Raw genomic sequence first — 1,133,683 nt, forward strand, 5'->3', positions numbered from 1 at the left:
TACATGCAAAAACAATAAAGACTGCCACGTAGAGATATCTGGTGAACTTCTTTTCGTCAGTTCTGGTGCGAGGATCATGCACATCATGAGATTTCATTTAACACTGGTTAAAATGTTCTTGTCAAATTTATGTTTTCACCACTATGTTGCTAACCTATTTAAACCAGTGCTCGAAAAATAGTGTACACAGGAAATTAACCACCTAAACCAGCAGCAAGTAACATGATCTGTTCGGCATTTTATTTGGCTCACAAATAGAGGTTGCGGTGATTTGCCAGGATTCAACTTTGTTACTAATTTGAGTTTGTCGTTATAATTAATGTTTTTCGGGCTTCCTGATGTCTGTTGGTAAAAGCACCAGGAAAGTCCCATATTTATACACGGTTAGCCGACCTCAGCTAGGATTTGCAGTTGACTGCAAGTCACATTTAAATGAGGTGCTTAATATTGGCTGCACCTCAAACCTAACCATATCCAGTTCATACCAGCAGGCGTGCAATGACCACAATCACTGTCTCGGTAATGCAAGGCTAGAATTTGCTATTACCACTTGAAAAAACAAACAGGTTTGTGGGTTTGGTAGGATCTAGGGCGCGATTCTCCGACCCCCCGCCGGGTCGTAGAATCGCCGGGGGCTGGCGTGAATCTCGCCCCCGCCGTGTCCCGAATTCTCTGCTACCGGGTTCCCCCCGGCGATTCTCCGTCCCGCGATGGGCCGAAGTCCCGCCGCTGTCAACACTCGCCAGCCGGCGTGGATTGAACCACTTACCTTACCGGAGGGAGCAGACGGTGCGGGCGGGCTCCGGGGTCCTGGGGGAGAGGTGTCCCCACGGTGGCCTGGCCCGCGATTGGGGCCCACCGATCGGCGGGTGGGCCTGTGCCGTGGGAACACTCTTTTTCTTCCGCCTTCGCCATGGTCTTTACTATGGCGGAGGCGGAAGAGACCCCATCCACTGCGCATGCGCAGGGATGTCGTGAGTGGCCGTTGACGCTCCCGCACATGCGTCGCCCGGCGAAGTCCTTTCGGCGCCGGCTAGCCCCTCAAGGTGAGGGCTTGGCCCCTAACGGTGCGGTTCCGCACCTTTGGGGCGGCCTGACGCCGGAGTGGTTCCCGCCACTCCATTACACCGGATTCCCCCACCCCGCCGGGTAGGGGAGAATCCCGGCCATAGTGTCTATAAAGTATCCCGCCACACCAGGCATCCCCCACCGTGGCACCACACGCCAGCTGTGGACAGGTCCATGGAACTGTGTTCCATCTCCTGGGTGTTTGGATGTAGCTGCTGTGTGTGTGGTGTTGCCTCCGGCAGTGTCCAGGCATCAAGGTGTGATCGGGATGCTGGCAATGACTCCCGCACGCTACATGGCCCACCCACCCACAGAAATCCACTTGGGTTGTGTGAAGTTCTCACTTAACCACGATTGTCAATTCCCTATTAGCAATAGCCTTCAGCCGCATGGCCAGAGGCCATGGCAGTTGGTGGGGGTTATGGGCGGTCATTGGAACAGATGGGCAGGGACAAGGGTTGCCCCTAGAACAGATAAACACGATCCAGGGATTGGCTTGATGATGCCATGAACGTAGCCCCTCCAGCACCTCGCCCCCATCTTCCTATGGTGGCCCACCCCAGCCAAGCACTAGGGTGGCACGTCCAGTGCCGGGCTCTTTGCTTGTGAGCAAAGGTGGCTACTCACCTCCTCTGCTCCCCACAGAAGCCCTTCCGCCAGGTTCACATTTTTCAAAAGGAGTACTAATCGACGCCAGCGGGAGCACCTGCTGGGGAGGCCTCTGAAATACGGGAGGCCGTTGGATATGGGCTGGCTCTCATTAATTGTATGAAAATGGGGCTTAAGTGGCGACAATTGGTTTCTCGCCATACTACAGCGAGATGCCAATTTCGCCCACGGGCGCGGGCCAGTTGCATCGCAAACTGTTTGGCGTCTGGGGTTCTCATTTTTGGCCTCTCCTGCTATTCACCTGCCTCGTTTCGTTTGAGCGAGAGCGAAGCGACGCCGGAGAATCACACCCTCTGGCTGAGCAGGGAGACAGTGTGACATATCTGCCAGGTGATGGCGCACCTGGCACCACGGGGGAATGGGGTAGGACACCCGCTGGCAGTGGCTGTCAAGGTGACAGTCCCCCTGAACCTTTACGCCACAACATCCTTCCAGGCACCGAGTAGGGACCTGTCCGTGGTCTCACAGAGCTCGGTCCACAGGTGCATCCGCGCCGTCATGGAGGCACTATATGCCCAGTCGGCATAATACATCCACTTCAATGTGGACCGAGCTCGCACAGCGGGGTTTGCCACCATCACCAAAATGCCATGGCAGGGGGTGATCGGCGGGATGCAAGCCCCCTATGAGCACCTGCAGATGACAGGCCACTCTACGTAAACCTAAACGGGATCCACTCAATGAACGTGCAGCTCATATGTGACCATGAGCTGCACATCATGCACATCTGCACCCCGATACCCGGGCAGTGTGCACAATGACTTCATCCTGGCACACTCAATGATTCCTGGCGTGTTCTAGATGCCCCCTGGTTGAGGGGTTGGCTCCTGGGTGACAGGGATTATCCACTGCGGTCATGGCTGATGACGCCTGTTATGGGCCAGGGTTTAGAGAACCCCAAAGTGTATCAGGGAGTTCATCTGACCTACAACTTTTAATAGATTGTGGTATGGGGAGCACACGGCCCACTCTACAGGTGTGGTACAGCAGAAATGGAAAAGTATTTTTTAAAGCAAAACAATGTTTATTCTATGAACTCAAGTTTTTAAAACATACAGTGAACTTCCTAGCAACCATTAAGTCAAATACAACCCCCAAAGAATACAACTCTAAGTAATCCTTAATAAATTCCCAAACAACATCCAGAAGACAAAAGAAACACCTTTTAACAGAAGCACATCAGGTTTTAATTCACTACTGAGAACATTTATAATTCTGAATTCACTAAATGATCAAGAGATAGTCTTTTCATGGCAGAGAGAACAACAGTACACCTGCTTTGTCTGGCTTCAGCTCCAACACTGAAATGAAACCAAAAAAACGCGCACACACCCAAGCTTTTCTCAAAGTGAAACTAAAAAGCAGAGCCAGAGCTCAGCTCCACCCACACTCTGACATCACTGCAGTAACATGAGCAGACAAACATTTCTTAAAGCAACGTTCTCATGACACCTCCCCCCAAGAAAAAAAAACCCATCAACTTCAAGATGGTTTCATTTTTCACCTTTTCACTATCCTTTAAGAAATGCACACAGTAAATATACTTTTTCGTTTAAAAAAACCCACACACAAACAGGTATAATAATATGGTCCATTTTTTTTTGTGCTTCTTCCTCCAACTGAAATCCTTCTCGATTGACAAGAAGGTCTCTGCACGATCCATCCATTTCTCTACGCCTCAGCATTTTTCTTTAAAGTCAGATACTTTAGTTCAATCTGACCACAGAGTCTCTTGTAATTCTTTTTTTTTGAACAAACAATTTTATTGAGGTATTTTTGGCATTGTAAACAGTAACAATATACATTAGTGTGCAAATATCAATTACAAAAACATGGTGCAAATAACAGTTCCTCTCTCGCAAATAGACCCGCCTATTCTTCCCCCTACTCTACACTATTCTACCCCTCACCTCCCCCCCCCCTAACCCCCCCCCCCACCCCCCCCCCCCCCCCCCCCCCCCCCCCCGCTGACGATTAGTTCCCCGCGAAGAAGTCGATGAATGGTTGCCACCTCCGGGCGAACCCCGATTGTGACCCTCGTAAGGCGAACTTGATTTTTTTCCAAGTCGAGAAAACATGCCATGTCCGACAGCCATACTTCGGTCTTTGGGGGCTTTGAGTCCCTCCAGGCCAACAGTATTTGTCGCCGGGCTACCAGGGAAGCAAAGGCCACAACGTCGGCCCCTTATCCCCTCCTGGACTCCTGGGTCTTCCGACACCCCAAAAATCGCCACCTCTGGACTCATCGCCACCCTTGTTTTCAGTACCCGGGACATGACGCCCGCAAATCCCTGCCAGTACCCCCTGAGTTTTGGGCACGCCCAGAACATGTGGACATGGTTCGCTGGTCCTCCCGCACATCTAGCACACTTGTCCTCCAGCCCAAAGAGTTTACTCATCCGGGCCGGGTGAACTACCTTGAACTGAATCAGGCCGAGCCTGGCACATGTTGCGGTTGCATTTACCCTCCTCAGAGCGTCTGCCCATACGTCTCCCTCCAACTCCTCACCAAGCTCCTCCTCCCACTTGAGTTTCAGTTCCTTGGTCCCTGTGTCCTCCGCTCCCAAAAGCTACTTAGAAATATCCGAGCCTCTCCCCTCTCCTACCTCGCCCCTGGAAACTACCCTGTCCTGGATCCCCCTTTGTCGAAGGCATGGAAAGGACGGGACCTGTCTACGTACGAAATCCCCGCACCTGCAAGTACCGAAAGTCATTTCCTCTTGCCAGCCCGAACTTCTCCTCCAGCGCCCTAATGCTCGCGAAGCTCCCTTCCAGGAACAAGTCGCCCATCCTTCCCACCCCTGCCCTCCGCCACGCTCGAAACCCGCCGTCCATCTTCCCCGTGACAAATCGGTGGTTGTCGCATATTGGGGACCAGACTGAGGCTCCCACTTCCCCCGCATGCTTCCTCCATTGGCCCCAAATCTGCAGAGCCGCCACCACTATAGGGCTAATGGACTACCTGGCAGGCGGGAGCAGTAGAGGAACCGTGACCAGGGCTGCCAAACTGGTGCCCCTGCACGAAGCAGCCTCCACCCGCTCCGAAACCGACCCCGTACCCACCATCCATTTCCTATCATGGCTATGTTAGCCGCCCAGTAGTAGTTGCTGAGGTTCGGCAACGCCAGTCCCCCCTCGCTACGGTTCCGTTCCAGCATCCCCCTCCTTACCCGCGGGGACTTCCCCGCCCAAACAAATCCCAGGATGATTTTATTGATCCTTTTAAAGAAGGACCGCGGAATGAAAATCGGGAGACACTGAAAAATAAACAGGAATCTCGGGAGGATCGTCATCTTCACCTTCTGTACTCTCCCCGCTAGCATCCCATCTCCGAAGCTCGCTCCTCGTTTGTTCCACCAGCCTCGACAAGTTCAACTTATGCATCCTGCCCCAGTCCTGCGCCACTTGTATCCCTAAATACCTGAAACTTTCCCCAACCAGCCTAAACGGTAGCTCCCTCAGCCTATACTCCTGACCCCTCGCCTGCACTTCAAACATCTCGCTATTTGCCATGTTCAACTTGTAGCCTGAAAACCGGCCAAAATCCCCTAGGATTTCCATAATCCCGTCCATCCCTGCCACTGGATCCGACACGTACAAAAGCAGGTCATCCCGCGGTAGAGCGAGACCTTGAGTTCTACCCCCCCTGACCATTCCCTTCCATCCCCTTGCCACTCTTAGAGCAATTGCCAGCGGTTCTATAGCCAATGCAAACAGCAATGGAGAGCGGGGGGCATCCCTGTCTTGTCCCACGGTATAGTCAAAAACACTCAGATGTCGTCCGGGTTCGTCCTTACACTAGCCTCCGGAGCCTGATATAACAGTCTAACCCAGTCCACAAAGCCTTCCCCAAACCCAAACCGTCCCAGCACCTCCCATAAATAGTCCCACTCCACCGGTTCAAAAGCCTTTTTGGCATCCATTGGCACCACTACCTCCACCTCTCTGCCCTCCGGGGGACATCATAATCACATTGAGTAGCCCTTCTTAGGTTGGCTCCCAGCTGCCTGCCCTTTACAAACCCCGTTTGGTCCTCCACAATCATGTCCGGTACACAGTCTCCGATTCTGGACGCCAGGATCTTGGCCAGCAGTTTAGCGTCAACATTAATCAAGGTGATTGGCCTATAGGACCCACAGGCTTCCGGATCTTTATCCCGTTTTAATATCAGCGAGATGGTGGCTTACGACATCATCGGGGGGTAACACTCCATTTTCCCTCGCCTCGTTAAACACCCTAACCAGCACCGGCCCCACTATCCCCAAGAACGTTTTGTAGAACTCCCCTGGATACCCGTCCGGCCCCGGGGCTTTACCCGACTGCATGGCCTTCAGGCCCCCCCATTACTTCTTCAGCCCTAATCGGGGCCCCCAGCCTCTCTACCATCCCCCTGCCCACCTTTGGGAAGGTCAGCCCATCTAAGAAGCACTTCATCCCCTCCGGCCCCGTGGGGGGCTCCGAGGTATATAGCTTGCTGTAAAAGTCCCTGAATACCCTGTTCATCTCCTGCCGGTCTCCAACCCGGTTCCCTGCCCCGTCCACTACCGTCTCTATTTCTCTGGCCGCCTCCCTCTTCCTAAGTTGCTGTGCAAGCATTCTGCTGGCTTTCTCCCCATACTCATACACCGCGCCCCTTGCCTTTCTGAGCTGCTCTACAGCCTTCCCCAGTGGATAGCGCCCCCAGATCCGCCTGCAGTCTCCGTCGCTCCCTAAGTAAATCTGCCCTCAGGGACTCCGCATATTCCCTGTCCGTCCGTATCATCTCCTGAACCAGTCTGTCCATCTCCGCCCTGTCCGTTCTGTCCCTATGGGCCCAGATTGAGATCAGTTCCCCTCTCACCACCGCCTTCAGCACCTCCCAGAGCACCGCTGCTGAGACTTCCCCTGTATCATTGGCCTGCAGGTAGTTCTGCATGCATTTCACCACTCTCTCACACACACCCTCATCTGCCAACAATCCCACCCCTAACCTCCATTGTGGGCGCTGGTAACTTTCTTTGCAGACCGGCAGGTCGACCCAATGTGGAGCATGGTCTGAAATAGTGATCTCCGAGTATTCTGTATCCCTCACCCCCTCCAAAATGTCCCTACTCATAATAAAGAAGTCAATACGAGAATAAACCTTGTGAACATGTGAATAGAACGAGAACTCCTTCCCCGTCGGCCGACTGATTCTCCAGGGGTCTACCCCTCCTATTTGTTCCATGAACCCCCTCAGTTCCCTTGCCATTACCGGGACCCTGCCTGTTCTGGAGCGTGACCGATCCAGGTCGTCATCAAGGACTGTATTGAAGTCCCCACCCATAATCAGCTTGTGCGAATCCAAGTTGGGGATTTTCCCCAGCAGCCTTTTGATGAAATCTACATCATCCAAGTTTGGAGCTAAACATTCACTAGGACCACCCTCACCACCTCAAGCTTACCCCGGACCATGAGAAATCTACCAGGTCCCAGGTTTGATCCCGGCTCTGGGTCACTGTCCGTGTGGAGTTTGCACATTTTCCCCGTGTTTGCATGGGTTTCGCCCCCACAACCCAAGGATGTGCAGGGTAGGTGGATTGGACATGCTAAATTGACCCTTAATTGGAAAAAATGAATTGGGTACTCTAAATTTTTATTTTTAAAAAAATCATGATCTTAGCGTCAAGCCCCGAATGGAAGACCTGGCTAACCCAGCCCTTCCGTAATCTAATCTGGTCCGCCACTCTCAAATATGTCTCCTGCAGCAACATTACATCCGCCTTCAGAGCCCGTACGTGCGCGACCACACGTGCCCTCTTGAACGGCCCGTTTAACCCTCGAACATTCCAGGTGATCAGCCTGGTTGGAGGGCACCCTGCTCCCCCCCTGCGCCGATCAGCCATCCCCTTCTTGGGCCCACCCCCTGCCCTTGTGCCGCACCCCCCCTGGTCCACCTCTTGGCAGCTCCCACCCCCAACCTCATCCCTGTTACCTGGTTCAGTTCCCTCCCTCGTCAGCAGATCATTGGATTGGAAACTACTCAAATGCGTCAGACAAGACTGGTGACCCCGTTTGGCGTCAGCCACCTCTTCGTCCTTTGCTGCTAATTTCCTCCTTAGCTCTAAATATTCTTTCTCCACCTCGCTAACATCGACTTTACTCATACGATGCATGCCCTCTACTTCTTTGCGGAGCGTCCTGACGACCTCCTCTGTGCCTCGCAATTGTGCCAGACAGGACGCAATTGCCATCGGCTTGCGCGCTTTTGCTAAGCTCTTTTTATGGATTTCACTCATGTTCTCCCACCAAGTATGCCCTATACTTCCGGGACCTGAGTCATCATTACTGCAGAAATCATCCCACATGGGCCATCCTTTGCCCTTGAGATATTTCCAAATTTCCTCTTCCCAATTGGGACACTGTCCCACTCTACTGCTGCTGGTTGCTGCGACCGCATATTCCTCGGGATTCATGAGGCGTTGCATTGCCTGCATGGCCATCTCTCCTATCAGCTTGCTTCGGGTAAATTTGGAACAGGGGGCTAAGGTGGTGTCGTAGATGCGGGTACGGCTTGCGCTAATTTCCAAAAATACAGACTTCCGACAGTTTTGACACAACAAAAATCTATCAGTTTTACCTTATAGCCCTGTTAGTTTTGCATGCATACACACACTTCCGAATTGTGAATTATTAATCAGAACCGCTTGAACACTTGTGGGTTTTTTTTTGTTTCCATTTGGATTCTATTCAAATTTCTTGGGTTCTCCCGGAGTGGTTTTCCACTTCTAGATCGGGTCCCGTCAGGATGTCGCCAAAATGTTGCTCTTATTGGCCTTAGTTTTAATAGCTCTAATTCTGTCACCTTTGCTCACGAGTCGCCAGGTATCTTTCTGATACCGCCACGTGGTTCAAGCTCTAGTTATGATTAATAAGACAGCACACCGCTTAGTAAGAGTAAAATCAACGGTCATTTATTATATACAGCAATAAATACTTATACAATAGTCCTACTTTCTAGACTACTACCTACCACTACAGGCCAATACTTAACTTTGGGAATGGCCCACCAGGTCAGGGAAACGAATGGCTTATCGAATTGGGTCTGGCCTGCGGGATTCAAAGGCTGATAAAGGTCGATGGTTAGGAGCCTCTATCGGGTAGCGATCGCTGGAGTCAAACTTACGGTTTCTGGTCGATGGTTCTTGCGAAGGTTGCGAGCAGGAGAAGAAGGGAGAGAAGGGAGAGAAGGGTCGATCTGAACTTGGCCCCTTACTCTTATAGTTCCCAGGGGCTTCCCGCCTCTCAGGGCGGACCTTGACCCTGGTCCCAAGTGATTGGACTTGGTCCCAATCACTCGGTTCGATATGCTCCAATAATGGGGCGATTCCTTGATCGGGGGGTGGTCGTTCACCTTTCTTTTTCTCGGCCACTGCTGGCACTGAGAGGTCTGGATCAGCTTTCAATTGCTAATTTGTTGCAATTGTTCCTGGGGATCGCCGATTAAACTGCAGATGGCTGGGTTGATGTGCTGCTAATGGTTGCAGGTATCGATCTGGGCCGACTTCCCCCGAGCCGAATACACTGTTCTGTCTGCAGCTGTCCGTTTGTGCCCTGTTGGCTGATTTTCCCAACAGCCTTTTCGGTTAGCCATTTTACATCGGGATTTGGCCAAATTAATCGGGAATCAGCCATTTTAGGTGGCTACATCTTCCCCCTACTCTACACTATTCTACCCCCCTTCCCCCCCCCCCCAACCAGCCCCCCCTCCCCCCCCCCCCCCCCAGCCCCCCCCCCCCCCCCCCCTCCCAGCCGTGCCCGCTGACGATTAGTAATCAGTCCGGCATCGCGCCGCCCCAAAGGTGCGGATTCCTCCGCACTTTGGGGGCCGAGCCCTAACCTTGTGGGGCTAGGCCCGAGCCGGACTGATTTCCGCCCCGCCAGCTGGCGGAAAAGGCCTGTGTTGCCCCGCCAGCTGGCGCGGAAATGACATTGCCGGGCGGCGCATGCGCGGGAGAGTTAGCGGTCGCTCACGGCATCCCCGCCCATGCCCTGTGGAGGGAGTCTCTTCCGCCTCCGCCATGGTGGAGACTGTGGTGAAGGCGGAAGGAAAAGAGTGCCCCCACGGCACAGGCCCACCCGCGGATCGGTGGGCCCCGATTGCGGGCCAGGCCACCGTGGGGGCACCCCCCGGGGCCAGATCACCCCACGCCCCCCCAGGACCCCGGAGCCCGCCTGCGCCGCCTTGTCCCGCCGGTAAGAGAGGTGGTTTAATCCACACCGGTGGGACAGGCATTCTAGCAGCGGGACTTTGGCCCATCCGGGCCGGAGAATCCGCGGGGGGGGGGGGGGGGGCCAACTGGCGCGGCGCAATTCCCGCCCCCATCGAAACTCCGGTGCCGGAGAATTCGGCAACAGGCGGGGGCGGGATTCACGCCAGCCCCCGGCGATTCTCCGACCCGGCGGGGGGTCGGAGAATCTCGCCCCTGAAGTGTTGAAGGCCGAATATCCTGGGATTCTTCCAGATTCTGTCGTAACAAGGTCGCAAAGTCACAGGTTAAGACAAGAGGAGAAATCAAAGAGTGAAGATGACGTCGAAGTGCAATTATCAGTAACGATGTTTGATCATATGGTTGAAAAAGAACAAGAACAGTTGGAGGATGAGGCGGATATTTTTAGTTGAGGAAAATTGGCGGAGTTACAACAACAGGAAGATGTAGAAATAAAACGGATGTATCAGAAAGCATACACGGAAGAGGAATCTGAGTGTATATCAGACCATAAAAGTGATGTCTTGATGAGAAAATGGAGACCTTTACATGTGCAGGCGGATGAAAAGTGGGCAGACGTTCATCAAGTAGTATTGCCGGTAGGGTATAGAAAGGAGGTGTTGCGAGTTGCACATGAGGTACCAGTGGGAGGTAATTTGGGAGTAAGAAAAACTTAAGCTAAAATACAAAAACATTTTTATTGGCCTGGACTACATAAAGATGTAGTTACATTTTGTCAATCGTGTCACACATGTCAAGTGATAGGGAAACATCAAGCAGTGATAAAACCAGCGCCCTTAATACCCATTACAGCATTTGGGGAACCTTTTACAAGAGTCCTAATTGATTGCGTCGGACTGCTTCCTAAAACGAAAAGTGGGATTCAATATCTTTTGACTATAATGGATGTGTCTACTAGGTTTCCAGAGGCCATTCCAGTACGTAATATTACAGCTAGAAAGATTGTGGAGGAGTTACTTAAATTACCAGATATGGACTACCCACAGAAATACAATCGGATCAAGGATCGAATTTTACCTCCAGGTTATTCAAAGAAGTTATGGATAGCTTAGGAATAAAACAATCGAAATCAACTGCGTACCATCCATAATCGCAGGGAGCATTTGAAAGGTGGCATCAGACATTAAAGACAATATTGAGGGATTATTGTCACGAATAACCAGAGGATTGGGATAAAGGAATTCCATTCGTACTGTTTGCAATTATGGGTGCACCTAATGAGTCAACCAAAGTCAGTCCTTTTGAACTATTTTTTGTTCATGAGGTAAGAGTACCACTTAAATTGATTAAGGAAAAATTGGTGAGTGAGAAATCAGAACTTACATTATTGGATTACGTATCAAATTTTAGGGAACGATTAAAGAGAGCAGATGAATTGGCTGGACAATATCTAAACGTTTCACAAAATGTGATGAAACGGGTAGCGGACAAGAAATCCAAAGTTCGTAGTTTTGCCAGTGGAGGTAAAGTTTTAGTATTGTTACCAGTGGTAGGTGAACCTTTAAAAGCAAGGTTTTGTGGACCTTATCAGATTGAAAGGAAATTAAGTGAGGTGAATTATGTGGTAAAAACAACAGATTGAAGGAAGTCTCACTGAGTGTGTCATGTGAATATGCTTAAAAGGTCATTTGAAAGGGAGGGAGAGAAAAAGGAGGAGGTTTTAATGATTCTAACTCAAAGTGACGAACCAAATCCAGATGACTTTGAATTTGACATACCTCAAATGAAATTGGAAAATGAGGATGTTCTTAAAAATTGGGATAAATTGTTGAGTTACCTTCCGAGGAAAAACGGACTGACCTGAAAGACTTATTGATATCACATGGGCAAGTTTGTGGAGATAAATTGGGAAGTACTAAAATGGCTATACATGATGTAGATGTGGGAAATGCTGTTCCAATCAAACAACATCCAGATATACTTAACCCTTTAAAATTGGCAGAGATTAACAAAGGGATTGAGAGTATGCTTAAAAATGGCATAATTGAAGTGGGTTGCAGCCAATGGAGCTCACCCATAGTGATGGTACCTAAACCAGACGGTACCAAATGGTTGTGTGTGGACTATAGAAAGGTTAATGCAGTTACATGAACGGACTCTTATCTTATCCCACGTTTGGAGGATTGCATTGAGAAAGTGGGACAATCAGTTTTTATTTCCAAATTGGATTTACTTAAGGTTACTGGCAGGTACCTTTATCCGAAAGGGCGAAGGAGATTTCAGCTTTTATTACTCCAGATGGTGTATACCAATTCAAAGTTGTGCCATTTGGCATGAAAAACGCCCCAGCCACATTTCAATGGTTAACTAACAAAGTTGTTTCAGAATTACCCAATTGTGCGTTATACATCGACGCTCTGGTCATTTTCAGCCAGACATGGAAAGAACATTTAAAACATCTGATGGAGTTATTTGATCGACTTCAGGAGGCGGGTCTGGTGATAAACCTAGCCAAAAGTGAATTTGGAAAAGCCCAAGTCACTTTCCTTGGCCATACAATCGGACAAGGTCAAATGGTCACTTGGGATGTGAAACCAACAGTTATTGAGGAGTTTCCAATACCCTCAAGACGAAGGGAAATAATGCGATTTCTTGGCATGAGTGGATTTGATTGAACATTTGTGCAAATGTTTTGTAGCGTGATTGCTCCACTGATGGACTTGCTGAAGAAACGTCAAAAATTCCAGTGGATAGCGGACTTTCAACAGGCATTTGACTGCCTGAAAGCTGTGATAACCAATGCTCCTGTGTTGGTGAATTCCAAGGGAGACTTCCGGTGGCGGCTATGAGAGAGTAAGTCGCGCATTTGGTGGCTCTCGCTCCGGTCAGACTTTTAGACCTTTTCCCCCGACTTTTTCGAACATTTGAGCGCTGGAGGGGAAATCAACAGCACTGTAGATCTGGATCCATACAAAGTTCTACCCCCTACTGAAGAAATCAGTCCGGCTCGGGCCTAGCCCCACAAGGTTAGGGCTCGGCCCCCAAAATACCGAAGATTCCGCACCTTTGGGGCGGCGCGATGCCGGACTGATTAGCGCCGTTTTTGGTGTCAGTCGGCGGACATTGCGCCGATACTGGAGAATTTCGCCCCAGTTGTCTGATTTTCCACTGGCTTATTAACCACAGCCGGCATCACTCCCACCTGCGATCCAGCTATATCATTACCCAAGATAAACTGTATTCCTGGACAAGATAGTTTCTCTATTACTCCTACTACCACTTCACACTCTTCACTGGACTTTCCAACCTTACCTTATATAATGGAACACTACTCCTCTCACCCTGAATTCCACATATTACCACCTTTTCTGGCAATATTCTTCCCAAACTACATAACCCCTCATCTTTTGCCATTAAAGATTGACTAGCTCCCATATCTCTTAAAATTGTGACTTCTTTACCTGCTCCTCCTGATACACATGAGTAAATTTTACCCACACAAGTAAATTCTTTAAAGAGAGCTGGCACCTTCTTATCAATCACCTCTTGATCCGGCTGTACAATCTTTTGCACCTCCCTCTTGATCCGGCTGTACAATCTTTTGCACCTCCTTCGCTTCACTTGGGCTTCCCTTTGCCACTTTAACAAACCCCACTGTCTTATCCTGTTTTACCACATCAGCCTTCCCAGTGCTTTTCTTCAGCCACCAACACTGTGACTTTACAAGGCCTAGTTTATTACAGTGAAAACATTTGAAACTTTTCATTTCATTTCCACCCTCCTGGATTTCTTTTTGAATCTGAGGTACACTCTCCTTATTATCTCCCATCAGATCACCTTTACCTTTACCACTTGAGTATTTTTCATGTCCCCAGTTTCTATCCCTCACAGGCTGAAACTGATGTTGGAAACCAAGCTTTAATTCATGAACTAATTCATAATCATCTGCCATTTCTGCTGCTAATCTAGCAGTTTTAACCCTGTGTTCGTCCACATGAGTTCTCACTACATCAGGAATTGAATTTTTAAACTCCTCCAAAAGTATAATTTCTCTGAGAGCTTCATACGTTTTTTCTATTTTCAAAGCCCTTATCCACCTATCAAAATTGTTTGATCCTTTCAAACTCCATGTATGTTTGACCAAATTCTTTCCTTAAATTTCGAAACCTTTGTCTGTAAGCTTCAGGCATTAGTTCATATGCACCTAAGATGGATTTTTTCACCTCCTCATAAGTCCCAGATACTTCCTCCAGTAGTGATGCAAACACTTCACTGGCCCTACCTATCAGCTTTGTTTGAATCAGTAATACCCACATATCCTGTGGCCATTTCATTTGTTTAGCTACCTTCTCAAATGAAATGAAAAAGGCTTCCACCTCCTTCTCGTCAAACCTTGGCAGTGCTTGGACATATTTAAATAGATTCCCACCAAGCCTTCGACTATGGCGCTCTTTCTCACTATCCTCATCACTATCATCCAACTGTACGTTTCCCTTTACATCTGCCAATTTTAACTGACTGTCATGTTTCATGGCCATTTTCTGAAGTTCAAACTCTCTTTCTTTATCTTTTTCCCTGATCTGTATCTCCCTTTCCCTTTCTTTTTGTTCTGCTAGAGCAATTCTTTCTTTTCTCCTTTCTTCTCTCTCCTTTTCTTTTTCCTCACTCCCTCTTTAATTCTTTCTCATGTTCCATTTGTTTAATTTGTAACTGATTTTTGCCATTTCCAATGAGTCAAACTGTATCTCAGGCAACTTTAAATGCTTAGCCACCGCCATAATTACCTCACATTTTTGCATTTTGTCAGGTAATGTTAACTGCAATGTTTTTGTCAAATCTAACAGTCTGCTTTTAGTCTCTGTCTGTAAGGTACTGCATGTGATCGGCTCCACCCCCAAAAATTTCAGAGCCTCTGAAAGAGCCATTGTCAACAACACACTCCCCACTTAAATTGGAATACCGCACCTGAAAAACAACCACAATATGCTCACCCCTCACTGTCTTTAAGTTCACTAAGCCAATCCAATAGATAGACTTTTATCCTCCTCGAGCCCCCAATTTGTTATGGGCCAGGGTTTAGAGAACCCCAAAGTGTATCATGGAGTTCACCTGACCAACACTTTTAATAGATTGTGGTATGGGGAGCACACGGCCCACTCTACAGGTGTGGTACAGCAGAAATGGAAAAGTATATTTTAAAGCAAAACAATGTTTATTCTATGAACTCAAGTTAACCTTTTTAAAACATACAGTGAACATCTTAGCAAGCTTTTCTCAAAGTGAAACTAAAAAGCAGAGCCAGAGCTCAGCTCCACCCACACTTGACATCACTTCAGTGACATGAGCAACCAAACATTTCTTAAAGCGACATTCTCATTACACGCCTATCCATAGTCGACAGATCGATGCCGAGACCCGCGAGAACGATACCCATGCAGCGAACAGGGACATGATCGAGCAGTGCTTCGGCATCCTGAAGATGTGGTTCAGGTGCCTAGACTGCTCTGGAAGTACCCTGCTGTGGCCTCCACAACATCGTGCAGTAGAGGGGCGATGTGCTGGAGGAGAAGGATGAAAGCCAGGCCCCACTGTTGAGGAGGATGCGGGGGAGGGGGAGGGGGAGGATGGGCAGGACATGGGGCCCAGGCAGGCACGGGAGGCTGCAAGATGTGTGCCCCAGGGCCAAGGAGCATGGGATGCTCTGATCGCCTTCATGTTAATGGACTTGGGGGGGGGGGGGGGGGGGGTCTGGCCAGGGGCATGGACAGCGCATTCTGCCTCCACACCCTTCCCACCCCAGTGCGGTGTTGGCCTGGGTGGCACGCATGCTCGGCACCATCTCCTGCTCCTGCACGCGTTGCACTCCTCCACCTGCAGATGCTGGATGCTCACCGACAACCCCTCATGTCGTCCCTGGCTCTGCGGCTGCATCTCTACAATCGATCTGACTGTCCGTTCCAGAAGCCCCAAACCCATCTGGATGACAGCTAGGCCCTGGGGTCGGTCCGTCCTCCGACCGCCCGTCTCCTCGGATGTTCCTATCTCCACCTGATGTGCTGGGGCAGCTGTGTGGTGCGCACAGGAGGGTGTCCAGAAGCCTCTTCACTGAAGTGCCCAACTGAGGTGAGTGTGTCTGGATGGTGGAGGGTGTTGGAGAAGCTGTGAAGGGAAATCGGTGTCATCCCCGGACTCGAGGTGTCCTGGGTCTCAGGAAGAGGGCTCCCGTCCGTGCTGCTGCCCTCGTCACTGGTCGGCACACGGGGGGCTCAGGCTGTGGCTCTGGTTGGGGCAGAGGATACCAGATGGACCCACCCCATCACCAGCAGGTCCTGCAAGACATAAGACAAGATGCATGATTAGAACGTGGGCCGGGCCAGGTGTGGGGGTGGCGGAGGTGAGGGTGGTGCGGGGGTGAGGGTAGGAGTGAGGATGGTGTGTGGGTGAGGGTGAGGGTGATGTGGGGGTGAGGGTGGTGTGGAGGTGAGGATGGTGTGGGGGTAAGGGTGGTGTGGGGGTGGTAGTGGGTGGGGTTGACAGAGGTGGCATGGGGAACCGCTACTCAACGGGGTCTCACTTCCTTGCCCACGGCTGACATCTACCCCGGCAACCTCACTTTCCTCTGGCCCACTGACCACATCCGGTGCCCTCTGCTCAGCCATGGTGAGGGGCCACAGGTCCGGCGGTACCCCTCCAGTTTTCTCCCGCCACCGGCGGTTATGAGTGGCCTTCTCCTTGGGGTGGGGGAGTGAGGGAGTGGGTGGGAGAGGAGAGGAGGAGACACAGAAAATGACAGTGTTAGACAGCTTGTAGCCCAAAGGGTGGGTAGCTGGTGGCCTCAACATTGTCTCTACTTCCTACAGAAGCTAAAGAAATTCAGCATGTCTGCATCGACTCCCACAAACCTGTACAGATGTGCCGTAGAGTGCATCCTATCTGGCTGCATCACAGCTTGGTATGGCAACTGCTCGGCCCAAGATCGCAAGAAACTGCAGAGTGTGGAGAAATCAGCTCAATGCACCACACAAGTTTGCCACCCTCCCATTGATTCTGTCTACACCTCCTGTTGCCTCAGAAAGGCAGACAGCATTGTCAGAGACCCCTCCCACCTAGGCATTGCCCTCTTCCAGACCCTTCCATCAGGCAGAAGATATAGAAGTCTGAAGACCGGCACATCCAAACATAGAAACAGCTTCTTCCCTGCACACTACAAGACTCCTCAACGACTCCCCCCCTTAAGACTGATCTATTTGTTGATGTACTATTGTCAATGTACTCTGTCGATTATTCTTTTGTCTACTATGTACGCACTGTGTACGTTCCCTTGGCTGCAAAAAAACACTTTTCACTGTACTTCGGTACATGTGACAATAAATCAAATCAATCAATCAATCTATGGTGGCAGGTCTGGGTGCAGGTATGTAGTGCAGGGTGTGGCACCTCTGCCCTCTGGGTGAGGGGGTGGGTTACAGGATTGTGTGATGGGGGTTGATGCCAGCGGCACACTGCTGCCTATTCACCCTGGCCACCCTGAGGAGGTCATGCAGTTTCTTCCTGCACTGCAGGCCGTCCAGACTGTGTTGCTCGTGGCGTTGACCACTGCTGCCACCTGTGCCCAGGCATGGCGAACGTCGGCAGCTGGCATCCTCCTTCTTGAGCTGGGGTATAGGGTGGCTTGCCTCTCCTCCTCCGCATCCAGGAGGGTGTCAAGCTCGGCATCTGTTAACCTTGGCGCCGCATGTCTTGCTGCCGTCTTGTTGGCTGGGATGGTGTGCGTGGGGAGTGAAGTGTGTATATGCGGCTTCAACTGGTCAGCCTCCTGAGTGTCAATCGCGAAACAGGCGAATCCCGCACAATTTCTCTTTGGAATCGATTGTATTCCACATGGTGCCGGTGCTAGCCCCTTTACAGTCGCTGAATCGGTCCAGGTGCGGCGCCAGTTTTGCTGTCATGGAAGTCCACAAATCCTGCCCCGGCATCAAGACTTAGTCTCAGGAACAGGGAATCCCGCCGCATAGGTTTAATCTGCTCAATCTCTCCTCACATGACAACCTCCTCATCTCAGGAATAAGTCTGGTATACCTACATCATACTCCTTCTATGGTAAGTGTATTCCCCCCTTAAGTAAGATGATCAAAACTTTGCATAACTGTGCTTATCTGTCAGATGATTGATAATATCACCAAGAGTAAATTTCAGCCCCAGATGTATTAGATGATTAATATATCTCCCTTAACTCATTTGTATTTAGCGTCATTAAATATTGCAGAGTTTTCAAAATAAAGTGGGCCAAGATTCCTGCTCCGGATCGCGATTCAGTGCCCCCAGTTGGAAAATGTCAGGTGAGGTTCAGCTGTAATGAAACCCATGGCCGAAAATAAACATTTGAAGTTATTTCCAAACGTTTTCCCTCTTCCAGCTTCTAACAGACTGGCACGAGCATGAATGGCTTTCTTCTGTGCTATACATTTTTAATGTTTTTAACTTGATCATGTGTCTTCGAATCAGAATATGCTTTGTCAACACCCCCCCTGCCGCCCTCCCCATTAAAGTCACAAATCTTAACACCACTTGGGTTTGAATTTGGATTTGGGTTTATTGTCACGTGTGCCGAGGTACAGTGAAAAGTATTGTTCTGCATGCAGCCCAGACAGATCATTCCATACATTTAAAAAAATCATAAGATAGATACTCATAGCCACAGACATGGGGTGAAGCATGCAGAGTGTAGTACTACCCAGCAGAGAAGATGTGTGGAGAGATCAGTTCAGTCCATAAGAGGGTCATTCAGGAGTCTGGCAACAGAGGGGAAAAGCTGTTTTTGGACGTGTTAGTGCATGTTCTCAGACTTTTGTATCCCCTGTCCGATGGAAGAGGTTGGAAGAGAGAATAACCCGGGTGTGAGGGGTCTTAGATTATGCTGCCCACTTTCCCCAGGCAGTAGGAGGTGTAGACAGAATCAATGAATGGGAGGCGGTTTTGCGTGATGGACTGGGCTGTGTTCATGACTCCCTGTAATTTCTTACGGTCTTGGGGCAGCAGTTGCCATACAGGCTGTGATGCAGCCAGGTAGGATGCTTTCTATGGTGCATCTGCAAAAATAGTTCAGAGTCAATGTGGACATGCCGAATCTCCTTAATCTCCTGAGGAAGTATAGGCGCTGTTGTGCTTTCTTGGTCGTAGCATCGACATGGATGGACCAGGACAGATTGTTGGTGATTGTTGGTGCATATCTAGGAATTTGAAGCTGTCAACCATCTCCACCTCAGCATTCTTGATGCAGACAGGGGTATGTACGATACTTTACTTCCTGAAGTCAATGACCAGCTCTTTAGTTTTGCTGGCATTGAGGGAGAGAGTTTTGTCGTTCCACCATGCCACTAGATTCTCTAATGCCCTCCTGTACTCTGACTCATCGTTGTTTGAGATCCAACCCACTACAGTCATGTCATCAGCAAACTTGTAGATGGGGTTGCAGCCAAATTTTGCCACACAGTCGTGTGTGTGCAGGGAGCATAGTAGGGGGCTAAGTACGCAACATTGCGGGGCCCCAGTACTGAGGACTATCGTGGAGGAAGTGTTGTTGTTTATCCTTACTGATTGTGGTCTTCAACTGGCACCTTTCTGATCTGCATAGCCCAATTGCACACCGGTGGGTGTATTTAGCTACTGAGCCATTCAGAGTGCACAACAAGCTATTGTTTATCAGAAGAGTTTCCATTATTTCCCAGAAGAACAGCAAGCAATACACCATAACACAGAGTTCATTGCAGTATGATTAATGAAAATGCATATGTAACTGTGAGCACATCACATCTTCCTAATTTACTAAATTTTTACACAGATGTGACCAAGTTATTAGATGGGAACAATCCAATAGATATTAGACATCTTCACTTGCAAAGGGTATTTGATAAAGCATCTCGCAAGATATTGTTAGTGGAGATAAGGTCGCAGAAAATTAGGAGAGAATGGTGGATCGTAAATTGACTAGACAACAGGCAGCAGAGGGTAATTATAAATGGGAATATTTTCAGCTTGGGAGAAATGACTTGCGCAGCTCTCCAGAGACAAGTGCTTGGACTTTGATTTTCACAACCTACTTTAGTGAACTTGAAGAGGGGATTAGAAGCTATTCTGCAAAATTCATAGATAACACAGATTTGTGTAGAATAACAAGAAATACAGTTGAATCAGATATCATTCAAGGGATCTCGACCAGTTTATCGATTTGAGTAATAATTGACAGCTTCCCTTTTAATCTGGATGAATGTAAGGTAAGACAAAGTCCGTCACTCGAATTTTAGTAAAGTGCAAAGGTAGGCTCATTAAATTTCCATACTAAATCTACTTGAGCTGTGCCAAAATATATTTTCTTCTTCCAACTGGTCTACACCTGGAGAGAACGGCCTGAGCTGTATAATATGGAGGTGAAATACCTGGGATTACAGGTTGCACTAGTGGTAGTCATGGTCAGATGTATTTGAGATGGTGAATGATGAGTATCATATAAGAAGCATTTTGCAATGAATTTGCACCAATATGCCGATTAAGCTTAACATTTTGAAGAGGAGTCATATCATACTTAAAATGCTCACTTGTTCAGTTTCTCCAGATTCTGACTGACCTGGATTTTCTTGACTTGTTTCCAGTGACTACATGGGTGAAGATAGTTGCAGATTGCACAAGCAGGAATTGAGATTGGGAGAATTTAGTATTCCCACTGAGTGTGACTTTGTGCTGGAGAGTCCCTTCAGCATAATTCATTTGTAAAGGAGCTGGACAAGATGTCTGATTATGAATGAGAGTGGAGGTTAGAGGGGTTAATCATTACTGTGGCTCTAGTTTTGTTGGAACTATCTGGGGAAGATTTCCTTTGCTCATTATGTGTTAATGAAATCATAAACAATGGATTTATTTCCATGGTAACTGTTTCTCGTAAAATTGTAAACATACTCTTGTAGAAAGCCCTGATGATTTACGAGAAATGGCTATTATACAAAATCCCCTGATATCTGTGATGTCACTAACAAGAAGTAAACACAGCAAATCTTCCGTGTGTGTGAAATATAAAGGTCAGGGTTTACTGAAGATTTTTTTTGCTGAATTAGTTTTGTGCTTTAGCAGGGTGGTGGGGGGAAGTTAGTGGAAGGTGGAATTCAGAGTTTGTAGTTTATGATACCTATGATTATTTAGCATTCTCAAAGTTTAAATAAATTTAGGAAATCCATCACAGCTTCAGTATGGGCTTGATGGAACTTTCTTTTTCAGACTTCCTACACAATATATTAATTTGGAGTTTCCTAGTGGCTCAGTTCATAAATGCACAGGTTTAATGTGGAACTAAGGCAGATCCAGCCTCTGGGATCTGTGATGTAGGCTGATTTTAGCTAAATTAGCAGTAGGATGTTCTAATTAGTGTCAGTGCTCTGGGCTAGAGACAGGAAATAACACCCAGAGTTCCCATTCTCCAGTTAACCCATTGGAAAATGAATGGATTCTGCACATTATTTTACATTTATCAATATTTAATTATAATCTGTCAATCAATAGTTAAACTGATAGGCTTGTCCAGCATCTTTGAACATCAAGCTTCACTTACCACACACATTTGTGTTATCAGCATTTTTTTTCTGATGCTCTAGTCAAGTAGGTTTGGAAATGAATTCTATAAATAATTCCTCCCCTTCAAAGCTTATAAAACTTTTCTCGATGAAGGCAATCCTTTCGGATGTTGAAATGATGCACTGAGCTACCGCGATTTCAATATTAAAATGAAAATAATCTTCTGGTAAGTCATCAACCTGACACATAAATCCCAGCACATTCTACCCGCAGACGCTGTCTGTCCAGCTGAATGTTCCCAGCTCCATCTCTTTTTTAAATGTCAGATTTCCAGTAGCTGCACTATTTTGCTTTTTTCTATAAAGGTGACCAGAGGAACAGACCATTCAAGTTCTCCAAATGGGACTTTTAGTGCCTAATCGAATCATTTCCCTTCTCGTGAATGAGAGAATATAAATTTTGCGAATGAGGGTAATTACGAGGGAGAACGTGTATGTGTGGGTAATGGATTGTCCAATAATTGCAGTGAGAAATCACTAGTGGAATTGCCCAGCCTCGACCCTACAGCTTTCCTTTTTGGAAACACAAAAGAAGCCCCGTTATCCTAACTCACTCAGGAACACGTTCTGAAATTCGTGTTACAATGTCTTGGCAATCTTTCAATCTTTCAATATAGAAATAAGTGATGCAACCGAAGCAGGTTGTTTAACAGAGAGTGAGTGATGAGATGCTGGGTCCTGTTTGTTGGGGGGGGGGGGGGGGCGGTATCCCAGAGCTGCCTGGCACCAGCTGCTACCTGACATGACTGCGATTCTGAGTTTGGGGTGAAGATGTGGTTACATGTTGCTGGTGCCAGGAGATGTGGCGTGCGGGAGGGGAAATTACATGAGTGTTTACTTTCCTCTCTCTGATCTGGTGACTGTCCCGGTGACAATAACAGGGCGAGACTGGATGACTGGGTGAAGGTTTACGCCGTCTCGGCTGCTGTATAGATATTTCTCCGTGACAACATATTCCAAGGTCAAACTGGAGGGAGGGGTGGGGGGGGGGGGGAGAACAAGTGAGGGGGGGAGGGAGGAAGAATGAGGGGAGACGGTGGAACTACATGGAGAAAAAGAGGCTGAGATTTGACGTTTTGGAGAGGACAAAAATAATCAGAAGGAGCGCAGCAAACCTGCGAGGACATTGTTCAGCCCCGGAGACTGGCGGCAATCGAGCGGGCGGGAGCTCCCGGGGATCTTGTCAAATGGGAAATAAAGGACATTTTTAGAGAGAGGCGAGCCGGGAGTGGGCGGATAAGCCAGTGGTATAGTTAGAGAGGGAGCAGGCGGGAGGGGACGGGCTGGAGATCCAGGGACAGACAGGGGAGCAGGAGCCCGGGAGAGGAGAGCCAGATAACAGGAGACAGCAGCAACAACCCAGCTCTGTCCAAGCAGCAGGTCAGCAACCCTTCAGCTCGCCTGAAAGCACGAATTTGGACTGAAACCTCATTGCTCCAGTACCTGTGCTCAATGTAGCCCAGTGTGGGAGCTCTTTTTGTAACTGGCACATTGGACGGGAATTCAGACCTGGCATTCCGGGATTTTAACACGGATAGATAAAATATAGGGAAGCTGTGTTTCCCTTTGGTGAGTGATGGTTGTAAACGGGATTGCTGCACTCGATGCTTGGGAACTTTTCACTGCAAACTTTTCCTGAAGATCGCAACGTGGAATTTTACCCCCCTTTCTCCTCCCATGGAGATGCAGGACCCGGGGGCCACTCTGGTGGTCCCATTAATCAGGCTGGTTAAGGAGAACGAGTTACTGTGGAGGAAGTTCCATTCAGCGGGCACCGAGATGATAGTGACCGGTAGAGGAAGGTACGGTAACAGGCAATGTAACGTTTCATTTCCCACATGATTTGGCCCCAATGTCCTTCCCTTTACTCCGCCCGCCCTTGTCCAGGACACTGCCTCCCTCACACTGGGGTGCGGTTCTCATTGAGACCTGGCCAAGTTGCAAGTCTGCACTGATAACACTGCCAGTGAACTGGAAATACAACAGCCATCATCACATTTACATAATTCCAAATAGTCCACGAAATGTAAATTAATGGAAACTCTCATTATTGCAAGAGAATTTACCATTTAAAATATTTTTAAAGCATATTGAGTGCTGCAGCGAGAGTGACACATCAGTTCACTGCCGCTGGGAGATTTTGCACCCACATGCTGGTCAGATCAGATTCAGCTGGTCTGTGTTCCCAGCAGATTCAGCTCCTCTGTGTTCGCAGCAGATTCAGCTGGGCTGTGTTCCCAGCAGATTCAGCTGGGCTGTGTTCCCAGCAGATTCAGCTGAGCTGTGTTCGCAGCAGATTCAGCTCCTCTGTGTTCGCAGCAGATTCAGCTGGGCTGTGTTCCCAGCAGATTCAGCTGGGCTGTGTTCGCAGCAGATTCAGCTGGGCTGTGTTCCCAGCAGATTCAGCTGGGCTGTGTTCGCAGCAGATTCAGCTGGGCTGTGTTCCCAGCAGATTCAGCTGGGCTGTGTTCCCAGCAGATTCAGCTGGGCTGTGTTCCCAGTAGATTCACGTTCCCCGCAGATTCAGCTGGGCTGTGTTCACAGCAGATTCAGCTGGGCTGTGTTCGCAGCAGATTCAGCTGGGCTGTGTTCCCAGCAGATTCAGCTGGGCTGTGTGCCCAGCAGATTCAGCTGGGCTGTGTTCCCAGCAGATTCAGCTCCTCTGTGTTCGCAGCAGATTCAGCTGGGCTGTGTTCCCAGTAGATTCAGCTGGGCTGTGTTCCCAGCAGATTCAGCTGGGCTGTGTTCCCAGTAGATTCACGTTCCCCGCAGATTCAGCTGGGCTGTGTTCCCAGCGGATTCAGCTGGGCTGTGTTCGCAGCAGATTCAGCTGGGCTGTGTTCCCAGCAGATTCAGCTGGGCTGCGTTCCCAGCAGATTCAGCTGGGCTGTGTTCCCAGCAGATTCAGCTGGGCTATGTTCCCAGCAGATTCAGCTGGGTTGTGTTCCCAGTAGATTCACGTTCCCCGCAGATTCAGCTGGGCTGTGTTTCCAGCAGATTCAGCTGGGCTGTGTTCCCAGCAGATTCAGCTTTACTGTGTTCCCAGCAGATTCAGCTGGGCTGTGTTCCCAGCAGATTCAGCTGGGCTGTGTTCCCAGCAGATTCAGCTTGGCCTGTTCCCAGCAGATTCAGCTGGGCCGTGTTCCCAGCAGATTCAGCTGGGCCGTGTTCACAGCAGATTCAGCTGGGCTGTGTTCCCAGCAGATTCAGCTGGGCTGTGTTCCCAGCAGACTCAGCTCGGCTGTGTTCCCAGCAGATTCAGTTGGGCTGTGTTCCCAGCAGATTCAACTCAGCTGTGTTCGCAGCAGATTCAGCTGGGCTGTGTTCCCAGCAGATTCAGCTTTACTGTGTTCCCAGCAGAGTCAGCTTTACTGTGTTCCCAGCAGGTTCAGCTCAGCTGTGTTCTCACCAGATTCAGCTGGGCTGTGTTCCCAGCAGATTCAGCTCCGCTGTGTTCCCAGCAGATTCAGCTCGGCTGCGTTCCCAGCAGATTCAGCTGGGCTATGTTCCCAGCAGATTCAGTTGGGCTGTGTTCCCAGCAGATTCAACTGGGCTGTTATCCCAGCAGATTCAGCTGGGCTCTGTTCCTAGCAGATTCAGTTAGGCTGTGTTCTCAGTAGATTCAGCTCTGCTGCGTTCCCAGCAGATTCAGCTGGGCCGTGCTCCCAGCAGATTCAGCTGGGCTGTGTTCCCAGCAGATTCAGCTTGGCCGTGTTACCCGCAGATTCAGTTGGGCTGTGTCCCCAGCAGATTCAGCTGGGCTGTGTTCCCAGCAGATTGAGCTCAGCTGTGTTCCCAGCAGATTCAGCTGGGCTGTGTTCCCAGCAGATTCAGCTCGGCTGCGGTCAGATGAGATTCAGCTCGGCTATGTTCCTCCCAGGGCGAGGGTGTCAAACCCTCCCAGGGTGAGGGTGGGTGGGGGGAGCTGAGTGGTGGGGACCCCCCACTTCCTGAGTCCACCCCGATTAAATTTGTAGATGGCCTCCCGCTTTGGCAATTGACCCATGGAGGCGGGGAAAGTTGGGGGGTCGTGAGGGGGTGGAAATGGAGGTCTTTAGGGGTAATGCTGGGGGGGTCTTGGAGGGGGAGGAGGTGGCAGGTCAAGAGTTGGAGGGTCGTGTGGGGGTCATGGGGAGAGGTGGTGGTCGTGTGGGTCATGGGAAGAGGTGGTGGTCATGTGGGGGAGGTGGGGTGAAGTTAGGGGTGGTTGCAAAGAGGTGGGGAAGTGGTTGGCAGGGGTTGGGGCTCGGGAGTGGTTGGAGGGGTGGTTTGGGGGAGATAGGGGCTGAGGGGTGGTTCCGGGTGATATGGGGCTGGGTGTGTTGGTGAGGGCCGGTTGGGAGTGGTTGGGGTGGAAATGGGGGAGTGGTTAGGGGACGTGGGAGGGAGGTGGGGTGTGTTGGGGAGATGGGCCTGTTTTCTGGGAGGTGTGGGTGGTTGGCAAGTATTGGGGCTGGGGTGTGGTTGGAGGTATGGTTTGGGGGAGGTTCGGGGAGGTAGGGACTGAGGGATGGTTACGGGCTGGGGTGAGGTGGGGCTGGGTATGTTGGCGAGGGCTGGTTGGGAGAGGTTGGGTTGAGGTTGGGGCAGAATTGGGGGTGTGGCTAGGGGACGTGGAAGGGAGGTGGGGTGTGGTGGGGAGATGGGCATGCTTGCAGAAAGGTGGGGGGTGGTTGGTGGATAGTGGGGAGGCTGCGGGTGGGGTGAGTTGTGGACTGGGTGTTGGCTGGGGGGTGGGGTCAGGGGTGGGGTGAGGCAGGGGAATGGGGTGTGGGCTGGAGAGGCATGAGGGTGTTTGGGAAGTATGGGGAGGGAGTGAGGGGTGGTTAGGGGACTGAGCGGTTTGGGCCCTTGTTCAAAGGCACTCAGTGCCCGATCGAGGGACCCGCATCTGGAAGTGAGAGCCTACTAAGAGCCACTCCCCAGCCTTGCGGCTGACCCTCACCCTGCCTTCACTCACCTATGGCCTAGGACCCGGCCATAATCCTAAGCCTTTGGTGGGTGTTATACTGGCAGCGGCTACTCCTTCCCTGGTGGGCCTGCCCTTCAATAGAGCTGCCAGCCTCTGATTGGCATGCAGGATCCTAGGTCCTTTGTCCTGGGAAAACCCCACCATGTTCCAGGTAATTTGGCCGGCCTTCCCCAAAAGAGGCGATGCAGGGTTCCTGCTGGCTCTCTAGCGGATGGGCAGCTAGATCCTCTTGCCTCCATGAAATCCAGCCCAAAGAGTTTGCATTGGGCTATAGATAGGGTAAGTGAAGGGCAAACATTTGGCATATGGAGTAAAGTGCAGGAAGATGTGAGGCTTTTGGAAAAGCAAAACATTTAAATGGAGAGAGGTGAAAGGGTGCTGCGTTACAAAGGGACCCAGGCGCCCTTGTACATGAAGCACAAAACATTAGCATGTAGGTATAGCAAGTCATTAGGAAGGCAAATGGAATGTTATTAGTATTGATTGCCATTATTTTCTGTGCAACGTTTATCTTAATGTTTCTTGTTCAATTTATTTGTGATGGAGTATGTATGTATATACACTAATAAAATAAATGCACCTCTTTGTATCGCCTTACCAAGTCCATAAGTAGAATCTGATCAGCCATCCAACTATTGTCTTCAGATACCTTCTTATGCAATATATTTCCCTAGGTTTATAATCAAAAGTGTACACAGTAATATTACCACTAGTTACTCTGATTGCTAATTCCGCGTCTGCGTGTGTTTTCTCCGGGTGCTCTGGTTTCCTCCCCAAGTGAAATGAAATGAAATGAAAATCGCTTATTGTCACAAGTAGGCTTCAATGAAGTTACTGTGAAAAGCCCCTAGTCGCCACATTCCGGCGCCTGAAAGTCCTGAAAGACGTGCTTGTTAGGTAATTTGGACATTCTGAATTCTCCCTCTGTGTACCCGAACAGGCTCCGGAGTGTGGCGACTAGGGAATTTTCACAGTAACTTCATTGCAGTGTTATTGTAAGCCTACTTGTGACAATAATAAAAATTATTAAAGATTATTAATGTTGTACTAATTCATAGAGATCAGGAAGAACCCAGGTTTGACCTCTAGTCTGTGCTGATAAAACTGAGCCCAGCTGAGGCACAACAGTTTAGTGTTCATATCCCTGGAATGAGTCAAGGAAAAGTGGACAAAGTTGCTGCACCCTGTTGGAAGGGTGTGTGGACGTTAGGTAGGAACAGGATTTTATTGATTGTGATGTCCCTCCACAATAAAATGGAATAGAAAATGATTGGTTCGAGCTTGTTGAACGGCACAGTAGCACGTGTTTGTGAGTTCTGGGACAAGAGGCAAATACTACACTCCTGTATGCTTCACCCGATGCTGGTGTGTTTGTATTTACATTGTGGACCTTGTGTTGCCCTATTATGTATTTTATTTTGATTTGATTGTATTTTCATGTACTAAACGACCTATTTGAGCTGATCGCAGAAAAATACTTTTCACTGGACCTCGGTACATGTGACAATAAACAAATCCAAATCCAAATGTAGAAAATTAGAGCAGCAAAATATGAAATAGGAAAGTAAAATACTCTGGATGCTGGAAATCTGAAATAAAAACAGAACATGCTGGAAATGCGCAATGGGTCTGGCAGCATTTGTGGAGCGAGAAACAGAGTTAACATTTCAGGTTGATGACCTTTCATTCAAAACCTTATAAAACAGTAAGTCAGATTTAGGAACCCATGGCTGACACACTGATAGTTGCGAGCCTTACAATCAAGTTGGAGCAGTAAGGATCATCTTTGATAAGGTGCCACATCAAAGGTTATTGCGTCAGATAAAAGTTCTTGGTGTAAGGGGTAACTTATTGACATGGACTGAAGATTGGCGAACTAACAGGAAATAGAGAGTTGACATAAATGGGTCTTTTTCTGGTTGGCAGGATGTGACGAGTGCGGTGTCACAGGAATCAGTGCTGGGGCCTCAATTTGTGACAATTTATACAAATGACTTGGAAAAAGGGACTGAACAAATAATTTGCTGATGACACAATGATAAGTAGGACAGTAGAAGCAGTGTGTACTATGTACAAGATGCACTGCAGTAACTCACCGAGGCTCCTTAGGCAGCACCTTTCAAACCCACAACCACTACCATCCAGAAGGACACAGGCAGAAAATATATGGGAACACCACCGCCTGGAGGTTCCCCTCCAAGTCGTTCACCACCCTGACTTGGAAATATATCCCCGTTTCTTCACTGTCGTTGGGTCAAAATCATGGAACTCCCTCCCTAATTAAAAAAAAAAAAATTTAGAGTACCCAATTTTTTTTTTCCAATTAAAGGGCAATTTAGCATGGCCAATCCACCTAACCTGCACATCTTTGGGTTGTGGGGGTGAAACCCATGCAAACACGGGGAGAATGTGCAAACTCCACACGGCCAGTGACCCAGGGCCGGGATCGAACCCGGATCCTCAGCGCCGTAGTCCCAGTGCTAACCACTGCATCACATGCCGCCCTCTCCCTCCCTAATTGCACAGTAGGTGTACCTACACCACATGGACTGCAGCAGTTCAAAAAGGCAGCTCACCACCATCTTATCAAGGGTAAATAGGGCAGGGCAACAAAAGCTGGCCGAGCCAGCGAAGCCCATATCCCGGAAAAAATTAATTTAAATAAAAGGAAAGCAAATTGTGAAGAGAACGTAAGGAGGCTACAAAGGGACATAGAGTGAGCAAAAATCTGGCAAATGGGAGTATAATGTGGGAAAATATGGCATTGTCCATTTTGGCAGGAAGAATGAAAAAGAAGCTCATCATCTAAATGGTGAGAGTTGGTAAAGCTGAGGTGCAGAGGGATCTGGGTGTCCTAGTGTATGAATAATCAGGAAAGCTAATAAAATTTTACAATTTATTGTGAGGGGAATTGGTTGCAAAAGTAGCGAGGTTATGCTTCAGATGTACAGGGCATTAGTGAGGCCACATTGGAGTATTTTGTACAGTATTGGTCTCCTTATTTACGGAAAGATGTAAATGGGTTAGAAGCAGGTCAGAGAAGGTTTACTAAACTAATGTGTGGGTTGTCTTACGAGGAAAGGTTGGAGAGGTTAGATTTGTACCCACTAGAGTTTAGAAGAGAGAAAACCAACTTGATCGAAACCTTTACGATCCTGACGGGTATTGAAAGGGTGATATGGAGAGGATGTTTCCTCTTGTTGGAGAATCTAGAACCAGGGGTCACTGTTTAAAAATAAGGGTTCACTCAGTTCAGACAGAGATTGGAAGAATTTTAATTCTTTTCTCTGAGGGCCGTGAGTCGCTGGGACTCTTCCTCAAAAGGCAGTGGAATCAGAATCTTTGAATCATTTTAAGGCAGAGCCAGATAGATTCTTGATTAACAAGGGGGTGAAAGGTTATCGGGAGTAGGCAGGAATGTGGGGTTGAAGTTACAATCAGATCAGCCATGATCTATTTGAATGGTGGAGAAGGCCCGAGGGGCTGAGTGGCCTACTCCTACTCTTAATTCGTATGTTCATATGTAAGTGTTTGTAAGTATGTTCATAGGAGAGGCAGTACAGAGTGGTATTGTCACTAAACTAGTAATTCAGAGACCCAGGGTAATGCTCTGGGGACCTCAGTTCGAATCCAACCAGGGCAGATGGTGCAATTTGAATTCAATACAAATCTGGAATTCAATGTCTAATGATGACCATGAAACCAATGTCGATTGTCGGAAAAAACCCATCTGGTTCACTAATGTCCTTTAGGGAAGGAAATCTGTCATCCTTACCTGGTCTGGCCTACAGGTGACTCCAGATCCACAGCAATCTGATTGACTGTTAAATGCTCTCAGGGAAGGGCTGACCTCGCCAGTGACGCCCACATCCCATGAATAAAAAAAAGGACCCATCCAGAAATTTTTATTTTATCTTGCTGGGGTATAATTCTGTGAGAGTGCAACCATTCAGTCCCTCATCTGCATGGTCATTTATTTGTAACCTGACCAATGAATGTTAACCAACTAGTCAGCATCAAGAGATGCTGACCTGATTTTATGTCCAATTAGCTTTCTAGAAGGAGCAGAAACCCATGCTGACCATCTACCTCCTTTCCTTAACTCAGCACATTAAGACTAATTGCACTGCATCTGGTATAGCCATGGGTAAAATCATGGAACTTAGAACAATTAACAATTAACTTTGGGATTCCTGCTTTGTATGGTTCAGCTCTACATTGGCATGTGCAATTACATGGAACTGTCACGGAACGCTAAACTGGTCTATGCTATTAATGAATGGCTAAGTTCCTCTGGATAATTACGCTGGGCCGGGAACCATCCGACAGAAGCGACTTAAATCGTTAACTTTGGATGGTTCTGCCAAATTTACCCTGATAGTTACTCTGAAAGTGCTTGAGGAAAGAAAATCACTAACTCCAGAGTAACTACTTAAAAAACCCAAACCCAGCATCTCACCAGACATTCCCTAGACAACGATCCACAGGGATCCCACCACACAGTAACTTCATTTGAGGCCTACTTGTGACAATAAGCGATTTTCATTTCATTTCATTTCATTTCATACCACCCCTAACCCGAAACCACTCCCCACTCTCCAGTCCGAGCCACCCCTCCCACTTTGGTGTGATATCCCCCACCTCTCTGGTCCAAATGCCCCTCTCCAGTCCAACCCCCCCCTCCCAATTGTCTGAGCCACTTACCTATTAATTGTCTCTAAATACCTCCGTCACAACAGCCAATGCTGTACTCTCTGCGCTCCAGTTACTCCACGCCGATGCAGCCGGGGACGCGCTTCGCTGCTCCTGTCCGACCCAGCCTGAGTGAGGAAGTTTGGGGAGGGGATTCTCTGATAATGGGACTAAGAGTTGACGCCATCGTAAAAACCGGAGCGTTTTACGACGGCGTCACCTGTCCGCTAGGAGCAGGATCTTGCGCTGCACAGGGGGCCAGCACAGCACGGTTTCACGCAGTTCCAGCTGCCGATACGTGCTCCAGCATGGCCGGTGTGGGTCCACACATGCGGGCCACGGCCGGTGTGGGTCCGCACATGCGCGCGGGTTGCCGCCTCCGCGCCGCCCCCCGGGCAACATGGCGGAGCCCTACAGGGACCCAGCGCAGAGGAACATAGGTGTCTCCCCACCCCCCCCTCCCCCGGAATTAGCCCGCCCGCCGATCGGTAGCCCCCTATAGCGGGCCTGGCCAATGTGGAGGACCCCCCCCCAGAGTCTGATTCTCCCTCCGCCCCCACCAGGACGACCCCCACAGCCAGAACGCAGAGGGCCCGCCGGGTAGGGCCACACGCGAACGACGCAGGCGGGACTCGGCCAAACTCGGCGGGCATTCGGCCCGTCGAGCGGGGAGAATCGGCGGGGGGGGGGGGGGGGGGGCGTTCAGCGGCCCCCGACCAGCGCCGTGGGGACTGCGCCGGCACCATTGGCTCCGATTCTCCGGTCGCCGGGAATCGGCGGCCCGGCATCGGAGCGGCGTCACGGGATTTGCACCCTCCCCTCGGCGATTCTCCGACCCAGCGCGGGATCGGAGAATCCCGCCCAGGGGCTTTGGAATCCCAGCGTGGCTAGGTCCACAGGAGTGACAATCCGCGGGAGATTGCCACTCTACATAAGTTACACTGGTATGGTTGTGAAACAAGATCAGCTGCACTCCATGTACTTATCGATTCAGTTTGTATTTGCTGCACAGCTACAGAATAAATACATTTCTGGAAATCTGAGGATAAAGTACAAAAGGCAGTTTTGTTTTAGGCAATGATAATATCTCTATAGAAAAGCATTTTAATTACACGTCATCCAGCATTAGATACCTTTTTTAAAATATATTTTATTCCAAACTTATGTAAAATGTCACAAAACATAAATAATTACGGGAGCGGACTCCCCAACACACAACTGTACAGTTTATACAAATATTTCCCCTTTTTCACCCCCCCCCCCCCCGCCCCATTTCCCGCACGACGAACAATTCTTCAAACACAACGTGGGCAGCACGGTAGCACAATGGTTAGCACAGTTGCTTCACAGCTCCAGGATCCCTGGTTTGATTCCCGGCTCTGGGTCACTGTGCGGAGTCTGCACGTTCTCCCCGTGTCTGCGTGGGTTTCCTCCCACGGTCCAAAGATGTGCAGGTTAGGTGGATTGGCCATGATAAATTGCCCTTAGTGTCCAAAAAAGGTTAGGTGGGGTTACGGGGACAGTGTGGAGGTGTGGGCGTAAGTGGAGTGCTCTTTCCAAGGGCCGGTGCAGACCCGATGGGCTGTAAATTCTATGACCACGAACATCCCCCATCTTGCCTCAAAGCCCTCCACTGAACCGCTCAATACGTATTTGATTTTTTTCCAGCCGAAGAAAGTCATATTGGTCACCCAGCCAGGCTGCTAGCCCTGCTGGCGTTGCTGACCGCCATTCTTCGCCCGGCAATCAGAGAGGCGATGGCCCAAATAGCGGCCTTCCTCCCCTCCATCAGCTCCGGCTTCTTCAATAGCCCAAATATCACCACCAAAGGGTCTGGCACCTCCCCCACTAGCCTTGTTAGCGCCTTGAACACTCCAACTTTTTGCAGCCCCAGAACATATGCGCGTGATTCGCTGGCCCCCACCCACACCTCTCACACTCATCTGCCAGCCCCTGGAAGAACCCACTCATTCTTGCCCAAGTCATATGTACCCTGTGTACCACCTTGAACTGTATCAGGCTCATTCTTGCACATGAGGCAGTCGCGTTTACCCTTTGTAACGCCTCGCTCCACACTCCCCAGTTTATCTCCCCTCCCACCTCTCCTTCACCACCTGCTCACCTCCCAGCTCCTCCAGCCATCTGTATATGTCCCCAATCCTACCCTCCCCTTCTACATCCAGAAGCAGCAATCGCTGTCCAGCACTCGATACCTGTAGTAATTGCTTTATTTCTTTCATTTGGTGCACAAGGTGAAGGAGGTGATTGCCCCTTCAATTTTTCCCTTTCTTCTGGAGGCAGTATTTGGAATGGTGGAATTGAGTCCCACAAGTACTGTTGGCGTTCTGATACTTGCTTTAGTCACCAATTGGAAGCGGAGTTCGTGGACATTCGTGATGCGCAACCAATTGCATAAAGACGCAGATTGGGTACAACTGTGGCTTTATTGCAGTCAGGTGCGTGGCCTCCTGCTGCAGCTGGCGAAATGGCAGGGCACTGGAGGTCATGCATATTTATACAGATCTTAGTGGGTGGAGCCAGCCGGCAGGAGCTACCGGTGAACCTGTAGTGCAGGTCCTACCTTACATCCCCTAATACAGTGGTTCACCACAATGGGCAGAATATTTAACTCGATGGGGGAACATGAGAGACTTCCAGCAAGGGCTATCGGTTAGTATATTCAGCAGCTGTCACTGTTTCATGCTGACAGTGTTTTGGAAGTCCAGTTTCTGTGTCAGTATTCACTGACAAAAAAGTCAGCATGAATTTGGACTCTTGTCCTGCTGCTGATGGAATGATTCGGGACCATACATATCGTAGGCGGGAATTGTTGTGAGATCAAAAGGTTCTATCTACAATATATTACAGCTGGAATGACTTTCATTAGCAACAGCAGTCAGGTGGATTGGCACTGAAGGAAATATAAGGGGCCGCCGTGTGGGCAGCGCCCAGTAAGCACCCGTCTCGGCACCAGGTTAGTTCTTAGCTTATTAAAGCCTTCTTTACCATTTTACTCTCCAGCGTCGTTATTGAGGGTACAACAATTTAATAAGCAAAACTACATCAGGATGGACGCAGGCCTAAAACGAGAGAAGCTCAATCTGGAAGCACGGACACCGGAGGCAAAGGAAAATTTTAAATACTGGCTCCGTGCTTCGAGGCCTACCTGGACTCCTCAGAGACTCCCATCCTGGGGCCACGCAAGCTGCACCTATTCCACGCTCGGGTGAGTCACAGAATCTCCACCATGCTTGAAAAGGTGACTACCTACGAAGAGGCGGTCGAGTTACTACACAAGCGGTTTGTCAAACCCACCAACAAGGTACATGCTCAGCATCTGCTCTCTACCTGCCGGCAGCGCACGGAGGAATCGTTAGACGAATTTGTAGCAAAACTCACACTGCTCGCCAGGGACTGTGACCATCAGGATGTGACAGGAGAAATCCATATGAACCTGCACATCAGAGCCGCTTTCGTGTCCGGCATCCGATCGACCTATATCCGGCAGTGGCTACTCGAAAACAGGGCAAAAGACCTCCAGGACACGCAAACGCTCGCCTCCTCGCTGGAAGTGGCCCGACATAATTTGGGCATGTACCCCGCGGACCCTGCGAGCCCCCCTCGGATTTCCCCAGACTTGGCCACGTTACGGGTCTGCACCGCGCGGCGACCCGCCCAGACCGGGGGCACACCGTGCTACTTCGGTGGCAGGGCCAGCACCCATGCCCACGCTGTCCAGCCCGCTCTGCCATCTGCAGCAACTGCAGGAAGAAGGGGCATTTTGCGAGGGTCTGCCTGGCCAGGTCCAAGGGCCAGAAAAACAAAGAACAGCAGGCCTGAAAATCAGGCTCACAGGCCCGTAGGCCTCGCAACGCGGCTGCACATCGACCCGAAACGTCCCCTTCTGACGCGTCATCCGCCTCGTGTGAATCATGGGGGCGGCCATCTTGTCAGCGGCCATCTTCTCGACCCGACACGTGCAACCGATGGCGGCGGCCATTTTACGAATCCGACTCAGCTGAGGACTCCTGCAACTGGGAGCGATCACTCTCGACCAAACGCGGTCAAAACACCTGCAGAACTCTATGATGAAGGTCCAGGTCAACAGGCGCGACACTGCATGCCTTTTCGGCTCCGGGAGCACGGAGAGCTTTATTCATCCTGAAACGGTAAGGTGCTGCTCCTTGCGCACCCATCCCGTGTCCCAAACCATAGCCCTCGCATCCGGGTCTCACTCGGTCCACATCAAAGAATATTGTATTGCGGATCTCTCGATCCAGGGCACCGAATACGCCCATTTCAAACTGTATATCCTCCCTCACCTCTGTGCCCCCTGCTGCTCGGACTGGATTTCCAGTGCAGCTACCGAAGCCTGACACTGAAGTTCGGCAGACCCTTGCCCCCCCTCACGGTATGCAGCCTTGCGACACTGAAAGTCGCACCCCCCCTCTATTCGCGAACCTCACTCCCGACTGTAAGCCCGTCGCCACCAGGAGCTGGCGGTACAGTGCCCAAGACATGACTTTTATCAAGTCAGAGGTCCAGCGTTTACTGGGAGAGGGGCTCATCGAGGCTAGCAGCAGCCCCTGGAGAGCACAAGTGGTGGTAGTCCGGTCCGGGGAAAAGAAACGGATGGTCGTGGATTATAGCCAGACCATAAACCACTTCACGCAGCTTGATGCGTACCCCCTTCCTCGCATAGCAGAAATGGTAAGTCGGATCGCCCAATACCGGGTATTTTCCACGGTCGATCTCAAATCCGCCTACCACCAGCTCCCTATCCGACCGAAAGACTACCCCTATACTGCCTTCGAAGCAGCCGGCCGGCTCTTCCACTTCCTCAGGGTCCCCTTTGGCGTCACAAATGGGGTCTCCGTCTTCCAAAGGGCGATGGACCAAATGGTGGACCAGTACGGCTTGCGGGCTACATACCCGTACTTGGACAATGTCACCATCTGCGGCCATGATCAGCAGGACCATGACCCGAGCCTCGAAAAGTTCCTCCAGACCGCCCGAGCCCTCAACCTGACCTCTAACAACGAAAAATGCGTTTTCCACACAACCCGGCTAGCCATCTTCGGCTATGTCGTGGAAAACGGGGTCCTAAGTCCCGACCCCGACCGCATGCACCCCCTTAAATAACTTCCCCTCCCCCGCAGCCTCAAGGTCCTCAAACGGTGCTTGGGGCTTTTCTCCTATTACGCCCAGTAGGTCCCCAAATATGCGGGCAAAGCCCGCCCACTCATAAAGACCACCACTTTTCCCCTCTCGGCGGAGGCTCAATTGGCCTTCAGCCGCATCAAGGCCAACATCATCAAGGCCGCTATGCACGCGGTGGACGAAACTATCCCCTTCCAGGTAGAGAGCAATGCATCAGACATCGCCCTGGCTGCTGCCCTCAACCAGGCAGGCAGACCAGTAGCGTTCTTCTCCCAGACCCTCACCGCCTCCGAGATTTGGCATTCTGTAGTCGAGAAGGAGGCACAAGCCATTGTGGAGGCTGTGCGGCACTGGAGGCACTACCTAGCCAGAGGATGTTCACCCTCGTCACCGACCAACGGTCGGTAGCCTTCATGTTCGATAATGCACAACAGGGCAAAATAAAAAAACGATAAAATTTCGAGGTTGAGGATCGAACTCTCCACTTACACATACGATATCAAGTATCGTCCAGGGGAGCTCAACGAGCCCCCAGATGCCCTGTCCCGTGGCACGTGCGCCAACACGCAGGAGGGCCGCCTGCAAGCCATCCACAATGACCTCTGTCACCCGGGGGTTACCCGGTTCATCCACTTTATCAGGTCCCGCAACCTACCTTACTCAACCAAGGAGGTCAAGGCCCTGACCAGGGCTTGCCAGATCTGCGCGGAGTGCAAACCGCACTTCTACCGGCCAGACAAGGCTTGGCTCATGAAGGCCTCGGGGCCCTTTGAGCGACTAAGTGTGGACTTCAAGGGCCTTCTAACGTGCACCAACCGCAATGCCTATTTCCTCACCGTCATCGACGAGTTCTCCCGCTTCCCATTCGCCGTCCCCTGTCCCGACATGACCTCGGCCACCGTGATAAAGGCACTACACAGCATCTTCACCCTGTATGGTTTCCCCGCTTATATCCACAGCGACCGGGGTACATCGTTCATGAGCGATGAACTGCGTCAGTATCTGCTCAGCAAAGGCATCGCCTCGAGCAGAACGACCAGTTATAACCCACGTGGAAATGGGCAGGTGGAGAGGGAGAACTCAACAGTTTGGAAGGCTGTCCTTCTGGCCCTACGGTCGAGAAGTCTCCCAACCACCCGCTGGCAGGAGGTCCTACCCGACGCCCTACACTCCATTTGGTCTCTCCTCTGCACGGCCACGAATGAGACCCCTCACAACCGATTGTTTGTCTTCCCAGGAAGTCCACTTCCAGGGTCTCGCTTCCACCTTGGCTGACGCTCCGGGACCTGTTCTTCTCCGGAGGCACGTGAGGAGCCATAAAACGGACTCCCTGGTCGGGAGGGTCCGATTACTACATGTGAACCCCAGATATGCCTACGTCGAGTTCCCCGACGGCAGGCAAGATATGGTTTCCCTCCGGGATCTGGCACCCGCTGGTTCCCCCACTACAGACTCCCTCACAGCTCCCCTGCGGGATTTGGCACCCACAACACCCCCCCCCCACCCCCCAATCCCACTCCCCGTCGGTGGACACCGACCGCATGCGCCCCCTAGCACCCCCCCCCTCTACACACCCCTCCGGCGCCGGCAACGCTACCCCGAGCCCCAGCTATTTCCCCTGTGCCCTGATCCCCTACCCCGACCCGGACCAATGTTCCGACCACCGTACTCCCGGACGTATCCTCAACTAAGACGACCCTGTCCGCCTGAGCTGAGGAGGTCGATGAGGACGATCAAGCCGCCGAAACAAATGGACTTATGATGGCACTTAACCCCCGCCAGACTTCTTTTTAAACAGCGGGTGAATGTGATGAACGGTTACTGTATCATCATGTAAGGTGATGTCTCCTTTAAGACCGGGCTTGGAACCCTGGGGGACTCCGCCTCCGGCTCCGCCCACCTGGGAGTCGTATATAAGGAGCCGGCTTGTGGGCGGCACTCAGTAAGCACCCGTCTCGGCACCAGGCTAGTTCTTAGCTTATTAAAGCCTTCTTTAACGTTTTACTCTCTACCGTCGTTATTGAGGGTACAACATGTAACAAGTACGATGCTACTGTCGAGTATAGTAAGAATCCTTACACCAGGTTAAAGTCCAACAGGTTTATTTGGAATCACTAGCTTTCGGAGTGTAGCTCCTTCACCTGATGAACTTTACCTGGTGTTGTAAGACTTATTACTGTGCCCACCCCAGTCCAACGCCGGAATCGCCACATCATGACTGTGGAGTATGTGCAGGGAAAATACCAAACTACTGCTGACACTGCATCACTAGATCACAACTACCCAGATACTAGATAACAACTACCCAGAACAATAAGTTAAAAATTTTGTTGAGGAAGACAAGGTTGTCACCACCTCAACCACTCACTATTTGCCAGCAACAGCACACAAGTTTCAAGAACTTTGGGAGGCTCAAATGTGAGATGAAGAATGTGTGCAGATTCGTACATACTGCCTTGATGGAGGTTTCCAGTAACCCTGTCCTGAAGCAATCCTTTGAATAATGTGGCCGCATCAGCATTACTGATGACTTCTTGGTCTATGATGAGCAGTTGGTGGTCCCACAAGCTCTCCACCCGGAAGTCCTCCAGTAAATTCACCAGGGAATCTTGGTATTACCAAGCGTATGGCAAGTGACCATTGTCCATATGGTGGTCAGGTATCTCATGCTCTCAGAAAGACATGTCCTCCAACTGCATCACTTATGGTATTCACTGACTGGAGCAGCAAGACCCATTCCTGCCTTACTCGTTCCCACCAGACCATGGGAATGCTTTGGTGTCGACCTAGGGTGGCATGGTAGCACAGTGGTTAGCACTGTTGCTTCACAATGCTAGATACCCGGGTTCGATTCCTTGCTGGGGTCACTGTCTATGCGGAGTCTGCACGTTTTCCCCGTATCTGCGTGGGCTTCTTCTGGGTGCGCCGGTTTCCTCCCACAAGTCTTGAAAGACGTGCTGTTTGGTGAATTGGACATTCTGAATTCACCCTCAGTGTACCTGAACAGGTGCCGGAATGTGGTGACTAGGGGATTTTCACAGTAACTTCATTGCAGTGTCAATGTAAGCCTACTTGTGACACTAATAAAGATTATTATTTGAATTCAAAGGTAAGGTATTTCTCATCATTAGTATTCCCACTGGATTGAGGTGCAAAAGCTGCGTGTGCTCATTTCTGAAGCTATTCTAACCTCTCTGACAAGGATGTTTTCAATGAACGCTGGACATTGTCATCTCTGACAATGGGCCACAATTCGGCAGTGAGCGTTTCCAATCCTTTGCAGCATCAGATGGATTTGTCCACGTTGCAAGGTCGCCGAGGTGCCCTCAGGTCAAATGAGAGGCTGAGAACAAATTTGCATTGGCCTTACATTTTTTTTGGAAATGTACTTTATTCCAAACATGCGCAAAAAACCCCAACAAATACAAAAACACACTCCACAAACTCACAATCCACAGTTTATACATATTCCCCCTTTTTCTCCCTCCCTTGCACCCCTGCCCCCCCAACCCAGAACAAATAGTTATTCAAATATCGTCATGAACAACTCCCACCGTGTCCAGAAGCCCTCCGCTGACCCCCTCAACACAAATTTTATCTTTTCCAAATGGAGAAAGTTGTCTAAATCCCCCAGCCAGGCTGCCACCCAAGTGGCGTATCGGACTCCAGTTTAGCAAGATCCTTCGCTGGGCAATTAGAGAGGCCAAGGCCATAACATCAGCCCCCTTCCCTTCCAGCAGCTCCAGCACTTCCGATACCCCAAAGATCACCACCATTGTGCCTGGCCTGACCAACCACCCCCACATTCTTAGATAGCATCCCAAACACCGCTTCCCAGTAAGTCGTCAGCTTCTCGCAACCCCAGAACATCTGCGCATGATTGGCTGGCCCTCGGCCACACTTCTCGCACTCATCGCCCACCCCTTGGAAGAACCTACACATCCTCACCTGCGTCATACATACCCTGTTCACCACCTTGAACTGAAGCAGGTTCATCCTCGCACAGAAGGAGGTTGAATTCACCCTACACATCACCTTGCACCACAGTCCCCGCTTATTTCCCCCCAACTCCTCCTCCAATTTGTTCTTGATCTTCACCACTAGCACCCCAACCACCCCCCACCTGCTCCACCAACCACTTGTATAAATCCCCAAACCTACCCTCTCCCAACTCATTGGAGAGCAGAAGTTGCTCCAATACGGTGTACTCCGGCAACCTGGGAAACGTCCTGCACTCCCTTCGCACAAAGTTCCTCACCTGCATATATCTAAATTCTTTCCCCCACGGCAACTCAAACCTTTCCCGCAACTTATCCAGACCTGAAAACTTCCCTTCCAAGTACAAGTTCCTCGCCCTCACCAGCCCGCCTCCCTCCACTTCCGATACAGCCCATCCATCTCCCCAGGCTTAAACCTATGTTTCCCGCACAGTCAACACCAGCATCCCCTCCAACTTAAAGTGTCTCCGCAAGGGCAGCACGGTGGCACAGTGGTTAGCATTGCTGCCTCACGACGCCGAGGACCCAGGTTCGATCCCAGCCCCGGGTCACTGTCCGTGTGGAGTTTGCATATTCTCCCCGTGTCTGCGTGGGTTTCACCCCCACAACCCAAGGATGTGCAGGTTGGTGAATTGGCCACGCTAAATTGCCCCTTAATTGGAAAAAAAGAATTGGGTACTTTTTAAAAAAGTGATTCCACATCCTGACCGTTGATTGTACCACCAGGCTCATAACCACGGAGTCATAACCACATTTAACAGCTTCCTAGTGTTACTAGAGAGCTGTCTGCTCTTTATGAAACCCATTTGATCCTCAGCGACCACCCCTGGTACACATCCCTCCAACCTCCCCGCCACTAACTTAGCCAGCACTTTCACATCAGTGTTCAACAACAAAATGGGCTTATATGACCCACACTCCAACAGGTCCTTCCCCTGCTTCGGGATTAACGTGATCAATGCCTGTGTCAGTGTCTCTGGCAGCTCTTCCTTCTCCAACGCCTCACTAAACATCCCCAATAAATGCGATGCCAACTCGTTGCAAACACCGCCGGAAAGCTCCGCCGGAAAGCCATCCTGCCCTGGAGCCTTCCCCGACTTCATCCCCCTAATGGTGCCAATCATCTCCGTCAGCCCCAGCGGCTCCTCCAATGCCTGCCTCCTCTCTTCCCCCAACCTTGGAAGATCCAACCCTTTTGGGTGGCACAGTAGCACAGTGGTTAGCACCGGTGCTTCACAGTGCCAGAGACCCGGGTTTGATTCCCGGCTTGGGTCACTGTCTGTGCAGAGTCTGCACCTCCGGGTGCTCCGGTTTCCTTCCCACAACTCCCAAAAGACGTGCTTGTTAGGTGAATTGGACATTCTGAATTTCCCCTCAGTGTACCCGAACAGGCGCCAGGGTTTGGCGACTGGGGGATTTTCACAGTAACTGCATTGTAGTGTTAATGTAAGCCTACTTATGACACAAATAAAGATGATTATGAAAAAAAACACGCCATAGCCCCTTCCCTCCACCCACCATGGCCCAGTACAGCTTCTGATAATAATGGGCAGCACAGTAGCATAGTGGTTAGCACTATGGCTTCACAGCTCCAGGGTCCCAGGTTCGATTCCTGGCTTGGGTCACTGTCTGTGTGGAGTCTGCACGTTCTCCCTGTGTCTGCGTGGGTTTCCTCCGGGTGCTCCCGTTTCCTCCCACAAGTCCCGAAAGACATGCTGTTAGATAATTTGGACATTCTGAATTTTCCCTCAGTGTACCCGAACAGGTGCCGGAGAGTGGCGACTAGGGATTTTCACAGTAACTTCATTGGAGTGTTAATGTAAGCCTACTTGTGGCAATAAAGATTATTATTAAAAACATTATTATTAAAAAAATAAACCTGAACACCTCATTTATCCTCCCCGGCTCTGACACTATCTTCCCCTTCTCTGTTCGCACCCTTAGAATTGCCCTGGACACAGCCTGCCTCCACAGCTGGGAGGCCAGTATCTGGCTCACCTGCTCGCCATATTTATATTGTACCCCCTCGCCCGCCGTATCTGCCCCACTGCCCTTCCTGCCGTTAATCTATCAAACTGCTCCTGCAACCTCTTCCTCTCCGTGAACAACTCTTTAGTGGGGGGGGGGGCCCTCCGAGTAGCTCCTGTCCACCTCGACTATCTCGTCCAGCAACCATCCATGCTCCTCCCTCCTCCTCAGAGGTTCTCATCTATAGATTTTATCGAGTGTACTTTCCGTTCTGCCACCTTATTTAATTGCATTAGGTAAACACAGATTCTGATGGCTCCATTTGGTTTTGGAACTAGTACCACACCAAAAACAAGATTTTGAGTTAGCCCTGTTCTATTACGTTTCAGAACGGCGTTGTGCCATGCAAGCTGAGAATCCAACTTCCTTCCCTTTCTCACACATTAACGGTAAACGTCACAGTAGATTTCGATGAACAAGAACCATTTGCCAGGTGGGTTGAAAACCCTGATCCTCAGGAGGAATTTACGACCACAGAATCAATAACAAAGGAAACAAGACATGGAAAACTTCAAAGAATGAGTTTGGGAAGAACAGATCTTCAACAGCCTCAAAAAAATCTCTACACATTCAGAGAGATGGGTGAAATCACCATAAAGATTTTCCCTGTAAAAACAGAGGCTTTGAGGGATGGTTTCGGAGGATGTGTACATCGCATGTAGAGATAAAGACTTGGGGGTGGGGAGCGGGGCAGATAGAGTAAAGGGTTTACTCTAATAGGTAGTGAATATGTACATATGGAGCTATGTAAGAATGATGCTACTGAGAAGAGAATGAGGACAATTTGAGAGATGAGCAGTAGCTATGTAGTCCATAGTTGAATCTGTAAACAAAGTCACTTTACAAAAGGATCTTTATCTCCAGCCAGATTTCTTGCAAAGAGTAAGGCACCCAACATCTTCCAAGATGACCCAACAATAACAGAATAACAGGCAAATGATGGAAGATAATAACAAGTTCAGGACTGCTTTCCAGCAATTGACCACACATGCTGGGCAACTGTCCAGTGCTGTTCTCCACATCTCTCACACGGATTTTTCATTTACCATTTTCTGTTAAGAGCACCAGAGGTGCAGCTGTAATGAATACAAGTGCTGAATATGATTACTGTAGCCTCGGTGTAACGGTTTACATGGCCTGTCGCAGTCATTAATGAATCAACAATTCTGAATATTTCAACAGCCTTTTGGAGTTGTGTTTCATGTCAATGCGGCACAATTTCAGGATTAAACCCACTTCCTCACACATAGCAAGACTAGTCACTATTGGTTTATATACAATATATGTGTGTGTATTTAAATATTATGGATTCTCCGATCCTGCGGCTATGTCCGCAGGATTGGTCTGGTCTTATGACCAGAAAGACGGTGCCACCCCTGCACCGATCCTCCAACCAGTGGGGAGCTAGCAGCCGCGCAACGTAAAGCCCCCAGATTTACCTGCGGATACGGCTGCAGAATGGCCGCGCCGTACAACATTGCGCCGGCCGAACGCGGACCCGGCCTATCAAAATTCGCACCACTGTAGCCAGCCTCGCCACCCCCGGACCACCACCCACCAATTCCCCCAGCTCCCGCCGAAGCCCCCCCTGCCAGTGGTATGGCTCCCCTCCAACTGTGGCGGCGCTGGACTCAGTTCAGGCCACCACGCCAGGTGCTCGAACGGTGTGAGCACTCGTGCCCCATGACGTCGGGGACTCGGCCATCGGGGGGGGAACATTGGGGGGGGGCCTCAGGTGACATCCTGAGGCCGTCCATATGGCGTACTCAGTTTTTGAGGGGCGGAGCATCGCAAAAACAGCGCCACCCCCGATTCCGGCGTAAACGGGGATTCTCAGGCCGATCGGCAAACGTGATTTCGACGTCGCCGATCGGGGAATCCCGCCCTATATTTGTGTTTTGATAGAATCACAGACATTTTGGTGTAGAAGTTCCATTCAGCACATCCCACCTATTTTTTTCATTGGCTTTAAGTTTGCTGACATGTCAATTATGCAACATTTTATTAAGCACCTTGTAGGAAGTGCATATAAGAACATAAGAACTAGGAGCAGGAGTAGGCCATCTGACTCGAGCCTGCTCCGCCATTCAATGAGATCATGGCTGATCTTTTGTGGACTCAGCTCTACTTTCCGGCCCGAACACCATAACCCTTAATTCCTTTATTCTTCAAAAAACGATCTATCTTTATCTTATAAACATTTAATGAAGGAGCCTCTACTGCTTCACTGGGCAAGGAATTCCATAGATTCACAACCCTTTGGGTGAGGAAGTTCCTCCTAAGCTCAGTCCTAAATCTACTTCCCCTTATTTTGAGGCTATGCCCCCTAGTTCTGCTTTCACCCGCCAGTGGAAACAACCTGCCCGCATCTATCCTATCTATTCCCTCCTTCATAATTTTATATGTCTCAATAAGATCCTCCCGCATCCTTCTAAATTCCAACGAGTACAGTCCCAGTCTACTCAACCTCTTCTCGTAATCCAACCCCTTCAGCTCAGGGATTAACCTAGTGAATCTCCTCTGCACACCCTCCAGCGCCAGTATGTCCTTTCCCAGGTAACGAAACCAAAACTGAACACAATACTCCAGGTGTGGCCCCACTAACACCTTATACAATTGCAGCATAACCTCCCCAGTCTTAAACTCCATCCCTCTAGCAATGAAGGAGAAAACTCCATTCACCTTCTTAATCACCTGTTGCACCTGTAAACCAACTGTTTGTGACTCATGCACTAGCACACCCAGGTCTCTCTGCACAGCAGCATGTTTTAATATTTTATCATTTAAATAATAGTCCGTTATGCTGTTATTCCGACCAAAATGGATAACCTCACATTTGTCAACATTGTATTCCATCTAGCCCTATCACTTGAATGAAAATGAAAATCGCTTATTGTCACAGGTAGGCTTCAAATGAAGTTACTGTGAAAAGCCCCTAGTCCCCACATTCTGGCGCCTGTTCGGGGAGGCTGGTACGGGTACTTAACCTATCCAAATCCCTCTGCAGACTTCCAGTATCCTCTGCACTTTTTGCTTTACCACTCATCTTAGTGTCATCTGCAAACTTGGGGCACTTTGCACTTGGTCCGCAACTCCAAATCATCTATGTACATTGTGAACAATTGTGGGCCCAACACTGATCCCTGAGGGACACCACTAGCTACTGATTGCCAACCAGAGAAACACCCATTAATCCCCACTCTTTGCTTTCTAGTAATTAACCAATCCTCTATCCATGCTACTACTTTTCCCTTAACGCCATGCATCTTTATCTTATGCAACAACCTTTTGTGTGGCACCTTGTCAAAAGCTTTCTGGAAATCCAGATATACCACATCCATTGGCTCCCCATTATCTACCGCACTGGTAATATCCTCAAAAAATTTCACTAAATTAGTTAGGTTTGACTTGCCCTTTATGAACCCATGATGCGTCTGCCCAATGGGACAATTTCCATCCAGATGCCTAGCTATTTCTTCCTTGATGATAGATTCCAGCATCTATCCTACTACCAAAGTTAAGCTAACTGGCCTTATAATTACCCGCTTTCTGCCTACCTCCTTTAGTAAACAGTGGTGTCACGTTTGCTAATTCCCGATCCACCGGGACCACCCCAGAGTCTCGTGTATTTTGGGAAATTATCACTAGTGTATTTGCAATTTTCCTAGCCATCTCTTTTAGCAGTCTGGGATGCATTCCATCAGGGCCAGGAGACTTGTCTACCATTAGCCCCATTAGCTTACCCATCACTACCTCCTTAGTGATAACAATCATCTCAAGGTCCTCACCTGTCATAGCCTCATTTCCATCAGTCACTGGCATGTTATTTGTGTCTTCCACTGTGAAGACTGACCCAAAAAACCTGTTCAGTTCCTCAGCCATTTCCTCATCTCTCATTCTTAAATCTCCCTTTTCATCCTCTAAAGGACCAATATTTACCTTAGCCACTCTTTTTTGTATTATATATTTGTAGAAACTTTTACTATCTGTTATCATATTCTGAGCAAGTTTACTCTCATAATCTATCTTACTCTTCTTTATAGCTTTTTTAATAGCTTTCTGTTGCCCCCTAACGATTTCCCAGTCCTCTAGTCTCCCACTAATCTTTGCCACTCTGTATGCTTTTTCCTTCAATTTGATACTCTCCCTTATTTCCTCAGATACCCACGGTCGATTTTCCCTATTTCTACCGTCCTTCCTTTTTGTTGGTACAAACCTTTGCTGAGCACTGTGAAAAATTGCTTGGAAGGTTCTCCATGTTCCTCAACTGTTTCACCATAAAGTCTTTGCTCCCAGTCTACCTTAGCTAGCTCTTCTCTCATCCCATTGTAATCTCCTTTGTTTAAGCACAAAACACTAGTGTTTGTTTTACCTTCTCACCCTCCATCTCTATTTTAAATTCCACCATATTGTGATCGCTCCTTCCGAGAGGATCTCTAACTATGAGATCATTAATTAATCCTGTCTCATTACACAGGACCAGATCGGGGACCGCTTGTTCCCTCGTAGGTTCCATTACATACAGTTCTAGGAAACTATCGTGGATACATTCGATAAACTCCTCCTCAAGGCTGCCTTGACCGACCTGGTTAAACCAATCGACATGTAGATTAAAATCCCCCATGATAACTGCTGTACCATTTCTACATGCATCCGTTATTTCTTTGTTTATTGCCCGTCCCACCGTAATGTTACTATTTGGTGGCCTATAGACTGCTCCTATCAGTGGCTTTTTTGCCTTACTATTCCTGATTTTCACCCAAATGGATTCAACCTTATCCTCCATAGCACCGATGTCATCCCTTACTATTGCCCGGATGTCATCCTTAAATAACAGAGCTACACCACCTCCCTTACAGGTCCAGCGGAGATTCACACGGATGATCCCAGTTGATAAATTCTTGATTTCTCGAGGAATTAAGGGCTATGGAGAGAGAGCGGGTAAATGGAGCCATCAGCCATGGAGAAATCAGCCATGATTGAATGGTGGAGTGGACTCGATGGGCCGAATGGCCTTACTTCCACTCCTATGTCTTATGGTCTTACCATCCACTCTGTCCTTCTGTATAGTTTGATAGCCTTGGATATTTAAGTCCCAGTCGTGACCATCCTTTAACCATGTTTCAGTAATGGCCACTAAATCATAGTCATTCACGATGATTTGCGCCATCAACCCATTTACCTTATTCCAAATACTACAAGCATTCAGGTAAAGTACACTTATGTTGGCTTTTATACCTATGTTTTGAATCTTAACACCTTGATCAGTAACCTCTCCTAAGTTATTTTTCCTCTTAACGTTTCTCCTAATTATCCTTGTCATTGAACCCATATCTTCATGTAACAACCTGCCGCGTCGCTTTCCATTTATGTTTTTACTTCCCATTTTATTCCTTTGTGCCAATACTAGCTCCCATCAAAGCTAATTTCTGTGACCCGAGTTTAATGCTATTTTCTGAATCATTGAAAAACTTCTTCAAGTGTTTACCTGACTAATTTTCAAATGTTGTAATTTATCCAGGTATGCTAGCTATTTGTGACAATGTATTCCATATTCTAATAACTCTTTGAAAAAATCCTTCCATCTTCCCTCTTTTCTTTCTCCTCGTATGATGAATGGAGGATTTGAGGCGTCTAAATATTGGGGCAATTTAAGGGTTAAAATCCTGGAATTATAGTGTGTTTGACTGCAATGGTCAGGTTTTTAAAAAGGATTTTGTTTTGCAGGGCCTGGGAGCTTTTAAGAACCAGAGGTAAAATTGACCAGAGGAATATGGCTTTCAGTCTCGGCTAATGCACTGTGGTTTAACTGGAGAATGTCCCAAGGAAGTTAATATGCTTTTAGCCTGGAGAATTAAGTTTTTTTGCCACTTAGGGAGATAATGTCATTGCTGGGTGGAGCCAAGGGAGGCAGAGACATTTTGGAAAAACTTTGGTGAGGAGTTGAAGTCTGATCTGTCTGACACTGAATCCACAATTCTCTCACAGTAGGATAATTAGAAAAAGAGGAATAATATTTAAAGCAGAGCAGTCTTATCTGAGGACAAGGAAGAAGCTGAAACATGACAGGTAATCTAATCTTTTGAAGATATTTAGCCAGAGTCTGAAGGGGTTCTAACAGGAGCCAAATCAGTTCTGTAAAGCAAGTATTACTCTATGCCATGTTGATTTTCAGATGGATTGAGAGCTGTATGTTTCCTTTCTTGCTGTTTAATGGGGAATTGAGTAGTAGTGTTTAAGGGGTAATTGTAAGCTGATCTTTTCATGTGTTTAATACTGTATTCCGAATAAAGTTTTGTTTGAAAATACCAAATCCCTATTTCCTCATTCAATCATTCCTGGAGCGAAGTATTCTTTCTGCACAGTCTTACAAATCAACTAAAATATTGGGGTTTCGGTCCAGTATCCCAGCCAAAAGTTCCCTTTGGCACCCAGCTTTAGCAACAACCTTTCCCAGTTTGTGTATGACACAGTTTAGATGTAGAGTGCAGCTCCTTTTGCACTGTCCCAATAATGGACACTCAATTTCAGAAGTGCGCTCCCTGCAAGGCTCAGAGAGTTTATATAGGGATGAGATAAGCCATATGGAGCAAGAATGTTGCAGGTTTTAAAAACGTTCAGTGCTGAGTTAACTGGCTTATCTCAGCTGGGGCAGCAGTCAAGATAGTGTAATGAGACATGTCCGCCCACTCCAACCCATCCTGCTCTTTAATTTTACAGAACTATAGCACTATAGGGCAAATGCCACATCACTTGTGTTTAAGAGTGTAAAATGCAAAAAGAGGAAAGGTTATTTGTTTCATCAAACCTGACCCCTTTACAAGGAGTGTAAAATGTACCTTCCATAAATCCAATAAACACTGTGCCACATACAAATACAAGTCTTCAGGAGGAGAGTGAAGAAAATAAGCAACAACAAAAGAATCAGCTCCAATGTGATATCTGCATTTCGCACACGCGCTTAGTTATGGGGCTGGATTTTCTGCTTCTGTGACCTAAGTGTTGATGCCAACGGAGAATCCGTGGACTTCTACGCAAGGAGAATCGGCGCTGTACCTGCATCGATTCCGCTACCGACAAGGGGCTAGCACTTGCACCGTGTGGAACACCATCGAATCCCAGTAGTGTGGAATTCGCAGGGTTCCTGATGGACACTCGCAGGGCTGACAAGCTGCAGCCGCGCATAAACATACACTCCCCTCACACACACTGATCGAGGCCGTAAAGATGGGAAAGGTTGCGCTGGAGCATCCATACAGCTGATGGGTCGGCTGGGGCCAGAGAGTGCCCAGGGGGGTCACCTATACGACCCAGGGCACCAGGTTTAAAGCGGACTGTCAACGGCATGCGCAGCTGCATGAATGACTTGTCGGCTGTGGTAATGGTGTTGTGCCCCCGTCCACCCCGATCCCACAGCTCACGTATTGGCCACCCCCCACTACTCCCCCCGGCCCTGACAGAAGTCCCCCGGCCAACGGCACGACTGTCAGCGAAGTATGCCACATTGGAAACTGTCCCCCCCCTCTCTCTCTCTCAGCAGCCAGGTTCGCGATTTCTGAGAGCACACCTGGACCGCGCCATCGGGAACCCGGCCCATCGGAGGCGGAGCATCACGGGTGGGCCCACTAACGATATGCAAACGGTGTTTAAAGTACACGTGGCGTGCATCGCATTGACGCCGTTTTCGAGGTGACAGAGCATTGCGATTTGGCGTCAAACCGGCGTCTGCCGCGATTTTGGCGTCGGAAGCTATTCTCCGCCCGATTGCACACCCCGGTTTTGGCAGCTAACAGAGAATCCTGCCCACCATCTCTGAGTGAGACCGTCAGTTTCTGCTGAATGAATTTGTTCTATGAAACTGTGTCAAGTCAATAAGACTTGGATTGAGAATGATCTTCATTTTGAAATGAGAAGTGTTCCATTCCATCCGCTTAGACTGAGCAGAACACTACTCCCTAAGATCTTAGAGGAGATGGGTTAGTGTACTATCTTATTGCATCATCTAGTTCACAACAAAATTAGATATAATTATCGCCTGAGGTGCCTTTCGGAAATTCTGTAATGTTAAATATGAACATAATATAGGTCAGGTTATGTATTTGTAAAAAGTAAATAGAATTGATGTAACAAATGGCCTTTATTTCACATTTTCTAATGCTTGTAAAGGCTGTGGAATTTGTCCTTTCCAACTTGCCCCACAGAATTTGGCAACCAAATAGAAGCATAGACACATAGAAGATAGGAGCAGGAGGAGGCCTTTTGGCCCTTCAAGCCTGCTCCAAATTTATCACGATCATGGCTGATCATCCAACTCAATAGCCTAATCCTGCCTTCTCCCCATAACCTTTGATCCCATTCGCCCCAAGTGCTATATCTAGCCGTCTCTTGAATATATTCAAAGTTTTAGCATCAACTACTTCCTGTGGTAATGAATTCCACAGGCTCACCACTCTTTGGGTGAAGAAATGTCTCCTTATCTCTCAGACTGTGACCCCTGGTTCTGGACCCACCTATTATCGAGAACATCTTCCCTGCATCTACCCTGTCTAGTCCTGTTAGTATTTTAAAAGTCTCCATTCAATCCTCCCTCATTCTTCTGAACTCCAGCAAGAACAATCCTAATCTAGTCAATCCCTCCTTATATGACAGTCCCTCCATCCCTGGAATCAGTCTGGTAAACTTTTGCTGTACTCCCTCGAGAGCAAGAACACCTTTCCTCAGAAAAGGAGACCAACAATATTCTAGGTCTGGCCTAACCAAGGCCCTGCATAATTGCAACAACACATCCCTGCTCCTGTACTCGAAACCTCTCGCAATGAAGGCCAACATACCATTAGCCTTCTTTACCGCCTGCTGAACCTGCATGCTTACCTTCAGCGACTGGTGCACAATGACACTGTAGCACAATCAATCACTCACGAGACGAGAAGAGATGGAGTCAATCGATGGCTTTATCACGCAGACTTGTTCCCCAGCAGCACAGTTACAAAATGCGGCTGCTGGGAGAACCTAGGCTTTTAAACTCCGCCTTACTGGGTGGGGCCAGTATGCGGCTGATCCAATTGGGACCTAGCGTCTATCCACCAATAGCCTCTCGGAATCACAGGGTACCGTAATACCCCTAATACATACCACCACATTCACCCCTTGTTAAAAAAGAACCCGGCGGGGTAGTGGGCCGTATGGTGGTAGGGGTTTAGAGAGTCGGTACCTAGGGTGCCGCTAACACGGTGGCTATGCTCCGATATCAAACTACCAGTAATATTTACAATGCCACTTTTACTGGGCAACTGAATTATTTACAGAGGCATTTCTTGCTTTGTTATATGGATTCGATGAGTCGAATGGGTGCCCTGGTCGTCCTCGCCGATCGTCTCAGCCCCGGTGGTGATGCAGGTGCTGGCTCGGGCACCGTCGTCTTTGGGAGCGTAGCGGCGCCTCTTCCTGGTCCACTATCCCTAGTCACGACTGGGGGGAGGACCGATCCACCCGGGAAGGGGGCTGCTGTGGGGTGCGCCGGTGGGAGAGAGGGGGTGATTGGTGTTGGGTGGGTGTGTGGAGCTCCGGAGGGGGCGGCTGTGGGGTGCGCCGGTGGGAGGGAGGGGGTGTGTGGAGCTCCGGTGGGCCCCAGGTCCCGCAGGGAGACCCTATCCTGTCGGCCGTCGGGGTACGCCACGTAGGCGTATTGAGATTTTGCATGGAGGAGATGAACCCTCTCGACCAACGGGTCCGATTTGTGCGTCCGCACATGTTTTCGGAGCAGGATGGGTCCCGGAGCTGCCAGCCAGGTCGGAAGTGATGTTCCGGAGGAGGACTTCCTAGGGAAGACCAGGAGGCGTTCATGAAGTGTTTGATTCATTGTTGTACAAAGCAGCGACCAGATGGAGTGGAGGGCGTCCGGGAGGACTTCCTGCCAGCGGGAAACTGGGAGACTTCTGCCCACTCCCCCAACCTGTCCAAGTCATGCTGTAGGATCTCTGCATCCTTGTCACAGTTCACTCTCCCACCCAACTTGGTATCATCTGCAAACGTTTAGATGTTACATTTTGTTCCCTCATCCAAATCACTAATACATATTGTGAATAGCTAGGGTCCTAGCACCGATCCCTGTAGCACCCCATTAGTTACTGCCTGCCAATTTGAAAAGGACCCATTAATTCCTACTCTTTGTTTCCTCTCTGCCAACCAGTTTTCTATCCACTTCAATACACTTCCCCCAATCCTATGTGCTTTAATCTTGCACAATAATCTCTTATGGGGGACCACATTCTGACAGTCCAAACATACCACATCGACTGGCTCCCCCTTGTCAACTGCACTAGCTACATCTTCAAAGAATTCCAACAGATTTGTCAAGCATGATTTCCACTTCATAAATCCATGCTGACTCTGACTGATCCTGCCACTGCTTTCTAAATGTTCCGCTATAATGGATTCAAGAATTTTCCCCACTGCCGATGTTAAGTAGGTGGTCTATAATTTCCTGTTTTCTCTCTACCCCCCTTTTTGAATATCGGAGTGATGTGAGCCACCTTCCAATCTGCAGGGACTGTTCCAGAGTCTTTCGAATTCTGGAAGGTGACCACCAATGTATCCACTATTTCCAGAGCCATCTCCTTCAGCACTCTGGGATGTAGATTCTCAGGCCCTGGGGATTTATCTGCCTTCAATCCCATCAATTTTCCCAGCACCATTTCTCTACTAATGTTGATCTCCCTCAGTTCTTCCCTCTCACTAAACCTTTCATTCTCCAGCATTTCTGGTATCTGATTTGTGTCCTCTTTTGTGAAGACAGAAAGTATGTATTCAATTGCTCAGCCGTCGGGACATCACCACTTTGTCCCTTATTATCCATTCCCCTGTTTCTGCCTGTAGGGGGCCTACATTTCTCCTTACCAATCTCTTTCTCTTCACATATTTACAGAAACTCCTAGTGTCAGTCTTTATGTTCCCTGCAAGGTTCCTTTCGTACTGTATTTTCCCATTTTTAATCAATCCCTTCGTCCTTCTTTGCTGAATTCTAAACTGCTCCCAATCCTCAGACCTATTATTTGTCTTGGCCAATGTGTATGCTTCTTCCTTGAATCGGATACTATTTCTAATTTCCTTTGTAAGTCATAGATTGGCCCTCTTACCCATTTTGCTTTAGTGCCAGACAGGAATGAACAGTTGCTGCAGTTCCCCCATGCGTTCCTTGAATGTTTGCCATTGTCATCCCTTTAAGTAACTCTCCCAATCTATCAAGGCCAACTCATGCCGCATATCTTCATAGTTTCCGTTATTAAGATTCAGCACCCTAGTCTCCAAATCAACTACTTCACTTTCCATCTTGATAAAAAATTTGATCATGTTATGGTCGCTCATCCCCAAGGGGTCTTGCACAGCCATATTGGCAATGATTCCCTTCTCATTACACAGTATCCAGTCTCAGGTGGCCTGCTCTCTAGTTGGTTCTTCCACATATTGGTCAAGAAATCCATCCCGTATACACTCCAGGAATTCCTCCTCTACGACATTGTGGCTAATTTGATTTGCCCAATCTATATGCAGATTAAAATCACCCATGATCACCAATATTCCCTTATTACATGCATCTCTAATTTTGTGTTTAATGCCATTCCCAACATCACCACTGCAGTTTGAGAATCTATATATGACACTCACTAATGTTTTTTGTCCCTTGGTATTTCTCAACTCTATCCATACAGACTCCACATTGTCAGAGCTAAAATCCTTTCTCACTATTAATTTCCTCGTTAACCAGCAGTGCCACGTCACCGCCTTTTCTTTTATGTCTGACCTTCCTAAATACTGAATACCCTGCAGCCATGTCTCCGTAATCCCAATTATAAGGCACAGAGCCTTTAAGTTTATCTTTTTCACATTGTTTGTCTTGCTCCCAATATTTTTCTCTTTAGCCCTGTTTGAATTTTGCCCTTGGTTTCCCCATCTATCACTTTTCTTATTCCCTTTTCTACCCTTTGTTTTGGTCCTTGCTCCCTCTTTCTCTGACTCCTTACATAGGTTCCCCTCACCCCGGCAAGACGAGAAACTCTTATCTTCCAATTAAAGGTGGTAGCTATGATGTGGAGATGCCGGCATTGGACTGGGGTGAGCACAGTAAGAAGTCTCACAACACCAGGTTAAAGTCCAACAGGTTTGTTTCAAACACTAGCTTTCGGAGCACTGCTCCTTCCTCAGGTGATTCACCGCAGGTGAAGGAGCAGTGCTCCGAAGGCTAGTGTTTGAAACAAACCTGTTGGACATTAACCTGGTGGTGTAAGACTTCTTACTGTACTTCCAATTAAAGAAACTGGCGAAATTTCCATTAGTTTGTGGCAGTTAAGAAAGATAAATATGTTCAATAAAATATTGACATTTTCTAAAAAAGGTTAAGGATCATGGCATTATTTGATAACAAGGTAGGTGACTGAAAATTGAACAGGAAGCAGGTGATGCTGAATGAAAGCACTATGATGCGACCATCAATTCACTCAAAGACACGAGTAGAAGTAAACCATGGTTTTAATCAGCTTAGAACAGTGCCTGCCTGCGACTGGTACAATACTGTGAACCGCCTACAGGTCAACTGCTCTTTATACTTCCTTTCAAGGGGAGGAGCCATTGGCGGAGCCCGTACATGCCCCAACATATCCCCCTGTGGGTGAAGCCGTACAATGGCCCACAGGTGGAGCCCACAAGGTCAACAACATAACATAGCTGTAACACAATGGCAGAACATGATACTAATACACTGGTGAATTACTAGTACTATGCATTCACCACATTCACCCCCTGTTAAAAAAAATGAAGTCCGGCGGGGTGACAGGCTCATAAGTTCAGCCGGTCCGGTGCACGGATTGTGCGCTGCGATCGCCGAAGCACTGGTGTTGCAGCCGCTTTGGGTGGCTGTGGGAGTGGGTCCGGTGCGGGCACAGGCGTGGACTCCGGGAGCTGCTCTTCTGGAGCTTCATTCCTGTGGACCGGTGCGGCGGGTGGGAGGGAGCGCGGGAGCCATATAGGGGCGGGGGCGCTGGACATGGTAGGTTGGGCGGGATATAGTGGGGGGGCTGCGGTGGTGGTGGTGGTGGTGGTTGTGGTGGTGGAGCCTGCGGGCGCCAGGTCCCGGAGGGAGACGGTATCTTGTCGGCCATCAGGGTGTTCGCAATAAGCATACTGGGGGTTGGAGTGTAGGAGCTGGACCCTATCTACCAGAGGGTGGGTCCTATGGCTCCGAACGTGTTTTCTGAGGAGGACTGGTCCCGGTGTCCTCAGCCAGGACGGAAGCGAGGCCCCTGAGGTGGCTGCCCTAGGGAAAACAAACAAGCGGTCATGAGGAGTCTTGTTTGTGGCCGTGCAAAAGAGGGACCTGATAGAGTGGAGCGCATCGGGGAGGACCTCCTGCCAGTGAGAAACTGGGAGATTCCTGGACCGCAGGGTCAGTAGGACGGTCTTCCAGACCATTGCGTTCTCCCTCTCCACCTGCCCGTTTCGCCTGGGGTTATAACTGGTGGTCCTGTTCGAGGCAGTGCCCTTACCGAGCAGGTACTGACACAGTTCGTCACTCATGAACGACGAGCCCCTGTCGCTGTGGACATAGCTGGGGAAACCAAACAGGGTGAAGACACTATGCAGGGCTCTAATGACAGTGGACATGGTCATATCGGGGCAGGGGATTGCAAATGGGAAGTGGGAGAACTCATCTATGATGTTGAGGAAATATGTATTGCAGTTATTGGAGGGGAGGGGCCCTTTGAAATTGATACTGAGGCGTTCAAAGGGCCGGGACGCCTTTACCAGGTGGACCTTATCCAGTCGATAGAAGTGCGGTTTACACTCCGCACAGATTTGGCAGTCCCTGGTCATAGCTCTGACCTCCTCGGTGGAGTAGGGCAGGTTGCGGGCCTTGATATAATGGACGAGCCGGGTGACCCCCGGGTGGCACAGGTCATCGTGGATAGCCCGTAGTCGGTCATCTTGCGCGCTGGCGCATGTGCCGCGGGACAGGGCATCTGGGGGCTCGTTGAGCTTCCCAGGACGATATACTATATCGTAGTTATAGGTGGAGAGTTCGATCCTCCACCTCAAGATCTTATCGTTCTTGATTTTGCCCCCCTGCATATTGTCGAACATGAAGGCGACCGATCGTTGGTCAGTGACGAGGGTAAACCTCCTACCAGCGAGGTAGTGCCTCCAGTGCCACACGGCTTCCACGATGGCTTGGGCTTCTTTTTCAACCGAGGAGTGCCGAATTTCAGAGGAGGTGAGGGTGTGCGAAAAGAACGCTACCAGTCTGCCTGCTTGGTTGAGGGTGGCGCGAGAGCGACCTCTGATGTGTCGCTCTCCACCTGGAAGGGGACGGACTCGTCCACCGCGCGCATCGCGGCTTTGGCGATATCCGCCTTGATGCAGCTGGAGGCCTGGTGGGCCTCAGTTGCCAGTGGAAAGGTCATGGCCTTGATTAGTGGCCGGGCTTTGTCCGCATAATTGGAGACCCACTGGGCGTAATATGAAAAGAACCCAAGGCACCTCTTCAGGGCCTTGGGACAGTGAGGGAGAGGAAGTTGCAGGAAATGAAAATCGCTTATTGTCACAAGTAGGCTTCAAATGAAGTTACTGTGAAAAGCCCCTAGTCGCCACATTCCAGTGCCTGTTCGGGGAGGCTGTTACAGGAATCGAACCGTGCCGCTGGCCTGCCTTGGTCTGCTTTCAAAGCCAGCGATTTAGCCCTGTGCTAAATAGCCCCTGCGAGGGGGCGCATGCGGTCAAGATCGGGCCCTAGGAACCCGTTCTCCACGACGTAGCCGAGGATGGCTAGTCTGGTTGTGCGGAAAACGCATTTCTCCTTGTTGTAGGTGAGATTGAGGGTTTGGAGAAATCGGTGGAGGTTGGCGTCGTGGTCCTGCTGATCATGGCCGCAGATTGTGACATTGTCCAAGTACGGAAATGTGGCCCGCAGCCCGTACTGGTCTACCATTCGGTTCATTGCTCTTTGGAACACCGAAACCCCATTTGTGACGCCAAAGGGGACCCGGAGGAAATGGAAAAGGCGGCTGTCGGCCTCAAAAGCCATGTAGTGGCGGTCCTCCGGGCGGATTGGGAGCTGGTGGTATGCAGACTACAGATCCACCGTGGAGAACACCTAGTAGTGTGTGATCTGGTTTACCATGTACCCCCTTCCAGGGAAGGGGTACACATTGAGTTGCGTAAACCGGTTAATGGTCTGGCTGTAATCAACCACCATCCGGAACTTTTCCCCGGTCTTGACGACCACCACCTGAGCTCTCCAGGGGCTATTGCTGGCCTCGATGACCCCCTCCCGCAAGAGACGCTGGACCTCAGGCCTAATGAACATCATGTCCTGCATGCTATACCGCCTGCTTCTAGTGGCGACTGGCTTGCAGTCGGCGGTGAGGTTTACGAAGAGAGGGGGAGGATCGACTTTTAGGGTTGCGAGGCTACATACGGTGAGTGGGGGCAGGGACCACCCGAACTTCAGGGTTAGGCTCCTGAGGTTACAGTGGAAGTCGAGTCCCAAAAGGAGAGGAGCGTAGAGGCCTGGGAGCACATATAATTTAAAGTTAGCGTACTCAGCGCCCTGTATCGCTAGGGTTGCAGTAGTGCACCCTTGGATTTGCATCGAGTGCGACCCAGAGGCGAGGGAGATGGTTTGTTGCGGCGTGAAAATTGGGAGCGAGAAGCGTCTTACCATGTCTGGGTGAATGAAGCTCTCCGTGTTCCCGGAGTCGAAGAGGCAAGGCGTCTCGTGCCCGTTAACCCGGACGGCCATCATGGAGCTCCATAGGTGCTTGGGTCGCCACTGGTCCAGGGTGACCGCCCTGAGCTGCCAGTAGCCGGCGGCGTGGTCGGAGGTGCTGGGGCGTCCCCGCGATGACTGTCCATATTGATCATACGCATCGAGCGGCGTAGCAGATGGCGGCCCCGTTGGTCAAGCGTGGCGGGCGGTGAGGAAGATGGCGTCCAAGATGGCGGCCCCATGGATCACACGTGGCCGGCCGCGTGGGGGAGTGTGGCCAAGATGGCGGCCCCCGTGAGTCGCATGTGCTGTGAGGGCTGGATGATGGCTGCCCCCACTGATATCACGAGGCTGAGGCATCTGGAGCGGGCGGAGTCGGCAGACATGCTGCCACACTGTGGGGTCTGCGGGCCTGTGAGTCTGAGGATCGGGTCTGTGAGTTCGAGTTCTTAGACCTGGCCAGGCAGACTTTGGCGAAATGTCCTTTTCTCCCGCAGCTGCTGCAGTTCGCATTGCGGGCCAGGCAGTGTTGTCGGGGGTGTTGAGACTGGCCGCAAAAATAGCAGGGTAGCCCCCCCATGATGGGTGGGCGGCCGTGCGGCACAATCCTGGGGTAGTCTTTGGTCGGGGCCCACGAGGGAGTCGCGTGGTCTGCCGGGAACGCAGTAAGGCTCTGAAACGCAACCTCCAGAGAGGTGGCTAACTTTACCGTGTCATCCAGATCCTGGGGCCCCTTTTCGAGCAGGCGCTGTCTCACATCATTCGACTGGACTCCCACCACGTAAACATCTCGGACGGCGAGTTCCATGTGCTGAGTGACCGTAACGGCCTGGTAATTACAGTTGCGTGCGAGGGCTTTGAGGTCGCGTAGGTAGTCATCTAGCGACTCCCCGGGGCGCTGGCGGCGAGTGGTGAAGATGTGTCGCGCGTAGACCTTGTTCACGGGCCGTATGTATAGGCTTTCGAGCATCTGCATAGGAGGAGGCCTCGTCGAGCTGAACAGAAATGCGATGGCTCACCCGTGCATGGAGGAGGCTCAGCTTCTGATCATCGGTGACGGAAGGCGTGGAAGAGGCAGCGAGATAGGCCTTGAAGCATCGAAGCCGGTGCGAAAAAATTTATTTTGCCTCTGCAGCCTGCAGATCGAGTTCCAGTCGATCAGGTTTGAGGGCTGATTCCATAGTTGTGTTTAAGCTGATTAAATTGATGCGACCATCAATTCACTCAAAGACACGAGTAGAAGTAAACCATGGTTTTAATCAGCTTAGAACAGTGCCTGCCTGCGACTGGTACAATACTGGGAACTGCCTACAGGTCAACTGCTCTTTATACTTCCTTTCAAGGGGAGGAGCCATGGGCGGAGCCCGTACATGCCCCAACATATCCCCCTGTGGGTGAAGCCACACAATGGCCCACAGGTGGAGCCCACAAGGTCAACAACATAACATAGCTGTAACACAATGGCAGAACATGATACTAATACACTGGTGAATTACTAGTACGATACATTCACCACATACTACGATCTGGAGGTGTGACTAGTTGAGTTCTTCAGGGTTCTCTCCAATTGTATTATTTATAAATGCCAGGAAGGAGAGTACTTCTGGTATATTTGCATGCCAACAATATTCTAAAACTCAGAAAGCATGCATTTCCTTCAAATTTCACATTGCATGACATTAAGAAAACAAAAGTGTGAAGGTGCAAAGACAGTTCTTCAACACAGGTTCTACAATATCTGCATCCTCCAAATTATTTTACAAAAAGGAAAACCAGGGTTGTGACTCAGCCTGAATAACAATTAAACTCTGACCTTACTTAGTGTTTATCCAACAGCAATTAGACTTTGTGTTCTTAAGGGAATACTGATTTACTTTAGCAGCAGAAACAGCATTTGATCTAGTGTTAGTATCAACATGAACAATTTGCTGGTGCAGTATGTAGCGCACAAAGACTCCGTGAGACGAATAGAGTGAAGTCGATGAGGCTTTATTAAGCGTGTCTGTTCCCCCGCAGCTCGATAGTAGAATGGCCTGCGGGGGAGGACTCCGGCTTCTTATACTCCGCCTTCAGGGCGGAGCTAGAGGTCAACGGCCAACCAGGACCCGGGATCTGTCAGCCAATGACATTACGGCTTCCAGTCCCACATGACCCCTAATACATACTACCACATTCACCCCTTGTCAAAAATGAACCCGGCGGGGTGATGCTTCGCATGGTGGCAAGGGTTTACAGGGCTGGTCCTGGGAGGAAAACATTCATATGGCAATACAGTATGTACAATTTTGTCCTGTTTCAACTATTTACAGAAGGTATCGGGAGAAAAGCAAAATGTTCTTGTGAAAAGTCCATATATTGATTTAGATCGACGCCACAAGTCGGTCGGGCGGTCTGGTCGTCCGTGTCGATCGCCTCGGCCCCGGTGGTGGTGGTGGTGCTTGTACCGGTGTTGTCGTCTCCGGGAGCCTTACGGTTTCAGCTTGGGCTTTATTCTTGGTCGGGCCTGAGGGGAGGGGAACCGATCCTCCTGGGAAGGGGGCGGTCGCGGGGTGCGGCGGTGGCAGAAAGGGGGGGGGTTGGGTGAATGGTGTCCGGGGGGTGTGTGTGTTACCGGCGGGCGCCAGATCCCGCAGGGAGACCGTGTCCTGTCGGCCGTCTTGGTACTCCACGTAAGCGTACCGCGGGTTCGCATGGAGGAGGTGAACCCTTTCGACCAACGGGTCCGCCTTGTGTGCCCGCACATGCTTTCGGAGCAAGATGGGTCCTGGGGCCGCCAGCCAGGTCGGCAGCGACGTTCCAGAGGAGGACCTCCTAGGGAAGACAAGGAGACGCTCATGAGGCGTTTGATTAGTGCTCGTACATAATAGCGACCGGATGGAGTGGAGAGCGTCCGGGAGGACCTCCTGCCACCGTGAAACTGGGAGGTCCCTGGACCGTAGGGCCAGGAGGACGGTCTTCCAGACCTTGCCGTTCTCCCTCTCTACTTGCCCGTTCCCCCGGGGGTTGTAGCTGGTCGTCCTGCTTGAGGCTATGCCCTTGCTGAGCAGGAACTGGCGCAGCTCGTCACTCATGAAAGAGGACCCCCTGTCGCTGTGGGCGTATGCAGGGCAACCGAACAGTGTGAAGATAGTGTTCAGGGCTTTAATGACTGTGGCCGCGGTCATGTCAGAGCAGGGAATGGCGAATGGGAAGCGGGAGTATTCGTCCACCACATTAAGGAAGTATGTGTTGCGGTCGGTGGAGGGGAGGGGCCCTTTGAAATCCAGACTAAGGCGTTCAAAGGGGCGGGAAGCCTTAATCAGGTGCGCACCCTCCGGCCTGAAAAAATGCGGTTTGCATTCCGCGCAGATGTGGCAGTCCCTTGTGACTGTACGGACCTCCTCTAAAGAGTATGGGAGGTTGCGGGACTTGATGAAGTGGAAAAACCAAGTGACCCCCGGGTGGCAGAGGTCTTCGTGGAGGGTTTGGAGGCGGTTAATTTGTGCGTTGGCACATGTGCCGCGGGATAGGGCATCGGACGGCTCGTTCAGCTTTCCGGGACGATACAAGATCTCGTAGTTGAAGGTGGAGAGCTCGATCCTCCACCTTAAGATCTTGTCGTTTTTGATTTTGCCCCGCAGTGCATTATCGAACATGAAGGCTACCGACCGTTGGTCGGTGAGGAGAGTGAATCTCCTGCCGGCCAGGTAATGCCTCCAATGTCGCACAGCTTCCACTATGGCTTGGGCTTCCTTTTCCACTGAGGAGTGGCGGATTTCTGAAGCGTGGAGGGTTCGGGAGAAAAAGGCCACGGGTCTGCCCGCTTGGTTAAGGGTGGCCGCTAGAGCTACGTCGGAGGCGTCGCTCTCGACCTGGAAGGGGAGGGACTCGTCGATGGCGCGCATCGTGGCCTTTGCGATATCCGCTTTGATGCGGCTGAAGGCCTGGCAAGCCTCTGTCGACAGAGGGAAGGTCGTGGTCTGTATTAGGGGGCGGGCCTTGTCTGCGTACTGGGGGACCCACTGGGCGTAGTATGAAAAAAACCACAGGCAGCGTTTCAGGGCTTTTGAGCAGTGCGGGAGGGGAAATTTCATGAGGGCGCGCATACGTTCGGGGTCGGGGCCTATTATCCCATTGCGCACTATGTAGCCCAGAATGGCTAGCCGGTTGGTGCTAAAAACGCACTTGTCCTCGTTGTACGTGAGGTTCAAGGCTTTGGCGGTCTGGAGGAATTTTTGGAGGTTGGCGTCGTGGTCCTGCTGATCGTGGCCGCAGATGGTTACATTGTCGAGATACGGGAACGTGGCCCGCAACCCATGTTGATCAACCATTCGGTCCATCTCCCGTTGGAAGACCGAGACCCCGTTTGTGACGCCAAATGGGACCCTTAGGAAATGGTATAATCGCCCGTCTGCCTCGAAGGCTGTGTACTTGCGGTCACTTGGGCGGATGAGGAGCTGATGGTAGGCGGACTTGAGGTCCACGGTGGAGAAGACTTTATATTGGGCAATCCGATTGACCATGTCGGATATGCGGGGGAGAGGGTACGCGTCTAGTTGTGTGTACCTGTTGATGGTCTGGCTATAATCTATGACCATCCTTTGTTTCTCCCCTGTCTTCACTACTACCACCTGTGCTCTCCAGGGACTATTGCTGGCCTGGATTATGCCTTCCTTTAGTAGCCGCTGGACTTCGGACCGAATGAAGGTCCGGTCCTGGGCGCTGTACCGTCTGCTCCTAGTGGCGACGGGTTTGCAATCCGGGGTGAGGTTCGCAAACAAGGACGGGGGTTGCACCTTGAGGGTTGCGAGGCCGCAGATAGTGAGTGGGGGTATTGGGCCGCCGAATTTGAACGTAAGGCTCTGTAGATTGCACTGGAAATCTAATCCCAGTAATGTGGGGGCGCAGAGTTGGGGAAGGACGTGTAGTTTGTCGTTTTTGAACTCCCTCCCCTGCACCGTTAGGGTAACTATGCAGAAACCTTTGATCTGTACGGAGTGGGATCCTGCAGCTAGGGAAATCTTTTGTGCGCTGGGATAGGTGGTCAAGGAACAGCGTCTTACCGTGTCGGGGTGGATAAAGCTCTCCGTGCTCCCGGAGTCGACTAGGCATGGTGTCTCGTGCCCGTTTATTAGCACCGTTGTCGTCGTCGTCTGGAGTGTCCGGGGCCAAGCTTGATCGAGCGTAATTGAAGCGAGACGTGGTTGTAGTAGTGGAGCGTCTTCCTCGAACCCTGTGGAGCCGTCGACACTGGGGTCCGTTGTTGCCGTCCAAGATGGCGTCGGGGATGAACAAAATGGCTGCCCCATACATCGCACATGGCTGGGGGGTCACAAGATGGCGGCGGGGGTGGACAAAATGGCCGCCCCCACGCGTCGTACAGGTCTGTGGTGGTCCAAGATGGCGGCGCCCTTCCTCCCCTCGTGGTGGCCGGGACCCAAAATGGCGGCGTCTGCGGGTCGCACATGGGGCGCTGGGGGGGTTGGGGAGCGTTAGGACTGCGCGGGGCTCCCTCACCTCTGGGGACAGCGGTGGTCGGGACCCAAATTGGTAGCGCCGGCGGGTCATACGTGGGGACGGAGGGGGGGGGGGGTTGGGGAGCGTAAGCGGCGTGCAGGGCTCCCTGTTCTCCCTGGACCGCGGTGGTCGGAACCCAGAGTGGCTGCGCCTGCGGGTCGTACATGGGGCGCTGGGGGGGTTGGGGAGCGTAAGCGGCGTGCAGGACTCCCTGTTCTCCCGGGACAGCGGCAACCTCGCGGGACCGGCACACAACCGCGAAATGGCCCTTTTTCCCGCAGCTCTTGCAGATTGCTGCGCGGGCCGGGCAGCGGTGCCGGGGGTGTTTCGCCTGGCCGCAGAAATAGCAGCGGGCGCCCACGGTGCGACTTGGCGTTTGGACCGCGCAAGCCTGTGGGGTGTCCGGGGGGGGGGGGGGGGGTGGGTTTGTCGCGACGGGTACGTATGGAGCCCAATGGGCTGCCGCGCGGTCGGGGCTGTAGGCGCGGGTATTACGCGCGGCCACGTCTAGGGAGGCTGCTAGGGCCCGTGCCTCTGAGAGCCGTAGCGACTCTTTTTCTAGAAGTCTTTGGCGGATTTGGGAGGAATTTATACCTGCCACAAAAGCATCGCGCATTAACATGTCCGTGTGTTCATTTGCGTTCACCGAAGGGCAGCTGCAGGCTCGTCCCAAAATCAGCAGCGCGGCGTAGAATTCGTCCATCGATTCTCCGGGACTTTGCCGTCTCGTCGCGAGCTGGTAGCGAGCGTAGATTTGATTAACTGGGCGGACATAGAGACTTTTCAGTGCTGCGAACGCCGTCTGGAAATCCTCCGCGTCTTCGATGAGGGAGAAAATCTCCGTGCTTAACCTCGAGTGCAGGACCTGTAGTTTTTGGTCTTCTGTGACCCGGCCGGTGGCCGTTCTGAGGTAGGCCTCGAAACAAGTCTGCCAGTGCTTGAAGGCTGCTGCCGCGTTCACTGCGTGGGGGCTGATCCTCAGGCATTCCGGGATGATCCTGAGCTCCATAGTCCTTTTTAGGCACGCGTAATAAATTGTAGCGCACAAAGACTCCGTGAGACGAATAGAGTGAAGTCGATGAGGCTTTATTAAGCGTGTCTGTTCCCCCGCAGCTCGATAGTAGAATGGCCTGCGGGGGAGGACTCCGGCTTCTTATACTCCGCCTTCAAGGCGGATCTAGAGGTCAACGGCCAACCAGGACCCGGGATCTGTCAGCCAATGATATTAGGGCTTCCAGTCCCACATGACCACTAATACATACTACCACACAGTAAAAATTGTTACAGATGCAAAACAATTCTAAATGTTTGGTGCTATTCAATTAGAAGCGGAAACTGACAGGCACATTTCAATGTACAAAGCTCCTTGATCAGCAACAGTTAAAGTCTAATGCCATTAAGTGACCTTATGTTGGGTTCACTGGTCAAAGGGAGCAAGGGAGGGTGGGGTGCGGGAGGGGTTGCAGGGGAGGGGGAGGGGGAATTTGGAATTGAGATCAGCCATGATCTTATTGAATGGTGGAGCAGTTTTGAGGGCTGAATGGCCTACTCCTGCTCCTAATTTGCGTGATTGTATGTTACAATAGCAACTAGACCTTCTGGCCTTAAAATGACAGGCTAGCGTGGGCACAATTCTATCTACGTTGTATAACATTTTTGTATTAATATTGTAAAGTTTGCTGATGACACTAATCTGTGTAGCCAGGTGATAAATAGAAACAAGACAATTAAGTTGTGAGAATATTTGAACCAATTTAGGCAGATAGAATTCAATCCAATTGAGGTCACCATGACCTGTACTCAATTTTCAGTCACCTACTGTGGCACTCAAACACGCTCTATCTATTAAAGTTGTTCAAATTACAGGAGTAGTTTTGCTAATTTCCATAAACTACAAAATGAAAAATTTAGAAAACAATTTAAAAAATAAAGTGTCATTTATTTTCCTCATTCTACTTCCGTTGTCTTTCTTTACACTATCCTATTCTCTTGTTATTTATTTTCCTTACTTCCAAATAACATAGATATTTAAAACTTTAAGAAAGGTTTTGAGAGGAAAAAGCTTCACTTTTGATTTTATCTTTGATGAATGTGTTAAGATCTTTTTCTTATTTACATCCTGAATCTTCATTTTGTATTATATATCAGGGATGTGGCAATAAACCGAGCAAAGGAACAGACAGTGTGAGATTGAATACCGAAGAATAGCTCTAGGGTTTCAGTTCTTGTTCACTCCATTATTTAAAAATGTATCAATGGCAGAGATAAAAAGAAAATAAGAGAGCTGAAATTTTCAAATAAAATAGGAAATGCTGGAAATGGCCAGCGGCCTAGTTGTTGCTGTCCTTTCCTTCCCCCCAAGAAAGATATATTAATGATTCAGGTCGGATCTTTCATCAGAACATTTCTAATGAAGTAGCCCATTCAAAATACTAATCCATTTTCCTAATTCAGACTACTCTGAATCTACTATAAACTCTGCCAAATTGCAACTTAAGTACCTGGGGAAAGTTTTAAGCAAAACAATTGAAAGTAATAGCATGCTGGACAGTCTGAAATAACTTGCACTGTGTGTGCACGGTAAAGGGCAAACCAGAAGTTCACATCACAACTATAAGTCTTCAAAGGATAGAGGGGGCAAATGTCAGTCATGTTTGATGTGACAGAGGACATTAGCTTCAAATGTTAGTGTGCTGGATAGTTGTATAACCCTCTGGTAGCATACTTTGAAAAGGTGAGGGATAGAACGTGACCAGACATTTGAAAGACTCCCCCGCACAAGGTCATCATGAAACTAACAGATGAAAGTCTGAGAATATTTTTGAACTAAAAATAATGTTAGTTGCTTTAGTGTTTTGTTCAGCAAAACAAACATAATTTGGATGGATTTCGGGATGGAAATAAGAGGATATGATGAAAAGCTAGGTTTATGGAGTTGATTTATCAAAACTGAATGAGTCTTTTGGCCTAAAGTGCTTGCTTGGTCATACTGCACTGCCCATTCCTCCCCTCAAGTACAGTTAATATGATACTACAATTGGTGAGCAGAATTTGTTACTTAAGCATGACAAATTGACAATTTTAGTTTTTCCTCTTCCAGTCTCTTCTTCAGCTGCCTGTAAGGGGGATTATTGATTTCTTTTTGCAGTATTTCATTGAGTCGCTTGATACATGAGTGTCTAATATATCTTTGAAATCTAGAATGGTTTATCTTCAAACCACTGATTCTAAGAAGCATGAAAATCATTCAACTGAAGCCAGAATCCGGGTGGCAGTTACATCGGATGAGTTAAAGAAACATTGCTGCACTCCCTGATGGTTCAGTTGCTATATTCACTGCCCAACGAGAAAGGTCTCAAGTTCAATTCCCAGACCATTTTGATTTAAGTCTGAAATCAAACATGCGTAGAATGGGTATTATATATTTGCACCAACAGTCGACGAGTAAGATACATAGAATTGGAGAGGTGCAAATCAGAGCAGGCCTTTACATTATAATATATAGGGAAAATGGTTATATAGTACCAATTGCATTTAAAAAAAAGTTTATATTCAGAATTCAAAAAGTAACTATCACTCACATAAACTATACCAAGTATCATTATTCAAATTTAGATGGAGGTTCTTGGAGTACCCAATTCTTTTTTTCCAAATGAGGGGCAATTTAGCGCGACCAATCCACCTCACCTGCACATCTTTGGATTGTGGGGGTAAAACCCACGCAGACATGGGGAGAATATGCAAACTCCACACAGACAGTGACCCCGGGCTGGGATTGAACCCGGGTCCTTGGTGCCGTGAGGTAGCAATGCTAACCACTGCTCCACCGTGCCACCCTGGATGGAGGTTCTCAATGGAAGTTATTAATGAAATCAATAAAGTATAAACATTTAAGCAGAACATTTTGATAACAGTAAGTATGTTTATACATTATGCATGCGGGCAGCATGGGAGCACAGTGGTTAGCACAGTTGCTTCACAGCTCCAGGGTCCCAGGTTCGATTCCCGGCTTGGGTTACTGTCTCTCCGTGTGTGCGTGGATTTCCTCCGGGTGCTCCGGTTTCCTCCCACAGCCCAAAGATGTGCAGGTTAGGTGGGTTGGCCATGCTAAATTGCACTTAGTGTCCAAAAAATGTTAGGTGGGGTTACTGGCCAGGCCACCGTGCCCCCCCCCCCCCCCCCCCACCACCACCGGGGCCGGATCCCCCCTGCGCCCCCCCCAACGACTCCGCGCCGGCCTCTGTAGGGCTCCGCCATGGCCGACACGGAGAAGAACCCTCCTGCGCAGGCGCAGGAACACGCCGGCGGTTCTGCGCATGCGTGGAACCACACCGGCAGTTCTGCGCCGGCCCTTCGCCGCTGGTTGGTGCCTAGCCCCCGGAAGTGTGAAGGATTCCGCAACTTCCGGGCGGCCCGACGCTGGAGTGGTTCGCGCTGCTCTTGGCACCAGCGTCGGGCCATCCCGCCAATTGCAGGAGAATCCAGGCCCAGGTTTCAGAGTTGGAGTGGCGGCTGGCGTCACTGTGGGGCATCTGCGAGGTGGAGAGTTTCATGGATAGCACGTTTTGAGAGGTGGTCACGCTGCAGGCTAAGACTCCACAGGCAGGAAGGGGATGTGTGACCACAAGGCAGAGCAAGGGGGTTAGGCAGGAAGTGCCGGAATGCCCTGTCGCCATTCCCCTGCAAAACCGATATGCAGCTTTGGATACTTGAGGGGGAATGGCCTCTCAGGGGAAAGGAGTAACAGCCAATCACAGTTGTCTGCTGAACGGAAGAGGAATAAAAAGGTGTGGGAATGCAATAGCTACAGGGGATTCAATTGAAATGGGAATAAATAGGCAAGTCTGTGACCGCAAACGAGACTCCAGGATGGCATGTTACCTCCCTGGTGCTAGGGTCAAGGATGTCTCTGGAGGGGGAAGGTGAACAGCCAGTGGTTGTGATATACATTGGTAAAAACGGCATAGGTTAAAACAAAAAGGGCTGAGGTCCTAAAGCAGAATCTAGGGAGTTAGGAAGTAAGTTGAAAAGTTGGACCTCAAAGGTAGCGATCTCAGAATTACTACCAGTGCCACGTGCTAGTCAGAGCAGAAATAGCAGGATACATCAGCTGAAGAGATGGTGTGAGGGGGAGGGTTTTGGATTCCTTGGACATTGAGACCCATTCTGGGGCAGTACAACTGGACGGGTTACACCTGGGCAGGACTGGGAATGGTGTCCTAGAGGGAGTATTCACAATTCGACATTCAGAATCAAACAGGGCCACAGTGAAAAATAAAGGTAACGGGACAAGGAATGTTAATAAACAGCACAGTGGCACAGTGGTTAGCACTGCTGCCTCACAGCTCCAGGGTCCCGGGTTCAATTCCAACCTCGGGTGACTGTGTGGAGTTTGCAGTTTCTCCCCGTGTCTGCGTGGGTTTCCTCCGGGTGCTCTGGTTTCCTCCCACAGTCCAAAGATGTGCAGGTTAGGTGGATTGGCCATGCTAAATTGCCCCTAAGTGTGGAGTTAAGTGAGGTTACTGGTTATGCGGATGGGGTGGATGCTTGGGCTTAAGCAGGGTGCTCTTTCCAAGGGCTGGTGCAGGCTTGATGTGCCGAATGCCCTCCTTCTGCATTGTAAATTCTATGATTCTATGAAAGACAAACCTCATGGCAGACTGGTACAAAAGGTGAAGTCACACAGGATCAGCGGTGAGGTGGTAAGATGGATACAGAACTGGCTCGGTCACAGAAGGCAAAGGGTAGCAGTAGAACGGTGACTTTCTGACTGGAAGGTTGTGACTAGTGGTGTTCCACAGGGATCTGTGCTGGGGCCTCTGTTGTTTGTGGTGTACATAAACGATTTGGAGGAAAATGTAGCCAGTCTGATTAGTAAGTTCGCAGATGACACCAAGGGTGGTGGAGTGGCAGATAGTGTTGAGAATTGTCAGAAGATACAGCAGGACATGGATGGATTGGAGACTTGGGCAGAGAAATGGCAAATGGAGTTTAATCCGGACAAATGTGAGGTGATGCATTTTGGTAGGTCTAACATAGAGGGGAAATATACCGTAAATGGTAAAACTCTTAGGAATATAGAAAGTCAGAGAGATCTGGGCGTGCAGGTCCACAGATCTTTGAAGGTGGCAACACAAGTGGACAAGGTAGTCAAGAAAGCATATGGAATGCTTGCCTTCATTGGACGGGGCATCGAGTATAAAAACTGGCAAGTCATGCTACTGTTGGAAAAAACCTTGGTAAGACGGTACTTGGAATATTGCGCAAAATTCTGGTCGCCACACTACCAGAAGGATATGGGGGCTTTGGAGAGGGTGCAAAGGAGGTTTACCAGGATGTTGCCTCGTCTGGAGGGTGTTAGCTATGTGGAGAGGCTGAATAGACTTGGTCTGTTTTCATTAGAGGGTCGGAGATTGTGGGGTGACCTGATAGAGGTCTCCAAGATTATGAGGAGCATGGATAGAGTGGATGGGCAGGCACTCTTTCCCAGGGTGGAGCAGTCAGTCACCAGGGGGCATAGGTTTAAGGTCCGTGGGGCAAGGTTTAGAGGAGGTGTGCGAGGCAGGTTTTTTTACGCAGAGGATGGTGAGTGCCTGGAACGCATTGCCGGGAGGTTGTGGAAGCAGATACATTAACGGCGTTCAAAAGGCACCTTGACATACACATGGATAGGATGGGTATGGAGGGACATGGCACAAGGAAGTGCTGGGGGTTTTGGCAAAGGTTGGTATCATGACTGGTACCGTGGTATCATGACTGGGCCGAAGGGCCTGTTCCTGTGCTGTATTGTTCTTTGTTCTTAAGGCTTTGTGCCTTAATGCGCAGAGCATTTGCAATAAAGTGGATGAATTATCGCGCATATAGATGTAAATGGGTATGATATAGTCGGGATTAAGGAGGCATGGCTACAAGATGGGTCGTTATTTGTACAGTGTGTGCAGGAGGGTTTCCTGACACAATATGTTGACAGGCCAACAATAGGCGAGGCCACGTTGGATTTGGTTTTGGGTAATGAACCAGGCCAGGTGTTGGATTTGGAGGTAGGAGAGCACTTTGGGGACAGTGACCACAATTCGGTGACGTTTACGTTAATGATGGAAAGGGATAAGTATACCCCGCAGGGCAAGAGTTATAGCTGGGGGAAGGGCAATTATGATGCCATTAGACGTGACTTGGGGGGGATAAGGTTGAGAAGTAGGCTGCAAGTGTTGGGCACACTGGATAAGTGGAGCTTGTTCAAGGATCAGCTACTGCGTGTTCTTGATAAGTATGTACCGGTCAGGCAGGGAGGATGGCGTCGAGCGAGGGAACCGTGTTTTACCAAAGAAGTGGAATCTCTTGTTAAGAGGAAGAAGGAGGCCTATGTGAAGATGAGGTGTGAAGTTTCAGTTGGGGCGATGGATAGTTACAAGGTAGCGAGGAAGGATCTAAAGAGAGAGCTAAGACGAGCAAGGAGGGGACATGAGAAGTATTTGGCAGGTAGGATCAAGGAAAACCCAAAAGCTTTCTATAGGTATGTCAGGAATAAGCGAATGACTAGGAAAAGAGTAGGACCAGTCAAGGACAGGGATGGGACGTTGTGTGTGGAGTCTGAAGAGATAGGCGAGATACTAAATGAATATTTTTCGTCAGTATTCACTCAGGAAAAAGATAATGTTGTGGAGGAGAATGCTGAGCCCCAGGCTAATAGATTAGATGGCATTGAGGTACGTAGGGAAGAGGTGTTGGCAATTCTGGACAGGCTAAAAATAGATAAGTCCCCGGGACCTGATGGGATTTATCCTAGGATTCTCTGGGAGGCCAGGGAAGAGATTGCTGGACCTTTGGCTTTGATTTTTATGGCATCATAGGCTACAGGAATAGTGCCAGAGGACTGGAGGATAGCAAATGTGGTCCCTTTGTTCAAAAAGGGGAGCAGAGACAACCCCGGCAACTATAGACCGGTGAGCCTCACGTCTGTAGTGGGTAAAGTCTTGGAGGGGATTATAAGAGACAAGATTTATAATCATCTAGATAGGAATAATATGATCAGGGATAGTCAGCATGGCTTTGTGAAGGGTAGGTCATGCCTCACAAACCTTGTCGAGTTCTTTGAGAAGGTGACTGAACAGGTAGACGAGGGTAGAGCAGTTGATGTGGTGTATATGGATTTCAGCAAAGCGTTTGATAAGGTTCCCCACGGTAGGCTATTGCAGAAAATACGGAGGCTGGGGATTGAGGGTGATTTAGAGATGTGGATCAGAAATTGGCTAGCTGAAAGAAGACAGAGGGTGGTGGTTGATGGGAAATGTTCAGAATGGAGTTCAGTTACAAGTGGTGTACCACAAGGATCTGTTCTGGGGCCGTTGCTGTTTGTCATTTTTATCAATGACCTAGAGGAAGGCGCAGAAGGGTGGGTGAGTAAATTTGCAGACGATACTAAAGTCGGTGGTGTTGTCGATAGTGTGGAAGGATGTAGCAGGTTACAGAGGGATATAGATAAGCTGCAGAGCTGGGCTGAGAGGTGGCAAATGGAGTTTAATGTAGAGAAGTGTGAGGTGATTCACTTTGGAAGGAATAACAGGAATGCAGAATATTTGGCTAATGGAAAAGTTCTTGAAAGTGTGGATGAGCAGAGGGATCTAGGTGTCCATGTACATAGATCCCTGAAAGTTGCCACCCAGGTTGATAGGGTTGTGAAGAAGGCCTATGGAGTGTTGGCCTTTATTGGTAGAGGGATTGAGTTCCGGAGTCATGAGGTCATGTTGCAGCTGTACAAAACTCTGGTACGGCCGCATTTGGAGTATTGCGTACAGTTCTGGTCATCGCATTATAGGAAGGATGTGGAGGCTTTGGAGCGGGTGCAGAGGAGATTTACCAGGATGTTGCCTGGTATGGAGGGAAAATCTTATGAGGAAAGGCTGATAGACTTGAGGTTGTTTTCGTTGGAGAGAAGAAGGTTAAAAGGAGACTTAATAGAGGCATACAAAATGATCAGGGGGTTGGATAGGGTGGACAGTGAGAGCCTTCTCCCGCGGATGGAAATGGCTGGCACGAGGGGACATAGCTTTAAACTGAGGGGTAATAGATATAGGACAGAGGTCAGAGGTAGGTTCTTTACGCAAAGAGTAGTGAGACCGTGGAATGCCCTATCTGCTACAGTAGTGAACTCGCCAACATTGAGGGCATTTAAAAGTTTATTGGATAAACATATGGATGATAATGGCATAGTGTAGGTTAGATGGCTTTTGTTTCGGTGCAACATTGTGGGCTGAAGGGCCTGTACTGCGCTGTATTGTTCTATGTTCTATGTTCTAAGGTGACCAGGGATGGGAACTGAACTTCCAGGGGTATTCAGTATCTAGGAAGGACAGACAAAAAGGAAAAGGCAGTGGAGTTGCATTGCTGGTTCCAAAGGAAATTTACAGCGACAGTGAGGCAGGATATTAGCTCTGATGATGTGGAATCTGTCTGGAGCTGAGAAATACCAATGGGCAAAACATTTTAGTGGGGGTTTTATATAGACCTCCAAACTGTAGTGCTGATGTTGGGATGGCATTAGAAAGGAAATTAGAGATGCACGTGTTAAAGAAACAGTTATAATTATGGGTGACTTTGACCTGCATATAGATTAGGCAAAACAAATTAGTAACAATACCATAAAGGAGGATTTCCAGGAGTGTGTATGGGATGGTTTCCTGTACCAATACGTTGAGGACCCAACTAGAGAACAGGCCATCCTAGACTGGGTATTGTGTAATGAGAAAGGAATAATTAGCAATCTCGTTGTGCGAGGCCCCTTGGGCATCAGCGACCATATGATAGTGTAAAGAAGCACTCTCACAGACTTCATTAGAAACACAAAAGGTATTTATTAATAAGAAAACAGCAGGCTCAGGGCTGTAGCTTGCTCCCAAAATGTTTCTGCTGGGGAATGTTACTTTAAGGGATGACGGTGGATAGGCAATGGCAAACATTCAAAGAGCGCATGGGTGAACTGCAACTCTTCTTTCTAGTACTCTTCGGGAGGATTTAAACTAATTTGGCAGGGGAATGGGAACCGGATTTGTAGTCCAGCAACTAAGGTAGCCGATATTCAGAACGCCAAAGCGTGTAGTGAGGCAGTGGGGAAGGGAACACTGACAAAGGAGAGTACTTGCAGGCACGGAGATGGGTTGAAGTGTGTATACTTCAACGCAAGAAGCATCAGGAATAAGGTGGGTGAACTTAAGACATGGATCGGTACTTGGGACTACGATGTGGTGGCCATCACGGAAACTTGGATAGAAGAGGGGCAGAAATGGTTGTTGGAGGTCCCTGTTATAGATGTTTCAATAATATTAGAGAGGGTAGTAAAAGAGGTGGGGGGGTGGCATTGTTAACTCGAGATAGTATAACAGCTGCAGAAAGGCAGTTCGAGGAGTATCTGCCTACTGAGGTAGTATGGGTTGAAGTCAGAAATAGGAAAGGAGCAGTCACCTTGTCAGGAGTTTTCTATAGGCCCCCCAATAGTAGCAGAGATGTGGAGGAACAGATTGGGAAACAGATTTTGGAAAGGTGCAGAAGTCACAGTGTAGTAGTCATGGGTGACTTCAACTTCCCAAACATTGAGTTGAAACTCGTTAGATCAAATAGTTTGGATGGGGTGGTGTTTGTGAAGTGTGTCCAGGAAGCTTTTCTAACACAGTGGGCGAGATTCTCCGACCCCCGCCGGGTCAGAGAATCGGCGGGGGCTGGCGTGAATCCCGCCCCCGCCGGTTGCCGAATTCTCCACCACCGGATAGTCGGCCGGGGCGGGAATTGCGCCACGCCAGTTGGCGGGGCCCCCCCGCGATTCTCCGGCCCGGATGGGCCGAAGTCCCGCCGCTAAAATGCCTGTCCTGCCGGCGTAGATTAAACCACCTACCTTACCGGCGGGCCAAGGTGGCGCGGGCGGGCTCCGGTGTCCTGGGGGGGGCGCGGGGCGATCTGGCTCCGGGGGGTGCCCCCACGGTGGCCTGGCCCGCGATTAAGGCCCACCGATCCGCTGGCGGGCCTGTGCCGTGGGGGCACTCTTTCCCTTACGCCTTCGCCACGGTCTCCACCATGGCGGAGGCGGAAGAGACACCCTCCACTGCGCATGCGCGGGAATGCCGTCAGCGGCCGCTGACGCTCCCGCGCATGCGCCGCCCGGAGATGTCATTTCCGCGCCAGCTGGCGGGGCACCAAAGGCCTTTTCCGCCAGCTGGTGGGGCGGAAATTCGTCCGGCGCGGGCCTAGCCCCTTAAGGTTGGGGCTCGGCCCCCAAAGATGCACATTCTGCACCTTTGGGGCGGCGCGATGCCCGACTGATTTGCGCCGTTTTGGGCGGCAGTCGTCAGACATCGCGCCGTTTCCGGAGAATTTCGCCCAGTATGTAGGTTGTCCGACCAGAGGGGAGGCCATATTGGATTTGGTACTTGGTAATGAACCACGGCAAGTGATAGATTTGTTAGTGGGGGAGCATTTTGGAGATAGTGACCACAATTTTGTGACTTTCACTTTAGTAATGGAGAGGGATAGGTGCGTGCAACAGGGCAAGGTATACAATTGGGGGAAGGGTAAATACGATGTTGTCAGACAAGAATTGAAGTGCATAAGTTGGGAACATAGGCTGTCAGGGAAGGTCACAAGTGAAATGTGGAACTTGTTCAAGGAACAGGTACTACGTGTCGTTGATATGTATGTCCCTGTCAGACAGGGAAGAGATGGTCGAGTGAGGGAACCATGGTTGACAAGAGAGGTTGAATGTCTTGTTAAGAGGAAGAAGGAGACTGATGTAAGGCTGAGGACACAAGGTTCAGACAGGGCACTGGAGGGATACAAGATAGCCAGGAAGGAACTGAAGAAAGGGATTAGGAGAGCTATGAGAGGGCATGAACAATCTTTCGTGGGTAGGATCAAGGAAAGCCCCAAGGCCTTTTACACATATGTGAGAAATATGAGAATGACTAGAGCGAGGGTAGGTCCGATCAAGGACAGTAGTGGGAGATTGTGTATTGAGTCTGAAGAGATAGGAGAGGTCTTGAACGAGTACTTTTCTTCTGTATTTACAAATGAGAGGGGCCATATTGTTGGAGAGGACAGTGTGAAATAGACTGGTAAGCTCGAGGAAATACTTGTTAGGAAGGAAGATGTGTTGGGCATTTTGAAAAACTTGAGGATAGACAAGTCCCCTGGGCCTGACGGTATATATCCAAGGATTCTATGGGAAGCAAGAGATGAAATTGCAGAGCCATTGGCAATGATCTTTTTGTCCTCATTGTCAACAGGGGTGGGACCAGGGGATTGGAGAGTGGTGAATGTCGTGCCCCTGTTCAAAAAAGGGACTAGGGATAACCCTGGGAATTACAGGCCGGTTAGTCTTACACTTCGGTGGTATGCAAAGTAATGGAAAGGGTACTGAAGGATAGGATTTCTGAGCATCTGGAAAGACACTGCTTGATTAGGGATAGTCAGCACAGATTTGTGAGGGGTAGGTCTTGCCTTACGAGTCTCATTGAATTCTTTGAGGAGGTGACCAACCATGTGGATGAAGGTAAAGCAGTGGATGTAGTGTACATGGATTTTAGTAAAGCATTTGATAAGGTTCCCCATGGTAGGCTTATGCAGAAAGTAAGGAGGCATGGGATAGTGGGAAATTTAGCCAGTTGGATAACGAACTGGCTAACCGATAGAAGTCAGAGAGTGGAGGTGGATGGCAAATATTCAGCCTGGAGCCCAGTTACCAGTGGCGTACCGCAGGGATCAGTTCTGGGTCCTCTGCTGTTTGTGATTTTCATTAATGACTTGGATGAGGGAGTTGAAGGGTGGGTCAGTAAATTTGCAGACGATACGAAGATTGGTGGAGTTGTGGATAGTGAGGAGGGCTGTTGTCGGCTGAAAAGAGACATAGATAGGATGCAGAGCTGGGCTGAGAAGTGGCAGATGGAGTTTAACCCTGAAAAGTGTGAGGTTGTCCATTTTGGAAGGACAAATAGGAATGCGGAATACAGGGTTAATGGTAGAGTTCTTGGCAATGTGGAGGAGCAGAGAGATCTTGGGGTCTATGTTCATACATCTTTGAAAGTTGCCACTCAAGTGGATAGAGCTGTGATAAAGGCCTATGGTGTGCTAGCGTTCATTAACAGAGAGATTGAATTTAAGAGCCGTGAGGTGATGATGCAGCTGTACAAAACTTTGGTAAGGCCACATTTGGAGTACTGTGTACAGTTCTGGTCGCCTCATTTTAGGAAGGATGTGGAAGCTTTGGAAAAGGTGCAAAGGAGATTTACCAGGATGTTGCCTGGAATGGAGAGTAGGTCTTACGAGGAAAGGTTGAGGGTGCTAGGCCTTTTCTCATTAGAACGGAGAAGGATGAGGGGCGACTTGATAGAGGTTTATAAGATGATCAGGCAAAAAGAGTAGACAGCCAGAGACTTTTTCCCCAGGTGGAACAAACCATTACAAGGGGACATAAATTTAAGGTGAATGGTGGAAGATATAGGGGGGATATCACAGGTAGGTTCTTTACCCAGAGAGTAGTGGGGGCATGGAATGCACTGCCTGTGGAATAGTTGAGTCGGAAACATTAGGGACCTTCAAGCAGCTATTGGATAGGTACATGGATTACGGTAGAATGATATAGTGTAGATTTATTTGTTCTGAAGAGCAGCATGGTAGCATTGTGGATAGCACAATTTCTTCACAGCTCCAGGGTCCCAGGTTCGATTCCGGCTTGGGTCACTGTCTGTGCGGAGTCTGCACATTCTCCCCGTGTGTGCGTGGGTTTCCTCCGGGTGCTCCGGTTTCCTCCCACAGTCCAAAGGTGTGCAGGTTAGGTGGATTGGCCGTGATAAATTGCCCTTAGTGTCCAAAATTGCCCTTAGTGTTGGGTGGGGTTGCTAGGTTGTGGGGATAGGGTGGAGGTGTTGACCTTGGGTAGGGTGCTCTTTCCAAGAGCCAGTGCAGACTCGATGGGCCGGGTGGCCTCCTTCTGCACTGTAAATTCTATGATAATCTATGATTAATCTAGGACAAAGGTTTGGCACAACATCATGGGCCGAAGGGCCTGTTCTGTGCTGTATTGTTCTATGTTCTATGTTCTAACTGTTCATTCTGTCTGGCACAAAAATAGAATGGGGAATGTGGCCATTCCCTGGCTTACAAGGGAAATTAGAGATAGTATTAGATCCAAGAAAGGCATGCAAATTGGCCAGAAAAAGAGCAGATCTGAGGATTGGGAGCAGTTTAGAATTTAGCAACAGAAGACAAATGGATTGATTAAAAAGGGGAAAATAGAGTAGGAGAGTAAGCTTGTGGGGAACAGAAAAACTGACTGTAAAAGCTTCTCTTGATATGTGAAGAGAAAAAAATTGGTGAAGGCAAATGTATATCTCTTACATTCAGAAACGGGTGTTTCTCATGGGGAACAAATGAATGGCTGGCCAACTAAATACATAATTTGGTTCTGTCTTCACAAAAGAGGACACAAATAACGTACCTGAAATGTTGGGGAACAGAGGGTTTCGTGAAAGGGAGGAACTGAAGGAAGTCAGTATTAGGAAGGAAATGGTGTTACAAAGAACAAAGAACAAAGAAATGTACAGCACAGGAACAGGCCCTTCGGCCCTCCAAGCCCGTGCCGACCATGCTGCCCGACTAAACTCCAATCTTCTACACTTCCTGGGTCCGTAACCCTCTATTCCCATCCTATTCATGTATTTGTCAAGATGCCCCTTAAATGTCACTATCGTCCCTGCTTCCACCACCTCCTCCGGTAGCGAGTTCCAGGCACCCTCTGCGTAAAAAACTTGCCTTGTACATCTACTCTAAACCTTGCCCCTCTCACCTTAAACCTATGCCCCCTAGTAATTGACCCCTCTACCCTGGGGAAAAGCCTCTGACTATCCACTCTGTCTATGCCCCTCATAATTTTGTAGACCTCTATCAGGTCTCCCCTCAACCTCCTTCATTCCAGTGAGAACAAACCGAGTTTATTCAACCGCTCCTCATAGCTAATGCCCTCCATACCAGGCAACATTCTGGTAAATCTCTTCTGCACCCTCTCTAAAGCCTCCACATCCTTCTGGTAGTGTGGCGACCAGAATTGAACACTATACTCCAAGTGTGGCCTAACTAAGGTTCTATACAGCTGCAACATGACTTGCCAATTCTTATACTCAATGCCCCGGCCAATGAAGGCAAGCATGCCGTATGCCTTCTTGACTACCTTCTCCACCTGTGTTGCCCCTTTCAATGACCTGTGGACCTGTACTCCTAGATCTCTTTGACTTTCAATACTCTTAAGGGTTCTACCATTCATTGTATATTCCCTACCTGCCTTAGACCTTCCAAAATGCATTACCTCACATTTGTCCGGATTAAACTCCATCTGCCATCTCTCCGCCCAAGTCTCCAAACAATCTAAATCCTGCTGTATCCTCTGACAGTCCTCATCGCTATCCGCAATTCCACCAACCTTTGTGTCGTCTGCAAACTTACTAATCAGACCAGTTACATTTTCCTCCAAATCATTTATATATACTACAAAGAGCAAAGGTCCCAGCACTGATCCCTGTGGAACACCACTGGTCACACCCCTCCAATTAGAAAAGCATCCTTCCATTGCTACTCTCTGCCTTCTATGACCTAGCCAGTTCTGTATCCACCTTGCCAGCTCACCCCTGATCCCGTGTGACTTCACCTTTTGTACTAGTCTACCATGAGGGACCTTGTCAAAGGCCTTACTGAAGTCTATATAGACAACATCCACTGCCCTACCTGCATCAATCATCTTAGTGACCTCCTCGAAAAACTCTATCAAGTTAGTGAGACACGACCTCCCCTTCACAAAACCATGCTGCCTCTCACTAATACGTCCATTTGCTTCCAAATGGGAGTAGATCCTGTCTCGAAGAATTCTCTCCAGTAATTTCCCTACCACTAAAGTAAGGCTCCGCATCTTTGGCGGCCTAGCCCCAACATTGAGGGGCTAGGCCGACGCCGGAGGGATTTCCGCCCCGCCAGCTGGCGGAAACGGCGTTTGTTGCCCCGCCAGCTGGCGCGGAAATGCGGCGCATGCGCGGGAGCGTCAGCGGCCGCTGTCAGTTTCCCGGCGCATGCGCGGGAGCGTCAGCGGCCGCTGTCAGTTTCCCGCACATGCGCAGTGGGGAGAGTCTCTTCTGCCTCCGCCATGGTGGAGGCCGTGGCGGAGGCGGAAGGGAAAGAGTGCCCCCACGGCACAGGCCCGCCCGCGGATCGGTGGGCCCCGATCGCGGGCCAGGCCACCGTGGGGGCACCCCCCGGGGTCAGATCGCCCCGCGCCCCCCCCCCCCCCCCCCAGGATCCCGGAGCCCGCCCACGCCGCCTGGTCCCGCCGGTAAATACCAGCTTTGATTTACGCTGGCGGGACAGGCAATTTCTGGGCGGGACTTCGGCCCATCCGGGCCGGAGAATCCAGCGGGGGGTCCCGCCAACCGGCACGGCCCGATTCCCCCCCCCGCCCAATCTCCGGGAGCGGAGACTTCGGCGGGGGCGGGATTCACGGCGGCCAACGGCCATTCTCCGACCCGGCGGGGGGGTCGGAGAATGACGCCCCTCGTCTTTTCGGATCTCAATGTGACCCAGGCTATCTACACACCCTTCTCCAGACTCAACATCTACCAATTTCTTCTCTTTGGTGAATACTGATGCAAAGTATTCATTTAGTACCTCGCCCATTTCCTCTGGCTCCACACATAGATTCCCTTGCCTATCCTTCAGTGGGCCAACCCTTTCCCTGGTACCCTCTTGCTTTTTATGTACGTGTAAAAAGCCTTGGGATTTTCCTTAACCCTATTTGCCAATGAATTTTCGTGACCCCTTCTAGCCCTCCGGACTCCTTGCTTAAGTTCCTTCCTACTTTCCTTATATTCCACACAGGCTTCGTCTGTTCCCAGCCTTTTAGCCCTGACAAATGCCTCCTTTTTCTTTTTGACGAGGCCTACAATATCTCTCGTTATCCAAGGTTCCCGAAAATTGCCGTATTTATCCTTCTTACAAAGAACAAAGAACAAAGAAATGTACAGCACAGGAACAGGCCCTTCGGCCCTCCAAGCCCGTGCCGACCATACTGCCCGACTAAACTACAATCTTCTACACTTCCTGGGTCCGTATCCTTCTATTCTCATCCTATTCATATATTTGTCAAGATGCCCCTTAAATGTCCCTATCGTCCCTGCTTCCACTACCTCCTCCGGTAGTGAGTTCCAGGCACCCACTACCCTCTGCGTAAAACACTTGCCTCGTACATCTACTCTAAACCTTGCCCCTCTCACCTTAAACCTATGCCCCCTAGTAATTGACCCCTCTACCCTGGGGAAAAGCCTCTGACTATCCACTCTGTCTATGCCCCTCATAATTTTGTATACCTCTATCAGGTCGCCCCTCAACCTCCTTCGTTCCAGTGAGAACAAACCGAGTTTATTCAATCGCTCCTCATAGCTTATGCCCTCCATACCAGGCAACATTCTGGTAAATCTCTTCTGCACCCTCTCTAAAGCCTCTACATCCTTCTGGTAGTGTGGCGACCAGAATTGAACACTATACTCCAAGTGTGGCCTAACTAAGGTTCTATACAGCTGCAACATGACTTGCCAATTCTTATACTCAATGCCCCGGCCAATGAAGGCAAGCATGCCGTATGCCTTCTTGACTACCTTCTCCACCTGTGTTGCCCCTTTCAATGACCTGTGGACCTGTACTCCTAGATCTCTTTGACTTTCAATACTCTTGAGGGTTCTACCATTCACTGTATATTCCCTACCTGCATTAGCCCTTCCAAAATGCATTACCTCACATTTGTCCGGATTAAACTCCATCTGCCATCTCTCCGCCCAAGTCTCCAACAATCTAAATCCTGCTGTATCCTCAGACAGTCCTCATCGCTATCCGCAATTCCACCAACCTTTGTGTCGTCTGCAAACTTACTAATCAGACCAGTTACATTTTCCTCCAAATCATTGATACATACTACAAACAGCAAAGGTCCCAACACTGATCCCTGTGGAACACCACTGGTCACAGCCCTCCAATTAGAAAAGCATCCCTCCATTGCTACCCTCTGCCTTCTATGGCCTAGCCAGTTCTGTATCCACCTTGCCAGTTCACCCCTGATCCCGTGTGACTTCACCTTTTGTACTAGTCTACCATGAGGGACCTTGTCAAAGGCCTTACTGAAGTCCATATAGACAACATCTACTGCCCTACCTGCATCAATCATCTTAGTGACCTCCTCGAAAAACTCTATCAAGTTAGTGAGACACGACCTCCCCTTCACAAAACCGTGCTGCCTCTCACTAATACGTCCATTTGCTTCCAAATGGGAGTAGATCCTGTCTCGAAGAATTCTCTCCAGTAATTTCCCTACCACTGAAGTAAGGCTCACCAGCTTGTAGTTCCCGGGATTATCCTTGCTACCCTTCTTAAACAGAGGAACAACATTGGCTATTCTCCAGTCCTCCGGGACATCCCCTGAAGACAGCGAGGATCCAAAGATTTCTGTCAAGGCCTCAGCAATTTCCTCTCCAGCCTCCTTCAGTATTCTGGGGTAGATCCCATCAGGCCCTGGGGACTTATCTACCTTAATATTTTTTAAGACACCCAACACCTCGTCTTTTTGGATCACAATGTGACCCAGGCTATCTACACCCCCTTCTCCAGACTCAACATCTACCAATTCCTTCTCTTTGGTGAATACTGATGCAAAGTATTCATTTAGTACCTCGCCCATTTCCTCTGGCTCCACACATAGATTCCCTTGCCTATCCTTCAGTGGGCCAACCCTTTCCCTGGCTACCCTCTTGCTTTTTATGTCCGTGTAAAAAGCCTTGGGATTTTCCTTAACCCTATTTGCCAATGACTTTTCATGACCCCTTCTAGCCCTCCGGACTCCTTGCTTAAGTTCCTTCCTACTTTCCTTATATTCCACACAGGCTTCGTCTGTTCCCAGCCTTTTAGCCCTGACAAATGCCTCCTTTTTCTTTTTGACGAGGCCTACAATATCTCTCGTTATCCAAGGTTCCCGAAAATTGCCGTATTTATCCTTCTTACAAAGAACAAAGAACAAAGAAATGTACAGCACAGGAACAGGCCCTTCGGCCCTCCAAGCCCGTGCCGACCATACTGCCCGACTAAACTACAATCTTCTACACTTCCTGGGTCCGTATCCTTCTATTCCCATCCTATTCATATATTTGTCAAGATGCCCCTTAAATGTCCCTATCGTCCCTGCTTCCACTACCTCCTCCGGTAGTGAGTTCCAGGCACCCACTACCCTCAGCCCTGTCCTGTGCCTCGGCTACTGCTCGCACAGAGTGCCCCGGGCCTTGGACACCCTGACCCATGGTCATTTGGTGTTGGCCTGGGTAGCACACATTGTCGGCACCGCTTCCTGCCTATGTAGCGGTTGGACTCCTCGAACTGCACCTGCAGGCGCTGCATGGTTGCTCACAGCCCATCACGGTTTCCTCCTAAAGAATGTTAAGTAATTTGGACATTCTGAATTCTCCCTCTGTGTACTCGAACAGGCGCCGGAATGTGACTAGGGGCTTTTCACAGTGACTTCATTGCAGTGTTAATGGCAGCCTATTTGTGACAATAAAGATTATTACAGATTATTATATTATGTAGTCCCTGGAGCAGCCTGGAAGGGATGAATGGCGTCCTCCATGTGGCTAAATGTCCCATGTTCCATGTGGCTCCTGCTCCTTTTGTCTATGTTTCTATTATCGAGGGGGAGACATATAATGCCCGGTGTGAGACACTCATGCGGGCATTACAGAGGGCGGGAAGCTGATGGCCGTCATGGCCAGGGCACCCGGTATGGGCGCTGGCATGTGGTGCAGATGTTATGGGCCAGGGTTTAGAGAACCCCAAAGTGTGTCATGGAGTTCACCTGACCCACAACGTTTACTAGATTGTGGTATGGGGAGCACACGGCCCACTCTACAGGTGTGGCACAGCAGAAATGGAAAAGTATTTTTTTTAAAGCAAAACAATGTTTATTCTATGAACTCAGTGAACATCTTAGCAACCATCAATTCAAATATAACCCCCAAAGAATACAACACGAAATAATACTTAATAACTTCTCAAACAACATCCAGAAGACAAAAGAAACACCTTTTAACAGAAGCACATTAGGTTTACATTCACTACGGAGAACATTTATAATTCTGAATTCATCAAATGATCAAGAGATAGTCTTTTCATGGCAGAGAGAACAGCAGTACACCTGGTTTGTCTGGCTTCAGCTCCAACACTGAAAACAAAAGTAAAACACACCCTGCAGCAAACAGCCAAAAACGAAAGTAAAAAGCTGACAGACAGCCCAGCTCCACCCATACTCTGACATCACTGATAAACACCAATTTCTTAAAGGTACATTTCTTAAACACCAATTTCTTAAAGGTACTTTCACATGACACAGAGTGGGGAGCACACACACTGCCAGGGGGTGGGGTTCAGTCACCCTCCAGTTGGGGGCGCAGGTGTGATTATGCCTTCCCACCCCAGGAAACAGGATGGCCCGCCTCTCCTCCACGGCCTCCAGTAGGGTACCCAGCTCAATGTCATTTTGTTGGCTGGGTTGAGTGTGTGGGGAGTGGAGTGCTAATATGCAGCTGCAGCTTGTCAGCCGCTCGAGTGGCAAACCCGACCCCGGTGAATCGGACACCATTTTTCATTATAATCGATCGTGTTCCATGTTTAGTTGTCATACAAGTCCACCGATTCAGTCCCAGCGTCAACACTTAGGGGGGAAATTGTGGCAGGTTTTTCAGGTAGTTTCCCGCCGGTGAGTTCCCCACCACTATCAAACGACACTTAGGAACCGATCCAAGAGCCACACTGCGCCAGAAAAGCGGCTGGCCACGGCACAGTGTGGCCGTTGAAACCCCGCTCCGGGATCTACCCAGCTGTCAGCACCCTTCGGGATTCAACACAATCTCGCGAGATGTGGGCAGGATCACTTTTTAGCAAATCTGCACATTAGAGTGAGACGGTAAGCCTTACTCCAATGTGCAGATTCCTAAGATACCTGAGGCTTTGGGATTCAACTCCTTTGCCTTGGAGACCTCGGGCGAGCGCCGTTCAGCACTGGGTCCCACAAACGGGACCACATGGGATGGCACTCGAGGTTCTCTCCCAAGGGATTGGAGGCTCCAGCTGCATGACCTTTGGGCAGGATGGTGCACTGGCACTGCTGGTGCCACCTGGGTAACCTGGCAGTGCCAGTCTGACATGATAGAAGCGCCAGCCTGGCACTGCCACCTGGATGCATGCCTGGCACTACCAAGGTCCTAGGTGGCACTGCCAGGGTGGCACTGCCCTGGTGCCAAGCTGGCATTTTTTGCACGCATGTGATTGGGCTGGGATGCCCAATGTGGGTGGTGTGGGGACCCTCCCATATTGCTTTTGGGCTGGGGGGTGGGGGGGAGGTCGGGGATTGTTACAGAGGCCTCTCTCGTTACAATGGGGAGTTCCGGAGAACGGTGCTCCCCACTGTACAAAACTGAGCTATGTGCGGCCTTGGCCGCGCATTTCCAAATCAGGCCCCTTATTCAATGCAAGTTGCTGCGAGTGCTGGGAAACACGTGGCTAAACATGCTCGTTGGGGGACTTTGTTCCCTTTTGGGAGAATTGCAAAATGTTTCTGAAATGGAGAATCTCGCCCACATGTTTCCAAGAAGGAGTTAGATGTAGCTCTTGGGGGAAAAGGGATCAAAGGATATGTGGGGGAAAGGGGAAACACGTTACTGAGTTGGGTGATCAGCCCTAATCATAGTGGATGGCAGAGCAGGCTCAAGGACCTGACTCCTGCGTCTATTTTCTATGCTTAGAACATCTCTTTCAGTAGAGAATTTCACATCCTTTACTAACCCCTCTGGCAACAACAAAATCTCTGAGAAGGCACGAGGTCATTAAGCATTCTTTAATAATGACATGGATGTTTCACAGGTACAATTGGCCGTGACATAATTTTACCATTTTGTAGACAAAGTGAATTGAGTATCTTATATTATTCCCAGGTGTTTGTTCCCATCAATCATGGTCACTCTGCATGGGCTAGACCCAGAAAAGACGTACACACTTATGGTCGATATGGAGTCAAGCAGTGACCAGCGCTATGCCTACACACAAGAGCGAGGTTGGTGTCCATCTGCTCCAGCTCGACAGCAGGTGAGATAAAACACTTGGCTTTCCTTTGAAACAAATAGCTAAATATGATACAGTGACCAGATTGTCAAAATCACCAAATTATTTTGGCACTGATTAATGTGGAGGCTGACCAGTTTGAATGCATAGATTGAGGAGTCCGTAAGAAGTCCATTTTAAGAAGATGATACATTTTTTGTGTGTTCTGGATAGTGCAGTTTAAAATCGGAGTGTATGATTAGTGATGGCAGGAATCCTTTTCACAGGCTAGTGTGGATCAGACTACCTAAAAGTAGGTGTGGATTTACTCCTGTGCTTCAAAAGGCAACTTGACAGTTTCCTAAGTGAAGAGAACATTCCTGGCTACAGGGATGAAGTTGTTGGTAGGTCCAATTGTCACGATTGATAAAGAAATTTACCAGTGTTTTCAAAATTGGAAGCAGGTTATTCCCCTGATTTTTGTCACTCCCAGAAGATTAGTGGTTGGTCAATGGTGTGCATATCTGAATGGGGCAGCTTGAAGGGCCTTATGAGTTTAGACCCACCCATTTTATCTGTTTACATGTACCCAATCTAACCTACATATCCAACAGTAGCAAGCGAGTAACAGCAGTAGCACATTGAAACTAAGGTTGGAGGATAAATTACTACACGTATGGGAGAAGCTCCAGTCATGTACTTAAGCTGTGAATCATGCATTGCAAAAAGCATAAAAGTCTAACTAATGTGACTGTCAACTCATGAGTATTCTGTTAACAAGAGGAAATGAGTTAAGTAAATTGTTTAAGAGCGGGAATACCATGCCACAACCACATTAACCATTGAAGTAGAACAAAAAGGCTAGTGCCAAATCAGGAGGTAAATCAAAAATGATTGAATAATTGTGCACCTAAATAACATGATGAGGCAGACTGGTGGAATTACCTTTTTCTATTCCTAAATCCTGATGTTTCTGAACTATTTTTATTTCCTCCCTTGAAAATTGCATAGCAATCGACTGGAATGTATATCCACTCAGGTACACCAGCCCTCGGAGCTGAGTTGAACAAGAAGCCTATATCTTTCAAATTGCTCAAAATCTGCACAACAAATGGGATTGGAAACAAAGGCATGGTGAGTCAGCATTTCCAAAAAATGTCCAAGGCTAGTGTTGTTTGGGATATTTATATTTATTTTGGGTCTCGGTCTCTCCTTTCTCCTGAGTGCATCGATCCCTTTTGAGGGGCAGTTCTACGGCTGCTATCAGTCTCACTCATGCTACCAGTGCTGAATGTCTAAGTTATAACTACTAGTGGGTTTTTTGTCCCTGCAGAACAAGATAGCCAAGTCATATCCTGTCGCTACTTGCACTTTGCAAGAAATCATTTGATTATGATGAGGAATAGGAACCTTGGATTATTGATAGTGTTCTTACTTGGCTGAGATCGGGTAATTCAGAATCCTAAATCAGCATAAAGCAGGAATGGAACCAGAAACCTTTCTTAGCTGTATTGCTCAGTACCACAAAAAGTTTGCTTTGTCCATTGAGCCATTGAAGGAGAATATCACTGGATTTCAAGAATCATCTACATGTTTGGATGTTTGCGTTTAGCATCTGAGCCAATTTAATTAAGGGTCAAAATCCATATTTACAAAAGAGATTGCAAGTTTGCTCAGATTGTTGTCGTTGAGCCGGTGGGGGGGTCCACAGAGTCGAAAGATTTCCAAGCCTCGGTGGATCCAACCTTTAAAACGGCCTCCCACAGGTTTGATTATCGGTCAGGGGGCGGACTGAAATAGTCAGACGGGTGACCCAGGAACGATTGCAGAAGCTTCCATGTGCAGAAGCAGACTGAGTGCAGAGACTACCAGGTGGGGAGTTGAGCTGGTACAAGGCCTGCCTCTGTGCTTCAGCACCATGCTTAAATAAATAAAAAATAACAATGAAACAAAACATAGCCCCTCACACACCCCCAAGCACTCCCTGTGCCCCATCCTTGCCAACCTATGCCAACCCATGCCTCCACTCCCATGGCCCCTCACATTCCCTATGACAACCCATGTACCCTTCCACCCCATTGCCCCTTGCACACCTATGCCAGCCCATGACCCTCCACACACTCTATTGCCCCATACCCCATTCCCACTTGGTGACAATTCATGCCAACCCATGCCCCTAACCATCACCCTTTGCCTTTACTCCTTCTATGCTTACTCACTAGTAACATTAGACAGTTCCTCAGCAGCACTGATAGTTTTGACAGCTATTTAACAGTTCCATGCCAGCTGGACAGTTATTTGACAGCTGTACAGCACTATAACTGTTCCCTGATTGATGGACAGTTCCTTGACATCTGGATAGCTGACACATTCTTGACAGCTTGACAATTCCTTGATGCCTGGACAGCTCTTTAACCATTCCTTGGTAACTGGGGAGTTTTTTGATTGCAGTACAGCTGGTTAACAGTTCCTTGATAGCTTGATAATTGCTTGACAGCTGAACAGCTCTTTAACAGTTTGTTGATAACTCGACAGCTCCTCAACTGCTGGACAACTCTTTAATAGTTCCTTGGTGGTTGGACAGTTCTGTGACAGTTGCACAACTGTTTAAAAGATCCTTGGCGGCTGGACAGTTCTTTGACAGCTGGTCAGCTTTTTGACAGCTTGACAGTTTCAATCAGTTTGTGTGCAAAAAGTGATAATCATGTTCACTTTTTAAAATCCTAAAAATTGCTTTAACTTTCCCAAAGGTGCCTGGGATCCTCTCCAAAGGGGTACCTTATCACTCCAAACAAATCCACCAAGTTCCGATGTCCTGTTATCTGTTCTAATCTACATGCCTCGGGTTTCAAGCTTCTGACCTTCCAAAATCCCACTTCAGTGGAGGGTGATTTAAATGGCCAGCTCCCTTTGCAAATGAGTGCAAGTGCATATCCCAGCCCGATTCCAGCCCCAGAAAGATGGGAAATTCTGGGTTCAGAGGTGGGACTTAGAAATTTCAGCCATTTCCAGGATTTTTGTCTCAATGTGCAGGCTCTCCGTTATGGCAAAAATCTGGCCCCTAGCTTTATTTTCTTCAATATTAAGGATATATAGTGACCAAAAAATAGTAGGCATAGAGGTGATCAAAGAATGATACCGCTCAGAAGTAATCCATTCAGGCCACTTTGTCTGTCCTGGCTCTTTGAAAGAGATATCCAATTGGTCCCACTCCTCTGCTCTTTTTTATTGCCCTGAAATATTTTCTTCTGTGCTAAGTATTTATCCAAATTCCTTTTTGAAAGTGGTATTGAATGTTTTTCCACCTGCCTATCAGGCACTCAATTCTAGATCATCATAACTCCCTACATAAACATTTTTTCCCTTATGTCACTTCTGGTTCGTTGGCAATGTTTAAGAAAGAATGGGACACTGGATTTGCACAATCCAGCAACTTTAAAACTGACTAGTTAGGCATTACTTTCTTTAAAAAGGGTACTGTCTTAATTTACAAACATGTGGCGAACCTTATTTTTATTTAGTCAGGGAGGAGAGCGGTGTATTCTTTTAACCACAACATTAGGTGCGGATAATATAATTCTTTAAAACATGTTTTGCATTCTCACATTATGCATCATTGAATGAAAAGTATTGCAGACACATTTTTTGTTTGAAATGTTGGCCCTTTTAAGAACTAGTTCCCTCTCCCTTCATCTGTCCAAAATTACTAAGTGTCCTTCTGTAAATATTGATTTGACGTCAATACAATTTTATTTAAAAAGAAAAAAATCTGTTTTTACAATAGAACTGATTGGAGACCTTAAAACGTGACATTTGCATTATTCAATGACAGTGCTGTCTAGCCAATGAAATTTTAACAGGCATTTAAGTGAACATTTAATTATTTAAGTAGATTAGCATTTACAGAGATGACAATGGAGGACATTAATTGTTTAAAGTGTTTATTATGTGTGTGCAGACTACAAACCCATTTAAATAAAAATTAGTCTTACTTCTGAAATTGTCTCCTTCACCCCTCGGTTTCCAATGATCTTACACAGAGTGAAAACCACCAAGTGTAGTCTTCAGCTGAAGATAGGGCCCAGCATGCAGACCCATTTTAAACTCATGCACTTTTCCTCCTTATTTTTATACTGTCATTATGACTCTGGTCTCCATATTTATAATAGAAACTATCTATGTCAACAAAATAACCCTGATATGTATATTTAAAGAGGCACCTGCTGGCTTCAGGTGGCTGACCCTGATGCCGACTCAGAAAAGGATAAAATAAAAATATTGACTGGAGGTCTGGGAGAAACTAACAAAGGTTCTATATCTTTCCAATGTCCTTGGTCATGGAAGTTGTTACAGATGATGTAGAGTCACCAATGTTTATTTAAAAAAGGTGAAATGTCTGGACATATTCCGTTTGCCTGCAGAGGCCAGGTTCCTGCATATGCATATATGCAGCTTTTAGCGAGCTGAACATGGCAAGCCCGACTGATAATCTTAAATTGATTATTAATATAATTCTTAACATACTTGTCATTGTTCCGAAAATGCTGTCCAATTACAGAACCACATCTAATGGTAATTGGGCGCGATCTAACGGCCGTGCCAAGCCATGCGCAAATCCCAGCATGCCGGTTAGATAGCGGGAGAGTCCGAAATTGGGAAGCACACCAGGCGCCAATCGGTTTCCGATCTAACCGCCTGCTCACCTTGGCGAGATCAGGATTCTGCTGCAGCGTGGTGAGAAACCAATAGTCACCAATTAAGGCCAATCTCCATCCCGTTGTCTAATGGCCTCCCGTGATCTAACCAGCTCCCTAGTGAGCGGACACACAGATGCCGTTTAGCACACCTAATTAAATACATGAAGCTAGTGAAATGGCTGCTATAGGGATCGGAGGAGGTGAGTAGCCATCTCGGTAGACAGGCAGTCTGTCTAGGGGCACAGGGGCTACCGTTCCAGTGTTCGGGGGGTATTCAAGGGTGTCAGCGACCAGTGGTGGGGGTCACCCCCGGGCTGGGGAGGGGGGGGGTGGAGCTTAATACCCGCGGGTCCGACATGCCTCCCCCCGAATCACGTGTACCCATACCAGGGGCGACTTCAGCTTCCTGTCCGTCCCACCGAACACCCCCAGGGCAGAGCCTCGACCATGATAATATGGCGCAGGTCACTTTTATGCCTATCAACCGTGAAAGCTTGTAGACCCACAGGTGAAGGCTATCGCTAATAGAGAATTGGCAATGTTAGCAATGGGAGCACTACACAGCTCCCAGGTGGATACCCATAGGTAGATGTGCCATGTCTCAGGAGGGTGTTACTGCCTGGCACCCCGATCAGACTTTGCAGCTCGGATACATTGCCTGAACACTGGAGGGTGTACAGCCACAGGGCCAGCAGTCAACAACCATACACCCTAGAGCTCGGCCACAGCACTGGGGACACCCCTGGCACCAGAGGGTGCGTGTGTATATGTGTCTCGGGGGCTGTGGGGGGGTGGGGGTGGTCCCTGGGCCCAGTTCCGTTCCCGGTGGGGGTCTGGGGTCCGGGGCTCGGTGCCCAGGGGCCCATGCTGTGGTCGGGGGTGCATGTGCAGCACAAGTGGGTCGTTGGATAGCACCGTGCGATTTGGCAGGGAATGTAAGGGTGAGGAAAGCTGGGGGGATTAGAGGGTGACGAGGTAGAAACCATAACTGGTTAAAAGCAAATGACTGCGGATGCTGGAATTTGAAACGAGAGAGAAAATGCTGGAAAATCTCAGCAAGTCTGGCAGCATCTGTAGGGAGAGAAAAGAGCTAACGTTTCGAGTCCAATGACTCTTTGTCAAAGCTGGAAACCAGCCATAACTGGTTATCGGTCTCACGTCCTCTCCGATTCCTTATTGAAATCATAGCATGGATGATTCTGTGGACCCCCCAGCAGCTGTCCTCACGGAGAAGGCGGTGGCAGCAGCGTTGGCAGAGGCCCGAGATGTCGGCCCATGTGCAGGAGTCTGCTCCATGCCCTGAGGATCCGGCCACCTATCAAGCCAGGGAGGGACTCAAAGAGGGAGGCCGGCGACAGCCCAAGATGTACGGGCGTCGCTGGTCGTTTGAAGAGATATCGGACAGCATGTGCCACAGGAGGCTCCGCCTCAACAAGTGGATGGTGCAGCACCTATGCCATATCCTTGTGGACTGGCACTACATGGTGGAGGAGGCTTCCCGCTCCCAGTGTCTGTCAAGGTCACCGCAGCCCTGAACTTTGACACCTCGGATTCATTCCAGGACTGGAGCAAGGACTTGTGTGACATATCCCAACCAACAGCCCACAAGTTGCATCCATGAAGTCACGGATGCCCTGTTTGCTCAGGCAGCTAACTATATAAACTTTGATCTGGATCAAGTCCACCAGATGCCTGGGCAACAGGATTCTCTGCCATCCCAGGTCTAGGGGGCATGTCGCTTTGCATGCACTGGCTGTCATCCCAGGTCTAGGGGGCATGTCGCTTTGCATGCACTGGCTGTCTGGGAACACCTTTCATTAACAGGAAGGGCTTCCATTCCCTGAATGTCCAGCTCATGTGCGACCACCACCTGAAAATCATGCACGTGTATGCACGATTCACTGGCAAGACAGCGACATCCTGGAGCATTTGGAGATCAATGGCGTCTTCGAGGGATCAATGGCGTCTCCACCATGGCGGAGGCGGAAGAGACTCCCTCCACTGCGCATGCGTGGGAAGCTGTCAGCGGCCGTTACGCTCCCGCGCATGCGCCGCCCAGAGATGTCATTTCCGCGCCAGCTGGCGGAGCACCAAAGGCCTTTTCCACCAGCTGGCGGGGCGGAAATTCGTCCGGCGCCAACCTAGCCCCTCAAGGTTGGGGCTCGGCCCCCAAAGATGCGGAGGATTCCGCACCTTTGGGGCGGCGCGATGCCTGTCTGATTTGCGCCGTTTTGGGCGCCAGTCGGCGGACATCGCGCCGTTTCCGGAGAATTTCGCCCCTGTTCTCTACAGCAAAATAAATCACCAACTTATCTGTGCAAAATGGGAGAAAGATAAATTTCACCTCGTGGGTAGGATTTGAGTCTAAATAATATGGGGTCAATCTATAAATATTATGGCATCTCAGCTAGCTGCTCCTCTAGTTAGGCTGTTTCAGTAAAATTATGGCACCATCATTTATCCACCAATGTGGAAAATTGTCCAGGTATATTCAATCCCCAAGAAGTCAAGCAAATCTAATCTAGCCAATTAAGAAATCTGTCAACATTCTCATCATCAGCAAAGTGATGGAGGAAGTCATGCCATTAAACAACACCTAGGGCGCTATCCAACGGCCATACTGTGCCTGAAAAGCAGCTCACCCCCTGCTCCCCTAATACCACCACCTTCCCACATCCTGCCTTCCCCATTTCAACTCTCTTAACAGCACCCCCCCCCCCACCCCCCCGGCCCACTGACCCCTCAAGACGAACATAACCTTCTCCAGCCTCAGGAGTTCCACCAGGTCATTCAACCACACCCCCGCTTTCGGGGCTCTGAGTCCCGCCACCCGAGCAAAATCCATCTCCGGGCTATCAGGGAGGTAAAGGCCAAGACATGGGCCTCTCTCACCCCCTGGACTCCCAGGTCTTCCGACACCCTGAATATCGCCACCTCTGGACTCGAGACCACGTCCACTCCCAATCCCAATAGCTCAGACATCAAGGCCGCGAACCCCTGACAGAACCCCTTCAACTTTGGACACACCCAGAACATGTGGACGTGATTCACGGCCCACCCCCACACACCCCTATCCTCTACCCCCTCAAAGAACATACTCATCCTTGCGAACGTCATATGTGCCCTATGTATCATTTTATACTGGATGAGGCTTTGCCTCGCACATGATAAGGACGCGTTCACCCTCCGCAAGGTCTCTTCCCACGTATCGGCCCCCCACCTCCCCTCCCAGCTCCTCCTCCCACTTACGGTTTATTCCCCCACCAGGGATCCCTCCCATTCCATCAACTCCTTATAAACATCGGACACCTTCCCCTCCCCATCTCGTCCCTCTACAGCACCTTGTCTTACAACCCCAGGGGCGGCAGCCCAGGAAAGGACGGCACCTCTCTCCTTACAAAGTCTCCGACCTGCAGGTACTTAAAGACGTTCCCCCTGGGCAACTCGTACTCTGCCTCCAGGTCCTCCAACTTCGCAAATTTTCCCCCTATGAACAGATTGCCAAATTGCTCAATCCCTGCCTGCTGCCAGCCCCGAAGCCTCACATTCAACTCCGCCCCCCCCCCCACCCCGTCGCAAACCTGTGGTTGTCACAAATCAGTGCCTACACCGAGGCACCCTCCAGTCCCAAATGCTGCCTCCATTGCCCCCACACCCTTAGGGCCAACACCACCACTGGGCTCACGGAGTACCTACCAGGTGGCAACGGTAGAAGCACCGACAACAAAGCCCTCGAACATGTTCCCCTATCTCCATCTGATCCCACAATGACCCCTCCCCCACGGCCCATTTCCTAACCATAGCAATATTCGCCGCCCAGTAGTAATTCAACATGTTTGACAGCGCCAGTCCTGCCGCCACCCCCCCCCCCCCCCGCCCCCCCCTCTCGTGCTTCTCCCAAAAAGCCCTCCTAACCTGAGGGGTCTTCCCCGCCCCCACAAATCCAGAGATCAATGCATCAAACTTCTTAAAAATAAGGGATGAAGACTGTGAGGTTTTGGAACACAAACAGAGACCTTGGCAGCATCGTCTGCACCTGCCCTGCCAGCGACAGCGGCAGCACACCCCACCTCTTGAAATCCACTTTCATCTGCTCCACCAGCTGAGCCAGGTTCAACGTGTGCAGCTGCGCCCAGCTCCACGTCACTTGGATACTCAAGTATCTAAAGCTTGCCCATTCCACCCTGAAAGACAACTCTCTTACCTCCTTTCCTGCCCTCTAGTCTCAATCTGGAACATCTCGCTCTTCCCCATATTCAACTTGTATCCCTAGAACTGGCCAAATTCCTCTTAAATCCCCATGATGCCTCTGATACTGCCCAATGTGTCTAAAGCATACAGCAACAGGTCGTCCGCATACAATGAGACCCTGTGCTCAATGCCCCCTCACACCCGCTCAATCCCTCTCCAGTTCCTCAACGCCCTAAGCACCATTGACTGTGGCTCTATCGCCAAGGTGAAGAGCAATGGGGAGTGCGGGCACCCCTGCTTCGTCCCCCGATCCAGCCTCAAGTGTCCTGAACTCACTCGGTTCGTCCGCATACACAGTACCGGTGCCTGATACAGCAATCGGACCCAATCTATAAACCCCTGCCTGAACCCGAACCTCCCTAACATCTCCAGCAGATACTCCCACTCCACCCTATCGAATGCCTTCTCCGCGTCCACCGCCACCACTACCTTCACCTCCTGCCCCTCCGAAGGCATCATGATTACATTAAGCAGCCTCCCCATGTTCGCTGTCAACTGCCTCCCCTTCCTACAAGCCGTTTGATCTTCGCCTGTCACTCCCGGGACACAGTCCTTGATTCGCGAGGCCAGCACCTTCGCCAACAGTTTGGCATCTACATTCAGAAATGATATCAGTTGGCAGCACGGTGGTGCAGTAGTTAGCACTGCTGCCTCACGGCGCCGAGGTCCCAAGTTTGATCCTGGCTCTGGGTCACTGTCCTTGTGAAGTTTGCACTTTCTCCCCGTTTGCTTGGGTTTCGCCCCCACAACCCAAAGATGTGCAGGGTAGGTGGATTGGCCTTAATTGCCCCTTAATTGGAAAAAATGAATTGGGTACTCTAAATTTATAAAATAAAAATAAAGAAAGAAATTATATCAGGCGGTACAACCCACAATGCTCCAGATCCTTATCCTTCTTTAATATCAGGGAGATGGAAGCTTGTGACAATGTAGGGAGGAGTTCTGCCCTCTCTCCCTTGCTTCATTGTACGCTCTCACCAGCAGTGGCCCCAGGTCTGCCCCAAAACATTTTATAAAACTCCACTGGGAATCCTTCCGGCCCCTGGACCTTCCCTACCCTGCCTGCATTGTCCCCATGCTGTCCATCACCTCCCACAGTCACACAGACTCTGCCTACATATGCTGTGTTTGTGAACCTGCCTCCACTTCACCTGATGAAAGAGCAGCGTTTGAATGAATGAAAATGAAATGAAAATCGCTTATTGTCACAAGTAGGCTTCAAATAAAGTTGCTGTGAAAAGCCCCTAGTTGCCATATTCCGGTGCCTGTTCGGGGAGGCCGGTACGGGAAAGCTTGTGATTTCAAATAAACTTTAATCTGGTGTTGTGAGAATTCTTACTGTGCCCATCCCAGTCCAGCACCATGGGCGTCATTCTCCGACCCCCCGCCGGGTCGTGGAATGGCCGTTGGCCGCCGTGAATCCCGCCCCCGCCCCCGCCGAAGTCTCCGGTACCGGAGATTGGGCGGGGGCAGGAATCGGGCCGCGCCGGTTGGCGGGACCCCCCCCGTTCAATTCTCCGGCCCGGATGGGCCGAAGTCCCGCCCAGTAATTGCCTGTCCCGCCGGCGTAAATCAAACCTGGTATTTACCGGCGGGACCAGGCGGCGTGGGCGGGGTCCTGGGGGGGGCGCGGGGCGATCTGGCCCCGGGGGGTGCCCCCACGGTGGCCTGGCCCGCGATCGGGGCCCACCGATCCGCGGTCGGGCCTCCTGTGCCGTGAGGGCACTCTTTCCCTTCCGCCTCCGCTACGGCCTCCACCATGGCGGAGGCGGAAGAGACTCTCCCCACTGCGCATGCGCGGGAAACTTTCAGCGGCCGCTGACGCTCCCGCGCATGCGCCGGGAAACTGTCAGCGGCCGCTGACGCTCCAGCGCATGCGCCGGGAAACTGTCAGCGGCCGCTGACGCTCCAGCGCATGCGCCGCATTTCCGCGCCAGCTGGCGGGGAAACAAACGCCATTTCCGCCAGCTGGCGGGGCGGAAATCCCTCCGGCGTCGGCCTAGCCCCTCAATGTTGGGGCTAGGCCGCCAAAGATGCGGAGCATTCCGCACCTTTGGGCCGGCGCGATGCCCGTCTGATTGGCGCCGTCTTTGGCGCCAGTCGCCGGACATCGCGCCGTTGGGGGAGAATTTCGCCCCATATCTCCACATCATTAATAACATATTAATAGGGTATTTCAATTTAAAGACAAGTTTCTCCAAAGGGAATTCTAACAGTTGCAACATATAACCAACCCCTTGCTGCCTATGGCCAAAACTGCTGATTGTTTTTTTACGAATTTGATACCATTTCAAAATGTAACGTTTTAAGAGACTCCAGCGAAGAATTCCTCTTGAAGTAAATCCATAGCCTAAATTGCTAATGGAAAGAAATGTTTTAAAATTCTGACATATAACAGGTTGATTATTCAAATTATAACACTCAGTTTAAAAATCCTTCAAGCCCCTTCAATTTTATTGTCAAAATATGTCACCTTTTTCTGCACATTGGACCACTCAAATGATATCATGAGTTTAATCTTTCTCAAACTCTTTTCCTCCATGACGTCACCCAGAGAACAATTCATGAGAAATTAGAATCTTGGTAGGAAAGTTGAAGGAGCAAAGAGAGGATTTTGAGCTTGTTGAATGATGAGACTTAATGAGGTATCCATTAACTGTCAGATTTCACAGCAAGTGCTTTCAGCTGAGTAATTTGCGTTGAGTCTGAGATCTGAGATAAGTCTGTATACAAACTGTGAAAATTAATTTCCACGCTTTACAGAAATGTACTGCATTGCTAAAAAATATAAGTCTGTTTTCCATGCATGTATTTTTTTAAAAGAAGAACCAATTTCACTGTTTACAATATGACCGAAAAGTTTTTTAGAAAAAAATTGAATGGCAAAAAGATTGCTTTTCGTGGAACATTGCAGCTTTCAGATCAGAGTTTAAAACATTAGTTTCTACCCCAACTGGCAGGTGGAGCCTTTCAAAGTGCCACATGCAGACTGATCTGGAATCCTCACAATTGACGAAGCAGCAGGGAGCCCAGTTTAATGCTGTAAAGTGTCACAGTTATTTTTGTATGTATTGAACCAAAATGGCAGGTGTAACTATTTTCCCTGCGGTTAGCTAATGGAGTTCTTTTGTAACGAGAAGATTGCTGACAAACCAGCCAGTAATTACCCTGACAGTCAGAGCCGCTCCTCACTTGTGATGTTGACCGCTATTTTACTGCTGTTCAAATGCTGATAATCCCATCTTTTACTTGTCGAGTTACATTTTTTTTTGTAGTGCCATTACAGGCGTAATTAATGTAAATTGAAAAGAGTTGAAAAGATCTTTCCCATGTTACATTCTGGAGACAGGTAGATATTGTACTTCTTTTGTTCTAATTTTGCAGCTCATTAGAGAGAGAATTGACAGTACACAGAGTTGGGAATGAATCTTTTTCCATTTGAATATAATACTGTGGTACTATTAGAAGCATGTTAAGTGAAAAGGTTACAGCTTCTCCAATATTTAAATCTACTGGTAGGTTTGGTACTGAGTCGTTCAGGTGAAAGTTCATTTGCTGGTCTGTGCTGGGTTGGCTGATCTTAGTAACAGCAGAATTGGCAGTACTGCGATTGGCCTCCAGTGCCCATAAACTAAAGAAAATGGGAAAGGGTAACCCACTAATGATCCAGTGAGCCACTCCTAAAATGGTTGAGTGTGTGTATATTTAATGAAGACCAAGTTTTAACCCAACCTTCAAATTATGCAATGGTATCTAACTTGACCACTCCCCCTTGGAAAACATTCGTACACCTGCATCCTCATTCTTAGTGACAACTGATGTCCCCCTTATCACTAACATTCAAACCATAAGAAGTAGTCTTTCCTTATTCACTACATCCCATCATTAAAAACCGCTCACATGTCCTTAGCCTTCCTTCCTTCAATGAATATAATTCCAGTACCTCAGTTCTGCCCTCATTAATACAGTTTCCCACCTTTGTCATCTTTCTCTATCTACATTATACATTCTCCAAAGCTTTAACGTCTTGACTATGATGAGGCTGTGGAGCCAGTTTAACTCAGTGGGCTGGACAGCTGGTTCGTGAGGCACAGCAAGGCCAACAGCGCAGGCTCATTTCCCCTACTGGCTGAGGTTAGTCATGAAGGCCCGCCTTCTCAAACTTTCCCCTCGCCTGAGGTGTGGTGATCAAAAGGGGCTGGTTTAGCATACTGGGCTAAATCACTGGCTTTGAAAGCAGACCAAGGCAGCCAGCAGCACGGTTCAATTCCCGTACCAGCCTCCCCGAACAGGCGCCGGAATGTGGCGACTAGGGGCTTGTCACAGTAACTTCATTTGCAGCCTACTTGTGATAATAAGCGATTTTCATTTCATTTCATTTCCTCAGGTTAAATCACCACCAGTCAGCTCTCCCCCTCAAAGGGGAAAGCAGCCCATGATCATCTGCGACTATGGCAACTTTACCTTTATAACAATGTTGTACTGTAAATATGGCCTATCCAATGTTTTATATAATGTCGGTGACCATTTGTTATGACTGTATCAATCTGTATTTGCCCTTTCAGGAAATTATGTACATGGTTTCACTATTAACCACATTCTTCAGCAACTTTCAACTCAATGCATTTTCCCACTCCTTGGGCGAGATTCTCCACTCCCGCGCCGGTTGGGAGAATCGCCTGGACCGCCAAAATTTCCCGGGACGCCGGACCGACTCCCTCCCGTGATTCTCCCAAGCGGCAGGAACGGCCCCGTCGAGTTCCGCGGGCCGCAGGCCGGAGAATCGCCGGAGACACCCAAAATGGCGATTCTCCAGCACCCCCGCTATTCTCAGGCCCGGATGGGCCGAGCGGCCAGCCCAAAACGGCGGGTTCCCCCCGGCGCCGTCCACACCTGGTCGCTGCCTTCGGGAACAGCACGGGAACGCTGGGGGGGGGGGCCTGCGGGCGGGGGAGGGGGATCCTGCACCGGGGGGTACCTCAAATGTGGGATGGCCCGCGATCGGTGCCCACCGATTGTCGGGCCGTCCTCTCTGAAGGAGGACCTCCTTCCTTCCGCAGCCCCGCAAGATACGTCCGCCATCTTCTTGCGGGGCGGACTTGGAGAGGACGGCAACGACGCATGCGCCAGTTATGCGGCGCCAGCCGCGTCATGTATGCGGCGCCGCCTTTACGCGGCGACAAGGCCTGGCGCGTGTAGATGACGCGGCCCCAATCCTAGCCCATTATCGGGCCCTGAATCGGTCGGGATAGGGGCCGTTTCGCTCCGTCGTGAGCCTCGACGGGGTTCACGACGACATGGGCACTTCGGCGCGGGAGTGGAGAATCCCCCCCGATATTTTCCCTTTTAATATGCATTGCCTCACACTTAAATTTACACTTATTCTACTAATCTATTTGCGTGCCAACGGTTTCACTCTGCAGTCTGTGAGGGATTCTGACAGAGTTTTTATTTATTTATTTTTCCAATTAAGGGGCAATTTAGCGTTGTCAATCCACCTACTCTGCACATCTTTGGGTTAGTCCAACCATTTATAAAGTGACAAATTCGCCTTAGTTCTGACAGAATGGAGTTTTGTTAGGTAACTGTGAGGAACCGCACTATTATTATGTAAACTCAACTGCCCATTCATCACTAAACATAATAAGAGATTTTCAGTTGGGTGTAGTGGCAATCATAGTATCATGTGTGCAGGGTAATGAACCGCAAATATACTATAGGACTATGTTCTACAGATGTCAATAATTGCAGGAATCCGGAACACAGGAAATTGGAAAGTCATTGACATCACTAATATTTTGTTCACTAGCTGCACATTCATTCAACAGCACAAACAGGTCCGAGAAATTCCCAATGAACTGGGTGCACACAAAGTCAAAGAACTAATGTCAGCCAATCAAATTCTGTTGACTATTTCAGTGAGTGATTTCTGATTTATGAACACTGTTTCTTTAAATAATATAAGCCATGTTTACCTAATGCTGACTCTTTTATTGTGTCACAGATCCCTCTGACCCCAATGCACAAGTACAGGCCCCGAATTCACTTAATTCAGAATACCGAAGAGCTGAAATCTAAGCTTTGTTCATGGACATACTGCTTCCCAGAAACAGAATTTATAGCTGTGGGTCACTACCATAGCAAAATGGTATGTTTTTGACTTGGGTGTTATGTAATATGTATAATAAGTATGTAATCAACTCCAGATTATCACTTAAACATTAAGTTACAATGTTATATCATAATTTTAAATCACCAAGTCACAATATGGACAATAGGTTGGTTGGAGTCACACCTAGCACAAAGTGTCGTGTTGGGTGTTCTGATGCACAAATGATCCAACACGGCTGTAGATGGTACAACTCTGTTTTATTGTCTAATCAACGGTAACTACTAACTACTGGCTTGGGTATGTGCTTCACCAGCTAACCTGTGGACCAAGCCCTAGCACTATCTTAGTGAGGCACTCAGCACATGGTCTATGTCTGAGTGGCACGCTGTAAGCTCTGTGCTCTGAGCTATCTCCTGGTAGAATGAGCAGGAACTGTGGTGTTCCCTGTTTTATAGTGCGTGTGCTCTCACTGGTGATTGGCTGCGATGTTATGTGTGTGCTGGTTGGTCCAATTGCCTGTCCGTCAGTGTGTGTGGGATTGCACCATGATATGCTGATCTGGATATCATGACATCCCCCCCTTTCACAAAGGATATGTGCCTACATGCTAATAAATAGAAATGTGTACTGAGTGCATCTGAGTATGTGTGTGCAATATTTACAACATGTACATGAGGCTAAACTATATACAGAGGAAGGTGTCAGGTGCAACGGAACAACAACGTTGTACCAATAACAGAACAAATGCAATCAACAAACGACAAGAGAAAACTTCTGGAACAATGAACGACAAGAAAAAATACTCGTTAACAGTACTGTAAAACAATTCAGTGAGTCCAATGTGCTAACAGGCTCATAAGTCAAGTCTCTCAGGTGGGCGACGAATTCGGGTTGACCGCCTCAAGGGTGGGTCAGGATCCACCGGCTGAGAAATGGGCCTGGCCACGGGAAGAGGCAGAGTGGCAGGAAGCTCAACAAAGTCGACATCAGGGACAACAGGAGGGTGTGGCACCGGTGCATGATCTCATAGCGAGCGCGGAACCAGACGAAGGGCCCGCCGATTACGGCGGCGAATAGAGCCATCAGGCATACGAACCAGGAATGAGCGGGGAGCCACGTGGCGGATAACCTCGGCAGTTGCCGACCAGCCACCCTCCGGTAGGTGTGTGCGGACGTTGTCTCCAGGCGCCAGGGCAGGAAGATCAGTCGCCCGAGCGTCATGTGCCACCTTCTGCTGAGCACGCTGTTGTTGCATCCTTCGCAATACTGGAGCATGGTCGAGGTCAGGAACATGAATGGACGGCACAGTGGTCCTGAGGGTGCGACCCATCAACAGCTGGGCTGACGAGAGGCCCGTGGACAATGGGGCCGAGCGATAGGCCAGCAGGGCTAAACAGAAGTCAGATCCGGCATCAGCAGCCTTGCAGAGGAGCCGCTTCACAATGTGGACGCCCTTTTCTGCCTTGCCATTCGACTGAGGATGCAAGGGACAGGACGTCACATGTGTGAAGTTGTATGAAGTGGCAAAGGAAGACCATTCTTGACTCGCAAAGCAAGACCCGTTGTCAGACATGACGGTGAGCGGAATTCTATGGCGAGCAACGGTTTCTTTGCATGCCCGGATGACAGTTGATGACGTTGTGTCGTGCAGGCGTATGACCTCCGGATAACTGGAGAAGTAGTCAATAAGAATAATGTAGTCCCTGCCGAGCGCATGAAAGAGTTCCACGCCCACCTTTGCCCAGGGGGACGTGACCAACTCATGGGGCTGAAGTGTCTCAGGGGGTTGCGCCGGCTGAAACCTCTGGCAGGTGGGGCATTTGAGCACAATGTTGGCGATGTCGTCGCTGATGCCCGGCCAGTACACAGCTTCTCGGGCCCTCCGCCTGCACTTTTCAACTCCGAGATGGCCTTCGTGCAGTTGTTCGAGGACAAGCCGATGCATGCTGTGTGGGATCACGATCCGGTCCAACTTCAAGAGGACACCATCAATGACGGCCAAGTCATCCCGGACGTTGTAAAATTGTGGGCACTGCACCTTGAGCCACCCTTCCGTCATGTGGCGCACCACAGGTTGTAGAAGGGGGTCAGCCGCAGTCTCACGGCGAATGTGGGCCAGACGTGCATCAGTGGCCGGCAGATTGGCCGATGTGAAGGCTACCTGTGCGTCGACCTGACAAACAAACCCCTCCGAGTCGGGCGGTGTGTTGACTGCCCTGGACAGAGCATCTGCAATGATGAGATCTTTCCCCGGGGTGTAGACAGGTTGGAAGTCGTACCTCCGGAGCTTGAGCAGAATGCGCTGGAGGTGAGGGGTCATGTCGTTGAGGTCCTTCTGAATGATGCCGACCAGGGGGCGATGGTCGGTCTCCACAGTGAACTGCGGAAGACCATATACATAGTCGTGAAACTTGTCGATGCCAGTCAACAGGCATAGGCACTCCTTCTCAATCTGCGCATAGCGCTGTTCTGTGGGGGTCATGGCCCGCGACGCATAGGCGACCGGAGCCCATGATGAGGTGTCGTCCCGTTGCAGGAGTACCGCCCCAATGCCAGACTGGCTGGCGTCAGTTGAGATCTTTGTTTCCCGTGTGGTATCGAAAAACGGCAGTACCGGGGCGGTGGTGAGCTTGACCTTGAGCTCCTCCCATTCACTCTGGTGTGCGGGCAGCCACTGGTATTCCGTTGTCTTTTTGACCAGGTGGCGAAGAGCAGTCGTGTGCAAAGCAAGGTTAGGAATGAACTTCCCTGGACGCTGAGAAAGCCTTCGATAGGGTAGAGTGGGGGTACCTGTGGGAGGTGCTGAAGAGGTTCGGGTTTGGGGAGAGGTTTGTCAGGTGGGTTAAGCTGTTGTATGAGGTCCCGATGGCGAGTGTGGCCACAAATAGGAGGATGTCCGAGTACTTTCGGTTGCACCGAGGGACGAGACAGGAGTGCCAGCTCTTCGCACTGGCGATTGAATCCCTGGCTATGGCACTGAGAGAGTCGAGGAACTGGAGGGGATTGGTGCGGGGTGGGGAGGAGCATAGGGTGTCGCTTTATGCGGACGACCTGCTGCTGTATGTGGCGGACCCGGTGGGAGGAATGCCAGAGGTAATGAGGATGCTTAGGGAATTTGGGGACTTTTCGGGGTACAAGCTCAATATGGGGAAGAGGGAGCTGTTCGTAGTTCAGCTAGGGGACCAGGAGAGGGGGATCGGCGAACTCCCACTAAAAAGGGCGGAGAGGAGTTTCAGATATTTGGGGGTCCAGGTGGCCAGGAGCTGGGGGGCCCTGCATAGACTTAATTTTACAAGGCTGGTGGAGCAAATGGAGGAGGAGTTCAAGAGGTGGGACGCGTTGCCGCTGTCCCTGGCGGGTAGGGTGCAGTCAATCAAAATGACGGCGCTCCCAAGGTTTTTGTTCCTGTTCCAGTGCCTCCCCGTGTTTATCCCGAAGGCTTTTTTCAGGTGGGTTAACAGGAGTATAATGGGGTTTGTGTGGGCGCGAGGGACTCCGAGGGTGAGAAGGGTGTTCCTGGAGCGGAGTAGAGATAGGGGGGGGCTGGCGCTGCCCAACCTCTGTGGGCACTACTGGGCCGCCAATGCGACAATGGTGCGCAAGTGGGTGATGGAGGGGGTGGGGACTGCATGGAAGAGGCTGGAGATGGCGTCCTGTGTGGGTACGAGTCTGGGGGCGCTGGCAACGGCGCCGCTGCCGCTCCCTCCAAGGAGGTATACCACGAGCCCGGTGGTGGTGGCGGCCCTCAAAATGTGGGGGCAGTGGAGGCGGCACAGGGGGGAAGTTAGGGCCTCGGCGTGGACCCCATTACGGGGGAACCACCGGTTCGCCCCAGGAAGAACAGGTGGAGGGTTTTCGGGGTGGCACAGGGCAGGCATACGAAAGTTGGGGGACCTGTTTGTGGACGGGAAGTTCGCGAGCTTGGGTGAGCTGGAGGAGAAGTACGGGCTCCCCCCGGGGAACACCTTCAGGTACTTACAGGTAAGGGCGTTTGCCAGACGGCAGGTGGTGGAATTCCCACGGCTACTGCCACACACAGTACAGGACAGGGTGCTCTCGGGGGGGGTGGGTGGGAGTGGGGAAGATCTCGGAAACTTACCAGGTGATGCAGGAGGAGGAGGAGGCCTCGGTGGTGGAGTTGAAAGGTAAGTGGGAGGAGGAGTTGGGAGAGGAGATCGAAGAGGGGACGTGAGCAGATGCCCTAGGGAGGGTGAACGCTTCCTCTTCATGCGCGAGGCTCAGCCTCATACAGTTTAAGGTGCTGCACAGGGCACACATGACCGGGACAAGGATGAGCAGGCTCTTTGGGGGTGAGGACAGGTGTGTTAGGTGCTCAGGGAGCCCAGCAAATCACACCCATATGTTCTGGGCATGTCCAGCGCTGGAGGAATTTTGGAAGGGCGTAGCGAGGACGGTGTCGAGGGTGGTAGGGTCCAGGGTCAAACCGGGCTGGGGGCTCGCAATATTTGGGGTGGCAGAGGAGCCGGGAGTGCAGGAGGCGAAAGAGGCCGGAATTCTGGCCTTTGCGTCCCTGGTAGCCCGGCGAAGGATTCTCCTTCAGTGGGAAGATACGAGGCCCCCAAGCGTGGAATCCTGGATCAGCGATATGGCAGGGTTCATTAAATTGGAGAGGGTGAAATTCGCCTTGAGAGGGTCGGTACAAGGGTTCTTTAGGCGGTGGCAACAGTTCTTAGACTTTCTGGCAGAACGATAGACATTGGTCAATGGCAGCAGCAGCTCGGGGGGTGGGGGGGGAGGGGGGGGGGGGGGCGGGAGGTGGGTGTACTTTATTTTTGTTTATGTTATTTACACTGGAGGGTCTGAGGGGGTGTATACACCTGTTGTCTTAAGTCGGGGTGTTAATGTTAATTTATTATTTAGGTACGGGGGGGGGGAGGGGTTTGGGGGGTTGCTTTTTTAGATTGTGTTTTGTACTTAACCCTGTTGGGTTCTTTTTTCTTTCTCATTTTGTTATTGATATTTTATGAAAACCTTTAATAAAAATTATTTTCAAAAAAGGAATGAACTTCCCCAGGAAGTTGACCATCCCGAGAAAGCGCAGCACTGCCTTCTTGTCTGGCGGCTGCTGCATGGCTGCGATGGCTGCCACTTTGTCGGCATCCGGCCGCACACCCGACCGGGAGATGTGGTCCCCCAAAAACTTTAGCTCAGTTTGGCCAAAAGAGCATTTGGCTCGGTTAAGGCGCAGGCCCTGACCCCGTATCCGTGCAAAGACACGCTGGAGACGACTGATGTGCTCCTGTGGTGTGGTGGACCAGATGATAACGTCGTCTACGTAGACGCGTACCCCTTCGATGCCCTCCATCATCTGTTCCATGATGCGATGGAACACTTCGGAGGCCGAAATGATGTCGAATGGCATCCTATTGTCGCAGTATCTGCCAAATGGAGTGTTGAAAGTGCTCAGCTTCCTGCTGGTCTGATCCAATTAAATCTGCCAAAAGCCCTTTGAGACAACAAGCTTCATAGAATCATAGAATCATAGAAGTTTACAGCATGGAAACAGGCCCTTCGGCCCAACCAGTCCATGCCGCCCAGTTTTTACCATTAAGCTAGTCCCAGTTGCCCGCACTTGGCCCATAACCCTCGATACCCATCTTACCCATGTAACTATCTAAATGCTTTTTAAAAGACACAATTGTACCCGCCTCTACTACTACCTCTGGCAGCCCATTCCAGACACGCACTACCCTCTGAGTGAAGAAATTGCCCCTCTGGGCCCTTCTGAAACTCTCCCCTCTCACCTTAAACCTATGCCCTCTAGTTTTAGACTCCCCTACCTTTGGGAAAAGATGTTGACTATCTACCTTATCTATGCCCCTCATTATTTTATAGACCTCTATAAGATCACCCCTAAGCCTCCTATGCTCCAGGGAAAAAAGTCCCAGTCTATCCAGCCTCTCCTTATAACTCAAACCATCAAGTCCCGGCAACATCCTAGTAAATCTTTTCTGCACTCTTTCTAGTTTAATAATATCCTTTCTATAATAGGGTGACCAGAACTGCACACAGTATTCCAAGTGTGGCCGTACCAATGTCTTGTACAACTTCAACAAGACGTCCCAACTCCTGTATTCAATGTTCTGACCAATGAAACCAAGCATGCCGAATGCCTTCTTCACCACCCTGTCCACCTGCAACTCCACCTTCAAGGAGCTATGAACCTGTACTCCTAGATCTTTTTGTCCTATAACTCTCCCCAACGCCATACCATTAACTGAGTAGTTCCTGGCCTGATTCGATCTGCCAAAATGCATCACCTCACATTTATCTAAATTAAACTCCATCTGCCATTCGTCGGCCCACTGGCCTAATTGATCAAGATCCCGTTGCAATCCTAGATAACCTTCTTCACTATCCACTGTGCCACCAATCTTGGTGTCATCTGCAAACTTACTAACCATGCCTCCTAAATTCTCATCCAAATCATTAATATAAATCACAAATAACAGTGGACCCAGCACCGATCTCTGAGGCACACCACTGGTCACAGGCCTCCAGTTTGAAAAACAACCCTCTACAACCACCCTCTGTCTTCTGTCGTCCAGCCAATTTTGAATCCAATTGGCAACCTCACCCTGGATCCCGTGAGCTTTAACCTTCTGCAACAACCTACCATGCGGTACCTTGTCAAAGGCTTTGCTAAAGTCCATGTAGACAACGTCTACTGCACTGCCCTCATCTACCTTCTTGGTCACCCCTTCAAAAAACTCAATCAAATTTGTGAGACATGATTTTCCACGCACAAAGCCATGCTGACTGCCCCGAATCAGTCCTTGTCTCTCTAAATGCTTGTAGATCCTGTCTCTCAGAATACCTTCTAGCAACTTACCTACTACAGACGTTAGGCTCACCGGTCTGTAGTTCCCAGGCTTTTCCCTGCTGCCCTTCTTAAACAAGGGCACAACATTCGCCACTCTCCAATCTTCAAGCACCTCACCTGTGGCTGCCGATGATTCAAATAAGCTTGGTGAATATTTTTGCCCGAGCCATCTCGCTCGTGATTTCTTCTCGTTTGGGTATGGGGTAGTGTTCCCTCATAATGTTGTGATTTAAATCTTTTGGGTCGATACAGATCCGGAGCTCGCCGGAGGGCTTCTTGACGCACACCATGGAGCTGACCCATGGCGTTGGCTCCGTGACCCGGGAAAGCACTCCTTGGTCCTGCAGGTCCTGCAGCTGCTGCTTGAGGCGGTCCTTGAGTGGTGCTGGGACCGTACGAGGTGCGTGAATGACCAGGTTGGCGTCCGGTTTGAGCCGTATTTTGTACGTGTAGGGCAATGTGCCCATGCCCTCGAAAACCTCCTGGTAGTGAGTGGAGCTGCGCCCTAAAGTCTGTATCTGGGAATTGGACGTGCCTTCTGGAAGCAGAGTGTGTACCCGCTGAACGAGGTGGAGGATCTTGCACGCCTGTGCGCCTAACAGAGTCATTCGAGGATCCTACGATTTCAAACGATAATGTGGCTTTGTCTGAGTTGTGTGTAACATCGAGCTGGCAGGACCCCGTGGCCGGGATGATGTTTCCATTGTAGCCAACCAGCTGACAGTGGGATGGCAGAATCGGTGGTTTAACCTTCAAGGTCTGGAAGGCTGACCATGTGAGGAGATTGGCGGAGGCACCAGTGTCCAGGCAAAATGTGATCTGGGAGCGGTTGACCACTCATCACCCGGATAAATGCTGTGCACTGGCAACGGCTGGTGGTTCCGACTTGGGGACATCCGGTTCTTGTGGATTACTGCAACGCGGAAGGGCTCCCTGACTTCAGTATCGTTGGTCTGCATACTATCTGGATATAACTCAGTGTAGGTGGTTGATGTTTTCCCTGGAGCAGGATGGCGGATTTCTGAAAGGGTGCAGGTAGGTCTCACAGTCGCTGGTTTGCGTCCACTACTGGTATCATATCGTGTTGGGTGTTCTGATGCACAAATGATCCAACACGGCTGTAGATGGTACAACTCTGTTTTATTGTCTAATCAATGGTAACAACTAACTACTGGCTTGGGTACGTGCTTCACCAGCTAACCTGTGGACCCAGCCCTATCACTATCCATGTGAGGCACTCAGCACATGGTCTATGTCTGAGTGGCACGCTGTGAGCTCTGTGCTCTGAGTTATCTCCTGGTAGAATGAGCGGGAACTGTGGTGTTCCCTGTTTTATAGTGCGTGTGCTCTCACTGGTGATTGGCTGCGATGTTATGTGTGTGCTGGTTGGTCCAACTGCCTGTCCGTCAGTGTGTGTGTGATTGCACCATGATATGCTGATGTGGATATCATGACACAAAGGAAGATGGTTGTGGTTGTTGGAGGTCCGTCATCTCAGTCCCGGGACATTACTGCAGGAGTTCCTCAAGGTCGTGTCCTAGGCCCAACCATCTTTAGCTGCTTCACCAATGACCTTCCTATTATCAAAAGATCAGAAGTAAAGATGTTTGCGGATGATCTGATGATTGTACAATGTTCAGCGCCATTCATGACTCCTGAGATACTGAAGCTGTCTATGTCCAAATGCAGCAAGACCTGGACAATATCCGGCATAGGCTGACAGGTGGCAAGTAGCATTTGCTACACACAAGTCCCAGGTAATGCCATTTCTAACAAGAAAGAAACCATTGCTCCTTGACATTCCATGGCAGTACTATTGTTGAATACCCTATCAACATCCTGGGGGGCTACCATTATCCAGAAACTGAACTGGACCAGCCATTTAAATGCTGTGGCTGCAACAGCAAGTCAGAAGCTAGCAATCCTCTGACGAGTAACTTACCTCTTGACTCCCCAAAGCCTGTCCACAATCTGCAAAGCACCAATCAGGGGTGTGGTGGAATACTATCCACTTGCCTGGATGAGTGCAGCTCCAGCAACACTCAAGAAGCTCAACACCATTCAGGACAAAACAGCCCTCTTGACTGGCACCCCATCCATTATTCCCTCCACCACTGATTCACCATGGCAGCCGTGTGTACCATCAACAAAATGCATTGCAGGAACTCACCAAGGCTCCTTAAGCAGCATCTTCCAAACACGACACTATCATTTGGAAGGACAAGGGCAGTAAATAAATGGGATCACCACCACTTAGAAGTTCCACTCCAAGCCGCTCCTGAATTGGAAATATATTGATGATCCTTCACTATCGCTGGGTCAAAATCCTGGAACTCCCTCCCTAATACCACCATGTGAACAGATACAATTCAGCAATCAATGGTAGTTCATCTTGAATGGTCTCCCTCTATACCCAAGGCAGGAATCCAGTCTCTAGCATTTGAACTGCCCTCAGTGTGTACATGACATCCCCAGGCCTCCCCTTACAAGATGATTATATCTTGGAGGATGACAAGTGGCTGAGTACCCCCTCAGCTGTGAGAGCGCTTTCACAATAAAGGTCTCAATTAGGCTTAATTGGCCCAAGAACTAGCTCCCTTTGGTGATTGGCTACTGAGTTTCCTACATTACAAGAACGACTCCACCTCAAAATATATTTCATTGGCTGAGATGCCTTGGGTTGTCCGCTGGTCGGGAAAGCGCTATGTAAATGCAAGTCTGTCTTTCTTTATAGTGTTTCTGCAGTGTAGTGGTTATCACATTCACTTAACATGTGAAACGTCCCCAATTTGAAACTGGGTCGAAGCATTTTCAACCATTGTTCGTTCATGCATAAAGAGATAACTCTCAGTAAGGCTATTGTCAGTTCTCCTCCAGTAGTCTATACACTTACAATCATCGTACTTATGTCATGGCTGTAAACATGGTGCCTTGAATGCCATGACCAGTGCACTGGGAACATTGAGGTTTGTAGAGTCCATTTTGCTTCTATGCAGCAGGACAGGCCCTTGATTGTTTGACCTCATATCTCTTTATGCATGGCTCTGTAATGATCACATGGCAATTAAGACCAACTGCACTGCAGCACCCAAACTCAATGGATTCTCGCCTGTATACGCACCATTAGTAAAGGAGCAAAGCTCGTTCATTGTTCTTCAGACCCTCAAGTCCAGAACTCAGCTGAGCCATGCTCTCCATGGAACAGGAAATTAATAGAGTGCCCCTTCAATTGGCCCAAAATTGTTGTGCTGAACTCCTCCCAGATGCTCAGAGACCATCCACCACCAAATTTTTCAAGCTTGTTTTTTCAACTGTCATTCATCAGTGATTGTGAAAATGATGCTCTTAACCTTTTTCAGTGGGACCAGCCCCCAACCAGCCCTTATCGCCCACCAATTTCCTCCTATTTTCATCCAACTTCCTAATTCCCATTCCTCCTGTGACTATACAGCCACCCACTGTTACACGTGACCCCATCATTGTTCATGCCGATATTCTTGTTCTTCCCCCCCTGAACCCTTCAATGTTGTTGACCCAATGCAGTTTATCAATCTGATCCTTCCCCTTCTCGAGACCAAATGCACATTGATGTTTCGGGAGCCCCCTCATGAGACCATCCAATATTCCCATGGCTTTTCAGCTACCAACATACAGGATCCAGATGCCGAAGACTTCCGATGAGGGTGATGTGCTGAGTAGACGCATATCAGGTTGCTCTCCTCCAGACCAGAACCAAATAGGCATTTTTAGGTGAATTTTGCCCAAAAATTCGAAAGCAAGTTAACCTCAACTGAGAGAAGAAAAGAATAGAACCACAATGCCAGTGAATGGGAGCTCGAGGGGTCGAAGGACGGCAGAAGTGGCAGAAAAGGCCACGAACAACAGGCGGACGATCCGGCAGATGCACGAGGCGAGGGCCCCCCCCCCGGCCAACCATGAGAGAGGGAGGCCGACGGCCCAAGCTTCCGCCTCCTCCCAACCACCTGGAGACAGATGGAAGACATTCCTTATGAGGTAACTGACTGCCACAAAAGAGGCGATAAAAGTCTAAATACAGGTGGCGGTGAGGGTGGCGGTGACAGAGGCGATGGTCACCATGCAAAAAACGATTAACTGATAGGGGAAGAAGGTGGAAGCACAGGAAAATACAATCCATGAATTAGAGAAAGCCTCGTCCGAGCAGAGCAGCAGGATCGTCACCCGAGAGGCAGAAGTTAGAAGGTTGGTGGCAGCCCAAGGAAAATTAAAAGGGAAAGTCGAGGACCAAGAAAACAGGTCCCGATGCCAGAACATTTGGATTGTGGGCCTGCCAGAAGGTATTGGGAACAGGGACCTGACAGGCTACGTCGCCTAAATGCTGGGCAACCTTGTCGGGAGAGACAGCTTCCAAAACCCCACCGTAGATCGACAGAGGGCACAGGTCGCTCAGGCAGAAACCCAAGGCGGGGAAACAACCGAGGGCTGCCATCGCAAGGCTACACTGATACCAGGAGCGTGAGAGGATCCTGAGGTGGGCGATGTCATAATATCCACGCATGTATATAATGAAGTGCAGACAGGCAGTGATTGACACACAGGATGACCAGTAAACACACAACACAGTGCAGCCAATCACCAGACAGGACACTACCAATATAAAGCCAGAGGGCACTAGGTTTCCCGCTCTCACTGGAACCAGCGACTGAGACAGTCAGAGTCCACGAGCTAGCAAGTGCAAACACCATGCGGTAGCTAGTAAGTCTGGTCAGGCTAGTACAAGGTCTCCAGTCAGTTCAGTATAGTGTCGACCCACAGTTAAATATATATGTTAGTTCTATCATTCAATAAAACCGTGTTGGATTTTCTACAGTGTTAGAGGACTGTTACTCTCATCGCTGCAACAAGTGCAGTCCACACCGAACAGACCTGCCTAACACATCAGGCGAGACAGACCAAGGCGAGTATCTGGGAAGGACACAAAGGCAAAGAATCCCTGTTGGCATTGAAATCTGGGCGGCGCCGCATTTGCGATGCTCCGCCCACTCCAAAACGGTGTGAGTACGCCGCACGCCATGTGGACGGCCTCAGGATGTCACATTAGGCCCTCCCCCGATGCTCCGCCCACGATGGGCCGAGCTCCCGACGGCGTAGGTCCTGGCGTGGCGGCTGTGGACTGAGTCGGGGGGGGGGGAACCAATCTGCAGGCAGTGGGGCTTTGGCGCAGGCTGGGGGCACTGGTGGAGGGTGGTCGGGTGGCAAGCCTGGCCAGAGGGATGCACTATTTGGCAGGCCATGTCCGCGCGTGGCCGGCACCACGTTGCACGGCATGGCCTCTGCCGTGCGCCTGTGCGGCCATGGTCCGGTGCACAAAGTATACACACGGATTGACTTCTTTGCATCTCCGACCACGCTCCACATTACATGGATGTGAGGTTAGACGTGCCGAGCCCAACGCCCCATGTGGAGGTTGGACACGAACCTTTTGGCCGATAAGGTCTTCTGCCAGAAAACATCACAGGCCATAGGCGACCAGAACGGTTAAGAGCTTCCATGTTCTGGGAGGCACTGAAGGCGGTGATTAAGGGAGAGATTATATCCTACAAGGCAAGTAGAGACAGGGAAGAGAGGGCAGCTAGGCAACAACTGATTGACTCCATCCTGGAAGTCGACAAAAAGTACTCCGAGGCCCCAACCGTAGAGATTCTGGAAGAGAGAAAAAAGCCACAAATGGACTTTAACCTGCCATCCACCAGGAAGGCAGTGCACCAACTCTGCAGACACATGAGACCTTCTATGAACATGGAGAAAAGGCGAGCCGTCTACTGGCTTACCAGCTAAGAAAGCAGGCAGCCACGAGGGAAATAGCCCAGGTGAAGGACAGTAGAGGCGGACTGGTAGCCAAACCAAAAAGGCCAACCAAGCATTTGAGACCTTATACCGAGAACTGTACACCTCCGAACCACCCGATGGGAACACGGAGTTGAAACGATTCCTCGATGGATTGGACATGCCAGTCGTGGGGGACGATAGGTGAGGGGAGCTGGAAGCACCAATAGGACAGGGAGAGATCATGGAAAGCATCAGCTCCATGCAGGCCAGGAAAGCACCGGTACCCGATCGGTTCCCGGCAGACTTCTATAAAAGATTCGCATCAGCCCTGGCCCCATACCTGCGGATATGTTCGCAGATTCGCTAACGTGGGGCACCCTTCCTCCAATGCTAAAACAGGCCACGATGTCGCTGATACCCAAACAAGACAAAGAGCCGATGGAATGCGGATCATATAGACCCATTTCGCTGCTCAATGTAGACGCGAAGATACTCGCTAAAGTCCAGATTAAGAGGCTGGAGAACTGCGTACCAGAGGTGGTCGCAGAGGACCAGACGGGCTTTGTCAAGGGTAGACAGCTAACATGAAACATCAGGTGGCTGCTGAATGTAGGTGATCGTCTGCCTGGACACAGAAAAGGCCTTCGACAGAATCAAATTGAAATACCTCATTGAGGTACTGGAGTGGTTTGGGTGATCATAGAATTTACAGTGCAGAAGGAGGCCATTCGGCCCATCGAGACAGCACCGGCTCTTTGAAAGAGTACCCTACCCAAGCCCACACCTCCACCCTATCCCCACAACCCAGTAACCCCACCCAGCACTAAGGGCAATTTTGGACACTAAGGGCAATTTATCATGGCCAATCCACCTAGACTGCACATCTTTGGACTGTGGGAGGAAACCAGAGCACCCGGAGGAAACCCACGCGGACACGGAGAGAACGTGCAGACTCCGCACAGACAGTGACCCAAGCCGGGAATCAAACCTGGGACCCTGGAGCTGTGAAGCAATTGTGCTAACCACTATGCTACCGTGCTGCCCACCTTATGAAATTCCTGTAAAACATCCCCAAGGCGAGCATTTGGACCAATACCACCAGCTTTGAGTATTTCCAGCTGCACAGAGGCACAAGGCAGGGATGCCCACTGTCCCCGATCTTTGGCGGGATTCTGCGGGAATCGGCGGGGCGGGCAACTCCGGCACAAAGGAGTGGCGTGAACCACTCCGGCATTGGACCGCCCCAAAGGTGTGGAATCCTCCACACCTTCAGGGGCTAGGCCGGCGGCGGAGTGGTTTGCGCCGCGCCGGCCGGCGTGGAAGGTGCTTGGCGCCAGGCTACCCGTCATCCCAGCGCATGCGCAGCGGGGGTTCATCTCCTCGACGGCCATCACGGAGGACCACAGCGGCCGACGCGGAAGAATAGAGTGCCCCCACGGCACAGGCCCGCCCGCAGATCGGTGGGCCCCGATCACGGACCAGGCCACCGTGGGGGCACCTCCATGGGCCAGACCCCCGCACCCCCCCCCCCCGAGGTCCCCGGAGGCCGCCCGCGCAGCCAGGTCCCGCCGGCAAATATACGTCGGCGGGACTGGCCGATAACGGGCAGCCACTCAGCCCATCGCGGGCCGGAGAATCGCCGGGGGGGGGGGCGCTGCATCGCGGCCGCCGACTGGCGCGGCACGATTCCCGCCTCTGCCAAATCCCCGGCGCTGGTGAATTCGGCAGCCGGCAGGGGCGGGAGTCACGCCCCCCCCCGCGATTCTCCGACCCAGCGGGGGGGGTCGGAGAATCCCGCCTATTGTTCGCCCTGGCAATCAAACCCCTGCCGATCGTTCTGCGACACCCAAAAGGCTGGAAGGGCATTCAAAGAGGAGACAGAGAGCACAGAGTTTCACTCTATGCGGTTGAGCTGCTGCTCTACATCTTGGACCCACAGAACAGCCTGAAAGCAATCATGGAGCTTCTGGAAGAGGTCACGCCTTCTCGGGCTACAAATTCAACCTGGGCAAGAGCGAAGCATTCCCGGTGAACCCAAACGGGATAGGAACAGAGCAGGGGGGGTCTAAAATTTTAACTAGCCCAAAGCAAATTCCACTACATGGGGATCCAGATAGCCCATGAGTGGACACGGAGCCACAAGTGGAATCTGACCACTCTGGCGGAGGAAGTTAAAAAGTGGGATGCACTCCCACTTCCTCTGGCGGTGAGGGTTCAGACAATCAAGATGAACGTGCTGCCAAGGTTCCTCTTCCTGTTCAGATCCAGACCGATCTTCAGCCCCAAAGTCTTTTTCCACGGGATAGACAAAATGATCATGGCCTTTGTGTGTGGGGGGTAAAGAACCCAAGGATCCCCAAGCCAACACTGCAAAGGAGGAAAATTATGGGCGGCCATGCCCTATCGAACCTGCAATACTACCACTGGGCAGCTACAGCCGAAATATGAAAAAAAAGGATCCAAATGCCTCCCAGAATGTTGCCCTCTGTCTTCTAATGCCTTGTCTTGAACCCCTGGGAAGAAACGCCTTTGGTGACTGACCACTTCCTATGCACCATTCTGTGCACGACTGTCACTACCAGAGAGACCTTTCCATGTCTAGGACTGGGACCAAGACATGCGGGCCAAGCAGATCCCTCTAGATAGCCCATACAGCCCCAGAACAGACTCTGAAATCTGCCTCCAACAACATGGCCTCATCCTCTGATAGTCTTTCGCTCCTCAATGGACAGTCTTTTTAAAAAACCTTTTCCAATTAAGGGGCAATTTAGCGTGGCCAATCCACTTACCCTGCATATCTTTGGGTTGTGGGGGTGAGATCCACGCAGACACGGGAAGAATGTGCAAACTCCACATGGACAGTGACCCGGGGCTGGGATCGAACCCAGGTCGTCGGCGCCATGAGGCAGCAGTGTTAACCACTGCGCCACTATGCCGTCCCACAGACAGTCTTTTAACTCTTCGCCCCGTGCCGTCTTTCACTCTTCCACTCTGTTCCTTGAGTTCCCTTCTAGCCCTGTTATGTCTCACCTCTCCCCTCTTTCCTTCCTCCCAAAGTCCTGTCTTCATCTCGCTTTTCCCTCTCACGTTCCCCCATCAGTCTTTCTTCTGCCTCACCCCTCCCTTCTTGCATGCTTACCCCAGTCCTGCCTTTGTTTCAGCTTCCCCTCATGGGTTGACCTTTTAATGAACATTTATGAGATGCAAATATATGCAAATATGGTTCCTGACACAGATTAATGGGAAACTTGCCCTGCCTTTACCCCGCCATCAAAGTCAGGAGAACAAAATTCCAAATTAATTTTCACTGACAGAAAACTGACTTTAATTCACATCAAATTTAATGCCGCCGCCCACCATGATTCCCTCTGCTGTGAAAACATTAAATACCACCCCTGGATCCCTGCTCCTGATTTTCCAATGGGGAAATCTGCCATGGGTATTTCTCACTGACCTCAGCTGATTAGGAAGGCAGGTCAGGTGTCTTCCATGTGTCGGTGCAGACTCGATGGGCCGAAGGGACTCTTCTGCACAGTATTATTCTGTGATTTCTGAGGAACCAACACCAGACTTGCTCATAGAAGATAGGAGCAGGAGGAAGCCTTTTGGCCCTTTGAGCCGGTTACGCCATTTATCACGATCATGGCTGATCACCCAACTCAGTAGCCTAACCCTGCATTCTCCCCATAAATTTTGATCCCATTCGCCCCAAGTGCTATTTCTAGCTGCCTCTTGAATATATTCAATGTTTTAGCATCAATTACTTCCTGTGGTGATGAATGCCACAGGCTCACCACTCTTTGTGTGAAGAAATGTCTCCTCATCTCTGTCCGAAATGGTTTACCCTGAATCCTCAGACTGTGACCCCTGGTTCTGGACACACCCACAATTGGGAACATCTTCCCTGCATCTACCCTGTCTAGTCCTGTTAGAATTTTATAATTCTCTATGAGATCCCCCCTAGTTCTTCTGAACTCCAGCGAGAACAATCCTAACCTAGTCAATCTCTCCTCATATGACAGTCCCACCATCCCTGGAATCAGTCTGGTAAACCTTCGCTGCACTCCCTCAAGAGCAAGAACATCCTTCCTCAGAAAAGGAGACCAAAAATGGACACAATATTCCAGGTGTGGCCTCATTGCCTTTGGTAATGCTACTATCAAACGCTAAGATTAGCTAAATGAACATCAAAATCAAGCTTAGACTTTGAAAGTTCAGTATCATGTGCCACATTGGAGGAAACTATCTGTGCTGCACCTCACTTACCACTCCATGATGACCTGTTCAACCAACCCTTCATCTTGGTGCCCCATACGGACCATCCTCCCTGAGCAAGAGCTACCATCAAACGTCCTTTGGACCAAAGAATGGAAAACAGGAAGTCACAAACAAGTTCCTTGTGGCGAATGGCAGGCTTTGAACTACCATGGCGAGTGTGGTCCTGACAAGATTGGCAGTGGAGTCATGAAATGTGTGCATCTTTGCAGCTATGTTATATGTTAAAGCCACAACCCCCCACCCCCAAGGATCACAGGGAAACCATCATTGATCTCCCTGTGTGATTCGTGGAGTACAAGCCCATCAGATAGGGGGTGGAGGCCACCTGCCTGGGGCTTGTTATGTGCATTTTGTAAGGGCAACAAAGAGTCCACACCAAGTAGGTCGAAACAAAACTTACTTTATTTTACAATTACTATTATATACAACTCCAGTAGTTCCGTACTAGGTCTTGAGTCGATGCCTTACTGGCCGACTCTATTTATACAAAGCCAATTATTGTTAAAGGTCCCCCGCTCCCTTATTGGGGTGGTTAATCGTCCCTACCCTATAAGATCCATATGGGTTATAGCATCCATCCCCTCCTTTTGGTGTCTGGCAGTACGTCGTGCACTCGAGGTGTTGGATCAGGTGGCGTGTATCTTGAAGGTGAATGCCGCTTTCGACACGAACGACATGGCAGCTGCAATTGCCGAGGCTGTGGATCTGAGGTTCCCCATTGGAGACCTCCTGTGTCTCCATCTCAGAGTCCAAATCGACGATCTCAGTCATTTCGCCGACTTGACCCGCTTGGGTTCTGCTGTGGCCTGATCAACAGCAGATCTGTTTTTAGAAGTTTCCGAGGATGAGGAATTTTCCAAAGAAGCAGTCACCTGGACTGAATATGGTCAAGGTGCTTTCGCATAGTACAACCCTGGCCTTGCATTAGGTAAGAAATCAGCCCTGTCTGGCAAAGGATAATGCCGGGAATCCACTGGGCATCGTTGGCGAAGTTTCGAACAAACACCGAGTCACCTGGTACAAAGTCCCTGGAAGGTCAACATCGAGTGGGGCAACGCCCTTGGTGTTCATGGTTGTGGTGCACTTTCACATCTATGTCTGAAGACTGTTTCTTGAGGCCCTGTTTAAATGTTTCCACCGTTCGCTCTGTTAAACGATTAGAGGTCAGGTGGTATGGGGCAGTACAAATGTGCCTTCAAAAACCCAGAGAACTCCTCAATCTTGAAACGATTGCTGTTATCTGTGATACGTACTTCAGGCAGGCCTTGTGTGCAAAACAATAAATGCAACTTCTCAATGCACTTCGAATTGGTGTCAATCGGGTGAAGTCAGCATGCAACCGCACCCATGGTCGACCTGGCCATTCCCAATGATGTAGCAGTCTGGCCGGCGGGAGATTCTGATGCTCTTGGAAGACAGACCATTGTTGGACAATCTTCTCAATGTCTGTGTGAGGCCCGGCCACCATACGTAACTGCATGCCAGCATTTTTATCTTGGACATGCCGGGATGACCGTTGTGGAAGTCTTTTAAGATCAACTCCTGTCCTTTATCTGGGACGGCTACATGCGTACCCCACAACAGGATATCATCCTCTACACTGAACTCAGACAGCTTTGAAGAAAATGCCTTGAACTTGCCTGGGAGCTGTCCATGCCGTCCAAAACATGCCCAACGTTTGATAGGATCGGTCTGTCTGAGTACACTTACAGATCTGTGATGCCATGACAGGTAAAGAGACAATGAAACTCAGCGTTGCGACTACCTTGACCGTCCTGGGGGTCAATAATGGGCTAGTCGGCAAAAGGCAACCGCTCAGTGTGTCCGCATTCGCAATTTGCGTCCCCCATCTATGTTCAAAAGAATACTTATAGTCAGCGAGTAACAAGGCCCAGCGCTGAATTCGGGCAGAAGCAATAGGGGGTATTGCCATATTATTCTTGAAAGCGAGAGCAAAGTCTTATGACCCGTAACGACAGGGAAGTGGTGGTCATACACATATTGGTGATTATGTTTCACCGCCAGACCTCCCTTCTCAATCTGCAAGTACTTCCTTTCCGCAGCAGCCAATGTACAGCAGGCGAAGACGATCAGACATTCTCTTCCATTCTCCATCCAGTGGGACACAATGGCCCAAATACCATAGGATGAAGCGCCGTATGTGATGAGCAAGGTTTTGGGGGGATCATAATGGGTCAGTAACCTGGAAGATGACAACTGCTTCTTCCGAGAGGCTGCATTGTTAATGCTGCAAACCTAGTGGTGACGCAGCATTTCAGATAGGACGGGGGCATATTCAGAATTCAGCAATTTTACGTAATCTCGACAAACCGCGGTGACGGACTCATCTGGGATCCCTTTGGTGGTATTAAACCGGTACTGTTGTACTGCTATTGGACGGGGTTGGGTTAAAATGTTGCCTGACTAAAGCCACAACTCACTGAAAGTTCAAGTGTCTGGGACCGCTGGGTCTGAAAGGCTCCCGATCTCTCTGAAAGCATGTGCGCCACAGGCAGTTAGCAAGATGACTACCCAGCGGCCGTTCTCTGCGATACTGTTGGCCCGGAAAAAGTCACGCATCCTCTGTGTATACTGGTTCCAATCTTTCAGTCCGGCGTCAAACACGTCCAAACGTCCAAAAAGAGTGTAATGAAAAAAACATTTACAACTTGTATCCAAGTGGTATGAGGAAGTGGATCAGCAGCATTGATAGGATCCAGTTTTTATTTTTGTCGCCAGGTTTGTAAGAGCAACAAAGAGTCCGCACCAAGTAGGTCGAAACAAAAACTTACTTTATTTTACAATTACTATTATGTACAACTCCAGTAGTTCCTCCTGGCCAGTCGTAGCCTTACTGGCCTACTCTATTTATACAAAGCCAAGTATTGTTAAGGGTTTCCCCCATTCCCTTATCGGGGAAGCTCGGGGAAGCTCGTATTCTGCAAGATCCACGGGGTAGTTAATCATCCCTACCCCATCAGAGCCATGCTGGTTACAGCAGTACTAATATAAAAGCCGGTCCAAAGCAGAGCCTGGCGTGGTTAGTTCTCCCAGCAAGGACTGTGCTGGGAGTGATTTGCGGCTTTGAGTAGAACTCTGTAAGTAGGTTAACAAATTAACATTATTTACCATTGGCGTCCTCAAGTTACTAAAGTTAAATATTAAAATGTGCCATACTGTGAAATCGTTGGGGTTCATATGTCCTGTGTGTCATATTCTAGTATATTATGGACTTTCTGCCAATATTTTATATTTCTAAAACCATAAAAGACAACAAAACGATGACCGCCCGATGATCACCTGGTATCTTGTGGATTGAAACACTTCTCTGTCTAAAGAGGAAACAAAATAAACTTCCTAAACTGACGTTGATTCATTGACTTTCCCTGAAACTAATTCAAAAGTGTAATTTCAAATTGAATGGATCATTTAGATACAAATACATTGGCTGTCTCAAACTCTCAAGATGTGAAAATCATCACAGGGGATATATAATCGCCTTAGCAATGCACCTTATTTAGAAAAGGACTTTGGGTTTGTAGCAGCTCACATGGTGAGACAGCCATTCTGGTTGCCTGCTTTTAAAACAGCAAGAAGCTATTTTTTGGACAGATTCCACCAAAAGTCATCAACTAGCTGCAAGACTTTCAAGTAGCTGATGTGTTGGGTACTCTGCTACACAGACGAACCAACACGGTTGCGAATGGTACAACTCAGTTTTATTACTAACATTTATTTACAGTGGTAAACTGGTTACTGAGGTTCAATCATAACCCTAGAATCTGTGGACCTATTCCTAATACTATCTTGGAGTGGCTCTCAGCACAGGGTGGATGTCAGAGTGGCTTGCTGTGAGCTGTGAGCTCTGTGCCCTGAGCTGTCTCCTGCTGGAATGCCCGGGAAGTGTCGTGTTCCCTGTTTTGTAGTGTGTATGCTCTTGCCTATGATTGGATGTGGTGTGTGTGTGTTGATTGGTCCGTTGATCTGTCCATCAGTATGTATGTATGTTTGTACCATGATGTTTACCTGGATATCATGACATCCCTCCTTTTTTACAAGAACATGTGCCTTTGTGGTTATAAATAGAGATGTGTACTGAGTGTAGCTGGATGTGTGTGTGTGCAATATCTACAGCATGTACATGTGGCGATGTCGGGTGCGACATATCAACGAGGTTATACCATAAACAAAGGATGGGGAAAGGTTCATGGTGGCAGGAAGCTCCACAAAGTCAATATCAGGAACAACAGGAGGGCGTGGTGCCGGTGTAAGTTCCCGTAGCGAGCGTGGAAGTAGGCGAAGAGCCCAGCGATTGCGCCTACGAATGGATCCATCAGGCATGCGAACCAGGAACGAGCGGGGAGCCACGTGTCGGAGAACTTCGGCAGGTGCTGACCAGCCACCTTCAGGTAGGTGGATGCGGACGTCGTCTCCAGGCGCCAGGGCGGGAAGATCAGTTGTCATATGCCATCTTCTGGCGAACGCGCTGCTGTTGCATTCTGTGTAGTACCGGAGCATGGTTGGTTGTGGGTACCAGAATGGATGGCACATTGGTCCTGAGGGCACGACCCATCAACAGCTGGGCTGGTGAGAGGCCAGTGGCTAGTGGGGCCGAGCGATAGGCCAGCAGGGCTAGGCAGAAATCCGATCCAGCAACAGCAGCCTTGCAGAGGAGCCGCTTGACGATGGGAACGCCCTACTCCGCCTTTCCATTGGACTGGGGATGCAGAGGGCTGGACGTCACGTGTGTGAAGCCATACGAAGCAGCAAAGGACGACCATTCCTGGCAGGCAAAACAGGGCCCATTGTCCGACATGACAGTAATCGGAATGCCGTGGCGAGCGAAGGTGTCTTTGCAGGCCCTTATGACAGCGGACGATGTCAAATCGTGCAGGCGTATGACCTCTGGATAGTTTGAAAAGTAATCAATGATGATTACATAGTCCCTGCCGAGCGCGTGAAAAAGGCCCACATCCACCTTTGCCCAGGGGGATGTCACCAGCTCATGGGGCTGAAGCGTCTCAGGAGGTTGCGCCGGTTGAAACCTTTGGCAGGTGGGGCAGTTGAGCACCATATTGCCAATGTCATCACTGATGCCCGGCCAGTATACCGCCTCTCGGGCCCTCCGTCTGCACTTCCCGACCCCCAGATGGCCTTCGTGTAGTTGGTCGAGGACCAGCTTGTGCATGCTGTGCGGAATCACAATCCGGTCCAGCTTTAGGAGGACACCATCAATGACGGCCAAGTCATCTCGGACATTGTAGAACTGCGGGCACTGTCCTTCGAGCCACCCTCCCATCATGTGGCGCATCACCCGTTGTAGAAGGGGGTCAGCCGCAGTCTCCCGGCGAATTCCGGCCAGACTGGATTCGTCACCTGGCAGATTTGCCAATGTGAAGGCCATCTGCGCTTCGACCTGACAGACGAACCCCTCCGAATCGGGCGGTGTGCCCATACACGTAGTCATGGAACTTGTCTATTCCGGTCAGCAAACCCAGGCACTCCTTTTCGATCTGCGCGTTGCGCTGTTCTGTGGGGGTCATGCCCGCGAGGCATTGGCCACCGGGGCCCATGAGGCAGTGTCATCCCGCTGTAGGAGTACCGCCCCAATGCCGGACTGGCTGGCATCAGTCGAACTTTTAGTGTCACGAGATGTGTCGAAAAACGCCAATACCGGGACTGTGGTGAGCTTAATTTTGAGCTCCTCCCATTCCTTCTGGTGTGTGGGCAGCCACTGGAACTCCGTGGACTTCTTGACTAGGTGGCGCAGAGCCGGCGTGTGGGAGGCAAGGTTGGGAATGAACTTCCACAGGAAGTTGACCATGCCTAGGAAGCGTAGCACTGCTTTCTTGTCTGCCGGCTGCGGCATGGCTGTAATGGCGCTCACCTTGTCTGCATCTGGACGGACCCCTGACCAGGATATGTGGTCCCCCAGAAACTTCAGCTCGGTTTGGCCGAAAGAACACTTGGCTCGGTTGAGGCGCAGGCCGTTTTCCCGTATGCGCGCAAAGACACGCTGGAGACGATTGATGTGCTCCTGTGGTGTGGTGGACCAGATGATGACGTCATCCACGTAGACGCGCACCCCTTCGATGCCCTCCATCATCTGTTCCATGATTCTGTGAAATACCTCGGATGCCGAGATGATGCCAAACGGCATTCTGTTATAGCAGAACCTGCCGAAAGGGGTGTTGAAGGTGCACAGCTTTCGGCTGGACTGATCCAGTTGGATCTGCCAAAAACCCTTCGAGGCATCCAGTTTTGTGAAGATTTTAGCCCGGGCCATTTCGCTCGTGATCTCTTCCCGTTTGGGTATGGGGTAGTATTCCCTCATTATGTTGTAGTTGAGGTCTTTTGGATCAATGCAGATCCAGAGCTCGCCGGAGGGCTTCTTAACACACACCATGGAGCTGACCCATGGCGTGGGCTCCGTGACCCGGGACAGCACCCCTTGGTCCTGGAGATCCTGCAGCTGCTGCTTGAGGCGGTCTTTGAGTGGCGCTGGGACCCTGCGAGGTGCGTGAATGACCGGGGTGGCATCCGATTTGAGCCGTATTCTGTAGGTGTAGGGCAGTGTTCCCATGCCCTCGAATGCCTCCTGGTTGTGGGCGAGGAGCGATTGGAGCTGTGCCCTGAATTCTGCATCCGGGAAGTCAGATGTGATTTCTGGAGACAGAGCGTGGATTTGTTGCACGAGGTGGAGAACATTGCATGCCTGTGCACCTAGCAGGGAGTCCTTTGATGATCCAACTATTTCGAATGAGGGTGTGGCCGTGTGTGTGTTGTGTGTCACCTGGAGCTGGCAGGATCCCATAGCCGGGATAACGTTCTAATTGTAGTCGACCATCTTGCAACGGGATGGCCGAATTGGTGGTCTGACCTTCATGGCGTAGAAGGCTGACCATGCTATGAGGTTGGGGGAGGCGACAGTGTCCAGACGGAATGTTATCGGTGATCGGTTGACCGTTAGGGTGGCACACCATTCATCACCCGGATTGACAGTGTTCACTTGCAACGGCTGGCGGGTCCTGGCTGGAGACATCCGGTTCCCATCAATGACCGCAACACGGAAGGCGTCCCAGTCGTCTGTGTCACTGGTCTGGATATGGTCTGGGCACGACTCGTAGTAAGGAGGCTGAATGGTCCGCACGTCCCTGCGAGGTTGTCGGAATTGGGGAACATTGGCAGGTTGAGCTGCTCGACAGCAGGCAGCGTAGTGGCCCATCTTGCCACAGCGGAGGCATTGTCGGTTTCTTGCCGGACATTGCCGCTTTAAATGTGCGGCTCCGTAGTTGCCGCACATCGTGACGTCATGGTGTTCATTGCACCACCGCGCATGTGCAGTTCGGTCTTGCGTCGAGCGTGCCTGCAGATCACGTCCCACTGTGTCGACTCTTTTTTGGCGCGCACAAACACGGGAGGCCCCGGAAAGCGCGCAAAATGGCCGCCCTCGTCCGGGCCGCGGGCCGGGAGGAACTCGATCGCCTGGACCCGTTCGGCCTCATAGGATGCCTGCCTTGCCGATCCGGCCGCGTCGGACCCCTGCCGCGCCGATTCGGTCGCTTGAAATTGGGAGTAGCGGCGGGTCGCGTTTTCATGAAGGACACAGGCTTCAATTGCGGAGGCTAGGGTGAGGCCTTTAATTTTTAATAGCTGCTGGCGTAGGGTGCCCGAAGTGATCCCAAAAACAATCTGGTCCTGGATCATTGAATCGGAGGTGGTGTCGTAACCGCAGGACTGCGCAAGGATACGGAGGTGCGCAAGGAAGGATTGAAAGGGCTCATCCTTACCCTGCAGGCGCTGCTGGAAGAGATACCTCTCGAAACTCTCGTTGACCTCGACGTTAAAGTGTTGGTCGAGTTTGAGAAGGACCGTCTTGTACTTGGTCTTGTCCTCACCTTCCGCGACCACCAGGGAGTTGTAGACATGGATGGAGTGTTGACCTGCCGTGGAGAGGAGGATGGCGATCTTTCTGGTGTCCGAAGGGCTCTCCTTTTCGTTGGCTTCCAGGAAGAGCTGGAAGCGCTGTTTGAACAGCTTCCAATTAACGCCAAGGTTTCCAGCGACTTGTAGCAGCTGCGGCATGCTGATGGTGTCCATGGCGCAGGGTGGCAGATTCCGGAAGATTCATAGGTAGGTCCCACAGTTACACCTGGTACTATGAAGTGTTGGGTACTCTGCTACACAGACGAACCAACACGGTTGCGAATGGTACAACTCAGTTTTATTACTAACATTTATTTACAGTGGTAAACTGGTTACTGAGGTTCAATCATAACCCTAGAATTTGTGGACCTATTCCTAATACTATCTTGGAGTGGCACTCAGCACATGGTGGATGTCAGAGTGGCTTGCTGTGAGCTGTGAGCTCTGTGCCATGAGCTGTCTCCTGCTGGAATGCCCAGGAAGTGTCATGTTCCCTGTTTTGTAGTGTGTATGCTCTTGCCTGTGATTGGCTGTGGTGTTGTGTGTGTGTTGATTGATCCGTTGATCTGTCCATCAGTATGTATGTATGTTTGTACCATGATGTTTACCTGAATATCATGACAGTAGCCAAGGTAATAAACAGCAATTGAACGTGGGAAACAACCTTTACCTAACCTGTTCTAATTTTGAGTTCACCTGAGAACCAGCCTCCTAGAGTTTCAACCACAGGGAACCTTGCAGCGTACTGAGAATTCTTTGCCTTATAAGACCTTCATCTCAACCAAAGGATCATCATCAACTAAGAAACTACAGGCCTGCTATGAAAGAAACTAAGCCAATCATAAATTGTAATTGTATTGTTTTTTCCTCATCTATATTGAATCTTTGTATAGATGAGTAGAGTGAGTGAGATGTTGTGTTTAAACCTCCATGACAAGTATGTGATAACAAACAATATTAAATTCACAAAAAGCTTGCTGCCTTGATTATTTAAATTGGTCCGATCACCTTGAGGCTAAGAAAACACACGCCTGTCACGTACAAAACACATTGATCACAGACAGTAATTAAACACATAAATTCTGTCCATATCATGCAGGAGTGAATATGCAAAAAGGGAGGAAACAAGTTTAAATATATGGCATTTTCATCTTTTCCATAGATGAAGAAGATGAAGATAGAGTACAACCCTTATGCCAAAGGTGCTCTACCACATAGCAGAAGACAGAACAACACATCACAAAGGTCAGTGGGTATTCTCAGGCAGATAGTAAATATTACAATCAGCAAGGTTTTGCTGTGCTTATATGTGAAATCTATTGTAATTATTTCAACCGATTGTAGGAGTGACCTAGATAATGATGCCTATCAGTGGCAATGATGGGTACATCAGTGCAGTGAAACACTGGGAATTTATCAGAAAATAGAAAAGATTAGAACAAAGAACAAAGAAAAGTACAGCACAGGAACAGGTGCCTGGGCCCTCCAAGCCTGTGCCGATCATGATGCCCTGACTAAAAAATACCTTCTGCCCTTAATCGGTCCATATCCCTCTATTTTCTCCCTATTCACATACCCATTGAGATGCCTTCTAAATGTTGCTAATGTGCCTGCTTCCACCACATCCTCTGGCAGCGCATTCCAGGCACCCACCACTCTCTGTGAAAAACTTACCCCACACATCTCCCTTGAACTTTCCCCCTCTCACCTTGAACCTGTGCCCCCTTGTAATTGACACTTCTACCCTTTGAAAAGGCCTCTGACTATCCACCCTGTCTGTGCCTCTCATAATTTTGTAGAATTAGATTGTAATTTTAGAATTATTACTATTTTTCACTCAGTAATTAGGGTTATTTGTACTGAAGGAAGATAAGATTCCTAGAAGTGCTTCTTTGAAATATGTAAGGTATGAGGAAAGGCTTCACCAGGTTACAATGTGTCAGGTACAGTCAAGAAACAGAACAGCCCTGTAAGCCTTGATCTATAGTGACACTCATTTTGATGTATATCACACTCAAAAGGAACCAGGGGCGTCATTCTCCGCCGGCGGGAGTCTCCGTTTTGCCGGCGCCCGGGAGGGTTTCCCGACGGCGTGGGGCTGCCCCACAATGGGAAACCCCATTGACCGGCCGGTGTTACGGAGACTCCCGCTGGCGGGTCGGGGCAGAAATGTGGTGGGGCGGGTAGGAGAATTTCGCCCCACATCTCTGATTCTAAATGGGTTTACAACCTTTATCACATGTTTTGATCACACAGCTTTCCTTCATGTTGAAACTCTGGTGTGTATGAGAGTGTTACTAGCAAGTTAGAGTGTTTCAATGTTTTGCAGCTCAATTAAAGTTCATTTGAACTTGGCAAAGTGGAATTTTCCGCCTAAAAATGTTGTCCGATTACCTCAATGACCTGGGTTTAAATCTGGTCCAGGCTGATCGGAGGGAAATATTTTTCTCCCTTGCAATTTGGCTAAGGGCCCTGAATAAAATTAGTTTGAAAAGCTTCAAGCTAGTTTCTGGATATGGAGATAACCAGAGCACAAACATAACCACATTATGTCACTAATTGGATCAACTAAGACTAAAGGATCGTTCGTGAGGGAAATCAGAATTAGACCTTATAAACAACTGAATTGTAAATATTCCTAAATTCTTTAGTCAAGTCGTGGTTTGGGGCTTGAACCCATAATTTTCTGATTCCGATGCAAAATTGTTACAGCAAGACATTTTTTTGAAAGACTAGCATATAACTTTGTACTTCATGATACTTCCGGATTCATTAGATTTATGGAAGCTGTTCATCATAAACCATCCCCTTCCAATTCCTCAGAGTGTCTGGGTCATCCAGACCCTTTGCCTTCTCAGATTAATTTCTACTGTCCAGTGTCTGGTGATGCAGCAGGTTTATCAAAGGTTGATGGAGTGATCCAAAATATTGATGACTGTCAGATCAATATTATTCTTTTCTCTAAACCTATGCTCCTATTGATTTTTCCATGTTCCCTGCTTATGTTGTGCCAGCACTGTGCACAATTGGTGTTTTTAATGTGCTTAAAAAAGGCTGGTTGCCATGAACAGGGAAAGCTACAATATCCCTTTTTATTGGCCTGCAAAGACTGTACTTGTAATCTCATTAAGCCAGCGATTTCCCCCTTTTGATCTTTGAGAAGTTATTTTTGTATCCTGAGTCTGTATAAATAACTATTAAAATAGCAATACATAACCCAATGGATGTCACATTTAGGCATCACTTGAGGGGCAGCATTTTCTGCACTGACTTCAATCTGTTCAAATGAAAATAAATTAGAAAGAAAATGGATCAGAAAAGCAAATTAATCAAGATAGAACAAAGATACAAAAAGGCTTCTTCACAAAGGTTTGGTCCCCATGCCCAGCAGATAAAAGCACTGTCTGGTGTAGAACAAAGCCGCAAAAGGTCCAACTGGAGCTCTGTGCTCAGTTAGCTGATCTTTGCTGCTATAATTACTCTTGGTAGTGTTATGGGCCAGGATTTAGAAACTCCAAAGTATATTAATGAAGTCCATCTGAACTATAATCTTTATGTTGAATTTGGCTAGGATGAGCACAACAGCCTTCCCTTCAGGTGTGATTCAACAGTCTTCTTAGACACTTCATTCAAAACAAGCTTTATTCTAAGAACTTAGTTAACATTTATATAAAAACACAGCAAGATTTTTTAAACAATTACAAACATAAGGACACCCCACAGCTACAGTAATCTATGTATAACACTTAATGAATTCCCCCTTAACTGTTCCAATTCAAAAACAAAATCCCATAAACCAAAAACCCCTTTTCAAGGACGTGGCCCAGCACTCTGCATTCTCACTTGAATAAGACTGTCTTTTCCTGAGATTCTGACCCCGCCTCACCAGCAGGTTTAAACCCTTCTGAAAAGCAAACTATGGGCAGGATTCTCCCAGCCTGGGGCTGGGCTGGAGAATCCCCGCAACCGGGCCACGACGCAGAGCGGAGAATCGGTGCCATTGGCGCCGGTGTGTTTGGCGCGGCGCCGGTTGCGGGCCACTGTACGCGGCCGGGCTGCTGATTCTCTGGCCCGGATGGGGTGAGCGGTGGCTCTAAAAGGGGAGAGTCATGCCGGCGTGAACCGCTCCAGCGCCGTGCTGGCCCCCTGTAGGGGCCAGAACCGGTACTCCCAGCGGGCCTGTTCACGCCGTCGTGAAACGCAACGGCATTTCCGATGGCGTGGACACTCTGCCGCCGAATGGGAGAATCCCACCCTATATGTTTTAAGTTACAAAAGCAGGTAGCTATAATCAATGGTTTTTTTTACTGGAAGAGATATTTAAAATGAAAATAGAGAGAGAGACAGGCCAAAACATTTATTTTCTCTGTCTGTAGTCCACAGCAGTCAAATGTGAAAGCGAAACCTAAAACAAACCTCACAGCCACAGCTCAGTTCCACCCACAAAATGGCATCACTGAAGCCATGTGATAAGACAAAACCTTTTTTAAAGGGGCACTCCCATGACAGTAGTCTGGGCAGAGGAGAAAAAGCAATTTTGCTCCTGATTATTATTATCCATACTTCTAGAAAGTATGCAGGTGTAGATGTTGGATGGTGATAGAATTAAACTTGTGTTTGAAGACAGTGCTTGGGCTCACATGTGGGAGAGGAACAGGGGTTGGCTAACTTCTGTGTAACAATAGCAGCAGCAACAGCAAGAAAGTTTTTTAAAATGTCTTGGTATAACACTTTTGCACTCGAGTCAGAAAATTGTGGGTTCAAGTCTCACTCTCCAACTTTACCAAAGGAACTAGGCCCATACTTAAGTGCAGAACTAAAGAAGCTATTTGGTGAAGTCATTAAATTGAGACTCCCATCTACCTGTAATTCAAATAGACATTAAAGACTCCAAGGCACTATCATAGGGGGTGTCCAAGAAGCAGCCATTGAACTCTAGACCAAACACAGCCTGTGAGATCTTTTGATCCAGCCAGTTTTTGGCTTCTTTGCATTTATCTCAAAACCCAATTTTAGTTCTTTAAAGTTCCCAAGTCTGGGAGATTCCGAAAGGCATCTCCCTGACAACCCACAATCTACTAATCAGAGCGCAATCTTTCTCAGACCTCCACACTTTAAAGAAAGAATGTGGAAGTCTAGCTTTGTGTGCAGAAGGGCCTCACTTCTGGCCATCCTAAGGGCTGGTTTAGCACAGTGGGCTTAAAAGCTGGCTTGTAAAGCAGAGCAAGGCCAGCAGCGCGGGTTCAATTCCCGTACCAGCCTCCCCGAACAGGTGCCGGAATGTGGCGACTAGGGGCTTTTCACAGTAACTTCATTTGAAGCCTACTTGTGACAATAAGTGATTTTCATTTCAATTCATCTTACTTTTTCGAAGCAAAACTGGTGACACCCCCACTGACCCAATCTCCATGAGCCCCAAGGGAATTAAGTCACTAATTGACAGCAGGAACCTAAGCTCAGTGTCTCCCGACTCCACAGGGTCATTTCATTATTGTATTTTCCCAAGTAGAGCTGGAATCCCATCCCGAAAACTAATGAGAATCAGAAGCTAGCAACATCACCAGACTAAAACCGTGGTTCATTGTTATATCTCTGGAGAAAGGTAAGTGAGGATGGGATGGAGGCCCTGGGGAGAGGGTTGCTGGCGAGGTGGGGAGGGAGATTGGAAAAATGGCTGAGGGGGTGACTCCCTGTGGGATCCCACTTCCCAATAGCAGATCCCTCAATCAAGCACTGAGTAGATGGCTGCAGGGTTTGCATATCGATCTCCTTATTTTGTGAGTTCCCCACCTGCTGCTGGTTGAATACTAGTGGGGCAGGATGAGATCCTCGGGCATTAATTGCCTCAATTGCCATCCAAGCAGGGAGGCCACCTGGAAACCTTCCCACCCCAGAATTAATCGTTGTGGGGAGGGGAGGTGGAGGAACTCCCACCTTGCACTCTCCTGCCTGATCAAATGGCCTCACTGCCTCAGAATCTGGTTCCGGTGTGGTGGTGGTTGGGCGCGGGGGGTGATGAGTGTGTATGATGAAATGAACATATTTCTGCACAGAAAACCTTCACGTTATGGTAAAAACTTATGAAAGCCACTCACTGGCTGTGCCTCATGTATCTGGCACTTCAAACTTCAAAATCTTGGGCATACTATTGGAAGATGAGCAGGTCTCCCAGTGAGCCAGAGAAGACACAGCCAGAGTGAGGCACAGCGAAAGGTGGGTTTGGAAATTTGAAGCGAGGTGGGAATTCGAAGCTGGATTGGGAGGAGATGCTTTTTATCCTTGGTAATTGACTGGTAAGTAGTTTTTCTTTTCATTTGTCTATTTATTTATTGCTTCTTTCATTTTTTGGAATTGTAGTTGTTAACCTAAGGAGATCCCAGACCCGTGTCATGCTCCTCATGTGCGATGTGGGAGTTCAGGGACAAGTCCACTGTCCCTGGCTCCTTCACGTGCAAGAGGTGTGTCCAGTTGCAGCTACTGTTAGACCGCTTGACGGCTCTGGAGCTGCGGATGGACTCACTTTGGAGCATCCGCGATGCTGAGGACGTCGTGGATAGCACGTTTAGCTAGTTGGTCACACCGCAGGTGAAAGTTACTGAGGGAGATAGAAAATGGGTGACCAAAAGACAGAGCAAGAGTAGGAAGGCAGTGCAGGTGTCCTCTGCGGTCATCTCCCTGCAAGACAGATATACCGCTTTGGATACTGTTGAGGGAGATGGCTCACCAGGGGAAAGCAGTTGCAGCTAGGTTCATGGCACCGTGGCTGGCTCTACTGCACAGGAGGGCAGGAAGAAGAATGGCAGGGCTATAGTGATAGGGGACTCAATCGTAAGGGGAATAGACAGGTGGTTCTGCAGACGCAATTGAGACTCCAGGATGGTATGTTGCCTCCCTGGTACAACATTCTGGGGGGGTGGGGGGGGGGGGGGGGGTGAACAGCCAGCTGTCATGCTGCACACAGGCACCAACAATATAGGTAAAAAACAGGATGAGGTCCTAGAAGCTGAATTCAGGGAGTTAGGAGTTAAACTAAATAGTAGGACTTCAAAGGTAGTGATCTCAGGATTGTACCAGTGCCACGAGCTAATAAGAGTAGGAATGTCAGGATAGATAGGATGAATGCGTGGCTCGAGAGATGGTGCAAGAGGAAGGGATTCAAATTCATGGGGCATTGGAACCAGTTCTGGGGGAGGTGGGACCAGTACAAACCGAATGGTCTGCACCAGGGCAGGACTGGAACCGATGTCCTAGGAGGGGGTGTTTGCTCGAGCTGTTGGGGAGGGTTTAAACAAATGTGGCAGGGGGATGGGATCTGATGTAGGAAGTCCGGGGGAAGTAAAACGGGACCAGAAACAAAAAGCAGAAGGGGGAAAGTGTAAGGCAGAGAAGCCATAGTCAAAAATCAAAAAGGGCCACAGTACAGGGTACAGTGAAAAGGGAGGTGGCCAATGCAGGATTGAGGGTGTTGTACCTAAATGCACGCAGTATACGGAACAAGGTTAATGAGCTTGTTGCGTACATTGAAATTGGCCGGTACGATGTTGTGGGCATCACAAAGACGTGGCTACAAGGGGATCAGGGCTGGGATCTAAATATCCAAGGATATATGTCCTATCGAAAGGACAGACAGATGGGCAAAGGGGGTGGGGTTGCATTGTTAGTAAGGAATGAAGTTAAATCGATAGCAAGGTGCGATATAGGATCAGAAGTCACAGAATCTCTGTGGGTAGAGTTGAGGAATCGCAAAGGTAAAAAGACCCTGATGGGAGTTATGTACATGTCCCCGAGCAGTAGTCAGGATGTGGGGCAGAAAATAAATCAGGAGATAGAAAAGGCATGTAAAAAAGGCAATATTACAATAATCATGGGGGACTTCAATATGCAGGTGGACTGGAAAATCAGGTTGGTAGTGGATCCAAAGAAATGGAATTTGCGGAATGTCTAAGATTTTTTTTGGAGTAGCTTGTGACAGAGCCTACTAGGGAACAGGCAATTCTGGATTTGGTGATGTGTAATGAGGCAGGCTTGATTAGGGAACTTAAGGTGAAGGAACTCTCAGGGAGCAGTGACCACAATATGATAGAATTTACCCTGCAGTTTGAGAGGGAGAAGCTGCAATCAGATGTAACGGTATTACAATTAAATAAGGGTAACTACAGAGACATGAGGGAGGAGGTGGCCAGAGTTGATTGGAGAAGGAGCCTAGCAGGGAAGACAGTGGAACAGCAATGGCAGGAGTTTTGGGGGGTTATTGGGGAGGCACAACAGAAATTCATCCCAAGGAGGTGGAAACATGCTAATGGAAGGACAAGGCATCCATGGCTTACGGGGGATGTCAAGGACAGCATAAAGGCTAAAGAAAAAGCATCCAAAGTGGGGAGGATTAGTGGGAAACCAGAGGATTGGGAAGCCTTTAAAAGTGAGCAGAGGACAACTAAAAAAGCAATAAGGGGGAAAAAGATGAAGTACGAGTGCAAGCTAGCTAGTAATAGAAAGGAAGATAGAAAGAGATTTTTTTCAATATATAAAAGGTAAGAGAGAGGCAAAAATGGACATTGGACCACTGGAAAATGTGGCTGGAAAAGTAATAATAGGAAACAAAGAAATGGCAGACAAACTGAATAGTTACTTTGCATCAAAGCAAATTACTGCGGATGCTGGAATCTGAAACGAAAGAGAAAATGCTGGAAAATCTCAGCAAGTCTGGCAGCATCTGTAGGGAGAGAAAAGAGCTAACGTTTCGAGTCCGATGACTCTTTGTCTAAGCTAACAGACAGAGAAAGTGGGAAATATTTATACTGTGGAGTGAGAATGAAATATGAGTTATAGCCACAGAAACCCAGGGAAACCGGGTGCTAATGGCCACTGAAACCAAGGAAAAGAGTGCTAATGGCAGTCCCCAGAGAGAACAAAAGATGTGAAAGGTCAAACAGCAGGGAAACTAACATCAGAGGATGAACTGTAGATGTGGGGGAGGGGAAGGGGCAAGCAAAGAGGAGAAAGGTGAAGGAAAGGTGGATAAGATTGGGGGGGGGGGAGAAATTAAATGTATGTTAAGAAAGAAAGAAATGGTAAAAGATAGTTAAAATGAAATTAAAACAAATGGGTCGAGGTGGGGTAGAACTGATCATCAGAAGTTGTTGAATTCGATGTTCAGGCCGGAAGGCTGTAGCGTGCCTAACCGGAAGATGAGATATTGTTCCTCCAGTTTGCGTTGCGCTTCACTGGAGCATTGCAGCAGCCCAAGGACAGACATGTGGGCATGGGAGCAGGGTCTTTTGTTAAAATGGCAAGCAACAGGAAGGTCAGGGTCCTGAATGCGCACAGGCTGAAGATGCTCAGCAAAGCGATCACCCTGTCTGCGTTTGGTCTGTCCGATATAGAGGAGACCACATTGGGAGCAGTGAATGCAGTAGACCAAATTGGAAGAGATGCAAGTGAAACACTGCTTAACCTGGAATGAGTGTATTGGGCCTGGGTGTTAAGCATGGAAGAGGTAAAGGGGCAGGTGTTACACCTTCTGCGATTGCATGGGAAGGTGCCATGGGTGATGGGAGAGGTACTGGGTATGGTGGAGGAGTGGACTAGACTGTCTCGGAGGGAGCGGTCTCTGCAGAATGCTGACAGAGGGAGTGAAGGGAAGATGTGTTTGGTGGTGGCATCATGCTGGAGTTGGCGAAAATGGCGGAGGATTATGCTTTGCATACGGAGGCTGGTGGGATGAAATGTGAAAACGAGGGTGACTCTATCCTTGTTCTGGGAGCGAGTGAAGGGGGCGAGGGTAGTGGCACGGGAGATGGACCGCACGCTGTTGAGGGCCCTGTCCATAACTGTAGGTGAGAAATCATGGTTGAAGAAGAAGGAACACATTTTCGAAGCATCATTTTGGAAAGTGGCATCATCACAACAAATGCGATGGAGGCGAAGGAGTTGAGAGAAAGAGATGGATTCCTGAGGGTTTAGGGTGCGATGAACTGTAGTCCAGATAGCTGTGGGAGTCAGTGGGCTTGTAGTGGATATTAGTTGATAGTCTATTGCCGGAAATGTAGACAGAAAGATCAGGGAAGGGAAGGGAAGTGTCTGAGATGGACCAGCTGAAAGTGATGGACGGGTGGAAACTGGAAGCGAAGTTGATGAATTTTTCCAGGTCCGGACAACAGCATGAAGCTGCACCAAAATAGTCATCAATGTATCGGTAAAGGAGTTGTGGGAGGGGGCCCGGATAGGCCTGGAACAAGGAATGTTCCACATACCCCATAAAATGGCAAGCGTAGCTAGGACCCATGCGGGTACCCATTGCTACACCTTTGATTTGGAGAAAGTGAGATGAGTTAAAGGAGAAGTTGTTGAGAGATAGAATGAGTTCAGTCAGGCGGAGGAGAGTGGTGATGGATGGGAATTGTCCAGGCCTCTTTTTGAGAAGAAACGAAGAGCTCTCAGGCCATCCTGGTGTGGGATGGAGGTGTAGAGGGATTGCACATCCATGGTGAATAGAATGCGGTTAGGGCCCGCGAACTGGAAGCTGTCAATATGACGCAGAGCATCAGAGGAATCCCGGATGTAGGTGGGCAGGGAATGGACCAGAGGAGTGAGGATGGGGTCAAGATAAGAGGAAATAAGTTTGGTGGGGCAAGAGCATGCTGACACAATAGGCCTGCCGGGACAATCCTTTTTGTGGATTTTGGGAAGTAGGTAAAAGCGGGCTATCTGGGGTTGGGAGACTATGAGGTTGGAAGCCGTAGTGGGAAGGCATCCGGAGGAAATGAGGTCGCTAACGGTGTTGGAGATAATGGCTTGATGTTCAATGGTCTAGTCATGGTCCAGGGAGAGGTAAGAGGAAGTATCTGAGAGTTGGCGCTCAGCATCTGCAAGGTAGAGGTCAGTGCGCCAGACGACAACAGCACCCACTTTGTCGGCAGGTTTGATGACAAAGTTACTTTGCATCCAGGGGGAGGTAAGAGGAAGTATCTGAGAGTTGGCGCTCAGCCTCTGCGAGGTAGAGGTCAGTGCGCCAGACGACAACAGCACCCCCTTTGTCGGCAGGTTTGATGACAAAGTTACTTTGCATCAGTCTTCATGGTGGAAGACACCAGTGGGATGCCAGAGCTCCAGGAGAACCAGGGGGCAGAGGTGAGTGCAGTGACCATTACTGAGGAGAAGGTTCTGGGGAAACTGAAAGGTCTGAAGGTGGATAAGGCACCTGGACCAGATGGACTACACCCCAGGGTCCTAAAAGAGATAGCTGAGGAGATTGTGGAGGCATTAGTGATGATCTTTCAGCAATCACCGGAGGCAGGAAGGGTCCCAGAGGACTGGAAAGTGGCTAATGTAACACCACTGTTTAAGAGGGGAGGGTGGCAGAAGACGGGAAATTGTAGGCCGATTAGCCTGACTTCGGTCATTGGTAAGATTTTAGAGTCTGTTATTAAAGATGAGATCGCGAAGCGCTTGGAAGTGCATGGTAAAATAGGACTGAGTCAGCACGGCTTTGTCAAAGGGAGGTCGTGTCTGACAAATCTGTTATGAAATGAAATGAAATGAAAATCGCTTATTGTCACAAGCTTCAAATGAAGTTACTGTGAAAAGCCCCTAGTCGCCGCATTCCGGCACCTGTTCGGGGAGGCTGTTACGGGAATTGAACCGTGCTGCTGGCTTGCCTTGGTCTGCTTTCAAAGCCAGCAATTTAGCCCTGTGCTAAACAGCCCCTTAGAGTTCTTTGAGGAGGTAACAAGCAATTTAGACGAAGGAGAACCAGTGGACGTGATTTATTTAGATTTCCAGAAGACCTTTGACAAGGTGCCGCATTGGAGACTGTTAAATAAGTTAAGAGCTCATGGTGTTCAGGGTAAGATCCTAGCATGGATAGAGGATTGGCTGACTGGCAGAAGGCAAAGAGTGGGGATAAAGGGGTCTTTTTCAGGATGGCAGCCAGTGGCTAGTGGTGTGCCTCAGGGGTCTGTGCTGGGACCACAACATTTTACAATATACATTAATGATCTGGAAGAAGATACTGAAGGCATTGTTGCTAAGTCTGCAGATGATACAAAGATCTGTAGAGGGACAGGTAGTATTGAGGAAGCAAGGGGGCTGCAGAAGGACTTGGACAGGCTGGGAGAGTGGGCAATGACATGGCAAATGAAATACAATGTGGAAAAGTGTGAGGTTATGCACTTTGGAAGGAGGAATCTAGGCATAGTCTATTTTCTAAATGGGGAAATGCTTTGGAAAGGAGAAGCACAAAGGGACTTGGGAGTTCTTGTTCACGATTCTCTTAAGGTTAATGTGCAGGTTCAGTCGGCAGATAAGAAGGCAAATGTAATGTTAGTATTCATGTCAAGAGGGCTAGATGTACTTCTGAGGCTGTATAAGGCTCTGGTCAGACCCCATTTGGAGTATTGTGAGCAGTTTTGGGCCCCATATCTAAGGAAGGATGTGCTGACCTTGGAAAGGATCCAGAGGAGGTTCACAAGAATGATTCCTGGAATGAAGAACTTGTCGTATGAGGAACTTTTGAGGACTCTGGGTCTGTACTCGTTGGAGTTTAGAAGGATGAGAGGGGATCTTATTGAAACGTACAAGGTACTGCGAGGCCTGGATAGAGTGGACGTGGAGAGGATGTTTCCACTTGTAGGAAAAACTAGAACCAGAGGACACCATCTCAGACTAAAGGGACCATCCTTTAAAACAGAGATGAGGAGGAATTTCTGCAGCCAGAGGGTGGTGAATCTGTGGAACTCTTTGCCGCAGAAGGCTGTGGATTCCAATTCACTGAGTGTCTTTAAGACAGAGGTAGATAGGTTCTTGATTAATAAGGGGATCAGGGGTTATGGGGAGAAGGCAGGAGAATGGGGATGAGAAAATATCAGCCATGATTGAATGGCGGAACAGACTCGATGGGCCAAGTGGCCTAATTCTGCTCCTATATCTTATGGTCTTCTGGTATTCTGGTGGTATCCTGGCCAACATACCTCCCATAACCAGGATGACAAAAGTGATCATCCATGTTGATTGCTATGTGCAGGTTCTGCTGTGTAATTAGGTGCACGTCTTTCAGGCAAGGTAGAACTATACCAGCTCTATACTTCTTTTCCAATGAAACCAGAAACTAATTACAGTGGAACGGGGGAAACTTGACACACTGTTTTGCTCTGAACCATCCTTATTTAAATTCATAAGTGAAGTCTACAGTATCCCTTCAATGTTATCTTGACTTTGTATCACAATGAACCATGAAAACCAAACTTTGTGTTTTGAAGTACAGGCAGGGGTTACGGTTTCACAGGTGAATCTTGCGGCTCATCTATCTATGTTACATTAACGTCATTATCAGCACCTACCCCTGCATCATTTTGATCCTTTTTTGTAAGAGGGCCCTGCGAAGTCAGGAGTGCATTTCAGCAGGTTCTGATCTGAATCTGTTACCTCAATGCTGTTATCTGACTCTATTGTTATCACATATTGGACAGACTTTGCAGATATGTCACATTAGTTCAGTTACTGCAACTGAAAGAAATTAAAGCTTAAATTTAAATTACCCAAAGTATATCAAAAGAATTTACAGAGTTTCAAATGAATGTGCTGAAGTATCTAATTTCTACTCTTGATTCATACAGTCAATGAGCTGAATGTCTGGGGCATTGGGAAATGAAATTGCTTTTTGCTTCAAAATGTGTCAAAGTCAAAATTCTGTTTCAAAACACTTCAAGTTTATACATTTCACTTATGCACAGTTTATCAATTCCTGTGCAACAGCATTCTCAATTTCGACAATGATAATAAGTGTTGTTGCTGAAAAAAAAAGCAGGGGACGGTATTAACTGCTCATAACAACCATAAGTAAAAATTAAGACTTGCATTTGTACAGCGGCCGCGATTAAGCCACAAATCCAGTAATGTCGACTAAATCCCGCGAGCAGCCAAAAACACAATTTGCGTCGGCGAGGTCCCCCCCCCCGCCCCACCAGTGACATGATCAGGTTCATAATAATAATCACTTATTGTCACAAGTAGGCTTCAATTAAGTTACTGTGAAAAGCCCCTAGTCGGGGCGTGTACCTGATTTCCATACATCTTAATATATTAACATACAATTACTGAGCTTGACACCATGGCGTCCACCCACAACGTATCCTCCATGCCCAGCAGCATGACATCAAAAGACAGTCATGATGACCACACAGTGAGGTTTAGACCCCGGGTGGTGAGGGACATGGCTGCTTGGCAGTGCCAGGATGACACCTGAGGAGTCCTATTTGGGAGATTCCTTTATATGTGTGGGGGTAGACAATGATTGTTTGGGGTGGGGGGCGTGGTATTACCCATGCATTGGGGTGGGCCCGGTGCCTGTGAAGGGGGTTTGGACTGGAAACTGTGAAGGGGAGTGTGTGCGGTGCCAGTGATGGGGAGAGGGCTGGTGCCAGTGAGGGACCGACGGGTTACCCTGGTCTTTGCATTGCGGGGAGGGTGTGTCCAATATCTGCGTGGTGGAGGGGTGCTCCTCTGCATATGGGGGTTGGGGAGCTTGTTTCCCTTCTCTGCCAGGAGGAGTCCGTGCCCATGGGGAAGTGTCCCGATCTCCATTGGGATGGTCCTGATCCGCGCTGCGGAGGGCTTTAATTTAACTTTGAGATGGGGGCGCCCTTTTTCCAATCTCGGAATCCCAGCCTTGCTGGTGTGTTCTGGCCCCACCCTCCAACTGGCTGTGTGATCCTCACCAGCACTTTGAAATTGCAGAGTGCTGTTAAATCAGGTGAGAAAAGGCAGCTGTGTAGTCGGCGAGTTTCACACAGCTTTTCCCACCTGATGCAACACACAATTTTGAGAAAATTGCTACCAGCATCTTTCATGATCACCAGACATCTAAAAGTGCTTTACAGCCAATAAAGTACTTTTGAAGTGTAATCACTGCTGTAATGTAGGAAATATCAACATACAAAGACTACACCAAACATTCTAGCCTGGAAGATAATCAGCACTGCTCCGCAGGTTTGAGTGAGTAAGCTCCCCACAATCTTTTGAGGTGCGGTTAGAGAGCGCGGGAGTGATGCATTTAAGGAGATGGTGAAGAAAAGAAGCCATGTGTTATAGAACTTAGAACAGTACAGCACAATACAGGCCCTTCGGCCCACGATGTTGTGCCTACCACTTATCCTAATCTAAGATCAACCTAACCTGCACCCCTTCAATTTACTGCTGTCCATGTGCCTGTCCAAGAGTCGCTTAAATGTCCCTAATGACTCTGACTCCACTATCTCTGCTGGCACTGCATTCCACACACCCACCACTCTCTGTGTAAAGAACCTACCTCTGACATCTCCCCTATACCTTCCTCCAATCACCTTAAAATTATGTCCCCTCATGACAGCCATTTCCTCCCTGGGGAAAAGTCTCTGTCTATCCATGCCTCTCATCACCTTGTACACCTCTATCAAGTCACCTCTCTTCCTTCTTCGCTCCAGTGAGAAAAGCCCTAGCTCCCTCAACCTTTCTTCATAAAACATGCACTCCAGTCCAGGCAGCATCCTGGTATATCTCCTCTGCACCCTCTCCAAAGCATTCACATCCTTCCTGTAATGAGGCGACCAGAACTGGACACAATATTCCAAGTGTGGTCTAACCAGGGTTTTATAAAGCTGCAGCAAAACCTCGCATCTCTTAAACTCTAATCCCCCTGCTATTGAAAGCCAACACACCATACACCTTCTTAACAACCCTATCAACCTGGGTGACAACTTTGAGGGATCTATGTACGTGGACTCCAAGATCCCTCTGTTCCTCCACACTTCCAAGAATCCTGCCTTTTATCCTGTATTCAGCATTCAAATTCGACCTTCCAAAATGAATCACTTCACATTTATCTAAGTTGAACTCCATCTGCCACTTCTCAGCCCAGCTCTGCATCCTGTCAATGTACTGTTGTAACCTGCAACAGTCCTCGACACTATCTACAACTCCACCAACCTTCGTGTCATCGGCAAATTTACTAACCCAGGGCAGCACGGTAGCACAAGCGAATAGTACTGTGGCTTCACAGCGCCAGGGTCCCAGGTTCGATTACCCACTGGGGCACTGTTCGTGTGGAGTCTGTACATTCTCCCCGTATCTGCGTGGGTTTCCTCCGGGTGCTCCGGTTTCCTCCCACAGTCCAAAAACGTGCAGCTAAGGTGGATTGGCCATGCTAAATTGCCCTTAGTGTCCAAAAAGGTTAGGAGGGGTTATTGGGTTATGGGGATAGGGAGGAAGTAAGGGCTTAAGTGGGTTAATGCAGACTCGATGGGCCAAATGGCCTCCTTCTGCACTGTATGTTCTATGAAACAAATATAATGAAAAAATATAACCCACCCTTCCACTTCCTCATCCAAGTCATTTATAAAAACCACAAAGAGCAGAGGTCCCAGAACAGATCCCTGCGTGACACCACTGGTCACCGACCTCCAGGCGGAATACTTTCCATCCACTACTACTTGCTGTCTTCTATCGTCCACCCAATTCTGTATCCAGACAGCCAAATTTCCCTGTATCCCGTGCCCCCTAACTTTCTGAATGAGCTTACCATGGGGAATCTTATCAAATGCCTTACGGAAATCCATATGCACCACATCCACTGCCCGGCCTTCAAAAATGCGTCTCGTCACATCCTCAAAGAATTCATTGAGGCTTGTGAGGCATGACCTGCCCCTCTCAATGCCACACTGACTATCTATAATCAAACTATGTTTTTCAAAATAATCATAAATCACGGGCGGGATTCTCCGACCCCCCGCCCGGTCGGAGAATCGCCGGGGCTGGCGTGAATCCCGCCCCTGCCGGTTTCCGAATTCTCCGGCACCGGATATTCGGCGGGGGTGGGAATTGCGCCGCGCCGGTTGGCGGGCCCCCCCCGGTGATTCTCCGGCCCGCAATGGGCCGAAGTCCCGCTGCTGGAATGCCTGTCCCACCGGCAAGAATCAAACCACCTCTCTTACCGACGGGACAAGGAGGCGCGGGCGGGTTCCGGGGTCCTGGGGGGTTCACGGGGTGATCTGGCCCAGGGGGGTGCCCCCACGGTGGCCTGGCCCGCGATCGGGGCCCACCGATCCACGGGCAGGTCTGTGCCGTGGGGGCACTCTTTTCCTTCTGCCTTCGCCATGGTCTCCACTAAGGCGGAGGCGGAAGAGACCCCCTCCACTGCGCATGCGCGGGGATGCTGTGAGCGGCCGCTGACGCTCCCGCGCATGCGCCGCACGGCAAAGTCATTTCCACGCCAGCTGGCGGGGCACCAATGGCCTTTCCCGCCAGCTGGTGGGGCGGAAATCAGTCCGCCGCGGGCCTAGCCCCTCAAGGTGAGGGCTCGGCCCCATAAGATGCGGAGAATTCCGCACCTTTGGGCGGCGCGATGCCGGACTGATTCGCGCCGTTTTTGACGCCAGTCGGCGGACATCGCACCGATTGCGGAGAATCCCGCCCCCTATCTCTCAGAATCCTTTCCAATATTTTGTTCACCATAGACATAAGACTGGTCTGTAATTCCCAAGGATTTCCCTATTCCCTTTCTTGAATAGGGGAACAACATTATCCCAATCATCCGGTACCATTCCAGTGGAGAATGAGGACGCAAAGATCATCACCAACGGTGCAGCAATCACCTCCCTTACTTCCCGTAGTAACCTTGGGTATATCCCATCCGACCCAGGGGACTTATCTATCCTGATGCTTTTCAAAATTTCGAGCACGTCCTCTTTCTTAATATCAACCTGTTCGAGCCTATTAACCTGGTTCACGCTGTTCTCACGAGCAACAAGTTCCCTCTCTCTAGTGAATACTGAAGCAAAACATTCATTTCGGGCCTCCCCTATGTCCTCAGTCTCTAGGCACAAGTTCCCTCCACTATCCCTGATCGGCCCTATTCTCACTCTGATCATCCTCATATTTCTCACATAAGAACGCCTTGGAGGTTTTCCCTAATGCTTCCCGCCAAGGCTTTTTCATGCCCCCTTCTGGCTCTCCTAAGTCCATTTTTGAGTTCCTTCCTGGATACCTGGTAATCCTCTAGAGCCGTGCCAGATCCTCGCTTTCTCAACCTTACATAAGCTTCCTTCTTCCTCTTGACTAAAAGCTCCACTTCTCTTGTCATCCAAGGCTCCTTCACCTTACCATTCCTCCCTCGTCTCAGTGGGACAAAACTATCCAGCACTCGCAGCAAGTGCCCCTTAAACAACCTCCACATTACTGTTGTGCATTTCCTTGAGAACATCTGTTCCCAATTTATCCTCCTCAGCTCCTGTCTAATAGCAGTATAATTTCCCCTCCCCCAATTAAATACCTTCCCATACTGTCTGTTCCTATCCCCCTCCATGACTATGGTAAAGGTCAAGGAGTTGTGGTCACTGTTACCGAAATGCTCTCCCACCGAGACATCTGACACCTGGCCTGGTTCATTGCCAAGCACCAAATCCAATATGGCCTCCTCCCTAGTCGGCATATCTACATATTGAGTCAGGAATCCTTCCAGGACACACCTGACACCTATCTTTATGTTCCTGGAATACTTGGCCAAAGTTAGTGAAACCATATAGCACTTGATATGATCTAGCCAGATGTGGAGATGAATGACTAAACCAATGCGTACAAGAATGTACTCAGACAAAAAAGACAAAGAAGAAGAAATTAGGATTGGTAACAAATGCTTCGTTAGAAGAAAGTTTTAAGGAGATGTCCCAAAAGGAGAATAGACAGGAGAAAAGAAGAGAATTGAAGAAGAGAATTCCAGTTATTACGCCCTAGATGGCTGAAGGTATGACAACCATTTCTGGGCTGAGGACATTTGGGAATTAGATACAAGAATGAGAAATTTAAATCCAAAGTTTTTGTGGACTGGAAGGCCAACATAGATCATCGAACATAGGAGTGAAAAGGATATTCAGAGTTCTGGGGCGGGATTCTCCGCAATCGGCGCGATGTCCGCCGACCGGCGCCAAAAACGGCGCGAATCAGTCCTGCATCGCGCCGCCCCAAAGGTGCGGAATTCTCCACATCTTGAGGGGCCGAGCCCTCACCTTGAGGGGCTAGGCCCGCGCCGGACTGATTTCCGCCCCGCCAGCTGGCGGGAAAGGCCTTTGGTGCCCTGCCAGCTGGCGCGGAAATGACTTTGCCGTGCGGCAGCGGAGGGGGTCTTTTCCGCCTCCGCCATAGTGGAGACCATGGCGAAGGCGGAAGGAAAAGAGTGCCTCCACGGCACAGGCCCGCCCGCGGATCGGTAGGCCCCGATCGCGGGCCAGGCCACCGTGGGGGCACCCCCCGGGGCCAGATCGCCCCGCGCCGCCCCCCCCCCCCCCAGGACCCCGGAGACCGTGGTGAAAGGTGGGAGTTCATATAATAAGAGGACACAAATCAGATACCAGAAATGCTGGAGAATGAAAGGTTTAGTGAGAGGGAAGAACTGAGCGAGATCAACATTAGTAGAGAAATGGTGCTAGGAAAATTAATGGGATTGAAGGTGGATAAATCCCCAGGGCCTGAGAATCTGCATCCAAGAGTGCTTCAGGAGGTGACTCGGGAAATAGTGGTCACCTTCCAGAATTCTATAGACTCTAGAACAGTCCCTGCAGATTGGAGGGTAGCTCATGTCACTCCAATATTCAAAAAGGGAGGTAGAGAGAAAGCAGGGAATTATAGACCAGTAAGCCTAACAATGGTGGTGGGGAAAATGCTTGAATCCATTATCAAGGATTTTATAGCAAAACATTTAGAAAGCAGTGGCAGGATCAGTCAGAGTCAGCATGGATTTATGAAGGGAAAATCATGCTTCACAAATCTGTTGGAATTCTTTGAAGATGTAACCAGTACAATTGACAAGGGGGAGCCAGTCGATGTGGTATATTTGGACTTTCAGAAGGCATTTGACAAAGTCCCGCAGAAGAGATTATTGTGCAAAATTAAAGTGCATGGGATTGGGGGAAATGTATTGAGGTGGATAGGAAACTGGTTGGCAGAGAGGAAACAAAGAGTAGGGATTAATGGCTCCTTTTCAAATTGGCAGGCAGTAACTAGTGGGGTACCACAGGGATCGGTGCTGGGACCCCAGCTATTCACAATTTATATTAATGATTAGGATGAAGGAACAAAATATAACATCTCAAAAGTTTGCAGATGATACCAAGTTAGGAGGGAGGGTGAATTGTGACGAGGATGCAGGGATCCTACAACATGATCTAGACAGGTTGGGTGAGTGGGCAAATCAATGGCAGATGCAGTATAATTTGGATAAGTGTGAGGTTATTCACTTTGGAAGCAAAAACAGGAAGGCAGACTACTACCTGAATGGTTGTAAATTGGGAGAGGGGAGTGTGCAGCGGGACCTAGGTGTCCTTGTGCACCAGTTGCTGAAGGTAAGCATGCAGATGCAGCAGACGGTAAAGAAGGCTAATGGTTTCGAGAGGTTTCGAGTGTAGAAGCAGGGATGTGTTGCTGCATTATACAGGGCCTTGGTGAGGCCATACCTGGAGTATTGTGTGCAGTTTTGGTCTCCATCTCTGAGGAAGGATGTTTTTGCTCTCGAGGGAGTGCAGCGAAGGTTTACCAGACTGATTCCAGGGATGGCGGGACTGTCATATGAGGAGAGATTGACTAAGTTGGGATTGTTCCCGCTGGAGTTCAGAAGAATGAGGGGGGATCATAGAGACTTATAAAATTTTAACTGGACTAGACAGGGTAGATGCAGGGAAGATGTTACGAATGATGGGTGTGTCCAGAACCAGGGGTCACAGTCTGATGATTCAGGGTAAACCATTTCGGACAGATATAAGGAGGCATTTCTTCACCCAAAGAGTGGTGAGCCTGTGGAATTCATTACCACAGGAAGCAATTGATGCTAAAACATTGAATATATTCAAGAGGCGGCTGGATATAGCACTTGGGGAGAATGGGATCAAAGACTATGGGGAGAAAGCAGGATTAGGCTATTGAGTTGGATGATCAGCCATGATCGCGATGAATGGCAGAACAGGCTCAAAGGGTCAAAAGGCCTCCTCCTGCTCCTATCTTCTATGTATCTATATATGTATCGCACCAGACACACATAAGGAGATGAAAATTATCTTTGTTTCAGGGGCAATAACCAAGACGTGAGAGGGTGATTTTTCTGGAGGCAAGGGCATCAAAAGCAGAGGTGAATGAATGGTTGGAAAAATTGACCACGACAAAAGTATCAGGTTAAATGGAGGGCCAGAAGCTAGCAAATGGGAAATTGAAAGTGCAGTGAAAAATGACAAGGGGGGGGGGAGAGGTTTCTTTCCAGACAAGTTTGCAGAAGGAGGTAAGGTAAGACAAAGTAAAAGGTGTTGATGGGGAGAGTTGCAGGAAAATAATTGAAGGCAAACTTGTGGGCAGCACGGTAGCACAAGGGGCTAGTACTGTGGCTTCACAGCGCCAGGGTCCCAGGTCGATTCTCCGCTGGGTCACTGTCTGCGCGGAGTCTGCACGTTCTCCCCATGTCTGCGTGGATTTCCTCCGGTTTCCTCCCACAGTCCAAAGATGTGCAGGTTAGGTGGATTGGCCATGCTAAATTGCCCTTAGTGTCCAAAAAGGTTAGGAGGGGTTATTGGGTTATGGGGATAGGGAGGAAGTAAGGGCTTAAGTGGGTTAATGCAGACTCGATGGGCCAAATGGCCTCCTTCTGCACTGTATGTTCTATGAAACAAATATAATGAAAAAATATAACCCACCCTTCCACTTCCTCATCCAAGTCATTTATAAAAACCACAAAGAGCAGAGGTCCCAGAACAGATCCCTGCGTGACACCACTGGTCACCGACCTCCAGGCGGAATACTTTCCATCCACTACTACTTGCTGTCTTCTATCGTCCACCCAATTCTGTATCCAGACAGCCAAATTTCCCTGTATCCCGTGCCCCCTAACTTTCTGAATGAGCTTACCATGGGGAATCTTATCAAATGCCTTACGGAAATCCATATGCACCACATCCACTGCCCGGCCTTCAAAAATGCGTCTCGTCACATCCTCAAAGAATTCATTGAGGCTTGTGAGGCATGACCTGCCCCTCTCAATGCCACACTGACTATCTATAATCAAACTATGTTTTTCAAAATAATCATAAATCACGGGCGGGATTCTCCGACCCCCCGCCCGGTCGGAGAATCGCCGGGGCTGGCGTGAATCCCGCCCCTGCCGGTTTCCGAATTCTCCGGCACCGGATATTCGGCGGGGGTGGGAATTGCGCCGCGCCGGTTGGCGGGCCCCCCCCGGTGATTCTCCGGCCCGCAATGGGCCGAAGTCCCGCTGCTGGAATGCCTGTCCCACCGGCAAGAATCAAACCACCTCTCTTACCGACGGGACAAGGAGGCGCGGGCGGGTTCCGGGGTCCTGGGGGGTTCACGGGGCGATCTGGCCCAGGGGGGTGCCCCCACGGTGGCCTGGCCCGCGATCGGGGCCCACCGATCCACGGGCAGGTCTGTGCCGTGGGGGCACTCTTTTCCTTCTGCCTTCGCCATGGTCTCCACTAAGGCGGAGGCGGAAGAGACCCCCTCCACTGCGCATGCGCCGCACGGCAAAGTCATTTCCACGCCAGCTGGCGGGGCACCAATGGCCTTTCCCGCCAGCTGGTGGGGCGGAAATCAGTCCGCCGCGGGCCTAGCCCCTCAAGGTGAGGGCTCGGCCCCATAAGATGCGGAGAATTCCGCACCTTTGGGCGGCGCGATGCCGGACTGATTCGCGCCGTTTTTGACGCCAGTCGGCGGACATCGCACCGATTGCGGAGAATCCCGCCCCCTATCTCTCAGAATCCTTTCCAATATTTTGTTCACCATAGACATAAGACTGGTCTGTAATTCCCAAGGATTTCCCTATTCCCTTTCTTGAATAGGGGAACAACATTATCCCAATCATCCGGTACCATTCCAGTGGAGAATGAGGACGCAAAGATCATCACCAACGGTGCAGCAATCACCTCCCTTACTTCCCGTAGTAACCTTGGGTATATCCCATCCGACCCAGGGGACTTATCTATCCTGATGCTTTTCAAAATTTCGAGCACGTCCTCTTTCTTAATATCAACCTGTTCGAGCCTATTAACCTGGTTCACGCTGTTCTCACGAGCAACAAGTTCCCTCTCTCTAGTGAATACTGAAGCAAAACATTCATTTCGGGCCTCCCCTATGTCCTCAGTCTCTAGGCACAAGTTCCCTCCACTATCCCTGATCGGCCCTATTCTCACTCTGATCATCCTCATATTTCTCACATAAGAACGCCTTGGAGGTTTTCCCTAATGCTTCCCGCCAAGGCTTTTTCATGCCCCCTTCTGGCTCTCCTAAGTCCATTTTTGAGTTCCTTCATGGATACCTGGTAATCCTCTAGAGCCGTGCCAGATCCTCGCTTTCTCAACCTTACATAAGCTTCCTTCTTCCTCTTGACTAAAAGCTCCACTTCTCTTGTCATCCAAGGCTCCTTCACCTTACCATTCCTCCCTCGTCTCAGTGGGACAAAACTATCCAGCACTCGCAGCAAGTGCCCCTTAAACAACCTCCACATTACTGTTGTGCATTTCCTTGAGAACATCTGTTCCCAATTTATCCTCCTCAGCTCCTGTCTAATAGCAGTATAATTTCCCCTCCCCCAATTAAATACCTTCCCATACTGTCTGTTCCTATCCCCCTCCATGACTATGGTAAAGGTCAAGGAGTTGTGGTCACTGTTACCGAAATGCTCTCCCACCGAGACATCTGACACCTGGCCTGGTTCATTGCCAAGCACCAAATCCAATATGGCCTCCTCCCGAGTCGGCATATCTACATATTGAGTCAGGAATCCTTCCAGGACACACCTGACACCTATCTTTATGTTCCTGGAATACTTGGCCAAAGTTAGTGAAACCATATAGCACTTGATATGATCTAGCCAGATGTGGAGATGAATGACTAAACCAATGCGTACAAGAATGTACTCAGACAAAAAAGACAAAGAAGAAGAAATTAGGATTGGTAACAAATGCTTCGTTAGAAGAAAGTTTTAAGGAGATGTCCCAAAAGGAGAATAGACAGGAGAAAAGAAGAGAATTGAAGAAGAGAATTCCAGTTATTACGCCCTAGATGGCTGAAGGTATGACAACCATTTCTGGGCTGAGGACATTTGGGAATTAGATACAAGAATGAGAAATTTAAATCCAAAGTTTTTGTGGACTGGAAGGCCAACATAGATCATCGAACATAGGAGTGAAAAGGATATTCAGAGTTCTGGGGCGGGATTCTCCGCAATCGGCGCGATGTCCGCCGACCGGCGCCAAAAACGGCGCGAATCAGTCCTGCATCGCGCCGCCCCAAAGGTGCGGAATTCTCCACATCTTGAGGGGCCGAGCCCTCACCTTGAGGGGCTAGGCCCGCGCCGGACTGATTTCCGCCCCGCCAGCTGGCGGGAAAGGCCTTTGGTGCCCTGCCAGCTGGCGCGGAAATGACTTTGCCGTGCGGCAGCGGAGGGGGTCTTTTCCGCCTCCGCCATAGTGGAGACCATGGCGAAGGCGGAAGGAAAAGAGTGCCTCCACGGCACAGGCCCGCCCGCGGATCGGTAGGCCCCGATCGCGGGCCAGGCCACCGTGGGGGCACCCCCCGGGGCCAGATCGCCCCGTGCCGCCCCCCCCCCCCCCAGGACCCCGGAGACCGTGGTGAAAGGTGGGAGTTCATATAATAAGAGGACACAAATCAGATACCAGAAATGCTGGAGAATGAAAGGTTTAGTGAGAGGGAAGAACTGAGCGAGATCAACATTAGTAGAGAAATGGTGCTAGGAAAATTAATGGGATTGAAGGTGGATAAATCCCCAGGGCCTGAGAATCTGCATCCAAGAGTGCTTCAGGAGGTGACTCGGGAAATAGTGGTCACCTTCCAGAATTCTATAGACTCTAGAACAGTCCCTGCAGATTGGAGGGTAGCTCATGTCACTCCAATATTCAAAAAGGGAGGTAGAGAGAAAGCAGGGAATTATAGACCAGTAAGCCTAACAATGGTGGTGGGGAAAATGCTTGAATCCATTATCAAGGATTTTATAGCAAAACATTTAGAAAGCAGTGGCAGGATCAGTCAGAGTCAGCATGGATTTATGAAGGGAAAATCATGCTTCACAAATCTGTTGGAATTCTTTGAAGATGTAACCAGTACAATTGACAAGGGGGAGCCAGTCGATGTGGTATATTTGGACTTTCAGAAGGCATTTGACAAAGTCCCGCAGAAGAGATTATTGTGCAAAATTAAAGTGCATGGGATTGGGGGAAATGTATTGAGGTGGATAGGAAACTGGTTGGCAGAGAGGAAACAAAGAGTAGGGATTAATGGCTCCTTTTCAAATTGGCAGGCAGTAACTAGTGGGGTACCACAGGGATCGGTGCTGGGACCCCAGCTATTCACAATTTATATTAATGATTAGGATGAAGGAACAAAATATAACATCTCAAAAGTTTGCAGATGATACCAAGTTAGGAGGGAGGGTGAATTGTGACGAGGATGCAGGGATCCTACAGCATGATCTAGACAGGTTGGGTGAGTGGGCAAATCAATGGCAGATGCAGTATAATTTGGATAAGTGTGAGGTTATTCACTTTGGAAGCAAAAACAGGAAGGCAGACTACTACCTGAATGGTTGTAAATTGGGAGAGGGGAGTGTGCAGCGGGACCTAGGTGTCCTTGTGCACCAGTTGCTGAAGGTAAGCATGCAGATGCAGCAGACGGTAAAGAAGGCTAATGGTTTCGAGAGGTTTCGAGTGTAGAAGCAGGGATGTGTTGCTGCATTATACAGGGCCTTGGTGAGGCCATACCTGGAGTATTGTGTGCAGTTTTGGTCTCCATCTCTGAGGAAGGATGTTTTTGCTCTCGAGGGAGTGCAGCGAAGGTTTACCAGACTGATTCCAGGGATGGCGGGACTGTCATATGAGGAGAGATTGACTAAGTTGGGATTGTTCCCGCTGGAGTTCAGAAGAATGAGGGGGGATCATAGAGACTTATAAAATTTTAACTGGACTAGACAGGGTAGATGCAGGGAAGATGTTACGAATGATGGGTGTGTCCAGAACCAGGGGTCACAGTCTGATGATTCAGGGTAAACCATTTCGGACAGATATAAGGAGGCATTTCTTCACCCAAAGAGTGGTGAGCCTGTGGAATTCATTACCACAGGAAGCAATTGATGCTAAAACATTGAATATATTCAAGAGGCGGCTGGATATAGCACTTGGGGAGAATGGGATCAAAGACTATGGGGAGAAAGCAGGATTAGGCTATTGAGTTGGATGATCAGCCATGATCGCGATGAATGGCAGAACAGGCTCAAAGGGTCAAAAGGCCTCCTCCTGCTCCTATCTTCTATGTATCTATATATGTATCGCACCAGACACACATAAGGAGATGAAAATTATCTTTGTTTCAGGGGCAATAACCAAGACGTGAGAGGGTGATTTTTCTGGAGGCAAGGGCATCAAAAGCAGAGGTGAATGAATGGTTGGAAAAATTGACCACGACAAAAGTATCAGGTTAAATGGAGGGCCAGAAGCTAGCAAATGGGAAATTGAAAGTGCAGTGAAAAATGACAAGGGGGGGGGGAGAGGTTTCTTTCCAGACAAGTTTGCAGAAGGAGGTAAGGTAAGACAAAGTAAAAGGTGTTGATGGGGAGAGTTGCAGGAAAATAATTGAAGGCAAACTTGTGGGCAGCACGGTAGCACAAGGGGCTAGTACTGTGGCTTCACAGCGCCAGGGTCCCAGGTCGATTCTCCGCTGGGTCACTGTCTGCGCGGAGTCTGCACGTTCTCCCCATGTCTGCGTGGATTTCCTCCGGTTTCCTCCCACAGTCCAAAGATGTGCAGGTTAGGTGGATTGGCCATGCTAAATTGCCCTTAGTGTCCAAAAACGGTTAGAAGACGTTATTGGGTTCTGGGGATAGGGTGGAAGTGAGGGCTTAAGTGGGTCGGTGCAGACTCGATGGGCCAAATGGCCCCCTTCTGCACTGTATGTTCTATGTTATTTACAGAGAACATCAGGGGCGAAATTCTCCGTTATCGGCGGAAAGTCCGCCGATCGGCGCAAAAAACGGCGTAAATCACACTTGCGTCACGTCATAAAAATGGGACGATAGTCTCCGGCCCGAAATGGGCTAGCAGCGACGTAACGGGATCCGCGCTTGCGCAGTGGTTCACGCCGTGCAGCGTCATACGCGCTGCACGGCGTGACGGCTCATAAGGCCGCGCAGCTCCCCCCCAACCGACCGGAACACCCGACCGCAACACCCGACTGGATGGCTGGCCGTCGCTCAGCCCCGAGGTTCGAGTCACGCGATGTGGAGGCGCTCCTGGACGTGGTGGAGCAGAGGAGGGACGCCCTGTATCCCGGGCACGGCCGCAGAGTTGCCCCACGCCACAGCCGGCGTCTGTAGAGGGAAGTGGCAGAGGCCGTCACCGCTGTGGCCCTGACACCACGGACAGGCACCCAGTGCCACAAGAAGATGAACGACCTCGTCAGAGCAGGCAGGGTGAGCCTCCCCCATATCCCCCATATCCCCCTCTCCCCCATATCCCCCATATCCCCCATATCCCCCCCTCCCCCATATCCCCCATATCCCCCCTCCCCCATATCCCCTATATCCCCCCTCCCCCATATCCCCCTCCCCATATCCCCCTCCCCCATATCCCCCCTCCCCCATATCCCCCCATCCCCCCTCCCCCATATCCCCAAGTGAATCCAGCCCTAACCTTAACCTCTGCAATGCACGCGCAACCGATGGCGTGCATTCATATACCTGCCTAACACTGTTGCCTTTTACCCCTGCCACCACCCACCCGCCCCCCCCCCCCCCCCCCCCACAGGAGAAGCGCGCACACAACAATAGGGAGCATGTGCGGACTGGAGGAGGGCCCGCTGATGAGAGGCCACTGACCGTACACGAGGAAAGGGCCCTGGAACTGGCTGGCGGACCTGAGGTTGCTGATGCAGAGGTCGGGGGCCCACCAGCAAGTGAGCCACCGACAGCCCATCCCCATATCCCCCCTCCCCTATATCCCCCTCCCCCGTATCACCTGATCACTGCCTGATGTCTAACCATGCATGCTTCATTGTGTATCGCAGGACCAAACATCGAGGCACCCATCCCCGCAGATGCAGACCGCCCGCAGGATGCCCCTCGGAGACCACAGGAGACGGAGAGACCCGCACCCTCCAGCATGCGACGCCCGCAGGATGCCCCTCGGAGACCACGGGAGACGGAGAGACCCGGACCCTCCAGCATGCGACGCCCGCAGGATGCCCCTCGGAGACCACGGGAGACGGAGAGACCCGGACCCTCCAGCATGCGACGCCCGCAGGATGCCCCTCGGAGACCACGGGAGACGGAGAGACCCGGACCCTCCAGCATGCGACGCCCGCAGGATGCCCCTCGGAGACCACGGGAGACGGAGAGACCCGGACCCTCCAGCATGCGACGCCCGCAGGATGCCCCTCGGAGACCACGGGAGACGGAGAGACCCGGACCCTCCAGCATGCGACGCCCGCAGGATGCCCCTTGCACACCACGGGAGACGGAGAGACCTGGAGCAACAGGGATACGACACCCCCGTCACGTGCGGGAGCGACCACCCAGCGGTGAGGGGGGCAGCCACAGTCCCCCGTCACATCCGAGCCAGGACACCACTACCCAGGACACCACTACCCAGGACACCACTATCCAGGACACCCCTACCCGGGACAGCACTACCCAGGACACCCCTACCCGGGACAGCACTACCCGGGACAGCACTACCCAGGACACCCCTACCCGGGACAGCACTACCCAGGACACCCCTACCCGGGAAGACGAAATACCGGACAGTGACTCAGAGTGGATGGGTGGAGACGAACCCCCACCCCAAAGTGCCATGGACTCAGAGTGGGACGAAGAGCACGACACAACGCCACTGCTGTCACCAACACCCTCCACCATCGCAGAAACACTCACCACGGTTGGGCACTTTAGTGATGAGGCGTCTGGTACACTCACTGGTGCGCACAACACAGCCGTCCCGGTACAGCAGGTGGAGGTAGGAGCAGCAGAGGGACCGGGCGGTCGGAGGGCAGCCCAGGCCAAGCGAACATCTGCCGCCCAGATGGATCCCGGGTTCCTGCAGTTACCACACCCACACATAGATCCGATGCAACCACCGACCCGGAGACGAGCGAAGAGGGTGACGGGTGGCTTGCGGCGGCTGCGGTCGCAGGTGGAGGAGTCCATCCGCATCCAGGAGCTGGGAGTGGTCCCGGTCATGCGTGCCACCCAGGCTGACACCGGACGGGTGGCGTCCGCGGTGGAGGCAATGGGTGCGACGGTGTCAGACATGGGGAACGGTTTGCGAGGCCTGGGGCCTTCCATGCAGGCGGCGTCTGTGGCCCAGGAAATGGCTTCCCTCTCACAGGAGGCCATGAGCCAGTGCCAGCGCCAGATGGCAGAGGCGCTCAACGCCATAGCCCAGTCTCAGCAGGCCATGGCCCAGTCTCAGCAGGCCATAGCCCAGTCTCTGCAGGCCATGGCCCAGTCTCGGCAGGCCATGGCCCAGTCTCTGCAGGCCATGGCCCAGTCTCAGCAGGCCATCGCTGAGGGCATCGGCGCCAGTGGCCATGTGCGAGCCGGCGTCGCACTGTCACAGACAGGGTTTGACAACACCCTGGGCTCCATGGCTGCAAACCTGCAGACCCCTGTCGATACCAGCACGGGCCTCCAGGACTCCAGAGATGTCGGGGGGGGCGTCGGATGGCCAGTCCGTTCGCATCCCCCACCCATGTAGAGGCCTGGGGGCCATCGGGCACCCCGAGGGAGGAGGAGGTGGTGTGGTCCGTCCCGGCTCCCTCTGTAGGGGAGGTCCCGGTACACCGCGACACCTCGGACTCCCCCCCTTCCGTCCCAGGTGCATCGGGTGGGCAACGGGCAGGACAGGCTGGCAGCTCGCCATCCCAGTCGCCAGGGCCGCAGCCTGGCCCATCTAGGCCAGGACGCCCCAGGAAACAGCCGCCAAAGGGATCCAGTGTCAGAGGGCAGGAATCACAGGAGTCCACCTCCAGTTCTGCTGTACCGTCTGGGGAACCACGTAGACGTAGTCAAAGGGCCCGTAAGGCCAAACAATTAGACACTGAGTAAGTTGGCACGGGTGCAGGGCACAGATGAGTTTTAGGGGCTAGGGCACGTGCATGAACTCCTTTGGTTATTAAAGTCAATGTTACACCTACCGAAGCTGCCTTTGTGCTCTGTCCAAAGTGTGCGGGCGTGTCATGTACATTGAGCGCAAGTGTGTGTGTGAGGGGTGGTCTTACCTCAGCCCCAGGTGAGTCTGCCCCCTTCCCCCTGGGCCGCCATCAACATCCCCCGGGCAGAGGACGGGACCGTGCGCTGCATGTCACAGCCGCATGCAGGGATGGTCCGGGTGGATGGTGGTACTGTGGCCATGGGTCAGACATAGTCCAACGATGTAGAGCCAGGAGCTCATCGCAGGGCGGGTTGTCATCATCCTCCATGGCTTGCGATAGACACGCGTCCACCCGCAACTGGGTGAGCCCGGCCCGTTGTGCCGCCGGTGGATCGGCAAGGGGGGGGGGGGGGGGGGGGGTGGTGTGCATGCGGGTGGGGTGTGTGGGGTTGGGGAGTGGGGGGAGGGTGCTGGGTGGGTGGATGGGTGGGGGGGGTGGGTTGTCGGCTGTTGCCATGGTGTGCGATCTGTGGCCATACTACCCGATTCCCACGCCCATCTAGTCAGTGAAGCGGGCGGCTATCAGTCTGTCCCGTGCCCGCTGGGCCAGCCGGTAACGGTGGACAGCCACCCGCCTGTGTCTACCCCGTCTGCCCTGACCATTGCCCCCATCCCCCTCATCTGGGGAGGACTGTGCCTCTCCCTGCTGCTCCTCCACTCCGCCCTCCTCTGCCTGCGGCACATCGCCCCTCTGCTGGGCTATGTTGTGCAGGACGCAGCACACCACAATGATGCGGCCGACCCTATCTGACCGATACTGGAGGGCGCCCCCAGAGAGGTCCAGGCACCTGAAACGCATCTTCAGCACGCCAAAGCACCTCTCGATCACTCCCCTTGTCGCTACATGGGCATCATTGTAGCGGTTCTCCGCCTCATTGCGTGCCCTCCGTATAGGCGTCATCAGCCATGATCGCAATGGGTAGCCCCTGTCGCCCAGCAACCAGCCCCTCAGCCGGGGATGGCGTCCCTCGTACATGCCGGGGATGGATGACCGCGACAACACGAATGAGTCATGTACACTGCCTAGGTGACGGGCGCAGACATGCAGGATCATCATGCGGTGGTCGCAGACCACCTGTACGTTCATCGAATAGGTCCCCTTCCTATTAGTGAACACGGCCCTGTTATCTGCAGGTGGCCGCACGGCGACGTGCATCCCATCGATCGCGCCCTGGACCATGGGGAACCCGGCCACGGCAGAGAAGCCCACGGTCCGGGCATCTTGGCTGGCCCGGTCCACGGGGAAGCGGATGTAGCGGTGCGCCATGGCATAAAGGGCATCTGTCACTGCCCGGATGCACCGGTGCACCGATGTCTGCGATATGCCGGACAGGTCCCCACTCGGTGCCTGGAATGAGCCCGTTGCATAAAAGTTCTGGGCCACCGTAACCTTGACGGACACGGGGAGAGGGTGTCCCCCGCCAGTGCCACGCGGTGACAGGTGTGCCAGCAGGTGGCAGATGTGTGCCACGGTTTCCCGGCTCATCCGGAGTCTCCTCCTGCATTCCCGGTCCGTAAGGTCCTGGTATGACTGGCGGGGCCGGTACACACGGGGCGCCCTCGGGTGCCTCCGTTGCCATGGGGCCGCGACGTCCTCCTCCCCCTCCTCGTCCTGTCGGTCAGGTGTCCCTCCAGCCTGGGCGGCTGCCGCCTGCCCCTCTGCGGCAGCCTGCGCCGCCTCTCTGGCACGCTCCTCCTCCTCCTCCTCATCCAGGGCAACATAGACATGAGCGGCTGCCACCACGGCGGCCAACATCGCTGGATGATCTGAAAACATGACGGCCTGGTGGGGGGGAGGGGAACGACGACATGTCATCATTGCCCATATCCCCTCCTCCCCCCAGCCAGGTGGCATAGACCGCATGGGTCCAACTGTTGGAGGCTGGCACCTGGCCAGGTGGACCAACTCATTTGCCCTCCCATCACCCTCCTCGGCACGGACCCCCCCCCCAACCTCCACCCCAGCACGGACCCCCCCCCAGCCTCCACCCCAGCACGGACCCCCCCCCCCAACCTCCACCCCAGCACGGACCCCCTCCCCAACCTCCACCCCAGCATGGACCCCCCCCCCAACCTCCACCCCAGCACGGACCCCCCCAACCTCCACCCCAGCACGGACCCCCTCCCCAACCTCCACCCCAGCACGGACCCCTCCCCAACCTCCACCCCAGCACGGACCCCCTCCCCAACCTCCACCCCAGCACGGACCCCCTCCAACCCCCGACCTCCACCCCAGCACGGACCCCCTCCCCAAACTCCACCCCAGCACGGACCCCCTCCAACCCCCAGCCTCCACCCCAGCACGGACCCCCTCCCCAACCTCCACCCCAGCACGGACCCCCTCCAACCCCCAACCTCCATCCCAGCACGGACCCCCTCCCCAACCTCCACCCCAGCACGGACCCCCTCCCAACCTCCACCCCAGCACGGACCCCCTCCAACCCCCAACCTCCACCCCAGCACGGACCCCTCCCCAACCTCCACCCCAGCACGGACCCCCTCCAACCCCCAACCTCCACCCCAGCACGGACCCCCTCCCCAATCTCCACCCCAGCACGGACCCCCTCCAACCCCCAACCTCCACCCCAGCACGGACCCCCTCCCCAACCTCCACCCCAGCACGGACCCCCTCCAACCCCCAACCTCCACCCCAGCACGGACCCCCTCCCCAACCTCCACCCCAGCACGGACCCCCTCCAACCCCCAACCTCCACCCCAGCACGGACCCCCTCCCCAACCTCCACCCCAGCACGGACCCCCTCCAACCCCCAACCTCCACCCCAGCACGGACCCCCTCCTGGCACTCCCCCGGAGCCCAGCCTACTCTAACCACCTCCGCCCCCCCGCCCCCCCCCCCCCGCCCCCCGCCGCACACACACACACACAACCCGAGACACACCTCTCCTCACGCAATCAGTCTGCGGCCACGCCATTTCCTGCCCAGAGCCAACCCCCCAGGCCGTCACTCACCTCTTCGCTGGTCGGTGTGAGCCTGGAGCACCGGGTCACGCCGATGAAAAGGAGGTTTGATTCACGTCGACGTGAACGGTCATCACGCCGATGGGACTTCGGCCCATCCGGAAGGGAGAATATCGGCAGGCCGAAAATCAGCTGCCTTGCGCAGACCCGTGACATTCTCCGCGGCAGCGGCGCCATTAACGCCCCGCCGACTTTTCTCCCTTTGGAGACTTCGGCAGGGGCGGGGGCGGGATTCACGGCGGCCAACGGCCATTCTCCGACCCTCTGGGGGGTCGGAGAATGACGCCCGAGATTAGTGATGCCACAGGAAATGGTGAGGTTGTAGGAGTGATTGTGAACATGACCGGTGAGGTTTAGAGAGGTCAGGAGTACTCTGAATGCAGAGAGAGCAAAAAGCTGAGGCAGAGATTGAAATAACCAAAGCTGAGAAATCACTCTGTCAAGAGGCTGAGGTAGGATGTCTTTAAAAACTTGAAATGGTACCTGGGTAAGGTGGTAAATAACAAGCATTTTAGAGGGGTAACAAGAATGGAATATGGTGGAGTGCTTGAAGGATCAGATACTAGAGGAATAAGGGAACGACCAAACTGCAACTTCGTGATAAGGGCCATACCACCACTGCAACAGGTTGAGCAGAGCAGGTGGAAAATATAGCAAGGCAGCGAAGCTTTGGTAAGGAGCAAGGTATTTTTATATTGGTACAAAAGACATGATGGGTGACACTGAAGCAGACATCTGTGACACCCACGCACCAGTCTGGTTTTGCCAGCATGCTTTTGGCCACCGTCAAGCCAATAAGGAGACACTTTTTTATGTGAAATAAAATACTAATCTTGGATCTTGGAAAAGGTTTTGAGCCAAAAAGCCTATTGAGTCATGAAATTTGTCCTCTTTACGTTAGTGTGCTGGGGTGATGGTAATAGCATACATCTTCTGCTGATAACACACTATCAATATACAAATCCCTCATCATAGAAATTACATTTTAAAAGAAGTTTTAAAAATTTATAGCTTATGAATTACTGTTACCATATCAATGGACACAATTACTGCACTCATGTGATATCCTCTGGTTAATATCTGCTAGAATAGCAGAGAGCTAAATTAATAACTGCCTTTAAAATGGCAGATAAAAGAATATTCTGCAAATGTATAAAAAAGTAATCTGCTAACACTGGCAAGTGTTATTTTCTGGTCTCAAACATCCTGTGCTTCTTTGTTTATTGATTTAAAGAAAATCATTTTAATTATGATGAAACTAGCAGAATTGAAGCCACTGCTGAGTGCAACATTGCAGGTTGCTGAAATAACATCAGTACTCATTAATCCAGGCTGCTTCAATTTCACCCACAAATATTAATCCAGCTCCCTTGCAGTGTCAGGTTTAATTACTGTTTCAGGACAGATCCCCCTGATGTCACCAGCAATCACTGTATAAACAGCTGCAAGGAGGGAGTATTCTGGCATACCTGTTGCTTAGCACCTTGGAGGAGATGTCAATCATCAAGCAGGCTCATTTCTTCACCAAATGCCCTTAACGTGAGGACTTAGATAAAGCAGTTGGGTGACGAGTAAACCTGATTTGCCATTTTGGACTTGAATGAAGAGAACATCAAGGTAACTGATGTATCAATGCACACTGTTCCAGATAGCTCCTTAAAAGCAATTGTCTGTCAAATCTCCAACTAGGAAATTTGAAGTTTATGTTAACAGCTGCTGGAAGATACCACCTAGTATGTGAACACACATATCTGTGGATACTTTGAATCACAAAAACAAATCAGCTGCTGCTCAAGCTCTGAACTGCCAATGATGCAATCATCTTTTGATGATGTACATCTAAATTGTGAACAGGAGAATAATGGCAAATCATTTTAGTTGTGCTATCTGCCATTGGGGATCTGTTCCTCATGCTTGCTTTCTGCCTACTGAGAGATCAAATTTGCAACTGCGAATAGTTTATCAGTGGTGATGGTGCCACAGTGGTTAGAACTTCTGCCTCACAGCACCACGGACCCAGGTTCAATTCCAGCCTCGGGTGATTGTCTGTGTGGAGTCTGCGTGGGTTTCCTCCGGGTGCTCCAATTTCCTCCCACAGTCCAAGATGTGCAGGTTAGGTGGATTGGCCGTGCTAAATTGCCCCTTAGTGTCCAAAATGTTAGGTGGGGAATGCTGGGTTATGGGGATAGAGTGGGGTGTAGGCCTAGGCAGGGTGCTCTTTCAGAGGGTAAGTGCAGACTTGATAGGCCAAATGGCCTCCTTCTGCATTGTTTGGATTTGGATTTGGGTTTATTGCCACATGTACCGAAGTACAGTGCGAAGTATTGTTCTGCGTACAGTCCAGGTAGATTGTTCCATACATGAAAATCATAGGACATATGATAGCTACACTATCTAAATACATAGACATAGACATTGGCTGAAGCATACGGAGTGTAGCACGACTCAGCAGAGAAGGCGCGTGGACAGATCAGTTCAGTCCATAAGAGGGTCATTCAGGAGTCTGGTAACCGTGGGGAAGAAGCTGTTTCTGAATCTGTTAGTGAGTGTTCTCGGACTTTTGTATTTCCTGCCCGATGGAAGAGGTTGGAAGAGAGAATAACCCAGGTGGAGGGGGTCTTTGATTGTGCAGTTGCTCCAATAAGGTGTACTCCAGCAACCTGCGAAACATCCTCCACTCCTTTCACGCAAAGTCCCTCATCTGCGTATATCTAAATTCACTCCCCCTCGGCATCTCAAACATCTCCCGCAGCTCAGACAGACCTGCAAACTTCCTTATCAAGTACAAGTACCTTACCAGCCCCGCTTCCCTCCACTTCCCATATATCCCATCCATCTCCCCCGGCTTAAACCTATGGGCCTGGATTCTCTGAGCCAGCGGCGACTCGGCAAATCGGCGTTCATGCCGATACGGCCCGCGACGGCGGTCCGACACCGGGACGCGAACAGGCTATACCCGCGCGAATGTGGCGGGTGCCGCGTGGCCCGGAGAATCGCCAGAGATAGCCCGACCTGTGATTCTCCAGGCCCCCAGTGATACTGCGGCCCAGATGGGCCGAAGTCCCGCCGGCGTGACCAGAGGTCAGGGGGGGGGGGGTTGGTGTCGAGGGGGGGAGCAGGCAGCCGCGGCGGCCGGGCAGGGCGGAGCCAATGCCACGGGCGCAATGATGGTGGCCACGCAGATGGGCACCCACCCCAGGCGCTGGCTCAGCCCAGGAGACCCGGCCGTTCGGATGTGTGCCAGACCCCTCACGGGGCCATGCGCCCACCATTGGATAACAGGGTGATGTTCATGAATAGGAAGGGATCCTACTCCATGAATGTGCAGGTGGTCTGTAACCACCAGATGTGGATCCTGCACATCTGCGCCCGGTACCCGGGCAGTGTACATGACGCATTCATATTGGCTCAATTGTTCATTCCCGGCATGTTCGAGGGACGTCCCCCCCCCGGCTGCGGGGCTGGTTGCTGGGCGACAGGGATTACCCGTTGTGGTCGTGGCTGATGACGCCTATACGGAGGCCACAGACTGACGCAGAGCACCGCTACAACGATGCCCATGCAGCGACCAGGGGTGTGGTAGAGAGGTGCTTTAGTCTGCTGAAGATGCGCTTCAGGTGCCTGGACCGCCCTTGACGGGCCCTCCAGTAGCCGTCGGAGAGGGTCGGCCACATCGTTGTGGTCTGCTGCGACCTCCACAATATAGCCCAGCAGAGGGGCGATGTGCTGGAGGTGGAGGGGGAGGGGGAGGATCACAACGAAGGGCACTCTTCTCCAGATGAGGGGGGTTGGGAGGGGGGGGGGCAATGTACGGGACATGGGTCTGGACAGGGATGTGAGGCTGCCCTACGCCACCGGCTAGGCCAGCGAGCATGGGAGGAGTTGATAGCCGCACGTTTCACCGACTAGGTGGGGGGAGGGTTTGCTGAGCATACACGGACAGCACAGTATGGCACCACCTCACCACCGACCACCCTCACCTCCCCCACCACCGACCACCCTCACCTCCCCACCACAGACCACCCTTACCTCCCCCACCACCGACCACCCTCACCTCCCCCACCACCTACCACCCTCACCTCCCCCACCACCGACCACCCTCACCTCCCCCACCACCGACCACCCTCACCTCCCCCACCACCGACCACACTCACCTCCCCCACCACCGACCACCCTCACCTCCCTCACCACCGACCACCCTCACCTCCCCCACCACCGACCACCCTCACCTCCCCCACCACCGACCACCCTCACCTCCCCCACCACCGACCACCCTCACCTCCCCCACCACCGACCACCCTCACCTCCCTCACCACCGACCACCCTCACCTCCCCCACCACCGACCACCCTCACCTCCCCCACCACCGACCACCCTCACCTCCCCCACCACCGACCACCCTCACCTCCCCCACCACCGACCACCCTCACCTCCCTCACCACCGACCACCCTCACCTCCCCCACCACCGACCACCCTCACCTCCCCCACCACCGACCACCCTCACCTCCCCCACCACCAACCACCCTCACCTCCCTCACCACCGACCACCCTCACCTCCCCCACCACCGACCACACTCACCTCCCCCACCACCGACCACCCTCACCTCCCTCACCACCGACCACCCTCACCTCCCCCACCACCGACCACACTCACCTCCCCACCACCGACCAACCTCACCTCCCCCACCACAGACCACCCTCACCTCCCCCACCACCGACCACCCTCATCTCCTCCACCACCGCATCACCCGTATGCACTCCACCCTCCATTACACATCCATCTGTGGCACAATGTGCTGGGCTCACACGGTTGCTCGTGAAAGCGGGTCTGGTCCATGGCATGGATGATGATGACAGCCTGCTCTGCGATGAGCTCTACATTGTTCGACAATGTCTGACTCATGGCCCCAGTAACACCCTCCACCTGGGTGGTCCCTGTATGCGGGCTGGATACTGCATTACATGGTCCTGCCGTCTCGCTGGGGGCGGGGTGGAGTGGGCGACCTGGTGGGGGACTCATGTCACACTCACCAGAGATCAATGTTCCATCACCCCTCACCCACACTGGCACTCAGTTCCCACGACACCCCCGCATGCATCGGACAGAGCACAGAGGCAGCTTTCATAGGTGTAACAGTGTGTTTAATGAGAGAACATCTGTACGTGTGTCCTAGCCTGTATAACTAATCTGTGCCCTGAACCCATGCCAATTTACTGAGTGTCTACCTTTCTGGCCTTACGGGCCCTATGACTACGTCTAGGTGGTTCCCCAGACAGTACAACAGAAGTGGAGGCGGACTGCTGTGACTCCTGCTCTGTGACTAGGAGCCCCTTTGGCGGTCGTTTCCTGGGGCGGCCCTGACTGGATGGGTCAGGCTGAGCCTCGGGCGACCGGGATGGCGTGCTGCCACCCAATTCTGCCCGCTGCACACCAGGGACAGTAGGAGGGGCGGGGAGGGGGGGGGGGGGGGGGGGGGGGGTGGTGGGGGGGGGGGGGGGTCCGAGGTGCAGCGGTGTTCCGGGACCTACCCTGCAGGGGGACCCGGAACGGGCCCCAGCATCTCCTCCTCCCTCAGGGTGCCCGATGGCCCACGGGTTCTCCATGGACGGGCGTAGAAGCGGATCCAGCACCCGACGCACCACCAGCACCTGCCGCTGCCAGTCCTGGAGGCCCGCTCTGGTATCGACCAAAGTCTGCAAGTTTGCAGCCATGGAGCTCAGGGAGTTGGCCATCCCTGTCTGGGTCTGTGTGATGCTGACCAGCACCTGGGCAATGGCGCCGATGCTCTCAGCGATGGCCTGCTGAGACTGGGCCACGTTGCTGAGCGCCGCTGCGATCTGCAGCTGGCTCTAGTTCATGGCTGCCTGTGAGAGGGCAGCCATGTCCTGGGCCACGGACGCCGCCTGCACGTAAAGCCCCAGGCCTTGCATACTCTGACCCATGTCCAACACCGTCGCCCCCATTGCCTCCACTGCGGACGGCACCAATGCGGTGTCGGCCTGAGAGGCACTCATGGCCGGCATCATTCCCTGCTTCTGCACGCAGATGCGCTCCACCACCTATTTCTGCAGGTGCTGGAAACTGGCTGTCATCCCCGTCTATCATCCCTGCATGACTGCATCGGGTCTCTGGATGGGTGTGGAAATTCCAGGAACCCGGGTCAAGTCTGGGCGGCAGCTGATTGCTGGGGCCGGTCTGCCCTCCGACCGTCCAGCCCCTCGGCTGCTCCTACCTCCACCTGCTGTACCAGAGTGGCTGTGTGGTGCTCACCAATGAGTGTCCCAGAAGCCTCATCGCTAAAGAGCCCAACCGAGGTGATAGTCTCTGCGATGGTTGAAGTTGTAGGAGATAGCAATGACAGAAAGTCAGTGTCCTCTTCGGACCCGAAGTCTGCGGTCCCCTGGGTTGCTGTGTCATGTCTGTCTGTCCCCTGTGTGCTGGTCCCCTGGGTTGCAGTGTCATGTCTGTCTGTCCCCTGTGTGCTGGTCCCCTGGGTTGCAGTGTCATGTCTGTCTGTCTCCTCTGTGTTGCTCTCCTGTGTTGTGGTGTCAGGTTTGTCTGTCTCCTGTGTTGTGGTGTCAGGTCTGTCTGTCTCCTGTGTTGTGGTGTCCTGTCTGTCTGTTTCCTCTGTGTTGGTCTCCTGTGTTGTGGTGTCATGTCTGTCTGTCTCCTCTGTGTTGGTCTCCTGTGTTGTGGTGTCATGTCTGTCTGTCTCCTCTGTGTTGGTCTCCTGTGTTGTGGTGTCATGTCTGTCTGTCTCCTCTGTGTTGGTCTCCTGTGTTGTGGTGTCATGTCTGTCTGTCTCCTCTGTGTTGCTTTCCTGTGTTGTGGTGTCATGTCTGTCTGTCTCCTCTGTGTTGCTTTCCTGTGGTGTGGTGTCATGTCTGTCTGTCTCCTCTGTGTTGCTTTCCTGTGTTGTGGTGTCATGTCTGTCTGTCTCCTCTGTGTTTGTTTTCTGTGTTGTGGTGTCATGTCTGTCTGTCTCCTGTGTTGCTTTCCTGTGTTGTGGTGTCATGTCTGTCTGTCTCCTCTGTGTTGGTCTCCTGTGTTGTGGTGTCATGTCTGTCTGTCTCCTGTGTTGCTTTCCTGTGTTGTGGTTTCATGTCTGTCTGTCTCCTGTGTTGCTTTCCTGTGCTGTGGTGTCACGTCTGTCTGTCCCGTGTCTCCGTCCCCTGGGTCGTGGTGTCGTGGCTTGACTGGGCCGGAGGGCTGTTGTTGCGGCTGCCCTCCCCGGCGCTGCTGGAGTCCCTGGGGGGTGGACAGGGTACGCCTGATGGGCCGGGTCGATCACAGTGGGGTGGCCGCTCTGGCACTGGCTGGGGCGGTGTCTGCCTCGTGGGCCGATTGAGGGCCGGGTGATCCTGCAAGATACCATACAGCATGCATGGTTAGACAGGTGGATAGGGTGAGGGTGTGGGGGTGGGGTGAGGTGACCACCCTCCTGCCTGCAACCCTCTCCGTGATACATACCTGCCGCACTACAGGGTGCGGGCCCTGGGTTGACGGTAACAGCGGCTCTGGTCCATGGGATGGAGGATGAAGACAACTCACTCTGTGATGTTCTCTGGTGCTCCGCATTGTTTGATAACGCTTGATTCCTGCCCATGGTAGCATTTTCCACCGTCCACCTGAGTGATCTCTTCATGCAAGCTGGCCATTCCATCACACGTTCCCAAGGTGGCGGAGTGGGGACAGGGGGGGAATGGGGGTGGGACACTGGAGGGGTGAGCGCTGGCTGAACCGAGGTCCCCAAGCTAAGCCCACCCACATCTGCCTATACCCCCACTCACACCCCCTCTGCGACCAGCCCAGACCAGCCCACCCTCACAATCTGATAGAGCACCAAGGCAGGTTGTAACATTGTGCACAAGTTTTTAATGCGTGGGTGCATGAGATCCCAAAAGAGAAAGCAACATAGTGCCAAGGGGTTGGAAGCATGCGTAACAAAATAATGAAGTGGCTGCCCAGGAGTCTTGGGCAAAATTCTCCGGTCGGCGCAATGTCCGCCGACCAGCGCCCAAAATGGCTCAAATCAGTCAGGCATCGCGCCGCCCCAAAGATGCGGAGCCCCAACCTTAAGGGGCTAGGCCTGCACCGGACTAATTTCCGATCGCGGGCCAGGCCACCGTGGGGGCAACCCCCGGGGCCAGATCGGCCCGCACTGTCCCCAGGACCTCGGAGCCCTTGTCCCGCCGGTAAGGTAGGTGGTTTAATCTATGCCGGCGGGACAGGCATTCTAGCAGTGGGACTTCGGCCCATCCGGGCCTGAGAATCGCGGGGGGGCCCGCCAACCGGCACGGCGCGATTCCCGCCCCCGCCGAATATCCGGTGCCGGAGAAATCGGCAACCGGCGGGGGCAGGATTCACTCCAGCCCCCAGTGATTCTCCGACCCGGCGGGGGGTCGGAGCATCTCGCCCCTTAAGTGTAAAGATCTGGGGCGATATTTTCCGGAAACGGCGCGATGTCCGCCGACTGGCACCCAAAACGGCGCAAATCAGTCGGGCATCGCGCCGCCCCAAAGGTGCGGAATGCTCCGCATCTTTGGGGGCCGAGCCCCAACGTTAAGGGGCTAGGCCGGCGCCGGACTGATTTCCGCCCCACCAGCTGGCGGAAAAGGCCTTTGGTGCCCCGCCAGCTGGCGCGGAAATGACATCTCCGGGCGGCGCATGCGCGGGAGCGTCAGCGGCCGCTGACGGCATTCCCACGCATGCGCAGTGGAGGGAGTCTCTTCCGCCTCCGCCATGGTGGAGACCGTGGCGAAGGCGGAAGGGAAAGAGTGCCCCCACGGCACAGGCCCGCCCGCGGATCGGTGGGCCCCGATCACGGGCCAGACCACCGTGGGGGCACTGTATTCCCAGGACCCCGGAGCCCGCCCGCGATGCCTTGTCCCGCCGGTAAGGTAGGTGGTTTAATCTACGCCGGCGGGACAGGCATTTTAGCAGCGGGACTTCGGCCCATCCGGCCCATCGGAAGGCCCGCCAACCGGCGCGGCGCGATTCCCGCCCCCGCCGAATATCCGGTGCCGGAGAATTCGGCAACCGGCGGGGGCGGGATTCACGCCAGCCCCCGGCGATTCTCCGACCCGTAAGTGCATCTTATGGATGCAATCTATGTAAAGTCATCGGACTTCATCCATTTTGACCTGGACCAGGCCCAGCAGGATGAGAGGTCTGCGGGATTTGGCACCACAGCTGATCTGCCATAGATGAAGAGGATAATCGACTTGCACCCATGTTGCTCTCTGTGTCCCGTGGCAACAGGAAGAGGTTCCACTCCCTTAATATCCAGCTGGTGTGTGACCACCAGATAAGGTTCATGGGTGGCACAGTGATTAGCACTGCTGCCACACAGCTCCAGGGACCCGGGTTCAATTCCAACCTCGGGGACTGTCTGTGTCGAGTCTGCACTTTCTCCCGTGTCTGCGTGGGTTTCCTCCAAGTGCTCCGGTTTCCTCCCACAATCCAAAGATGTGTGGGTTAGGTGGATTGGCCATGATAAATTGCCCCTTAGTGTCCAAAAGGTTAGGTGTGGTTACTGGGTTACGGGGATAGGGTGGAGGTATGGGCTTGAGTGGGGTGCTCTTTCCAAGGGCCGGTGCAGACTCGATGGGCTGAATGGCCTCCTTCTGCACTGTAAATTCTATGATTCCATGTGCATGCAAATTTTTCAGGGAGTGTGCATGACAGCTTCATTCTTGGGCAATCGCAAATCCCAGGTGTTTTCGAGGATCGCCCCAAGCTGCAGGGCTGGCTTGTTGGGAACAAAGGTTATCTGCTGAGATCTTGGCCGACGATGCCAATATGAAGGTCTGAGGCCGAAGCACAGGCCCACTACAACGAGGCTCACAGTGCCACCCGGTCTGTGATAGTGATGCATCAGGCTTCTCAAGATGCGCTTCCGCTGCCTTGGCAGGCCCGGTGGGGCCCTTCAGTATAGTCCCTGAGGGTCTCCCTCATCATGATGGTCCTCCCTCATCATGCTGATCAGTCAATGCAGGATGATGATGACCACTCGCAGTAAGGAAAGCTCTTGTGATGCTCCTCAGCTATTGTTCATGTCTGACTCCTGTCTGTGTGTTACCGGCACGTTGATTCCTCGTGAGTGAGGTTCAACTCTCGATCCCATTGTACCTTAGCACTAGAGGGGGTTTTGAGGGTTTTGGGCTCACTTATTAATACTTGAGTCTTTCTGTAACTTCCGCTTTGAGTGGGCCTAACAGTTTGCTTGGCACTGAAGGCCTGTGGAACAGATGTGTCCAGATGGGGAGGAGCGCTATCCGACTTGGAGAAGTGATAAAGAGAGTGAGGCCTTAAGGATGTGAAGAACAAGAGGCGAAATTCTCCCCCAACGGCGCGATGTCCGCCGACTGGCGCCAAAAACGGCGCCAATCAGACGGGCATCGCGCTGGCCCAAAGGTGCGGGATGCTCCGCATCTTTGGGGGCCGAGCCCCAACATTGAGGGGCTAGGCCGACGCCGGAGGGATTTCCGCCCCGCCAGCTGGCGGAAATGGCGTTTGTTGCCCCGCCAGCTGGCGGAAATGGCGTTTGGTGCCCCGCCAGCTGGCGCGGAAATGCGGCGCATGCGCGGGAGCGTCAGCGGCCGCTGAAAGTTTCCCGCGCATGCGCAGTGGGGAGAGTCTCTTCCGCCTCCGCCATGGTGGAGGCCGTGGCGGAGGCGGAAGGGAAAGAGTGCCCCCACGGCACAGGCCCGCCCGCGGATCGGTGGGCCCCAATCACGGGCCAGGCCACCGTGGGGGCACCCCCCGGGGTCAGATCGCCCCGCGCCCCCCCCCCCCCCAGGACCCCGGATCCTGCCCACGCCGCCTGGTCCCGCCGGTAAATACCAGCTTTGATTTACGCCGGCGGGACAGGCAATTTCTGGGCGGGACTTCGGCCCATCCGGGCCGGAGAATTGAGCGGGGGGGTCCCGCCAACCGGCGCCGCCCGATTCCCGCCCCCGCCCAATCTCCGGTACCGGAGACTTCGGCGGGGGCGGGAGCGGGATTCACGGCGGCCAACGGCCATTCTCCGACCCGGCGGGGGGTCGGAGAATGACGCCCAAGGTTTTTAATATAGCGACATATGCATTTGTAAGAATCATAGAATTTACAGTGCAGAAGGAGGCCATTTGGCCCATCAAGTCTGCACCAGCCCTTGGAAAGAGCAACCTATTTAAGCCCATGCTTCTAACCTATCCCTGTGACACGGGGAGAACATGCAGACTCCGCACAGACAGTGACCCAAGCCAGGAATCGAATCCGGTACCCTGGAGCTGTGAAGCAACTGTGCTAACCACTGTGCTACCGTGCTGCCCATTTGATAATGACTCCCAATTATCTGTGGCTTAACTTCATCTGTGCCCCTACAATTTCTTAGCCTTGCAAATCCTCCCATTACGTCTCGGTGTATTCCCAGGATGCACGTCAGAAGTGGAGGCAGCCTGCTGCCTTCCACATCCCGTTGCCCGGGATGCCCTTGTTGGGCATCATATGGAGTGCTGGGACCTGGAGGACACCAGCGTACTATTGGGTGGCACTGGTGTTGCTGGGTCTCCCTGTTCTGCCCACTATCTCTGAGTTGCCCCAGTATCAGGAAGGGGGGAGATTCAGATGGACTGGTCACTCTCAGCCTCTCCTGGGATGTGCTCCAGTGTTTGCTCTTACCTCTGGGTGCTCTTGGGTTACTCCATGGGACAGACGGGCAGCTGGAGTGAGCTCCAAAAGCCTCAATGTCATCTGGTGCTGCCAGTCCTGGAGACCCACCATTGTCTGGACTATGGTGTTGAACCCCTCAGCCATGGTGCGGAGGGACTGAGCCATGCTTCAGAATTCTCCAGTCATGGCTCTGATGTTTTGCCCCAGGCTTTGCACAATAGACTTCACCCTTGCAATGTTGGTCTGGATACCACGCATCGCCGGCAACATCTTCTGCAACAGAATGCTTTGGGACTCCTCCATTCGGCCTTTGAGGAATGTCACTGACAACCCCTCCTGGTAGTCCCAGCTCTGCCTTCGCATCTCAAACAGCTGAGGGACAAACGCGTCCAGAGGCACGCACCTGGCTGGGGAACAGCTGTGGCCTGCGATCTAGCAGACCTCCCGCCTGTCCAATCCCTGTAACTTTCCTGCCTCCACCTGATGTGCATCAGAAGCAGTGTGGTGCTCACCAGATAGATATACAGAAGCCTGCCTGCTAAGTTCGCCCATTGAGGTATGTGTCTCTGTGATGGTGGATGGTGCTTGTGATAGCTGTGACACTTTATCTGCTTCCACTTCCAAATACGCCTCCGAGGTGCTGTCGAGGGTGGGCAATGAGACACTGATGGTAGATGGGCCAGTCCCTTTGGGTGCAAGGCAAGGGACATGGTTTTAGTGCACAGCCTAGTCAAGGGTTTGGATTACAAAGAAATCATTTGAGACTGGTCATCTGGATGAAGGTGTGGTGGCTTCTCAATTTTCCTTGCCCTCAGCACAGGCCCACTCCTGCTCCTCCCCTTCGAGCTCCATGACCCTCTCTTCATATGTCAGGATCCTCAGCTCGGTATCCCACCACCTTTTTTTCTCTCTTGACGATCTTCTCCTGCAGAAATACAAATGGGGACAATGTGAGCTGGACACCTGGCATGTCAGAGGTCGAAGACAACTGGCATGTGTGTTCACTGTACCTAAGCAGGGAGGTAGTCCATTGAGGAGCCTCATGAGGGGGAGTTTGAAGATGCTGCGGGAAGATTGGATGCTGGGGACATGTGAGTTCCAGGTGACATTCTGGAGGGTGATGGAAAGATGGAGTGCCAAGAAGACCCTTGCTGATCATAGATCATTCATCTTTGTCCTACACCCGTCCTCTTAAACCAGTTGCTGGCACTGACCAGTGCTGCCACTATCTCCCAGGCGGGATTCCTGACCTTCCTGGAGGACCTTCTGCTAGCCTGAGGGTATATTGTAGCCCGCCTCTCCTCCAAGGCATCTAGCAAACGGCCAAGATATTCTCTGTAAATCTTGCTGTCATCCTCCTGGCTTGAATCAGATCAAGTGCTGTGGAGCCGTTGAAATGCAATGCCCTTTCATTGACGTGTTCAGATGTCCTCTGGGGCAGGCGAATCAGACGCTTTGTGCCTCAGGTATGGCATTTTTCATGACTGCATTACGTGGGAGAGGCCAAAAGCAGGATTCGCACCGGATGCCACCCGCTGTACCCAACCCGATCTACATCAAGCCCTTGCTGGGCGTGATCCAGATAAGCATCTTTAAATGAGCAATAAATAATAATCTTTATTAGTGTCACACGTTGGCTTACGTTAACACTGCAAGACGTTGCTGTGAAAATCCCCTAGTTGCCACGCTCCGGCACCTGTTCGGGTACACAGAGGGAGAATTCAGCATGTCCAATTCACCTAACAAGCACATCTTGCAGTGCTTGTGGGACCTGTGGGAGGAAACCAGAGCGCCCGGAGGAAACCCACACAGACACGGGGAGAACGTGCAGATTCCGCACAGACAGTGACCCAAGCCGGGAATCGAACCGGATCCCTGGTGCTGTGAAGCAACAGTGCTAACCACTGTGCTACCGTGGGAGGCCCATTTGAGGCCGCAGTCTCCTGGCTCCCGGTATTCACCGGACGCACTGGCCCACCTCACACGGGGGCAAATTCGTACTGGTTTCCAGAAACGGAGACCAGATGTGATGGCCACACTAGGGGAGGAAGGTGAGGGGAAGGAATGGGGGGCTGGGAGGCCATTGGAGCCTCCAGTGGTTGGAGACAGCGTAGTGTCCCTGACAGTGCCCACCTAGTACTTCAGGGGTGCCAGGTTGGCACTGTTGGTGCTAGGTTGGCACTGCCAAGGGGCAGGACCTAAGGGGGACATGCCCATGAAAATGGGAGTGACGGGAGTATGAAGGGTGGGGTGAGGTGACGGGGGTTATGAAGGCTGGGGGAGTGAATGAGGCTTGAAAGAAGTGGGGAGAATGAACCTCAGTGACCCCATAGCGAGGTACGCTCACTTGGTGGGGGGGTTGGATCGATGCCCCGCTGCCTAAGAGAGTGGATGGGTGTGGGGCCGGATCACCCTCATGCCTTGGTGGTGTGGAAATGTGTGGGGGGTGCTCACTTGGACTTTTAGTGATGGGGGGAGGTTGCCCCTCCAGAGTTGAGGGTTGGGGTGTTGTCCATGTATGCAGAGGGGTCGCAATATCCGTGGGTGTGAGGTGTGAGGGACCGTCAACCTCACTTTGAGACCAGGGCACCTTTAAAAACGATGCACTGATCTCTGAAGAGCCAGTTCTGCCGGCGACTTTGGTTCCCCACTGCAGAAAATAATTCTACGGGCATGATTCAACGGGACAAAAACAGAGTACCGTTTTGGGTGCATTTAGCGGGTGTTTCACGACGCCTGCAGCACCGAGAAACATTGCGCTATTTAATAGGACTTTGCTGGTTTTTTTTGCCTTGGTGAGAAACACCCGTCCGAGGCTATACTTATGTCATTTCCTGCACTGACAAGCTCAACTTGCCAGTGCAGAAAGACAACTCGCGGATCGGGCTGCCATCTTTAAATGCAAAGGCGATCTATCACCCGTCCTCAACCAGACCACCGCAGTCTCCAGACCTCCCTACTATACCAAACCTGCCTCTTAGGGAATCCTCGAGCCACCCCTCACCGTACCTTTTAAGGGCAAGGCACCCTTGGGTCTGATCCCTGGTACAGGCGCCGGGCACATTGGCACTGTTAGTCTGGCATAATAGCAGTGCCCCTGTCATCTTGGAGTGCCACCCGGGCACCCTGGCCATGCCAGGGTGCCCTGGTGGCAGTGCCACAGTGCCCGGATGCTAGCAGGACCCTACCCAGAGCCCGGAGGTCTCTAATGGCTTGGGAGACCCCCACAGATGCATTCACGCCTGGAACAGGCTTGTGGAAATGTCTCTGTTAGTTTTGGGACGCCGGGTGAATACGGCACAGACATATTTAATTGAGCCTAATGAATCATTTAAATACATTAATTTGGATCATGCCCAGTGAAGGCGAGATCCAGATCACAACGTCTCACGAGATCTCGTTAAATCTCACGAGGTGTTTCGAACATTGTGATTCAACGGCCTCAACGTTTCACCGAAGCTCTGTAAGGCCAGGATTCTCTCGCCGCGCCCACCCGGCGACCAGAAATTTCTGCCCGAGGTGAATGGACCTTTACATTGTCCACATCCCGCCCGTGGTGATCTTGTGGCGGGTGGCGAAAGAATCCAGCCCCAAATGTGGGATTTTTCAGTGAGAAACTCCCCAGGTTCCAAAAGAAATGACTAAGTATGTGTGAATACAGGGCCACATGGTGGTGCAATGGTTAGCACTGCTGCCTATGGCGCTGAGGATCCGAATTTGATCCCGGCCTTGGGTCACTGTCCGTGGGGAGTTTGCACATTCTCCCCGTGTCTGCGTGTGTCTCACCCCCACAACCCAAAAAGATGTGCAGGCTAGGTGAATTGGCCACGCTAAATTACCCCTTAATTGGAAAGAAAAAAGAATTGGGTACTCTAAATTCATTTGTCACTTTAAAAAGGTTGGGTGAATACAGATCTGGATTGTGCCCAAACATCCGATGGCATTCACCCCACGAGACCCACCCAAAAATGATACGTTCGGCATTTTTTGAGGAGAATTGCTCCCTTTTAATTTTTCCAGAAAATTCTGCCCCAGATTTATATGGCACTGTATTTTATGTTTAAAACATTTCAAAATGCATCATACACAATGAAATATTTTGAAGTCATTAAATTGTCAGTGGCTATGCGGGCAAATATGACAGCTATTTTGTGCACAGTATGGTTTCACAAACAGCTATGAGGCAAATGTCCAATTAATCTATTTTGATGTTGATGGCTGAGGGAGGATGGAATGTTAGTCAATAAGAGAAGTTATTCCTTTTTCTTTTAATAATGCATTGGGCTTTTTATCATCCACCTGAAACGAGCAGCCACATCCTAGTTGAACATCTTAAGATCTCTCTCTGATGTAGATGTAATACATTTTGGATCAGAATTTGCTGGCGCAGCAAGTGGGAGACGGTTAGTTTTTGTTTTAGATGTAGTTAGACGGGTTTTTTTTGTTTTGTTTTTTTAAATGTTTTTATTCAAAATTTTTCAATTATTTTTACAAGCCACTACAAAAGAAAATATAATGCAAAGAGAACAAAACAATATGCCCACAAAAACAACTTAACCCTCTACCAAATTAACAATTTAACAAACAAAACAAAACAAGGTGGGCCATTTGCCCCTTATAAATAAAATGAAATCAACCCCCCCGCCCTGTGCCAGCTTAGGAACCCGCCATCTATCCTACCTGGAACAAACCTGTGGTTGTTCCGTATCGGGGTCCAGACTGAGGCCCCTACCCCCCCCCCTATGCCGTCTCCACTGCCCCCAAATCCTCAGTGTCGCCGCCACCACCGGGCTCGTGGTATACCGCGTTGGCGGGAGCGGCAACGGTGCCGTCACCAGTGCCCCCAGGCTAGTATCTGTACAGGACGCCGCTTCCAACCGTTTCCACGCCGCCCCCTCTCCCTCCATTACCCATTTCCGAATCATAGACACATTCGTTGCCCAGTAATAGCTGCACAAGTTTGGCAGCCACATGGATGCCCAAGTACCGAAAGCTCCTCTCCACCATCTTGAGCGGTAGCTCCCCCAACCTCTTTTCCTGGCCCCTCGCATGCACCACAAAAAGCTCGCTTTTTCGCAAATTTAGCTTGTATCCCGAGAAGTCTCCAAAATCCCGAGAGTATCCGCATGACCTCCCCCATCTCCTCCACCGGATCCGCAATGTACAGAAGCAGGTCATCCGCATACAGTGAAACACGGTGCTCCTCCCCTCCCCCCCTGAACCAACCCCCTCCAGTTTCTGGACTCCCTGAACGCTATGGCCAACGACTCAATCATCAGGGCAAACAGCAGGCGGGACAAGGGGCAAAGTTAGACATTTTTTGCGCACTTACACTCAAAATATTTTTCCCTATGAATTGCTAGAAATGCAAGATGATAACAGTGCTGAATGGGTAACAGAGCTTCTCGGACCTTGGCGATTGTTGAAGCACCAATGTATCTCATTAACCAATGAAACTTAAAATTTAAGAAATTAACGGAGGAAAGAGAGAAGGGTAAATTTAATGTCGAAGGAAAAAAAAAGAAAGAAAGGAGGTGGTGGCATAGTGGTATTGTCACTGGACTCGTAAACCAGAGACCCAGAGTAATGCTCTGGGCGTGAGGCCCACTGTCATATCTGGGTGCCATATTGAAAAGGCACCCGTTATCACTGACCCACCATTGAAGAAAGAAGATGAAGCTCCTGAAGAAAGAAGCTGGATCTTCAGGGACATGCAGAGGCTGGAAGATGGACCTCATTGATTACCCTGAAACCATTGTCGATTGTCGTAAAAGCCCATCTGATTCACTAATGTCCTCTCGGGAAGGAAATCTGCCAACCTTTCCTGGTCTGGCCTACATGAAAATGAAAATCGCTTATTGTCACAAGTAGGCTTCAAATTAAGTTACTGTGAAAAGCCCCTAGTCGCCACATTCCGGCGCCTGTTTGGGACTGCAGATCCACAGCAATGTGGTCGACTCTGAAATGGCACCTCAAAGCAATTAGGGATGGGCAATAAATGCTGGCCCAGCCTGCAATGTCTATGTCCCATGAACAAATAAAAAAGAGAAAATAAAACAGAAAGGAAAAAGAAAACAAACATTGGGCGAGATCCACTGGCTGATCATGCCGGTGGGATCTTCCGGTCCCGCCAATGGCACGCCCCCGCCACGTTTTCCCAGTAGCGTGGAGTGGATTCTTTTTTTATTCTCCTGATTTTCCACATTTTCGTCAATAAACAACCAAAGAAAAACAAATACAATAACAATCCCCCACACACAAACCACCCCCTGCTCAATATACAGACCAAACATCCACCCATACATGCCAGGTAAAAAAACACAAATGAATAATCAAACCGTAAATAGTGCAACTAAAAATAACAATACCGCCGACACCCCCCCATGTTCAATGGCAACCAATTCACGGAAGTGCATAGTAAACAGCTCCCATGAATTGTGAAACCCTTCCTTCATCCCCTTCAGCTAAGACTTCACCTTCCCGAGAGTCGAAGAAATTCAATTAGGTTCCCCCGCCAAGCCGTGCCACAAGATGGAAAAGCTGACCTCCACCCCAACAGGACCCGCCTACAGGCAATCAGCGAAGTGAAGACTAAAAAACATCTCCCCCGCACCCGGCTGTCACCCAAGCCGGTCTGACAGCCCGAAAATGGCTGTTATGGGCCTGGTTACAGGTTCATGAGCCCTACCCCCCCCGAGATGACGGACTCCTCAGTGTGGAGGTCCCTGCCCAGGCCCCACACCCCTCCAATCCTCTTCCCCCCTTCCTGGCCCCTTCACAAAAGCCTCCAACCTTCCACCGTCTAGAAATAAAGGGGCAGCATGGTAGCACAGTGGTTAGCACAGTTGCTTCACAGCTCCAGGGTCCCAGGTTCGATTCCCGGCTTGGGTCACTGTCTGTGCGGAGTCTGCACGTTCTCCCCGTGTCTGCGTGGGTTTCCTCCGGGTGCTCCGGTTTCCTCCCACAGTCCAAAGATGTGCGGGTTGGATGGATTGGCCAGTTAAATTGCCCTTAGTGTCCAAAAAGGTTCGGTGGGATTACTGGGTTACGGAGATAGGGCGGAGACATGGGCTTAAGTGGGGTGCTCTTTCCAAGGGCCAGTGCAGACTTGATGGGCCGAATGGCCTCCTTCTGCACTGTAAATTCTTTGATAAAAGATTTTGGAGTTGGAGGTCACCCTCACCTTAGCTGTGTACACGATGCTGAACCGCACACTGCTGTTATACAGTGCCGTCATCACTCGGCATATGGCCGCCCACCTCCTCCACAGTAAAGTCCTGGGACATATGTATACCAACTCCAGCGCACTGCATCTCCCACTTCTGCTTCGCCCAACTCAGGACCTTCCCCTTCACGTGGTACCTAAGGAAACAAATAATCACTGCTCTTGGCGGCTGATTTGCCTTCAGTTTAGGCTCCCACGTCCTATGAGCCCGATCCAGTTCATACCGGGAGGGATATTCCCCCACCCCCGGCAGTGTCGCCAACATCTTGGCAAAATACTCCATCAGCCTCGGGACCTACGCCCATTCGGGCAGGCCCACGATCCTCAGATTTTGCCGCCTAGCTCTGTTTTCCAGGTCCTCCACTTTGGCTCATAGACCCTTGTTGGCCTCCACCACCCTCTGCAGCTGCTCACCCATCGATGTGAGCTGATTGCTGTGTTGCGACAAGGCTTCCTCCACTCCCTTCAGTTTCTCACCCTGCTCCCGCACCTCAGCCGAAGCCCTCGACACCGCCGCATTCACCGGGGCAATCGCCTCCTCCACCTGCCTCAGTGCTGCCACCATCTACTTCCTCATCAATTCCATGTGCTTTACCAACTGTTTCTGGAGTTCCAAAGGCCTCACTTCGGTCATCTTTTCTGCCGTAAGTATTGCAGGCCCATCCAGCGACCCAGCCTCCGCCATCTTTGCAGTTGTCAAGCAGACCCTTCCGCTCAACAGCGAACCTTCACTTGCCTCTTCTACATGACGGCTTTCCTTTGGGTTTTGGATATCCTTCTTCCTTATGTCTTCCTGCACTTAATTAACAACAAACTGTCACCGAGACCGGGCAGTAAATTCTAAAAAATCAAGCCTCGAGCAGGAGCCATCCAACGTGCGACCTCCTCCTACATGCCGTCACCGCAAGACGCGTGGGGTGGATTCAATGGGAAATCTCTTTGGCAGCGGTGGGATGAGAAGATTGCGCCACCAGCTAATAGCGGGCAACTCCCGCTGCCAAGACACACACTGCTGGGAGGCCAGAGAATCTCGGCCATTAAATTTAAAATTTGACAGCTTCAAAATCTCCAGCAATTCTCCACCTAAAGGAATGAGAATACACACTTTTAATTTTTCAGTTTTTGGGCTAGAAACGTTGATGAAATGAAAATCACTTATTGTCACAAGTAGGCTTCAAATGAAGTTACTGTGAAAAGCCCCTAGTCGCCACATTCCGGCACCTGCTCGGGGAGGCTGGTACAGGAATTGAACCGTGCTGCTGGCCTGCCTTGGTCTGCTTTCAAAGCCAGCGATTTAGCCCTGCGCTAAACCAGCCCCTGATTGGCAGTCAGTTACAATTGTGTTGTTAAAAGATACATATTATTAATTGCTGGACTTCACTTTCTGTGATCAGTTTAATGGACAATTACTGTATGAGTGCGATTCTGTAAAACTCACATAGAGGTTAAGGGTGAAACTTTGCAAAGCTAACTGTAGAGTTGTCTATTCTTCCCCACAAGTTGCTGGCCAATTGTCATAATTCTAACAGCATCCAAAGTTCACGGGGCATTACTTTTTCAGCAAATTCCAGCTCAATGTTGATAAATTGATAGCACAGAACAGGTTCAATTTATGAGCTATTTTACTTCAAAATAATCTTCAAAAAAGCTAGCATTTATGATAATTGCTAGCCAGCCTTGCGAGGTCTTATACTTAGGAAATTCAGCAGGTTTACCGTAGTTGACACCAGCAGTGTGAGAATCCTTCTTTAGAACCGCAGGCACTTTCATCCCCATGACACCAATAGAAAAGCAGCTACAGTTTTTGAGATGTAGAAGGTCCACTTTTATGGTTAACTTAATTTGCATGTGTGATTTGTGTCTAATTAGCTTTGTTCATTAATAGATTATCTGTGAAAGGGGAAAGATGATACGCATGTAGGTGTTATAGTTCGAGCGTCACCGAGAAAAGTCCATTTATTTCCTAATTGACCCATGTGAATTGGGTTATATTAGCATTTTTAATTATGTGATTCCATAATTGCATGGAGATTATATCCTGCAGATTTTTAAACCACTAATGAAACTATGAAGAAACCTGAATCTTAAAACCTCAATGCCAGTTCGTTGTCCTTTTATACAGTCAACATTTACTGACAAACAGGTACCCTTTGCAAGGGCTCAGAACAATGTCCTTTGTAGAGTTATTCAGAAATCCAACCTGCAGGACAGTACGGTGGCGCAGTGGTTAGCAGGCACCGAGGTCCCAGGTTCGAGCCCAGCTCTGGGTCACTGTCCGTGTGGAGTTTTCACATTCTCCCCATGTTTGCGTGGGTTTCGCCCCCACAACCCAAAGATGTGCAGGGTAGGTGGATTGGCCACGCTAAATTGACCCTTAATTGGACAAAATGAATTGGGTACTCTAAATTTTAAAAAAAAGAAATCCAACCTGCAACAATGCATAAATATATATATATATATATATATGTATTGGACTTCCGGTTGCGGCGATGCCCTGCTAGCCGCACGTTTCGGCGGCTCCAGCTCCGACGGACCTTCGGGCTCTTTTAAGAGCCCCAACGGGAAATTTTGGGGCGACGCAACCCGGTGTGGGGTGAGTGAATAGGGAGTCCCCCCCCCAACGAAAGAGGAAAATATCGGCGGCGGCGGCTGCAGCGCGAGGAATCGTCGACGAAAGGGACAGAAAGGGAGAAGACACAAGATGGCGGCGGAGAAAGCCCAGGCGACATGGGGGCCCGAGCAAGACGAATTTCTGAGACGGTGTGTGGAGCTACTAAAGAGGGAGGTGCTGACCCCGTTGCTACAGGCAATTGGGGGGCTCAAGGAGGCACAAAGGACCCAGGAGACAGAGCTCCGCGTGGTGGAGCAGAAGGTGACGGATAATGAGGACGAGATCCTGGGCCTGGCGGTCAAAACACAGACACACGAGGCACTCCATAAAAAGTGTATTGAAAGGATTGAGGCCCTAGAAAACAGAGCGCGAAGGAAGAACCTTCGGATACTGGGTCTCCCTGAGGGAGTGGAAGGAGCGGACTGTGGAGCTTATGTAAGTACGATGCTAAGCTCATTGATGGGAGCTGAGGCCCCTGCGGGCCCCTTGGAGGTGGAGTGGGCACATCGAATCCCGGCGAGAAGACCAAAAGCGGGAGAACCACCCAGGGCGACAATCGTGCGATTTCACCGCCTTAAAGATAGAGAAGTGTTCCTTAGATGGGCTAAAAAGGTGCGGAGTAGCAGATGGGAGAATGCAGTGGTACGAGTGTACCAAGATTGGAGTGCGGAGGTGGCGAGAAGGAGGGCGAGTTTTAACCGAGCCAAGGAGGTGTTACACAAAAAGAAGGTGAAGTTCGGGATGCTGCAGCCGGCACGACTATGGGTCACGTACCAGGAGAGACACCATTATTTCGATACGGCGGAAGAAGCATGGACCTTTATTAAAGAGGAGAAATTGGATCGGAACTGAGGGACTGATACTGTAGGGAATGTTATTGTTATTGCTATGGTTGATGTAAATAGAGAAGTAAATTGGGATGGGGGGAGACACTAAGAAATGTGGGCGCCGGTGAGGGGGGAAAGAAGGGACATAGGCGGAGAATGAGGAATGGGAGGGGGAGAGGAAAGGGAGCTGCGCCACAAGAGGCGGGTCAGATAAAGGGATGTTCCCGCGCCAGAAAGATTATGGCGGGAAGACAGGCGCAAGGCGGATGGGAGTTCCCCACACGGGGGGGGTCAAGGAGTGAGCAGGAGTAGCCGGGGTCAGTTGAAGTCAGCTGACTTGCGGAAGTAATATGGGTGGAGCAATCACGCTAGAAAGGGATCTAGCGGCGGGCGGGGGGGGGGGGGGGGAGAGACTGGGTTGCTGCTGCGGAAATCAAAAAGGAAATGGCTGAAGAGTGGGTGGACGGGGATGGAATGCGACGCCTGGGGAGCGAGTGGGAGCGCGGGATATGGGACTGGCCTAGAGAAGGTGATGGCTAGTCGACACGGGAGGGGGCAGGCAGCCCCCCTAGTGAGGCTGATCACGTGGAACGTGAGAGGCCTGAACGGACCGATTAAAAGGGCCCGAGTGCTCGCGCACTTGAAAGGACTAAGGGCAGACGTGGCTATGCTCCAAGAGACGCACCTGAAGGTGGCGGACCAAGTTAGGTTAAGGAAAGGATGGGTGGGACAGGTGTTCCACTCAGGACTAGATGCAAAGAATAGAGGGGTGGCCATATTGGTGGGGAAACGGGTAGCATTTGAAGAAAAGAACATCGTAGCAGATAGCGGAGGTAGATATGTAATGGTGAGTGGCAGGCTGGAGGGAATGGAGGTCGTGTTGGTTAATGTATATGCCCCGAATTGGGACGATGCGGGATTTATGAGACGGATGCTGGGTCGTATACCGGACCTGGAGGTAGGAAACTTGATATTGGGAGGGGACTTCGATACCGTGCTGGACCCAGGGCTAGATAGATCCAGATCAAAGACCGGAAGAAGGCCGGCAGCGGCCAAGGTGCTCAAGGGGTTTATGGATCAAATGGGGGGAGTGGATCCATGGCGATTTCTTAGACCGAGGGCCAGGGAGTTCTCCTTCTTCTCCCATGTCCATAAAGTGTACTCCCGGATAGATTTTTTTGTTCTGGGAAGGTCGTTGATCTCAAGGGTGGAAGAAGCTGAGTATTCAGCCATAGCGGTTTCGGACCATGCCCCACACTGGGTGGACCTGGAACTAGGAGAGGAAAGGGAGCAGAGAGCACTCTGGCGATTAGATGTGGGATTGATGGCGGACGAGGGAGTGTGTGGAAGAGTGCGGGGGTGTATTGAGAGATACCTGGAGGTCAATGACGACGGGGAGGTCCGTGTGGGAGTGGTATGGGAAGCACTAAAAGCGGTGGTCAGAGGAGAGCTGATCTCCATTGGGGCCCACAAAGGGAAAACAGAGGCCAAGGAAAGGGAAAGATTACTGGGGGAGATTTTAAGGGTGGATAGGGAATTTGCAGAGACCCCGGAGGAGGGACTGTACAGGGAGAGGAGACGACTCCAGACGGAGTTTGACCTCCTGACCACCAGAAAGGCGGAGGTGCTGTGGAGGAAAGCACAGGGGAGGAGGTATGAATATGGGGAAAAGGCTAGTCGCCTGCTGGCTCATCAGTTGCGAAAGAGGGCAGCGGCGAGGGAGATAGGAGGAATTAGAGACGAAAAGGGAGACACGGTGCGAAGAGCAGGGAAGATAAACGAGGTGTTCAAGACCTTTTATGAGGGACTGTATAGGTCCCAACCCCCAGAGGGAGAGGAGGGGATGCGGCAGTTCCTGGATCAATTGAGGTTCCCGTTGGGAATTAGGAGGGTGGGAGATTTATTTATAGATGGGACGTTTGCGAGCTTGGGAGCATTGGAGGAAAAGTACAAGTTGCCCCGGGGAAACTTCCTTAGATATATGCAGGTGAGGGCGTTCACAAGACAACAGGTGAGGGAATTTCCGCTGCTCCCGGTACAGGGGATTCAGGACAGAGTGCTTTCGGGGGTGTGGGTCGGAGAGGGCAAGGTGTCAGAGATATACCGAGAGATGAGGGAAGAGGGGGAGGAGTTGGTGGGCGAATTAAAATGAAAGTGGGAAGAAGAGCTAGGGGAGGAGATAGAGGAGGGTATGTGGGCTGATGCCCTAAGCAGGGTAAATTCCTCTTCCTCGTGCGCCAGGCTTAGCCTGATTCAATTCAAGGTGCTACATAGAGCACACATAACGGGAGCAAGACTGAGCAGGTTCTTTGGAGTGGAGGACAACTGTGGGAGGTGCGGCGGAAGCCCAGCAAACCACGCACATATGTTTTGGTCGTGCCCGGCACTGGAGGGGTATTGGAAGGGAGTGACGGGAGTGATTTCTAAGGTGGTGAAGGCCCGGGTCAAACCAGGCTGGGGGCTAGCTCTATTTGGAGTTGCGGATGAGCCGGGAGTGCAGGAGGCGAAAAAGGCCGACGTTGTGGCCTTTGCGTCCCTAGTAGCACGGCGTAGGATTCTACTCATGTGGAAGGAGGCGAAACCCCCCGGACTGAAGGCCTGGGTAAACGATATGGCGGGGTTCATAAAACTGGAGCGGATAAAGTTTGCCCTGAGAGGATCGGCTCAAGGGTTCACCAGGCGGTGGCAGCCATTCCTCGACTACCTAGGGGAACGTTAGAGGGAAGACAGATGACCAGCAGCAGCAACCCGGGGGGGGGGGGGGGGGGGGGGGGGGGTGGAAGTTTTAGTTTATGTTAAACGATTAGATTACCATGTTGATTAGCCATTTGTTTATTGTTAAACTTTCTTAACTGTTATGTTTGATCTGTAAAGGGAAAACATTTTGATCGAAAAAATTTCAATAAAACATATTTTTTTTTTAAAATATATATATATGTATTATATATATATAAATATATATTCATTTGTAGAAACGAACTCTGACACTACCAGGATGATTGCTTTTACCTGCAAAACACTGGTATAAGATACATTATTTCACGTTATTTTGTATTGTACATCTTTCCATTTATGCTTTCAAGAGATTTTCTCCCTCATTTTCTGTTTTCCTGTACTGATGCTCACGTTACACAGAAGTTACTTTAAACATAGAATCATAGGGCGCAATCTTTCCATTTGGGATGAAGACCTGTGGCGGAGGTAGGCTTAGAGAGTGTTTCCTGCTATGGAGGTCAATGGGAAACTATGCCATATCTTCCTGCTCTGATCTAATTAGTTATATATTCGAGGGCTTAACCCCGTATTCCGTGGCATGACGGGCTTGATTGCACCTGTCTCACTGTCATATCTGGGTGCCATATTGAAAAGGCACCCGTTATCACTGACCCACCGTTGAAGAAAGAAGATGGAGCTCCTGAAGAAAGAAGATGGATCTTCAGGAACATGCTGATGCTGGAAGATGGACCTCATTGATTACCCTGAAGCTGGAAGATCCGCCTGCTAGATGCTCCCCACTGGCGTGGTGTTCCAGGGTTACTGGCGGCCTCCATCCCAAACTCCGGAGTCAACCCCAGGCATTCTTTAGGTAAGTCCCAACTTTTGCACACCACCGTGTTTTTCCGCTGGTGTCGCAGAAATTTAGGTTTCAGGAGAGAAGATACCGGTCGGGCCTTCATTTGCATGCTATTAGCAGGATGCAAATCAGTTTCACGTCAGTCACCAGCAGGGTTCCTATCCACCAAGGCGGCCACCAGCAGAAAATCCTGCAGGAGATTCATGCTGGCATAAAACCGGCTTGCCATTGAATCTGCTGGCAGAGGCTGGAGAATTCCACCCTATAGAACTGTCGCAGCGCACAAGAGCCAAATAGCCTCGTTCTGGCAGTGATGGTTCCCTGCGAATCAAACTTCTCGTCCTCATCCCTTTAGCCCTGTACATTGTTTCTCTTCATATAATTATTTAATTTCCCTTTAAAGCCATAATTGAACCTCCCACCATTACGCTTTCAGGCAGAGCATTCCAGATCCAAGCCATTTGCTGTCGGGTGGCCCGGTAGCACAGTGGTCAGCTCTGTCGCTACACAGTGCCAGAGTCCTTGGTGCGATTCCCTTGATTCACTGTCAGTGCAGAGTCTGCACGTTCTCCCTGTGTCTGCGCGTGTTTCCTCCGGGTGCTCTGGTTTCCTCCCACAAGTCCCGAAAGACATGGGGCATCATTCTCCGCCGGCGGGAGTCTCCGTTCTGCCGGCGCCCGGGGGTTTCCCACAATGGGAAACCCCATTGACCGGCCGGTGTTACGGAGACTCCCGCCGGCCGGTCGGCGCAGAAATGTGGCGGGGCGGGTAGGAGAATTTCGCCCATGCTGTTAGGTGAATTGGACATTCTGAATTCTCCCTCAGTGTACCCAAACAGGCGCCGGATTGTGATGACTCGGGGATTTTCACAGTAAATTCATTGCAGTGTTAATGTAAGCCTACTTGTGACGACAATAAAGATTGTTAGATTATTAAAGAAGTTTTTTCTCTTGTCAATTTTAGTTCTTTTGCCATTCACCTTAATATTGTTGGCTGCTAGCTCGTCATCCTTCCATCAATAGGAATAGTTTCTCCTTTCACTCCGTCCAGATTCCTCACAATTGTGAACACCTCTATCAAATCTTCTCTCAACCTTCTCTTCTTTAAGGAGAACAACCCCAGTTTACCAATTTATCCACACCACTGAAGATCCCATCCCTGGAATCATTCTTCATAGAATTTACAGTGCAGAAGGAGGCCATTCGGCCCATCGAGTCTGCACCGGCTCTTGGAAAGAGCACCCTACCCAAGGTCAACACCTCCACCCTATCCCCATAACCCAGTAACCCCACCCAACACTAAGGGCAATTTTGGACACTAAGGGCAATTTATCATGGCCAATCCACCTAACCTGCACATCTTTGGACTGTGGGAGGAAACCGGAGCACCCGGAGGAAACCCACGCACACACGGGGAGGACGTGCAGACTCCGCACAGACAGTGACCCAAGCCGGAATCGAACCTGGGACCCTGGAGCTGTGAAGCAATTGTGCTATCCACAAGGCTATCGTGCTGCCCCAGCACGGTAAATATTTTCTTCACCCTGTCTAAAACGTTTACATCCTCCCAAACACAATACTCCAGTTGAGGCTGAACCAACATTTTATGAAGGTTCATCATAACTTCTTTGCTTTTGTATTCCATGCCACTACTTATAAAGCTCAGGATGCCTCAGCAACCATTTTCTCATTCTGCTCTGCCACCTTCAACAATTTGTGCACATACAACCCCTGATCCCTCCAGTTCTTCACCCTTTTTAGTATTATATCTTTTATTTTATATTGCCTCTCCTTGTTCTTTCTTCCAAAAGGTACTGCTTCGCATTTCTCTGAATTAAATTTCAACTGCTAGATGTCTGCCTATTCCACCAGCCTAAGTTCTTTTGAATTCTATCACTACTCTCCTCACAGTTTACGATACTTCTATGTTTGTGTTATCTTTAATTTTAAAATCATGCCCTGTATATCCAGGTCTAGGTCACCAATGTAGATCAAGAAGAGCAGTGGGCCACGTGCCAACCTGAGGACGAACCTCACTATATATATCTTCTTCCAGTTTTAAAAACAACTATTCACCATTACTCTCTGTTTTCTGGCATTTAACCAACTTGATATCCATGTTGCCACTGTTCCTTTTATTCCATATGCTACAAATTTCCTGATAAGCCTGTTATGTGCTACTTTATCAAATGCCTTTTGGAAACATTACCCTCAACCGCCCTCTGTGTTCCAAAAACTCAAATCAAGTTAGTAACATGTCTTGCTTTTCACATACCTCCGCTTTCTTAACAGAGATGCATTTGTCCAAATGACTGTTAATTTTGTCCCAATTATCATTTCTAAACATTTTCCTCTAACCTAGGGTAAATTAACTGCCCTTGTAGTTGCTGTATTTACCTTTGGAATCCTTTTTAACAAAAGTTAAATTTGCCTTCTCCAGTCCTTTGGCACCCATACTGTATCGGAGGTTTGGAAGATTATTGTCAGTGTTTCCACAATTTCTGCCTTTACTTCTGTATTGGCTGATGCATCCCATCTGGACCTGATGACTTATCAACTTTAACAGCCTAAGACTTCCTCAATCAATTTTAACCCATCTTAATTGTCACAATTGTCTACCCTTTCACTGTGACTTTGGTAACATCTTGGGCAGAATTCTCCGACCCCCCGCCGGGTCGGAGAATCGGCGCTGCGCGAATCGCGCCAGCTGCCCTGACACCGGGACGCAATTCTCCACAGTGTGGAGAATCGGCGCCGGTGACTCTCCGGCGGGGCCAGCACGGGCTGGCGCGCCGATTCTCCGGCCCGGATGGGCCAAGCGGTCGTCAACAAAAAGCCGAGACCCGCTGGCGCCATTCTAACATTCTCTGAGCCGGCGGGACCTCAGCCTTGAAGGGTCCGGGGGCAGCCTGTGGGGGTGGAGGGGGGGTCCGACCCCGGGGGGGTCCTCTGTAGTGGCCTGGCCCGCGATCGGGGCCCACCGATCGGTGGGCCGGCCCCTCTGCCCCCAGCCTCCTTTCCTCCACGCCGTCTCCTGTAGCCCTGCGCCATTTCCCCGCCACGGGGAAGAAGGCCACTGTGCATGCGCATGCGGAGACCGCTCCAGCGCCGTCCTAGCCCCTGTGGGCCGCAGAATGGGGATCCAGAATGGGCGCCGACGCCGGAGTAAAACACTCCCGTTTTTACTCTGGCGTCAGCACTTAGCCGCCCGTTGGGAAAATCCCGCCCATATTCCTTGGTAAAGACAGATGCAAAGTACTCATTTAGTGACTCAGCTATGCCCTCTGCCTCCATGTGTAAATCCTCTTTTTGGCCTCATTCCTCCTTTTACTACCTTTTTACTAGTTATATGCCAATGGAAAATTTTTGTTCTGTCAGCTGGCAGGTCACTCTCATCACTTTGGTATCTCATTAACATAGTCAATCGTTGTCTCAGCAGAGTCTTTGACCATGGAGAGGATCACACTTAATATCCACACATGTAGTTTCCAGCATGGTTTATGAGACAGGCAACTAGAAGAGGACTTGTGGTTCATTGTGAGAAGGACATCTCTTGCATTGTATTTCTGTAACATGAGTTAGTTACAATGGCTTTATCATATCCAAAGGCATTTCTTCCCCAACTGGTGTATTTTAAAATCACATTACAGGGCTTTGTGTAGAACTGATTCATTTTTTTGTTAAGTTACAAAGCTTTTAATAGCTCAAGAAGGAAAAAGCCACCACAAACAATGCTGAGTCATTTGGATCAGGAAGGTCTCACATCTGTGTTCAGTGAGCAAATGTTCTTTTACATGACGGTTTTTAAGGTGATATTGGCTCTGCCAGAAATGGTCAAAGTCAAGTGTCCCACCTGCATGACAAAGTAGCCATTTGGGCAAAGTATCAAAGAACTAATAATTTCTGGTACGTGGTAAGTTAGTTTGTTGAACATCAAACTTCAGGCGATGATACACGTTACACTTTCAGTGACAATTTCAACATTTAGCACTCCTAAATTAGGTTACATTAAGAAGCCTCACAACACCAGGTTAAAGTTCAACAGGTTTATTTGAAATCACAAGCTTTCAAATAAACCTGTTGGACTTACCTGGTGTTGAGAGACTTCTTACTGTACCTACCTCAGTCCAGTGCCATCATTTCCACATCGTAAATTAGGTTGTTAGATGTTGGTGAGTCACTTCAACAGTGCACCCTAATCCCAGACTCTCAGCAGTTTGACGTTTCCACCTCCTATACCAGGTATCCTAATCATTTATGACATGAGACGTTTTTAAAAGTTAAAAATTGAATCAAACCAGGTTGAGATTTCCCAAATGTATTTAAAATCTGGACCTTTGTAGCAGGAGAAAGGACTGACATTACACTTGATTCAAATCCACGTGCCATAGGTGAAAGGACAGAGTGTAAATGGTTTTATGCACAATAAAAATATAAAATCTTCAACATATATCTTTGAAAGTATATTTATTAATTAAATACTGTGATTAAATGGAATTTCATCATCGGTACTCACTGACTAATAAATAAATATAAATGAGGCGGTGTCGTATCCGAGTCTGCTGCATAATAGACATGGTTCCAAGTCCAAATTGAACAGAGGATATGATCGTGGCTGGGAGAGAAGGGGCGGATTGTGCTTGAAGTCTTTCCACATCCAAAATGAGAGCTTGAATAACATACTTACTAACAACAACCAGCTAGGTACAGGAGACTTTTTGTATATAAAGAAGAAAATTGAGTGTTATCTACGAAGACTGAAGGCAATAAACAAAAGTTAATGTGTCTTTATGAATGCGTTATTGTACAAATTTACTGGAATTTAAGGGGACAATTGCATTACTGTGTGAATAAAAAGGAAAGACATTTTATATCTCAAGATCAAGAAAACAACTGATAAAGTCTTTTTTAGAAAGTGACAGCTCACAAAAGAATAAAGAATGAAGCTGCAAGTTAAATGGTAAATTGGTTTCATAATAGAAAACGAGGGTGGTTATAAATGGAACTTATTCAGGCCAGGAAGCAATGACTGGCCAATTCTCACAGGGATCATTCATAGGTCTCCTGTTATTCATTATATTTAATAATAACCTTGAAGAGGGACTGTAGGCAAAATGTCTAAGTTTGCTTAGAATACAAATTAAATCTTGTTAAGATGTGAGGAAGAGCTGGATGTCATTCAATTGGATATTCTGGGTAGAACAAATATCTTTCAGTATTGGTAAATTTATGCATATGAATGTTACACATCGTAATTATGATTGTTTCGGAGGAAACAAAGAAAGGATTTGGGTGCATTAGCTGATCCAATTTTAAAGCATCTCCATAATATTAATCAGTGATCTGAAGAACAAAGTGAATACTAAAGGTTATTGTAGTAGCTGCTTACGGGCAGCTCCTTTGATTATTTCTCCACAACCCACATTCCTCTTCAGTTGTTTGCAGGAACCTCCCATTTTCAATTGCAATGAGCAATATGATGAGTGGAATATATACATGAGATGGCTTATCATTGTCTTCCTATGTGTGCTTAAAGGAAGCACAAGTCTTCTTACTAAATAATCTTTTGCCTTAAGCAGCTGTTGTCTCTTGAAATTCTAGTTCTCCTATCATAAGAACTAGGAGCAGGAGTAGGCCATCTGGCCCTTCGAGCCTGCTCCGCCATTCAATGAGATCATGGCTGATCTTTTGTGGACTCAGCTCCACTTTCCCGCCCAAACACCATAACCCTTTATTCTGCAAAAAAACTATCTATCTATCTTGAAAATATTTAATGAAGGAGCCTCAACTGCTTCACTGGGCAGGGAATTCCATAGATTCACAACCCTCTGGGTGAAGAAGTTCCTCCTAAACTCAGTCCTAAATCTACTTCCCCTTATTTTGAGGCTATGCCCCCTAGTTCTGCTTTCACCCGTCAGTGGAAACAACCTCCTGGCATCTATCCTATCTATTCCCTTCATAATTTTATACGTTTCTATAAGATCGCCCCGCATCCTTCTAAATTCCAATGAATACCGTCCGTCTACTCAACCTCTCCTCGTAATCCAACGTCCTCAACTCTGGGATTAACCTAGTGAATCTCCTCTGCGAATCACCATCCAGTGCCAGTATGTCCTTTCTCGGGTAAGGAGACTAAAACTGAACATAATACTCCAGGTGTGGCCTCACTAACACCTTATAAGGTTGCACCTCACTAACACCATTCCAGTTGCAATTATTCACCACCACTGAAAATTTACTGGTTCCACCGTTTGCCACAGTTCACAACCTTGCACACGGGCCTGGGACAACTCACAAAAGGGAAGGGATGATGACCCACTGAGGAGTCAAATCACCCTGCTACCCTGATTAAAGGTTATAGACAGCACAAATAGTACCAACAGAAGAGCAAGTAATACATGAGTAACGTCAGACTCAGCATGCTGGCACTTTCAAAAGACAGAAGAATGTTGTGAAACATTAGGAAGAATCTTGGAGAGATGATGGGAATGATTCACCCAATAAAATAACTAAGTGTCATTTTGGGTGGGTTTGGTAAGGTGTTTCACACCACAGAGACCCCCTAACTAGAGGGAGCCCCACCAGGAGCACCTAACTAGAGGGACCCCCCCCCCCTCCCGCAGAGACCCCATAATTAAAGGAACCCTACAAACGACCCCCTAATGAGAGGGATCCCCACAAACTACCCAGAAATCCAAACGGGCAGTGAAAATAATTACAGTTGTAACACTTACCTGGAAGCACCACATGTCCATTCCTAGAAGGGGAACAGCTGTGACCTGTGTTTAAACTCCTCAGATCCATTAGCTGCGAGCCATTCATTCATTTCTGGTAGTAGGCTGTGATTGACAGCTTTCAGAATTCAGCTGCGATCCTTGCTTCATTCACCTTCTTCATGGATGAGTAAGCCTAAGTGTTGAAACCACAATGTTACAAACATCAACCACATCAAGGAGAGTTAAGTGCTGTCAATTTCCAGCTGAGCACTTCAAAATCACTCACGTGTGAATGGGCGTGCTTGGAATGCACTTAACTCCCTTTCAGGACCTGTGCTTTCAGGACCCCCTCCCCTTTCACCTCCGCAATCTTTATGAATCCATTTTCACCTCCCCCTTTCATAGGTATGGCCCTTCTTGGCCCTGACCCTAGGCAGTACCAACCTGGCACCCTGGTTCTGCCAGCCTGGAACCCGGGAGTGCAACGTGGTGGGAAAAGCACCCAATATAGGCACATAGTTTATTCTCACTGTAAAGAGAAGTCCAAGGGGGGCATGATCAAGAATAAAGTATTTTATCTTATTTATGCCATTGCCACCGGACTCAATTTTCTCTCCACTGCCAGCACACTGTGGCTATAGCACGTATGACAGAATGCACTGCAGTAAATTGCCAACATTGCTGCAAAAGTATCTCCCTCGCCTGCAGTATCAACTAGTGAAAAGAAGACAGCATTATCATGGGGCAGTATGACCTCCAAATTCTCCTTCAAGTCGCACACCATCTTGACTTGGACATATCTTTTTTTTTAAATAAATTTAGAGTACCCAATTCAGTTTTTCCAATTAAGGGGCAATTTAGTGTGGCCAATCTACCTACCCTGCACATCTTTGGGTTGTGAGGGCGAAACCCACGCAGACACAGGGAGAATGTGCAAATTCCACACGGACAGTGACCCAGAGCCGGGATCGAACCTGGGACCTCGGCGCCGTGAGGCAGCAGGGCTAACCCTCTGCGCCACCGTGCTTCCCGACTTGGACATGTCTTGCTGTTCTTTCATCAGCTCGATGGAATTGTAGGAGCACCATCTGAACAAGGACTGTAATTATTCAAGGAGAATGTCCACCATCACCTACTCAGGAAACTAGGAGTAGGACACCTCTGTGCTGGGAACCAAAGAATGTGAAAGTGAGAAACAAAGTACCTTTATTTTAAAGAAATTACAAAGTCAAGTGCTTTGATGTGTTATTTTTCAATACAAAACAAATTTCAACTTTGATTTTATGAAGTGCATTAATTTTAATCATAGTATTTGCAATAATGCCTATGAATCTAAGCTCTGTGAGATAACTGAGCATTAATATAAATTATTTCTCTTTAAATTGTGAATTTGAAGAATAAACTGCAACCTTGTGCAATTAAATTGAGTTACTCAAAAGACAGCTGAATAGATCTGGTCTGAGATAGTGAGCACGAGGTTATATTTGGATGAATTGAAGGGCCCAGATTTGCGTTGCCCAATGAAAGTGCAAATTAGGTCACGAAGTCTGCATTTAGTTTTCTTTTGCTGGAAAAACAATTTTCCGTTGCCTTGCCGACCCCACTTCATTTCCTGTGGCTTTCTCATGAATCAGGGAGCCCTTGGGTGCAAAACACATACACACTAATTGTGAGATCGATGTTCCCATTGTGAAGACCACTGGAAAATTGTATTTCCTGCTGCATACAATTTTTATGTGCTGGTGCGAATTTTGGAAGCCCTTAATAAAATGCACCTCTTTGGAGAGTCGTGACCATTGTGGGATTCCTGCTGAAGAGTCGGAAACATTTTGAACAGTAAGTATAAAATATTTTGACACCTTCAAAGATCACCTTGTATCATTGGGATCTGTCCTGCAAAGAGGTTGACTACATTGACCATCATTGTGTAACTGTTCACATGCATTCTAGTACTTTGTCCAATGAAGAAAGTGCCATCATGCATTAAAAAGCTGCCATGTTTTGCGCTAGATTTAAATTGATTGACATCTCTGGCTGTAAAATGAGTTCCTGCTCTTGAAAGTTGCATAAAATTCCTGCTCCTAGGGCAGCACAGTGGCGCAGTGGGTTAGCCCTGCTGCCTCACGGCGCCGAGGTCCCAGGCTCTGGGTAACTGTCCGTGTGGAGTTTGCACATTCCCCACATGGCTGCATGGGTTTCGCCCCCACAACCCAAAGATGTGCAGGCTAGGTGGAATGGCCACGCTAAATTGCCCCTTAATTGGAAAAAAATTATTGGGTAGTCTAAATTTATATTTTAAAAAAGAAAGAAAAATCCCTGCTCCTCTCTGTTGATTGACAGAGACTCTGTTTTAAAATGGAAATAGGATAACATTCTGTTCTGTCAGTTTCAGGTAAAGGAAGTGGAAATGTTGTTATGACAGCTCTAGCCATTATGAATGCTTGGCTAGGTTTCAAAAATTTATAATGGTTTCAGTTCAGCAGGTATTCTATTGATCAAAGAATGATTGACTCTTTTGAGATACTGTATTAACAGAATTTGCCTTTGATATGGATTCTTTTTGTTTACAAATAGGCACGGGATTAGTTTTTTTTTCTTTTTATCCAGTATTAATGATAATGGGTTTAAATTCAGGCTTTTATTATATTGTTAGAGGTTTTGTTTATCCCAATGATTCTAAAATAATTTGCATTATGATTGCATGGTTCCTGAGGACTGCACATAGTAGATACTGGATAAGTGACAATTGTGGGTACATAAGGGACATGGAGGTGGGAAATCTGAGGGAGCATAAGGTGGCATAGGGCTGGGTGGAAGTTTTTAAGGATGATGGGGTGGTATCAACATTCTGAGGGGGCATGTGGTGTGAGGTTTAAAGGGCTTTTAAATGATTTGGGAGCTTGGTTTTGTGTTGGAGAAATGAGGCAGGCCTTCTAACTGCCCACCTCCACATCCATACTCCTCAATCACTCCACTGTGACTCATAAAATCCACTGCAAAACAGACCACTGTGTGAAAAGACAAAAACATCCCAGGCAAAGTCACATTGGTCATATGTGCATTTTGAAAGGTGAAAAAGTGTGCAAAGTGAGTTTTCATGAGCTCCCAGAAAATCCGTCCCAAGAAATCTTTAGTTGAGAGAGAATGAAAACATATGAAATCGTGTGATAATTAATTATAGGAGTGATCCCAGCTGGATGATCCCAGCTTTGAACTTTGAACCATTCCAGAAAGAGTGGTAGTAGCTGAACGATTGGTCAGGTCTCCAAAAGCAAAAGCAGTCAGGGGCACGCCGATATCATCTCTGAGCAATCACCTGGCCGGCACACATGCAGTTTACTAGATGGTTATCAATGGGAGAAGAGTGGTTTTCCTCTCCAGAATTAGCCCAGGTGCACAAAGTTAATCACTGCTACTCTGGTCAAAAGGAAAAGTTAGTACAATAAAATTATTAAGCTTAACTTGGCCTTGAATTTTACATTACAATTAAAGAGCAGATGACTTATTCTGTTACCCACTTTTCTATGGTGTGATACGATTCTGAGTTAATGAAAAGGCTCTGAGGTAAAGGTATGTTGAAGGTTCAGCTGGTTTAGCCAGTGAATAACGAAGTAATATTGGCCAGAAAAACCCAGTTTACTGATCTCAGGCAAACAGCAGTTGAGTTGGTTTCAGGGTATGGAAAAGTGCCCATGCTTCCTTCTTCTTGATGGAGATGTGGATTCTGGGAAACTACAAGATTGTGCTAAGCTGTGATACCCCATAGTTGCATGGCTAGATGCCACACAAAAGAGTCAGGCATGAATAATGGCAACATGGGGCAACAATGGTGAATCAGCAAGCAATAATTCAGCAGGAACCAAATGCTGTCAGAATAATGTGAAAGAATTGGACAAAGTAAAGCCTTTTTAAAATAAAAATTCCTCATTCGCATTGCCCCCTCATTGGTAGTTGTGCTTTCAGCGGTATTAAAAAACAAATGCCCGAGTGTCCAAAGACATGCAGGTTATGTGGGGTTATGGGACAGGGCAGGGGAGTGGGCTTAGGTATGGTGCTCTCTCAGAGCTTCAGTGGCTTCCTTCTGCACTGTGGAATTCTATGGTTCTATGGTTTTATAGGGCTAACCTCGGTAATTTTTCCACTTAACCTCTCCAATTCACTTTTTGACTCTCTTTAAAACTATCCTTTTCATCGCGTTTAGTCACCACTGTTAATAGAAACAGACTCATTTTCACCAAGGTGGGATAAAGGTGTGGGCAGTGATCCTTGTTACGAACCCAGTTGATATTATAACAGGCCAGGAAGATTCTAGAATGGAACCCTAGCTCAAAAAAACGTAACTTCTATTTTTTAAAATATAAAACATTGAGTCACAGGACTGCTAATTAGTTTTAACAACAAGAAAAAAAATTCATTAAACATGAAAAAATTGATACAATATACCTTTACTCCCCCCTTAGCTTAACAATTATACACAGGTTTTAGGGATGAACACGGATTTAAAAATGCATTCGCGATTAAGCGGACTTCAAACTAAGTCCGCTGTCAGGCCCGTTTAACGGGTGTTTCTCGGTGGCTGCAGTGCCTAGGAACACCCAGCTATTCAACGGCACTTTGCCTTTTTCTGGCCTCAGGGAGTTTCCCTACGCCGAGGCTGCACTTAGAAGGGATTTCCTAAGGTGAATATCTTCCCTAGGTTTCTGTTTCTGTTCCAGTGTCTCCCAGTATTTCTTTCTAAGGCTTTCTTTGGCAGGGTCAATAAGTTAATATCTACTTTAGTGTGGGCGGGTAAAAACCCCGCGAATGCGCAGGCATTTCTGCGACAATTGGGGGTTGGGGGGTTGCAGTACCTAATCTGCTGTTTTATTACTGGACGGCAAACATTGAAAACATGCAGGGGTGGATGGAGGAGGTTTCGTGCCTAGGAACTAGTCTGAGGGCCCTTGTTATTGCCACATTCCATTCTCTCCAGTGAAATCTTCGTCAAGCTCAGTGGTAATAGCCTCTTTGAGGATTTGGAATCAATTTAGGCAGCATTATAAATTAAGCTCTATGTCGTTGTTGGAGTCGATTGGTAGGAACCATAGGTTTGACATAGACATAGACATAGAACATACAATGCAGAAGGAGGCCATTCGGCCCATCGAGTCGGCACCGACCCACTTAAGCCCTCACTTCCACCCGATCCCCGTAACCCAATAACACCTCCTAACTTTTTTGGTCACTAAGGGCAATTTATCATGGCCAATCCACCTAACCTGCACGTCTTTGGACTGTGGGAGGAAACCGGAGCACCCGGAGGCACGCAGACACGGAGAGAACATGCAGACTCCACACAGGCAGTGACCCAGATGGGAATCGAACCTGGGACCCTGGCGCTGTGAAGCCACAGTGCTATCAACTTCTGCTACCGTGTTACCCTCTGGTTTTCTGTTTGTGCCGTCTGGTTTTCAAGGCATGGGAGGGGGAGGGACTGGAGAGGTTTAGTGATTTGTTTCTGAAGAGCAGTTTTGCTGGTCTGTAGAGAAGTTCCATCTCCCAAGAGGGAGTGTATTGAGAGACTTTCTGGTGCATGATTTTGTGTGTGAGCAGCTTCCTTCATTTCCCCTGGTGCCAGCACCCTTGCTTTTGGATAGGGTTCTGTCCTTGGATGAGCACGGGGAGGGAAAGATCTCAGACATTTATGGGCAGCTGTTGGTGATGAAGCAGGCATCGCTGGAAGAAGTAAAGAGGACGTAGGAGGACCATATGTGTTTAGTCTTTGAGGGGGTGTGGAGTGAAGCACTTCATAGGGTTAACCACTCCTCCACGTGTGCAGGGTTAAGTCTTCTACAGTTCAAGGTGGTGTGCAGAGCACGTATGAGCGGGTTCTTCTCAGGGGGACAGGTGTGAGCAATGCTCTAGGGAGCCGACGAACCACACACTCATGTTCTGGTTCTGCCCCAAGCTTGTTACTTTTTGGGTGGAGGTCTCTGGTGCTGTCTGAATCTTCGGCTTGGTTAGGGGACCTGGTGGAATTCCTGCACCTGGAGAAGATCTAGTAAGTGATGAGGAGGTCGGTAGGAGGGCATTATTCAAGGTGACAGCCGATCATTGCCTTTTGCAGGGAGATGGTTACCGTCAGATGCAAGGAGGGTTGGCATTGGCTGGTTCATTAAGGTCTTCTTGTGGAGGGGAGGGGTGGGGGGGGGGGGGGCGGGGAGGACCTGGGAGGGGTTGAGGGGTAGATGGTATTGGTATTATATTTGGTTGGGAATGGTTGTGTTCTGTAAGGGCTATTTTTGTAATATTCTAAAATTATGTTTGAGTACAAATATATATATATATTAAGTGATTTCTTGCTGGCGAGGAAATCTCATCAGCAGAAAAGGCAGTTTGCACATCGGGGCACCATTTTGACCTGTTGCCATGATCTGGCCCCCCACTTTCAGCCTTCGCCCTCCCGCTTTATTCATCCCCACTCTCTCCCCAAACCTTGGGGAACACCCCTCATCTCCCCCCTCCAAGTGCCAAGTCCCATTCCCCCAGGCCTGATCCCTGGCAGTGTCAACCTGGCACCTGGGCACTCTGCCACTGCCAACCGGGCAACCTGACAGTGCCCCTGGCAACTTGGCCATGCCAGCCAGGTACCCTGGTTGTGCCAAGTTGCCCAGGTGTCAGGGGTATTGCCAAGGAACAACCTTGCTCTGTCCCCAACCATCTGGGGATATCCAATGGCATGAGAGACCCACCCAGGTGCCGTTACGACTGGTCCAACGTCTGTGTGGACCAGTGCTAAATGGTGCTCTGCTGAGGCCTCCAAGGCATATGTTCATGCCGGGCAGAGCGAGTCAGGTGACTCGCGATCGGTCCGGTGGCCAATATAGGGCTGTCGCACAATTCACCCGTTGCACCCGGCGTGGACAGGGTCACTGAATCGAGCCCTACATCTGAATCTACAATGGTCTCATTAACATAAAGACTCTTTTAAGCACACCAGATGACTGTGGGCAAATACACTCTCCACTCTGGACTCCAAGTAAATGTTCATCAATGTCTCCTCAGTATCCCTCCAGATGATTGTCATGTGAGTGTTTCCGAATTCCACTTCACAAAACACACTTTAAAACCTTCTCTCATAATTCTGCTTTCCCTTCACAGTTTGCATTCCAAAATCCTGTCCAGGTTTTCCAAATGACACTTTTAAACAAAGCTTCCACTGCTCACATGGCATCAGGCGTTTCAATTATCTTTGAAGGCCGCTGTCCTACTTTAAATTTGATTACTCAATTGTCTCTTTAACTCCGAACACTTTGGTTACTCTTCATTTAATTCTTCTGAACAATGACGGAGGTTAACTGTAGACTTCTTGGACACTTCACTGGCTGAATGTTATATTTTCAGCTTCTGTTTTCTTGACCATTACTCCAGAGTATGGCTTTTCTTCTAGCAATGCTGAGAGAGATGTTCCCTCTTCAGCCTTCTAAAACCACCTGCTTCTAGCAGAGCTGCGAGAGCTGCCTTCTCTCTCACTACCTATCTCCAACTGCCATAAAATTAGCTGAATTAAAACTTAAAAGCTTCTCTACCTTACAAGGCCCTACTTGCTAAGCAACACGCACATGCTTATGCCTTTTACTTATTCATCACACGTAGCCCTATCTATGCACAATAGAAACACTGTGGAACTTAACCAACCCCTGCACATAAAATCATGCTGTAAATATAGGTTTTACCCTTTCAGGCATAGAAACATTAAACTAAATCTACTTAACACTATATCTTATTTCTAACTTTTGCCAATACTAATATAAATTCTGTAAAACTACCTTTCTTTTCTGAACACCCTGCACCCTTGCACTCCTGACCTGGCTGGTTCCATTGTGGGGGTAAGCTCCTCATAATACCCCCGCTACCCCTTTCTGTGAAGTCCAGCTAGCTTTTCGAGGGCTTGTGGTTCACAGCCCTTCAGAGGTGTCATGAACCAGAGGCTAGATTCAGGAACCTGTTGAAAGGTATGTTTAAAAGGTCTTGCACCCATTCCTGTTCCATGCTCCCACATGACCTCCATGCCACTATGCCACCTCCATTCCCCATGTTACTTCCATGCCTGCTCACAAATATACACTATGAATCATGAGCCATATAATAAAAATATATATGAAGAAAGCTCACTCTTTGAAAAAGACGGCTGCTCTGACAACCTTGTAAAACTTTCCATTAGATGTTGCTATTCATTGTTTTGATAACAGAAACTTTTTCGACTCAAACAAACATCCGACATTGAAAAAGACATCAACAGAAGAATAACTTCTTATAAACTCATTAAACTGTCAATAAATCAAAGCCAGCACTCCACTTGTGCCCCTGCTGAGCTAATCCATCCGTGAGTCTTGAAGAATTCATAATGGAAATTTCATGACTCAATCTTCCTGGGCGGGATTATCTGTTGGCTGATGTCTAAATCGGGAAACGCAATTGGGTGGAAAATAGGTTCTGATGCCAAAAATCGTGGCTAGCGCTGGTTTGGTGCCAAATCACAATTCCCTGTCACCTCGACAGCAGCATCAATGCGGTCCGGAACGCACATACAGTAAACATCATTTACCTGTCATTAGTGGTCCTGACCCAGTATTCTCCAAGGCCTCCGCAATGCTCTGCCTCCGATGGGCCGAGTTGCTGATGATGTGGTTCGCTTGTGCTTTTAAAAATCGTGAAACCAGCATTGTGGCTGCTGAGGGAGAAAGAGGGGGTACGGAAAGTATCCAACATCACCATAGTTTGCTGACAGTTGTGCCGTTGGCCGGCGGACTTCTGCCAGGGCCTGGGGGAGTAGCGGGAGGTTGGGGTAGATGGGCACAGAATACCATTGCTGCAGCCTGCAAGGCAGCCATGCAGCTGCGCACACCGCTGACTGCCCACTGTGAACCTAGGGCCACAGGTCGTTTAGGTGACACCCCAGGCCACCCCCCTAGTTGCCCTTTGGCCCCAGCTGACCCACCGGCTATATGAGCACACTCCATCACAACCAGTGCCATCTTGTTGGCTGGGGATGTGTGTGTGGTGAGCAAAGTGTGTATATGCGACTGCAGCTTGTCAGGCTCTCGAGTGTCAATCACGGACCCGGCGATTCCCGCACCGTTTTTCATTGGCGCCACGTGTTCCACGTGGCGCCGGTGCCAGCCCCTCCACAGTTGCCGAATCGATCCAGGTTCGGCCTCAGCTTTGCTGTCATGAAAGTTCACGAATCCTGCATTTGCGTAAACATTTAGACTCAAAAACGGAGAATCTAGCCCCCTGTTTCTTTAGTGAAAAACCAACCCAATGTTTCGAGTCGATGATGTTCCATCATCAGCCTGAAATGTTAAATTTGTTTCGCTCCACAAATTCTGCCTGACCTGCTGAGAAATTCAATATTTTCTGCTTTTATTTTGGATTTCCAACATTTGCACAATTTTGTTTCTGTAAAACATCCATCTAGTTTGCCCTTTACCATCACGGCATAGTTGCATAATTTGACACGGTTGTTGCATGCAATCTCTATCAATTAGTCTGCAACAGACTAAGACATGAGGTGAGCAAAATCCTAGTATTGAAAAAATTTAGGAATCATAGATCCAAAGTAACCTGTTGCCCCCAAGTCCAATATCGCCTTCATTGGCTTGGTGTCCATTTATGTTTGATTATACTCCTGTGAAGGTCCTTGAGCTGTTTTCTAGTTTTCTAGTTAAAAACACTATATAAATGTAAGTAGTTGTTCGAAATCAGAATGTTTTAACTGGAATAGTTCTGCTGCTATACTCCAGGAAGAACAGAGCTACTGTATTTGAACTAAAACAAACCTTCAAGTCTATTTCATTCCCGAGACATTTGTTAGCCACTGAACATAGGATTCATGAAAAACTGTTACCAGACATGCCAGCTTCCTACACTTTTAAAGGGATACGTTTTGTATAATTCCAGAAACAAAGCTTACAGCCTTTGAGTTCCAAATCCTCTCCAAGTACCATGAGTTGCCAGTTTCAAAATTAATGACTCAAAACATTACAATGAGGCAATCTATCTCTTGCTAAAACAAAGAGACAAAATCATTTCCGTAATGCAGCATAGGTCATTGGCTCATTTGCACAATGGCAGCAACTTTTGACTTTCACTGAATCTATATTCAAGGATCTCAATTGCTTTTTCTTTTAAAAAAATTAATTTTCAGAAAATTAGGTCAACTGAATTGAACTACTGACCAATAAAAATACAAAGCAGCCTTGGAGTGGAGGTTTGCAAAGTTTCCTATATCAAACTGAAAGTTGCTTCAGTGACATCCCTGCAGATTTCCCCCTTATAACTCATTTTCTGGGACGTGAAACATAATGGAAGCAGTGGCCTTATATCTGTCATCACTGGACTATCCGGCACCTAATTTACCACTTCATATACCACTGTTTTATTCATAATGCCTGTTGATTTTTTTTTTACGTGAAAGTGACGTTAAATATTTAAGTTAATTCAAGACTTGTGTGCCCCTGCAGGTTACAGCCATGTTTTATCATCATTGTGATTCTGTGCTTGAAACTAATTTTATTAAGAGGACTATTTGGTCTTGCCCTTTATTGGACCACCCTAGGAGCACCAGCAGCATGATCAGCAAAGAAATGACATCACTAGGCTGGTGGGTAATGTCAATGTCAGCCTTGTGTGAAGTGTAAAGACGAGGACAGAGTAGTTGGACCAAATGGCCTATTTCTGTGCTGCATATGTATGTAATTCTATTTCATCATTATACTCATTTCGTCATGTAATGTTTTTTCTACTAGATAATAATCTTTATTAGTGTCACAAGTAGGCTTACATTAACACTGCAATGAAGTTACTGTGAAAATCCCTTAGTAACCACACTACGTCGCCTGTTTGGGTACACTGAGGGAGAATTGATGTCCAAATTACCAAATCATAATGTCCAAATTACCGAACAGCACGTTTTCCCGGACTTGTGGGAGGAAACCGGAGCACCCGGAGGAAACCCACGCAAACACAGGGAGAACGTGCAGACTCCACACAGACAGTAACCCAAGCCAGGAATCGAACCTGGGACCCTGGAGCTGTGAAGCAACAGTGCTACCCACTGTGCTACTGTGCTTCTGCACCACCCTCTAATTCTGCTGAGCTGGACAGCTATTAATCCATTTTGATATCTGTACTAAGCAATTAGAAACTGTAGGATTTACAGAAGTACACTTTTTGAATATTAATGTTATTAGAATGTCCTTTTATTTGGATCGTATGTCCACTAACAGTAGCATTTTCTTAATTAGTGAACTTATTCCAGTTTAGCACAATTGAATTGATATCCCTCTTTATTTTTTACCTCTATCAAGCTCATGTAGTTTCCTCTTTATTTTATGTGGGTACTCTTCAGTCATTTACTGAATGTAAAACTTGTGCTATTCAATCAAAACTGTCTACACGTTAAAATGATTGTGGAGCAATAGATTTAATACTTAATTTCAAGTATTTGTATGCTTTCATATTAATAATTGTTGAAAAACTTTACTTATGATTCGCATACCCATAAGATCCAAAACTTTCAGCAACGTTATAAACTGTTTAATTTAAAAGATAGAGACCAGGGGCGTCATTCTCCGACCCCCCGCCGGGTTGGAGAATCGCCGGGGGCCGAAGTCTCCGGTACTGGATATTCGGCGGGGGCGGGAATCGGGCCGCGCCGGTTGGCGGGCCCCCCCGCTGGATTCTCCGGCCCGGATGGGCCGAAGTCCCGCCGATAAATTGCCTGTCCCGCCGGCATGGATTAAACCACCTTTTGAACGGCGGGACAAGGCGGCGTGGGCGGGCTCCGGGGTCCTGGGGGGGCGCGGGGCGATCTGGCCCCGGGGGGTTCCCCCACGGTGGCCTGGCCCGCGATCGGGGCCCACCGATCCGCGGGCGGGCCTGTGCTGTGGGGGCACTCTTTCCCTTCCGCCTCCGCCACGGTCTCCACCATGGCGGAGGCGGAAGAGACTCCCTCCACTGCGCATGCGCAGGAAACTGTCAACGGCCCCTGACGCTTCCGCGCATGCGCCGCCCCGATATGTCATTTCTGCGCCAGCTGGCGGGGCAACAAAGGCCGTTTCCGCCAGCTGGCAGGGCGGAAATCCCTCCGGCGTCGGCCTAGCCCCTCAATGTTGGGGCTCGCCCCCCAAAGATGCGGAGCATTCCGCACCTTTGGGGCAGCGCGATGCCCGTCTGATTGGCACCGTTTTGGGCGCCAGTCGGCGGACATCGCGCCGTTTGGGGAGAATTTCGCCCCAGGATTCCAAACTCGCAATCGCAGCTATGTGAAGAAGAAATCAGACAAAATCACAGAATGGTTACGGCACTGAAGCTATCTGGCCCATTGTGGCTGTGCTGGTTCTATGAAGGAGTAATTCACTTAATGCCATTTCCCCCTTTTCTCTCCGTAGCCTTGCACAATCTTCCTTTTCAGGTCATAATCCAATTCCCTCTTGAATGCCTCGATTGAACCATCCTCCATCACACTCTTAGGCAATGAACTCTAGATCCTCATGAAAACATTTTCCTCATGTCGCCATTGCTTCTTTAGCCAATTACCTTAAATCTGTGCCCTTTGGTTCTTGGTCCTTCCACCATGGAAATAGTTTTCCCTATCTATCCTGTCCACCCTCCTCATGATTTTGAATACTTGTATAAAATCTCATCTCAACCTTCTCTTCTCCAAGAAAAATAGTCCCAGCTTCTCCAAACTATGCAACCGAAGATTAAGTTAATGAAATAAGTTATTTAAAATAATTTACAAAATGATCATAGAATTAAAAATGCGCAGGAAGCAGGATGGATGGGATGTATGAGAGGAGCGAGGGGAAGGAGTAGAACAAATGAGGGACATGTATTTGGACAAGCGATTGTATTTAGAGAAGCGGTTTACAAAGGGTGGGCGGGGTTTCGAGAGAAATTCAAGTTGCCATGGGGAAGTGAGTTCTGATACCTGCAGGTGTGGGATTTTACACGGAAAGAACTGCCCCGGTTCCCTTCATTACCAAAATATACGCTTCTGGAAAAACTGCTGATTCCACATATATGGGAGAGGGGTGGATTGGGGCTATCTATGGATGGCTGAGAAAGAAAGAGATGGCATGGTGAATTAGATTAAGGACAAATGGGAGGAGGAGCTGGGGATCGAACTAGAATGGGGATATGGAACGAGATGCTGCACTGGGTCATCGCGACCTCCTCATGCGTAAGGATTGGTCTCATTCAATTGAAGGTGGTGCACAGGGTGCAAATGACACAGGCCCGGATGAGTGGATTTTTTCCAGGGGCCGAAGATCGCTGTGAGAGGTGTGGGAGGGAGCCGGCGAACCATGCCCGTATGCTCTGGGGGTGTGATAAATTGGAGGGGTTTTGGGAGGGTTGTTTAAGGTTTTGCTGGAGGTCCTTGGAATTTGGGTATTGGCGTGCCCAATGGCAGCGATGTTCTGTGTGTCAGAAATGCGGAGCTGCGGGGGGGGTGGGGTGGAATGTGGTGATGCCCAGCGGAGCATACTGCTGAATTGGCGATCGGCAGCACTGTCAGGGGTGGGCATACAGGAATTATAAATGAGGTGAATACAGGAATTTCTGAGCCTAGAAACACTACGTTTGCTCTAAGGTGGTTGGAGGAAGGGTTCTGCATGAGATGGTATCCATTCTTATCCATGTTTAAGGAATTGTTTGTCACCACAGGGGAGGAGGGGATATAAAGGGGAAAAATTGTACAAACTGGGTCTATTAATGGTATGTGTGGATGTCCTCCGTAACAATAATAACTGGTTTGAGTTTGGAATAAAATATATTTTTTGAAAAATGCTCAGGAAGGTGGAGAAAGTTTCTAAAATTTCAATAATGCTAATTGACATTACAAATCATTTGAAATTTTTGTAATGTAATTGATGTAATTTGTTTTAATACGCATTAAAGGCGGCTTGTTTATTTTTTATACCGTAAAATGTTATTTTACCCTGTAGTATTCTATAAAGAAATGTCCCCCAGTAGATGCACTTGGATTTGGATTTTGTTTATTGTCACTTGTACCAAGGTACAGTGAAAAGTATTTTCAACTGCGAGCAACTCAACAGATCATTAAGTACATGAAAAGTAAAGGAAATAAAAGAAAATACATAATAGGACAACACAAGGTACACAATGGAACTGCATAATTGCATCGGTGAAGCATACAGGGGAGTAGTGGTAATGAGGTCAGTCCATAAGAGGGTCGTTTAGGAGTCTGGTAACAGCGGGGAAGAAGCTGTTTTTGAGTCTGTTCGTGCTTGTTCTCAAACTTTTGTATCTCCTGTCCAATGGAAGAAGTGGGAAGTGTGAGTAAGCCGGGTGGGAGGGGTCTTTGATTATGATGCCCGCTTTCCCCAGGCAGGAGGAGGTGTAGATGGAGTCAATGGATGGGAAGCAGGTTCGTGTGATGGGCTGGGCTGTGTTCATGACTCTCTGAAGTTTATTGCGGTCTTGGGCCAAGCAGTTGCCATACAAGGCTGTGATGCAGCCAGAAAGGATGCTTTTTATGGTGCATCTGTAAAAGTTGGTAAGAGTTAATGTGGACATGCCAAATTTCCCTAGTTTCCTGAGGAAGTATGGGCTCTGTTGTGCTTTCTTGGTGGTAGTGTCGACGTGGGTGGACCAGGACAGATTTTTGGAGATGTGTACCCCTATGAATTTGAAACTGCTAACCATCTCCACCTCGGCCCAGTTGATGCTGACGGGATGTGTACAGTACTTTGCTTCCTGAAGTCAATGACCAGCTCTTTAGTTTTGCTGGCATTGAGGGATAGATTGTTGTCGCTGCACCACTCCACTAGGTTCTCAATCTCCCTCCTATATTCTGACACGTCATTATTCGAGACCGGCCCACTATGGTCGTATTATCAGCAGACTTGTAGATGGAGTTGGAACCAAATTTTGCCACGCAGTCGTGTGTGTACAGGGAGTAGAGTAGGGGTCTAAGTACGCAGCCTTGCGGGGCCCCGGTATTGAGGACTATTGTGGAGGAGGTGTTGTTGTTTATTCTTACTGATTGTGGTCTGTGGGTTAGAAAGTCAAGGATCCAGTTGCAGAGTGAGGAGCCAAGTCCTAGGTTTTGAAGCTTTGATATGAGCTTGGCTGGGATTATTGTGTTGAAGGCGGAGCTGTAATCAATAAATAGGAGTCTGATGCAGGAGTCCTTGTTGTCAAGATGCTCTACGGATGAGTGTAGGGCCAGGGAGATGGCGTCTGCTTTGGACCAGTCTGGACCCATCGTCTTCCAAGGGTTCACTTTCAGGAAAGCCGATTTGACTTTGGAAGCTGTGATGGTGGGTATGGGTGAATTATGGGCTGCTGGGGCACTCGACAGCGGATCGTTGGTTTCCTGCTCGAACCGAGCATAGAATGCATTGAGTTCATCAGGAAGGGGTGCGCTGCTGCTGGAGATACTGCTCAGCTTCGCTTTGTAGCCCATTATGTTGTTTAAGCCTTGCCACAACCGCCGAGAGTCTGTAACGCTAGTCTGTGACTCTAGCTTGGTCTGACATTCTCTCTTGGCATCTCGGGTGGCTTTGCGGAGGACTTATCTGGATTTCTTGTATGGGTCAGGGTCGCCTGACTTGAACGCCTTAGACCTGTCCTTCAGTAGTGAGTCAATCTTGCGATTGAGCCATGGTTTCCGGGGTTGGGGAATGTATGTACTGCTTTCTTTGGCACTCAGTCGTCCAAACATTTGCTGATGAAGTCTGTGACGGTGGTGACATACTTATTTAAGTTGGTCGCTGAGTTCTTAAATATGGACCAGTCCACTGTCTCCAAGCAGTCACGTAGGAGTTCTTCTGTTTCCTCAGAACAGCACTGCACAACCTTCTTAGCTAGATTCTCCCGCTTGAGTTTTTGCTTGTATGCCGGGAGAAGGAGCACCGTCTTATGGTCTGATTTCCCAAAGTGCGGTCACGGGATGGAACGGTAGGTGCCCTTCATTTTTGAGTAGCAGTGGTCAAGAGTGTTGTCGCCCCTGGTGGGATAGGGATCCCTTTCAAAGCTCACCCATGTCAGCAATCCCTTCCTGGTTTAACATCGGATACATCAAAGCTCAATATGGTCGCAGTTATATTTTGTTTATTGTCTCTTGAAGTTCCTGAACTCTTGCCAAGGTGAAGTTCCACTCCCATCAGCAGGCCTCTATCACCTTGCTGAATAAATGATGTGTGTGTGTGTGTGATTCTTGTTTATGCATGTGTAGGCCATTCCATTGTGGAATAGATCAGAGTTGAGCCCAAACCTGTCTTTACCTGATGACCACATGTATATTTTCTAACAGATGACACTATATAGCAATTAGGACATTCATCAACCCGACAGGGATGAGGCCAACTATATTTGTCCCAATTCTCATTAAATACCACCAAACTCTGTGTAGAAAATGTATTTTCTGTTTGACTTGATTCTGTACCAAGTGGATATTTTTTGAATTATCCCAGCAGGATATTAGCCTTTTGCATTTGTGACAGAACATCTTTGCTTTTTGATCGGCTGTGAAAACTGTTAAATATCAGCTACAAATGCTCATTAACTTATGTAATTTGAAAAAAGATACTCTAGCCTTCGAAACATTAGAATAAACGAGGCATGTGAGCTATTTCAAACGTGGAATAAGTTATATTATGTAGGTTCTAAAGTTAAATGCAAAATAAAAATAGCAGGGTTAATTATTCCAGTGATTGGCTGCTTCATACAGAGAATGGGACTTGCAGGGTGTGTTGTTTGGCATGCTACAGATCCATTCTTTAAAAGTCATCTTCAGGCCTGCAATTTTTTGACCATGCTCACTGAGTCAGTCCCAAAAAGAACAGGATCTGGAGGAAAGAAAAGGAAGGGGAAAGGCAAAAAAGAGACAACTGTACGAGCAGGAATCTTGAATATTTGGCTTTAAACTTGCACTTTTCAGTTTATTTTCGTTGTTCAAAGTTTATTTGAGGAATTCAAAGGAAATGTCACTGAAACAAAACAACTCTTAGTGCTTGAGCTGCTTTACTGATTTATTAATGGTTTGTTCTCACTAACACATTGCAGGAGCTGAGAGCCTCGCAAACTAACTGGCCCAGCCAGATAGGAGTTTTACTTAACAGCAGTCTGAGAGTTAAATTGACCTTTACTTTCTCAAGGTTACTATTTTACTAAGCCATTCAATTTTATTTTTAAATAATTTAAAAATGGGTTTCAGCTGAGAATTGATTCCAGAACCAATTGATTGTAGCTGTCACAGTACGAAACAGTGCTTAGGAAACAGGATCACGCACAGCTGCAGTTTGGATAGCTTGTCACATTAAAAATGATGGCCCTGGTGGGGATTGGAGATGTACCACTCCAATTCTAATTAATTAAAAAGAATACTTCTATATGGTGGATTTTCATGACAGAACTGCCCACACTAAAGTAAGCAATAGAGGTGCCTTAAGGTCAGGAATATCTCCTAAAGGTATTTCCCACAACAGTGCACCACTCCCTGTAACTATTTCCTTTTCAGTTAATGAGCATTGAATTGAAATTTCATTGTCGAGATCCAGGGTTCAAATCATTGTGCTCACCAAACAAGTGTCAACTCAGAATTTTGATCGTAAGCTTCTGTAATGATCTTGGGGTCTTGGTTGGAAGAAAACTTCTGATGCCTTCACCTCTTGAGGAAATGAGGGTGAGGATGTAAGTCGGGCACTGAAAACAGGACTAAGAACGTTCTGTGGAAGAAAGAAAGAAGAGTTGTTGATGTATAATTTTTACTGATTAGTATTAAATATTAACATAAACTGAAATATATACATATTGTTTGAAGCTTTTAAAACTTACTCATGCAGTGTTTTGTGAGTTTTCACATTTATTAGCCCCTTAGGTGGTGGGTTATGGGTGAATATCATTAGGCTGCATCATGCTGATGTGCATGCCATTGCAGATGGTGAAATTTGAATTCAATAAAAATCTGGAATTAAAAGTCTAATGATGACCATGACCATTGCTGATTGTCGTATAAACCTATCTGGTTCACTAATGTCCTTTAGGGAAGGAAATCTGCCATCTTTACCTGGTCTGGTCTACATATGACTCCAGACCCACAGCAATGTGGTTGACTCAACTGCCCCCCCTGAAGGGCAATTAGGGATGGGCAATAAATGCTGGCACAGCCTGCGACGCCCACGTCCCATGAATGAATTTTTAAAAAACCTCCATTTAATTCAGATCAATACATCCCCAAGATCTAATATTCCACTTCATTTCCATTCCTCAACTATAACATTTTTTTCTTGACAGTTTATTGAAATTCTTGTGGATTTGTTTGTAAAAACTACAAAACCCCTCCATTTTGCGTTTTGGTCAGCTGTACGGCTCTTAACAGGCATACATCTCAGGCAAACAAGATGATTTGTTTCCAGACCTTTACAATCCAACTCTGCCTGGTTACCAATAAATATGCAACAATAGGGGCGATGATCCCTTGATCTCTCGGATCTGCCTTACCACTGCAGTAAAGTTAAATAAAAACAAAAAATACTGGAAATACTCTGCAGGTTTGACAGTATGTGGAGCGAGAAACAGAGTTAATGTTAAGTCAGTCCAGGGGTGGGGGGGCTGCCATTCCGTAGGGCAGGGACTCACTTTAGATATCTGGGGGTGCAGGTTGCTCAGGATTGGGGGGGGGGGGGGGGGGCGGGGGGGGGGCTCCGTAAGTACAACATTTCTAGTTTGGTGGGGAGGGTGAAAGCTGATCTGGCAAGGTGGGATGGTCTCCCTCTGTCGCTGGCGGGTTGGATACAAGCGATTAAAATGAACATGTTGCTGCGATTTTAGTTTATTTTTCAATGCCTGCCGATCTTCCTGCCAAAGGCATTTTTTAGAGAGATTGAAGGAATGATTACCTCGTTCATATGGGGAGGGAAGGTGGCTAGTGTCGTGTTAGGTACACTGGTCTAACACTGGCTGCAACTGGATGCAGCTTAAATCAGAAAGATACTCCAGACCTTGAAGTTAGTTCAATCAGGTTTATTGAACTAATAGCACAATTAGCACAGTTCTCTGTGAGTTTGACTCTCTGTTAACTTAATTGTGGTTACTCTGTCTGACTGGACTAGACTAGCTCTTAGCCATGTGGTGGAGGTGTGAGATTGTAACAATACCCTTGACTCACTCTGTAGATGTTCATCAGTGGAAAGAGTCAGAGTGTGAGTATCTCGTGTCTTTTATAATCAGATCCCACCCCTGAGTGTCCTGCCTGCTTATTGGTCACGTCCTGTTCTCTGTGTCCATTAGCTGCTTGTCTGTATATCATTATGTGTGTGTCTGCATATCATGACAGCTAGAGTTAGAAAGGTGCTGTTACAGAGGGGAAGGAGTCAGGGGGGTTGGGTCTTCCGAACCTGATGTATTATTACTGGGCGGTGAACGTGGAGAAGGTACGGAACTGGGTCAGAGGGGTGGATTCCCAGTGGTCAGAATGGAGGAGAGTTTGTGTACGGGGTTGCGATTGAAGGCTCTAGCAACAGTGTCGCTCCCGATGGCCCCGGGGAAATACTCAAGGAGTCCGGTAGTAATAGCATTGTTGGGAATTTGGAGGCAGTTTTGCCAGCACTTCAGGTTGGGGGCAAGGTCAAGGGAAATGTTGATTTGGGGGAATCACAGATTTGAGCCAGGGAAGTGGGATGGGAATTTTCAGAGATGGGAGGAGAAGGGAGTTAGGGCACTAAAGGATTTGTTTCTTGGGGGTCGGTTTGCAGGATTGAAGGAGCTGGAAGCGAAGTATGGGCTGGAGCAGGGGGAAATGTTTAGATGCATGCAGGTTTGAGACTTTGCCAAGAAGGAGATACAGAGCTTCCCGGTGGAGCCAGCCTCTACATTGCTGGAGGAGGTGCTGACGACAGGAGGACTGGAGAAGGGGTAGTGTCGGCGGTTTACGGGGTTATTTTGGAAGAGGAGACGGCACCACTGGAAGGGATCAAAGCAAAGTGGGAGGAAGAGTTGGGAGAGGGTATGGAGAGGAGGCTCTGATGTGAGGTACTCCAGAGAGTGAATGCCTCCACCTCGTTCGCGAGATTGGGGCTGATACAGCTGAAGGTGGTACATAGAGCACACCTCACAAAGGCGAGGATGAACCGGCTCTTTGAGGGGGTAGAAGATGTATGTGAAAGTTGCGGGTGGCGGCCCCGCAAACTACGTTCATATGTTTTGGGCCTGTCCGAAGCTGAAGGGTTTCTGGAGGGAGGGTTTTAGGATAATCTCTAAAGTGGTGCACATGAAACTTGATACGGGCCCTCTGGAGGCCATATTCGGGATGTCAGATCAACTGGGGTTGGAAGCGGAGGCAGATGTTATAGCCTTCGCCTCGTTGATCGTCTGAAGGCGGATCCTGTTGGGATGGACGTCAACCTCTCCCCCTGTGCCCTGACATGGCAGGGGGACCTGCTGGAATTCATAACTCTTGAGAGCTGAAGTTTGAACTGAGGGGAAAGATGGAGGGTTTCTACAATTCATGGGCATTATTCATTATTCACTTCCAGAATTGGATGACATAAAATATATGGGGGGTTGGGCTGTGTATGTTGATGGTGACTATGGGTGATTCCCGATTTCCTTCTTTATTTGCTGTTTGTGTTGACATGTGGGTTGTTGTTTGGGGGTTGGTGGGAGGAAGGGATTGTTGTTGTTGATAAGGTGATTGACATTGTATTTGTTGCCGTTGATTGTTTGGTGGTGGGTGTAAATTTTGAAGAAAATGAGAAAAGGGAGGAGAATAAAAAATATTTTAAATAATCATGTTAAGTCAGTCTGATAAAAGATCAACAATCAGTACAGTTGTTATTTCTGATTTCCAGCAACCATAGTGTTTTGCTTTCGCAGTCGAGTTAAAGACTTGCTCTTCCACCTTATTGTACTGCGTGTTGTTCATCCAATCATTCAGGCAGTTCCCCACTTTACAGCATTTGAGTTACAACGAACAGCACTTCTGGGGCGTCATTCTCCGCCGGCGGGAGTCTCCGTTTTGCCGGCGCCCGGGGGGGTTTCCCGACGGCGTGGGGCTGCCCCACAATGGGAAACCCCATTGACCGGCCGGTGTTACGGAGACTCCCGCCGGCCGGTCGGGGCAGAAATGTGGCGGGGCGGGTAGGAGAATTTTGCCCCTGATGTTTATAAATGGACATCCTGTTTCGACTTTACAATGTTGGTATCGACTTTATGATGCCACAGCAGTGAACAAATTCAAATGTTGATACGTATGCATGATGGTCTGCACCACCTATCTTTTACATTTTTATTATATTGGTTTGCTGAGCACAAATGAGCCTGGGGAAAGTTCAGAAATCTCCCTCAATGTGTCATTTCCCGGCAGAACTAGAACCCATTAACCAGGAAACAGTTTACAGGCAATAATTTTGGCATCCTTGGCCTGAACACTTCACTGCACCAGACTGTGCTAGGCGGGCTCAGCCGATGTCGAACGGCCCCAAAACCAAGTCAGCTACTGGTAGAGGTCTGAATGCATCAGAAAGAACAACTAAAACTTGTGGGAAATTAAGTTGTGATATGGCCTTGCCAAACTGATGGCTTTCCCATGGATTACAATGCATTCATAGAACATGGAATCATAGAATTTACAGTGCAGAAGTAGCCATTCAGCCCATCGAGTCTGCACCTGCCCTTGGAAAGAGCACCCTACCCAAGCCCATCCACCCTATCCCCGTAACCCAGCAACTCCACCCAACCATTTAGTATGGCCAATCCACCTAACCTGCACATCTTTGGACTATGGGAGGAAACCAGAGCACCCGGAGGAACCCCACACAGTCACAGGGAGAACATGCAGACTCTACACAGACAGTAACCCAAGCCGGTATCGAACCTGGGACCCTGGAGCTAAGAAGCAACTGTGCTAACCACTGTGCTATCATGCTGCCCGATTCTGGTGCCTGTGATCATAGAATTTACAGTGCAGAAGGAGGCCATTTGGCCCATCGAGTCTGTACCGGCACCCGGAAGGAGCACCCAAGCCCACGCCTCCACCCTATCCCCATAACCCAGCAACCCCACCCATCCTTTTTGGACACTAAGGGCAATTTGTCATGGCCAATCCACCTACCTGCACATCTTTGGACTGTGGGAGGAAACCGGAGCACTCGGAGGAAACCCACACAGACCCGGGGAGAACGTGCAGACTCCGCACAGACTGTGACCCAAGTCAGGAATCGAACCTGGGACCCTGGTGCTGTGAAGCAACTGTGCTAACCACTATGCTACTGCGCTGCCCCTATCTGATACCTTTTGCTCTGGAACCAGCCATTCACGCCGGTGGTGAGATCTTCTGGTCCTGTGCATGGCACAACCTCACTGCAGGTTTCAGGGCAGTGAGTGGTGCATTCTATAGGAAATCCCTTGGACTACGGCAGGACCAGAAGATCCCACGACTTACCAATTGCAGGCCGCCACCATCACTGCTCAACACACAATGGGTTGCGTGGTAAATCCCACCCTGCGTGTTTGATTCAGGTCGGGGGTGGTATCATGGATCCCAGGAAAGTTCCGAAACCCATGCCAACCACACAGCCCCCTTCATTCAGAGACTAAACCCAAAAAGACCATTTATCACCCAATAAAAATCCTGAAAATGGGTTAAAAAGTGTGAAATAATTAACCAAAATATCGACATAAACTCCTGAGACCAAGTCGGAAAGGACAAATGAGAAACTAGTAAATAGGGTATTGAGGCTTGGTTCATTAACCAATTCCCCATTTATAGCATTGTTCCTATGGGAAAATAGTTCTTGACTTAAAACGTTTCGACTTAATCTGGTGTTTTCAAGAAACAATTGTGTCATAAGTTCAAGTACTGCCTGTACTGTCAAAGTGGCAGTAACTTCTAACTTGCTTTCATCTTCCAAACATTTTCTCTTGCTGCTACTGTATAATGCCACCAAGTATTGGTTCCCTTCCGTTATGTTTCCCCAAGCTTCATTATTCATGTTCCTTCACTGATGTATGTTGGAGGACTATTTTATCGTGCGATACACATCACAGCTAACTCTGATTCTATTTCCTATAAAAACAAAATGCTGCAGATGCTGGAAATCTGAAACAATAGCAAAAAATGTTGGATAAACTCAGCAGGTCTGGCAGCATCTGTGGAGAGAAAAAGTTAATGTTTCAGATCCAAATGATTCTTTTCCAAACATTTAGATTCTAAATATTAACTTTGTTTCTCTCTTTACAAAAGCTGCCAGACCTGCGGAGTTTATCCAGTATATTTTGTTTTTATTTATGAGGAGCAGCCCTTTGAATGTCGGCGGGAGCGGCGTGCAGGGGCCTTCTGGGAGGTGAGTATTTACTTTAAAAACACTTACCTGGTCCCGTTTCTGTTCTTCTTTTCTGTTTTTTTTAAATATATAAGGCGGGAACCGGACGTTCGACCTGCGGACTTCTGGGAAGGTTTCCTCCCCCCCCCCCCAACCAATAAATTCTGGTGGAGAGGAACCCCGAGACACTTCACGTGTAGTGTCTCCCACCTGCCCTCCTCCTCTAACCTAATAATAAGACCCATTGGTGTGAGGTAAGTGCCATATTATATATATATATATTTTTTAATGATTTATTTATTTATTAACCAGGTCTTGGTTGGAGGTTAGAGGGATGGCAGGGAAGGGAGTGCAATGTTCCTCCTGCAGGATGTTTGAGGTGAGGGATGCCATTCGTGTCCCTGCTGATTTTACCTGCAGGAAGTGCAGCCATCTCCAGCTCCTCCAAGACCGAGTTAGGGAACTGGAGCTGGAGTTGGATGAACTTCGGATCATTCGGGAGGCAGAGGGGGTCATAGATAGCAGCCTCAGGGAATTAGTTACACCAAAGATTGGAGATAGATGGGTAACTGTAAGAGGGACTGGGAAGAAGCAGTCAGTGCAGGGATCCCCTGCGGTCGTTCCCCTGAGTAACAAGTATACCGCTTTGGCTACTTGTGGGTGGGGGGGACGTACCAGGGGTAAGACATGGGGTACGGGCCTCTGGCACGGAGTTTGACCCTGTTGCTCAGAAGGGAAGGGGGGAGAGGAGCAGAGCATTAGTAATTGGGGACTCGATAGTCAGGGGCACAGATAGGAGATTTTGTGGGAGCGAGAGAGACTCACTTTTGGTATGTTGCCTCCCAGGTGCAAGGGTACGTGATGTCTCGGATTGTGTTTTCCGGGTCCTTAAGGGGGAGGGGGAGCAGCCCCAAGTCGTGGTCCACGTTGGCACTAACGACATAGGTAGGAAAGGGGACAAGGATGTCAGGCAGGCTTTCAGGGAGCTAGGATGGAAGCTCAGAACGAGAACAAACAAAGTTGTTATCTCTGGGTTGTTGCCCGTGCCACGTGATAATGAGATGAGGAATAGGGAGAGAGAGCAATTAAACACGTGGCTACAGGAATGGTGCAGGCGGGAGGGATTCGGATTTCTGGATAACTGGGGCTCTTTCTGGGGAAGGTGGGACCTCTACAGACAGGATGGTCTACATCTGAACCTGAGGGGCACAAATATCCTGGGGGGGAGATTTGTTAGTGCTCTTTGGGGGGGGTTTAAACTAATGCAGCAGGGGCAAGGGAACCTGGATTGTAGTTTTAGGGTACGGGAGATTGAGAGTATAGAGGTCAGGAGCACAGATTTGACTTCGCAGGAGGGGGTCAGTGTTCAGGTAGGTGGTTTGAAGTGTGTCTACTTCAATGCCAGGAGTATACGAAATAAGGTAGGGGAACTGGCAGCATGGGTTGGTACCTGGGACTTCGATGTTGTGGCCATTCCGGAGACATGGATAGAGCAGGGACAGGAATGGTTGTTGCAGGTTCCGGGGTTTAGGTGTTTTAGTAAGCTCAGAGAAGGAGGCAAAAGAGGGGGAGGTGTGGCGCTGCTAGTCAAGAACAGTATTACGGTGGCGGAGAGGATGCTAGATGGGGACTCTTCTTCCGAGGTAGTATGGGCTGAGGTTAGAAACAGGAAAGGAGAGGTCACCCTGTTCGGAGTTTTCTATAGGCCTCCAAATAGTTCTAGGGATGTAGAGGAAAGGATGGCGAAGATGATTCTGGATAAGAGCGAAAATAACAGGGTAGTTATTATGGGAGACTTTAACTTTCCAAATATTGACTGGAAAAGATATAGTTCGAGTACATTAGATGGGTCGTTTTTTTGTACAATGTGTGCAGGAGGGTTTCCTGACACAATATGTTGACAGGCCAACAATAGGCGAGGCCACATTGGATTTGGTTTTGGGTAATGAACCAGGCCAGGTGTTGGATTTGGAGGTAGGAGAGCACTTTGGGGACAGTGACCAAAATTCGGTGACGTTTACGTTAGTGATGGAAAGGGATAAGGAGACCCCGCAGGGCAAGAGCTATAGCTGGGGGAAGGGCAATTATGATGCCATTAGACATGACTTGGGGGGGGTAGGTTGGAGAAGTAGGCTGCAAGTGTTGGGCACACTGGATATGTGGAGCTTGTTCAAGGAACAGCTACTGCGTGTTCTTGATAAGTACGTACCGGTCAGGCAGGGAGGAAGGCGTCGAGCGAGGGAACCGTGGTTTACCAAAGAAGTGGAATCTCTTGTTAAGAGGAAGAAGGAGGCCTATGCGAAGATGAGGTGTGAAGTTTCAGTTGGGGCGCTTGATAGTTACAAGGTAGCGAGGAAGGATCTAAAGAGAGAGCTACGACGAGCAAGGAGGGGACATGAGAAGTATTTGGCAGGTAGGATCAAGGAAAATCCAAAAGCTTTCTTTAGGTATGTCAGGAATAAAAGAATGACTAGAGTAAGAGTAGGACCAGTCAAGGACAGGGATGGGAAGTTGTGTGTGGAGTCTAAAGAGATAGGCGAGATACTAAATGAATATTTTTCAAACAAAGAACAAAGAACAAAGAAATGTACAGCACAGGAACAGGCCCTTTGGCCCTCCAAGCCCTTGCCGACCATGCTGCCCGACTAAACTACAATCTTCTACACTTCCTGGGTCCGTATCCTTCTATTCCCATCCTATTTATGTATTTGTCAAGATGCCCCTTAAATGTCCCTATCGTCCCTGCTTCCACCACCTCCTCCGGTAGCGAGTTCCAGGCACCCACTACCCTCTGCGTAAAAAACTTGCCTCGTACATCTACTCTAAACCTTGCCCCTCTCACCTTAAACCTATGCCCCCTAGTAATTGACCCCTCTACACTGGGGAAAAGCCTCTGACTATCCACTCTGTCTATGCCCCTCATAATTTTGTATACCTCTATCAGGTCTCCCCTCAACCTCCTTCGTTCCAGTGAGAACAAACCGAGTTTATTCAACTGCTCCTCATAGCTAATGCCCTCCATACCAGGCAACATTCTGGTAAATCTCTTCTGCACCCTCTCTAAAGCCTCCACATCCTTCTGGTCGTGTGGCGACCAGAATTGAACAGTATACTCCAAGTGTGGCCTAACTAAGGTTCTATACAGCTGCAACATGACTTGCCAATTCTTATACTCAATGCCCCGGCCAATGAAGGCAAGCATTCCGTATGTCTTCTTGACTACCTTCTCCACCTGTGTTGCCCCTTTCAATGACCTGTGGACCTGTACTCCTAGATCTCTTTGACTTTCAATACTCTTGAGGGTTCTACCATTCACTGTATATTCCCTACCTGCATTAGACCTTCCAAAATGCATTACCTCACATTTGTCCGGATTAAACTCCATCTGCCATCTCTCCGCCCAAGTCTCCAGACAATCTAAATCCTGCTGTATCCTCCGACAGTCCTCATCGCTATCCGCAATTCCACCAACCTTTGTGTTGTCTGCAAACTTACTAATCAGACCAGTTACATTTTCCTCCAAATCATTTATATATACTACAAAGAGCAAAGGTCCCAGCACTGATCCCTGTGGAACACCACTGGTCACAGCCCTCCAATTAGAAAAGCATCCCTCCATTGCTACTCTCTGCCTTCTATGGCCTAGCCAGTTCTGTATCCACCTTGCCAGCTCACCCCTGATCCCGTGTGACTTCACCTTTTGTACTAGTCTACCATGAGGGACCTTGTCAAAGGCCTTACTGAAGTCCATATAGACAACATCCACTGCCCTACCTGCATCAATCATCTTAGTGACCTCCTCGAAAAACTCTATCAAGTTAGTGAGACATGACCTCCCCTTCACAAAACCGTGCTGCCTCTCACTAATACGTCCATTTGCTTCCAAATGGGAGTAGATCCTGCCTCGAAGAATTCTCTCCAGTAATTTCCCTACCACTGAAGTAAGGCTCACCGGCCTGTAGTTCCCGGGATTATCCTTGCTACCCTTCTTAAACAGAGGAACAACATTGGCTATTCTCCAGTCCTCCGGGACATCCCCTGAAGACAGCGAGGATCCAAAGATTTCTGTCAAGGCCTCAGCAATTTCCTCTCCAGCCTCCTTCAGTATTCTGGGGTAGATCCCATCAGGCCCTGGGGACTTATCTACCTTAATATTTTTTAAGACACCCAACACCTCGTCTTTTTGGATCACAATGTGACCCAGGCTATCTACACCCCCTTTTCCAGACTCAACATCTACCAATTCCTTCTCTTTGGTGAATACTGATGCAAAGTATTCATTTAGTACCTCGCCCATTTCCTCTGGCTCCACACATAGATTCCCTTGCCTATCCTTCAGTGGGCCAACCCTTTCCTGGCTACCCTCTTGCTTTTTATGTACGTGTAAAAAGCCTTGGGATTTTCCTTAACCCTATTTGCCAATGACTTTTCGTGACCCCTTCTAGCCCTCCTGACTCCTTGCTTAAGTTCCTTCCTACTTTCCTTATATTCCACACAGGCTTCGTCTGTTCCCAGCCTTTTAGCCCTGACAAATGCCTCCTTTTTCTTTTTGACGAGGCCTACAATATCACTTGTCATCCAAGGTTCCCGAAAATTGCCGTATTTATCCTTCTTCCTCACAGGAACATGCCGGTCCTGTATTCCTTTCAACTGCCACTTGAAAGCCTCCCACATGTCAGATGTTGATTTGCCCTCAAACATCCGCCCCCAATCTATGTTCTTCAGTTCCCGCCTAATATTGTTATAATTAGCCTTCCCCCAATTTAGCACATTCATCCTCGGACCACTCTTATCCTTGTCCACCAGTACTTTAAAACTTACTGAATTGTGGTCACTGTTACCGAAATGCTCCCCTACTGAAACATCTACCACCTGGCCGGGCTCATTCCCCAATACCAGGTCCAGTACCGCCCCTTCCCTAGTTGGACTGTCTACATATTGTTTTAAGAAGCCCTCCTGGATGCTCCTTACAAACTCCGCCCCATCTAAGCCCCTGGCACTAAGTGAGTCCCAGTCAATATTGGAGAAGTTGAAGTCTCCCATCACCACAACCCTGTTGTTTTTACTCTTTTCCAAAATCTGTCTACCTATCTGCTCCTCTATCTCCCGCTGGCTGTTGGGAGGCCTGTAGTATACCCCCAACATTGTGACTGCACCCTTCTTATTCCTGATCTCTACCCATATAGCCTCACTGCCCTCTGAGGTGTCCTCTCGCAGTACAGCTGTGATATTCTCCCGAATAAGTAGCGCAACTCCGCCTCCCCTTTTACATCCCCCTCTATCCCGCCTGAAACATCTAAATCCTGGAACGTTTAGCTGCCAATCCTGCCCTTCCCTCAACCAGGTCTCTGTAATGGCAACAACATCATAGTTCCAAGTACTAATCCAAGCTCTAAGTTCATCTGCCTTACCCGTAATACTCCTTGCATTAAAACATATGCACTTCAGGCCACCAGACCCGCTGTGTTCAGCAACTTCTCCCTGTCTGCTCTGCCTCAGAGCCACACTGTCCCTATTCCCTAGTTCTCCCACAATGCTCTCACCTTCTGACCTATTGCTCCCATGCCCACCCCCCTGCCATACTAGTTTAAACCTCGTCAGTATTCACTCAGGAAAAAGAGAATGTTGTGGAGGAGAATGCTGAGACCCAGGCTATTAGAATAGATGGCATTGAGGTACGTAGGGAAGAGGTGTTGGCAATTCTGGACAGGCTGAAAATAGATAAGTCCCCGGGGCCTGATGGGATTTATCTTAGGATTCTCTGGGAAGCCAGGGAAGAGATTGCTGAGCCTTTGGCTTTGATTTTTATGTCATCATTGACTACAGGAATAGTGCCAGAGGACTGGAGGATAGCAAATGTGGTTCCTTTGTTCAAGAAGGGGAGTAGAGACAACCCCAGCAACTATAGACCGGTGAGCCTCACGTCTGTAGTGGGTAAAGTCTTGGAGGGGATTATAAGAGACAAGATTTATAATCATCTAGATAGGAATAATATGATCAGGGATAGTCAGCATGGCTTTGTGAAGGGTAGGTCATGCCTCACAAACCTTATTGAGTTCTTTGAGAAGGTGACTGAACAGGTAGATGAGGGTAGAGCAGTTGATGTAGTGTATATGGATTTCAGTAAAGCGTTTGATAAGGTTCCCCACGGTAGGCTATTGCAGAAAATGCGGAGGCTGGGGATTGAGGGTGATTTAGTGACGTGGATCAGAAATTGGCTAGCTGAAAGAAGACAGAGGGTGGTGGTTGATGGGAAATGTTCAGAATGGAGTTCAGTTACAAGTGGCGTACCACAAGGATCTGTTCTGGGGCCGTTGCTGTTTGTCATTTTTATAAATGACCTAGAGGAGGGCGCAGAAGGGTGGGTGAGTAAATTTGCAGACGACACTAAAGTCGGTGGTGTTGTCGACAGTGCGGAAGGATGTTGCAGGTTACAGAGGGACATAGATAAGCTGCAGAGCTGGGCTGAGAGGTGGCAAATGGAGTTTAATGTAGAGAAGTGTGAGGTGATTCACTTTGGAAGGAATAACAGGAATGCGGAATATTTGGCTAATGGTAAAGTTCTTGGAAGTGTGGATGAGCAGAGGGATCTCGGTGTCCATGTACATAGATCCCTGAAAGTTGCCACCCAGGTTGATAGGGTTGTGAAGAAGGCCTATGGAGTGTTGGCCTTTATTGGTAGAGGGATTGCGTTCCGGAGTCATGAGGTCATGTTGCAGCTGTACAATACTCTGGTACGGCCGCATTTGGAGTATTGCGTACAGTTCTGGTCACCTCATTATAGGAAGGACGTGGAAGCTTTGGAGCGGGTGCAGAGGAGATTTACCAGGATGTTGCCTGGTATGGAGGGAAAATCTTATGAGGAAAGGCTGATGGACTTGAGGTTGTTTTCGTTAGAGAGAAGGTTAAGAGGAGACTTAATAGAGGCATACAAAATGATCAGGGGGTTAGATAGGGTGGACAGTGAGAGCCTTCTCCCGCGGATGGAAATGGCTAGCACGAGGGGACATAGCCTTAAACTGAGGAGTAATAGATATAGGACAGAGGTCAGAGGTAGGTTCTTTACGCAAAGAGTGGTGAGGCCGTGGAATGCCCTACCTGCAACAGTAGTGAACTCGCCAACATTGAGGGCATTTAAAAGTTTATTGGATAAGCATGTGGATGATAATGGCATAGTGTAGGTTAGATGGCTTTTGTTTTTTGACTTCCCATGTCGGTGCAACATCGTGGCCGAAGGGCCTGTACTGCGCTGTATCGTTCTATGTTCTATGTTCTATTTTCATCTGATACCAACTGCATTTCTAGTAGGGATTACTGGATGGTAATGTTGGGGAGAATATTATCAGTCCGCTCGAGAAGGAAACAAAACAGAGGTGGTAAAATTATGGGGCGTCATGGAAGAACTTCCTAACCATGTCACGTTGTTGGGAAACTACTGATGGCGGGAATGGATTCTGACAGGCTTCTGGCCACAAGTGGGTGAGAAGCCAGTTTAAATATGTAAAGGTGTTATTAAGGGCCATTTTGCCAGATCACAAAGAACAGTACAGCACAGGAACAGGCCCATTGGCCCTCCAAGCCTGATTCCTGTCTAAACTAAAATCTGCTGCACTTTTTGCCTTATCCACTTGCGTTGCCACTTTCAGTGATCTGTGGACCTGCCTGTCAATACTCCCAAGGGTTCTGCCATTTACTGTTCAATTCCCACCTGTATTAGACTTTCCAAAATGCACCACCTCACATTGTCTGGTTAAACTCCATCTTCTATTTCTATTTCTCTGCCCAAGTCTCCGGGGCGGCATGGTAGCACAGTGGTTAGCACTGTTGCTTCACAGTTCCAGGGTCCCTGGTTCGATTCCTGGCTTGGGCCACTGTTTGTGCAGAGTCTGCATGTTCTCCCTGTAACTGCGTGGGTTTCCTCTGGGTGTTCCGGTTTCCTTCCACAGTCTAAGGATGTGCAGGTTAGATGGATTGGCCATGCTAAATTGCCCTTAGTGACCATTAAGGTTAGGCGGGGTTACTGGGTTACGGGGACATGGTGGAGGTGTGGACTTAAGTAGGGTGCTCTTTCCAAGAGCCGGTGTTGACTCGATTGGCCAAATGATGTCCTTCTGCACTCTAAATTCTGTTCCACGCTATTCTTTTTTTATAAAACATTTATTGAGGTACTTGTGATTTTGTAACAATAACAGAAGAAACAATGAAAGCTTCCCCCTACCACCCTAAATGACAACTCCCCCAGTCGCCTCTCCTGCCCCTTTGCTTGGATCGCGAACATCTCACTTTTCCCCATGTTCAATTTATAACCCGAAAACCGGCCAAATTGCCCCAGAATCCTCATAATTTCTTCCATCCCCTCTAGTGGGTCAGAAACATATAGGAGCAGGTCATCTGCGTATAGCAAGACTCTGTGTTCCACTCCTCCCCGAACCAGCGCCTTCCAGCCCTTTGAGGCTCTCAGCGCAATTGCCAGCGGGTCTATGGCCAGCGCAAACAGCAGTGGGGAGAGGGGGCATCCTTGCCTCATCCCCCGGTGCAGCCTAAAATAGCCCAATGTCAACCTGTTCGTCCATAACTCGCCACAGGCGCCTGATACAGCAGCCTAACCCAGTCGGTGAAGCCCCGTCCAAACCCAAAGCGCCCCAGCACCTCCCACATGTAGATCCATTCCACCCAATCAATTGCCTTCTCTACGTCCATTGCGACCACTACCTCTACGTTCCTATTCTCTGGGAGCACCATGATCACATTCAACAGTCTTCCAACGTTGGCTGCCAACTGCCTGCCCTTAACAAATCCTGTCTGGTCCTCCCCAATCACATCTGGAACGCAGTCTACTATCCTTGAGGACAAGATTTTGGCCAACAGTTTGGCGTCAACATTTAGTAAGGAGATCGGTCTGCAGGACCCACATAGCTCCGGGTCCTTCTCCTGCTTCAAAATTAGTGAGATCGTGGCCTTGACATCGTCGGGGGAAGCCCCCCTCTCTCCCTTGCCTCATTAAATGTCCTCATCAGCAGTGACCCCAGTATCCCAGAGAACATTTTATAAAACTCCACTGGGTACTCGTCCGGACTTTGGGCTTTACCTGACTACATGGCCTTCAGCCCTTCTGCTATTTCTTCCATCCCTCTCGGGGCCCCCAGCCCTTCTACCAGCCCTTCTTCCACCTTCGGGAACCTCAGCCCCCCTAAGAATTGCCACATCTCTTCCGGCCCAGCTGGAGGTTCCGACTCATATAGCCTGCTATGAAACTCCTTGAACACCCTGTTCACCCCTGCTGAATCTACGATCAAGTTCCTGTCTCTGTCCTTCACTTTCCCAATCTCCCTGGCTGTCTCCCTCTTTCTGAGCTGCTGCGCAAGCATTCTGCTGGCCTTCTCTCCATACTCATATATCGCCCCCCCTCGCCTTCCTCAGCTGCTGCGCCGCCTCCCCTGTAGTTAGCAAGCCAAACTCCGCCTGTAGCCTCCCTCGTTCCCTTAAAAGCCCTGTCTCTGGGGTCTCCGCATATCTCCTGGCGACCTGAAGTATTTCCCCCATCAGTCGATCCATCTCTGCTCTATCTACCTTCTCCCTGTGGGCCCATATCAAAATCAGCTCCCCTCTGACCACCGCCTTCAGCACCTCCCAGACCATTGCTGCCGAGACTTCCCCCGTGTCATTAACTTCCAGATAGTTCTGGATGCATGTCCTGACCCGCCTGCACACCTCCTCATCCGCTAACAGTCCGACATCCAATCTCTAATGTGGGCGCTGGCCACACTCCTTGCTCACCTATAAGTCCACCCAGCGCGTGGCATGATCCGAGACCGTGATCGCTGAGTACTCACTGTCCACTACCCCCGTCATTAAAGCCCTGTTTAAAATGAAAAAGTTGATCCGGGAGTACACTTATGTACTTGTGAGTAGAAAGAGAACTCCTTCACTCTCGGCCACCCAAACCTTCACAGGTCCACCACCCCTCATCTGCTCCATAAATCCTTTTAGCCCCTTTGCCATTGCTGGCACCCTGACTGCCCTTGAGCTTGACCGGTCTAGCCTTGGGTCAATGACTGTGTTGAAGTCCCCCCACATGACCAGCTTATGCAAATCCAGGTCCGGGATCTTCCCCAACATCCTCCTTATAAACTCCACATCATCCCAGTTTGGCGCGTATACATTCACGAGTACCACCGGCAGCCCTTCCAGCTTCCCACTAACCATGATGTACCGACCTCCCACATCCGCAACTATTCTTCCCGCCTCGAATGACACTCGCTTATTAATCGGAATCGCGACCCCTCTAGTCTTAAGAGTCCAACCCCGAATGGAATACCTGCCCGACCCATCCCTTCCTTAGTTTAGTCTGATCGATTACCCCAGGATGCATCTCCTGTAACATTGCCACGTCCGCCTTCAATCCGCTCAAGTGCGCGAACACGTGTGCCCTCTTAACCGGCCCATTTAGCCCTCTTAATGTTCCACGTGAACAGCTTCTCGCCCCCCCCTCCCCTCCTCCGCCAATCAGCCATCACCTTTCTTAGGCCAGTCTCCAGCTCGCGCCCCGCGCACCCGCCCCCAGGCAGCCTCTGTCCCCGACCTCCCTTTTGTTCCCCAGCAACATCCGAGCAATTCGCCCCCCCCAAAGTAACAGCACAGTAAAAGCAGCCCCCTTCAACAACCATAGCATCTGCTCACTCCCTACTGCGCTTCCGTGAGCCAGCCCGCCCAGCTAGCTTGGTAGCTGGCACCAAACATTTTCCCACCTATTGTCCCCCCCGCTCGGACACACATATTCAATAGAAAACATTCCCAGACCAGTTAACCGAAGGACAGAATAGACAGGCGTTTCTGCGGACGCAAACGAGAAACCAGGTTGGTATGTTGCCTCCCTGGTGCAAGGGTCAAGGATGTCTCGGAGCGGCTGCAGGGCATTCTGGAGGGGGAGGGTGAACAGCCAGCTGTCGTGGTGCATATAGGCACCAACGATATAGGTAAAAAACGGGATGAGGTCCTACAAGCTGAATTTAGGGAGTTAGGAGTTAAACTAAAAAGTAGGACCTCAAAGGTAGTAATCTCAGGATTGCTACCAGTGCCACGTGATAGTCAGAGTAGGAATGACAGGATAGCTAGGATGAATACGTGGCTTGAGAGATGGTGCAAGAGGGAGGGTTTCAAATTCCTGGGACATTGGGACCGGTTCTGGGGGAGGTGGGACCTGTACAAATCGGACGGTCTGCATCTGGGTGGGACCGGAACCAATGTTCTCGGGGGGGTGTTTGCTAGTGCAGTTGGGGAGGGTTTAAACTAATGTGCCAGGGGGATGGGAACCGATGTAGGAAGTCAGTGGGGACAGAAACAAAAGGCAGGAAGGGAGAGTGTGTAAAGCATGACCAGAGAAAGCAGGGCAGAGAGCAAGGAAGGTCTACATTAAACTGCATTTATTTCAATGCAAGGGGCCTGACGGGCAAAGCGGATGAACTCAGGGCATGGACGGGCACATGGGACTGGGATATTATAGCTATGACTGAAACATGGCTAAGGGAGGGGCAGGACTGGCAGCTCAATGTTCCGGGGTACAGATGCTATAGAAAGGATAGAACAGGAGGTAAGAGAGGAGGGGGAGTGGCGTTTTTGATTAGGGAGAACATCACGGCAGTACTTAGAGGGGATATATCCGAGGGTTCGCCCACTGAGTCTATATGGGTGGAACTGAAAAATAAGAAGGGAGAGATCACCTTGGTAGGACTGTACTACAGGCCCCCAAATAGTCAGCGGGAAATTGAGGAGCAAATATGTAAGGAGATTACAGATAGCTGCAAGAATAATAGGGTGGTAGTAGTAGGGGACTTTAACTTTCCCAACATTGACTGGGACAGCCATAGCATTAGGGGCTTGGATGGAGGGAAATTTGTTGAGTGTATTCAGGAGGAATTTCTCATTCAGTATGTGGATGGACCGACTAGAGAGGGGGCAAAACTTGACCTCGTCTTGGGAAATAAGGAAGGGCAAGTGATAGAAGTGCTAGTGAGGGATCACTTTGGGACAAGTGACCATAATTCCATTAGTTTTAAGATAGCTATGGAGAATGATAGGTCTGGCCCAAGAGTTAAAATTCTTAATTGGGGCAAGGCCAATTTTGATGGTATCAGACAGGAACTTGCAGAGGTAGATTGGGGGAGACTATTGGCAGACAAAGGGACGGCTGGTAAATGGGAGGCTTTTAAAAATGTGTTAACCAGGGTGCAGGGTAAGCACATTCCCTTTAGAGTGAAGGGCAAGGCTGGTAGAAGTAGGGAACCCTGGATGACTCGAGATATTGAGACTCTGGTCAAAAAGAAGAAGGAGGCATATGACGTACATAAGCAACTGGGATCAAGTGGATCCCTTGAAGAGTATAGAGATTGTCAAATAGAGTTAAGAGGGAAATCAGGAGGGCAAAAAGGGGACATGAAATTGCTTTGGCAAATAATGCAAGGGAGAATCCAAAGAGATTCTACAGATACATAAAGGGGAAAAGAGTAACTAGGGACAGAGTAGGGCCTCTTAAGGATCAACAAGGGCATCTATGTGCAGAGCCACAAGAGTTGGGTGAGATCCTGAATGAATATTTCTCATCGGTATTCACGGTGGAGAAAGGCATGGATGTTAGGAAACTAAGGGAAATAAATAGTGATGTCTTGAGAAGTGTGCATATTACAGAGGAGGAGGTGCTGGAAGTCTTAAAGCGCATCAAGGTAGATAAATCCCCGGGACCTGATGAAATGTATCCCAGGATGTTGTGGGAGGCTAGGGAGGAAATTGCGGGTCCCCTAACCGAGATATTTGAATCATCGGCAGCCACAGGTGAGGTGCCTGAAGATTGGAGAGTGGCGAATGTTGTGCCCTTGTTTAAGAAGGGCAGCAGGGAAAAGCCTGGGAACTACAGACCGGTGAGCCTAACGTCTGTAGTAGGTAAGTTGCTAGAAGGTATTCTGAGAGACAGGATCTACAAGCATTTAGAGAGGCAAGGACTGATTCGGGGCAGTCAGCATGGCTTTGTGCGTGGAAAATCATGTCTCACAAATTTGATTGAGTTTTTTGAGGGAGTGACCAAGAAGGTAGATGAGGGTAGTGCAGTAGACGTTGTCTACATGGACTTTAGCAAAGCCTTTGACAAGGTACCGCATGGTAGGTTGTTGCAGAAGGTTAAAGCTCACGGGATCCAGGGTGAGGTTGCCAATTGGATTCAAAATTGGCTGGACGACAGAAGGCAGAGGGTGGTTGTCGAGGGTTGTTTTTCAAACTGGAGGCCTGTGACCAGTGGTGTGCCTCAGGGATCGGTGCTGGGTCCACTGTTATTTGTGATTTATATTAATGATTTGGATGAGAATTTAGGAGGCATGGTTAGTAAGTTTGCAGATGACACCAAGATTGGTGGCACAGTGGATAGTGAAGAAGGTTATCTAGGATTGCAACGGGATCTTGATCAATTAGGCCAGTGGGCCAACGAATGGCAGATGGAGTTTAATTTAGATAAATGTGAGGTGATGCATTTTGGCAGATTGAAACAGGCCAGGACCTACTCAGTTAATGGTATGGCGTTGGGGAGAGTTATAGAACAAAGAGATCTAGGAGTACAGGTTCATAGCTCCTTGAAGGTGGAGTCGCAGGTGGACAGGGTGGTGAAGAAGGCATTCGGCATGCTTGGTTTCATTGGTCAGAACATTGAATATAGGAGTTGGGACGTCTTGTTGAAGTTGTACAAGACATTGGTACGGCCACACTTGGAATACTGTGTGCAGTTCTGGTCACCCTATTATAGAAAGGATATTATTAAACTAGAAAGAGTGCAGAAAAGATTTACTAGGATGTTGCCGGGACTTGATGGTTTGAGTTATAAGGAGAGGCTGGATAGACTGGGACTTTTTTCCCTGGAGCGTAGGAGGCTTAGGGGTGATCTTATAGAGGTCTATAAAATAATGAGGGGCATAGATAAGGTAGATAGTCAACATCTTTTCCCAAAGGTAGGGGAGTCTAAAACTAGAGGGCATAGGTTTAAGGTGAGAGGGGAGAGATTCAGAAGGGCCCAGAGGGGCAATTTCTTCACTCAGAGGGTAGTGAGTGTCTGGAATGGGCTGCCAGAGGTAGTAGTAGAAGCGGGTACAATTGTGTCTTTCAAAAAGCATTTAGATGGTTACATGGGTAAGATGGGTATAGAGGGTTATGGGCCAAGTGCGGGCAACTGGGACTAGCTTAATGGTAAAAAACTGGGCGGCATGGACTGGTTGGGCCGAAGGGCCTGTTTCCATGCTGTAAACTTCTATGATTCTATGATTCTATGAAAAGAAAAACCCCACATCGAAAATTCACACCTCCTTCTCCAACAGTACAAATGCAAACTTTAACTTACAAAAATACGTGGCGGCTCCAGGATCGATACAGAAGGCATTACAAATATAGTGCAAAAACAAAATTATTTTTAACGTGAACACTGCAGCAAAGTTCAAACACCTCAGTACCCTGCCAGCCCTTTCCTTCTGCAAAGTCCATCGCTTCTTCGGGCGACTAAAAATAGAAGTGTTGCTCCTCATAGGTGACCCAATGACGGATCGGATACAGCAGTCCAAACTTTACCTTCTTCTTGAAAAGGGTCGACTTTACTTGGTTGAATCCCGCTCTTCTCCTGGCTACGTCCGCGCTCAGGTCTTGGTAAATGTGCAGGATGCTGTTCTCCCACTTACAGCTCCGTGTCTGCTTTGCCCACCGTAGAGTACGCTCCTTATCCAGGTACCTGTGTAATCTCACCACCATCACCCTCGGGGGGAGGGGGGGGTCACCTACACGCGGCTTCTTCGCTAGTGTTCTGTGCGCCCTGTCCAACTCCAAGGGTCGGGTGAACGCTCCATCCCCCATTAGCTTCTCGAACATACCCACTATATATGCCCCTGCATCCGCTCCTTCAGACCTTCTAAAGCGCTTTCAAACCCCTCAGGGAGGGGTCAAAATAAAGTTTGAAAGCCGATGTAGCAATGCTGCAGGAGACTGATTTGAGGGTGAAGGACCAGGTGAGACTTAAAAAGGGCTGGGTTAGTCAGGTGATTCAGATCCCTCCGGGAGACCAACGATCCTCAAGTTCTGCCGGCGGGACCCAATTGGAACGATGTGGGATTCGCAAAGAAGGTGTTTGGGGTCATCCCCGACTTGGACACACACGAACTGATAGTGGGGGGGGGGGGATCTGGAACTTGGTGCAGGAGCCAAGGTTGGACAGGTCACGGCCGCGCTCGCTGGTCCCATCACGGAGGGGGGCGAAGGCGTTGGCTGAGCTAATGGTGGAAATGGGAGGTTTCTCAACCTGAAGGAACGGGGGTACTCGTTTTTCTCAGCAGTCCATAAGGTATGCTCGCGGATCAACTTTTCCGTGGTGGGGAAGGCTTTGCTGGCTGGGGTTAAGGGGTCGGAATACTCGGCAATTGCAGTGTCAGGTCATGCTCCGCATTGGGTGGATATGGTACTGGAGAAGGGGGTAGCGGAGAGGCCGGGGTGGAAATTAGATGTGGGAGTTTAGGGGGACTAGTGTTTAGGCACTATGTGGGAGTTTAGTGTTCTGTGACAAAATTGAAAATGTAATTAAGGAATATGTAGGTTTCAACTGTACGGGCAACATGCGTACCATGAGGTGTCGAAGGCAGTTGTCTGGGAGGCTCTAATGGCGGTGGTGAGGGGTGAGGTGATTTTGTTTAAGGCCAGGGTGGACAAAGAGGAGAGGTTGGAGCGGCAGAGGGTAATAGATGAGATGTTGGAGGTAGATAGGAGTTATGAAGAAGATGGGGACCCAGCAAAGCTGGAAAAGAGGAAGGAACTACAGGCAAGCTTTGACCGGCTATCTACCTGGAAGGCGGTGCGCCAACTGAGGCGAGCAAGGGGTGCAGTTTACGAACATGAATGAAATGAAAATCGCTTATTGTGAAATGAAAAAATGAAAATGAAATGAAAATCACTTGTCATAAGTAGGCTTCAAATGAAGTTACTGTGAAAAGCCCCTAGTCGCCACATTCCGGCGCCTGTTCGGGGAGACTGGTACGGGAATTGAACCGTGCTGCTGGCCTGCTTGGTCTGCTTTAAAAGCCAGCGATTTAGCCCAGTGTGCTAAACCAGCCAAGGCAGGGCATATGTTAGCAGGTCAGCACCGAAGGGAAGCAGCGGCAAGGGAAATTGTTCAGGGATAGGGCAGGGAAGTTGGTGGTGGCTCCGGATCTGATTAACAAGGTTTTTGAGGAATTTTATGGGAAGTTGTACAGGTCAGAGCCACCTGGGGGAGACCATGAGATGCAGGAATTTCTAGATGGGTTGAAGTACCCGAGGTTAGGGGAGGGGGACAGGGCTACATTAGAAGGAGCGATAATGGAGCAGGAGATAAAGGATGCGATTGGGAGGATGCAGTCGGGGAAGGTGGTGAGGCTGGATGGGTTTCCGGTGGAATATTATAAAAAATTCAAGGATATGCTGGCACCCCTAATGGTGTGGATATTTGAAGAGGCGACAGGGAAGGGGGTGTTGCCTCAAACTTTTGAGGCAGGCATCGATTTCCCTGTTGCTAAAAAAAGATAAGGATCCGACGGAGTGTGGGTCGTATAGGCCCATATCGCTTCTGAATGTGGTCGCAAAAGTATTGGCGAAGGTACTGGCGGGTAGGCTGGAGGAGTGCCTCCCGAAGGTGTTGGGGGAAGATCAGACGGGGTTCGTGAGAGGGAGGCAGCTCTTTTCAAACGTTAGAAGGGTAATGAACGTCATTATGGCACCGGCAGGGAGGAAGGTAACAGAGGTGGTTGTGGCACTGGACGCTGAGAAGGCATTTGACCGGTTAGAATGGGGGTACTTGATGGCAGTTCTGGAGCGGTTTGGGATTGGACCAAGATTTGTGAACTGGGTAAAGCTACTATATAAGGAGCTGAGGGCGAGTGTCCGCACAAACAACATCAGCTCGAGATACTTTTCTCTCCACCGTGGGACTAGGCAGAAATGTCCTATGTCCCCCCTGCTGTTTGCACTCGCGATTGAGCCATTGGCCATCGCATTAAGAAGTTTGAGGGTATGGAAAGGAATAGTGCAGGGGGGGAATAGAGCATAGGGTGTCCTTATATGCCGATGATTTGCTGTTATACGTGTCGGAACCGAGTGTGTCGATAGGGGGAATATTGGAGCTGCGGAGGAGGTGTTAGCAATTCTGGAAAGTGTGAAAATAGATAAGCCACCTGGGCCGGGTGGGATTTATCCTAGGATTCTCTGGGAAGCTAGGGAGGAGATTGCTGAGCCTTTGGCCTTGATCTTTAAGTCGTCTTTGTCTACAGAAATAGTGCCAGAAGACTGGAGGATAGCAAATGTTGTCCTCTTGTTCAAGAAGGGGAGTAGAGATAACCCCGGTAACTATAGACCAGTGAGCCTTACTTCTGTTGTGGGAAAAATCTTGGAAAGGTTTATAAGAGATAGGATGTATAATCATCTGGAAAGGAATAATTTGACTAGAGATAGTCAACACGGTTTTGTGAAGGGTAGGTCGTGCCTCACAAACCTTATAGAGTTCTTTGAGAAGGTGACCAAACAGGTGGATGAGGGTAAAGCAGTTGATGTGGTGTATATGGATTTCAGTAAAGCGTTTGATAAGGTTCCCCATGGTAGGCTACTGCAGAAAATATGAAGGCATGGGATTCAGGGTGATTTAGCAGTTTGGATCAGAAATTGGCTAGTTGGAAGAAGACAAAGGGTGGTGGTTGATGGGAAATGTTCAGACTAGAGTCCAGTTACTAGTGGTGTACCACAAGGATCTGTTTTGGGGCCACTGCTGTTTGTCATTTTTATAAATGACCTGGAGGAGGGCGTAGAAGGATGGGTGAGTAAATTTGCAGATGACACTAAAGTCGGTGGAGTTGTGGACAGTGCGGAAGGATGTTACAAGTTACAGAGGGACATAGATAAGCTGCAGCGCTGGGCTGAGAGATGGCAAATGGAGTTTAATGCAGAAAAGTGTGAGGTGATTCATTTTGGAAGGAATAACAGGAAGACAGAGTACTGGGCTAATGGTAAGATTCTTGGCAGTGTGGATGAACAGAGAGATCTCAGTGTCCATGTACATAGATCCCTGAAAGTTGCCACGCAGGTTGAGAGGGTTGTTAAGAAGGCGTACAGTGTGTTAGCTTTTATTGGTCGAGGGATTGAGTTTAGGAGCCATGAGGTCATGTTGCAGCTATACAACACTCTGGTGCGGCCGCATTTGGAGTATTGCGTGCAGTTCTGGTCGCCGCATTATAGGAAGGATGTGGAAGCATTGGAAAGGGTGCAGAGGAGATTTACCAGAATGTTGCCTGGTATGGAGGGAAGATCTTATGAGGAAAGGCTGAGGGACTTGAGGCTGTTTTCGTTAGAGAGAAGAAGGTTAAGAGGTGACTTAATTGAGGCATGCAAGATGATCAGAGGATTGGATAGGGTGGACAGTGAGAGCCTTTTTCCTTAGATGGTGATGTCTAGCACAAGGGGACATACCTTTAAATTGAGGGGAGATAGATATAAGACAGATGTCAGAGGTAGGTTCTTTACTCAGAGAGTAGTAAGGGCGTGGAATGCCCTGCCTGCAACAGTAGTGGACTCGCCAACACTAAGGACATTCAAATGGTCATTGGATAGACATATGGATAATAAGGGAATAGTGTAGATGAGCTTTAGAGTGGTTTCACAGATGGGCGCAACATCGAGGGCCGAAGGGCCTGTACTGCGCTGTAATGTTCTATGTACTATGCTTCGAGTGTTTGGGTCTTTCTCGGGGTACAAACTAAATCTAGACAAGAGTGAGTATTTTGTGGTGTCTCGGCCGGGGGTGGGGGCAGGGGGGAGCTGCCATTCCGTAGGGCAAGGACTCACTTTAGGTACCTAGGGGTGCAGATTGCCCGGGATTGGGGGGGGGGGGGGGGGTGCTCCGCAGGTACAACATTTCTAGTTTGGTGGGGAGAGTGAAAGCTGATCTGGCAAGGTGGGATGGTCTCCCTCTGTCACTGGCGGGTCGGGTACAGGCGGTGAAAATGAACATGCTGCCGCGATTTCGGTTTATTTTTCAATGCCTGCCGCTTTTCCTGCCAAAGGCTTTTTTCCGGGAGATTGAGGGAAGGATTACTTTGTTCATATGGGGAGCGAAGGTGGCCAGAGTTAGAAAGGTGCTGCTACAGAGGGGAAGGCAGGCAGGGGATTTGGGTCTTCCGAACCTGATGTATTACTACTGGGCGGCGAATGTGGAGAAGGTGCGGAGCTGGGTCAGAGGGGTTAATTCCCAGTGGGTCAGAATGGAGGAGAGTTTGTGCAGGGGGTCGGGATTGAAAGCACTAGCAACAGCGCCGTTCCCGATAGCCCCGGGCTGTACTCAGGGAGTCTGGTAATAATAGTTTCATTGAGAATTTGGAGGCAGTTTCGGCAACACTTCGGGCTGGGGGCAGGGTCAAGGGAAATGCCGATTCGGGGAAACCACAGATTTGAGCCAGGGAGGTGAGATGGAAATTTTCGGAAATGGGAGGAGAAAGGGATTAAGACACTAAAAGATTTGTTTCTTAGGGGTCGGTTTGCAGGGCTGAAGGAGCTGGAAGCGAAGTATGGGCTGGAGCAGGGGGAAATGTTTAGATACTTGCAGGTTCGAGATTTTGCCAGAAAGGAGATACAGAGCTTCCCAATGGAGCCGGCCTCCACATTGCTGCAGGAGGTGCTGACGACAGGGGGACTGGAGAAGGGGGTAGTGTCAGTGGTTTACGGAGCTATGTTGGAAGAGGCGAAGGCACCACTGGAAGGGATCAAAGCAAAGTGGGAGGAAGAGTTGAGAGAGGATATGGAGGACGGGTTCTGGTGTGAGGTGCTCCGGAGAGTAAATGCCTCCACCTCGTGCTCGAGGTTGGGGCTGATACAGCTGAAGGTGGTATACAGAGCACACCTCATGGTGTGCGAGTGCACCCCGTGTCCGTACCCTTGACACCAGGTTGCTCCCCTCTACTTGCAGAGCTCCAGGTGTACATCCCCAGCAAACCAGAAAGATTAGAAAACCTTTCTTACTTCCTTGCTCCCCATAAAGCCCATGGCGTCTGTGCCCCATTTGTAAAGACTTGCACCAAATCACACCTACATGATGTCCGGCTGTGAAGGGTGAATCATACAAGGGAGGTGGAGAATTGGGCTTCCAGCCTGTTAAGCAGATCCATATTAATCAAAATCGCCTTTTTGCCAGTGCTGGGTGGGTAGTGCGCTGCGGCCAGTGGCGGGGGAAAGGAGAATGGCAGCGGATCTGGCACCCAACACTGGACTCGTTTTCGGGCGGGGCTCCATTCTCCACCGAAGCAGGATTCTCGATCGTAGTGGCGGGGAATGGAAAATCCTGCTCTGGGGATTTGGGTTCAAATCCCACCACAGCAGCCGGTCGAATTTAAAATGTAATTAACTAATAAATCTGGTATTGAAAGTTTGTCCGAGTAAGGGTGCACCATGAACCTATTGTTTGTCACTAAAAATCCAGTTGGTCCACTGATACCTTTTAGGGAAGGGAAGCTGCCAGCCTTCCCTAATTTGGCTGATATGTGACTCCAGACCCACAGCAATGTAGTTAACTCTGAAATAGCCCAGAAAGCCACTCAGTTGTACCAAACTGCTACAGATACTAGAGAGACTCAGCAATTGGCAATTAGGGAAAAGTGACAAATGCTGGCCTTGCCACATTCTATGAAACAATAAGAAAAATATAGGTTGGTAGAATGGGCAGACACCTAACAGATGGAATTTAATGCAGAGAAGTGTGAAATAATGGAATTTGGTGGGAAGGCAACCTATAAAAGGATACAATTTTAAAAGGGGTGCAGAGGAATCCAGGGTGTATGTGCACAAATCACTGAAGGTGCCAGTACAGGTTGAGGAAGTGGTTAATAAGACATGTGGGATCCTGAGCGTTATAAACAAAGGCATAGAATATAAAAGCAAAGAGTGAACTCTTCTAAAATACTAGTTTGGTAAGTAGATAGGGAGAAACTGTTCCTACTGGCAGAAAGATTGAGAACCAGAGGGCACCGATTTTAAGGTGAATGAAGAAAAACTTTCTACCATAGCTAGTGGTTAGAACGCATGAGCTGAAAGGTGGAGAAGTGCTGGGGGAAACGTGGAAGGAGGGAGTTCGATGGGGAGAGATAGGGGATGGGTATGGAAGGGGAGTAAGGAAGGGGGGGTGAGAAACATGGAAGGAAGAGTGGGAGGTGAGGAAGGAGGGGCTGAGGGATGGGGAAGGAGTTGGGGAACTGATGTGGGAAAGAACAGAGTGAAAGGGAGCTACGGGGAGAGGGGGAGGGGACAAGAAGCCTGGGACGGAGGTGCATGGGAAGGGAGTTTGTGTGAAAAAGAGGAGGAGGGGTGTCATGATTTCGAGACTTGGCTCCACCAGTTAACTTACAATAAACAACGATTTATTCCAACTTTAAACAACTATTTACAGAGTGCTTTAAAACTGTCTTTCCATACTCAATTCAAGGGTCCAACTGCTAGGGAAAGTCCCAACATGTTCCAGTGAATTCCTAACTCCCATCCCTGATTGGACAAGCAGGTCAATTGACTCCTTCCCTCAGAGAACGTCCCTTAATGGGTTAGCTACTACATCGGGGAAGGAAAGCAGAGAAGAAGATTGAATTATATTGTGTGGTTCCCAGAAGTTCAAAATAATCAGTGTTTCACACAAATACAAATGCTGCCATCATATGTTTTTATCAGATCTCACAATGTACTGCAGAATGATACATTATAACTATAGTTGTGTACTGTAGTGCAGTCATGAGTGGTGTGGCATCCTCGATCTATTCACATAACAACACAGTACCTAACTTTTTAAAAATATATAATTTTTTCCAATTAAGGAGCAATTCAGCATGGCCAATCCACCTCCCCTGCACATCTTTTGGGTTGTGGGGGTGAAACCCATGCAAACACAGGGAGAATGTACAGTACCTAACTCTTGAATAATACAACATAACACCCCTCTTTCTTTTAAACAAACTAATGCCTCCACTTATCAATATAATCCAATTCTTATACTTTAGGAAGGATATGAAGGCATTGGAGAGGGTGCAGAAAAGATTTGCCAGAATGGTTGTTTTTGTGACTATGTCTGAACTAAAGAAGATTAACAATTGACTTTTATAATTAAATTGAATACCTTAAGAGTATTTTATTGCTTATTTTCTTTTTTCATAAACAGTATTCATGGTATCACTTAGGTGGTAGATTGTGCCTCCATCCCAAGGATTCGGTACTCATCAATCTCAATAATGAGTTGGCACTTTACTGGAAGCGTTGTGCATGGTGTTCCTGGTATTTTGCGAGTTGTTGCTGATGTTGTGTCATTTGTTATTGATGTCTCATTGCTTGTTGGTGATGTTGTCTCACTTGTTAGTGAGATTGCTGGTGGTGCTGATGATCTTTTCTGCTTTTCCAGCTCAGGTGTAGGTCGAATATGGACATTGTTTCTTCTTAATTGTTTACCAATTTCACTCACGGTGAAGCAAGATTTTGGAGTCTCTGTTTCACCAATATCTTTTGCTCATATATAGTTTATCCTCTCAACAATTCAAGCAAGGGTTTGGCATGCTTGTTGAAGAGTTGATCTTCCTCTACCCATGCATCAATGTGTTGACCTGTTACTGCCTTCTGGTCATTTCAGGGTGTATCTTGCTGGGCAATGTTGTCTTGTTCTTTTTGCCAGTGAATAGCTCAGCAGGCTTTTGTGTCAACTTGAGAAGTGTAGCTTGGAGTGACAGTAGGGCAAAGTTTAGGTCTTCCCTTGTCTCTTGGCATTTCATGAGGATTTGCTTGACTGCCTGGACATGTCTTTTAATCAACCATGTACTCTTGGGTGTTATGGGTCAGGGTTTAGAGAATCCCAAAGTGTATCATGGAGTTCACCTGACTCACAACGTTTAATAGATTGTGATATAGGGAGCACACGGCTCACTCTACAGGTATGGTATAGCAGAAATGGACCAGTATTTTAAAAAACAAAACAATGTTTATTCTATGAACTCAAGTTAACCTTTTTGAAACAAACAGTGAATATCTTACAACCATTAATTCAAAGATAACCCCCAAAGAATACAACACTAAGTAATCCTTTAAGCTGTCCTTTTAACATCCAAAAGACTTAACAAACCTTTAAGCAGGATCACATCAGGGTTTACATTCAATACTGAACACATTTGTAGTTCTGAATTCACCAAATAATTAAGAGAAAGTCCTTCATAGCAGAGAGCTCAACAGTACAGCTCAGTACAGGTGAAAAAAATCCATCTTAGGTGCATATGAATTAGTGCCTGAAGCCTACAGACAAAGGTTTAGAAATTTAAGGAAAGAATTTGGTCAGACGTACATGGAGTTTGAAAGGACCAAACAGAGTAATTTTGATAGGTGGATAAGGGCTTTGAAAGTAGGCCAAACGTATGACGCTCTCAGAGAAATTATACTTTTGGAGCAGTTTAAAAATTCAATTCCTGATATTGTGAGAACTCGTGTGGAAGAGCAGAGGGTTAAAACTGCAAGATTAGCAGCAGAAATGGCAGATGATTATGAATTAGTTCATGAATCAAAGCTTGGTTTCCGACATCAGTTTCAGCCTGTGAGGGATAGAAACTGGGGACATGAGAAATACTCACGTGGTAAAGGTAAAGGTGATCTGATGGGAGATAATAAAGAGAGTGTATCTCAGATTAAAAAAGAAATCCAGGAGGGTGGAAAAGAAATGAAAAGTTTCAAATGTTTTCACTGTAATAAACTAGGCCATGTAAAGTCACAGTGTTGGTGGTTGAAGAAAAGCACTGGGAAGGCCGATGTGGTAAAACAGGATAAAACAGTGGGGTTTGTTAAAGTGGTAAAGGAAAACCCAAGTGAAGCGAAGGAGGTGCAAAAGATTGTACAGCCTGATCAGAGGTGATTGATAAGAAGGTGCCAGATCTCTTCAAAGAATTTACTTGTGTGGGTAAAGTTTACTCATGTGTATCAGGAGGAGCAGGTAAAGAAGTCACAATTTTAAGAGATACGGGAGTTAGTCAATCCTTAATGGTAAGAGATGAGGAGCTATGTGGTTTGGGAAGAATGTTGCCAGAAAAGGTGGTAATATGTGGAATTCAGGGTGAGAGGAGTAGTGTTCAATTATATAAGGTAAGGTTGGAAAGTCCAGTGAAGAGTGGTGAAGTGGGAGTAGGAGTAATAGAGAAACGATCTTGTCCAGGAATACAGTTTATCTTGGGTAATGATATAGTTGAATCGCAGGTGGGAGTGATGCCTACTGTGGTTGATAAGCCAGTGCAAAATCAGACAACTGAAGTGCTGAAGGCCGAATATCCTGGGATTTTTCCAGATTCTGTCGTAACAAGGTCGCAAAGTCACAGGTTAAGACAAGAGGAGAAATCAAAGAGTGAAGATGACGTTGAAGTGCAATTATCAGTAACGATTTTTGATCAGATGGTTGAAAAAGAACAAGAACAGTTGGAGGATGAGGCGGATATTTTTAGTTCAGGAATATTGGCGGAGTTACACCAGAAAGATATAGAAATAAAACAAATGTATCAGAAAGCATACACAGAAGAGGAATCTGAATGTATCAGAAAGCATACACGGAAGAGGAATCTGAGTGTATACCAGAGTGTTATTACCGTAAAAGTAATGTCTTGATGATAAAATGGAGACCTGTACATATGCAGGCGGATGAAAAGTGGGCAGAAGTTCAAGTAGTGTTGTCGGTTGTGTATAGAAAGGAGGTGTTGCGATTTGCACATGAAGTACCAGTGGGAGGTCATTTGGGAATAAGGAAAACTCAAGCTAAAATCCAGAAATATTTTTATTGGCCTGGACTACATAAAGATGTAGTTAAATTTTGTCCATCATGTCACACATGTCAAGTGAGAAACCTCAAGCAGTGATAAAACCAGCGCCCTTAATACCCATTCCAGCATTTGAGGAACCTTTTACAAGGGTCCTAATTGATTGCGTAGGACCGCTTCCTAAAACAAAAAGTGCAAATCAATATCTTTTGACGATAATGGATGTGGCTACTAGGTTTCCAGAGGCCATTCCAGTACGTAATATTACAGCTAAAAAGATTGTGGAGGAATCACTTAAATTCTTTATGAGATATGGACTACCCACATAAATACGATCGGATCAAGGATCAAATTTTACCTCAAGGTTATTCAAAGAAGTTATGGACAGCTTAGGAATAAAACAATTTAAATCAACTGCGTACCATCCAGAATCGCAGGAAGCGTTAGAAAGGTGGCATCAGACATTAAAGACAATGTTGAGGGCTTATTGTCAAGATTATCCAGAGGATTGGGATAAAGGAATTCCATTCGTACTGTTTGCAATTAGGGATGCACCTAATGAGTCACCAAATTTAGTCCTTTTGAACTAATTTTTGGTCATGAGGTAAGAGGACCACTTAAATTGATTAAGGAAAAACTGGTGAGTGAGAAATTGGAAATTACATTATTGGATTAAGTGTCAAATTTTAGGTAACGATTGAATAGAGCAGGTGAATTGGCTAGACAACATTTAGAAGTTGCACAAAATGTGATGAAACGGGTTGCGGACAAGAAATCCAAAGTTTGTAGTTTGCCAGTGGAGATAAAGTTTTAATATTTTTACCAGTGGTAGGTGAACCTTTAAAATCAAGGTTTTGTGGACCTTATCAGATTGAAAGAAAATTAAGTGAGGTGAATTATGTGGTAAAAACACCAGATAAAGGGAAGGCTCACCGAGTTTGTCATGTGTATATGCTTAAAAGGTACTGTGAAAGGGAAGAAGATAAAAAGGAGGTTTTAATGATTCTAACTCAAAGTGACGAACCAAATCCAGATGACTGTGAATTTGACATACCTCAAATCAAATTGGAAAACGAGGATGTTCTTAAAAATTGGGATGAATTGTTGAGTTACCTTCCAGAGGAAAAATGGACTGACCTGAAAGTTATTGATATCACATGGGCATATTTGTGGAGATAAATTGGGAAGTACTAAAATGGCTATACATGATGTAGATGTGGGAAATGCTGTTCCAATCAAACAACATCCATACAGACTTATCTCTTTAAAATTGGCACAGGTTAACAAAGAGATTGAGAGTATGCTTAAAAATGGCATAATTGAAGTGGATTGCAGCCAATGGAGCTCACCCATAGTGATGGTACCAAAATCAGATGGTACCCAACGGTTGTGTGTGGACTATAGAAAGGTTAATGCAGTTACAAGAACAGACTCTTATCCTATCCCACTTTTGGAGGATTTCAATGAGAAAGTGGGACAATCAGCTTTTATTTCCAAACTGGATTTACTTAAAGGTTACTGGCAGGTACCCTTATCCGAAAGGGCGAAGGAGATTTCAGCTTTTGTGACTCCAGATGGTATATACCAATTCAAAGTTATGCCATTTGGCATGAAAAACACTCCAGCCACATTTCAATGGTTAACTAACAAAGTTGTTTCAGGATTACCCAATTGTGCGGTATACATCGATGATCTGGTATTTTTCCGCCAGACATGGAAAGAACATTTAAAACATCTGATGGAGTTATACGATCGACTTCAGGAGCCGGGTTTGGTGATAAACCTAGCCAAAAGTGAATTTGGAAAAGCCCAAGTCAGGTGAACTCCATGATACACTTTGGGGTTCTCTAAACCATGGCCCATAACATTACCCTTCCCTATTCGCATGTGGCCTTCATTTATCTTCTGGAGAAGTTCTCTCTGCATCGTTTTGGATATGATGATTCTGGATCCGTCCAGCAGAACACTATCTTCAGCGAGATGTAATCTCCGATTGACCAATACTGCGGTCTTGCTGCAGTGTCACTGCATCTTACAAATCCATCCCTGGATTGCTTGCTGAGAGAGTGTCTGTATATTTTTGTTTTTACTGGTCTTATCTCTAATTTGACTCAGCTTGGTGGTGTTAGGTTCACTGTGTGATGGATCTTTACACTTAGATCTTTTATCTTGTATTTCTCATGTGGTGACAAGCAAGATAGAGCATCTGCTTTTTAAAATTATTTCATGGGATGTGAGAATCGCTGGCTGAGCCAGAATTTATTGCCCATCCTAGTTGCCCTTAAGGTGGTAGTGAGCTGCCTTCTTCAACTTCTGCAATTCATGTAGGAACACCCATAGAGCTGTTAGGAAGCCTGTTTCAGGATTTTGACCCAACCACAGTGAAGGAACAGCGATACAGTTGCAAGTCAGGATGGTGTGTGGCTTACATCGATACATAGATATATAGAAAATAGGAGCAGGAGGAGGCCTTTTGGCCCTTCAAGCCTGCTCCAAATTTATCACGATCATGGCTGATCATCCAACTCAATAGCCTAATCCTGCTTTTACCCCATAACCTTTGATCCCATTCGCCGCAAGTGCTATATCTAGCCGCCTCTTGTAGGGGAACTTGGAGATGGTGGTGTTTCCATGCATCTGCTGACCTCATCCTTCTGGGTGGTAGAGGTCATGGGTTTGAAAAGTGCTGTCGAAGGAACCTTGGTGAGTTGCTGCTGCTGTGTGTCAAAATCATAATATGTGACAATAGAACCCAATTCACCTCAGAGGTGGTGGCTCAGAGAGTGAATGTTTTAAGGTGATGGATGGAATGCCAATCAAGTAGGTTGCTTTGTCATGGATCGTATTTAGCTGCTTGAGTGTTGTCAGAGCTGCACCCATTCAGGCAAGTATTCCATCAAACTCCTGACTTGTGCCTTGTAGATGGTGGACAAAATTTAGGGAGTCAGGAGGTGAGTTACTCTTTAGAATTCCCAGCCTCTGCCCTGCTCTTGCTGCCGCAGTATTTATAAGGTTAGGGCGGCACATAGCACAGCGATTAGCACTGTTGCTTCACAGCGCAGGGTCCCAAGTTCGATTCCCAGCTTGGGTCACTGTCTGTGTGGAGTCTGCAAGTTCAACCTGTGTCTGCGTGGGTTTCCTCCGGGTGCTCTGGTTTCCTCCCCCACAAGTCCGAAAGACGTGCGGTCTGGTAATTTGGACATTCTGAATTCTCCCTCAGTGTACCCGAACAGGCGCTGGAATATGGCGACTAGCGGCTTTTCACAATGACGTCATTGCAGTCTTAATGTAAGCCTACTTGTGACAATAAAGATTATTATTATTAGTACATTTCTCTTCCTGGCTTGTATTTCAGAGCAACATTTTAACTCAAGCCTCTGCAGTCTTGTTGGCGCTCCACCCAGATTTGTTTTGTAGATCTGCTCCAGCTGATGATGATCACTCTCCATTATAAACTGTTTCCCATAGAAATATACAGGGACTTTCTCACATCATACGTGACTGCCAAAAGTTCTCTTTCTGTTTCGGCATATCTGGTCTCAGTTAATGTTAGACCTTTGATTGCTATTAGTTTTCCTTTGTGTTTCCCCAGGAAAGAGAGTTGGGGATCTGGGGAGGAATGTATGGGTGGGAGGGAGGACGATGTTCGTGAGCTGGAGGAGGGGGTGGAGGGGCGGAGTGGAGGGCAAGGCAGGGACGAGGAAGGAAAGGGAGGGGATAGGAAGAAAGGGGACGGAGGAGAGAGTTAGTGGGGGAGGAAAGGAATGGGAAAGGGAGGAGGTGAGGTGAGGAAAGGGAGGGGGTGAGGTGGGGAGAGGGAGGGGGTGAGGTGGGGAGATGGGGGAGAGGGAGTTGAAGGGGGAATCTGGGGTTAGAAAGAGGAGGAGATGGGGAGCGCATGTGGGAGAAGGGTGGAGATGAGGAGAGGACAGTAGAGGGGGAGAGCTAGGGTAGGGGCAAAGAGGAGATACTGGAGGAAGAGACGGGGAGCGGGTAGGCGAGGGAGGAGATACTGATGGGAGAGGGGTAGACAAGGGAGGTGAGGGGAGACTTGTAGATCAATGGAAAGAGAGGTGGGGAGAGCATGGGGAGAAGGGTGGAGATGAGGGGAGGAGTGGAGGGAGTAGTGGGAGAGGGTGGGTGAGAGGGTGGGAGGGTGGGTGAGGGGTAAGAGGGTGGGAGAGGGATAAGAGAGTGGGTGAGAGGGTGGGGGTGGGGTAAGAGGGTGGGAGAGGGATAAGAGAGTGGGAGAGGGGGTGGGGGAGAAACTAAGGAGATTGAGGGAACTTGGGGGATAAATGGGGAGGGAGATGGGGAGGCAGGGTGGATGGGAGGAAACTGAGGGGTGACTGGGGGGAAATAGGGAGAAAGGCAGGTAGTGAGATGGGCAGGGAGGGGTGGGGACTCAGGGGAATGGAAAGGGGGCAGGAAGGAGTTGGGAAATTAGGAAGGAAATGAGGAGGGAGAGGGAAAGGATCATGTGAAGATCTGGGGGCTGGGTGATAATAATGGCCACGACCAGCAGGACCATAAGGCAAACTCCAAAAATTTGTCCATACTGCCAAACTCCTTAACCTCACATACAATAAGGAGAAATGCGTGTTCCGCACCAACCTCTTAGCCATCCTTGGCTACGTAGTGGAAAATGGAGTCCTAGGGCCCGACCCCGACTGCATGCTCCCTCTCCCTCACTGCCCCAAGGCCCTGAAACGATGCCTGGGGTTTTTCTCATATTACGCCCAATGGGTCCCTAATTATGCGGACAAGGCCTGCCCACTCATCAAGTCCACAGTTTTTCCCCTGACAGCTGAGGCCCGCCAGGCCTTCAACCACATCAAGGCGGACATCGCTAAGGCCACGATGCACGCAGTCGACGAGAACCTCCCCTTTCAGGTGGAGAGCGATGCATCGGACGTAGCTCTGGCTGCCACCATCAACCAGGCGGGCAGACCCATGGCTTTCTTTTCCCACACCTTCCATGCCTCCGAAATTCGGCGCTCCTCTGTCGAAAAGGAGGCCCAAGCCATTGTGGAAGCTGTGCGACATTGGCGGCATTACCTGGCCGGCAGGAGATCCACACTCCTCACTGACCAACGGTCGGTTGCCTTCATGTTTAACAATACGCAGCGGGGCAAGGTAAAAAATGATAAGATCTTGAGGTGGAGGATCAAGCACTCCACCTATAACTATGAGATCTTGTATCGCCCGGGAAAGTTCAATGAGCCCCCAGATGCCCTGTCCCACGGTACATGTGCCAGCGCACAAGTGGACCGACTCCAGGCTTTCCACAATGACCTCTGCCACCCGGGGGTCACCTGGTTCTTCCATTTTGTCAGGGCCCGCAACCTGCCCTACTCCATTGAGGTCAGGACCGTAACCAGAGACTGCCAAGTCTGCGCAGAGTGCAAGCCGCACTTCTACCGGCCAGATAGAGCGCACCTGGTGAAGGCCTCCCGCCCCTTTGAGCGCCTCAGCATGGACTTCAAAGGGCCCCACCCCTCCACCGACCGCAACGTGTACTTCCTCAACGTAATTGATGAGTACTCCCGGTTCCCTTTTGCCATCCCATGACTTCTGCTCCAGTCATCAAGGCCCTGCACAGCATCTTCACCCTGTTCGGTTTCCCCACCTACATCCACAGCGATCGGGGATCCTCCTTCATGAGTGATGAGCTGCGTCAGTTTCTGCTCAGCAAGGGCATTGCCTTGAGCAGGATGACCAGCTACAACCCCCTGGGAAACGGGCAGGTGGAGTGGGAGAACGGGACAGTCTGGAAGGCCGTCTTGCTGGCCCTTCGGTCTTGAAATCTCCCAGTCTCCCGCTGGCAGGAGGTCCTCCCCGACGTGCTCCACTCCATCCGGTCGCACCTGTGCACCGCTACTAATGAGACCCCTCACGAACGTGTGTTTGCCTTCCCTAGGAAGTCTCGGTCCCAACATGGCTGACAGATCCTGGAAGTATTTGCGGGGCCATAAATTGGATCCCTTGGTTGAAAAAGTCCACCTTCTCCATGCAAACCCACAGTACGCCTACGTGGCACACCCCGACGGGTGACAGGACACAGTCTCCCTCCGGGACCTGGCACCCGCTGGGTCCCCACCCACAACCCCCGGCCTGATACCGTCCCCCCCCCCCCCCCAGTTGCCTCGTTCACCCCTGCGCTACCCACCCTCCCACCAGCGAAGCTCACCGCAGACCCCACCCCAGCGGGATCCGTCCCCCCCCCACTGGATCCACTGAGGGCTGATGAAGGAGAGGACAACACGCTCCCGGAGTCGCAGGTGACCACATCGCTTCCAGACCGCCACCAGGACTGAGGCGATCGCAGCGGAGGGTCAGAGCCCCTGACAGACTCAATGTGTAATGTTTTCTTCACCCCCGCCGGACTTTTTTTTAAACAGGGGGTGAATGTGGTAAACACCACTGGTAACACATTGCATGTATTACTGTACTGCCACTGTATTACAGGTACAACTGTAAATCCCATCCCAGCAGACGACGTATAAAAGTGTATGCTCTCCTGCGCCGCTCCCATTCTGGTTCCAGCTGCAGGAGGCACAACATCTTGTGCAATAAAGCCTCGACCAATTCTGGTCTCATGGTAATTGACGGTACATCAGTGACATTAGATGAACTTTCTCTACCAACCATTTGAGGCAATTTCTCAAACCTCTCATTTGCACTTCTGTCTCCCAAACTCGATTTTTTTGGGGGAAGATAGAAATAAGAACTTTAACCTTCTGCACAATCCCTCCTTCGCACATGCAGGACGCACTACCCAGCCGCTCAGCCGCCCCCCCTCAGCTCCTCTCGCGAGAGTGAGCGAAACGAATGTGGTGAGCCTGGGTTCCGGTGCCTGTGCGCAGGCGTGAGTCAATCCTCAGGCAGCGGCGCCTCATCAATGTGTAGTCCTCGGCCGGCTGCGCTGGAGTCAGTGCAATGGGCTGCTCCGAGCGTCCGCGCTGCCCATGTCCTACAGCTGCCGCTTCGGCGCCGCAACAAAGATTCAAGGGAGCAGGTGAGTGGGAGCAGGTTTTTTTTTCCATATGTATACATACGCATATATATATATATATATATATATAGTTTTGAGTGGGTACGGTGTTTGACAACTGATCATCATCATGGTGGGAGACCGGTTCCTCCAGTGGGAAAAGTGAGAGCAGCGAGCGGGCGAGCGAGCTTTGTGAGATGATGGTGCTGGTGGGAGGGCAGCGCGAGCGGTTGGGAGGAGGTGAGCGCGAGCTTGACGGTTAGCGACTGGCAGGGGCCGGGGCAGCGCGAGCCGGGCGAGGTTTGCGGGTGGCGGTTGGCAGCGCGAGCCGCGCGTGGGGGGGGGAGGTGTTAGCGCGAGCAGGTTGCAGCGGCTGCAGCAACAGCGAAGGCGGCCCGGCGGGGTGGGTGGGTGGGGAGATGGTGGAAGGAGGAGATGGACGGAGCGAGGGCTGTCCGAGCAAGTTCTCTGGATCTGCAGCTCGAACAGATGCGGCGGCGGGGAGAGGCTGCCGGCGAACGGGCTCGGGCGGGTGCTGGTTTCTTTCTGCATCAAGCGCACAAATTAAATGACCAGGGAAAAAAACAGACCTGAAATCTGTCAGGTTGCACTCCTGCTCCGCAATCCTTTTTTTTTTATAGCTCTTAGCCCCGACTGTTTTCGTGTCCGTGGCAGACTTATTGTTTAATCTGATGTGTTGTGCGAGCGGATCAGTCTCCAGCTGCATCGAAAGTGAGCTGTCCAGAATTAATAATAATTATGACTCTGGATGCCTCTCACTACTGTTGCTGGCCTTGTGGATGCCAAGTCGGGATCCATGAGGAGAGCAACTGTAAATACGTCTCCTTTGATTGAACATTTTCCTCCTGAACTCTGCCGTCATGTCAGATACCAGATGCAAAGTTTAATAGGTTTTCCCCCTCCGGTTTTAATGTCAAAAAACATAGCGACGCCAATTCCACCGCCCTCCCCAAATTGGTAAATAATAGGATTGTTTTGTGGAAGTGTTTGACATAAAGCAGACCCCCCCCCCCCCCCCCACATGCGAGATATTCCACATTGTGCAAAATGTAATTTCTGGCTCCGCAAACATATTTTTGCATTCACGTGTAACTGCATATCGGAAGATCGAAATGGTGTCATTGCTAAATGAGGTTGCTGCCTTTCCGTCATTTAAATTCTTGCGAATTCTCCCCCCGCCCCAGGTCAATATTGACATCGACTTGATCGATAGGTAAAAGGCGGTAGTTTCAACGAAGCGTTTCTCAATCATTCTGTAAATGTATTCTTTATGACTTTAAGGAGCGATCGGGACCTTTCGGCATTGGGGGGTGGGGGCGTGTGGATTGCTGTTTTTTTTAAGCACTTCACATATTTAAATTTTCCATCAGTCCCACCATCGCACACATTTCACCATTCGTCCTGGGTTAGTTAGTGGGTCTGACTTGGGCTGAGTCGTTTCAAAAAAATTCTCCAGTGTTTACACGCATGTTTACCTGGGGGAAGATGCTTCCCTTCCTAATGTATGTTAATGCCGCTGTTGAGTGAAAATCCATATTCTTTGTTAATCTAACGCTCTGCTTATTTTTAAGAGCAGAAATCGGCGAAGTATTGAAATGAATGGTGAAAGTTGCGTCTTTAAGAAATTGTTACTTTTGCAACATTTTCTGTTCATGCCACCTTTAGTCCAAAACTTGTTTAATAACAAACACTGTGCCTGGAATAGTGAGGTTAGACTGTGCATGGAAGAGAAGTTAGTTGGATGATTTGGACCTGAACTTTTAATTTGTTTAACGGACACGTTGGCTTCAGAATAGATGGCAAGTTGAAGAACATATAAACGCTTTTGCAACAACATTAAAATAATTAAACAATTGTATTTTAAATAACTATTCTCCATAGCTGTTAAAATGTCCAAGAAAATTAATTGTGTAAATATTGTGTGGAGTAAACGTTATTGTGATTTTAAAAAAAAACTACTGGAGGGTTTAGTTATCTATCCCACGGTCGTTTCCTCAGCGGTGTTGCAATGGAAGTAAGTGCCTTCTGCAGGCAAGTGGTTAGAATAGGAACACATAACAATGCCATTGATCAGATTGCAAGAGGTGCTTTATAGAGTGCCTGTTGTTTCTTTTTTTAATAATGAGATTTTGTAAGCTGATTCCTTTTTAAAATTGTTTTCTTTTGACTGGAAAAAAATCTTCCAGTCAATAATGCAACAGTGTATTTGGGGAATAATGGCATTGCAGTAGTTTTTTAAACCACTGATTTCAATGCTACCTTTAACTTATTTAGGTTTATTTTCAGTTTATTGAGACTGAATTATTTATTTTAAACAGACATCTGGGACAGAGTGAAATGCTGTAATTTTATCTCTGGGTTTGCTTCACAAATGCAAACCATACATACTATTTGCTTTACAACTGCAAAATAACTCATGAATAACTCAAGTCCATGAATTCAATAGTCAATGCATCAGAATTATCTGCCTTTATTTAATGTAGTTTAGGCTTTCCTTACTTTGACCAAAGTTTTAATCGTACAGACATTTGCAAACCCCTCAGCTGAATTTAAGATAAAATCATTTTGTTATTTCAGATTTAAATACTTAAAAATGCTTGTGAATTAGGGGCTTTTCACAGTAACTTCATTGAAGTGTTAATGTTAGCCTACTTGTGACAATTATTAAAATTAAATTATGGAAACACAATTTAAATGCAATGTATATAACCATAATATATTTGTTTTATGTCTCTGTCGACCTACCCTTACTTCAAAACAGTGTTCAGTTGCTCAATCCTGAACATTAACTGGTTGGCTAGAATGTCAGCATGTCATTGAAAATGAGAGTTCGTGTGGTACAACCATTACTATTTGTATGTACAAAGATAATTGGTTTTGGCCCCACCCTGCTCTCTATTTGTTCCCCACGATGTAAAGTATTTCATTTAAGATGGGGACGAGCCGAGTGCATTGGAGTTTTTTGGGGTAATGTGGCAGAAGTGAAGTTCAACGGTTGACAAGTTAACCAACAAAAGGGATCAACTATTTTAATGTTTTGAGAAGTCTTGTTTTCCCCTGGCGTTGTTTGAAGAAAATTTGTTTCATATTGTATTATTATCGGGGAAGTGTGGAGCAACAATTTAAGCATTTGTTTTATAAATCATTTTTTTCAACCTTCATATCTCTATATAAAATGTTTTTTTTTGTCTCTGTGTAGTTTTGACTTCATCTTCATTTAGGAGTCTTTGTAAGTATTGAGTTCAAATCCTCATGGAAGACCATTATGCATTAAATTCTAGAGAAGAATCTTGGTGTCTGCGTGCTGGAGATGTGGAATGCAGATGTTGTTAGATGATATCACTTTATTAATTATCTGTTCTGAAATTTATGCTACAGTTGTTGATTTGTCCAAAGCTGCTCTGCAATAACCCCATGGCGTAGATTCTGTTCTAATGTCCGGCATTTATTTCATTTTGTTCACAATACATAAAATTACAGTGCTAACAATATTACAGAACAAACGCCCTTGGTTTTGGGTATTACAAAAAAAGCTTTAAAATAATTTAATGGAATTTAGCACAGCAAGTTGCTACCCTGAAAAGGTTATACTTTATGTATTTTCTCCCGTATAATATAAGAAATAACTGTTTGCTGTTGGTGTTTGGTGTTAGCAAATTGTGCTATTTTATACTTTGCAGCCCAGTCTATAACATGGGCACCGAAATGTGATTGGCAAATTTCTCATGAACTAATGTTGTGAAGCTTTTAGGTACATAATAGCCTTGATAACCTACACATTGTATTAAAATAATTCCCACTTCTTAGCTTGTTTATTTTAGTCTGCAGTGACTTTGTCTTGATAGCTCACTGTTCATTGTATTTCATAGATATTAATTGTTGTTTTGCTATTGAAGGTTTGAAGCATTATTTATCTCCAGTACTTGGCTACATTACAATTTGTGGTGCTGTGGATATGAGTCTATCTCATTGTGATTTGAGTGAGTATGTTGTCGTATCCACTCATAGTTAAATATTCAACTACAATCATTTTGGGGTGGCATGTGGCGCAGTGGTTAGCACTGGGACTGCGGTGCTGAGGACCCGGTTTTGAATCCCGGCCATGGATCACTGTCAGTGTGGAGTTCGACATTCTCCCCATGTCTGCGTGGGTTTCATCTCCACAACCCAAAGATGTGCAAGGTAGGTGGATTGGCCACGTTAAATTGCCTCTTAATTGGAAAAAGAAATAATTGGGTACTCTAAATTTAAAGAAAAATCAAAGTCATTCTACCCTTAAATTTTATAAATACACAAATTCAGGTTTATCACGTGCAAGTAATTAAAAAAAAATAAGATTTCACTGTAAAAGGAAATATAGCTGTGCTAACCTTAGCATCCCATTCAAACCAGAGGTGAACTTCAAACCTTTTCATATTATTCATAAAGGCCACATTTGTCACTCTCAAACTCCACTTCACCTCAGTACCCCTACCACTGAAACTTAATCTATTTGATTGTCATCTTTACTCAGTTTTTTCCCACATTTCTTGTTGGTATCCCATTGCCTACTCTCCATGAACTCCATCTTGTTCAAAATCCAGATGTGGACTTCCAATGACTCCTACCTGAAGACGGACTTTAAGGCCAGATTCTCGGGATCGCAAGCATTTTTAAAAAAACTGCAAGATCGTGGCAACAGGCCTTCTACTGCAGTGGGAGATGTCCAATAACAGCAAATTGAGGAGCAAAGGGTACTCCTTAGATCAGAAGAATACACAAGGTGTTGGAAGAGAAAAAATGGCACATGGCCCTCCTCTGTGGTCGACAGAGCAGCTGAAGGAATTTATTTCAGCTAAATTCAGGATGCAAAGATTGGCGGCCTCGAAGGACTTTGCGAGGGATGTGGGATCCATAAACACGACCCTGGACAGAGTAGTGCAGAGTTTGGAGTCGCTGAGGGTGGCGATCCAGAAGGTCGAAGAGTCAGTGGCTGGCTATGAGGATTGGATTACTTCTTTAGAGGCCGAGGTAACGGTAATGGATGACTACCTGGAAAATTGCTCTTGCGGGCAGATCTTAAGGATCGTGGGTCTACCTGAAGGCACCGAAGGTACGAGTGCAACCGAATATGTGACCAAAATGTATGTGAAGCTGGTGGGGGAAGGAATCTTTAACTGCCCTCCCAAAATGGATTGAGCTCATCGGTCGCTGGCTAGAAAACCAACGGCCACATGCAATTATCGTGAGGCTGCACTGATACCTTGACAAGAAGTTCCGGGAAGGCCAAACATTCCGTATGTTCCAGGACCTGGGAGCAGTGTTGGCCAAGGAAGGGCTAGTTTTAATAAAGCCAAAGCTGTTCTTTTTAAGAACAAAATTCAATTTGGCATGTTATACCTGGCTCGTTTGTGGGTAACATATGGTGGAAAGGAACATTATTTTGACATGCAGGGGGAGATGGGTACGTTTATAAAAGATCATGGTTGGGGTTAGCACTGCTGCTTCACGGCGCCTAGGTCCCAGGTTCGATCCCAGCTCTGGGTTACTGTCCGTGTGGAGTTTGCACATTCTCTCCGTGTTTGCGTGGGTTTCGCCCCCACAGCCCAAAGATGTACAGGCTAGGTGGATTGGCCATGTTAAATTGCCCCTTAATTGGAAAAAATTAATTGAGGACTCAATTTTTAAAAGAAATTATTGTTATTCACTTTTCACTGTTTAGAAATAGTCATAGAACCTTGTAGCATTTACCGTTGTTGGTCTTATTATTCACTTAATACTGATTATATGTAGTTATTTAGAGCCTTGTAGCGTTTGCAATTTTTATTATTCATTCTGTACTGTTTGTATGTAATCATAGAGCCTTATAGTATTCAACTGTGTGTGTGTGGGGATAATAAACATGGGGTGGTGGGTATTTCTTTGGGGGAGAGGAGGAGAAGGGCATTGGCTGCTGGCATTGAAGGTCTTTTTATGGAGTCATTGGGCAGAGGCAAATGGATGAGACACCTCATTGGGTTCCAGATGGGGCCCAACCCCTTTCCGATCAGACTGACCTTGTGAAATGTGAGAGGATTGAATGGGACCGATCAAGAGGTCTTGAGTGTTTGCCTGTGGTTTTGGTGAATGTTTATGCCTCCAATTGGGACAATGCTGATTTCGTGATGAAGCGGTTGGCTAAGATTCTGGACTTGGACGCACCTCTTCAAACCCAAGTGGGACTCTCACCCCGAGCATCTTCCCCTCCTCCACCAACGGAAGTTTCAGCCGTCTAGAAACTGCTTCTTCCCCCGGGTCACGGTCCGTGTGGAGTTTGTACATTCTCCCAGTGTCTGCGTGGGTCCCACCCCCATAACCCAGAAAGATGTGCAGGGTAGGTGAATTGTGATGCAGAGCGAGACCAACAGTGTGGGTTAAATTCCTGTACCAGCTGAGGTTATTCATGAAGGCTTGCCTTCTCAACCTTGTCCCTTGTCTGATAATCCTCAGGTTAAATCACCATCAGTCAGCTCTCCTTCTCAAAGGGAAAAGCAGTATGTGGTCACCTGGGACTGTGGCGACATTACTTTGGGGCGGGAGGGTAGCACTGTTGCCTCACAGCTCCAGGGTCCCGGGTTCAATTCTGGCCTCTGGTGAATGTGTGAAGTTTGCACATTCTCCCCATGGGTTTCTTCCAGGTGCTCCAGTTTCCTCCCACAGTCCAAAGATTTGCAGGTTAAGTGGATTGGCCATGCTAAATTGCCCCTTAGTATCCAAAAGGTGGGTGGGGCTACTGGTTAGGGTGATAGGGCGGAGGCGTGGGCCTACGTCGGGTGCTCTTTCCATGGGCTGGTGCAGACATGATGGACTGAATGGCCTCCTGTACTGTAAATTCCATGATCAAGGGTGGAAATTTCAACATGGTGCTTGATCCTATGTTGGACCGGTCGTGTCCCAAGTCTTGGAATGTGTCTGGGGTGGTGTGATGATTGGGGTGGGGTGTGGAGTGCTCTTTTTTTCACACATACATACATTCTGGGCACTGGTTTTTAAAATATGTTCATGGAACTTGTGCGTCGCTGGCTGTGCCAGCATTTATTGCCTATCCCTAATTGCCTTTGAGGGGGCAGTTAAGAGTCAACAACATTGCTGTGGGTCTGGAGTCACATGTATGCCAGACCAGATAGATTTCTATTCCCTAAAGGACATTAGTGAATCAGATAGGTTTTGACAACAGTCAACAATGGTTTCGTGGTCGTCATTAGACTTTTAATTCCAGATTCAAATTTCACCATCTGCAGTGGCAGTCTTTGAACCTGAGTCCCCAGAGCATTACTCTGGGTCTCTGATTTATTAGTCCAGTGGCCACCCCAGACCCAAGGAAGGTGAATGGAGCGTTCGAGGCCTTCTATGACAGGCTATACAGATCGGAACCTCTAGCAAGAGACTCTGGAAGAAGTAGTTTATTTATTTTTTTAAGTACCAGATTATTTTCTTTCCCCCAATTAAGGGGCAATTTAACGTGGCCAATTCACCTACCCTGCACATCTTTTTGGGTTATGTGGGTGGGACCCATGCAGACACTGGGAGAATGTACAAACTCCACACGACAGTGACCCGGGGGAAGAAGCAGTTTCTAGACGGCTTAAACTTCCGGTGGTGGAAGAGGGGAAAATGCTGGTGTTGAGAGTCCCACTTGGGCTTGAAGAGGTGATGTGAGGCATTAAGCTGATACATTCTGGGAAAGCTCTGGGACTTAGTGGATTCCCAGTGGAATTCTACAAAAGGTTTGCCATGATATTGGGGCACTCCTGGTTGAAATGTTCAATGACTCGATGACAAAGGGAGAGCTTCCACCCATATTGGCACAGGTCTCGATTTCGCTTGTCCATAAGAAAGATAAAGATCCGGAGGACTGTGGGTCCTATTGACCAATTTTGCTTCTAAACGTGGATGCAAAGTTGTTGGCAAAGGTGTTAGCGATACACCTGGAAGATTTGGGGCAGGATTCTGCCAGCCCGGGGCCGGGCTGGAGAATCCCCACAGCCGAGCTACGCCGCCCTGACGCCGGCACGCAATTCGCCGCAGAGCGGAGAATTGGCACGTCGCAGGCCGCTTACGCGGACGGGCATCCGATTCTCGGCCGGGATGGGCCGAGCGGCCGCACTAAAAAGGCAGAGTCCCGCCGGCGCCGTCCATACCTGGTCGCAGCTGGCGGGAACTCAGTGCGCATGGTCGGGTGGGGGTTCGGGGCGTGCCGATGGGGCCTGGCCCGTAAAAAAAAAAAGAAGAGATATAGAGAGTAGATGGGTGTCTCAGCGCCCGTGGGTCCACCACACCAACCCCTGGACCGTATGGTCATGTTCCAGGGGCAATGCCTGCCTCGCTGACCATCCATAACTCCCGCAGACAGCGGAGTCCTCTAGCGGCGTGGCTGTAGGCTATTTCTAATTGAGAATTGGCAATCGTAGTTAAGTGATCATTTCACACGTCCCAAGTGGAGCCCGTGGGTAGGTGTGCCATATAGCATGTAGGAATTATTGCCTAGCATCCTAATCAGACCGTGATGGCTGGGCACTGTGCCTGGACACTGCAGAATGCAGCGGCCAATATCCGAACACCTAGGGGCTATGCCCCAGCACTGGGGACATATCGGCGACCAGAGGGTGGGTGTGTGCACCAGGGAAGGAACCAGCACCTGCTCCAGGAAATGTTACCTACAGGGTCTGGGAAATGGTGACCAGGGCCCCCCCCTGCAGGGTGTGTCTGGGCAGGGAATGTCAGATGGCTGGGGCGGGGATGTGTAGGGACGGAGAAACCAATTCCTTACAGATATTGTTTGGGATGGAGGAGGATATCTTGGACCCCGTGGCATTTGCACCCAGTGGCACTACTGGCAGGCTTCCCTCCCACCTCTGCGATCCTCAATGTGGTTAGCCTTCCGTACTCTACCACTGTGTGTAGGTGGCGGAGTTGGAGGAAGCCTGCTGCTTACCGCATCCAGTGGCCTTCAATGTCCCTGGCAGGCGTCCTCGGGGCTGGTGGGCCCTGGCGCACTTTCCAAAGGCACTTGCCCCACCATGTTGTCCTGTTACGGGTTCGACTGCGAGAGGTGCCGTTGTCAGGGGTATAGACCTCTGGATATCCGGTGGCTATCAGAGTTTGTGGATGAGCCTAAGATGAGTGGTAAGAGTAAAGTGTGCAGAAGACATGCAAAGTGATATAGATTGTTTAAGTGCGTGGGCAAGGGTCTGGCAGAGGTTCTGTTGGTAAATATGTGATTTGGTAGGAGTAACAGCAAAATGGATTATTATTTAAATGCTAAAACAATTGCAGCATGCTGCTGTGGAGAGGCACCTAAGTGTCCTTGTGCATGAATTGCAAAAAGTTGGTTTGTAGATGCAGCAGATAATTAAGAAGGCAAATGGAATTCTGTCCTTCATTGCTAGAGGGATGGAGTTTAAAAATTGGGAGGGTATGTTGCAGCTGTACAGGGTACTAGTGAGGCCACACCTGAAGTACTGTGTACAGTTTTGGTCGGGATGGACTGGCACTGGAGAGGGTGCAGAGGAGTTGAAGATTGGCTTTGGAGGAGAGGTGAGTAGACTGGAATTATACTTATTGGAATTTAGAAGAACGAGGGGCGGATCTTATAGAAACATACAAAATTATGTAGAGAATTGTTAAGATAGAAGCAGGGAGATTGTTCCACTGGCAGGTGAAAGTAGAACTAGGGGGCCAAGCCTCAAAATAAGGGAGAGCAGGTTTAGGACTGAGTTGAGGAGGAACATCTTCACCCAAAGGGTTGTAAATCTGTGGAATTCCCTGCCCAGTGAAGCAGTTGAGGCTACCTTCTTGAATGTTTTTAAGGGAAAGCCAGACAGACCGATCGATCTGAACAGTGAAGGAATCGAGGGATATGGTATGTCCAGCGGTCGGATAAGTGGAGCTGAGCCCACAAAAAGAACAGCAATGATCGTATTCAATGGCAGAGCAGGCCAGTGGGGCCTGCCCCTAGTTTGTATGTAAGATGGCTCTAGGCTGACACCCACCGCCCCCTCCTCTCAATCAGTGCCCAAAGGGACGAAGGGGCAGTTTTATTGAGCCCCAACGACTGGGACATGCTGTGGAGACGCACAGTCATAGCCGTCACCGACTGAGCCACGCCTTGGACACCTCCATTTGTGCTACCACACGTGCACCAGGTTCTACACTGGTTGCTATCCTAACAGTGCTGGCCTTGGTGCCATGCATTGCCAGTGCCATCTCCTGCATCCGTAGCCTCTGGGACTCCTCCAAATCAGCTTTGGACCTGCTGGAGTATTGCTGATCCCCCTCTGAATCTCACAGCCGCACTCAGCTCTGGGTAAAGAGAGGCTCAGCATTTGAGTAGGACACATCTGAGTCCTGGGATCCAGCAGACCTCCGACTGCTGTCTTGCCTGGGTGTTCCTGCCTCCATCTGATGGGCATTAGCAGCTGTGTGGTGCTCACCAGAATGTGTCCCAGATGCCTGCCCAAGACTGTTGCCCACCCAGGTCTCTGCGCTGGTGGAGGGTGAGAATGACAGCAGTTCTGCGATAACGGTGGCATCTTGGAGCTCTCCTCCGAGGTGTTCTCTTTGGTGTGGTGGTTGGGGGGGGGGGGTTGCGGAAGAGATGCGGCCACCCCAAATGGGCAAACGCTGTCGGCTGAAGATTCTGCAGGAGAGTGGACATGTGGTCAGTGGGAGGGATGGGTCAGTCTGAATGGCATTAGCAACTCCCGTTTGACAGGTCATCTGGGTGGGGGCCAATGGATCCTCACCTGTGCCACCCCAGTAACCTCCAGATGCCCGTTCTTCATAGGGATAAGGACTCTGATGTCCGGCACCCCACCGCTTGTCTGGGCCCCCTCTCGTCGGTTTTGGGCCAACTTCTGTGGGGGCACAGAGGGGCATCATTAGTTGCAAGCGTGGTTCATCTGGTTTTGGGGGAGGGGGGGGTGGTCTGGGATTGAGGTAGGCGACTTGGGGAGGTATGTGTGTATAAATACAACATTTTGATTGGTAATTACTGACTGAAGGTGTTTTGAGTTTAAAAAGCTAATTCAGAATTTTTAAAATTGAAAAATTTAAATAAATTATATTTTGGGAACCTGAAGATTTATTTTTAACAAGAATTAACATTGTAGAAATGAGCTAAAAATTCAAGCTTGATGAAATAAAGATATTTTGCTGTGTAAAGTAACAGTAAAATGTGTTCATCCTGAGGCAAGTATGAATCTGTGTTGAATGATCTATCAAGTTTAATGGGAAAGAGGACTTTGTGTTAAAGCACTGAGACACTCACTTTGTCCTTTAATTAGCTCTGTCCTTTATTCCAATGTTAAACCTGCTGGATCATTCGCAACAGTCTTTAATAGAAACTGGGGCCTCCAGTCATAAAAATGCTCAATCTTTGGCAGTGCACTGACTGAATCTTTTAATTAAGCTTTTTAGAAAGCATTTATTTCTAATTTTACGAAAGGGAAGCAGCCTTTTTTTCACAAAAAATGTTATCCTTCCAGGCAGGGTGAAGTTTTAACTGCAAAGTGTGGAAACAGCACTTCAATTTGAATTAAAGACCCGTGACAATCCATTCTTTGGCTGCTATCTCCGGCTGAACTAGACTGACAACTTTGGTGTCCTATTTGACCCTGAGCTGAGCTTCTGACCCCATAACCTCTCCATCACAAAGACCATCTACTTTCACCTCTGGCTACATTAGTGTTTGCCCATACCCCTGACCAACTGCTGCTAAACTCCTCAACCATGCTTTTGTTACCTTAACACATTAGTGTTCTAATACTGTCCTGACCCATGATCCACCCTCCATAAACTTGAGCTCATCCAAAATTATTTTGCCCATATCCTAACTCTAGACCAAGTCTGGTTCACTCACCATCCCATGCTCGCTGACCTCCAATGGCTCCCAACCCACTAACTCTTTAATGATTTCCATGTTGAAAAACTTTCCTTGCCCCCTCCTCATCTCTAACTACCTCCAGTTCTGCAGCCCTTTATGTTCCTCGGTCTCTGCCCTCTTGTGCATCCCCCACCCTGGGTGGCTCCTAAACGTCTATGCATCACCATCCTCTCGCTCACGCTCTCTTGCGCTTACTTTTTCGCGCCCTCGATCTCGGTCTCACTGTCAAATTTTACAAAAGGGGAGCAGTCTTTTCTTCACAGAAAATGTTGGAGGTAATGCTCCCAAAAGGGGACAAAGTTCTCAACCGAGCGTGTTTAGCCGCTTGTTTCCCAACTCTTGCAGTGCTAAGAAACACACTCAATGCACGTTGTAAAAGGGGCCTGAGCAAGGACCGCATGGCCGAGGCCACACGCAGCCCTGTTTTGTAAGTCCGGCGAACCGACCTCCCCAGTGTAGCACAAGATCGCGACACCATTTATAAATGACACATCGATATCCAAGGCCCCCGAAATGTTCCCCCAGCCTGAACACACGCTGGTCATCCTTGGCCTGAATATGCATGTAAAAAATGCCAGCTTGACACCTTGGCGGTGCCCACCTGGCACAGGGCAGTGCCCATGCCAGCTGGCAATGCCACCTGGGCACCTTGGCAGTGCAAGGCTGGTACCCACTTCGGCACACTCTTTCCAGCGTAATGTCCTTCCTGAAATGCAACACAAAACTCCAGCCCTGGCGTAACCAGCATTTGCTTTTACAGTTCCAGCATTACATCCCTGCTTTTATGTTCTATACCTCATGTAACAAAGTTAATCAATCCATTTGCCTTTTTACCTCAGCTACCTGTCTTGCCACCCTTGGGGAGGGCTAAATCGCTGGCTTTGAAAGCAGACCAAGGCAGGCCAGCAGCACGGTTCGATTCCCGTAACAGCCTCCCCGGACAGGCGCCGGAATGTGGCGACTAGGGGCTTTTCACAGTAATTTCATTTGAAGCCTACTTGTGACAATAAGCGATTTTCATTTCATTTCATTTCAATCCAAGGTCCCTCACTTCCTTAACCCTCTCAATATCCTCCCACCTATTGAGTATTCTCTTGCTTTGTTTGCCCTCCCAAAATGCATAGCTTCACACTTTTTGGGATTGAGATCCATTTGCCACTTTCCTGCGCATTCAACCAAACCATTGATATAATTCTGTAATCTTCAGCTGTCCTCTTCACTATTCACAGCTGACTTTTTCATCTGCAAATTTCCCAATCCTGCCACACAGATTTCAGTCCAAATCATTAAAGAGCAAGGGACCCTGTGGCAAACTGCTTTCCACTCACTAAAACATCTGTCGATCATTATCCTTTGTTTCCTGTCACTGAGCCAATTTTGGATCCAATTTGCCACTCTCTATTCAATGAACCAGTCTGACATGTGGGATCCTGTCAAATGCCTTATTAAAATCCATATAGACCACATCACCTGCACTGCCTTCATCAATCCTCCTCGATATTTCCTCAAAAAATGCAATTAAGTTAGTAAGATACGACTTCCCCTTAACTAAATTATGCTGACTATCCCGGACTAATCTGTGCCTTTCTGGCTCTCAGAATTTATTCTAATAATTTATCCACCACAAAAATAAGACTTACCGGCCTTTAATTATTTGGCCTATTCTTTGCACCCTTTTGAAACAATGGTACAACGTTCACAGACCTCCAATCCTCTGGTACCTCACATGTATTTAATGAGGATTGAAAAAATGATCCTTGGGGTAACCACTATTTCCTCCCTGGCTTCCTTTAACAGCCTGGGATACAATCCACCCGGCCCTGGTGTTTTATCCACCTTCAAGCATGTCAGTCCCTCTAGTACCTTTTCTCTTGTTTATGTTTATCGTATCTAATATTTCACATTCATTAACCAGAATGTCTGCGTCATCCATTTCCTTTGTGAAGACAGAGACAAAGTACTCATTAAGAACCCTGCCCACATCTTCTGCATCAACACATAAATTACAGTGTACATCCCTGATGAGCCCACCCTTTCAAATTAAATCTAAGTTATTGTTTTGAATCATTGTCAAGAGTGCTTTAGTTTTGAGCAGGCGATTTACTGTAATTCCGTTTGTTGCTTTCTCCTTTTTAGCTGAGATGCTGGGACTGGAAAATGGCAAACATAAATCCCCAATTAGAAAAAGAGAAAAAAAACAAGAACTATAGGCCAGTTAGCCTAATATAAGTAGTAGGCAAAATGCAAAAATCTATTATTAGGGATATGGTAAAGGAGTATTAAAAAATATATAAATATATTATTAAGCAGAGTCAGTGTAGATTTACATTGTGTTCAACAAATCTGAGTTTGTTTGGTGTAACTGATGAGTAGTGAGATGAATAAGGGAGATGTCAAAAAGCATTGCTAACATGCTATGTGAGGTTATTATACAAAATTAAGGTTCATTGAGGGTAATATATTAGCACGGATTGAGGATTGGTTAATGGGCAGAAAACAGTAGGAATAAACAGGATATTTTGGGTTGGCAGATTGCAACTAGCTGGGTGCCATAAGGATATGTACTTGGGCCTCAGCTATTTACAGTCTATATTAATAACTTGGATGAGGGCATTAACTTATCAAAGTTTGCTGACCTTACAAAGCTAGGTGGGAAAGTGAGCAGTGAGGCTGCAGAGGAATATATTGCAGATGCCGACATACACGTCGACCCTTGAAGCCTCGTTTCCTACCAAAAATGGGTTGACTTTTATGCTTAGTGTAAAATAGGTGGTCACCATCTTTAAATGTCATCGGCATCCAGCACAAAGAGTGGGCGTGTCTTAAACTCTCCAGCGTCTTCACGACACATTTGTATTGCCTGGTTGATCCCTTATGCACAATTACAAGGAACGAGTAAGTAAGACATGCATTTGCGGGATGAAAATTGAGACTGACTGCTAATGCAAGTACAGCATGTAGCTGAAAGTAGGAGGGGCTGCTGATGGGGTTTGACTTGTATGTCTGCAAATATCTGCAAAAATACTATTTAGGGCTGGAAAAATGGGTTTGGCTTATACTGGTCGACTTGTGTGCCATAATTTACAGTAGGCAAGATGGGTGAATGGGCTACAAATTGGTGAAGTGTGAAATTATTCTAATTTGGTAGGAAAACTAAAAAGGTAGAATATTTGTAAATGATGAGAGACTGGGATCCCAGAGCCCGAGGCGTCTTTGTTCTTGAGGAGAAAGTGAGTTGACTCGGCTTATATCCCTTGGAGTTTAGAGGGATGAAAGGTAATTCAAGTGAAACATCAAATTCTTAAGGGGCTGGACAGGGTAGACACTGAGAAAGTGTTTCCCTTGGCTGGGGAATCCAGAATATGAGGTCACAATCTCTGAATAAAAGGTCAGTCATTTAGCACTGGGATAACTTCACTCCAAGGGTTATGAATTTTTGGAATTTTCAAACCCCAGAGAGTTGAACATATTCAAGACAAAGCTTGAATATGTTTAACATGTATGTTTTTGAATATAAAGGGAATTAAAGGATGTAGGGATAGTACAAGTGCAGGAAAGTAGTGATAGTGCAAGTGCAGGAAAGTGAAATAAAGGAGACCAGCCATTACCTTGTTGAATGATGCAGTATGTTTGAAGGGCCAAAGGCTTTTATGTTCTTGTCCATCAGCTGATTTTTTTTCCTTTTAGGTTTTTGTTGTAATGGTGTACCTACCATTCATGTCTCTTAATTGGAACGTGATTTGGGAATATTTTGATAGAAATTCATTGCACCAGTTGAGTCCACTGAATTTATAACTGTTGATTTACTTTTTGATACATGTGACATTAATGGAATATAGGAGTAAATTATAAGCCGGAGCAGTCGGAGTTGTTTCTTTGCCCCCTCTTTTTCCACAGGCGGCTCAGAATTTCTTGCAGCGTAAATTTTATTGTCTAATGTACCAAAATCTCTGCTAGCTTCCTCTATTTTCTTTCATTTACAATCAGAATACATTTAGCATTATCAAATAAGAAGCCATTTTTCAGAATAATTTACATTAAATAGAAACTAGGTGGCATTCTAAAGGTTTAAAAAGTTGGGCTGGATTCTCTGATTTGAAGATTAAGTGCTGACGCCGGCGTGGGAACAGTGGTGTTTTGCGCCCGAAAAAACGGCGCAACAGCTGCACTGATCCTCTGCCTGGTGGGTGGCTAGCAGTCACGCAGCGTAAAGTCGCCAGCTTTAGCTGCGGATATGGCTGGAGGATTGTCAGTCCGTGGCCGCGCATGAACAAGGTGGCGGCCATGCCGTGCAACATAGCGACAGCTGCGCGCGGACCTGGCCTGCCAAAAACTGCGCCCCTTTGACCAGGCACGCTAGCCCCTACCAAAGCCCCCTGCCCACGGAACGCTCCCACCTGATTGTGGCGGCGCTGGACTCAGTCTGCAGCCGCCACGCAGGGTTCACGAAAATAAATAACATGAATGACCCACGTCGTTTGGAACATTGCCCATCGGGAGGCGGAGCACGGGGGAGAGCCTTAGCTGACGTCCGCAAGCCGTCCCGACGGTGTGCGGCGTACATCTACGAGTACGTCATTTTGGAGGGGATGGTGCATCCCAAAAGTGGCGCCGCCCCCGATTTTGGCACTAATGGGAATTCTCTGGCCGATCATCGAACGTGATTTTGGAGTCGGAGACTAGAGAATCCCGCCCATTGTCTTCTATGTGAAACCATAACATGGCACTTAACGTACCAGCCAATCTCTTGGAGAAATTGAATCAGCAATTCGATGCCACCATCGCCCTGCTTCTGTTCAGACTATGCAGTTCTGAATGGAATTTGCGAGATTCCGCAAGTATGCTGATGCTGTTTGAGCTGTAGATGTGATGTTTCCCGAACAACTGTTGCGAAAGCTGATGATCATGTGATCCAATGCAGTGCTTTGCTTGTTGACACTCTAATCCTGCAAGCTTTAGAGCCATGTTTAAAGAAACCTATTTAGGAACAATCCGCTGCATTTATTTTTAAATCTAAGTGGCAGCAATGTAAAACTGGTGTTAATCCAATAAAAACATAATTGTCATTAACTTTTGGAGGCAGAACTATGGTTACGATCCCAGTTGATGTTATAACTTGGGGATTTTCACAGTAACTTCATTGCAGTGTTAATGTAAGCCTACTTGTGACACTAATAAAGATTATTATTAACTGGACGGGAAGATTTCAGAATGCTTAAGAGTCTGTAACCTTCACTTTTTAAAAATAAAATGTGGAGGAACTGAGTCACAGGACCACTAACTAGTTTTAACAAGATTTGTTTTTATAAAACATGAAAAGTTTGATTGTTATACAATACCCCGTTACTCCCCCTTTAGCTTAACAATTACCACAGGTTTTAGGATTACAAAGTACAGTTTAAGTACAATGGTCTTATTAACACACAGAGTCCCTTTTAAAGCACTAAAGGTGACTGGCCAAATACACACTCCCCTCTGAACCCAATGTCTGTGGTTTTCTCCTCGATCATCCCAGATGATTGTCACAGGGGAGTTTCCAAACACCAATTCTAAAAACACGCTTTAAAATCTTTCTCAATAATAATGCCTTTCCTTTGTGGTTTGCATTCCGAAATCCAGTCCAGGTATTCTAAATGACAATTTTAAACAAAGCATTTGCTCCACTTTTAACAGTGAATCCAGACCAGAATTTTACACCAATTCCCTTTAAGATTTCCTTGACGGCAATACAAGCTGTTCACAATTGCTTTAACTCTCAATTACCAGACTCTGTTGAAATGACAACAACATTTAATCTACCTCTGGAGTCTGCTGTCCCACTTTAAATCTAATTACTACAATTTTCTTGTTAACTCAGAACACTTTGTTTACTCTTCCTTGAATTCTTAACAGCACCTTTTGTCTCTGCCCTCTTAACTTTAGGTGTCTTAAATATTCTTTCTGTCCCAATTCTCTGGTTATCTGGATTGTGTTTTGTTCCTTAGTACCGATCCGAGCCCCCACGGGAGGAGGGAGGGATGGGCCGCTTCCTAGACCAATTGAGGTTTCCAAAGGTGGAAGAGGGACTGGTGGCGGGATTGGGGGCCCTGATTGGGCTGGAGGAGCTGATCAAAGGGATAGGAAGTATGCAGACGGGGAAGGCACCGGGGCCGGACGGTTTCCCGGTTGAATTTCATAAAAAATATTTGGACCTGTTGGGCCCGCTGTTAGTTAGGACCTTCAATGAGGCGAGGGGGGCGGTTGCCCCCGACGATGTCCCGGGCACTGATCTCCTTGATCCTGAAGCGGGACAAGGATCCCCTGCAATGTGGGTCTTACAGACCGATCTCCTTGCTAAATGAAGATGCCAAGGTGCTGGCGAAGGTCTTAGCCTTGAGGATTGTGTGCCGCAGATCATCCATGAAGACCAGACTGGGTTTGTGGAGGGGAGGCAGTTGAACGTGAATGTGCGGAGACTTTTGAACGTTATCATGATGCCGGCGAGGGAGGGGGAGGCGGAGATAGTGGTGGCGATGGACGCTGAGAAAGCCTTCGATAGGGTAGAGTGGGGGTACCTGTGGGAGGTGCTGAAGAGGTTCGGGGAGGGGAGGGGTTTGTCACGTGGGTTAAGCTGCTGTATGAGGTCCCGATGGCGAGTGTGGCCACAGACAGGAGGAGGTCCGAGTACTTTCCGTTGCACCAACGGACGAGACAGGGGTGTCCCTTATCCCCCCTGCTCTTCGCACTGGCGATTGAACCCCTGGCAATGGCACTGAGAGAGTCAAGGAATTGGATGGGGTTGGTGCGTGGTGGGGAGGAGCATAGGGTATCACTTTATGCGGGCGGCCTGCTGCTGTATGTGGCGGACCCGGTGGGAGGAATGTCGGAGGTAATGAGGATTCTTAGGGAATTCGGGGTACAAGCTCAACATGGGGAAGAGCAAGCTGTTCGTAGTTCAACCAGGGGACCAGGAGAGGGGGATTGGCAAGCTCCCACTAAAAAAGGCGGAGAGGAGCTTCAGGTATTTGGGAGTCCAGGTTGCCAGGAGCTGGGATGCCCTACATAAGCTTAATTTTACAAGGCTGGTGGAGCAAATGGAGGAGGAGTTCAAGAGGTGGGACGCATTGCCGCTGTCCTTGGCGGGTTAGGGTGCAGTCAATCAAAATGATGGTGCTCCCAAGGTTTTTGTTCCTGTTCCACTGCCTCCCCGTGTTTATCCCGAAGGCTTTTTTCAGGCGGGTTAACAGGAGTATAATGGGGTTTGTGTGGGCGTGAGGGACTCCGAGGGTGAGAAGGTTGTTCCTGGAGCGGAGTAGAGATAGGGGTGGAATGGCGCTGCCCAACCTCTGTGGATATTACTGGGCCGCAAGTGGGTGATGGAGGGGGCTGCATGGAAGAGGCTGGAGACGGCGTCTTGTGTGGGTACAAGTCTGGGGGTGCTGGCAACGGCGCTGCTACCGCTCCCTCCAAGGAGGTATACCACGAGCCCGGTGATGGTGGCTGCCCTCAAAATTTGGGGGCAGTGAAGGCGGCACAGGGGGGAAGTGGGGCCTCGGAGGGGACCCCATTACGGGGGAACCACTGGTTCTCCCCGGGAAGAACATGTGGAGGGTTTGCGGGGTGGCACAGGGCAGGGATACGAAAGTTGGGGGACCTGTTTGTGGACGGGAAGTTCGTGAGCCTGGGTGAGCTGGAGGAGAAGTACGGACTCCCCCCGGGGAACACCTTCAGGTACTTACAGATAAGGGCGTTAGCCAGACGGCAGGTGGTGGAATTCCCGCGGCTACGGCCACACAGTACAGGACAGGGTGCTCTCTGGAGGGGTGGGTGGGAGTGGGGAAGATCTCGGAAACTTACCAGATGATGCAGGAGGAGGAGGAGGCCTCGGTGGTGGAGGTAAAATGTAAGTGGGAGGAGGAGTTGGGAGAGGAAATTGAGGAAGGGACATGGGCAGATGCCCTGGGGAGGGTGAACTCTTCCTCATCGTGCGCGATGCTCCGCCTCATCCAGTTTACGGTGCTGCACAGGGCACACATGACCGGGACATGGATGAGTTTTTTTGGGGGTGAGGACAGGTGTGTTAGGTGCTCAGGGAGCCCAGCAAACCACACCCATATGTTCTGGGCATGCCCAGCGCTGGAGGAATTTTGGAAGGGCGTAGCGAGGACGGTGTCGAGGGTGGTAGGATCCAGGGTCAAGTCGGGCTTGGGGCTTACAATATTTGGTGTGGCAGAGGAGCCGGGAGTGCAGGAGGCGAAAGAGGCCGGAATTCTGGCCTTTGCGTCCCTGGTAGCCCGGCGAAGGATTCTTCTTCAGTGGAAGGATGCGAGGCCCCCAAGTGTGGAATCCTGGATCAACGATATGGTGGGGTTTATTAAGTTGGAGAGGGTGAAATTCGCCTTGAGAGGGTCGGTACAAGGGTTCTTTAGGCGGTGGCAACCGTTCTTAGACTTCCTGGCAGAGCAGTAGACATTGGTCAATGGCAGCAGCAACTCGGGGGGGGGGGGGGGGGGGGGGGGGCGGGGAAAGGGTGGTCACTTTGTTTTTGTGTTTGTTATTCACACTGGAGGAACTGAGGGGGTGTATATACTTGTTGTATTTAGTCAGGGTGTTAATGTTAATTTATTATTTATGTACGGGGGGGAGGGGGGTATGGAGGGTTGCTTTTATGGACTGTGTTTTATTCTTAACCCTGTTGGGTTTCTTTTTTGTTTTGTTGTTGATATTTTATGAAAACCTTTAATAAAAATTGTTTTTTTAAAAATTAAAGGAAAGCCCTTCCCTTTGTAAAGTTGCCTCTTGTTGCTGAGCAACTACTTTTATTTGCTCTTCACGCTGTCACCCCCTCTTCACGCTGTGACCCCTCTAAGCACAATGGAGACACAGTTCAAACTGAAGTAACCCCCTCACGTACAAACATCTTTGTCCAACATTAATCTAATTAAAGATTTTACCCTTCCAGGCACAGAAACAAACCCACTTAAACTATAGTCTATTTCTAATGCTTACCAATACAAATATAAAGCCCTTAAAACTACCTTTATTTTCCTTGCAATAAAACAATTACCGTTACTGAGAGTTGATGGAAGGTAATGGTGGAGCAGTGCAAACAGTCCCAGGAAAATATGGAATGAGTAATGCCGCAAGTCATATACTCTACAATTTCCTCTTCCTTTTGTACCATTCACGCTTCCCTCTAACGTAGGGATGCTATTACAATGGTGCCTTTCCCGGGAAAACCTGTGCAATGTGCTATTATTAGACCTTATGCTGAAAATTTGATTTGATTTATTATTGTCACATGTATTAGTATACAGTGAAAAGTACTGTTTCTTGCATGCTGTACAAACAATGCATACCGTACATAGTGAAGGAAGGAGAGACTGCAGAATATAATGTTACAATTATAGCAAGGTGCAGAGAAAAGATCAACTTAATACAAGGTAGGTCCATTCAAAAGTCTGATGACAATAGGGAAGAAGCTGTTCGTGAGTCCGTTGGTACGTGACTTCAAACTTTGGTATCTTTTTCCTGACGGAAGAAGGTGGAAGAGAGTATGTCCGGGGTGCGTGGGGTCCTTAATTATGCTGGCTGCCTTTCTGAGGCAGCGGGAATTGTAGATAGTCAATGGATGGGACGCTGGTTTTGCATGATGGACTGGGCTACATTCACAACCTTTTGTAGTTTCCTGCGGTCTGGGCTGAGCAGGCTCCATACTAAACTGTGATACAACCTACAACCAGAAAGAATGCTATCTATGGTGCCACAGTTTCTAGCAGCTAGAATTACTGTCTCAAGTTTTCTCAAGGAAAAGCAATGTGAAAAGTTTGAAATTTCTTCCATCGGGCAGGAAGTACAGAAGTCTGAGAACACGCACGAACAGACTCAAAAACAGCTTTTTCTCTGCTGTTACTAGACTCCTAAATGACCCTCTTATCGACTGACCTCATTTATGGACTGACCTCATTAACACTATACATTGTATGCTTCATCCGATGCCAGTGCTTATGTAGTTATATTGTATACCTTGTGTTGCCCTATTATGTATTTTCTTTTCTTCCCCTTTCTTCCCATATACTTTTTAAAAAAATATATTTTATTCAAAATTTTGTGGCCAAACATAACAGTACATAGTTTTTCTTTTGAACAACAACAAAGCAATATAAATAACAGTGGCCAATTTTAAGCAAATAAATAATATATAAACAAAACTGAGTGGCAACTGCCTTGTCAAAAATAGTTACTCTCCAAAGATATAATCCAACAGTCCAATATACATTACCTATAACAAGTGTCTATACATATACAATGACTTCCCTGAGAGTCCGTCTGGTTCCTCCCCCCGCCCCCCCTGGGTTGCTGCTGTTGTCTTCTTCTTTTCCATTCCCTCTATCTTTCTGTGAGGTAGTCGACGAACGGTTGCCACCGCCTGGTGAACCCTTGAGCCGAACCCCTTAATACGAACTTGATCCGTTCTAACTTTATAAACCCTGCCATGTCGTTTATCCAAGTCTCCACACCCGGGGTTTGGCTTCCTTCCACATTAACAATATCCTGCGCTGGGCTACTAGGGACGCAAAGGCCAAAACATCAGCCTCTCTCGCCTCCTGCACTCCCGGCTCTTCTGCAACCCCGAATATAGCCAACCCCCAGCTTGGATCGACCCGGACCCCCACCACCTTCGGAAGCACCTTTGCCACCCCCACCCAGAACCCCTGTAGTGCCGGGCATGACCAGAACATGTGGGTGTGATTCGCTGGGCTTCTCGAGCATCTCCCACACCTATCCTCTACCCCCAAATATTTACTGAGCCGTGCTCCAGTCATATGCGCCCTGTGTAGAACCTTGAATTGTATCAGGCTTAGCCTGGCACACGAGGACGATGAGTTTACCCTATGTAGGGCGTCAGCCCACAGCCCCTCCTCAATCTCCTCCCCCAGCTCTTCTTCCCATTTCCCTTTCAGCTCATCTACCATGATCTCCCCCTCGTCCCTCATTTCCCTATATATGTCCGACACCTTACCATCCCCCACCCATGTCTCTGAGATCACTCTATCCTGCACCTCCTGCGTCGGGAGCTGCGGAAATTCCCTCACCTGTTGCCTCGCAACAGCCCTCAGTTGCATATACCGAAATGCATTCCTTTGGGGCAACCCATATTTTTCCGTCAGCGCACCCAGACTCGCAAACGTCCCATCTACGAACAGATCTCTCAATTGTACTACCCCAGCTCTTTGCCATGCTCCAAATCCCCCATCCATTCTCCCCGGAACAAACCTATGGTTATTTCTTATCGGGGACCGCACTGAGGCTCCCGTCTTTCCCCTATGCCGTCTCCACTGCCCCCAAATTTTCAATGTAGCCACCACCAGCGGGCTTGTGGTGTATCTTCTCGATTCTCTTGAAAAAAGACTTCGTGACCACCACCGGGAGGCTCTGAAACACAAAAAGGAATCTCGGGAGGACCACCATTTTAACCGCCTGCACCCTACCTGCCAGTGACAGGGACACCATGTCCCATCTCTTAAAGTCCTCCTCCATCTGTTCCACCAACCGAGTTAAATTAAGCCTGTGTAATGTACCCCAATTCTTGGCTATCTGGATCCCCAAGTACCGGAAGTCCCTTGTTACCTTCCTCAACGGTAAATCCTCTATTTCCCTGCTCTGCTCCCCTGGATGCACCACGAACAACTCACTTTTCCCCATGTTCAATTTATACCCTGAAAAATCCCCAAACTCCCCAAGTATCCGCATTATCTCTGGCATCCCCTCCGCTGGGTCCGCCACATACAACAACAAATCATCCGCATACAGAGATACCCGGTGTTCTTCTCCTCTCCTGAGTACTCCCCTCCACTTCCTGGAACCCCTCGATGCTATGGCCAGGGGCTCAATCGCCAATGCAAACAATAACAGGGACAGAGGACATCCCTGCCTCGTCCCTCTATGGAGCCGAAAATAATCAGACCCCCGTCCATTCGTGACCACGCTCGCCATCGGGGCCCTATACAGCAACTGTACCCATCTCCAAAGCCAAATCTCCTCAGCACCTCCCACAAATAATCCCACTCCACTCTATCAAATGCTTTCTCGGCATCCATCGCCACCACTATCTCCGCTTCCCCCTTTGGTGGGGGCATCATCATTACCCCTAGCAGCCTCCGTATATTTGTGTTCAGCTGTCTCCCCTTCACAAACCCAGTTTGGTCCTCATGAGCCACCCCCGGGACACAATCCTCTATCCTCGTTGCCATTACCATGGCCAGAATCTTAGCATCCACATTCAGGAGGGAAATGGGCCTATAGGACCCGCAATGCAGCGGGTCTTTTTCCTTCTTTAGGAGGAGCGTTATCGTTGCCTCTGACATAGTCGGGGGCAGCTGCCCCCTTTCCCTAGCCTCATTAAAGGTTCTCATCAGTAGCAGGGCCAGCAAGTCCATATATTTCCTATAGAATTCCGCTGGGAATCCGTCTGGTCCCGGGGCCTTCCCCGCCTGCATGCTTCCAATCCCTTTCTTCCCATATACTTAATGATCTGTTGAGCTGCTCGCAGAAAAATACTTTTCACTGTACCTCAGTACATGTGACAATAAACAATCCAATCCAAATTCCTTTTATGATGTTTGTCACAAACCTATGTGTTATATGACCTGTTAGCCGTTCATTTGAATTGGCATGCTACAGTTAAAATGACACGGTTGTGATAAAACATTAAGTTTTCAAACCAATGTATTTCAATAAATTTAAAGCAAAAAAAACTGCAGTGCTGAAACAGAAACAAAATGCTGGAGACTCTGGGGATAAAGAAATTGATGTTTTGGATGTGCGCTCTTTTGTTCTTTTTGTGACAAAACATTTAATGCGGTATAACCTTTAAATGTTTGTGACAAATTTTCAATGGCTACATTTTTTTGTTGCTCTCCTAGGAAAAGTATGAGGGATGTGGAAATACATCGGCAAAATATAAATTGCACTTTTTGGTTACTTTAGTGTCATCAACTTTGATTACATGAATGTGAGGAGTAGGTCATTCAGCTGCTCATCTATGTTTGGATTGGGTGGTCAATTGCTGCCACCCATACAATAAGCAATGAAGATCTCCTGTTCTGTGGTTCCTCTGATCTGTTGCCTGATCAGTCTCTTTAACAGTATTTTACATGCATTGTGCTGGTTCAGTGTGTTTGACTGCAGACTGTGGTTGCATGGCCTGCCCAAAATCTGTTTACTTTGGGGTTTTTTCTCTATCAAAGTCAATTGAATGAGAATCGGGAGAAAATCCATTGGTAGGAGTTATACCAAACACAAAAGAAAATGGTTGTGTTGGAGGCCAGTCATCTAAGTCCCAGGGCATCACTGCAGGAGCTCCTTAGAGTAGTGTCCTAGGTTCAAACATCAGCTGTTTCATCAGTGACCTTCCCTCCATCATAAAGTAAGAAATGAGGATGTTCACAGATGATGCACAGTGTTCACCATCACTCATGGCACCTCGTGCTGAAGCAGTCATGTGCATGTGCAGTAAGACCTGGACAGCATTCAGTTTTGGGCTGATTAGTTTATGGTACTTGCCACTTGTGTGAAGATTGGCCCTTCTGACTTTTGGCTAGAAAATGTAATTTTTCATTTGCCTTGAGCGAAAGTCAACTTTAGTTTTCCAAACCACATTGTGATTGTTAATTACCAGTAATTACTGCAGTTCATAATCTAAAGGCATATGTGGGAACTTTTTCCCTTTGTCATTTCCGGAGAGAATCTCTCAGCCAATTGGCAAGACTAATGAGCACCACGAGATCTATCACCCTTACTTCAAAAAGAATATAAATGTGTAGCTCACTTTAAACTGGAGAAAAAAGTGGCTTAATGGGTTAACATGCATCAGATAAATGGTCATACTATCATCTGCGCAGAGCCATCTGATGCTATGCCCTTGAGCGAAGAAAGATGGTATTTCAGAATTCAAAGCCAGTGCCAGATATTAATGATTTAGTACTCCACCAGAAAACACCAAGTTCACAGCATCTGCCACCTGATTGTGACAAAATCATTTCATTCCACTATTTTGTCATCTGACATTGAAAGCCTGCATTGAAAACATGGATGAATCACCAACGTACTTGGACATGCCAGCAAACAACACCATTGTGAAGATTGGTGGTGGTGGTGGGGGGGCAAAGTGAGGAATTTGAGACCACGAGGACTGCGCAAAGAATAAGATTTACCCATCTTGGATGTGTTCAAATTTCACTCGTCAACTATGTAGTGATATGAAGGTTATTCCTGGCAGTCATACAGGTGTTGTTCAGCCCTTGGATGGGTGTGTAAGTAAACCTCTCGGGACAATATCCAAAAGATGTGGAACAATTGGCTGTTAGAAGGCAAAAAGCTATTTTAATTCGTTGTGATATACGTTGTTGGATGAAACAGTTTGTGTGGTGCGTGTGAGTGAACCTAGCAATCTCTTCATGACACTCCATTACCATTGCTGAATTCCTCTACAGTCGACATCCTGGTAGGGCACTGAACTCAGCTAGCCATATACATACTGTGGCTGCAAGAGCAGACCACCATTTACAAGGCACAGTTGTGTGTTGGAATACTTTCGACTTGCCTGGACGAGTGCTGCTCCAATAACATTCAATATGATCAACCATTCAGGATATAGCAGCTGGTTTGATTGGCATCCATTCACTACCTTCAACGTTCACTCTCTCCCCCTCCAATGGTGTGTACCATTTACAAGATGCACTGCAGCGACTCAGCAAGGCAGTAAGTACCATTCAAACCTGAAACCCTTGCCACTTAGATACAAGGATACACCTGCAAGTACCGGTCCAAGCCAAGTGCCATTCTGAATTAAACATAAGAACTAGGAGCCGGAGTAGGCCATCTGGCCCATCGAGCCTGCTCCGCCATTCAATGAGATCATGGCTGATCTTTTGTGGACTCAGCTCCACTTTCCGGCCCGATCACCATAACCCTTAATCCCTTCTTCAAAAACCTATCTATCTTTATCTTAAAAACATTTAATGAAGGAGCCTCTACTGCTTCACTGGGCAAGGAATTCCATAGATTCACAACCCTTTGGGTGAAGAAGTTCCTCCTAAACTCAGTCCTAAATCTACTTCCCCTTATTTTGAGGCTATGCCCCCTAGTTCTGCTTTCACCCGCCAGTGGAAACAACCTGCCCGCATCTATCCTATCTATTCCCTTCATAATTTTATATGTTTCTATAAGGTCCCCCCTGATCCTTCTAAATTCCAACAAGTACAGTCCCAGTCTACTCAACCTCTCCTCGTAATCCAACCCCTTCAGCTCTGGGATTAACCTAGTGAATCTCCTCTGCACACCCTCCAGTGCCAGTCCGTCCTTTCTCAAGTAAGGAGACCAAAACTGAACACACTACCCCAGGTGTGGCCTCACTAACATCGTATACAATTGCAGCATAACCTTCCTAGTCTTAAACTCCATCCCTCTAGCAATGAAGGACAAAATTCCATTCGCCTTCTTAATCACCTGTTGCACCTGTAAACCAACTTTTTGCGACTCATGCACTAGCATGCCCAGGTCTTTCTGCACAGCAGCATGTTTTAATATTTTATCATTTAAATAATAATCCCTTTTGCCGTTGTTCCTACCAGAATGGGTAACCTCACATTTGGTTTATTGCCTGGTTTAGCTCACTGGGCTAAATCGCTGGCTTTTAAAGCAGACCAAGGCAGGCCAGCAGCACGGTTCAATTCCCGTACCAGCCTCCCCGAACAGGTGCCGGAATGTGGCGACTAGGGGCTTTTCACAGTAACTTCATTGAAGCCTACTCGTGACAATAAGCGATTTTCATTTTCATTTCACATTGTATTCCATCTGCCAGACCCTAGCCCATTCACTTAGCCTATCCAAATCCCTCTGCAGACTTCCAGTATCCTCTGCACTTTTTGCTTTACCACTCACCTTAGTCTCGTCTGCAAACTTGGACACATTGCCCTTGGTCCCCAACTCCAAATCATCTATGTAAATTGTGAACAATTGTGGGCCCAACACTGATCCCTGAGGGACACCACTAGCTACTGATTGCCAACCAGAGAAACACCCATTAATCCCCACTCTTTGCTTTCTATTAATTAACCAATCCTCTATCCATGCTACTACTTTCCCCTTAATGCCATGCATCTTTATCTTATGCAGCAACCTTTTGTGTGGCACCATGTCAAAGGCTTTGGAACTGTATTGCCATTCATTCGCTGTTGCTGTGTCGAAAATCCTTTCCCTTACAGCACTGTGGGTGTGTGTATGTACAGCAAATGGGCTGCAGCAGTTCAAGAAGATGGCTCACCACCACCAGTTAAAGAAGGGCAATAAATGTCGGCTTTGCTAGTGATTCTCTCACCTCCTGTGAAAGAAAGTATTAAACATTTTACATTGTGCTTTTCCTTCTTTCCTGTGGACCCATTTAGAAAATGGAACGCTGGTCTTCATTATCTGAATTGGTCGACATTTGGATGTACAGAAGAGTAAAGACATAGGAATGCACATTGAGATTATTTTAGTGTTGCTTGCACTATACTTGGGACTTCTAAACTAATAAAGTCTTTAAACCTCTACTTAAAGTAAAGCTCTGATCCTGTGGATTTCAATTTTTTTTAATTTTAAAGTATCCAATTCTTTTTTTCCAATAAGGGGCAATTTAGCATGGCCAATTCACCTACCCTGCACATCTTTGGGCTGTGGGGATGAGACCCACGCAAACACTGGGGGCATGTGTAAACTCCACACGGACAGTAAGCACTGCGCCACCGGACCGCCCACAGGATTTCAAATGTTATTTAAAGCCAACTTCTTGACCATCCCTCATTTTAATTCTGCTCCACAGACCTGTTTCTACTTTATTTTCTCTTGGGTGAAATTACCCTGATGCTGTTTGTTTACAATTTTATGTAAGCACCCAATGGTTGAAAACCTAAACTGGATTTTTAAAATTATTCACTTTAGATTACTTATTCAGTTTGATCAGAAGGCAGTCACACCACTTTGGATCGCATCGCTTGATTTGATCGGTACCGAGTCAGCAACAGTAGGGTGTGACTGCGAGGCAGGCAGGTAAGGGGATTGAGAAGATGGGAGTCTCTTGCAACTGAGCAACACATTTGAGATTTTTGCAGTTTGTATGGGCAAGAATAAGGGCTGTAGTGTGGATAAGCAGACTGACCATGGCATCATGGTACAGGAAGCTATTCAAATGGGGCAGGGAAGAATTACAAGGAATGGTGTGGTCGCAGTGAACAGTATAATCAGGGGAATGGACACTATTCTTCAGCTGAGAGCGAGAAGCTACTTTGTCTGGCTGGTACCAGAATTTGGGATAGCTACTTCAGGCTTGGAAGGGTCGGTTGTCACAGTCCATGCAGATACCTAGGACATAGGTAAGATTAGGAGTTCTACACAGGGAATATGAGGAGCTAGGCAACTAAAAAGCAGAACCTCCAAAAGGTATGGTATCTGCATTATTACCTGAACCACATGCAAATTGACATAGCATCCTTAGAGCAGTGATTTTCAACTGGTGTGCCATGAGAACTTAGTTTGCTGTGAAATTTAGTACAAAGGTAACGAAAATCATTGTTTCATCTTAAACAATATTCAATCCAACCAAAATTGCAACTTATAAAACTTATAAAATCAAATGATTTAAAAGTGAGGTACGTGAACATTTTAAACGTAGGTGGACAAAGAGCGAAATTGGGCGGCACGGTAGCACAGTGGTTAGCACTGTTGCTTTACAGTGCCTAGGTCACAGGTTTGATTCCCAGCTTGGGTCACTGTTTGTGCGGAGTCTGCACGTACACCCAGTGTCTGTGTGGGTTTCCTCCGGGTGCTCCAGTTTCCTCCGGGTGCTCCGGCTTCCTCCGGGTGCTCTGGTTTCCTCTCTCAAGTCCCGAAAGACGTGCTGATAGATAGTCTGAATTCTCCCTCAGTGTACCCGAACAGGTGCTGGAATGTGGCGACTAGAGGATTTTCACAGTAACTTCATTGCAGTGTCAATGTAAGCCTACTTGTGACAATAATAAAGATTATTATTATTAATAAATTGAAATGACATGCTAGTCTCCATAGAAGCCAAGCAACTATGTTCGTGCACTTTTAAAAATTAATATTTGCATTTTGCTCTGATCCATTGAATGTTCAATTATTTAATAAAAAATATTGTCACATATGAAATTCATAATGCGCCAAGGCAAAAAACAGTCACATGAACCAAATGCTGTGTGTGGAACAGATTTTATATTATTCATTGAATCCCTACAGTGCAGAATGAGGCAGAGCACCCCAACTGGATCCACTCCCCCGCCCTATCCCTGTAACCCAGTAATCCCACCTAGCCGTTAGACTCTTAAGGGGTAATTTAACATGGCAAATCCACCTAACCTGCACATCTTTGGACTATATGAGGAAACTGGAGCACCTGGAGGAAACCTATGCAGACATGGGGAGAATATGCCAACACAGACAGTTACCCAAAGCTGGAATTGAACCCGGGTTCTTGGCACTGTGAGGCAGCAGTACTAACCACTGTTTAGGGCTATGATCAGTTAGAAATAGTTGAGTTGAGCAGATTTTGAAAATGTGTCTATGCTCACTGTTGATGCGGTGCATTCTGTGGTGGATTAGAAACCTTAATGCATTCGATCCTTTATTCAGCTTGTTGTATGCACGCACTATGTTGCAAACCTCTCTCGTAAGACTGTAACCATTGTAAATATAAGTAAATCTGACGTTTATGAGCAATCGATTCAGCTGAAACAAAGTGGTATGTCGTGGAATTGTTTGTCTCATTGAAGTGTGCCGTGTTGCAGAAAAGGTTAGGAACCACTGGATCAGAGATGAATGCATGTCTCAAAGACTGGTTGTGGGAGAAGTGGGTTCTAATTCGAGGGACACTGGTATCAGTGCTCGGGAATGTGGGGGCTGTACCATTGGGGTGGACGTCACCTGAACCGTGCTGGGATCAATGCTCTAGAGTGTTGTATAACAAGGGATGTAGAAAGAGCTTTAAACTAAATAGGGAAGGGGTCATGCTGGGGATGATAAATAAATTAAAGGAAATGACAAAGTAGTAAATCAAGGTGGTAATAAAGGTAATGATAATCAGAATAAGGTATATGGGGACAGTGATTGCAAACGTGTGCCAGCAGATAGGGCCAGAGTTTACAAAAACAATTTAAAAATTAAGGACTCTGTATCTGAATGGTCACAGCATTCACAATAAAACATACATTGTCAGCTCAAATAAAAATTCATGTGTGACCTGATGGTTGTTACAAGGAAACATGGCTGCAAGGAAACCAAAACTAGGGCCTGAACATCTAAGGGTATGTGATATTTAGGAAGTAGGGAAAAGGTGATGAGGCAGCTCTATTAATTAAGGAGAACATTAGTACTGTAGTGAGAGATTACCTTAGTTGTAAAGATCAAGGCATGTAATCAGTTTTGTGGAACTAAGAAACAAAGTATTGGTGGGAGCAGTTTATAGACCACCAACCAGTATTGGTGATGTAAATCATAGTATAAATCAGGAAATTACAGGTGTTTGTAATCCTGCAGGATTTCCATCTTTTATAGTCTGGGTAAACCTGATTGTTATTAATGTTGTGGAGGACTAATTCTTTGAATATATGTGAGATGGTTTTCTAGAGCAGTACGTTGAGGAAGCAACTGGGAAATGGAATATTTTAGATCTAGTATTGTGCAATGAAAAACAGCCAATTAATAATCTTATTGTAAACATAGAACATAGAAAATACAGCACAGAACAGGCCCTTAGGCCCACGATGTTGTGCCGAACCTTTGTCCTAGATTAATCATAGATTATCATTGAATTTACAGTGCAGAAGGAGGCCATTCGGCCCTTTGAGTCTGCACCGGCTCTTGGAAAGAGCACCATACCCAAACTCAACACCTCCACCCAACACCAAGGGCAATTTGGACATTAAGGGCAATTTATCATTGGCCAATTCACCTAACCCGCACATCTTTGGACTGTGGGAGGAAACCGGAGCACCCGGAGGAAACCCACGCAGACATGGGGAGGACGTGCAGACTCTGCACAGACAATGACCCAAGCCGGAATCGAACCTGGGACCATGGAGCTGTGAAGCAATTGCGCTATCCACAATGCTACCGTGCTGCCCTTAAGAACAAATAAATCTACACTATATCATTTTACCGTAATCCATGTACCTATCCAATAGCTACTTGAAGGTCCCTAATGTTTCCGACTCAACTACTTCCACAGGCAGTGCATTCCATGCCCCCACTACTCTCTGGGTAAAGAACCTACCTCTGATATCCCTCCTATATCTTCCACCTTTCACCTTAAATTTATGTCCCCTTGTAATGGTGTGTTCCACCCGGGGAAAAAGTTTCTGACTGTCTACTCTATCTATTCCCCTGATCATCTTATAAACCTCTATCAAGTCGCCCCTCATCCTTCTCCGCTCTAATGAGAAAAGGCCTAGCACCCTCAACCTTTCCTCGTAAGACCTACTCTCCATTCCAGGCAACATCCTGGTAAATCTTCTTTGCACCTTTTCCAGAGCTTCCACATCCTTCCTAAAATGAGGCGACCAGAACTGTACACAGTACTCCAAATGTGGCCTTACCAAAGTTTTGTACAGCTGCATCATCACCTCACGGCTCTTAAATTCAATCCCTCTGTTAATGAACGCGAGCACACCATAGGCCTTCTTCACAGCTCTATCCACTTGAGTGTCAACTTTCAAATATGTATGAACATAGACCCCAAGATCTCTCTGCTCCTCCACATTGCCAAGAACTCTACCGTTAACCCTATATTCCGCATTCATATTTGTCCTTCCAAAATGGACAACCTCACACTTTTCAGGGTTAAACTCCATCTGCCACTTCTCAGCCCAGCTCTGCATCCTATCTATGTCTCTTTGCAGCCGACAACAGCCCTCCTTACTATCCACAACTCCACCAATCTTCGTATCGTCTGCAAATTTACTGACCAACCCTTCAACTCCCTCATCCAAGTCATTAATGAAAATCACAAACAGCAGAGGACCCAGAACTGATCCCTGCGGTACGCCACTGGTAACTGGGATCCAGGCTGAATATTTGCCATCCACCACCACTCTCTGACTTCTATCGGTTAGCCAGTTCGTTATCCAACTGGCCAAATTTCCCACTATCCCATGCCTCCTTACTTTCTGCATAAGCCTACCATGGGGAACTTTATCAAATGCCTTACTAAAATCCATGTACACTACATCCACTGCTTTACCTTCATCCACATGCTTGGTCACCTCCTCAAAGAATTCAATAAGATTTGTAAGGCAAGACCTACCCCTCACAAATCCGTGCTGACTATCCCTAATCAAGCAGTGTCTTTCCAGATGCTCAGAAATCCTATCCTTCAGTACCCTTTCCATTACTTTGCCTACCACCGAAGTAAGACTAACTGGCCTGTAATTCCCAGGGTTATCCCTAGTTCCTTTTTTGAACAGGGGCACGACATTCGCCACTCTCCAATCCCCTGGTACCACCCCTGTTGACAGTGAGGACGAAAAGATCATTGCCAACGGCTCTGCAATTTCATCTCTTGCTTCCCATAGAATCCTTGGATATATCCCGTCAGGCCCGGGGGACTTGTCTATCCTCAAGTTTTTCAAAATGCCCAACACATCTTCCTTCCTGACAAGTATTTCCTCGAGCTTACCAATCTGTTTCACACTGTCCTCTCCAACAATATCGCCCCTCTCATTTGTAAATACAGAAGAAAAATACTCATTCAAGACCTCTCCTATCTCTTCAGACTCAATACACAATCTCCCGCTACTGTCCTTGATCGGACCTACCCTCGCTCTAGTCATTCTCATATTTCTCACATGTGTAAAAGGCCTTGGGGTTTTCCTTGATCCTACCCGCCAAAGATTGTTCATGCCCTCTCTTAGCTCTCCTAATCCCTTTCTTCAGTTCCCTCCTGGCTATCTTGTATCCCTCCAATGCCCTGTCTGAACCTTGTTTCCTCAGCCTTACATAAGTCACCTTTTTCCTTTTAACAAGACATTCAACCTCTCTTGTCAACCATGGTTCCCTCACTCGACCATCTCTTCCCTGCCTGACAGGGACATACATATCAAGGACACGTAGCACCTGTTCCTTGAACAAGTTCCACATTTCACTTGTGTCCTTCCCTGCCAGCCTATGTTCCCAACTTATGCACTTCAATTCTTGTCTGACAACATCGTATTTACCCTTCCCCCAATTGTAAACCTTGCCCTGTTGCACGTACCTATCCCTCTCCATTACTAAAGTGAAAGTCACAGAATTGTGGTCACTATCTCCAAAATGCTCCCCCACTAACAAATCTATCACTTGCCCTGGTTCATTACCCAGTACTAAATCCAATATTGCCCCTCCTCTGGTCGGACAATCTACATACTGTGTTAGAAAAGCTTCCTGGACACACTGCACAAACACCACCCCATCCAAACTATTTGATCTAAAGAGTTTCCACTCAATATTTGGGAAGTTAAAGTCGCCCATGACTACTACCCTATGACTTCTGCACCTTTCCAAAATCTGTTTCCCAATCTGTTCCTCCACATCTGTTACTATTGGGGGGCCTTTAGAAAACTCCTAACAAGGTGACTGCTCCTTTCCTATTTCTGACTTCAACCCATACTACCTCAATAGGGTGATACTCCTCGAACTGCCTTTCTGCAGCTGTTATACTATCTCTAATTAATAATGCCACCCCCCCACCTCTTTTACCACCCTCCCTAATCTTATTGAAACATCTATAACCAGGGACCTCCAACAACCATTTCTGCCCCTCTTCTATCCAAGTTTCCGTGATGGCCACCACATCGTAGTCCCAAGTACCGATCCATGCCTTAAGTTCACCCACCTTATTCCTGATGCTTCTTGCGTTGAAGTATACACACTTCAACCCATCTCCGTGCCTGCAAATACTCTCCTTTGTCAGTGTTCCCTTCCCCACTGCCTCATTACATGCTTTGGCGTCCTGAATATCGGCTACCTTAGTTGCTGGACTACAAATCCGGTTCCCATTCCCCTGCCAAATTAGTTTAAACCCTCCCGAAGAGTACTAGCAAACCTCCCTCCCAGGATATTGGTGCCCCTCTGGTTCAGATGCAACCCGTCCTGCTTTTAGAAAAGAGTGCCTTTAGAAAAGAGTGACCATAATCTCGAATTTTACATTAAGTTTGAAAGTGATGTAGTCTAGGGGCTTTTCACAGTAACTTCATTGAAGTCTACTTGTGACAATAAGCTATTATTATTATTATTCAGTCAGAGACTAGGATCTTACAAAGGAAATTATGAAGGTGTGAGGGGCAAATTGGACATGGTAGATTTGGAAACTACATTTGAAGGTATAATGGTGAGCAGGCAATGGCTAACATTTAAAGAGCTAAAATGGGGAGTGAGTGGAAGCGGGGGGTGGGGTTTGTGGAGGAGAGGAGCAAGGGGATGGGTCCAGAATGAGCTTGCCCTAACAGGCTTTTAAAAGAGGTGCCCTGAAGATAAATAAAAATTAAAAAAGGAACACCCCACAGAACCCTCCCCTCTGGCACTGGTTTTGTTCGCAATGTGCATGCAATGGTGAGCCTGTCTTAATTCGCCAAGCCAACGTGAATGTACAGTCTAACATGGGGAACAATATGTATAAGTACCATAGAATTTACAGTGCAGGAGGAGGCCGTTTGACCCATCGAGTCTGCACCGGCCCTTGGAAAGAGCACTCCACTTAAGGCCGTACCTCCACCCTATCCCCGTAATCACATAACCCAGTAACCCCACACAACCTTTTTGGACACTAAGGGCAATTTAGCATGGCCAATCCACCTAACCTGCACATCTTTGGACTGTGGGAGGAAACCGGAGCACCTGGAGGAAACCCACGCAGACACGGGAAGAACCTGCAGACTCCTCACAGACAGTGACCCAAGCCGGGAATGGAACCTGGGGCCCTGGAGCTGTGAAGCAACTGTGCTACTATGCTGCCCACGTAGATGTAAATGGAAGTCAGGATCCCTATTACGCCATTAACGGGGGATGGGAAACAATCATAGTATCCCTACAGTGCAGAAGGAGGCCATTCAGCCCATCGAGTCTGCACCGACCCTCTGAAAGAGCACCCTAACCTAGGCCCAATCTCCCTCCCCTTCCCTGTAACCGTACCGAGGGACAATTTAGTATACCTCTACACTAACGATAAATTAGGGAGCAATCATTTTGGTTACACTATTTTTAAAATGTGTTTATTAAAAAATTTCCATAATCAGTACAATCAAACAGAAAATACAGTAGGGGGGGGGGGTAAACCAAAAGTACACACACAACACGTAATTAACTTTACAAAAATATGTGGAAAGACGCGAAGCCCCCCAGTGTGGAAGCCTGGATAAATGACATGGCAGGGTTCATCAAGCTGTAGAGGATAAAGTTTGCCTTGAGAGGGTCTGCGCAGGGATTCTTCAGGCGGTGGCAACCGTTCCTAGACTATCTCGCAGAGCGTTAGATGGAGGTCGGTCAGCAGCAGCAGCAACCCAGGGAGGGGAGGGGGGGGTGTTTCTTTTGGGGGGGGGGGTATATGGGTGGGCGGGGAAGGGGGTTTTCCTGGGGGCACTTGAAAAAGGAAAAACATAAACATATGGGAAAGTTGATATGTGCGGGAGGAACCCATTGTACAAGTTCTGTATTATGTTGGATTGATATGTTTATGTCTTGTTCTGTTACTTTTCTTTTCTTTTTTGTTACGGGGGGGGGGGGGGGGGGTTTGAATGGTTGAAAATTTTTGTTGAAAAATTTTGAATAAACATATTTTTTTAAAAAACTTTACAAAAATAACTTTAGAGTACTCAATTCTATTTTTCCGATTTAAAGGGTAATTTAATGTGGGCAATTCAACTGCCAGGCACATTTTTGGGTTGTGGGGATGAGATCCATGCAGACACTGGGAGAATGTGCAAGCTCCATACGGACAGTGACCCGGAGCTGGGATCGATCCCGAGTCCTCAGTGCCGTAGGCAGCAATGTTAACCACTGTGCCAACATGGAGCCCTCCCTGTGGAGATGCCGGCGTTGGACTGGGGTGAGCACAGTAAGCGGTCTTACAACACCAGTTTAAAGTCCAACAGGTTTGTTTCAGATCACTAGCTTTCGGATCACTGCTCCTTCCTCAGGTGAATGAAGAGGTAGGTTCCAGAAATTTGAATGCGAACATTTGAGGGTAATTAAGTCTTTACAGATCCAGAGAGAGGGGTAACCCCAGATTAAAGAGGTGTGAATTGTCTCAAACCAGGACAGTTGGTAGGATTTCGCAAGCCCTGGCCAGATGGTGGGGGGTGAATGTAATGCAACATGAATTCAAAGTCCTGGTTGAGGCCATACTCATGTGTGCGGAACTTGGCTATAAGATTCTGCTCGGCGATTCTGCGTTGTTGCGCGTCCTGAAGGCTGCCTTGGAGAACGCTTACCCGAAGATCAGAGGCTGAATGCCCTTGACTGCTGAAGTGTTCCCTGACTGGAAGGGAACATTCCTGCCTGGCGATTGTCGCGCGATCTCCGTTCATCTGTTGCCGCAGTGTCTACATGGTCTCGCCAATGTACCACGCATCGGGACATCCTTTCCTGCAGCGTATGAGGTACCTGGTGGGTGGTATTCTCACGTGTAATGGTGGTACCCATGTCGATGATCTGGCACGTGTTGCAGAGATTGCCATGGCTGTGTTGTGTTGTGGTCGCTGTTCTGAAGGCTGGTAGTTTTCTGCAAACAATGGTTTGTTTGAGGTTGCGTGGTTGTTTGAAGGCAAGTAGTGGGGGTGTAGGGATGACCTTGGCAAGATGTCCATCTTCATCGATGACTTGTTGAAGGCTGTGAAGAAGATGTCGTAGTTTCTCCGCTCCGGGGAAGTACTGGATGACGAAGGGTACTCTGTCGGTTGTGTCCCGTGTTTGTTCTGAGGAGGTCGGTGCGGTTTTTTGCTGTGGTGCGTTGGAACTGTCGAGCGATGAGTCAAGCGCCATATCCCGTTTGTACGAGGGCATCTTTCAGCGTCTGTAGATGTCTGTTACGCTCCTCCTCGTCTGAGCAGATCCTGTGTATACGGAGGGCTTGTCCATAGGGGATGGCTTCTTTAATGTGTTTAGGGTGGAAGTTGGAGAAGTGGAGCATCATGAGATTATCCGTGGGCTTGCGGTAAAGCGAAGTGCTGAGGTGACCGTCCTTGATGGAAATGAGTGTGTCCAAGAATGCAACCGATTTTGGAGAGTAGTCCATGGTGAGTCTGAAGGTGGGATGGAACTTATTGATGTCGTCGTGTTGTCGTTTCAGTGATTCTTCGCCATGGGTCCAAAGGAAAAAAATGTCATCGATGTATCTGGTGTATAACAGCGGTTGAAGGTCCTGTGCGGTGAGGAGGTCTTGTTCAAACTTGTGCATGAAGATGTTGGCATATTGAGGTGCGAATTTGGTCCCCATCGCTGTTCCGTGTGTCTGGATGAAGAACTTGTCGAAGGTGAAGATGTTGTGATCCAGAATGAAGCGGGTGAGTTGCAGAATTGCGTCTGGAGATCGGCAGTTGTCGGTGTTGAGTACTGAGGCTGTTGCAGCAATGCCGTCCTCATGAGGGATGCTGGTGTAGAGTGCCGAGACATCCATTGTGACGAGGAATGTTCCTGGTTCAACTGGTCCATGGGTGCTGAATTTCTGTAAGAAGTCCGTCGTATCGCGACAGAAGCTGGGTGTTCCTTGTACGATGGGTTTAATAGTAATAATAATCGCTTATTGTCACAAGTAGGCTTCAATTAAGTTACTGTGAAAAGCCCCTAGTCACCACATTCCGGCGCTTGTTCGGGGGGAACGGTATGGGAATTGAACCCGCGCTGCTGGCATTGTTCTGCATTACAAACCAACTGTTTAGCCCACTGTTAAACGAGCCCCTATTTCAAGATGCCCTCGATGTAGCCAGAGAGGTTCTCTCACAGGGTCCCATTGCCTGATACGATAAGATGGCCTGGTGTGTTGGGTTTGTGTATTTTTGGGAGGCAGTAGAGATCTCCAATGCGGGATGAGAGCACGTAGGGTGTTCTGAAGGTCTGGATCCAAAGTCTTGATCAGTCTGTTGAGTTGGCGAGTGTGTTCCTTAGTCAGATCTGCGGGTAACTGTCTGTAGTGTTCCTGGTTGTTGAGTTGTCGATACACTTCTTTGCAGTAGACCGTTCTGTTCAGTATGACGGTGGCCCCTCCTCTATCTGCTGGTTTGATGACGATGTTGCAGTTGGTCTTGAGAGCGCCAATGGCGTTGCGTTGTGCTTGGGTGACGTTCGGGGCTGTCTTGTGAATGCGACTGATGAATCTGGCATTGACACGACTCCTGACTGCTTGAGCATACATGTCGAGTCTAGGGCAGTGGCCTTCTGGAGGGGTCCAATTCAACTCTTTCCTCTTCGGCTGCCGCACCGCAGATCTCTGGTTCCGGTTCATTGGTTGTCTCATTGGATTCGCTGTGGGCCTCTTGTGGTCTGTGGAAGAACTCCCAGAGCCTTATTTGCCTGATGAATTCCTCCGTGTCTGCCGCGAGACTGATGGGGTCCATTTTGGTGGTGGTGCAGAAATGGAGCCCTCTGCTGAGGACTTCGATTTCGTCTGGTTGAAGGGTGTAGTCCGACAAGTTGACAATAGATTTTCCTGTATTGTTTTCTACTGTGGTACGAGGCTTGGTTGCTGCTTGTGGTGATGTCGAGTTTCTCAAGCTTCCTGTTCTTGGTGTGCATATAGGTGGCGTAGTATCGTTGTCTCATCTGTTTGGCGGTGATCCGCAGCTGGTCTGCAGCGTCCTGAGCGCAAGTTGAGAATATGGCCTCTATCTTGGTTTCCAGGTTGTGGCGTCTGCTGTAGAGCTGGTGCACGAGGTCATTGAGGAGTGTGAGAGAGGTGCGACGGCAGAGTCTCTCAGCATAGTCTGTGTTGTAGGTTGACTTGAGTGGGTTTTGATCTGTAGCCCTTTCGGGATCTTGTCTGTTTTCTTGCATCTTTGTAGAAACTTAATGTCAGTGTCTCTATGCGCGATTCTCTTGGAGATCCTCTCCACTTTGAGCCAGCGGTTTGCGGTGTCGATGGTAGCCATGATGTGGAGATGCCGGTGTTCAACCGGGACCTGAGATTCATGTAGCGGCAGCACGGTAGCATTGTGGATAGCACAATTGTTTCACAGCTCCAGGGTCCCAGGTTCGATTCCACCTTGGGTCACTGTCTGTGCGGAGTCTGCACATCCTCCCCGTGTGTGCGTGGGTTTCCTCCGGGTGCTCCGGTTTCCTCCCACAGTCCAAAGATGTGCAGGTTAGGTGGATTGGCCATGATAAATTGCCCTTAGTGTCCAAAATTGTCCTTAGTGTTGGGTGGGGTTACTGGGTTATGGGGATAGAGTGGAGGTGTTGACCTTGGGTAGGGTGCTCTTTCCAAGAGCCGGTGCAGACCACCACCACCACCACCATCTGGCCTGGGCGAAATCCTACCAACTGTCCTGGCTTCAGACAATTCACACCTCTTTAACCTGGGGTTCCCCCTCTCTCTGGATCTGTAAAGGCTTAATTACCTGCAAATGCTCACATTCAAAGTATCGTCTTGCACCTTTGACTTTGTCTGTATATATGTTTCTGGAACCTACCTCTTCATTCACCTGAGGAAGGAGCAGTGCCCGAAAGCTAGAGATTTGAAATAAACCTGTTGGACTTTAACCTAGTGTTGTAAGACTTCTTACTCGTTGGTTTAAGACCCATTACTTGAATTCATCATGTATTAATATGTAATTTTAATTTCTATTGTGTATTTTGATGTTGGATTCAACTATGTTATGTTGTGGTATGTACATCTGATCAGAATGTTCTGTGCGGTTATTAAAAAATCTCTAGAAAGTTCAAAATTGTCGTCCGCTAAGTCTTGTTTCGAGTCCCATCCAACCTTCCTATAGATTGCTGCAACTGTACTCTCCTTGACTCCTTTTCCCCTGCCTCCAAGCATTTAAAATTATTTTCTTTTATTGTTCAAGGTTATGTTTTAGCTGGATGTATTTATTTGATGTGATTTTAAAATATAACCAGTTGAGCGCAGCTGTGGCAGAAACAGCATCTCCGAGTGGGGGAGGGGGAATCATTTTGCTTCCGTTTCTGTTGCTGCTTGGTATTCATCACTGACTGTTGGGAGTGTGCAATGAGGGTGCTAAGCAATGTTTTTCATTGGTTTCGATGCTCACGATTAAGTAGCCTGTTGACATTCACCATCCAGGCTCAGGCCTATTATGGACAGTAGCTTTTCTGGTGTCTACAGAATTCCAGTTAGAAGTCAAGTTTAGTAGAGATGGAAAGGAGGGGAATTGTCTGGGGAATATAAAGCCAAGGCCTTTTGTGGGGGAAGTAAAGGTAGTACCATATTGCTGGTACAACAAAACTCCTTGTATTTATATAGCATCTTTTATTTGTTGCGAGAGGATTTAAGTACAGGAATGGAGATGTTTTACTGCAATTTTATAGGGCAGTCATTTTCAAACCCAGGGTCGCAACCTGTGGGTGAGTAGCGGGTGGGTGTCGGAGGGCCGCAGGGCCATGCGTCACAGCTTTCCCGATCGCGTGGCCATGCACCGCGGCGTTCCTGATTGTGGAAAGTAGTGCCCAACGACATGACCAGCTTTTTAAAAAATGCCGACACTGACCGGCTTTGATAATGCCAGCTGTTTTGCATATGCATGCCCCTTCAGCAGTACACAGGCCTGGAGACCAGTGGGCAGAATGCCTCCTCCTGATGTCAATGTGCTGACCCAGGAGCAGATTTTTTAAAAAACGCTGGAGTCTTCCTGCCTGGAGCGGTGGCAAAGAGCAGATCACGTATGCTGACGTCACGTGTCCTGGGCGGGAGAGAGATTTCTCCATTTTGCAGCTGCCAGCAGTGCTGGCATGAACTGCAGGGCCTCTGGTGAGTAATAATAATCTTTATTAGCATCACAAGTAGGCTTACATTTACACTGCAATGAAGTTACTGTGAAAATCCCCCAGTCGCCACACTCCGGTGCCTGTTCGGGTACACAGAGGGAGAATTCAGAAAGAACCCATAAAGAAGAAGCTGAAAACCGGAACAAAGCACATAAAGATGATTACTTGAGGTGTGGGTTTATTAATTGTGCCACTACAAATCAGGATTCAAAGTTCATGTGTGCTATATGCAGGTAAGCACTGGCAAATGAAAGTTTAAAATCCTCAAAACTTCAAAGACATTTGAAGACTAAGCATGGCGAGTTCGAGGATAAGCCTTATTTTTTTCAACGGATGCAGTGAGAGCTGAACTCATCAGCTGAAGACTTTAGCAGAAATATAACATTGAATAACAAAGCAGGGCTGTTTAGCACAGGGCAAAATCGCTGGCTTTGAAAGCAGACCAAGGCAGGCCAGCAGCACGGCTCAATTCCCGTACAGCCTCCCCGAACAGGCGCCGGAATGTGGCGACTGGGGGCTTTTCACAGTAACTTCATTGAAGCCTACTTGTGACAATAAGCGATTTTCATTTCAAGTGAGATTGTGAGGATTGTGAGACTCACCTGTCACATTAAAGGTAAGTGAAAATGGTGGGTTGCAAAGGTTCGTCGGCATGGGTCACGAAGGTTGGTCGGTGTGGGTCCCGAAGGATGGCCGGTTGGCAATAATGGGTCCCGGGCAAAATAGTTTGAAAAACACTGGTATAGGGTCTTGGTGAGGCCACATCTGGAGTATTGTGTGCCGTTTTGGTGTCCTTCTCTGAGGAAGGATGTTCTTGCAATGGAGGGAGTGTAGCAAAGGCTGCGTACTTAGCCCCCCTACTGTACTCTCTGTACACACATGACTGCTTGGCAAAATTTGGTTCCAACTCCATCTACAAGTTTGCTGACGATACGACCGTAGTGGGCCGGATCTCAAATAACAACAAGTCAGAATACAGGAGGGAGATAGAGAACCTAGTGGAGTGGTGCAGTGACAACAATCTATCCCTCAATGCCAGCAAAACTAAAGAGCTGGTCATTGACTTCAGGAAGCAAAGTACTGTACACACCCCTGTCAGCATCAATGGGGCCGAGGTGGAGATGGTAGCTTCAAATTCCGAGGGGTACATAGCAGCAAAAATCTGTCCTAGTCCACCCATGTCAACGCTACCACCAAGAAAGCACAACAGCGCCTATACTTCCTCAGGTAACTAAGGAAATTTGGCGTGTCCACATTGACTCTTATCAACGTTTACAGATGCACCATAGAAAGCATCCTATCTGGCTGCATCACAGCCTGGTATGGCAACTGCTCGGCCCAAGACCGCAAGAAACTTCAGAGAGTCGGGAACACAGCCCAGTCCATCACACGAACCTGCCTCCCATCCATTGACTCCATCTACACCTCCCGCTGCCTGGGGAAAGCGGGCAGCATAATCAAAGACTCCTCCCACCCGCCTTACTCTTCCAACTTCTTCCATCGGGCAGGAGGTACAAAAGTCTGAGAACACAGCTTCTTCCCCGCTGTTACCAGACACTCTTATGGACTGACCTGATTAACCCTATGCTTCACCCGATGCCGGTGTTTATGTAGTTACCTTGTGTTGCCCTATTTTGTATTTTCTTTTTCTTTTCATGTACTTTATAATCTGCTGAGCTGCTCGCAGAAAAATACTTTTCACTGGACCTCTGTACACATGACAATAAACCAATCCAATCCAAAGGTTTGCCAGGTTGATTCCTGGGATGCCGGGACTGTCATTTGAGGAGAGATCAAGTTGGTTAGGATTAGATTCATTGGCGTTTAGAAGCGCGAGAAGGGATCTCATAGAAACTTTTAAAATTCTAACCAGATTAGACAGAGTAGATTCGGAAAGAATGTTCCCGGTGGTGGAGGAGTCCAGAACTAGGGGTCATAGTTTGACGATAAGGGGTCAACCTTTTAGAACTCCGGTGAGGAGTAATGTCTTCACCAGAGAGTGGTGAATCTATGGAATTCACTACCACAGAAAGTAGTTGAGGCCAGAACGTTGTGTAATTTCAAGTAGGAATTCGATATAGGCCAACAAGAGGCGAGGCCACGTTGGATTTGGTTTTGGGTAATGAACCAGGCCAGGTGTTGGATTTGGAGGTAGGAGAGCACTTTGGGGACAGTGACCACAATTCGGTGACGTTTATGTTAATGATGGAAAGGGATAAGTATACACCGCAGGGCAAGCGTTATGGCTGGGGGAAGGGCAATTATGATGCCATTAGACGTGACTTGGGGGGGATAAGGTGGAGAAGTAGGCTGCAAGTGTTGGGCACACTGGATAAGTGGAGCTTGTTCAAGGATCAGCTACTGTGTGTTCTTGATAAGTATGTACCGGTCAGGCAGGGAGGATGGCGTCGAGCGAGGGAACCATGTTTTACCAAAGAAGTGGAATCTCTTGTTAAGAGGAAGAAGGAGGCCTATGTGAAGATGAGGTGTGAAGTTTCAGTTGGGGCGATGGATAGTTACAAGGTAGCGAGGAAGGATCTAAAGAGAGAGCTAAGACGAGCAAGGAGGGGGCATGAGAAGTATTTGGCAGGTAGGATCAAGGAAAACCCAAAAGCTTTCTATAGGTATGTCAGGAATAAGCGAATGACTAGGGAAAGAGTAGGACCAGTCAAGGACAGGGATGGGAAGTTGTGTGTGGAATCTGAAGAGATAGGCGAGATACTAAATGAATATTTTTCGTCAGTATTCACTCAGGAAAAAGATAATGTTGTGGAGGAGAATGCTGAGCCCCAGGCTAATAGAATAGATGGCATTGAGGTACGTAGGGAAGAGGTGTTGGCAATTCTGGACAGGCTGAAAATAGATAAGTCCCCGGGTCCTGATGGGATTTATCCTAGGATTCTCTGGGAGGCCAGGGAAGAGATTGCTGGACCTTTGGCTTTGATTTTTATGTCATCATTTACTACAGGAATAGTGCCAGAGGACTGGAGGATAGCAAATGTGGTCCCTTTGTTCAAAAAGGGGAGCAGAGACAACCCCGGCAACTATAGACCGGTGAGCCTCACGTCTGTAGTGGGTAAAGTCTTGGAGGGGATTATAAGAGACAAGATTTATAATCATCTAGATAGGAATAATATGATCAGGGATAGTCAGCATGGCTTTGTGAAGGGTAGGTCATGCCTCACAAACCTTATCGAGTTCTTTGAGAAGGTGACTTTGAGAAGGAATAACAGTAATGCGGAATATTTGGCTAATGGTAAAGTTCTTGGAAGTGTGGATGAGCAGAGGGATCTCTGTGTCCATGTACATAGATCCCTGAAAGTTGCCACCCAGGTTGATAGGGTTGTGAAGAAGGCCTATGGAGTGTTGGCCTTTATTGGTAGAGAGATTGAGTTCAGGTGTCAGGAGGTCATGTTGCAGCTGTACAGAACTCTGGTACGGCCGCATTTGGAGTATTGCGTACAGTTCTGGTCACCGCATTATAGGAAGGACGTGGAGGCTTTGGAGCGGGTGCAGAGGAGATTTACCAGGATGTTGCCTGGTATGGAGGGAAAATCTTATGAGGAAAGGCTGACGGACTTGAGGTTGTTTTCGTTGGAGAGAAGAAGGTTGAGAGGAGACTTAATAGAGGCATACAAAATGATCAGGGGGTTAGATAGGGTGGACAGTGAGAGCCTTCTCCCGTGGATGGAAATGGCTGGCACGAGGGGACATAGCTTTAAACTGAGGGGTAATAGATATAGGACAGAGGTCAGAGGTAGGTTCTTTACGCAAAGAGTGGTGAGGCCGTGGAATGGCCTACCGGCAACAGTAGTGAACTCGCCAACATTGAGGGCATTTAAAAGTTTATTGGATAAGCATATGGATGATAATGGCATAGTGTAGGTTAGATGGCTTTTGTTTCGGTGCAACATCGTGGGCCGAAGGGCCTGTACTGCGCTGTATCGTTCTATGTTCTATATAGCTCTTGAGGCTAAAACGATCATAAGACCATATCATAGAATTTACAGTGCAGAAGAAGGCCATTTGGCCCATCAAGTCTGCACCGGCTCTTGGAAAGAGCACCCTACCCAAGGCCAACACCTCCACCCTATCCCCATAACCCAGTAACCCCACCCAACACTAAGGGCAATTTTGGACACTAAGGGCAATTTATCATGGCCAATCCACCTAACCTGCACATCTTTGGACTGTGGGAGGAAACCGGAGCACCCGGAGGAAACCCGCGCACACACGGGGAGGATGTGCAGACTCCGCACAGACAGTGACCCAAGCCGGAATCGAACCTGAGACCCTGGAGCTGTGAAGCAATTGTGCTATCCACAATGCTACCGTGCTGCCCATATGACGGAGGAGCAGAATTAGGGCACTCGGCCCATCAGGTCTGCACCGCCATTCCAACATGGCTGATATTTTTCTCATCCCCATTCTCCTGCCTTCTCCCCATAACCCCTGATCCCCTTATTGATCAAAAACCTGTCTATCTCTGTCTTAAAGACACTCAGTGATTTGGCCTCCACAGCCTTCTGCGGCGAAGGGTTCCACAGATTCACCACCATCTGGCTGAAGAAATTCCTCCTCATCTCTGTTTTGAAGGATTGTTCATTTAGTTTGAAATAATAATCGCTTATTGTCACAAGTAGGCTTCAATGAAGTTACTGTGAAAAGTCCCTAGTTGCCACCATCGGTGCCTGTTCGGGGAGGCCGGTACGGGAATTGAACCCGCAGTGCTGGCCTTGTTCTGCATTACAAGTCAGCTCTTTAGCCCACTGTGCTAAACCAGCCTGTGTCCTCTGGTTCTAGTTTTTCCTACAAGCAGAAACATCTTCTCCACGTCCACTCTATCCAGGCCTCGCAGTATCCTGGAAGTTTCAATAAGATCCCCCCTCATCCTTCTAAACTCCCAACGAGTACATACCCAGATTCCTCAACTATTCCTCATACGACAAGCTCTTCATTCCAATGATTATTCTTGTGATCTCCTCTGGACCTTTTCCAAGGCCAGCACATCCTTCCTTAGATACAGGGCCCAAAACTGCTCACAATACTCCAAATGGGGTCTGAAGTATAGCCTCAGACATACATCCTGATCTTGTATTCTAGCCCTCTTGACATGAATACTAACATTGCATTTGCCTTCCTAACTGTCGACTGAACCTGCACGTTAACCTTAAGCGAATCGTGAACAAGGACTCCAAAGTCCCTTTGCGCTTCTGATTTCCCTTCTGATTTCCTAAGTATCTTCCCATTTAGAAAGTAATCTGTACCTCCATTTCTCCTTCCAAAGTGCATAACCTCATATTTTTCCACACTGTATTCCATCTGCCACTTCTTTGCCCCTTCTCCTAGCCAGTTCCAACTCCTTCTGCAGCCCGCTGCTTCCTCAATACTACCTGCCCTTCTCCAGATCTTTGTATCATCTGCAAACTTGGCAACAGTGCCTTCAGTTCCTTCTTCCAGATAATGAATGTGTAATCCCAGCACCTCTGAGGCATATCACTAGTCACCAGCTGCCATTCTGAAAAAGACCCCTTCATCCTCACTCTCTGCCTTCTGCCAGTCAGCCAATCCTCTATCCATGCCAGGATCTTACCCTTAACACCATGGGCTCTTAACTTATTTAACAGTCTCCTATTCGGGATCAAGGGATATGGGGGGAGGGGGAGGGGAAAGAGGAAACGGGATCAGGGTATGGAACTTGATGATCAACCATGATCATTATAGATGGTGGAGCAGGCTCGAAGGGCCGAATGGCCTCCTCTTCTATTTTGTATGTTTCTATTTAAGGCAGGAAAACATTCCAAGGCACTTCACTAGAATCTTATTGAGCATGTGATATTCATAGAATCCCTGCAATGCAGAAGGAGACCATTCGGCCCATTGAGTCTGCACCGATCGAGCACCCTCCCTAGCCCCAGTTCCCGGCTCTATTCCCGTAACCCTACCTAATCTTTGGGCAATATTCACATGGCCAGTTCACCTAACCTACACACCTTTGGACTGTGGGAGAAAACTGGAGCACACGGAGGAAACCCATGCAGACACTGGGAGAACATGCAACTCCACACAGTCATCCAATATCGGAATTGAATTCGGGTACCTGGCGCTTTGAGGCAGCAGTACTAACCACTGTGCTACGTGCTGCCCAATATTAGGATATTAAGACAGATGGAAGTTTGGTGTCGAAAGTCATGGGGCTGGTGAAGATTACTGAGAGATGGAAGAGGCCATTGAATGATTTAAAAACAAGAAAGAGAATTTTAAAATCTGATTTTTGCTGCATTGGGAGCCAATGTAGGTTAGTGAGCACGGGTGATTAGTGAGCTGGAATTGGTGCAAGTTCGAACTCGAGCAGCAGAGATTTGGACGATCTCGCGATTATAGAGGGGGAGTGGTGTTGGACAAAGCTGCCTTGCACATAGATGATGGTGGAGAGATCAAGAGAGGCAGTGGTGAGGTGGATCTGGATGTCATCAACATACATGTGAAAACTGACAATTTTTGAATGATGTCATCGAGGGGCAGTTCAGAAATGAGAAGGGTCCAAGGATAGTTGATTAAGTAACAGAGCTGGAGTGAGAAGAGAAGACATTGAAGGTGTTATTCTGTCTACGACTGGCTAGATAAGAAGAATAGAACCAGCTAGTTAATGGTGATGAGGGATTAGAGGAGAGTGGTAAGGTCAACAATGGCAAAGGCTGCAAATAGCCTTGAGGAAGGATAGTTAAAGTTTGCCACAGATGTTAGTTGTGGTTTTTGTTGAGATCCGTTTTGGTACTGTGGCAGGGGAAAGAAGGCTGATTAGAGGAATTTAGAGTTCTGGAAAAGCGGGGCCCAAATTTGGGCAGCGACAGCACATTCAATGACTTTGGAAAAGAACTATTCAATGACTTGGGAAAGGAATGATGTGGAAATGCCGGCGTTGGACTGGGGTGAGCACAGTAAGAAGTCTTGCAACACCAGGTTAAAGTCCAACAGGTTTGTTTCGATATCACTAGCTTTCGGAGCGCTGCTCCTTCCTCAGGTGAATGAAGAGGTATGTTCCAGAAACATATATATAGACAAATTCAAAGATGCCAGACAATGCTTGGAATGCGAGCGTTAGCAGGTGATTAAATCTTTACAGACCCAGAGATAGGGTAACCCCAGGTTAAAGAGGTGTGAATTGTGTCAAGCCAGGACAGTTGGGAAAGGAAAGGGTGGATGGAGATAAGACAGTAGTTTCAAAGATTGGAGCGGTCAAGATTTAGTTTTTATTGGGGAAAGAAGTCATGATGGCAGATTTGAAGAACTATTTGTTAACATGATAAACTAGGAAGGGAATAAAAACAGAAACTGCTGAAAATATTTAACAGGAACAAGCTTTCCAATGGGTTATGAGTTGGTTACACTCTCTCTAATCATCTTAGTCAGAAGGTGTGCAGCACGGTGGCCTAGTGGTTAGCACAGCTGCCTCATGGCACTGAGGTCCCAAGTTCGATCCCGGCTCTGGGTCACTGTCAGTGTGGAGTGTGCACATTCTCCTTGTGTCTGCGTGGGTTTCGCCCCCACAGCCTAAAAATATGGATTGGTCACATTAAATTGCCCCTTAATTGGAAAAAATAATTGGGTAATCTAAATTTTAAAATTAAAAAAAATAAATAATCTTAAATCAGAAGGTTTTTGGTTCAAGTTCCACTCCAGGGCATGAGCACACAAAAAGCAAGGCCAACACTCTCCAGTATCACGAGTGTGCTGTACCATCGGAGATGCTGCCTTTTGAATAAGACGTTAAAGCAATCTGCAATCTCAGGTGAAATTAAAAGATCTCCAAGCACTATTTTGCAGAAGGTTAGGGAGTTACCTCTGGTGTTTTAGGTAATACTTATTCCTCCATATCACAAAAACAGATTATCTGTTTGTTATTACATTGCTGTTTGCATGACTTTGTGTGCAAGGTGGCAGCTAAATCCAACAGTGCAACACTTAAAAGTACTTAACTGGCTGTAAAGCACTTTGGGATAACGTGCTATGTTTTTTTTTACCAGGTACTGAAATCAATTCCAGTCACCTGATTCACATTGACTCCATCTATTTTAATTGAACTTTTAAAAGTGAAGTTCTTGACAGTTTGCTCTTAATCAGAACAGAACATGTTTTTAAAGATGTGCTGACATGAGCACGTATTTGGAGATACCTAAAAAAAAATGTATGGTAAGAAATTAGTTAAGGTTTGAATGCTACCTATCTTTGTTCATTGTCCAAGTCAGCCTTATTTGCGACTTTGGCTATTTGTATATAACCGTACACTTGTATGTGGAACGCAAGATTACAATTTTAAAGAGTAACTTGGGAGGCGAGGTGGACCTTAATATTCCAAACCTCTGATTCCTTTGTGTGTTTAAACACATTGCTAGTCTTTGTTTATTCGGTTCTGATGCTGTAAATATTGCACTACGGCTCTAGTGTACATGCTACACTAACTGTAGTCCTTGTGACTTGTACACCAATAACATTGACCATCTTAATGGTAAATAATCCTGCAGTCATGTCACAGTGTAAATGCTCCCAACTAATATTCATGAAATGTAATTCAATAAGAGAGATTTCTATCTGCAAATGGCAGCAAAGGCTGTGCAGAATTGAAGCAGGCACACACAGTCTCATTTTATTACCTCCTGCTTGCCTGAGAATTGCTTTTTTCCCCTGAGTGATCCTGCTAAAGCTGGCTTTATTGTGTTAACCTATTTACGTGTCAAGAGCCATTGTGCCTCTTTTTATCTGTTTGTATTTCGTAGTGCAGAGAAGGACAAGGTGAAAATGGATGGCTGGTCAGCTCTTTGCGCTTGGGGTAATGAGTGGTTGCTAAGCGATTTGCATGCATGGTAATCAGTTTTATCTAGAGGATGTCATGTACAATTATAAGCCCGCTGACATCTTTTGAAATCAGCCTAATGGGTATTTTAATTTATTGTTGGGGAAGATTATTGCACTTCTTCAATTACAGGATGCGCCTTTTATTCCTGGGGCTCTGTGGAAAGGATTGCCTCTGTGCACATAATCTCACAAGGAGAGGCTGTCGGTAGAGGTCATGCAGGATTACTTGCTGCTGCAAAGTCGCTTCACTTCCACAGAGACACATGGCTTTGAAATCGCATAGTCTATTAAAAAGTAGAATAGTCCAGTACTTTCTCAGCGCCATCCTGAGTTTGCTCGTTGATGTCTGTGTAAAGGGATCTACTTCCACTGGTGGTAGATGTGCTGAATCCTTTTTATAGTGAAGCAGTAATACCATATTCCTGAAAGTCCTATTTCTATGGCACCATTTGAAGTTCTCAATTGTTCAAATTGGATCCCTGCTTGGATTTTAAAATATAAAGGAGTGTTCGATAGTTTGTTAGCCTGTAAACCACCTGATCGCTGTCTTCAAGCAAACAGATTACTGATTCTTTTCAGTACTTCTTTGCTTGAATTTTAATTTCCTTGTGATTTGTCTACTATCATATATGGTTATGACCAAACTATAAGCCCACTTGGATTTCCATAGAATCCCTACGGTGCAGAAGGAGGACATACAGACCATTGAGTCTGCACCGACCCTCTGAAAGAACATTGTACCTAGGGCGAACCGTTGGACGATAAGGGGCAGTTTTAGCATGGCCATTCCAACCAGCACATCTTTGGACTGTGGGAGGAAACCGGAGCACCCGGAGGAAACCCACGCAGGCACAAGGAGAACGTGCAAACTCCACACAGACTGTCACCCAAGGTCGGAATCGAAACTGAGTCTCTGGCGCTGTGAAGTAGCAGTGCTTGCCACCGTGCCGCCCCTATTTCCTCCTATTCCCCTGAGACCTTGGTTACAATTTTGATCTGTGGATTTTGGCCCATATTAAGATAGATTGCAAACTGTTTGTGAAATGTGAAGACCTTGTACTTTAAGCAACCAGGGTGGCCAAAATGTTTATTATATGTAAAATCTTTGACCCAATTTTACAAGAGTTTTATTTTTAACTCTTTTTTTTCTTGAAGACCGTGATATACAAAAAATTTCAGCTGCCTCAATATCTTGATGGGTGTCAGTCTTAAATGTCAGTGCCCTGGACAATAAATGTGAGGAGGGAGGGGAAGAAAAGAATCACAACAGAGCCTGATCCTCCGTAACCTGATATTCAAAATCAAGCACTTCCAACAGGAATCGCTGAATCATTATCATCAGGAACATAGTGATACAGGATCATATGTAGTAATTCACTGTTCTTTGGCTAAGATCAGTGAAAATTAAGTAGACCGAGGATTGAACTTGGGACCTCCAAAGTGCCTTTGGGGAACTGAGCCTCATTTAATTTTGGAAGATGTTAGTAATGGCCTAGATTTTGTGGTCAGTGGTGAAGCAAGGGTGTTTGCTCCAGACCTCTTAGAAAACTTGCCAACAAAGCTGTAGTTATTTCTGGGATATTGTTTTTCATTTCCCGACAGCCATTAAATTGTCAATCCTTGATATGTCGCAGTAGCGACGTTGGCAAATGGGTAAGCAGCAAGCCACAAAGTTAAAAATACTTGTTGAAAAGGCAAACATTGTGGATATTGGAAATATGGATTACTACAAAAATCTGTGGAAAAATATAAACCATCGTCAAACTTGCTCTGTATTTAGGATTTATTTGAAAGAAGCTCAGTTTTGCATGCAGAATTTGACTGCAATATAAGTCATCAATTTCCAAAATGACACAGGGATCTTCACTTTTTTTGATTTTGGGAGTCTACCCAAATTCGAGATGTCCATGACTATGGTGTTTGCTTTAACTGCATTTGGCTTTATTGTCCAATCAAGCATTGTTTTATTTTCTCCCTTTTCTCCTCCCTACCCCGAGTTCCAAGCTCAAAATAGCCGTGTAACTTTGTAATTTCTAACACTCCGACTTTTGCTTAGAGCCAGGGTGTTCAGTTAGTATAATAAAGACATTTCTATAGCTTCTCAAATGCTCCACAAATTGCTTTTGAGGAGCAGTCACTATTGATATATAGGCAAATAAGATAGCTAATTTGTGCATAGCTAAATCCTATAAACACCTCTTCCTACAAATGCCTAAGGGATGACAGCTGTAACAAAGCAGTGCCCCCTTTGTACTGCCCTGAACTATTGGTGTAGATTAGTGCTCAAGTCATGAATGGGAACTGAACCCACAGCTTTATGACTCAAAAATGAGAGTGATACATTTTAATATGATTGTAATATCTGCAATATGTAGACAGCTTTAACTGTCAAGATAAGCCTGAAGAATAGGAATTTATCTGTGGCAAAGGTTGCAGATATTGAAGATAAGGTGGATAAGTTGATAAAAAACTATTGGAAAAACTCAGCAGGTGAGGTAAAATCTGTGGAGACACATTTCTACCTCCTTTCAGTCCCGAAAAAGTCATATTGGACTTGAATGTTAACTGTTTCTCTCTCCACAGATGCTGCCAGACCTGCTGAGTTTCCTCCAGCATTGTTTTTACTTGATTTCCAGCAGCTGTAGTATTTTTCATTTATTTTAATGGATAAGTTGGTAAAAGGAGCAGGAGACGAGACTTTTGGTTGTATACGCAGGAATTTGAAATCCAAGAAATATAAACTTATTACTCAAAAAGTTGGGCATTTCACATGACCATTTTCCGTCCTGTGGTAGAAATGTGGTATTCACACAGGTTTTTTCCTGTCTGAACTAGGTTAATTAATAGGAGATGTAGAAATAGTTAAATGGTTGTTGTGGCCACTTCCAGACCTAATTTGCATTTGATCTTCTCTGTCTATTGTTACCACACTGTGTGCTGGTGCGCGAACAATTCCAACCCCACTTGACCTAATCGCAACACAATTGAAATTAACAATTAATTCTTAGAAAATACCTGAAGTCTCTGGTGTTTGGCTAGCTAATAACTATCGTCACCAGATTTGTTAATTTTTAAGAATAACAATAGTTTGCAAATTCAGAAAACAGCAGCATTTCTGGAGAATGAGAATGAGAAAGAGAAACAGACAGCAGCTCACGGATTCTCCTCTCAAGTGTCCTGGATCTGACTGTCCCTTCCTGAGGTATCACATCCCAATCACCGCATGTCGCTGGGCAAAAACAGCCGTTGGCCAATTTATTGGCCACCAGCCAATCAATTGAACCAAATCCCTCCAATCTCTTGGGTGCCAGAAAGTCTGAGGTCTTCTGTTCAAAAGCTAAATCCACAGTACTATTTTGCAACTTTTGAGTTCCTCTGCTCGACATAAAGGTATATATGTCCATGAATCAAAATGATGATGACAAAAGTAAAAGAAATACAAAATAAGGGAATCACCAGGGAGGGTCCTTAGCACTGTTTATTTCTGTAATCTCCAGTCTTATTTCTCAGCTATTTTCCACATTCATTTCAAACACTAGAACTAGAGTATCAAATAATTTTTGAAGGTTGCTTCACATATGCACTGATCAATTGATAAGAGGACCCCCTCCCACTTAATCACTAGTCCTGTTTAATGTTTAGTTTTAAACATGTATTTTTTGTTCATGTCAAGTAGTCTCTTTAAATATGTATTACCTTATGCTTCTCAGTATTTTAAAAACCTTGAGTCTTCTTGTAACTTAATCCTCCATGATCTTGTTTGATCTCCCAATTGATCAATATCCTACAGCAAGGTATCCATAATTTCACATAATATTGCCTACAGAGCCTGATAATCTGCATATTTGAGAATACTGAATTTACTGTCAAACAATTTTACTTGCAACTTTGTGGGTCTAGTTCCCATTCGTAGCTAGGCAGCACATTGGAAGAATCTTCTTAAAACTATATAAACAAGCAAAATGTTCCTTTATCTGCTTATTGGCAAATACTGCACATCAAATTGAATTTAATAATTCCCTTTTATTAAAAAATGTATTTGTCTTGCTTTTTTGATTGGAGGCGTATCCATTGCCGATCAAATATTAAGACCTGATTGAGCTCTAGCTTCCTTCGGTTTAATGTTTGCAAAATGAAAGTCCTGTGTTTTTTCTTTGTCTTCTACAAACATCTGTACATCTCTGACCTATGATTCCATGAACCTACAAGCTGTAACTTAAGCTAAACCTACTACGATAGCACCATGGCTTAGTTTGAGTTCAGGCTCCTTCCCAACATCCAATTAGTCACTAAAACAATCTCTCTTATCTTCACAATACTGCCAACCTCTTCCTATCTCTCGCACCTAGCTGGGGCATCCAGAACCAAGGACACAGTCTCCGAATAAGAGGCAGACCGTTTAGGACTGAGATAAGAAAGAATTTATTCAGAGAGTGGTGAATCTTTGGAATTCTGTGCCCCAGAGGGCTGTGGAGGCTCAGGCGTTGAGTATGTTCAAGACTGACATCAATAGATATCTACATGTTAAAAACATCAAGGGATATGAGGATAATGCAGTAGATCAGCCATGGTCTCATTGGATAGTGGAGTGGGCTCACAGGGCTGAATGGTCTTTTATGCTCATTGTGCCCCACTGCAGAAACCGTAGTAACATTCCTTTAGCACCTTGAGGATGAACTTCTCCCTTCATAAACTACAAGTCATCCAGAATATTGTTTTATTTTCTCACCTGTAACCACCTGTCATTACCAAGCTACACTGGCTCTCTTTGTCCAATCCTTGAAGATTCTTATCTGAACTTCAAATCTGCTCATCGCATAGACCCTACTACCCTTTCCTTTCCTGTTAGGTCTGTGATCTCTGTTCCTCCAAAATCTATCTATTTCTCTTTTTTTTTTCATCCCCAATACTTCTCCTTCAGCTGCTGTACACCCCACTCCCAGGAACCTTTCAGCATCTTCACATTGTCACTTTCTTCCCTTGTTTCAAAAGCAAACCTTTTTTTCCATGGTATTTGGTGTCCACTAGCTCATCAATACCCTCTGGACGACTCAGTTTGTCTCCATAATGAGTGTTAAAATGAAAGGAAAGATTTGCTTTTATCTTATGACTTTGATAACCACCAGAGGTCCCAAAGCGCTTGACAACCAAATAAGTACTTTTTGAAGTTTACTCACTGTTGTAAGGTAGGAAACATGTCAACCAATTTGCATACAGCAACAGCAATGTGATGCTGGTTGAAGGATAAATATTGGCCAGAACACCAGGGATAATTCCTCAGCTCTTCAAAATAGTGCTATGGGATCTTTTGAATCCACCCGAGAAGGCAGGCAGGGCCTAATGCCTCATCCAAAAGACGAAAACTCTGGCATTGCTACAGAAATATTTTATTTTCTGAAGAGGACACTTCATATTCTGTCTGAAAATTGGCAACACTAATATAGAGTGCACTCTCATTTGCCTACACCGTGTACAGTTGGGTGAACTAAATTCCTTGGGGAGGAGGCTGTGAGGATATAGTTAATGATGCTCAACAATTTTAGCATTATACTTGATGGCAATTGCAAACATTTATTCACTGTTTTCAGTTGTTTGTATTTTTTTCCAAAGCTGCTGATTTGATGAGCAAACCTGATGCCAAAATTTGGATCATGATCAATTTTGTTGCTCATGAAAGAGCGAGGCTTTTTCAGAGAACGTACAGTGCAGAAGGAGGCCATTCGACCCATCGAGTCTACACCGGCTCTTGGAAAGAGCATCCCACACCTCCACCCTATCCCCGTAAGCCAGTAACCCCACCTATCCTAAGGACAATTTAACATGGCCAATCCACCTAACCTACACATCTTTGGACTGTGGGAGGAAACCGGAGCACCCGGAGGAAATGCAGGCAGACACTGGGAGAACGTGCAGACTCCGCACAGGCAGTGACCCAAGCCGGGAATCAAACCTGGAACCCAGGAGCTTTCGTCCTTTTAATGCCATGTGCCAGGTCGAAAACTGAAATATCAGTGTATTAATTGTATGGATAAGTCTTTAATTTCATTCTTCGAAAGTAGACAATGCAGGCCAGGCAGTATTTATTGCCCACCCTTAGTTGTGAAAAATGGTGAGCGGCTATAATCCGTTGATGAAATTCCAGCAATTAAAGAGCAGCAAGTTTATTTGCTCAAGATGAGGCGGAGGAGTAGGACCTTCAAGGGGAACTAGGAGGTGATGTTCCCACAACCTTTTGTTGCCACCAGTACCACTGGGGATGGCACCTTTGTAGAAGCCAATTGCATTTCAATCTATAGACCATAAATAGATCACATGATGCAACATTCGGAGGGGGTAAATAGAGCCCCGTGGCCGACATTCAAACAAAAAGTTCTGTTCTGGGTCGTACAAACTTAATGAGTGACAAGTATTCCATATTCCACCACCGTCTTGACTTCTGCCTTCCGGATAGTGGAGAAACTGAATGGTCAAGAGCTGAGCTTTTGTTGCAAAATACCAATCCTATTTTCCTGGTTTTGTAGTCACTATTCGTGTGGCTGGTCTAATTAAGTTTCTGGTAAAGAAGTGCCAACTTTGGCTTCATGGGAATTCCATGGCACTATTTTTGAATTTGGTATAGGTGTTTTCCTAGGTTCCTGGCCAATATTTATTCATCAGCTCACACCACTAAAAACTGATCATTACTGTTTGCTGGTTGTGCAAATGGCTGCTGTAATTCCCTGCAATACAATGGTGAGTAGACTTTGAAACATGCAGCTATGATAGCAGTAAGCTTGTTCCTACACCTCTTTCACTTGTTCCTATGTTTGCTTGTTCCGAAGTTTTTTGTTAAAAGGAGAGAAATTATGTGCTTGGCTACTTGTAACCATCTTTAAAATACCTGATAAATACTATAACCGTGCACAATACTCCTTTTCTGGAGTTTTCCATTTCTCTGTCATTTGGTGTACAGTCCCCAATGTATCCAGCAGGCACAATTCGCCTTCTGAAGAGTGGCTTGAGCGAACCTGGAAGTAGTGGCCGACATGGTATGGAACTTTTCTACCATATGCTAATTATGATCACTCATTGAAACCTGTTAATATTTTGGAAATAAAACTTGTAAACTCCACTCATTCAAATATAATACTGACAACAGCATCAATTTTTACTTTGCTATGTCTGATTCTTTTACTCTATTCTTGTCTTGTAGCACAGATGCATTTTGTGTTGGTTTTAATTAATGCAGGATTACTTAGCCTTGGTATGAATTTACTCTGCATACCAACAACCCCAAGTGGGGGTGGCATGAAAAGCTATGTGCTACTCAAGTTCAGCACTGGAGTATGCAGCACGCCTGGTGTCCATTTCACCTGTGGTCAGTTTTAGCAATGTAGGCAAATGTTTGTAAGCAGCAATCACAAGTGCAAGAGATCACTAGGGTGACAAAGTGGCAGGGCTGCCTCAAAGGACAGTGGCAAGTCATTGCACTGTGAAGACATGTGAACAGCTGTTTGAACTGCCCAACATGGCTGAACCACTTAGTTTGAGCTGCATCGTTCCAATTGGCGCTATGGTAATGACAAATGGTCAGCACTATACGTCCAATGTAAGTGCACAAGAAATACTCGTCGGAGTAGCCCATGCAGTTCATCAAATCACCCATGTCAAATGTGAAACACATTGCCTGATTGGATGGCAGAAGCAGATTCCGTAGTAATTTTTAAATCCGATTTGAATAAATGTTTGAAAAGGAAACATTGAGAGGACTCTTGGAAAAAAAATACAGATTTTGTGGTCTGTGATGCCCACCTTCATAGAATCATAGAATAGAATCACTACAGTGCAGAAGGAGGCCATACGACCCATCGAGTCTGCACCAACCCTCTAAAAGAGTACCCTACCTGGGGTCAGGCCCCCATCCGATCTCCTTAACCCAGTCACCCCACCTAACCTAACCTTTTGGACACTACGGGCAATTGATCATGACCATTCCACCTAACCTGTACATCTTTAGACTGTGGAGGAAACCGGAACACCTGGAAGAAACCCACACAAACATGGGGAGAATGTGCAAACTCCACACAGGCAGTCACCCGAGGCCGGAATTGAATCCGGGTCCCTGGAGCTGACAGGCAGCAGTGCTTGCCACTGTGAAACATAGTTTTCAAAAAATAATTGATTTGATTGCAGGTTTTTCAGAAGGTCTCTTACTCTATTTGTCATTTATTCATGAAATATCCAACTAAGTTTTAGTTATTCAAAGTAACCACTAATCTGAGTCTTGTTTTTTTAACCCTACAGTTGACCTGGTCTGGCATATGACAACCCTGAAACCATACTCGAGTGTGGCTAGTTTTAAAAATTAGTAGCGAGTGTAATCAGCTTGTACAACTATGTGTAGCAGCCCTATTTTAAAAGAAAATCCTGCTGCTTGTTGAAGAATATGATTACAGGCTGTTTTCTTTGATAAACATACTACTCCAAAGGAAGTATTTTGGAGGCTGTTTGCATGCTTTAATAGATGCAATTCACATTGAAAGTGCAATTACTTCGTCTTGTGGGTTGCAGAAACCTAGTAATTAAATTTTCAAATGTGGCTTAATAAACAAAGTGGATTTACAATCTGCTGAGTGGATCTTTAAATAGATCCGACAGTTATTTGCTAAATTCCTGCTCAATGGTTCAATTCACAGGAAGTGTCTCACTGCTGGGAACCTAGAGTAAAACATAAATGAGTAAAGACTGGCCATATTTTAAAAACAAAGTGACTTTAGTTAATGTTTCACTTTCCTTTTCTTCTCCCACCCTCGTCCTCTCATTTTCCCCACCTTCTAGAACACAGGCGCAATTTCGCTTGGAAAGTGTACGTGCTAAAATTTGGCTAATGACAGATTAGGATTGGTTATGATTGTGTGATTGGCTTACTGATGATCAGTGGAATCGCACATGAATGGTTAGTTGGATGAGTTACCAGATGGCTACCACCTACTTGAAGCTATACTGCAGCATGAGTCATTCACTTCAGTTGTGAAAGGGAAAAGATTTTCTTTTATTATTCCTTTCCTCATCATGCTCGCATCTGTATGCCACTTGAAGTTAGGTGCATGGTGTGATGAAATTTGAAGATGACTGCTCAGCTATGGGATGTATCTTTATTTAAATTTTAATAATTCCATAATTGAGTACCAAAAATAGAGAATTCATATAACCAATCACTACACTGTAAATAACAAATTGACAAAGCCACTGAACCAACACAAGGGGAATTTTAATCCTCAAGAATGGTTGGGTTGGATCAATGGGATGTTAAAATTTTAAACTTAAAACCTGCCAATTCATGGTTTCAATGAAGTCGAGTGTGGGTGGAGCAGTCAATCAAACTGCTCCCAGGAGATGAGTTAATCAATTAAATATTATAATGAGTTATATCTCCTATTTAGCCGGTCTTCCAGGTTTAAACCTAGCAACCCAGGTTTCCTGGGCCTTTGGGAAACCCAGCAGCTAAAGGGGGAGACAAGGACTGTTTCTTGGTAAAGGCAAATGCCTTTACAAGATTGCTTGTGTGACAAGAGTAAGAATGCTTCCTCGTAGCTCACAAGGTTTATTTGCTTCCCTACCTGTCATCAGTCAGAAGCATCTTCCCTCCCCAAGGTTGGTGCTGAACCTCATCTCCACAGGCTTCTTCTGTTCTTTCACAGCTCAAAAGCAAAACTTGCAGTGTGCAAGGACAATCTGACTTCTGGGTTTCTCAGTCAAAATTTGCCACCACCAGTCCACAAGCCCCAACTGGTAAATATTAGGATCATAGGGCAGAATTTCACACTCCTGCTGAGGTGGAGAGCGTAAAACTGTATGGACAGAATTCTCCCCAGGAACCTGGCCGCCCAACCCAGATGCAATTTCATAGTTGGGCAGTCTCAATTTTTAGGCTGGCGTGAGCAGCTGCAAGTAGGCTGAGAAACAGAGGAGTAAACTTTTCTCCACTTTGGGAGGGGGATGGACTGGGATGGGGAAAGCTCAATTTGAAAACCTCTTCAGGTTTGGGGCATCCCCTTCTCTGGGACCTTGGAACTCTGACCCCCTTCCCCCGTCCCCAGGACTTGCTTGAGGACGATCCTGGGACTTTGTTCCAGGCAGACTGCTGCAACACCTCATCTGGCCACTGCAGCACTGCCTGGTTGGTTTGGAGAGCTGTTGACCAATTAGATTGCCGACAGTTTTCATGGACAGGACTTCCTTCCTCACCATCCTTAAAATTCTACCCACAGTGTCAGCCATGTCTCCGTCTGTAGAAACTGTCTCAAAAGTTTGTTGGTTCAGTCCCACTCCAGTGACTTGAGCACCCAATCTGGGATGACACTTCAATGTAATACTAAGGGAGTGCCGTACTGTTGGAGTTGCAGTCTTTCAGATAAGATGTCAAAATGAGATAGTGTCTACCCTCTGACCTGCGAGTTAATCGGTGCTCCTAGATGTCTTTAACTTCTTTATTAGAAAATTTTTGTATTTGTAATACAATTTTATTTTGTATTAATCTTAATTTATTACTGATTAGCCCAGGCAGGCTCCCATCCTAACACCTCAGCTGACTGCGCAGCACCCCCTCCCAATCTTGTCCTCTTAAAAATCTTGACCTTGTGTAAGATTATGCATTATATTTTCTTGCTTCAGTTGCATAGAATTTAGAGAGATGATCTAATCAAGGTATTTAAAATATTAAAAGAAGTTGAAAGAATAGATTCTGAGAAACCATTTCCAATGGCAGGGAACTCTTGAATCAGGGATGTAATCTTAAAATTAGAGGTAGGCTAAGCGGGATGCACTTTTCCACAAAAGGGTAGCAGAAACCTGGAACCCTCTTCCCCAAAAGGTTGTGACTTGTAAGGCAATTTAAGTTGAGATACAGATTAATTGTGATTTATTTGAATGTTAGTAAATTACCTTTTGTGTATTTTTCTTCATTTTTGATATTGGGTGATGATCAATTTGGACATGCTGGGTTCCAATGCAAGAACTGAGACCCATTTGTTGGAGTGAAAGTGTGCCATAGACCTGCCCATTGAAGGTCCTGCAATCAGAGGCCTTAATCTAAGTAGAGGTGTAGATATGTTTTTGACTACAATGCTGTTGGGCCATTTTAAAAATGGGAATGCAGCTAAGAGGACCACTTATCAGATGTTTACATTGGCTGGATAAGAGCACCTAAATTTGTTGCTCAGAGGCCACAAAGATGATTGATTTATATAGAGAGTAAAAATTCCTGATGAAACAGTAAGATTGCTATTCCGAGGTTAAAACTGAGGGGATGTATTAGAAGCAGAATAAAAGGACCATGGTTAAACCTGACATGAAAATATTTGATGCAGGTTGAAACACAATCTGGCCTGCATTGCAAGAAATTGATGTAGAGCCATCATAATGAACTTGGAGTTGATGAGAAAAATAGTGTTAATGCAAAAGGAGAATCAGTTAGATAATTTGAATCGCAGATTGGTACAGTGGTGCAAGAAAAGACTTTGCTTTCAAGCTAATGTTTTATGCATACAGCTTTTATTCTCCTCGCTCATGATAAACCCAATTTTTAAATAATTTCTCTTTGGACCATTGAATATCAATTCTAGTCTTTTAATTGATAAATACTGTCTGAACATTACACATTTACAACTTAAAGATGAAAATTCTTTGTAAAAATATTCTAAAACAGCTGTAGATTCAATGTTAATGGTTTTCTCTCTCTAACTGTATTTGACTGATCCATACCATTAAATAAACTTATGCTTTGCCCTGTGACAACAAAGATGTGTAAAAATACTGCTTTTGAGTGCCAGAGCAAAACCTTTCATGTACTTTTCCCACAGTGTATAGGTATGAGATGAAGTTTGTCACAGTTCCTTACATTATTGGGACATGGCTGCGATCACATTAAGAATTCACAAAATTAAGCAGTGCTTTCAATTGGGAACTTAGCTTTGACTTGATTCTTGTATATCTCAATGAAAGCAACTGAAGTTAGTGATTTCCCCAAGACATCGGTGCAGGTGTTCATTGGGGTAGTGTCCTGGGCCGAACCATCTTACGCTGCTGCATCAATGGCCTACAGTCTATCATATAGTCAAAAGTGGGGATGTTTGCTGATAGCAGTGTTCAGTCCATTTGCAATGAAACAGTCTATGCCTGCAGCCATGAGATCTGGACAAGCTTTGGGCATAGGCTGATAAATAGCTAGTAATGTTTTGTTTCAACACAAAATGCCAGACAATGACCACCAGACAATAGTCTCCTCTTGACATTCAATTACATTATGATCACCGAATCCCCCATCATTGTCCTGGGCATCACCGTTGAGTAGAAACTTAACTGGACCAGCCACATAAATACTGATTACAAGAGAAGGACTGAGGCAGGAAATTCTGTGGTAGAGTAGCACATTTCCATATTTGCGAAAGGTGTCCACTGTCTACAACTATTAACTACTTTGTATGGTGCCTTTTAGCACAAAATATCCCAAGGTGCTTTACACATTGTGACGCCCTGTCTAATTTTACTGAGATTTCAGGGTGGATGACCACAAGCTTGGTCCAAGAAGCTTTAGGGGAGGACCTTAAAGGGTGAAAAAGAGGTAGCGAGTCTGAAGGGTAAAGTAGGGGGAAATTGTGGATGTTCGAGCGGTTAGATTTAGATGAATGCAGATATCTCTCATGGTCATGGAACTGAGAAGATTAGAGATCAGGAGAAGCCAGGAAATGAAGGGATTTGAACAAGGCTGGGAATTTTTAAACCAAGGTGTTGCTTGATCAGGAGCCAGTGAAGGTCAAGACTGAAAACGAACAGGACTTGGTGAAAATAAGGATATGAGCAGCAGGGTTTTGGGTGACCCCAAGTTTACAGAAGGTAGAATGTGGTAGGTCAGCCAGCGCTGCATTGAAATAGATGAGTGTTGAGGTAACAAAGGCATGGGTGAAGGTTTTGGCAGCAGATTAACTAAGGCAATAATTGGGACTGCACAGAAATGAAAATGTATGATCTAAGTAATGGCACAGATATGTGGTCAAAATTCTGATCAAATATGTCAGCAAGGTTGTAAATTAGCTAATTTAGTCTCAGACAATTGTCAGGGAGAGGGATGGAGTTGGTAGCTAAGGAATGGAGTTTGAGATGGCACAAGGTGGCTTGGACATAGGCAGCTCCAACAACACTCCAACTCCGCAGCATCCAGGACAAACCAACCTACTTAATTGGCACCTCTGCCCACCATTCGTGTACTGTGGCTGCAGTATGTACTGTCTACCAAGATCATGCATGGAGTCATAGAATTTACAGTGCAGAAGGAAGCCATTCGGCTCATCGAGTCTACACCGGCCCCTGAAAGAGCACCCTACCTAAGCCCAAAGCTCCACCCTATCCCCGTAACCAAGCAAACCCCACCTAACCTTTGGACACTACGGGGCAATTTAGCGTGACCAGTCCACCTAAGCTGCACATGTTTGGACAGTGGGAGGAAACCGGAGCACCCGGAGGAACCCTACGCAGACACAGGGAGAACGTGCAGACTCCGCACAGACAGTGACCCAAGCCGGGAATCAAACCAGGGTCCATCGCGCTGTGAATATTGCCTTTTTTACATGCCTTTTCTATCTCCTGATTTATTTTCTGCCCCACTTCCTGGCTACTGCTAGGGGTCCTGTACATAACTCCCATCAGGGTCTTTTTACCTTTGCGATTCCTCAACTCTACCCACAGAGATGCTTTTTTCTTCTGATCCTATATCGCTCCTTGCTATCGATTTAACTTCATTCCTTACCAACAATGCAACCCTGCCTCTTTTGCCCATCTGCCTGTCCTTTCGATAGGCCACATATCCTTGTATATTTAGATCCCAGCCCTGATCCCCTTGCAGTCACGCCTCTGTGATGTCCACAACATCGTACCGGCCAATTTCAATGTGCACAACAAGCTCATTCACCTTGTTCCGTATACTGCGTGCATTGAGGTACAAAATCCTCAATCCTGCATTGACCAGCTCCCTTTTTACACTTGTCACCTTTTTTGCTCTTCAGTTATTACACCTTCTAAGCTCACATTCTGGTTCTCACCCCCATGCCATACTAGTTTAAATCCTCCCACGTGAATTTAGCAAACCTCCCAGCAAGGATATCAGTGCCCCTCCTGGTTAGGTGTAACCCGTCCTTCTTGTACAGGTCCCACCTGCCCCGGATGAGATCCCAATAGCCCAAAAATCTGCAACCCTCTCTCCTACACCACCAGTTTAGCCACGTGTTTAGCTGCACTATCCTCCTATTTCTAGCCTCACTGGCATGTGGCACAGGGAGTAATCCTGAGATTACAATCCCAGAGGTCCTGCTTTTTAGCTTACTGCCTAACTCCCTGAACTCCTTCTGTAGGACCTCATCACTCTTCCTGCCTCTGTCGTTAGTACCTATGTGTACTACGACCTCTGGGTGTTCACCTCACCCTTCAGCATGTCTCTTATTCGTTCAGAGACATTCTTGACCCTGGCACCAGGGAAGCAACATCCCATCCTGGAGTCTCTTTCACGTCCACAGAAGCGCCTATCTGTGCCCCTTACTATAGAGCCCCTAGAACTATCGCTCTCCTGCACTTTGCCCTCCCCTGATGAACAACAGAGCCAGTTGCGGTGAAACTGTTCTGGCTGCTGTTCCCGATAGGCTATCTGCCCCAACAGCATCCAAAGCATCTGGGGGGGGGAGAAAGAGGCCGGCCCGCCGATCGGTGGGCCACGATCGTGGGCCAGACCCCATCGGTGCCCCCCCCCCCCACCTACCCCGTGAAGGAGCGCTTTTCCCCGCCCCACAGGCTCCCCCGACCCTTCGCGCAGAGGTCCCGCCGGCAGCGACCAGGGGTGAACGGCAGCGGCGGGTCTCTGTTGTTTCCGCACGGCCGCTCAGCCCATACAGGCCGGAGAATCGGCGACCCGGCCGCGGATAGCGGCCCGCGACCGGCGCGCGCCGGCGCAAATGGCGCTGATTCTCTGTACCTTGGAGAATCGCATGCCGGCGGCGTGGCGCGGTTGCAGCGATTCTACGGCCCGACGCGGGGCTGGGAGAATCGCGCCCGTTGTCTTTAAAGTTAGTAACACTGTGTTAATAATGAAGTTTGTTTTAATATACCATAATCCCTATTTGTGCATGAACTCATTCCTGGAGCAACGTATCCTTTCCTCAGTCTGACAGATTAAATAAAATAGTGGAGTTTCTGACTAGTATCCTAGTAACTGTTGGGGTCTCGTCTGGGATCGTAATAATTGTCTTTGAAAAAATTAAAGCACCATTTTCACCCAAGTGGCTGCCAACTTGATATCTATTTGGCAGCATACCAGTGTATTAGAGAATTTTGAAATTGTTCTCGCAATGGTAGTTGATAAGGTAAACTAATCCAAGGCCTACAAGTTATAAAGAACCAAAAACAACCAGGATGAATTTTGAGAATCTGGTTATCTTCATCAAGGGATATTGGACATCCACAAAATTCTTTTTTAGAAAAGCACCAAATTGTGCCAGGCAAGAGTAGGCCCACTAACTAACATCAATACGGTAACTGATCTAAAGGATGAACTGAAGAAGTACATATTTTGTTAAGTTAGATCAGTCAGCATTAGCAGGTAAACTCTAATTGGTTCGAGGGCATACAGGTAAATAGGACCTGTTATGTGATTTATGTGGATTTCTGTGAAGCTTTTGGCCGAGTTCTCCATGAAGCTGTAATTGAACTAGAAATCTTATAATCCAAAGTAGAACATGGGACTGAATAAGAAACTGGTTTATCAGCACAGTTTTCTTTCCTATGGCCAGAAAGATATTGGCAGCAGTCCTTTGGAAGTCAGTATTTGGGCCCTCGCCACTTTAAAAAAATCTAAATGAGTGAGCAAAATCTAGCAGTCACATAATGCAACAGAGGAAGCAGAAGACATGGATTAGTTTGTATAATTGGCAAGTTTATTGGTATCAAATACTAAACATTGTATACCTGTGGTGCAATTTTTGTCTAATGAATGAAATTGTATTCAGCGTGATGGCGTATTCTTAACTTGAACAATGTGCCAAAGAAATTGATAGATGCATCCTTGTTTCACTGGTATCCTCTTCCCTTCCCCTACTGCCACTGCCACACTGACCCAATTAAGTCCATGGCAATAAAGTCAGACTGTACATGTAAATTCATGACCACCGAGATGGAGGAGCAGAAGTAGGCCATTAAGCCCATCGAGTCTGTTCCACCATTCAATAATAATAATCTTTATTATTGTCACAAGTAGGCTTACATAACATTACAATGAAGTTACTGTGAAAATCCCCTAGTCACCACACTCCGGCGTCTGTTCGGGTACACTGAGGGAGAATTCAGAATGTCCAATTCACCTAACAAGCAAGTCTTTCGGAACTTGTGGGAGGAAACCGGAGCACCTGGAGGAAACCCACGCAGACACGGGGGGAACGTGCAGACTCCGCACAGACCCAAGACGGGAATCGAACCTGGGATCCTGGCGCTGCGAAGCAATAGTGCTAACCACTGCTACCATGCTGCCCCGAGATCATGAAGTAAAGAATTCCACAGATTCACTACCTTCTGAGGGAAGAAATTCCTCATCTTGAGTTGGTGTTGGTATTTTTAAAATTGTCTGCAGTGTAAGTGAAACGAATGTTACAGCAATATTGCCATTGCCTCCCTAACCTGTTTCTTCCTCTGCTTCGTTTGCATACCCCAAGCAGTGGATGCATTACCCCCATCCCCATTCGCCTGGCTACTGCTTTAGAGACAGCAAATAAAAACTGAGGCTTTAATCCATTCTAAGGAATTACTGTGTGAAAAGTGGCAATGGCATTATTGTTGAACTCGGGTGCCTGGACAAGAGTCTGGGTAATTAGCCATGATTCCGTTTTCAGGTTGTCATCAAGAGAGCTCCTCTACTACACTTTAGATTTGTCACATGATCAGATGATGCATCAGATAATGTAAACTAAAATTCACAAAACTGTAGGCTCCTCAAACCTTTATTTGCTCCAAGCAGTTTTATGTAGATTTTGAAAACCGTGATAGTTGGGAGTCAGTGTGGATAATCCGGAGGAGTAGTAGTTTGACATGTAGCAAAATAAACAAAGCAGCCGTTAGTTTCACTGCTATTTTGCTTGAGAAGTCATCCATTTATTTTTAGCTATCAAACTATGAAGCTGGGTAGGGAGCATTTTTAGGGTTCGATGCTATTGGCTTTTGCTGTCTGCGTATCATAATCGTACTACTGTTTCTGTCTTCTGTTTCCCTACCCCAACTCAAATTACAATTTCTAAATTTGTTTTTTTAACTTGGAAATATTTTTTCAATTGTTCAAGATGGGTTTTCTAGCAGATTTGTAGTTTTCATTCTTGTTCCTGTTGCAATATTGTCATACTCATATCGCAGTTGAGGGCTCTTTAATTGATTCCATTAATATGAAAGCAAATTGCAAAATCTTCATTAAATTGTTCAAAATTTTAAATAATAAAATTCCAGGAATTGAATTCAAAATGTTTGAGGTCAGGGAATGTACCCAGCAAATTTCTGTTTGGTTAATATCCAAATCTTTTATTGAAAAAGTTGAAGTTCTTGTCAGCATTCCTTTTTATTTTGGTAGAAAAGCTGATTGGATGGCTTTCTGTCTTCATTTGGAGTGGGTAAAAATAATCCTTGATTATTTTGCTCCAGATAATATTTAAAATTTAAGCACAGTTGCTATGGTTGTCCATTGGAAAATGTTTTCAGTAGTGATGGGTGAAAAGAAGGATGAACGGAGTCACCATGTTATTCCTGTTCATCACCAGACATTGTAGTATAGTAGCTATGTTACTGGGCTAGTGATCCAGAGATGAATCAAATCCCATCACGCTGCCCAGGTGACACTGCCAGGGTGCCAGGCTGGAAGTGCTATGGTGTCTGGTTGGCATCAGGGGTGTCAGGGTACCACACTGCCCAGACCCAACCATCTAGGAGCCCCCAATCACCTGGATGAACTCCCCCTCCCCCTCTAGTGTCGGTACGCCTGGTCCATGTTTGTGGAAACCAGTGTTAAATAGTGCCAACTCGTGATCTCTCGAGGCGAGGCTGTTAGATTGTGCCTTGGGTAACTCCGTCCGGCACTGACATATTCAAGTGAGACTAACTACTCACTTGAGGAAGCAAATCTGGATCCTGACCTTATCGTGACACGTTGCGGGATTTACCAGCCTTGTCGCATCCTGAGTTGAAGCTGATAGACCGTGCCCGTAAGGACTTTGAATGGAATTGTTCGCTTTTTTGTTCATCAACTACTTTGCTTCTGTAAAAAGACAAGAAGCTGAAGATGCTAAAAAGTAGAAAATGCTGTGGATACCCTTGGGTTAGACTTGGGTGAAGAGCAAAGGACCCGGTTTCCCAGTTAACGGCGGATCCACGCCATAATGTTGCCTCCTCTTCTGTTCTTCCTACAGATACTGTATGATCTGCTTAGTGTTTCCAGCATTTTCTGCTTTTGTAATAGGTGTTAAAGCTTAGCTTTCCCCTGCCTTTTGGGCCTTCTACCATTATTTTGTCTGGGTTTTTTTCCACGTCACTTTTTATTTTGGGTTAATAATCTCTTTTTAGTGACTATTTCATCATAAATTCTGATTCGTTGTGGGAATGGTCACATTGATGAACTGCACTGTTAAAAATTATTTTCAAGTGCTGCATTTTGTATCTGAATCTAAAGTAGCTTCTGTAGAGTTAATGTTTAATTGTATTTTGATCCTTCTTCCATGATTACTCTTTAAAAAGTCTTACCAGTTAGTTTGATCTTTATTGCAAGTATATTGTACCAGACAGTATATGGTAACTTGCTTGTAATTGTACTGTACTGCTTATATGTATGTATCTACAAGAGTTTGTGTGTATTTCTGAGAACACGTTTCAAAGCAGTTGTTCAACCGCATTCAACTCTTGCAGAAACTTGAATTCTGGAACAGGTAGAATGCACAACCCTCACTGCTTACATGCTAATGTAATCTCTAACTAGATCTTCAATACTGTGTCTAAAATTGCTTTTTAGATTAACATTTAATTATTAACAGCATTCTCCATAAAGCCTGCAGGTCATGAGTAGATTGCAGTTGCTAAGTATGCATTAAGTAAAGCTGATTGAGACATTTACCAAGTGAGGAAGAGGCAGAAGGGGGAAGGTCATTTGTGTGGTATGGTGTCAACATGGCATAGTTTATTATTGCCTTTAGCAAGGCACAGAGTAACTTCTCTATACAGATATATATTTTTTAAAATTCAGAGACTTTAACCTTTCTGCTGCTTCACATTCTTGCACTTTTTTTCCAGCGAAGATAAATTTATGTAATGTTACACCTGCTCTATATCTTTGGTGGTCAAGTTGAACTTGAAATTTGCTGGAAATTGACATTAATTGGCACTAGTTTAAATGAAATTCACCTCTGGTAATTTTGTGCCATTGCCAATCAGGCATCTGCTAATGTAACTTGACGTCAATACATGGGAAAAGTTGGTGTCCCCTGTATTGCTTTGTACATGTTGTTTGACTTCAATGCTCCATTCAAACTATTCTGATATCTACAATAAGTGTGTTTGGATGTATTCCTATGCCGAGTGAATGATATAATAGAAGTTATTGTAATCTTTTAAGGAGAAATACAAAAGCTGGTTTGAAATATACTTGTCAAACAACTGACCAACGGTTGACATATTACCTCATGTTGATGGTCATTTGGGATCCATTTTTATGAATTATACATAGTAATCATGTTGAAAGTTGTGGAACATAAATTAGAGTTCTCTACACAGTGATAAGTACTTTGTGTCTTTACAGCTTTGTTCAGCTTTTAGCAGCAAGACTGAGCATTAGCAGAGATCTCGAACACCTTGTCTGAAAAATCGCATGAAAATCTGGGAAGGATTAAAAAAAAATTAAGTTGCAAAAAGGGCACAAAATGCGACTGACTCTCAAACTACTCCAATCTATTATTAATCAAGCTGTGTATTTTTAAGAATGTCTACCCTCACTGCAAAATCCCAGATAAGAGTTATCAGATTGAATTTGGGTTCTGATGCAGGCAGTAGTGGTTCTGCTGGGTGATGAGAAGCTGGGGATTTTAAGTGACCTTTCAGTTGTTTTGAGTATACTACCATATAGAATGTTACAAGTTTCCAGAATCTTATCATTTTAGAATCTTAGATGAAATGCTGACTAAATGTTCTACTTATTAGAATTACACCTCCCTAGACTGATGAGAGTAGAGAAGTATGTGACCAGATGATCTTGTAGTTTGTCAGAAGGGGGCTAAAATGTGTTTCGGAAAGGAAATATAATTTTTAACCCACCATTCGTGGAACAAACTGAGCCATCAAACCTTTGAAACAGTTTGAGAGTGAGAGCCTGAGAGAAAACAGTGCCGGAGACCTCCGATGAATACAGTGGTAGGGAGTTGATGGTGGCAGAGTAAAAACTGTGTGTTTGGATGTATTTCAATGCCAAGTCATGATATAAATAGAAGTTATTGTAATCTTTCAAAGAGAAATACAAAAACTGGTTTGAAAATATACTTGTCAAACGAGTGACCAAAGTCAAATTAACAAAAAAAAAAAAATTGTGATGTCACAGGAAAGCAGATACAGGTATCAAACTCCTTATCCCGTGTCCTAAAATCTGGAAGCACCAAAAAAACAGCTACATTCAAAGCTGGCATCCTGGCGAGCAATTTCAATATTTATCTATTATAAGTACAGTTTTGTGAGGGCCACGAAGAATCCAGCACGAGTTTTAAGGATACAAAGTAATAACATTTATTTACAGTAACATATATATAACAGCAGCAGGAACTTCCCTTGCTGCACACTCCTTCCTGCTGGTTCCTGAACTGGCCAGCTTTATTTATACTAGGAATTTACTAATGGTTTCTCTGCCCCCCTCATTGGGGAAGCTCATACTCCCACAGGATTGTGGGATTGTCATTAGTCCCCAGCCAATGGTAAGTAGGCAGGTTATAACATACATGCTAGGCATAAGATCTAAAATCCATAATATCTCCAAATCTGGCGCATGTAATCGGCTTTTATGATGCTTTGTTCCTGTTTTCAGCATCTTTATGGGTTCGTTCTGAATTCTCCTTCCTGTATTCTGATTCGTCGTCATTCGAGATCCAGCCCACTATGGTCATAACGTCAGCACACTTGTAGATGGAGTTGATACCAATTTTGTCACGCAGTCGTGTGTGTACATGGAGTATAGTAGGGGGGCTAAGTACGCAGCCTTGTGGGGCCCCAGTATTGAGGGGTATTGTGGAGGAGGTGTTGTTGTTTATTCTTACTGATTTTGGTCTGTGGGTTAGAAAGTCGAAGATCCAGTTGCAGAGTGAGGAACCAAGTCCTAGGTTTTGAAGCTTTGATATGAGCTTGGCTGGGATGGTGTTGAAGGCGGAGCTGTAGTCAATAAATAGGAGTCTGATGCAGGAGTCCTTGTTGTCGAGATGCTCTCGGGATGAGTGTAGGGCCAGTGAGATGGCGTCTGCTGTGGACCGGTTGCGGCAGTGTGTGAATTGCAGTGGATCAAGGCATTCTGGGAGTATGGAGGTGATGCGCTTCATGACCAACCTCTTGAAGCACTTCATTATGACTGAAGTCAGGGCCACCGGATGGTAGTCATTGAGGCACGTTGCCTGGTTACACAAAATTTACAGTGCAGAAGGAGGCTATTCGGCCCATCGAGTCTGCACTGGCTCTTGGAAAGAGCACCCTACCCAAGTCCACACCTCCAACCTATCCCCATAACCCAGTAACCCCACCCAGCACTAAGGTCAATTTTGGACACTAAGGACAATTTAGCTTGGCCAATCCACCTAACCTGCACATCTTTGGACTGTGGGAGGAAACCGGAGCACCCGGAGGAAACCCACGCAGACATGGGGAGAACGTGCAGACTCCACACAGACAGTGACCCAGCGGGGAATCGAACCTGGGACTCTGGAGCTGTGAAGCAATTGTGCTAACCACCATGCTACCGTGCTGCCCCCATTCTTTGGCCCGGCATGATGGTGGTCTTCTTGAAGCAGCTGGGGCACTTGATAGCGTATCGTTGGTTTCCTGCTCGAACCGAGCATAGAATGCATTGAGTTCATCGGGGAGGGGTGCGCTGCTGCTGGAGATACTGCTCGGCTTCGCTTTGTTGCCCGTTCTGTTGTTTAGGCCTTGCCACAACCGCCGAGAGTCTGTAACGCTAGTCTGTGACTCTAGCTTGATCTGACATTCTCTCTTGGCATCTCGGATGGCTTTGCGGAGGACTTATCTGGATTTCTTGTATGGGTCAGAACGCCTCAGACCTGTCCTTCAGTAGGGAGTGAATCTCGTGATTTAGCCATGGTTGGAGAATGTACGTACTGCTTTCTTTGGCACGCAGTCGTCCACACATCTGCTGATGAGGTCTGTGACGGTGTGTGGCATATTCATTTAAGTTGGTCGCTAAGTTCTTAAATATGGACCAGTCCACTGTCTCCAAGCAGTCACGTAGGAAGCTTCTGTTTCCTCGGACCAGCACTGCACGACCTTCTTAGCTGGATTCTCCCGCTTGAGTTTCTGCTTGTATGCTGGGAGAAGGAGCACCGTCTTATGGTCTGATTTTCCCAAAGTGCGGTCGGAGGATAGAACGGTAGGCACCCTTGATTTTTGAGCAGCAGTGGTCAAGAGTGTTGTCTTCCCTGGTGGGACAGGAGATGTGCTGCTGGAGTTTTGGCAGTACACTCTTGAGGTTGGCCTTGTTGAAGTCCCCGGCCACAATGAACAAGACTTCCGGGTGTTCTGTTTCGTAGTTGTTTATAACTGTGTACAGTTCGTCCAGCGTCGCCTTCACTTCTGCCTGGGGTGGGATGTAAACCACTGTGATAATGGCTGAAGTAAACTCGCGTGGAAAATAATATGGTCGGCACTTCACGGTCAGGTATTCCAGGTCGGGAGAGCAGTAGGTTGTCAGGGTTGCCACAACCAAGCACCAGGAGGAGTTGATGAGGCAAACCCCTCCACCCTTCGCTTTGCCTGATGACGTGGTGCGGTCCTCCCGATGAATTGAGAAGCCTTCAGGTTGTATGGCACAGTCCGACAAGGTGGGGTGAGCCATGTCTCTGTGAAACAGAGCACACAGCAGTCTCTTACTTTCCTCTGAGAGGGATGAATGGCCTCCTTCTGCACTGTAGTGATTCTATGAAATGACATCGTGAGGGCCGAGCAGGCTCACTTGTCACATTAAAGGTGTGATGGTTGGCCAGCGCGGGTCATGAAGATTGGCGGGTGTGGGTCCCGAAGAATGGCCGGTTGTCAAAAATGGGTCTCGGGTAAAAAAATGTTTGCTAAACACTGGTCTAGAGGATACATATTGCAACCATTGTGTGTTATGTTGGTGGGCTGAATACTTAAGATGGTGGATGGGGTGCTAATCAAGCAAGCTGCTTTATTCCGGCTGTTGTTGAACTTGGATGTTGAGCCACGAGTGGTGGAGCTGCACTCCTCCAGGCAAGTAGAGACTTATCCATCACACTCCTAACTTGTGCCTTGTAGATGGTAGACAGGCTCTGAAGAATCAAAGATGGGTTGCTCCCCGTAGAATTTCCATCCTCTTTACCTGCTCTAGTTACAACTTATTTATATAGTTGGTGCAGTTACAAATTTGGTCCACGCTTATGCCAGGATATTGGTGATGGGGCTTTGACGATGGCAATTCTGTTGAATGTCAAAGGGAGGTGGTTAAATTCTGTTTTGCTGGAAACTGTCTTTGCCCTGTATTTGTGTGGTGCAAATGTTGCTTGACACTCATCAGCCTAAATGTTGTCCAAGCCTTGGTGTATGCAGCACAGAGGGTTTTATTAGAGTGAGTTGTGAATGGAATTGAACATTATGCGATCATCTCCTGCCCTTGTGTTGGAGGGAAGGTCACAAATGAAGCAGCAGAAAATGCTTAGGCGTTGGACGTTGCTGCAGGAGTTCCCCAGAGCAATGCAGTGGGGTTCAGATGATTAGCCTCCTACAATCACAACCATCTTCCTTTTGTGCTATGTATGACTGAAACCAGTGGAGAGTCTCTTCTCCTCCCCCCCCCCCCCACCCCCCGACTGAAACCAGTGGAGAGTCTCATCTCCTTCCCCCCCCCTCCCTTGACTGAAACCAGTGGAGAGTCTCTTCTCCTCCCCCACTCCCCGACTGAAACCAGTGGAGAGTCTCTTCTCCACCTCCCCCCCACCCCCGACTGAAACCAGTGGAGAGTCTCTTCTCCTCTCCCTCCCCCCCCCCCCCCCCCCGACTGAAACCGGTGGAGAGTCTCTTCTCCTCCTCCCTCCCCCCCCCCCGACTGAAACCAGTGGAGAGTCTCTTCACTCTCTTTCCCCCCCCCGCCCCCCCCCCCCAATTCCCACTGATGTAAATTTTACTGGACCCCCTTAATACCACACTAGGTGAGGTGGTGCCTTAAGAACATAAGAACTAGAGTAGACCATACAGCCCATAGAACCTGCTCCGCCATTCACTATGACCATGGCTGATCTTGGGCTTCAACTACATTTTCCCATCCGCTCCCCACATGTCCCTTGATTTCCTTGAGAGCAAGCATTTTGTCAATCTAGCCCTAAATGTATGATGGAGCTTTCACAACCATCTGGGGTACAACATTTCCTTTTCAGTGAAGTAGTTTGTCCTCCTCTCAGTCATAAATGATCGACCCTTTGTGTTTTAGATTATCCAACCAGTGGAAACCATCTCGCAGCGTCTACCCTAGGTTTCGGTGAGTCCGCCCAACTCCAAAGAGCATAAGCCCAATTTACTCAGCCTCTCAATGTAGGACAATCCCCTCATCCAAGGAAGCAATTTAGTGAACCTTCACTGTACTACCTCCAATGCAAAATCTATCCTATCTTAAATAAGGAGATCAAAACTGCACTGAGTACTCCAGATGCGGTGTCTCCAAAAACCCTGTACAACTGTAGCAAGACTTTTTTATTTTTGTACTCTAGTCCCCTTACATCAAGGCCAACCTGTCATTTGCTTTTCTAATTGATTGCTGCACGTGCATGCCAACTTTCTATGTTCAGCACACCCAAGCCTCTTTGAAAAAAATACTCTGCCTTTTTATTCTTACAATCAAAGTGAATAACTTCATATTTCCCTATATTATACTACATCCGAATGTTCTTGCCCACGTGCTTAACCTATCTATATCTCTTTTTGTAGGCCTCTCGATGTCCTCCCCACAGCTTACCTTCCCACCCAGTTTGGTATCATCAACAACTTTGGCACATTACTTTCTGTCTCTTCATCTGTCATTAATATAGATTATAAATAGCTGAGGCACCAGCACTGATCCTTGCATTATTCATTGCCTGCCTACTTGCAACATTTTTTGTTTATGTCTACTCTACAATCTGTTACCAACCCTTTTGTCTATGCTAAAATATTACCAATCCATGAGCCCTTATCTTGCCTATTAACCTTTTATGTAAAGTCTTATAAAATGTCTTTTGGAAATCCAGATATACTACATCTACTGGTTCACCTTCATCTACCCTATTAGTCAAGTCATCAGTATCTCTACTAAATTTAACAAATAGAATTTCTCTTAATGTCGACTTGTTCTATTCATGCAATGCTTTTCTAAGTGCATTAAGATTTTGTCAATCGATTCCAACATTTTTCCAACAACTGATAATGTCAGGACAGTCAGTCTTACCTCACATCAAGAATTTAGCTCATTTGTTCTGGATACTAAAGCTGTAGTACAATCTGGAGAGAGTGTCCCTGAATGAACCCAAACTGAACATTGATGAGTAAGTGCTTGATGCATGGTCAGTAATCCCTTCCAGCACTTTGATGATTTAGAGCAGACTTTGGGGCAGTGCCCGGTACTTTCAGTGAACAGGACAGACCTGGACAATTTTCCACTCCGGTTAAATAGCAGTGCTATTGTAGCTGTACTGGAACAGCTTGGCTAGATGTGCCGCTGCTTCTGGAGCAGAAGGCTAGGATATTGTCAGGGCCCACAAACTTCGCTATATCCAGTACACTCAACCATTTCTTGATTATCACATGGAAGAAATTGAATTGGCTGAAGACTGGCTTAAGTGATGGTGCGGACTTTAGGAGGAATCCGAGATTAATCATCCACTCGGTGCTACCAACCCAACGCAGTTTCAAATGCTCCAGTCTTTTAGCAATCACACGCACACTGGATTCTTCCATCGTTGAGGATGGAGATGTTCACTTTTGTGAGGGCCACGAAGAATCCAGCACTAGTTTTAAGGATACAAAGTAATAACATTTATTTACAATAACATATATATATAACAGCAGCAGCAACTTCCCTTGCTGCACACTCCTTCCTGCTGGTTCCAAACTGACCAGCTTTATTTATACTTGGAGTTTACTAATGGTTTCTCGCCCCCCCCCTCATTGGGGAAGCTCATACTCCCACAGGATTGTGGGATTGTCATTAGTCCCCAGCCAATGGTAAGCAGGCAGGTCATAACATCCCTCCCCCCCCAAAGTCCAAGGAATCCACCGAAGACCCTGGCGAAGGAGGGCGTCGGACTCGTTTACTCGTTTTGCCGCAGGCCGGACACAATTTGCACGCGGCGCTGAATCAGGCAGCGTGTAACGAGACGGAGACCGGCGCTTCCGTAATGAACGGCGTAACGGTTGTACATCCACGGCCCGTGGACCCGAGGATTCCCCCTCTGATGCGTCCTGGGTCTCCTTCGCGGAGTCAGAGTCTGCTGCCTCCGTCATGTCAGCGTCTCTATCTCCATTCGGTCCTGTAACGACCTGCGCAGGCTTCGAGTGAGGCACCAGTGGAAGATTGTGAGGACTACCTTCCCTGGTCTCTGGTCTCTGCGGCTGTAGAAATGAGCTCCGGGGGCGGGGAATCTTTTGAGGGGATAGTCTTCTGGACCGAACGTGGTCTACATGTTTGCGCTGGAGACGACCCTGGGCTTGCACCTGGTAAGAGATAGGGCCCGTTCGGCGAAAGATAACGCCAGGGAGCCACTGGGCACCACCAGCAAAATTTCTAACGAACACTGGGTCACCGGGTGCAAACTGCCGAATCGGCCGATGCCGAGAAAATCCCTGTCCCTGCCGTTCTTGTGTGCGGCGTACTTTTGCGCCAATGTCCGGGAAAACCATACTAAGGCGGGTGCGAAGTCTCTGGCCCATTAGGAGTTCTGCGGGAGCTACCCCAGTCACCGCATGGGGGGTGGTCCTAGACGTAAACAAAAAGCGAGCCAGTCTCGTGTCCATTGATCCGGAAGACTGCTTCTTTAGGCCTCTTTTGAATGTCTGCACTGCGCGCTCTGCCAACCCATTTGAAGCCGGGTGGTATGGGGCAGTGTGGATATGGCGTATGCCGTTCATCTTCATGAACCTCGCAAACTCCTCACTCGTGAATGGAGTGCCGTTATCCGTGACCACCTCGGGGAGGCCATGCGTACTAAAAGACAAACGCATCTTTTCAATTGTTGCGCAGGACGTTGTCCCCTGCATCTTATGCACCTCTAGCCATTTGGACTGGGCATCAATTAATAGAAGGAACATGGATCCTTGAAAAGGGCCTGCGAAATCTGCATGCAAGTGTGCCAAGGCCGCCCTGGCCATTCCCAGTGATGTAGGGGCGCGGCCGGCGGAAGCTTCTGATGCTCCTGGCAAATGAAGCAGTTTTGGGCCAATGTCGGTTTCAAGGCCTGGCCACCAGACATAACTCCGGGCCAACATTTTCATTTTGGTCTCGCCTGGATGCCCATTGTGCAAGTCTGATAGTATCAGCTCCTGGCCTTTTTCCGGGACAATCACACGCGTCCCCCACAAGAGGATGCCGTCTTCCACGCTGAATTCTGACAGCTTGGAGGAAAATGCCCGCAACTCCCCTGGGAGCTGTCTATGCTGCCCACCATACAGGACTATGTGCCGAACCTTTGACAGGACTGGCTCCGTCTGGGTCCACTCACGGATCTGTGATGCCTTGACAGGCAAGGTGTCCATAAAATTTAGGGTTGCAACCACCTCACCGGTCATGGGGGTCGACATGGGGCCGGTCGATAAAGGCAATCGGCTCAGTGCGTCGGCATTTGCTATCTGCGTTCCTGGTTTGTGCTCCAGAGAATACTCGTATGCAGCAAGCAACAAAGCCCAGCGCTGGATCCGTGCGGAAGCAATTGGCGGTATTGGCTTATCCTCTCTGAAAAGTCCCAGCAGAGGCTTATGATCAGTCACGATAGTGAAATGGCGGCCATACACGTACTGGTGGAAGCGTTTCACTGCAAAAAGCACTGCCAGGCCCCCCTCCTCGATCTGCGTGTACTTTTTCTCCGCTGCAGCCAATGTGCGGGAGGCGAAAGCTATTGGTCGCTCGGCCCCATTCTCCATCTTGTGGGACAGGACGGCCCCAATACCATACGGGGATGCAGCACATGTGACGAGCAAAGGCTTTCCAGGATCATAGTGGGCTAGTAACCCAGACGACGACAATTGTTGCTTTACCCGCCGGAAAGTGGTTTCTTGCGGCTGACCCCAAACCCAGATGTGATTTTTCTTTAGCAGAAGGTGCAAAGGGGCCAGCGTAGTTGCCAGATTGGGGAGGAACTTCCCGTAATAGTTTACGAGACCGAGAAAAGAACGAAGATGCGAAGTGTCAGTCGGGGCAGGGGCCTGTTGAATCGCACGCACCTTCTCTGCGGCGGGGTGCAAACCTTCGCGGTCCACCCGATAACCCAGGTAGACTACTTCCTTTGCCTGAAATACGCACTTTGTGCGACGTAAACGGACTCCAGCCTCCGAAAAGCGTCTAAGGACAGCCTCCAGATTTTCCAAATGTTCCTGCTCCGACGTCCCTGTAATCAAAACGTCATCTAAGTAGACAGCAACACGTGGTAAACCTCTCAAAATGCCCTCCATAATACGTTGAAAAATTGCGCAGGCAGAGGATACTCCAAAGGGCAACCGTGTCTATTCATACAGGCCCCGGTGTGTATTAATCGTTACATATGGTCGGGAGGCAGGGTCCAGCTCCAACTGCAGGTAGGCGTGACTCATATCTAATTTTGTGAACGAGAGTCCACCTGCACGTTTCGCGTAGAGATCCTCTATGCGAAGCATTGGATATCGATTGAGTCGGGAAGCCGTATTCACTAAGTTTATAGTCGCCACACAAGCGAACTGTGGCATCTGGCTTCAATACAGGTACAATTGGTGCTGCCCAGTCAGCAAAACGGACAGGCCTGATAATACCCAAACTCTCCAAACGAGTGAGCACCCCTTCTATCTTCTCGAGCAAGGCGTAAGGCGCGCCCGGAAATAGCACGGCGTGGCTCCTGGTTCGACTTGGATACGGGCTACGGCCCCTTTTATTTTCCCCAAACCAGGCTGGAATACATCTGGGTATCGTCCTAGCACCTTAGTCAATCCTTCAGAAACTGTTTGGAGGATGTGCTGCCATTGCAACCGCAAATGGCGCAACCAGTCCCGACCTAACAGGCTGGGCCCATGGCCGCGCACCACGATAAGTGGGAAACACCCCTCCTGGCGTCCATAAACAACAAGGGTCATTGTGGTTCCTGCAATGTCCAGTGATTCCCCCGTGTAGGTGGCCAACCTGGCCTGTGAGTCAGTTAATGTAAGGGTCTGTATACCCTGCTTGATGCAGTCAAATGTCCTCTGGGCGATCACGGACACTGCTGCGCCAGTGTCCAACTCCATCTCAAGCGGGTGACCATTGACCCGTACTGTCACCTTAATGGGGGCCACACGGGGAGCTGCCACACAATGCAGCTGCAGGCTGTCGTCCTCCGTCTCCACGTCCTCAGGAGTAGTCGCCGTAGGTTCATCTACGTGGAAGGTACGGCCCCTGGGCTGGTCCCAGTTTCTGCCGGAACGACGGCGCCTCTGGCGTCCCCAGGACCGGCGTCCGCGACCGGGTCGGCGCCTACAAGTCTGACACGGACATGGCTCCTCATCCATTGGTTCTGGAGAAGGCTCCCTTCGGGGAGGAATGTCCAGCGTCCACTGGCGTCGGGCCGGACGTCTCCTCGCCCAAGGTGTACCGCAGGAGGGGGGGGACGTTTTGGGATGGAAGGGGTTGCGCCCCAAGGCATGTACTTCCATTCCCTGTAGCTCCTGCACTCCTCGTTCTGCGCTCTCTCTCGGGACAATACTATTTGAATGGCCTGTTGAAAAGTCAATGTTGGCTCAGCTAACAACTTTCTCTGGGTGGCCGCATTGTTAATACCGCAAACCAAACGGTCGCGTAACATTTCTGACAAGGTTTCACCATAGGCACAGTACTCGGCAAGAAAATCGGCAAGGGATTCTCCAGGGGTCCTCTCAGCGGTATTAAACCGGTAATGCTGGACTATCGTGGACGGGGTTGGGTTAAAATGTTGCCCCACTACATTCACAAGTTCATCAAATGTTTTGGTGTCCGGCGCAGCTGGGTACGTAAGGCTCCTAATCACCCCAAACGTATGCGGGCCGCAGGCGGTGAGCAATATGACCACCTGGCGCTCGTTTTCGGTGATATTGTTTGCCCGGAAATAGTAACGCATCCGTTGTGCGTACTGGTTCCAGCTTTCCAGCGCAGCATCAAAAACATCCAAACGTCCGTACAGAGGCATGGTAAAATAGAAAACAACTTCCAACCTGTATCCAAGAAAAATCCAGGGAGGTGGCTTCAGCAGTGTAGACAGCTAGTCACTTCATCCCATCTTCGTCGCCAGTTTTGTGAAGGCCACGAAGAATCCAGCACGAGTTTTAAGGATACAAAGTAATAACATTTATTTACAATAACATATATATGTATATATATATAATACATAACAGCAGCAGCAACTTCCCTCGCTGCACACGCCTTCCTGCCGGTTCCAAACTGGCCAGCTTTATTTATACTTGGAGTTTACTAATGGTTTCTCCGCCCCCCCCTCATTGGGGAAGCTCATACTCTCACAGGATTGTGGGATTGTCATTAGTCCCCAGCCAATGGTAAGCAGGCAGGTCATAACATTCACCAACCCTCCTCCGTTCATTGTCTACCACAAATATGGCAAGACTGTAGGACTTTGATCTAAATACTGCTTCTACTGTTTAGTATGGATGAAATCCTGTTTTGTAGCTTCACGAGAGTGGCACCTCATTTTTAGAAATGCCTGGTGATGTTTCTGGCATATTTTTCTGTTCTTCTTTGTTTGTTTGATACCTTCAAACTGTTCTCTCTTTCGGAAATAGTGGCTAGATGTGTTGAATAGTGTCATAAATGCTTCAGGCCAACAAGTCCTGGAGTGGGACTTCAACCCTGAACGTCTGGCTCAGAAACAGGGGTGCTACCTACAAGATGTCCTGCACTCCTCACTGAGCCATTCAGTTTGCATCCATCATTTGAGGGTAATGGTTGACTATACTGGACCATTAGGTTACAGATTGTGGTCTATCATTTACCTATTAACTAAATTTGCTTATTTAAGCAATTACTTAAATGAATATGTGCTGGATTGGCTAAACCTTCACCATGCTTCAGCTTCAAGCCTACCTGTCAGCAATACCATAGAGTCGCTATCCATTTCCATAGCTTGGGTCGCACACAGCCAGGTGAATATAAAACAACCAGATTTTGTTTTTTCCCTTCCCTCTGGGTTTTCACATTAATGTTAGTTTGGGTCAATCTACTTCCGGTGGCGGCCATTAAGTGAGTTGTCGCACATAAGGTGGCTCCTGCCCGAGGACTGGGCTTTTTCTTTTTTCGGCCCTTTCAGCCTGTTTTGTGGGTGCTGTGCAGGTGGAAAAGTGGTACAGTGGTAGAACTAGGATTCCTCCTCCGGTGTGGGATGTTGAAAAGTTATCAAATCAAGAGTGTGCTGAGCAAAGCGTACTCTTTGACTCCAAGGACACAGGAGGGGAAAACCTGGCGAAGGGACCTGTGGTGCCATTGCCAGCTCGGTGGACGACTGAGAAGCTGCTGGTGTTCCTGTCGACAGAATTTAAGAATGTTATGGGCCAGGGTTTAGAGAACCCCAAAGTGTATCATGGAGTTCACCTGACCCATAACTTTTACTAGATTGTAGTATGGGGAGCACACGGCCCACTCGATAGGTGTGGTCGAGCAAAAATGGAAAAATATTTTTTAAAGCAAAACAATGTTTATTCTATGAACTCATACAGTGAACATCTTACCAACCATTAATTCAAATGCAACCCCCAAAGAATACAACATGAAGTAATCCTTTAAGCTTTCCTTTTAACATCCATAAGACTTAAAGCACCTTTTACCAGAAGCACATCAGGTTAAAGTCATTATTGTTATTAGTTTTAAATCACCAGGATCAATTTACAGTCTTTAGATTTCAGAGAGAGATTCATACACCTTCTGGCTGTGACTGCAGCTATCCAGCTCTGAAAACGAAACTAAAACTGCAGCCTGCTCAAAAACGAAAGTAAAAAGCTGACAGACAGCCCAGCTCCATCCACTCTGACATCACTGCAGTAATAAACACCCATTTCTTAAAGGTACTCTCACTACAGATATTTATATATGCACCCATTTATAAACACCCATTTCTTAAAGGTACTCTCACATGACACCTCCCCCCAAGAAAAAAAATAAACCATAAATCTCATGGTTTCATTTTTCACCTTTTCACTATCCTTTAAGAAATGCACACAGTAAATATACTTTTTTGTTTCAAAATAAAGAACACATGCAAACAGGTACAATAATATAGTCCATTTTTGTTCTTCCTCCTCCAACTGAAATCCTTCTCGATTGACAGTCTCTTTGAACAAGAAGGTCTCTGCACGGTCCGTCTATTTCTCTATGCCTCGACATTTCTCTTTAAAGTCAGATACTTTCGTTCAATATGATCACAGAATCCCTTGTAATTCTCCAACACAGGAGCATTGGTTATCACAGCTTTCAGGCAGTCAAATGCCTGTTCAAAGTCCGCTGTCCACTGAAATTTTCGACGTTTCTTCAGCAAGTCAATCAGTGGAGCAATCACGCTACAAAACTTTTGCACAAATGTTCGATCAAATCCACACGTGCCAATAAATCGCATTATTTCCCTTCGTCTTGAGGGTATTGAAAACTCCTCAATAACTGGTTTCACATCCCGTGTGACCATTCGCCCCTGTCCGATTGTATGGCCAAGGAAAGTGACTTGGGCTTTTCCAAATTCACTTTTGGCTAGGTTTATCACCCGCCTCCTGAAGTCGATCGAATGACTCCATCAGATGTTTAAAATGTTCTTTCCATGTCTTGCTGAAAATTACCAGATCGTCGATGTATACCGCACAATTGGGTAATCCTGAAACAACTTTGTTAGTTAACCGTTGAAATGTGGCTGGTGCGTTTTTCATGCCAGATGGCATAACCTTGAATTGGTATATACCATCTGGAGTCACAAAAGCTAAAATCTCTTTCACCCTTTCAGATAAAGTTACCTGCCAGTAACCTTTAAGTAAATCCAGTTTGGAAATAAAAGCTGATTGTCCTACATTCTCAATGCAAGCCTCCAAACGTGGGATAGGATAAGAGTCCGTTCTTGTAACTGCATTCACCTTTGTGTGTGGAAGGCAACTCAACAATTTATCCCAATTTTTAAGAACATCTTTTTCCAATTTAATTTGAGGTATGTCAAATTCATAGTCATCTGGATTTGGTTCGTCACTTTGAGTGAGAATCATTAAAACCTCCTTTTTCTCTCCTTCCCTTTCAAAGTACCTTTTAAGCATATTCACATGACACACTCGGTGAGTCTTCCTTCTATCTGGTGTTTTTACCACATAATTCACCTCACTTAATTTCCTTTCAATCTGATACGGTCCACAAAACCTTGCTTTTAATGGTTCACCTAACACTGGTAACAACACTAAAACTTTATCTCCACTGGCAAAACTACAAACTTTGGATTTCTTGTCCGCTACCCGTTTCGTCACATTTTGTGCAACTTTTAAATGTTGTCTAGCCAATTCACCTGCTCTATTTAATCGTTCCCTAAAATTTAACACTTAATCCAATAAAGTAATTTACGATTTCTCACTCACCAATTTTTCCTTAATCAATTTAAGTGGTCCTCTTACCTCACGACCAAAAATTAGTTCAAAAGGACTAAATTTGGTTGACTCATTAGGTGCATCCCTAATTGCAGACAGTACAAATGGACTTCCCTTATCCCAATCCTCTGGATAATCTTGACAATATGCCCTCAACATTGTCTTTAATGTCTGATACCACCTTTCTAACGCTCCCTGCGATTTTGGATGGTACGCAGTTGATTTAAATTGTTTTATTCCTAAGCTATCCATAACTTCTTTGCATAACCTTGAGGTAAAATTTGATCCTTGATCCGATTGTATTTCTGTGGGTCGTCCATATCTAGTAAAGAATTTAAGTAACTCCTCCACAATCTTTTTAGCTGTAATATTACGTACTGGAATGGCCCCTGGAAACCTAGTAGACACATCCATTATCGTCAAAAGATATTGATTCCCACTTTCCTAGGCAATCAATTAGGACCCTTGCAAAAGGTTCCTCAAATGCTGGAATGGGTATTAAGGGTGCTGGTTTTATCACTGCTTGAGTTTTCCCTATCACTTGACATGTGTGACATGATTGACATAATTTAACTACATCTTTATGTAGTCCAGGCCAATAAAAATGTTTTTGGATTTTAGCTTGAGTTTTCCTTCTTCCCAAATGACCTCCCACTGGTATCTCATGTGCAACTTGCAACACCTCCTTTCTATACCCTACCAGCAATACTACTTGATGAACGTCTGCCCACTTTTCATCCGCCTGCATATGTAAAGGTCTCCATTTTCTCATCAAGACATCACTTTTACGGTAATAGCACTCTGGTATACACGCAGATTCCTCTTCTGTATATGCTTTCTGATACATCCGTTTTATTTCTACATCTTTCTGTTGTAACTCCACCAATTTTCCTGAATTAAAAATATCCACCTCATCCTCCATGTTCTTTTTCAACCATCTGATCAAAAATCATTTCTGATAATTGCACTTCAACTTAATCTTCACTCTTAAATTTCTCCTCTTGTCATAAGCTGTGACTTTGCGACCTTGTCACTATAGAATCCAGAAAAATCCCAGGATATTCGGCCTTCAACACTTCAGTTGTCTGATTTTCCACTGGCTTATCAACCACAGTAGGCATCACTCCCACCTGCGATTCAACTATATCATTACCCAAGATAAACTGTATTCCTGGACAAGATAGTTTCTGTATTACTCCTACTACCATTTCACCACTCTTCACTGGACTTTCCAACCTTACCTTATATAATGGAACACTACTCCTCTCACCCTGAATTCCACACATTACCACCTTTTCTGGCAATATTCTTCCCAAACTACATAACTCCTCATCTCTTACCATTAAAGATTGACTAGCTCCCATATCTCTTAAAATTGTGACTTCTTTACCTCCTCCTCCTGATACACATGAGTAAAGTTTACCAACACAAGTAAATTCTTTAAATACATCTGGCACCTTCTTATCAATCACCTCTTGATCAGGCTGTGCAATCTTTTGCACCTCCTTCGCTTCACTTGGGCTTTCCTTTACCACTTTAACAAACTCTACTGTCTTATCCTGTTTTACCACATCAGCCTTCCCAGTGCTTTCCTTCAACCACCAACACTGACTTTACATGACCTAGTTTATTACAGTGTAAACATTTGAAATTTTTCATTTCTTTTCCACCCTCCTGGATTTTTTTTTTTAACATCTGAGGTACACACTCCTTATTATCCCCCATCATATCTTCTTTACCTTTACCACTTGAGTATTTCTCATGTCCCCAATTTCTATCCCGAACAGGCTGAAACTGATGTCGGAAACCAAGCTTTGATTTGTGAACTAATTCATAATCATCTGCCATTTCTGCTGCCAATCTCGGATTTTTAACCCTCTGCTCTTCCACATGAATTCTCACTACATCAGGAATTGAATTTTTAAACTCCTCCAAAAGCATAATTTCTCTGAGAGCTTCATGAGTTTGGCCTGTTTTCAAAGCTCTTATCCACCTATCAAAATTACTGTTTGATCCTTTCAAACTCCATGTTTGTTTGACCAAATTCTTTCCATAAATTTCTAAACGTCTGTAAGCTTCAGGCACCGGTTCATATGCACCTAAGATAGATTTTTTTCACCTCATACATCTCAGATACCTCCTCCGGTAATGATGCAAACACTTCACTAGCTCTACCTACCAACTTTGTTTGCATCAGTAATACCCACATGTCCTGTGGCCATTTCATTTGTTTTTTAAAAAAATATATATTTTATTGAAACTTCTTTTCCATGAGCAACATTTTTCCCGCTTACAAAACAAGCGAAACGATGACAATAACAAAACAGAATTTTAAAAAACTTTTTAACAATAATAATAATAATATACAAGTAACAAAACCTCGTACTCTATTGACCTATACTCCACTAAGCCTCCTCACCCCCTTCCTCCCCCCTCCCCCCTGGGTTGCTGCTGCTGGTCATCTGTCTTCTCTCTAACATTCCCCTAGGTAGTTGAGAAATGGCTGCCACCGCCTGGTGAACCCTTGAGCCGATCCTCTCAGGGCAAACTTTATCTGCTCCAGTTTAATAAACCCCGCCATATCGTTTACCCAGGCCTCCAGTCCGGGGGGTTTCGCCTCCTTCCACATGAGTAGGATCCTGGGCCGGGCTACGAGGGACGCAAAGGCCACGACATCGGCCTCCTTCGCCTCCTGCACTCCCGGCTCTTCCGCAACTCCAAATAGAGCTAACCCCCAGCCTGGTTTGACCCGGGCCTTCACCACCTGCGAAATCACTCCCGTCACTCCCTTCCAATACCCTTCCAGTGCCGGGCACGCCCAAAACATATGTGCGTGGTTTGCCGGGCTCCCGCCACACCTCCCACATTTGTCCTCCACTCCAAAGAACCTGCTCAATCTTGCCCCCGTTATGTGTGCTCTATGTAGCACCTTAAATTGAATCAGGCTAAGCCTGGCACATGAGGAAGAGGAATTTACCCTGCTTAGGGTATCAGCCCACATACCCTCCTCTATCTCCTCCCCTAATTCTTCTTCCCACTTTCTTTTTAGTTCGCCCACCGATTCCTCCCCCTCTTCCCTCATCTCTCTTTAAATCTCTGACACCTTGCCCTCTCCGACCCACACCCCTGAAAGCACCCTGTCCTGTATCCCCTGTGTCGGGAGCCGTGGAAATTCCCTCACCTGTTGTCTAGTAAACGCCCTCACCTGCATATATCTCAAGAAATTCCCCCGGGGTAACTTATACTTTCCTCCAGTGCTCCCAAGCTCGCAAAAGTCCCATCTATGAATAAATCTCCCACCTTCCTAATTCCCAACTGGTACCAGCTCTGAAATCCTCCATCCATTCTTCCTGGGGCGAACCTATGGTTGTTCCTGATAGGAGACCCCACCAGGGCTCCCCGCACCCCTCTCTGTCGCCTCCGCTGTCCCCATATGTTCAGTGTTGCCGCCACCACCGGGTTCGTGGTGTACTTTTTCGGTGAGAACGGTAGCGGCGCCGTCACCAGCGTCTCAAGACTCGTCCCTTTACAGGACCTTCTCTCCAGCCTTTTCCACGCCGCTCCCTCACTCTCCATCATCCATCTACGTATCATTGCCACATTGGCGGCCCAATAATAATCTCCCAAGTTCGGTAGTGCCAGTCCTCCTCTGTCCCTACTGCGCTGCAGGAACCCCCTCCTTACTCTCGGAACTTTCCCTGCCCACACAAAGCTCGTAATGCTCCTATCTATTTTATTTAAAAAGGTCCTGGTGATTAAAATAGGGAGACATTGAAATACAAATAAGAACCTCGGGAGGACCATCATCTTAATTGCCTGCACCCTGCCCGCCAGCGATAAAGGCTGCATGTCCCACCTCTTAAAGTCCTCCTCCATTTGTTCTACCAGCCGTGTCAGATTAAGTCTGTGCAAGGTTCCCCAGCTCCTAGCGATCTGAATCCCCAAGTATCGGAAGTTTCTTTCCACTTTCCTTAGCGGTAAGCCTTCTATCTCTCTACTCTGGTCCCCTGGATGTATCACATATAATTCACTCTTCCCCATGTTTAACCTATACCCCGAAAATTCCCCAAACCTCCTCAAGATTTGCATAACCTCTATCATCCCCCCCCCCCCGCTGGGTCCGACACGGATAGCAATAGGTCATCCGCGTATAACGAGACTCGGTGTTCTTCTCCCCCTCTAGTCACCCCTCTCCATTTCCTGGAGTCTCTCAGCGCCATGCCCAGAGGTTCAATTGCCAGCGCAAACAACAATGGAGACAGCGGGCATCCCTGTCTTGTTCCCCTATATAATCAGAAATACTCCGATCTATGTCGACCTGTAACTATGCTTGCCGTTGGTGCCCCATAAAGTAGTCTAACCCAGCGAATAAATCCGTTCCCAAACCTCCTTAACACTTCCCATAAATACTCCCACTCCACCCTATCAAATGCCTTCTCTGCGTCCATTGCCGCCACTATCTCTGCCTCCCCCTCCACTGAGGGCATCATTATCACCCCTAATAGCCGTCGCACGTTAACATTCAATTGTCTCCCTTTTATGAACCCTGTCTGGTCTTCGTGCACCACCCCTGGGACACAGTCCTCTATCCTCGATGCCAGCACCTTTGCTAGCAGCTTGGCGTCCACATTCAATAATGAAATAGGTCTATAGGACCCACACTGCATCGGATCTTTGTCCCTCTTCAAATTTCGCGATATCGTCGCCTCCGACATTGTCGGGGGTAGTGTCCCCCCCTTCCCTGGCCTCATTGAACGTCCTCGCCAACAACGGGGCCAACAAGTCCACATATTTTCTGTAGAATTCCACCGGGAACCCGTCCGGCCCCGGGGCCTTCCCTGCTTGCATGCTTCCCAGTCCCTGAATAACCTCGTCCACCTCAATTGGCGTCCCCAGGCCTGCCACCGCCTGCTCCTCCACTTTCGGGAACCTCAACTGGTCCAGGAACTGCCGCATCCCCTGCTCTCCCTCTGGGGGCTGAGACCTATACAGTTCTTCATAAAAGGTCTTAAACACCTCATTTATCTTTCCTGCCCTTCGCACAGTGTCTCCCCTTTCATTCCTAATTCCTCCTATCTCCCTCGCTGCTGCCCTCTTTCGCAGTTGGTGCGCCAACAGGTGACTAGCCTTTTCCCCATATTCATACCTCCTCCCCTGTGCCTTCCTCCACAGTACCTCCGCCTTTCTGGTGGTCAGAAGGTCAAACTCGGTCTGGAGTCGTCTCCTCTCCCTGTACAGCTCCTCCTCCGGGGTCTCTGCAAATTCCCTGTCCACCCTTAAAATCTCCCCCAGTAATCTATCCCTTTCCTTGGCCTCTGTTTTCCTTTTGTGGGCCCCAATAGAAATCAGCTCTCCTCTGACCACCGCTTTTAGTGCTTCCCAGACCACTCCCACAGGGACCTCGCCGTCGTCATTGACCTCCAGGTATCTCTCGATACACCCCCTCACTCTTGCACACACTCCCTCATCCGCCATCAGTCCCACATCTAATCGCCAGAGTGTTCTCTGCTCCCTGTCCTCTCCTACTTCCAGGTCCACCCAATGTGGGGCATGATCCGAAACCGCTATGGCTGAGTATTCAGCTTCTTCCACCCTAGAGATCAACGACCTTCCTAAAACAAAAAAATCTATCCGGGAGTACACTTTATGGACGTGGGAGAAGAAGGAATACTCCCTAGCCCTGGGTCTAAGAAATCGCCATGGATCCACTCCCCCCATTTGGTCCATAAACCCCTTAAGTACCTTGGCCGCTGCCGGCCTTCTGCCAGTCCATGAGCTGGATCTATCTAGCCCCGGGTCCAGCACCGTATTGAAGTCCCCTCCTAAAATCAAATTTCCTGCCTCCAGGTCCGGAATACGCCCCAGCATCCGTCTCATGAACCCCGCATCGTCCCAATTTGGGGCATACACATTAACCAACACGACCTCCATTCCCTCCAGCCTACCACTCACCATTACATATCTACCTACACTATTTGCTACGATGTTCTTTGCTTCAAATGCTACCTGTTTCCCCACCAAAATGGCCACCCCTCTGTTCTTTGCGTCCAGTCCTGAGTGGAACACCTGTCCCACCCATCCTTTCCTTAGCCTAACTTGGTCCGCCACCTTTAGGTGCGTCTCTTGGAGCATAACCACGTCTGCCCTTAGTCCTTTCAAATGCGCGAGCGCTCGGGCCCTTTTTATCGGTCCATTCAGGCCTCTCACGTTCCACGTGATCAGCCTCACTGGGGGGCTACCTGCCCCCCTCCTGTGTCGACTAGCCATTACCTTCTCTAGGCCAGTCCCATATCCCGCCTCCGCGCTCCCGCTCGCTCCCCCAGCGTCGCATTCCGCCCCCGACCACCCTCTCTTTAGCAATTTCCTTTTGGATTTCCGCAGCAGCAACCCAGTTGTCGTCCCCCCCCCCCCAGATCCCTATCTAGCTTGGTTGCTCCCCCATATCACTTCCGTAAGTCAGCTGACTTCAACTGACCCCGACTACTCCTGCTCGCTCCTCGACCCCCCCCCCGGTGTGAGGGAACTCCCATCCGCCTTGCGCCTGTTTTCCCGCCTAATTCTTTCTGGCGCGGGAACATCCCTTTACCTGACCCGCCTCTTATGGCGCTGCTCCCTTTCCCCTCCCCCTCTCCTTCCCCATTCTCCGACTATGTCCCGCCTCTCCCCCCTCACCGGCGCCCACATTTCCCCAGTGTCCCCCCCCCTTCCCTGTTTACTTCTCGATTAACTTTCACCATTCCATTAACAAAAGCAATAATAACAACAATAACAGTTCCCTGCAGCATCAGTCCCTCAGTTCCGGTCCAGTTTCTCGTCATTGATGAAGGACCATGCTTCCTCCGCCGTCTCGAAATAATAGTGTCTCCCCTGATGCGTGACCCATAGTCTTGCCGGCTGCAGCATCCCAAACTTCACCTTTCTTTTGTGCAAAACCTCTTTGACTCGGTTGAAGCTCGCCCTCCTTCTCGCCACCTCTGCACTCCAATCCTGGTAGATCCTTACCACCGCATTCTCCCATCTGCTACTCCGCACCTTTTTAGCCCATCTCAGGACCTCTTCTCTGTCCTTAAGGCGGTAGAATCGCACGATTATTGCCCTCGGTGGTTCTCCCGCTTTTGGTCTTCTCGCCGGGATCCGATTTGCCCACTCCACCTCCATGGGGCCCGCAGGGGCCTCAGCACCCATCAGTGAGCTCAGCATCTTACTTGCGTACGCTCCACAGTCCACTCCTTCCGCACCCTCCGGGAGACCTAGTATCCTAAGGTTCTTCCTTCGCGCTCCATTTTCAAGGGCCTCAATCCTGTCAGCACACTTTTTATGAAGTGCCTCGTGCGTCTGAGTCTTGACCGCCAGGCCCAGGACCTCGTCCTCAATACCTGACACCTTCTGCTCCACCACGCGAAGTTCAGTCTCCTGGGTCTTTAAAGTCTCCTTAAGCCCCTCAATTGCCTGTAACAACGGGGTCATTACCTCCTTCTTCAGCAGGTCCACGCACCGTCTCACCACCTCGTCCTGCTCAGGCCCCCATGTCACCTGTGGTTTCTCCGCCGCCATTTTGTTCCACTCCCTCTGACCTTCTGGCTGCAGATTCTTCGGGCTGCAGCCGCCGCCGCCGGTTTTTCCCTCCGTCGTTCGGGGGGGGACTCCCTTCCCTCGCGCCTCGCACCGGGTTTTTCGGCTGTCAAAGTCCCCGTAGGGGCTCTTAAAAGAGCCCGAAGTTCCGTCGGAGCTGGAGCTGTAGAAACGTGTGGCTAGCTCATCCCTGCCGCAACCGGAAGTGGCCATTTCATTTGTTTAGCCACCTTCCCAAATGAAATGAAAAGGCTTCTACCTCCTTCTCATCAAACTTTGGCAATGCTTGGACATGTTTAAATAGATCCCCACCAAGCCTTCGACTATGAGGCTTGGTAGCATTGTGGATAGCACAATTGCTTCACAGCACCTAGGTTTGATTCTGGCTTGGGTCACTGTCTGTGAGGAGTCTGCACATCCTCCCCGTGTTTATGTGGGTTTACTCCGGGTGCTCCGGTTTCCTCCCACAGTCCAAAGATGTGCAGGTTAGGTGGATTGGCCATGATAAATTGCCCTTAAGTGTCCAAATTGCCCTTCGTGTTGGGTGGGGTTACTGGGTTATGGGGATAGAGTGGAGGTATTGACCTTGGGTACGGTGCTCTTTCCAAGAGCTGGTGTAGACTCGATGGGCCGAATGGCCTCCTTCTGCACTGTAAATTCTATGAATTCTATAAATTTTCACGATCCTCATCACTATCAACCAACTGTACGTTTCCCTTTACGTCTGCCAGTTTTAACTGACTGTCATGTTTCATTGCCATTTTCTGAAGTTCAAACTCTCTTTATCTTTTTCCCTGATCTGTATCTCCCATTCTCTTTTTGTTCTGCTAGGTCTATTCTTTCTGTTTTCCTTCTCTTTCTTTTTCCTCTCCCTCTCCTCTTTTTCCTCCCTCTCTCTTTCGTATTCAAGCTGCTTTAATTCTTTCTCATGTTCCAGTTGTTTAATTTGTAACTGAATTTTTGCTATTTCCAATGAGTCAAACTGTATCTCGGGCAACTTTAAATGCTTAGCCACATCTTTTCGCATTTTGTCAGGTAATGTTAACTGCAATGTTTTTGCCAAATCTAGCAGTCTGCTTTTAGTCTCTGCCCGTAAGGTACTGTGTGACCGTCTCCACCCCCAAAAACTTCTGAGCCTCTGAAAGAGCCATTGTCCACAACATACTCCCTACTTAAACTGAAATACCAGACTTGAAAAGCAACCACAATATGCTCACCCCTCACTGTCTTTAAGTTCACTAAGCCAATCCAATAGATAGACTTTTATCCCGGACAGTCCCCAATTTGTTATGGGCCATGGTTTAGAGAACTCCAAAGTGTACCATGGAGTTCACCTGACCCACAACTTTTACTATATTGTGGTATGGGGAGCACACGGCCCACTCTACAGGTGTGGTAGAGCAGAAATGGAAAAGTATTTTTTAAAGCAAAACAATGTTTATTCTATGAAGTCAAGGTAACCTTTTTAAAACATACAGTGAACATCTTAGCAACCATAAATTCAAATACAACCCCCAAAGAATACAACACTAAGTAATCCTTTAAGCTTTCCTTTTAACATCCATAAGACTTAAAGCACCTTTTACCAGAACCACATCAGGTTAAAGTCACTACTGTTATTAGTTTTAAATCACCAGGATCGATTTACAGTCTTTAGATTACAGAGAGAGATTCATACACCTTCTGGCTGTGGCTGCAGCAATCCAGCTTTGATAACGAAACTAAAACACACTCTGCAGCAAACAGTCTAAAATGAAAGTAAAAAGTTGACAAGACGGCCCAGCTCCACCCACTCTCTGACATCACTGCAGTAATAAACACCCATTTCTTAAAGGTGCTCTCACTACAGATATTTATATACACACCCATTTATAAGCACCCATTTCCTAAAGGTACTCTCACATGACAAGAAGGAAAGGCCTAGTACTTAGGATCCGGCGAAAGTGACTGAACCAATTTGAGCAGAGTGGAACAGTGCTGGAGGCGCAGAATTCATTGATCCAGAAGGTGGAGGAGATGGTGTCAGATCATGAGGATCGGATTGTCTCCTTGGAGGCAAAGGTGATGATAATGTCAGAGAGGCAAAAAATGAAGGCCAAGATTGATGACCTGGAGAACCGCTCCAGACGACAAAATGTGAGGATCGTTGGGCTGCCCGTTGTCTGGGTTTGTTCGTGTGTGTGTACAATTTGTTTTAGTATATCAATGCTCTAACTTTAGTTATTTTGAATTTATCTCCGATGTGATGTTCTACCAGTTGAGAAAAGCATTTGGTCAGGAGGTAACACCAGGAAAGGAGACCCTGTTTTTGACAAAATAAAATCGCTGATACAGTGGATTAAGCTGTCAACCGCTATGTTAATTTGAGTTGGAATAGAGATAACTGGAAAACAAAGTTTAAAGATTGTCAAGATAAGGTTGTTGACTGGTGAACTAATCATTTAAGCACATTCCGTTATGGTTGATGGGTAATTTTTGAGTCTTTGTTTAATTTTTTGAAGGATTGTGGACTAGTAGAGTTAGCTAAGTGTGGTGTGCCACGTATGGCTGTTGTATATATTATTGTATTTACTCACTTACTGTTGTTGTGTTGATGATGTTGTTGGCTCCGCCTGTGACTCCGCCCCTCTGAGAAGGTATATAACCCATCGATCCGGGACAGCCTCTCAGTGCGGGAGGAGCTACTGGTGGGCACATTATGGCTGATTAAAACCACAGTTCTTGTTAACTACCATTTCGACTGGATTGATTGGTATCAATTTAATCAGCTAGAATTTTTACGATGGAAGACGTTTTAAAACCAGAATGCCTCGAACTTGACCTGCAGGCGGCGGAGGCTAAGGCAATATTTGAGCATTGGCTCAATTGCTTTGAGTCCTACCTCAGCTCCTTCGCCGCCGAGGTCTCCCCGGAAAATAAGCAGCGTCTCCTCAATGCCCGGGTGAGCCACACGATTTTCCAACTCATCAGAGACGCGGCCTCCTACACGGAGGCAGCGGTGCTGCTCAAACGACAGTTCGTGAGGCCGGTGAATGAGGTACTCGCTCGACAGCTCCTGACCCCACTGCGTCAGCGCCAGGGTGAGTCCCTGGCTGAATATCTGCGTGAACTGACAGTACTCGTCTGCAGTTGTAACTGCAGGACTGTCACAGCGGTCGAGCACGCGGAGCTGATGGGCCGGGACACCAATGTGGCAGGTGTCCAGTCCAGCTACATCCAGCAGCGGCTTCTAGAAAAGGGGGCCCTTGACCTCGAGGAGACTGTGAAGCTGGCTACCTCGCTGGAAGTGGCCTCCCAGAGCCTGAACGCCTTCCCATCCGACCACTCGGCTTCCTCGGGGATGTCGGAGGCGCAGCCATCACCTGACCCAGGCGTGCCTCATTCCTGCGCCGCGCGGCAGCCGTCCAGCTCCGGAGGACCATGCTGTTACTTCTGCGGTCAGGGCCAGCACCCCAGGCAGCGTTGCCTGGCTCACTACTCCATGTGTAATGAGTGTGGCAAGAAGGGGCACTACGCTTAGGTATGCCTAGCTAAGCCTAAAAATCAAAATCAAAAACCAAAAGCCTGTCAAGCCCGGTCTGAGACTCTCCGACCCCGCTTCGTGGCATCGGCCTGCCTGGAGCGCCCTCTACTGACGCATCACTCGCCACATGCGACCCGTGGGGGCAGCCATCTGTCGACTCCGCCCGCCACGTGCGATCCATGGGGGCTGCCATCTTGTCTGACGTTATCAACGTCGAACGCCGCGTGCGATCCATGGGGGCCGCCATTTTGTCTGACTTTGTCAATGCCGCCATTTTGCGACCAGCATGACACTCATTGCCATCAACTCAGCTCCATTCAACTTGACCAGTCCCGGACATGATAAGGCGCAGTTCCCTCCGGGTCCTCCCCGTCTCCCAAGTCATATCCCTAGCTTCCGGAACACACTCAGTGCAGATCTGTGGGTACTGCACCGTCAACCTGGCAATACAGGGCATCGAATATGCCAATTTCAAACTCTACGTCCTCTCCCATCTCTGCGCCCCTCTCCTACTGGGTTTAGACTTTCAGTGCAACCCCCGTAGTCTAACCCTGAAGTTCGGGGGACCCCTGTCCCCTCTCACCGTCTGCAGCCTCGTGACCCTGAAGGTCGCCACTCCTTCGCTCTTCGCGAACCTCACCCCAGACTGTAAGCCCGTCGCCACCCAGAGCAGACGGTACAGTGCTCATGACCAGGCCTTCATCAGGTCAGAGGTCCAGCGACTCCTGAGGGAAGGGATCATTGAGACCAGAAATAGCCCCTGGAGAGCACAAGTGGTGGTCGTCAGGACCGGGGAGAAACACCGGATGGTCATCGACTACAGTCCGACGATCAACCGGTACACGCAGCTCGATGCGTACCCCCTGCCGCGCCTATCTGACATGGTCAATCAGATTGCGCAGTATCGAGTCTTCTTTACGGTGGACTTGAAGTCCGCGTACCACCAGCTCCCTATCCGGTGGGAGGACCGCCAATACAGTGCCTTTGAGGCAGATGGCCGTCTCTTCCATTTCCTCAGGGTCCCCTTCGGCGTCACCACCGGGGTTTCGGTCTTCCAACGAACGATGGACCGAATGGTCGACCAGTACGGGCTGCGGGCCATGTTCCCGTACTTGGATAATGTTACCATCTGCGGCCATGACCTGCAGGACCACCACGCCAACCTTCAAAAATTCCTCCGCACCGCCCAACTCCTTAATTTGACATACAATATGGAGAAATGCGTTTTCCGCACAACCCAGCTAGCCATCCTTAGCTATGTCGTGGAAAACAGAGTCCTAGGGTCTGACCCCGAACGCATGCGCCCCCTCCTGCAACGCCCCCTCCCCCACTGCCTCCAGGCCCTGAAAAGGTGCTTGCAGTTCTTCTCCTACTATTATACCATTAGCACCGCCCCTGCGCCGTCACTCTGTCTGGGATCCTGTAGTGAGGACGACATGCTCCCGGAATCAAAGGTCTCAACGCCAGCGCCTACACTGTGACGTTCACAATGGACAATACACCCTCCTGTGAGACTGAACCTGTGAGTCCACTTCACCCCCGCCGGACTTTTTTTTAAACAGAGGGTGAATGTGGTGAGCCATGTATGGCTGTTGTTTTTATTGTATTTACTCACTATTACTGTTGTTGTGTTGATGTTGTTGTTGGTTCCGCCTGTGGTTTCGCCCCTCTGAGAAGGTATATAACCCATCGATCCGGGACAGCCTCTCAGTGCGGGAGGAGCTACTGGTGGGCACATTCTAGCTGATTAAAACCACAGTTCTTGTTAACTACCGTTTCGACTGGATTGATTGGTATCACTAAGTTGATCTTTGTTCTGATTGGCAGACTTGCACTGACTGTGTTGGTATTTATCTTCTTAATCAATCTGGATATAACAGTTGTACCTGCCAGATCTCAGTACCAACTGAATGTATTCTTTGTGACTAGACCTAGAATTCACATATCATTGAATCTTGCATCACAGAAAGAGGCCATGACTGTGCTGGTTTTTTTGAAAGAACTGTCCATTTTTGCTATATTTTGCCCTTATCCCTGCAGATTTCTTTTCCAATATGTAACCAATTTCACTTTGAAAGCTAGTATTGAATCTGCTTCCATTAACATTTTTAGATGAGCATTTAGATCACAAGTCACAGTGCATAAAATAATTGGCCTAATTTCTCCAGGGTTTTCCCTTATTATCTCATAATCCTGTGTCTACTGGTCACCAATCCTGTGTCTGCTGGTCACCAATCCTGAGTCTGCTAGTCACCAATCCTTTTGCCAGTGAAAACTGTATTTTTCCATTTACTCAATCAAAACCCTCCAATTTTGAACACCCCAATCAAGTCTCTCCTTGACCTTCTCTGCTGTGAGGAAGGACAATCCCAACTACTGTTTTCCCCAACATAACTGAAGTATACATATCTTACTCTTCTCTGCACCCTCTTCAAGGTCTTGGTGTCTTTTGTGCAGTGTGGTGCTCAGAATTGGACACAATACTCCAACTTAAAAATTCTTTCATGGGATGTGATCATCGATGGCAAGGACAGCAATTGTTGCCCATCACTGATTGCCTTTGAACCACGGACAGTGAAAAGTCATCCATGTTGCTGTGAAACTGGAGATACATATAGGCCAAACCAGATAAGGATGGCAGACTTCCTTCCCGAAAGAACATTCATGAACCAAATAGGTTTTTACAACAATTGGTAATAGTTTCACGGACGCCATTACTGAGACTAGCTTAGATTTATATTCAATATTTATTTATTTGAATTTAAATTCCACCAGCTGCTGTGATTGGATTTGAATCCATGTCTCCAGGGCATTAGGCTGGGTCTCTGGATTACTAGTGCAGAAATATTACCACAATCTCCCTGAAACCTAACTAGTGATTTATAAAGGCGTTGCTTTTATATCGATATTATAAGAATTTCCTGTGCTTTTTTAAAAACAGCTTTCAACTTGCGCCACCTTCAAAGATTTGTGTATATCAACTCCCAGGACTTCAGTTCTTGAATCCCCTTTAAAATTGTACCATTGTGTTTATATTGCTTCTCATCATGCTTCCTGCCAAAATGCTTCACTTATCACTGCTCAATATTATCTGCCACATGTCTGCCCATTTAATCTGTCTGTTCTCTTTAATTCTACCACAGTCCCATTCACTGTTTAATACATTTTCAAGCTTGTCCCATCTGCAGTCTTTGAAATGATGCCCCCTATACACAAGTCCACATAATTGAGGTATATCAAAAGAGTAGTGGGCCCAATACCGACCCTGGGAGACAACACTAGTCTGATGAACAGCCATTCATCAGCACACTCTACTTTTCTGTCTCTTGGTCAACTTTGTATCCAAGCTACTATTCCCCATTAACCCCAAGGGCTTCAGAAAAGAAGTGACATGTTAAAAGAAATGCTGTGAATGCTGGAAATAGGTAAAAGAAAATTCTAACAGAAATATGCAACAGATCCATCAATATTTGACAAAAACGGTGAGTTAATGTTTTGGATGTACACCCTTCTTCACCAAATGGTCATCTAGCAACAATAGGATGTCTCAACAAAGCATTATGCCCCATTTACCACTTTTGTTTAAATTAGTAAGAAGTCTTACCAGACCAGGTTAAAGTCCAACTGGTTTGTTTCAAATCACTAGCTTTCGGAGCACTGTTCCTTCCTCAGGTGATTCACCTGAGGAAGGAGCAGTGCTCCGAAAGCTAGTGGTTTGAAACAAACCAGTTGGACTTTAACCTGGTCTGGTAATACTTCTTACTGTGCTCACCCCAGTCCAACACCAGCATCTCCACATCTTGTTTAAATTAGTTTACTTTTGAAACTGCCATCTCTGATTTGATTTATTACTTTCACGTGTATTAGTATACAGTGAAAAGGATTGTTTCTTGCATGCCATAAGGACACATACTGTACATAGGGAAGGAAGGAGAGTCTGCAGAATGTAATGTTACAGTCATAGCTAGCGTGTAGAGAAAAGATCAACTTGATACGAGATAGGTTCATTCAAAAGTTTGATGACAGCAGGGCAGAAGTGTCATCTTTGATTTGTTTTATTATTGTCACATATATTAGTATACAGTGAAAAGTATTGTTTCTTGCATGCTATACAGACAACGCATACCGTACATAGGGAAGGAAGGAGAGACTGCAGAATGTAATGGTACAGTTATAGCTAGGGCGTGGAGAAAAGATCAACTTAATACGAGGTAGGTTCATTCAAAAGTCTGATGGCAGCAGGGAGGACGCTGTTCTTGAGTCGACGTCAAACTTTTGTACCTTTTTCCTGACGGAAGAAGGTGGAAGAGTGTGTGCCCGGGGTGCGTGGGGTCCTTAATTATGCTGGCGGGAATTGTAGACAGTCAATGGATGGGAGGCTGGTTTGCGTGATGGATTGGGCTACATTCACGACCTTTTGTAGCTTCCTGCGGTCTTGGCCAGAGCAGGATCTAAACAAGCTGTGATACAACCAGAAAGAATGCTTTCTATGGTGCATCTGTAGAAGTTGGTGAGAGTCGTAGGTGACATGCCAAATTTCCTTAGTCTTCTGAGAAAGTAGATTCGTTGGTGGGCTTTCTTAACTATAGTGTCAGCATGGGGGGACCAGGACAGGTTGTTAGTGATCTGGACACCTTAAAACTTGAAGCTCTTGACCCCTTCTACTTCCTTCCCATTGATGTAGAGAGGGGCATGTTCTCCACTGCGTTTCCTGAAGTCGATGATAATCTCCTTTGTTTTGTTGACATTGAGGGAGAGATTATTGTCGTAGCACCAGTTCACCAGATTCTCTATCTCATTCCTGTACTCTGTCTCATCATTGTTTGCGATCCGACCCACTACAGTGGTGTCAGCAAATTTGAAAATCGAGTTGGAGGGGAATTTGGCCACACAGTAATATGTGTATAAGGAATATAGTAGGGGGCTGAGGACACGGCCTTGTGGGGCACCGGTGTTGAGGATGATCGTAGAGGAGGTGTTGTTGCCTATTCTTACTGATTGTGGCCTGTGGGTTAGGAAGTTCAGGATCCAGTCGCAGAGGGAGGAGCTGAGGTCCAGGCCACGGAGGTTTTGTAGGAATAATGGTGTTGAAGGCTGAGCTGTAGTCAATAAATAGGAGTCTGACATAGGTGTCTTTGTTATCTAGGTCTTCCAGGGTTGAGTGCAGGGCCAGGGAGATGGCGCCAGCTGTGGACCTGTTACAGCGGTAGGCGAACTGTAGTGGATCAAGGCAATCCGGGAGGCTGGAGTTGGTTTGTGCCATGACTAACCTTTCGAAGCACTTCATAATGATGAATGTCAGAGCCACTGGACGATAGTCATTAAGGCATGCTGCTTGGCTTTTCTTTGGTACAGTCTTCTTGAAGCAGATTAACAGCCATCAATAGCTCTTCAATATTTTATGAATGAAAGAACAGGGGAAGCAAAATAATTGTCAGGAAAAAATCCACAGTTCTTGACATGTTTGGGAACTGTTGTTCCTGTGATAATGGGTGGTGCCAAACATTATTCTCTCAATATGGCTAAAAAGAAATCATCTTTGTCCAAGTACATGGTGGCATCATGCTTGCAGAGGAAATATATCGTTGGCAGATAATTGGATTGGTAGCTGTTACTAAAATGCATAGAGTGCAGATCAAGATTGTTAGCATTCTTGTATTATTGTGCAAAGGGAAAAACTAAAGAGCTGTTGTTTTTTTATAGATTTCTACATACTGTCTCCTGAAGCTACCCATAGAAACCCATGGTGTTATTTTCAGTGATTTAAAGGAAACCTTGTACATAATAATATAATATTATGGGTACTGATTTACAGTGATTAAGTCACATGCATTTTTATTGGAAGACTGTAGGGCTGTTAATAATTTCAGATTTTCAGTTCGATGATTAGCTTGGCAATAGGTACTGCGTATCAATAGCTTTGATTACTATTAAACATTAATTTTAACATGTGCTTAATTAGACCTCTTCATCATTTCTTATTGTGCATTCCTAATATACAGAAGTAAATGGTGGGGCAGATGTTTCAGTGACAAGAAGGTGAGGTGAACTAGGTGCAGCAGTAAATAGGAATAAAAGACAATTCATGTTTTATAAAAAATAATTTACAGGATATGGGTGTCGCTGGTTCGGCCAGCATTTATTGCTCAGCCTTAATTACTGCAGTCCTTGTGATGTAAGTACACCCACAGTGCTGTTCATAATTCATATAATCCTTACAGTGCAGGAGGAGGCCATTTGGTCCATCGGGTCTGCACCGACCCTCTGAAAGTGCACCCAATCTAGGCCCAATCCCCCGCCTTATCCTTGTAACCCCACCTAACCCGTTGACACTTGGGGACAATTTACAATGGCCCATCCACCTAACATGCACACCTTTGGACTGTGGGAGGAAACCGGAGCTCATGAAGGAAACCCATGCAGACACTGAGAACTCCAACAGACATTCGCCCGAGGTCGGAATCAATCCTACGTTGCTGTCACTGTGAGGAAGCAGTGCTAAATGCTGTGCTGCCTGTTAGGAAGGGAGTTTCAGGATTTTGACTCTGCAACAGTGAAGAAATATATCAAAATGAAATGAAAATCGCTTACTGTCACAAGTAGGCTTCAAATGAAGTTACTGTGAAAAGCCCCTAGTCGCCACATTCCTGCGCCTGTTCGGGGAGGCTAGTAGGGAATTGAACCCGTGCTGCTGGCCTGCCTTGGTCTGCTTTAAAAGCCAGCTATTTAGCCCTGTGCTAAACCAGCCCCAATTCAGGGTGGTGAGTGGCTTGGAGAGGAAATTCCAGGTGATGGTGTTCCCATGTGTCTACTGCCGTTATCCATCGAGATAGTAGAGGCTTGGAAGATGCTGCTGAATGAGCTTTTATTACTGCACACTGCTGCCACTGTGTGTGGTGGTGGTGAAGTGAGTGAATGTTTGTGGATGGGGTGCCAATCATGTGGGCTGATTTGTCCTGGATGGTGTCAAGCTCTTTGAGTGTTGTTGGAAGGGAAGTATGTGATGAAGTATTCCATCACGTTCCTGACTTGTGCCTTCTGGATGGTGGACGGGCTTTGGGGAGTCAGGATGTGAGGCACTCACCACACAGAATTCCTAGCCTCTGACTTGCTCTTTTAGTGACTATTTAGCTGGATAGTTCAGTTTCTGGTCAATGGTAAGCCCCCAGGGTAGCGGGTGATTAAGCAATGGTAATACCATTGAATGTCAAGGGCGATTGTCAAATTCTCGGTAAAATTATTCCTTGGTGTCAAGGGCAATCATTCTCATCTGACTTCAGTTCGTCCCTTTTGTCCATGTTTCAACCAATGCTGTAATGAGGACAGGAACTGAGTGACGCTGACAGAATCCAAAATGAGCAGTGAGCAGGCTATTGCAAAGCAAGTGCTGCTTGATGGCACTGTTGATGACTTCTCACATCGCTTTATTGGTGAAGACTGACGGGGTGATAATTGACCGGGTTGGATTTGTCCTGCTTTTTCTGCACTGGACATTCCTCTGCAATTTTCTGCATTGCTAGGTAGCTAGATGCCAGTGTTGTAGCTGCCCTGGAACAGTTTGGCTAGGGGCACGGTACGTTCTGGAGCACAAGTCTTCAGCACTATTGCTGGAATATTGTCAGGGTCTGTCTTTGCGATATTAGTACATTGTCCGAGCCAAAAGCCTGTGCAGTTTGTTCCCCAGAAGTATGAAAAGAGTTTCCCCAAGTGTCACCTAAACAATAACTGTGAAGCAGTAATTGTGTACAAGCAGTCCTGACCGTGCTATTGCGGTTTTCCTGCCCACTTTCTGCTTTCATCCCCTTACACTTGGCCTCCTGGAGAAGACTTGCTGGGCCCTGTTCCTGATGCTGTTTTTGATCTGAGCCACACTGAGTTAGATGCTCGCAGTGTGAAACAGTTTCCAAACACACAGCTGTCAACATTGCTCCATTCATCTTCCTTCATGCTTGAGTAAGTCTGAAGTGCTCTAACTGTGTGTGTGTCTGTACGCGTGTGTGTCTGTACGCGTGTGTGTCTGTACGCGTGTGTGTCTGTACGCGTGTGTGTCTGTACGCGTGTGTGTCTGTACGCGTGTGTGTCTGTACGCGTGTGTGTCTGTACGCGTGTGTGTCTGTACGCGTGTGTGTCTGTACGCGTGTGTGTGTGTACGCGTGTGTGTGTGTGTACGTACCAGGGTTTTTCCTCCTTCGGGGTGAGGGGTGGTCCCGACTGGGGCCTTTTCTGGGTAGGCTTCCTGATGAGGGTCCCCTCTTCTTGGGTTCGGGTGGGGGGGGAGGAGGAGGTTTTGGGGGTTTCCTGATGGGAGCCTCTTTTCTGGGGGAGGGGCTTCCTGACAGCATCTCTCTTTTGTGGTGCTTCCTGACACAGGCCACTTTCTGGGGGGAGGGGGGGTTTGTGTGTGGGGGGTGCCTTTATTTCCGGGGTCTCGCAGAAGGGGTGTGGCTGTTGAGGGGGTCCTGCTATTTAGGGGGTCTCTGGGAGTTCCCTTATTTGGGGTGTCTCGAGATGTGGTCCCTTTAGTTAGGGGTCTCGATGAGGGTCTCTTTATTTAGAGGGCTACTGTGGGGGAGTCCAGACTGGCAGTGGCTTGCCGGACATAAGTATCCTCACCACCTTCGAGGTGCGTGCCCTGGAAGTGACGGGCGGCTGAGGACAGAACGGTCAATGTGGAGGCTGGCGGACGGCGCACATGTGACGGAGCACCGGGCTCCACCCAGAGGACCTGTCAAACATAACTTTTTATTGCCTTACTGACTGACTCATCCCTCCCACTGACCGCATGTCCATTCTCCCGTAGGGCCTGTCGACGGCGCCAGCCCATCCCAGGCAGCAGCCTCTCCACACTCCCAGGAGACCACCTCGGAGGAGAACTCCAAGGATACCCCCATAATAGTCGTGCACACCCTCCACCAGCGCAGATGCACGCCCCTCGATGGGAAATGCTAGTGGACAAGCTTTTGGGGCACAATCTGGTGAGCATTTCAGTGACACTCCAGATCCATAGCCACTTGAAGGAGTCCCAGAGGCTACGGGGGCAGGAGATATTACCGGCATGTGTGGCACTGAGGCCAACACTGCTAGGGTGCCGACCGCAGTGGAGAGCCACCATTAGTGAAGGCGTCCAAGGCATTGCACAGTCCATGAGGATCATGGCTGAGGGTCTCGACAAAATGCCCACCTCGCTGGGGGATGTTACTCAGTACCAGGCTGATCTTGATGATGTTCTGCGGGGCATGTCCCGCTCACAGATAGGCATGGCCGAGGCGTTGCAGGAACTTGTCCCAGTCACAGGTGGGCATTACCGAGGCACTGCAGAGCATATCCCAGTCATTGAGGAGCATTACCGAGGGCATGGACACGATAGTGCAGACAATAGGGAACTGCCAGGGCTGGCAGAACCATATGATGCAGGGCAGCTGGGGCTCGAGCCAGCTCCCCATCCGTCCCAAGGTGAACCCCAGGGCCCTTTGGGCACTGAGTGGGAGGAGGGGTCGCTGAGTGGCAATGGTAGCCACCTGCTCCCTCGAGTTCCACCCCTCTGATGAGCTGCATCTCGTAGCCAGCGCACGGGACAGGATGGCATGGCTCTGCATATACCTCCGACAAGTGAGCCAAGGCCCTCTGGCCCCAGAGCCCCGGAATACGCTCGCCTGGGGCATTGAAGGCCATGGGACGAGATAAGCAGCTGGCTGCCTCCACCTCTGATGTCCCCATCCTGGGGACACACCTATACATAGTGGTAGAGCTAGGAGGGCAAAGCACATTGAGGATCACTGAGGGCACCGCGGGAGCAGAGGGTGTGGGGGTGGAGGAGGAGGTAACACCATCGGGAGGGTGGGGAATTGTCAGACACCATAAAGACCATTGTGCACCTCCACAATGAAGCTTCTGTCACTTTCCTCCGCAATGCGGGCTGACCTCCGAACCCATGGCCATCTCTCTAGGCATATCTCCCACCCCCATGGCACCCACCCATCCCCCGGCCGTGGACATGCCGGAAGAGCTGTGTCTCATCCCCATGGATGTTGGCTGCTGCGTGTGTGGTGTTTCCTAACGGAGTGTTCAAGCACTGTGTCCAAGCATCAAGGTGTGATAGGGATGGTAGGCAATGACTTCCACATGCAACATGGTCTGCCCACTCACGGGAATCTACTTGTGTGAAGTGCTCATGTAACCGGGATTGCCAATTCTCTATTAGCGATAGCCTTTAGCCGTGCGGCCAGGGGCCTTGGCAGTGGGTGGCGGTTATGTGTGGTCGGTGGGGCAGATTGGCAGGGGGACGAGGGTTGCTTCCAGAACAGATAAACATGATCCAGGTGGTGGCATGGTGGTGCTGCGAGCGGTTGCCGCTCCAGCGCACCACCCCTGAGGTGGGCCCCCCATTCCCAACCGAGCACTAGGTGGCAAGCCCAGCACCCCCCAGGCTCTTTGCCTCCTTGGCTCCCCACAGAAGCCCTTCTGCTATGTTCACGTTTTTCAAAAGGAATATTAATTGGTGCCAGCGTGACTACTTGCTGGGGAGGCCGCTGAAAGACGGTGGCTCTCGTTAATTGTAAGGAAACGGGGCTTAAGTGGTGATGATTGGTTCCTTGCCACGCTACGGTGAGATCCCGATTTCACCTACGGGAGTGGGCCGGTTGCATCGCAAACTGTTTGGCGCGGTTCTCGTTTTCTGCATCTCCCACTATTCACCGACCTCGTTTCGCTTGAGCGAGTGCGTAACGAGGCCAGAGAATCACACCCAGACATCTGAACAGTGTGCCAATTGTGCTGACTTTTAAAAATTATAAAGCTTTGTTTTATTTAAATTTTGGTAAAATCTAATTATAGAAGTTGTGAAATTTTCATGTTGTAGTTCTTCGAAAACGCAGCCATATAATTAGATGATTTTTGCCCTTCCAAATACATCCTGAGTCTGAAGAATGCAGCTTTAGCTGTGTAACGTCAGGGTGTCGTTCTTGTGATTGTCAATCTGATTGCACAATTTGAGACGATAAATTAACACCATGCTCACTGGCACATGATTGAAGTGTTCTGGCTTAAGTTAGGCTTTGTACATTTAATACCAAAATATAGATCCATTCCAGTGTCATACATTGGTTGGTTGTTCATCAACCTTTCTTTTCAACATCCAATTGAAGAAAATTCCCAAATTTTAAATTAACTATTCAGAATGGAGTGCTGCTTTTCAAAGCATCTTGTTGTGTACATGCCTGCTAACAGCTCCTGCAATGAAGAAAAATATCCTTTCTGCACAGGTTTCCTTTTGAATTTGCCCTTGCAGTTCCACTGATTTAGCAGGAGAAGTTGAGACGTGCTCCATTGCCTCACAAAATAACGTTCCCCCAAATATTTTTCCAAGATTGCTAAAGCATTTAATTATTTTTGTAATTTAATTACATGAATGAATACTTTGGCGACCTTGCACTTCACCAGAAAGATCCCACAGCATAGTTCTTTGTTGTAAAATTACATGTTTGTTAGTTGTGCTCGGGGAATATAGAAGTTGCTGAAACTTTTTTATCTTTCCACTCTATTTGTTTAAAGTTGTATTCCAAAGCTTTAGCTTATTGTATCATTTGTTTTAAAATTGCTAAAACCCTATTATAGGCCTCTGTTTTATGTAGTTTATGTGCATTTCCTGGGTGCATTCCACTGCAAATACTGGAAATTTAGGTTCAGATTGATGTCGATTTTATCCTTCTGTTGTACATTCCTAATTTGTTTATTTTGATCCTTTGCAGCTTCTTGAAATACCACCAGAGCTTCAAATATGTTGTCTAGACATTAGTGTATTGTGAGTTTGGCTTACTGGAATTTTGTGTTTCCAAGTTTATTTGAATACCTAGCATTGTAGTGTCATTATAAAATGTTGGTGGACCCACTATGTTGAGAATATATAAACCCACAATTGTTCTCCATTACCATGGTGTTTATTAGTTCCACGAATGCAAAGCAGTGTGAGACTAAATAGAATACAATAATGTTGTTAATTTGAGAGTTGCTAACATGTAGGCTGTACAAATCAAAATGTTGAAACTGTGTTTTGGATGAGTCAGAATTCCCTCCTGTTGAGGCAAAAACATATCTTCCTTACCATGATCTCTATCTCCTTTCTTGACTGCTCACTCAATTTGAAACAGACTCTGCTCAACCTTGAATTTCAATTTGAACCAAAGTAGACTGTCAGGACAATTTACTTTCACCTTTGCAGCATTATCCACCTTCATCCTACCTCATACCAGCCATTGCCAAAAGCCATTTCCATCTTTTGTCACCTTTAGATCCATTATATAACACCTTTTGTAGATCCTGATACCAGCTCTCTCTAAACTCTCAACTTGTTCAAAGCAATAAGTCCTGAGTATCCATTGCCACACCCTTGCTGAACTGCTTCATATTGTTGAATCCTCATTGTCATCTACAAATCTTTCAATTTATTTTTCTCACACTGCCTCTACAGAACCATCCAACTTTGTGTCACCCTCTCATTCTAGCTCTGGTCCTTTGTTCATGTTCCCCCTCCCTCTGTTCCACGATTGGTTGTGGAATATCCCACTCTTTGGAATACTTGCTCATACTAAATTCCCTCTTCATTCACCAGGTTTTCAGTCACCTCTCCCAATTCTCCCAGAAAGGCTCAAGATTAATTTCTTGCCCTTTGCAAAATTACTACATTATATGGCATACAAGGTAGCTAGAAAATATTGGGGAGACTGAAGCCTGAAGCCATTGTTTTAGATCCTTGCTACAAACTCTGCTCCCATACCATCACTGTTCCTGGCAACTATCTGAGGTTGAATCTGATTATTCAAAATCTCTGGTGTTATATTTGACAGCGAGATGAACTTTCAACCACACCGGTGCCATTACTAATCCTCAACTGTGCCTTTTTTCAAACTTCCAGACTTCACTATATTCTAACTCATTCCTGGCCCCACATTTTGCTCTCTGCAAACTTGAGCTAATCTAAAACTAAAGCTACCCGTGTCCTCACCAAATGCCATTTACCCATTGTTGTGCTCGCTATCCCATATTGGTTCCTGGTTAAGCAGTATCTTGATTTTAAAATTCTTGTCCTCATTTTCAAATCCTTCTATGACCTTGCCTCCTCCATATCTCTGCAATCTCCTCTTGTCCTTTCTCCCACTCTGAGATATCTATGCTCCTCTCCTTCCGGACTTTTGGGCATTTCCAATTTTAATTTTATTATATGTTCCTATGATGGCTGTGCCCTCAGTTTCCTAGGCCCTAAGCTCTGGAATTCCCTTCCAAAACCCCTCTGCATCCCTTTCCTACTTTTAAGACTCCCTTTTAAACCATCCTATATGACCAAACTTTTGTTTAATTCCTCTAATATCTCTTTCTGTGACACAGTTTGTTTTACGGTGCCTCTGTGGAGTACCTTGGGATGTTTTATGTTAAAGATGCTAGATATGTACATGTTGAGGTTGATTTGGATTGCAGAGTTCGTTACAAGGGTTGAAAAATAGCAGACTTGCCCATGCATTGAATTGAGTGATTCAGATTAGCTATAAGTAAAACAGTTGTTTTATTTATAGCCTGGTTATATATAGGTTTCATTGCAAAAATAAGTAATTTTCACTCGAATGCATTGGCATGTTTAATGCCATTACACAAAATCACTTAATGGGTTGCAGAGCGAGCAGACAGCTGCATTGCTGCTACCATGAGGACAAATGTGGAAAACTCCATGTCCCTGTACTGAAAAAGAGCCAGATGTTTTTTCTGTACTTTTGTATGATATAAACAAGAGACTATGAACCTGAATTGGAGGAGAAAATATTGCATGAGAATAAGAGGAAACTAGACAGAGGAGGTGGAGAAGAGGAATCAAGGGAAGTAGAGAACAGGGAGAAAAGATGGCATGTTATAGACCAAAGTTGAAGGAAAGATTGAAGGAGGTGAGAAAAAAGGATCATGAGGCAGGAGGGGGGGGGGGGGGGGGGGGGGGAAGAAAATGAGATGAGAGGGTATTAAGAGGAGAAGCAATGAGAGAGAAAAGTACTAATGGGAGGAAAGCTTAACAAAGTTCAACTGGAAGTCAGAAAAATGGGGAAACAATTCCAGATTATGCGCAAGAGATGAGAGAATGCATACCAATATGGTACAGTTCTTGCTGAAGGTGGGGAATATCTGGATTACTTTTGTGTATGGTTTCAAGTAGAATTCAATATTTTGAAACATCGCATCCATTCCCTACTGCATCAACAACCTGCATTTGTACAGCACCGTTAACATAACTGAAGGACCGATGGTGTTTCACAGGAACATTGTCAGACAATATGTAGCACCTACATATTGTACATATAGGGCAGCACGGTAGCATAGTGGTTAGCACAATTGCTTCACAGCTCCAGGGTCCCAGGTTCGATTCCCGGCTGGGTCACTGTGCGGAGTCTGCATGTTCTTCCCGTGTCTGCATGGGTTTCCTCTGGGTGCTCCGGTTTCCTCCCACAGTCCAAAGATGTGCGGGTTAGGTGGATTGGCTATGCTAAATTGCCCTTAGTGTCCAAAAAGGTTAAGTGGGAGTTGCTGAATTACGGGGATAGGGTAGTTACGTGGGCTTGAGTAGGATGCTCTTTGTAAGGGCTGGTGCAGACTCAATGGGCCGAATGGCCTCCTTCTGCACTGTAAATTCTATGACCTAGCCGCATGGAAAGTCGGGTAATCCGTGCTTGATTAGATAGATGGATTTGAGGGAGAGATAGAGGAATTTGTGAAGGAAAGTTTGGAACTTGGAAACCATGTAACAGATGATGCAAACTCTTATTCATTAAAGTTGGGAATACGTCGACTGAGGTTGGTGTCCGATTTGGAGGAGTTTGGAAATCGTGGGAGGATTGGTAGGCTCCAGTGGGTTGCTGAGATTGACATGGGTCAGATCATAGAGGGATTTGACAACCAGGGTGATTTTAAAAACAAGATGCTGGACCTAAAGAAATTCTAGGCCCAAGAATTACTTCACACGATTAATCGACTACCAGAGTAATGCAGGCAAAACCTTCAAAGCAATTATGTGCAATACAAGGGTACTACTATAGGATCTCCTGGAATTAAGGTGGCCATATATATCCCTGCAAGGATGAAAGAAGTGTGATGAAAAATATATATATTTCTTTCATTTATGGGATGTGGACGTCGCTGGCTAGGGCAGCATTTATTATCCACCCGTAGTTGCCCTCTAAAGTAGTGCCTTCTTGAACTGCTGCAGTCCCTGGGGTATAGGTACACTCTGTTGCTAACTTTTGGTTGGCTCTTAGTAAATGTTGCTCGTTGTGTCTTTACTTAATTTGCTCTGTTTTATAACCTTTGCTCTAGAGTCGCCAGGTATCTTTATGATACCACCACGAGGTTCAAGTGCTGATAAATAACTCAATACACCAGTTAGTACGTTTCAAATCAAGACACATTTATTATACACAGTCAATCACTACTCATGTATAAAACTCTACTTACTAGACTATCTCTAACACTATAGGCCTATACTTAGCTTTGGAACTGGCCCACCAGGTCAGGGGAACAAATGGCCTTTCATTCGATTCTGAGTCTGCAAGCTTCAAAGCTGGTATAGACTGGTAGCTAGGAGCGCCTATCTCGTGGCGTGCGTTGACTGGAGACTTATTTGGTTGGTGCAGCTACTAGGCAGGTCACGGTCAAGGGTTGTTTCGAGCTGCTGAGAGACCCTGCCAAGAAGGATGAATTGAACTTGGGGATTCTATTTTATAGTCCCCAGGGGCTTCGCGCCCTTTTGGGCGGACCCTGTACCTGGTTCCAAGTTATTGGACTAAGTTCTGATCACTTGGATCGATTTCTCCAATACTGGAGCTGTTCCCTGATCGCTGGGCGGTTCCTAAGTGTCCGTTGGCCTTCCTTTGTCTTGGCTCCTGCTGGCGCCGAGGAGTCTGGCTTGGCCTTGTTTACCTTAATTGTTTCCAATTGTTACCGGGGATTGCTCATCAGTATGTAGATGGTTGTTAGTTTCAGTGCTGTCTGGGTTCCTGCAAGTTCTGATTACAGGAAACTTTGCACCTGCTTGTTTTTCCTGCGTTGGCTGAATTTCCCTGCGTTCTTAGCGGATCTCCATTTTAAAGTCGGGAAGTGGCCAACCCAGGTGGCTACACCCCCTCCTTGTGATGCCTAACGCAAAGCGTGAAGGATCACATAACTGCGTCGTCTTCACTCCCTGACCCAGCGAGTGCTCTTCCATGGCCTCTACACTGACCATAACTATGCACGAAAATTTTAACTGACAATTCTAAGTGGCGCAATGTCGCAACAGGAGACCGGAGCTGCTGATTGGCTGTTGCAAGGGAAATTTGCAAACCTCCGTTGTGGTCACCCTAACTTGAAGGTGTACCTGAGCTAGAGACCCTAGCTGTTCAAGTGAAGACAAGCATCCAGCAGAGGGCAGGAGAGCAGAGTTGCTGATTGGCTGTTGCAAGGGAAATTTGCATACCTCTGTTGTGGTCACCCTAACTTGAAGGTGTACCTGAGCTAGAGACCCTAGCTGTTTAAGTGAAGACAAGCATCCAGCAGAGGGCAGGACAGCGGAGCTGCGGATTGGCTGTTGCAAGGGAAATTTGCATACCTCCGTTGTGGTCACCCTAACTTGAAGGTGGTTTGTGGAGGAGCTGTTGTCAAGTGACACTTAACCCGAAACACTTCTTCAGTGTTTGCCTCCCTACCGCCGCCTCTAACCCAAAAAATACAACCGCTGTAAAGATCAAGAGAAAGGCTCGAGGGCAGGTAGAAGTAAAAGAAGTTGAACCGTGACATCACAGCCTGCAGGTAAGGGATTGGTTGGTGACTGGTAAGTAGTTTTTCTTTTATTTTCCCTCGGGTGTTATCGTGCAGGGCACAGAGGTTGCTGAGTGAGTGCTTGCTGAGAAGGGGAGTGAATAACAGGTAAGCTCTTTCTTTCGTTTTTTTTTAAATCCAGAGGGGATGGCAGGGAAGGTAGTGCAAAGTTCTTCCTGCAGAATGTTTGAGGTGAGGGACGCCGACAGTGTCCCTGCTGATTTCATCTGTGGGAAGTGCACCCATCTCCAGCTCCTCAGAAACCGCGTTAGGGAACTGGAGCTGAAGCTGGATGAACTTCGGATCATTCGGGAGGCAGAGGTGGTCATAGATAGAAGCTTCAGGAATGTAGTTACTCCGAAGAATAAAGATAGATGGGCGACGGTGAGATGGGCTGGGAGGAAGCAGTCAGTACAGGGATCCCCTTTGGTCGTTCCCCTTCGTAACGAGTATACTGTTTTGGATACTGGGGGGGGGGGGGGGGCTTATCAGCGGTAAGCCATGGGGTGCAGGTCTCTGGCACAGAGTCTGTTCCTGTTGCTCAGAAGGGAGGGGGTGAGAGGAGTAGAGCATTAGTCATTGGAGACTCCATAGTTGGGATAGATAGGAGATTCTGTGGGAACAAGAGAGACTCGCGGTTGCCAGGGTGCGGGATGTCTCGGATCGTGTTTTTGGGATCCTTAAGGGGGATGGGGAGCAGCCCCAAGTCGTGGTCCACATAGGTACCAACGACATAGGTAGGAAAAGGGATAGGGATGTAAGGCAGGAATTCAGGGAGCTCGGGTGGAAACTTAGATCGAGGACAAACAGTTATTATCTCTGGGTTGTTACCCATACCACGTGATAGCGAGACGAGGAATAGGGAAAGAGAGGAGTTGAACATGTATCTACAGGGATTGTGCAGGAGGGAGGGTTTCAGATTTCTGGATAATTGGGACTCATTCTGGGGTCGGTGGGACCTCTACAAACGGGATGGTCTACACCTGGACCAGAGGGGTACCAATATCCTGGGGGGGGAAATTTGCTAATGCTCTTCGGGAGGGTTTAAACTCGTTCAGCAGGGGCTTGAGAACCTGAATTGTAGCTCCAGTATACAGGAGGTTGAGAGTAGTAAGGTCATGAGTAAGGTTTCAAAGTTGCAGGAGTGTACCCACAGGCAGGAAGGTGGTTTAAAGTGTGTCTTCTTCAATGACCGGAGCATCCGGAATAAGGTGGGTGAACCTGCGGCATGGATTGGTACCTGGGACTTCGATGTTGTGGCCATGTCGGAGACATGGATAGAGCAGGGACAGGAATGGTTGTTGCAGGTGCCGGGGTTTAGATATTTCAGTAAGCTCAGGGAAGGTGGTAAAAGAGGGGGAGGGGTGGCATTGTTAGTCAAGGACAGTATTACGGTGGCAGAAAGGACGCTTGATGAGGACTCGTCTACTGAGGTAGTATGGGCTGAGGTTTGAAACGGGAAAGGAGAGGTCACCCTGTTAGGGGTTTTCTATAGGCCTCCGAAAAGTTCCAGAGATGTAGAGGAAAGGATTGCAAAGATGATTCTGGATAGGAGCGAAAGCAACAGGGTTGTTGTTATGGGGGACTTTAACTTTCCAAATATTGACTGGAAACGCTATAGTTCGAGTACTTTAGATGGGTCCGTTTTTGTCCAATGTGTGCAGGAGGGTTTCCTGACACAGTATGTAGATGGGCCAACGAGAGGCGAGGCCGTATTGGATTTGGTACTGGGTAATGAACCAGGACAGGTGTTAGATTTGGAAGTAGGTGAGCACTTTGGTGAATGTGACCACAATTCGATTACGTTTACTTTAGTGATTGGAAAGGGATAGGTGTATACCGCAGGGCAAGAGTTATATCTGGGGGAAAGGCAATTATGATGCGATGAGGCAAGACTTAGGATGCATCGGATGGAGAGGAAAACTGCAGGGGATGGGCACAATGGAAATGTGGAGCTTGTTCAAGGAACAGCTACAGCGTGTCCTTGATAAGTATGTACCTGTCAGGCAGGGAGGAAGTGGTCGAGCAAGGGAACCGTGGTTTACTCAGGCAGTCGAAACACTTGTCAAGAGGAAGAAGGAGGCTTATGTAAAGATGAGACATGAAGATTCAGTTAGGGCACTCGAGAGTTACAAGTTAGCTCGGAAGGACCTAAAGAGAGAGCTAAGAATAGCCAGGAGGGGACATGAGAAGTCTTTGGCAGGTAGCATCAAGGATAACCCTAAAGCTTTCTGTAGATATGTCAGGAATAAACGAATGACTAGGGTAAGAGTAGGGCCAGTCACGGACAGTAGTGGGAAGTTGTGCTTGGAGTCCGAGGAGATAGGAGAGGTGCTAAATGAATATTTTTTGTCAGTATTCACATAGGAAAAAGACAATGTTGTCGAGGAGAATACGGAGATTCAGGCTACTGGACTAGAAGGGCTTGAGGTTCATAAGGAGGAGGTGTTAACAATTCTGGAAAGTGTGAAAATAGATACGTCCCATGGGCCGGATGGGATTTATCCTAGGATTCTCTGGGAAGCTAGGGAGGAGATTGCTGAGCCTTTGGCTTTGATCTTTAAGTCATCTTTGTCAACAGGAACAGTGCCAGAAGACTGGAGGATAGCAAATGTTGTCCCCTTGTTCAAGAAGGGGAGTAGAGACAACCCAGGTAACTATAGACCTGTGAGCCTTACTTCTGTTGTGGGCAAAATCTTGGAAAGGTTTATAAGAGATGGGGTGTACAATCATCTGGAAAGGAATAATTTGATTAGACATAGTCAACACGGTTTTGTGAAGGGTAGGTCGTGCCTCACAAACCTTATTGAGTTCTTTGAGAAGGTGACCAAACAGGTGGATAAGGGTAAAGCAGTTGATGTGGTGTATATGGAATTCAGTAAAGCGTTTGATAAGATTCCGCACGGTAGGCTACTGCAGAAAATACGGAAGCATGGGATTCAGGGAGATTTAGCAGTTTGGATCAGAAATTGGCTAGCTGGAAGAAGACAAAGGGTGGTGGTTGATGGGAAGTGTTCAGACTGGAGTCCAGTTACTAGTGGTGTACCACAAGGATCTGTTTTGGGGCCACTGCTGTTTGTCATTTTTATAAATGACCTGGAGGAGGACGTAGATGGATGAGTGAGTAAATTTGCAGATGACACTAAAGTCGATGGAGTTGTGCACAGTGCAGAAGGATGTTACAAGTTACAGAGGGACATAGATAAGCTTCAGCCCTGGGCTGAGAGGTGGCAAATGGAGTTTAATGCAGAAAAGTGTGAGGTGATTCATTTTGGAAGGAATAACAGGAAGACGGAGTACTGGGCTAATGGTAAGATTCTTGGCAGTGTGAATGAGCAGCGAGATCTCGGTGACCATGTACATAGATCCCTGAAAGTTGCCACCCAGGTTGAGAGGGTTGTTAAGAAGATGAACGGCGTGTTAGCTTTTATTGGTAGAGGGATTGAGTTTCGGAGCCACGAGGTCATGTTGCAGCTGTACAAAACTCTGGTGTGGCTGGTCGCCGCATTATAGGAAGGATGTGGAAGCATTGGAAAGGGTGCAGAGGAGATTTACCAGAATGTTGCCTGGTATGGAGGGAAGATCTTATGAGGAAAGGCTGAGGGACTTGAGGCTGTTTTCGTTAGAGAGAAGAAGGTTAAAAGGTGACTTAATTGAGGCATACAAGATGATCAGAGGATTGGACTGGGTGGACAATGAGAGCATTTTTCTTCGGATGGTGATGTCTAGCACGAGGGGACATAGCTTTAAATTGAGGGGAGATAGATTTTGGACAGATGTCAGAGGTAGGTTCTTTACTCCGAGAGTAGTACGGGCGTGGAATGCCCTGCCTGCAACAGTAGTGGACTCACCAACACTAAGGGCATTCAAATGGTCATTGGATAGACATATGAACGATAAAGGAATAGTGTAGATGGGTTTTAGAGTGGTTTCACAGGTCGGCGCAACATCGAGGGCCGAAGGGCCTGTACTGCGCTGTTATGTTCTATGTTCTAACAGGGACATGCAGTACCACATATATTTAAAAAACGGTACCTCTAACTATCTTCCATAAACTACACTCACTGAAACATCCAATCATACTAACTTCCTAACAATACAAAAATAATGGCAGCATTCACATTTTCCTCTGGCTTGGCGGTCAAGCACAGAGTTGTACAATCTTTCAGTTGCAAATAAGACATATTTCTTGATTTACAAATGACGCAAAACGAATGTCCTTTATTGTAGATCAAGGGGTTCGGGGGCCTGGTGAAGACCGAAAATATGGGATCATATCCTGTATACCGGGGTGCGAGAGCGATAGGCTCTCCTTCGCCATTTTCTCATGCGGATAGTCTGCACGATGCTGCAGAATATCGCCAATGCTAAAAGGGATTCAATGACATATGAAAGTGAGTACAACATTATAATCCTATCACACCATGATGGTGTTGTGTTGTTACTTGTTACTGGGCTCTGGGTGCTATGGGGAAGTGAATCATTGATAGCCGGTGGGGGGGGGGGGGGTTGGGGTCAGGCGGTTCGCGTTCGCGCGTAACCGAATACAAATTATAATGATGACGAAAAACACGTATGATGTCTTCATTGTTCTCTTCTCTTTTCTCTTCTCTTCCTTTTCGTCTCTTCTCTCTTCCTGGAGCTTCTAGAATTCTGTGGATCAAGCATAGTTTCTGTTACTATCTTGTTTAATATCTTGTACGTTAGCATGTCTGTCTTTTAGTGCCAATTTTCCTTTATAATTGGTCACCATGTGTGACCCCATCATTTAAAACAAACGAATATTTGGACTAGACATCTCAGAAAATACTGCCGTACCGCGAGCCGTCTCGCAGCCTGTGTGATTTACCATCCCAGTGTTTGAGGATGTAAATAGCATAGGGAAGCAACCGAAGGGTTGCCAAAGCCAAACAAAAGAATTTTGAACGTAACGAGCCAAAATGGGGTGTGTATGGGCCGCGGCGGGTAAGATTTGGATGGAATCCCCGGGTAGGACGGTGATCAATGCCGTATGTGCTCTACCCGAGCATAGCAGACCAGAGGGGGTTCTCGGGCAGGGCGGGGACTAATGCCGTTTCTCCACTGCCTGAGCAACCGGCAAGAACGGGTAAGAATGTGGTCGTCGTGGGGGCTGCCTCTCGAATTAGGAGAGCAACTATGAGTCGGGTTCTGTCGACAGACTAGTTCCTCTGAACTATTGCCTGGGACAAACTTGTGCCTTTAACAATTTTCTGTCGACAGACTAGTTCCTCTGAACTATTGTCCGGGACAAACTTGATCCATTAACAGTTGTCTGTCGACGGACCAGTTCCTCTGAACTATTGTCTGGGGCAAACAAAGAACAAAGAAAAGTACAGCACAGGACAGGCCCTTCGGCCCTCCAAGCCCGTGCCGACCATGCTGCCCAACCAAACTACAATCTTCTACACTTCCTGGGTCCGTATCTCTCTATTCCCATCCTATTCATGTATTTGTCAGATGCCCCTTAAATGTCATTATCCGCCCTGCTTCCACCACCTCCTCCGGTAGCGAGTTCCAGGCACCCACTACCCTCTGTGTAAAAAAAACTTGCCTCGTGCATCTACGCTAAACCTTGCCCCTCGCACCGTAAACCAATGCCCCCTAGAATTGACCCCTCTACCCTGGGGAAAGCCTCTGACTATCCACTCTGTCTATGCCCCTCATAATTTTGTAGACCTCTATCAGGTCACCCCTCAACCTCTGTTGTTCCAGTGAGAACATACCGAGTTTATAGCTAATGCCCTCCATACCAGGCAACATTCTGGTAAATCTCTTCTGCACCCTCTCTAAAGCCTCCACATCCTTCTGGTAGTGTGGCGACCAGAATTGAACACTACTTGTTCCTTTAACAGCCGGGGGGCGTTAAAGGAGTGGTGACGTGGGGCCGTGAAAAACTTTCCGAGTTTACACACAACACTTAACGATAACACTAATCGAACAAACATTCAATAAACATGGTGCAGGTTCCATCAGAAAGGACACCGTTTCTCTCAAGCAGTTCCGTTTAAAACATCATCTGGACACCTCAGTTATCAGTTGCGAACAGGGTCGCAAAGGGGTTCTCGTTTTGGGAGTCAGACTCAATGTCATCATCTTCTCCATGATGCCATACTCTTGAATGGATGAGGGTTGCTAAAGCTGCATGGTGTGACTTAGGGTCCATCTCGTCGTTTTAGACGAGCCTGTACGAATTGTCACGGTGCCAAATAGTCGTGTCTAATTCTGTGGAGATGGAGTCGGGGTCGTCATCGTAGGGCGGTGGTCTTTGGTGAGGTTTGTTAAAGAATGTGATCAGGAAGGGATCACTCGAATCGTGTTCAGATTCGCTGGGTGTGGGGGCCTGTTGCATGGGGATAGTAGGGAGGCGTGCTGTGGCTATCGTCTGTGTCACAGTCGCTGTCGCTGCTGCTGCTGTCTGTGGGCATACCGGGGCGGAGTCTCGAGTTCGGGGGTGGAGTCGAGGTCAAGTCCGTGGCTGGGCTGGACGTGTTGGGGGATGGTAGGGTTACGTTGGCTGTGGGCGGGGCGTGGTCTGCTGTGTCAAGCATGACGTGGTGTGCGTGGTTAGATTGCGAGCCATATGCCTTGAGCTGGTTAATATGAAACCACGCCGTCTTCCCGTTGGGGTACCTAATCTTGTAAATGGAGGGGCTTACTTTGTCCGCAACGGAGTACGGACCCGAATACTTAGGTGACAGGAACGTGCTGGGGTTGTAAATGGAGAGCATGACCTGCTGTCCGACATCAAACTCAGTCGCATGCACTGTCTTGTCGAAACAGGCCTTGCTCTGTTTCTTCCTGGTGCCTAATTTTACTGCGGCTGCTAGCTGAGACGTTTTTACATTCTCTACTAAGTGTTTCACTTCGTTCACGTGTGTGAGGGCCGTCACTTTGGGGCTGGTCAAGTCAAGTCCTAATAAAAATTCTGTGCCTTTCGGTGTATCCTGTGGATGTCGAAACAGTGTTACGCAAAAACATTAGTGCAAAAGGGAGGACTGAATCCCAAGTGGTGCTGTTTTGTTGGACCATTTTCCTGAGGGTTGCTTTTGGGGTCCGATTCATTCACTCCACAATACCACTTGACTGGGGGTGGTATGCGATGTGGAATTTTTGGGTAATGTCAAATATCGTGAGGACGTTCTTCATGACACGTCCCGTAAAATTCATGACACGTCCCGTAAAATGGGGACCTTGGTCGGATTCAATGCTGCGGGGGAGTCCCCATCTCATAAAGATGTGGTGGGTTAAAATCTTAGCTGTAGCCTTTGCCGTGTTTGTTCTAGATGGGAATGCTTCTACCCATTTCGTAAACGTGTCAATAACAACTAACACATACTTGTGACCATTCCTGCAAGGGGGCAATGGTCCTATAAAATCAATCTGGAGGTTAGTCCAGGGGCCATTAACGGGGCGGGTGTGGCTAAGCTGAGCTTTCTTCGCATATCTGTCCGGATTGTTTTGGGCACAGATAAGGCAATTTTCTACATAGTGCATGACGTCTTCCTTTGAATTCGGCCACCAACAGAGCTGCCTGAGGTGGGCTGTAGTGGGGTCAATTCCCTGATGCCCCCGACTATCATAGAACAAACAAATGAGCTGATTCCTGTCCTGTTCAGGAACCACATAAAGGGTGTCTTTTAGGACCACACTGTCATGTGTGGTCAGTGCATTTTTAAACCTATCATATGGGGTTGGAAATTTTCCTTTTAAAATCTCCCTGAGATTGCTATCTTGCTTCTGGGCCTGCACTAAATCTTCGATATCTGTCTGTGAGACCTGAAGTGCATTCACTGGGGCGCTTTCGGGGGGGTTCCAAAAATATCCATGTCTGGAACCTGCTTTAGCCAGTGCGTCGGCTTTTACATTTCCAGGTGGGGAGGAACGGTGGTGACTTCGTACTTTAGTAATACTAAATATCCTGTCCTGTGCTTTGTCCAAAATGTGCCGGAGCAATGGGGTTGAAGGGAGGGGTTGTCTGTCCGCGGAAACAAATCCTCTTACTTGCCACAGGGGTAGGAATTCTGTGAGGCTGTTACAGACATAGAGGCTGTCCGAGTATATGTCTGCTCGGCTGGGGAAGGAATCTGGGTGATCTACAATGTATGCAATGGCTGCTAGTTCTGTCGCCTGCGCGCCTATGTGTCCTGGCAGTTTTAACGAGATTTCTTCTAGAGCGCGTCCCTGCGTGTCCTCAACATAGATGCCGCATCCTGTAATGCGCTTCCCGTTTAATATAGTGGAAGAACCATCCACATATATTCTCAAGGGTGTGCACGTGTCTGTGTGCTGGAGGCTCGGGTGAACTACCTATCTTTTTGGGGGGTGTTTTCACGATAAAGGGGCCTGTGTTGTGGTGCGATGAGATGATTTCACATTTGTGGGGGGTGCCTGGGTACTGAAGGTTGTCGGCTAGGAAAGTGTGGATCTTGGTCCTTTTAACAGTGATGTCCCGTCCCTGCAAAAGAAGGGTCCATCTGGCTGCTCTGACCTGGCTTACTGTACCGTCCTTAAGTCGTCCGTCTAGTAAAAGTTGGGTGGGGGTGTGTCCCGTGAGGATTGTGATGGGGTTTAGTCCGGTGATATATGAAAAGTATTGAACTGCTCAGAAAACTGCGAGCAGGTGCCTTTCACAGGCCTGCTCCACAGGATCTAAAACTCTGGAGGCGTAAGCTACAGGTCTTAACTGTTCGTGCCATTCCTGGAGGAGCACGGCTGAAAGGTTACGATCTGTGCTAGCTATCTCTATAGCATAGGGGGAAAGCGGGTCTGGAACCTGTAGTACACACCTGCAATGAGTGCGCGCTTTAAAGCATCTACAGCATTCGTGTGCCGCGGAAGCCATTCCCAAGGGGCTCCTTTCTTTAGGAGCTCCGAGAGGGGTGCTGCTGTGGTGGCGAAACCGTCAATATGGGTTCGGCAGTAGCCAACCAGTCCTAAAAACGACCGGAGGGCGGAAACATTCTGGGGAAGGGCAATTTGACAACCGAGTCTATTCTTTTATGCTTGATCTCGCGTTTACCATGCGCGATAATCGTTCCCAAATATACCACTTTGTTTTCCAAAATTTGGGCCGCCTTGGGGTTCACTTTACATCCAATTCACTGTAGGAGTTCCAGGAGTTCGGACAGAAGCGCGATGTGCTCTGCCTTGGTGTCTGTCTGCAGTAATAGGTCATCTACATACTGGACCAGACATTCGGGGCGAGAAAATTTTGATAAACCATTGGCCAGCTGTCGGTGGAAAATGGAGGGGGAGTTGTGGAATCCTTGTGGAAGGCATGTCCGCGTGTACTGCTGACCTTTAAAAGTGAAGTCAAATTTGTACTGGCACGCTTTTCCCAATGGAATGGACCAGAATCCGTTATTGATGTCCAAAACCGTAAAATATCGTGAGTTGAGTCCCTGTTTGAGCATGGTCTCGGGATTTGTGGCTACCGTTGGGGCTGCTGCGGGGGTGACTTTGTTGAGTTGCCGGTAATCGATAGTCAGTCGCCATGATCCATCGGGCTTTCTCACTGGCCAAATCGGGTCATTATTATTAGAGGCTACTGATCTAAGTACTCCTTGTTCTAATAAACTATCAATACCTTTTGAGATTTCTCCCTCTGCCTCTTGGGGAAATCCATATTGCTTCTGGGGTCTAGGGTCAGGTCCTGTTATTTGAACCGAACCAGCCATCCTGCCGCAGTCATGTTTATGACTTGCAAATGTGGTCCTGTTTTTCTGGAGAACTGCCCTAACCTATTTGTCTGCTCTAATCGTGGTCGGGTCAAACCAAAAATCGCCGACTGCGCTAATCTTATTAGCATACTCACCTACTGTGAGCGTTGCGGGGACTCTTGCTGACTTTGTCATTTTCCAGGCACATTGATTTACTGGGTCAAATGACAGGTTATGGGAGTTCATGAAATCAATGCCCAAAATGTGTTCTGTTGTGTGGAGCAGATCGACCAAAACTAGGGGGTGTTTTGTTGTAATGTTGCCAATTTGAATGGGTACAGGGGCTGTGATGTGTCCCTGTTGTGAGTGGCCTGTGAAGTCGCTGAGGGTGATTGTGGCTGTAGTGGGTCACGTGTCTTTTTGGAACATGGTGGAGGAATTAATTGTGGTGCGGGACCATCCTGTGTCCCAGAGAAATTCGATGGGCTGTCCCCGTATTTTCGCTGCAACGACTGGCCGGCTGGACCTATCCCAAAGGGTGTCGCAGGCCCAGGTGGGGGAGCCCGAACACTGTCAGTCAGTTCCGTTCATGTCTGGTCTGAACGGGTGCTTACACTATATATGGGCTTTGTCCTGTTTCTATTCAGAGTGCCTGCCTGCTGGGCTCTCTCTGGCTTTCGTGGGGCATTGCTCTCTCGTGCAAAGTGACCTAATTGTCCACAGTTGTAACACTCCTGTGGTTTCTGTGGGGGGGCTGTTCATGCCTTCGTTCACCCATGTGGGGTTCTGGTGCGCTTTAACTGCTTGAATATCTGCCTCTGACTGCTGTTCTTCGGGTTTTCTAATCGCGGGTTTGTTGTGGACAGATTGCTCCCAGGAGCGGGACAACCTTTTTAAAACCTACTTTTCGTTGTGCGTTTCTTCCGAGGGTACATAATTAGTCCTGCCTCTGTGGCATGGGAGATGAGGGTGCGGGTCCATTTGGCCATGTTGTCTGGCGACAAATGGGCGCGGTCTAAGTGTCCGAAAACGGCTGTAAAATGGATCCACAGGCGTCCAGCAAACACTGTGGGGTGTTCTGTTTTCTTCTGCCTGCTCTTATTCAGGCCTTCTACTGGGTCACCTCTGTTATAACCGATCGCGTCTAGGATCGCCGTGTGCATCTCTGCAAGGGTGCCTCCTCCTACATTCTGTGGGTCGGGAAGGGCTGCTACAACAGAAGGGTCTAAGCTGAAAACTGTGAGCTTCACTTGCTCACGCTCATCCAGGCCGTACATGGTCGCCTGCTGCTTCACTCTAGCAAAGAAGTGGTGGGGGTCTGAGGTGGGGAGGAACGGTGTGATCTTTTCGCACGCGTCCCGTAATTGGGTCACGGTTCAGGGGGTGGTGTAAAGGAATTCCGCGTCTCCGTCCGATGTGACTGTGCGGTGGGTAGTTACTGGATTCATGGGTGCCTGATCTATCTGCTCTGTGGGGGGTTGGGGTGCTTTTCTCCTTTGGGGCTTTCCTTGCGCACATGTTCCCTGTACATATCTATGCGCGGCTTGGTTTAGTTCTTGCCAATCAGGGCCGTCTTCTTCATCTAATTGGGATCCAAAGGTGCTTTGAAACCCATTTTGCACTGAAAGCAAAGACTGCAGTTCCGCAATCTGCTTCTGGCATTTTGCATGATCCACTGAGCTTTGTCTGTGCTCCATGGTGGCAGCATGGAGTGCTCTTAACTCTGCTTTTAGATCGCTGCACTGCCTTTGCAATGCCTCTACCTGTTTCTCTGTCTCTTCTCTTACCAGGACTGCACGTTGCGTGTCCTGATAGGCCTTATCGTATTGGGTTTGGAAGTTGCTCAGATGCGCTAGACAAGACTGGTGTGCCCACTTGGCATCATCCACCTCTCCGTCCTTTGCTGCCAACTTCCTTCTCAATTCTACATTCTCTCTCTCGATCTCACTAACATCGACCTTGCTCATTTGATGTCTCTCTTCTATCTCTTAGCGGAGCGTTCGAACGCCCTCCACTGTGCCTCACAATTGTGCCAGACAGGACACGATTGCCATCGGCTTGCGAGCTTTCCCTAAGCTCTTCTTATGGATTTCGCTCAGGTTCTCCCACCAAGTATGTCCTATACTCCCGGGATCTGTTCCCTCATTTGAACAAAAGTCACTCCAAAGGGGCCATCCCTGCCCTTTGATGTACCTTCTAATCTCAACTTCCCAAACGGTACACTGATCTACTCTGCTGCTGGTCGCTGCGACCACGAATTCTTGAGGGTTCATGAGGCGTTCCATTGCCTTCATTGCCATTTTTCCTATCTGAATGGTCTCTTTTAAAATTTGGAACGAGGGGTACTAAGGCGGTGCTGTAAACACGGGTACGTCGTTCGCTATTTTCCGGAATACAAATTCCCGACAGATTTTGTTGCTATCAGTTTTACCTTATAGCCCTGTTAGTTACGCATGCATTAACACGCTTCCGAATCATGAGGATTGATCAGAACTGCTTGAACACTTGTGAATGTTTCTGTTCCCAATTGGATTCTCAATTCAAATTTTGGGTTCTCCCGGAGTGGTTAGGCCACTTCTAAGTCGTGTCCCACCAGAGTCGCCAGTAAATGTTGCCAACTTTTGTTTGGCTCGTGGTAAATGTTGCTCGTTGTGTCTTTTCTTAATTTGCTCTGTTTTATAACCTTTGCTCTAGAGTCGCCAGGTATCTTTATGATACCATCACGAGGTTCAAGTTCACGTGCTGATCAATAACTCAATACACCAGTTAGTACGTTTCAAATCAAAACACATTTATTATACACAGTCAATCACTACTCATGTATAAAACTCTACTTACTAGACTATCTCTAACACTATAGGCCTATACTTAGCTTTGGAACTGGCCCACCAGGTCAGGGGAACAAATGGCCTTTCGTTCGATTCTGAGTCTGCAGGCTTCAAAGCTGGTATAGACTGGTAGCTAGGAGCGCCTATCTCGTAGCGTGCGTTGACTGGAGACTTACTTGGTTGGTGCAGCTACTAGGCCGGTCACGGTCAAGGGTTGTTTCGAGCTGCTGAGACCCTGCCAAGAAGGACGAATTGAACTTGGGGACTCTATTTAATAGTCCCCAGGGGCTTCGCGCCCTTTTGGGCGGAGCCCGTACCTGGTTCCAAGTGATTGGACTAAGTTCTGATCACTTGGATCGATTTCTCCAATACTGGAGCTGTTCCCTGAACGCTGGGTGGTTCCTAAGTGTCCGTTGGCCTTCCTTTGTCTTGGCTCCTGCTGGCGCCGAGGTCTGGCTTGGCCTTGTTTACCTTAACTGTTTCCAATTGTTCCCGGGGATCGCTCATCAGTATGTAGATGGTTGTTAATTTCAGTGCTGTCTGGGTTCCTGCAAGTTCTGATTACAGGAAACTTTGCACCTGCTTGTATTTCCTGCATTGGCTGAATTTCCCTGCATTTTTAGCGGATCACCATTTTAAAGTCGGGAAGTGGACAACCCAGGTGGCCACAGTTCTGTTAGGGAAGGAATTCAAGGATTTTGATCCAGCGACATGGGAGGGACAACAACAAGTCAGGATGGTGTGTGACTTGGAGGGGAACTTCGATGTGGTAGTGGTGTTCCCAGGTATCTGTGCCCTTGTCCCTCTATATGGTAGTACTGATGGGTTTGAAAGGTGCTGTCTGAGGAACCTTGGTGAGTTCCTGCAGTAGCTGGACACTGTTCATCGGAGCTGGATAGATTGAATGTTTGTGGAAGAGATATTGATCTTGCAAGCCGCTTTGTCCTTAATGGTGTCGAGTTTCTTGAGTGTTGGTGGAGCTGCATCCATTCAGGCAAGGGGAGAGTATTCCATCACACTCTCTTGACTTGCGCCTTGTAGATAGTGGACTGGCGTTTGGGTGAATTACTTGCCACAGGATTCCTGGCTTTTAGCCTGCTCCTGTAGCCACCATATTTATATGGCTAGTCCAGTTGAGTTAACCCCCAGGATGTTTATAGTGGGGGATTCAGCAATGGTAATCCCATTGAATGTCGAGGGTTGACGGTTAGATCCTCTTTGTTGGAGATAGAATCATAGAATCTACATAGAGATGGTCATTGCCTGGCCCTTGAGTGGTGTGAATGTTACTTGCCACTTACCTGCCCAAGCCTGGACAATATCCAGGTCTAGAGGCATTTGAACATGGGCATATTCAGTATCTGACAAGGCACAAATGTTTCCGAACACCGTGCAGTCATCAGCGAACACCCCACGTCTGATCTTATGGTGGAAGGAAAATCATTGATGAAGCAACTGAAGATGGTTGTGCTGAGGACACTACCCTGAGGAACTCTTGCAGTGAAGTCTTGGAGCTGAGATGATTGACCACCACAACTATCTTCCTTTGTGCCAGGTATGATTCCCAACGAGCAGAGCGTTTTCTCCCTGATTCCCATTGACTCCAATTTTGCTAGGACTCCTTGATGCCATACTCTGCCAAATACTGCCTTGATGTCCAGGGGAGTCACTCTCACCTCTGGAGTTCAGCTCTTTTATCCATGTTTGAACCAATGCTGTAATGAGGTTAGGAACTGAGTGACCCTGGCAGAACCCAAACTAAGCATCAGTGTGCAGGTTATTGCTGAATAAGTGTCACTTTATAGTGCTGTTGATGATCCCCTCACAACCACTTCACTGATCATCCAGTGAAGACTGATCGGGCAGTAATTGGCTGTGTTGGATTTATTTATCCCGTTTCTTGTGTAGAGGTCATGCCTGGGCAATTTGCCACATTTCCAGGTAGATGCCAGTGTTGTAGCTGTACAGGAACAACTTGGCTAGGGGCTCAGCAAATTCTGGAGCAGAAGTTTGCAGTATCATTGCCGGGATATTGTCAGAGCCCATCGTCTTCCCAGTATCCATTTCATCTGCTGTTTTTTGATATTGCATCAAGTGAATTGAATTGACTTAAGATTGGCATCTGTGATGTTGGGAACATCCAGAGGAGGCCGAGATGGATCATCAACTCTGTACTTTTGGCTGAAGATTGTTATGAATGCTTCATCAGTCTGCACCGGCCCTTACAAAGGGCATCCTATCCAGCCCACGCTGCCTCAGGAAGGCAGACAGCATTTTCAGAGACCCTTCCCACCCAGGCATTGCCTTCTTCCAGACCCTTCCATCAGGCAGAAGATACAGAAGTCTGAAGACTCGCACATCCAGACATAGGAAAAGCTTCTTCCCCACAACTACAAGACTCAACGACTCCCCCTTGGACTGCTCTTGCTCATGTGTTTGCTTTGTTTGGCCCCTTGTTCCGCACTGTCATCAATTACTGTTTGTCGATGTACCATTTGTCAATGTTCTCTGTTGATTAGAACATAGAACATTACAGCGCAGTACAGGCCCTTCGGCCCTCGATGTTGCGCCGACCTGTGAAACCACTCTAAAGCCCATCTACACTATTCCCTTATCGTCCATATGTCTATCCAATGACCTTTTGAATGCCCTTAGTGTTGGCGAGTCTACTACTGTTGCAGGCAGGGCATTCCACGCCTTTACTACTCTGAGTAAAGAACCTAGCTCTGACATCTGTCCTATATCTATGTCCCCTCGTGCTAGACATCACCATCCGAGGAAAAAGGCTCTCACTGTCCACCCAATCCAATCCTCTGATCATCTTGTATGCCTCAATTAAGTCACCTCTTAACCTTCTTCTCTCTAACGAAAACAGCCTCAAGTCCCTCAGCCTTTCCTCATAAGATCTTCCCTCCATACCAGGCAACATTCTGGTAAATCTCCTCTGCACCCTTTCCAATGCTTCCACATCCTTCCTATAATGCGGCGACCAGAATTGCATGCAATACTCCAAATGCGGCCGCACCAGAGTTTTGTACAGCTGCAACATGACCTCATGGCTCCGAAACTCAATCTCTCTACCAATAAAAGCTAACACACCGTTCGCCGCCTTACCAACCCTCTCAACCTGGGTGACAACTTTCAGGGATCTATGTACATGGTCACTAAGATCTCTCTGCTTATCCACACTGCCAAGAATCTTACAATTAGCCCAGTACTCCGTCTTCCTGTTATTCTTTCCAAAATGAATCACCTCACACTTTTCTGCATTAAACTCCATTTGCCACCTCTCAGCCCAGCGCTGCAGCTTATCTATGGCCCTCTGTAACTTGTAACATCCTTCCGCCCTGTCCACAACTCCACCAACTTTAGTGCCATCTGCAAATTTACTCACCCATCCTTCTACGCCCTCCTCCAGGTCATTTATAAAAATGACAAACAGCAGTCGCCCCAAAACAGATCCTTGTGGTACACCAGTAGTAACTGAACTCCGGTCTGAACATTTCCCATCAACCACCACCCTTTGTCTTCTTCCAGCTCGCCAATTTCTGATTCAAACTGCTAAATCACCCTGAATCCCATGCCTCCGTATTTTCTGCAGTAGCCTACCGTGGGGAACCTTATCAAACGCTTTATTGAAATCCATATACACCACATCAACTGCTTTACCCTTATCCACCTGTTTGGTCACCTTCTTCTCAAAGAACTCAATAAGGTTTGTGAGGCACGACCTACCCTTCACAAAACCGTGTTGACTATCGCTAATCAAATTATTCCTTTCCAGATGATTATACATCCCATCTCTTATAAACCTTTTCAAGACTTTACCCACAACAGAAGTAAGGCTCACTGATCTATCGTTACCGGGGTTGTCTCTCCTCCCCTTCTTGAACAAGGGGGACAACATTTGCTATCCTCCAGTCTTCTGGCACTATTTCTGTAGACAAAGATGACTTAAAGATCAAAGCCCAAAGGCTCAGCAATCTCCTCCCTAGCTTCCCAGAGAATCCTAGGATAAATCCCATCCGGCCCAGGGGACTTGTTTATTATAATTCTTGTGTCTACTATGTACATACTGTGTACGTTCCTCGGCCGCAGAAAAATACTTTTCACTGTATTTCGGTACATGGGACAATAAATCAGATCAAATTCAACCTTATCTTTTGTACTGATCATAGAATCATAGAATCATAGAAGTTTACAGCATGGAAACAGGCCCTTCGGCCCAACCAGTCCATGCCGCCCAGTTTTTACCATTAAACTAGTCCCAGTTGCCCGCACTTGGCCCATAACCCTCTATACCGGGTATATTTGGGCTCCCCCATAATGGAGGATGGGGATATTTATAGTGCCTGTGAGTTGTTTAATTGTCCACCATCATTCACAACTGGATGTGGCAGGACTGCAGATCTCTTAATTCTGATTGTTGATTGTGAAATCACCTCACTCTGTCTATTACTTGCTGCTTAAGCTGTGTTGGAGCTTCAGCAGGTTGACACCTCATTTTTAGGTATGCCTTGTGTTGCTGGTGGCATGCCCTCCTGCACTCTTCATTGAACCAGGGTTACCCCCATGACTTGGTGGTATTGGTACAGTGGGTGATATGCCGGGCCATGAGGTTACAGATTTTGGTTGAATACAATTCTGTTGCTGCTGATGGCCCACAATGCCTCATGAATGACCATTCTTCAGTTGCTAGACCTGTTCACAATCTGTCCCATTTAACAGAGTGGTAGTGCCATACAAGATGAAGGATATCCTCATGTGGAGACAGGACTTCATCTCCACAAGGATTGTGTGGTGGTTACTCTTCCAGATACTGCCAAATTCAGATGCATCTGCAGCAGGCAGATTGGTGAGGATGAGGTCAAGTATGTTTTTTCCTCGTTAGTTCCCTCACCACCTGCAGCAGCCCAATCTAGTAGCTATGTCCTTTAGGACTCAGCCAGCTTGGTGTGAGGTAGCACTACTGAGCCACACTTGATGATGGACATTGAAGTCCCCCATCCAGAGTACGTTCTGCGGTCTTGCTACCCTCTGATTTTCCTCCAGTAGTGTTCAACAAGAGTACTGATTCACCAGCCGAGGGGGGACAATGCGTGGTAATCAGCAAAAGGTTTCCTTGCCCATGTTTAACCTAGTGTATGAGACTTCATGGGGTCCAGAATCGCCGTTCAGGACTCCCAGGGCAACACTCTCCTGACTGTATACCACTGCTGCCACCTCGGCTGGGTCTGGGTCGGTGGGACAAGACATACCCAAGAATGGTGATGGTGCTGTTTGGGACATTATCTGTAAGGTATCATTCTGTAGGTATGATTGTCAGGTTGACTAGTCTGTGAGACAGCTTCCCTAATTTTGGCAAAGCCCCAGATGTTAGTAAGGAGTACTTTGCAGGGTTGACAGGGCTGGGGAAATTTTAAGTTGGGAAGGAGAATTAATTGCACATGAATGAGCGCATATATCAGAGAAGAAGGGATTTGCTTTTGTGCACATATAAGAACAAAAGAACTAGGAGCAGGAGTAGGCCACCTGGCCCCTCGAGCCCGCTCCACCATTCAATGAGATCATGGCTGATCTTTTGTGGACTCAGCTCCACTTTCCGGCCCGAACACCATAGCCCTTAATCCCTTTATTCTTCAAAAAACTATCTATCTTTACCTTAAAAACATTTAATAAAGGAGCCTCTACTGCTTCACTGGGCAAGGAATTCCATAAATTCACAACCCTTTGGGTGAAGAAGTTCCTCCTAAACTCAGCCTCAAAATAAGGGGAAGTAGATTTAGGACTATGCCCCCTAGTTCTGCTTTCACCCGCCAGTGGAAACAACCTGCCCGCATCTATCCTATCTATTCCCTTCATAATCTTATATGTTTCTATAAGATCCTCCCTCATCCTTCTAAATTCCAACGAGTACAGTCCCAGTCTACTCAACCTCTCCTCATAATCCAACCCCTTCAGCTCTGGGATTAACCGAGTGAATCTCCTCTGCACACCCTCCAGTGCCAGTACGTCCTTTCTCAAGTAAGGAGACCAAAACTGAACACAATACTCCAGGTGTGGCCTCACTAACACCTTATACAATTGCAGCAGAACCTCCCTCGTCTTAAACTCCATCCCTCTAGCAATGAAGGACAAAATTCCATTTGCCTTCTTAATCACCTGTTGCACCTGTAAACCAACTTTTTGCGATTCGTGCACTAGCACACCCAGGTTTCTCTGCACAGCAGCATGTTTTAATATTTTATCATATAAATAATAATCCCTTTTGCTGTTATTCCTACCAAAATGGATAACCTCACATTTGTCAACATTGTATTCCATCTGCCAGACCCTAGCCCATTCACTTAGCCTATCCAAATCCCTCTGCAGACTTCCAGTATCCTCTGCACTTTTTGCTTTACCACTTATCTTGGTGTCGTCTGCAAACTTGGACACATTGCCCTTGGTCCCCAACTCCAAATCATCTATGTAAATTGTGAACAGTTGTGGGCCCAACACTGATCCCTGAGGGACACCACTAGCTACTGATTGCCAACCAGAGAAACACCCATTAATCCCCACTCTTTGCTTTCTATTAATTAACCAATCCTCTATCCATGCTACTACTTTCCCCTTAATGCCATGCATCTTTATCTTATGCAGCAACCTTTTGTGTGGCACCTTGTCAAAGGCTTTCTGGAAATCCAGATATACCACATCCATTGGCTCCCCGTTATCTACCGCACTGGTAATGTCCTCAAAGAATTCCCCTAAATTAGTTAGGCACGACCTGCACTTTATGAACCCATGCTGCGTCTGCCCAATGGGACAATTTCCATCCAGATGCCTCGCTATTTCTTCCTTGATGATAGATTCCAGCATCTTCCCTACTACCGAAGTTAAGCTCACTGGCCTATAATTACCCGCTTTCTGCCTACCTCTTTTTTTAAACAGTGGTGTCACATTTGCTAATTTCCAATCCGCCGGGACCACCCCAGAGTCGAGTGAATTTTGGTAAATTATCACTAGTGCATTTGCAATTTCCCTAGCCATCTCTTTTAGCACTCTGGGATGCATTCCATCAGGTCCAGGAGACTTGTCTACCTTTAGCCCCATTAGCTTGCCATCACTACCTCCTTGGTGATAACAATCCTCTCAAGGTCCTCACCTGTCATAGCCTCATTTCCATCAGTCACTGGCATGTTATTTGTGTCTTCCACTGTGAAGACCGACACAAAAAACCTGTTCAGTTCCTCAGCCATTTCCTCATCTCCCATTATTAAATCCCCCTTCTCATCCTCTAAAGGACCAATATTTACCTTAGCCACTCTTTTTCGTTTTATGTATTTGTAGAAACGTTTACTATCTGTTTTTATATTCTGAGCAAGTTTACTCTCATAATATATCTTACTCTTCTTTATAGCTTTTTTAGTAGCTTTCTGTTGCCCCCTAAAGATTTCCCAGTCCTCTAGTCTCCCACTGATCTTTGCTACTTTGTATGTTTTTTCCTTTAATTTGATACTCTCCCTTATTTCCTTAGATATCCACGGTCGATTTTCCCTCTTTTTACCGTCCTTTTTGTTGGTATAAACCTTTGCTGAGCACTGTGAAAAATCACTTGGAAGTTTCTCCACTGTTCCTCAACTGTTTCACCATAAAGTCTTTGCTCCCAGTCTACCTCAGCTAGTTCTTCTCTCATCCCATTGTAATCTCCTTTGTTTAAGCACAAAACACTAGTGCTTGATTTTACCTTCTCACCCTCCATCAGTATTTTAAATTCCACCATATTGTGATCGCTCCTTCCGAGAGGATCCCTAACTATGAGATCCTGAATCAATCCTGTCTCATTACACAGGACCAGATCTAGGACCGCTTGTTCCCTCGTAGGTTCCATTACATACTGTTCTAGGAAACTATCGCGGATACATTCTATAAATTCCTCCTCAAGGCTGCCTTGACCGACCTGGTTAAACCAATCGACATGTAGATTAAAATCCCCCAACAACCTGCCGCGTCGCTTACCATTAATGTTTTCACTTCCCGTTTTATTTATTTTAGTATTCCTGATCCTATTCACTGAGCTCCCCTCAGTCACTGTACCTTTAACTGTCGCCCTTTTTGATTTTTGACTATGGCTTCTCTGCCTTACACTTTCCCCCTTACTGCCTTTTATTTCTGTCCCTGTTTTACTACCTTCCAACTTCCTGCATCGGTTCTCATCCCCCTGCCATATTAGTTTAAACTCTCCCCAACAGCTCTAGCAAACCCCTCCCCCCCAGGACATTGGTTCCAGTCCTGCCCAGTGCAGACCGTCCAGTTTGTACTGGTCCCACCTCCCCTAGAACCGGTTCCAATGTCCCAGGAATTTGAATCCCTCCCTCTTGCACCATCTCTCGAGCCACACATTCATCCTCTCTATCCTGACATTCCTACTCTGACTAGCTCGTGGCACTGGTAGCAATCCTGAGATTACTACCTTTGAGGTCCTACTTTTTAGTTTAACTCCAACTCCCTAAATTCAACTTGTAGGACCTCGTCCCGTTTTTTACCTATATCGTTGGTGCCTATGTGCACCACGGCAGCTGGCTGTTCCCCCAGAATGTCCTGCAGCCGCTCCGAGACATCCTTGACCCTTGCACCAGGGAGGCAATATACCATCCTGGAGTCTCGATTGCATCCGCAGAACCGCCTGTCTATTCCCCTTACAATTGAGACCCCTATCACTATAGCCCTGCCATTGTTCTTCCTGCTCAGCTGAGCAGCAGAGCCAGCCACGGTGCCATGAACCTGGCTGCTGCCTTCCCCTGGTGAACCATCTCCCTCAACAGCATCCAAAGCGGTATATCTGTTTTGCAGGGAGATGACCGCAGAGGACACCTGCACTGCCTTCCTACTCTTGCTCTGTCTTTTGGTCACCCATTTTCTATCTCCCTCAGTACCTTTCACCTGCGGTGTGACCAACTCGCTAAACGTGCTATCCACGACATCCTCAGCATCGCGGATGTTCCAAAGTGAGTCCATCCGCAGCTCCAGAGCCGTCAAGCGTTCTAACAGGAGCTGCAACTGGACACACTTCTTGCACGTGAAGGAGCCAGGCACAGTGGATGTGTCCCTGAGCTCCCACATCGCACACGAGGAGCATGACACGGGTCTGAGATCTCCTGCCATGCCTTAAACCTTCGGTTAACTTCAACAATTACAATTTACCAAAAAAATGTAATAAATAAATAAACAACGAAGAACAAAATAAATAAATATACCAATGAAAAGAAACCGAGAAACAGAAACACTACTTACCAGTCACTTACCAAGGATAAACAGCACTCCCCCCACCCCCCCCACCCCCCCCAACCCCCTCACCCCCCCCAACTTGTTGGGAGAAACTAAGGAGGTTGGCGAGGTAGAGAGCAGGAACACAAATGGGGATGAATCAAGGTTAATGGAGTTTGGAGAGAAATTCCAATAAATAGGTGAGGGTGAGAATATCTTGCCAGATGTATTTGTGGTGATTGTGTTTGCCTTGTTCAAACATAGTTTTTCTGCGGCTAAAGATGAAATGGTTAAACAAAATGGCAGAAGTACATTTTGAAGATCCTCATCACTGTCTTTTTTGTCTCGTGACACAAACCAACTGTCAATCAAGTATGCAGATAATCTGACATTAGGACCTTTTTGGGACTGAAAGGAATGCAGAAGTGATTCAGGGTGGACTTGGCCTCAACTTCCGATTATAGTGAAGCATGTGCTCAGTACTTTGCCTTGATGGCACAGCTAACATTCAACACTTGGGGCATGATCGTCCAGCCATGCTGCACTGGAAAAGCAGCTTGCCGTGGCGCAGTGTGGCCGTCGAAAGCCAGGTGGATCTGCTCCCGGGATCTACCCACTCGGAACTGCTCTTGAGCTTCGATGCAATTTCACACGGTGGGCGGGATCACTTTTTGGCAAATCTGCATATTGGAGCAAGGCAGCAAGTGCAGATTCCCAATGTACCTGAGGATTTGGGATTCAATCTCTTTGCCTCAGAGAACTCGGGCGAACGCCGTTTGGTACTGGTCCCCACAAACGGAGACCAGACGGAACGGCACTCGTGAGACATGGGGATCTGAGGCACTCAGCTGCAGGCCCTTTGGTCAGGGTGGTACCAGGTAGTAATGCCAGCTGGCAGGGGCCCTCCCAAGATGCTAAGCTGGTATTTTTTGCATGCATGATTGGGCGGGGTTGGCCGGTGTGGGTGTTGGGGGAAGAGGGACAGGGGACCCTCCCATATTGTGTTCGGCCTGTGGGGGGGCAGACGGAGCTTCTTTTGGGGGCCTAGCAGATCGAGACGGCATTTTAAAATGGCGCCCCGATCTTTCAATCCAACGGAACGTTCCGGCGAGCAGAGTTCCCCGTTCAAAAAAACAGGGCTATGTGCGGCCTCGACTGCGCGTTCCCTGTTGAGGCACCTTTATTCAACATGAGTCGCATTGAATGGCCACGTGTTTCATGACATCGAGTACCTGGAAACATGCGGTTAAAGACGCTTGTTCGAAGACTTTGTTCCCTTTTGGGAAGATCCCTCAGAATTTTTTTAATATTGCAGACTATTTCTCAGAACTACAGCAACAGTCACAATAGCAAGTCTTTAAATGGGATGGTTCACATCAAGAATGTAAAGTGTAATGATTTTCTGCAGTAGCATTACCCACAAAGTAAAAACTGAATTTAAAGCCCATGTCAAACTGAAGGTTCAAATTCCAGTTAACTGACAACAATATTGTTATTGTTAGACAATGCTCTGAATGTCTTAAGCTTTGATGTCTTGGATCACCTGAGTCTGAATTAAGATTATAAGTGAACAAATAATTTTCTTCTGCCTCATCACTCAAGGTTCTGATTTTATGGTTTCATGTTTGCGTTCAGGCACACACCCTGCAAATGTCTTGTGACTTGTAGCTGGGTCATTGGGAGATTTTACATGTGTACTAAAGATTTCCCAAAACACTCCTGCTGACAAGCACTCCTTATCTAAATCCTTATGCATGGCATAACATTGACAGCTGCAGAGGAGTAATTGCATTGGACAGACCTTGATGCAGACGTTCTTTGAGATAAGGATTGTACTAGCAATGCTTTGTCAGTAACGTCTTCTGTAGATTATATTAGACTGTCTTATGGCCACTTTTTCTTTGTTTATTGAAGTTATGCAAACCTTGGGCTTATCCCTTTCTCCCAACTCCTACTTTTCCTTATCAATTTTCTTCAGTCCCCAGCAGGCATTTACTCTGCCTGCTTTATGATTCTGAGAATATTGCACACTTTCGTCCGAGTTCAACGATAGATGTTGTCCATGGGACATTCGCAGCTGGAATTAAACTGCCCTCACCTGATGTCCACACACAAATATATATATTTTTTTCAATCAATATTTCCAATTAAGGGGCAATTTAGCGTGGCCAGTCCACCTACCCTGCACACCTTTGGGTTGTGGGGCTGAGACCCGCGCAGACATGGGGAGAATGTGCAAACTCCCCATAGAAGCTGGGGAATGAATTTCTGGCTGTCTATCTCCTCCACCCACCCCATTCCCCATAGCGCCCCGCAAGACCAATGTTTTTAACTGCGGAGTCCTGAGATCAATTTTTGTGTTCCTGTGTGCTTCAGCTGAGATAATTTGATTCAGGACAGGCACAATTTGTGATCTTCCCAGCGAGCAAAGGCCCAACTCTGCCTTATCAGTCAACTGAGCCACTGCGGAGTCTGCAGAACTAAAGATTTTCATTATTTTTGGTTGTATCTGTGTATGAGAGATATATATATATATATATATATATATATTTAAAATTGGACCTTTGTTATAAATGACAGAACCCCCAATGTCGTCAGTATGATCTCAACTATACAGGGGTATTCTTAATTTGAGACCTAAAATTATGTCAAATGTTGACTGCATCATTGATGTCAAAATGCTTATTGAATCCACGTTCAGTCGAACACATAGACGATAGTAGGAATTACGAACAAGGATTATTTCAAGACTATTCTAATATTCCTCTACTCCCCTAAGGGTCTCCTTCCCCGACCTACACCTAGGCTGGGCTTTTATACAGTTGGGGCTCTCCGGAGAGATCATGGGAAATCATAACCTCCACTGGGGTTTAACAGGCGCCTCTGGCAGTGAACATAGAACATACAGTGCAGAAGGAGGCCATTCGGACCATCGAGTCTGCACCGACCCACTTAAGCGCTCACTTCCACCCTATCCCTGTAACCAAATAACCCTTCCTAACCTTTTTGGACACTAAGGGCAATTTAGCATGGCCAATCCACCTAACCTGCACATCTTTGGACTGTAGGAGGAAACCGGAGCACCCGGAGGAAACCCACGCAGACACGAGGAGAACGTGCAGACTCCGCACAGACAGCGATCCAGCGGGGATCGAACCTGGGACCCTGGCGCTGTAAGGCCACAGTGCTGCCCCTAAAATTAAGAGTACCCAATTCATTTTTTCCAATTAAGGGGCAATTTAGCGTGGCCAATCCACCTACCCTGCACATCTTTGTGTTGTGGGGGTGAAACTCACGCAAACATGGGGAGAATGTGCAAACTCCACAAGGACAGTGACCCAGAGCCGGGATCGAACCTGGGACCTCGGAGCTGTGAGGCAGCAGTGCTATTCACTGCGCCATCATGCTGCCCCTAAGTGGCACAATGTCCATCTTAGCTTCCGAGTTGGACTAGGCAGTTCTTTGTCCGGCATTCCAGTGTCCACAAAAATGACCCCTGGATCCTCGGCTGGCAGAGGATCGAATCAATGAGCGGTACGGCTGGTGTGTCCAGCACACCGCAGATGGTCCAAGTGACGATTAGACTCGCGGCCCTGTGTCCATACTTGGTAAGCAACACGATGCCCGGGATCCAAGTGGCACAGCTGTCGAAGTTCCGGACGTGTACCCTGTCTCCTCGGGTAGTGGCCTGTGGCAGCCTATGCCCACCTCGGTTTGGTCCTGAGTGTGGCGGATTTTCCCGCCAATATCCGGAAAGATGAGACTCAAACGGGTGTAGAGGCGGTGACCCATCAACATTTCGGCTGGCGAGATGTTGACCGGTAGCAGAATAAGACCCTTGCCAAATGGGTCTCCCAGGGTCCCGTAGTTTGCTTTTTCATTCCAAGCTTAAAAGTTTACACCGACCGCTCGGCGAACCCATTCAAGGTTGGGTGGTATGGGACGGTCCTCACTTTTTTTTTGAGTACCCAATTAATTTTTTCCAATTAAGGGGCAATTTAGCATGTTCAATCCACCTACCTTGCACATCTTTGGGCTGTGGGGGCGAAACCCACGCAAACACGGGGAGAATGTGCCAACTCCAGACAGTCCTCACTTGGCGGATCCCTTTGGTGAACATGAATGCCACAAATTCCCCACTCGTAAACGCCGTAACATTTTCCGATCCCAGCCCTTCTGGTATGCCATGCGTGCTGAAAATGTGCCGGAGTTTCTCTATGGTGGTCCGGGCTGTCGTCACCTGTGTGAGGACCTTCATCCACTTGGAGTGAGCATCGACAAGGACAAGTGTAGGTTGCCTGGTCGGCAGGGGCAGATGACTCAACACATCAGCGTGAGGAATCTGGGCCCTGGAGTGGTGCTGCAAAACGTAGTCCTATGCTGCCAGCAGCAATGCCTATTGCTAGATGTGGGCAGCAATGTGGGGAATCGCTCAGAACCCCTTAAGGGCCATGTGGGTGCATGTGGCACACCCGCTGCCAATCTAACCGCAGGTGGCGTAACCAGTCGCACCCCATCAAGCTTGGACCGCTCCCGTGGACCACCACCAGAGGAAGGTTTGCAGATTGTTGATCATACTCGACTGGAACAGTTGAATTGCCGACAATTGCCATTGGTTCCCCCTAATAAGTAGCGAGCCTCGCGTTGGTTCCCGACAGAATGCGGTCGAATGTACGGCGACTGACTACTGACACTGCTGCCCCAGTGTTTATTTTCATGCAGATTGAATGTCCATTAATTTGTAAGATCTGGATGGGTGCCACTTTTGGCACGGGGCGCAGCTACGTAGTGTAACTGCTGTAGATGCCGCCATTGTTTTCCACGTAGTAAGCCCTGTTACGAGAGGGCAGACGCACGTAGCGTGTCTGGGAGGGCAGATCCTCACAGGGCCTCCCGTTTCCCTGGTGTCTGCAGCCTATTTCAGCCCTTGCTGGCTGGTAGTTGTATTCCAGTTTCTCTTGGCCGGGGGAGAACGTCTGATGGCATTCCCGGACTCTTATTATGGCGGCCTGTTTTCCCCCGGTAGGTGTCCCATTGTCCGGGGGGGCGGGGCGGGGGGGGGGGCTCTCCTCCTCCTCCTCCTCATCCTCCTCCTCCTCCTCCTCCTCAGTTCTAGCTGAGTGTGATTGGCACTTGCTTTAGCATCCCAGACTGAGCACTGCCGGTACCTGAAGTTCTAAACCCTTTGTTCGCTGCTTTTTCTGGAGATGGCTATCTCCACTGCGCATTGCAGGTGGGCCTCACTAGTAATTTCCATTGCATGGCCACATTGTGGGGTCCACAAACCAAGTGGTGTCGGAGTGTCTCATTCAATGTCACTCCGAATTCGCAAGCCTCAACCAGTCTTCGGAGGTTGGACAGGAAGTCACTCACCGACTTGCCCAGGGCCTGAGCAGTCTTGTGGAACCAGAAACGGTGTACGATGAGCGGTGGTTTTGGGTCGCAATGCTCCCCCACTAGGGCCATCAGAGCAGTGAACAACCGGGTAATTGGGGGTGTTGGGTGAGTCGGGTTCTTTATCACATGGTAGATGGACCCTCCGTAAGCTGTTAGTAATATCACCGTTTGTCTCTCATCGCCGGTAATCACATTTGTTCTGGGGGGGGGGGAAATAGTTCATGCGTTCCACATATTGCTTTCAATGGTCTTAACCTGCGTTAACAGGTTCCAGCTTTCCTATGTGAGGCATTTCGGTGGTTAGTAGTGAGGCCTCTGAAGTCAGATGAGGTGGACCGGGCGCGTAACAACTGGTGTCCATGGCAGTGCCACTGAATCTTCGTCGCCCATATTGAATCAACGATAAGTTGAACGCATAGATGATAGTACGAATTACGAACACGATTTATTTAAATACTCTTCCAGTCCCCTAGGGGTTTCCTCCGACCTGCACCTAGACCAGGGTTTATATACAGCTGTGGCTCTCCTTGTGGAGGGGAAGCCCAATACTTCATGTTCTTCATGGGCTGTTAAGTACATTCGGTCATCCTGAGATCATAAAAGGCACTATAAATACAAGAGGCTGGATTCTCCATTCCTCCGTCTAAGTGCTGGCACCAACAGAGGATCCGTGGTGCTTCACAACGGAAAAATCAGTGCCACACCCGCACCGACTCCGCTAACGGTGAGGGGCTAGCACCGGCGCCGCGTGAAACACCCGCAGAAAACGCAAACAACGGTGGGAGAATCGGCAGGTCCATGCTGGACATGCACAGGGCTGACGAGCTGCAGCCGTGCATACGCCTACCCCCCCCCCCCCCCCCCCCCCCCCACCCACCCCAACTTTCACACACACACTGATCACGCTGGAAAAGATGGCGCCGGTTGTGCTGGATTTTGTACCCGTCCACCCCAATTCCCACAGCCCACCTCCTGGCCACCCCTCACTACTCCTCCCTGACCAGCAGCACGGCTCTCGGCGGTCTCCCTCTCTCTCTCTCTCTGCCGCACCCACACCAGGCTCGTTCTTTCTCACTCTCTTACACTCTTTCTCTCTCTCTTACTCTCTTTCTCCCTTTCTCTCTCTTTCTCACTCTCTCACTCTCTCTTTCTTACTCTCTCTCTTACTGTTTCGCTCTCTCTCTTACACTTTCTTTCTCACTCTCTTTCTCACTGTCTGTCTCTCACTCCTCTCTTTTTCTCCCCTTTTCTCTCACACTCTATCTCTCTTACTCTTTCCCTCTCTCTTACTCCCTCTTACACTCTCACTTTCTTTCTCTCTTGCTATCTTTCTCCTCTCTTTTCTCTCTTAGTCTTTCTCTCTCTTTCTCTCTATTATTCTTTCTCTTTCTATCTTTTTATCTCTTTTTCTCCTCTTTTCTCTCTTACTCTCTCTTACTCTCTTTCTTTTCCCTCTTTCTCTCTCTTTTCTCTCTTTCTCTCTTTTATCTCCTTTTCTCTCTTTTTCTCTCTTTTCTCTCTTACTTTCTCACAATTTCTCTCTTTCTCTCTGTCTATTTTTCTTTTTTCTCTCACTTACTCTTTCTCTCTCTCTCTCTCTCTCTTTTTCTCTCTCTTTCTCTCTCTTTTTCTCTCTCTTTCTCTCTCTCTCACTCGCTTTCCCTTTCTCACTCTCTCTCTCTTTCGCTCTCTTTTTCTTTCGCTCTTTCTCTCTCCTTTCTCTCTCTCTCTCTTTCTCTCTTTTCTCTCTCTCTCTCTTTCTCTCTTACACTTTCTTTCTTACTCTCTCTCTTTCTCAATCTCTTCCTTTCTCTCTCCTCTTTCTCACTCTTTCTTTATCTCTCTCTCTATATCTCTCTCTCTATCTCTATCTTTGTCTCTCTCTTTTACTCTTATTCTTTCCCGCTCTCTTACTCTTTCTCACTCTCTCACTCCCCCTCCCTCCCTCCCTCCCCGTCTTTCTCTCTCTCTCTCTCTCTCTCTGTCTCTTTCTGTCTCTAATTCTTACTCCCTCTTTCTCTCTCTGTCTCTTTCTCTCTCTCTCATTCTTTCTCTGGTTTAGCACAGCGGGCTAAACAGCTGGCTTGTAATGCAGAACAATGCCAACAGCGCGGGTTCAATTCCTGTACCGGCCTCCCCGAACAGGCGGCGGAATGTGGCGACTAGTGGCTTTTCACAGTAACTTAATTGAAGCCTACTTGTGACAATAAGCGATTATTATAGGGGCTGATTTAGCACAATGGGCTAAACAGCTGGCTTGTAATGCAGAACAAGGCCAGCACGTGGGTTCAATTCTCGTACCGGCCTCCCTGAACAGGCACCAGAATGTGGCGACGAGGGGCTTTTCACAGTATTATTATTCTCCCTCCTACTCTCTCCCTCTCCCTCTCCCTCTCCCTCTCTCTCTCTCTCTCTCTCTCTCTCTCTCTTCCCTGCCCCCCCCCTCCATCTATCCATCCCTCTCTCTCTGCAGCCACCACGCCAGGCTCATGACCGCTGAGAGTACACGTGGCCCGGGCCGTCGGGAACTAGGCCAATCCGAGGCGGAGCATCGTGGGTGAGCCCGATAATGATGTTCAAACAAAGTTGCCGAGGTGCCGTCTCTGATGCCGATTCGAAAGGGGCGGAGCATTGCGACCCGGCGACAAACTGGCGCTGCTGCGATTTTGCCGTCGGGAGACATTCTCCTCTCGATCGCAGAGAATCCCGCCCATGTTTTTTTTTCTCTTTCTTTGCAGCTAGAATAAAGCTACTTCAACATGTAGTTTCCTGTTATAGTATCGGATTAATGGTATAATAAACCCATTATTTATTGCCTTCACTTTTCTCTTTTCCCGTTTAATTCATCGTAAGTTTCCTAACTCTTTAAATAAAAGTCTCTGGTCTCCTGTCAGGCTCCACCATCTATTTTGGTCATTGGAGAAACATCTGGAAAATTTGTCTTTGGCTGAAAAATGACAATGAAGTCTGATTTCAGCCAACAAAATGTCTAGGGAGGTTATGCTGCAATTGTATAAGGTGTTGGTGAGGCCACATCTGGAGTATTGTGTTCAGTTTTGGTCTCCTTACCTGAGAAAGGATATATTGGCACTGGAGGGAGTGCAGACGGGATTCACTAGGTTAATCCCAGAGCTGAAGGGGTTGGATTACGAGGAGAGGTTGAGTAGACTGGGACTGTACTCGTTGGAATTTAGAAGGATGAGGGGGGATCTTATAGAAACATATAAGATTATGAAGGGAATAGATAGGATAGATGCGGGCAGGTTGTTTCCACTGGCGGGTGAAAGCAGAACTAGGGGGCATAGCCTCAAAATAAGGGAAGTAGATTTAGGACCGAGTTTAGGAGGAACTTCTTCACCCAAAGGGTTGTGAATCTCTGGAATTCCTTGTCCAGTGAAGCAGTTGAGGCTCCTTCTTTAAACGTTTTAAAGAAAACGATAGATACCTTTCTAAAGAATAAAGGGATTCGGGGATATGGTGTACGGGCCGGAGAGTGGAGCTGAGTCCACAAAGATCAGCCATGATCTCATTGAATGGTGGAGCAAGCTCGAGGGGCCAGATGGCCTACTCCTGTTCCTAGTTCTTATGTTCTTATGTTCTAATATCTAAAGGTTGATCAGGTCATAGCTCTCTGGAGTACAGAATTCCAAAGATTCACACCTTTCTGAAGACATTTCTCTCAGTTCTGAATGGCCGATCCCTTATCTATCCTAAGACTGTGACCCCGCCTAGTTTGAGACTCTCCAGTCAATGGCAATAGCCCCTCGGCATCTATCTTGACCTCAATGTTTCAATAACATTGTCTTACGTTCTTTAAAAATCCAGAGATTATAGGCCTACTGTCATTGATCTTTCCTCCTAGAACGGCCCCTTCATCCCTCTACTTTTAGTATAGTGATTACAGTGCATTCTATCTACAGGGTGCACTTCAACATCGTTGAGCCTCTTAGGCAGCACCTCTCAAACATGGGGGGCTGGATTCTCCCAGCCCTGGGCCGGGCCAGAGAATCCCCGCGACCGGGCCACGCCGCCCCGCACCGGCATGCGATTCTCTGCAGAGCGGAGATTTGGCGCACGTGCAGTGCCGGTCGCGGGCCGCTCTCTGCGGCCGGCCTGCCGATTCTCGGCCCGGGATGGGCCGAGCGGCCGTCGTGGAAACGCTGAGTCCCGCCGGCGCCAACCACACCTGCTCTCAGCCAGTGGGAACTTGGCGTGGAAGGGTCGGGTGGCGGCCTGTGGGGGGCGAAAGGGGGGTTCCGACCCCTGGAGGGGCCTCCGATGCGGCCTGGCCCGTGATCGGGGCCCACTGATCGGCGGGCCAGCCTCTCTGACTGGGGACTCATTTCCTACGTGCAGGCCCCTGTAGTCCTGCGCCATGTTGCATCGGGGCTGGCGCGTTGAAGGAAGCCAATGTGCATACGTGTGTTAGTGTTGGCGCCACTGTGCATGCGCGCGTTGGCACCAGCGCCACTACGCATGCGCAGATCCTGCGGCGCCCTATTCGTGCTGGGATAGGCAGCTGGAGCGGCGTGAACCGCTCCAGCGCCGTGCTGGCCCCCTGTAGGGGCCGGAATTAGTTCAGGGAGCGGCCCGTTCACGCCGTCGTAAAATGAGTTTTGTTCTTTTGCCGCTTAAGACGGCGTGGACACTCTGCTGCGGGATGAGAGAATCCCGCACAGGACCTCCATCACCTATAAAGACTTTGCCTCCAAGTCTCACACTGTCCTTTTGATAAAATATATATTTTTATTAAAGATTTTCCATTTTTACAATACAGTTTATATCAAAACCCATACTCCCCATAATTGATGACCTACAAAACCCACCTAAACAAACCCTAACCAACCATACCCACCCATCCACCAAGATAAAAAACTGCAACCAACCACACAAACAAAAGAAACCTAAACCTCCCCTGGGCTGCCCAAGCACCTGACAGTGATTAACTCCTTGAAGTAGGTAATCAATGGATGCCAACTCTGGAAGAACCCTTCAACCGACCCCCTGACAATGTACTTGACTTTCTCCAGGTACAAGAATTTCCTTAGATCCCCAACCATACTGGGCAGAGAAGAGGACCTTTACCCCAGCAGAACTCTTCTCTGGGCAATCAGCGAGGTGAAGGTAAGAACATCTGCATTGACTCCCGTCTGCAGCCTTGGCGATTCCGACTCCCTCAAAATGGCCACCAAATGACAAGGCTCCAGCTCAATATTCAGAATCGCCGACATGATGTTGAAGAAGGAGACTGATGGATCTGTGTCTATTTGGAGCCCTGGATATGCGTTATCCCTTCTTAGTTACCAAATAACAGAGATTCCAGACTGCGCTTCTTGGTAAAGTTATTTGAAACTTTATTCGTCAGCTTTAGTGTCTACTGATAAAGTCAATTTTTCAATACAAAATTTTAGGAAGTTCCAACTAGCCCGGCAACAAGCTAGTCAGATCGATTGTCTTTAACAAATACAGTGGTTGAATTCTAAAATACAACTTGGTAATTCTTCAAATCAAATACACAATATTAAAAACGACTGAGTGATTTAAACGAAAAAAAAATGGCGATTTAGCAGAAGCAAGCAAGAGAATAGGTTTCAGAGATTAGGTAAGAATGATTCCGGAATAGAAAAAGGGTGTTTTCTCATCCCAACAACTGATCGTTTTAAGGAGATTACTATCTCAAATTTCACCCTCTTTACAGCTGTGATTGGTTTTAACTAATGTATAATTCACTTAATTCGACCAAAGTGTCTGTGTGTCAAATTTAAGAGATAAACGATTTGTTGTAATTCACCATGATGGTCTGAGCGAAACACATTTCCCACAAGAAATTATCACTATGGGCTGACCAGCGTTACCATCGAATCGGAATTGGGATGTCAGCCCAGTTTTCCATAACACAAAGGGTCTTTTCTGCTATTTGGCCTCACACTCACTAGCAGTCTTCAAACAACTTGCAAAATGTGAACATCGAGTCTCATCTGATTAATTCACAGCTAGTCAGCTTTTTCCTCACTCTCACGGTTAATATATTGATTTAGTTAATTACTCTTAAGGATTTAAGGATTTTTTCAACCAGGATTTCTTCATTGAACCTTTTATCTATCTTATCTGTAGCTAATCACAAAATCTGATTTGTATCAGTCCCCCTTTTGATTCTTCTAAAGATTAACAAAATGAATCAAAATAAGGAATAGAAATTAAGGAAGAAATGCGATACGATAGAAATAAGCATGGGGATGAACTCATTCACATTGCCTTTAACAATGGAGTGGGCATAGCTTTGCAAGCATTACAAGCATTCTGGAAGTATTTTATTCAAAATGGTGATTATAAAGTACAATAACAATTCAGTAATAATTGAAGTTGATTATATGATTCCGTAATAATTGGTTCATAATGCAATGATAATACAGTAATAACAGTTCAATAGTAGTAGCGTGGTGAATGTCATTGGCTGGTGGTGCAGTTGGATTACTATAAACCACTAATTGGTGGGGCATTATGGGTAGCGATACATTGGCCAACACACTTGATCAGCAAGATCACTACGTAAATGATAAGTCCAATTATGCAACATAAGAGGAGTCCCTGAATGATGGCAATTCCTGTGCAACCCAACCATCCGGAAAGCCACCCCCAAAGAGTGCTGTCTGAGGGTTGGTCAAGTTTCCTGACTTCTTGAATATGTATTGCCAAGCTTTGGATTTCTTCTGAATTATCTGGGATGTAGGTGCAACACTGCACTGGCAAAACTACGAACTTTGGATTTCTTGTCCGCTACCCGTTTCATCACATTTTGTGCAACTTTCAAATGTTGTCCAGCCAATTCACCTGCTCTATTTAATCGTTCCCTAAAATTTGACACTTAATCCAATAGTGTAATTTCCGATTTCTCACCCACCAATTTTTCCTTAATCAATTTAAGTGGTCCTCTTACCTCATGACCAAAAATTAGTTCAAAAGGACTACATTTGGTAGACTCATTAGGTGCATCCCTAATTGCAAACAATACAAATGGGATTCCTTTATCCCAATCCTCTGGATAATCTTGACAATATGCCCTCAACATTGTCTTTAATGTCTGATGCCACCTTTGTCCCTGCGATTCTGGATGGTATGCAGTTGATATAAATTGTTTTATTCCTAAGCTATCCATAACTTCTTTGAATAACTTTGAAGTAAAGTTTGTTCCTTGATCAGATTGAATTTCTGTCCATATCTAGTAAAGAATTTAAGTAACTGCTCCACAATCCTTTTAGCTGTAATATTACCTACTGGAATGGCCTCTGGAAACCTAGTAGACACATCCATTACAGTCTAAAGATATTGATTCACACTTTTTGTTTTGGGAAGCGGTCCTACACAATCAATTAGGACCCTTGTAAAAAGGTCCTCAAATGCAGGAATGGGTATTAAGGGCGCTGGTTTTATCACTGCTTGAGGTTTCCCTATCACTTGACATATGTGTTATGGGCGAAGCCTTTCAAAACCCCAAAATGTATCATGGAGTTCAACCAACCTTAACCTTTAATGGATTTGTTGCTTTTCCGAGCACACGGCTTTTCCCCTAGGTGTGGGATTACAATTATGGACACGTGGGTTTGTAAACATAAAACACTCTTTATTCCATGAACTCAACTTAACATCTTAAATAAACATTGGATCTCTTAACACCCCTTACTTCAAAGATAACTCAGAAAATATTGCAACAGTAAATAATTCCTTAAAATGTTCCTTCTAACATCCAAGAGACTTAACACCTTTAAACAGTATCACATCAGGTTAAAGGATATATATATATTTTCTGTATAATGGCAGAGACTGTCGCAAACTGGCTTTCTACTTTTAAACTGCTCTCAGCAAAACCAGCCAGGCACTTTTTAACTGCTCTCAGCAAAAACCAAAGTGCAAAACCTGCAGCTCTCTGGAAACACACAGACACTGCTTTTAAACTGAAACTAAAAACCTGCAAAATGGCTGAACTGTGCTGAGCTCCACCCACTCTCTGACATCACTGTTTTCTTAAAGGTACATTGCTTACATCCAGTTCTTAAAGGCACTCTCGCATGACACCTCCCTCCAAGAAAAAAAACCCCCATCAACTTCAAGATGGTTTCATTTTTCACTTTTGCACCATCCACTAAGAAATGTACACAGTAAATATACCTTTTCGTTTAAAAAAAAAAAACAACACATGCAAACAGGTATAATAATATCGTCCATTTTTCTTTGTTCTTCTTTCTCCAATCTCTTTGAACAAAGTTTCTGCACGATCCATTCCTCTACTCCTCGGCAATTCTCTTTAGAATCAGATACTCTAGTTCAATCTGACCACAGAGCCCCTTGCAATTCTCCAATACGGGAACATTGGTGATCACAGCTTTCAGGCAGTCATATGCCTGTTGAAAGTCCGCTGACCATTGACATTTTTTACGTTTCTTCAGCAATTCCATCAGTGGAGTAATCACGCCACAACTTTTGCACAACTGTTCGATCAAATTCATTCATGCTGGGAGATCGCATTATTTCCCTTCGTCTTGAGGGTATCGGAAACTCCACAAGGAAAGTGATTCAGGCTTCTCCAAATTCACTTTTGGCTCGGTTCATCACCAAACCCGCCACCTGAAGTCGATTGAAGAACTCCATACAATGTTTTAAATGTTCTTTCATGGCAAGAAGTTGGAAATACAAGCAGATTGTCCCACTTTCTCCATGCATTCCTCCAAACGTGGGCTAGGATAAGAGTCCGTTCTTGTAACTGCATTCACCTTTCGATAGTCCACACACAACCGTTGGGTACCGTCTGGTTTAGGTACCATCACTATGGGTGAGCTGCATTGGCTGCAACCCACTCCAATTATGCAATTCTTCCGCATACTCTCAATCTCTCTGTTAACCTGTACCAATGTTAAAGGATTAAGTCTATGTGGATGTTGTTAGATAGGAACAGCATTTCCCACATCTACATCAGATATAGCCATTTTAGTATTTCCCAATTTATCTCTACAGACTTGCCCATGTGATATCAATAACTCTTTCAGGTCAGTTTGTTTTTCCTCTGGAAGGTAACTTAACAATTCATCCCAATTTTTGAGAACTTCCTCATTTTCCAATTGAATTTGAGGTATGTCAAATTCACAGTCATCTGGATTTGGTTCGTCACTTTGATTTAGAATCATTAAAACCTTTTTCTCTCCTTCCTTTTCAAAGTACCTTTTAAGCATATTCACATGACACACTCGGTGAGTCTTCCTTCTATCTGGTGTTTTTACCACATAATTCACCTCATTTAATTTCCTTTCAATCTGATACGGTCCACAAAACCTACCTTTTAAAGGTTCCCCTACCACTGGTAACAACACTAAAACTTTATCCCCACTTTCAAAACTACGAACTTTGGATTTCTTGTCCGCGACCCGTTTCATCACATTTTGTGCAACTTTCAAATGTTGTCTAGCCAATTCACCTGCTCTATTTAATTGTTCCCTAAAATTTGACACGTAATCCAATAGTGTAATTTCCGATTTCTCACCCAATAATTTTTCCTAAATCAATTTAAGTGGTCCTCTTACCTCATGACCAAAAATTAGTTCAAAAGGACTAAATTTGGTAGGCTCATTAGGTGCATCCCTAATTGCAAACAATATAAATGGGATTCCTTTATCCCAATCCTCCAGATAATCTTGACAATATGCCCTCATTGTCTTTAATGTCTGATGCCACCTTTCTAACGTTCTCTGCGATTCTGGATGGTACGCAGTTGATTTAAATTGTTTTATTCCTAAGCTATCCATAACTTCTTTGCAGAAAGTAAGGAGGCATGGGATAGTGGGAAATTTGGCCAGTTGGATAACGAACTGGCTAACCGATAGAAGTCAGAGAGTGGTGGTGGATGGCAAATATTCAGCCTGGATCCCAGTTACCAGTGGCGTACCACAGGGATCAGTTCTAGGTCCTCTGCTGTTTGTGATTTTCATTAATGATTTTGATGAGGGAGTTGAAGGGTGGGTTAGTAAATTTGCAGACGATACGAAGATTGGTGGAGTTGTGGATAGTGAGGAGGGCTGTTGTAGGCTGAAAAGAGACATAGATAGGATGCAGAGCTGGGCTAAGAAGTGGCAGATGGAATTTAACCCTGAAAAGTGAGAGGTTGTCCATTTTGGAAGGACAAATGAATGCGGAATACAGGGTTAACGGTAGAATTCTTGGCAATGTGGAGGAGCAGAGAGATCTTGGGGTCTATGTTCATACATCTTTGAAAGTTGCCACTCAAGTGGATAGAGCTGTGAAGAAGGCCTATGGTGTGCTAGCGTTCATTAACAGAGGGATTTAAGAGCCGTGAGGTGATGATGCAGCTGTACAAAACTTTGGTAAGGCCACATTTGGAGTACTGTGTACAGTTCTGGTCGCCTCATTTTAGGAAGGATGTGAAAGCTTTGGAAAAGGTGCAAAGGAGATTTACCAGGATGTTCCCTGGAATGGAGGTCTTACGGGGAAAGGTTGAGGGTGCTAGGCCTTTTCTCATTAGAATGGAGAAGGATGAGGGGCGACTTGATAGAGGTTTATAAGATGATCAGGGGAATAGATAGAGTAGACAGTCAGAGACTTTTTCCCCGGGTGGAACACACCATTACAAGGGGACATAAATTGAAGGTGAATGGTGGAAGATATAGGGGGGATGTCAGAGGTAGATTCTTTACCCAGAGAGTAGTGGGGGCATGGAATGCACTGCCTGTGGAAGTAGTTGAGTCGGAAACATTAGGGACCTTCAAGCAGCTATTGGATAGGTACATGGATTACGGTAGAATGATATAGTGTAGATTAATTTGTTCTTAAGGGCAGCACGGTAGCATTGTGGATAGCACAATTGCTTCACAGCTCCAGGGCCCCAAGTTCGATTCCGGCTTGGTCACTGTCTGTGCGGAGTCTGCACATCCTCCCCGTGTGTGCGTGGGTTTCCTCCGGGTGCTCCGGTTTCCTCCCACAGTCCAAAGATGTGCAGGTTAGGTGGATTGGCCATGATAAATTGCCCTTAGTGTCCAAAATTGTCCTTAGTGTTGGGTGGGGTTACTGGGTTATGGGGAAAGGGTGGAGGTGTTGACCTTGGGTAGGGTGCTCTTTCCAAGAGCCGGTGCAGACTCAATGGGCCGAATGGCCTCCTTCCGCACTGTAAATTCTATGATCTATGATTAATCTAGGACAAAGGTACGGCACAACATTGTGGGCCGAACGGCCTGTTCTGTATTTTTCTATGTTCTATGTTCTTTGAATAACTTTGAAGTAAAATTTGTTCCTTGATCCGATTGAATTTCTGGGGTAGTCCATATCTAGTAAAGAATTTAAGTAACTCCTCCACAATCCTTTTAGCTGTAATATTACGTACTGGAATGGCCTCTGGAAACCTAGTAGACACATGCATTACAGTCAAAAGATATTGATTCCCACTTTTTGTTTTAGGAAGCGGTCCTACACAATCGATTAGGACCCTTGTAAAAGGTTCCTCAAATGCTGGAATGGGTATTATGGGCGCTGGTTTCATCACTGCTTGAGGTTTCCCTATCACTTGACATGTGTGACATGATTGACAAAATTTAACTACATCTTTATGTAGTCCAGGCGAATAAAAATGTTTCTGGATTTTAGCTTGAGTTTTCCTTATTCCCAAATGACATCCCACTGGTACCTCATGTGCAACTCGCAACACCTCCTTTCTATATCCTACCGGCAATACTACTTGATGAATTTCTGCCCACTTTTCATCCGCCTGCATATGTACAGGTCTCCATTTTCTCATCAAGACATCATTTTTACGGTAATAACACTCTGGTATACTCTCAGATTCGTCTTCCGTATATGCTTTCTGATATATCCGTTTTATTTCTACACCTTTCTGTTGTAACTCCGCCAATTTTCCTGAACTAAAAATATCCGCCTCATCCTCCACCTGTTCTTGTTCTTTTTCAACCATCTGATCAAAAATCATTTCTGATAATTGCACTTCAACTTCACTCTTTGATTTCTCCACTTTTCTTAACCTGTGACGTTGCGACCTTGTTACGACAGAATCTAGAAAAATCCCAGGATATTCGGCCTTCAACACTTCAGTTGTCTGATTTTCCACTGGCTTATCAACCACAGTAGGCATCACTCCCACCTGCGATCCAGCTATATCATTACCCAAGATAAACTGTATTCCTGGACAAGATAGTTTATCTATTACTCCTACTACCACTTCACCACTCTTCACTGGACTTTCCAACCTTACCTTATATAATGGAACACTACTCCTCTCACCCTGAATTCCACATATCACCACTTTTTCTGGCAACATTCTTCCCAAACTACACAATTCCTCATCTCTTACCATTAAAGATTGACTAGCCCCTGTATCTCTTAAAATTGTGACTTCTTTACCTGCTCCTCCTGATACACATGAGTAAAGTTTACCAACACAAGTAAATTCTTTAAATACATCTGGCACCTTCTTAACAATTACATCTTGACCAGGCTGTACAATCGTTTGCACCTCCTTTGCTTCCCTTGGGCTTTCCTTTGCCACTCTAACAAACCCCACTGTCTTATCCTGTTTTACCGCACCAGCCTTCCCAGTGCTTTTCTTCAACCACCAACACTGTGACTTTACATGGCCTAGTTTATTACAGTGAAAACATTTGAAACTTTTCATTTCTTTTCCACCCTCCTGGATTTCTTTTTAAAGCTGAGGTACTCTCTCTTTATTGTCTCCCATCAGATCACCTTTACCTTTATCACTTGAGTATTTCTCATGTCCCCAGTTTCTATCCCTCACCGGCTGAAACTGATGTTGGAAACCCATCTTTGATTTATGAACTGATTCATAATCATCTGCCATTTCCGCTGCTAATCTCGCAGTTTTAACCCTCTGCTCTTCCACATGAATTCTCACTACATCAGGAATTGAATTTTTAAACTCCTCCAAAAGCATAATTTCTCTGAGAGCTTCATATGTTTGGTCTATTTTCAAAGCCCTATCCACCTATCAAAATTACTCTTTGAGCCTTTCAAACTCCATGTATGTTTGACCAAATTCTTTCCTTAAACTTCTAAACCTTTGTCTGTAAGCTTCAGGCACTAGCTCATATGCACTTAAGATGGATTTCTTCACCTCCTCATACATTCCAGGTACCTCCTCCGGTAGTGATGCAAACACTTCACTAGCTCTACCTACCAGCTTTGTTTGAATCAGGAACACCCACATGCCCTGTGGCCATTTCATTTGTTTAGCTACGTTCTCAAATTAAAGGAAAAAGGCTTCCACTTCCTTCTCGTCAAACCTTGGCAATGCTTGGACATATTTAAATAGATTCCCATCAAGCCTTTGCCTATGACGCTGTTTCTCACTATCCTCATCACTATCATCCAACTGTACGTTTCCCTTTACGTCTGCCAATTTTAACTGATTGTCATGTTTCATGGCCATTTTCTGAAGTTCAAACTCCCTCTCTTTATCTTTTTCCCAGATCTGTATCTCCCTTTTTCTTTTTGTTCTGCTAGGGCTATTCTTTCTTTTCTCCTTTCTTCTCTCTCCTTTTCTTTTTCCTCTCTCTCTCTCTTTCTTTTTCCTCTCTCTCTCTCTCTTTCCTTTCTCCTCTCTCTCTCTCTCTCTTTCCTTTCTCTCACTCTCGTATGCCAGTTGCTTTAATTCTTTCTCATGTTCCATTTGTTTAATTTGCAACTGAATTTTTGCCATTTCCAATGAGTCAAACTCTATCTCAGGCAACTTTAAATTTAACCACCGCCATAATTACCTCATCTTTTCGCATTTTGTCAGGTAATGTTAACTGCAATGTTTTTGCCAAATCTAACAGCCTGCTTTTCGTTTCTGTCCGTAAGGTACTACGTGTAACATTCTCCACCCCCAAAATCTTCTGAGCCTCTGAAAGAACCATTGTTCACAACACTCTCCCCACTTAAACTAAAATACCACACTGGAAAAGCAACAATCCTTCGCTGTCTTTAAGTTCACAAAAGCCAATCCAATAGATAGACTTTTATCCCCCTCGAGCCCCCAATTGTTATGGGCGAGGCGTTTTCAGAACCCCAAAATGTATCATGGAGTTCAACCAACCTCTCCCTTTAATGGATTTGTTGCTTTTCCTAACACACGGCTTTTTCCCTAGGTGTGGGATTACAATTATGGACACGTGGGTTTTTAAACACAAAACACTGTTTATTCCATGAACTCAACTTAACATCTTAAATAAACATTGGATCTCTTAACACCCCTTACTTCAAAGATAACTCAGAAAATATTGCAACAGTAAATAACTCCTTAAAATGTTACTTCAAACTTCCAAGAGACTTAACAGCTTTAAACAGTATCACATCAGGTTAAAGGATATATATTTTTTCTGTAGAATGGCAGAGACATATTAGCTTGGTTGACTTCAGCTCCAGCACCTTGCTTTCTTCCTGCAAACTGCAAAACACAGCCAGGCACTTTTAAACTGCTCTCAGCAAGACCAGCCAGGCACTTTTCTAAACTGAAACTTCAAAATGGCTGAACTGAGCTGAGCTCCACCCACTTTATGACATCACTGTTTTCTTAAAGGTACATTGCTTAAACATCCAGGTCTTAAAGGTACCCTCACATGACATATGGCAAACATTTTTACAGATTCTGATTTTGGTCTGCGCGCTTCACATGTGACGCGTGAATCCAGGTTTTCATTCCTTGGGGTTTCACGGCCGACTGGGTTGTTAGAAGAATGAGGTCGGAGCCCTCCCACTTGGCCCCCAGTGCTCCCGCTGAATCATCTTCAAATAGATGTATTCTCCGGGCACCAAATTGTGTCCCCCTCAGGAGGGTCTCCCCAAGCCGTTGAAACCTGTTGAGAAGCAGAACTTAAATTTGATAAATTTTGATAATAACTAAGTAAAGCATCACTCATCAGATGACAGTCTGTCTTTCTTAAGTCAATAGTTCCTGGCAGGGACATGGGTCTACCAGTAATGACCTCAAATGGGCTTCGGCTTGTGGATCTGTTTGGGGTTGCTCTGATACTGCACAATACTGGTGGCGAGGCTTGAATGCAATTCATGCCTTCTTGGTTGTATTTGGACAATCATTCTTCTAAAGTCCGGTTCATGCGTTCCACGTCCTGATGATTCTGGATGACAAGGGCAGTGTAGATTCCAATCAATGTTCAGTAACTTGCACACCTCCTGGCAAACAGCACCTGTAAAGTGGGTTCCATTGTCTGAGTCAATGCTAGCTCGTACTCCCCATCTGGGAATATAGTCTTTGCATTGGACTTTGGCTGTAGCCTTCCTGGCTGGAGCAGCCTCTACCCATCTAGAGAACTTAGGCAGTATATCTTTGACATGGAGAAAGGGTGATGTAATCGACCTGTATGTTCTGGAATGGTCCTGCAGGGGCAGGAGCTTTTAGCTGAGGCATTGATGTTATAGGTCCTAAGTTGGTCTTTTGACAGGTTACACAGCGGTTTGCTACCAATTGTGCATGTTTTTTGAATCCTTTGCCACACCAACTCCTCTGGAATCAAGCCATCATCTGTTGAGGGGATAAATGTCCCCATGAATGGATCTGTTGGGCCAGAAATGGCATTAGTGCCTGTGGTGCAACTGGTTTATCAGTCTGAACTTGTCTCCAAACAGCATCATCATACAACTGGATACCTGAGCCTAACCATGACCATTGCTCTTCTCGTGTACAGTCATGTTGCATTTCACCTGGATCTTATAATAAATTGGTCACTCCCAATTTATAGTTGTGTCTTGGTTCTGCTGAAGAATCTCACTGGGTGGCCGCTTCCTTTGCTGCTTGGCCTGCAAAGGCGTTTCCTTGTGCTTCTATAGTGTCTTCTTGAGTATGGGCTTTCCACTTTAGAATAGATACTTCTTTTGGCAAAGTTATGGCTTCTCGGAGGTCTCGTACTTCCCATTTCGGATAGGTGTCCCTGCTGTGATGAGGAATCCTCTCTTTCTCCACAAGTGGCCCAAATCATGGGCTACTCCAAAACTGTATCTGGAGTCTGTATAGATGTTAGCTGTTTGACCTTTTGTCACACGACATGCTTCTGCTAGTGCTCTCAATCCGGCCTGATGAGCTGATGTTCCTGGGGACAAGCTTCCTTTTGCCATAACTTTGTACAGGCTTGCGACTGCTCATCCAGCCTTTCTGATACTCTTGTCAATAAAGGAGGAATCATCTGTAAATAGAACCAAATCTGGATTTTGTAGTGGTTCTTCTTCTACCAGGCGTGCCTCCTCTATTTCCTCTGTTACTTCCACACAGTCATGATGTTCTCCTTCTCCCCCCTTTTGCTCCTCGGGAAGCGGGAGCAAAGGTGATGGATTTACAGGGCTTGCACGGTGGAAGTAAAGATTAGGTGCTTCCAAAACTGCTGTCCATCTGGTCCACCTGGCTGATGTAACTTGTGATACTCTGTTCATGGAGAATAGAGAATGGACTGCATGGGGACATTTGATGGTCAATTGTTGGTCTAGGACAAGGCCTGCTGTAGCCATCACTGCTCGACATGTGGCTTGCATGGCTCTGAGGCAGCTGCCATATGGCAGGGCCACATTGTCCAGTTTGACAGAGTAGTATCCTACAGGTCTTAGCTGGTCACCATGTTCTTGGGCTAGTACTGCTGTGATGTACCCTTCTTTCTCATGAACAAACATGGTGAAAGGCTCTCCATTGTTTGGAATTCCTAGAGCAGCTGCTGATCACAAGGCCTGTTTCAGGTTCAAGAATGACTCTTTCTGTTCCGTTGTGACGTCAACTGTGTCTTTTGATTTTCTGTTTTTTAAAAGGTCATTCAATGGTTGAGCCATCTGAGTAAATTAATCAATCCAATTTCTGTTAAAATTGCATTGTCCCAAAAAGGATCTCGCCTCCTGGACAGCTGTAGGCTATTTGGCGGCTTTGATTGCAGCCGCTCTGTCCTGGGTAAGTTCCCTTTTGTCTTTGGCTATTTTCTGACCTAAGTAGACAACTTCATCTTGGGAAATTTGTGCTTTGGCGAGGCTGGCTTTGTGTCCATTGTAGCGAAGGTGGTCTAAAAGGAAGCGTAAGTCTCTTTCATGATCTTCCTCATTAATGGAGGCCAAAATATCATCTGCGTACTGGATAATGGTAGAGGGCATATCAGGAAATTCCTTCAGGTGATCCTGTGGAGCCATGTGAAAAACAGTAAGGCTGTTGTGAAACCCTTGTGGAAGTTTGGTCCATGTGTATTGTCTGCTGGTGAAAGCAAACCATGGTTGCACCTCCTCTGCCAGTGGTACTGACCAAAAGCCATTGGCCATGTCTATAACTGAAAACCATTGAAGGTCTGGTGTTAAGGCATTAAAGATGGTGGATGGATCGGCGACCAAAGGAGCTTTTCTGATAATGCATTGGTTGGCTCTTCTATAGTCAATAGTCAGGCGCCATGTGCCATTAGTCTTTTTGCCAGGCCACACTGGACTGTTTGATGAACTATGAACTTGCACTATTACTCCTCTGTCTTCCAATTGCTTCACTACAGGTAGAATTCCCTCAATTGAGGAGGGATTAATCGGGTACTGCTTGGTATATGGTGGTGGTACTCCAGTGAAAGATGCTGGTTCCATGTTTAATAGGCCGCAGTCATTTTTGTCCTTTGCCCAAATTTGGTGTTGCTCCAGTTGGTTCTTTTTAAGACGTCTGATGGACCATGTGACTTTTCCATTCTCAAAATTAAGAGAGAATTCAATTGGGATAGTGTATCTATGCCCAGAATGGCCTGGGTTACTGGACCTATCCAGATGGAGACATCAGTTGATGGGGCCAAATTCAAGCAACATGGGTTCTGTTGTTGAAGGGTTAATGGATCACCTCCCGCTGCATAGGCTTCAATTACTTGTCTTTTTAAGGGGAACAAGTTTGCATAATTTGGGGGAAGACCGGTTAATTCAGTTCCAGTATCAAAAAGAAATTCAATTTGTTGGCCTCCCACACTCAATGATATATACAGTCCATCCTTTTTGTTCTCAATTAAATTGTGTAATGCCACGTGAATGGACTCACTGAGAGTGGTATCAGTTAGTTTTTTGTCGCATCGAGCTGTGCCCTGTCTCGTGGGGTTAATCTATTGAACCTGTCGACCAAAGCGTCATTGTCATCGACTTCGTCTTTACGTTGTGAAAGTGGGCGGGGCCTATGTTGGTCCCTGTACGATTCCTGGTGATACGTGACTCGGGGCGGATCCCTGTAATATGAGTTATGGGGCGGATCTCGGTGCATGAGTCATGGGGCAGGTCTTGATTGTATGAGTCATTTTCTTGCCCCCCCCTGTATTATGAAACAACATGATTTTGCCCAATGGCCGTCTTTACCATGAAAATGACATTTCCCCGTTTACTTGGAATCCTTTAGCGGAGCAAGATCAGGGGCCGGGGTTGGTGTTAGGAGGAGGAGTAGGAGTAATATTTTCTGCTGGGCTGCAGAACATTCTAAAGGGGGAGGGTAAACCGCCAGCTGTCGTGGTGCATATAGGCACCAACAATATAGGTTATAAACGGGATGCGGTCCTAAATGCTGAATTTGGGGTGTTAGGAGATAAACTAAAAAGTAGGACCTCAAAGTAGGAATCTCGGGATTGCTACCAGTGCCACATGCTAGTTAGAGTAGGAATGACAGGGTAGACAAGATGATTGCGTGGCTTGAGAGATGGTGCAGGAGGGAGGGATTCAGATTTTTGGGACATTGGAACCGGTTCTGGAAGAGGTGGGACCATTGCAAATCAGACGGTCTACATCTGGGCAGGTCCTGGGGGGGTTGTTTGCTAGTGCTGTTGGGGAGGGTTTAAACTAATATGGCAGGGGGATGGGAACCAATGCAGGAAGTTAGAGGCTAGTAAAGAGGAACAGTAACAAAAGCTAGTAAGGAGAAAAGTGGAAGGCAGAGAAACAGATTGCAATGCCTAGTATGGCAGAGCAGTAGGTCAGTGGGAGAAATAACTGAGGGAGAGCTACAGACTAAGGCCAGTAAGATTAAGAGGAAGAATAGGCCGGGAGTAGTTGGTCAACACAGCGGGGCTGGTGGGCTGAAGTGCATTTGTTTCAATGCGAGGAGTATTTCAGGTAAGACAAATGAATTTAGAGCTTGGATTAGTACGTGGGATTATGATGATGTTGCTATTACAGAAACTTGGTTGAAAGAGGGACAGGATTGGCAACTAAACATTCCAGGATTTAGATGCTTCAGGCAGGATAGAGGGGGATTCAAAAGGGTTGGGGGGAGTTGCATTATTGGTTAAGGAGAATATCACAGCTGTGCTGAGGGAGGACACCTTAGAGGATTCAGGCAGCGAGGCAATATGGGTAGAGCTCCGGAATAGGAAGAGTGCTGTCACAATGTTGGGGTTTTTCTACAGACCTCCTAACAGCCAGCGGGAGATAGAGGAGCAGACATGCAGACAGATCTTGGAAAGATGCATAAACAATAGGGTTGTTGTGATGGGTGATTTTAACTTTCCCTATATTGACTCGGACACACTTACTGCTAGAGGCATTAGATGGAGCAGAATTTGTAAGGAGTGTCCAGGAGGGTTTCTTGAAACAATATGTAAATAGCCCAACTCTGGAAGGGGCCATATTAGACTTGATGCTGGGACATGAGCCTGGCCAGGTGATCGAAGTTTCAGTAGGCGATCATTTCGGGAACCGTGATCATTATTCTGTAAGTTAAGCTGCTTATGGAAGAGGACAGAAGTGGTTCTCAGGTGAAGGTGTTAGACTGGGGGAAGGCTAATTAGACCAGCATTAGGCAGTTCTGGAGAGTGTTGACTGGGCGAGGCTGTTTGAGGGAAAATCAACATCCGACATGTAGGAGGCTTTCAAATGTCAGTTAATTAGAATTCAGGACTGGCATGTACTTGTGACGATGAAAGATAAGGGTGGCAAGTATAGGAAACTCTGGATAATGAGGGATATTAAGAACCTTGTCAAAAAGAAAAAGGAAGCATTCGTAAGGTATAAAGGGCTCAGGACAGATGAAGCCCTTGAAGAATATAAAGCAAGTAGGAATGAACTTAAGGTAGGAGTTATAAAGGCTAAAAGGGGTCATGAAATGTCATTGGCAAATAGGAATAAGGAAAATCCTAAGGTGTTTCATGCATAGGTAAAAAGCAAGAGGGTAGCCAGAGAAAGGATTGGTCCATTCAAGGATATTGGAGGAATCTATGTATGGAACCAGAGGAAATGGGAGAGATACTAAATGAATACTTTGCCTCAGTATTCACCAAAGAGAAGGACCAATGAGGAGTATAGGGTCGAGTGTGTCGATATTCTGAGTCATCTTGATATCAATAAAGAGGAGGTGTTGGGCATTTTAAAAAGCATTAAAGTAGATAAGTCCCCAGGGCCTGATGGGATCCACCCAAAATACTGAGGGAGGCAAGGGAGGAAATTTCTGGGGCCTTGACAGTAATCTTTGTATCCTCACTGGCTACAGATGGTTAAGTTCCAGAGGACTGGAGAGTAGCCAATGCTGATCCATTGTTTAAGAAGGGCAGCAGGAATAATCCAGGGAATTATATGCCGGTGAGCCTTACGTCAGTGGTAGGGAAATTATTGGAAATGATTCTTAGAGATAGGATTTACTCACATTTGGAAACAAATGGGCTTATTAGTGAAGGATAGCATGTTTCTTTGATGGGGAGGCCGTGACTCACTAATTTGATCGAGGTTTTTGAGGAAGTGACAAAGATGATAGATGAAGGAAAGGCAGTAGATGTTGTATACGTGGACTTCAGTAAAGCCTTTGACAAGGTACCGCATGGTAGACTGGTACAAAAGTCGAAGTCACATGCGATCAGAGGAGAGCTGGCAAGTTGGATACAGAACTGGCTTGGGCACAAAAGACAGAGGGTAGCAGGAGAAGGATGCTTTTCTGAATGGAAGGCTGTGACTAGCGGCGTTCCACAGGGATCAGTTCTGGGGCCTTTGTTGTTCGTGGTATATATAAATGATTTGGAAGAAAATGTAGCTGATCTGATTAGTAAGTTCGCAGACGACACAAAAATTGGTGGAGTGACGGATAGTGAAGAGGATTCAGCAGGATTCAGCAGGATATAAACTGGTTGGAGCCTTGGACAGAGAAATGGCAGATAGAGTTTAATCCAGACAAATGTGAGGTAATGCACTTTGGAAGGTCCAATGCATGTAGGAATTACACAATAGATGGTAGAACTCTTTGCGAGTACTGACAGGCAGAGCGATCTGGGCGTGTATGTCCAGCGATCACTGAAACTGGCAACGCATGTGGATAAGGTGGTCAAGAAGGCATACGGCATGTTGGCCTTCATCGGTGGGGAATTGAATATAAAAATTGGCACGTCATGATGCAATTGTACAGGACCTTAGGCCTCATTTGGAATATTGTGTACAATTCTGGTCTCCACACTACACAAGGATGTGGATGCTTTGGAGAGGGTACAGAAGCAGTTTATTAGAACGTTGCCTGGTATGGAAGGTATCAGCTGTGAGGAGAGGTTAGATAAACTCGGTCTGTTCTCACTGGAACGACGGGCGTTGAAAGCCTACAAGATTATGAGTGGCATGGACATAGTGGATAGTTAGATGCTCTTTCCTAGGGTAGGAAAGTTAAGTACTAGGGTATGTAGGTTTAAAGTTTGTGGGGGAAAGTTTAGAACAGATGTGCGAGGCAAGTTATTTTACACAGTGGATGATAAATATATGGAATGCGCTGCCTGGGGAGATGGTGGGAGCATTTAAGGGGCATCTAGACAAATATATGAATAGGGTGGGAATGGAAGGATACGGACTCCATAAATACAAACGTTTTTTTAGTGTAGGCAGGTACCATGGTCGGCGCAGGCTTGGAGGGCTGAAGGGCCTGTTCCTGTGCTGTATTGTTCTTTGTATACCACCCATAGTGGGGGCTGGATCCGTAACATAGAGCAGCAGATCATCAGCATATAGAGACACCCCACCCTTCCTTATCCCCTTCCATTTACCCAAAGCCCTCAATACTATGGCTAAGTGCTCAATCACCAACCCAAATAAGAGGGCAGACTTCGGACACCCAGTCTGGTCCCCTTTTCAAATGAAAGTACCCCCAACTCAAGGTCGTCATGCAAACACTATCCAAGAGGGCCCCCTTATAACAGCTGTACCCATGAAATCAGTTTTGGCTCAAAACCAAACCCCTCCAGGACTTTGAACAGGTACCTCCATTCCACCCTGTTAAAAGGCTTCTTTTAACAGCATCTAAAGCACTATCACCTCCAGTGTGGGATCTTCGGATGGGGAGAGAACCATATTCAACAGCTTCTGGATATTGGTTGACAACCGCCGTCCCTTGACAAAGCTTGTCTGATCTTTCACAATCATCTCGGAGAGACGGGGCTCCAATCTTTCCGCCAATATCTTGGCATCCACATTTAGCAGCGGGATAGGCCGGAATGGCTCACAGTCCGTTGGGTCCTTATCCTTTTTCAACAGCAGTAAGCTTGCAAGATTGTAGCAGGCAAGGACACCTGGGACAGAGAGTAGGCGCACCCCATCCTGACGTAAACATGTATCACTATTTGTTAATCATTGCTGAATTAAAGCCCTGGGAATCCCCACCTAATGGAAATAACTTATTGTCGAGAATTGCAGCAGTTCGAGAAGAGAAGGCGATCACCTTCTCTGGGGCAAATAGGAATAGGCAATTAATATTTTGTCAGTGATCCCCATATCCCTACAATGATAAAATATTATTAAAGCTTTTAACAAATCTGCGGTTTCCTTTGTACTCATTGTAATTTCGCATACATCTATCTCCAGTGGACCCCTAGTCCCCATTGTCTCTCTTTTTTTTGAGGAAGACACAAACATCATGTCGATAGATGTTGTTAAATAGACTTCCAGGGAATATTTCATCGGGTTCAACACAAATTATTAGCCCAAATGTGCGTACACAAATTTGGTTACCAGGTGGCATGGATCATTCTCTGGATGGTGAAATGTGAGTTATGCGAGGGTCGCCGCTGTTTAACCTTTTTCTAATGGTTTGAATAAAGGAATAGAAAGTTTTACATATCGAAGTTTGAAGATAACATTAAGTTCGAAAGCACAGTCAACTCCACAGATCAGGAATTTGCATTGGGACAGGGACAATGATAAAACTATTGACATTTGGATTGAGAAAAACAAATCCAAATGTCTCAATGGCGAGAGACCAGGATTTATGGAGGAGAAAAGGGACTTTGGGATTTACCAGAAAGGTTCAAAGGATGAGGGAATTAGGTTACATGGACAATACTATTCCCTTTAAAATTGACTTGTTGTCTGGTGTAAGGTTTTGTCAGTGCACAGTCCCTTTAATTCTTTTTGCTGCATTCTCATATGCGTACTGTTATCACAGAACAGGTCTGAACTGTACCTTCTGGGCTGCTGCAAGGACATGTACTAATGCAGTTCAGCAGGAACATTGGCGAGAGAAGTTTAAATAGTAGATAAGATTAAGGGGAGAAGGTATCACGGTGGTGCAGTGGTTAGCACTGCTGCCTCGCGGCGCCAAACCTGGGTTCGATCCCGGCCCTGGGTCATTGTCTACGTGGAGTTTGCACATTCTCCCCGTGTCTGCGTGGGTCTCACCCCCACAACCCAAAATGTTGTGCAGGGTAGGTGGATTGGCCATGCTAAATTGCCCTTAATTGGAAAAAGAACAATGGGGTACTCTAAATTTATATTTAAAAAAAGACTAGGGGGAGAATTTACAGAGGAATTCAAATTTAAAAGGGAATTTGACAAAGGAGATGGAAAGAAACCCTTTCACCTGATGGAATTTTGGTAACCAGAGGGAACACATTCAAGCTCATTGGCAAACAAGCCCAGGGGAGCAGATAACTTTTTAACTCCGCAAGTTTCATAGAATTTCATAGAATTTACAGTGCAGAAGGAGGCCATTCGGCCCATCGAGTCTGCACCGGCTCTTGGAAAGAGCACCCAAGGTCAACACCTCCACCATATCCCCATAACCAAGTAACCCCACCCAACCCTCAGGGCAATTTTGGACACTAAGGGCAATTTATCATGGCCAATCCACCTAACCTGCACATCTTTGGACTGTGGGAGGAAACCGGAGCACCCGGAGGAAACCCACGCACACACTGGGAAGATGTGCAGGCTCCACACAGACAGTGCCCAAGCCGGAATCGAACCTGGGACCCTGGAGCTGTGAAGCAATTGTGCTATCCACAGTGCTACCGTGCTGCCTGTTTGTGATGTGGAATGCGAAATGGGAAGCAGATTCAATAGTACTTTCAATATGAAATTTGACAATTGATTCAAGGAAATGGGCTAAATCATCTTATATGTATTATACTATGATTTGAGTATATTCACTAAATATTTTGCACATTGAATACATTTTGGAGAGCAGTAACTGTTATACCGACAAACATGGCTACTGTTCTCTGCCACCAATATCTCTCGAACTGTAGAATTCTAGGTGCTCTGGTAACTTTTCAGGTATTTGTAACTTTGCTTGTCAGTGGAAAGATTTCCTCCTTATATTCCTCATTAATTATGTTAACTGCATCTTTTTAATATTTGCAAACTCAGCACCACTGTTCACTGTTTCATTGAGATTGTTTTTTTGACTAGTTTTATCAAAGTTTCAGGTGATACCTCTTTACTAATTATATTGTGCTAAATTTCATCTGAACTGTTATTGATTTATCACACTATTCAGAGACCACATCATACTCAGGGTTTGTATTTGTTAATGAGTATATTTTTATTGTAGGTGAATTTATTTTTAAGATTTTTGTAACCATTTATAGCTAGTGAATATAAACACTTGTTCCCTGCTTTTTGAACGTCTACACATTTGCAGCTATGTAGTTCTGTTCAGCATGGGAAGTGTCTGAAGGGCTAATGATTTGCATTTTCTTTGTTACTGTCTATGAGATGAGGGTTGTTGGTGCTTAAAGTTAAATAATTTTCACCCTAGAGGGGTGTGCATGTGAATTTACTGCAATTATTTATTTCTCACTTCCCTAATCTCTCCTTTTCTGTGAAATGTTTGGGAACTATTGTGGTGAGAATTCTATAGGTCTTGGATATTCACAAACCAAACTGGAGTTTCAAGTCAAAAAAGCTAAATGCTGATATTTGAAAATTGCTGAAACTTGAGCTCGCTTGGTATGGTTAGAGTTATGGAGTGCTATCTAACCAAATTGCAACAGAGTCCCATGTCCAGCGCGTTTAGCCGGGTGCTTCCCGGCGTTCACAGCGCCGAGAAAGACCATGCTATCAAACGGGACTTTGTTGCAATCCGGGGCCTCAGTCCCCCACAAAGGCTGTGTCCCATTTTCTGCACTGAGCCAGCTCGCTTGCCAGAACTCCTCAGTGCAGTCAGTCTTAAATGGCATCCTGATCTCTCGATGAAGTGACCCCACAAAGCACCAACAGACCTATAAGGGGATCTTCGGGGAGGCGGGGGTGGTGGGCATCCTTGCATGAGCAGGACACCACCAGACCCAAACCCAGACACGAGCACAGTGCCAGCTTGGCACCTTGGCAGTGCCAGGCTGGCATTGTGCCCATTCCTGAGATAGAGCTTGGGGTGCCCTGCCCGTGTGAGGTGGGGTGTCGCCCTGCCCAGAGGGCAACCACCTGTGGGCCTTCGATCCTTTGGGAAGTCCCTCCCCCGCCAAGTGCCAATCTGTCTGGCCCCTGTATGTGGGTTAGATCCCAAAGCATTGGCTAGATCAGGCGAGCTGCGTATTAGAGTGAGACCAGCTACTCATTATAATATGCAGATTTGCCGAATGCTAATCCTACCCGCAACGGACGGGAATCAGTTTGTGCATCTCACAAGGTCCCATTAGATCGGGTGAGGCGTGGCGAGCCGGATAGAGCCTGGAAGAGACCTCTCTCGGCATCCACCGGCTGCGTTGCGCCCTCGTTTGCCTGAACGGGGGTCCGATGCGGCCGGTAGATTGTGCCCATCGACTCAATTTGCTGGTGCCCAAATGTTAGTCAATCCGTTATAACATCAATGAGTTCACCAGTATTTTAATTACTTTTAGGCTCTCTGAATTTATAGAATAAACATCTACTTCCGTTTAAACAGCACAGGGAGGAAACACCAACATTGGTTGTAACCTGCAATTGGTGTTTAAAATATTAGTTTGATTAAATTGAATTTTTGTGATCCATACTGTTAAGATTTATCTTCCATGGATGCATATGGCATGACATGAAATGTAATATAATTATCTATTTGGAGGATCTTATTAATTTAAAGTATGCAGTCAATATATCCCTGGTCTGGCTCTTGAAGATGATGAATTTTTAGCAATGATTCTTTTAATTTTTTAATAATCTTTATTGTCACAAGTAGGCTTACATTAACACTGCAATGAAGTTACTGTGAAAACACCCTAGTCACCACATTCAGGCACCTGTTCGGGTACACAGAGGGAGAATTCAGAATGTCCAATTCACCTAACAACACATCTTTCGGGACTTGTGGGAGGAAACCGGCGAACCCGGAGGAAGCCCACGCAGACACTGGGAGAACGTGCAAACTCCACACAGACAGTGACCCAAACCGGGAATCGAACCTGGGACCCTGGCTGGCTCTGTGAAGCAGCAATGCTAACCACTGTGCTACTGTGCTGCCCATTCTAGTCTGTAGTAGACGTGAAATTTACAGTGTAAATTTGAAAGTGTGCTGGGCGGCACGGCACAGCTGTTAGCACTGCTGCCTCATGGCGCCGAGGACCCAGGTTCGATCCCGGCCCTGGTTCACTGTCTGTGAGAAGTTTGCACATTCTCCCCGTGTCCACGTGGGTCTCACTCCCATAATCCCAAGATGTGCAGGGTAGGTTGATTGGCCACGTTAAATTGCCCCTTAATTGGGGAAGAAAAGAATTGGGCACTTTAAATTTATATTAAATTTTGAAGTGTGTAAATTTTGAAATTCTATGGCGTAGTTTGAACTAGCAATACTGACGAGAGGTTGGAGGTGCCATCATTCCAATGAATCATTAAATTGAAGTCCCATTTTCAATCTCTGAATTTTTTAATTCATTCATGGGTGTGGGCATTGCTGGCTAAGCCAACATTTATTGCCCATCCTTAATTGTCCTTAGGAAGGTGGCGGTGAGCTGCCTTCTTGAACCGCTGCAGTTCATGTGCTGTAAGTACACCTGCAGTGCTTTTAGGGGCGGGTTCCAGGATTTGACGCAGCAATCGTGAAGGAACGGCAATTCTATTTCCAAATCAGTATGGTGCATGGCTTGGAGGCAAACTTCCTAGTGATCGTGTTCCCATGTGTCTGCTGCCCTTTGTCCTTCTAGATGGGTTTGTGGGTTTGGAAGGTGCTGTCAAAGGAACCTTTGTGAGTTCCTGCAGTGCATTTGTAGATGGCACACACTGCTGCCACTGTGTGTTGGTGGTGGAGGGAGTGAATTTTGTGGATGGGTGCCAATCAAGCACACTGCTTTGTCTTGTATGGCGTTGAGCTTCTGAGTGTTGTTGGAGGGGTGGGGATAATATTCCATCACTTTCCTGACTTGTGCCTTGTAATAATTTTTATTATTGTCAGAAGTAGGCTTACATTAACACTGCAATGAAGATACTGTAAAATCCCCTAGTTGCCATACTCCGGCGCCTGTTCGGGTACACAGAGGGAGAGTTCAGTATGTCCCATTCACCTAACAGCACGTCTTTTGGGACTTGATTTGATTTGATTTATTGTCACATGTACCGAAGTACAGTTAAAAGTATTTTTCTGCAGCCAAGGGAACGTACACAGTACGTACATAGTAGACAAAAAAAGAATGTGGGAGGAAACCCACGCAGACACAGGGGGAAACGTGCAGACCCCGCACAGTGACCCAAGCCGGGAATCGAACTTGGGACCCTGGCGCCGTGAAGCAACAGTGCTAACCACTGCTCCCGTGTAGATGGTGGATTGGCTTTGGGGAGTCAGGAGGCGAGTTACTCGCTACAAGATTGCAAGCTTCTGAGCTCCTCTGCAGCCAGAGTATTTGTATGGCTAGTTCAGTTCAGTTTCTGGTCAATGGTTACCCCCAGGATATTGACAGTGGAAGATTTCATTATGATGATATCATTGAATGTGAAGAGTTGATGGTTAGATTCTCTCTTGTTGATGGGGGTCATTGCCTGACACTTGTGTGGTGTGAATGTTACATGCCACTTGTCTGCCGAAGCCTGGATATTGTTCAGGCCTTGTACATGGACTGCTTCAGTGACAGCCTCAAACGGTGCTGAACATTGTGCAATGATAAGCGAACAGCCTCACTTCTGATTTTTATGATGGAAGGAAGGTCATATAATGAAATAGCTGAAATGTTTGACCACGGACACTACCCTGAGAAACTCTGTAATGATGTCCTGGAACTGGGATAATTGACCTCCAACAACCACAACCATCTTTCTATGTGCTCGATATGATTCCACCCGGCAGAGATTATACCAACCCCCCCTCGATTCCCATTGACTCCAGTTTTACTAGGGCTCCTTGATGCCATACTTTGTCAAATGCTGCCTTGATGTCAAGGTCAGTCTCTCACCTCACCTCCAGACTTTATATCGGTTTTGTCCATGTTTGAACCATGGCTGTGATGGTTTAGCTCAGGGGCTGGTTTAGCACAGGGCTAAATAGCTAGCTTTTAAAGCAGACCAAGGCAGGCAGAGTCAATTCATGTACCAGCCTCCCCGAACAGGCGCCGGAACGTGGCGACTAAGGGCTTTTCACAGTAACTTCATTTGAAGCCTACTTGTGACAATAAGCGATTTTCATTTCATTTCATGAGGACGGGCTGAATAACCCCGGCAGAACCCAAGCTGAATAAGTTGTTGCTAAGCAAGTGCCGCTTAATAGCACTGTTGATGTCACATTCCATCACTTCACCGATCATCAAGAGTAGACTGATGGGCTAGTAACTGACTGAGTTTGATTTGTCCTGCTTTTTGTGTACAGGTCATAGAACATAGAACAGTACAGGCCCTTCGGCCCACGATGTTGTGCCGACCACTAATCCTAATCTAAAATCAGCCTGAACCTACACCCCTTCAATTTACTGCTGTCCTTAATCCTGTCCAAGAGTCGCTTAAATGTCCTTAATGACTGACTCCACCACCTCCACTGGCATTGCTTTCCACGCACCCACCAGTCTGTGGAAAGAACCTACCTCTGCGATCTCTCCTATACCTTCCTCCAATCACCTTAAAATGATGTCCCCTCGTGACAGCCATTTTCACCCTGGAGAAAAGTTTCTGGCTATCCACTCTATCCATGCCTCTCATCACTTGTACACCTCTATCAAGTCACCTCTCTTCCTTCTTCGCTCCAGTGAGAAAAGCCCTAGCTCCCTCAACCTTTCTTCATAAGGCATGCCCTCCAGTCCAGGCAGCATCCTGGTAAATCTCCTCTGTACCCTCTCCAAAGCATCCACATCCTTCCTACAATGGGGCGACCAGAACTGGACACGATATTCTAAGTGTGGTCTAACCAGGGTTTTATAAAGCTGCAGCAAAACCTCGCAGCTCTGAAACTCAATCCCCCTGTTAATGAAAGCCAACACACCATACATCTTCTTAACAACCCTATCAACCTGGGTGACAACTTTGCGGGATCCATGTACGTGGACCCCAAGATCCCTCTGTTCCTTCACACTTCCAAGAATCCTGTCTTTAACCCTGTATTCAGCATTCAAATGCGACCTTCCAAAATGAATCACTTCACATTTATCTAGGTTGAACTCCATCTGCCACTTCTCAACCCAGCTCTGCATCCTGTCATGTCCTATTGTAACCTGCAACAACCCTCAACATTATTTACATCTCCACCAACCTTCGTGTCATTGACAAACTTACTAACCCACCCTTTCACTTCCTCATCTAAGTCATTTATAAAAACCACAAAGAGCAGAGGTCTCAGAACAGATCTCTGCGGGACACCACAAGTGACCGACCTCCAGGTGGAATACTTTCCATCTACTACCACGCGCTGTCTTCTTTTGGCTAGCCAATTCCGTATCCAGACAGCAAAATTTTCCTGTATCTCATGCCCCCTAACTTTCTGAATGAGCCTACCATGCAGAACCTTATCAAAAGCCTTCCTGAAATCCATACACACCACATCCACTGCCCAACCTTCATCAATGTGTCACGTCACATCCTCAAATAATTTAATGAAGCTTGTGAGGCATGACCTGCCCCTCACAAAGCCATGCTGACTATCTTTAATCAAGCTACGTTTTTCTAAATAATCATAAATCCTATTTCTCAGAATCCTTTCCAGTATTTTGGTCTCCACCGATGTAAGACTGACTGGTCTGTAATTCCCAGGGATTTCTCTATTCCCTTTTGTGAACAGGGGAACAACATTTTGCCTCCCTCCAATCATCCGGTACTACTCCGGTGGAGAGTGAGGAAGCAAAGATCATCACCAACGGCGCAGTAATCTCCTCCCTCGCTTCCCATCGTAACCCTGGATGTATCCTGTCTGGCCCAGGGGACTTGTCTATCTTGATGCTTTTCAATATTTCCAGCACATCCTCCTTCTTAATATCCACCTGTTTGGACCTATTAACCTGGTTCACGTTATTCCACGAGCAACAAGGTCCCTCTCTCTAGTGAATACCGAAGCAAAATATTAATTTAGGACCTCCCCCATCGCCTCAGACTCTTGGCACAAGTTCCCTCCACTATCTCTGATCAACCCTATTCTAACTCTGATCATCCTCTTATTCCTCACACAAGTGTAGAATGCCTTGGGGTTTTCCCTAATCCTTCCTGCCAGGGCTTTTTTATGCCCCCTTCTCGCTCTCCTAAGTCAATTTTTGAGCTCCTTCCTGGCTACTTTGTAACCCTCTAGAGCCTTGCCAGATCCTTGCTTCCTCAACCTTATGTAAGCTTCCTTCTTCCTCTTGACTAGAAGCTCCACTTCGCTTGTCATCCACGACTCCTTCACCTTAGTGTTCTTTCCTTGTCTCAGTGGGACAAAACTATCCAGCACTCGCAGCAAGTGCTCCTTAAACAACCCCCACATTATTGTTGTGCATTTCCTTGAGAACATCTGTTCCCAATTTATGCTTCTCAACTCCTGTCCAATAGCAGTATAATTTCCCCTCCCCCAATTAAATACCTTCCCATACTGTCTGTTCCTATCCCTCTTCATGACTATGGTAAAGGTCAAGGAGTTGTGGTCACTGTCACCAAAATGCTCTTCCACCGAGACATCTGACATCTGGCCTGGTTCATTGCCAAGCACCAAATCCAATATGGCCTCCTCCCTAGTCGGCCTATCTACATGTTGAGTCAGGAATCCTTCCTGGACACACCTGACACAATCTGCTCCATCCAAACCATTTGCACCAAGGAGGTTCCAGTCAATATTATGGACGTTGAAGTCACCCATGACAACTCTTACTTCTGCACCTTTCCAAGATCTGCCACCCAATCTGTTCTCCATCTCTCTGCTGCTATTGGGGGGTCTATAGAAAACTCCTAATAAAATGACTGCTTCTTTCTTGTTTCTGACTTCCACCCATACTGATTCAGTGGACAAAACCCTCCTTGACTACCTTCTTTTCTGCAGATGAGATGTACTCTCTAATTAACAGTGCCACTCCCCCTCCTCTTTTACCTCTCTCTCAATTCTTCTTAAAACATCTAAACCCTGAAACATGTGACAACCATTCCTGCCCCTGTGAAATCCATGTCTCTGTAATGGCCACATCGTAGTTCCAAGTACTGATCCATGTTCTCAGTTCATCGCCCTTATTCCTGACACTCCTTGCATTGAAACAGGCACACTTTAACCCATCAACTGTCTATCCTTCCTCACAGATTCGCTGCATAGTATTTATGCCCGTTCAACAGGTACCCCATCCTCTGATCCGTAGCTCTGGTTCTCATCCCCCTGCCAAACCAGTTTAAACCCTCCTGAAGAGCTCCAGCAAACCTCTCTACCTGTGTAATTTTCCATATTGCCAGGTTGTAGCTGTACTGGAACAGCTTGGCTAAGGGCACAGCAGTTCTGGACCACAAATCTTCAGTATTATTGCCAGGATCCATAGCCTTCAGCTGTTTCTTTATCATGTGGCTTAATCAAATTGACTGAAAACTGGCATCTGTGCTGCTGGGGACCTCCTGAGGAAGCGGAGATAGATCGACCACTCGGCACTTCTTGATGTAGATAGTTGCAAATGCTTCAGTGTTATCCTTACACTGTGTGCTGGGCTCCCCTGAGGACAGGATATTTGTCGAACCTCTTCCCCCAGTGAGTTGTTTAATTGCCCACCACCATTCATGATGGATGTGGCAGTGTACCAACTATCTGATCCACAGGTTGTGGAATCACTTTGCTCTGTCTGTTGCCTGCTTATTATGCTGATCAGCATGCAGGTAGTCCTGAGTTGCAGCTTCACCAGGTTGACTCCTCATTTTTAGGTGCTCCTGGCATGTCTTCCTATAATCTCTTCATTGAACCAGGGTTAATTGCCTGCCTTGGTGTTAAACATAGAGTGAGCCGTAAACCCAGCCCTCAAGTCACAGGTTGTGGTTGAGTACAATTGTGCTGCTGAAGACCCACAACGCCTGATGGTTGCCCAGTCTTGAGTTGCTAGATCTGTTCAAAATCTATCCCATTTAACACCGTTCAAAATCTATCCCATTTAACACCGTGGTAATGCCACACAACATGATGGAGGGACTTCATCTCCACAAGGATTGTCCACAAGCAGTGGTCACCCCTACCAATACTGTCATGGAGAGGTGCATCTACGGTAGGCGGGTTGATGAGAATGAGGTCAAGTATGTTTTTCCCTGTTATTTGTTCCTCCATGGACCAAGTCTAACAACTTGTCCTCTCGGACTCAGTCAGCTTGGTCTATAGTGCTTGTTAGATGAATTAGACATTCTGAATTCTCCCTCTGTGTACCCGAACAGGCGCCGGAGTATGGCGACTAGGGGATATTAATAGTAACAATAATTTCATTGCAGTGTTAATGTAAGCCTACTTGTGACAATAATAAAGATTATTATTTGTGAGACTGCTCTGCCAGGGCTGAGTTTTTCATTGTTGTTTCCGGTGATGAGGTCGATGCCGGTGGTCCATCCTATTTCATACCTTATCCAGTTTTCTGTAAGCATATAACAATGGCTTGCTAGACCATTTCTGACATTGCTGTGGGTCTGGAGTCAAGTACGGCATTAGTGAACTGGAAGATTTTTAATGACAATCGACTCTTTACTTCCGATTTTTATTGAATTTAAATTGCACCATCTGACATGGTGGGATTTGAACCTGGGTCTCCAGAGTATTGACCTAAGTCTGTGGATTACTAGCACAGTGACGATGCCAATGCCACTATCTGGTCTCCAGGGAGCAGTCGGAGGGTGGAGCATCGGAGCGGTGAGTGTATAAAGTAACTTGGGGGATTCGCAGCCTAGTCTCCAGGGAGCAGTCTTGGAGGGCGGAGCAGTGAGTATCTGGGATTTCACTGAAGTTGAAAAAAACCTGAAAAACCAACGTCCCAGGAAAGCTGTGAGCTGATTGGCTGAGGAATCTATGCTGAATTTGAAATAAAACCCTGCAAAAGTAATTCATTAATTAGCTGAGTAGAGATGGCTGGGCAGACGATGTGCTATAACTGCATGATGTGGGAGCTGGAAGATCCCATTACGAGCTGCAGTGACCACAGCAAGTGTTTGTTGTTCGAGGAATTCAGGCTCAGAATTGATGAGCTGGAGTCTGAGCTTCTGACACTATGGCACATCTGGTTGGGGGAGAGTTTCCTGGACGCTTTGTTTCAGGAGACGTTCACACACCATAGATTAAGTTACTCAAATTAGGCTAGTGGTCAGGGACAGCAGCGTGTGACTGCGAGATGACATCAAGACTGTATTAAGATATTGGCACTAAGGGTCAATGTTGCATCGACCTGGGTGGAAATAAAAAACAAGAGAAAAAACTCCTTAGTGGGAGAAATTTACAGGCCCAGAGCAATACTTCCAAAGTGGGGCATAGTATAAATCAATAATTAATGAGGGATTGCGAGAAGGGCACAACAGTAATCATGGGTGAATTTACTATGCACATTGACTGGACTAATCAAATTGGCAAGGGTGCCTCAAGGGAGATTTGGTAGTGTATGAGGGATTGTTGAGCAAAGAGGACAGCACGGTAGCACAGTGGTTAGTACTGTTGCTCCATAGTGCCAGGGACCCGGGTTCGATTCCCGGCTTCGGTCACTGTGTGGAGTCTGCACGTTCTCCACGTGTCTGCGTGAGTTTCCTCCAGGTGCTCCGCTTTCCTCCCACAAGTCCCGAAAGACGTGCTGTTAGGTGATTTGGACATTCTAAATTCTCCCTCTGTGTACCTGAACAGGCGCAGGAGTGTGGGGACTAGGGGATTTTCACAACTTCATTGCAGTGTTAATGTAAGCCTACTTGTGACAATAATAAAGATTATTATCATTATGGAACCAACCAGGGAGCAGGCTATTTTAGATTTAGTATTCTGTAACGAAGAAGGGTTGATATAAATAGTCTTGTCTTTGAGGAAGCTCTTGGAAGGAGTGAGCACAGAAGACAGAGTGCTGTACAAGAGTTTTAGCAGTGAGAAGAGGAAAGAATTGGGCCCAGTAGGAAGAATGACTATGTTCAGGGAGATCTGGGAAGGGGAATTGTAAAAGGGAGACAAACCCTCCATGGCTAAACAAGGACCTCGAGGAAGACATAAAGGTAAAAACTAGGGCATACCATACTGCAAAAGCTAGTGGCAAGCTGGAGGATTGGGAGAACTTCACGGTTCAGCAAAAGGCTACTTAAAAAAAAAAAATCAAAAGAGCTAAGATGAACTAAGAAAGGAAACTAGCAGAAAACATAAACACTGATGGCAAAAGCTTCTATAAGTATACAAAGAGGAAGAGAATAGCTAAAGTAAATGTTGGTCCTTTAGATGACGATACTGGTGAGGTAATAAGAGGGAACACAGATGGCAGAGGCACTGACCCAATATTTGGCTTCTGTCTTCCCGGTAGAAGATAATCAAAATTTTCCAAAAACTACACTTAATGCAGAGGAACTTGGTGCAATAACCATACTAGGGAGAAGGTATTTAATAAACCAATGAGATCAAATGTAGATAAGTCTCCGGGACCTGATGTCCTACACCCGAGAGTATTAAGGGAGGTGACCGCACAGACCGTGGATGCATTGGTTATGATATTTCAGAATTCCCTGGATTCTGGAAGGTTCCTGGTGGATTGGAAGCACACTAATGTGACGCCCCTATTCAAAAGGGGAGAACTGCCAGGGTGCCCAGGTACCAGTTTGGCCACTTCCAGGGGTTGGCCGCAGGGTGACCTTGCCACTCGGGGGGTGGGGGGGGGGGGGGAAAGAGAGAGGGGGGGGGGGGGGGGAAAGAGAGAGAGATGGGGGGGGGGGGGAAGAGAGAGAGATGGGGGGGGGGGGGAAGAGAGAGAGATGGGGGCTGCTTAACGAAGTGGCACCCTGATGTCCAAGTTGCCTTTTCCTGTTTGCGAGCTTCATCCCTCAAGTGCGGCCTTGGTGGAGAGAAACTCCCCAAGACCAAAAAAAACTGCAAAGTGCCATTGGTTAACAGGATGTTTCTCAGCACTGTAGCTGCGAGAAACACCCTGCTAAACATGCCCGATAGTGGACTTGAACTTCATTTGTTTTATTGCTGTTTGTGGAAACATACTGTGAGCAAATTGACAGCTACCTTTTCTACATTTACAACAGTGACTGCAATTCAAAAGTATCTCATTGGCTGTGAAGCACTTTGGGCAGGTTGGGTGAGTGGGCAAACCAATGGCAGATGCAGTATAGTTTGGATAAGTGTGAGGTTATTCATTTTGGAAGCAAAAACAGGAAGGCAGCTTACTACCTGAATGATTGTAAATTGGAAGAGGGGCGTGTGCAGCGGGACCTGGGTGTCCTTGTGCACTATTCGCATGCAGGCGGTAAAGAAGGCAAATGGTATGTTGGCCTTCATTGCGAGAGGCTTCGAGTGTAGAAGCAGGGATGTGTTGCTGCAATTGTACAGGTCCTTAGTGAGGCCACACCTGGAGTATTGTGTGCAGTTTTGGTCTCCTCTGAGGAAGGATGTTCTTGCTCTCGAGGGAGTGCAGCGAAGGTTTACCAGACTGATTCCAGGGATGGCAGGACTGTCATATGAGGAGAGATTGACTAGGTTGGGATTGTTCTCGCTGGAGTTCAGAAGAATGAGGGGAGATCTCACAGAGACTTTTAAAATTCTAACAGGACTAGACAAGGTAGATGCAGGGAAGATGTTCCCAATAATGGGTGTGTCCGGGACCAGGGGTCACAGGCCGAGGATTCAGGGTAAACCATTTCGGACAGAGATAAGGAGACATTTCTTCACACAAAGAGTGGTGAGCCTGTGGAATTCATTACCACAGGAAGTAGTTGATGCTAAAACATTGAATATATTCAAGAGGCGGCTAGATATAGCACTTGGGGAGAATGGGATCAAAGGGGAGAATGGGATCAAAGGCTATGAGGAGAAAGCAGGATTAGGTTATTGAGTTGGATGATCAGCCATGATCGTGATGAATGGCGGAGCAGGCTCACAGGGCCAGACGGCCTCCTCCTGCTCCTATCTTCTATGTATGTCAGTCTGTTGCAGGACTTGTATTGCAAAAAAGAGCGCTGGGCCAAATATATGGGGCCGTTGCGTTTTACGATGGTGTGAACAGGCCATTCCCAGGATTAATTCTGGCCCCTACAGGGTGCCAGCACCGCGCTGGAGCGGTTCATGCCACTCCAGCTGCCAATCCCGGCGCAAACTGTGCGCCGCGTGATCCGCGCATGCGCAGTTGCGCCGGCGCCAACGCACTCATGCGCAGTGGCCTCCTTCAATGCGCCGGCCCCGACGCAACATGGCGCAGGACTACAGCGGCCGGCGCGTAGGAAAGGAGGCCCCCAGCCACAGAGGCCGGCTTGCTGATTGGTGGGCCCCGATCGCCCCGCCCCCCCCCCCCCAAAAAAAACAGGCCGCCACCCAACCCTTCAATGCCAAAGTCCTGCCGGCCCAGAGTAGGTTAGAACGGCGCCGGCGGGACTCGGTTCTTTTCTTACGGCCGCTCGGCCCATTCGGGCCGGAGAATCGGCAGGCCGGCCGCGTAGAGCGGCCCGTGAAAGGTGGCGCACCAACCACGCCAGCACCAGTGGCGCCGATTCCCCGCTCTGTGGAGGATCTCTGGGCGGCGGGGATTCTCCGGCCCGGCCCAGGGCTGGGAGAATCGTGTCCATGGTGTTTATGCATTTGAAGATTTCAAGTTAATTCACTTACAAGTATTTGCATACCCTAATATCCATTTGTCTGCAGAGCACTGAGTTGTGAACCAAGGTTCTTAGCATGCGAGGCAATGGAATGATGATTGTTATGAGGGGAGATAGTGGGCAGCACAGTAGCATGGTGGTTAGCACAATTGCTTCACAGCTCCAGGGTCCCAGGTTCGATTCCCGGCTTGGGTCTCTGTCTGTGCGGAGTCTGCACGTTCTCCCCATGTGTGCATGGGTTTCCTCCGGGTGCTCCGGTGTCCTCCCACAGTCCAAAGATGTGCAGGTTAGGTGGATTGGCCATGCTAAATTGCCCTTAGTGTCCAAAAGTGCCCTTAGTGTTGGGTGGGGTTACTGGATTATGGGGATAGGGTGGAGGTGTGGGCTTGGGTAGGGTGCTCTTTCAAAGAGCTGGTGCAGACTCAATGGGCTGAATGACCTCCTTCTGCACTGTAAATTCTATGAAATATGCAGAGAGGAGGAGATTATTCTTTTAAGTCTAGTCCATTTGATTCATTGAGATGCTGTCCTGTACCAGAACTTTCCATGTTTTAGTTAAACTCAATTTAACAGATTTTTAAGCCGTGTTTTCTGTTGCATGCCTTGTGCAGTCATCTGTGCTGAGATGAGTCTGCAAAGTTGGAATCTGTGGCCTGGTTTATCAAGTAATGGTGATAGAAGGTCACTTTTTTGTATGTATAAGTGATTTTAAGAGACTGTCATATCGCAAACAAAACATCTTTTGAAGGAATATTTTACATTTCGAGTAGTACAGGTGGGGAAATTTGGTACTGAGTCTGCCAAGAGTTTTACATTTAAATTGAATTAAAACCATTTTGAAATTGTTGCCTGGCTTGGGTCTAACTAAAAATGGCAGTATTCCTAAACTAAGGTTGACCCTTAATTTTGTCAGCTCTGACCTCCCAGTGATTGGATTAATGCATGACACAATTTGAAAACTGAGCAGATCTAACCTATGAACATGCATCACTGGTATTCATTGTGTTCCAATTATGAGAAATGAGGGCAGCCACTTCTTACTTTCTCCAGGTTTATTTATCCAGTCTTAACCAAGTCGTTAACCTACAACCAAGTTTATCCTTTTGAAGAGTAGATAGAGTTAAATTGGATCACGTTGATCTGAATTGGTTCACATTTGACCTGTCAACAAGACGTGCGTGCCTGATTGCAAGCAACAAGACTGCTGAGCAGGTGCCACAGCTGGGATTATTACATCGAGTCATTAATCTGAACAAAACTGAAATGTTATGATTGGAAGTGCAGAGATTCCCATTCCACTACAAAATATAATATACACTTTATTTTGATGAGGTTATGATTATAATAAAGTAGCTTCTTTCAAATCATATCCCTGTATCTGGGAAACTCTTTTATGCACCTGGTTTTAATTGTTGTAAGTTGCACTAACATAGCCATTCACCACACTTTTTAATGGTGGAACTGAGAAGCGGAGGTAGCAGAATTCTAAATCAAAACAAGTAGGTCAATAGACTGGAGTAAAATAGCATGGGATTCAATCATTGAAGCTAGTTTTGTGACCCAGAAAGGTATTGTCTCTTGTTGAACAGTATTGCCTGTAAGATCCAAAGAATAACAATCTTATTGGCTTCGGTGTCCACTGTGGCTTAACCTTTTCTCACCCAGTTTTAAGTTCTCCTCAACCTGCTTCTGTTGTCCTGGGTTCTTTTTATAATGATTTGCAGTTTACAAACCAGTGCAGGTCATTCCAGTTTAAAACAAGCCCACATAAGAACCATGAGCAGGAGTAGGCCATCTGGCCCTTCGAGCCTGCTCCACCATTCAATGAGATTATGGCTGATCTTTTGTGGACTCAGCTCCACTTTCCTGCCCAAACACCATAACCCTTTATTCCTTTATTCTTCAAAAAACTATCTTTCTTTATCTTCAAAACATTCAATGAAGGAGCCCCAACTGCTTCACTGGGCAGAGAATTCCATAGATTAAAACCCTTTGGGTGAAGAGGTTCCTCCTAAACTCAATCCTAAATCTACTTCTCCTTATTTTGAGGCTAAACCCCCTAGTTCTGCTTTCTCCCGTCCTTCTAAATTCCAACGAGTACAGTCCCAGTCTACTCAATCTCTCCTCGTAATCCAACCCCCTCAACTCTGGGATTAACCTAGTGAATCTCCTCTGCACACCCTCCAGTGCCAGTACGTCCTTTCTCGGGTAAGGAGACCAATACTGAACACAATACTCCAGGTGTGGCCTCACTAACACCTTATGCAATTGCAGCATAACCTCCCTAATCTTAAACTCCATCCCTCTAGCAATGAAGTGCAAAACTCCATTCGCCTTCTTAATCACCTGTTGCACTTGTAAACCAGCTTTTTGCGACTCATGCACTAGGACACCCAGGTCCCTCTGCACAGCAGCATGTTTTAATATTTTATCATTTAAATAATAATCCCTTATGCTGTTAATCCTACCAAAATGGATAACCTCACATTTGTCAACGTTGTATTCCATCTGCCTGACCCTAGCCCATTCACTTAGCCTATCCAGATCCCTCTGCAGACTTCCAGTATCCTCTGCACTTTTTGCTTTACCACTCATCTTAGTGTCATCAGCAAATTTGGTCCCCAACTCTAAATCATCTATGTAAATTAAACATAGATTAATGTTGTTCATGTGTAAGTTTCTGGAGAAGGAATAACAGGGCTGGTTTATTCATTTCATGCTAACGTTATTGAAAATATCAAACACTCTGGCATTTTGGACTCACATTGCTTCTCCATGAAGTTGACAATGACTTTGTTTTTGTCTACTGTATTTAAATCAAAATGCTGAATTTTTTGAGTTGTGAAATATCCTTGATTATGCAAGATTGGGTTGGGGGGTGGGGGAGTACTTTTTACCCAAAGCAGCATTGAATTAATTTCTACCCAAAACTGCATTGAATGACCTTGGGCGTGATTTACCGGCCGCCTCCCGCCGGTATCTGGACAGGATGCGGCCAGTTGATCCTGTGAGGGGCCTCTTCTGGATTGTTGCATCCCGTGAGATCTGGGCGGGAACCAGACTTGCATTGTTAAGTGAGTATAACAATTCACATAACTATACTGACGTCAGATCTAACTGGCCCCCAGGATCTACCGGCCTGGGCACCATTTAGCACTGGTGCCCACAAACGGGGACGAGGCAGAACGGCACTGGGGATGGGGTCTCCCAGGTGATCAGAGACCTCAGGTGGTTGACCTCTGGGCAGGATGGCACACTGACACTGCTGATGCCACTCTGGCACCATGCTCAAGTGGCATTTAGCCCGCACGGGGATCTGGCCTGGGGATGTCCTGCCCATATGAGGTGGTGTGGGGGGCTCGAGGACCCCTAACATCTGCGTTGGGGCATTGGGGAAGGGGGTCCAGAGGCCCCGAGGGGGAATGAAGATTGGGTGCCATTTTAAAAATGTGCCCCAACCCCTCCCTTTTTTATTTTCATGGGATATGGGCGTTGTAGGCAAGGTCAGCATTCGTTGCCCGTCCCTAATTACCCTTGAACTGAGTGACATTTTTAAAGAGTCAATCACATTGCTGTGGATCTGGAGTCACATGTAGGCCAGACCGGGTAAGGACGGCAAATATCCTTCCCTAAAGGACATCAGTGAACCAGATGGGTTTTTATGACAATTGGCAATGCTTTCTAGGTCATCATTAGATTTTTATTGAATTCAAATTTCACCATCTGCCATGGTGAGATTCAAACCTGGTACCCAGAGCATTACGCTGGTCTCTGGATTACTAGTCCAGTGACAATAGCACTACGCCACCGCCTACCTGCAGGGAGCAGAACTCCTCCGTGCAGTAAATGCGACTTGAGTGCAGCCTCGGCAGGGCATTCCACGTTGAGGCCCGAAAATATAACAAAAGAGTGCTATTCGAAAACAAGCGCAGGGAACGACCCCGCTAATCCCACCAAAAACTGGAGTCTTTTTCTTAATAGATTTTGTTTCTATTTTTGTTTCGATTTTGAGAAAAGGAGAATGCAGATGAAAAAGAAAATACCAACCAGGAATTATGGGTCTTCTAAAATCTCTTTGATCTTAGAGCTATTTACATTGGCATAACTTGCTAATTATTGGTATTGGTAAGGCATGTCTAACATTAGTATTGCACTCATGTACTTTGTATTTCTGAAATATTAAATGAAAATATCCAACTTGTGAACTCTAGAAACTTATTCTAAATATCAGATTGCAGCCAGAAATGTAAAGAAATTTTGAGCTCAACTTTTGGCACTGTGCTGTTGGTGGTAATCACTTGGTGTCCTTGCAAACTGGTAACATAACTTAAATAGCATGATTATAGATCTGGGGCGGGATTCTCCCATCCCGCGGTAGAGTGTCCACGCCGCCGTAAAAGCCGTCGCGTTTTACGACGGTGTGAACGGCCCGCTGCCAGGAGTAATTCTGTCCCCTACCGGGGGCCAGCACGGCGCTGGAGTGGTTTACGCCGCTCCAGCTGCCGATCGCGACGCGAACTGTGCGCCGCGGGATCTGCGCATGCGCAGTGGCGCTGACGCCAATGCGCACATGTGCAGTGGCGCCTGCGTGCATGCGTGGTGGCCTCCTTCAACGCCCCGGCCCCGACGCAACATGTCGCAGGAGTACAGGGGCCAGTGCGTAGGAAAAGATGCGGGGGGGGGGGGGCAGAGAAGCCTGCACGCCGATCGGTGGGCCTCGATCGTGGGCCAGGCCGCATCGGAGGGCCCCCCACACAGTAGGCGGAGTCCAGGCATTCTTCCTCTGGATCCGTTGTGCTGCCAGGATCAGAATCCTGTAATCGTTGTTGCACACTCTGAACGCGCCGTCGTCGGAAATTGGAACCGCTGGCCCCTGACTGGTTGTGCAGACCTGCACAAGGCTGCATAGTGTCCAGGCTTCCTGCAGTTTAAACATCGCCTGCCTCTTGCAGGGCAGTGTTTCTTTAAGCGGGCGTTGCTGTAGTTTGAGCACATCATGACGTCGGCGTCCTGACGCTCCGCGTGTCGTCGCACATGCGCAGTGCGGGTGTCGGCTGCTTTGTTGTCCCGTTCGCATCGCGCATGCGTGGTGCCCCGGGAAAAGCGTGCGAAATGGCCGTTTTCATCAATGCTGAGGCGCGGCATCCGGGAAATGACCTGCACACACTCTGCCTCGTGGGAGGCAGGTTTCTCATTTTCAACCGATTTGTACTCGGCATAGCGATTTTTGGTGTGCTCATGCGCTGCATGTTTCAATCGCGACTGGCAGGGTCATATGCTTGATTTTCAGTAGCTGCTCTCTGAGGATCAGAGTGAATTCCAAAAACGATTTGGTCTCTGATCGTGGAGTCAACAATATCACCAAAGTTGCAGGACAGCGCTAGCAGGCGGAGGTTAGTTAAGAAGGAGTTGAAAGATTCATCTTTATCTTGTAGACGCTGTTTAAATATGTAGCGCTCGAAGATTTCATTGGTTCCACTTCACAGTGACTGTCAAACTTGTCCAGGATGGTCTGAAACTTTGACTTGTCCTGGCCTTCGGTGAAGTGAAAAGAGTTGAAGGGTTCGATGGCTTGATCACCCGCTGTTGAGAGGGGAAGCGCGATCTTCCTTGCATCAGACTCCCCACACGAGGTCTGAAGCTTCGATGTACAGCAGAAACCTTTGCTTGAATGTCCGCCAGTTGGCACTGAGATTGCCGGAGGTCCTGAGCTGGTGAGGAGCCTGAATCTTCTTCATGGTGCCGGGATACATTCGCTGGTCATCACGGGATAGACTGCGGTAAACCACCTAGATTAAGCAGTCTCCTGGTAGCATGATGTGTTATGTACTCTGGGATAACACAGGCTGCAACTGGATGCAGCTTTAACCAAAAGATACTCCAGACCTTGAAGTTAGTTCAATCTGATTTATTGAACCAGTAGCACAGTTAGCACAGTTCTCTATGAGTTTGACTTTCTGCTAACCTAAGTGAGGTTACTCTGTCTGACTGAACCAGACTAGCTCTTAGCCACGTGTTGGAGGTGTGATACTGTACATACACCCTGACTCACTCTGTAGATATTCATCAGTGGAAAGAGGTGGAGTGTGATTGCCTCGTGCCTTTTGTAGTGAGATACCACCCCTGAGTGTCCTGCCTGCTCATTGGTCATGTCCTGTTCTCTGTGTTCATTAGCTGCCTGTCTGTATATCATCTGCATGTCTGCATATCATGACAAACATGGGGATTCATCCACTTTCATTCCCATCACTTTTCCCATCACCATTTTTCTACTAATGTTGATCTCCCTCAGTTCTTCCCTCTCTCTAAAATTTCATTTTCCAACATTTCTGGGATCTGATTTGTGTCCTCATTTGTGAAGACAGAACCAAAGTATGTATTCAATTGCTCAGCCATTTCTTTGTCCCTTATTATGCATTCCCCTGTTTCTGTTTGTAGGGGGCCTACATTTCTCTTTACCAATCTCTTTCTCTTCATGTATCTATAGAAACTCTTAGTGTCAGTCTTTATGTTCCCTGCAAGGTTCCTTTCGTACTGTACTTTCTCCTTTTTAATCAATCCCTTCGTCCTCCTTTGATGAACTCTAAACTGCTCCCAATCCTCAGACCTATTATTTTTCTTGGCCAATCTGAATGCTTCTTCCTTGGATCGGATACTAGTTCTAATTTCCTTTGTAAGTCATGGATTGGCCCTCTTAACCCCCTTTGCTTTTCTGCCAGACAGGAATGAACAGTTGCTGTAGTTCCCCCATGCGTTCCTTGAATGTTTGCCATTGTCTATCCACTGTCATCCCTTAAGTAACTCTCCCCAGTCTATCAAGGCCAACTCACGCCTCATATCTTCATAGTTCCCTTTATTAAGATTCAGCACCCTAGTCTCCGAATCAACTACTTCACTCTCCATCTTGATTTTAAAATTCTATCATGTTATGGTCGCTCATCCCAAAGGGGTCTCGTACAGCCAGATTGGTAATGATTTCCTTCTCATTACACAGTACCCAATCTAAGATGGCCTGCTCTCGAGTTGGTTCTTCCACATATTGGTCAAGAAAACCATCCCATATACACTCCAGGGATTCCTCCTCTACGACATTGTGGCTAATTTGATTTGCCCAATCTATGTAAAGATTAAAATCACCCATGATCACCGATATTCTCTTATTACATGAATCTCTAATTTCTTGTTTAATGCCATTTCCAACCTCTCCACTGCAGTTTGTTGTTCTATATATGATACCCACTAATGTTTTTTTACCCCTTGGTATTTCTCAACTCTACCCATACAGATTCCACATTGTCAGAGCTAATATCCTTTCTCACTACTGTGTTAATTTCCTCTTTAACCAGCAGTGTCACGCCACTACCTTTTCTTTAATGCCTGTCCTTCCTAAATACTGAAAACCCTGGGACATTCCTTTTCCGTCCCTGGTCACCGTGCAACCATGCCTCCGTAATCCCAATTACATCATACCCATTTATATCTATCTGCGCGATTAATTCATCCACTTTATTGCAAATGCTCCGTGCATTAAGACACAGAGCCTTTAAGTTTGTCTTTTTCACATTGTTTGTCTTGCTCCCAATATTTTTCTCGATTGCCCTGTTTGTAACAAAGAGTTTAGATGAAATAAAGAGAAACTGTATCCAATGGTTGAAAGATTGATAACCTGAGGGTATGGTTAGGCAAAAGAACCATAAGGGGCTGGTTTAGCTCAGTGGGCTAGACAGCTGGTTTGTGATCTAGAACAAGGCCAGCAGCGCGGGCTCAATGCTCGTACCAGCTTACCCGATAAGGTGCCGGAATATGGCGACCATGGGCTTTTCACAGTAACTTCATACTTGTGGCAATAAAAGGTTATTCTTAAGAACCAAAAAGTGACATGAGGCAAAATGTTTTTGTGCGGAAGAGGGGTTGGGATTTGGAATGCAACGGTAACTTTCAAAAATAAATTGAATAGACCAAATGACCTCTTCTGTGCTTTACTATTCTATGATTCCTTTCTGTAGGTGAAATAGTGCAAAGCCTTGACGTGGTTTCATACATTGCCTATCACATATTTTATATTGCCTATCACTACCTTGTAATGACAAACAGCAGGCAGGGCAATACACAACTCAATACCCATCAGGCACTGTCAAATGATTGGAAAGCAAAACTGACTTCAGTAATAGTCTTCAATTATAGGGTAATGGTTGGGGGGGGTGTGGTAGGTGGAAACGAGGCTAAAATTAGCTACAGCGCTTTGGATTAGAGAGGTCATATTTCCCGTTCATCACCATTGTCCAGTCACCCACAATATCCTGTTTCACTACTGAGGTACCTTGTACCAGTCCCTAATACATATTTAAATGGCAATAGATACTAATAAAAAAACATAGATGCCAAATGAACAGTTTCTGTATTGTACACAATTAAACTCTGATATATATTTACAACTTCAGTTTCTGAAAAATGCTAATTTATTTGTGGGTGACAAATTCACTGGCAAAGGATCAGTAACCAAAGTATGATTTAAAGATACTTGAGAACCAGAGGCAAGGTAAGAATTTCCTTTATGCCTGACCTTGATCAATCCAATCAATTATAATGGTACTTAAGTTGCTTGTTTTGCTTTTTAGCTTTAATTCTGTACTTGTAAGAAAGTATCATTCATTTACTAACTTTTGGCCAAGTTATTTAAAACATTGTTGAAATGTCTCTTTTTTTATTATCATTGGCATTTGAATAACAGCATTGTGGCTCTTCAGATAATGGGCGGGATCTACTAGCTGCATTGCGCCCGAGAAACGGCGTCGCTGGTACATGTCAGGAGATCAAACTTCTGGGAACTGCCCGGTTCGCCTCGCGAGATCTAACGCGATCTTGCAAGACGCCGCGATGTGAATCCCGCACATTGTGGGCGAGATCACTTTCCGGCAAATCTGTATATTAGAGTGAGACAGCTAGTCTCGGTCTTGTATACGTTCCGTGATTTAACCAAGACCTGGGATCTAACCCCCTCACCATGGCCGAGCGCCATTCAGTGCTGGTCTCAACAAACGGGGACCAGATAGAATGGCATTTGTGGGGTCTCCCAGTGGATCGGAGGCCCGCAGGTGTATGCCCTGTGGGCAGGGTGGCACCCTGGCAGTGTCACCTGGGTGCCAGGGTGCCCAGAATGCACTGGCAGGGGCAATGCCAGGGTGCCAAGCTGGCGGTGCCAAGTGTGCATTTTTCACACGGTGGGGATCAGGTCAGGGATGCCTGCATGGGTGTGGGGGGCCTGAGGATCCCCTTGTAGTGAGTTGGGGGTGGGTTTGGGGGGGGGGGGGGCTTTGAGGGACGCGTCGGGGGCTTGAGAGATCGCGATGCCATTTCAAAATGACGTTCTGATCTCTGAGAATTTCCGGCGAGCGGAACTCCTTGGTGCAGGGAACGGGGCTAAGTGTGGCCTCAGCCACGTGTTCCCCGCTGAGGCCCCCAATCTACCCAGATGGGTGTTAGATAGGAGGGTGCTTCTTGGTGCTCCAAGTGCCGGGACACACCTGGCTAATCGCACGTGCTATGGGACTCTGGGTGTTTGGGATAAAATTTTAAAAATAGCTCTTCACGGCTGTGCCCCGTTCTAGTCTCTTTTTCAGGGCAAAATCCACAGAATTCAGCAAGGGTATTCCAACAAATATTGTTACAATCTGCCTAGAGACCAATAATTTGAATTCCTAGTGACTGACTTAATGGAATCACAAGACAGGATATCATGTTTTAAGACTTTTACTTTAACAAACAAACTTGTAGAAAGTGTTTTGAGTGGATATTACATGACAGATCAAAGTTTTTACTGTAGTATCATAAAATGGTGCAGCATTGAAAGATTAGTTTCCTATCTATTTGTAAGTTTCCCAATGTAATTTTCCGTAAGCAAAATTAAAAAAAACAAAAACAAATTTAGAATACCCAATTCATTTTTTCCAATTATGGGGCAATTTTAGCGTGGCCAATCCACCTACGCTGCACATCTTTGGGTTGTGGGGGCAAAACCCACGCAAACACTGGGAGAATATGCAAACTCCACACGGACAGTGACCCAGAGCCGTGATCGAACCTGGGACCTCGGTGACGTGAGGCAACAATGCTAACCACTGTGCCACCGTGCTGCCCTTTCCGTAAGCAAAAATAATCATAGAATTTTGCAGCAAAGAAGGAAACCATTTGGCCCAAATGAAAGAGCTATCCAATTAGGTCCATTCCCTTGGCATTTTCCCATTGCCCTGTGAATCTTTCCCCTTCAAGCATTTATTCACTTCTATTTTGAAAGTTGTTATTGAATCAGCTACCATTACCCTTTCAGGCAGTGCCCCTTCCAGGGGCTAGCTTGCTGCATTAAATAAAATTCTCCTTGACTTGCCTCTGGTTCTCACGCCAGTTATCTTTAAATCTGGATCATCTGATTACTGATCCTATGACAGTGGAAACAGTTTCTCCTTATTTATTGTATCAAAACCCTTCATGATTTTGAACACCCAAATTAAACCTCCCATTAAGCATTTCTTCTGTAAGGAGAACTTCTCCAATTTCTCTTATCTAAGCACATAATTGAAGTCCAGCATCCCTGAAACAAATCCAGTAAATCTCCTCAGCACCTTCTCTAACTATGATGCTATTCACAGTCAAAAAGCTACTAAGATACACTGATTGTACTCTCAAATTATCAAGAATGCATTTGGGTGAGGTACTGGAGGAGGGTGACAAAATGTACATAAAATGGCATTTCAGCACGATTTGCCAGGATACTTAAAAAAAATAATTTGCACATAGTGCTGACGTTTTAAATATTTGCTCAATTTAAAGCTGCTAGAACCATTACACTATTCCAAAAAACACTTCTCTTGCAGCAAGACATTGTTTGTAGTAGTCAACTAAAAGTGATGTCCTTGTCTATTGTCGGGTCTCTCCCAGTGAAATTGCCACCCATCCCATGTAAATAAATTTGCATTTTTTCTGGAAGTGAAGCTATCAATATACGTTATCAAATTTTTGTCTGTCTACAGCACAGAAACAGCTCATTTGGTTAAACTGGTCCATGCAGTGTTTATTTTATTTGTAGCTATTGCCATTTAAAATGTGCACTCGGCCTATAACAGGGTACCTCTGCAGAGAAATTGAGTATTGTGGTCTATGCAATGAAAATCTGCCAGTTTTATCCTTGTCTGGGATCTACAATCTGTGACTTCAGAGTCGCTGCGGCTGATTAAGGACATGTGCAACTGCTGGCCTGGATCAATCAAATCCATTTTTATTGTAATTAAATAACTTGTTTTGGTGCTTTAAACTTTAATCCTGTACTTGTAAGTAAGTATCATTCAATTTACAACATTTTTGATAAACCCTGTAAATTATTGTTAGAATGACTGTCTTGTTTTCATTATTACTGCCATTTGAGTAACAGCATACGATGCTTGTATTTTTGACTACATTATTAAAAATGGCTCCTTTGTCTTCTGAATTCTGTCCCCTGTCCTAAACTATTCTACAGGACAAAAAAAAACCATAGAATCTGCAAGGTTATTCCAGCAAATATTGTTACAATTTTCATAGAGACAGATCTCTTTTAATAAGAGATTTGAGTTACAAGTGACTGACTCAACGCATCATACAACAAAGTTTCACGATTGAATACTTTTACTGTAGCAAATTAAAATCAACATTAACTAAACTAACTAAACATTACTTGGGCAATAGATACACTAAACTCCAGAAAATACTTCTCTTTTATTGACCTGCATCACACACTTAACGCCGTGCTGTATTTGTTAGATCAGAATTGCAGTGTTTATAGTCTAATAATGACTTGGATGAGGTCACTAGTGTAATGTACTGAAGTTTGCTGACTATACAAAGTTAGGTGGGAAAGTGAACAGTTAGGGTGCAAAGAAGCTGCAAAGGGATACAGATAGACAGGTTGGGTGAGTGGGGCAAGAACATGGCAGACAAAATGTAACAAAGTTATCCTCTTTGGGGGTTTGATTTTTCTTTTTAGATCAGAACGTTTATGAATGGTGAGAGACTCTGAAGTGTTTGCATTCAGAGGGGAGCTTGTGTGTCCTTGTACATGAATCACAACATTAACATGCAATGTACAGCAAGCAATTAGGAAGTCAAATGATATGTAAGCTTTTGTTACAAAGGGATCAGAGTATAAGACTGTTAAAAGTCTTACTTTTTAAAAAAGTTTAGAGTGCCCAATTCATTTTTTCCAATTAAGGGGCAATTTAGCGTGGCCAATCCACCTAACCTGCACATCTTTGGGTTGTGGGGGCGAAACCCACGCAAACACGGGGAGAATGTGGAAACTCCATACGGACAGTGACCCAGAGCCGGATCGAACCTGGGACCTCGGCGCCGTGAGGCAACAAAAAGCACAGGGCATTGGCAAAGCCACACTTCGTGTAAGGATGGATAGAGATAATTGATCTGGAGGGAGTGCAATGAAGGTTCACTAGATAGACTTTTGAGAGACAGGATTGTTCCAGGAGAAGTTGAATAGACTGGGTCTATAGTCCCTGGAATTTGGAAGAATGACAAAGAACAAAGAAAATTACAGCACAGGAATAGGCCCTTCGGTCCTCCCAGCCTGCGCCGATCCAGATGCTTTATCTAAACCTGTCGCCTATTTTCCAAAGATCTACTTCCCTCTGTTCCCTGCCCGTTCATATATCTGTAACTGTGACATGACCTGCCGACTCTTGTACTCAATACCCCGTCCGATGAAGGCAAGCATGCTGTACGCCTTCCTTACCACTCTTATGTACCTGCGTTGCCACCTTCGGGGTACAATGGACCTGAACTCCCAGATCTCTCTGTATATCAATTTTCCCCAGGTCTCTTCCATTGACCGTATAGTACGCTCTTGAATTGGATCTTCCAAAATGTATCACCTTGCATTTGCCTGGATTGAACTCCATCTGCCATTTCTCTGCCCAACTCTCCAATCTATCTATATTTTGCTGTATTCTCTGACAGTTCCCCTCGCTATCTGCAACTCCACCAATCTTGACAAGTGATCCAATTGAAACATAAACCTCCTAAGGGGCTTGGCAGGGTAGTGCTGGGAAAATGTTTCCCCTGGCTGGGGAATTTAGAATATGGGGTCATATTCAGAATAAGAGATTGGCTACTTTGGATGAGATGAGGAAAAATGTCTTCACTTAGGGTTCAGAATCTTTGTAATTCTCTACCTGAATGAGCTGTGGATGGTTATTTTTTGAGCAGGTTCAAGGCAGCAGTCGATAGATTTTTGGATAGGGTGGGACGAGAATTAAGGGATATGGGTATACTGTAGAAAAGTGGAATTTACGTAAAAGATTGGCCGCGCTCCTGTTGAGTGACAGGTCGTGCTTTGAAGGTGAAATAGCCTATTCCAGCTCCTATTTCTCATGCTCTTATATAATCTTGTCATGAGACAATTTAGCTTGTGTGAATAGATTTCGAGTGCATTTAGAACTTTTTGAGTAACCTATTTTATTTGTACCCCTTTAGAAAAAGTGTCTGGAATGATATTGATTTCTCTTCATTCCCATTCTCAAATAGCAATTAAAAACCGTGATGAGGGTATGGGTTAATTCTGAGTAATGTCAGCTGCCACCCTATGAACATCATAACATTTTTTCCCCAAAATACCCAGATCTGTTTATATAAATGAAGCTTTTAGCTTTTATGAGGGAAGCTAAGATTGACAGTTAAGTCTCTGGGAGTCCTGACTTTGTATTCCAAATTTAATTAGAGTTGTTAAAAGCTTACCCATGTGAGACAGAAACTTAAATTTAAACTGAACAAGGCTTGTTTTGATCTGCAATGGCTGGCTTATTTTCCTTAAGATGTTAGTTTTTTTCCCTGCTCCAGCAGTATGTGGATCATTTTAACCTTTGTAAAGGCAGCGTATTGAAATTTCACAGTGAAAATCTATTGGATATTTCTAGCAATTCTATGCTAAATTAAGTATCCAGTTATATGAAAGGAGAAAACAAAGTATTTGGCAGATCGGGCAGGATGTCAAGAGAGAGGAGATGGTAGGGTTAATGTTTCAAGTTTATGATGTTTTTCAGAGTAGTTTTGATAAAGGTTTATAGACTTGAAATGTTGAACTCTTTCCTTCTCTCTGCATAGATGCAGACTTGAGCATTTTCCATTTTTATCAAGGCTAAAATATAGTTTTCTATTTGGAGGAATGTATTGTGTATATATTACAACATATGCATACAAAAGCATGTCAGTTAAATAATGTTATGTAATAATATGATGCGTGTCCCAGTTGGTAGGCATTACAGCTAGGGTGTTTGTACCATGAAATAACATTGAAAAATCTTCCATTATTGAATGGAATGTCTGGTTTATGTAATGCTTTTTCATAGTTAATATTCAGAAATTAAGATGTTTGTGCCCTCCAGTTTTGACTTCTGAATTTACAAATAGCACTGTGCATAATCCCATTAGTGAAATGACAGCATGTGACTTTATTGCTTGCTGCAAATGCAGGCAAAGGAAAAAAGACTTAATTTCCTGGGTAATTGTTGGGTGGTGAGCAGGGAAGGGATTAAAAAGGATTTGATTTGCTTTGTCAAAAGTTCTTTTTGCATAAACAGGATTAGCATACTTTTTGGGGGGAGGCTGTGTACACAACTGCATGCTTGGTCCTTGTCTGAAAGATCTTAATGTTTTGTCAAATTGACCAGTTGAAGACACCCCATTAAATTTATGAGCAATAAGATAGAGTTGGACCTGAATGGTACCACACGATTAAACACAAACCAAAGTACCAGTACTTATTTACAATGTATTTGTGTTTTGCAGTTGAAATGGGTCACAAGAGTAATGTGAGATTTGACCTCAACACCGTTTCTTTAAAGTAGGTTGATTTGCTAACTTTTTCCTGCCAGTACACCTGTATAATCTCTGAATGGAAACCCAAAGGCACCTGGAACCTCAGATTTTCTGATGACCACAGGTGAGAAAGGAAAGATCTGCAAATGCTATCATAGCCTGTAAAGGAGCAACTTAACTACCGTTAAGGTAGCAAAATATCGCAGGGTGCTTTAGAGTATTGCCAAACAAATTTTGACACCAAGCACAGGAGATATCAGGATGGATTTTATTAACTTAGAAACATTTTGGAGAATCGCGCTCTCAATCTCCTCTTGGAGAGGCAAGGTTTGATCAGGGATAGTCAATATAACTTTGACAGAGGGAGATCACACCTAACAAATTTGATACAATTTTTTGAACATGTGTGACCAGGTGTGTAGAAGATGATAGTGCACAGAGAGAGAGAGGTGCAACTTCAATAAAGAGCGCGGAGAGAGAGGGGCGAGACTTCATTAAAGAGCATGGAGAGAGAGGCGGGACTTCAGTAAAGATCACGGAGAGAGAGAGGGGCGAGACTGCAATAAAGAACGTGGAGAGAAAGAGAGGCGGGACTTCAGTAAAGACTGGGGAGAAACTGAAGACTGACGTCATAGGAGGGCTGTGATATGTTTGGCCAAGAGAGGACCTGCTGCTAAGTAATGGTGACTGGCAAGTAGTTTTTCTTTTCATTTGTCTATTTCTTTGTTTTTCTGTTGTTTTTCGGCATTGAAGTTGTATAAATTAACTTAAAGTTTATGTCATGGCAGGAGATCCCAGACCCGTGGCATGCTCCTTGTGTACGATGTGAGAGTTCAAGGACACGTCCACTGACCCTGACTCCTTTACGTGCAAGAAGTGTGTCCAGCTGCAGCTCCTGTTAGACCGCTTGACGGCTCTGGAGCTGTGGGTAGACTCACTTTCGAGCATCCGCGGTGCTGAGGACGTCGTGGATAGCACGTTCGTTGAGTTGGTCACACCGCAAGTGAAAATTACTGAGGGAGATAAAAAATGGATGACCAAAATACAAAGCAAGAGTAGGAAGGCAGCGCAGGTGTTCCCTGCGGTCATCTCCCTGCAAAACAGGTATACCGTTTTGGATACTGTTGAGGGGGTTGGTTCACCAGGGGAAGGCAGCAGCAGCCAGGTTCATGGCACCATAGCTGGCTCTGCTGAGCAGGAGGGCAGGAAGAAGAATGGCAGGGCTATAGTGGTAGGGGACTCAATCGTAAGGTGAATAGACAGGCTGTTCTGCAGACGCAATTGAGACTCCATGATGGTATGTTGCCTCCCAGGTGCAAGGGTGAAGGATGTCTCAGAGCGGCCGCAGGGAATTCTGGGGGGGGGCGGAAAACAGCCAGCTGTCGTGGTGCATATAGGCACCAACGATATAGGTAAAAAACGGGATGATGTCCTACAAGCTGAATTCAGGGAGTTAGGATTTAAACTAAAAAGTAGGATCTCAAAGTTAGTAATCTCAGGATTGGTACCAGTGTCACGAGCTAGTCAGAGTGGGAATGTCAGGGTAGAGAGGATAAATGTGTGGCTCGAGAGATGGTGCAAGAGGGAGGGATTCAAATTCCTGGGGCGTTGGAACCGGTTCTGGGGGAGGTGGGACCAATACATACCGGACAGTCTGCACCTGGGCAGAACTGGAACCAATGTCCTAGGAGGGGTTTTGCTAGTTGGGGAGGATTTAAACTAATGTGGCAAGGGAATGGGAACTGATGCAGGAAGTCGGAGGGAAGTAAAATGGGGCCAGAAACAAAAAGCTCAAGGGAGAAAGTGTAAGATAAAGAAGCCATAGCCAAAAATCAAAAAGGGCCACAGTACAGGGTACAGTGATTGAGGAGAGCTCAGTGAATAGACCCAGTAATACTAAAAGGAATAAAATGTGAAGCAAAAAGATAAATGGAAAGCGAAGCAGCAGGTTATTACGTGAAGATTTGGGTTAAACTATAAGGAAATTAGGAGAAAAGTTAAAAGGAAAAATAACTTATAACTTAGGAGAGATTACTGACAGGTGTTAAGATTCAAAACGGAGGAATAAAAGCCAACATATGGGTACTTTACCTGAATGCTCGTAGTATTCGGAATAAGTTGATAGCGCAAATCATCGTGAATGACTATGATTTAGTGGCCATTACTGAAACATGGTTAAAGGATGGCCACGACTGGGAGTTCAATATCGAAGGGTATCAAACTATTAGGAAGGACAGAGTGGATGGTAAGGGAGGTGGTGTAGCTCTGTTATTTAAGGATGACATCCGGGCAGTAATGAGGTATGACACCGGTGCTATGGAGGCTAAGGTTGAATCCATTTGGGTGGAAATCAGGAATAATAAGGCGAAAAAGTCACTGATAGGAGCAGTCCATAGATCACCAAATAGTAACACTATGGTGGGATGGGCAATAAACAACGAAATAACTGATGTATGTAGAAAGGGTACAGCAGTTATCATGGGGGATTTTAATCGACATGTCGATTGGTTTAACCAGGTCGGTCAAGGCAGCCTTGAGGAGGAGTTTGTAGAATGTATCCGCGATAGTTTCCTAGAACAGTATGTAATGGAACCTACGAGGGAACAAGTGATCCTAGATCTGGTCCTGTGTAATGAGACAGGATTGATTAATGATCTCATAGTTAGGGATCCTCTCGGAAGGAGTATTCAGAATATGGTGGAGATGGAGGGTGAGAAGATAAAATCAAACACGAGTGTTTTGTGCTTAAACAAAGGAGATTACAATGGGATGAGAGAAGAGCTGGCTAAGGTAGACTGGGAGCAAAGACTGATGAAAGGAAGAAAAACCTCAAAGTCTGTTCTCGACCACGTGTTGTTAGTAAAACTTTGTTTAATTCGGAAAAACTGTGTGCACACACGAGAGATAGATTCTGCGACTATCCTGTAGCTCGCAAAAGTCAGCTCTGCCTATCCTCAGAATTACATGCATATATATTTAAAGTTCTTCAGAGTCACAAGCAGGTATTGACGTCACTGAATCATTCGGAACAATACAAAGTGATCAGTATGCATATTTTTTCGTCTCCTAATGGGAAAACGATTAAAGAATACAATGTTTCCTTACAATCTCATGGGCTTGTGCTTAACATATTTAACTTCTAGAAGAGGTGCGAATGTGTTGGACAATGGATCCCTTAGACTTACTGGGGCCCCCTGTGTTTCCCTTTTCATATTCAAATACTCTGAGATTAAATCATTTCCAATGTGGGTGACTTTAACCCCTTGCTTGCTGGTTTTCCCTTGGTATATGTTTAACCCCTTGCCTGCTGGCTTGCCCTTGACCGGTGCTATTACAATACTTTGAGACATCTTTATTATACCAATCCTGACACATATAGCAATTTCTTCCGCTAACACAAAGACTTTATGGTGAAACAGTTGAGGAACAGTGGAGAACCTTCCAAGCGATTTTTCACAGTGCTCAGCAAAAGTTTATACCAACAAAAAGGAAGGACTGTAGAAAGAGGGAAAATCCACCGTGGATACAGAAGGAAATAAGGGAGAGTATCAAATTGAAGGAAAAAGCATACAAAGTGGCAAAGATTAATGGGAGACTAGAGAATTGGGAAATCTTTAGGGGGCAACAGAAAGCTACAAAAAAAGCTATAATGAAGAGTAATAGATTATGAGAGTAAACTTGTTCAGAATATAAAAACAGATAGTAAAAACGTCTACAAATATGTAAATCAAAAAAGAGTGGCTCAGGTAAATTTTGGTCCTTTAGAGGATGAGAAGGGAGATTTAATAATGGGAGATGAGGAAATGGCTGAGGAACTGAACAGGTTTTTTGGGTCGGTCTTCACAGTGGAAGACACAAATAACATGCCAGTGACTGATGGAAATGAGGCTATGACAGATGAGAACCTTGAGACATTTGTAATCACTAAGGACGTAGTGGTGGGCAAGCTAATGGGGCTAAAGATAGACATGTCTCCTGGCCCTGATGCAATGCATCCCAGGGTACTAAAAGAGGTAAATTGCAAATGCACTGGTGATAATTTACCAAAATTCACTCGACTCTGGGGTGGTCTCGGCGGATTGAAAAATAGTAACCGTGACACCACTGTTTAAAAAAGCAGGTCGGCAGAAAGCGGGCAATTATAGGCCAGTGAGCTTAACTTCGGTAGTAGGGAAGATACTGGAATCTATCATCAAGGAAGAAATAGCAAGGCATCTGGATGGAAATTGTCCCATTGGGCAGACGCAGCATGGGTTCATAAAGGGCAGGTCGTGCCTAACTAAGTTAATGGAATATTTTGAGGACATTACCAGTGCGGTAGATAACGGGGAGTCAATGGATGTGGTATATCTGGATTTCCAGAAAGCTTTTGACTAGGTGCCACACAAAAGGTTGCTACATTGTTTGCACTGAGTGCTGAATTTGGGTACATTTGAGTGCTATAGTGAGAGTTTGGTGACTGAGGGATATTAAGGGTTCATTTTTATCTAAAGTCTCGTCTTTCTTTTATTTAGTTAATTAACTTAAAAGTTGCTGTTTGGTTTAGAAGAAGGTGAATTTTCAGTCCGCGTTAAACTTCTACTTGCAGCTGGAGCTTGTTAATTAGTTAATTGGATTAGGCCAGTTTTCAGAGGCTAGGGTGACAGTATAAAAGGTGAGCCAGCTACAGTGCCGACTTTGTTTGCACTGAGTGCTGAATTTGGGTGTATTTGAGTGCTATAGTGAGAGTTTGGTGACTGAGGGAGTGCTGAATTTGGGTGTATTTGAGTGCTATAGTAAGAGTTTGGTGACTGAAGGAGTTAGGTGAGGGGTGAGCAAGGTGCTCCTTTCATTTCATTTCCTCAAAGAGTGGGAAGGGAGCCGGGTGTTTATAGCGAGTGCAGCTGAGTGGGAGCAGAGTCGGAGGGCGGAGGTCCAGTTGGTCCACAGGACTGCTGCATTCTGTAAGATCAGAGGGGGTGGAGGCTAGGGCAATTGCATGCTCCTGTAGGATGTGGGTGGGGAGGGATACCACTGGTGTCCCCGCTGACTAAACCTTCGGGAAGTTCACCCAACTCCAGCTCCTCCGAGACCGTGTTAGGGAACTGGAGCTGGAGCTGGATGAACTTCGGATCATCCGGGAGGAAGAGGGGATGATAGAGAAGAGTTGCAGGGAGGTAGCCACACCCAAGGTACAGGACAAGAGTAGCTGGGTTACAGTCAGGGGAAGGAAAACGAACGGGCAGACAGTGCAGGGATCCCTCATGGCCGTTCCCCTTCAAAACAAGTATACCGTTTTGGATGCTGTTGGTGGGGGGGGGGGGGGGGGGGGATGACCTACGGGAAGGCCCTAGCGGCCAGGTCTCTGGCACGGAGTCTGACCCTGTGGCTCATAATGGAAGGAAGGGATGTCTCGGATCGAGTCTACAGGATTCTTGAGGGGGAGGGGGAGCAACTGGAAGTCGTGGTGCGCATAGGCACCAATGACATAGCTAAGAAAAGGGATGAGGATCTAAAAAGTGATTTTAGGGAGTTAGGTTGGAAGCTAAAGAGCAGGACAAGCAGAGTAGTGATCTCAGGATTGTTACCGGTGCCACGTGCAAATGAGGCAAGGAACAGAGAGCGAGTGCAGTTGAACATGTGGCTACACGGCTGGTGCAGGAGGGAAGGCTTTAGATATGTGGATCATTGGGATATCTTCTGGGGAAGGTGGGACCTGTACATGAAGGACAGATTGCACCTAAACTGGAGGGCACCAATATCCTGGGTGGGAGGTTTGCTAGAGCTCTTCGGTGGGTGGGGGGGGTGGGTTAAACTAGTTTGGCAGGGGGATGGGAACCAGAGCTATGGATCAGCGGATAGGGTAGCTGTTGATCAGGCAGAAATAGTATGCAGCAAGTCTGTGAGGAAGAATAGACAGTTGATAGGGCAAAGTTGCACTCAGTGGAATGGGTTAAAGTGTGTCTATTTCAATGCAAGGAGTGTCAGGAATAAGGGAGATGAACTTAGAGCATGGATCAGTACTTGGAAATACGATGTTGTGGCCATTACGGAGACATGAATTTCACAGGGGCAGGAATGGTTGTTAGATGTTCCGGGGTTTAGATGTTTTCAGAAGAATTGAGAGGGAGGTAAAAGAGGAGGGGGCATGGCACTGTTAATTAGGGAGTGCACCACAGCTGCAGAAAAGGAGGTAGTTGAGGAAGGTGTGTCTACTGAGTCAGTATGGGTGGAAGTCAGAAACAAGAAAGGAGCAGTCACTTTATTAGGAGGTTTCTATAGACCCCCCAATAGCAGCAGAGAGATGGAGAACAGATTGGGTGGCAGATCTTGGAAAAGTGCAGAAGTAACAGAGTTGTTGTCATGGGTGACTTCAATTTCCCTAATATTGACTGGAACCTCCTTAGTGCAAATGGTTGGATGGAGCAGATTTTGTCAGGTGTGTACAGGAAGGATTCCTGACTCAAAATGTAGATAGGCCGATTAGGGGGGAGGCCATATTGGACTTGGTGCTCGGCAACGAACCAGGCCAGATGTCAGTTGTCTCGGTGGGAGAGCATTTCGGTGACAGTGACCACAACTCCTTGACCTTTACCATAGTCATGGAGAGGGATAGGAACACACAGTATGGGAAGGTATTTAATCGGGGGAGGGGAAATTATACTGTTATTAGACAGGAGCTGAGGAGCATAAAGTGGGAACAATTGTTCTTGGGGAAATGCACAACACTAATGTGGGGATTGTTTTCGGAACACTTGCTGCGAGTGCTGAATAGTTTTGTCCCATTGAGACAAGGAAGGAATGGTGAGGTGAAGGAGCCTTGGATGACGAGAATTGGAGCCTCTAGTCAAGAGAAAGAAGGAAGCCTACTTAAGGTCGAGGAAGCAAGGATCTGATTCGGCTCCAGAGGGTTACAAGGTAGCCAGGAAGGAACTCAAAAATGGACTGAGGAGAACTAGAAAGGGGCATGAAAAAGCCCTGGCGGGAAGGATTAGGGACAATCCCAAGGCGTTCTACATTTATGTGAGAAATAAGAGGATGATCAGAATGAGAGTAGGGTCGATCAGGGATAGTGGAGGGAACTTGTGCCTAGAGTCTGAGGCGATGGGGGAGGCCCTAAATTAATACTTTGCTTCAGTATTCACTAGGGAGAGGGACCTTGTTGCCCATGAGAACAGTGTGAACCAGGTTAATAGACTCGAACAGGTTGATATTAAGAAGGAGGATGTGCTCGAAATTTTGAAAAGCATCAGGATAGATTAGTCCCCTGGTCTGACGGGATATACCCAAGGTTACTACGGGAAGCGAGGGAGGAGATTACTGCGCCGTTGGCGATGATCTTTGCGTCCTCACTCTCAACTGGAGTAGTACCGGATGATTGGAGGGAAGCGAATGTTGTTCCTCTGTTCTTTTGGTAGGAATAACAACAAAAGGAATTATTATCTAAATGATAAAATATTAAAACATGCTGCTGTGCAGAGTGACCTGGGTGTCCTAGTGCATGAGTTGCAAAAAGTTGGTTTAGGTGCAACAGGTGATTAAGAAGGCGAATGGAGTTTTGTCCTTCATTGCTAGAGGGATGGAGTTTAAGACGAGGGAGGATATTCTGCAACTTTATAAGGTGTTAGTGAGGCCACACCTGGAGTATTGTGTTCAGTTTTGGTCTCCTTACCTGAGAAAGGAAGTACTGGCGCTGGAGGGTGTGCAGAGGAGATTCACTAGGTTAATCCCAGAGTTGAGGGGGTTGGATTAAGAGGCGAGGTTGAGTAGACTGGGACTGAACTCGTTGGAATTTAGAAGGATGCAGGAGCATCTTATAGAATCATATAAAATTATGAAAGGAATAGATAGGACAGATGCGGGTCGGTTGTTTCCACTGGCGGGTGAAAGCAGAATTGGGGGGCACAGTCTCAAAATAAGGGGAAGTAGATTTAGGACTGAGATCAGGAGGAACTTCTTCACCCAAAGGGTTGTGAATCTATGGAATTCCCTGCCCAGTGAAGCAGTTGAGGCTCCTTCATCGAATGTTTTCAAGATAAAGATAGATAGTTTTTGGCGGAATAAAGGGTTATGGTGTTCGGGTGGGAAAGTGGAGCTGAGTCCACAAAAGATCAGCCATGATCTCATTGAATGGCAGAGCAGGCTTGAAGGGCCAGATGGTCTACTCCTGCTCCTAGTTCTTATGTTCTTATCATGTAGTTTACATGGATTTCAGCAAATACTTTGACAAGGTCCCACATGGGAGACTTATAAAGAAGGAAAATGTGCATGGAATACAAGATAATTTGATAGTGATTTCAGAATTGGAGTCAGAGGGTGTTGGCAGACAGCTGCTTTAGTGACTAGATGCAAGTGGTGTACCACAGGGATCTATGCTGGACCCCTATTGTTTGTCATTTATATAAACATGATGTGGAGATGCCGGCGTTGGACTGGGGTGAGCACAGTAAGAAGTCTTACAACACCAGGTTAAAGTCCAACGCGTTTGTTTCAAACACTAGCTTTCGGAGCACTGCTCCTTCCTCAGGTGAATGAAGAGGTATGTTCCAGAAACATATATATAGACAAATTCAAAGATGCCAGACAATGCTTAGAATGCGAACATTTACAGGTAATTTAGTCTTTACAGATCCAGAGATAGGGGTAACCCCAGGTTAAAGAGGTGTGAATTTTCTCAAGCCAGGACAGTTGGTAGGATTTCGCACGCCCAGGCCAGATGGTGTGGGATGAATGTAATGCAACATGAATCCCAGGTCCCGGTTGAGACCACCCTCCTGTGTGCGGAACTTGGCTATAGGTTTATGCTCGGCAATTCTGCATTGTCGCACGTCCTGAAGGCCGCCTTGGAGAACGCTTACCCGGAGATCAGAGGCTGAATGCCCTTGACTGCTGAAGTGTTCCCTGACTGGAAGGGAACATTCCTGCCTGGTGATTGTCGCGCGATGTCCGTTCATTCGTTGTCGCAGCGTCTGCATGGTCTTGCCAATGTACCACGCTTCGGGACATCCTTTTCTGCAGCGTATGAGGTAGACAACGAACAAACGGGATATGGCGCTCGACTCATCGATCGACAGTTCCAACACGCCACAGCAAAAAACCGCACTGACCTCCTCAGAAGACAAACACGGGACGCAACCGACAGAGTACCCTTCGTCGTCCAGTACTTTCGTGGAGCGGAGAAACTATGACACCTTCTTTGCAGCCTTCAACACGTCATCGATGAAGATGAACATCTTGCCAAGGTCATCCCCACACCTCCACTACTTGCCTTCAAACAACCGCGCAACCTCAAACAAACCATTGTTTGCAGCAAACTACCCAGCCTTCAGAACCGCAACCATGACACCACACAACCCTGTCATGGCAATCTCTGCAAGACGTGCCAGATCATCGACATGGATACCACCATTACACGTGAGAACACCACCCCCCAGGTACGCGGTACATACTCGTGCGACTCGGCCAACGTTGTCTACCTCATACGCTGCAGGAAAGGATGCCCCGAAGCGTGGTACATTGGCAAGACCATGCAGACGATGCGACAACGAATGAACGGACATCGCGCGACAATCACCAGGCAGGAATGTTCCCTTCCAGTCGGGGAACACTTCAGCAGTCAAGGGCATTCAGCCTCTGATCTCCGGGTAAGCGTTCTCCAAGGTGGCCTTCAGGACGCGCGACAATGCAGAATCGCTGAGCAGAAACTTATAGCCAAGTTCCACACACATGAGTGTGGCCTCATCCGGGACCTGGGACTCATGTCGTATTACATTCATCCCCCACCATCTGGCCTGGGCGTGCAAAATCCTACTAACTGTCCTGGCTTGAGACAATTCACACCTCTTTAACCTGGGGTTACCCCTATCTCTGAATCTGTAAAGACATTAATTACCTGCAAATGCTCGCATTCTAAGCATTGTCTTGCACCTTTGAATTTGTCTATATATATGTTTCTGGAACATACCTCTTCATTCACCTGAGGAAGGAGCATTGCTCCAAAAGTTAGTGTTTGAAACAAACCTGTTGGACTTTAACCTGGCGTTGTAAGACTTATTTATATAAATGACATAGATGACTATGTGGGGGGTAGGATCAGTAGTTTGCGGATGACACAAAAAGATTGGTTGGGTGATTAACAGGGAGGTTGAGTGTCTTGGGTTACAGGAAGATCTAGACGGGATCGTCAAATGGCAGAAAAGTGGCAGATGGAATTCAACCCTGAAAGGTCTGAGATGATACACTTTGGTAGGAGTAATGTGACAAGGAAGCATTCAATGAATGGCCTGTCACTGGCAAGTTTCTGAGGGATAAAAGGACCTTGGCGTGTTTGTCCATAGCTCTCTGAACAAAGAACAAAGAACAAAGAAATGTACAGCACAGGAACAGGCCCTTCGGCCCTCCAAGCCCGTGCCGACCATACTGCCCGACTAAACTACAATCTTCTACACTTCCTGGGTCCGTATCCTTCTATTCCCATCCTATTCATATATTTGTCAAGATGCCCCTTAAATGTCCCTATCGTCCCTGCCTCCACTACCTCCTCCGGTAGTGAGTTCCAGGCACCCACTACCCTCTGCGTAAAAAACTTGCCTCGTACATCTACTCTAAACCTTGCCCCTCTCACCTTAAACCTATGCCCCCTAGTAATTGACCCCTCTACCCTGGGGAAAAGCCTCTGACTATCCACTCTGTCTATGCCCCTCATAATTTTGTATACCTCTATCAGGTCGCCCCTCAACCTCCTTCGTTCCAGTGAGAACAAACCGAGTTTATTCAATCGCTCCTCATAGCTTATGCCCTCCATACCAGGCAACATTCTGGTAAATCTCTTCTGCACCCTCTCTAAAGCCTCCACATCCTTCTGGTAGTGTGGCGACCAGAATTGAACACTATACTCCAAGTGTGGCCTAACTAAGGTTCTATACAGCTGCAACATGACTTGCCAATTCTTATACTCAATGCCCCGGCCAATGAAGGCAAGCATGCCGTATGCCTTCTTGACTACCTTCTCCACCTGTGTAGCCCCTTTCAGTGATCTGTGGACCTGTACTCCTAGATCTCTTTGACTTTCAATACTCTTGAGGGTTCTACCATTCACTGTATATTCCCTACCTGCATTAGCCCTTCCAAAATGCATTACCTCACATTTGTCCAGGTTAAACTCCATCTGCCATCTCTCCGCCCAAGTCTCCAGACAATCTAAATCCTGCTGTATCCTCAGACAGTCCTCATCGCTATCCGCAATTCCACCAACCTTTGTGTCGTCTGCAAACTTACTAATCAGACCAGTTACATTTTCCTCCAAATCATTTATATATACTACAAAGAGCAAAGGTCCCAGCACTGATCCCTGTGGAACACCACTGGTCACAGCCCTCCAATTAGAAAAGCATCCCTCCATTGCTACCCTCTGCCTTCTATGGCCTAGCCAGTTCTGTATCCACCTTGCCAGTTCACCCCTGATCCCGTGTGACTTCACCTTTTGTACTAGTCTACCATGAGGGACCTTGTCAAAGGCCTTACTGAAGTCCATATAGACAACATCTACTGCCCTACCTGCATCAATCATCTTAGTGACCTCCTCGAAAAACTCTATCAAGTTAGTGAGACACGACCTCCCCTTCACAAAACCGTGCTGCCTCTCACTAATACGTCCATTTGCTTCCAAATGGGAGTAGATCCTGTCTCGAAGAATTCTCTCCAGTAATTTCCCTACCACTGAAGTAAGGCTCACCGGCCTGTAGTTCCCGGGATTATCCCTGCCACCCTTCTTAAACAGAGGAACAACATTGGCTATTCTCCAGTCCTCCGGGACATCCCCTGAAGACAGCGAGGATCCAAAGATTTCTGTCAAGGCCTCAGCAATTTCCTCTCCAGCCTCCTTCAGTATTCTGGGGTAGATCCCATCCGGCCCTGGGGACTTATCTACCTTAATATTTTTTAAGACACCCAACACCTCGTCTTTTTGGATCACAATGTGACCCAGGCTATCTACACCCCCTTCTCCAGACTCAACATCTACCAATTCCTTCTCTTTGGTGAATACTGATGCAAAGTATTCATTTAGTACCTCGCCCATTTCCTCTGGCTCCACACATAGATTCCCTTGCCTATCCTTCAGTGGGCCAACCCTTTCCCTGGCTACCCTCTTGCTTTTTATGTAAGTGTAAAAAGCCTTGGGATTTTCCTTAACCCTATTTGCCAATGACTTTTCATGACCCCTTCTAGCCCTCCTGACTCCCTGCTTAAGTTCCTTCCTACTTTCCTTATATGCCACACAGGCTTCGTCTGTTCCCAGCCTTTTAGCCCTGACAAATGCCTCCTTTTTCTTTTTGACGAGGCCTACAATATCATTCGTCATCCAAGGTTCCCGAAAATTGCCGTATTTGTCTTTCTTCCTCACAGGAACATGCCTGTCCTGTATTCCTATCAACTGACACTTGAAAGCCTCCCACATGTCAGATGTTGATTTGCCCTCAAACATCCGCCCCCAATCTATGCTCTTCAGTTCCCGCCTAATATTGTTATAATTAGCCTTCCCCCAATTTAGCACATTCATCCTCGGACCACTCTTATCCTTGTCCACCAGTACTTTAAAACTTACTGAATTGTGGTCACTGTTACCGAAATGCTCCCCTACTGAAACATCTACCACCTGGCCGGGCTCATTCCCCAATACCAGGTCCAGTACCGCCTCTTCCCTAGTTGGACTGTTTACATATTGTTTTAAGAAGCCCTCCTGGATGCTCCTTACAAACTCTGCCCCGTCTAAGCCCCTGGCACTAAGTGAGTCCCAGTCAATATTGGGGAAGTTGAAGTCTCCCATCACCACAACCCTGTTGTTTTTACTCTTTTCCAAAATCTGTCTACCTATCTGCTCCTCTATCTCCCGCTGGCTGTTGGGAGGCCTGTAGTATACCCCCAACATTGTGACTGCACCCTTCTTATTCCTGATCTCTACCCATATAGCCTCACTGCCCTCTGAGGTGTCCTCTCGCTGTATAGCTGTGATACTCTCCTGAACAAGTAGCGCAACTCCGCCTCCCCTTTTACATCCCCCTCTATCCCGCCTGAAACATCTAAATCCTGGAACGTTTAGCTGCCAATCCTGCCCTTCCCTCAACCAGGTCTCTGTAATGGCAACAACATCATAGTTCCAAGTACTAATCCAAGCTCTAAGTTCATCTGCCTTACCCGTAATGCTCCTTGCATTAAAACATATGCACTTCAGGCCACCAGACCCGCTGTGTTCAGCAACTTCTCCCCGTCTGCTCTGCCTCAGAGCCACACTGTCCCTATTCCCTAGTTCTCCCTCAACGCTCTCACCTTCTGACCTATTGCTCCCGTGCCCACCCCCCTGCCATACTAGTTTAAACCCTCCCGTGTGACACTAGCAAATCTCGCGGCCAGGATATTTATGCCTCTCCGGTTTAGATGCAACCCGTCCATCTTATACAGGTCACACCTGCCCCGGAAGAGCTCCCAGTGGTCCAGATAACCGAAACCCTCCCTCCTACACCAGCTGTTTAGCCACGTGTTTGTCTGCTCTATCTTCCTATTTCTAGCCTCACTGGCACGTGGCACAGGGAGTAATCCCGAGATTACAACCCTCGAGGTCCTGTCTTTTAACTTTCTGCCTAGCTCCCTGAACTCCTGCTGCAGGACCTCATGCCTCTTCCTGCCTATGTCGTTAGTACCAATATGTACAACGACCTCTACTTGTTTGCCCTCCCCCTTCAGGATTCCCTCTACCCGTTCGGAGACATCCTGGACCCTGGCACCAGGGAGGCAACATACCATCCTGGAGTCTCTTTCACGTCCACAGAAGCGCCTATCTGTTCCCCTGACTATAGAGTCCCCTATAACTATTACTCTTCTGCGCTTTGACCCTCCCTTCTGAACATCAGAGCCAGCCGTGGTGCCACTGCTCTGGCTGCTGCTGTTTTCCCCTGATAGGCTATCCCCCCCGACAGTATCCAAAGGGGTATACCTGTTCGAGAGGGGGACAACCACAGGGGATTCCTGCACTGACTGCCTGCCCTTTCTGGTGGTCACCCATTTCTCTGCCTGCACCTTGGGTGTGACCACACTTACATAACTGCGATCTATGACGCTTTCCGCCACCTGCATGCTCCTAAGTGCATCCAATTGCTGCTCCAACCGAACCATGCGGTCTGTGAGGAGCTGCAGTTGGGTGCACTTTCTGCAGATGAAGCCATCCAGGACGCTGGAAGCCTCCCGGACCTGCCACATCTCACAGTCAGAGCACAGCACCCCTCTAACTGACATTGCGTCAATTAATTAAAATTAAAATTTGTCTTTTTTTTATAAATACTTTTTTTTTTTTAAATTACAAAGTTACTGTCAACTATCTGTTTCCTAGCACTAGATTTCTAATAGAAATGCGATAGCTAACTATAATATCCTCCGATCTCTGGCTTAGATATCCTCTAAATTATAATTAAGTTATTATGTTTAATTAGTTCCCAAATAGTCAAAAAAATTTAGGTTAGAATCCCAACCAGCCACTCAGGTCACAGCTTTTCTGTCCCCCCCGACACACACAATTTGAAAAAAGGTATAAAAGTAAAAATCACTTGCTTACCTTCTGAGATGTTCTCAGGTTCTCTCGCTGACAGAGACTGCTCCTCCACCTCCAATCCTTGGCCTGCACAATGCTAATAATATATAATATAATATGGCACTTACCTTACACCAATGGGTCTTATTATTAGGTTAGAGGAGGAGGGTGGGTGGGAGACACTACACGTGTAGTGTCTCGGGTTTCCTCTCCACCAGAATTTATTGGGGGGGGGGGACTTGCCAGAGGTCGAACTTCCGGTTCCCGCCGAAGGGCAGGTTAATACAGTGGTGAAAAAGGCATAGAAATTTGGTGAGGCCACAGTTGGAGAACTGTGTGCAATCCGGCCGCCACGTTTATAGGAAGTATGTGATTACATTGGATGGGGTACAGAAGCAATTCACCAGGATGTTGCCTGGGGTGGAACATTTAAGTTTTGTTGAGAAGTTGGACAGGCTTGGCTTGTTTTCCCTGGAGCAGAGAAGACTGAGGGGGTGACCTGGTCGAGGTGTACAGGATTATGAGGATCATGGACAGCGTGGATATGGAGCAGCTTTCCCCTTTGTTGAAGGGTCGGTTACAAAGAGACACTAGTTCAAGGTGAGGGGCGGGATGTTTAGGGGTGATTTGAGGAAAAACATTTTTACCTAGAGGGCAGTGACGGTCTGGAATGCGCTGCCTGGGAAGGTGGTAGAGGCGGGTTGCCTCACGTCCTTTAAAAAGTACCTGTAGGAGCACTTGGCACGTCATAACATTCAAGGCTGTGGGTTAAGTGCTGGCAAATGGGATTAGGTAGGCAGGTCAGGTGTTTTTCATACGTCGGTGCAGATTTGATGGGCTGAAGGGCCCGCTCTGCACTAGTATTCTGTGAATAATATTTTAAAACTCCTATTTCTGCAAATTGTGATTTCCTGCCTATTAATGGCCAATTTCCCACAATACAGAATGCCATAGAAATAGCGCTGGGGGAAATTGCTTTTTACATACGAAAGAAGGAACTTTCACACCCTCATACATTCCAATGACATTTGCAACCAATGACATACTTCTGTAGTGTAGTCACTGTTATAATGAAGGCAAAATTCAGAGCTAATTTATATACTACAGTTGCATAAACAGCAATGAGATAAATGACCAGGTAATTGGTTTTAATGGTGTTGATTGAGGGTTAAGTATTTCTCTCTACACTGGGAGAGTGCCTCTGTTCCTCAAACAAAATCATCGGATTTTTGACTTTCACTTAAACCACTTTCTAACATCTTAAAAGTATCATCCGAAAAGCGATACCTCCAACAGTCCAGGACGCCCTCAGTATTGCTTCAATGTGCCAGCCTAAATTACATTCACAAATTTCTGGACTAAGATTGGAAATCACAATCTTGTCCGAGGTGAGCATGTTAATCACTGAAGCGAACCTGTAATCTATATACAAAAGGATCCTGGTGTCAAAATCTATTGGAATTGGCAGCATTGCCATTGGTTGGGTGCAACATGGAATTAGTGCATGTAACCTTTGGTTTGTCTTTATGCCCTGTGCATCATTGTTGCAGCAAAACCGGAGGGACTTGTGGGTATGTGTTAATATATACATGGGTATCTGCAAACTGTTGCATAAGAATTATGTTCCAGTTGCAGAGTGAGTCTTTTGGATGCTTCTGAAATGTCTAGACTGTGCAGCAAAAATGTAAACTTCAGTTTAGCGCCTTTAAATAAAAGCTTCCCAAGATACTTTACAAGATTTTAAAATTTGACACTAAATATTGGGAAAGGTGACCAAAAGACTGGTCAGAAGTAGATTTTATAAGAGCGTCTTAAAGGTGGAGAGGTTTAGAGAGGAATCTCCAGAGCTTGGGTCGAGGTATGGTTGCCTGTGTCAGATACATGCGAGGCCAGAATTGGAGTATGACGATTTCAGCGAATTCTGGAGCTGATTGAGGTTACAAAAATGAGAAGGGGCGAGGCAATTGAAGGAATTTGAATGCAAGGATGATAATTTTAAAACTGGGAGCCAGTGAGGGCAGGTGTGCACACGAACATACGAATTAGGAGCAGGCGTAAGCCATTGTTGGAGAAGGTACTAGGGGACCTAGGATTTATTTACATTTGAAAGCAAATGGACTTGTTAGTGATAGGCAACATGGTTTTGTGCGGGGAAGGTCGTATCTTATTATTATTAACTTTTTTTTGAGGAGGTGACAAAATTATTTGACGAGGATGTGGATGTTGTCGACATGAACTTTAGTAAGGCGTTTGACAAGGTCCCTCATGGTAGACTGGTACAAAAGGTAAAGTCGCATGGGATTCGGGGTGCGTTAGCTAGATGGATAAGGACCTGTCGTGGCAACAGAAGACCGAGAGTAACAGTGGAAGGGAGTTTTTCAGAATGGAGATCTGTAACTAGTGGTGTTCCACAGGAATCTGTGCTGGGCCCACTGTTTGTAATATATATAAATGATCTGCAAGAAAATGTAGATGGTCCAATAGCAAGTTTGCAGACCACACTAAGACAGGTGGAATTGCAGAAAGTGAAGGGGACTGTCCAAGAATACAGCAGAATGTAGATAGATTGGAGAGCTGGGCAGAGAAATGGTAAATGGAGTTCAATCCGGACAAATGCGAGGTGATGCATTTTGGCAACTCTAATTCAGGTGTGAATTAGACGGTAACTGGCAGAACCCTTGGGAGCATTGACATCCAAAGGGATCTGGGCATTCAGGTCCATAGTTCCATGAAAGTGGCAATGCAGGTGCATAAGCTGGTCAAGAAGGCATACAGCATGTTTGCCTCCATCGGCCAGGAATTGAGTACAAGAGTTGGCAGATCATGTTACAGTTGTATAAAACTTTACTTTGGCCACATTGGAATATTGTGTCCAGTTCTGGTTGCCAAACTATCAGAAGGACTTGGATGCTTTGGAGAGAATGCAAAGAAGTTTTACCAGGATGTTGCCTGGTTTGTAGGGTATTAGCTATGAGAAGAGGTTGAATGAACTCTGATTGTTTTCGTTGGAAAGATGGAGGCTGAGGGAGACCTGATTGAGGTCTACAAAGTTACGAGAGGTATTGGGTGAATAGTCAGAAGCTTTTTTCCAGGGTGGAAGACTCAATTACAATGGGGCACAGGTTCAAGGTGAGAGGGGGAAAGTTTATTTATGGGAGATGTGCGGGAAACGTTTTTCACACAGAGGGTGGTGGATGCCTGGAACGTGTTGCCAGTGGAGGCAGGCACGCTAGCAATGATTAAGATGTATCTTGATATACAGATGAACGGCCGAGGAATGGAGGGATACAGATCGTTAGGGCAATAAGTAGTAGGTCTAAATAAGGATTCTGGATCGGCACATGCTTTGTGGGTTGACGGGCCTGTTCCTGTGCTATAATATTATTTGTTATATCTCACCTTTGCTTGTTCATCTGCGATATTTGTTCAAGATACAAGGTTCTTTATGATCCTATAAACAACTGATCAGAAGGTTTTGGGGAGTGACAAATAAAGTTCTCTTCCACCATCCTATCAACCTGACTTGATATTTCTCCCACTGAAATTATGGACTTCATTGCAGCACTGGGTCAGAGAGAACACTGTTCCCACCATCTGGTCTCAGTAACCAACATCTTGAATATTGCCACCTGACACCAAAGGAGAGATTGTAGGGTAACCGTATGCGGCTACTGAATGCCTAAATAGAGTTGATGGAAGCAGAAACCATCATTGCTTTTTTTTAAATTACAAATTATCAGAGGACGGGTTAATGGGATGAAGTGAAAAGCTCTGAACTGATGCAGGCAGCAGGAGTTAAACGGTTGCCTCCAGTCCTGTAACATACTATGATTCTGATTCTAATGAATGGAATGGGGCAAATAACGGATGTTTGAGGAGGTGGACAATTGGGTAAGTTCATTCGGGTAAGAAGGGATTCGGCTCTGATAATGGGCATAAATGTTGGTAAACTGGATAATGGTTCAGAAGTTTGTAATCTTCAAGTGTGTGATGAATAGTGTACAAAATGGATATATTAATGTATATCAATACAAGATTGCTCTAGATCAGCTGCAAAACGATCCCAGACCAGGCCCCAACAGTGGCTGGGATACCGGACCAAAACCCCAATAATTTAGTTTATTTTAAGACTGCACGGAAAGAATGATTCACTCTAGGAGTGATTGCATGAAAAAATAGGGCTTTGGTATTTCTAAAACAACTTTATTATGATACAATATTAAACTTCTTAACTTCACACCCGAAAAGAGCAGCTTACCATTACCCCTTAACACTAGTATACAATTTCCCATTCAACACTACTGTACAATTTCCCATTAAACAACAAGAAAAGAAATCTACATCTCTCAATCCAGCTTAAAAATCAGCAGGGCATAGAGTAATACTTGCTTTGCTGAACAGATTTGGGCCCCGGTTAGAACCCCTGTAGATTCTGGCTGAATATCTAAATTGCTGCTGTAACCAAGTTGTTTCAGCTGCTTCCTTGTTGTCTTCTCGCAGAGGGTGGTGAATTTGTGGAACTTACTGCCCCATAGTGCGGTGGAATTGGAGTCATTAAATGGTTCAAAGAAGGAGATCGTTATATTTCTGATTTTTTTTTTAAAAAATGGATTAACTGATATGGAGAACTGGCGGGGAGGTGGATTTGAGACCAGGAAGAGATCAGCCATGATCTCATTGAATGGCGGAGCAGGCTCAGAGGGCTGAATTGCCTACTTCTCCTAATTTCTATGTTCAGACAAGACTGCTCTACTTTAAACTATTTTTACTCTTTTTTTTTTTTACAGGCTATCCTACAGCGATAGAATTGTAGTCTCAGGGTCAGACAGATCAGAATTCAGCTCTTCTCTCTCTCTCAAAGCTTCTCCAAACTCTGCATTCCTGGGCTCCACCCAGCAATGACCTCATCTCCCCAAGTTGAAAAACAAACCACGTGCAAAAGCACATTGATTCTCCAGGGACCTCCCCATTCAATAATAATAATCTTTATTGTCACAAGTAGGCTTACATCAACACTGCAATGAAGTTACTGTGGAAAGCCACATCCCGGCGCCTGTTTGGGTACACAGAGGGAGAATACAGAATATCCAATTCACCTAACAGCACGTCTTTCGGGACTTGTGGGAGGAAACCGGAGCACCCGGAGGAAACCCACGCAGACACTGGGAGAGCATGCAGACTCCGCACAGACAGTGACCTAAGCCAGGAATCTAACCTGGGACCCTGGCTCTGTCAAGCAACAGTGCTACCCACTGTGCTACCGTGCCGCCCTCCCTCTGCCACTTCCTCTGGTCAATTTCACCTGCTATTTCCTAGAAGCAAGACAAAACCTTTTTAAAACCATGACCACTGCAGCCAAACACATGATACCCCTCTCTTTTAACTCTTAAACTTGTCCCAATATTTAGAAGCCAGTATTCCTAACATCCTCCAATCGTCACAAGCCTCCAGATTAAAACTAAACAAACTTGAAAAGGAGGTATTTACCTAAACTAGGATGAACTATACTGATGAAAATCAGGAAAGTGTAGTGGAAGGATGAAAAAGAATTATCGAATGGGTAAAGACACGGAAAAATATCAAGGCATTTGAGATACATTCAAAAATAAGCAAATCCGGGCCCATGTTCATCCTGGCTCTGTACCTCAAACCAGCTTTGTGTCAGTAGGTTGTACCAAATGGGATCAACTTTTAGTGCTGTAAACCTGTGTTTTTTACCCATTGTCACTCTCTTTGGCTATTGTTTAATCTCTCCTGCCCTCCGCCCACAGATTCCCTTTGTACTTCCTGCCTCCTCTCACCTTCCACAGGTTTAAGAATGCTTACATTTCTATCTTTTTTCAGTTCTGATGAAATGTCATGCAACCTGAAACATGAACTCTGTTTTTCTCCATAAATGCAGACTGACCTGCTAAGTTTTCCCAGCGTTTTAATTTTTTTATTTGACTGATCACATATGTAATTGAGCAAAACCTTTTGGGGAACGATAAATAAAATACTTGTGTACAGGAGTCTTACAATCCAGAAGGACCCGAAAACCAGATCCTGCCTTGGAAACTACAACTTCCCATCAGGCATTCCTGTTTAGGTCATGGCCCACTGATTCCTTGCTCTATGGGTCCAGGATTAGCGGTGGAAATCGGCCTGGTCCGCCCCTCATCCCTTCCTCCTCTTGCCCCAGCAGAGTCTAGCTTAGTGCAGAAAGTGTTAAAAATAGTGTATCCAGTACATGTCCAGTCCCAAACCTCCTGGACATGTGGCCTGGTACCTATCTCTTAAACAAATATCACACATGGACCAGGAAATGTGATTTATAATGGAGTTATTTTAGTAGTTTGACGAGATATAAAATTGTCCAAATATCTAGGATCCAAAGTGATTGACCCCAGAAAAGGAAGCCCTCTGGAAGCTAGGGATCAGTCCAGTCAGGGGCAGTAAGAAGTATTATGGCTGTAATGCTTACTTTGCTGCTCTGTGTGTCCATTCCTCAAAGGGGGGCAGCTGTGTCTGGTTCCCACAGATCCATTATCTGCAAGACATTCATAGCTTTCGAGTAGTGGTCTGTGATTGATAGCTTGTGAAAAAACATAATCGCTTATTGTCACAAGTAGGCTTCAATGAAGTTACTGTGAAAAGCCCCTAGTCGTCACATTCCGGCGCCTGTTCGGAGAGGCTGGTACGGGAATTGAACCCACGTTGCTGGCCTTGTTCTGCATCACAAGCCAGCTGTTTAGCCCACTGTGCTAAAACATCTGCAGGTTTGATCCATTCATATTGTTTCACGCTCCAGTGGCCTAAGTGGTAAACCACAATGTTTGTAAATGATCACATCAGAGAGATCTGATTTATTTGATGTAATGTCACATGTACAGAGGTACAGTGAAAAGTATTGTTCTGTGTACAGTCCAAACAGATTGTTTCATACATGAAAAAACATAGGACATACATAAATACACAATGTAAATACACAGGCACAGGCATCAGGTCTGCATATGGTGTGAAGTACTACTGAGAAGATGTGTGAAGAGATCAGTTCAGTCCATAAGGGGTCATTCAGAGGCCTGACAACAGTGGGGAAGAAGTGATTTTTGAACCTGTTAGGGCGTGTTCTCTGACTTTTGTATCTCCTGCCCGATGGAAGAAGTTGGAAGAGAGAATAACCCAGGTGGGAGTGGTCTTTGATTATGCTGCCTGCTTTCCCAAGGGAGCGGGAGGTGTAGACAGTCAATGGATGGGAGGCGGGTTCGCGTGATGGACTGCGCTGTGTTCACGACTCCCTGTAGTTTCTTATGGTCAAGTGCTAGTGCAGTGAAATCACACGTGGACATGTGGATCTGCAAGTTATGTGTTGCTGCTGTAATTCTTCTCACTGCCCCTGTGTGGACTGCTCTCCAGCTTCTAGAGGGGTCTCTTTGCATGGGGTGGGTGGATTACAGGGCTCCCTGTGGGGAGTCCTCCTATTACAGAGGTCCTGGGGGAGATGGGTCCCCTCCACCTATTGCAGAATTTCCTCCCACAGTCCAAAGATGTGCAGGTTAGGTGGAGTTGCCATGGTCAATGTGCATGGTGATGGAGATAGGGCAGGGGAGTGGGTTTAGGTAGAGTGCCCTTTCAGGAGGCTTGATGGGCCGAATGGCCTCCTTCTGCACTCTGGATTCTATGAAAGACTAGATAGAGGCACTGGAGCGGATGCAGAGAAGATTTACAAGGACAATACCTGAAATGCATGAGCAAGGGGCCTCTTTTCTTTTGAAAAAAATGCAATTGGCTTACCTAAGAAAAGTCTTTGAAATTATGGACGGTTTTGATCAGAAGGAATACAAAGAGTGTTTCTTCTTGTGGAGAAGAACATATGCAGATGCTATCAATATAAGATGAGATCAAATCCAATTGAGACTTCTTTACGCACCAAGAAATCTAGAAAGGCACTCTTTACCCAAAGAGTGGTAAGAATGTGGAGCTTGCTTATGGGGCAGTTGAAGAGAATAGTATAGTATTTAAGGAGAAGCTGGACATACATGAGGGAGAAGGGAACAGAACATTAAGATAATAGACTTAGATGAATGGGAGGAGTTTTGAGTTGAGCACAGAAGGCAGCATAGACTGATTGAGCTCAATGGCCTGTCTCCATGCCATATATTCTATGTAGTTCCATGAAATAAGCTAAATTAATGTTTGATCGCTTGCTGTAATTGGCCATCAGAGCAGCCTAGAATCGAAGAGGTGCTTAGCTAGGTATTCCATTCCAGCAATCAAACTGATATTCAAATTTCTTTTTAAGAAAATGGCATAATTACTTTTTTGATTTAAAAGAGAGAGATCACCTTGAAGTTTCTCTACTTGCCCACACACAACATATTGAGGTAGACGTACTCATTCTTATTTGGGTATCTGTGCCTTGAAATTAATAATAAGAATAGTCTTTATTATTGTCACAAGTAGGCTTACATTAACACTGCAATGAAGTTACTGTGAAAGTCCCCTAGTCGCCACAAGTCTGGCACCTGATCGGGTACACAGAGGGAGAATTTTTTTTAAAAAAGGGAATACTAAAACAAAATAATGATTTAATATTCCTGCCACCTTTCTGTTGTTACCTGTGGATTTATCCCTTAATGGTCCTATTCCCATTCCTGCTTTCCTTTTTTTTTTTTATCGTGCTTGCAAAAGATTTTACTATTTTGTTTTATATTTTTTGATAACTTAATTTAATAATTTTGCTGCGGTAATGGAAGAGCAACTAAAGGAGCTTTCGGCCCCTAAATTCTGTGACCTGGTGCATATTGTACATATTGCATTCTTTTGTTTGTTCTTGGTGCTTCGACAGGAGTCTTAAACCCTTCTACATATCGGCAATTTATAAAGCTTTTTAGCACTTCATTTGTGTGCTTCCACTTTCTGTACTCTTGGTTCACTGATGTGTGCCAGTATTGTAGATGGTTTCTTGCAAGAGGATTGACAGGAGGGTACACAAATGATTGGAAGCTCTGCTATTCCGATCTGTTTACCCTGCCTACTTTCTGAATCAGTGGACAAGGGCGAACAAACACACCGATTTCTTAACTGAATTTGAAATTTTAAGATTTATATTTTTATAAGTTGCAATGTTGCAAGCATTGTCCATATGCACTCTCAATATGTCAAACCATCTGACAACCTTCATTCTTATTGAATGGTCAAGAAAAAACTAGCTATTGCACTTGATCCATTTCTCCCTTCTTCCCTCCGTGCTTGGGTTAATTATAGCATTGCAATAACACTAGTAGGCCCAGAATTTATTATGAATTGGAGTTCCACTTGTGTTTTGGTAACTTGGTCATGGAAAATTATCAGATAATGCAAGATGGTTATGTGATTGCCTTTTTCATCGGGGTGAAGAAGATAAATCTTAGCACCAAATCGAAGCTGGGAAATGTGGAGAAATTAATAGGTAAAAGGGCATTATGCTCCCCAATTAGTATCAGGAGGAATGCGTTGTATGGCTTTTACAGCCAATCCATCAATTGCAAGAGGTACTGAGGCGAGAACATGCGTGTCTGTCATCATACAAAATGATTGACACGTAATTGCTGCTTATTTTTGTCCTGATCCCAGGAGCATCTCATCTTAAAAGTACGCTAAGAAGAAAAAATCATACATTATCCAGCAATTCAATTTTCTCTTGACATCTTGTCCTCCAGGCTTAAATCTGCTTTTTCTCATGTCTGGATTGAAAATTATCTGATGTCCGTTTGATGTCTTAAAATTGGTGTATGCCATTATAGTTAACATCAAAGCATATTGCATTTTATTTGAGGTATAAACTGCCTATATTTTTATTCAAAGAGCAATATGATTACTTCAATTAAATATATTATTCAAATTTTAAAATATATATTTTTATTGAAATTGTTTCATTATAAACAAAATAATAGAAACAGTTAATTCAAGTTACAATGCAAAAGGAACACAATAAAAGAATCCCAATTAACTTAACCCCCCAACATTAAACTAAATACCGTAACAACTTGATGGTGACTAACTCTTTTTAAAAAAAATAAAATAAAAGGCTGCCTTTTACTGACCCACTGACAGTGTACTTGACCTCCAAATGTAAGAATGATGAGGTCAGTCAACCAAGCCGAGGCACTGGGCGGAACAAAAGATCTCCACCCAAGCACAAATCGTCCCCGGGCTATTACCGAGGCATAGGCGAGGACATCCGCCTTCACCCCCATCTGCAGTATTGACAAGCCTGATACCCTGAAAATGGCCACCAACGGACGTGCCTCCAGATTGCCATTTAGTATCTTTGACATGATGCTAAAGAAGGAGACCTAGAAGACCAGAACATATGAGTGTGGTTAGCTAGCCCCCGAGAACAACGCTCACACCTATCCTCCAGCCAGAGAAAAAAACACTCATCCTCTCCTTTGTCAAATGAGCCCTGTGCACCATTTTGACCTGGATCAGACTAAGCCAAGTGTAAGACCCTGCAAAGAGCCTCGCTCCATACCTCATCATTCAGAAGAGGACCCAACTAACCCTTCCATTTCACCTTCACCTCATCCAAAAGAGCTGACTCCGCTGATGGGATCTGGCCGTAAATACAGAAAATACTCAACCTGCCAGACCTGGCCGAAGACAAAATCCTCTTCAACAGGGAGGAGGGTGGTGCCAACGGAAAAGCCTTACCCAAAAATTTGTGAATTTGGAAACCGATTGGAACTAAGGAGTTGACGTTTTTCTGACCGCTCCTGAAAGCTAGCAAACTTTCCCTCCACGAACAAGTTCCCAAACCTCTCCAATCCATTCCCCTCCCATGACCTAAGCATAGAGTCTAAACCTGCAAAAAAGAGGTGATTACTGCTGATAGGGGCCAGCGAAAACATGGGCCGGGATTCTCCGAGCCTCTGCGCCGAAATCGCACTCGGCGCGGGGCGGAGAATGGGGTCTCAGACCTGCGACCAGCTCCAACGCCAGGACACGATTATCTGGCGACCGGAGAATCGGCGGCAGTTGCGCACAGTCGACGTCGTGATTCGGGAAGGACTGACTCCACAGAGTTCTCAGACCCAAGCACTGATGGACAAACTCATGGGCTTCATCATCTCCAAGCTCCAAAGACACAGCGAGGAACTGAAGAGAGACTTCATGGCAGCCGTCAAGTCAGCAGTGGAGGTGCCAACGGTTCGCATGAGGTATGCTTGAGGCCCAAGAGTTGACGGCAAGAGACCTCAAGAAGGTCGCCACGGATCAAGGACACCGGATCGCGGCACTCCAAGCCGAGATGGCGAGCCTGATCAAGACCCAGAAGGGCCTGAAAGAAAAAATAGTCAACCAGGAGAACAGGGCTCGATGTCAAAATCTAAGAATCGTGGGGCTGCCGGAAAATTTGGAGGGGAGGAACCCCATGGAATACATAGCAGCGATCCAACCCCTGAACTGGTAACGTGTCAAGCATGACACAAGAATTGAACGCCTTTTTGAAGCAGATGGGGTGGAGACCCGTGGGGGTTCCACCACCTGAGAGAAAAATAATTCTCCCTCTCATATATAAAAGGCCTACTCATGGATAGACTTTTTCATGGTAGGGAAGAGGGTGCTTGCAGGAATAACAAAGCCGGAATACTCTGCGATTGTAATCTCCGACCACGCACTGCACCACACCGACGTGTGGTTGGAGAAGGGACAGAGCCAAACCCTGTCCTTCTCTGCTCTCTGCGCCGATAAGAAATTTGATAAAAATATCCCAAGCCATCAACGATTATGTATCCTGCAACCAGAACGGGTTCTATGGAGGCACAATGGTGATCAGGGGGGAAAATCAAAGCTTATAGGGCCCTTAAGGACAGGAAGGAAAGGGAAGCCAAGCAGCGGCTGGTTGCGTATTGAAGGTGGATCGGCAGTACTCCATGACCCTTACCTTTACAGGAGCAGCCCTTTGGATTTCGGCGGCAGCGGTGCGCAGGGGCCTTCTGGGAGGTGAGTACTTACTTTAAAACCACTTACCTTTACAGGAGCAGCCCTTTGGATTTCGGTGGCAGCGGTGCGCAGGGGCCCTCTGGGAGGTGAGTAGCGACTTTAAAACCCCTTACCTTTACAGGAGCAGCCCTTTGGATTTCGGGGCAGCGGTGCGCAGGGGCCTTCTAGGAGGTGAGTAGCGACTTTAAAACCACTTACCTTTACAGGAGCAGCCCTTTGGATTTCGGCGGCAGCGGTGCGCAGGGGCCTTCTGGGAGGTGAGTAGCGACTTTAAAAAGCCTTACCTGGTCCCCTGTCTGTTCTTTTCTGTTTTATTTGTTTTTATATAAGGCGGGAACCGGAAGTTCGACCCACGGACCTCTGGGAAGCCCCCCCCCCCCCCGCCCCCCCCAACCAATAAATTCTGGTGGAGAGGAAACCTGAGACACTACACGTGTAGTGTCTCCCACCCGCCCTCCCCCTCTAACCTAATAATAAGACCCATTGGTGTAAGGTAAGTGCCATATTATATTATTATTATATTAGCATTGTGCAGGTCAAGGTTCGGAGGTGGAGGAGCAGTCTCTGTCAGCGAGAGAACCTGAGAACATCTAAGACACTCAGAAGGTAAGTAAGTGATTTTTACTTATTTTTACTTTTATACCTTTTTTCAAATTGTATGTGTCGGGGGGAAACTGAAGTGACATCACAGAAAAGCTGTGGCCAGAGTGGCTGGTTGGGATTCTACCCTAAATTTAAAAAAAATTTGAGTATTTGGTAACTAATTAAACATAATAACTTAATTATAATTTAGAGGGATATCTAAGCCAGAGATCGGTGAGTACTATAGTTAGCTATCGCATTTCTATTAGAAATCTAGTGCTGGGAAACAGATAGTTGACAGTAACTTTGAAATTTTTAAAAAAATATTTTTAAAAAAGACAAATTTTAATTTTAATTGATTGACGCAATGTCAGTTAGAGGGGTGCTGTGCTCTGACTGTGAGATGTGGCAGGTCCGGGAGGCTTCCAGCGTCCCGGATGGCTTCATCTGCAGAAAGTGCACCCAACTGGAGCTCCTCACAGACCGCATGGTTCGGTTGGAGCAGCAATTGGATGCACTTAGGAGCATGCAGGTGGCGGAAAGCGTCATAGATCGCAGTTATGTAAATGTGGTCACACCCAAGGTGCAGGCAGAGAAATGGGTGACCACCAGAAAGGGCAGGCAGTCAGTGCAGGAATCTCCTGTGGTTGTCCCCCTCTCGAACAGATATACCCCTTTGGATACTGTCGGGGGGGATAGCCTATCAGGGGAAAACAGCAGCAGCCAGAGCAGTGGCACCACGGCTGGCTCTGATGTTCAGAAGGGAGGGTCAAAGCGCAGAAGAGTAATAGTAATAGGGGACTCTATAGTCAGGGGCATAGATAGGCGCTTCTGTGGACGTGAAAGAGACTCCAGGATGGTATGTTGCCTCCCTGGTGCCAGGGTCCAGGATGTCTCCGAACGGGTAGAGGGCATCCTGAAGGGGGAGGGCAAACAGGCAGAGGTTGTTGTACATATTGGTACTAACGACATAGGCAGGAAGGAGCATGAGGTCCTGCAGCAGGAGTTCAGGGAGCTAGGCAGAAAGTTAAAAGACAGGACCTCGAGGGTTGTAATCTCGGGATTACTCCCTGTGCCACGTGCCAGTGAGGCTAGAAATAGGAAGATAGAGCAGCTAAACACGTGGCTAAACAGCTGGTGTAGGAGGGAGGGTTTCCATTATCTGGACCACTGGGAGCTCTTCCGGGGCAGATGTGACCTGTATAAGAAGGACGGGTTGCATCTAAACCGGAGAGGCATAAATATCCTGGCCGCGAGGTTTGCTAGTGTCACACGGGAGGATTTAAACTAGTATTGCAGGGGGGTGGGCACGGGAGCAATAGGTCAGAAGGTGAGAGCATTGAGGGAGAACTAGGGAATAGGGACAGTGTGGCTCTGAGGCAGAGCAGACGGGGAGAAGTTGCTGAACACAGCGGGTCTGGTGGCCTGAAGTGCATATGTTTTAATGCAAGGAGCATTACGGGTAAGGCAGATGAACTTAGAGCTTGGATTAGTACTTGGAACTATGATGTTGTTGCCATTACAGAGACCTGGTTGAGGGAAGGGCAGGATTGGCAGCTAAACGTTCCAGGATTTAGATGTTTCAGGCGGGATAGAGGATGATGTAAAAGGGGAGGTGGAGTTGCACTACTTGTTCAGGAGAATATCACAGCTGTACTGCGAGAGGACACCTCAGAGGGCAGTGAGGCTATATGGGTAGAGATCAGGAATAAGAAGGGTGCAGTCACAATGTTGGGGGTATACTACAGGCCTCCCAACAGCCAGCGGGAGATAGAGGAGCAGATAGGTAGACAGATTTTGGAAAAGAGTAAAAACAACAGGGTTGTGGTGATGGGAGACTTCAACTTCCCCAATATTGACTGGGACTCACTTAGTGCCAGGGGCTTAGACGGGGCGGAGTTTGTAAGGAGCATCCAGGAGGGCTTCTTAAAACAATATGTAGACAGTCCAACTAGGGAAGGGGCGGTACTGGACCTGGTATTGGGGAATGAGCCCGGCCAGGTGGTAGATGTTTCAGTAGGGGAGCATTTCGGTAACAGTGACCACAATTCAGTAAGTTTTAAAGTACTGGTGGACAAGGATAAGAGTGGTCCGAGGATGAATGTGCTAAATTGGGGGAAGGCTAATTATAACAATATTAGGCGGGAACTGAAGAACATAGATTGGGGGCGGATGTTTGAGGGCAAATCAACATCTGACATGTGGGAGGCTTTCAAGTGGCAGTTGAAAGGAATACAGGACCGGCATGTTCCTGTGAGGAAGAAAGATAAATACGGCAATTTTCGGGAACCTTGGACGACGAGTGATATTGTAGGCCTCGTCAAAAAGAAAAAGGAGGCATTTGTCAGGGCTAAAAGGCTGGGAACAGACGAAGCCTGCGTGGAATATAAGGAAAGTAGGAAGGAACTTAAGCAAGGAGTCAGGAGGGCTAGAAGGGGTCACGAAAAGTCATTGGCAAATAGGGTTAAGGAAAATCCCAAGGCTTTTTACACGTACATAAAAAGCAAGAGGGTAGCCAGGGAAAGGGTTGGCCCACTGAAGGATAGGCAAGGGAATCTATGTGTGGAGCCAGAGGAAATGGGCGAGGTACTAAATGAATACTTTGCATCAGTATTCACCAAAGAGAAGGAATTGGTAGATGTTGAGTCTGGAGAAGGGGGTGTAGATAGCCTGGGTCACATTGTGATCCAAAAAGACGAGGTGTTGGGTGTCTTAAAAAATATTAAGGTAGATAAGTCCCCAGGGCCTGATGGGATCTACCCCAGAATACTGAAGGAGGCTGGAGAGGAAATTGCTGAGGCCTTGACAGAAATCTTTGGATCCTCGCTGTCTTCAGGGGATGTCCCGGAGGACTGGAGAATAGCCAATGTTGTTCCTCTGTTTAAGAAGGGTAGCAAGGATAATCCCGGGAACTACAGGCCAGTGAGCCTTACTTCAGTGGTAGGGAAATTACTGGAGAGAATTCTTCGAGACAGGATCTACTCCCATTTGGAAGCAAATGGACGTATTAGTGAGAGGCAGCACGGTTTTGTGAAGGGGAGGTCGTGGCTCACTAATTTGATAGAGTTTTTCGAGGAGGTCACTAAGATGATTGATGCAGGTAGGGCAGTAGATGTTGTCTATATGGACTTCAGTAAGGCCTTTGACAAGGTCCCTCATGGTAGACTAGTACAAAAGGTGAAGTCACACGGGATCAGGGGTGAGCTGGCAAGGTGGATACAGAACTGGCTAGGCCATAGAAGGCAGAGAGTAGCAATGGAGGGATGCTTTTCTAATTGGAGGGCTGTGACCAGTGGTGTTCCACAGGGATCAGTGCTGGGACCTTTGCTCTTTGTAGTATATATAAATGATTTGGAGGAAAATGTAACTGGTCTGATTAGTAAGTTTGCAGACGACACAAAGGTTGGTGGAATTGCGGATAGCGATGAGGACTGTCGGAGGATACAGCAGAATTTAGATTGTCTGGAGACTTGGGCGGAGAGATGGCAGATGGAGTTTAATCCGGACAAATGTGAGGTAATGCATTTTGGAAGGTCTAATGCAGGTAGGGAATATACAGTGAATGGTAGAACCCTCAAGAGTATTGAAAGTCAAAGAGATCTAGCAGTACAGGTCCACAGGTCATTGAAAGGGGCAACACAGGTGGAGAAGGTAGTCAAGAAGGCATACGGCATGCTTGCCTTCATTGGCCGGGGCATTGAGTATAAGAATTGGCAAGTCATGTTGCAGCTGTATAGAACCTTAGTTAGGCCACACTTGGAGTATAGTGTTCAATTCTGGTCGCCACACTACCAGAAGGATGTGGAGGCTTTAGAGAGGGTGCAGAAGAGATTTACCAGAATGTTGCCTGGTATGGAGGGCATTAGCTATGAGGAGCGATTGAATAAACTCGGTTTGTTCTCACTGGAACGAAGGAGGTTGAGGGGAGACCTGATAGAGGTATATAAAATTATGAGGGGCATAGACAGAGTGGATAGTCAGAGGCTTTTCCCCAGGGTAGAGGGGTCAATTACTAGGGGGCATAGGTTTAAGGTGAGAGGGGCAAGGTTTAGAGTAGATGTACGAGGCAAGTTTTTTACGCAGAGGGTAGTGGGTGCCTGGAACTCGCTACCGGAGGAGGTAGTGGAAGCAGGGATGATAGGGACATTTAAGGGCATCTTGACAAATATATGAATAGGATGGGAATAGAAGGATACGGACCCAGGAAGTGTAGAAGATTGTAGTTTAGTCGGGCAGCATGGTCGGCACGGGCTTGGAGGGCCGAAGGGCCTGCTCCTGTGCTGTACATTTCTTTGTTCTTTGTTTGTTGACCCAACCCAGACACTGGAAAGGATAAATCTGCAGATGGAATTTGACCTGCTCGCCACACGGAAGGCAGTCCTCCCGCTCCACCAGGCACGGGGACTTTTTACGAACATGGAGACAAAGCCAGCCGCAAGCTGGCTCATCAGTTACGAAAACAGGCGGCCATGAAAGAGATAGCTAAAGTTAGGATGGTATCAGACCCAAACGAGGTCAATAAGGCCTTTACGGACTTTTACCGAGGGCTATACACCTCCGAGGCCCCGGAAAAGTCTCTGGGATGGAACAGTTCCTCGACAGACTAAACATACCAGTGGTAGGGGAGAACAGGAAACAGGCGCTGGAAGCATCGCTAGGGCTGGGCGAAATCATGGAGTGCATCAACTCCATGAAATCAGGGAAAGTACCAGAACCAGATGGATTCCCGGCAGACTTTTACAACAAATTCTCAGCAGTGCTGGTCTGCAATTGCGGGAGATGTTCAACTACTCGCTGTAAAAGGGGTCCCTGCCGCCTGTGCTGCCACAGGCTTCGATCTCACTGATCCCCAAGAAGGGCAGGGACCCGATGGAGTGTAGATCATACAGACCCATCTCTCTCTTAAATACTGACGCAAAAATCTTAGCGAAAGCACTGACTAGACGACTGGAGAGTTGCCTGCCAGAAGTGATCATGGAAGACCATACCGGGTTCGTTAAGGGAACACAAATAACAGCGACTATCAGATGCCTGCTGAACGTAATAATGACCCCCATCTGGGGAGAGAACACCAGAGATGATTGTCTTCCTAGAAGCTGCGAAAGCCTTTGATCGAGTCGAATGGAGGTATCTCATGGAGGTGCTTGAACAGTTTGGGGCAGGGTTCACCACGTGGGTGAATCTCCTGTGGGGGGCTCCTATGGCGAGCATACGGACGAAAGCAACCAGCTCCGAATACTTCCGGCTGCATAGGGGAATGAGGCAGGGGTGCCCGGTATCCCCACTCATGTTCACACTGGCAATATCGCCCTTAGATCGGCGGATTGGTGGACGGGCATCCGGAGAGGGGGCAGAGAGCATAGAGTCTTATTCTATGCGGATTATCTGCTCCGCTAGCCAGTATGGGAAAGATAACCGGACTCTAGAGAGTTTGCTGACTTCTCGGGCTTCAAACCCAACCCGGGGAGAAGCAAAAACTTGCTGGAAAACCCCGTGGGCAGCACGGTGGTTAGCACAGTTGCTTCACAGCTCCAGGGTCCCAGGTTCAATTCCCGGCTTGGGTCACTGGCTGTGTGGAGGCTGCATGTTCTCCCCGTGTGTGCGTGGGTTTCCTCCGGGTGCTCCGATTTCCTCCCACAGTCCAACAATATGCAGGTTAGGTGGATTGGCCATTATAAATTGCGTTTAATGTCCAAAAGTTTGGGTGGGGTTAATGGGTTATGGGGATAAAGGGGATAGGGTGGAGGCGTGGGGCTTAAGTAGGGTGCTCTTTCCAAGGGACGGTACAGACTCGATGGGCTGAATGGCCTCCTGCACTGTAAATTTGATGATTCTATGAAGAGGGAGGAACAAAGAACAAAGAAAAGTATAGCACAGGAATAGGCCCTTTGGCCCTTCGGCCCTCCAAGCCTGCGCCGACTATGCTGGCCATCTAAACTAAAATCTTCTGCACTTCCCGGGTCCGTATCCCTCTTTCCCCATCCTATTCATGTATTTGTCAAGGCGCCCTTTAAACGTCACTATTGTCCCTGCTTCCACCACCCCCTCCGGCAGCGAGTTCCAGGCACCCAATACCCTCTGTGTAAAAAAAACTTGCCTCGTACATCTCCTCTAAATCTTGCCCCTCGCACCTTAAACCTATGCCCCCTAGTAATTGACCCCTCTACCCTGGGAAAAAGCCTCTAACTATCCACTCTGTCTATGCCCATATAATTTGTAAACCTCTATCAAGTCGCCCCTCAACCTCCGACGTTCCAGTGAGAACAAACCGAGTTTATTCAACCTCTCCTCATAGCTAATGCCCTCCATACCAGGCAACATCCTGGTAAATCTCTTCTGCACCCTCCAAAGCCTCCACATCCTTCTGGTAGTGTAGCGACCAGAATTGAACACTATACCCCCAAGTGTGGCCTAATTAAGGTTCTATACAGCTGCAACATGACTTGCCAATTTTTATACTCAATGCCCCGACCAATGAAGGCAAGCATGCTGTATGCCTTTTTGACTATCTTCGCCACCTATGTTGCCACTTTTAGTGACCTGTGGATCTGTACACCTAAATCTCTCTGACTGTCAATACTCTTGAGGTTTCTACCATTCACTGTATATTCCCTACCTGTATTAGACCTTCCAAAATGCATTACCTCACATTTGTCCAGATTAAATCCATCTGCCATCTCTCCGCCCAAGTCTCCAAACAATCTAAATCCTGCTATATCTTCCGACAGTCCTCATCGCTATCCGCAATTCCACCAACCTTTGTGTCGTCCGCAAACTTACTAATCAGACCGGTTACATTTTCCTCCAAATCATTTATATATACTGCGAACAGCAAAGATCCCAGCACTGATCCCTGCGGAACACCACTAGTTACAGCACTCCAATCTGAAAAGCACCCTTCCATTGCTACTCTCTGCCTTCTATGACCTAGCCAGTTCTGTATCCATCTTGCCAGCTCACCTCTGATCCCGTGTGACTTCACCTTTTGTACCAGTCTGCCATGAGGAGCCTTGTCAAAGGCGTTACTGAAGTCCATATAGACAACATCCACTGCCCTACCTGCATCAATCATCTTTGTGACCTCGAAAAACTCTATCAAGTTAGTGAGACACGACCTCCCCTTCACAAAACCATGCTGCCTCTCGCTAATACGTCCATTTGCTTCCAAATGGGAGTAGATCGTGTCTCGAAGAATTCTCTCCAGTAATTTCCCTACCACTGACGTAAGGCTCACTGGTCTGTAGTTCCCTGGATTATCCTTGCTACCCTTCTTGAACAAAGGAACAACATTGACTATTGGCAGAGTTGGAAGAACTGCTTTTCAAAGTAACCCGAATCAAGTTCAGATACCTGGGGATCCAAGTGGCTCACAACTGGAAGAGGATCCACAAATGATACTTCTCCAACCTGGTGGAGGAGAAGAAGAGGGACCTGCAAAGATAGGATTCATTCCCTCTTTCGCTAGCCGGAAGAGCACTGATGGTCAAAATGAACGTGTTGCCTCTTCACATTCAGATCGCTCCCGATTCCAACCCCAAATCCTCTTCACCGGGGTCAATAAGTTAATCATGGCCTTCGTCTGGGTGGGTGAGGGTCTGCAAGGTTACTTGTCTCCGAGCGCTGTCCACCGCGCCAGTTCCCTCTCGCTCTTCTCACCCCCCCCCCGCACACACACACACACCAGGAGCCCAGTGGTCATAACCACCCTAAGGATGTGGAACCAGTTTAGGTGCCATTTCGAGCTGGGCGACATGCCCACGGCGGCTTCCATTTGCAGCAACCACAAGTTCGCCCCAGCGAGGATAGGTGTCACATTCGGGACGTGGGGGGAAGACGGAGGGACACTGAGAGTAGAGGACATGGACGTGATGACAGATTGACGACCCTGGGGTAACCTTCAGAGAAACTCCAACTCTCGAAAGGGAATAAGCTCATATATCTGTCCCAGCATCACTTTTTCCACATGGAGATGAAAACATTCCCCAATAGACCTGCGCACACAATTCTGGGAATGATGATAGGTCTGGACTGGTTAGGAGACGACAAATGTGGTGACATATGTAGACAACTGGTAGAAAGGGTCAGGACTCCACTGGGTTAGACGAGATGGAAGTGGGGGGAGGAACTGGGCATGGAGGTAGGGGGAGGACCTGGATTGCGATGCTGCACAGAGTCAACTCCACCTCATCCTGCACTGGGCTAAGTCTGATGCAGATCAAGGTGGTGCAACGTGTGTGAGTGGGTTCTGAGGACAAGTACGTGCGGTGTCAGAGGGGTCCGGCCAACCACACCCACATGTTCTGGTCCTGCCCCTGACTCCGGGAATTTTGAACGGCTTTTTTGAGGCTATGTGTAAAGTGGTGGGGGTTAAGGTGGAGCTGTGCTCGTCTGTGACGGTCTTCAGGGTGTCCGAGCACGCAGAGCTCTGGACAGGGAAAGGGGCGGATGCCCTAGCCTTTGCCTCACTGCCAGTGGAGACTTCTGCTAGGTGGAAGTTGGCAATGCCACCCCAGGCCTTGGAATGGCTCTCTGGCAGAATTACTGAGGCTAGAAAAGGTAAAATTTGAAATAAGAGGGTCCGAGGTGAGATTCCATGGCACATGGAACAAATTCACAAGCCTCGTCACAGACCTGTTTGCAACCAGCAGCCGGCGGGGGGGGTGGGGAGAAACCTTGAGAAACCAGGGTAATAAATGAAGCCACTCTCACTCAAGCTCATGTGAGGAGGGGGACAACACCCCCCCCCCCCCCCCCCCCCCACACCATGAGTGAGGGGAAGGATCCCAAATACACCTGTGTATATAAGCGTTAAGCTGGGGGCAACCCTTCGAACGGCAGGGGCCCCAGCTGAAACCTAACAATCCATTGTAAAAACCAAACACTAATGAATAGATGTAAATGTTAAGTACCATTGGAGCCCCAGTCACGATTAAGGTGACAGCGAGGGACTCAAATCTTGTTGTTCCTATTTTTGGTTATTATTACTGTTGTTGCATTGCCTTTTACATGCGAAACTCCGTTTCACCTTTCATTTTTGTTTCCCAGGGTAGAGCGGTCAATTACTAGGGGGCATGCAGGCGGGGAAGGCACCGGGGCCGGATGGTTTCCCGGTCGAATTTTACAAAAAATATGTGGACCTGTTGGGCCTGTTGCTCGTTAGGACCTTGAATGAGGCCCGGGGGGGGAGGGGGGGGAGGCGTTGCCCCGGACGATGTCCCAGGCACTGATCTCCTTGATCCTGAAGCGGGACAAGGATCCCCTGCAGTGTGGGTCTTACAGGCCGGTTTCATTGTTAAATGTAGATGCCAAGGTGCTGGCGAAGGTCTTGGCCACGAGAATTGAGGATTGTGTGCCGCAGGTCATCCATGATGGACGCTGAGAAGGCCTTCGATATGGTTGAGTGGGATACTTGTGGGAGGTGCTGAAAAGGTTCGGGTTTGGGTAGGGTTTCGTCAGGTGGGTTAGGCTGTTGTACGAGGTCCCGATGGCGAGTGTGGCCACGAACAAGAGGAGGTCTGAGTACTTTCGGTTGCATCGAGCGACGAGGCAGGGGTGTCCCTTGTCCCACCTGCTCTTTGCGCTGGCGATTGAACCCCTGGCAATGGCACTGAGGGAGTCGAGGAACTGGAGGGGGCTGGTGTGGGGTGGGGAGGAGCATCGGGTGTCGCTCTATGCGGACGACTTGCTGCTATATGTGGCGGACCCGGTGGGGGGAATGCCGGAGGTAATGAGGATCCCCAGGGAGTTCGGGGATTTCTCAGTGTACAAGCTCAACATGGGGAAGAGCGCGTTGTTTGTGGTTCACCCAGGGGACCAGGAGATGGGGATTGGCGAGCTCCCACTAAAAAGGGCGGAGAGGAGCTTCAGGTATTTGGGGGTCCAGCTGGCCAGGAGCTGGGGGACACTGCATAGACTTAATTTCATGAGGCTGGTGGAGCAAATGGAGGAGGAGTTTAAGAGGTGGGACGCATTGCCACTATCCCTGGCGGGTAGGGTACAGTCAGTCAAGATGACGGTGCTCCCAAGGTTTTTGTTCCTGTTCCAGTGCCTCCCCATTCTTATCCCGAAGGCCTTCTTCAGGCGGATCAACAGGAGCATAACGGGGTTTGTGTGGGCGCGAGGGACTCCGAGGGTGAGTAGGGTGTTCCTGGAGCGGAGTAGGGATGGGGGGAGGCTGGCGCTGCCCAACCTCTGTGGGTACTACTGGGCTGCCAATGTGGCGATGGTGCGCAAGTGGATGATGGAGGGGGAGGGGGCTGCATGGAAGAGGCTGGAGACGGCGTCTTGTGAGGGTACGAGTCTGGAGGCGCTGGCAACAACGCCGCTGCCGCTCCGTCCAATGGGGTATACCATGAGCCCGATGGTGGCGGCTGCCCTCAAAATTTGGGGGCAATGGAGGCGGCACGGGGGGGAAGTGGGCACCTCGGTGTGGACCCCGATACGGGGAACCACCGGTTTGGCCCAGGGTGAATAGATGGAGGGTTTTCGGGATGGCACAAGGCAGGGATATGAAGGTTGGGGGACCTGTTTGTGGATGGGAAGTTCGCGAGCCTGGGTGAGCTGGAGGAGAAGTACGGGCTCCCCCTGGGAAACACCTTTAGGTATCCACAGGTAAGGGCGTTTGCCAGGTGGCAAGTGGTGGAATTCCCGCTGCTGCCGCCAAGCACGGTACAGGACAGGGTGCCCTCGGGGGCGCGGGTTGGAGAGGGGAAGATCTCTGCAACATAGCAGGTGATGCAGGAGGAGGAGGCCTCGGTGGAGATGCTGGAAGGTAAGTGGGAGGAGGAGGTCGGGGAGGAGATCGAGGAGGGGACGTGGGCAGATGCCCTAGGGAGGGTGAACTCTTCCTTTTCGTATGCGAGGCTCAGCCTCATACAGTTTAAGGTGCTGCACAGGGCACATGTGACCGGGAAAGGATGAGCCGGTTTTTTGGGGGTGAGGACAGGTGTGTTAGGTGCTCAGGAAGCCCAGCAAACCACACCCATATGTTCTGGGCATGCCCAGCGCTGGAGAAATTTTGGAAGGGCGTAGAGAGGACGGTGTCAAGGGTGGTAGGATCCAGGGTCAAACCGGGCTGGGGGCTCGCAATATTTGGGGTTGCAGAGGAGCCGGGAGTGCAGGAGGCGAAAGAGGCCAGTATTCTGGCCTTTGCGTCCCTGTTAGCCTGGCGAAGGATTCTTCTTCAGTGGAAGGATGCGAGACTGCCAAGCGTGGAATCCTGGATCAAAGATATGGTGGGGTTTATTAAATTGGAGAGGGTGAAATTTGCCTTAAGGGGATCGGTGCAAGGGTTCTTCCGGTGGTGGCAACCGTTCTTGGACTTCCTGGCAGAACGGTAGACAATGGTCAGCAGCAGCAGCAGCAACCCGGTGGGGGTGGGTTCTATTTTATTTTTGTTTGTCTATACTGGGGATCTGAAGGGGTGTATATATTTGCTGTGTTTGCTATGTGTTTCATAAGAACATAAGAACTTGGAGCAGGAGTAGGCCATCTGGCCCCTCAAGCCTGCTCCACCATTCAATGAGATAATGGCTGATCTTTTGTGGACTCAGCTCCACTTTCCGGATCGAACACTATAACCCTTAATCCCTTTATTCTTCAAAAAACGATCTATCTTTATCTTAAAAACATTTAACGAAGGAGCCTCTACTGCTTCACTGGGCAAGGAATTCCATAGATTCACAACCCTTTGGGTGAAGAAGTTCCTCCTAAACTCAGTCCTAAATCTACTTCCCCTTATTTTGAGGCTATGCCCCCTAGTTCTGCTTTCACCCGCCAGTGGAAACAACCTGCCTGCATCTATCCTATCTATTCCCTTCATAATCTTATATGTTTCTATACAACATATAGTCTACTCAACCTCTCCTCGTAATCCAACCCCTTCAGCTCTGGGATTAACCGAGTGAATCTCCTCTGCACACCCTCCAGTGCCAGTACGTCCTTTCTCAAGTAAGGAGACCAAAACTGAACACAATACTCCAGGTGTGGCCTCACTAACACCTTATACAATTGCAGCATAGCCTCCCTAAACCAACTTTTTGCGACTCATGCACTAGCACACCCAGGTCTCTCTGCACAGCAGCATGTTTTAATATTTTATCATTTAAATAATAATCCCTTTTGCTGTTATTCCTACCAAAATGGATAACCTCACATTTGTCAACATTGTATTCCATCTGCCAGACCCTAGCCCATGCACTTAGCCTATCCAAATCCCTCTGCAGACTTCCAGTATCCTCTGCACTTTTTGCTTTACCACTCATCTTAGTGTCGTCTGCAAACTTGGACACATTGCCCTTGGTCCCCAACTCCAAATCATCTATGTAAATTGTGAACAATTGTGGGCCCAACACTGATCCCTGAGGGACACCACTAGCTACTGATTGCCAACCAGAGAAACACCCATTGATCCCCACTCTTTGCTTTCTATTAATTAACCAATCCTCTATCCATGCTACTACTTTCCCCTTAATGCCATGCATCTTTATCTTATGCAGCAACCTTTTGTGTGGCACCTTGTCAAAGGCTTTCTGGAAATCCAGATATACCACATCCATTGGCTCCCCGTTATCTACGGCACTGTTAATGTCCTCAAAAAATTCCACTAAATTAGTTAGGCACGACCTGCCCTTTATGAACCCATGCTGTCTGCCCAATGGGACAATTTCCATCCAGATGCCTCGCTATTTCTTTCATAGAATTTACAGTGCAGAAGGAGGCCATTCGGCCCATCGAGTCTGCACCGGCTCTTGGAAAGAGCACCTTACCCAAGGTCAACATCTCCACCCCATCCCCATAACCCAGTAACCCCACCCAACACTAAGAGCAATTTTGGACACTAAGGGCAATTTATCACAGCCAATCCACCTAACCTGCACATCTTTGGACTGTGGGAGGAAACCGGAGCACCCGGAGGAAACCCACGCGCACACGGGGAGGATGTGCAGACTCCGCACAGACAGTGACCCAAGCCGGGAATCGAACCTGGGACCCTGGAGCTGTGAAGCGATTGTGCTATCCACAATGCTACCGTGCTGCCCCGGTAGCCTCATTCTTCCTTGATAGATTCCAGCATCTTCCCTACTACCGAAGTTAAGCTCACTGGCCTATAATTACCCGCTTTCTGCCGACCTCCTTTTTTAAACAGTGGTGTCACGTTTGCTAATTTCCAATCCGCCGGGACCACCCCAGAGTCTAGTGAATTTTGGTAAATTATCACGAGTGCATTTGCAATTTCCCTAGCCATCTCTTTTAGCACTCTGGGATGCATTCCATCAGGTCCAGGAGACTTGTCTACCGTTAGCCCCATTAGCTTGCCCATCACTACCTCCTTGGTGATAACAATCCTCTCAAGGTCCTCACCTGTCATAGCCTCATTTCCATCAGTCACTGGCATGTTATTTGTGTCTTCCACTGTGAAGACCGACCCCAAAAAACCTGTTCAGTTCCTAAGCCATTTCCTCATCTCCCATTATTAAATCTCCCTTCTCATCCTCTAAAGGACCAATATTTACCTTAGCCACTCTTTTTTGTTTTATGTATTTGTAGAAACTTTTACTATCTGTTTTTATATTCTGAGAAAGTTTACTCTCATAATCTATCTTACTCTTCTTTATAGCTTTTTTAGTAGCTTTCTATTGCCCCCTAAAGATTTCCCAGTCCTCTAGTCTCCTACTGATCTTTGCTACTTTGTATGTTTTTTCCTTCAATTTGATACTCTCCCTTATTTCCTTAGATATCCACGGTCGATTTTCCCTCTTTTTACCGTGCTTCCTGTTTGTTGGTATAAACCTTTGCTGAGCACTGTGAAAAATCACTTGGAATGTTCTCCACTGTTCCTCAACTGTTTGACCATAAAGTCTTTGCTCCCAGTCTACCGTAGCTAGTTCTCTCATCCCATTTCGGCGGGTGTTAATATATTATTTACGTATTAGGGGGAGGGGGGCACTGGATTATTTTGTTTTGTTTTGTATTTAAATCTATTGGGTTCCTGTTACATTTTGTTGTTGATATTTTGTGAAAACTTTAATAAAAATTATTTTTTTAAAAAGGGGGCATCTTGACAAATATATGAATAGGATGGGAATCGAGGGATACGGACCCCGGAAGTGTAGAAGATTTTAGTTTAGACTGGCAGCGTGGTCGACGCTGGCTTGGAATGCTGAAGGGCCTGTTCCTGTGCTGCACTTTTCTTTGCTCTTTGTTTTTCTGTATCTGTACCTTCAAACACCAATAAAAATATATATATTTTTTAAATGATGCAGCTTAACCCTTTCAAATTCTGCATAAGTCTGTCTCCAGCTGTCTTCTTAAACTCCAAAACTTTTACCTATATGCCTCGGGGACTAATTCATATGCATCCAGAATAGGCTTCCTTATCGCATCGTAATTCTTAGACTCCTGCTCTGACATGGAAGCATGAACATCCTGTGCCTGCCCCGTCAGTTTACTCTGCATGGGTAATGTCCACTTTGCTCTTGGTCACTCCATTTAATAATAATAATCTTTATTATTATCACAGGTAGGCTTACATTAACACTGCAATGAAGTTACTGTGAAATGCCCCTAGTCGCCACATTCCGGCATCTGTTTGGTACACAGCGGGAGAATTCAGAATGTCCAATTCGCCTAACAAGCACGTCTTTCGGGAGTTGTGGCGGGAAACCGGAGCACCCGGAGGAATCTCACGCAGAAATGGGGAGAACGTGCAGACTCCGCACAGACAGTGACCCAAGCGGGAATCGAACCTGGGACCCTGCCGCTGTGAAGCAACAGTGCTAGCCACTGTGCTAATGTGCCGCCCATTTGGGTTGCTATATTCTGAAAAGCCCTAAAAAAAAAACACCACCTCATCGAATTTTGGAAGGGCCTGTATAAATTTATAAACATATCGCCCTGGGTTCTGGACCTAGGACCTAGCAGATCACAAGCCATGTTGCTCTCCTTTGTCATAGGCTTTCATTGGCTCTATCTTGGCAAACTAATCACTGCAACCATTCATAGAACAACCACCCAAGAACACTTATTTGTTTGGAAAATGTATTGTTTCACTAATTTGGTTTGTGAGCGATTTCAATACAGAAATCCAATGTCACTGATTATATTTTCTGCTAAAGATTGTTACATGATGCTATAAACAAAAATTTCAATGATGTGAACAAATGAACCGATTATCTATGAAGCACATAGAGAAAGTACTACCAAAGTGTCCAACTAATGTGTAATTCAGTAATTCACTGACCTGTGCTGTTATCTCCCTTATGTTGTCAATATACACATCTGGAAACTGGTGCTGCATTTTGAAATAATGTTGCCAAGAGGTGGCATGTTAAGAAATAGGAGACCAGGGCTAGATCCTTGGGAGACACCAGTGGTGACGGCGCGAGATCAGGATGAAAAACTATTGCAGGTGATCTCTGGCTATATTGAATAAGTAAGAATAGAACCAGGCCAGTTCTATCCAGCTGGATGACAGTAGAGTGGTGTTGCAGGAGGATGGTGTAGTCGATCATGTCAAAGTTAAATTATTTATTTCTGATTGGGATTGATTATTGAAGCTATGGAGCCCCAGATAAATGTTCTTGATTAAATTTAAAGCTAATCTACAAGCAAAAAGAATGGGGAATACTATTGCTACTTTATATGGCTGAATAACCTATTTAATAGGAATTCTTGATTTTGAGGAATTTTGTGGTTGGAATTAGTTAGTCCGCAGGCCTTACCTGCACAAATAATTATGCATCAGTGTGATTTGAATTCCACAATTAATACCATTTTCTATTTTTCTAAAGTATCTGGTTCTTATATTTTTCTCTCTTTATTTAACAGTGTAATATTTGAGGGCATTGACTGCGGGAATAGACGCAGCTCGTCCATCATGTTGGCCTGTCTTCAGCGAACACAGAACCCACCTTCGCAACGTTTGTCATGTCCCAGTAAAACGCTGGAGTCACTGAAACGTGAGTGGAATTTGATAGCAGTCTGGGGTGTGTATCAATGCTACCATGATGATGCAAATAGTGGTGGTTGTGCTCCCGTATCTTGAGTTGGACCTTTCTTGTGCGTACTAGTACAATCTAAACAACAAGAAAGTATTTGAAGAGGTTTAGCTTTTCTAATTAATCAAATGTCGGCAAAGTCTAGCATTATTTTCCATTTTATTGTACTCCTACATCAGAAGGGAAAAGTACGAGAAATATGTATACTACATTTTTAAAAAATAATAAAATGGATGCTTGTAAAAGGAAAATCTGCAAATGATGGAATTAAAGATGTTCAAATGCACAGCTATTATTACAGCATCCGAAGAGAAAACTTGTTTGCCACATATATTAATCTTTAGAAGTGAAAAGTAAACTGTCTCCTTTGTCAGGTTGTAAAAGAAAAAACAGGAAGGCGGGAAAGATGGCAAACTGCATAATGAAGAAGCAGGAAGCTATTAAATGATATCAGTAAGACAACTAAAAGACATTAGAAGATCAAAAGTATGCACATAGTTTGGATGGTGATGACACAGTAAGGCATGAGGTCTGAAATTAAATCACTCTCTGAACAGTAATCGAGTTGCTACACACCTGTAGCGCACTGTTCAAATATTATTAGCAGGTATAGCTAATGAACTTACTCGTCTGCATTCCAACTAAAGGATAATAGTGAACCACATGGGTATTTATGACAATCATGATTGTTTCATGGTCACCATTACTGAGACCAGTTTTAGATTTATTAATTGATTTCAAATTCCACTAGCCACAATGATGGGATTGAACCCATGTCCCCAGAACAGAGCCTGGGCCTCTGGAATACTAGTCCAATGATATTATCACTATGCCATAATCTTCCCATCAGTGACTGTTTATCATGGAGATAGAACAGGTCGATATGACATTGAATGATGTGATGAGCAATGAGATAAGTCCATTTAAAATGAAGAAGAGGTGTATTGAAGAAACAAATCAAACTAAAAGGCGATAAAGGCTGTTGTCTGGGTGCATTGCATCCATGTGTTTTAGGGAATCCAGGGAAGAGATAGTAGAGGTATTACTATTTAATATTCGTTCGAAAAGATGAAGTTTCAGAAGATAGCAAATGTAATCCCTATATTTCTACAAGGGGGCAGAATATGCGCAGAGAATTTAAATACCAGTCAATTTAACGGTAATGAAAAGAATAGTAACATCAGAATTAGAAACCAAGGTAGGCAATTCAGCCTTCGAGGTTGCTCCGCCATTCAGTCAGATCATAGCTGATCTCTTCCTGGTCTCAGATCCACCTCTCTACCTGTTCCACGTATCCCTTTGAAACGTTTTTTTAAACCAGAAATATATCTACTTCTTGAAATCATTTAATGACTCTGATTTCACTGCACCATGGGGCAGCGAACTCCTCAAATTCGCCAACCTCTGCGAGTAGTTCCTCTTCATCTCAGTTCTAAACCGACCGCCTCTCAATCTATATCCATGATCATTCGTTCTAGATTGCCCCACAAGGGGGAACATTTGATCCACGTTTACTTTATCAATCCCTTTCAGTATTTTATAGACCTCGATCAGATCCCCTCTCATTCTTCTAAACTCCAGCGAGTATAAACCCAGGCTGTTTAATCTTTCCTCATACATCAACCCTTTCATCCCCGGAATCAATCTGGTGAATCTCCTCTGAGCTGCCTCCAATGCCACTACAACCTTCCTCAAATAAGGAGATCAAAACTGGGGACAGTACTCCAGATGTGGTCTCACCAACACCCTATACAATTGCAACAACACTTCTTCGCTTTTCTACTCCAGTTCTATTGCAATAAATGCTCCTGTTGCATTTACCTTTTTAATTACATTTTGTACCTGCATACCGACTTTCTGCGATTCATGAACAAAGACACCCAGATCCCTCTGCCCAGATGCATTTTGAATCTGCTTTCCATTTAGATAATTTGCCGTTCTATTTTGCATGGTAGCATTGTAGATAGCACAATTGCTTCACAGCTCCAGGGTCCCAGGTTTGATTCCGGCTTGGGTCACTGTCTGTGCGGAGTCTGCACATCCTCCCCGTGTGTGCGTGGAGACTGGGAGATAGGGGAGGAAACAGGAGGGTGCCCACCCTGGAGAGTGGACATGGGACTAATGGCAGATGAGGGGGTGTGTCTAAGGGTGAGGGGGTGTATTGAAAAGTACTTGGAACTCAATGATAATGGGGAGGTCCAGGTGGGAGTGGTCTGGGAGGCGCTGAAGGCGGTGGTTAGAGGGGAGCTGATATCAATAAGGGCACATAAAGGGAAGCAGGAGAGTAAGGAACGGGAGCGGTTGCTGCAAGAACTTCTGAGGGTGGACAGACAATATGCGGAAGCACCGGAGGAGGGACTGTACAGGGAAAGGCAAAGGCTACATGTAGAATTTGACTTGCTGACTACGGGCACTACAGAGGCACAATGGAGGAAGGCACAGGGTGTACAGTACGAATATGGGGAGAAGGCGAGCAGGTTGCTGGCACACCAATTGAGGAAAAGGGGAGCAGCGAGGGAAATAGGGGGAGTGAGGGATGAGGAAGGAGAGATGGAGCGGGGAGCGGAGAGAGTGAATGGAGTGTTCAAGACATTTTATAAAAAATTATATGAAGCTCAACCCCCGGATGGGAGGGCGAGAATGATGGGCTTCTTGGATCGGCTGGAATTTCCCAAGGTGGAAGAGCAGGAAAGGGTGGGACTGGGAGCACAGATCGAGGTAGAAGAAGTGGTGAAAGGAATTAGGAGCATGCAGGCGGGAAAGGCCCCAGGACCGGATGGATTCCCAGTCGAATTCTATAGAAAATATGTGGACTTGCTCGCCCCGGTATTGACGAGGACCTTTAATGAGGCAAAGGAAAGGGGACAACTGCCCCCGACTATGTCTGAAGCAACGATATCACTTCTCTTAAAGAAGGAAAAGGACCCGCTACAATGCGGGTCCTATAGACCTATTTCCCTCCTAAATGTAGATGCCAAGATCCTGGCCAAGGTAATGGCAATGAGAATAGAGGAATGTGTCCCGGGGGTGGTCCACGAGGACCAAAGTGGATTTGTGAAGGGGAGACAGCTGAACACGAATATACGGAGGCTGTTAGGGGTAATGATGATGGCCCCACCAGAGGGGGAAACGGAGATAGTAGTGGCGATGGATGCCGAGAAAGCATTTGATAGAGTGGAGTGGGATTATTTGTGGGAGGTGTTGAGGAGATTTGGTTTTGGAGAGGGGTATGTTAGATGGGTGCAGCTGTTGTATAGGGCCCCGATGGCGAGCGTGGTCACGAATGGACGGGGATCTGCATATTTTCGGCTCCATAGAGGGACAAGGCAGGGATGCCCTCTGTCCCCATTATTGTTTGCACTGGCGATTGAGCCCCTGGCGATAGCGTTGAGGGGTTCCAAGAAGTGGAGGGGAGTACTTAGAGGAGGAGAAGAACACCGGGTATCTTTGTATGCGGACGATTTGCTACTATACGTGGCAGACCCGGCGGAGGGGATGCCAGAAATAATGCGGATACTTGGGGAGTTTGGGGATTTTTCAGGGTATAAATTGAACATGGGGAAAAGTGAGTTGTTTGTGGTGCATCCAGGGGAGCAGAGTAGAGAAATAGAGGACCTACCGTTGAGGAAGGTAACAAGGGACTTTCGTTACCTGGGGATCCAGATAGCCAAGAATTGGGGCACATTGCATAGGTTAAATTTAACGCGGTTGGTGGAACAAATGGAGGAGGATTTCAAGAGATGGGATATGGTATCCCTGTCACTGGCAGGGAGGGTGCAGGCGGTTAAGATGGTGGTCCTCCCGAGATTCCTCTTTGTGTTTCAGTGCCTCCCGGTGGTGATCACGAAGGCTTTTTATAAAAGAGCATCATGGATTTTGTGTGGGCCGGGAAGACCCCGAGAGTGAGGAAGGGATTCTTACAGCGTAGCAGGGATAGGGGGGGGCTGGCACTACCGAGCCTAAGTGAGCATTATTGGGCTGCTAATATTTCAATGGTGAGTAAGTGGATGGGAGAGGAGGAGGGAGCGGCGTGGAAAAGATTAGAGAGGGCGTCCTGTAGGGGGACTAGCCTACAGGCTATGGTGACAGCCCCATTGCCGTTCTCACCGAGGAACTACACCACAAGCCCGGTGGTGGTGGCTACACTGAAGATTTGGGAACAGTGGAGACGGCATAGGGGAAAGACTGGAGCCTTGGGGGGGTCCCCGATAAGAAACAACCATAGGTTTGCCCCGGGGGGAATGGATGGGGGATATGGAATGTGGCAAAGAGCAGGAATAACGCAACTGAAAGATCTGTTTGTGGATGGGAAGTTCGCGAGTCTGGGAGCGCTGACCGAGAAATATGGGTTGCCCCAAGGGAATGCATTCAGGTATATGCAACTGAGGGCTTTTGCGAGGCAACAGGTGAGGGAATTCCCGCAGCTCCCGACACAAGAGGTGCAGGACAGAGTGATCTCAAAGACATGGGTGGGGGATGGTAAGGTGTCAGATATATATAGGGAAATGAGGGACGAAGGGGAGACTATGGTAGATGAACTAAAAGGGAAATGGGAAGAAGAGCTGGGGGAGGAGATCGAGGAGGGGCTGTGGGCAGATGCCCTAAGCAGGGTAAACTCGTCGTCCTCGTGTGCCAGGCTAAGCCTGATTCAGTTTAAGGTATTACACAGGGCGCATATGACTGGAGCACGGCTCAGTAAATTTTTTGGGGTGGAGGATAGGTGTGCGAGGTGCTCGAGAAGCCCAGCGAATCATACCCATATGTTTTGGTCATGCCCGGCACTACAGGGGTTTTGGATGGGGGTGACAAAGGTGCTTTCAAAAGTAGTGGGGGTCCGGGTTGAACCAAGCTGGGGCTTGGCTATATTTGGGGTTGCACAAGAGCCGGGAGTGCAGGAGGCGAGAGAGGCCGATGTTTTGGCCTTTGCGACCCTAGTAGCCCGGCGCAGGATATTGTTAATGTGGAAAGAAGCCAAGCCCCCGGGGGTGGAGACCTGGATAAATGACATGGCAGGGTTTATAAAGCTAGAGCGGATTAAGTTCGTTCTAAGGGGGTCGGCTCAAGGGTTCACCAGGCGGTGGCAACCATTCGTCGAATACCTCGCAGAAAGATAGATGGAATGGAAAAAAGAAGGCAGCAGCAGCGGCCCAGGATCGGGGGGCGGGGGGGGGAGGAGGAACCAGAAGGACTCTCAGGGTTGTTAATATATACTGTATAATATGTATAGGTCGTTGCGACAGATAATTATATATTGGACTGTTAAATTATATTTTTGGAGAGTGTTACTTGTGATAAGGCAGTTGCCAATTAGGGTTAGTTTTCATTTTTGTTATTTATTATTTATTCATTTTTGTTTATAAAATAGGTCATTGTTATTTGTGTTGTTATAATATTGTGTAAAGGATGCACAATGTACTGTGTTGGTTGACCAAAAATTTTCAATAAAATATTTATAAAAAAAAAAAGTGGTGATGAACCCAAAGAAAGTGCGAGGGAAGAAAAGCAAGATGGCGGCGGGCGGGGACCAGGCAGCGTGGATGCAGGGGGCGCAGGAGCAGCAGGAGGTTATCCAGCGTTGCTTCAGGGAGCTCAAAGCGGACCTACTGCTGCCGATGAAGGCTTCTATCGATAAGCTGCTGGAGACCCAGACGGCCCAAGGGGTGGCGATCCGCGAGGTCCGACAAAAGATCTCCGATAACAAGGACGAGATCTTGGGCCTAGCAGTAAAGGTGGAGGCGCACGAGGCGCTCCACAAGAAATGGCAGGAACGGTTCGAGGAGATGGAGAATTGGTCGAGGCGGAAGAATCTGCGGATCCTGGGCCTCCCGGAGGGGCTGGAGGGGTCGGACGTGGGGGCCTATGTGGTCACCATGTTAAACTTGCTGATGGGAGCAGGTTCCTTCCAGGGTCCCCTGGAGCTGGAAGGGGCCCATAGAGTGCTGGCAAGGAGGCCCAAGGCTAACGAGCCACCGCGGGCAGTGCTGGTGCAGTTTCATCGGTTCGCTGATCGGGAATGCGTGCTCAGATGGGCCAAGAAAGAAAGGAGCAGCAGGTGGGAGAACGCGGAGGTTCAAATATATCAGGACTGGAGCGCGGAGGTGGCGAAGAAGAGGGCCGGGTACAATCGGGCGAAGGTGGTGCTGCACAGGAAGGGGGTGAAGTTTGGCATGCTGCAGCCGGCGCGACTGTGGGTCACCTACAAGGACAGGCACCATTATTTTGAGTCCCCGGAGGTGGCGTGGGCCTTTGTTCAGGCCGAGAAGCTGGACACAAACTGAGGGTCGGGATGGGTGGTCGGGGATTGCTGTTGGTGTGTTACATTTTGAGGGGGGGTTTTTTGCTCTTGTTTCTTTTTCATTCGGTGTGGGTGGTTAGGGTGGGTTGGGCACTGTTTTGGTCAGGTCTGTCGGGTGGGCTCTTGGAGGGGGGCAAGTAAATGGAGTAGGGGTGGATGGCCGGTAGGGGGATGGGGCCCTGCGGGGAGGGGGAGGCCCGAGTCGGGGGTGAGGGGACTGGGCCTGTAAAAGGAGCTGCGTCAGAGGTGGTGGGGCCTGGCAGGTGGAAAGCACTGGCTTTTTCCCGCGCTGAAGGCTGGAGGGGGCGGGGCCAGGGCGGGGAAGGAGGGTTGTTTCCCGTGCTTGGGATGGAAGGGGGAGGCGGAGAGCCTGCTGCTGGGTAATGGAGGAGGAGGGGATGTCCCACAATGGGAGGAGTCGAAGGATATGCGGGAGTGGCCGGGGTCAGCAGGAGTCAGCTGACTTGCGGGAGTGCAATGGGGGGAGCAAGGCAGCTAGGACGGGTCCTAGCTTTGGGGGGGGGCGGGGAGAAACCGGGTTGCTGCGGGTATGGTCAAGGGGGAGCTGGAGCGAGTAGAGGGGGTTGGGACAGGGGTCTGCAGCCGTGGGGAACGGGCCGGGCGTGGGGTGCGGGCGCGTGGCTGGCCGAGGAGACGTTATGGCTTGTCGGCGGGGGAGGGGGGGCGGGTAGCCCCCTGATCTGGCTGATAACCTGGAATGTAAGGGGACTGCACGGGCCGGTCAAGCGGGCCCGGGTGTTCGCACACCTGAAGGGGCTGAAGGCGGATGTGGTCATGCTCCAGGAGACACACCTGAAGGTGGCAGACCAGGTAAAATTGAGGAAGGGGTGGGCAGGTCAGGTATTTCATTCGGGGCTGGATGCCAAAAATCAGGGGGTGGCGATCTTGGTGGGAAAGAGGGTGTCGTTCGAGGCGTCGAGCATTGTGACAGACAATGGTGGCAGGTATGTAATGGTAAGTGGGAAGCTGCAAGGGGAGAGGGTGGTGCTGGTCAACGTGTACGCCCCGAACTGGGACGATGCGGGTTTTATGCGGCGCATGTTGGGTCGGTTCCCGAACTTGGAAGTGGGGGGCCTGATAATGGGGGGGGGACTTTAACACGGTGTTGGATCCGGCACTGGACCACTCCAGGTCTAGGGCGGGTAGGAAGCCGGCAGCGGCTAAACTGCTGAGGGGGTTTATGGACCAGATGGGAGGGGTGGACATTTGGAGATTTGCAAGGCCGGGGGCTAGGGAATTTTCATTCTTCTCATGTTCATGAGGCCTATTCCCGGGTCGACTTTTTTATTATGAGCAGGGCGCTACTAGCGAGAGTAGAGGATACCGAGTACTCGGCGATAGCCATTTCGGATCACGCCCCGCATTGGGTAGACCTAGAGCTGGGGGAGGAGAGGGACCAGCGCCCGTTCTGGTGCTTGGAAGTGGGGCTGTTGGTGGACGAGGAGGTGAGTGAGCAGGTCCGAGGAAGCATAGAGAGATACCTGGAGGCCAACGATAACGGGGAGGTCCGAGTGGGGATGGTCTGGGAGGCGCTGAAGGCAATGGTTAGGGGAGAGCTGATCTCCATTAGGGCCCACAAGGAGAGGAGAGAGCAGAGGGCGAGGCTGGTGGGGGAGATGGTGAGGGTAGCCAGGAGGCATGCGGAGGTGCCCGAGGAGGGACTGTTGAGGGAGAGGAGTAGCCTCCAGGCCGAATTCGACCTGTTGACCACCAGGAAGGCAGAGGCGCAGTGGAGGAAGGCCCATTTATGAATATGGGGAAAAGGCAAGTCGGATGCTGGCGCATCAGCTTTGGAAGCGGGACGCAGCTAGGGAGATCGGGGGAAGTTAAGGATAGGGAAGGGAGTGTGGTGCGGAGTGGGGTTGGCATCAATGGGGTCTTCAGGGACTTTTATGAGGAACTGTATCCGTCCGAGCCCCCACTGGAGGAGGGAGGGATGGGCCGTTTTCTGGACCAATTGAGGTTCCCGAAGGTGGAGAAGGGACTGGCGGCGGGATTAGGGGCCCCGATTTGGCTGGAGGAGCTGGCCAAAGGGATAGGGAGCATGCACCGGGGCCGGATGGTTTCCTGGTCGAATTCTACAAAAAATATGTGGACCTGTTGGGCCCGTTGCTGGTTATGACCTTCAATGAGGCAAGGGAGGGGGGGGGCTTTGCCCCCGACGATGTCCTGGGCAATGATCTCCTTGATCCTGAATCTGGACAAGGATCCCCTGCTGTGTGGGTCTTACAGGCCGATTTTGTTGTTAAACGTAGATGCCAAGGTGCTGGCGAAGGTCTTAGCCATGTGAATTGAGGATTGTGTGCCGCAGGTCATCCACGAAGACCAGACGAGGTTCGTGAAGGGGAGGCAGTTGAACGCCAATGTGCGGAGGCTCCTGAACGTTATTCTGATGCTGGGGAGGGGGAGGCGGAGATAGTGGTGGCGATGGTCGCTGAGAAGGCCTTCAATAGGATAGAGTGGGGGTACTTGTGGGAGGTGCTGAAGAGGTTCGGGTTTGGGGAGGTGTTCGTCAGGTGGGATAGGCTGTTGTACGAGGTCCCGATGGCGAGTGTGGCCACGAGCAAGAGGAGGTCTGAGTACTTTCAGTTGCATCGAGGGACGAGGCAGGGGTGTCCCCCCCCCCCCGCTCTTCGCACTGGCGATTGAACCCCTGGCTATGGCACTGAGGGAGTCGAGGAACTGGAGGGGGCTGGTGCGGGGTGGGGAGGAGCATAGGGTGTCGCTCTATGGGGACGACTTGCTGCTATATGTGGCGGACCCGGTGGGGGGAATGCCGGAGGTAATGAGGATCCTCAGGGAGTTTAGGGATTTCTCGGGGTACAAGCTCAACATGGGGAAGAGCGAGTTGTTCGTGGTTCACCAGGGGACCAGGAGAGGGGGATTGGCGAGCTCCCACTAAAAAGGGCGGAGAGGAGCTTCAGGTATTTGGGGGTCCACGTGGCCAGGAGCTGGGGGGCCCTGCATAGACTTAATTTCATGAGGCTAGTGGAGCAAATGGAGGAGAAGTTTAAGAGGTTGGACGCATTGCCGCTGTCCCTGGCGGGTAGGGTGCTGTCAGTTAAGATGACGGTGCACCAAGGTTTTTGTTCCTGTCCCAGTGCCTCCCCATTCTTATCCCGAAGGCCTTCTTTAGGCGGGTCAACAGGAGCATAACGGGGTTTGTATGGGCGCGAGGGATTCCGAGGGTGAGAAGGGTATTCCTGGAGCGGAGAAGGGATGGGGGGACTGGCACTGCCCAAGCTCTGTGGGTACTACTGGGCCGCCAATGTGGCGATGGTGCACAAGTGGGTGATGGAGGGGGCTGCATGGAAGAGGCTGGAGACGGCGTCTTGTGAGAGTACGAGTCTGGAGGAGCTGGCAACGGCGCCGCTGCCACTCCCTCCAATGAGGTATACCACGAGCCCGGTGGTGGTGGCTACCCTCAAAATCTGGGGGCAGTGGAGGCGGCACAGGGTGGAAGTGGGGGCCTCGGTATGGACCCCAATATGGGGGAACCACCGGTTTGTCCCAGGGAGAAGAGATGGAGGGTTTTCGGGGAGGGCAGAGATAAGAAGATTGGGGGACCTGTTTGTGGATGGGAAGGTCGCGAGCCTGGGTGAGCTGGAGGAGAAGTATGGGCTCCCCCCGGAGAACACTTTTAGGTATCTACAGGTAAGGGCGTTTGCCAGGCGGCAAGTGGTGGAATTCCCACTGCTGCTGCCACGCACGGTACGCTATGTGTCAATTAGGGGTGTGAATTTATTATTTATGTATAGGGGGGAGAGGGGCACGGGGGTTGTTTTATTTTGTTTTGTATTTAATTCTATTGGGTTCCTTTTTCATTTTGTTGTTGATATTTTGTGACGACGTCAATAAAAAAATATTTTTTAAAAGAGGAAGAGTGCTAAATTGGGGGAATGCCAACTATACCAAAATTCAGCAGGAGCTGGGGAATGTGGATTGGGAGCAGCTGTTTGAAGGTAAATCCACATTTGATATGTGGGAGGCTTTTAAAGAGAGGTTGATTAGAGTGCAGGACAGACATGTCCCTGTGAAAATGAGTGATAGAAATGGCAAGATTAGGGAACCATGGATGACAGGTGAAATTGTGAGACTAGCTAAGAGGAAAAAGGAAGCATACATGAGGTCTAGGCGACTGAAGACAGGCAAAGCTTTGGAAGAATATCGGGAATGCAGGACAATCTGAAACGAGGAATCAAGAGGACTAAAAGGGGTCATGAAATATCTTTAGCAAACAGGGTTAAGGAAAATCCCAAAGCCTTTTATTCATATATAAGGAGCAAGAGGGTAACTAGAGAAAGGGTTGGCCCACTCAAGGACAAAGGAGGTACGTTATGCATGGAGTCAGAGAAAATGGGTGAGATTCTTAACGAGTACTTTGCATCGGTATTCACTGAGGAGAGGGACATGACAGATGTTGAGGTTAGGGATAGGTGTTTGATTACTCTAGGTCAAGTCGGCATAAGGAGGGAGGATGTGTTGGGTCTTCTAAAAGGCATTAAGGTGGACAAGTCCTCAGGTTCGGATGAGATCTATCCCAGGTTACTGAGGGAAGTGAGAGAGGAAATAGCTGAGGCCTTAACAGATATCTTTGCAGCATCCTTGAACACAGGTGAGGTACCGGAGGACTGGAGAATTGCTAATGTTGTCCCCTTGTTTAAGAAGGGTAGCAGGGATAATCCAGGTAATTATAGACCGGTGAGCCTGACGTCAGTGGTAGGGAAGCTGCTGGAGAAGATACTGGGGGATAGGATCTATTCCCATTTGGAAGAAAATGGGCTTATCAGTGATAGGCAACATGGTTTTTTGCAGGGAAGGTCATTTCTTAACAACTTAATAGAATTCTTTGAGGAAGTGACAAAGTTGATTGATGAGGGAAGGGCTGTAGATGTCATATACATGGACTTCAGTAAAGCATTTGATAAGGTTCCCCATGGTAGGCTGATGGAGAAAGTGAAGTCTCATGGGGTCCAGCGTGTACTAGCTCGATGGATAAAGAACTGGCTGGGCAACAGAAGACAGAATAGTAGTGGAAGGGAGTTTCTCAAAATGGAGAACTGTGACCAGTGGTGTTCCACAGGGATCCGTGCTGGGACCACTGTTGTTTGTGATATACATAAATGATCTGGAGGACGGTATAGGTGGTCTGATTAGCAAGTTTTCAGATGACACTAAGATTGGTGGAGTAGCAGACAGTGAAGGGGACTGTCAGAGAATACAGCAGAATATAGATAGATTGGAGAGTTGGGCGGAGAAATAGCAGATGGAGTTCAATCCGGGCAAATGCGAGGTGATGCATTTTGGAAGATCCACTTCAAGAACGAACAATACGGTAAACGAAAAAGCCCTGGGGAAAATTGATGTACAGAAAGATCTGGGTGTTCAGGTCCATTGTACCCTGAAGGTGGCTGCGCAGGTCGATAGAGTGGTCAAGAAGGCATACGGCATGCTTTCCTTCATCGGAAGGAGTATTGAGTACAAGAGTTGGCAGGTCATGTTACAGTTGTATAAGACTTTGGTTCGGCCACATTTGGAATACTGCGTACAGTTCTGGTCGCCACATTGCCAAAAGAATGTGGATGCTTTGGAGACGGTGCAGAGGAGGTCCACCAGGATGGTGCCTGGTATGGAGGGCGCTAGCTATGAAGAGAGGTTGAGTAGATTAGGATTATTTTCATTAGAAAGACGGAGGTTGAGAGGGGACCTCATTAAGGTCTACAAAATCATGAGAGGTATAGACAGCGTGGATAGCAAGAAGCTTTTTCCCCAGAGTGGGGGACTTAATTACTCGGGGTCACAAGTTCAAGGTGAGAGGGGAAAGGTTTAAGGAAGATATGCGTGGACATTTTTTTACGCAGAGGGTGGTGGGTGCCTGGAACGCATTGCCGGTGGAGGTGGTAGAGGCAGGCACGATAGCGTCATTTAAGAGGTATCTAGACAGATACGTGAATGGGCAGGGAGCAGAGGGATACAGATCCTTAGAAAATAGGCGACAGTTTTAGATAGAGGATCTGGATCGGCGCAGACTTGGAAGGCTGAAGGACCTGTTCCTGTGCTGTAATTTTTCTTTGTTCTTCTTTGTTCTTAGAAGCTTTTGGTATCAGTATTTATGTTTTCTGCTAGTTTCCTTTTGTAGTTCATTTTCTTTTGATTTTATTTTTACTGGTCTTTTGCTGAACCTTAAAGTTCTCTCAATCCTCCAGTTTACCACTAGTTTTTGCAGTATGGTATGCCCAAGTTTTTGTCTTTATGTCTTCCTTGACTTCCTTGTTTAGACATGGAATGTTTTTCTCCCTTTTACAAATCCTCTTCCACTTCCTCTCAGGAATATACTTTAATTGAGAGGTATTTTGTATCTCCCTGAACATCCGCCATTGTTCCTCTGCTTGGGCCAACTCTTTCCTCAGGCCTGTACCCAACGCTAAAACTCTAGTACAGCATGCTGTCTTCTTTCGTTCAATTTGAAATTCTAGCATGCTGTGATCCCTCTTCCAAGAGAATCCTTAACGACAAGACTATCAACCCTTCTTTATTACATAATAAATCTAAAATAGCATGCTCCTTGGTTGGCGCCATAACATACTGTTATAAGAAACCATCCCTCATATACCATACAAAATCCCCCTCAAGGCTACGCTTGCCAATTTGATTAATCCAATCAATATGCATATTAAAATCACCCATGATTACATTTGTGCCCTTCTCACAAGGTCTTGTTATTTCTTGGTTTATGCTATGCCTTACTTTGAAAGTACTGCTCAGGAGCTTGTAAATTACTCCTACCAAGGAGTTTTTTCCCTTGTTTTTTATTTCCACCCAGATCGATTCAAAATTTTGGTCCTTACTGCCAAAATCATTTCTTTTTTTAAAAAAATGTTTTTATTGCCGTTTTTCAATTTTACAGAATGATACTTTTAACAGATGGTGTATCTGATCTTTACATGTTGTACAGTTTCTTATTTACATACATATCTCTTAGCATACATTCTTCCTGTCCCCCTCGTTGGTAGCCCCCTATTCTGCCCTGGATGTCCTACTGCTGAGCTTCTGTCTTCTTTTCTGCGGCTTTTGTTGTGGACCTTTTGGGTTCAGGGGGGGGGGGGGGGGGGGGGGGGGTAGGCTTCCCCACTCTTGCCCCCCCCCCCCTCCCTTTTCCCCATGTTTCTCTCTGTGGCTCCCTTGCGTTCCCTCCTCATCTCCTCCCCCCTTCCCCCTTTGTACTCCTCATTGTATGCGTTCTTGTTCACTCTCCCCCTCTTTCCCTAGCCGCTGTTAGCCTCGAACAGGTCTTGGAACAGGCCGAAGAATGGCTCCCACACTTTGTGGAAGCCCTCGTCCGCCCCTCGGATGGTGTACTTAATCTTCTCCAGGTGGAGAAATTCTGCCAGATCTGCCAGCCAGTCTGCAGCTATGGGTGGTGCTGCTGATCACCAATCCAGCAGCATTCTCCTGCGTGCAATTAAGGAAGCAAAAGCAAGGGCGTGGCCCTCTTCCCCATATGTAGCTCTGCCTATTCCGATGCCCTGAAGACAGTCCTGTCGGTAGTTCCGAGTCTTTCGTCAGTTCACCCAACGTCGCTAGTCCCTATGTAAAAGTCCCTTACTGCAAGCCCCCCCCTGTCTGCATTTTATAAACGTGGCGTTGAGCGTGTCTGGTGGGAATTTGTGGTTTCCGCAGATGGGTGCCATGGGGGACTTCTCAGTTAGATCTCATTTGGTTCCATGTCTTTAGGCGGGATGTGTATTTCGTCGGGGGTGGGGGGGGATAGGAGCGCTGCAGTGACAAGGGCCCGGAGGGTTGTTCCCTTGCAGGAGGACTCCTCAAACCTCACCCATTCCATGGTGGTAGTCGTGTAGATTCGGCCGGGCTAGACCGCTCATATTTTTCCTCCTTTTCAGTGTTGATTTAGGGATCCTTGGGTTCTTACCCCCCCCCCCCGAGCCGCGCCCCCCCCCCCCCCCCCCCCCCCCCCACCCCCATACAAATGCCATGATAATTTTGTCTGTACTATGGAAAAAGCCTTGGGGATGAAGATCAGTATGTATCGAAACAGGAAGAGGAACCTCGGAAGTACATTCATTTTGATTGGCTGCACTCTCCCTGCCAGGGAAAGTGGGAGTGCATCCCATCTGGGCTTGTTTGAATGGTAGTCCCTCCAGCTCTGTCCCTCCCCCATTCGGGTTCACCGCTCTTGAACAGGTGCAGTTTGTAGCCCGAGAAGGCTCCGAACTCTTCCACAAGCTGCATAATTGCTTTCAGGCCGTATTGTGGGTCCGAGAGAATCAAAGAATATTACAGTGCAGAAGGAGGCCATTTGGCCCATCGAGTCTGCACCGGGCCTTGGAAAGAGCACCCTACTTAAGCCCACACCTCCACCCTATCCCCGTAACCCTGCAACCCATCTGACCTAAGGGCAATTTAGCATGGCTAATCCACCTAACCTGCACATCTTGGGACTGTGGGAGGAAACCGGAGCACCCGGAGGAAACCCACGCAGACACAGGGTGAACGTGCAGACTCCGCACAGTCAGTGACGGCGGAATCGAACCTGGGACCCTGGCGCTGTGAAGCCATCATGCTAACCACTGTGCTACCGTGCTGCCCCTGGTCTTCTTTATAAAGTCTGTGTCGTCCCAGTTGGGCGCGTACACATTTACCAGAACTACCGGTGCCCCATCCAGGACACTGCTGACCATGTTATACCGTCCCCCTTGGTCTTTGTCGCTGTAAACCTCGACCTCTTACTAATCAGTATGGCTACTCCCCTAGCGCTCGTCCCATAGCATGAATGGTACATCTGTCCCACCCAGCTTTTTGTTATCCACAGTCGGTCCTTCTCCCTCAGGTATGCCTTCTGCAGGAAGATTATGTTGGCTTTCAGACTTCTTAAGTAGGCGAAAACACTGGATCTTCTCACTGGACTATTAAGTCCCCTGACATTCCAGGTGATAATCCTGATGGGGGTTTCTGTCCCCCATTCTGCGGGATCAACCATACTTACCTGGTGGATGCCCCCTGCATCCCAGGGTTTCCCTTTGTCCAGGGGACACACAATAATAATAATCGCTTATTGTCACAAGTAGGTTTCAATTAAGTTACTGTGAAAAGCCCCTGGTCGCCGCATTCCGGCGCCTGTTCAGGAATTGAACCCGCGCTGTTAGCCTTGTTCTGCATTACAAGCCAGCTGTCTTAGCCTACTGTGCTAAACCACACCTCTTATGTGTACACCACTTGGGTATGCCCCTGCACTCCGGGGTCTTCCTCTGCCCAGGGACCCTCCGAAGTGGCTGCTTGTGGCACCATCTTGTTTCCTCAGCCCGTTCCCTACCTGCCGAAGCCAATCTGGGAGCCAACTATTTTTTCCCCTCCTGTTCCCTATGTGTTCCTTTCCCTCACTCCCTCCCACGTCCCCAGGCCAGGCGTTCCCTTGCTGTTTGTCTTCCCATGCGAGCTATCCCTGCTCTCCTCCCGGGGCTGATCTAGCCCCTAGCTTCTGCCCGCTGACTGTCCACTTTCCCTGCCTGTACCCTCACCTGCCCTCGCTCTCTCCTGTGACCCAGTCTTTTTGATCAGAACGAAGTAGTACAGTCCCGCGCAAACATGATAACTGTCCAATGAGTCTTTATTTCTTTAGCGACCCTGCTCTGATCAGCCTTCATCACTACTCCACCTGTTCCTTGTCCAGACCGTTTGTGTGCACAACTTTGTTTGCCTCCACCGGGGTATTGAACTAGTGCTCTTTGTTCTGGTGCATGACCCAGAGCCTGGCTGGGAACTGCATACCAGATCGCACCTCATTTTTGTGTAGGGCCGACTTTGCTTGGTTAAACACAGCCATGCATTTTGCCACATCTGTCCCAATTCTTGGTAAATTTGGATTTTATGCCTTTCCCATGTGCTCGCTCTAGTCTGTCTTGCCCACCGCAGGATCCTCTCCCGATCCTGATATCGGTGCAGATTTGCGATGATCGCTCTCGGCTGCTCCCCTGCCTTGGGTTTCGGCCTGAGCGACCTGTGTGCCCTGTCGAGTTCTTGGGGGTTGGGGAAGCTGTCTCTCCCGGCTAGGTTGCCCAGCATTTGGGCATTGTAGCCTGTTGGGTCTCTACCCTCAATGCCTTCTGACAGGCCCACAATCCGAATATTCTGTCGACTTTCCCCTTTAAGCTCTCTTGGGCCGCCACCAACCTTTTAACGTCTGCTTCCAGAGCGACAGTCATGTCGCTCTTGTCCATCGAGGCTCTCTCCAGGCCGTGGATCATCCTCTCCTGCGCTTCCACTGTCTTCCCCAACCCGCCGATTGTCTTTTGCATGGTGACCATCGTCTCCATCACCGCCACCTGGATTTCGATCCTGGCCTCTTTCGTGGCGGCCAACTCCTTTATGAGGAAGGTCTTCTATCCGTCTTCAGATGATGGGGGATGGTGGGGGGAGGAGAGAGGCTGATAGTTGGGTCGATGGTCTCCCTCTCTCCTGGGTGGCCAGGGCCCCCTTGCTGGCTCTTCTGCCTGCTGCTCGTGGCCCTTTCTGCCACTTCTGCTGTCCCTTTGGCCCCTTGATCTCCCATTTGCTGGCATTTTTTGTGATTGTTTTCTTTTCTCCGTTGAGGTTACTTTGCCTTCAGATTTTCGGGCAAAATTCGCCTAAAAGTGCCAATTTGGTTCTGGTTAAGAGGAGAGCCATCTGATTTGCATCAACTCAGCACATCACCGTCACTGGATGTCCTCTGTGATCCAAATATGCTGAAATGTTTCCAAGCGCTTCACAGAATGTTACTGTTTGGCAAACCTAGCACTGTTTATCAACAATATCCCACAAACAGTAGCGAGATGCATGACCAGTTGATTTGTTTTTGGCAGTTTTGATTGAGAGATGGTTCTTGGCCAGGATGCTGAAACATTTTTCTTTTAAAACCTCTAAGTCTCCAATGGCTAATTGAATCATGAGTATAAGCTGGAAGAGCCTTGGTTTAATGTGTTCCTTCTCTCATTATATTGGGCTGTTAAACTAGATTATGAGCATATTTCAAAAAAACATAGCTCTTTTTGATCCAGGAGAGAGCACACTACAGATTAAACCAAGTTCGTATATCACCAGTTTTAAGGGTCGAATGAGCATAGTCCTCAAGATACAGGTATGCAATTGCTGTGCTTGATTTAAAAGACTAAGTGGGACTTAATAATTTGATCAATAAGGACATCCTTGGGACTTGCTGTGTATTAATATTTTTGGTAAAAGATTAAAATACAAATTTTAAGCAGCTCATGGCTCCCTACTCGGGTTGGTGAGTGAAAGAACAACCTCCTGCAGTGCTATATCATTAAGAACTTTTGATTCATAGCTCGTGCTGAGATAACAGTTGGATAATACAATAGTCTCAATGTCCCTAGACTAGGGTTTGAATCAAAATCAGCCAAGGGTACCACTTCTCATGTCACCTGCTACAAATTGTACCTATGTGACTATTGGGCAAGAACAGGATCATGCTCGCGCAGGTCCAGACATTCACATGAAGAATGGTTATTTTAGAAAGATGCCAGAAAGGTTGGGTCGTGACTCTTGGTCAATCTGGTCTCAACGTCCTCATGTAAGGATTTTCTTCTTAAATTTCCAATTAAGGGGCAATTTAGCATGGCCAATCCACCTAACCTGCATATCTTTGGGTTGTGGGGGCGAGACCCACACAGACACTGGGAGAATGAGCAAACTCCACACGGACAGTGACCTGGGGCTGGGATCGAACCCGGTTCCTCGGTGCCATGATGCAGCAGTGCTAACCACTGTGCCACCGTGCAATCCTCTCATGGAAGGAGTAATGCAATGGCTCAGCTGATGGAGACTGCTTTTCTTCCTACCCCATTCTTATTGTTGTCTAAAGTGAGCTATTTGAATTCAGCCAGCACAAATAGGCAGAGCGTTACTCTAGAGAGGGCTACCAACCCCTTCCTAACGCAAGCCAATAACACTAATGATTTAGAAGTTATACTTTAAAAAAAACAACTCCACAGATGCAGCTTTTTAAAAAAAGTTACCACGCACAGCATGATCAGCTTTTTGTTCTTTAGCAAAAGGTTCCATCAAATATTTGTGACAGATAAAATCTCACCTCTTTCTCTAAAGCTGAAGCACATGGCATTGTACTTTGCATTAGAAGATAATCAGGCAGACTTATAAAAGTGAGTGTTGAATTCCATGTATTGTGTTTAATAAATAAGTGCAAAACTACATACATTTATACAAAATTATCCTTCATCTTATGCACTTTTCAGGCTTCAACAGAATTTAATGGAGGAAGAAAAAGGTAAATTTTGGCATATGTTTGTTACAGACACCACTGTGTCTCCTTTATGCCAATCATTTTTAAGAGTTATTCAGTTTCCCCTGATCCTCGTTTAACCACCACTCCTTTTCAATCGCTGATAGTCAAGGGCTGGGGAGAAGAAGAGAATGTACTGAATTGTATCTCTAATATCACAAGCAGTTCTTTGTAGAACCATATTTATTGCAATAAAAGCTGTGACTTTTAAAGCACAAAAATTAAGCTTGGGTTGCAATCCATATAAATTATTAATATTTTATTCTGAGGGAGAAAGGAAGTTTCAAATGTGGTGTAGCTTATACAGAAGCAACTGTAATATTCTTGAAACTGGTTAATTTTTCCAATTTCTCTGCTTTCTTCCCTTCGGCACTCATCATGAGAACATATCATGAGCAAATAAGTTTCTGCGTGAAACTCTGTCCAACATGGACAGGTAAACTTAGAAACATTTTGACACTATTGCTACCAGCGTCTCCCCAAGAAGGAAACAGAAAATGCCAGGACAGATACCATTCTCTCATGGTCCCTATTAATTTAATCTCGTATAGGAAGGTTTTGGTAAATAAATAAATAATCCCTACCCCACTGTTGCTAACTTTTGCCTCAGTTTAATTGCTCTGTTTTATCACCTTTGCTCTTGAGTCGCCAGGTATCTTCCTGATACCGCCACGTGGTTCAAGTCCGAGGAATGATCAATAATCCAATACACCACTTAGTAAGATTTAAATCAAAGCACATTTATTATACACAGTAATCACTACTCATGCATAAATTCTACGTCTAAGCTACTTCTACGACTAACAGGTCAATACTTGACTCGGAACTGGCCTACCAGGTCGGAAACGAATGGTCTTTCGTTCGGGTTCTGAGCCTGCGGGATTCGAAGTTGGTACAGATTGGCAGCTAGGAGCGCCTATCTCATAGCGAGTGTTGAAGTAAGACTTACTCGATTTCAGCGATGGCTGGACCGGTCACTGTCAAGGGTTGGTTCGTGTTGCTGAATGACCCGGTCAAGAAGAGAAGCAGAGGGTGCGGAAGGTGCTCTCGAGACCAACCGCAACATCGTCATCAAACCAGCAAAGGAGGGGCCACAGTCATACTGAACAGAACGGACTACTGCAAAGAAGTATACCGACAACTCAACAACCAGCAACACTACAGGCAGTTACCTGCAGATCCGACCAAGGAACACATTCGCCAACTCAACAGACTGATCAAGACCTTGGATCCAGACCTTCAGTGCTCTCATCCCACGTACTCCCCGCATTGGAGATCTCTACTGTCTCCCAAAAATACACAAGGCCAACACACCAGGCCGTCCTATCGTTTCAGGCAATGGGACCCTGTGTGAGAACCTCTCTGGCTACATCGAGGGCATCTTGAAACCCATCGTACAAGGTACGCCCAGCTTCTGTCACGATACGACGGACTTCCTACAGAAACTCAGCACCCATGGACCAGTTGAACCGGGAACATTCCTCGTCACAATGGACGTCTCTACACCAGCATCCCCCATGACGACGGCATTGCTGCAACAGCCTCAGTACTCAACACCGACAACTGCCAATCTCCAGACGCAATTCTGCAACTCATCCGCTTCATTCTTGATCACAACGTCTTCACCTTCGATAACAAGTTCTTCATCCAGACACACGGAGCAGCGATGGGGACCAAATTCGCACCTCAATATGCCAACATCTTCATGCACAAGTTTGAACAAGACCTCCTCACCGCACAGGACCTTCAACCAACGTTATACACCAGATACATCGATGACATTTTTTTCCTTTGGACCCAAGGCAAAGAATCACTGAAACGACTACACGATGACATCAATAAGTTCCATCCCACCTTCAGACTCATCATGGACTACTCTTCAAAATCAGTTGCATTCTTGTACACACTCATCTCCATCAAGGACGGTCACCTCAGCACTTCGCTTTACCGCAAGCCCACGGATAATCTCATGATGCTCCACTTCTCCAGCTTCCACCCTAAACACATTAAAGAAGCCACCCCCTATGGACAAGCTCTCTGTATACACAGGATCTGCTCAGACGAGGAGGAGCGTAACAGACATCTACAGACACTGAAAGATGCCCTCGTATGAACGGGATATGGTGCTCGTCTCATCGATCGACAGTTCCAACGCGCCACAGCAAAAAACCGCACCGACCTCCTCAGAAGACAAACACGGGACACAACCGACAGAGTACCCTTCGTCGTCCAGTACTTTCCCGGAGCAGAGAAACTACGACATCTTCTTCGCAGCCTTCAACACGTCATCGATGAAGATGAACATCTTGCCAAGGTCATCCCCACACTCCCATTACTTGCCTTCAAACAACCGCGCAACCTCAAACAAACCATTGTTTGCAGCAAACTACCCAGCCTTCAGAACAGTGACCACAACACCGCACAACCCTGCCATGGCAATCTATGCAAGACGTGCCAGATCATCGACATGAATACCACCATTACACGTGAGAACACCACCCACCAGGTACGCGGTACATACTCGTGCGACTCGGCCAACGTTGTCTGTCTCATACGCTGCAGGAAAGGATGTCCCGAAGCGTGGTACATTGGAGAGACCATGCAGACGCTGCGACAACGAATGAATGGACATCGCGCGACAATCACCAGGCAGGAATATTCCCTTCCAGTCGGGGAACACTTCAGCAGTCAAGGGCATTCAGCCTCTGATCTCTGGGTAAGCGTTCTCCAAGGCGGCCTTCAGGACACGCGACAACGCAGAATCGCCGAGCAGAAGCTTATAGCCAAGTTCCGCACACATGAGTGCGGCCTCAACCGGGACCTGGGATTCATATCGCATTACATTCACACACACCCCCCCCCCCCCCCCCCCCCCCCCCCCCCCCACCACCACCACCACCACCACCACCATCTGGCCTGCGAAATCCTACCAACTGTCCTGGCTTGATACAATTCACACCTCTTTAACCTGGGGTTACCCCTATCTCTGGATATGTAAACACTTAATTATCTGCTAATGCTCGCATTCTAAGCATTGTCTGGCATCTTTGAATTTGTCTATATATATGTTTCTGGAACATACCTCTTCTTTCACCTGAGGAAGGAGCAGTGCTCCGAAAGCTAGTGTTTGAACCAAACCTGTTGGACTTTAACCTGGTGCTGTAAGACTTCTTACTGTGCTCACCCCAGTCCAACGCCGGCATCTCCACATCATGGATATTACATTGCTTGAGAATAGTCTTTATGACTAGACCCTAATGAGAGAAGACAAAAGACTCATTGGTCTTTTCTCATTTTTATTCTGTTACAGAAGAGTCCCAGTCTTGGTTAAACTTTTGGTCTTGTCAAAACCATTCTCTTTTGTTATTCAGACCCAACAGTCTCACAGAAAGGGGTCTTTTTCCCACATGCAAGATCCGACATCAACCTGCAATGTGTTACAATTATTTTAGTTGTTTGAAGCAGTGAGAAATGTTCTGTGTTGGTAAGCTGCATGGCTTTATTTTGTTAATCTAACAACGACCTTTTGTGCACATTGAGATCTCTAGTGCTCAGCCCTTGCCAGCTTGTACCTAAACTCTCTGCACTGGGAGATTCATGACAAAAGGAAAACTGTATCTATGTAGTAATGCACACATATAGCACCTTTAACCTAATTAAATGCTCCAAGCTGTTTCTCAGGAGTGTTCATAGAATCCCTACACTGCAGAAGGAAACCATTCGGCCCATCGAGTGAACACCAACCATTTGAAACACCATCCTACACATACCCAATCCCTGCCCTATCTCTGTAACCCCACCTAACCTTTGGACACTGCGGGGCAATTTACCATAGCCAATCCACCTAACCTGCACATCTTTGGAATGTGGGAGGAAACTGAAGCACCCGGAGGAACCCCCCGCAGACACGGACAGACAATCACCCGAGGTCGGAATCGAACATGGGTCCCTGACATTGTGAGGCAGCAGTGTTAAGCACTGTGCCACCATTCTCAAACAAAACTTAATACCAAGTCATTTAAGAAGACAATAAGACCAAGCTGTTTCTTAGGAGTTTCTCAAACAAAACTTCATTCCAAGTCAGATAAGAAGACAACAAGATAGATGAGGAAAGGCTTGCTCAAAGAAGCAGGCTTTAAGGAGGAAATTAGGTTGTGAGTTGAGCAGTTTACGTAGTGAATTCCAGAGTTATGGGCTTAGACAGCTGAAGGCAGAGCCACCAATTGTCCAGGCACGATGCTCCTGTTATTAGCTTGTATGTAGTTTGTACAAATGGATTATTGACTTTTTCTGACCGAGTATTTCACACACAACTCAAAGCTGCAGTTTAGCTAATTTTCTTACAAGCTCAGTAATTAGCCTGATGCTTAGTTTGTCCTCTTGCTTCCTTTCAAATTGATAGTAGATGAATCTGCCTCACTACTAGGACTGCTGCGAAATCCTATTATCCTTAAGTTGGTGATTGCATTTTTGTTAATTTTAGTTAAATGCGAGGCAAATAAATTTTGGGCTTCGTCAAAGCTGAATTTGATTGGCCTTTAAAATGGGACGCCTTTCCTATTCTCCACCTCTTTAGCTGGAACCTTTCTTTGGATTTTAGTCCAAATTTTGTCAATGACAAATGGCTATTGTGTTTGAAAGAACAATCTAATCTAATCATGCAACAAACAGAATATGTAGTAGTTTGAACTACTTCAATTATTCAAAATCATTTTTATTCTTTCATGGGATGTTGATGTCGCTATTGTGACATGGTGATGACTATCACCTCAGTATGTCATATTAGTGAAGAGGCTCCTGGGACACTTTCTGGTGCACACGTCACACGTGCTGCAGACATCAGGTGGAAGTAAAGAGCTCCCGAGGGAGTGGGCTGTTGAAGGGCTGCCCGATCCCAGGAATTAGCTGTAGTCTAGACCGGTATCGTGCTTCTGGAAACATTAATCCCATCACTGGTTGGGATGTATTTGCAGAGGCAGAGTCTGCAGGATGGGGTGTCTGCAACTTTCCAGCATCTGCAGGTGCAGTTGGAGGAATCCAACTGCCTCCAGCTGCAGGAGATTGTGCCAAGAATGCATGGTACCCAGACCAACACCGAACGTGTGGCACCTGCGGTGGAAGCCTTTGGTGAGAAGGTCACAGCCATGGGTCAAGGTGTGCAAGGCTTGTGGTACAGTGTGGTCAATGGCTGAGGCTCAGGATAGGGGAGCCTAGTCACATGCAGCCATGTACTAGGCCCCATGGACATGGCTGCACGCTCCAGAGCTTGGCCCAGTCACAAAGGTATCCAGAGCTTTGGCTGGGCGCTATCTGATTTGGGCCAGTCACTGAGAGACATGTCGCGTTCGCTGAGGGACATGTCCCAGTCTCTGCTCCTTGGCAGCGGCAGGTGACGGTGGAGCCTCCGGAACTCATCCCAATGGAGGAGGAACTGATTGGGCCCATGCCGATTCTCCCCCCGGCGCAGGGGAGATGCTGGAACACCTCAGCGCTTCTGAATCCCTCCCACCTGACACTGACGCTTCTGATGGGCAGCGGGCTGAACAGGCTGACTCCTCGTCACCTGTGACACCTAAAAGTCGGTCGGATCCAGGCCCTCCAGAGGTTGTCTGATGTTCTGTGTGGGGTAGAAGAAACGGTAGAGCATGTAAGTTTTAAGAAGTTAAGACGCCAGTAAAGTTGGCACAGGTACAGCGCTTAGGTTGGAGTTAGGGGTCAGGGTACGATGATGTACATAGACACAATAAAACACACTTACACCAAAAATTCAACTTGCCTCAATCCTCTGTCCGAAGGGTGTGAGGGATGGGCTGTGCTGGGCGTAGAGGGTGTGCTGGGTTTGGGGTGGGGGGTGAGTGGAGGAGGAAGTTTGGACGTTGGTGATCTGGGGTGTGGGTGTTGGAGGATGGCACAGGGCAGGGCCCCCAGGACAATCTGATGTTCTATCTGTGATCACCCTCCGAGGTGGCAGGGAACGGGCCCAGGAGTGTGAGGGTGCCATGTAGGATAGCTTACCCAATGAGTTACCCATCACAGCTCACCAACCCCATTATCACATCCCCGCCCTCCCCACTGAGAGGATATATGGGTCTGTGAGATGGAATGGTCAGCAGACATGCATGAATGACCCGGGAGGACACTGGATTGTGATCCCGAAAGCAGAAACCAGACTTTGTCAACTGATGAGGAGAACAAGAGCTCATAGAGTCGTACAGCACAGAAAAGGCCTTTCAGTCCATCGTGTCTGTACCGGTCAAAAACAACCACCTAACTATTCTAATCCCATTTCCCAGCACTTCCCAGCCCATAGACTTGTATGCCTTGGGATTGCAAGTACACATCTAAATACTTTGTAAATGTTATGAGGGTTGTGTCAAAGGTGGTTGTCTGGGGATGTTATAACCTGCCTACTTACCATTGGCTGGGGACTAATGACTATCCCACAATCCTGTGGGAGTATGAGCTTCCCCAATGAGGGGGGCGGAGAAACCACTAGTAAACCCCTAGTATAAATAAGCTGGCCAGTTCAGGAACCAGAGGAAGGAGTATGTAGCAAGGGAGGTTACTGCTACTGTTATGTATATATGTTATAGTAAATAAATGTTATTACTTTGTATCCTTAAAACTCGTGCTGGATTCTTCGTGGCCCTTACAAAACTGGCGACGAAGGTTAAAGTGAATAGCTGTCTACACTGCTGAAGCCACCTCTCTGGATTTTTGTTGGATACGGGTTGGAAGTTGTTTTCTATTATACCATGCCTCTGTACGGACGTTTGGATGTTTTTGATGCTGCCCTGGAAAGCTGGAACCAGTACACACAACGGATGAGTTACTATTTCCGGGCAAACAATATCACCGAAAACGAGCGCCGGGTGGTCATATTGCTCACCGCCTGCGGCCCACATACGTTTGGGGTGATTAGGAGCCTTACGTACCCAGCTGCGCCGGACACCAAAACATTTGATGAACTTGTGAATATAGTGGGGCAACATTTTAACCCAACCCCGTCCACGATAGTCCAACGTTACCGGTTTAATACCGCTGAGAGGACCCCTGGAGAATCCCTTGCCGATTTTCTATCCAGGCTACGCAGGATTGCGGAGTACTGTGACTATGGTGAGACCTTGTCAGAAATGTTACGCGACCGTTTGGTTTGCGGCATTAACAATGCGGCCACCCAGAGAAAGTTGTTAGCGGAGCCAACATTGACTTTTCAACAGGCCATTCAAATAGTATTGTCCCGAGAGAGCGCAGAGCGAGGAGTACAGGAGCTACAGGGAATGGAAGTGCATGCCTTGGGGCGCAACCCCTTCCATCCGAAAACGTCCCCCCGCACTCCTGCGGTACCTTGGGCAACGTCCGGACCGACGCAAGTGGCCGTCGGACATTCCTCCCCGAAGGGAGCCTTCTCCAGAGCCAATGGATGAGGAGCCATGTCCGTGTCAGACTTGTAGGCGCCGACACCGTCGCGGACGGCGGTCCTGCGGGGCGCCAGAGGCGCCGTCGTTCCGACCGTAACTGGGACCAGCCCAGGGGCCGTAACTGGGACCAGCCCAGAGGCCGTACCTTCCATGTGGATGAACCTGCGGCGACTACTCCTGAGGACATGGAGACGGAGGATGACTGCCTGCAGCTGCATTGTGTGGCAGCTCCCCGTGTGGCCCCCATTAAGGTGACAGTACGGGTCAATGGCCACCCGCTTGAGATGGAGTTGGATACTGGCGCAGCGGTCTCCGTGATCGCCCAGAGGACATTCGACCGCATCAAGCAGGGTATACAGACCCTTACATTAACCGACTCACAGGCCAGGTTGGCCACCTACACGGGGGAACCACTGGACATTGCAGGAACTACAATGACCCCTGTTGTCTATGGACGCCAGGAGGGGCGTTTCCCACTTATCGTGGTGCGCGGCCATGGGCCCAGAATGTTGGGTCGGGACTGGTTGCGCCATTTGCGGTAGCAATGGCAGCACATCCTCCAAACAGTTTCTGAAGGGTTGACTGAGGTGCTAGGACGATACCCAGATGTATTCCAGCCTGGTTTGGGGAAAATAAAAGGGGCCGTAGCCCGTATCCAAGTTGAACCAGGAGCCACGCCGTGCTATTTCCGGGCGCGCCCAGTGCCTTACTGGGGCAGCACGGTAGCATTGTGGATAGCACAATTGCTTCACAGCTCCAGGGTCCCAGGTTCGATTCCGGCTTGGGTCACTGTCTGTGCGGAGTCTGCACATCCTCCCTGTGTGTGCGTGGGTTTTCTCTGGGTGCTCCGGTTTCCTCCCACAGTCCAAAGATGTGCGGGTTAAGTGGATTGGCCATGATAAATTGCCCTTCGTGTCCAAAATTGCCCTTTGTCTTGGGTGGGGTTACTGGGTTATGGGGGATAGGGTGGAGGTGTTGACCTTGGGTAGGGTGCTCTTTCCAAGAGCCGGTGCAGACTCGGGCCGAATGGCCTCCTTCGGCACTGTAAATTCTATGATCTATGATCTTACGCCTTGCTCGAGAAGGTAGAAGGGGAGCTCACTCGTTTGGAGAGTTTGGGTATTATCAGGCCCGTCCGTTTTGCTGACTGGGCAGCACCAATTGTACCTGTAATGAAGCCAGATGCCACAGTTCGCTTGTGTGGCGACTATAAACTTAGTGAATACGGTTTCCCGACTCGACCGATATCCAATGCCTCGCATAGAGGATCTCTATGCGAAGCTTGCAGGTGGACTCTCGTTCACAAAATTAGATATGAGTCACGCTTACCTGCAGTTGGAGCTGGACCCTGCCTCCCGACCATATGTAACGATTAATACACACCGGGGCCTGTATGAATATACACGGTTGCCCTTTGGAGTATCCTCTGCCTGCGCATATTTCAGGCAAAGGAAGTAGTCTACCTAGGTTATCGGGTGGACCGCGAAGGTCTGCACCCCGTCGCAGAGAAGGTGCGTGCAATTCAACATGCCCCTGCCCCGACTGACACTTCGCATCTTCGTTCTTTTCTCGGTCTCGTAAACTATTACGGGAAGTTCCTCCCCAATCTGGCAACTACGCTGGCCCCTTTGCACCTTCTGCTAAAGAAAAATCACACCTGGGTTTGGGGTCAGCCGCAGGAAACCGCTTTCCGGCGGGTAAAGCAACAATTGTCGTCGTCTGGGTTACTAACCCACTATGATCCTGGAAAGCCTTTGCTCGTCACATGTGATGCATCCCCGTATGGTATTGGGGCCGTCCTGTCCCACAAGATGGAGAACGGGGCCGAGCGACCGATAGCTTTCGCCTCCCGCACATTGACTGCAGCGGAGAAAAAGTACGCGCAGATCGAGAAGGAGGGCCTGGCAGTGGTTTTTGCGGTGAAACACTTCCACCAGTACGTGTACGGCCACCATTTCACTATCGTGACTGATCATAAGCCCCTGCTGGGACTTTTCAGAGAGGATAAGCCAATACCGCCCATTGCTTCCGCACGGATCCAGCGCTGGGCTTTGTTGCTTGCTGCATACGAGTATTCTCTGGAGCACAAACCAGGTACGCAGATAGCAAATGCCGACGCACTGAGCCGATTGCCTTTATCGACCGGCCCCATGTCGACCCCCACGACCGGTGAGGTGGTTGCAACCCTAACTTTTATGGACACCTTGCCTGTCACGGCATCACAGATCCGTGAGTGGACCCAGACGGAGCCAGTCCTGTCAAAGGTTCGGCACATAGCCCTGTATGGTGGGCAGCATAGACAGCTCCCAGGCGAGTTGCGGGCATTTTCCTCCAAGCTGTCAGAATTCAGCGTGGAAGACGGCATCCTCTTGTGGGGGACGCGTGTGATTGTCCCGGAAAAAGGCCAGGAGCTGATACTATCAGACTTGCACAATGGGCATCCAGGCGAGACCAAAATGAAAATGTTGGCCCGGAGTTATGTCTGGTGGCCAGGCCTTGACACCGACATTGAGAAGGTGGCCCAAAACTGCTCCATTTGCCAGGAGCATCAGAAGCTTCCGCCGGCAGCGCCCCTACATCACTGGGAATGGCCAGGGCGGCCTTGGGCACGCTTGCATGCAGATTTCGCAGGCCCTTTTCAAGGATCCATGTTCCTTCTACTAATTGATGCCCAGTCCAAATGGCTAGAGGTGCATAAGATGCAGGGGATAACGTCCTGCGCAACAATTGAAAAGATGTGTTTATCGTTTAGTACGCATGGCCTCCCCGAGGTGCTGGTCACAGATAACGGCACTCCGTTCACGAGTGAGGAGTTTGCGAGGTTCACGAAGATGAACGGCATCCGCCATATCCGCACTGCCCCTTATCACCCGGCTTCAAATGGGTTGGCAGAGCAGAGCGCGCAGTGCAGACATTCAAAAGAGGCCTAACGAAGCAGTCTTCCGGATCAATGGACACGAGACTGGCTCGCTTTTTGTTTACGTACAGGACCACCCCCCATGCAGTGACTGAGGTAGCTCCCGCAGAACTCCTAATGGGCCGGAGACTTCGCACCCGCCTTAGTATGGTTTTCCCGGACATTGGCGCAAAAGTACGCGGCACACAAGAACGGCAGGGACAGGGATTTTCTCGGCATTGGCCGATTCGGCAGTTTGCGCCCGGTGACCCAGTATTCGTTCGGAATTTTGCTGGTGGTGCCCAATGGGTTCCTGGTGTAATCTTTCGCCAAACGGGCCCTATTACTTACCATGTGCAAGCCCAGGGTCGTCTCCAGCGAAAACATGTAGACCACGTTCGGTCCAGAAGACCATCCCCTCAAAAGATTCCCCGCCCCCGGAGCTCATTTCAACAGCCGCAGAGACCAGGGAAGGTAGTCCTCACAATCTTCCACTGGTGCCTCACTCGAAGCCTGCGCAGGTCGTTACAGGACCGAATGGAGATAGAGACGCTGACATGACGGAGGCAGCAGACTCTGACTCCGCGCAGGAGACCCAGGACGCATCAGAGGGGGAATCCTCGGGTCCACGGGCCGTGGATGTACAACCGCGCCGTTCATCACGGAAGCGCCGGTCTCCGTCTCGTTACACGCCGCCTGATCCAGCGCCGCGTGCAAATGCTGTCCGGCCTGCGGCCAAACGAGTCCGACGCCTTCCTTCGCCAGGGTCTTCGGTGGATTCCTTGGACTTTGGGGGGGAGGGATGTTATAACCTGCCTACTTACCATTGGCTGGGGTCTAATGACTATCCCACAATCCTGTGGGAGTATGAGCTTCCCCAATGAGGGGGGGCGGAGAAACCACTAGTAAACCCCTAGTATAAATAAGCTGGCCAGTTCAGGAACCAGAGGAAGGAGTATGTAGCAAGGGAAGTTACTGCTACTGTTATATATATATGTTATAGTAAATAAATGTTATTACTTTGTATCCTTAAAACTCGTGCTGGATTCTTCGTGGCCCTTACAAAAGGGAGGTTCTAAAGGTGGTGGTGAGGGGTGAATGATCTAGTTTAAAGCTAGGCTAAACAAAGAGGAGAGGTTGGAACATCAGTGGGTAATCAATGAGATGCTGGAGGTAGATGGGAGTTATGCAGAAGATGGGGATCCAGCGAAGTTGGAAAAGAGGAAGGAACTACAGGCGAGCTTTGACCGACTATCTACCAGGAAGGCGATGCACCAATTGAGGCGAGCAAGGGGTGCAGTTTACGAGCATGGAGCCAAGTATGTTAGCAGGTCAGCTTCAGAGGAAGGTGGCGGCAAGGGAAATTGTTCAGGTGCGGGACAGGGTAGGGAAGTTGGTGGTGGCTCCGGATCAGATTAACAATGTCTTTAAGGAATTCTATGAGAGGTTGTACAGGTCAGAACCACCTGGGTAGACCGGGCGATGCAGGAATTTCTAGATGAGCTGGAGTACCCGAGGTTAAAGGAGGGGGACAGGGCCACATTAGAAGGGGGAGTGGTGGAGCAGGAGATAAAGGATGCGATTGGGAGGATGCAGTTGGGAAGATGGCACGGCCGGATGGGTTTCCAGTGGAATATTATAAAAAATTCAAGGATAAGCTGGCACTGATGATGGTGGGGATGTTTGAGGAGGCAATAGGGAAGGGAGTATTACCACAAACTTTGGAGCATGCATCGATTTCCCTGTTACTTAATAAAGATAAGGATCCGACGGAGAGTGGGTCGTACAGGCCCGTGTCACTTTTTTTAAAAATCTGTTTTTATTAAAGCTTTTTTCAAACAGAATTTTTACATAACCAATAACAGAAAAATAAAAGGAAAATATTTAACAAAACTAGGTGGCTGTTATCATTATACAAACAAAGAATATATATTAAATGAACAGTTCCCACCTATGCCCCCCCCCACCCTCGGATTGCTGCTGCTGACATTTTAACGCTATCCTAGAAAGTCAAGGAACGGTTGCCACCGCCGGGAGAACCCCAGCAAGGCAACTCTCAAGGCAAACTTTATTCGCTCCAGGCTGAGGAACCCAGCCATGTCACTAACCCAGGTCTCCACACTCAGGGGTTTCGAGTCTCTCCACATTAACAAGACCCGTCTCCGGGCTACCAGGGAGGCAAAGGCCAAAACTTCGACCTCTTTCGCTTCCTGCACTCCCGGATCCTCTGACACCCCAAAGATCGCTATTGTTGGACTCTGCTTCACCTGTGTGTCCAAAATCATGGCACTCGCAAAGCCCTGCCAGAATTCTTTAAGCGCCGGGCATGCCCAGAACATATGGACATAGTTCGCTGGACTCCCTGAACATTTCACACAGTTGTCCTCCACCCCGAAGAACTTACTCATCCTCGCTGTCGTCATGTGTGCCCGATGTACCACCTTAAACTGAATTAAGCTGAGCCTGGCACATGATGAGGAAGAATTTGCCTTGCCTAGGGCATCAGCCCACAGGCCCTCATCCAGCTCCCCGCCCAGCTCCTCCTCCCACTTGCCCTTCAGTTCCTCCACTGGGGCTTCTTCCGCCTCCTGCAGTTCTTGGCAGATGTCTGACACCTTCCCCTCTCCTACCCAGATGCCAGACACCACCCTGTCCTGAAGGGGTAGCAACGGAAATGTCCCACCTGTTTTTTGAGAAAGTCGGGGACTTGGAGGTATCTGAAGTTGTTTCCAGAGTGCAGGCTGAATTTCTCCTCCAGCGCCTTCAAGCTAAGGAAAGTCCCATCTATGAACAGGTCCCCCATCCTTCTAATGCCTGCCCTGTGCCAGCTTTGAAACCCCCCATCTTTCTTGCCCAGAACAAATCTCTGATTGTTCCGTAATGCCGTCCAAACTGAGGCCCCCTCCTTCCTGTGCCTTCTCCACTGACCCCAGACCCTCAGCGCCACCGTCACCACCGGGCTTGTGGTGTATCGTGCCGGCGAGAACGGCAGCGGTGCCGTTACTAGTGCCCCTAGGCTGGTGCCTTTGCATGACGCCACCTCTAGCCGCCCTCACGCCGACCCCTCCTCCATTACCCATGGCCACATTAGCCGCCCAGTAGTAGCTACAGAAGTTTGGAAGCGCCCCCTCCCCCCTCCTCCTCTCTGGACTGCGCTCCAAAAACTGTCTTTCAACTCACAGGGTCTTGTTTGCCCACACAAATCCCGTGATAATCCTGTTCACCCGCTTGAAAAAGGATTTGGGGATGACGATGGGAAGGCACTGGAAAACGACCAGGAATCTGGGGAGGATGTCATTTTCACGGTCTGCACCTTTCCCGCCAGGGAAAGCGGGATCATGTCCCACCTTTTAAAGTCTCCCTCCATCTGCTCTACAAGCCGAGATAGATTGAGCCTGTGTAGGGCATCCCAGTTCCTAGCCACCTGTATACCTAGGTAACAAAACTCCTCTCCATCATCTTGAGCAGGAACTCTCTCAGTCTCCTCTTGACCCCTAGCGTGGATTACAAACCGCTCACTTTTCCCCACGTTCAACTTGTACCCTGAGAAGCTCCCAAAATCCCTTGGGATCCGCATGACCTCCCCCATCCCCCCTCTAGCGGGTCCAAAATATACAAAGCAGGTTGTCTGCGTAGAGCGAAACCCGGTGCTCCACCCCCCCCCCCCCCCACCCCCCCCCCCCCCCCCCCCCCCCACCCCCCCCCCGACCAGCCCCCTCCAGTTCCTTGAAGTCCTCAGCGCTATGGCCAACGGCTCAATTGCCAGGGCAAATAGTAGCGGGGATAGGGGGCACCCCTGCCTCGTCCCATGGTGCAGCCTAAAATACTTCGACCTCAGCCGGATCGTGGTTGCTACGGGGGCCTGATACAGTAGCTTGACCAACCCTATGAATCCCTAACCAAATCCAAACCTACCGAACGCTTCCCACAGGTACTCCCATTCCACCTGGTCAAAGGCTTTCTCTGCATCCATTGCGGCCACTACTTCCGAGGGCATCATGATAATGTTTAGGAGCCTCCTCACATTTGTGTTCAATTGCCTGCCCTTGATGAAACCCATCTGATCCTCATCAATCACTCCCGGGGCACAGTCCTCTATTATAGTAGTCAAAACTTTAGCCAGCAGTTTGGCATCCACGTTCAGGAACGATATCGGCTTGTAGGCCCACATTGAAGCGGCTCCTTCTCCCTCTTCAAAGTGAGCGAGATCAAAGCCTACGACATCCTCGTGGGGGAGGGTTCCTCTCTCCTTTGCCTCGTTAAAGGTTCTTAGCAGGAGCGGGCTCAGCAGCTCTGAGAATTTCTTGTAGAATTCTACAGGGAAGCCGTCCAGACCCAGTGCCTTGCCCGACTGCATACTTTCTAGGCCCTTAACTATCTCCTGCAACTCAATCGGGGCCCCCAGTCCCTCCACCAGAAATTCGTCGACTCTTGGGAACCTCACTTGGTCCATAAATTGCTTCATCCCTCTCACCGGAGGCTCTGACTCATACAGTTTGCAATAAAACTCCTTGAAGACTTTGTTGATCTTCTCTGGGCCCAAGACCGTGTTACCTGGCTTATCCCTAACTCCCCAATCTCCCTGGCTGCCTCTCTCCTGCGAAGTTGGTGCGCTAGCATCCTACTTGCTTTCTCCCCATACTCGTAGACTGCCCCTTTCACCTTTCTCAGCTGTGCCTCCACCTTCCCAGTGGTCAGATCAAACTCCGCCTGCAGTCTCCGGCGCTCCTTTAGCAGCCCCTCCTCGGGGGGGGGGGGGGGGGGTCTCCGCGTACTTCCTGTCAACTCTGAGTATCTCTCCCTCTCCGCCCTCTCCCTCTTCTCTCTATGGGACCTAATAGAAACCAACTTCCCTCTGATAACTGCCTTCATAGCCTCCCAGACCGTTGTTGCTGGTACCTCCCCTGTGTCGTTTGTTGTCACTGTTTTGGGTGCTCCTCCTTATCCACCCACACACCTCTTCATCCGCTAGCAGTCCCACATCCAGTCTCCAGAGAGGGCACTGCCCTCGCTCCGCCCCCAGTGGCAGGTCCACCCAGTGCGGGGCATAGTCTGAGACCGCAATGGCCGAATACTCGACCCCCTCCACCCTCGGGATTAACGCCCTGCTCAACACAAAAAAGTCAATCCAAGAGTACACTTTGTGAACGTGGGAGAAAAAGGAGAACTCCTTCGCCCTTGGCCGCACGAATCTCCATGGGTCCACGCCCCCCCATCTGGTCCATGAACTCCCTCAGGGCCCTGGCTGCCGCCGGTCTCTTTCCCGACCTGGACTTAGACCGGTCCAATGCCGGATCCAGGACTGTTGAAGTCCCCCTCCCCATAATCAAATAACTTGACTCCAAGTCCAGGATTTTACCCAGCATGCGCCTCATGAATTCCACGTCATCCCAGTTCGGGGCATAGACGTTCACTATCACCACCCGGGCCCCCTGCAGCTTGCCACTCACCTTAATGTACCTGCCCCCCTTGTCCGCCACAATACTCCCTGCTTCGAATGCCACCCGTTTGCTAACCGGAATTGCCACCCCTCTGGTCTTCGAGTCTAGCCCCGAATGGAACACCTGGCCCACCCATCCCCTCCTTAACCTCGTTTGGCCAGCGAGTTTTAAGTGTGTCTCCTGTAGCATGGCCACGTCCGCCTTTAATCCCTTTTAAGTGCGAGAACACGAGGGCCCTCTTGACCGGCCCGTTCAAACCGCCCCCCCGGCCGACTAGCCATCTCCCTTTTTCGGCCAGCCACATGCCCTCTCCCCCTGCTCGCTCCAGCCCTCCTGCTGGAGGCCCCCCAACCCGATTCTCCATCCATACCCAAAAGCTGGCTCCCCTTCAGTCAGCAAAGCTGACTTACGGAAGCGTAATGGGGGGGGGGGGGGGGGAAATCAGTGGAAAGTGGGTGCTTGGCAGGGGGGATTGGGATTGGGAGGTTGACCCCCCCCCCCCCCAAAATTCAGCTCCCAGGTCCTGGTATATCCGAATCTCGCAGTTCTCCCACTTACTGCTCCGCTCCTTCTTTGCCTGGCGCAAGACACGCTCCCTGTCTGTGAAGCGGTGGAACCTTATCACCATCGCCCTACGCTTCCTCGCGAGGACTCTGTGCACCCCGTCCAGTTCCAAGGGCCGCGGGAAGGCCCCCGCGCCAATCAGCGTCACCAGCATTGTAGTCACATACGTGCTCGCGTCAGCCCCCTCCGCACCTTCAGGGAGGCCCAGAATCCGCAGGTTTTGACTCCTAGACCTATATTCGAGGTCATCCAGTCTCTCCTGCCATCTCTTGAGCAGGGCCTTATGTGCCTCCACCCTGACCGCCAGACCCAGGATCTCATCCTCGTTGTCAGATACCTTTCTCTCCACCTCTTTGATCACCTGCTCCTGTACCTTCTGAGCCTCCACCATCCTTTCCGTGGAGGCCTTCATAGGGGCCAGCATCTCTGTCTTCAGCTCTGCGAAGCAGCTTCTCAGGAACTCTTGCTGCTCTCTCGACCACTGGGTCCATGCTGCTTGGTCCGCGCCGGCCGCCATTTTGTCTTCCCGGACCCATTCCGCTTACTTCCCCGCAATCGCTCTCTTGACAGCCCACTTCTGGTTCCCTCCATGCAGCAGTGAGGGGAACCTCTCCAGCGTCTTTTGCCACGCCGGGAATCACCGTCCAAGTGCCGCTACCGCTCTGTTGAATGTCCGGTCCCAGCGGGAGCTGCCGTGTACGCGACCTATTCAGACATGGCCGCTACCGGAAGTGACCCGTATCACTTTTAAAAGTGGACACAAAGGTATTGGTGAAGGTATGGCAGGTAGGCTGGAGGAGTACCTCCCGAAGGTGATAGGTGAGGATCAGACTGGGTTTGTGAGAAGGAGGCAGCTCTTTTCGAACATTAGGAGGGTATTGAACGTGGTTATGGCACCGGTGGAGGGGAAGGAAACAGGTGGTTGTGGCATTGGACACCGAGAAAGCATTTGACCGGGTAGAATGGGGGTTCTTGATGACAGTTCTGGACCGGTTTGGGATTAGACCATGATTTGTGGACTGGGTAAAGCTACTGTATAAGGAGCCGAGGGTGAGTGTCTGCACAAATAACGTCAGCTCGGAATAACTTTCTCTCCACCGTGGGACTAGGCAGGAATGTCCTATGTCCCCTCTGCTGTTTATCTCGTGATTGAGCCGTTGGCAATTGCGTTAAGAAGATCGGGGGTATGGAAAGGGTTAGTGCGGGAGGGGGGAGCTAGAGGTAGAGCCTAGGGTTATATGCTGATGACTTGTTGTTATACATGTTGGAACAGGGTGTGTCAATAGGGGGAATATTGGAGCTGCTTCAGGTGTTTGGGTCTTTCTCGGGGTACAAGTTAAATCTAGACAAGAGTGAGTATTTTGTGACGTCTCAGCTGGGGTGGGGGCAGGGGTGGGGGGCTGCCATTCAGTAGGGTAGGAACTCACTTTAGATACCTGGGGGTGCAGGTTGCTCGGGATTGGGGGGGGCTTCGTAGGTACAACATTTCTAGTTTGGTGGGGAGGTTGAAAGCTGATCTGGCAAGGTGGGATGGTCTCCCGCCGTCACTGGCGGGTCGGGTACAGGCGGTTAAAATGAACGTGTTGCCTCGATTTCTGTTTATTTTCCAATGCCTGCCAATTTTCCTGCCAAAGGCATTTTTTTTTAGAGAGATTGAAGGAATGATTACCTCGTTTATATGGGGAGGGAAGATGGCCAGAGTTAGAAAGGTGCTGCTGCAGAGGGGAAGGCAGGCGCAGGGTGTTTGGGTCTTCCGAACCTGATGTATTATTACTGGGCGGTGAATGTGGAGAAGGTGCCGAGCTGGGTCAGAGGGGTTGATTCCCAGTGGATCAGAATGGAGGAGAGTTTGTGTAGGGGGTCGGCTTTGAAGGTGCCAGCAACAGGGCCGCTCCCGATGGCCCTGGGGAAATACTTCGGGAGTCCGGTAGTGGTAGTTTCGTTGAGAATTTGGAAGCAGTTTCGCCAGCACTTCAGGCTGGGGGCAGGGTCAAGGGAAATGCCGATTCGGGGAAACCACAGATTTGAGCCAGAGACGTGGGATGGAATTTTTCGGAGATGGCAGGAGAAGGGAACTAGGAATTAGGATTTGTTTTTTGGGGGTCAGTTTGCAGGATTGGGAGCGAAGTATGGACTGGAGCAGGGGGAATGTTTAGATACATGCAGGTTTGAGACTTTGCCAGGAAGGAGATACAGAGCTTCCTGGTGGAGCCGGTCTCCACATTGCTGGAGGAGGTGCTGACGATGGGGGGACTGGTGAAGGGGGTATTGTCGGCGGTTTACGGGGCTATTTTGGAAGAGTAGAAGACTCCGCTGGACGTGATCAAAGCAAAGTGGGAGGAGGAGTTTGGAGAGGGTATAGACGAGGGGTTCTGGTGTGAGCTACTCCAGAATGCCTCCAACTTGTGTGCGAGGTTGGGGCTGATACCGCTTAAGGTGGTATATAGAGCACACCTCTCAAGGGCGAGGATGAGACGGCTCTTTGAGGGGGTAGAAGATGTGTGTAAACGTTGCGGGGGAGGACCTACAAACCAGGTTCTTATGTTATGGTCCTGTCCAAAGCTGGAGGATTACTGGAAAGAGGTTTTTATGGTAATCTCTAAAGTAGTGCACTTGAAACCGGACCCGGGCCCTCAGGAGGCCATATTCGTGGTATCGGACCAGCCAGGGTTGGAAATGGGTGGGAAGGCAGATGTTGTAGCCTTCACCTCGTTGATCGCCCAAAGGCGGATCCTGTTGGGATGGAGATCAACCTCTCCAGCCTGTGCCCTGGCGTGGTGGGGGGACCTGCTGGAGTTTTTAACTCTTGAGAAGGTTTAAGTTTAAACTGAGGGGAAAGATGGAGGGGTTCTACAATTCATGGGCATTATTCATCATGCACTTTCAAGAATTGGATTACATCGAACATTAGGGAGGGGGGCGGTTGGAGGATTGGGCGGAAGGGGACTGTATGTGTTAATGGTGACTATGGGTGATTCCTGATTCCTTTTTGTTTATGTTAACATGCGGGCTGTTATTTGGGGATTTGATGGGAGGATGGGATTGTTGTTGTTGATAAGGGGATATTGCATTCGTTACTGTTTATTGTTTGTTGGTGGGTGTAAATTTAGAAAAAAATGTGAAAAAGGAGAATAAAAATATATTTTTTAAAAATGTTATGAGGGTCTGTGCCTCCACCACCCTTTCAGACAGCGAGTTTTGCGCTCCTACCACCCGCTCGGTAAAAAAGCTTTTATTCACATCCCCTCTAAGTCTCCTACCCATTACCTTAAATCTATGCAGCCTGGTCATTGATCCCTTCACCAAGGAGAAAGGTTTCTTGCTTTCTACTCTATCAATGCCCCTCAGAGGGGCTGGTTTAGCACAGGGCTAAATAGCTGGCTTTTAAAGCAGGCCAGCAGCGCGGGTTCAATTCCCGTTCCAGCCTCCCCGAACAGGCGCCGGAATGTGGCGACTAGGGGCTTTTCACAGTAACTTCATTTGAAGCCTACTTGTGACAAGTGATTTTTTTTTTCCATAATTTTATCCATCTCAATCATGTCCCCCCTCAGTCTCCTCTGCTCCAAGGAAAACAATCCAAGTCTATCCAATTTCTCTTCATAACTACACTCTGCAGCCCAGGCAACATCCTGGTAAATCTCTGCACCCTTTCGGGCGGCACAGCAGCACAGTGGTTAGCACTGTTGTTTCACAGCGCCAGGGTCCTCGGTTCGATTCACGGCTTGGATCACTGTCTGTGCGGAGTTTGCACGTTCTCCCTGTGTCTGGTGCTCCGGTTTCCTCCCACAGTCCAAAGACGTGCAAGTTAGGTGGTTTGGCCATGCTAAATTGCCCTTCATGTCCAAAAAGGTTAGGTGGGGTTACTGGGTTACGGGGATAGGGTGGAGGTGTGGACTTAAGTAGGGTGCTCTTTCCAAGGGCCGCTGCAGACCAGATGGACCGAATGGCCTCCTTCTGCACTGTAAATTCTATGAAATCTATGAATTGTATCACACTTCTCTGGATTGAATTCCATTTGCCATTAATCAGCCCGTCTATATCCTCCTGTCATCGAAGGCTATCCTCCTCACTATTTACCATCCCACAATTTTCGTATTATTCACAAAATTACTGATCAACCCTCCTACATTTGTATCTAAATAAATTATATAAGCCACAAGCAGCCAGGGCCCCAACAATGACCTCTGCGGGAGCCCACAGGACTCAGGCTTCCAGGAAGAAAAACACCCCCTAACCATCACCTTTTGGATCGAATTTGCCAAATTTCTTTGGATCCCATGGGCTCTTACCTTTGCTTTCAGTCTCCCATGTGGGACCTTATCAAAAGCCTTGCTGAAGTCCAAGTAGACTACATCAAATGCATTTCCTTAATCTACACACTTGGTCACCTCTTCGAAAAATGTAATCAAGTTGGTTATTCATGACCTCCCCTTAATAAAACCATGCTGACTGTCCTTGATTAATCCCTGCCTCTCCAAATGCAGATTAATTCTGTCCCTCAGAATTGCTTCTGATAGTTTCCCCACCACTGAGGTTAGAATGACTGGCCTGTAGTTTCCTGGTTTATCCCTCCTTCCTTCTTGGATAATGGTCCTACATAGCCTATCCTTCAGTCCTCTGGCACCTCTCCTGTGGCCAGAGAGGAATTGAAAATTTATGTCAGCACCCATGTTATTTCCTCACTCAACAGCCTGGGATACGTTTCATCTGGTCCTGGGAACTTGTCCACTTTTAAGCCTGCCAGACCACTCCGAACCTCCTCTCTGACAATGTTAATCTCTAATTTCACTGCAGTCCTTCTCCATGATTTCTATACCCATACTGTCTTTTCCACAAGTGAACACTGACACAAAGTATTAATTTAGAACCCTACCTACACCCTCTAGCTCCACACACAAATTCCCAATGAGGTTATTAATAGGACCTACTCTTCCCCTAGTTATTCTTTTAGTCTTATGTATTTGTAAAACAACTTGGGATTTCCCTTCATTTTACCTGTCAGTAACCTTTCATGTCCTCATTTTGCTCTCCTAATTTCCTTTTTAAGTGACCTCTTGCACATTATATACATTTCTAGGACTTCTGCTGTTTTGAGCCCTCGATATCTGTCATAAGCCTCCCTTTTTCTCCTGATCCAATGCTGTATATCCCCCTCGATATCCAGGGTTCACTGGCTTTGGTAGTCCCACCCTTTTTCTTGATTGGAACATGTTGAACCTGTACTCTCCCAATTCCCTTCTTGAAAGCGATCCACTGTTCTGCCACAGATTTGCCAAAATGTGTCTGCTCACTGTCCGCTCTGGCCAAATCATATCTAATCTTGTTAAAATTGGCCTTGCCCAGTTTAGACTCATCTCACAGTGAGTCGCGTCATCATTCTCTGTCCAGTGGAAAAGACCCACTGAGACGGTCAACCCAGGGCTCACACCCCGTAGTGATGCTGGTAGGACCCTCTGAGTGGGTGGGGACAGGAGTGAAGGGAGGAAAGTCGGGAGGATGTGAGTGGCTATAGGGGAGTATGCAGGGGTGGGACAGGGTGGCTGAGCTGCTGGGGGCAGGCCCCCTAATCGGCGAACTTGGAGTTGATGGAGGTTATCCCGTGTGCAGCAGCCCTGGCTCACACATGGGGTGGACTCCTGAAATCGGGAACAAAGCAGTATAAAGATACTTTCTTGAGGTATGGCTTTATTAATTGTACAAATGCCCCATGCCCTGGTGCTCCTGGCCATCATCCCCATCCTCCTCATCAAATGAGGTCTGGCGTTGTTCCTCCTCCTCCAGCATGTCCCCCCTCTGCTGCGTGAAATTGTGCGGGATTCAGCAGGCTACCACAACGTGTGAGACCCTCCTAGAGCTATATTGGAGAGCTGCACCAAAGCAATCCAGGCATCTGAACTGCATCTTCAGGCCAATGCACCTCTCCATAAGGCTCCTGGCTGCTGCATGGATATTGTTATAGTGGTTCTCTGCCTCTGTCTGGTGCCTCTGGACAGGCATCATTAGCCAAGACCTGAGTAGATAACCCTTGTTTTTTTTTAATAAACATTTTATTGAGGTATTTTTGGTATAATAACAACAACCAAATAAACAATATTCATGACACCACAAACATAGTGCAAAAGCCATTTGCCTCTCGTACAAGTCCCTCCCTTATTGACCCCCTACTCTAATCCAAACTACTCTTTTCCCCCCCCCCCCCCCATCTGCTGAGGATGAATTTCCCACAAAGAATTCGACAAACGGTTGCCACATCTGGGTGAACCCTAACAGTGACCCTCTCAAGGCAAACTTTATTTTCTCCAAACAGAGAAAGCTAACCAAGTCCGATAGCCAGGTCACCGACTTCGGGGGCTTTGAGTCCCTCCATGCTAATAGTATCCGTCTACGGGCCACCAGGGAAGCAAAGGCCAGAACGTCTGCCTCTTTCTCCTCCTGGATTCACGGGCCTTCTGACACCCCGAAAATCGCCACCTCTGGACTCAGCGCCACGCTTGTTTTTAACACCGTGGACATTACGTCCGCAAACCCCTGCCAAAATCCCCTAAACTTTGGACATGTCCAAAACATGTGGACATGGTTCGCCGGTCCTCCCGCACATTTTGCGCACCTGTCCTCCACCCCAAAGAATCTGCTCATCCGGGCCACTGTCATGTGAGTCCGGTGAATAACCTTAAATTGTATCAGGCTGAGCCTGGCACCTGTTGCGGACGTGTTGACTCTACTCAACGCGTCTGCCCATAGACCATCCTCTATCTCACCTCCCAGCTCCTCCTCCCACTTGCACTTCAGCTCCTCGGTCTGCGCCTCCTCCGACCCCATAAGCTCCTTATAAATGTCCGAGAAGCTCCCTTCTCCTACCCACCCTCTGTAAACTATCCTGTCCTGAATCCCCCTTAGCGGTAGGAGCGGGAAGGTTGACACCTGCTTACGAAGGACGTTCCGCACCTGCAGATACCTGAATTTGTTTCCCCTCGCCAACCCAAACTTTTCCTCCAACGCCCTCATACTCGGAAAGCTCCCCTCTATGAGCATATCCCCTATCCTTTCAATCCCCGGTCTCCACCATAACCGGAACCCCCCGTCCATACTCCCCGGGGCAAACCGGTGATTATCACAGATTAGGGCCCAGACCGATGCTCCCACATGCCGCCTCCCCTGGCCCCAAACTCGCAGGGCCGCCACCACCACTGGACAGGTGGAGTACCGTCCCGGAAGGAACGGCGTAGGCGCACTTACCAACACCCTCAAGCCGCCTCCATACGCACCCATGCCGATCTCTCCCCCACCACCCACTTCCTCGTCATGGCTATATTAGCCGCCCAGTAATAGTTGCTAAAATTTGGCAGCGCCAGCCCACCCTCTCCCCGACTCCGCTCAAGCATTACCTTCCTTACTCGCGGTGTCTTGCCCGCCCAGACGAAGCCTGTGATCACTCTGTTGACCCACTTAAAAAAGGACTGCGGAATAAAGATGGGGAGACACTGAAAAACAAATCGGAATCTCGGGAAGACCGTCATCTTCACCGTTTGCACCCTCCCAGCCAGAAATAATGGAAGCGCGTCCCATCTCCGAAAATCGTCCTTCATTTGGTCCACCAGCCGGGCTAGATTCAATTTATGCATCCGGTCCCATTCCCGCGCCACTTGGATGCCTAGGTACCTAAAGCTTCCCTCTACAAATCTAAACGGCAGCTCTCCTGTCCCCTCGCCTGGACCACAAACATCTCACTCTTTCCCATACTAAGCTTATACCCCGCAAATTTCCTAGAGTCCCCATGATTTCTTCCATCCTCTCTATTGGGTCCGAAACACACAAAAGCAGGTCATTCGCATAGAGCGAAACCCTGTGCCGCCGCGCGCCCCCACCCCCCACGGACCAGTCCTCTCCAGCCCCTCGAGGCTCTCCGAGCAATTGCCAACAGTTCTATAGCCAGCGCAAACAACAGTGGGGAGAGGGGACATCCCTGTCTCGTCCCCCGGTGCAGTCTAAAATTATCCGATGTTGTCCTAGTCATCCGTACACTTGCCACAGGAACCTGATACAGTAACATGACCCAGTCAATATAGCCCCGCCCGAATCCGAACCGTCCCAGTATCTCCCACAGCTAGTCCCATTCTACCTGATCAAAAGCCTTTTCTGCATCCATTGCGATCACTACCTCCACCTCCCTATCTTCCGGGGGCAGCATGATCACATTTAACAGCCTTCTTACGTTGGCCACCAACTGCCTGCCCTTTACAAACCCCGTCTGGTCCTCCCCAATAACGTACGGAACACAATCCTTGATCCTGGAGGACAAGATTTTGGCCAGCAACTTGGCATCTGCATTCAACAGGGAGATCGGCCTGTAGGACCCACACAGCTCCGGATTCTTGTCCCGCTTAAGAATCAGCGAAATCGTTGCCTGTGACATCGTTGGGGGCAAAACCCCTCTTTCCCTTGCTTCATTTAACATCCTCAACAACACCAGCCCCAATATCCCCGAGAACGTTTTATAAAACTCCACTGGGTACCCGTCCGGACCCGGGTCCCTCCCTGTGATCAGCAAGCTAAACTCCACCTGTAACCTCCGCCGTTCCCTTAAAAGCCCTGCTTCTGGGGTCTCCGCATACCTCCTATCAATCTGTAGTATCTCCTTTACCAGTTGGTCCACCTTCTCCCTATGGGCTCGGATCGAGATCAGCTTCCCTCTGACCACCGCCTTCAGTGCTTCCCACACCACCGCTGCTGAAATCTCCCCCGAGTCATTGACCTGCAGGTAGCTCTGAATACATTTCCTCAGCCGCTCGCACACCCCTTCATCCGACAAAAGTCGCACATCCAACCTCCAGTGCAGGCGCTGGTTACTGTCTTTACTAACCTGCAGGTCAACCCAGTGTGGAGCATGGTCTGAGATTGTAATCGCTGAGTACCCAGTGTCCACCACCCCAGCCAGCAAGGCCCTGCTCAAAATTTAAAAAAATCAATCCGAGAATACACTTTATGCACGTGTGAGTAGAAGGAGAACTCCTTCACCCTCGGCTGCCCAAATCTCCATGGATACCCCCCCCCCCCCCCCCATATCAGCTCCATGAATTCTCTTAGTTCCTTTGCCATTGCTGGCACCCTGCCTGTTCTCGAGCTTGACCGGTCCAAGCCAGAGTCCATAACTGTGTTCAGTCCCCTCCCATGACCAACCTGTGCGAGTCCAGGTCCGGTATCTTCCCCAGCATCTTCTTTATAAACTCTATATCATCCCAATTTGGCGCGGACACATTTACTAATACCACCTGCACCCCCTCTAGCTTCCCACTGACCGCAATGTACCGACCTCCCATGTCCAAGACTATTCTACCTGCCTCAAACACCACCCGCTTATTGATCAGGATCGCGGCCCCTCTAGTGTTTAAACTAGTACTGAGTGAAAGACCTGACTGACCCAGCCTGTCCTCAATCTAACCTGGTCCGTTACTCTAAGGTGCGTCTCCTTCAACATTACCACGTCCGCCTTCAAACCCCTAAGATGCGCGAACACACGTGCCCTTTTGACCGGCCCATTTAACCCTCGAACATTCCAGGTGATCAGTCTAGTTGGGGGGGCTCATTGCCCCCCCCCCCCCCCCCCCCCAATGCCGATCAGCCACCCCCTTTTTTAGGCCCCCTCCAGCCCGTGCTCCGCGCCTCCACCGGTCTATCCCCAGGCAGCCCCCACCCCCAACTTCCTCTCTGTCCCTCAGCCCAAATCCCTCCCTCGTCAGCAGAACATTCGCCCCCCCTAGTAACAACACCCTGTAACCCAATCCCTTTACTAAACCAAACATATGCACCCCCCACTGTGCTTCTGAGAGCTAGCTCGCACAGCTAGCTTGGTGGCCCCCATCCCCGGTGCCAGATAGTCTCCCACCTATTGTTCCCTCCCCACCCTCTTACAAACAAACGCCAACATCAAACAATCCCCACACAATTACCCAACAGAAAAACACCAAGATCAAAACAAGCACACCTCCATCCCCCAACGGTGCAAATTAAAACCTTAACTCATTTAGCTCTACCGCTGGTTCCAAATCAATGCAAACGGCATCACAAACATCTTCCATGAAATAAGAAATTTTTTACAAAAAACGAGAAACAAAAAGAAAAAACAAAAACATAAATGTTGCAGCCAAGTTCAAAAGTTCTCAATCCATCACCAGCCCTTTCTTTTTCGCAAAGTCCAACAGTCCTCAGGCGACTCGAAGTAGAAGTGCTGATCCTCATGCGTGACCCAGTGACGGGCTGGGTATAACAGTCCAAACTTCACCTTTTCCTTAAAAAGGATCGACCTGATCTGGTTGAAGCCTGCTCTCCTCCTGGCCACCTCTACACTCAGGCCCTGGTAAACCCGCAGGATGCTATTGTCCCATTTACAGCTCCGTGTCTGCTTGGTCCACTTTAGAATGCGCTCCTTATCTGAGAACCTGTGGAATCTCACCACCATTGCCCTCGCCCGGGGGGGGGGGGGGGGGTCCTCCCCTTCGCGGCTTCCTCACGAGTGCTCTGTGAGCCCTATCCACCTCCAAGGGCTGGGAGAATGCCTCATACCCCAGCAGCTTCACAAGCATGTCTGTGATGTATGCCCCAGCGTCCGTTCCTTCGGACCCTTCCGGGAGCCCAACGATTCTTAGGTTCTGCCGGCAGGACCTATTTTCTAGGTCCTCCACCTTCTGCAGGAGCTTCTTCTGCTGGTCCCTCAGCATCCCCACCTCCAGCTCCATCGCAGTCTGATGTTCCTCCTGCTTACCAGCGCCTTCTCCACCTTCTGGATCGCTCGATCCTGGGCGTCCAATCTATGCTCCAACCGCTCAATCGACACTTTTATTGGGTCCAAGCAGTCCCGTTTCTGCGTAGCAAAGCCTTCCTGAATGACTTGCATCAGCTGCTCCATAGACTGCTGGATCGACAAGCCAGAGGTCCGAACCTCCGCCATGCTTTCTTCTGTTGCAGCTACAGCATAAACCTTCTCTATCTTTTTGTTTCTGCCCTTACGAACACTTCTAGTCCTTCTCTCCATGTACCAAAGTGGGAATTCAGTAAACAATTGCCACTAACATCCATTTTACAATTCAAGTCCGGTAGAAAACCAGGGGAAAGGTCCAAAAGTCCGACCAGAGCAGGAGCCACCAAATGCTCCATAGCCGCCACTGGAAGTCCAAACAACCCTTGCCCATGAGCCAACCCCTTACCCACGAATGCGCCTCGAAGGTGCTGGGAGCTGAAGAGTGCGCCAGGATGTAGGTGGTGTGCGCACTGCCCGGGTATTGGGCGCAGATGTGCAGCTGGTGGTTGCATATCAACTGCACGTTCAGGGAGTGGAAGCCCTTTCTGTTGATGAAGGGCATCCCCTCATGAGCTGGTGCCAATAGCGGAACATGTGTCCTATCTAATGCGAGCTGCGGACATATAGATAGCAAACATTCCTGGCTGTACTCTGAAACGGATTCTATGCGGAGAGAAAAGAGATTAAATGTTAGCAAGATGAGTATTCTCTTGCCCATCCAATTTGAATAGGTTAAACGCAACTCTGAGTTGCACTTCAGCTGCCCCCTAACATGCTGCCTACCACACTGCACCTCTGACCCCATCAGTGGGTTTCACCGCGGAACCTTCATCCTCGCGCCCCCCTCATCCCTGGCGACGGGGTACCAGTGCCTGCCGCAACCCGTGTCAGCGGTAGGCTCTGCGAGCCCTGTCCTATCTCCCCAGTGGGGTCCACTGTGGGGCTTTCCACTGGGTGGGCTGTGTTATCCCACCAGCAGGGTGGCACCAGGTTGTGCGGTGGAGAGAGTCACCGTGTCCCACCACAGATCCCATGCTTGGAGGAGGCTCATACAGATGGGGGAGATGTAGGGAAGTGTGTCTGTTGGGAGCATAGCTGCAGTGTAATGTGGATCCTGGGTGTGACACACAAGTTGTGACAACCTATCTGGACTGGGTGGATGGGAGCAGGGACGCACTCGATGGGCAGACAGGATTTGGCGACAACTGGTGGTCCTGTGGAGTGGGCTAGCTCAGTGTCTTTCAAACCTTTTTGCCTGGGACCCATTTTTACCAACCAGCCATCCTTCGGGACCCACGCTGACGGCTGACCTTTGCAACCCATGCCACCCGAACTTGGTGACCCACCTTTTCGCTTACATTTAATGTGACAGGTGAGCCTGCTTGGTCCTCACGATCTTGCTTACTTTGTCATTCAGTGTTACACTTCTGCTAAGGACTTCAGCTGATGATTTGCGTTCTTGCTGCATCCTTTGAAAAAAATCAAAAGGTTTGTCCTCGAACTTTCTACGCTTAGTCTTCAATTGCCTTTATTGTTTTGAGGGTTTTAATATTTCATTTGCCAGTACTTCCCTGCACATAGCACACATGGGCTTTGCATCCTGATTTACATTTGTACAATTAATATAGCCATACCTCAAGAAATTATCATTATACTGCTTTGTTCCCGATTTCAGCTTCTTAATGGGTTGTGCATCAGAGATCCTGGAGCTCACATTAGCACTGCTTTGTCCTGCCTTAGACTCTCCTGCGAAGCTCTCTCCAGATTCAATTGTGAGATCCTGGCCTGTTTGTGTCTCTCGCTCTCTCTTATTACAAACTGATCCATCATCAGTTCTTCACACATTCCTGTTGCTTGCTTGCTGACAGCTACAGAATGGAGGAATCTCCATCGTGATTTTGCGACCTAAGCACGGATCGTGTGACGTCCGTTACGTGCTGGGCGACTGACCTCTCTGCCGCCACTTTTGGTGGGAAGACTGCCGTTTTAAAAAAGAAATTTGGTCCTGGGACAGCGCGCTGATGTCAGGAGGAGACAGTACAGGGACAGCGTGCTGAAGTCAGGAGGTGGCAGTCTGCCTCGCTGGGCACCAAGCCTGTGCACTGCCGGATCCGCCTAAGGGGGCACGTATGCAGGCGACAGTCTCTTCTTTTTTTTTTTAAATAGCGCTTGGCGTCCCATGAGCTTCATTTGTGAAGACTGATAACTTATAATACACCATTAATATTAATAATAATCTTTATTATTGTCACAAGTAGGCTTACATTAACACTGCAATGAAGTTACTGTGAAAATCCCCCAGTCGTCACACTCCGGCGCCTGTTCGGGTACACAGAGGGAGAATTCAGAATGTCCAATTCATCTAACAAGCACACCTTGCAGTACTTGTGGGACCTGTGGGAGGAAATCGGAGCACCCGGAGGAAACCCATGCAAACTCTGCACAGACAGTGTCCCAAGCGGGAATCGAACCTGGGACCCTGGCGCTGTGAAGCAACAGTGCTAACCACTGTGCTACCAAGCTGACACAATTGCAGAGGTTTCAAACATTCACAGAGATTTCATATGGTGGTCCTTAAATTCTATTTGCCCTGCCTCACAGGAGAATCACACGTCATTTATTTTCTTTGTTTGCTGTTGGTGGCATCTTTTGGATCTCAGTTTGAAGAATAAACAAATTGCTGCAATCCTTGTATATGTAGCTATCACATAATTCCTCCTCCCTGTGATAGTGTAGGCATGGAAGTACTTGTGGAAGCCAGTGAACTGGCTGACTGCCAACATAGTGACCTGCCATTCTCACCCCTCACAAACATCACTAGGCCTCTCTCGATGTCCTTCACAGGCCCTGAGCTCCCAACAGTCCCACCGCTGATGTACCGTCCTGCCTCCTCCTATTGGTCAACGGAACAATAAGTCGCCGGATGTGGCGTTAGGAAAACTAATCATTCATTGAATAATCGCGGCCAGCATTCTCAGCCTAAAAGCCGGTTGCGGCCATTGAGCGCTTTCCCCGCGATCGGGAACGTCACGACCGATCATCCCGCTACCCTCCCGACAACCCCCTAATCCTGAGTTTGAAAACCCTGGGCTAGCTGATAGTGTGACTGGTAAGGCCTCTGCCCTAGAGGGACAGTGTGCCAGGGAGGATGCCAAGGCAACGGTGCATGTATCCTTTGGGGTGATATTGTTATTGCCCAGCTTTCCTGGCAGTGGGGCAGCACTTCTGATGAGTGCACTGTGGAAAGACAGCAACTGGTAGGCCACTGATTAAGCTTGGCCACGCCCACCCCGTTGATGGGTCAGCTGGAATCTGAGGGTTCCCAGAGCGATGGCTTGGGTGGGCCGCCAAATGACCAGTGGCTCTGTGAACATTTACAGGACCCTGAGCAGTCAGCAGAGTGAGCAGCTAGGAGCCTGTATCTTATAACGAATGGTTGATTTTAAAACAAATACTGCAACAATGGCAGTCCGTGCCCACCACCCCAATTCAGTGGGACAATCCAAATCCACTGATATGTCAGCAAGTTGCTCCCTGCTACTCCCCCAGCCATGGCTGCCATCCCCCAGCAAGCACAACGGTGTTTAACTATTTTACAAACTTTTCTTACCTTCTCTCTCTCCCTCAGCGCCATGACGCCCAGTCCCTGTTTGTAAATACTTGGAGTAAATCTCACCTGTGTGACTTCCACCTGACAGGGAGGCGCTGATCGCGGAGGCGCTGACCATACTGGGTCAAACCAGGTAATGATATGTTAACGCAGGTAAATGCTGGTTTTGCATACTGCCGCCTGCGCATGATGCAAATCGCGTTGCCAGTGGTACCCGGAGCATGGATTTTTGTTTCGGCACCAGGCATCAAGCTCATTTTCGGCAGACGCCCGATTCACCACCCGATCGCGATTAGTGCTTCTGGTATCGCGGGCGGAGAACTCAGGCCAGTATATTTCTTGTCCTTGAAGAGGTGGTCGTGAGCTGCTACCTTGAACCCCTATAGTCCATGTGGTGTCGGTACATCCACAATCTCCCACAATTTGTAGCGAGGGGCTGGTTTAGCACACTGGGCTAAATCGCTGGCTTTTAAAGCAGACCAAGGCAGGCCAGCAGCACGGTTCAATTCCCGTACCAGTTTACCTGAACAGGCGTCGGAATGTGGCGACTAGGGGCTTTTCCCAGTAACTTCATACTTGTGACAATAAAAGATTATTATTATATGACTGCCTCCATATTTTGTACTAGGTATAAACCATTTTATAAAAGGAAGAATATGGCTACCTCCTTTATTTTTAGCCAGTTGCACTTGCACAAAGATCTTTTCACTTCCCCCTTCAGTTCTCTTTTTGATCTCTGATTTGGGGTAGCTTAGACCTTGGGAGTTTCATATGATTGTACACTATTATTCCTACTTTTTTTCTCTGCTATTTCTAATAAAGAATTAAAGCACTTCTATGAAAAAGTATTGCATATCTTGGAGATATTAAATGAAGATTCATCCCAAAGTATAAAGTATCCATGAAAGTGATTTTTAATTTTAAGAAAATTCCATTTGTTCAGTTCGCATTCCAAGCAAGCTGCTAATATGTAAGCCAAGTCTCATCATTTGATAATATAATTGATGTTAAGTTACAATTTCGACTTTGAACAATTAAGGATTTGTTAATTATTTTGAAAAGCACTTTTGGATCAGGAATATGTGACCCACTCTTAATTAAATGTATTTAATTCACATTTTCTGATGTAACACTAAATTCTTAGAACTATTCGGTAATTCAATACTTGAGTGGAATTAATTTTCATGAGTAGATAGACAATCTTATGTGTATTAGCAAATTTTTATGGATAGATGATTTTTAAGTTCCTCTGTATTTGTCCAATCATATGTGTATTAGCCTAGATTGGTATTGTCAGTTTCTCCAATCTTCTATGTCTCCTGAAAGCAAAGGCTGTGTCAACCAATCCATTTGAAGTTCTTGCATCTGACAGATATAAACATTTCCATTACCTGGGGAGAGACTTTTCAACTGGACTGTTTTCGTTCATAATCATTGGGTTAGATTAACTTCATCTAAACTCATAAAGCCCATTAATGCTAAAGGGGAAAAAAATCACTTTAGCGAAAAGCTTTTCAAGTTCTCTATTCATCCCTTTCAGCCAGCATGGCACTTTAAAAGTCTCTCATGTTACTATATAAAGACTTCAATTTATCTGTCTTGAGCAGTTTATCATCTCTCTTTTATGTCTCCTGTCTTTTATCACTTCAGTATTCACTTTCACTGTTCTACTGAAGTAAAATTTCCTCATTCAAGTTCATATTTTTTATTCATTCATAGGATGTGGGTATCGCTGGCATGGCCAGCATTTATTGCCCATCCCTATTTGCCCTTCAAAAGGTGGTGTTGAGCTGCCTTCTTGAGCTGCTGTAGTGTAGCACTACCTCCAGGATGGTATGTTGCCTCCCTGGTGCAAGGGTCAAGGATGTCTCGGAGCGGCTGCAGGACATTCTGGGGGGGGAGGGTGAACAGCCAGCTGTCGTGGTGCACATAGGCACCAACGATATAGGTAAAAAACGGGACGAGGTCCTACAAGCTGAATTTAGGGAGCTAGGAGTTAAACTAAAAAGTAGGACCTCAAAGATAGTAATCTCAGGATTGCTACCAGTGCCACGTGCTAGTCAGAGTAGGAATGTCAGGATAGAGAGGATGAATGCGTGGCTCGAGAGATGGTGCAAGAGGGAGGGATTCAAATTCCTGGGACATTGGAACCGGAACTGGGGGGGGTGGGGGGGTGGTTTGCTCGAGCTGTTGGGGAGAGTTCAAACTAATGTGGCAGGGGGATGGGAACCGTTGCAGGAAGTTGGAAGGTAGTAAAACCGGGACAGAAATAAAAGGCAGTAAGGGGGAAAGTGTAAGGCAGAGAAGCCACAGTCAAAAATCAAAAAGGGCGACAATACAAGGTACAGTGACTGAGGTGAGCTCAGTGAATAGGACCGGGAATACTAAAAGAAATAAAACGGGAAGTGAAAACATTAATGGTAAGCAACGCAGCAGGTTGTTACATGAAGATATGGGTTCAACGACAAGGAAAATTAGGAGAAATGTTAAGAGGAAATATAACTTAGGAGAGGTTACTGATCGAGGTGTTAAGATTCAGAACCGAGGTAAAAAAGCCAACATAAGTGTACTTTACCTGAATGCTCGTAGTATTCGGAATAAGGTAAATGAGTTGATGGCGCAAATCATCGTGAATGACTGATTTAGTGGCCATTACTGAAACATGGTTAAAGGATGGTCAAGACTGGGAGTTAAATATCCGAGGGTATCAAACTTTTCAGAAGGACAGAGTGGATGGCAAGGGAGGTGGTGTAGCTCTGTTATTTAAGGATGACATCCGGGCAACAGTAAGGGATGACATCGGTGCTATGGAGGATAAGGTTGAATCCATTTGGGTGCAAATCAGGAATAGTAAGGCGAAAAAAATCACTGATAGGAGTAATCTATAGGCCACCAAATAGTAACATTATGGTGGGACAGGCAATAAACAAAGAAATAACTGATGCATGTAGAAATGGTACAGCATTTATCATGGGGGATTTTAATCTACATGTCGATTGGTTTAACCAGGTCGGTCAAGGCAGCCTTGAGGAGGAGTTTATAGAATGTATCCGCGATAGTTTCCTAGAACAGTATGTAATGGAACCTACGAGGGAACAAGCGGTCCTAGATCTGGTCCTGTGTAATGAGACAGGATTGATTCAGGATCTCATAGTTAGGGATCCTCTCGGAAGGAGCGATCACAATATGGTGGAATTTAAAATACAGATGGAGGGTGAGAAGGTAAAATCAAGCACCAGTGTTTTGTGCTTAAACAAAGGAGATTACAATGGGATGAGAGAAGAACTAGCTCAGGTAGACTGGGAGCAAAGACTTTATGGTGAAACAGTTGAGGAACAGTGGAGAACCTGCCAAGTGATTTTTCACAGTGCTCAGCAAAGGTTTATACCAACAAAAAGGAAGGACGGTAAAAAGAGGGAAAATCGACCGTGGATATCTAAGGAAATAAGGGAGAGTATCAAATTGAAGGAAAAAACATACAAAGTAGCAAAGATCAGTGGGAGACTAGAGGACTGGGAAATCTTTAGGGGGCAACAGAAAGCTACTAAAAAAGCTATAAAGAAGAGTAAGATAGATTATGAGAGTAAACTTGCTCAGAATATAAAAACAGATAGTAAAAGTTTCTACAAATACATAAAACAAAAAAGAGTGGCTAAGGTAAATATTGGCCCTTTAGAGGATGAGAAGGGAGATTTAATAATGGGAGATGAGGAAATGGCTGAGGAACTGAACAGGTTTTTTGGGTCGGTCTTCACAGTGGAAGACACAAATAACATGCCAGTGTCTGATGGAAATGAGGCTATGACAGGTGAGGACCTTGAGAGGATTGTTATCACCAAGGAGGTAGTGATGGGCAAGCTAATGGGGCTAAAGGTAGACAAGTCTCCTGGACCTGATGGAATGCATCCCAGAGTGCCAAAAGAGATGGCTAGGGAAATTGCAAATGCACTAGTGATAATTTACCAAAATTCACTAGACTCTGGGGTGGTCCCGGCGGATTGGAAATTATCAAACGTGACACCACTGTTTAAAAAAAGGAGGTCGGCAGAAAGCGGGTAATTATAGGCCAGTGAGCTTAACTTCGGTAGTAGGGAAGATGCTGGAATTTATCATCAAGGAAGAAATAGCGAGGCATCTGGATGGAAATTGTCCCATTGGGCAGACGCAGCATGGGTTCATGACGGGCAGGTCGTGCCTAACTAATTTAGTAGAATTTTTTGAGGACATTAACAGTGCGGTAGATAACGGGGAGCCAATGGATGTGGTATATCTGGATTTCCAGAAAGCCTTTGACAAGGTGCCACACAAAAGGTTGCTGCATAAGATAAAGATGCATGGCATTAAGGGGAAAGTAGCAGCATGGATAGAGGATTGGTTAACTAATAGAAAGCAAAGAGTGGGGATTAATGGGTATTTCTCTGGTTGGCAATCAGTAGCTAGTGGTGTCCCTCAGGGGTCAGTGTTGGGCCCACAACTGTTCACAGTTTACATAGATGATTTGGAGTTGGGGACCAAGGGCAATGTGTCCAAGTTTGCAGACTACACTAAGATAAGTGGTAAAGCAAAAAGTGCAGAGGATACTGGAGGTCTGCAGAGGGATCTGGATAGGCTAAGTGAATGGGCTAGGGTCTGGCAGATGGAATACAATGTCGACAAATGTGAGGTTATCCATTTTGGTAGGAATAACAGCAAAAGGGATTATTATTTAAATAATAAAATATTAAAACATGCTGCTGTGCAGAGAGACCTGGGTGTGCTAGTGCATGAGTCACAATTTACACTTAATTTCAGCTACGTATTTTTATTTTTTGCCACCCTATTCTGCCCCCTCATCCATGTATTACATACTCAATCCAAATTGGGTGAATCTGTATTCTGTGTCATATGAGAGTACCTTTAAGAAATGGGTGTTTATAAATGGGTGTGTATATAAATATCAGTAGTGAGAGTACCTTTAAGAAATGGGTGTTTACTACTGCAGTGATGTCAGGGAGTGGGTGGAGCTGGGCTGTCTGTCAGCGTTTTACTTTCGTTTTTGAGCAGGTATAGGAATCTTTAATTTATGGGATCTTAACCTGTCGAACTACGCCAAGTTTGGGGGAAGCTTAGTTGATGAATCAAGTCCTGGCGCAATACGACAAGTTGTAAGATTTGTACTATTTCTGGACTATGCCAAGTTGTTCGATTCCTTGTATTATTCGACTGTGTAAAGTTGAAGGAATTTATATAATCTCTGCTATTCGGTTATCAGTAGCACTTCGCGAATACTGGAACTCAGCAGAAATTTCAGTTAATTTCTCAGGTGCCAAAATGAATTGTTTTATTTGTAGTCGCTTGATTACAATTTGAAAGTCATTTAAAAGGCAATTTGTGGACAATTCGAAGCTTTCAGAGAATTACAGACATTATCTTTCTTTGCTTAGGCAGACAGCTCGAAAGTAACTTTTAAACGGTCAAAGTCTGGCAATGAAACATGAAGAGAGAGAGGAAGCTAATCTTCAGCTAAACTCAAACTCAAAGTCAAAAGTAGACTAACAGACTGACAGAACCCCCAAAAGACATCTCTAAAATGGAGACTAGAATCAAAGACAGAAATTAAGGACAGACAACACAAAGACAACACAGCACAGCACAACACTAAAATGGTGGGCGGAAACTTTTCAGTTATACACTTTCATATCTGTCTTAAGTCATCTAATCACACCCCAATATAATCCTAATTGGTTTGGGTTAGACTCAAACACATTTGATTTGATGGCAAGCCGTCCATCTTCAATGTGCAACATTAGCTTTTCTGACCCAGCTGTTATCTGCATTGTGAACAATGGTGCCTTCATGTTGCTGTGTATTCAGTCCCTGTCCTTGACAATTAGCACAAGCAGTGTCAAATTATCTTGCAACTGTGCTGTTTTAATGTCACACTGACTCTGAAAATATGCATTTGCCAGAACAACGGACCTCAGTAAAAGTGAACTATGCTGTATAAATGGGTATTTAAAACTGGGGCCTAATATTTATGCTTAAACAGCTATCTTTTACCTATACTAGTTGTATTCGAAATACTTGGCTTCTACAGCAGGGCGTGTTTTAGTTTTGTTTTCAGTGTTGGAGCTGAAGCCAGACCAAGCAGGTGTACTGCTGTTCTCTCTGCCATCGAAAGACTATCTCTTGATCATTTGGTGAATTCAGAATTAAAGGTGAAAAAATTGGGATAAATTGTTGAGTTACCTTCCAGAGGGAAAATGAACTGACCTGAAAGAGTTATTGATATCACACAGGCACATTTGTGGAGATAAATTGGGAAGTACTAAAATGGCTAGAATCTGATGTAGTTGTGGGAAATGCTGTTCCGATCAAACAACATCCATCCAGACTTAATCCTTTAAAATTGGCATATGTTAACAATGAGATTGAGAGTATGCTTAAAAATGGCATAATTGAAGTGGGTTGCAGCCAATGGAGCTCACCCATAGTGATGGTACCAAAACCAGACAATACGCAATGGTTGTGTGTGAACTTATAGAAAGGTTAATGCAGTTAGTTACAAGAATAGACTCTTATCCTATCCCACGTTTGGAGGATTGCATTGAGAAAGTGGGACAATCAGCTTTTATTTCCAAACTGGATTTACTTAAAGGTTACTGGCAGGTACCTTTATCTGAAAGGGCGAAGGAGATTTCAGCTTTTGTCACTCCAGATGGTATATACCAATTCAAAGTTATGCCTTTTGGCATGAAAAATGCCCCAGCCACATTTCAATGGTTAACTAACAACGTCGTTTCAGGATTACCCAATTATGTGGTATACATCGACGATCTGGTAATCTTCAGCCAGACATGGACAGAACATTTGAAACATCTGATAGAGTTATTCGATCGACTTCAGGAGGCGGGTTTGGTCATAAACCTAGCCAAAAGTGAATTTGGAAAGGCCCAAGTCACTTACCTTGGCCATACAATCGGACAGGGGCGAATGGTCACACGGGATGTGAAAACAAAAGTTATTGGGGAGTTTCCAATACCCTCGACACAACGGGAAATAATGCGATTTCTTGGTATGAATGGATTTTACCGGAAATTTGTACCCAGTTTTAGCAGTATGGTCGCTCCACTGACTGACTTGCTCAAGAAGCGTAACAAATTCCAGTGGACAGTGGAGTGTCAATCAGCATTTGACGGCCTGAAGGCTGTGTTAACCACTGCTCCTGTGTTAGCCATCCCAAATTATACGAAACCGTTCAAAGTGGCGGTTGATGGGAGTGATGTGGGTGTAGGTGCGGTGCTTCCACAAGACGGCGACGAAGGGCTAGAGCTGCCTATTGGTTATTTTTCAAAGAAATTGAATTCTCACCAGAAAAAGTATTCCACGATTGAGAAGGAGACTTTGAGTTTGGTGCTGGCTTTGCAACATTTTCACATTTATGTGACCAGCAATCCGTCTGACACCGTTATATATACTGATCATAATCCGTTGACGTTTTTGGAGCGATTCTGGAATAACAATGCACAGCTGCTTCGCTGGAGTTTATTATTGCAGCCATTTCATTTAAAAATAGTACATGTGGCAGGACGAGAAAAGTGATAGCCGATGCTTTGTCACAAATGTGATGAACGAAAGCAGTTTCAATTGGAGGAAGAAGAACATAAAAAATGGATTATACCTGTTTACGTGTGTTGTTTTTTGAAACAAAAAAGTATATTTACTGTGTGCATTTCTTAAAGAATGGTGAAAAATGAAACCATCATGAAGTTGATAGGGGGGAGTTGTCATGTGAGAGTACCTTTAAGAAATGGGTGTTTACTACTGCAGTGATGTCAGAGAGTGGGTGGAGCTGGGCTGTCTGTCAGCTTTTTACTTTTGTTTTTGAGCAGGCTGCAGGGTGTGTTCTTCAACCGTAAGCAATGCGGCCTCCATTTTCCTTGGTGACCCCGCGGTGACCTTTCCACTCCCCGACGGACCTTCAGCTGTTTTCTTTACGGACAATTTTTTGCTTACCACTGTTTCTTCCTGCTTTTGCCGCCTCTGTGGACCCTAGGACCGGGCTTAAAGCCCTGAAAATGCCGTTCCCGAACGGGAGCCCTCCATTGTGCGGCTGCCTCCCGCCCGCCGTCACCGGAAGTCTGGAATATATGTATAGGCAGAGTTTGGCAAGGTGTAAAAGTAACATGGTTGTTGTGGTGGGTGATTTTAACTTCCCCTACATTGACTGGGACTCACTTAGTGCTAGGGGCATGGATGGGGCAGAGGAGTTTGTAAGGAGTAAGGAGGGCTTCTTGAAACAATATGTAGATAGTCCAACTAGGGAAGTGGCCGTACTGGACCTGGTATTGGGAGCAGCTTGTGAACAGTGACCACAATTCAGTAAGCTTTAAAGTAAAAGATAAGTGCAGTTCTCGGGTGAAGGTGCTAAATTGGGAGAAGGCTAATTACAACAATGTTCGGCAGAACTGAAGATTGTAGATTGGGGGCAGATGTTTGAGGGCAAATCAACATCTGGCATGTAGGAGGATTTCAAGTGTGTTGATAGGAATTCAGGACCGGCACGTTCCTGTAAGGATGAAGGACCAGTATGGCAAGTATCGGGAACCTTGGATAACGAGAGATATTATGAGCCTAGTTCGAAAGAAGAAGGAAGCATTTGTCAAGGCTAGCAGGCTGGGAACACACAAAGCAAGTGTGGAATAATAATAATCTTTATTGTCACAAGTAGCTTACATTAACACTGCAACAAAGTTACTGTGAAAAGCCTCTAATCGCCACATACCGACGCCTGCTTGGGTGCACGGAGGGAGATTTCAGAATGTCCAAATTACCTAACAGCACGCCTTTCGGGACTTGTGGGAGGAAACCGGAGCACCCGGAGGAAACCCACGCAGACACGGGGAGAACGTGCAGACTCTGCACAGGCAGTGACCCAAGCCAAGTATCGAACCTAGGACCCTGGTGCTGTGAAGCAACAGTGCTAACCACTGTGCTACCTTCCCAACCAAGGAGTCAGGAGGGCTGAAAGTGGTCATGAAAGGTCATTGGCCAGCAGGATTAAGATAAATCCCAAGGCTTTTTATACACATATAAAGAACAGGAGAGTAGCTAGGGAGAGGGTTGACCCACTCGGAGAGGGGAGGGAATCTATGCATGGAGCCAGAGGTATTAAATGAGTACTCTGCGTCAGTATTCAGCAAAGAGAAGGACTTAGATGATGAGTCTTGGGAAGGGTGTGTAGATAGTTTGGGTCATGGTGAGATCAAAAAGGAGTAGGTATTGGGCGTCTTGAAAAACATTTAAGGTAGACAAGTCCCCAGGGTTTGATGGGATATACCCCAGAATAATGAGAGAGGCAAGGGATGAAATTGGGGCCTTGAGAGAACTCTTTGTATCCTCACTGGCTACAGGGGAGGTCCCAAAGGATTGGAGAATAGCCAGAGTTGTTTCTTTGTTTAAGAAGGGTAGCAAGGATAATCCAGTTAATTACAGACTGGTGAGCCTTACGTCAGTGGTAGGGAAATTATTGGCGAGGATTTTTCGAGACAGGATTTACTCCCACTTGGAATAAGTGGACGTATTAACGAGAAGCAACATGGTTTTGTTAAGGGGAGATCGTGTCTCACTAACTTGATGGAGTTTTTTGAGGAAGTGACGAAGAGGATTGATGAGGCTAGGGCAGTGGATGTTGTCTACATGGACTTCAGTCAGGTCTTTGACAAGGTCCCTTATGGCAGACTGGTACAGAAGGTGAAGTAACATGGGATCAAGAGGTGAGCTGGCAAGATGAATACAGAATTGGCTCGATTGTAGAAGACAGAGGGTAGCAGTGGAACGTGCGTTTCTGAATGGAGGTCTGTGACTAGTGGTGTGCCTGGTACCTTTGCTGTTTGTAATATATATAAATGATTTGGAAGAAAATATAACTAGTTGAATCAGTAAGTTTGCGGACGACACAAGTTGTTGGAATTGCGGATAACGATGAGGCCTGTTACAGGATACAGGTGGATATAGATCGGTTGGCGACTTGGGTGTAGAGATGGCAGATGGAGTCTAATCTGGAGAAATGTGAGGTAATGCTTTTGGAAGGTCTAATACAGATGGGAAATATACAGTAAATGGCAGAAACCACTGTATTGATAGGCAGAGGGATCTAGATGTACAGGTACAGAGGTCACTGAAAGCAGGTGAAGAAGGTAGTCAAGAAGGCATACGGCATGCTTGCCTTCATCGGCCGGGGCATTGAGTTTAAAAATTGTCATGTTGCAACTTTACAGACCCTTAGTTCGGCCGCATTTGTTGTAATAATAATAATAACCTTTTATTGTCACAAGTATGAAGTTACAGTGAAAAGCCCCTAGTCGCCACATTCCTGCGCCTGTTCGGGTAAGCTGGTACGGGAATTGAACCCGCGCTGCTGGCCTTGTTCTGCATCACAAACCAGCTGTCTAGCCCACTGAGCTAAACCAGCCATAATATAGTATTCAAGTCTGGTCGCCACACTACCAGAAGGATGTGGAGGCTTTGGAGCGGGTACAGAAGAGGTTTATCAGATGTTGCCTGGTATGGAGGGCATTAGCTATGAGGAGAGGTTGGAGAAATTTGATTTGTTCTCACCAGAACAATGAAGGTTGAGGGGCGACCTGATAGAAGACTACAAAATTATGAGGGGCATGGACAGGTTGGATAGTCAGAAGCTTTTTCCCAGGGTGGAAGAGTCCATTACTAGGGGGCATAGGTTTAAGGTGCGAGGGACAAGGTTTAAAGGAGATGTACCAGGCAAGATTTTTAAAAAGAGGGTGGTGGGAGCCTGGAATTCGCTGCCGGGAGGGTGGGGCAGCAGATACAAAAGTGACTTTTAAGGGGCATCTTAACAAGTACATGAATAGGATGGGAATAGAGGGATATGGTCCCCGGAAGGGTAGGGGTTTTTAGTTCAGATGGGCAGCGAATCCAGGCTCCCACCACCCTCCAAGGTGCAGGCTTGGAGGGCCGAAGGGCCTAATTGTTAGGCATGACCTCCCTCTGAGAAAGCCATGCTGACTATCCCTGATCAAACTTTGTCTCTCCAAGTGAAGATAGATTCTCTCCTTCAGAATCTTCTCCAGTAGTTTCCCAACAACTGACATGAGACTCACTGGTCTGTAGTTCCCTGGCTTGTCTCGACAACATTTTCTTAAATAGTGGGGCCACATTAGCTGTTCTCCTGTCCTCAGGCACCTCCCTCATGGCCAGAGAGGAATTAAAAATTTGGGTCAAAGCCCCGGCAATCTCCTCCCTCACCTCTCACAGCAGCCTGGGACACAATTCATCCAGATTTGTCCACTTTTAAGCCCGCAATACCTTCAATATCTTGTATATCCCTCTGACAATTTGCTCAAGAACCTCACAATCTCTCTCCCCGAGTTCCATAACAACCTCCTCATTCTCTTGGATGAAAACAGATGTGAAATATTCGTTCAATACCCTATCGGTGTCCTCTGGCTCCACCCACAGATTTCCCCTTTGGTCCTTGATGGGCCCTACCCATTACATGATCATGAGGAAAAATTGCGCAGCAAGTAGTTACGATCTGGAATGCGCTGCCTCAGTATCTAGAGCTTTCAAAAGAGAAGTAGATAATTATCTGAGGGCTGTGTAATGATAATCTTTATCATTGTCACAAGTAGGCTTACATTAACACTGCAATGAAATTACAAGGTGAGTTGCTCTTGCTGTGTGTGAGCACCGACACGACAGATCGAATTAATTCCATCTGTGCTTTAATTTAACCATTTTATGATTCAATGGTTGGGAATCCCAAATCCTGCTCAAATACCATTTAAATTTAAATGCGCGTTCCTCCCTTTTATATCCCTCACCAGCATTTCCCTTTGCAGCGAGGTTACTGGGATACAATTTTGCAGCCTGCTCTCTCTGATGCTTTTATTCTGGTCGAGGGTGCATCTTTCCCCACCACATTTCCCATCCACTTCACTAATGGTTGCACCTCCTTCCTTCATCTAGGCCTACATCCTGTAATTTTATTTCCCCTTGGCCTCCTCACCCTTATAACTTGCACATTTGACCAAGCTTTTGCTTGTGCCTGCTTGATGGGCATCCATTTATTCTTATGCTTCTGTAACGTGCTTGGAATGTTTTGCCACCTTAATAGTATTTAAATGTAAGATGTTATCTGAATTAGTTGTTTTCAATTCATAACTTATTCAGTTAATTTAAATCTTTCCTTGGTACACTTAAATTGAGTTGCTTCTTTATGTCTGCTATTTTCTGTACTGGCAACCCTTTTGATCGTTGTACTTAACCAGGATTATATCTTTGTAGTTGTGAAGTGCCATTGAGGGAAAAGCTGCAGAATAAACGTTTCTTCGCATCAAATAGCCATTTTAAGCCTAATATCTCAGACAGGTGGTAGCTAATTATCTCATTGGCCTCTGGTATTGAAAAATGTATCTGGAGAACAGGGCACATGAGGGAACATTTAAGCACTAGTTCTGTTCTGGCATTAATTTGGAACTTGAGGCAATTTTTTAGCTTTTGTATATATTTTTTAACATATGAAATACATTCATTGAAGATTATAAATGTCCAATACAGTCTGTACCTGATGATGCAATGTGCTGAAACTTTAAATTATCCAGTAGTTTGATATAAAGGGGCTGGTTTAGCACAGTGGGCTAAACAGCTGACTTGTAATGCAGAACAATGCCAGCAGCGCGGGTTCAATTCCCGTACCGGCCTCCCCGAACAGGCGCCGGAATGTGGCGACTAGGGGCTTTTCATTGAAGCCTACTTGTGACAAGCGATTATTATAATATTATTATTAAATGATGTACATAACAAAGAAATCTGACCTGTCTCACTAATTGATCTAGCTATTAACCTGCAGCAGAACGTTGCCTCTGCCTTGGTGCCTTTTGACAGGCAAAAGAGGGTGTCTGTGGTGCATGCTCATTAAAATATTTGATGGCAATACTCCCTCTATTTTCATTCCTGGTGTGAAAGTGACAACTGAAGGCCAAACATCAGATTGGTAAACATGTAGAATGGGGGGGTTAAATTGTGTTCTTCCATTTTGTGGCGCTGCTTATTATTAGTTGAGGTTTTTGTTGCAGTCTGTCTTGTAGCTGCTCCCTTTTGCTTCAGAGATTTCTGTTTTGCATTTACTTTTCATTCAAAAGGATAAATCAAACTCTGTCTGGCTATTGATAGCCAGAAAATGGGGAATCCTGAATTCAAAGGAAATGCAAACAGCTTTAAACTTAGTTGGAATTGATTAAATGGAGCAAGCAGGAATGATTTCCTCAACAGAAATGGCTATTGTTCACTTCAGTTTGATGCTTTCTCCCTTTTGAAATATTATTTTGAGAACAGTTTTGCCCAGGAGCTTCATACCCTTTCACCCTCAGACCTATATCTTGATTCCAATCCATACAGACGATACCAGCAGTTAAATGCTGAAACTAAGGTACATGGTGTGGCATTTCAATATTGAAAACTGGCAGAAACATATTCAGCAGTAACGTGGTGTGTTTTGTTTTATAAAATCATCCTATGGGAGTTAATTACTCCACAGCAGATCCTCAACCATGACACAGAAAATTAGTTAGCCCTGTAAGGATCTCTTTTACAATTTGTTAACCTTTGGAAATCATTTTTTTAAATCTAAATATTTGTCGTCATGTTCAGGAAAATTTTAGGCATGTTGAAAGTTCCTAACTATTAAACAATACTTATTCTTTAGATGTTGTTTTAATGGTCTAGTGACAAAGCTGAACAGTTGCTTCCAGAGATGTACAAAATATTTGGATTTGATGGACTCCTTGAAGGGCATTTACTATTAACTTCTATACATTTCCTTCACAGTTTCAATGAAATCATTACTTTGCTATTTTCTTGTATTAAAATGGTGCTACTTTTTGGAATATTGAAGTCTGTCTTTTACTGATCTTTGTTCTTAATGGAATTCTGGCAGCAACATCCGTGAAGAACAGACTGATTGATTACTAACAGGTTGCTCTTCACGGCTGTTAAGAACAGCACAGCGTGCGTTGTAGAACTTTGACAGAATTACCAGGCTGGAGTCAAGAATGTTCAAAATAAAAAGATAATCAGTTCAAATTTATGTCTTTGCCTTTTTTTGTCATTCACCGTTTGTCTACATTTCGAATGAAATAAACCCTTCCCTCCCTATGTCGCATATATCTTGAAAGTGATAGCAGCACCATCACGTTTTGAGTGGTTTCGGATCATTTGCCCCCTTCCCTCCCATGTAAGAAAGCACCTACCCATTATTGGCCAGTTAATCTAATGTTCCATGGATGCGATCTACCCTCCCCATGTCACACATCTTGAAAATGAAAGTAACACCAGAAGTTATGAGTGGCGTCAGATCATTTTCCCCCTTCCCTCCCATGTAAGAAAGTGTCAACCCATGAGTAGCCACTTAATCTATTGTTCCATAGGAGTGATCTACCAGCCGCGTTACGCCCAAAAGGCGTCGTGGCCGTTAGGTGCCAGGAGATCCCTCTTCCGGGATCCAGCCGGCTCGTCACGCCTCATGCAATCTAACATGAGACGTTGGAATGTGAATCCTGTCCATTGTGGATGGATTACTTTTTAGCAAATCTGCATATTAGAGTGGGACAGCTTGTCTCACTCTAACATCCTCTCCCACGATCCACCCAAGGCATTGGGATCTTACATCTTCTTGGCCTTGGAGACCTCGGCTGAGCGCCGTTCACTGCTGGCCACAAATGGGGACCAAATGGAACAACACTCGGGGGTCTCCCAGGGGATTGGAGACCCCAGTTGCTTGTCCTGTGGGCAGGGTAATATCCTGACACTGCTGGCACCACTTGGGCAGGTGCCAGGCTGGCGCTGCCAAGCTCACATTTTTCCTGCGATGGGGATCAGGCCTGGGGGTGCTCTGTGCGGGTGCAAGAGGGTGCGGGTGGACCTCCTTATAGGTGCGTTGGCTAGCGGAGCTCTTTCATGCAGGAAACAGGCCTCATCGGGGAGTTTCTGACTGACGCCCCAAATCTACCCAAATGGGAACAGAGTCCAGTTCGATAGCGTGGGGTTTCTCGGCTCTCCGAGTGCCAGAAAACGTCTGGCTAAACTTGCTCATTGTCGGACTCTGTTGCCATTCAGGTAGCTGCCGACCGAGGAAGCGAGGGAAACGGGGCGGTCTGCAGGTGAGACTGAAGCAACGTGATTTCAAGACTCCTCTCCCCAGCATACTCCTGGCAAATGTCCAAGCGATCGAAAACAAGCTGGATGAACTTAATGCCAGACTTAATTCTCAGACGGAAGTAAGAGACTACTGTGTGCTGTGTTTCACAGAAACGTGACACACCCCCGCCTCACCGGACTGTGCCATACAGCTTGAAGGCTTCTCAATTCATCGGGCGGACCGCACCGCCTCATCAGGCAAAGCGAAGGGTGGAGGAGTCTGCCTCCTCATCAACTACTCCTGGTGCTTGCATGTGGCGACCCTGGCAGCCTACTGGTCCCTGGACCTGGAATACCTGACCGTGAAGTGCTGCCCATACCATCGAGGGCTGAATTATCATAGAATTTACAGTGCAGAAGGAGGCCATTCGGCCCATCGAGTCTGCATCAGCTCTTAGAAAGAGCTGCACATCTTTGAACTGTGGGAGGAAACCGGAGCACCCGGAGGAAACCCATGCGCACACTGGGAGGATGTGCAGACTCCGCACAGACAGTGACCCAAGCCGGAATCGAACCTGGGACCCTGGAGCTGTGAAGCAATTGTGCTATCCACAATACTACAGTGCTGCCCTGTGCGGGTGCAAGAAGGTGTGGGGGGGCCTGCTGGGGCTATACCAGGGGCTGGTTTAGCTCCGTGGGCTAGACAACTGGTTTGTGCAGCACGGATTCAAGTCTCGTACCAGCTGAGAATTCTGAATTCTCCCACTGTGTACCCGAACAGGCGCCAGAATGTGGTGACTTGTGGCATTTCACAGTAACTTCATTGCAACAAACTTGTAGATGGAGTTGGAACCAAATTTTGGTACGTCTACTTGTGACAATCAAGATTATTATTATCTTCCATGTGAGTTCACTTCAGCCATTATCACAGCGGTCTACATCCCACCCCAGGCAGAAGTGAGGAAGGCGCTGGACGAACTGTACACAATTATAAACAACTACAAAACAGAACACCGGGAGGCCTTGTTCATCATGGCCGGGGACTTCAACAAGGCCAACCTCGAGTATACTGCCAAAATTTCACCAGCACATCCCCTGTCCCACCAGGGGCGACAACACTCTTGACCACTGCTACTCAAAAATCAAGGGTGCCTACTGTTCCATCCCCCGACCGCACTTGGGAAAATCAGACCATAAGACGGGGTTCTTTCTCCGGGCATATAAGCAGAAACTCAAGCTGGAGAATCCAGTTAAGAAGGCCATGCAGTGTTGGTCCGAGGAAACAGAAGAGCTCCTACGTGACTGCTTAGAGACAGTGGACTGGTCCATATTTAAGAAATCAGCGACCACCTTAAATGAGTATGCCGGCACCGTCACAGACTTCATCAGCAAATGTGTGGACGACTGCGTGCCAAAGAAAGCAGTACATACGTTCCCCAACCGGAAACCATGGCTCAATCGCGGGATTGACTCCCTACTGAAGGACAGATCTGAGGCGTTCAAGTCAGGCGACCCTGACCTATACAAGAAATCCAGGTACGACCTCACAAAGTCATCCGAAATGCCAAGAGAGAATATCAGACCAAGCTAGAGTCACAGACTAGCGTTACAGACTCTCGGTGGTTGTGGCAAGGCCTAAACAACATAACGGGCTGCAAAGCGAAGCCGAGCAGTATCTCCAGCAGCAGCGCACCCCTCCCCGATGAACTCAAAGCATTCTATGCTCGGTTCGAGCAGGAAACCAACGATCCGCTATCGAGTGCCCCAGCAGCCCATAACACACCCATACCCACCATCACAGCTTCCGAAGTCAGATCGGCCTTCCTGAAAGTGAACCCTCGGAAGGTGACGTGGCCGGACAGGATCCCTGATCGTGCACAGAGAGCATGCGCGGACCAGCTGGCAGATGTGTTGGCAGACATTTTTAACCTGTCCCTGCTCCGCTCCAGGTCCCCACCTGCTTTTGGAAGACCACCATCATACCGGTGCCAAAGAAGAACCAGGCAATGTGTTTCAATGACTACCGTCCGGTGGCCCTAACTTCAGTCGTAACGAAATGCTTCGAGAGGTTGGTCATGAAGTGCATCACCTCCATACTCCCAGAACGTCTTGATCCACTGCAATTCACATACCGCCGCAACTGCTCCACAGCAGATGCCACCTCCCTGGCCCTACTCGCATCCCTGGAGCATCTCGACAACAAGGACTCCTACATCAGACTCCTATTTATTGACTACAGCTCCGCCTTCAACACCATAATCCCAGCCAAGCTCATATCAAAGCTCTAAAACCGAAGACTTGGCTCCTCACTTTGCAACTGGATCCTCGACTTTCTAACCCACGGACCACAATCAGTAAGAATAAACAACACCTCCTCCACAATAGTCCTCAATACCGGGGTCCCGCAAGGCTGCATACTTAGCCTTCTACTGTACTCCCTGTACACACATGACTGTGTGGCAAAATTTGATTCCAACTCCATCTACAAGTTTGCTGACAATACAACCATAGTGGTCCGGATCTCGAATAACGACAAGTCAGAATACAGGAGGGAGATAGAGAACCTAGTGGAGTGGTGCAGCGACAACAATCTCTCCCTCAATGCCAGCAAAACTAAAGAGCTGGTCATTTGACTTCAGGAAGCAAAGTACTGTACACACCCCTGTCAACATTAACGGGGCCGAGGTGTACTTAATGATCATTACATGCAATACTTCAGGTTCTGAATGGCCCATAAGAAAAATGTGAAGACCTACAATTATGGCACTTTCCTTCCATAAACATGTTAAAACTATGGGGTGCAAAATATATACTGGTTGGAGATATAGGTCTTCGATGTTTTTAGTACAACATTGTTAGGACCGGAATGGGAGGGGTGTGTAGAATATCTAGCCCTACAACTCCACAGGTCGCACCATTAATTTAGAAGTTTCATTAATTTAGAAGTTTCATTAATTTGCCAAAATGATCAATTATCTATCGGCGCGACTGTTACCTCCAGAATAATGAGTACTATGCTGGTCAGGGAATTTCTCGGAAGAGGCATTCTTGCTCCCAGTCCACAGGTGAACTTCTTGTTAAAAAAAAATAAAAAAAAATATATATATATCCAATGATCATGCAATGTCCTTTCAAATTTTAAAAGAAAAATAGTTTGCAAAGTTATGCAGCGCGAGGAGCTTCAGGTATTTGGGGCTCCAGGTGGCCAGGAGCTGGGGGGCCCTGCATAGACTTAATTTCGCAAGGCTGGTGGAGCAAATGGAGGAGGAGTTCAAGAGGTGGGACGCGTTGCCACTGTCCCTGGCGGGTAGGGTGCAGTCAGTTAAGATGACGGTGCTCCCAAGGTTTTTGTTCCTGTTCCAGTGCCTTTCCGAATGGCATCACTCAGCATTGATATAGCCCATTTGCCATGACAAAAGGCAATACTGCCTTGTGACGTTAAAGGTGCTTGCCAGTATCCTTTCAATAAATCCATCTTAATAAGGAATGTGGCACTACAAACCCTGTCAATCATAGCCAGATTCTATATGGCCCATTGAGCCTGCACCGAGCCTCTGAAAGAGCACCACCCAAGCCCACTTCCCCGTCCTAACCCAATAACCCCTTAACCTAATCTATACATCCCTGAACACTAAGGGGCAACTTAGCATGGTCAATCCACCTAACCCGCACATCTTTGGACTGTGGGAGGAAACCAGAGCACCCGGAGAAAACCCACGCAGACATGGGGAGAAAGTGCAAACTCCACACAGACAGTGACCCGAAGCCAGAATTGAACCAGGTCCCTGGGGTTGCTGTGAGGTAGTAATGCTAACCACTGTACCACCATGCCGCCCTAAACAAGGGATTGGGTAGGACTCCATTTTTATTTCCATAATCTATAATCTTCCTATAATCTATGCAGAATCTGGTTGACCCATCAGGTTTCGGCACTATCACTACTGAAGAACTCCAACTGCTCTGTCTAGGTTCAATTAGGTGGTTTTATCGCATATAAGGGGCGGAATTCTCCGTTTCTGAGTCGAAGTGTTGACGCCAACGCAGAATTTGTGAACTTTCACGACAGAAAAACTGGCTCCACACCTGGATCAATTCCGCTACTATTGAAGGGCTAGCACCGATGCTGCATGGAACACAACTGATTCCAATGAAATATGGTGCGGGATTCGCCGGGTCCGGATTGACACTCCTAAGGAGGCTAACAAGCTACAGTCGCATATACACGTTACAATCCCCACACCCACTTATCCCAGCCAAGAAGGTAGCACTGGTTGTGCTGGAGCACGCCCATACAGCTGATGGCTCGGCTGAGGCCAGAGGGCATCTAGCGGGGGTGCCCTGGTGGGAACACCTATACAACCCGTGGCACTAAGTTTAAAGTGGGCTGTTAGCGGCGTGCGCAACTGCGTAGCTGCCGTGCCGCTGCGGCAATGGTGTTCTGTGCCCATCCACCCCACAGCCCACCTCCTAGCCATTCCCCACTACTCACCCTGGCAGAAGCCCCCCCCCCCCCGGACAGCAGTTATGGTGATGATGGACACCTTCCATACCCCCTCTCTCCCTCAGCAGCCGCTGCACCAGTTTCACGATTGAACTGCGCCTTCGGGAACTTGGCCCATCGAAGGCGGAGAATCACAGAGGCCCCAGAGAATACCGGGTCGGGCTTGCTAATATGCAAACCGTCTATGTGCGTTCCGGAATGCATTAACGCCACTGTCGAAGTGCTGGAGAATTGCAATTTGACATCAAATCGGTGCCTGCCGCGATTTCTGCGTTAGAACAGGTTCTCTATCCAATCACCTTTCCCAATTTCGGCGCAGACACAGATGGGACGTACAGACTCCACACAGACAGTGACCTAAGCCGGGAATCGAACCTGGGACCCTGGAGCTGTGAAGCAACAGTGATAACCACTGTGCTACTGTGCCGCCCACAAGTACATATGGTGTGGAATCTGTCTGGGTCGAGTTAAGAAACATCATGGGGCGAAAAACATATATAGGGGTGGTATACAGACCACCAAACTGCAATGGTAATATTGGGAATAGCATTGGACAAGAAAACTATGGAACTCATTGCCGCTGAAGGCTGTGAAGGCCAAGTCACCTGAGTGTCTTTAAGTCTGAGATAGATAGATTCCTGATTAATAAGGGGACCAGACATTATGGGGAGAAGGCAGGAGAACGGGTATGAGAAACATATCAGCCAGATTGAATGGCAGGGCAAACCCGATGGGCCATGTGGCCTAATTCTGCTTCTATGTCTTATGGTCTTATGGCTCCATAAGTTGAAGTTCTGGTGGATAGAGTCTAGGTGGACCTATTGAGATGGGATAGCTTTCCCCTATCTTTGGCGGGCCGGTTGCAGGCAATCAAGATGAATATTTTGCCATGGATTTTATTTCTATTTCTATTTCTTTCTGCCGAAAACGTTTTTTGAGGGTGGAATTTCTTAACGTTCTTCCTAATACCCTACATTGTGCTTTCAGGACCTCATCCCTTTTTTTAACCTATGTCGTTGGTACTGATGTGCACCACGACCAGTAGCTTTTCACCCTTCCCCTCCTTTTTATACGGAAAATACGTTTGAATACGGAAGTACGCTTTTTCTCATTGAAATGTGCAAAAGGAGACAGCTGATTTACGAGCCGCCTCCCAAAACACGTTATTTGGTTTCCTTGGCAGCAGGACCCCATGCAGAGGCCCCGCCCCCTCTCCGCCACGAACATTAACAGCGCATGCATGTCTGACCTGTCACCAAGGAAACCAATGCGCACCTCAATGTCGCATGTGCGAGACTGCACGAAGGTCATTGATCTGAAATTTTAACTCTACTTCGGCCTGTACTCTGCTGTACAGTTCTATATTCTATATTCCCTCTTTCTATACTGATGGAGTGCAGCTGATAATGCAATGCACGTGATTAAGTTTCAGCAGGATTCAGTTCATAAACCCTTGTTTTACTTGTGGAAACTGCGCTTTTTGCTGTGAAAAAGTAAACCTGAAACATCATGCTCTATTTAACCATACCTTCTGCTTTCTACTTTTTGTGACCATTCTTTCTTTGTGCTCTTTTACCTTTGTCATAATATCTACTCATGTATATACTGAAGTGCAGACAGGCAGTGATTGACATACAGGACGACCAATAAGCACACAACACAGTGCAGCCAATCACCAGGCAGGACACTACCACTATAAAGCCAGAGGGCACTAGGTTTCCCGCTCTCTCTTGACCCAGCCACTGAGACAGTCAGAGTCCACGAGCTAGCCAGTGCAAACACCATGCGGTAGCTAGTAAGTCTGGTCAGGCTACTAAAAGGTTTCCAGTCAGTTCAGTATAGTGTCGACCCACAGCTGAATATGTATATCAGTTCTATCGTTGAATAAAACAGTGTTGGATCTTCTCCAGCGTTAGACGTCAATGTTTAGCTTCCCTGCATCAAGTGCAGTCCACATCGAACCTACCTGCCTAACACATCAACTTTTTCTATCAGAAACCCAAATTGAACATGAAATCTGTTAGTGCTACCTCATGAAAATATTTGAAAGAAAGAAATGCAGTAGATTCCTTTTGTCTATAAACAGTTTCTTGTAAGAATTCAATTAAGTTAATCAAGCGTTCAGGACAATTTGAACTTCATGTAAAAAGTCAAATGTTTTGTTCACTTTTTTTATTCTTAGATTTACTGAATGTTTGAAACTTAATTTGAAAACACCCTCATGATTTATGTGTATGAAGCATTGGATTTGCATTTTCCATTTGTGTTTTAGATTTGTACAATAAAGGTGTAAAGCTGTACTTCAGATCGGTGGGCATTTTTCCTTTGAAATGAAAATCTGGATTTTGCTGCCAAAACACTAATTTTTGGTATCTGGAATATTGATTTCTGTTGGGAAAGGTTGACAGCTCTGCACGATACTCTCCGCCTCATGGATCTTCACAGTGTCTCCAGCCGCTGCTCTAGCTCTGAAACGCAGGCTACTAGGAACTGTAGCTGGAGACAACTCCTGCACACATTCTGGCCCCGGGCACTGGAAATGTTCCCATCCTCCCATATGCAGCAAGAGGAACAAACCAAGGCTTTGCGTTCTCGTGCCATGACTTACCCGTTTGGAAGATGCTTGACATTAGGTTAATTCCAATTCTCTATAGCCCTGCTTTGTTTGGCCTCGTTACTACCAATAAGAGCCCTTATAGATTATAAACCACAAAACTTATTTTCAAACTATAATTAATGAAAGTTGTAAAGACTTACCGATCTTGCCCACTACTTACCAATCAATTCTTACCAATTTAGCACACTGGGCTAAATAGCTGGCGTTTAAAGCAGACCAAGGCAGGCCAGCAGCACGGTTCAATTCCCGTACCAGCCTCCCCGAACAGGCGCCAGAATGTGGCGACTAGGGGCTTTTCACAGTAACTTCATTTGAAGCCTACTTGTGACAATAAGCGATTTTCATAGGGGCTGGTTTAGCACAGGGCTAAATCGCTGGCTTTGAAAGCAGACCAAGGCAGGCCAGCAGCACGGTTCAATTCCCGTACCAGCCTCCCCGAACAGGCACTGGAATGTGGCGACTAGGGGTTTTTCACAGTAACTTCATTTGAAGCCTCCTTGTGACAATAAGCAATTTTCATTTCATTTCCTTAGCCTTGGTTACTTTTTGTAAACCAGCTAGGAATAAATCTTCCATCTTTAAAAAAAGTCTTGCCAACTTCCAAAGCCATTTTGGTTTACTAATGCATATGAAACCTGGGGTGTGATTTAATGGCACGGGTTTAGCGAGATGTTTCCCGGAACTAGCATCCAGGCCCGCCGATGCAGCACTTAACTTCATTTCCTGCACTGAAGAGCCCCACTCGATCCCTCAGTTCCCCAACTTACCTTTTGGGGGGTCCTTGTGGTTCCCGCACCCCACCTCATACGGACAGGGCACCCGGGACCGATCCCTAGCGTGGGCCAAATGGTTCTGTGTCGGGCATCACCCGGCCATTAGATCGAGCCCTGATATCTCCGCTTTAATCACTTACTATTAGTATTCTGCATTCAATCACCTAAGAGAAGACTAAGAGAAATAAAACACAGGGCGAGTGTACAAAATGTGACCAGGCAGATGGTCTGAGAAAGGGCAGAGAGCAAGGGAAGTCTAGATTAAACTGCATTTATTTCAATCCAAGAGGCCTGACGGGCGAGGCAGATGAAATCAGGGCATAACTGGGTACATGGGACAGGGATATTATAGCTATTACTGAAACATGGCTAAGGGTGAGGCAGAACTGGGAGCCCAATGTTCCAGGGTATGGATGCTATAGGAAAGATAGAACAGGAGGTAAGCGAGATGGGTGGGGTGGGGGGGGAGTTATGTTTTGATTAGGAAGAATATTGCAGCAGTACTGAGGGGGGATATATCCAAGGGTTCGCCAACTGAGTCGATATGGGTAGAACTGAAAAATAAGAAGGGTGAGATCACTTTAGTAGGATTGTACTACAGGCCCCCAAATAGTCAGTGGGAAATTGAGAAGCAAATATGTAAGGAGATTACAGATAGCTGTAAAAAGGTTGAGGATTTTAACGTTCCCAACATTGGCTGGGACAGCCATAGTATTAGGGGCTTGGATGAAGAGAAGTTTGTTGAGTGTATTCAGGAGGAATTTCTCATTCAGTATGTGGATGGCCTGACTAGAGAGGGGGCAAAACGTGACCTTTTAGGAAATAAGAAAGGGCAGGTGTCAGAAGTGAGGGATCACTTTTGGACCAGTGACCATAATTCCATTAGTTTAAAGATAGCTATGGAGAATGATAGGTCAGGCCCAAAAGTTAAAATTCTAAATTGAGGTAAGGCCAATTTTGATGGTGTTAGACAGGAACTTTTTAAAGTTGATTAGGGGAGTCTGTTGGCAGGCAAAGGGATGGTTGATAAGTGGGAGGCTTTCGAAAGTGTGTTAACCAAGGTTTGGGGTAAGCACATTCCTTTTAGAGTGAAGGGCAAGGTTGGTAGAGGTTGTTGGAGTAGAGTTAGAGAAATCAGGGGGGCAAAAAGGGGACATGAGATTGCTTTGGCAGATAAGGCAAAGTAGAATCAAAAAAGCTGCAAATACTAGGGAGCAACTAGGGAGAGAGTAGGGCCTCTTGAGGATCTACAAGGTCAGCTAATTGCGGATCCACAAGAGATGGGGGAGGACCTAAATGACTATTTCTCATTGGTATTTACTGTTGAGAAAGGTATGGATGTTAGGGAACTTGGGGAAATAAATAGTGATGTCTTGAGGAATGTAAATATTACAGCGAAGGGAGGTGCTGGAAGTCTTAAAGTGTATCAAGGTACATAAATCCCCGGGACCTGATGAAATGTATGCCAGGATGTTGTGGGAGGCTAAGGAGGAAATTGCTGGTCCCCTAGCAGAGACATTTGAATCGTCGACAGCCACAGGTGAGGTGCCTGAGATTGGAGGGTAGCAAATGTTGTGCCTTTGTTTAAGAAGGGCCGCAGGAAAAAGACTGGGAACGACAGACTAATGTCTATGGTGGGTAAGTTGTTAGAAGGTATTCTGAGAGACAGGATATACAGGCATTTAGAGAGGCAAGGAATGATCAGGGATGGTCAGCATAGATTTGTGGGTGGAAAATCATGTCTCACAAATTTAATTGAGTTTTTTGAAGGAGAAACCAAGAAGGTAGATGAAGGCAAAAATAAAAGCAAATTACTGCGGATGCTGGAATCTGAAATCAAAGAAAAAATGCTGGAAAATCTCATCACGTCTGGCAGCATCTGGAGGGAGAGAAAAGAGCTATATTTGGAAGGGGAGGAAAGAAGAGGAAATTGGTTAAATCTCAAATTACAATTAATTTTTATTCATTAGGTTTTTCATTAATTGACTAATATTTGAAACATTACTGTCATGATATTCATGTGAACATCACAGCACACACACACATAATGATGGATAGATCAACGGACCAATCAACACACACAACACGACAGCCAATCACGGACAAGAGCATACACAGTACAAAGCAGGGAACACAACACTTCCTGGGCACTCGAGCAGGAGAGAACTCGGGGCACAGACCTCATTGCCAGCCACTCAGAGGTTCACCATGTGCTGAATACCAGAGTTTACTATGTTTATAGTTCAATGAAATAAAACTGCGTTGTACCATACGCAACCGTGTTGGTTTGTCTGTGTGTCAGAGTACCCAACACTTCATGGTACCAGAAGTGATTTGATACCTAGCCACAAATCTGCCATCCTGCGCCATGGACACCGTCAACACACCGCAGTCGCTGCAAGTCGCTGGGAACCTCGGCCTAAATTGGAAGCTATTCAATCAGCGCTTCCAGCTCTTTCTGGAAGCCAACGAAAGAGGGAGCGCCTCGGACACCAGAAAGATCGCCATCCTCCTCACCACCACAGGGCAGCACGCCATCCATATCTACAACTCCCTGGTGTTCGCGGAAGGCGAGGACAAATCCAAATACGAGACGGTCCTTCTCAAGCTCGACCAACACTTTAACGTCGAGGTCAACGAAAGCTTCGAGAGATATGTCTTCCAGCAGTGCCTGCAAGGTAAGGATGAGCTCTTTCGGTCATTCCTCACCCATCTCCGCATCCTCGCGCAGTCCTGCGGTTACGACACCACCTCAGACTCCATGATTCGGGACCAGATCGTTTTTGGGGTCGCCTCGGGCACCTTACGCCATCAGCTTTTAAAAATACAAGGCCTCACCTTAGCCTCCGCAATCGAAGCCTGTGTCCTGCACGAAAACACGACTAGCTGCTATGCACAATTTCAGGCGACCGAATCGGCGCGGCGGGGGTCCTACGCGGCCGGATCGGCGAGCCAGGTGCCCCACGAAGCCGTACGGGTCCAGGCGATCGAGTTCCTCCTGGCCCACGGCTCGGACGACGTCGGCCATTTCGCACGCTTTTCGGGGCCTTGTGCGCGCCAAAACCTACAGCAACACTGAGGGACGCAAGATCGAACTACGCATGCGCAGTGGCGCAACGAACGTCATGACGTCACGACGTGCGGCAACTGTGGAGCTGCACATTTAAAGCAGCAATGTCCCGCAAGAACCCGACAATGCCTACGCTGTCGCAAGGTGGGCCACAACGAGCTTACTGTCGAGCAGCTCAACCTGTCAATCTTCCACAATTCCGACAACCTCGCAGGGACGTGCGGACCATTCAGCCTCCCCATTACGAATCTTGCCCAGACAACATCCAGACCGGTGACACAGATGACCGAGCCGCCTTCCGTGTTGCGGTCATTGATGGGAACTGAGTTAACACGATCAATGCGGGTGATGAATGGTGAGCCACCCTGATGGTCAACCAATCACCGATAACTTTCCGCCTGGACACTGGTGCCTCCGCCAACCTCATAGAGTGGTCAGCCTTCTACGCCATGAAGGTCAGACCACCAATTCGGCCGTCCCGGTGCAGGTTGGTCGACTACAACGGGAACGTTATCCCGGCTATGGGGTCCTGCCAGCTGCAGGTGACACACAAAACACACACGGCCACACTCTCATTCGAGATAGTCGGCTCATCGAAAGATTCCCTGCTAGGCGCACAGGCATGCAAGGCTCTCCACTCTCTCTCTCCAGACGGAACGTCTGAATTCCCGGATGCAGAGTTTAACACACAGCTCCAATCGCTCCTCACCCACAACCAGGAGGCATTCGAGTGCATGGGAACACTGCCATACACCTATAGAATTTGGCTCAAACCAGACGCCACCCCGGTCATTCACGCACCTCGCAGGGTCCCTGCGCCACTCACCGACCGCCTCAAGCAGCAGCTGCAGGATCTCCAGGACCAAGGGGTCCTATCCAGGGTCACGGAGCCCACGCCGTTGGTCAGCTCCATGGTGCGTGTCAAGGAGCCCTCCGCCGAGCTCCGGATCTGTATTGACCCAAAAGACCTCAATAACAATATTATGAGGGAACATTACCCCATACCCAAACGGGAAGAGATCATGAGTGAAATGGCCCAGGCGAAAATATTTACCAAACTGGATGCCTCTAAAGGCTTTTGGCAGATCCAACTAGATCCGTCCAGCCAAAAGCTGTGCACTTTCAACACCCCTTTCGGCAGGTTCTGCTACAACCGAATGCCATTTGGCATCATTTCTGCATCCGAGGTCTTTCATAGGATCATGGAGCAGATGATGGAAGGCATCGAAGGGGTGCGCGTCTACGTGGACGACGACATCATCTGGTCCAACACACCACAGGAGCACATCTATCGTCTCCAACACGTCTTTGCACGCATACGTGAAAACGGCCTGCGCCTCAACCGAGCCAAGTGTTCTTTCGGCCAAACCAAGCTGAAGTTCCTGGGGGACCACATTTCCCGGTCAGGGGTCCGTCCGGATGCAGACGAGGTGAGCGCCATCACAGCCATGCCGCAGCCGGCAGACAAGAAAGCAGTACTACGCTTCCTAGGCATGGTCAACTTCCTGGGGAAGTTCATTCCCAACCTTGCTTCCCACACGACAGCTCTGCGCCACCTCGTCAAAAAGTCCACGGAGTTCCAGTGGCAGCACACACACCAGCAGGAATGGGAGGAGCTCAAACTCAAGCTCACCACTGCACCGGTACTGGCGTTTTTCGACACATCTCGTGCTACTAAGATCTCGACTGATGCCAGCCAGTCCGGCATTGGGGCAGTGTTCCTGCAGCGGGATGACACTGCGTCATGGGCCCCGGTCGCCTATGCCTCGCGGGCCATGACCCCCAAGAGCAGCGCTACGCGCAGATTGAAAAGGAGTGCCTGGGCTTGCTAACCAGTTTAGACAAGTTCCATGATTATGTGTATGGTCTTCCCCGGTTCACTGTTGAAACTGACCACCACCCCCTGGTCAGCATTATAAACAAGGACCTGAACGAGATGACCCCCTCGCCTCCAGCGCATCCTATGTAAACTCAGGAGGTATGACTTCTAACTGGGCTACACCCCAAGGAAGGACCTTATCATTGCGGGTGACCAATCGAGAGCAGTGAGCACGCCGCCAGACTCGGAGGGGTTCGTATGTCGGGTCGAGGCGCAGGTGGCCTTCAATTCGGCAAATCTGCCAGCTGACGACTCCCATCTGGCCCGCATTCGCAGAGAGACTGCGGCCTACCCCCTTCTACAATGTGTGATGCGCCACATGACGGGAGGGTGGCTCAAAGGTGCCCACAGTTCTACAATGTCCCGAGACGACTTGGCCGTCATTGATGGTGTCCTTCTGAAGCTGGACCGGATCGTGATTCCGCACAGCATGCACAAGCTGGTTCTCGACAAACTACACGAAGGCCACCTAGGGGTCGAGAAGTGCAGAAGGAGGGCCCAAGAGGCGGTATACTGGCTGGGCATCAGTGACGATATTGCCAATGTGATGCTCAACTGCCCAACCTGATAAAGGTTTCAGCCGGCGGAACTTTCTGAAATGCTTCTGCCCCATGAGCTGGTGACGTCCCCATGGGCGAAGGTGGGTGTGGACCTAATTCACGCGCTCGGCAAGGACTATGTCATCGTCATTGACTACTTCTCCAACTATCCAGAAGTCATACGCCTCCACAATTTGACATCGTCCGCTGTCATAAGGGCCTGCAAAAGACACTTTCGCTCGCCACGGCATTCCGATGACGGTCATGTCGGACAATGGGCCCTGTTTCGCCAGCCAGGAATGGTCATCGTTTGCTGCCTCATATGGCTTCACACACATGACGTCCAGCCCTCTGCACCCCCAGTCTAACGGAAAGGCGGAGAAGGGCGTTCACATTGTCAAGCGGCTCCTCTGTAAGGCTGCTGCTGCCGGATCGGATTTCTGCCTCGCCTTGCTGGCCTATCGCTCGGCTCCACTAGCCACTGGTCTCTCACCAGCCCAGCTGCTGATGGGTCGCGCCCTCAGGACTACTGTACCTTCCATCCTGGCACCCACGATCGACCATGCTCCGGTACTGCACAGGATGCAACTGCAGCGCGGTCGCCAGAAGAGGTCATATGATACACGGGCAACTGATCTTTCCGCCCTGGCCCCTGGAGAAGAAGTCCGCATCCACATACCAGAAGGTGGCTGGTCAGCACCTGCCGAAGTTCTCCGACGCGTGGCTCCCCGCTCGTTCCTGGTTCGCATGCCTGATGGATCCGTTCGCCAGTGCAATCGCCGAGCTCTTCGCCTGCTTCCACGCTCGCTACGAGACCTTACACCGACACCGTGCCCTCCTGTTGTTCCTGATTTCGACTTCGTGGAGCTGCCTGCTACCATTCCCCTTCCGTCGTCGCCCGTGGCCAGGCCCGTTCCTCAGCCGGTGCTTCCAGACCAACCCTTGAGGCGGTCAACCCGAATTCGTCACCCACCTACTAGACTGGACTTATGAGACTGTTTATATATTGAACTCATGCAATCACTTTGTTAATATGTTTATGTTCTTATCGTTACAGGAATTCGCTTTATCGTTCAACGTTTCCCCGTTCTTTGTTCATGGTACAACCTCGTTGTTATGTCTCACCCGACATCGCCCCTTGTATATAGTTAAACCCCATGTACATGCTGTAAATATTGCATGCACACACATTTAGCTACACTCAGTACACATCTCTATTTATAACCACGTAGGCACATAATCCTGTAAAAAAGGAGGGATGTCATGATATTCATGTGAACATCACAGCACATACACACACAATGATGGACAGATCAACGGACCAATCGACACACACAACACGACAGCCAATCACGGACAAGAGCATACACAGTACAAAGCAGGGAACACAACACTTCCTGGGCACTCGAGCAGGAGAGAACTCAGGGCACAGACCTCATTGCCATGTGCTGAATACCAGAGTTTACTATGTTTATAGTTCAATGAAATAAAACTGCGTTGTACCATACGCAACCGTGTTGGTTTGTCTGTGTGTCAGAGTACCCAACACTTCAATTACCTTGCTAAATAAAGAGGAACATCATATGACCAGATTAGTGCAAGTCTTAGTAACAATAGTTAATAAACTTTCTTCCTTCGTTCTCAGCCGTGCCTGGTGGCACATGAGGCAGACAATGCCCGTTTTCATGGCCAGTTTTGCTAGAACAGGTCACCAACCAGTCTGTTGCCAAAGCCTCTAGCTTGTGGAGTGCCACGCACGGCTGACCAAGAGACTCTCTAGCTCTTTCTGTCTGCCATATGTGCATTGGAAAGATTTATAGGCTACTAAACCTTTTTGGACACGTTATGAACACCCCTTCAGTGGCCATCAAGTTCTAAAGTGGGTCTCAAATCCTGGAGCTTGTGACTCAAGAGGTAGATGCACTTCCACTGTGCCACAAGACCTCAATTTATAAACGAATATCAGGGATGAACATTTGTGAAAAACTATTTTTGGTTTTACAGGAATTGCCTTTTGTCATTCAGATATCCTTGTGGAATGAGTATTGTTAGCTTTTGAATTATTTTAATTTAGTTCAAGAAAGATGTCCCAGTTCTTGCATAAATCTTCCAGCTGTGATTATTAAGGTTTTTATAAGTGTTTTCAGTATAACAGCTTAACATTGCACTATTTGGATTTTTTTTGCTGACTTAAGACTTTCATGTGGAGGGGATTTTTCAAGCAAAAAATGAAAAACAAGGAAAGTAGAAAACCATGTAAAAATGTGCACCAGAAAATGAATTATTTTTCCAGCTTGTTTATTTTTCATTTAGTCCTCTAATCGCTGCTGTTTGATTTTGTCTGCCTGGCTGCTGCCCTGTTAATACTGCTGTGTGGAGACAAATAGAATGTGACACTTCTATGTGTAGAATGGTATTTGTGGTGACGCTTTGACTACAGATAATAAACTACTTGCCCTGAGGTAATCTAATTCTGCAAACGCCTGTGATGAAACCAGCTTATTCAATGTGTGAAAAAAAGCATAACTGAATGACAGTAGGGCTTCTTTCTTTTTAGGTTTTTTCTTAAAATCTCAATACATTAAATTATGTGATTATAGCAGCCTTGCAATTTTAAGAAACTGTTGCCTAGAGTAAACGTTTAGACATTCTAGGGATAGCTGATGATTCTTTTCTTAATTGTCTATTGTCAGAAGATTTTATTTCATGTTGTGATAATGTGTCCTGACAGAAAAGCTCTTTGTTGGTTTCCCCCTTTGAAAATTAATTGTATATAATCAAAATCCAATGCAGTACAGTGACTAATTGTTTATATCACTTGTGGAGAGACTCTGTTGAATAAATTTGTTGTTCAGTAGTTTCATTAGCATAATATATTCAGTTGCAGAGGCTGCGACTAACTGTGTTTAGTTGTGCAAACAGTATATTTTAATGTCATGGATTAGTTTCAGTATCTAGCTCTGACATATTGGCACACTAAATATTATTTTTAATGTGCAGTACACTTTTGGAAAACCATTGAAAGGGGCACTGCTTTGTTGCTGACTCTTGATAGCTTGATAATACTGCTTTAAATGTTTCAGGAGTTTTGTTTGACTCTAGTATGGAATCATACCTTTAGATAGCAATAAAAAGATAGCATTATTTACTGCCTGACCTTTTTATAAAGACACGGAGAGTCAGCACCGAGGTGGAACAAACGAAACAGAGGTTTATTTATAAGGTTTAAGGTACATTGCTCCTGGTAGAACCCAACTGGATTTGAGCAGGTTGGTATCGAACTGGACGACCTTCTATACGTTAATTAAGCTTCCACCTGCCCTCTCTTTCCCCCCCCCCCCCTTAAGCAGGAAAGCTCGTATTCCGCAAGGGACATGGGGAATACAATTGTTCCCAACCCCTAAGTCCCATGCAGATGCAGGTTATGACACGCCTATTGACTGTGCAATTGTTTTTTTAATATATAGCAGTGAGTCATAGTACTATATATGTCCACTGTTTGGTTAATTTAAATTGTTTGGGACTTGGACCTATATGCTGATAATAGTATTGCATGTTTTTGATGCATTCTTTCACCAAATCCTCGAAAGTATGCAGAGCTGATTCATAGAAGTCTTCTACAATCTATGCGAAATACACGTACAAAGATCATTGCAAACTACTATAATAATAATCTTTATTGTCACAAGTATGCTTTCATTAACAGTGCGATGAAGTTACCGTGGAAAGCCCCGAGTTGCCACATTCCGGCACCTGTTCGGGTACACGGAGGAAGAATTTAGAATGTCCAAATTACCTAACAGCATGATTTTCGGGACTTGTGGGAGGAAATCAGAGCACCCGGAGGAAACCCACGCAGACACAGGGAGAACGTGCAGACTCCAAACACACAGTGCTTCATGACTCCACAGGATGAAGCTGTAACCTGTGGAAAAAACTTGTAGATTATCAAAGTAAATGAAACTGGTTCAGGAATGAACGGTCATGATTAGGTAACCAGCTGGAGGGTTCGGAAGATGCAATTTATCCAGATAATTCTTTTTTTTTAAATGTAAACACAATTAACTTTTTATTGTTAACAGTAACTACAATTAAATAAGCAACAAATACAACTGGTTAACTATCTAATCGCTAACCCCCACCCCAACCTTTTAACCTTCCCCACCCTCTATGTCTGATAATCTTTATTAGTGTCACTTGGACTTCAGTGAAGCCTTTGACGTCGTGCCTCATGGCAGACTGGTACAAAAGGTGAAGTCACACGGGATCAGAGGTGAGGTGATAAGATGGATACAGAACTGGCTCGGTCACAGAAGGCAAAGGGTAGCAGTAGAAGGGTGTATTTCTGAATGGAAGGTTGCGACTAGTGGTGTTCCACAGGGATCAGTGCTGGGGCCTCTGTTGTTTTTAGTGTACATAAACGAGTTGGAGGAAAATTTAGCTGGTCTGATTAGTAAGTTCGCAGATGACACCAAGGTTGGTGGGGTGGCAGCTAGAGTTGAGGATTGTCAGAGGATACAGCAGGTTGGAGACTTAGGCAGAGAAATGGCAAATGGAGTTTAATCCAGACAAATGTGAGGCAATGCATTTCGGTAGGTCTAACATATAACAACAAAGAACAAAGAAATGTACAGCACAGGAGCAGGCCCTCCAAGCCCGTGCCGACCATGCTGCCCGACTAAACTACAATCTTCTACACTTCCTGGGTCCGTATCCCTCTATTCCCATCCTATTCATGTATTTGTCAAGATGCCCCATAAATGTCACTATCGCCCCTGCTTCCACCACCTCCTCCTGTAGCGAGTTCCAGGCACCCACTACCCTCTGCGTAAAAAACTTGCCTCGTACATCTACTCTAAACCTTGCCCCTCTCACCTTAAACCTATGTCCCCCAGTAATTGAACCCTCTACCCTGGGGAAAAGCCTCTGACTATCCACTCTGTCTATGCCCCTCATAATTTTGTATACCTCTATCAGGTCTCCCCTCAACCTCCTTCGTTCCAGTGAGAACAAACCGAGTTTATTCAACCGCTCCTCATAGCTAATGCCCTCCATACCAGGCAACATTCTGGTAAATCTCTTCTGCACCCTCTCTAAAGCCTCCACATCCTCCTGGTAGTGTGGCGACCAGAATTGAACACCATACTCCAAGTGTGGCCTAACTAAGGTTCTATACAGCTGCAACATGACTTGCCAATTCTTATACTCAATGCCCCGGCCAATGAAGGCAAGCATGCCGTATGCCTTCTTGACTACCTTCTCCACCAGTGTTGCCCCTTTCAATGACCTGTGGACCTGTACTCCTAGATCTCTTTGACTTTCAATACTCTTGAGGGTTCTACCATTCACTGTATATTCCCTGCCTGCATTAGACCTTCCAAAATGCATTACCTCACATTTGTCCGGATTAAACTCCATCTGCCATCTCTCTGCCCAAGTCTCCAAACAATCTAAATCCTGCTGTATCCTCCGACAGTCCTCATCGCTATCCGCAATTCCACCAACCTTTGTGTCGTCTGCAAACTTACTAATCAGACCAGTTACATTTTCCTCCAAATCATTTATATATACTACAAAGAGCAAAGGTCCCAGCACTGATCCCTGTGGAACACCACTGGTCACAGCCCTCCAATGAGAAAAGCATCCTTCCATTGCTACTCTCTGCCTTCTATGGCCTAGCCAGTTCTGTATCCACCTTGCCAGCTCACCCCTGATCCCGTGTGACTTCACCTTTTGTACTAGTCTACCATGAAGACAGCGAGGATCCAAAGATTTCTGTCAAGGCCTCAGCAATTTCCTCTCCAGCCTCCTTCAGTATTCTGGGGTAGATTCCATCAGGCCCTGGGGACTTATCTACCTTAATATTCTTTAAGACACCCAACACCTCGTCTTTTTGGATCTCAATGTGACCCAGGCTATCTACACACCCTTCTCCAGACTCAACATCTACCAATTTCTTCTCTTTGGTGAATACTGATGCAAAGTATTCATTTAGTACCTCACCCATTTCCTCTGGCTCCACACATAGATTCCCTTGCCTATCCTTCAGTGGGCCAACCCTTTCCCTGGCTACCCTCTTGCTTTTTATGTACGTGTAAAAAGCCTTGGGATTTTCCTTAACCCTATTTGCCAATGACTTTTCGTGACCCCTTCTAGCCCTCCTGACTCCTTGCTTAAGCTCCTTCCTACTTTCCTTATATTCCACGCAGGCTTCGTCTGTTCCCAGCCTTTTAGCGCTGACAAATGCCTCCTTTTTCTTTTTGACGAGGCCTACAATATCTCTCGTCATCCATGGTTCCCGAAAATTGCTGTATTTATCCTTCTTCCTCACAGGAACATGCCGGTCCTGAATTCCTTTCAACTGCCACTTGAAAGCCTCCCACATGTCAGATGTTGATTTGCCCTCAAACATCCGCCCCCAATCTATGTTCTTCAGTTCCCGCCTAATATTGTTATAATTAGCCTTCCCCCAATTTAGCACATTCATCCTAGGACCACTCTTATCCTTGTCCACCAGTACTTTAAAACTTACTGAATTGTGGTCACTGTTACCGAAATGCTCCCCTACTGAAACATCTACCACCTGGCCGGGCTCATTCCCCAATACCAGGTCCAGTACCACCCCTTCCCTAGTTGGACTGTCTACATATTGTTTTAAGAAGCCCTCCTGGATGCTCCTTACAAACTCCGCCCCGTCTAAGCCCCTGGCACTAAGTGAGTCCCAGTCAATATTGGGGAAGTTGAAGTCTCCCATCACCACAACCCTGTTGTTTTTACTCTTTTCCAAAATCTGTCTACCTATCTGCTCCTCTATCTCCCGCTGGCTGTTGGGAGGCCTGTAGTAAACCCCCAACATTGTGACTGCACCCTTCTTATTCCTGATCTCTACCCATATAGCCTCACTGCCCTCTGAGATGTCCTCCCGCAGTACAGCTGTGATATTCTCCCGAACCAGTAGCGCAACTCCGCCTCCCCTTTTACATCCCCCTCTATCCCGCCTGAAACATCTAAATCCTGGAACGTTTAGCTGCCAATCCTGCCCTTCCCTCAACCAGGTCTCTGTAATGGCAACAACATCATAGTTCCAAGTACTAATCCAAGCTCTAAGTTCATCTGCCTTACCCGTAATACTTCTTGCATTAAAACATATGCACTTCAGGCCACCAGACCCGCTGTGTTCAGCAACTTCTCCCTGTCTGCTCTGCCTCAGAGCCACACTGTCCCTATTCCCTAGTTCTCCCTCAATGCTCTCACCTTCTGACCTATTGCTCCCGTGCCCACCCCCTGCCATACTAGTTTAAACCCTCCCGTGTGACACTAGCAAACCTCGCGGCCAGGATATTTATGCCTCTCCGGTTTAGATGCAACCCGTCCTTCTTATACAGGTCACACCTGCCCCGGAAGAGCTCCCAGTGGTCCAGATAATGGAAACCCTCCCTCCTACACCAGCTGTTTAGCCACGTGTTTAGCTGCTCTATCTTCCTATTTCTAGTCTCACTGGCACGTGGCACAGGGAGTAATCCCGAGATTACAACCTTCGAGGTCCTGTCTTTTAACTTTCTGCCTAGCTCCCTGAACTCCTGCTGCAGGACCTCATGCCCCTTCCTGCCTATGTCGTTAGTACCAATATGTACAACGACCTCTGCCTGTTTGCCCTCCCCCTTCAGGATGCCCTCTACCCGTTCGGAGACATCCTGGACCCTGGCACCAGGGAGGCAACATACCATCCTGGAATTTCTTTCACGTCCACAGAAGCGCCTATCTGTGCCCCTGACTATAGAGTCCCCTATTACTATTACTCTTCTGCGCTTTGACCCTCCCTTCTGAACATCAGAGCCAGCCGTGGTGCCACTGCTCTGGCTGCTGCTGTTTTCCCCTGATAGGCTATCCCCCCCCCCGACAGTATCCAAAGGGGTATATCTGTTCGAGAGGGGGACAACCACAGGGGATTCCTGCACTGACTGACTGCCCTTTCTGGTGGTCACCCATTTCTCTGCCTGCACCTTGGGTGTGACCACATTTACATAACTGCGATCTATGACGCTTTCCGCCACCTGCATGCTCCTAAGTGCATCCAATTGCTGCTCCAACCGAACCATGCGGTCTGTGAGGAGCTCCAGTTGGGTGCACTTTCTGCAGATGAAGCCATCCGGGACGCTGGAAGCCTCCCGGACCTGCCACATCTCACAGTCCGAGCACAGCACCCCTCTAACTGACATTGCGTCAATTAATTAAAATTAAAATTTAAAAACATTTTTTTTTTTTTGAATTTTTTTTTTTGAATTTCAAAGTTACTGTTAACTATCTGTTTCCTAGCACTAGATTTCTCATAGAAATGCGAAAGCTAAATATAGTACTCTCCGATCTCTGGCTTAGATGTCCCTCTAAATTATAATTAAGTAATTATGTTTAATTAGTTACCAATGCTCAATTTTTTTAAATTTAGTGTAGAATCCCAACCAGGCACTCAGGCCACAGCTTTTCTGTGATGTCACTTCAGTTTCCCCCCGACACACACACAATTTGAAAAAGGTACAAAAGTAAAAATGAGTAAAAATCACTTCCTTACCTTCTTAGTGTTAATAATAAAATATGGTACTTACCTCACACCAATGGGTTTTATTATTAGGTTAGAGGAGGAGGGCGGGTGGGAGACACTACACGTGTAGTGTCTCGGGTTTCCTCTCCACCAGAATTTATTGGTGAGGGTCTTCCCAGATGTCCGCGCGTCGAACTTCCTGTTCCCGCCTTAAATACTAAAATATTTTTAAAAAACAAAAAAGAGGGACCGAAAACGGGACCAGGTAAGTGTTTTTAAAGGACAGACTTACCTCCCAGCAATCACTTCCGCACTGCCCCCGCTGAAATTGAATCACCAGCTGTTCTCCCGCCGAAATCGACTGGCCTGCCCCTGCAAAGACAAGTGTTTTTAAAGGACAGACTTACCTCCCAGCATATAGGGAAAATATACCATAAATCGCAAAACCCTTCGGAATATATGAAAGTCAGAGAGATCTGGCTGTGCAGGTCCACAGATTTTTGAAAGTGGCAACACGTGGACGAGGTAGTCAAGAAAGCATACGGAATGCTTGCCTTCATTGGACAGGGCATCGAGTATAAAAACTGGCAAGTCACCACGGTAGCACAGTGGTTAGCACTGTGGCGTCACAGCGCCAGGATCCCAGGTTCGATTCCCGGCTGGGTCACTGTCTGTGCGGAGTCGGCGCGTTCTCCCTGTGTCTGCATGGGTTTTCTCCAGGTGCTCCGGTTTCCTTCGTTTGTCCCAAAAATCGTGCTGTGAGGTAATATGGACATTCTGAATATTCCCTCGGTTTGCCCGAACAGGCGCCGGAATGTGGCGACTAGGGGCTTTTCACAGTAACGTTATTGCAATGTAAGCCTACTTGTGACAATAAAGATTATTATTATTAACCTTGGTAAGGCCGCACTTTGAATATTGCGCACACTTTTGTCCACCACGCTACCAGAAGGATGTGGAGGCTTTGGAGAAGGTGCAGAGGAGGTTTACCAAGATGTTGCCTGGTCTGCAGGGTGTTGGCTATGCAGAAAGTCTGAATAGACTCGGTTTGTTTTCATTAAAACAACGGAATTTGAGGGGTGACTTGATAGAGGTCTACAAGATTATGAAGGGCATGGATAGAGTGGATAGGCAGGCACTCTTTCCCAGAGTGGATGGGTCAGTTAATGGGGGCATAGGATTAAGGTCCATGGGGTAAAGTTTAGAGGAGATGTGCGAGACAGGTTTTCTACCCAGAGGGTGAAGAGTGCCTGGAATGTGTTGCCAGGGGAGGTTGTGGAAGCAAATATATTAACGGCGTTCAAAAGGCATCTCAACAAATATATAGATAGGATGCAAATAGAGGGATACAGCACGAGGAAATACTGAGGGTTTTGGCTAAGGGTGGTATCATGATCAGTACAGGCTTGGAGGGCTGAAGGGCCTGTTTCTGTACTGTACTGTTCTTCGTCACAAGTAGGCTTACGTTAACGATGCAATGAATATACACACACAGACAAGCAAAGAGGGGAAAGAGGAGTGTAAAATCATGAAAGTAAGAGGATAAGAATCTTTGTTTCAGGTGGATGTCTTCCAGTTCTTCGGATGTATGTTATCTTTTTTTCAGCTTGTAATCGTTTTCCCTGCAGACTCTCAGAAATAGCAGGCAGCCAGCATTCGAGAGAGAGACAGCTTCTTTCAGGATCTGGAAGCTTCTGCCTTCAGGCCGTAGGCAGCAGAAAGAGAGCTGCTCCCATCTTGAAGGTCCAGTGGTTTCTCTTGGGTTCTCTCTGAAAACTTCCACCTGACAAGAACCAATCACTGTTGGTTGCCGTGCAGAATACTATCCCTGGCCAATCCGTTAGCCACAAGCCAACCAATCAAAGCAAACCCTTCCAATCTCTTAGGTGCCATAAAGCCTGGTTTCTTCTGGCCAAAATACAATACTTTATAACACAGTGTGCTATTCTTTTATGAATGTCTTTATTGGTTTTCACATTTCTATGTTACAGATTTCAGTTTGTACGTTAAATTGCAAGTGTCATAATCGCACATAATATCAAACAAAAGCCACCAAGGTGAAATTTAAATTACAAAAGAGATATAGACCAAAGAGTGAGAAAAACTAAACACAAACAAATGAGGATCACTATACATGTTTACATCTACATGTTCCCCCACCCACCAGCCCCTGTGACTTTGGGCTCCATTTGGCCAATCTGCCTCAGTTACCCTGCCGAGTGTTGGCCTTAGTGTGTATTTCCCGGCATGTTGCTGCCCCCTCTGGTCCTCTGTTTGCTCTTGGGCCTGTCCTTCTGTGTCCCACGGTCTTTTTTATGGACTTTTGCCCCCCCCCCCCCACTCCCTTTCCCTTTCATCGAATCCCTGCAGTGCAGAAGGAGGCCATTCGGCCCATCGAGTGCACTGGTCCTTGCTCTAATAGAACATCCTACCTAGGCCCAATCCCCTGCTCCTACCCCCGTAACCCCATCTAACATTTTGGGCAATATTAACATGGCCAATCCACCTAACCTGCGCATCTTTGGACTGTGGGAGGAAACCAGGGCACCTGGAGGAAACCCATGTAGGCACAGACAGTTACCCGAGGTCGGAATTTGACCCGGGTCCCTGGTGCTGTGAGGCAGCAGTGCTAACCACTGTGCCACCCATTCCTTTATGACCAGTTGCTCGTCTATTCCCCCCTGCTCTATCGGCTGTTGGCTACAAACAGATCCTGGAACAAGTTGGTGAATGGCTTCCACGTCATGTGGAATTTGAATTTCTCCAGTTGGAGAAATTCTGACAGGTCAGACAGCTAGTCTGCAGCTTTGAGTGGTGCTGCTGATCACCAGCCGAGCAGGATTCCTTGGTAGGTGATTAGGGAGGCAAAGGCTTTACCCTCCCGATAAAGAGTTCTGGCTGTCCTAATACCCTGAAGACTGCCACTTTTGGACTTGGCTCCACCCTCACCCCCACAACCTTGGACATTGCTTCAAAAAAGGCTGTCCAGAACCCGACAAGTCTGGGGCATGCCCAGAACATGTGGGTGTGGTTGGCCGGACCTCAGTGGCACCGTTCAATTTGTCCTCCACCTCCGGAAAGAACCTGCTCATTCGGGTTTCTATTTAGGTGCGCTCTGTGTGCCATCTTTAGCTGCATTAGGCTTAGCCTTGCACTTGTGGAGATGGAGTTTGCCCTGCTCAGTTTTTCGCTCCAGAGTCCCAACCCTATTTCTAGCCCTAGTTCTTTCTCCCATTTTCCCCTTGTCTCATCCAGTAGGGAACGTGCTTCCTCTAACAGTCGCCCATACAGGTCCCCGCAGTCCCCCTGCCTAAGTCTCCCACGTCTCACAGCTCCTCTATCAGTGAGTGCTCCGGCGTCCGTGGGTATGTTGTCGTTTCCTTAATGGGGAGTGTTTCGATTTGTATGTACCGTAGTTTGTTCCGTTGGGCAGTTCAAACCTTTCAGTCAGTTAATCTAGCATCGCTAGCCTATCGTCCGTGTAAAAGTCACTGTCAATGCCCCCCCCCCCCCCCCCCCCCCCATTACCCCAGTCCATTGTGGCTGGGGTAAATCTGTGATTGTTGTAGATGGGGGCCATAGTGGACATTTTGGTTAGGCTGAAGTGTTGCCTTGCCTTGGTTGGTTTCATGTCCTAAGTGTGGCTATTAGCATTGGGCCTGTTGAGTGCTTGGCTGGTGGGGATGGGTCCGCTATTGTGGCAAGGGCTCGGAGGGACGAATCTATGCAGGAGCTCTCCTCCATCCTTATCCATTCTGCTTCAGGCTCCTTTACCCATCCCCTCACTCTCTCTGCTAGGGCTGCCCAGTGGTAGTATTGCAGGGTTGGCCAGGCCCCCCATGCTTCTCTTTCTTTGCAGGAATCGTTGGATTAGTGGGCGGCATAGTAGCACAGTGGTTATCACTATTGCTTCACAGTTAAGGGTCCCAGGTTCGATTCCCAACTTGAGTCATTGTCTGTGTGGAGTCTGCATGTTCTCCCTGTGTCTGTGTGGGTTTCCTCCGGGTGCTCCGATTTCCTCCCACAAGTCCCGAAAGACATGCTGTTAGGGAATTTGGACATTCTGAATTCTCTCCCTGTGTACCTGAACAGGTGCCGGAATGTGATGACTTGGGGCTTTTCACAGTAACTTTATTGCAGTGTTAATGTAAGCCTACTTGTGACAATAATAAAGATTATTATTATTATTCTTTTACCCCCACTCCCCCCAAACAAACAACATGATCATTTTGTCTCCTGTGTTAAAGAAGGCCTTGGGGATGTAGATTGGTATGGATCTGAACAGGAAGAGGAACCTGGACAGTATGTTCATTTTAATCGCCAGGGGAATCAGACTGTGTTCCACCTCTGCAGGTCCTTCTTTACTTCCTCCACCAGACTTGTCAGATTCTATTTGTGGATCTGTGTCCAGTTTTGGGCAATTTAGATCCCGAGATAACGCATTTTGTTTTGGGCTTGTTTAAATGGCAGTCCCTCCAGTTCTGAGGATATGTTAGTAGAGTGGGATAAAGTAATGTGGGAGGTGGCTTGTGTGCGGCACAAACACAGATAAATAGACTTGGATTGGATTAGTTTATTGTCACGTGTACCGAGGTACAGTGAAAAGTATTTTTCTGCGTGCAGCTCAAACAGATCATTAGATACATGAAAAGAAAAGAAAATACATAATAGGGCAACACAAGATACACAATGTAAATACATAGATACCGGCATCGAGTGAAACATACAGGAGTGTTTTATTAATCAGGTCAGTCCATAAGAGTGTTGTTTAGGAGTTTGGTAACAGCGGGGAAGAAGCTGTTTTTGAATCTGTTTGTGTGTGTTCTCAGACTTTTGTATCTCCTGCCCGATGGAAGAATGAGTAAGCTGGGTGGGAGGGATCTTTGATTATGCTTCCCGCTTTCCCAAGGCAGCGGGAGCTGTAGATAGATTCAATGGATGGGAGGTGGGTTCGTGTGATGAATTTGGCTGTGTTCATGACTCTGAAGTTCCTTGTGGTCTTGGGCCGGGCAGTTTCCATACCAGGCTGTGATGCAGCCAGATAGGATGCTTTCTATGGTGCATCTGTAAAAGTTGGTAAGAGTCAGTGTGGACAGCCACATTTCCTTAGTTTCCTGAATAAGTAAAGGCGCTGTTGTGCTTTCTTGGTGGTAACGTCGACATGGGTGGACCAGGACAGATTTTTGGTGATGTGCACACCTGGGAATTTGAAGCTGTCAACCATCTCCACCTCAGCCCCATTGATGCAGACAGGGGTGTGTACAGTACTTTGCTTCCTGAAGTCAGTGACCAGCTCTTTAGTTTTGCTGGTGTTGAGGAAGAGATTGTTATCGTTACACCACGCCACTAGGTTCTCTGTCTCCCTCCTGTATTCTGACTCGTCGTTGTTGAGCCAAATGGCTGTTTTGTGCAGTATATTTTATGTAATATGTAAAGGTACACATGGACAAAAGTGTTCTGAGCCTTGAAACTGAGGTGTACAAGCATGATGTTACAAACTCTGTAGAAACTGAACTTTTAAAAATAAATTTGAACTGCCAGTTAATAGCTGGACAGATGTCACAACCCAATCCCATGTTTTGAGATGTTTACTGTAACAATCAGACTCAAAACACTATTGAGTAAACACTTTTTGCAGGCAATTTATACATTAAACTAAAGAGAACTTTAATACAACCGAAAAACTCACGATCTGAAATATTGCTGAAAGAGACATATCTTTGACATGTCTCTTTTTCCCAGCGATACTCCAGTTCAGTGCTAGCAAATGGCTATTTATCAGGTATATTTTATACTTCTCCCAGAATCATATCAAAATTTATTCTTGGCTCCCAAGGGTTGACTTCCTTTTCTCAGCCTTAATACCTTTAACTCCTGAACTGTCTTTTCACAGTGTGGGTTTCCCTGAAACTTCTCTTTGTGGCTAAAGCTAGGAAAATCTTCTAGCCTTATTCTAGCTCCAGTCGTTCTTTGGTCGTTCCAATCTGAGCACAAGCTTCGAACAGCATTCCTATGCAGTGAACCAGTGTCTTGCTGCCAATTGTTGCTCTCCCTCAACTGGATCTTGGCAGATTAACTACACCTGTGAGTTTTCAGCGATATCTCAGAAATCCTTCCCCTCTCGGGAAGCTCATTTCCAGGACAATATGAATTACATGGGTCTTGTACCAAAGATATATGCTAATTATTTGTCCTTGATAACCTAACTCTTTCATCTTGGAAGTGAATGGACAGTTTAAAACATAACTGTTTGCAACTAGCATCCTTGAGGGGTGGTAGAGGGATTGAGGATGGAAATTGAAGCGCTCACATACTGTGAATGTATCTATACCAGGTCATTGCACTGTAGTCTAAAAACTGATGAAGCCTTTGAGGAGTACAGTGAAAGTAGGAAGGAACTTAAACGTGGAAGTAGGAGGGCTAAAAGGGGCCATGAAATGTCTTTAGCAAACATGGTCAAGGAGAATCCCAAGGCTTTTTCTGGCATATATTAGAAGCAAGAGAAAGAGTAGACCCATTTAAGGACAATGGAGGGAAATTATGGTGAAACCGAAGGAAGTGGGTGCAATCTTTAATGAGTACTTTGTATCAGTATTCACCAGGGAGAAGGACATGGCAGATGTTGAACTCAGGGGTAGTTGTGTGAACTTGTTTGAGAATATCAATATAACAAAGGAGGAAATGTTGAGTATCCTAAATTGCATTAAGGTAGATAAGTCCCCAGGGCCGGTTGGGATCTATCCCAGTTTACTGTGGGAGGCAAGGGGAGAAATAGCTGGGGCCTTGACAGATATCTGCGTGGGTTTCCTCCAGGTGCACTGGTTTCCTCCCACAAGTCCCAAAAGACTGGGTGAATTAGACATTCTGAATTCTCCCTCTGTGTTCCCGAACAGGCGCCAGAGTGTGGCGATTAGGGGATTTTCACAGTGACTTCATTGCGGTGTTAATGTAAGCCTATTTGCGACAATAAAGATTATTTTTTTTTAAATCTTCACATCCTCTTTGACCACAGGCGAGGTTCCAGAGGCCTAGAGAATAGCCAGTGTTATTCCCTTGTTTAGGAAAGGAAGCAGGGACAATCCAGCAAATTATAGGCCGGTGAGCCTGACATCAGTGTTGGGGAGCCTTTTGGAAAAGATACTGAGGGACAGGATGTATGCACATTTGGAGGAAAAGGGACTAGTTAATGACAGGCAGCATGGTTTTGTACGGGGAAGGTCGTGTCTCACCACCTTGATATGAGTTTTTTTGAAGAGGTGTCAAGGAAAATTGATGAGGGAAGGGTTGTGGATGTAGTTTATGTGGTCTTTAGTAAGGCATTTGACAAGGTCCCAAATGGCAGACTGGTACAAAAACTAAAATCACATGTGATTCGGGGCAGGCTGGCGAGATGGATACAGAACTGGCTTGGTTATAGAAGACAGAGTAGCGGTGGAAGAGTGTTTTTATGAATGGAGATGTGTGAATAGTGGTGTTCCGCAGGGATCAGTGCTGGGACCTCAATTGTTTGTAGTATATATAAATAATCTGGAGGAAAATGTGGGTGGTATGATTAGTAAGTTTGCGGATGACACAAAGATTGGCGGAGTTGCTGATAGTGCCGAGGGTTGTCAGAAAATACAACCGGATATAGATAGATTGGAGACTTGGGCACAGAAATGGCAGATGGAGTTTAATCTGAACAACTGTGAGGTAATGCATTTTGGAAGGGCTAATGCAGGTAGGGAATATACAGTGAATGGTAGAACCCTCAAGAGTATTGAAAGTCAAAGAGATCTAGGAGTACAGGTCCACAGATCACTGAAAGGGGCTACACAGGTGGAGAAGGTAGTCAAGAAGGCATACGGCATGCTTGCCTTCATTGGCCGGGGCATTGAGTATAAGAATTGGCAAGTCATGTTGCAGCTGTATAGAACCTTAGTTAGGCCACACTTGGAGTATAGTGTTCAATTCTGGTCGCCACACTACCAGAAGGATGTGGAGGCTTTAGAGAGGGTGCAGAAGAGATTTACCAGAATGTTGCCTGGTATGGAGGGCATAAGCTATGAGGAGCGATTGAATAAACTCGGTTTGTTCTCACTGGAACGAAGGAGGTTGAGGGGCGACCTGATAGAGGTATACAAAATTATGAGGGGCATAGACAGAGTGGATAGTCAGAGGCTTTTCCCCAGGGTAGAGGGGTCAATTACTAGGGGGCATAGGTTTAAGGTGAGAGGGGCAAAGTTTAGAGTAGATGTACGAGGCAAGTTTTTTACGCAGAGGGTAGTGGGTGCCTGGAACTCACTACCGGAGGAGGTAGTGGAGGCAGGGACGATAGGGACATTTAAGGGGCATCTTGACAAATATATGAATAGGATGGGAATAGAAGGATACGGACCCAGGAAGTGTAGAAGATTGTAGTTTAGTCGGGCAGTATGGTCGGCACGGGCTTGGAGGGCCGAAGGGCCTGTTCCTGTGCTGTACATTTCTTTGTTCTTTGTTCTTTGTTCTTTGTGATGCATTTTGGAGTATCAAATCTAGGTATGAATTATACTGTAAATCGCAGAACCCTTCGGAACATTAACATACAAAGGGATCTGGGCGTGCAGGTCTACAGTTCCCTAAAAGTGGCAACACAAGTGGCCAAGGTGATTGAGAAAGCAAGTGGCATGCTTGCATTCATCAGCTGGGGCATTGAGTACAAGAGTTGGGAAATCATGTTGCAGCTATATAAAACCTTTGTTAGGACGCATTTGGAGTATTGAGTGCAGTTCTGGTCACCACATTATCAGACGGACGTGGAAGATTTGGAGAGAATACAAAGGAGTTTCACCAGGATGTGGTCTTGAGGGTGTTGGCTATGAGGAGAAGTTGAATAAACTAGATTATTTTCACTGGAAAGACGGAGGCTGAGGGGAGACCTGATAGAGGTCTACAAAATTCTGACAGGCATAGACAGGGTGAATAGTCAGAGGTCTTTTCCTCTGGTGGAAGTGTCAATTACAAAGAGGCACAAGTTCGAGGTGAGAGGGGGAAAGTTTAAGGGAGATGTGCGGGTTAGGTTTTTCACGCAGCGAGTGTTGGATGTCTGGAATGCGATGCTAAAGCAGGCACATTAGGTATCTGGATGGGTACATGAATAGGGAAAAAATGGAGCGATATGGACCGAGTCAGGTCAAGTTTTCTTTTTAGTTACGGCATCGTGATCAGCACAGCCTTGGAGGGCAGAGGGAACTGCTCCTGTGCTGTACTTTTTTTTTGTTCTCCTTTCTTTGCTGTTCCAGTGACAGAAACATGCGAAAAGAATGACACTGAAATGGGGATGTGTACAAAGAGAGAATTGAAAAGGGGATGTGAACAAGGAGAGAAACATGACGTGTGCACCAGTATGCAATAGTGTGAGAGACTAACAGATGCAGAGAGACAGATGTGTAGAAAGAGCATAAACAGATGTGTAGAGTGGGGATATGTGTGTAGAGAGGCATGAGCATGCATGCTGCAGCTTGAGTGAATTGAGTTATTTTTCTGCATGATTCTTTGCACATGACATCTTAAGTCTACCTCTTGAATTTGAAGTTATATGTCCTCTGTATTTTCATTTCAGCCAACTAAAAAGTGTGATTTGAGATCACTTGAAGTTTTCTTAATATGTTTGTCATCATTTCCCGAGCTATCAAACTCAAATTGTTTTAGCATTTTAATGCCTTTTTTCATTTTCTTTTCATAATAACATCTTGTCCTTCAAGTTGCTTTTTGTCTTTAAATGCCTCCATTTTTACTTTCCCTGTGAACATCTATTCAAAGTCTTGCAAGTTTCAACAGCTTCAGACAATGCAGAATGTATGCATACATACAGTTGATTTTATCATTTACTGGATGCCTCTGTCCAAATTTCTGTATTTGCTGTATTTCGTCTTTTCATTTCAGTATGTTTTCTCTTTAATTAACTTATGCAGCTTTACTCTCCATATCAGCCAATGCAACTTTTATAACTGACCATTAATAATTTATCTATTTTGCTTTGGCATGCAAGAAATTTGCTAGTGCGTGTACATTATGCTCCGTATTCATTGGTTGTTCTTCAGGCATAAAACTTCGACATTGTACTTTACCATATGCAAATGTTGTACCCTCTCAATTAGACAAAACAATTTTTTTTACATAAAACAGAAATATATTGCCAATGGTAAAGAACCAATCAAAACCTCAAGCAGCATTATTATTATTATTAGCAATGAAAAGCACCAATAATTTTTTCAAATTTCATACAGCAAGAATGGGTAGTCAACCACTGCTACCAATAAGAAAGTAACTGCACAAAATTACCCCAAATATTTCTGAAAATCCTTCTGAACTTCATCTCGAGTTCCCATTGAGTCGAAATATTTATGGAAGTAAGGTTTGCAAACAAAATTAAGACAGAAAAATTACCGATCTTATTCATTAAAATATCGTCTGTTTCAAATGTCTGTAATAATGTCTTGTGTCAATGTGAAAATTTTCAAATCCGAATCAAGTTGCAGGCTGCAGTCTACAACATGCACTTGACAAATTATCTTTGATTGACAGACTGATAATTGATTGTACACACTGATACTTGCTATTTGTAAGCTCCAGTCACTCCTTTAGCCATGAAAAATGGCATTATTATTGAAGTAATTAAGAATTTTTTTTTATTCGGACGTAGGCGTCGCAGACTGCGCCAGCATTTATTGCCCATCCCTAATTGCCCTTGCGGGGGCAGTTAAGGGTCAACCATATTGCTGTGGGTCTGGCGTCACATGTAGGCCGGACCAGGTAAGGACAGCAAATTTCCTTCCCTTCAGTGGGAGCAGGTACAATAGCGGCATTTAAGGGGCCTCTAAACAAATATGAATAGGGTGGGAATGGAAGGATATGGACTCCGTGAGTGCAGACGGTTTTAGTTTAGACGGGTACCATGGTCGGCACAGGCTTGGAGGGCCGAAGGGCCTGTTCCTGTGCTGTATTATTCTTTGTTCTTTGATGAACCAGATGGGTTTTTAGGGCAATCATCATGGGTTTCATGGTCATCATTCGTACAAAAGGTGAAGTCACACGAGATCAGGAGTGAGCTGGCAAGATGGATACAGAACTGGCTAGGTCATAGAAGGCAGAGAGTAGCATTGGAAGGGGGCTTTTCTGATTGGAGGGCTGTGACTAGTGGTGTTCTGGTTAATAACAACAAAAATAGAAACTGCTGGAAAATCGCAGCAGGCCTGACAGCATCTGTGGAGAGATAAAGGAGCTAACATTTTGGGTCTGAATGACTGTTTGTCAAAGCCAGAGAGAACTCGAAAAAGGATGAGATTTATTCTGTAATTGGGGAGGGAGGAGGTGTGGAGCAGAGGGCTGAGATTTTCTGTATTTGTTTCAGATCAAAGCATCTGCAGTATTTTACTTTTATTTTATTTCACTGGTTAATATATGAGTTGGAACTCCACATGCTGTAAGGGAGGCAGTGGAGTAGTGATATTGTCACTGGATTAGTAACCCAGAGACCCAGGTAATGCTCTGGAGACCTGGATTCGAGATGGTGAAATTTGAATTCAGTAATCTGGAATTAAAAGTCTAACGATGACCATGAAACCATTGTTGATTGTTGTAAAAACCCATCTGGTTCTTCTGAACCTTATGTATTATTACTGGGCGGCGAATGTGGAATAGGTGCGGTGCTGGGTCAGAGACGTTGATTCCCAGTGGGTCAGAATGGAGGAGAGTGTGCAGAGGGTCGGGATTGAAGGCGCAAGCAACAGCGCCGCTCCCAATGGCCCTTGGGAAATACTCAGGGAGTCCGGTAATAATAGCTTCATTGAGAATTTGGAGGCAGTTTCGGCAACACTTCGGGTTGGGGGCAGGGTAAAGGGAAATGCCAATTCGGGGGAACCACAGATTTGAGCCATTGAAGTAGGAAGGAAATTTTCAGAAATGGGACGAGAAGGGGATTGAGACACGAAAAGATTTGTTTCTTGGGGGTCGGTTTGCAGGATTGAAGGAGCTGGAAGTGAAGAATGGGCTGGAGCAGGGGGAAATGTTTAGATACATGCAGGTTTGAGATTTTGCCAGAAAGGCAAAGCTTCCCGGTGGAGCCGGCCTCCATATTGCTGGAGGAGGTGCTGATGATGGGGACTGGAGAAGGGGGTAGTGTCGGCGGTTTACGGGACTATTTTGGAAGAGGAGAAGGCACCACTGGAAGAGATCAAAGCAAAGTGGGAGGAAGAGTTGGGAGAGGGTATGGAGGAGGGCTTCTGGTGTGAGGTGCTCCGGAGAGTGAATGCGTCCACCTCGTGCGCGAGGTTGGGGCTGATACAGCTGAAGGTGATATATAGAGCACATCTCACAAGGGCGAGGTTGAGCCGGCTCTGTGAAGGGGTTGAAGATGTGTGTGAACGTTGCGGGGCGGGGGGGGCGCCGCAAACCTTGGGTGGATTTTCTGATCCTGAGGCTAAGTGTTGACGCCGTTGTAAACCGCCATCGCGGTTTACAACGGCGTCAAAGGCCCCTAGGAGCTCCGATCCTGCGCCGCACAGGGGCCAGCACGGCACTGGGGCGCTTCACACAGCTCCAACTGCTGATACCGACGTCAGAACGGGCGCTGTGGGTCTGCACATGCGTGCTACGGCTGGCGTAAACTCACGCATACGCGCTAGTTGCCTTCTCCGCGCTGGCCCTGATGCAACATGGCGGATAGCTACAGGGACCCGGTGCGGAGAAACATAGGCCCCCACCAGGAGAAGCCCGCCCGCCGATCAGTAGGCCCCGATCGCGGGCCAGGCCATGGTGGAGGTGTGTGTCCCCACCACCCACCCGGGTCGGATCCCCCCCCCACCAGGCCACCCCCCGCAGGATGAATGCCAAGGTCCCACCGGGTAGGACAACACATGAACGCCACCGGTGGGACTTGGCCTATCTCGGCGGCCACTCGGCCCACGCGTGCGGAGAATCGCATAGTGGCCCCCGACCGGTGCCACTGGTGCCGATTCTCCGGTGACCGGAGATTTGTTGGACCGGCGGCGGAGCAGCGTCACGTCAATCGTGTCCCCCGGTGATTATCCGACCCTGCCCGGGGTCGGAAAATCCTGCCCCCGTTCATATGTTTTGGTCCTGTCCAAAGCTGGAGGATTACTGGAAGGAGGTTTTTAGGCCAAAGGAAGCATAAGACACAAGTCAGCCAGAGATCCAGGTGCCCTGGTTGAGGCAGGCCCCAACCACTGGCTCGCATTTTCCACCTGAACCAGCCAGAGGAGGAGTGTATACCGCTAAAGTGTGTTATGGAACCCCCAAGTGGCCCCCATCAAGATAATCAAAGGTTAATGTGCAACCATTTGACATGGAGCTAAACACCAGAGCTGCGGTTTCCGTTGTTGGAGAGCAGACTTTCGACAGAATAAAATCGGTGCAACAGTTAGATCTGCAGGACACTTAAGGCAAGATTAGTGACGTTAACCGGCGAACCATTAGCAATTGCAGGAACCACTATGGCCCTGGTGGTTTACAGACGAGAGTCGGTGCGTCCCCCATTGATCATAGTCAAGGGACATGGCCCCAGCCTGCTAGGCTGTGATTGCCTACATCTGGACTGGCAACAAATTTTCCAAATGGGATCCAGGGGCCTGTACGAAGTACTAGAAAAATACCGTGAGGTTTTCCGACTAAGACTAGGGAAAATAAAAGAGGCCATAGCAAAAATTCAGGTCAACTTGGCTGAACAACCAAGATATTTCAAAGCCCGCCCGTCCCCATACGTTTTGTTAGCGAAGTTGCAGCTGAACTCAGCCGGCTTGAAGAACTTGGGATTATTAGGCCGGTACGATTTGCTGATTGAGCGACGCTGGTGGTCCTGGTGCTCAAACCTGATACAGTGGTCAGATTGTGTGGAGACTATAAGTTTTTAAAAAAATATATTTTATTCAAGATTTTTTGGCCAAACATAACAGTGCATAGTTTTTCTTTTAAACAACAATAAAGCAATATAAATAACAGTGGCCAGTTTTAAACAAGTAAATAAATAATATATAAACAGAAACAAAAACAAAACTAAATGGCAACTGCCTTGTCAAAAATAGTTACTCTCCAAAGATACAATCCAACTGTCCAATATACATTACCTAAAACAAATGTCTATACATGTACAATGACATCCCTAAGAGCCCGCCCGGATCTCCCCTCCCCCCACCCCCCCCCCCACCCCGGGTTGCTGCTGTTGTTTTCCTTCTTTTTCATGCCCTCTATCGTTCTGTGAGGTAGTTGACGAACGGTTGCCACCGCCTGGTGAACCCTTGAGCCGAACCCCTTAATACGAACTTGATCCGTTGTAACTTTATAAACCCTGCCATGTCGTTTATCCAGATCTCCACGCCCGTGGGTTTGGCTTCCTTCCACATAAGCAATATCCTGCGCTGGGCTACTAGGGACGCAAAGGCCAAAACATCAGCCTCTCTCGCCTCCTGCACTCCCGGCTCTTCTGCAACCCCGAATATAGCCAACCCCCAGCCTGGCTCGACCCGGACCCCCACCACCTTCGAAAGCACCTTCGCCCACCCCCACCCAGAACCCCTGTAATGCCGGACATGACCAGAACATGTGGGTGTGATTCGCCGGGCTTCTCGAGCGTCTCCCACACCTATCCTCTACCCCGAAAAATTTACTGAGCCGTGCTCCAGTCATATGCTCCCTGTGTAGAACCTTGAATTGTATCAGGCTTAGTCTGGCACACGAGGACGACGAGTTTACCCTACGTAGGGCATCAGCCCACAGCCCCTCCTCAATCTCCTCCCCCAGCTCTTCTTCCCATTTCCCTTTCAGCTCATCTACCATGATCCCCCCCCCCTCGTCCCTCATTTCCCTGTATCTGTCCGACACCCTACCATCCCCCACCCATGTCTCTGAGATCACTCTATCCTGCACCTCCTGCGTCGGGAGCTGCGGGAATTCCCTCACCTGTTGCCTCGCAAAAGCCCTCAGTTGCATATACCGAAATGCATTCCCTTGGGGCAACCCATATGTTTCCGTCAGCGCTCCCAGACTCGCAAACGTCCCATCTACGAACAGATCTCTCAATTGTACTACCCCAGCTCTTTGCCATGCTCCAAATCCCCCATCCATTCTCCCCGGAACAAACCTATGGTTATTTCTTATCGGGGACCGCACCGAGGCTCCCGTCCTTCCCCCATGCCGTCTCCACTGCCCCCAAATTTTTAATGTTGCCACCACCACCGGGCTTGTAGTATATTTCTTCGGTGAGAACGGCAACGGTGCCGTCACCATTGCTTGTAAGCTGGTCCCCTTGCAGGACGCCCTCTCCAATCTCTTCCACGCCGCTCCCTCCCCTTCTCCCATCCACTTACACACCATTGAAATATTGGCGGCCCAGTAATAATCATTTAGGCTCGGTAGTGCCAACCCCCCCCCCGTATCCCTACTACGCTGCAAGAACCCCCTCCTCACTCTCGGGGTCTTCCCGGCCCACACAAAACTCATAATGCTTTTCTCGATTCTCTTAAAAAAAGCCTTCGTGACCATCACCGGGAAGCACTGAAACACAAAGAGGAATCTCGGGAGAACCACCATTTTAACCGCCTGCACCCTACCCGCCAGTGACAGGGACACCATGTCCCATCTCTTGAAGTCCTCCTCCATCTGTTCCACCAATCGTGTTAAATTAAGCCAGTGCAAGGTTCCCCAATACTTAGCTATCTGAATCCCCAAGTATCGGAAGTCTCTTGTTACCTTCCTCAGCGGTAAATCCTCTATTTCCCTGCTCTGCTCCCCCGGATGCACCACAAACAACTCACTTTTCCCCATGTTCAATTTATACCCCGAAAAATCCCCAAACTCCCCAAGTATCCGCATTATCTCTGGCATCCCCTCCACTGGGTCTGCCACATACAACAACAAATCATCCGCATACAGAGATACCCGGTGTTCTTCTCCTCCCCTAAACACTCCCCTCCACTTCCTGGAACCCCTCAGTGCCATGGCCAAGGGCTCAATCGCCAGTGCAAACAATAACGGAGACAGGGGACACCCCTGCCTCGTCCCTCTGTAAAGCCGGAAATAATCAGACCCCCGTCCATTCGTAACCACACTCGCCATCGGTGCCCTATACAGCAACTGTACCCATCCGATATACCCATCTCCAAAGCCAATTCTCCTCAGCACCTCCCACAGATAATCCCACTCCACTCTATCAAATGCTTTCTCGGCATCCATCGCCACCACTATCTCCGCTTCCCCCTCTGGCGGGGGCATCATCATTACCCCTAGCAACCTCCGTATGTTCGTGTTCAGCTGTCTCCCCTTCACAAACCCAGTTTGGTCCTCATGAACCACCCCCGGGACACAGTCCTCTATCCTCGTCGCCATTACCTTGGCCAGAATCTTAGCATCCACATTTAAAAGAGAAATGGGCCTATAGGACCCGCATTGCAGCGGGTCTTTTTCCTTCTTTAGGATGAGCGATATCTTTGCCTCTGACATAGTCGGGTGCAACGGCCCCCTTTCCCTAGCCTCAGTAAAGGTTCCCGTCAGAAGCGGGGCCAGCAAGTCCATATACTTCCTATAAAATTCCACCGGGAATCCGTCTGGCCCCGGGGCCTTCCCCGCCTGCATGCTCCCAATCCCTTTCACTACCTCCTCCATCTCAATCTGTGCTCCCAGTCCCGCCCTCTCCTGCTCCTCCACCTTTGGGAATTCCAGCTGATCCAGAAAGCACATCATTCTCTCCTTCCCTTCCGGGGGCTGAGCTTTATATAATCTTTCGTAGAATACCTTGAACACCCCATTCACTCTCTCCGCTCCCCGCTCCATCTCTCCCTCCTCGGCTCTCACCCCCCCTATCTCCCTCGCTGCTCCCCTCTTCCTCAGTTGGTGGGCCAGCAACCGGCTCGCCTTCTCCCCATATTCATACTGTACACCTTGTGCCTTCCTCCATTGTGCCTCTGCATTACCCGTAGTCAACAAGTCAAATTCTGCATGTAGCCTTTGCCTTTCCCTGTACAGTACCTCCTCCGGTGCCTCCGCATATTGTCTGTCCACCCTCAGCAGTTCTTTCAACAACCGCTCCCTTTCCCTACCCTCCTGCTTTCCTTTATGTGCCCTAATAGATATCAGCTCCCCTCTAACCACTGCCTTCAACGCCTCCCAGACCACTCCCACCTGAACCTCCCCATTGTCATTAAGCTCCAAGTACCTTTCAATACACCCCCTCACCCTTAAACATACCCCCTCATCTGCCAATAGTCCCATGTCCATTCTCCAGGGCGGGTGCTGTTCTTTTTCCTCCCCTATCTCCAGGTCCACCCAATGTGGAGCGTGGTCCGAGATAGCTATAGCCGTGTACTCCGTCCCTGTCACCTTCGGGATCAGCGCCCTTCCCAAAACAAAAAAGTCTATCCGTGAATATACTTTATGGACATAGGAGAAAAACGAGAACTCCTTACTCCTAGGCCTGCTAAATCTCCAGGGGTCTACTCCTCCCATCTGCTCCATAAAGTCCTTGAGCACCCTAGCTGCAGCCGGCCTCCTCCTGGTCCTGGACCTCGATCTGTCCAGCCCTGGGTCCAGCACCGTATTGAAGTCTCCCCCCATTACCAACTTTCCCGCCTCTAGGTCCGGGGTACGTCCCAACATACGCCTCATAAAATTGGCATCATCCCAGTTCGGGGCATATACGTTCACTAGAACCACCGCCTCCCCTTGCAATCTGCCACTCACCATCACATATCTACCCCCACTATCCGCCACTATGGTCTTTGCCTCAAACAGTACCCGTTTCCCCACTAATATAGCCACCCCCCTGTTCTTTGCATCTAACCCCGAATGAAACACCTGCCCCACCCATCCTTTGCGTAGTCTGACCTGGTCTATCAGTTTCAAATGCGTCCCCTGCAACATAACCACATCTGCCTTTATTTTCTTTAGGTGTGCGAGTACCCGTGCCCTTTTAATCGGCCCGTTCAGCCCTCTCACGTTCCACGTGATCAGCCGGGTTGGGGGGCTCTTTACCCCCCCCCCGCTTGTCGACTAGCCATCCCCTTTTTTAATCCAGCTCCTCACCCGGTTCCCACGTAGCCGTATCTTCCCCCGACGGCGCCCTCCCGCCTCGACCACCCCACCCCGCACCAGCTCCCCCTTCACCCCAGCAGCAGCAACCCAGTTACCCCCCCGCTAGATCCTTTTCTAGCGTAATTGCACCCCCCATGTTGCTCCCAGAAGTCAGCAAACTCTGGCTGACCTCGGCTTCCCCCCGTGACCTCAGCCCCCACTGTGCGAGGCCCCCTCCTTCCTGCTTCCCTGTTCCAGCCATGATTACCATAGCGCGGGAACAAAGCCCGCGTTTCCCACTTGGCCCCACCCCTAATGGCCGGCGCCCACAATTCCTCATCCTTCCCCCCCCCCCCCCCCCCCCCCCCCCCGCCTACCCCACGACATGGGGAAGAGAGAAAAGTTACAGGGTCGCAAGATTAACAACTTGAGAGATCATCCCTTCCCCCTTTTTCCCCCCCTTCACCCCACATAATCACCCCACCACTTTGTCCCAAACGTTCTTTTTCTGGCCTGCCTATTCCAGCTGCTCCTCCACAATAAATGTCCACGCCTCTTCTGCCGTCTCAAAGTAGTGGTGCTTCCCTTGGTGTGTGACCCACAGTCTTGCCGGTTGCAACATTCCAAATTTGACCTTCCTTTTGTGAAGCACCGCCTTGGCCCAATTAAAACTCGCCCTCCTTCTCGCCACCTCCGCACTCCAATCTTGATATACGCGGATCACCGCGTTCTCCCACCTACTGTTCCGAGTTTTCTTCGCCCATCTGAGGACCATCTCTCTGTCATTATATCGGAGAAATCTCACCACTATGGCTCGAGGTATTTCTCCAGCCCTCGGTCTTCGCGTCATAACTCGATAAGCTCCCTCCACCTCCAACGGGCCCGTCGGGGCCTCCGATCCCATTAACAAGTGAAGCATCATGCTCACATATGCCCCAACGTCCGCCCCCTCCGCATCTTCGGGAAGACTAAGAATCCTTAAATTCTTCCTCCTCGCATTATTCTCCAACACCTCCAGCCTTTCCCCACACCTTTTGTGTTGTGCCTCGTGCATCTCTGTCTTCACCACCAGGCCCTGTATTTCGTCTTCATTTTCAGCGGCCTTTGCCTTCACGACCCGAAGCTCCTGCTCCTGGGTCTTTTGTTCCTCCTTTAGCTCTTCAATCGCCTGTAATATTGGGGCCAGCAGCTCCTTCTTCATCTCCTTTTTAAGTTCTTCCACACAGCGCCGCAGGAACTCTTGTTGGTCAGGGCCCCATACTAGACGGCCACCTTCCGACGCCATCTTGCTTTGTGCTTGCTTTCCTTGCCGCTGCTCTAGAGGATCCTCCGCAATCCGGCCACTTTCCTCTCCTTTTTCCATCTGTGTCCAGGGGGAATTCCCTTCTGGTTTACCGCACAGTGTTTTTAGCCGTTAAAATCGCCGTTGGGGCTCCTATTAAGAGCCCAAAAGTCCGTTCCACCGGGAGCTGCCGAAACGTGCGACTTAGCTGGTCATCGCCGCACCCAGAAGCCCCGTGGAGATTATAAGTTAACGGTCAACAGGGCCTCCTGGTTGGATTGTTACCCGAAACCCCGCATTGAGGACTTGTGTGTAAAAATTGGCCAGTGGACACTCATTTACCAAGCTCTAAATGGGTCATGAGTATTTGCAGTTAGAATTAGACCCTGCCTCCTGTAAATATGTCCTTATAAACACCCATAGAGGCCTCTACGAGCACACCAGACGACCCTTGGAATGTCATCGGCCTGTGCCATATTCTAGAGGGTGATGGAAAACATACGATGAGGGTTGCCACGAGTGACAATGTATCTGGATGATGTGTTGGTCTCGGGAAACCAAGCAGGAGCATTTAAGTAACTTGGGTGAAGTACTCTGTCGTTTCTCAGAGATGGGCATTCATCTGCGGAGAGAAAAGTGCGTTTTCCAAGCGAGGGAACTGGTGTGCCTCTGCTACTGAGTGGACCATGAGGGGTTACACCCGGTTGCAAAGAATGTGCAGACTATTCAGCAGGCTCCTACCCCTGAAAACGCCACAGAGTTGCGGTCTTTTTGGGGATTGGCGAACTATTACATTAAGTTCATCTCTGGCCTCGCGACAATGTTAGCCCCCCTACATCTTCTTTTTTAAAATGACCAGGAGTGGGCGTGGAGAAAGCACCAGGAAGCAGAGTTCATGCACGTAAAGAAACAATTGACTTCCTCCGGCTTGTGAGGACATTATGATGCCGTCAAACAGCCAATCGTCACGTGTGATGCGTAACCATACGGCATTAGCGTTATCTTATCACATAGCATGGAAGATAGCAGAGAGAGGCCTTTCTCCTCCCAGACACTGGCCATGGTTATGCGTAAATCGAGAAAGAAGGTTTGCAACTCTCTTTGCCGTGAAAAAAATTCCATCAATATGTGTACCGTCAGCATTTCACGGACTACAAGCCACTGCTTGGTCTTTTTAAAGAAGACAAGGCAATTCTGCTCATTGCCTCCGCCAGGATCCAGTGTTGGGCCCTCCTGCCAGCCGTCTACGAGTTCTCGTTTGAGCATCGCCCGGCACCCGGATCACAAATGTGGATGTATTAAGCCGACTGCCTTTGCTGACGCGTCGTCCTCCTCCTCCCAGGACAGATAAGGTAGTGGCCATGCTCAGCTTTATGGATTTGTTCCCTGTCACAGAAGCTTCCTCCAGTCGTGCCCCTTCAACCGCGAGAATAGCCGGGGCGACCGGGGGTGTGGCTACATGCTGAATTTACCGGCCTGTTTCAAGGTTTGAAGTTCTTACTCTTGATACATGCCCACTCTAAGTGGTTGGAAGTCCATAGGATGTTTGTGACCACCAGAGCGACCATTAAAAAATTGCCTTTATCCTTCAGTACACATGATATTCCAGAGGTATTGGTTACCAACAATAGAATGCCTTTCACAAGTGAAGAGTTCTCTGAATTCCTGAAGGCTAACTGGGTGTGGCACATCAGTATGACCGCTTATCACCCAGCTTCAAAGGGACTGGCGGAAGAGGCGGTACAAACGTGGACTAAAAAAGCAGACTTCGGAGTCGATGGACACGACTGCTCAGGTACTTGTTCTGCTCTAGGAACACTCTGCATGCCGCAACTGGGGAAGCCAGCTGAATTGCGAATGGGTTTGAGGTTTTGAATCCGTCTTAGTATGGTTTTCCCTGATCTAGGCAGGGAAGTACACTACAGACAGGACCTGTAAAGGCATTACCCTGTTCGATGAAAACCACCCAGACTCTTTGTACCAGGTGGCACAGTCTATGTTTGAAACTTTGCAGACGGCGTCCAGTGGATCCCCGGAACGATCGTTCACCGAGACTGGGCCGATATCTTACCAAATTCAAGCACAAGGTCGCGTCAAGAGCAAGCACCTCGAACCATACGGTCCAGACAACCAGTTCTATGCAAAATTCCTTGGGAGAGGCAATTTGCAGTCAAACCAAATCCGAGAGAGGCTAGAGCATTATCCCAAGAGGGTCAGGATACTGAAATGAGAGAGGTCGTAGATACAGATTCTGGCATGGAAACCCATGTGTCAGAGGTCTCTGGGGAGAAGCTGTGCAGCAACCTCAGACAGCGCATCAACCACTATGTTCTGATCGGAAGCGGCGTTCACCGTCCAGATATATGCCAGATCCAGCACTGCGAATGCAAGAAGCACAGCCAAGTGTGAAGAAAGTCTGGCGCCCTCCTACTCTGCAGTCGTCGAAGAGTCTTTGGACTTTGGGGGGAGGATGTTATAACCCGCAAAAGACCTACTAGGTTGGAGCAATCCGTTTCCCCATGAGTCTTGCCGTATACGAGCTTCCTCACTAAGGGGGATCATTCATGGTTAAGACCTGTATAAGGCCAGGCGTGAAACTGACTGAGCAGATCTGGCTGGGGTCTGATCATAGAATTTACAGAATCATAGAATTTACAGTGCAGAAGGAGGCCATTCGGCCCATCGTGTCTGCACCGGCTCTTAGACAGAGCACCCTACTTAAGCTCACACCTCCACCCTATCCCAGTAACCCAACCTCATCTTTTTGGACACTAAGGGCAAATTATCATGGCCACTTCAACTAACTTGCACATCTTTGGACTGTGGGAGGAAACCGGAGCACCCCGAGGATACCCACACAGACACTGGGAGAATGTGTAGACCGTCAGCACAGACAGTGACCCAAGCCTGGGACCCTGGAGCTGTGAAGCAACTGTGCTAACCACTGTCCTACCGTGCTGATGTACAGTGTAAACATAATTGCTTTCAAGTTTTCTTTTTACTGACTTGGTTCGGACTCATTTGTGGTCTACAAAACACTGTTAACCTCATCTTGCATACATAAGAAGCATAGCAAAGATATCAGCAGCTTGTATAAATTTTCATATTCCATTTTATTCCAGTGCAAAGTGTATGGTTGATACCTTTAATTGCCTTGTATGTAAAAGGTAGAACTGAAGGAGTTTCCGATTGTGCAGTGAGATATGGTAAATCCCAAAGAGCCCAACTGCTAGCTTTCAATTAATCCTGATCTGAAATGTTGGTTTACATGAAGTAACAGTCGCACTCTAACAAGGCTGTAGCCTGAATTACAGGTTCCGCCGCAAATATTTGAGCCTTCTAGTGCCAGTCAGCTGTTGATGAGTGAACCAATAACCACTGACTTATCAACAGAGAGAACAGCGCAACATCTGACCAATGAAAATTATTTGCTGCTCATTTGAAACAGTTTTGAAAGAGGGAAAGAAACATAATTACCTTTCTTAAAGGGAAAGGGCAGTTGCTGTCAAATATTAATATTTATTTTCACTTTGGTTTAAATCCGAGATCCTCCCATTATTTAAAAAAACATTTCGTGTATGCTATTATTTCTTTTTCCAATTAAGGGGCAATTCAGCATGGCCAGTCCACTTAACTTACACATCTTTGGGTTGTGGGGGTGAAACCCACGCTGACACAGGGAAAATGTCTGCAAGAAACTCCACACAGACCGGGGCCAGGATCGAACCTGGGCCCTCAGCACTGTAGGCAACTTGCTAACCACTGCGCCACCGTGCCGCCCAGAGATCCTCCATTATAATCAGAAGAAGTGCACTTTAGTGATTGGGCACTGGTACCCAATGGGAGCTAAACCTTATTTTGAGAATTAGATTGTCACACTTCTGCTTTGTCTCTCGTGTGTTCTTGTTCTTCTGAATGCTTTCTCGCCTGCTCACATTTCTTTGTCACTTGCTCCCTGTTACTTGCTTCATTCTTTATATGTCCATTCATCACCCTTTTTCATGTTTGTGTCTGTTTCTTACCTTTCTCCGCACTCCACTGCCTCCCAGCCCCCACTCCCACTTCATCCCCTTCGAGCTAATGCCAAGTTCAAATGAACAATGATATAATGGAAAACAAGTCACAGCCACCTGGCCCGTATACAGAAACGTTACATGCACTTTTCCACATTGGCAGTAAGCATTTCAAAATTTGCCTTTGAATTGATGTAACATAATCCATCTTTAACAATGGCCTTAATTTTGCAGTCATAATGATAGTGAAACTGTTAGCATTTGCCTTCATATTATGTCTTTGACTACAATGTTTTGAGTCTGCAGATGCGCATTAAAACATGGAAATTCAGTAATTTTGCACTTCCCAGAGGGTATGCACTCCTTCATGAATGCAATTAATTAGAAATCATTGAGCATCAAGAATACCCACTCTTACACTCTTATTATTGCCATAACAACTTATGGAAAAACATTATATATTGCTGAATGATACGTAACTGGGATTTTAACATGTACTAAGTTCATAATTACTGCTAAACAGTCTCACTGACTCTTAAGAGAATTTTATAGGTGTTGAATGCCAAATTTTTCCATTAACTTAATTCAACATTTACATTTTTTTTTAGAAGTTTTCTCATTTTGGCTGCTACCTTAATCCCTGTGTATGTATATTCCAATTATTTCACTCTCAGTAAAATTTTAAATTAAAAGTGAAGGACATCTTTTTTTAATGTCCTGGTTTGCTGTCTATGAGAATACTTCAACTTGATTTGCTGAGCACCTTCCTTGATGACATCATTGCTGTGGGTTGCCTGAGAAGTGCCCTTGACTTTGTCAAATTCAACCTGACATTGGGAGAAAATAAATCCACACCGGGATTACTAGATCTCTGAGGGCAGCCTTCTTCAAGGTCAGCAGTGAGCACCAGTATTTCACCATTGACTACAAAATCCAATCTATGCTGATGAGAAACTAATTTTCGTTTTAGTCATTTTTGAATCTAATTTTTGTCTGTTATACTATTTCCATTTTATTTTCCTTTTCTCTTCACATAAACCACATAATAACATATGAGTTTATAGAGTAGCTTCCATGAGGCCTAAGGGAAAATGAACTCTGAACTAAATATTAGATAAGTTGAATTGAAGCTTGGAAAGGGAGGCAAGTTTTAAGAAGAGTCCCAAGTGGAGAAGTTTAAGGAGGAAGAGGTTATGGAGCAGTTTTATGAATGTGAAGTTGCCAATGGTGGGTAAAGGGCAGGGGATACACGGGAGAATGGAGTCAGAATTTGGAGAGGGGTTGTAGTACTAAAGGTGCTGTAGAGGATTAGAAAGGAGCATGAATTTGGAGTAACTTGTATGATAGAAATTTAACATTTGGAAGTGTTGCAAAACTCAGGCCATTTAGCCCCTAAAGTCTGTTCTGCCATTCAATATAATCACGACTGTGACCTAACTATATCGGCCCATATTTTCACCAAATTCCTGAATACCCTTGGTTAATTACGGGTAATTATAGGCAGTTAGCTTAACTTCGGTAGCAGGGAAGATGCTGGAATCTATCATCAAGGAAGAAATAGCGAGGCATCTGGATGGAAATTGTCCCATTGGGCAGACGCAGCATGGGTTCATGACGGGCAGGTCGTGCCTCACTAATTTAGTGGAATTTTTTGAGGACATTACCAGTACGGTAGATAACGGGGAGCCAATGGATGTAGTGTATCTGGATTTCCAGAAAGCTTTTGACAAGGTGCCACACAAAAGATTGCTGCATAAGATAAAGATGCATGGCATTAAGGGTAAAATAGTTGCATGGATAGAGGATTGGTTAATTAATAGAAAGCAAAGAGTGGGGATTAATGGGTGTTTCTCTGGTTGGCAATCAGTAGCTAGTGGTGTCATTCAGGGATTAGTGTTGGGCCCACAATTGTTCACAATTTACATAAACGATTTGGAGTTGGGGACCAAGTGCAATGTGTCCAAGTTTGTAGACGACACTAAGATGAGTGGTAAAGCAAAAAGTGCAGAGGATACCGGAAGTCTGCAGAGGGATTTGGATAGGTTAAGTGAATGGGCTAGGGTCTGGCAGATGGAATACAATGTTGACAAATGTGAGGTTATCCATTTTGGTAGGAATAATAGCAAAAGGGATTATTATTTAAATTATAAAATATTAAAACATACCACTGTGCAGAGAGACCTGGGTGTTCTAGTGCATGAGTCGCAAAAAGTTGGTTTACAGGTGCAACAGGTGATTAAGAAGGCAAATGGAATTTTGTCCTTCATTGCTCGAGGGATGGAGTTTAAGATTAGGGAGGTTGTGCTGCAATTGCATATGGTGTTAGTGAGGCCACACCTGGAGTATTGGGTTCAGTATTGGTCTCCTTACCTGAGAAAGGACGTACTGCCGCTGGAGGGTGTGCAGAGGAGATTCATTCGGTTAATCCCAGAGCTGAAGGCGTTGGATTACGAGGAGAGGTTGAGTAGACTGGGACTTAGTAGGATGCGAGAGGATCTTATAGAAACATAAAATTATGACAGGAATAGATAGGATAGATGCGGGCAAGTTGTTTCCGCTGGCAGGTGAAAGCAGAACTAGGGGGCATAGCCTCAAAATAAGGGGAAGTAGATTTAGGACTGAGTTTAGGAGGAACTTCTTCACCCAAAGGATTGTGAATCTATGGAATTCCTTGCCCAGTGAAGCAGTTGAGGCTCCTTCATTAAATGTTTTTAAGATAAAGATAGATAGTTTTTTGAAGAATAAAGGAATAAAGGGTTATGGTGTTTGGGCGGGAAAGTGGAGCTGAGTCCACAAAAGATCAGCCATGATCTAATTGAATGGCGGAGCAGGCTCGAGGGGCCAGATGGCCTACTCCTGCTCCTAGTTCTTATGTTCTTATGTTCTCAACAAAAATATGGTTATCAGAAATCTTATCAATCTCAAGTTTATAACTAGAGTTCTAAAGTTCTGCCACTGTGTGTAGCAATGTTTAGTTTTAGTCTATATAGTCAAGCCCCAGAAACCCCAACCAGTGTAAACAGTTATTAAGCAGAAAATAGTGGAAAAACAACAGGTCTGGCAGCTTTTGTGGAGAGAGAAACCGAGTTAACGCTTTGAATCCATATGATTCTTCACTGCCATGGTGGCAGTGCCCAGCGTGGTAGTGCCAGAGGTGGGCCCTCTGGTGAGGCCCATTAGGGGGGTTCCTATTATGTGTGCTAGGGGGGCATGCCCTGTTGCACGTGGTGAGGGGATGGTGGAGAAAGAGCCCTGATGCTTTGTGAGGGTGGTGGAAATGCCATTATGCCTTTGGGGGTGGGGAGAGTACCCCGATGCTTGTGAGGGTGCAGTTGCTCCAATGCTTGTGGAGGCACCCTTTAATGATGGCACTCTGATCTCCATGGAGTCGACCTTGCCAGCTATATCTGTCCCCGTCCCACCGGAGTGGCGATGCATACTACGCCCCCAGATTCTCTGTGCACAGAAAATCTGGAGTGAAGACTCGGCTGTGCAGCTCGAGAGCTACACCAGTTTTCAGTCTGAAACTGACACTGACAAATTTTGGGAAAATACCACCCACTGTACTTAGATTTCCAGAAAGCATTTGATAAGGTGCCACATCAACATTATTGAGGAAAATAAAACCTCATTGTGTAAGGAGTGACCTATCAGCATGGATAGAAGGTTGGCTGACTGGCAGAAACGAGTAATGCATAAATGGACCTCTGATTGGCAGGATTTGATGGAGTGGAGACCCATCTTTTTACAATTTGCATCAATGACTTGGATAGCAAGAGCGAAAGCAAGTTAGCTAAATTTGCAGTTGACGCAAATATAATAATCTTTACTGTCACAAGTAGGCTTACATTAACACTGCAATGAAGGGGCAGCACGGTGGCGCAGTGGGTTATCCCTGCTGCCTAATGGCGCCGAGGTCCCAGGTTCGATCCCGGCTCTGGGTCACTGTCCGTGTGGAGTTTGCACATTCTCCCCGTGTTTGCATGGGTTTCGCCCCCACAACCCAAAGATGTGCAGGCTATGTGGATTGGCCAGGCTAAATTGCCCCTTAATTGGCAAAAATGAATGGGGCACTCTAAATTTTTCAAAAAACAAAGAAAAATCACTGCAATTAAATTACTGTTAAAAGCCCCTAGTCGCCACATTCCGGCGCCTGTTCGGATACACTGAGGGAGAATTCAGAATGTCCTAATTACCTAATCGCACGTCTTTCGGGACTTGTGGAAGGAAACCAGAACACCTGGAGGCAACCCACGCAGACACTGGGAGAACGTGCAGACTCCGCACAGACAGTGACCCAAGCTGGGAATCGAACCTGGGACCCTGGTACTGACACAGTGCTGACCACGGTGCTACCGTGCTGCCTATGTTGTGATAAAGCCATGAGGAGTTTGCAGACGGATAGTAGATAGTTTGAATGAGTGTCAAAAATCTGACAGATAAGAGTATAATGTGGGAAGAAGTGAAGTCCTTCCCTATGGCAGGAAGAATAAAAAAACAGAATATAATTTAAATGGAGAAACACTGCAGAATTCAGAGGTGCAGAGGGATCTAGGTATTCTAGTGCATGAGTCACACTAAGCTAGTCGGCAGGTACAACATGTAATCTGGAAGGTTAATGGAATGCTATCCTATTATGAGATAGAATTGATCATGAGTATGGATGTTATGCTTCATTTTCCAGGATATTGGTGGGACCATATCTCTAATACTGTGTGCAGATTTGGTCTCCTTAATCAAGGAAGGATGTAAATGCACTAGAAGCGTTCAGAAGAGGTTTACTAGATTGATGCCTGGAATTAGTGGGTTGAGGAAGGGTTAGACAGGCTGGGCTTGTTTCCACTGGAGTTTAGAAAAGTGAGGGGTGACTTGGGGGGATTCCTGACAGGTTTCTTTTTTCTGGGACCCTTCCTGAAGGGTCTCTTTTCTGGGGTACCTGGGGGGTCCCCCACTTTCAGGGTCTCTGTGGGGGGGATACCCGTATTTAGGGGGTTTCTGTGGGGGGGGGCCTATTTACAGAATACTGTACTCAAAATAGCAGCCCGATAGCGAGGTTTACTCTGAAATCGGTCGTAATCTTCGCCATGCCTAAATTTGCACGTATGAGGATTTGGAATCACATCCTGATCATGTGTAATTCACCACTGGTGGGAAAACATTGAGCTGGATTCTCCGTTCCTGAGGCTAAGTGCCGACTCGAATGGAGGAGCCTTGGTGTTTCACGACGGGAAAATTGGGGCGAAACCCTCACCAATTCCGGTACCGGTGAGGGGCTAGCATCGGCGCTGCGTACAACACCCGCAAAACCGCAGAAAGTGGTCAGAGAATCACCGGGCCACTGGCCGCACATGTGCAGGGCCGATGAGCTGCAGCCGCACATGTCTACAGCCCCCATACATGCACCAGTCGCGCCAGAAAACATGGCGTTGGCAATGCCGGACCATGTATCCGCCCACCCCGACCCCACAGCCCACCTCCTGGCCTCCCACCACTCCCCCCAGCCCTAGCATTAGCTCCCCAGCCAGCGGCAATGATCTCAGCTGAGTGTGGCAGTGCTGGGCACTGTCCGCAGCTGGCATGCCAGGCTCCCCACTGCTGGGACCACACATGACCCGCGCAGTTGGGAACTCAGCCCATCGGATGTGAAGCGGGTGGGCTGGCTGATGACGCTCCAACGGGGTTGCGTCTCCCAATGATGCCGATTTGGAGGGGGCGGAGCATCGCATACAGGCGTCAAACTGGCACCATCTCAGATTAAAGGCCCGATCCTTTAAAACAGAGATGAAAGGAGGAATTTCTTCAGCCAGAGGGTGGTGAATCTGTGGAACTCTTTGCCACAGAAGGCTGTGGAGGCCAAATCACTGAGTGTCTTTAAGACAGAGACAGATAGGTTCTTGATTAATGAGGGGAGCATGGGTTATGGGGAGAAGGCAGGAGATTGGGGATGAGAAAATATCAGCCATGATTGAATGGCGGAGCAGACTCGATGGGCCGAGTGGCCTAATTGTGCTCCTATGTCTTATGGTCTAAAATGTTGTATAATTTCAAGAATAAATTAGATACAGCACTTGGGGCGAAAGGGATCAAGGGATATGGGGGGAAAGGCAGGATTGGGATATTAAACTTTTTTAAAAATAAATTTAGAGTGCCTAATTATTTCTTTCCAATTAATGGGGAATTTAGCGTGGCCAATCCACGTACCCTGCACATCTTTGGGTTGTGGGGGTGAGACCCACGCAAACACGGGGAGAATGTGCAAACTCCAAATGGACAGTGACCCAGAGCCTGAATCGAACCTGGGACCTCGGCGCCGTGAGGCAGAGTGCTAACCACTGCGCCACAGTGCTGCTTTAGGATATTAAACTTAATGATCAACCTAGATCAAAATGAATTGCAGAGCAGCCTCGAAGGGTCGAATGGCCTCCTGCTTCTATTTTCTGTGTATGTTTCTATGTATTGATCTTGAAAACCTTAAGATCCTAGTTTCCATTTAAGAGCAGACAGTGTATTTAATGAAAAAAATTAAATAAATACAACAAAAGATGCACCGAAACCATTTAGGACAATAGGACATGCCACACTAAGGCTTGTTTTTCTAAAATTGCTGTTCTGTCGGTCATTGTTGCATTGCATTCAGATCATGTATTTTGAAATTTGCAGAGAACAGCCAAATATTTGTATTAAAATTATATCTTTATTACAACAATAATTCTTTATGTGCCCTTCTCATTTCATCCTTCTCATATCATCCTATCCCAACCCTCCTGTGCAACCCCACACCATGCCCCCCCTCATTCCCCAGCCAACTGTTGACAGTCACAGGTGTGTCACTCTCTAGTCTCCTGTGCACTCATAATCGCCCAACAAATCAACCCTCAGACTGATAAAAACAGTATTATTAATAAAGCATTGTTATTGTAATAAAGCTAGTCACTCTGTCTTTGGTTTTATAAAGATTAGAGTTTGTTTAAGAGGTAGTTACGATTTTTTCCATATTAGAAATTGACCTTCATTCCCTGTTCATTTCAAACAATCCCATACAAATCCTCAGAATTCTCACAGCTGGCTGGCCCATGCTCGACAGACTTGATACTTAGAATAGCTCATCTACTATGCTCACTCTTTACAGACTAATTTGTTCCAAATAAAGTGCCTTTGTGGTCTGCTTAAAGATCATTTGTCATTTTCAATTGCTGGGTTTAACTTAACTGTTGTGCATTCCCTTCATGTTTTCTCTTATGAGCCCTGTCTTGCATGAATTCCAGTTTAAGGATTTACTAAATATGTTCTGGAGTTTATTTAAACTGTAATTCAGAGATGAGAAAATGCCCTTCATGCCATCCAAAGTGGCCCATTGCTTTCTTTCAGACCCAGCATCTTTTACTTTCTATACCTTCACCAAATCAATGTTAAATTTGGAATCTTCAAGATATTACAGAATGCATTACAACATTCAGATGCGGAGGGAAGTTTTTGTTGGCTCTTCTAATAATGACACAATGATGTATTGGCATTGATCAGTTGATTACTGCACTTAAAAGTGTGAGTCTTGCTGTTTGCATTTGTAAATTATGTATTTTACTATCCCTGTTAGACGTTGATATTTTATGTTGACTTCTATGAATTTTTGATATTTGAAATTAGATTACCTGGCCCTGTGACCTACTCATTATTGTAACATGGTATGTTGTGCAGGCTTATGTAGGTAATTCCCCTAACAATTCTTTGTTAACTGGGGGTTAGGAATTTAGGGACTGTATAAAGCACCTCCTACTGACCAAACAATAATGACCGATAAACTGCAAGATTGTAGGGATGAATGTTTTAGGGTTTCTCTCACTTCACCCCCATAATTTTGGCATGTCAGCATTTACCCACACAACTTGTGATTGCTTTTCCTTGCTTACAATGAGAAGTAAGATGGGGATAGCACAAAAGCACAGGTTGTTTTTGTACATGATACAAACTTTATTAGCACACAACCAAAAAACAGGTGTGCAAAGAATTTATAGATAGCTGATGTGCCAATCTGCATTGCTGATCTCATTCTGAAAGTTAGCTGAGTTTTTGGAATCAAATGTTTAAAGAATCACTCTCCATTTCTGTGCCTGGTGGTATAGACGTGGTAAATCATGTGTTCGTCCAGTTCTGAATTAAATGATCAACTTCTACTTTGCTGTCCCCTGAACTCCATCCATACCAATCTTCCTGATTACCATCTAAAGCTACCTCCAGGGTATAAAACCTTATTGTGCTGCTTGATCCTACGCTGAAGTTTCTCCCTACATTTTCTATCAAGAACGCAAAGCAGGTACTACTTCTGTTGGGAGTATTATCAACAATCCTTGTTCCTGCCTTGATAACTATTACAATCCAAAGGTTTGATTTGTTTAATACTGCCATGCCTCACCCAGGTTCCCAGGAGAGCATCAGTCTGCAATAACCTGCTAAACTAAATGCTGGGTTTATTTTAAGGCTGTGTACAAATTGTATTTCCTAATAAGGAAAATGTATGTTCTGTTTTACTGCGCTGTACTTCTGAAGCGCACAATCCTATTGAATCTACACAACGGGGGAACATTTCCATAACCATCTTCAATCTGCAACTTTTGCAGACGATAAGTGTAAATTGGCCATTTAGGTTGTTTATGCTGGTTTCCCACTGATGGAATGGTGGAAAATCATGGGAAATCCCACTATTTAAAAGAAATGTGGAATAAAGGTGCCAGTTAATATTCACCAACCCCACAAGCAGGTTTTATACTGCCTTAAAACTTGTATTAATGAAGACATCTGAGACATGCTCCAATGGAAAATATTATTTCAAGCTTTTCGAACAAGAAAATATTACTTTGTAGGTAAATTAAATTAATTCTTTAATGTTTCAATCCCAGATTTCCAGTTATTTCCAATATTATTGCAAAATTATTCAGAAAACTACAACAAATTTTATAAAAGGAAAAAGATAGTGGGCGTGATTCTCTGGCCTCGTTGCCCTCTTGCTCAAGCGTAACAAGGTCGGTGTATAGCAGGAGAGGCCAAAAACTAGATCCACTCCAGGGACCAAACAGTTTGCGTTGCAACGGGTCCGCTTCCATAGGCAAATCGGGATCTAGTCGTAGCATGGTGAGAAACTAATTATCACCATTTAAGCCCCATTTCCATACAATTAACGAGAGTCACCCCATATCTAACGACCTCTCATCACTCAGCAGTCTCTCCACCAAGTGATCACGCTGGCGCCGATTAGTACTCCTTTTGAAAAACGTGAACCTGTCGGACGTATGGGGAGCCGAGGAGGTGAGTAGCCATCTTTGCTCACAGGTACTGGACTGCCTTCTTCAAGGCAATGTCCAAAGTGGTGGGAGTGATGGTGGAGCCATGCCCGAAAGTTGCAGTCTTCGGGGTTTCAGACCAGCTACATCTATTTCTGGGGAGGAGGGCGGACGCCCTTGCCTTTGCCTCCCTGATCGCCCGCCATAGAATCCTGTTCGGCTGATGGTCAGCAGCACCACCTAAAGCTGCAGACTGGCTGTCCGACCTCTCGGAATCTCTCCAAATGGAGAAAATCAAATTCTCCATCCGAGGGTCAGACGACGGCTTCCACAGAACGTGGGAGCCATTCACCCAATTGTTCCGGGACTTGTTTGTGGCCAACAAACAAGCAGAAGAATAGCCAGGTAGCCAAGAACCAGGGGAAAGCAGCCAAAGCATGAGAGGGAGAGATAGACTGGGAGAGGGGGTGGGTGGGTGGGGGGGGGACAGCTCAATCTAAGAAGAAGGAAAGGTGAACCACAGGTGGGGGGGGGGAGAGGAGAGAAGTGACAGGGAACAATAGAGGAGAGCCAGGGAGGTGTTGGGGGGGAGGGGGGCAGGGAAACGTTAACTAACTTGACATCCACAGGAACAGAGAAAAAGGAGAATACAGGTGGAGGATGGGAGGGCCGGCTGAAGCGGTAGTGTGCACGAGAAGACAACAGCGGCGAAATCCATCCGGGAGAAGCAAGGGGCAACACAGGCACCAGACCCATTCGACGAGTGCCCTCCGGCACAAACAGATGTCTACTTGTATATATCCGTATGTACGCAACGGCAAAGAGACTCTGTTCAAAAATCCAATAAAAAAACATTTATTTTAAAAAATCTTTGCTCACAGGCGAAGAACCCGGGGGTGCTTGGGTTGCCAACCAAGTGCTGGGTGGGGGACCCTCCACACGGGTGGGCCACCATAAGGAGGGGGGGTCCGGGTTCAACCCCAACTGTGCGTGGCACCACCATGCCAACCCATGGATCGTGTGTACCTGTTCTGGGGCGACCACGTCCCTGCCTGTCTGCCCCAAGATTATAAATTGTATCATTCCATATTGCATGAATTGGCCACTCTTGTGCATTCCCTTATTCCCTGTCTTCCATGTGCTTTTGCTGTCCTAGTACTCTCTTACACTGTTACGCCAGTAGATGCAGCATGGCTGGTGAAAGGATGCCGAGTTTCAGTGAGATTTTATGGATGACATCAGTCTGGGCTGGCTGGGTGACGGACAACAACTCCGGCAGAGTGGTGGGTGAGAGGCTGAAAGCTATCAGCCTGAGAAAACTAAAGATTCATGCTCCATTAGTGTTGCCAACTGTGGCTGGACATATTCCGGGAGGTGTCAGTAGAAGTGACGTCCTGGAAAGTCGGTGGCGTTGTACAAGCAGGTTCTAAGGGAATGCAATGGAGGTTCCGGTAGACTCCTGGTCACACTGGGGGGGTTGATGACCCAATGATCCATAGAACCACTGCTGCTTCCCCCAGTGCAGTTTTCCAGCAATTTTAGTCATCTGTTGCTGGATTGCGATGATATCCTGTAAACCCCTTTTAAGTACTGCAATCCACAGCCACATGCCAGCAGTCTGAGCTTCTACTGCAGTGCTCAGATGTTGGGTGGCTGCTGCTTGTACTGCAATGGAAGTTGTGAAAGGATGCCAAGTTTCAGTGAGATTGTATGGATGGCAGCAGTCTGGACTGGATAAATTGAGTTGGCCACTATTTCTACACTGGAAAGATTGAGCTCCAAGCTATGCTCAAAGCCATGTGCCAAGTTGGTGCTGGATTTCTCCAGGCAGGCCATCTGGCAGGCTTCCCCATGCACCAAGCATTTGTATTCTTCTATATCTATCTGATCAAAGCCCTCATGTGACTAATAGCTAAGGTAATTCTAACTAGCAGTAAAATCTAATTAATATTTTGTGCTGGTAACCCCATTTTTTAAGCAGATTAACTATACTTCCCGTACCAGCCTCCCCGAACAGTCGCCGGAATGTGGCGATTAGGGGCTTTTCACAGTAACTTCATTTGAAGCCTACTTGTGACAATAAGCGATTTTCATTTTTCATTTTCAAAACTACCCCAACCCATGCATTCAGTTATTGAAAATGTTCAAAGCACTTCCGGGTGCGGCTATGCAGAGCTAGGTCGCATATTCGGCAGCTGCCGCTTGGAACGGACTTTTGGGCTCTTTTACAGGGCCCCCACGGCATTTGTTTGACATTTCCCGGTGTGGGAAGAAGGCTGCAGCATTCCCCTGACAGTGTCCCCCAGGAGTGTTGTGTCTTTTGGCTACCAGACCCGGCAGAAACAGTGAAAGATTTGGCTTGAGCTGCAGCAGTAGATGAGGGCCTCTTCCAGCATGCAGGCGGGGGAAGGGCAACCTTAAAGCTGCAATCTGGCTTGACTTCAAATTCAAATTCGAATTCAAAGGTGAATTCTAGCAGCAGAGGGAACAACTGTGAAAAGGCCTACCAGGGCCATTGAAGAAGCAGGGACGAGGCTTCTGGTGGCGGCCATGGAGGAGTAGGTCGCGCATTCGGCAGCTCCCGTCTGGAGCCGACTCTCAGACCTTTTTCAGGAGTTTCCATCGACTTTTTGGGGCAGACTGGTGAAGCAAACACTGCCAACTTCTATGAAACGGACCAGAAGTGTAACGGCCAAAGGAGCGGCACTGGAGCAACGGGAGAAGCGAGGGAAAGAAAACAAAATGGCGGCGGCCAGGGACAAAGGGGAGCTGCAGGAGTTCATCAAGCACTGCTTCGAGGAGCAGCGCGAGGAGATGCGCAAAGAGATGTTGGCGTCTATGCTTTCGGCAATTGAAGGACTCGGGATCATGCAGAAGGCCCACGAAGCTAAGATCCAGGAGGTACAGAAAAGAATCAGTCAGAACGAGGATGAGCTCGTGGGCCTGGCGGTGAGAGTGGAGCAGAACGAGGCGCTACACAAGAAGTGGGCGGGAAGACTAGAAGACCTGGAGAACAGGTCGAGGAGAAAGAATTTGCGAATCCTGGGTCTCCCTGAGGGAGTGGAGGGGGCTGATGCCGGGGCATGCGCGAGCACGATGCTCGAGGCGATGATGGGCACGAAGGCCCCTTCGAGGCCGCTGGAGTTGGACGGGGCACATCGGGTGCTGGCGAAGAAGCCCCAGGCAAATGAGCCGCCAAAGGCGATGGTGGTGAGGTTCCACCGGTTCACGGACAGAGAGTGGGTCCTGAGCTGGGACGCGCGCGGGAAGAAAGGCGGGAAGGGGAACGAAGGAATGCATATGGATTGGGAGACTCTCACGCGGGGAGGTCAATGGGACGGCGGGGGAAGCCGGGGTCAGCAGGCGTCAGCTGACTTACGGGAGTGACATGGGGGGAGCAAAAAAGCTAGACGGGTCGAGGGGGGGAAGAGTGGGGGGGGGGGGGGGGAAAGGGTTGCTGCTGCACTGGCCGAAAGGGAATGGGACACAGAAGAGGTGGTTGGGACGGGGGTCCCCCCTCTGGGGGACTGGAGGGTGAGGGAAGCGTGGACACGGGACTGGCCCAGAAAAGGAGATGGCTAGTCGTCGGGGCGTGGGGGGGGGGGGGGGGGGGGTGAGAGCCCCTCCAATCCGGCTGATAACATGGAATGTGAGGGGCCTGATGGGCCGGTGAAGAGGGCTCGAGTGTTCGCGCACTTAAAGGGACTGAAGGCGGACGTGGCCATGCTCCAAGAGACACATCTGAAGGTGGCGGACCAGGTCAGGTTAAGAAAGGGATGGGTAGGACAGGTATTCCACTCGGGACTGGATGCGAAGAATAGAGGGGTGGCAATATTGGTGGGAAAGCGGGTGTCATTTGAGGCCAAGACTATTGTAGCAGACAATGGAGGGCGATATGTAATGGTGAGCGGTATGCTGCAAGGGATGTGCGTGGTGTTGGTAAACGTATACGCCCCGAACTGGGATGATGCAGGATTCATGAAGCGCATGTTGGGGCGCAATCCGGACCTGGAGATAGGAGGCCTGATAATGGGAGGGGACTTCAATACAGTGTTGGATCCAGCACTGGACCGCTCCAAATCAAGGACTGGAAAGAGGCCGGCGGCGGCCAAGGTACTTAGGGGGTTTATGGATCAGATGGGGGGAGTGGACCCATGGCGGTTTGCAAGGCTGCAGGCCAGGGAATTTTCTTTCTTCTCCCATGTACACAAAGCCTACTCCCGGATAGATTTCTTTGTTCTGGGTAGGGCGCTCATCCCGAGGGTGGAGGGGACGGAGTATTCGGCTATAGCCGTTTCGGACCATGCCCCGCACTGGGTGGAACTGGAGCTGGGAGAAGAGAGGGACCAACGCCCGTTGTGGCGGCTGGATGTGGGACTGCTGGCGGACGAGGTGGTGTGTGGGAAGGTGAGGGGGTGTATCGAAAGGTACTTGGAGGCCAACGACAACGGGGAGGTGCGGGTGGGGGTGGTATGGGAGGCGTTGAAGGCGGAGATCAGGGGGGAGCTAATTTCCATTAGGGCTCATAGGGAGAAGACAGAGGGTATGGAAAGGGAGAGGTTAGTGGGGGAGATTTTGAGAGTGGACAGGAGATACGCAGAGGCCCCGGAGGAAAGATGACTTGGGGAAAGACGACGGCTCCAGATGGGGTTTGACCTGTTGACCACAGGGAAGGCGGAGGCACAGTGGAGGAAAGCGCAGGGGGCGACCTACGAGTATGGGGAAAAGGCTAGGGAGGGTTTAAACTAGTATGGCAGGGGGGTGGGCACGGGAGCAATAGGTCAGAAGGTGAGAGCATTGAGGGAGAACTAGGGAATAGGGACAGTGTGGCTCTGAGGCAGAGCAGACGGGGAGAAGTTGCTGAACACAGCGGGTCTGGTGGCCTGAAGTGCATATGTTTTAATGCAAGGAGCATTACGGGTAAGGCAGATGAACTTAGAGCTTGGATTACTACTTGGAACTATGATGTTGTTGCCATTACAGAGACCTGGTTGAGGGAAGGGCAGGATTGGCAGCTAAACGTTCCAGGATTTAGATGTTTCAGGCGGGATAGAGGGGGATGTAAAAGGGGAGGCGGAGTTGCGCTACTTGTTCGGGAGAATATCACAGCTATACTGCGAGAGGACACCTCAGAGGGCAGTGAGGCTATATGGGTAGAGATCAGGAATAAGAAGGGTGCAGTCACAATGTTGGGGGTATACTACAGGCCTCCCAACAGCCAGCGGGAGATAGAGGAGCAGATAGGTAGACAGATTTTGGAAAAGAGTAAAAACAACAGGGTTGTGGTGATGGGAGACTTCAACTTCCCCAATATTGACTGGGACTCACTTAGTGCCAGGGGCTTAGACGGGGCGGAGTTTGTAAGGAGCATCCAGGAGGGCTTCTTAAAACAATATGTAAACAGTCCAACTAGGGAAGGGGCGGTACTGGACCTGGTATTGGGGAATGAGCCCGGCTAGGTGGTAGATGTTTCAGTAGGGGAGCATTTCGGTAACAGTGACCACAATTCAGTAAGTTTTAAAGTACTGGTGGACAAGGATAAGAGTGGTCCTAGGATGAATGTGCTAAATTGGGGGAAGGCTAATTATAACAATATTAGGCGGGAACTGAAGAACATAGATTGGGGGCGGATGTTTGAGGGCAAATCAACATCTGACATGTGGGAGGCTTTCAAGTGTCAGTTGAAAGGAATACAGGACAGGCATGTTCCTGTGAGGAAGAAAGATAAATACGGCAATTTTCGGGAACCTTGGATGACGAGTGATATTGTAGGCCTCGTCAAAAAGAAAAAGGAGGCATTTGTCAGGGCTAAAAGGCTGGGAACAGACGAAGCCTGTGTGGCATATAAGGAAAGTAGGAAGGAACTTAAGCAAGGAGTCAGGAGGGCTAGAAGGGGTCATGAAAAGTCATTGGCAAATAGGGTTAAGGAAAATCCCAAGGCTTTTTACACGTACATAAAAAGCAAGAGGGTAGCCAGGGAAAGGGTTGGCCCACTGAAGGATAGGCAAGGGAATCTATGTGTGGAGCCAGAGGAAATGGGCGAGGTACTAAATGAATACTTTGCATCAGTATTCACCAAAGAGAAGGAATTGGTAGATGTTGAGTCTGGAGAAGGGGGTGTAGATAGCCTGGGTCACATTGTGATCCAAAAAGACGAGGTGTTGGGTGTCTTAAAAAATATTAAGGTAGATAAGTCCCCAGGGCTGGATGGGATCTACCCCAGAATACTGAAGGAGGCTGGAGAGGAAATTGCTGAGGCCTTGACAGAAATCTTGGGATCCTCGCTGTCTTCAGGGGATGTCCCGGAGGACTGGAGAATAGCCAATGTTGTTCCTCTGTTTAAGAAGGGTAGCAAGGATAATCCCGGGAACTACAGGCCGGTGAGCCTTACTTCAGTGGTAGGGAAATTACTGGAGAGAATTCTTCGAGACAGGATCTACTCCCATTTGGAAGCAAATGGACGTATTAGTGAGAGGCAGCACGGTTTTGTGAAGGGGAGGTCATGTCTCACTAACTTGATAGAGTTTTTCGAGGAGGTCACTAAGATGATTGATGCAGGTAGGGCAGTAGATGCTGTCTATATGGACTTCAGTAAGGCCTTTGACAAGGTCCCTCATGGTAGACTAGTACAAAAGGTGAAGTCACACGGGATCAGGGGTGAACTGGCAAGGTGGATACAGAACTGGCTAGGCCATAGAAGGCAGAGGGTAGCAATGGAGGGATGCTTTTCTAATTGGAGGGCTGTGACCAGTGGTGTTCCACAGGGATCAGTGCTGGGACCTTTGCTCTTTGTAGTATATATAAATGATTTGGAGGAAAATGTAACTGGTCTGATTAGTAAGTTTGCAGACGACACAAAGGTTGGTGGAATTGCGGATAGCGATGAGGACTGTCTGAGGATACAGCAGGATTTAGATTGTCTGGAGACTTGGGCGGAGAGATGGCAGATGGAGTTTAATCCGGAAAAATGTGAGGTAATGCATTTTGGAAGGGCTAATGCAGGTAGGGAATATACAGTGAATGGTAGAACCCTCAAGAGTATTGAAAGTCAAAGAGATCTAGGAGTACAGGTCCACAGGTCATTGAAAGGGGCAACACAGGTGGAGAAGGTAGTCAAGAAGGCATACGGCATGCTTGCCTTCATTGGCCGGGGCATTGAGTATAAGAATTGGCAAGTCATGTTGCAGCTGTATAGAACCTTAGTTAGGCCACACTTGGAGTATAGTGTTCAATTCTGGTCGCCACACTACCAGAAGGATGTGGAGGCTTTAGAGAGGGTGCAGAAGAGATTTACCAGAATGTTGCCTGGTATGGAGGGCATAAGCTATGATGAGCGATTGAATAAACCCGGTTTGTTCTCACTGGAACGAAGGAGGTTGAGGGGCGACCTGATAGAGGTATACAAAATTATGAGGGGCATAGACAGAGTGGATAGTCAGAGGCTTTTCCCCAGGGTAGAGGGGTCAATTACTAGGGGGCATAGGTTTAAGGTGAGAGGGGCAAAGTTTAGAGTAGATGTACGAGGCAAGTTTTTTACGCAGAGGGTAGTGGGTGCCTGGAACTCACTACCGGAGGAGGTAGTGGAAGCAGGGACGATAGGGACATTTAAGGGGCATCTTGACAAATATATGAATAGGATGGGAATAGAAGGATACGGACCCAGGAAGTGTAGAAGATTGTAGTTTAGTCGGGCAGTATGGTCGGCACGGGCTTGGAGGGCCGAAGGGCCTGTTCCTGTGCTGTACATTTCTTTGTTCTTTGTTCTTTGCTAGTCGGATGCTGGCACACCAGCTCCGTAAGAGGATGGCAGCGAGGGAAATAGGGAGAGTCAAAGATGGAAGGGGAGCCACGGTTCGGAGTGCAACGAAAATAAACGAGGTATTCAAGGCCTTTTATGAAGAGCTGTACAGATCTCAGCCCCCAGCGGGGGAAGAGGGGATGAGACGATTCCTAGATCAGCTGAGATTCCCGAGGGTGGAGGAGCAAAAGGTGGCTGGTTTGGGGGCACCAATTGGGTTGGAGGAGCTGAGCAAGGGTTTGGGGAGCATGCAGGCGGGGAAGGCCCCGGGACCGGACGGATTCCCGGTGGAGTTCTACAGGAAGTACGCAGACCTGTTGGCCCCGCTACTGGTGAGGACCTTTAATGAGGCAAGAGAGGAGGGGACCCTGCCCCCGACAATGTCGGAAGCGACAATTTCTTTGATCCTAAAGCGGGACAAGGACCCACTGCAATGTGGATCGTACAGGCCGATCTCGCTCCTCAACGTGGATGCAAAGCTGCTGGCAAAAGTGCTGGCCACGAGGGTCGAGGACTGTGTCCCGGGGGTAATCCACGAGGACCAGACGGGATTTGTAAAGGGCAGGCAACGAAACACCAATGTGTGGCGGCTCTTAAACGTGATAATGATGCCATCGGAGGAGGGAGAGGCGGAGATAGTGGCAGCTATGGACGCGGAGAAGGCCTTTGACCGAGTAGAGTGGGAGTACCTCTGGGAGGTGCTGCGCAGGTTTGGGTTCAGGGTAGGGTTTATCAATTGGGTTAAGCTCCTTTACAGAGCCCCGATGGCGAGTGTAGTGACGAACCGGCGGAGGTCGGAGTACTTTCGACTGTACCACGGGACGAGGCAGGGGTGCCCCCTGTCCCCCCTGTTGTTCGCATTGGCTATCGAACCATTGGCCATGTCATTGAGGGAGTCTAATAAATGGAGGGGGGTGGTCCGACGGGGAGAAGAGCATCTGGTGTCGCTATATGCGGGTGACCTGTTGCTGTACGTGGCGGATCCAATGGAGGGGATGGTGGAGGTCATGCAGACTCTAAAGGAGTTTGGGGAGTTTTCGGGCTATAAGCTCAATGTAGGGAAGAGTGAGCTCTTTGTATTACAGGCGGGGGACCAAGAAAGAGGGATAGGGGACCTACCGCTGAGGAGGGCGGAGGGGAGCTTTCGGTATCTGGGGATCCAGATAGCCAGGAGTTGGGGGACCCTAAATAAACTGAATCTGACGAGGTTGGTGGAGCAAATGGGGGAGGATTTCAAAAGATGGGACATGTTACCGCTCTCGCTGGCGGGTAGAGTACAGTCGGTCAAAATGGTGGTCCTTCCGAGGTTTCTGTTTGTGTTTCAGTGCCTTCCCATCGTGATCACTAAGGCCTTTTTTAAGAGAGTAGGCAGGAGTATTATGGGGTTTGTGTGGGCGAATAAGAGCCCGAGAGTAAGGAGAGGGTTCCTGGAACGCAGTAGGGACCGAGGAGGGTTGGCGCTGCCAAACCTGGGGAGCTACTACTGGGCAGCAAATGTGGCGATGATCCGCAAGTGGGTTATGGAGGGAGAGGGGGCGGCATGGAAGAGGATGGAGATGGCGTCCTGTAAAGGAACGAGCCTGGGGGCGTTGGTGATGGCACCGCTGCCGCTCTCGCCGACAAAGTATACCACGAGCCCGGTGGTGGCGGCAACGCTAAGGATCTGGGGCCAGTGGAGACGGCACCGGGGTGCAATGGGAGCATCGGTGTGGTCCCCGATCAGGGGTAACCACCGGTTTGTCCCGGGGAAGTTTGACGGGGGGTTCCAGAGCTGGCATCGGGCGGGGATTGGAAGAATGGGGGACCTGTTCATCGACGGGACGTTTGCGTCATGCCCGGCACTGGAGGGGTTCTGGAGAGGAGTGGCGGGAGCAATATCTCAGGTGGTGAAAGTCCGGGTCAAGCCAAGCTGGGGGCTAGCAATATTTGGAGTAGTGGACGAACCGGGAGTGCAGGAGGCGAAAGAGGCCGGCATTCTGGCCTTTGCGTCCCTAGTAGCCCGGCGAAGGATCTTGCTAATGTGGAAGGAGGCAAAGCCCCCCAGCCTGGAGGCCTGGATAAATGATATGGCTGGGCTCATAAAGTTGGAGAGGATTAAGTTCGCCTTGAGAGGGTCTGCGCAGGGGTTCTACAGGCGGTGGCAACCGTTCCTAGACTATCTCGCGGAGCGTTAGAGGAAGGTCGGTCAGCAGCAGCAGCAACCTTGGGGGGGGGGGGGGGGTGGAGGGGACGTCCTGGGGGGGGGGGGGGGCGTCCTTGGAGGGTAGGGTGGATGAGCAAGAGATAACATGAAGGGTTGGGGAAACTGGCACGTACAGGTGAGGGCCAGTGTACAGAGCTGTGTAAATATATAATTTTGCCATGTATATATCTTGCTCTGCGCGATTTCTCGTTTTTTTTTTTGTTACTGGGGGGGGGGCGGGGTTATTGTTTGTAAGGGAGAAAAATTGTGTTAAAAAACTTTAATAAATATATTTAAAAAAAAAAAAAGAAAATGTTCAAAGCTGCAATCACTAGACTTTTGGACTGTATGGGGATGAAAGGAATGGGGATTGGTTTAGAAAGTGGAATGGGGGTAGAAGATCAGTCAAGACCTTGCTGAATGGTGGAGCAGGCTCAAGGGATTGTACGGTCCACTCCAGCTCTTATTTCTTATGTTACTCTGTTTATTCTGGAAAATGCGACGAGCCGTTCAAAACTTCATCGACTTTGTGGGATCGGAATATCCTGCCATGCGAGGGCTGTAAAATGCTATTAGTTTTCGTGACAAGCATGTGGTGCAGTGCCACAGGAGTGACTTTTTTTTCTCGACTTCATTATCATATATATGTGTGTGTACATTATATGCATTTTGTGTATTTCTTTTTTATATATTTCATACAGAATGGTTACAGCATAGAGGAGATCATATCCGTGCCAGCTTCAGCTAGTCCCACATGGCCTGTAAATGTTTTTCAACTAATTATTTAATTCCCTTTTGAAAGACAAAATTGAATCTGCCTTCACCACACTGAGGAAGTACATTTCAGATCCTAACCAGTTGCTGCTTAAAAATCCCTCATCTCGCCATTGCTTCTTTTGCTGCCCTTGTTAAATTAGCGTCCTTTGGCTCTCCAATCCTTATGCCAATGCACAGTCCTCCCTGTCTACCCTGTCCAGACCTTGTTATGATTTTGAACACCTCTATCAAGTCTCTTAATCCTCTTTTCACCGAGAACAGCCCCATCTTCTCCAATATATACATGTAACTGAAGTTCCTCATCCCTGGAACCATTCTCATTAATTGTTTCTGCACCCACTCTAATGCTTCACATCTTTCCTAGTGTGGTGCTCGGGTCTGGAAACAATACTCCACTTGAAATCAAAGTAGTATTTCATACATATTTATTATACCTTCCTTGCTTTTATACTCAATGCCCATATTTATAAAGCTCATGCTCCCAAATGCTTTATAAACAATTTCTTAACCTGCCCTTCAATAATTTATGTATAAATAACCCCAGAGGCTTCAATTAGTTGATTTGTTTGTTTGCTCAGTTGTTACTCAAAAGCATATACCCTATCAAAGCAAACTCCTCAGTCTGGTTGTGAAGAAGATATTGAGACTAGATGCTTTGGTAGAGACTGTTTTTTACACAGCCTGCGCCTCCACTCCAACATCCTTATTCTGCTCTGCTGGCTGACTCTTTTGTACACATCTGAGTATAATTAACTAATCGATACCCAACACCTGTTAAACCTATTGCCTCAAATAATTAGTTTTTTAACACCCCTCAACAGAACCTTTTGGATACTAACATACCTCTTTCTGCACCTCCTTTAGAACTGTACTATGTATATTACCCTCCTTAGTCTTCCGAAATTAATTACGTCACTAGGGCAGCACGGTGGCATCGTGGTTAGCATTGCACGTTCCCCGCCCCCCCCCCGTGCCTGCATGGGTTCCTCCAGGTGCTCCGGTTTCCTCCCACAGTCGAAAGGTGCACGGTTAGGTGGATTGGCCATGCTAAATTCCCCCTTAATGTTCAAAGATGTGCAGGTTAGGTGAGTTTACGCAGATAGGGTGGGCAGTGGGTCTCTGTAGAATGCTCTTTTGGAGGGTCAGTGCAGACTCGATGGGCCAAATGGTCTCCTTCACTGTAGGAATTCTATGCATTAAAATTCATTTGCCGCTAGTCCCCAACCGAAAAGTCTAGGTTAATATATATCAAGAAAAGCATGAATCCTAATATCAATCCCTGTGAACCCCACTATATACCTTCTGACAATCAAAAAACAGTAGCTCACCACTGCTTTCTTTTTCTTGTCACTTAGCCAATTTCATAGTCGTGCCTCTTGTATTCCATGGCCTCCAAGTTCCTTACAAAGTGGACGTTATGAATGCTTTTTGAAAGTTTGAGTACATCAACCCTCTGTTACTGCTTTGAAAAACTCAAAACAAGTTAATTAAAAACAATTTTGCCCATTACAAATCTATACTGATGTCCCTTAATTAATCCATATTTGTCCAAGTGAGTGTTAATTTTGTCTCCAATTATCTTTTCTAAAAGAGTTCCCACCACTGAGGTTAAGCTGAGTAGTTGCTAGGCATACCCTTATGTCAATTTTCAAACAAGAGTGTAACGTTTGCAATTCTCCCGTCCTCTCCTCCCATCCCGTATCTGAGCATTGGAAGAATATGACCCGTGCTTCCGCAATTTCCAAACCTACGTCTCTGTATATCCCTGAATGCATTTCATCTGGTCCTCGTGACTTATCACCTTTAAGTACATCCAGCCTAGTTCCTCCACTTTAGTAACTTTTGGAGCATCCAATATCTCAATTCCCTCCTCTTTCACTGTGACTTGGGCAGCATCTTCTTCCTTGGTAAAGACAGATGTAAAATACTCATTTAATACCTCAGGCATGCTCCCTATCTCCACCTGTAAATTCCCCCTTTTAGGCCACTAGTCAGCCTGATTCCTCCTTTTCCTATTCTTTTACTATTTACATGTTAATGGAAGCTTTTTGGATTCTCTTTAATGTTTGCTGCCAGTCTCATGCATTTTTTGCTTCCTTTATTTATTTTTTCATTTCCCCTCTGAACTTACAATCAGGTTGCAAATAGTATTATCCATCTGATATCTGTCTTTATCAGCTTAATCTTACTCTTTATCCCTTTCGTCATCCAGGAAGCTCTGGATTTACTGCTCCATCTTTCCCCCTTGTGAGCATGCATTTTGACTATACCTGAATTATCTGCTCTTTGAAGGCAAGTCACCATATTCAGATAATGAACGTCAACCGCTTGAAGCCATATACATGTGAACAAAATGCATCACAACCTTTGGAATTGGATTTCTGTCTTGTATATTAGAAGATTTGAGCATTGTTAAACACGAGTCATTATTTTGAATGTAATAACGGTCAATCCATAAATAACATCAATTAACAAAAACATTTGAAATTTTCTTTTCTAGAATTAGTCTACCGATTTTCAAAAAAAAAAACAGGATATTAGCGACCTGGTTTATATATCTCAGATAAGCACATGCCATTCTTCTGCATATGGGGGGGGGGGGGGGGGGGGGGGGGATTTTCCCCACACTCCGTGGCGTGTTTCTCGGCAGTGGGTGGTGGCTTCCCATTGACTGGCGGAGGGATCTTCTGGTCCTGCCGCTGTCAATGGGATTTTCCATTGAATCCACATTGGTGTGAAGGGCTGGAAAATTCCGGCCATCATCTCTTTAGAACTGTTTGACTCATTCATGGTATCGATTTTTTCCCCCCCCCCCACTTTATCTTCCGTATTTTACTTTGTCAAAGGTCAGGGTGGAGGTGGACAGGGACAGGGAGGTTGGAGAAGTCAAATTTTTGACTCGTTGCTAATTAACTCCACAAACCTGTCAAAACAACACCAAATGAATAATAGTATATCTATGTTATTTGCTTCAAATGGCATCGAATTGGCAAAGCAAGGCATGAATGTGCCCTAAATGCTGTGCTTTAATTTGTGAGATAGATTAAAAGCGGTTGACCCATGCTTTTATCCAAACAATCTCAGGAACATTGTTGCATGTTTTATACAGGTGGGGTTAGTGAGCTGATTAAAGAGGCATAGCACTATTTTGGTCATTCCAACTATATGGTTTTAAAAATAAAAATTCAGCACCGTGAGGAAAAAAAAGCTCAGTGCCTTAAAAGATCAGAGAGCAAGTTGTTAAGAATTAAATTACCTTTTGCAAACTTTTATAGTCTGTACATGGCAACGTTATTTTAAAAACATCTGGTCCAGTAACACAAAAGGCACTGACAGAGAGCTGCTTTGATTTTTACAATAAACCATCGACTTGGTCAGTTTGTTTTTCTGTAGGATTACTTTATTCTCTGTGATATTGCCATATTAAGAAATAATGGGACAGATTTAGTTATCTGCTTGATAAACAGGTAAATTGATTAACGGGTTAGAGATAACACATAGCTTAACTGGTTCTCGAGCAACTATATATTTAAAATATTATGTCACTGTGCTCTAGATAAGCTCCATGATTTCTTTCTCCTAAACTGTACAAAGCCCTATAGCATCTGTACCATTGCACCAGTTTCCATAACAAAAAGAATGACATCCTCTGTGTTCCTCACAACACAGCTCTTGTTTTTGTTTTCGCGCAAGGGTAAGTTTGATTAGAAAAAGTGCATTTGTGAAAGCAAGAAGAGTATGTTTCCAAACCAACTCGTGCATGATTTCTTCGGCAGCCTCATCCTGTGAACTGAAGCATTAGCATCCATTGGCAGTCTTTAGAATAACAACAACCAAAGCAGTGCTATCTATCATTTTTGGGACTTGCATAAAATTAAAACAAAATCACTGGCTTGTTATTGGACTCGGTAATAAGCTTCATATGACAGGAGTGAACGGTGGTGAAGTCGTTAGCACTGATGTCTCACGTTGCCAAGGACCTGGGTTCGATCCCGGCCCCAGATCACTGTCCATGTGCTGTTTGCACATTCTCCCGTGTCTGCGTGGGGTCTCACCCCCACAACCCAAAGATGTGCAGTGTAGGTGAATTGGCCGTGCTAAATTGCCCCTTAATTGAAAAAAAAGAATTGGGTACTCTAAATTTATTTGAAAAATAAGCTTCATAAAAACACAACAACATAAGAATTAGGAGCAGTAGGCCTTATCTGGCCCCTCGAGCCTGCTCTGCCATTCAATAAGATCATGGCTGATCTTTTTGTGGACTCTGTTCCACTTACCTGCCCACTCACCATAACCTTTTATTCCTTGACTGTTAAAAACCTATCTACCTTTACCTTAAAAACATTTAATGAGGTAGCCTCAACTGCTTCACTGGGCAGGGAATTCCACAGATTCACGACCCTTTGGGTGAAGAATTTCCTCCTCAACTCGGTCCTAAATCAACTCAGTCCTAAAACTAATCCTCTCAACTCTGGGATATCGCATCTATGCAGTTCGAGCTTGATATCCCTTAATGGGCAAACCAAGAGGAACAACATGGAAGTAATCTTTACTAGTGTCCTATTCTCTGGCCACTGTCTTCTGAAAGATCATTTCAGACTTATTCCAATTGGCTTAATGTAGAAATTAGTACCCGTCAATGTCCATTGGGGTTCCATTTGCTTCTTCTTATCCAGTGTGCTCCTGCACAAAGTGCAATCCGAATTGAGGGTGAATACTCTCCTGGAGAAATTACAACGCACCCCGTGTGAAGAATTCAATTTCATTAACAAATCCATTTGTAATATTAATTCAGTAAAAATCATGTCCCCATTTTTCCTCCTCCCTGGCAATCCCTTTTAGGGGCTGAGAAAGTTGGTGAGGGCATTACTGGCATGTGTTTTCAACCATTGTTGGTAAAGTAATATAGAGTAAAGGGTTAACATCAGAAGCATATATGATGCTGATTTAATAATGAGGTCAGATCAAATGACTGAATAATAAGAGAGATCTTGGAAAGAGCACAAGTTTGGAGATCCAAATGTGCGATTACTTGCTGTAAATAAATAGTTCTGGTTAAAAAGACTATGGACTTGAGCAGCATATGTTTGGAAACAATCCTTAAACTCCGACCACACAACAAAACATGGTGGCAGTAGAAAGAAGCTACAGGGCTGACAAAAAAAAACGTAGAAGGATGGACAAAAGAAAAAGTTCCAAGAAGTCAGAACATTACAGGAGCAGTAGAGGCAAGTTATGATGCAGACTCGGAGACCAGTGAGCAATGAGAAAAGGTCCAAAACAGAAAGCAGTAGTGGAGAAGCAGGATCAAACACAGGAAACAATTCCAGGGCTCAGCAGAAGCATGGGATCCACTCTTCACTCCCATAACCAGTGCAACCTTCATCTATTAAATTGTAAGGTCCTGGGGGGACTGCACTAAAAGTGAAAAGCCAGCTCAAAGTTGAAATAAGATTGAGGAATGCTGAAACTTTTTTATGTCAAGAAAATCAAGAATGCTCTTTACCAAGAAACAGAAAGGCATGCCTAAAACGGAAATTAATCTTCAAGGTAGGAAAAGTTGCTGGTGAGAATTACAAAACAAATTTCCAAAATTGTTTTCAGGGCTGGTAAAATTAAAGACCAAGGGCACAATTTAATAGCTGCGTTGTGTTTAAGCGAGAGTGTGACGAGCATCAAATCGCAAGAGAGGCCAAAAATGAGAACCACGGCAGGCGCCTATCTATTTACTATCTAACCAGCCTGCCCCCGTTGGCAAAATCAGGGTCCTGCCGTAGAGTGGCGAAAAACCAATAATCACCACTTAAGCCAATTTCCATTGAATTAACGGGAGTGACTTCCTGTCTAACGGCGTCCCATGACATAATGGCCTCCACAGCAAGTGGTCACGCGGCGTCGATTAGTACTCCTTTTTAAAAATGTGAAGCTGTGGGAGGGCTGCTGCTGGGATTGGAGGAGGCGAGTAGCTATCTTCGTTCACAGGCAAAAAATACCCGGTTGCACTGGGGTCACTGCACCAGTGCTCGGAGGGGGTGTGGGAGCCACCAGAGGGCCAGCCTCGGTCGAGGTAGGCCAGCGGGGAGGACGGGGGGTTTTGAGAGCAAGGGGTGGCCATCCATGGCTTGGGCTAAGCTTTTGGGGGGGGGGGGGGGAGGGGTGCAGAGTCTCAGCACCCAGGGGTCCACCATGCCAACCCCAGTCTGCCTGCCCCATCGACCACCTGTAACTAACTGGAATGAAGAGCTTGTCATATGAGGAGCGGTTGAGGACTCTGGGTCTGTACTCGTTGGAGTTTACAAGGATGAGGGAGGATCTTATTGAAACTTGCAGGATATTAGGAGACCTAGATAGAGTGGACGTGGAGAGGATGTTTCCACTAGTAGGAAAAACTAGATCCCAAGGGTTACAGCCTGGAGATTGAAAGGACGATCCTTTAAAACTGAGATGAGGAGGAATTTCTTCAGCCAGAGGGTGGTGAATCTATGGAACTCATTGTCGCAGAAGGCCAAATCACTGAGTGTCTTTAAGACGGGAATAGATAGGATCTTGATTAATAAGGGGCTTAGGGATTATGGGGAGAAGGCAGGAGAATGGGGATGAGAAACATATCAGCCATGATTGAATGGCAGAGCCGACTCGGGCCAAATGGCCTAATTCTGCTCCTATGTCTTATGGTCTAACTCCCACTGTCTGCAGAGGTCTCTGGCCGCGCGGCTGAAGGCTATAGCTAATTAGGAATTGGTGATCATAGTTTTAAAAAAAATAATAATTTAGAGTACCCAATTCATTTTTTCCAATTAAGGGGCAATTTAGTGCGGCCAATCCACCTAGCCTGCACATCATTGGGTTGTGGGGGCGAAACCCACGCAAACATGGGGAGAATATGCAAACTCCACACAGACAGTGACCCAGAGTCGGGATTGAACCTGCGACCTCGGTGCCGTGAAGCAGCAGGTCTAACCTGTGCCACCGTGCTGCCCTAGGGTGTTCATAGTTATGTGAACATTATCACACAACCCAAGTGGATCCCAGTGAGTAGGTATGCCATGCAGCAAGTGGAGGTTATTGCCCAGTATCCCAATCAGACCGTGATGCCGGGACACTGCCTGAACACTGCAGGAGGCAACATCTAGGATGCAGTGGCCAACATCCGAACACCCAGGCACTGGGGACATCCCCAAGAGCAGAGGGTGGGTATGTGTACTGGGGAAGGGAACAGCGCCCGGCCTAGGTAACGTGCGGGTGCCTGGGGTACAGGCTCTGGTATCCGGTGATCAGGGGCCCCCACTGCAGAGGGGGGGGGGGCATGACGCGTCGATTGGGGGGTTGCGAGGAAGAGGGAGGAGGAGGAATGGAGGGGACAAGAGGATTCCAAGGTGGAAGACACCGCTGGTTGTCAGTCTCACACCCTCAGTAATCCCTTACAGATGCACGGGATGGACGATATCTTGGACCCCTCAGATCGTGCTCTAGTGGTGCTGCTGGCAGACCAGGCGGCCAGACGCCGGAGAATGCAGCGGCAGCAGAATTGACATAGGCTCGAGGTGGCGGTCCATGTTCAGGGCCCCCCCCCCCCCGCACCGTGAGGAACCGGATGCCCATCAGGCCAGGGGCGGACCAGAGAGTGAGCCCCTTGACGGCCCAAGGGGTACAGGCATCGCTGGTCTATCAAACAGATGACGGACAGCATGTGCTGCAAGAGTCTCTTCCCCAACAAGAGGATGGTGCACCACCTGTGCCATGTCCTTGCAGACTTGGCACCACATGGAGGAGGAGGATACCCACTCCCGGTGACCATCAAGGTCACCACAGCCCTGAAATCTACCCCTCGTGATATTTCCAGGCCCTGTTGGGGATTATGTGGCCTCTCACAAGCTGCAGCCCACAAGTGCATCTGTGAAGTCATGATGCCCTGTTTGTGCAGGCAGAGTACATAAGCTTGGACATGGATCATGCTCAACAGGATGCCCGGGCAGCAGGACTCCGCCATTGCCGGGATGTCCCAGGTCCAGGGGGTAATAGATGGCATGCATGTCGCTTTGAGCGCACCGGGCCCTCTGGGAGTGCCCTACATAACCAGGGGCTGGTTTAGCACAGTGGGCTAAAACAGCTGGCTTGTAATGCAGAACAAGGCCAGCAGCGCGGGTTCAATTCCCGTACCGGCTTCCCTGAACAGGCGCTGGAATGTGGCGACTAGGGGCTTTTCACAGTAACTTCATTGAAGCCTACTTGCAACAATAAGTGATTATATTATTATATTATAAACAGGAAGAGGTTCCACTCCCTAAAAATCCAGCTCATGTGCGACCATCACATGAAGATCCTGCGCATGTGTGAACGTTTCCCAGGGAGTGTGCACGACAACTACCCCCATCCTCTTCAAGGATCACCACAGGATGGCCAGTTGGCTTTTGGGAAGGGCATAAGGGGTACCCGCTGAGGATCTGGCTAATGACGCCACTACGGAGGCTGGTGACCGATACGGAGACCCGATGGAATAAGGTCCATGTGCCCACCCGGTCTGTCATTCAGCGGTGCATAGGACTGCTTAAAATGCGGTTCCGATGCCTCGATCGCTCTGGTGCTTTGTGGTGGTCTGCTGTGTCTTCCACAATCTGGCTCAGCAGAGGGGCGATGTGCTGGAGGTGGAGGGGGAGGAATATGTGGCCACCTCCGAGGAGGCACCGGACCACGAGGGGCTGGAGCAGAAGCCCGGTGAGGACCCGCAGGACCAACCGGAGGGTGGAGGACAGACTGCATCAGCGAGGGTCTGGTAAAGGAGGCCCTCATCCTCATCCGCTTCACATAGTGTGGCTTTGTCCATCATTCTCCCTCTGGCTTTCTCCCCCCCCCCCCCACCCTCAAATTCCCACCCTCCCAGGGTCTGTGTAACATCACTCCAGGGTGATGGTACTTTGACAGCACTGTCAGTGATCACAGTCGAGGGCAGGGGGCTGATGATGATCCGCTGAGCGCTGGAGCTCCTCATTCACAGTCTGAGCCCTGCCTTGGGGAGGGGAGAGGGGGGAAAGTGCCAGATGTGCCTTATGGCCGAGGTCAACGGATTTTAGTGATTTACATAAGTGTCCCCAACTCCCCCACTCACCCAATGGTGCTGTCCCGCTCACTGATCTTCAAAGATCAGCCTTCCGTGCTCAACCGCTGCATCTAGGTGTGTCCCCAGGATGCACATCGGAGGTAGAGGCAGCCTGCTGCTTATTGCGTTCCGTGGCCTTCGATGCCCCTAGCTGGTGTCTTCTGGGGGCTCTGAGGCAGGAGGGCCTCAGCGCACATGCCGGTGATACATTCCGTGCCACGCCGCATTGTACCGGGTATTGACTGCGAGGTATTGTCAGTGGGGTGGAACTCGGGGGAGCTGGTGGCTGCCGTTGCCACTCCATAGGATGGCTCAGGGTTGACACCCAGTGCTCCCTCCTCCCGGTCAGTGTCCATTGGTCCCTGGGGTTCACCTCGGGACGGAGGGGCAGCTGGATTGAGCCCCGGCTGCCCCTGCGTCATCTGGCTCTGCCAGCCCTGGCGGCTCTCCAATGTCTGCAACGTGGTGTCAATGTCCTTGGTGATGCTGTTCAGTGACTGGGACATGCCCTGCATCGCCTCGGCTATGCCCACCTGAGATTGGGACATGCTCTGCAGCGCCTCAGCTATGTCCACCTGAGACTGGCACAAGCTCCACAGTGCCTCGGCTACGCCCACCTGAGACTGGGACAAGCTCTGCATCGCCTCAGCTATGCCCACCTGAGACTGGGACATGCTCCGCAGCGCCTCGGCTACGCTCACCTGAGACTAGGACAAGCGCCACAGCGCCTTGGCTATGCCCACCTAAGACTGAGACATGCTCTGCAGCGCCTCGGCAATGCCCACCTGAGACTGGGACAAGCGCCACAGTGTCTCGACTACGCCCACCTAAGACTGAGACATGTTCTGCAGCGCCTCATGAAGGTCCACCTGGTACTGGGTGACATACCCCAGTGACTGGAACATGCTGTCGAGGCCCTCAGCCATCGCCGTCACTGCCTGAGCCATGCCCTGGACACCTCCAGTCATGCTGTCGATGTTGTGCACCAGGCTCTCCACTGCGGTTGCCACCCTTGCAGTGTTGGCCTCAGTGCTACGCATTGCCAGCGACATCACCTGAGCCAGTAGCCTCTGGCTCTCCTCCAATCGGCTATGGACCTGCTGGAGTGTCGCTGACTTCCTCCTCTGAATCTCAAGGCTGCACCCTATCGTCTGTGTTCGCTCCGGGTAACCCTGTTCCAGAGGATCAGGATCTGACTGGGACCCAACTGGGTCCTGGGATCCAGCAGACCTCCAACTGCTGTCTCGCCTGGGTGTTTCTGCCTCCACCTGATGTGCATCTGCAACTGTATGGTGCTCACCAGAATGTGCCCCAGGAGCCTATCCACTACTTTCGCCCACCGAGATGTGTGTCTCTGCGCTGGTGGAGGGTGGAGGTGACAGCTGTGCTGCGACTATTATGGTGACATCCTCTGATCTGAGTTGTTCTCTTGGGAGGAGGTGGGCACCCCGGATAAGCTGTGGCCTCTTGGGAGACTGGGGGGAAAGGGTGGGGATGGACATGTGGTCAGTGGGAGGGATGGGTCAGTCTTTATGGCATTAACAACTCACATTTGGCAGGACATCTGGGCAGGGGACGGTGGATCCTCACCCTCTGCGCCTTGCGCCAACCTCTACGGTGGTCACTGCTAGGTCCTCGGCCACCCCAGCGATCTCCAGGGCCCGTTCATCACAGTGGGTGAAGACTCTGATGTCCGGCACCCAGCTGCCCGTCTGGGCCCCCTCCTGTTGGTTGTGGGCTAACCTTTCTTACGGGAGCACAGAGGGGGCATTGTTAGCCTCACATGTGGTTACCCATGGGGGCAGGGGGCTTGGGGGTTGGGGGCTTGTGGGCATGGATCATATGGGGGGAGGGGGGGAGAGGATTGAGTGGGTCTCAGATAACAGGGCATCCCACTTTGCCTCTGCCGCTTCCGGTAGTCTGCCCAGCTGAATTGTGGGGCTGGTCGTCTCGGTGGCATGGCTGCGAGCTGAGTGGGGTTGGCTGTGCAGGAGCAGTTGAAGTGCTTCTCTCCAATGGCACGGGGCTGGTGAGTGCGGGCCCGGTGAATCAGCCGGCGGGACCATGATTTGCGGCGAGAAGCCCATGGGGCCTTGTTAAGTGAATTATTAATGTTTTGTAGCAGTGGCGGCCTCACCGGGCCGAATGTAGGGAAGCTCGTGGCAGTTCCCGCTCGCTACCACACTTAGAAACATTTTGGGCGGTATGCAGAGGATGGGGACCCGGCGAAGCTGGAAAAGAGGAAGGAACTACAGGCGAGCTTCGACCGACTGTCCACCAGTGGCGGTGCACCAACTGAGACGAGCAAGGGGTGCAGTTTATGAACATGGAGATAAGGCTATGTTAGCAGGTCAACTCCGGAGGGAGGCAGCAGCAAGGGAAATTCTTCAGGTGAAGGATAGGGCAGGGAAGTTGGTGGTGGCCCCAGTGCTGATTAACAAGGTTTTTGAGGAGTTTTATGAGAGGTTGTACAAGTCAGAGCCACTCGGAGGAGACCGTGAGATGCAGAAATTTCTCGATGGGTTGGAGTACCCGAGGCTAGGGGAGGGGGACAGGGCTACATTAGAAGGAGCAATAGTGGAGCAGGAGATAAAGGATGTGATTGGGAGGATGCAGTCGGGGAAGGTGGCAGGGCCGGATGGGTTTCCGGTGGAATATTATAAACAATTTAAGGATAGGTTGGCACCCCTGATGGTGGGGATGTTTGAGGAGGCGATAGGGAAGGGGGTGTTGCCGCAAACCTTGGGGCAGGCATCGATTTCCCTGTTACTAAAAAAAGATAAGGATCCGACGGAGTGTGGGTCGTATCGGCCCATATCACTTCTGAATGTGGACGTAAAAGTGTTGGCGAAGATACTGGCGGGTAGGCTGGAGGAATGCCTTCCGAAGGTAATAGGGGAGGATCAGACGGGGTTCGTGAAAGGGAGGCAGCTGTTTTCGAACATTAGGAGGGTTTTGAACGTTGTTATGGCACCGGCGGAAAGAAAGGAAACAGAGGTAGTTGTGACATTGGACGCCGAGAAGGCGTTTGATCGGGTAGAATGGGGGTACCTGATGACAGTGCTGGAGCGGTTTGGGATTGGACCAAGGTTTGTGAACTGGATAAAGCTATTATATAAGGAAACCGAAGGCGAGTGTCCGCACAAATAATATCAGTTCGAGATATTTCTCTCTCCACCGTGGGACGAGACAGGGATGTCCTATGTCCCCCCTGCTGTTTGCACTTGCGATTGAGCCGCTGGCCATCACATTGAGAAGTTCGGGAGCATGGAAAGGAATAGTGCGGGGGGGGATAGAGTATAGGGTGTCCTTATATGCCGACTACTTGCTGCTGTATGTGTCGGAGCCGAGTGCGTCGATAGGAGGAATATTGGAGCTACTGCGGGTATTTGGGTCTTTCTCGGGGTACAAGTTGAACCTGGACAAGAGTGAGTACTTTGTGGTGTCTCGCCCGGGGGTGGGGGCAGGGGTGGGGGGACTGCCATTCCGTAGAGCAGGGACTCATTTTAGGTATCTGGGGGTGCAGGTTGCCCGGGAGTGGGGGAGGCTTCGCAGGTACAACATCACTAGTTTGGTGGGGAGAGTGAAAGCCGATCTGGCAAGGTGGGACGGCCTTCCTCTGTCACTGGCAGGTCGGGTACAGGCGGTTAAAATGAATGTGTTGCCGCGATTCCTGTTTATTTTTCAATGCCGACCGATTTTCCTGCCAAAGTCTTTTTTCAGGGAGATTGAGGGAAGGATTACCTCATTCATATGGGGAGGGAAGGTGGCCAGAGTGAGAAAGGTGCTGCTACAGAGGGGAAGGCAGGCAGGGGGTTTGGGTCTCCCGAACTTGTTGTACTACTACTGGGCGGCGAATGTGGAGAAAGTGCGGAGCTGGGTCAGAGGGGTGGATTCTCAGTGGGTCAGAATGGAGGAGAGTTTGTGCAGGCGGTCGGGGCTGAAGGCACTTGCAACAGCGCCGCTCCCGATAGCTCCGGGGAAATATTCAGGGAGTCCGGTAATAATAGCTTCATTGAAAATCTGGAGGCAGTTTCGCCAACACTTCGGGTTGGGTTTAGGGTCAAGGGAAATGCCGATTCGGGGGAACCACAGATTTGAGCCAGGGAGGTGAGATGGAAGTTTTCGGAAATGGGAAGAGAAGGGGATTAAGACGCTAAAAGATTTGTTTCTTCGGGGTCGGTTTGCAGGATTGAGGGAGCTGGAAGCGAAGTATGGGCTAGAGCAGGGAGAAGTGTTTAGGTACATGCAGGTTCGGGATTTTGCCAGGAAGGAGATACAGAGCTTCCCAGAGGAACCGGCCTCCACATTGCTGGAGGAGGTCTTGACGACAAGGGGACTGGAGAAGGGGGCAGTGTCAGCGGTGTACGGAGCTATTCTGGAAGAGGATAAGGCACCACTGGAAGGGATCAAAGCAAAGTGGGAGGAAGAGCTGGGAGAGGTTATAGAGGAGTGGGTCTGGTGTGAGGTGCTCCGGAGAGTGAATGCCTCCACCTCATGTGCGAGGTTGGGGCTGATACAGCTGAAGGTGGTATATAGAGCGCACCTCACGAGGGCGAGGATGAGCCGATTTTTTGAAGGAGTAGAGGATGTGTGAGCGCGTTGCGGGGGGGGGAGCCCGCGAATCACGTTCATATGTTTTGGTACTGGAAGGAGGTGTTTAGGGTAATTTCCAAGGTGGTGCATGTGAAACTGGACCCGGGTCCCCAGGAGGCCATATTCAGGGTGTCGGACCAGCCAGGGTTGGAAACGGGAGCAGAGGCAGATATCATAGCCTTCGCCTTGTTGATCGCCCGAAGGCGGATCCTGCTGGGATGGAGAGCAGCCTCTCCACCCAGTGCCCTGGCGTGGCAGGGGGACCTGTTGGAATACTTGACCCTTGAGAAGGTTAAGTTCGAACTGAGGGGAAGCTCGGAGGGGTTCTACAAGTCATGGGCATTATTTATTATGCACTTTCAAGAACTGGATAATGTTGAACATTAGTTGGGGGGGTGGGTGGGGTGGGGTGGGGGGTGGGGTGGGGGGAGGGGGGCTGTGTAGATTAAGGGTGACTATGGGTAATCCCTGATTCCTTTGTGTCATTTGTTTATGAAAACATGTGGGCTGAGGTTTGGGGGTTGGTGGGCGGATGGGATCGTTGTTATTATGGGGATTGACATATCTTGTTGATTATTGTTTATTGTTGATGGGTGTAAATGTGGGAGAAAATGTGAAAAAGGAGAATTAAAAACATTTTTTTTTTTTTTAAAGTATCACATCACCCTGTAAGCTGATGCCAAATTGATTTGTCTCTTTACCCCGAGGAAAATCCCTCACCCATTCATGAACAAAATCAAGGTCAAAATAGAAAAGATGCTGCAGCAAAAAATTATCTCCGTCACCACGGTTCCAAAACCAAACAGCTCTTTAAGAACCTGCATGGATTTAACTCCGCTAAACAAAACAATGGAATGTGAGATGAGAACATAGATGAGAAACTAGCAGAACTAGCCAAGAGCACTTTATATACCAAATTGAATGCCAAAAGTGGATCTTGCAGTTACCCCACCAGATTGCTGACCAAATTTATAACACCCTCCGTAAGAGTCATAGAGGTTTACAGCATGGAAACAGACCCTTTGGCCCAACTTGTCCATGCTGTCCAGCTTTTACCACAAAGTCAGTCCCCTCTATATCCATCTTACCCATATAACTGTCCAAATGCTTTTTAAAAGACAAAATTGTACCTGCCTCTATTACTTCGTCTGGCAGCTCATTCCAGACACTCGCCACTCTGTGTAAAAACAATTGCTCCTCTGGACCCTTTTGTATCTCTTTTCCCCCCCCCCCCCCCTCACTGTAAACCTATGCCCTCTAGTTTTAGACTCCCCTACCTTTGGGGAATGATGTTAACTGTCTACCTTATCTATGCCCCACATTATTTTATAGACCTCTCTAAGATCACCCCTCAGCCCCCTACGCTCCAGGGAAAAATGTCCCAGTCTATCCAGTCTCTCCTTATAACTCAAACCATCAAGTCCCTGTCGCATCCTAGTAAATAGTTTCTGCACTCTTTCTAGTTTAATAACATTCTTTCTATAACAGGGTCGCCAGAGCTGTACACATTTTTCCAAGTGTGGCCTTATTGATGTCTTGTACAACTTCAACAAGATGTCGCAACTCCAGTTGTTATTATTTCAATAGATTGCCCTTTGGAGTTGCGTCCTCTCCAGAACTTATGTCCAATACTTTAGAAGATTTGAGAGGACTAAAATTCCATATAGCTGAATTAGATATGTGGATCCACGAGAGGAGCATGATCGCAGGATCCGAACCGTCCTGCGAGCTTTACAGGATGCAAGCCTAATACTGAATGAAGAATCCATGATCAAATTTCAAGTTCACTGAGTATAACCACTGCAATCAATTGATTCACAAAAAACAAAAGTAATCAAGAGAATTTCCACAACCCAGGAACATGGAGTAATGACTAACTTGCTCTTTTACAACCAATTTTGAATCATTCTGCACTCTATTTAGTGACTGCTTTGTAATGCTGCTCAGGTAAAGAGTATGCTTTAAATAATGCTTCAACGATAAACTTTTTTGTTAAATTTAGAATACCCAATCTTTTTTTTCAATTAAGGGGCAATTTAGCGTGGCCAATTCACCTATCCTGCACATCTTTGGGTTGTGGGGGGTGAGACCCACGCAAACACTGGGAGAATGTGCAAACTCCATACGCACAGTGACCCGGGGCCGGGATCGAACCTGGGTCCTCGGTGCTGTGAGGCAGTGGTGCTAACCACTCTGCCACCATGCCACCCCAAGGATAAACTCTGACTGAATTTTTTTCTAACCAGTAAATTATTCTGGGACCCATGTGACTTGGGGTACAATCATCCCCTGCATGGTCTTGGGTTTAATTTCCTCCCAGTTTTAAACATCTATTTTGCTTCAGATATGGTACAGTTGTTAAATACATATTCGCTTTCCACTGTTAATGGCTCCTTGAATACTTGGAATGAACCCAAAATGAAAAAGTAATGAATGCAACAAATGTGTTTTTACAGTATTTTATCATAAAGCAGACTTACAAAGGGCAGTGACTTGGGATTTTCTATTTATTTTGTTTCACTAGTGTGCTCGCCTGACAGGATAGTTATTGTAGTACCAATTTTATTTTATTTTTGCGCTGCAGTTTTTTTTCATGTGTAAAATTGCATCTATGACATTTTTTTGTGTTCATTATGATGCTTGTTGATTTATTGCTGGAGTTAGAAGTGTGTTCATTGTGGTGTAGTCTTGAAACAATGTTAAACATCCATGAAATTGCTCTGATAATGTGTCTTTAATACAGCTACAGAAAACCTCCATGCTTGCACCAGGTGACATATAATTCTCATTATCACATTCACCACAAACCTTTAACCCTCTGTGTTCTGGTATTTCTTTTAGCCAACCCTCCTGAGGACATAAATCTTTTCCTTATTGAAAAGGACAGCAAACATATTCTGACAATGGTGCTTTATTACTTGATCGGTTCTTGAAGATGAGGGGGCAGCATATTTAACGTATTACTCCCGACCAGGCTTCATGATATTTTTTTTTTTAAGGCATTGCCTCTATTTTAATTTCAATTGTTCCACGTTCACCTGTCATCCTACGGTAACTAGCCTTAGTGGTAATTTTTCTCACCAGTGTTCTTCAAGCTTTTTTCCCCGGAACCCACTTTTACCAACCGGCGGATCTTTGGGACCCACGCCGGCCGACCTTAGTGACCCACGCCGGCCGACCTTGGTGACCCACGCCGGCCGACCTTGGTGACCCACGCCGGCCGACCTTGGTGACCCACGCCGGCCGACCTTGGTGACCCACGCCGGCCGACCTTGGCGACCCACGCCGGCCGACCTTGGCGACCCACGCCGGCCGACCTTAGCGACCCACGCCGGCCGACCTTAGCGACCCACGCCGGCCGACCTTAGCGACCCACGCCGGCCGACCTTAGCGACCCACGCCGGCCGACCTTAGCGACCCACGCCGGCCGACCTTAGCGACCCACGCCGGCCGACCTTAGCGACCCACGCCGGCCGACCTTAGCGACCCACGCCGGCCGACCTTAGCGACCCACGCCGGCCGACCTCAGCGACCCACGCCGGCCGACCTCAGCGACCCACGCTGGCCAACCTTAGCGACACACCATTAATTGCTTACCTTTAATGTGACAGATGAGCCTGCTTGATTCTCATGATCTCACTTGCTTCGTCATTCAATGTTATATTTCTGCTGAGGGATTAAGCTGACGATTTAAGTTCTCGCTGCATCCTTTGACAAAAATCTAGAGGTATGTCCTGGAACTCGCAATGCTTAGTCTTCAAATGCCTTTGAAGATTTGAGGCTTTTAAACTTTCATATGCCAGTACTTCCCTGCATATATCACACATGGGCTTTGTATCCATACTTCAAGAAATTATCTTTATACTGCTTTGTTCCTGATTTCAGTTTCTTAATTGTTTGTTCACCAGTGGCCCTTGAGCTCTGGATACAGCTTTGTCCTGCCGCAGACTCTCCAGTGAAGCTCTCTCCAGCAGATTCAATTGTGATATCCTGGCCTGTTTGTGTCAAAGAACAACAAAGAACCAAGAAATGTACAGCACAGGAACAGGCCCTCCAAGCCCGTGCCGACCATGCTGCCCGACTAAACTACAATCGTCTACACTTCCTGGGTCCGTATCCCTCTATTCCCATCCTATTCATGTATTTGTCAAGATGCCCCTTAAATGTCACTATCGTTGGCCCTCTCTTCCTTATTACAAAATAATCCATCTTTTGGATCCAGTTTTTCACAGTCGTGTTGCTTGCTTGCTGGCAACTACAAAATGGAGGAATCTCTCCTCCAAGATTTCACGTCCAAAGCATGGACGTACAGGACGCGTGGCGACAGTGTATCTGCTGTGCGCATGACCTTCTCTCTGCCGCTGCCTCTGGCGGAAAGACTCCATCGTTCATGTTTAAAGGCCGGTTGTGGCCGGCATTCTTTTTTTTTTTAACTTTGAAACTTACCTGGTTTCTCCAAGTCTATGACTTTTTACTACTGAAAATTAAAACAATATCAGTTGAACATGTGTATCTTCACATTTATACAAACTTTGTTTTAAATATATTCCCATTTCTTTAGAAATTTAAACAAGTATAGAAAAAATTACAATCTTGTTTTTAACTTTATAAACGACGACTTTAGACGAGCTGAAGTAACTTGTCAAACACATACAATGTCAAAATATTTCTTACTGGTTCCATTGCATTGCACCATCCAAATATCCAAGTAATCTCCTTCCCCATTCTTACCAAAAGCACTGACTTCCTGGTTTCCAGAGAGTGTCGACACCAAGTGATGACTGTGTAGGTCTCTTCCAGTGTTGACATGTGTCAGCCTTATTGACTGGCCTGATTTGATCGGTATTCCTCGCAGACGAAGCTGGCCTGGCTTCCCTCTCACTGTCCAGTAGCTGCATCCACCCCAACATAGGCTGCTGACCACTTCCTGACCAGTACTTCACGACGTGGGAGTGCAAGTGGACATTGTACCGGCCGTTGGATTGGATTGGATTTGTTTATTGCCACGTGTACCGAGGTACAGTGAAAAGTATTTTTCTGCGAGCAGATCATTAAGTACATGGGAAGAAAAGAAAATACGTAATAGGGCAACATAAGGTATACAATGTAACTACATCAGCACCGACATCGGATGAAGCATACAGGGTTTATGTAGTGTTAATGAGGTCAGTCCATAAGAGGGTCATTTAGGAGTCTGGTGACAGTGGGGAAGAAGCTGTTTTTGAGTCTGTTTGTGCGTATTCTCAGACTTCTGTACCTCCTCCCCGATGGAAGAAGTTGGAAGAGTGAGTAAGCCGGGTGAGAGGGGTCTTTGATTATGCTGCCTGCTTTCCCCAGGCAGCGGGAGGTGTAGATGGAGTCAATGGATGGGAGGCAGGTTTGTATGATGGACTGGGCAGTGTTCAAGACTCTGAAGTTTCTTGCGGTGCTGGGCCGAGCAGTTGCCATACCAGGCTGTGATGCAGCCAGATAGGATGCTTTCTATGGTGCATCTGTAAAAGTTGGTAAGGGTTAATGTGGACATGCCGAATTTCCTTAGTTTCCTGAGGAAGTATAGGCGCTGTTGTGCTTTCTTGGTGGTAGCGTCGACATGGGTGGACCAGGACAGATTTTTGGAGGTGTGCACCTCTAGGAATTTGAAACTGCTAACCATCTCCACCTCGGCCCCGTTGAACAGCTTGACCACGGCGCCGCAGGTCGCAGATTGCCGATTGGTGGCAAGGGACGAGCCGAGCAGCACACAGAGGACGTGCACCAGTGTGGAGCTCCACGCTGGGGCCACCATTGTTAGCATCGCGCGCCCAAGTGGACGCCCGTTAACCCTTGTCCCCACCCTCCCACGTGCGATGACCAGCACACTGCCCAGCATCGCGCCACCCCCCCAAACACCTTTTAGCTTTTGTCTGACGACGGTTGACTGGATCAGATACTGACGAACACAGGAGGAACCACCAATGATTCGAGAACGGCTCCAATTTCCAATTCCACATTCTGGATTGACAGATGGAAGGCCTTTTCTATCCATGTGATTTGACTAGGAGTCATACTTTTGTTCTTGGAAAACCTGCTCCACCTAAAATGATTGATCCCCTATTAATTTGGCCAAAACCCGATTTAAAATGGCTAACCGAAAAGGCTGATGGGAAAAGCAGCCAACAGGACACAAACGGACAGCTGCAGACAGAATAGAGTATTCGGCTCTGGGGAAGTCGGCCCAGATCGATACTCAAGACCATTAGTAGCACATCAACCCAGACATCTGCAGTTTAACCGGCTATCCCCGGGGACAATTGCAACATATTAGCAATTGAATGCCGGGCCAGACCTGTCGGCGCCTGCAGTGGCCGAAACAAAGACAGGTGAACGACCACCCCCCCGTTTGAGGAATCGCCCCGTTATTGGATATATCGAACCCAGTGATTGGGAACAAGTCCAATCACTTGGGACTCAGGGTCAAGGGCCGCCCCGAGAGGCGGGAAGCCCTCGGGGACCCTATGAAGTGAGGGGCCAAGCTCAGATCGCTCTCTCTCCCTTCTTCTCCTGCTCAAGACCTTCGCAAGAACATCAACCAGAAACTGTAAGTTTGACTCCAGCGATCGCTACCCGATAAAGACTCCTAGCCATCGACCTGTATCAGTCTTTTTGAATCCCGCGGGCCCGATTCGATAAGCCATTCGTTTCCCTGACCTGGTGGGCCCTTCCTAAAGTTAAGTATTGGCCAGTAGTGGTAGGTTTCTATATAGATAGTAGGATTATTGTGTAAGCATTACTTGTTGTATATAATAAATGATCGTTGATTTCAATCTTACTAAGTGGTGTGCTGACTTATTAATCATAACTCGAGCTTGAACCACGTGGCGGTATCAGAAAGATACCTGGCAACTCGTGAGCAAAGGTGACATAATCAGAGGTAATAAAACTAAGGCTAAAAAGAGCAACATAATTGGCGACTCCGGTGGGACCCGACATAGAAGTGGAAAACCACTCCGGGAGAACCCCAAAAATTTGCATAGAATCCAATCAGAAACAAAAACAAAAAAAACCCACAAGTGTTCAAGCGGTTCTGGTTAATAATTCACAATTCGGAAGTGTGTGTATGCATGCGTCACTAACAGGGTTATAAGGTAAAACTGATAGATTTTGTTGCGTCAAAACTGTCGGAAGTCTGTATTTTCGGAAATTAGCGCAAGCCGTACCCGCATCTACGACACCACCTTAGCCCCCTGTTCCAAATTTGAACGTAACGAGCAGATAAGAGAGATGGCCATGCAGGCAATGCAACGCCTCATGAACCCCGAGGAATTTGCGGTCGCAGCGACCAGCAGCAGTAGAGTGGGACAGTGTCCCATTTGGGAAGTGGAAATTCGGAAATTTCTCCAGGGCAAAGGATGGCCCGTGTGGAGCGATTTCTGTAATAATGACGACTCCGTATAGGGCATACTTGGTGGGAGAACATGAGTGAAATCCATAAGAAAAGCTTAGCGAAAGCGCGCAAGCCGATGGCAATCGTGTCCTGCATGGCACAATTGCGAGGCACAAGGAGGTCGTCAGGACGCTCCGAAAAGAAATAGAGGGCATACATCGTATGAGTAAAATCGATGTATGCGAGATGGAAAAGGAAAACCTGGAATTGAAAAGGCAGTTAGAAGCCAAGGACGAAGAGGTGGCTGACGCCAAACGAGGTCACCAGTCTTGTCTGGCGCATTTAAGCAGTTTTCAATCCCAGTATGAGAAGGCTTATCATGACACGCAGCGAGCATCCTGGTTAAGAAAGAGACGGAGAAGCAGGTGGAGACACTACAGAAGCAATGTAGTGATCTCAAGGCAACCTTGAGAGCGCTCCACGCTGCAACCACGGAACAAAGGCAGACTACCTTAGACCATGCAAAGTGCCGAAAGCAAATTGCAGACCTGCAAGCAATGCTTTCTGTCCAAAAGGGATTCCAAGACACCTTTGGGGAAAGTTTAGACCAGGAAGACGGCCCTGATTGGGAAGAACTGCAAGAGACAGCGCAGAGATATGTTCAGGGAGCATGTGCGCAGGGAAACCCCAAAGGAGGAGAGCATCCCCACCCCCCCACACAGCAGGGAATACAGGCTCCCATGAATCCTGTAACAACCCACCGCACCGCCACAGCAAACGAGGAAGAAGTCTTATATTCCATCCCCCTCACAGTGACCCAACTACGGGACGCATGTGCTAAAATCACACCATTCCCCCCCGCTTCAGACCCACACCATTTCTTTGCCACCGTCAAACACCAGGCGACCATGTACGGCCTGGATGAAAAAGAGCAGGTAAAGCTCACGGCCCTCAGCTTAGACCCATCGGTCGCAGCAGCCCTTTCCGACCCACAGAATGTAGGAGGAGGCACCCTTGCAGAAATGCATACCGCGATCCTGGATGCGATCAACTACAACCGGGGCGACCCCGTAGACAGTCTGAATAAGTGCAGACAGAAAAGGTCTGAACACCCCACAGCGTTCGCAGGACGCTTGTGGATTCACTTTGAAGCCGTTTTCGGAAATGTAGACCGTGCCCATTTGTCCGCAGACAATATTGCCAAATGGACCGCACCCTTATCTCCCATGCCACGGAAGCAGAACAGAATGCCTGTAGTAATTATGACCCCTCGGAGGAGGCTCATAATGAGAAGTGGGTGGTCAAAAGATTGTCCCGCGTTTGTTAACAAGCGGCTCACGGTAAACCCGCAGCTAGAATCCCTGAGGAAAACCAAGCCGCCGCAGACGTGCAGGCAGTAAGAACCACTCTCCACAACCCCGCCTGGGTAAACAAGGGAAAGAGCAGCCCCCCAGCAAAACCGCAAGAATGCTACAATTGCGGACAGTTGGGACATTTTGCCAAAGAATGCAAGGTCCCTAAAAAACCACAAAAAGCCCAACAGACAGGCACTCTCAATAAGGAAAAGGCAGAGCCCGTACATAGCGTTAGCGCCCAGTCCGATCAGACAGACTTGACCGGAACGGACTGACGGTGTACAGGCTCCCCCAGCTGGGTCTGCGATACCCTTTGGGATAGGTCAGGACGACCCGTAGTCTCAGCAAAGGTTAGGGGACAGCCGATCGAGCTTCTCTGGGACACAGGAGGGTCCCGCACAACCTTAAATTCCTCCACCCTTGGTAAGAACACGTGGTCCACCACAGCCACTATCACCCTCAGCGGCTTCACAGGCCACTCACAACAGGGACATATCACAACCCCTGTACCCATCCAGATCGGAACCATTAATGCAAAACACCCCGTAGTGTTAGTCGACCTGCCCCCAACAGCAGAGCACATTTTGGGGATAGACTTCATGAACTCTCACCACCTCTCTTTCGATCCAGTCAACCAGTGTGTCTGGAAGATGGCGAAATCCGCTAGAGCCCCCGCAACACTCAATATAGGGGATTATATGAACAAAATTAGCGCAGTAGGCGAGTTTTGGTTCAACCCCACCACACTCAGCCCGGAAAGTCAGGTTAGGGCTGTCCTGCAAAAGAACAGGGCAGCATTCGCAACCCACAAACACGACTGTGGACGGATGACCGGTTCCATACAAATAACAGGACCGGACCCAAGACCCCAAAAACAGTACGGATTTCCCCTAGAAGCAGAGGGAGAAATCCTAAAGGTCATAGAAAGCTTATTAGAGCAGGGCGTCCTAAGATCGGTAGCCTCAACTAATAATGCCCCGATTTGGCCAGTAAGGAAACCCGACGGATCATGGCGTTTGACCATTGATTATCGGGAACTCAATAAAGTCACCCCCGCAACAGCCCCCACCGTTGCAACAAGTCCCGAGACCATGCTCAAACAGGGACTCCATGCCCGATATTTCACGGTTTTGGACGTCAGTAATGGGTTCTGGTCCAGTCCATTGGCGTGCCAGTATAAATTTGCCTTCACTTTCAAAGCGCAGCAGTACACGTGGACATGCCTGCCACAAGGCTTCCACAACTCCCCCTCCATTTTCCACTGACAGCTGGCAAATGGACTAGCGAAATTTTCTCGCCCCGAATGCCTGGTACGTCCGGGTCAATGGGCACGAAACGCCCTGTCTGTTTGACTCTGGAAGCACGGAGAGCTTCATCCATCCGGACACGGTAAGGCGCTGTTCCCTCCAGATGTCCCCCAAACAATCTCCCTTGCGTCCGGATCACATTCAGTGCAGATCCGGAGGTACTGTGTCGCGAACCTCGCGATACAGGGCGCCGAGTACACTGATTTTAAACTCTATGTCCTCCCCCATCTCTGCGCTCCTCTCTTGTTAGGACTGGATTTCCAGTGCAACCTCAGAAGCCTGACCTTGAAGTTCGGCGGACCCCTACCCCCTCTCACCGTATGTAGCCTCGCGACCCTTAAGGTTGCCCCTCCCTCGCTCTTCGCGAACCTCACCTCCGACTGTAAACCAGGAGCAGGTGATACAGTGCCCAGGACAGGACTTTTATCAAGTCGGACGTCCAGCGGCTCTTGAGGGAGGGGATCATCGAGGCCAGTAATAGCCCCTGGAGAGCCCAAGTGGTGGTTGTCAGGATCGGGAAAAAGAACCGGATGGTTGTAGACTACAGCCAGACCATAAATCGTTACACGCAACACGATGCGTACCCCCTTCCCCGCATAGCGGACATGGTTAATCAGATTGCACACTACTGGGTTTTCTCCATAGTAGATCTGAAGTCCGCATACCACCAGCTTCCGATCCGCCCAGAAGACCGCCACTACACTGCCTTTGAGGCAGACGGCCGCCTCTTCCACTTCCTCAGGCTCCCCTTCGGCGTCACCAATGGGCTCTCGGTATTCCAAAGAACGATGGACCGAATGGTTGACCAGTACGGGCTGCGGGCCACGTTCCCATACTTGAATAACGTCACCATTTGCGGCCATGATCAGCAGGACCACGACGCTAACCTTCAGAAGTTCCTCCAAACCGCCCAAGCCCTCAATCTCACCTACAACAAGGAGAAATGCGTTTTCCGCACAACCCGACTTAGCCATCCTCGGCTATGTCGTGGAAAACGGAGTCCTAGGGCCCGACCCCGACCGCATGCGCCCCCTCCTGCAACTTCCCTTCCCCACTGCCCCAAGGGCCAGAAAATATGCCTGGGGTTCTTTTCATATTATGCCCAATGGGTCGCCAACTATGCGGACAAAGCCCGCCCACTTAGCAAAGCCACTATCTTTCCCCTGGCGACTGAGGCTCGCCTGGCCTTCAGCCGCATTAAGGTAGACATTACCACGGCCGCGGTGGACGAGTCCATCCCCTTCCAGGTAGAGAGCAACGCGTCGGATGTCGCCCTGGCCGCTACCCTTCACCAGGCAGGCAGGCCCATGGCCTTCTTCTCCCGTAACCTCAACGCCTCCGAGATTCGACACTCCTCTGTCGAAAAGAAAGCTCAAGCCATTGTGGAAGCTGTGCGGCATTGGAGGCACTACCTGGCCGGTAGGAGGTTCACCCTCGTCACCGACCAACGATCGGTAGCCTTTATGTTCGACAACAACACAGCGGGGCAAGACCAAGAATGATAAAATCTTGAGGTGGAGAATCGAACTCTCCACCTATAATTATGATATCGTGTATCGTCCTGGGAAACTCGATGAACCCCCAGATGCCCTGTCCCGCAGCACATGCGCCAGCGCGCAAGATGAACGACTTCGGGCCATCCACAATAACCTCTGTCAGCCGGGGGTCACCCGGTTTCTCCACTTCATCAAGGCCCGCAACCTGCCCTACTCCACCGAGGAGGTCAGGCCAATGACCAGGGACTGTCAAGTCTGCGCGGAGTGCAAGCCGCACTTCTATCGGCCAGACAAGGCCCACCTGGTGAAGGCATCCCGCCCCTTTGAGCGCCTCAGCGCGATTTCAAAGGGCCCCTCCCCTCCACTGACCGCAACGTGTATTTTCTCAACGTCGTTGATGGGTACTCCCGTTTCCCCTTTGCCACCCCATGCCCCGACATGACCGCGGCCATTGTTATTAAGGCCCTGCACAGCATCTTTACCCTGTTCGGTTTCCCCATTTACGTCCACAGTGACCGGGGGCTCCTCGTTTATGAGCAATGAGCTGCGTCAGTATCTGCTCGGTAAGGGCATTGCCTCGAGCAGGACTACCAGCTACAACCCCCGGGGAAACGGACAGGTGGAGAGGGAGAACGCGACGGTATGGAAGGCCGTCCTTCTGGCCCTACGGTCTAGATGTCTCCCGGTTTCCCGCTGGCAGGAGGTCCTCCCCGACGCGCTCCACTCCATTCGGTCGCTCCTCTGCACAGCCACGAACGAGCCCGCTCACGACCGTCTATTTGTCTTCCCCAGAAAATCCACCTCCAGGGTCTCGCTTCCGTCCCGGCTGACAACACCGGGGCCTGTCCTCCTCTGGAAGCACGTGAGGAGCCATAAGTCCGACCCCCTGGTCGAGAGGGTCCAGCTCCTATATGTCAACCCTCAGTATGCCTACGTGGTGCACCACGGCGGCCGACAAGATACAGTCACCCTCAGGGATCTGGCACCAGCCGGTTCCCCAGCGACCATCACCTACGCCGCCTCCCACTACACCGAACACCGCCCACACCCCTACACGGCCTACACCCCTCCCCCATCACTGACCCACCGTGGTGAAGCTCCAGACGACACGCTCCCGGAGTCAACGAGCCCAAAACCCGTGCCCGCAGCAAAGCCGGAGCTGAGGCGATCACGGAGAACAATCAAGGCGCCAGACAGACTCGATCTGTGAGCCCACTTCACCCCTGCTGGACTTCAATTTTTTAACAGGCGGTGAATGTGGTGAACGTATTGCTGCTACAATTCACCATTGTATTGTATTATGTTGATGCCCTTGTGGGCTCCGCCTGTGGCTCCGCCCCCTCTGGGGTGGTATATAGATCTGCAGCCTGTAGGTGGCACTCAGTACAGAGCAGTTACAGGCAGGCCCAGATCTAGCTTATTAAAACCACTTTTCACTTCTACTAATCGTCTCGTGTGAATTGATGGTCGCATCAATGTGCAAACTCCACACGGACAGTGACCCAGGGCAGGGATGGAACGTGGGTCCTCGGTGCCATGAGGATGCAGTGCTAACTACTGCGCCGCCGTGCCACCCTTTACAATACTCATTTTTATACTTCTCTCAATTTGCCATCTTTGGCTAACATATTGGACAAATTTAATTTAAAGCATCAATGCGATGGTACATTGCAAAATTTCTCAAGGTAATTTGTACTGTACGAAAGTAGGTACTTGTAATTTAGTTTGGGTTAATTAGAGGAAAATCTTAGTCTCTGGATAACAGCTGCTGGTAAGCATTATGCGGAATTTGTGTTTGGGAACAAGACCCTGTACATCCAAGAGGTTATACATACCAATCGGAGTGACTCTGGATAACAGCTGCTGGTAAGCATTATGCGGAATTTGTGTTTGGGAACAAGAACCAGTACATCAAAGAAGTTCTACATACCGATTGGAGTGCAGCTGGACAAGCATCTTCTGCTGAAGTTCTGCAGCACCAATTGAAGGAAGGAATGAAGCCTAGATGCATTTGTGTCCACTGTAGTCAGAAGGATGTTGCACGTTTTGCACTGAATTATGTTGCTCACTATGCCGCCATTGATAAGCCCCTGACTGATATCTAGGGCGAAATTCTCCGGAAAAGGCGCGATGTCCGCCGACTGGCGCCCAAAACGGCGCAAATCAGACGGGCATCGCGCCGCCCCAAAGGTGCGGAATGCTCCGCATCTTTGGGGGCTGAGCCCCAACCTTAAGAGGCTAGGTCGGTGCCGGACGAATTTCCGCCCCGCCAGCTGGGAATCTCCGGTGCCGGAGACTTCGGCAACCGGCAGGGGCGGGATTCAAGCCAGCCCCCGGCGATTCTCCGACCCGGCGGGGGGTCGGAGAATCTCGCCCCTGTTGTCTACTCATAATTTGTGTTATGACTGACTATTGCAAATAAGGTGAGACATCTGGTGGTGGTGGAAAAACAAACCAGATGATCTTTGGTTACATACTTGGTATTTTGATAGCTGACTCAATCAGTTCCTAGAAACCTGGAGTACCTCTGAAGATTGAGTAGCCAAGCTTGACTCAAACGTGGGACCTGGAAGTATGATTTGTCATTAGAGCTAGGGTTTTTCTACTTACTGTATATGACCCTGCAAGTCGGTGCCCTGGGTGATCTGGCTGGACAAGCAGCGGGAAATTTAATAATTCTTTGTGGTGTTGAGCTGTGTGGTTATTAGCTCTTTAAATTATGTCCCTGTGGAAACTTGAGTGTCCAACATCTGTTGAGACTTTCTGTACCTTAATCTCTCTACTTCTGTAAGTGGCTTATACCCTGTTCGTCTGTATAGATCTCTTGGTTTGATTTGCAACCTCTTCAACATGGTGATATATTTCTGCACGTCTAAGACCAAAATGAAACTTGATCAAAAACATGGAAACATAGGGAGAAGAAATGTAAGATTCTGATGCAGCTACCTCGAAGAAATTATAATCCAAGAGTGATCTGCATTCTGATTTAAACATGTCCTTTTTTAAAACAATCATCATTCTGTATTTAATCTCCATTTGATTATCTGTGCAAACAGCTATTCTGATGCACTGCGAACATCTAATAGACTAAAATTCTTAAGTGTTGCATTGTAACATCCAAAGCTGCAGTTACCAGCAAAATAAAGTGCAAGTGTTGTATAATTTGTTTGAAAGTTACAAAACATCAAACTGCACAGGCACTTTGGAGAATATTATAAATGCCTGCTTCCATTAGCATTATTTTTGTAATAACTTTGGTATAAAGTTTCATTTCAATGCTCTTAAATGCAATTACTGTGATTATTTTAGGGTTTTCTTTGTCTGTAACGAGTAACGTAATTTCAATTTCAGGAGCATTTTGTACTGTTAACTGGACATATGATGAGAACTGAAATGGCCCTCTGCCAGTCTGTGCTCAGTTACATGGAATTAATTGCTCCCAGTTTTTTGGAAAACAAACTACAGAACATTGACATTACTGAATATTTGATTACTACATTGGTTCCTGGTGTATTTATTTTGGTATTGATCCTGCATTTGCAACTATTTTCTCATCATTTTCTGACTGTGCATTCATGTCTAGATGTAGAATACATTTTACTTTAATTGCAAGTTGTGCTTTTAAGTTTAAGTTGATATAAACTTTTGTGTGCTGAATCCAAGTTCCTGACCAATAACTGTTGATCAAAATGAAACTTAGCTGTATCTATTTCAAGCAATTTGAATTGAATTCCAAAGAAGAATATATTAGGAATGCTGATTAAAAGCTTTGGTGAACAATATATGTTTTAACAGTAGTCTTAAACTCTCCTGCTTCTTTTCCCACCTAGCCCCCTCCTTTTAGTAGGGAAATGCGGCATTTGGGGCAAAAATTACAGAAATAAGAGATGAGACCACAAATTTAATCATGCAGATGATCCAGTATAAGCCAATGTAGGTCATCGAAGACAGATAAGTGGCCAGGTTACAGCCAAGTTTGGGATGAGCTGAAGTTTAGAGGGTGGAGGATGACATCCAGAAAATCATTGAAACAGTCAAATCTGGAGTTAACAAAAGCGCAGGTGAGGATTTCCATAGATTTACTGAGGCAGGATGAATGGTGGCAATATTATGAGTATGGAAGTCGGCATCTTTGCATTGGAGTGATCAGATGTATATCCATTTTTCACGACTATAACTAAAAAAAACAAAAGCATCAGCTGTGATGAATTTAACACCAACTCTGGCATCAACAAGTGTCAGCACATTCGGAAGGGTAAGGGTGAAAACTGAATAGAGAAGAGAATTATTATAAACAATAAAATAATGACTTGGGAGATATTTTTAGAAAACAAGCATAACTGAGTTTATCAATTACCAGATTTGGAGAAACTACTGGATGTGATCTAGTGAACAATCTGATTATAAAAAAATAAAAAAGATTTAGAGTACCCAATTATTATTTTTTTCCAATTAAGGGACAATTTAGCGTGGCCAATCCACCTAACCTGCACATCTTTGGGCTGTGCGGGTGAAACCCACGCAGACATGGGGAGAATGTGCAAACTGCACATGGACAGTGACACAGGGCCGGGATTTGAACCCGGGTCCTCCGTGACGCAGTCCCAGTGCTATCCACTGCGCCACATGTGAACAATCTGATTTAAGAGAATAATTAGCACAAGGTTTCAGTGTTTTTTGTTTTTTCATTTCCCTCCATTTCTCTCCTGCATGGAAACTCCTGTGAGCCACTTTCAAAAGATGAATCAAACTCTGCCTCAATATATAATTTTTAGGCTAATACAATACTATCTTGTAGCGGCACGGTAGCACTGTGGTTAGCATTGTGGCTTCACGGCGCCAGGGTCCCAGGTTTGATTCCCGGCTTGGGTCACTGTCTGTGCAAAAGTGTCCCCATGTCTGCATGGGTTTCTCCCGGGTGCTCGTTTCCTCTCTCAAGTCCCGAAAGACGTGCATGTTAGGTGAATTGGACATTCCGAATTCTCCCTCTGTGTACCCGAACAGGTGCCAGAATGTGATGACTAGGGGATTTTCGCAGAAACCTCATTGCAGTGTTAATGTAAGCCTACTTGTGACAGTAAAGATTATTATTATCATTACCACTACATCCGTCCTGGCTTCTTCCATAAGAATTTGATATTTTGCCCTTTAGTTATTTCTTGGTTGGCAGATGTCCTGCTCCAAGTTCCTCCTCGAGTCAGTCGTAAGGTAGCTATCAAGTTGTGTAAGCATAGTACGAGGATTTGATTGCTAAGTTTACTTTTCTTTCATGAGTTTTGAAATTAGGAGCTCATCATGATAGCTGCACCACCAGCATGTTACAATATTATAATTTTGTAAAACTGGAACATGTTTATCTTTCAAATTCCGTATGTGTCAAAAGGGAGGCACCAGAACTGTGGCTTTAACTTTTTTTCTTTATTCTAATTTCTTTATTGTACTTTGTTTCAGGTGAGTCAGTCACATCCACACATTCTCCCAGGTATCCTAGTCCAGCTGAACTTGATGCTTATGCCCAGAAGGTGGCTAACAGTCCACTAACAATCAAGATCTTTCCTACAAATATCAGGGTTCCTCAGCATAAGCACCTTAACAGGACTGTAAATGGCTACGACACAACAGGACAACGTTACAGTCCATACCCTATACACTCTGGAGGATATCAGGGTCTTTTAGCAATTGTGAAAGTACACAGCAAAAACGTGGTGAAAAATACAAATGGCAAGAGGACACGGATGTCCCCAGCACAAGTCGGGAATGGCAGCATCGGACCCTACCTGGTGCCAAGCACTTTAGCGCAGAGTCAATCGTGTAATGGGCAAATAAGTTACCACAGCAGCCAGAAATCTTTGGAGGGACCTGTTCCACCTAATGTAACTGTTGCTACATCTGTTATTCCAATAGGAGGACGTAACCTGGCTCTGCAGCAGTCAAATCTCCCCTCTATTCAAAGCATCATCTACCAGATCAACCAGCAATGCCAGGCTCAGGCATCACAACAGGCTTCAGCTGTTGTCTGTCAAGGTGCTCTTGTCACCAATCCAAGCCCAGCCACAGCAGTCAGCCGCAATACAGTCAATGGCTTTACCAGCATGATTAATGGAAGTGTGGTGTATGCTGGAAATGTTGTACCTGAATGCCGTGGAGGAGCAGAGTTGACAGCTGCTTCAGGTTTAGCCTCTGCAGCAGGACCTAAACCTGGGGCCTATCCAGATGGATTGGATTATTTACTATGGCAACAGAAACAACAGATCCGTATGTACTCAGGCAGTGGTGGAGGTGTAGTAAGTAAATCACCAGAGGTATGTGCTGTTCCACGACCGTACACCTTGGCACCTACTATTGAAAAAGTCCCCTCATCTCCTTTGAACTGTGTGGGCATGCACTGCAACTTTTCAACAGGGCAATATTTGGCTGCCCCTTGGAACAGCGTACTGGTGACACCAGACAGTGACTGTTATAACCCACAGGACCTCACAAATGGCCACCGCGACCTTGTTCATCCTTCAGATGGGCTCACCAGTGTCTCCAGCAGAACGCTATGTAATACCTCTATCCTCAGCAGTAGTCTGCAGTCACTGGAGTATTTGATTAATGACATTCACCCTCCCTGCATTAAAGAGCAAATGTTGGGTAAAGGATATGAGACTGTGTCAGTACCTCGACTATTGGACCACCAAAATGCTCACATTCGACTACCCGTTTACAGATAGTGAGAACTGCTGTTTGGAAAAGATAGAATGATGGTGTTAAATCTTTTATAGATATACACCGAAGCCTCCAGCCTCAGTACAGCAGGCAAAGGCAAATAAAGTGGAGTGTTTAAAATACCCCAGGGATTACAAGATGCTGGAATGAGTTTGGTTTGGACAAAAGTATCAAAACTACTGGCGTTAATGATGAAAGATGGCAATTTTTAAAAATTACAGTAAAATGGGGATTGGGGACTTGTATTGGACATTGGAGGGCAAGATGCTATCAGAAGTGTGCAGGAAGCTTTGCCATGTGTGCTGATGAGTCTGCATGCAGTAAATTTTAAATGTCCAACCCTGCGCTGAATTCTGTGAACACGTGGTCCCGAGATCCTCAACATTGCCGCTTTGTCATTGTCATCTTCATCTTTAACGTGGTTACAAAAAGTGAGCTACTGCCTAAATCTTAGTGGAGAGTGGTTATTGCACTGTATTGGAATAAAGATAAAAGTGGGCACAGGCCAGAATATTATAAAAGAAAGTAACTTGGAAAACTTGAACCTAATTCTTTCATTCTTGTTTGAATTTTTTTTACATTTTGTGTTGGCTGCTAAAATGAAATACTTTTCCTTTTAAGTTTAGAAAAAAGGTTAAAGTAATTTCACTGGAGGGAATTGCTAGTTTTAAAGTTTTTTTTGTAATTAAATATACTATATGTCCACATTTGTGCTAAAATAGCATAGCAAGCTGTGAGGAGATGCAAGGGTTGATGGTATTGATAAATGCACTCAGAAAAATGCTATTATTTCCATAGGATTAGAAAACTCATTTGGTGTAAATGAGTTTGTAAGAGCGCATTCCTGCAAAAGCAGACTGTGTATATACTGGCCTTTTGTTTAACCTTTTAAATGAAATAAAGGCCTGTTGAGCATTGCAGAACACCCTGAGATTGAGTGCTGCCGTACTGAAAAACAAACACTAGTATGTGATGGCAACTGTAAAATTATAGCAGGCCATGCAAAATGATTGCAAGCAGCCAGGCTGGCAGCCATAACATGCCTAAGTTATTCATTATAGACCCCACTATAATATGACTGAGGTCCAGTGGATAATGCTTTTATCTTTCCTCTCCCATTTTCTCCCTTTCCAATATAAAATATCATTTGCTGCTTCTGGTCCTTTTTAAAATAAATTTAGAGTACCCAATTAATTTTTTCCAATTAAGGGGCAATTTAGCATGGCCAATCCACCTATCCTGAACAACTTTGGGTTGTGGGGGCGAAACCCACGCAAACACTGGGAGAATGTGCAAACTCCACAAGGACAGTGACCCAGAGCCAGGATCGAACCTGGGACCTCAGCGCCGTGAGGCAGCAGTGCTAACCACTGCACCACCGTGCTGCCCTGCTTCTGGTCCTTTTCAATATTCTTCAATTAGCTACTAAATTCTGCACAACCAGGGTTTCTGGTGACTCAAAGGGCCATTGACACTTAAGTGTACCCTCCCTCCCCATGCGCCTTTGAATTAGCTCGCCATCATTCAGCAGCTACCTTATAATGACAGTGAGGGAAATAGTAAAATTTCATCTTGCATTGGCGCTCGCAATTTGGCTTTCATAGTTAAATGACCATTATTAGAAGTTCTTGTTTCCAAATATTAATAATAATAACATTCATAATCGAACTACACTTGTCAAAAACAGTTTTTTGCTAAACCAAAACAAGTTACCTAGGTGAATTAGTCAACATCATCTTGACAGATTGCAGAAAAGGAAAGGTGGTAAAGTTGAAACACTAATACGCTGTAGCTTGCATTCTTTCAGAAATTACACAAATTTTCTTTTGATTGTTCAACATCTTCTATGATGTAGAAGTTTAAATCACCACTACTGTTGCATTGTCTTTTATTTGCTGTACCATTTAACTCCTGGCAAAATTGCTTTGGATGATAACTCTAATTTAAATTTATTGTCACATTAATTCATGCGGGGTTAAAATGCCTCTGAGTGACACTATTTGCAACAGAAAAAAGACATAAAAAACAGGGTTTTATTTTGGGTACAAAGCATCCTGCCTACCACAGGAGAAGTTTCAACCCTGTCATTCAAAACCTGAATTATTAAGTGTCCAGATTAATGCAACCAATCAAGTGTAATTAATTATCATAATTTGGTTTCTATTTTGTACTGAACACCAGGCAGCAATCTCTGACATTCCGTTCCAGTTTTCTATTTCTTTTATTCCCCCACGCTAAATCGCTAGTCTGTTTCTCACCATTTTCCCACTATTTTGCTGCATCCTTTAACCTAGAGAAGGGGAGACCAGAAAGTGAGGTGGATGGTTGTATCAGTTCCCCACCACTAATCCCCAAATCCTTTTGGATTGGGACATCAACTTTTGCTTGATTCAATCATAATATCCACTGCCTTATGTTTGGGTGCTGCTATCTAATGTTGAAAGAAAAAGTAGGTATAATCAGCATCTGGTTTTTTTTTTTAAATTGAAGTTTCAATACAAACATTTCATCAGGTCAGGTCTGCCAACTTGAACATTACTTTTTTATTCCAGATGCTGATGGACTTGATGTATAATTCCAGCATTTTCTGCTTGAATAGTAGCATCCAAAATATTTCTCATAATTCACAATGAGATTTAAATCATTTGTCTGTATTCTTTGTTTGGACATGTGGAGTTGTGGCCTTAAAAGGTTTCACTCACGTGATGTGATTAATGGTAATTCCCTGGATTCCATTATTTATAATGTTTTATTGCATTGTAGGAATCACACAACAATGTATTAATTAATCTTTCCTTTCTATAATTTTGGGAAAGAAATGACAGTAAACTTTGAAATAACCACAAATGCTCCCCAAGCTTGCGTTCTCTATATAACAGCCTTACTATGAACTGGTGAAATTCAGTCAATAAATTTCAGAGCAGTTAAATGTTTAATTCACAGTCTAGAATTCAGGTACCCAATTTGGATGTGTTTATTTGAACTGGGTTACACATGAATTTGCTGAACCATTCGTATGAGAGCACATGTAGCAAATATTTCCAATGCTTTCAGAAAGTACTGGCTTTTGTAGGTTGTGCTTTTAAGGTCCATTTGTCCTATTTCTGTTTATAGATTCTGATTGTGTTTTAATTTTATTTCATTAGCTGCTTTCAATATCTGTATATATTCACTAGTTCAGTTTTATCCATTGTGCACACATGATTGTGTAGCTAGCCTTTATTTAGGATGAGAGGAAAAATAGAAATGGCAAAATATATTTATCTTTAATTGCACAATGGGAGTAATTGTATAGAAACAAAGGAATTTGACACCAGGAACATTTATGATTTTGGCTTGAGAAAAACTGATGAAAGGAAAGAGTGAGGATGCTTTATTATTATTCACTTGAAAATCTATTGATTCAATACCCCAAAATACTTTAGTGTACAGGTGTATTTAACATGCATACCTGTCAAGCATATGTGATGGTACACACTGGAGGTGTGGTTTAATTATTTGTTGCCAGAGAGTCAAAATCCAAATATTTTGTAACAGTTGAACTCACTAGTCACAAAACACTAATAACTGATTCCAGCCCCCATTTTGAATCGATTGAGATGAATGACCAGGTTAAGCTCCTGAGGTAAAGAGACTGGTTAGGGTGGTCAATTTATGTATTGTCCTTGCATCTCTGGGACCTGACCTGATTTCAGCTACATTGGTTTACAAGTTTCACCACTTCACTGACCATGAGGGCCCTATATGAAATCACTTTGGGACATAACCTAATTTCTATTGGGTATAAGCTCGCAGTTCACGTTCTGAAATTCAGTTCATTGTGTGTGTGTGTGTGGGGGGGGGGGGGGGGAGTAAAATATTAAATGCTCCTTTAAGCCTTGGATGGCATAAGTGATAGCTCCACTGCATCTGTTCCTGACCTGGGAAAGTGTCATGCTGACCATGGATGTAAAAGCTGAAGAACACTCCTATTTCTTAATATGCATAATCTCAATAACATTTTACAAAGAGGCGGTAATGCAATGATTATCTTTTGCATCTTTGGCATTTTCCATATCATAGAATCATTATAGAATTTACAATGCAGAAGGAGGCCATTTGGCCCAACGGGTCTACATGGCCTTTGAAAGAGCACCCAACTTAAGCTCACACCTCCACCCTATCCCTGTAATCCCACCTAACCTTTTGACGCTACGGGGCAATTTAGCGTGGCCAATCCACATTTTTGGGACTGTGTAGGAAACTGGAGCACCCGGAGGAAACCCATGCAGACACAGGGAGAACGTGCAGACTCCGCACAGGCAGTGACCCAAGCCGGGAATCAAACCTGGGTCCCTGGTGCTGTAAATCAACAGTGCTAACCACTGTGCTACCGTGCTTGGCATAAGAGTGGATTTCTTTTTTTTTAAATAAATTTAGAGTATCCAATTCTTTTTTTCCAAAGCATGGCTAATCCACCTACCCTGCACATCTTTGGGTTGTGGGGTGAGACCCACAAAACACGGGGAGAATGTGCGAACTCCACACGGACAGTGACCCGGGACTGGGATCGAACCTAGCCCTCAGCATCGTGAGGCAACCGTGCTAACCACTGCACCATCGTGCTGCCCACGAGTGGATTTCTAAATTGATGTACCAGTTTCCAGATGATTATTTTCCAGGTGAATATTTGATGCAGCTAGAAATTTGCTATGTTGTAAGGTAGATTTTTCTCATTCGTTATTGATCAGCCCATTAATTTCAAAGCAAAGGTTTATTCATAATGGGTTTGTTTGTGTACAGAATGTAATACATTGTTTCAAAATTTTACTTTTTATTTCCTGCAATTCAAATGTGATTAAATACAGAGGTAGTTTTTCCAAGAAATGTTAAGCCTGTATCAGGGTCAGTCTAGAATTAGAGGGAAAGGGACAGACAAATTGTTTACTGTCTGTCATTGTTTCAGTTATGCATTACAAGCCTGATCTTTATCAGTGTTCAGTACAGTGCTAGCAAAATAAAAATATGTCTCTTCTACCCCAAGCTGTTATAGCCAGTATTGCTAGGTGTAAACCCTCTATCCAAAAAATAAGTACTCTGTTGTGAAACATGATAAACTCCTTGATTACAAAACATACTGACTCCCATGTTGAAACAAATAGGAGCCTATATAGTAACTGAATGTCTCATTTCAAATGTTGGAGAAAATTCGGCAACTTTTTGTTGCTGACCTGAGTGTCCTATGTTAACCTGATGGAAAATTCTTCAGAACCATATTCTCCAAAATTTGCATAATCTTTCTTTTTTTCACCATTCATTGAACAAAAGCTTTGGGGTTGAGTTTTAGATCAAATGAATACTTTCTCTTGAGCTTCTGTTGTCTTAATGATATTCATAGTGGAGTGATTGAACAGTTTGGGGAGAAGAGTGAAACAAGATCACCTGAATCCTACCACTTGGCATCTATAATCTGTGCTATTATATCTTCCATCCGTGGAGGTATGTTATTCTATAGTGCAATAAAATAGGTTCAGTGATGGCACAAGAGAGATTTTTCACATTGTGCAAATCATAATGATAGCAAGTTGGATCAAGATTTTTTAGGAGGCAGCTGTCAATAATGTTCAAACATTTCTCCAACAAAACTGGTTCTGATTGGCTGAAATGTGGAATCTATTAAATCAAGAATCACCCCTAGTGGATGTTTCCTGACACGGTCAGTTCCATTTATAAGCTGTAAGTTTTCTAAGATGATTCTTTAATTAACCCAAGTTAAATCCCCATGAAGTAGACAAAGTATATGGACAAGTGGATAGATCTGTGACAAAACATGTCTCTTTGCTTAGCTCCAGAGTCATAACATAATAACCAAAACAAGCTTGTACTGATGCCAAAATTAAACCTCTGCTTTTGCCGAACATTACACCAGATATGGTAACAAAAAAACATCCAATTTCCTAGTGATATCAACTCCTAACTCTATTGGGAAAGTACTTTAAATGGGCTGAATTGGCATGTTTTGAGAAAATCCTAATTATCGTTCAGTTGCGGTCTGTTTGCTAAGAACTTGGTTCCATAGATGCCAGTTAACTACCAGTATAAAGCATCTTAGTGAGTGAATGAATAGATTAAAAATTAAAATTTATCAAGGTTAAAAGACAAATAAAATCGTCTCCTGACAGGCTGGTACAGTTGCTGTTTACAAGCTAAAGCAAGTAGCTTTGAGGAGGAGATTTAAGAAAGAGGAGCGGCACGGTGGCACAGTAGTTAGCACTGCTGCCTCACAGCTCCAAGGACACAGGTTCAATTCCGGCCTTGAGTGACTGCCTGTGTGGAGTTTGCACTTCCTCCCCGTGTCTGCGTGGGTTTCCTCCGGGCGCTCCTGTTTCCTCCCACAGTCCAAAGATGTGCAGGTTAGGTGGATTGACCATGCTAAATTGCCCCTTAAGTGTCCAAAAAAGTTAGGTGAGGTTGCGGGGATAGGGTGGAGGCATGGGCTTAGGTAGGGTGCTCTTTCCAAGGGCCGGTGCAGACTCGATGGGCCAATGGCCTCCTTCTGCACTGTACATTGAACTGAATTCTCCTCCACTGATAGTCATTCTGCATGGTTCATTAATACTAATAGAGCTAATCCAGAATATATTCCGCCCACAATGACCCTATCAACATTGGAGCAAGCGTACTTATCCTTGCCAAACAATAAGCTGAATGCATTAGGATAATGGTATTAAATTCCAAATAGGATTCTGCTTGGAGCACTCAGTCATTCTGCTTTTCTCCCTCAGCTGTTGAGACACTGCAACATATGGCATGTCATTAGGAAGATTCACCTCGTGGAAAAGCCAGTCTCCCAAACAGATTTTTTTTCCAGGTGCTGAGAAGAGTCAAGAGAATAACATCCAAAGAATGGGATTTGTTTTATGTTCACCTCCATTTAAAGCATTTGAATAAAGATTGTGTACGTTGTTGAAGAAAAGGAGTACCCACCTTTATTTTTCTCTTAGAGAATCACTAAATAGATTTGCTTCACACCTGGCATATTCTTCACAAGATGTTTCATCAAAATTTTCAGTAATGTCATGGCAAGAATTCAACCTTTATGATCCATGGGGGAGGGGGAGAGGATGGGCTTTCTACAGCCTACTTACAAGACAAATTTAGACAAACAAAAGGCAGGGTTACTGTAGTCAGTTCTTTCATCGTTTAGGAATAACGTGCATCTGTGGCAAAAAAATTCACTTTGTTTTCTCCTCGTTGATTGGATGCTGGAATTGAAAAAGTTGTGTAGATGAAGCAGTATGATGTATTTGTGGTCTTTTTATGGGTGGGAAACACACAGTTAACATTTTAAAATGATAGAAGGTTCTTCATTCATAGTTCTTGTAGTTGAATAGGGCCTACTTTGTAGCATCTGCCAAATGCTTAATGTGATTAAGGATGGATAAAGGAATAATTTTGTGCAGAACATGGATGAATGATCAGCAGGAAAAGATGATGTAGTGTGAATTGCCCAATTTATATTGTCAGTTTTTAACATATGGAAAGTAAAATGCATAGGGTTACAAAAGGTGAATTTCAAAGCAAAACAATGGGTTTGATGGATTCCTTTTTGAGGCCCAATTAACACCACACAAGGACAGAAATAATGAGCTAGATGCTATTGTGCTGGCAATTTGTTTTTGCAGGATAAATCTTGCATTAAATTACTAATATAACAGGCATACAGATTATTTTGCTCCCCCTCTCACTCCCTAGAGGATGGATCTGATATTCTTTATATGTTATCAGATCCTGTTTAATAGCTGAAATAGTTGAAGTCTGAATGACTTTTTATCAGTGCAAGTCAAAAGTCCACCCAAGCAAGCAAAAATGAAATGAAATGAAAATCGCTTATTGTCACAAGTAGGCTTCAAATGAAGTTACTGTGAAACGCCCCTAGTCGCCACATTCCGGCGCCTGTTCGGGGCCGGATGATAAGACCAATGATAATGAAATGAAATGAATGAAAATCGCTTATTATCACAAGTAGGCTTCAATGAAGTTACTGTGAAAAAACCCTAGTCGCCACATTCCGGCGCCTGTTCGGGGAGGCTGGTACGGGAATAAGTAGACAAATGGGAATAAGTAGGTAAATGTATGAAATAAAATTCAGCTTATTATTTAAATGTTGAGAGATTGCAGAGGGATATGGGAGTCCTAGTGCATGAATCTCAAAACGTTAGTGTGTAGGTGCAGCAAGTGATTAGGAAAGCTAATAGAATGTTATCATTTATTGCAAGGGGGATTGAATACAAAAGTAGGGAGATTGTGCTTCAGTTATACAGGACATTGGTGAGACCAAATCTGGAGTACTGTATACAATATTGGTGTTATTTAAGGAAAGATGCAAATGCGTTGGAAGCAGTTCAGAAAAGGTTTGTGAGATTAATACATAAAATGGACAGGTTGATTTATGAGGAAATGTTAGACAGGTTGGTCTTGTATCCGCTGGAATTTAGAACAGCAAGAGGCGACTTGATTGAAACATATAAGATCCTGATGGGGACTTGACAGAGTGGGTGTGGAGGGGATGTTTCCTCTTGTGGAAGAATCTAAAACTAAAGGCCACTGTTTAAAAATAAGGGGTCGCCGACAGAGAGAAGGAAATTATTTTTCTCTTCAATGTTGAAACACTTTGGAATTCTCTTCCTCAAAAGGTGGTTGCGGCAGGGTCTATGAATATCTTTAAGGCAGAAGTAGATAGATTCTTGATAATAAATCCGACACCTGGTAGGCAAGAATGTGAAGGTAAGGTAAAAATTGTAATAGCCATGATCTTATTAATGGCTCGAGGAGCTGACTAGCCTACTCCCAATTTGCATGTTCGCATGTGCAGCTGGGGATATGTCAAGTGCTTTAATTTCATCTGAAATTCAGTGCATCAAGTGTAAAACAGGGCTACAGTTGACTAGCTTTGTAAAAAAAAATTCCATTTGAGCCTCGGCCATAGCTTCCTGTCTTTTTTTTTGGTGGGGGGCGGGTGCAGTGTGAGGGGAGGGGGAGGAGAAGAAAAAAAATTGAGCAGCACTTAACTAATGGGAGTTTTTTCTAATTCAGAATCAATCTTGAAGTAGTTCCACCTAGTTATTTCATAAAAAATCAAATTGTACAGATGGTTGCTCAAAACTTGGAAGTGTTACATGTCATTAGAAATATTGTACGAAGTCTTACAACACCAGGTTAAAGTCCAACAGGTTTGTTTCGATGTCACTAGCTTTCGGAGCGCTGCTCCTTCCTCAGGTGAATGAAGAGGTCTGTTCCAGAAACACATATATAGACAAATTCAAAGATGCCAAACAATGCTAGGAATGCGAGCATTAGCAGGTGATTAAATCTTTACAGTTCCAGAGATGGGGTAACCCCAGGTTAAAGAGGTGTGAATTGTACCAAGCCAGGACAGTTGGTAGGATTTCGCAGGCCAGATGGTGGGGGATGAATGTAATGCAACATGAATCCCAGGTCCCGGTTGAGGCCGCACTCATGTGTGCGGAACTTGGCTATAAGTTTCTGCTCGGCGATTCTGCGTTGTCGCGGGTCCTGAAGGCCGCCTTGGAGAACGCTTACCCGGAGATCAGAGGCTGAATGCCCTTGACTGCTGAAGTGTTCCCCGACTGGAAGGGAACATTCCTGCCTGGTGATTGTCGCGCGATGTCCGTTCATTCGTTGTCGCATCGTCTGCATGGTCTTGCCAATGTACCACGCTTCGGGACATCCTTTCCTGCAGCGTATGAGGTAGACAACGTTGGCCGAGTCGCACGAGTATGTACCGCGTACCTGGTGGGTGGTGTTCTCACGTGTAATGGTGGTATCCATGTCGATGATCTGGTACGTCTTGCAGAGATTGCCATGACAGGGTTGTGTGGTGTTGTGGTCGCTGTTCTGAAGACTGGGTAGTTTGCTGCAAACAATGGTTCGTTTGAGGTTGCGCGGTTGTTTGAAGGCAAGTAGTGGGGGTGTGGGGATGACCTTGGCAAGATGTTCATCGTCAGCAATGACGTGTTGAAGGCTGTGAAGAAGATGACGTAGTTTCTCCGCTCCGGGGAAGTACTGGACGACGAAGGTATTCTGTCGGTTGTGTCCCAACCGACTTTGAATCTTTGAATTTGTCTATATATGTGTTTCTGGAACAGACCTCTTCATTCACCTGAGGAAGGAGCAGCGCTCCGAAAGCTAGTGACATCAAAACAAACCTGTTGGACTTTAACCTGGTGTTGTAAGACTTCGTACTGTGCTCACCCCAGTCCAACGCCGGCATCTCCACATCATTAGAAATATTGGTTGCAATTTTACCCTTCGGGTGCCAGTGAGTTGAAGCAGAAACCCACTGCTGCTGAAATCATTTTTCTCTTCGCAATGGATATTCTCTTGAAATGTAGCCCAGCTCTTCTTTTTTGATAGTCTTAACAAATGTGGTTACAAAGGTTGCAATCAGGCGATCTTGCCACCCAGGGTTCCCTCGCTACATTAATAGAAATAAGTGATCAGAGCTAGTTAGATAAGCTGAGGGCTACAGTTGACGACCTTTGAAAAAAAATTACGATGGGAAGTGTTGCTAACAGTTCATGAAATCCAACCTTTTTCTTGGACCAGCAACAATTTGCTTTTATATACTCAAAGCAATCAATGTAGCAAACTGTCCCAAGGCCAAATTTGAGATTTTGGCGCAGATGACCGAAAGGTTGGTTTTAAGCAGCGTCATTTTGAGAGAATTCCAGAGCTTGGACAGCTGAAAGCACAGTCCTACAAATGGGATAAAGAAGTCAGAAAAAAATCCGATTTCCAATTAAGATCACGTGGTTATATAAAACATTAAGTTCTATTTTCTGGGGCTAATTTACTTGTGTTGGAACAAGTGCCAGAAAAATATAAGTTGACAAGTAGGACCTAAATTATATTTTCCTACTCACTGTACTTCAAAGTATAACAAGGGTATAGTATCCCTCAAAAAGGGATACTCAACTATGATATAGTCTAGCAACCTATGAGTGCAGTGAAAAAGAATTGATTCATGTCACAAGACAAGTATTAGGTGCAGGAAAAGAATGTCAAGGTAAATGTATCCCAGTTACGCAAACTGGTAAGTTTCTTTGGTTCTTGACTCTAAACTGTTAGCGAGTAATTCACTTCCTAGGTAACTGCACAAGAATCTCATTATTGAAGCTAGAATATTACCACATTGTACATGAAAATCTAACCAAACAATTATTGCAGTATTGGTATAATGCTGACCCGTATCCATCTTACTGGTGTTTGAGCATGAGCAAGAACGATTAGGATCTAGAAGAGAATTTCAAAGAACTGAAGTAATCCCACTAAAATGGCAATTTGCAGTCATTTGGCATGGCAAGAAAGATTAGCTGCTTGAGTAGGTGGTGGTTTATTTCTCAGTTCAGATTCTGTTTTTTGTTTTTGTAAGGCCAATAGATGTGGTAGAAATTGCATTCAGCTGAAATCTAATCAAAATTAATTCAAGTACCAAATGTAACTTTTAGATTTCTACATTCAGCAGAAATTATGTACATATCTACAACATGTGGTGATATATATATTATATATTAAAACTACTTGCAGAAATTGTCATGTTTTCGGGCAGCATGAACATTATTGGGCATCAATGACACTGCACACTGCCAAGCTGTTGGTGTTCTGAACTGTCACTATTACAAAAAGAATCCTGGAGCAAGTGAAATCGCCATTCACATTGCATAACCTTCATATTTAAAAGTTATTATAAGGCAGTAATTGATCTTGAGGTTCTGATGATTACAAAGTCGTTGAGTTTTTTTCTTCTATTTCCTTGTCATCCGAACCCCATGATTCATTTCCTGCCTTGGAATCATCCCCAAATACCCATCATCTATTGTAGTGAAAAGCTATGTCTTCAAATATTTTTTGGAAGAAATAGCAATTAGTTTGATTTAAAGTATAGTGCAATAGTTTTTTTTAAATACAAAGATATAGAACATTTTCTCATTGATATAACTAGCAAAATAAACAATACGTCGTTGATTATGTTTCTATTTTAATGTCATAGAAATACACATCAGGGAGGGGCAAACCTTCATATTGGTGGATGGTTACCTCACATTGAGACGTTATAGGTTCAAATCCCAGTGACTTGCTTGATGATTTATTTTAATCTTGGGTAGCTACTGCCCAATGAAGTCTGTGGCACAATCTTTTTAGATAGCTTTCTAAAATGTTACTTTCCATTCTGTTGTTTAATAAAATGCTATTTTTCCTTTTATATCTTTTAGATCAGTTTAAAATAAAAATTTTAAATTCTAGTCAGTTTAAACAGAAGCAGAAACGTGATTATGAAGAATTTGGACCCAGCAATCTAGTCAATACGCTCTCAGTTTGCATATAGGCTAATTAGAACTTTAAAAAAATATAGCTTTCATACAATTGTTTGTTATAACAAACTGGAGCAAATGTTTTGGTTCATATAGATAGCAAAGTTGTAAATTGAAAATTCTTTGTTCCTTGGATAGTTATTCAGTGCTACTGACCAACTGCGGGGACGAATGGAGCAACACATTCCATCTAGCCCTAGTTTTATATGTGAAGTAAATAGGGAGGGGAAAAACAAGTTCGCAATTACCACCTAAGATGCACCTTGCTTTTAAAAGCCTGCAGTATTTCCATATTTATGTTTTAAATATTTTGTAAATGTTCCTCAGGAAAATAAGGTGTTTAAAAAAAATGTTGGATTATGTGTGTGTGTGACTGAAGAAAGCTGGTTTATTTGAAGAAGTGTGACTAAATGCTGTAACTTCTCTAGCCTTGGAACTAACTACTCTGAATGTGCCTATGGTTCCCTCATCCTACATATATGCTTTCTATCGCTCCTAGATTGAACAGGGCACGGCCCTGTATTGATATTCTGACAACCCTGACAGGTTTGTTTTTATTTTTTGTCGATCTCAGGACTGAAACTTCTTTATTTTATGTAGATGTTTTATTTATTCTGTTTCATTATTTTATTATTGGTTGACATGAAATGAATAAAGCAATTAACATCACATAAAGGCTCTTGGGTTTTTTTCCCCCCACAACAGGTAAAAGCATATTTCATAAGTCTTTTTTCAGCGAAGTATTTGAAAGAACGCTTGGCGTTAACTTTACTAGGATCTTTCACTTGTTCTCTTTCCATGACTGACTTGAGGATGGGAGGAAACAGTTGAGGAGTTTTTGATGTGTCATGATTGTAGAAGTACTTGGGTTAATACTGTATTAGTTTCTGTAACTAATCATATGTCATATAAGTAACTAACCAGATGCCAAATGGCATAGCAAATCAATCTCAGTATCCAAGCAGAATTGTCACATTTGGCTGTTAAACATCCTCCACCTTTAAAGCTTCTGCTTGGGTGCAAGGGTAAACATGCACCAATTTAGAATAAAATCAACTCTAATCAGTAAGAACCAAGCAGGAATAAATAAGTGACGGAGAAACAATGCAACCAAGTCAAAAGATTTGGTAACTTGCTTTTTGCTGCTTTCTTGATTTTTCGGCTTGGTGAAAATAAAGAGATGGGAAATAACATTTATTGTAAACTTTAACATGAAAAATTCCATGGCTTTGTTGCTCTAGGTAGAGGCAGATAAAATTGGCTGCGTATAAATATAAAAAATTATATTTCTGTATAAATTTAATGTTATGTTAGGATGGTGTAATATTGGCCATCAGGTTCTGAGATATTTTATTTCTAAAATGGCTTTGTTTTTACAAACATGTGAACATGTTTATTAAGCCAGAAGTCATTGAAAAGTGTGAAGACTCCCTCCTGTGGATCACTGAACCTGGAAATGTCTGTAACTTAATTATACCTTATTTCATTTCTGACTTAAATTCTCCATGGATTCCATGTATTAAAAAGCATACGGGCATTTAAGCCCCTGGTGAGTGGACAGACAGAAAAACGGAACCACAAAAACATTTTCGTGGAACAATTTGTGAGGAACAAATGAGGGCAGGAGTACATCACAGACAGTGTAAAGATTTTTTTCAATAATTAGACTATTTTCTTATTAATTGCACTAGTGTGCTGTTATGTATATATTGTACTTATTTTTTTAAATAAATTAAGTTAGTTCATTCAGTACCTTAGACCAGCTTTAGTATGATGTGTTGATGGCTGGGAGAAAATGTAGTGCAGTGGAGCACAAGAAATGATTGTGATCCACTACAGGATATTAGGTTCTCTGCAGGGACAGAAAACAACAGGGATGTGGCTTCTGGTTTATAAAGCATATGTGGTCTGCTTGTATAAATAGGAAGAGCACTGTACCAGGGAACCTCTTGTCTAATTACTCTAAAACAAATCATCTTGATGGCACAGAGTTGAGAGTGATACCTGTGCCATCAGACTTACTCGTAGAATCAAAGGGTTGTGAATCACTAGAAAATGTTTACTCAGTGGCCAACCTTTTCAGGAAATATTGTGAACTGTGAGGAAGTTGGTGATAGAATTCATGTACAGGTTCATGAAATGGGTGGACATTTGTCAGATGAAATTTAATAGAAAAGAAAATTTATACATTTTGTTTGGAAGAATGAGGAGAAATAATATAAAGGTGCAACTTTAAAGGCGGTTCAAGAATAGAGATACTTAGGGGTATATGTGCACAAATCATTGAAAGTGGCAGGGCAAGTTGGAAAACTGGTTAAAAAGGCGAACTGAATCTTGGGCTTTATAAATAGTGGTTATGATGAAACTTGTGACGGTTCACCTTCACCTGGAGAATTGTGTTCAATTCTGGACAGCAAACGTTAGGAAAGATGTGAAGGTTTTAGAAAGGGTGCAGAAATGATTTATTAGAATGGTTCTAGAGGTGAGGGACTTGAGATGCAGATTGGAGAAGTTGGTACTGTTCTCTTCAAAGAGAAGTTTGAGAGGAAATGTGTTGAGGTGCTCAATCAGCCTCGCCCTGAAATCACTTCTGGCGCGGGGCGGAGAATCGATGATTACCCAGGAATCGTGCCCGACGCCGCTCCCACTATTCTCTGGTCCCCGGAGAATAGCTCGCGTGCGGATTATGCGGCGCGGCTGGGGGGCCATTGACGGAGCCCCCCCACCCAGCGATTCTCCGGGCAAAACTGTCCGAGTTCCCAATGGCGTGGTTCTAACCACATATTGCTGGTCGGGAACCTCGGGTGGCGGCTGGTGGGAGGGGGGCTTCATGGACGGTCGGGGCAGCGATCGGACGGCTCGGATCCGCGAGCGCGCGCCATCTCGGGGGGGGGGGGCCTACCACGGTCCAAGTCTGCCATGGCGCTCGGCGCAGCCGCTGCAGGCCACCATTGCGCGCATGCGAGGACTCCCAACCGGAGGTGCGGGGCCCCATATCCGCAGCCAGAGATGCGACGAGCACTCCAGGGCCCTGCCAGCCCCCTGCAGGTAGAATTGCTCTTGACTTTTTTTAAGGAAAGTCAAGAGTGAAACGCCAGTGTTTTTACACCGGCATGGGGACATAGCCCCATTTTTGGAGAATCCAGCCCTTGGTGTCTACAGAGTAGATGGAGAGAAATGATTTCCATTGGTGATAGGGCAGAGAATGAGACAACACTGATAAAAGGTGGATAGCAAAAGAATCATGAGGAAAACCTTTTTTGTGCAGTGAGTGCTTATGATTTGGAATGCACTGCCAGAAAGGATGTTGGAGGCAAATTCAATTGTGACTTTCAAAAGGGAGTCTTGGTAAATCTCTAGTATTTGCTCTATTCCAAGACTGTTCACTCAAGCTGAACCAGGTAATGCACAACCTTCTTGTTCGAACCTCATTTTCTAAGTAGCATTGCTATGACATACTTTGGTCTGCAACATTTATCCACTTTTACAATCCCCATAGAGACTGATCTCTTTTTAAAAAGATATTTAAATTCCCGGTGACCAACTTAAAACAAACAATATAGCAACATTTTAACTTTTAAGATGTTCATTGCTACAAACAAACTAAAAGCAACCTGGACTATCCTTTTTAATGCTTAAATGCAATTGCTAACCCCACACCACATACATATGCATTATGACACGTTCTCCACAGAATTACGGTTTTTATAGGAAACAATGTGCAGTCACTCCAGCTTCCAATTTGTTTGTCTTGGCGTTTCGGCATGTTGTAACGTTGAGTGATTGTTGAAAATTGCTTCCTTCAACTTTGGTAGAATTTTGAGACTGATCAGCAGCAAGATCCACTCTGGCGATTTCTATTTGTGGCTTTGTCAGGGCAAATCTCAAATCTTCCAGAAGAGGGTTGTAGTACCTTTTTGAGTGAGAGGCTATTTTTCAATTTTTTTTCTCACTGAGGGCCAATGAGCAAATTTTGGAAAGATTAAGTTTGGCCCAACAGTAAACATTTTAGAATCATGCAATACCTACAGTGCAGAATGAGGCGATTTGGCCCATCGAGTCTGCAACTCTTCCAAAAGACTACCCCCCCCCCCCCCCCCCCCCATCCCTGCGACTTCAAAACCCCACCTAACCTTTGGACACTAAGGGGCAATTTAGTGTGGCCAACCCACCTGACTTGCACACCTTTGGATTGTGGGAGGAAACTGGAGCACTCGGAGGCAACCCACACAGACATTGAGAGCGTGCAAATGCTACAGTCACCCAAGGCCAGAATTAAACCCGGGTCCCTGGTGCTGTGAGGCAGCAGTGCGAACCACTGCCGCATGATTTTTAAAAAATCATTGTCAAAATAATAAAATCACTAAATGGCCAGTTAAAAGTGCCAAATGGCAGAGCTAATCTTTATGAAATTTTCATTTCCGAAGCAGAATGAGAGTCAGACGAGGCCCCACGTCCTGGTCACTAGAGAAGGGTTGGGGAGTTACGTTCAAATAACACTGACAGTTGGAAGCAGGTTCCATTTCAGCCTGGATTTTCCTCTTATCCTGGCCTGCCTTGTGGATAGGATTTCTGGGGATAGAGGAGGAAGAGGGGAAGGGCGTGTCACACACTCACACAGTGACCTAATGGCCTTTACCATTAAGCTGGGGTATGAACCCTGGATCAAGGAAGCGTACAGGTGCAGCACCAGGCATACTTAAAAGTGATGTGGCAACCTGATGAAGCTACAACCTAGGACTACTTGCATTGCAAACAATGGAAGCAGCATATGATAAATATAGAACTAAGCAATCCCACAACTAACAGATCAGGGGTACAATTCAGCGATCACATTGCGTCTGGCCTAGAGTCGGGCGTGCCAGGTGAACTCGACTCGCTTCACCTGGCACAACGTGGATCTCACCCTTGCTGTGTGAGATGCAGATCAACATACTTAAATGAGCCATTAAGCTACCGGATTCACCCGGCGCCCAATCCTTGTCCACTGAATCACACCCCAGATCTAAGCTCTGTAGTCCTGCCACGTCCAGTTGTGAATAGTGGTGGACAACTAAATAACTAATAGGAGGTGTGCGTGACTCACATATCTCCATCCTCCATGATAAACGGGCCCGGCACATCAATGCAAAAGATCAGGCTGAAACAGTTGCAACCATCTTCAGCCAAAAGTGTGGGGTGGATGATCCATCGCTGCCTCCTCCTGAGGTCTCCAGCATCATCAATGCCAGTCTTCAGCCAATTCAATTCACTTAGCGTCATATCAAGAAATGGAGGTATTAGATACTGCAAACGCTATGGCCCTGACAACAATCCAGCAATAGTACTGAAGACTTGTGCTCATGAACTAGCAGCTCCCTAACCAAATTGTTCTTTTACAGATATAACACTGACATCTACCCAGCAAGGTAGTATATCCCGTCCACAAAAAGCAGGACAAATCCAACCCAGCTAATTATAGTCACATCTATCTACTCAATACATAGACATACATAGAAAATAGAAGCTCCGCCATTCATTATGATCATGCCTGTTCATCAAGTTCAATACCCTGATCCCACCTTTCCTTCATATCCCTTGATTTTTTAAAATAAATTTGGCATACCCAATTAATTTTTTCTAATTAAGGGGCAATTTAGCATGGCCAATCCACCTACCCTGCACATCTTTGGGTTGTGGGGGTGAAACCTGCGCAGACATGGAGAGAATGTGCAAACTCCACATGACCAGTGACCCAGAGCCGGGATCGAACCTGGGACCTCAGCGTCCTTGATCCCTTTAATCCCAAGAGCTACATCTAATTCCTTCTTAAAATTACACCGTTTTGGCCTCAAATACATTCTGTGGTAGCGAATTGCACAGATTCACCACTTTCTGGGTGAGAACTTTCTCCTCACCTCAGTTCGAAAAGATTTACCCCTTATCCTCAAACTATGACCCCAGTTCTGGACTCTCCCACCATAGGGAACATTCTTTCACCAGTGAAGCGATGGAAGGGGTCATCATCAGTGCTATCGAGCGGCTGTTTAGATGTTTTAAGTTTCCTTTGAGATTCTGTTTACTTGCATGCCGTATCCCTTTAAGGAAGTACATTTATAATTTCTCCACAATCCGTGGATTTAGTTTATTTGATGAATGCAAAGAAGCACAGTGTTAATGTAAGACTACTTGTGACAATAAAGATTATTCTTAAAAGTCAGGAGTGTGATGGAATAATCTCCACTTGCTTGGACGAGTGCAGCTCCAACAACACTAGAAATGCTCGATAACCTGCTTGTTTGGCATCCCACTTCCCACCTTCAACATTTATTCCCTCCACCACTAAGGCACAGTGGTAGCAGTACCATCTACAATATGCACTGCAACAATTTACCAAGACTCCTTTGAAACCCCCAACCTCCACCACCTTAAAGGACAAGGCAACATTCACCTGCAAGTTCCTACTCAAACCACACACCATCCTGATTTGGAACAATATTGCTGCTCATTCACTGTCGCTGGGACAAAATCCTGGAACACCCTAACAGCATTGTGTCGGTACCAAGATAAATGTCCTCACTCTGCTGTCAACTGCTCTAGGGTGGGAGGAAGGCCTTGTGAGAACTTTTGTTGTGACTGCTGTTCCTCATGGCCTCCATGGCCCGCTCCACCATCTTGACACCTGTACTTCCCCAGGGGACTTGTGTCTGCTTTGCGAGAGAGAATGCACCATGGCCATTCACCTTCATGCAGAGCTCAGCTCCGCGCTACTTGGATTCCTAGGTACCGAAAACTCACTCCCACCAACTGGAACAGCAACTCCCCATATCTCCTCTCCCGCCCTCTAGCAATAATTGGGAACACCTCGCTCTTCCCCATGTTCAATTTGTACCCTGTAAATCGGCCTTATTCCCTCAGGATCTCTATGGTCCTTTCAGAGCTGCCCACCTCATCTGAAATGTATAGCTCATATACAGCGAAACCCAGTGCTCAGCAATCCACCCCCACCCCTTCAATCCTTTTCAACCCCTCGAGGCCCTAAGTGCCATTGCCAATGACTCTATTGCCAAGGCGAGAAGCACCGGGGAGAGCGGGCACGCCTGCCTCATCCACCGATGTAGCTCAAAGTACCCCAAACTCGACCTGTTTGAATGTATATCATTGGCGCCCTGTACAGCAGCCAACCCCAATACCTCCACAACAAATACACCCACTCCACCCAATCAAAGGCCTTCACCGCATCTATTGTCACTACTATTTCTACCTCCTGCCCCTCCGAGGGAATCATAATAACATTAAGCAGCCTGTGCACATTCGGCGACAACTGCCTTCCCTTCACAAATCCCGTCTGGTCCTCCCCATCACCCCTGGCACACAGTCCTCTATCTGCGACGCCAACAGCTATTGAGGTATTTCCCTCTTTTCCAAAGCAAGTAAACCTGAAGCGCATTGTCCTGAATTGGCTACTTTCTGTGGCTGAGAAAGCCCTCCCAAAGACAATTTGAAGCTTTAGACCTTCCAGAGAAACTTCTTACATAGATCATCATAGAATTTACAGTGCAGAAGGAGGCCATTCGCCCCATCGAGTCTGCACCGGCTCTTGGAAAGAGCACCCTACCCAAGGTCAACACCTCCACCCTATCCCCATAACCCAGTAACCCTACCCAACACTAAGGGCAATTTTGGACACTAAGGGCAATTTATCATGGCAAATCCACCTAACCTGCACATCTTTGGACTGTGGGAGGAAACCGGAGCACCCGGAGGAAACCCACGCACACACTGGGAGGATGTGCAGACTCCGCACAGACAGTGACCCAAGCTGGAATCGAACCTGGAACCCTGGAGCTGTGAAGCAATTGTGCTATCCACAATGCTACCGTGCTGCCCACATGGTCGTTGTTACCAGTTAAGTCTTAAGAAAATGTCATTAACAATGCCAGGAGCTCTTCAACATATTCATCGATCGACCAAAGCATGTGATTCTGTAAATCCTGAGGGTGCATGAGATTTTGATCTGCAAGTAAATGCACCAGCCTGGAATTGTTTCATGATGATTTGATTGTAACTGGCTTGAGTGGTCCCATCAAATTCAGGATGGGGTCAAGGTAGGCTGTGTGATCGCCCCCATTTTATTTACAATTTACTTCACAGTGCCTGACAGCGGCACCATAGAAAGCATCCTATCAGGCTGCATCACAGCCTGGTATGGCAACTGCTCGGCCCAGGACCACAAGAAACGTCAGAGAGTCGTGAACACCGCCCAGTCCATCACACGAACCTGCCTCCCATCCATTGACTCCATCTACACCTCCCGCTGCCTGGGGAAAATGGGCTGTATAATCAAAGATCCCTCCCACCCGGCTTACTCACTCTTCCAACTTCTTGTATCGGGCAGGAGATACAGAAGTCTGAGAACACGCACGGACAGACTCAAAAACAGCTTCTTCCCCACTGTCACCAGACTCCTAAATGACCCTCTTATGGACTAACTTCATTAACACTACACCCTGTATGCTTCATCCGATGCCAGTGCTTATGTCGTTACATTGTATATGTTGTGTTGCCCTATTATGTATTTTCTTTTATTCCCTTTTCTTCTCATGTACTTCATGATCTGTTGAGCTGCTCGCAGAAAAACACTTTTCACTGTACCTCGGTACACGTGACAATAAACAAATCCAATCCAATCCAATCCAGTGTCTATTCACCTCATCAAAGATCTACTGCCCTCTGGTGTCAATATTAAATACCACCTCAATGGAAAACTCAAGTCAAAACTAAAGTCAGATGTGATCTAAACTTTTTTTTTAATTTATAGTACCCAATTATTTTTTTTCCAATTGAGGGAGAATTTAGCATGGCCAATCCACCTAACCTGCACATCTTTGGGTTGTGGGGGTGAAATCCATGCAGACATGGAGAATGTGCAAACTCCACACGGACAGTGACCCAGGGCCGGGATTCGAACCCGGGTCCTCACGCTGTAAGCAGCAATGCTAACCATTGTGCCATGTGCCGCCCCCAGCTTTTTAAAAAATAATGTCACAAGTAGGCTTACATTAACACTGCAATGAAGTTACTGTGAAAATCCCCTAGTCGCCACACGAAGGCACCTATTCAGGTACACTGAGGGGAAATTCAGAATGTCCAATTCACCTAACAAGCAAGTCTTTCGGGACTTGTGGGAGGAAACCGGAGCATCCGGAGGAAACCCACGCAGACACGGGGAGAACATGCAGACTCCGCACAGACAGTGACCCAAGCCGGGATTGAAGCTGGGACCCTGGTGCTGCGAAGCAACAGTGCTAACCACTGTGATACCGTGCCGCCCATCGATAACTGCACTCTGCCTAGATTTGCAAGCCATTCTCGATCTCTTCAATTCTGCATGCAAGAAACTCAACCTGTCGTTGAACGTTGCCAAACAAAACTTTTTTTTAAAATATATTTTATTGAAATTTTTTTTCCCTGAGCAACATTTTTCCCGCTTACAAAACAAGCGAAACGATAACAATAACAAAACAGAAATTTTTTAACAATAATAATAATATACAAGTAACAAAACCTCGTACTCTATTGACCTATACTCAACTAAGCCTCCTCTCTCCCCCCCCCCCCCCCCTGGGTTTCTGCTGCTGGTCATCTGTCTTCCCTCTAACGTTCTCCTAGGTAGTCGAGAAATGGCTGCCACCGCCTGGTGAACCCTTGAGCCGATCCTCTCAGGGCAAACTTTATCTGCTCCAGTTTAATAAACCCCGCCATATCGTTTACCCAGGCCTCCAGTCCGGGGGGTTTCGCCTCCTTCCACATGAGTAGGATCCTGCGCCGGGCTACGAGGGACGCAAAGGCCACGACATCGGCCTCTTTCGCCTCCTGCACTCCCGGCTCTTCCGCAACTCCAAATAGAGCTAACCCCCAGCTTGGTTTGACCTGGGCATTCACCACCTGTGAGATCACTCCCGTCACTCCCTTCCAATATCCTACCAGTGCCGGGCACGCCCAAAACATATGTACGTGGTTTGCCGGGCTCCCGCCACACCTCCCACATCTGTTCTCCACTCCAAAGAACCTGCTCAATCTTGCCCCGTTATGTGTGCTCTATGTAGCACCTTAAATTGAATCAGGCTAAGCCTGGCACATGAGGAAGAGGAGTTTACCCTGCTTAGGGCATCAGCCCACATACCCTCCTCTATCTCCTCCCCTAGTTCTTCTTCCCACTTTCCTTTTAGTTCGCCCACCGACTCCTCCCCCTCTTCCCTCATCTCTCTGTAAATCTCTGACACCTTGTCCTCTCCGACCCACACCCCTGAAAGCACCCTGTCCTGTATCCCCTGTGTCGGGAGCCGCGGAAATTCCCTCACCTGTTGTCTAGTAAACGCCCTCACCTGCATATATCTCAAGAAATTTCCCCGGGGTAACTTATACTTTTCCTCCAGTGCTCCCAAGCTCCCAAAAGTCCCATCTATGAATAAACCTCCCACCTTCCTAATTCCCAACTGGTACCAGCTCTGAAATCCTCCATCCATTCTTCCTGGGGCGAACCTATGGTTGTTCCTGATAGGGGCTCCCCGCACCCCTCTCTGTCGCCTCCACTGTCCCCATATGTTCAGTGTTGCCGCCACCACCGGGTTCGTGGTGTACTTTTTCGGTGAGAACGATAGCGGCGCCGTCACCAGCGCCTCTAGACTCGTCCCTTTACAGGACCTTCTCTCCAGCCTTTTCCACGCCGCTCCCTCACCCTCCATCATCCATCTACGTATCATTGCCACATTGGCGGCCCAATAATAATCTCCCAAGTTCGGTAGTGCCAGTCCTCCTCTGTCCCTACTGCGCTGAAGGAACCCCCTCCTTACTCTCGGAACTTTCCCTGCCCACACAAAGCTCGTAATGTTCCTATCTATTTTATTTAAAAAGGTCCTGGTGATTAAAATAGGGAGATATTGAAATACAAATAAGAACCTCGGGAGGACCATCATCTTAATTGCTTGCACCCTGCCCACCAGCGATAAAGGCTGCATGTCCCACCTCTTAAAGTCCTCCTCCATTTGTTCTCCCAGCCGTGTCAGATTAAGTCTGTGCAAGGTTCCCCAGCTCCTAGCGATCTGAATCCCCAAGTATCGGAAGTTTCTTTCCATTTTCCTTAGCGGTAAGCCTTCTATCTCTCTACTCTGGTCCCCTGGATGTATCACATATAATTCACTCTTCCCCATGTATAACCTATACCCCGAAAATTCCCCGAACCTCCTCAAGATTCGCATAACCTCTATCATTCCCCCCGCTGGGTCCGACACGTATTGCAATAGGTCATCCGCGTATAACGAGACTCGGTGTTCTTCTCCCCCTCTAGTCACCCCTCTCCATTTCCTGGAGTCTCTCAGCGCCATGCCCAGAGGTTCAATTGCCAGCGCAAACAACAATGGAGACAGCGGGCATCCCTGTCTTGTTCCCCTATATAATCGGAAATACTCCGATCTATGTCGACCTGTAACTACGCTTGCCGTTGGTGCCCCATAAAGTAGTCTAACCCAGCGAATAAATCCGTTCCCAAACCCAAACCTCCTTAACACTTCCCATAAATACTCCCACTCCACCCTATCAAATGCCTTCTCTGCGTCCATTGCCGCCACTATCTCTGCCTCCCCCTCCACTGAGGGCATCATTATCACCCCTAATAGCCGTCGCACGTTAACATTCAATTGTCTCCTTTTTACGAACCCTGTCTGGTCTTCGTGCACCACCCCCGGGACACAGTCCTCTATCCTCGATGCCAGCACCTTTGCTAGCAGCTTGGCGTCCACGTTCAATAGTGAAATAGGTCTATAGGACCCACGCTGCATCGGATCTTTGTCCCTCTTCAAAATTAGGGATATCGTCACCTCCGACATTGTCGGGGGTAGTGTCCCCCCTTCCCTGGCCTCATTGAACGTCCTCGCCAACAACTGGGCCAACAAGTCCACATATTTTCTGTAGAATTCCACCGGGAACCCGTCCGGCCCCGGGGCCTTCCCTGCTTGCATGCTTCCCAGTCCCTTAATAACCTCGTCCACCTCAATCGGCGCCCCCAGGCCTGCCACCGCCTGCTCCTCCACTTTCGGGAACCTCAACTGGTCCAGGAACTGCCGCATCCCCTCCTCTCCCTCTGGGGGCTGAGACCTATACAGTTCTTCATAAAAGGTCTTAAACACCTCATTTATCTTTCCTGCCCTTCGCACAGTGTCTCCCCTTTCATCCCTAATTCCTCCTATCTCCCTCGCTGCTGCCCTCTTTCGCAGTTGGTGCGCCAACAGGCGACTAGCCTTTTCCCCATATTCATACCTCCTCCCCTGTGCCTTCCTCCACAGTACCTCCGCCTTTCTGGTGGTCAGAAGGTCAAACTCGGTCTGGAGTCGTCTCCTCTCCCTGTACAGCTCCTCCTCCGGGGTCTCTGCAAATTCCCTGTCCACCCTTAAAATCTCCCCCTTTCCTTGGCCTCTGTTTTCCTTTTGTGGGCCCCAATAGAAATCAGCTCTCCTCTGACCACCGCTTTTAGTGCTTCCCAGACCACTCCCACAGGGACCTCGCCGTCGTCATTGACCTCCAGGTATCTCTCGATACACCCCCTCACTCTTGCACACACTCCCTCATCCGCCATCAGTCCCACATCTAATCGCCAGAGTGTTCTCTGCTCCCTGTCCTCTCCCACTTCCAGGTCCACCCAATGTGGGGCATGATCCGAAACCGCTATGGCTGAGTATTCAGCTTCTTCCACCCTAGAGATCAACGACCTTCCTAAAACAAAAAAATCTATCCGGGAGTACACTTTATGGACGTGGGAGAAGAAGGAATACTCCCTAGCCCTGGGTCTAAGAAATCGCCATGGATCCACTCCCCCCATTTGGTCCATAAACCCCTTAAGTACCTTGGCCGCTGCCGGCCTTCTTCCAGTCCGTGAGCTGGATCTATCTAGCCCCGGGTCCAGCACCGTATTGAAGTCCCCTCCTAAAATCAAATTTCCTGCCTCCAGGTCCGGAATACACCCCAGCATCCGTCTCATGAACCCCGCATCGTCCCAATTTGGGGCATACACATTAGCCAACACGACCTCCATTCCCTCCAGCCTACCACTCACCATTACATATCTACCTCCACTATCTGCTACGATGGTCTTTGCTTCAAATGCTACCTGTTTCCCCACCAAAATGGCCACCCCTCTGTTCTTTGCGTCCAGTCCTGAGTGGAACACCTGTCCCACCCATCCTTTCCTTAGCCTAACTTGGTCCGCCACCTTTAGGTGCGTCTCTTGGAGCATAACCACGTCTGCCCTTAGTCCTTTCAAATGCGCGAGTGCTCGGGCCCTTTTTATCGGTCCATTCAGGCCTCTCACGTTCCACGTGATCAGCCTCACTGGGGGGCTACCTGCCCCCCTCCCGTGTCGACTAGCCATTACCTTCTCTAGGCCAGTCCCATATCCTGCCTCCGCGCTCCCGCTCGCTCCCCCAGCGCCGCATTCCGCCCCCGACCACCCTCTCTTTAGCCATTTCCTTTTGGATTTCCGCAGCAGCAACCCAGTTGTCCCCCCCCCCCCCCCCCCCCCCCGCTAGATCCCTATCTAGCTTGATTGCTCCCCCCATATCACTTCCGTAAGTCAGCTGACTTCAACTGACCCCGGGTACTCCTGCTCGCTCCTCGACCCCCCCCCGGTGTGAGGGAACTCCCATCCGCCTTGCGCCTGTTTTCCCGCCTTATTCTTTCTTGCGCGGGAACATCCCTTTACCTGACCCGCCTCTTATGGCGCAGCTCCCTTTCCCCTCCCCCTCTCCTTCTCCATTCTCCGACTATGTCCCGCCTCTCCCCCCTCACCGGCGCCCACATTTCCCCAGTGTCCCCCCCCCCTTCCCTGTTTACTTCTCGATTAACTTTCACCATCCCATTAACAAAAACAATAATAACAACAATAACAGTTCCCTGCAGCATCAGTCCCTCAGTTCCGGTCCAGTTTCTCTTCATTGATGAAGGTCCATGCTTCCTCCGCCGTCTCGAAATAATAGTGTCTCTCCTGATGCGTGACCCATAGTCTTGCCGGCTGCAGCATCCCAAACTTCACCTTCCTTTTGTGCAAAACCTCTTTGGCTCGGTTGAAGCTCGCCCTCCTTCTCGCCACCTCCGCACTCCAATCCTGGTAGATCCTTACCACCGCATTCTCCCATCTGCTACTCCGCACCTTTTTAGCCCATCTCAGGACCTCTTCTCTGTCCTTAAGGCGGTAGAATCGCACGATTATTGCCCTCGGTGGTTCTCCCGCTTTTGGTCTTCTCGCCGGGATCCGATTTGCCCACTCCACCTCCATGGGGCCCGCAGGGGCCTCAGCACCCATCAGTGAGCTCAGCATCTTACTTGCGTACGCTCCACAGTCCACTCCTTCCACACCCTCCGGGAGACCTAGTATCCTAAGGTTCTTCCTTCGCGCTCCATTTTCAAGGGCCTCAATCCTGTCAGCACACTTTTTATGAAGTGCCTCGTGCGTCTGAGTCTTGACCGCCAGGCCCAGGACCTCGTCCTCAATACCTGACACCTTCTGCTCCACCACGCGAAGTTCCGTCTCCTGGGTCTTTAAAGTCTCCTTAAGCCCCTCAATTGCCTGTAACAACGGGGTCATTACCTCCTTCTTCAGCAGGTCCACGCACCGTCTCACCACCTCGTCCTGCTCAGGCCCCCATGTCACCTGTGGTTTCTCCGCCGCCATTTTGTTCCACTCCCTCTGACCTTCTGGTTGCAGATTCTTCGGGCTGCAGCCGCCGCCGCCGGTTTTTCCCTCCGTCGTTCGGGGGGGGACTCCCTTCCCTCGCGCCTCGCACCGGGTTTTTCGGCCGTCAAAGTCCCCGTTGGGGCTCTTAAAAGAGCCCGAAGTTCCGTCGGAGCTGGAGCCGCCAAAACGTGCGGCTAGCTCATCCCTGCCGCAACCGGAAGTCCTCGCCAAACAAAACTTAATCAACCCACTCCTCGTCAACCAAATAATCCTACACGTGTTGAAGGAGAGGCTCTGGAATATGTTGAGCACTTCCCCTTGGCAGCCAATTTGCTGAAAGGCCACTATTGACCAGGAGATCCAAAGGTGGATCAGCTCAGCAGGTCGGCTTTCTACAAAATAAGAATTATATCACCACTGCCTCCGCCACATCCTCCAGATTCGATGGAGGGACAAACAAACACTATCCCTCTCCGGCTCCATACGTATTCGGGCAAAACTACTGAAACAACTTTGATTCAAAATGACAACTTGTCCATCAAACTGGACCACGCTTTGAGTCACAGCATCATATGGGCAGCACGGTAGCACAGTGGTTAACACTGTTGCTTCACAGAGCCAGGGTCCCAGGTTCGATTCCCGGTTTGGGTCACTGTCTGTGCGGAGTCTGAATGTTCTCCCCGTGTCTGCGTGGGTTTCCTCCGGGTGCTCCGGTTTCCTCCCACAAGTCCCGAAAGACGTGCTGTTCGGTAATTTGGACATTCTGAATTCTCCCTCTGTGTACCTGAACAGGCACAGGAGTGTGGCGACTAGGGGATTTTCACAGTAACTTCATTGCAGTGTTAATGACAATAATACTTGTCATTAATACTTGTGACAATAATAAAGATTATTACTATCTTAATGATGTGGTGAAGAAGGAAGAAAAGCAAACCCTGCGCTGCGAGGAGAAGGAGGGGGGGGCATCCTGACGCATCTGCCCAAAGGTCCGTTGGTCTGGAATCGGCCTGTTAAATCACATGGGGAGCCATGGCAAGAACCTGCGACCCTGACTAGGCGTCACCTTCAAATGTGGGCTGGTAAGTGGAGACCAACTCTAGTTATACCAGCTTACCGTCTGTCGCCAACAATTACAGCTTGTATTACTTTGATTTCAGAGGGTGGCTTTTACAGTGTAGATAGGTGACCATTTGGAGTGACCGACTGGAGGAATTATTGTCCCAGGCTGACAATCATGAAGGGGTTTACCTTCCTGCTGAAGTGGAGAAAGAATCTAGGCGTCCTTGAACTGTGAAGCCCTAAAGCTTTGGTAGGCTTCCAGTAAGGTAATCGGAGCAGATGAGGACTATTAGCCAAGCACGTGCCTGCTACAATGTAACTGGTTGTGTTCGAGGGGCCTGTGGTGGCACACATTTGGGAATATGAATCCTTTGAGAGTCAGTAAGAGTTCAGACACGACCATGAATTGTGGCATAAGTTAATCACAGCATTATGTTTACGAGGTCTGCATGCACTCTGAGTGCAGTTACTGTTAAATAAAGATTATCTGTTGCAACCAAATGGCACTTTTGAAAATGGATGTTATAATATCAATATAAATTGGAGAGTATTCCCTGGCCCCTAATAGAGGGTTGTCTTTTGCAAGTTTTATTTTGCACCCCTTCACTTTGAAAAGCATAAAGGTTGTTTGCTCTTTAAATCTCTGTGTTGCTGTTGGATTGTGAGTTTACTTCAAGGACTGCTGATTCACTCGCACCATCTTTAAATCGGGGTTGTGCTTCCAGTTTTAAATAGTGGGGAGGACATTTGGCCCTTGGTAAGAAATATTACTGTACAACAGTGGCCCCTGCTGACCAGTTGTCTGCACAACAGCTTATCAGTGAAACATGGGGCGAGATTCTCCGACCCCCCGCCGTGTCGGAGAATCGCCGGGGGCTGGCGTGAATCCCGCCCCCGCCGGTTGCCAAATTCTCCGGTACCAGAGATTCGGCGGGGGCGGGAATCACGCCGCGCCGGTTGCCCCCCCCCCCCCCCGCGATTCTACGGCCCGGATGGCCGAAGTCCTGCTGCTAGGATGCCTGTCCCACCGGCGTGGATTAAACCACCTCTCTTACCGGCGGGACAAGGCAGCGCGGGCGGGCTCCGGGGTCCTGGGGGGGGCGCGGGGCGATCTGGCCCCGAGGGGTGCCCCCACAGTGGCCTGGCCCGCGATCGGGGCTCACCAATCCGCGGGCGGGCCTGTGCCCTGGGGGTACTCTTATCCTTCCGCCTTCGCCACGGTCTCCACCAAGGCAGAGGCGGAAGGGACTCCCTCCACTGCGCATGCGCGGGAATGCCGTGAGCGGTCGCTAACACTCCCACGCATGCGCCGCCCAGAGATGTCATTTCCGCGCCAGCTGGCGGGGCACCAAAGGCCTTTCCCGCCAGCTGGCGGGGCGGAATTCAGTCCGGCGCGAGCCTAGTACCTCAAGGTTAGGGCTGGGCCCCCCAAGATGCGGAGGATTCCGCACCTTTGGGGCAGCGCGATGTCCGACTGATTTGCGCGTTTTTGGCGCCAGTCGGCGGACATCGTGCCGATACCGGAGAATTTCGCCCATGTTTTTAATACTCTTTTTTGGACCAGTCATTTTACAAAAAATATTTGAGATCTAGTTCCTGTTGGTTAATTTAGGATGTTGGGAATGTGTTGGTTCAGCGTTTGGCAGAAAATCCGACCACATTCCAACTCGCTCAAGAAATCCCAATTTCTGGGATGGGAAATTCAGAAAATGCCACAATGCTGTTTTTCTGAACTAGGCACCAGGAATCCTGCCCTGTACCTGACTTGGAAATGCTTGGTGCAGGCTGCCTAAAATTCCAACAATTCACTTCAGCTCACAGCATCTAAACCCCCTCAGTGATTTGTTATCTTTTCACCGCCCCCCCCCCTCTCTCTCTCTTCCCCCCCCCGCCCCACCATGCTCAGTTATTACTGACTGTCTCCTGACGGCACACAGCAATGAAAGCAAAACTTTCACTTCTCAGCCAATCTTTGTTTCACTAACAGTAAAGTAAAGTTTCACTGACAGCTGCAAGGCCTGATTTAAACCAGTTAAAGGGATGGGAGAAAAAGATGTACTCTTGGAAAACATGTGACTGGAATCATTCAAGGTGGAGCATTCATCACTAAAACACTTTATCTGGTTGTTATGACAGAGCTGTTATCACATAGGATGCTGTTGCATTTCCTACATTACAACAATGGCATCTAAAGAGTATTTCATTGGCTGGAATAACTGTCATTAAGATTTTATCTTTAAATGGATCAAAATTCATCTTTATTCTAATTGTTCACTTGTTGAGCAATTTATGTCCCCCACATATGCCTAAATGCTGCCCTCCAACTGAAAAGTTTACCCACCCTTGACATAGATGTCCTCAAAAATAAGAAAGTTGAATTGTGGTCGCACAATAATTTTTGCAGCACCTGCTGGTATTTTCCCTCTCCGTCCTCCACACCTTAATCCATTAGCTGTAAAACAGGGATGATATTTGGTGGCAGAAACCGTGTCCACAGGTCATTAACCGAGCAGGCATTGCTGTGTTACGAAGTACTGTGATGCTAGCACTGGGATGTTCTCACTTTGCCAGGTTGAGTGTTAAGCCAGGCAGGGCTAAGAGCACTTTTCTGTCTCTTGAGTAACAGAAGGTTCACTTAGAGCAGCACGGTAGCATAGTGGTTAGCACAATTGCTTGTTCCAGGGTCCCAGGTTCGATTCCCGGCTTGGGTCACTGTCTGTGCGGAGTCTGCACGTTCTCCCCGTGTCTGTGTGGGTTTCCTCCCACAGTCCAAAGATGTGCAGGTTAGGTGGATTGGCCATGCTAAATTGCCCTTAGTGTCCAAAATTGCCCTTAGTGTTGGGTGGCGTTACTGGGTTATGGGGATAGGGTGGAGGTGTGAGCTTGGGTGGGGTGCTCTTTCAAAGAGCCGGTGCAGACTCGATGGGCCGAATGGCCTCCTTCTGCACTGTAAATTCTATGAGCTGCAACATTCACACTGGAGACAGCTTTCCCTTTGTTCTCGCCTGTTCTTCCAGAATAATTTGATCAGGCTCTCTTCACTTATTATCCAATTTTACAACTATTAAATGGGGGGGGGGGGGGGTTAAAATATTTTATTTTTTTGGCCTGATCTCATCATTGTGAAGTCGAGAAATGACATCTGTAATAGATGATGATCACTCACCTGATGAAGGAGCTACGCTCCAAAAGCTAGTGATTCCAAACAAACTTGTTGGACCTTAACCTGGTGTTGTAAGACATCTATCTGTAACAGAGATACTCTTAGGAGGAAAAAAGGGATTTTCCCTCAGAGAAAAGTAGGCGACTCCCCTTTCTATTTATTCTGAGATTGTGGGTAATAGTGCCAAGGGTCGTATTTATTGCCCATCCCATGTTGCTCTGATGACAAGCTGCAGCCACGATGTACACGGGAGCAGAGTTTCTTATAATAGTGGCAAGTCACCTTCACTGGGGAATATTACTGACCAGTTGGGATTTTAACAGTTTTTCTCTTGTGCACAAAATGCTAGATTTATTGAATTCAGTTCCACAATTTGACCTTCAGACTTTTATGTTGCTGGTCTCATACCACAACCACCAAGATATTATACGTAATATTTGTAAAATTCTTACACCTACAATGTTAATTGAGAATTTAATCATCTACTTTTAAAGGCTGTTTCCTCTTTACAAACGTTTGATCTGTGTTTTGTCCGTGACCTTGTCTAAAACTTCAATTATCTGATATGCTTACTAAATGTACTTTGGGGCCCTCTGCTGGAATGATAATTCTGCTGTTTTATTGAACAGGAAAGATGGAGCGCAGTTTAGTTAGTGATAAAATTAATTAAACTGCCTTTTAAGTGTTTAACCTACCCTGTGTACACAAGCATTATGCACTCGGATATCTCACTTTAGGCTAGTTCTCTCATTTAAGATCAAATACTTCACCAGTAGTAAGGTGAATTTATGTACATTGTTCTTGAAGGAGATTCCACCATATTCCACAACAGTGTAATCAAAAGGAAGATTCCAAATAATCCCCACCGACTGTCCAGGGATTTGATCAGCTTCCTTCCGTTTAAGGACGTTTACAGACGTTTACAGATTAGTCTATGGATGTGACCTACCCTGAACTTTGCAAACACCCGCAGTTTCCCCTTCTTCCCTCAAGTAAATCTTCATCCTTGTCAAGGTGCTATTTTGTTGCAAGAAGCACAAGTTAGGCAATTGTGTCTTAATTGTGGTTAAAAATATCTAAAACTATTTTGTAGCAGTGGAGGTAGGGAGTGGTTCATAAATGAACAATTTATGTTGCAATGTACAACTTTTAAATGAACAGTGGGAGGGGTAGGGGTGGGGGGCGTGGCACAGTGGTTAGCACTGCTGTCCCACAGCGCCAGGGACCCGGGTTCAATTCCAGCCTTGGTAACTGTCTGTGCGGAGTCTGCACGTTCTCCCCGTGTCTGCGTGGGTTTCCTCCAGCTACTCTGTTTTCCTCCCACAATCCAAAGATGTGCAGGTTAGGTGGATCGCCATGATAAATTACCCCTTAGTGTCCAAAGGGGTTATGGAGATAGGACGGGAATTGGGCCCCGTAGGTTTCCCCTTCAGAGGGCCGATGCAGACTCAGTGGCCTCCTTCAACACTAGGGATTCTTTGGAATTATAATAGATACATATTAATGTAAAATCTTTGATGTGGATCCCATCTTGATGATACATTACATAACTATATTTCACATCTTCTTGGCTTCATGTGAACAATGTGGTTATTTGCCCCTTCTAACAATGACATTAAAGTCCAGTGTCACTCATTTCCTCTCTCTGTAGATATTGCCTGGCTTGCTGAGTACTTCCAGCATTTTCGTTTTTTATCTTTGATTACTAGCATCTGTAGTACTCTGCATTTGTCTTTGATATAAGGCCATAAGACATTGGAGCAGAAGTAGGCCATTCGGCCCATCGAGTCTGCTCCACCATTCAGTGAGATTGTGACTGATCTGACGTGATAATTCTCAACTCCACTTTCCTGCCGTTTCCTCATAACCCTCGATTCCCTCGCTGATTAAAAACCTGTCTGTCTCAGCCTTGAATATACTCAACAACCCCGGCTTTACACCTCTCTGGTAAAGAATTCCACAGAGTCACTACCCTCTGAGAGAAGAAATTCCTTCTCATCTCTGTCTTAAATGGGCACCCCCCTTACTCTGAGATTTTGCCCTGTGGTCCTAGACTCTCCCACAAGGGGAAATAACCCCTCACTATCTACTCTGTCAAGCCCCTGAGAATCTTATATGCCTCAATATGGTCACCTTTCATTTTTCTAAACCGCAATGAGCACAGGCCCAACCTACTCAACCTCTCCTCATAAGAAAATCCCTCCATTCCCGGGATTAACCTCGCGAACCTCCTCTGGACTGTCCCCAATGCCAGTATATGCTGTTGATGCTGCTTTACTGTAGCCTATAATTTGGTGTTGCAAGAACTACCATGGGAAAAAGGAATAAAGAGAAGGAAAATGTGGAGAGACCGAAAGGCATCTTCGAGACATCTTGTGGGGAATACAGTGGTCTCGCTCCTCTTTTTACTTAGCATTTGTAGAGCTGAGATTTGATAACCTCGGCCCATTTTAAAAGAGGTGCTTCCAAATGCATCTGTAATTTGTTCCACGCCTGTTAGGGAACACGCTCCTAGTTTTCGATCTTCTCAAAACACAAACTTCTAACTGGACAGCACCTACTCTTCATATTCTATTACAGTCATCATCCTTCTAAAAATCTAAATCTGCATCTCTGTCAGAAATAACAGATGCTTTCCTCAACTCTAATTTTCAGAAATGCGTAAAAAGAATTAATCACAGGGACAGCACGGTGGCACAGTGGTTAGCACTGCTGCCTCATGGCACCGAGGACCCCGATTCGATCCCGGCCCCGGGTCACTGTCTGTGTGGAGTTTGCACATTCTCCCCATGTCTGCGTGGGTCTCACCCCCACAGCCCAAAAGATGTGCAGGTTTGGTGGATTGGCCACGCTAAATTGCCCCTTAATTGGAAAAAAAATAATAATTGGGCACCACACATTTTGAGGAATAAAAACTAATCACGGAGATGCTCGTCTCACAATGTTAAACCACAGTTGTTTGCGGAGGCGTTCAGTCAGACATATCTTGGGAATTGCTGGCAGCATTTCAGCATTGATATTTCAATCCTTTGTCCACTTGAGCAAGTTTTTGCTTGGTCTATGAATTTGCTACTTTCTGGTTCTATCGTCAATTACTTTAAATCAATGTCCTCTGGTTACCGACCCCTCTGTCACCAGAAACTGTTTATCTAATCAATACCCATTATGACTTTGAGCACCTCTATTAAATCGATTAAACCCCAGGTTTTCTCATCTCCCCGCTTAACTGAAGTTACAACATCCCTGGTCTCATTTTAAATTCCTACAGGTACATGTATAATGTTGAAAAGTTGACAGCTCGTACACACACATGCAAGATTTTTAAAAATAGATTAAAGATATAAACCATGCTACTGGGTAAAGGCACCTTCTGTCGAATAGACGACTTCTGTAGAATCCATACAGTGGAAGGAGGGCCTTCAGCCAATCAAGTCTGCATCAACCCTTTGAAAGGGCACCCCACCCATGCCCACTCCCCTACCCTATCCCAGCAACCGCAAACAAACCTGTATATCTTTGGACATGAAGAAACAATTTTAGAATGGCCAATCCACCTAACCTGCACATCTTGGACTGTGGGAGGAAACTCGGAGCACCCGGAGGAAACCCACGCACACACAGGGGGGAATGTGCAGTCACCCGAGGCCAGAATTGAACCCGGGTCCCTGGAGCTGTGAGGCAGCAGTGCTAGACACTGTGTTGCCCTTATCTACTAATCACTAAGCCAACACAGACCTGAAGGATCCAGATTCAAATTCTGGACTGCCAGGACTCATGGCACCAGACCCTCGACCTCTTCACTGGGTCATTCAACCCCCTGAAATTCCAGGTGACCAAACAAATTGGGGGCCTCTGACCCCCATCAATCCAGAGTCAGCCATTTCCACCAAGAGGGACTATCCAACAGATACATAGAAATTACAACAAACAGACCCACCCAAGACGGCCGCCAAACTCACTAACAGGATGAAACAAAGAAACATTTGCAGTCACCCTCAGCAAACTACCCCTACCCTCCACCCCACTCTCTCCTCGTCCTCGCCCTCAGACACTACTACACCCAAATACACATACAGAAAACAGCAAGGCCAATGTAAACATCAACATCTACTGCTGATAAACCTAACCCCAAACAGAACAAAAACACTAAGCTCATTAACTAAAACAGTACTAGAATGAGCTATAGACAACCCCTCGACATGCTCCTGTTAGCTAACTCTTCAGCTAACAGGGCAGCTCCCACCCAGAGTGAAGAAAAATGCTCAGAAAAAAAACACAAAATATAAAACTCACTGATACAATAGTACTCCAACAGGGAGCTATATATTTTCACAACAGTTAGAACAAAAATCCACATAAAACTGAACCCCTACCTAAGCCCAACTTGTAAAACACCCCAACAAAAGCAGAAATATTGCAAACATTAACAAGGAGCCCCAACAATCACATATCAACATGCCATTGCCAACATCCACAAACCTCAATCACCCCACGCCCAGTCCATGCTTCTTTACAAATTAATCCACCTTACCCGGCACATCAAAAAAAGTATTTTCCCTCAAGTCACTCAGCCGCACCGGGTACACCACCCCAATCCGGACACCGCATTTGTACGGGGCACCCTTGGCTTAGTTGAACGCAGCCCGCTTCTCTGCCAGCTCAGCTCCCCATTCTGGAAAAACCTGATGGTGTGGACCTTCCCATTTGTAGTCGCGATGCTCTCTTGCCCATGTCAGGAACCGCTCTTTTCTTTGAAGCTGTGAAACTTCACAATTACCGCTCGCCGTGGTTTGCCAGGACCAGTCTTCTGTCGGAGTGTCCCGTAGGCTCGGTCCAGCTTGGGAGGGGATGCAAGTCCATCCTCCCCCACCATCTTCCCAAACATCTGCACAAAATACTCTGTGGGGGTTGGGCTTTCCACCCCCTCTGCCAGCCCTACAATTCAGATGTTTTGTTTCCTGGAACGATTCTCCAAAACGTTCACTTTGGCCTTCAGCGCTTTATTCACATCGGCCATCAGAGACATCTCCACTTCCAGAGAGGCAATCTGGTCGCTCGGCCTCGAAAGGCCACCTCCATGCCTTGTATCATGGCCCCATATGCCTTTACCATTTTGTTGGTCCGCTCCACTGCCAAACAGACGGGAGCCAAGGCCTCGTCCATCAATTTGCAGAATTCGCCCGACACAACCCGCCAGTGTTTGTCAAATTCTGTCGCCACGGTGCTGGTAAGCATCTCGGCCGTTAGTGGAGAAGCCGGAGTCCCAGAGGCTGCCTTTTCCATCTTTTCCGCCGACGAGCACCGAGAGGCCTCCGACTCTGTCGACGAACTTCTACCTTCAGCCTTTTTCCCCTGGGTTTTCTGGGCATTTCACCTGTGTAAGTATCTTATCACATTAAATATGTGTTTTTTAAATGAAAATGCCCCCCAAATACCTCCTGAAACTAAGCGAAAAGGACTAAAAGTGCAGTACCTTAGCGGGAGCCACCTCATGCACATCATCCCCCCCCCCCCCATGTAACGTCACCGGAAGTTCCAAATAATGAAAGAGTTGACTTAGATTTCATCACTCCTTATGAAAAGTCAAGTGAAAAATAAGTTGAAATTACAGTCTATACTGGCCAAACCAAAATGCAAATCCAAACTGCAGTGATCTAATGAGTAATCTTGATGCGCGTGTGTACCTTCTGCTGCTTTCAGGCTCCTCCACACACGCTCACCCGACCCAGGAAAACTGCCTCCAGATTCTGATCATTGGCCAACTCCAACTTACTTGAAGTACTTCCCTGAAGCTCTCCACAGGATCCGCATTGTCACTGTATCTTCTGAGTCTGATTGGCCAGGCGCCAGAAGCACTGGTGCCTGAGCATTGGTCTCCTACTGCATCCACTGGCATATTCATTCCTCACACTGCCAATCACTGTGGTGCAAATTGTGTACTTTCCCAGGTCTCGTCACGGACCAGATTAAAAACTCCCATGGGCTGGATGTGGGCCATAGTATGCCCAGGTCTGACCTATGTCCTCTGATCTGACCATCACCCACTACAACTGAAGATCTTGACCCACTCTCTCCTCAGCCACCTTCTCCCCCACCCCAACAGCAGTTGACTGCTTTCAGAAAAATAAGCTTTATTTTTCTGAGATAAGAATTGTTGTGTTTTTTATAAACTCAACTGGACGAGCCACATTTAGTTCTGTGGCTGTAAGAGCAGGTCAGAGGATGGGAATCCTGCAATGAGTAACTCACCTCCTGACTCCCAATGCCTGACCACCTTCATCGACAGTTTGGCTTACAGTAAGGGTGGCGGTGCAAACGGTTGCCCTTTCCCGTGGGGGACCCAATCGTGGGAGAAGCGCCCAACCACTGATACCGGCTTTTACATTGAGAATGGCAGCCGCTGCCACCTTTTGAATGAAAATAAAGAGGCTGTGTGTAGTCCTCCAGCCAGATGTGGCAGCAGAGAGTAGATCATGCGCCCTGCAAGTACACTTGATCTCAAGGGTCCTTCCTGTATGCGTTTATGGCACCAAATCATGCAGCAGAGCTGCTTCTATTTTCCAGCTGCTGGCAAGAGGACTGCGAAGATGGATCATTTTCTTAAAAGTAAGAGACGGCCAGAGACTCAAGTAGGCAGTGTACCTACTGGACAGGATCTTGCAACAGAATCTGCCGGAGAGAGCTACATCAGGAGAGTCCAGGGCAGGACAGAGCAGTGCTGGTGTTACCTCTGTACATAGCTCCATGGCCTCTGGTTAAAAGCCTACAAAGAAAAACCTTAACTCCGGAACAAAGGTGTATAATGATGATTTCTTGAGGTATGGTTTTGTCAATTGTGCCAATGCAAATACGGATACACCCATGTGTTTAATGCAGAGTAGAACTGGAAAATGAGAGAAGGTTCTGATTTTGAAAGAGAAGTGGTGGGTGAAAAATTCCTTTTGAAGTTTAGACCTCCGAGTCAATTATTAACTTACAGCTCACTCCAAATTAAATGTCTAAGCTGCTGTAACTGACCTGTGCTATCACATTAAAAACATGACAAAAGCCCATGAAGCTGTCAGGATTCTGGTGTAGCGTCTTCCAGGAGTATCCAATACTGAGTAAAACAAGCATTTTGTTGCTATTGACCTTCACGACGACCTCCATGTGCAAGGTTGGCTTTTCAGTTTTCATAAAGATGTAGACGGCACAAAGGAACTGGCTGAAGTCTGTACCTGATAAGCACATTGCCCTCTCCTCCTGTGAACCTGATTCATGTGATATTGCGAGGAGCAAGCAGGCTCCCCTTTTGCATTAAAGGTAAGCGAACATGGTGTGGGTCGTGAAGGTCGGCCGGTTGGCAAATGTGGGTCCCGGGAAACAAAAGTTTGAAAAACACTGTTCTAAACCCATGACTATTACCATCTGGAAGGACAAGGCAGCAGAGATACGGGAGCACCACCACCTGGAAGTTCCCCTCCAAGTCACTCAGCATCCTGACTTGGAAATATATCACCCTCCCTTCATTGTCACTTGATCGAAATCCTAGAACTCTCTCTCTAACAGCACTGTGGGTGCACCTACACGTGGACTGATGGCTCACCACCATCTTCTGAAGGGCAATTAGGGATGGGCAATAAATGCTGGGTTAGCCAGCTATACCATATCCTGGAGCATTAAAAAAAATAAAGAATTAAACTGTAACACTGCAGTTTTTCTCCATGTTTATTTTCTTCATGGTGATTCTGGTGGCTGAGGCTGAATGTGTCATTTGGCCCTTCTCAATGCTCAAGGCCCAGATATCTATCTCCAGAGCACCTTAGTTATGCATTCTTTGTTAATCCTATGATTGATGTACAGTTGGCATAGGCCCAATGTTAGATTGTAAAAGAGATGGAATTCCTGTGCCTCCACCATCAACTTTTTGTTACACTGCGTCTGGCATGAGACTCCAGTCCCAATCTCAGCTTGACAAGGCAATGTGGACACAGGCTGTCTTTATTTCCTTTTCAGGGAAACATAGGAGTTGGTTTAGCACAGTGGGCTAAACAGCTGGCTTGCAATGCAGAACAATGCCACCAGTGCGGGTTCAATTCCCGTACCGGCCTCCCCGAACAGGCGCCAGAATGTGGCGACTAGGAGCTTTTCACAGAAACTTAATTGAAGCCTACTTGTGACAATAAGCGATTATTATTATTATTATTATTATTATTATTATACCTGTAGTTGTTCCTTGGAAACAAGGGGGAACCCTGGGCCCTGCAAACAGTTACACAGCAGCAGGGTTTCCAACTGTGTTCTGATTCCACAGCCCAGTTCCCGTCCAAGGATGATTTGGACCCCATTAGTTGAGTTTCATCCTGATTACTCAGTGTCGTAGAATATTTCACAACTCCTTCCCAATCACTGCCAATGTAATATCACATTTCACTTTATATACAATTTCCTCCTATTGTAATGCGCAGAACATGAGTTAAGGAATCAAACATGGAAAAAAATACTTTATTAGAAACCCTGTTTTAAAAACTGGAGCATAAAAGTGCTCACCCTCACGGAGCGAGGAGTAATTCACTGAATTTACAAAGATGGTTTTTAACATCAGCAACTTGTTATAAAAATGGACACTCTAATCACTTAGCATCTCAATTTGGATCAGAAAGTACATTTCCAGAACTGGCCTAAAGGGAGACTTCAGGTTTTGACCAACTTCACATTAATATGGAGATCAGTTCTCGTGCCTTCTCTTCCGTATCGGCTAACTCCAGCGGTGAGCATCTGACCAGCTAAAAACAGATTGCTTTGCAACTTGTTTATGGTCCTAATTAGTTATCTTTTCATCTAGATATACTTGAACAAAACTTCTCCGCATCAATCAGTGACTGTTCCCGGGGAAAAGACAACTTTCTAACTGATGGCTTCTTAATCTGTTGACCTAAGCAATTTATTTTTGTCCTGTCCAACCCAATTATATATGGCCGTTAGCTTTCTGGCTAATCTTTAAGGTTTGCCAATGCTGCATAAACAGAAATACTTCCAGTAAGCCAAACTGTCGATGAATGTATCTGCCAGCTTTTACATTCATAGAATTTGCAGTGCAAAATGAGGCCATTCGGCCCATTGAGTCTGCACTGGCTCTTGGAAAGAGCATCCAACTTAAGACCACACCTCCACCCCATCCCTGTAACCCAGTAGCCCCACCTGATTTCTAACAATTAGCCGTCGAATAAGCCTGCCCAACAATAACATTACTTTATGTAAAGTACAAGAATCAATTGACACATTAGTTTCAAGACACAGTGGAGTTATTAGGGGGATTGAGCTCACTCCACTCCAACCCCACCGAAGACACCGACCACATTGGATTCCATGGACAGGGAGAATAGATCGTCCATAGAATCCCTACAGTGCAGGAGGCCATTGGGCCCATCGAGTCTGCACCGACCCTCTGAAAGAGCACCCTACCTAGGTTCATTCTCCCACCCTATCCCCATATCCTCTCCTAATCCTGCACATCTTTGGACACTAAGGGGCAATTTAGCATGGCCAATCCACCTAACCTGCACATCTTTGGAGTGTGGGGGGAAACCGGAGCACCCAGAGGAAACCCACTCAGACACGGGGAGAAAGTGCAAACTCCACACAGACAGCCAAGGCCAGAATTGAACCAGGGCCCTGGCATTGTGAGGCAGCAGTGCTAACCACTGTGCCACCGTGCCACCCATGGAAACCTGGAGAACGTCAACTGATTATCAACTGATCAGCCTCAGAGCTAAGTCTCAATTTGCCTTGCATCCACGCAAGTGTACAACAAATCACTGGACCAGGAGTACTACCTAGCGCCCCCCTATCACCTCTGACACCACAGCTGGAAGCAGAGGCAAGGAATTGAACAAGAGGCCTGGTCTGTCTCGCCTTGTATATGCTGGCTAATATATGGACCACTACAGTGCAAATCAATATCATAAATATTGGATATGACTTCTGGTCAAAAGCTGAAATTTCCTTTTAAACACTCCACCATGACCACTGGTTGTCATCAACAAGACAGGCACTTTTGTAGATATATATATATATATATATATATATAAAAATGTAACACTTTACCTCAATATTCACCTACATTGCAGTGCAACACATCATGAAATGTTTTATATTATTGGTTTGCTTATCTATATAACACAAAGTTAATATTTAAAATTCATTGATAGGTAAGATAATAAAATATACAAAAGATATAAACTGGTCTACAAGCAGGGCATGTTGAATGAAGGATATGGCAGAAAACATTTTTTTTACAAATTAATCTGGACTTGACTATGAAAATGTATTTTTATTATCATTGTTGTAATTTTCTTCAGCCAACACCTAAATCTAGACCATGAGACATTGTCATTCAGAAAATGGTCACTTGCTCCATCAAGTGTTCTTCTCCATATGGTCCAAAATCCTCTTCACCCCTGAACCCTTCAATATTGTTATTTTTCTGAAGCTCAATCTAATTCTTTTTCGAAATATGTTGTGGATCTCCGTTTCCACAATAACTTGTGGCAGATAATCCCACAAGTCCACCAGCCTTGTGAAGAATTCCTTTCTAACTTCTTTAACTTTCTTTGAGATTATTTTAAATTTCTGCTTCTGGTTACTATCTTGCTGACAAGTGGAAACAATCCATCTCTCTTTAAGTTAGCTGATCATAATTTGGAAGATCTGAATCAAATCAACCTTTCAAAAGCCCCAAGTTCTCAAGTCTGCCTGTGGGACAGTAATCTTTCAACTCTGGGAGCAGTCTGGGAGAACCTCTGTTCCACCTTTTTCATTATAGAGAACTGGAAGGGTGCAGAGCAGATTCACTAGAAACGTAATCCTTAAGAGTGTAGGAGGTACCTTTTGTTACAGACTGGAAGAGATAATTGGTTGAAATCGAAGGATGTTACAGTGCACATCAGAAAAACAAGGGAATAGTAAAGAATGGGAATGTCCATTAGTTGTCGACTGCTGAGTTTGTCAGTTTGTTTGCTTCGAGGTTGGAATTAAGACCTTCATTCAGTCATCTCTGTTATTTTGCCATAACTCTAGTGATTGGGCGATACTGGTTATAAGACCATAAGACATAGGAGTAGTATTAGACCATTCGGCCCATCGAGTCTGCTCTGCCATTCAATCATGGCAGGTTGTTTCTCATCCCCATTCTCCTGCCTTCTCCCCAGAACCCCTTATTAATCAAGAACCTAGGGGCAGCATGGTGGCGCAGTGAGTAGCACTGCTGCCTCACGGTGCCGAGGTCCCAGGTACGATCCCGGCTCTGGGTCACTGTCCGTGTGGAGTTTGCACATTCTCCCCGTGTTTGCGTGGGTTTCGCCCCCACAACCCAAAGATGTGTAGGATAGGTGGATTGGCCACGTTAAATTGCCCCTTAATTGGAAAAAATAATTGGGTACTCTAAAAAAAAATTTTTAAATTAATCAAGAACCTATCTATCTCTGTTTTAAAGACACTCAATGATTTGGCCTCCACAGCCTTCTGCGTAAAGGATTTACATAGACTCACCACCCTCTGCCTGAAGAAATTCCTCCTCATCTCAGATTTAAAGAATTATCCCTTCAGTCTGAGGCTGTGCCCTCTGGTTCTAGTTTTTCCTACAAGTGGAAACATCCTCTCCACGTCCACACTATCCAGGCCTCTCAGTATCCTGTAAGTTTCAATAAGATCCCCCCTCATCCTTCTAAACTCCAACGAGTACAGACCCAGAGTCCTCAACCGCTCCTCATATGACAAGCTCTTCATTCCAGGGATCATTCTTGTGAACCTCCTCTGGACCTTTTCCAAAAATCTACATAACGCAATTTTAAAATGTCTGCAGTTACTTTGTCCAAAACCTCAATAAAATTCAAGGTGCTGAAAATTGATTGCGGGGTTCGGCTAATTAATGACACTTAGACTTTTCGTCTTCAGAGTTAGAACATAGAACAAGACAGCACAGAACAGGCCCTTCGGCCCACGATGTTGTGCCGAACCTTTGTCCTAGATTAATCATAGATTATCATAGAATTTACAGTGCAGGAGGAGGCCATTCGGGCCATCGAGTCGGCACCAGCTCTTGGAAAGAGCACCCTACCCAAGGTCAACACCTCCACCCTTTCCCCATAACCCAGTAACCCCACCCAACACTAAGGGCAATTTATCATGGCCAATCCACCTAACCTGCACATCTTTGGACTCTGGTAGGAAACCACACGGGGAGGATTGCAGACTCCGAACAGACAGTGACCCAAGCCGGAATCGAACCTGGGACCCTGGAGCTGTGAAGCAATTGTGCTACCCACAATGCTACCATGCTGCCCTTAAGAACAAATTAATCTACACTGTCATTCTACCGTAAAAGTGAGTTAGTGAGAAAGTGCAGGGGACGGGAATGTTACTTTGCGTGTAAATTAGAGTGTTGGCCTTCCTGTAAAATGTGTGACAGGGTACGACACAACATAGTCTGACACCCTACTTAGAACTTGCAGCTTAAGAAACCAGTAACAGAATGTAAAGGTGTCTGACGACAGCACTGCACCAATACAGTATCAGCTACTAGTGATAGATTGTGTTATGAACATGATCTGAGCTCGAGCAATCTGGTATAGCAGGCTGTGCCCAGCATGCGTTCAGACCGGTGATTCCCAATCACGAAGCTTCATTGCTTTGGGGAAAAGTCTGAAGTGATTTTCTCCAGAAAAGCAGCTGGAGGGAAAAATCCATTACTCACCCCCTCCCCCACACACCATTCTGATAAAAAAAAAACTGTTTTGCTATGCTATTGGTGGGAGGGGGGAGTTAGCGGGCAGGGCTAATCTGATTGCCTTTTAAAAGATTTAAGTTCCTTGTGAATCTGTCCTGTACCTTTCCAGTTCTCTATAATGAAGAAAGTGGAACAGGGATTCACTTGAATGTCACCAGAATTGCCTGGAAGAAATAAAATAAGGAATTGGGAGAACCTCACACTCCTTCACCCCCGCCCCCGGCCCAACCCCCACAAATACTGGCTTGATTTTGTTTATGCAGCGCTTGGTTCTAAACCAACAAACCTAAGCATTTCCGCCCACTGAGTTAATAACTCACCAAAGCTAGAGTAGAAGATTCTAGAGTAGGACCTTACATATGGCCGTACCCTTCTCTAGGAAGGTGGATCAGCATCTCTACGTGACTGGGAATCCAGGAATGAAAACAGCACATTGCTGGAAAACCTCCATTGCAAGTCCGGCAGCTGCGGTGGCTGGAGAAACAGAGTTAACGTTTAAGTCTGCTTCAAGAAGAACCTGACGGACTTGAAAAGTTAACTCTGTTTCTCTCTCTCCACAGATGCTGCGAGGCTTGCTGAGTTTTTCCAGCAATCTTCTGCCTTTATTTCAGATTTCCAGGATTGCAGTATTTTGCTTTTATTTTAGTGGGAATCCAGGAATTTTTCTAAAATGATGCACAGCTTATTGATGCCATAGAGGGTGAACCTCACTTAACAGTAATGTAAATACCACATAAAAACTAGTCTTTTCCTCATTATCTCCCAATAATGATCCAATACCATTGGTCAATGTAGTTTCAGCTATAAACTACGGGGTCAGGAACCTATTACAGTAGAAATTGGTCTTGAGCCTGTGCTGAGTTTTGTCTTCAATAGAACAGAGCATTGATTGGCATATTGTTTTACCTGCCCTATGATTCACACCGAGAATTGGGGGAGAGCGCAGTTGGGTTGAGGTTATGTATGAGGATCACCATCAGTAATGGAAGGATGTTGCCCAGCAGATGTCAGAGTTCAAATTTATCAAATGTTAGTTTATTTAATCATGGAGTATGCAAGTTGATCCTTATACAGTGAGATTTATAAATAAATGTTCTGCACGATTCCATATGAATCAGTGTGGGAAATGCACCAGTGTCGCCTCCCTAATCGAAGACTTGGAATGGGAATCACTACAGCAAAGGAGGGAGGAACATAGACTGACCATGTTCTGTACAATATGGAATGGACAGGTGGGAATTGATAGAAACAAGCATCAGCTGCCCCTGCCAATGCTGCAACACGAGGCAGCCACCCACACAGACCACAAAGACTATGGGCTGGATTCTCCATCGGTGGGATCCTCCGTTTCGTTGGCGGCACACTCACGCCTGCGGATTTCCCAACGGGGGGACGGGGGTGGGGGGTGGGGGGGGTACAATGGAAACCCATTGACCGGCTGCCGGGACGTAGGATCCCGCTGCCGGCGGGGGCGCGCTGCACCCGAAAACGGGACGGAGAATCCCTCCCTATTTGTTTCCAAGACCGGGTGGGTCAGCAATTCTACTTCTCGTGGACATTCCCACTATGGAACAAGCTGCCAAAGGAAATAGTCACAGCCCCATCACTGGAAATCAGCTAGACCCATCTTTAGATGATTTCCATTTAAAAAGTTTCATTATCAGGACCATTATCTCTGCAGGCCATGTCTGGTTTAGCAAGCGCCAACCCATATAACTGTTGGTGGAATTCAGTCAGTGATGCAGACACCGCTAAAACAGAAATAAGCAAAACACGTTGTCTGATGTCAGCTAAGTAGTTAGAAAATAAAGACCATTTTCGTCTTCATTCTAGCTCCACAGCTCAAACCCACCAGGAGGCCAGCATGAGCAACATGGCCCGAATCTTCCCTTTACCCTAGCAACAAAACTCTGGAAATCCACACAGTCCTGTCTTTAAAGGGAAGCTGGATAATCACATGAGAGAAAGGCAAGATGAAAAATTTGTTTATGGGGTAAGATGAAAGAGCAGACTTATGTGGAGCATAAGCACCAGAATGGAGCTGTTGGGCCGAATGGCCTATTTCTGTGCTGTAAACATTAAAACAATATAATCACTTATTGGCCGTCTGGCAGGAAGGAGGCGGAAAGGAAGCTTGTTTCTGACACACTAACCATTCTCTTTGCTCCCTTCCAACCTTACAGTTATCATCAGGACCAGCTCACATGTCTGTTATTTGGTGTCAAAGTATAGTCGGCTCTTGTGCCTCTGAGTTCATATGAAAAGTAACACAGTGTTGATTTTGTTGCTGCAGCTACAATCCCAGTGGGATATGAATCACCCCTTGGCAGGAATACTGGGATTCTGAGAGTGAACACTGTAGGCCACAACGTCATGCAGCAGGAGGGTAATGCCGCATTCACAGCTAGAAGTGGAAAGGCATTCCGATTTCAGAATCAGTTTTCATTCGTCACTGAAGGCACCAAAAGAATTTTTTAAAAGAAATTGAAAACCACCATCTCGAGCAGAATCTGCTGATGGACCCGCGCATGGTCCACCGGGGTAGAGCTTTTCTACCACCCTCCTGCCACCTTGTTTTATCTAGCGTAAAAGACTCCCAATCATTTTTACTTGCAATGCCCACAAAATGTAACGGGCAATAATTTCTGTTAGCGCCGGGTTTGGGGATGGGGATTGGGGGGGGGGGGGGGGGGATGCGGACCAGAGGTTTGGCAACTCAAATTGAGTCCTGTGTTTATCTATCAGACTTGTGTTGATCTTGGTCTATCGCGCTTCACACATGGTCCTTCAAAGTGTCAAGGCTAATCATTAAAAAGGTAGTTATTTCATGTTTGTTTTCTAAAAAAGGTCTGTATGTCAAACATTCACCTGAAATTTACCTTGGAAACCGTACTTAACTCCAGAGCAGCCCAAGTTACAATGAATGTGATCTCTGGCTTTGAGACATAGAGGCCAATTTTAACCATTGTGCACAATGCCCTACCTGCTGCCCTTCTGGCCCATTTAAGGAGAGGGACAGAGCACAGAATGCACACACTACACCCATTCTTCCCTCAGAACTGGCAATTACAATTACAGAATCCTGATTTGCATATTATAAGTGGTTTCCCATGTAAACAGGCAGGGATTCCAGCTACCCTTCTCAGGATCCTAGGTGAGGGCAGCACAGTAGCACAGTGGGCAGCACTGTTGCTTCACAGCTCCAGGGTTCCAGGTTCGATTCCCGGTTTGGGTCACTGTCTGTGCGGAGTCTGCACATTCTCCCCGTGTCTGCGTGGGTTTCCTCCGGGTGCTCCGGTTCCCTCCCACAAGTCCCAAAAGACATGGGGCGAAATTCTCCGACCCCCCCGCCGGTTGCCGAAGTCTCCGGCACCTGAGATTCGGCGGGGGCGGGAATCGCGCCGCGCCGGTTGGCGGGCCCCCCCCCGCGCGATTCTCCGGCCCGGACAGGCCGAAGTTCCGCCACTAAAATGCCTGTCCCGCCGACGTAAATTAAACCACCTACCTTACCGGCGGGACAAGGTGGCGCGGGCGGGCTCCGGGGTCCTGGGGGGGTCGCGGGGCGATCTGGCCCGGGGGGTGCCCCCACGGTGGCCTGGCCCGCGATCGGGGCCCACCGATCCGCAGGCGGGCCTGTGCCGTGGGGGCACTCTTTCCCTTCCGCCTCCGCCACGGTCTCCACCATGGCGGAGGCAGAAGAGACTCCCTCCACTGCGCATGCGTGGGAATGCTCTGAATTCTCCCTCTGCATCCCCAAACAGGCACCAGAATGTGGCGACCAGGGGCTTTTAACAGTAACTTCTTCATTGCAGTGTTAATGTAAGCCTACTTGTGACAATAAAGATTATTATTATAAGATAACAGTGCTATTGTAAATGGGGTGGTAGGTGACAATATGCCAATTTAATGACTGCCACAGCCCCATTTACACTTGGTGAATGTATTTAAATTTGGCAGAGAGCATTGAGGCACAGTGAATTATTCACCCAATAAAGAACCTGCCTGAAATCCATGGGTAATATAAATTAGGCTTGTTCTGCAGCAGGAAAAGCACTTGCTGCGGCAGCTAAAGCTGGACATCATCTCCATAAACAGTTGGCCCAAAATCCTATTTATCTATTAATAAACAACTGAGGTCAGCATGGCCGACCCTTAGCAGCAGAAGAATATATTGTGCGTTAGACAGTGTAATGGTTCGACAATTGCTAAACTGCAGATCATGTGAGCAAGTCACAAGAGCTGAGTACCATATTATTTAGCTATCATTATGTTTTGTATTATATGCACATTTATACATAGTAGGTGATTTCCACCCGTGGAACATGTCACGATACCTTATTACTTTCCTGATGATATATTTCAATTTGATTTGTCTTTGTTGAGAATAGGTTCAGGGTAGATGCCAGAACAAATCAGTCACGCTCCTTACTCTGCGGGTTCTGGGTCAGGTACACTGACAGATACAGTAGCAATTCCATTCTGCCTGCAATTGGAGGCTGACTGGAGGCTCTGGACATGTTGAACACAACTTGGCTGCATCCAAAATGATCGTTAAGATGATGATACATCATCTTGGCTAAGATCAAGTTTGAGATCAGTTCCCTTTCCTTGTCAGCTTGGATCTAGTATGTCTCTCTTGTGGGGATTCAATTCAAATTTGTATTCAAACCAGCCATGTTGCATTCGGGCTGGGGGGAGCTCGGGGGAATTTATTTGTGGGCCTCGGAGATCGGAACACCATTTGAAAATGGTGTCCCGATCTCTGACTACAACGGAGAGTTCCGGCGAGCAGAGCTCCCCGTTGTAAAAAAAACGGGGCTATGCGCTGTCTCGGCCACCTATTCACTATTCAAGCCCCTTATTCAACGAGTAGCGTTGAATAGCCACGTGTTTCTCGTCACTGCGAGTGCTGGGAAACACGCGGCTAAATGCGCTCGCGCGGGTTGTTTCCTTTGGGAAGATCGCGCCCATTACCTCTACATTTGCAGATGATACAAAGTTGGGTGGGAGGATGAGCTGTGAGGAGGATGCAGAGATGTTTCAGTGGGATTTGGGCAGGCTGAGTCAGTGGGCATATGCATGGCAGATGCAGTATAACATGGCTAAATGTGAGGTTATCCGCTTCGTTGGCAAAAATAGGGAGACAGATTATTATTTGAATGGGTGTAAATTGAGAGAGGTGGATACTCCGCGAGACCTTGGTGTCGATGTGCATCAGTCGCTGAAAGCAAGCGCGCAGGAAAGACGGCAAATGGTATGTTGACCTTCGTAGTGAGAGGGTTTGAGTACAGGAATAGAGATGTTTTACTGCAATTGTATAGGGCATTGGCGAGGCCACATCTGGAGTAGCGTGAGCAGTTTTGGTGTCCTTATCTGAGGAAGGATGTTCTTGCGATGGAGGGAGTGCAGCGAAGGTTTACCAGGCTGATTCCTGGGGTGGTGGGACTGCTATATGAGGAGAGACTAAATCAGTTAGGATAATATTCATTGGAGTTTAGAAGAGTGAGAGCGGATCTCACAGAAACTTACAAAATTCTAACAGGGTTAGAAAGAGTAGATTCAGAAAAAATGTTCGTGATGGTGGGGAGTCCGTAACTAGGGGTCATAGTTTGAGGATAAGGGGTAAACCTTTTAGGACTGAGCTGAGGAGAAATTTCTTCACCCAGAGAGTGGTGAATCTGTGGAATTCACTCCCGCAGAAAGTAGTTGAGGCCAAAACGTTGTGTAATTTCAAGAAGGAATTAGATATACCTCTTCGGGCTTAAGAGATCAAAGGATATGGGGGGGGAAGGTGGGATCAGGGTACTGAACTTGATGATCAGCCATGATCATAATGAATGGCGGAACAGGCTTGAAGGGCCGAATGGCCCTCTCCTTCTATTTTCTATGTTAAATGCGCTCGCTCTGGGACTTTGTTCCCATTTGTTTGAATCGAGCCCTCAGTAATGGTGACCAGGACATTTTTTTTAAATTTTCAAATTAAGTGGCAATTTAGCATGGACAATCCACCTATCCTGTACATCTTTGGGTTGTGGGGATGAGACTCACACAGACACGGGGAGAATGTGCAAACTGCACACGGACAGTGACCCGGGGCCGGGATCGACCTGGCCGGGTCCTCGGCGCCGTGAGGCAGCAGAGCTAACCACTACGCCCCTAGGACAGCCATCATTGACTGTTGTGAAATCCCAGCGGTTCATTCTGGAAGTCTGCCAGCCTTACCCAATATGGTCTACTTCTGGGGCGAAATTCTCCGGAAACGGCGCGATGTCCGCCGACTGGCGCCCAAAACGGCGCAAATCAGACGGGAATCGCGCCGCCCCAGAGGTGCGGAATGCTCCGCATCTTTGGGGGCCAAGCCCCAACCTTAAGGGGCTAGGCCGGCGCCGGACTGATTTCCGCCCCGCCAGCTGGCGGAAAAGGCCTTTGGTGCCCCGCCAGCTGGCGCGGAAATGACATCTCTGGGCGGCGCATGCGCGGGAGCGTTAGCGGCCGCTGACGGCATTCCCGTGCATGCGCATTGGAGGGAGTCTCTTCTGCCTCCGCCATGGTGGAGACCGTGGCGAAGGCGGAAGGGAAAGAGTGCCCCCACGGCACAGGCCCGCCCGCGGATCGGTGTGCCCCGATCGCATGCCAGGCCACCGTGGGGGCACCCCCCCGGGGCCAGATCACCTCGCGCCCCCCCAGGACCCCGGAGCCCGCCCACGCCGCCTTGTCCCGCCGGTAAGGTAGGTGGTTTAATCTACGCCGGCAGGACAGGCAATTTAGCGGCGGGACTTCGGCCCATCCGGGCCGGAGAATCGCGCAGGGGGGCCCGCCAACCGGCGCGGCGCGGCGCGATTCCCGCCCCCGCCGAATATCCTGTGCCGGAGACTTTGGCAACCAGCGGGGGCGGGATTCACGGCAGCCCCCGGCGTTGCCGGGTCGGAGAATCTCGCCCCTGATTCCAGACCCAGAGCATGGGACTGATTCTTAACTACCCTCTAAAATGCTCCAACAAGCCCCACAGTTCATGGAGAACAAATGCTGCGCTTGCCAACAACACCCACGTCTCGTGAAAGAATAAAGAATAGGAACTGGACAATAGCAAAGGGTAATTTAGTCTTTCTGGTTCTGAAACCAGGCCGCTGGCAGGGGTGGAAATAATTGAGCATGATTATATACTCTGTATGGGTATCAAAATTGAAACCTCCTAGCTTGTCCCACTGGATTTACGAGGCAGAGGTTTCATGCTGACAAAATAACTCGCTATATGTCACCTGCACAGTTGTATAAAGCCAGCCAACTGGTTCACTTTGGTTTTGATCACTTGTCACAGGACCTAAAGCAGTTCCTTCAGCAAATCTTCTGGGGAGGAAACTAACTGAACTGGCACACAGCAAGAGTGGTATTTCTGCCTTTGTGTCAGCCATGGCTCGGTTGTTGGCATCGCCAGCTCTGAATCGCACCTTTCCGGGTTCAAGTCCCACTCCAGGGCTTGAGTACAAAAATCAAGGCCAACAGTCCTGTGCAGTACTGAAGGGACACTGCACGCTGAAGGTGCCATTTGTCAGATGAGATCCTAAAACCGCTCCCGTCCTCCACTTCACGCACTCTCGGTGCGAGTTTATCACTGGTCAGGGAAATTCTGGCCCATGCGGCAATACTTAACCTTCAGTCACCATCACAAAAACAGATTGTCTGCTCATTATCACATCACTGGTTCTGGGAGGTTTCTAGATACAAATTGACTGTTGCTTTTCTTAAATTAAAACAGCGACTTCAAAAAGTACATCATTGACTTTAAAGCACTTTGAGATGTCTGGTGGTCATGGGAAATGTTAAATTAATGCAATTTAGCACAAAGCTAAATCGCTGGCTTTGAAAGCAGCCCAAGGCATGCCAGCAGCGTGGGTTCAATTCCCATACCAGCCTCCCCGAACAGGCGCTGGAATGTGGCGACTAGGGGCTTTTCACAGTAACTTCATTTGAAGCCTACTTGTGACAAGAAGCGATTTTCATTTTCATTTTTCATTTCATTTATATTATTTATTTATTTTACAATCCTACTCTATTCCCTAATACTGCAGAAGTAGCACTTATCACCATTCCAGTACCACTGACGAGCCAAAAGTATAGTGACATTTGCACAGGCTGGGGTTAAGATAATTCTTCCTGAATCACTGGAGTGTGGAAGAAACTGTTACAGTTTTAACACCAGGTTCAAATCCTTTCTGTGTTACACCTGACAAAAGGGATCTCTGAGAGGCAACATATTTCATTCCCCAACACTATAGCCCCTCACCCTGATGATAGCCAGGCCAATAAGTGAAAAATATCGTTCTTGGGCCGAAATCGCGTTCGGCACGGGGGCGGAGAATGGCCGTTTACCCCGAAACCGGGACCGGCGCGGCTGAAACGATTCTCCGGGGACTCGCTCGCGTGCGATCTACATGGTGCGGGTAAGGGGCCATTGACAGAGCCCCCCCCCCCCGCGACTCTCCACGCAAAACTGTCCGAGTTCCCGACGGCGTGATTCTAACCACGTTTCGGCTGTCGGGAACATTGGGTGGCGGCTGCGGACTCAGCCCGCGGACGTTCTGGTGGGGGGCGGGGGAGATCCTTCACGGGGGAGGGGGGGGGTCATCATGGACGGCCAGGGGAGCGATCGGGCGACACAGACCCCCGGGCGCACACGATCTCGGGGGGGGCCTACATTTTTGATGACGGTCCACGGTGCGAGTCCACCATGTCGCATGGCACAGCCGCCAGTGGGTGCCGCCGTGCGCATGCACGGACTCCTGACCAGAAGTGCAGGGCCCCGTATTCGCAACCAGAGCTGCAAGAAGCACTCCAGAGCTCTGCCAGCCCCCTCCCTGCAGGTAGGAGAATCCCTCAGGACTTTCTTAAGGAAAGTCAAGAGTGAAACGCCAGCGTTCCTACCCCGGCGTGGGGACATAGCCCCATTTTTGGAGAATCCTGCCCCAGATCTCTGCTCGACAGAATATCTCCTGTTTCCGATGCCACTAGATTCTCTCTCATGTCTATCTGATGTAACTACAGGAAATATTGTTTTTGAATGATGTCTACAATGGATGAGGGACTAAATTTAGAGTAAGTGTCTGACTAAATGACACTGGTTAAAGCCTGTACTAAGCATCATAAAACATTCCCTAGCAAATTTTAGCCAATACTCCAGCTGAGACCCCAGAGTATTGGCTGAAATGTCTGTCGTTAGTAGAATCTCCTCAATGTTTCCCCCTTTCTTCTATCAAAGTTATGAAATCGGGGAATCCTTGTGGAAATTCTATCCCATAAACGTAATACCTGTGCCGCTACCACACTGTATGATAGTCCGGTTTTGGGGTGGAGTGGGGGGGAAGTGGGGAGGGGGGGACAGTGGTGTCTTTGGTCCCAGTTAGATATTACGGCAGGAGAGCAGAGTGGATATAGCTTCACAATAGTCGAGGATGGGTGGGGAATATCTGAGGTAATCTGTTCTTTAATGCCGGCAGCTTTCGAGTGTCAAACCAACACTGAACTGTCACGGAACGTGTCCAGGTCCCTACAAGGGACAGCATGCGTCTTGTCGCACTAACACTCAATAATAAACATTCCCCCGTAAGGATCCCTACTTGGTTTTCATTTGACCCTGGCTTTGTGAATTGACTTCCAGCATTTATCAAACAACATATATTAAATGTGGGTGTCATCCTTCTTCCGGTGGCTATGCTGCGGGAAATTGCCGTATTTCCTTTCCATTGCGAGGTGTTCCATTCCCACCACATAATCGTCAGGACGGGAACTCTTGTTCAACTCCACAACTCGTGGAACCACAGTTGACCAGCGGTCTGCGTGAATGGAATAGGACAAGCATTTAGTAATCGAAGAGGCCAGGTAACAACTTGACTGCCCATCACATACGGTCACCTTACAGGTGAGAGAAGATAGATTTACTCAGTGATTTACCAATGCTGAACTTCAATGTTAGCTATGGTTAAGAAACACCCAAGCTTCTTCTTTTTTAAACTTAAATTCTTGCTTTGTTTTTAATGGTTAAGTGCACAAGTCCAAACTTTATGGTTTTAATTCACTTGAGGAAGCATCTCAGATTCTAGGAACTGTAGTTTTTTTTAAAATTCAGACACGGGATATGCACATCACTGGCCCAGCCAGCATTTGTTGCCCATTTCTAATTGCCCTTGAGAAGGTGGTGGTGTGCGGCCTTCTTGAGCTGTCGCAGTCCGTGATTTTCACTTTTCATCTGATAATCATCAGAAAGGAGTTTAGAAATAAATTGCAGCCTGGAATAATGAGTTGTATGGAGGCAGATTAGGGATTTTTCCTCCAGATCTCAAGGTTTAGGCCTCGATTTCTGGTGCATATTTTTGTCAGGGCAGGAGAAACATGCATCAATGATCCAGGACAATCTTCCAGAGTCAGGGCATTTTCAATGTTTCGGGTGAGCTGGATGCCATGGAGTGGACACTGACTGACAGGCTGTCTGTAGGCCAACAAAGTTTGAAACCTTTTTCAAACTTGTTACAGCCTGTACAATGGATTGTCATTGTGAAGTGCCTTGAGACGTTAAAGGGGATATATAAATGCAAATGTTACTGTTGCCCATAAGCTTTCTGCCCCTTTAAAGTTGAAATGGACCATGTGCCACCCTAAATGCTGGACACCTTGACCTTGAATAGAAAAACCTAGGTCTTTGTTTTCATGCCCAATTAAGTCACGTGAGAACATTACTCAATGTTAAGTTTGAAGTTTTAAAGATTTTCTGTAAACTTGTTTTTTTTTTTGGCGTCCCAGGGAAATTATACCTTTGGCATAAGCTCATTCTCCAGGTCATGTCACTGTATACAGTGACATCTGTATTAAAACAAACACACCCCCCAAAAAACTAACAATCATTGGGAGATCCAAAGAACTTGTGTGGTGAACAAAACTGCTCTGAAACCAAGGACGTTGACCAACTATGAACAACGGAGCAAGTCTACCAAGCACTTTTACAGCTTAAATATGGGACACAGTCTGTAGCAAAGCCGCTGTATCTGGAACTTACACTGAGCCGGCTTCACTTCCCTTAACAGCCTGATTCCTGTATGCCCCCAAATTCTCATGACGTCAGTGCGAGGTGACAGATTTTGTGGCTTTAATGAAATGTGGAACTGTGTATACCCTGCATGAATAGAGGCAGAGAAACCATCCTATCTCTGGAAGTGAATGGTGTCACTGGGCTATGCTGGGGATAGATTGGATTCTCTGGCACTATGCATGCTGGGAAAAGAACCCTCAATTTACAAAACTTTTTTAGCGTGTCTAGGATAACTGTTTCCAATGCCAAAGGTGTCTGTAATTTACAGGTTGCATTGCGTTTATTATATGAATGGTTCTCTTGTAAGTGGAAACAAAACTCACCTCGTCGCAGCCGCCCAATCGTGTGGGTAAAACCAGCATCGTATTGGTAAGTGTCGCTCCTTCCCGGATCTTCATTGATAATTCCAACATTTTGGTTCCAATGAGACCAGTTGACCTCATCCACCCTGGAATATACATGGAGAGAGAGGTGTCATGGTTTTCTAATAAGGATAGGTTGAGTAGGTTGAACATGTACTTATTGGGGTTTAGAAGAATGAGAAGCAACTTTATTGAGACATATTGGATTCTCAGGTGGCTTGCTGGGTAGATGCTGAGAGGATGTTTCCCCTTGTGAGAGTGTCTAGGACCAGACGCATAATCTCAAAACACAAGGGGCGAGAGGGGGTCGGAGAATCGCCGGGGGCTGGCGTGAATCCCGCCCCCGCTGGTTGCCGAAGTCTCCGGCACCCAAGATTCGGCGGGGGTGGGAATCGCGCCGCGCCGGTTGGCGGGCCCCCCAGCGCGATTCTCCGGCCCGGATGGGCCGAAGTCCCGCCGCTAAAATGCCTGTCCCGCCGGCCTAGATTAAACCACCTACCTTACCGGCGGGACAAGGCGGCACGGGCAGACTCCGGGGTCCTGGGGGGGGCGTGGGGCGATCTGGCCCCGGGGGTGCCCCCCGGTGGCCTGGCCCGCGATCGGGGCCCACCGATCCGTGGGCGGGCCTGTGCCGTGGGGGCACTCTTTCCCTTCTGCCTCCGCCACGGTCTCCACCATGGCGGAGGCGGAAGAGACTCCCTCCACTGCGCATGCGCGGGAATGCCGTCAGCGGCCGCTGACGCTCCCGCGCATGCGCCGCCCGGAGATGTCATTTCCGCACCAGCTGGCGGGGCGGAAATTCGTCCGGCGCTGACCTAGCCCCTTAAGGTTGGGGCTCGGCCCCCAAAGATGCAGAGCATTCCGCACCTTTGGGGCGGCGCGATGCCCGACTGATTTGCGCCGATTTGAGCGCCAGTCGGCGGACATCGCACCGTTTCCGGAGAATTTCGCCCAAGGTTAGCAATTTCAGACAGAGGTGAGGGGGAATTTCTTCTCTCAAGAGGTAGTAAATCTGTGGAATTCTTTACCTCAGAAGGCTGTAGAGGCTGGGTCGTTAAGTATGTTCAAAGCTGAGGTAGACAGATTTTTAATCAGTGAGCGGATCATGGGCTATGAGGATAAGGCAGGAAAGTAGAGTTGAGGATTATCATATCAAATCAGCCATGATCTCATTGAATGGTGGAGCAGACTCGATGGGCTGGATAAACTACTTCTGCTCCCACATCTTATGCTTTTGCCTTTTGGGTTAGGACCCACCACATGAAAGGTCAAATGGGAAACATCTGGAAGTAATTTTCCCCGGATTGGTCAATTGGTGGCCAGAGGGTAGATTGTCACTCAATTAAGGGCAATGGGCAGAATCATGGAATCCCTACAGTGCAGAATGAGGCTATTCGGCCCATCGCATCTGCACCAACCCTGTGAAAGAGCACCCTGACCAGACACCCACCCTATCTTTGCAGCCCTGTAACCACACTTAACCTGCATATCCTCGACACCATGGGGCAATTTAGCATGGCCAATCTATCTAACCTGCACATCTTTGCACTGTGAGAGGAAACCGGAGCACCCGGAGGAAACCCAAGCACACACGGGGAGAAAGTGCAAACTCCACACAGACAGTGACCCAAGGTCGGAATTGAACCTGGGTCCCTGGTGCTGTGATGCAGCAGTGCTAACCACTGTGCTACCGTGCCACCCATCTTGAAGCTGGAGAGCCAATAGGACGGATCCAACATGGTCGGAGATGCAGCCTCCCATTGTAGGTAAGACAGAGAGTGAGAGGATGCCCACGCCGCATATTTTAAAAAGGTTTAAATTAAACAATTAAAAATGCCACCATGTGGCCTACTCCAGGCAGATGGCCTCGTTCCTGTAGCTCAGGGGAGCTGTAGACTAACTGAAATTTTCGAGTCCCCTCTGACAATCAGCCTTAGCAAGCCTAAAGCATTCTTAATCAGCTACCCACCACTTGGGGGCAGATAGCCCTTTTGGCGCCTGATCCACCCATGGTAAAATGGCTAACCAACATGCTGGTCGGCAGTGTGGATTTTCACGTTCACATACCTGCACACTCACCCCTATATGTGGGCAGAAGTCCTGCCCAAGGGCACTAAAGTTACAGAGAGATGTTTCGATTGCAGCCAAAACAGTCTCTATATAATCTCTACCAGTCTCTAGTAGTGAATCATGACTGTGGTTCACTTTTGGAAGATGAAGTCATCTTAAAAGTAATGATTTTAGGCCTGAATGTTATACTAGCAGAACAGTATAAACAGTGTGTAAGATTACACAGTCCTAACAGTCTAGGCCAATTGCTATTTCACTTCAATGAAGATGTCAGACACATTATTCAACCCAACTACCCGGGATTGATTTGAAATTCCATCCCATCGCACAAGTTCAGGCCTCATATTTTTAGTTCCCTTTGAATTAAGGTTTACACGAAACCTCAGACACTGTAAACTACTCTCAATGAGCACAACTGTACATCAGGGGCGTCATTCTCTGACCCCCCCGCCGGGTCGGAGAATCGCCGGGGGCTGCCGTGAATCCCGCCCCCGCTGGTTGCCGAAGTCGCCGGCACCGGAGATTCGGCGGGGGCGGGAATCGCGCCACGCCGGTTGGCGGGCCCCCCCACTCGATTCTCCGGCCCGGATGGGCCGAAGTCCCGCCGATAAATTGCCTGTCCCGCCGGCGTAAATTAAAGCACCTATTTACCAGCGGGACAAGGCGGCGTGGGCGGGCTCCGGGGTCCTGGGGGGGGGCGCGGGGCGATCTGACCCCGGGGGGTGCCCCCACGGTGGCCTGGCCCGCGATCGGGGCCCACCGATCCGCGGGCGGGCCTGTGCCGTGGGGGCACTCTTTCCCTTCCGCCTCCGTCACGGTCTCCACCATGGCGGAGGCGGAAGAGACTCCCTCCACTGCGCATGCGCGGGAAACTGTCAGCGGCCGCTGACGCTCCCGCGCATGCGCCGCCCCGACATGTCATTTCCGCGCCAGCTGGCAGGGCAACAAAGGCAGTTTCCGCCAGCTGGCGGGGCGGAAATTCGTCCGGCGTCGGCCTAGCCCCTCAATGTTGGGACTCGGCCCCCAAGGATGCGGAGCATTCCGCACCTTTGGGGCGGCGCGATGCCCGTCTGATTGGCGCCGTTTTGGGTGCCAGTCGGCGGACATCGCGCCGTTTCGGGAGAATTTCGCCCAAGGTTTATAACAAAAGTTGGTAAAAGATGGGTTAGTGTTTCAGGTGGAAACCGTTCTTGGTCCTGACAAAGCATCTGGACCCAAAGCATCCTTTAGTTGCTAACATATTTGCTGTAATTTCTGACATTTGTTTTTGTAGCATTTCCCATTTGCACAACTTGGGTCCTTTCTTGAGTAAGGAGCTGTGGTCAATGGTTGGATGTGTAGGTCAACTTGACTACTGGCAGGTAACTGGCACCAAGAATTGTGATAAATCAGCCATGGTGTCTCTGCACTGGTCACTGCAACTTTCCCTTTTTTAAAATAAATTTAGAGTGCCAATTCACTTTTTTTTCCAATTCAGGGGCAATTTAGCGTGGCCAATCCACCTATCCTGCACATCTTTCGGGTTGTGGGAGCAAACCCCACGCAAGCACATGGTGAATGTGAAACTCTACACGGACAGTGACCCAGAGCCGGGATCGAACCTGGGATCTCGGTGCCGTGAGGCAGCAGTGCTAACCCACTGCGCCACCGTGCTGACCTCACTGCAACTTTCCCACGTGTTCGCAACAAAACTAGCTCAGGTGTGAGTGAAAAGAGAAAAATAACACAGAAGTCTGATCTCTTTTCTTACCGAAAGCACCATCTTCGATCAGGTGTACCATCAGAATTGATTCCCACTGTAACCATCTCTCCTGAACGAAATGCTTTCCTTAGAAAAACTGGGAACGATCTCTCGATATCCAGGATTGTCGTGGCCCACTGTTAATAGCAATAAAAATGATTTCAACAACAATTTCTACATGTTTTATTTGAAGTGTATTCACCTCTCGCAGCAGGAGACTGGATCCAGCAGGCAAGTGGTCACATGGATGTACAACTGCTTCTCCACCTCCATGTCTGCATCCTCAATTTCTGTCCCAGTTCTTTCTTTATTTCTGTCTCCTTCTTTCCCTCTTCCTCACTTCTGTCTGTTTCACTCCTTCATTTCTGCCTTTCATCTTCACTTCTCTCTCTTCCACATCACTTTCTCATTCTCCATTTAATGCTCTTCCTCCTCCTTTGATTCTTTGCTTCCGATTCTTACTCAACTCTCTTTACTATCACCTCTCTCTAACCAGTGGGCAGTGGAGTCAGGGCTCAGGCAGCAAGTGTGCGAGAGGCAGCAGCATCAGTGGCCCTTGGGTCAGGACTTGGGGTGAAATTCTCCCGAAACAGCGCGATGTCCGCCGACTGGCGCCCAAAACGGCGCCAATCAGACGGGCATCGCGCCGCCCCAAAGGTGCGGAATGCTCCGCATCTTTGGGGGCCGAGCCCCAACATTGAGGGGCTAGGCCGACGCTGGAGGAATTTCCGCCCCGCCAGCTGGCGGAAACGGCCTTTGGTGCCCCGCCAGCTGGCGCGGAAATGACATCCCCGGGCGGCGCATGCGCGGGAGCGTCAGCGGCCGCTGACAGTTTCCCACGCATGCGCAGTGGAGGGAGTTTCTTCCGCCTCCGCCATGGTGAAGACCGTGGCAGAGGCGGAAGGGAAAGAGTGCCCCCACGGCACAGGCCCGCCCGCGGATTGGTGGGCCCCGATCGCGGGCCAGGCCACCGTGGGGGCACCACCCGGGGTCAGATCGCCCCGCGCCCCCCCCCCCCCCAGGACCCCGGAGCCCGCCCACGCCGCCTTGTCCCGCTGGTAAATAGGTGCTTTAATTTACGCCGGCGGGACAGGCAATTTATCGGCGGGACTTCGGCCCATCCGGGCCGGAGAATCGAGCGGGGGGGCCCGCCAACCAGCGCGGCCCGATTCCCGCCGCCGCCGAATATCCGGTGCCAGAGACTTCGGCAACCGGCAGGGGCGGGATTCACGGCAGCCCCCGGCGATTCTCCGACCCGGCGGGGGGTCGGAGAATGACGCCCTTGGTGTGAACTTACATTTACATGGTAATTACAGAATAGCTTTGCGACTGGACTGGTAATTTAGAGACCTGGATTAATGATCTTGAGGCATGTGTTTAAATCCCACTATGGCATCTGAGGAATTTAAATGTAATTAATTTATTAAACCTAGGATTTTTTTAAAAACAGTTTCAGTAATGATAGCCGCAAAGCTCCATGTCAGCTCCATGTTCTAATCCTGTTTACTTCTACCTCCGCCCTTCTGCTGACCATGGAGCGATAATTTCACACAAAAAAAACGTGATCAAGGATTTAATGATTACCTCAAGATTTGCACCTTGAGTTTTGCCGAACCTAACACTACCTCCCGCTCCTCAGATAAACACAGCCTGCCACTTAATCAAAATATTCCCCATGGACAAGATATTCCCCATGGGCCTGCAGCCTTCTTCCGACAACCCCCCTCCCCATCACTAGCCCAGCCTGCCCCCACCTCCCACCCTGTGGAGCCTGGGAATCAACACACTAGCTGGTGGCACAAAATGCCATGCCCGCCTGCCTCCCTGCCAACCCTTAACTGGCCTGAAAATTCAGTCTTGGATTTGTAGGCAAATATTTTCAATCAGAACATATAACAAATTAAATTGACAGACAACACCACCCATTCTCTGAGTATTGGAGACTACCATTCGCCTCACACTCCAGTCAGGTGCTCTCCCCTCTTCCAGAATAGGTTCTAGAATCGAAAACTTCTGCTGGTCCTGATCAGGAGAGAAGATGTTGGGAACAGGAGGCGGCAGTCAGCTCTCCCGTTGAAAGAGCCAGGAGTGGTGTTTGATTTTTTTATTCTCCACAAAACCCGGGAGGGACCACTCTGTCAAGAGCTTAGACACCTTATAATTTTGAGAAAATAGTTAGAAGTAGCCATCTCAAATTTTAGAAGGAATGATCTTGCTTGACAAATCTCAGCATTCTCTCAGCTCATTCCAGACATGGTAGATGGTAGAAATGCAGTGGATGTTGTATATATGGACTTTCCAATAGTTGCAGGGTTTAGAAAGGGGGTCAATTGTCACAAGAAGTCAGAGAATGGAAGAAACCTCTTCACCCAGAGAGTTGAGGCTCTGTAGAACTCAAGTCCGGGCTCCCTGATGGAGGCAGGAACTATGTCAATATTCAAGATTAAATGAAAGAGGGAAAAAGAACGAATGGATATGGGAACTGGTAGGAGGGGAGAGAGTAATTGGGCATATTTGCTTATGGGGAGAGTGAATGCTGACAGAGATTGGTTGGGCTTGTTGAAACTTCTCATTGTGATCAGGGAATATTCAAATCCAGGGATTCAGCCATACATGCAACATCACCACCTCTGACTCCTACCTGCAATCTCCAGATTTGTTTGCTCTTCTTAGAGACTTGCCCCACAGTTTCCCCCATCAAGGCGATTAACATGTTCAGCAGAAGCACGAAGGTTAGGATGATGTAGGAGACCAGGAGAATGACAAAGACGATGGGGTACTTGGCACTGTTGATAACATCCAGGTCACCCATACCGATGGTGAGCCGGAAAAGCTCCAGCAGGAACTTGCTGAACGATAAGTTGTCTCTACAGATGGGATACGTTGAACTTGTGCAGTTTGGGGAGTCAGATGTTATATCACAAGTCTGAAGCGTGATATCGTCACTGGGACAAGTCATCAACAGTGAGACCAGAGCTGGAATAGAAAACCGAGATATTACACCATTCAAATGTTAACATTTACTCACTTATGTTTAACAACAGAGAAGTGCAAATGTATGTGCTTCCATAAATTTGTTTTGAAAGCAACTTTATTAAAAGATTTGATCTCTAAATCTCCCTTTTGTTTCCCCTGTACTTCGCACATAAAATCCCAAAGCCTGGGGTGCAATGCACCCTTACATTTGCCGGTGTAAACCGAACTTGAAAAGTATGCAAGATAATCCCAGAGTAACTATAGCTAACCACTGTCATCTCCTACAATAGGACAGTTGAGATTGTGAATCTAACGTGAGGAGTCATGAGTACAAAGTCATGTCCTACCACACCCCTTAACCTTACATCTTCGACATTTGATGTGTTTCATTAGTGTGGACCCCTTTTCCACCCCCCCCACCCCCACCCCCACCCCCCTCCATCCTGGCTTTCGTTTTAAATGCTGTTTTACCCTTGCCACTATTCACAGCAAGGTGATGGTGTTTTCCCAATACCAACCTGATGTGAAACCAATCATGAACAACACATAAACCAGAAGAAACCGGAAAAGATCTTTAACCAGGATCTGGAAAAAAAAAACAAGGCAACTTGTCAGAAGATTGAAATGTCTGATGGAAATATTAAATTACAATGGCACTGCATTCATTGATGGTCCCCTATGTGGTGTTCTGCAGATGTGACTGCAGTTTCTGGAGCTTGCTGCAGGTGTCAGCAGAGCTACAAGGTCTTCCAATGCTGAAACAACCAGAGCGGCTCCCCCTGCAGGACTATTTTCCAATACTGAAATTGGAATCTTCTGTACAAGCCTGCTGAATGTGACTTTGAGAAGCTTAATTTTCATTAGGGACATATTGATTCTGTGCCAGACAAAACAATGCATATTACAAGCAATTCAATCTCTTTACCCTTCCTATCTATAGACTCACAATGGCCAAATGTTCATCTTCACCTATTGCCGCAGGCCAAAGAGTTACCAAAGTGCACCGAAGTACAACCCTAACCCTAACCCTCTAACCATCAGACCCAGAACCTTGAATCCTATGTCTAACGCACCAGCTATGGTTGCCAACTGTGCCCGGACATATTCCTGGAGTGTCGTCGCATGCTCTCTTGCCTCCAACTATTCCCCACATTCCTGCTTAAAACCTTTTTTTCTAATGCCCGTATAATATTTCTCCTGGGTTGATGTCCAGGAGATTCATCTTTAGTTCCCAGAGACTCACGGACGATCCTGGAGCATTGGCAATTCTAGTGCCAGCACACTGCAAAGTGTGCCAGCAGCACATGGTGACACTGGCAGGTGGCTCATTAAGGTGGCAGAACCAATGTAAATGAGGGCTGCTCCCCACAATCTGGAGAAGCCTCTGGGGCAATGCTCCAATTTCCCAGTACGCATGAACAACATTGAAGGAGATTTTAAATCAAAGGTTTTGATCATGGGTATGCTCTGGTCTTGCACAGAAGCCTTCCACCCCACATGAACGTCCACCATTGTGCTTCAAAATGCCACCTCCTCTCCTTTACCCTCCCCTCCAAAAATTCCTTAAAACTGGAGGCACTAGCTGCAGCTAATTGCCTCATGATAGGATGCAAAGCTGGGCTGAGAAGTGGCAGATGGAGTTTAACCCTGAAAAGTGTGAGGTTGTCCATTTTGGAAGGACAAATATGAATGCGGAATACAGGGTTAACGGTAGAGTTCTTGGCAATGTGGAGGAGCAGAGAGATCTTGGGGTCTATGTTCATACATCTTTGAAAGTTGCCACTCAAGTGGATAGAGCTGTGAAGAAGGCCTATGGTGTGCTCGCGTTCATTAACAGAGGGATTGAATTTAAGAGCCGTGAGGTGATGATGCAGCTGTACAAAACTTTGGTAAGGCCACATTTGGAGTACTGTGTACAGTTCTGGTCGCCTCATTTTAGGAAGGATGTGGAAGCTCTGGAAAAGGTGCAAAGAAGAATTACCAGGATGTTGCCTGGAATGGAGAGTAGGTCTTATGAGGAAAGGTTGAGGGTGCTAGGCCTTTTCTCATTAGAGCGGAGAAGGATGAGGGGCGACTTGATAGAGGTTTATAAGATGATCAGGGGAATAGATAGAGTAGACAGTCAGAGACTTTTTCCCCGGGTGGAACACACCATTACAAGGGGACATAAATTTAAGGTGAAAGGTGGAAGATATAGGAGGGATATCAGAGGTAGGTTCTTTACCCAGAGAGTAGTGGGGGCATGGAATGCACTGCCTGTGGAAGTAGTTGAGTCGGAAACATTAGGGACCTTCAAGCAGCTATTGGATAGGTACATGGATGACGGTAAAATGATATAGTGTAGATTTATTTGTTCTTAAGGGCAGCACGGTAGCATTGTGGATAGCGCAATTGCTTCACAGCTCCATGGTCCCAGGTTCGATTCCGGATTGGGTCATTGTCTGTGCGGAGTCTGCACGTCCTCCCCGTGTCTGCGTGGGTTTCCTCCGGGTGCTCCGGTTTCCTCCCACAGTCCAAAGATGTGCGGGTTAGGTGAATTGGCCAATGATAAATTGCCCTTAATGTCCAAATTGCCCTTGGTGTTGGGTGGAGGTGTTGAGTTTGGGTATGGTGCTCTTTCCAAGAGCCGGTGCAGACTCAAAGGGCCGAATGGCCTCCTTCTGCACTGTAAATTCAATGATAATCTATGATTAATCTAGGACAAAGGTTCGGCACAACATCGTGGGCCGAAGGGCCTGTTCTGTGCTGTATTTTCTATGTTCTATGTTCTATGATGGTTCACTGAACAGATTGAGTGCAACATTTGAATATGTTAATGAGTTGATCTTGCATTATACATGAAGTTATTTAAATTGGGCTCAACACCCAAGAAACTGTCATTCAGAATTGTGTAGCCACAAAAGAATGATCTGCCCCCACCTGTACCTGAATTATATGTGCTGCTTATTTTGACTGGATTGTTGATCATCGATAGTCATTATTGGTTTTACAAATTGCCTCTCAATTAACTTGCCCGTTCGTTTTGACTGATCCTCACTGTAAAATGATCCAAAACTCAGGCCTGGTACGTTACCACCCCTCGACCTTCCACCCCCACCACGGGTGGGATTTTCCGGTCCTTCCCACAGGCAGGATCTTCCGGGCCCACCAAAGGCAAACACTGTGAGATTGGGGTTATGGGGAGAAGGCAGGAGAATGGGGATGAGAAAAATATCAGCCATGATTGAATGGTGGAGCAGACTCGATGGGCCGAGTGGCCTAATTCTGCTCCTATGTCTGTCTTATGGTGTTATAGGACAGGGGAGCCATGCAAAATGCCATTGATATTGGCAGGATTTTCCAGTCCCTTCGGCGGCCAATGGGAGCCACCACAGCCTTCGGAAAACATGCCAAAGGGGGGGGGGGGGGAGGGGGTAAATCCCACCGTAAATGTTTATTCTGCTGTGATCCACATGATTAATGACGAATCCAAAAAGACGAGGCTTTGGGCGTCTTGAAAAATATTAAGGTAGATAAGTCCCCAGGGCCTGATGGGATCTACCCCAGAATACTGAAGGAGGCTGGAGAGGAAATTGCTGAGGCCTTGACAGAAATCTTTGGATCCTCACTGTCTTCAGGGGATGTCCCGGAGGACTGGGGAATAGCCAATGTTGTTCCTCTGTTTAAGAAGGGTAGCAAGGATAATCCAGGGAACTACAGGCTGGTGAGCCTTACGTCAGTGGTAGGGAAATTACTGGAGAGAATTCTTCGAGACAGGATCTACTCCCATTTGGAAGCAAATGGACGTATTAGTGAGAGGCAGCATGGTTTTGTGAAGGGGAGGTCGTGTCTCACTAACTTGATAGAGTTTTTCGAGGAGGTCACAAAATGATTGATGCAGGTAGGGCAGTGGATGTTGTCTATATGGACTTCAGTAAGGCCTTTGACAAGGTCCCTCATGGTAGACTAGTACAAAAGGTGTAGTCACACGGGATCAGGGGTGAGCTGGCAAGGTGGACACAGAACTGGCTAGGTCATAGAAGGCAGAGAGTAGCAATGGAAGGATGCTTTTCTAATTGGAGGGCTGTGACCAGTGGTGTTCCACAGGGATCAGTGCTGGAACCTTTGCTGTTTGTAGTATATATAAATGATTTGGAGGAAAATGTAACTGGTCTGATTAGTAAGTTTGCAGATGACACAAAGGTTAGTGGAATTGCGGATAGCGATGAGGACTGTCAGAGGATACAGCAGGATTTAGACTGTTTGGAGACTTGGGCGGAGAGATGGCAGATGGAGTTTAATCCGGACAAATGTGAGGTAATGCATTTTGGAAGGTCTAATGCAGGTAGGGAATATACAGTGAATGGTAGAACCCTCAAGAGTATTGAAAGTCAAAGAGATCTAGGTGTACAGGTCCACAGGTCACTGAAAGGGGCAACACAGGTGGAGAAGGTGGTCAAGAAGGCATACGGCATGCTTGCCTTCATTGGCCGGGGCATTGAGTATAAGAATTGGCAGGTCATGTTGCAGCTGTATAGAACCTTAGTTAGGCCACACTTGGAGTATAGTGTTCAATTCTAGTCGCCGCACTACCAGAAGGATGTGGAGGCTTTAGAGAGGGTGCAGAAGAGATTTACCAGAATGTTGCCTGGTATGGAGGGCATTAGCTATGAGGAGCGGTTGAATAAACTCAGTTTGTTCCCACTGGAACGATGGAGGTTGAGGGGCGACCTGATATGAGGGGCATAGACAGAGTGGATGGTCAGAGACTGTTCCCCAGGGTAGAGGGGTCAATTACTAGAGGGCATAGGTTTAAGGTGCGAGGGGCAAGGTTTAGAGGAGATGTACGAGGCAAGTTTTTTACACAGAGGGTAGTGGGTGCCTGGAACTCGCTACCGGAGGAGGTGGTGGAAACAGGGACGATAGTGACATTTAAGGGGCATCTTGACAAATACATGAATAGGATGGGAATAGAGGGATACGGGCCCAGGAAGTGTAGAAGATTGTAGTTTAGTCGGGAAACGTGGTCGGCACGGGCTTGGAGGGCCGAAGAGCCTGTTCCTGTGCTGCACATTTCTTTGTTCTTTGTTCTTTGGAAGTCCTCCCCCTTTCTGAGCCCCTCAACCAACAAACCCCCTCCCCCTCCAACCCCGCCATCACTGATCACATCAGTTTCACTATTTGAACAAGGCTAGTATGCAAGGCAATGGTCAAATCAGGTATGTTTCCAAAAGGCCTTCATTCTAATGTATTTGAATCTAAGTTACCCTGGGAAATGGCTGAACAAGCCACTCCGTTCAAGGGCAACTAGGGACGGGCAACAAATGCTGCCCCCCCCCCCCCCCCAGGCCTGTGTCATCCACATCTCATAAAAAACTCTCTCTACCCCTCACCCAATCTCCCTTTACAGTGAAGGTCCGTTAAAGAATCTTTCTTTTTAAACTTGAAATGTTTTGCCCTCAGGCTGTGTATATTGTTACAACATTTATAAATAAAGTATACTGTTGGGAAAAAGTATTGATTTCAGGTATCAGGGGCGAAATTCTCCGTTATCGGCGGAAAGTCCGCCGATCGGCGCAAAAAACGGCGCAAATCCGACTTGCGTCACGTCGGAAAAATGGGTCGATAGTCTCCGGCCCGAAATGGGCTAGCAGCGACGTAACGGGATCCGCGCTTGCGCAGTGGTTCACGCCGTGCAGCGTCATACACGCCGCGCGGCGTGACGGCTCATAAGGCCGCGCTGCTCCCCCCCACCCGACCGGAACAGCCGACCGCAACACCCGACTTGATGGCTGGCCGTCGCTCAACCCCGAGGTTCGAGTCGCGCGATGTGGAGGCGCTCCTGGACGCGGTGGAGCAGAGGAGGGACGCCCTGTATCCCGGGCACGGCCGCAGAGTTGCCCCACGCCACAGCCGGCGTCTGTGGAGGGAAGTGGCAGAGGCCGTCACCGCTGTGGCCCTGACACCACGGACAGGCACCCAGTGCCACAAGAAGGTGAACGACCTCGTCAGAGCAGGCAGAGTGAGCCTCCCCCATATCCCCCCTCCCCCATATCCCCCCTCCCCATATCCCCCATATCCCCCCCTCCCCATATCCCCCCTCCCCCATATCCCCCCTCCCCCATATCCCCCTCCCCCATATCCCCCCTCCCCCATATCCCCATATCACCCCCTCCCCCATATCCCCCCTCCCCCATATCCCCCCTCCCCCATATCCCCCTCCCCCATATCCCCCATATACCCCCTCCCCCATATCCCCCCTCCCCCATATCCCCCCTCCCCATATCCCCCCTCCCCCATATCCCCCATATACCCCCCTCCCCCATATCCCCCATATCCCCCCTCCCCCATATCCCCCCTCCCCATATCCCCCTCCCCATATCCATATATCACGCCTTCCCCCATATCCCCCCTCCCCCATATCCCCCCTCCCCCATATCCCCACTCCCCCATATCCCCCCTCCCCCATATCCCCCATATCCCCCCCTCCCCCATATCCCCCCTCCCCCATATCCCCCCTCCCCCATATCCCCCTCCCCATATCCCCCCTCCCCCATATCCCCCCTCCCCATATCCCCCCTCCCCCATATCCCCCCTCCCCCATATCCCCCCCTCCCCATATCCCCCCTCCCCCATATCCCCCATATACCCCCTCCCCCATATCCCCCCTCCCCATATCCCCCCTCCCCCATATCCCCCCTCCCCCATATCCCCCCCTCCCCATATCCCCCCTCCCCCATATCCCCCATATACCCCCTCCCCCATATCCCCCTTCCCCCATATCCCCCCACCCCCATATCCCCCTCCCCCATATCCCCCATATCCCCCTCCCCATATCCCCCATATCCCCCCTCCCCCATATCCCCCCTCCCCCATATCCCCCCTACCCCATATCCCCCCTCCCCCATAACCCCCCCATCCCCCCTCCCCCATATCCCCCCCTCCCCCATATCCCCCCTCCCCCATATCTCCCATATCCCCCCTCCACCATATCCCCCCTCCCCCATATCCCCCCTCCCCCATATCCCCCTCCCCCATATCCATATATCACGCCTTCCCCCATATCCCCCCTCCCCCATATCCCCCCTGCCCCATATCCCCCCTCCCCCATATCCCCCCCTCCCCATATCCCCCTCCCCCATATCCCCCCTCCCCCATATCCCCCCTCCCCCATATCCCCCTCCCCATATCCCCCCTCCCCCATATCCCCCCTCCCCATATCCCCCCTCCCCCATATCCCCCCTCCCCATATCCCCCCTCCCCCATATCCCCCATATACCCCCCTCCCCCATATCCCCCATATCCCCCCTCCCCCATATCCCCCCTCCCCCATATCCCCCTCCCCCATATCCCCCTTCCCCCATATCCCCCCTCCCCCATATCCCCCCTCCCCATATCCCCCCCTCCCCCATATCCCCCCCTCCCCCATATCCCCCTCCCCCATATCCCCCATATCCCCCTCCCCCATATCCCCCCTCCCCCATATCCCCCTCCCCCATATCCCCCCTCCCCCATATCCCCAAGTGAATCCAGCCCTAACCTTAACCTCTGCAATGCACGCGCAACCGATGGCGTGCATTCAGATACCTGCCTAACAGTGTTGCCTTTTACCCCTGCCACCACCCCCCCCCCCCACAGGAGAAGCACGCACACAACAATAGGGAGCATGTGAGGACTGGAGGAGGGCCCGCTGATGAGAGGCCACTGACCGTACACGAGGAAAGGGCCCTGGAACTGGCTGGCGGACCTGAGGACCGGGAGGTTGCTGATGCAGAGGTCGGGGGCGTACGAGCGAGTGAGCCACCGACAGCCCGTCCCCATATCCCGCCTCCCCTATATCCCCCTCCCCCATATCACCTGATCACTGCCTGATGTCTAACCATGCATGCTTCATTGTGTATCGCAGGACCAAACGTCCAGGCACCCATCCCCGCAGATGCAGACCGCCCGCAGGATGCCCCTCGGAGACCACAGGAGACGGAGAGACCCGCACCCTCCAGCATGCGACGCCCGCAGGATGCCCCTCGGAGACCACGGGAGACGGAGAGACCCGCACCCTCCAGCATGCGACGCCCGCAGGATGCCCCTCGGAGACCACAGGAGACGGAGAGACCCGCACCCTCCAGCATGCGACGCCCGCAGGATGCCGCTCGCACACCATGGGAGACGGAGAGACCTGGAGCAACAGGGAGACGACACCCCCGTCACGTGCGGGAGCGACCACCCAGCGATGAGGGGGGCAGCCACAGGCCCCCGTCACATCCGAGCCAGGACACCACTACCCAGGACACCACTATCCAGGACACCACTACCCAGGAAGACGAAATACCGGACAGTGACTCAGAGTGGATGGGTGGAGACGAACCCCCACCCCAAAGTGCCATGGACTCAGAGTGGGACGAAGAGCACGACACAACGCCACTGCTGTCACCAACACCCTCCACCATCGCAGAAACACTCACCACGGTTGGGCACTTTAGTGATGAGGCGTCTGGTACACTCACTGGTGCGCACAACACAGCCGTCCCGGTACAGCAGGTGGAGGTAGGAGCAGCAGAGGGACCGGGCGGTCGGAGGGCAGCCCAGGCCAAGCGAACATCTGCCGCCCAGATGGATCCCGGGTTCCTGCAGTTACCACACCCACACATAGATCCGATGCAACCACCGACCCGGAGACGAGCGAAGAGGGTGAGGGGTGGCTTGCGGCGGCTGCGGTCGCAGGTGGAGGAGTCCACCCGCGTCCAGGAGCTGGGAGTGGTGCCGGTCATGCGTGCCACCCAGGCTGACACCGCACGGGTGGCGTCCGCAGTGGAGGCAATGGTTGCGACGGTGTCAGACATGGGGAACGGTTTGCGAGGCCTGGGGCCTTCCGTGCAGGCGGCGTCTGTGGCCCAGGAAATGGCTGCCCTCTCACAGGAGGCCATGAGCCAGTGCCAGCGCCAGATGGCAGAGGCGCTCAACGCCATAGCCCAGTCTCTGCAGGCCATGGCCCAGTCTCAGCAGGCCATGGCCCAGTCTCTGCAGGCCATGGCCCAGTCTCAGCAGGCCATGGCCCAGTCTCTGCAGGCCATGGCCCAGTCTCAGCAGGCCATGGCCCAGTCTCTGCAGGCCATCGCTGAGGGCATCGGCGCCAGTGGCCATGTGCGAGCCGGCGTCGCACTGTCACAGACAGGGTTTGCCAACACCCTGGGCTCCATGGCTGCAAACCTGCAGACCCCTGTCGATACCAGCACGGGCCTCCAGGACTGGCAGCGCCAGATGTCGGGGGGCGTCGGATGGCCAGTCCGTTCGCATCCCCCACCCATGTAGAGGCCTGGGGGCCATCGGGCACCCCGAGGGAGGAGGAGGTGGTGTGGTCCGTCCCGGCTCCCTCTGTAGGGGAGGTCCCGGTACACCGCGACACCTCGGACTCCCCCCCTTCCGTCCCAGGTGCATCGGGTGGGCAACGGGCAGGACAGGCTGGCAGCTCGCCATCCTAGTCGCCCGGGCCGCAGCCTGGCCCATCTAGGCCAGGACGCCCCAGGAAACGGCCGCCAAAGGGATCCAGTGTCAGAGGGCAGGAATCACAGGAGTCCACCTCCAGTTCTGCTGTACCGTCTGGGGAACCACGTAGACGTAGTCAAAGGGCCCGTAAGGCCAAACAATTAGACACTGAGTAAGTTGGCACGGGTGCAGGGCACAGATGAGTTTTAGGGGCTAGGGCACGTGCATGAACTCCTTTGGTTACTAAAGTCAATGTTACACCTACCGAAGCTGCCTTTGTGCTCTGTCCAAAGTATGCGGGGGTGTCATGTACGTTGAGCGCAAGTGTGTGTGTGAGGGGTGGTCTTACCTCAGCCCCAGGTGAGTCTGCCCCCTTCCCCCTGGGCCGCCATCAACATCCCCCGGGCAGAGGACGGGACCATGCGCTGCAGTGTCACAGCCGCATGCAGGGATGGTCCGGGTGGATGGTGGTACTGTGGACATGGGTCAGACATAGTCCAACGATGTAGAGCCAGGAGCTCATCGCAGGGCGGGTTGTCATCATCCTCCATGGCCTGCGATAGACACACGTCCACCGGCAACTGTGTGAGCCCGGCCCGTTGTGCCGCAGGTGGATCGGCAATGGGGGGGGGTGGTGTGCATGCGGGTGGGGTGGGTGGGGTTGGGGAGGGGGGTGAGGGTGCTGTGTGGGTGGATGGGTGGGGTATGTGGGTGGTCGGCTGTTGCCATGGTGTGCGGTCTGTGGCCATAATACCCGATTCCCACGCCCATCTAGTCAGTGAAGCGGGCGTCTATCAGTCTGTCCCGTGCCCGCTGGGCCAGCCGGTAACATAGAACAATACAGCGCTGTACAGGCCCTTCGGCCCACGATGTTGCACCGAAACAAAAGCCATCTAACCTACACTATGCCATTATCATCCATATGTTTATCCAATAAACTTTTAAATGCCCTCAAAGTTGGCGAGTTCACTACTGTAGCAGGTAGGGCATTCCACGGCCTCACTACTCTTTGCGTAAAGAACCTACCTCTGACCTCTGTCCTATATCTATTACCCCTCAGTTTAAAGTTATGTCCCCTCGTGCCAGCCATTTCCATCCGCGGGAGAAGGCTCTCACTGTCCACCCTATCCAACCCCCTGATCATTTTGTATGCCTCTATTAAGTCTCCTCTTAACCTTCTTCTCTCCAACGAAAACAACCTCAAGTCCATCAGCCTTTCCTCATAAGATTTTCCCTCCATACCAGGCAACATCCTGGTAAATCTCCTCTGCACCCGCTCCAAAGCCTCCACGTCCTTCCTATAATGCGGTGACCAGAACTGTACGCAATACTCCAAATGCGGCCGTACCAGAGTTCTGTACAGCTGCAACATGACCTCCCGACTCCGGAACTCAATCCCTCTACCAATAAAGGCCAACACTCCATAGGCCTTCTTCACAACCCTATCAACCTGGGTGGCAACTTTCAGGGATCTATGTACATGGACACCTAGATCCCTCTGCTCATCCCCACTTTCAAGAACTTTACCATTAGCCAAATATTCCGCATTCCTGTTATTCCTTCCAAAGTGAATCACCTCACACTTCTCTACATTAAACTCCATTTGCCACCTCTCAGCCCAGCTCTGCAGCTTATCTATATCCCTCTGTAACCTGCTACATCCTTCCACACTATCGACAACACCACCGACTTTAGTATCGTCTGCAAATTTACTCACCCACCCTTCTGCGCCTTCCTCTAGGTCATTGATAAAAATGACAAACAGCAACGGCCCCAGAACAGATCCTTGTGGTACTCCGCTTGTGACTGTACTCCATTCTGAACATTTCCCATCAACCACCACCCTCTGTCTTCTTTCAGCTAGCCAATTTCTGATCCACATCTCTAAGTCACCCTCAATCCCCAGCCTCCGTATTTTTTGCAATAGCCTACCGTGGGGAACCTTATCAAACGCTTTGCTGAAATCCATATATACCACATCAACTGCTCTACCCTCGTCTACCTGTTCAGTCACCTTCTCAAAGAACTCAATAAGGTTTGTGAGGCATGACCTACCCTTCACAAAGCCATGCTGACTATCCCTGATCATATTATTCCTATCTAGATGATTATAAATCTTGTCTCTTATAATCCCCTCCAAGACTTTACCCACTACAGACGTGAGGCTCACCGGTCTATAGTTGCCGGGGTTGTCTCTGCTCCCCTTTTTGAACAAAGAGACCACATTTGCTGTCTTCCAGTCCTCTGTCACTATTCCTGTAGCCAATGATGACATAAAAATCAAAGCCAAAGGTCCAGCAATCTCTTCCCTGGCCTCCCAGAGAATCCTAGGATAAATCCCATCAGGTCCCGGGGACTTATCTATTTTCAGCCTGTCCAGAATTGCCAACACCTCTTCCCTACGTACCTCAATGCCATCTATTCTATTAGCCTGGGGCTCAGCATTCTCCTCCACAACATTATCTTTTTCCTGAGTGAATACTGACGAAAAATATTCATTTAGTATCTCGCCTATCTCTTCGGACTCCACACACAATTTCCCATCCCTATCCTTGACTGGTCCTACTCTTTCCCTAGTCATTTGCTTATTCCTGACATACCTATAGAAAGCTTTTGGGTTTTCCTTGATCCTTCCTGCCAAATACTTCTCATGTCCCCTCCTTGCAGAGGGGCAGGTGGTAACGGTGGACAGCCACCCGACTGTGTCTACCCCGTCTGCCCTGACCATTGCCCCCATCCCCCTCATCTGGGGAGGACTGGGCCTCTTCCTGCTGCTCCTCCACTCCGCCCTCCTCTGCCTGTGGCACATCGCCCCTCTGCTGGGCTATGTTGTGCAGGACGCAGCACACCACAATGATGCGGCCGACCCTATCTGACCGATACTGGAGGGCGCCCCCAGAGAGGTCCAGGCACCTGAAACGCATCTTCAGCACGCCAAAGCACCTCTCGATCACTCCCCTTGTCGCTACATGGGCATCATTGTAGCGGTTCTCCACCTCATTGCGTGGCCTCCGCATAGGCGTCATCAGCCACGATCGCAATGGGTAGCCCCTGTCGCCCAGCAACCAGCCCCTCAGCCGGGGATGGCGTCCCTCGTACATGCCGGGGATGGATGACCGCGACAACACGAATGAGTCGTGTACACTGCCTGGGTGACGGGCGCAGACGTGCAGGATCATCATGCGGTGGTCGCAGACCACCTGTACGTTCATCGAATAGGTCCCCTTCCTATTAGTGAACACGGCCCTGTTATCTGCAGGTGGCCGCACGGCGACGTGCATCCCATCGATCGCGCCCTGGACCATGGGGAACCCGGCCACAGCAGAGAAGCCCACGGCCCGGGCATCTTGGCTGGCCCGGTCCACGGGGAAGCGGATGTAGCGGTGCGCCATGGCATATAGGGCATCTGTCACTGCCCGGATGCACCGGTGCACCGAAGTCTGCGATATGCCGGACAGGTCCCCACTCGGTGCCTGGAATGACCCCGTTGCATAAAAGTTCAGGGCCACCGTAACATTGACGGACACAGGAAGAGGGTGTCCCCCGCTAGTGCCACGCGGTGACAGGTGTGCCAGCAGGTGGCAGATGTGTGCCACGGTTTCCCGGCTCATCTGGAGTCTCCTCCTGCATTCCCGGTCCTTGAGGTCCTGGTATGACTGCCGGGGCCGATACACACGGGGCGCCCTCGGGTGCCTCCGTTGCCGTGGGGCCGCGGCGTCCTCCTCCCCCTCCTCGTCCTGTCGGTCAGGTGTCCCTCCAGCCTGGGCGGCTGCCGCCTGCCCCTCTGCGGCAGCATGCGCCGCCTCTCTGGCATGCTCCTCCTCCTCCTCCTCCTCCTCATCCAGGGCAACATAGACATGGGCGGTTGCCACCACGGCGGCCAACATCGCTGGATGATCGGAAAACACGACGGCCTGGTGGGGGGGAGGGGAACGACGACATGTCATCATTGCCCATATCCCCTCCTCCCCCCAGCCAGGTGGCATGGACCGCATGGGTCCAACTGTTGGAGGCTGGCACCTGGCCAGTGGACCAACTCACTTGCCCTCCCATCCCCCTCCTCGGCACGGACCCCCCCCCAACCTCCACCCCAGCACGGACCCCCCCCAACCCCCAACCTCCACCCCGGCACGGACCCCCCCCCAACTTCCACCCCGGCACGGACCCCCCCCCCAACCTCCACCCCAGCACGGACCCCCCCCCCCCAACCCCCAACCTCCACCCCAGCACGGACCCCCCCTAACCCCCAACCTCCACCCCAGCACGGAACCCCCCCAACCTCCACCCCAGCACGGACCCCCCCCCAACCTCCACCCCGGCACGGACCCCCCCCACCCATCCTCCACCCCGGCACGGACCCCCACCAAACTCCACCCCAGCACGGACCCCCCCCAACCCCCAACCTCCACCCCAGCACGGACCCCCCCCAACCTCCACCCCAGCACGGACCCCCCCCCAACCCCCAACCTCGACCCCGGCACGGACCCCCCCCCACAACCTCCACCCCGGCACGGACCCCCCCCAATCTCCACCCCAGCACGGACCCCCCCCGACCCCCAACCTCCACCCCGGCACGGACCCCCCCCAACCTCCACCCCAGCACGGACCCCCAACCTCCACACCAGCACGGAACCCCCCCAACCTCCACCCCAGCACGGACCCCCCCAACCTCCACCCTGGCGCGGACCCCCCCAACCTCCACCCCAGCACGGACCCCCCCCAACCCCCAACCTCCACCCCAGCACTGACCCACCCCCAACCTCCACCCCGGCACGGACCCCCCCCCCAACCTCCACCCCAGCACGGACCCCCCCCAACCCCCAACCTCCTCCCCAGCACAGACCCCCCCCCAACCTCCATCCCAGCACGGACCCCCCCCCAACCCCCAACCTCCACCCCAGCACGGAACCCCCCCAACCTCCACCCCAGCACGGATCCCCCCAACCTCCACCCCGGCACGGACCCCCCCCAACCTCCACCCCAGCACGGACCCCCCGCCGACCCCCAACCTCCACCCCAGCACGGACCCCCCCCAACCACCACCCCAGCACGAACCCCCCCCAACCTCCACCCCGGCACGGACCCCCCCCCAACCTCCACCCCAGCACGGACCCCCCCCCCCAACTCCCAACCTCTACCCCGGCACGGCACGGACCCCCCCCCCCAACCTCCACCCCGGCACGGACCCCCCCCCCCAACCTCCACCCCGGCACGGACCCCCCCCCAACCTCCACCCCAGCACGGACCCCCCCCAACCCCCAACCTAAACCCCAGCACGGAACCCCCCCAACCTCCACCCCAGCACGGACCCAACCCCCAACCTCCACCCCAGCACGGACCCCCCCCCCAACATCCACCCCAGCACGGACCCCCCCCCCCCCAACCCTCAACCTCCACCCCGGCACGGACCCCCCCCACAACCTCCACCCCGGCACGGACCCCCCCCAACCTCCACCCCAGCACGGACCCCCCCCCCCAACCCCCAACCTCCACCCCGGCACGGACCCCCCCCAACCTCCACCCCAGCACGGACCCCCAACCCACAACCTCCACCCCAGCACGGAACCCCCCCAACCTCCACCCCAGCACGGATCCCCCAAACTCCACCCTGGCACGGACCCCCCCAACCTCCACCCCAGTACGGACCCCCCCCAACCCCCAACCTCCGCCCCAGCACTGACCCCCCCCCCAACCTCCACCCCGGCACGGACCCCCCCCCCAACCTCCACCCCAGCACGGACCCCCCCCAACCCCCAACCTCCTCCCCAGCACAGACCCCCCCCTAACCTCCATCCCAGCACGGACCCCCCCCAACCCCCAACCTCCACCCCAGCACGGAACCCCCCCAACCTCCACCCCAGCACGGACCCCCCCAACCTCCACCCCGGCACGGACCCCCCCCAACCTCCACACCAGCACGGACCCCCCGCCAACCCCCAACCTCCACCCCAGCACGGACCCCCCCAACCTCCACCCCGGCACGGACCCCCCCCCAACCTCCACCCCAGCACGGACCCCCCCCCCCAACTCCCAACCTCCACCCCGGCACGGCACGGACCCCCCCCCAACCTCCACCCCGGCACGGACCCCCCCCCCCCAACCTCCACCCCGGCACGGACCCCCCCCCAACCTCCACCCCAGCACGGACCCCCCCCAACCCCCAACCTCCACCCCAGCACGGAACCCCCCCAACCTCCACCCCAGCACGGACCCAACCCCCAACCTCCACCCCGGCACGGACCCCCCCCCAACCTCCACCCCGGCACAGACCCCCCCCAATCTCCACCCCAGTACGGACCCCCCCCCAACCCCCAACCTCCACCCCGGCACGGCCCCCCCCAACCTCCACCCCAGCACGGACCCCCAACCCCCAACCTCCACCCCAGCACGGAACCCCCCCAACCTCCACCCCAGCACGGACCCCCCCCAACCTCCACCCCGGCACGGACCCCCCCAACCTCCACCCCAGCACGGACCCCCCCCAACCCCCAACCTCCACCACTGCACTGAACCCCCCCCAACCTCCACCCCGGCACGGACCCCCCCCAACCTCCACCCCAGCACGGACCCCCCCCCAACCCCCAACCTCCTCCCCAGCACGGACCCCCCCCAACCTCCACCCCAGCACGGACCCCCCAACCTCCACTCCGGCACGGACCGCCCCCAACCTCCACCCCAGCACGGACCCCCCGCCAACCCCCAACCTCCACCCCAGCACGGACCCCCCCCAACCTCCACCCCAGCACGGACCCCCCCCCAACCTCCACCCCGGCACGGACCCCCCCAACCTCCACCCCAGCACGGACCACCCCCAACCTCCACCCCAGCACGGACCCCCCCCAACCTCCACCCCAGCATGGATCCCCCCCCAACCCCCAACCTCCACCCCGGCACGGACCCCCCCCAACCTCCACCCCGGCACGGACCCCCCCCCAACCCCCAACCTCCACACCGGCACGGACCCCCCCCAACCTCCACCCCAGCACGGAGCCCCAACCCCCAACCTCCACCCCAGCACGGAACCCCCCCAACCTCCACCCCAGCACGGACCCCCCCAACCTCCACCCTGGCACGGACCCCCCCAACCTCCACCCCAGCACGGACCCCCCCCAACCCCCAACCTCCACCCCAGCACTGACCCCCCCCCCAACCTCCACCCCGGCACGGACCCCCCCCCCAAACTCCACCCCAGCACGGACCCCCCCCAACCCCCAACCTCCTCCCCAGCACAGACCCCCCCCCAACCTCCATCCCAGCACGGACCGCCCCCCAACCCCCAACCTCCACCCCAGCACGGAACCCCCCCAACCTCCACCCCAGCACGGACCCCCCCAACCTCCACCCCGGCACGGACCCCCCCCCAACCTCCACACCAGCACGGACCCCCCGCCAACCCCCAACCTCCACCCCAGCACGGACCCCCCCCCCCAACCACCACCCCAGCACGGACCCCCCCCAACCTCCACCCCGGCACGGACCCCCCCCCAACCTCCACCCCAGCACGGACCCCCCCCCAACTCCCAACCTCCACCCCGGCACGGCACGGACCCCCCCCCAACCTCCACCCCGGCACGGACCCCCCCCCCCAACCTCCACCCCGGCACGGACCCCCCCCAACCTCCACCCCAGCACGGACCCCCCCCCCAACCCCGAACCTCCACCCCAGCACGGAACCCCCCCAACCTCCACCCCAGCACGGACCCTACCCCCAAACTCCACCCCGGCACGGACCCCCCCCCCAACCTCCACCCCGGCACAGACCCCCCCCAATCTCCACCCCAGTACGGACCCCCCCCAACCCCCAACCTCCACCCCGGCACGGCCCCCCCCAACCTCCACCCCAGCACGGACCCCCAACCCTCAACCTCCACCCCAGCACGGAACCCCCCCAACCTCCACCCCAGCACGGACCCCCCCCAACCTCCACCCCGGCACGGACCCCCCCAACCTCCACCCCAGCACGGACCCCCCCCAACCCCCAACCTCCACCACTGCACTGAACCCCCCCCAACCTCCACCCCGGCACGGACCCCCCCCAACCTCCACCCCAGCACGGACCCCCCCCCAACCCCCGACCTCCTCCCCAGCACGGACCTCCCCCAACCTCCACCCCAGCACGGACCCCCCCAACCTCCACTCCGGCACGGACCGCCCCCAACCTCCACCCCAGCACGGACCCCCCGCCAACCCCCAACCTCCACCCCAGCACGGCCCCCCCCAACCTCCACCCCAGCACGGACCCCCCCCCAACCTCCACCCCGGCACGGACCCCCCCCAACCTCCACCCCAGCACGGACCACCCCCAACCTCCACCCCAGCACAGACCCCTCCCAACCTCCACCCCAGCATGGACCCCCCCCCAACCCCCAACCTCCACCCCGGCACGGACCCCCCCCCAACCTCCACCCCGGCACGGACCCCCCCCAACCTCCACCCCGGCACGGACCCCCCCTCCAACCCCCAACCTCCACACCGGCACGGACCCCCCCCAACCTCCACCCCAGCACGGACCCCCAACCTCCACCCCAGCACGGAACCCCCCCAACCTCCACCCCAGCACGGACCCCCCCAACCTCCACCCCGGCACGGACCCCCCCAACCTCCACCCCAGCACGGACCCCCCCCAACCCCCAACCTCCACCCCAGCACTGACCCCCCCCCAACCTCCACCCCGGCACGGACCCCCCCCCAACCTCCACCCCAGCACGGACCCCCCCCCAACCCCCAACCTCCTCCCCAGCACGGACCCCCCCCAACCTCCATCCCAGCACGGACCCCCCCCCAACCCCCAACCTCCACCCCAGCACGGAACCCCCACAACCTCCACCCCAGCACGGACCCCCCCAACCTCCACCCCGGCACGGACCCCCCCCAACCTCCACCCCAGCACGGACCCCCCACCAACCCCCAACCTCCACCCCAGCACGGACCCCCCCCAACCTCCACCCCAGCACGGACCCCCCCCAACCTCCACCCCGGCACGGACCCCCCCCAACCTCCACCCCAGCACGGACCCCCCCCCCAACTCCCAACCTCCACCCCGGCACGGCACGGACCCACCCCCAACCTCCACCCCGGCACGGACCCCCCCCCCAACCTCCACCCCGGCACGGACCCCCTCCCGGCACTCCCCCGGAGCCCAGCCTACTCTAACCACCCCCCCCCCCCCCGCCGCACACACACACACACAACCCGAGACACACCTCTCCTCACGCAATCAGTCTGCGGCCACGCCATTTGCTGCCCAGAGCCTACCCCCCAGGCCGTCACTCACCTCCTCGCTGGTCGGCGTGAGCCTGGAGCACCGGGTCACGCCGATGAAAAGGAGGTTTGATTCACGTCAACGTGAACGGTCATCACGTCGACGGGACTTCGGCCCATCCGGAAGGGAGAATATCGGCAGGCCGAAAATCGGCTGCCTTGCGCAGACCCGTGACATTCTCCGCGGCAGCGGCGCCATTAACGCCCCGCCGACTTTTCTCCCTTTGGAGACTTCGGCAGGGGCGGGGGCGGGATTCACGGCGGCCAACGGCCATTCTCCGACCCTCTGGGGGGTTGGAGAATGACGCCCCAGGAATCTAAATTGTGGGAAATGGTTAAGGAATATAGAAACAGGAGGAGGTATTCAGCCCTCGAGCCTGGTCTGTTATTTCATTAGATCATTGTTGATCTTTACTCCACTGACCCAACTTGTTTTCAAATTCCTTAACACCCTGTGCCTAACGAAAAAAAACATCAGCGCAGTGTTGAAAGATTTAATTGATCCAGCCGCAACAAGTTTTTGTTTGGAGGGACAAGGTTCCAGATCTCCACCATCATTTGTGTGAAGATAGTACTCCCTGACAACACCCCTGAACGGCCTAGCTCCAATTTTAAAGGTTGCCGCCACTTGTTCTGGACTTCCGCCAAGGAAGTTGGGCTTATCTTCACAGGATAACAAATGGATGCTGCAAAACGATGCCACAAAATGTTTTAAGTCTGTGGCAGGATAACAGGTTAATAATTTAAAAGTCAGGAGTGGGCTGAGATCTCTTATTCAGAGGATGGTAGATTGATATGATTTTGGAATGGGCGGAGCAGCCAACACTCGGAAGATTGGATATATTTGTAGAAAGCAACAGGTTGAATCAAGCATCTTGAGTCTACGGGTCTTTTCCCTGAACATGTGCAAGCTCCAAAGTGTTTTAGATCACTGTACCCACCTTCTGTATCATGATGCTGTAGGTCCCTGTTAGTTTCAGGCCTCTGGTGAAGTAGAGTGTGTTTATCCAGCCTAAGACCAGAGCAAACACCATTACAGCAAGATAGGACTCCTCACCAGCCACGTACAGTCCCGCCGACACCAACACCAGGATGGAATAAATAAAACTGCAAAACAGGAGCACCATAGTGGCTTGGTCAACAGAAGGGTAAAAGTAACTCCACAGATAGACTGAACAATGGCCCACACTCTCAGAACCACTCTTAGCTGGATGAGCGAACAGAAGGGGTGGGATCTCAGCAACTTTCCCATTTCCCCATGTTTTTCCCACTATATGGCCCAACACTGCAGGAGTGTGATTGGGCAACACGTGACCCCTGACCTTTGAAGCTAGTCCTGTTTAACCTTGTGGTTCTAATGTGTCAGCTTGTCTTGTGTGAAATTTACGAGAATTGTTTATAGCACCGCTGTCTAATTTCTGGATGAATCCTAAGTTGGTTTGGGTTAAACTGCTGATCCATTAGTATCAGCAGAATAACATAAATGTGAATTAACAAGAACATGGGTCATATGAGGCTCCCAAAAATCCATGTTGCATATGAATATTGCCCAAGAATAATATTATGAGCAGCCTTGCTGTATCTCAATCATGTATCTTTGTGTATTATCACCTAGTGACCTATGTTATTCACCATGACCACATTTTCACAGGTTCTCACTTAACTGGGGCCCCTCGTTGCCTGTTTTCTGGGCGGGCAGGGTGACTGGGACAAAAGCTAAATACAGGCCCTTAAAATACTGGAAGTCTTACAACACCAGGTGAAAGTCCAACAGGTTTGTTTCAAATCATTAGCTTTCGGAGCACTGCTCCTCCCTCAAGTGAATACTGGATCAGGGCCACTTGCTATCCAGGCACCAGCAGAAGGAGCTCTAAGGCAACACCGAAATAGGAACCTACACAAGCTATGTCACAGGCTTTTCTGCGGCCAGTGAGTAAAAGGGAGCGGATTTAAGCAAAACGTTTTCAAGGCAGCTCATTGCCCATCTTTGTCTCCTGCAACAGCATCACCACCCCTCATCATGCACCCAAACACCACACCCTCACCGCACACACCCACCCGCCAACCTTAAACCCATCACCTCCTCAGGCCTGAAGAAGCTAATATGCCCCGGGCTCATGCAACACCCCCTGATGGAGGCCACCAAACCCATTGGGCAGATAATTGATCTAGTGAAGCACGTCAGGGTTATGCAAATCTAGGCACATCAAGGTGGAGGTGAAAGGTCTGGAGCTATAGCTCTTCAAATATCGGGTTACAGGCCTTTGGGGGATATTAAAAGCATTAAATAAAGGTGAATTGATTCGATCTGTATATTTCCATATTTATAAGCCCACCATCACTCCAACTTGCATCCTAATTCATATCTCTTGATTTTTCTCCCAGTGCCTAAGAGCATAAGAAATAAGAGGAATGGTCAGACAGCTCCTTGAACCTGCTCACGTCCTCAGTAAGATCTTGACTGGACTTCTGCCTCAACTCACTGTCCTGTTCTATTCCCATAACCTTTGATTACGTTTGTGCCCAGTTCAGTCTTTAATATACTCAATGAATGAACGGCCACAGCTCTCTGTGATAGAGAACTTCCAAAATTCACAACTCTCAGTGAAAACATTTCTCCTCATCTAAATCCTAAATGGTCACAATCTCGCCACATAAGGAAGCCAGGAACAGGCCTCTTAGCCCAGGAATCAACCTGGTGAACCCTCATCCCACCTTAACCAAGGCAAATATATCCTTCCTTAGGGACTGTGTTCAGTACCCATGTGTATCAAAGCTCTATATCACTGCACCAAGACATCCTTACTCTTATAATACAACACCTTGCAATAAAGAAATCTCTTGCACTATCAGCTATGTCGTACTATCTCTCTAAGTCTCGCCCTTAAGACGGCTGTCTGGAACAATGTGATCCTAATGGAAATCTCAAATATGAAATTAAGATTTGCAGACACAAAGAGATAGCATTGAAAAAGATCAGAACCTTCCTGTCTATCTGCAGGTTGAATTATCCATAAATTTGACATCTGTAATGACCAAGTTGGTTTTACTCTGATGCTTCCAAGGGTGTATTTGCTGTGGGCAGATTTGAAATGTTGGTTGGTACTTTCAATAGTTTGACTGATGAGGGATTAATTTGAAGGGGGTTGGTTCCACTGTAAATATTCTGAAAGTTGTGTGCTGGATTCCAGACTTTGATTTACAGCGCAAAAAATACAGGTGCTGTCAAACCTTGAGTATAGGTCACAGCTTTATGAGACATCATCCTTATTGTAGATATAAGGCAGTAAATTATATTCCACCAAAATGAATAGACTTTTTTTGCAAAGTGAGCACTTTATAATCTGAAGATTAAGTTTACTTTTAGGGAATTAATGAAGGCCTTACTAAAGCAACTGGAAAGATCCATCAATGAACATGGAATTCACTCCCGGACATTTCTTCAGGAACAAATCCTTCACCTTTGGAATAGAAAAAAGATTTTATTTAGTTTTCTTTCGTACATTAGGCATATTTTACACATTTTTTTCTTTCCTTGCTATCGGATCTCCCAATACCAACGTTGAATTCCCCTCCTGAATCTCTGGCAATGCTACTTTAATACAGAGAGAGTTGTGTTGGGGAGGGGGGGGGATAGAGATTGATATTCCTTCTGATTTTCACTTTCCTCCACTCATCCCCACTCAACAGTTTATCTCTAGTTGGCACCTCCCACAGCAGCACAGCTATAGTCAGACTCGGCCTGTTCTAATTGGACCAAGAGGGGGTGGCCCCAGTGCCCACCTGATGAATGCCTCTTTTGAAGAGCATCACTAAATACATGTGAGCCACTTAAACTGAAAGATGCTTAAAATAAAGTCACCAGTTGAAATAATTGAAAGATGTAAGTCCAATTTTAACAGACAAAAGTAGGAAATTTCTAAATTACATCACAATATTGCTCTGTGTGTCTATTAGACACTTTCCTTGTTGTCCACCGGCTTCAGAGGCTCCGGTCCACAATGCATGCTTCCTGAAAAGCCTGCCTGGAGCAGACTACACCATAGGAGCGAGACAAGCAGCCACAGCAATCTGCAACCCTTCACCATCCGCTGCACCCAGACTGCAATCACCCTGGAAGCAGACCGGGATCTTGGAGCATCAAATTGCTATCGCCACACTGCCCCTGCGGAAGGAGCTCCTCACTTGGGGTTAGTAAACCCAGGTCTCCAGTGAGTTTGCTAACATTAAATGTGCTGCTAGAGGGGCTACAGTTGTTTGCAGGAATCATGAGCCACGGTATCACAGCTCAGCAACTCTTGTTGGAAGATAGACATGCAGTTTTTGAGTAAGATCTGATTTGGTCAGTAAGGCTGCTCCGGATTCACTGTGGTCACATGGACAAAATAATGAGAGAGTTGGCAGTGCCTGGGGAATCCTATCCCAATGTGTGAATCAGCAAAGTGCAGGAAGGGAGGATACTGGAGGAACAAGGCCATTATCTACCCCTTCCTCTTTTCAACTCTGATCATCTCAACTGCCCCATTGATCCAATAGGTCCCACACCACTGGTTCTGTGTTTCAAAGCAAATAAATTAACACATTTATATTAAAACAAACAAAGTGTTCTTCAACAAATATTGTGAGAAATGTCCTGTGGTTCCTTCTATTTTCCCATCTTTACTTCATAATAGTCAGCGTTATATGTTTAGAATAAAGTCATTGATGAAGGTGTTATAGAAAGGTTGTGGTATATTTATAAATGTATATTTTCAAAGCTGTTCAGTTCCGTACACTGACAGGAAATGGCTCCATTTTTCCTGCTTAAGGGAAATTCCTGACTGGGGGGGAGCCTTCAATACTGAACTATCCAAGACGGGAGGTCCCAGGCTGACCCCTGGGGCTTTGCTAAGCCAGATCATCTCTGCTGAAATTTCAAGCCACTGACCCCCATCTCCCCTGGATTTAAGTGAGAGGCAAAATAAGTTATTTTTCTTTGCTTACGTTTGTGAAGAAAAAGAAGATGGCGGTGACGACAGTGATCATTTCTCCAGCCATTCGTAGGTAGTCGCCAGTGGTATTGTATGGGTAAGGAGGCTGCGAGACATTTGAAGGAGAGAATTATTGATGAAGCTACAGTGAGTGATGGAGCAGGGCTCCAGCCTGAAACAGGAGCAGAAGGTTAGTTAGAGATGAGGCAAGAACAGGTTCCAACCTTCCCGCTCCTACCACCACGGGGGATACAAGATAGGGTAATTTCCAGAGTGTGGGCGGGAGAGGGGAAGGTCTCAGATATCTATAAAGAACTCATGGAGTCAGAGGAAACGCAGACAGAGGAGCTGAAGCACAAATGGGAGGATGAGTTAGGTGGAGAGATAGAGGCAGGTCTCTGGGCGGATGCGTTTAGCAGGGTCAACACGTCCACATCATGCGCCAGGCTCAGCCTGATACAATTTAAGATCGTTCACCGGGCACACGTGGCGGTGGCCCGGACGAGCAAGTTTTTGGGGATAGAAGACAGGTGTGCAAGGTGCGCGGGAGGGCCAGCGAACCATGCCCACATGTTTTGAGCATGTTTGAAGCTTAGGGGATTCTGGCAGGGGTTTGCAGATGTCATGTCCATGGCGTTAAAAACGAGGATGGCACCGAATCCAGAGGTGCCGATTTTCGGAGTGTCGGAGGACCCGGGAGTCCAGGGGGCGAGAGAGGCTGATGTCTTGGCCTTTGCCTCCTTGGTAGCCCGGAGACGGATACTGTTAGCATGGAGGGACTCGAAGCCCCCAAATCAGAGACCTGGGTCAATGACATGGCTGGCTTTCTCTGTCTGGAGAAAATCAAGTTCACCCTAAGAGGGTCAATGCTAGGGTTCGTCCGGAGGTGGCAGCCGTTTGTTGACTTCTTTAGAGAAAATTAACTGTCAGCAGAGGGGGGGGGGGGGGGGGGGCGGTTAGTCTATATTACTGTTCTAGGAAGGTGGAACCTGTGACGGAGGTAGAGGGTCTTTGCATTATGTTTATAGTTGTTTGTACATGGTTTACTGTTACTGTTATAAAATCACAAATGCCTTAATAAAATATTTTACAAAAAAAAAGATGAGACAAGAACTGTGTGCTATATCTTCTATGCCTTCATTTTCTCCACCTTCATTTGGTGTCTGCCCACCAACCACAGCCAATATGATGGCTACATATCCTTAGTCATTGTGTCAAGCCAAACCCATGGGGTGGGCCCAATCATTTCAGGGTGGCTGACCCCCTGATCCCCTTTCTGCCCCTCCTGTGGAGTGGCATATCTAACAGAGGGGGCACCAGGGTAATGCTCTGGAGGCCTAGGTTCGAATGCCCCCACGGCAGATGGTGAAATTTGAATTTAATAAAAATCTGGAATTGAAAGCCAAGTGATGACCATTGTTGATTGCTATCTGATCTGGCCTACGTGTGTCTCCAAACCCACAGTAATATGTTTGACTCTTGTGGGCAAGCTACTCAGTTCAAGGGCAATTAGGATTGGACAATAAATACCAGCAATGCCATGTCCAATTATTTTTTTTTTAAATGCTGCTGCACAGTGTACGGTTGGCATGGCGGCACAGTGGTTAGCACTGCTGCCTCACAGTGCCAGGGACGCGGATTCGATTCTGACCTTGAGCAACTGTCTGTGTGGAGTTTGTACATTCTCTACGTGGGTTTCCTCCGGGTGCTCCCGTTTCCTCCCACAGTCCAAAAATCTGCAGGTTAGGTGCCCTGGCCATGCTAAGTTGCCCCTAATATGTCCAATAGGTTAGGTACGGCTAGAGCAGGCAATTGGGCCTGGGTGGGTTGCTCTATCAGAGGGTTGGTGCCGAATGGCAGGGATTCTATGATTATTCTTTGATATTCTAAAGGTAAATGAGGCGGCACAACTATTAATACTGGAGTCACTAATGCAAAAGGTTTTAACATTCATTTTGAACCTTTATCAAAGAGGAAACAATATTTGTCCTCATATTACTTTGAAGTGTGCACACTCCTTTAAGTTTGAGCTGCTGGTTGGATTTTACACATTTATCAGACTTGACATCTGCATGAAGGCAAAGTTACACAGGCAGCTATGAATGATTGTTCAGATAGGCTGTAGCAAATTGCTCAACATGTTGTTCGCACACTTTGTACCAACAGCTAAGCAGAAAAGCTAGGTTCAGCCTGCAGCATAGCATGAGCTAACACGGAACAGTGAGAGGTCAAGTTCAAATCACAACTGCTCACTTCCTGGTCTGGGCAGCTAATAGACAGCTGAATGTTCAGTGGAGGCTGTGAAGGCTCCCAATAAGGGGAGAGCTGAGAAAAACAGATGGAGGCATTCATGGACCTTGGACAGGATTGTGTGATCCTGAGGCTAAGTGTTGACGCCGTCGGAAATGCCGTCACGTTTCCCAACGGCGTCAACATGGCCTCAGGATCAGCAATTCTGGCCCCTACAGGGGGCCAGCACGACACTGGAGCGGCCCTCGGCGCTCCAGCTGCTGATCCCGGCGTCAACTGGGCGCCGTGGGGTCCGCGCATGCGCAGTGGCTCCCTTCTCCGCGCCGGCCCCGACTCAACATGGCGCAGGGCTACAGGGGCCGGCGCGGAAGAAAGGAGGCCCCCAGTCTGAGAAGCCGGCCTGCCGATCGGTGGGCCCCGATCGCGGGCCAGGCCACAACGGAGGCCCCCTCCGGGGTCGGACCCCCCTTCCCCGCCCCCCCCCCCCCCCCCCCCCCCAACAGGCCGCCACCGGACCCTTCCACGCTGAGGTCCCGCCGGCTAAGAGCAGATTAGAATGGCGCCGGTGGGACTCGGGTTCTTTGTTACGGCCGCTCAGCCCATCCAGGGCCGAGAATCTCTTTGGGGGGGCGGGGGGGGGGGTAGAGCGGCCCCCAGCCGGCGCTGCGTCCCCGGCATCAGGGCGGCGCGATTCACGCCGGTCGCGGCGATTCCCCGGCCTGGTCCCGGGCTGAGAGAATCCCGCCCCTTGTTCCTGTAGGTGACCAGTTAACCAGTCTATGAATAATATATCCTATAGCGTCCAGGTAGATGATAGAATCAAAGAGCACAGAAGGGGGCATTCAGCCCATCATTCCTATGCTGATCCTTTGAAAGAATACTTGCTCTCTCCTCATAGCACTGCAAGCATTTCCCTTTTCAATACATATATGATTCTCTTCTGAATTCAGTTTCAAAGGGCTGAATTGCCTACCTCTACTCCTACTTCCTATCAATCTGCTTCCACCCACCTAGCAGACACGACATTCCAAATTCAAGATAACTCTAAAGGGCCCATGCGCTTAACTCAATTTGCCAAGCAAAGTTCGAGTGTACATCAGAACAGACAGGTCACGAATTGTTAGATAAGCTCCAGCTCACACTTACTTTGCCTTCTGATGGCCTGTAATACGCAATGAGGGTAAATATGACCATGGCTGTGATGTAGGAGATAACACTGAGGTAGAAGGACACAGCTGCAAACTTCTTCCACTTATCGCGAAATAATTCATTAATGGGTTCCACGGCTAACATTTCATAACGATTCTACAAAAAACAAAGTTCAAGACAACAACTTGCATTTATATAGCATCTGGAACAGAATAAAACTTCACAAGCCACATGACAGGAGAATTATCAAGCAAAATATGACACTGAATCTCATAAGGAGACATTAGGACAGACAAAGAGCTCGGTGGTAAAGTGCATCTTAAAGAAGGAAAGAGAGATAGAGAGGCGGAGCGGTTTAGGGAAGGAATTTTGGAGATACAAACGTCATCAACAACAAGCTCTGCCAATTGGGGAGAGGAAGACAGAAGCATCTAAAACTATCCTCATCAAAATGCGAGAAATGGCCACCTTTGTGGGTGGTATTGGCGGGATCAGAGCACACATAGAGCCGTGTCCCAAAGGGAAACTAACACCTACAGGAGTGAGGGGAAGAAATCGGTTCAGCTACCTCGATCTTTCCATTGTAGACCAGAATCTCCAGCAGCGACACCTCCTCGCCACACGTGTCTATCGCTGAGAGATCGTAAAGTGAGGAATACACCGGTCCGTATGCCCAGTCTCGAAATTTGCGGGAAAGGTGACGAGCACTTTCATCCTTTATCTCTCTCCTGATAATGTGCTGGAAAACCTGCCAGAAATATAAACACTGTAGACTTAATAACATTTCGATTTTAAAAGTCCGAAAGACTTTGGAAAGTTTGTGTTGTTGTGCAAACGTACTGTGGAAATCCCCCCCCACTTAACAATCAAAGACGCGCTGTTGAAGTGTCGTCACTGTTATAATGTGGGAAGTGATGCAGCCAATTTGTGCACAGGAAGCTCCCACAAAAATAGCAATGAGGCTGTGACATTAGCCCATGGGAACATATTGGATGTAAACCAGGCAGAACATCCCTGCTATTTGAATAATTCCGCTGGATCTTTTACATCCACCTGAGAGGACGGGGGTGGGGAGATTTGGGTTAACAGCCCATCCAAACAACTGCATTGGAATGGGGCGCAAATCCAGAACCTTCACTCAGAAGCAACGTGGCTGCCACGGAGCTGCAGTTGGTATGAACACAGCTGATGTTTTGAAGCGATGTGCCTGATCAGACTTTTACTTACCCAAGCAAAAAAATACTGGGGCCATACCCCAATTTAGTTATGCTTTGCTGCACATTATATCACAACCCCACCCCCTCCCCCCCACGTGGACAGTGTGCAAATCCAATGTACCACCTACATTTTTATTTAGGTCATGCAGACAAATTGGGTCCTTTCCGTTGGCTATTATACAACTGCCGGCCCAGCACAAACCACCCTCGTCTCCCCACTTGGTTTCAGACAAATATTGAGGGAAACATCCCATAAATGAGATAACCTTAAACAACCGCCTGAAGTAAGAATCTATTCAGTTACCCCAATCTTGCCAAGCTTCGCTGCCATCTTGAGTGGCGACAGCCCATCATTGTTTAAAACGGCCTCCAGGCTGCATTCCGGGTACATCTTGGCGCATTTGATGAGGAACAAGTCGTACATTTTAGTCAAGAACTTGGTATTCTCCCTGGTGTTATCAGCGATGGCGACCAAAGCATGCAGTACGGTGTTTCCCCGCGAATCCTGCCTTCGTAGGTCCACAATCTTATCGGGGTTCTCAGTGAGGTAGTTAACGATGTCAGGCTGGTTAGTGCAGGCAGCCAGGGAAAGGGGCAATTCACCTGAGGAGATAAAGGCCTAAGACAGTTAACGGATGTGGAGAAAAAACACAGTTCATTCTTGGGAGGGAAGGACTGATGTGTTTTTCAGGAGTCTGTTGAATTTTGCAGGATGGGGGGCGTTGATGAGTTTTTGGGGAGTGTCTGATGAGATTTTTCAGTGGCGGGGGGGTGCGAAGAATGGGCAGAGACTTTGATGCACCGGTGCTGAAGGTGTCAGAAACACAAAAATGATCAAAGACCTATCCACTTTGGCCACTCCCAGGCCAGGTACAGCAAGGATTAGTTACCAGAGCAAAGTTAACTTAAATCTTCCCAACGTGGAAGTCCATTTCTTACATCCTCTGTTTAGGAAGATCAGACTTCCGACTATCCAGTGGATCCTGCTGAGTGGGCATCAGGGATTGAAGACCTTTGGACTGGCATTCATTTGATCACTCGGCCTCTAGCACTGATCCTCCCAGTGCTTGTAGCATCACGAGGACGGCTCCACTTGTACATGTGGCCGGTGCAATGGTCACTATGGCTGCATCTCTCACTGATCCTCCCAGTGCTTGTAGCATCACGAGGACGGCTCCACTTCTACATTGGCCGGTGCAATGGTCACTATGGCTGCATCTCTCACCTCGGGACTTGGAATCTCTCACCCACCATCGAGGAGTTTCTCCATGCCCCTCCTCTTGACCATGACTTACTTCCCTTCCCTCATTCCCTCTCCCCATGTAAAGAACAGGACCTTCCTTTGACAGTACTGGTCACCTCCTTGGGTCTGGACAGGTAGTTGGGGCAGCACGGTAGCCTTGTGGATAGCACAATTGCTTCACAGCTCCAGGGTCCCAGGTTCGATTCCGGCTTGGGTCACTGTCTGTGCGGAGTCTGCACATCCTCCCCGTGTGTGCGTGGGTTTCCTCCGGGTGCTCCGGTTTCCTCCCACAGTCCAAAGATGTGCAGGTTAGGTGGATTGGCCATGATAAATTGCCCTTAGTGTCCAAAATTGCCCTTAGTGTTTGGTGGGGTTACTAGGTTATGGGGATAGGGTGGCGGTGTTGACCTTGGGTAGGGTGCTCTTTCCAAGAGCCGGTGCAGACTCGATGGGCCGAATGGCCTCCTTCTGCACTGTAAATTCTATGAATTATCAGTGCGACCAACATGGTTATTTGGCTAAGTTGGAATGCCAGTCTGTGGTCGTGTTACTGTCATTCAGAGTACATCCTTGCCTTTGGGGGTGGAAACTTAAGATCCGTTCCTCATTAGCTGATAAAGGGGACGATTACTAGCATGTAAAATTCAGGATCTGTGAATGAATGACTCCATTGTCCACTCTCACCAAAGTGAATGAGATGAGGTGTCTTCATGGTGAGAATTGAGAAAATTTGAGAGATTAAAAATAACAAACTAACAGCATTTCAGCAAGCATCAATAAGTATATTATTCAGGAATAATTTCAATTCATTCAAAGGTTCCCAGTAAATGTCTCACTCCCTCAGGCACAGACCCAAATCCAAGGGCAATATTTCCTGGCAAACATAATGGGATAAACCACAGAGAAATCTTTATGATTTAGGAATACAGAAGGAAAATGATCACCTTGATCCCAGGCATGTTAGCAGATGCTCCTCCTGCTCACTCATTCTCCCGAATTATCCATATACAAAACAAAAAATTGTATATTTTTGTTGATAACATTTCTGTTTGGTCCTTCAAGCTGCCTCTATTTGTTTGAATGTGGACAGAAAGGTGATCTGCACACAGCCTGACCCAACTCCTAATTCAACAGCCTTTCTCAGAATTACAAAGTTAATGCGCAGAATGGACAAAGCAAGCCCTTAATCCATCACCTTGCAGACCATTGCGCGATTAGACAAAAGATTTGGAACACCGGAGTAGATTGTCAGTGATAATGATTCATTTCAAAGGAGTTTGAGGACTGCTTGAAAGGGAACGGTATACGTCATATCAAATCAGCTCCATATCATCCAGCAATGAATGGATTGGTCGAACATTTTGTGCAATCATTAAAGCGGCGATTCTCTGGCCCGGATGGGCTGAGCGGCCGGCGAAACAAATGACAGTCCCGCTGGTGCCGTTCACCCCTGGTCGCTGCCGACGGGAATTGTGCGGGAACGCTGGGGGGGCGGCCTGTGTGGGGGGGGGGGGGTCTCCGATGGGGTCTGGCCCGCGATCGGGGCTCACCGATCGGCGGGCCGGCCTCTCCACCCCCGGGCCTACCTCCTTCCGCGGCCGGCCCCAGAACTCCAGTGCCATGTTGGTGAGGGGCCGGCGCGCGTAAGAAGTTCCCCGCTCATGCGCAGGATGGCGCTGCCCAATTGCGCATGCGCAGGAATGAACTGCCCCAACTGCGCATGTGCGGGTTGGCGCGGCGCCCATTTGGCACCGTGTAAGGAGGCTGGCGCAGCGTGAACCGCTCCAGCGCCATGCTGGCCCCCTGTGGGAGCCAGAATAGGTTGTGCCCGGGCCCTGTTCGCGCCGTCATGAAACGCGACGGTGTTCACGACGGCGTGGGCACTTAGTGCTGCGTGCGGAGAATCCCGCCCTGTACATGTTACCATCCAAAGTTCTCCAGCAATGCTGTTGTTCAAGAGGAAACTACAAACACAGTTTGATCTGTTAACTCCACCTGATATTTCAGAGATTGTCAAACAACAGCAAACACAAATTGCTAGGAGGCAGAAAATCTTTAAAAGACAAGTATTTGACCAGGGAGAGAGAGTGCTAGCTAGGAGTTAGACCATCAACAAGAAATGGGTACCAGCTGTGATCCTAACGAAGACAGGTCGAATATCATACACCGTGCAGACAGATGATGAAAGAGTTTGGCAACCTCATGCTGATCAGTTACTTGCTGCATGAAGTGAGTTTGCAGAAACTTCTCAAGAGGTTCGACCTTTAGAAGATCTGGAGAGCTTTGGAATGGAGACCAGAGACAGTCACGAGTTCAGATTCTGTTTCTGAGGACTTTTCAATGTCTTGAGTGACAGATACTGAAATAACTACTCAACAAGTACCATTTACAGAAAGGAATGAGGACACTTCTGAGGTTGCAAGTAGCTGAGTTCAAGAACGCCAAATTCTACCAAAAGGAATAGGCGTTTACCACAGAATCTGTCTGACTGAATTGTATATTTGTATCGAAATAACACATCAGGGGATCTGTTGCACAAGTGTTAATTGTTGTCATTGCACTAATGAAGTAAAGAGGGAGGGGTGATATGTATCTGGAAATACATTCTTGCTGGTTTTAATCACGTGATGTGTAGTAACGTCAGCAGAGTTCACGTGGGCTTTTGGCAGATTACCATGTTGGTTAGCACTGCTGCCTCACAGTGCCAGGGACCTGGGTTCAGCTTGAATGACTCTGTGGAGTTTGCACATTCGCCCATGTCTGCGTGGGTTTCCTCCTGGAGCTCCGGTTTCCTCCTACAGTCCAAAGATGTGCAGGTTAGATGGATTGGCCATGCTAAATTGCCCCTTAGTGTCCAGGGATGTGCATGTTAGGTGGGAATATGGGGTTACAGGGATCAGGAGGGGCGAGTGGGTCTAGGTAGGGTGCCCTTTCAGAGAATCGGTGCAGACTCAATGGGCTGAATGGCCTCCTGCTATACTGTCGGAATTCTATTCTATGGTATTGAGCAACACCCCCACTAAACCTCTCAAGATTCCAGGGTATGGGCACCTACATACATTTGTCCTTTGCGGCAAAAAGAAATATAACAAATTCAAACTGAAATTGAATCCAATTCATGGTCCCCACAAAAGAGACCTACTAGATCCAAGCTGGCAAAACAGGCATTACACCTGGTCACACACCTTGATCCTATCCTGATCCTAGTCTTAAGGCCAAGAAGCAATGTACGCTCCTAATTCTATAGTCTCACTATCAGGGTGCCCACCCAACCAGGAGCAGGGTGGGATTTGTAGTTAGCAGTCTGACCCCAGAGTGACCTGACCCATTTCGCATGGGTGGCTAGATTATATATTCAGAACAATAGTACTCCCAAGTTGCAGATCAACTCTGCTGCGTCATTCACCGTGGGCACTTAAAAGGGTCAGCCATCATTGGGGGGAAAATGCCTCATGAAATCTCTGATGGGCAGAGGTTGGAGGTGGAAGATGAGCTTTCTGTCTTTCATAGTGCATGGCATCCACTTCAATGGACAGAGAAAGCCTCTCCCATATTTGGCACCTGAATTTTCACATAAAAGGTAGATGAGCAGGCATTTCTTTCCTCAAGAGGATTGTGAATCTTTGTCATTCTGTTGCCCGAAGAGCTTTGGACGCTCAACTGATGAGTATGTTCAAGACAGAGATTGATAGACTTTAAGGTGCAGTCCACAGGAAAACAGGACATGGGGACAGTGGGGGAGTTGAGGTCGAAGATTAGCCATAATCGTACTGACTGGCGGAGCAGGCTTAAAGGACAAACGGCCTGCCCCTGCCCCCATTCCTGACGTTCCTGTGCTGGTTTCAGACATCCACTCGGTGAATTCTAACTACAGCCCAGTTCCTGCCTGCACTTCACTTTCCCTCCATGTCGAAGCAGTAGATTCCCCACAGCAATGTCACTCAGGCAGGTAGTCGAGGATCAAATCCTGGCAGCAGACACTCCAACAACACTCCAAACCCCATGTCGCATCGCATTATTATTCAAAGCATGTGGCGACCTATACTGTTACATAGGTGCTTATCCTAGATACCTGGACGGCTGAGGGAAGTGCGTCAATTATTTACAGTTAATTATACAACCTCATATCACCCATTGGCTTCAGTCTACTCTGATCTGTGGAGCTGTGCCAGGTATCAAATTAACAATCTGTTATTTACCCCATTAAGTTCACACTACAGTTCTCATCTCTGATTAGGATAATGGAGCAGGAAGCAGTTGCTAGGAGACAGATTTTAAAAGACGCTATTGAAAGTACCAAAGCAGTAAGTCATTTACCAGAGTGAACACAAGTTGAATTCCCCATAACAACAGAAAATTCTCAGCACCCACTGATGCCCAAGTTTATCCAACACCCACGAATGAAACTAGCAAACTTTAGAAGCTACAATGTACCAAAAAGGGCAATGTGGGTCATTCTAACACAAACAGAAAAATGTGTGTATGCATCTTGTTGTGGAATGCTGACAGGAAATTCTTCTTCACATGGTCCATGCTGCAGCTGGAGTAATGCAAGTGGGAAACATGGAATGAACTGGATGCGGCAATGGAGAGACTGTAGGATAAAAATAAATTTAGATGGGCCAATGGCCTTTCTTGTCCATGGTTTTCTTCTGTCACAACACACACATTACATCAGCTTCATACACACGCACAGACAAACACAAGGCTCTGAGTGGGCAGGTGTCTCGTCCCTCTTATCAGAAGAGGCCTTTTGTTACTTTTTGTCCCATCAATCCCTGTCACAAACTGAAGAGTAGAAACGATCACAGCTAATGTGCAGTTGCTGATTAAACCAGTTAGAAACTGGGCATAATTGGCAACGTGGAAAAGTGCCAAACATTCCTGGGTTTATAAATGCTTTTTTTATCATTGAAAGGAAACTGTAACAGGAATAGAAAACCCTTTTTGTGCTGCGTCTGTGGAGTGCCAGAACTCCTGTACCTAAAGGCATCGCCAGCATTAAACTCGGCAGACACAAGGGGCGCGATTCTCCGCTCCCGCGCCGGTTGGGAGAATCGCGAAATTTTCCCGCGACGCCGGTCCGACGCCCTCCCGCGATTCTCCCAAGCGGCGGGAACGGCCCCGTCGAGTTCCGCGCAGCGCAGGCCGGAGAATCGCCCGAGACACCCAAAATGGCGATTCTCCGGCACCCCTGCTGTTCTCAGGCCCGGATGGGCCGAGCGGCCAGCCCAAAACGGCGGGTTCCCCCCGGCGCCGTCCACACCTGGTCGCTGCCGGCGGGGACAGTGCGGGAACGCTGGGGGGGGGGGGGGGGGGGGGGGGGGGGGCCTGCTGGGGGGGGGAGGGGGTGCGATCCTGCACCGGGGGGGGCCTGAAATGGGGTGTGGCCCGCGATCGGTGCCCACCGATCGTCGGGCCGTCCTCTCTGAAGGAGGACCTCCTTTCTTTCGCAGCCCCGCAAGATCCGTCTGACATCTTCTTGCGGGGCAGACTTGGAGAGGACGGCAACCATGCATCGGGGAGGGGTGGCCGGCACGGGGGGGACGCGCGGGGGCGCGGGTGACGCCAGTTATGCGGCGCCGGCCGCGTCATGTATGCGGCGCTGCCTTTACACGGCGCCAAGGCCTGATGCGCATAAATGACGCGGCGCCGCTCCTAGCCCATTATCGGGCCCTGAATCGGTCGGGATAGGGGCCGTTTCGCGCCGTCGTGAACCTCGACGGCGTTCACGACGGCACGAACACTCTCTGCCTCCTTTTCGGAGAATCCCGCCCCATGTTAGCAACTGGGAAACGTTAAAAGAAAAGCTGGCATTCCCAGGAGCTGGCTTTTTGTAAAACTATTAAGTTTTTTTCTGGACTAAAGCTAACAAGACAAGACTTGTACTTCAGGAGCAGGTGGGCATGGCACCCCGTAAAACCTGACAGAACATCAGTCGCAAAGGCATCTCCTTATAACCATCTCACTCGGGGCCCTGTGCGTCTCAGAGCCATGAGTGTGTCGCACTCTGTCCGATTTATGTACAAGGACAACAACTGTGAAAGGTTGGGCAATTGTGCGTCATAAGGCTGGAGGTAGAAAACAGAATCTTACAGAAGCACAGTCATTATTTTTACAGAATTCCAAATGGAAATTAGATTTTTAGCATTTAGAAAGAAATCAATTAAGCTCAAAGATTTTTTTTTTGTAAATTACTTCCTTATCAAACAGCCACTTTAATCGGTTTAATAATTAGCTAATGGAATCTCACCAGATCTACCTGAACATGCCACCAGGTAAAAGAAGATCCGATCAATCGTTATTATTTATTATTCAATAAACTTGGTAGTAAAACCCCACGGGGTCAAAGGGTCAACGTGTGCGTGTATGGTTGACAAGCTCACAAAAGAAGATGCTTAATTGGGGAGGGGGGCTGGGGAATTGTGTGTGTAAGCCACGTTGTCTGGGTGTGGTTCTTGGTTGGGTGGGTGTTATTTACTTTGTTGTTTTTCCTCTTGAAAATTGTTGTTAAAAATTTATAAATGCCATAATAAAAATATTTTCAAAAAAAGATGCTTAATTGAAGGCAAAGAGTGCAAGACATTATGTTAAACCACTGGTTAGGCCTTAGCTGGAGCATAGGGTGCGATTCTCCCAAATGCATCCCAAGTGCTCCCGCCATCTTGAACGCCGTCGCATTTCACGACGGCGCGAACCGGGACCGGGTACATCCTATTCTGTCCCCCACAGGGGGCCAGCACGGCGCTGGAGGGTGGAGGGGGATCCTCCCATAGTCCGTTGGGACTTGGGGGGTTCAGCAGTCGTTTCGGGAGCTCCTGAGATTAGGACGACATTTAAAGAAAGTATCCGGATCTCTCGTTACAATGAGGAATTCCGGCGAGCGGAGCACTCAGTGCGCGTTCCCCGCTGAGGCTCCCTATCTAATGCGAGTGCAGCACGGTAGCACAGTGGTTAGCGCTGTTGCTTCACAGCACCAGGGTCCCGGGTTCGATTCCCAGCTTGGGTCACTCCCTCTGTGTACCCGAACAGGTGCCGGAATCTGGCGACTAGGGGATTTTCACAGTAACTTCATTGCAATGTTAATGTAAGCCTATTTGTGACAATAATAAAGATTATTATTATTTTATAGCATTGTGTTTCTCGGTGCTGCCAGTGCAGGGAAACACGCGGCTATGCGTGTTCACGATGGGACCTTGTTCCCATTTACTTAAATCCTGCCCATCGTGTAACCTGGAGGGAAACTGTGAGGTAATGGTGCTCTCATGAAATTGCTCATTTTGTTAGTCTTCCGTGATTTCAAACTTAAGGAAACTTGACCCGTGTAAAGGTTAGTTAACCTTACTCTTTCCATTGAATGTGTGCAATCTACTTTACTGTGAACCCGGCTCAAACCATTCAATCTGCACAGGGAACTTTCTCCTAAAATAATCACTGATTTCTTGGCACAATCAACAAAACGCCATAATATCCATCCGTCTATCTCCAGATTTCCCTCTGGCCGGCTGACCTCCCTGAATAAGATCATCAGAGAACCATCAGATAGAATCACAGAAAAGTGCAACACAGAAAGAGGCCATTTGGCCCACCAACCTAGCCCTATCCCCATAACCTCCAATCCTTGTGGAATTCAATCTAGCTCCTTTTTGAAGCAGCCAATTGGCTGAGCTTCAATTGCTGTGAGTCAGCTCTACATATATTAATCACAGGGGAGAAAAACATTTTAACCCCTGCTCTCGTTTCTCAGTATTAAACCTAAGACCTCCTAGTTCTTTGCTCAAGGTAGTTTCTTCAGGTCAGTGGTTCTCAAATCTTTTGGTATATGGGACACTAAGGCAGAGCAAAGGACACCCAGGGATCACCTCCCAGTCCTATCTCACCTATTGCCATCACGGGGCACCTCATCAGAATTAATAGGAGCTGATGGAAACTAGAAATATTTCACTGCTTTCTCATAACTAAATGTAATAAGTCTGTGTATTAATTTTTAAATTAAATATAAGTAAATTATTAATTCATGCCAGAAACAAAAGTATAGTATAGACATTTCCATATTATTAACATTGAATACATGTTGCAAAATCATTACAATAATCTTCTATAGAGAAATTGAATCCTTACCTTACATCTACACTTCACCTCGGGCATCACGGTGGCACAGTGGTTAGCACCTCTGCTTCAGGGCGCTGAGGTCCCAGGTTCGAACCCGGCCCCGGGTCACTGTCCACGTGGAGTTTGCACACTCTCCCCGTGTCTGCGTGGGTCTCACCCCCACACCCCATAGATGTGCAGGTTAGGTGGATTGGCCACACTAGCCTCTGGCTGGGCTGGTACCCAGGCAGTGCCACCTGGGTGCCAGCCTGGCCCTGCCAGTGTGGCCAGGTGGAACTGCTAGGCTGGCTGGGGCGCTGCTAGGATGCCAGGCTGGTGGTGCCAAGTTAGCATTTTACCCGCGCCGGGGATCGGATCCGTGGGTGCACTGCCAGTATGTGATGGGGTGGGGGGGGGCTCGCGGACCCCCAACTTGGAGGGGTCAGGGGTCAAAAGATCACTGGTGGAGGCTGACTCATGATAGATTCAAATATCAGCAATTGTAGAGTAATTGCATCATTCCTTTTTTTTCCCATTAATTTAGAGTACCCAATTCACCTTTTTCCAATTATGGGGCAATTTGGCGTGGCCAATCCACCTACCCTGCCCATCTTTTGGGTTGTGGGGGCGAAACGCACGGAAACACGGGGACAATGTGCAAACTCCACACAAACAGTCGGGGTCGGACCTGGGACCTTGGCGCCGTGAGGCAGCAGTTCTAACCACTGCGCCACCGTGCTGCCCATCGCACCATTCCTGAGGTGGCTTCTGAAAATTCGAAGGAGCTAAAGATTTTACAAATCGAATTGCATTTCTGATAAGGATACAGAGTTGGGCGGTGTTTACATCTGACTTTTTTTTCCACTTTGCTGTTGGGCCAGACAGAATGTTAAAAGAAAAGGAACACAAAAAAGGGTTATTATGCCCTGGCTAAAAAAGGGGCGAAGGTTTCCTCGGGGATCCACCTCATCCAGGACCAGCTCAGAAAATCCAGTGGAAGAGACAGGGCGGAATAAACAGAAAGCGCAAATGTCACCGAGCCAACAGAACCAACGCAGGGTAGGCCAGGCAGGAAGCCACACCCCAAGGAAGGTACTTTCAAAACACACATTTACCTCAGAACTTGAGCGGGAGGAAAACAGAAGTCCTGCTTCTGAGACACTGCTCCTTTCATACACTTTGAGACACAGTCAACTAAAGCTGTGCCATTACTATGAATAGTCTGTTCTTTTTGATGATCTTATTTTAAGCTGCATTCTCCCTAGAATTGCCCCCCCCCCCCCCCCCCCCCCCCGCCCTGCTAAACTGGCAGCAATTTATTACAACTCCCAAACTTAAAGCAGAGACTGTAAATTGGAACAGTCTGGGGGCCGAGGGGAGGAGAGGGAAAGAAAAAGACGATAGATGTTCGATTTTGAAATACTGGCGTGGTAAAAGAAATCTGCTACTGGCGACATGATATCAGATCAAAAGACCCAAATTGACTCCTTAGACAAGCAGGATTCCACACCAAATTCCACCACGAAAGCTATACTGACGTTCTCAAGCTGTTGTGGGAACTGGGTCTGAACTGGGGTTAAAGCCCAAAAGTCCTTCACAACATGGAATATTTCATTTAAATATCTATGGTCGCAGTGAGGCGAGAGCTCCAATGGTCTTACAACAAAAATAACTTGGGTTTACGTGGCACCTTTAACATGATAAATGTGCCAAGCTGCTTGACAGGAATATTATCAGACAAAACATGAAGTTGGCCACTCGGCCCGTCGAGTCTGCTCCGCCATGCAATGAGATCATGACTGATCTGATATTGCAGTGGCTAGCACTGTTGCTTCACAGCTCCAGGATCCCAGGTTCAATTCCCAGCTTGGGTCACTGTCTGTGCGGAGTCTGCACATTCTCCCCGTGTCTGCGTGGGTTTCCTCCGGGTGCTCCGGTTTTCTCCCACAAGTCCCGAAGGACAGGCTGTTAGGTAATCTGTGTTGTGTTATGCTGCTTCGGATAACACAGGCTGCTACTTGATGCAGTCTTAACTAAAGGATGCTCCAGACTCTGAAATGAGTTCAACGTGTTTATTGAACTATTAAGACGGTTCTCAAATGAGTTTGACTCTCTGCTAATCTAACTGTAGTAACTCAGTCTAACTGTACCAGCTTGCTCTAAGCCACGAGCTGGGGTGTGATGCTGCCGGTCAACTCTGTCTAACTCTCGAGATGTCTGTCTGTGGAAAGAGGCAGGGTGTGAGTGCCTCATCCCTTTTCTAGTGTTTATGTCATGCCCCCTTGTGGTGATGCGACCTCTGAGTGTCCTGACTGCCCATTGGTTGTGTCCTATTCTGAGTGTTCATTGGTTGCATGTTTGCATATCATGACAATCTGGACATTCTGAATTCTCCCTCTGTATACCCGAACAGACGCCGGAATGTGGCTACTAGGGGATTTTCACAGTGACTTCATTGCAGTGTTAATGTAAGCCTACCTGTGACAATAAAGATTATTATTATTATATAATCCTCAACTCCACTTTCCCGCCTTATCCCCATAACCCTTGATTCCCTCACTGATTAAAAATCTGTCTATCGCAGACTTGACCATACCTAATGACCCAGCCGCTACAGCCCTCTGCGGTAAATAATTCCAGAGGTCCACTACCCTCTGAGAGAAGAAATTCCCCCTCACCTCTGTCTTAAATGGGTGACTCCCGTACTCTGGGATTATGCCCTTTGGTCTAGACTTCCCCACAAGAGGAAACATCCTGTCAAGCCCCCTGAGAATTCTATATTCTTGTTTAAAAGTCCCTCCATGGCCCCAGCCCTCCCTATCTCTGTAAGCTCCTCCAGCCTCACAACCCTCCATGATGTCTGCACTCTTTCTTTCAAGAAAGGACAATTGCTGAATGCTAACGGTCAAAATCATGTGGGCGTTTCAAGTCACTGAACATTTTTCCCTCAGTGAATTTGAAACGACCATTTCTGGTGCAAATTCGGCCACTGTCCTTCCTTGAGCACAAGGGGAAAGAGCAGCTTGGGAAACTGGAGCAGGTTGGTGCCAGTTTCAAACCTGTATCTGACTTTCTGCTTCTACTCTAATTCATTCCACTCTAATCAATGCGTTTCTGAACTTACTTTTGTTTCCAAGATGGAATGGACAGGAAGACCCAATTGGCCTTGTTTGACAGGTCCATAAACAGGGGGCATAGATATAGGGTAAGAGGTAGAGGTAGGAGAATTAAAGGGAATTTGAGGGGACCATTTTTCATGTACAGGTTAAAGGGATCTGGATCTCATTGCTCGAAAGGCAGCTCGGGGCAGAAACCCTCAAAATATTTAAGGAGTCCTTGAACATGCATTTGAAGTGCTGTGAACTGCAAGGATCGAGAGCTGGAAAGTGGGATAAAAACTGGAAATGCTGGATAAACTCAGCAGGTCTGGCAGCAGAGTTAACGGGCGAGATTTCCTGGCCTCCCCCGCGGTTGGTGGTGGGATGTTCTGGGCCCGCTGCCGCCAATGGGATTTTCCCATTGAATCCACCCTGCTGGGAAGGCAGTGAGTGGCAGAGACAGCGGTATTGTGGTAATGGCATTGGATTAGTAATCCAGGCTGATGATCTGGGGTCATGGGTTCAAAACCCGCGTGCAGCCGATGGAATTTAAATTCAAGTAATAATTCTGAAATTGAAAGCGAACTTCAGTAATGTTGACCATGGTAACTATCATCAATTGTTGTAAAAACCCATCAGGTTCACGAGTGTCCTTCGGGGAAGGAAATCTGCCATCCTTAACCGGTCTGGTCTACCTGTGACCCGCAGCAATGTGGCCGACTCTTAGCTGCCCTCTGGGATGGCGTGGCAAGCCACTTAGTTCACGGGCAATTAAGAATAGGCAACAAATGCTGCCCCAGCCAGCGACACCCACATCCCATGAATGAACAAAAAATGTCACAACACAAACCTGAGGCCCATTGGTAAAAGATGTCCAAATGTGTTTTTCACTCATGTAAAAGGCAATGGAAATCTCACAACAGGATGGCAAACTCTTCCAGCACTGAGGTGAAGTATATTGGTTTAGCACAGCAGAGGACACATTGTAACCTGCATTACTTTTCACTTGAGAGTTACAGGGTAAAGGATTGTGGAATGAGGGGGGAGTGGGATGTGAGAAGAGGGATACCAGCAGATTTTAGTTTTCAGTCTTGCGGCTGATCACATGATCAGCAATGGCGGTTCCACTGATAGCAAGCATCGTCTCCTCAATGGGAGTGGTCAATGTATGGAGCCACACTTGTCCCCGCCGGTTAACACCTGCTACCTCTGGCTGGGCACGACTATCCTGCAAGAGTGAGGGAATTGTGTCAGTAAGGTGTTGTGCAATCTGTTTGTGGCTGTCACGGTTGAATAGCTGGCCGTGTGTGCAATGTATGAGATGTGAAGGTGAGGTTCTAGGTTTGTGAGTGTGGTGAATCTATGAATGTTAAGTATGAGTTCTGATTAATGGACTTTGTTGGTAGGTGAGCGAAGGAGGGCTGATAATTTGAGCAGTGGCGGAGGCTACTCGTGTAGGGGCATTGGAAGATTAATTCACTGACCTTGGTCACTTGTGTGAGGCCATTCAACATTTTGCAGCACTGTATCCAGGGCCTCCAGGCTCGACAGGTGACATGTTGGCTCCATAACTATCTGGTACCACAGTATTTTGAGTTTTTGTCTGGAGGTCAAGGGCCCTCTGAATACAACACCTCTCACTTTCTCTGCATCTCCTCAACCAAGGCCAACAGTACAGCAGAAACTCCTGGAGCTAGTACTTGGCTAGGTTGTGAAATTATTGAATGTTTCCCAGGTCAGATTATGCTGTAGAATGACTCCCAGCACCTGCTCCAGCCATGATGCACTTCTCCTTTGATAGGTGCCAGCTGATTTTTAGTACATAGATTAGCTTTAACTGGTGTTAGCCTTTCACGATTTTGGACCCTGCCAAGACGTGCAGCCATTCAACAGCATGGTTAGAGCTAGCTGGACGGAACAATGATGGTAATGAGCAGGCAGCCTGAAGTTAGCGTGTTGTCGACATTGTAAGGAATGGGCTCAGGTTAATCAATTATGTTACAAACATACAAAAGATTTAGGAGCAGGAGTAGGCCATTCAGCCCCTCAACCTGCTCCACCATTTGATAAGATCATGGCTAATCCTGTATAATCTTTAACTCCCTTGCCATTGAAGAATCTAGCTCACTTAGCCTTAAACATATTCACCAACCCTGCCTCCACTGCTTAAGACCTAGCTTCAACAGAATCCAGAACTGCTTATTCATTTCATACTTTTCCAACTGCTTACTAAATGTTCTACGTTCTATGTTCTATAAATCTCATAATGGACTAGACTTAACTCACTGGAGTGCAGTTACTCAATTTGTCCCTCTCATTCCATGTTTTCTACCTCCCATTTGTCCAGTATTAGCCTTCAGTTCCTCAAGATTTGGGAGATTATAACTAATACACTCCTCAGTGCCTCATGCATGTCCTTAATTATCTTTGGATTCAAAACTGGCTTCAGGTCCAATGTTCCAGTTTATGCTAATTCTTGGGTAGCGGGGTCATTTGTGACCTCAGTGAGCGGTAGTCCCTTCCCTTTTGTGAGTTTTCCCAGGCCCAGAAAAGCATCCCATGTTCAGGGTGAGGAGCCAAGGCCGGTGGTGGAACCAACAGATGTTCTGAGGTAATGGCAGAAGAGAGCCCCAAGGGACATCAGTTGCTTCCAGGCGGAGGATACTTCAGGAAGAAGGGCTTTGACAAAGAGTCATCCAGACTCAAGACGTTAGCTCCCTTCTCTCTCCACAGATGCTGTCAGACCTGCTGGGATTTGTCCAGTTTTTCCTGTTTTTGTTTCAGATTCCAGCATCCGCAGTCACTTTGTTTTATCTCCAGGAAAGTTTCCTTTAAGGAAAAGGAAGGCAATGAAAAACCACCTACGCATTCTTCTCCCTTGTCATATTGCTCACTGAATTTGCAAAGTACAAGACTGTGACCTGTGGGAAAATGGGCAGAGGACTTGCTCTTAGGCAGACCAAGTTGGTCTCTTGAATTTCGCTGCTTCATTGATCTATAGCTTTGCCGGTTTCTCTGGAATTGTAGACTTTTCCATGGTGAAGGTCAAAATGAGTTATGGTCTGGAATGCACTGTCTGAAAAGCTGGTGGAAGCAGATTCAGCCGTAGATTTCTGGAGGGAATTAGATGAAAACGTGAAAAGCAAAATATCGCTCAGCTCTGTGAAAAGAACAGGGAGTGCGACTCACTGAAGAGCTCTATAAAGGGCTGTCATAGATTCGATGGGCCGAATGGTCTCCTTCCGAGCTGCTCCTGTCATTGGTTCTCCAGTCTCCTTGATCTGCACAAACATACGGTCCTTTATCTTGTTGCCATGTTCACATGCTCTTTAGAACATTCCCATCAGTATTCCCATTCTTTCCCATTCCTTAGCTCCACCCCAGAGGTTCCTGGATACTCCATCGTCGAATACATTTAAGTCTGGGCCAGGCAGATTTTTTGGTCTCTCCGCACTCAGGGATGTGGGAAACGGGCAGGAAAGTGGAGATGAAGTCCAAGGTCAGGCACAATCAAATTGGATAGAGGAGCAGGCTCGGCAAGATGTACAGTCTACCCTTGCTCCTATTTCCTGCATTCTTGTGTACCCAACATGATTCATGCCATCCTATTCCCACCTTTATAGTGTCTGACACTGTCTCCCTTATATTTTTCCTACTCTTTCCAGTATCTTTATAATCTGTCCTGTTTAACTCCTAATCGTGCCTAATTGCAGCATAGTCTCTGAATTGCTCCCACTCATACCCCTCCTGCAGGCACGTCTCAGTTCCTCCAATTTACTTGAAAAACTTCACAGAATTCACTGCGAGCAACGCATCCCCTTTTCCTGAGGAATTGTGTGGTGAGTAGACATGGGTTTGAATCCACTTTAGACCGAAAGGGTGAAGGTGTCCGCTCTCTGTCACAGGCAACAGTCCAGGAACGTGGGCCGGGGCCAACCGGCGGGCGGGCCGTACCGGTGCCAAGGTGCGGCGTGAGCCACTCCGGCGTCGGGCCGCCCGGACGTTGCGGAATCCTCCGCCGAAGGGCCTTCGCCGGCCGGCGCAATTTGGCGCATGCGCGGGAGCGCCAGCGTGTTCTGCCGCATGCGCAGAACTGCTGGCGTGATCCGTGCGCAAGCGCAGGGGGTATCTTCTCCGCGCCGGCCATGGCGGAGCTTAACAGAGCCCGGCGCGGAGGGAAAGAGTGCCGCCACGGCACAGGCCCGCCCGCAGATCGGTGGGCCCCGATCGCGGGCCAGGCCACCGTGGGGGCCCCCCTCCGGGGCTGGATCACCCCACGCCCCCCCCCCCCCCCCGAGGATTCCGCAGGCCGCCCTCGGAGCCAGGTATGGACCTTGTGTAGAACATAGAACATAGAACAATACAGCGCAGTACAGGCCCTTCGGCCCTCGATGTTGCGCCGACCTGTGAAACCACTCTAAAGCCCATCTACACGAATCCCTTATTCCTATTCCCTTATTTCACGCCGGCGGGACCAGCCGGAAACGGGCGGCTGCTCGGCCCATCGGGGCCCGGAGAATCGCCAGGGGGGCCCCCGCCAAAAATACATGCATTTTAGTTTCCCACCAACCCGTTTGAAGGCCGGGAGCTCATAAAATACAGTAGGTGGCCAACCCCCCACCTTCCTGCCCATCCTGGCCTGTCTCCCATATTCTGGGCAGTGGGTAAGGCAGCCCCATAGATGCCTTCAAGTGGCCAAATAACTGCCCCACAAAGTCCTCAATTTGCCTCCCCCACAATTTTTCAGTCTGCGGGGGAAGGTAGGAGCAAGGCGAGGAGCCTGGCAGCCTTGGCTGCGTGGGCTATCGGGTAAGAAAGAGGGGTACCTGTTCTGGGGGGATTCCCTGTGCCCATTGGGGGCAATCTCCCCCCCCCCCCCCTTTCCCCAAGATTACCTTCCTCCCATCATTCCTCTCCCAACCCCCTGGCCTTTGTGACCTGACCATCCTTGGTGACAGTTCCACTCTGACCCAATTAAGGCCACCCCCAGCATAATATCACTGTGGGGATTTCAGGTCTGTGAGGTGCTGGGGCGGGGGGTGGCGGGCTTGGTAGGTTGTGCTCTTACAAGCTTCATTCGCCTGCTTTGTGACAGGATGATGTTTTCCACAATGTGCAGTATCGTTCTGCCAATATTGTGAGTGCCTTTGCTGAAATCTATCAGGAAATACTCACATTCTCATATTGTGACTGCTCAGAACAAAAACACCTCATGACACAGTCGTAATTACCCTTCAATTGTTTTGTTAGTCGTTTGTTGAAATACTGATGAAGGCAACAAAAATACAATAACGGATGGCAGCTGAGTGTTGTCGCAGTTCGCAAAATAGAGATTTACAGTAAGATCTCTTTCCCTACACCCCACCTCCCCATCCACTCTCCACCCCCCACCAATGGAGGTCGACCCCTTGTAGGAGTGCGGTTCCTGTGGCGCTATCCCAGTACCAAGTGACCATTCTTCATCATGAGTGGCAGCGTGCTATTTGGTCATGGAAACCTTCATGAATGAGTCAGACCTCACCCTCACACAATGTACACTTTGCAGGTGTTGCTAGATGGTGATTGGATGGAAGGGGATGTGGTGGTTAGAATTCTAACCACTAAGATCAAACAAACTGACCTACCATTATCCAACTGTGATCAGTTAACCCATCACAGACTGGGTACTGACAGCAAGGTCTTACAGGGAACTGTAGCTAGTTCCTCGCCCCAAGTGCAATTTATCATTGTGGTATTATACGTATTACGGTACCAGATAGGCTGAAGCGCCATTGGTGGAAACTGTATGCTTTCTATTGGTTAGAATGAATGGTAGCTCCGCCCTGCTAGACGGGGTATAAGAACCCGTGCCACCCCAGCAGCCTTCATTCTGTACCTGAGCTGCTGGGGGAAACATCTAGCTTATTAAAGCCTTCAGTTGGACTACAACCTCGCTTTAGTGGTCATTGATCGTGCATCAATTTAATAAGCTAGTTTTTTTAAGAAGAAAGGATGGAGCTCCGAATCAAGCCGGAATGTCTGAAACTTAGCCCCCACGCGGCGAACTCAGCGGCAATCTTTAAGCACTGGCTGGCATGCTTTAAAGGGTATCTCGGGACGGCCAAAAACGCACCCACGGGAGAGCAGAAACTGCAAGTCCTGCACTCAAGGGTGAGCCCGGAGATTTACACCCTCATCGAGGAAGCGGAAGACTTCGATGCAGCAATCGAGCTGCTAAAAGGACACTATATTCGCCCGGTAAACCAGGTCTACGCCCGGCACCTGCTTGCAACAAGGCGACAAACCCCTGGGGAATCGCTGGAAGAATTCTACCGTGCACTCCTGACGTTGGGAAGGAGCTGCAGCTGCCCGCAAGTTTTGGCGAGCGAACACACGGAACTCTTAGGCCGGGACGCTTTCGTGGCAGGTATGCTATCCTCACAAATCCGCCAGCGACTGTTAGAAAAAGACACCCTGGGTCTCAGGGAGGCACGGACCCTTGCAGACTCCCTGGACGTGGCCTCCAGGAACGCCCGCGCTTACGTTCCCGACCGCGCGGCAGCCACCTGGGCAGCGTGGAACCCCTCCCCGGCCGACCCCGAGACTTCCCCCATACCCCCACAGACCTGCGCTGCAAGGTGGCCTGGCAACCCCGGGGGGCCCCGCTGCTACTTTTGCGGGCAGGCCAAGCACCCCCGCCAGCGCTGCCCAAACTTCTCCTCGGGCCCCGTGCGGCCAGCGGTCGCCGCCATCTTCATATTCCAGGGCCACATGCGGACCCCGGGCGCCGCCATCTTGTTCCGCGGACGCCACGTTGGAAGGATGGACGCCGCCATTTTGTGCACCCCCAGCCATGTGTGACAAATGGGAGCCGGCAGGATGAACCCCCAGGACCCCAGCTCGGCTGACCACACACTGCCCGAAGAGAACTCTCAACTGCTGCGATTAGCCTCGGTGACTCTGGATCAGTCCCAGCCTCGAACACTCTCAACCGTATTCATCAACGGGCACGAGACGTCCTGCCTAATCAACTCTGGGAGCACGGAGGGCTTCATACACCCTGACACGGTAAGGTGCTGTTCTCTCCTCTTCCACCCCGTTAATCAAAAAATCTCCCTGGCCTCCGGTTCACACTCAGTGGAGATAAAGGGGTTTTGTGTAGCAAACCTCACAGTCCAGGGAAGGGAGTTCAAAAATTTCCGTCTCTACATCCTTCCCCACCTCTGCGCGGCTACACTCCTGGGTTTAGACTTCCAGTGTAACCTCCAAAGTCTAACCTTCAAATTCGGCGGCCCTATACCCCCCTCACTGTCTGCGTCTCGCGACCCTTAAGGTCGACCCGCCTTCCCTGTTTGCGAACCTTACCCCGGATTGCAAACCCGTCGCCACCAGGAGCAGACGGTACAGTGCCCAGGACCGGATCTTTATTAGGTCAGCGGTCCAAAGGCTACTGAGGGAAGGGGTCATTAAAGCCAGTAACAGCCCCTGGACAGCTCAACTAGTGGTGGTAAAGACCGGGGAGAAGCATAGGATGGTCATTGACTACAGTCAGACCATCAACAGGTTTACGCAGCTGGATGTGTACCCTCTCCCCCGCATATCCGACCTGGTAAACAGGATCGTGCATTAAAATGAAAAAATGAAAATCGCTTATTGTCACAAGTAGGCTTCAAATTAAGTTACTGTGAAAAGCCCCTAGTCGCCACATTCCGGCGCCTGTTCGGGGAGGCTGGTACGGGAATTGAACCGTGCTGCTGGCCTGCCTTGGTCTGCTTTCAAAGCCAGCGATTTAGCCCTGTGCTTGTGCTGCACAACGTTATCAGGTCTTCTCCATGGTGGATCTCAAGTCCGCCTACCACCAGCTCCCCATCCGTACTAGTGACCGCAAATACACTGCCTTCGAGGCAGATGGGCGGCTCTATCACTTCTTAAGGGTTCCCTTAATAACGGGGTCTCGGTCTTCCAACGAGAGATGGACCGAATGGTTGACCGGTACGGTTTACGGGCAACATTCCCATATCTCGCTAATGACACCATCTGCGGCCATGACCAGCAGGACCATGACATCAACCTCCGAAAATTTCTCCAGACCGCAAAAATCCTTAACCTTACATACAACAAGGATAAATGCGTGTTTAGCACCGACCGCCTAGCCATCCTCGGCTACGTAGTGCGAAATGGAGTTATAGGCCCCGACCCTGAATGCATGCGCCCCCTTATGGAGTTCCCCCTCACTCACTGCCCCAAGGCCCTGAAGCGTTGCCGAGGGTTTTTTATCTGCTACGCCCAGTGGGCCCCAACTATGCGGACAAGGCCCGTCCCCTGATCCAATCCACAGCTTTTCCCCTGTAGATAGAGGCCTGCCAGGCCTTCAGCCGCATCAAAGCAGACATTACAAAGGCCACGATGCACGCCATCGACAAGTCCCTCCCCTTCCAGGTCGAGAGCGATGCGTCCGACATAGCTCTGGCGGCCACCCTCAACCATGGTGGTGTTGTGGTATTGTTACTGGACTAGTAATTGAGAGGTCTGGACTAATGATCGAGATAAAGGCGAATTCCAACTTATCAGAGAAGAACCCCTTCCTTTCAAACCCAACCCCTTGAAGAAAGGAATAAATTACTTCAGCTGTTAAATCCACAATGCTGGGCAGCATGGTGGCGCAGTGGTTAGCACTGCTGTCTCACGACGTGGAGGTCCCAGGTTTGATCCCGGCTCTGGGTCACTGTCCATGTGGAGTTTGGAAAAAATGAATTGGGTACTCTAAATTTATTTTTTTTAAATCCACATTGCTGTCAGTGCGGGTGAGGCCATTGCTAATGCATCATCTATCTATCTATCTATTTATCTATCTGTCTATCTGTCTGTCTGTCTATCTATCTATCTATCTATCTACCTATCTATCTATCTATCTATCTATCTGTCTGTCTGTCTGTCTGTCTATCTATCTGTCTGTCTATCTATCTATCTATCTATCTATCTATCTATCTATCTGTCTGTCTGTCTGTCTGTCTGTCTATCTGTCTATCTATCTATCTATCTGTCTGTCTGTCTATCTACCTATATATCTGTCTATCCATCTGTCTGTCTATCTGTCTATCTATCTGTCTATTTATTTGTCTAGCTATCTATCTAGCTAGTTATCTGTCTATCTATCTATCTGTCTATCTATCTATATATCTATCTAACTATCTGTCTAGCTAACTATCTATCTATCCATCTATCTATCCAGCTATCTGTCTATCTATCTATCTATCTGTCTATCTAATATCTGTCTATCTATCTGTCTAGCTATCTATCTATCTAGCCATATATTTGTCTATCTGTCTGACTGTCTGTCTATCTATCTATCTATCTGTCTACCTGTCTATCTGTCTGTCTGTCTGTCCGTCTATCTATCTTTCTATCTATCTAACTGTCAACGTACTGTAATCAAAACATGCAAGAAAGAAAGTATTGAATTTACATATCACAGTTCAGAAGTGTTGAAAGTGCTGACGCAATTAATTACGTTGAAGTGCAGTGACCACTGCCATGTAGACAAACAGGGTAGTCATGTCGTGCATGCCATGATCTATTGAATGGCAATATGATAAGTGGCCAGTTAATGAATGGTTTGTGCTATTGGAATGCTGTCCGGAACTGCAAGAAAATTCCATTCTGAATAGGCAGAAAGGGTATCCCTTTTGTGTCGATACGAAGTGCGCACCTCTGACAGAACAGCGCTCCCTCAGTTCTGAGCAGGAATGTCAACTTTGATGATGTGCTCAAAAACTGGAGTGGTTGCCACCTGAATGTGGCTGGTGCTAGTTTTGCAGCGTGGGCCAATGATCAGTCAGAACCGGATAGTAAATGTCGAGCGTTGTCACAGCCAGCAGTTAGGAATTTTCATCCCGACATTCAAAACCAGCTCAAGATAATGGTGTAAAACCCACTGCCCCACCGAACCCACCAACACATTTCCCTGTCTGCACCAAGGATTATCTAACAGCACTTTATTCGTCATTTGTACCTTTTTCCAATTTCTTCCTCCCATCACATTAAGTGATGACCTCCAGGCAGCAGGGATATTGATCTGGCCCAGGCTCCCTGCCAATGCTTGGGGACTTACCGGGCATGTTTGGGGAACACCCCTCTCCATCCTCTCTCAGTCTTTCCATTCTCGGTCTGGGGAAGCAACTGAACGGAACTGAAAGTGAGATTGACAAATGAGTGAGGTATGAGGTATCCTCTTACCAAAATAGAAGTATCCTCCTTCGTCTTTGGGCTGGAAGAATTTACCTCGAGCCTGTGCATGCACATCAGCTCCCTTTTCAACCAGCAGTTCCACGTAGTGTTTACAGCGACGTTCAATCGCGATGTGCAGTGCAGTCTGGCCTGAGACAAGGGGGAGAAAATTAAGTCAGATCTTTTTTTATCATTAAAAGGAAGAAGACAATTTTTCATTGCCTTTGGAGGGTTGTCAAATCTGGTTGGATGAATTCCTGGAGTTTTCATCCCCTCTGACATTCAACCTTGAGCCACGCCAATCCCGCACTTGCATCCTACAACCTCCTGCCTTTCCTCAGCCAATTGGAAAGCTTTTTAATCTCAACTATCAGCCAGACTGTCTTTTTATCCAACTCAGATGTCCAAAGAAAACCCTCTGCGCTGGATTCTCCATCGGCGGGATCCTCCGCTTCGCCATGCGGATTCCCCGACGGAGCCACAATGGGAAGCTGCATTGGCCGGCTGCCGGGACGGAAGATCCCGCTGCCGGGGGAGGGCGCGCCACACCAGAACATGGGTGCGGCGGGACGGAGAATCCCTCCCCCTTTCCTAATGCTGCAATGAGTTTTCACCCAGATTGATTTGAGCTGTAATCTTCCAATTCCTGGACATCCTGGGAAGTTTGGCAAACGTCTCCTTTCTTCCCTGTGGCAGTGCGTTTGGCAAATCTCTGTCAAAGAAAGAAAGTCTTGCATTTCTATAGCTCCTTTCACAACCTTGGTAAATCCCAAAGCACTTTACACCCAATGAAGTACTTTTGAAGTATTCTGTGATTTAGTGTGGGGTGTGAAGAGTTGTAGTCGAGGTAGCTGTGGGAGTTGGTGGGTTTGTAATGGATATTCATGGACAGTCTATCCCCAGAAATTGAAATGGAAAGATCAAGGAAGGGAAGGGAAGTGTCAGAGATGGACCATGAGAAGGTGATAGAGGGGTGGAAATTGGAAGCAAAATTAATACAATTTTCCAGGTCCAGAGAGGAACACGAAGTGGCTCTGAAACAGTCGTCGATGTACCGTTAAGAGTTGTGGGAGGGACGCAGAGTAGGACTGGAACAAGGAATGTTCCACATACCCCATAAAGAGACAGGCAAAACTGGGACCCATGCAGGTACCCATAGCCACACCTTTGGTTTGGAGAAAATGAGACATGTTATAGGACAAAATGTTGAGTGAGAGGACAAGTTCAGCCAGACGGAGGAGAGTGGAGGTGGATGGGGATTGTTCGGGCCTCGGGGGAGGTAGTGCCATTGTTTGGGATTGTTCCCGGGGGGGGGGGGGGGGGCAGAAGATGGTGCCATTGTGGCACTGTCACTGGACTAGCATTCTAGAGACGCAGGGTGATGCTCTGGGGGACCCAAGTTCAAATCCAACCATGGCAAATGGTAAAATCTGAAATCAATAAAAATAAAATAAATAAAGCCATTACTGATTATGGAAACATTTATGTGGTTCGCTGAAATCTGCGGCCTTACCAGATCTGGCCTATAAACGATTCCAGACCCACAGGTTGGCTCTTAGCGGCTGGTTTAGCACAGTGGGCTAAACAGCTGGCTTGTAATGCAGATCAAGGCCAGCAGCGCGGGTTCAACAGGCAAACAGGCGCCGGAATGTGGAAACTAGGGGCTTTTCACAGTAACTTCATTGAAGCCTACTTGTGACAATAAGCGATTATTATTATTATTATTATTAAATGCCCCCTAAAATGGCCGAGCAAACCATTCAGTTTTGGGGGGGAGGGGCAATTAGGGGTGGGCAGTAAATGCTGGCCCAGCCAGCGACGGCCACGTCACATGTAAGAATATTTTTTAAATGTACATGTCTACTTCTGTTTGAGGGGCCACCTTCATGGAGCAAAGCCAGATCAACATTTAAATATCAGCCTGACTGAGGAATCAGGAAATGTGTAGAGGGTAAGTAATCATTGCAATAGCCCTCACCTTTAAATAAACCCCTTAACCTTTTTCTTCAATCTTTGATACAGAGAAAATAACCTTGAAAAACAAAAGACAGCTTTCAGCTTCGAGATTGCGATATCCTTTTTTCAAATGCAGGATTTTTGAATTCTTTTACAAGCTTGAATTTAGATCGACTGTATATTTCAATAAAACCCAAAAAAATTCCATTCTGTTGACCTAAATGCAAAAAACTTCAATTATCCCAGGAACGTGTTTGAGTTTTCAAACCCGAGTTGGAAGCTTCCTGTTCTGGAGACTGAGATTTGACATTGACTTTTCCTTTCCCATTTCCAACAAAATAATGCAGTAAGACGAGTTCAAGGGACCTATTTTCCTACAGTGGGGTTCCAAGGTGAAGCCGTCTCGCTCAGGGTGCATACTGAGAAATCACTGGCAATCCCTATTGCCGCCTAACGCTCTGGTCTTGATTCTCCCCCCAGGGGCCGGAGACAAGGGGCGTCATTCTCCGACCCCCCGCCGGGTCAGAGAATCGCCGGGGGCTGGCGTGAATCCCGCCCCCGCCGGTTGCCGAAGTCTCCGGCACCGGATATTCGGCGGGGGCGGGAATCGGGCCGCGCCGGTTGGCGGGCCCCCCCGCTGGGCCCACACTTTGGAAGTTGTGGGGTGTATCCTTCCACAAGGTGATCTTTTGGCGTGATCTGCAGTCAGGAAGGCAGAGTAGGGCCTGTAGGCCTGCCTGGAACACTGGCCTGCTGCTGGGTGTCTGCCTCCTAGCAGTTAAACCCATCCTGCCAGTCTGGACATTGGAGGCAAAGTGGAAATCCCAGTTGGCCTCCATTAAGTGTCCTTCACAAGACTCTTAATGAGATTAATCGCTTATCTGCCTCATGGGAAAATGAAGCTGACAGACCTGAACCTGCCTCAGCAAAAATGGCCAGCATTAAGTTCAGCCCGAATAGTTGTTAAGGTTATCAGTTAAGTCCACAAGATCATAAGTCATAGGAACAGAATTAGGCCATTTGGCCCATCGAGTCTGCTCCGCCATTCAATCAAGGCTGATGTTTCTCATCCCCATTCTCCTGCCTTCCCCCCATAACCCCTGATCCCCGAATTATTCAAGAACCTATCTATCTCTGTCTTAAAGACACTCAGTGATTTGGCCTCCACAGCCTTCTGCGGCAAAGAGTGCCACAGATTCACCATCCTCTGGCTGAAGAAATTCCTCCTCTTCTCTGTTTTAAAGGATTGTCCCTTTAGCCTGAGATGGTGTCCTCTGCTTCTAGTTTTTCCTATGAGTGGAAACATCCTCTGTCCACTCTATCCAGGCCTCTCAGTATCCTGTAAGTTTCAATAAGATCCTCCCTCATCCTTCTAAACTCCAATGAGTACAGACCCAGAGTCCTCATCTGTTCCTCATACGACAAGCCCTTCATTCCAGGGATCATTCTTGTGAACCTCCTTTGGACCCTTTCCAAGGCCAGCACATACTTCCTTAGATACGGGACCCAAAACTGCTCACAATACTCCAAATGGGGTCTGACCAGAGCCTTATACAGTCTCAGAAGTACATGCCTGGTCTTGTATTCTCGCCCTCTCGACATGAATGCTAACATTGCATTTGCCTTCCGAACTGCCGACTGAACCTGCAGGTTAACAAAGAACAAAGAAATGTACAGCACAGGAACAGGCCGTTCGGCCCTCCAAGCCCGTGCCGACCACGCTGCCCGACTAAACTACATCTTCTACACTTCCTGGGTCCGTATCCCTCTATTCCCATCCTATTCATGTATTTGTCAAGATGCCCCTTAAATGTCACTATCGTCCCTGCTTCCACCACCTCCTCCGGTAGCGAGTTCCAGGCACCCACTACCCTCTGTGTAAAAAACTTGCCTCGTACATCTACTCTAAACCTTGCCCCTCTCACCTTAAACCTATGCCCCCTAGTAATTGACCCCTCTACCCCGGGGAAAAGCCTCTGACTATCCACTCTGTCTATGCCCCTCATAATTTTGTAGACCTCTATCAGGTCGCCCCTCAACCTCCTTCGTTCCAGTGAGAACAAACCGAGTTTATTCAACCGCTCCTCATAGCTAATGCCCTCCATACCAGGCAACATTCTGGTAAATCTCTTCTGCACCCTCTCTAAAGCCTCCACATCCTTCTGGTAGTGTGGCGACCAGAATTGAACACTGTACTCCAAGTGTGGCCAAACTAAGGTTCTATACAGCTGCAACATGACTTGCCAATTCTTATACTCAATGCCCCGGCCAATGAAGGCAAGCATGCCGTATGCCTTCTTGACTACCTTCTCCACCTGTGTTGCCCCTTTCAGTGACCTGTGGACCTGTACTCCTAGATCTGTTGACTTTCAATACTCTTGTGGCTTCTACCATTCACTGTATATTCCCTACCTGCATTAGACCTTCCAAAATGCATTACCTCACATTTGTCCGGATTAAACTCCATCTGCCATCTCTCCGCCCAAGTCTCCAAACAATCTAAATCCTGCTGTATCCTCTGACAGTCCTCATCGCTGTCCGCAATTCCACCAACATTTGTGTCGTCTGCAAACTTACTAATCAGACCAGTTACATTTTCCTCCAAATCATTTATATATACTACAAACAGCAAAGGTCCCAGCACTGATCCCTGTGGAACACCACTGGTCACAGCCCTCCAATTAGAAAAGCATCCTTCCATTGCTGCTCTCTGCCTTCTATGACCTAGCCAGTTCTGTATCCACCTTACCAGCTCACCCCTGATCCCGTGTGACTTCACCTTTTGTACTAATCTACCATGAGGGACCTTGTCAAAGGCCTTACTGAAGTCCATATAGACAACATCCACTGCCCTACCTGCATCAATCATCTTAGTGACCTCCTCGAAAAACTCTATCAAGTTAGTGAGACACGACCTCCCCTTCACAAAACCTTGAGAATCTTGAACTAGGACTCCTAAGTCCCTTTGTGCTTTTGATTTCCTAAGCCATTTCCCATTTAGAAAATAGTCCATGCCTCCATTCATCCTAACAAAGTGCATAACCTCACACTTTTCCACATTGTATTCTATTTGCCACTTCATTGCCCACTCTCCTCACCTGTCCAAGTCCTTCTGCAGCACCCCTGCTTCCTCAATACTACCTGTCCCTCTACAGGGGCGAGATTCTCCGACCCCCCGCCGGGTCGGAGAATCGCCGGGGGCTGGCGTGAATCCCGCCCCCGCCGGTTGCCGAATTCTCCGGCACCAGAGATTCGGCGGGGGTGGGAATCGCGCCGTGCCGGTTGGCAGGCCCCCCCCCCGTGGATCTCCGGCCCGGATGGGCCGAAGTCCCGCTGCTAGAATGCCTGTCCCGCCGGCGTGGATTGAACCACCTACCTTACCGGCGGGACAAGGCGGCGCGGACGGGCTCCGGGGTCCTGGGCGGGGGGGCGCGGGGCGATCTGGCCCCGGGGGGTGCCCCCACGGTGGCCTGCGATCGTGGCCCGCCGATCCGCGGGCCGCCTGTGCCGTGGGGGCACTCTTTTCCTTACGCCTTCGCCACAGTCTCCACCATGGCGGAGGTGGAAGAGACTTCCTCCACAGCGCATGCGCGGGGATGCCGTGAGCGGCCGCTAACGCTCCCGCGAATGCGTCGCCCGGCAATGTCATTTCCGCACCAGCTGGCGGGGCAACAAAGGCCTTTTCCGCCAGCTGGCGGGGCGGAAATCAGTCCGGCTCGGGCCTAGCCCCGCAAGGTTAGGGCTCAGCCCCCCAAGATGCGGAGGATTCCGCACCTTTGGGGCGGCGCGATGCCAGACTGATTTGTGCCGTTTTTGGCACCGGTCGGCGGACATCGCGCCGATTACGGAGAATTTCGCCCCAGATCTTTGTATCATCTGGAAACTTTTGCAAAGGTGCCTTCAGTTCCTTCCTCCAGATTGTTAATGTATATCGTGAAAAGTTATGGTCCCAACACCAAGCCCTGATGCACACCACTAGTTATCAGCTGCCATCCTGAAAAAGATCCCTTTATCCCCACTCTCTGTCTTCTGCCAGTCAGCCAATCCGCTGTCCATGCCAGGATCTCACCCTGAATACCATGGGCTTTTAACGTATTTAACAGCCTTCTACACGGCACCTTGTCAAAGACCTTCTAGAAATCTAAATAGATCACGTCCATTGGTTCTCATTTGTCTAACTTCCTTGTTACCTCCTCAAAGAACTCTAACAGATTTGTCAGATATGACCTCCCTTTGACAAAGCCGTGCTGACAGTCCTATTTTATCATGCACTTCCAAGTTCTCCGCAATCTCACCTTTAATAATGGAGTCTAAAATCTTACTAATGACTAACCGACCTATGATTTCCTGCCTTCTGCCTCCCTCCCTTCTTAAACAGGGATGTTACATTAGCCACTTTCCAGTCCTCTGGGACCCTTCCGGCCTCCAGTGATTCCTGAAAGATCACCACCAATGCCTCCACAATCTCCTCAGCTATCTCTTTTAGTACCCTGGGGTGTAGTCCATCCGGTCCAGGTGATTTATCCGCCTTCAGACCTTCCAGTTTCCCCAGAACCTTTTCCTCAGTGATGGCCACTACACTCACCTCTGCCCCCTGATTCTCCTGGAGCTCTGACATCCCACTGGTGTCTTCCACCGAGAAGACTGATGCAAAGTAACTATTCAGTTCCTCTGCCATTTCTTTGTTTCCTATTACTATTAAAGGAAGCATTTGTAAGCTCTAAATGGCTTAGGACCGATGAAGCCCTTGAAGAATATAAAGCAAGTAGGCAGGAACTTAAGGTAGGGGTTAGGAAGGTGAAAAAGGGTCATGAAATGTCTTTGGCAAACAGGATTAAGGAAAATCCTCAGGCGTTTTATACATATGCAAAGAGCAAGAGAAAAGGTTGGTGCATTCAAGGATATTGGAGGGAATCTATATATGGAACCAGAGGAAATGGGAGAGATACTATTTCCCATAATGAATACTTTGCCTCAGTATTCACCAAAGAGAAAGACTTGGTGGATGAGGATTATAGGGTAGAATTATAGGGGCTGGTTTAGCACACTGGGCTAAATCGCTGGCTTTGAAAGCAGACCAAGGCAGGCCAACAGCACAATTCGATTCCCGTACCAGCCTCACCAAACAGGCACCAGAATGTGGCGACTAGGGGCTTTTCACATTAACTTCAGTGAAGCCTACTCGTGACAATAAGCGATTTTCATTTCATTTCAATGTGTAGATATTCTGAATCATGTGTTGGGCATCTTAAAAAGCATTAAAATAGAGAAGTCCCCAGGCCTAATGGGATCTACCCTAGAATACTGCGGGAGGCAAGGGAGGAAATTGCTTGGGCATTAGACAGTAATCTTTGTCTCCTTATTGGCTCCAGGTGAAGTCCAGAGGACTGGAGAATTGTTCCATTGTTTAAGAAGGGCAGCAGGGATAATCCAGGAAATTATAGGACGGTGAGCTTTACGTCAGTGGTAGGGAAACCATTGGAAAATATTCTCAGAGATAGGATTTACTCACATTTGGAAACAAATAGACTTATTAGTGATGGACAGCATGGTTTTGTGAAGGGGAGGTCGTGCCTCACTAATTTGATCGAATTTTTCGAGGAAGTGACAAAGATGATAGATGAGGGAAAGGCAGTAGATGTTGTATACATGGACTTCAGTAAAGCCTTTGACAAGGTACCTCATGGTAGACTGGTACAAAAGGTGAAGTCACATGGGATCAGAGGAGAGCTGGCAAGTTGGATACAGAACTGGCTTGAGCACAGAAGGCAGAGGGTAGCAGTAGAAGGGTGGTTTTCTGAATGGAAGGCTGTGACTAGCGGCATTCCACAGGGATCAGTTCTGGGCCTTTGTTATTCGTGGTATATATAAATGATTTGGAAGAAAATGTAGCTGGTCTGATTAGTAAGTTCGCAGACGACACAAAAATTGGTGGAGTTGCAGATAGTGAAGAAGATTGTCAGAGGATTCAGCAGGATATAAACTGGTTGGAGTCTTGGGAGGAGAAATTGCAGATGGAGTTTAATCCGGACAAGTGTGAGGTAATGCACTTTGGAAGGTCCAATGCATGTAAGAATTACACAATAAATGGTAGAACTCTTGTGAGTACTGACAGGCAGAGAGATCTGGGCGTGTATGTTCACCGATCACTGAAAGTGGCAACGCATGTGGATAAGGTGGTCAAGAAGGCATACGGCATGCTGGCCTTCATCGGTCGGGGCACTGAATATAAAAATTGGCACGTCATGTTGCAGCTGTACAGGACCTTAGTTAGGCCTCATTTGGAATATTGTATACAATTCTGGTTGCCACACTACCAGAAGGATGTGGATGCTTTGGAGAGGGTACAGAAGCGATTTACCAGGATGTTGCCTGGTATGGAGGGCACTAGCTATGAGGAGAGGTTATATAAACTCGGTCTGTTCTCACTGGAATGACGGAGGTTGAGAGGCGACCTGATAGATGTCTACAAGATTATGAGTGGCATGGACAGAGTGGATAGTCAGATGCTCTTTCCTAGGGTAGGAGAGTCAAGTACTAGGGGACTTAGGTTTAAAGTGCGTGGGGAAAAGTTTGGAACAGATGTGCGAGGCAAGTTCTTTTACACAGTGGGTGGTAAATATATGGAACGCACTGCCTGGGGAGGTGGTGGGCGCAGTTACGATAGTGGCATTTAAGGGACATCTAGACAAATAAATGAATAAGGTGGGAATGGCAGGTAACGGACTCCGTAAGTGCAGGCGTTTTAGTTTAGGCAGGTACTGTGGTCGGTGCAGGCTTGGAGGGCCGAAGGGCCTGTTCCCGTGTTGTATTGTTCATTGTTCTTTGTACTACTTCTCCATCCTCATTTTCCAGTGGTCCAATGTCTATTCTTGCCTCTCTTTTACCTTTTATATATTGAAAAATCTCTTGCTAACCTTTTTTATATTGCTAGTCAGCTTACACTCATATTTCATCTTCTCCCCCCTTATTGCTTTTTTAGTTGTCCTCTCCTCACTTTTAAAGGCTTCCCAATCCTCTGGCTTCCCACTAACCCTCGCCACCTTGTATGCTTTTCCCTTTGCTTTTATGCTTTCCTTGACTTCCCTCGTCAGCCATGGATGCCTTGTCCTCCCCTTAGCATGTTTCCTCCTTGGGATGAATTTCTGTTGTGCCTCCCCAATAACCCCCAAAAACTCCTGCCATTGCTGTTCCACTATCTTCCCTGCTAGGCTCCCCTTCCAATCAACTCTGGCCAGTTCCTCCCTCATGTCTCTGTAGTTACCCTTATTTAATTGCAATACCGTTACATCTGATTGCAGCTTCTCCCTCTCAAACTGCAAGGTAAATTGTATCATATTGTGGTCACTGCTCCCTAAGGGTTCCTTCACCTTAAGTTCCCTAATCAAGTCTGCCTCATTCCACATCATCAAATCCAGAATTGCCTGTTCCCTAGTAGGCTCTGTCACAAGCTGCTCCAAAGAACCATCTCTTAAACATTCCACAAATTCCTTTTCTTGGGATCCACTACCAACCTGATTTTCCCAGTCCACCTGCATATTGAAGTCCCCCATGATTATTGTAATATTGCCTTTTTTACATGTCTTTTCTATCTCCTGATTTATTTTCTGCCCCACATCCTGACGACTGCTAGGGGGCCTGTACATAACTCCCTGATGTGTTAAGTGAGTTGGTTCAACGTTGACTGCAACTGGATGCAGTGAAACTAGAAACAGGCTTCCGACACAGGAGATGGTCCAACACTGTTTTACTGAACTTGCTGATTGCTGTACATAATCTGCTGTGGGTTGACACTCTATCAATCTAACTGATAACCTCCTACTGGCTTGACCAGACTAGCTCTCTACCACACAGAGATGGTGCTCACTGGCTTGTGCACTCTAACTATCTCAGTAGCTGTGTCCTGTGAGAGAGTAGAGAGTCTTAATGCCCTGTGGGCTTTATAGTGGTGGTGTCCTGTCTGGTGATTGGTTGTTCTGTGTCGTGCGTGTTCATTGGTTATCCTGTGTGTCAATCACTGCCTGTCTGCATCTCATTATATACATGGGTGGATATTATGACACTCCCATCAGTGTATTTTTACCTTTGCAATTCCTCAACTCTACCCACAGAGATTCTATGGCTTCTGATCCTATATCGCACCTTGCTATCGATTTAACTTCATTCCTTACTAACAATGCAACCCCGCCCCCTTTGCCTATCTGTCTGACCTTTCGATAAGACACATATCCTTGGATATTTAGATCCAAGCCCTTGCAGCCACGTCTCTGTGATGCCCACAACATCGTTCCGGCCAATTTCAATATGTGCAACAAGCTAATTTACCTTGTTCTCAATACGACTGAATCCTCCTCCTCCTCCTCCCCACCCCCCCCCCCCCCCCCAACTATTTAGTTTAAAGCCCTATCTACAGCAAAATATCAGGATTTAAGCTTCCTCCTCCTTCCTTACCCCTAATCTACCTCTGGTTTACTCTTACACTTGACAGCAGCTAATTTGTTTTAACAGCATTCCTCAGATTATTGCTGAGGGACACTACAATGTGAAAAATACAAATGCACTCAGTAATACAGCTTTCATATTGGATCATCACAAATAGTCCATTTTTTGTGTTAATAATTTTCAGATTTCCTTTTAAATGGAAAGGTGAAACGCCCCAGGCGGAATTTTACGCCAGCAGGATTTTACAGTCCTGCCCCTGATGTGACAGAGCCACAAAATTCCATCCCACTTCCACTAACGGTGAACATGTTTCCTTTTGGTAAGCTTTCACTAAGGATGTCCCCAGGAACAGGCCTGGGACTCAGTGTATGAGGTGTGGTTAGGAGCCAGTCGTATTTGAGTGTTTTAAATCACATTGTGACTTGCTGGTGGCTCCGTGGGGTAGCATTTTCATCTCTGAATTAGAAGGCTGTGGCCTGAACTCCAATTCATAAATTTGAGTATTTAATCGATACTGACGCTCCTACTTTTCCTTCTTAAGCAGTCCCTCAGACTCGGGGATAAGTTGTTTCCACTCCGCTTCCCCGGGTTTCGAGATGGATGATAAGTCCGATGTGCGCTGTGGTGTATTATACTAACCATTCACCACTGTATTACACTGTATCATGCTGTTGCCCATGTGAGCTCCACCTATGGCCCATTGTACGATATTACACAGAATGTATCATGTTGGTGCCCTTGTGGGCTCCGCCCCCTTGAGGGGTGGTATATAGAGCAGCTGCCCTGTAGGCGGCTCTCAGTGCAGAGCAGTCGCAGGCAGGCACTGTTCTAGTCGATTAAAGCCACTGTTCACTTCAACTCTGTCTCGCGTGAATTGATGGTCGCATCATGCGGTCTGAAGACTCCGCCACATACGGGGCAGATGGTGCTTGAAGGGCCGGGTAGATGAGTTGTTTGGGGTTTGTGAACTCTCTCTGATACCTCGACTTTGCCTCTGCCTGCTCCTGATGACGTTTCTCGATGCCGTCCCCAAATGAACCTTCTCCAGCTTTGATCGGGCGCAAGCCAATGTCTTCGGTGTGGATGTCTGATCTCTTCCACGATGCTTTGAGGAGATCCCTAAAGAATTCTGCTGTGCTGCTGCAACACGGTTCCAAATAGAGCAGTTGCTTCACTAACTAGAACATATATACAGTGCAGAAGGAGGCCATTCGGCCCTCGAGTCTGCACCGACCCACTTGAGCCCTCACCTCCACCCTATCCCCCTAACCCAATAACCCCTCCTAACCTTTTTGGTCACTAAGGGCAACTTATCATGGCCAATCCGCCTAACCTGCATGTCTTTGGACTGTGGGAGGAAACCGGAGCACCCGGAGGAAACCCACGCACACACGGGGAGAACGTGCAGACTCCACCCAGACAGTGACCCAGCGGGGAATCGAACCTGGTCCCTGGCGCTGTGAAGTCACAGTGCTATCCACTTGTGCTACCCTGCTGCCCTTTGATATTGGGCAAATGAATAACATACCCCACCTAGCAGGGCTGCCTTTTAGTAATTCGTGCACGATACCCAGCAAGTTGGCTTCGCAGAGGGCACTGCTGTTGAACCATCTTTCTTGCCAGCGGATTTGGAGGATCTTGCGAGGGCACTACTTCACCGCTGCTTTGTGGTGCCTGGTGTAGGTTCTCCAAGTCTCCAAAGCACATAGGAACATGGAGATCACTGCTATCCATTAAACCATTACTTTAGTCTTGGGTTTACTGTCGTGCCAGTAACGTGCCAATGGAGACCGCTGCTTCTTTACATGGGATCCCCTCTCATCAGGCATTTGTATAAGTCCAGCAAAGGTCAAGAGGATTGGGTTGCATGGTGGGTTAGGAAAATCTCCCTTTAACTTTGTATTTGAACCCAGTGCTGCAGTCTGATGAGGAGAGGGTGCAAGGGTCCAAACTGACATTAAATTGAAGGGGTTGCTGTACAGTGACTGCATGACTGAGGTAAAGTTCCGATGCAGCTGTGATGCTCCCCACAGTCAGCTAGCCCGTCAGCCCTCGCAATTCTGAATCACCCAGTGAAGTCCGTGGAAATGGAAGTGAACGGAAACAGCCGCTGAATCAATATCCCCCATTTTAGACGGTCAATCAAGATCAAAATGAACTCTTCCCCGCCCCCACCCGCCCCCTGAGGTTGAATGTCCCACCCTGATGGTTCTCATTACGCCGAAGCAACAAAACCACAAGAAATTGTAGGGTTTTAGCATTCCACCACCCTCTCCCCCACCCGCTCCAGACACAGCAACAAATTTCTGCTGAGTTCCCTCGAAGTGAGCGTCAAGTCCTGGATGCCCCTCACTGAGCAAGCCTTTCATTATTCTGGGAGAGGATGAGATTTGGTGCTGATTGACGTGCTGGGGAACATGGCCTTGAATCTATCTAATGGCGGCATTCCTGTGACAGAAATGCTGCAAGAGAGAGGCAACAGTGCTGTACTCAGCTTGCATTGAAATCCTTCCCCTCTGGCTCGAACCACATCTTCCACCCAATGTTTACATCACAACAAGTATTCCACATCAATGCAGTAATAAATAATTCACTGGGCGCAACGCTGCTGCAAACTCATAATTTATGACCTAATTTTCTGACTGTCATTTATAGATTTAAGGGGAAACAGAAGGATAAAGACCGCCTGTGCTAAAATCATCAATGCGTGTATAAAATATGCATTTAGGATTCAGTTGCAACAACAAACAGGAGACATCCGCCTTTGTGAACTTCTCCAAACTGTGATAAATTCCTCCCTGGAAACTGCTTGTTTACTCACTGGTGGTGCATGGTCATCACTTGACACCTTGATACAATGTGGCAAAAGATGATTGGGGATCAGAGATCTTACACAGAACACTCTCATATGACCTTCTAACTTGTTCCATTGATGGCCATATTGTAACATACAGAACATCTATGGTTTCACCCATAACCTGTGCAGTTACCAGATCACAGTTAGGGTTGCAGTTGGAATTTTACAATTGACGTCAGTGTTACGGGCTGTGGTGGGGGTTAATTGACCAAATTCCCAGCTTCTGATGTCTATTCAGGTCCTCTTGTTACAGGTCTGTGGACACTCATTACCACACTGGGAGTATAGTGTTGAATTCTGGTCGCCACACTACCAGAAGGATGTGGAGGCTTTAGAGAGGGTGCAGAAGAGTTTTACCAGGATGTTGCCTGGTATGGAGGACATTAGCTATGATGAGAGGTTGAATAAACTCGGTTTGTTCTCACTGGAACGACGGAGGTTGAGGGGCGACCTGATAGAGGTCTACAAAATTATGAGGGGCAGAGACAGAGTGGATAGTCAGAGACTTTTTCCCAGGGTGGAGGGGTCAATAACTGGGGGGCATAGGTTTAAGATGCGAGGGGCAAGGTTTAGAGGAGATGTACGAGGCAAGTTTATTACACAGAAGGTAGTGGGTGCCTGGAACTCGCTGCCGGAGGAGGTGGTGAAAGCAGGAACGATAGTGACATTTAAGGGCATCTTGACAAATACATGAATAGGATGGGAATAGAAGGATACGGACCCAGGAAGTGTAGAAGATTGTAGTTTAGATGGGCAACATGGTCGGCGCATGCTTGGAGGGCCGAATGGCCTGTTCCTATGCTGTACTTTTCTTTGTTCTTTGTTCCTTTATAAATCCACTACCCCTCTTGGACAATCCATACCAGAGGACCCTGGAGTAGGTGGGGCCTTTGAAATGCCAGGTTCATCCCTTTCCCAACATCTCCCAGGGAGGAGACGATCTTGCAGCCTCCCCCTAACCCCCAAAAAGGCCACTGGTGAAAGTGGATGGGTACAAAGAACAAAGAACAAAAAACAAATTACAGCACAGGAACAGGCCCTTCAGCCCTCCAAGCCAGCGTCAATCCAGATCCTCTATCTAAAACTGTCGCCTATTTTCTAAGGATCTGTATCCCTCTACTCCCTGCCCATTCATGTATCTGTCTAGATACATCTTAAATGACGCTATCGTGCCCGCCTCTACCACCTCCGCTGGCAATGTGTTCCAGGCATCCACCACCCTCTGCGTAAAGAACTTTCCACACATATCTCCCTTAAACTTTTCCCCTCTCACCTTGAACTCGTGATCCCTAGTAATTGAGTCCCCACTCTGGGGAAAAAGCTTCTTGCTATCCACCCTGTCTATACCTCTCATGATTTTGTAGACCCCAATGAGGTTCCCCCCTCAACCTCCTCCTTTCTAATGAAAATAATCCGAATCTACTCAACCTTTCTTCATAGCTAGCGCCCTCCATACCAGGCACCATCCTGGTGAACCTCTTCTGCACCTTAGAACATAGAACATAGAACAGTACAGCACAGAACAGGCCCTTTGGCCCTCGATGTTGTGCCGAGCATTGCCTGAAACCAAGATCAAGCTATCCCACTCCCTGTCATTCTGGTGTGCTCCATGTGCCTATCCAATAACCGCATGAAAGTTCCTAAAGTGTCCGACTCCACTATCACAGCAGGCAGTCCATTCCACACCCTAACCACTCTCTGAGTAAAGAACCTACCTCGGACATCCCTCCTATATCTCCCACCCTGAATCTTATAGTTACGCCCCCTTGTAACAGCTACATCCACCCGAGGAAATAGTCTCTGACCGTCCACTCTATCTATCCCCCTCATTATCTTATAAACCTCTATTAAGTCGCTTCTCATCCTCCTCCGCTCCAAAGAGAAAAGCCCTAGCTCCCTCAACCTTTCCTCATAAGACCTATCCTGCAAACCAGGCAGCATCCTGGTAAATCTCCTTTGCACCCTTTCCAATGCTTCCACATCCTTCATATAATGAGGTGACCAGAACTGCACACAATACTCCAAATGTGGTCTCACCAGGGTCATGTATAGTTGCAGCATAACCCCGCAGCTCTTAAACTCAAGCCCCCTGTTACTAAACGCTAACACACGATAGGCCTTCACGGTTCTATCCACTTGAGTGGCAACCTTCAGAGATCTGTGGACATGAACCCCAACATCTCTCTGTTCCTCCACATTCCTCAGAACCCTGCCGTTGACCCTGTAATCCGCATTCAAATTTTTTCCACCAAAAAGAATCACCTCGCACTTATCAGGGTTAAACTCCATCTGCCATTTTTCGGCCCAGCTCTGCATCCTATCAATGTCTCTTTGCAGCCTACAACAGCCCTCTACCTCATCCACTACTCCACCAATCTTGGTGTCATCAGCAAATTTACTGACCCACCCTTCAGCCCACTCGTCCAAGTTATTCATAAAAATTACCTTCTCCAAAGCATCCACATCCTTTTGGTAATGTGGCGACCAGAACTGTACGCAGTATTCCAAATGTGGCCTAACCAAAGTCTTAAACAACTGTAACATGACCTGCCAACTCTTGTACTCAATACCCCTTCCGATGAAGGAAAGCATGCCGCATGCCTTCTTGACCACTCTATCGACCTGCGCAGCCACCTTCAGGGTACAATGGACCTGAACACCCAGATCTCTCGGTACATTAATTTTCCCTAGGGCTTTTTCATTTACCGTATAGTTCGCTCTTGAATTGGATCTTCCAAAATGCATCACCTCTCATTTGCCCAGATTGAACTCCATCTGCTATTTCTCTGCCCAACTCTCCAATCTATCTATATTCTGCTGTATTCTCTGACAGTCCCTTCACTATCTGCTACTCCACCAATCTTAGTGTCATCTGCAAACTTGCTAATCAGACCACCTATACTTTCCTCCAGATCATTTATGTATATCACAAACAACAGTGGTCCTAGCACGGATCCCTGTGGAACACCACTGGTCACAGTTCTCCATTTTGAGAAACTCCCTTCCACTACTACTCTCTGTCTCCTCTTGCCCAGCCAGTTCTTTATCCATCTAGCTAGTACACCCTGGACCCCATGAGACTTCACTTTCTCCATCAGCTTACCATGGGGAACCTTATCAAATGCCTTACTGAAGTCCATGTATATGACATCTACAGCCCTTCCCTCATCAATCAACTTTGTCACTTCCTCAAAGAATTCTATTAAATTGGTAAGACATGACCTTCCCTGCACAAAACCATGTTGCCCATCACTGATAAGCCCATTTTCTTCCAAATGGGAATAGATCCTATCCCTGAGAATCTTCTCCAACAGCTTCCCTACCACTGATGTCAGGCTCACCGGTCTATAATTACCTGGATTATCCCTGCTACCCTTCTTAAACAAGGGGACAACATTCGCAATTCTCCAGTCCTCCGGTACCTCACCCGTGTTCAAGGATGCTGCAAAGATATCTGTTAAGGACCCAGCTATTTCCTCTCTCACTTCCCTCAGTAACTTGGGATAGATCCCATCCGGACCTGGGGACTTGTCCACCTTAATGCCGTTTAGAATACCCAACACATCCTCCCTCCTTATGCCGACTTGACCTAGAGTAATCAAACATCTATCTCTAACCTCAAGTGCTGGCCACGAGGATCAAGGACTGTGTCCCGGGGGTAATCCACGAGGACCAGACGGGATTTGTAAAGGGCAGGCAACTAAACACCAATGTGCGGAGGCTCTGAAATGTGATAATGATGCCATCGGAGGAGGGAGAGGCGGAGATAGTGGCAGCTATGGACGCGGAGAAGGCCTTTGACCGAGTAGAGTGGGAGTACCTCTGGGAGGTGCTGCGTAGGTTTGGGTCCGGGGTAGGGTTTATCAATTGGGTTAAGCTCCTTTACAGAGCCCCGATGGCGAGTGTAGTGACGAACCGGCGGAGGTCGGAGTACTTTCGACTGTACCGAGGGACGAGGCAGGGGTGCCCCCTGTCCCCCTGTTGTTCGCATTGGCGATCGAACCATTGGCCATGTCACTGAGGGAGTCTAATAAATGGAGGGGGGTGGTCCGAGGAGGAGAAGAGCATCGGGTGTCGCTATATGCGGATGACCTGTTGCTGTACGTGGCGGATCCAATGGAGGGGATGGTGGAGGTCATGCAGACTCTAAGGGAGTTTGGGGAGTTTTCGGGCTATAAGCTCAATGTAGGGAAGAGTGAGCTCTTTGTATTACAGGCGGGGGACCTACCGCTGAGGAGGGCGGAGGGGAGCTTTCGGTATCTGGGGATCCAGATAGCCAGGAGTTGGGGGACCCTACATAAACTGAATCTGACGAGGTTGGTGGAGCAAATGGGGGAGGATTTCAAAAGATGGGACATGTTGCCGCTCTCGCTGGCGGGTAGAGTGCAGTCGGTCAAAATGGTGGTCCTTCCGAGGTTTCTGTTTGTGTTTCAGTGCCTTCCCATCGTGATCACTAAGGCCTTTTTTAAGAGAGTAGGCAGGAGTATTATGGGGTTTGTGTGGGCGAATAAGACTCCGAGAGTAAGGAGAGGGTTCCTGGAACGCAGTAGGGACCGAGAAGGGTTGGCGCTGCCAAACCTGGGGAGCTACTACTGGGTAGCAAATGTGGCGATGATCCGCAAGTGGGTTATGGAGGGAGAGGGGGCGGCATGGAAGAGGATGGAGATGGCGTCCTGTAAAGGAACGAGCCTGGGGGCATTGGTGACGGCACCACTGCCGCTCTCGCCAACAAAGTATACCACGAGCCCGGTGGTGGCGGCAACGCTAAGGATCTGCGGCCAGTGGAGGCGGCACCGGGGTGCAATGGGAGCATCGGTGTGGTCCCCGATCAGGGGTAACCACCGGTTTGTCCTGGGGAAGATGGACGGGGGGTTCCAGAGCTGGCATCGGGCGGGGATTGGAAGAATGGGGGGCCTGTTCATCGACGGAACGTTTGCGAGCCTAGGGGCACTGGAGGAGAAGTTCGAGTTACCCCCGGGAAATTCTTTAGATATATGCAGGTGAGGGCTTTTGTGAGGCGACAGGTGAGGGAATTCCCTTTGCTCCCGGCACAAGAAGTTCAAGGTAGGGTGATCTCGGGTGTATGGGTCGGGGAGGGCCAGGTGTCGGAAATACACCAGGAGTTGAAAGAAGAGGGGGAAGCGCTGGTAGAAGAGTTGAAGGGAAAATGGGAGGAGGAGCTGGGGGAGGAGATCGAGGAAGGTCTGTGGGCTGATGCCCTAGGTAGGGTTAATTCCTCCTCCTCGTGTGCCAGGCTCAGCCTGATACAATTTAAGGTGGTCCACAGAGCGCACTTGACGGGGGCGAGGTTGAGTAGGTTCTTTGGGGTGGAGGACAGATGTGGAAGGTGCTCACGGAGCCCGGCGAACCATGTCCATATGTTTTGGTCATGCCCGGCACTGGAGGGGTTCTGGAGAGGAGTGGCGGGAGCAATATCTCAGGTGGTGACAGTCCGGGTCAAGCTGGGGGCTAGCAATATTTGGAGTAGTGGACGAACCGGGAGTGCAGGAGGTGAAAGAGGCCGGCATTCTGGCCTTTGCGTCCCTGGTAGCCTGGCGAAGGATCTTGCTAATGTGGCAGGAGGCGAAGCCCCCCAGCCTGGAGGCCTGGATAAATGATATGGCTGGGTTCATAAAGTTGGAGAGGATTAAGTTCGCCTTGAGAGGGTCTGCGCAGGGGTTCTACAGGCGGTGGCAACCGTTCCTAGATTATCTCGCGGAGCGTTAGAGGAAGGTCGGTCAGCAGCAGCAGCAACCTTGGGGGGGGGGGGAGGGGGACGTCCTGGGAGGGGGGGAGGGGGGGAAGGGGGGACTGCCTGGGAGGGTGGATGAGCAAGAGATAACATTAAGGGTTGGGGAAATTGGCACGTACGGGTGAGGGCCAGTGTACAAAGCTGTGTAAACCTATCATTTTGCCACGTATATATCTTGCTCTGCGCGATTTCTCGGTTTTCGAGGGGGGGTATTGTTTGTAAGGGAGAAAAATTATGTTAAAAAACTTTAATAAATATATATATATTTTTTTTAAATCGATCTCTAACCTCAACATCCGTCATGTCCCACTCCTCGGTGAATACCGATGCAAAGTACTCGTTAAGAATCTCACCCATTTTCTCTGACTCCAGGCATAACTTTCCTCCTTTGTGCTTGAGTGGGCCAACCCTTTCTCTAGTTACCCTCTTGCTCCTTATATATGAATAAAAGGCTTTGGGATTTTCCTTAACCCTGTTTGCTAAAGATATTTCATGACCCCTTTTAGCCCTCTCGATTTCTCGTTTCAGATTGGTCCTAGATTCCCGATATTCTTCCAAAGCTTTGCCTGTCTTCAGTCGCCTAGACCTTATGTTTGCTTCCTTTTTCCTCTTAGCTAGTTTCACAATTTCACCAGTCATCCATGGTTCCCTAATCTTGCCATTTCTATCCCTCATTTTCACAGGGACATGTCTGTCCTGCACTCTAATCAAACTCTCCTTAAAAGCCTCCCACATATCAAATGTGGATTTACCTTCAAACAGCTGCTCCCAATCCACATTCCCCAGCTCCTGTCGAATTTTGGTATAGTTGGCCTTCCCCCAATTTAGCACTCTTCCTTTAGGACCACTCTCGTCTTTGTCCATGAGTATTCTAAAACTTACGGAATTGTGATCACCATTCCCAAAGTAATTCCCGACTGAAACTTCAACCACCTGGCCGGGCTCATTCCCCAACACCAGGTCCAGTATGGCCCCTTCCCGAGTTGGACTATTTACATACTGCTCTAGAAAACCCTCCTGGATGCTCCTTACAAATTCTGCTCCATCTAGACCTCTGACACTAAGTGTATCCCAGTCAATGTTGGGAAAATTAAAATCTCCGATCACCACCACCCTGTTGCTCCTCCATCTTTCCATAATCTGTTTACATATTTGTACCTCTATCTCATGCTCGCTGTTGGGAGGTCTGTAGCACAGCCCCAACATTGTTACCGCACCCTTCCTATTTCTGAGCTCTGCCCATATCGCCTCACTGCTCGAGTCCTCCATAGTGCCCTCCTTCAGCATAGCTGTGAAATCCTCTCTGACCAGTAATGCAACTCCTCCACCCCTTTTACCTCCCTCTCTATCCCGCCTGAAGCATCAATATCCTGGGGTATTTAGTTGCCAATCATGCCCTTCCTCAACCAAGTCTCAGTAATAGCAATAACATCATACTCCCAGGTACTAATCCAAGCCCTAAGTTCATCTGCCTTACCTACTACACTTCTTGCATTAAAACAAATGCACCTCAGACCACCAGTTCCTTTGCGTTCATCATCTGCTCCCTGCCTACTCTTCCCCTTAGTCACGCTGACTTCATGATCTAGTTCCTTACAGGCTTTAGTTACTACCTCCTTACTGTCCACTAATCTCCTCATTTGGTTCCCATCCCCTGCCACATTAGTTTAAACCCTCCCCAACAGCGTTAGCAAAAACCCCCAAGGACATTGGTTCCAGTCCGGCCCAGGTGTAGACCGTCCAATTTGTAGTAGTCCCACCTCCCCCACAACCGGTCCCAATGTCCCAAAAATCTGAACCCCTCCCTCCTGCACCATCTCTCAAGCCACGCATTCATCCTGCCTATTCTTTCATTTCTACTCTGACTACCACGTGGCACTGGTAGCAATCCTGAGATTACTACCTCTGAGGTCCGACGTTTTAACTTGGCTCCTAACTCCCTAAATTCTGCTTGTAGGAACCTCATCCCGTTTTTTACATATATCATTGGTGCCTATATGCACCACGACAACTGGCTGTTCACCCTCCCTCTTCAGAATGTTCTGCAGCCTATCTGAGACATCCCTGACCTGTGCACCTGGGAGGCAACATACCATTCGGGAGTCTCGTTTTCGACCACAGAACCGCCTATGTACTCCCCTTACAATTGAATCCCCTGTGTCTATAGCCCTTCCACTCTTTTTCCCGCCCTTCTGTACAGCAGAGCCAGCCGTGGTGCCTTGAACCTGGCTACTGCTGCCTTCCCCTGGTGAGCCATCTCCCCCAACAGTATCCAAAACAGTATACCTGTTTTGGAGGGAGATGACCGCAGGGGACACCTGCACTGCCTTCCTCCTTTTTCTCTGCCTTATGGTAACCCATTCCCTTTCTCCCTCAGCAATCCTAATCTGTGGTGTGACCAATCTGCTAAACGGGTAGGAGTGTGGTTTGACAGAAGAGAGGACCCTCAGGCCTCGTTCTAACCCGAGACCAGGATACCAGCTCACCATATCTGGATTCTAACTATGAATCGTGGTCGAGCCAACAAAGGTCACCAATTCAATGTGTTTCATTTGTCTCACTTAAAAAAGGGCCGAGTGAGGCATTGAGGGGGAAGGGGGAGGTCAATCATTAACAAATACCTCCTCTGCCCCTCGTCACAGCCTCAGTCACATAGTGCAGCCTCCATGGGTAGGTGGGTGCATATGATGTACAACTATTAGTACAAGTGCCTGCCTATGTTGGCCATCCACCTGGCACCCCGCGCCCCTACCCAAGTGCTTGTGATGTCAATACCAAAGCTCACTGGTTGAGCACTTGCCATGCAGTACAAAATGGCAGGCGGGCCTTCCAGTCTCAAGTGTGCAGAGGATCAGCCTGAATTGTGACGCCTCCACTGTGAAATAGCCTGATGATACTCATGGGTTAACCTCGCACATGAAAAGTAATGGCCATCTGCCGGAGGTACCTTAGGGTGGTCAATGTATGTAAAACTGCGCAAGAGAGAAAATGATCCATTTTAGCAACACCACGAGCCACCTCAGTTTATTATTCCCACAGTCTACTGGGTAAAAATTGTCAAATCCCACAAAGGTTAAAGAACTGCAATAAGAGAGCCTACAGCAGAACATGTTCTCAACCATTGCCTTCTCACCTCGGTAGTAAACATCGCGGAATGGAGCGTTGATGAATTCTCGAAGATTTCCTGTTTTTTCGGCAATCTCGAGCACCACTGGAATGGTATCATTCTTCCCATTGATCAGGTTCAACAGTGCTTTGGGCAAACATGTCTTCCCTGTTGAGGGTTCTGGGAAAAAGAGAAAGGTCAAAGGCTGTTATTTTCCAACTCTCAATGTGCTGCATTGACGTGGACATGCAATGAGCTGACACCGAGAGCCAGGTTTTCCCATTCCGAATCGGGGGGGGGAATGGCGACACAGAAAAAAGACAAATAGCGCCAGTCTGCCACCTTCCTTCTCAACTTTGCTGACTTTTCTGAAGATGGGGCAGGGCGGTGGAGGAGCAGGTGGAGAGGTGATGCCGCCAGCCCCATTAATTGGGCATGTTGAGGTCTTTCGGGAGTTTGTTACGAGTTTGACCTCCTGAGATTTTCACGGGGCAGGCATCCATTAGGAATTCTCTGATGTTGAAGATAACTCTGCAGATAAAGATCCTTTTTTTCACCTTAAGATCATGCAGAGATGGCAGTCACAGCAATGGCTGCCAATTTGACCATTTTCCTCACCCCTTCCCGCCCTCACGACGGCCACTAATTGGGTGGCCGACTCATCTCAAGGATCGTTAAGACTCCGACCCTGCCAAAACTGGGTTTCACGGCAGGCTGGATACAGATGGAGGAATGGTCCCGCCTCCCGATTCCTGCCTCCAATAGGACAATCTGGCCCCACAAATCTGAATTTTAACATAGAAAATAATTTATTTTTGCTTTGTAATTCTACGCCTAATGATGCACAGTTATTGCTAGTAGAGTGCTTAACTCTAAATCCCATTCATCATGCAGCCCCATTGGTGCTCCCAACTCACCCCAAACTTATCCTGTGCCTGTTAAATCTTAGGATTGTGTAAAGGATGGTAACCCTGAGATGTTGCCTAGTGCACCGCAGGACGTTAAGGGGCCATCCCATTGTCTAACCATCATGTTTTCCCGGCCCTCTTTCTTAAACGTCTCCAACAATTATTGGTTCTTGTGTGCAAATGTTTGGTTTCCATGCCAACATTCCTGTGGCTCACACACACCAGTATTAACTGCCCAAAGTGTGGCCAACCAGAGATACAAAATCGTACCTCTGGTAGCCAAGATCTGAGTCATAAAAACGTATCTATTTTAGGCTACGTATGTACATGCTTTGCCTAAAATAACACCCAATGTCGTAAAGGTTTATCTTTTTTTGATCAGCCCTTGGTTGAAGTTAATAATTACCCCAGGCAGCTGTAGCAAAGGAATTAACTACAAGGAATTAAAGATGGTTGCCATTCTTATGCATCCTCCAGATTCATGAATGATCCTGTATTCATGGGTGACCCCGTACTGTATATGTTAATGCATTACGCTACAGTTAATAGATTCTACTACACTACACTCAGTTAATCAAAATGTATAGACTAATGCTTTACCCTATATTTTATAGGTTCTGAGAAGAGTTTGTGCTCTATAGATTCTGAGCTGATTATCCTTTAGTTTCTGAGTTGACTCTTTATTCTATAAATTCACAAATAACCCCACATTCTATAGATTCATGGCTGTTATGGGCCAGGGTTTAGAGAACCACAAAGTGTACCATGGAGTTCACCTGACCCACAACTTTCAATAGATTGTGGTATGGGGAGCACACGGCCCACTCTACAGGCGTGGTACAGCAGAAATGGGAAAGTATTTTTTAAAGCAAAGCAATGTTTATTCTATGAACTCAAGTTAACCTTTTTGAAACATACAGTGAACATCTTAGCAACCATTAATTCAAATACAACCCCCAAAGACTACAACACTAAGTAATCCTTTCAGCTTTCCTTTTAACATCCATATGACTTAAAACACCTTTTACCAGAACCACATCAGGTTAAAGTCACTACTGTTATTAGTTTTAAATCACCAGGATCAATTTACAGTCTTTAGATTACAGAGAGAGAATCATACACCTTATGGCTGTGACTGTAGCTATCCAGCTCTGAAACCGAAACTAAAACACACCCTGCAGCAAACAGCCGAAAACAAAAGTAAAAAGCTGACAGACAGCCCAGCTCCTCCCACTCTCTGACATCACTGCAGTAGTAAACACCCATTTCTTAAAGGTATTCACACTACAGATACTTATATACACACTCATTTATAAACACCCATTTCTTTCTTTTTTTTAAATAATTTTTATTAAAGGTTTTCATAAAATATCAATAACAAAATGAAAAAGAAACCCAACAGGGTTCAGTACAAAACACAGTCCAGAAAAACAACCCTCCATTCCCCCTCCCCCCCTGTACATAAATAATAAATTAACATTAACACCCCGACTTAATACAACAAGTATATACAACCCCTCAGACCCTCCAGTGTAAATAACAAAAACAAAAAAATAAAGTGACCCCCCCCCCCCCCCCCCCCCCGAGTTGCTGCTGCCATTGACCAACGTGTACCGCTCTACCAGGAAGGCTAAGAACGGTTGCCACCGCCGAAAGAACCCTTGTACCGACCCTCTCAAGGCGAATTTCACCCTCTCCAACTTAATAAACCCCGCCATATCGTTGATCCAGGATTCCACGCTTGGGGGCCTCGCATCGTTCCACTGAAGAAGAATCCTTCGCCGGGCTACCAGGGACGCAAAGGCCAGAATTCCAGCCTCTTTCGCCTCCTGCACTCCCGGCTCCTCTGCCACCCCGAATATTGCGAGCCCCCCGTCCGGCTTGACCCTGGATCCTACCACCCTCGACACCGGCCTCGCTACGCCCCTCCAAAACTCCTCCAGCGCTGGGCATGCCCAGAACATATGGGTGTGGTTTGCTGGGCTTCGTGAGCACCTAACACACCTGTCCTCACCCCCAGAAAACCGTCTCATCCTTGTCCCGGTCATGTGTGCCCTGTGCAGCACCTTAAACTGTATGAGGCTGAGCCTCGCGCACCATGAGGAAGAGTTCACCCTCCCCAGGGCGTCTGCCCACGTCCCTTCCTCAATTTCCTCTCCCAACTCCTCCTCCCACTTACCTTTTACCTCCACCACCGAGGCCTCCTCCTCCTCCTGCATCACCTGGTAAGTTTCTGAGATCTTCCCCACTCCCACCCACCCCCCCGAGAGCACCCTGTCCTGTACTGTGTGTGGCAGTAGCCGCGGGAATTCCGCCACCTGTCGTCTCGCAAACGCCCTTACCTGTAAGTACCTGAAGGTGTTCCCCGGGGGGAGCCCGTACTTCTCCTCCAGCTCACCCAGGGTCGCGAACGTCCCGTCCACAAACAGGTCCCCCAACTTTCGTATCCCTGCCCTGTGCCACCCCGCAAACCCTCCACCTGTTCTTCCTGGGGCGAACTGGTGGTTCCCCCGTAATGGGGTCCCCGCCGAGGCCCCCACTTCCCCCCTGTGCCGCCTCCACTGCCCCCAAATTCTGAGGGCAGCCACCACCACCGGGCTCGTGGTATACCTCCTTGGAGGGAGCGGCAGGGGCGCCGTTGCCAGCGCCCCCAGACTCGTACCCACACAGGATGCCGTCTCCAGCCTCTTCCATGCGGGCCCCTCCCCCTCCATCACCCACTTGCGCACTATCGTCGCATTTTCAGCCCAGTAGTACCCACAGAGGTTGGGCAGCGCCAGTCCCCCCCTATCTCTACTCCGCTCCAGGAACACCCTTCTCACCCTCGGAGTCCCTCGCGCCCACACAAATCCCATTATACTCCTGTTAACCCGCCTGAAAAAAGCCTTAGGGATAAACATGGGGAGGCACTGGAACAGGAACAAAACCTTGGGAGCACCGTCATTTTGATTGACTGCACCCTACCCGCCAAGGACAGCGGCAACGCGTCCCACCTCTTGAACTCCTCCTCCATCTGCTCCACCAGCCCTGTAAAATTTAGCCTATGCAGGGCCCCCCAGCTCTGGCCACCTGGACTCCCAGATACCTGAAGCTCCTCTCCGCCTTTTTTAGTGGGAGCTCGCCAATCCCCCTCTCCTGGTCCCCTGGATGAACTACGAACAGCTCGCTCTTCCCCATGTTGAGCTTGTACCCCGAAAAGTCCCCGAATTCCCTAAGAATCCTCATTACCTCCGACATTCCTCCCACCATGTCCGCCACATACAGCAGCAGGTTATCCGCACAAAGTGACACCCTATGCTCCTCCCCACCACGCACCAACCCCCTCCAGTTCCTTGACTCCCTCAGTGCCATAGCCAGGGGTTCAATTGCCAGTGCGAAGAGAAGGGGGGATAGGGGACACCCCTGTCTCATCTCTCGGTGCAACCGAAAGTACTCGGTCCTCCTCCTGTTTGTGGCCACACTCGCCATCGGGACCTCATACAACAGCCTAACCAACCTGACAAACCCCTCCCCAAACCCGAACCTCTTCAGCACCTCCCACAGGTACCCCCACTCTACTCTATCGAAGGCTTTCTCAGCGTCCATCGCCACCACTATCTCCGCCTCCCCCTCCCTCGCCGGCATCATGATAACGTTCAAAAGCCTCCGCACATTCGCGTTCAACTGCCTCCCCTTCACAAACCCCGTCTGGTCTTCATGGATGACCTGCGGCACACAATCCTCAATCCTCGTGGCTAAGACCTTCGCCAGCACCTTGGCATCTACATTTAGCAAGGAAATCGGCCTGTAAGACCCACACTGCAGGGGATCCTTGTCCCGCTTCAGGATCAAGGAGATCAGTGCCCGGGACATCGTCGGGGGCAAAGCCCCCCCCTCCCTTGCCTCATTGAAGGTCCTAACTAACAGCGGGCCCAACAGGTCCATATATTTTTTGTAGAATTCGACCGGGAAACCGTCCGGCCCCGGTGCCTTCCCCGCCTGCATGCTTCCTATCCCTTTGATCAGCTCCTCCAGCCCAATCGGGGCCCCCAATCCCGCCACCTTTGGAAACCTCAATTGGTCCAGGAAGCGGCCCATCCCACCCTCCTCCTGTGGGGGCTCGGATCGGTACAATTCCTCGTAGAAGTCCCTGAAGACCCCATTGATGCCAGCTCCACTCCGCACCACACTCCCTCCCCTGTCCTTAACTCCCCCGATCTCCGTAGCTGCGTCCCGCTTCCGAAGCTGATGCGCCAGCATCCGGCTTGCCTTTTCCCCATACTCGAAGACCGCCCCCTGGGCCTTCCTCCACTGCACCTCTGCCTTCCTGCTGGTCACCAGGTCAAATTCGGCCTGGAAGCTACGCCTCTTTCTCAACAATCCTTCCTCGGGCTCCTCCGCATACCTCCTGTCTACCCTCACCATCTCCCGCACCAACCCTCGCTTCTCCGCCCCGGCCCCACCCCCTCCAGTCTTCAGCACGGGAAAAGCCTGCGCTTTCCACCTACCAGGCCCCGCCACTCTGACGCAGCTCCTTTTACAGGACCGGTCCCCTCACCCCTGACTCGGGCCTCCCCTCCCCCGCAGGGCCCCATCTCACCTCCAAGAGCCCCCCCGACCAACCCAACCAAGACAGCCCCAGCCACCCTCACCGACCCAAAAGAGAAAAAACACAAAGAGAAAGAAACCCGGAGCAATACAAAGGCCCCCCCCCTCGAAACAAATATAAACATAGCATATCAACCGTAGTCCCCAATCGCTTATCCAACTTCTCGGCCTGAACAAAGGCCCACGCCTCCTCCGGAGACTCAAAATAATGGTGCCGATCCTTGTAGGTGACCCACAGTCGCGCCGGCTGCAACATGCCAAACTTCACCCCCTTCCTGTGCAGCACCGCCTTCGCTCGATTGTACCCGGCCCTCCTCTTCGCCACCTCCACACTCCAGTCCTGATATATCCGAACCTCCGCGTTCTCCCACCTGCTGCTCCTCTCCTTCTTGGCCCACCTGAGCACACACTCCCGATCGATGAACCGATGGAACCTCACCAGCACCGCCCGCGAAGGCTCGTTAGCCTTGGGCCTCCTCGCCAGCACTCTATGGGCCCCTTCCAGCTCCAGGGGCCCCTGGAAAGACCCCGCTCCCATCAGCGAGTTCAACATGGTGACCACATAGGCCCCCACATCCGGCCCCTCCGGGAGGCCCAGAATCCGCAGATTCTTCCGCCTCGACCGATTCTCCATCTCCTCGAACCACTCCTGCCATTTCTTGTGGAGCGCCTCGTGCGCCTCCACCTTTACCGCCAGGCCTAAGATCTCATCCTCATTGTCATAGATCTTTTGTCGAGCCTCGCGGATCGTCACTCCCTGGGCCATCTGTGTCTCCAGCAACTTATCAATAGACGCCTTCATCGGCTCTAGCAGGTCCGTCTTAATCTCTCTGAAGCAGCGCTGGATACCCTCCTGCTGCTCCTCCACCCGCTGCATCCACGCTGCTTGGTCTCCGCCCGCCGCCATTTTGTCCTTCTTCCCTCGCACCTTCTTCGGGTCCACCACCACCTATTTTGTCGCCCCGCTCCTACTTGAAGCCATAAACTGACGGGGAGCTGTTGTAGACTCCTTCCCACACCGGGAAACTACACTTCCGGGGTCCATATCATAGACATAGACATAGAATTTACAGTGCAGAAGGAGGCCATTCGGCCCATCGAGTCTGCACCGGCTCTTGGAAAGAGCACCCTACCGAAGGTCCAAACCTCCACCCTATCCCCATAACCCAGTAACCCCACCTAATCCCCATAACCCAGTAACCCCACCCTACGGGCAATTTTGGACACTATGGGCAATTTAGCATGGCCAATCCACCTAACCCGCACATCTTTGGATTGTGGGAGGAAACCGGAGAACCCGGAGGAAACCCACGCACACACGGGGAGAACGTGCAAACTCCGCACAGACAGTGACCCAAGCCAGAATCGAACCTGGGACCCTGGAGCTGTGAAGCAATTGTGCTAACCACCATGCTACCGTGCTGCCCCACTATCCCTCTATTCCCATCCTATTCATGTATTTGTCAAGACGCCCCTTAAACATCATTATCGTACCTGCTTCCACCATCTCCTCCAGCAGCGAGTTCCAGGTACCCACTACCCTCGGTGTAAAAAACCTCCCTTGCAAATCACCTCTAAAATTTGCCCCTTAAACCTATGCCCCCTAGTAATTGACTCTTCCACCCTGAGAAAAAGCTTCTGACTATCCAGTCTGTCCATGCCCCCCATAATCTTGTAGACTTCTATCAATTTGCTCCTCAACCTCCGTTATTCCAGTGAGAACAAACTGAGTTTATCCAATCTCTCCTCATATCTAATGTCCTCCATACCAGGTAACATCTTAGTAAATCTATTCTGTACCCTCCCCAAAGCCTCCGCATCTTTCTGGTATTGTGGCGACCAGAACTGAACACTATACTCCCAAGTGTGGCCTAACTAAGGTTCTATACAGCTGCAGCATGATTTGCCAATTTTTATACTCAATGCCCCGGCCAATGAAGGCAAGCATGCCGTTTGCCTTCTTGACTACCTTCTCCACCTGTGTTGCCACTTTCAGAGACCTGTGGACCTGTACACCCAGTACCCTCTGACTGTCAATATGCTTTAGAGTTCTACCACTTACTGTATATACCTCACCTATATTAGACCTTCCAAAATGCATTACCTCACATATGTCTGGATTAAACTCCATCTGCCATCTCTGTGCCCAAGTCTCCAAACCATCTATATCCTGCTGTATCCTCTGACAGTCTTCATCATATCCCCAATTCCACCAACCTTTGTGTTGTCTGCAAACTTACGAATCAGAACAGTTACATTTTCCTCCAAATCATTTATATATACTACAAACAGTAAAGATCCCAGCACTGATCCCTGTGGAACACCACTAGTCACAGCCCTCCAATCAGAAAATCACCATTCCATTGCTACCCTCTGTCTTCTATGACCTAGCCAGTTCTGTATCCATCTTGCCAGCTCACCTCTGATCCGGTGTGACTTGACCTTCTGTATCAGTCTGCCATGTGGGACCTTGTCAAAGGCCTTACTGAAGTCCATGTAGACAACATCCACTGCCCTACCTTCATCAATCATCTTTGTCACTTCCTTGAAAAACTCAATCAAGTTAGTGAAACACGTCTTCCCCTTCACAAAACCATGTTGCTCTCGCTAAAAAAGACCATTTATTTCCAAATGGGAGTAAATCCTGTCTCAACAAATCCTCTCCAATAATTTCCCTCCTACTTTGCTAAAAAAGACCATTTATTTACAAATGGGAGTAAATCCTGTCTCAACAAATCCTCTCCAATAATTTCCCTCCTACTTTGCTAAAAAAGACCATTTATTTACAAATGGGAGTAAATCCTGTCTCAACAAATCCTCTCCAATAATTTCCCTCCTACTGATGTAAGGCTCACCAGCCTGTAATTTCCTGGATTATCCTTGCTACCCTTCTTAAACAATGATGTGCAGATGCCGGCGTTGGACTGGGTGGGCATAGTAAAAAGTCTTACAACACCAGGTTAAAGTCCAACAGGTTTGTTTTGAATCACTAGCTTTCGGAGCACAGCTCCTTCCTCAGGTGAATGAAGAGATGGGTTCCAGAAACATATGTATAGACAAAGTCAATGATGCAAGACGATACTTTGAATGTGAGTCTTTGCAGGTAATTAAGTCTTTACAGGTCCAGATGGAGCAACTGGAGAGGGATAATCACAGGTTAAAGAGGTGTGAATTGTCTCAAGCCAGGACAGTTGGTAGGATTTTGCAAGCCCAGGCCAGATGGTGGGGGGTAAATGTAATGTGACACGAATCTAAGGTCCCGGTTGAGGCCGTACTCATGTGTGCGGAACTTGGCTATAAGTTTCTGTTCGGCGATTCTGTGTTGTTGTGCGCCCTGAAGGCCACCTTGGAGAACGCTTAACCGAAGATCAGAGGCTGAATGCCCTTGACTGCTGAAGTGTTCCCCGACTGGAAGGGAACATTCCTGCCTGGCGATTGTTGCGCGATGTCCGTTCATCCGTTGTCGCAGCGTCTGCATGGTCTCGCCAATGTACCACGCATCGGGACATCCTTTCCTGCAGCGTATGAGGTGGACAACGTTGGCCGAGTTGCACGAGTATGTACCACGTACCTGGTGGGTGGTGTTCTCACATGTAATGGTGGTATCCATGTCGATGATCTGGCACGTCTTGCAGAGATTGCCATGGCAGGGTTGTGCGGTGTCGTGGTCGCTGTTCTGAAGGTTGGGTAGTTTGCTGCAAACAATGGTCTGTTTGAGGTTGCTCGGTTGTTTGAAGGAAAGTAGTGGGGGTGTAGGGATGACCTTGGCAAGATGTTCGTCTTCATCGATGACGTGTTGAAGGCTGCAAAGAAGATGTTGTAGTTTCTCCGCTCCGGGGAAGTACTGGACGACGAAGGGTACTCTGTCGGTTATGTTTGTCTTCTGAGGAGGTCGGTGCGTTTATTTGCTGTGGCGCATTGGAACCGTCAATCGATGAGTCGAGCGCCATATCCCGTTCATACGAGGGCATCTTTCAGTGTCTGTAGATGTCTGTTACGCTCCCCCTCGCCTGAGCAGACCCTGTGTATACGGAGGGCTTGTCCATAGGGGATGGCTTCTTTAATGTATGGAAGCTGGGGAAGTGGAGCATTGTGAGGTTATCCGTGGGCTTGCGGTAAAGCAAAGTACTGAGATGACCGTCCTTGATGGAGATGCGTTTGTCCAAGAATGCAACTGATTCTGGAGAGTAGTCCGTGGTGAGTCTGATGGTTGGATGGAACTTATTGATGTCATCGTGTAGTCGTTTCAGTGATTCTTCGCCGTGGGTCCAAAGAAAAAAATTCCATCCATGTATCTAGTGAATAACGTTGGTTGAATGTTCTGTGCTGTGAGGAGGTCTTGTTCAAATTTGTGCATGAAGATGTTGGCATATAGAGGTGCAAATTTGGTCCCCATGGTTGTTCCGTGTGTCTGGATGAAGCACTTGTTGTCAAAGGTGAAGATGTTGTGATCCAGAGTGAAGCGGATGAGTTGCAGAATTGTGTCTGGAGATTGGAAGATGCCGGTGTTGAGTACTGAGGCTGTTGCAGCAATGCCTTCGTCATGGGGGATGCTGGTGTCGAGTGCCGAGACATCCATTGTGACGCGCGACAATGCAGAATTGCCGAGCAGAAAGTTATAGCCAAGTTCCGCAAACGGGACCTTGGATTCATGTCGCATTACATTCATCCCCCACCATCTGGCCTGGGCTTGCGAAATCCTACCAACTGTCCTGGCTTGAGACAATTCACACCTCTTTAATCTGTGATTATCCCTCTCTCCAGTTGCTCCGTCAGAACCTATAAAGACTTAATTACCTGCAAAGACTCGCATTAAAAATATCGTCTTGCATCATTGACTTTGTCCCACATCTCACAGGTGAAGCATTTCACCCCTCTAACTGCCATTTCTAGAACTAATTAATAAATTAACTTAAAAATAAATATTCAAATTAAAATAAGTTACAGTTAACCACATGCTTTCTCGCAGTAGATTTCTCTATAAATGTAAAATGCTGAATGTAAAATTTAAAAAGTTTTTTCAAATTAGCACAGATTCCTTATTAGGCAATCAAATCACAGCCTTCCTATGTTGTCACTTTTTAGCTCCCCCCCCCCCCCCCCCCCCAAGTCGGAACACTCAGTCAGTGAGTCAGTGAAACCACTTATCTGCCCAGGCCTCTGATTGAATATTTCCCGTCCAGTTCTGCTCCCGTTGTTTCAGTTTCACCTTCTCCCAGTTTCACCTCACTCCCTATTTTTCGCCCAACACCAAAGCGCTCTCGTCCAGTCAAGTAGCACTCAGAGTGCAGACAAGCAGCACTGAGTGGCTTCCCTGTTTATAGACCTCAAATTCCAATGCTCTGGAAACAGGATTAAACCAGTTGCGCAATTTACTGGCTACAGTTGAGTGTAAATCAGCTGACCCCTGTTTCAGGAATGCAACTACCCAAAGGAGCAGCTTTTGATTACTTGATATAAGAACTGAAGATAGGTTGAATTACTACTTAACTACTTATAAAACAAAAAAGAGTGGCTCAGGTAAATATTGGTCCTTTAGAGGATGAGAAGGGAGATTTAATAATGGGAGATGAGGAAATGGCTGAGGAACTGAACAGGTTATTTGGGTCGGTCTTCACAGTGGAAGACACAAATAACATGCCAGTGACTGATGGAAATGAGGCTATGACAGCTGAGATGATTGTTATCACTAAGGAGGTAGTGATGGGCAAGCTAATGGGGCTAAAGGTAGACAAGTCTCCTGGCCCTGATGGAATGCATCCCAGGGTACTAAAAGAGATGGCTAGGGAAATTGCAAATGCACGCACGATAATTTACCAAAATTCACTAGACTCTGGGGTGGTCCCGGCGGATTGGAAATTAGCAAACGTGACACCACTGTTTAAAAAAGGAGGTAGGCAGAAAGCGGGTAATTATAGGCAGTTAGCTTAACTTCGGTCGTAGGGAAGATGCTGGAATCTATCATCAAGGAAGAAATAGCGAGGCATCTGGATGGAAATTGTCCCATTGGGCAGATGCAGCATGGGTTCATAAAGGGCAGTTGATGCCTAACTAATTTAGTGGAATTATTTGAGGACATTACCAGTGCAGTAGATAACGGGGAGCCAATGGATGGGGTATATCTGATTTCCGGAAAGCTTTTGACAAGGTGCCACACAAGAGGTTGCTGCATAAGATGAAGATGCATGGCGTTAAGGGTAAAGTAGTAGCATGGATAGAGGTTGGTTAATTAATAGAAAGCAAAGAGTGGGGCTTAATGGGTGTTTCTCTGGTTGGCAATCAGTAGCTAGCAGGAAGACAGAGTACTGGGCTAATGATAAGGTTCTTGGCAGTGTGGATGAGCAGAGAGTTCTCGGTGTCCATGTACATAGATCCCTGAAAGTTGCCACCCAGGTTGAGAGAGTTGTTAAGAAGGCGTACGGTGTGTTAGCTTTTATTGGTAGAGGGATTGAGTTTCGGAGTCATGAGGTCATGTTGCAGCTATACAACACTCTGGTGTGGCCGCATTTGGAGTATTGCGTGCAATTCTGGTCGCCGCATTATAGGAAGGATGTGGAAGCATTGGAAAGGGTGCAGAGGAGAGTTACCAGAATGTTGCCTGGTATGGAGGGAAGATCTTATGAGGAAAGGCTGAGGGACTTGAGGCTGTTTTCATTAGAGAGAAGAAGGTTAAGAGGTGACTTAATTGAGGCATACAAGATGATCAGAGGATTGGATAGGGTGGACAGTGAGAGCCTTTTTCCTCGGATGGTGATGTCTAGCACGAGGGGACATACCTTTAAATTGAGGGGAGATAGATATAAGACAGATGTCAGAGGTAGGTTCTTTACTCAGAGAGTAGTAAAGGCATGGAATGCCCTGCCTGCAACAGTAGTGGACTCGCCAACACTATGGGCATTCAAATGGTCATTGGATAGACATATGGACGATAAGGGAATAGTGTAGATGGGCTTTAGAGTGGTTTTACAGGTTGGCGCAACATCGAGGGCCGAAGGGCCTGTACTGCGCTGTAATGTTCTATGTTCTATGTTCTAGTGGTGTTCCTCAGGGGTCAGTGTTGGGCCCACAATTGTTCACAATTTACATAGATGATTTGGAGTTGGGGACCAAGGGCAATGTGTCCAAGTTTGCAGACCGACACTGAGATAAGTGGTAAAGCAAAAAGTGCAAAGGATACCGGAAGTCGGCAGAGGGATTTGGATAGGCTAAGTGAATGGGCTAGGGTCTAGCAGATGGAATACAATGTTGACAAATGTGAGGTTATCCATTTTGTTTGGAATAACAACAAAAGGGATTATTATCTAAATGATAAAATATTAAAACATGCTGCTGTGCAGAGGGACCTGGGTGTGCTAGTGCATGAGTCGCAAAAAGTTGGTTTACAGATGCAACAGGGGATTAAGAAGGCGAATGGAATTTTGGCCTTCATTGCTAGAGGGATGGAGTTTAAGCCTAGGAGGTTATGCTGCAACTGTATAAGGTGTTAGTGAGACCACACCTGGAGTATTGTGTTCAGTTTTGGTCTCCTTACCTGAGAAAGGATGTACAGGTGCGGGAGAGTGTGCAGAGGAGATTAACTGGGTTACTCCCAGAATTAAGGGGGTTGGATTATGAGGAGAGGTTGAGTAGACTGGGACTGCACTCTTTGGAATTTAGAAGGATGCGGGAGGATCTTATAGAAACATATAAAATTATGAAGGGAATAGATAGGATAGATGCGGGGAGATTGTTTCCACTGGCGGGTGAAAGCAGAACTAGGGGGCATACCCTCAAAATAAGGGGAAGTAGATTTAGGACTGAGCTCAGGAGGAACTTCTTCACCCAAAGGGTTTTGAATCTATGGAATTCTCTGCCCAGTGAAGCAGTTGAGGCTCCTTCATTGAATGTTTTTAAGATAAAGATAGATAGTTTTTTGAAGAATAAAGGGATTAAGGTTATGGTGTTTGGGCAGGAAAGTGGAGCTGAGTCCACAAAAGATCAGCCATGATCTCATTGAATGGTGGAGCAGGCTCGAGGGGCCAGATGGCCTACTCCTGCTCCTAGCTCTTATGGTTCTTATGTTCTTAGAACTCACCACTTGAACTCCCTGTTTTTCACCCAACTCCAAAGCACTCTTGTCCAGCCAAGTAGCACTCACAGTGCAGACAAGCAGCACTGAGTGGCTCCTCCCATCCTTTAAAGGAGCGTCCACATCCCTAACCACAGTCTTAAACAATAGGGTAGGAAAATTACAGGAGCCGGATTTACCATAAAACTGATTAGAAAACCCTGACTGTCCTACTGTGGTTTGCTAAACCTGCGGCAAAAAGGAGCTGCTCCTCTTGTGGCCGAATAGCATACCAACACTCTGGTGTAGCATTTTGTCCTTACCAGCTGGGCATTAATTGTCGCCTGGACAGAGAGCGGGTTCTGCCTCTGGTACTCAATCCTCGCTGGCCCTCACTAGACTCTTGTGGCGAACGCTGTCCAGCTAAGTGGTGTCCCAGGAACTGTACCGAAGCATTGCTAAGAGTCTTGCAAGAGAAATTTGAGGGCGGAACCATTTTCCCACATCAAGGATCTTGCCTCTTGTGTATCTTACTTAGTCCAAACTCATAAAAAAACCTGATTCCAAACTATACAGTTCTGATTCTAACTGAGCTAAAAATATTGAAAATGCTGGAAATGTGTAATGGGTCAGTCAGCATCCGAAAGGGAAAAAAACCCTCCACAAAATAGATGGTCTCATGTGAAATGCTAACATGCTTTTGTCTTTCAGACCTGCTGCTTCCTGCCCATATCTTCCGCTTTTATTTCAGATAAACGGCGTTCGCCATTTCTCTTTTGCGTTTGTTACTCACGGCTTACCCTCACTCTGATTTTTCTTCTCTCTCTCTCTCTCTCTCTCACTCTCTCTTTCTCCCTCTCTCTCTTTGGGGAGAAGTCAACGTAAGAACATAAGAAATGAGAGCAGGAGTGGGCCATTCGGCCCTTTGAGACGGCTACCCTATTCATTACGAGCATGAGTGATCTTCTACCCGAATTCACTTTCCCAACCTAACCACAATAATCCTTTTTTCCCCCTTTGGTGTTGAAAAGTCTACCGAATACACTCAAAGACTAAGAATCCACAGCCCGCTAGGTAGAGAATTCCAAAGAGTCACGATCGTTTGAGTGAAGAACTTATTTTTCATCTCGGTTGGGGTAAATGTTATTCTGAAGAGTGTGACCGATGAGATTGTCGACCATTCTTCTAACCTTTTGGGAATCCAGGGCAGGTCTACTCCACAACTCAAAGAACAAATTCACTCATTGCAGCTATCAGTCCAGTGACATCCATTTCTCTCGCCCCTCTACAGAAAATATCGTGAGCGATTCTCCAATATGGAGCCCAAGTGTTTGCGCCATCATGAACGCCGTCGCGTTTCACGATGGCGCGAACCGGGCCCGGGTATGATCGATTCTGGCCCCCACAGGGGCCAAATGGGCGCCGCACCAACTTGCGCATGCGTGGGGGACTTCTTTAGCGCGCCGGCCCCGACTCAACATGGCGTCAGTGTTCAGGGGCCGGCCGTGCCAGAAAGTAGGCCCGGTGGGGGAGAGGTTGGCCCCGGTCGTAGGCCAGACCCCATCGGAGGCCCCTTCCCCGGTGAAGGAGCCTCCTTCCCCCCCCCTCAGGCCGCCCCCTGACCGTTCGCACAGAGTTCCCGCCGGCAGCGACCAGGGGTGAATGGCGCCGGCGGAACTCTATCGTATCCGCACGGCCGCTCGGCCCATTCGGTAGGAGAATCGGCGGCCCCGCCGATTCCAGCAGCCCGCGGCCGGCGCCGCACCAAACGCGCCGGCGCAAATGGCGCCAATTTTCCGCACCTCGGAGAATTGTGCGCCGGCGTCGGGGCATTGTGGCGCGGTTGCGGCGATTCTCCGGCCCGGCGCGGGGTTCGGAGAATCTCCCCCATAAACTTCCTCAAGGGGACCAGAACTGTAAAGAGTGCTGCACATTTGGTCTCACCAAGGTTCTGCATAATTGCATTAAAACTCCTTTCCTGTTACACCGCAGTCTCTTTGTAATAAAAGGTAGCATACAATGAGCTTTCTAATTCCCTATGTGCAGTGGGTGTAGTGCAATTGTAAAGGGGTTCTTTTATAACAAGCATTTATACTCTCTCTTCGCATGTTATCTTGCTTCATGTAACATGCCAGAGGCTAATTCGATCTCCAGATGTTGGTAAGCTTTAACTTACATTACAGTCTTCAGGTGGCAAGATTATGGGAACACTGAAATGTGCATGTCTTGTTACTTAAACAGTCAAATGGTTTACTGAAGTCTCACAGTGATTATAACTTCAGCGGCACCCAATACATCTGCTCGACATTTTTCACATTACCTCGAAATTCCTCATCCGTCAGACGTTTCTTTTGACTTAGTAGGAAGACAAGCAGGCCATCCAGTCCGGCAACAGAGCCTTGCGACACAATATCAAACAGAAGCGTCCTGTTAAAGACCTTCAGAACAGGCGGTGGTTCCGGTGCAGGGGCCTTTACTTTCGGGCTGTTTTTACTGGAGGGGAAGAAAAAGAACATGAGGCAGAGATTTAGAGGGAGAAAAAGGTTACACAACTGAAATGTGTTTTGGGTCACCAGTTCAAAGTGCACCATACCCTTAAAGGAAACTTAGTCAAAATTAATTGAATAGGAATGTTAGCTGAAAGATCTCTGAACATTCATCTGCTCCTCCAGAACATCCGGTTACCTCCCACAGTCCAAAGATGTGCAGGTTAGAAGGATTGGCCACGCTAAATTGTCCGTTAGTGTCCGTACCAGCATGTTATCGTGCTTCATGTTACATTCCCGTACCAGCCTCCCCGAACAGGCGCCGGAATGTGGCGACTAGGGGCTTTTCACAGTAACTTAATTTGAAGCCTACTTGTGACAATAAGCGATTTTCATTTCATTTCATAAAGGTTAGGTGGGGTTACGGCGATGGGGTGGAGGTATGAGCTTAAGCTTAAGTACGCTGCTCTTTCCAAGTGCCGGTGTAGACTCGATGAGGCAAATGGCCTCCTTCTGCTCTGTAGGGATTTTATGGTTCTATACTTGTGATGACTTTATTTTGTTGAGGAGGCAAGGGCTCATCGAGGTGAGGAATTTTTAGTTTGGAGATATACTCTCAGCTCAAGTTGAAGCAGGATAAATCTCTAGTGTGCCTCATTAGCCAGCTTTGATGCCATCCTGAGAATCCACTTCAAGTAACCATTTCTGCTGCCTTGTATCAAACCTGCTTGTTCTTTTTCTGAATTAGACTGTCAGTAAAAATCATAAAGTCTTTATGGCACAGGAGCCAATCAGTCCATCAAGTCCGCTTCGTACAGCAATACAATCGATCCCATGGGCTGGTTTAGCAGAGGGCTAAAGAGCTGGCTTTCAAAGCAGACCAAGGCAGGCCAACAGCACGGGTTCAATTCCCGTACCAGCCTCCCTGAACAGGCAGCGGAATGGGGCGACTAGGGGCTTTTCACAGTAACTTAATTTGAAGCCTACTTGTGACAATAAGTGATTTTCATTCAATGACTACCGTCCGGTGGCCCTGACTTCAGTCGTAATGAAGTGCTTTGAGAGGTTGGTCATGAAGCGCATCACCTCCATCCTCCTTGATCCACTGCAATTTGCATACCACCGCAACCGGTCCACAGCAGATGCCATTTCCCTGGCCCTACACTCATCCCTAGAGCATCTACAACAAGGACTCCTACATCAGACTCCTATTTATTGACTACAGCTCCGCCTTCAACATCATAATCCCAGCCAAGCTCATATCAAAGCTCCAAAACCTAGGACTTGGCTCCTCACTCTGCAACTGGATCTTCGACTTTCTGACCCACAGACCACAATCAGTAATAATAAACAACACCCCCTCTACAATAGTCCTCAAAACCGGGGCCCCGCAAGGCTGCGTACTTAGCCCCCTACTATTCTCCCTGTACACACACTACTGCAAGGCAAAATTTGGTTCCAACTCCATCTACAAGTTTGCTAACGATACGACCATAGTGGGCTGGATCTCGAATAACGACAAGTCAGAATACAGGAGGGAGATAGAGAACCTAGTGGAGTGGTGTAATGACAACTATCTATCCCTCAATGCCAGCAAAACTAAAGAGCTGGTCATTGACTTCAGGAAGCAAAGTACTGTACACACCCCTGTCAGCATCAACGGGGCCGAGGTGGAGATGGTTAGCAGTTTCAAATTCCTGGGGGCACACGTCACCTAAAATCTGTCCTGGTCCACCCACGTCGACGCCACCAAGAAAGCACAACAGCGCCTATACTTCCTCAGGAAACTAAGGAAATTCGGAATGTCCACATTAGCAGGAAGGAAATGGTCGAGTGAGAGAACCATAGTTTAAAAAGAGGCTAAATGTCTTGTCAAGAGGAAGAAGGGGGCTTATGTAAGGATGAGAAAACAAGGTTCAGTTAGGGCACTTGAGGGGTACAAGATAGCTAGGAAGGAGCTCAAGAAAGGGCTTAGGAGAGCTAGGAGGGGGCATGAGAAGTCCTTGGGGGGTAGGATCAAGGAAAACCCAAAGGCTTTTTACACTTATGTGAGGAATAAAAGAATGACCAAGGTGAAGTTAGGGCTAGTCAAGGACAGTAGTGGGAACATGTGCATGGAATCTGAAGATATAGGGGAGGCCCTAAATGAATACTTTTCTTCAGTGTTCACAAAGGAGGGGGGCCATGTTGTTGAGGAGGATAGTGCAATACTGGCTGGTAGGCTGGAGGAGGTAGATATTCGTAAGGAAGATGTGTTAGAGATTTTGAGAAGTCTGAGGATAGATAAGTCCCCTGGGCCTGATGGGATATATCCTAGGATTCTTTGGGAGGCCAGGGATGAGATTGCAGAGCCTTTGGCTTTGATCTTTATGTCCTCACTGTCTACAGGAATAGTGCCTCACTTCGGTCATAGGTAAATTATTGGAACGGGTCCTGAGGGATAGGATTTATGAGCATTTGGAAAGATACAGCTTAATCCAGGATAGTCAGCACGGATTTGTGAGGGGTAAGTCTTGCCTCACAAGTTTGATTGTATTCTTTGAGGAGGTAACTAAGTACATAGATGAAGGTAGAGCAGTAGATGTCGTATACATTGGTTTTAGTGAGGCATTTGATAAGGTGTCCCATGGGCGGCTCATGCAGAACTTAAGGAGGCATGGCACAGAGGGAAATTTGGCCAATTGGATCAATAACTGGCTATCACATAGAAGACAGATGTTAAATTTTCATCCTGGAGCCCAGTCACCAGCGGTGTACCACAGGGATCAGTGCTGGGTCCTCTGCTATTTGTGATTTTTATCAATGACTTGGATGATGGAGTTGAAGGTTGGCTTCGTAAATTTGCTGATGTCACCAAGATTGGTGGAGTAGTGGATAATGTGGAGGGCTTTTGTCAGCTGCAAAAAAACATTGATAAGATGCAGAGCTGGACTGAAAAGTGGCAGATGGAGTTTAACCCTGATAAGTGTGAGGTGATTCATTTTGGTAGGACAAATTTGAATGTGGATTACAGGGTTAACGGCAGGGTTCTGAAGAATGTGGAGGAGCAGAGAGATCTCGGAGTTCATGTCCATAGGTCTCTGAAAGTTGCCACCCAAGTGGATAGAGCCGTGAAGAAAGCCTATAGTGTGTTAGCATTTATTAACAGGGGGATTGAGTTTAAGAGCGTGAGGTTCTGCTGCAACTGTACAAGACCTTGGTTAGACCACATTTGGAGTATTGTCACCTCATTATAGGAAGGATGTGGAAGGATTGGAAAGGGTGCAAAGGAGATTTACCAGGATGCTGCCTGGATTGGAGGGTAGGTCGTATGAGGAAAGGTTGAGGGAGCTAGGGCTGTTCTCATTGGAGCGAAGGAGGATGAGAGATGACTTAATTGAGGTGTATAAGATGATGAGAGGGATAGATAGAGTGGACGTTCCCTGGGTGAATGTAACTGTTACAAGGGGGCATAACTTGGTGGAAGATATAGGAGGGATGTCAGAGGTAGGTTCTTTACTCAGAGAGTGGTTGGGGCGTGGAACGCACTCCCAGCTATGGTAGTGGAGTCGGACACTTCAGAAACTTTCAAGTGATTATTGGATAGGCATAGGGAGTGCACTAGAATGATTGGCAGTAGGTTGATTTGAACTTCGTTTCAGACTAGTTCCGCACAACATCGTGGGCCGAAGGGCCTGTACTGTGTTGTACAGTTCTATGTTCTCTGTTCTATGTTCTAACTCTTACCAACTTTTACAGATGCAACATAGAAAGCATCCTATCTGGCCACATCACAGCCTGGTATGGCAACTGCTTGGCCCAAGACCGCAAGAAACTTCAGAGAATCGTGAACACAGCCCAGTCCATGACATGAACCTGCCTCCCATCCATTGACTCCATCTACACCTCCCGCTGCCTGGGGAAAGCAGGCAGCATAACCAAAGACCCCTCCCACCCGGCTCATTCACTCTTCCAACTTCTTCCATTGGGCAGGAGATACAAAAGTCTGAGAACACGCACAAACAGACTCAAAACCAGCTTCTTCCCCGCTGTTACCAGACTCCTAAATGACCCTCTTATGGACTGACCTGATTAACACTACACCCCTGTATACTTCACCCGATGCCGGTGTTTATGTACATTGTGTACCTTGTGTTGCCCTATTATGTATTTTCTTTTATTTCTTTTTCTTTTCATGTACTTAATGATCTGTTGAGCTGCTCGCATTAAAATACTTTTCACTGTACCTCGGTACACGTGACAATAAACAAAATCCAATTCTCCGCTCTGTCCATGCAAGCTTATTTCCCTCAAGTGCACATCCAATTTCTTTTTGAAATCATTGATCATCTCTGCTTCCAATACAAGCAGAGAATTCCAGCGAGGTCATTGCCACTATTAATTGGTACCAAATTTGTCACTTGTTTGTGTTATACTTTCAAGCCTCAAGGGTTGAAATTGTTTATCATGGCAGATCCCAGTAATGGCTAATTAACGGAACTAATTATACTGGCTGAGAAACATGTATATGCTTCATTTCCACAATTTTCTCTCCTTTTTTTGCCCTCTCCTCTCTTTTCAGGGTTGAGCCACAATTCAACACTGAGCAACAGTCCTCCAACTACCTCTCACTCCTCCCAAGTAGCCATTCTTTAAGCAACCCGTTCACATCTTCACCTGCTCGTATACAGAAGGGGAAGTATATCTCACTTCAGGAAGTTATCAGGTAAGAATCAGGAACACTACTGTCAGCCCCCTGTACACATTACACGTCCCTTTCCTCAGAGTAGCTTTGGGAGTTCAATGAATTTATAATACTCCGTACTAACTAATATATTATAGAAACAGCTCCAGCTCAGGAACTCTTACTATCTGCTATTTATTAACTTATTTAATAGGGCCTTAGTCATTTAGTTTTAATTCAGGTAAGTGAAGATCCAGCCGAAGTTGGAAACGGGTGCGGAGGCAGATGTTGTAGCCTTCGCCTCATTGATCGCCCGAAGGCGGATCCTGGTGGGATGGAGATCAACCTCTCCACCCAGTGCCCTGACGTGGCGGGGGGACCTGTTGGAATTCTTAACTCTTGAGAAGGTTAAGTTTGAACTGAGGGGGAAGGATGGAGGGGTTCTACAATTCATGGGCGTTATTCATGATGCACTTTCAAGAATTGGATAACATCAAACATTAGTGGGGGGGGGGAGGGGTGTTCGGAGGGTTGGGGGAGAGGGACTGTATGTGTTAATGGTGACTGTGTGTGATTCCTGATTCCTTTTTGTTATTTGTTTATGTTAACATGCGGACAGTTGGTTGGGGGGGTTGGTGGGAGGATGGGATTGTTGTTGTTGATATGAGGATTGACATTGTATTCATTACTGCTTATTGTTTATTGTTCGTGTGTATAAATTTGGGAGAAAATGTGAAAAAGGAGAATAAAGATAATTTTTTAAAAGGTAAGTGAAGATACAGAGGAGGCCTTGTGCTGCAGTGGCAGTGTCGCTGCCTCTAGCCCAGAAGCTCTGGACTTAAGTCCCACTTCAGGACTTGATGGCGATAGAGAGTGCATTAATAATGTGGCCAAACAGGTTGACTATCAACCTGCAAATCTTTCCAATGTGCCTAATGGTAGATTGTAAGAGTGGGAGAGTTTCCCGGTCAGTCATACTGCAGAAGGCAACAGCAAACCACAGCAGTGGTTTGCCAAGCATAATCGTGGACCAGCCCAATATTCGGCAATGCCTTCTTAGGTCATGGTATCTGGAGGTGAAGGAATTCAAGAGACAGAGTACATCCTGTCTATTTAAAAGTTAGAAAAATAGTATTGAAAAATGCAATGGAGACTCTTGTTTCACAGCTATGGCCAGAATGTTTGAGAGTCCCCCTTCCTGGTCTGCTGAAGTCAATGGTTATTTGCCTGGCTCGCCCCATCCTGTCATCCAAGAATCCACGGCAGGAGTCGACTTCAACAGGACCGAAAGACTCCACCTGCGGAAAGGGCAGGAAACGCGCCCTATGTTGGACAGTCACTGGTGTTAAGGAACACAAGGCTCCCCTCATTCCTCAGTAATGGAGACTGCACAGGTCTCAGGTTCAATCCTTGTTGATCTGAGTTGAGCTAACAATGGGGATGATTACCTCATTGGATGAATTCTAGGGGAAGCAGGATAAGGACCTGAGGGAGAAGTGAGTTGAAGGATATGTTGATGGGATTAGATGAAGAAGAGCAAGAGGAGGTGTGCAGCACCCCCACGTGGATATGTTGCTTCAAATGACCTGCTCCTGGAGATGTTTTGTAATGCTACCCAATTGATTTTGCTGAAATATTGCTCAAAAACAGGATTATGTTTGACGACAGTCAACCAGCCAGCTGAGGTATTCACCCGTGCGTGACTAATGGACACATGGGTAAACGATCAGAGGGCAAAAGCCACCAAAGGAACCTTATTCCAACACAGCTCAGTATTTTCAGCAGGAGAGGGAAGAAGCACCTCAAGATACGCTAAACTAGGGTGGCATGTGGCGCAGTGGTTAGCATTACAAAATTTGGCAATATCCACACTCCCCTCATTCTGGCTTACCCCATCTTTGATTTTCATCACTCCATTGATGGACATGCCTTCAGCTGTCCAACCTCTGGAATCAAGCATCTGGTGAGCTTCCTAAAACCTCCTCCTGCAGCTTGGTGTCAAATTCTGTTCAATAATCGTTCCTGTGACATGTCTCGAAAACATTCTGCTATGCTTTCATTCATTGTCTTTCAACCTTTTTACCCTGGGACCCACTTTTACCAAACGCCCAACATTTGGGATCCACACGGGTCGACTTTCGTGACCCATGGCAGCTGACCTTTGCGACCCATGCCGGCCGATCTCCCAACCCACCCCTGGCCAACCTCCGCGACACACCATTTTTGCTTACCTTTAATGCGACAGGTGAGCCTGCTTGGTCCTCACAATCTCATTTGCTTTGTCATTAAATGTTACATTTCTGCTAAGGACTTCAGCTGATGATTTAAGTTCCCACTGCATCCTTTGAAAAAAATCAAAAGGTTGGTCCACAAACTCGCCATGCTTAGTCTTCAAATGCCTTTGAACTTTTGAGGGTTTTAAACTCTCCTTTGCCAGTACTTCCCTGTATATAACACACATTGGTCTTTGCATCCTGATTTGCATTGGCACAATTAACCAAGCCATACCTCAAGAGGTGGTCTTTGTACTGCTTCATACCCATTTTTAGTTTTTTCTTTGTTGGCTGTTCACCTTAGGTGCTAGAGCTCTGTACGGAGGTAACACCAGCACTGCTTTGTCCTGCCGTAGACTCTGCGGAACAGCTCTCTCCAGCAGATTCAGTTGTGATTTTCAGGCCATCAGGTACACCGCCTGTTTGTATCCCTAGCCCTCTCTTCCTTATAACAAAATGATCCATCTTCAGTTCTTCACAATTCTTTGTCTTGCTAACTCATAGCTGGAAAATGGAGGAATCTCTCCTCTGTGATTTCACAGAAAAAGCGTATGACGTCAGTGTACGTTCCGGATGCGTAACCTGCTCTCTGCCACTGTGTCTGGCTGGAAGACTGCATCATTCCGTTTAAAAGCTGGTCACAGCCAGCATTCTCAATTTTAAAAAGTGGGCAGCATGGTAGCATAGTGGTTAGCACAATTGCTTCCCAGCTCCAGGGTCCCAGGTTCGATTCCCGGCTTGGGTCACTGTCTGTGCGGAGTCTGCACGTTCTCCCCGTGTGTGCGTGGGTTTTCTCCGGGTGCTCCGGTTTCCTCCCACGGTCCAAAAATGTGCAGGTTGGGTGGATTGGCCATGCTAAATTGCCTTTAGTGTCCAAAATTGCCCTTAGTGTTGGGTGGGGTTACTGGGTTATGGGTATAGGGTGGGGTTACTGGCTTATGGGGATAGGGTGGAGGTGTGGGCTTGGGTAGGGTGCTCTTTCAAAGAGCCGGTGCAGACTCGATGGGCCGAATGGCACTGTAAATTCTATGAAATCTATGAAAAGCCGATCATGGCCGTTGGGTGCCTCTCCCGCAATCGGGAACACTGCAGGAACACTGCGTCTGATTGCTCGGTGACCCTCCTGAGACCTGCCCACGGCCCACCCATGGGTCGCGACCCACATTTTGAAAAACATTGTTTTAAGCAGTATATGAATGCAAGTCATTGTTGAAAGGCTCAACATACAGGCAACTCTATCCACTTTTAAAGAGTATCATCCCCAAGCGGAAATACCCTGGAGACCATTTTCTTTAATTATTTCCAAACTTACAACTTTAATGACATCAATTGGGTTAATAATTGAGGCTCAACTCAAACTGTGGAGTTTTAGTAATGAGCATTTTAAAGTCGATGGTTTTAATGATTTTATTATTATAGTGGATACATAACTCCCCCCTCCAGCATTTAACATGTTTATTACGAATCACACACAGTCCAATCTCAACACTGTTGTCGAAAACTTTCATGAAGACAGCGTCCCTTTAAGTGTTGTCCGAAAGAATGTGGAGGTTATATTCGAGAGAAATTTCTGCAGATTTAAAAAATAACTCAACATTTACAACTTTTAAAGAGGTCAGTTTTTGTTCGGAATGAGATCATCCAGGGCTTCCTCATAAACTCGAATGATTACGCCCTGTTCTGGTAAAAGCAGTAGATGTAACAGAACCCCATTCACCATTCAAAGTGCTCAGTCTTAAAGCACAAAGTGTCTGAAGAACCACTGTTCAGGTGCATAGACTGCGACTTTGTAACCACAGGTTCAAGAAAAAAGTCCCGCCCCACGGTACAGCAAGAAAATGCCCTGCTCTGTTGGAACTGAGGAAGGAAAAATATTCATTCCCAAACCACATGTATGTGTGAGCAACATAATCAAACATCACCTCACATAGGTCGCATTCATCTGCAAGACAACAATTTTGTTTCTCTATTTTTAAAGTCTTAACATGATATTCAGGAAAAAAAACCAAATGACATTTAGTGGGTTTTTGTGACCAGCGCCAGTCAGAGAACTGAAATCCTCTAATTAACTCCCTGCTTATTTCCGTGGGAAAGGGATCATTCCCGTGTAATCAGTAAGGAAGAAATATAAAGCTCCCAGATTGTTCAATCCTTTTCCTAGAAAGCACTGTCTGTCTCTCACCGACACACTTACATGTACACAAAGCAAATACAACTCGCATTTATATCTCTCCTTTGAAGTTAAGAAAAAAAAACCAAATAAAAATAGTTAGTGAACTGGGTCAGCGAGGGAGAAATTAGAAGGCTGACTGATGATTTGATTTCAAAGATGTCTTTTAAGAAAAAGGGGGAGAGGGACATGCAGAGACACAATGGGTGGTGTCTTCCGGTCCCGCCGATGTTGATGGAACTTTGCTTGGCTTGTCCATCCTGCTGCTCGGGAACCCGCTGTGGGGGTGGGGGGTTCACCTTCGGCAGGACCTGAAGATCCTTCTGGCAGGAAGGAAGGGGAAATCCCGCCCGACGGGGTTTAAGAAGGGTGTTCCAGTGCATTGGGCTCAAGGTTTCTGCCAGGAATGATGGGGCAAAGGGAGAGGAAAAGCCCAATAGGCCCAAGTCAGAGCAGAGGGTTGCGGAGAGGATGCGAGAGCAAAGGGGATTGCAGAGGTAGAATAGAGCGGCGCTGCACAGGGCATTAGATGACAAGGACAATATTTGATTGCCTTCAGAAAGGAATCTGGTTGAACGTGGGCCAGAATACTATGTCAAACTATCAGCAAGACGAATGGTCTTCACCATTATTCATGAGTAAATGGTACAGCAGCTTCAGGCGAGGAGCAGATGCAGATATATGTGAATACCCAAAAGTTGCTGCCAGGTCTCGCTGCATCTTATCCTTAACTTCCCCTTTTTGCAAGAAGTTTGTTTTATTTGCCCTTTAAGCTTATTGCAGAAAGTTAATTCTTATCATTTTATGCACAAGAAACATCTTAATGACTGGATAAGTGTTAATGACTACCAAACAACGTCTTTAACAATGAAAATGAACTATTACAAAAGTGGGATCTCACTCCGTCAGGTGTTGAACCTTTCAGGGAGTTTGTAAATTTCAGATTTTCAATTTTAAAAGTTGCTTTCTTTTACTTTGTGGATCTCTTTATCTCACTTCACCCAAACTTACCTTCCCTCTCTCTACTTCTCTTGAACTTGATGTGACGTTGAATTCAACCCTCTAATTCACCCACCTTCTCAATTCTTCCTATGTTTTATTTGCTCATCCTTAAACCTCATTGGTTGATTGAGCTTCCAGATTACTGCACCCTTATCAGTTAATGCTTCCAGTAACTTTATGGACAAAACTATTTTGAGTTAAAGGGTGCAGAGGCAAGTCTAACTAAAGCAGACATCAATAGATGCCCCTTTATAATAAATTCTGGCTCTTTATCTTGAATCATCAGTACATAAAACCTTGGAGTAGGAGGATTAAAGTTGAAAATTTACCCCGATATATCGATTTGTATCTACCTAATAAATATTTTTGTGGTTGTGAGACAGATCAGTTTGAATCCACACTCTCTTTGGCTTAATATTTCCACTGTGATAAATAACACAAATAGCTTTCAGCCACCAAGCCATTTCCACACTTCAATGTTCATTACATTTTTACTTTTGATTTGCAGGATGTGGGCTCACTGGCTAGGCCAGCATTTAATGTTCATTCCCAGCTGCTCGTGAAAAGGTGGTGGTGCGCTGCCTTCTTGAACCGCTGCAGTCCCTGAGGTGTAGGTACACCCACAGTGCTGTTAGGGCGGGAGTTCCAGAATGTTGCCACAGCGACAGTGAAGGAACGGCGATATATTTCCAAGTCAGGATGGTGTGCAGCTTGGAGGGGAACCTCCAGGTGGTGGGGTTCCCAGGTATCTGCTCCTCTTGCCTTCTAGATGGTAGTGGTCATGGGTTTGGAAGGTACTGCCAAAGGAACCTTGGTGAGTTACTGCAGTGCATCTTGTAGATGGTACACACGGCTGCCAATGTTTACGGTGGTAGAGGGACTGAATGTTTGTGGGGAGGATACCAATCAAGCGGGCTGCTTTGTCCTGGATGGTGTTGAGCTTCTTGAGTGTTGTTGGAGCTACACTCATCCAGGCAAGTGGAGCGTATTCCATTACACCACAGACTTGTGCCTTGTAGATGGTGGACAGGCTTTGGGGATTCAGGAGGTGAGTTACTCACCATAGGATTCCTAGCCTCTGACCTGCTCTTGTAGTCAGTGTTTATATGTCTAGTCTAGTTCAGTTTCTGATCAATGGTCACCCATTCTACTCAAAGGAATATTGTATCTATTAATAATCTTTATTAATGTCACAAGTAGGCTTACATTAATACTGCAATGAAGTTATTGTGAAAATCCACTATCCGACACACTCCGGCGCCTGTTCAGCTACACAGAGGGAGAATTCAGAATGTCCAATTCACCTAACAAGCACGTCTTTCAGGTCTTGTGAGGGGAAACCGGAGCACCCGGAGGAAACCCACGCAGACACGGGGAGAACGTGCAGACTGCGCACAGACAGTGACCCAAGCCAGGAATCGAACCCGGGTCCCTGGAACTGTGAAGCAACAGTGCTAACCACTCTGCCACCGTGTCGTTCCAATAATATTGTATATTATAATAATATCAGCAGCAGTTGGCTGGTTTATACTGACAGCAACATCATGCCATGTGATACACAATGGGCCGGATACTCCGTTAGTTGACGCAAAAATCGGGTAATGCGATTTGGCGGAGAATAGCTTTCAACGCCAAAATCATGGGAGGTGCCGATTTGATGCCAAATCACGATTCCCCTTGAACACGGCGTCAATGCGTCAAGTCGGGCGTGATGAGGACATTAAAGCGCGGCATTTACATTTAATTCTTTGTATTTAGTGAGTCTGGATTATGTGATGGATAAATGTTAGCCAGGACAATCGGGGAACTCATACATTACAACAATGACTACACTTCAATAGTACCTCATTGGCTGTAAACCCTGTGGATGACCTGAGGTCACGAAAGATGCAATATAAATGCAAGTTTACTTTAGTCAAGAATGTCAGGAAAATACTTATTAGATAATCTTTTCCGATTAAGTTTCTGAACAAACAACTATCAATTAATTTGTTCTGGTGCTGGCAAGATGGGTAAATGCTATGATACTGAGGATACTTTGCCTCTTTGAGTTGGACAGTGGGAACATTTACATCCATTTGAACAAGCAGACGGCGTCATGCTTTTACATCTCATTCAAATTACAGCAACACTGACGAAGCAGGACCACCCTCTGTATCTATTGGACACTCAGTCTGGATTATGCCTTTCATGGGGTGGCATTTTATGGTCATTCACACTGGTGGGACCTAGGATCCTGTTGAAGCCGTACCCCTGCCGCAGGTTTCACAGTGGCAAGGGGTGCATTCAATGGGAAACCTGTTGACAACAGCCGGACCAGAGGGTCCCACCGTTGTCCACTGGCGAGCCGCTCTTCGCCGCTACGGAACACGCCACGGAGGGAGAGGAAACCCCTGCCCATGGGATTAAACACACTGCCTGATTCACTGTGTCAGACAGTGGGCTCAAGCTCAGTAAACACATAATGATTCAGAGCAGAGACTGTTTTCACTAAGTCAAACTAAATATCTCCCCCCCCCACCCCTCCCAGTTACTCACTCAGACTAAAACCAACAGTGTCCTGTTCAACCCTGAGCTAAACCTTGTTCATAGGCAATAAAATAAGCATTTTGATATTTTTGCATCGTCGCAAATTTCCCAAAAGACCTAATAGAAAAAATGTATATATGTCGGAAATATTTTCAGTGCTTCCATCTACGTCTTATACTCCTGCAGATATACGTATATACATCACTCTGGCACTTACTGCAGAGCCCGATACCCTATTTGAACAATATTCACCATCCCCTCCTCCAGCACATTCCCTTCCCTTCCCTCAAATCAAGGGGATTCTCCAATAATGGGGCTATGCCCCACGCCCGCGAGAAAACGTGCGTGAATCACTCCGGACTTTTTTCTGGAAAGTGCGGGGTGACTCTCCGTTTTTAAGGGGGCTTGCAGGGTCCCGGAGTGCTCCATGCAGCTCCGGCTGCCGATATGGGGCCCTGCACTTCCGACCGTGGGTCCGCGCATGCGGCGGCCCTGCACAACACGGCAGACCCACACAGCGGGCCGAAGAAGTAGGCCCCCTCCCCAGATCGCGGGCGCCCATCGATCGGTGGCCCTCGATCGCTGGCCTGCCCGTCGTGTAGACCCCCCCCCCCCGGGTGACGGATCCCCCCCACCACCCCGCCAGGACGGCCACCTCAGCCGTGACTCCGGGTTCCCGCCAGGTGGAACCATACGTGAACCACTCCGGCGGGATCTCAGCTGGTCGTCCGCGGAGAATCACCACGGGAATCGCGGGAAGGCGTCGCGGGTCCAACGCCCCATTCTCCACCCCCTGCGCTGGGCGCGATTGTGGCGCGGAGGCACGGAGAATCCCGGCCAAGGTTTCTCCTTTCATATCACACCACAAACTATCTCTCCATCTCTTCTTGGCCTCTCAGGAGGGTTTTCTTTCTTATCCCTTATCGCCTCACTGCGCCCTCCCTCTCACCACCTTCAGCTCTTTTCAAATCTATTTTAAAGAACAGCGTGTTCAGCCCGATCATTCTATGATGTAACACACCTCAAAATGGAAAGATAAGTTAGAATATTTCACAATCAGAATTACCTATTTTCTTTCCCTCCTTTTTTTGTAGGTGCCCAGCAGTGTACATCCTGGGGGTTACCATTGACCAGAGGCTGACCTGGACTCGCCATATAAATACTGTGGCTACAAGAGCAGGTCAGGGGCTGGGAATTCTGTGTTGAGTAACTCACCTCCTGACTCCCCAAAGTCTATCCACCATCTGCAAGTCACAAGTCAGGAGTGTGATGGAATACTGTTCACTTGCCTGGATGAGTGCAGCTCCAACAACACTCAAGAAGCTTCATGCCATCCAGGACAAAGCAGCCCAGCTGATTAGCACCCCTTCCACAAACATTCACTCCCTCCACAGTGGCAGCCATGTGTACCATCTACAAGATGCACTGCAGGACTTCACCAAGATGCATAGATACATAGAAGATAGGAGCAGAAGGAGGCCTTTTGGCCCTTCGAGCCTGCTCCGCCATTCATCACGATCATGGCTGATCATCCAACTCAATAGCCTAATCCTGCTTTCTCCCCATAGCCTTTGATCCCATTCTCCCCACGTGCTATATCCAGCCGCCTCTTGAATATATTCAATGATAAAGGGGGCGGTGTATGGATATGGGGAAAAAGCCAGCAGGATGTTGGCGCATCAGCTGAGGAAACAGGAGGCGGCGAGAGAGATAGGGAAAGTAAAAGATACAGGGGGGAAGGTGGTTGTGGACCCGGAGGGGGTGAATGATGTGTTTTGGAAATTTTGTAGCCGACTTTATAAATTGGAACCCCCAGCCGGGAGGAGATTATGAAGCGATTCTTGGGGGGGGGGTGCTGATGTTCCCGAGGGTAGACAAGGAGCTGGTGGAAGGCCTGGGAGGCCCAATCGGGCTTGAGGAGGTGATGGACGGACTGAGGGCGATGCAATCGGATAAGGCTCCAGGACCTGACGGATACCCGGTCGAGTTTTCCAAAAAGTTCTCCGTGTGCTGGGGCCACTCCTGGTAAAGGTTTTTAATGAGTCCAAGGAGCTGCGGATACTCCCCCCCAATGCTATCGCAGGCTTTGATTTCCCTTATTTTGAAGCGGGATAAGGTTCCAGTGAGCTGTGGATCATATAGGCCGACCTTTCTTTTGAATGTCGATGCGAAGTTGCTGGCAAAGATCTTGGACAAACATATAGAGGACTGTGTCCCGGGGGTAATAGGGGAGGACCAGACGGGATTTGTGAAGGGATGGCACTTGATGTCCAATGTTAGATGGCTCCTAAATGTTATAATGATGCCTGCAGAGGGGCGCGAGGTCGAGGTGGTAGTAGCCATGGATGCAGAAAAGGCCTTTGATCGAGCGGAATGGAAGAACTTGTAGGATATCCTCGGAAGGTTTGCGTCCGGGCAGGGGTTTGTGGATTGGGATCCGGTTGCTATACCAGGCACCGGTGGCGAATGTAAGAACCAACCGGGTCCAGTCAGAATACTTTAGTTTGTGTAGAGGGACAAGACAGGGATGCCCGCTCTCCCCACTACTGTTTGCCCTGGACATAGAGCACTTGGCAATGACCCTTAGGTTATCGAATGTCTGGCGGGGGATAGTGAGAGGTGGGTGGAGCATAGGGTCTCGCTCTATGGGGACAATTTGCTCCTTTACTTAACAGACCTGTTGGAGGGGATGCCTGGAATTATGGAGATATTGGAAGAATTTGGTCGGTTCTCAGGCTACAAGTTAAATATGGGTAAGAGCGAGGTGTTCGCGATCCAGACATGGGGGCAGGAGAGGAGACTGAGGGAGTTACCGTTTAAAGTGGTGGGGAAGAGTTTTAGGTACCTGGGGATCCAGGTGGCTAGGGACTGGGGCAGCTCCTTAAGTAAAATCTGGGCGGGATGGTCGAGCAAATGAAAAGAGACTTCCGTAGCTGGGACATGCTCCCGCTGTCATTGGCGGGGAGGGTACAGACTGTGAAAATAACAGTCTTCCCGAGGTTGCTGTTTGTTTTTCAATGTCTTCCAATTTTTTTCCAAAAGGCTTTGTTCAGGAAGATGAACACGGCGATCTCGGGTTTTGTGTGGGCTGCTAAGATCCTGAGGGTGTAGAAGGTACTTTTGGAACTGGGGTGTGGGGAGGGGGGCTTGGCCCTTCTGAATTTTATTAACTATTACTGGGTCGCCAATATATCGAAGGTTAGGAAGTGGGTAGTGGGGGAGGGGTCAGTGTGGGAGCGAGTGGAGGCGGCATCCTGCAAGGGTTCGAGTTTGGAGGCTTTACTAATGGCGCCCCTGCCGCTCTCGCTGGCACGGTACTCCACAAGCCCGGTGGTGGTGGCAGCCCTGAGGGTGTGGGGACAATGGAGACAGCACATGGGATTGGAGGGGGCGTCAGTGTGGTCACCGATCTGTGATAATCACCGGTTTGTTCAGAGGTGGCTGCCATTCACCGACTTCTTTAAGGAAAACTTTATCGTCAGCAGAAAGAGAGGGGGGGAGAAAAGTGGGGGAGGAAAATGAGAGGCATGGCAGTGTAAAATAATAGACAGGGAATCTAATATATGAGTAGTTAGGAGCTAGGGTGGGGTGGTAGTTGGTTATGTTATTGTAATATTGTTGCGTGTGTCGGGCCGCGAGGCTATTTAGAATGTTAATTTGTTAACTGTGAAAATTACAAATGCTTCAATAAAATGTTTTCTAAAATAACCGAATATATTCAATGATTTAGCATCAACTACTTCCTGTGGTAATGAATTCCACAGGCTCACCACTCTTTAGGTGAAGAAATGTCTCCTCATCTCTGTCCGAAATGGTTTACCCTGAATCCTCAGACTGTGACCCCTGGTTCTGGACACACCCACCATTGGTCACATCTTCCCTGCATCTCCCCTGTCTAGTCCTGTTAGAATTTTCTAAGTCTTTTTTGAGGAGGTGGCGGACAGGTGTGGGAGGTGTGGGGGAAGTCCGGTGAATCATGTACATATATTTTGGGCGTGTCCAAAGCGATTATTATTATTATTATTATTTTGGCAGGGATTCGCAGATGTCATGTCAGAGGTCCAGGAAGGGAGGGTGACTCCGAGTCCAGAGGTGGCAATATTTGGAGTGTTGGAAGATCCGGGAGCCACGAGGGGGAGAAAGGCCGATGTTTTGGCTTTTGCCTCCCTGGTGGCCCGGAGACGGATTTTGCTGGGATGGAGGGACTCCAAAGTCGGGGTGTGGGTCAGCGACATGGCAGGGTTTCTCAGGCTAGAGAAGATCAAGTTTGTCTTAAGGAGTTCAATACAGGGGTTCGCTCGGAGGTGGCAGCCGTTCATCAACTTCTTTAAGGAAAACTGACCGTCAGCAGCAGTGTGTGTGAGGAGGGGGTGATGAGGGGGGGAATAGGAGAGGCATGGAAGTGGAGAATAAGGGCAGGGAATCTAATATATGGGTAGCTAGGAGTTAGGGCGGGAGGAAGTTGGGCATGTTACAGTAGCGTTTTTGCGTGTGTCGGACCGTTCTGTTATTTAGAATGTTAATATGTTACAACATAGAACATAGAACATTACAGCGCAGTACAGGCCCTTCAGCCCTCGATGTTGCGCCGACCTGCGAAACCACTCTAAAGCCCATTTACACTATTCCCTTATCGTCCATATGTCTATCCAATGACCATTTGAATGTCCTTAGTGTTGGCGAGTCCACTACTGTTGCAGGCAGGGCATTCCACACCCTTACTACTCTCTGAGTAAAGAACCTACCTCTGACGTCTGTCTTATATCTATCTCCCCTCAATTTAAAGCTATGTCCCCTCGTGCTAGACATCACCATCCGAGGAAAAAGGCTCTCACTGTCCACCCTATCCAATCCTCTGATCATCTTGTATGCCTCAATTAAGTCACCTCTTAACCTTTTTCTCTCTAACGAAAACAGCCTCAAGTCCCTCAGCCTTTCCTCATAAGATCTTCCCTCCATACCAGGCAACATTCTGGTAAATCTCCTCTGCACCCTTTCCAATGCTTCCACATCCTTCCTATAATGCGGTGACCAGAATTGCACGCAATACTCTAAATGCGGCCGCACCAGACCTCATGACCTCATGGCTCCGAAACTCAATCCCTCTACCAATAAAAGCTAACACACAGTACGCCTTCTTAACAACCCTCTCAACCTGCGTGGCAACTTTCAGGGATCTATGTACATGGACACTGAGATCTCTCTGCTCATCCACACTACCAAGAATCTTACCATTAGCCCAGTACTCTGTCTTCCTGTTATTCCTTCCAAAATGAATCACCTCACACTTTTCTGCATTAAACTCAATTTGCCACCTCTCAGCCCAGCGCTGCAGCTTATCTATGTCCCTCTGTAACTTGTAACATCCTTCCGCACTGTCCACAACTCCACCGACTTTAGTGTCATCTGCAAATTTAATCACCCATCCTTCTACGCCCTCCTCCAGGTCATTTATAAAAATGACAAACAGCAGTGGCCCCAAAACAGATCCTTGTGGTACACCACTAGTAACTGGACTCCAGTCTGAACACTTCCCATCAACCACCACCCTTTGTCTTCTTCCAGCTAGCCAATTTCTGATCCAAACTGCTAAATCTCCCTGAATCCCATTCTTCCGTATTTTCTGCAGTAGCCTACTGTGGGGAACCTTATCAAACGCTTTACTGAAATCCATATACACATCAACTGTTTTACCCTCATCCACCTGTTTGGTCACCTTCTCAAAGAACTCAATAATGTTTGTGAGGCACGACCTACCCTTCACGAAACCGTGTTGACTATGGCTAATCAAATTATTTCTTTCCAGATGATTATACACCCTATCTCTTATAAACCTTTCCAAGATTTTGCCCACAACAGAAGTAAGGCTCACTGGTCTATAGTTACCGGGGGTGTCTCTACTCCCCTTCTTGAAGAAGGGGACAACATTTGCTATCATCCAGTCTTCTGGCACTATTCCTGTTGACAAAGATGACTTAAAGATCAAAGCCAAAGGCTCAGCAATCTCCTCCCTAGCTTCCCAGAGAATCCTAGGATAAATCCCATCCGGCCGAGGGCACTTATCTATTTTCACCCTTTCCAGAATTGTTAACACCTCCTCCTTATGAACCTCAAGCCCTTCTAGTCTAGTAGCCTGAATCTCAGTATTCTCCTCAACAACATTGTCTTTTTCCTGTGTGAATACTGACGAAAAATATTCATTTAGCACCTCTCCTATCTCCTCGGACTCCAAGCACAACTTCCCACTACTGTCCTTGAATGGCCCTACTCTTACCGTAGTCATTCTTTTATTCCTGACATAACTATAGAAAGTTTTAGGGTTATTCTTGATCCTACCTGCCAAAGATTTCTCATGTCCCCTCTTGGCTCTTCTTAGCTCTCTCGTTAGGTCCTTCCTAGCTAACTTGTAACTCTCGAGCGCCCTTACTGAACCTTCATGTCTCATCTTTACATAAGCCTCCTTCTTCCTCTTGACAAGTGTTTTGACTGCCTTAGTAAACCACGGTTCCCTTGCTCGACCACTTCCTCCCTGCCTGACAGGCACATACTTATCAAGGACACGCAGTAGCTGTTCCTTGAACAAGCTCCACATTTCCATTGTGCCCATCCCCTGCAGTTTTCCTCTCCATCCGATGCATCCTAAGTCTTGCCTTATCACATCATAATTGCCTTTCCCCCAGATATAACTCTTGCCCTGCGGTATATACCTATCCCTTTCCATCACTAAAGTAAACGTAATCGAATTGTGGTCACTATCACCAAAGTGCTCACCTACCTCCAAATCTAACACCTGTCCTGGTTCATTACCCAGTACCAAATCCAATACAGCCTCGCCTCTCGTTGGCCTATCTACATACTGTGTCAGGAAACCCTCCTGCACACATTGGACAAAAATGGACCCATCTAAAGTACTCGAACTATAGCGTTTTCCAGTCAATATATCATGTTAAAATGTTAAAATTATAAATGCCTCAATAAAATGTTTCCGAAAAAAAACTTTTTTTTAATAAGTCTCGATGAGATCTCCCCTCATTCTTCTGAACTCCAGCGAGAACAATCCTAACCTAGTCAATCTCTCCTCTTATGACAGTCCCGCCATCCCTGGAATCAGTCTGGTAAACCTTCGCTGTACACCCTCGAGAGCAAGAACATCCTTCCTCAGAGAAGGAGGCCAAAACTGCACACAATACTCCAAGTGTGGCCTCACCAAGGCCCTGTATAATTGCAGCAACCCATCCCTGCTTCTATATTCAAAACCTCTTGCAATGAAGTCCAACGTTCCAGTAGACGTCTTTACCGCCTGCTGCACCTGCATGCTTACCTTCAGCGACTGATGCACAAGGACTCCCAGGTCCCGTTGCACACTCCCCTCTCCCAATTTACAACCATTCAGGTAGTAATCTGCCTTCCTGTTTTTGCTTCCAAAGTGAACGTCACACTTATCCAAATTAAACTGCATCTGCCACTGATTTGCCCACTCGCCCAACCTGTCCAGATCATGCTGTAGGATCCCCCGCATCTCCATCACAGTTCACCCTCCCACCCAACTTGGTATCATCTGCAAACTTTGAGATGTTACGTTTTGTTCCCTCATCCAAATCATTAATATAAATTGTGAATAACTGGGGTCCCAGCACCGTTCCCTGTGGTACCCCACTAGTTACTGCCTGCCAATTTGAAAAGGAGCCATTAATCCCTACTCTTTGTTTCCTCTCTGCAAACCAGTTTTCTATCCACCTCAATACATTTCCCCCAATCCCATGTGCTTTAATCTTACACAATGATCTCTTATGCGGGACTTTGTCAAACGCCTTCTGAATGTCCAAATATACCACATCGACTGGCTCCCCCTTGTCAACTGTACTGGTTACATCTTCAAAGAATTCCAACAGATTTGTCAAGCATGATTTACCCTTTATAAGTCCAACTGATCCTGCCACTGCTTTCTAAATGTTCCTCTATAAAGTCCTTGATGCTAGGCTTACTGGTCTTTCCCTGCTTTCTCTCTACCTCCCTCATTGAATATCGGAGTGACGTGAGCTACCCTCCAATCTTCAGGGACTGTTCCAGAGTCTAAGGAATCCCGGAAGATTTTTTTTTTTAAATAATAATTTTTATTAAAGTTTTCACAAAATATCAACAACAAAATGTAAAAGGAACCCAATAGAATTAAATACCAAACAAAACAACCCAGTTCCCCCCTCCCCCTTATACATAAATAATAAATTAACACCACCGAAACACATATCAAACATAGCAAATATATACACCCCCTCAGATCCCCCGGTATAGACAAACAAAAATGAACTAGAACCCCCCCCCCCGGGTTGCTGCTGCTGCTGACCATTATCTACCGTTCTGCCAGGAAGTCTAAGAACGGTTGCCACCGCCTGAAGAACCCTTGCACCGATCCCCTTAAGGCAAATTTCACCCTCTCCAACTTAATAAACCCCGCCATATCGTTGATCCAGGATTCCACGCTTGGGGGCCTTGCATCCTTCCACTGAAGAAGAATCCTTCGCCGGGCTACCAGGGACGCAAAGGCCAGAATACCGGCCTTGTTCGCCTCCTGCACTCCCGGCTCCTCTGCAACCCCAAATATTGCGAGCCCCCAGCCCGGTTTGACCCTGGATCCTACCACCCTCGACACCGTCCTTGCTACGCCCTTCCAAAATTCCTCCAGCGCTGGGCATGCCCAGAACATATGGGTGTGGTTTGCTGGGCTCGCTCCCTGACCACCTAACACACCTGTCCTCACCCCCAAAAACCGGTTCATCCTTGTCCCGGTCATATTTGCCCTATGCAGCACCTTAAACTGTATGAGGCTATCGCCGAGTACTCGGTATCCTCTACTCTCGCAATCAGCGCCCTGCTCATAACAAAAAAGTCGATCCGCGAATAGGCCTTATGAATGTGCGAGAAGAATGAAAATTCCCTAGCGATCCAGTGCCGGATCCAGCACCGTGTTAAAGTCCCCCCCCCCCCCATTATCAGGCCCCCCACTTCCAAGTCCGGGATCCAACCCAACATGCGCCGCATAAAACCCGCATCGTCCCAGTTCGGGGCGTACACGTTGGCCAGCACCACCCTCTCCCCTTGCAGCTTACCACTTACCATTACGTACCTGCCGCCATTGTCTGTCACAATGCTCGCGCCTCGAACGACACCCTCTTTCCCACCAAGATCACCACCCCCCCCCGATTTTTGACATCCAGCCCCGAATGAAACACCTGGCCTACCCACCCCTTCCTCAATCTTACCTGGTCTGCCACCTTCAGGTGTGTCTCCTGGAGCATGACCACATCCGCCTTCAGCCCCTTCAGGTGCGCGAACACGCGGGCCCGCTTAACCGGCCTGTTCAGTCCCCTTACATTCCAGGTTATCAGCCGGATCAGAGCCGTCCTCCTCCCCGTCGACTAGCCATGACCCCTCCTCGGCCAGCCACGCGCCCACGCCCCACGCCCCGTTCCTCCCGGTGGCAGACCCCCGTCCCAACCCCCTCTACTCGCTCCAGCTCCCCCTTGACCATACCAGCAGCAACCCGGTTCCCCCCCCTCCCCCCCCCCATCCCCCTCAGCTAGGACCCCTCCTAGCTGCATTGCTCCCCCCATTGCACTCCCGCAAGTCAGCTGACTCCTGCTGACCCCGGACGCTCACGCCTCTCCTTCGACTCCTTCCATTGTGGGACTTCCCCTCCCCCTCCATTACCCACCAGCTGGCTCTCCGCCTCCCCCTTCAATCCCCAGCATGGGGGAAAAACCTTCCCCGCCCCGGCCCCGCCCCCTCCAGCCTTCAGCGCGGGAAAAAGCATGCGCTTTCCACCTGCCCTTCCCCAGCTCCTCTGGCGCAGTTCCTTTTACAGGCCCAGTCCCCTCACCCCCGACTCGGGCCTCGCCATTCCCCGCGGGGCCCCATCCCCCACTACCGGCCATTCACCCCCTACTCCGTTTACCTGCCCCCCTCCAAGAGCCCACCCGACAGACCTAACTAAAACAGTGCCCAATCCACCCTAACCACCCACACCAAACCAAAATTAAACAAGAACAAAGAACCTCCCCTCAAAATGTAACATAACAACAACAATCTCCGACCATCCCCACGCCCGACCCCCCATCCCGACCCTCAGTTTGTGTCCAGCTTCTCGGCCTGAACAAAAGGCCCACGTCTCCTCCGGGGACTCAAAATAATGGTGCCGGTCCTTGTAGGTGACCCACAGACGTGCCGGCTGCAGCATGCCAAACTTCACCCCCTTCCTGTGCAATACCGCCTTCGCCCGATTGTACCCGGCCCTCTTCTTTGCCACCTCCGCACTCCAGCCCTGATATATTCGAGCCTCCGCGTTCTCCCACCTGCTGCTCCTCTCCTTCTTGGCCCACCTGAGCACACACTCCCGATCAGCGAACCGATGAAACCGCACCAGCACCGCCCGCGGAGGCTCGTTAGACTTGGCCTCCTCGCCAGCACTCTATGGGCCCCTTCCAGCTCCAGGGGCCCCTGGAAGGACCCTGCTCCCATCAGCGAGTTTAACATGGTGACCACATAGGCTCCCACGTCCGACCCCTCCAGCCCCTCCGGGAGGCCCAGGATCCGCATATTCTTCCGCCTCGACCGATTCTCCATCTCCTCGAACCGTTCCTGCCATTTCTTGTGGAGCGCATCGTGCGCCTCCACCTTTACCGCTAGGCCCAAGATCTCGTCCTCGTTATCTGAGATCTTTTGTCGGACCTCGCGGATCGCCACCCCCTGGGCCGTCTGGGTCTCCAGCAGCTTATCAATAGAAGCCTTCATCGGCTCCAGCAGGTCCGCTTTGATCTCCCTGAAGCAGCACTGGATAACCTCCTGCTGCTCCTGCGCCCACTGCATCCATGCTGCCTGGTCCCCGCCCGCCGTCATCTTGCTCTTTTTCCCTCGCACTTTCTTTGGCTTCACCGCCACTTTTTTAGTCGCCCCGCTCCTGGTCCAAGCCATGCACTGGGGGAATGTTGCAGTCTTCTTCCCACACTGGGAAATGTCGAAGAAATACCGTTGGGGGCCCTGAAAAGAGCCCAAAAGTCCGTTCCAAGCGGGAGCTGCCGAACATGCGACTTAGCTCTGCATAGCCGCAACCGGAAGTCAGAATCCCGGAAAATGACCACCAATGCATCCACTATTTCCAGAGCCACCTCCTTAAGCACTCTGAGATGTAGTATCTTGGACCCTGGGGATTTATCCACCTCCAATCCCATCAATTTTCCCAGCACCATTTCTCTGCTAATGTTGATCTCCCTCAGTTCTTCCCTCTCACTAAACCTTTCATTCTCCAACATTACTACAACTTTGGTAAGACTCCTTAGGCAGCACCTTCCAAACAGTCCCATTCCCACAACCAATACCATATAGGTCAACGGCAGCAGACACATGGGAACACCACCACCTGGACGTTCCCCCCCCAAGCCACTCACCATCCTGACTTGAAAATATTTCACCGTTCCTTCACTGTCACTGGGTGAAAATCCAGGAACTCCCTCCCTAACAGCACTGTGGGTGCACCTACACCACAGGGTCCACAACGATTAAAGAAGGTAGCTCGCCACCCCCTTCTTAAGGGCAATAAGGGATGGGCAATAAATGCGACGCCCGCATCCCGTAAATTAATACAAAAACAAAACACAAACCAGAAGCTCTCCAGACCAAGTCCAAATAAGTAGTCTGTGTTTCTGTTATTCAGCATTGAGATACATTACACAACCGTGTTACCAGCACATGTCACTGGATGTTGTGATAGAAATTAGCAGCGGGAACCCCAGCTCATTTTGCTCCCCCGTTCACTCATTGGTGCAAGAATTTGTACAACTTTGGTAATTGGGATTGAGAACCTTCGCAAGTTTTGGGTTTCATGTTACAAATGGCATCTTTACCAATTTGGCCTTTGGGAGAATTGACCCCTCCTGAACTCTAATATGCTGCTGTCCCAGTGCGCTGCAATCTCAGCTTTCTGTTACCCTGTACATAATACATTCTCACAGCTCTGTTATTCTGTACTTAACAGAGTCCTAAGACTATTATCTGGAGTGTAACACACTGTCAGACATCTCAGCTAGAGGTTCCCAGTCAATGTTAAAATAACAGCAATCAGAAAAACTAGGGTTTTAGAATAAACACTCCTGAATCTCTATTACTCTGTACATTAAACATTCCTGGCTCTATTATCTTGCATTTAACACATTGCCTCCTCTCCAATGTATCACAGATGTTCAAAACATGGTCTGCAGGCCAAATTCAACCCTCGAGCTCCGATGAGGAGGAATTTCTTCTTTCAGAGTTGGTATTTGGAATTACTTTCTACAGCTAGCAGTGGCGGTCGGGTCATTGTAGATATTCAAGTCGGAATTATACAGATTTTTGATTTGCAAGGTAGACACGGGTTATCGGTGTGGGGGTGATTCTTTTCACCATAAGTAGTGAATAATTTTTCTTGTTACACTCAGCAATGCCCTAGAGGGGGAGTTTGAGCTCCCCCTCTAGGGGCGGGGTAGCTTGCCTGTACTTGTACAAACGGTCAGCCAGTCTGGAACCCACTGACAAGAGAGAGGGTACCTGGTGAGGTTCTACCAGTACACATGTATATCATTGTTGGAAAATAAATGTTGTTTACTTTCGACTCCCCGAGCATTATTAAACTCGGGGACAGGCAGGGAGGGGCGGTAAGGCCACAATCAGATCAGCCGTGATCTTATTGAATGGCAGAACAGGTTCAATGGGCTGAATGGCCTCCTCCTGCCTCTAATTGGGATCATCTTATATTCTCATTATGATCTCATTTGACCAGGTCTTGCAGCATCTGGCACAATATCAGAACACATTGTATTTTTATAGTGTTTTTCCTTTGCACAGGAAATCCTAAACCACTAAATCGCCAATGAAGTACATTCGAAATGTGGTGACTGTCAAGAAACACAGCAGCAAATGAAATAGGAAAGTAAGACACTGGAACACAAGAGATAGCCGGACCACTCTGCCTTTTGAGCCTGCTCCACCATTTGATAAGATCATGACTGATCTGATCATGGTCTCAACTCCACTTTCCTGTCGCGCCCCCCCCCCCCCCATAATTCTCCGCTCCCTTGTCAATCAAAAATGTATCTAACTCAATCTGGAATAAATGAACAAGATTCCCGTGTCTCTGGGGAAGAGAATTCCATGGACGACCGACCCTCTGGGAGAGAAATATTCCCTTCGGCCGCCATTCAGCGGCCTCCTCGCTCCTGACTTGGTGTCGGGGTGAGGCGTTGAATCTCGCCAGACGTCGCAATCTGGATCTCGTCCTCACTTCCTCCTCGACCTATTCTCCAGGTCCTCAAATCTTTCCACCCACCTCTTGTGCAGCGCCTCGTGCGCCTCCACCTTCACCGGCAGGCCCAAGTTCTCGTCCTCGTTCTCCGAAGCTTTTTACCGCACCTCTCGGATCGCCGCCCCTTGGGCCTTCTGGGTCTCCACTAGCTTCTCAATCGCCGCCTTCATTGGCGCCAGCATTTCGGTTTTCAGCTCCTCAAAGCAGCGCCTAAGAAACCCCTGCTGCTCCTGTGACCACTGCGCCCATGCTGCTTGGTCTCCACCCGCTGCCATCTTGTTTTTTCTCCCTCTCACTTTTCGCTGCTCCAAGATCACTTTTTTCACCATTCCACTCCTGGTCCAATCCATATAATGTCGAGGGGACCTTGCTGTCACCTTCCCACACTGGAAGCCGTCAAACAATTGCCGTTGGGGCCCCTCTAGAGAGCCCAAAAGTCAGTTCCCGGCGGGAGCTGCCGAACGTGCGACCTACCTAGGCATAGCCGCAACCGGAAGTCTCATGTCACCTCTTGATTTTGAAGTATCTTTGGGAAGTCTCTTAAGTCTTCTATAGTGAAGACAGACAGAGTACTTAATTAACACTTCTGCCATTTCCTTGATTTCCAATATTAATTCCTCAGATTCGCTCTCTAGAGGACCAACACTCTTTTCCTATTTAAGTACTTGTAGATACTCTTACTATCTGTTTTTATCTTTCTCGCTAGCTTTCACTTATACTCTACTTTCTCCCTCTTTATTTTTTTGTCACTTTTCGCGGGCTCTTAAAATATGTCCAATCTTTTGACTTGCCACTAACCTTTACAGAATTGTGCAGTGCTTCTTTCAATTTGAAACTATCCTTACTTCCCTATTTAGCCACAGATGATGTGTCCTTCCCAAGGAGTCCTTCTTTATCACTGAGATAAACCTTTGGTGAGAGTTGTAAAAATATCTCCTTAAAAGTCTGCATCTCTACTCTCTTACCTTTTAACCCAGTTTCCCAGTTCACCTAACCCAACTCTGCCATTATACCCTTGATTGATTGACTGAGTGATTGATTGGTTTATTGTCACATGTACCAAAGTACAGTGAAAAGTATTTTTCTGCGGCCAAGGGAACGTAACACAGTACGTACATAGTAGACAAAAAGAATAATCAACAAAGTACATTGATAAATAGTATATCAACAATGGTGATTGGTTACAGTGCGGAACAAGGACCAAACAAAATAAATGTATGAGCAAGAGCAGCACAAGGCGTCATGAATAGTGTTCTTACAGGGAACAGATCAGTCCGAGGGAGAGTCGTTGAGGAGTCTAGTAGCTGTGGGGAAGAAGCTGTTCCTATGACTGGATGTGCGGGTCTTCAGACTTCTGTACCTTCTGCCTGATGGAAGGGTCTGGAAGAGGCCAAAGCCTGGTTGGGAGGGGTCTCTGAAAATGCTGTCTGCCTTCCTGAGGCAGCGGGAGGTGTAGACAGATTGATTGATTTATTTAGGTTGAAAACATTTGTCTCAGCTCCACAACTCGCACCTTTAAACTGAATGTGAACTTCTATCATGTTATTATCGCTGTCACTTAGAGGCTTCTTTGCTATGAGGATATTAATTAAACCTGTCTTGTTACACATTACCAGGTCCAGCATAGCCTACTGCCTGATTGGCGGTAGAACCTACAGCTATAAGAATGTGTCCCAAATAAACTCATTTGCCAGACTATTTTTGCCAATCTGACTCTCCCAATCTCCATGTAGATTACAGTTACCCATGATTACTGGGGTAAATGACAAGATAATTTGCTACAATAATGTTATTTGAGGGATACATTTTGACCAGATTGTTCCACTTCTCTTCTTCAATTTTGGGTACCTCTGACAGTGTAGCACTCCCTCAATCCTACACTGGAGTGTCACCCTAGAGTATGTGCTCAAGTTTCCAGATTTAAACTTGAACGCACAACCTGTGAACTCATATTTAGATCCAGCATTGCTTCCGAGCCACAGCTGACATTATTAACTTTTACCTGCTTATAGGCAAAAACCTGGTTTGATTTATTCTTAGACTCAACTCCGTGAATTCCTCAAGCCCTACGGGCTGGATAGGGTGCTCCCTGATACGTTGATTTAGATCAATCAGGAGTTGACCTTTACCAGTGATCCAAGACCAGGTGGTTACAAAGGCCCTGGCTAAAGGTTGCACGTTTCCAAGTGACCAGAGAAAAGAACATGAACCTTTTGTGAGAAGGAAGTCATGCAATATTTTACATGAGGAACTCAGATTATTTTTACATTAAAGGACGTCAGACACACATAATGAGAGAGAAAGTAATAGAATAAATTGATAGGATTGGAGGAAGAAGGATGGGAGGAGGCGCCTGTGCAGCATAAACACTGGCATGAACCATTGGTTTAAATGGCCTATTTCTGTGCTGAACATCCTACATGACCTTGTAATTTTATGTCCGGGGAGCTTGGATTATTTGTGAATTGAGTGTTGAAGTATTGTGCCTTACAGATTTGATTTTTGTACAGGAGGCTTGGATGACTTTATGAATCGAGGACTCACATTCTTATGTATGGGGGAGACTTGCATTTTGTATTGCGAAACCTCACATTTTTAAATAACCCAAATGTCCCACTCATTGGTTGTGACGTGAACCTCTGATACCCAACTCCAAAAGACTGGACAATGGCTGTTTCACACAATACATTTCCAGTCGGAAATCCAGGTAGGAGGCCTGGTGGTGCAGTGGGAGCGTCCCTACCTGTAGGCCAGGGAACGCTAGGTTCACGTCCCACTTCGGGACTTGATGGTCACACAAGGTGCAATTGTAATGTGACCAAACCGGTATTGGCCTGCAAAATCCTTCCAGCACACCCCTGATGGAGAGTTTCCTGGTCAGTCATACTGTAGCAGGCAAAAGTAAACCACTGCATTACTTTGGTAACCATAAACATGGATGACGTCCATGGTTGCCAGTGCCCTCTGAGGTCATGGCACCAGAAGGAAGACGTTAATCTGTAAATAGCTTCTCCTACCCTTGCTGGTTCAATGTGTAACAGGGCTGCCTTCTCGTGTTCAAACTGTTCAGCAAAGTTATATTTTGCGTGAATTCTGCCATACTCACTCTTTCGCCGGTTTCTTTTTTTTACGCTTGTCATCGCTACCCTGCCGATAGGACCCATAGTCAAAAAGCGAGTCCATGGGAGCCTTTTTTGGGGCAGGGGCCATACTGGGCATGGACGAGTCATAGATGGAAGACTCCAAAAGGTCTATCGGATTAGGCATTCGATTCTTAAAAGCCCCTTGGAATTTTGACCTGAGGTTCTGTTTATTGCTGTCTCCATTTTCCCGGCCTGTCAACCGAGGCACTTCAGCAGTTCCACTGTTCTCATCGTTCTCAAATAGGTTGGCCAGTGAAGACAGAGGGAAGCCATCTTCAGTGAGGTTCTCCATGCTGCTGCTGCTCGGTTTCCCAGAATCCTTAGCTTCAGGCTCGGCCATTATTGCAAAGTAAACCTGAACGGTAAAACAAAACAAAAGAAAGACTTGCATTGATATAGCGCTTTTCATGGTCACAGGACATCTCAATGTGTTTTACAGCCAATTAAGTACTTTGTTTTGGAGTGCGGTAAATGTACAAAGTGCTGTAGCCAATCTGCTCACAGCAAACTCCCACAAATAGAAATGCGAGAATAACCAGTTAACCTGTTTTGTGATGTTGATTGAGGGATATCGCCAGTGCTGATATCGCCGCTGCTCACCTTCAAAAGAGCACGATGGGGCCTTTAACATTCCGAGCAGGCAAATAGGGCCTTGGTTCAACTTCTCATTCGGAAAATAATGGCACTTCTAACAGTACAAACATCACTCAGTACTTTACTGGTGTTAGGGTGGGATTTACCATCCATTCTCGCCAGCGTGATCGCCCGATCCAACAAAATGCAACCACCCCCGCCACCCCCACACTTACCCTCCTCCTCCCCCCACCCCCCCCCCCCCCCCACCCCCAATCGCACACCCAACCTCACAGGTAGACAGTCGGGATGTCAGGCGGGCACTCCGTTGTTTATCGAAGAAAGCCCTAGAAAGTGGAGGCAATGTTGGGCCAGTGAAACGCCCTTTGAACCAATTCGCAACATTCGCCATCTAGATTCTCTCACACGAACTGGGCAAGGGGTTGGAGGTCTGGGGTGGACAATTATCGGCAATTTAGTTGAGCTGAGAATTTTGGGAGACTTCCACTGGGAAAAAGAAGGCATTTTGAGCCGAACAAGGAAGGCTGCCTGTTCCTACTCTAATGAAAGAAAGTCTTGCATTTATGCATGGCGTACCTTTTGATGGCCTCATGATACCCCAGAGAGTTTTACTGCAATTGAAATACTTCTGAAATAGGTCAGTAGTTATTCTGTCCATTCCCAGATCCGCTCCATCAGGTAGATCGCCTACTTCCACCTCTGGAACATTCCTCACCTCTGTCCCTACTTCAGTAGATCATATACCAAAATCTTCACTCAGATTATGGACACCTCCAGACTTTTCAATGTCCTAGTGCCAGATTAGCTTCTGCTCCAGAGACAGGCGTTGCCTGATAACAGGCAACAGGGTCACATTGCCATGCTGGTGATCGCATTGCTATTGCCACGGTGCTAGGGAATATTTCTCTTTACTGTTGGCATCCCTGCAAGACAATTTTGTTCTGACCCGGACCACACATTATATTTTTAGCACTTTTATGAAATCACGCTCAAATATAATAAGGCACTTAGAAGAATGCAACAATGCTCCCTTTTTTAAAGTGAACTCGTTCAAATACAGCACAGAAGTGTACTGCCATGAATTAACAGTTTTAAAATCTTAAATATAACATAACAACCAGAAAAAAGGCACTGCGGCACAAAAATGCTCTCTATTATTTTCAAACAAAAGTGTCACGGGAACACCAAGAGAATAATGTTTTATTCATGACCTTGAATCTATGTTGGAGGAATGCCAATACTGCTTTATATACATATAAAGCAGTATTTTTCATGTTCATGAGGTAATAGTTCCCACAGTTATTTGGACCATCAGTTAGGTTTTACATAAAGATGTGTTTGGTCATGTTAGTTTCTGCTTGAATGAAAGCAATCAATACTGTACAACAAGTGTTTATTTTCAAACAGACACCAATTTGGAGAAATGAAATATGGAATTGCCTTACTTGTACCCGTTGTCTCAGAGTTGAAAAATGTTCACTTGGTTCAGAGAGTGGGGGAAGACCCCTTGAGCGTGATAGAACATTGTGTAGACCCATAACGTACATTATAGCAAGTATGCGCCTGGTCCATGTTTCCCTACAACTGCTGAGGTCTACTTCCCCTCTTGACAAGATACTTTGGGAGGTTTTCCAAGTTAATGATGTCATACAGTGTAAGTTGGTGTAAAGCAACTTTATATTAAAGGAATCTTCAACAGTTTCATAGCTTACAATCTGCAGGCTCCTAGCCAACAACTCTAGTCCCTTTCTAGTGGTTCTGATTGATACATTATCAGATGTCGATCATTAAGAGATTTTCTACAAATTTTTTACAAACTGATGTTTGCACCTATAGATCTTACTAGGGTTTTGGGGAATGTGGCAAGGTGCAAGGAAGGTGCTCACAATGACAATGGATGTAACTAATTTCTGCAGTTGCCATACTCTGCAAACTGCCCACCTATCCATACCCTTTGTCCCCAATTTAATTCCCCTCCCAACCACCTTAGACTGAACCAGACTGTCCTCCACCTCCATGTCCTTCTCAACCTCAAGCCGAGATTCTATTCCCAGATCCGCTCCATCAGGTTGATCGCCTACTTCCACCTCTGGAACATTTCCCACCTCTGTCCCTACTTCAGTAGATCATATACCAAAATCTTCACTCAGATCATGGACACCTCCAGACTTTTTGTTGCAATGTTCAGCTAACTAACTTTCTGCATTTCATTAACAATGCTGTGAAGCATTTTTGGAGTTTCTTTTATATGCTATTAGTGCTGTATAAACGCATGTTTTGTTCGTGTTGTGCTGGAGAAATATCCTTAAATGTTCACAGGTGATCATAACAGTGTAATGATCCACTCAGGATTTGTTTATCCCTGTAACAAATAATTGCATGGGCGCTGGTATATTCTAGAAGGACTACTGAACCCTTCCCTTGCAGGAAGCCCAAAAGGAAAAGCTTCACACTACATGATAATTATAGAGTAGTGAAAAAAAATGCCTGCATTCCAACACAGTCTCTCAAACCCATCAGGAAATCACAGGCACCGGCCCAACACAACCCTACAATCCCTTCCAGTGCAACATTTTCAAACTGGAGTCACGAAGAGGATTCGTGAGGTTGTCTGGGGCTGGATTCCCCAAAAGCCGCCACCGGTAACAGAGTTCCCGATGCAGTGTAGAACCCAGCGTCATCCAAAATACAGGGGGTGAAATGGGAAGGGGAATTGGGGATATGATTGGTGGGGGGTCGAATTTAGCTGGTGGACACAGCCTCGTCGCAGGAGAGGCTGCCACCGCCTGTCCTCTATTCTCCTGTTCCTCCTCAGGCTCGTCCTCCAACCCCTCCTAGTCCGCCTAATCCACCTTCTCAGATGATGGCGCGTGTCCCTCCGCCTCCTCCTGCTCCGCCTCCTCTTATTCATCCAGCATGTTGCCCCGCTGCTGTGCCAGATTGTGGATGGCACAGCGGACCACCACAAATGGGGAGACCCTCTGGGGGGTGTACTGCAAGGCACCACCAGAGTGGTCAAGGCATCGGAAGTGCATCTTGAGCAGTCTGATTCACCGCTCAATGACAGCATGGGTGACAACATGGGCCTCATTGTATCGGGTCTCTGCCTTGGTCTCAAGCCTCCACATCGGTGTCTGCCAAACCTTATTCTGCACACTCCTCCCAACCACAGCAGGAACCCCATGACCCCAGATCTCTGCCGGGAACATTATGGAGACCATGCTCAGCACCCTCCACTCAACAAACTTACCCTGTGGGCTGCGAGAGGATCCTAAGTAGTGAAGACCTACACTTTAGTGTTTGATTGTTGGAAGCTCCTAGAGTTCAGGCACACTGTTCAGGCATCAAAGCTTGTTGGGCATGCAGCGTGCTAATAATCCTCTGAGGCATGGCAAGTGTGGCCTCAAGGAGGCACTTGAGAGTTCGGGAGTATGAAGGGCGCTCACAACTAGCAAGACTAATTCCTCATTGGAAATAGCCTTCCACTGTGAAGCTGGAGGCTGCTCACAGTCCAAGGGGGTGAATTTGACTTTCAGGATAAAAACAGCAGCAGGGCTCTGTCCTGGAAGTGTCTGGTGGGACAGACAGGCAGAATTTGTGGTTGCCCCTGCTGTAGACCGCCACAATATTTGAAGATGGCTTAAAGGCCTCACGGACCCAAAGTTACTCACCCCTCCGACTCATGGGCAACCTCCGATCTTGAAAGCTTCAACCCCCATTGACCAGACCGCCCCCCCCCCCCCCCCACCCTCCTGAGCACTGGGACAGCAGCTCCGGTGCCCTGGAGCGGCATATCGGAAAGTAGAAATGGTTACTCACTTCCTGACTCCCCTCAGTAGCCATTGTGCCAGCTTCATGTTTTTGAAAAGGGGTAGTGAACGATACCCGGGCGACTTCTCGTGGGGAGTTGAGTTGCCGGGAGGCTGCTGCATTTGACTTCAATCTCGTTAATGAGATTGAAATGAATCCAAATTAGGGTTAATGATATTCTCGCCACTTTTGAACGAGATCCGGAACTGGCCATTGGGAGCGGGCCAGGTGAATGCCACAATGGTTCACACCTGCTGCGATTTTCCCTCTCCCGCTATTCAACCGGTGCACCCTAATCAGCACCGGGAGCAACGCGGTCGTGGAATCTGTATTTGTTGAATTACGGGTAGTTTTAAGAGATTTACATTTGTGTTGGTAAACATTAGAAATAAGGTATAGTTCTAATGGTGTTTAGTTCCATATTTCTGCACCTAGAAAGGTAAAACCTATTGTTAGATTCATGCTGGACAAAGGTGTTTGCCTGTCTGGGGGTTAGTTTCAATTGCAGATGTGATTCTATTGTGCTTAGAGACAGCAACGGCTCAGCAACTGTGGCCTTGTAAGGTCAATGGAAGAGTCCTGAGGGAAATTGATGTTCAGAGAGATCTGGGAGTTCAGGTCCATTGTACCCTGAAGGTGGCAACGCAGGTCGATAGAGTGGTCAAGAAGGCATACAGCATGCTTACTTTCATTGGACGGGGTATTGAGTATAAGAGTCGGCAGGTCATGTTACAGTTGTATAGGACTTTGGTTAGGCCACATTTGGAATACTGCGTGCAGTTCTGGTCGCCACATTACCAGAAGGATGTGGATGCTTTAGAGAGGGTGCAGAGGAGGTTCACCAGGATGTTGCCTGGTATGGAGGGTGCTAGCTATGAAGAAAGGTTAAGTAGATTAGGATTGCATTCGTTGGAAAGACAGAGGTTGAGGGGGGACCTGATTGAAGTCTACAAACTTATGAGAGGTATGGACAGGGTAGATAGCAACAAGCTTTTTCCAAGAGTGGGGGTGTCAATTACAAGGGGTCACGATTTCAAGGTGAGAGGGGGAAAGTTTAAGGGAGATGTGCGTGGAAAGGTTTTTACGCAGAGGGTGGTGGGTGCCTGGAACGCTTTGCCGCGGAGGTGGCAGAGGCGGGCACGATAGCATAATTTAAGATGCATCTAGACAGATATATGAACGGGCTGGGGAACAGAGGGAAATAGATCGTTGGAAAATAGAAGACAGGTTTAGATAAAGGATCTGGATCGGCGCAGGCTGGGAGGGCCGAAGGGCCTGTTCCTGTGCTGTAATTTTCTTTGTTCTTTGTTCTTGTTCTATGATCAAAACAACATCTAAGTTCAAATCATCTCCCACCATATGGGCTTGAACTTGGCAAGAAAAAAAGTAGCAAGTTCGAGCTAACAACCAGGGAGTTATGAGGACGCTGGAATGAACATCCAACTTAAATAAACAAAAGCCTTGAGTTGCCAAGAGCACCATCACACACGAGAGTGTTGGTTTTATTAATCTTTCCACCAAGAGAACAAGCAGCCTCATGACCCACAAATCCCAGGTTGTCATAGCTCCTGGCCACACAGAATGGTTTACTGCAGACACCTCTTTGACACGTATTCTATTTCCCCTTCTCCCACACAACGTGGACCGTGGAATTGCTGCCAAGACGCCAGAGAAATGTAAACATCTGAATGGATCTTTTAACATGGGTCTAAGACACAGTCAAGTGGATTTCAGAAGGACAGGAGGAGGCCATTCAGCCGGCCCCACCCAATTTGGCCATGGCTGATCTGAACCACGCCCCCACTTGTCCTCCAGATGCCTTGCACCACGAATACCCGTTTAACAATTCTACCGTGTTTTCTATTTTGAGCGGTTGGAAAAGGCAGTCAGAGAAAGACATCAACAAGATTCAGAGGAGATGAGGTACGTTAAGGAGCAATAGTTCAGTGAGTTTTAAAAGCCTGTGGTTTTTTTGGAAGAGGAGAAGGATAAGCATCTCCAGAGTTTTTACATCCTGACAAACAATTTGGGACATGGCTCAACCAGTCATGGTTTCGACACAGTGACAATTCAGAGAGCAGGACATACATGGCAGATAGCTCATTCGCAACATGGCAGGCTGTCTACAGAACAAGAATTTCCTGGACTGTATGCCTCAATTCTGGGACGGGGAATTTTCTTTCAACTCCTAATTTTAATACATTTCAAATCTACTTTTTCTTTTGAAGCAGAAATAAATGATGGTGATTTTCAGTGTCCTGTGCAGTTAAGTTATAATTGAGGAGGGTCAGACAGGAGTCCTATGAAATTAGCTTTCTTCAATTAAAAGTTCCTGAACAAGCACTTACCACTTCATTTTAGTTCTCCGGTGCAGAAGAATTGATAGTCACATTCTTGTTGGTTTTGTACTTCTACATTTCCAGACGATGGACTATTAATTTCCATTTGGATTCTAGGTTTCAAAGCAATTATTAACATCTCTTCCCTCATCAATCACTTAATCATTTTACTTCTTAAAGGGACACTATCAGGAAGGAACGTGCATTTGAAGGACACTTTTTTTTAACCTTTCTCCTCATTGCTCGGGCATCACGATGGCACAGTGGTTAGCACTGCTGCCTCACAGCCCCAGGGTCCCAGGTTCAATTCCAGCCTCAAGTGATTGTCTGTGTGGAGTTTGCACTTTCTTCCCGTGTCTGCGATGGTTTCCTCCGGGTGTTCCGGCATCCCCCACAGTCCAAAGGTGTGCAGGTTAGGTGGATTGGCCATGATAAATTGCCGCTTAGTGTCCAAAAAGGTTAGGTTGGGTTACTGGGTTACGGGGATAGGGTAGAAGCCCGGGCTTAAGTAGGGTGCTCTTTCCAAGGGCCGGTGCAGACTCGATGGGCCGTAAGGCTTCCTTCTGCACTGTAAATTTTATGATCCTACGTGTTGACCCCTTGCCTAGGGGATGCTTCTTTGGGTGGGGGCTGCCCTCTGATTCTTCATGGCTGGACAAGCGAGGGCCAGTTTGCTGATCCTGCATTTGGATACCGAGCTGTGCCCACTCCTGTCTTTATTCAATGGTCAAGAAGTTGCCCTTTCCATTAGAAATCAGTGGATGGTGTCTGGCAGTTGGGAATCTGACAGATTTTAGCCCAAGAAAACTGTTACAGCCCCTTCACAGGCTGTGGGCTAATACCTCAGCACCAACCACCGGGAGGCGCTGGCATAGTGGTATTGTCACGACTAGTAATCCAGAGACCCAGGGGAATGATCTGGAGACACGGGTTTGAATCCCAACACGCCAGGCGGTGGAATTTAAACGCAATAAAATATCTGGAATTAAAAGTCTAATGATGACTGTGAAACCATTGTCGATTGTCGTAAAAACTCATCTGGTTCACTAATGTCCTTAAGGGAAGGAAATCTGCCATCCTTACCTGGTCTGGCCTACGTGTGACTCCAAACCCACTGCAATGTGGTTGACTCTTAAATGCCGTCTGAAAGGCCTAGCAAGCCACTCAGCTGTATTCCACCGCTACAAAATACAAAATAAGAAATGAAACCGGACGGACCACCTGGCATCGAACCAGACATCGGAAACGACAACAGGAAAGCCAGCCCTGTCGACCCTGCAAGGTCCTCCTTACTAACATCCGGGGCTCTATGCCAACTTTGGCAACAAAGTTGGGAGATCTGTCTCACAGCCTGACATGGTCATGCCCACAGAATCATACATTACAGACAATATCCCAGACACCACTATCACCATTGCTGGGTATGTCCTGTCTCACCGGCACCAAGCAGAGATGGTAGCACAATGGGATACAGTCGGGGGGGGAGTTGGCCTGGGAGTCCTCAACATCGACTCTGGACCCCATGGCTTCAGGTTAAATATTGGCAAGGATACCTCCTGCTGATTACCACGTACCGGCCACCATCAGCTGCTGAATCAGTACTTCTCCATGTTGAACAGCACTTGGAGGAAGCATTGAGGTTGGCAAGGGTGCAGAATATGCTCTGGGTGGGGAACTTCAATGTCCATCACCAAGAGTGCCTCGGTAGGACCCACTACTGACCGAGCTGGCTGAGTCCTAAAGGACATCGCTGCTAGACTGGGACTGCAGCAGGTGGTGAGGGGACCAACACGAGAGAAAAACACACTTGACCTCATCCTCACCAATCTGCCTGCTGCAGATGGATCTGTCCATGACAGTATCGGTAGAAGTGACCACCACACAGTCCTTGTGGGGACAAAGTCCCGACTTCACATTGAGAATACCCTCCATTGAGTTGTGTGGCACTACCACCGTGCTAAATGGGATTAAATTCAGAACAGATCTAGCAACTTAAGGCTGGGCATCTATGAGACGCTGTGGGCCATCGGCAGAAGCAGAATTGTATTCAACCACAATCTGCAACCTCCTGGCCCGGCATATCCCCCACTCTACCATTACCACCCAGCCACGGGATCAACCCTGGTTCATTGGAGAGTTCAGGAGAGCATGCGAGGAGCAACATCTGGCATTCCGAAAAATGAGGTGTCAACCTGGTGAAGATACAACAAGACTACCTGTGTGACAAACAACATAAGCAGCAAGTGATAGACAGGGCTAAGCGATTCCACAACCAACGCATCATATTGTCCTGCCACATCCAGCTGTGAATGGTGCTGGACAGTTGAACAACTTGCTGGAGGAGGAGGCTCCACTAATATCCCCATCCTCAATGATGGATTAGCCCAGCACATATGTACAAAAGGCAAGGCTGAGGCACTCGCAACAATCTTCAGCCAGAAGTGCTGAATGGATGATCCATCTCAGTATCCTCCGGAGGTCCCCAGCATCACAGATGTCAGCCTTTAGCCAATGTGATTCACTCTACATGATATCAAGAAACAGCTGAAGGCACTGGGTACTGCAAAGGCTATGGGCCCTGGCAATATCCTGGCAATAGTAATGAAGACTTGTGCTCCAGAACTTGCTGCACCCCTCGCCAAGCTGTTCCAGTACAGCTACAACACTGACATCTACCCGGCAATGTGGAAAATTGCCCGGGTGTGTCCTGTACACAAGAAACAGGACAAAGGGGCTGTTTAGCACAGGGCTAAATCGCTGGCTTTGAAAGCAGATCAGGCCAGCAGCACGGTTCAATTCCCGTACCAGCCTCCCTGAACAGGCGCCGGAATGTGGCGACTAGGGGCTTTTCACAGTAACTTCATTTGAAGCCTACTTGTGACAATAAGCGATTTTCATTTCATTTCATTTTCAAATCCAACCCAGTCAATTACTGCCATTTCAGTCTACTCCCCATCGTCAGCGGAGTGATGGATGGAGTCATCAACAGTGCTATTAAGTGGCACTTACTCGACCATAACCTGCTCACGGACGCTCTGTTTGGGTTCTGCCAGGTTCATTCAGTTCTTGACCTCATTACAGCCTTGGTTCAAACATGGACAAACGAGCTGAATGCCAGAGGTGAGGTGAGAGTGACTACCCTTGACGTCAAGGCAGCATTTGACCTAGTATGGCATCAGGGAGCCCTCGCAAACTGGAGTCAATGGGAATCATGGGAAAACTCTCCGTTGGTTGGAGTCATACCTGGAATATGGTTGTGGTGGTCGGAGGTCAATCATCTTAGCTCCAGGACATCACTGCAGGAGTTCCTCAGGGTGGTGTCCTAGGCCCAACCATCTTCAGCTGCTTCTATCAATAACCTGCCTTCCATCATAAGGTCAGAAATGGGGATGTTTGCGGATGACTGCACAATGTTCAGCAACATTCGCAACTCCTCTGATAATGAAGCAGCGCATGTCCAAATGCAGCAAGACCTGGACAATATCCAAGCTTGGGCTGACAAGTGGCAAGTTGCATTCATGCCACACACGTGTAAGGCAATGACCATCTCCTACAAGAGAGGATCTTACTAACGCCCCTTAACATTCAATGGCATTACCGTCGCTTAATCCCTCACAATCAACATCCTGGGGTCACCATTGATCAGAAACTGAACTGGACTAGCCACATTAATACTGTGACTACCAGGGCAGGAATCCTATGGCGAATAACTCACCTCCTGACCCCACAAAGCCTGTCCGCCATCTATAAGGCGCAAGTCAGGAGTGTAATGGAATACTCTCCACTTGCCTGGATGAGTGCAGCTCCAACAACACTCAAGAAGCTCGACACAGGACAAAGCAGCCCACTTGATTGCTCCTCCTTCCACAAACATTCAAACCCTCCACCACAGACAAACAGTGGTAGCCGTTTGCGCTGCAGTAACTCACCAAAGGTCCTTAGACAGCACCTTCCAAACCCACGATCGCTACCATCTAGAAGGTCAAGAGCAGCAGATACCTGGGAACCCCACCACATGGAGGTTCTCCCTCAAGTCACTCACCACCCCAACTTGGAAATATATCGCCGTTCCTTCACTGTCGCTGTGGCTACATCCTGGACTCCCTCCCTAACTGCACAGTGGACGTACCTACACCTGAAGGACTGCGGCGGTTCAAGAAGGCAACTCACCATCACCTTCTGAAGGGCAACTAGGGATGGGCAATAAATGCTGGCCAACCAGCAACACCCACATCCCATAAATTAATTTTAAAAAACACGAACTGAATCTGGGATCTTCCTATTCCTTACATCACAGTACAACACCAGGCATTGCAACTAATCTATCTTAAAATTGAAGCTCACTTTGAGGATGCAATTGTAATGTTGTGACAAATATATTAGTTTTACAGTGGGAAAGGTATTATTGTGCCTGTACTTGGAGAGAATACTTTTAGTGTAATAAACACCCACATCTATTTTGGACATCAAAATTGTTTAGAACCTTTCAAACCTAATCTGACTGGGGATTGCTCCTTGTTGTAGCTTGAGAGAGGAAACCAGAGGAATCTTCTCAGTCCTGGCCCCAGGCTATAGATTAAGTTCACAGTTCAAAACAACCTGAGTACACGTGTCAAAGCTGCTGTTGGGAATGAAATGGGTGATCCAGAAGATTCGCCCATCAGTTTTATTTCTCCACTAACTTTGATCACTTAGATCAAACTCGCGAACGCCCTACACTGAAAATCCTTTAAAACTTAAGAGCGGGATTCTCCTTTGCCCAACGCCAAAATCGTGTTAGGCTATTGGGCGGAGAATGGGCTCCGACGCTGAAATCGGGGCCGGCGCCAGTTTGACGCCGGTCAGTCATGTATCGCAGCCTCCAAAATGGCGACACAGTGACGTGTGCTGCGTCATCGGCCGGCTCAGCCGCGATGCTCCACCCCCTATGGGCCGAGTTCACGACGGCGTGGGACACGTGTGGTCACACAAATCGCGAACCCAGCGTGGCAGCGGCAGACTGTGTCCAGCGCCGCCAGGAACGAAATGAAATGAAAATCGCTTATTGTCACAAGTCGACTTCAACGATGTTGCTGTGAAAAACCCCTAGTCGCCACATTCTGGCACCTGTTCGGGGAGGCCAGGATCCATGCCGCTGGCCGGAGTGGCTTCTGTGAGGGCTGGGAGGACTGGTGGAGGTTGGGGTGGCCAGGGAGTGGGCTTTGGGGTTGCGGATGGCGGGTTGGGTCCGTGCATGGCCGGTGCCATGTTGTATGGCGCGACCACTGCAGGTCGCCAGCCGTGCGCATGCGCGGACAGGGACCAGGCCATTCTCCGGCTGTTTTCGGCACGAAAGGCGGGAGAGTCAGTCGCCACCGGTGCTAGCCCCTCACTGGTACCGGAATCGGTGAGGGATTCGTGCCAATCCTCCCGCGGATTCTCCGTTCGAGCCGGCACTTAGCCGCAGAAATGTAGAATCCAGCCCGATGTGTTTACAAATTCCCTGCAAATTTCCCTGATACCTGCTACATTGTTTCCAAAGCAGGCCTCACCTCATAATAATGATCTTCATTATTGTCACAAGTAGGCTTACATTAACACACAATGAAGCCACCTGTTCGGGTACACTGAAGGAGAATTCAGAATGTTCAATTCACCTAATAGCGTGATGTGTTGGGTATTCTGGATCACAAATAGGTCACCAACACTGGAAGTGGTGCAACTCTATTTTATTATAAGTTAACTATATTAACATACTTGAACTGTGGGTAAATGCAATACCAGCTTTAACTGTTGACCCTTGCCTAGTCCTAACCAGGTGAAGCACTCAGCACATGGTGAATGACTGTGTTGCAGGCTGTGAGCTCTGTGCTCCAAGCTGGCTGCTACTAGAATGAGCGGGAACTCTCCTGTCCCCTGTCTTTATAGTGCGTGTGCTGTTGTAACAGTGCTGGCGGCACTCCGCGATGCTCCACCCCCGATGGGCCAAGTTCCTGTTGGCACGGGACACGTGTGATCTCAGCCGTGCAGGAACCTAGCGCGGCGGCTGCGGACTGTGTCCAGCGCCACCACACTTGGCCGGGATCCGTGCCGCTGGCCAGGGGAGCTTCCACGACAGCTGGGAGGATTAGTGGGGGGTGGCCTAGGGGTGGCCGAGGGGTGGGCTGTGGGGTCGTGGGTGGCGGGTCGGGTCCAAGCACGGCCGGCGCCATGTTGTGTGGTGCGACCGCTGCAGGTCGTCAGCCGTGCGCATGCGTGGCCCGGGACCTGGCCATTTTCGGCACGGGAGGCGGGGGTTTCACCCAGCGCCGATGTTAGCCCCTCACTGGTCCTGGAATCGGTGAGGGGTTGGCGCTGATTTTTTGGTCAAAATGCTCTGCTGCCGCTGGCATTTTGCCGCTGAAACGGAGGATCCAGCCCCATTTCTGTCCTCTACTGTCAACCAGTTATTGAGAGTCACTGTTACGGCCCGAGAGTAGTTCACAAAGCCAACAATCCCCATTTTATTAAAAGCAAAAATACTCTGGATGCTGAAAATCTGAAAGAAAAACAGAAAGTGCTGGAAAAACTCAGCTGATCAGGCAGCATCTGTGGAGAGAGAAACAAGAGTTAGCGTCTTGAGAATATGACTCCTCTTCGAAACAATCTCTTTTTAAAAGTTTCTGCTTTAAAGTCATCGGGATTAGAGATGTTGTTCGAAATTGGAACATCCAGGCATTCCCCGTCTCGGTAACATGAGCTTCCAAAGTTGCAGCTGACTCAATTTGGGTCAGCAGGTAATGAGTTCAAACCACTGCGTATATAGCGTTGATTTTAAATTATTTTTTATTTGTTGATGGGATGTGGGTGTTGCTGGCTAGGCCAGCATTTATTACCTACTCCTAATTGCCCTTGGGAAGGCAGTGGTGAGCTGCCTTCTTGAACATGTGGGGTAGGAACTCCCACAGTGCTGTTAGGGAGGGAGTACCGGGATTTTGACCCCGCGATAGTGAAGGAACAACGATATTGTTCCGGGTCAGGATGGTGAATGACTTGGAAAGGAACTTGCAACCATTGCTCTTGTCCTAGGCGGTAGAGGTCGTGGATTTGGATGGTGCTGTTGAAGAAGCCTTGGTGAGTTGCATCCCACTTAATAGTTACAAGATTCTGTTCCTTGGATGAGAGTTTCAACCAAGATGGATGTTAAAGATGAACATGCAGTACTCATGGCCAATGTTCCGCCATCAGTTGATGCCACTATTTACTGTTTATTCACCACACTGTACTTGAGACGATTACTGATACACAGTGGCTGCAGGACCTACCAACGTAGTAATAATCACAGGCGTGGGCTTACCATCAACAAAAAACCTGCCAACACTTACTGGCCTAGACTGTCACGTTGTCAATGTGGCAATGTGAACAATGTGATGTGTCGGAAGACTCTGCCACTCATAGAAACATAATCCAGCAAAAATCAATGCCTCCAGAAAGGACTCAATAATACTATCAAGAAAGCACTCTTCCATATAGAAAATCGCTTGGAACAAGCTGATGTTCCATAAGACCATAAGACATAGGAGCAGAATTAGGCCACTCGGCCCATCGAGTCTGCTCCGGCATTCAATCATGACTGATATTTTTCTCATCCCCATTCTCCTGCCTTCTACCCAGAACCCCGATCCCCTTATTAATCAAGAATCTATCTATCTCTGTCTTAAAGGCACTCGGTGATTTGGCCTCCACAGCCTTCTGCAGCAAAGAGTTCCTCTCTAACCTTGTTTTTTGTCTCAGTTCAATTCTCTCTCACACCACAATTAGGATCAGTGGCACCAGTGTAAAATTCTGTGAACAGACTTTCTCATTCAAATGAATCCAAGAATAATGAAATGAACAACATGCAAGATACAGTGTCTGAGATTGACTTTGCCCCTTTCACCATCACCAAACATCATCCTTCCATACACTGTTGCACCTGCTGTGATCAGCAATGCTTCAACCTGAACCAGGACACCATTGGGTTATAACACAATGTGAAAGTCAGCAACGAGGGCAGCACGGTAGCACGAGTGGATAGCACTATGGCTTCACAGCGTCAGGGTCCCAGGTTCGATTCCCCGCTGGGTCACTGTCTGTGCGGAGTCTGCACGTTCTCCCCGTGTTTGCGTGGGTTTCCTCCGGGTGCTCCGGTTTCCTCCCACAGTCCAAGGACGTGCAGGTTAGGTGGATTGGCCATGATAAATTGCCCTTAGTGACCAAAAAGGTTAGGAGGGGTTATTGGGTTACGGGGATAGCGTGGAAGTGAGGGTTTAAGTGGGTCGGTGCAGACTCGATGGGCCGAATGGCCTCCTTCTGCACTGTATGTTCTATGAGACTGTTCAATGGAGACAATGAAACTGTCCTCTGCCATTGTATAGAGTAGAGACAGAGCGAGAGACAACAAAGGGAGTAAAAATCCACAAGCGTAAGAGTTACTGAAGGAGCAGAGACAGAGACAGCACAAGGCGAGTGGGCAGGAGGGTGAGGAAGAAATTAACACAAGTTACCAAAAGAGATGAAGTGTTGAATGAGAAAGAGAGGTGAAGGAAAAATTATTATTGATACCGTATCAATGGGGTAATTTGGAAATCAGTGAATGTATAAATTTGAGATGGTCAACATCCTCTGTAGCCCGAATTTGATGAAATGAGAAACATTCACTGGGGTTAAGTCCTATTCCACCATCACTGGGAACTCTATTCATGGAATTAAATAGGATTCATGGCTACCAGAGGTACGACAGCGCAGAGAGAGAATCTCCCAAAAAAGAATACCCAGAGATCGTTTCTAGTTTAGAAAATGATTGACGGGACTCTTCCATTGAATCAGCTGATGAATCTATTCGGTGCTGCAGCAATGTGTTATACAGACCAGGGAGGTTACCGGTTACCCAAACTCGGCACAGGTCAAAGAACAAAGCTGGCACCTTCCTCATCTGTCCTGGGCTTGGTGAGATTATCTGACTGAGCCATGAAGGGCCACAAAGTAAGTTGTTTTAAAAGACAGAACCATTTGAGACAACCTTGATTCCCCTGTGCCGGAGGAGCTATTTGCAGCTCCAAGCACAGAGGGGTTCAGGATAATGCAGGGGGTTAATGACAGGGGATGTATCATTTACTGAACAGACGCAGTCTTCCATGCAACCACGTGTCAGGCAGGATGCTGTGTGTGCAGCGGTGGGTATTAACATTTGATGTAGTCCTCCATCCCCAGCACATACCAAAGAAACAAAAAAAAGCACAAGATTATTAAAGGATGCAGCATCTGGAGGCTATTTCAGAGAAGGCTGCATTTCTGTAGGGCAAGGGTGTGACCCCTTCATGTGGGTCAAGATGTTCCTTCAGCTGAAGCCGGTGGTGGCCACACCCAGACGAGGAGCTAAAGATAATCTCAAATCTTTCAATTACAATATAACTAGAGCTGTAAGAATAACCACATCTTTGAAGATGCATTCCAGCTCTGCATGCACCAAGTCCTGACACTGCCTGGTAGAGCCTTTGTGTTTTGTTTTCTGCTTCCAGCTTCTCTCCAATTTACCTGTCCGCTATCCTGAGGGTGCAGACTCGTGCGAGGCCACAGTTCTATAATCAGCAATTATTCTTTACTACCTCACGCAAATGGCCATTCTTCTTGTGTGGTTTGTCATGTTTAACACACTGCCCCCACTCCCTTTCCCATGGGGTGGGCCAGTGCGCAATCTGTCATTAGGCCTTTGTCTATGATTTGTAGACTTCGGTTTATGTGGGAGCGTCAGCTTCCCCTGTGATTGGAATTACGATATCAGCTCTGTTCATCAATCCTGCCCCCCATTCCCAACTACTCAGCTCGAGGACCCAGCAAATACATTGTGGAACCACCATAAGACAGCGCGGTAGCACAGTGGGTAGCACTGTTGCTTCACAGCTCAAGGGTCCCAGGTTCAATTCCTGCTTGGGTCACTGTCTGTGCGGTGTCTGCACGTTCTCCCCGTGTCTGTGAGGGTTTCCTCCGGGTGCTCCGGTTTCCTCCCACATGTCCCGAAAGATGTGCTGTTTGGTGAATTGGACATCCTGAATTCTTCCTCAGTGTACCCGAACAGGCGCCGGAATGTGGCGACTAGGGGCTTTTCACAGTAACTTCATTGCAATGTTGATGTAAGCCTACTTGTGACAATAAAGATTTTTATTATTAGAATGTAGTGCCCTCCCTCCATCATGCTCAAACCTCTCATTTGTTTTACAAATATATCTGGATTCTCCGGTCTCCCAGCCATGTGTTTCTCGGCCGCGCACCATTCGCTGGCGATGGGAATCTGTCTTCCCGCCGCTTGTCAATGGAATTTCCCATTGGAGCCAACCCACGCTGCTGGAAAACCCGTGGCGGGGGGGGGGGGGGGGGGGGGGGGGGTGCACTGCAGCTGAATCCCAATGGCCAGAGAATTCCAGCCATTGACTCAAAACCGGTGAGGTTTGCATTTGCTCAGACGTCTGTGTGACAGACATGCACCAAAACTTATCTAAAACCAATATTTATGCTTGAAAGAAAAAAAAATGGGGTGACAAGTAGAGAACGATCAAAAAGCTGGAAAGCTCGGTGCATGTGATACCCAGAGAGAGATTAGGAATGGAGACTGCTGTATTCACCCAGCCCCATCCTGTAATGTACATAACCTGGTTGCCAAGTTCTGCTCTTAAAATTCAGAATTTCCCTGCAATTTTATTACATCTTTCGCAGAGGAATTAGTTTGTTGCGCTTGGGGGAAGCTGCAGACCCAGAGTGGGTGTGGGAGCGTTGGGACCGAGTGATACAGAATGGGTGGGGGGAGCACAAAATGATGGGTGGGGGGGAGCACAGGGATGCACTATGGGGATCCTCTCAACATCCCAATCCGATGCTTCCTTGTGGCAGAGAGAAGGTCCGAGAGGGAGAGGCATTTCATGGTAGCTGGTTACAAAGCAGCACTGACAAGTTAGATGATAACATAACAATACCTGTTCCATTTGCCTCAATTGTCACATAACCTGCCAGTGCTCAATGCCCAGACTAGTATGTCAGGAAAATCAAGCTGCAAAAAGTATTTGATTCAGCACCTTCAGTAGAAGAGGAGGATGAAAGGACAAGTTAGATCCTCTGCTGGAATGCATCCCAAAGCACTGTAAGATTTACTGTGTTATTAAGTAAAATCAAAATCACAAGCAGCTTCTCAGAGCTACTCATTAGGGTATAAGTGTGCATTTTCTTGGAGAGTGACACAACAGTGCAAGACCTATCATCTAGACTCCACATAGTTACTTTGGGCCAACACTGTCATGGGTACACACAGCTGAAGCTGCACAGTCTCTCTACTCTCTGCTGCTAGAGCCTTTGACATATTCTCCTTCAGGTTTATAGCTAATCTCGACTTTAAAGACAGAGCCTCATCATCAGGGATCTCCTAAAGAGAGAGTCTCAACTTTATGGCTCATAGTTCGAAAGAGAATCCCATTATTGGAGCCAGTCTTTTAATGTTTTTCCTTTGCTCTGAGTCTCTATGCTGCCCCTGTATTCTTCATTCATTAATCCAAACAGCGAATGTTGACAAATTATTTAATGATGGAATTTGAGCATTTTTAAAATTTCACATCAGTATCTTCACAATCTCACCATTAGAGCCCACCATAAAGTGAGAATACTGCAATGAGAACTTCCATTGACAACTTCTTCTCTTTGGCAGACCCTGAAGATCCAGGGTGATTTGCTACCACTGTGGTTCAATGGGTTCCAAGATGGCCGATTAGCCCAATCCCTGATCTTCAGGCTCTGCCACATGTGGTGCTTGAGCTGTCAGGTGGATGAGTGGTTGGGAGATTTGTGTGCTCCCCCCGATGCCTCAACTTAACCTCTGCGTGTTCCTGACAAAGTCTTTTGTGTCTTTGCTACCGTCCACGATGAACCTTCTCCATTTTGGTCAGTCACAACCCAGGGACAGCCATGAGTCCACCGGGATGTTTGACCTCTTCATTTCGAGAACATCCCTGAAGCACTTCTACTGTCTATCCGGGAGACTCTTGCTGTGACCCAGTTCCAAGTAGAGTCGTTACTTCAGGGATCTGGTGCCAGGCATGTCTTTTAATATAGGATTACATCGGGTATCAGGTGCATAAACAGGCCATTCAGCCAACCAGTCCATGTCACTGTTTATGCTTCACTTAAACCTTTCCTCATCTAAATCTGTCATCGTAACCCTCTATTTCCTTCTCCCGCATATGCTTCATCGAACTTCACCTTAAATGTATTTACACTATTCTCTTCAACCACTCGCTGTGGTAGCAAGTTCTACATTTACACCACCCTTTGGATAAAGAATTTTCTCCTGAATTCCCTGTTGGATTTCTTGGTGGCTACCTCAGATTGACAGCCTCTAATTCTGCTCTTCCTGACGAGAGGAAACATTCTCTATGCACCCAGTCTCTCAAACATTTCCTCATTTTAAAGACCTCTGTTAGATCACCACTTCAATGTTCATCTTTTATAGAGAACACAGACCCAGCATGTCACTCCTTTCCTGCTATGTATAACAAAGAGGGAGTCTCACCAACAATATGCCTCTTTAGGAGGAAAGGTCCGCCATCATAGCTTTTTTAAAATGTACATTCTTGCCCAGGATGTCCTTGGGGATTTTCCTGATCATTTCCTGTAACTTCAACAAAATTTGAAGATTGCCATATACCTCAGGCAGACAGATAGTTGTGGAACTTGATCAGGAGAACACGAATTGCCCCAGGAAATTCCTGACCAGAAGACATAGGAGCAGAATTAGGCCACACGGCCCATCGTATCTATTCCACCATTCAATCATGGCTCTGCTTCCTCAATACCACCTGTCCCTCTACAGATCTTTGTATTATCTGCAAACTTAGCAACAGTGCCTTCAGTCCCTTCTTCCAGATCATTAATGTACATTGTGAAAAGTTGTGGTCCCAGCACAGGCCTCTGAAGCACACCACTAGTCACCGGCTGCCATTCTGAAAAAGACCCCTTTATCCCCACTCTCTGCCTTCTGCCAGTCAGCCAATCCTCTATTCATGCCAGGATCTTACCCTTAACACGATGGGCTCCTAACTTATTTAACAGTATCCTATGCGGCACCTTGTCAAAGGCCTTCTGGAAATCTAAATAAATCACATCCAATGGTTCTCCTTTGTCTATCCTCCTTGTTACCTCCTCAAAGAACTCAAACAGATTTGTCAGACATGACATCCCCTTGACGAAGCCGTGCTGACTCAGTCCTATTTTATCATGCACTTCCAAGCACTCCGCGACCTCATCTTTAATAATGGACTCTAAAATCTTACCAATGACCGAAGGCAGGCTAACCGGCCTAAAATTTCCCGCCTTCTGCCTCCCTCCCTTCTTATTTTTTTTAAAATTTAGAGTACCCAATTCATTGTTTCCAACTAAGGGGCAATTTAGCGTGGCCAATCCACCTAGCCTGCACATCTTTGGGTTGTGGGGCGAAACCCACGCAAACACGGGGAGAATATGCAAACTTCACACGGACAGTGACCCAGAGCCGGGATCGAACCAGGGACCTCGGTACCATGAGGCAGCAATGCTATCCACTGCGCCACCATGCTGCCCTCTCCCTCCCTTCTTAAACAGCAGTGTTACATTAACCACTTTTCAGTCCTCTGAGTCACTTCCTGCCTCCAGTGATTCCTGTAAGATCACCACCAATGTCTCCACAATTTCCTCAGCTATCTCTTTTAGAACTTTGGGGTGTAAACCATCCGGTCCAGGTGATTTATCCACCTTCAGACCTTTCAGTTCCCCCAAAACCTTCTCCTTAATGACGGCCACTGCACTTACCTCTACCCCTGATTCTCCTGGAGCTCTGGCATCCCACTGGTGTCTTCCATCATGAAGGCTGATGCAAAGAAACCAATCAGTTCTTCTGCCATTTCTTTGTTTCCTATTATTACTTCTCCAGCCACATTTTCCAGTGATCCACTGCCTATTTTTGCCGTTCTCTTACTTTTACACATTGAAAAAACTCTTCCTATCTTCTTTTATATTACTAGCTAGCTTGCACTCATAATTCTCTTCTCTCCCCTTATTGCTTTTATCATTGTCCTCTGTTCACTTTTAAAGGCTTCCCAATCCTCTGGCTTCCCACTAATTCTCACCACTTTGTATGCTTTTTTTTTCTTTTTATGCTGTCCTTGAGATCCCAGTTTTCCCTCTTTCTTTATATTTTCGCTCCCATCCTTTTTGTTTGGTCACAGTGAACTCAATGTCCACTGATCTCTTTCTCTTTCCTTCAAATGCTGTATGTAACCGGTTGTTTGAATGTGTGTGAGAACACCAATAACGCACAGGTTGAAGTCAGGAATTCGCCCCGTGGGGGCTCTCTTGGTTGCGTGTCCCATATTGTGAGGGACGGGGAATACCCACATTTGTAACCATTGGCAATCATTTAAACCTTCCCAAATCACAATTCTTTCCAATGCTCTCAGCACTTAAAAAAACAGGATCACATGCTCTCTTGATTTTCTTTGGTCAACTGGGTGACTCTCTCTTCATAATTTAGTACTTCGGGGCGGCATGGTGGCTCAGTGGTTAGCACTGCTGCCTCACAGTGCCGAGGACCTGGGTTCGACCCCGGTCCCAAGTCACTGTCCGTGTGGAGTTTGAACATTCTCCCCGTGTCTGCATGGGTCTCACCCCCACAACCCAAAAGATGTGTAGGGTAGATGGGTTGGCCACGCTAAATTGCCCCTTAATTGGAAAAAAAAAGAATTGGGTACTCTGAATTTATTTTAAAAAGTAAGTTAGAACTTAAACTCTGAGTCATTCTTTCACTCTTCTCTGTCACTTCTCCAATGCACCTCAGACCTTTTCAGGATAGGCTGCTCAAGATGGCATAGAATATGCCCTTACCAAGAATGGAATCGTTTTATTTTGGTTCCTGCAGTCAGGTGATACAGAGATGGATAACCACTGTATTGTTAGTCCCGTTGATAAAAGCTTTTAAGTGACTGGATAGTTTCAACGGTTGCCCAACAATCACAGTCTTAGAACAATTCCAGGGAGACCACAATCCTTATTCATCACAGCAAACTGTTTTCACACTTCAGAAAGATTAATGAAAATAGCCTTGCATTTAACATTGCAGAACAACTTCCTAAACAGCACAGTAACATGCTTACACCACAATCAAACACCATCCAAAGTTGATAAACATGCAGTTTACCAGCCAGAAAATGTGAGGGTTTCTATAAATTTCTTAGTGTAAAAAGTCAATTGGCATCCTGGAGTCTATTTAAGTACTTTGGGTCATTTTGCTACATTAAGGACACTCTATAAAGAGTTAAGTTGTAGTTTCGCTTAGCCAGTCATTCATCAACTTACCGGAAACAAAACAAAAAGAGTCAATTAAATACTTCCATCTATACCGGCATAATTAGATTTACAAAGATGTAGCTGACTTTCGTATTAAATTTGTAGATTAACTCAACGCATTCAGTACTTTGACTGTCAACTAGACAATCAGAAACATTGAATGAGGAATCCTAAACAATGGAAGTGGATAAAGTGGTGTTGTGCAAGTGAATTCCGGGCAATTAGGAGGAAAAGGACATTTTGAGAGGGCACACGGGACCTCGGGCTATTGAGGTATTGAGTACAAAAGCAGGGAGGTTATGCAGAACCTTTATAAAGGTCACAACTAAAGGTCACAACTAAAGTACTTGTCCAGTTCTGGGGCAGCACGGTCGCATAGTGGTTAGCACAGTTGCTTCACCGCTCCAGGGTCCCAGGTTTGATTCCCGGCTTGGGTCTGTGCGGCGTCTGCACGTTCTCCCCGTGTCTGTGTGGGTTTCCTCCCACAGTCCAAAGATGTGCAGGTTAGGTGGATTGGCTGTGCTAAATTGCCCTTAGTGTCCAAAAAGGTTGGGTGGGGTTACTGGGTTACAGGGATAGAGTGATGGTGTGGGCTTGGGTAGGGTGCTCTTTCCAAGGGCCAATGCAGATTCGATGGGCCAAATGGCCTCCTTCTGCACTGTAAATTCTAATAAGAAGTCTTACAACACCAGGTTAAAGTCCAACAGGTTTGTTTCGAATCACTAGCTTTCGGAGCACTGCTCCTTCCTCACCTAAGGAAGAAGCAGTGCTCTGAAAGCTAGTGATTCGAAACAAACTTGTTGGACTTTAACCTGGTGTTGTAAGACTTCTTACTGTGCTCACCCCAGTCCAACGCCGGCATCTCCACTGTAAATTCTATGATAACTATGGTCGCCACTCTTTAGGGAAAGAGATGAGGGTCCTTGAAAGGGGACAGAGAAGATGTATTAAAATGGTTCCAGGGATGAGGGATTTTAGCTTGTGGGTACTGTACTTGTTACGATTTATACAGTTGCTCTTCCCAGTCGGGAATGTTTGGCAAATACATGCTGGCCTAACCCTCCCTGTTGCTGCCAGTTTTCACAAAATTTCAGCAGACAGTAACACCTCATCATTTTCATGTCGGACGATACACCAAGTCGCTTCACAGGAACATGAAGAAAAACAAAATTGACACGGTGGCAATATTTCAATTGAGATGTGTCATTATTAAAGCAAGTGGCCTGTTATCGCCCTGAATCGCTCAGTAGGCAGCACGTTCATTGCCTCCAGGATTTCTTCCACCAACTGCAGCACGAAAACAGAAAGTTGTGCCACGTGCAATAAGTACAGGAATATGTGGGATCGCACTTTGGACAAATCATTTTCTTTAGTTAATGGGCAACAAAAAGAATTTGGTCCTTTCAGATACCACTGCCAATTATTTGGACTTCCAGCGGCCTGAGGTGAGAGAGGATGCGCATGAGGTAGCTCCGGCTAAAATCCTGACCTTTTTCCTGATGTCTCGAGTCTCCAACCTCTTGGAAAGACCCTGAAATTTGACTGTTCGAATTCTCTCATCACTTAAATACCCAAAAGAGGCAAAACCAAAAAAGATTTGCTCCGAACCTCGTCGACAGGATCTGAAGCCTCTCTGGGAGCAGCTGGTGGTTAAGATGGCGGAAGTAACTTCCTCCCCAGCCATTGCACTAACGGCCGAAGCTCTTTCCAAAACCTTGGCAGTCGGGTTCGATAAGCACCGACAAAGCTTATCAGCATTTGTTTAGTTCGTGAAGCCACCAGCAGGACTGCTAAGCTCATGGAACTATGATCATGGGCATGGGAACGGCATTGCCAGACCACAGTGATAGGATCACCTCCTTAAGAGTCCGGCCTTGCTTCTGCTATCAAAGTCAACGGAACATTAAGGGCAAAGCTGAGCGACCTGGAGAATGGATCCAGGAAACAAAATATTTCTATAATGGAGTTACTGGAGGGAGTCGAAGGCCGGACCCCCCCGGAGTATTTCTCAGGCGTGTTCCACAAGATGGTGCGTGAGGATGTACTTTCAAACCCCCCCCCCAAATTTGGACTGGCTCCATCCTCACTTCGACCTAAGGCTCGCGTGGGAGATCCTCCCCGTGCTGTGATCGGAGGATTTCACAGTTTCAAAGAGAAGGAGTTGGATTTTCGATCTGCAAGAGGGCACTGAAACTTTGTGTGGGAGGGACACTCTTTTAGGCTGCACCGGGTGGACATGACTGCGGACTTAGCGAAGAAAAGAGTGAAATCCATCCTGTACAAGACTGGAGTCAAGTTCAGGATGATTTATCCAGCTCGCCTTCGAGTGACATTTCAAGAAAAAGACCACTTTTTTGACTTGCCGGACGATGCTGACTCCTTTGCCCGAAAGCACAAATTGTGCTTTGTTTAATCTGTTATTTGGCTCTGTGAACAGGCACTTTGTATTTTGTTTCTTTTCATGTTCATTGGTTGATGGTATTCTTGATGCCTTTGGTTATATTGGAGTAATTTTATATGTTTGCCCCTAATATTAAGCTATATTTCCCTTTCTCTTTTGATTTTCATCATCTGCGTGACTCTTGGTCCCCAGCGTGGTGCTGTAAGTTTAACAATTTTCACTATCCAGTTGGGAGTCTCCCTGTTCACGAGAGTGGTATTAGAGGGTTTTCTGCAGTTCGTAATAATAGTTTTTGAAATGAGTTTCAAGTTGGAGTTTAGTTACCTTTTGTTAATCGTAGGCTTTAGGTTAAGTTATTGTTTGCCACCGCTCCATTTTCTATTGGGTGTGGTTATGCTCAACTGTAATGGCGTCTTTCGGGTTGGATGGAGTGGGGTTTTGGTTTGTTGGCCTCTCTTTATGGAGTCAGCTGACCTGGCTCGGTGGCCATCTTGGGCAGATCTCTTTGCTTTGCCTCAGGTGTGTCTCTTGTTTAACACTTCTCCTTGGGAATGGCTGACTTCGGTTTGAAGGGTGGGGGGAGACCTCCAACCCAGCTGACTACCTGGAATGTTAGGGGTTTGAATGGCCCTGTAAAACGGTCACGAGCACTTGATCATCTTAAGAGCCTAAAATCTGATATTTTATTTTTGCAGGACATCCATTTACATATCGAGGATCAGACCAGGTACACAAAGCTTGGCTGGGTAGGTTTTTCATTCCAGTTTCAATAGCAGGTTCAGAAGCATGGCAATTTTAATTAATGAAAGAGTACAGTTTTCTTCTTCCCAGATTGCGGCTGACCCCAATGACCGATATGTAATCGTCTGTAGCTCCCTGTTGTACACCCCAGTAGTTCTGGTCAACATTGATGCCCCAAACTGGGATGGCACGAATTTCATTCACTCTCTGTTAGCTTCCCTCCCCAACCTTGTCTCACAGGGGCTGGTTTAGCACAGTGGGCTAAGACAGCTGGCTTGTAATGCAGAACAAGACCAGCAGCGTGGGTTCAATTCCTGTACCGGCACCCCCCCGAACAGGCACCGGAATGTGGCTTTTCACAGTAACTTCATTGAAGCCTACTAGTGACAATAAGTTATTATTATTATCTTACTTTCGGAGGTGACCTGACCTGTGTTTTGGAACCTAAATTGGGTCGTTCTAAACCCAAATCTTTTGTCCCTTAGGGAGTGGCCAGTGCTTTGTCTTCTTTTATGGCTCAGATGGAAGGGCGGAGGGCATATTTCCTGGTGTTGTTTTGCACCAAAATGACAGAGATTTTTCCTTACTTTCTCATGTTCCACCATGCTTACTCCCACATTGATTTTCATTGTCGATGGGGCTCTCTTCCCTTCGGTGAAGACGGCTGAGCACTCAATCTCTGACCACAACCCCCATTTTGTTGATCTGTTGCTGAAGTCCAGCCCCACCCAACCCCCCGAGTTTGGATACGGAGTTGCTGGCTGATAAACAATTTTGCGAGCGCCTATTGCTGGCTACATCAAATTAAATAGGTCCGACTCACTCTCGCCTTCCACATTGTGGGAGACCTTTTAGGCCGACCTTCGGGGGGGAAATTGTTTCTTATAGCTCACATGTGCTAAAGAAGATGTTGGAGCAGCATCCTTTTACAGCAACCTATATAAAGCAGAGCGGATGATCAGAGATCATAGAATTTACAGTGCAGAAGGAGGCCATTTGGCCCATCGAGTCTGCACCGGCTCTTGGAAAGAGCACCCTACCCAAGGTCAACACCTCCACCCTATCCCCATAACCCAGTAACCCCACACAACACTAAGGGCAATTTTGGACACTAAGGGCAATTTATCATGGCCCAATCCACCTAACCTGCACATCTTTGGACTGTGGGAGGAAACCGGAGCACCCGGAGGAAACCCACGCAGGCACGGGGAGGATGTGCAGACTCCTCACAGACAGTGGCCCAAGCCGGAATCGAACCTGGGACCCTGGAGCTGTGAAGCAATTGTGCTATCCAAATTGCTACCATGCTGCCATCGAGTCATGAAACATGAGTCGATCGTGTCTGATTTTCTGGATGGCCTGTCAAGAATTGTGAGTTACACCCCGACGAGATTTTAAAATGCATTGGGCTAATTCAGGCTGGTATGGCCTCTGGGCTGGGTGGCTTTCCGATCGAATTCTATAAGATGTTCTTGGTAAAGCTCACCCATTTGTTATTAGTTAGGTTTAATGCTTCCCTATCTCACCGTTCATTGTCTCCGACCCTTACACAAGCCTCTATTTCTTTGCTTCTTAAGAGGGAAAAGGACCCGACCGAGTGTGGTTCACACCGACCTATCTCGCTTTTAAACGTGAATGTTAAGCTGCTCGCTAAGATTCTGGCACTCCCTCCAAGTATAATTTCAGAGGATCAAACAGGTTTTGTAATAGGCCTTCAATTATACGTCGCCTATTAAATGTTATTCTTTCCTCCTCTCTTGTACTTGAGCCAGGGGTGATAGTATCTCTCGACGCTTGGAAAGCATTCTACAAGCGGGAGCATTGCGGAAGTGGTTGCTGGGAGGTAAGTCTGTCCTTTAAAAGCACTTGTCTTTGCAGGGGCAGGCCAGTCGATTTCGGCGGGAGAACAGCTGGTGAGTCAGTTTCAGCGGGAGCATTGCGGAAGTGGCTGCTGGGAGGTAAGTCTGTCCTTTAAAAGCACTTGTCTTTGCAGGGGCAGGCCAGTCGATTTCGGCGGGAGAACAGCTGGTGAGTCAGTTTCAGCGGGAGCATTGCGGAAGTGGCTGCTGGGAGGTAAGTCTGTCCTTTAAAAGCACTTGTCTTTGCAGGGGCAGGCCAGTCGATTTCGGCGGGAGAACAGCTGGTGAGTCAGTTTCAGCGGGAGCAGTGCGGAAGTGGCTGCTGGGAGGTAAGTCTGTCCTTTAAAAGCACTTGTCTTTGCAGGGGCAGGCCAGTCGATTTCGGCGGGAGAACAGCTGGTGAGTCAGTTTCAGCGGGAGCATTGCGGAAGTGGCTGCTGGGAGGTAAGTCTGTCCTTTAAAAGCACTTGTCTTTGCAGGGGCAGGCCAGTCGATTTCGGCGGGAGAACAGCTGGTGAGTCAGTTTCAGCGGGAGCATTGCGGAAGTGGTTGCTGGGAGGTAAGTCTGTCCTTTAAAAGCACTTGTCTTTGCAGGGGCAGGCCAGTCGATTTCGGCGTGAGAACAGCTGGTGAGTCAGTTTCAGCGGGAGCATTGCGGAAGTGGTTGCTGGGAGGTAAGTCTGTCCTTTAAAAGCACTTGTCTTTGCAGGGGCAGGCCAGTCGATTTCGGCGGGAGTGGAGCTGGCTGGTTAGTCAATTTCAGCAGGAGCTGAGAATTTTTCTTTTTTTTTTGATTTAGTTTTTTAGGCGGGAACAGGAAGTCGACCCGCGGACGTCTGGGAAGACCCTCACCAATAAATTCTGGTGGAGAGGAAACCCGAGACACTACACGTGTAGTGTCTCCCACCCGCCCTCCTCCTCTAACCTAATAATAAAACCCATTGGTCTGAGGTAAGAACCATATTTTATTATATTATTATTATTTTTTATAAAAATTTAATTTAGTTGTTAGCCAGATCTTGGTAGAAAGTTAGAGGAATGGCAGGGAAGGGAGTGCAATGTTCCTCCTGCAGGATGTTTGAGGTGAGGGATGCAGTTAGTGTCCCTGCTGATTTTACCTGCAGGAAGTGCTGCCATCTCCAGCTCCTCCAAGACCGAGTTAGGGAACTGGAGCTGGAGTTGGAAGAACTTCGGATCATTCGGGAGGCAGAAGGGGTCATAGATAGCAGCTTCAGGGAATTAGTTACACCAAAGATTGGAGATAGGTGGGTAACTGTAAGAGGGACTGGGAAAAAGCAGTCAGTGCAGGGATCCCCTGCGGTCGTTCCCCTGAGAAACAAGTATACCGCTTTGGATACTTGTGGGGGGGGGGACTTACCAGGGGTAAGCCATGGGGTACGGGCCTCTGGCACGGAGTCTGTCCCTGTTGCTCAGAAGGGAAGGGGGGAGAGGAGCAGAGCATTAGTAATTGGGGACTCTATAGTCAGGGGCACAGATAGGAGATTTTGTGGGAGCGTGAGAGACTCACGTTTGGTATGTTGCCTCCCAGGTGCAAGGGTACGTGATGTCTCGGATCGTGTTTTCCGGGTCCTTAGGGGGGAGGGGGAGCAGCCCCAAGTCGTGGTCCACATTGGCACTAACGACATAGGTAGGAAAGGGGACAAGGATGTCAGGCAGGCTTTCAGGGAGCGAGGATGGAAGCTCAGAACTAGAACAAACAGAGTTGTTATCTCTGGGTTGTTGCCCGTGCCACGTGATAGTGAGATGAGGAATAGGGAGAGAGAGCATTTAAACACGTGGCTACAGGGATGGTGCAGGCGGGAGGGATTCATATTTCTGGATAACTGGGGCTCTTTCTGGGGAAGGTGGGACCTCTACAGACAGGATGGTCTACATCTGAACCTGAGGGGCACAAATATCCTAGGGGGGAGATTTGTTAGTGCTCTTTGGGGGGGGTTTAAACTAATGCAGCAGGGGCATGGGAACCTGGATTGTAGTTTTAGGGTAAAGGAGAATGAGAGTATAGAGGTCAGGAGCACAGATTTGACGTCGCAGGAGGGGGCCAGTGTTCAGGTAGGTGGTTTGAAGTGTGTCTACTTCAAGTATACGAAACAAGGTAGGGGAACTGGCAGCATGGGTTGGTACCTGGGACTTCGATGTTGTGGCCATTTCGGAGACATGGATAGAGCAGGGACAGGAATGGATGTTGCAGGTTCCGGGGTTTAGGTGTTTTAGTAAGCTCAGAGAAGGAGGCAAAAGAGGGGGAGGTGTGGCGCTGCTAGTCAAGAGCAGTATTACGGTGGCGGAGAGGATGCTAGATGGGGACTCTTCTTCCGAGGTAGTATGGGCTGAAGTTAGAAACAGGAAAGGAGAGGTCACCCTGTTGGGAGTTTTTTATAGGCCTCCTAATAGTTCTAGGGATGTAGAGGAAAGGATGGCGAAGATGATTCTGGATATGAGCGAAAGTAACAGGGTAGTTATTATGGGAGACTTTAACTTTCCAAATATTGACTGGAAAAGATATAGTTCGAGTACAATAGATGGGTCATTTTTTGTACAGTGTGTGCAGGAGGGTTTCCTGAAACAATATGTTGACAGGCCAACAAGAGGCGAGGCCACGTTGGATTTGGTTTTGGGTAATGAACCAGGCCAGGTGTTGGATTTGGAGGTAGGAGAGCACTTTGGGGACAGTGACCACAATTCGGTGACGTTTATGTTAATGATGGAAATGGATCAGTATACACCGCAGGGCAAGAGTTATAGCTGGGGGAAGGGCAATTATGATGCCATTAGACATGACTTGGGGGGGATAAGGTGGAGAAATAGGCTGCAAGTGTTGGGCACACTGGATAAGTGGGGCTTGTTCAAGGATCAGCTACTGCGTGTTCTTGATAAGTATGTACCGGTCAGACAGGGAGGAAGGCGTCGAGCGAGGGAACCGTGGTTTACCAAGGAAGTGGAATCTCTTGTTAAGAGGAAGAAGGAGGCCTATGTGAAGATGAAGTGTGAAGTTTCGGTTGGGGCGATGGATAGTTACAAGGTAGCGAGGAAGGATCTAAAGAGAGAGCTAAGACGAGCAAGGAGGGGACATGAGAAGTATTTGGCAGGAAGGATCAAGGAAAACCCAAAAGCTTTCTATAGGTATGTCAGGAATAAGCGAATGACTAGGGAAAGAGTAGGACCAGTCAAGGACAGGGATGGGAAATTGTGTGTGGAGTCTGAAGAGATAGGCGAGATACTAAATGAATATTTTTCGTCAGTATTCACTCAGGAAAAAGATAATGTTGTGGAGGAGAATGCTGAGCCCCAGGCTAATAGAATAGATGGCATTGAGGTACGTAGGGAAGAGGTGTTGCCAATTCTGGACAGGCTGAAAATAGATAAGTCCCCGGGACCTGATGGGATTTATCCTAGGGTTCTCTGGGAGGCCAGGGAAGAGATTGCTGGACCTTTGGCTTTGATTTTTATGTCATCATTGGCTACAGGAATAGTGCCAGAGGACTGGAGGACAGCAAATGTGGTCCCTTTGTTCAAAAAGGGGAGCAGAGACAACCCCGGCAACTATAGACCGGTGAGCCTCACGTCTGTAGTGGGTAAAGTCTTGGAGGGGATTATAAGAGACAAGATTTATAATCATCTAGATAGGAATAATATGATCAGGGATAGACAGCATGGCTTTGTGAAGGGTAGGTCATGCCTCACAGACCTTATTGAGTTCTTTGAGAAGGTGACTGAACAGGTAGACGAGGGTGGAGCAGTTGATGTGGTGTATATGGATTTCAGCAAAGCGTTTGATAAGGTTCCCCACGGTAGGCTATTGCAAAAAATACGGAGGCTGGGGATTGAGGGTGATTTAGAGATGTGGATCAGAAATTGGCTAGCTGAAAGAAGACAGAGGGTGGTGGTTGATGGGAAATGTTCAGAATGGAATACAGTCACAAGTGGAGTACCACAAGGATCTGTTCTGGGGCTGTTGCTGTTTGTCATTTTTATCAATGACCTAGAGGAAGGCGCAGAAGGGTGGGTGAGTAAATTTGCAGATGATACTAAAGTCGGTGGTGTTGTCGATAGTGTGGAAGGATGTAGCAGGTTACAGAGGGATATAGATAAGCTGCAGAGCTGGGCTGAGAGGTGGCAAATGGAGTTTAATGTAGAGAAGTGTGAGGTGATTCACTTTGGAAGGAATAACAGGAATGCGGAATATTTGGCTAATGGTAAAGTTCTTGAAAGTGTGGATGAGCAGAGGGATCTAGGTGTCCATGTACATAGATCCCTGAAAGTTGCCACCCAGGTTGATAGGGTTGTGAAGAAGGCCTATGGAGTGTTGGCCTTTATTGGTAGAGGGATTGAGTTCCGGAGTCGGGAGGTCATGTTGCAGCTGTACAGGACTCTGGTACGGCCGCATTTGGAGTATTGCGTACAGTTCTGGTCACCGCATTATAGGAAGGACGTGGAGGCTTTGGAGCGGGTGCAGAGGAGATTTACCAGGATGTTGCCTGGTATGGAGGGAAAATCTTATGAGGAAAGGCTGATGGACTTGAGGTTGTTTTCGTTGGAGAGAAGAAGGTTAAGAGGAGACTTAATAGAGGCATACAAAATGATCAGGGGGTTGGATAGGGTGGACAGTGAGAGCCTTCTCCCGCGGATGGATATGGCTGGCACGAGGGGACATAACTTTAAACTGAGGGGTAATAGATATAGGACAGAGGTCAGAGGTAGGTTCTTTACGCAAAGAGTAGTGAGGCCGTGGAATGCCCTACCTGCTACAGTAGTGAACTCGCCAACATTGAGGGCATTTAAAAGTTTATTGGATAAACATATGGATGATAATGGCATAGTGTAGGTTAGATGGCTTTTGTTTCGGTGCAACATCGTGGGCCGAAGGGCCTGTACTGCGCTGTATTGTTCTATGTTCTATGTTCTAAGGTAGAATGGGACTATTTATTTCAGATATGGGAGAGTGAACTGGGTCCGATACCCACTGGCAAGGCTTGGAGAGATGCCCTTTACAGGGTCAACTCCACGTCTTCATGTACCCAGTTCAGCCTAATTTGGTTTAAGGTGTTACATAGGACGCAATTGCCCAAGGTAAGGGTGAGTGGGTTTTATACCAACTTTGAGAATAGAAGTGATCGCTGCTCGCTCACCCCCACAGATCTATGCATATGTTTTGGTCCTTCCCCAAACTCGCTAGTTTCTGTGCCCCATTTTTTAACACCATGCCAGAGATACTCTGGTTGGATTTATTCCCATGTCCGTTGGTAGCCATATTTAGGGTTTCAGATTCAACAAAGAACAAAGAACAAAGAAATGTACAGCACAGGAACAGGCCCTTCGGCCCTCCAAGCCCGTGCCGACCATGCTGCCCGACTAAACTACAATCTTCTACACTTCCTGGGTCCGTATCCCTCTATTCCCATCCTATTCATGTATTTGTCAAGATGCCCCTTAAATGTCACTATCGTCCCTGCTTCCACCACCTCCTCCGGTAGCGAGTTCCAGGCACCCACTACCCTCTGCGTAAAAAACTTGCCTCGTACATCTACTCTAAACCTTGCCCCTCTCACCTTAAACCTATGCCCCCTAGTAATTGACCCCTCGACCCTGGGAAAAAGCCTCTGACTATCCACTCTGTCTATGCCCCTCATAATTTTGTAGACCTCTATCAGGTCTCCCCTCAACCTCCTTCGTTCCAGTGAGAACAAACCGAGTTTATTCAACCGCTCCTCATAGCTAATGCCCTCCATACCAGGCAACATTCTGGTAAATCTCTTCTGCATCCTCTCTAAAGCCTCCACATCCTTCTGGTAGTGTGGCGACCAGAATTGAACACTACACTCCAAGTGTGGCCTAACTAAGGTTCTATACAGCTGCAACATGACTTGCCAATTCTTATACTCAATGCCCCGGCCAATGAAGGCAAGCATGCCGTATGCCTTCTTGACTACCTTCTCCACCTGTGTTGTCCCTTTCAATGACCTGTGGACCTGTACTCCTAGATCTCTTTGACTTTCAATACTCTTGAGGGTTCTACCATTCACTGTATATTCCCTACCTGCATTAGACCTTCCAAAATGCATTACCTCACATTTGGCCGGATTAAACTCCATCTGCCATCTCTCCGCCCAAGTCTCCAAACAATCTAAATCCTGCTGTATCCTCTGACAAAAGATATTCACTCTGGGGAAGAGGCGAATGTTGTTGCGTTAGCCTCACTGATAGCCCAGAGGTGGATACTGCTGGGTTGGAGGTCTCCCGTTCCACCCAATGCGGTCAGGGGACAATATCCTTCTTGCACTTGGAGAAAACTAAATCCGCCATCGGGGTTCAGTGGAGAGATGATTCTACCTGATTTATCTCATTTATCTCCTTTTTCAAAGTTATCGTGTTTAATGTTAGTTTTTTTTCTTTGTTTGTAATATTTGCATTCTTGTGTTTTTTTGATTGTTTGTTAATATTGAAAAACTTTAACAAACAGACTTTTCAAAAAAAGACTACAATTATTTACTGGTGGGCCTGCGAGGTGAAACTGGCATCCACGAGCCTGTGTGAGGTAAATCCTTCCTTTACGAAGGTGAAAGGAATCCTCTGCTACATAATAATAATAATCTTTATTAGTGTCACGAGTAGGCTTACATTAAGACTGCAATGAAGTTACTGTGAAAATCCCCTAGTCGCCACATCCACCTTCATTAATAAACAGGGAAAGGGGAAAGAATTATTAATCGACCACAATCACAGACACTGCCCAAGTCTACCTGATCCCATATCGACCATCCTTATGTTCTCTCAGTCAGTCATTTACTTCTGAGTTACTACAAAAGATGTATTTTCACCAGAGAAGGTACAGAGGAGATTTACAAGGATGTTGCCAGGATTGGAAAATTGCAGCTATGAGGAAAGATTGGAAAGACTGGGATTGTTCCCCTTGGAGCAGAGTAGGCTGAGGGGCGATTTGATTGAAATGTGTAAAACTGTGAAAGGCCCGGATAGAGTGGATGGGAAGGGCCCACTTACCTTAGCAGGGAGGTCAGTGACTAGCGGTCATAGATTTTGTAACTGGTAGAAAGGGTAGAGGGGAGATGGGAAAATGTTCTTTTCAGCCAAAGGGTTATGGGGGTCTGGAACCTACTCCCTGAAAGGGTAGTAAAGACTGAAATCTTCAACTCATCAAGGTGTCTGGATGTGCACCTGAAGTGTTGTAACTTCCAGGGCGGTGTTTTTCAAACTTTTTTGCCCGAGACTCATTTTTACCAACCAGCCATTCTTTGGATCCCACGCCAACCGACTTCGCGAACTACGCGAGCTGACCTTCGCGACCCATATTGCCCGGACTTCACGACTCACACCACCCGAACTTCACGAGCCACCATTTTTGCCTAATGTGACATGTGAAGCTGCTTGGTCCTCATGACCTCACTTGCTTTCTCATTCAATGTCACATTTCTGCTAAAGACTTCAGCTGATGATTTAAGTTCTCACTGCCTCCGTTGAAAGAAATCAAGAGGTTTGTCCTCGAACTCGCCATGCTTAGTCTTCAAATGTCTTTGATGTTTTGAGGGTTTTAGGGCAGGATTCTCCAAACCCCCCGTCGGGTCGAAGAATCCCCCGGGGGGGCGGCGTGAATCCCGCCCCACCGCCCCGACGCCGGCTGCCATATTCTCCGCCGCCGTTTTTCGGGCGGGGGCCGGAAGACACTGCGAGGCCTGGATAGAGTAGAGTAGACATGGAGAGGATGTTTCCACTTGTAGGAAAAACTAGAAGCAGAGGACACCATCTCAGACTAAAGGGACAACCTTTAAAACAGAGATGAGGAGGAATTTCTTCAGCCAGAGGGTGGTGAATCTGTGGAACTCTTTGCCGCAGAAGGCTGTGGAGGCCAATTCACTGAGTGTCTTTAAGACAGATAGATAGGTTCTTGATTAATGAGGGGAGCATGGGTTATGGGGAGAAGGCAGGAGAATGGGGATGAGAAAATATCAGCCATGATTGAATGGCGGAGCAGACTCGATGGGCCAAGTGGCCTATTTCTGCTCCTATGTCTTATGGTCTTATGGGGCGGAATTCATGCCACGCCGGTAGGGGGCCGTTGGCAGCGCCCCCCCCCCCCCCCAGGCGATTCTCCGGGCCTCGATGGGCCAAGCGGCCGGCCGTTTTTGGCCAGTCCTGCCGGGGTGTGAATCACTCAACTCATGTACCGGCGGGGCCTAGCAGGTAAGTCGGCGGGGACGGTCCTCGGGGGGGGTCGCGGGGGGATCCGACCCCGGGGGTCCCCCACCATGGCCTGGCCCGCGATTGCGGCCCACCGATCTGCGGGCGGGTTAGATCCGTGGGGGCACTCCTGTCTTCCGCGCCGGCCCCTGTAGGGCTCCACCATGACCGGCGCGAAGAGAACCCCCCGCGCATGTGCCAAAATACGCCGGCCAGTCTGCGCATGCGGGGAACCATGCCGGCGGTTCCGCGCATGCGCGAGATCATGCCGGACCTTCGGCGCATGCGCAAACTCGTCCCTTCGCCGCCGGCTGGAGCGGCGCCAACCCCTCTGCCGTCCACCTAGCCCCCGAAGGTGCAGAGAATTCCACACTTTCAGGGGCTGTTGACGCCGGAATGGCTGGCGCTGGTTCTCCCGCCGGCATGGGGACTCAGTCCCCAGAAGGGAGAATCCCGGCCCTGATCTTTCATTTGCCAGTACTTCCCTGCATATAGCACACATGGGCTTTGCATCCTGATTCGCACTGGCACAATTAATAAACCCATATCTCAAGAAATAATCTTTATGCTGCTTTGTTCCTGATTTCAGCTTCTTAATAGGTTGTTCACCAGAGGCCCTGAAGCTCTCTCCAGCACTGCTGGCAGCTACAAAATGGAGGAATCTCTCTCGTGCCTAGAGCACGTGATGTCAGTGTACGGGATGCATGACCTGCTCTTGCTGCTGCTTCTGGAGAATCTGCCCCTGGGTCAGCGGGCTGGCGCAGGAAGAATGGTCTGCCTCGCTGGGCTCCGGGCCTCCGCATGCATGGGACAGCCGGCATTTTGAAAGCGGGTCACGGCAGACATTTTTAAAAGCCGGTTTTCCCAGGATCGGGAATAGTTCAGCGACGCTCCCGACACCCACACACGACCCACCCGCGAGTCGTGACCCTGGGTTTGAACATGACTGCTAAAGGACTACACACCGACTGCTGGAAAGTGGGATTAGACTGGTGACTGGCTACAAGCAGCCTCTTTCTGTACCGTTAATTTTCTATGATTCTATAGCTGGGTTAGTGCTGTAACCTCCATCCACCAGGAAATGGAGGATGAAAATCAAATCAAAATCATCTCAGGCTATTGGAAGCAGCAGCCAATGAGAAGGACACTTTCAGGCCAGCTATCTGACCCGGATTTACCACAGGTAAAATGACACTGTGTCCCCACCAAAAGACTCAATCCTGTGACGTGTTTGGGAATGGAATGAATCAAATAAATGCATGTGTACATCTGCATAGGTTGGTGTGTACCTGTGGAGCGGTGGGGAGATGAGTCAATATCTGGTGCTTGATCAAGGGCTAAATCTAACTGCAGACAGGAGAGGTGCTGATCCATTCAACAGTGTGTGGAGTTCCACATTATTTATAGCGTGACATACCTACTACTATTTAAATACACGCAGGTTTACTCCCACTGTCAAATTCTTATTATTATTTTTAATAATAAATTTCAACACATTGGCTGAGCATTCAGCAGACATTTCACTTCTGTCTTTAGGACCATAGGTAGGCAGCTACGAATAGCCTTTGATCAGCTTCTATTGCAAATGCTCCTTCTTATTTCAGTCCTCCTAAGATGCCAACATTTCATTCATCAACATAATGAAACACCACATTGTAAGAGTAACTGCCTATATTTTTTCCAGGTGCTTCGCCAAGAGTCATTTTATTTGAGCATCTACAGCAGCTGAGCCTTTTAGTAAAGTGGGTTTTCACCAGAGCCTTAGTGGGCCCGATACCATCACCTGGCTTCTCCTCTGACTCTATTCAAGCCTCCCCCAGTTCCCATCTCAATGTTATCCACCTGTCCTATTTTTATTTTCCCCATCTCTTTTTCCCCTCAATTTCCCCTTCGATTGTTGCAAGGAGATCTTAATTCCCAATGCCTGCGCTTGGCTATCTTTCTCTCTCTCGCTATACTTAGCAACCATCTGCTATTCAGAAACCTCCTGTTTTAACACTTCCTGGCTCCAGACAAAAATCTCCACAATTCTCCTCTGACGGTTCAGCTGGTTAATGAATCATTCAATGCCAAGCTGAGCCTCAACAATCAAGGAGGTTAGAAATTCAATTCCAACTCCTTGCTAATCTTCAACTTTGAAGCGGTGCTGGATTGATCTTTGCTGCCACAGTGGGGAGAAGAAATACCACCAGTGCTTTCTGCTCTTGATCGCAATCTGACGATTTCTGCTGGGAAATGCATGGAAGTCGAAATCAGCCAATGAGAGGGGCTGAGCTCACCTGTGATGCCCCTCCATAGTTGAATAGCCCAGCAACACCCATATGGAGAATAACCACTTGGCCAAGATAGGTGAGATGTCTAGTTTCGACCATCAGAAAAAGAAGAAAAAATGTTGGGGTAAAAGAACCTTCAGGGAAGGAAATCATAGACTTTACAGTGCAGAAGGAGGCCATTCTCAAGCCCACACCTCCACCCTAACCTGGAACCCAACATTACCTTTCTTGTTTTGGACATTAAGGACAATTTATCATGGCCAATCCACCTAACCCACACATCTTTGGGCTCTGGGAGGAAACCGGAGTAGCCGGAGGAAACCCACGCAGACACGGTGAGGATGTGCAGACTCCGCACAGACAGCCGGGAATCGAACCTGGGACCCTGGAGCTGTGAAGCAACTGTGCTACCCACTGTGCTACCATGTTCTGCCGTCCTTACCTGGTCTGGCCTATGTATGACTCCAGACCCACAGCAAGAGGTTGATTCTTAACTGCCCCTCAACTGCAATTAGGGATGGGCAATTAGGGAAGGGCAATTATGGATGGGCAATAAATGCTGGCACATCCTGCGACGCCCACATCCTATGAACGAATAAAATGTTTTAAATGAGAGGGTATTCTTTGCCAGCCCAGTTGGTAGGGATGAAGTGCCTCTGTATTCTTAGTCCACAAACCATACCTCACTCCCAAAAAAGCTTCTCTCTTCAAAGTGACCATCGTTGTTTCATCTCTCAACTTAGGTCAATTTTAATATCTGCTTGATTCAAAATGTATTTAAGAAGGATTGATCAATTACAAATGTCAGCCTTTGATGTACCGGAGGTATTGCCACCTCTGAGTGAGAAGCGTCTGAGCCCCACTCTAGACAGCACTGGAGACCAGCTCTCATTGCTGAGTTGGCATCCAATTTATGTGGGTGGTCTCTACCCCCCTACCCCCACCCCCACTGTGTCACCTGGAGAAGTCCTTTCGAGGAAGGAAATGGAATCATCACAGCTCTCTTCCCCAACAAGCAAATGAAGAATCTCATGCCCGAGACTCAGGCGTCTCAAAAACAGGCCATTCAGCCCGTCTAGCCGGGCAACCAGTTAATTAGCTCACGGTTGATCTGGACATCAAACTGTATTTACCCGAGTTGGTTCTACATCCTTACTGGAGCTGGCCCCTGCCCCGGGGCAGAATGCAATGAATGAATGAATGAATGGACAATCAGACCTGTCTGAGACTATCTGACAACCTGAAGATTTTGATTCACTCCTGTGTCCCCAGCTACCCGGAGCTCAGTGCGTTGCCCCCATCACAGGCGCTGTGCAAATGTTCACTGGTTTGCTTTGTCAGTTCGATTTTCTCTCTCTTCCCCCCAACAGGCTGCGAATCACAAAGTTATGTCTCCGGGGGTTGGACGCACACAGCAGCCTGTGGATCAATGCCTCACTCCTGGTGGACGGAGCCTTGTGCAGGAGCAGTGACAATAAAGACCCAGGTCCTGCATATATCTGACAACTGCAGAGAAAGAGTGTGGAGCCTGGGAGAGGGGGGGGGGACACAATCAGAGAGAGAGAGAAACCAGGAAAGGGGGGGAGAGAGCGATTCAGACAGAGCAGGATAGGGATTGGGAGAGTGGGGGAAGAGGCAGAGAGAGCAATTTAGAAAGCACACAGGTCTGGGAGCAGCAGAGACAGGGGAAGAAAGATAACAGAGGAAAGTTTAGTTGCGGCTGAAACCTACCTTGGAGCAGTTTTCTCTTGTCCTTGCCTCCTGAAACAGCGCAGGGTTGGATTTTCCTCCCCTTCTGATCTTGGCGACACAAAACACTGGAGCCAATCTAATGATAAAACATCTCCGAGGATCTGCTACCCGCCAGGGTTTTGCTTTCTCCGCCGATGCTCTCCCTCGCCTCCACCCCCCAGCCTGGGTAACTCTTAAAGGCACACTGCCCGTCTTGCTCGGCTCAATCCCAAATGACAGAGCAATCCCGTCAGAATTTTCGCAAGACCTTTCCCCATTCGCTCACTCCGCCTAATGCCTGTGCCCTCCCCGCCCCCACCCCATTTCCAGTCCATTTCCCCCAGAAACAACTACACGTTGCACTTTTTTTCCCCGCAGAGCTCTTAACTGGCCCAGGATACATTTCTATTCAAAAGTCAAAATACTGAGGGTGCCGGAAATCTGAAATCTTTCGGTGAGATTCCCCTGGAAAGATTTCTCAGTGTGTTGGCGAGCGGGAACGGCCGCGCGTTTCCCGGCGCCCGGCCGGCTCAACGTTAATTGATCCACTTAACGAGGCTTCTCGCCGCAAAGGAAGGGTCGCCAACGGAACTGCGCTCGCTAGACCCCCACCAACAAGGCCGGGCAGCATTTAAACTGCTCTTGCTCAGCCAACCCCAGCCAGCTTGCAAAAATGGCCCCCAGGAGACCGGTCCCAAGATTCGGGGATGCAGATCTGGCCAGGTTCCTGGATGCAGTGGAGACCGGGAGGGATGTCCCGTTCCCCGAGGGCCCAGGAGGGTCAGTCACAGAGCAGCCAGTGCTGCCTTGGACGACGTGGCAGCGGCTGTGAGCTTGGGCAGTGTGACCAGGACTGGCAGGAAAAAGGTCGACGACCTACATGGGGCAGGACGCCTGAGTCAACACCAATGCCTCTGCCCCCAGAGACCTTTCCATCCCCACATGAGCATTCACCCCCCCAACTCTCCATGCGACCCCCAACACTCCCTCCAACCCCCCAACCCTTCCTTCACGCCCCCCCCCCCCCTCCCACCACTGTGAACCCACGTGTGGCTAACCATGCCCTCTACCAGGCTGACCTTGATGAGCTTCTGCGGGACATTTTTTATGTCCCACTCTCAGATGGGAATGGCCCAGGCGCTGCAGAGCATGTCCCAGTCACAGGTGGGCATTGCCATGGTGAACCCCAGGGTGCTAAGGGCACTGAGCGGGAGGAGGGGTGCTGAGTGCCAACCCTGACCCATCCCATGGAGCGACCAGCTCCCCCAGATTCCAACCCTCTGATGAGGCCGGAACAGAGCGGGCATGTGCCGCTGACAAGTAAGCCAGGGCCACCTGGCCCCAGAGAACGCTTGCCAGGGGCATCGAAGGCCATGGGATGTGGTAAGCAGCTGGCTACCTCCACCTCTGATGTGCATCCTGAGGACACTCTTCGACGTAGCGGTAGAGCACGGAAGTCAAAGCACATTGAGAATCACTGAGGGCACTTGCGGAGTCGGTGGGCTGGCGGTCACCCCCCAGTGTCTCGCCCCCATCCTCCAATGGCGGGCCCACCCCTGCGGAGGGTCCCCCACCCCATCCGAGGGTCAACATGCCTGCCAAGCACTGGGGTGGAATCCCCAGCACCCTCAAGCTCTTTACCTGTGAGCAAATATGGCTACTCACCTCCTAGGCTTCGCACAGAAGCCCTTCCACCAGTTTCATGTTTTTCAAAAGGAATACTAACCGGCGCCAGCATGTCCACTTGCTCGGGAGGCCACAGAGACGGGAGGCCCTTGGATATGGGGTGGCTCTCGTTCATTGTATGGGAATGAGGCTTAAGTGGTGATAACTGGTTTCTCGTCACACTACGGAGAGGCCTCGATTTTGCCTACAGGAGCGGGCCGGTTGCATCGCAAATTGTTTAGCGCCTGTCGCAGTTCCCGTTTTTGGTCTCTCCCGCTATTCACCGGCCTCGTTTCACTCAAGCAGAATACAGGCTGCCTGACCTACTGAGCATTTCCGCCATTTTCCCTGTTTAATTTTTATTGTTATATTATCCCTCACATGGTTTTCTGGGCAACGCACCATGTTCATTTCCTAACTGATTTTCCCCTTTCCCTACCTGACAATAAGAAACTAACAACAAATGATGTTTGTACAGCATAATTAATCCTCACGGGAGCGTTAGTGTTATAACCCGCAAGAATTTTACGGGGTGGGAACAATTAACTTTCCCGTGAATCTTGCAGAATACAAGGTGGCGGGAGACGTCTAAACAATGTATAGCTGTGTGGTATATAAAGCCGGCCAGTTAGGCACTGACAAGGCAGAGCCAGCTGGGATCTTCGTGTGGTGTGTATAATGGTTATTATAAATAAAGTAGGCTTCTTCAAACTACTCAGTGTGGATTCCTGTATAAGACACAAGATATAGGAGCAAAATTAAGTAATTGGCCCATTGAGCTCTGCCACAATGGGGAGGCAGACTGTTTGGTGCCATGGGTGGGAGCTATCAAGTCAGCTAGATCAGCTGACTCACGGACACCCCCCCCCACCCTCCCCCGAACCAGGCTGATTACATGGAACATTAGAGGGTTGAATGGGCCGGTCAAGAGTTTGTGCAATGTTTGTGCATTTGAGGGGGCTGGAGGCGGATGTGGCAATGTTACAAGAGACACACCTAAAGGCTATGGATGAGACTAGATTGAGAAAGGGGTGGGTTGGCCAAGTATTCCACTCAGGGCTGGACTCAAAGACCAGGGGGTAGCGATCTTGATCAATAAACGGGTGGCATTCGAGGCAGGGAGAATCGTGTCAGACATGGGGGGTGGGTACATAATGGTGAGTGGGAAGCTGGAGGGGGTGCGGGTGGTACTCGTGAATGTTTATGCTCTGAATTGGGACGATGTGGAATTTATGAGGCGGGTGTTAGGTAAGATCCCAGACTTGGAGTCACAGAACTTGATCATGGGGGGAGATTTTAACACAGTCATTGATCCGGAATTGAACCGGTCAAAATCCAGGACAGGGAGGAGGCCAGCCGCGGCAAAGGAATTGAAGGGGTTTATGGAACAGATGGGAGGAGTAGACCCATGGAGGTTTGCACGGCCAAGGGCAAAGGAGTTTTCTTTTTTCTCCCATGTCCACAAGGTATACTCTCGCATCGACTTTTTTGTTCTGAGCAGGGCTCTAATACTGGAGGTGGTGGATACTGAGTACTCGGCAATCACAATATCGGATCATGCCCCACATTGGGTGGATCTACGGGTTAGTGTGGAGAGAGGGCAATGCCCGCTGTGGAGGCTGGATGTGGGGTTGCTAACGGACGAAGCGATCTGTGGGCGGGTGAACAAGTCCATCCAGAACTACCTGGAAACAAATGATACGGGGGAGGTCTCTGCAGCAACGGTTTGGGAAGCTCTGAAGGCTGTGGTCAGAGAGGAATTAATCTCGAAACAGGCCCACAGAGAAAAGGCGGAACGGGCTGAGAGGGATAGGTTAGTTGAAGAGATACTCCAGGTGGACAGGAGATACTCGGAGGCTCCGGACGCGGGGCTACTGAGGGAGCGGCGGAGGTTACAGGTGGAGTTTGGGCTGTTGACCACAGGGAAAGCGGGAGGCCAGCTGAGGTAGGCAAGGGGGGCGATTTATGAGTATAGGGAAAAGGCAAGCTGAATGTTAGTGCACCAGCTCAGAAAAAGAGAGGTGGCCAGGGAGATAGGGAGAGTAAAGAGTAGAGGTGGGATTACGGTGCTGGACCCAGTGGGGGTGACTGAGTTGTTTAAAGACTTTTACAGCAAATTACATGAGTCAGAACCCCCGGCTGGGGTGAAGGGGATGAGGCAGTGTTTGGGTCAGTTGAGGTTCCCGAGGGTGGATGAGGATCTGATGGAAGGGCTGGGAGCTCCAATTGAAATTGAGGAGATAATTGAGGGGCTGGAGGGAATGCAGACGGGCAAGGCCCCGGGGCCGGATGGCTACCCTTTGGAATTCTGTAAGACGTTTTCAGAGATATTGAGCCCACTACTGGTGAAGACATTTAATGAAGCAACAATGTCGCAGGCCTCGATTTCATTGATCCTGAAACGGGAGAAGGATCCGGAGCAATGCGGGTCATACAGGCCAATTTCTCTACTTAATGTGGACGCCAAACTGCTGTTTAAGGTACTGGCCACAAGGATAGAGGATTGTGTCCCGGGGGTGATAGGGGAAGACCAGACGGGATTTGTAAAGGGCAGGCAACTCACGGCCAATGTTCGAAGGCTTTTAAATGTTATTATGGTGCCCTCAGAAGGTGGGAGATGGAGGTGGTGGTAGCGATGGAAGCGGAGAAGGCTTTTGATCGGGCGGAGTGGGATTACCTGTGGGAGGCGCTGGGAAGGTTTGCGTTTAGTGATTGCTTCATTGACTGGGTGCGGTTGCTCTATCAGGCACCAGTAGCGAGTGTGCGTACGAACCGGTTGAGGGGGTATTTAAAATTACACCGAGGGACGAGGCAAAGGTGCTCCCTCTCCCCTCTACTGTTTGCTCTGGCCATAGAGCCATTGGCCATGGCGTTAAGAGCCTCTAGGAACTGGAAAAGGCTGGTTTGGGAGGGGGGGTGCGGGGGGACATGGCTGGGTTTCTCAGTCTCGAAAAAATAAAGTTCACCTTAAGAGGGTCAATGTTAGGGTTCAACGGGAAGTAGCAGCCGTTCGTCGACTTTCTCGGGGGAAATTAAAATGTCAGCAGAAGAAGAATGTTAAAGTGGGGGGGGGGCAGACTGGTGTTTTTTTCTTATTGTTGGGGAATGTGAAGATTGGGATGGGGTGGAAATGCTTATTGTACCATGTTTATGTCACTGTTATAGTTGTTATTATAAAAATACCCTCATAAAAATATTTTTTTCTAAAAAGAGTCGGCTCCGCTATTCAATCATGGCTGATATTTTCTCATCCCCATTCTCCTGCCTTCTCCCCATAACCCTTGATCCCCTTATTAATCAAGAACCTATCTATCTCTGTCTTAAATACACTCAGTGATTTGGCCTCCACAGCCTTCTGCGGCAAAGAGTTCCACAGATTCACCACCCTCTGGCTGAAGAAATTCCTCCTCAGCTCTGTCTCTTTAGTCTGAGATTGCGTCCTCTGGTTCTAGTTTTTCCTACAAGTGGAAACATCCTCTCCTCGTCCACTCAACCCACGTCCACTTACAATCCTGTAAGTTTCAATAAGATCCCCTCTCATCCTTCTAATCTCCAATGAGTACAGACCCAGAGTCCTCAACCATTCCTCAAACGACAAGCTCTTCATTCCAGGGATCATTCTTGTGAACCTCCTCTGGACTCTTTCCAAGGCCAGCACATTCGTCCTTAGATAAGAGGCCCAAAACTGCTCGCAATATCCAAATGGGGTCTGACCTGAGCCTTGTATAGCCTCAGAAGTACATCCTTGTTCTTGTATTCTAGCCCTCTCGACATGAATGCTAACATTACATTTGCCTTCCTAACTGCCGACTGAACCTGCACGTTAACCTTAAGAGAATCTTGAACTAGGACTCCTAAGTCCATTTGTGCTTCTGAATTCCCATTTAGAAAACAGTCTATGCCTCCATTCTTCCTACCAAAGTGCATAACCTCATACTTTTCCACATTGTATTCCATCTGCCACTTTGCCCACTCTCCTAGCCTGTCCAAGTCCTTCTGCAGCCCGCCTGCATCCTCAATACTACCTGTCCCTCTACAAATCTTTGTATCATCTGCAAAATTAGCAACAGTGCCTTCAGTTCCTTCTTCCAGATCATTAATGTGTATTGTGAAAAGTTGTGGTCCCATCACAGACCCCTGGGGCACACCATTAGTCACCGGCTGCCATCCTGAAAAAGATCCCTTTATCCCCACTCTCTGTCTTCTGCCAGTCAGCCAATCCTCTATCCATGCAGGATCTTACCCTTCACTCCATGGGCTCTTAACTTATTTAACAGTCTCCTATGCAGCACCTTGTCAAAGGCCTTCTGGAAATCTAAATAAATCACGTCCACTGGTTCTCCTTTGTCTAACTTCCTTGTTACCTCCTCAAAGATCTCCCCTTAAACAAGCTATGCTGACTCCGTCCTATTTTATCATGCACTTCCAAGTACTCCACGATCTCATCTTTAATAATGGACTCTAAAATCTTACCAATGACCGAAGTCAGGCTAACCGGTCTATCATTTCCTGTGTTCAGCTTCCCTCCCTTCTTAAACAGCGGGGTAACATTAGCCACTTTCCAGTCCTCTGTGACCCTCCCTGCCTCCATCTGGGACTATTAAAAGTTAGAAAACAAAATTTAACTTGGGGCAGGAGATGCAAATAGCTTTAATAAGGACGTCTCCATCACAGCTGCGACTAGGGATCAAACCCAGTAATTATTTAGTCCCCATGATCCCATCTGAGTTATAGATCATGTCGGGGGTCTAAGCTGCCATGGCAACATGCACACTGTAGTCTGAAGCTATGGTAGTGGCTTCGACTGTTCTTCCATCACATGGCTCACCCACTCATACCACCCGCCATTGACGTGGATTTGGAAGGATTTGAATGTTGATGCTCAACCCGTTTGGCCGAGCAAGTCCTGGGGTGGGACTTGAACCCAGATCTTCTGACTCTGAGGCAGCAACACGACCAAATATGCCACAAAGCTCCCGATAACAGCTTTAAACCACGTCGGGCCCAAACCGGAAGTGAAGCCCCGACCTCGATTTGGAGCCGACTCGGACCTCGGAGCTCCCAACCCGGCCTAACTACCGACGCCAGCCCCCGGATCGCCTTGCCCAGTCCCCGGAGCTCCCGACCCGACCCCCGACGGCAAGACCCGGCCCAACGCGACCCCCAGAGACTCGCCCAGTGACCCGACCCGGAGAGGCCCGCCCAACAACCCGACCTACCTGGGGATGGAAGAAAGAAAAATCCACGTGGAGGCCCGACCGGGCCTACTTCAAGATCCGACCCCAGGAGCGCCCAGGGAGGGAACAGACCACGGGACCCAGCCCAACCTGCCTCAGGAAGCCCCTGCCCATGACCCAGGACCCCCGAAACGGCAGAGACCCCGCGCGAGGACCCAAACGCGCTGCAAGGTATTCCCGCGCCCGCAGAACGCTGGGACCCATCCGGATCGCAAACATGCCCCCCTAGCAACCCCTCTACCTCAACCAGTGCCTGGTACCCTGCCAGACGTGACCCCAGATATGTAAACAGCGCCCTGCTCCCCGCTAGCGCCCTGGACCCCGCCAGACGCAACCACCTACCTTCCACAAGAGCTGACATCTGCCATCGGATCCCAGGATCATCCAGCCGCAGCCGCCGACCGAGGAAGCGAGAGAAACGCGGCGGTCTGCAGGTTAGACTGAAGCAACGCGTTTCAAGACCCCTCTCCCCAGCATACTCCTGGCAAACGTCCAAGCGATCAAAAACAAGCTGGATGAACTTAACGCCAGACTTACCTCTCAGAGGGAAGTAAGAGACTGCTGTGTGCTTTGTTTCACAGAGACATGGCTCACCCCTGCCTCACCGGACTGTGCCATACAACCTTAAGGCTTCTCAATTCACCGAGCGGACCGCACGGCATCATCAGGCAAAGCGAAGGGTGGAGGGGTTTGCCTCCTCATCAACTCCTCCTGGTGCTTGGATGTGGCGACTCTGGCGACCTACTGCTCCCCAGACCTGGAATACCTGACCGTGAAGTGCCGCCCATATTATCTTCCACGTGAGTTCACTTCAGCCATTATCACAGCGGTCTACATCTCACCCCAGGCAGAAGTGAGGAAGGCGCTGGACGAACTATACACAGTAATAAACAACTACGAAACAGAACACCCGGAGGCCTTGTTCATCGTGGCCGGAGACTTCAACAAGGCCAACCTCAAGAGTGTACTGCCAAAATTCCAGCAGCACATCTCCTGTCCCACCAGGGGCGACAACACTCTTGACCACTGCTACCCAAAAATCAAGGGCACCTACCGTTCCATCCCCTGACCGCGCTTTGGGAAATCAGACCATAAGACGGTGCTCCTTCTCCCGGCATACAAGCAGAAACTCAAGCGGGAGAATCCAGCTAAGAAGGTTGTGCAGTGTTGGTCCGAGGAGACAGAAGAGCTCTTACGTGACTGCTTAGAGACAGTGGACAGGTCCATATTTAAGAACTCAGCGACCAACTTAAATGAGTATGCCACCACCGTCACAGACTTCATCAGCAAATGTGTGGACGACTGCGTGCCAAAGAAAGCAGTACCTGCATTCCCCAACCGGAAACCATGGCTCAAACGCGAGATTGACTCCCTACTGAAGGACAGATCTGAGGCGTTCAAGGCAGACGACCCTGACCTATACAAGAAATCCAGGTACGACCTTCGCAAAGCCATCCGAGATGCCAAGAGAGAATATCAAACCAAGCTAGAGTCACAGACAGACTCTCGGCGGTTGTGGTAAGGACTAAACAACATAAAGGGCTACAAAGCGAAGCCGAACAGTATCTCTGGCAGCAGCGCACCCCTCCCCGATGAACTCAATGCATTCTATGCTCGGTTCGAGCAGGTAACCAACAATCCGCTGTCGAGTGCCCCAGCAGCCCATAATTCACCCATACCCACCATCACAGCTTCCGAAGTCAGATTGGCCTTCCTGAAAGTGAACCCTCGGAAGGCGACGGGCCCGGGCTGGATCCCTGGTCGTGCACTCAGAGCCTGCGCGGACCAGCTGGCAGAGGTATTCGCGGACATCTTTAACCTGTCCCTACTCCACTCCAAGGTCCCCATATGCTTCAAGAAGACCACCATCATACCGGTACCAAAGAAGAACCAGGCAACGTGCCTCAATGACTTCCGACCAGTGGCCCTGACTTCAGTAGTAATGAAGTGCTTCGAGAGGTTGATCATGAAGCGCATCACCTCCATACTCCCAGAACGCCTTGATCCACAGCAATTCGCATACCGCTGCAACCGGTTCACATCAGACACCATTTCCCTGGCCCTACACTCATCCCTAGAGCATCTCGAAAACAAGGACTCCTACATTAGTCTCCTATTTATTCACTACAGCTCCGCCTTCAACACCATAATCCCAGCCAAGCTCGTATCAAAGCTCCAAAACCTAGGACTTGGCTCCCCACTCTGCAACTGGATGATCGATTTTCTGACCAACAGACCACAATCAGTAAGACTGAACAACAACACCTCCTCCACAATAGTCCTCAACACCGGCGCCCCGCAAGGCTGCGTACTTAGCCCCTACTCTACTCCCTGTACACACACAACTGCGTGGCAAAACTTGGTTCCAATGCCATCTACAAGTTTGCTGACGATACGACCATAGTGGGCCGGATCTCGAATAACGACGAGTCCGAATACAGGAGGGAGATAGAGAACCTAGTGGAGTGGTGTAGCGACAACAATCTCTCCCTCAATGCCAGCAAAATTAAAGAGCTGGTAATTGACTTCAGGAAGCAAAGTACTGTACACACCCCTGCCAGTATCAACGGGGCTGAGGTTGAGATGGTTAGCAGTTTCAAATTCCTAGAGGTGCACATCTCCAAAAATCTGTCCTGGTCCATCCATGTCGACGCTACCACCAAGAAAGCACAACAGCGCCTATACTTCCGCAGGAAACTAAGGAAATTCGGCATGTCCACATTAGCCCTTACCAACTTTTACAGATGCACCATAGAAAGCATCCTATCGGGCTGCATCACAGTATGGCAACTGCTCGGCCCAGGACCGCAAGAAACTTCAGAGAGTCGTGAACACCGCCCAGTCCATCACACGAATCTGCCTCCCATCAATTGACTCCATCTACACCTCCCGCTGCCTGGGGAAAGCGGGCAGCATAATCAAAGATCCCTCCCACCCGGCTTACTCACTCTTCCAACTTCTTCCATCGGGCAGGAGATACAGAAGTCTGAGAACACGCACGAACAGACTCAAAAACAGCTTCTTCCCCACTGTCACCAGACTCCTAAATGACCCTCTTATGGACTGACCTCATTAACACTACACCCTGTATGCTTCATCCGATGCCAGTGCTTATGTAGTTACATTATATATGTTGTGTTGCCCTATTATGTATTTTCTTTCATAGGGGAATAGATAGAGTAGACAGTCAGAGATTTTTTCCCCGGGTGGAACAAACCATTACAAGGGGACATAAATTTAAGGTGAATGGTGGAAGATATAGGGGGAATGTCAGAGGTAGGTTCTTTACCCAGAGAGTAGTGGGGGCATGGAATGCACTGCCTGTGGAAGTAGTTGAGTCGGAAACATTAGGGACCTTCAAGCAGCTATTGGATAGGTATATGGATTACGGTAAAATGCTATAGTGTAGATTTATTTGTTCTTAAGGGCAGCACGGTAGCATTGTGGATAGCACAATTGCTTCACAGCTCCAGGGTCCCAGGTTCGATTCCGGCTTGGGTCACTATCTGTGTGGAGTCTGCACATCCTCCCCGTGTCTGCGTGGGTTTCCTCCGGGTGCTCCGGTTTCCTCCCACAGTCAAAGATGTGCAGGTTAGGTGGATTGGCCATGATAAATTGCCCTTAGTGTCCAAAATTGCCCTTAGTGTTGGGTGGAGGTGTTGACTATGGGTAGGGTGCTCTTTCCAAGAGTCGGTGCAGACTCAATGGGCCGAATGGCCTCCTTCTGCACTGTAAATTCAATGATAATCTATGATTAATCTAGGACAAAGTTTCGGCACAACATCGTGGGCCGAAGGGCCTGTTCTGTGCTGTATTTTTCTATGTTCTATGTTCTATTCCCTTTTCTTCTCATGTACTTAATGATCTGTTGAGCTGCTCGCAGAAAAATACTTTTCACTACCTCGGTACACGTGACAATAAACAAATCCAATCCAATCCAATTGTGTACCTTTTTATTTGTTCTATTATAAGATGAGCTTTAACTCACTTTTTTGTTTCAATTGCATGATATAGGATAGCCTCAGTAGGAGTTCTGAAATGGTCAGGTTCCTTGTTACTGATGCGCCTCTATGATTGAACAAGCTGTCCAAGTTCACAGCCTAGATTAACACATGAAGAGTGGTCAATTGCACAATACTCTGGCAACAAAAGCAGGCCAGACATTGGTAGTTCTGCAGCAAGTAACTCACCTTCTGATTCCCCAAGGTCAATCCACCATCGACAAACCAGGAATATGATGGAATAACCTCCACTTACCTGGATGAGTGCAGCTCCAACAACACTCAAGAAGCTCAACACCATCCAGGACAAGGCAGCCCACTTGATTGGCACCCCATCGACCATCTTCAACATTTACTCTCCACTCACAGTTTACAGTGGCAGCAATGTGTATCACCTACAATATGCATTACAGAAACTCGCCTTTGTCAGCATCATCCAAACCCGTAACCTCTACCACCGAGAACGACAAGGGGAGCAGACGCATGGGAACACCACCACCTGCAATTTCCCCTGCAAATCACACACCATCCTGACTTGCAATTTTTACTCAGGTTTTCAAGGTTTTACAATTGCCACATCAAAACTAAAGGGAAAGAGAAAAAAGCCACAGGTATCAACACAAAACAGGTACAACACATAACAGAGGCCATTGCAAACATAGGAACAAGACCAAATGAATCGGGGACAATATCCCCAATGCGTTCCCTCCGTGGATACAAGATCTGTCTGCGCCCAAGCAAAATACAGCCAACAAGACAGAGCTACATCAAGCCCATAGATCCCAAACAGAGATAACAGAGGAATAACCCCCCCCCCCCCCCCACCCGGAGTGCCCCAGAGCTAAGGGGGATCTGAACGGACACCCACAATGCAAACAAACTCCTTTCCAGGCCCAGGACAGAGCAGACAACCACCATATAACTACACATCTACAAGGAAAGGACCGGGTACAACAAGTTCAAGGAAATCTCAGACCTCAGACCTCAAACCTCAGGGTCTCCCACAGAAAATGAAGGAGCGAGCAGCAACAAGCAAGCAAGACCTGAGTTACCAAACCCCACCCACCGGGCCCCAGATCCAAGGGAGGAACAAGCCGCCAGACCAGGAGACACCAGGATAGCCATGAGGCCCAAGGTCAAGAAGGATATCATCAAGTCCCAGCCGAAAAGAGGGAACCACACCCCAGGAAAGAGGGGGCCGTCAGGGCATTCCCCCAAAAGGGGGGAGGGGCGGGGTCACCCTGGGAAGGAGGATGAGTCCACCCTGCCCCCCGGCATGAGGGAACCAACCCCGACAACTAGGACCACTCAGGAAAATGGGCAGGCTTACCACAAGACTATTTATCAAAAAGGCCCACTCATTTAAACATAGCACCAAGGCCCGCCATCTTAACATCCCCCACAAGTAGCTCAGGAGAAAACCAAGAACAAAGTGAGGGACTTGCGGAAGCCACACCCCCGAGGGTCACTCAGAAGGAAAAATTGTTCGAATAACAGAATTGCCCAGACTACCACCCAAGGCATTCCAAAATGGACAAGAGCCCACCAACTGAACCACAGGGGGACCCATCTCCTACCCGGGGAGAACAAAAGAAAGGATAACTCTTGGGTATAACACTTGGTCATCCCAAAGTCATTGTTCACCCGGGTACCATACCCAACCGCACCAGGCTCATCTTGCAGGCACCCTGAGAGACAGAGAGCACCCCCATTCTTTGGGGACAACAGGATACCAACCATGGCTTTGGGTCTGGCCTAGCCCCCAGGAACTTCCACGAAACCCCAACCCTTACACCCCACCAAGGTTACACCAATCCAGTCCTAATCTAGGCAAGGAACTCCTCCCACCCAGCAACAAGGGACATTGGCCTTGGCCAATGGGGAACCCAGGAACAAGGAAGAAAAACCATCACGGCACCCACATCACGGATGACCTGGGAAGGAGGGCTGGTCCTCCCCTGCCCCCACCCCTCCCCCCAACATCCAAGGGCCCCCACCACCCTACTGGGCCAAGCCAGCAGCAGAAACAACACCACACCCACCCAGCTGGGAAGGATACTGAGGGCCACCTTCATCCTCAGTAAAGTTCCAACAGCAACAAAAACTGCCAGAGAGGGAGGCCCATATCAGGAGAAAAGACTGACTCAACCCAAGGGAAGTGACAGATGTAACCCAGTCCTCGTCAGGATAACGTGCTGTCTGCCTGGGCCTAAAAATAAAAAGCACGGATGCTCTGAATCGGAATTCAAAGAAAAAACAGGAGAAAAATAAACTGGTTAGCTCTAAGTGGGGGGAGGGCCTTGCTCAATCATAGTGAGGAAAATCTAACCCTCCCAACTCCCTCCCTCCACCCCTGCTCCGGCTCCGCTCTCCTTCCTTCCAGGGGAGACGACGAGAGAGAATCAATAACAAAAAAAGCACCCACTCCCTCCCCCACAAGGACTGTCACACAATGTAAGACCCAAATTTATTTAGGATAAAGAAGAAAGGCTGTGCACAAATCCTATATTTGACATTTGGCTAAAAATGGGGCGGCATTTAACTAAATAAGAACAAAGCCTCATAGCAAGCGCATTTAGCCACGTGTTTTCTGGTGCTCGCAGCAACAACAAAACAACGCTATTAAATGGCACACAGGTTAGCGAGGGGCCTCAGCGGGGAATGCGTGTCCGAGGCCACACAACCCCATTTTGAACAGAGCGCACACTGGAATTCCTCAGTGTAGCGAGAGATCGGACGCATTTCTAAATGAAATGGCACCCAGGTGGCACTGCCTCAGTGGCCCAGGCTGAGCCAGGGTACCACCCTGACCAGAGGGAAAGCACATGCAGGCCTCTGATCCTCTGGGAGACCCCTACGAGTGCCGTTCCGCTTGGTCCCCATTTGTGGAGACTAGTACTGAACAGCGCACGCTCGAGGTCTCTGAGGTGAAGGAGCTAGATCCCACACATGGATGCCTCGGGAAACTGCATATTAAAGTAAGACTTGCTGTTCCGCTCTCAAATGCAGATTTCCCAAAACGTGATCCCGCCCACAAAGGGCGGGGTTTACATTGCAACGTCTCGTGAGACCGTGTTAGATCTCACAAGGCTTTGCAAGCTGGGTAGATCTAGGGAGCGGGTCTCTCTTCTATCAGCCACGCTGTGCTGCCGTGAGCTGCTTTTTGGGCGCAGCGTGGCTGTTAGATTGCGCTCATGATATGAATCAGTTGAATCTGGATAATCAACGGTACAGGACTATCACTGTTAACCGTTTTAGTTACTGTGATATGAAGAGTCTAAAGTTCTTGTTTCTTTTCACTGAACACCATTTATTTCACTTCCACAGCCTCTGCACAAAACTCTTAACAACACACCACCTGACAGAGGCCACCTGAAGCCCCTTTACATATCAGTGTCAATTAATGGATACTTAACATAAATTAGACAACTAATTGCAATGTCTCTTAACCCATTACTTAACAGTCTCCCCTTCTTTGGAGAAAAAAAAATAATTAGGTGAAAACAAAATTTCAAGAAACTCAAAAACACACACATGTCCCCCCCTCCCTTTTTTTTTATTTGGACGAGAAAGAAAAAAACAGTCACAGAAACAAGCACCCTTCATTAACAATATCCAAAAGTTTCTGTGAACTCGCCCCTCTTTTCGTAAAACAGTCTGACAGTTGATAGCTCCTGTCGACCCATTTAATTTTTGTTATTTCCCCTCTGTCCAACATCTGCTTCAAACTTGCGATGTCTATCCGTAACCTCTTTTCATTGACACTTTTTGTAGAGTGCACATTTTCTCACAGGGATTTATTGTCAATGTGACAGTCAATAGGTATATTACCCAAATCCCCTAATCCCAAAATTTCTGTCAATATCATACTTATATAAAAGGCCATATCCACCGCCTCTACAAGGCTTAACGTCTCAGCAGACAAAGTGCTTTTTACCACTCTCCTTATTTTCTTTGTTTCCCACACAAGCGGGAAACATTTACCATTGTTCCCCAAAAGGAAAATTATAAAACTTCCTGCGCTTGAAACCCCATCACATAAATTTGCATAGGACGCATCACTATAAACTATGAGTTTCAAGTGCTTAAGGTCACCTAAAACCGGGAACTTCAAAACACACTCCTGCATTTTTAGTTTGGCCAACGCTTTATTTGCTCTTATTATGTCTTCCACTTTGGGATCATTCATTTTTGTACTCAACTCTAAGACATCAAAACTCACGTCCGGTCTAGTCTGTCTACCTAACCAGTTCAGTTGCCCAATTAAACTTCGCAGTTGCTCTTTTTCTATCTTTGAAACCATTGCGTCTTTTTGTGAAACTCGGCCACGACTAATTGCTATGGGGTGATGCTTTCCAAATAAGATTGCTGACGTAAAGTTGCCCCTAACTTAGTCTGTCCAATTTCCAGTCCAAACATTTTAATGCACCGGAAGCCTGACTTCCAACCCTGAATTCTTTCCTCAAACCAGAGATTACAATAGCTTCACAATCACTAGTCCCACCCCACAAAAAATCATCGACATGCATCATAAAGATGCCGGAAAGATTTCCTTTATAGTGCCAGTAAAACATTGCAGGATCTGCTTTCAACTGGCAACAGCCTAACTTTAACAAAACTGACCTTACCAAAAAATACGAGACTCTCGATACATCATTTAATCCATTCACACATTTGTTCAACTTCCAGAGTACCCCTTCTGTGTTAACTGCTTCTTTAGGAGGACGGAGAAAAATGTCTCTCTGGAGCTGATGCCCCTGCAAAAAGGCAGCTTTTATATCTTTAGATTTGCATTCCCATGCCTTTGTGGCTAATAGAGCCAAGAAGATCTTTAAAATAACCTTTCCTGCTGTAGGTGAATCTACGCTTAAATCCTGATCTTCTAAGTTTTCTTCAAATCCCCTTGCCACAAGCCTGGCCTTTGCCTTATAAGTTCCATTGGAAGAGCCTTTTCCGTGCAAATCCATCTGTGGGATAGAGCTCTTTGTCCCCTATCCGGTACTTCCGTGTATACCCCAAATTCACTCCAACTATGCAATTCTTGCTGTTTAGCTTCTTTAATAACTTTTTCATCTAATTTATTTGAAGCCACCAAAATCTCACGTGCATGTGGGCTTCTACTCCTATTAGTATTCATAGTCTTACTCATGTTCCGAGATCTTGACAAACTACGTCCCCTCTCCCACCTAGTCTCTCGTTCTGTACTGCTACTGCTTGATCTTTCCCTTCTGCTGTGGGATGTCCTTTCAATAGGTCTCGACCTTTTCCTGCGGACCTGTTCACTATCCGATGTACTATCTGAACTGGCACTGCGTTTCTGTGCCCTCCATTTTTGAACTTCGTTTTCCCAATCCATTGTCTTGACTCCTTCCCCTGAATGCTGTACATTCAACCAATGTTTATACTTTCCAGTGGCCTTCCCTGCTCTACTAATAACAGTTGCATCCTTCCATTGACTAGACCCTTCAGGCAAGTATGTCACTTTTGTACCAACTTTTGGCAGTTGCCCTTTCAGAAAAATGGCCTGTTTTAATTCACCAGAAGTGTTGTGTTCCTCCACAGAAACCCTGTCTATATCAGTTAATTGGTCCTCATATTTCTGTAACACATGCGTACCAGATGACTCTGGTTCCTCGTCATGTCTGTCTGCTCTGTCTAAATTTGAAATCTGTACCCATTATCCTTGATGAATGGACCCTAACAGTTTGATTACCATGTTGCAAAATAATTGTTTTGCCATCTATGCCTATGATCTTCCCTGGGCCTTTCCATTCATTAGAATTGTCTCTCTTATAGTATACCATGCCTCCTTGCTGAAAACGGCATCTGATGGCCGTACGTTATGTCTTAAAGCTCTACGAATTCTTTCAGAGACATTTGCTTCCAAAAAAGCTTTCTACTGCTATGTAATGCATTTAAATGTTCAGCAAAACCAGAGCTAATTGTAGTCCCCTCCCAAGCTGGAGGCTGGTCATCCAAAATGGACGGAATTTTAGAAGTTTTACCAAACACTAATTGATAAGGACTATAGCCCCCAACCATCTGCAATTAATTCTTTGCATGTACTACCCATGCTAAAGCTGAATTTAGCCTGCAATTTGGTCGATCTGCCAAAATTTTCCGAAGCATGTCATCGATGACAGCATGATTTCTTTCACAAACACCATTACTAAATGGGCTTTCTGCAGCCGTATTCATAACTCTGATATTCATGTTTTCACACATATCCCTAAACTCATCATTAGCAAATTCTCCCCCATTGTCTGTAAGGAATTTTGCCGGTGGACCCATTCCTGTCCCTATCCATTTTTTCACGATTTGATCCAGAATTACCCTCTTTTCTTTACTTCGTACAATCGTTGATTGACTAAATCTGGTTGCTAAATCTACAAAATGCAAAATAAATATATTATTTGCTTTATCCCAGATCTTAAGGTCCATTACCACAATGTTGTTAACATCCCTGGCCAAAGGTAGAGTTACTATCGGTCGTGCTGGTGTCCTTCTGTACTTCCTACAAACTTCACAGCGGTCACTAACCTGTTCTATCAGTTTAGTATAGTCATCATCCCTTACCCCTGCATCCTTTAATACATTTTTCAGCCTCCGAGGAGACGGATGTGCAAATTGCCTATGCAGTTTTAATATCACAAGCTTTTTATCAGGTAAAGTCCCATTTTCAACTGCCATTAACACAACCTTAACCACTCTACTTGAAAAATTATTTGTCAGTAATGGAATACAATAGTGTCCCGACTGTAAATTGTAAGTCTACTGTCTTTCCAAAAACTGTTGCCTTATCCTGCTCCATATCCAGTTTCACGTGAGCTTTCTTCATCGACAGTCTGCCCAGAAGCAAAGGTATCTCACTTGATACAACATCCGTGCTAATGAAATGATTCACTCCGGCAATATTGCAAGGGATCACCACTCTTTTCAGTTACTTCAGAGTATTATCATCCCCAAACCTGAAACTTGTGGAACTTTCAAATTCCTTAACCTTGTTACGATTTTCAGCATTCAAAGAGTCCAGGTAACATTTTAACCAGTCAATTCCACACACAGTAGGTGTGCAGCCACTGTCCAATACAGCACAGTTGAAGGATTCTGCAACCAACACCCTCATTACCGGCGTAAAACTGCTTGTCAATAGGACAATGCCTTCTTTCTGGTCACTATCTTTTTCCTCTTCTGACTCTTCTGTGTCATGTGTCGCTTCAAACACTCTATCATAACGAGTTGGACAGTTGAAAGCATAATGGTATTGAGAGTCACATCGAAAACATCGATTTATCATGCCCTGTGCATTTCTGGGGTTCATCTTCCTATTGTAGGTTCTAACTGGGTTTCTGTCTTCACAATTTCCTTGTCTCGGTCTCCATCTATAGTCTTGAGGCCTGTTCATAGCCATACGATTTAGCCATCCAGGGGCTGGTTTAGCACACTGGGAAAATCGCTGGCCTTTAAAGCAGACCAAGGCAGGCCAGCAGCACGGTTCGATTCCCGTACCAGCCTCCCCGTACAGGCGCTGGAATGTGGCGACTAGGGGCTTTTCACAGTAACTTCATTGAAGCCTACTCGTGACAATAAGCAATTTTCATTTTGCATTTCATTTCATTTCCTGTTACTAGTGTATTTCCATATTCTGCCTTATTGCAGGCTGACCTATTTGGGTCATCATAGCCACCGGAATCGAATGTTTCCCCAGAAACTTTTGTAAAGCTTTTGTCATCTGTTCGAATAAGGTATCCTTATCAGTAAACTGAACTCCTGTCAAACCAGGAGCCTATCCATGTTGCTCACTCTAGCACAGTCAAGTAATTTAAAGGCCAACACAGACTGTGGAAATTCCAGATTGTGTTTCTGCAGCCTTTTATATAGTCTGCCAAATTCCATTATATTGTCTTCCATGGAGATATCCTCCATTTTCCAGAACTTATCAAAATCCAACCATGCTTCATACGCACTTAACAAGTCAACCTTCTTATAAATCTTATCCATATAATGTAGTAAAGTCTCCAGACCTTCTTCTGAGTCTAACTCTTCCAATTCCAGCTCAGAAAGCACTTTGTTTCGGATTTTACTGCCATCTGGTAGAGAAAGAGCCAATGCCATACCTTGTTTTCTCTTTCCCAAAGCAGTTACCTTAGTCCACATAACTACTGCACTTCTCCATTGGTCGTACAATTCCCTTTCAGAAAATAAGGGAGGATAGTCATATCCAGCCATCTTTATCCTGGGTTCAGCCATAAATCCCTTTTTTTTTTCCTTTTCTCACTCAGTCCTTGGTTTGATCTGGAAAAGTTGTATCTTTCAACCCTTCACATTTACACAGCAACCATCCTCTGTTACCAATTGTTGGACGTTTTAGTTGCTGTGATATGAAGAGTCTAAAGTTCTTGTTCCTTTTCACTTCCACAGCCTCTGCACAAAACTCTTAACAACACACCACCTGACAGGCCACCTGAAGCCCCTTTACAGATTAGTGTCAATTAATGGATACTTAACATAAATGAGACAACTAATTGCAATGTCTCTTAACCCATTACTTACAATCGCACCCACGTTATTCACTTCCCTATCAACGGGAAATATGACAACATCAAGCAGACAACAACATGGTCAACAGGGAGAAAAATCCAGGATGATAACCAAAATGCAGAAATGTAAAGCAGTCATCAGGATAAAGTCTTCTTCACTGGCGTACGAAGAAAGCCTAAATCGAGGATGAGGCAAGATCAAGATCAATGATCACTCTTCAGAATCTCTCAAGGATCTCAACGATCAAAGCATGAGACGCCATTACTTCCACCGTGCCCTCTCTCCGAGACTCAGGCAGCCAACAACCCAGGCTCTGGCTAGGAGGGTGACACGACCAGTTCGGCCACCCTCAACCCCTCACCATATCCGGAACAAGACAACACAGGATGAGTGATTGGAAGGTCAAACCCATCCCAAGTCTGGTAGACAGGATTAAATGTGCTCCATCCAATTCAATTTACCCAGCCTTCAAACTGCGATTCCCGAAACATGGCACCCAATTCTGGAACTCAGCCGGGAACCTTTCCATCGCTTCACCCCAGAAACCAGACTCGGCAGCACTCCTCTCCTGTTGCCCCTCTCATTCTCAGCTCCATCAGGATGGACAACAGGCCACGCAGCAGGAACTCAACCATACTGAGGCCGGCTTCCACCAGGGACACTGCTCTCAGTGACACACTCTTGACGTTTAGCGTCTGTTGCGGAAAACACACAGGAGCCAATTTGCGCACAGCAAGACTCCACAAACAGCAATGTGATAATCACCTGATCACCTGTTTTTGTGATGTTGAATGAGGAATAGTAGCCAGAACACCAGGGAGAATGCCATTATTCTTCTTTGAAATAGTGCCATGGGACAGTTTACATTCAGCTGGGGACCAGGCACAGCCTCAGTTTAAAGTCTCATCATAAAGCGTGAAGAGCACACTGGAATGTTCACCCGTTCTAATTTCTAGCAGTGAGGCTTCCAAATTTGGGCGTGATTCTGCCAATTAAAGTCCGCTGTTTCGTGGGATGTTTCTTGGCGACTGCAGCACTGAGAAACATCCCACTATCCAACAACATTTGCCTTTTGTATAGCCACGGAGCGATTCTCTCCGCCGAGGCTGTACTCAGAGAGATTTCCAGGAAAGCAGCATGGTAGCACAGTGGTTAGCACCGTTCCTTCACAGCTCCAGGGTCCCAGGCTCAATTCCCGGCTTGGGCCACTGTCTGTGTGGAGTCTGCACGTTCTCTCCGTGTGTTCGTGGGTTTCCTCCAGGTGCTCCGGTTTCCTCCCACAGTCCAAAGATGTGCAGGTTAGGTGGATTGGCCATGATAAATTGCCCTTAGTGTCCAAAATTGCCCTTAGTGTTGGGTGGGGTTGCTGGGTTGTGGGGATAGGGTGGAGGTGTGCAGTTGGATAGGGTGCTCTTTCAAAGAGCCGGTGCAGACTCGATGGGCCGAATGGCCTCCTTCGGCACTGTAAATTCTATGATTTTTTAAAAATCACTCCTCTCTGCTTTCTATCCCTTAACCAATCCTTACTGTCACTGTCTGTTCAGTTGCTAGTTGAAATCTTGAATCGTGAAGGTTGAAGCTGTCATTGTCATAGTGATCACATGGTTCAAAAAGTAGTTAGTACATCGAGAATATGGGTTAGTGAGCCCTTCCGCTAAGATTAAAGGGACCCGAAGCACAGGATCCATTTAATAGAGCACTAATATTAAATTCCACAATGAGCATTTGTGGATGGATTACTCCCTTACCACCAATCTAACACAATCAAAACCAATATGAGGTGGCGTATGTTAATAGCCCTGTGTGATGTCAGTCAGTCAGTCCAACAGGAATTTATGGCAGTCTTTATGCTCTACATGAGCCTTAGCCCAACTTACTCGCCCGATCAGCATATTCTTTTCCTTTCTCCCTCATGTACTTATCCAGCTTTTCCTTAAATGCAGCCTTGCTATTTATCTCAATCTTGTGCAAGCAAGTTTCATATTCTCACCACTCAGAAGCGGGATTTTCCGTTCCTGAAACTAACGGCGGAATTCTCGCTTTCTGATCCTAAGTGTTGACGCCGGTGCAGGATTCTCGACGGCAGCAAAACTGACGCTACACCTTGATCGATTCAGGAAGTGTGGAGGGGCGCGCATCAGCACCACATGGAAACAACCCATTCCAATGAGAAATGGTGCGTGAAAGATGTCAGGATGGCCGGGTGGTCGAAGGCGCCAGACTTAAGCAGACATTGAGAAATGGTCCATGATTCTCCTGGTCCGTGATTGACACTCGGGAAGCTGACAAGCTGCAGCCTGTGGCCCTAAGTTCAGAGTGGGCTGTTTGCGGCGTGTGCAGCTGCATGGCTGCCCTGACTCCAAAGCCCACCTCCTGGCCACTTGATATGCAAATGGCATTTACTGTACATGTGTTCTGGAACTCATTGATGCCACTGTCGCGGCACCAGATAATTGCGATTTGGCGTGGAACCGGCACGCGACATGACAACGCCAGACTTACCTCTCAGAGGGAAGTAAGAGACGGCTGTGTGCTCTGTTTCACAGAGACATGGCTCACCCCTGCCTCACTGGACTGTGCCATACAACCTGAAGGCTTCTCAATTCACCAGGCGGACCGCACGGCATCATCAGGCAAAGCGAAGGGTGGAGGGGTTTGCCTCCTCATCAACTCCTCCTGGTGCTTGGATGTGGCGACTCTGGCGACCTACTGCTCCCAGACCTGGAATTCCTGACCGTGAAGTGTCATCCATACTATCTTCCACGCGAGTTTACTTCAGCCATTATCACAGTGGTTTACATCCCACCCCAGGCAGAAGTGAAGGCGACGCTGGACGAACTGTACACAGTTATAAACAACAACAAAACAGAACACCCAGGGGCCTTGTTCATCGTGGCCGGAGACTTCAACAAGGCCAACCTCATGAGTGTACTGCCAAAATTCCAGCAGCACATCTCCTGTCCCACCAGGGAGACAACACTCTTGACCACTGCTACTCAAAAATCAAGGGCGCCTACCGTTCCATCCCCCGACCGAACTTTGGGAAATCAGACCATACGACGGTGTTCCTTCTCCCGGCATACAAGCAGAAACTCAAGCGGAAGAATCCAGCTAAGAAGGTTGTGCAGTGCTGGTCCGTGGAAACAGAAGAGCTCTTACATGACTGTTTAGAGACAGTGGACTGGTCCATATTTAAGAACTCAGCGACCACCTTAAATGAGAATGCCACCACCGTCACAGACTTCATCAGCAAATGTGTGGACGACTGCGTGCCAAAGAAAGCAGTATGTACGTTCCCCAACCGGAAACCATGGCTCAATCGCGAGACTGACTCCCTACTGAAGGACAGGTCTGCGGCGTTCAAGTCAGACGACCCTGACCTATACAAGAAATCCAGATACGTCCTCCGCAAAGCCATCCGAGATGCCAAGAGAGAATATCAAACCAAGCTAGAGTCACAGACAGACTCTCGGCGGTTGTGGCAAGGACTAAACAACATAACGGGCTACAAAGCGAAGCCGAGCAGTATCTCTGGCAGCAGCGCACCCCTCCCCGATGAACTCAATGCATTCTACGCTCGGTTCGAGCAGGACACCAACGATCCACTGTCGATAACACATCCATACCCACCATCACAGCTTCCAAAGTCAGATCGGCTTTCCTGAAAGTGAACCCTTGGAAGGAGACGGGCCCGGACGGGATCCCTGGTCGTGCACTCAGAGCCTGCGCGGGCCAGCTGGCAGAGGTATTCGCGGACATCTTTAACCTGTCCCTACTCCGCTCCGAGGTCCCCACCTGTTTCAAGAAGACCACCATCATACCGGTGCCAAAGAAGAACCAGGCAACGTGCTTCAATGATGACTGTCCGGTGACCCTAACTTCAGTCATAATGAAGTGCTTCGAGAGGTTGGTCATGAAGTGAATCACCTCCATACTCCCAGAACGCCTTGATCCACTGCAATTCACACACTGCCGCAACCGATCCACATCAGACACCATTTCCCTGGCCCTACACTCATCCCTAGAGCATTAAGACAAGGACTCCTACATCAGACTCCTATTCATTTATTACAGTTCTGCCTTCAACACCATAATGCCAGCCAAGATCATATCAAAGCTCCAAAACCGAGGACTTGGCTTCTCACTCGCAACTGGATCCTTGACTTTCTGACCCACAGACCACAATCAGTAAGATTAAACAACAACATCTCCTCCACAATAGTCATCAATACCGAGGCCTCACAAGGCTGCGAACTTAGCCCCCTACTCTACTCCCTGTACACACACGACTGCAAGGCAAAATTTGGTTCCAACTCCATCTACGAGTTTGCTGACGGAACAACCATAATGGGCTGGATCTCGAATAACGATGAGTCAGAATACAGGAGGGAGATAGAGAACCTAATGGAGTAGTGTAGCGACAACAATCTCTCCCTCAATGCCAGCAAAACTAAAGAGCTGGTAATTGACTTCAGGAAGCAAAGTACTGTACACACCCCTGTCAGCATCAACAGGGCCGAGGTGGAGATGGTTAGTAGCTTCAAATTCCTAGGGGTACACATCTCCAAAACTCTGTCCTGGTCCACCCAATTCAACGCTACCACCAAGAAAGCACAACAGCGCCTATACTTCCTCAGGAAACTAAGGAAATTTGGCATGTTCACATTGACTCTTACCAACTTATACCGATGCACCATAGAAAGCATCCTATCTGGCTGTATCACAGCCTGGTATGGCAACTGCTCGGCCCAGGACCGCAAGAAACTTCAGAGAGTCGTGAACACCGCCCAGTCCATCACACAAACCTGCCTCCCATCCATTGACTCCATCTACACTTCCCGCTGCCTGGGGAAAGCGGGCAGCATAATAAAAGACCCCTCCCCCCGGCTTACTCACTCTTCCAACTTCTTCCATCGGACAGGAGATACAAAAGTCTGAGAACAAGCACGAACAGACTCAAAAACAGCTTCTTCCCCACTGTCACCAGACTCCTAAACAACCTTCTTATGGACTGACCTCATTAACACTACATCCCTGTATGCTTTACCTGATGCCGGTGTTTATGTAGTTACATTGTGTACCTTGTGTTGCCCTATTATGTTTTTTCTTTTCTTTTCTTTTCTTTTCTTTTCATGTACTTAATGATCTATTGAGTTTCTCGCAGAAAAATACTTTTCACTGTACCTCGGTACACGTGACAAGAAACAAAATCCAAAATTTTGGGGTCAAAACCGATTCTCCGCCCAATCGCGTGTCCCGATTCCGACTTCAGCCAATGGGTGATCAGTGCCCTTTCTGCATAAGTTTCTGTGCTAAATGTTTTTTAAAAATTCATTCATGGGGTGTGAACATGACTGTCTGGGACAGCATTTATTACTCATCCCTAATTGCCCTTGAACGGAGTGGTTTGCTAGGCCATTTCAAACAGCAATTAAGAGTCAACCACCACAACCACCACATTCATAGAATCATAGAATTTACGGTGCAGAAGGAGGCCATTCGGCCCATCGAGTCTGCACCGGCCCTTACAAAGAGCACCCTACTGAAGCCCACATATCTACCCTATCCCCGTAACCCAGCAACGCCCACTTAACATGTTTTGGACAGAAAGGGCAATTTAGCACGGCCAATCCATCTAATCTGCACACCTTTGGACTATGGGAGGAAACTGGAGGAAACCCACGCAGACACGGGGAGAGCGTGCAGACTCCGCACAGACAGTGACCCAAGCCGGGAATCGAACCTGGGACCCTGGCGCTGTGAAGAAACTGAGCTAACCACTGTGCTACCGTGCTGCCACATTGCTGCGGGTCTTGAGTCACATGTAGGCCAGACCGGTAAGAACGGCAGATTTCCTTCCCTAAAGGACATTCGTGAACTAGATGTGTTTTTACGACAATTGACAATGGTTTCATAGTCATCATTAGACCTTTAATTCCAGATTTCTTTTTATTGAATTAGAATTTCACCATCTGCCCTGGTGGGATTTACACTGGGTCCCCAGAGCATTACCCTGGGTCTCTGGGTTACAAGCCCAGTGAACAATATCATTTTGCCAACACTTCCCCTTCCATCAACCATGTTGAATTCAAAAGTGGGCCCCAGGAGTACAAGGAGGAGATTGTACATCCATGGACTGACTCACTCCACCACAGCCCAAAGGAAAGGCTCAACTTTGAAGAGCTCAACTTTTTCTAAGCATGCGTGCAATCAATGGTTTCTTCAAACCCCCGAATTTCCCAAAATAATAATAGTTAGCCTGTAATCAAAGAACTGAAAATACAACCTTCCATCTCAGTTTGACTGATATAAGGCTGAAAGCATCAGGACTTGGATTCTCCATTCTGGAGACAAAGTGCTCCCACTGGTGGAGAATCAGGGTAACTGCGTGCTGTCACCAGGAGCGCCAGCCAGGAGCAATTCATGTCATGTGAGTGGGTCAGCACGCAGCCCCCGTGCAGCCCACCCGATTCCCGCACCCACAGGTGTCGGATTCACTGGGGTCGGGAACGGGAATCACATTCACAGCCTGACAGGCTTCAGCAGCTTTTAAACGCTCCACTCAGCACACACTATCTTCCCGCCAGGAAGACGGCTGCCCGATTACCAGCACATACTTCCCAACAATCAACTACACAGTCTGTACAGACTTTTTCCCTTTTTTGCCCTCTGCGACGAACAGCTCCTCATACACGGTCATAAACCCCCCTGCGGAGTCCCTTAACTCATACTTTATCTTCTCCAACTGTAGGAAGTCGTACAGGTCACCCAACCAAGCTGCTACTCCCAGTGGCGATAAAATTTGCTGCCGTGCAATCAGAGAGGCGAAGGCCAAGACATTGGCCTTTCCTCCTCTGCATGAGCTCCGGCTCCCCTGAGACCCCAAATATCGCCACCAAAGGGTCCGGGTCCACCTCCTCCTCCACTGTCCTGGCTAAGACAGCGAACACTCCCGCCCAGAATCTTCCCAATTTTTAGCAACACCAAAACATGCGCGTGTGATTCGCTGGCCCCCGCCCACACCTCTCACACTCATCTGCTACCCCCTGAAAGAACCCACTCATTCTCGCCTGAGTCATATGCACCCTGTGCACCACCTTAAACTGTATCAGGCTCATCCTTGCACAAGAAGAGGTCACATTTACTCTACGCAGTGCCTCACTCCATACTCTCCAATTGATCTCCCCTCCCAACTCCGCCTCCCATTTCTCCTTGATCTGGGCAGCACAGTAGCACAGTGGTTAGCACTGTTGCTTCACAGCTCTAGGAACCCGGGTTCAACTCCCGGCTTGGGTCACTGTCCGAACATGGGTTAGACTTCCCACTAATCTGAAAAGCAACCGTCCATGGGCAGTACGGTAGCATGGTGGTTAGCACAATTGCTTCACAGCTCCAGGGTCCCAAGTTCGATTCCCGCTTGGGTCACTGTCTGTGCGGAGTCTGCACGTTCTCCCTGTATCTGTGTCGGTTTCCTCCGGGTGCTCCGGTTTCCTCCCACAGTCCAAAGATGTGCAGGTTAGGTGGATTGGCCAAGCTAAATTGCCCTTAGGTTAGGGGGGTTACTGGGTTACGAGGTGTGGACTTGGGTAGGGTGCTCTTTCCAAGAGCTGCTGCAGACTTGATGGGCTGATTGGCCTCCTTCTGCACTGGAAATTCTATGATTCTATGATTCACCACCCGCTCGCCTCCCTGCTTCCCCAGCCACTTGTATGTATCCCGAATTCTTCCCTTCCGTTCCACATCCGGAAGCAGCAGTCACTCCAGCAGGGTGTATCCCAGCAACCTAGGGAACCCCCTCTAGACCTTTTGTGCAAAGTCCCTAACCTGCAGTTACCTGAACTCACTCCCCCTCGGCAGCTCTACCCTCTGCCTTCGCTCCTCCAGACTGGTGAACCCTTCCTCCAAATACAGATCCCTCACCTTGACCAGCCCCACTTCCCTCCACCTCCAGTGTACACTATCCGTCCCCCCCAGCTCAAACCCATGATTCTCGCACAGCAGCGTTAGCACCGACATCCCTTCCACGATTAAATGCCTCCTCAGCTGATTCCATCTCTTCACCGTGGACTGCACCACTGGGCTCCCTGAATACCTACTCGGAGCCATTGGCAATGCTGCCATCACCATAGCCCTCAAACTAGACCCCTACAAGATTCCTCCTCCATCCTAACGCACTCTACCCCTTCTCCTTCCAATCACCGCCGCACCTTATCCACATTCGCCGCAAAATAATAATGCCAACCCCCCCTGCTGCCTCTGTAGCAGGGTCCTCCCCACCCTCGGCACTTTCCCCGCTCATGTAAAATCCGAAATAATCGTGTCCACTTTCTGACAAAAGGCCTTTGGTCTAAAGATCGGGAGAGCCTGAAAGATAAACAAGAACCTTGGCAGAATATTCATTATCACCACTTGGACCCTCCCCGCCAACGTTAAGTGCAGTGAATCCCACATCTTAAGATCCTCCATAGCCTCCTCCACCAGCTTTGTTAAGTTCCACTTATAGAACCCCGTCCATTTCCTCGCTACCTGAATCCCCAAATACCTATACCTATCCCTTGCTACTGTAAATGGCATCCCCCCTAAATTAGCCGCTGTGCCAGCTCATTCACAGGAATACCTCGCTTTTCCCTATATTTAGCGTGTAACCTGAGAACCCTCCAATCCTTCCCAGCAGGCCCATAATCCATCCCATACTCTCCAACGGATCCGAAACATACAGCAACAGGTCATCGGCATAGAGCGACACTTCATGCTCCCTCTGTCCCCTCATAATCCCCGCCACCCTGCCGACCCCCTGAGAGCCATCGCCAACGGCTCTATGGCCAGCGCAAACAGCATCGGTGACAGCAGGCACGCCTGCCTCGTACCCCTGTGTAAGTCAAAGCTTCGTGAGCTCATATCATTCATCCTCATGCTCGCACTTGCCACATACAGCAACCGCACCCATGCCACAAATCTCAGTCCAAACACAAATCTTCCCAAAACTTCGAACAAGTACCGCCACTCCACCCGATCAACTGCCTTCTCCACATCCATGTACACCACCAACTCCGATATCAGAGCCCCTGATGGATTCATCACCACATTCAACAGCCGTCTTATATTACTCGCGAGCTGCCTGCCCTTCATGAAGCCTGTTTGATCTTCTGCAACCACCCGGGGACACACTCCTCCATCCTCCCCGCCAACAACTTAGCCAATACTTTCACATCCATATTCAATATTGATATGGGCCTATACGACCCACATCCTACCGGGTCCTTCCCCTTTTTCGGGATTAGTGTGATTACTGCCTGCGTCATCGTCTCCGGCATCTCCCCCTTCTCCAGCGCTTCATTAAACATCCCCAACAGATGTGGTGCCAGGTCCATCGCTCATTCCTTATAGAATTCTGCCAGGTAATCATCTGGCCCAGGGGCATTCCACGACTTCACACCCCTGATATTATCCCGCACCTCCCTCAGCCCCAGGGGCTCCTCCAACGCCTGCCTCTTTGCTTCCTCCACCTGGGGAATTCCAGCTCGTCCAGAAACCGACCCATGTCCCCCTCCTCTCCTCCTGAGTCCGTCTCATACAATCCCTGGTAGTATTCCCTAACCGCCTCGATTATCTTCCCTGGCTCCGACACCACATTCCCAGCCCCAGTCCGGATCTTCAATATTTCCCTGGACGCAGCCTGCCTCCGCAGTTGGTGTGCCAGCATGTGGCTCGCCGTCTCCCCATACTCATATTGCACCCCTCTTAGAACATAGAACATAGAACATAGAACAATACAGCGCAGTACAGGCCCTTCGGCCCACGATGTTGCACCGAAACAAAAGCCATCTAACCTACACTATGCCATTATCATCCATATGTTTATCCAATAAACTTTTAAATGCCCTCAATGTTGGCGAGTTCACTACTGTAGCAGGTAGGGCATTCCACGGCCTCACTACTCTTTGCGTAAAGAACCTACCTCTGACCTCTGTCCTATATCTATTACCCCTCAGTTTAAAGTTATGTCCCCTCGTGCCAGCCATATCCATCCGCGGGAGAAGGCTCTCACTGTCCACCCTATCCAACCCCCTGATCATTTTGTATGCCTCTATTAAGTCTCCTCTTAACCTTCTTCTCTCCAACGAAAACAACCTCAAGTCCATCAGCCTTTCCTCATAAGATTTTCCCTCCATACCAGGCAACATCCTGGTAAATCTCCTCTGCACCCGCTCCAAAGCCTCCACGTCCTTCCTATAATGCGGTGACCAGAACTGTACGCAATACTCCAAATGCGGCCGTACCAGAGTTCTGTACAGCTGCAACATGACCTCCCGACTCCGGAACTCAATCCCTCTACCAATAAAGGCCAACACTCCATAGGCCTTCTTCACAACCCTATCAACCTGGGTGGCAACTTTCAGGGATCTATGTACATGGACACCTAGATCCCTCTGCTCATCCACACTTTCAAGAACTTTACCATTAGCCAAATATTCCGCATTCCTGTTATTCCTTCCAAAGGGAATCACCTCACACTTCTCTACATTAAACTCCATTTGCCACCTCTCAGCCCAGCTCTGCAGCTTATCTATATCCCTCTGTAACCTGCTACATCCTTCCACACTATCGACAACACCACCGACTTTAGTATCGTCTGCAAATTTACTCACCCACCCTTCTGCGCCTTCCTCTAGGTCATTGATAAAAATGACAAACAGCAACGGCCCCAGAACAGATCCTTGTGGTACTCCACTTGTGACTGTACTCCATTCTGAACATTTCCCATCAACCACCACCCTCTGTCTTCTTTCAGCTAGCCAATTTCTGATCCACATCTCTAAATCACCCTCAATCCCCAGCCTCCGTATTTTTTGCAATAGCCTACCGTGGGGAACCTTATCAAACGCTTTGCTGAAATCCATATACACCACATCAACTGCTCTACCCTCGTCTACCTGTTCAGTCACCTTCTCAAAGAACTCAATAAGGTTTGTGAGGCATGACCTACCCTTCACAAAGCCATGCTGACTATCCCTGATCATATTATTCCTATCTAGATGATTATAAATCTTGTCTCTTATAATCCCCTCCAAGACTTTACCCACTACAGACGTGAGGCTCACCGGTCTATAGTTGCCGGGGTTGTCTCTGCTCCCCTTTTTGAACAAAGGGACTACATTTGCTGTCCTCCAGTCCTCTGGCACTATTCCTGTAGCCAATGATGACATAAAAATCAAAGCCAAAGGTCCAGCAATCTCTTCCCTGGCCTCCCATAGAATCCTAGGATAAATCCCATCAGGTCCCGGGGACTTATCTATTTTCAGCCTGTCCAGAATTGCCAACACCTCTTCCCTACGTACCTCAATGCCATCTATTCTATTAGCCTGGGGCTCAGCATTCTCCTCCACAACATTATCTTTTTCCTGAGTGAATACTGACGAAAAATATTCATTTAGTATCTCGCCTATCTCTTCAGACTCCACACACAATTTCCCATCCCTGTCCTTGACTGGTCCTACTCTTTCCCGAGTCATTCGCTTATTCCTGACATACCTATAGAAAGCTTTTGGGTTTTCCTTGATCCTTCCTGCCAAATACTTCTCATGTCCCCTCCTTGCTCGTCTTAGCTCTCTCTTTAGATCCTTCCTCGCTACCTTGTAACTATCCATCGCCCCAACCGAAACTTCACACTTCATCTTCACATAGGCCTCCTTCTTCCTCTTAACAAGAGATTCCACTTCCTTGGTAAACCACGGTTCCCTCGCTCGACGCCTTCCTCCCTGTCTGACCGGTACATACTTATCAAGAACACGCAGTAGCTGATCCTTGAACAAGCCCCACTTATCCAGTGTGCCCAACACTTGCAGCCTACTTCTCCACCTTATCCCCCCCAAGTCACGTCTAATGGCATCATAATTGCCCTTCCCCCAGCTATAACTCTTGCCCTGCGGTGTATACTTATCCCTTTCCATCATTAACGTAAACGTCACCGAATTGTGGTCACTGTCCCCAAAGCGCTCTCCTACCTCCAAATCCAACACCTGGCCTGGTTCATTACCCAAAACCAAATCCAACGTGGCCTCGCCTCTTGTTGGCCTGTCAACATATTGTTTCAGGAAACCCTCCTGCACACACTGTACAAAAAACGACCCATCTATTGTACTCAAACTATATCTTTTCCAGTCAATATTTGGAAAGTTAAAGTCTCCCATAATAACTACCCTGTTACTTTCGCTCATATCCAGAATCATCTTCGCCATCCTTTCCTCTACATCCCTAGAACTATTAGGAGGCCTATAAAAAACCCCCAACAGGGTGACCTCTCCTTTCCTGTTTCTAACTTCAGCCCATACTACCTCGGAAGAAGAGTCCCCATCTAGCATCCTCTCCGCCACCGTAATACTGCTCTTGACTAGCAGCGCCACACCTCCCCCTCTTTTGCCTCCTTCTCTGAGCTTACTAAAACACCTAAACCCCGGAACCTGCAACATCCATTCCTGTCCCTGCTCTATCCATGTCTCCGAAATGGCCACAACATCGAAGTCCCAGGTACCAACCCACGCTGCCAGTTCCCCTATCTTGTTTCGTATACTCCTGGCATTGAAGTAGACACACTTCAAACCACCTACCTGAACACTGGCCCCCTCCTGCGACGTCAAATCTGTGCTCCTGACCTCTATACTCTCATTCTCCCTTACCCTAAAACTACAATCCAGGTTCCCATGCCCCTGCTGCATTAGTTTAAACCCCCCCAAAGAGCACTAACAAATCTCCCCCCCAGGATATTTGTGCCCCTCAGGTTCAGATGTAGACCATCCTGTCTGTAGAGGTCCCACCTTCCCCAGAAAGAGCCCCAGTTATCCAAAAATCTGAATCCCTCCCGCCTGCACCATCCCTGTAGCCACGTGATTAAATGCTCTCTCTCCCTATTCCTCATCTCACTATCACGTGGCACGGGCAACAACCCAGAGATAACAACTCTGTTTGTTCTAGTTCTGAGCTTCCATCCTAGCTCCCTGAAAGCCTGCCTGACATCCTTGTCCCCTTTCCTACCTATGTCGTTGGTGCCAATGTGGACCACGACTTGGGGCTGCTCCCCCTCCCCCCTAAGGACCCGGAAAACACGATCCGAGACATCACGTACCCTTGCACCTGGGAGGCAACATACCAAACGTGAGTCTCTCACGCTCCCACAAAATCTCCTATCTGTGCCCCTGACTATAGAGTCCCCAATTACTAATGCTCTGCTCCTCTCCCCCCTTCCCTTCTGAGCAACAGGGACAGACTCCGTGCCAGAGGCCCGTACCCCATGGCTTACCCCTGGTAAGTCCCCCCCCCCCACAAGTATCCAAAGCGGTATACTTGTTTCTCAGGGGAACGACCGCAGGGGATCCCTGCACTGACTGTTTTTTCCCAGTCCCTCTTACAGTTACCCACCTATCTCCAATCTTTGGTGTAACTAATTCCCTGAAGCTGCTATCTATGACCCCTTCTGCCTCCCGAATGATCCGAAGTTCTTCCAACTCCAGCTCCAGTTCCCTAACTCGGTCTTGAAGGAGCTGGAGATGGCAGCACTTCCTGCAGGTAAAATCAGCAGGGACACTAACTGCATCCCTCACCTCAAACATCCTGCAGGAGGAACATTGCACTCCCTTCCCTGCCATTCCTCTAACTTTCTACCAAGATCTGGCTAACAACTAAATTAAATTTTTATAAAAAATAATAATAATATAATAAAATATGGTACTTACCTCAGACCAATGGGTTTTATTATTAGGTTAGAGGAGGAGGGCGGGTGGGAGACACTACACGTGTAGTGTCTCGGGTTTCCTCTCCACCAGAATTTATTGGTGAGGGTCTTCCCAGACGTCCGCGGGTCGACTTCCTGTTCCCGCCTAAAAAACTAATTTAAAATAAAAAAAAATAAAAAATTCTCAGCTCCTGCTGCAATTGACTAACCAGCCAGCTGTTCTCACACCGCCGAAATCGACTGGCCTGCCCCTGCAAAGACAAGTGCTTTTAAAGGTTGACTTACCTCCCAGCAACCTCCTTCCGCAATGCTCCCGCTGAAACTGACTCACCAGCTGTTCTCCCGCCGAAATCGACTGGCCTGCCCCTGCAAAGACAAGTGCTTTTAAAGGTTGACTTACCTCCCAGCAACCTCCTTCCGCAATGCTCCCGCTGAAACTGACTCACCAGCTGTTCTCCCGCCGAAATCGACTGGCCTGCCCCTGCAAAGACAAGTGCTTTTAAAGGTTGACTTACCTCCCAGCAACCTCCTTCCGCACTGCTCCCGCTGAAACTGACACACCAGCTGTTGTCCCGCTGAAATCGACTGGCCTGCCCCGGAAAACACGATCCGAGACATCACGAACCCTTGCACCTGGGAGGCAACATACCAAACGTGAGTCTCTCACGCTCCCACAAAATCTCCTATCTGTGCCCCTGACTATAGAGTCCCCAATTACTAATGCTCTGCTCCTCTTCCCCCTTCCCTTCTGAGCAACAGGGACAGACTCCGTGCCAGAGGCCCATACCCCATGGCTTACCCCTGGTAAGTCGTCCCCCCCACAAGTATCCAAAGCGGTATACTTGTTTCTCAGGGGAACGACCGCAGGGGATCCCTGCACTGACTGTTTTTTCCCAGCCCCTCTTACAGTTACCCACCTATCTCCAATGTCCTCTTGCCCTATGCAGTTGCCCAACCACCCTCCTGGTTGTCAGCCTTTCAAACTGCCTCTGCAATGTTTTCCTCCTTGCCAATCCCTCCACAGTGGGCACTCTCGAATATTCCCTGTCTACCTCCACTATGTCGCTCACTAGACGGTCATGTTCCTCCCTCCTTTCCCCATCCGCAAGAGTCTTAAACAAAATAATTTCCCCAGGAAATTAGTGCTTCCCATAAAACGGCCGCCGACACCTCCTCATTCTGATTGAAGTCCACATGCTCCTTAATCGCTGCCCGCACCTTGTCACAAAAACCTGCATCCGACAACAACCCCGAGTCAAATCTCCACCCCGGCCTCTGCTCTCATCTAAAGCGAATCTCCAGCCAGTGGGGTGCATGCTCCGAGATAACTATCCCCGCATACTCTGCCCCCTCCACTCCAACCAAAATCTCCCGACTCACGACAAAGTAATCATTCCTCAAATACACCTTATAGACGTGTGAAAAGAAGGAATACTCCATTCCCCCGGATTCTGAAAGTGCCATGGATCCGCCATACCCATCCTCTCCATGAACCCCCCCAGCTCCCTTGCCATTCAGACCTTACTATAGGAATTTATAATTTATGGGATCTTAACCTGTCGAACTACACCAAGTTTGGGGGAAGCTTAGTTGACGAATCAAGTCCTGGCGCAATACGACAGGTTTTAAGATTTGTACTATTTCTGGACTATGTCAAGTTGTTCGATTCCTTGTATTATTCGACTGTGTATAGTTGAAGAAATTTATATCATCTCTGCTATTCGGTTATCAGTAGCACTTTGCGAATACTGGAACTCAGCAGAAATTTGCAGTATAAACTTCTGAGGTGCCAAAAAGAATTGTTTTATTTGTAGTCGCTTGATTACAATTTGAAAGTCATTTAAAAGGCAATTCATAGACAATTCGAAGCTTTCAGAGAATTACAGACATTATCTTTCTTTGCTTAGGCAGACAGCTCGAAAGTAACTTTTAAAAGGTCAAAGTCTGGCAATGAAACATGAAGAGAGAGAGAAAGCTAATCTTCAGCTAAACTCAAACTCAAAAGTGGACTAACATCACTGACACAGACTGGTAGACTGACAGAACCCCCAAAAGACATCTCTAAAATGGAGACTATTAAGGACAAAACTGACTAAACTAACAGAAAGACAAACTGACAGAATCAAAGACAATACTGCACAACACCCCAAAGACAGCACAACACCCCCCCAAAGACAGCACAACATCCCCCAAAGACAGCACAACACCCCCCCAAAGACAGCACAACACCCCCCCCAAAGACAGCACAACACACCCCCAAAGACAGCACAACACCCCCCCCAAAGACAATACTGCACAACACCCCAAAGACAGCACAACAACACACTAAAATGGCGGGCGGAAACTTTTCAGTTATACACTTTCATATCTGTCTTAAGTCATCTAATTACACCCCAATATAATCCTAATTGGTTTGGGTCAGACTCAAGCACATTTGATTTGATGGCAAGCCGTCCATCTTCAATGTGCAACATCAGCCCTTTAATTGTTTCATGTCTACATGTTATGGAATGTGATATTTTGCTAATCTTTTAGCTGGCTTGGCTAATGTAACAATTGAGACTTCATATCGAGAATATATATATATGATTCAATGCTCTTACAAACTGCATTGGACTCTTGCCACCTAGTTGCCATGGAACTCAGTCCTTGGCCTTGACAATTAGCACAAGCAGTGTCAAATTGTCTTGCAACTGTGCTGCTATAATCTTATAATGGAATTTTATGCTGTTTCATGTATCATATTGAAGTCCTGAATTTATGTGTGCTGAAATTCTCATTTTTTAAAATGAGTACTAAAACAGCTATCTTTTACCTATACTAGTTGTATTTGAAATACCTGGCTTCTACAGTTAAACCTCCCCAGCTCCCTTGCCATTCGTACCTTACCCATCGACCTAGGGCTCGACCTATCCACCCTCGGCTCCAGGACACAGTTAAAATCTCCTCCCATGGGGACTTCTGGTGGTGGCTATGAAGGAGTAGGTCGCACATTTGGTGGCTCCCGCTCGGGTCGGAACTTTGGGCATTTTTCCCCGATGTTTTGTCAGACCTGAAGTGGAAAATTGATGTTGGATGCAATTGTGAAGAGGAATTCTGCATCAGTGCATGCAGAAGCGGACGAGGAGTGCTCACAAAGGAAGAAATAGGCGAACGGAGAAGGTTTGGGCTGAGGCTGCAGCGGGGGAAAGCATGGCGGACGACCGGAGATCTGGCTTGACGACCCAGCGGTCGACGGAGCAGCTGATGCAGTTCATACAGGAGGGCTTCGCAAAGCAGAAACAAGAAATGCTTGGACCCGATTAAGGAATCGATTGCGCGGCTGGATCTCAGACTGGATGCTCAAGATCGGACGATCCAGAAAGTGGCGAAGGCAATGACTGAGCAGGAGGAACACCAAGCTGCAGTGGAGTTGGAGGTGGGGATGCTGAGAGACCAACGGAAAAGGCTTCAGGAGAAGGTGGAGGACCTAGAGAACAGGTCCCGCCGGCAGAACCTGAGAATCGTGGGTCTCCCGGAGGGATCCGAAGGAATGGACGGAGGGGGGTACATAGCGGGTATGTTCGAGAGGCTACTGGGTGAGGGGACGTTCACCCGACTCTTGGAGGTGGACAGGGCACACAGATCACTCACGAGGAAGCCGCGTGTAGGTGATCCCCCGAGGACAATGGTGGTGTGATTCCACAGGTACCTAGACAAGGACTGCATTCTACGGTGGGCCAGGCAGACACGGAGCTGCAAATGGGAGAACAGCGTCCTGCGTATATATCAGGATCTGAGCGCGGACGTAGCCAGGAGAAGAGTAGGGTTCAACCAGATAAAATCGACCATTTTAAGAAGAAGGTAAAGTTTGGACCACTGTACCCCGCCCGTCTTTGGGTTACGCGTGAAGAGCATCATTTCTACTTCGAGTCACCCGAGAAAGCGATGGACTTTGCGAGAAGGAAAGGGCTGGTATCGGAATGAGGAGTTTGGACTGAACTTTGTTACAGGGCTCACGTGTTTTTTTTATTCTCTCTTCTCTTCAGTTAATTTTTTTTTTAAAGAAAAGATTTTGTCTTTGAATGTTACTTGTAATGCCTTTTGTACTGAGTTGGGGTCTGCGGACGAGCTGCTAGAGTTAAAATTTGCATTTGCACTGATGGGGGATGGAGGTGTGAATGTTCGATGTTTGATCTTCTTTTTGATTTTTTTTGCTTTCTTTTGGGCAATTGGGTTGGGATTGTACGGGGGCGATTCTCCAATATGGAGCCCAACTGTTCGCGCCGTCGTGAACGCCGTCGCGTTTCACGACGGCGCGAACCGGGGCCTGGTACAATCGATTCTGGCCCCCATAGGGGGCCAGCACGGCGCTGGAGCGGTTCACACCTTTCCCGGCGCCAAATGGGCGCTGCGCCAACCTGCGCATGCGTGGGGGACTTCTTTAGCGCGCCAGCCCCAACTCAACACGGCGTCGGTGTTCAGGGGCCGGCCGCGCCACAAAGTAGGCCCGGGGGGGGAGAGGCCGGCCCGACGATCGGTAGGCCCCGATCGCGGGCCAGACCCCATCGGAGGCCCCCCCCCCCCGGTGAAGGAGCCCCCAACCCCCCCCCCCCCATAGGCCGCATCTGACCGTTCGCGCAGAGTTCCCGCCGGCAGCGACCAGGGGTGAACGGCGCCGGCGGGACTCTGTCGTATCGGCGCGGCTGCTCGCCCCATCTGGCCCGAAGAATCGGTGGCCCCGCCCATACCAGCGGCTGGAGCCGCGCCAAACGCGCCGGCGCAAATGGCGCCGATTCTCCGCGCCTCAGAGAATCGCCCGCCGGTGACAGGGCATCGTGGCGCAGTTGCGGTGATTCTCCGGCCCGGCGCGGGACTCGGAGAATTGCCCCTTTTACGTTTGCATATGTGTGTCCGAGCGGGGGGAGGGAACAATAGGTGGGAAAATGTCTGGCGCCATGGGCGGGACCTACCAAGCTAGCTGGGAGGGCTAGCTCTCGGAAGCGCAGTGGGGGGTGAGCAAATGGTATGCTTGTTGGAGGGGGCTGTGGGTATGGTGCTGTTACTGGGGGGCGGGGAAATGTTCTGCTGACAGGGGAGGGACTTTTGCTGTGGGACAATAGGGAGGTCAGGGACGGAGACTGCCTGGGGGCAGGCTTGCAGATACGTGGGGCACGAGCTGGAGACTGGCCCAAGAAAGGTGATGGCTGATCGGCGGAGGGGGGACGGACGAGATGCCCCCAACCAGGCTGATCACATGGAATGTAAGAGGGCTAAATGGGCCGGTTAAGAGGGCACGCGTGTTCGCGCATTTGACGGGACTGAAGGCGGACGTGGTAATGTTGCAGGAGACGCACCTTAGAGTAACTGACCAGGTCAGACTAAGGAAGGAATGGGTCAGACAGGTTTTCCACTCGGGACTGGACTCTAAGACTAGAGGGGTCGTGATCCTGATGAACAAGCGAGTGTCATTCGAAACGGGAAGAATAGTTGCGGACGTGGGGGTGTCGGTACATAATGGTCAGTGGAAAGCTGGAGGGGCTGCCAGTGGTACTCGTGAATGTGTACGTGCCAAATTGGGATGATGTGGAGTGCATAAGAAGGATGTTGGGGAAGATCCAGGACCTGGATTCGCATAAGCTGGTTATGGGGGGAAGCTTTAACACAGTAATTAAACACATGGAGATTTGGGCGGCCGAGAGAGAAGGGGTTTTCCTTCTACTCGCACGTGCATCAAGTGTGCTCCCGGGTTGACTTTTTTATCTTGAGCAGAGCTGATAAAGGAAATCCTACAGGTCGACAGGAGGTATGCGGAGACCCCAGAGGCAGGGCTTCTAAGGGAACGACGGAGGCTACAGGCTGAGTTTGGCTTGTTAATTACAGGGAAGGTGGTAGAGCAGCTGAGGAAAGCGAGGGGGGCGATCTATGAATATGGGGAGAAGGCCAGTAGAATGCTTGCGCAACTGCTTAGAAAGCAGGAGGCGGCCGGGGAGATTGGGAAAGTAAGGGACAGAGATGGGAACCTGGTCGGAGATTCAGCTGGGGTCAATAAGGCGTTTGAGGAATTCTACAGCAGGCTGTACGAGTCGGAACCCCCAGCTGGGCCGGAGGGGAAGAGGCAATTCTTAGGGAGGCTGAAGTTCCCGAAGGTTGATGAAGACCTGGTAGAAGGGGACTTCCGGTTGCGGCTATGCGGAGCTAAGTCGCACATTCGGCGGCTCCCGCAAAAACGGACTTTTGGGCTCTTTTCAGGGCCCCCAACGGCACTTTTTCGATGTTTCCCGGTGTGGGAAGGAGTCTACAACAGTTCCCCGTCAGTATATGGCTTCAACTAGGAGTGGGGCGACACAAAAAGTGGTGGTGGACCCGAAGAAGGTGCGAGGGAAGAAGGACAAAATGGCAGCGGGCAGAGACCAGGCAGCGTGGATGCAGTGGGCGGAGGAGCAGCAGGAGGGTATCCAGCGCTGCTTCAGAGAGATTAAAACTGACCTGCTAGAGCGTCTATTGATAAGCTGCTGGAGACACAGACGGCCCAGGGAGTGGTGATCCGCGAGGCTCGACAAAAGATCTCTGACGATGACGAGATCTTAGGCCTGGCGGTAAAGGTGGAGGCGCATGATGCGCTCCACAAGAAATGGCAGGAGCGGTTCGAGGAGATGGAGAATCGGCCGAGGCGGAAGAATCTGCGGATTCTGGGCCTCCCGGAGGGGCTGGAGGGGCCAGACGTGGGGGCCTATGTGGTCACCATGTTGAACTCGCTGATGGGAGCGGGGTCCTTCCAGGGACCCCTGGAGTTGGAAGGGGCCCATAGAGTGCTGGCGAGGAGACCCAAGTCTAACGAGCCTCCGCGGGCGGTGCTGGTGCGGTTCCATCGGTTCATCGATCGGGAGTGTGTGCTCAGGTGGGCCAAGAAGGAGAGGAGCAGCAGGTGGGAGAACGCGGAGGTTCGGATATATCAGGACTGGCGGGGCCAGGGCGGGGAAGCGAGGGTTGTTTCCCGCGTTTAGAACAGAAGGGGGAGGGGGAGAGCCTATGGATGGGGACGGGAGAGGAGGGTGTGCCACACAATGGGAGGAGTCGAAGGGGAGGCGGGAGTGGCCGGGGTCAGCAGGAGTCAGCTGACTTGTGGAAGTGCAATGGGGGGAGTAAATCAGCTAGGATGGGTCCTAGCCGGGAGGGGGGGGGAATCGAGGTGCTGCTGTTATGGTCAAGGAGGAGCTGGAGCGAGTGGGGGGGGTCGAGACAGGCGTATGCCGCTGTGGGGAACGGGCCGGGTGTGGGGTGCGGGCGCGTGGCTGGCCGAGGAGGGGGCATGGCTAGTCGGCGGGGGAGGGGGGCGGGTAGCCCCCTGATCCGGCTGATAACCTGGAATGTAAGGGGACTGAATGGGCCGGTTAAGCGGGCCCGCGAGTTCGCGCACCTGAAGGGGCTCAAGGCGGATGTGGTTATGCTGCAGGAGACACACCTGAAGGTGGCAGACCAGGTAAGATTGAGGAAAGGGTGGGTAGGTCAGGTGTTTCACTCAGGTCTGGATACCAAAAATCGAGGGGTGGCGATCTTGGTGGGAAAGAAGGTTTGAGGCGTTGAGCATTGTGGCAGATAATGGCGGCAGGTACCTAATGGTAAGTGGTAAGTTGCAGAGAGAGAGGGTGGTACTGGTCAACGTGTATGCCCCGAACTTGGACGATGTGGGTTTTATGCGGCGTATGTTGGGTCGGATCCCAGACTTGGAAGTGGGGGGCCTGATAACGGGGGGAGACTTTAACACGGTGCTGGATCCGGCACTGGATCGCTCCAGGTCTAGGACGGGTAGGAAGCCGGCGGCGGCTAGAGTGCTGAGGGGGTTTATGGACCAGATGGGAGGACCACCCAAGGCCGGGGGCTAGGGAATTTTCATTCTTCTCACATGTCCATAAGGCTTATTCCAGAATCGACTTTTTCATCTTGAGTAGGGCGCTGATAGCGAGAGTAGAGGATACCAAGTATTCGGCAATAGCCATTTCGGACCACGCCCCGCATTGGGTGGACTTGGAGATGGGGGAGGAAAGGGACCAGCGCCCGCTGTGGCGCTTGGAGGTGGGGCTGTTGGCGGACGAGGAAGTGAGCGAGCGTGTCCGAGGAAGTACAGAGAGGTACTTGGAGACCAACGACAATGGGGAGGTCCGAGTGGGGATGGTATGGGAGGCACTGAAGGCGGTGGTGAGGGGAGAGCTGACCTCCATTAGGGCCCACAAGGAGCGGTGGGAGCGGGGGGGAGAGGGAGAGGCTGGTGGGGGAGATGGTGAGGGTAGACAGGAGGTATGCGGAGGAGCCCGAGGAAGGATTGTTGAGGAAGAGGCGTAGCCTCCAGGCCGAATTCGACCTGTTGACCACCAGGAAGGCGGAGGTGCAGTGGAGGAAGGCCCAGGGGGCGATTTATGAGTATGGGGAAAAGGCAAGCCGGATGCTGGCGCATCAGCTTCGGAAGCGGGACGCAGCTAGGGAGATCGGGGGGGTTAAGGACAGGGGAGGGAGCGTGGGTTGGCATCAATGGGGTCGTCAGGGACTTCTACGAGGAATTGTACCGATCTGAGCCCCCACGGGAGGAGGGAGGGATGGGCCGCTTCCTGGACCAATTGAGGCTTCCAAAGGTGGAAGAGGGACTGGTGGCGGGATTGGGGGCCCCGATTGGGCTGGAGGAGCTGATCAAAGGGATAGGGAGCATGCAGGCGGGGAAGGCACCGGGGCCGGACGGTTTCCCGGTTGAATTTTATAAAAAATATATGGACCTGTTGGGCCCGTTGTTAGTCAGGACCTTCAATGAGGCAAGGGAGGGGGGGGCTTTGCCCCCGACGAAGTCCCGGGCACTGATCTCCTTGATCCTGAAGCAGGACAAGGATCTCCTGCAGTGTGGGTCTTACAGACCGATTTCCTTGCTAAATGTAGATGCCAAGGTGCTGGCGAAGGTCTTAGCCATGAGGATTGAGGATTGTGTGCCGCAGATCATCCATGAAGACCAGACGGGGTTTGTGAAGGGGAGGCAGTTGAACGCGAATGTGCGGAGGCTTTTGAACGTTATCATGATGCCGGCGAGGGAGGGGGAGGCGGAGATAGTGGTGGCGATGGACGCTGAGAAAGCCTTCGATAGGGTAGAGTGGGGGTACCTGTGGGAGATGCTGAAGAGGTTCGGGTTTGGGGAGGGGTTTGTCAAGTGGGTTAGGCTGTTGTATGAGGTCCCGATGGCGAGTGTGGCCTCAAACAGGAGGAGGTCCGAGTACTTTCGGTTGCACCGAGGGACGAGACAGGGGTGTCCCTTATCCCCCCTGCTCTTCGCACTGGGGATTGAACCCCTGGCGATGGCACTGAGGGAGTGAAGGAACTGGAGGGGGTTGGTGCGTGGTAGGGAGGAGCATAGGGTGTCACTTTATGCGGACGACCTGCTGCTGTATGTGGCGGACCCGGTGGGAGGAATGCCGGAGGTAATGCGGATTCTTAGGGAATTCGGGGACTTTTCGGGGTACAAGCTCAACATGGGGAAGAGCGAGCTGTTTGTAGTTCATCCAGGGGACCAGGAGAGGGGGATTGGCGAGCTCCCACTAAAAAAGGCGGAGAGGAGCTTTAGGTATCTGGGAGTCCAGGTGGCCAGGAGTTGGGGGGCCCTGCATAGGCTTAATTTTACAAGGCTGGTGGAGCAAATGGAGGAGGAGTTCAAGAGGTGGGACGCGTTGCCGCTGTCCCTGGCGGGTAGGGTGCAGTCAATCAAAATGACGGTGCTCCCAAGGTTTTTGTTCCTGTTCCAGTGCCTCCCCGTGTTTATCCGGAAGGCTTTTTTTAGGCGGGTTAACAGGAGTATAATGGGGTTTGTCTGGGTGCGAGGGACTCCGAGGGTGGGAAGGGTGTTTCTGGAGCGGAGTAGAGATAGGGGGGAACTGGCGCTGCCCAATCTCTGTGGATACTACTGGGCCGCCAATGCGACGATGGTGCGCAAGTGGGTGATGGAGGGGGAGGGGGCTGCATGGAAGAGGCTGGAGACGGCGTCTTGTGTGGGTACGTGTCTGGGGGCACTGGCAACGGCGCCGCTGCTGCTCCCTCCAAGGAGGTATACCACGAGCCCGGTGGTGGTGGCTGCCCTCAAAATTTGGAGGCAGTGGAGGCGGCACAGGGGGGAAGTGGGGGCCTCGGCGGGGACCCCATTACGGGCGAACCACCGGTTCGCCCCGGGAAGAACAGGTAGAGGGTTTGCGGGGTGGCACAGGGCAGGGATACGAAGGTTGGGGGACCTGTTTGTGGACGGGAAGTTCGCGAGCATGGGTGAGCTGGAGGAGAAGTACGGGCTTCCCCCGGGGAACACCTTCAGGTACTTACAGGTAAGGCCGTTTGCCAGACGGCAGGTGGTGGAATTCCCGCGGCTACGGCCACACACAGTACAGGACAGGGTGTTCTCGGGGGGGTGGGTGGGAGTGGGGAAGATCCCGGAAACTTACCAGGTGATGCAGGAGGAGGAGGAAGCCTCGGTGGTGGAGGTAAAAGGTGTGGTATTATCAGGTATTGCTGTACCTAAGAGGCTGATGACCATTGGTTAAACCTAGAAGTTTACCATTGGCTGTTGATACGTAGCTCCGCCCTGACAGGTGGAGTATAAGAACTGGTGCCGTCCCAGCAGCCTTTACTTTCTGTACCGAAGCTGCTGGGGAACAAGTTCTAGTCGATTAATGCCTTCAGTTATGAAATCACTTTGTCTTGAGTGTAATTGATCGTGCATCAAAAGGTAAGTGGGAGGAGGAGTTGGGAGAGGAAATTGAGGAAGGGACGTGGGCAGATGCCCTGGGGAGGGTGAACTCTTCCTCATCGTGGGCGAGGCTCAGCCTCATACAGTTTACGGTGCTGCACAGGGCATACATGACCGGGACAAGGATGAGTCGGTTTTTTGGGGGTGAGGACAGGTGTGTTAGGTGCTCAGGGAGCCCAGCAAACCACACCCATATGTTCTGGGCTTGCTCAGCGCTGGAGGAATTTTGGAAGGGCGTAGCGAGGACGGTGTCGAGGGTGGTAGGATCCAGGGTCAAACCGGGCTGGGGGCTCGCAATATTTGGGGTGGCAGAGGAGCCGGGAGTGCAGGAGGCGAAAGAGGCCGGTATTCTGGCCTTTGCGTCCCTGGTAGCCCGGCGAAGGATTCTCCTTCAGTGGAAAGATGCGAGGTCCCCAAGCGTGGAATCCTGGATCAGCGATATGGCAGGGTTTATTAAGTTGGAGAGGGTGAAATTCGCCTTGAGAGGGTCGGCACAAGGGTTCTTTAGGCGGTGGCAACCATTCTTAGACTTCCTGGCAGAGCGGTAGACATTGGTCAATGGCAGCAGCAACTCGGGGGGGGGGGGGGGGGGGGGGGGGGGTGGGGTCACTTTATATTTTTCTTTTTTTGTTTTTGTTATTTACACTGGAGGGTCTGAGGGGGTGTGTATACTTGTATTAAGTCGGGGTGGAAATGTTAATTTATTATCTATGTACAGGGGGAGGGGGGTATGGAGGGTTGTTTTTCTGGACTGTGTTTTGTACTTAACCCTGTTGGGTTTCTTTTTCATTTTGTTACTGATATTTTATGAAAACCTATAATAAAAATTATTATTATTTTTTTAAATAAAGACTTGGTGGAAGGGCTAGGGCCCCGATCTGGTTGGAAGAGATAGCGGAAGGACTGAAGGCCATACATTCGGGTAAAGCCCAGGGTCCGGACGGGTACCCAGTGGAGTTTTATAAAAAGTTCTCTGGGATACTGGGGTCACTGCTGATGAGGACATTTAATGAGGCAAGGGAGAGAGGGGGGCTTCCCCCGACGATGTCACAGGCCACTATCTCATTGATCCTGAAGCGGGAGAAGGACCCGGAGTTATGCGGGTCCTACAGACCGATCCCCCATACTAAATGTAGACGCCAAATTGTTGGCTAAGATCTTGTCCTCAAGGATTGAGGACTGCGTCCCGGACGTGCTTGGGGAGGACCAGACGGGACTTGTAAGGGGAGGCAGTTGGCAGCCAATGTAAGAAGGCTGTTGAATGTTATCATGATGCCCCCAGAGGGTAGGGACATAGAGGTATTGGCCGCAATGGATGCAGAGAAGGCATTTGATCGGGTGAAATGGGGTTACCTGTGGGAGGTACTGGGGCGGTTTGGATTTGGGGCGGGGCTTCATTGACTGGGTCAGGCTGCTGTATCAGGCGCCCGTGGCAAGTGTTTGGACGAACAGGCTGACATCGGGCTATTTTAGGCTGCACCGGGGGACGAGGCAGGGATGCCCCCTCTCCCCACTGCTGTTTGCGCTGGCCATAGAACCGCTGGCAATTGCGTTGAGAGCCTCAAAAAGCTGGAAGAGGCTAGTCCGGTGGTAGGGGTGGAACACAGAGTCTCGCTATACGCGGACAATCTGCTCCTGTATGTGTCAGACCCATTGGAAGGGATGGAAGAAATTATGGGGATTCTGGGGGATATTGGCCGGTTTTCGGGTTATAAATTGAACATGGGGAAAAGCGAGATGTTCGCGATCCAGGCAAGGGGGCAGGCAAGGCGATTGGGGGGAGCTGCCGTTTAGAGTGGTAGGGGGAAGCTTTTGGTACCTGTCATAATATACATCAGTACATTATGGTGCAATCACATACACACACTGATGGACATGCAGTAGGACCAACCAGCATACATAACACCGCAGCCAATCACCAGTGAGAGCACAAGCACTATAAAGACAGGGGACAGGAGAGTTCCCGCTCATTCTCGCAGCAGCCAGCTCAGAGCACAGAGCTCACAGCCTGCATCACAGACATTCACCATGTGCTGAGTGCCTCGCCATAGCTAGTGATAGGAAAGGGTCCACAGTTAAGCTGGTATTGCTTTTACCCACGTTTACAGTATGTTAGCATCGTTGAACAGTTAATAAAATAGCGTTACACCACTTCCAGCATTGTTGGCTTTTTTGTGAACCAGAACACCCAACAGGACATGGTACAAGGAGTGGCCGCAATCTAGTGAGACTTATCTGCAACTTCTCAGCATTCCGGCATCCTACAGCATGGAGAACATCAACCCGCCGCCGCCGCTCCGCATCGCTGGCAATCTCGGGGTAAATTGGAAGATATTTAAACAGCGCTTCCAGCTCTTCCTCGAGGCCACGGACAGGGAGAATGCATCGGACACCAGGCAGATAGCCCTTCTTCTCTCCACGGCCGGGCAACATGCCATCCACATCTTTAACCCCCTGACATTCGCGGACGACGAGGACAAGACCAAGTACAAGACGGTGCTCCTCAAATTCGACACACACTTCAGTGTTGACGTCAACGAAAGCTTCGAAAGGTACCTGTTCTAGCAGCGCTTGCAGGGTAAGGACGAGCCTTTCCAATCCTATTTAACACACCTCCGCATCCTCGTGCAATCCTGCGGCTACCGGCCCACCTCCGACTCCATGATACACGACCAGATTGTTTTTGGGGTCATGTCGGACACCCTGCGTCAGCAGCTCCTTAAGGTTAAGCAACTAACCCTAGCGACTGCCATCGAGACCTGTGTCCTCCATGAGAATGCCACCAGCCGGTACTCCGACATACAGGCAGCTGAAACGGTGCAGCAAGGGCCCCATGAGGCGGAACGGGTCCAAACGATCGAACATCTCCCGGGCCGCAGTCTGGAGGAGGGCGGCCATTTCGCGTGCTTTCCGAGGCCTTCCGCGCTTGTATGCGCCATACAAGGGGACGGTGACGTGGAGGAACGCGATGCGCAGGCCGGCACCACGCAAGACCATACCGCGCATGCGCGGCGGCGCAACGAACGCACTGACGTCATGACGTGCGGCAACTGTGGCTCCGCCCACTTTAAGCGGCAATGCCCTGCAAAATCGCGACAGTGCCTATGCTGTGGCAGGCTTGGCCACTGTGCTGCCTGCTGCCGAGCAGCCCAGCCTGCCAACTCGCAACGATTTAACCAGCCTCGCAGGAATGTTCGGGCAATCCAACCCACCTTCACCGAGTCCGATCCTGACTTCATGCAGACCAGTGACACCGAGGACAGGGAGCCTTTTTGAGTCGCTGTCATAACCAAGAACAGGCTGTCCCTGAATCAAAAGCACCAGCCGCTGTCGGTGCACGGCATTGATCCGGACGACGAGTGGTGTGCCACCCTGACGGTCAACCGATCCCAGATCAGATTCCGTCTGGACACTGGTGCTTCCGCCAATCTCCTCGCATGGTCAGCATTTCAAACCCTGGGGGTCAAACCAACAATTCTTCCATCCAATTGCCAAATGGTCGACCATAATGGTAACGTCATCCCCGCCACCGGGTCATGCCAACTCGAGGTGACACACAACTCGCGAAAAGTTACCCTACCCTTCGAGATCGTGGGCTCCTCAAAGGACTCCCTGCTAGGCGCACAGGCTTGCAAGCTCCTCAACCTCGTGCAGCGCGTACATTCCCTCTCTCCAGAGGACACGCCTGACTTCCAAGATGCAGATCTCAGGGCGCAACTAAGTGCCATCATCACTCAACACCGAGATGTCTTCGAAGGCATGGGCACACTTCCCTACACATACAAAATCCTGCTCAAACAGGACGCCACGTCTGTGGTTCATGCACCTCGCAGAGTCCCAGCACCCCTCAAGGACCGCCTCAAGCCGCAGCTGCAGCACCTCCAGGACCAAGGAGTGCTTTCCAGAGTGACGGAACCAACCGACTGGGTCAGTTCCATGGTGTGCGTCAAGAGGCCTTCCGGCGGACTTCCGGGTGCGGCGATGACCAGCTGAGTCGCACGTTTCGGCAGCTCCCGGTGAAACGGACTTTTGGGCTCTTGATAGGAGCCCCAACGGCAATTTTGACGGCTAAAAATACTGTGCGGTAAACCAGAAGGGAATCCCCCCTGGATACGGATGGAAAAAGGAGGAGAGAGTGGCCGGATTGCAGTGGATCCTTTAGAACAGCGGCAAGGAAGACAAGCAAAAACCAAGATGGCGTCGGAAGGTGGCAGTTTAACATGGGGCCCTGAACAACAAGAGTTCTTGAAATGCTGTGTGGAAGAGCTCAAAAAGGAAATGAAGAAGGAGCTGTTGGCCCCGATATTACAGGCGATCGAAGGGCTAAAGGAGGAACAAAAGACCCAGGAGCGGGAGCTTCGGGTCGTGAAGGCAAAGGCAGCCGAGAATGAGGACGACATACAGGGCCTGGTGGTGAAGACGGAGACGCATGAGGCACATCAGAAACGATGTGTGGAAAGGTTGGAGGCACTGGAGAACAATGCAAGGAGGAACAACCTGAGGATTCTTGGTCTTCCTGAAGGTGTGGAGGGAGCGGACGTCGGGGCATATGTGAGCACGATGCTGCACTCGTTAATGGGAGCGGAGGCCCCGGCGGGTCCGTTGGAGGTGGAGGGAGCATACCGAGTGATGGCGCGAGGGCCGAGAGCAGGAGAAATTCCCAGAGCCATAGTGGTGAGATTCCTCCGTTTTAAGGATAAAGAAATGGTCCTTAGATGGGCAAAGAAAACTCGGAGCAGTAAATGGGAGAACGCGGTAATCCGCGTTTATCAAGACTGGAGTGCGGAGGTGGCGAGAAGGAGGGCGAGCTTTAATCGGGCCAAGGCGGTGCTTCATAAAAAGAAGATAAAATTTGGAATGCTGCAACCGGCAAGACTGTGGGTCACATATCGAGGAAGGCACCACTACTTTGAGACGGCGGATGAAGCGTGGACTTTTATTGTGGAAGAAAAACTGGAATGAGCGGGTTATTAAAAAGAACGTTTGAACAAAGTGGTGGGGCAAATGTGGGGGGCGAAGAGGGGGGTTAAAAAGGGGGGAAAGAGGAGTTTAATGTACTAATCCTGCGATGTGGTAACTTTTCTCTCTTCCACAGGTGGTGATGGGGGAGGAGGGGAGGTGGAGGAGATGGGGCGTTGGCCATTGGGGGCGGGGCCAAGGGAGCAGCGCGGGCTTGGTTCCCGCGCTATGATAATCATGGCGGGAATAGAGAAGCAGGAAGGAGGGGGCGTCGCATGGTGCGAGCCGAGGTCACGGGGGGAAGCCGAGGTCGGCCAGAGTTTGCTGACTTCTGGGAGCAACATGGGGGGAGTAATTACGCTAGCGGGGGATCTAGCGGGGGGGGGGGGGGGGGAGGGGGGAATTACTGGGTTGCTGCTGCTGGGGAGAGGGGGGAGCTGGTATGGGAGGGGATGGGCGGGGGGGCACCGCCTGGGGGAGATACAGCTGCGTGGGAACCGGGTGAGGAGCTGGAAAAAGGTGATGGCTAATCGACAAGGTGTGGAGGTAGGAAGCCCCCCAACCCGGCTGATCACGTGGAACGTGAGAGGGCTGAACGTGCCGATAAAGAGGGCACGGGTACACGCACACCTTAAGAAACTTAAGGCAGATGTGGTTATGTTACAGGAAACGCACCTGAAACTGATAGACCAGGTTAGGCTACGCAAAGGATGGGTGGGGCAGGTGTTCCATTCGGGGCTAGATGCGAAAAACAGGGGGGTGGCTATATTAGTGGGGAAGCGGGTAACGTTCAAGGCAAAGACTATAGTGGCGGATAACGGGGGCAGATACGTGATGGTGAGTGGCAAACTACAGGGGGAGACGGTGGTTTTGGTAAACGTATATGCCCCGAACTGGGATGATGCCAATTTTATGAGGCGGATGCTAGGACGCATTCCGGACCTTGAGATGGGAAAGCTGATAATGGGGGGAGATTTTAATACGGTGTTGGAACCAGGGCTGGATAGGTCGAAGTCCAGGACTGGAAGGAGGCCGGCAGCAGCCAAGGTACTTAAAGATTTTATGGAGCAGATGGGGGGTGTAGACCCGTGGAGATTTAGCAGACCTAGGAGTAAGGAGTTCTCGTTTTTCTCCTATGTCCATAAAGTCTACTCGCGAATAGACTTTTTTGTGCTGGGAAGGGCGTTGATCCCAAAGGTGAGGGGAACGGAGTGTACGGCTATAGCCATTTCGGATCACGCTCCACACTGGGTAGACTTGGAGATAGGGGAGGAAACAGGAGGGCGCCCACCCTGGAGAATGGACATGGGACTAATGGCAGATGAGGGGGTGTGTCTAAGGGTGAGGGGGTGCATTGAAAAGTACTTGGAACTCAATGATAATGGGGAGGTCCAGGTGGGAGTGGTCTGGGAGGCGCTGAAGGCGGTGGTTAGTGGGGAGCTGATATCAATAAGGGCACATAAAGGGAAGCAGGAGAGTAAGGAACGGGAGCGGTTGCTGCAAGAACTTTTGAGGGTGGACAGACAATATGCGGAAGCACCGGAGGAGGGACTGTACAGGGAAAGGCAAAGGCTACATGTAGAATTTGACTTGCTGACTACGGGCACTGCAGAGGCACAATGGAGGAAGGCACAGGGTGTACAGTACGAATATGGGGAGAAGGCGAGCAGGTTGCTGGCACACCAATTGAGGAAAAGGGGAGCAGCGAGGGAAATAGGGGGAGTGAGGGATGAGGAAGGAGAGATGGAACGGGGAGCGGAGAGAGTGAATGGAGTGTTCAAGACATTTTATAAAAAATTATATGAAGCTCAACCCCCGGATGGGAGGGAGAGAATGATGGGCTTTTTGGATCGGCTGGAATTTCCCAAGGTGGAACAGCAGGAAAGGGTGGGACTGGGAGCACAGATCGAGATAGAAGAAGTGGTGAAAGGAATTAGGAGCATGCAGGCGGGAAAGGCCCCGGGACCGGATGGATTCCCAGTCGAATTCTATAGAAAATATGTGGACTTGCTCGCCCCGGTATTGACGAGGACCTTTAATGAGGCAAAGGAAAGGGGACAACTGCCCCCGACTATGTCTGAAGCAACGATATCGCTTCTCTTATAGAAGGAAAAGGACCCGCTACAATGCGGGTTCTATAGACCTATTTCCCTCCTAAATGTAGATGCCAAGATCCTGGCCAAGGTAATGGCAATGAGAATAGAGGAATGTGTCCCGGGGGTGGTCCACGAGGACCAAACTGGATTTGTGAAAGGGAGACAGCTGAACACGAATATACGGAGGCTGTTAGGGGTAATGATGATGCCCCCACCAGAGGGGGAAACGGAGATAGTAGTGGCGATGGATGCCGAGAAAGCATTTGATAGAGTGGAGTGGGATTATTTGTGGGAGGTGTTGAGGAGATTTGGTTTTGGAGAGGGGTATGTTAGATGGGTGCAGCTGTTGTATAGGGCCCCGATGGTGAGCGTGGTCACGAATGGACGGGGATCTGCATATTTTCGGCTCCATAGAGGGACAAGGCAGGGATGCCCTCTGTCCCCATTATTGTTTGCACTGGCGATTGAGCCCCTGGCGATAGCGTTGAGGGGTTCCAAGAAGTGGAGGGGAGTACTTAGAGGAGGAGAAGAACGCCGGGTATCTTTGTATGCGGACAATTTGTTACTATATGTGGCAGACCCGGCGGAGGGGATGCCAGAAATAATGCGGATACTTGGGGAGTTTGGGGATTTTTCAGGGTATAAATTGAACATGGGGAAAAGTGAGTTGTTTGTGGTGCATCCAGGGGAGCAGAGTAGAGAAATAGAGGACCTACCGTTGAGGAAGGTAACAAGGGACTTTCGTTACCTGGGGATCCAGATAGCCAAGAATTGTTTCAGTGCCTCCCGGTGGTGATCACGAAGGCTTTTTTTAAAAGGATCGAAAAGAGCATCATGGGTTTTGTGTGGGCTGGGAAGACCCCGAGAGTGAGGAAGGGATTCTTACAGCGTAGCAGGGATGGGGGGGGCTGGCACTACCGAGCCTAAGTGAGTATTATTGGGCCGCTAATATTTCAATGGTGAGTAAGTGGATGGGAGAGGAGGAGGGAGCGGCGTGGAAGAGATTAGAGAGGGCGTCCTGTAGGGGGACTAGCCTACAGGCTATGGTGACAGCCCCATTGCCGTTCTCACCGAGGAACTACACCACAAGCCCGGTGGTGGTGGCTACACTGAAGATTTGGGGACAGTGGAGACGGCATAGGGGAAAGACTGGAGCCTTGGGGGGGTCCCCGATAAGAAACAACCATAGGTTTGCCCCGGGGGGAATGGATGGGGGATATGGAATGTGGCAAAGAGCAGGAATAACGCAACTGAAAGATCTGTTTGTGGATGGGAAGTTCGCGAGTCTGGGAGCGCTGACCGAGAAATATGGGTTGCCCCAAGGGAATGCATTCAGGTATATGCAACTGAGGGCTTTTGCGAGGCAACAGGTGAGGGAATTCCCGCAGCTCCTGACACAAGAGGTGCAGGACAGAGTGATCTCAAAGACATGGGTGGGGGGTGGTAAGGTGTCAGATATATATAGGGAAATGAGGGACGAAGAGGAGACTATGGTAGATGAACTAAAAGGGAAATGGGAAGAAGAGCTGGGGGAGGAGATCGAGGAGGGGCTGTGGGCAGATGCCCTAAGCAGGGTAAACTTGTCGTCCTCGTGTGCCAGGCTAAGCCTGATTCAGTTTAAGGTATTACACAGGGCGCATATGACTGGAGCACGGCTCAGTAAATTTTTTGGGGTGGAGGATAGGTGTGCGAGGTGCTCGAGAAGCCCAGCGAATCATACCCATATGTTTTGGTCATGCCCGGCACTACAGGGGTTTTGGATGGGGGTGACAAAGGTGCTTTCAAAAGTAGTAGGGGTCCGGGTCGAACCAAGCTGGGGGTTGGCTATATTTGGGGTTGCACAAGAGCCGGGAGTGCAGGAGGCGAGAGAGGCCGATGTTTTGGCCTTTGCGTCCCTAGTAGCCCGGCATAGGATATTGCTAATGTGGAAAGAAGCCAAGCCCCCGGGGGTGGAGACCTGGATAAATGACATGGCGGGGTTTATAAAGCTAGAGCGGATTAAGTTCGTCCTAAGGGGGTCGGCTCAAGGGTTCACCAGGCGGTGGCAACCGTTCGTCGAATACCTCGCAGAAAGATAGATGGAATGGAAAAAAGAAGGCAGCAGCAGCAGCCCAGGATCGGGGGGGGGGGCGGGGGGGGGGGGGGGAGGAGGAGCCAGAAGGACTCTCAGAGTTGTTAATATATACTGTATAGTATGTATAGGTCGTTGCTACAGATAATTATATTTGGACTGTTAAATTATATTTTTGGAGAGTGTTACTTGTGATAAGGCAGTTGCCAATTAGGGTTAGTTTTCATTTTTGTTATATATTATTTATTCATTTTCTGTTTATAAAATAGGTCATTGTTATTTGTGTTGTTATAATATTGTGTAAAGGATGCACAATGTACTGTGTTGGTTGACCAAAAATTTTCAATAAAATATTTTATTAAAAAAAAAAGAAGCCTTCCGGCGAGCTCCGGATCTGCATCGACCTGCAGAATTTAAATCGTAACATCATGCGGGAGCATTACCCTATCCCCAAGCGTGAGGAGATCACGTACGAGATGGCTCGGGCCAACATATTCACCAAGCTGGATGCAACAAAGGGCTTCTGGCAGATTCAATTGGACAAGTCCAGCAGAAAGCTGTGTACTTTCAACACCCCGTTTGGCAGGTACTGCTACAACAGAATGCCATTTGGAATCACATCAGCATCTGAAGTGTTCCACCGCATCATGGAGCAGATGATGGAGGGCATCGAGGGTGTGCGCGTCTATGTGGACGACATCATCATCTGGTCCACCACCCCGCAGGAGCATATCAGTCGCCTCCAACGCGTTTTTAAGCGAATATGGGACCAAGGCCTGCGCCTCAACAGAGCCAAATGTTCTTTCGGCCAGACCGAACTCAAGTTTTTAGAAGACTACATCTCCCGGTTGGGTGTACGGCCGGATGCGGACAAGGTGGCAGCCATGACGACCATGCAGAAGCCGGCGGATAAGAAGGCGGTGATCCGGTTCCTAGGAATGGTCAACTTCCTAGGAAATTTCATCCTTAACCTCGCTTCCCACACCACGGCTCTCCGCAACCTAGATAGGAAGACGACGGACTTCCAGTGGCTTCCTGGCCACCAGCGTGAATGGGAGGAGCTCAAGGTCAAGCTGACCACCGCCCCGGTATTAGCGTTTTTCGATCCTGCAGGGGAGACGAAAATATCAACGGACGCCAGCCAATCTGACATAGGGGCGGTGCTCCTGCAACGAGATGACGCCTCGTCATGGGCCCCTGTTGCCTATGCATCACAGGCCATGACCCCCACAGAGCAGCGCTATGCGCAAATCAAGAAGGAGTGCCTAGGCCTGTTGACCGGTGTCGACAAGTTCCATGACTACATGTATGGCCTTCCCCAGTTCACTGTGGAGACCGACCATCGCCTGCTGGTCGGCATCATCCAAAAAGACCTCAATTACATGACCCCTCGCCTACAACGCTTTCTGCTCAAGCTCCAGAGATACGATTTCCAGTTCGTGTACACACCGGGTAAGGACCTGATCATAGCTGATGCTCTGCCAGGGCAGTCACCACTCCGTCCGACCCAGAGGGGTTCGTTTGCCAAGGCGACGCCCATGTGGCCTTCACGGCCGCCAATCTGCCGGCTGTTAAGTAATGGGTTAAGAGACATTGCAATTAGTTGTCTCATTTATGTTAAGCATCCATTAATTGACACTGATATGTAAAGGGACTTCAGGTGGCCTCTGTCAGGTGATGTGTTGTTAAGAGTTTTGTGCAGAGGCTGTGGAAGTGAAATAAATGGTGTTTGGTGAAAAGGAACAAGAACTTTAGACTCTTCATTTCACAGCAACTAAAATGTCTAACACCGGCTACGGATGAACGTCTAACCCACATTCGCCGTGAGACTGCGGCTGACCCCCTGTTACAACGTGTGATGCGCCACATGACTGACGGATGGCTCAAGGGACAATGCTCGCAGTTCTATAATATTCAAGATGATCTGGCAGTCATTGATGGCGTCCTCCTGAAGCTGGACCGCATCGTGATCCCACACAGCATGCATCACCTGGTTTTAGAGCAGCTGCACGAGGGCCATCTCGGCGTAGAGAAGTGCCGACGAAGGGCCCGAGAGGCTGTCTACTGGCCTGGCATAAATGAGGACATTGCAAACACTGTGCTCAATTGCCCCACCTGTCAGCGGTTCCAGCCGGCCCAACCACGGGAGACCCTCCAGCCCCATGAGTTGGTCACGTCCCCTTGGTCTAAGGTAGGTGTGGACCTGTTCCATGCACTCGGCAGGGACTATGTTCTCAGAGTTGATTATTTTTCCATCTATCCCGAGGTTGTACGCCTGCACGACATCACGTCATCGGCTGTTATCCGTGCCTGCAAAGAGACCTTTGCTCGTCACGGCATCCCACTCACTGTGATGTCGGACAATGGCTTCTGCTTCGCGAGCCAGGAATGGTCTAACTTCGCCAGCAGGTACAGCTTTGTACACGTGACGTCCAGTCCCCTGCACCCCCTGTCAAATGGCAAAGCAGTAAACGGCATCCACATCGTAAAGAGGCTCCTCTGCAAGGCTGCTGACATTGGATCCGACTTCTGCCTCGCCTTTGCTGGCCTATCGCTCGGCTCCACTGTCCACGGGCCTGTCACCAGCCCAGCTGCTGATGGGTTGCACCCTCAGGACCACTGTATCATCCATTCACGTCCCAGACCTCGACCATGCTCCGGTCCTTCAGCGGATGCAACAGTCTCGCGCGCAGCACAAGGCGGCGCATGACGCTGGAGCGACTTATCTTCCTGCTCTGGCGCCAGGTGACAATGTCCGAATCCATCTTCCGGAGGGTGGCTGGTCTGCAACTGCTGTGGTTCTTCGGTTGGTGGCTCCCCGCTCATTCCTGGTTCGTCTGCCTGATGGCTCCATTCGCCGCCGCAATCGGCATGCCCTTCGGCTGGATCCACGCTCGCTATGTGATCCTCCACCGGTGCCACGCCCTCCTGTTGTCCCCGACCTGGACTTTGTAGAGCTTCCGGATACTCTGCATCCTCCTCACTTGGCCGTGGCCCGGCCCAATCCTCAGCCGGTGGCTCCTGACCCACCCTTGAGGCGGTCAACCCGAATTCGTCGCCCACCTCAGACACTTGATTTATGAGCCTTACAATGTTGGACTCAATGCTTTGTTCTTTCATCCTGTTTCAGCATTTCACTAGTTTGTTTATAGCATTCGTTATTAGTTTTGTTGTTGGTGTAACACCTTGTTTTTCTTTTCTCTGCAACAGGCACCTTCCCGTGTATATAGACTAGCCTCATGTACATAGTTATGTAAATACTGCACACACATGGTCAGATACACTCATTACACGTTATTTATTCTCACATAGGCACATGTTCTTTCTAAAAATGGGGGATGTCATAATATACATCAGTACATTATGGTGCAATCACATAGACACACTGATGGACATGCAGTAGGACCGACCAGCATACATAACACCGCAGCCAATCACCAGTGAGAGCACAAGCACTATAAAGACAGGGGACCAGGAGAGTTCCCGCTCATTCTAGCAGCAGCCAGCTCAGAGCACAGAGCTCACAGCCTGCATCACAGACATTCACCATGTGCTGAGTGCCTCACCATAGCTAGTGATAGGAAAGGGTCCACAGTTAAGCTGGTATTGCTTTTACCCACGTTTACAGTATGTTAGCATCGTTGAACAGTTAATAAAATAGCGTTACACCACTTCCAGCATGGTTGGCTTGTTTGTGAACCAGAGCACCCAACACGACAGTACCTAGGCATCGAGGTGGCCCGGGAATGGGAACAGCTACACAAGCTAAATCTGGCCCGACTAGTAGACCAAATGAAGGAGGATTTCCGGAGGTGGGATGTACTCCCGTTGACACTGGCAGGGACGGTACAGACAGTGAAAATGATGGTTCTCCCGAGATTCCTGTTTGTGTTTCAGTGTCTCCCCATCTTTATTCCTCGGACCTTTTTTAAGCGGGTCAACAAGGTGATCCAGGGCTTTGTATGGGCGGATAAGACCCCGCGAGCTAAAAAGGGGATGTTGGAGCGCTGCCGGGGGGGTGGGGGGGGGGGGGGGGGGGTGGGAGCGAGTAGAGGCGGCATCTTGTAAGGGCACTAGTTTGGGAGCATTGGTAACGGCGCCTCTGCCATTCCTGCTGACACGCTACTCCACCAGCCCCGTGGTGGTCGCGGCCCTGAGAGTCTGAGGGCAGTGGAGGAAGCATGTGGGAGCAGAGGGAGCATCGGTCTGGTCCCCAATTTGCAATAATCACCGGTTTGCCCCGGGGAAGTTAGATGGAGGGTTCCAGAAATGGCAGAGAGCAGAGATTGAGAGGATGGGCGATATGCTTATAGAGGGAAGCTTTCCCAGCTTGAGGGAGCTGGAGTTTAAATTTGAACTGACGGGAGGGAATGAATCTAGGTACCTGCAGGTACGGGACTTCCTACGTAGGCAGGTCTCAATCTTCCCGCTTCTACCACCAAGGGGGGTACATGACAGGGTAGTTCCCAGAGTGTGGGTGGGAGAAGGGAGGGTTTCGGACATTTATAAGGAGCTTATGGGATCAGAGGAAACGCAAACAGAGGAGCTGGAACGCAAGTGGGAGGAGGAGCTGGGAGGTGAGATAGAGGATGGTCCCTGGGCAGATGCGTTGAGTGGAGTCAACGTGTCCACAACATGTGCCAGGCTCAGCCTGATCCAGTTTAAGGTCGTTCACCAGGCTCACATGACAGTGACCCGGATGAGCAGGTTTTTTGGAGTGGAAGATATGGTGCGCAAGGTGTGCGGGAGGACCAGCGAACCATGTCCACATGTTCTAGGCATGTCCGAAGCTTAGGGGATATTGGCAGGGGTTTGTGGGGTGTCGGAAGATCCGGAATCCAGGAGGAGAAAGAGGCAGACGTTCTGGCCTTTGCTTCCCTGGTGGCCCGGAGACGGATACTATTAGCTTGGAGGGACTCAAAGCCCCCAAAGTCGGAGACCTGGCTCACTGACATGGCTAACTTTCTCTGTCTGGAGAAAATCAAGTTCGCCCTGAGACGGTCACTGTTAGGGTTCGCCCGGAGGTGGCAGCCGTTCGTCGACTTCTTTAGAGGGGGGGTAGTTTAGTGTAGAATAGGAGGCGAGAAAAGGTGGGACTGTGAGAGAGGAAGACGGCTTTTGCACTATGTTAATATTTGTGTGTACATTGTACATTGTTTCTTCTGTTATTGTTTTAAAACCATAAATACCTCAATAAAATGTTTATCTAAAAAAAAAATCTCCTCCCATGGTCAACTGGTGCGTGGCCAAATCCGGGATCGCTGCCAGCATCCCCCTCATAAAACCCACGTCATCCCAATTTGGGGCATACACATTTACCAACACCACCGGTGCCCCTTCCAGTACCCCACTCACAATCACCTATCTCCCACCCGGATCCCTCACCTCATTTGCACTCACAAATCCCATTTTTTTGCTCCCATTAAAATCGCCACTCTGTTCGATTTTGAACCAAACCCCGACTGGAAAACCTGCCGGACCCACCCCTTCCTTAACCTCAACTTGGTCCTTCACACGGAAGTGCGTTCTCTGCAATAAAGGCACCCCCGCTTTCAAGCTCCTGAGGTGCTCGAACACCCGTGACCTCTTAACCGGCCCATTCAGTCCCCAAACGTTCCACATTACCAGCCTTACCGTAAAACTGTGCCTCCAAATCCCTCTACCATCTGTCACTTCCCCCACTTAACTCCAGTCCCCTTAATTCCACCCTATATATAGGCCATCCCAGATGGCCCCCTTCTCCACCCTGACCATGTCACCTCTCACCTCCTGCCACGTTGTAACAACCTCCCCCCCACCCCCATGCAACCTCTCCCGGCCTTCTCCCCCACCACCTCACTTCCATTGACCAGCATTACTTGCTAGCATAATCAGACCCACTGAAATCAGACACACTGCAGAAACCTCACTGAAATCAGACACACTGCAGGTACCTCACTGAAATCAGACACACTGCAGATACCTCACTGAAATCAGACAGACTGCAAATACCTCACTGAAATCAGACACACTGCGGATACCTCACTCAAATCAGACACACTGCAGATACCTCACTGAAATCAGACACACTGCAGATATCTCACAGAAATTAGACACACTGCAGATACCTCACTGAAATCAGACGCACTGCAGATACCTCACTGAAATCAGACGCACTGCAGATACTTCACTGAAATCCGACACACTGTAGTTAGCTCACTGAAATCAGACACACTGCAGATACCTCACTGAAATCAGACACACTGCAGATACTTCACTGAAATCAGACACACTGCAGATACCTCACTGAAATTAGACACACTGCAGATACCTCACTGAAATCAGACGCACTGCAGATACCTCACTGAAATCAGACACACTGCAAATACCTCACTGAAATCTGACACACTGCAGATACGTCACTGAAATCAGACACACTGCAGATACCTCACTGAAATCAGACACACTGCAGATACCTCACTGAAATCAGACACACTGCAGATACTTCACTGAAATCAGACACACTTTAGATACCTCACTGAAATCTGACACACTGTAGTTAGCTCACTGAAATCAGACACACTGCAGATACGTCACTGAAATCAGACACACTGCAGATACCTCACTGAAATCAGACACACTGCAGAAACATCACTGAAATCCGACACACTGCAGATACCTCACTGAAATCTGACACACTGCAGATACTTCAATGAAATAAGACACACTGCAGATATCTCACTGAAATCTGACACATTGTAGTTAGCTCACTGAAATCAGACACACTGCAGATACCTCACTGAAATCAGACACACTGCTGATACCTCACTGAAATCAGACACACTGCAGATACCTCACTGAAATCAGGCACACTGCAGATACCTCACTGAAATCAGACACACTGCAGATACCTCACAGAAATCAGACACACTGCAGATACCTCACTGAAATCAGACACACTGCAGATACCTCACTGAAATTAGACACACTGCAGATACTTCACTGAAATCAGACACACTGCAGATACCTCACTGAAATTAGACACACTGCAGATACTTCACTGAAATCAGACACACTGCAGATACCTCACTGAAATCAGACACACTGCAGATACCTCACTGAAATCAGACACACTGCAGATACCTCACTGAAATCAGACACACTGCAAATACCTCACTGAAATCAGACACACTGCAAAAACCTCACTGAAGTCAGACACACTGCGGATACCTCACTGAAATCAGACACACTGTAGTTAGCTCACTGAAATCAGACACACTGCAGATACCTCACTGAAATCAGACACACTGCAGAAACCTCACTTAAATCAGACACACTGCAGATACCTCACTGAAATCAGACACACTGCAGAAACCTCACTGAAATCAGACACACTGCAGATACCTCACTGAAATCAGACACACTGCAGATACCTCACTGAAATCAGACACACTGCAGTTACCTCACTGAAATCAGACACACTGCAGATACTTCACAGAAATTAGACACACGTTAGATATCTCACTGAAATCAGACACACTGCAAATACCTCACTGAAATCAGACACTCTGCAGATACCTCAGTGAAATCAGACACACTGTAGATACTGCACAGAAATTACTCACACTGTAGATACTTCACAGAAATTAGACACACGTTAGATATCTCACTGAAATCAGACACACTGCAAATACCTCACTGAAATCAGACACAGTGCAAAAACCTCACTGAAATCAGACACACTGCAGATACCTCACTGAAATCAGACACACCGCGGATACCTCACTGAAATCAGACACACTGTAGTTAGCTCACTGAAATCAGACACACTGCAGATACCTCGCTGAAATCAGACACACTGCAGAAACCTCACTGAAATCAGACACACTGCAGATACCTCACTGAAATCAGCACACTGCAGATACCTCACTGAATCAGACCCACTGCAGAAACCTCACTGAAATCAGACACACTGCAGATACTTCACTGAAATCAGACACACTGCAGATACCTCACTGAAATCAGACACACTGCAGATACCTCACTGAAATCAGACACACTGCAAATACCTCACTGAAATCAGACACACTGCAAAAACCTCACTGAAGTCAGACACACTGCGGATACCTCACTGAAATCAGACACACTGTAGTTAGCTCACTGAAATCAGACACACTGCAGATACCTCACTGAAATCAGACACACTGCAGAAACCTCACTTAAATCAGACACACTGCAGATACCTCACTGAAATCAGACACACTGCAGAAACCTCACTGAAATCAGACACACTGCAGATACCTCACTGAAATCAGACACACTGCAGATACCTCACTGAAATCAGACACACTGCAGTTACCTCACTGAAATCAGACACACTGTAGATACTTCACAGAAATTAGACACACGTTAGATATCTCACTGAAATCAGACACACTGCAGATACCTCACTGAAATCAGACACACTGCAGAAACCTCACTGAAATCAGACACACTCCAAATACCTCACTGAAATCAGACACACTGCAAATACCTCACTGAAATCAGACACACTGCAGAAACCTCACTGAAATCAGACACACTGCAGATACCTCACTGAAATCAGACACACTGTAGATACTTCACAGAAATTACTCACACTGTAGATACTTCACAGAAATTAGACACACGTTAGATATCTCACTGAAATCAGACACACTGCAGAAACCTCACTGAAATCAGACACACTGCAGATACCTCACTGAAATCAGACACACTGTGGATACCTCACTGAAATCAGACACACTGCAGATATCTCACTGAAATCAGACACACTGCAAATACCTCACTGAAATCAGACACACTGCAGATACATCACTGAAATCAGACACACTGCAGATACCTCACTGAAATCAGACACACTGCAGATACTTCACTGAAATCAGACACACTGCAGATACTTCACTGAAATGAGACACACTGCAGATACCTCACTGAAATCAGACACACTGCAGATACTTCACTGAAATAAGACACACTGCAGATATCTCACTGAAATCCGACACACTGTAGTTAGCTCACTGAAATCAGACACACTGCAGATAGCTCACTGAAATTAGACACACTGCAGATACCTCACTGAAATCCGACACACTGCAGATACCTCACTGAAATAAGGCACACTGCTGATACCTCACTGAAATCAGACACACTGCAGATAGCTCACTGAAATCAGACACACTGCAGATACCTCACTGAAATCAGACACACTGCAGATAGCTCACTGAAATAAGGCACACTGCAGATACCTCACTGAAATCAGACACACTGCAAATACCTCACTGAAATAAGGCACACTGCTGATACCTCACTGAAATCAGACACACTGCAGATAGCTCACTGAAATCAGACACACTGCAGATACCTCACTGAAATCAGACACACTGTAGATACCTCACAGAAATTAGACACACGTTAGATATCTCACTGAAATCAGACACACTGCAGATACCTCACTGAAATCAGACACACTGCAGATACCTCACTGAAATCAGACACACTGTAGATACCTCACAGAAATTAGACACACTGTAGATACCTCACTGAAATCTGACACACTGCAGATACCTCAATGAAATCAGACACACTGCAGATAGCTCACTGAAATAAGGCACACTGCAGATACCTCACTGAAATTAGACACACTGCAGATACCTCACTGAAATCAGACACACTGTAGATACCTCACAGAAATTAGACACACGTTAGATATCTCACTGAAATCAGACACACTGCAGATACCTCACTGAAATCAGACACACTGCAGGTACCTCACTGAAATCAGACACACTGCAGATACTTCACAGAAATTAGACACATGTAGATATCTCACTGAAATCAGACACACTGTAAATACCTCACTGAAATCGGACACACTGCAGAAACCTCACTGAAATCAGACACACTGCAGATACCTCACAGAAATCAGACACACTGCAAATACCTCACTGAAATCAGACACACTGTAGATACTTCACAGAAATTACTCACACTGTAGATACTTCACAGAACTTAGACACACGTTAGATCTCTCACTGAAATCAGACACACTGCAGAAACCTCACTGAAATCAGACACACTGCAGGTACCTCACTGAAATCAGACACACTGCAGATACCTCACTGAAATCAGACAGACTGCAAATACCTCACTGAAATCAGACACACTGCGGATACCTCACTCAAATCAGACACACTGCAGATACCTCACTGAAATCAGACACACTGCAGATATCTCACAGAAATTAGACACACTGCAGATACCTCACTGAAATCAGACGCACTGCAGATACCTCACTGAAATCAGACGCACTGCAGATACTTCACTGAAATCCGACACACTGTAGTTAGCTCACTGAAATCAGACACACTGCAGATACCTCACTGAAATCAGACACACTGCAGATACTTCACTGAAATCAGACACACTGCAGATACCTCACTGAAATCTGACACACTGCAGATACGTCACTGAAATCAGACACACTGCAGATACCTCACTGAAATCAGACACACTGCAGATACCTCACTGAAATCAGACACACTGCAGATACTTCACTGAAATCAGACACACTTTAGATACCTCACTGAAATCTGACACACTGTAGTTAGCTCACTGAAATCAGACACACTGCAGATACGTCACTGAAATCAGACACACTGCAGATACCTCACTGAAATCAGACACACTGCAGAAACATCACTGAAATCCGACACACTGCAGATACCTCACTGAAATCTGACACACTGCAGATACTTCACTGAAATAAGACACACTGCAGATATCTCACTGAAATCTGACACACTGTAGTTAGCTCACTGAAATCAGACACACTGCAGATACCTCACTGAAATCAGACACACTGCTGATACCTCACTGAAATCAGACACACTGCAGATACCTCACTGAAATCAGGCACACTGCAGATACCTCACTGAAATCAGACACACTGCAGATACCTCACAGAAATCAGACACACTGCAGATACCTCACTGAAATCAGACACACTGCAGATACCTCACTGAAATTAGACACACTGCAGATACTTCACTGAAAACAGACACACTGCAGATACCTCACTGAAATTAGACACACTGCAGATACTTCACTGAAATAAGACACACTGCAGATACCTCACTGAAATCCGACACACTGCAGATACCTCACTGAAATCAGACACACTGCAGATACCTCACTGAAATCAGACACACTGCAGGTACCTCACTGAAATCAGACACACTGCAGATACCTCACTGAAATCAGACACACTGCAGATACCTCACTGAAATCAGACACACTGCAGATACCTCACTGAAATTAGACACACTGCAGATACTTCACTGAAATAAGACACACTGCAGATACCTCACTGAAATCCGACACACTGCAGATATCTCACTGAAATCAGACACACTGCAGATACCTCACTGAAATCAGCACACTGCAAATACCTCACTGAAATCAGACACACTGTAGATACCTCACAGAAATTAGACACACGTTAGATATCTCACTGAAATCAGACACACTGCGGATACCTCACTGAAATCAGACACACTGCAGGTACCTCACTGAAATCAGACACACTGCAGATACCTCACTGAAATCAGACACACTGCAGATACTTCACAGAAATTAGACACATGTAGATATCTCACTGAAATCAGACACACTGTAAATACCTCACTGAAATCAGACACACTGCAGATACCTCACTGAAATCAGACACACTGCAGATACTTCACTGAAATCAGACACACTTTAGATACCTCACTGAAATCAGACACACTGCAGAAACATCACTGAAATCCGACACACTGCAGATACCTCACTGAAATCTGACACACTGCAGATACCTCACTGAAATCTGACACACTGCAGATACTTCACTGAAATAAGACACACTGCAGATATCTCACTGAAATCCGACACACTGTAGTTAGCTCACTGAAATCAGACACACTGCAGATACCTCACTGAAATCAGACACACTGCAGATACTTCACTGAAATCAGACAAACTGCAGATACCTCACTGAAATCCGACACACTGCAGATACCTCACTGAAATCAGACACACTGTAAATACCTCACTGAAATTAGACACACTGCAGATACCTCACTGAAATTAGACACACTGCAGATACTTCACTGAAATAAGACACACTGCAGATACCTCACTGAAATCAGACACACTGCAGATACTTCACTGAAATAAGACACACTGCAGATACCTCACTGAAATCAGGCACACTGCAGATACTTCACTGAAATAAGACACACTGCAAATACCTCACTGAAATAAGGCACACTGCAGATACCTCACTGAAATCAGGCACACTGCAGATACTTCACTGAAATAAGACACACTGCAGATACCTCACTGAAATCCGACACACTGCAGATGCCTCACTGAAATCAGACACACTGCAGATACCTCACTGAAATTAGACACACTGCAGATACTTCACTGAAAGCAGACACACTGTAGATACCTCACAGAAATTAGACACACGTTAGATACCTCACTGAAATCAGACACACTGCAGGTACCTCACTGAAATCAGACACACTGCAGATACTTCACAGAAATTAGACACACGTAGATATCTCACTGAAATCAGACACACTGTAAATACCTCACTGAAATCAGACACACTGCAGAAACCTCACTGAAATCAGACACACTGCAGATACCTCAATGAAATCAGACACACTGCAGATAGCTCACTGAAATAAGGCACACTGCAGATACCTCACTGAAATTAGACACACTGCAGATACCTCACTGAAATCAGACACACTGTAGATACCTCACAGAAATTAGACACACGTTAGATATCTCACTGAAATCAGACACACTGCAGATACCTCACTGAAATCAGACACACTGCAGGTACCTCACTGAAATCAGACACACTGCAGATACTTCACAGAAATTAGACACATGTAGATATCTCACTGAAATCAGACACACTGTAAATACCTCACTGAAATCGGACACACTGCAGAAACCTCACTGAAATCAGACACACTGCAGATACCTCACAGAAATCAGACACACTGCAAATACCTCACTGAAATCAGACACACTGTAGATACTTCACAGAAATTACTCACACTGTAGATACTTCACAGAACTTAGACACACGTTAGATCTCTCACTGAAATCAGACACACTGCAGAAACCTCACTGAAATCAGACACACTGCAGGTACCTCACTGAAATCAGACACACTGCAGATACCTCACTGAAATCAGACAGACTGCAAATACCTCACTGAAATCAGACACACTGCGGATACCTCACTCAAATCAGACACACTGCAGATACCTCACTGAAATCAGACACACTGCAGATATCTCACAGAAATTAGACACACTGCAGATACCTCACTGAAATCAGACGCACTGCAGATACCTCACTGAAATCAGACGCACTGCAGATACTTCACTGAAATCCGACACACTGTAGTTAGCTCACTGAAATCAGACACACTGCAGATACCTCACTGAAATCAGACACACTGCAGATACTTCACTGAAATCAGACACACTGCAGATACCTCACTGAAATCTGACACACTGCAGATACGTCACTGAAATCAGACACACTGCAGATACCTCACTGAAATCAGACACACTGCAGATACCTCACTGAAATCAGACACACTGCAGATACTTCACTGAAATCAGACACACTTTAGATACCTCACTGAAATCTGACACACTGTAGTTAGCTCACTGAAATCAGACACACTGCAGATACGTCACTGAAATCAGACACACTGCAGATACCTCACTGAAATCAGACACACTGCAGAAACATCACTGAAATCCGACACACTGCAGATACCTCACTGAAATCTGACACACTGCAGATACTTCACTGAAATAAGACACACTGCAGATATCTCACTGAAATCTGACACACTGTAGTTAGCTCACTGAAATCAGACACACTGCAGATACCTCACTGAAATCAGACACACTGCTGATACCTCACTGAAATCAGACACACTGCAGATACCTCACTGAAATCAGGCACACTGCAGATACCTCACTGAAATCAGACACACTGCAGATACCTCACAGAAATCAGACACACTGCAGATACCTCACTGAAATCAGACACACTGCAGATACCTCACTGAAATTAGACACACTGCAGATACTTCACTGAAAACAGACACACTGCAGATACCTCACTGAAATTAGACACACTGCAGATACTTCACTGAAATAAGACACACTGCAGATACCTCACTGAAATCCGACACACTGCAGATACCTCACTGAAATCAGACACACTGCAGATACCTCACTGAAATCAGACACACTGCAGGTACCTCACTGAAATCAGACACACTGCAGATACCTCACTGAAATCAGACACACTGCAGATACCTCACTGAAATCAGACACACTGCAGATACCTCACTGAAATTAGACACACTGCAGATACTTCACTGAAATAAGACACACTGCAGATACCTCACTGAAATCCGACACACTGCAGATATCTCACTGAAATCAGACACACTGCAGATACCTCACTGAAATCAGCACACTGCAAATACCTCACTGAAATCAGACACACTGTAGATACCTCACAGAAATTAGACACACGTTAGATATCTCACTGAAATCAGACACACTGCGGATACCTCACTGAAATCAGACACACTGCAGGTACCTCACTGAAATCAGACACACTGCAGATACCTCACTGAAATCAGACACACTGCAGATACTTCACAGAAATTAGACACATGTAGATATCTCACTGAAATCAGACACACTGTAAATACCTCACTGAAATCAGACACACTGCAGATACCTCACTGAAATCAGACACACTGCAGATACTTCACTGAAATCAGACACACTTTAGATACCTCACTGAAATCAGACACACTGCAGAAACATCACTGAAATCCGACACACTGCAGATACCTCACTGAAATCTGACACACTGCAGATACCTCACTGAAATCTGACACACTGCAGATACTTCACTGAAATAAGACACACTGCAGATATCTCACTGAAATCCGACACACTGTAGTTAGCTCACTGAAATCAGACACACTGCAGATACCTCACTGAAATCAGACACACTGCAGATACTTCACTGAAATCAGACAAACTGCAGATACCTCACTGAAATCCGACACACTGCAGATACCTCACTGAAATCAGACACACTGTAAATACCTCACTGAAATTAGACACACTGCAGATACCTCACTGAAATTAGACACACTGCAGATACTTCACTGAAATAAGACACACTGCAGATACCTCACTGAAATCAGACACACTGCAGATACTTCACTGAAATAAGACACACTGCAGATACCTCACTGAAATCAGGCACACTGCAGATACTTCACTGAAATAAGACACACTGCAAATACCTCACTGAAATAAGGCACACTGCAGATACCTCACTGAAATCAGGCACACTGCAGATACTTCACTGAAATAAGACACACTGCAGATACCTCACTGAAATCCGACACACTGCAGATGCCTCACTGAAATCAGACACACTGCAGATACCTCACTGAAATTAGACACACTGCAGATACTTCACTGAAAGCAGACACACTGTAGATACCTCACAGAAATTAGACACACGTTAGATATCTCACTGAAATCAGACACACTGCAGATACCTCACTGAAATCAGACACACTGCAGGTACCTCACTGAAATCAGACACACTGCAGATACTTCACAGAAATTAGACACACGTAGATATCTCACTGAAATCAGACACACTGTAAATACCTCACTGAAATCAGACACACTGCAGAAACCTCACTGAAATCAGACACACTGCAGATCCTTCACTGAAATCAGACACACTGCAGATACCTCACTGAAATTAGACACACTGCAGATACTTCACTGAAATCAGACACACTTTAGATACCTCACTGAAATCAGACACACTGCAGAAACATCACTGAAATCAGACACACTGCAGATACCTCACTGAAATCTGACACACTGCAGATACGTCACAGAAATTAGTCACACTGTAGATATCTCACTGAAATCTGACACACTGCAGATACGTCACAGAAATTAGTCACACTGTAGATATCTCACTGAAATTAGAAACACTGCACATACCTCACTGAAATAAGGCAAACTGCAGAAACATCACTGAAATCCGACACACTGCAGATACCTCACTGAAATCATGCACACTGCAGATACGTCACAGAAATTAGTCACACTGTAGATATCTCACTGAAATTAGACTCACTGCAGAAACATCACTGAAATCCGACACACTGCAGATACTTCCCTGAAATCAGACACACTGCAAATACCTCAATGAAATCAGACACACTGCAGATACGTCACAGAAATTAGTCACACTGTAGATATCTCACTGAAATTAGACACACTGCAGAAACATCACTGAAATCCGACACACTGCAGATACTTCACTGAAATCAGACACACTGCAAATACCTCAATGAAATCAGACACACTGCAGATACCTCACTGAAATCAGACACACTGTAGATACTTCACTGAAATCAGACACACTGCAAATACCTCAATGAAATCAGACACACTGCAAATACCTCAATGAAATCAGACACACTGCAGATACCTCACTGAAATCAGACACACTGTAGATACTTCACTGAAATCAGACACACTGCAAATACCTCAATGAAATCAGACACACTGCAAATACCTCAATGAAATCAGACACACTGTAGATACTTCACTGAAATCAGACACACTGCAAATACCTCAATGAAATCAGACACACTGCAAATACCTCAATGAAATCAGACACACTGCAGATATATCACTGAAATCAGGCACTGTAAATTCCTCACTGAAATAAGCATTTTTGTTCATAAATGTTTTACATTAAACCTTAGAAGCTTCTAAAAATATCTTGCTGAAACATCAAAACACAACTTTAAAGAATGAAATTATTATCAATGAATAATATAATTGAAGTAAACTAGGCAGAAACATAATAACATGAATAATTCGGTGGTGCACTGGTTTGTACTGCTGCCTCACAATACCAGCGACCTGTGTTCAATTCAAACCTTGGGTCGGTAGCACAGTGGTTAGCAATGGATAAAAGCAAATTACTGCAGATGCTGGAATCTGAAACCAAAGAGAAAATGCTGGAAAATCTCAGCAGGTCTGGCAGCATCTGTTGGGAGAGAAAAGAGCTAACGTTTCGAGTCCAGATGACCCTTTGTCAAAGTGGTTAGCACTGTTGCTTCGCAACACCAGGGACCCAGGTTTGATTCCCAGCTTGGGTCCCTGTCTGTGCGGAGTCTGCACGTTCTCCCTCTGTCTGCGTGGGTTTCCTCCGGGTGCTCCGGCTTCCTCCCACAAGTCCCCAAAGACGTGTTGTTAGATGAATTGGACATTCTGAATTCTCCTTCAGTGTACCCGCCATAGTGTGGCATCAAGGGAATTTCACAATAACTTCATTCCTGTGTTAATATAAGCCTAATTACACTAATACATGTTATTATAATTATTAGGTGACTGTGTGGTATTTGCACATTTTCCCCATGTCTGCATGGGTTTCCTAGAACCATGGAGTTCTTGCAGTGCGAAAGGAGGCCATTCAGCCAATCGAGTCTACACTGAGCCTCTGATAGAGCACTCTACTTAGGCCCACTCCTCTGGCCTATCCACAGAATGTAACCAGGACACTAAGGGGCAATTTTGTCACGGCCAATCCACCTAACCTCCATATATTTGTACTGTGGGAGGAAAACAGAGCACTCGGAGGAACCCACGCAGACACGGGGAGAACGTACACACAAAATACAGACAGTCACCTAAGGCCAGAATTGAACCCGGGTTCCTGGTGCTGTGAGGCAGCAGTGCTAACTACTGTGCCACCGCCATTTCCTCCGAGTGCTTCGGTTTGCTTCCACAGTCCAAAGATGTGCATGTTAGGTGGATTGGCCATGCTAAAATCTGATAAATCTCTGAAATAAGGTGCACTGCAGAAACCTCATTGAAATTTGACACATGCGACTAAAATTGTTCTCTTATTCAATCAATATAGCTGTCGCTTTGATTAACTCCAGCTGCCAATATGCTGGACTGTTAGCATTTAGTGGACTTTTAGCACAGAGACTCAATTGGCAGCTGCAAAGACAGTTGAGAAAATAAACGGTGACAGTATTAAACTGGTAATACATCGAAAACAGCAACACAACAGCTGACAAAGAGAAAATAAACCTTTGAAAATGGCCACATCGACCTGACCGAGACTTTTCCTTGAGATTGTGGAGCTCCTGCACGGAATATTTTGAGGTTTCCTCCTTGCCAATGGAATTGAAAATGACAGAATGATGGCAGATTACGTCAGTGCGATTGGACATAAAACCTTTGGTTTATTAAGAAGCTTGGTACTGCCTGACAAAGCTGGCGCACAATCATATAAGGACATCGTAAAAGTCCTAGAGATACATTATTCCCCAATACGTTTTGATGTGTTGGGTGGTCTGGATCACATACAGGTCACCAACACTTGAAGTAGTGCAACACTATTTTATTAAAAGGTTAACTATTTAAACATACTTGAACTGTGGGTTAATACGACACCAGCTTTAACTAAAGACCTTTGCCTTGTCCTAACCAGTTGATGCACTCAGCACATGGTGAATGTCTGTGTTGCAGGCTGTGAGCTCTGTGCTCCTAGCTAGCTGCTACTCGAATGAGCGGGAACTCTGATGCCCCCTGTCTTTATAGTGCGTGTGCTCTCACTGGTGATTGGCTGCGGTGTTGTGTATGTTGATTGGTCCCACTGTGTGTCCATCAGTGTGTGTCTGCACCATGATATACTGGTGTATATTATGACACGTTTGTCAAAGCAGAAAAATTTAGGTTTCACAAAAGAAACCAAGAAGTGGGAAAAATATTTGGGCAGTACGTTGCAGTACTTAAAAAGAAGCATTGAATCCAAAATGCAAACTGGGGACAAGTTATCTGCAGTCTGGTGTAACATGAAGAGGAATCGACATGTCATACGGGAGGACAAGAGTGACAATGAGTCCAAAGAAGAAGGCCCCTCCACATCTTGTCAGTGGGCAGGTAGCTCATAGAACATAGAACAGTCCAGCACAGAACAGGCCCTTCAGCCCTCGATGTTGTGCCGAGCATTGTCCGAAACCAAGATCAAGCTATCCCACTCCCTGTCATTCTGGTGTGCTCCATGTGCCTATTCAATAACCGCTTGAAAGTTCCTAAAGTGCCCGACTCCACTATCACAGCAGGCAGTCCATTCCACACCCTAACCACTCTCTGAATAAAGAACCTACCTCGGACATCCCTCCTATATCTCCCACCCTGAATCTTATAGTTATGCCCCCTTGTAACAGCTACATCCACCCGAGGAAATAGTGTCTGAATGTCCACTCTATCTATCCCCCTCATTATCTTATAAACCTCTATTAAGTCGCCTCTCATCCTCCTCCGCTCCAAAGAGAAAAGCCCTAGCTCCCTCAACCTTTCCTCATAAGACCTATCCTACAAACCAGGCAGCATCCTGGTAAATCTCCATTGCACCCTTTCCAATGCTTCCACATCCTTCCTATAATGAGGTGACCAGAACTGCACACAATTAATAGGGTTACAGGGTTAATAGGCTCACAGGGTGATGCACGATCAATGACCACTAAAGCGAGGTTGTAGTCCAACTGAAGGCTTTAATAAGCTAGATGTTTCCCCCAGCAGCTCAGGTACAGAATGAGGGCTGCTTGGGCGGCACGGGTTCTTATACCCCGCCAATCAGGGCGGAGCTATTATACACTCTAGCCAATAGCAAGCATACAGGTTCTACCAATGGTACTTTAGCCTCTCAGGTATCGTAATACCTATAATACCACATTTACCCCCTGTTAAAAAAAGTCCGGCGAGGGTGGTGGACAGAAACTACAAAACATAACAACATGGTATAATTAGTTATGGAGGTACCGTAATACCTCCGTAAGTGTTTAGTAACTATGTACAAGTCTGGTAACTATATACATTTGGTGGTTTAGATTTACAGATTACAGTCAAAATGAAGTAATCAGTCGATCGGGGGCCCAGGTCGTCCTCTGTGATCGTTGGAGCCTCGGTGGTGACTCCGGTGGAGGCTCAGGCGTCTGTGACTCCGGGAGCGTGGCTTCGATCTCCATGGCAGCTTTGGCACCCCTAGACGGCGCTGGTGGGGAAAACGGCTGACCTGGGAAGGGAGCGCCTGCGGGGGGGCGTCGGTGGGTGGGGGGGGGCCTAGACGGGGGCGGCAGAAGGACCGATCCTCCTGTAAGGTGCTGCGGTGGAGGGGAGGGTGGGACTGGTGGCAGGAATGTGCGTGAAGTTCCGGCGGGCGCCAGGTCCCGTAGGGAGACTGTATCATGTCAGCCGTCGGGGTACGCCGTAGTGGGGGTTAGCATGGAGCAGATGGACCCTCTCGACCAACAGGTCTGACTTGTGCGCCCGCACGTGTTTTCGGAGCAGGATGGGTCCGGGTGCTGCCAGCCAGGTCGGGAGCGAGGTCCCAGAGGAGGACTTCCTAGGGAAGACCAGGAGACGTTCGTGAGGTGTCTGATTGGTGGTTGTACAAAGTAGTGACCGGATGGAGTGGAGGGCATCCGGGCGGACTTCTTGCCAGCGGGAGACTGGGAGGTTCCTGGACCGTAGGGCCACTAGGACAGTCTTCCAGACCGTTCCGTTCTCCCTCTCTACCTGTCCGTTACCCTGGGGGTTGTAACTGGTCGTCCTGCTCGAGGCGATGCCCTTGCTGAGCAGGAATTGACGCAGTTCGTCGCTCATAAAGAAGGACCCCCTATCACTGTGTATGCAAGCGGGAAACCCGAACAGTGCAAAGATGCTATGGAGGGCCTTGATGACGGTGGTGGCGGTCATGTCAGGGCAGGGGATGGCGAATGGGAACCGGGAGTACTCGTCAATCATGTTCAGGAAGTACGTGTTGCGGTCGGTGGAGGGGAGGGGGCCTTTGAAGTCTATGCTGAGGCGTTCAAAGGGACGGGAAGCCTTTATCAGGTGCGCCCTCTCTGGACGGTAGAAGTGCGGTTTGCACTCCGCGCAGATTTGGCAGTCCCTGGTGGCTGTCCTGACCTCCTCGATGGAGTAGGGTAGGTTGCGGGTCTTGACGAAATGGAAAAAGCGAGTGACCCCCGAGTGGTAGAGGTCCTCGTGGAGGGCTCGGAGGCGGTCCACTTGTGCGGTGGCACATGTGCCGTGGGACAGGGCGCCAGGAGGCTCGTTTAGCTTCCCGGGACGATACAAGATCTCGGAGTTGTAGGTGGAGGGTTCGATCCTCCACCGCAAGATCTTGTCGTTTTTTTATCTTGCCCCGCTGTGCATTATCGAACATGAAAACAACCGACCGTTCGTCCATGAGGAGAGTGAATCTCCTGCCGGCCAGGTAATGCCTCCAATGTCGCACAGCTTCTACTATGGCCTGGGCCTCCATTTCGACTGAGGAGTGGCGGACTTCGGAAGCATGGAGGGTACGGGAGAAGAAGGCCACGGGTCTCCCGCTTGGTTGAGGGTGGCCGCCAGAGCTACGTCAGACTCATCGCTCTCGACCTGGAAGGGGAGGGACTCGTCGATGGCGTGCATCGTGGCCTTTGCAATGTCTGCTTTGATGCGGCTGAAGGCCTGGCGGGCCTCTATCTACAGGGGAAAAACTGTGGATTGGATCAGGGGACGGGCCTTGTCCGCATAGTTGGGGACCCACTGGGCGTAGCAGCTAAAAAACCCTAGGCAGCGTTTCAGGGCCTTAGAGCAGTGAGGGAGGGGGAACTCCATAAGGGGGCGCATGCGTTCAGGGTCGGGGCCTATAACTCCATTTCGCACTACATAGCCGAGAATGGCTAGACGGTCGCTGCTAAATACGCATTTATCCTTATTGTATGTTAGGTTAAGGATTTTAGCAGTCTGGAGAAATTTTCGGAGGTTGGTGTCATGGTCCTGCTGGCCGTGGCCGCAGATGGTGACATTATCGAGGTACGGGAATGTTGCCCGTAAACCGTACTGGTCAACCATTCGGTCCATCTCGCTCTGGAAGACCGAGACCCCGTTAGTGACACCAAAGGGAACCCTTAAGAAGTGGTAGAGCTGCCCGTCTGCCTCGAAGGCAGTGTATTTGCGGTCACCAGTGCGGATGGGGAGCTGGTGGTAGGCGGACTTGAGATCGACCGTGGAGAAGACCTTATAATGCGCGATCCTGTTTACCAGGTCGGATATGCGGGGGAGAGGGTACGCCTCCAGCTGCGTAAACCTGTTGATGGTCTGACTGTAGTCGATGACCACCCTATGCTTCTCCCCGGTCTTTACCACCACTACTTGAGCTCTCCAGGGGCTGTTACTGGCTTCAATGTGCCCTTCCCTTAGTTGCCTTTGGACCTCTGACCTAATAAAGATCCAGTCCTGGGCACGGTATGGTCTGCTCCGGGTGGCGACGGGTTTGCAATCCGGGGTGAGGTTCGCAAACAGGGAAGGTGGGTCGACCTTCAGGGTCGCGAGGCCGCAGACAATAAGGGGGGGTCGCCGAATTGCCAGGTCAGACTTTGAAGGTTACACTGGAAGTCTAAACCCAGGAGTGTAGCCGCGCAGAGGTGGGGAAGGACGTAGAGATGGAACTTTTTGAACTCCCTTCCCTGGACTGTGAGATTTGCTACACAAAACCCCTTTATCTCCACTGAGTTGGAACCGGAGGCCAGTGAGATTTTTTTGATTAACAGGGTGGATGAGGAGGGAACAGCGCTTACCGTGTCGGGGTGTATGAAGCTCTCCGTGCTCCCAGAGTCGATTAGGCAGGATGTCTCGTGCCCATTGATGAAAACGGTTGTCGTAGCAGTTGAGCATGTTCGAGGTCGAGACTGATCCAGAGTCACCGAGGCCAATCGCAGTAGTTGGGAATTCTGTTCAGGCACTATGTGGTCGGCCGAGGTGGGGTCCTTGGGGTTCATCCAAGATGGCATCTCCCATAGGTCGCACATGGCCGGGGGTGCACAAAATGGTGGCGCCCATCCCTCAAGCGTGGCGTCCACGGAACAAGATGGCGGCACCCGGGGTCCGCACGTGGCCCTGGGATATGGGGGTGGCGGCGACCGCTGGCCGCACGGGGCCGTGGAGAAGTTTGTGGTGGCGGTCCAGATTCGCCGCTGGAGACTGCGGCCACCGCTCGGGCCTGACATACCCCCACGAAATGGCCCTTTTTGCCGCATCCCTTGCAGGTGGATGCGCGGGCTGGGCAGCGCTGGAGGGGGTGCTTGGCCTGCCCGCAAAAGTAGCAGCGGGACCCCTCGGGGTTGCCAGGCCACCTTGCAGCGCAGGCCTGTGGAGGAGCGGGGGAAGTCTTGAGGTCGGCCGCTGCAGGGTTCCACGCTGCCCAGGGGGCTGCCGCGTGGTCGGGAACATAGGCGCGAGCGTTCTTGGAGGCCACGTCCAGGGAGCCTGCAAGGGCCCGTGCCTCCCTGAGACCCAGGGTGTCCTTCTCTAACAGGCGCTGGCGGATTTGTGAGGTATACCTGCCACGAGAGCGTCCCGGACTAAGAGTTCCGTGTGTTCGCTCGTCGAAATTTGCGGGCAGCCGCAGCTTCTTCCCAGCACCAGGAGTGCACGGGAGAATTCCTCCAATGATTCCCCAGGGGTTTGTTGCCTTGTTGCAAGCAGGTGCCGGGTATAGACCTGGTTTACCAGGCGAATATAGTGTCCTTTTAGCAGCTCGATTGCTGCATCGAAGTCTTCCGCTTCCTCGATGAGGGTGTAAATCTCCGGGCTCACCCTTGAGTGCAGGACGTGCAGTTTCTGCTCTCCCGTGGGTGCGTTTTTGGCCTTCTTGAGATACCCTTTAAAGCACACCAGCCAGTGCTTAAAGATTGTCGCTGAGTTCGCTGCGTGGGGGCTAAGTTGCAGACACTCCGGCTTGATTCGGAGCTCCATCCTTTCTTCTTAAAAATGTAGCTTATTAAATTGATGCACGATCAATGACCACTAAAGCGAGGTTGTAGTCCAACTGAAGGCTTTAATAAGTTAGATGTTTATCCCAGCAGCGCAGGTACAGAATGAGGGCTGCTGGGGCAGCACGGGTTCTTATACCCCGCCTATCAGGGCGGGGCTATTGTGCACTCTAGCCAATAGCAAGCATACAGGTTCTACCAATGGTACTTTAGCCTCTCAGGTACTGTAATACCTATAATACCACCACAGAGTGTTAATACATAACTTTGCTGCTTCGAGGGGAAACCAATATGTTTGGAACTGGATACAGGGGCAGCAGTTTCTCTGGACCCAGATTCTGTGTATAAGGAAAAGCTTGATGCCTGCAAAAGTAATTTTGAAGACATATAGAGGGGAATTTGTACCTATGATGGACAGAACAGAAGATAATGTGGAACAAAATGGACAAACTACTAAACTCCCACTGTTTGTGGTGAAAGGTAACTACCCTGCTTTCATTGCACGGTCATGGCTGGAGAAGATCCAGTGGATGTACATAAGACCATTAGACATAGGAGCAGAATTAGGCCACTCAGCCCATCGAGTCTGCTCCGCCATTCAATCATGGCTGATATCTTCTCATCCCCATTCTCCTGCCTTCTCCCCATAACCCCTGATCCCTTTTAACATAACTCTGCAACAGAAGAAACTGGTCTCACAATTTGTTGCCAAGTCAAGCTTTCTCTTATGGAAGAACCTGGGACGAAATTCTCCGGAAACGGCGCGATGTCCGCCGATTGGCGCCCAAAACGGCGCAAATCAGATGGGCATCGCGCCGCCCCAAAGGTGCGGAATGCTCCGCATCTTTGGGGGCCGAGCCCCAACATTGAGGGGCTAGGACGGCGCCGGACGAATTTCCGCCCCGCCAGCTGGCGGAAAAGGCCTTTGGTACCCCGCCAGCTGGCGCGGAAATGACATCTCCGGGCGGCGCATGCGCGGGAGCGTCAGCGGCCGCTGACAGTTTCCCGCGCATGCGCAGTGGAGGGAGTCTCTTCTGCCTCCGCCATGCTGGAGACCGTGGCGGAGGCGGAAGGGAAAGAGTGCCCCCACGGCACAGGCCCGCCCGCGGATCGGTGGGCCCCGATCGCGGGCCAGGCCACCGTGGGGGCACCCCCCGGGGCCAGATCGCCCCTCGCCTTCCCCAGGACCCCGGAGCCCGCCCGCGCCGACTTGTCCTGCCGGTATGGTAGGTGGTTTAATTTACGCCGGCGGGACAGGCATTTTAGCGGCGGGACTTCAGCCCATCCGGGCCGGAGAATCGAGCGGGGGGGCCCGCCAACCGGAGCGGCGCGATTCCCGCCCCCGCCGAATCTCTGGTGCCGGAGACTTCGGCAACCGGCAGGGGTGGGATTCACGCCAGCCCCCGGCGATTCTCCGACCCGGCGGGGGGTCAGAGAATCTCGCCCCTGATGTGCAAATCAAGAAAGAAACTCCAAGCTCACCTCCTCAGTCTAGCTTGACTGAAGTTGAAGTCGCCTCACCTTCACCTGCATTCGATTGTTATGGGCCCCGACCTCAGCGATCACCATTACGAAATCTACTCATTCCTATAGCTCTAAGGCGGAATAAAGAGAGGAACTCAAAGTAGAAACTCAAGAAAGAGTCGAACGGAACCCAGTCCTCCTCAGGATACAAAACCTGCCCAGGCCATCGAAGGAGAAAGGATGGATTTTCAAATTCAAATAACATTTTTAGAAAAATCCCAAATAAACCCAATTAGCTCTAACTGGTGGTTGTCCTCAATCTTTGTGTGGACTGAACTACTTCTACCAACCCTAACCATCCACCCTTCCTCCTGCCCGAGTGCCATTCATCTTTTTAAACGAGATAAGGGGTGTTAAAAAAACACTCCGCTCCCACAACCTAAAGGAATCATAACACATGACAAAAAAAGAGTATAACTGTGCACAAACATTGGGCAAAATTCTCCCGAAACGGCGCGATGTCCGCCGACTGGCGCCCAAAACGGCGCCAATCAGACGGGCATCGCGTCGCCCCAAAGGTGCGGAATGCTCCCCATTTTGGGGGCCGAGCCCCAACATTGAGGGGCTAGGCCGACACCGGAGGAATTTCCGCCCCGCCAGCTGGTGGAAACGGCCTTTGTTGCCCCGCCAGCTGGCACGGAAATGACATCCCCGGGTGGTGCATTCGCGGGTGTGTTAGCGGCCGCTGACGGCATTCCCGCGCATGCGCAGTGGAGGGAGTCACTTCTGCCTCCGCCATGGTGGAGACCGTGGCGGAGGCGGAAGGGAAAGAGTGCCCCCACGGCACAGGCCCGCCCGCGGATCGGTGGGCCCCGATCGCGGGCCAGGCCACCGTGGGGGCACCCCCCGGGGCCAGATCGCCCCTCGCCTTCCCCAGGACCCCGGAGCCCGCCCGCGCCGACTTGTCCTGCCGGTATGGTAGGTGGTTTAATTTACGCCGGCGGGACAGGCATTTTAGCGGCGGGACTTCAGCCCATCCGGGCCGGAGAATCGAGCGGGGGGGCCCGCTAACCGGAGCGGCGCGATTCCCGCCCCCGCCGAATCTCTGGTGCCGGAGACTTCGGCAACCGGCAGGGGTGGGATTCACGCCAGCCCCCGGCGATTCTCCGACCCGGCGGGGGGTCAGAGAATCTCGCCCCTGATGTGCAAATCAAGAAAGAAACTCCAAGCTCACCTCCTCAGTCTAGCTTGACTGAAGTTGAAGTCGCCTCACCTTCACCTGCATTCGATTGTTATGGGCCCCGACCTCAGCGATCACCATTACGAAATCTACTCATTCCTATAGCTCTAAGGCGGAATAAAGAGAGGAACTCAAAGTAGAAACTCAAGAAAGAGTCGAACGGAACCCAGTCCTCCTCAGGATACAAAACCTGCCCAGGCCATCGAAGGAGAAAGGATGGATTTTCAAATTCAAATAACATTTTTAGAAAAATCCCAAATAAACCCAATTAGCTCTAACTGGTGGTTGTCCTCAATCTTTGTGTGGACTGAACTACTTCTACCAACCCTAACCATCCACCCTTCCTCCTGCCCGAGTGCCATTCATCTTTTTAAACGAGATAAGGGGTGTTAAAAAAACACTCCGCTCCCACAACCTAAAGGAATCATAACACATGACAAAAAAAGAGTATAACTGTGCACAAACATTGGGCAAAATTCTCCCGAAACGGCGCGATGTCCGCCGACTGGCGCCCAAAACGGCGCCAATCAGACGGGCATCGCGTCGCCCCAAAGGTGCGGAATGCTCCCCATTTTGGGGGCCGAGCCCCAACATTGAGGGGCTAGGCCGACACCGGAGGAATTTCCGCCCCGCCAGCTGGTGGAAACGGCCTTTGTTGCCCCGCCAGCTGGCACGGAAATGACATCCCCGGGTGGTGCATTCGCGGGTGTGTTAGCGGCCGCTGACGGCATTCCCGCGCATGCGCAGTGGAGGGAGTCACTTCTGCCTCCGCCATGGTGGAGACCGTGGCGGAGGCGGAAGGGAAAGAGTGCCCCCACGGCACAGGCCCGCCCGCGGATCGGTGGGCCCCGATCGCGGGCCAGGCCACCGTGGGGGCACCCCCCGGGCCAGATCGCCCCGCGACCCCCCCAGGACTCCGGAGCCCGCCCGCGCCGCCTTGTCCCGCCGTTCAAAAGGTGGTTTAATCCACGCCGGCGGGACAGGCAATTTATCGGCGGGACTTCAGCCCATCCGGGCCGGAGAATCGAGCGGGGTGGCCCGCCAACCGGCGCGGCCCGATTCCCGCCCCCGCCGAATATCCGGTGCCGGAGACTTCGGCAACCAGCAGGGGCGGGATTCACGGCAGCCCCCGGCGATTCTCCAACCCGGCGGGGGATCGGAGAATGACGCCCCAGATTTCACATAATCTACTCAATATGATTTTGCTGGACCAGGATAATCGGCAACACTCACCCCCATGCTCACAACTACCACAGCCTTACAGGAAAAAAGGCAACAATAAATAAATAATCAGTAATATAATCACAAGGGAGTAATGTCTAGGATTATAGAAGAATTGCAAGATAAAGACGCCATCCATGTTGCTCAAGAAGACAGAGGTCAATACAGGGTCAACGCTCTTCAGGATCTCTCAAAGATTCCAACGATTGAACCATGAAGCACCATCACTTCCGCCATATCATCGCTCTGATGTCTAGGCGATCCACAGCCCAGGCCACCTCCAACCCTTCTTGAAGAGCATTGAGAACAGGATGAAATAGGACCAGTGATCATTGGCCCAACCAATCCCCGGCCTCAAAGACCTGCGAGGTTGTGCTCCATTGAATCTGACCACGGAAGGTGTTCTTTCGAGTGGAAGAACTCTCTCATCTGCCTCTACCATTCTCCTAAAGATACCTCACAATGCTTCAAAGAGATCCCCAACGACCTGCACCACAGAGCTGAGATCTTCAACAAGGACAACATTCTCAATGGCGCCTATCATCCGGATGCTCACAGTGCGGCTGAAGCGATAGCCCGCTCACCAGCAACAACGTCATTTCAAGCTGGGCCCCACCCGAGCCCACTCCGACTGCCAAGAGCAAACAAGATTTTTAGGATTTATCTCAGCTCTGCTTTGCAAAGCACAAATCAGGATCCACCAGGGACATAGCACTAGCCATATAACACAAGAAAAAGCAAGTATGAAATGTACCAGGATAAAATAAAGGATTAAAAGAGGTGCCCCACCCCCGTATGTATTTTTTTCGAAGCACTTTACCCTCTTGGGTGGATGGATTTGTTTATTGTCACGTGTACCAAGGTACAGTGAAAAGTATTTTTCTGCGAGCAGCTCAACAGATCATTAAGTACATGGGAAGAAAATATATAATGGGGCAACACAAGGTTCACAATGTAGCTACATAAGTTCTGGCATCGGATGAAGCATACAGGGTGTAGTGTTAATGAGGTCAGTCCATAAGAGGGTCATTTAAGAGTCTGGTGACAGTGGGGAAGAAGCTGTTTTTGAGTCTGTTCGTGCGTGTTCTCGGACTTCTGTATCTCCGCCCGATGGAAGCAGTTGAAAGAGTGAGTAAGCCGGGTGGGAGGGATCTTTGATTATGCTGCCCGCTTTCCCCAGGCAGCGGGAGGTGTAGATGGAGTCAATGGATGGGAGGCGTGTGATGGACCGGGCGGTGTTCACAACTCTCTGAAGTTTCTTGCGGTCCTGGGCCGAGCAGTTGCCATACCAGGCTATGATGCAGCCCGATAGGATGCTTTCTATGGTGCATCTGTAAAAGTTGGTAAGGTTTAATGTGGAAATGCCAAATTTCCTTAGTTTCCTGAGGAAGTATAGGCGCTGTTGTGCTTTCTTGGTGGTAGCATCGACGTGGTTGGACCAGGAACAGATTTTTGGAGATGTGCACCCCTAGGAATTTGAAACTGCTAACCATCTCCACCTCGGCCCTGTTGATGCTGACAGGGGTGTGTACAGTACTTTGCTTCCTGAAGTCAATGACCAGCTCTTTAGTTTTGCTGGCATTGAGGGAGAGGTTGTTGTCGCTACACCACTCCACTAGGTTCTCTATCTCCCTCCTGTATTCTGACTCGTCGTTATTCGAGATCTGCCCCACTATGGTCGTATCGTCAGCAAGCTTGTAGATGGAGTTGGAACCAAGTTTTGCCACGCAGTCGTGTGTGTACAGGGAGTAGAGTAGGGGGCTAAGTACGCAGCCTTGCGGAGCCCCGGTATTGAGGACTATTGTGGAGGAGGTGTTGTTGTTCATTCTTACTGATTGTGGTCTGTTGGTCAGAAAATCGAGGATCCAGTTGCAGAGTGGGGAGCCAAGTCCTAGGTTTTGGAGCTTTGATATGAGCTGATTCTTTCACTAATTCAGAAAATATTTTGTTAAACCCACATTTCCAATAAGGGGGCCGTAATATATTCTGTATGGTATGTTTTGTCTGGCTTGGCATCCTTTGCAAGCCAGTGCATTGTGGGATTGCAGGATTCACATTTTCCCATTGGTTTGACTGTGACAGCAATAAAGAAGTTGCAATGTTAATCAGCTCCTCTGTCTACTTGTGTCCTCATTGATCGTGAAACATACCAGGACCAAAGACACAACAATATCCTTCTGTGTTTAGATCTAACATTCAGAGGAGTGCCCCAGTGGACCAACACAGCACTTCCGTTACCCACTGCAGCCTATCAGTTAATGCCAGTTAACTGAATTGCAAAGTTGTCTGACTGATTGAAATGAACCAATGGATGTTAGATTAATCTTTAATATTTGGTGCTTTGAAAGGAGCCCTGAGGGTGACATTGGAAATAATTGTAGAGAAATAATAGAACTCTTCATCAGTGAGATGATTAGTGTAGTGCTGCAAGCAGGAATTTAAATGACTCCACGAAGCAACCGTGGGTGAGAAATTCCACGTTGTCGCTACTGAGTTACTTAAGGTGACCTGTAGTGTTCACACATTTACACAGCAAATGAACACCAGGATCAAATGAAACTGCAAGTGACTAATGCAGCCCACCCATAATTGAGCAGCTTAGCTGAGGCTCCAGATGTAGACAGTCTCTGAGACATGGTGGCTGGGACAGCCTTTGAGTATTGATGAGCGAGATTTGAACTCATTCAAAGCCCGCTCTCTTGCAGAGTTAAAAGTGTGCCAGCATGTCCGGTAACAGCATTGTGTTGAAATTTAACAAATTAAACACGGGAAGCACAAATAAGGGTTCCATCATAACCCTAATATGAGATTACACTGGTCGGAGGTATAGTTTCTGTGCGACTATCTCAGAACCAGCAATGGCGCTGTTCATAGTTGGGTTATGGTTGTTATTCTTATTTCAAAGGTGTTTTTGTCCATAATCGATGATTTATGGATTCTTTCTTTCTTGTTGGTCACAAGATGCACAAAATTATAATTAAGCAGCGAAAACAGACAATGCTGGAAATACTTAGAAGGTCAGTAAGCATCTGGAGAGAGAACAGGTAAGATAAGGGATCTCCCCCATGTTGGAGAGACCAAATGCAGACCAAGTGATTGTTTTTCCAAATATGTCTTTGATTTTCATGAGTGCAACCCGAAGCATCCAATTGCTTCAATTATACATGGCGTTTTTCAGTCCTTTGGCCTCAACATAGACATGTACGACTTCAAATCTTAAATATCGCTCTCATTTACCAGCTTGTAGCTGTTCTGGGACATTTAGGATGGGCGTGCCAGCGTATTTGAGAACAGAAGCAGTGTGTGTGGGGAAGGGGGGTGGGGAGATTAGTGCTTGGCTTGGCTCCAGGATTTTGACTTTGCGCTAAATGGAAGAATGATAAAACATTTCCCAGTGACATCGGTGTGGGTGAATTGAAGGGGAACGTCCAGGTGCTCATTCTCCCATGGCCCCTGCTGCCCTTTTCCTCTCGGTGGCACAGGTCGTCAGTTTGGAAGGAGCAGTCAAAGGAGCTTTGGTGAGCCTCTGCAGCTCATCTGATAGATGGTATACACTGCAGCCACTATACATTGGTGACAGAAGGATTGAACGTTTAAGATAATGGATAGTGCGCTAATCAAACGGGTTGCTTTGTCCTGGACAGTGTTGAGTTTCTTGAGTAATATTGGAGTTGCACTCATCCAGGCAAGTGGAGGCTATTCCTTTAAACTCCTGACCTGTTGCTTTTACATCATTGTCAGGATCCCGGATGAGAAACCCAACAATTTGCAATTTGTAACTGTCAGGAAAGGATAATTCACCTCAGGAGGATTAACACTGACCAATAGGTCAGGACGGCACGGCGGCACAATGGTTAGCGCTGTTGCTTCATAGCACCAGGGACTCGGGTTCGATTCCCGGCTTGGGTCACTGTCTGTGCAGAGTCTGCACGTTCTCCTCGTGTCTGCGTGGGTTTCCCCCGAGTCCTCCGGTTTCCTCCCAATGTCCAAAAATGTGCGGGTTAGGTGGATTGGTCACGCTAAATTGCCCTGTAGTGTCTAAACGTTAAGTGGGGTTGCTGGGTTACGCGGATAAGGTGGAGGTGTGGGCTTACATAGGGTGCTCTTTCAGGGAAAGGTAGTAATTAAACAAAATGTCATACAGCAGCTGCCAAAGTTAAGTGTTAAGTTAAGTGTTAACCTGGTATCAAAGTTTTGTATTTGTAACATTACTTTTGTTAATGAATGTTTTACATTAAACTTTACAAACTTCTAAAAATGTCTTTTTGCAACATCAAAACTCAAAATTAAATTATGACATAATTATAAGTGAATAAGATAATTGAAGTAAACAAGGCAGAAATATAATAATGATAGACACAAATCAAAACAAAAATCAGGGCGGATTCTCTGGTCCACCAGCAGTGTTTTCCGACGCACCCCCGCCGGCAGTGGTATTCATGGTTCCCGCAGCCAGCCAATGGGATTTCCCATTCCAATCTCCTCACGCTGTCGGGAAACCCGCAGGCATGTGTGTGCTGCCGGCGGAGTGGAGGATCCCGCTGACGGAGAATTCCGCTGCAGGTGTTATAAGGACAGTGACAGCTAAAAGGAAAAAGCCCTGGGGGAGGAATTTCCAATCTTATGACCAGGTCAGAACCATCTTGTAACACATTTTATGACCCCTCTGTAGGTCTGTAAGGAGATGGTATTATTTACATTTTGCCCTGCTTCAAGAATGTCCGTTGTTAGTGAAGTCTGACTTCTCTTCTTCCCGACTAAATTTTCAGTTGCCATACTTTAAATTAAAACCATCGAACGCTTTTCAGCAAACTACACTTAAAATTATATCATAATATAGTATGGTAACTTCACAGACTTAAAACAAATAACAAAACCTTTGTTCACTTATAAATCTTAAATAATAATCACCTTCAATCATAAAAAAATTAAAAGTTACTTTAAAAGAGCCACTAACAATAACATTGCCTGTTTAAAAGGATGAAGAAAAAAACTATTAAAAAAACTTCAACATACTTTTAAAACAGCTGTGAAAGCTGTTGCTTGTTGTCTTCAACAATATAAATGGTCTGGAGGAAAATGTGGGTGGTCAGATTTGTAAGTTTGCGGATGACATGAAGGTTGGCGGAGTTGCTGATAATGTCGAAGGTACAACAGGATACAGATAGATTGGAGGCTTGGGCAAAGAAATGGCAGATGGAGTTTAATCTGGACAAATGCGAGGTGATGCATTTTGGAGTATCAAATCTTTTTTTTAAATAAATTTAGGGTACCCAATTCTTTTTTTCCAATTAAGGGGTAATTTAGCGTGACCAATTCACCTACCTTGCACATCTCTGTGGGGGTGAAACCCATGTAGACACAGGGAGAATGTCCAAACTCCACACAGCGAACCTGGGTCCTCGGCGCCGTGAGACAGCAGTGCGAACCACTGTGCCACTGTGCTAACCCTGGAGGATCAAATCTAGGTATGAATTATACTGTAAATGGCAGAACACTTAGGAACATTAACATACAGAGGGATCTGGGCATGTAGGTCCACAGTTTCCTAAAAGTGGCAACACAGGTGGCCAAGGTGATTAAGAAGGCATATGGCACGTTTGCTTTCATCAACCGGAGCACTGGGTACAAGAGTTGGGAAATCATGTTGCAGCTATACAAAACCTTGGTTAGGCCGCATTTGTCGTATTGAAGGCAGTTCTGCTCACCACATTATCAGAAGGAGGTGGAAGCTTTGGAGAGAGTGCAAAGAAAGTTCACCAGGATGTTGCCTGGTCTCGAGGGTGTTGGCTATGAGGAGAGGTTGAATAAACTAGGATTGTTTTCACTGGAAAGACGGAGGCTGAGGGGAGAGCTGATAGAGGTCTACAAAATTATGAGAGGCATAGACAGGGTAGATAGTCAGAGGCTTTTTCCAAGGGTGGAAGTGTCAATTACAAGGGGGCACAGGTTCAAGGTGAGGGGGGGGGAACGTTTAAGGGAGATGTGCTGTGTAAGTTTTTCACGCAGAGAGTGGTGGGTGCCTGGAACGTGCTACCAGAGGATGTGGTGGAAGCAGGCACTTTAGCAACATTTAAGAGGCAGCTGGATATATACATGAATAGGGAGAAAAGAGGGATACGGACCGAGTAAGAGCAGAAATTGTTTTTTCAGTTCGGGCATCATGATCAGCAATTGGAGGGCCGAAGGGCCTGTTCCTGTGCTGTACTACTCTTTGTTCTTTGCTCTTCAACACAAACCTGCTGTTTAAATCCCTGACCTCAATGGGAGCTGCCTTAATTTCCCCATCACAAGGGTGTGTGGCTACATTCAAAGTGCGCTGCGCTGGGGCCAGCACAGTATCCTGGCACAGGCCCGAGGCTGCTGCTGGGGCTGGAAAGCTCATCGCAACTGTTGAGCACTGCTAAGAGGGCACTATTCTACCTCTGTATCGGCGGGCCATGGTTTCCCACCGATTAACGGAGGTTATGGGCCAATGTTTATTTGCCTGGTATCTGGTGTCCTCTGATGGCTAAATGCAGTCAGAGGACAATTGCATATATACAGTCACATATAATTCAACACTATACTTGCCCAACTCCAATACTTTTCATCTTTTCCTCCGACTGCAGTTGTCTGGGTCTTGATTTGTAACCTGTTTTTGCACTTAATTTTATTCAATATTTGTACTTGTAAAAAATTGCCAGCTTGTAAAAGAAACCCTTTGGTGGTATTTCGTGGTGGGAAAAGACAGTGGGTCAGTTGAGTATTGATGTGTGTTGGTATTTCCCTGAATGCTCACAATATGTATGTGATGGGGCTGTACGGTGGAACAGTGGTTAGCATTGCTGCCTCACAGAACCAGGAAATAGGTTCAATTCCGGCATCAGGTGACTGTCTGTGTGGAGTTCCTCCGGATGCTCCACTTTCCTCCCACAGTCCAAAGATGTGCAGGTTAGGTGGATTGGCTGTGATAAATTGCCCCTTAGTGTCCAAAAGGTTAGTCGGGGATAGGGTGGAGGCGTGGGATTAAGTAGAGTGCTCTTTCCAAGGACCGGTGCAGACTCGATGGGCCAAATGGCCTCCTTCTGCACTGTAAATTCTATGATTCTATGATTTTGACAAAGACTAAATTGCCATTTTGCTTTCAGAGTTGATACTTTGTGGCACACACTGCCATCTAGTGCACCAGCTGCAAGTAACTGCAGCTTTATTGAGGCAAGGAAGCAGCTCTTTGACTCGGCATAATAAATACCTAGTTGGATGCTAAGTGAGTACAGAGGTGGTCAAATACCCTGCATAATTGTTGGTTCCTGTCCTGCTGGAACAGGGTAAATATATGAGAAGCAGGCCATTAACGAATGGGAGCATATGAATATTCTGGATTTTCATTTGATTACTTTCAGAGATCAGGAAATACAAATAGGTGGAATTTAGAATCCATGATAGTAGATATGGTGCATTATCAGTAGAAGGAGCAGGTTCGATGGGGCTGAATGCCCATATCTCATTTCACTCCATGTCCAATGCTATTCTGCAACTAGATCTGAGAGAACAATAAGGAGGAGAGCAACGATTAAATAAACTTCTTGAATGAATTCAGACCATTCTAAAGTTCGTCAGTCAGTGTGTGGAAGAAACAGCAGCCGATTTACCCACACAAATCACAATGAGATAAATGAACAAGTATACTGTTTTAGTGTTCTTGGTTGAGGAATAGATTTCAATGACCACAATATAAAAGCTACAGGAGGTTCATTAAAAAAAAGGAGTCATTCATTTGCGAAGGCATTTATTCTTAGACTGTTCAACCACACTTGGCCATTAGATGAGGCAATGACACAAGATGCCCAGTGTCAGATTTACATGTCTTTCATGGTTTCAGGGCAACCTAAAGCACTCCACACACACTTCAGAATTAGAAGATCAAACTACAATCCAAGATTTGACTCCAATCTTCCGGCCGCTTTCCGTTTCAACTCATGTCCCGCCTAGGTCTGTTGCAATGCTCCAGTGACGCCCAATGCAAACTGGAAAAACAATACCCCACCTTCCAATTAGGCACCTTCTGGACATAACATTGAGTTCAACAAATTTAGACTGTGAACCTTTCCCTCCATCTTGACCTCCCCCCCGCCCCCTTTTGTTTTTGATTCCCTTGGCTTGCCGTCCCTCCCCCACATGGCCACCTGCCCATTGTTGTTCAGTTTTGTTCCCATTGAACCTTTGTTCTCCTATTAACATATTCTGCTATCTTACCTTTTTCCACAATTAGCACTCTTCAGTCCTTAATGGCACCATTAACACCCCCCATCCCCCCTCCTCTTACTTGTTTTTATTATTTTATGGGATGTGGATGGCACTGGCTAGGCTGACATTTATTGGCTTTAATTACTCCTCAGAAAGTGAAGGTGAGCCACCATCTTGACCCGCTGCAGTCCATATGTTGTAGGTACTTCCACAGTGCTGTTAGGGAGTGCCAGGATTTTGACCCAGTGATATAGGAACGGCGATACAGTTCCAAATCAGGATGGTGAGTGGCTTGGAGGAACTTTCAGGTGGTGGAGTTTCCATGTATCTGCTGACCTTGTCCTAGGTGGTAGAGCTTGCGGGTTTGAAAGGTGGTGTTGAAGGGATCTTGGTGAGTTGCAAAGATCCCTTCAGCTACCGATAATTCCTGATTGATAAGACTACCTGCTGCCACCTCCAATGATGAAACCTGCGCTGCCCAAGCCTCACAATTCCCAACTCTCCAGCCATCTCCACGTTGTCATGGCTCAGTCATTTCTACCATGTCTGGCGGGAGTGGGGGTGGGGGTCTGAGGGGTGGTGACATATTTTCTGAATGGGGCGGCACGGTAGCACAGTGGATAGCACTGTGGCTTCACAGTTCCAGGGACCCGGATTCGATTCCCGGCTTGGGTCACTGTCTGTGTGGTGTCTGCACGTTCTCCATGTCTGCGTGGGTTTCCGCCAGGTGAACAAAGAACAAAGAAAAGTACAGCACAGGAACAGGCCCTTCGGCCCTCCAAGCCTGTGCCGACCATGCTGCCCGTTAAACTAAAATCTTCTGCACTTCGGAGATCTGTATCCCTCTATTCCCATCCTGTTCATGTATTTGTCAAACAACAAAGAAAAGTACAGCACAGGAACAGGCCCTTCGGCCCTCCAAGCCCGTGCCTACCATGCTGCCCGACTAAACTACAATCTTCTACACTTCCTGGGTCCGTATCCCTCTATTCCCATCCTATTCATATATTTGTCAAGATGCCCCTTAAATGTCACTATCATCCCTGCTTCCACAACCTCCTCCGGCAGCGAGTTCCAGGTACCCACTACCCTCTGTGTAAAAAAACTTGCCTCGTACATCCACTCTAACCCATGCCCCCCAGTAATTGACCCCTCTGCCCTTGGGAAAAGCCTCTGACTATCCACTCTGTCTATGTCCCTCATAATTTTGTAGACCTCTATCAGGTCGCCCCTCAACCTCCGTCGTTCCAGTGAGAACAAACCGAGTTTATTCAACCGCTCCTCATAGCTAATGCCCTCCATACCAGGCAACATTCTGGTAAATCTCTTCTGCACCCTCTCTAAAGCCTCCACATCCTTCTGGTAGTGTGGCGACCAGAATTGAACACTATACTCCAAGTGTGGCCTAACTAAGGTTCTATACAGCTGCAACATGACTTGCCAATTCTTATACTCAATGCCCCGGCCAATGAAGGCAAGCATGCCGTATGCCTTCTTGACGACCTTCTCCACCTGTGTTGCCCCTTTCAATGACCTGTGGACCTGTACACCTAGATCTCTCTGACTTTCAATACTCTTGAGGGTTCTACCATTCACTGTATATTCCCTACCTGCATTAGACCTTCCAAAATGCATTACCTCACATTTGTCCGGATTAAACTCCATCTGCCATCTCTCCGCCCAAGTCTCCAAACAATCTAAATCCTGCTGTATCCTCTGACAGTCCTCATCGCTATCCGCAATTCCATCAACCTTTGTGTCGTCTGCAAACTTACTAATCAGACCAGTTACATATTCCTCCAAATCATTTATATATACTACAAACAGCAAAGGTCCCAGCACTGATCCCTGTGGAACACCACTAGTCACAGCCCTCCAATTAGAAAAGCATCCTTCCATTGCTACTCTCTGCTTTCTATGACCTCGCCAGTTCTGTATCCACCTTGCCAGCTCACCCCTGATCCCGTGTGACTTCACCTTTTGTACTAGTCTACCATGAGGGACCTTGTCAAAGGCCTTACTGAAGTCCCTATAGACAACATCCACTGCCCTACCTGCATCAATCATCTTTGTGACCTCCTAAAAAAACTCTCTCAAGTTAGTGAGACACGACCTCCCCTTCACAAAACCATGCTGCCTCTCACTAATACGTCCATTTGCTTCCAAATGGGAGTAGATCCTGTCTCGAAGAATTCTCTCCAGTAATTTCCCTACCACTGAAGCAAGGCTCACCAGCCTGTAGTTCCCTGGATTATCCTTGCTACCCTCTTAAACAATGGAACAACATTGGCTATTCTCCAGTCCTCCTGGACATCACCTGAAGACAGTGAGGATTCAAAGATTTCTGTCAAGGCCTCAGCAATTTCCTCTCTAGCCTCCTTCAGTATTCTGGGGTAGATCCCATCAGGCCCAGGGGACTTATCTACCTTAATATTTTTCAAGACACCCAACACCTCATCTTTTTGGATCTCAATGTGACCCAGGCTATCTACACACCCTTCTCCAGACTCAACATCTACCAATTTCTTCTCTTTGGTGAATACTGATGCAAAGTATTCATTTAGTACCTCGCCCATTTCCTCTGGCTCCACACATAGATTCCCTTGCCTATCCTTCAGTGGGCCAACCCTTTCCCTGGCTGCCCTCTTGCTTTTTATGTACGTGTAAAAAGCCTTGGGATTTTCCTTAACCCTATTTGCCAATGACTTTTCGTGACCCCTTCTAGCCCTCCTGACTCCTTGCTTAAGTTCCTTCCTACTTTCCTTATATTCCTCGCAGGCTTCGTCTGTTCCCAGCCTTTTAGCCCTGACAAATGCCTCCTTTCCTTTTTCTTTTTGACGAGGCCTACAATATCAGATGTTGATTTACCCTCAAACACCCGCCCCCAATCTAGGTTCTTCAGTTCCCACCTAATATTGTTATAATTAGCCTTCCCCCAATTTAGCACATTCACCCTAGGACCACTCTTACCTTGTCCACCAGCACTTTAAAACTTACTGAGTTGTTGTCACTGTTCCCGAAATGTCCCTCTACTGAAACTTCTACCACCTGGCCGGGCTCATTCCCCAATACCAGGTCCAGTACAGCCACTTCCCTAGTTGGACTGTCTACATATTGTTTTAAGAAGCCCTCCTGGATGCTCCTTACAAACTCTGCCCCATCTAAGCCCCTGGCACTAAGTGAGTCCCAGTCTATATTGGGGAAGTTGAAGTCTCCCATCACAACAACCCTGTTGTTTTTACTCTTTTCAAAAATCTGTCTACCTATCTGCTCCTCTATCTCCCCATGGCTGTTGGGAGGCCTGTAGTAAACCCCCAACATTGTGGCTGCACCCTTCTTATTCCTGATCTCTACCCATATAGCTTCATTGCCCTCTGAGGTGTCCTCCCGCAGTACAGCTGTGATATTCTCCCTAACCAGTAGCGCAACTCCGCCACCCCTTTTACATCCCCCTCTATCCCGCCTGAAACATCTAAATCCTGGAATGTTTAGCTGCCAATCCTGCCCTTCCCTCAACCAGGTCTCTGTAATGGCAACATCATAGTTCCAAGATCCAAGTACTAATCCAAGCTCTAAGTTCATCTGCCTTACCCGTAATACTTCTTGCATTAAAACATATGCACTTCAGGCCACCAGACCTGCTTTGTTCAGCAACTTCTCCGTCTGCTCTGCCTCAAGAGCCATACTGGCACTATTCCCTCGTTCTCCCTCAATGCTCTCACCTTCTGACCTATTGCTCCCATGCCCAACCCCCTGCCATACTAGTTTAAACCCTCCCGTGTGACACTAGCAAACCTCGCGGCCAGGATATTTATGCCTCTCCAGTTTAGATGCAACCCGTCCTTCTTATATAGGTCACACCTGCCCCAGAAGAGCTCCCAGTGGTCCACATATGACGGAAACCCTCCCTCCTACACCAGCTGTTTAGCCACGCGTTTAGCTGCTCTATCTTCCTATTTCTAGCCTCACTGGCACGTGGCACAGGGAGTAATCCCAAGATTACAACTCTAGAGGTCCTATCAAGATGCCCCTTAAACGTCACTATCGTCCCTGCTTCCACCACCTCCTCCGGCAGCGAGTTCCAGGCACCCACTACCCTCTGTGTAAAAAACGGGTGCTCTGTTTTCCACCCACAAGTCCCAAAAGAAGTGCTGTTAGGTGAATTGGACATTCTGAATTCTCCCTCAGTGTTTCCGAACAGGCGCCGGAATGTGGCAACTAGCAGATTTTCACAGTAACTTGGTTGCCATGTTAATGTAAGCCTACTTATTAGATTATTATAATAAAGTTATAATACGGAGTCAGAGGAAACAACATCCCTGCATCCAGCCTGTCCATCAGGGTGGCACTGCTGCCCCTTGCTTCCCAGTTATGCCAGGTGGATTGGCAGCCTTATCAATCAGTCAGTGACTATCCCAAATAATGAATTGAGTGTGAAGCACATTGGAACACCCCAACATCATTGAAACAAAAGAAATACAAGTTCATTCTTGCAAAGGCAGGTGTTCTTCTGAAGGAAAAGCAGCATCAGCCTCACTGGTTTCCTTCATTTTCTGAACATAGAATGGAAACCGTATAGGGTCTGCCCAAACTGGAAAAGAGATTTACCCTGGGTAAATTAGATTGTGAAAGTGCACAACATGGACAAAATGCAAGGCCAAAATTGCTCTAAACTCTGATTTATTCTGAGACTGTGACCCTCTTGTTCTAAACCACCCCCCCCCCACGGAGTCAGAGGAAACAACATCCCTGCATCCAGCCTGTCCATCAGGGTGGCACTGCTGCCTCACAGCGCCAGCAGTGAGGGTTAGATTCTGGCCTTGGGTGACTGTGCGGAGTCTGCACGTTCTCCCTGCGTTTGTGTGGATTTCCTCCAGGTGTTCCGGTTTCCTCCCAGTCCAAAGATGTGCAGGTTAGGTAGACTGGCCATGATTATGTGTGGGTTTACATAGATAGGGCGGGTGGTTCTTTCGGAGGTTTGGTACAGACTTGATAGACTGAATGGACTCCTTCTGCACTGTCAGAATTTTAGATATAGTTCAATTAGGTTCCCTCTCATTCTTAATTCCTGTGAACACTGGCCCACGACCCAATGTCTCCTTGTATGACGGTGCTGCCATCCCATGAATCAGTCTGGTGAACCTACACGGCATTCCCTCTTTGGCAATAGATAAGGAGATCAAAACTGCCCACAATACTCCAGGTGTGGTCTCACCAACAATGTCTTTCTCAAATCATACATTTGAAAACTATATCTTCCTATAATTTTATTTAGAATGGGAAAAGGGGCATTTCCCATTGCATCATTTAAGTGTCTCCCCCAATGGTCACTGTAGTGATTGTGATTAGTTTCTACTTGCAACGTAACTTTTACACTGCTGATTTTAATTAATTCACTCCCTAACGTAATTTCTGGTTTCAGCTGCCATGATATTTGGCTGGGGGAATTTTTAAAAAAAATTTTTATTTTTTTTTAAATCTGGGAATCTCTCCTAGATCATGGAATGTTTCAAATATTAGAAATCATGTCCAATCACCAATATTTTCCAGTAGGTTGCAAAATCGTTCAAAACTGCTCTGCAAAACACTCGAGCAGGGAATGTCTATAACCCACAGGTCTAGAATCAGATTAGGTTCTTTAAGGACTCATGCAGCTCCAAACCTCGATCCATCAAAGCCATTTTGGTAGTAATTAAATAGATTGTTTGACCTTTATTCAACTTTAATATTTTATTTAAGAAAGTATCATTCAATTAATCTTCTGTAAAACCTTTGGGGTCAGTTAGCTCAGTTAACTGGTTCATGATGTGGAGCAACGTCAACAGTGCTGTAGTAAGGCCCCACCTTCTCAACCTTGCCCCTCGCCTGAGGTGGGGTGACAGTCAGGTTAAATCGCCACCAGTCAGCTCTCAAAGGGGAGAGCAGCCTATGGTGATATTTTACATTTGTAAAACTTTTAAATTGTTGAAATCATGATTTATCATGATTGCCATTCCAGTAACAGTATTGCGGCAGTAGCACCGTGGTTAGCACTGTTGCTTAACAGCATCAGGTTCCCAAGTTCGATTCCCGGCTTGGGTCACGGTCTGTGCGGAGTCTGCACATTCTCCCAGTGTCTGCGTGGGTTTTCTCCGGGTGCTCCGGTTTCCTCCTACAAGTCCCGAAAGACATTCTGAACTCTCTCCATGTACCCGAACAGGTGCCGGAATGCGGCGACTAGGGGATTTTCAAAGTAACTGCATTGCAGTGTTAATGTAAGCCAACTGGTACAATAATAAAGTTCATGGTTTAGAAAAAGATTGTTTTGAACTAAGAAAGCTTGCTGTTAGGTTTGCTGACCCCCTGTACGAGATAAATGGTATTAGTCTCCCCCAGCCTCTAACTCGAGATGAATCTGGCTTCTGTGGCTCACACAGAAAGCACGGTACTATCAGAGTCATGTCTCATTTGAATAAGAGCACAGGTTCAAATTCTTCTCCAGAGCTGCTGCATTTGCAGGGGTGGTATCCTTCAAATGAGACATTCAAATTAAACTCCTGTCTCTCATCTCGTGGTTAAGGTGCAGATGGCGACACCTCCATTATCCAATATTTGTCAACATTTGTCTGGGTGCAAAATGGCTTCAAAATAAGTGAAAAAAGTGAAATGTGTGATGTTATATAAATGCAAACTCCCCTTTCATAGAAATTATTGCAACACAGAAGTCATGACACTACACACCGCTGTGACAAAATAGGCTCAAAGTTTTATTGCAATTAAAACATTTGTACCAATCTGACTGGAGATAAACTTTATTCATTCGTTTTTAAAATAAAGACATTTTACATTTTAGGATCCATGTTGAGGAAGTCTCTCCATCAGTACACCTTCAGAATAATTATAATCCACTTTAAGCAAAAAAAACAATAAGTGAACTGTAGTTCCCCACACTCGTCAGTAAACACATCTTATGGAGCAGTGATGAACAAGGTGAAATAGGGCTGTACTCCCTTAGCCGATCACACCGGAGGCAATAAGAGGACGCCAGGGATCCAGCTATAAAAAAGGTGCTGGGAAAGAAAGTCAGGAGTTCTCATTCCTGATGAGCAAATCCTGCTGGATAATGAGCCTGAATGTCTGGTCAGGTCAGGAATCAGGCTAGGCTGTGTCCTTAATGGTAGCCTGGCCAGTAACACCACCCAGCCTCAAGAATGCCCCTCTGGGCATTGTACTGAAAATGTATCCATAAAATCTCCTGCCTTAAATAAGGTTATTTCAGGCCAGGGGGGAGGGAAAGATTTCAAAAGAGAATAAAACTCAAATCACAGGATCCTGATGCTGAGACTCCCTCCTTTAATAGTGCATTCTCCAATATAAAAAAAGGATCCTTCATTCAAGTAGGACACAATTTATAAACATGGTCCGCAAGACTGAACAGAAGCTTGTAAAAAAAAAAAAAGAGAAACTCTATAGTTTACAGAATCTAGTGCATAAAGAGAACTCCAAAACCAGTTCAAGTGTTAAAAGAAAATCCAAAAGGAGTTTACTGACATGAAGTTTAGATGTTTAGTTAAGGCCCATGTTCCACTCAAGGCAGCAAAATATATGCCCAGATACAGCAGTCTTTTTATTTCTGTAGTTACCAATAGGAAACTGTTACCATAGTAAAAACAAACAATGGTACATTTCCCCCCCCTCCCCCCCCAAAAAAAAATAGTAAGTAGAACACGTGGAGTTTTAGAAGTCAGCAGCATCACACAGGGAAGGGATGGGAAGAGATGGATTTGGGTGACATCATAAACCACAAGCTCAACAGTTTACAACCATATGGCCTGAAGCCCACTGACATGACACACTGACCACCTCAAATTTTTTTTTAAAGTGACCTGCCAAAGCAGGGGAAGGGTTCATTTATTCAGGTCTATAGATGCTCAGTCTGTCCATTCCAACAGCCAGTGTACTCAATGCTGTTCATTCACCATCTACACTAACTTAATAATGATCTTAAATTAAATCAGCGTCTGGTTGTCAGGAAATAATCGGATCAGGAACAGAATTTGAGTTGGGGGCACTTTTTGCAGTGTTTAGCACATGTAACCTTTTACAAATACACTCCAATATAAATTGCAAAACAAATCTTAAGGTTCCCAACTGGCTCAGGATTATTGGAAAATTCCTCCAAAAACATACAAGCTGCCACAGATCTTGTTCTGCAGTGGAGGACTTCATTGCTTTGTGCTAGCTGGGTTAGCGTCCAGTCAGCAGTGCATCAGAAGGCAGTGGTGCAGCAAGCACGTCAAGACAACAACAGAAACACAAGAGATTCTTGATCATTTTAACAAATATTTTAAATATGTATAGAAAAAGCTGCCAGCACTGAAGAAAAGAGAACATGCTAGGCACAGGAAGCAGCCCCACCAGTATCCAATCTGGACAAAGAGTCCAGATAGATTCAGATGAAGGCTCTACTTTTGATTTCCTCCTTCTAGGATATCAACCTCTCTGCCAGCCCAGCGCACTCATCAAAGTCAATCTGACAAGCAGGCAAGGCAAAAGATCTAGCTTAATGATCCCTCATCAGAACTGGCAACTTTGCCCAAATGATGGAAGGAACATCTCTTGATGGACCAAACAGGTTTTAGTGAATGGACCCATTTGAAACACTAATCCATCTGTCAGTCGCTTATCAGCTTGCCATGCATTAGAGATAGGTTGCCACCTTGTAATACATGACAGAACTGTATAATATTGCTAATAATGTGGGCTTTTCTAGGAAATGAGCTGTCATCACAGATTGCAATAAATGGAAGGCTCTAGTAATATTTCCAAGCATTTTAATGTGGAATATTGTATACATTAACAAGAAATCAGTGAAAAGGTTATTTCCCAAAAATGTGTCATACCCATAAGTCAACCAATAATCATAGTAAACTCACCTGGTGCATAATCAGGTTAAGTTTAGCTCACTTTGCAGTGTTAAAGCAAGGGTCAAAATATTGCACATATCCAGTTAATGGTATCACCCACTGTTCAATTACAGCGCAAATGTTGACACTACCATTACCCGACTTCATATCCTTCACTTGAAACCCAAGTCCACTTGAATAATTCTCAGGCCCTTGCCATCAAGCAGAGATAGTTGTGAGAGGGAAGGCATTCTATGCTGAGGAACAGGAAGGGAATGCAACACTTGCACACGCACACACGCACACACGCACACACGCACACACGCACACACACACACACACACACACGGCTGCCCTCCTGACAAACTCAGATTTTATTCAAGCCAGAAGTTCCAGGTGAGGTAGAAATAGCGGAAAGAGATTTTAGAAATTGCAAAACTTAATGACTGCAATCTTTAAGGATTAAAAAATGTCATGCCCCATGGTTATAAAAGCTGCGGTCCAAAAAACCAATGGCATTACTGAGATTTCCCTAAATAGACTATTTATTCATTCATTCCATTATTCTTTAACAAATCCAAAAGGAAAAAAAAATTAATTAAATAGAGACGTAATCAAACAAAGCTGTCATAAAAGCACACAAGATCAGCAAAGTGCAACAGTCAACAAGCATATCAAAATAAGTGATGCCCAAGTTTCAGGCCATTGCATGAGATCCCACATTAAGACTAAAACGCAGTACAAACAAACTCTAAATCTGGTCAACATCAAACATACTTAAATGACAGACTTACTCTGTGGAAGCAGTTAGCTGGAATGATCTTGGGACACTATTATTAAAGTGGAAGTCCTCTCTCCTACCTCAAATCAGAAAAAGGCTTCATTATTTCTTGAAAACTTCATTACTGTCGAACTATCATAGTTAATAGGTCCAAGTATAATTTAAAACATGGTCTCAGATTGCTCGGAGTGAACCTGGTCTGCCCAGGTTTCAAAACAAACATCATTTATAACGAGCCGCAATGAGAAGGCACTGAGGTTTCAGTCACGACTGTCATGGGACCACCAATACCCCCACATTGCATTTCCCACCCACCACCATGCAGTGCCCCCCCCCGGTGCTTCAAGTGATAGCAAAACACAGTTGGCACACGTGTTTGATTTAGGTCAAGTTAAACATAATTTGCCAAAAATTCCTTTCTTTTTTCAATGTGACAATTGAAGCAACAATATATACAAGATCTGTTTTGGAAATCTTATGCTCAAAGTGAGGGGATATTGGTGCACAGGAATACAAGACATCGCCATATTGTTAGCATCAAGCACTCAATGGCCGCACTGCCAAATACCAAGCTCCCTCTCCTCGACTATTTTTCCATCCCATCTTTTTTATTGCACTAATTTGACAATTCTCCGAAACCAAAAGTTACTCGGTCACATCTTGGAGTGATATTGACAACTTATTGCCAAATTATCTACCTCTTCCCAGACAGGAATAGTCAATAGATTTTTTTTGTTAAGAGGGACAATCCTGTGCAGCAACTCATGCTAACAGCCATTGTTTGAATATAATAAGACAAAACACACATCTCAATTCTCCTGATGCTGAATGGGTAAAGGAACCAGTTGTTGTCAAAGTACAGAACAAGGAAGTTCCAAAATTCTAATCACTGGTTTAGTCAGTCAGCTGATCTCAAGTCCCTGGGCTTGAAAGACTTATCAAGGGACTGTAATCCCGTTTATCGAGAGGTCATTGGATGGCAAATAATCATACAATATATTAAAAAGCTGGTCATGTTAGCTCATTTTCAGCAGTTCAACACTGCACTCTCAAAAGGAGTGCAGTTTGAAACTGGCTATCGCAGGAAGCGAAATGTCAATCTGAAATGGCAAGATAGCAGAAGAGCTCAGCAGCGAGGGGGGGGGAGAGCGGAGACAGAATCACCACTTATAACCAGCAAATGAACAATCAGCAAGGGCATCTCCCAACAGGGTGTTGAAATATTTGAAATGCAACAAGTTTAAAATTAGAAAAAGGACAATCTGGACTTTTTAAAACCAGCTGACTCAGCTTATTGCTCTTGGAAATAGAAACCAAGGTCAGACTCGGTTTAAATTTATTCGGATAAATTTTGTTTCAGCTTCACTGATTTAGACTAATAGGAATTTCCTCATTTACAGGTTCTATAGTCTCAGCCTCCAGCTGACTGTTATAGCCACTTAAAAGTGCCAAACTGATGGCAGGTTTTGGATATCCTGCAATGATCTTGAGACTTCCAGATTTAATAAATGAAAGGGGGGAAAAAGGCCAGACAGGAAGCTCGCCAAACAGAGCAGTTAGAAAAAACCTACAATTTTATCTCTTTAATGTTCATGTCCCTAGTAATCGTTTGCTAACAAGGTCAAGAAATGTTCTACTTCCAGTAGGATTTCTGGAAAGGTTCAGGCTGATTTTTCTAAACTGTCCATACTACAACCCATTTTAAAATACTTTTCTTTACTTCGAAAAAAAAACAGGGTGAGAGCCCCCCCTGATGTTTTAATTAAAGTGAGCCATCCAGCATGGAATATCACAGACTTCATCCCAGGTCTGGTGTCAAATTAGTTAGTTGCCACATGCCTGGCAGGAACTGCCTTCAGCTCCCGTGGTTTGAGGATGTGGGCCAGGACAGAGAGAGGAGAGAGAGAGAGAGAGGAGAGAGAGAGAGAGAGAGAGAGAGAGAGAGCAGGAGAGAAAAAGCAGGCAGAGATTCTATGCTGAATCACTGCTCAGCAACTTGAGCCAAGTGGAGATTACATCTGAGCCTGTACTATGTGCAGTGTCCCGCCACAGCCAAACAGTCTGCTGATATAACTATCTAGGCTCACACAAGATGAATGGATCATACCCCAGCAGGCATTAGCAGCATTGAGAGAGGGGCAGGAGGGGAAAAAATAAATGGGATTTGGTGATTCAGTGTGCTGGAATTTGACATCCAAATTGTCAAGTTTATCTAAATTTAACCATAGAATACATAGGATACCCGTAAAATGGCAAGGAACAATTTTAGAAAAGGATGTGGCTTCATTTATCAGTTTGAACTGCTCTCTTTAAATTATAGGAAGTTAGCCTCGCCTCCTGGCAGTTGAAAAGTAAAAGATGAAATATTTGCACGTTGAGCTTTTACATTTCCCGCAACATCGCCGTTATAAACAGTCAAAGGCCACGTATTTTGAGAGTAACCCTATAAAAACCTTGTAAATTTGTTATATGATCAATTAATACAAGAAAGAAAATAATATACGCTCCACTATTTCATCAGATAAACCGATAGCTAATAGGACTCAAGAGATGGATGGACCTGATTGAATTTGTTAATTACAGCACTAGAGTTCAGAAGAACACAGTAACTCACACACAAATCAACTTCACAGAGATGGTGTCTCTTCTGCCTGGATTCCACACTAATTATTACTGCTGGTTAATGATCATTACCCATAGAAACAGCAACCTAAAAAGTTATCAAAATCACAGTGATTACAGTTAGTTAATTGGAGAGAGAGAGAGCGCGAGAGAGAGACACACTTAAGTGCAGGTGTTAGACCTTGTAATCCATCTCAGCATTCATTTTTGTGTACATTTCATAGATTGCGTCAATAGTCACAGTGAAGTTGACTAAAAACTGTCTGATTTTCTCTACACATTCTTCTTCTTTGACATCTCTACCCTTCGACAGCGCTTTCATAAAGTCAGATTTATATGGAGCTGCGTAAACTGCGGCCTGCAAAACAAAATGCAAGGTCACGTACTGCAGTCAACACTTCAAAGCTTGCCCCTCAGCACATCCCAATTGTCCAGCATCCTGACTGATGTCCGGTCTCCCAGACCTGGTGGGTTTTGACAGTGATTGCATCGGTAACTACACACTCTTCCCTTAAGCAAATTAATTAAAATTATAGATTTGGGGAGGGCAAACAAAGCAAGGGAATACTCAATAAACGGGAAGATATTTCAAGGGGTTGAGGAAGTGAGAGACCTTGGAGTGAATGCCCACAGATCCTTGTTGATGGCAGGACAGGTGGCCAAGAAAGCATACGGAATGCTTTACTTTATTGGGCGAGGCATTGAATACAAAAGCAGATTCCTAGATCAGCTGAGATTCCCGAGGGTGGAGGAGCAAGAGGTGGCATGTTTGGGGGCACCAATTGGGTTGGAGGAGCTGAGCAAGGGTTTGGGGAGCATGCAGGCGGGGAAGGCCCCGGGACCGGATGGATTCCTGGTGGAGTTCTACAGGAAATACGCAGGCCTGTTGGCCCAGCTACTGGTGAGGACCTTTAATGAGGCAAGAGAGGAGGGGACCCTGCCCCCGACAATGTAGGAAGCGACAATTTCTTTGATCCTAAAGCGGGACAAGGACCCACTGCAATGTGGATCGTACAGGCCGATCTCGCTCCTCAATGTGGATGCAAAGTTGCTGGCAAAAGTGCTGGCCACGAGGATCGAGGACTGTGTCCCGGGGGTAATCCACGAGGACCAGACGGGATTTGTAAAGGGCAGGCAACTAAACACCAATGTGCGGCGGCTCTTAAACGTGATAATGATGCAATCGGAGGAGGGAGAGGCGGAGATAGTGGCAGCTATCGACGCGGAGAAGGCCTTTGACAGAGTAGAGTGGGAGTACCTCTGGGAGGTGCTGCGTAGGTTTGGATTCGGGGTAGGGTTTATCAATTGGGTTAAGCTCCTTTACAGAGCCCCAATGGCGAGTGTAGCGACGAACAGGCGGAGGTCGGAGTACTTTCGACTGTACCACGGGACGAGGCAGGGGTGCCCCCTGTCCCCCCTGTTGTTCGCATTGGATATCGAACCATTGGCCATGTCATTGAGGGAGTCTAATAAATGGAGGTGGGTGGTCCGAGGGGGAGAAGAGCATCGGGTGTCGCTATATGCGGATGACCTGTTGCTGTACATGGCGGATCCAATGGAGGGGATGGTGGAGGTCATGCAGACTCTATGGGAGTTTGTGGAGTTTTCGGGCTATAAGCTCAATGTAGGGAAGAGTGAGCTCTTTGTATTACAGGCGGGGGACCAAGAAAGAGGGATGGGGACCTACCGCTGAGGAGGGCGGAGGGGAGCTTTCGGTATCTGGGGATCCAGATAGCCAGGAGTTGGGGGACCCTACATAAACTGAATCTGACGAGGTTGGTGGAGCAAATGGGGGAGGATTTCAAAAGATGGGACATGTTACCGCTCTCGCTGGCGGGTAGAGTGCAGTCGGTCAAAGTGGTGGTCCTTCCGAGGTTTCTGTTTGTGTTTCAGTGCCTTCCCATCGTGATCACCAAGGCCTTTTTTAAGAGAGTAGGCAGGAGTATTATGGGGTTTGTGTGGGCGAATAAGACCCCGAGAGTAAGGAGAGGGTTCCTGGAACGCAGTAGGGACCGAGGAGGGTTGGCGCTGCCAAACCTGGGGAGCTACTACTGGGCAGCAAATGTGGCGATGATCCGCAAGTGGGTTATGGAGGGAGAGGGGGCGGCATGGAAGAGGATGGAGATGGCGTCCTGTAAAGGAACGAGCCTGGGGGCGTTGGTGACGGCACCGCTGCCGCTCTCGCCGACAAAGTATACCACGTGCCCGGTGGTGGCAGCAACGCTAAGGATCTGGGGCCAGTGGAGACAGCACCGGGGTGCAATGGGAGCATCGGTGTGCTCCCCGATCAGGGGTAACCACCGGTTTGTCCCGGGGAAGATGGACGGGGGGTTCCAGAGCTGGCATCTGGCGGGGATTGGAAGAATGGGGGACCTGTTCATCAACGGGACGTTTGCGAGCCTAGGGGCACTGGAGGAGAAGTTAGAGTTACCCCCGGGAAATGCCTTTAGATATATGCAGGTGAGGGCTTTGAGGCGACAGGTGAGGGAATTCCCGTTGCTCCCGGCACAAGAAGTTCAAGATAGGGTGATCTCGGGTGTATGGGTCGGGGAGGGCCAGGTGTCGGAAATACACCAGGAGTTGAAAGAAGAGGGGGAAGCGCTGGTAGAAGAGTTGAAGGGTAAATGGGAGGAGGAGCTGGGGGAGGAGATCGAGGAAGGTCTGTGGGCTGATGCCCTAGGTAGGGTTAATTCCTCCTCCTCCTCATGTGCCAGGCTCAGCCTGATACAATTTAAGCTGGTCCACAGAGCGCACTTGCCGGGGGCGAGGTTGAGTAGGTTCTTTGGGGTAGAGGACAGATGTGGAAGGTGGTCAGGGAGCCCGGCGAATCATGTCCATATGTTTTGGTCATGCCCGGCACTGGAGGGGTTCTGGAGAGGAGTGGCGGGAGCAATATCTCAGGTGGTGAAAGTCCGGGTCAAGCCAAGCTGGGGGCTAGCAATATTTGGAGTAGTGGACGAACCGGGAGTGCAGGGGGCGAAAGAGGCCGGCATTCTGGCCTTTGCGTCCCTAGTAGCCTGGCGAAGGATCTTGCTAATGTGGAAGGAGGCGAAGCCCCCCCCAGCCTGGAGGCCTGGATAAATGATATGGCTGGGTTCATAAAGTTGGAGAGGATTAAGTTCGCCTTGAGAGGGTCTGCGCAGGGGTTCTACAGGCGGTGGCAACCGTTCCTAGACTATCTCGCGGAGCGTTAGAGGAAGGTCGGTCAGCAGCAGCAGCAACCTTGGGGGGGGGGGGGGGGGAGACTGCCTGGGAGGGTGGATGAGCAAGAGATAACATGAAGGGTTGGGTAAACTGGCACGTACAGGTGAGGGCCAGTGTACAAAGCTGTGTAAATATATCATTTTGCCACGTATATATCTTGCTCTGCGCGATTTCTCGTTTTTGCTTGTTACGAGGTGGGGGGGGGGGGGGGGGGGGTATTGTTTGTAAGGGAGAAAAATTGTGTTGAAAAACTTTAATAAATATATATATTTTTTTAAAGAATACAAAAGCAAGGGATATAATGATGGAACTGTATAAAACATTAGTTAGGCCACAACTGGAATTTTGTGTACAGTTCTGGTCAGCACAACATTACAGGAAGGACATAATTACCATGCAGAGAAGATTTACAAGAATTTTACCAGAGCTTGAAAATTGCAACAATGTGGAGCAAGAGATTGGATAGATTGGGGACGTTTTCCTTCGAACAGTGGAGGCTAAGGGGTAACCTAATTGAGATGCGCAAAATTAGGAGGAGCCTGGACGGGGTAGAAAGGAAAATCTTTCACCGGGTGGTGGCCATCCGGAATGCCTAAGTTGATGCTGAAACGTTCAACTCATTTAAAAAGTACCTAGATCTCTATCTGAAGTGCTGTAACTTGCAAGGCTATGGACCAGGTGCTGGAAAAAAACGATTGGAATGAGCGGCTAGTTTTTTTTCCATTTTTTTTGCTGGCGCAGACATGATGGGCTGGATGTCCTCTTTCTGCACTATAACATTTCTATGGTGTTGTTGGAAAATTCAGAGTATGTTTAAACCTGGAATATTCTAGTTAGAACAATTCTTTGAAGTGTTTTTTCCTAGTCTCCCCATCCCCCTGGAAGATGCGGAGATCCAAGAGCAATCTCCCACAGGCCCTGGGATACTTCACAGGGATGGTCAGTATGCATGCGTGAGCCCGTGCAAGATTGACCTGGAAGTAACTTCCAGAAAAGGCTTGCCAAGTTTGGTTGCAGCCCAGTATGTGTGAGCAGGTTCAAGCAAGAAGCGAATGCAAAAGAAAACTCACAGAAAATAGTCTTTGTACAAGCCAGCCATGATATTTCTTCAGGGCCAATTCGTATGCTTTTGTTGCATTGACTCGAATGAGGTTTGGATTTGCATCATCCCGCTCCCCATCTGCAATGCTTTGCAGCATAACCTGTATGAACTTCAAACCCCTGCAAAAGTGGATGGGGAAATAAAATAAAATCACACAGAAACAAGATTTCCCCCCCCCCCCACCTGATTTCAAAAACCAGACTAATTTTTAAACATGAATCTAATAGTCGCTGATATTACACATTGTATCTATTTATTTCAGTTCACATACCAATGTAGAAACAATGGTAGGACCCCCAATTAATGTAAATTAATTCATTTCCAGACTGCTATCAGAATTAGATCCTTGCAAGCTCGAGTTATCTTCCTTGACACAATGGCAGCACTCTTGCTTCGCAATCAGAAGGCTGTGCATTCAAGCTGCACTCCAGAGAACATAATAAAAGCTGTCAGTTCAGCACTCTCCCAAGGGGCTCCAACACTCACAGGTGCAATTTTTGGACGAGATGTTAAACCGCAGTTTGCCTGCACTCTGGTGGTTACAAAATATACGATCGTACTTGGGATTTTCCTTTTGCCCTGGTTGACATTCATCACTTGACCAACACCAAATACAGATTGACTGGTCTTTCTGTCTCATTGCTGTTTGCAGGACCCTGTTGAGTGCAAATTGGATGGACCGTTTCCCTGCAACACAACAGCGGCTACATTACTGAAGTGTTACAATGGCTGTGAAGTGTTTTGGGATCTCCGAAGGATGATGAAAGGGGCTAAGATAAATGCTCGTTCTCCCAAAGATCTAAATCCATAGGACAGGCAGCTCCTTCACTTTAAAAAGGTGTAATTTGGACATCTGCAAGTACACTCCCATTCCTTGGCCACAGAATTTGCATCCCAAAAATTGGCCATTTTGCCCAACTGGGCTATGTTGGTGCTTACCTGCCACTTAAGGCTTAGGCAATAATGTTGGCCGAGCCAGTGACACCCACAGAATTTTAATAAAATGCTGTTTACTGTTGTTAACCAGTTATATCTTGGTTCCTAGTTTATTTTTCTTACCATGGCTGTTCATCACAACAAAATCAATTTCAAGGTTCGTTACATTGCTGATTCAATGACTAATGACTTGGAAAATAAGACGAGGCTCTATCTAAACAAGTGATTGTTCACAGCTGGCAACAACACTCGTTTACGAAGTGAAAACCTCATTTCCACTTAGTACAATTACTGTAATTACGATAAAACAAATGAGATAGTGTTGGGGCAAGAGGAGGTAGCCTTTCATAGGGCATCTGAAGAAGAAATCTATCATAAAGACATGAATAATAGCAAAGAGCTAGACAGGGAGACATGTAATTTGAAGCCTCATTTAAATGGCTACCTAATAGTGAAAAGTCAGCCAAGATTTATGTGCCCGAGGGCTACCCAGTCCTGCCTCAGGACCTCAGGAATACAGATTTAGGCATTGTTGTGGCCCCTCTATAGTGAAAACAGCTCCACTGTTCAAGCTCACGTACAAAGAACAACCACTTGGATGATGGCAGCTAAATTGTGGGGAGAAAGCCAAAAACAAAAGGCAAATACAGCTACATAAATTAGACTGTTCACCTTTTTAGCCACATCAGCGCCAGTGTAGCTCCGACCTTTGGCCACTCAGTGCCATGTAGTTCCTTCTCTCCTTCCAGAATTAGCTGCAATGTTTTGAATTTTGTGGGATTTGTCTCATACACAGTCTTGATTTTCTGTATAAAATAAAATAAACAACTTTTGCACATACGTCGAACATTCAGGAGAGTCAAAATTCAGTCCTTCAGTTAGCTACAATTTCCTTTGAAATGAAAATGAAATGAAATGAAAATCGCTTATTGTTACAAGTAGGCTTCAAGTGAAGTCAGTGTGAAAAACCCCTAGTCGCCACATTCCGCCGCCTGTTCGGGGAGGCTGGTATGGGAATTGAACCGTGCTGCTGGCCTGCCTCGGCCTGCTTTAAAAGCCAGCTATTTAGCCCTGTGCTAAACCAAGAGTGAAAAGGCGTGACCAAAAGTGACTAGTTGAATGAATGGAGCTTGTCTCCATATATACACTGCATTTAACAGTGAGCTAGAAACACATGGGACCGGGGCAAGGAGTACATACTGAATCATTAGTTAATAACATTGCTCTTAATTATCATGTCATTGATGAATGATAAATAGCAAATGGGTAATGTAGTGGCTATACAACTGCTCAAGATTTCTGGAAGAAACCTTTGTAATTATTCTCCTCCTTCAGGATGCTCCTTAAAACCTACCTCTTTGACCAAGCTTTCAAACACTGATCCCAATATCTCCCTTCTGGTCTGATGAAGGTCCTACGAGGCGTACAAGGACAGTTCACTATGTTAAAGGCACTACAGAAATACAAAGTTGTCGATGGAAGCCAAATCGGAGCTGTGCTGAACCAGGTTTATCAATGGATAGTATTAACTGCACATCTCGTCTGCCATGACTTCCCACCCACACACAACAGTGACAGCTCCCTCCTTCCCATTATCAATTCTTCATACTGCTCCGTTCCCTCACCTCAGACCCCAGACCCAAGTTTCTGGTTTATTCCTGGGCCGAGTACTCAATAGCTCACATGGTCATAATTTATTTTAACATTACGTGCCTTTATCTTCTTACAGACAAGTTCCAAATGAAATCAGTCATTTAATAAACAGGGACACAATTTCCCATTGCTTTTCAGATTTAAGTAGCCAAACCCCTTCTACTCCTGGTTCAGAAGATCATGTTCGTGCCCTGTAGGTTGACATTTCATTCTATTACTTAGGGACTTGTCGGTGCAGATGTCTTTCAGATCAGATGTTAAGCTAAGGCCACATCTGCTTATAATAGAAGAAATAGGAGGAGTAGACCATATGCTTTCTGCACGATCTTCAGCTGCAACTCCACTTTCCCCACTCACCATATCCTTTGATTCCCTGACACACCAAAATCTGTAAGACAGCAGGATCGCACACAGTTGCCTTGTATCCTATACTCATTCCCTCTTCAAAGAGCCATGTTAGGCAAGCGTCCTCAAAGTTTCCCTACATTACAATTGTGATTCCTATCATAGAATTTACAGTGCAGAAGGAGGCCATTAAGCCCATCGAGTCTGCACCTGCCCTTGGAAAGAGCACCCTACTTAAGCCCACGCCTCCACCCCATCCCCCCCAACCCCAACTAACCTTTTTGGACACCAAGGGCAATTTAGCATGGCCAATCTACCTAGCCTGCACATCTTTGGGAGGAAATTGGAGCACCCGGAGGAAACCCACACAGAGAAGGTGCAGACTCTGCACAGACAGTGACCCAAACCAGGTATCGTTCCTGGGAAGCTGTGAAGCAACAGGGCTAACCAATTTGCTACCATGCTGCTTCCACTGTGCTACCGTGGCCTTTTAGATTTAGATCCCCACTGTGCTAACGGCCTTTTAGATTCCTCAATAAGAACAAAACACTTTGGGACAACTGGAGCTCATAAATAGTGCTATATAAATGCAGGACTCTTTTAATCCTCTCCTTGTACCAACCTGAACCACCAAGATGACTTAACACTTCTCCCAAAACACTGCAGTATTCCTTCAGCATGGTACTAGAGTGCCACCATAAATCAAGCACTAAATTAAGCCCCAGAGTCATGCTCTAACCCAGACCTATGCTCTAACCCAGACCTCTCTCAATCAGAGGCAAGTGCATTATAACTGAATCACTCAGACCTCCGACAGGGAGTTTCTTCTTTAAAAGGTAATGTAAGAACCAGAGTAGAAGTAAAGGAGTTTACACAATGCTTCATAGCACCAGGGTCCCAGGTTCGATTCCCGGCTTGGGTCACTGCCTGCGCAGAGTCTGCACGTTCTCCCTGTGTCTGCGTGGGTTTCCTCCGGGTGCTCCAGTTTCTTCCCACAAGTCCCGAAAGACATGCGGTTAGGCAATTTGGACATTCTGAATTCTCCTTCTGTGTACCCGAACAGGTTCCTGGAATGTGGCGACTAGAGGATTTTCACAGTAACTTCATTGCAGTGTTAATGCAAGCCTACCTGTGACACTAATAAAGGTTATTATTATGACTTAATTTGAGAACTAATATTCAATATTACTAGCCAAATTATTGGCCAACATTCCCTGACAAAGTAAACAAAACCTTGAGAATGGCAAAAAATACACTGAAAAGATAAATTTGAAGCACTAATAATACAAAAATTCCCACGGTGAGAAACTAAATATAAATCTGATATAGGAGAGTTCAGATTGATGAAAGCGAATATTCAGGAATAACTCCACGATGCATCTTTGTGGGGGACAGGGAGAGGGGTTGGTAAAGGCAGGTAGAACTGAAAGCTGCAGGTTTCTATGAAAAGTTGAGCGATGTGCACAGAATAGTCTCCCTCATCTGTACATCTCTAGGGCTGCGCAGCCTCAGAGCAAAAACTGCGAGCAACAATGAAAAAGGTTCCCGGAGCAAATCTAGTTGTAGTGTTGACACTACGTTGCTCGTTTCAGGGCTTAAAATATTTGTTGTAAATTGCACACGGTCTTATCATTAATTCCCCCGACACACTTATCAGAAGCACAGGAGGGATAGGCTTTCACAAGAACAGGCAGTGTGCCATCAGCTTATTGTCGCGGTGCCTCTCATGTGTGACAGCGAGCTATCCAGCCATGGAGGCCATTAAGCGAACCGTACACAGAACTGGCAGCAATGGCTACTGGACAGTGACCAGGAATGGGAACCCTGATCAGGTGGAAGAAAACATGAGATTCGTTGTACATCCTACACTGCAACACATTCAATAAACCCATCCAAAACAAAAATAGGGTAACTGCACAGACCAATTCACACATGTTGGATTGCCACAGCCCTGACTACTTACACTGATGTTACCAGTCACATCTGCTTTGATTGGTGAGAATACTGTTGACCCAAGGCAATCTGAAAATAAATAAATGCAATTTGATGAGAATACTGTTGACCCAAGGCAATCTGAAAATAAAGAAACGCAATTTGATTCACTATTATTAAACAATACGTTGTGCAACAGGCAAGTCTAACTCTCTGCAAAAGCAAGCAGTTAGTGCAAATAGTTTGACCATTTAGAAGCTTAAAGGAATAGATCACGATACATTTTGCACGTCGTTTTCTTAGAATTTGGGTGCAGTCTAAATTTACTAAATTTATATATTCTGAATTAAAGCCAGTTTGACGATATTCCTACACACGTAATTTGACAATTAATCGTGCTTATTTCGATTTTTTTTTTCTTTTTTTTTTTACATAGGTGGCTTGTTTTGGGCTCGAATGGCAGGGTGGGTTTCGGCGCCGCAGCACCAAGAATGACCCCGCTAACAAACAGCACTGTTTGGTCACACTAATCTCACTTCTTGCACTGACGGGCGGAGATCAGTGTAGGAAGAGATCGGGTGCCATTTTTAAATGCCACCCTGATCTCTCAATCCCCTCAGCACCCTACTGCGACCTCTGGACCCCCCCCCCCCCCCCCCAAGGTGGCGCCTTGGGAGGGGGGGGGGGGGTTCATGAGCCCCGCCTCACCCCACTCCACCTCATACAGGCAGATTACCCCGGACACGATCTTGGCACGGCACTACCAAGGTGCCCAGCTTACAGTGAGAGTGCTACGGTACCACCGTGCCCAGAGCCCGAACACCAGGGGACCGGCCTGGGAGACCCCCCCCAGATGCCGTTACAACTGGTTCACGTGTTATGCGGTTGCTAAATAGTGCCATGGCGAGGTCTCCCAGACATGGGTATTTGATCCCAGGCCTCGGGGTAATTAGACGGCAATATCTAAAAGAGCCTAATGGCAAGGGCAAAATCTAGATCGTGACATCTCAAGATCTTATTAGATCTTGCAAGGCATTCAGAACATCGCAAATCTTAGGCGATTTAACGGCCTCATCGCATCAGACGCGACAGGCTGTTCGGTCCCACCCATAGTATTAGAATACAGAAACATATCATATTGTCCCAACTGGTCTATGTCCATGTTTGTGCCATGATGTGGAGATGCCGGCCCGGGTGGACTGGGTGGGAAGTCTCAGAACACAAGGTTAAAGTCCAACAGGTTTATTTGAAATCACAAGCTTTTGGAGTGCTGCTCCTTCATCAGGTAAAGTGGAGGCAGATTCACAATCACAGCATATAGGAGACACACAATTGCAAGATAATTACAGATTGGAATGTGAAGAATGGCTGGAATGAGTGTTTACAGATGAAGACATCTTTACAGGAACAAACAGTTGAGAGTGGAGTGAGTGGTAATCACAGGTAATTGAGGTGTGAATTCTCTCAAGCCAGTTAGTAGGATCCATAGAATTTACAGTGCAGAAGGAGGCCATTTGGCCCATTGAGTCTGCACCAGCTCTTGGAAAGAGCACCCTACACAAGCCCACACCTCCACCCTATTCCCATAACCCAGTAACCCCCCCCCCCCCCAACACGAAGGGCAATTTTGGACACTAAGGGCAATTTAGCATGGCCAATCTACCTAACCTGCACATCTTTGGACTGTGGGAGGAAACCAGAGCACCCGGAGGAAACCCACGCACACACGGGGAGAACGTGCAGACTCCGCACAGACAGTGACCCAAACCGGAAATCGAACCTGGGATCCTGGAGCTGTGAAGAAATTGTGCTAACCACTATGCTACAGTGCTGCCCTGTACCATTCTGCAAACCCAGACAGTATGATGGGGGTTACATGCAATGTGACATGAACCAGAGATCCCGGTTGAGCCGTCCTCATCCATGCGGAACTTGGTTACCAGTTTCTGCATGGTTGTGTGTCTTGAAAGCCACCTTGGAGAACGATTACCCGAAGAAAATCGGAGGCCGAGTGTCCTGGACTGCTGAAGTGTTCCCCGACTGGAAGGGAATACTCCTGCCTCGCAATTGTTGCACAGTGTCTGTTCATCCGTTGTCATAGCGTCTGCATGGACTCGCCGATATACCATGCCTCGGGACATCCTTCCCTGCAGCGTTATGAGATAGAAAACATTGGCCAAGTCGCACGAGTATGTACATTGTACCTGGTAGGTGGTGTTCTCACGTGTGATGGTAGTGCCCATGTCGATGATCCGGCATGGCTTGCAGAGGTTGCCATTGCAGGGTTGGGTGGTGTCGGGGTCGCTGTTCTCCTGAAGGCTAGGTAGTTTGCTGCGAACAATGGTCTGTTTGAGGTTAGGCAGTTGTGTGAAGGCAAGTAGTGGAGGTGTGGGGGTGGCCTTGGGAGAGATATTCATCGTCATCGATGACATGTTGAAGGCTCCAAAGAAGATGTCATAGTTCCTCCACTCCGGAGAAGTACTGGAGATGAAGGGTAATCTGTCGGTCGTGTCCCATATTCGTCTTATGAGGATGTCGGTACAGTTTTTCGCTGTGGTGCGTCGGGACTGTCGATCGATGGGTCGAGTGCCATTTCCTGCTCTTACGAGGGAGTCTTTCAGCATCTATAGTGTCTGTCACGTTCCTCCTCGTCTGAGCAGATCCTGTGTAAAGTAGGGCTTGTCCATAGGGAATGGCTTCTTTAAAGTGTTTAGGGTAGAAGCGGAGCATTGTGAGGTTATCTGTGCGCTTGCGGTAGAGTGGAGTGCTAAGATGTCTATCCTTGGAGATACGCGTGTCCAAGAATGCAACCGATTCTGGAGAGTAGTCCATGGTAAGATGGAACTTGTTGATGTCATCATGTAGTCATTTCAGTGATTCTTCGCCACGAGTTCAAAGGAAGAAAATGTTGTTGATGTGTCTAGTGTATAACGTCGGTTGAAGGTCCTGTGCGGTGAGGGGGTCTTGCTCGATCTAGTGCATGAAGATGCTGGCATATTGAGGTGTGAACTTGCTCGCCATGACTGCTCTGTGTGTCTGGATGAAGAACTGGTTGCCGAAGGTGAAGACGCTCTGGCCCAGGGTCAAGCAAAGGTTGTATGATTGCATCTGGAGATTGGCAGTTGTCGGTGTTGCAGCAATGCCGTCGTCGTGGGGCAGGCTGGTGTAAAGTACTTCACATTCCAATCTGGAATTATCTCACAATTGCGTCTTTCCTATATATGCGGTGATTGTGAATCTGCCTCCACTTCACCCGAGGAAGGAGCAGCGCTCCGAAAGCTTGTGATTTCAAATAAACCTGTTGGACTTAAACATGGGAAAAGTCTCACAACACCAAATGAATGCTACAGCACCAAATTAATGCCCCATCACATCAGCCAGCTACATCAAAGCATGAAGCATGGATTTAAACCCCACAAACACGGAGGGATTGTAATCACATCCACACAACGGAAGCAAGTGGATTTTGAACATACACAAGACTATCAGCAAGGAAATCAGCAAAATGATCTCTGCATTGGATAAGTGTGACCATGGTTAGTAGCAGTAGATCCGACCATGCTTTCTGATGTACTGCTGATCAGTTTAAGTGAGACCGAAAGTTATTTTTCTTTTCTACTGTTTTTCCTAATCTCTTGAAAATGCAGACAGGAATCCACAAATGCCATTAGTTCCTCAGTACAGCATGGAGATTGCATTCCACATCTCTGTGCATTGTTTTTACACTAAAACTGCAAAACAATTAGTTCAAATCACATCAGATGGGGCAGAAACACTGATTTTCCACTAACAAGTCTAGGGATTCTGATGCCAACTCATCACCTCTACTCCACACACAGTAAGGAATAACCCAGCACAGACCAGGGAAAACCAAACCTGGAGCTTTCCGGGTTTAGATGCCGAGTTGCGAAGGACAGCTTTTCTTTGATGAACTGTGCATTTGATAATAATAATCTTCATTATTGTCACAAGAAAGCTTCCATTAACATTGCAATGAAGTCACTGTGAAAATTCCCTAGTTGCCACATTCCAGCACCTGTTCAGATACACAGAGGGAGAATTCACCTAACAAGCACGTCTTTTGGGTCTTGTGGGAGGAAACCGGAGCACCCGGAGGAAACCCACGCAGACACGGGGAGAATGTGCAGACTCCGAACAGACAGTGACCAAAGCCGGGAATCGAACCTGGGACCCTGGCGCTGTGAAGCAACAGTGCTAACCACTGTGCTACCATGCCGCCCATTCATCAGCATTGGTCAGTGCATTTGCCAACTGAGCTGTGAAGATCAAAATTTATCACAGCCAACATTTCAATTCAGAAAAAAAATAATCCAATAAAATTAAATTGATGGATAATAATTTCCAGGTCAAAATGAATTGATAATGACCAGGCAGCTGGTTATTCATTACATAAGCGATAAACAAAATAGTATAAAAATGGAATAAAACTCTCAACACGTGAATAGAAAGCATCAATAATAGAAACTAATAGTACTTCTGGCCCAAGCTGGCACGGTTGTGTTTCCAGAACTGAATAATTCATTTTCTGGAGATAGCACAAAAAATTGTAATGAATTCTTTTATGTTCACAAGGATACAGCAACAATAAAGGGTAGAGCTCTGCATGGAAAACCACCCTCGGGTCATGAAGATGCTAATCGAATATTGAAATTCAACACATTAGAACGCACATTGTAGAGGAGCCCAATTTGAAAAAAAGCACACAGTCCCGAGGATGTGCTGGGCTGACTGATCATTGTTGGATAGTGGTAGTGTAACTGCAATTGGCTTTAGTAACCCTAATGCTTCTCCACCAACATCTCCATAAACCCCCATGGCATCGATCATCCCCCAACACCACCCCAAGGAGCGCACACCTTAGAACATAGAACAGTACAGCACAGAACAGGCCCTTCGGCCCTAGATGTTGTGCCAAGCTTTGTCCGAAACCAAGATTAAGCTATCCCTCCCCCTGTCATTCTGGTGTGCTCCATGTGCCTATCCAATAACCGCTTGAAAGTTCCTAAAGTGTCTGACTCCACTATCACAGCAGGCAGTCCATTCCACACTCTAACCACTCTCAGAGTAAAGAACCTACTTCGGACATCCCTCCTATATCTCCCACCATGAACCTTATAGTTATGCCCCCTTGTAACAGCTACATCCACCCGACAAAATAGTCTGAACGTCCAATTTATCTATCCCCCTCATCATCTTATAAACCTCTATTAAGTCGCCTCTCATCCTCCTTCGCTCCAATGAGAAAAGTCCTAGCTCCCTCAACCTTTCCTCATAAGACCTACCCTCCAATCCAGGCAGCATCCTGGTAAATCTCCTTTGCACCCTTTCCAATGCTTCGACATCCTTCCTATAATGAGGTGACCAGAACTGCACACAATACTCCAAATGTGGTCTGACCAGGGTCCTGTACAGTTGCAGCATAACCCCGCGGTTCTTAAACTCAAGCCCCCTGTTAATAAACGCTAACACACGTTAGGCCTTCACGGCTCTATCCACTGGAGTGGCAACCTTCAGAGATCTGTGGACATGAATCCCAAGTTCTCGCTGTTCCTCCACATTCCTCAGAACCCTGCCGTTGACCCTGTAATCCGCATTCAAATTTGTCCTACCAAAATGAATCACCTCACACTTATCAGGGTTAAACTCCATCTGCCATTTTTCAGCCCAGCTCTGCATCCTATCAATGTCTCTTTGCAGCCTACAACAGCCCTCCACCTCATCCACTACTCCAACAATCTTGGTGTCATCAGCAAATTTACTGACCCACCCTTCAGCCCCCTCCTCCAAGGCATTTATAAAGTTGTGGATCAGGTGAACGCCATGATGTTCTCTAAACCCTGGCGCATAATAGGTTGGACTCATACCTAGCAAAAAAACGCTGTGGTTGTTGGAGGCTAATCACTTCAATCCCAGGTTCAACTATCTTCAGCTTCCTCAATAAGCTACCCTCCATCATGTCAGAAAGTGGAGATGCTCATTGATGACTGCACAGTGGTCAGTCTCAACTGCAACTCTTGAAGCACACTGTGCCCGAATGTAGATAGACCAGTACAATAACATTCAGGCTTGGGCTGCTGAGTGGCAAAGTAACATACATACCACACAAGTGGCAGGCAATGTCTATCTCCAAAAAGAAAAGTCTAGGCACCTCCCTTTGACATTCAACAACATTTTAATCACTGGATGGTGGTGGAAAATTAAATATTCAATGGTAGGAGACTCCTTGAATATCTTCATCTTCAATTAAGGCAGAGCCCGGCGATTGCAGCCTTCTTCACTAAGATGGAGAGTAGCTTCCTCAGTTGCTTCCCCCTTCACCATCAAGCCAAACATTCCCTCGGATTCCTCTCTCTAACAAGCCCTTAAACCATTTTGTGCCCCAGTCTCCAGCTCTGAACTTGACACCATCACCCTTTAAGTCCTCTCCTCTATTGTCCATCTCAGTGGAACTTGCTTGATGCCTCATACAAATGGTCTTCCCTCTTACCAATTGTTATAGAATATTATTATTCATCTTAATCAAATCCATTGCTGATTTCACAAGTGCTGTGACCGCATTAGCTGATTTTCCCAGTGTATATTCGTATTTAATAGCTCTGTTACTTTGAGGTTTAGCTAGTTGCTTCCATTTTTGAGTCCATACTATATTTTAAACTTTGTTATTTTGATATATTAAAGATTAGCTTTCACCACATCCTTTCAACAACCTTTTTGTGGTCAAATTACCAAAGATCCACTCAGCCCGAATATCTCCCTCAAAAGCATCCGTGCCACTAACAAGTTAACTCAATCACCTCGGATTCATCTCTAAACACTCCCCTTCACCTCGGATTCATCTCTAAACACTCCCCTTCACCTCGGATTCATCTCTAAACACTCCCCTTTGGCGACAAAATCTGCAGACAAGGGATCAGCTTCCACAAGAACACGGATGATATGCAGCTCAATTGTTCTGACTGTATCAAACATTAAGTCCTGCACGAGTTACAACCTCCTCCAGACATGGTACTGGAAAGGTTGAGGCCATTGTGTTTAACCCCTACTCAAATTTCATACCCCTACCACTGGTTCCATGCCTGCTCTTGGTCAGTGTCTCATAGAAACATAGAAAGTAGAAGCAGGAGGAGCCCATTCGGCCCTTCCGAGCCTGCCCATCGTCATCATTATGATCATGGCTGATCAAGTTCAATACCCTGATCCCGCTTTCCATCTATATCCTTTGATCCATTTAGCCCCAAGAGCCAAATCTAATTCCCTCTTGAAATTACACAGCGTTTTGGCCTAAACAACGTTCTGTGTTAGCGAATTCCACAGCTTCATTACTCTCTGGGTGAAGAAATTTCTCCTCATCTCAGTCCCAAAAGATTTACCCCTTATCCTCAAAGTATGATCCCTAGTTCTGGACTCCCCACCATCGGGAACATTCTTTCTGAATCTACCTTGTCTAATCCTGTTAGAATTTTGTAAGTTTCGATGAGATCCCATCTCACTCTTCTAAACTCCAATGAATATAATCCTAACCAATTTAGTCTCCCCATTAGGACAGTCCCACCATCCCAGGAATCAGCCGAGTAAACCTTCGCTGCACTCCCTCCATAGAAAGAACATCCTTCCTCAGATAAGGAGACCAAAACTGCTCACAATACTCCAGGTGTGACCTCACCAATGCCCGATACAATGTAGTAAAACATCTCTATTCCTATACTCAAATCCTACCGCTAGGAAGGCAACATACCATTTGCCTTTTTTACTCCCTGCTGACCTGTTTGCTTACTTTCAGCGACTGATGCACGAGGATACCAAGGTCTCGCTGAGTATTCCACCTCTCTCAATTTACACCCATTCAAATAATAATCGGCCTTCCTATTTTTGCTACCGAAGCAGATAACCTCACATTTATCCACATTATACTGCATCTGCCATGCATATGCCCATCCACTCAGCCTGTCCAAATCCCACTGAAGCATCCCCCTCACAGCTCACCCTCCCATCCAACTTTGCATCATCTGCAAAATTTGGAGATAATACATTTGGTTCCCTCGTCCAAATTAATATATAATGTGAATAGATGGGGTCCTAGCACAGATCCCTGCCAATCAGAAAAGGACACATTTATTCCAACTTTTTACTTCCTGTCTGCTAAACAGCTTTCTATCCATCTCAAGACACTTCCTGTAATCCCATGTGCTCTAACTTTTCATATTAATATGTGATTAATCTGCAAAATGGTTCAAGAGCCTGCCAAGAATTACTGTCCAGAGCGTGCATAAACAAATCTCCATTTCAATGAGATTCCAGAGAGCAGACATCTGCTCAATGCAGCACTTTCAGGGACAGAGTAAGAAAAAAAAAATAAAGTCTTATGAAATGGTAAAAGCAATGGGGAGACGCAATGAAGCTGTGTGGCGGTCAAAAAATGTTTATTCCAAATCACTAGGTGAGATGAGGATAAATTCCAAGCAAGCTGGCATAACTCAGTACTGAACCTTTGTGCTTTAAAAAAAAATGAAATCAGCTATCAATATAGGGCAAGTCCTAATTATCAAATTTTCAGACACAAGTCATATTATTTCTGTATGCTATATGGGCGGTTAGAAATTTATAAAAAGTATTGCTCCTGGGACTTGAGATTTGTAATTATTCTCTCATTGGAGTAACAGACAATACAGAGAAAAGAACAACCTGTGGAGGGGAGAACAATTACTCGACCACATTTTTAGTAATAATGAAAGCTCAGTATTAAAACTGTAGTGAATGCAAGAACTTGCGTTTATATAGCACCTCCAACATAAAGCATTCCAAGCCCTCTAAAAATAAAATTTAACACCTAACTACACAACATACTTGGGGCAGGTGACAGAAAACTACAGAAGAGGCAAGTTTTAAGGAGTGTCTTAAAAGAAGAGAAGAGTAGGGGGACAGAGTGATTTAGGTAGGGAATTAGGGGCTTGGCATCTGAAGGCAGGGCCACCAATTATACATGCATAGGAAGCAGTTCAGAAAAGGGTCACGAGGTGAATTCCTTGGATGAAGAGTTTGCATCATGTGGAAGGGTTGAGCAGGTTGGACCTTGAACGAGGAGCAATTTTATTTTAACACGCAAGATGTAGATGCTGAGAGGATGTTTGCCCTGTAGGGGAATCTAGAACGAGGGGCAAAGTGTCAAAATAAGAGGTCACTCAAAGACAAAGTGAGGAGAAATTTCTTCACTCGAGGGTCATTCATTTTTGGAATTCTTTTCTCCAGAGAGCCTTGAAGGTTGGACCATTGACCATATTCAAGGCTGAGTTAAAGTTTTTAAATCTACAATAATCAGAATATTAAACAACTCACTGGAGGAGGAGGCTCCACAAATATCCCCATCCTCAATGATGGAAAAGTCCAGCACTTCTGTACAGAAGACAAGGCTGAAGCATTCACAATAATCTTGAGCAGCTGATCCATCTTGGTTTCCTCCAGAGGTCCCCAGCATCACAGATGTCAGTCTTCCGCCAATTCGATTCACCCCACATGATATCAAGAAACAGCTGAAGGCACTGAATAATGCAAAGACTATGGGCCCTGGCAATATTCCGCCAATAGTACTGAAGACTGAAGTACCACACCCCTAGCCAAGCTGTTTCAGTACAGCTACAACACTGGCATCTACCTGGCAATGTGGAAAATTGCCCAGGTGTATCCTGTACACAAGAAGCAGGACAAACCCAATCCAGCCAATTACTGTTCTATCAGTCTACTCTCCATCCTCAGCAGTGATGGAAGGGGCAACAGTGCCATTAAGCGGCACCTCCTTAGCACTCAGTCTGGGTCCAGCAGGGTCACTCAGCTCCTGACTTCATTACACTCTTGATTCAAACATGGACAAAGGAGCTGAAGTCCAGAGAGGAAGTGACTGCCCTTGACATCAAGGCAGCATTTGATAGAGTAGTTCATCAAGGAGCCCTAGCAAAACTGGAGTCAACAGGAATCAGGGGGAAAAGCCCTTCACTGGTTGAGTCATATCGAACACAAAGAAAGATGATTGTGGTTGTTGGAGGTCAAGTCATCGGAGCCCCAGGACATCACTGCCGGAGTTCCTTAGGATCGTGTCCTCGGCACAACCATCTTCAGCTGCTTCATCAATGACCTTACTTCCAACAGATGTGGGGATGTTTGCTGATGATTCCACAATATTGAGCACCATTCAGGACTCCTCAGACACTGAAGCAGTCCACATGCAAATGCTGCAAGAGGTGGACAATATCCAGACCTGGGCCGATAACTGCCAAGTAACATTCTTTGTTTTTATTAATTTACGGGATGTGGGCATCGCTGATTAGGCCAGCATTTATTGCCCATCCCGAGTTGCCCTTAAAAGGATGGCGGTGAGTTGCCTTCTTGAACCGCTGCAATCCTTGACATGTAGATACACCCACTGTTCGGTGGTGGAACCCACTGTTCGGTGGTGGAGGAGTTTTTGTTCATAAATTTAGGGTACCCAATTAAGAACATAAGAACCAGAAGTAGGCCATCTGGCCCCTCGAGCCTGCTCCGCCATTCGATGAGACCATGGCTGATCTTTTGTGGACTCAGCTCCACTTTCCAGCCCGAACACCATAACCTTTAATCCCTTTATTCTTCAAAAAAACTATCTTTATCTTAAAAACATTTAATGAAGGAGCCTCAACTGCTTCACTGGGCAAGGAATTCCACAGATTCACAACCCTTTGGGTGAAGAAGTTCCTCCTAAACTCAGTCCTAAATCTACTTCCCCTTATTTTGAGGCTATGTCCCCTAGTTCTGCTTTCACCCGCCAGTGGAAACAACCTGCCCACATCTATCCTATCTATTCCCTTCATAATTTTATATGTTTCTATAAGATCCCCCTGCATCCTTCTAAATTCCAACGAGTACAGTCCCAGTCTACTCAACCTCTCCTCGTAATCCAACCCCTTCAGCTCTGGGATTAACCTAGTGAATCTCCTCTGCACACCCTCCAGTGCCAGTACGTCCTTTCTCAGGTAAGGAGACCAAAACTGAACACAATACTCCAGGTGTGGCCTCACCAACACCTTATACAATTGCAGCATAACCTCCCTAGTCTTAAACTCCATCCCTCGAGCAATGAAGGACAAAATTCCATTCACCTTCTTAATCACCTGTTGCACCTGCAAACCAACTTTTTGCGACTCATGCACAAGCACACCCAGGTCTCTCTGCACAGCAGCATGTTTTAATATTTTATCATGTAAATAATAATCCCTTTTGCTGTTATTCCAACCAAAATGGATAACCTCACATTTGTCAACATTGTATTTCATCTGCCAGACCCTAGCCCATTCACTTAACCTATCCAATTCCCTCTGCAGACTTCCGGTATCCTCTGCACTTTTTGCTTTACCACTCATCTTAGTGTCGTCTGCAAACGTGGACACATTGCCCTTGGTCCCCAACTCCAAATCATCTATGTAAATTGTGAACAATTGTGGGTCCAACACTGATCCCAGAGGGACACCACTAGCTACTGATTGCCAACCAGAGAAACATCCATTAATCCCCACTCTTTGCTTTCTATTAATTAACCAATCCTCTATCCATGCTACTACTTTACCCTTAATGACATGCATCTTTATCTTATACAGCAACCTTTTGTGTGGCACCTTGTCCAATTCTTCCTCCTCTCCCTCCCCAAATCGGAGTAATTTAGTGTGGCCTATCCACCTAGCCTGCACATCTTTGGGTTGTGGGGGTAAGACCCACGCAAATACGGGGAGAATGTGCAAACTCCACAGGAACAGTGACGCGGGGCGGGGATCGAACCTTGGCCCTCAGCGCCATGAGGCAACAGTGCTAACAACTGCACCACCGTGCGGTGGTGGAGAGTTTGAATGTTTGTGGAAGGGGGAGCAATTAAGCAGGCTGCTGTGTCCTGGGTGGTGTTAACCTTCTTGTGTGTTGTTGGAGCTGCACTCATCCAGGCAAGTGCAGTGTATTCTCGACTTGAGCCTTGTAGATGGACAGGCTTTTGGGGGGGGGGGGGGGGGGGGGGGGGGGGGGGGCGGCAGAGGTGAGTTATTTACTGTCGGTTCCTAGTCTTTGACTTGCCCTGGTAGCCACAGTATTCATGGAGCTAGTCCAGTTCAGTTTCTGACCAATGGTAACCCCCAGGATGTTGTTTGTGGAGGATTCAGCAACAGTAATGCCATTGAATGTCACGGGGCAGTGGTTAGATCCTCTCTTGTTGGAGATGTCATTGCCTGGCACTTGTGTGGTGCAAATGTAACTTGCCACGTGTCAGCCAGCCCAATTCTGGTCTTATGATGGAAAGGAAGTCATTGATGAAGCAGCTGAAGATAGTTGGGCCTAGGACACTACCCTGAGGAACTCCTGCAGTGATATCCTGGAGTTGAGATGGTTGGTCTCCAGCCATCTTTCTTTGTGCCAGGTATGACTCCAACCAGCGGAGAGTCCCCCCCACTGGCTCCAGTTTAGCTAGGGCTCTTTGATGTCAAGGGCAGTCACTCTCACCTCACCTCCAGCATTCAGCTCTTTTGTCCATAGAGTCATAAATGTTTACAGCATGGAAACAGGCCCTTCGGCCCAGCTTGTCCATGCCACCCAGTTTCTATCACCATGTTTGAACCAAGGCTGTAATGAGGTCAGGAGCCGAGTGACCCTGGCGGAATCCAAACTGAGCGTTGGCGAGTAGGTTATTGCCGAGTACATGCCGCTTGATAGCAGTGTTGAGGACTCCTTCCATAACTTTGATGATGGAGAGTAGACCGATAGGGCGGTAATTGGCTGAGTTGGATTGGTCTTGTTTCTTGTGCACAGAACACACCTGGACAACTTTCCATATTGCCAGGTAGAGAAGTGTTGTAGCTGTACTGGAACAGCTTGGCTAGGGGTGCGGCAAGTTCTGGAGCACAAGTCTTCAGTACTATTGTCGGGATATTGTCAGGGCCCATAGCCTTTGCAGTATCCAGTGCCTTCAGCTGTTTGATATCACGTGGAATGAATCGTATTGGCTGAAGACTGACATCTGTGATGCTGGGGACCTCTGGAGGAGACCGAGATGGATCATCCACTTGGCAATTCTGGCTGAAGATTGTTGCGAATGCCTCAGCCTTGTCTTTTGCACATATGTGCTGGGCTAATCCATCATTGAGGATGGGGATATTAGTGGAGCGTCCTCCAGCAAGTTGTTCAACTGTCCAGCACCATTCACAGCTGGATGTGGCAGGACTACAGAGCTTAGCTCTGTCTATTAGCTGCTGCTTATGCTGTTTGGCACACAAGTAGAGTCATAGAGTCATAGATGTTTACAGCATGGAAACAGGCCCTTCGGCCCAGCTGGTCCATGCCGCCCAGTTTCTATCACTAAGCTTGACCCACTTGCCTCATTTGGCCCATATCCCTCTATACCCACCCTGCCCATGTAACTGTAACTGCTTTTTGCAAGGACAAAATTATACCCTCCTCTACCACTGCCTCTGGCAGCCCATTCTTGATGCTCACCACCCTGTGTGAGAAGAAGTTTCCCCTCTGGTCTCTCTTCTATCTCTCTCCTCTCACCGTAAACCTATCCCTCTAGTTCTAGACTCCTCTACCTTTGGGGAAAAATGTCGACTCTCTACCTTATCGATGCTCCTCGTTATTTTATAGACCTCTATAAGATCACCCCTAAGCCTCCTACACTCCAGGGAAAAAGGTCCCAGCCTATCCAGCCTCTCCTTATAACTCAGACCATCAAGTGCTTGTTGTAGCTTCACCAGGTTGATACCTCATTTTTTGGTATGCCTGCTGTTGCCCCTGGCATTCTCCTCTGCACCCTTCGTTGAATCAGGGTTTATACCCTGGCTTGGTGGTAACGGTAGAGTGGGTGATATGCCGGGCCAGGTGATTGCAGATTGTGGTTAAATACAATTTTGTTGCTACTGATGGCCCACAGCACCTCATGGATGGCCAGTCTCGAGTTGCTAGAACTGTTCGAAGTCTATCCCATTTTGCATGGTGGTAATGCCACACAACACGATGGAGGGTATCCTTAATGTGAAGACGGGACTTTGTCCAACAAATCAAAGTGAATCCCAGGTGCCGAAAAATTTGAGTTCTGCTGCCCGAAAGCTAGCAGAGTGTTCTATTTTGTAACTTTTGAATTTCTCACTTCCTCTAAGATAGATGTCCATTAAGCATCCATGGGTCAGAATGATAACAACAAAAATAAAGAAAGGGGGGGAAAAAAAGAGAATCAACAGGAAGGGCCCTTACAATGGGGAGAACTGTTTTCGTTCAGGACGGTGGAGAGTCTCTGGAATGCACTTCCTCAAAAGGCAGTGGAAGCAGAATCTTTGAATATTTTTAAGAGCGAGCTGGATAGATTCTTGATTAACAGGGAAGTGAAAGGTTACCGGGGGGCCAGCAGGGAAAGTGGGTGCAGTTACAATTAGATCAGCCATGATCTAATTGAATGACAGAGCAGACTCGAGGGGCAGAGTGGCCCTACCCCTAATTCTTATGTTGGTACGTATGTACTATGAGCTTGGACATTTACTTACAATTTCTAAAAAAAACCCTCTACATTCTGCTCAGTTGCGAATTTCAACACCAGTCTGCGAAATATCGTCAATTCCTCAAACATGTCAACCTCATGTGCCACTTCCCCCAAATGTATATTAAAAAAACTTATTATGTGAACATAAATCTATGAAATGGTGTTTTGTTAGAATATATAACCAGCCAACAGTAAAACCGGAATTAAATCATATCCCAACACTGGTTAAGCATATCTGAAACTACCATCTCTTCAACCAAGTGGATCCTGGGACACTTTGCAGGGTCATTTCCGCCAAATCCTGTAACTTGACAGTTCTCAGCCTCCCACTAAATACCACCCTCCCCACGCTGAAAACATAACACATTGGAACAAACGCAACAGCAATTCAGGAAAAGAGAAACTTTCCCAGAAATGTAATGACTCTTCTGCATCCACAACTCCCAAACCCGTTTTCAAATGCAACATAATACCTCTGTCTGTACCGCTGAACATTCTGGGTGGGTAAACCCCAGACACTTTGTGATCCCCATCTAGCTAGCTGACCGACTAGAAGTGTTTCAGAAATAAAAAGGGGAATGAGGGTCTCCCAAGCTGGACAAAAGGAGGGAAAGCAGGCAAGAAAAGAAAAAAAGGGGGTGGAGAAGCATTTAATGAACGAGAAAGGGGCTGCCAGTGCCAGACACGAGTTACCAAAAAAACAAAAGCATATGCAACACACAGAATAACAGAGACAGATGTAGAGACAAAGGGATATTGTAATTGGTTTTAAAAATGCACAAAATAGGGAGAGCAAAATGGAATAGGAAAACAAATTCTCTCATTCAAGAGGTAGCTCGGATCAGAGTCAGATCCCTGCATCAGAGAGGATCTTGGATCGAAAGATCAAGATGTAGAATCAAAAACAGAAAAGGCAAGTCTGACAGCATCTGTGGAGAGAGATCAGAGATAACGCGTTGAGTCTGGATGGCTCTTTATCAGAGTATTTGTAATGTGGGGCACAGTATAAATCGGGAAATTAGAGTAGAATCAGTTTGGGTGGAGCTAAGCAGCAGCAAGGAGCAGCAAACATTGTAAGTCGTTTAGAAACAGTAGATGTAAAATAGGACACAGTATAAATCAGGACAGTTTAAAAATTCATTTTGACAGGATGTGGACTTTGCTGGCAGGGCTAGCATATGTTGCCTATCCCTAATTATCCTTGAGACGGTGGTGGCGAGCTACCTCCTGAAATCCCTGAAGTTCATGTGGTGTAGGTACACTCACTATGGTATTAGGGAGGGAATTCCACGGTTCTGACCCAGCAACAGTGACGGAAAGGCGATATAGTTCCAAATCAGGATGGTGAATGACTTGGAAGGTAGTGTCCCCATGTATCTGGTGCCCTTGTCCTTTAGTGCTCATAGGTTTGGAAAGTGCTGCCTAAGGAGTCTTGGTGAGTTCTTGCATCCTGTAGATGGTACACACTGCTGCTACTGTGCGGTGGTGGAGGGAGTGAATGTTTGTGGAAGGGGTGCTAATCAAACGGCGTGCTTTGTCCTGGATGGTGTCGAGCTTCTTGAGTGTTGTTGGAGTTGCACTCATCCAGACAAGTGGAGGGTGTGGTGGTATGTATTAGGGGTAATACGGTACACCACGTGTCGACAGGCTATTGGTGGAGGGATGCCAGGTCCTGATAGGATCTGCCACCTTCTGGACTCCACCCAGAAATGCCGGTATAAGAACCCAGATTTTCCCTCCATTTCCCTCAGCAGCTGCATTCTGTAACCACGTTGCTGGGGATAAAGTTCTGCTTAATAAAGCCTTCAATTGACATTACCTCAACCTGCCTCGCGTCATATTGACGGTGCTACAGAGGGTATTGAATCATATCCTGGCTTGTGCCTGGTGGACAGGCTTTGGGGAGTCGGGATGTGAGTTAGTCGCCACAGGATTCCTAGCCTCTGACATGCTCTTGTAGAGATGCATACAACAAGGGTAATGCAGTAATCAAGGAGAACTTCAATCTATAGACTGGGTAAACCCAATTAGCACAAATTCTGTAGGGAATGCATTCCTGGAATGTATACAAGATGGTTTTCTAGAACAGTATGTTGATAAATCAACTAGAGAATGGGCAAGATCTAGCATTGTGCAATGGAAATGGGCTAATTAATAAACTTGTTATAAAGCGGCCTCTTGGGAAGAATGACCATAAAAAGGGTGGAATTTTTAAATAGTGATGAAGTTTACTTTGAAATTGGGTCTCAAGTTTGAGTAAAGGAAACTATGAAGGTAGCAGTGGCAAATTGGGAAACTGCTGAAAAATAGATAGGCAATGGCTAGTATTTAAATAATTAATACACGGTTTACAACAAACGTACATTCCTTTGAGGCACAAAATCCCAACCTGAAAGGTGATCCAACAACAGTTAACAAGTTAAAGGTTGTATCAGATCAAAGGAAGAAGCCTATAATGAGCAAACCCAATGATTGGGAGCATTTTTGTTTTCAGGAAAGAGGAACCTGTTCGTATGTAAAAGGAAAAAGATTAGCAATGACAAACATGGCCCCATTATAGGCCCTGAAACGATAATTTACAATGGAGAATGAGGAAATGGCAGAGAAACTAAACAAATGTGTGCCTGTGTTCACAGAGAAAGATCCAGAAAACTCCCAAAAACACTAGAGAACTAAGGGACTAGTGAGACTGAGGAGCTTAAAGAAATTAGTACTGACAAAACTTTGTCAAAGAGTCATCCACTCAAAACGTTAGCTCCCTTCTCCCTCCACAGATGCCGTCAGACCAGCTGAGATATTTTCTGTTTTTGTTTCAAATTCCAGCATTTGCAGTCATTTGCTTTTATTTAAAGGAATTAGCATTAGTTTAAAAAAAAGTAGTACTGGAGAAATGAATGGGACTGACAGATGATAAATCCCCTGGACCCGATTATCTGCACCCCAGAGTGTTGAAAGAGGGGATTACAGAGCTCGCTGATCTATTGGTGATTATGTTCCAAAATTCTACACGGATTCTAAAACGGTTCCCACAGATTGAAAGGTTGAAACTGTAACCCTATTATTTAAGAACGGAGGAAGAAAGAAAATAGGCCAACATATTTGTGGTTTCCTGACATCAGTGGTAGGGAAAATGCAGGATGTGGTAACTGAACATTTAGAAAGTAACAGTAGGATTGGGCCGAGGCAACAATGAAGGGGAAATCATGTTCAACAACATTTTTGAACTAGCAGAATAGATAAGGTGGAACCAGTGAATGTGGTGCATTTGGATTTTCAAAAAGCTTTCAATAAGGTCCCACGCAGGAGCTTAGTTAAGCAAGATTAGAGCACATAGAGTAGGGTAACATACTGACATTGTTTGAGAATTGAATAACGGACCGAAAACAGACAAGAGGGATAAGTGGATCATTTCCAAGTTGGTAGACTGTGACTAGTGGGATATCGCAAGGATCAGTGCTTGGACTCCACCTATTTACAATCTAGTTCAATGAGTTGGACGTGGGAACTAAATACAATATTTGCAAGTTTGCTGATGATAAAACCAGGTGGGAATGAGTGAAGAAGATGCAAAGAGGCTTCCAGTAGATTTAGACAGGCTTAACCTGAGTGGGCTAGAACAGGGTTTTTCAAAGTGCGGATCGCGAGCCGCGCACGGGTGCCAGACGGATCACAAAACAAAGGTTTTCATATGTAGCACACATAGGGCCCCTTTTTAAACGCTAACTAATTTTAAAAGACATCGGCAGTTATCCAAATGGTGTCAACAATTCTTAAGTGTACAGCAATATCAGAACATTAATAAAAATAACTAAGCAAGCAAATACGGAAAGCTACTAATAGAACAGGCAGATATGACCACCACATCTTCTTGCAGCTCATATAATGCACTGGTTGCTCGGCTTTTGGCGGCAGCTGGCCCAGGGGTTCACTTGTGCAATGGTCAACCCCACATGGGGGAGGCGGGTTAGGAGGGCCAAAAGCATGGCCTTGCCGCAGGTTTGATCACTAGTTGCCACAGAGAGTGATGTGATCATGACAGAAACTTCACCCGAGAGATTTGACTAGAATGGTGTTTAAAAATAACATGAACACAATTTAATCCATCTCTCAGTCAATAAGACATAGGCTCTCTTCAAGTAAGGGGAAAGAAGTGGGAAATCCAGCAACCCTCCAGGCGGAATGTACAGCAAGTCTACCCAACAATATAAAATAATAAAATGCTGAGGAAATAATTAATATCAGAGAAAACTTTGTTCAATGTCCATTCAGTCTGATTAATTTCCAGAACTGTTAGTTTGTCAGTTGTCGAGGGGAATTTTAGTGTTGTTGGCATTCATCGATATTGATGAATCTGTTTCTAATAGTGCACTTTTAAAGTTGAATAAAAACTTGCATCAATTCATAGAATTTACAGTGCAGAAGGAGGCCATTCGGCCCATCGAGTCTGCACCGGCTCTTGGAAAGAGCACCCCACCAAGGTCAACACCTCCACCCTAACCCCAAAACCCAGTAACCCCACCCAACACCAAGGGCAATTTTGGACACTAAGGGTAATTTATCATGGCCAATCCACCTAACCTGCACATCTTTGGACTGTGGGAGGAAACCAGAGCACCCGGAGGAAACCCACGCACACACGGGGAGGATGTGCAGACTCCGCACAGGCGGTGACCCAAGCCGGAATCGAACCTGGGACCCTGGAGCTGTGAAGCAATTGTGCTATCCACAATGCTACCGTGCTGTAATTGAATTAATTTAAACCAATTCTAAATCAAGAATTTAATATCACTATCATCAGAGATTTGGCTGTTTTATTACAAGAACCACATATGGCTCTCTCCTCCCAGTGATATCTGTTCTTTGTTCTACTCTCCTCAGTCTTCTTCCTTTGCTTGTTTTTGCCTCGAGGCAACATCCCACCAATGAATGCAGGTTCACAATTGTTGGAAGCCCTCCAGTAGGTCTCATGAGTGACATTGACAGTGAATTTGTATAGATAGGAGGACATCATAGGCATATCTGATCGTGTCCTCATTCAATGCTGGCATAAATTCAATGTACCAGGGGCTACTGGATAGTGATCAAGAGGAGGAAAACTATTGATTTTCTTTTCCTCCCTTACCACAAGCGTTAGTATCCCAAACACTGCCTTAACCCAGGATAGACTTAACGTGACTTGGGTCCCGAAGGTCAGCATGCATGAGTCCTGGAAACAAAAGTTTGAAAATCACTGGGCTAGAATACATGGCTGATGGAATATAATGTGGAAAATGTGAAGTATGCATAGGAAAAACAGAAATGCAGAGTATTTCTTAAATGGTGTCCTTGTTCATAAATCACAAAGCGAGCTTGCAGATGCAGCAAGCTAGTAGGAAGGCAAATAGTTTGTGGCCTTTATTGCAAAAGGATTGGAGTACAGGAGTAAAGAAATCATTTCTGTAATTGTATACAGCCTTGGTGCAGTTTTGGCCTCCTTACCCAGCAACGGGATATACTGGTCATAGAGGGTGGTGCACCCGAGGTTCACCAGACTGATTCCTGGGATAGTCCTATATGTTCTACCGTTTAGAAGAACGTGAAGTCAGTTTGTGAAGCATACAAAATTCTTAAGACGGTTCACCTAAATGCCCTGTCTGTCTACGTGCTGAGTGGGGGACTAGAATCAGGGGGGAGAGAGCGAGATAGTCTCAGAACAAGGCCATTTAGGACGGAGATGGACAGATTTCTTCACACACAGGGTGATGAATCTTCGGAATTCTCTACCCTAAAGGGCTGTGGAGGCTCAGTTAGAATATATTCAAGAGAATGATTGATAGATGAGCCATTTTGGTTTCAACTTTTCCATGGATTTTCCAGTGCATCAGAATGAATACATCAGCAAAGATACACCAGCACACATCAGCAAGAAACGCTGGAAAAATCAAAAATAGAATTCTTCCATGGTACAGTGGACAAACCTGCCACAACAATGTTCTATATTCAACCCTAAGGTAGTTAAGTAGTGATAACAACATTTACGTTTTGTCTAGATAGTGGTATTACAGGCTAGACTTTGGGTTTACTCAGAAAAATGTACCTTAGTCAAGTCAAGGACACGAGCAGAATAGGAGGTGTACACCACACAGCCCCTCATGCTTGCTCTGCCATTCAATATCATGGCTAATCTTGGGCTCAATTTCATTTTCCCACATACTCCCCATACCTGGGATAGAAAATTCCAAAAGATTCACAGCCCTTTGAGTGAAGTAATTTCCCTGCATCTCAGTCCCGATTGCTGGTGAAACAATACCCCAGCATAAATCAGCACCTTTAGGAGAGGTGGGCTGGGAGAGGGACAAAGAGAGAAAATACTCCGAGGCGATTTCAAGTATCTCGTGCTATTGTTGTGCTAGCAATTTGGTCTAGATTCCAACATAATGCTGAAGCACCTGGAGATGTTGAGAAGCAATGAGATGCTTCATCAACGTGCATTTTTCCCTTTGTTTTACATTCGAGTCCTTCTCAAATGGAAACCATGGCTTGATTTTCATTTCGCCATTCCAGGAGCAAAGCTTGACCTTAGCATTCCATCACCATCCCAACCTCTCTCAGCACAGACCATGAAAGTCAGATTTGTAACTTTCACAATTTGTGTGGCTCAATGGTAGCAGTTACCTCTGCAATTGGGTAGACTGAACTACTGGGGCTTTTAAAAATACTTTTCACTTTGGTCAATTCTTATAAAATCTAATTTCTATTTCACTGGGTAGAACATGATATCGGATACGCTGATGTCAAAACCCACGGAAAAATCCACTCCCTTCTCCTCCATCCAGAAATGGCCTGGTTATGGAGAACAAATAAATATCCTGGACATTCAGAGTTTAAAAACAAAAAGCATATACAAACCAGAACAGTTAATAATGTAGCCTTTATTTAAAACCAACAAAAGGCTGATTCTCCGTTTCGAGTACAGTGCTGCCACTGACCAATAAAATACAATAGCGCATTTGTGTGAATAGAGGTCTCGTGTTACTAGAAAGTCAAGAGAATGTCATCCCAGCCCTCGAGGGAGATTGAAAACTCTGCCCGATTATTCTTTATAGATTCCCAGGTCTCAGCACTGGAAGATACTGCAGGGGTAATTAATTGATTGAGATGGAAAGCTTTATACTGCATGTTGGAAAGAAAACCGCCAATGAAGCTGTTGTAATAAAATAACCAGAATCCTGCGCTAGAATGCAGGTTAGCTCAACAATTTTGGGTTTATTTTGTGTCAACCAGGTTAGGATGTTCAGTGTTGGACAATGAAGCACTGTGCATTTCATACATCAAGATTAGGTGCAAATTAAGCTCTCAGTACATTATTCCAACAAGGTCGCTAGAAGCGGAGAATAGTGCCTCTTACTGCACTAGTGTAACATTTTCCTTTCCCATAAAATGTATTTATACATCTTGTACACGTGGAAGTGAAGAGGAGAATAACTAACCAGCCAAAGTTTGAGATCAATGTGGGGGTGGGGGCAAGTTTGTGCTACAACAACACTTTAATCATGTTACCTATGACCATTAATAAATGTCACTGTCCATCAAGAGTACACCACATAAGTCACATCTATTCTTGGAGTCATTTTCTGCAACAATATTAATCTTTTCAGGTTATTTCCACTCCTCCCCTGATGCCAATGGCTTATGCTGGTCTATGATTCCATCGGTTCCCTTTAATACCTCACCCAATTCTTCATGTGAGCTCCTCTGGTTTGCTTGCTCAAGGGGTCTTTCACCACATGCAAGCGCAACCAGCTTGTAAAATAAACAAGAGGACAAAGTCCAATCCCGGCCTCGCCCAATGTGCATTTATCCACGTTTCTGACAAGGGCTGCAGCGTAACAGTCAGAGAAGGGAACCTTCCTCATACACCAGACAAAAAGCAATAGGTCAACTGCAACAATGCCACCAGGATACAGACCAGTGATCGAATCTGCTGGAGCTTTCTGCTCTACATGGATCAGCTTATTCCAGGTCACAAGGCATACAACAGGTAGCTTTGAAATATAAATTAAAATAATAATAGACAACGGTTCAGGATAATTTAGTAAGTTACATACCCTTTCAAGTTTTGTATCCTCCACTAATCCACTAAGTGCTCATCTGGCAACTGGCATTTTGCCAATGGAAAGATTTTATCCCTGGCCATTCAACAAGCTCTAAATGTTCTTACCATACTGCTGTAAATACAAAAACAGGCGTCCATGGTAACAAATGATATAAATCAATGAACTGACACTATTGTAGCACCTGTTATATGATTCACGTAACCTCTCTGGTCAAATTTTCCCCAAGCCAATTGAAATTTGTGCAAAGACTCAGTGAATAAGAAATAGAATATTTACTGGGATATCAAATCAAGAAACATTTTCCAGGTGCTGAGTGTCCTCAAGAGCAGTCCTGGGATCATTATTCCAAAGAGATTCAGAGTTCTGCATTAGAAAACAAACTGCAAATGGCCAGGGAATTTCAATCATTGGATGCTCTCCTCCTTAATTCTGAACCGAGTGTAGAACATGAACTGTCCAATAGATAGGCGGCTACACAGAGAAAAATGGAAACCAGTTAGCACATAAAGTCTATGAAACTACTGCAAGCACAGGAGAAAATTAGAACGCACGATGGGTGGAATCTTTTCTTTATTTGTTCATGGGACGTGGGCGTTGCCAGCATTTGTCGTCAATTGGGGGAGCCTGGAGTCGCATATGGCCAGACCAGGGGAGAATGACAGATTTCCTTCCCTAAAGGACATTGGTGAACCAGATGGTTTTTATGGCACTCGATAATGGTCATCGCCATTAGACTTTTAATTCCAGATTTTTATTGAATTCAAATTTCACCATCAGCTATGATGGGATTCGAACCAGAGTCCCCAGAACATTACCCGGAGTCTCTGGATTACTAGTCCAGCGACATTACTGCCTGCCCGTCCCCCAGAGTTATAGTTCTTTTCTGGAAAGATAGGTACCAATACAACTCATAGTCTACCTGCCTGGAAATGTATTAGTGCCAAAGGTGTTTTTTAAGTCAAGGTGAAGAACCAAAGTGCATATTACAGATTATCAAGGATCATAGAATTTACAGTGCAGAAGGAGGCCATTCGGCCCATCGGGTCTGCACCGGCCCTTGGAAAGAACACCCTACCCCTTCCACCCTATCCCCGTAACCCCACTTAACCTTTTTGGACACTAAGGGCAATTTAGCATGGCCAATCCACCTAACCTGCACATCTTTGGACTGTGGGAGAAAACTGGAGCACCCGGAGGAAACCCACACAGACATGTGCAGAGAACGTGCAGACTCCACACAGACAGTGACCCAAGCCAGGAATCGAACCTGGGATCCTGGAGCTGTGAAGCAACTGTGCTAACCACTATGCTACCATGCTGACCTAAATGACTTCGAGAAAGACAGACTCACATTTATTCAGCACCATTCATGACAATCTGGCATCCCAAAGCACTTTGCAACCAATTTTGGTGTGTAGTCACTGTTGTGCTGTAGGAAACAGATCAGTCAATCTGTGCAGAACAAACTACATTGATCATTAACAATGACCAGATAATTAATTTCTAATCATGTTGATTCAGGGATAAATATAGACCAGGATACCTGCTTCCCAGCCAAGACAGGTGATAAATTGAGAAGCATCAAAAAGCAATACCAGGCTTGAGACTTAAAAACTCACATGATTGTAAAAAGAACTAATTTAGTGCCAGTCACAACAAATGTCAACAATGGGAGGCAGCATTCCGAACAGCACCATGGATGCATCTGCACCGATGGATTGCAGCAGTTCAAGAAGACAGCTCACCGCCAAGTTCTCAAGGGCAATTAGGAATGGGCAACAAACCAGACCTTGCCCCTGAAAGAATTTTACAAAAGTAATACTCAGCTAACATATATACACACAGTCTGATCCTGGAAGCATAAGTTCAGATGTGGGATAACAGATCACTATAAATAAGCACAATTAAGATAAGTGAATTCACAAGACATTTTTTAAAGGCACACTGAACCAGTGAAATTCAGTTGATATCATACCCTGAAATTATTATGGAAACTGTTGCAAAAAATATCTTGTGAATAAAGAAGTAAAGAGGGGCTGGCCTTTGTGATATTGCATTCCAGTAAATGTTGGTGCCTTTGGTGAAATCTTGAAGAGACAGAGATGGGGAAGGAGCAGAAAGAGCTGGGGCAGACTTTGGGAAAAGTTAACTTTTTTTTTTAATTATAAAAGTGCCTCATGTATTTCCCCCTCTCCTTTCCTGAAGTCCCACGGATACCAGTAACTCACTGGTTCTTCACCCAAACGGACAATTTTTAAATGGGTAAAGCACAATTAGCATGCAAATCGGCAGGCCACTCCGTCGTGGACAAAGCAACATGGGTGTTATTCTGGTCATCAAATTGGCACTTTCCATCAGGGGTCACTGGAAAGCAAAAAACAGGAACTCTGCACAACGGTGTAACTCATGTGGTCATCCTGGCAGAGCAGCACTCCACCAATCCAGGACAGACCCGAACTGAATTGGAGACCACCCTCATCTCAATGGCACTTCCATACCATTTGACTCATTACAAGTTCACCTTTTTGGATAAATAAAATATGCCCCATGTAAAGTCCAAATTTCAACCTGTACAAGGGAGGAGAATGTTATGCAGAAAAATGGTGCCTGCTGAATAGAAACCATTCATGATCAGCTTTAAATGCGGACAATACAGAGGTGAACCAATGTAATTGCAAGGTCCACTGGTACCCATGCCTATTTTTGCGAAACGGATTAAAGAAAAATCAACCTTTCCCCTTTTTAATAATAATAATTTTTATTAATGTCACAAGTAGGCTTACATTAAAACTGCAATGAAGTTACTGTGAAAAGCCCCTAGTCTCCACATTCCGGCGCCTGTTCGGGTACACTGAGGGAGAATTCAGAATATCCAAATCACTTAACAGCACGGCTTTCGGGACTTGTGGGAGGAAACAGAGTTATTATCTCTGGGTTGTTACCCGTGCCACGTGATAGCGAGACAAGGAATAGGGAGAGAGAGGAGTTGAACACGTGGCTACAGGGATGGTGCAGCAGGGAGGGTTTCAGATTTCTGGATAATTGGGGCTCATTCTGGGGTCGGTGGGACCTCTACAAACGGGATGGTCTACACCTGGACCAGAGGGGTACCAATGTCCTGGGGGGGAAATTTGCTAATGCTCTTCGGGAGGGTTTAAACTAGTTCAGCAGGGGCTTGGGAACCTGAATTGTAGCTCCAGTATACAGGAGGTTGAGAGTAGTGAGGTCATGAGTAAGGTTTCAAAGTTGCAGGAGTGTACCGGCAGGCAGGAAGGTGGTTTAAACTTGCGGCATGGGTTGGTACATGGGACTTCGATGTTGTGACCATTTCGGAGACATGGAGTGAGCAGGGACAGGAAAGGTTGTTGCAGGTGCCGGGGTTTCGATATTTCAGTAAGCTCAGGGAAGGTGGTAAAAGAGGGGCATTGTTAGTCAAGGACAGTATTACGGTGGCAGAAAGGACGTTTGATGAGGAATCGTCTACTGAGGTAGTATGGGCTGAGGTTAGAAACAGGAAAGGAGAGGTCACCCTGTTAGGGGTTTTCTATAGGCCTCCAAAAGTTCCAGAGATGTAGAGGAAAGGATTGCAAAGATGATTCTGGATAGGCTTATGAGGCTTATGTAAAGATGAGACATGAAGGTTCAGTTAGGGCACTCGAGAGATACAAGTTAACTAGGAAGGACCTAAAGAGAGAGCTAAGAAGAGCCAGGAGGGGACATGAGAAGTCTTTGGCAGGTAGGATCAAGGATAACCCTAAAGCTTTCTATAGATATGTCAGGAATAAAAGAATGACTAGGGTAAGAGTAGGGCCAGTCAAGGACAGTGGTGGGAAGTTGGGCGTGGAGTCCGAGGGGATAGGAGAGGTGCTAAATGAATATTTTACGTCAGTATTCACACAGGAAAAAGACAATGTTGTCGAGGAGAATACTGAGATTCAGGCTACTGGACTAGAAGGGCTTGAGGTTCATAAGGAGGAGGTGTTAGCAATTCTGGAAAGTGTGAAAATAGATAAGTCCCCTGGGCCGGATGGGATTTATCCTAGGATTCTCTGGGAAGCTAGGGAGATTGCTGAGCCTTTGGCTTTGATCTTTAAGTCATCTTTGTCTACAGGAATAGTGCCAGAAGACTGGAGGATAGCAAATGTTGTCCCCTTGTTCAAGGGGAGTAGAGACAACCCCGGTAACTATAGACCAGTGAGCCTTACTTCTGTTGTGGGCAAAATCTTGGAAAGGTTTATAAGAGATAGGAAAGGAATAATTTGATTAGAGATAGTCAACACGGTTTTGTGAAGGGTAGGTCGTGCCTCACAAACCTTATTGAGTTCTTTGAGGAGGTGACCAAACAGGTGGATGAGGGTAAAGCAGTTGATGTGGTGTATATGGATTTCAGTAAAGCGTTTGATAAGGTTCCCCACGGTAGGCTACTGCAGAAAATACGGAGGCATAGGATTCAGGGTGATTTAGCACTTTGGATCAGAAATTGGCTAGCTGGAAGACGACAAAGGATGGTGGTTGATGGGAAACGTTCAGACTGGAGTCCAGTAACTAGTGGTGTACCACAAGGATCTGTTTTGGGGCCACTACTGTTTGTCATTTTTATAAATGACCTGGAGGAGGGCGTAGAAGGATGGGTGAGTAAATTTGCAGATAACACTAAAGTCGCTGGAGTTGTGGACAGTGCGGAAGGATGTTACAAGTTACAGAGGGACATAGATAAGCTGGGCTGAGAGGTGGCAAATGGAGTTTAATGCAGAAAAGTGTGAGGTGATTCATTTTGGAAGGAATAACAGGAAGACAAGAGTACTGGGCTAATGGCAAGATTCTTGGCAGTGTAGATGAGCAGAGAGATCTCGGTGTCCATGTACATAGATCCCTGAAAGTTGCCACCCAGGTTGAGAGGGTTGTTAAGAAGGCGTACTGTGTGTTAGCTTTTATTGGTAGAGGGATTGAGTTTTGGAGCCATGAGGTCATGTTGCAGCTGTACAAAACTCTGGTGCGGCCGCATTTGGAGTATTGCGTGCAATTCTGGTCGCCGCATTATAGGAAGGATGTGGAAGCATTGGAAAGGGTGCAGAGGAGATTTACCAGAATGTTGCCTGGTATGGAGGGAAGATCTTATGAGGAAAGGCTCAGGGACTTGAGGCTGTTTTTGTTGGAGAGAAGGTTAAGAGGTGACTTAATTGAGGCATACAAGATGATCAGAGGATTGGATAGGGTAGATAGTGAGAGCCTTTTTCCTCGGATGGTGATGTCTAGCACGAGGGGACATAGCTTTAAATTGAGGGCAGATAGATATAAGACAGACGTCAGAGGTAGGTTCTTTACTCAGAGAGTAGCAAGGGTGTGGAATGCCCTGCCTGCAACAGTAGTGGACTCGCCAACACTAAGGACATTCAAATGGTCATTGGATAGACATATGGACGATAAGGGAATAGTGTAGAATGGCTTTAGAGTGGTTTCACAGGTCGGCGCAACATAGAGGGCTGAAGGGCCTGTACTGCGCTGTAATGTTCTATGTTCTATGAAACCGGAGCACTCGGAGGAAACCCATACAGACATGGGGAGAACGAGCAGACTCCACACAGTCTAGTGACCCAAGCCAGGAATCGAACCTGGGGCCCTGGAGCCGTGAAGCAACAGTGCTAACCACTGTGCTACATTTTCTGCAGCAAGGCACACCCTCCACTTGCTGCTGAACAGGAAGGTGTTATGGGCCATGGTTTCGAGAACCCCAAAGTGTACCATGGAATTCACCTGACCCACAACTTTCAACAGATTGTGGTATGGGGAGCACACGGCCCACTCTACAGGTGTGGTTCAGCAGAAATGGAAAAAGTATTTTTTAAAGCAAAACAATGTTTATTCTATGAACTTAAGTTAACCTTTTTAAAACACAGTGAACATAGATTTCATAGAAGATTTCATAGAAATTACAGTGCAGAAGGAGGCCATTCGGCCCATCGAGTCTGCACCGGCTCTTGGAAAGAGCACCCTACCCAAGGTCAACACCTCCACCCTATCCCCATAACCCAGTAACCCCACCCAACACGAAGGGCAATTTGGACACTTAAGGGCAATTTATAATGGCCAATCCACCTAACCTGCACATCTTTGGACTGGGGGAGGAAACCAGAGCACCCGGAGGAAACCCACGCACACACGGGGAGGATGTGCAGACTCCGCACAGACAGTGACCCAAGCTGGAATCGAACCTGGGACCCTGGAGCTGTGAAGCAATTGTGCTATCCACAATGCTACCGTGCTGCCCACTTAGCATCTTAGCAACCATTAATTAAAATACAACCTCCAAAGACTACAACACTAAGTAATCCTTTAAGCTTTCCTTTTAACATCCATAAGACTTGAAATGAAATGAAAGTCGCTTATTGTCACAAGTAGGCTTCAAATGAAGTTACTGTGAAAAAACCCTAGTCGCCACATTCCGGCACTTGTTCAGGGAGGCTAGTACGGGAATTGAACCGTGCTGCTGGCCAGCGTTAGTCTGCTTTAAACGCCAGCAATTTAGCCCTGTGCTATACCAGCCCCTAAAAAAAAAAACTTTTTACATAAGCACATCAGGTTAAAGTCACTATTGAGAACAGTTATTTGTTTAAAATCACCAAAGGATCGATTTACAGTTTTTAGATTACAAAGAGAAAGGCTAATACCCCTTCTGGCTGTAACTGCAGCTATCTAGCTCTGAAAATGAAACTAAAACACAACCTGCAGCAAACAGCCTAAAATGAAAGTAAGAAGCTGACAGACAGCCCAGCTCCACCCACTCTGACATCACTGCAGTAATAAACACCCATTTCTTAAAGGTACTCTCACTACAGATATTTATATACACACCCATTTATAAACACCCATTTCTTAAAGGTACTCTCACATGACACCTCCCCCCAAGAATAAAAAACCATCAACTTCAAGATGGTTTCATTTTTCACCTTTTCACTAGCCTTTAAGAAATGCACACAGTAAATATACTGTTTTGTTGAGAAAAAAAAAACCACACGCAAACAGGTACAACAATAGAGTCCATTTTTTTTGTTCATCTTCCTCCAACTGAAATCGCTTCCATTCATCACATTCATGACAAAGCATCAGCTATCACATTTTCTCATCCTGCCACATGTACTATTTTTAACTGAAATGGTTGTAACAAAAACTCCAGCGAAACAGCCTTGCATTATTATTCCGGAATCGCTCCAAAAACGTCAACGGATTATGATCAGTATATATAATGGTGTCAGATGGATTTCTAGTCACATAAATGTGAAAATGTTGCAACGCTAGCACCAAACTCAACGTCTCCTTCTCAATCGTTGAATACTTTTTCCGGTGAGAATTCAATTTCTTTGAAAAATAACCAATAGGCCACTCTAGCCCTTCGTCGTCGTCTTGTAGAAGCACCGCACCTAGACCCACATCACTCGCGCCAATATAATTTGGGATGGCTAACACAGGAGCAGTGGTTAACACAGCCTTCAGGCTGTCAAATGCCTGTTGACACTCCGCTGTCCACTGGAATTTGTTACGCTTCTTGAGCAAGTCCATCAGTGGAACGAGACCACACTGCTGAAATGCGGTACAAATTTCCAGTAAAATCCACTCATACCAAGAAATCGCATTATTTCTCGTTGTGTCGAGGGTATCGGAAACTCCCCAATAACTGTTGGTTTCACATCCCGTGGGACCATTCGACCCTGTCCGATTGCATGGCCAAAGAAAGTGACTTGGGCTTTTCCAAATTCACTTTGGGCTAGGTTTATCACCAAACCCGCCTCCTGAAGTTGACCGAATAACTCCATCAAATGTTTCAAATGTTCTTTCCATGTCTGGCTGAAAATTACCAGATCATCAATGTATAACGCACAATTGGGTAATCCTGAAACAACTTTGTTAGTTAACTGTTGAAATGTGGCTGGGGCGTTTTTCATGCCAAATGGCATAACTTTGAATTGGTATATACCATCTGGAGTCACAAAAGCTGAAATATCCTTCGCCCTTTCGGATAAAGGTACCTGCCAGTAACCTTTAAGTAAAATCAGTTTGGAAATAAAAGCTGATTGTCCCACTTTCTCAATGCAATCCTCCAAACGTAGGATAGGATAAGAGTCCACTCTTGTAATTGCATTAACCTTTCTATAATCCACACACAACTGTTGGGTACCGTCTGGTTTAGGTACCATCACTATGGGCGAGTTCCATTGGCTGCAACCCACTTCAATTATGCCATTTTTAAGCATACTCGCAATCTCTTTGTTAAACTGTGCCAATTTTAAAGGGTTAAGTCTATAGGGATGTTGTTTGATTGGAACAGCATTTCCCACATCAGGTATAGCCATTTTAGTACTTTCCAATTTATCTCCACAAACTTGCCCATGTGATATCAATAACTCTTTCAGGTCAATTTGTTTTTCCTCTGGAAGGTAACTCAACAATTTATCCCAATTTTTAAGAACATCCTCGTTTTCCAATTGAATTTGAGGTATGTCAAATTCGCAGTCATCTGGATTTGGTTCGTCACTGAGTTAGGATCATTAAAACCTCCTCCTTTTCCTCTCCATCCCTTTCAAAGTACCTTTTAAGCATATTCACATGACGCACTCGGTGAGTCTTCCTTCTATCTGGCGTTCTTACCACGTAATTCACCTCACTTAACTTACTTTCAATCTAATAAGGTCCACAAAACCTTGCTTTAACCGGTTCACCTACCACTGGTAACAACACTAAAACTTTATCTCCAAAGCCATTCAAACTCCATGTATGTTTGACCAGATTCTTTACTTAAACATTTGTCTGTCGGCTTCGGTCACCAGTTCATATGCACCCAAGATGGATTTTTTCACCTCCTCATACATCCCAGATACCTCCTCCGGTAGTGATGCAAACACTTCACTAGCCCTACCTACCAGCATTGTTTGAATCAGTAATACCAACATGTCCTGTGGCCATTTTATTTGTTTAGCTACCTTCTCAAATGAAATGAAAAAGGCTTCTACCTACTTCGCATCAAACCTTGGCAATGCTTGGACATATTTAAATAGATCCCCACCAAGCCTTCGACTATGACGCTCTTTCTCACTATCCTCATCACTATCATCCAACTGTACGTTTCCCTTTATGCCTGCCAATTTTAACTGACTGTCATGTTTCATGGCCATTTTCTGAAGTTCAAACTCTCTCTCTTTATCTTTTTCCCTGATCTGTATCTCCCTTTCTTTTTCCTCTATCTCTTTCATATTCAAGCTGCTTAAATTCTTTCTCATGTTCCATTTGTTTAATTTGTAACTGAATCTTTGCCATTTCCAATGAGTTAAACTGTATCTCAGGCAACTTTAAATGCTTAGCCACCGCCATAATTATCTCATCTTTTCGCATTTTGTCAGGTATTGTTAACTGCAATGTTTTTGCCAAATCTAACAGTCTGCTTTTAGTTTCTGTCCGTAAGGTACTGCGTGTGACCGTTTCCACTCCCACAAACTTCTGAGCCTCTGAAAGAGCCATTGTCCACAACACACTCCCTACTTAAACTAAAATACCACACCTGAAAAGCAACCACAATATGCTCACCCCTCACTGTCTTTAAGTTCACTAAGCCAATCCAATAGATAGACTTCTTTCCCCCTCGAGCCCCCAATTTGTTATGGGCCAGGGTTTAGAGAACCCCAAAGTGTATCACGGAGTTCACCTGACCCACAACTTTTACTAGATTGTGGTATGGGGAGCATACGGCCCACGGTGTGGTACAGCAGAAATGGGAAAGTTTTTTTTTTTTAAAAAGCAAACCAATGTTTATTCTATGAACTCAAGTTAACCTTTTTAAAATATACAGTGAACATCTTAGCAACCATTAATTCAAATACAACCCCCAAAGACTACGACACTAAGTAATCCTTTAAGCTTTCCTTTTAACATCCATAAGAATTTTTTTAAAACTTTAACAGAAGCACATCAGGTTAAAGTCACTACTGAGAGCAGTTATTAGTTTTAAATCACCAAAGGATCGATTTACAGTTTTTAGATTACAGAGAGAAAGACTAATACCCCTTCTGGCTGTGACTGCAGCTATCCAGCTTTGAAAACGAAACTAAAACACACCCTGCAGCAAACAGCCTAAAATGAAAGTAAAAAGCTGACAAACAGCCTAGCTCCACCCACTCTCTGGTATCACTGCAGTAATAAACACCCATTTCTTCAAGGTACTCTCTCATGACAAAGGCACATGCCAAAACTGTAACATAGATATTAGAGATTGGAAAATTGAGCGAACAGCCATGAATAAGTAAACATTAATGGCTGTACTTTGGCTCAGCGCCCTCTTTCCCCCTTCCCAAACGAGATAATCCTTGGAACATTTCACAAACCCACTGCCTCGCTCACATTGCTGTCTGCAAGCTGTGATGTTACATCATTAAGTGCAATTTGGTAAAAGGGAGAGAACTCTTCTGGAGGTAGGGCTGGTGCAAGTAGGGGTCAGGTTCACTAGATTGATTCCAGAGATGAGGGGTTTGTCTTATGAAGAGAAATTGAGCAGTTTTGGCTTATACTATTGAGAAAGTAGACAGAGTGGATGCTTCCTCTTGTGAGGCAATCGATAATGGGAGGTTATAGTTTTAAGATAAGTGTTAGCAGATTTAAAACAGAAATGAGGAGAAAATACTTCCCTCAAAAGATTGTGAACCGGTGGAATTCACTACCCCATTGTGGTGAATGCTGGGACATTTGAGTAAATTTGAGGAGATAGACAGATTTTTAATTAGTTATGGGTTGAAGGATTATGGAGAACAGGCAGGAAAGTGGGAATTGAGGCAGAGATGAGATCAGCCATGATGGTACTGAACGGCAGAGCAGGCTCGAGCGGCTAATTGCCTCATCCAGCTCCTAGTTCTAATGCAGTAACTTATCTCTGCATCGAACTGTGCTACTGGACCTAATTGGGTTGCTTGATGTGGATAAAGGGTTACTGAATTGGAATTCCCCATCCCAGGGGAATTCTGAAGACCCTTTTTTCATACTTGGGAGGACCACAACTTTGCTGATGATCTTGCTCCCATCTCTTCAAGATACACCCACATCCAGATGTCTGACAGACAGCGTGAATGCAAAACAGCACGTTCTGCATATCAATCAGCCGAAAACACAAAACACGACCATCAACACACCAGCAGTGCCTCAAATTACCATAGACAGAAAAGTATATTTAGCAGACTTTGAACCATCTGCAAGTCCAAACAACAGTCTTAAGACCAAAATCAGACTCTATACCATTAATGGAAAGTCACTCCTGCCGTATGGGTCGGAATGTTGGTGGATAGTGAAGACAGACATGGCTAAGTTGCCTACGCAAGATCTGTAACATCTAATGGGCAAATTACATTTCCAATGAGGACCTATACAAAAGACTGGCTGCCACAGCATTTTCCTGGAGATTAAATGCCAGATAAAATGGCTTGGAAATGGTAAGGATGTCCCAAGAGTGATTACCAAAGACTGCTCCAAGATGGGCACCAGCTGGGAAACTTAAATGGGGCAGGCCAGAAACAACATGGCGTGGGTCTGTAGTGACGTAACTGGAAGAGCCCGGGCCTACATGGGGCGAGGCACAAGTCACAATACAAGACGGGGTCCGACGGAGGAATTTTGCGGCCTCATGTCCCACCGGGACAAGGACGATAACTAACTAATACCCAACTGGGTAGTTTGATGTGGACAATAGATTCCTGAAATAGAAACGGTTTCATTCTCTAGGGTCAACGTGCTTTACACTGATCCGAAAGAAAATAACATTATGCTGTGCAACAAAATAAAAAGGTCTTCACCAGTGCTCTACAAAGCGTACTGCTGCCATGTTCGTGCGGAATATCCCAGGGGAACACAGCTTCAGCTGCTTTTTGTTTCCCACATTCAACAAAAGTAAGAAATATGGATTTCATGCATTCTAGTTAAATAGAACCCCAAGTATTAAAGAGTATTATAGTTGGCAGGCATGACAAGATGGGACTTCTGCACGAGTTGGTTTCGGCAGTTCAACTCAAATTAACGAGAATTAATGTCGATAAAAGCTGTCATCTAGTTTCATAGTACGGGCAAGGTAATTAAAATGCTAGACTGCCAGAACACCTCAAGTCAAGGCAATTCAAAGAATTCCACATTTACTTACAAAGTCAGAGTTAGAAAGGTTAAGGTAATGGCTGGTGGCCTTCATATAGCTGGGGACTATAGACAGCAAGGGAGGAGAATTACAAATTTAAATTTTCTTGCAAATTTCAGGGTGTAGTGGTTTGGTTTTGATGCAAAAAAAAAAAGCTTACTTAAATGTTAATACATTTTTCAATTTTTCCAATCAAGGGGCAATTTGGCACTGCCAATCCACTTACCGTGCACATCTTTAGGTTATGGGGGTCACGCAGACACAGGGAGAATGTGCAAACTCCACACGGACAATTACCCAGGACCAGGAACCAACCCGGGTCCTTGGCATCGTGTGGCAGCATTGACGCCACCATACCGTTCATTATTAAATGCAAATACCTATCAGAGATTGTGTTGTCACAGAAAAGAATGATTCAAAATGGAGTCTTTATTGGAATTCTGGGGCGTCGTCCCTGGGATTTTTCCAGAACATCTTTGAGGTTAGAGCTGAAAGGCAAAGATTGTTGAGTCTAAGCCCCAAGTTCAATAATGCAGGGAAAGAGAGTCTGCTTTGAGCTGAAAACCAGTTGTAGATCACATGCAAAAAGGGCCAGCAGAAGGGTCTTTCTAAAGTGGAGGCACCAAGCCAGAGTGCAGTACAGCCCATGCTGGAGCTGGAATATCCGTAATCATGAAGAGCTTATCATAGAATTTACAGTGCAGAAGGAGGCCATTCGGCCTATCGAGTCTGCACCGGCTCTTGGAAAGAGCACCCTACCCAAGGGCAACACCTCCCCCCCCCCATCCCCATAACCCCACCCAACACTAAGGGCAATTTTGGATACTAAGGGCAATTTATCATGGCCAATCCACCTAACCTGCACATCTTTGGACTGTGGGAGGAAACCGGAGCACCCGGAGGAAACCCACGCACACACGGGGAGGATGTGCAGACTCCGCACAGACAGTGACCCAAGCCGGAATCGAACCTGGGACCCTGGAGCTGTGAAGCAATTGTGCTATCCACAATGCTACCGTGCTGCCATGGTTACAGCATGGTCAAAGGTCATTTAGCTGGTAGCTAGTAGAAGGACCCAAAAGGATAACAGGATCAATGAGTATTCCTGAGAGCTGTGGCACTTTGTTAACAGTTCTCTCTTTAAAATAAATTTAAAGTATCCTTTTTTCCCCCCCCAATTAAGGAGCAATTTAGCATGGCCAATCTACCTACACTGCACATTGTTTTGGGTTGTGGGGGGTGAGACCCATGCTGACATGGAGAGAATGTGCAAACTCCACATGGACAGTGACCCGGGGCAGTGACTTGAGGCAACAGTGCTAACCACTACACCAGTGTGACACCCGGGCTTGATAAATTTCCAAGGACTCTCTTGGGAGGTCATGAGGAAAAGGAGAAGGTTTAATTGAGAATTTTAGGCTAAAATATGAGAGACTGCAGTTTCCTTCAGACTGTGCATGTTTAGTTGTATTTCCTTTACTTGTTTGTGTTGTAAAATTATTTTTTTAAACTGTGGACTCATACAGTGTAATTACTTTCAGTTAATCACTGGGTGTTTGAATTTCTCTTTAAACCCAGTCTCTATGGGGTTCATAACACATGTTGAAATACAGTAGTGTTTCAGGCTTGCACCAATTTGAAAATACTAATATTTTCCCCAATTGCTACCATTAAATGACAAAGTATTATGGTAAATTAGATGGATTTGTAACTACTTGTGCTCTGGGTCCTTCTTCACTCTGCTTTAAGCTATTCCTATCCTGTTTGAGTTAACTTCACGTCTGCACTGGCGGGCTGCCTGCAGACCTTTAACAATCTACATACATGACTTTGAAACAAACCTGTTGGACTTTAACCTGGTGTTGTAAGACTTCGTACTGTGCTTGCCCCAGTCCAACGCCGGCATCTCCACATCATACATATACTTAAGAAGAGAACAATTTGCAGGACTACGGAAGTAAAAGAGAGTCCGATTACTTGGAATAGCTCATTGAAGAGCTAACACTGGCCCAATGGGCTGAATGGTCTTCTGCGTAAATTTGTATAGCACAAGAACAGGTCAAGTCAGCACCTATGTTTTTCCGTACATTGTCTGTTTGCCTGTGTGCACAAACAATCCGAGTTCTGTTAGGTATTTCACTTTCACCTTCCCTATCAAATTCCCTATAAATGATGTTAATGATACAATTAGACCCTAAATCCATGCTGATTTTGTTCAGGACAATGGAAGGCACATTGCAACTTGCCTCAACTGCTCTGGCCTGGGAGATGAAGAGACAGGACTCCAGTCCCAATCACTATTCATTCAAAGGCATTCATGTCACTTAGCATGCACATGATGAATTAGTTAGGTATCAGGTGGCACCCTGTGAAACTACATGTCAGCATTAGTCTTAGATCTTGAAGGAAGTAACAGAAACTGTTAAGGGGTGGGAAGTAAAGAATGCTAATGGGCGGCTGCAAAAGGTGAGACACTTGAGACTGCAGAGATATGGGGAGGCAGTGGGGTAGTGGTATTGTCACTGGACTAATAATCCAGAGACCCAGTGTAATGCTCTAGGTACCCTGGTTCAAATCCAACCACAGTAGATGGTGGAATTTGAATTCCATAAAAATCTGGAATTATAAATTATAACAATGACCATAAAACCATTGCCGATTGGCATTACAACTCAAATGGTTTACTAATGTCCATTAGGGAAGGAAATTGGTCATCCTTACCTGGTCTGGCCTACATGCTACTCCAGACCCACAGGAATGTGGTTGACTCTTAAATGACCTCAGGGATGGGCAATAAATGCTCGCCCAGCCAGCGATGCCCACATTCCATGAACGAATAAAGGGGGAAAAAAGAGATCTGATTACCGCCTGCCCGTCAGGCCAGAGTAAAAGTTGCACAGGCACATGTGCAATTACTTATAAATATATGCATATTTCTGATGTTGCTATAAGTGAAATATATGCATATTTGTGAAATATATGCATATTTCTGATGTTGCTATAAGTGTTATATTTCTGAGAGAAAACGGGTTAAAGGGATATGGGGGCAGGCAGCGAAATGGATTTGAGAGCAGGAAGAGATCAGCCATGATCTGATCGAATAGCGGAGCAAGCTCAAAGGGCTAAATTGGCTACTTCTGCTGCTAATTCCAATGTTGCCAATTTTGCCCTGTAGCCTAACTAGAGCACATCCCACATAAAGGGAACTGTTACTGCTAGAGGTGGAGCATAAATATCAAAATATTTTGTATGATGATTGAGATCTCAAGTGTGGAAGTACCATTAGCCTTAGTTTCAATATTGCTACCTGTTCCTATATCTAATGCTTCATTTTGAAAGCAAGATCACTGTTCAGCCATAACAAAGTCTCAGGAAAGTTTATTCATAAATTGCAACCATCTCCATTTTTCCCATCCTGAAGGCACCATTGTTACACTTTAGAAATGCTGGCAATCCTCTGGTACCTCCTGCAACTTGCTGTTTCGATTCCTGATTTTGAGAACTGAACGGTGAGTCACTAACAGGAGCATTTCCTTCAAACCCAATCCTTCCCTCATTGAAAATATTTTCCAGTAGGAGTCACTTCATAGTAAATCAGGAGCAGAACCGTTCCATAGGCACTCACAAGACCTTATCATAGAATTCACAGTACAGAGGTGGTAATTCGGCCCATCGAGTCTGCACCAGCTCTTGGAAAGAGCACCCTACCCAGGCCCACATCTCCACCCTATTCCCATAACCCAGTAACCCCACCCAACACCAAGGGCAATTTTGGACACAAAGGGCAATTTAGCATGGCCAATCCACCTAACCTGCACATCTTTGGACTGTGGGAGGAAACCCACTCACACATGGGCAGAATGTGCAGACTCCGCACAGAGTGATCCAAGCCAGGAATCGAACCTGGGACCCTGGAGCTGTGAAGCAATTGTGCCAACCACTATGCCACCGCGCCACCCTCTACCTCCAGTGGCTTCTGATAATAATCTTTATTATGGCTGCATCACAGCCTGGTATGGCAACTGCTCGCCCCAAGACAGCAAGAAACTTCAGAGTCGTGATCACAGCCCAGTACTCCCACCTAGCTTACTCACTCTTCCAACTTCTTCCATCGGGCAGGAGATACAGAAGTCTGAGAACACGCACAAACAGACTCAAAAACAGCTTCTTCCCCACTGTTACCAGACTCCTAAACGACCCTCTTATGGACTGACCTCATTAACACTACACCCCTGTATGCTTCACCCGATGCCATGTAGTTACATTGTGTACCTTGTGTTGCCCTATTATGTATTTTCTTTTATTTCCTTTTCTTTTCATGTACTTAATGATCTGTTGAGCTGGTCGCAAAGAAATACTTTCATTGTTCTTCGGTACACGTGACAATAAACAAAATCCAAATCCAATCCAAAGTAGGCTTACATTAACACTGCAACGAAGTTACTCTGAAAAGCCCCTAGTCGCCACATTCCGGCATCTGTTCGGGTACACGGAGGGAGAATTCTGAATGTTTAATTCACCTAACAGCACGTCTTTCGGGACTTGCGGGGGGAAACCCACGCAGACAAGGGGAAAACATGCAGATTCTGCACAGACAGTGGCCCAAACGGGAATCGACCCTGGGACCCCTGGCTCTGTGAAGCAACTGTGCCAACCACTGTGCTACTGTACAGCTCCATTTCCAACTCTGGACTATTTGCAACCAAGCCAAAATGAGTTCTTAAAGCACTGACGGGATTTTTTAAAACACTTCTCATTCTTGTTGACTGGACTTATTGCTAACATCAGGAAAGAGATGGTATATCCAACACAGGAGACCTGGGAAATCTGCATTATCACAGTGCTGCAACTCACCTTGAATAATTAATAAAAGATAATAGATGAGCTTGAGGGTTGTCAAGCAGTAATTCAAATCAAACAATTCTAGTGGCGGCATAGCCAAGGAAGTTGAGCTAGAGTGGTTTACAAATCCACAGAGCTGTGGATTGAGTTACTGCCTGAAAGTCATTGCCAGTTATTTTATATTCTTTACATTAAACACACAATAGGATCTCCTCTTCCATCCCTCAATTTTCTCTCTTAAAATGCTGTGGTGCATTTCTACAGATGTGCCAGTCTCAGTCCTTTATCCCAGTGGACAGACCTCACCCATGAGTTTTGACAGTAAACACCTGCAGACTACTTAACATGAAAGGCACCATAGCTGAGCACAAACCTGTTCACCAGACGTGCACACTTTCCTATCCGGGATTTTGATCACCCAGAGCTGGATCCCCAGCACAGACCAAGTGCCCTGTACTCTGACCCACAGAACAAATGACCAGTGACAGTTTAGTTGGGGGACAATCATACTCATTAGCGAGTGATCACCGAAGATGACAACTGAGTAGCGCATGACAATTACCGTTACCCACTAAAATATCAGAGTACCCTTTTGGTGCAGATCGGTACATTGGTACCATGAAGTAAATTCTGCAGAGTAGAAATGAAGCCTGGGAACCTCTAGATCAGGCATTGTCAAACTCGGGGGTGACCCGCGGGTGGGTGTCAGGAGGGTTGCGGCACTCCCAATCGCGCAAATCCGCACGCAACAGCCACAGCAGCCGGTTTTTAATAACGCCGGCTGCAAGCGCCCTTCAAAATGGCCGCGAACATGTAAAAAAAAAGTGCGGCCGCACTGCGCAAGCGTGCCAGATCATCGGTGCGCATGCGCAGTGCGGCTGCTTTTTTTTTTTAAATAAACGGTCGCAGACATTTTATTGCAAGGTCGGGGGGGGGGTTATTTTATTCATTTTATTTTTATTTCTTTTACAAGTTCGGGGAGTTTTATTTGATAAAATGTTACAGGAAAAAAATGCAGAACTTTGGACAGATAGAGACTTCATACTTTCCGACACCGGAAGGCTTCATCGTCATCCAACAGGTTCCATTGGAGGAGCGTGTACGAGGGCCAAAGGGACACAAAGCCATTCCCTCCATTTTTGTCAGCAGCAAACAAGGTAAGAGAAAATGGTGGGTTGTGCAGGTCAGCCAGCGTGGGCCACGAAGGTCAGCCGGCGTGGGTTGCGATGGTCGGCCGGGTTAGGTCCCGAAGGTTGGCCGGTTGGTAAAAACGGATCCCGGGAAAAAAGTTTGAAAAACACTGCTCTAGATGGTTCTGCATGGCATGCTTTACTTTATCGATTGAGCATCAGAGCAGTTGTTTCTGGTTGAAGATTAGGAGCCCCAAGAAACTAGTCACCAGTGATGGCAGGGTGAAGAGAATGGTGCAACGGGGAGAACGCTACTTATTTGAAAGCACGTGAATATTCCGTAAAACCAGAACAATCTGCATGTGCGCTGTAGATTTAACAGTGATCACACCATCCTCCTCCCTCCATCGCCTTCCCCCTGTTATCCAACTCAGTCGGATGGCCATCACTGGGTTTGACTCTTACCTATTTGATTGTAGATAGAATACCTCTAGTAACGACTTACAGAGTCAAAGTCAGTACCACACAGAAGGAAGTTTTTAAACACATACCTGACACTGTTCTTTCTAGACAGCCCCACTGATCTATCCTTGGCACCTGGTCCTAGCACCAAGTCCTGCACATTCATCACCCCACTCCTCACGAACTCACATTGGGTCATCATCTCCCAGCATCCCAAAATTACACTCCTCCCCCTTTTGCTTAAAGTTCTTCTTGAATGTCCCCCCACCTTCTGGCATTACTTCCCCACCCACCTGAGGATTTACTTAAAATTATGCATAGATTATTAAGAGAGCTGGTCTTTTAACTGTGCATTCAGGCTTTGTTTCTGCAGAATTCACCCCCAAGCTTCTAAAATACCTTGGGACTACAATAAAGGGACAACAAAAATGCAAGTTGTTGTCAGCCGATATCTGTTGCACAATCTGAAAGTGACAATTTTAAAACTTGAATGGCATACATTGAGCCTAAATAAAATAACCCAGGCTGGACGATCCCACTGACTAGCTTCATTTCATAAACACCTCCCCAACTGAACGGGTGCCTCTCGACCATCTACTCTCTAGAGTTATGCAAGTTTGTTTTAAAAGCACTAGGCCAACACAACAAAATCAACATTTTCTCCCTTGCAACTACATCTTACACATTATACTTCAGTGTCATGCCCTCTTAAAATATTTGCTATGGGGTTCAACAGGTGAATGTGTCCACAGGATCACCTTGACACAGTACACAGTGGGACTACCCCCTACAGCAAGTAAAAACAAAAATGAGCTTTCCCTGATTTCAGATTTATCCATCACTGATTTTTCCTCTTTTCCTTATCAAAAGGTGTTGAGGAACTTGTTGAATTGCAATTTTCCTGCAAGTGGTTGGGTGTTTGTGGGTGAAACTGTGGGGGTTAGAACATAGAACAATACAGCGCAGTACAGGCCCTTCGGCCCACGATGTTGCACCGAAACAAAAGCCATCTAACCTACACTATGCCATTATCATCCACATGTTTATCCAATAAACTTTTAAATGCCCTCAATGTTGGCGAGTTCACTACTGTAGTAGGTAGGGCATTCCACGGCCTCACTACTCTTTGCGTAAAGAACCTACCTCTGACCTCTGTCCTATATCTATTACCCCTCAGTTTAAAGCTATGTCCCCTCGTGCCAGCCATTTCCATCCGCGGGAAAAGGCTCTCACTGTCCACCCTATCTAACCCCCTGATCATTTTGTATGCCTCTATTAAGTCTCCTCTTAACCTTCTTCTCTCCAACGAAAACAACCACAAGTCCATCAGCCTTTCCTCATAAGATTTTCCCTCCATACCAGGCAACATCCTGGTAAATCTCCTCTGCACCCGCTCCAAAGCCTCCACGTCCTTCCTATAATGCGGTGACCAGAACTGTACGCAATACTCCAAATGTGGCCGAACCAGAGTTCTATACAGCTGCAACATGACCTCCCGACTCCGGAACTCAATTCCTCTACCAATAAAGGCCAACACTCCATAGGCCTTCTTCACAACCCTATCAACCTGGGTGGCAACTTTCAGGGATCTATGTACATGGACACCTAGATCCCTCTGCTCATCCACACTTTCAAGAACTTTACCATTAGCCAAATATTCCGCATTCCTGTTATTCCTTCCAAAGGTGAATCACCTCACACTTCTCTACATTAAACTCCATTTGCCACCTCTCAGCCCAGCTCTGCAGCTTATCTATATCCCTCTGTAACCTGCTACATCCTTCCACACTATCGACAACACCACCGACTTTAGTATCGTCTGCAAATTTACTCACCCACCCTTCTGCGCCTTCCTCTAGGTCATTGATAAAAATGACAAACAGCAACGGCCCCAGAACAGATCCTTGTGGTAGTCCACTTGTGACTGTACTCCATTCTGAACATTTCCCATCAACCACCACCCTCTGTCTTCTTTCAGCTAGCCAATTTCTGATCCACATCTCTAAATCACCCTCAATCCCCAGCCTCCGTATTTTCTGCAATAGCCTACCATGGGGAACCTTATCAAACGCTTTGCTGAAATCCATATACACCACATCAACTGCTCTACCCTCATCTACCTGTTCAGTCACCTTCTCAAAGAACTCAATAAGGTTTGTGAGGCATGACCTACCCTTCACAAAGCCATGCTGACTATCCCTGATCATATTATTCCTATCTAGATGATTATAAATCTTGTCTTGTCTTGGGTTGAGTTATTTGCAACATGTTCAATCACTGGCCACAGCCTGGCCCTCATCTACTCGCATCTGACACCATCTTTCAAACAGGGTGGGCAAAAAAAACAGCAGATTTTCATTTCAACTTTCCTGGAATGCTGAGACCGATCGTGGTGCTGACCTGGTACCCACAAAGTAGAGGAGCCTTCTGCTTTAGGTGACTCAGTGGAAACCTTGGCAGTCCAACTGCAACCTGGAAACAGTTTGGTTGTGTCCCAGCGACATGAAGTAAAACAGTGAATACAAATCTCTAGATTCACAGCTTTTGAAACAACGCAAGTCAAAATTGCAGTCTGAACTTCGAAACAGAAACCAATTCTTTGTTCAACTCACAGAAAAATAAGAATTTCAACATAAATATGAATCTCGTCTTGCGTCAACACCCAGGCACACACCCAATCTTCCAGCCCACAAGTCAGTATTATTAGCATTACAGTTTCAGGTGACATCCAAACACCTTTTTCCAATCCCCAAACACCTTGTTCTTCTTCCCACTGCCCCCTCGCACTTCTCTCCCCTGCCCCCCTCCACTTCTCTCCCCTGCCCCCTCCCCCCAACACTTCTCTCCCTTGCCCCCTCCCCCCACCCCAGCACTTCTCTCCCCCACCCCCTCCCCCCAACACTTCTCTCCCACACCCCCCAACACTTCTCTCCCACACCCCCCAACACTTCTCTCCCACACCCCCCAACACTTCTCTCCCACACCCCCCAACACTTCTCTCCCACACCCCCCAACACTTCTCTCCCACACCCCCCAACACTTCTCTCCCACACCCCCCAACACTTCTCTCCCACACCCCCCAACACTTCTCTCCCACACCCCCCAACACTTCTCTCCCACACCCCCCAACACTTCTCTCCCACACCCCCCAACACTTCTCTCCCACACCCCCCAACACTTCTCTCCCCTGCCCCCTCCCCCACCACTTCTCTCCCCTGCCCCCTCCCCCACCACTTCCCTCCCCCACCCCAACACTTCTCTCCCCTGCCCCTCCCCCCACCCCAAAACTTCTCTCCCCTGCCCCCCCCACCCCAACACTTCTCTCCCCTGCCCCTCCCCAACACTTCTCTCCCCTGCCCCATCCCCCACCCCCCCACTTCTCACCCCCACCCCAACACTTCTCTCCCCAGCCCCCCTCCCCCATTTGATTATTGTTTTAAGGTTTGTCCCCTCAGAAACGCCTCTTACCGGGTGGGGGGGGGGGGGTCGGACAGGTGAGTAATGTCGTCTCCTGTTGACCCGGGACTCGGAGTCCCTCCATGTCTCGGGCGGCGACAGCCAAGCCCGGGTGACATCCCCCCCCCCCCCCCCGGGCAGTGGAACCCCCTCCTCCACACACTCACCGAAAAAGGGCGGCAGGTAAGACACGCTGTCCAGGAAAGCCCTGGTGTCGATCTGCTTGTCCGCCGGCAGCTGCTTGAACGGATGCTCCGCCAGCATCGCCATGGCAGACAGCCCCGAAGCGCAGCAGCTCTCCCGAGGAGGCAGCGGCGGGCGGGCGAACACAACCTGCCAGTGAGGCAGCGGCACGGAACCGAACAGCGCGACCCCGGTCCCCCTGCAACACCCCGGAGTCCAGCAGGGTGACACCCACCCTGTGTCATAGCAACAGGTCAGGGCAGGGTGACCAATCAGGTGGAGCCAAACAGATCAACCAATCGTGGACAGGCGGAGGAGCCAATCAGCGACGGAGTTATCAACCAATCACCTTCAAGTAAAGTTGGCCAAGTCAGGTTGGCCAACCCACGACCAACCAATGGGGAGCTGGCTCTCACAGTTTTTTAAAAAATATGTTTTATTGAAATTTTTTTCCCAAACAACAATTTTTCCCCTCTTACAAAGCAAACGCAACAATAACAATACAGAAATTTTTAACAATACACAAGTAACAAAACCCCTTTATCTTTGACCTAAACTAAACTAAACCCTCCCCCCTCCCCCTGGGTTGCTGCTGCTGGTCATCTGTCTTCCCTCTAACGTTCCCCTAGGTAGTCGAGAAATGGCTGCCACCGCCTGGTGAACCCTTGAGCCGATCCTCTCAGGGCAAACTTTATCTGCTCCAGTTTAATGAACCCCGCCATATCATTTACCCAGGCCTCCAGTCCGGGGGGTTTCGCCTCCTTCCACATGAGTAGGATCCTGCGCCGGGCTACTAGCTCTCACAGTTTTTAACCATTAACCTGCCCAGTTTAAAAGTATTGATGAGTTTTTTGTGGGGTTGACTCACTTTTATAATCATAGAATCTCCACAGTGCAGAAGGAGGCCATTTGGCCCATCAAGTCTGCACCCACCCTCCAAAAGAGCTTCCCACTTGTGGGTTGAGACAGAGGGCCTGGCTGAGGTGTTAACTGAGTATTTGTATTGGTCTTCTCTAAAGAAGAGAATGCTGCCAGTGTCTCAGCAGAGGAGCAAGAGATAGACATTGAATAGCTGGAAATAGCTCGAGGGGAAGTCCTCAACTGAATGGCAGCACTCAAGGGAGGAAAGTCACCCAATCCAGTTCGGATGGATACTAGAGACCCCTCCCACCTCCCATCCGGGTTATTCTCTCTTCCAATTTCTTCCATCGGGCAGAGGATACAAAAGTCTGAGAACACACACTAACAGGTTCAAAAACAGCTTCTTCCCCGCTCTTACCAGATTCTTGAATGCCTTTCTTATGGACTGAACTGATCTCTCCATACATCTTCTCCACTGAGTTGCACTACACTCCGTATGCTTCACTCAATGCCTGTGCCTATGTATTTACATTGTGTATTTATGTATGTCCTATGTTTTTTAATGTATGGAATGATCTGTCTGGACTGTATGCAGAACAATACTTTTCACTCTACCTCGGTACATGTGACAATAAATCCAATCCAATCTAGGGAATTAAGAGTGGAAATAGGCTTTGGTCACAAATCGCTTATGTGACAATAAGCGATTTTCATTTCATTTCATTTCATCTTCCGCCGATGCCTGAAGAATTGTGCTCCAGAATGAGCCGTTCCCCTAGCCAAGCTGTTCCAGTACAACTACAGCATTGGCATCTACCCAGCAAAATTGCCCAGGTTACATCCCGTCTACAAAATGCAGTACAAATCGAACCCAGCCAATTACTGCCCCATCAATCTGCTCTTGATCATCAGCAAAGTGATGAAAGGGGCCACCAACAGTACTATCATGCAGCACTCGCTGCGCAATAAACTGCTCGCTGACGCTCAGTTTGGGTTCCGCCAGGGCCACTCAGCTCTTGACCTCATCACAGCCTTTGTCCAAACATGGAAAAAAGCTGAATTCAAGAGGTGAGGTGACATCAAGTCAGTATTTGACCAAGTATGGCATCGAGAATCTCTAGCAAAACTGGAGTTAATGGGTTTAAGGGGGAAAACTCTCCATCATTTGGAGTCAGACCTTGCACATAGGAAGATGGGTGTGATTGCTGGAGGTCAATATAGGAGTTCCTCAAGGTAGTGTTCAAGGCCCAACCATCTTTAGCTACTTCATCAATGGCCTTCCCTCATTCATAAGGTCATAAGTGGGATGTATACGATGATTTCACAATGTTAAGCACTATTCGTGACTCCTCAGATACTGAAGCTGTATGTGTCCATATACAGAAAGAGCTTAAGCTTGGGCTGATAAGTGGCAAGTAACATTCGTGCCATACAACTACCAGGCAATGACCATTCCCATGAAGAGAGAATCCAACCTTTTCTCCTTGACATTCAATGGCATTACCATCACTGAATTCCCCACTAGCAATATCCTAGGGTACCATTGACCAGAAACTGAACTAGACCAGCCAAATTAATACTGTGCTACAAGAGCAGGTCAGAGGCTGCAAATTCTGTAGAGCCTGTCCACTATTTACAAGGCACAAGTCAGGAGTGTGACGTATTACTTTCCACTTGCTTGCATGAGTGGAGCTCCAACAACACTTAAGAAGCTCAACACCATCCTTGACAAAGCAGCCCACTGGATTGGCACATGAATCACCACCTCAAATATTCATTCTCTCCACCACTGATGCATAGTGGCAGCAGTGTGTACCATCTACAAGATGCACTGCAGCAACTCACCAAGGATTCTTCAACAGCACATTCCAAACCTGCAACCTCTTCCACCTAGAAGGACAAAGGCATGGGAACACTATCACGTCAGGTTCCCCACCAAATCTGACTTGGAATGATATCACCATTCCTTCACTGTCGCTTGGTCAAAATCCTGGCACTCCCATCCTAACAGCACTGGGTGTACCTACACCACAATGACTGCAGATGTTGAAGAAGGCAGCTCACCTGCACCTTCTCAAGGGCAATTAGGGATGGGCAATAAATTCTGGCCGAGCTAGTGATGTGAAAGAATAAAATAAAATTAGAGGGTTTCAAACGTTACCCCACCCAATTCAAAAGCAGAGAGAGGAAACAGATAATGATGTACCAATCAGACTAACAGTGCTGAACAACTATCTGAAGGCTGTAATCTACGATAAAATTAATTATCACTTTGATGGACATGGATTAATAAATGTCAGCCACCATGAATTTCATCCATGGAATCCCTACAGTGCAGAAGGAGGCCATTCGGCCCATCAGGTCTGCACCTACCCTCCAAACGTGCATTCTACCTACACCCACTCCCCACCCTATCCCTGTAATCCAATAACCCCACCTATCCTGCACATCTTTCGACACTAAGCGATAATTTAGCATGGCCAATCCACCTAACCTATACACCTTTGGACTGTGGAAGGAAACTGGAGCACCTGGAAGAAACCCACGCAGACACGGGGAGAATGTGCAGACTCTGCACAGCCAGTGGCCCAAGCTGGGAATCGAACCTGGGACCCTGGCTCTGTGAAGCAACTGTGCTAACCACTGTGCTACCATGCCACCTTGTTGAAGCCAAATCATGTCTGAAAACCTTGACTGAGTTCTCCAATTAAACGATGAATCAGATTTTACATGGACAGGAAGCTACTCAATCTGAGACTACTCCAGGCAAACACCAAGGACAAACTGTGATTTCCTGTTGACCGGTGACTGTGCACCAGCTGCCAGTTCAGAGCTTGACATGCAGCATAGATGGACTTGTTTTCCAGAGATCAAGAGACAACTTCAACCTTACAATTAGCACAAGGAGAACTGAAGTAATGTAGCAGCCTGCTCCAGGAAAATACTACCTCAAGCCCAAGAGTTCGGACCATGACCTGTCAGCGGTGGATACGTTCACTTGTCTCAGCAGAACACTCGCTCAAGCTGTCCACATTGATGAGAATTGTCAATGCAAGTGTGTCCTTCGACAGATTTCCAACATCAGTCTGGGAACGAAAAGGAGTATGTCTGCTGACCAAATTGAAAATCTATAGAGCAATCGTCTTGCCCACTGCGCAACGTGAGGCTTGCAATCTGTATCAGTATCATGCCAAGAAGCTCAAACACCCGTATCTGAGCTGGCAAGGGAAAATAGCAAAGCCCGAGATGCTCCCCCGAGCTGGCATACCAGATATTCACACTATACGGAGACAGTCACAACTGAGTTGGGCTGGTTATGCAGTCAGAATGCATGACTTTCACTTCCCAATGTGAATTGACTCTGGAGAGCTCAGGTCTGGGGTGCACTCACATGGAAGTCAAATGAAGCACTCCTGGGACACTCTGGAGGGTTCATTTTGGAGTTTTGACTTTGAGTTCTGGGAGAAGTTCGCACAGAATTGCAACAGCTGGTGCAACCAATTAAAAAATGGTGTGGCCTCTTTTGGAAACGAGCGTATCAGAGGCAGAGAAAAAACACAAGGAGAGAAAATCCCAAACCAGCAACTCGTTGAAAATTCAATTCCCTGCAGAATCCTGTCCTGTTTGCAGAAGAACCTTTCAGATTTGTCTTAGCAGTTATCTACCTACCCACCAGCACCCTACCAAACACCCTATATGATGAACATGGTCACCTTTGCCTCAAAGGATGAACAGAAAATGCTGAAGGTTGCACAGTTGATGTTTTGAATATGGACATTCAGAAGGCAACTGGTAAAGTGTCGCAAAGCCTGAAGAGCCTAAGATTAAAAAATGGCAGCCATGTGGATATGAGATGGCTCCAAGACAAAATGCAGAGTGTGTTGGTGCAAAGTAGTAGCAGCGTCATGCTGGCGGGAATGTTGGCACAGACATGTTAGACTCAATGGCCTCCTTCTGTGAGCACAATTCTATGATTTTATGATTGGGGATACATGTTAGCCAGGTACACTTAACTCCTTACTCTTCTATCAATGGTACGTTGGCATTTGTATAAACATCTGAATGGGAAAAAAAGATGTTACAATAATCTACTGGACTATAGCGTAGATTATCTGCTCATCTCTTTGGAGGTTCAATTTGCAACTTTCTGACTCAGAAATGATAATGATTTTTGAGGAAATGGCTGGCATGATGGATATGAGAGTTTTGATGGAGTTTATTGGCTCTTGAGCATCCCTAATTTTAATTATTCTGCCATTGAGATTCTCTCCCTAAACCTCTCCATCTTTCTATCTCTTTTTCCTTCTCTAAGATGCTCCTTAAAGTCTACCTGTTTGATCAACTTCTGGCCGTATTGTCAAATATCACCTCATGTGAATTGGTGTCACATTTTGTTTGATGTTACTCCTATGACATGCCTTGGAATGTTTAAATACGTTAATGGAACTACATAAATGTGAGTTGTTGCTGATGCCTATATGGACTTCTAGAAGGTTTCAGACTTGAGATTGGTGGCAGAAATTAGAGTGCATGAAATTGATCAAAGTCTTGTGACCGCTAAAAGCTGGCACATGGTACAGAAATTAATCAAAAAGTGGGCGGCAGAGTAGCACATTGGTTAGCACTGTTGCTTCACAGCGCCAGGGACCCGGGTTCGATTCTCGGCTTGGGCCACTGTCTGTGCAGAGTGTGCACATACTCCCCGTGTCTGCCTGGGTTTCCTCCAGATGCTCCAGTTTCCTCTTACAAGTCCAAAATGACGTGCTTGTTAGATGAATTGGACATTCTGAATTCTCCCTCTGTGTACCCGAACAGGTTCTGGTGGCGACTAGGGGATTTCCACAGTAACTTCATTGAATGAAAAATGAAAATTGCTTATTGTCACAAGTAGGCTTCAATGAAGTTACTGTGAAAAGCCCCTAGTTGCCACATTCCGGCACCTGTTCAGGGAGGCTGGTACGGGAATTGAACTGTGCTGCTGGCTTGCCTTGGTCTGCTTTAAAAGCCAGCTCTTTAGCCGTGTGTGCTAAACCAGCCCATTGTAGTGCTAATGTAAGCCTACTTGTGTCACTAATACAGATTATTATTAATGGAACGTTGGTCCACATCTTAATGAGATAAAAATTTAAAGTGGTGCTTTAGTTGCACAAAGACTTGGTCAGACTGACCAGATTGTGCTATAGGGGGCCAGCATGGGCTCAAAAGGCTGAATGCCCTCCTTCTGTGTCATGACTCTATGACTACATTAGAGCCTCAGGAAAGATATATGGCCTTGGCGGGGCTATGGCACAGATTCACCAGAATGACACCAGAGTTTAAAGATTAGATTGCAAGGACAGGTCACAGAACCTTGGCTGGTATACGTGACAACTTAGCAGTGTTACACAACCCAAGTTTAACAGAACAATTAAATATTAAAGGGCACAATACACTATAATTAAAATCAGGACAAGCAATTATGTTTACTTATCCAGAGAGTTCGTCATTTGCTCAGGAGACTGAATATAAGTATGATTTATCAAAGGTCTTCTTTACATACTCTATGCTGTAATTAGCACATATTATTTACTCCTGTTAAATATTTATGTCGTTTGAATAATTTAAATAGGGCAAACACTGACAATGACTATGTACTGAAAAGTGCACTTTGTTTGTGGGTTTTACTGGTCTGAAAAAAATCTCCTGAAATTTGTAAAAGCTCTGATAAACATTATGAAAGATTACATTCAGTTTCATGACTGATTACTATTTAACAAATGGATCTCCATAAGATAAAAGTCAAATAGAAAACATAAAATAGCTTAAAGGTGACAAAACACAAAAGAACAAAGAAATACAACAGCAGACTGGAACATTTTCAAAGCAGTTTATTAAAACTTTTAATTCAGATACATTTATATTAGAAATGGCATTCAAGGGGCGTCATTCTCTGACCCCCCGCCGGGTTGGAGAATGGCCGTTGGCCGCCGTGAATCCCGCCCCCGCCGAAGTCTCCGCTCCCGGAGATTGGGCGGGGGCGGGAATCCGGCCGCGCCGGTTGGTGGGACCCCCCGCTGGATTCTCCGGCCCGGATGGGCCGAAGTCCCGCCCAGGAATTGCCTGTCCCGCCGGCGTAAATCAAACCTGGTATTTACCGGCGGGACCAGGCGGCGTGGGCGGGCTCCGGGGTCCTGGGGGGGGGCGCGGGGCGATCTGACCCCGGGGGGTGCCCCCACGGTGGCCTGGCCCGCGATCGGGGCCCACCGATCCGCGGGTGGGCCTGTGCCATGGGGGCACTCTTTCCCTTCCGCCTCCGCCACGGTCTCCACCATGGCGGAGGCGGAAGTGACTCTCCCCACTGCGCATGCGCGGGAAACTGACAGCGGCCGCTGACGCTCCCGCGCATGCGCTGGGAAACTGACAGCGGCCGCTGACGCTCCCGCGCATGCGCCGCATTTCCGCGCCAGCTGGCGGGGCAACAAACGCCATTTCCGCCAGCTGGCGGGGCGGAAATCCCTCCGGCGTCGGCCTAGCCCCTCAATGTTGGGGCTAGGCCGCCAAAGATGCGGAGATTTCCGCACCTTTTTGCCGGCGCGATGCCCGTCTGATGTGCGCCGGCTTTGGCGCCAGTCGGCGGGCATCCCGCCGTTGGGGGAGAATTTCGCCCAAGATGTCCATACTTGGTAGCCATCTTTATTTGTATTAAAGTGGTGACACTCGTCAGAATCATTCATATTTTTCTGATCGAAACATATTATTGCTCCTCTTGGTGACTCTTGGCAAGTCTGCATTTTATCTTGCATCATTCTTTCCAGGTATTTATAAGGTGGCACGGTAGCACAGTGGTTAGCACTGTTACTTTACAGCGCCAGGGTCCCGGGTTCGATTCCCGCTTGGGTCACTGTCTGTGCGGAGTCTGCATGTTCTCCCTGTGTCTGTGTGGGTTTGAGTTTCCTCCCACAAGTCCCGAAAGACGTGCTTGTAGGGTGAATTGGACATTCTGAATTCTCCCTCTGTGTACCTGAACAGGCGCTGGAGTGTGGCGACTAGGGGATTTTCATGTAACTTCATTGCAGTGTTAATGAAAGTCTACTTGTGACAATAATAAAGATTATTATTATTAACCAAATTGACCTTTATAATCGAGTTGCCAGAGTTCACATTGTATAAAAAATAAAAATGCTGGAAATACTCAGGCCAAGCAGCATCTGTGGGGCGAGAAAGAGAGTTAGCATTTCAGGCCTTGACCTTGCATCAGAGAGGAACATTGAAGATACAACATTTAAAGGCTTTTGCCAAATCATCTTTTCTGCTGCTGCTGCTTGTAGCTACCTTTGCCAAGAGATCTGCTGGCACGGCTTTCCACGCTTGTCTGTCTTGCGCCATTCTCATACATCCACTGGAGCACCTCTGCAACCACTTTGTGATGTCCATCATCCAACTCTATCTCGGTCCACCCTTCTTTCTGCTGCTCTCCACTTTGCCCTCGAGAAGAGATTGCCGTAATTTTTCAGCTCTGGTCCAATGGTGGAAATACTGACATTTTCTGGATAGATGTTTTAGAGTTCTTGTTACTCTTGCTAATTCAAACACCTCATCATTGGTCTTATGGTCTTTAAATGAAATTTTTAGCATATGTCTTAGCATCCATATTTCAAAGACCTCTATTTTCTTCCAGAGATCTTTATTTATTGTCCAGGTTTCTACAGCTCAGAGGAAAGTGGATAGATAGTAGCATCTTATGAGTTGTTTCCTTGTTACAAGCTTGAATTTTCTTGTTGTTAACACATTCTTCATTTTCATAAAATTACTTCTGGCTAGCTCTATCCTTCTAACTTCTGCATCACATCTGCAATCTTCTGTTATCATGTCTCAAATACACAAATGTTGCTGCATGTTACGAACAGTCCCTGGTCGGGATCCTCCAAATTGTTCTGATTTCGGACGAGATACTCCCAAATTGTTATGCTCCCAAGTGAGGAGGGATGAACTGTCTCCCTTCTTTATTTAACCCTCTCGGTAGGTTGCAACAAGGTTAATTTAAAACGGATACCTTCCATCGTGGATACCATTTCCCAGAACTTACGTTTATTGGAATCAATTTAATCAGGCTTTCTTGAGTTTAAGAAAGTAAGTTTATTCATTAATAAAACATGAGAAGAAAATAATAAAACGCAACACACTTACACACAAATTAGAAATGAAATAAAAATGTATACAAATCAATCTCTGACGTCTCCATGAGGAGTAGAGGTTGAAACTTTGCAGCTATTAAGTTGGCTGATTCCCATAATGCTGACTTTGGAAGTTGAGCAGTTGGTTTGGAGATATGTGGTCCTGCATGTTAACTGATAGAAGTTGTTCCGTTTCCTTTTCAACTGTGGCTTTGCTGACTTGTGACTTGCTTCCAGCAATCAGCGAGAGAGACATTTTTTTACCTGCAAGCACAGGGATGCCTTGTGGATGTTCTTCAGCTGCGGCCTTCACAGCACACACACCAGAGACCAGAGTTTCAGTTGGCTTTTAACCACTTTTCTTGGGTATTCTTGTAAGGGGGAAAACACAAACATGTATTTCACCCAGAAACAGTTTTCTTTCAACTCACATCACTTCCACAGTCTGGGATATAACTTACAGGAGATGGTTTCTGCTGAGATAGTATTCAGCCTCCATTATCTCTACAGGAGATTACAGTTTAGTTTTGCATTCCATCCCTACCTTTTACATTGCATCCCTTCCCTTGAAGTGTCTGTCTAAAAAAGGTGCAACATTCTGTTCTCTCTGGACAAATTGGTCAAATGTAATCCACATCGGAATTCCAGCAAGTGGTTAATTTGCAGTCTCAGCCAGTTTTTGCTTATATGTCTGCTGTGTTGGGTGCTCTGGATCCGTGGAACACATACAGGCCACCAACACTTAAAATAGTACAACACTATTTTATTAAGCTAGAAACTGTTGAACATACTTTCACTGTGGGTTAACACGATGTCAGATTAAACTAAAGACCTATGCCAGTCCTAACCAGTCTATGCACTCAGCACATGGTGAAGATCTGTGCTGTAAGCTGTAAGCTCTGTCCGTCTGAGAGGCTGCATCCCGAATGAGCGGGAACTAGTTTATAGTGAGTGTGCTCTAACTGGTGATTGGCTGCGGTGTTGTGTGTGTTGATTGGTCTTGCTGTGTGTCCATTAGTGTGTGTGTCTGCACCATGATATACTGGTGTATATTATGACATCCCTCCTTTTATCAAAAAATGTTTGTGTGTGGCAATAAATATGTGTGGTGAGTATGTTCCTAACTATGTGTGGGGTGCGGAGACATATTTACAGGACTACGTACATGAGAACTAAGCTATTTACATGGGACGGTGCCTGGTGCAGAGAAGCAGTATGCAACAAGAGTAACGAGATCTACACTATATACAAACCAGGGAAACGATCAAACAAAGCAACGAAACAATTCAGAGAGTCCATAAATTCGACAAGTTCATAAATTTAGTCTCTGAGGTGGGCGATGAATTCTGGTTGACCGCCCCAAGGGTGGGTCGAGAGCCGCCGTTCAGGAGCAGGCTCGACTGCGTCAAAATCGGGGGAGGCCGAGTGACAGGGAGCTCTGCATAGTCCATGGCAGGGTCAGCAGGAGGGCGAGACGACACTGGAGAATCACATGGCGAGCGTGGACCGAGACGAAGGGCGCGTCGATTGCGGCGCAGGATAGAGCCATCCGGTAGACAAACTAGGAACAAGCGGGGGGGCCACCTGCCATAGGACAACAGCGGTTGCAGACCAGCCACCATCCAGAAGATGGATGTGGACATTGTCATCTGGAGCCAGAGCAGGGAGATCAGCTGCACGGGAGTCATGAGCCGCCTTGTGCTGTGCACAAGACAGCTGCCTCCGGTGAAGGACCGGAACGTTCTTGAGGTCTGGGACCTGGATGGACGGCACCATCGTCCTCAGGGTGCGACTCATGAGTAATTGGGCTGGCAACAGGCCAGTGGACAGTGGGGCGGAGCAATAGGCCAACAAGGCAAGGTAGAAATCAGAACCAGCATCGGCAGCCTTGCATAGGAGCCGTTTGACGATATGTACTCCCTTCTCCGCTTTGCTGTTGGATTGGGGGTACAGGGGATTGGCCGTCACATGCGCAAAATTGTACCGCCTGGCAAAGTTCGACTATCCTTGGCTGGCGAAGCAGGGGCCATTGTCCGATATAACCTTGAGCGGGATGCCGTGTCGAGCAAAGGTTTATTTACGTGCACAAATGACTGCAGACGAGGGGAGGTCGTGCAACCGTATCACCTCCGAGTAATTCGAAAAGTAGTCCACAATCAGGACATAGTCTCTACCCAGCGCGTGGAACAGGTCGATGCCCACCTTGGTCCATGGTGACGTGACCAACTCATGGGGCTGCAAGGTCTCACGTGGTTGGGCTGGCTGGAAGCGCTGACAAGTGGGGCAGTTGAGCACTGTGTTGGCTATGTCCTCATTAATGCCGGGCCAGTACACTGCTTCTCGGGCCTATCGGCGGCACTTTTCCACGCCAAGGTGGCCCTCATGTAGTTGTTCCAGGTCAAGCTGGCGCATGCTATGCGGGATGACAATGCAGTCCAGCTTTAGAAGAACCCCGTCTACTACCGCCAGATCATCTCTGACATTATAGAATTGAGGGCATTGGCCCTTGAGCCACCCGTCCGTTAGGTGGCGCATGACACGCTGTCGCAAGGGGTCAGCCGCCGGCTCGCAGTGAATTTGGACGAGGCGTTCATCCGAGGCAGGTAAATTGGGGGCTGCGAATGCCACATGGGCGTCAACCTGGCAGACAAATCCCGCTGGGTCACATGGAGTGTTGACTGCCCTGGAGAGGGTGTCAGCAATGATGAGGTCCTTGCCTGGGGTGTGTACCAGCTGGAAGTCGTATCGCCGGAGCTTGAGAAGAATACGCTGGAGGCGAGGCGTCATGTCATTCAAGTCTTTCTGTATTATATTGACCAGCGGGCGATGGTCGGTCTCAACGGTGAATTGAGGAAGTCCGTAGACATAATCGTGAAACTTAACCACACCGGTCAGAAGGCCCAGGCACTCCTTTTCTATCTGCGCGTAGCGCTGCTCCGTGGGGGTCATCGCACGTGACGCATATGTAATGGGGGTCCATGATGAGGCCTCATCACGTTGAAGGAGCACTGCCCCAATGCCGGATTGGCTGGCATTGGTCGAAATTTTGGTCTCCTTTGCTGGATCAAAGAAAGCTAAGACCGGGGCCCTGGTCAGTTTTGCCTTGGGTTCCCTCCATTCGCGCTCGTGGGCAGGGAGCCATTGCAAGTCTGTTGTCTTCCTGACCAGGTTCCTGAGAGCCGTGGTATGAGAGGCGTGGTTAGGGATGAATTTCCCTAAAAAATTGACCATGTCCAGAAATTGGAGGACCGCCTTCTTGTCCTCTGGTGTTTTCATAGCTGTGATGGCAGCTACCTTGTCCGCATCCGGCTGCACACCCAATTGGGAGATGTGATCCCCGAGTTCTGTCTGACCAAAAGAGCATTTGGCCCTGTTGAGGCGGAGGCCATGCTCATGTATATGTCTGAATACGCGCTGAATACGCATGACTAACATGCTCCTGCGGAATGGTGGACCAAATGATTATGTCATCGACATAGACGCAAACATCTTTGTAGCCATCTGGGATGGCCACGTCCCGATTACAAAATGGACACCCGCAAAGAATGCAGGGAAAATTGGACAATGCTAAGAAATAAGCAGGTGCAAGCTCCGTCTGTTGATTAGAACCTTAAACGCTCAGACAGGACAGAAACTACCAAACGATTTACATACCAATGAGCCATCTCCGGGGACAAAAGGGAAACATTTAGATACCAATGTTAGGACAGACTCCCCGGCGCCAGTAGAAGCTGAGACAAAGCAGACTGACAGTCACCAGGACACGGCCAGCATCAGGGAACCACCCCTCTATTGGAGGAAAGTCGATACAGATGATTGGGAAAGACCCAATCAGTTGAGGCCAAGTTCAAGGCCCGCCCAAAAGAGCGCGAAGCCCTCTGCAGTATAAAAGGTATTCCCCAAGGGAGAATCTTTCTCCTTTGGCTTTGGCTCTCACCGAAGAGAGAGACCTGCCTAGCATCTGCACCAGACCAAGTAAGTCCCAAGCCAACGCACACTACGAGATAGAAAAACCACAAGCGTCAAAACAGTACTGATCAAGCCTCTGAGATTCGGAAGTATGTTAATGCATGCGTACTAACAAGGATATAAGGTAAACCTGAGAGATTTTGTTGCGAAAAACTGTCGGTTGTTTTGTAAGCCGGAAATTAGCGTAAGCCGTACCCGTGTTTACATCACCGCTTTATCACTCCCTGTTCCAAATTCAGTAGAGATCCTAGTAGAGAACATGGCAATGAAGGCAATGGAACGCCTTATGAACCCCCAGGAATTTGAGGTCGCAGCGACTGAGGCACGATCAATTTGGCTGGAGACGAAGTTGAATTCAAACTGAGGCTTTATTAGCATCTGAAGTGTGGCCTCCTCCAGCAGCTGACGAAATGGCTGTGAGCTGAAGGCCACACATATTTATAACCTGGCTCCTGGGCGGAGCTAGCATGCAGGGGCCCAGGTGAATCTGTAGTGCAGGTTCTACCGTACAACCCTTAATATAGGAACACAGTCAGTAGAGTAGGACAGTGTCCCGTTTGGGAAGAAGAGATAAGAAAATATCTCAAAGGGAAAGGATGGCCCCTTTGGAGTGAATTCTGTGATAATGAGGAAACAGGACCCGGGAGTATAGGACATACTTGGTGAGAGAACCTGTCAGAGATCCACAAGAAGAGCTTGGGAAAACACACACACCGACACAGCTATTGTTAGACGGCCGACTTAAAGATAGCACAGTCAGCCAAATTCGCGCAGCCCATTGGACCCTTCTTTTGCAGGGACGGGACATCACGGTAAAGAGAACCAAAACCCACACCTTCCTTGCCGATAATTTACAGTGTGCAGGCACCCCTCACGAATGTGAGATCATCACCACAAAACAGGCCCATTTATTCCCAAAACACCCCCCAGGAAAAAAGGTGGTACACCCCAGAGACCCCAGCCCACAGACACGTGCGCACCCCTAAGGATTTATGTGGATGGCTCATCCACAGTGTTAAACGGAAAGAGAATTACTGGTTGCGGTATATATGTAGAGGATGCGCAGGGACGTGCCCTAGATGAAATTTCATTAAAGTTGCCAGGACACTTAGGCTCGCAGGCAGCAGAGCTGGCAGCGATTGCATACATGGTAGACCACCCCGACTCGTTCCCGACCCCAGCAGACATCTATTCAGACAGCTTGTATGTCTGCAATAGTTTGACAGAGTTCCTACCACTCTGGGAAACAAGAGGATTTATTTCCGTGGATGGTAAACCCCTACCCTCAGCCCCATTACTCCACCATATCTTCGAGACAGTAAAGGATAGGAAATACGGCATAATTAAGGTTCGCAGTCATCACCGTTCTTCCCCCCCTGGAAATGTTAAAGCAGACACCCTAGCAAAGGCAGGCTCCAGGCATGGTTATTTTTGGACCCCCCCCCCTGAAGGCACCCCAGTACACGCAGTTCAGGTCTCACAGACCAACATTCAGGATTTAGCGAAGGCCCAGAAAGAGGACGAGAAACTCAGGGAAGTTTTAAAGGGAACCTTTCCAGACCCGTACGACAGGTTTAAAAACGCAATCACCGCACACGAAGGTGTGATTTTAAAGGATGGCATTTATATAGTTCCCAGCCAGGACAGGAACCAGATCATTTGTCAGTTCCATGACAATCATGGACACCAAGAAATTGAACCCACCCTAGCCCACCTCAAACCACTTTGCTGGTGGCCTGATTTAAAAATCAATGTCACAAATACGTAGAGAATTGTTTAATCTGTGCCCAGAACAATCCGGACAGATATGTGAAAAAGGCTCATCTTAGCCATACCCGCCCTGTTAATGGACCCTGGACAAATCTCCAGATAGATTATATAGGACCCCTACCCCCGTGCAGAAATGGTTCTAAGTATGTGTTGGTGGTCATAGACACCTTCACAAAATGTGTGGAAGCATTTCCGTCACAAACTAATACGGCCAAGACAATGGCTAAAATATTGACACACCACATCTTTACAAGATGGGGCCTCCCATGCAGTATAGAGTCCGACCAAGGCTCCCATTTCACCGGACGTGTAATGAAAAACGTCCTCACGATTATCGGAATTAGACAAAAGTTCCATATTGCATACCACCCCCAGTCAAGTGGTATTGTAGAACGAATGAATAGGACATTGAAATCCACCCTCAGGAAAATGGTTCAGCAAAATAATAGTTCCTGGGATTCAGTACACCCATTTGCTTTGATGTTTTTAAGAAACACAGTATCTACATCCACAGGTTACATCCCCCACACCCTCATGACTGGACGCACCATGAAAGGCACTGAGTATTTACTAGGACTGGATTTGGCCAGCCCCGCAGTTACAGCCCTCACGCATGAAAATGTGGTTACACAACTGATACAGAACATAAAGGCAGCCCAACTCGCCGCAGCAGTGAGACTTGGAACCAGGAAGAAACAGAGCAAGGCCTGTTTCGACTAAACAGTACATGCCTTCTGAGTTTACAGTAGGACAACAAGTCATGCTTTTCCTTTACAACCCCAGTTCATTCCTTTCCCCCAGATTTTCCGGACCGTACTCCATTTCGGACAAAGTCAGCCCCTCAGTATACAAAATAACCTATCCCAATGGTAAGTCTGCGTGGTTTCATACAAACCAGCTCAAGGCTTACGGCTCACAGAATAACCACACACACCACATCCTGCTCGCAGCAGCAGATGACCACGCCCCGCCCACAGATGACGTATTCCTACCCTCCCCCAACCACTCCAGCCAGTCATCAGACACAACTTCAACTCCGCCCCCAGAGGCTCGACTCCGCCTCTCCCTTCCCTCAACCAGCAGCGACAGCGACAGATCACGATGACGACAGCCACAGCACACCACGTTACGACAACACCCCTGCCCCAGGCCCCACTCCTAGTGAATCTGAGCATGATTCTACTGACCCATTTGAGATCACTTATATAAAAGCTCCTGACCCAGACCCACCGCCCGACGACTACGGATTGAAGCATAGTAGCTCCAACCTCACACACGATTCTGGCACCGAGACGATTCGTTCAGGCTCATCCGGAATGATGAGATGGACCCCAATTCGCCCCAAGCAGCTTTAGCATGGTTACTACAGACAAGAGTTCGGCAGCCGGGAGAAGATGATGACTTAGAGTCTGACTCCCACCAAACAAATCCCTTTGTGACCCTGTTCGCTATTGAGCAGTGAGGTGTCCAGATGATGGAGAAAAAAGGAACCGATGGAGAGATACGGTGTCCTTTCTGATGGAACCTGCACCTTGTTTGTTGAATGTTTGTTCGTTAGTGTTATCGTTAAGTGTTGTGTGTAAACTCGGAAAGTTTCACGGCCCATGTCACCACCCTCTTTGATACCCAATGGCTGTTAGAGGAACTAGTTTGTCACCAGAACCACGTTAAAGGTACAAGTTGGTCCCAGACAATAGTTCAGAGGAACTAGTCTGTCGACAGAACCAGACTCATAGTTGCTCTCCTAATTCGAGAGGCAGCCCCCACGACAACCACATTCTTACCCGTTCTTGCCGGTTGCTCAGGCAGTGGAGAAACGGCATTGGTCCCCGCCCTGCCTGAGGACCCCCCCTCTGGTCAGCTACGCTCGGGTAGAGCACATACGGCATTGATCACCGTCCTACCCGGGGATTCCACCCATTTCTTACCCGCCGCGGCCCATACGCACCCCATTTTGCTCATTACGTTCAAAATTCTTCTGTTTGGTTTTGGCAATGTGGTAGTATGTATTGGGGGTCATGTGGGACTGGAAGCCCTAATGTCATTGGCTGACAGATCCCGGGTCCTGGTTGGCAGTTGACCTCATACTCCGCCCTGAAGGCGAAGTATAAGAAGCCGGTGCCTTCCCCCGCAGGCCAGTTTACTATCGGGCTGCTGGGGAACAGACACGCTTAATAAAGCCTCATCGACTTCACTCTATTCGTCTCACGGAGTCTTTGTGCGCTACAATTTATTAAGCGTGCCTAAAAAGGACTATGGAGCTCAGGATCATTCCAGAATGCCTGAGGATCAGCCCCCACGCAGTGAATGCGGCAGCAGCCTTCAAACACTGGCAGACTTGCTTCGAGGCCTACCTCAGACCGACCACTGGCCGGGTCTCAGACGAACAAAAACTGCAGGTCCTGCACTCGAGGGTGAGCACGGAGATTTTCACCCTCATTGAAGACACTGACGATTTCCAGACGGCGTTCGCAGCACTGAAAAGTCTCTATGTCCGCCCAGTTAACCAAATCTACGCTCGCTACCAGCTCGCGACGAGACGGCAAGCTCCCGAAGAATCGATGGACGAGTTCTACGCCGCGCTACCCGCGCCTACGGCCCCGACCGCGCGGCAGGCCATTGGGCCCCGTACGTACCCGTCGCGGCAAACCCCCCCCCCCCCCGGACACCCCACAGGCTTGCGCGGCCCAAACGCCGAGTCGCACCGGGGGCGCCCGCTGTTATTTCTGCGGCCAGGCGAACCACCCCCGACAACGCTGTCCGGCCCGCGCAGCCATCTGCAAAAGCTGCGGGAAAAAGGGCCACTATGCGGTGGTGTGCCGATCCCGCGAGGTCGCCGCCGTCCCGGGGCCACAGGGAGCCCTACAGGCAGTCTTTGCCTCCCAACCCCCCCAGCACGCCATGTGCGACCGGCAGGCACAGCCGCTCTGGGTCCCGACCACCGCGGCCCCGGGAGAACTGGGAGCCCTGCACGCCGCCTACGCTCCCCAACCCCCCTCCCCGCAGTCCATGTACGACCCGCCGCCGGCGCTCCCGATTTGGGTGCCGGCCAACACTCTCCACGGAGAGGAATAGGTCTTTCGCGTCCCGAACGCCACCCTCACCCCCCTCCCGCGCCCCACGCTCGACCCGCCGGCTCCGCCGACTTGGGCCCCGACCACCGCTGTCCCCGGTGAGGGAGCTCCGCGCGGTCCTAGCGCTCGCCGCCCCGCGCCTGTCCTGCCAGCGCCGCCGACCTGGGCCCTCACCCCCGTCCCGCGCCCCACGCCTGACCCGCCGACCTGGGCCCTCACCCCCGTCCCGCGCCCCACGCCTGTCCCGCCGGCGCCGCCGACCTGGGCCCCCACCCCCGTCCCGCGCCCCACACCTGACCCGCCGGCGCAACTTACCTGGGCCCCGACCGCCGCTGTCCCCGGTGAGGGAGCTCCTCGCGCTCCTTGCGCTCCTTGCGCTCGCGGCCCCACGACTGACCCGCCGGCGCCGCCGACCTGGGCCCTCACCCCCGTCCCGCGCCCCACGCCTGACCCGCCGGCGCAACTTACCTGGGCCCCGACCACCGCTGTCCCCAGCGAGGGAGCTCCGCGCGGTCCTAGTGCCCGCGGCCCTGGCGCTCGCAGAGAGGGAGCTCCGCGCGGTCCTAGCGCCCGCGGCCCTGGCGCTCGCAGAGAGGGAGCTCCGCGCGGTCCTAGCGCCCGCGGCCCTGGCGCTCGCAGTGAAGGAACTCCGCGCGGTCGTAGCGCTCCCCAGACCCCCCAGCACACCATGTGCGACCCGCAGACGCCGCCATTTTGGGTCCCGACCACCACGAGGGGAGGAGGGGCGCCGCCATCTTGGACCGCCCCCGACCTGTACGACGCATGGGGGCGGCCATTTTGTCCACCCCCGACGCCATCTTGTGACCCCTCAGCCACGTACGAAGTATGGGGGCAGCCATTTTGTCCATCCCCGACGCCATCTTGGACGGCAACAACGGACCACACCCCACTACTACAACCACGGCTCGCTTCGGTTACGCTCGATCAGGCTCGGCCCCGGACTCTCCAGACGACGACGACAACGGTCCTAATTAACGGCCACGAGACGCCATGCCTAGTCGACTCCGGGAGCACGGAAAGTTTTATACACCCCGACACGGTAAGACGCTGTTCCTTAACTACCTACCCCAGCGCACAAAAGATTTGCCTAGCTGCAGGATCCCACTCCGTACAGATCCAGGGATTCTGCATAGTCACCCTAACGGTACAGGGGAGGGAATTCAAAAACTACAAACTTAACGTCCTTCCCCAACTCTGTGCCCCCACCTTGCTGGGCTTAGACTTCCAATGTAACCTACAGAGCCTTACGTTTAAATTCGGCGGCCCCATACCCCCACTCACTATCTGCGGCCTCGCTACCCTCAAGGTGCAACCCCCGTCCTTGTTTGCGAACCTCACCCCGGATTGCAAACCCGTCGCCACTAGGAGCAGACGGTACAGCGCCCAGGACCAGACCTTCATTCGGTCCGAAGTCCAGCGGCTACTAAAGGAGGGCATAATCCAGGCCAGCAATAGTCCCTGGAGAGCGCAGGTGGTAGTAGTGAAGACAGGGGAGAAACAAAGGATGGTCATTTACTATAGCCAGACCATCAACAGGTACACACAACTAGACGCGTACCCTCTCCCCCGCATATCCGACATGGTCAATCGGATTGCCCAGTATAAAGTCTTCTCCACCGTGGACCTCAAGTCCGCCTACCATCAGCTCCCCATCCGCCCAAGTGACCGCAAGTACACAGCCTTCGAGGCAGACGGGCGATTATACCATTTCCTACGGGTCCCTTTTGGCGTCACAAACGGGGTCTCGGTCTTCCAACGGGAGATGGACCGAATGGTTGATCAACATGGGTTACGGGCCACGTTCCCTTACCTCGACAATGTAACCATCTGCGGCCACGATCAGCAGGACCACGACGCCAACCTCCAAAAATTCCTCCAGACCGCCAAAGCCTTGAACCTCACGTACAACGAGGACAAGTGCGTTTTTAGCACCGATCGGCTAGCCATTCTGGGCTACATAGTGCGCAATGGGATAATAGGCCCCGACCCCGAACGTATGCGCGCACTCATGGAATTTCCCCTCCCGCACTGCCCAAAAGCCCTGAAACGCTGCCTGGGGTTCTTTTCGTACTACGCCCAGTGGGTCCCCCAGTACGCAGACAAGGCCCGCCCCCTAATACAGACCACGACCTTCCCTCTGTCGACAGAGGCTTGCCAGGCCTTCAGCCGCATCAAAGCGGACATCGCAAAGGCCACGATGCGCGCCATCGACGAGTCCCTCCCCTTCCAGGTCGAGAGCGACGCCTCCGACGTAGCTCTAGCGGCCACCCTCAACCAAGCGGGCAGACCCGAGGCCTTTTTCTCCCGAACCCTCCACGCCTCAGAAATCCGCCACTCCTCAGTGGAAAAGGAAGCCCAAGCCATAGTGGAAGCTGTGCGACATTGGAGGCATTACCTGGCCGGCAGGAGATTCACTCTCCTCACTGACCAACGGTCGGTAGCCTTCATGTTCGATAATGCACAGCGGGGCAAGATTTAAAATGACAAGATCTTAAGGTGGAGGATCGAGCTCTCCACCTTTAACTATGAGATCTTGTACCGGCCCGGAAAGCTGAACGAGCCGTCCGATGCCCTATCCCGCGGCACATGTGCCAACGCACAAATTAACCGCCTCCAAACCCTCCACGAGGACCTCTGCCACCCGGGGGTCACTCGGTTTTACCACTTCATCAAGTCCCGCAATCTCCCATACACTTTAGAAGAGGTCCGTACAGTCACAAGGGACTGCCACATCTGCGCGGAATGCAAGCCGCATTTTTTCAGGCCAGATGGAGCGCACCTGATTAAGGCTTCCCGCCCCTTTGAATGCCTCAGTCTGGATTTCAAAGGGCCCCTCCCCTCCACCGACCGCAACGCATATTTCCTTAATGTAGTGGACGAATACTCCCGCTTCCCTTTTGCCATTCCCTGCTCCGACATGACCGCGGCCACAGTCATTAAAGCCCTGAACAGCATCTTCACGCTGTTCGGTTACCCCGCATACGTCCACAGCGACAGGGGGTCCTCTTTCATGAGTGACGAGCTGCGCCAGTTCCTGCTCAGCAAGGGCCTAGCCTCAAGAAGGACGACCAGCTACAACCCCCGGGGGAACGGGCAAGTAGAAAGGGAGAACGGCACGGTCTGGAAGGCCGTCCTACTGGCCCTACGGTCCAGGGATCTCCCAGTTTCACGGTGGCAGGAGGTCCTCCCGGACGCTCTCCATTCCATCCGGTCGTTATTATGTACAAGCACTAATCAAACGCCGCACGAGCGTCTCCTTGTCTTCCCTAGGAGGTCTTCCTCTGGAACGTCGCTGCCAACCTGGCTGGCGGCCCCAGGACCCATCCTGCTCCGAAAGCATGTGCGGGCACATAAGGCGGACCCGTTGGTCGAAAGGGTTCACCTCCTCCACGCAAACCCCCAGTACGCCTACGTGGAGTACCCCGACGGCCGACAGGACACGGTCTCCCTGCGGGATCTGGCGCCCGCCGGCACCACGCACACCCCCCCGACACCATCAACCCAACCGCCCCCCTTCCTGCCGCCGCCGCACCCCGCGACCGCCCCCTTCCCAGGAGGATCAGTCCCCATCCCCTTTGCACCGACAGCTGAAACCGTGCGGCTCCCGGAGGCGACAACGCTGGTACAAGCACCACCACCACCGCCGGGGCCGAGGCGATCGACACGGACGACCAGACCGCCCGACCGACTCGTGGCGTCGATGTAAAACAAAGATGGACTGTTCAATGAACATTTTGTTTTTCCTATACCCTCTGTAAATAGTTGTAACAGGACGATACTGTCCAATACTGTACTACCATGTAACTGTTCTATCCTCCCAGGACCAGCCCTGTAAACCCTTACCACCATACGAAGCATCACCCCGCCGGGTTCATTTTTGACAAGGGGTGAATGTGGTAGTATGTATTGGGGGTCATGTGGGACTGGAAGCCCTAATGTCATTGGCTGACAGATCCCGGGTCCTGGTTGGCCGTTGACCTCATACTCCGCCCTGAAGGCGAAGTATAAGAAGCCGGTGCCTTCCCCCGCATGCCAGTTTACTATCGGGCTGCTGGGGAACAGACACGCTTAATAAAGCCTCATCGACTTCACTCTTTTCGTCTCATGGAGTCTTTGTGCGCTACAGGCAACCCTTAGGTTGCTTCCCTATGCTATTTACATCCTCAAACTTTGGGATGGTAAATCACACAGGCTGCGAGACGGCTCACAGTATTTTCTTAGATGTCTAGTCCAAATATTCGGTTTAAAAAAATAAAATGAGGGAGTCACAGATGGTGACCAATTATAAAGAGAAATTGGCAATAAAGGACAGACAGACGGACATACGAGATCTTAAGCAAGATAATAACAGAAATTATGCTTGTGTTCACAGAACTCGGAAACCCAGGAACCCCAGAGGAAGACAAAGAAGAAGTCCGACAAAGATGAAGATAGCCTTCGTGTTCACATGGATCTTAGCGGGATCCTTTCAGTTACGCACGGACGCTACCCCCCTGACCCCTACCACACAAACCGTAAATGACTCTCACCCCTGCAATACACGGAACCCCGAGATAACTAGCCCAGCGACAGCCAGCAATACCCCGACCTGGTGTGATAAGTTTATCACCTGGTACTCACTCCCATATGTAGTCGAAGCACTCTTAGTGCTGGAGATACTTTGCAGTGTCGTGCAAACGTTTAGAGTCAGGAAATGGTGAAACAGAGCATATCGCTCTCGCACCCCAGTGTACAGGTTTAGGTCCCCCATTTTCGGATTTCACCAGACCCCCGAACCCATTGGGACGGATTAAAGAGCATCCATTTTGTTTAATGTCTCCTGTGGAATAAAGAGATGTAAACCTCGGTGTCTGACTGCCAGGCCAGAGAAATTTGTGTGCTGCTATTTTGTACAGTTTAAGATGTATAGATTATTTTTGGATTGTTTGTATTTTTGGATTGTTTGAATGAGGATAGCTTATTGAGAATAGTTAGAGGTTCCAGTTTTTAAAAATTTTTCTGTAATGCATGTATTAATGTCATAGCGCCCCGTAGAGTTTTATGATAATGTATGTATTTAAAATGGTTTAGGTAAAATTGTGTTGCATAGGATAGGACAGTGTAGAGCCTAAGCATGGATGCCCCGGGGATCAGAGGATGAAGACGCCATAGTAATGTGATCCTTTACGCTTCGCGTTGAGTATCACAAGGAGGGAGTGTAGCCACCTGGGATGGCCACGTCCCAATTACAAAATGGACACCCGCAAAGAATGCAGGGAAAATTGGACAATGCTAAGAAACAAGCAGGTACAAGCTCTGTCTGTTGATTAGAACCTTAAACGCTCAGACAGGACAGAAACTACCAAACGATTTACATACTAATGAGCCATCTCCGGGGACAAAAGGGAAACATTTAGATATACAATGTTGGAACAGACTCCCCGGCGCCAGAAGAAGCTAAGACAAAGCAGACTGACAGTCACCAGGACACGCCCAGCGATCAGGGAACCACCCCTCTATTGGACGAAAATCGATACAGATGATTGGGAAAGACCCAATTAGTTGAGGCCAAGTTCAAGGCCCGCCCAAAAGAGCGCGAAGCCCTTTGCAGTATAAGAGGTATCACCCAAGGTAGAATCCTTCTCCTTTGGCTTTGGCTCTCACCGAAGAGAGAGACCTGCCTGGCAGCTACACCAGACCAAGTAAGACCCAAGCCAACGCACGCTACGAGATAGACACTCCTAGTTGCTACCCTGTAAACAGCTCAACCCAGCAGCCTCAGAACCGAGCAACGGCCATTGTTCCTCTGACTGAGTGGGCACCCGAAGCTAAGTATAGGCTTTAGTAATAGTGGTAGTTTAGTTTGTAGCGTTTATGCATGAGTAGATTTGACTGTGTGTAAATAAATGAGCATTGCTTTTGAACTTACTAACTGGTGTATCGAGTCTTATCGATCAGTATTCGGTTCTGAACCTTGTGGCGGTGTCAAAAGATACCTGGCGACTCTTGAGCAAACGTAATTAAACAGAGCCAAATTAAGAGCCAACCAAAAGTTAGCAACACCTTCAATACCTTCTATCATTTGTTCCATAATCGTATGGAACACTTCTGATGCAGAGATGATCCCAAACGGCATCCTGTTGCAACAATATCTTCCAAAGTGGGTGTTAAATGTGCAGAGTTTCCTGCTGGATTTATCGAGCTGGTTTTGCCAGAATCCTTTTGAGGCATCGAGTTTGGTGAAGAGCTTGGCGCGAGCCATCTCACATGTGAGCTCTTCGCGCTTGGGAATTGGATAATGCTCTCTCATAATATTGTGATTTAGATCCTTGGGAACAATGCAAATTCTCAATTCGCCGGAAGGCTTTTTTACACATACCATGGAATTGACCCAGTCGGTCGGTTCCGTGACTTTGGAAATCACTCCTTGGTTCTGGAGGTCCTGCAGCTACTGCTTGAAGCGGTCCTTAAGGGGTGCTGGGACCCTGCAAGGTGCGTGCACCACAGGCGTGGCATTCGGTTTTAATAAAATCTTGTAGGTGTACAGGAGCGTGCCCATGCCCTCGAAGACGTTGTGGTACTGGTTGATAATGGCGTCGAGCTGCGCCCTGAAGTCAGTGTCCTGAAAGGCAGACGCGTCAGCAGGAGAGAGAGAGTGAACTCTCTGAACTAGGTTCAACAGCTTGCATGCCTGCGCGCCAAGCAGGGAGGCTTTCGAGGAGCCCACGATTTCAAAGGGAAGGATGGCTTTGCGTGATCTGTGCGTCACTTCAAGTTGGCATGAGCTGCTGGCAGCAATGGCATTGCCATTATAATCTAATAGCTGGCAGGCTGATGGCAGGACGGCTGGTTTGACACGAAGGCTTTGGAGGTTAGACCGCGCAATGAGATTGGCGGAGGCACCGGTGTCCAGGCGGAATCGTATTTGGGACCGGTTGACCATAAGGGTGGCACACCACTCATCGTCCGGATCGATGCTGTATACCTTTAGAGGCTGGATTCTTTGCTTCGGGGACACCCTGTTTATTGTAATGATACCGACTCGAAAAGGCGCCTTCGGGTCCTCGGTGTCAATATCGGGTAGCAGGTCCGAATCGGGCTCGGTGACCGTGGGTTGAATGGCCCGGACATTCCTGCGAGGCTGGCTGGAGCGATATGAGTTGGCAGGCTGAGCTGATCTGCATAAAGCAGCATAGTGGCCAAGTTTGCCACATCGCAGGCATCGTCGGGATTTGGCAGGACATTGCCGCTTTAAGTGGGCGGAGCCACAGTTGCCGCACGTGGTAGCGTCAGTACGTTCGCTGCGCCACCGCGCATGCGCGGTGTGGTCGTACGTGGTACGCGCCTGCGCAGTACGTTCGTCGACGTCGCCGTCCCCTCGTTCGGTGCGCACAAGCGCGGGAGTCCGCGAAAAGCACGCAAAATGGCCGCCCTCATCCAGGCTGAGGCCCAGGAATTGCTCGATTGCTTGGACCCGTTCTGCCTCGTGGGGACCTTGCCGCGCCGTTTCAGCCACTTGGATGTGGGACTACCGATTAGTGGCGTGTTCATGTAGCACGCAGGTCTCAATGGCAATCGCTAGGGTGAGCTGCTTTACCTTGAGGAGCTGCTGGTGTAGGGGGTCCGACTGAACACCGAAAACGATCTGGTCACGTATCATTGAGTCGGAGGTGGACCTGTAATTACAGGACTGCGCAAGGATGCGGAGGTGGGTGAGAAAGGACTGGAAAGGTTCATCCTTACCCTGCAAACGCTGTTGGAATACATAGCGCTCGAAACTTTCATTCACCTCGATGTCGCAGTGACTGTCAAACTTAAAGAGGACCGTTTGAATTTTGATTTATCTTCACCATCAGCAAAGGTGAGAGAATTGAAAATGTGGATGGCATGGTTCCTGGCCGTGGATAGGAAGAGAGCGATCTTCCTGGTGTCCGAGGCAGCTTCCCGGTCTGTGGCTTCAAGGTAGAGCTGGAAGCGTTGTTTGAATATCTTCCAGTTGACCCCTAGGTTACCGGTGATGCGGAGCGGCGGCGGTGGATGGACGCTGTCCATTTTGCAGGATGGCTGTATGCTGGTGGAAGGCAGATCACTTGCAGGTAGGTCTAAGAAGTTCTAACATCTCTCAACTACTGGTACAATGATGTGTTGGGTGCTCTGGATCCGTGGAACACATACAGGCCACCAAAACCTAAAATAGTACAACACTATTTTATTAAGCTCGAAACTGTTGAACATACTTTCACTGTGGGCTAACACGATGTTAGATTAAACTAAAGACCTATGCCTGTCCTAACCAGTCTATGCACTCAGCACATGGTGAAGATCTGTGCTGTAAGCTGTAAGCTCTGTCCTTCTAGGAGGCTGCATCCTGAATGAGCGGGAACTCTGATGCCCTCTGTCTATGTAACGAGTGTGCTCTAACTGGTGATTGGCTGCGGTGTTGTGTGTGTTGATTGGTCTTGCTGTGTGTCCATTAGTGTGTGTGTCTGCACCATGATATACTGGTGTATATTATGACAATGTCCTTTTTAAAAAACACACATCTTACTTAAAAGTCCAAAATGTCCGTAAGTAATTCGGGGCTATGATCCGTTGTCATGACAAGTGTGACACCATTAGCTTCAAACTTCACTCTAGTTCCTTCTAATATCCTTTTGGAGTTACTACTCATTCCATATTCTAAACTTTTGGATTTTATTTCACCTACAATATTTGTTGGGTTCCTACCAATTCTGCAGAGCATTGTATCATCAGCCCGTTTGTTATGTTCCTGCCTCCAACTTTTACCCCCTGGAGGTACATCTAATCCTGAATATTTGCTCTGTGTACGGATTGAATAATTTCGGCGGTGGTACCGCTCTCTTCACTTGACACATGTCTGATTGTCCCTCTTCCAGCCTGATGCTCAGTATTTGGTCCCAATGTGGGTTCTGGAAAACTCCAATTTTTCTCATCTCTTTTTCTATGGTTAAATCTATCTTAAATATAAATATGAATATAAATACACGCCCACCAAAAACAGAAAGCGGCACATCTATTGCTTAGTGAACTGAAGGGAATCTTTCCCATGTGTTGGAAGAGAGGTTTGGAGCTCTGAGCTGCTGTTTCGAAAGCGCGTTTGATGGGTTCTGAACACACGGGGGATCCGTAGACTGGGCAGGAAGTGGTCCTGGTTGCCATGAGCGACGGGGACGGCGGCGGCCAACGGTCGGAGTTGACTGGGATCGGCGGAGGAGAAGGTCGAGGCGGCGGAGAGGAGTGTCGAGGTGGCGGAGAGGAGTGTCGAGGTGGCGGAGGCCCAGTCTGAGTGTCGGACGCCTTGGGGAGGAGACATCTTGTTCCTCTCTGCCCCTGTGGAGAAGCTTGCCGCGGCTGAGGCCCTGTCTGCGGCTATTGCAGGTCTGGCCCGCAGCATCTCTCTATAGCTGAAATAAACCCCGCCTTTTAAAGGCGAAAAGAAAAATAATAACGGGGGTGGGGGAAACTACCCAACGTTAATGGGACTTTGAAATGACAGCAGTGCAGTCGGTGCTGAGAAGGGATTGTGTCTGAGTTCACTGTCTATTACTATCACATTATGATGGGCTCCAGTGGTCTAACCGTCAGTGGCGTCCGGCAGCAACATCCTTCAACACTGGTGTAAATCCATAACCTCAAAGCGCTCCCCCATTGACCTGCCGGAATCCGTATCTCAGTTACAATCAAAATGCTTTCCCCATGCGAACATCAGGGGGCTGCTGAATGTGATTCTGACCCCAATCAGATAAGAACACCAGAGGTGATCGTCTCCCTGGACGCAGAAAAGACCTTCGACAGAGTCGAGTGGCAGTAGCTCATTGAGGGAGTGGGGCGGTTTGGGCTATGGACGGAGTTCACCTCATAGAATTTACAGTGCAGAAGGCGGCCATTCGGCCCATCGAGTCTACACTGGACCCTGAAAGAGCACCCTACCTAAGCCCACACCTCCATGCTATCCCTGTAAACTAACCACCCTACCTAACATTTGGACACCATGGGACAATTTAGTGTGACCAATCCACCTAATCTGTACATCTTTGGACTGCGGGAGGAAACCAGAGCACCCGGAGGAAACTCACGCAGACACGGGGAGAACGTGCAGACTCTACACAGTGACCCAAGCCGGGAATCAAACCCAGGTCCCTTGCTCTATGCAGACGCCCCCACTGCGCAAAAATTCCCCCCCCCCCCCCCCCCCCCCCCTTGCCGAGGAGCTAATTAACACTGCCAGCAAGGAGAGGGGGAACTGGTAGGACATTTAAGGACGACTGCTGGAAAGGGCAATGACAAGGAAACAATTGGACGGAGCTAGGCAGAAATGGAAAGACCGGCACCATGTTGGCACAGTGGTTAGCACTGTTCCTCCGGCGCTGAGGACTCCGGTTCGAATACCGGCCCTGGGTCATTGTCCGTATTGAGTTTGCACATTCTCCCCATGTTTGTGTGGGTTTCGCCCCCACAAGCCAAAGATGTGCAGGTGAGGTGAATTAGCCATGCTAAATTGCCCCTTAGTTGAAAAAAAAATAATTGGGCACTCTAAATTAAAAAAAGAAATGGGAAGACGCACTCGGGACGGATTTGGGTTGGGGACTCTGGAGCAAAGCCAACTCCACCTCCTCATGCGCTGGGCTAAGTCTCATGCAGTTTAAAGAGCTCACCAACTAGAACCCGAATGAACATGTTCTTCCTGGAGGTGGAGGATAAACGCAAAATGTGCCAGGGTGGCCCGGCTAACCACGCCCACTTGTTCTGGGCCTGCTCCAGACTTGTCGGGTTCTGGACAACTTTCTTCGAAGTGATGACCAAGGTTGTGGGGGTGAGGGTGGACCCGTGCCCGAGAGTGGCAGTCTTCGGGATTTTAGACCAGCCAGAACTACATATGGGGAAGAGGACTGACGCCCTGGCTTTTGCTTCCTTAATCGCACGCAGGAGAATCCAGCTGGCTGGCGATCAGTAGTACGACCCACAGCTGCAGACTGGCTGGCAGACCTGTCTCGCATCGTGTTTTCGGGATCCTTTAAGGGGGAGGGGGAGCAGCCCCAAGTCGTGGTCCACATAGGTACCAACGACATAGGTAGGAATAGGGATGTAAGGCAGGAATTCAGGGAGCTAGGGTGGAAACTTAGATCTCGGACAAACAGAGTTATCTCTGGGTTGTTACCCGTGCCACGTGCTAGCGAGACGAGGAATAGGGAGAGAGAGGAGTTGAACACGTGGCATGGTGCAGGAGGGAGAGTTTCAGTTTTCTGGATAATTGAGGCTCATTCTGGGGTCGGTGGGACCTCTACAAACGGGATGGTCTACACCTGGACCAGAGGGGTACCAATATCCTGGGGGGGAAATTTGCTAATGCTCTTCGGGAGGGTTTAAACTAGTTCAGCAGGGGATTGGGAACCTGAATTGTAGCTCCAGTATACAGGAGGTTGAGAGTAGTGAGGTCATGAGTAAGGTTTCAAAGTCGCAGGAGCATACCGGCAGGCAGGAAGGTGGTTTAAAGTGTGTCTTCAATGCCAGGAGCATCCGGAATAAGGTGGGTGAACTTGCGGCATGGGTTGGTACATGGGACTTCGATGTTGTGGCCATTTCGGAGACATGGATAGAGCAGGGACAGGAATGGTTGTTGCAGGTGGCAAGGTTTAGATATTTCAGTAAGCTCAGGAAAGGTGGTAAAAGAGGGGGAGGGGTGGCATTGTTAGTCAAGGACAGTATTACGGCGGCAGAAAGGACGTTTGATGAGGACTTGTCTACTGAGATAGTATGGGCTGAGGTTAGAAACAGGAAAGGAGAGGTCACCCTGTTGGGGGTATTCTATAGGCCTCCGAAAAGTTCCAGAGATGTAGAGAAAAGGATTGCAAAGATGATTCTGGATAAGAGCGAAAGCAAGAGGGTAGTTGTTATGGGGGACTTCAACTTTCCAAATATTGACTGGAAACGCTATAGTTCGAGTACTTTAGATGGGTCCGTTTTTGTCCAAAGTGTGCAGGAGGGTTTCCTGACACAGTATGTAGATAGGCCAACGAGAGGCGAGGCCATATTGGATTTGGTACTGGGTAATGAACCAGGACAGGTGTTAGATTTGGAGGTAGGTGAGCACTTTGGTGATAGTGACCACAATTCTATTACGTTTACTTTAGTAATGGAAAGGGATAGGTATATACCGCAGGGCAAGAGTTATATCTGGGGGAAAGGCAATTATGATGTGATGAGGCAAGACTTAGGATGCATCGGATGGAGAGGAAAACTGCAGGGGATGGGCACAATGGAAATGTGGAGCCTGTTGAAGGAACAGCTACTGCGTGTCCTTGATAAATATGTACCTGTCGGGCAGGGAGGAAGTGGTCGAGCGAGGGAACCGTGGTTTACGAAAGCAGTCAAAACACTTGTCAAGAGGAAGAAGCAGGCTTATGTAAAGATGAGACATGAAGGTTCAGTTAGGGCGCTCGAGAGTTACAAGTTAGCGAGGAAGGACCTAAAGAGAGAGCTAAGAAGAGCCAGGAGGGGACATGAGAAGTCTTTGGCAGGTAGGATCAAGGATAACCCTAAAGCTTTCTATAGATATGTCAGGAATAAAAGAATGACTAGGGTAAGAGTAGGGCCAGTCAAGGACAGTAGTGGGAAGTTGTGCGTGGAGTCCAAGGAGATAGGAGAGGTGCCAAATGAATATTTTTTGTCAGTATTCACACAGGAAAAAGACAATGTTGTCGAGGAGAATACTGCGATTCAGGCTACTGGACTAGAAGGGCTTGAGGTTCATAAGGAGGAGGTGTTAGCAATTCTGGAAAGTGTGAAAATAGTTGAGTCCCCTGGGCCGGATGGGATTTATCCTAGGATTCTCTGGGAAGCTAGGGAGGAGATTGCTGAGCCTTTGGCTTTGATCTTTAAGTCATCTTTGTCTACAGGAATAGTGCCAGAAGACTGGAGGATAGCAAATGTTGTCCCCTTGTTCAAAAAGGGGAGTAGAGACAACCCCGGTAACTATAGACTAGTGAGCCTTACATCTGTTGTGGGCAAAGTCTTGGAAAGGTTTATAAGAGATAGGATGTATAATCATCGGGAAAGGAATAATTTAATTAGAGATAGTCAACACGGTTTTGTGAAGGGTAGGTCGTGCCTCACAAACCTTATTGAGTTCTTTGAGAAGGTGACCAAGCAAGTGGATGAGGGTAAAGCAGTTGATGTGGTGTATATGGATTTCAGTAAAGCATTTGATAAGGTTCCCCACTGTAGGCTACTGCTGAAAATATGGAGGCATGGGATTCAGAGTGATTTAGCAGTTTGGATCAGAAATTGACTAGCTGGAAGAAGACAAAGGGTGGTGGTTGATGGGAAATGTTCAGACTGGAATCCAGTTACTAGTGGTGTACCACAAGGATCTGTTTTGGGGCCACTGCTGTTTGTCATTTTTATAAATGACCTAGAGGAGGGCGTAGAAAGATGGGCGAGTAAATTTGCAGATGACACTAAAGTCGGTGGAGTAGTGGACAGTGCGGAAGGATGTTACAAGTTGCAGAGGGACATATATAAGCTGCAGCGCTGGGCTTAGAGGTGGCAAATGGAGTTTAATGCAGAAAAGTGTGTGAGGTGATTCATTTTGGGAGGAATAACAGAAAGACTGAGTACTGGGCTAAGGTAAGATTCTTGGTAGTGTGGATGAGCAGAGAGATCTCGGTGTCCATGTACATAGATCCCTGAAAGTTGCCACCCAGGTTGAGAGGGTTGTTGAGGAGTACGATGTGGACTTCAGGTGACGGCGGGCGGGAGGCAGCCGCGCGTTGGAGGGCTCCCGTTCGGGAACGGCATTGTCGGGGGTTAACGCCCGGTCCTCGGGCCAGCGAAGGCAGTAAAAGTCGGGAGACAGCACAGAGGAGAAGAATGTCGAAGACCAGCACAAAAAAGGCCGTGAAAAAAGCGGCTGAAAGTCCGTTGGGGAGTGGAAAGGTCACCGCGGGGTCAGCAAAGAAAATGGAGGCTGGAGCACCAGGGGAGGCCGCAGTGCATAGGGCTGAAGGAATAACTAAGGTGATGGCTGCGGAATTCGAAAAGCAGTTTGCGCAGTTTGCGAAATGGATGGAGATGAGGGAGGTTTTGAGTGTGCTGGTGGAGGAGGCGATTTCCCCAGTGATGACGGCGGTGGCGAGCGCAGTGGCGGAGGTGCGAGCAAGGGGAGGCGCTGAAGGAAGTGGAGGAGATGTTATTGCAGCACAGTGATCAACTTGCCTCGATGGGGAAGGAGATGCGGAAGGTGATGGACATTAACAAGGATCTGCGAGGAAAAATGGAAGACCTCGAAAACATCCAGGCGACAGAATTTGAGGATTGTGGGGCTGCCCGAAGGAGTTGAAGGACCGAAGCCGACTGAGTATTTTGCCGCAATGCTGGCAAAGCTATTGGGGGAGGGGGAGGATCCCTCCCGATATGAACTGGATCGGGCTCATCGGTCGTGGAGGCCTGTACCAAAGGCAAGTGAGCCGCCAAGGGCTGTGACTCTGTGCTTCCGTAGGTACAGTGTGAAGGAGAAGGTCCTGAGCTGGGCCAAGCAGAAGCGGGTGGTGCAGTGGGCTGGAGCTGGTATACGTGTATACCAGGACTTTACGGTGGAGCTGGCGAGGAGGCGGGCTGCCTTCAACCGGGTGAAGAGGGCACTGTACAGTAGCAAGGTGCAGTGCGGCATTGTATATCCAGCGAAGCTGAGGGTGACATAAGCTCAGGGACTTTTATTTTGGAACGGCGGAAGCAGCGGAGGAGTTTGCGAAGGCAGAAGGACTGTGGCAGAACTGACAAATTGAGAAATGGCCATGTGCCGATGTAACCTCATGACTGTATTTTCTTTTTTGTTTCACTGCGCGCGGGTGTAGGGGCTAAGGAAGTGATGTAGGGAAGTGATGGGACTTTCACTCAAAATGAGGGCTCTTTGGTGTGTAGACGGATATGCGGGGTTTGTGTGCTAAAAGGGGATCTCTGGGCTTTCCTAGGGCCGGGCAAGGGGGAAAGGGACCCGGGCGGGGGCCTCCACACTGGCCGGTTTAAGCCGGCCAGTGAACGGGAGAGAGGTGGGGGAGGGGCTGCGGCCATCGGAGCCTGGCAGAACAGGGCCCGAGTGGTCTAGCCGGGGTGGAAAGTTGGGGGGAAGGAACCGAGGTTGGGAGGAGGAGTTTTACAAGGGGCAGTGGACGGGAGCTGGAGACTTTGGGGGGGGGGTACAACTCTTGGGTATCATGTACGGTACTCTTTCAGAGGCTGGATGGCGTTGAGTGTAGGGGGGGAGGGGGAGTGGACTCTATAGGTCAATTCCCGTAACAGCCTCCCCGAACAGGCGCCGGAATGTGGCGACTAGGGGCTTTTCACAGTAACTTCATTTGAAGCCTACTTGTGACAATAAGCGATTTTCATTTCATTTCATTTTTCATTTAATTTAATTTCATGGTGACCATGGACAGTCCCGGACTACTTTTTCTTTTTCTCTTTTGTTTCCACCGTGGGAGGGTTTGGTTTATTGGATGCATATATTGACAGGTGGGCCGTTGTTTGGGGTGGTGGGAGGATGGGATCATTGGTATTGTTAAGGGGATTGATTTTGTATTTGTTACCATTTGCTATTTGTGGGTGGGGTGTAGATTTTTGAAGGAAAATGTAGAATAAAACAACATTTATAAAAAAAAAAAGGCGTACGATGTGTTAGCTTTTACTGGTACAGGGATTGAGTTTCGGAGCCATGAGGTCATGTTGCAGCTGTACAAAACTCTGGTGCGGCCGCATTTGGAGTATTGCGTGCAATTCTGGTCGCCGCAGTATAGGAAGGATGAGGAAGCATTGGAAAGGGTGCAGACGAGATTTACCAGAATGTTGCCTGGTATGGAGGGAAGATCTTATGAGGAAAGGCTGAGGGACTTGAGGCTGTTTTCGTTAGAGAGAAGAAGGTTAAGAGGTGACTTAATTGAGGCATACAAGATGATCAGAGGATTAGATAGGGTGGACAGTGAGAGCCTTTTTCCTCGGATGGTGATGTCTAGCACGAGGGGACATAGCTTTAAATTGTGGGGAGATAGATATAGGACAGATGTCAGAGGTAGGTTCTTTACTCAGAGAGTAGTAAGGGCGTGGAATGCCCTGCCTGCAACAGTAGTGGACTCGCCAACACTAAGGACATTCAAATGGTTATTGGATAGACATATGTACGATAAGGGAATAGTGTAGATGGGCTTTAGAGTGGTTTCACAGGTCGGCGCAACGTCGAGGGCCGAAGGGCCTATAGTGCGCTGTTATGTTCTATGTTCTGTCGGTATTTCTCCACCTGGAGAAGATCAAGTACACCATCCAAGGATCAGACGAGGGCTTCCACAAAGCAGGTGGGGGCTATTCATCAGCCTGTTCCAAGACATGTTCAAAGCCAACAGTGATTAGGAAGTAAGGGGGCGGGGGGAACTGTTGAGTGCAGACAGGAGCACACACAGCGGAGAGGAGTAGTGAGGGGGAGAGAAGGCAAGGAAAGAACCCAGGGGAGTAGCAAAGAGAGACATGGGAAAGGAGAGGGGGCAGGGAGCCCCCCCCCCTCAAGCGAACCCACAAAGACAACACCAGGAACCGCATAAGAAAAGAGCGAGGTACAGTAATAATCTTTATTGTCACAAGTAGGCTTACATTAGCACTCCAATGAAGTTACTGTAAAAAGCCCCGCGACGCCACATTCTGCGTGTATTCGGGATGTAACGCCCGGGACGAAAGGGGGTGCCAGGCAGGAGCCGACTATCAACAGGGGAGATGGGGGGGGGGGGGCAAGGAGGGCTGACAGAAGGGATGTGTGTAAAATTTGTACATAACAAATATAATACCTTGTAAATATATGCTTTACGTGTCAAACTGTTATACTGTAAAAATTGGAAAATGGCAATAAAAATATTTTTTTTAAATGCTTTCCCCAGACATGGGAAGGATGGACATTGATCTACCTGGAGTTCAACAACTTTAGACTGATCTTTCTGATCCATCTTAACCCCCTCCCCCTGTTTGTAATACCTCATATCATTTTTATCTCTATGCAAAAACACTCTTCCCCCTCTTCCACTCATTATGATTGCTGCACTTTGCAATCTCTTCCAGCTGTAGTATAATATCTAACAGAATTTCCCCCTCAGTTCCGATGAAGAGCCAAATGGACTCAAAGCGTTAACTCTGTACTCTCTTCCTACAGATGCTGATGGACCTTTTGAGGTTTTCCAGCATTCTTGTTTGTTTCGGAAGGATGGAGTCATTCAGTTTTGTTTCTACCATTCACATAGCTGAATCCTTGTGCCCTGGACAGACAATAAGCAATAGTTAACCATCTCAGCAATGGCCTTCTGATATGAATGAATGACCAAAGGCCATCAATAAATTGAGTCATTGAAAAACAAGGATTGAAGCAGAGTTAAGCCACGTATCTAATCTTCATGAAGGTAGCAGACATTGAGAGGAGCAACCGGAAGATCGGCATCCTTCCGAAACAAACAAGAATGCTGGAAAACGTCACTGTCTGCGGAGTCTGCACGTTCTCCCCATGTCTGCTCCGGTTTCCTCCCACAGTCCAAAGATGTGCAGGTTAGGTGGATCATGTTAAGTAATGGGTTAAGAGCCATTCCAATTAGTTGTCTCATTTATGTTTAGTATCCAATAATTGACACTGATAGGGGCTTCAGGTGGCCTTTGTGTCAGGTGTTGTGATGTTAGAGTTTTGTGCAGTCTGTTGAAGTAAATTAAAGGTGTTTGTGGAAAAGGAGCAGAACCTTTGACTCTTTATACAACAGCAGCTAAACGTATAACAAATGGTCGCAGAGGATGGTTGCTGTGCAAATGTGAAGGGCTGAAAAATACAACTTTTCCAGACCGAACCAAGGAGTGAGTGAGAAGAGAAAAAAACAACAAAGATATATGGCTGAACCTCGGATAAAGATGGCTGGATATGACAACCCCTCATATTTTCTGAAAGGGGATCGTACGACCAATGGAGAAGTGCAGTAGTTATGTGGACTAAGGTAACTGCCTTGGGAAAGAGGAAACAAGGTATGGCATTGACTCTCTACCTTATGACAGTAAAATCCGGAGCATAGTGTTTTCTGAGCTGGAATTGGAAGAGTTAGACTCAGAAGAAGGTCTGCAGATTCTATTATCTTATATGGATAAGATTTATAAGAAGGATGACTTGTTAAGTGCATATGAAGCATGGTCAGATTTTGATAGGTTCCGGATACTATTGGATTGGATTTGTTTATTGTCACGTGTACCGAGCTACAGTGAAAAGTATTTTTCTGCGAGCAGCTCAGACGATATAATGGAATTTGGCAGACTATATAAAAGGCTGCAGAAACATAACCTGGAATTTCCACAGGCTGTGTTGGCCTTTAAATTACTTGACTGTGCTAGAGTAAGCAACATGGATAGGCTCCTGATTTTGACAGAAGTTCAGTTTGCGGATAAGGATACCTTATTCGATCAGATGACAGAAGCTTTAAAAAAGGTTTCTGGGGAAACATTCGATTCCGATGGCTCTGATGACCCAAATAGGTCAGCCTGCAATAAAGCAGAATATGGAAGATACACTACTAACAGGATGGCAAAATCGTACGGCTACAAACAGGTTCCAAGACTATAGAAAGATCGGGACCCGAAAATTATGAAGACAGAAACCCAGTTAGAACCTACAATAGGACGATGAACTCCAGAAATGCACGGGGCATGATAATCGATGTTTTCAATGTGACTCAATACTATTATGCTTTCAACTGTCCAACACGTCATAATCGAGTGTTTGAAGTGACACACGACACTGAAGAGTCAGAAGTGGAAAAAGATAGTGACCAGAAAGAAGGCATTGTCCTATTAACAAGCAGTTTTACGCCAGTAATGAGGGTGTTGGTTGCAGGATCCTTCAATTGTGCTGTATTGGACAGTGGCTGCACATCTACTGTGTGTGGAATTGACTGGTTAAAATGTTACCTGGACTCCTTGAATGCTGAAAATCGTAACAAGGGTAAGGAATTTGAAAGTTCCTCAAGTTTCAGGTTTGGGGATGATAATACTCTGAAGTCGCTGAAAAGCGTGGTGATCCCTTACAATATTGCCGGAGTGAATCATTTCATTAGCACGGATGTTGTACCTTTGTTTCTGAGCAGACCGTCGAGGAAGAAAGCACACATGAAACTGGATATGGAACAGGATAAGGCAATAGTTTTTGGAAAGACGGTGGACTTACTACACAGTCGGGGCACTATTGTATTCCATTGCTGACAAATAATATTTCAAGTACAGTTGTTAAGGATGTGTTACCAGCCTCCCCGAACAGGCGCCGGAATGTGGCGATTAGGGGCTTTTCACAGTAACTTCATTTGAAGCCTGCTTGTGACAAGCGATTTCAATTTCATTAATGGCAGTTGAAAATGGGACTTTAGCTGATAAAAAGCTTCTTGTATTAAAACTGCATAGGCAATTTGCGCATCCGGCTCTTCAGAGGCTGAAAAATGTATTAAAGGATGCAGGGGTAAGGGATGAAGGCTATACTAAGCTAATCGAACAGGTTAGTGATCGCTGTGAAGTTTGTGGAAGTACAGAAGGACACCAGTACGACCGAAAGTAACTCTACCTTTGGCCAGGGATTTTAACAACATTGTGGCCATTGACTTTAAGATCTGGGATGAAGCCAATAATATATTTATTTTGCATTTTGTAGATTTAGCAACCAGATTTAGTCCATCAACGATTGTACGAAGTAAAGAAAAGAGAGTATGTCTGGATCAAATCGTAGAAAAATGGATAGGGACAGGAATGGGCCTACTGGCAAAATTCCTTCCGGACCATGGGGGAGAATTTACTAATGATGAGTTTAGTGTTATGTCGTGAAAACGTGAATACCACAGTTCTGAATATGACTGCAGAAAGCCCATTTAGTTATGGTGTGTGTGAAAGAAACCATGGGGTAACAGATGTCATGCTCTGGAAAATTTTGGCAGATAGACCTAACTAAGCTAAATTCAGCTTTAGCATGGGCGGTACATGCAAAGAATTCATTGCAGATGGTTGGGGGCTATAGTCCCGATCAATTAGTGTTTGGTAGAAATCCCAAAATTCCGTCCATTTTGGATGACCAGCCTCCAGCTTGGGAAGGGACTACAATTAGCTCTGCCTTTGCTGAACATTTAAATGCATTACATAGCAGGAGAAAAGCTTTTTTGGAAGCAGAAGTCTCTGAAAGAAGTCGCAGAGCTTTGAAGCATAATGTACGGCCATCAAATACCGTTTTTCAGCAAGGAGACATAGTATACTATAAGAGAGACAATTTTAATGAATTGAAAGGCTCAGGGAAGATCATAGGCATAGATGGCAAAACAATTATTTTGCAACATGGCAATCAAACTGTTATGGTACATTCATCAAGCATAATGGGAACAGATTACAAATTTTCAAATTAAGACAGAGCAGACAGACATGACGAGGAACCACGGTCATCTGGTACACATGTGTCACAGAACTATGAGGACCAGTTAACTGATATAGTCAGGGTTTCTGTAGAGGAACACAACACTTCCGATGATTTAGAACAGGCCATTTTTCCGAAAGGACAACTGCCAAAAATTGGTACTAAAGCGATATACTTGCTTGAAGGGTCGAGTCAATGGCAGGATGCAACTGTTATTAGTAGAGCAGGGAAGGCCACTGGAAAGTATAAACATTGGTTGAATGTACAGCATTCAGCGGAGGGGAATTGGGAACACTAAGTTCAAAAATGGAGGGCACAGAAACGCAGTGCCAGTTCAGATAGTGCATCGATAATGAACAGGTCCACAGGAAAAGATCGAGAACTATTGAAAGGATATCCCACAACAGAAGGAAAAGATCAAGCAGGAGCAGCACAGAACGAGATACCAGGTGGGAGAGGGGACGTAGTTTATCAAGGTCTCAGAACATGAGTAAGACTACAAATACTAATAGGAGTAGAAGCCCACATGCATGTGAGATTTTGGTAGCTTTCAATAAGTTAGATGAAAAAGTTATCAAAGATCCCAAACAGCAAGAACTGCATAGTTGGAGTGAATTTGGGGTATACACGGAAGTACCGGATAAGAGACAAAGAGCTCTATCGTCAGATAGATTTGCACGGAAAAGGTTCTTCCGGATGGAACTTATAAGGCAAATGTCAGGCTTGTGGCGAGGGGCTTTGAAGAAAACTTAGAAGATCAGGATTCACCAATGGCAGGAAGGGTTATTTTAAAGATCTTCTTGGCTCTATTAACTATGCAGGCAAATCTATAGATATAAAAGCTGCCTTCTTGCAGGGGCATCAGCTCCAGAGAGACATTTTTCTCCGTCCTCCTAAAGAGGCAGCTAACACAGAAGAGGTACTCTGGAAGTTGAACAAATGTGTATATGGATTAAATGATGCGTCAAGAGTTTGGTATTTTTCGGTAAAGTCAGTTTTGTTAAAGTTGGGCTGTTACCGGTTGAAAGCAGATCCGGCAATGTTTTACTGACACTATAAAGGAAATCGATCTGGCATCTTTATGATCCATGTCCTTGATTTTTTTTGTGGGCTGGACTAGTGTTTTTGAAGCTATTGTAATCTCTGGTTTGAGGAAAGAATTCGGGGTTGGAAGTCAGGCTTCCGGTGCATTTAAATATATTGGATCGGAAATCGGACAGACTAAGTTAGGGGCAACTTTACGTCAGCAATCTTATTTGGAAAGCATCAGCCCAATAGCAATTAGTCGTGGCCGGGTTTCACAAAAAGACGCAATGGTTTCAAAGATGGAAAAAGAGCAACTGCAAAGTTTAATTGGGCAACTAAATTGGTGAGGTAGACGAAACCGGACGTGAGTTTTGATGTCTTAGAGTTGAGTACAAAAATGAATGATCCCAAAGTGGAAGACATAATAAGAGCAAATAAAGCGTTGGTCAAACTAAAAATGCAGGAGTGTGTTTTGAGGTTCTCAGTTTTAGGTGATTGTAGGCACTTGAAACTCATAGTTTATAGTGATGCGTCCTATGCAATTTTATGTGATGGGGTCTCCAGCGCAGGAGGTTTATAATTTTCCTTTTGGGAAACAATGGTAAATATTACCCTCTTGTGTGGGAAACAAAGAAAATAAGGAGAGTGGTCAAAAGCACTTTAGCTGCTGAGACGTTAAGCCTTGTAGAGGCGGTGGATATGGCCTTTTATATATCTCAGATATTGACAGAAATTTTGGGATTAGGGAATTTGGGTAATATACCTATTGAATGTCACATTGACGATAAATCCCTGTGGGAAAATGTGCACTCTACAAAAAGTGTCAATGAAAAAAGGTTAAGGATAGACATCACAAGTTTGAAGCAGATGTTGGACAGAGGGGAGATAGCAAAAATTAACTGGGTTGACAGTAGCTATCAATTTCACAAAAAGGGGCTAGCTCACAGAAACTTTTCGATATTGTTAATGAAGGGCCTGTTCCTGTGACTTTTTTTTCTTCCAAAAATGAAAAAAAGGGGAAATTGCATGTGTTTTTGAGTTTATTGTAATTTTGTTTTCACCTAATTATTTTTTTCTCCAAGGAAGGGGAGACTGTTAAGTAATGGGTTCAGAGACATTCCATTTAGTTGTCTCATTTATGTTAAGTATCCAATAATTGACACTGATATGTAAAGGTGCTTCAGGTGGCTTTTGTGTCAGGTGATGTGATGTTTGAGTTTTGTGCAGAGTCTGTTGAAGTAAATTGAAGGTGTTTGTAGAAAAGGAGCAGAACCGTTGACTATACAACAGCAGCTAAACATATAACAGATCGGCCATGCTAAATTGCCCTTCGTGTCCAAAAGAGGGTAGGTGGGGTTACGGGTGGAGGTATGGGCTTAAGTAGGGTGCTCTTTCCAAGGGCCGGTGCAGACTCGATGGGCCGAATAGCCTCCTTCTGCACTATACATTCTATGGAGGCTGCCTGACTGGGGTGGGTATTGGAAGAAGTGAGGTGAAATGGAAACTTAATTTGACCGAGAAGAGGACCCAGAAAAGACAGAACCCTTGCACCTTCTCGGCCCACTGCCTTCAGCTTCGGCAAATGCAGTAGCACATGCCATTCCCGGAGCAGGCTCCTCAGCCACACCAGGGAACGCTTAACACAGAGTTGACCACCAGAGTGCAAATCATTGTCTCCCCAGACACATTGCTGCCGAAGAAGATTAATCTCTTCCCAACTAATTGAAATTGTGTGAAATACATAGGTAAAATTAAATGACAAAGTTTGGAAGTATCAATTGGATCTGGGCTCAGAAATGATGATATAATAATAATCGCTTATTGCCACAAGTAGGCTTCAATGAAGTTACTGTGAAAAGCCCCTAGTCGCCACATTCCGGCCCCTGTTCGGGGAAACTGGTATGGGAATTGAACCCGCGCTGCTGGCATTATTCTGCATTACAAGCCAGCTGTTTAGCCCACTGTGCTAAACTAGCCCCATGATATAAGTTGTATAGCTCACTTGCAATCACTGTCACTTCTCGCTCAATAGACTAGTAGTTGAGCAAGTTAATACAGGGCTTTTGTTAAATCTGAATTCCACAAGTTAGTGCTTGTCAGACTTATTAAGGGAGATGATTAGAGAAAACATAACAATGGTTATATTTTGAACATTCAGAATTGCAGAGCACTAATTTTTAAAGTGCTGTGACTGCGAGCTTTGATTTGATTCCCTAGGTCCCAGAGATGGCTTTACCTACAATCCCATCCAGGTGGAGTAGCCGGAGTCGAGTGCTGGAACAGCACATTGTTCGTCAGCGGGATCAGGAGGAGCGCCTTCGCACGCAGTGGGAGCTGCACCATCAGTACCTCAAAAAACATGATGTCCGGAGCAGTAAACAGGCGCAGTGGAGTTCAAGACAGTCTTACCAGCAAAGGTAGAAAACAAAAGTCTTTGTTTTTATTAGGAGACCACCTGCTAGTGAGAACATGGAGTTGGGCATCTCTTTGAGTTAGGGGTAGCAAAGATGTGTGTTTAAAAATGGGTAATGACATAGTAGATAGTTGGTCTGTATTCAGTATTTTATCTTCTTTTCAAGTGGAGCTGACTGTTGCTGGGATATGATAGCAGAGATCTAGAGGACCTCTATTGTTCATTTAGTATGCCTAGGAAATGAATGGGCAATTCTAACTTCGCCAAGTCGCAACCAAGCCAATGTTATTAAGTTTCCTTGAAGCAGTAATGAGCGAGAATTCATAAGTGTCACCACCAAGAACCAGGGTGACTCCTTTTCTCCGCATAGTCAGGGTTCTGGACGGGGTTCTGGAAGGGGAGGTCGTGTCTCACTAACTTGATAGATTTTTTCGAGGAGGTCACTAAGATGATTGATGCAGGTAGGGCAGTAGATGTTGTCTATATGGACTTCAGTAAGGCCTTTGACAAGGTCCCTCATGGTAGACTAGTACAAAAGGTGAAGTCACACGGGATCAGGGGTGAACTGGCAAGGTGGATACAGAACTGGCTAGGCCCTAGAAGGCAGAGGGTAGCAATGGAGGGATGCTTTTCTAATTGGAGGGCTGTGACCAGTGGTGTTCCACAGGGATCAGTGCTGGGACCTTTGCTCTTTGTAGTATATATAAATGATTTGGAGGAAAATGTAACTGGTCTGATTAGTAAGTTTGCAGACGACACAAAGGTTGGTGGAATTGCGGATAGCGATGAGGACTGTCTGAGGATACAGCAGGATTTAGATTGTCTGGAGACTTGGGCGGAGAGATGGCAGATGGAGTTTAATCCGGACAAATGTGAGGTAATGCATTTTGGAAGGGCTAATGCAAGTAGGGAATATACAGTGAATGGTAGAACCCTCAAGAGTATTGAAAGTCAAAGAGATCTAGGAGTACAGGTCCACAGGTCATTGAAAGGGGCAACACAGGTGGAGAAGGTAGTCAAGAAGGCATACGGCATGCTTGCCTTCATTGGCCGGGGCATTGAGTATAAGAATTGGCAAGTCATATTGCAGCTGTATAGAACCTTAGTTAGGCCACACTTGGAGTATAGTGTTCAATTCTGGTCGCCACACTACCAGAAGGATGTGGAGGCTTTAGAGAGGGTGCAGAAGAGATTTACCAGAATGTTGCCTGGTATGGAGGGCATTAGCTATGAGGAGCGATTGAATAAACTCGGTTTGTTCTCACTGGAACGAAGGAGGTTGAGGGGCGACCTGATAGAGGTATACAAAATTATGAGGGGCATAGACAGAGTGGATAGTCAGAGGCTTTTCCCCAGGGTAGAGGGGTCAATTACTAGGGGGCATAGGTTTAAGGTGAGAGGGGCAAAGTTTAGAGTAGATGTACGAGGCAAGTTTTTTACGCAGAGGGTAGTGGGTGCCTGGAACTCACTACCGGAGGAGGTAGTGGAAGCAGGGACGATAGGGACATTTAAGGGGCATCTTGACAAATATATGAATAGGATGGGAATAGAAGGATACGGACCCAGGAAGTGTAGAAGATTGTAGTTTAGTCGGGCAGTATGGTCGGCACGGGCTTGGAGGGCCGAAGGGCCTGTTCCTGTGCTGTACATTTCTTTGTTCTTTGTTTGTTGTTGTTCTGGCATTATTAATAATAATCTTTATTATTGTCACAAGTAGGCTTACATTAACACTGCAATGAAGTTACTGTGAAAATCACGATTGCTGTTCAAGCTACGAACAGCAAAGACAGTGTGGAGCAAGGATCAAATCTCTTCCTTCTCTGACCTGTATGCCCTTGTATTTAATTTTACAGTAAAAATCTAGTGTCAGGGCCATATAATTCATTGTAACTCAATCTAACAATAATTCAAGAATTTATTTTAAATTAATTAACTGGTGCTTAAATGTCACTCAGCGGGGTGCAGTGCTCCAACTGTGAGATCTGGCAGATCTGTGACGCTTCCAGCGTTCCAATCGACTACATCTGCAGCAAGTGTAACCAATGGCAGCTCCTCGCAGACCGCGTGGTTCGGTTGGAGCAGTAATTGGATGCACTTAGGAGCATGCAGGTGGCAGAAAGCGTCATAGATAGGAGTTATAGAGACGTGGTCACACCCAAGGGCAGGCAGACAGATGGGTGACCGCTAGAAAGGGCAGGCAGTCAGCGGAGCAATCCTCTGGGGCTGTCCCCCTCTCCAACAGGTATATCGTTTTGGATACTGTTGAGGGAATAGCCTATCAGGGGAAAACAACAGCAATCAGAACAGTGGCACCACAACTGGCCCTGTTGCTCAGCAGGGGAAGGCAAAGTGCAGGAGAGCGATAGTTATGGGGGACTTTATATTAAGGGGCACAGATAGGCGTTTCTGTTGACGTGAAAGAGACTCCAGGATGGTATGTTGCCTCCCTGGCGCCAGGGTCAAGGATGTCTCTGAATGAACACAGGACACCCTGAAGGGGGAGGGTGAACAGCCAGAGCTCTTAGTACACATAGGTGCTAACAACATAGGCAGGAAGAGTGATGAGGCCCTGCAGAAGGAGTTCAGGGAGTTAAGCTAAAAAGCAGCACACCTTGGGTTGTAATCTCAGGCTTATTCCCTGTGCCATGTGCCAGTGAGGCGAGAAATAGGAGGATAGTGAAGCTAAACACGTGGCTAAGCTGGTGGTGGAGGAGGGCTGGTTTCAAATTTTTGGACCATTGGGATCTCTTCCGGGGCAGGTGGGACCTGTACAAGAAGGACAGGTTGCATCTAAACTGGAGGGGCACTGATATCCTGGCTGGGAGGTTTGCTAGATTCACTCGGGAGGATTTAAACTAGTATGGCAGGGGTTGGGAACCAGAATATGAGCTTAGAAGGTGTAATAACTGAAGGGGAAATAGAGAACCAAAATAACAGAACAATATCATCCTCGGGCAGAGGCAAAAGGTGACAAGTGTGAAACGGGAGGTGGTCAATGCAGGATTGAGGGTGTTGTACCTAAATGTGCGCAGTATGCAGAACAAGGTAAATGAGCTTGTTGCGCACATTGTAATTGGCCGGTACGATGTTGTGGGCATCACAGAGACATGGCTGCAAGGGGATTAGGATTGGGATCTACATATATAAGGGTTGCATTGTTAGTAAGGAATGAAGTGAAATCGATAGCAAGGAGCGATATAGGATCAGAAGGCAAAGCATCTCTGTGGGTAGAGTTGAGGTATCGCAAAGGTAAAAAGACCTTGCTGGGAGTTAAGTACAGGCCCCCTAGCAGTAGTAGGATGTGGAGCAGAAAATAAATCAGGAGATAGAAAAGGCATGTAAAAAAGACAATATTACAATAATCATGGGGGGCTTCAAAATCCAGCTGGACTGGGAAAATCAGGTTGGTAGTGGATCCCAAGAAAAGGAATTTGTGGAATGTCTAAGAGATGTTTTTTTTCGAGCCGCTTGTGACAGAGCCTATTAGGGAGCAGGCAATTCTGGATTTGGTGATGTGCAATGAGGCAGACTTGAATAGGGATCTGAAGGTGAAGGAACCCTCGGAGCAGTGACCACAATATGATAGAATTTACCCTGCAGTTTGAGAGGGAGAAGCTGCAATCAGATGTCAAAGGGAGGTCATGTCTGACAAATCTGTTGGAGTTCTTTGAGGAAGTAACAGGGACGTTAGACAAAGGAGAACCAGTGGACGTGATTTATTTGGATTTCCAGAAGGCCGTTGACAAGGTGTTTAATAAGTTAAGAGCCCATGGTGTTAAGGGTAAGATCCTGGCATGGATAGAGGATTGGCTGACTGGCAGAAGGCAGAGAGTGGGGATAAAAGGGTCTTTTTCAGGATGGCAGCCGGTGACTAGTGATGTACCTCAGGGGTCGGTGCTAGAACCACAACATTTCACAATATACATTAATGATCTGGAAGAAGGTGCTGAAGGCACTGTTGCTAAGTTTGCAGATGATACAAAGATCTGTAGAGGGGCAGGTAGTATTGAGGAAGCAGGCGGCTGCAGCAGGACTTGGACAGGGTAGGAGAGTGGGCAAAGAAGTGGCAGATGGAATACAATGTGGAAAAGTGTGAGGTTATGCACTTTGGAAGGAGAAATGGAGGCGTGGACTTCTGAATGGGAAGATAATTAGGAAATCAGAAGAACAAAGGGACTTGGGAGTCCTTGTTCACAATCCTCTTAAGGTTTTTAAAAAAAAAAAAAATTTATCAAACGGTTTTCATAAAATATCAATAACAAAATGAAAAAGAAACCCAACAGGGTTAAGTCCAAAACACAGTCCAGAACACCCCCCCCCCCCTCTCCGAGTTGCTGCTGCCATTGACTAATGTCTACCGCTCTGCCAGGAAGTCTAAGAACGGTTGCCACCGCCTAAAGAACCCTTGTACCGACCCTCTCAAGGTGAATTTCACCCTCTCCAACTTAATAAACCCCGCCATATCGTTGATCCAGGATTCCACGCTTGGGGGCCTCGCATCCTTCCACTGAAGAAGAATCCTTCGCCGGGCTACCAGAGGCGCAAAGGCCTGAATTCCGGCCTCTTTCGCCTCCTGCGCTCCCGGTTCCTCTGCCACCCCAAATATTGCGAGCCCCCAGCCCGGCTTGACCCTGGTTCCTACCACCCTCGACACCGTCCTCGCTACGCCCTTCCAAAATTCCTCCAGTGCTGGGAATACCCAGAACATATGGGTGTGGTTTGCTGGGCTCCCTGAGCACCTAACACACCTGTCCTCACCCCCAAAAAACCGACTCATCCTTGTCCCGGTCATGTGTGCCCTGTGCAGCACCTTAAACTGTATGAGGCTGAGCCTCGCGCACGATGAGGAAGAGTTCACCCTCCCCAGGGCGTCTGCCCACGTCCCGTCCTCAATTTCCTCTCCCAACTCCTCCTCCCACTTACCTTTTACCTCCACCACCGAGGCCTCCTCCTCCTCCTGCATCACCTGGTAAGTTTCCGAGATCTTCCCCACTTCCACCCACCCCCCGAGAGCACCCTGTCCTGTACTGTGTATGGCCGTAGCTGCGGGAATTCCGCCACCAGCCGTCTGGCAAATGCCCTTACCTGTAGTACCTGAAGGTGTTCCCCGGGGGGAGCCCGTACTTCTCCTCCAGCTCACCCAGGCTCGCGAACTTCCCATCCACAAACAGGTCCCCCAACTTTCGTATCCCTGCCCTGTGCCACCCAGCAAACCCTCCACCTGTTCTTCCTGGGGCGAACCGGTGGTTCCCCCGTAGTGGGGTCCCCGCCGAGGCCCCCACTTCCCCCTCCCCCCCCCTGTGCTGCCTCCACTGCCCCCAAATTTTGAGGGCAGCCACCACCACCGGGCTCGTGGTATACCTCCTTGGAGGCAGCGGCGCCAGCGCCCCCAGACTCGTACCCACACAAGATGCCCCCTCCAGCCTCTTCCAGGCAGCCCCCTCCATCACCCACTTGCACACCATCGGCGTATTGGCGGCCCAGTAGTATCCACAGAGGTTGGGCAGAGCCAGTCCCCCCCTATCTCTACTCCGCTCCAGGAACACCCACCTCACCCTCTGAGTCCCTCGCCCCCACACAAACCCCATTATACTCCTGTTAACCCGTCTGAAAAAAGCCTTTGGGATAAACACAGGGAGGCACTGGAACAGGAGCAAAAACATTGGGAGCACCGTCATTTTGATTGACTGCACCCTACCCGCCAAGGACAGTGGCAACACGTCCCACCTCTTGAACTCCTCCTCCATCCGCATAAAGTGACACCCTATGCTCCTCCCCACCACGCACCAACCCCCTCCAGTTCCTTGACTCCCTCAGTGCCGTAGCCAGGGGTTCAGTCGCCAGTGCGAAGAGCACGGGGGTAAGGGACACCCCTGTCTCGTCCCTTGGTGCAACCGAAAGTACTCGGACCTCCTCCTGTTTGTGGCCACACTCGCCATCGGGACCTCATACAACAGCCTAACCCACCTGACAAACCCCTCCCCAAACCTGAACCTCTTTAGCACCTCCCACAGGTACCCCCATCCTACCCTATCGAAGGCTTTCTCCGCGTCCATCGCCACCACTATCTCCGCCTCCCCCTCCCTCGCCGGCATCATGATAACGTTCAAAAGCCTCCGCATATTCACGTTCAACTGCCTCCCCTTCACAAACCCCGTCTGGTCTTCATGGATGATCTGCGGCACACAATCCTCAATCCTCTGGCTAAGACCTTTGCCAGCACCTTGGCACCTACATTTAGCAAGGAAATCGGTCTATAAGACCCACACTGCAGGGGATCCTTGTCCCGCTTCAGAATCGAGGAGATCAGTGCCTGGGACATCGTCGGGGGCAAGGCCCCCCCCCTCCCTTGCCTCATTGAAGGTTCTAACTAACAGCGGGCCCAACAGGTCCATATATTTTTTATAGAATTCGACCGGGAAACCATCAGGCCCCGGTGCCTTCCCCGCCTGCATGCTTCCTATCCCTTTGATCAGCTCCTCCAGCCCAATCGGGGCCCCCAATCCCGCCACCAGTCCCTCTTCCACCTTTGGAAACCTCAATTGGTCCAGGAAGCGGCCCATCCCACCCTCCTCCCGTGGGGGCTTGGATCGGTACAATTCCTCGCAGAAGTCCCTGAAGACCCCATTGATGCCAGCTCCACTCCGCACCACACTCCCTCTCCTGTCCTTAACTCCCCCGATCTCCCTAGCTGCGTCCCGCTTCCAAAGCTGATGCGCCAGCATCCGGCTCGCCTTTTCCCCATACTCATAAATGCCCCTGGGCCTTCCTCCACTGCACCTCCGCCTTCCATCAGCTCTCCCCTCACCACCGCCTTCAGTGCCTCCCAGCCTCCCATACCATCCCCACTCGGACCTCCCCGTTGTCGTTGGTCTCCAGGTACCTCTCTATACTTCCTCGGACCCGCTTGCTCACCTCCTCGTCCGCTAACAGCCCCACCTCCAAGTGCCACAGCGGGCGCTGGTCCCTCTCCTTTCCCATCTCCAAGTCCACCCAATGCGGGGCGTGGTCCGAAATGGCTATTGCCGAATACTCAGTATCCTCTATTCTCGCTATCAACGCCTTACTCAAGATGAAAAAGTCGATTCGGGAATAAGCCTTAAGGACATGTGAGAAGAATGAAAATTCCCTAGCCCCCGGCCTTGCAAATCTCCAAGGGTCCGCCCCTCCCATCTTGTCCATAAAACCCCTCAGCACTCTAGCCGCCGCCGGAGCGATCTGGAGCGATCCAGTGCCGGGTCCAGCACCGTGTTAAAGTCTCCCCCCATTATCAGGCGCCCCCACTTCCAAGTATGGGATCCGACCCAACATACGCCGCATAAAACCCGCATCATCCCAGTTTGGGGCATACACATTGACCTCTCTCCCTGCAACTTACCACTTCCCATAATGTACCTGCCGCCATTATCTGCCACAATGCTCGACGCCTCAAACGACACCTTCTTTCCCACCAAGATCGCCACCCCTCGATTTTTGGCATCCAGCCCCGAGTGAAACACCTGACCTACCCACCCTTTCCTCAATCTTACCTGGTCTGCCACCTTCAGGTGTGTCTCCTGAAGCATAACCACATCCGCCTTGAGCCCCTTCAGGTGTGCGAACACGCGGGCCCGCTTAACCGGCCCATTCAGTCCCCTTACATTCCAGGTTATCAGCCAGATCAGGGGGCTATCCGCCCCCCTCCCCCGCCGACTAGCCATGACCCCTCCTCGCCCAGCCACGCGCCCGCACCCGGCCCGTTCCCCACCGCGGCATACCCCCGTCTCGACCCCCCCACTCACTCCAGCTCCTCCTCGACCATAGCAGCAGCAACTCGATCCCCCCCCCCCCCCCGGGCTAGACCCATCCTAGCTGATTTACTCCACCCATTGCACTTCCGCAAGTCAGCTGACCCCGGCCACTCCCGCCTCTCCTTCGACTCCTCCCATCGTGTGGCACACCCTCCTCTCCAGTCCCCATCCATAGGTTCTCCCCCTCCCCCTTCTGTTCTAAGCGCGGGAAAAAGCCCGCGCTTTCCACCTACCAGGCCCCGCCACCTCTGATGCAGCTCCTTTTACAGGCCCGGTCCCCTCACCCCTGACTCGGGCCTCCCCCTCCCCGTGGGGCCCCATCTCACCACCAAGAGCCCCAACCCAACCAAAACAGTGCCCAACCCACCCCAGCCACCCTCACCGACCCAAAAGAGAAAAAACGCAAAGAAAAAGAAACCCGGAGCAATACAAAGGCCCCCCCCCCCTCGAAACAAAAATAAACATAGCATATCAACCACAGTCCCCAATTGCCCATCCCGACCCTCAATCTGTGTCCAACTTCTCGGCCTGAACAAAGGCCTACGCCTCCTCCGGAGACTCAAAATAATGGTGCCGGTCCTTGTAGGTAACCCACAGTCGCGCCGGCTGCAACATGCCAAACCTCACCCCCTTCCTGTGCAGCACCGCCTTCGCTCGATTGTACCCGGCCCTCCTCTTCGCCTCCTCTGCACTCCAGTCTTGATATATCCAAACCTCCGTGTTCTCCCACCTGCTGCTCCTCTCCTTGGCCCACCTGAGCACACACTCCCGATCGACGAACCGATGGAACCTCACCAGCACCGCCCGCGGAGGCTCGTTAGCCTTGGGCCTCCTCGCCAGCACTCTATGGGCCCCCTCCAGCTCCAGGGGCCCCTGGAAGGACCCCGCTCCCATCAGCGAATTCAACATGGTGACCACATAGGTCCCCACGTCCGGCCCCTCCAGACCCTCCGGGAGGCCCAGAATCCGCAGATTCTTCTGCCTCGACCGATGCTCCATCTCCTCGAACCGCTCCTGCCATTTCTTGTGGAACGCCTCGTGCGCCTCCACCTTTACCACCAGGCCTAAGATCTCGTCCTCGTTGTCGGAGATCTTTTGTCGAGCCTCGTGGATTGCCACTCCCTGGGCCGTCTGTGTCTCCAGCAGCTTATCAATAGAATCCTTCATCGGCTCTAGCATGTCCGTTTTAATCTCTCTGAAGCAGCGCTGGATACCCTCCTGCTGCTCCTCCGCCCACTGCATCCACGCTGCTTGGTCTCCGCCTGCCGCCATTTTGTCCTTCTTCCCTCGCACCTTCTTCGGGTCCACCACCACCTTTTTTGTCGCCCCGCTCCTAGTTGAAGCCATATACTGACGGGGAGCTGTTGTAGACTCCTTCCCACACCGGGCAACGTCGAAAAAGTGCCATTGGGGGCCCTGAAAAGAGCCCAAAAGTCAGTTTTTGCAGGAGCCGCCGTATGTGCGACTTAGCTCCGCATAGCCGCAACCGGAAGTTCGATCCTCTTAAGGTTAACGTGCAAGTTCAGTCGGCAGTTAGGAAAGCAAATGCAATGTTTGCATTCATGTCGAGAGGGCTAGAATACAAGACCAGGGATGTACTTCTGAGGCTATATAAGGCTCTGGTCAGACCCCATTTGGAGTATTGTGAGCAGTTTTGGTGCCTGTATCAAAGGAAGGATGTGCTGGCCTTGGAAAGGGTCCAGAGAAGGTTCACAACAATGATCCCTGGAATGAAGAGCTTGTCGTATGAGGAACGGCTGAGGACTCTGGGTTTGTACTCGTTGGAGTTTAGAAAGATGATGGGGGATCTTATTGAAACTTGCAGGATACTGCATGGCCTGGATAGAGTGGACGTGGAGAGGATGTTTTCACTTGTAGGAAAAACTAGAAGCAGAGGACACAATCTCAGACAAAAGGGACGATCCTTTAAAACAGAGATGAGGAGGAACATCTTCAGCCAGAGGGTGGTGAATCTGTGGTACTCTTTGCCGCAGAAGGCTGTGGAGGCCAAATCACTGAGTGTCTTCAAGACAGAGATAGATAGGTGTTTGATCAATAAGGGGATCAGGGGTTATGGGGAGAAGGCAGGAGAATGGGGATGAGAAAATATCAGCCATGATTGAATGGCGGAGCAGACTCGATGGGCTGAGTGGCCTAATTCTGCTCCTATGTCTTATGGTCTAATGGTATCAGACATGATGGTGTATTTACCCACTGAGCCAGGTGCGTAGCTATTTAATACATTTTATTAAGGACCATTGTATGGGATGGGTTACATAGTCGGTTCAAATTCTCTTTGAAACCCAAGTTCAAATTCAGCCAATATTGTCATGTCTTCTAAAACTAAAGACAGTTTCTCTGAGAAAACATGTGAGAATGTGCCAGTTGAGAATGGGTATTAAGTTTGGAAATTGTGTGCAAGACTACCAGAGCTATTGGACCAGAACATTGTGAAGTGGATCATTTGTTTCTGGCTGTGAGGAGGGAACATTTAGTCACTTTCCTTTTGTTGGCAGCATGGCAGCATATCACCGGGACCGGCAGCAGCAGGAAAAGTTGTGTAATCTGGAGCAACGACGGAAAAAGCTGCAGCTCTTACTGCAAGAGGAACAAGATCTCCTTGAAGAGGAGCTGCGGGAACTGAAGATGGATGCAGGTTCTCTCATCCAGGATGCAAAGGAGAAGACTGAGGAACTGAAATCTGCCCGTGAGGAGCGCAGAAGAAAGGTAGGAATGGGTTTGGCTTGGAGATCCAGGTGGTCTAGATAAATCGCCAACTGGTGTGAATTGAGTCCCGCAGACCAGGAAGGTCTCTGGCCTGTACCAAGTTAGCTGTTCACAGTCAGACAGAAGTTGGGGCACAACAGTTACAATTGGCATCAGCCGGTGGAGTGGGTTGGGCAGGGAAATCGGCCAGGTGGCCATGGCAGATCCAGTTGACCATGCTGTGAAAGTGGTGTGCCTGTGCATCAGGCTTGGTTGTTATACTGTCATGATAGAATACCCTGGTGACAGTCTCTGTCAAGGTGTATACTTTGAGGATTGTAAGTGGTAGTGTATTGCAGGTTGGAGGTACACACTGTAATTGAATCAATGCATTCATAAAGAATAATGGATACCTGGGAGGAAGTTACAGCATGTAACCTAATCTGTGCATTTAAGCATATGGAATAATGGATGCCAAGGAGAGTGTTACTGGTTGAAATATGATAGAAGATCTGTGATACTCTGAAAGCCTCTTCAACAACAACACTTTGCATTTGTATAACACCTTTAATGTGGTTAAAACACCCCAAAGACGTTCATAGGAGTGCTATCAAACATAATTTGACGCACTGTAGTATGTCATATGCACATTTCAACTACACAAAAGGCCTCACACTTGAAATAACGTAATTTAGGTATTTGTGGCAGGGTTCAGTAGCAGGTTGGATCATTATGCTGATTTTTCTTTTCTATCTTTTTCTTTATTTCTCTTAAGAAGACAATGATCCATGCCAAGGGGAGCCATGATAGAGAAGAGTCACTTGTTGAATTACAAGCTCAGGAAGGTGTACATTTCTGCAATTCCATTCATGTTTAGTTAATTACACTGTAACTTCTCTAGTCTGGAAATTCAAAATCCAGAAACACCAGTGGCGGAATTCACCGTTCCTGAGAAGCCGGGGCCGGATTCGTGGACTTCCACAACAGCAAACTTGGCGCCGCACCTGGACCAATTCAGCGACTGTTGAGGGGCTAGCATCGGCACCATGTGGAACACAATCGATTCCAATGAGAAACGGTGCCAGATCTGCGATTGTAACTCAGGAGGCTGAAAAGCTGCAGTAACATATACACACTACACTCCCCACACACACCATCCCAAGATGACAGCGAGGAGAGCCGCACCAAGGTTCATGGACGCCGAGCTTGAGATGTTGCTGGACGCCATGGAGGACAGGCTGATGACCCTGTATCTCGGTCCGGGAGGGAGGCTGCCAGCCACTGCCGTTCGCCGTGCCTGAGCGCAGGTGGCAGGGGCCGTCAGTGCCATGAGCAACACTGTCAGGACCAGTAATGCAGGATAAAACTGCACAATCTCCTCGGTGGCCAGGGTGAGTAGGTAGTACTGTGCCCCTGACACCAGCCCACGTCCCACGCACCCTTGACCTTTCCCTCCCACCCGGACGGCGGCCGATCATCCACCATGCACCACACCCCGGCACCCATACTAGCTTACATGGCCGGGTACCCTGGCCACAGAAGCCACCAGCTACCCACCCCCTGACTGCATGCATCAGACTGTATCAAACTGTCTAACCCCCCCCCCCCCCCCCCCCAAAAAAAGGAGATGGCTGCCCATAACCAGCAGGAGCGGGAATTGGAGGCAATCAGAGTGTTTTGTGCGCGTTAGCCCTGGCGCACACGTGGCTGCCCGGGCCACCAGGATTGGATTTGTTTATTGTCACGTGTACCAAGGTACAGTGAAAAGTATTTTTCTGCGAGCAGCTCAACAGATCGTTAAGTACATGGGAAGAAAATAAAATAAAATAAAATACATAATAGGGCAACTTGTAACATTAACCCTAAGAAGATATACAATGTAACTACATAACACTGGCATCGGATGAAGCATACAGGGGTGTAGTGTTAATGAGGTCAATCCATAAGAGAGTCATTTAGGAGTCTGGTAACAGCGGGGATGAAGCTGTTTTTTAACATAGAACAATACAGCGCAGTACAGGCCCTTCGGCCCACGATGTTGCACGATGAGTCTGTTCATGCGTGTTCTCGGACTTCTGTATCTCCTGCCCGATGGAAGAAATTGGAAGAGTGAGTAAGCTGGGTGGGAAGGGTCTTTGATTATGCTGCCCGCTTTCCCCTGGCAGCGGAAGGTGTAGATGGAGTCAATGGATGGGAGGCAGGTTCGTGTGATGGACTGGGCTGTGTTCACGACTCTCTGAAGTTTCTTGTGGTCCTGGGCTGAGCAGTTGCCATACCAGGCTGTGATGCAGCCAGATAGGATGCTTTCTATGGTGCATCTGTAAAAGTTGGTAAGAGTTAATGTGGACATGCTGAATTTCCTGAGGAAGTATACGCGCTGTTGTGCTTTCTTGGTGGCAGCGTCGACGTGGGTGAACCAGGACAGATTTTTGGAGATGTGCACCCCTAGGAATTTGAAAATGCTAACCATCTCCACCTCAGCCCCGTTGATGCTGACAGTGGTGTGTACAGTACTTTGTTTCCTGCAGTCAGTGACCAGCTCTTTAGTTTTGCTGGCATTGAGGGAGAGATTGTTGTCGCTGCACCACTCCACTAGGTTCTCCATCTCCCTCCTGTATTCTGACTCGTCATTATTCGAGATCTGTCCCACTATGGTCGTATCGTCAGCAAACTTGTAGATGGAGTTGGAACCAAATTTTGCCACGCAGTCATGTGTGTATAGGGAGTAGAGTAGGGGGGCTAAGTACGCAGCCTTGCGGGGCCCCGGTATTGAGGGCTATTGTGGAGGAGGTGTTGTTGTTCATTCTTACTGATTGTGGTCTGTGGGTCAGAAAGTCGGGGATCCAGTTGCAGAGTGGGGAGCCAAGTCCTAGGTTTTGGAGCTTTGCTATGAGCTTGGCTGGGATTATGGTGTTGAAGGTGGAGCTGTAGTCAGTAAATAGGAGTCTAATGTAGGAGTCCTTGTTTTCGAGATGCTCTAGGGATGAGTGTAGGGCCAGGGAAATGACGTCTGCTGTGGACCGGGTGCGGCAGTGTGTGAATTACAGTGGATCAAGGCATTCTGGGAGTATGGAGGTGATGCGCTTCATGACCAACCTCTCGAAGCATTTCATTACGACTGAAGTCAGGGCCACCGGACATAGTCATTGAGGCACGTTGCCTGGTTATTCTTTGGTACCGGTATGATGGTGATCTTCTGGAAGCAGGTGGGGACCTAAAGATATCCGCGAACACCGCTGCCAGCTGGTCCGCGCAGGCTCTGAGTGCACGACCAGGGATCCCGTCCGGGCCCGTCGCCTTCCGAGGGTTCTCTTTCAGGAAGGCCGATCTGATTTCGGAAGCTGTGATGGTGGGTATGGGTGAGTTATGGGCTGTTGGGGCACTCAACAGCGGATTGTTGGTTTCCTGCTCGAACTGAGCATAGAATGCATTGAGTTCTTCGGGGAGGGGTGGCTGCTTCTGGAGATACTGCTCGGCTTCGCTTTGTAGCCCGTTATATTGTTTAGTCCTTGCCACAACCACCGAGAGTTTGCCTGTGACTCTAGATTGGTTTGATATTCTCTCTTGGCATCTTGGATGGCTTTGCGGAGGCCGTACCTGGATTTCTTGTATAGGTCAGGGTTGTCTGACTTGAACGCCTCAGACCTGTCCTTCAGTAGGGAGTCAGTCTCGCGATTGAGCCATGGTTTCCGGTTGGGGAACGTACGGACTGCTTTCTTTGGCACGCAGTCGTCCACACATTTGCTGATGAAGTCTGTGACGGTGGTGGCATACTCAGTTAAATTCATTGCTGAGTTCTTAAATATGGACCAGTCCACTGTCTCTAAGCAGCCACGTAGGAGTTCTTCTGCTTCCTCGGACCAGCACTGCACGACCTTCTTCGCTGGATTCTCCCGCTTGAGTGTCTGCTTGAATGCCGGGAGAAGGAGAACCGTGTCTTATGATCTGATTTCCCAAAGTGTGGTCGGGGGATGGAACGGTAGGCGCCCTTGAGTTTTGAGTAGCAGTGGTCAAGAGTGTTGTCGCCCCTGGTGGGACAGGAGATGGGCTGGTGGAATTTTGGCAGTACACTCTTGAGATTGGCCTTATTGAAGACTTCGGCCACGATGAACAAGGCCTCCGGTGTTCTGTTTCGTAGTGTTTATAACTGTGTACAGTTCGTCCAGCGCCTTCCTCACTTCTGCCTGTGGTGGGATGTAGAACTCTGTGATTTTTAAAAAATTTAAAACGGATTTGTAACATTTACAGAGAAAAAGGAAGGCCATATACTTCTCTGCTCTCCTTCCCGGCTCTCTCTCCCCCCCCCCCCCCCCGCCCGAGGCTTGACCTGCCAGGTCCGCCCTGCGCTTGGCCCCAGCCCGCCCCTTCTCTCCCTGGTGCCCCCTGACCTACGCTAGCTACGCTGACCCCTGCACTTGGCGCCTGACTGTCTCCCGCCCAATGCTCGGGCCCTCCCCCCACACACCAAGGACCCATTAACCTGATTGTATCTCCCCGTGCCCTTTCAAGTCCCTTAACCAGCCCCTAGCCCATCCCCCCCCCCCATCAGAAGCCCCGATCACCCGCCAAAAGATACCAAGTGCAGGCCCCCCCCCTCGTTGCAATCTCCCAAAATCACCCTAAGCAGTGCGCCCTCCAGCCCCCGCTCTCTGTCCAGGCTGAAAACAATCTTAAATAAAACATTACAGTACAGGATAATTTAACAGACCGCCGTCACACAAAAGCTCTGTGAGCCCAGAGTCCTTTAGTTCAAGTCCAGCTTTTAATAAAAGTCCATTCCTAGTCAAAGCAAGCTAGGTTAACAGACCACCGCCACTGTAGAGCACTGAAAAAACTAAGTGCCCGTTAGTTCAAGTCCAGCTTCTTCTCTTTAATGAAGGCCCAAACCTGTTCTGGTGTCCCGAAGTAGTGATGGAGTTCCTCAGACGTATCCCAAAGCTTCGCAGGATACAGCATTCCAAACCTCACCTGCTTTTTGTAGAGGGCTGCCTTTACCTTGATGAATCCTGCACGCTTCTTGGCCAGCTCCGTTCCCAAGTCCTGGTAGATGCGCACCTCGCAGTTCTCCCATCTGCTGCTCCTCTCCGCCTTGGCCCTTCGCAGCACACGATCCCTGTCGGCAAGCCGGTGAAAGCGAACCACCAAGGCCCTCGGTCGGTCGCCCGTCCTGGGCTTCCTTGCGGGGGCTCTATGCGCCCCATCCAACTCCAGGGGTGGAGGGAAAGTCTCCGGTCCCATCAGCGCCCCGAGCATACCCATCACGTATGCACCCGCATCCGATCCCTCACAGCCCTCGGGGAGGCCAACGATCCTCAGGTTCTGCCTCCTGGCTCTATTCCCCAGCTCTTCAAGCTGCTCCTGCATCCTCCTCTGGCGGGAGTTCAGCTCCTCCACCTCGTGCTCCAGCTCCGTTACCGTGTCCGCCTTCCTGGAGAGCTTCACCTCGACCTCCCTTAGCGCCTTCTCTCGGACCGCCTGCACCTCGACCATTCAGTCCATCACCGCCCTCATCGGGTCCAAAGTGTCCCTCTTCAGTTCGGTGAAGCAGTTCCTAAAAAACTCCATCTGTTGCTACCTTGGCCAGTGAGCCTCCGCTCCCTGGTCCCTGCCGTCCGCCATGCTTCGCCGCCCGGTCTGGGGTCCCCGCTGCTCTTGCTTCGATCTTTGCCGCTCCACTCGACCACTTCTGGTCCAACTGTCCATACCCCGGGTGGAAAACCTCTTCCTTTCGTCGTCTCCATCGATTCAGGTCGTCAGGTCCCGAAATAATCCTGTGAAACAGGTCTGTTTGCCCATCGTGGGCGGGAGCAATCCGACCTGCGACCTGCTTCCTCGAGGGCGTCACCGGAAGTCAGAACGCTGAGATAATGGCTGAAGTGAACTCACGTGGAAGCTAGTATGGGCGACACTTCACGGCAAGGTATTCCAGGTCCGGGAGCAGTAGGTCGCCACATCCAAGCACCAGGACGAGTTGAGGAGGAGACAAACCCCTCCACCCTTTGCTTTGCCTGATGACGCCAGGGCCTGATGAGATCTACCCCAGAATACTGAAGGAGGCTGGAGAGGAAATTGCTGTGGCCTTGACAGAAATCTTTGGATCCTCGCTGTCTTCAGGGGATGTCCCGGAGGACTGGAGAATAGCCAATGTTGTTCCTCTGTTTAAGAAGGGTAGCAAGGATAATCCCGGGAACTACAGGCCGGTGAGCCTTACTTCAGTGGTAGGGAAATTACTGGAGAGAATTCTTCGAGACAGGATCTACTCCCATTTGGAAGCAAATGGACGTATTAGTGAGAGGCAGCACGGTTTTGTGAAGGGGAGGTCGTGTCTCACTAACTTGATAGAGTTTTTCGAGGAGGTCACTAAGATGATTGATGCAGGTAGGGCAGTAGATGTTGTCTATATGGACTTCAGTAAGGCCTTTGACAAGGTCCCTCATGGTAGACTAGTACAAAAGGTGAAGTCACACGGGATCAGGGGTGAACTGGCAAGGTGGATACAGAACTGGCTAGGCCATAGAAGGCAGAGGGTAGCAATGGAGGGATGCTTTTCTAATTGGAGGGCTGTGACCAGTGGTGTTCCACAGGGATCAGTGTTGGGACCTTTGCTGTTTGTAGTATATATAAATGATTTGGAGGAAAATGTAACTGGTCTGATTAGTAAGTTTGCAGACGACACAAAGGTTGGTGGAATTGCGGATAGCGATGAGGACTGTCTGAGGATACAGCAGGATTTAGATTGTCTGGAGACTTGGGCGGAGAGATGGCAGATGGAGTTTAATCCGGACAAATGTGAGGTAATGCATTTTGGAAGGTCTAATGCAGTTAGGGAATATACAGTGAATGGTAGAACCCTCAAGAGTATTGAAAGTCAAAGAGATCTAGGAGTACAGGTCCACAGGTCATTGAAAGGGGCAACACAGGTGGAGAAGGTAGTCAAGAAGGCATACGGCATGCTTGCCTTCATTGGCCGGGGCATTGAGTATAAGAATTGGCAAGTCATGTTGCAGCTGTATAGAACCTTGGTTAGGCCACACTTGGAGTATAGTGTTCAATTCTGGTCGCCACACTACCAGAAGGATGTGGAGGCTTTAGAGAGGGTGCAGAAGAGATTTACCAGAATGTTGCCTGGTATGGAGGGCATTAGCTATGAGGAGCGGTTGAATAAACTCGGTTTGTTCTCACTGGAACGAAGGAGGTTGAGGGGCGACCTGATAGAGGTATACAAAATTATGAGGGGCATAGACAGAGTGGATAGTCAGAGGCTTTTCCCCAGGGTAGAGGGGTCAATTACTAGGGGGCATAGGTTTAAGGTGAGAGGGGCAAGGTTTAGAGTAGATGTACGAGGCAAGTTTTTTACGCAGAGGGTAGTGGGTGCCTGGAACTCGCTACCGGAGGAGGTAGTGGAAGCAGGGACGATAGGGACATTTAAGGGGCATCTTGACAAATATATGAATAGGATGGGAATAGAAGGATACGGACCCAGGAAGTGTAGAAGATTGTAGTTTAGTCGGGCAGTATGGTCGGCACGGGCTTGGAGGGCCGAAGGGCCTGTTCCTGTGCTGTACATTTCTTTGTTCTTTGTTCTTTGACGCGGTGCGGTCCGCCCGGTGAATTGAGAAGCCTTCAGGTTGTATGGCACAGTCCGGTGAGGCGGGGGTGAGCCATGTCTCTGTGAAACAGAGCACACAGCAGTCTCTTACTTCCCTCTGTTAGGTAAGTCTAGCGTTAAGTTCATCCAGCTTGTTTTCGATCGCTTGGACGTTTGCCAGGAGTATGATGGGGAGAGGGGTCTTGAAATCGCATTGCTTCAGTCTAACCTGTAGACTGCCGTGTTTCCCTCGCTTCCTCGGTCGTCGGCTGCGGCTGGATGGTCCTGGGGTCCGATGGGAGAAGTCTGACCTTGTGGAAGGTAGGTGGTTGCGTCTGGTGAGGTCCAGGGCGCTGGCGGGGTCCAGAGTCATAGAGTCATAGATGTTTACAGCATGGAAACAGGCCCTTCGGCCCAGCTGGTCCATGCCGCCCAGTTTCTATCACTAAGCTTGACCCACTTGCCTCATTTGGCCCATATCCCTCTATACCCACCCTGCCCATGTAACTGTCTAACTGCTTTTTGCAAGGACAAAATTATACCCTCCTCTACCACTGCCTCTGGCAGCCCATTCTTGATGCTCACCACCCTGTATGTGAAGAAATTTCCCCTCTGGTCTCTCTTCTATCTCTCTCTTCTCACCTTAAACCTATCCCTCTAGTTCTAGACTCCTCTACCTTTGGGGAAAAATGTCGACTATCTACCCGACCGGGCCTACTTCAAGACCCGACCCGAGGAGGGATCAGGATTTATACCCTGGCTTGGTGGTAACGGTAGAGTGGGTGATATGCCGGGCCAGGTGAATGCAGATTGTGGTTAAATACAATTTTGTTGCTACTGATGGCCCACAGCACCTCATGGATGGCCAGTCTCGAGTTGCTAGAACTGTTCGAAGTCTATCCCATTTTGCATGGTGGTAATGCCACACAACACGATGGAGGGTATCCTTAATGTGAAGACGGGACTTTGTCCAACAAATCAAAGTGAATCCCAGGTGCCGAAAAATCTGAGTTCTGCTGCCCGAAAGCTAGCAGAGTGTTCTATTTTGTAACTTTTGAATTTCTTACTTCCTCTAAGATAGATGTCCATTAAGCATCCATGGGTCAGAATGGTAACAACAAAAATAAAATAAAGGGGGGGTGGAAAAAGAGAATCAACAGGAAGGGCCCTTACAATGGGGAGAACTGTGTTTTCGTTCAGGACGGTGGAGAGTCTCTGGAATGCACTTCCTCAAAAGGCAGTGGAAGCAGAATCTTTGAATTTTTTAAGAGTGAGCTGGATAGATTCTTGATTAACAGGGAAGTGAAAGGTTACCGGGGGCCAGCAGGGAAAGTGGGTGCAGTTACAATTAGATCAGCCATGATCTAATTGAATGACAGAGCAGACTCGAGGGGCAGAGTGGCCCTACCCCGAATTCTTATGTTGGTACGTATGTACTATGAGCTTGGACATTTACTTACAATTTCTGAAAAAAAACCTCTACATTCTGCTCAGTTGCGAATTTCAACACCCGTCTGCAAAATATCGTAGATTCCTCAAACATGTCAACCTCATGGACCAGGGCGCTGGTTACGTTTACGGGGTCGCGTCCGGCAGGATCCCGGGTGCTGGTTGAGGTAGAGGGGTTGCTGGGGGGGCATATTTGCGATCCAGATGGGTCCCGGCATTCTGCGGGCATGGGAATACCTTGCAGCGCGTTCAGGTCCCCGCGTGGGGTCTCCGCCATTTTGGGGGTCCTGGGTCGTGGGCAGGAGCTTCCTGAGGCATTTTGGGCTGGGTCCCGTGGACTGTTCCCTCCACGGGCGCTCCTGGGGTCGGGTCTTGAAGTAGGCCCGGTCGTCGCTGGGGGTCGGGTCCGGAGCTCCGGGGACTGGGCCGGATGATCCGGGGGCTGGTGTCGGTTGTTAGGCTGGGTTGGGAGCTCCGAGGTCCAGGTCGGCTCCACATCGAGGTCGGGGATTCACTTCCGGTTTGGGCCCGATCCGCTTCCAGGTTGAGGAGGTCACGTCGAGTCAGGTTAAAAGCACTCCACGGGCCTCGGAGGATATTCAAGCCTGCAAGAAAAGATGAAAGAGAGAGGTTAATAATAATGTTAGTCTTAGAATTAAATTTTAAAAAAGTTAGAACGATTGTAAGTTAAGTAAAAGGTGGTTCTGTTGGGGAGAGCTCGCAGAGAGTCGTCTCACTCCGGCGCCATATTCTGGAGGTCCTGTCCATCGAGCCCTTTCCCTCATATTCTCCTCGTCAGATGAGGACTGGCATTCATCCTCCTCCTCCAGCACATTGCCCCTCTGCTGCGGGATGTAGTGGAGGACGCAGCAGGATGCCACGATGTGGGCGACCCTCCCAGCGCCATACTGGAGGGCTCTTCCAGAGCGGTCCAGGTACCTGAATCACATCTGGATTGGATTGGATTTTGTTTATTGTCACGTGTACCGAGGTACAGTGAAAAGTATTTTTCTGCGGGTAGCTCAACAGATCATTAAGTACATGAAAAGGAAATAAAAGAAAATACATAATAGGGCAACACACGGTACGCAATGTAACTACATGGCATCGGGTGAAACATACAGGGGGTAGTGTTAATGAGGTCAGTCCATAAGACGGTCGTTTAGGAGTCTGGTAACAGCGGGGAAGAAGCTGTTTTTGAATCTGTTTGTGCGTGTTCTCAGACTTTTGTATCTCAAAGAACAAACAAAGAACAAAGAAATGTACAGCACAGGAACAGGCCCTTCGGCCCTCCAAGCCCGTGCCGACCATACTGCCCGACTAAACTACAATCTTCTACACTTCCTGGGTCCGTATCCTTCTATTCCCATCCTATTCATATATTTGTCAAGATGCCCCTTAAATGTCCCTATCGTCCCTGCCTCCACTACCTCCTCCGGTAGTGAGTTCCAGGCACCCACTACCCTCTGCGTAAAAAACTTGCCTCGTACATCTACTCTAAACTTTGCCCCTCTCACCTTAAACCTATGCCCCCTAGTAATTGACCCCTCTACCCTGGGGAAAAGCCTCTGACTATCCACTCTGTCTATGCCCCTCATAATTTTGTATACCTCTATCAGGTCGCCCCTCAACCTCCTTCGTTCCAGTGAGAACAAACCGAGTTTATTCAATCGCTCCTCATAGCTTATGCCCTCCATACCAGGCAACATTCTGGTAAATCTCTTCTGCACCCTCTCTAAAGCCTCCACATCCTTCTGGTAGTGTGGCGACCAGAATTGAACACTATACTCCAAGTGTGGCCTAACTAAGGTTCTATACAGCTGCAACATGACTTGCCAATTCTTATACTCAATGCCCCGGCCAATGAAGGCAAGCATGCCGTATGCCTTCTTGACTACCTTCTCCACCTGTGTAGCCCCTTTCAGTGATCTGTGGACCTGTACTCCTAGATCTCTTTGACTTTCAATACTCTTGAGGGTTCTACCATTCACTGTATATTCCCTACCTGCATTAGCCCTTCCAAAATGCATTACCTCACATTTGTCCAGGTTAAACTCCATCTGCCATCTCTCCGCCCAAGTCTCCAGACAATCTAAATCCTGCTGTATCCTCAGACAGTCCTCATCGCTATCCGCAATTCCACCAACCTTTGTGTCGTCTGCAAACTTACTAATCAGACCAGTTACATTTTCCTCCAAATCATTTATATATACTACAAAGAGCAAAGGTCCCAGCACTGATCCCTGTGGAACACCACTGGTCACAGCCCTCCAATTAGAAAAGCATCCCTCCATTGCTACCCTCTGCCTTCTATGGCCTAGCCAGTTCTGTATCCACCTTGCCAGTTCACCCCTGATCCCGTGTGACTTCACCTTTTGTACTAGTCTACCATGAGGGACCTTGTCAAAGGCCTTACTGAAGTCCATATAGACAACATCTACTGCCCTACCTGCATCAATCATCTTAGTGACCTCCTCGAAAAACTCGATCAAGTTAGTGAGACACGACCTCCCCTTCACAAAACCGTGCTGCCTCTCACTAATACGTCCATTTGCTTCCAAATGGGAGTAGATCCTGTCTCGAAGAATTCTCTCCAGTAATTTCCCTACCACTGAAGTAAGGCTCACCGGCCTGTAGTTCCCGGGATTATCCCTGCCACCCTTCTTAAACAGAGGAACAACATTGGCTATTCTCCAGTCCTCCGGGACATCCCCTGAAGACAGCGAGGATCCAAAGATTTCTGTCAAGGGAAATCTCCTGCTCAGGATGCCGAAGCACTGCTCAATCACTCACATGGTCCCTGCGTGGCGTTGTTGTAGTGGGTCTCTGCGTTGGTCTGTGGCTTCCGGATAGGCGCATCAGCCACGACTGCAGCGGATAACCCCTGTCGCCCAGGAACCAACCGCCAGCCGGGGATACCCCTCGAAGAGACCGGGTATCATTGAGTGTGCCGAGTTGAAGGTGTCATGCACACTGCCTGGGTATCAGGTGCAGGCGTGCATGATGCGCATCTGATAGTCACACACCAGCTGCACGTTCATCGAGTGGAACACCTTTCGGTTTGTGTAGAGCGGCCTGTCATCGGCAGGTGCTCGTAAGGCGACATGCAACCTGTTGATCACCCCCGGACCAAGGGCATCTCTGTGATGGCGGTGAACCCCACTGCCCGGGCTCGGTCCACATTGAAATAGATGCATTGTCCTGACTGGGCATATAGGGCCTCCGCCAAGGCGCGGGTGCACCTGTGCAGCGAGCTCTGAGAGATACCAGACAGTTACCCACTCGGCGCCTGGAGGGAGCTCGTGACGCAGACGTACTTGGCAACTTTCACCTTGATTGCCATCGGGAGCGGGTACCCTCCCCTATTCCCCCACGGTACCAGGTATGCCATCATCTGGCAGATATGTCGCACTGTTCCCCTGCTCAGCTGAAGTCTTCTATGTAATGCCCGGTCTGACAGGTGAAATGAAATGAAAATCGCTTATTGTCACGAGTAGGCTTCAATGAAGTTACTGTGAAAATCCTCGAATGGCAGGCGTTGCCGATGCACGCCTCCTTTGCACCTCCTCCTCCTCAGCCTGTTGGGCTGCCGGCTCTCCATCCTCAGCGATGCCTCCTGTTCCTCTGGGGCAGGCACTGCTGCTGCCACTTCCTCTCCCTCGAGCAGTTCCATCTCGTACAGCCACAGTGCGTCACCCAGGGCTGTGGCAACTAAGAAATAGGAAGGCCGCCATTGCTGGTTGAATTCCAATATCCAGTGTCTGCAGGGGGTGAAAGGCCAACATGTTAGCATAGTGCATACCCCCGTGCCCAACCAGATTCAACGTGATTCACAGTGGCCCTGGTTGGCACTGTGGACTCTACCCCTGGCTCCGATGGCACGTGGTACTGTGGGGCCTCTGGCCCTGGTGCCTATCCCTGCTGCCAAGGGGTGCTGTCGGCTGTTGCTGCCCTTGCCAGTGGTACGCTCCACGGTCCCCGTCCAGTGCCCCTATAGGGGCTACTGGGGGCATTGCCCTTGGGTGGGCAGCATGATGCTCTGATTGTGGCTGGTTTGGGGGGGTGTGGTGTGAAATCCCAAGTTTCTTTACCCGTCAGTCTGGCCTCAATAAAAGTCGAGATGGATTTGCAGGTACAGCATTAGTTATTTTATTTAGCTTGCAAGCTTTCCTCAATTCTCAGGAGCACAAAGCACATCCTGCTTCGTAGACTTCTGGAATCAAGTGAGGCTGTAGAACAAAGGAGTCTGTACTGATACATTCAAATGGCATCAAGTTTCACATACACGATTCCCATAGGTCATCCTATATCCCTCCTGACCTGTTGATATATTCTGATTGGCTCACTTCCAATCCCTTCCTCTGGCCCCTATTACCCAGCATCCTTTTCTCCTCCTTTGGTGGACACACCTCTTCCTTGCTTTGCCATGCGGTCTGAAATCCTTTGTCTGTGAACTCACCAGAATTAGACTGGCCTACCTCTACATTACATTAACTAATATCTCTAAAGTAACTATTTTATATCACATTCGTCAGTGGTATAGCGGAGGGTGGGGTGGGAGGTGGCTGGGGTGCAGGTGTGGGAGCACCCATACTCTGCAGAACTAGGGGCCACGGTGGGTGGTCAGTGGGGTGTGCAGCAAGATGGCTGCCTTGTAGGCCGTGGCAGTGGCTGCCTCAGTTCCCTGGGTGAATCACCCCAGTCCCCCCTCCCCCAGCCTGCCCAGTGTCCAGCCCAGCCAGGGTCATGCCTCTCTGTGCCCAACTTCCTCTCTCTCCCTCATCAGCCACGGCACCTGTTTCTTGATTTTTAAAAGCGCAAGTTTTAAAAGCACACTCTTACCAACTTTTACAGATGCACCATAGAAAGCACCTAATCTGGCTGCATCACAGCCTAGTATGGCAACTGCTTGGCCCAAGGTGTGAATTGTCTCAAGCCAGGACAGTTGGTAGGATTTAAAGAAGCCATCCCCTATGGACAAGCCCTCCGTATACACAGGATCTGCTCAGACGAGGAGGAGCATAACAGACCTCTACAGACGCTGAAAAATGCCCTCGTACGAATGGGATATGGTGCTCGACTCATCGATTGACAGTTCCAACGTGCCACAGCAAAAAACCTCACTGACCTCCTCAGAAGACAAACACGGGATACAACCGACAGAGTACCCTTCGTCGTCCAGTACTTCCCCGGAGAAACTACAACATCTTCTTCGCAGCCTTCAGCACGTCATCGATGAAGATGAACATCTTGCCAAGGTCATCCCCACACCCCCACTACTTGCCTTCAAACAACCGCGCAACCTCAAACAAACCATTGTTTGCAGCAAACTACCCAGCCTTCAGAACAGCGACCACGACACCACACAACCCTGCCGTGGTAATCTCTGCAAGACGTGCCAGATCATCGACATGGGTACCACCATTACACATGAGAACACCACCCACCAGGTACGCGGTACATACTCGTGCGACTCGGCCAACGTTGTCTACCTCATACGCTACAGCAAAGGATGTCCCGAAGCGTGGTACATTGGCGAGACCATGCAGACACTGTGACAACGGATGAACGGACATCGCGTGACAATCACCAGGCAGGAATGTTCCCTTCCAGTCGGGGAACACTTCAGCAGTCAAGGGCATTCAGCCTCTGATCTCCGGGTAAGCGTTCTCCAAGCCGGCCTTCAGGACGCGTGACAATGCAAAATCGGCGAGCAGAAACTTATAGCCAGGTTCCGCACACATGAGAACGGCCTCAACCGGGACCTTGGATTCATGTCGCATTACATTCATCCCCCACCATCCGGCTTGGCCTTACCAACTGTCCTGGCTTGAGACAATTCACACCTCTTTAACCTGGGGTTACCCCTCTCTCTGGATCTGTAAAGACTTAATTACCTGCAAATGCTCGCATTCAAAACATGGTCTTGTATCTTTGACTTTGTCTATATAATATATATATATATAATATATATATATGTTTCTGGAACATACCTCTTCATTCACCTGAGGAATGAGCAGTGTTCCGAAAGCTAGGGATTTGAAACAAACTTGTTAGACTTCTTACTTCTTTGTTCTTTGTTCTCTGACTCTTTGCTGGCAATTTAGTTTCACAGCTGTCATTACAACTGTTGAGACACTATGCAATTTGCACTAACATTTCTGTGCCTCTGACCTCAGGTTGCTGAACAACTGTTGCATGAACACTGGAAGACGAACAATAAAGAACTGCGTAAAGTGAGTAGTGGCTATCTCGCAGAGGAGGAGAAGCTGGCTGATTTTTGTCCAGTTGTGAATGAATGTCTGTACCTGGTAGTTTTGGTGGATAGCAGCTTCAACCTGAACACAATGCTTTGAAGCAATGCTGAGAAAGGGCAATGAGCATTTTGTTTTATCACTTATCCAAATAGTTATCTTTCATAGGTTAAACAATTCCCCCCAACCCCCAAGTCAAAAAAAATCATTCTGCACATTCTACACGTCAAGGCTTCAGTATATCATTTTTTTAAATCTTGGCACAGCTTCACTGTCCTAGCTCTTCAGTTGGTCTCCCGCTCTTCAAGATGAACTTCTTTTGTGTTTATAATTGGGTCCCTGTGTTGCTTATAATGAAGGTCAGCACTGAGGGCATGGTACCGGGCTTTTATCAAATTCTTTTTTTTTTTTTAAAGTAATTTTTATTGAAGGTTTTCATAAAATATCAATAACAAAATGAGAAAGAAAAAAGAACCCAACAGGGTTAAGTACAAAACACAATCTAAAAAAGCAACCCCCCAAACCCCTCCACCCCAGTACATAAATAATAAATTAACATTAACACCCCGACTTAACACAACAGGTGTATACACCCCCTCAAACCCTCCACTGTAAATAACATAAACAAAAATAAAGTAACCCCCCCCCGAACTGCTGCCGCCATTGGCCAATGCCTATCGTTCTGCCAGAAAGTCTAAGAACGGTTGCCACCGCCTAAAGAACCCTTGTACCGACCCTCTCAAGGCGAATTTCACCCTCTCCAATTTAATGAACCCTGCCGTATCGCTGATCCAGGATTCCACGCTTGGGGGCCTCGCATCTTTCCACTGAAGGAGAATCCTTCGCCGGGCTACCAGGGACGCAAAGGCCAGAATTCCGGCCTCTTTCGCCTCCTGCACTCCCGGCTCCTCTGCCACCCCAAATATTGCGAGCCCCCAGCCCGGTCTGACCCTGGATCCTACCACCCTCGACACCATCCTCGCTACGCCCTTCCAAAATTCTTCCAGTGCTGAGCATGCCCAGAACATATGGGTGTGATTTGCTGGGCTCCCTGAGCACCTAACACACCTGTCCTCACCCCCAAAGAACCGGCTCATCCTTGTCCCGGTCATGTGTGCCCTGTGCAGCACCTTAAACTGTATGAGGCTGAGCCTCGCGCACGAAGAGGAAGAATTCACCCTCCCTAGGGCATCTGCCCACGTCCCCTCTTCGATCTCATCTCCCAACTCCTCCTCCCACTTACCTTTCAACTCCACCACCGAGGCCTCCTCCTCCTCCTGCATCACCTGGTAAGTTTCCGAGATCCCCCCCCCCCCCCCCCCCCCCCCCCCCCCACCCCCCCGAGAGCACCCTATCCTGTACTGTGTGTGGCAGTAGCCGCGGGAATGGCTTTTATCAAATTCAAACCAACAAATCCAGTGACACAGTGAGCAACATACAGCTGACATTTCTGACTCCATGTGGAGTTTGTAATGGGAGAGTCAGCCTAGTTTTTGCAGTGAAGTGATGTCACTTGTAGCAGCTGGGATGGCCAGACCATTGTACTTTTAATCGCATGAAGAATGTTACTGGAGTGAGAATTTATTTGAACCTGGGGAAAGCCCAGCTGGGGTGCTCTGAAAATGTGGTTTGAAAAACTGCAGTGTTTGCACATGAAGAACAACAGATTTTAGAAATGGGAACCATAATTAGAGACCCAAGTTAGTTTGAAATATGAGCCTGTTGCAGTAACTCTCTCTCATACCATTTTTAGGAGCCCTATTTAAAATTGAAATACCGTGGAAACATAAGGACTGCTCAGTAAGAAAGGTCTGAGATCTTCTCCAGTTTGTCTTCTGGTAATCACATGATACAATGATAATGGAGCTGTTGATCATCAATCAATTTCTTGGTTCTTATTTATTTTGGATATAGATCCAGTCAGAATTGCACAACATGCACGTGACAGACAGCTGGTCTTCACAGCTCACAGAAAAACGGCAGGTAATGAAACAACATTTTGACGTTTCAGATCATCAAATCTCCTAACCATATACAGTGATGTAGACACAAATTGTGGTTATGGGTCTGATTATAAATTTAGGACCTTCAGACCTCGCCTTAGATATTTTCTCGGGTACAGTGGTGCTAGTTACTCCCTTAAGCCGCCTAAGTGTTTTATGTTTTGGGAGTGTGACTGCACTATCCAATATCCAACAATTTGATAATATAACCCAATAACAATCGGGTTATCTATTGGAATCTGCACTGGATATTTGTATCTTCTAGATTTCTGAAACCTTTCCAAATGCAGATGAAGCAAACACTTGGTGAGATAAGGCTAGATCTGAATAGTTGAGCTGTTTTATTTCACATTGTGAGCATACAGGGCAATAGCTATGACTGTTTATTTGTCTTTAATTCAAACAACTTAGCTTTGGGTAATAATGCAAAATAATAAAGATGCTTTTCTTCCCTAAAAGCAAAATAATAAAGATGCTTTTCTTCCCTAAATGCAAAATAATAAAGATGCTTTTCTTCCCTACATTAGCAAGTTGGTTTGGTTGGCTTCAACCCAATAACTGCCTCTTGCGTTCTAAACTATTCCCAGCTTTTGTTGGGCTTGACTGCCTTGCGGCTTTCTTCCACAAAAAACATTCAAATAAAATTATATGGATCTTTATTCCCTTCCCTTTTGTCCCCTCAGGAAGTTGGGGCTTGGTTTCTGAATGTTCCTCCCATGCAGAATTTGGCCAGTAAAGCTGATAATGGAAGTCATTCCCTCTCTTTGGCACCAGCTTCATGTCGAGCTGAAAACAAAGAGGCATTCCAACTCCACACCGTGTTTACTGGAAGCTCCTGAGATGAGATCACAACCTTATTGTTCTTGCTTGTCCTGGAGAACAGTAGCAATGTCAGGTTTCAATATATTCTGCAAATACCTGCAGATAGTGGCCTTTTTTAAACCTGTGCAAATCCACTTTTTTTCAAAGCCAAAACTTGAATATAACTTTTTCGAAATCATTTCTGTGGAAAATTATCACAAAAAAAATCCCAAACTGTGACAGCTGCAAATAAAATATGCCACAGTTTCTGAGAGTAAGAGTATTGTAGAAAAAACACAGCCGCTGTGGGGATTCCTTTCATATAAGAGCATAAGAACTATGAGCAGGAGTAGGTCATCTGGCCCCTCGAGCCTGCTCCGCCATTCAATGAGATCATGGCTGATCTTTTGTGGACTCAGCTCCACTTTCCGGCCCGAACACCATAACCCTTAATCCCTTTATTCTTCAAAAAACTATCTTTATCTTAAAAACATTTAATGAAGGAGCCTCAACTGCTTCACTGGGCAAGGAATTCCATAGATTCACAACACTTTGGGTGAAGAAGTTCCTCCTAAGCTCAGTCCTAAATCTACTTCCCCTTATTTTGAGGGTATGCCCCCTAGTTCTGCTTTCATCCGCCAGTTGAAACAACCTGCCCGCATCTATCCTATCTAGTCCCTTCATAATTTTATATGTTTCCATAAGATCCCCCTGCATCCTTCTAAATTCCAACGAGTACAGTCCCAGTCTACTCAACCTCTCCTCGTAATATAACCCCTTCAGCTCTGGGATTAACCTAGTGCATCTCCTCTGCACACCCTCCAGCGCCAGTACGTCCTTTCTCAGGTAAGGAGTCCAAAACTGAACACAATACCCCAGGTGTGGCCTCACTAACACCTTATACAATTGCCGCATAAGCTCCCTAGTCTTAAACTCCATCCCTCTAGCAATGAAGGACAAAATTCCATTTGCTTTCTTAATCACCTGTTGCACTTGTAAACCAACTTTGCGACTCATGCACAAGCACACGCAGGTCTCTCTGCACAGCAGCATGTTTCAATATTTTATCATTTAAATAATAATCCCTTTTGCTGTTGTTCCTACTAAAATGGATAACCTCACATTTGTCAACATTGTATTTCATCTGCCAGACCCTAGCCCATTCACTTAACCTATCCAAATCCCTCTGCAGACTTCCGGTATCCTCTGCACTTTTTGCTTTACCACTCATCTTAGTGTCGTCTGCAAATGTGGACATATTGCACTTGGTCCCCAACTCCAAATCATCTATGTAAATTGTGAACAATTGTGGGACCAACATTGATCCCTGAGGGACACCACTAGCTACTGATTGCCAACCAGAGAAACATCCATTAATCCCCACTCTTTGTTTTCTATTAATTAACCAATCCTTTATCCATGCTACTACTTTACCCTTAATGCCATGCATCTTTATCTTATGCAGCAACCTTTTGTGTGGCACCTTGTCAAAAACTTTCTGGAATTCCAGATATACCACATCCATTGGCTCCCCATTATCTACCACACTGGTAATGTCCTCAAAAATGTCCTCAAAATATGCTCATTTGAGTGGAGCCAAGTGTACGCATCTTAATTTTCAAAGCGATAGATAAAGATTCCTATTTAACTGTGACAGAAGGTGCCTTTTAAAGCAGTAACCTTCCTTTTTTTTAGATGATGTCTGATTTGCTAAGCAATTTGAGCATTTTCTATATTTAGGAATATATTTCTTATATGCGTAATTGACACAATTGTTTTATAATAATTAAGGGATCTCCTTTGTTGCTCAGTTAGAAGGTCTGCAGTATTATAATAAGTATAGTGAGAAACCATGGCAAATTTATTTGTTTCTCGTGTTTTTGCAAATTTAGAAAGAAGAGGCAGATATTGAGGCGAAGAAAAGATTAGAAAATGAATATGAAATTGCAAGAAAGCAGGCCATGGAACGAATCAGACAGGAAAAGGAGCGGAGAAGACAGGAAGACATGAAGCAGGCAGAAATTCTGCGCCAGCAAATGGAGGAACTGCGTTTACGGGAAGTTGAGGTAAGAACCGATTTCCTTTTGCCTGAATAAATACTTTTAATACATAGGGGAGGAGCTGTTTCAGAGATCCACCTCTACTGCATTTCTTCAATGCACAGATCCAATCAAACCGTACATTGTGGCTTTGCCACTCGTGCACAATAATTTCAGATGGATAAATCGACATAATGGATTGACCACCAGTTTGACATGCAACAGCTTTAGGGACAATGTTGACTGTCTCTCCTAATTTGGTGCTGTCCGCAAATTTAGAAATTGTTTTTGATTCTGAATTCTAAATTGATTGTACTAATTGGGAACAACAGTGGTCATATCACTGATACCCCGACTCCCTGCATTCTGTCTTGCAGTCAACAGCTTTCAGTTCTGTCACTTGTCCTTCAACTCTGCATTCTCTAACCTAATACAGTGGTGCCTTAGCAAAGGCTTTTTGGAAGTCTAGGTAGATGACATCTAAGACATTATCCTTGTCTATTGTCTCTGTTAGCCCTTCAAAGAATTCAATGACATTGGCCAAGAAAAACTTTCTCTTTTCAAATTGATGTTGGTTATTCATTTTAAAATTTTTGGTTTCTAGATGGATTTTGGTATTCTCCTTTATTAAGGATTCCATTAGCTCTTCTACTACCAATATTAAGCTGACTGATCTATAGTTCCTGGAGGTGTTCTGTCTCTCTCCTTAAATATAGATCCTGAAGGTTGATGGTATCTGAGAAAGCTTACTTTGGGGTCTAATTTTCAGTATGGCAGGCACTTGGCACATCTCAGCCGACTGTGATAGGCCCGTTGCCAGTTGACACTGTAATGAGTGTTGGATGGGCAGCAGATGGGATTTCTGTCCTCACGTAGAAGGAATAGGGGCAAGAGCAGGCTTCCCCGCCCCATCATAAAATGGCGTCGGGTGAGGAACAGGCAGGATCCAAGTGGTAATCCCATCCATGCAATTTCACTCCCCACTCACCGCCTCAAAACCCGCCGGGGAGAGCGTAAAATTCAGGCCAAACATTAATTGGTACCTTCAAGAAAGATAGGGAGATAAATCAAATATGACATTTCATTTTGTAAATTGTGATCATCTTCTCCAGTTATCTGTCTTTGAGAAATTTAACAATCCCTGTTACATTTTGGTAGCCCATGGTAATGGTTAAGGGTATAAATTCCATCCTTTATCAGGTGAACTAGTCCTGACATTAAGAGAGAAATTGAGGTTTTGTGATTCATGCAATAATTCAAACCTTTGTGTGAAGAGAAGGTTGCTCCAAGAATTGTTTACTATCATCAATGGACATTAGCATTGCTGGTGAGTATTTGTGGAGATCTAATTTAATCCAGGTCTGCTATTCTTCAGGCCAAGAATCTCAAAGCAGAACAGGAGAAATTGTTGAAACAGCAATGGGAGCTGGAGGAGCTGGAAGAGGAAAGGAAGCAGTTGGAGCTACGACGAAAGAAATCTGAGCTGGGGTGTGTACTGAAACAAGATTGCAATCCATTACTCATCTCAGATTTGTTTGGCGATGTCTCAGTATTTTTAAAACATAAGTGCACTGTAACATTTTTTAAAAACACATCTGGTTTGCACTCTTTCAGAGGGTCGGTGCAGACTGATGGGCCGAATGGTCTCCTGCACTGTGGGGTTTTTATAGACCTCTTAAAGTGGTAATTAAGAGGTTATGACTGTTGTTGGGGGAGGGTTGATGCTCTTTATTTGCAAATCATGACTTGTTTCCATAGGATAGAACAAAGTCGGGAAAGTGGGGATTTCCAGTTCAGGCTTGTACAGGAGTAGCAACGTTCCCTACCCACAATTATTTCCAATAATCTTTTCTTCAGTTCCGCCTCTCCACTCGTATTAGCCTGATAATGTCAATCCTTCTTCTGTTTTTTCCCCCATTTTTTGTTAATGCACCATGTTTAAACAATATTCACTCTTTCTTCAACTTGAAAGTTTCTTCAGTATTGCTCGGCGCCATTTTCTGCATTACTTAAATGGATGGGGTTCCTAATAAGTAATAATCAATATTTCATAATATATAGATGTGGGAATATATTGAAAGAAGACCTGTCATTGGATGGTAATAGTTTATGGTAACTATTCTGTCTTCATGTTTGATTAAATTGTTGTAACCGTCATTGTAGTTTGCAAGCCGTAAGTGCACTGTACCATTTAAAAACGAAACATCTTGTTTGTGCAGCTTTCTTTCATCATTTGTCAATCATTTTCTTGCTCTCTCTCTACACTTTTTCATGACTGAGTTAGTGGATTCAATTTTGATTCTTTAGTATATACCACTCTGAAGCAGCCTCTTGAAACTGCTCAAGTTGTCCTTTCCAAAGCTTCCTTGGGTTAGAATTTGTAACAAATAGTGAAAGGTACAGAAAGACGTGAGGAGGATTGTTGTCTTAGACTTCGGGGAGACTTGCTTTCTACTAGCCTTGTGTCATGAGGGGCTCTGGCATTGGCTTTTTCAATTGATAACTTTACTGTTTCATTTTTTTTACTTCAATGAATGAACTCTCAAACTTTGGGCTTGTCCTGTTAACAAAGAGTACTTCACTTGCTAACGTCCTCCCTTCCCCTTTGCAGCCGGATACTGAATCGTCAGTACAAGACACAGATGAGGAGACGCGCACAGCAGGTTCAGGAAGAATTGGTAAGGGGTCCTGTGCTGCAGCATCAGGAAGTTCAAAACTTTCATTAATAGTCTTATACCAATAGGCTCAGGATTGGGTGTAAGGTGCGTATTTGTTAATTTGGCACATTTGGTAATTTGACACTTCTTGACCGAAGAAAAGGACAGAATAAAAAATGTGACAGTTTGGGGAATTTCAATGAAAAGACCAAGTAAGCACCCTAAAGAACAACTAACTTACGACTTGGTGGATTTAGCAGTTCAAGGAGGAAACGCCCTGAGTAATGCAAAGCAGTGCGGTATGAAGTTAAATAGAAAATGAACTGTTAAGGTGCAGCTATTCCTATCAAATCAACAGTGCCTCAGTGCAACACAAGTGGAGTAATTAGTGATATGGGTGATTGCTTCATTTTGTTTCTGGACTTTCAAAGCATGATTTATCTTTCAGCATACTTCACTGAACTGTTAATGAGAAGGGCAGGGAGGTGAATGTATTGCTTGTCATTGTAACTAACCATTTAACATGGCTGAGAGCAGTCAGATTGACTGTTCCTCCCAGTGGCAGAGTACATTACCTTTACTAATATCACAGTGATGGCATAGCTGAGATGGAGACTTCATCATGGGGATTTGAGAGTGTAGATCTGCCACCTGCCATTTCCTGGTGTAACATGTTGGAGCTCAAATGCACTGTGCCAGCATTTATGCTTTTTTAAAGCAGGGTTGTTCATACATCCTGCGAATTCACCGGGAACAGTTTCAACTCAACTAGAATGTTGCTGGCTGATCAAGAGGCAATTGTCATCTATCATGAGTTGACAAACAGTGCAAAAAGGCCAGGCAGCAGATGGGTAGGGGAACAATCTTCACATTCCTGTAGTCTGGAGTAATAGCGGGAACACTGCTGTAGAAAATGATTGCAAATTGCTTCATATTTTTGTTCTGATTGCTGGATTACAGGTGGTATGCATAATTGTACTGTTGAGTGATTTCATTGCCAGTGCCTTTTTTAAGCATTAATCGTAGAATCTCCGGCACAGAGACAGGCCCTTTGGCCCATCTAGTTTAAGCATTCTTTATGGAAGGACTCTGTCTGCCTTTTATTGGATTTTAGTACAGTTTGAATTCTCAGCTCTCTATGGTGCACCTTCTTTTCAATTTGCAGGAACTGGATCGCCAATTTCTTGCATCTCTGATTGAAAAGGAAGAGGTGGACCAACAGCTGCAGTCTGCGAGGCGGGAACAGGCCAGAGCAGATGCAGCATGGATGAAGAAAGTCATTGAGGAGCAGCTGCAGTTGGAGAGGGAGCGTGAGGCCGAACTGGACACTATATTCAGGTCTGACCATGATCATTTGTATGGATAATGCTCCATTTAGTTGGTTGGCAAACAATTGTACTGGAAGGAAAAGGATGAAAAGGCGATTGTATTCGTCTCCTTATCACAGGAGTGCGAAATAGTTTAATCTTGTATATGCTGATGAGCATCATATCTGTTGAATACTTGCATCAGATTTTGATGATTTCTTGAAAACGAGTGCTCCAGGCGAAGGCTGTCCAGTTGTAGTCAATTATTTGCCAGCATAATACTCCTCTGTGCAAAATAGGACCTTGTCCCAATCAGGCACACTTTCTGCTGCTTTTCCCAGTGAGCTACTGAAATATTGAGTCTTTACTTAACCCTGACTCTGAGCTTTTTTCCCACATTCCACCACATCACCTTTTAATCAGCAGCAAGAATTGCTTGGTGGTGAAAGCAAACTGTCTTTCTTCTGCCTGTAGCGTTAGCATAGCAGTGAAAGTTATTCAAGAACCAGAGCTCTCAGAGTAAACATGTCATTTCCAGTAAGAATTACTGTTCTAATGTATTTAATGGACATTGAAGGGTCCTATCATAGTGTATTCCTCAAAATCAAAATTTACATCCTGTTTAAATTTCATGAAATAGGAACAGTTTTTTTCTACTGAATGGAAGGAGAAAACGAATTAAAAGAGAAAGCCATGTTTTCATTTCTGTGATATCGCAACATAATTGAGCGGCATGATGGAACAGTGGTCAGCACCGCTGCCTCACAGCTCCAGAGACGCCGGGTTCAATTCCGACCTCGGATGACTGTATGGAGTTTGCACATTCTCCCTGTGTCTGCGTGGGTTTCCTCCGGGTGCCCCGGTTTCCTCCCACAGTCCAAAGATGTGCAGATTAGGTGGATTGACCATGCTAAATTTCCCCATAGTGTCCAACGGTTAGGAGGGGTTACGGGGATTGGGCCTAGGTAGGGTGCTCTTTCAGAAAGTCGGTGCAGTCTCGATGGGCCAAGTGGCATCCTTCTGAACTGTAGAATTTTGATGATTTCATAAATTGAAAGGAACTTTTTTGGACTACAAATTTTTTTGTTTTTCTGTTGCATGCCTACAAGCTTTATAAATGAAATATGACTTGCCGCATTTGAATCCTAGGAATAAATTGGGTCTGTTAAAGAGATTGTTATTCTAAAAGTGTTACATCCTTTGATGAGGTTTTTTTCTCAATTTTCAGTGCAACACTTTGCGGTGACAATATACTGAGGGTGTGCTGCACTGTCAGAGTGGTAATACTGAGGGCGTGCTGCACTGTCAGAGGGGTACTACTGAGGGTGTGCTGCACTGTCAGAGTGGTAATACTGAGGGCGTGCTGCACTGTCAGAGGGGTACTACTGAGGGTGTGCTGCACTGTCAGAGTGGTAATACTGAGGGAGTGCTGCGCTGTCGGAATGGTAGTACTGAGCGAGTGCTGCACTGTCAAGACAGGTAATACTGAGGGCATGCTGCACTGTCAAAGTGGTAGTACTGAGCGAGTGCTGTACTGTCAGAATGGTAGTACTGAGGCAGTGCTGCACTGTCAAAATGGTAATACTGAGGGCGTGCTGCACTGTCAGAGGGGTAGTACTGAGGGCGCACTGAACTGTCAGAGTGGTAATACTGAGGGCGTGCTGCACTGTCAGAGGGGTAATACTGAGGGCATGCTGCACTGTCAGAGTGGTAGTACTGAGCGAGTGCTGCACTGTCGGAGGGGTAGTACTGAGGGAGTGCTGCACTGTCAGAGTGGTAGTGCTGAGGGAGTGCTGCGCTGTCGGAGTGTTTAGTACTGAGGGAGTGCTGCGTGGTAGTATTGAGGGAGTGCTGCGCTGTCGGAGTGGTAGTACTGAGGGAGTGCTGCGCTGTTGGAGTGGTAGTACTGAGGGAGTGCTGCACTGTCAAGGTGGTAGTACTGAGAGAGTGCTGCGCTGTCGGAGTGGTAGTACTGGGAGTGCTACGCTGTCGGCGTGGTAGTACTGAGGGAGTGCTGCGCTGTCGGAGTGGTATTACTGGGAGTGCTACGCTGTCGGAGTGGTAGTACTGAGGGAGTGCTGCGCTGTTGGAGTGGTAATACTGAGCGAGTGCTGCAAGTGCAGCCAGAGACTGCAATGGTGTACTTAAATTCTCGGATGCACAAATGGGCTTTTATGTTTGAAACAAAATCCCTCTGATTCCAGGGAGGAGGCCCAACGTATGTGGCAGAAAAGAGAAGAGGAGTGGGAGAGAGAGAGACACGCAAGAATGCGTTTAATGCAGGAGGTATGGAGGTCACATTTCTTGCGTGATTTTACAGATTAATTATTTGAAAATGTCAGATTGTTGTCTTTGTATATGTTATGCTTCACAAATGCAGCATTGCCATTTATTACATCCACTGAATGTGAATTAAGCATTTTCTTTACAAATATCAAACTCTCCAGAATAAGTCACCAGTGCTAGCTGGTTTGCAAGGAGTCTTTTGTTTGATGCTTCTCTGCTATTCCCCACACTGTATGTTATTATGCTTGGTTATATTGTCAACAGAAGGTGGAGTAAATTTACCCTAGGGAGCAAGGAAGCAAATAACCAAAGTGGTGCATCCTTCCCAGAACCTTGTTTAGGAGTGGCTCTGGCCAAGCTGGCAGAAAGCCTTTGCTTTCAGCTAGAGAATGACTCAAATATGTCAGCAACCAGAACAAGTGCTGAAATTTTGTTTTGAGGTAAAGAATATGAAGTGCCACATGTAATTGACGGAGGGCAGAGGCCAATCTATTTAACTACCAGCTCATAATATTTCTTTTACAGCACAGAAGAAGTCAATTTCATCCTATTTGAATGAGATGTTCACTTTGTTCCATTCTTGCAAACTCCCCCAATTCCCTTTCAGTGATATTTTTCAAAAATTAATCTACTTTCCTTTTGAAAGCTGTTACATATTCTGTGTCTACGATTGTTTCTGGTGGCATTCCTCCCTCTAATCTCCCATGGATAGAAATAATTTTCTTATCCTCACTGATGATGATGGTAAATCAATGCTCTCTAGTTATCAACCGAGTGCTCAGCGGAAATAGGTATTTCCTGATTTATCTTTCCAAAGCTGTTCAGAATTTTGGAAATCTCTTTTGAGACTCATCTTGACTTTTTTTCAGTGAAAAATGTCCCATTGGTACCTCTTCTGTCAAAATGATGGCAGCATTGATTTTGACAATTTAACAATGAAAATCTTGACTGACTACTTTGGCTGTCTCAGCTCCAAGCTAGGGAGTTGCCAAATCAGTCACTTCTGATTGTTATCTCGTCACCCTTTAAGGAGGCACTTAAATGCAGCCACTGGCATCTCTCATTGTTCTTGTTCCAGGTACCTTGCAGTGCTGGGGCCCACTGAAGCTGTAGGGAAGAACAAGGCAACAGTGCCTAAAGTAGGCAAAGTCCACAACAACTTCTCTGCGTGCCTTACATTAATTGAACAATTAGTAGGTGTTAACATGGATCAAAGGAACAGCTCAGCTGACATTTCTACATCATTTCTATATGGTCTTACTTCAGAATCATCCAACAAGTTTATTTATGGGGAGACAGTGGTGTTGCGGTAATGCTGTTGAATTAGTAATCCAGAGGTCTGGGTACATGGGTTCAATTCCCACTTTGTCAGCTGGTTCGAATTTCAGTTTAATCAATAAATCTGGAATATCATGAATATAGTCTCAGTAATGGTGGGCCATGCCAACTGACATTGATTGTTGTAAAAACCAATCTGATTCAGGGAAGGAAGTCTTCCAACCTTACTCAGTCTGGCCTACATGTGACTCTATGGAACCATTTACGACAGAGGAGGCCCCTTGGCCTATCGTGCCTATGAAAATATGAGCCACCCAGCACTTGTTCCTTTGCCCTGTAGGTTACGGCACTTCAAGTGCATGGGTGGCACAGGTATTGGGCAGCATGGTAGCACAGTTCCTTCACCGCTCCAGGTCCCAGGTTCGATTCACGGCTTGGGTCACTGTGCGGAGTCTGCATGTTCTCCCCGTGTCTGCGTGGGTTTCCTCCAGGTGCTCCGGTTTCCTCCCACAGATGTGCAGGTTAGGTGGATTGGCCATGCTAAATTGTCCTTAGTGTCCAAAACGGTTAAGTGGGGTACTGGGTTACGGGGATAGGATGCAGGCGTGGGCTTGAGTAGAGTGCTCTTTCCAAGGGCTGGTGCAGACTCGATGGGTTGAATGGCCTCCTTCTGCACTGTAAATTCTATGAGGTGCATATCCAGACATCTTTGAAATGAGATTTTCTGCCTCTACCATCCTCTGGGTGAATTGCTAATCCTTCTACCAATCACTTTAAATCTGTGCCCCTTAGTCACTGACTTCTCTGCTAAGGTAAATAGGCCCTTTCCATCCACTGTATCCAGGACCCTTAGAATTTTCTATATCTCAATCAAATCATCCCTCAGCCTCCTCTGTTCCAAGGAGCGCTACCCCGGTCTATTTAATCTTTCATCATTGCTACAATTTTCCAGTCCTGGCAACATTCTCGTAAATCTCCTCTGTACCCTCTCCATTGCAATTACATCCTTTCTGTAATGAGGTGGCTAGAACAGCGTAACCTCCCTGCTCTTGTATCCTATCCCTCAGCTAGTAAAGGAAAGGATTCCATATGCCTTCTTAATCACCTTCTTGATCTGTCCTGATACTTCTGGAATCTCCGGACATTCACTCCAAGATCTCTCACTTCCTCTACACCTACAGTATCCTTCCATTTTTTGTGTTTTCCTTTGGCTTGTTTGACTTCCCCAAATGCATCACCTCACACTTCTCTGGGTTGAATTCCATTTTTCACTTTTATGCCCATCTGACCAGTCCATTGATACCTCCAGGTCCACAGTAATGTGGTAACCACTTAACTGCCCTCTGAAATGATGTGGAGATGCCGGCGTTGGACTGGGGTGAGCACAGTAAGAAGTCTTACAACACCAGGTTAAAGTCCAACAGTTTTTTTCGAATCACTAGCTTTCGGAGCGCTGCTCCTTCCTCAGGTGAATGAAGAGGTATGTCCCAGAAACACATATATAGACAAATTCAAAGATGCCAGACAATGCTTAGAATGCGAGCATTAGCAGGTGATTAAATCTTTACAGATCCAGGGATGGGGTAACCCCAGGTTAAAGAGGTGTCAACTGTGTCAAGCCAGGACAGTTGGTAGGATTTTGCAGGCCAGATGGTGGGGGATGAATGTAATGCGACAGGAATCCCATGTCCCGGTTGAGGCCGCACTCGTGTGCGGAAGTTGGCTATAAGTTTCTGCTCGGCGATTCTGCGTTGTCGCGGGTCCTGAAGGCCGCCTTGGAGAACGCTTACCCAGAGATCAGAGGCTGAATGCCCTTGACTGCTGAAGTGTTCCCTGACTAGAAGGGAACATTCCTGCCTGGTGATTGTCACGCGATGTCCGTTCATTCATTGTCGCAGTGTCTGCATGGTCTCGCCAATGTACCACGCTTTGGGACATCCTTTCCTGCAGCGTATGAGGTAGACAACGTTGGCCGAGTCGCACGAGTATGTACCGCGTACCTGGTGGGTGGTGTTCTCATGTGTAATGGTGGTACCCATGTCGATGATCTGGCACGTCTTACAGAGATTGCCATGGCAACGTTGTGTGGTGTCGTGCTCGCTGTTCTGAAGGCTGGGTAGTTTGCTGCAAACAATGGTTTGTTTGAGGTTGCGCGGTTGTTTGAAGGCAAGTAGTGGGGGTGTGGGGATGACCTTGGCAAGATGTTCATCTTCATCGATGACGTGTTGAAGGCTGTGGAGAAGATGTCGTAGTTTCTCCGCTCCGAGAAAGTACTGGACAACGAAGGGTATTCTGTCGGTTGTGTCCCGTGTTTGTCTTCTGAGGAGGTTGGTGCGTTTTTTTTGCTGTGGCGCGTTGGAACTGTCGATCGATGAGTCGAGCGCCATATCCCGTTCGTACGAGGGCATCTTTCAACGCCTGTAGATGTCTGTTACGTTCCTCCTCATCTGATACTTCTATACTATATACTTCTGTATATACGGAGAGCTTGTCCATAGGGGATGGCTTCTTTAATGTGTTTAGGGTGGAAGCTGGAGAAGTGGAGCATCGTGAGGTTATCTGTAGGCTTGCGGTAAAGCGAAGTGCTGAGGTGACCGTCCTTGATGGAGACGAGTGTGTCCAAGAATGCAATTGATTTTGGAGAGTAGTCCATGGAGAGTCTGATGGTTGGATGGAACTTATTGATGTCATCGTGTAGTCGTTTCAGTGGTTCTTCGCCGTGGGTCCAAAGGGAAAAAATGTCATCGATGTATCTGGTGTATAACGTCGGTTGAAGGTCCTGTGCGGTGAGGGAGTCTTGTTCAAACTTGTGCATGAAGATGTTGACGTATTGGGGTGCGAATTTGGCCCCCATGGCTGTTTGAATCTGTCTATATATATATATATATATATATATATATATGTTTCTGGAACATACCTCTTCATTCACCTGAGGAAGGAGCAGCGCTCCGAAAGCTAGTGATTCGAAACAAACATGTTGGACTTTAACCTGGTGTTGTAAAACTTCTTACTGTGCCCTCTGAAATGGCAGAGCAAGCCACCCTGTTCAAGGACAATTGGAGACGATCAACAAATGCTGGTCTTGCCAGCGATGCCTAAATCCCATGAAGTATTTTTTTTCTCCAATTAAGGGGCAGTTTAAGTGCACCTACCCTGCACATCTTTGGGTTGTGGGGGTAGACCCACGCAAACATGGGGAGAATGTGCAAACGCCACATGGACAATGACCCGGGGCCGGGATTAAACCCGAGTGCTCAGCACCGTGAGGCAGCAGTGCTAACCACTGCCCCACCGTGCTGTCCCAATTTTTTTTAAGTACTGTTTCTTATCGGCATGTTATTCTGAAATTCTTCCATGGTTTCCTGATTTTTCATGTTATTTTTTCACGAGATGGATGGAATGCCTGAATACACAGTGTAGATGGCTGAAAATGATAAGACAAAATTTTCTTCTGCTGATGGTGCGAATTGAGGAGAGGACAAAACTGCCCCAGAGGTTGTCGGGGACTATTTAGTATTAAACTGTAAAGTCATTCAGAGAGTTCATAGATTGACTGGTGTGAGAAATGGAAAAAATATCACATTTGTGCAATTGGGATGCTGTTATAATATTAAGGTATATTGTTGGAATGGATTAAAAGGGGCGTACCTGACCCAAAAGCCTAAATTGGGCAGTATCACATACCCCTCACCTGTAGAGCACAATTTGCTTTAAGTAGGTTATTTAATATGTTCATCTCTGGTTAGGTACTTGTAGGACGGCAGAGGCAAATCCTAGATAGGATCGAGATGAATCGGCGTGCTCAAGAGGAATCTGTTCAGCGTCGCGAGGAGCTGATCCGCGAACTGGAGGAAGTGAAGGAGACAACAAAACGGGAGAAGGAGGAAGAGGAGGAGGTGAAAACAGCTCGCAAATTGGAGCTGACAGCACAGGTTTGTTCCACAATTCTATTGATATGTAGGCACTGTGTCCCTAATGGATGTTCTCTTATTGTTACATGTTTAAGTGGGTCACTGTACTACGTAATGCATTGTCCCTCAGAGATATTGAAAATAGCCATGTAACCAAAAATTATTCATATAGAACATACAGTGCACAAGGAGGCCATTCGGCCCATCGAGTCTTCACCGACCCACTTAAGCCCTCACTTCCACCCTATCCCCGTAACCCAATAACCCCTACTAACCTTTTTGGTCAATAAGGGCAATTTATCAGGGCCACGTCTTTGGACTGTGGGAGGAAACCGGAGCACCCGGAGGAAACCGACGCAGACAAGGGGAGAACGTGCAGACTCCGCACAGACGGTGACCCAGCGGGGAATCGAACCTGGGACCCTGGCGCTGTGAAGCCACAGTGCTATCCACTTGTGCTCCCGTGCTGCCACTTGTGCTACCATGACATATGGTCAATGATGTCAGCTGATTTTAGTCACGCCACCATTGGTGCTAAATTTGTTTCAGTGAGTCAGCAGAGGAAGACCACTCTGCCCCACAAGTAGCAGTAAAATCTAGGTTCAGTCCTGTGTTTCTTCACACAATCAGTTGATGGAACAATGAGAAGAAGCGAAAGATATCCTTCACAGCAGGGAGAAATCTGAGGCTACATTTCCAACCCTGCCCACCATTACTATCCTCCCTCAGGCCAGCAGCTTCAGAAAAAGGAAAAAGGGGAGTGGGGTTTGAAGCATAGGCAATAATTATTCCTAGTACTGCAGTATTACAGTAGGGAATCCTGCAGGTCCACAGTAAATCCACTGAGATCTTGCTATAACCCCCAACATTGTACAATGGCCTTTCATGCTATCAATAAATAATGAACATCTGTACTGGACAACATAGGACTGGTATATGCAGTTATTCCTCACTATGTTTTTCATATTTCTAACACAGGTTGAAGAACGGAGGAGGCAGGAGTTGGAAGAGATGCAACGGCAGCAGGAGGAAGAAAATGAGGAAAGGCTTGCAGAGAGGGAGCAGGAAGAGATGCTTCAACATGAGGCTAAGCTGATGAGGCAGCGAGGATATGAGCCTAAGGTAACTATATACGTTGTATGTAGATGCCTGGAGCAGTTCAGTGGCTCAGTTGGCAAAGTGCTATCTAGTACTAAGCTCTAAGCTATCCAGTTGTTAAAGTGAAAACATAACTTTTATTGCACCTGTTTTATATTTTATTAGATGTTCCACCGACCAAGAATAGCCTGGACATAGCTGAGAAATATAAGACTGGCTTGTGAAACGTGAGTCTTGCCTTGGAATGGATTGAGTATCTGGATCAAATCCACATCACTTGACCTTGCAACACAGCCAGACAGAGCCAAGTCTTCACTCCCTTTATGAAATGGATGTTGTAGACATCACTTAATTGAAGGAGAAACTCAGGCTGGAATTCATGTAAAACTATAGAACTGTTTAAATCTCTAAGGATCTCATTTGCTCCATAAATTACTAGCCTGTGTTTAGTACACATTAAGTATGGATGGTTCACAGCACTTAACCACTGTTCATTGTCTGGAAGATTGTGGGTGGTCGGTACACTAAATCCATGGCATGCTGCCATCGATGTCTGGTAGGATCTAGATATATTCCCCAATTCCTTTCATCCAGGTTCTGAGAGATTGAGATCTACTATATTCCTCCAGTTTTGCAGTGGGAAAATAATGTTGCTTCCCAAATTAGAAAAGCATCTGCTGTTAGATCATTCCAAGGTGTTGTGAATACTAGTGGCAAAGTGAGTTAATGGACTTCCAACCAGGGAGACTTATAACTCCCATTTAACTAACTAACATTTTCACCAGGGCTTTTACAAAGTATGAGAATGGAATGCCTAAAAAGTTAACAGATTTTGACCAGAACCTCCAGCAGGGAAATAGAAAAGCAGGAGAAGGGAAGAATGCAAAATTTCCTACCTACGTGCTTCAAGTGCACCACTTCGTCCAAGGTTGACCAAGCAGCACTATTAACTGTATGGAACTGTGGACAACCTGGACTCCCTGTCTTCCTAGCAACAGGAAACGACGTACGAGGAAAGTAAGGGCAGTAGGGAGTTAGCAAACTCACACCCTCAGTTCAGGCGTGTTGGAAAACATTACCAGATGTTACAATGTTCAATCCATAATACATCTCGATCCTTTTTTGTATTACTGCATTTTCACTGCGTGTTTGCACACAGCCTAATATTATTCATTGTTTTTGCTGTAATGGGCCTTTTAACCGAGGTACCAAAAGGGTCAGACAGATATATAGGACAGGAAGGTTTCATCATGGTGTCTTGTATTTGAAGGATCTTAAATCTTGTTGCAAGTATGTGTGCGAGCTTTACATTGGCAGTCTAAAAGTGCAACAATTATCAATTTCAGCACTCACTCGTTCCCCTGTTGGCCTTCAGTTTCTTGCTTTCATCCTGGAATAGGAATCAACATTTCCATACAGCAGCATTTCCTATTTTGAGCTGGGAAGTTGCACTAGGATTTTGCTTTGGCTTGTGTGACCCAGGTCTCTACTCCCTGTTCTCTCTCATTTTTAACCTGGAGGGAAAGGGGGAAACTGAGGAAGGGGATTGGAGGCCAGGGGAAGAAGATAATCAAGAGTGGTACTGTGGAATATGAGTGAATTGGGGGGCTCGGAGATTTCAAAACCAAAATGGAGGGATTATTGATGGCTGTCTGAACATCAGTGCAAAATATTTTTTTAATTATTTGATGTTTTGGCGAACAATTAAATTCAGATAACATGTTTGAATATAAGATTAGTGAAAATTATGTTTTTAATATGAATTTTAAGTTCTTTTGCTTATCTCAGGGCTGTAAGTCTTTAAAAAGTGTCCGTGCGCATTTTCAATAAACATGCACAGAACTGACACCTTCATTTCAAATTTACCGCTGTGGTGTTTGAATTCTTAAAGAACATTCAACTGGAAATGTTTAATTTTATCCATTCCAACCAATGTCTACTTTAGGCATTGTCTACCACATTGAAAAGTATACCCAGTGCACTCTGATCTCCATGTGAATCTTTTTTTAAACGATTTCTGACATTCAGGAAACAGCTTCTGTAAACATCAATGGATCAGATGGTGGAAAGGACATGTTATTAGCCCTTCACCCCAGCATGTACCTGCTCCATCCTACCCTATTGCTGAATTGTTTGCCAGCTAAGATTGGGGAATTATCTGACTGGATAAGTCACAATAGTAGGTTTCTCACTTCTGATATTGGAATGAGCCAGAGCGGCTAGGAGAGGAACAAAATTATAACTGGCAAGTTTTGTTTTGATTTTTAATAATTTAATGCTGTACATTTAACGCTGTACGATTTAGCTTAAAATTGAAACAAAACCAGAAAATACTGGATAAACGCAGCAGGCCTGGCAGCTTCTGAGAGGAGAGAGAAACACATTTTTTTCTAGTCCATGGGACCCTTCTACAGAACTGAAAAGAGCCAAAGATGTGCAGATTAGGTGGAATGGCCACTCTAAAATTGCCCCTAAATTTAAAAAAAAGAATTGGGTACGCTAAATTTAAAAAAAAAAAGAACTGAAAAGGGATGGAAATATGATGAATTATATACTTGGAGGGGGGGGAGATTGATAAAGATCATAGAATCCTTACAATGCAGAAGAAGGCGATTTGGCCCATCGACACTGCGAAGCCCAATCCCCCACCCTTTCCCCGTAACCCCACCTAACCGTTTGGACAAACTTGGGGACAATTTATCATGGCCAATCCACCTAACCACATCTTTGGACTGTGGGAGGAAACCGGAGCACCTGGAGGAAACCCACGCAGACAAGGGAGAAAGTGCAAACTCCACACAGCCATCCGAGGTTGGAATCAAACCCGGGACCCTGGCGCTGTGAGGCAGCAGTGCTAACCACCATGTCACCCCAATGTCATGGACATGGGACAAAGGGGCTGTTAATGGTGCCATTCGGGACTGAAGAGTGTTAATAGTGACAAACGTAGGATAGCAGAATGTGCTAATAGGAGAACAGAGGTCAATGCTCAGTGGGAGCAAAACTGAACAACAAAGGATAGTGGCTATGTGGGGGTAGGGTGGGTCTGTTGAGACAAGCCAAGGGAACAGAAAACAAAAGGGGGTGGAGTCTTGATGGAGGGGGTAAGTTCACAGTCCAGCATGTATTTTGTTAGATTAACTTTGGCTCCTTTACAATTAAAAATAGACTAGATTTAATTTTGTATATTAATCCTTTCAACAAGGTACGGACATTTGGGTCACACGATTGGAATCCCCTTTGTTCCTTTTCCTGTTGGAGCATCCGGTTTACTGGCAGGATGCAATGTTAAAATAGATTTGAAGTCTTTTTGCCGAGCCAGAGTTTAGGAGTATGAACAGGGTGGCACGGTGGTTAGCATTGCTGCCTCATAGCACCAGAGACCCGGGTTAAATTCCAGCCTTGGTGACTGGAGATTCTCCCATGTCTGCGTGGGTTTCAAAGATGTGAAGGTCAAGTGGATTGACCATGTTAAATTGCCCCATGTATCCAAAGATGTGCAGGTTCGGTGGGGTTACGGGAATAGGGTGGGGGAATGGGCCTAGGTATGGTGCTCTTTCAGAGGGCTGAATGGCCACCTTGTGCACTGTAGGAATTCTAAGGTTCTATAAACTGGGAAGCAATTAAACGGAGAGAAATCAAGTTAACATCTTTTGTAAATTATTGAGCAACTTGGGCTTTGAAGTCTTACTCTCTGTAAATAGCAATTAAAGTCTTGAGCTTCATTTAGGTTTGCCACAAAGGTATTCCACCTGGAGTTGATGGAGCTAATGTGTGTGTGAAATGTGTCCTTGCTTAATTAGCAGCAGTTACTGTTCACAGCTGCTTTTCTTTTGTTATTTCACAGGATGTGCTATGGCTGGCTAAGTCAGCATTAATTGCCTTTCTCTAAAAGCCTGAGAAGGTGTATAACACTCAGGACTGTTTTATAACTATTTAAATTTAAAAGCTATAAAAACTCTTCTAGTGCAACCATTCAACTGATTAATTGTCAATTCACTTGTATTCTTAATGGCTCTGAAATCTAGCCTGGGAGGCCCACAAGTGTCTCTTTACTTGCTTTCAGGCTGAATTATTGATGTTTGTAATATAATGTTCAAGTTTATTAAAAGCCTCCCAGCTTTTTTTTCTGAACCTTTGTGACATTTTGGTTTTCAAGGCAGTGATCATGAAACAAGAAAAATAAACAATATAGGGTTTGAATGTTTTTATTTATATTTTTAATCAGTTATTGTTATATTAATAAAATATCTTGTATATAAAATGATGGAATGTTCATGTTTCTGTCACACCTTTCCTGCGGTTTTATTCCACCTGCCCACTCCTCGCACTCTCCACCTCCAAATCCATAGAATCCCTTCAGTGCAGAAGGAGGTCATTTGGCCCATTGAGTCAGCAATGGCCCTTGGAAAGAGCACCCTACTTAAGCCCATGCCTCCACCCTAACCCAGTAACCCTACCTAACCTTTTGGACACTAAAGGACAATTTAGCATAGCCAATCCACCTAACCTGCACATCTGGACTATGGGAGGAAACCGGAACACCTGGAGGAAACCCACTCAGACACGGGGAGAAAGTGCAAACTCCACATAGACAGTCACCGAAAGCCGGAATTGAATCTGGATCCCTGGAGCTGTGAGGAAGCTGCGCTAACCACTGTGCCTCCGTGCCGTCCAGACTGGGCACACATAATTGAGGGTAGGGCAGTTGAGGAACAATGGCGGATGTTCAGGGAGATATTAAAGTACATTCCTGCGCAGAAGAAGAATTGTAAAAAGGAGAAAAATGTTCCATGGCTAAACAAGGAATGCATAAGGCAAAAATGAGGACATACCATACTGCAAAACCTAATGGTAAGCTGGAGGATCGGGAGAACTTTAAGGTTCAGTAAAAGAATACTAAAAAATAAAATCAAAAGAGCTAAAATTAACTGAAAGAAAACTAGCATAAAACATAAACACTGATACCAAAAGCATCTATAAGTATATAAAGAGGAAGAGAATAGCTAAAGTAAATGTTGGCCCTTTAGAGGAAGATACTGGTGAGGAAATAATAGGGAGCACAGAGATGGCGGAGGCACTGAACCAATATTTTGCCTCTGTCTTCACAGCAGAAGATAATAAAAAATTTCCAAAAGCTACAGTTAATGCAGAGGAACTTGGGCAGCACGGTGGCGCAGTGGGTTAGCACCGGCCTCCGGGCGCTGAGGTCCAAGGTTCGATCCCGGCTCTGGGTCACTGTCCGTGTGGAGTTTGCACATTCTCCCCATGTTTGTGTGGGTTTCGCCCCCACAAGCCAAAGATGTGCAGGTTAGGTGAATTGGCCACGCTAAATTGCCCCTTAATTGGAAAAAAAATTAATTAGGTACTCTAAATTTAAAAACAAAATAAATAAAATAAACAAAAAATGCTGAGGAACTTAGTGCAATAACCATCACTAAGGAGACGGTATTGAACAAACTTTTGGCCTTGAGGGCAGATAAGTCTCTGGGACCTGATGGCCTGCACCCTAGGGAATTAAGGGAGGTGGCAGCAGAGATAGTGGATGCATTGGTTTTGATATTTCTGAATTCCCTGGACTCTGGAAGGGTCCCGGTGAATTGGAAACGGCTTATTTGCCCCCCCTATTCAAAAAGTGAGAGAAGCAAAAAGTAGGAAACTATACACCGGTTAGCTTGACCTCTGTGATGGGGAAGTTGTTGGAATCAGTCGTTAAAGAAGAGATGACTGAACATCTGGAAAGACAAAGTTCAATCCACCATGGTTTTATGAAAGGTAATTCATACTTGACAAACTTGCTTGATTTCTTTGAGGAAGTAACCAACAAGGTGGATAATGGGGAACCTGTGGATGTGGTATATCCAGACTCCCAGAAGGCGTTTGATACGGTGCTGCATAAAAGACTGTCAGTGAGATCGCAGGGGATTGGGGGTAGAGTACTAGATTGGATTGAGGATTGGCTGACTGACAGAAAGCAGAGGATCAAAGTAAATGGGTCCTTCTCTGGCTGGCTAACTAACCAGCGGTGTGCCGCAGGGGTCAGTCCTCAGACTCAGCTGTTTACAATTTGTATAAATGATCTGTAAGCAGGAACAGAGTGTAACATAGTAAAATTTGCGGATGATACTAAAATAGGTGGGAAAGCAGACAGTGAAGAGGAGATAAAGGTTTTACAGACAGATATAGATAGATGAGGAGATTGGGCCAAAGTTTGGCAGAGGACATGAAAAATCTTTGGCGGGTAGGATCAAGGAAAACCCCAAGACCTTTTATACATATATGAGAAATATGAGAATGACTAGAGCCAGGGTAAGTCCGATCAAGGACAGTAGTGGGAAATTGTGTATCGAGTCTGAAGAGATAGGAGAGGGCTTGAACGAGTACTTTTCTTCAGTATTTACGAATGAGAGGGGCCATATTGTTGGAGAGGACAGTGTGAAACAGACTGGTAAGCTTAGGAAGGAAGATGTGTTGGGCATTTTGAAAAACTTGAGGATAGACAAGTCCCCCGGACCTGACGGGATATATCCAAGGATTCTATGGGAAGCAAGAGATGAAATTGCAGAGCCGTTGGCAATGATCTTTTCATCCTCACTGTCAACAGGAGTGATACCAGGGGATTGGAGAGTGGTGAATGTCGTGTCCCTGTTCAAATAAGGGAATAGGATAACCCTGGGAACTACAGGCCAGTTAGTCTTACTTCGGTGATAGGCAAAGTAATGGAAAGGGTACTGAGGGATAGGATTTCTGAGCATCTGGAAAGACACTGCTGATTAGGGATAGTCAGCACTGATTTGTGAGGGTTAGGTCTTGCCTCACAAGTCTTATTGAATTCTTTGAGGAGGTGACCAAGCACATGGATGAAGGTAAAGCGGTAGATGTAGTGTACATGGATTTTAGTAAGGCATTTGATAAGGTTCCCCATGGTAGGCTTATGCAGAAAGTAAGGAGGCATGGGATAATGGGAAATTTGGCCAGTTGGATGACGAACTGGCTAACCGATAGAAGTCAGCGAGTGGTGGTGGTGGATGGCAAATATTCAGCCTGGAGCCGAGTTACCCATGGTGTACCTCAAGGATCAGTTCTCGGTACACTGCTGTTTGTGATTTTCATTAATGACTTGGATGAGGGAGTTGAAGGGTGGGTCAGTAAATTTGCAGACGATATGAAGATTGATGGAGTTGTGGATAGTGAGGAGGGCTGTTGTCGGCTGCAAAGAGACATAGATAGGTTGCAGAGCTGGGCTGAGAAGTGGCAGATGGAGTTTAACCCGGAAAAGTGTGGATTGGATTGGATTTGTTTATTGTCAAGGTACAGTGAAAAGTATTTTTCTGCGAGCAGCTCAACAGATCATTAAGTACACGGGAAGAAAAGGGAATAAAAGAAAATACATAATAGGGCAACACAAGGTATACAATGTAACTACATAACACCGGCATTGGATGAAGCATACAGGGTGCAGTGTTAATGAGGTCAGTCCATAAGCGGGTCATTTCGGAGTCTGGTAACAGCGGGGAAAAAGCTGTTTTTGAGTCTGTTTGTGCGTGCTCTCAGACTTCTGCCCGATGGAAGAGGTTGGAAGAGTGTATAAGCCGGGTGGGAGGGGTCTTTGATTATGCTTTTCCCAGGCAGTGGGAGGTGTAGATGGAGTCAATGGATGGGAGGCAGGTTCATGTGATGGACTGCGCGGTGTTCACGAACTCTGAAGATTCTTGCGGTCCTGGGCCGGGCAGTTGCCATACCAGGCTGTGATGCAGCCCGATAGGATGCTTTCTATGGTGCTTCTGTAAAAGTTGGTAAGGGTTAATGTGGACATGCCAAATTTCCTTAGTTTCCTGAGGAAGTATTGGCGCTGTTGTGCTTTCTTGGTGGTAGCGTCGACATGGATGGACCAGGACAGATTTTTGGAGATGTGCACCCCTAGGAATTTGAAACTGCTAACCATCTCCACCTCGGCCCTGTTGATGCTGACAGGGGTGTGTACAGTACTTTGCTTCCTGAAGTCAATGACCAGCTCTTTAGGTTTGCTGGCATTGAGGGAGAGATTGTTGTCGCTGCACCACTCAACTAGGTTCTCAATCTCCCTCCTGTATTCTGACTCGTCATTATTCGAGATCCAGCACACTATGGTCGTATCATCAGCAAACGTGTCGATGGAGTTGGAACAAAATGTTGCCACGCAGTCGTGTGTGTACAGGGAGTAGAGTAGGGGGCTAAGTACGCAGCCTTGCGGGGCCCCTGTATTGAGGACTATCGTGGAGGAGGTGTTGTTGTTCATTCTTGCTGATTGTGGTCTGTTGGTCAGAAAATCAAGGATCCAGTTGCAGAGTGAGGAGCCAAGTCCTAGGTTTTGGAGCTTTGATATGAGCTTGGCTGGGATTATGGTGTTGAAGGCGGAGCTATAGTCAATAAATAGGAGTCTAATGTAGGAGTCCTTGTTTTCGAGATGCTCTAGGGATGAGTGAAGGGCCAGGGAAATGGTGTCTGATGTGGACCGGTTGCGACGGTATGCGAATTACAGTGGATCAAGACGTTCTGGGAGCATGGAGGCGATGCGCTTCATGATCAACCTCTCGAAGCACTTCACTATGACTGAAGTCGGGGCCACCGGACGGTAGTCATTGAGGCGCATTGCCTGGTTCCTCTTTGGCACCGCTATGTTGGTGGTCTTCTTGAAGCAGGTGGGGACCTCTGAGTGGAGTAGGGACAGGTTAAAGATGTCCGCAAACACCTCTGCCAGCTAGACCGCACAGGCTCTGAGTGCATGACCAGGATCCCGTCCAGGCCCGTCGCCTTCCGAGGGTTCACTTTCAGGAAGGCCGATCTGACTTCGGAAGCTGTGATGGTGGGTATGGGTGAATTATGGGCTGCTGGGGCATTCGACAGCGGATTGTTAGTTGCCTGCTCGAACCGAGCATAGAATGCATTGAGTTCATCGGGGAGGGCTGCGCTGCGCCCGGAGATTCTGTTCGGCTTCGCCTTGTAGCCCGTTATGTTGTTTAGTCCTTGCCACCATCGCCGAGAGTTTGTCTGTGACTCTAGCTTGGTTTGATATTCCCTCTTGGCATCTTGGATGGCTTTGCGGAGGTCATACCTGGATTTCTTGTATAGGTCAGGGTCATCTTGACTTGAACGCCTCAGATCTGTCCTTCAATAGGGAGTCAGTCTCGCGATTGAGCCATGGTTTCCGGTTGGGGAACGTATGTACTGCTTTCTTTGGCACGCAGTCGTCCACACATTTGCTGATGAAGTCTGTGACGGTGGTCACATACTCATTTAAGTTGGTCACTGAGTTCTTAAATATGGACCAGTCCACTGTCTCTCAGCAGTGAGGTTTTCCATTTTGGAAGGACCAATATGAATGCGGAATACAGGGTTAACGGTAGGGTTCTTGGCAATGTGGAGGAGCAGAGAGATCTTGGGGTCTATGTTCATAGATCTTTGAAAGTTGCCACTCAAGTGGATAGAGCTGTGAAGAACTCCTATAGTGTGCTAGCGTTCATTAGCAGAGGGATTGAATTTAAGAGCCGAGAGGTGATGATGCAGCTGTATTAAACCTTGGTAAGGCCACATTTGGAGTACTGTGTGCAGTTCTGGTCGCCTCATTTTAGGAAGGATGTGGAGGCTTTGGAAAAGGTACAAAGGAGATTTACCAGGATGTTGCCTGGAATGGAACATATGTCTTACGAGGAAAGGTTGAGGGTGCTAGGCCTTTTCTCATTAGAACGGAGAAGGATGAGGGGAGACTTGATAGAGGTTTATATGATGATCAGGGGAATAGATAGAATAGACAGTCAGAGACTTTTTCCCCGGGTAGAACAAACCATTACAAGATGACATAAATTTAAGGTGAATGGTGGAAGATATAGGGGGGATGCCAGAGGTAGGTTCTTTACCCAGAGAGTAGTGGGGGCATGGAATGCACTGCCTGTGGAAGTAGTTGAGTCGGAAACATTAGGGACCTTCAAGTGGCTTTTGGATAGGTACATGGATTACAGTAGAATGATGGAGTGTAGATTAATTTGTTCTTAATCTAGGACAAAGGTTCGGCACAGCATCGTGGGCCGAAGGGCTTGTTCTGTGCTGTATTTTCTATGTTCTATGGAGTTCAATGTACATAAGTGCATAAAAGCAAAGCACAGTAAATAGCTTCAGAAATGAAGTAAGATGATACCGGGATTAATTGTTCAAAACCGGCACCTAGCTATAAGGTAATTGCTATCGCCAATGTTCTGCCCCCTTTCTGGCTGTGATTGGGTCATAATAATTATAGTTCATTCAATTCGATTGAAATGTCTGTCCATCAAATTTTGATATGGTGTGATTGAGATATTGCTTTCCCACCAAGCTTTACCCGTTGCCATGAAAACTGGACTAGGAACGTTGCCCAGATTTGCATACTCTATCAGAGGCATAGATTTAAACTGAGATGACGAGAAACTGCTTCGCACAGAGGGTGGTGAATTTGTGGAATTTGCTGTCCCATAGTGCGGTCGAATCTGAGCCATTAAATCAGGCATTGTCAAAGTGGCTACAGGGATGATGTAGGAGGGAGGTTTTCAGTTACTTGGATAATTGGAGCACATTCTGGGGAAGGTGGGACCTGTACAAACAGGACAGGTTACACCTGAACCAGAGGGGCACCAATATTCTGGGAGGGAAATTTGCTACAGGTCTTCGGGGGGGGTTTAAACTAATTTGGCAGGGGGGGGGGGGGGGGTTTAAACTAATTTGGCAGGGGGGTGGGAAACTGATTTGTAGTCCAGGAGATAGCGTTGCTGGAGTTCAGGAAGTTGAGGGTAGTACAGTACTGAGGAAGGTATCAAGGTCACAAGAGTGGACCTACAGGCATGAAGGTGGTTTGAAGTGTGTCTACTTCAATGCGAGGAGCATCAGGAATAAGGTTGGTGAGCTTGAAGCATAGATTAGTACCTGGGACTACGATGTTGTGGCCATTACGGAGACGTGGATAGAACAGGGGCAGGAATGGTTGTTGGAGGTTCCGGGGTTTAGATGTTTCAGTAAGATTAGGGAAGGTGGTAAAGGTGGTGGAGGGGTAGCATTGTTAATCAAGGATAGTATAATGGCTGCAGAAAGGCAGTTTGAGGAGGATCTGTCTACTGAGGTAGTGTGGGCTGAAGTTAGAAATAGGAAAGGAGTGGTCACTTTGTTAGGAGTTTTCTATAGGCCCCCAAACAATAACAGAGATGTGCAGGAAAAGATTGCAATGCAAATTTTGGATAGGTGCTGTAGTCACAGGGTAGTTGTCATGGGTGACTTTAGCTTTCCAAATATTGATTGGAACCACTATAATTCGAATAGTTTGGATGGGGCTGTTTTTATCCAGTGTGTGCAGGGGGGTTTCCTCACACAATATGTGGATAGACCGACAAGAGGCGGGGCCACATTGGATTTGGTACTAGGTAATGAACCGGGCCAAGTGTTAGATTTGGTTGTGGGAGAGAACTTTGGAGATAGTGACCACAATTTGGTGACTTTCACTATAGCAATGGAGAGGGATAGGAACATACGGCAGGGCAAGGTTTATAACTGGGGGAAGGGTAATTACGATGCGATTAGGCAAGAATTGGGGAGCATAAGATGGAAACAAGAACTGTCAGGGATAGGCACAATTGAGATGTGGAGCTTGTTCAAGGAGCAAATACTGCGTGTCCTTGATATGTATGTCCCTGTCAGGCAGGGAGAAAATGGTTGAGTGAGTTTACAAAAGAGGTTGAATGTCTTGTCAAGAGGAAGAAGGGGGCTTATGTAAGGATGAGAAAACAAGGTTCAGTTAGGGCACTTGAGGGGTACAAGATAGCTAGGAAGGAGCTCAAGAAAGGGCTTAGGAGAGCTAGGAGGGGGCATGAGAAGTCCTTGGGGGGTAGGATCAAGGAAAACCCCAAGGCTTTTTGCATTTATGTGAGGAATAAAAGAATGACCAAGGTGAAGTTAGGGCCGGTCAAGGACAGTAGTGGGAACATGTGCATGGAGTCTGAAGATACAGGAGAGACCCTGAATGAATACTTTCAGTGTTCACAAAGGAGAGGGGCCATGTTGTTGAGGAGGATAGTGCGATACAGGCTGGTAGGCTGGAGGAGGTAGATATTCGGAAGGAAGATGTGTTGGAAATTTTGAGAAGCAAAGAACAAAGAACAAAGAACAAAGAACAAAGAAATGTACAGCACAGGAACAGGCCCTTCGGCCCTCCAAGCCCGCGCCGACCATACTGCCCGACTAAACTACAATCTTCTACACTTCCTGGGTCCTGAGGATAGATAAGTCCCCTGGGCCTGATGGGATATGTCCTAGGATTCTTTGGGAGGCGAGGGATGAGATTGCAGAGCCTTTGGCTTTGATCTTTATGTCCTCACTGTCTACAGGAATAGTGCCAGAAAATTGGAGAGAGGCGAATGTTGTCCCCTTGTTCAAGAAAGGGAATAGGTATAACCCTGGGAATTATAGGCCAGTTAGTCTCACTTCGGTCATAGCCAAATTATTGGAAGGGGTCCTGAGGGATAGGATATATGAGCATTTGGAAAGATACAGCTTAATCCAGGATAGTCAGCATGGATTTGTGAGGGGTAAGTCTTGTCTCACAAGTTTGATTGTATTCTTTGAGGAGGTAACTAAGTACATAGATGAAGGTAGAGCAGTTGATGTTGTATACATGGATTTTAGTAAGGCATTTGATAAGGTGCCCATGGTCAGCTCATGCAGAAAGTAAAGAGGCATGGCATAGAGGGAAATTTGGCCGATTGGACCAGTAACTGGCTATCACATAGAAGACAGAGGGTGGTGATAGATAGTAAATTTTCATCCTGGAGCCCAGTCACCAGCGGTGTACCACAGGGATCAGTGCTGGGTCCTCTGCTATTTGTGATTTTTATCAATGACTTGGATGATGGAGTTGAAGGTTGGGTTAGTAAATTTGCTGATGACACCAAGATTGGTGGAGTAGTGGATAATGTGGAGGGCTGTTGTAGGCTGCAAAGAGACATTGATAGGATGCAGAGCTGGGCTGAAAAGTGGCAGATGGAGTTTAACCCTGATAAGTGTGAGGTGATTCATTTTGGTAGGACAAATTTGAATGTGGATTACAGGGTTAACGGCAGGGTTCTGAGGAATGTGGAGGAGCAGAGAGATCTCGGAGTTCATGTCCATAGATCTCTGAAAGTTGCCACCCAAGTGGATAGAGCCGTGAAGAAAGTGTGTTAGCATTTATTAACTGGGGGTTTGAGTTTAAGAGCCGTGAGGTTATGCTGCAACTGTACAAGACCTTGGTTAGACCACATTTGGAGTATTGTGTGCAGTCACCTCATTATAGGAAGAATGTGGAAGCATTGGAAAGGGTGTAAAGGAGAATTACCAGGATGCTGCCTGGATTGGAGGGTAGATCTTATGAGGAAAGGTTGAGGGAGCGAGGGCTTTTCTCATTGGAGCGAAGGAGGATGAGAGGCGACTTAATTGAGGTGTATGCGATGATGAGAGGGATAGATGGAGTGGACATTCAGCGACTTTTTCCTCGGGTGGATGTAGCTGTTACAAGGGGGCATAACTATAAGGATCATGGTGGAAGATATAGGAGGGATGTTAGAGGTAGGTTCTTTACTCAGAGAGTGGTTGGGGAGTGGAACGCACTCCCAGCTATGGTAGTGGAGTCGGACACTTTAGGAACTTTCAAGCGATTATTGGATAGGCATATGGAGTGCACTAGAATGATTGGAAGTAGGTTGATTTGATCTTAGTTTCAGACTAGTTCGGCACAACATCGTGGGCCGAAGGGCTTGTACTGTGCTGTACAGTTTTATGTTCTATAAAGTCGGGGGCCTGACTCCCGGATGGGTCGTGGGCAGATGTCTGGAGGGTCACGGAGCCATCCGTCGTGGCGCTCCCGATCGCGCAAATCCGTCCGCAACTGCCGCAGCAGCCGGCTGCAAGCGGCCTTCAAAATAGCCACGAACAGAAAAGAAAATGCGGTGGCAGGCCACTGCGCATGCGTGAACGCTCATTGGTGCACATGCGCAGAGTTTTGCGTATGTGCACCGATGAGCGGGCACTCATGCGCAGTGCGGCCGCATTTTAAAAAATCTGCTAGCAGCCTTTTTGAAGTCCGTTCGCAGCCGGCATTGTTAAAAGCCGGCTGCAAAAAGTTTAGGGAGAATGATGTGATTGGTTGCTGCTGCAGCTGTTGCGCACGGATTTGCGCGATCAGGAGCGCTGCGACGGACGGCTCCGTGACCCTCCAGACACCTGGTGCTTGGTTGCTTTCTGAACTTTGATGCTGATGAAGTGGAAGTCTCTTACTCCAAGAATGGCGAGTGAGCCAACAATGGTTTCACCGCAGCTGTAACTTAGATCATAGATCATAGAATTTACAGTGCAGAAGGAGGCCATTCGGCCCATCGAGTCTGCACCGGCTCTTGGAAAAAGCACCCTACCCAAGGTCAACACCTCCACCCTATCCCCATAACCCAGTAACCCCACCCAACACTAAGGGCAATTTATCATGGCCAATCCACCTAACCTGCACATCTTTGGACTGTGGGAGGAAACGGAGCACCCGGAGGAAACCCACGTGCACACGGGGAGGATGTGCAGACTCCACACAGACAGTGACCCAAGCCGGAATCGAACCTGGGACCCTAAAGTTCCTAGGCCCAGCAGCGCTGCCTGTTGTCTGTCGTAACTGCCGCCATCTTCGCTGCCTCCCGCCATGTGTGACCCGTGGGGGCTGCCATCTTCGATTACCCCCACCACGCACGACGCATGGGGGCTGCCATCTTTGACATCACCTTCGATGTCACCCGCCACGTGCGACCCATGGGGGCCGCCATTTTGGAACCACTCCGCCACCTCCCGGGACCCCTGCTCACCCGGTCGTACGCTGGCCACCGCTACCTCCGACTGGCCCACCCACCACCTTCCGAAGCTCGCCTCCATCACACTTGACCAGTCTCAATCTCATCATCTCACAAAATCCACGATGACCGTCCAGATCAACGGGCACGAGACGGCCTGCCTCTTGGACTCCGGGAGCACAGACAGGTTTATCCACCCAGATACGGTAAGGCGCTGCTCCCTCCCAATTTTACCCGCGACCCAGAAAATCGCCCTGGCTTCCGGATAACATTCCATAGAAATCCGGGGCTACTGTGTCGCGACCCTTTCAGTACAAGGCGTAGAGTACACCAACTTTAAGCTCTACGTCCTCCCCCATCTCTGCCCTGCCCTATAACTGGGGCTCGACTTTCAGTGCCACCTCCAAAGCCTTACTTTAAAGTTTGGTGGACCCCTGCCCCCCCTCACCGTCTGTAGCCTCGCGACCCTTAAGGTCGCCCCATCCTCGCTCTTCGCTAACCTCACCCCGGACTGTAAGCCCGTCGCCACTAGGAGCAGACGATACAGTGCCCGGGACAGGTCCTTTATCAGGTCGGAGGTCCAGCAACTCCTACGAGAGGGGATCTGAGGCTAGTACCAGCCCCTGGAGAGCCCAAGTGGTGGTCGTCAAGACTGGGGAGAAGCACCAGATGGTCATCGATTACAGTCAGACGATCAACCGGTACACGCAGTTCGATGATCTGACATGGTCAATCAGATTGCGCAGTATCGAGTCTTCTCCACAGTTGACTTGAAGTCCGCATACCACCAGCTCCCTATCCGCCCGGAGGACCGCCAATACACTGCCTTCGAGGCAGATGGCCGCCTCTACCACTTCCTCAGGGTTCCCTTCGGCGTCACCAATGGGGTCTCGGTCTTCCTGGAGGAGGGCGTAGAAGGATGGGTGAGTAAATTTGCAGATGACACTAAAGTCAGTGGAGTTGTGGACAGTTGTGGACAGTGCGGAAGGATGTTACAAGTTACAGAGGGACATAGATAAGCTGCAGCGCTGGGCTGAGAGGTGGCAAATGGAGTTTAATGCAGAAAAGTGTGAGGTGATTCATTTTGGAAGGAATAACAGGAAGACAGATACTACGCTAATGGTAAGATTCTTGGCAGTGTGGATGAGTAGAGAGAGCTCGGTGTCCATGTACATAGATCCCTGAAAGTTGCCACCCAGGTTGAGAGGGTTGTTAAGAAGGCGTACGGTGTGTTAGCTTTTATTGATAGAGGGATTGAGTTTCGGAGCCATGAGGTCATGTTGCAGCTGTACAAAACTCTGGTGCGGCCGCATTTGGAGTATTGCATGCAATTCTGGTCGCCGCATTACAGGAAGGATGTGGAAGCATTGGAAAGGGTGCAGAGGAGATTTACCAGAATGTTGCCTGGTATGGAGGGAAGATCATGGGCATCATTCTCTGACCCCCCGCCGGGTTGGAGAATCGCCGGGGGCTGCCGTGAATCCCGACCCCGCCGGTTGCTGAAGTCTCCGGCACTGGATATTCGGCGGGGGCGGGAATTGGGCCGCGCTGGATTCTCCGGCCCGGATGGGCCGAAGTCCCGCCGATAAATTGCCTGTCCCACCGGCGTGGATTAAACCACCTTTTGAACAGCGGGACAAGGCGGCGTGGGTGTGCTCCGGGGTCCTGGGGGGGGGGGGCGCGGGGCGATCTGGCCCCGGGGGGTGCCCCCACGGTGGCCTGGCCCGCGATCGGGGCCCACCGATCCGCGGGCGGGCCTGTGCCGTGGGGGCACTCTTTCCCTTCTGCCTCCGCCACGGTCTCCACCATGGTGGAGGCGGAAGAGACTCCCTCCACTGCGCATGCATGGGAAACTGTCAGAGGCCGCTGACGCTCCCGCGCATGCGCCGCCCGGGGATGTCATTTCCGCGCTAGCTGGCGGGGCAACAAAGGCCGTTTCCACCAGCTGGCGGGGCGGAAATTCCTTCGGCGCCGGCCTAGCCCCTCAATGTTGGGGCTCGGCCCCCAAAGATGCGGAGCATTCCGCACCTTTGAGGCGGCGCGATGCCCGTCTGATTGGCGCCGTTTTGGGCGCCAGTCGGCGGACATCGCGCCGTTTCGGGAGAATTTCGCCCCTGATGAGGAAAGGCTGAGGGACTTGAGACTGTTTTCGTTAGAGAGAAGAAGGTTAAGAGGTGACTTAATTGAGGCATACAAGATGATCAGAGGATTGGATAGGGTGGACAGTGAGAGCCTTTTTCCTCGGATGGTGATGTCTAGCACGAGGGGACCTAGCTTTAAATTGAGGGGTGATAGATATAGGACAGATGTCAGAGGTAGGTTCTTTACTCCGAGAGTAGTAAGGGCGTGGAATGCCCTGCCTGCAAAGTAGCGGACTCGCCAACACTAAGGGTATTCAAATGGTCATTGGATAAACAAATGGACGATAAGGGAATAGTGCAGGTGGGCTTTAGAGTGGTTTCACAGGTCGGCGCAACATCGAGGGCCGAAGGGCCTGTACTGCGCTGTAATGTTCTATGTTCTAAATGGACCAAATGGTTGACCAGTACGGGCTGCGGGCCCCGTTCCCGTACCTAGATAATGTCACCATCTGCGGCCATGACCAGGAGGACCATGATGCAAACCTCTGGCATTTCCTCCACACCGCTAAACTCCTTAACCTCACATACAATAAGGAGAAATGCGTTTTCCGCACAACCGCCTAGCCATCCTTGGCTACGTTGTGGAAAACGGAGTCCTAGGGACTGACCCCGACCGCATGTGCCCCCTCCTGGAACTCCCTCTCCCCCACTGCCCCAAGGCCCTGAAGGGATACCTGGGGTTCTTCTCTTATTATGCCCAGTGGGTCCCCAATTATGCGGACAAGGCCCGTCCACTCATTAAAGCCACCATTTTTCCCCTGACGGCTGAAGCCAGCCTGGCCTTCAACCGCATCAAGGCCGATATTGCCAAAGCCGCGATGCACGCTGTGGACGAGTCCATTCCGTTCCAGGTGGAGAGCGATGCGTCGGACTTTGCTCTGGCCGCTACCCTCAACCAGGCGGGCAGGCCCGTGGCTTTCTTCTCCCGCACCCTCCATGCCTCCGAAATTCGACACTCTTCCGTCGAAAAGGAAGCCCAAGCCATTGTAGAAGCCGTGCGACATTGGAGGCATTACCTGGCCGGCAGGCGATTTACTCTCCTCACTGACCAACGGCCGGTTGCCTTCATGTTCAATAACACACAGCGGGGCAAAATCAAGAATGACAAGATTCTGAGGTGGAGGATCAAACTCTCCACCTACAACTACGATATCTTGTATTGACCTGGGAAGCTCAATGAGCCCCCAGATGCACTCTCCCGCATGGTACATGTGCCAGCGCACAAGTAGACCAACTTCGGGCCCTCCACAATGACCTCTGTCACCTGGGGGTCACCCGTTATTTTAATTTTATCAAGGCTCACAACCTGCCCTACTCCATCGAGGTCAGGACCATGACCAGGGACTGCCAGGTCTGTGTGGAGTGCAAACCACACTTCTATCGGCCAGGCAGAGCGCACCTGGTAAAGGCCTCCCGCCCCTTTGAGCGCCTCAGCATCAACTTCAAAGGGCTCCTCCCCTCCACTGACCGTAACGTGTACTTCCTCAACGTTGTTGATGAGTACTCACAATTCCCCTTCGTCATCCCCTGCCCTGACATGACCTCTGCCACCGTCATCAAGGCCCTGCACAGCATCTTCACCCTGTTCGGATTCCCCGCCTACATCCATAGCGATCGGGGTTCCTCCTTCATGAGCGCCGAGTTGCGTCAGTTCCTGCTCAGCAAGGGCATTGCCTCCAGCAGGACGACCAGCTACAATCCCCGGGAAATGGACAGGTGGAGAGGGAGAATGGGACGGTCTGGAAGGCCGTCCTTCTGGCCCAGCGGTCTAGAAGTCTCCCAGTCTCCCGCTGGTGGGAGGTCCTTCCCGATGTGCTCCACTCCATCCGATCGCTCCTGTGTACTACCGCCAATGAGACCCCTCACGAACGTATGTTTGCCTTCCCTAGGAAGTCCACCTCAGGGGTCTCGCTCCCGCCTTGGCTGACAGTCCCAGGGCCCGTCCTCCTCCGGAAGCATGCGAGGAGTCATAAATCGGATCCCCTCGTTGAGAAGGTCCTGCTCCTCCATGCCAACCCACAATATGCCTACATGGCACACCAGGACGGGCGACAGGACACAGTCTCCCTTCGGGATTTGGCACCTGCAGGTTCCCCAGCGACCATCACCACCACCCCCGACCCTAAACCGTCTCCCTCCACCACTACCCAGCTACTTCAAGATTCGGCACCTGCAGGCCCACCGGCGACCATCACCCCCACCCCTGCCCCTACACCACCACCAACCCCCCCCTCCCCCCCCCCCCCCACCCCACCCCCCTGCCCTCCCCTCCACCGACTCAACTACTGGGCGAAGAAGAAGACAACACGCTCCTGGACGTGCAGGTCTCGACACCAGTGCCGGACTGAGGCGATCACTATGTTATACAAACTCGACATGTCATCCTTCTGGCCCTGTGGTCTAGAAGTCTCCCAGTCTCCCGCTGGCGGGAGGTCCTTCCGATGTGCTCCACTCCATCCGGTCGCTCCTGTGCACGACCTTTAAGTCGAGTCTGTCGGGGGCTTTGGTGATCGTGCACAGGGTCAAACCCCCCGACAGACTCGACCTTTAAGTCCACTTCACCCCTGCTGGACACTTTTTTAAAAAACAAGGGGTGAATGTGGTAAACCACTGTTAGTGTATTATATGTATTGTGGTAAACTGTTACTGTACTGCATGTATTGTGGTAAACCACTGCCTGATGGCTCCTCCCCTCGGTATAAAGGTGGCTGACCTCTGGCCCTCCCCCAGTTCGGGATTAGTGGCCAGGAAGCTTTCTGTTTAGCTTATTAAAGCCACAGTTTCGTTCACTACTCATCTTGTGTTAATTGATGGCACATCACACATGTCGAGTTTGTATAACATAGTGCAAGCACTTTATTTAGAAGATGCCGCTCAATCAGGGTACAATGGTGAACTCTACAATAGCCAGCCAAATACGCCGATGATATCATTGCGTAACATGTGACATTGCACCAGCCAATGCTATTACTCTGATATGTAACACCCCTCCCTCTTTACTTCTTTAGTGTCCCCGGCATTTTTACTTAATCAAACAATTCAAGCTCCCGCGCCGGTTGGGAGAATCGCCTGGGCCGCCAAGATTTCCCGGGACGCAGGTCCGACGCCCTCCCGCGATTCTCCCAAGCGGCGGGAGCGGCCCCGTTGAGTTCCGCAGGCCGGAGAATCGCCGGAGACACCCAAAATGGCGATTCTCCGGCACCCCCGCTATTCTCAGGCCCGGATGGGCCGAGCGGCCAGGCCAAAACGGCGGGTTCCCCCCGGCGCCGTCCACACCTGGTCGCTGCCGTCGGGAACAGCGCGGGAACGCTGGGGGGGGGCGGCCTGCGGGGGGGGGTGGGGGGATCCTTCACTGGGGGGTACCTCAAATGTGGGATGACCCGCGATCGGTGCCCACCGATCGTCGGGCCGTCCTCTCTGAAGGAGGACCTCCTTCCTTCCGCGGTCCCGCAAGATCCGTCCGCAATCTTCTTGCGGACTCGGAGAGGACGGCAACCACGCATGCGTGGGTGACGCCAGTTATGCGGCGCCGGCCGCGTCATGTAGGCGCCGCCTTTATGCGGCGACAAGGCCTGGCGCGTGTAGATGACGCGGCCCCGATCCTAAGCCATTGTCGGGGCCTGAATCGGTCGGGAGAGGGGCCGTTTCGCGCCGTCGTGAACCTCGACGGCGTTCACGACGGCGCGGCCACTTCGGCGCGGGAGTGGAGAATCCCGCCCCATATATCTCAAAAACTAATGGACATATTTAAACAAAACTTGGTACACAGTTGGAGTATAGCCCAAGAAAGAAAACTACTTTTGTTTATGGCATAGGTGCAGAACTGGATCCAGTTCCTAAAGTTTAAAAAAATAAATCTGTTAAAATTAAGGGAACGGGAAGATTGACGGGAGGGTTTCCATTATCTGGATCACTGGGAGCTCTTCCAGGGCAGGTGTGACCTGTATAAGAAGGACGGGTTGCATCTAAACTGGAGAGGCATAAATATCCTGGCCGCGAGGTTTGCTAGTGTCACATGGGAGGGTTTAAACTAGTATGGCAGGGGGGTGGGTACCAGAGCAATAAGTCAGAAGGTGAAAAAATTGAGGGAGAACGAGGGAATAGGGCCAGTATGGCTCTGAGGAAGAGCAGACAGGGAGATGTTGCTGAAAATAGCGGGTCTGGTGGCCTGAAGTGCATATGTTTTAATGCAAGAAGTGTAACAGGTAAGGCAGATGAACTTAGAGCTTGGATTAGTACTTGGAACTATGATGTTGTTGCCATTACAGAGACCTGGTTGAGAGAAGGACAGGATTGGCAACTAAACGTTCCAGAATTTAGATGTTTCAGGTGGGATAGAGGGGGATGTAAAAGGGGTGGCGGAGTTGCGCTACTGGTTAGGGAGAATATCACAGTGGTACTGCGGAAGGACACCTCAGAGGGCAGTGAGGCTATATGGGTAGAGATCAGGGGCGAAATTCTCCGGAAATGGCGCGATGTCCGCCGACTGGCGCCCAAAACGGCGCAAATCAGACGGGCATCGCGCCGCCCCAAAGGTGCGGAATGCTCCGCATCTTTGGGGGCCGAACCCCAACCTTAAGGGGCTAGGCCTGCGCCGGACTAATTTCCGCCCCGCCAGCTGGCGGAAAAGGCCTTTGGTGCCCCGCCAGTTGGCGCGGAAATGACATCTCCAGGCGGCGCATGCGTGGGAGCGTTAGCAGCCGCTGACGGCATTCCCGCGCATGCACAGTGGAGGGAGTCTCTTCTGCCTCCGCCATGGTGGAGACCGTGGCGGAGGTGGAAGGGAAAGAGTGCCCCCACGGCACAGGCCCGCCCGCGGATCGGTGGGCCCCATGGGGGCACCCCCAGGGGCCAGATCGCCCCACGCCCCCCCCAGGACCCTGGAGCCCGCCCGCGCCGCCTTGTCCCGCCGGTAAGGTAGGTGGTTTAATTTACGCCGGCGGGACAGGCATTTTAGCGGTGGGACTTTGGCCCATCCGGGTTGGAGAATCGAGCGGGGGGGCCCGCCAACCGGCGCGGCGCGATTCCCGCCCCCGCCGAATCTCCGGTGCTGGAGACTTCGGCAACTGGCGGGGGCGGGGTTCACGCCAGCCCCCGGCGATTCTCCGACCCGGCGGGGGGTCGGAGAATCTCGCCCCAGGAATAAGAAGGGTGCAGTCACAATTTTGGGCGTTTACTACAGGCCTCCCAACAGCCAGCGGGAGATAGAGGAGCAGATAGGTAGACAGATTTTGGAAAGGAGTAAAAGTAACAGGGTTGTTGTGATGGGAGACTTTAACTTCTCCAAAATTGACTGGGACTCATTTAGTGCTATGGGCCTGGACGGGGCAGAGTTTGTAAGGAGCATCCAGGAGGGCTTCTTAAAACAATATGTAGATTGTCCAACGAGGGAAGGGGCTATACTGGACCTGGTATTGGGGAACAAACCCGGCCAGGTGGTAGAAGTTTCAGTAGGGAAGCGTTCCGGGAATAGTGACCACAATTCAGTAAATTTTAAAGTGCTGGTGGACAAGGATAAGAGTGGTCCTAGGGGGAATGTGCTAAATTGAGGGTAAATCAACATCTGACATGTGGGAGACTTTCAAATGTCAGTTAAAAGGAATTCAGGACCGGCATGTTCCTGTGCGGAAAAAGGATAAATACGGCAAATTTCGGGAACCTTGGATAACGAGAAATATTGTAGGCCTCGTCAAAAAGAAAAAGGAGGCATTGGTCAGGGCTAGAAGTCTGGGAACAGACGAAGCCTGTGTGGAATATAAGGAAAGTAGGAAGGAACATCAGCAAGGAGTCAGGAGGGCTAGGAGGGGTCACGAAAAGTCATTGGCAAATAGGGTTAAGGAAAATCCCAAGACCTTTTACACGTACATAAAAAGTAAGAGGGTAGCCAGGGAAAGGGTTGGCCCACTGAAGGACAGGCGAGGGAATCTATATGTGGAGCCAGAGGAAATAGGCGAGGTACTAAATCAATACTTTGCATTAGTATTCACCAAAGAAAAGAAATTGGTGAATGTTGAGTCTGGAGAAGGGTGTGTAGATAGCCTGGGTCACATTGAGATCCATAAAGACGAGGTGTTGGGCATCTTGAAAAATATTAAGGTAGATAAGTCCCCAGGGCCTGATGGGATCTACCCCAGAATACTGAAGGAGGCTAGAGAGGAAATTGCTGAGGCCTTGACAGAAATCTTTGGATCCTCACTGTCTTCAGGTGATGTCCCGGAGGACTGGAGAATAGCCAATGTTGTTCCTTTGTTTAAGAAGAGTAGCAAGGATAATCCAGGGAACTACAGGCCGGTGAGCCTTACGTCAGTGGTAGGGAAATTACTGGAGCGTATTCCTCGAGACAGGATCTACTCCCATTTGGAAGCAAATGGACGTATTAGCGAGAGGCAGCACGGTTTTGTGAAAGGGAGGTCGTGTCTCACTAACTTGATAAGAGTTTTTCGAGGAGGTCACAAAGATGATTGATGCAGGTAGGGCAGTGAATGTTGTCTATATGGACTTCAGTAAGGCCTTTGACAAGGTCCCTCATGCAGACTGATACAAAAGGTGAAGTCACACCGGATCAGGGGTGAGCTGGCAAGATGGATACAGAATTGGCTAGGTCATAGAAGGCAGAGAGTAGCAATGGAAGGATGCTTTTCTGATTGGAGGGCTGTGACTAGTGGTGTTCTGCAGGGATCAGTGCTGGGACCTTTGCTGTTCGTAGTATACATAAATGATTTGGAGGAAAATGTAACTGGTCTGATTAGTAAGTTTGCAGACGACACAAAGGTTGGAGGAATTGCAGATAGAGGTGAGGACACAGAGGATACAGCAGGATTTAGATCGTTTGGAGACTTGGGCGGAGAGATGGCAGATGGAGTTTAATCCGGACAAATGTGAGGTGATGCATTTTGGAAGGTCTAATGCAGGTAGGGAATATACGGTGAATGGTAGGGCCCTCAAGAGTATTGACAGTCAGAGAGATCTAGGTGTACAGGTCCACAGGTCACTGAAAGTGGCAACACAGGTGGAGAAGGTAGTCAAGAAGGCATACAGCATGCTTGGCTTCATTGGCCAGGGCATTGAGTATAAAAATTGGCAAGTCTTGTTGCAGCTGTATAGAACCTTAGTTTGGCCACACTTGGAATATAGTGTTCAATTCTGGTCGCCACACTACCAGAAGGATGTGGAGGCTTTAGAGAGGGTGCAGAAGAGATTTACCAGGATGTTGTCTGTATGGAGGACATTAGCTATGAGGAGAGGTTGAATAAACTCGGTTTGTTCTCACTGGAACGACGGAGGTTGAGGGGCGACCTGATAGAGGTCTACAAAATTATGAGGGGCATAGAAAGAGTGGAAAGTCAGAGGCTTTTTCCCAGGGTAGAGAGGTCAATTACTCGGGGGCATAGGTTTAAGGTGAGAGGGGCCAGGTTTAGAGGAGATGTACGAGGCAAGTTTTTTTACACAGAGGATAGTGGGTGCCTGGAACTCGCTACCGGAGGAGGTGGTGGAAGCATGGACGAGTGACATTTAAGGGGCATCTTGACAAATACATGAATAGGATGGGAATAGAGGGATACGGACCCCAGCAGTGTAGAAGATTTTAGTTTAGACGGTCAGCATGGTCGGCGCAGGCTTGGAGGGCCGAAGGGCCTGTTCCTGTGCTGTACTTTACTTTGTTCTTTATAAAGAAATATTGAGAGTTTTTTAAAATTGAGAATATTGTTGACTGTTTTAGAATGTTATGGACTGTATCAGCCACTGTGGTGGAATTTGTCACAACCACGAGCAGAGTTTTCAGAGCAAGTTTTTGGATGTGGATTGGCCTGAAACCCCTATATGGGAGTTGGAAGCACTTAAAAAATATTTCTTCAGCTTTGTAGTTACAGATCATCAACCAGACAGGGAAAAGCCTCAAGGAAAAGCTCTAATTGTAATAGTGTCAACACAATGTGGCAGTGACATAAGCTACACTGAGTGCTCTCCACTTGTTGAATGATGCTGACATTCAATTAGTGATTGTATCTCTCTACAAGTTCAACATTTTCAGTGTGCTTTCCAACACTATTCCTGAAGATTTTTTTTTTTTACTTTAGTGTTCCCAATTAATATTATCCAATTAAGCGGCAATTTAGCGTGGCCAATCCCCTTATCCTGCACATCTTTGGGTTGTGGGGGGTGAAACACACGCAAACACGGGGAGAATGTGCAAACTCCACACGGACAGTGACCCAGAGCCGGGATTGAACCTGGGACCTTGGCGCCATGAGACAGCAACTGCGCCACCGTCCTGCCCCCTGAAGATTTTTAAGGATAAGATTGAAATTTATTAAATAAGATTTAAAAGACGCTTCCCTGAGTGTTCCACTTCATTTATAATCAATTACTTTAAAGTGCAAACCTGCACTCACACAAATATGAATGAAATCAATAATCAGTTAGCAATGTTTCAATAATATGGGTTGAAGGAAGAATGGTGGCAAGGACACAAGGAAAATTCCTTTTGTTTTTATATAATGAAGTAGGATTTTTAATATCCAATTGAAGAACCAGAATGGGCAGGTATATCATACCGAAAGGTAAGAAGATCTGAAGATTTAACACTTTAACAGCAGTGGAGTCTTGTCCTAGATTATATGCAGATGTAGGAGCATCAGTCCCATAAGCTTATTCTGCTGTTCAATTTTATCATAGTTGGTTGGTATCTTGGCTCCAATTGCCCATCCTTATTCCATTTCCCTCGACACCTTTACTCAACAATAATATACTGACGGGGTGTTGGCATCACCGGCGAGGTTAGCAAACTTGTTGTCCAGCTGACTTGTAATGCAGAATAAGGCCAGCAGCGTGGGTTCAATTCCCCTACTGGCCTCCCCGAACAGGTGCTGGAATACGGTGACAAGGGGCTTTTCACAGTAACTTCATTGAAGCCTAATTATGACAATAAGCGATTATTATTTTTATTAATTACCCTTTTTGAGCAGGAGGCAGTGGCCCACCTACTTAAACCACTGTGGTCAGTCCACCTGGTAATCATTTTGACTTTTCTGTAGTGGTTTGATACAAATGAATAGCTCACTAGGCCATTTCAGAGGGCATTAAGAGTCAACCACATTGTGGTGGGTCTGGAAACACAAGTAGGCCAGACCAGGTGAGGATGGCAGATTTCCTTCCCTAAAGGGCATTAGTGAATCAAATATGGCTTTACAACAATTGATCATGTTTCATGGTCACCATTCCGGAGACCAGCTTTCAATTCAAATGTTTACGTTAATTCATTGAATTATTAATTGAATATTATTTGTATCAGATGCCATGGTGCGATTTGAATTTTTCAGTTGTGATTTATTTTGAATTGGCCTAATGTCTACAGTGAGTTCCAGATTTCCAATCCTGCATGGAAAAGTGTTGTCAGATTTCCCTCCCAAATGACTTGGCTCTTCTTATTCTATATTCCCCATCAGAGGAAATAGATTGTATCAACTTGTGTTCAAATGTTGGAGTAGGGCTTGAATCTTTTACTATTAATAACAGATCCAATCTGATCTTTAGCCTACAATATTAGGTGCTGCTTAATTGGTCTTTTCAAAGATTAATCCTGTTCCCACTAAATACAGGGGTTAGCACTGTTGCTTCACAGTGCCAGGGTCCCAGGTTTGATTCCCGGCTTGGGTCACTGTCTGTGGTCTGCATGTTTTCGCCGTGTCTGTGTGCGTTTCCTCCGGTTTCCTCCCATAAGTCCCGAAAGACGCGCTTGTTCGATGAATTGGACATTCTGAATTCTCCCTCAGTGTACCCGAACAGGCGCCGGAATGTGGCGGAGGGGATTTTCACAGTAAATTCACTGCAGTGTTAATGTAAGTTTACTTGTGACACTAATAAAAATTATTATCCAATACATGCACAGTTAATCATAATAATTCAACAAAATATTGCGGCTACTGGAAATCCGAAATAAAAACAGAAATTGCTAGAAATGCTGTTCCAGTAGCATCTATGGGGACAGAAAAATACAGCCCTTCATATGCAGGACAAACTGGTTGTTTAACGTGTTTATGCCCTTCTCTTTAAGAATTTTTAACAGGAGTTTGATGAATGGGCGACTCTGGGTTAGTCTCACGGAATGATTATTTTAATGCATTGTATGGTTATTTTCTTTTAAAGACATTCTTTAATTAAAGTTAAATCTTTGTGATAGGAGTGTTTTCTCATATTATTATTCATTTATATGTAATTGCTTAACATATGAGCAATGTAGGGGCAGCACATGGTGCAGTGGTTAGCACTGGGACTACAGCGCTGAGGACCCGGGTTCGAATGGGTCACTGTCTGTGTGGAGTTTGCACATTCTTCCAGTGTCTGCGTGGGTTTCACCCCCACAACCCAAAGATGTGCAGGTTAGGTGGATTGGACACACTAAATTGTCCCTTAATTGGAAAAAATAATAATTGGGTATTCTAAATTAAAAAAAAAAACATATGAGCAATGTATCCAAAATGATTTTCCACATGGACAATAAAGTGAAATTGAATCAAATAACCTGGGATTGGTGATGAAACTCTGCCCAGAGTGGCTGCTGAGCTCAGTTACCAGCTGAGTTTCCAACGTTATGTTAGAAGGAGCAGTAGTTTAGGTAGCTTCTACTTCATTATAAATTTACACAAAACTCTGCATTGAATACATGACGTGACCACCTGGTCGTTTCAAACGTTAAAGCCGAGTTCAAGAAATGTCGAGTGCAATGACAGACGACCGGACTGACCGTAAGGATTTGTAATGCCCACAACCTGAAAATAGGACAGCAGTGTCCACAAACTAAAATTTTCATCCCCTTGAAATGTGCTCATATTACCAATGCTGGAGATATAAGTAGATATAATGGAATCGTGCTGGGAAAGAGGACGAACCAGATAATGTGAGTGAGCTATGATGTGCTGCTTGCAAGTGGTGAGGTCCAAGGTTGAATTGCCTTCTGAATCAGAGAGAAGAGATTGTTTCATGTTTTTGATGCATATTTATACCAGTGAGAAAGAAAGACTTTTTATAATAATATTTTTTATTCCTGTCACAAGTAGGCTTACATTGACACTGCAATGAAGTTACTGTGAAAAGCCCCTAGTCGCCACACTCCGGCACCTGTTCGGGCACACTGAAGGAGAATTCAAAATATCCAATTCAACTAACAGCACGTCTTTCAGGCTTTGTGGGAGGAAACCGGAGCACCCAGAGGAGACCCACGCAGACACGGAGAGAATGTGGTGGAGCAGGAGATTAGTCAAATTTGAAGAACCAGCAAAAAATGACAAAAACAAAAGGGGAGAAAGTATGTAGTGATATCAGTGGTAGCAAACATCCACATTCTCGGAGGATCATCAACTTGCATTACCTCTGTCAGTCTGTTGAGAATGACAACAGGCTTCTACACGAATGAGAATTGCATGACTCACGAGTAATTATATTTACTCAAAGAACAGCAACTTAATTAAACATTCCTTTAATTTCAAAACTACTTTTTCCCAAATGTAATCTAATGTTGTGCAGATTTAGTTGGGTGGTGATGGATCTCTGTGTCTATTTGGAACCCAGGATATCCGTTATCCCTTCTCAGTTCCCAAATAACAGAGGTCACGTCTGTGCTTTTCGGCAAAGTTCACTTGTACTTTGTCAGCTGTGCCACTGGTAAACTTATTTTCAATACAAAATTTAGAAAGATTCCAACTAACCCTGCAGCAAGCTAGTCAGATTGTCTTTAGCGAATACAGTAGTTAAGTTTTCATTCAATTACAGATCGTAGTAATTCTTCAAATCATAATACACAGGATAAAATAACTAAGTAATTTAAACAAAAGAAAGATGGCGATTAGCAAAAGCAAGCAGCAAAGCAAATAGGTTTCAGAAATATAGATGGGGTGATCCCGGGATGAGTTTTTCCATCCCGGTAAGTGATTCTTGAGATAATTATCTTAAGGTCCAGCCTTCTTTTTACTTCTGATTGGCTTTAACTAATTTATAATTTACTCGACTCGACCAAAATGTCTGTCCGTCAATTTAAGAGATATATGTATTGATGCAAATTTCCCATTCCATCACTTGCTAATTTTCCAAATTATCCACACCTGCATCTAACATTAATTAGAAAAACAGTTTTCGTTGAGACATTATCACCCTAGACTGGCTGTTACCATAGAAACGAGACTACCCGTTCTTGGGATAGCAGCACCAGTTCTTACCATACAATGGGGCCTTTTAGCTAGTTGACGTCACTGACCTTGCAGCCTCAAGGAACTTGCAGAAAGAAATTAAAGTCTATGATCTGGATTAACCCTTAGTGGATTCCCAGCTATTGTTGCACTCAAGTAATGCTTAATATGATTATAGTAAATTATTCTTAATGAGTTCTCATTTAACCCTTTTACCTCTATCATCTTCCCTTACTCCCATGGTTATAGCAGACTAGAAAAAGTCAATTTCTATCAGGTGTGGGAGTGACTGGGGCTAATTCACTAATTCTCATTCAACTACATCAGGATTCAGCACTGCGTCCAATGCTCTAACGGAGATATTCTTTTGTTTTTTCTTTCACGGGATGTGGGTTTCACTGGTAAGGCCAGCGTTTGTTGTCCATCCCCAAATGCCCAAGGCAGTGGTGGTGAGCTGCCCACGTGAACCACTGCTGTCCATGTGGTATACGTACATCCAGGATTTTGATTCAGCGACTGAAGGAGCGGTGATATAAT

At 48.0% G+C, this 1,133,683-nt stretch overlaps 4 protein-coding genes and 1 long non-coding RNA gene across 5 annotated transcripts; 2 read left to right on the plus strand and 3 right to left on the minus strand.

Annotated features, from left to right (window-relative positions):
* Positions 1–15,786: 15,786 nt before the first annotated feature.
* LOC140429364 (uncharacterized) lies at positions 15,787–20,651 on the minus strand. The gene is made up of 3 exons (XR_011949058.1): positions 20,551–20,651; positions 16,501–16,657; positions 15,787–16,255 (listed from the first exon to the last, which is right to left on the minus strand). It is a non-coding gene; the product is annotated as an uncharacterized lncRNA (long non-coding RNA).
* A 2,182-nt stretch (positions 20,652–22,833) lies between these two features.
* Positions 22,834–647,530, plus strand: fam222aa (family with sequence similarity 222 member Aa). Its single transcript, XM_072479809.1, has 7 exons — positions 22,834–23,349; positions 85,697–85,847; positions 86,814–86,936; positions 100,755–100,898; positions 126,881–126,963; positions 481,810–481,940; positions 642,447–647,530. Exons 1-7 carry the CDS (start codon positions 23,225–23,227, stop codon positions 643,706–643,708), a joined length of 2,019 nt encoding a protein of 672 aa, XP_072335910.1. The 5' UTR covers positions 22,834–23,224; the 3' UTR covers positions 643,709–647,530.
* A 47,075-nt stretch (positions 647,531–694,605) lies between these two features.
* On the minus strand, positions 694,606–863,676 carry trpv4 (transient receptor potential cation channel, subfamily V, member 4). Its single transcript, XM_072479753.1, has 16 exons — positions 863,516–863,676; positions 824,163–824,554; positions 794,924–795,096; positions 779,089–779,241; positions 756,958–757,098; positions 734,615–734,913; positions 733,662–733,841; positions 733,091–733,249; positions 729,708–729,800; positions 728,112–728,185; positions 725,666–725,831; positions 706,520–706,586; positions 705,667–706,001; positions 703,035–703,162; positions 699,176–699,300; positions 694,606–697,602 (listed from the first exon to the last, which is right to left on the minus strand). Exons 2-16 carry the CDS (start codon positions 824,537–824,539, stop codon positions 697,448–697,450), a joined length of 2,625 nt encoding a protein of 874 aa, XP_072335854.1. The 5' UTR covers positions 824,540–824,554; positions 863,516–863,676; the 3' UTR covers positions 694,606–697,447.
* Positions 863,677–959,448: 95,772 nt separating this feature from the next.
* Positions 959,449–1,019,284, minus strand: gltpa (glycolipid transfer protein a). The gene is made up of 5 exons (XM_072479872.1): positions 1,019,050–1,019,284; positions 974,217–974,275; positions 970,928–971,061; positions 969,288–969,438; positions 959,449–965,371 (listed from the first exon to the last, which is right to left on the minus strand). Exons 1-5 carry the CDS (start codon positions 1,019,150–1,019,152, stop codon positions 965,189–965,191), a joined length of 630 nt encoding a protein of 209 aa, XP_072335973.1. The 5' UTR covers positions 1,019,153–1,019,284; the 3' UTR covers positions 959,449–965,188.
* A 26,862-nt stretch (positions 1,019,285–1,046,146) lies between these two features.
* Positions 1,046,147–1,108,226, plus strand: tchp (trichoplein, keratin filament binding). The gene is made up of 13 exons (XM_072479980.1): positions 1,046,147–1,046,291; positions 1,060,600–1,060,799; positions 1,071,102–1,071,312; positions 1,086,508–1,086,564; positions 1,088,497–1,088,565; positions 1,091,279–1,091,452; positions 1,092,801–1,092,913; positions 1,094,037–1,094,103; positions 1,095,248–1,095,420; positions 1,097,594–1,097,675; positions 1,102,700–1,102,885; positions 1,103,843–1,103,986; positions 1,104,128–1,108,226. The coding sequence occupies exons 2-13, from the start codon at positions 1,060,609–1,060,611 to the stop codon at positions 1,104,158–1,104,160; spliced, it is 1,500 nt and encodes a 499-aa protein (XP_072336081.1). The 5' UTR covers positions 1,046,147–1,046,291; positions 1,060,600–1,060,608; the 3' UTR covers positions 1,104,161–1,108,226.
* Positions 1,108,227–1,133,683: the final 25,457 nt, after the last annotated feature.

Source organism: Scyliorhinus torazame, chromosome 1, assembly GCF_047496885.1.
Source record: "Scyliorhinus torazame isolate Kashiwa2021f chromosome 1, sScyTor2.1, whole genome shotgun sequence".
In the NCBI taxonomy this organism is placed as follows: Eukaryota; Metazoa; Chordata; class Chondrichthyes; order Carcharhiniformes; family Scyliorhinidae; genus Scyliorhinus; species Scyliorhinus torazame.

Excerpts from the sequence above, each read along its gene's own strand:
- fam222aa (XM_072479809.1), top strand. The coding sequence starts at position 23,225 with ATGGAGATGCAGGACCCGGGGGCCACTCTGGTGGTCCCATTAATCAGG. Across the intron at positions 23,350-85,696 it reads ATAGTGACCGGTAGAGGAAG|GTGTTTGTTCCCATCAATCA; the intron begins GTACGGTAACAG and ends TATTATTCCCAG. Across the intron at positions 85,848-86,813 it reads CTGCTCCAGCTCGACAGCAG|CAATCGACTGGAATGTATAT; the intron begins GTGAGATAAAAC and ends AAAATTGCATAG.
- trpv4 (XM_072479753.1), bottom strand. The coding sequence starts at position 824,539 with ATGGCCGAGCCTGAAGCTAAGGATTCTGGGAAACCGAGCAGCAGCAGC. Across the intron at positions 733,250-733,661 it reads TCTACAATGGAAAGATCGAG|AATCGTTATGAAATGTTAGC; the intron begins GTAGCTGAACCG and ends TGTTTTTTGTAG. Across the intron at positions 697,603-699,175 it reads GATTGGGCGGCTGCGACGAG|ACCGCTGGTCAACTGTGGTT; the intron begins GTGAGTTTTGTT and ends CCATTCACGCAG.
- gltpa (XM_072479872.1), bottom strand. The coding sequence starts at position 1,019,152 with ATGGCGATGCTGGCGGAGCATCCGTTCAAGCAGCTGCCGGCGGACAAG. Across the intron at positions 974,276-1,019,049 it reads TTACCTGCCGCCCTTTTTCG|ATTGCCTTGGGTCAACAGTA; the intron begins GTGAGTGTGTGG and ends ATTTATTTTCAG. Across the intron at positions 971,062-974,216 it reads ATGTGACTGGTAACATCAGT|AAAATCAAGACTGTGTATGA; the intron begins GTAAGTAGTCAG and ends TATTTTATACAG.
- tchp (XM_072479980.1), top strand. The coding sequence starts at position 1,060,609 with ATGGCTTTACCTACAATCCCATCCAGGTGGAGTAGCCGGAGTCGAGTG. Across the intron at positions 1,086,565-1,088,496 it reads ACAATAAAGAACTGCGTAAA|ATCCAGTCAGAATTGCACAA; the intron begins GTGAGTAGTGGC and ends TTTTGGATATAG. Across the intron at positions 1,088,566-1,091,278 it reads AGCTCACAGAAAAACGGCAG|AAAGAAGAGGCAGATATTGA; the intron begins GTAATGAAACAA and ends TTGCAAATTTAG.